The 1,153,433-nt window shown below is 48.0% G+C and overlaps 1 protein-coding gene across 1 annotated transcript; it reads right to left on the bottom strand.

Moving 5' to 3' along the window:
* Positions 1-198,175: 198,175 nt before the first annotated feature.
* On the bottom strand, positions 198,176-891,933 carry LOC138467423 (ras-related protein Rab-4A). Its single transcript, XM_069607381.1, has 8 exons — positions 891,708-891,933; positions 849,247-849,327; positions 715,036-715,150; positions 536,736-536,798; positions 356,261-356,415; positions 280,079-280,174; positions 220,174-220,309; positions 198,176-198,828 (listed from the first exon to the last, which is right to left on the bottom strand). The coding sequence occupies exons 1-7, from the start codon at positions 891,736-891,738 to the stop codon at positions 220,194-220,196; spliced, it is 657 nt and encodes a 218-aa protein (XP_069463482.1). The 5' UTR covers positions 891,739-891,933; the 3' UTR covers positions 198,176-198,828; positions 220,174-220,193.
* Between the last annotated feature and the right edge of the window lie 261,500 nt (positions 891,934-1,153,433).

Here is a 1,153,433-nt window from a genome sequence, read left to right as displayed (position 1 = left end):
ATAAAAGAAACTACGGAAAACAGCGTTTCCCGGTACTGACTGTCTTAAGGGCATGTCAGTTTCCCCGTAAGAATGGAGCGAAAGCCCAGAGGAGTGCGGCAGAAGGCTGCACTTCTCTGGCAAAGTCGAGAACAAGGTGAAAAACAACAGCAAAAAGTTTAGGGGTTGCCACATGGAAGGAAAATTACCCACAATTGCGAAATCTTTCCTAACACTCGCCCCTCCCAGACTATGGACAGGGGGAACTAATCCACCCCTGGATGAGTCTCTTCTTCAGGTCGGTTAAACATTCTGGACAACCCATCAGCATTGCTATGTTGGACACCTGGCCTATGCTCAATAGTGAAGTCGAAGCCTTGTAGACTTATGGACCACCTAAGCAACTTTGGATTCTCCCCCTTCATGTTCATCAGCCACTTTAAGGGCTTATGGTCAGTTTGCACATTGAAGTGGGTCCCATAGAGGTAGGGCCTCAGCTTCCGTAGGGCCCGCTCAACAGAGAAACATTCTTTCTCCACTGTGGACCATCTGAGCTCTCTGTCCTTAAGCTGGCGACTAATAAAACCAATAGGGTGTTCCTTACCCTTCTCATCCACTTGCGATAGTACAGCTCCTATCCCAGTGTCAGAGGCGTCCGTCTGCACGATAAAAGGTCTCTGATAAACAGGGGCCTGGCACAAGGAGTCTTTTAAGCCATTGAAGGCCTTCTCACACTCGTCGGTCCAAGTTACCTTCTTGGGTTTCTTTGGAGTGGTGAGGGCAGTCAGAGGGGCAGCTATGGTGCCATAGTCTGCCACGAAGTTTCGGTAATACCCCGTGAGTCCTAAGAAGGCTCTCACTTGGGTCTGTGTAGTGGGGGTAGGCCAGTCTTGTACTGCTTGTACTTTACTGGGAAGAGGCTGTATCCTCCCTCCACCTACTTCATGTCCAAGGTAAACCACTGAGCCTTGTCCAATCTGGCATTTACTAGCCTTTATGGTCAAGTGTGCTTTCTGAAGAGCCTGGAGCACAATCCCGAGGTGTTTCACATGGCCTTCCCAGGTGGCACTGAAAACTTCTATATCCTCCAGATATGCAAGACAGAATTCGTCCAACCCATTCAAAACATGATTCACAAGCCTCTGGAAAGTGGCAGGTGCATTTTTCAACCCGAACGGCATTGCCCTGAATTGGTAAAGGCCGTCTGGAGTAGAAAACGCTGTCTTCTCCTTGGCATATTCTGCTAAAGCTATTTGCTAATAGCCAGCAGTGAGGTCAAACGTGCTGAGGTACTTGGAGGCACCCAAAGTATCCACCAGCTCATCTGTTCGAGGCAAGGGGGGTGCATCTGTCTTGGTGACAGCATTCAGAGCCCTGTAATCCACGCAGAACCTCAATTCAGAAGTGCCTGCCTTTGGAACCAAAACCACAGGGCTGGACCAAGGACTACTAGAGGGTTCAATCACCCCAAGGTCTAACATCTTGTTGACCTCGGTCTTAATATAAGACCGTACTTTGTCTGACATCCTGTATCCCCTACTTTTGGTAGGTACACTGTCTCCTGTGTCTATGTTATGTTTGCACCAAGGTGTCAAACCAGGCGACTGTGAAAACAGGGGGGAAAACTGCCTAAGCAAACTTTTCACCTCAGCCTGCTGATCAGAAGTCAGGTGAGGGGCCACTCGGACACCCTCAAAGGAGCTATCTGAAGGACCGCTTTGGAACAGGTCGGGGAGAGGTTCAGACTCCTCTTCCTCAACATCTGAAGCCAGTAGCAGTGCTGCGATTTCGACTCTTGGGACGAAAGCCTTCAGCCTATTTACGTGAAACACTTTTGGAGCCTGTCCAGGCCTTCCAAGGTCCACTAAATAGTTAACCTCACCCAGGGGCTCCACCACTGTGTAAGGGCCTGACCATTTGTCCTGTAAAGCTCGAGGCCTTATGGGATTCATGATCAGGACTTGCTGACCAGGTGTAAAGTTGATGAGGGAAGCTTTCTGGTCGTACCAATGTTTCACCAGCGCTTGTCCTGCCTTCAATTTATCACTAGCCAAGCCCATCAGAAGTACCATCCGTTTTCTGAGCCCCAGCACATAATCTACTATGTTGGTAGTAACAGGGGGAGTGGGCATCTCCCATCCCTCTTTGAATATGGCTAAGGGTCCCCGTACAGGATGACCGAACAGAAGTTCGAAGGGGCTGAAGCCAACACCCTCCTGTGGTACCTCTCGGTAGGCAAACAGTAAGCATGGTAAAAGAAGATCCCATTTTCTTCTCTGAGGTTCTTTCAGAGCCCCAATCATGCTCTTTAACGTTCTGTTGAAACGTTCCACCAGACCATTGGTCTGGGGGTGGTATGCAGAAGAGAACTTGTAGGTGACCCCACATTCTTTCCACATAGCCTGCATATACTTCGACATAAAGTTGCTGCCACGATCCGACACAACTTCTTTAGGGAAGCCAACCCTAGTAAATATGCCAAGTAACGCTTTTGCAACTGACTTGGCAGTTACAGTTTTCAATGGGATGGCCTCAGGATATCTGGTTGCATGGTCGACCAGCACCAGGATAAACCTATTCCCTGAGGATGTTTGCAGGTCAAGGGGACCAACGATGTCGAACCCTACCCTTTCAAATGGTATTCCCACAACTGGGAGTGGTACCAATGGAGCTTGGATTGTCGAGCCAACCTTACCAGATAACTGGCAGGAGGCACAACTCCTGCAGTGACTTTCTACTTGCACCCCCATCTTGGGCCAGTAGAAGTGCATGGATAACCTTTGCTTGGTCCTCCTAATACCAAGGTGACCAGCAAGGGGCACTTCATGCGCCAACTGCAGGAGGAAGGGTCTTACAGCAAGGGGAACCACCAACCTCCTATGGTCTCCTTCTGTAGACTCTGTGGGCTCACTATACAGGAGTCCACCTTCCCAATAAATCCGATGCGTCCCAGGAGGTTCACCCTCAAGCTGGGAGCAGGCCTGTCTCCTTAGGCCTTCCAGAGATGGGCACTCACGTTGGCCTTTACTGAATTCGTCCATATCAGGACCACCTTCTACTAACAAGTCTTTTAGTTCAGGATGGTCGTTGGGGTCAAATACTTCAGGCATCGCCACCTCCTCGTCAGGCCCGGGCGATTGACCAACTTCCTCCACCGCAGTGGTAGGCGAGCTCGGGGGAATAGTCTCTTTCCCTCGTCTTGACTTGTTTACTCCTTTCGCCTTGGGTTTCCCCTTTGGCTGGGGCGGCGTATTGGTCTTGGCCAATGCTGCCCGTGCTTGAGACCGTGTGTAGGGTCTTTTGGCAGTGTCTCCTACGAGCCCTAAAGCTCTGAGATCATTACCTAACAAGACCTTTCCTGGGACGTTTCTCTGAATGCTCACTGGAATCCTGACTGCTGTACCATTTAAAGTAAGATTTACAGGTATTACTGGGAACATACGGAGTGGGCCGTCAGCCAACTTAGTGGGCATCAGAGTAGCTCTGGCAACTTCCTCTGAGTCTACCAAGGTAGAAGCCACTACAGTTCGACTGCACCCACTATCCCTAAGAGCTGGAGTACCTACTCCATTGATCAGCACACTGTCTTTAAAGTAGTGCTTGGTATTATCTGGAATCCTAGCATAAGCCTCTGCGACTTTAGGCTCCCAGGAACCCAGGGACACTAAAACTACCTCAGCTTCTATCCTGCTGGGAAATGAGTCTGAGGAGAAGGATGCTCCTGTAATCTCTTCTTCCTCATAGGAGGAGAAGGCCAGATTAGCGGACTGGACCCCCAAAGGTCTAACCTTACACCGGGGATCCCCCTTCACGTGGTCAGTTGCTCCACAAGCAAAACAAGATCCATTGGGTCTGTTTACATAGGGAGGCTTATTGTAACCAGAGTTCTGTTTCGGAGGCTGACCTCCACTACCCTGTGAGTTCTCTTGTGTCTTACCCTTATTTTTCTTTTTGTGGCCCTTTTGAGAAGAAGATTTATCAGATTCTCCACCCTCCTTATCTTTGGACGTTTTCCCTTCCTCCTGCTTACCAGGATGAGTTTTGTCCTTATGGGACATTCAATGTGACACCCATAAGTCTGCTGCAATGGCCAGCTTCTTAGGATCTATCTCCTTCGAATCGGCCAAATGCTGCTTAAGCTCCGGGGAAGAAGATGCAAAAATGTGTTCCAGCATGACAAGATTTATCATGCCTTCGAAGGTAGAAACCTTATAACCTTCGACCCAGCCAGTTAGGTTTTTTAAGAATTCAGTTACATAAGATACCCAAGTACCACCTTCTTTTTTCTTATACTCTCGGAATCGTTTTAAATATTGGGCCGGAGTCTTTCCAAACTTTAAAATGAGAGTTTGCTTTAACATTGCGAAATCAGCTCGCTCAGCCTTCGACATTTCCATAATGGCACTACAGCCAGAATGGGGCAGTCTGCTGAGTAACCAGGCAATCTTATCAGCATTGTCAACTTGTTGAACTTCACATGCATACTCAAACGTATTCAGCCAGTCCATAATGTCATTCCTTTCCTCATACACACTGAGCAGATCTTTCGGAAACCGTGGATGAGAGGAGGCCCCAGACCCATGTCCAGGACCCTTGGTCCCATTTGCAACCTAAAGCTTGGCCAGTTCCTACTGGTGATGCCTGTCTTTCTGTTTTTCTGCCTGTTCGATTTTTAGTTTGGCTATGCTGAATTCAAGCTCCTTCTGCCTAAACCGCAGCTCTTGCTTCTTGAATTCAAGCATAGCCTCCCCATCAGCACTGACAGAGGAAACATTGGACATCTCATCCTCCCTGTCCTCGTGGTCGCGGTGGATCAGTGCAGCGGCAGAACCATCGGTTCTACCAGTGAGAGCAGCCCCACCTCCTTCCGCACTGTCCTCAGAAGTTATAGCGTCAAGCTGCGCTTCTTGCCACGCCACGATTCTTTGGATCATATCCAATTTCGTGCCTTGAGAGGAAACACCTCTCTCTGCACACATCTTTTTCAATGTTTCTGATTTGGAAGCATTTAAAGTTAACAAGGTTTTTGTTTCCATACTGTTAGATAGGACTATGGCCTTTTTAAAGCTATACTACAACAATTCACTACGTGTCCTGGTAGGAATAACTTGAAATGCCTTAGTTCGTGCGCAACACTGGATACCTTCGACCGTATCCCACCGCTGTACACCAATTTGTTAAGACGGATTTCTGAACTCTGTCCTGGTGGCGCAGAAGTTCAGAAGGCCAACCTAATTACTTGGAACAGGGTAACCTCTGGACAAGCCAGACCAATCAGGGTAGCTATCGCGGCGGTCAAGACTAGGTCTCAAGAGGGGTGAGGGTGACTGAAAGCCTGCAATGAGCACACAAAGCAAGGACACTTACAAACTACTCCAAACAGGTGTTATATTAAAAATATATACACATTTATTCCAAGGCCTTTAAAACAATGACCGTAGCGAGAAATCACAATACAACTCTAGTAAACCAACACATACCATACCAATACAATATATATACAAATACAAACAAGTCTCAAGCGTTAGATGCACGAAATGTGTAGTCCACCTAAAAGGGAAGGAAAACAGGCAGTGCGAAATAATGCTTAGACCCAGTCCGCCTTCAGAGGCACCTAACTAAAAGGAAGTCTGAGCCCTACGAAGAGTGGAGCCTTGTGCTCAAAAGTAAAAGCACACGCTGGTGCCAACAGGCAAAAAGGGGAGTCTCTTCGAGGGAATCAGGCAGTTCAGTTTAGTGCACAAATGAAGAAGAACAGAGTTCCGCGACTCAAGCGCAGCCTCCACTGTGGGCAGAAGCAGAGCACGAGTACGGAAAGGCGTGCTGTTTTGACACAGCGGGGAAAAGCTATGGGCTCCTGCAGGAGGGCGACCAGTTCCTAGCTAGGCTACTCACCGGTCCCTGATGCAAGCAGACCCAGGCTTCTACGCGTCAGTTTCAGTCGCTGGCAGGTTCAGGAGAGCAGGGGACGTCTCGTCGTCGTGTTGAGTCTGCAGCAGCAGAGTTGAGTTGAAGATGTCCCAAACAAAGTGAACCCGCACAGTTTGTTACCACAGCCGGGCAACAGAGCGGCCGTGTGTATCTCAGTCAAATGTACACTACTCACTCCAGACCTGGGAATGCCAAGTGTACGAATCGTGTGAGAGTGACAAGGACTAGAAATACAACACAACCTGGCGGCGGTTACAGAGCAAGATTCCTGTGTAGGCTGGTCAGTCTGCTGGATGGCCCAGAGACGCTTCCGAAGGCTTACGAGCAGGAGATGGTGAAGATGCCGAGAATAGCTGTCCCCGCTATTCCAAGGGTCGAAGTACCAGTACAGGCCTTCTGGTTCGATCAGAGGTAAAAAGGGTTTCACAAGGCGACAGCAGTGCAGAGGAGCAGTCCTTCAGCGGGTCACCAGCGATTCCTCAGTTCAGCCTCTTGGTTGCAGGATACTTGGCTCCTGTATTCCTTCATTCGTGAGAACTCAGGAGATCGACATGGTAGTGGTGTTTCCAGCCCCCTCTTATCCACGGTTCCCTTCGCGCCAAAACGGAGGGGACCCAATGGGAGATCCGCTCACCAACACTCACACCATACGTGGACCTATCACGGACCACGGTGGTCCAAGGCATTCACACCACCCTAGACTCTCTGGCACCCAGGATGTGTATTGGGACCAGACATCCCAGCCCACATCCTGGAGGCACACGCAAGGCCTGTAGAAGCCCGCGAAAGCATCCGTGTTTCGCGGGAAAGTACATGCCCAAATAATGAAGGCCCCGGGTCGGCTCGACCTGGGGAAGGTGAAGGGAGCAAGACGGTCAGCGGACAAGACAAAGGAGCCTCGTGGTCTGGCCATTTTGGGAGCCAGGCCACCATTTTGGGCTAAGCGCGAGAAACGCGCTTAAAACGCCAAAAGGAGCTCAAAACACAAGAAACAATCGCTGCCACCATTCCCGTCCGTGAATCACTTGCACCGATCAGTTACAATTCAAAAAGAGTATCTAGGGCCTGTAGAAGGCTAGAGACCCAAGAGAGCAGTAACTTAGCTTACAGTGCCCTCTTGTGTCATGTTGCACGAAAGCTGCAACATGATAAAAGAAACTACGGAAAACAGCGTTTCCCGGTACTGACTGTCTTAAGGGCATGTCAGTTTCCCCGTAAGAATGGAGCGAAAGCCCAGAGGAGTGCGGCAGAAGGCTGCACTTCTCTGGCAAAGTCGAGAACAAGGTGAAAAACAACAGCAAAAAGTTTAGGGGTTGCCACATGGAAGGAAAATTACCCACAATTACGAAATCTTTCCTAACAGCCACCAAGCCGAGTCCGGCGGAATGATGGGACACAAAGCAAGCCAGCTGACTTGGATCTCAAAGAGCGTCTGGGAAGGTAGCGGGAGATTTTAGTACACAAATATTCTGCCCCCTGTCCATGCAGAGTGTGGTTCACAATACAGAGTGCCTTAAATTCGATGTGTTGGGCCACTGGTAACCAATGCAGACGATGCAGAACCGGAGAGATATGGGCACAATAAGGTTATCCAGTTGCGACCCGGGCTGCGAAGTTCTGAAGGCGCTGCAAGCGGAGGACCAGCCCCTTGGGCTGTGCAAGATAAAGAGAATTACAATAGTCCAGCCAACTGGATATCATTGCAGCCACAACCAGTGGCCACAAGGAAGATGGTATGAGATGGAGGACTTGTCTCAGAATTTTCAAGTGAAAGAACCCAGACTGACAGACAGATGATACCTGGACGTCCATTGATAAGGTGGCGGTCATGATAACTCCCAGATTCTTTACCTTCGCCGTGGGAACAGGAAGGGGACCCATGGAAGAGGGCCAGAAGGTCAAGATCCATAGTGAAGTGTCGGGAGGGGAGCCCAGCACAAGCACCTCCGTTTGGTCACCATTCAACTTTAGCCAATTAAGGCCCATCCATTCCCCCACGGCTGTCAGGCACTGATGGACCATACAATGGACCATACATTGTTGCAGAAGCCAATCTGCTGCTGTTATTCTGCTATTAATCTGTATTATATGTCGTCAGAGGTAGTTCAAGGCATGCCTACCAGATAAGGGGCAGCCAATTGTGTTTCTGACACCTAAACGTAGTGCAGGTATATATGTTCCTCTAACCAATTCCTCTTTCGATAGGTTTTTAATGTTTGCCATGTAGGATTACATCATAGCCGACGTACATCGAGGTATAAAGCTTTAGTGTAATTGAAATGTATTTGGCAGTGAGTGAGCTATTATCTGTTTGTTCACCAGGTTTCCATACTTTATTGAGCTGATAATAAGTAGTATCCTGCCATATTCTTTGAGTCTGTCTGGTTATTTGGGTCTGTGATTGTTTATTGGTAATTCCATCTGGCACTTGGAACGCTCCAGGTGCTACTGCCCATATGTGTTCAATGTAGTTAGAAGAATTGAAATGAGTGTTACTTTGTATTTAAGTTGCATGTATTTTTAGAGTCAAGTAGGCAGCAACATAAGTAGCAATGGCATGGATACAATGGCCCTCATTACGACCCTGGCGGAAATCGAAAAACGATGGCGGAAATGCAATACCGCCATCGAATAGCGCTCGGTGCGACTATGACCCGTCACCGCAAAGTACGATGCCATTAGCGACACCGTAGTGAACGCCAACGCTAACTGCACCAAGCACGCGCGCGCGCGCCATGCCAAACCGTAAACACCACCATGGCGCAAGGGTACGCCAATTCCGACCCTAGCGGACATGTACCTAACGCCATCAAGCATGGCGGAATGCACCATTCCGCCATGGTGAGAAGTACGGCATCGCGAATCAACCGTAAACGGCCCCACTGAGTGCCCGAACACCGCTCCCTGCCCACAAAGTACAACTCCCCGTAGGTGCAATGAAGTCACAATGCAACCATTGAAATGTACAAGTCACCCATGCATGCCAACGAACAAAAGAAACACAACAGGGGCCAATGGGAGCTGCAGGGCACAGATGGCATGAATACAGAAGCCATCCCAATGGACATGACCACAGTCCCCCACCAAGAAACGCACGCAAACACAGGCACCTGTGACCAGCAATATTCCGAAAATCACATCATTCCACCAGTCCACCTGGCTGACCGGCATCTGGCACACAAAACCCAATCCCCCGCCCCTGAGCATGACAACATTCAAACTGTCATATTGGCAGCCCCCATCCCTGACCTCACGGGCTTCGTAGGCAAACGCGCCCAGTACAGTACCACGCAACTAAACTCCGAAGCTGGAACCCAGTGCAGATCTCCTCACAATACATCGCCCCCCAAATAGGCATATGCCACATCACTTGCAAAGAAGAACGCTACACGGGCCAAATCAGAATAGAAATTTAATGCACATCAAAATCACCAAGCCCATACAGCCATCAGGCCATGAACTCCAAAACACATTTCACCATTGTGGGCTGCATCCGCAAGAAATGACCAGCCACTACTTGTGTGACGCCCTGTTCCCTCATGGTACACAGAGCCACATTCACGTACGAAAAGGCAACATGGAAGCGCACAGAACCGCAGGGCCGTCCCAATGGGGAGGCACTAGTCCAGCTGAAAGGCCGAAATGTTGCTCCGAGCCACCAGTACTGCGTAAGGGCATGTGGCCCATTGGCGATCGTCCCATAAGATCGTAATGCTGCTCCACTGATTAACACGAAGCAGCAGGTGTCGGGAGTAAAACCCATCTGCAGGAGTGGCATACAGATGGCAGTGGCAAAAGGGGAGGAGATACCTGTCAACCAAAAGAAAAGAAAAAGAACAGAATGGCCATCAGTACTACATTCCAACAACTCACTGCAATGATCACACTAAATCCACAGCCACATGCATGCTAGCCCACTCCAAAGGTCCATCACCACCCAAAAACCACTTGCGACTCATAACTATCTATATCGAGGTGTAAACACCATCACAAACGAGTGTACCTGTGCATGCGCCTGTGAAAACAGAATCCATCTGATGGGATTGGTAACGTGCATGGACACAAGTGTCTGAGGGCGCGTCGAGACAGGGAGGGCTCAACAAGGCCAGATAGACGATGGTCCCACTATGGCAGCCCTGCATCACATAGCGTAGGGGAGGCGGATAGATCCCAAGAAGCCCTGTACATGGCAAACTCTGTATCAAATCACCTGCCCATGCATCCATTCATCATTCCCTCATCCCGGGATTAAAACGCCTGAATATTTACTCACATAACATTAGAAATATCCATTGAGTCTGTGCGTTATGCAGCCTGCAAAATCCACAGTGCCCCAGCCCGTAATTCCAGTGTAGTGAAGTAACATGTATATGGGAACGTCCGGCCTCATCGCCCACGTCGCTATTGCGCATCCCAAACCATTCATATCAATCATTGCATTCTCGCCATGGCCCCTGTCCCAAGGACATTGAACAATAGAACGTTATATTTGCAGTCAGACCTGTGGGCATCTCCTCGCCGCTAGCTGAAAACCGAAAGCGCCGCCCTACAAATTCCTCATTTGCAACATCACGTCGAAGAGGCATCTGTGGCCGTTTGAATACACTAATTAATCCATCGAGTGCGGCTGTGTGTGAAAATGGCAACTGCCTTCACCCACGAATGGGACGCCCCGCCCGTCGTTGCAACTCGGTACAGTGATGAATGAGGGCCCACCGTTACTCGAGTACTACGTTCCACTGACCCTTCACAACTCTGTTCGCGACTGCACAGATAGTATGTGAACCAATGGGACCACAGCAGAATGAACATATCAACCAATGTTACACGGCCATCGGGTACAAATACATGATTGCAATAGCAAGATGCCATTCCACGAATTGCAGCGTTGTGCGCGGGACGTGCTCGGCCAAAGGGGAGAGCAGTTTGCACAGGTGGAATGAATCACCACAGGTGGAGGCCATTCAGCCTGAAAACACATAAATTGCACAGCCAGTCTCCTCCCACAACCACACCGAAATGCTACCGGCAGGACTCGCGATGTTGGCCCTGGGGGACCTGATAGCACTGCAAGTACTCCAACTCCAAGAAGAAGATGAACACCAACTACAACCGGCCGCACGGAGGAGACGCAGGAGGAGGAGGAGGCCAAGGCAGGGCCAGCAAGGGCCGCCAGCACAGCCACTACCACCACGCAGGCAGCCCGCAATCCCACGCCTCCGAGCACATCTGTTCAACCTCACTGATGAGCAGATCCACACCCTCTACCGTCTGGACCGGGACACCATAGCCGCCATTGTGGACATGACACAGGCTGACCTTGTCAGCATGATAGATAGCCCAACCGCCATCCCATCCCTACTGAAGGTGGTGTCTGTACTCCACTTCCTGGCCACAGGCACCTACCAGCACACAGTCGGACAGTTGCATGGCATTTCTCAGCCACTGTTCTCACGGACACTATTGCAAGTGCTCGATGCCCTCCTGCAGCACGCAGACGACTACATCTCCCTACCACGCTCGGAGCAGGAAATTACCAACACAAAAGTGGGATTCCATGCACTTGGCGGCATACCGGGTTGCATTGGTGCCATCGACTGCACCCATGTGGAATTGGTCGTCCCACATGCCATGGAGGCCCAGTACCGCAACCGAAAACAATTTCATTCTCTGAATGTACAAATGGTGTGTGACTCCAACAGGATCATTACACATTGTTGTGCCCGATTCCCTGGATCAACCCATGATTCTATGGTCTTGAGGAACTCTACAATACCACGCTACATGGAGCGACACGCAGGGAACAGATCCTGGCTACTCGGTGAGTCTCATTTCATGCATGATAATGTGGGGTATGTGATTCGGCAATGACCTGGCAGGAAGGGGGGGGGTGTGCGTACGTAGCAATGGCATTCCACATCATACGTTTCTCGTCCACATACAGGTGATGCTGGATATCCACTGAAGAGATGGCTCCTCACACCAGTCCGGAACCCACGGGACCAGCATGAGGAGGACTACAACCATGCCCACTCACGTACCCGTGTAGTCATTGAACAGGCATTCGGCCTACTGAAGGGTCGTTTCCGCTGCCTCAGCAGGTCTGGCGGGGCACTCCTGTACCGCCATGAGAAGGTTGCAAAGATGGTGATGGCATGTGTCATGCTCCACAACATGTGCGTACGTATAAATGTGCCCATGCCCCCTGACGCAGAACTGCAAGCACCTGATGATGGTCATGATGAGGGTGGGGATGTGGCAGCACCTCAAGGAGTCTGCGAGGCACCGGAGGGCCGTGACATTCGTCAGCATCTCATTGATGTATGCTTCTAGCACTCACGCCTGGTGGCTGATACATGGACACGGGACTCGTGGCACTGTGTGTGTCTGGGACATGCACAATATGGACTGTACGCCTATGATGGCCTAGTACACAAAGATCAATGTCCACACATCTCATTGGTTGATCGTGCACTTTTTATGGCATATGTGATATCATGTTGTACACCCTATCGACCCGCCACCCAAGTGAGCCCAACACACCCCCTCCACCCTCCTACCTCCCCCCCGAACACCAGTGTCCAAAGATGCTCATTGTCAGTGGGCAGTCGCTATTGCAAGCCCCCTCTGCGGGTATCAGGGGCACCCCTGCCTGTGGAGCGCAGGTTCCTCCCAGATCTACGTTGGGGGCTGCCCTGGACGGAACTTGCAACGGATGATGTCTCTGCCTGCTCACGTCCATGCATGTCCCTAAGGGTTTGCGAGAGCTCAGTGAGCACACGGCGCACTGCGGCAAGTTCGGCACATACGTCCTTGGACGTCGCATGCAGTTCCCCCCTCAGGCTCTCGGTGCTTCTCTCCATTTGTGCCCTTAGTGTCTCTGTACCTCTCTCCATTTCTGCCCTAAGTGTCTCAGTTGATGTTTCTATGTCTGCCTTAGTGCCCCCACATTCATCGGCATGGTCCTTGAGGAGCGTGGCCAGTTGCTGCTGTTGCACGATTAACTGGTCGAGGGACTGTTGCCTCTGCTGGGCCATGGCCATTTGCGGGGGTGTCACAGAGGGGCTGTTGTCCTCATGTTGCCTTGCCACAGGGCTTGTGGGGGATGGCCAGTCGTCGTCTTGTGGGTGCCCCTGCGTGGTATCCTCATGTTGTACGGGATGGGACAGACAGGGGGATTGGGACAGGTCATGGATGGATCTGACTTCGACATCCCCGTCTTCTGTGTCGGAGCATGCTGCCATCAATGGGGTGTCACCTATGGTGCTGCTGCCACCAGAGGCAGTGCCTTCTGTGGCATCCGTTGGGGGGACCTGTGGTGGTGGTGTTGTGGGCATGCTGGCTGCTGGGGTGCCTGTTGATGTTCCCTCCTCTGTGCTGCCACCTGATTTGTGCTGCTGCCGTGTCTTGATGCGTGCAGCTGAGGTGGAGGGTCTTTGGCCGTTGGTCTTGGCCCTCTTTGCAGGTGTGCTGGTAGGGGTGTCCTGAAGCTCGTCGTTTGGATCGGACCCTGTGGTGGAGTAAAGGAGGGCGAGGGTTATTGATGGGTCTGTGGGAATTGGAATGGCATTGTATCACATGCATTGGGGTGGTACCTGAGGGTGATTTGGGTCGGGGCCTTGGAGGTGCTTTCATTTGTGTGTGGAGTGAGGGTGCAGTTGTTTGGCAGCCTGCAGTTAGGGTGTGCCTGCTGCACGTGTAGTGCGTGTTTTAGGGGTTTTTAATTATTTATGTATTTATTGTGGGTTTTAACGTGCGCTATCAGGCCGATGTGTGTGGACGTTCTCCTGGACATGTGTTTCTGTTGCACTATGTGGACGCATGGTACTTCACATGGATGGACTTTGTGGATTTGGCATTGTTTTATTTGGGCCACCTACCTGAATCTTCGGATGTCTGCACTCCTTTCTCCATCCCTCCGACTCCCTCTATGCTCTCCATTCCGATGGTGGAGGCACAGATTTCTTCCCAGGGGGTCAACTTGATGGGTGATTCAGGACCTCCCCCGGTGGCTGTGGCAATGTTGCGGTTGGCAGAGAGTATGCTGCGGACGCGTATCCGCAGGTCGTCCCATCGCTTACGGCATTGCTGTGGGGTGCGGGGTGCGGTCCCCACCGCACTTACCCGCTGTGCCACCAGAGCCCATATGGCCTTCTTGTTTGCAAGTGCCGTCCTGGTCATTTGCGTGCAGAAGACGACGGCAGCATTCTCCTGGAGGGTCTCTGTTAGCACGGTGAGTTCCTCACGGGAGAAGTGGACCTGCCGCTTGCGGTCGCACGCTTTCTTCGCTACTTTTCCCATTTTTCTTGGTTTCGCTAGGGTGGATGACGGGTTGGGGTGTGTCTCAGGGTAGTGATTTTAGTGGTTGTGTGGTTTTAGTGGTTTTATAGGTGTACGGCGGGATGTTTCCCGTTCCGGGCCCATGTTTTAACTTCCGTTTCCGTATATTTCCGGTCACCGTACTTTCCGGTAGGCGCACACTGCGGTGTCCGCTGTGATGGGTGGCGGTATTGCACCTAGGGCGCCGTACGGCGGCGGTGTGGGCCGTTTTGGGGTCATTTCCGCCATCGCGGACTTTGCACTTCCGCCATGCCGTGGTGCTCGTGCCCGATGGGTCGGAATGGGCCGCACTTTGCTCCTTCGTGCAATGGCGGAAACGCTATTTACGCTGTGGCGGTCCGGTCAGTCACTTTCCGCCAGGGTCGTAATGAGGGCCAATGTATTGTGCAATGAACTATTTGTAGCGCTTAGAAGTATGTAGCAGGGAGCTTTTTGGATGCGAGAAAGGAATTCGTTGAAGGGGAAACTAACATGTAGGAATTCAATAATGGTTTATCTTGCAGACACATTTAGGGCATTGGTAAATATAGGGTTTATTGTGGATACATGGAGACATCACAGAATGCAGGTTTCACCTATTTGGAGTTTTAATAGGCTGCAGAGTTCCTAGATGTGCAGCAATGAGCTGTTTTTCCTGGTTTGCAGAGCTGGATGACCTAGGTCACGGAAGGGGGTAGAAAGTGAACCGCATATGGGCAGTTGTGATAACATCACAAAGGGCTGAAGGCAATTTCTGAATGGAAAGTCATTTGTTCGTTTTTTATGGCCGGATTGGGTTTTTAGATGCAAAGTGTCATTTCCCTGGGAGCACAAAGGCTTGTATTGGTCAACAGAAAGGTCTGGTTACATGGAGGGTTAAATTGAGAGCTGATAGTTTATGTGTTTGCAGGGAAATAAGTAGAATGTATGCAAAGGCTATAACTTGAAATGGTAATAGCAAATGGGATTACGTGCAACAATGCAGGAAAAATGGTATTGGACGCCTGGAGCGTCTGGGAGCATGAGGATTTTAACTGCTGCTTCAAATGAATGCTTGTTTATTTTATCTCCCTCCCCATGCCTTAACGTGCTTATGGAAAGCCTGCACAATTGGGTAAATGGGTTTCTGTCACATGGTCTGAATAATAAACAGAGTTAGTCGTAAATGATAAATGTGTTATGTGGAGTATGTAATGACTGACGAGGGAAGAAGATCACGTGTTAAAAGGGCTGTACTTTGTGAATGTATCCAATGGGATTTTAGAGGTAGGGGGGATTACATTACTTTGTATTAGAGTTAGCCAATGGAGGGCTGGGGGATGACGTTTTAACAAAATATGTGTGATTATGAAAATTGTCTAACTGTGTATATAAACTGTAACCTTGTTGTCATTCGGAGAGAATCTGGTTAGTTTTCAGTTCAAAGGAACTGACTAGCCCCTCCCGATCGTTAGCATGCAATAAACCTGCTTTTCTTACAAAAATGCACTAGATTCTTCGCAGAAGCCGTTCTTTCACATAGGAATGCTTGAGTTAGTTTCTTTCACTCCCCCGCAATAGGGGGGAATCAAAATCAAGGAACAGTCCCTCCCTCACCCAGGAAATCCTAATCTGAGTTTCACATGGGAAATAATTACAACAACCTCTCCAAATCAACATTTCAAAAATACTCCCCCTAGAGCCAAGTATCAATGGGAGTGGAGACTTAAAAATGATGGTTACAGCTGTCATTTTCAAAAATACCTGAGTTAACTTCCTAGGAGGGATATTACACTTCCGCGGAGCAACAAAGTTATGAACACAGACCTCCCTACAGTTCTGAGGAAAGCGAAAAGATCTCTCAACTTGAACGACAGGTCACGCAATTGGCAAAGGACATTGGACAGTTGTTGAGGGCCCAACAGAACCCGCAGACTGCCAGCATTCCCCAAAGTACCCCAACATCTGGGTTGGGTGACCAGGGGGACAACGACAAGAGGCAAACAATCTCAATAAGTGTCCTAGTGGTAGAGGAAAAAGGGGATATGGAGGAAAGGTCATGCCAAACCTTTGAGCAAGCTTACCCATAAAAAGACATGTCAATTAAATAAAGAAATGATAGAAACTAGTAGTGAGAACTCTTCCCACTGGGAACTGGAACCAAAAGAACACAGAAAATTGTGAAATTTAAAGAAAATAAAAGTAAGTCACAATTGAGAGAGGGGAGAACCCAGAAAACTCAGAAAAGAAAAAAGAAAGGCTTCTCTTGACGAGATGGTATGACACTGACTATTGAAAAGCAGAAAGAAATGGAAGACCCCCGAATCCAAAAGATCAGAAAAAGAAACTGCGAAGTGCAAAGAAACCCTTGGACATGAAAGGTCTAGACTCAGTAGAGGTACCTTCCCTTTTAAAGGATTCTAAAGCTAGTCCTCTGCAAAGAGTCTGTGGAAAGGGGGTGCACTGCACACCTACTTCATATTTGATTTCCAAGTACATGTTGAACTTTATCTCAAAGAGGGACATGCATACATGGTGACGACGCAAGGACAAGTTCAAGATTAAATGACAAAGAAAATTCATTCCAAGCTGTCCAATAACTCACACTTCATTTGTAAATTAGAGTCTAAACAAGGTAGATGTTATTCTCCTGTATAGATACAAGGTCAGTGTGGTTGATCAGCTGTGGTGGACATAGGGTTACCGAAGACCTTGATTTCAAAACAAACTTTTGACCAACTCAATCTCGGAAGGGGATGGGGGAGTAATAACATTCTTCTCAAACCTCTTATAGGAGAACGCCAAAATGCTGATGCAAAGGATATTTCTGTCAATGGGATTGCGGATATGGAGTTCAAAATTGGGCAACACTGTTTGAAACATCAGGTGATCATCGTGGCTCCCGAAGGGAACACCCTGTTACTGGGGAACTATTTTCTTCAGGGGCTGTCCCCTTTAATCGATTGTGTGAACAAGATTCTCTGCACCCAAACAAACTGTCCCATCAAGTTGAAGAGGAGAGCCAACTGTGTCAGCCTGAATGGCACTTGACGATCGATTCAACGATGGGCCAACCAGATTGAATTCCATTTTCAGAACAATCAGGTTCTTGAGATCACCAGTATCTCAATTGAACAGTGATGAGGGCACCTCATATCAACCACTAAAAATGTATCTCGCTCCCAGCAAGTAGACTTCCATGTTGAAAGGGGATACCTTGAAGTTGTACACTCAGGAGGACCCAAAAGAAATCCTACGTTCAAATACATATTCACTATTTGACTGACATTCAGAAGAAGGACGAACACACATTCTTCCTGTGGTGTCTTGTCTCTCCTGTATGTCTGACTGAGTGATGTCACTGTGAGAATGTTGAGAGAGTGCCGAGAATGTTTGGAAGTGAAAGGGGTTGCATACCCAGGCAGTTGGAGATGTAAGCCTGGGTGGTAGGAGCCAATGGGCTCCTGTCCTATACCCTCTTAGCCTGATGTGTACCTGTACTGTTCCTGACCTTGTGTAACCAGTATCCTAATAAAGGAAATGTTTAAGAATATATTTGCTGCCTCCAGGACTCCCTTCATTACAGACGGCAACGAGTTGGTCTTCTGATCTTGACCCAGACGAGAAGGAACTGGAAAAAAGGAACAAAGGTACAAAGGTTACAGTGCTGCGGGGCGGGGGGGCAGGTAGGGTTGGACAGCAGTCCCTGCCCCCCATAGATCATTTACCCACCACCCAGGGCTAAGGATTGGCGCTCATGGGTGCTCTTCCCACCCAGAGATCCTGTCTGACTGGCTGACTGGCTCTTCCCACCCAAAGATCCTGTCTGGCTGGCTGACTGGCTGCTGATCACCCAGGGCTTAAGCTATGCCTAGAATGTATGGGGGCATAACCCCCCTGAGCTGAGAGGAGAACCATTCATCTGGTGCTCCTGGCTCCTGGATTTGTTTAAGACTCAGGATTGGCAGAGAGAGGATTCTTTCCATGCCCTAGTCTGCATAACTTGCTTAGGTTGCAGGGTAGAGGTGCTGATTTGCCAAAAGGGAAGGTTTGCCACCATCCAGAGCCATGGTTAAACTTAGGGACCTAACGATCTCTGTAAAGCCTGTTGAGCGAAGTTTAGTTGTTGAAACAGACTGATGCCTGTGTCTTGCATGCTGATGTGCCAGGGCAGGAGAGGATCCAGGACTAATGTGAACCATTCCCATGAGAAAGAGCAATGAGGAAATCCACTTATCAGCGGTGAGTGACCAGCTGGAGTCATAGTTTACATGGAGCTGCTACAGGCTCCACGGCCAACAATGTTGTGATGACGTCAGCAGGCATGCTGAGAGGGATGGCGAACACTGAAGTACGCCGCTCATAGAAGAATTATGATAACGTCATAGCTGGTACAAGGGAGACGGTGAGTGCTGAAACCAGCTCGGCACTCTACTGGAATTGAGAGACTTGAGGAAAGCACCTTTGGACATACCGGGCGTGATGATACCATTGCCTGGAGAGACCTTATTACGGAGGGTCGCATGGTGTTGCTCCGCTGCCGTTGCGACATTTATATTAAAATTGCAGCGTAGGAGTGATGGGCTGCTCCGGTGAACGGAACTGGGTGTGGAATGTCGGCAAGTCAGCATACTGTGCTTTGGGGCGCTTAGCTTGTGCCCACAGTTTTCAGGTACTTTTAAGTATTGCGATGAGGTCACGCTGCGGAAAAGAAGATGGTCAAGTGAATGGTGAAGTGCTGCATTTCTTTGGTTATTTTTTGTTGGCAACTGTTCTTCTTAGCTTTCATCCTTTGGGCCACAGGGACAATGGACCCAGCTGCACTGGGCGGGAGAAAGGTAGGTCCCTTTTACTGTGAGATTACTCACCACAGGACCCATTCATCTGGCAGCACTCACCGGCATCTCAGTGTGGTGGTTATCTGTCATTACTGGCTCTTCAGCCTGGCTTTTCTGCCTGTCTTCAGGCTCAACCTGGGTCCACATGAGGCAGCAAGTAAACCATTGGTGATTGGAGTAGTTGGCAACAATGCACCTTATTGTGTAGAATTTAGAGAAATGAGATGTGGCTTAAGTCACTTAGTACTCAACCAATGGAGTGAATTGTATTTTGTCTTTTAATGGTCCAAAGCGGCTTGAAAGTAGGAGACTTACAAGAAGACATATAGGTATTTCAAGCATGGATTATGGAGAATTTTGAGAAGTGTTGAAGTTTTCCATGTGCAAGTGCAGATAGTTTTGTGTCGTTGGAGAGAGATAAAGATTAGAAATTGCACAACAAATACAACCAGCAAGCATTTCATGTTTTACATTTTATTGTGAATCACGCAAACATGGAAGTAATGATCCCATATTTGTGTACTGGTCTGACGTTTGTAGTTGTGCTGGGTATATTGCATCATGTGGGCAACTGGAGTAGCAAACCTTTGCTTGTTTGCACAATTGCGCACAACTCCCTGGTTGCACGGTTTTCATGTGTTCTTTCTATAGTTTGTCCTTTTCTTTCGTTCCTGCCTTTTGAATGCTTTCTTTCAGGAGAAGTAGTGGTTGGTAGGTTTTGGTGTTTGGCTTCCAGCTAGGCGGTTTTGGTTTGATGTGAGTTGGTTGTTTGGCTAGTGTGTGTATAGTGTGGCTTGGCAGGAATTAAAATGCCAGTGTGGTTGCTCTCTAAGACAGAGTGGACGCTCTGTGAGGAGGAGTGAGGGTTTGCACAGGAGTGGAAGTCCTATGGCTTGGGGGTGACCCAGGCGGACGGAGCTATGTTTTGCTTCTAGGTGGTTGTGGACATTAGTAATTGGTTTAGCCTCTTGTGGACAGATTGTGCTCAGGTGTGGCAGGCCCGAGGTCTTGACGTGGCAGGTTAGGGTCTAAGGAGTTATGTTTCTTGATATGTCTATTGTGGTATGGTGTTTAGTTCAGAGTGACCCTCTTTGAGCATAAAGCTTTCTGTTTGTTTCCTTTTAGAAAGGGAGGTGTTTAGTGACTTGGGCTGTATCTATAATTGTATGTGTACCTGAGCTGTGATGTAGTGTATGGAATGTGGAACCTGGAGGTACCTGAGGGTTCCAGGGATGTGAATTTGAGAATGCAGAATGGGAGCCCTGGATAGAAAGATGTGCTTACCTGTTGCTCCTGCTCTTACTTTCTAGCTGTTACCTGCAACAATAAAGAAGCCTATTTCTACTTACCTGGGTGCAGGCTCCTTCCTGGGTGATTACTGCCATACCTGGGCCTGCAGACTAATACTGCATGAACACCCTAATGGCCTGGACAGTCTACAATACATGACTCCAAATCACCCAAACTGGCAAAATAAACCCAAAACAGGCAAGCTCCCAACCACCATGGGAAAGAATAATCAACAACACAAGATGTTCACCTTCCACCAAAAGTCAAAAGCTTCCACCAGCTAGATATAAACCAAACAAACTAAACCACAACGAGAACTAAATTCTCCACTCACCAAAGACATCCGTCCTAGCACACCGACAACACCAAATGTAACACACCCTCAACCCACAGCACTAAATCAACAATGGACACTCCCATGCAACAGGACACTGCTGCCCAATAAAAACCAATCTTTGCTGGCGGAAATGTTGGTGTCTGGGTCTAAAAAACATCTTTGAGTCTTAAAAATAACAAGAGTGGTTGGAAGTTGAAGATTTCTTGCCTATTATATGAGAACAGATCAATGGTAATTAATCGAGCAGGCATTCTTTCTCTTTTGGGGGAAGTTCCATCATTAAGAGCTCTTTCCAAAGATGACTTGAAACAATGGATGTTGCCATTGTTACTTGCCTTTTCGAAAATTGTGTTTGACTTTATCTTGAAAGAATGTTCCCCCTTATGTCAGTATGGATATGATATCTCTCCAGTGGAGCAAAATGCTGTATTTGGCGCTGGTGGTGAGCATGACAATAATGGGGATATGAGAAACAATTAACGGAAAATACTTTTGAGTAGGGATTCTAAGGAGTATCATAATGCACTGTCCTAGAGAGTCGAGGCAAGACAATCGAATGAGGTAGAGGATTGGTCCTGGGTAGCACTTTCTCTTAATGGGTAGCCCATTAGGCCCTATTCCCGATGACCAGGCCTTTTTGCACGTGCTCTCATGGAAGAGTTGCAGTAACTGGCATCTTTTCATGAATGAAGCATTGGGAAAAAACACTACAAGAGCAATCGATTATATTTATCCAGAAACTTGGCTCACAGAAGTTCTGGTTTTTGATGGGTGTGTTACTATATCTCAGGTGGGTTTGGGACAGCCCGCAGGTGGGTTGGTTACTCTGATTGATACTACATCGGGAATCAAGATAGTTAAACAAACACAGGTGGGGAAAGGAATGTTAGTCGTTCTGGCTCGGATATGGCTGAATGGAGTAAGAATGAAAATGTTGCAATTGAACATTTATTGGCCGAGATTACTCTGTGGCCTAGACTATACCCTGAAACGACAGGGCCTCTGGAATTGAAGAATGTTTAATCATTGTGAGTGGGGATTTAAACTCTAATTGCATGGTCCAAGTAAGCACGGGTGAAACAGTGACGGGTAGGAATAATGTGGCTAAAGGTAAGCAGGGATCCAAGTGCGGAAAAATGTTTTGAGGATTTGTGTCTATATAGGCTAAACGGGACTATAAGTGGAGACATGCCCAGTCAGCCAATGTGGTCAAGAGGACAGAGTTATTCCACCCTGGACTATATGTATGTGAATGATCTAATGTATCAAGGGTGTAGATCGTTCAGGGTGGTTTTGTGCGAATGGAGTGATCGTTATATGATTGCTGCTGAATTTAATTTCCCATTGATAAAGAAGAGGGATAAGGTACTAACAGGGATAAGGGTTGGCCAGGGTGCCAACTGGGTCATCTGAAATAAACATAAAGTTACCATCCTGAACGAAAAAGTCGCTGGAGTGATGTCCTCTACTTCATTAGAATAGAAGATGAATACTTTTAACTTAAAGACCTATAAGCATTTTTTGGAGGACCTCCTCAAGGGAGTAGAAACAAAGACGCAACCCTTTCCTATTAAACATCGTCATCAATATGATGAAAGGGCGAAAGTAGAAAGGTTTTTGTTAAGGGCTACGTTCCGAGACACAAATATCAGATTTAGGGACGAGCAAAGCTTGAGAAGATCAGCAATTAAAACGCGTAGGCAAGCATATCATGTTTTTCGTTTCCAAGAACCTTTACACGTAAAAAAGTAAGTTGTTTACATCATCCCCAATTATTGCAAAAGGACACCACAATTATGTTGGGCACATTATATAAAACTAATACCACTTCTTTTTGGTGTATAATTAACGATCTTGGTAGGCACCAAGCTGATATGCAACTGAATCTGATAGGGGAAGAGCAATGGGCTGATTATTTTGAATCTATCTTTGGCAATTTGCATGTGCGGAAGAAGATGATTGGTACCCTGATATTAGTGAGGTGACTATTCTTGCTGTTATAATCAATATAAGTCGCTCTAGGGCAGTCGGGCCAAACAGGCTGGCAACGTAGTATTTAAGGATGACCCTGCTACATGGGCTCGATTTTCACAATATATTTCAAGCAAATAGTGGATTTTCAGAGGCTGCCTGCTTCGTGGCACACTGCATTTCTTATCCCCATATTTAACAAGGTGAATGGTAACAGCACAAAGAATTACCATCCTAGATGCGGGCAGCAAGGTCTTTGCGGCATTGCGGCTTCAGCATCGAGAGGCCTGGGTGCTGGGTTCGGGATGTAAACAAAAGTGGCAGACCGCGTTTCGAAAAAAAACCATAGCATTAACTTGAATGGTCTGCAACTGGGGATGCTTCAAAAACCTGCTTGGAGTGGTAGGGCTATTGTGACTTAAGTAGCAACTATCAATTTAACATGATCATTCGATATAGTTAACAAGAACCGGCTATGGCGAAAATGGGCCAGGTAGAACATCCCTGTAGGTTTACTGAGGTTAATAATAGCCCTTCACTCCGAATCTAACATCCAGGTTAGAATGAACCAGAAAGGGGAATTGTCAGGTAAAATTCCAACATTTACGGGAATCAGACAGGGATACAATTTAGCTTCCTGTCGTTTTAATTTATATGCGGGAGAGTAATTATTTAAATCAGCCTTTGCTTCACCTAATCTGAACCATCAGAAGCTTACTTGGCTCTCCTATGCGGATGACTTCCTGTAATTTGACTTGACTCCCCTGGGGCTACAAAGATGAATTAAAGCATTTGAGACTTACACACAAGAAACTTCCCTATCCATCAACACTGAAAAAACGAAGGTTATCCAGTTCACTATTAAGAGGAAACTTAAATCACTGATATTGGAGCTCAAAAACTGGAGACAGTAAATTACTTCATTTAATTGGGCTTCCCAATATTTGGCAGGCTTAATAAGGTTGACATGAGGGAGTATCTCTTAAATAAAACCTCTGAATTGACATATTAGATTAGTAGGGTGAACGGAAAGTCTGAACATTTTTCGATCCTACATGCCCTGAAATTTTATATAGGCAAGATTATTCAGAAATTCATTACGGTACAGAATTATATGATATGTGTATATTAAATGTCTTGCCTGTATTAGAGGAAAAAGAGGGGGCACACAGACTACCTCCTACTCCTGCGTTATGTGTGGAAACATAAATCACTTGTTTCCCAACCAAACTTATACCCGCAAGTTTGCAAGCAAAATCCACTTCTTACAAAAAACAGACCTTATTCAAACTGAAATTTTGAGAACAACCAGGATACAATATTTTATTACCTGTTTATTTTTTAGTTCCTATTCATGATGTTATAAAAGTAATTCACTATCTAAAACATATCTTCACACAAGGAAAAGTGTAACATACAACATAATTTTGTCAAACACATACCTATGTATGTACATTCTAAAACGTATCACAGCAATAAGTGGTATAAAGAACACAGTACCACATTATTCACAATGCATCATTTTTGCATCAAATTGTTTTTGACACCTCTAAAGTTTGATGTTTTGGGTTGTTCACAACCTATCACCTCTCAGGTATAATAATGAGCAGTGGATGAAACTGCAGAGTTAGTGTGTCCTTCTGGCCCATGTGATACTTTTATTCTTTCTCAATGTGGTGAGCAAGGCAGGGACAGGAAAAAGTCGCTTAAATGCTAAAGTGACTGTTGGCCTGATTGGCGCTTTCGTGTTTATCAGCATGCAGGTATGATTGATCCAATTTTTGTTAAGGAAGGGGGTTAATCCACTCTGGCCTTATTAAAGGCCCAACCTCCTTGGGGGGGCTCCTGTTCTGGCTGTTAGCCGGCTGATCAATGTAGCGCTCCGTTCTCAAATGGTCCGGGCGCTTCCTTGTGAGTCCTACGTGCCTCTACTAGTTGTGTCGTACTCGTAAAAAGGGAAAGTTGCCTGTATTAGAGGCGTACATCTGGAGAAGAGTTTTTAGATTACCAAAATTGTTCCCCATAGCCACTATTATATTTGAATTGGGGATTAGATCTTTAACAAGCATCTGGAATTGTTTGAATTTACTGCAAAAAATTATGAATGCAGAGTTAAATCCTCTCTATTGGGATTTAAATGAAGTGATGTTCCGCGGGCAGAATGAGAGCTCCACTTGTCTGGTGAAAATGGGTCTTGCCGGGAATAGCTTCACTTAGACCCAACTGGGAAAAATGCGTAGCTATTCTTCCTTGTTTCATCTTGCAGGATCAGATAAGAAAATGAGAACCTTAGCTCCTTTTTGATCTATTTATCCCAGTCGGGCTGTAAGGAGATATTTCTTGAGATTCCTTTGGAATTTAACATTAACTAAATAAATCCTGCTAAGGTATAAAACAATAATAGGAACTGGTGAGTCTAATTGTAGATTCTGAAGAGTGTAGAAAATGCTAGAAACAATCAAACATTTGGAACTTGAATGTTCCACGCTTCAATTGAGTCGACTAAAATATTTTAAGCAATTTTTTCATAGGTTGAACTGGGTTGTTTTGGAATATTTGTGGGACAGATGTTTTGGAGGGGTTGTGACTTCTGATTACGGTGGTAGGATTTAGGAGGTCAACGAATCTATCCGATGGAGTTTGTGAATAGTAATAGAATGTTTTACTGGCTAAGGGATAGGTTTTAGCTAGTTTGTAATAACTGGAACGTTTTATGAATGATTTTTTTTGTAATTTATTTTTTTAATGAACTGTTGAATTGCTGTTTAATATGAATTTTAGGTGAGATACTTCATATTTATATGAGTGAACAGAGGATAGCACAGGGGCAACGCACTGGTCTTAGAAGCAAGACCATGCAGAGCAACAGAGGTTTGAATCCCGGATACACACTTAGAAACAGAACTCAGGTACAGTATTAGGCGCGCTATAAAAGAACAATGAAATAACAATCTCAATGTCACTAATCATGCATAGTTATTACACCAATCCCAATGTTCCAGCTTTCTTCTAAACAATGCTTTTATGGTGCCAAAATTAGTTCCCCGTTTGAAATCAGGTAGCCAAACAAGACTCTCATATAACTTGTAATTCAGACGCGCACATTCTCCCTCCTCCACGTTTCCATTTAGGACCTATGTTCAGATCCCACTTATGACAATAGTTCACATTTCGGATTTGAATTAGCCTTCAGGTGGAATCCTCCTTGTCTGGCCAAAAAGTGGCCCCTCAAAGATACCAACCCTAACTCCATTCTTAGATATTCCACAGTTGTGTTACTTGGTAATTTCAAGACCTGTTTCCAAATGTAGGCCTACAGTCTGTCCAACCAACTCAAATGGGAGATCTGTAATGCCTCAAGGCCGTACAAAATCGTTGTGCAGAAACGTTGCACATATAGGGTAAGTATACCCTCCAGTGAATAACCAACCATTTGCCGGGCACATTTATCTATCGAACAAGTCAGCCCTCGACCTTTGGACATTTTGGCTTCTATGATGTATCTATGGGACAGACTCAAACTCTTTTTAAGGCTTGAGTATGAGCACATACCATCAAAAGGTTAGTTTCCCAGGCTGTTGATGACAGTAGGACGGTAAACTTTGGTAACTGAAACTAGCCTAACCTTTGTTTTAGACATGTTAACCACTAGTTTTTTCTCAGCAGCGTATGACACCAAGGTTTCAAACATATCCTTTATACCACTAAAGGTGTGATTAAAAATGACTAGGTCATCAGCATACAAAAGCCCTGGGATGGGCACACCTCCTATTCTAGGACAGCATCCTGCCACATTATGAAACCGTGCTGGCCATATTAATAACTGGTGCTCCATGGATAATACTGATTGCATTGTTATTGGGTGCGGTCGCAGTAATTTACCCCTGTTTCTGAGTAAATGCAAACATTTGAGAACAATGTAAGTTTTCACCAAATTAAGAGTTATTTTGCACTGATCCTAGGATCCTTTGAGGAATGTGGCTATTTCAAGGACTGCATTTGAGCTCTCTTATTGATTTTTAAAGCTTTGTCATTTCGTTTTTTAATGTTTTGTGTAAGTATGTTGCGTATCCACGTTTCTAGGCCTAAGGGCTTTTGTTCCAGCGCGTTATAAAAAATGTTTTTTTAAAAATTCATATCTGACAGGAGGGACATTTCTTGATTTATTCTTCATGCCATTGCGGGGTAGAATATGTCAGCTGCATCTTTTGGAAAATGAGGTAGTATTTAGAGTTAAAAATATAAAAGAAATCTCAAATCCAGATAAACCCCAGTCCAGGTAAACACCATTAAAAGAGATCTCTCGATTTCAAGATTGCCGCCGACACAAGATAGACATGTCAGCAGCCGCTCTCAGAGTCCTGCAGATTGAAATGGAGAGATCCAGCACCCCGACACGATAGAAAATGGGCCAAGGACGCATAGCAGAAAGCAGAGGAAATCGTTAAATCGCCGGACAAGAATAACCGGCATGGGGTGGGTGTACTGTGCCAAGTCTCCCACCCACAGAAGAGCACACCCCCGGACACAGCTCGATAAGCCGAGGGAGTGGATTGCTTGGTGAAAAGGTCCCCGGCCCCCTACTGACACAGACAACAGCGGACCAGGCCCGGAAAGCGGGTATGAACAGTAACTCCGGATTGGTGGGGGAGCAATGGTTGCAGCATCCAGTGGGAAACGGAGGATGGGGAGCCTTCCGTCTCACAGCGACAGCAGGAGTAGGGCCCCCCACAGGCAACGATCACACAGCGAGGGGGAAGGGAGGCAGCCTCTTCATAAAAGACTCCAGAGCGGGCCATAATTCGGAACCCGATCAGAACAGCAGGTTGGGATTGGACACCGGGGGTTTGGGGGGCATCCTCAACCCTCTCCCTAGAGAGAGAGAGAGAGAGCAGCAATTAGAGGGAAGGGCCCACAGCAGACCCCTCATGAGCAGGAACAGCAGAGTTGATGGAGGGGAAGACCTAAGGGGACATGGCACCGAGGGGCTCAGGAGGACGAAGTGGCCAATGTGGGCAGAGCTGGGGATGAGAGGAGGCCCCAGGAGATCTGGCCAGGGAGGGTCCCCCCATGGCAGAATAGGAGGAAAGTGGGGGGAGGGATCGCAGTTGGTACTCCAACTACCGTGACAGGGGAAGACCCCAAAACTCCCAGGAGAGTAGGCATCTCCCCGGACCAGGGATGCCGATGTCAACAACAAAGGCCAGGCCAGCGAGGCAGGCCCAGGCAGAGATGGTAAGCACCATCCCTGACCTATGGGCGGCTCCGGGTGGGGATAAGGGACCAACAAAGGAGACCCATAGCATGGCTGAACAAGGGGGACTAGGCAGAGCCGGAGGAGTAGAGCCTATCTCCTGGAAGGATCTCCATGCTGACATGCTGACCCTCCAGAGCTATCTCACAAAGGCTTTCCAGGATCTGTTCCAATACATGAGGTCAGACCTTAACAGTGCCCTAGCAGAAATGAAGCAGGAGGTGGGGCAGCTAGGGGAAAGGACGGACCACTTGGAGCACGGGCTATAAGAAGTCAGCAAGGAAACCACAGCTAATAGTGAAGCAATCGAGCAGCTGAACGTGGCCACACTGAATTTTTGAAAGGCAAATGGAGGTCTACAAAGAGGAAGTCAAGAAGGTCTTTGCGGGCATATTGGGGGAAGCGATCCCGGAGGCAATTGAACTGGGTATAATACACAGAACAGAGCGTAACCCGCAGGGGCCAGGGAGCAGGCCAAGAGATGTCCTGGCGGCCTTCACACTCTATGCCCAGAAGGAGGTGGTCCTACGAGCAGCGAGGACAAAAGAGCTGGTGCAGTACTAGGGAATTGAGATCTCCTTCTTTCATAATATTGCAAGTAGCACTCTGCTCAGGAGACGACAGATGTCCTGGTGATGAGGGAATTGTCATGCAGGGGGATCCGATACAAATGAACATTTCCCTTTAGTCAGGCCTTCCACTGGGGCAGGAACAAATAACGACGGTTCATGAAAGGGTCGACCTTCTGCAGCTGCATCGATTCCTGGTTCTCAGGAGGAGCATTATCGCCACCAGGGGGGCCTACCGAGGCCTCGACCCTGGGAGTGAATGATGGCAGCAGAACAACGCAGGAGGAGGGCCAATCTGAGGGGGCCGGTGCCAAGGGGGAGAGGGGAGTGGGGGGAGCTTGCAAGGAGAGCAGTAATGGCATGAGTCACATGGCAAGTAGGAATTTATTCACCAGGGGTGGTGGATCAAGTAGGAAATTCATTGGGCTTGCAATGAGCGGTTGATCGCTCCATTTTGATTTCAGTAAGAGCGAGCGGGCTCGGGGGAGGGGCCGGGGGAGAGGGTCTGGAGGGGGGAGGAAGAGGGAGTGGAGGAAAGGGAAGTGGAACTGGGGGAGGGGGGATGTCCCAGATTTGGGTGCAGGATGGGGGGACTGAGAGGTGGAAGACTTGGGGTCAGGGGGGTTCGGGGACCAGGTAGACCCAGAAGGGGGAGGGATAGAAGAGTGGGGGCTGGGAAGGGAGGTGGCAAGCTATGGGATGAGGAGCACCAGAGAGGGAGGGGATGGTGGACAGAACACACTAAAGGCAAGTCTTTACAGCGAGAGGGGAAGAGGCAGGAAGGGAGGATATAACCCTTCAAGTGGGCCACACATAATGTAAGGACGCTTAATACCCCTTAAAAGGAAAAAGTTGGAACAGTTTGTTAAGAGGATGACACTGGATCTTCTAGCGTTGCAGGAGATGCATCTCCTGAAGAGGAATCAGGCTAGGCTCAAATTAAGGGGATATTCCAGTATCTGTCATGCCTCAGGCCGCACCAAGACATGAGGGGTGGTGCTGGCACTCAGAAACGGTATGGGCTTCAAAATTAGGGACACTAAAGCAGATAAGGAAGGAAGGTACATTCTGGTAATAGGGGAATGCGGGGTGATATACACTCTGGCTTCGGAATGCACTTAATACAGGACAGGAGGCATTCTTGTGGGTTTTTTTAGGCAATAGCAGAGTGTTTTTCAAAGGGTCACATGATCATCATGGGAGATTTTAACCTGGCTTGGACTCTGAAGGGGACAGATCGACGACAGAGCGGGGACAAGGGCAGACAGTGGCTACGCCTGCGCTTAGGGAGAGGTTTGGTGAGCTGGGCTTATGAGATGTCTGGAGGGGAGTAAAGGGGGATGCAGAAGGATACGCATTCCTGTCCAGTGTTCACAGTACACAATCCAGAATTGATTACATTTGGGTATCGGCCCGCCTACTGGGAGCGGTGGAGGATATTGAGGTGGGATCCCTGGGCATAGCGGACCATGAAGTGGCAACAATGACGCTGCGCCTACAGGACCGCAAGGAAAGGATCTGGGAGTGGAAATTCCCTGGGGAACTGACTAGAAACCCAGTTATTAAAGAGGAACTGGAGGGGAAGATGAGGGAATGTATTATATTGAACAAGGCGGAGGACACAGCGGTAGGGCTCAGGTGGGATGCCTTTAAGGCGACTGTAAGGGTAGAGTGTATAGCTGCGAAGGCACTTGGGAGAGGCAACTGACTCTACTTGAGTCCCAGCTAGAAGGGGAAGTAGAGGATGTGAGGTGCAGAGTAGGGGAGACCCCCTCTAGGAGAACGGTTAAGGTATATAGTGTCAGGCATTGGGCCAATTGAACATACTTCGGACCCAAGGAGCAGAGAGAGCACTATTATTAGTTCGGCAAAAGTTATATGCAAAAGCCAACAAAGCGGATGCGCTCATCGCTAGACTCCTTAGGGGCACAGTAGGGGATAATACCATTGCAGCCATAAGGGACGATCAGGGGGCTTGCCATTCTAATACTAGAACAATCCAAGAGTGCTTTGCTGACTTCTACGCAGATCTTTATAGAACCCAGGCCCATTGTGCCGGTGTCAAACTAAATTTTTGGAAGGGATTCACCTTCCCTCATTGAGTGGGGAGGCAAGAGGAATACTTGGTAGATAGGTCTCACAGGAAGAGGTCCGTAAGTTTATAGAGGGCCTTGCTCCTAATAAGACACCGGGTCAGATGGCTTTACGGCAACATTCTACAAAACATATGCAGATACTGTGACCCCACACCAAACCCAGCTATTTGATTAATTCTGTGTGAAAAGAGAGAATCTTGGCATCCATGGCAAGGAGCCAAAATAACTCTCATCCCCAAGACCAAAAAAGACAACACCTTATGTACCCCTTACAGGCCAATGGCATTGATACATGTTGATGTTAAAATCTATACTAAAATACTGGCAAATAGATTGGAGGCCTATCTCCCGAGCCTGATTCATCCTGACCAAGTTGGCTTTGTCCTTGGGCCGCAGACATTCGATAACATCAGGAGGGTGGCTCACTTACTGGAGAAGGCACAAAAGTCAAACCTTCCCTTAATTCTCCTCTCCCTGGACACTGAGAAGGACGTTTGACAGGGTGGAGTGGACCTTCCTGTTCAGGGTATTGGAAAAGATGGGGTTGGGGGAAGATTTTCTCTGCATGGTTCAGGTCAACTACAGGGTACCAAAGCCCCACCTTGTTACTAAAGGGACTGCATCCCGAGTAGTACAATTGAGCAGGGGAACCAAACAAGGGTGTCCCCTCTCCCCCGCTTTATGCGATCTACTTAGAGCCACTTTTGCAAGCACTGAGAGACTCAAGGGGGGTACACGGGATAACCTTTGGAGGGAGACAGCATAAAGTCGCTGCATTTGCAGAAGACATGCTTCTGATATTAACAAAGCCAAGGGAATTGTTAGCTGAGAGCCGGGAGCTTCTAGAGAGCTTTGGGGAGGCATCAGGGCTGAAAGTCAATTTTGAAAATTCAGAGCTACTCAAAGTCACGGTGAGGGGGGGGAGGAGGCGGAATTGAAAGCTAAGTTGCTGTTTAAGTGGAAATCCGAAGGGATAAAATATTTGGCAGTCCGGATGAAGCCCACACTGACAGGCTGGTATGCGTCTAACTATCAGCCAATGCTCTCAGCGATAGAATCAGGCCTGCACAGATGGAAGAAGCCCAGAGTCTCCTGTGTGGGTAGAATGGAGGCAATTAGGATGGTGACACTGACAAGACTACTATATCTGTTTCAAGCAATATCGGTGGCAGTGCCGAGCAGCTTCTTCTTGGAGTTGGGAAAATTAACAAACACATTTATTTGGGTAGGGAAGTGGCCGAGGTTGTGTTGGGCCCTGCTGACTGCATTGAGGAGGGAGGGACGGCATGTCTGGATTTTGAAGGTATTACAAGGCGGCCCCTGTTACCTGTTATTCTGGGAATGGTTTTCGGGGCAGCAGGGGAAGTTATGGGTAGCCATGGATCGTGCGCTGGCAAGGCACGAGTTGAGGGAGGTGCTCTGGTTGCCACAACAACACAGACCAAAGCATCTGTACTTAAGTGCAATTAGAAGATTGATGGCGAATACTTGGGACAGGGTGGTAGAGAGGTATGGGATGACCACCTTCCCGTTCCCGCTTGCATCGATATTCGGGAACCCGGATTTCACACCAGGGGTCAAACGGGGAGCATTTAGCAAATGGCAGGAGGGAGGGTGCCCGGTGCTGCGAGATATGTTTCAGGGGGAAGGTATAAGGTCATTCATAGAATGCAAGGAGTGCTTTGGTGTGGGGGAGAAGAGGCGTTACCTTCAGCTAGACCACTAGCTACAAAACAAAGGGGAAAAAGCAGCAGCCACATGGCACGTCACTCCATTCGAGAAGTTCCTCACAAACATGATGGGGCATGGTGTACAATCTCTATAGGATTTTAAGCAAAGCCATGCTATCATGGTCATACATGACACAATGGGGAAGGGTAATCGGAAGGGAAATCCCCAGGGAGGAGTGGGAGAGGTTATGGCAATGGATACAATGGGCAGCCAGTTCCTCCCAGCTTTGATAAAGTTGATACAGAATCTTACTGGGTTGGCATATGCCAACACTGCTTCATAAGATCGTCCCAAGCATGGTGCCAGACTGTTGAAGAGGCTGGGGGGAAGTGGGAACAGGATCCCACATATGGTGGAGATGCCCCATGATAGTCCCATTCTTGAAGTAGGAGTAGGATTCACAAGCTCAACCATTTGGGGAAGAGACAGGGGTCCACCCAGAGGAGGTTCTGCTAAAATTAGGAAGGGGGCGGAGGGGTAGGGAGGCCAGGGTCGGTCAAAAGCTAGAGTGATCCTTAGCTTGGCTGCAATGTTGCTTATAGCCCAACGATGGAAGGGGGAAGCAATCCCTACTAAAGACTGGATACAGAAAATGTGGGCGTTTGTGGCATTAGAATGGGCAACATATGCTATGAATAATAATTTTCCAAGATTCGTCAGAGACTGGGGGGAGGTGTTGGCATTTCTGAAAGAGAATTGAAATTTTGGACTTGGATTGGGGGGAGGGGGACTGTGGAAAGGTCTTGATTGAGTTAACAGCCCCCAGGGATCCAAAGCGGAGGAGGAGTCAGGAATTGAGGGGAGAGTGTGGGGGGGGGACAAGATGGGAAAGGTTATGTTAGTTTAAAAAAAAAAGATCTCTACACCTAACTGGAGGATACTTCTGAAATACATATTTCTGGATTTCCAGAGTATCTTCTCAGTTGACTCCTATGGTTGTGGGCATACTATTACTCGTTTAACAACAATACCTATGGACCCTGGCGTACATGGAATCACTCACAGAGATTATCAGAAATCTGGAATCCCATCGAATAATTCATCCTATACACAGGACTTTCAGGGTTTCGAAAATGCTGGGAGATAGTTAGCTCCTGCTTGTACCCTAGGAGAGTCTGGTTAGCTTGAAACCAATATATATAGCTACCAGAAGCTACTTTTGGCTCCTCAGGTCAACGGCTGTCTTACAAGCATGTATATGTGAGATTAACTTTGAGCATTTGTGAATGTTAATAAAGAACAATTAGAACACATCTAATCCACATTTAAACGCAATGGGGGTCATTATAACTTTCCTGGTGCGGAAATAACATGCCAGTAATTCAGTTCACCAGCACTTTACTGCACCAGCAACTTACAAGTTTGCCGCTCAGGTGGCAGAATGACCTCCTGCTAAATTCCGCCAGCTTGCCAGCCAAAAATAGCCAGTATTACCTCAACAGTCCCCCCCCCCCGCGCATGGAGTCCTATAGAACTCCATGGAATGGGGATTTACCATTGTTACATGGTAGACATTCTACTGGACTGGGTGCAGGTAACATTAGTACCATTTGCTGGTATCCTGATAGTGGCAAGCAAATAATGACCCCCAATGCGTAATAAGCAATAGGCAAAAAGTTGCATCTCCTGGTAGCTCTTGGTTCCACTGGGGTAGCTCCTGTCTACATGGTAATGCCTGACAACCAGGAGCTGGTTTTAGCTCCCCTTTAATCGAATCTTAATTTCAAACCCTGACCTTTAACAATCCAGTACTGTGGATCCTAAAAACAAATGAACAATGGAGACTCTGGCCCTCATTACACGTTAGGGGTGATTCCGCTCGATAGAATTACCGGGACCGCCGTGGTGTCCGGGGAATTACTGCCATATTATAGATTGACAGGAGCACACATTTTAAGGAATTGTTAGTTCACTCGTCGCTACATCTTTAAAATTGCTTTTGCTCTTGCTTTTAATTGTTTGTATGCATTGTGTAGCCTCTGCTACGTCTGAGTATAATCTTCTTGTGAAATTCTGCCTTTGTTAACTCAGTGGCGATTTAAAACAGAGCTAGGCTCTGCACGCGCGCCAGAGTCCGGCAGAACTACAACTCCCAGCAGTTCTGTAGTTCTTATATTCGCAATCTAGGCACAAATGCGCCAGCGCGAATAGTAAAGCCGGTCTGTGGGGCATATATAAGAGCTAATCTTCTTCCACCATCCATAGTTTGTTTGTGGCTCATTGCTACATTATTGTTGTGCCATTACTGTTTTTTAAGGATTTTTTTGTACACTCCTCGCAGCATCTTTTAAAGTGCTTTTCATCTTGCGTTTAATTGTTTGTGTGCATTGTGTAGCCACTGCTACGTCGGACTATAATCTTTTTGTGGAATTCTGCTTTTGTTGACTAGGTGGCGATTTAAAACAGAGCTAGGCTCTGCATGCGCACCCGAGTCCGTGTTGGGGGTCGGTCGGGGCCCCCATGCGGTCCCGTTAGCCCCCGCACTCGACAGACACACACACACGTCTTGCCGGTTCAGGCTTCCCAGTCGCTCTGTCGCGGCCGGGAACGCCCCGTTTATTTATACAGCATGCAGAGGCGTGCAACGTCACTCTGCCGCGTGCAAGTCACATCACGGGGCAGCGCCACACTCCTCCTTTTTCCGGGCGAACACAAAACTATGTTAAACACACTACAATCCACACAAACACAAACTGCTTCACTCAATAACACAACTTGCCCAAAACCCCTTTATTGTCAACCACCCGGATCCCCTTACTCAGGTTGGTTAACCAACAGTCCCAAAATATAATCGCTGAGGTAAGCGGGTTTCCCTCGCCCAGCCCTCTAGGGGTACCTCCCGCTCACCTCCGGCACGTGAAGTCTTTCAGCAGGCACCTCCCTTACAGGGGATGAAGGGGTGCCGGAGGGACCTCCTCCATCCTCCGGTATCTCCCCCACGTCCGGTTCCAGCGGTGGTTCAGTTCTTGAGTCACCCAGTTTCTTGAAGAAGCTGACGTTACGGGTGACAGCAGACCTTCCGTCGGATGCCGTTACCATGGATCCCTTTACGGCCACCACATCCAACGGCTCTGGCTCATAGGGGAGCGACAGCTTTCCATGGGGGTGTCGATTACGGATGAGGACTTCGTCCCCCGGTTCCAGCCGCTGGGGGAAGAGCCCTCTTCGCAGGTTTTCCTGCTCAGTCCTCACCCACCAGTCTGCCTCGACCTGTTGATTGTCAATCACCCGCGGTCCCTTCTCTCCGACCTCGGGTAGTAGTCCCCGGGGGCACCGCCTGAACAGGGCCTCTGCTGGAGCGACCCCTGTGGATGCATGGGGGGTGTTGCGGTACACCCTAAGAAACTAATACAGGGCCCGCTGTAGTGACTGTCCTTGTCCCTGTGCAATCCTGAAAGTTTTGTTGAGCGTCCGCATCAGTCTCGCAGCATCTCCGTTTGCCCTGGGCCACAATGGGGATACCTTCCGGAGCTGGACCCCGCAGCTCTCCATGAGTTCCGCAAAACGCTCACTTTGGAATGGCGATCCATTGTCCGAGCACAAGGTGTGGGGAAACCCATGAGCTGCGAACACCTTCTCCACCGCCACGACCACATGCTCGAAGGCCACTGACTCGACAAACTCCACCTCCGGATATCGGGAATACTCGTCCACGATTGACAGAAAGTGGGTGCCCACAGACGTCGACCCAAAGTCCGCATGGACGACCTCCCACGGCTGCGTGCCCCAGGGCATTGCTTCAATTGCTGGCTCTCGCTGTAAAGGAGACGCCGCCTGACACCATGTGCAGGCCGCCACAAAGTCGTTGACCTTGCGCTCCAGTTCAGGAAACCAGACCTTCAGACGCAGCCTGGCCTTAGTCTTGGCGGCGCCCTGGTGCCCATGGTGAGCCAGAGCGATCACGTCTTGCATCTTTGCCTGGGGGACCAGGATCCGGTCGCCTCGCAGCAGGAGGCCAGACGCCGAGAACGAGAGTTCCTCCTTAACCTTCCACAGCTGCTCGAGGGCTGTCTTGGCCTCCTGGGTCCGCCCCGCCAGGGATTCTAGGACAGACTTCCAGGAGCCGTGCTGCATGAAGTGCTGGAGGATCTTGAAACACTCGTCTTCGGCAGCTGCCGCTTCCAGCTCTGAGAGAGGCATGTGCAGGCCGCCACAAAGTCGTTGACCTTGCGCTCCAGTTCAGGAAACCAGACCTTCAGACGCAGCCTGGCCTTAGTCTTGGCGGCGCCCTGGTGCCCATGGTGAGCCAGAGCGATCACGTCTTGCATCTTTGCCTGGGGACCAGGATCCGGTCGCCTCGCAGCAGCAGGCCAGACGCCGAGAACGAGAGTTCCTCCTTAACCTTCCACAGCTGCTCGAGGGCTGTCTTGGCCTCCTGGGTCCGCCCCGCCAGGGATTCTAGGACAGACTTCCAGGAGCCGTGCTGCATGGAGTGCTGGAGGATCTTGAAACACTCGTCTTCGGCAGCTGCTGCTTCCAGCTCTGAGAGAGGCATTGCGTTAGGCGTGGCTGCCTCCACCACCATCCGGACGTGATCGTCGGCTTCCTCCTCGCAGGTGTCGTACTCCTCTCCCCCACGCACTCCCGGATGTCGTGAGAGATAATCCGCTACGTTGTTGGCCCCTGGCCGGTACACCAGTGTCACTCCGTATTCGAGAAGGGCGAGCATCCACCTCTCGATTCGGGCTGGTGGCTTGGAGGATGACCCTGCCAGAATGGGCAGCAGTGGCTTGTGGTCCGTCACCACCGTCACTGGACGCCCCAAGACGTAAAGGCGAAAATGTCTGCAGCCCCAGAGGACCGCCAGAGCCTCACACTTGATCTGCAAGTATCTTTGTTCAGTTCCGGAGAGCCCTTTGCTGCCGTAGGCCACTGGCCGGATGCTCCCGTCCCGGTCCACCTGAGTTAAGACGGCCCCTAGACCAAATGGACTGGCGTCCACAATGATTTCCGATGTTAGCGCCGGATCGAAAAACGCCATGGTGTCCTCCGCTGTCAGGGCACTTTTGATGTCTTCAAAGGCAGCTTGCTCAAGCGGGCCCCAGAGACAGGCTGACTCTTTTTTCATCAGGGCCCTGAGTGGTTCTGATCTCGAGGCAAGGTTCTGGATGAAGCGCCCACAGTATGTCACCATGCCAAGGAAACTCCTAATGTCCGACGCCGACTCTGGAGGCTGCACCTTCTTAATGTCCTGGACCTTCCTCGAGTCTGGTGACACACCCCCTTCTTTAAAGACAAATCCGAAGAATTCGATGGAAGGGCACAGGAACTCACATTTGTCCCTGTGAAGGGTGAGACCTAGCGATCGCAGTCTTTCAAAAGTCTTCCCCAGCTTTCTCAGGTGGTCCACTTCGGTCTTTGCGAACACCAGAATGTCATCGCTGATGTTTAAGACGCCCTCCAGATCTGCGAGGGCACCTCGAATAATATTCTGAAAGACCTCCGCAGCTGATGATACTCCGAAGCTGAGTCTCTTGTATCGGTAGAGTCCCCGGTGAGTGGTGAAGGTGGTGATATACCGAGACTCCGGATGGAGAACGACCTGGTGATATCCCGCTCGGAGATCTAATTTGGAGAAGAACCGAGCCCCTTGCACTTCTGCAATAATGTCATCGATGGTAGGTGTGAGATGCCGCTCCCTCTTGATGGCCTTGTTGGGGAGCCTCATATCTACACAAATGCGTACAGAGTCAGGTTGCTTGGGCTTCCTAGCCACAACAATCTGGGATACCCAAGGGGTGGGGCCCTCCACCTTTTCAATAATGTCCAAATTCACCAGGTTGTCCAGCTCCTTATCCACCTGCTCCCTAAGATGGAACGGTACCCTCTGGTGTTTCAGGGCAACGGGCTGCACAGACTCGTTGATGTGCAACCGCACCGGGTCACCAGTCATCATTCCAATGCCCTTGAAGAGGGCGGCATATTTATCAAGTAAGTCATTGATGTCTTTGAGATACACCGAGTACGCAAAGCTGACAATTCCAAGGGCCTCCGCAGCCGCACAACTTAGCAGAGTGTTGTTGCTCACGGGCGTCACGTAGAACCGGGCTTTGATCTGCGAGCCCTCATGCTCCACCTTCGCTACAGAGGCAACGTCCAGTGGTATCGGTTCCAGTCCTCCAAATGTAAATATGCAGGCCCTCGGTGTGAGCAGCTTCGGGGGGGATTCAAGGGTATCATAGTGCCCCCTGGCCATCACATTGACCGAGGCTCCCGTGTCCACCAGCACCGGGACAGGCGAATGATTGATCTCAACCACACACCTCGGCTGCCTTCTGTTCTTTCCTTTTAGGACCTCCACACTGGAGACAAAGAAAATGTTCTCTTCATCCTCCTCTGCCTCCTCCTCCTGGGCATCCTCCCTGCCCTGGTCCACCTGGGCCACATTCGGTGGGCGGTTCTGGCGCGGGACCCAAACTCGAGCCTGTCCTCTCGGTACCAACACGGGCAGGGCAGCCCTGCATACCCTCGAAAAGTGGTCAGGCAGGCCACACCTACCACATGTCTTTCCAACTGCCGGACACTCTGTCGGGTGAGGGAGGTCGTATCCATACTTCTGGCACGATTCCCCCGCTCTCCCTGCTCTGTCCCGGGGTCCCACCCCAGGTCTTCTCACTCCTCTTCCACCAGGCCACATGGCACACACCTCCTCAGACTTTACTGAGCGGGATCCCGCCTCCATCTTAGTTGCTCGAGCTTCTGCCACCTCATGGCAGCGGCCCAGTTCCAGTATGCGGGGCAGAGTAATACCCGGCTCTCTCTGGACCTGCCTCCTGAGTTTGCCTGAGGAGCACGCCTGAATTAGCATTGTGCGAATCATGTCCTCCGCGTCTCCCCACGCACAGCCCTGGGAGAGGCGACGCAGGCGTCCATAAAAAGTGTCCAATGTTTCATCGTCCTTTTGCCTGGCCGAGAGCATGACAAACCTCTCATAGTCCATGTTGGCGAGGGGCAGGAAGTGGGCCAGGAGTGCCGCCTTGGCTGCGACATAGCTGCCATCCCCCGCAGGAAGCGACTCGAAAATGTCCTGTACCGACGGCCCAGCGGAGTACAGCATCGTGGCCACCCTGCTGTCGTCATCTGTCACCTGGGCGGCCCGGAAGTACATGTCGAGACGACAGACCCACCTCCTCCACCTAGGCCCCATGCTGGACGGCGGGCCCGACGCATCAAATTCTGGGATGGGCTGCAGGGCTGCATGGGCTCGCACTTTGGCCATGATGGGAGGTCCTGGCTGGGCAACTGGCTGCACGATCAGTGGCCCTTGAGGCGCAGGAGCTTCACCGCCTACTTGAGGTTGAGGGGGTAGCTGTGGAGCATCCACAGGCCGTATAGCTGGAATCACTGGAGCCTGAGGAGCTTGTTGTTGACCTCCCGCTTGGCCCACCGTCCTGGGGAGGTGGTGCGGCTGCAAGGTGCCCACCGTCTTGCCCACCAGCACCACTCATGCACCTGAGCGCACAGGCACCCCCACACTGGGACCTGGGGGCCGCAACTCAGTCACCCACCACCACCACGCACCTGGATGCCCCTTCCACAGGCACAGCGACAGTCCAACCTGGGAAAGGTATGGTGGAAACTTGCCTTCGGCTTTGATGAATAGAAAAGATGACTGCCCACTTGAGGATCCGCCACTGCAGTACTCCGCCCTGATGATGAAGAGGACGAAGAAGAGGCCACAGCAGCCTGATGATGAGGAGGATGAAGAAGCACAGTGCCCCTCCACTGCAGCAACACCAGTGGTGTAAATGTTCCAAAAATTGGCTGAAGGACAGAAGAAGAAAAACTGGGCTAGGCAGGCCATGGGCATGTATGTGCAGGTTAGACTGCCTGCACACAGTTTGTCCAAAAATTAGACCTGGATCACCTTCCCCATCCAAACCAGAGCTTGGAGAAGTTCCACGATCATGTTGACAAAATGGCCGCCAGCCGCGTGTGCGATCCGCAGCCACAGCGTGAAAACGAAATGTCATCCGTTCCGTTTCGTTTAGAAAAATTGTGACATCGATCACCGCCGGGCCAGGGCATCCGCATTCACTCGTCACCACTGTTGGGGGTCGGTTGGGGCCCCCATGCTGTCCCGTGAGCCCCCGCACTCGACAGACACACACACACGTCTTGCCGGTTCGGGCTTCCCGGTCGCTTTGTCGCGGCCAGGAACGCCCTGTTTATTTATACAGCACGCGGCGGCGTGCAACATCACGCCGCCGCGTGCAAGTCACATCACGGGGCAGCGCCACAGTCCGGCAGAACTACAACTCCCAGCAGCTCTGTAGTTCTTATATTCGCAATCCAGGCGCAAATGCACCGGCGCGAATAGTCAAGCCGGTCCATTGCTCTCCGGTATCTACAGTGCCACGAAACTCTAGGTAAATCAGCAGTCATGAGCACTGCCCGTATTATGGCATTGATTGGGAAGGCTAAAATACAATCCCAGCATAGAACAACATTACTAGAGGAGAGGATAACTAAGGCATGCACGCGCCTCAGCACTATCCTGGACGGTCTCTTAGAGATCAGGACCAACACACAGAGGCCAACCTTAGAGAGTGATAATAGGATGCAAGAGGAAATTGGAACTTCCACGCAGAAACTGACAGGAAAGTGTCCCCTCGTCTGCAACTAAAAACATAAATGAGAATGCTCACTCCTTATTGCCTCTTTCAAGTGAGCAGGAGGGTAAAGGGGGAATACTTGGCATACACACAGCACTTAGTAGACTTGCAGTACCGAAAGGAGAGAAATGCCCTCAGGTCAGAACCCCTCAGAACGACGCTTCTCTACCTCCTAGCAGCAGTTTAGATGGGCTCAAATGCATATTATTGAATACTAGATAGCTCCTCAAACATGCCTTAGATGTGGCGACATATATAACACACCACGACCTGGACATATACACACTGTCCGAGACATGGAATCATGCTGCGGCAGGCCCATCTCTGGCACTGGCCATACCCGTGAATTATAACATTTTCGTACATGATGGATCCGAAGGGAAAGGAGCAGTTGCATTTTTTTTTAAATCATTGGATATCTGGAGAGCTGACACTGTAGATGTGGCCGGCTGTGATATTATCCATTTAAAAGTTAGAACAGACCCTGAAAGCACTACAAACATGATTCTCGTGTATAGACCCCTCCCTGCCCCCCACAGGTATGCCTGACTTTTCTAACCAACTATGCAATCTACTCCTCGCCATAATGAAACTCAAGTCAAGAGTTCTCCATTTAGGAGATTTTAACTATTGGTTGAAAGATACTCGTGCACAATCGCTGGTGGAGGCGCTTACAGATTTAGGCGCAAACTGTTTGTGAAGACCGCTCCACAAGGCAATACGCTCGACTGGCTCGTGCGCCACAATGTAGCACTGACTAATCAGAATGTATGCCCATGTCCGTGGTCGGATCACTGCTTAATACACTTATATGCGAGGTGCAGGTTAGGAATAAGAAACTGCCCAGCTCCATGGTACAATGCAGAAATATTTAAAAAACGTACACCGGAGGCACTTCATCCATGGCTTGTACCATTGCAGCAGGACCGGAATGACTCTCCTTCTGTGGATAAAATTGTGGAGGTATTCCAAATTACGATACAGAAGGCTGCCAATGCCCTCGCTCCATGGAAAACCAAGAAAGTTATCCATAGCGTAAATAATAGATTGTTTTCACCGAAGTTACAAGCACTTAAGAGTGAAAAGGTTAAAAAGCTCTATAAGTGGAAAAGCTCTATGATGGAATCTGATAACGAGACTTATAAATCTGCTGCAAAGAATTTCAAGACATCTGTTATTGTGGCTAAAAAAGTATGCCTTGACGACTAAATCAAGAATGCACACACAACCTAGGGAACTATTTAAAATGCTGGAGCGCCCGGACCAGGATAATACCAAAATAATCGTGAAGGACACTGAATGGTGCAAGGGAATCCAAGACGCAATTTTTGATAAGATAATTACCATCAAAGATAAGATTGAGACTACGAAGAAAACAATCAGCCCTAAAGTGATAGAATCTATAATTGATTCGAAAAAAACATGGAAGAAGGAAGAACAGTTCTCCTTCAAGCCTGTGAGTGAATCTGAACTCTCATTAATAATAGAAAAACGAAAGCCCACTAATTGTAAAGGAGACATTTGTCCGGAAAAGGCCATCAAAGCCTGTTCCCCGGTATTAATTCCACTCTCTGTAAATTTGTAAATGCCTCATTCAGGGAGGGCTGTGTTCCTAGTAGTATCAAAAATACTTGGATCACACCAATATTGAAGAAAATAGGCCTCTACCCCATGAACCGACTAAACTACTGTCCAATATAGAACTCACCTTTCCTGCTTAGAATTTTGGACTGAGTTGCTTATATCCAAATTCTAATGCATTTCAGATCTAATCACGTCCTAAATAAATGGCAGTCTGGGTTCAGAGAACACCATGGCATGGAGACAGCATTACTGGATCTTAAGTCCAGGTTGCTGAAACATATGGATAACGGACAAACAATAATACTCATGTTGCTTGATCTCTCCGCCGCCTTCGACCTGGTGGATCATGCTTTGATGGTCAACAGGCTGGAGGAGGTTGCAGGATTTTCTAAACCAGCAGCTCGATGGGCCGAATCGTTCCTGAGTAACCGCCAGTGTAGGGTAAGCAGCACAAGGCCATAGGCAAAACCAATTGAACTTCACCAGGGCGTTCCTCAGGGGGTGTGCCTCTCCTCAGTCTTTAATAACATGTTTATTGTTCCTTTCTTTGATTTTAAGGAAAAACACAACATTGAATTTAAAAACTGTGCTGACGATACGCAATGTGTTGCCCCCCTCACAGTCAATTTTGCCACGGATGAGAGCACAATTAACGAGATCTATGGATTGATGGATGTGCTGTAACAGGCTGGCACTTAACACAAGTAAAACAGAACATATGTTGGTGGGCACAGAAAACAAAACCTGTAGAATGGAGAAGGAATACGCACTCCTTGTGATAGATGGCTGTGAGATCAAAACAAAAAGGCATGTAAAAACCTTAGGAGTATATTTAGATCAAAATCTCAGCATGAAGGCCAAGTTGGGAGCCTAGTATCCTCAGCTTCTTATTACATCAAGCTCCTGGCCCAGTGTTAGGAAAGATTTCATAATTGTATGTAATTTTCCCTCCATGTGGCAACCCCCAAACCTTTTGCTGCTGTTTCACACCCTGATCTAGACTTTGCCAGAGAAGCGCAGCCTTCCGCCGCACTCCTCTGGGCTTTCGCTCAATTCTTATGGGGAAACTGACATGCCCTTAAGGCAGTCAGTACTGGGAGACTTTGTTTCCCTTAGTCCTTTCCTCATGTTGCAGCTTTTGTGCAACATGAAACAAGAGTGCACCGTAACTTACATTACCGCGCTCTTGGGTCTCTCTAGTCATTCCAAAGGCCCTAGAAACTCTCGCTGGACTTATTATGAACTGTGCAAGTGTGTCACAGACAGGACTGGTGGCCGCTATCATTTATTTTGTGTTTTGAACCCTTTTTTGCCATGTTATCCGCGCTTACCGCATTTGGCACGAGTAAGTGGCCTGGCTCCAAAATGGCCATGCCACGAGGTTCTTTGCCCTGTCCGCTGACCTTCTTGCCCCTTCACCTTCCCCCAGGTCGAGCCGACCCGGGGCAGTCCTTATTTGGTCATGCACTTTCCCGTGAAACCCCAAAGCTTTCGCAGCCTTCTGCATGCCTTGTGTGTGCCTCCAGGATGTGGGCTGAGATGTCTGTTCCCAATACACATCCTGGGTGCCAGAGAGTCTGGAGTGCCCTGAATGCCTGGGACCACCATGGTCTGTGATAGGTCCACGCATGGTGTGAGTGTTTGTGAGCAGATCTCCCATTGGGTCCTCTCCGTTTTGGCGCGAAGGGAACTTTGGATAAGAGGAGGCTGAAAACACCACTACCAGGTCGATCTCCTGAGTTCACACCGAACAAGGGATAAGGAGCCAAGTATCCTGCAACAAGAAGCTGAGTCGAGGAACCGCTGGTGACCCGCTGAAGGTTTGGCACCCTGAACTGCTGTCGTCCTGCGAGACCCCTCTGCATCTGATCGTCCTAGAAGGTCTGCAAAGGCGCTTCCACCCATTGGAATAGTGGGATCAACTATTCCCGACACCTTCATCAAACCCTGCAAGTAAGCCTCTTCGGAAGTGTTCCTGGGGCAACCAGTGGGCTGACCAGCTTACGCAGGACGCTTTGCTCTGTCACCGCCGCCGTTTCGGGGAAGCCCTCGAAACTTGGTTTACTGCTTGCTATGCGTCCATGGCACCCTCACACCGAATTTAGTACACTTGGCATTCCCAGGTCTGAAGTGAGACGAGTGCGCCCGGACCAGAGTAAACGCGGTTGCCGTGTTGCCCTGCTGTGGTAACAACCTGTGCACGTCCGCTGCATTTGGGACACCCTCGACCCTGCATCCTGCTTCACAGAATCTACACGGTGTCGAGACGTCCTGATCATCGCAGCTGAACCTGCCAGCAACGTGAACTGAACTGGAGAAGTCTGGGTCTGCCTGCGTCGGGGACCGGTGAGTAGTCCATACCCCAACCGGTGGCCCCTCGCGCAGGAGCCCGTTCCTTTTCTACCACTGTTACAAAATAGCGACTCTATCCCACACTCTCACCCTGCCTCTGCCCACAAGTGGAGGCCTTGCTTGAGTAGTGGGGACTTGTTCCGCATCGCTTCATTCACCTTCCTGAACTGCCTGATATCCTTGAAGAGGCCCTCTTTTTTCCATTTGCACCAGCGCATGCAGGTACTTTTGAGCATAAGGCTCCTCCTTTCGTAGGGCTCGGACTTCCTCCTAGTTAGGTGTATTTCGGATGTCGAACTGGGCCTAATGATTACTTGCACTGCCTGTTTTCCTCCCCATCTAGGTGGTCTACATATTACATGCTCCTAACTCCTTAGGCCCCTCGGTCTTGTATATATACTGTATTGATTGTGATGTGTTGGTTTACTTTGGTTTTATTGTGATTCTTTGCTATGGTAGATGTTACAAAGGCCTTGTAATACATGTGTCTATATTTTTAATATAACACCTGTCTGGAGTAATTTGTAAGTGTCCTTGCTTCGTGTGCTCATTGAGGTCTTTCCATCACCCTCACCCCTCTTGAGACTTAGTCTTGACTGCCGCCATCGCTACCTTGATTGGTCTGGCTTGTCCAGAGGTTACCCTGTTCCAGGAAACTAGGCTGGCCTTCTGAACCTCTGCCACTCCAGGTCAGAGTTCAGAAATCCATCTTAACAAATTGGTGGCAGCGGTGGGATACGACTGAAGGTATCCAGTGTTGCGCACGAGCGAAGGCATTTCAGGTTATTTCTAACGGGACACATAGTGAATTGTCGTAGTATAACTTTTTAAAGGCCATAGTCCTATCTAACAGTATGGAAACAAGTACTTTGTTAACTTTAAATGCTTCTAAATCCGAAACATTGAAAAAGATGTGTGCTGAGAGAGGTGTCTCCTCTCAAGGCACCAAAATGGAAATGATCCAAAGAATCATGGCGTGGCAAGAAGCTCAGTTTAGCACTATAGCTTCAGAGGACAGTGCAGAAGGAGGTGGGGTTGCTCTCACTGGTAGAACTGACAGTTTTGCCGCTGCACTGGTCCACAGCGACCATGAGGACAGGGAGGATGAAATGTCCAATGTTTCCTCTGCCAGTGCTGATGGGGAGGCCATACTTGAATTCAAGAAGCAAGAGCTGCTGTTTAGGCAGAAGGAGCTTGATTTCAATATGGCCAAACTAAAAATTGAACAGGCAGAAAAACAGAAAGACAGGGATCACCAGTTGGAACTGGCCAAGCTTCAAGTTGCCAATGGATCCAAGGGTCCTGGACATGGGTCTGGGGCCTCCTCTCATCCAAGGTTTCCAAAAGATCTGCTCAGTGTGTATGAGGAAACGAATGACATTATCGACTGGCTGAATACATTTGAGTATGCATGTGAAGTTCAACAAGTTGACAATGCTGATAAAAATTGCCTGGATACTTAGCAGACTGCCCCATTCTGGCTACAGTGCCATTATGGAAATGTCGAAAGCTGAGAGAGCAGATTTTGCAATATTGAAGCAGACTCTCATTTTAAAGTTTGGAAATACTCCTGCCCAATACTTAAAAAGATTCAGAGAGTATACGAAAAAAGAAGGTGGTACTTGGGTATCTTATGTAACTGAATCCTTAAAAAACTAGACTGGCTGGGTCGAAGGTTATAAAGTTTCTACCTTTGAAGGTATGATAAGTCTTGTCATGCTGGAACATATTTTTGCATCTTCTTCCCCTGAGTTTAAGCAGCATTTGGCAGATTCAAAGGAGATAGATCCTAAGAAGCTTGCCATTGCAGCAGATTTATGGGTGTCACATTGAGTGTCCCATAAGGACAAGACTCATCCTGGTAAGCAGGAGGAAGGGAAAAAGTCCAAAGATAAGGAGGGTGGGGAAACTGATAAATCTTCTTCCCAAAAGGGCCAAAAAAGAAATATAAGGGTAAGACAGAAGATAACTCACAGGGTAGTGGAGGTCAGCCTCCAAAACAGAACTCCGGTTATAATAAGCCTCCCTATGTAAACAGACCCAATAGATCTTGTTTTGCTTGTGGAGCAACTGACCACGTGAAGGGGGATCCCAGATGTAAGGTCAAAACATTGGGGGTCCACTCTGCTAATCTGGCCTTCTCTTCCTACGAGGAAGAAGAGATTACCAGAGCATCCTTCTCCTCCGACTCCTTCCCCAGTGGGATAGAAGATGAGGTAGTTTTAGTTTCCCTGGGTTCCTGGGAGCCTAAAGTCGCAGAGGCGTATGCTAGGATTCCAGATAACACCAAGCACTACTTTAAAGACAGTGTGCTGATCAATGGAGTCGATACTCCAGCTCTTAGGGATAGTGGGTGCAGTCGAACTGTAGTGGATTCTACCTTGGTAGACTCAGAGAAAGTTGCCAGAGCTACTCTGATGCCCACTAAGTTGGCTGACGGCCCACCTCTCATGTTCCCAGTAATACCTGTAAATCTTACTATCAATGGTACAGCAGTCAGGATTCCAGTGAGCATTCAGAGGAGTGTCCGAGGAAAGGTCTTGTTAGGCAATGATCTCAGAGCTTTAGGGCTTGTGGGAGATACTGCTGAAAGACCCTGCACAAGGTCTCAAACGAGGGCAGCATTGGCCGAGACCAATGCCCTGCCCAAGCCAAAGGGGAAACCCAAGGCTAAAGGAGTCAAGAAACCAAAAAGAGGGAAAGAAAATATTCCCCCTAACTCGCCTACCACTGCGGTGGAGGTAGTTGGTCAATCACCCGGACTTGACGAGGAGGTGGTGATGCCTGAAGTATTTGACCCCAATGACCGTCCTGAACTAAATGATCTGTTAGTAGAAGGTGGTCCTGACAGGGAAGAATTCAGTAAAGGCCAACATGAGTGCCCATCACTGGAAGGCCTAAGGAGACAAGCCTGCTCCCAGCTTGAAGGTGAACCTCCCGGGAAGCATCGGATTTATTGGGAAGGTGGACTCCTGTATAGTGAGCCCACAGAGTCTACAGAAGGAGCCCATAGGAGGTTGGTGGTTCCCCTTGATGTAAGACCCTTCCTTCTGCAGCTGGCGCATGAAGTGCCCCTTGCTGGTCACCTTGGTGTTAAGAGGACCAAGCAAAGGTTATCCATGCACTTCTACTGGCCCAAGATGGGGGTGCAAGTAGAAAGTCACTGCAGGAGTTGTGCCTCCTGCCAGTTATCTGGTAAGAGTAGTTCAACAATCCAAGCTCCATTGGTACCACTCCCAGTTGTGGGAGTACCATTCGAGAGGGTAGGGATCGACATTGTTGGTCTCCTTGACCCCCAAACATCCTCAGGCAATAGGCTTATCCTGGTATTGGTCGACCATGCCACCCGATATCCTAAGGCCATCCCATTGAAAACTATGACTGCCAAGTCAGTCGCAAAAGCTTTACTCAGCATCTTTACGAGGGTTGGCTTCCCTAAAGAAGTTGTGTCTGACAGAGGCAGTAACTTTATGTCGAAGTATATGCAGGCTATGTGGAAGGAATGTGGGGTCACCTACAAGTTTTCTTCCGCATACCACCCCCAGACCAATGGTCTGGTGGAACGGTTTAACAGGACCTTAAAAAGTATGGGATCTTCTTTTACCATGCTTACTGTTTGCCTACAGAGAGGTACCACAAGAGGGTATTGGCTTCAGCCCCTTCAAACTTCTGTTTGGTCACCCTGTACGGGGACCCTTAGCCATAGTCAAGGAGGGATGGGAGATGCCCACTCCCCCTATTACTACCAACGTAGTAGACTATGTGTTAGGGCTCAGAAAAAGGATGGTACTCCTGATGGGTCTGGCTAGTGACAAGTTGAAGGCAGGACAAGCCCTGGTGAAACATTGGTATGACCAGACAGCTTCCCTCATCAATTTCACACCTGGTCAGCAAGTCCTGATCATGAATCCCATAAGGCCTAGAGTTTTACAGGATAAGTGGTCAGGCCCTTACACAGTGGTGGAGCCCCTGGGTGAGGTCAACTATTTAGTGGACCTTGTAAGGCCTGGACAGGCTCCAAAAGTGTTCCACGTAAATAGGCTGAAGGCTTTCATCCCAAGTGTTGAAATTGCAGCACTGCTATTGGCTTCAGATGTTGAGGAAGAGGAGTCTGAACCTCTCCCTGACCTGTTTCAAAGCAGTCCTTCAGATAGCTCCTTTGAGGGTGTCCGAGTGGCCCCTCACCTGACTTCTGATCAGCAGGCTGAGGTAAAAAGTTTGCTTAGGCAATTTTCCCCCCTGTTTTCACAGTCCCCTGGTTAGACACCTTGGTGCAAACATTACATAGACACAGGAGACAGTGTACCTACCAAAAGTAGGGGATACAGGATGTCAGACAAAGTACGGTCTTACATTAAGACGGAGGTCAACAAAATGTTAGATCTTGGGGTGATTGAACCCTCTAGTAGTCCTTGGTCCAGCCCTGTGGTTTTGGTTCTAAAAGCAGGTACTTCCGAATTGAGGTTCTGCGTGGATTAAAGGGCTCTGAATGCTGTCACCAAGACAGACGCCCACCCCTTGCCTCAAACAGATGAGCTGGTGGATACCTTGGGTGCCTCCAAGTACCTCAGCAGGTTTGACCTCACTGCAGGCTATATGCCAAGGAGAAGACAGCGTTCCCAACTCCAGAAGGTCTTTACAAGTTCAGGGTAATGCCTTTTGGGTTGAAGAATGAACCTGCCACTTTCCAGAGGCGTGTGAATCATGTGTTGAATGGGTTGGATGAATTCTGTCTTGCAAATCTGGATGATATAGCAGTTTTCAGTGCCAGCTGGGAAGACCATGTGAAACACCTTGGGATTGTGTTACAGGCTCTTCAGAACGCCCACTTGACCATAGAGGCCAGTAAATGCCAGATTGGACAAGGCTCAGTGGTATACCTCAGACATGAAGTAGGTGGAGGGAGGATACAGCCTCTACCCAGTAAAGTACAACCAGTACAAGACTGGCCTACTGTTACAGACTTGATGGTCGTGCAGAGTAAGAATACCTCCGTCCCCAAGTACCGCACAGACAACACCAGAAATACTGCCTGTGTGGTCTTTGAGGCCACAGGTGAAGTGGTATGTAGGCCTGGATTCGGGAACAGCCGGAAAAGGACCCCTCGAACGCTGTAAGGCAATGGGTTATAGGATAAGCACAGAGCAGTTGGCAAGAGCAGAACCCCAGGGAAATGATCCGAAATGGCTTACCTAATGTGTTGGCAAAGATGCTCAATAACAGCAGAGAGGCGTTGGGAATTCCCCAAATGGTGGAGGGCAGATGGTGGGTATGTAGACAGGCAAGTGCCCAGCGTGAGGCCAGAGACCAAGAATCCAGGACAAGAAACAAAATCCGTAGGGCAAACCAGGGACAGTCCAATGGTCAGGCAGCGAGAAAACCAACAGTTCCAAAACGAGGTAACAAGAAGCAAAGGCAATAGGAATCCGATTGGGTAAAGGTAGTCCGGTAACTGGTGATCCAAAGTCAATACTTGGGCAAGGCAAAGGCAATCCGTGATACAAAAAAAACGTGGTCGAGCAAAATCCGTAGAGTCAAAAGCGAAACGAGCGTCACGGAATCCAGGTGGAAACAGCTGTGAAGCGACGCTCATTGTTTTCCGGAAGCTTTTAACCAATGAAGGCGTATCACGTGATGGGGATGGCAGAAGTCACGTGATACAGAGTTGTTGTGAGGACGTATCACGTGATGGGGATGACAGTAATCACGTGATCCGAAAGTATTGCTGCAATGGAGAGTCACGTGACGCGTGACGCGCGGATCCTCCGAGGTCCATTCAGGGCACCATGGTGATGTGGAAGCCTCCAGTGTAACTGCCAGGAGCGGGAGGGAAGGTAAATGCCAGGTCTATGAGTAAACCCCCGGGTATGATGACTGAACGGGCGCATGAACGTGCGTGCAATCGGGTGTGTATGTGAGCGAGTGGGACGGCAAGAGGCTGAGGGTGGGGGTGTGGCACTTGCAGAGGGGGTGTTAGGTGTAGGAGACGTGACAGAGTCCCCTCTCAACGGCCCACGACCTCGTGGGCAGGCAGGGCAATCCCTATGAAACCGGGCAACAAGGAGAGGGGCATGAACATCAGAGGAGGGAACCCAGGAGCGATCCTCAGGGCCATAACCGACCCAGTTAACGAGATACTGAAGGCGACCCCTGTGAAGACGAGAACCCATGATGGCATTGACCTCGAACTCATCAGGGGTGGACAGCGAAACGGGAGCAGGAGGTGTAGTGATACGGGTAGGAGCAAGACAGGGTTTGAGGAGGGAAGTATGAAAAACCGGGTGGAGCCGCCAGGCAGAAGGGACCCCAAGGCGAAAAGCAACAGGGTTCAGGACGCGAGTGATTCTGTAGGGACCAATAAAGCGAGGCAACAGTTTGCGACAACCGGGGATGCGTAAATGCCGGGTCGACAACCATACCCGATCACCCACGTGATAATAAGGGGCCGCTGTCCGCTTCCTATCAGCCTTTGATTTCATAACTGCCTGTGCCTCATGAAGATGGACAAGGGTTTGAGCATGGACATCGGCCAGATCGCAAACACAGGCGTTAGCAGCAGGAGTGGCAGAAGTGAGGTCAGGTAATGGGAGAGTGCGGGGATGTTGACTGTACATAGAATAAAAAGGAGAGAAACCCGTAGCAGAATGTCGGGCATTATTGTATGCAAATTCAGCGAGATGGAGTAGGTTAAACCAGGAATCCTGATACTGGAGGGTCAAACAACGCAGGTACTGTTCCAGGGCCTGGTTTACTCTCTCCGTCTGCCCGTCGCTTTCTGGGTGATAGGCAGAAGAAAAGTGAGCATCAATGCCTAAGAGCTTGGTAAGGGCACGCCAGAAGCAGGAAGTAAACTGTGACCCACGATCCGATACAATAACCTGCGGAAGACCGAAAAGACAAAAAACAGCCTTAAAGAACAGACGGGCAAGGGTCGGGGCTGAGGGAGTGCCGGTACAGGGGATGAAGCGGGCCATTTTGGTGTAGGCATCTACTATAACCCAGATGGTGTCATAGCCCTGTCTGCGTGGTAGGTCTGTAATAAGATCCATGGAGATGGTATGCCAAGGCCTGGGGGGAACAGGTAGCGGTTGGAGTAAACCCAAGGGACGTCCTCTACGAGCCTTACATTGAGCACATACTGAGCAGGTGTTAACATAGTTTTCTATGTCCTGTCTCATGGATGGCCACCAACACCAACGGTGTAACAACTCAAGAGTACGTTGCTGCCCTGGATGGCCGTTGATAGCAGCATCGTGGGACCAAGCAAGCGCCTGATTGCGGACGTCGCTCGTGGGAAGGTACAATCTACCCTGGACGAATGGCAACCCCTCCTGAAGTACGGTATCCCATTCATTGAGTGTATGTGGATGTTGGGAAACCCATTGCTTGATGGCCGTAAGCATGGGTGGGGATGGTGTGCATAGACATATGACATGGCCCTTTCCTAACACCGTGTCTGGGAACAGAGGCAACGTTTCCCCCCCAGGGGAGCGAGAAAGAGCGTCAGCTTTGCCATGGACTGAACCCGGCCTGTGCTTAACCACAAAGTCAAAAGCAGCAAAGAACAAGTGCCAACGCACCTGTCTGCTATTTGCGCATTTAAGCGAGGCCAAGTCCTGGAGGTTCTTATGGTCTGTGTACACTATCGTCTGGTGCCTTGCCCCCATGAGGTGGTGCCGCCATACCTGGAGGGCATCCTTTATGGCCAATAGTTCCTTCTCAGTTACCGTGTAATGGGATTCGGCTGCGGAGAACTTCCGTGAATGGTAAGCAACCGGATGTAAACAGCCCGTGGCAGGGCATGGTTGGGACAGCACGGCACCTAGGGCGAACGAAGAAGCATCTGCTTCTAGTACATACGGTAAGTCTGGGTCAGGGTGCTGCAACACAGGGGCTGAGACAAACCTAGATTTAAGAGTATCAAATGCCTTCTGGTGTATGGAGGTCCAGATAAAAGGGACAAGAGGGCTAGTCAATGCTGTCAAGGGAGATACAATGGAAGAAAACCCAACTATGAATCGTTGGTAAAAGTTAGCAAAGCCGATAAAAGATTGTAACTGTTTGGTGTTGCCAGGGATTGGCCATTCTGTGACAGCACGGACCTTGGATTGATTCATCGATAGCCCCCCAGGAGAAATATGGAAACCCAGGAAGTCCACCTCTCTGACATGGAACGAGCATTTTTCGGGTTTGGCGAACAATGCGTTCTTTTTGAGGCGTGATAGGACCTCCCTGACATGAGAGACATGGTCCTCCAAAGAGGAAGAAAAAATCAGGATGTCGTCTAGATAGACCACCACATACGTATCCAAGATATCAGAGAAAATGTCATCGATGAAACGTTGGAACGTTGCAGGTGCATTACAAAGCCCGAAGGGCATTACGGTATACTCAAACATCCCCTGTCGGGAACAAAACGCGGTTTTCCATTCGTCACCGCGCCGTATTCGGATCAGGTTATATGCCCCTCTTAGGTCTAGTTTGGTATAGATCGATGCCTTAGTCAGCCTATCCAGGAGCGTGGAAATAAGTGGGATGGGATATCTGTTCTTTATTGTGATGGAATTCAACCGCCTGTAGTCCACGCATGGGCGCAAATCGCCCTCTTTCTTTGGTACAAAGAATATAGGACTGGCAGCCGGAGAGCAGGACGGCCGAATATGGCCCAAACGTAAGGCCTGTTGTATATAGTCCTTTAGGGTTTGTTCCTCGGATGGTGATAGCGAGTAAACCCTTCCCTTGGGTATGGGAGCTTCTGGAAGGAGGTTGATAGGGCAATCGTAGGGCCTATGCGGTGGTAGGCCTTCCGCTACGGTTTTATCAAAGACCATGTGGTAATCATGGTATTCCTTGGGAATGCCTGCCATAACGGCTCCCACGGTGTGTGCTGACGTGCCGTCAGGTGTCGTGTCACTGATATGGGAGGAAGCCATAGCGCCGAGAATAGAGGCAGGAGATGAGGGTGACTCAGGTTCTATGAGACAAAAATGTTGGCATTCTTCTGACTCAAACAGCACTTGTCCCGTACCCCAGTTGATTAAAGGGTTATGGTGTTTCAACCAGGGTATTCCCAATATGACCCCGAACTGGGGTGTGGTAATGAGGTCGAACGACAAGTGTTCCTTGTGGGTACCTTGTATGACCACCTCCAAAGGTGCGGTTTGGTGTTTTATCGGGCCGGAGGCTAAAGAAGTGCCATCAACAGCCTGTACCGGTTCGGGGTGGTCCTTTTGGATCAGAGGTAGATTAAGACGATGTGCTAGCGCAATGTCCATAAAACAACCCGTGGCTCCGAAGTCGATCACTATCTGAACAGCGTGAATGATGTCTCTGGTGGGTTTCAGTAGGGCTTGTACTGTAACAGGTCTGATAGGACCAAATGCAGGGTCAGCGGGGGTCGTGAACGGGCTCACCGGTGCCCCCGGTATCATGGGCGAGCCTTCTGAAAACTCGGCACTTTGTTTCTCGGTCGGCGGGGGCATTCTTTTACATAATGTCCGTTTAGACCACAATAGAAACAAGCGTTGTTGGTTCTTCGACGTTCACGTTCTGACTGTGTTATGGGACTGCGGATTCCGCCTATTTGCATGGGCTCAGAACCGACGGAAGATGGTGCAGGAGATGGCTGCCCAAACGTGGATTCCATCCTTCGTTCGGATTTGCGGGCGTCCACCTGTAGGGCAAGGTCTACAAGGTCTGTAAAAACAGAAGGAAGGGCAGGGACCACCGAAAGGGCGTCCTTCATAGCACCACTGAGTCCTCGGTAAAACACGATCGCCTTCTTTTCCTCAGGCCAAGAGGTTTCAGCGGCGAGTTGGTTATACCGGGTGATGTACTCGATCAATGTTTGTTTGCCCTGTGTAAGGTCCAATAGTTCCAAGTCCCTTGCCTGGGCCTTGTAGCGGGTATCAAACACTTTAGCCATCTCTGTGACCAGAAGCTCAAAATCGTACAAGACAGGATGGTTGCCCTCTAAGAACGGATTTGCCCAAGTGGCCGCTATGCCTGATAGATGAGACAAGAGAAAAGCGGCTTTCGTAACCGAATCGGGGAAGGCCTGAGGTCTGCACAAGAAATGGAGTCTGCATTGATTTATGAAGGTGCGGTAGGTCCGTGGGTCTCCCTGAAAGCGTTCTGGGGCAGCAAGAGGAGAGGAGGTTGGGATCAATACAGGGGCAGGAGCGGGAGCAGGTGTGGCCTGGACTGGAGGGGTGGTATCCCTAAGCTCGATGTCCCCAGACGGGGAATGATGTGCGCTTTGTAGGAGGTCTAGGCGGTGGTGAATGGCGGCTGTGGCTGTGGCCACGTCAGTCCTGAGAGCCGCTACGGCCTGCATTAAAGCGGTCACGGGGTCCCCGGCGGAGGGATCCATACTCCGACGGCCAGAGGCTTCACAGTCTGTTACAGACTTGATGGTCGTGCAGAGTAAGAATACCTCCGTCCCCAAGTACCGCACAGACAACACCAGAAATACTGCCTGTGTGGTCTTTGAGGCCACAGGTGAAGTGGTTCGTAGGCCTGGATTCGGGAACAGCCGGAAAAGGACCCCTCGAACGCTGTAAGGCAATGGGTTATAGGATAAGCACAGAGCAGTTGGCAAGAGCAGAACACCAGGGAAATGATCCAAAATGGCTTACCTAATGTGTTGGCAAAGATGCTCAAAATCCAGCAGAGAGGCGTTGGGAATTCCCCAAATGGTGGAGGGCAGATGGTGGGTATGTAGACAGGCAAGCGCCCAGCGTGAGGCCAGAGACCAAGAATCCAGGACAAGAAACAAAATCCGTAGGGCAAACCAGGGACAGTCCAATGGTCAGGCAGCGAGAAAACCAACAGTTCCAAAACGAGGTAACAAGAAGCAAAGGCAATAGGAATCCGATTGGGTAAAGGTAGTCCGGTAACTGGTGATCCAAAGTCAATACTTGGGCAAGGCAAAGGCAATCCGTGATACAAAAAAAACGTGGTCGAGCAAAATCCGTAGAGTCAAAAGCGAAACGAGCGTCACGGAATCCAGGTGGAAACAGCTGTGAAGCGACGCTCATTGTTTTCCGGAAGCTTTTAACCAATGAAGGCGTATCACTTGATGGGGATGGCAGAAGTCACGTGATACGGAGTTGTTGTGAGGATGTATCACGTGATGGGGATGACAGTAATCACGTGATCCGAAAGTATTGCTGCAATGGAGAGTCACGTGACGCGTGACGCGCGGATCCTCCGAGGTCCATTCAGGGCACCATGGTGATGTGGAAGCCTCCAGTGTAACTGCCAGGAGCGGGAGGGAAGGTAAATGCCAGGTCTATGAGTAAACCCCCGGGTATGATGACTGAACGGGCGCATGAACGTGCGTGCAATCGGGTGTGTATGTGAGCGAGTGGGACGGCAAGAGGCCGAGGGTGGGGGTGTGGCACTTGCAGAGGGGGTGTTAGGTGTAGGAGACGTGACACCTACCCCCACTACACAGACCCAAGTGAGAGCCTTCTTAGGACTCATGGGTTATTACAGAGATTTCATGGCAGACTATTGCACCATAGCTGCCCCTCTGACTGCTCTCACCACTCCGAAGAAACCCAGGAAGGTAACTTGGACTGAAGAGTGTGAGAAGGCCTTCAATGGCTTAAAAGACTCCGTGTGCCAGGCCCCTGTCCTCAGGGCACCTGATTACCAAAGACCTTTTATTGTGCAGACAGATGCCTCTGACACTGGGATAGGCGCTGTACTATCACAAGTAGATGAGAAGGGTAAGGAACACCCGATTGGCTTCATTAGTCGCCAGCTTAAGGACAGAAAGCTCAGATGGTCCACAGTAGAGAAATAATGTTTCTCTGTTGTGTGGGCCCTACGGAAGCTGGGGCCCTACCTCTATGGGACCCACTTCACTGTGCAAACTGACCATAAGCCCTTAAAGTGGCTGATGAACATGAAGGGAGAGAATCCAAAGTTGCTTAGGTGGTCCATATGTCTGCAAGGCTTCGACTTCACTATTGAGCATAGGCCAGGTGTCCAACATAGCAATGATGATGGGTTGTCCAGAATGTTTAACCGACCTGAACAAGAAACTCATCCATGGGTGGATTAGTTCCCCCTGTCCTTAGTCTGGGAGGGGCGAGTGTTACGAAAGATTTCATAATTGTATGTAATTTTCCCTCCATGTGGCGACCCCCAAAATTTTTGCTGCTGTTTACACCCTGATCTAGACTTTGCCAGAGAAGCGCAGCCTTCCGCTGCACTCCTCTGGGCTTTCGCCCAATTCTTATGGTGAAACTGGCATGCCCTTAAGACAGTCAGTACTGGGAGACTTTGTTTTCCTTAGTCCTTTCCTCATGTTGCAGCTTTTGTGCAACATGAAACAAGAGTGCACCGTAACTTACATTACCGCGCTCTTGTGTCTCTAGTCATTCCAAAGGCCCTAGAAACTCTCGCTGGACTTATTATGAACTATACAAGTGTGTCACGGACGGGACTGGTGGCAGCTATAATTTCTTTTGTGTTTTGAACCCTTTTTTGCCATGTTATTCGCACTTACAGCGTTTGGCACGAGTAAGTGGCCTGGCTCCAAAATGGCCATGCCACGAGGTTATTTGTCCTGTCCGCTGACCATCTTGCCCCTTCACCTTCCCCCAGGTCGAGCCGACCCGGGGCAGTCCTTATTTGGTCATGCACTTTCCCGCGAAACCCCAAAGCTTTCGCGGTCTTCTGCATGCCTTGTGTGTGCCTCCAGGATGTGGGCTGGGATGTTTGCTCCCAATACACATCCTGGGTGCCAGAGAGTCTGGAGTACCCTGAATGCCTGGGACCACCATGGTCCGTGATAGGTCCACGTATGGTGTGAGTGTTTGTGAGCAGATCTCCCATTGGGTCCTCTCCGTTTTGGCGCGAAGGGAACTTTGGATAAGAGGAGGCTGAAAACACCACTACCAGGTCGATCTCCTGAGTTCACACCGAACAAGGGATAAGGAGCCAATTATCCTGCAACAAGAAGCTGAGTCAAGGAACCGCTGGTGACCCGCTGAAGGTTTGGCACCCTGAACTGCTGTCGTCCTGCGAGACCCCTCTGCATCTGATCGTCCTAGAAGGTCTGCGAAGGCGCTTCGACCCATTGGAATAATGGGATCAACTATTCCCGGCACCTTCATCAAACCCTGCAAGCTCTTCAGAAGTGTCCCTGGGCCAAACAGTGGGCTGACCAGTTTACGCAGGACGCTTTGCTCTGTCACCACCGCCGTTTCGGGGAAGCCCTCAAAACTTGGTTTACTGCTTGCTCTGCGTCCACGGCACGCTCACACCGAATTTCGTGCACTTGGCATTCCCAGGTCTGAAGTGAGACGAGTGCACCCGGACCAAAGTAAACACGGTTGCCGTGTTGCCCTGCTGTGGTAACAACCTGTGCACGTCCGCTGCATTTGGGACACCCTCGATCCTGCATCCTGCTTCGCAGAATCTACACGGTGTCGAGAAGTCCTGATCGTCGCAGCTGAACCTGCCAGCAACTGAACTGACTGAACTGGAGAAGTCTGAGTCTGCCTGCGTCGGGGACCAGTGAGTAGTCCATACACCAACCGGTGGCCCCTCACACAGGGGCCCCTTCCTTTTCTACCGCTGTTATGAAATAGCGACTCTATCCCGCACTCTCACCCTGCCTCTGCCCACAAGTGGAGGCCCTGCTTGAGTAGTGGGGACTTGTTCCGCATCGCTTCATTCACCTTCCTGAACTGCCTGATATCCTCGAAGAGGCCCTCTTTTGTCCATTGGCACCTGCGCGTGCAGGTACTTTTGAGCATAAGGGTCCTCTCTTCGTAGGGCTCGGACTTCCTCCTAGTTAGGTGTATTTCAGATGTCGAACTGGGCCTAATGATTACTTGCACTGCCTGTTTTCCTCCACCAGGCCCCCATTCATGTCTCCCATCACCCCCACCACACAGCCACCAGTGGCAGCCTCCACCAGGCCCCCACTCATGTCCCCTATCACCCCCACCCCCCAGCCACCAGGGGCAGCCTCCACCAGGCCCCCACCCATGTCTACCACCTCCGCCACCCCCCAGCAGTGCAGGGGCAGCCTCCACCAGGCCCCCACTCATGTCTCCCATCACCCCCACCCCCCAGCCACCAGGGGCAGCCTCCACCAGGCCCCCACTCATGTCCCCTATCACCCCCACCCCCCAGGGACAGCCTCCACCAGGCCCCCACCCATGTCTACCACCACCGCCACCCCCCAGCAGTGCAGGGGCAGCCTCCATCAGGCCCCCACTCATGTCCAACTCATGTCTCCCATCACCCCCACCCCCCAGCAGTGCAGGGTGTTAGGGAGAATTCTCTGTTTAGGCTGAATTTCCTAACCTAGTGAGTCCCCCAGCAGCTTTGCTGGATTTCTGGAGTTTGTTTTTTTCCATCCTGCCAAGAGTGAGACTCTTTTCCTCCCACTCTTGGACATGTATGTGTGGAATTCCTTTGAAATGTCAATGTGTTCGATGGGCTATGGGGTCTTTTACTCCATAGGGTCTCATATGTTTTTCTATGTGTGTTACACCGCACCCTACGTGCCGTAACACTGGGGCGTCCTAGCGGACCCCCACCATAGACTCCATACCCGGGGACTGACTACTGTCTCCCCGGGCATGTAAAGTCACCATTGGCTTTACTAGACCTAAATTTACTAACAGAACTAGTACAAACCATCTCATTGTGGACGTACTAGTAGGGGTAATTCGATTACTCCTAGATCTGTTACTCGAGGGGGGCACTGTCCCGACCCCCCTCGTTGAGTTTTGGCTGGTGGCAGTGGAAACTACTTGTTATGTTCGACCCCGAACATAACCCTATGGGATTCGTCCCATTGTTGGAGATTGACTCTTTTTCTCGTTAATCTCTAACGTACCACCGGTCTCCTTATCTTAAATAAGTTTATCGGATGGTATTTTCTGCCAGAACTCGGTTTTTAAAATGGCGTCTGTGTTCGTCTCTGTGACTCCTAAACCAAAGGTTGAGCCCTTTGTTCCACTTTTGGCGGACTCTGTACAGAGACCCTCCAAAGTGGTGCCATTCTGTCTGGGTTACCACAGGGGTGTGGGAGGGGGTTTAGGCACCCTGGACCGAGTTGCCTTGCCAACTCCGGTCGCACTCTGGAGTGATTGGCCCAAGTGGTGAGCGTTCCCGCTCACCACCTAGTTTGTGTCGATTGACAGCTAGGCTGAATGAATGGGGGTTTTCTGCATAAAAGCGGGGCTTTTGGGACTGGATCTTTAGAAGTCGCCACAGGACCTAAGAATCCGACGAGGGTAACGCTGAGCCGACCTGCAACGACGACACCTCCGGTGGAGCCCTGCTGAGCCGACTCACCACTTCCCGACGACAGAGGAGATCTCCCTGCCGGAGAGTCTCTTCCCCTGACTGGTGGGAACAACCAGTCCCCTTTGCTTTTTATTTGCCTCAGGACGCAGTGGTCGAATTGCCCGTGCAGAGCACCTCGGCAACCGGATAGCCACTACCCATGTACCGTGACCAAAAGGTGGTGCCTTGTGACGGAGCACTCCGCGGCTGGTCTCTTCCCTGGTGGTGCACCGGACTTCACTTTCCTTCGACGACGAGATCATCTCTACTCTTGGCAAAGACCCGACGTGCATCCACCACCAGGAACAACTGCCCCCGCCGGAGCTGCCCTCCACAACAAGGTACCGTGTCCGCCTGGCTTCCCTTTTGTTCGGTTCGAGTGAGGTGTGTTAATCCTCTCCGTTCCGCTGGGTCGCCTCCAAGCTTTGCTCATTCTTTGTTCTGAACTGGTTCAATCTGCCGATAACAATTTGCTCTAAAGACTTAAATGCATCTCCACTAGAGACTTTTTGGGACATCGCGCCTTGCCTCTCTCCGAGTGGGTCTGGCCTCTGAACTTTATGATCTATTGCGATTCTTGCCTTCTTGCCTTGCATTTTTTTCCGCGTAGGATTGAACTGTGTTGATTTCATAACCTGCCTATCTTTTTCTCTCCCGTCCTAACTAATATTCGAGTGTCATCTAGGTTGAGGTATACACCTCTGTCTGAAAATAAGTGGTACCAGTAGAACCTAGAGTTGTCGATAATTTGCTAGGGGGATTGATCGTTTTCTACCTCGTAGAGTAATTGTGTTTGATTTGTTTGCCGTGATTTGCTTTAGTGTTTTTCATAGATGTTCTGTTATAAAATAAATACCTTGATATCTTTACACTAAGCCTCATTGCGTGTTTGCTTGTCTTACTGTGAAGAAATGCCCTATTTTGTATACTCCACATACTGCTCAACTTTTCTTGAGAGAAGTCTGACTGCTCAGCCACAGCTACCACGTGAATCTGTGTGGTGCAGACTGCTACCAAGTGGGTTCACCGCCAACGCCTGTAGTCCTAAATCTTTTGCAGTGGTCCCAGAGGGAACTGCACAGGTTTCCGCCTAGCACAGGGGCAGCCTCCACCAGGCCCCCACTCATGTCTCCCATCACCCCCACCCCCCAGCAGTGCAGGGGCAGCCTCCACCAGGCCCCCACCCATGTCTACCACCACCGCCACCCCAGCAGTGCAGGGGCAGCCTCCACCAGGCCCCCACTCATGTCTCCCATCACCCCCACCCCCCAGCAGTGCAGGGGCAGCCTCCACGAGGCCCCCACCCATGTCTCCCATCACCCCCATACCCCAGCAGTGCAGGGGCAACCTCCACCAGGCCCCCACTCATGTCTCCCATCACCCCCACCCCCCAGCAGTGCAGGGGCAGCCTCCACCAGGCCCCCACTCATGTCTCCCATCACCCCCACCCCCCAGCCACCAGGGGCAGCCTCCACCAGGCCCCCACTCATGTCCCCTATCACCCCACCCCCCAGCCACCAGGGGCAGCCTCCACCAGGCCCCCACCCATGTCTACCACCACCGCCACCCCCCAGTAGTGCAGGGGCAGCCTCCACCAGGCCCCCACTCATGTCCCCTATCACCCCCACCCCCCAGCCACCAGGGGCACCCTCCACCAGGCCCCCACCCATGTCTACCACCACCGCCACCCCCCAGCAGTGCAGGGGCAGCCTCCACCAGGCCCCCACCCATGTCTACCACCACCCCCACCCCCCAGCAGTGCAGGGGCAGCCTCCACCAGGCCCCCACTCATGTCTCCCATCACCCCCACCCCCCAGCAGTGCAGGGGCAGCCTCCACCAGGCCCCCACTCATGTCTCCCATCACCCCCACCCCCCAGCCACCAGGGGCAGCCTCCACCAGGCCCCCACTCATGTCCCCTATCACCCCACCCCCCAGCCACCAGGGGCAGCCTCCACCAGGCCCCCACCCATGTCTACCACCACCGCCACCCCCCAGCAGTGCAGGGGCAGCCTCCACCAGGCCCCCACTCATGTCCCCTATCACACCCACCCCCCAGCCACCAGGGGCAGCCTCCACCAGGCCCCCACCCATGTCTACCACCACCGCCACCCCCCAGCAGTGCAGGGGCAGCCTCCACCAGGCCCCCACCCATGTCTACCACCACCCCCACCCCCCAGCAGTGCAGGGGCAGCCTCCACCAGGCCCCCACTCATGTCTCCCATCACCCCCACCCCCCAGCAGTGCAGGGGCAGCCTCCACCAGGCCCCCACCCATGTCTACCACCACCGCCACCCCCCAGCAGTGCAGGGGCAGCCTCCACCAGGCCCCCACTCATGTCTCCCATCACCCCACCCCCCAGCCACCAGGGGCAGCCTCCACCAGGCCCCCACTCATGTCCCCTATCACCCCCACCCCCCAGCAGTGCAGGGGCAGCCTCCACCAGGCCCCCACTCATGTCTCCCATCACCCCCACCCCCAGCAGTGCAGGGGCAGCCTCCACCAGGCCCCCACCCATGTGTCCCATCACCCCCACCCCCCAGCAGTGCAGGGGCAGCCTCCACCAGGCCCCCACTCATGTCTCCCATCACCCCCACCCCCCAGCAGTGCAGGGGCAGCCTCCACCAGGCCCCCACCCATGTCTACCACCACCGCCACCCCCAAGCAGGGCAGGGGCAGCCTCCACCAGGCCCCCACTCATGTCCAACTCATGTCTCCCATCACCCCCACCCCCCAGTAGTGCAGCGGCAGCCTCCACCAGGCCCCACTCATGTCCCCTATGACCCCCCAGCCCCCAGCAGTGCAGGGTGTTAGGCGGAAACCTGTGCAGTTCCCTCTGGGACCACTGCAATAGATTTAGGACTACAGGTGTTTGGCAGTAAACCCACTTGGTAGCAGTCTGTACCACACAGATTCACTTGGTAGCTGTGGCTGAGCAGTCAGACTTCCCTCAAGAAGAGTTAAGCAGTATGTGGAGTATACAATATAGGGCAATTCTTCATAGTAAGACAAGCAAACATGCAACGCGGCTCAGTGTAAAGATACTAAGGTATTTATTTATAACAGAACATCTATGGAAAACACTATGGCACTATCACGGCAAACACTTCAATCACAATTACTCTACGAAGAAGAAACGATCAATCCCCCTAACAATATTTCGACAAGTCTAGGTTCTACCAGCATCACTTATTTACAGACAGAGGTGTATGCCTCAACCTAGATGGCACTCTAATATTAGTTAGGACTGGAGAGAAAAATAAGCAGGTTACGAAATCAACACAGTTCAATACTTCACAGGAAAAATGCAAGGCAAGAAGGCAAGAACCACAATAGATCATAGAGTTCAGAGGCCAGGCCCACTCGGAGAGAGGCAAGGCGATATGTCCCAAAAAGTCTCTTAGTGGAAATGCGTTCGAGTCTTATTAGCAAATTGTTATCGGCAGATTGAACCAGTTCAGAACAATACGTGAGAAAGCTTGGAGGCGACCCAACGGAAAGGAGAGGATTAAGACACCTCACTCGAACGGGTCGAAAGGGAAGCCAGGCGGACACGGTACCTTGTTTGTGGAGAGACAGCTCCGGCGGGGGCAGTTGTTCCTGGTGGTGGATGCACGTCGGGTCTTTACTAAGAGTAGAGATGATCTCGTCGTCGAAGAAAAGTGAAGTCCGGTGCACCACCAGGGAAGAGACCAGCCGTGGAGTGCTCCGTCACAAGGCGCCACCTATTGGTCGCGGTACAGGGGTAGTGGCTATCGGGTTGCCTAGGTGCTCTGCACGGGCAATTCGACCACTGCGTCCTGAGGCGAAGAAAAAGGCAAAGGGGACTGGTTGTTCCCACCAGTCAGGGGAAGAGACTCTCCAGCAGGGAGATCTCCTCTGTCGTCGGGAAGTGGTGAGTCGGTTCCGCAGGGCTCCACCGGGAGTGTCGTCGTGCAGGTCGGCTCAGCGTTACCCTCGTTGGATTCTTAGGTCCTGTGGCGACTTCTGAAGATCCAGTCCCAAAAGCCCTGCTTTTATGCAGAAAACCCCCATTCATTCAGCCTAGCTGTCAATCAAAACACGCTAAGTGGTGAGCGGGGAGGCTCACCACTTGGGCCAATCACACCAGAGTGCGACCGGAGTTGGCAAGGCAACTCGGTCCAGGGTGCCTAAACCCCCTCCCACACCCCTGTGGTAACCCAGACAGAATGGCACCACTTTGGAGGGTCTCTGTCCAGAGGCCCGCCAAAAGTGGATCAAAGGGCTCAACCTTTGGTTTAGGAGTCACAGAGACGAACACAGACGCCATTTTAAAAACCGAGTTCTGGCAGAAAATACCATCCGATAAACTTATTGAAGATAAGTAGACCGGTGGTACGTTAGAGATTAACGAGGAAAAGTATCAACCTCCAACAATGGGACGAATCCCATAGGGTTATGTTCGGGGTCGAGCATAACAAGTAGTCTCCACTGCCACCAGCCAAAACTCGACGAGGGGGGACGGGACAGTACCCCCTCGAGTAACAGATCTAGGAGTAATCGAATTACCCCTACTAGCACGTCCGCAATAAGATGGTTTGTACTAGTTCTGTTAGTAAATTTAGGTCTAGTAAAGCCAATGGTGACTTTACATGCCCGGGGAGACAGTAGTCAGTCCCCGGGTATGGAGTCTATGGTGGAGGTCCGCTAGGACGCCCCAGTGTTACGGCACGTAGGGTGCGGTGTAACACACATAGAAAAACATATGAGACCCTATGGAGTAAAAGACCCCATAGCCCATAGAACACATTGATATTCAAAGGAATTACACACATTCATGTCCAAGAGTGGGAGGAAAAGAGTCTCACTCTTGGCAGGATGGAAAAAAACAAACTCCAGAAATCCAGCAAAGCTGCTGGGGGACTCACTAGGTTAGGAAATTCAGCCTAAACAGAGAATTTTCCCTAACACTCGCCCCCCCCCCAGACTAAGGGACAGGAGGATTTAATCCACTGCTGGATGAATCTCATACCTCTAGTCGATGACATACATCCTAGAGAGACCATCAGCATTTTGGTGGTGACATCCTGACCTGTGCTCAATGGTGAAATCAAACCCTTGCAGGCAGATCGACCATCTCAATAGTTTTGGGTTTTCACCTTTCATTTGCATTAACCATCTCAAGGGTTGGTGGTCAGTCTGAATGACAAAAGTAGAACCATACAAGTACGGCCTAAACTTCTTCAGAGCCCACACGATAGCAAAACACTCTCTTTCTATTGTTGCCCACCTTGTTTCAGGATCCTTCAGCTTGCGGCTGATGAAGCAAACGGGGTGCTCCCTACCTTTCCCATCCAGTTGACTGAGTACGGCACCTATCCCTACATTTGAAGCATCTGTCTGCACAATGAAGTGTTGGCGGTAATCAGGAGCTCTGATTACTGGGGCTTGGCAAAGAGCCTTTTTCAGGTTTTCAAAAGCCTGATTGCACTCCTCGTTCCATTTAACCTTTTTAGGAAATTTGGGCGAGGAGATGACATTCAGTGGAGAAGCTATGGTCCCATAGTTCTCTATGAAATTCCTGTAATACCCAGTGAGGCCTAGGAAGGCTCTCACTTGGGTTTGAGTAGTAGGTGTTGTCCAATTTTGCACATCTTCAATCTTACTGAGCAAAGGCCTTATTTCGCCACCTCCTACCTCATGTCCAAGATAGACTACCTTACTCTGTCCAATTTGGCATTTACTCGCCTTTATGGTCAGATTGGCTCGTCCAAGAGCCTGCAAAACATCTCTCAGGTGTGTTACATATTCTTCCCAGGAATTGCTGAACACTGCGATGTCATCCAAGTAGGCCATGCAGAAGTCCTCCATCCCATTCAGAACCTGGTTTACCATCCGTTGAAACGTAGCAGGTGCATTCTTCAATCCGAAAGGCATTACCTTAAACTGGTATAAGCCAACGGGGGTAGAAAATGCAGTTTTTTCCTTGGCATGGTCTGTCAGGGCTATTTGCCAATAGCCTGACGTCAAGTCAAATGTGCTGAGGAACTTGGCGTGCCAAGTTTATCCACCAACTCATCTGTTCTTGGCAAAGGGTGGGCATCAGTCTTGGTGACTGCATTAAGAGCTCTATAATCCACACAGAATCTAAGCTCTTTAGATCCGGCCTTTGGTACTAACACAACTGAGCTAGACCATGGACTAGTAGAGGGCTCTATTACCCCGAGATCAAGCATCTTGCTGACCTCACTTTTGATGTGGGTTCGTACGTTTTCTGACATTCTGTATCCTCTGCTTTTGACTGGCAGACAGTCACCAGTGAGTATGTCGTACTGGCCCCAAGGGTTCAAGCCTGGCGAAAGCGAGAACAGAGAGGCAAACTGATTCAACATGGATTTGCACTCTTCTTGTTGCTCGGGTGTCAGATTGGGGGAGAGATTTACTCCTTCAATTTTTTCATCTAAAGGTAAGCCTCTGAGGAGATCCGGAAGAGCTTCACTCTCTTCTTCTTCCTCGGATGATGCTAGAAGCAACGCTCCTACATCGGGTCTTGAGACATACGCTTTGAGTCGGTTGGTGTGAAAGACTGTCGGAGCCTCCTTGGGATTGCCCAAGTCCACCAGATAGTTGACCTCTCCGAGTTTACCCACAACTCTGAAGGGTCCCATCCACTTATCTTGCAAGGCCCTCTGCCTTGTTGGGATCATAACGAGAACGAGCTGGTCTTGAGCGAACTCAACCATGTTAGCCTTTTGATCGTGCCAGTGCTTGACCAATGCTTATCCAGCTTTCAAGTTATCGCTTGCTTCCGTCATCATGTGCGACATTCTCCTCCGGAGACCTATCACGTAGTAAGTCACTCTGACTGGCTTGGGGGAAGGAGCACTCTCCAACCCCTCCTTAATCAGGGCCAATGGACCTCTGACGGGATGACCATAGAGAAGTTCGAAGGGAGAATAACCTACTCCCTCCTGAGGGACTTCTCTATAAGCAAAGAGAAGGCATGGCAGTAGAAGGTCCCACTTATGCTAAAGGGGTTCTTCTAAAGCACCTATCATGCTCTTCATGGTTCGGTTGAACCGTTCTACCAACCCATTGGTTTGTGGGTGGTAAGCTGTTGAGAACTTGTAAGTAACTCCACAGGTTTTCCACATGGCTTTCATGTAGTGGGATATAAACTTTGACCCCCTGTCAGAGATTACTTCCTTAGGAAACCCGACCCTAGTAAAAATACCAAGGAGGGCCTTAGCCACAGCCGGAGCTGTAACAGTCCTCATAGGAATTGCCTCAGGATACCTAGTAGCATGGTCTACTACAACAAGTATAAACCTGTTGCCTGAGGAGGTTGGAGGATCAAGGGGACCAACAATGTCAATCCCTACTCTCTCAAACGGGACTCCCACAACTGGGAGAGGCACTAAAGGTGCCACATTCTTGGAACCAACCTTACCAGAGGTCTGGCAGGTTTGACAGCTCCTGCAGTGTTTTTCTACTTCGGCCCCCATCTTCGGCCAATAGAAGTAGAGAGAGAGAATTTCCTTAGTCTTCTTGAAACTCAAGTGACCAGCCAAAGGAATCTCGTGGGCTAACTGCAAGAACTGTGGTCTGTTCTCTTGGGGTACTACAAGTCGTTTGTAGTCTCCAGGTGCAGACTCGGTCGGTTCACTGTAGAAGAGGCCATCTTCCCAGTGCAACCTGTATTTCCCAGGCTCTTGCCCTTCAGCCTGAGCTTCTGTCTGGTGGCAAAGACCTTCCAGAGTTGGACATTCTCTCTGTCCCTTACTGAAGTCTGCCCTGCTGGGTCCACCTTCTGCCAGTAAAGACTGCAGCTCAGGATGGTCAACAGGATCCAGATCTCCAATGAGTTCCTGGCGCCTTCCATTAGCTCTTCCTCAGAGTCTAATTCTACCACACAGGGTTGTACCTCCCTCTCAGCCTCAGCTGGAGGTGGAGTTACGGGTGTAACTTTGGACAACCGCGGAGAAGTCCGTGTTGGCTGCATTGAAATGCTGGCTGCTGGTTTCGGGATAGAAGTCTTAGGTTTCCCTTTCGCTTCTGATTTCTTGGAGACAGCTGCCGACAATTCCAGTGGAGCAGGAGTGATCTCTTTCTGCATCATCTCCTGGAGAGTACCGCGCATGGTCCTCTCTCTTGCGGGTCTGGTTAGCTCCTGTAACCGTTTACTAGGAGGTCTGGGAGCATGCTATACAACTCCGAGAGTTTTCAAATCGTTACCCAACAGTACGCGTCCTGGTACCTCACTCTGTATGCTGACAGGTATCTTCACAGTCATGTTGTTACATTGGATGAGAACTGGTAATTGGGGAAGCATCTGCACAGGCCCTCCAGCTAACTTGGTGAGGCGTTTGGGTACCTTAGCAACATCCTCAGCCTGAAAAAACGATTTATCCACCACAGTTATGCTGGCCCCAGTGTCCCTAATGGCAGGAGTCTCCACACCATTCACCTGGACACTGTCCTTATAATACTCTTTAGTATTATCGGGGATAGAATTATAGACATCTAAATTCTGTTGTTCCCACAACCCCAGAGATACTAAAGAAACGCTGGCTAAGACTCCAATGGGTTCGTCAGCTAGCAGTAGAAAGTTTCCACTTGCCATTTGGACTTCCTCCTCTGGAGCGAAGGCTAAGGAGACAAGCTGGACCCCTGAAGGTTTACCCTTACATCTGGGATCTCCTTTCACGTGGTCAGTCGAGCCACAAACAAAGCATTTACCAAATGCTTTTTGGAATGGTGGCTTGTCCTGACCTCCTTCCGGTTTGGCACCAGAGGACACACTATGCTGCTGTGGTTTTCCCAGTGGCTTACCCTTCTGGTTTTGTTTGGGGCTCTCTTTGGAATTTGAGTTATTCAAATTCTCTTTTGAGCCTTTTTTAGGCTGTTTTCCCTCATCCTTCTTCTGAGTTACCCCAGAATCCTTGTGAGTAGCCCTGTTGGCAACCCACAAGTCAGCAGCCCTAGCTAGCCTCCGGGAATCCAATTCCTTCGAATCAGCCAAGTGCTGTCTGAGCTCAGGAGAACAGGCATCATAAATAGACTCCAACATAAAAAGATTCTTCATACCCTCGTAAGTGTTCACTTTGTAACCCTTAATCCATCCCTATATCTAAGTTTTTCAACCCTTCACTCACCCAGGTAGCCAAGGGGTACCATCATGCTTTTTGAGGGTTCTAAGCCTCTTAAGATACTGGGAAGGGGTCTTCCCGAATCTAGCTATCAAAGCTAGTTTCACACTTTCGTAATCCGTCTTATCCGCCTCCCCCAACTCCATTACCACATCAGTCGCAACAGGAGGGAGCCTAGAGAACAACCAGGGAAGTAAATCATTCCCGGTGATGTCCTGGAGCCCATGATTGTACTCAAACAGTTTTAACCAATCCAACACATCCAATCTCGGTTCATACATACCCACTAATTCCTTCGGCATCCGGGGTCTTTTGGGACTGGAGCTCCTAGAGGAACCAGAGGAGAGAGAAGCATTTTCTATAGACAACTTTTTCATCTCTAACTCGTGATTAAGTTCTATTTCTCTGAATCTTAACTCAGCTTGCTTCTGCTCAGCCTGGGCATTCATCCGTCTGAACTCGAGCTCTTGGTTTCGTTCAGATTGAGCCAAGAACCGTTTGTATTCTAATTCGAGCTTCATTTTTTCAAGTTCAAAATAAGCAGGGTTACATGTGGGACCTGGTATGGGCCCCGTAGGCACAGCTGGTAAGGCAGGTAGAGGAGCAGGGGAGACAGTTTCGTTAGCCTCTCCGTCCTTGTCAGCCTCTTCATCGCTATCATCAGAATTACGATTTAGATCAACACCATTACTGTTATCTACAGTTGCTGGAGAACTTGGTTCCTCTGAACCAGTACCCAGACTTTGGTTCGCCAGCAATCTCTCTATTAGTTCTAACTTCTTGCCTCTTACAGAAAGATTCTCTTGCCTACAGAGAGCTCGCAAACTCTCAGTATTTTCACCTGACAAGGATTCTTGACTGTAAGTTTCCATCATAGACATGTTTTTGAAAGTTGCTTTTTAGTGCTAAGCTTCGTGGTTAGTTATCCTAAAGTGTCGAAAAGCACTCTAAACTGTATACTCGATACAAATCCCACCGCTGTACACCAGTGTTAGGCGGAAACCTGTGCAGTTCCCTCTGGGACCACTGCAAAAGATTTAGGACTACAGGTGTTTGGCAGTAAACCCACTTGGTAGCAGTCTGTACCACACAGATTCACTTGGTAGCTGTGGCTGAGCAGTCAGACTTCCCTCAAGAAGAGTTAAGCAGTATGTGGAGTATACAATATAGGGCAATTCTTCATAGTAAGACAAGCAAACACGCAACGAGGCTCAGTGTAAAGATATTAAGGTATTTATTTATAACGGAACATCTATGGAAAACACTATGGCACTATCACGGCAAACACTTCAATCACAATTACTCTACGAAGAAGAAACGATCAATCCCCCTAACAATATTTCGACAAGTCTAGGTTCTACCAGCATCACTTATTTACAGACAGAGGTGTATGCCTCAACCTAGATGGCACTCTAATATTAGTTAGGACGGGAGAGAAAAATAAGCAGGTTACGAAATCAACACAGTTCAATACTTCACGGGAAAAATGCAAGGCAAGAAGGCAAGAACCACAATAGATCATAGAGTTCAGAGGCCAGGCCCACTCGGAGAGAGGCAAGGCGATATGTCCCAAAAAGTCTCTTAGTGGAAATGCGTTCGAGTCTTATTAGCAAATTGTTATCGGCAGATTGAACCAGTTCAGAACAATACGTGAGAAAGCTTGGAGGCGACCCAACGGAAAGGAGAGGATTAAGACACCTCACTCGAACCGATCGAAAGGGAAGCCAGGCGGACACAGTACCTTGTTTGTGGAGAGACAGCTCCGGCGGGGGCAGTTGTTCCTGGTGGTGGATGCACGTCGGGTCTTTGCTAAGAGTAGAGATGATCTTGTCGTCGAAGAAAAGTGAAGTCCGGTGCACCACCAGGGAAGAGACCAGCCGCGGAGTGCTCTGTCACAAGGCGCCACCTTTTGGTCGCGGTACAGGGGTAGTGGCTATCCGGTTGCCTAGGTGCTCTGCACGGGCAATTCGACCACTGCGTCCTGAGGCGAAGAAAAAGGCAAAGGGGACTGGTTGTTCCCACCAGTCAGGGGAAGAGACTCTCCGGCAGGGAGATCTCCTCTGTCGTCGGGAAGTGGTGAGTCGGTTCCACAGGGCTCCACCGGGAGTGTCGTCGTGCAGGTCGGCTCAGCGTTACCCTCGTCGGATTCTTAGGTCCTGTGGCGACTTCTGAAGATCCAGTCCCAAAAGCCCTGCTTTTATGCAGAAAACCCCCATTCATTCAGCCTAGCTGTCAATCAAAACACACTAAGTGGTGAGCGGGGAGGCTCACCACTTGGGCCAATCACACCAGAGTGCGACCGGAGTTGGCAAGGCAACACGGTCCAGGGTGCCTAAACCCCCTCCCACACCCCTGTGGTAACCCAGACAGAATGGCACCACTTTGGAGGGTCTCTGTCCAGAGGCCCGCCAAAAGTGGACCAAAGGGCTCAACCTTTGGTTTAGGAGTCACAGAGACGAACACAGACGCCATTTTAAAAAACGAGTTCTGGCAGAAAATACCATCCGATAAACTTATTGAAGGTAAGTAGACCGGTGGTACGTTAGAGATTAACGAGGAAAAGTATCAACCTCCAACAATGGGACGAATCCCATAGGGTTATGTTCGGGGTCGAGCATAACAAGTAGTTTCCACTGCCACCAGCCAAAACTCGATGAGGGGGGACGGGACAGTGCCCCCTCGAGTAACAGATCTAGGAGTAATCGAATTACCCCTACTAGCACGTCCACAATAAAATGGTTTGTACTAGTTCTGTTAGTAAATTTAGGTCTAGTAAAGCCAATTGTGACTTTACATGCCCGGGGAGACAGTAGTCAGTCCCCGGGTATGGAGTCTATGGTGGAGGTCCGCTAGGACGCCCCAGTGTTACGGCACGTAGGGTGCGGTGTAACACACATAGAAAAACATATGAGACCCTATGGAGTAAAAGACCCCATAGCCCATAGAACACATTGATATTCAAAGGAATTACACACATTCATGTCCAAGAGTGGGAGGAAAAGAGTCTCACTCTTGGCAGGATGGAAAAAAAAAACTCCAGAAATCCAGCAAAACTGCTGGGGGACTCACTAGGTTAGGAAATTCAGCCTAAACAGAGAATTCTCCCTAACACAGGGGCAGCCTCCACCAGGCCCCCACTCACGTCTCCCAGCCAACATGTCACCACAATGTAGATGCCTGGCCCTTATGGTCAGCCTCCAAATGGCAAACACCCACCCGAGTATTGCATCCACCCACTTAGAAATTGCAAAAACATGACAGAAGCCCAATTGCAAGTTTTGAAATGAACACATGTCCCTCAAATACACCCAATGGGTGTCAGTGAATGTCAAAACCCATATCATGATATGCATGAAACCTCTGAGATGATACTACACATTGAACTTTGAAGCAAAAATATGTATTAAAAGCAACATAAATTGAATCAAAAATAAACAAACAATAATAGAAATTTAACAACAAAAAAAAACAGCAGGTCCGTGAAAAAATGCTAAACCACAAATCATAATGCAAAGGAAAGGTGTCCAAAGTCACAAATTAAAATCGAAAACCATTGCTCCATGGCGAAATCATAATAAAAATTGAAAATCCAAAAGTCAACTATGTACAGATAACTATCCAGGGTCCATGATCCCAACCGAAGAAATTAAACCATTCTAATAACACTACCTATAAAAAATAACTATATACAAAAATGTGGCCCATTGTCCAAAAGGTCTAAAAATAAAGCCAAACCTAAGGAAACCTAACACTAACTATATAACTATTTACAAGGGCAGCAGGCTAGTCCGACGGCTCACTTCGGGATGTTCCGGGCCAGGGCATCATCGAACTCCTGCTCAATGTCCCGGAGGCGCTCCTCCTCCATGGCCCCAAGGGTCCGCAGGGCCGTCCACATGTTCCCCCCAAACTCCCTGCGGATTGCCTCGAGGCACTCGGCACGCCTCAGGGCCCTCTGCATGGAGTTCTGCGCCCTGACCATCGTGAGCCGTGCCTCTTCCGCCCGCTGCCGCTCCGCATCTATGGCGTGGCCCAACCGCTGCCACACGGAAGACACTTCCCATCCTGGGTCCTCCTGCCCTCCGGCCGATGCCTGCCCCTCCGATGTGGAAGGCCCCGAGCCATCATGGCTCCCACCACGTTGCTGCTGCTGCGCCTCTGCCCGTGCACTGCCTCCTGCTGCCTGCACATCCTCCGCTGGCTGGGGTGCAGTCGTTGATGTAGCCACCCCTGCTGGACGTCCGACTCCCGACTGTGGCAGGGATGCCTCCTCCACCAGCCTGGCCGCACCGTCAGAGGCAGCTCCACAGGGCACCCAGGTGACTGATGGGTGGGAAGATGGCACGGAGGACGACTGGCGCATAGGGGGTTCAGTTGAGGAGGGGGTCTGAGCAAGCCCTATCAAACGGAGGAATCCGGCCTGGGTGACCTGTCCCAGTAGGCCGACGCGGTCAACGAGCCATTCGAGATGACGTGCTGTCTCCTCATGAAAAGACTGCAGGACACCTCGCATGGCCCGTTGACGCAACGCCACACCAGTCAGGACAGGCTCAACCCGGACACGGATAGCCACGTCCGCAGGCAGAGGAAGGCCAGTTGTCGTGAGCTCATCCCCTGCCTGAAAACGGGTCTGGACGTAGGCATCCCTGCTGGTGCAAGATGATGCAGTGACAGGATCAGGGACAGGATTGCACACAGGCACCTCCGCGGCGACCTGTGCTGCCTCCTGTCCCTGGTCCTGCACTGCACCACTAGCACCAGTGGAATCCCCACCTCCAGACCCCGTCTCTGTTGCTTGCACGGCCTCCTCCTCCACCAAACCCCCCACCAACCTGGATGACTCTGTGCCATCTTCCCCCGTTGGGCCCTTTGGGGTCCCAGCTGCCCCTTCTGCTGCCGAGGAGTCCAACTCCGACCTCCGCCTCTTGGACCGCCCCCCGGCAGCTGCGGCCAGGGACGCGGCACCGGACTCCTCACTCCCCGATGAGATGGCAACATGGGAGGGGAGCCGGGCCTTGCGTCTCCGGCTGGCGGCGCGATCCCCGCCGCTGTGCTCCACAGCACCTTCTCCGCCCTCTTCATCAGTTGACGCTGCAGACAGGGAGAAATTAAACACAGGCATCAGGGCATTGTACAATGGACACATACACACATGACAGTTGCACATGAGTGGCATTGGCAAACCTCAGACATGGCATCACAATCGGCAACACACATGTAATTTCAACTTGCACACATGAGCCATACCACAGCCACATCCCAACTGCCAGCACCATCCATACACATACAACAGCATGAGCAGACAAAGGTGAGCCAGACATCACATGCAACACAGGGAGTGCACTACACATGCACGCACACCACCACACTTGCATGCATGTGTACACCTCAGCCAACTGTCGCAGTGTTCCGATGGGCATCCATGTCACATCTGCCAATCAGGCTTCCACATCCCGCTGTCACATGCATCCATGTTGCATCACTGTTGCACCCTTGTCAAATACACACACATGCACATGTACACAGTGCTGATACATGCAGCTGAAAACAACATACATGCGTGACATCACGAACATGCCCACTTACATACACATTCATCCAAACATGTGTGCCCACACAACTGCATTTGGCATGCAAGCCTACACACACAAGCACCATCCATGTCTCACACATGACAGCCCTTGCATGTGTTAGCCTCACAGCCCTGTACACCCCCACCCATACTCGGCCCCATACAAACAGATGTGCAACCGGCACACTACTGGCACATCACCACACGCACAGCTTACAATCATGATGCATGTACACTTACCGCTCGACTCCAGACGGGTCTGCCTCTCAAGGACCTGGACGTGGAGCGCTGGGGATATGCGTTCCAGGACCCTCATCTGATCTTCCGACAAGTGGCCTCGGCACCCCTTAGCATCCGCTGCCTTCAAGAGGCGCCGGGCCTTGTTCAGGGTCCTGGACCTGAAGTCCTCCCAGCGCTTCTTGACATGTTGGGAGTCGCGGACTGCCACCCCCTCCGCGTTGATGGCAGTCACGATGTCCGTCCAGATCCAAGTCCGTCCTTCCTTGTCGGCGCACACAATTCCGTAGAGGGCATCATACTACCCCAGGACTTGCTCCACCAGGACACCAACTTCCCTGGCACTGAAGCTGGTGCCCCTCTGCCTCTCTGGCCGGGGGTTGTCAGTGGTGCCAGATGTTGCAGTGCCCGACATGACAACCCCAGAGGCAGGAGTGGGTGGGCAACTGGGTCCTGGGGCTGGGCTGTGGAGCGATGGAATCCCAGTCGGGAGTCTTCGGTTCCAGCAGGGGTGGTCACAGCAACAGCACCCCTGGCTGATGTGCAGGCAGCAAATGGCAGGGTACGTGGGCAGCAGGCAGTCAGGCAGCAGCAGATGGCAGATGGGAGCATGCTCGGGGCTCTGGGGGGCAGTAATTCGGCCTTCTGGGCAGGAGCGTGGTCTTCCGTGTGCTTACGCGTGGCCAGCTTGATACGGAGTGATTTGGCACGTGAAAATCCTGCAGGTCTGCGTGTGAATCGAGGAAAGGCCCTTAGCGCGTATGCACGTCAGCACGCATATGCGATTTCATTGGACCAAAGGCCCTTAGCGAGTAAGCGCGTCTGTGACGTGATGCGCGCGGGTATTTCCCTCATTACACGTGATGACAGAGCACACGTGGATTTCCACCAATCGTGTGTGGCACTTCCTGCGCACCCCAGAAATACACGTACCCAGGCCAATCGCGTGTACGCTCACTTCCCTCCGATTACACGCGATGACACTCGGACGTGCAGTTTTACCATGTGTGCTCGCATATGCGATTTCATTGGCCCAAAGGCCACCATGCGCAGCTGTGACGTCACGCGCATGGCCGTAGAGAATGGCGCATGTAAAAATGAAGAGATACACGTCCGAGTGTCAAAGCGCGTAATTGGTGGAAATGGCCTCATCGCGTATGCGCATCTGTGACGTGTGTATAAAAGGTACATGTAGAACGCCATTTCCTTGTACGTGCTTTTCGTGGAGAGCGAGTGGGTGAATTCTGTACTTCTTGTCGGTTTACACGCGATTTACTTCACAGCGTTTCCAGTTCGGACTCCCTGTTACCTCTGACAGCTTTTTCTCTTTTCCTCTTTTTCCTGGGCCTGTTTCCTCAAACAGAGTTCCCTTCTACTGTTGTCCTGTCTACTCAGACAGCGTACAATTCTTCTTTTGGCGGGGGTGTTGCCAATGCGCACACGTGCATATTTTTCACGCTTTTGTTCCTGGCAGACGGTGAGTCGCGCACGTATTTAACATCTGTGCTTGCCCCGTGTGTCGCGTACCCCTTCAGAGGTCATTCTAGGCTGTGTGTGACACGCATACGTTCATTTTTGTGTTTCTGGGTGCCACAGCGTAGTGCAGGTTTATTTTTCCACGCACGTGGTCTAGGAGGGGTTGCGTGCACCTTACTTCGCTTTTTTGGGGTGCCTGTGCGTTGCGTGACCCGTCATCTTTCCCCAGGGGTGACATACAGCCTTGCTAGAGCACTAGGGTACGATTACCATCTGGTACCCAACCCCTTTTACCCCCAATTGCCCAGGACAATAGTTCACATCGACTGCTATACGCACAAAAACATCAGTGCCATGGCTGGGAGGCGACCAAGCCGTAAGGGTGGCAAAGGTGGCCGAGCCCCAAGTAGTGGCTGTGGTGGATCCAGTAGGGGACGTGGCCGTGACTTGCAGGGTGCCCCTAGCCCCCCATGTGTGGAGGAGCAGTCAGGGACACCCATGCCCCCCCCCCTGGTTGAGGTTACCGTGGCTGACACCATCCATGCTCAGCCCTTGTTGGACCAGCCCACTGTGGAACCAGACCTGGCACAGGGTGACTCCATGGCTGACTTCCAGGTCAGCAGGTCTAGGCCACGTGCGCCGGTGAATGTTGGTGTCATCAGGCCACGTGGATCAGGGGCAGCTAGGTCATCTGCTGCCCCGCGTAGTCAGGCTGGGGAGGCTGCAGGGGCAGCTGCGGCTCCATCCACCCGACCTCTCACACACCCATCCAGGACAGTGTCGGTCCAAGTCCATCATGCTGACATTCCCCCTGACACCATCACACTTGAGCTAATGCCTGCACCAACTCCCATGCTGAGTGTGCAATCCCACGCTCCTGCCCCTAGTGTCCAGAGCGGCGTAGGACACTCAGGATCCCCACCACCTTCCAAGCGGAAGAGGAAGAGTGCTCGTCCAGTAGAGGCTGATGCCCCAGACACGGCTACACAGTCCGGCCCGTCAAGGAAGCCCAGCTTCAATGAGGCCGAACTGAATGCACTTGTAGAGTATGTGTCCGCACATGACCGCGAAATGGTGATTGTTGCAGGATCCAAGACCACACCTGCACAACGTCAGGCACACTGGCAGACCATTGCGGACATCATAAGTGCCCTTGGAATCGTGAGGCGCACAGCTAATGAATGCTACAAGCGCTGGAATGACCTGAAGCGCAGGGCAAAGAATAAGCTGGCCTCAAGTCATGCCGCAACTCTAGTGACTGGAGGTGGGTCTCCAGCAGACGACATAGAACTCACTCCACATGAGCATGTTGCTGGGACCTACGTCACGGAGGAACAGATCCAAGGCGTGGGAGAACTGGCAGATTACGAGGCATTGTCCGGTGAGTGCACATGCATGTGTGTGTCATCCATGTGCATGGTGTGTGTGGGAGGGCTTCTGTTTGGGTGCCAGGGGAGGGTGTGTGTGCCTGAGTGGTTCGGCTCACCCATGTGCCTCTTCCTATACATTCTTGGCACCAGCATTTGGGTATAGCAGCATCCCTTCGGCCAACATTAGACATCCAGCCCAACACCACGCCAGTTGCCCTTGGAGTGTCATCTTGCCACAACACTGTTGCTTATTTACCTCTGTTTATTCAGGCAGATTGTTTGCATATCACCACTTTTACTCGGAATTTCTCAGTCCTATTGTCACATGTCTGACATGGCTATGGTACAGTGGACTGGCTCAGTTTCCTGGACATGATTAGTTTAGACATGTCCCTGTGCTATAGGACCATTTTTGACTGGCAGCTGCAGGTTAAACATTTGAACCATTACAATGAAAATAATCAATTATATGAGCAAACTGGACGGAATGAACAATTGGTGACCTCTCTCCCTCTTCACTTCATGGCTAGGGTACATGCCATCTGTGTGATGGCATGTGCATTTGACCTGCCAATCACTGGCCAATGTGTGATGCCACTGCTAGGCAGCATGCAGCCAATGTGTTCATCTTCCATCTTGGTGTCATCAATGTGTGCCATCTGCCTCCCCATCACACGCAGTGACGGTGCATGCATGGGAGTGTTTTAGTCATGTGGGATATGTGTCAATCAAGTAATGTTTCTGTAGCCTCTCAGCCCTAATTGTGTGCCATAGTGCTAATGCCTGTTTCCATTTGTTTTCTTTTATGTCTCTGCAGGGGAAGACGCACTTGATACTGCTGGGGTTGTGGAGATGGTGCAGACCCAGGAGGGGTCTGAGGGCCGACCGACCACCAGTGAGGGACGTGGTGTGGTGGTGGGTGAGAACCCACAACTGCTGCAGGTCGTGCTCTCAAGGGGTGTCTCTGGCTGCACCTCCCCCGAGCTGTATTCAGGTGTCGATTCGGATGATGAGACCTACGTGCAGTCGCAGGTGAGTGTTCCTGGGAGGGATTCTGTTCTGTCTGACCCACCTGCACCAAGGTTAGAACCCTCAATGGGGATGTCAGTGTTGGCAGGTACGCCTTTGGTGGTTACGGATGCAGGGTCACACTCCGCGACATCTGATCCTGTTCCTGGGCCAGCAGATCAGAGGGGGAATGCAGTCCTGCGGCCTCAGGCAGTGCCGGCACAGCAAGGCGCAGTTCGCCTTGCCCCAGACAGGTGTGGTGCCTGCTGACGTGGTGGCCGTACGCCACCTGGCAATACCGCATGGGAGCAATCCATTTACGGTATGGCAACCCAACAGGCAGCATAATCAGAGATGATGGCTCAGGCCATGGATAGGGTGGCCACTTCCATTGTCCCCCCCGAAAGGCTGAGCGACTACAGCAGGCAACCGACTCCATCTGCCAGTCACACAGGGAGGACATGTTGGCGTCCGACAGGGACAGGCGGGCAGCACTGGCGACTCTGCAGGAAGCCATCTCCATAGAGTCCCAGGGCCACAGGGAAGCCCTGAGGCTGGAACTCCTTCACCTCAGGACGACTCTTGTTGAGCTTGAGGCTTCAACAAACCGAAGGACCGAACAGCAGCTGGCGCGTCTCACCCGTACACTCTCAGCTGAGATGCGGGCAACTAGGGCAGAGGTCCGGGCATCCCCTGAGTTGTTGCATGGGGACCTCCGCACACTTATCCTCCAGAACGAGACCTACCACACCCGCATGCTTGCAGCCATGGAGGAACAGACTAGGGCTTTGCGTGGGCTGCCTCCCATAGTGCCACCACCTCCTGATGCAGCTGCAGAGGGTGAGGATAGCAACAGCAGTGATACTCCCACAATAGGGTAGCCGTGTAGGCCATGAGCCCATGGAGGTGTTTTTTTTTCGCAAGATCCACACAGGTGGGTTTTGGTGTGCACCCTGTCCTCGGACCTCCTGGGTGGCCTAACCCACCCCTCCGGGCCCATTAATGGCCATTTTTTATTTATTTATTTATTTTGGGACAGTGTGTTGCCTTGTGTGGCTCCCGTGGGCATACGCTGCATTGTGGCTGGGCACATGCAGGCTTGTCATGGATTTGGTTCAGATGCTTGGGTTTTTCTCACACACACCCCTCCTGCTTCCCGTTTCCATGGGCTTGCAAAGGGTGTGCCCAAGTGACATTGACGTACATGGTGACATTGGACTCCCATGAGCTGTGTGGGCAGTCTGTAGTCAATACTGTGTATACATTCATAGTGCATATTGTTGTTGTATTGTACACTGCATGGTGTATTGATATGTGCCTCTGCATCCATCTCATCCTCCATATTTGCAGGTCCATTCCTCATGTCTTCACAATGCGGTCCACCTTGGAACTGGAGTCCATGTTGTAAGTAGTGCACCTACACTCTTGCGTAGCGCTAACACTGTATACTTGGAAGTGTTCGGAGGGCTGTCATCATCAGGTGGGGAGGCTAGCTAATTTTTAAGTCTGTAATGTCATGTTTAAGGTAGGTTGGAGGTTGTGTAGGTGATTGGTATTCTTGGTAAGTATTTGGTAATGTGGGTTGTAGGTCCTGCATTACTGTGAGCATTTCATGTGTGGACATGTTTCCATTAGGGACACTGTAGCTGGTGACACTTGGGGCATGTTGTGGGGATTCATTTCTTTCCTCTCACATTGCATGACATGCCATGGTGTGTTGTGTGGCCGTGCCGGGGAGGGGGTGGGTGACATGGCACTGTTTTCATGTAGTATTTTGCGAGTGGGTATTCATTTCTGCAGCATGGAAGTGGCTTTTCATGACACTGCATTGGTGGTGTTTGTGTAGGTAGGGATGCACACATTGTGACACTTCCACATGAACAATCTCAGGCAGCTATGGTTCTGACAGTTGACAGTCCCTTTGTTCGTCTTAATTGTCAGGTCAAGTCATCATTGCTTATCAGATGGTATGTGCCAGGCCTGTGTGCACTCCACTGGGGTGTGATTTCTATGCGAAGTAATTAGCCACCAGCTGCGTACGGGCTGCCTCACCCCGTGCCCTCTCCCGTCCCATGCGCAGCAGCCGTGCATGTGGTTGGGGATGTGGGGGCACCACCATGTCCACAGCCAGGCCACGGCGTGTTGCAACATTGTGCAGGACACATGCTGCCACTATGATCCTGCACACTACTGGGGGTGCATATAACAGCTGCCCGCCAGAACGGTCAAGGGAGCGAAAGCGTGACTTGAGCACTCCGAATGTGCGCTCCACTATGCCCCGGGTTGCAATATGGGCTGTGTTGTATCTTACCTCTGGAGGCGTGATGGGGTTCCGAATTGGAGTCATCATGTGGGTGCTCAGAGGGTAGGCACTGTCCCCTGGTGAGGAGGTGATGGGTATCATTAGTGGGGTAGTGACATAACTCTGCATCTGACATGCATGCATGTGCAGTGGCATTCATACTCACCAAGCAGCCATGTATCGCCATGCCGCCCAGCTTCTAGGTCCCGGCTTAGGGTAGACATTCGGTAAATGAAGCTGTCGTGGGTGGACCCTGGATAGTTGGCATATACTGAGGTGATGATTCCCTTAGCATTACATACTACCTGCACGTTGATGGAATGCCAGTGCTTGCGGTTCCTATAGATGTGCTCAGATCCCCTGGGGGGACGTAGTGACACATGGGTGCAGTCAATGACACCTAGCACTTTTGGGAATTGTGCCACACTGTAGAAATCGAGGGTGGCAGCCTGCCTTTCTGCAGGTGTCCTGGGCAGGTATATGTGCCTACGGACTGATGGGCGTGCAGTGATGATGTTCAAGACCTGGTGTAGGCAGCGTGACTGCGTGGCCTGTGACACCCCACCCACTATGGCACTTGTCCGCTGAAATGATCCTGTGGTCAAGAAGTGCAGTACATTGAGGACCTTCTCCAGGGGGCTGAGTGCTTGGGGGCACAGGGTGGGTGATGTGAGGTCATCCTCCCACTCACTGACCAGGTCCAGTATTATGTGTGGGGGAAACCTGTACCTCCCATACACCTGGTCATCAGGCATCCCAAAAAGGCTGGTTCTGGGAGTGAAAATTCGGGCCCTCACTATCCTCCTCCTCCTCATTTGGTAACCCACGGCCACTGCTGCTAGGAATGGTATATTCATCCTGGCGTATGAGCTTGTTTGTTGTTTGCACGTACTTTTATGCTGCGCGGGTCGACGTACGCCTGCTTCATGCTGGCGTACGTGTCTCAGGATTGGACCATTTATTTTTCGGCACGTCGTAGGCGAACGTGTGAATCTTCCCGTCCACCCCAGGAATACACGTAGCACGCTCTCCCAGGCCCAGTCGCGGGTAAATATTCCCGCCCACCCCTGGAATACATGTACCCCACTCTCACAGGCCCAGTCGCGTGTGGAAGTTCACGCGCACCCCGTAGTACACGTACCCAGGCCAATCGCTTGTGGAAGTTCACGCACACCCCGAGGTACACGTACCCAGGTCAATCGCGTGTTGGACTTCCCGCGCACCCCGAAGTACACGTACCCAGGCCAATCACGTGTGGGACCTCCCGCGCTCCGCGTAGTACACGTACCCAGGCCAATCGCGTGTGGAACTTCCCGCGCACCCCGAAGTACACGTACCCAGGCCAATCGCGTGTGGAACTTCCCGGGCACCCCGAAGTACACGTACCCAGGCAAATCGCACGGCTGGGGGTGCAGGGGGACATGTTTGGGAGCCTGGTGGAGGCTGCCCCTGGTGGCTGGGGGGTGGGGGTGGTGGTAGACATGGGTGGGGGCCTGGTGGAGGCTGCCCCTGGTGGCTGGGGGTGGTGGTAGACATGAGTGGGGGCCTGGTGGAGGCTGCCCCTGGTGGCTGGGGGGTGGGGGTGCAGGGGGACATGTGTGGGAGCCTGGTGGAGGCTGCCCCTGGTGGCTGGGGGGTGGGGGTGCAGGGAGACATGAGTGGGGGCCTGGTGGAGGCTGCCCCTGGTGGCTGGGGGGTGGGGGTGCAGGGGGACATGTGTGGGAGCCTGGTGGAGGCTGCCCCTGGTGGCTGGGGGGTGGGGGTGGTGGTAGACATGGGTGGGGGCCTGGTGGAGGCTGCCCCTGCACTACTGGGGGGTGGGGGTGATGGGAGACATGAGTAGGGGCCTGGTGGAGGCTGCCCCTGCACTGCTGGGGGGTGGGGGTGGTGGTAGACATGAGTGGGGGCCTGGTGGAGGCTGCCCCTGCACTGCTGGGGGGTGGGGGTGATAGGGGACATGAGTGGGGGCCTGGTGGAGGCTGCCCCTGGTGGCTGGGGGGTGGCAGTGCAGGGGGACATGTGTGGGAGCCTGGTGGAGGCTGCCCCTGGTGGCTGGGGGTGGGGGTGGTGGTATCAGACATGGGTGGGGGCCTGGTGGAGGCGGCCCCTGCACTGCTAGGCGGTGGGGGTGATGGGAGACATGAGTGGGGGCCTGGTGGAGGCTGCCCCTGCACTGCTGGGGGGTGGGGGTGGTAGTAGACATGAGTGGGGGCCTGGTGGAGGCTGCCCATGCACTGCTGGGGGGTGGGGATGATAGGGGACATGAGTGGGGGCCTGGTGGAGGCTGCCCCTGGTGGCTGGGGGTGGTGGTGCAGGCGGACATGTGTGGGAGCCTGGTGGAGGCTGCCCCTGGTGGCTGGGGGGTGGGGGTGGTGGTAGACATGAGTGGGGGCCTGGTGGAGGCTGTCCCTGCACTGCTGGGGGGTGGGGGTGATAGGGGACATGAGTGGGGGCCTGGTGGAGGCTGCCCCTGGTGGCTGGGGGGTGGGGGTGGTGGTAGACATGGGTGGGGGCCTGGTGGAGGCTGCCCCTGCACTGCTGGGGGGTGGGGTGGTGGTAGACATGAGTGGGGGCCTGGTGGAGGCTGCCCCTGGTGGCTGGGGGGTGGGGGTGGTGGTAGACATGGGTGGGGGCCTGGTGGAGGCTGCCCCTGGTGGCTGGGGGGTGGGGGTGCAGGGGGACATGTGTGGGAGCCTGGTGGAGGCTGCCACTGGTGGCTGGGGGGTGGGGGTGCAGGGGGACATGAGTGGGGGCCTGGTGACGGCTGCCCCTGCACTGCTGGGGGGTGGGGGTGATAGGGGACATGAGTGGGGGCCTGGTGGAGGCTGCCCCTGGATGGCTGGGGGTGGGGGTGCAGGGGTACATTTGTGGGAGCCTGGTGGAGGCTGCCCCTGGTGGCTGGGGGGTGGGGGTGGTGGTAGACATGGGTGGGGGCCTGGTGGAGGCTGCCCCTGCACTGCTAGGGGGTGGGGGTGATGGGAGACATGAGTGGGGGCCTGGTGGAGGCTGCCCCTGCACTGCTGGGGGGTGGGGGTGGTGGTAGACATGAGTGGGGGCCTGGTGGAGGCTGCCGCTGCACTGCTGGGGGGTGGGGGTGATAGGGGACATGAGTGGGGGCCTGGTGGAGGCTGCCCCTGGTGGCTGGGGGGTGGCGGTGCAGGGGGACATGTGTGGGAGCCTGGTGGAGGCTGCCCCTGGTGGCTGGGGGGTGGGGTGGTGGTAGACATGGGTGGGGGCCTGGTGGAGGCTGCCCCTGCACTGCTAGGGGGTGGGGGTGATGGGAGACATGAGTGGGGGCCTGGTGGAGGCTTCCCCTGCACTGCTGGGGGGTGGGGGTGGTGGTAGACATGAGTGGGGGCCTGGTGGAGGCTGCCCCTGCACTGCTGGGGGGTGGGGATGATAGGGGACATGAGTGGGGGCCTGGTGGAGGCTGCCCCTGGTGGCTGGGGGTGGGGGTGCAGGGGGACATGTGTGGGAGCCTGGTGGAGGCTGCCCCTGGTGGCTGGGGGGTGGGGGCGGTAGTAGACATGAGTGGGGGCCTGGTGGAGGCTGTCCCTGCACTGCTGGGGGGTGGGGGTGATAGGGGACATGAGTGGGGGCCTGGTGGAGGCTGCCCCTGGTGGCTGGGGGGTGGGGGTGGTGGTAGACATGGGTGGGGGCCTGGTGGAGGCTGCCCCTGCACTGCTGGGGGGTGGGGGTGTTGGTAGACATGAGTGGGGGCCTGGTGGAGGCTGCCCCTGCACTGCTGGGGGGTGGGGGTGATAGGGGACATGAGTGGGGGCCTGGTGGAGGCTGCTCCTGGTGGCTGGGGGGTGGGGGTGCAGGGGGACATGTGTGGGAGCCTGGTGGAGGCTGCCCCTGGTGGCTGGGGGGTGGGGGTGGTGGTAGACATGGGTGGGGCCTGGTGGAGGCTGCCCCTGCACTGCTGGGGGGTGGGGGTGATAGGGGACATGAGTGGGGGCCTGGTGGAGGCTGCCCCTGTTGGCTGGGGGGTGGGGGTGGTGGTACACATGGGTGGTGGCCTGGTGGAGGCTGCCCCTGCACTGCTGGGGGGTGGGGGTGCAGGGGGACATGTGTGGGAGCCTGGTGGGGGCTGCCCCTGCACTGCTGGGGGATGGGGGTGGTGGTAGATATGAGTGGGGGCCTGGTGGAGGCTGCCCCTGCACTGCTGGGGGGTGGGGGTGGTGGTAGACATGAGTGGGGGCCTGGTGGAGGCTGCCCCTGCACTGCTGGGGGGTGGGGGTGGTGGTAGACATGAGTGGGGGCCTGGTGGAGACTGCCCCTGGTGGCTGGGGGGTGGGGGTACAGGGGGACAAGTGTGGGAGCCTGGTGGAGGCTGCCCCTGGTGGCTGGGGGGTGGGGGTGATGGGAGACATGAGTGGGGGCCTGGTGGAGGCTGCCCCTGCACTGCTGGGGGGTGGGGGTGATGGGAGACACGAGTGGGGGCCTGGTGGAGGCTGCCCCTGCACTGCTGGGGGGTGGTGGTAGACATGAGTGGGGGCCTGGTGGAGGCTGCCCCTGCACTGCTGGGGGGTGGGGGTGATAGGGGACATGAGTGGGGGCCTGGTGGAGGCTGCCCCTGGTGGCTGGGGCGTGGGGGTGCAGGGGGACATGTGTGGGAGCCTGGTGGAGGCTACCCCTGTTGGCTGGGGGGTGGGGGTGGTGGTAGACATGAGTGGGGGCCTGGTGGAGGCTGCCCCTGCACTGATGGGGGGTAGGGGTGATAGGGGACATGAGTGGGGGCCTGGTGGAGGCTGCCCCTGGTGGCTGGGGGGTGGGGGTGGTGGTAGAAATGGGTGGGGGCCTGGTGGAGGCTGCCCCTGCACTGCTGGGGGGTGGGGGTGGTGGTAGACATGAGTGGGGGCCTGGTGGAGGCTGCCCCTGGTGGCTGGGGGGTGTGGGTGGTGGTAGACATGAGTGGGGGCCTGGTGGAGGCTGCCCCTGCACTGCTGGGGGGTGGGGGTGATAGGGGACATGAGTGGGGGCCTGGTGGAGGCTGCCCCTGTTGGCTGGGCGGTGGGGGTGGTGGTAGACATGGGTGGGGGCCTGGTGGAGGCTGCCCCTGGTGGCTGGGGGGTGGGGGTGCAGGGGGACATGTGTGGGAGCCTGGTGGAGGCTGCCCCTGGTGGCTGGGGGGTGGGGGTGCAGGGGGACATGTGTGGGAGCCTGGTGGAGGCTGCCCCTGCACTGCTGGGGGGTGGGGGTGGTGGTAGACATGAGTGGGGGCCTGGTGGAGGCTGCCCCTGCACTGCTGGGGGGGGGGGGTGGGGGTGCAGGGGGACATGTGTGGGAGCCTGGTGGAGGCTGCCCCTGGTGGCTGGGGGGTGGGGGTGGTGGTAGACATGGGTGGGGGCCTGGTGGAGGCTGCCCCTGCACTGCTGGGGGGTGGGGGTGATGGAAGACATGAGTGGGGGCCTGGTGGAGGCAGCCCCTGCACTGCTGGGGGTTGGGGGTGGTGGTAGACATGAGTGGGGGCCTGGTGGAGGCTGCCCCTGCACTGCTGGGGGGTGGGGGTGATAGGGGACATGAGTGGGGGCCTGGTGGAGGCTGCCCCTGGTGGCTGGGGGGTGGGGTTGCAGGGGGACATGTGTGGGAGCCTGGTGGAGGCTGCCCCTGGTGGCTGGGGGGTGGGGGTGGTGGTAGACATGGGTTGGGGCCTGGTGGAGGCTGCCCCTGCACTGCTGGGGGGTGGGGGTGATGGGAGACATGAGTGGGGGCCTAGTGGAGGCTGCCCCTGCACTGCTGGGGGGTCGGGGTGATAGGGGACATGAGTGGGGGCCTGGTGGAGGCTGCCCCTGGTGGCTGGGGGGTGGGGGTGATGGGAGACATGTGTTGGTGATCAGTAGTGCAAGGTGACATGTGGGTTGGCTGGTGGGCATGGCCATGGTGGATGGGTTGCCTGTGGGACATGAGCAGGGGTGCAGGGTAGTACCCTGTGGTGTGGGCTGCCTGCAGGGGCCGTGGAGGGTGTAGAGGGAACACCTGGGAGGCCCCACATGGCCAAATCACGTGTAGCATTCCCCGGCACCACCGAAATACACGTACCCTGCTGAAATCGCGTGTGAATCTTCCCGCGCACCTCAGAATACACGTACCCAGGCCAATCGCATGTGGAACTTCCCGCGCACCCCCACTTACCCAGGCAAATCGCGTGTGGAACTTCCCGCGCACCCCGAAGTACACGTACCCAGGCCAATCGCGTGTGGGACTTCCCGCGCACCCCCACCTACCCAGGCCAATCGCGTGTGGAACTTCATGTGCACTCCGTAGTACACGTACCCAGGCTAATCGCGTGTGGAACTTCCCGCGCACCCCGAAGTACACGTACCCAGGTCAATCGCGTGTGGAACTTCCCGCGCACCCCCACCTACCCAGGCCAATCGCGTGTGGAACTTCCCGCGCACCCCGTAGTACACGTACCCAGGCTAATCGCATGTAGAACTTCCCGCGCACCCCGAAGTACTCGTACCCAGGCCAATCGCGTGTGGAACTTCCCGCGCACCCAGGAACACGCGCACACGCTATTTTTCACACAGCGGGTGTCCGTGTTTGTCGGTGCCCCTTTGCACCTCATTTGTCCTAGAGGGCCACTGTATGGATCATTCATCATAGCTGTATATGGGTGCTTTTTGTTAGCGCACATTTTGGCGCACATTTTTTTAAGTCGCAGGGGCGCTACCGCCTGCTTTCTTGTGGCGTACTTGTTTGGCCCTGTGCGCGTCTTTGACCGTGCGCTGGTTTGCCCTATTCGATTCCATGAATACTGGTTGTAGGCGAGCGTGTGGGCGTTCCGCGCACTTACCTCCTGTACTTCCCCCGTGACGCCCATATTTTCACGCGTTGTTCCCCATTCCGAGTGTTATGCCCCGTGTTCCGCCTACTTTTGTGATGTGCGCCGCGCTATGTGCGATTTCGCAGTGCCGTGGCGCACGCTGTTGGATGACCTGTACGCCGGCGTGTGCGGCGCAGATTTTTAGCGCACATCCAATGTTTTTCACGCGCACGCACTTCCATGAATCGCTGTGCGCTGGTTTCCCTGCGATTTTTGCACTTGCACTGCGATTTTCGCACTTTTCCTGGGATTCGCACGTTTTGGCACGTCTGCGCGGGAATTTTCGGCGCACATTATTTCCATGAATCGACCCCTTAATACGGGGCTAGCCATAGCTTATGTGGATGGATGTTCCTACCATATCACAAAAAATGGGGGGGCGGGGAAATCAGGTGCTGGCAATGGGAAAGCATGTGTGAATGATCTTCCCAAACCCTCTGTTGTTTATAAAATAGGTACCCAAAGTAGTCAAGTGGCAGAGTTGATGGCAATTCATCATGCTGTCCTCACTGCCATAAAGCATCAAACCCACAGAACTGGTGATTACCACATATTCTGATTATGTGTCAAATGGGTTTGTGGAACACCTGACTAATTGGCAAAACAGACACAGGCTTTGAGCAAATAAACCGATAAAACATGGTAGATTGAGCCATACTACTGATGATCTGGTGACATCTAATCAAATGACCATCTATTAGAAAAAGATTAAAGGTAATTCCAAGATAGAGGGTTCTGATGAAACTGGAAATTATTTGGCTGAGCACTTGGCCAAAACCGCAGCTCTACAGAGGCACTTCATAGATATGAAAAAACACCTAGGAGAAATCCAGGTCATGACAGTGACCAGATGACAAACTTGCGTTGACCTTGAACTATCAGCTGCAAAGTGGAGTACAGATGCTCCTGATGTAGACTTGATCACTGCTCAAAAGGAAGAGCGTATTACTGTGAAATTCCTTCATTATTTCGAAGATCCAATCAGTTTTTCTCTGATAGAACAAGACTATCAAGGAAAAGAAGACCTCTGAGGTTTGTTGAAATTCCATAAAAGGTTTTAGATTCAAGATGGACTGTTGGTGAGGAAACCTCAATCTGGTAATGACCGGTGGGTGGTGCCTACATCATTCCAAAGTCTGACGCTAAACCATGCCCATGATGTTGCTACCACCGGTCATAGGGGATTTCAAAATACTCTAGAGATATTGCAATAAGCTGTTTACAGGTCACACATGGGGCAGGAACTCCAATATTTAAAGAGATGTCTCATGTGTGCTGAATTCCAACTGAGTTCTCTCATGCAAAGATCTCTTCTGCCGATAAGAGGAAAGAAGTTACCTTGGTCTGATTTATTTATTTAATTATTTTTTGTACATTTGTAAGGTGCTTATACATGAAGGAAATTGTGTTGAAAGCAATTTAAATTGTGTTGCAAGATGACTTCATTGGACTAGTATCTTGTTCTTCCAGAGGAAATAAATACATTGAGGCCGAAAGAGGTAATCATTTCACCAGTGATGTGATGACTAAGATATGGGAAATCTTAGGAGTGAAAAGAAAACTCCACATTGCCTACTGCCCAGCATTGACCGGGATGTAGAAAGATGCAATAAAACAATTTTGAGCACCCTGAGGTTTATGGTTTTTGCTGTGCCAAGTTGGGATATGAAATTGCTGCTTGTTCTGATGGTCCTCAGATCTAAACCTTCTTCTGCCTCCAAGATGGCTCCATTTGAATTAATGACAGGACGAAACATAGTATTACCTGAATACCAGCTTTACTGGAGCAGACATTGATAAATGCCTAAACTACTCATGAATACATAGAGAATCTAAGACACCTAAAGTGTGCTTATATATACAATGCAATCTGGAGAGGTCTGGTAAATATATTATTGATTGATTGATTGATTTGTTTATTTATAGAGCACCTTACACCAAGGCACTGTAGAATGGAACAACTCAACAGTGAACAACAATAAACATTGGGAGCAAAAATGACATAATGAATCATTCGACAACAAAACAGTGCAAAAAGCAATTAACTGAGGGGAAGTGGAGAGGGAGTAGGATTAGTGAGGGGGAATAGAGGAGGATAGAACGAGTGAAGAATAGAAGGGAGGGAGAATGAAATGGGAGTGGGGAATAGAAGGGAGGGAGAATGAAATGGGAGTGGGGAGAGAGGGGTTAGAAGAGGGAAAGAGGGGGGAGGAAGAGAGAACAGGGGAGGCCTTCAAGGAGGAGAGTGGAGGAGAAGGGATTTAAGGGAAGTGCGAAATGAGGGAAGGGTCGTGGAAGAGCGGATTGAGAGGGGGAGTGAGTTCCAGTGAAGAGGAGCAAGGAGTTGGAAGGAGCGGAACCGGGAGGAAGCACAGGGGGAAGGAGGTACAGTGAGGAAGAAATGGTCAGCAGAACGAAGTGAGCGAGAGGGGGAGTAAAAGGTGAGAAGGGAGGAGAGATAAGGGGGAGCAAGACCATGTAGGGATTTGAAAACAAGGCAGAGAAAGCAGAATTTTAACTGTAAGTGGAAAGGTAGCCAGCGAAGGTGAGAGAGCGAGGAAAAGATGGAGTCACAGGAGGTAAGGAGACAAAGAGTACAAACAGCGGAGTGGTAAATGGATTTAAGGGGGGCAAGCTGAGATGCAGGAAGTCCAAAGAATAAGGGGGGGCAGTAGAATAGTCGGGAAAAGATGAGAGAGGAGATAAGGAGTTTGGTCGCATGGAATGTGAGGGAGGGACGGATTTTGCGAATGTTGTAGAGGTGGTAACGGCAGGAGCGAGAGGTAAGTGAAATGTGTTGTGAAAAGGTGAGAGAGGAGTCAAATAGAATGCCTAGGTTACGAGCATGGGAGGAGATAGGGAGGTTGGAGGTAGGAAAGTGGATGAAAGGGGGAGGAGAGGAAGGAGGAAGTGTGTTAGAAGGGAGGAAAAGGACTTCGGTTTTATCAGTATTAAGAGAGAGGAAGCGGGAGGACATCCAGTTCTTGATGGCTGTGAGACAGGAGGAGAGTTTAAGATGGAGGTCAGGTGGGAAGGGTTAGAAAGAGAGAAAGAGTTGAGTATCATCAGCATAGAAGTGATGGGAGATATCAAAGCAGGAGATAACAGGGGCGATGAGTGAGGTGTAAAGAGAGAAGAGGAAAGGACCAAGTACAGAGCCTTGCGGAACACCGTATATGAGAGGGAAGGAAGAAGAGGTCTGGCTCCCCCATGAGACGGCAAAGGAACTAGAAGAGAGGCAGGAAGATAGCCATTTCAGAACAGAGCCTTTGAATCCGAAGGAGGAGAGCGTGTGTAGGAGGAGTGGGTGATCGACAGTGTCAAAAGCTGCAGAGAGATCAAGGAGAATAAGGATGGAAGATTGCTTGGCATGCCGAGCAGAGAGGAGAGAATTGAGAATAGAAGTGAGAGTGGTTTCAGTGGAGTGTTTGGGTCGGAAGCCAGATTGGAAGGGAGGAAGGAGAGAGGAGGAAGAGACGAAAGAAGAGAGTTGAGAGTAAGCGAGACGCTCAAGGAGTTTAGAAAGGAAAGGTAGAAGGGAGATAGGTCTGTAGTTAGAGGTGAGGAGTGGATCAGCAGAGGGTTTATTTAGGATAGGAATAATCGTTGCATGTTTGAAGGCTGAGGGAAAGGTAGATGAGGAGAGGCAGGAGTTGAAGAAAGTGGTAAGGTATGGGATAAGAGGAGGGTAGATTTTGGAGATGAGTCAGAGAGATAAACAGGGAGAGAAGAGACAGGGGAGGAGTAAAAGATGAGGTCAAGAGTGGAACCAGAGGAATGAGTAGAGGGTGAAGGAAGGACGGAGAGGAGATAGGAATCAAGAATGGAGAAGAGAGGAGAAGATTGTGGGGGAGAAGGCAGATGGATATTAAAGTCGCCAAGTACCACTAAAGGAGAGGGTGGTGGAGAAATAAGTGAGAGAAGGTGATCCAGATCATCAAGGAAGGAGGAGAGAGGACCAGGGGGTCGATAGACAACCAGGAAGGAAATAGAGTAGGAAGAAGAGAAGGACTTGTAGAGGAATTCGAAAGTAGAGAAAGAGGGGAGAGTTGGAGATGAAGAGGAGGAAATGAATTTAGGGTGGAATAGGAGACCAACGCCGCTACCTCGACCAGAGGTACGAGGGGTATGGATGAAAGAGGAAGACGAGGTCGTTGAGGAAGCAGGGACAGAGGTGTTGTGAGGTGGAATCCATGCCTCAGTAAGGTAGAGGAAATGAAGATCGAGGCGAAAGAAAAGATCAAGGGTAGCTGCAGTTTTGTTACAGATGGTCTTGGCGTTCCAGAGAGCAGTGGGTGGGAGAGTGGGGGGAAAATAGTGGAGAGGACTAGGCATCAGGAGGAGCGAGTAGAATAGGAGGGAGAGGAGGAGATGGTAGGGGGGGAGAGTGGGGGGGAGAGTGAGGTGAGAAGGAGATAAGGAGGATCGCATACCAAGGACTTAGGTACAGACAGGTAGGTAGGAGCAGATTAGTAGGAACGGGAATGTAGAGGGTAGAGACCAGTGTGTTCTTTAAATAAACGGGGAAAGTAGAGGGCAATGTGGAATCAGGAGTGAGGAAAATTGGGAGGAAAAACAATAGGAGGAGACCAGGTGAGGGTGGGGTTGACGGTAGAATTCAAGTTGGAGGTGGGAGGGAGCCAGAGGGAGTCAAAAGAGTCAGAGGGCTCTGGAACTCGAGACTGTGGATGAAGGAGACCAGAGGTGCTTGAAACAGGACAATGTAGTTACACCAAGTTATCACCACAGAGGGAGCCAGTAGGATCCAAAAAAGTCAGATGGTGCAGGATCTCGATAGTGTAGATGGAGGGGTCAAGTGGTGCTTGATGCAGGACAAAGTAGGTGCCCAAAGTTATCTCCACACCGCCGAAGGTGGTGACAGGGTAGAGCTGAGAAAGCGTAGGAACAATCAATGAAGAGGGGGGGAGAAGAAGCATACAAATCAAAGTCAGAGGCGGGTAGGCCAGGAACTGTGGGAGTGGAGTTAGAGCAGAGCCAGTGGAGCGATAAGTGAACAAGTGGAACAAGTGTAGCGCAGAGGCCCCAGAAGGCAGATATATAGATCAGCCGGGAACCAGCGTAGTGCAGACGGTGTTCCGGGGTTGATTGAAGTACAGAGGTCCCAGGAAGCAGTGAAGCAAATCCGTCGGGATAGTGCTCAGGAGGAGGGGACTCAAGCCCTGTGGGAAGAAGAAGGGGCTCGGAGAGCTGAGTGGAGGCAGCTGTGTGGAGGGAGCCGCAGGAATCAACGAAGCGGGTCCTCCGGGAATGCACGCAGGAAGAAGAGGCTCCAAGCCGTGTGGAATGACGAGAGGGCTCGGAGAGTAGTGCAGAGGCAGCCGTGTGGAGGAGGCCCCAGGCCGCAGCCTGATACAACAAAAAGGGAGTATGATGTAGGTGACAGAGTTTTTCTCTATAGTTTCAAAGGGACCAGGCCAAGATAAAAGTTGTTACCATATTGGTGAGGTGATTTGGAGATCATTGATAAGCTCTCTCCTGTTGCCTATAAGACCTATAAGACCTGTACCCCAAAAGGAGATCTGATTGAGGAAAACTGGTTTTCATATAAATCAATTGAAAACTGTTGATTGAGGTGCCATCTGTAGTCAGGGTTGAAGAAAATTCAGGAGAATTAAACCTGGAGGACAGAAAAGTCAAAAAGGGAAATTAAATAGTAACAAAATTAGAGTAGAAGAGAATGACTGTATGAATAGAACAAATGACTTAGCCCTGGTAATGTTGTTTCTACTGGATCTTCCTCCCATGGACTCCTCATCTTTGAGATACCAATATCCTGCTTGCAGTTTTCGGGATACTTTTTCAACAGCAGAAGGCGCTGTGCCGCATCGAGTCGATGTCCCTCGGCGGCTTCCATTAGCGCTCAGACGTGACATTGACAGAGGTATAAACAGCATGCAGATGCCTCAGTTCTAGGTATTCCCTCTTTCCGCACAGTCGCCTGGAGGATTCTAAGAACCTGCATGGGCATTGAAAGAGAAAGGAAAAAGAGTATTAAAAAAATTCACCCACTTTCAGAGGGGTAGGCTGGGAGGGTGATGAGGAATCCGTGAGAGGAACATCCAGTAGAAAGAACATTACGAGGGGCAAGTAATGTGTTCCTCTAATGTATTGTGTCCTCCCACGGATTACTCATCTTTGATAGACTCCCATAGCAGTTTTGTAAATAGAGGTGGGCCCAGTGGATATTGTTCTACTGATTTAAACAGTGTAAAACAGCTTTCCCAAAACTAGCGTCCAAACCCGACAGGGTGTCAAAACAGCAATGCTTTGAAAAAGTGTCTATCGAAGACCAAGTTGCACCATTACAATTGTCCTACAACGGTACAGAGCTGAAGTAGTTGCCACTCCTCTTTTGGAATGTGCCCCTAAAGAATAACATTTTGAAATGGACAGAATGATCCAACGTGCTAAGATTTGTTTAGTCACAGCCTGACCTAGTCTGCGTCCAGTGTAACCAACAAACAGTTGATTGTCTTGCCGGACATTTGCCAGTCTGCATTATAAAAACTTACAGCCCTTCATGGGTCAGGTCTGTGAAACCTCTCTTCCTCCTTAAGTGAATGAGGAGGTGGATAAAAAAGCTGACTAGGTAATCAGATGAAATTCGGAATACCACCTTGGGAAGGAAGGAGAGGCAATCGTTAAAGACTACTGTCTCTTTGGAAAATGTAGTGAAAGGAGGTTTACAGGATAGAGCTGGTAGCTCGCTCACTCTGCGAGCAGAAGTGATGAGCACTAGAAATATTGTCTTGAAGGTTATAACAGGAATGGAGAGGTTAAAATCGAACTCCCATCAAAAATGTTATCACCAAGTTTAGATCCCAAGCCGGGACTATGAAAGGGACCGGTGGGAAAATATTTGTCAGTCCCTTGAGGAACTGTATGACAATGGAAATTTTAAAATAAGAGCCTTGCTCTGGTGTGCGCTTAAAGATGATTAATGCCACCAGGTAATCCTTGGCCGAAGCCACCTGCATCTCCTGGTGGGCTAGGTGCAGCAAAAACGAGAGCGCCGCAGGTGTATCGCAAGTGAAAGGATAACTCTTTAGCTACACCAGTTGGAAAACATGTTGCAATGGCAGCAGTATAGTGCTTTTGTTTCTGGTCTTCCAGCCGAAAGCAACACCTCCATAACATCTTCTGGGAGGTCCCAATCTTTGAATCTTAACCTCTCAGAAACCAGGCATGAAGGTTCAGAGTTCTGATTTCTAGGTGAAGAAGATGGCCTCCTTCCCGTGAGAGTAGGCCTACTCTCTGAGGAAGATGGAATGGAGGGCAGGTGGACATGTCCAGAAGTTCCGAGTACCATGTCCTCCTGGCCCAAACCACAGCAATTAGGATCATGTACTTCCCGAACTTCCTCAAACTCCTGATGACATGAGGAATGATGAAGACTGGTGGAAACGTGTACAGTAGTGAACATTCCCAGTCCCCTACGAACGTATCCACCCAGAGCTCCTCTCTGAATAAATTCCCCTGGAGCAGAACAGGTTGCATTTCCTGTTGATACTTGATGCAAACAGATCCACTTGAGGGGCTCTCCAAAGGGCAAAGATCTCTAGAAGGACTTCCTGAGCTAACTCCCACTCGTGGGAGAGTGTGCTCTGCCTGCTCAGAGCATCCGCCATCATGTTCTCTTTTCTGGCTAGGTGAACGGCTGAGAGAGATCCCGTTTTGCAGTGCCCCAAACCAGAGCGGCATTGCCTCCCTGCACAGTGCTGTGACCCTACACCTCCTCTCTTGTTGACGTAATACAACGCCACTCTGTTGTCGGTCATTATCAGGACATTCTTCCCCTGTATGGAAGGCAAAAAGGCACTCAGCACTAGTCTGATTTCCCTCAATCTAAAATGGTTATGTCTAGTTTTGATTCTGATGGGGACCAGAGTCCGCAGATCATGAGATTGCTAATGTGAGCTCTCCATCCAATGAAGGAAGAATCTGTGACTACTATGGCCAGTGTTGCTAAAAAGGTTCCACTATCATCATGTTCTCCTCACAGGCCCACCACAGGAGATCCTATGCAACCTTGCTCAGGAGCCGAAGAAGATCTGTCATCCTGAATGAGAACTGTGACCATTGGGATCTGAGGGCCCACTGGAGGGACCTCATCTCAGGCGGGCTCCTGGTACAAGTAAAATGCAGGATGCCATGAGGCTCAGCAAGCTCAGAAAATCAAAAGACTTTAGATGTTGGGCGTTTTGAAATTTCATGACCATCTGCAAGATATTTTGAGCCTGCAACTGGGGAAGCAAAGCCTTCCCCGAGGAAGAGTGCAGGACTGCTCCAATAAATTGCAGCTTTTGGGAAGGTGCCACCTGTGACTACTTGAAGTTGAGGGAGAAGCCCAGCTTGTGGACAGAGTGGCAGGTGCTGTTGAGATGTTGCAGAGTCTGTTCAGGAAAACAAGCTTTGATCAGCCAATCGTCTAGGTAGGGTAAGATGTGAATCCCTCCCCTCCTTAGATTTGCTGCCACCTCCACCATCAACTTGGTGAAGACCCTCGGGTGGTTGTCAGCCCAAAAGGCAGTACTCAAAACTGATGGTGGGAACTGCCAATGGTGATCCTCATGTACTTCCTGTACTTGGGATATATAGGCACATGAAAGGAAGCATCTTGAAGATCGAGTGACACCATCCAATCCTGGAGATGAAGGGCCTGAAAAATCTGTGAAAGAGTGACCATCTTGTATCTGTCCTTCCTGAGGAAACTGTTCAAGCATCTTAGGTCCAAGATGGGTCGCAGTCCTCCCTATTTCTTGGGAACCAGAAAAAAAGTGGATTACCAACCTTGATACTACTCCACTACAGGTACTCTTTCCACAGCACCTTTCACCAGCAGAGAGACCACCACCTGCAGAAGAAGCGGGACTGGTTCCTGAAGAGATTGTTCGCTCGGGGGACAATCTGGGTTTTTTGTAGAAATGGGAGACAGTACACTTCAGCGACTGTCTGCAGTGCCCAGGCATCCAAAGTAACATAATGCCATTCTTCTAGATGCTAAGTCAACCTGCCTTCCACCTGAGTCATGTGCATAAAGTGCTCAGGGTGGCTTTGGGGCTGTGGCAGAGGGTAGTGAGGAGGTGACTGCCTGTGCTCTTCTTCCTCCATGGCCATTAGAGCCAAGCAGGAATCTCCTCTGCACTCTTTGGGCAGGCTGACCTCTACTTCTTAGTCTAAAAGAAGAGTAGAAGCGAAAAGGGCCACCTCTCGAACCCTGGGAAGGAGGGTGCTGCTGTTGAGGCTGACCGATGGCTGCACCCAAGGATTTTGCAATGGCCTTAAAAGCTTGAAGCTTCTCTAAACTGTCGTCAGCCTTTGCCCTAAAAAAGTTTAACCATCAAAGGTTATGTCCAGAAGTCTTGACTGGACATCCGGAGCAAATCCAGATATGTGCAGCCATGCAAACCACCCTATGACTGCACTTGATCCCATAGAGCGGTCATCCAACCCTGATTGGAGAGATTGGCATACTGCTTTCTTACCATCATTAAATGATGTTGTTGAAGCCATCCCTCATTTCTCCCTCAGGTATGTTATCAGCTGCTTGGGAGATTCCATTCCACAAAGTGAATGTATATTTTGCTAATGCGCAAGATGCATTATTGGCCTTGAGTGCCATACTCCCAGCAGAGAACACAATTTTTGTCAGCATGTCATATTTTTTGGCATCCCCATCTTGTTCGATGGATGGATATGCAGCTGTTTCAGCTGTTGAAGTAGCCGCCTGGACAGACAAACTCTCAAGAGTAGGATGCCTAGAGTGAAAATCAGGATCAATAGCTGATGGTCTACATTTTTAACCAACTCCTTATTGACAGCAGGAGTGGTATCAGGCTTCTGCCAGTTTTCCAAGATGGTGTTCTTCACTGCTGAATGGAAAGGTATCACAGGTTCCTTGAGAGGACCTTTGTCAAGGATATCTGTGAGGTAATCCTGAACAATATCCTTTGCAGGATGTCCCCAATCCAAATACTCAGGGACTCTGTTTGTCACTGTCCTATATGCAGCACTTGGGTGAGCAGCTGTGTCAGGTGAAGCAAATTCCACTTCTGGAGAAGTGTCTAAGCGGTTTTGTACAAAAAGACTGTATCTAAAAGTTGCATGTACAAAATGTTCTACAAATGATAGCACCAAAAGTTCGAACTTTTGGTGCTAACATTGCAGGTAAATAAAAAAAATAAAAAAAATGCAGGGGCTGCGGGGGTGTCCCCCGCAACACCCAGCTCATTATACTGTTTGGTATAGTGAGCGGGGGTTGTGGGGGAAACCCCTGCAGCCCCCGTAAAAGAAAAAAAAAGAAAAGGAACCTGCAGTGGCAGTTCCCGATCACGGAAGTGAAAGGCAACTGGCGCTGCAGGGACCCAGCGTGAAGAGAAGGTAAGGAGGGTTTTGTTTATGTTGGGGGGGTGGGTGTGGGTGGGGTGTGTGGAGGGTGTGGGTGGGGGGGTGTCATGGGTGTGTTGTGGGTGTGGGTGGGATTGTGGGTATGTACGTATGTTCGCATGAGAAAGATGCAAACTTTTGGTCGTTCGCACCTTTCTCATGCGAACATTCTAGCTGCGATAAATTCAACTGCGGTCGGATCACGTGGATTTGTCTAAGCCACTGGCTTCCTTAAGGCAAGTAGCTAAGTCCTCTAAGCAAGATTCCTCAGAAATGAGTTCCCCAGGGACTTTGGGCATGCCAACAATTTTGTACCCGAAGGGTACAACGTCTGCATTCTCTTTTTCTGCCTCAAAAATCAATCCAAAAGACCTAAAAAAAAGTATTTCTTCGATGGCGGCATAAAGCTCGAAGATGGATCCATGGATGATGTTTATGGTTTTGATGTCGATGACTGATGTCGAGCCATTCAATAGTGAAGATGCTGAAGCCTTTGGTTTTGATGCTCCTCCTGAGGATGACGCTGTTATTGCTACTCAAGTAAGCATCTCAAAAGCCTTCAGACCCAGGATTTTGGGAGCGCTGGTGGAAGCCTTTGACAATTCCCTGCCGGCTTTTGAAGGTGCAGTGGGATCGTTAGCATCTTTTGGCTCTTTCGAGGGACCAAGAGGGGCTGCCTTCGAAAAGATGTCCATCATTTTATGACAGAACACTTCCCAAACTCCTGCCGAGGCAGACTTGTCTGGGAAACGTATCTGTCTTTTGTTGGGTGAGGAGTCGGATGATGAAGAATGATGGTGTCTCTTTATAGATTTCTTTCAATTAGACGAAGATGAAGAATGACGCAAACTGCTCCTAGACTTCGACCACTTAGAGTGGTTGGAGCATTTTTTAGGCCTTTGTGGTGACTTCTCCCTTAAACTCATATCGTCGAGGATTTTCTCTTTGAGGGAGTAGAGAACAGGGATTTAGAGACCGACCGAGGGAGAGTTAAGACTTCCTTCCTTTCAAGGCTTTGTCATTCATCGTCTGGCAGAAGCCACACTAGACGACTTCATACCTCCTACTGAGGCACCAGAGGCATATCCTGCGCAGATCTGTGATCGACATCTTCGAGTTACACTCTGCACACTTCTTAAATCCTGTTTTCGGAGTAGACAAACTCGAAGAAATTGTAACTACGCAGTAGAAATTCGAAGTAAGAATCCCTGAGGCGAGTCAAACCATTCCAAAGCGTGCTGTGCTTGTGGAAAAACCTAACCGAGGTAACAGGCGCAATATGTTCTAGTTATACCATGTCAACCTCACATCAGAGCACAGTAATGGCAGCCGCCAAACAACATCAACTCATTGCCACAAAGTGCCCTGTGCTGTCGAAAAAGTTTTCGAAAGCGGCAAGCAGAACATCGGTACATCAAAGATGAGGAATCTGTCAGAGGACACAATCCATTAGAATACAAGAATTATGAAAATTGAAGAATACAATGTAAAAGAAAAATGTCAAGAAAGGATGTACATTTTTCTTTAAATATGTGTCTGTGTATTACTAAACCAGCCTTTCTACCTATCTGACTACTGAAATAACCAGAGAATTCTTTCAAGGGTCTGAAGGATGGGGAAGGATCCTCCAAAAGAAAGTCCTGAGAGAGGAGATCCACAAAAGAAATGTCCCTCATTCCCGAAAAGGAAGAGGAGACAGTAGAAGACTCCTCTATAGCCATCCAGAAAGATTATCTTGTCCTCACCCTTTTGTTGCCGCAAGGAGCAAGAGCGAGGGGGGCATATAGGGAAATCTATACAAAAGGAAAGAATGCAAAGTAAAAGTTTACATTTAAAAATAAATATGTGGACTGCATCCTTCGCAAAGAATTTGAAAGACAAATACATGCAAGCTAATATTGTGATGTCAGCAGCTCATCTACAAGAAAAGTATATAAGTCCACCGTGAACGACAAGAGTTATTTTCAGTTACATGGAAGAATAGAGCAATCTATATTAAATGGAGCACAGTCAATCAGGGATAAAAAGCGCTGCATTTTATAAACAAAGTGAAAAATCAAATTTAGTACTACATTTGTGCTTTCTTCTTGGCAGGACTCAGAATCAGAAGTACTAAATGAAACTTATAGAAACTAAGTGTGCATTTGTGAAAGGAGCTGTATTGCAAAATATTACGTATCCCCTGTTTAAACAATCAATTATAATACAGAAATGTGAAGAAAAAATTCATTATAAATGTTACATTTGTGAATGAAACATCAATATGAGCAAAAAAGCTAAGTTGGATTTTCCCTAACCCCAGCCACAGTGCTGGGGGATGTTTTCTAAAGCTTATGAAATCCAGGCTTTGAAGCTGGGCTATAAACCTTAAGACACTACCTAGATTCACGAAAAGGGCCAAATATTCTCTTTGTTTTGGAAACAAGCCTTCAAAGAAAACAAATGCTACTCATTAACCACCTCCATTTGTCACTAGGGCTAACAGTTCCTTAAAAATAGAAGGAATGTATTCTGATAAGCAGGCTTGCAGTGCAATTGCCCCAATTAGTACCCGGCAGGGTGTGTGTGGCAGCCTCTCAGCCAATGAGGAGGTTCGGAATGGGGGGAATTACAAGCAGTAATCCGCCTGCTCTGAGCCACCTCACGGCTGGAGGCCATCATTACCCCCACCAGGGAATGAGGTAAGGGCTCCCGTGTTCCCCCCTCCACAAATTGAACCACCCCCCTTCCCTCAACTTACCTTCTTTTTTGCGCCTCATCGGGAGAAGACATGCTGGAAACACTTCTGTATCCAGCGCGTGCGCTCCCGATCTGCAATAGGCCGCCATGGAAAGGAAGAAGGGACTACATGTAGTCCCTTCTCCCTTTCCATGTTGGCCATTTTGTTTTACTTTTTTATTGTTTTTGTATTGTATTATATTGTTTATTTATATAGCGCCTATACACAAGACAGTATTTCAAAGCGCTCAAGGAGGGTGGGAACAAGGGAAAAAACAACAGTCGCTCAGAGTACTTGAAATTCTGAGACGATAATAGTCTGCACAGGCAGAGTAAGTGAACATAATACATTTGACAATTTAGACACAGCAAATAGGCCTGACGCTATTCTGCAGTTTTACGAAGTGCACATTAAAGGGTGAAGACAAGGGAGAGCAGACAGGCGATCTTCAGGCAAAGGTGCATTTGTAACATGCAAGTGCCCAGACTGTCATATGAGGGAGGAGGTTCAAGTGCACCCAGTCGGTGGACACTGGGGGAAGTGCAGAGAGAGCCACTCTCTTGGGTTAATTCTCAAGTGCATGAGGGAGGGTGGAGTGCAGGGCTCTGAGGCAAGTGCAGAGAGGACTGACGTGGGTTCCCGGGACCCGTTAGACTCTGAGGTACAACAGGCAGCCAGTTGGCAATTTGGAAGGAAGAGATGAAAAGGTCAATGAGGTAGGTGAGCAAGGTAGAGGGAGAGAGAAGGAGGAGGAGGAGAAGAGGAAGGTCTTGAGGAGTTTCTGGAACTTAAGAAGGTCAGGCTCAAGACATAGGGTCGCAGGGAGGCTATTCCAGAGGGAGGCACTTTCTGAGGATTAGGATCTCCCACCAAATCTCTGCTTGGAGAACCGGCTCACTCGCAGAGGTTGGAAGTAGATGAGCGCAGGGCTTGTGAGGGACAGTATTTCGGAAGGCAGCGTTGCAAGTAGGTAGGTCCCAGGCCCCAGAATAGCCTTGTGGACAATGCAGGGTCTTGAACTTGACCCTTGCAGCCACGGGGAGCCAATGAAGGGATTTCAGTGCCCCGGAGAGATGCGGTCCCTGGGTTTGAGGCCAAGCATAAGTCTTGCGGTTCTGTTCTGGATGAGTTGCAGTGGGCGAAGGGTCAAAGAGGGGAGGTTGAGGAAGAGGCTGTTGAAGTAGTCCAGCTTAGAGAGAACCAAGGCTGTAGAGACAGTGAGCCGTTGGGGAAAGTGAGGAAAGGTAGAGTACCTCTGAGGAGGTTTTCAATGGCCGCCTTGGAAAGGGAAAACAGACTTAATTTTCCCTTCCTCGGCATCCATTTTTTAAACTTTTGTTTTTGTGTTCCCAAACGCCAGAGAGTTTCGGAACAGAAAAAAATATTTTTAGTACCCTGGTCTTACGGGTTGGGGTACTAATAGCAATAAGCCCCTCACAGAGGGGCATTACCACTTCAGGTAATGCCCCAGGGCCTTCATTAAGGTCCTAGCTTTGCTCTGAAGTCGTAATGCCCCTGCTCGGGGCGTATTGCTTAAGTACTCTGCAACTTTCATCAAACAGGTCTTAGAGTGGGGGGGAGACCATTAAGGCATACAGAGACCTTATGTCTGGCATCACTGACTGCCGGTTTATAGTCATATAATCGAATGTCAAAATGTCGAAAGTCATAATCTCTCGAGAAAAAAAATGTCGAAAAAAAAAAGTCTAATTTTTTTTATTATGTTTATTATTCAAAATGGGGGGGTTCCCTCCCCAAACCCCCCTTTTTTTTTTTTTTTTTGTTTTCCCCTTTTTTTTATTCCCGGACACCCAAAAAAATATATAAATAAAAAAATAAAAAATGTGACTTTTTTTTCGACATTATTGTTTTCTATATTATGACTTTCAACATTATTCATTCGATATTTTGACTGCACACCCTGACTGCCAGATTGTGGAATCACTCTAAGCAACTGAACTTCAAAGAACTTTCTGACAAGGAGTCCTATGACAACCACTCTCTTACAGGTTATAAATGGCCCAGCTCTGAGCTTCAAATGGACCAACGGTATAGGGCCTGCTGCCAGGCCATGAAAGTGAACTACTATTTAATATTTTGTTAAATAAGAAAAAATTGATCTTTATATTTTACATATGGGATCACATTTTCTTGAAAATCTTTTGATAGAAAGGTTGTAGCAATTTTTTTTAATGGTCCAGAATGAAAAACTTCCAGTTGAATGGAAAACTATATTTTATTATATTTAATTATGCAAATTAGAGAAAGGTAGATATTTTTGCACAGAAACTTTGCACATTGGTGATATATATACACTGGCATCTGAGCCAGATAGTCTATTATTCGGAGACAGGAATAGGATTGTTGAGTGAAAGTATCAGTGAATGAAAAGCAGAAATCTGTATCACACACATCATATGTGGTGAGGAGATAGCAATCACATTATTTGATTAGTCCGAGTGATAGCAATCTAGCAAACTAATTAATAACTTGTTCACAAGTGTGGAGTATACCGTTTTATAAATTGTTTAATGTAAACAATCTCTAAGATGCCAACACATCAATTTAGGAAATAGGGGTTAGAGGTTACTCACATTAGACTGCCCTCCTCATTAATATGCTCAATGAATATGAAGGGGATGGTTTAGTGTGATGTCACTTTTGGAATGCTGTCCAATCACATACTGACCAATTGAAATAGAAAAAGGATACACACCTCAGAAGGGAGTGGGTTCAAATCTATAAAAGTCCAAAACCATAGATTGATTGTCACTCATTGACTGGGATAGACAGACTGACTGACAAGTAGATAGGAAGAATTGAAAGCAACAGGAAGGAGAAGAGAATATATATTCTTCCCTTAGACTCATTTTGGATTACTGTTATACCACTTTAAGAGAGGCTCACATGGAATTTAACCCCAATCCTTTCTCAGTGGAAAAAGCACACAAGAGAGGCTCACTGCAGAAGGAGAGAAACCAGCAAGTTGAGGGAAGCGGACCCATTTTGCTGACTGATGCCCACTTGTTACTAGACGGGGAAAACTGAACAAGTGCTTGAGAGGGAACCCACCTGTCTGTGAGACAGCCAAATAAATTCCCCTGCAAGTATAATGCCAGGTATGCTAAGCGGAACAGATTAAATACCCAACCTCTCTTATTTGTGAAAGTAATGAGGGGGCGGAGGGGATATCTCAAATGACTATACATCTTGGGAAATAAGTAAATGTTTTTGAAGTGTGAGTGTTTCTGAAAACCTTGGATTTGTAAATATGGACCCATATAATGTTTATATTGGAGGATCTCTTTCTCCTTTTCTGTGTAATGGCCAAATACAGAATGGGAGCCATATGATATCACACTTTGCACATGCCTAGAAAAATGTTATTGAAGTCATTCCCTGTTACTAACTTTTTTTTACTAACTAGAGTTTTTAATCGCCACCTGTTTTTTTACTTTAAATTGCCCATTATAAAATGAGAAATGTACACTTTTTACACAGTAATGCAGTGGTAACACCATTGAAGGGAACCTAGCCAACATACACGTTAGATATACATTTTTCTTTATGCATGCAATTTACATGTAGGCATGTCAAGTAGTCAGTCTTTAAGTTGAGTTTACTCGAATGATGTTTGAAAAACTGACATGTCTATTGAGTAAATTAAATTTACTCACTCTAGTGACTAGAGTACTCATAGTCCATAGTCCCCTACTCCTTCCTTGTGGGCTTCGTCCAACATGTGGATGGTACCAGAACCTTTGGCAGCAAAACATTGAGCTTCCCCTTTCAATTTAGTATAGAGTGATGGGGCGCAGCCTCAGGCGTGGGAATGCCCCGCTGGGGACGCTTAGATACCACGCTACAATTATACATATTAGTCCTTGGCATACAGGCGGGGGAAGGTGGGTGGGACATATGGAGGAAAGGGGACTATGGACTAGGAGTACTCTAGTCACTACAGTGAGTAACTTTAATTATTCATACGTCCCGTCCCCTTTCCTCCATCCTTGTGGGTGGTTCCATCGAAGAAGAAACATAGGGTGGAGCTGTGACAACCTGCCTCATTACTAGGACAAAGCACAAAGGTTCTTCAGAACCGCCTGACCAATCTCTGGACCGTGCCTGCAGCTGGTGTGTAGAGAGTAGTGCTTACAGAAGGACGACAGAGGGGCCGAAGTAGCCGCCTTGCAAATGACATCCCAAGAAGTGTGTCTCTGAAACGCGACATCCTCGGCCTTGGCTCTGACTGCATGAGCATCCCCAGGAACAGGTTTGCCCATAGCAGTATACACCTCCAAAACAGCCCGCATCATCCAAAGGCTCGAAGCCTTAAAAGTCCGAGAGCTGGGGGAGGAACCCCCAAAAGTCATGAACAATGCCTCAGACTTGGTGAAGGATTTTGTCAGAGAGAGATCAAACGTGTGGACCCTCTTTGGGTCCAAGGAATGCAGGGCCCTCTGTGCCTCTGACTGTGAGTTTGGGAAGAACATCGACAGGTAGATCTCCTGATTCAGATGAAATGGAGAAACCACCTTGGGCAAGAAATTTGGGTGAGTGCGCAAGATGACCTTGTCGTTGTGAAACTTGGTGAATGGCTCGCACGAAGGCAACGCCTGCAACTCACTATAACAGTCTTAAGCATCACCAAGTGGATGTCCACGGAAGCCATTGGCTAGAAAGACTTGCATTGCAAAGCCGCAAGAACCACATTGAGGTCCCATACCGGATGAGGTCTATGCACCAGAGGAAAAGGTCTAGACAAGCCCTTAAGGTTGGCCTTAAACACCGAGTTGACTGCCGAAAACACATGCTATGATGAATTCTTGTAAGCCCCCATGGCCGCCAAATACGTGCAGCACGTATCCACCTGGACTCCAGAACACGCCAGGTGCTCCGAAAAGGCCAGTACATCATCCAGAGGACAGGTGACAGGGTCCAGCCCCTTATTTCAAGCCCAATGGCAGAACCTAGTCCATTTGCTCTTATACTGGGACCGAGTCGAGGGCCTCCTGGCCTGCTCAATGACGTCCCAGTTGTCATCTGAGAATTGAGCATGCTGAAGCCTCAGCTGATCAGGAACCAGGCCACCAAGGCCCGTTTGGCCGGGTCCAGATGTACCACTGCCCTGCCCTGCTGCGTCAGGAAGCCCCTGCTGGGGATCAGAAGATGGTCAGGAGCCTGGAAGCAGGACAACTGCAGCAGATCTGAAAACCAGGGTCTTGAAGACCAGTGGGGGGCAACCAAGATGAGGCTGCAACCCACGGAGGCCCAGAACTTGCAGAGAGTGCATTGGAGCAGAAGGGTAGGTGGGAACGCATAAAACCTGCGGCCATGCCAACAAATCTGCAAGGCGTCTCTCAGTGACCCCCGTCCCTGACCTTCCCATGAAGCAAACTGGGGGCACTTGGCATTCCAAGAGGATGTGAACAAATCCAGGTCTGCGAACCCCCAACACTGGAACAGGGGCAACAAGAAGTCGTTGTGCAACTCCCACTCGTAGGTGTTGAACCCCAAGCGACTCAACTGATCTGCTTCTATATTGCTGTCCCCCAGGAGGTGGACTGCAGAGATCCAAATCCCCTCTGACAGGGCCCATTCCCAGATCGAAACCTCCTCCATGCAGAGGGGAGAATGGGTGCCACCTTGCTTGTTCAGCTAAAACATTGTAATAGTGCTGTCTGTTCTGACCAGAACCGACTTGTCCATGATGAGGGGCTGAAATGCCTTGAGGGCCAGGCCCACTGCCCTGAGCTCAAACAGATTGATATGCAGGAGGGCCTCCGCCCTGGACCACACTCCATGAACATGAATCGCATAGCCCTCCAGAGCAGGCCCCCAACCCGAAAAAGAGGCGCCTGTCGTCACCACCATGGTAGGTTTCAGTCAGGTGAAGGGGGCTCCCACTGAGACATTGTCCTCCATCAGCCACCAGCGAAGATCGGGCAGCAGGAGCAGTGTTATTGGTATCCTGTCCGACTGAGACCCCATCTCCTGATCCCAATTGACCACCATGTGGAGCTGGATGCGCCTCATCTTGAGGCGGGCATGCTGTACAGTGAGCACGCAGGATTCCATCAGGCCCAGAATGTGCTGGAACCACCATGCTGACTTGGTCGAGCTGGCCAGAAAGTGTCCCACCACCTTGCCGATGGACATAAGCCTCTCGAGCATGGGGAACACCCGCTGAGACAGGCATAACTGCAATTTCCTCTAGTTGAGGGAAAACCCCAGCTGATGAAGAGGAACTGCAATCTCTGACATAAGTGCACAACCCCTTTAGGAGACCCCACCATCAACAGCCACTCGTCCAGATAAGGGTATAGTTGATGGCCCTCCAAGCAGAGAAGGCCCACCACTGTGTTCATTAACTTTGTGAAGACACAAGGAGTTGAGTTCAGGCCAAAGGGCAGTACCTTGTACTGGAAGTGGAACGACATAATCATGAAACGCAGAAACCTCCAATGCGGTTGATATATGGGTACATGCAGGTACGTATACTTGAGGTCCAGGGAACACATCCAGTCCCCTGCACACAAAGGCTCGGCTATGTGCGCAGGAATAATCATCTTGAAGCTTCCAACTTTAAAGATAGATTTAGAAATGACAGGTCTAGGACTACCCTGAGGTCAGCCTGGTTGTTCTTGGGTACCACAAATCTCCTGGAATAGTAATTGAAGCTCATGTCTATAAGAGGAACCAGTTCTATCGCCTACATCTCCAAGAGAGAAAGGACCGCCCATAAAAGACCCGATCTGACGAAGAGGCGTAGAGGATGGTAAAGGCAAAGGAAGAGGAAGACTGAAGCCTGTGTAGACTATGGATAGGATCCCTGGGTATACTGAAAAGACACTTCCAGGTGTCCTAGAAGAGGGCCAAACGGCCCCCACAGGTGAGCTGTGTTCCCTGACCTTGACATCACTGCTTTTTGGCATCAGAGGTGGGCAGCAGAAAAAAAAAACCTGTGCAACATCCACTGCTGCTTCCTCCTGTTGTCGCTGAGAGACCTGTCAGGCCTCTGTGTACCATGGTCTCGGAACCCCTTCAAGCTGAAGAAAACATGTGGTTTGTACTCACATCTACCATGGGATGGATTTCTGACCTGGTTTTGTCAGGATGGCCAAGGACTTGGCGGTTTGAGCGGAGGCTTTCGTCTTCGTTAATTCCTCATCGGTGGATGAATTAAAAAGTTCCACGCCCTCAAAGGGCAGATCTAGTATTCGCTCCAGCACATCAGATGAAAACGGTGTGGCGTCCATCCACGCCGTCCCTCTCAGCTCGACCCCAAGGCATAGTCCTCTGCTGGCTGTGTCGATGTGGCCGATCGAGGAACTCATGAGGTCCTGGCCTGGCCCGGGATGGCCTGGCCATCCCGCAGACTGACCTTGACGTAGGCTTACATGTTGGAAGGAAGGTTGGGCAGAAATTCTGCAAGCTCCCACCAGAACTTCTGCTCAGCCGCTGCCAAGAGGGAATCCACGTTGGCCTGTTGCAGATGCATTCCTGAGATGGAATAACAGCGCGTTCCCAACGACTCACAAACCTTGTCCTCCTTGGAGAGGCAACTGGTGGTTGGCTCCCCGTCCGTCAGCCTAAACCTGCTGTCCAACTTCTTGTTCATCTGGGCATTGGGCCTGGGCTTCTCCCAGACCTTCCGCACCACCTGCAGGACATCCTTCTGGAGGGGAATGCCAGACCGGAATGTGGTGCATTTGGTGAGCTCCGGTAGGCTGGGAGCCCTTGGGAATTGTGCCGGTAGCCCAGCTGGATCCAGCCGAGGACAGACTCTTGGAGGTGGCCCTCGACGATCCCTTACCCCCTGCGGTAGAAGAAGAGGACAAGACTGATCGTCCCTCAGAGGACAGCTTGGTACGGCCCCTGAGACCCTCAGATTAGGAGCTGGTTGCCTGGAAGGCCTCAGGTCTGTCACTAGACTGCCCAGAAGAGCACCTGGGCCCCTCTATAGCTTTTGTTCCCTCCAAGGCCAGAGTCCCCTTCCAGGGTGTTAATGTGTATTTTTCTCTGTGCTGTCAAGAAATCTTCTCAAACATTACATTTTGTAGACTATTTACTTGTGTATACCCATCCTATGATGCTACAACAAAGTGCTAAGATAGATTTAAACAAGTTATGTACAGTTATATAATATAGCCAGACTCAGTTCAAATTACCTGGCTTTCATATTCCATTCTTTGATTGTCCAGATAACCAGAACCACGCATCAACACCTACATTCTTATGGGCTACCACAATATAGAGCTATCAAATAACTAGGACATACAGACTGAGGCCTGCCCCTAGTGCATAGTTACCAAAAGCTTCTCAACTAAGTCGCCAATGCAAGCTCCTCAGATGCTAATGAATAAGTCTGCTGATAAATAACATTACGCTTATATTTGGCACCTATGTATACACTTCCAACTTCTTAAAAACCATGAAAAGAATGGTTAACAATATATCTATACCTCCAACATCTCAGATCCATCCGCTTTAGTATGATCTTGAACGATCTTTCAATGATACAACGCTAAATCACCACCAGCTGATTATTTATCTCAGGAACAGGCCCCTCTATTCCTTACCTTCTACGTTTCAAAAAGCATTAAACTTTCTAGATTTTGGCCAAGGAAATAATTGTCTCTCAAACCCAGGCAATTTAGCCTCCAAGTTTCCAGGATTGCTGAGCACACACGCTAGTACCTCATGCAGTCAACACAACTTTATTTACAACACAAACAATAAAATAATTAAAGCTCCCTTGGAAAAACACTACCCATCTACAATAACCACACTTTCCCACTCATTTAATGCGGTCTACGCATTTAGACCAACATGCAACCTGATTTTCATGAAACAATCTTCTCCTGACTGCATCACTCTTATGTAACTTATTCACACTTTTCCCATCCTTTCAGCTTCTCCTTGACTACTCCCCTTTCCTTCCACAATATGCCACCTCAACGACAAGGATAGTCACTTTGAAACTGCTACGGTGGTGGATTGGCAAAATATAAAAGCAGAGTAACATAACATATGACCTTGTACTTTGCATCTTGTTTGTCTGCACAATTGCTCCACCTAGCATTGTTGTATACACATTTACACTGTACTGGCTGTAATGTTTCATTAGTGTGGTTTTCTTTCATTTTGTGCACATCTTATAACTTTCATATATATGCCAGCATTCACATATCCTCCTACTCACTGTGATTTTGGCACTGTGATTTTGGCACTGTGATTTTGGCACTACTGTACAAAAAAGCTGCTAGAGCTGTATAGATTATATACTGTTGAATACAAAAGTATCAATTTGATTAGTGTGACATAATTGGTAATGACAACTGTCAACTATGTTTAAGGTCATGAGCATTGCATGAGGGATTACAGTGTTTTAGCTATCTGAATTTATTTTTTATTTTGAGCCGGAACATGAATATCCCATTATATCAAGGAATTTGTGATGTATTTTTTAACAAGTGTAATTCTTATTAGAATTGTACGGTTTCTTTTTTTTATTAGTAATGATTTGGTTTGTAAGTATGTAATCCCTTTCACCATACAACACATACCATAACATAGCAAATGCAAAGTTACAAACCTTCTTTTAAAATCAGATAATCGAAAATATCTTAAAAATAGATTTGTATTTTTAACATTTCAAATAAATTCAATAAAAATCTATAGAAATCTCAAAGACAATTTATACTATCTCCTAACATTAGATCAGTCCATAATAAATCATCGGCCATCAGCATAAAAGGTCGATCCATAAATCTAAGGTGCTTGTGCTTTAAATGTGCAGTAGTTTCACAACTCAAAATCAAATGCGTTAACGTTTCATCACAACCCTGTTTTTGCAGAGTGTACCCCCCTTTCTTGTTGGGGAATTTTTAGCCAAAGACCAATGATTTTGAGTGTTAGGAGTTGGTTTAGCCTAAACTCAAGGTAAATATCTCTGCCTCTATTACACGGAAAAAGAGTAATATGCCTAGAGAGTGTCATTTTTTCCCTTGGGAATGTACAATAATCCCTATAGAGTTTGTGTACGCTTAGCTGATCCACTGTATAGAGTTTGTGTATGCTTAGCTGATCCACTGTCTCACACCAATCTCAAAAAGTGTCTTCTTCACAAATGAAAGATTATTAATTAGTGCAGTCTGGTCTAAGCCAATTTTCTCCAGCAACGAAAGCATAGTCAGACTAAAATTGTTCAATGAAATGGAAGAACTGAAATGGAAGAATTAATCGCAAGAGTTGTATGAAGATTCTCAAACAATGAGTTGACTGGGGGATTTAAAGGTTTGGGATACAGACTTAATTTAGACCATTTTACCACCGTGGCCAGTGATGTCAAACCAAACTTGTGCCTGATGATGCATCCTGGAACTTAAAGAGATAAATGAAGTCCTTTCTTCTAGATGGTAGACTATAAGGAGTTAAGATGTAGACACATATCTGGAAGAATGGTTGCTAGACGATATATTAAGGTTAGTACTACCTTCGGCAGGCAATACTTTCGGAAAGGAAGGAGAGAGAATTTGCACAAAGTTAATCGTAACCTTTTTAGCTGGGCAATGAGCAAAAGAGATTTAAATCTCAGAAGTTCCCTTGGCAATCAGCAAAGGAGATATGAATCGCAGACACTTCCTAATAGATGATTGAGAATCATTATAAGCACTTGTAAAGCTCAAGTATGGTATTGATTGGGCAAGGTCCAGACGTGCATTGCCGATTGACTATATCAAAATCTTTGATTCTGTTATTTTGTAAATAAGATTATTTTTTATTTATCGCCATTGACCTTAAGGTTATTGGAAGCTGCAAAGTCATAAAAGGCCGATAACTGTCTGTGCAACTCCAATGGGGTCAATTCGAACATTACATTGTTGGCAAATGCAAACCAATGTAATTTCAAGGAGCCTAACTTAAGGGGAAAAGAGTTCAAAGAATCCCAGAGGGAATTTACATCTAATATGTAAATATTGAAAAGTAAGGGTGCCAAGACGCACCCTTGTGTGAGTCCCACACATGTTTTGATTGCTGTAGAAAGTCAACCAACTCTAGTCAGTCTAATCTTACTGAGTATCTCAGTAAATTAGAGCAATCAGATTGACCAATGAACCGGAATACCACAGAGTAATTGTTTAGACCATGAACACTGTCTGTTAACTGTCAAATGCACACAACAAGTGCATTGACAGTCCCATTTGAACCATTTTGAACAGAGGCAGGCAAGTGATTCAAGATCATACCTATCAAAGACTTGCCCACCTGCTTGTGAAATCCTTTTTGGAAAATACTAAAAATGTTTAGTCTGTCCACCCAAAGTTGGAGTTCCTGGAGTATCACTGATGCAAAGATGTTACTTGATGCATCCAATAATTATGCTACCAGTCTATATTTGGCTGGGTTAGATCGGTCACCTTTTGTGAAGATCGGGATGATGTCAGATAGATGCCAGGTTGGTGGTAAGACTGATGTTCCAAGGATTTACGTCAAACAGGTTGTACAAGATTTTAGACCAAAGAATGGAATTTCTTTACGGCAACCAGAGCTAAATTGTCCCGGTCCGCTACTGTGGAAGGTTCACATTTCAAAATGTGTTCACGTATATTCCCTGCATTTAGACGATTAAGTGTCAATGCCTCATAGAGGTTGTTTGTAAACTTAAATGTGTCGGTATCATTCAAGCTAGGTAATAGTATAATAATCAACCAATACATGTTCTATGGGATGTATATCTTCAGTGATTTCCGAGTTATTCCCTATTGTAGTCAATTTCCAAAATTGAGAGATATTGCCATCAATAAGGCATCTAACCCTTTGCTGACTATCATTCAAAACTAGTGCCTTTAGTCTTTTGATGTCATTTCTATAATGTTGATTAATCCTTTTTTTAGAAGTAACGTAACCTCTTGCATCTAGTGATTGATGACAGTGATTTCTAATTAATGCTTTTTTGTTCTTTTAGCGTTAGCTATCCTCTCATCATAAATGTATGTAAATGCTTTGGAAATGGCATGAGTACCCTTTCTTGTTAGTTCCTGCAAACTGATTGACAATGTAGAATTGACCTTTCCTACTGAAAATAGATCATCTCCCAAATTGGAAAATAATAGTCTCTCCACTTCACAAGTTAACTTGTTTTTTAATAAATAATTCCACTTTACCGTGGTGCCTCTTCTGTCCGATTCTAAAAAAGATGGCCAAGGGAGAGCTTCTACATGTTGAGCACTCAAACACACTTCAATAGAGAGGGGAAAGTGATCACTAGCGCTCAATGGTAGTATTGTTAACTCTGAAAATGTTTCACTTAGGGAATCTGAGACATAAATATGGCTAATCCATGAGTGCGAGTCACCGCTGTGTCATTTATATAAAGGAATAGTTGGATCGGCAATACGAGGAAGCATTCAGGAAAAAGTGCAATGTTAAAAAAAACTCTCTCCAAGCCCTTCCCCATGTTTCACCTATTGATATCTTGTTAATTAGCTTTCTAGAATTATTAGATCTGCCACAAATATCAACAGCACAGGAAGAATTAAAGCCTCCACATATCATAAAGGTGTTAGCATGAACTTCTCCCAAGCAATCCTCCGTTATGGACCCCAAATCCATCTGAACATCACAGAGTTGGTTAGTCGATGGATTCCAATGAAGACTAATTAATAGGAGTTCCATACTGCTACCATAAAACTAAACTCCAACAGCCAAAAGCCCTTTAAAAGTAGAATTAAAGATAAAAGCATTTACCATTAAAGATAAATCAATGGCAATAGCTAGACCTCCCAAGTGGTCTCCTGGTTTAATTTTTAGTGGCCACTTGGATAAGTAGCTGGTAACCACCAATAAGCAAAGACGAGGTTAACAGATTCTTGGCTAATATAGATATCATAGCACCAAAGTGGGGAATTGAAATTCGCCAAGTCTGTGATGTTCTTATAAATATGAACAAAAATGGTACCAGGAGAACAAGAGAGACTGAAGAAGGTGGGCAGACAAATATGAAGCTCAAATTGGTATATTCATTTTATTAAGATTTGTCTAAAAAACACATAGACGCATATTAATTTAATTAATTCTAAAAAGCATTTTTACTAATCATACATCCATACATTCACTCTCTAATGCAATATTTAAATAATATATTGACATGCTAAGAAATTACAGAAGCTGATCATTTCATTAAACCACTTCTTTTCCATTGTGCTGTAAATCATTCACAATGTTATTAATCACAGTTCATTCCCAATATAATATTGACTATTGGTGCCTAAGACTATTGGTGCCTAACACTATCAATCTTCTTTACAATAAAAGGCTTCCCAGTTGGTTAATAGTTTCGACTCGACAAGTTAGGTGTGTCTTCATCAGGATTGGATGAACAATAGCAACGTTCTGCGAACCCCATTAGGTTCGCCTAATAGCTTGTATCCCAGTAGCTTCTGGTATAAGTCCAGTAAGGCTGGGTTTTCACAAAAAGCAAAATCTAAACTGATCTGTTCCAAACACAGGTCAGAAACACTGGAGACTAGGTCACTTCTTGCTCCAGCAGAACTGGAAGAAAAATAACTCTTCTCAAGTTTTCAAAAAACCGTCTTCGTTATAGTAACGCTATCCAAATGGAGTAGCACTTGTCTCCCTTCTATCCCGCAGCACAGTTTGTACGCTCGCGGTCATGAAAAGAACAGAAAACACCTCGTCGCTAACGGGCGTGTACGCTGATGCGTGAATCTTGTTTGCAGCAGTCGAAGCCCGCAGTCTGCTTTCAGAGGCACACGGCGTTAGACTGCGGGCTTCGACTGCTGCAAACAAGATTCACGCATCAGCGTACACGCCCGTTAGCGACGAGGTGTTTTCTGTTCTTTTCATGACCGCGAGCGTACAAACTGTGCTGCGGGATAGAAGGGAGACAAGTGCTACTCCATTTGGATAGCGTTACTATAACGAAGACGGTTTTTTGAAAACTTGAGAAGAGTTATTTTTCTTCCCGTTCTGCTGGAGCAAGAAGTGACCTAGTCTCCAGTGTTTCTGACCTGTGTTTGGAACGGATCAGTTTAGATTTTGCTTTTTGTGAAAACCCAGCCTTACTGGACTTATACCAGAAGCTACTGGGATACAAGCTATTAGGCGAACCTAATGGGGTTCGCAGAACGTTGCTATTGTTCATCCAATCCTGATGAAGACACACATAACTTGTCGAGTCGAAACTATTAACCAACTGGGAAGCCTTTTATTGTAAAGAAGATTGATAGTGTTAGGCACCAATAGTCTTAGGCACCAATAGTCGATATTATATTGGGAATGAACTGTGATTAATAACATTGTGAATGATTTACAGCACAATGGAAAAGAAGTGGTTTAATGAAATGATCAGCTTCTGTAATTTCTTAGCATGTCAATATATTATTTAAATATTGCATTAGAGAGTGAATGTATGGATGTATGATTAGTAAAATGCTTTTTAGAATTAATTAAATTAATATGCGTCTATGTGTTTTTTAGACAAATCTTAATAAAATGAATATACCAATTTGAGCTTCATATTTGTCTGCCCACCTTCTTCAGTCTCTCTTGTTCTCCTGGTACCATTTTTGTTCATATTACTTGGTGTTACCTCTAGGCATCAGTGAAAGTTGAGGTTCCCACTTTGGGTTTGTTGTGATGTTCTTATAACCACAACTATTCCATGATGTAAACTTCAATTGTCTGCTATTAAAGTCCAGGCTGAAGCGCCTTGGGGTGGATGTTCTTGCAAATAGCCTCCAGGAGCCATGACCAGCCAGATTCACATTTCCTTTGTGTATTACTAGACACTCTTTTCAATGTTTCGGTTAAGATGTTTGAGGCTCCAGGTAAAAATGCTGTGCTTTCAGAAGAGTCTTTTACTTTGTTGTCGCACTCCTCGTCATTTTTCAAAAACATTAGATATGTCTTAAATCTTTTGAATGCAGGGCAAGCCCCATAGTTCCAAAAAATGTCAGCTTGTTCCCTCACCAATTTCGCAAACAGACGAGAACAAAAATGTTCCTTCAGTTTGTTACATCCTGATTCAGAAATGTTAACCCAACCAATATCAGCTGACAAGAGCAGCCTTAAAGATGGAATTTTCCTGAAAATCTGTAAATGTTTGGACCAGTTCATACAAACTAAACCGTTGATTTGAGTAAGATTTTCAAAACAGATGGACCACTCATCGAAGTCCAAAGGGTCAGTTGTTAAAGGTATGTCTAAATTGTTTTGCAACATCAAAGGTACATTTTTGCCTTCTAACAAATCAAAATGCTTACTTGGTTCATTAGTACATGTCATTGGTTCAGGTGTGGGAACATCTGTAATAGCATCTGTGGTTTCTTTTACAACTGTTGGCAAAGATGGTAAATCTGTTTCTTTGTGTCGATGCAGGAATGTAGTTATTTTACCTTGGGAAGACTTGTTTTTCTTTTTTTCGTCCTCTTTCTGTGGTTTGGACGGGTCCTAATTAGATGGAGAAATGCAACTTCTTCTTCTGACACTACAGGCTCAGCCTTTGTGTTCAGGTCTATGATTTCTTACTATTCCCACACATTTTCTGAAGATGTTTAGATTTCTTAGGGCAAGATTTAGCACCCTTCATTTTGTTGGAGGTTGCAAATGTGTGTTGATCTAACTCTGTCTGTTCCAGAGGTACTTCTTGTAAATCAGGCATAGTCTCTTGCCCCCTCAGAGTCAGGAGTTTGGAACAAAACTGGTAAAGCACTAATTCTAGGAGAATAGTCAGAGGGAGGAGAAGGAACATGCATAGAAACTACCTCAGATATCTACGACGTAGGGGATTCCATAACTAATTATCTAGTAGGTGATGCTGTGTGATGTCTAGAGACTTACGTAACTCTAGCCCAGTCAAGTTTCTCTGTGATTGCCCTCAAAAGTCAGTATTGTGCGACACTGATTCTTTTATGTTATCATGAAGGCGAATAATGGATTCCAAGAGGCAGTTACAGATGAAGGGCGCAAAGTAGTAACATTAGGAATAAAATGTGTTGCCGAATTCCAATGTAAATTCACAGGGGTGGCAAAACCAACGTGGGCTTGTCCTTCTCTTGCAGTGATTAATATTGCATTCTGCCGTAACTCCACGCACATCCTCTGAGTTTGCATTGTTATAGGTTAGTGACTTAGGAGCATCACACATTTTGTTGCACAACCCGAGGAACAACTCCTCCAACACAATTCAGTTAGATGGATCAACTGGATCCTGTTGTTGTATACTAGCAACCACAGATGTAATGACTGTGGAGATTTCTCTCTAGCTTCAATTAGCAGTTTAGGTTGACAATAGTAATCTTGCTTTGATTTTGGAGTAGGGCCCAATGTTACAGGCATTGGGACCCGGTCATTAGACTGCTGTACTTCTACACAAATCTCCAGTGAAGGCCGTAAAGGTGGGGCCAATAACTCAGCATTCTCAGTTGAGGATCGTGCCCCCGTGGTGTTAAGTTGCTCTACCTCTTCATGCATCTCCAATGGAGATATTGAGGGCACGACCGATGGCTCACCTTCCGTATTGACAGAGCCAGACATCCCAGCAACCTGAGCAAAGCTCCTTAGATTATACTTAGGAGCTGAAACAGATGTCATTCAGAAGTATAATAGTGTGATTTACCATCTAGTTAAGTAGTATACACTCAGGCGCTTAATCCACAATAAGGAAACAAGCGTGTTAAGCCGCTCCTCACAAACATAAAACAACTGAGGCTGCTTCTGTAACTTCTAGAACTAATATAAGCAAAAAAGTGTCAAGCGTGTCAAGCCACTCCACATGAACAAAGCTACTGAACCCGCTTCTGATACATCTTCGAAAAATGAAGTGTTACTCACCAGAGTGCCTAACATACACCTATTCTATAGTCCCCTTTCCTCCATCCTGTATGTGAGTCCCTCGCAAGGGACGGAAACAGAACCTTTTTTCACCAGAAAAAGAACACTTGCCCTTTAAATGTATATGTGCTGTTGGGTGCGGCCCTGGCAGCATGCGCTGCCCCAACCCCGCCCACCAGTGCCACACCTCAGTCTCCTTTGACGCGTCGGCTGTATTGAACTGTTCATCCTTGCTGCTCTTTTTTTAGGGGGAATGATGGCGGGACGTATGGAGGAAAGGGGACTGTGGACTAGGAGTATGTTAGTCACTCCGGTGAGTAACACTTGAATAAACCTATGTCTTGTCCCCTTTACTCCATCCTGTATGGGCGACTACATCTGATACAAGCATCCTGGGGAGGAGAGCTTGATACTCTATGAAAACAGATTGCGTAGGACAGCCTGGCCGAATTCTGTTCCAGCCCTGGTACTGGTGTCGAGACAGTAGTGCTTGTAGAAGGCCGATGGAGTGACCCATGTCGCTGCTCTGCTAATTACTTGCCATGGTACGTGACGTTGGAAGACAACAGCTGCTGCCTTGGCCCTGATGGCGTGAGCGTACATGCCGCTTAGTGCCTCTTTGCGCTGAGCCTTGTATGCCTCCTGGGTGGCAGCCGTCATCCATCTGGCTATTGAGGCTTTGGACGCTTGCTGCCCAGGACTTTAGTCTACAAATGTGACAAATAAGGTGTCTGTCTTGCAAAAGGCCTTGGTTCTGTCAAGATAGAATTTTAAAGTTCTTCTGACGTCTAAACAGTGGATAGCCTTTTCTGCATCTTCTTTGTGGTCTGGGAAGAAAGTGGGGAGCACAATCGCTTTGTTAATGTGGAAAGAGGAGACCACCTCTGGTAGGAAACTGGGCTGAGGGCGGAGCATGACCATGTCCCGATGAAAAGTAGTGTAGGGCTTGGAAGCCACCAGAGCCTGAATCTTGCTAACTCTACGAGCTGACGTAAGCTCCATCAGTAGTGTTGTTTTGAGCGTGAACAATGTGATGTCCACTGTGGCCATGGGCTTGAATGGGTTGTGTGCGAGGGCGCTCAGAACAATGTTAAGGTCCCAGACTGGGTGCGGGCATCTGAGCGGAGGGTCAAGCCTGGTTAACCCCACTAGATGCTGTTGGTGAGGTCTGGTATGCCAGAGGTCTGTGGGTTACTACAAGCTTACCCGTTGAGCTCCCAGGGCCCAACAACCCTTCCGCAAGAACAAACAGAGGACTCAGCCAAGGGCAAGTTAGACTGTAGATAGCCCCTTGTCGTTTTAAGTTTGGAATGGGCTGCTGGTCTCTGACCTTGGCTGCGAGCCCTGGCCTTCGTGTTCTATGCAGCCTGGTTCTGCTTTTCCTTGTCTCCCGTCCTGCGGCTTGTGGTATACTTATACTATGATTTCTACACATCTATATAGTGCTAGGTTTCCTATAGTTTAGTCGTATTTGGTCCTGCCCGGCTCCATATGTGATTCTGTAGTTCCATAGGGTTAGTTGCCATACGCATCTGCAAGCTTGTTCTGCATCTCTTCGTTGTCTTGCGTTCAGTGTCTCTGCACTTGGCTAATGAGAAAGATAATAAAAGCTTTTGGACAGTATGTATATACATCTCACCTCTATCTACAGAACATTTTAAGCATGTTGTTCGTGTATACGAGTGTGTGTTGGTGTAACATTGTGCATGGTTGCGAGTCTACTTCATAACTAACGTGGCTATGTCGTGGTGTCACTAATGATGTCAGCACAGTGGTTTCTCAGTATTAGTTGACGTCATCCATCGAGGAATTTGGTTCCATGACCACTGCTGAAACACCTGTATCCATAAAGACATTGGGCCTCATTACGAGTTTGGAGGTAGCATGGTGCTATTAGCACCATGGCTGTCTCCAAACCGGGCTCCATTACCGGGATCCTGCAATGGGGACTTACCGGGTCATTCCGACATAGGAGGACCTGGTAATTCCTCCTTGCAGGAACCATTCCCCATTCCCATTTGAGCCCCCATAGGGCTCAATGGGAATGGGGAGGGAGGTAACAACGGGCACATTACGAATGGCCTGTTATTACCTCCCTCTTCCGCTCGCGGGACCCGGAAAAGATGTCTGGTTTAACCAGACGTCTGATCCAGGTCCAGCAAATGGAACCTCGTAATCGGCGCTCCCGTAATGAAGTGGGCCGGTCCCATACCAGCCCCCTTCATTACGGGAGCGCCAAGGTTATAATGAGGCCCATTGACTGGGTAAGGTTTGAATGGCTGTCTGAGAGAATATATTTCCACATACGCGTCAGTCACTGGTCCTCCAGGGGTCTGTGCAAATAGTGAGTGACTTTGTGCGTTTCTGACTCTTTGGGCCGTCATGTTCATGGGGGTGAGGAGGGGCATTCTAGGGACGCTCTCTTCAGTCCCCCCTCTGGTCGACATGTCGACCAAACCTCCATACTTCATCACTCTTGCTTTTGGTAGCCATATCTTTGTTACTCCTCCAAGATATCCATAGTAATTTGCATAGTTATCGAAACTCCAGGTCATATAGCTACAGTCTCTCTTCGGGTTGCACCATACCATTTCCCCCAGTACCTGCTTTCGTCCAATGCATTATCAAATGTTATCATCTTAGTCGGGAACAGTGGGCATTCCTTTATCCTTGCTCGCAGGTTATTTCTTTCTTCTACTATCTTGTCTTTTTCTTCTTCCATGTTCATATCTACTAACACCTTCATCCCTATGTCTTTTCAGGGGTTTTGCGACATTGTGTAATGCAGATCTTTACCACACACAGTTCCACTAGTATTAGTGCTCCTAGTAATACTTTCAGTCCGTCTGCTAACCATGTTGGCATCCATGACTATATATATGACAACCAGCTCTGGTTCTTTCCTGTCCCTTTGGCTTCCTCCTCCATCTTGGCATGCATCGCTGAAATTCTTGTCACTGCTTCTGTCAGTGTGCCATTCTTTCCGTCATTTGCAGGCACAAACGTGCAACAGAAACACCCGATCTTGGCACAAACTCCTCCTATCTGTTTTGGAGTGCCATTAACCTTACTGCTCGAAGCTCTTTTTGTATTGCTTTGAAGCCATTTACTGTAGAATTTATTCTTTGCATCAGCTCCTATCTTGTTATCTGCAACCATTACATGTTTGTATATGTCTGGACAGCTGGAACTACTGGTGTGAAAAACGTCTCTGTCCTGCTGAACAACCGATGCTCTGGTGGTACATCGTCTAATGATGCTTCTGATTCTGATGAGAAATAGTTGTCTCTTTTCACTCTACTCACTTCTACTGACCGTTTCTTTCTTCCCTTTTCTCCCACTTCTATTGATCTCTTCTTTCTCTTGTTAGTATCCATTTTAGGGAAGTCATCTATCTTCACGTCCTTCTGTGGCACTACCAGTGCTGGTATATTGATGTGCACCAACAAGCAAACTCCTCTGCAGTTCGGTGGCAGCTTCTCGTATGCCTTGGATATACATGCCCTATAGTGGCCCATTAATACTGCTTTGCCAAACTTTATTGCTGGATGCTTTTCTGTGTACCTACATCCAGAGTTATCTCCAACCTTTACTGCACCATCATTCTGGTAACATAATACTGGTTTCTTCAGTGGTATTATGGGCATTGGTCCAGCTTCAGTATCTACCCAGGTGAGCAACTTGGTGCTAGCATCCCATTCTTTCAGGCACTTTGTTTTCTCCTTCCACTGTGTGTCGCGGTTCTTGTGCTAGGGTGTGTGCTTTGCTACTTACTACTCCCTCTTTCCATCCTTCTGATGTGTATACTTGGCCGTACACAATCATCTGTGGTCTTTCCCAGCATCCTGTTTCTCCTATTTCCTTGACCCCCCCTCTTCTGGCATGGTAATTCTTTCAGTGTTATTGTTTTTGTTTCTCCTTTCTGTGGGCCAACAGTTATGATTGTATAGCTTGGTCTAATCGCTAGTAATTGTTCATCATGTCAAGAGTCTTTATATAACTGTCTTCATATGGGAACATTACCTTGGACATCCATCTCAAAGTCACTGTTTTCGCTTGGATTCTTCCTCGGGTTGTAACCATGCATCCGTACATAAGGCATTGTGCTCTTGCTGCTGGTATTTCAGATTCTATAAATGTTCTGGAGGCACTCATGGCATAGGGCATTCGTGAGCAGACAAAACAGATCTCCCCAGTGGTTTCTTTAACTACTTTGGTCATGTGCTTGTACCACATATTGTTAGACACTCAAGCAGTGTCAGTGAGATATAGGTCCACCCCTCCCATGTCAGGGTCAGCACTGCGATTACCTCTCCTTACTATGCTTACAGTGCTCCCCTGTCCACCTGACACAATCGTTCCACCTGCTGGAGTTGGGTAATGTTAGTAGAGGATACAGCAGTAGCGCTAGATACAAGGGATATTTGCCAAAAAACAAAACACCACTTGGAAATAAGAGACAAGACAAGATGAGAACCTTTTTAATAACCGTTTCCATTACCTGCGCTACTTGGATCCTGGTGCATACTTGAAGATATCAGTTGCCCTCCTGAAATGCACAAAAATTAGCATTAATGTATTAGTATTATATTAGTTCAAGCCCCATAGACCATGTAGTATGTCATGGCAAAAATTAATAGCTGTTCCCACACAGCTTTAATTCAGGGTCTCCGAGGACTGCAAGGACGGATGGGTTGGCTCTTTCCAATTGTGGGTAAACTTGGGCGAGGTATGCTATGAAGACATGGAAATACACATTAGGATGGCGTGTCCGAGCTCTATTGGACCTTTTAATAAATTGGACAAATTGGCCTTGGAAGGAGTCAGGTTGAGGATCAGTGGGAAGCATGGAAGAAATGCAATAAAAACAGTTGCACTTTCACGATGAATGTTTGTGGAAAGAAAAATAGCAAACAGCCAGTGTACCCTCACTCTGGATGTGTAGGAAGTACTTGCCCTACCTCTGCTACCCGTGAGCTAGTAACCATTGGGTGTCCTCTGCTCAGTAGTGCTGCTTCCGAATTATTCCTTTGCTCTGCTTGCCAAGGATTGTTGGCCCTGTCGACGTCAGTGCCAGGTGAGGACACTGCTTTGTAGGCTCGATGTCACTGAGGTGATTTTAAATGTTCTTCTCAACCAGTTTGATGGATCTCTCAGTTATTAGTTCTACTGTGTGGGGCCCATGAACCTTGGTGCATCCCACCTGCAGGAAAAATTCCTCAGGAGAACCTTGTCTCCCGGGTATACATGTGGCTGCTTAAGTAAGTCCTTGTGGCTTTCAATGCTGTTGCTTTCTTCTCTGGCTTCAGACCTCTCCTGGTGTCTTTGCAGCTGGTGAGAAATAAGAGGCACTAGCAATCCAGGAAGTCGTATACTCATACATTTCCTGACCCAATACATTAGCCACATTCTCAGCATCCTTTATTGCTCTAGTGGGAGAAGCCAGGAGAAGTCGCATGCACCATCCCATCACCACCTCATGTGGGGTTAAATGGTGGTCAAATACGGGCTTATTGCACAGTGCGAACAAGGCTAGGGGGAGGCAATGCAGCCAGCTTTTGTTCAAACTCTTTTTAGATTTGTCTATAGCATCTTTAAACAAGCCGTTGAGGGGTTCACACATCCCATTCGCTTGTGAGTGATAGGCACAGGAGAATTTGTGTTGGATTACCAGCAAGGTTGCAATATGCTGGAACATCTCATTGGCAAAGTGAGGGCCATTTTCAGACCGCCGACCTCACACACGCCCCATCGTGGCAATATCTCCTGGACCAGGAATTTTGCCGCTCTAAGGGCATCAGGCTGGCAACAAGGACCGGCCTCGATCCAATGGGAAAATGAACACACGACCACTATCATGTAGCAGTACCCTTGGCAGACTTGGATCATGTCAACATAGTCGATGTGTAGGTTTTTGAACAGACCCACTGGGCAAAATATGGCTCCTCTCACTACACTACCCTTAATGTATGACCTGCAGTATATTGTTTACACACCAAACAAGTAATCATGAATTCGACTATGTGTTCCGCCAAGTTAGGACAGAACCATGTTTCTCCAATTTGGGCAGCAAGCACCTCCTTCCCTGTATGGGTTGGATAGTGTAGTTCTGTCAGTGCTGTGTCCAATAATGCAAGTGGCATGACCACCTTCCCTGTGTTGTTTTGCCACCATATGACGTCTGTTGGAGACACTGTACACCCCCTCCTCAGCCACAGTTCCTTTTCCTACCTGGGTGCAGCTCCATAATTTGTGTCACTGGTAATATGTTGTACCCCTTCTCATCATAAGTCTTTCATAATGGTGCACGTATGATGCAGCCTCCATTTCTAAAATGTCCCCAAAGTAGGCGGGGCATTTTGCCTCTGTTGCTTTGTTACCCCTGGAGATAGGATCCTCCCCTTTTGAGTGTGCTTGGCATTTCACGATTGCTATTCGCAATAGGAGTGCATGCTGCACCGGTGACCCATCAGCACATCTGCAGCCCCTCCCCATCCAACGTGACAGCCCAGAATGCACTGTGGATGTCATGTAGGCTGAATATGAATAAATCATCGCTTCCTTTTCCCTGCTGCACTCCAATGCCAATATTAAGGCCACTAATTCTGCTGCTTGTGCTGAGTAATGTGATGGCAGGCGTGCGCTCGTCACTACCTCGGTTGTCCCGTCCTCTCTCAGTCTCATGACTGCTGTCCCAGTATGTCTTTCCCCAGTCATCTAGTCAGTTGTTGAAGACCTGTCAATATAGAGCACGTCTCCCCCTCAAGTGCGTCCTCCTATACTTTGCAAGTGTCACTGAATTCTTCTAGTTTCGATGTACAGTTGTGTGCATAGTCACCCTTCTGTAAAGCATCTGTGAGAAAGGTCGCTGGGTTGACAAGTCTGCATCTCAATATCTTGAGAGCTTAGTTAGATAGTAACACCTCATACCCCGAGGCCCTCTGTATTGTCAGTGTGCTCTTCGGTCTTTCCAGTATTGCAAAGAGAGCATGCTCCACGTAGAGAGTGGTGCTGCATCCCATGGTAATACTCACTGATTTGTGCACTGCGAATGCGGCTGAATCACATGCTGGTCAGAAAACACTGCCAACCTTTCTCGAGGAGTATTTGGCAAAGGTCCCCAGCATCTAATGGACCACAAGTCCCTATGAAGTGGGGCTTCTGAAGGAGATAGGAGCAGTGAAGATAAAACTAAAGGCAGCAGCCATTCTGCCACAAGTTAAACAATACCCACTTTCAAGAGAGGCAGACAAAGGTATCTATGAGGCCGTTGCAGCACTAGTGAAGCAAGGCATCCTAGTGCCACCCGATTCACCATGCAACACCGCTGTGTACCCTGTCAAAAAGTTGACAGAATGGTCATGGTGTTTTATACAGGACTTACGCCCTCTTAACCATATTGCAGAAGCCGAAAATCCATTAGTTCCGAACCCGGCGACAATTTTGTGCAGCATCCCCACGGAAGCGGCCTACTTCATGGTCAGAGATTTGAAGAATGCATTCTTCTCTATACCATTACACCCAGACTCACAAGATTTTACTTAATTTCTATATAGAAATAAGAAGTGGAAACCTAAGAGACTGCCTCAAGGGTACTGTGAATCACCTTCCATATTGAATAGGGTCCTCCAAATGGAGCTAGGCAACGTACAGATGGAAAGCACGATTATACAGTATGTAGATAACATATTGATTTGCAGCAAGACAGAAGAACAGTGTAGAAATAACTTGGTACATATGCTGACAGTACTAGCAGAAAAGGGATACAAGGTGGACAAGGCCAAACTACAATATTGCCAGACAGAAATGTTATACATTGGACAGATGATCTCCCAAAATGGCCGACGAGTGACACCAGAGAGGGCAGAGGCAATACGCAGGACAGCAGGCGGACTTTTCCATCCTGGCCTCCTACCACTCAACTCCGCCTACTTGGAGATTTCAACATCAACCTGTATGCTGTAGGCCCAGTGAAGCAACTAGGTCCACGGAACGCCCGCATCAACCACGCGCCCCTGCACAGAGATGCAGGATTTGGCAACCCCTCTGTCTACAAGAAAGGAAAAAGTCTTATCACCTATCATCACCTATCATCACCCCTTGGGTCTAATCGATGGGATGGAACACAAGTCCGTCTGTGGACTGTCCTATTGAGAATATAATGACATTCCGTTCCCCAGGAATGGGTTGCTCCCCACTAGAGTGACCCCCCCCACTTTCCTAATGGGATTTGTTGCCATGGAGTCTGTGCGTGCCACTGTCCCATCTTTTGGTTGTGTGCTGTTCTGCATCTGCAGTATTTGCTGTGCCGTGTATGTGTGTTGGGTGTTACGCTGCACCTGCGGCATCTGTGGTGTCTGCGAATACTTTTGCATAAGCGCTTACTTTGTGGTGCCTGTGTCATGGGCTGGTGTGTCTGTGGGTATGCGTTCAGTGTCTGCCCTTGTTGTGGTGACTGGTCCTGCGTGTAATAATTGTTCTGTTGCCCCTTGTATGCTGGCTGGTATTGCATTCCCCCATTCTTTTGTGCCCCTCCCCTGCCTCTGCACACCCTTGAGATACACCCCATCTGTCCACACACACAGCATTTGGGTGGTTCTCTCACCTGCCTCTGGAACTCCCAGAAAACCCCTCTGGACCCTGTTGAATTTGTTGGCCATATCCTCATAACCCAAGCCCAGGGAATCCCCTGTGATGCTGCTGCATCTGATGCCTGTACCCGTGTCCTCTAGGTGCCCCCCTTCCTCGAAACCCATGCTGCGCATCCCCAGACCTCATGAATCTGCCTCCCATGGTCGGTGGTGCGTACTGTGTCTGTGGTGCCCCTTGTCGTCCTGTGCTCATTAATACTGACCCTTCCAAGGCATATACAGATAGCTTCTTCTGTACTAACTTCGCCTGCTCCTGCTTTCTTTCCTCACTCCTTTTTCTTGCGTTCCCTTGCATTAACCTACAGTAGTGTACTATTCTGAGCTGAATTTCTGAACAAGACTTTGCCTCCATCCTCACCGATTTCTTTAGTTGCCTTTGCACCTGCTCCGGCAACCCATGGCTTAATATGTGGTAGAATAATGCCACTGTTTTGTCCCACAGTTTTCGCGTTTCAATTCGCCAAAGCTCTTGAATGGTCTGAATGTAGTGTAAGGGGTCTTCGTCTTCCCCCATTTTGCGTGCCATAATCGCACTAATGTCTGACATGTCTGGGTAGTGTGTCTGTAGCACTGGCCATATGGCCGCTCTGCAGTTAGCAAATGGTGTGCCATCGCACAATGTGTCTTGGGTGGTTACTACTGGGTACCCCACCCTTCTCCAAACGTCATCAGCAGCTTCCCAGAGGATTGCCACAAGCAGACCCTTTACATCCCCCTAATTTCTGTCCCGCTATCATCCTTTCCGTTTCATATATCTATTTCCCTGCACCCGTGGTTAATGACGGTAGCCTACACCTCAAGTTTTCCTTTTCTATGTGCTTCCATGGTATGTATTGAGGTCGTCCCCTCCCTTTTCCAGTAGGGGCAACTGTGTGAACTCGATCTCCCCATTCGCCCCTCGTGTCAGCCTAATCTGCCTATAAGGTCTCTCGTCATATTTAATGTCAGTACATGCCTTTGCCGGCTCCCCCTTGCTTCGCCCTGGAAGATCTCTAAGTCTCTGCATGTATGGGATCAGGTCGTCCATACGGTGTGATGTGTCTCTGGACTGTTGTGATCGAAAGTCCTTGTCACCCCTAAATCCCACTGTCTTTTCCTACTTCCCATGTCATGCTTCTATCTGTGCTTTTCCACGTCGACCAATGCTTGGGTCACCTTCTTCCCTTGTCCTCACTTCCCTTTGCATCCCTGTCTGAGTCAGTGTCCATGTCATTGGCAAAATTGTCCATGAAGCTCAGCCTCCTAGAGGTTGTGTCTTCGCTGAGCTTCCCTTGAAAGTCAGTCAAGTCCCTGCTACCCCTTCTCCCAGAGGACTCTATGTCTGACCAGTGTGGTACTGTTGTCTGGCTCTGTTCACCTACCTCCTCCCGCTTTGTCGTCTATTGTGCCCACTCCCCACTTTATCTCTTATTGCGCGCTCCTCCTCTCTGCTTTTGCGCTGTCTTACGAATCGCTCTATTTCCCAATTTCTCTGTTCCATTCTCCCTAAATCTTGCTTTTCTTTCTTGTCTTCCCTTCATCTCACTAACTCTTCAAGCTCCCTCATCTCTCACTGTTCCCACTCCCTCTCCTCTTCCCTTTGCTTGTCTCTTTGTGCTCTCTCGCGTCCCTCCTCTTCTTCCTTCTCCTTTCTTTCTACTTCTTCCATTATCTCCACCCAGTCTTGCGCTTCGCTGCTCCGCATATGACCGTCTATTTCTTTTGTCGCCCCCGCTGATTCTCCCGTTGCCTTCCCATCCCAACCAATTTCAGAAGTATCTGCCCTCCTACCCATTCATTCGCTGCTATGCGATCTACCCCCTCCTTAGTGTTCATCTGGGCCTTGCCAGGTTCTCCCTTCCCACTGTCTGTCTGTCCGAACCCTTTCTGCCCCTCCTCCTTGGAGGTTGAAATATTGGATATGTGTACCCCTCTGCTGTCTTTAGCTCCGATTTAGTGTATAATCCCTGTGCCTCTGCTGCAGCCCGTTCTCAGGAGAAGGTGGAGGAGCGGGGGCCGAGGGGGCTGCCCCCAGTGTCTCCTGCTGGTTCACCATCCATTGACGCCCCGCTATTTCCCCCTTGTCCTCCTGTAACACTTTCCAGAAATATTGCCGTACGATTAGCCAACTTCTTCCACTTATAGGTATCTTGTATGTGTGCCTGTAATGGTTGCTGCACATTTTTGGAGAAACGTCTGCATTATGGCCATGGCTTAGTCAATTTATCCTCTGTTTTGGGTCCATTCTGTGCTATATTTACAAATCTTGTCCTTATATCGCAGAAGGGCCTTACATAGGTGATGTAGGGGCGCATCTTCCACCGCACTTACCTTGATACATTGCATTTATAATTACTTGACCTCAAGTCAAGGATTTTATTACACAAGCACAATGAATATTTTGAACTCACATTTTTGAATGTCACAAATACCAGTTCTCAACAATTCTTCTGAAGCCTCTCTGACTCAAAAACAACCTGGCCCTTTTGAAACTCTCCACCTCCTCGGGCACACCCACCAATCTCGTGTATGCGCCTTTGCAGCCTCCTCTGTCAATTACAAGCTTCTCAACACCAACTTCTATAACTCCTCGTGCTCTCCGAGTCCTATGCACAGACCTGATGGGTGACGTCACCACTTAGGGAGTGCTAGAGATCACTTACAACTCTCACAATGCTAATGCCCCATTACACAAACATGTATACAACCCCAACATGAACCCAGAGCTGTCTTCCCACCTCCTAACAGGAGATACCAATATTTTTTGTGTTCAATCAACCTACAGCGTCGCCTTGCAGATAAAACGCCTCCTCGAGACTTAACCAGATGAACACCTTCCGCAAACTAGGCCAGCTCCCTGTGCTAAGCCTTTACACAGGGATAAAATCATCCATGGCCCGAGCTAAAACGTCCAATTCACAGGTGAGCCAATATTCACAGATCTTCTGTCACCCATGCCCTTAAGTCAATAGTCTAGGTTATTCACCAGAACCTTTTCCCTCAAGACCGAACGTGCCCTAACCACAGAAATTACCTCTGGCTCCGCTCCTTTCCATACTATGCTTCACAATACTCGACACTACTAGACAATATTCAACAATAATCCAAAGATACCCAACAATACTCATTATCACCCCGCACCCACCATTACTTTCCCACTCCCTGTGTGGCAGAGTCAATACTTGCACTACGTGATCCACTGATGCTGTTCGTCTACTGCCTCCCCCAAAGCTGCCAAGCCACTCTTCTGGTCTGCTGGACTGCTCACGGGCCGCAGGCAGGATATTTCCAAGCTGGCTCTTGACGGCCTTTGTACAGGGGGTGCACACCTCGTCAGATCTATTTCCGCGAGGCACCTCGCAGCCCTCCAAGCTCTGGGGCAAAAGAGGCAGCTTTTGGTGAATGGGCATAGTAAACCATCCCTCTGCTAACAACTTGTTTGTGAGGTTTGGAATGCCAGAGGTCTGGGGGTTACAACGAGTTTACCCATTCAGCTCCCAGGGCCCAACATCCCATCCCCCAGAACAAACAGAGGACTCAGCCAAGGGCTGTGAGACTGTTGTTTATTACAAAAACCGACAGGGATCTTACAGGGCATTCAAGAATCTCCAGAGTCACCGCTCTGTAAGTGACTTCCATCCAGCACTCCAACTAAGTCAATGCCTAGTCTGGGATACCCAATGGAAGCCCTTATTTATATATTTTATGTCAAAGTTCTTTAAGTCTGGATGATGAACCCTTATATAACGCCCCTCTCTTTGAATCTCCCTGACCTCACTGAGCCAAGAAGTAAGTTTGTTTTGCAAATTAAAAGGTTTATTTGAAGAATTTAACAATATATATCACACTTTTATGAATAGAATAATATCTGAATAGCACACTTATGAATGGGTAATATTACAATCTCAATAATCTCTTTAATCAGTAAGGAGTAGGAATAGGAAGGATAAGGTAGCAAAAATACTTTATATGGTTCAAGGAAAGGCAATAATAGGAAAGAATGCAACACAGATATAAACTTGATATGATTTCAATCAAAACATAATATTATCACTTTTTCCCTTGTGACTACTCACTCCCCCCAGTATGCAATATGAGGAGATAGAAATGAGGGCACGCAGGTTTCAAGAATACAATCAATAATGCAGTTCAATCCCGGTTCCCACAGCAAGTTTAGAGAAACAGGTATGATTTTAAACAGGCAAAAATACTTTTGAATGTGATTGCAATGAATGTGAAAATAGGCTAAAATGATTTTAATTCACTAAATGGGATTCAGGATAAATGATAGTTACTTGGGATTGGTTCAGGTCAACACTAGCAATGGTTCATGAAGGATTATCAGATCAAAAGCAAATCTCAGCAGTTGCAAACAAGAAACAGCTATTTTGGCATGTGTTGAAATGGAGCTAAATGACAATTCGCGGCAATTTTTCCGTGTGCGTGAAACGCGATTATAGAAAAACTATGACGTTTTAGGTTCTTTTGAAAGCTTAGGATCTTAGCTTCAAAATGGCAGTTACATTTTGGTTCTAGGACGTGTGGTTCAAAAGTTACGGATATTTTTGTGAAGGTAGATTTTTCAGAAATAAAGTCAAGATTTCAAATATGACAGATGTGCTTTAAAGATTCGGAACAAATATGGACTTAAACTAAGGGGCTATGAAGAAGCAAGACACTCACTGGGCAGCCACCAGAACAGCGGCGCCACCGCTCTGATCTCTGTCCGTCAAAACACTTGTCCCTCTTCAGAAAATATCAGCACAACGATGATTATTGCTACAATCATCAAGAATTATGTGGAGGAGAGAAGAATTTAGGATAGACAAAAGAGGTTGTATAATGCAGTTCTGGACAGGTTGAGATGGTTGGAATAAGATTACTTTAAACTAAGAGATGACTATGCACAGTTCTAGGCTAGATACTTACTCCTAGGCTTTAGAATGGAATGGGCCTCGTCAAAGGTCTGGTCAAGGGTTTGGCTTCACTTGCCACCGAACAGGTCTCAGGCACTCTGGGTTCTGCTCTCAGCACTGCACGGCGGTCTGGGTGGCCTCTTGGACTGGATCTGACGGATTCTGGATACAGCTCTGCTTTTTGGGTCTGGACCTTGGTTCTAGCACAGGGTTCTTGGCTAGAACAGCAAAACAGCACAGCCCGGCTGTTGGATGTGAGAGCCCGTGGAAGTTTAGGGGTTAGAATCAGGTTGTTAGATTCTACAGGCCTGCTGAGAAGGGTTCAGCTTGTGAATTAGGCCTCTCTGCTTCAAAGTTCTAGAGTTTGGTTCTAGAGTCTGGTCTCTGGATCTATCTGGAGTCTGGAGTCTTCCTGCAGGGTGCTTTGCCAAGAAATCGGTGAGTAGTGGAAAGGTGTGTGTCTTATCTGTCCTAGAAGTCCTTATTTATGTATTTCCAAAGTGGGTGGGGAGGCTGATTCTCTATGCCCAACCCTCTAAGGATCGGATTGGTCAAAGGATTTCCTGTCCCCTGACTGGAGAAAGGATCAGCGTGTCACCCGGTGTCATGTTTATGGCTTAGGTGAAAACACTCCGCTTTGTGTCTGTACAGCATATCTGATTTTTCATAAAACACATATTCACAATATACACAACTTGTTAATGCTACCTAAATTGCACGACAGATTGCCTAAGGTACATTTCTGTCCAACTCTTATCTTCCTAGGAGCTTTGGTTCAGAAATGACCACTTTTTGCGCTTTTGGAGGGTTCCCCAAGATTATTTCTGCACCCATTTTTAGACATGCATTCATATCCTCTCTGGGCATATTACTGTAATTTCTTATGTTCATAGCAACAACACAGCAGCTGCAACATGAATAAATTCTGGGGTTTGGTATCAGAACATCACACAGCGTCCAGCTTAGTCTTAAAACATGAGGGAATTTTTCATTTTAAGAACCTCAAAGTTTCCCATTTTTGTCAGCTTGGTACAATTTGTTATAAGCATTTTTATAAAACATACATTTGCTTTCACTCAATTCACATCTCAGTCTGGTCCGCCTCCTAGAGCTGGGCTGACTCAGGCGGTCACATGTCTTGTTTCCTGCCAACACTTTGTTGACAGTTACACCCAATTTAGCATATTCCTATTCATCCCAAAGAATCCATTGTCTTGACTGAGAGCAACAGGCCAGGGTGCCTCTGCTAGTTCCTGTTCACACCAGCTTGTCAATCTCTTGGCCAAGGGCAGGGGAAGCTTCCTTTGTCCAGGGAAAAGGTGTGAAGGATTCTCAGGGGAAGCAAGCCTTTTGGAGTTTTAACTGCATCAGGTTACTTTCTGATCAATTGTAACATAGTTCCTTGTGAAAAAAATAACATTTATAAACTTAAAATAAGCAACATATCTTTAAATCAAGTCTTTTTCAACATGAGATCACTGTGTGGCACTCTATATGGCATTTTGATGGAATTCTATTCTTTTGGCATAGTTTGGGTTCAATTGTTCAACTTTACACAAATGGTTTAAAACGCCGGCTTTCTGGTAGAGGTGAGCAACAGTATTACACCCATTTTTGACAGCTGTCTTTCCATCAAGAAAATTAAAATAGGATTTTGTTCGGAGAACATATGATTTTTGCTGACATTGTATTGATGTGGATTCTTGCAGTAATAATGCGGAACACCCAACAAAGAGGTTGGATCTTTGAGGTGCTTTGTGAGCCATTATTTCTACAAATTTGACACCAAATAAAAACTGATTTTTGAAACTAACTCTGTTTCTTTTGCAATGATTTTGCTCTGTGAGCAGCCAAATGGTGGGTTTTGGCAGTGGTCTCCTGTGTTACCACTGACATAGGCAAAAGTAGATGGTGGCCTATTTTTCATGTTTTCACTGCACAATTTCTGGTGATTTCTAGCGAGCAGCATGCTTTCCAGTGGCCATTTTGATGTTTCTGCTGCCAGCAATGCACAGTGATGCTGCAGGGCTTGGATGAGTGGGTTGATACATCCCTCAAGCCCCACTCTTGCGATGGCCGTTGAACTTCCATCAATGGAACGTCGCAAGACTGGGATGTAAGCCTCATCTCTCCGGATTCCACAAATGGCAAAGTTCAGCATCTTTTCCTCCATCAGGGGTGGATCGATCGGTTCTCCTCGCCAGTCCTGATGGGAGTGTTGAGTGATACCCCGGGCCCCTCGGATCTTTGCTCCCGGTCCCCGGGTCATCCTCTTTGGTCAGTCTCCATGGTTTATCTCTCTCTCTTTCTCTCCTAGAATGACAAAGCAAAAACATATTTGTAGACATGTCCCCACCACTATTAATGTAGTGGGGCAGACATATACATTTTATAAATCAGGAGACATTTGCATTATTGTATTTTATAGTCTATATGTGGAACATTTTGAAGTTGGATTTTTATGGATCTGGAGTAGCCCCCTCTGGGGTTCCCGAAGACCAGTCTAGTTGTTGCAAAGTGTGCCTAGGATGGCAACACTTTAGCTGGTTAATATGGACCCACTTGTCTTCCCCTTCTGCCAAACTGCCTTTGGGGATGCAGATCTTGTAGGCGACTGGTGAGATCTTGTCTACAATTTCAAAAGGTCCCTTCCAGGTAGGCAGAATATTCCGCTGTTTGGCCTGGTTCCTTTGGAAATTGTATAGATAGACCCGGTCTCCTACATTGTATTGCTTTCTGGTAGTCTTTAAGTCGTAGTGGGTCTTCATGCTGTCAGCTGATCTTTCTAGATTTCGCTGAGCATAAGCAAAAGCATGTTGAAGGTGTTTTCTTAAATTTTCAACATACTCATGAGTTGTGGAGGCATTGATCAATGTCTGCTCTTGGGTCCTGTAAAGCAGATGCTGGGGAAGCACCATCCTGCGTCCAGTCATCAGCTCAAACGGTGACATTTTAGTTGCAGATGAAGGGGTAGAACTGATGGCCATTAGGACAAGAGGTAATCGGATATCCCAACTTGGCCCGGAATCTGCCACAAACTTTTTTAATATGCTCACAATGGTTTTGTTGTAATGTTCTACTGCACCACTAGAGGCTAGCCGGCAAGCAATATGTAGCTTCCTTTTAACCCCAAGTATCTCCCACATCTTTGTCACGACTTTGCTGGTGAAATGGCTACCTCTGTCTGACTCAATCCTTTGGGGTAGTCCAAAACGTGAAAAGTTGTGATTGATCATCAGGGCAGCTGCTGTTTCTGCCTTGCAGTTTGGGGCCGGGAGACATTCCAGCCATTTAGTGAATAAGCATGTCACAGTCAACATGTACTTATTCCCCCTAGAGGAGCGAATCACGGGCCCGATAAAGTCGACTTGCAAATCTGACCATGGCAGTGTCATCCCCCTCTTTTGGAGAGGCGCACGGTGTGTGAGGGAGGTTGGCTGAAATTGTGCACACACAAGACACCCCTTCAAGTATTGGTCGAGGTCCTGCCCCATGTGTGGCCAGTATGCAACCTCTCTTAAGATTTCAAGTGTTGTATGAAACCCCCTATGACCGACATGGGTGTGACTTAACATCAGGCTTCGGAATGAGGTAGGAACCACCCACTGATCATGGCCAACTAGGGATTTCCTTACCAACAAACCGTCTTGGATTCAGAACATTTTTGGACATTTCATCAACACTCTGAGGTCCTCTTTCCCAATGTAATCAGTATCCGTCAGGGGAAAGTTCTCAGGGTCCTCAATGTGTTGATAAAACTTACCAATTATTGGATCCCTTTTTGAGTCGTAATCAAATCAGCATCTGGGGTCTCCTTACTCCATTGTGCAGTTGAGAGATCATTGCGAGCATTTGTCTGGGACCTAGTGATAGCAGTGACCTGGATTTCCCCCAACAGGGACTTGATCTTTATTATATCCCCTTGATGGCCCCGGATTTGGCCAGCTGATCAGCTAAGTCATTTCCAGTTTTGTCTGGTCCCTCTACTTTGGAATGACCCTTGATCTTTTTCCAGTAGATGGTCACCCCATTCGAGGTGACCAGATCATCAATATTTTGGATTAACTTCCCATGTTTCAAGGGTTTGTTATTAGCATATAGCATGCCTCTGGTTTTCCAGTTCACCAGGTGCTCCACAAACCCGTTCCATACATAATCTGAATCTGTGATTATGACCAGTTTGTGGAGTTGATGTTGGACGGCAGTGAGGATGGCTTGATGCACAGCCATCAACTCTGCCAGTTGACTACTTCGGGGACCAATCTTGTACCCAGCGGAGGGTTCTGGGGACTCATTCACCCATGCATTCCCTACGCCGGCCACAAGTTCTTTTCCCCCGTTGTTGTCAACATGGTAAGAGCATCCATCCACATAGACAGTGGGCATTCCCTCACATTTGTCTTCTTCAAAGACTTTGTGTGGGGAATTGAGGTATGCCTCCATGTTGTCCTTGATTTTTAGACTTTTGTCCTTGTGACAGTTTTCTCTGGCACAATCATGCAAGTCAGCCAGACCTGGTGCGAGGGGACTCTTCTTGTTTTGGCCATATCTGAACTCCACAGGAAAGCCTTGCATTGACAGAATCCAGGCAGTAATTCGGGAATTACTCACATTTCTGGCCCGGATTCTGTCACTTTGGAGATATTGCAGGGGCTGGTGTGGAGTCTCCACTATGATGTGTTCCCCCTGGATAAACGGACAGTAATTCTTCAATGCCCACACCGTCGCCAGGAGTGCCTTCTCACAATCGTGGACTTTTTCCTCCACAGACGATAAAGTTTTACTCGCATAGGAGATTACTTTATTGACCTTGTCATGCTTTTGGTATAATACTGCAGTCAAGCATATATTAGAGAACCCTGTCTCCAAGAAGAACTCCTTGTTTCTGACAGGGTAAACTAGGCAAGGTGCTTGTGAGAGGCTTCTTTTGAGTTGTCTTACTGCCTCGGCTTGTTCTGGACCCCATTCCCACTTTACCCCCCCCCCCCTTCAAAAGATGAATCAGGGGTCTGGTGATCTCTGCGTAGCCCTCAATGAACTTTCTACTGTAATTAGTCAGTCCAAGGAGGCTCCTTAGTTCCCGCAGAGTTGTGGGGTCTTTAAATTTCTGGAGTGCTTACACTTTCTTTTCCTGGGGACAGAGACCCTGAGGCGTAATCTCATGCCCCAAGAAATTAACACAGGTTCTACACCACTGTGCTTTCTGAAAGGAAAGTTTTGCTCCGGCGGCCCTTAACTGTGTCAGAACATAACGGATCTCCGCTATGTGTTCCTGCACAGTTGAGCTTTTTATGAGGACATCATCTACATAAGCCAGGTTACCCCTTTCACCCAGGTCGGGCATGGCCTTATGTAGGAAAATGTTGAATTCATTGCCGGAGTTGAGGTATCCGAAAGGAGTCCGGGTCCATGTGTACTGCTGGCCCCCAAAGGTAAAAGCCAGCTTGTATTGGTCCTCCCTACTGACAGGTACAGTCCAGTATCCATTGGTCAGGTCTATTGCTGTGAATACCTGTGACCCCCTGGATCTGGGCTAGCCCTTGGTCAATGTAGGGAAGAGGCCATCGGGAAGTATGGACCTGTTTGTTGAGCTCCCTAAGGTCGGCGCAGAGTCTCCACTGGCTGTTTGGCTTCAATATCCCCAGCACCAGATTATTGAAGGTGCTATGGACTGACTGATTATCCCACGGGACTCAAGGTTCTTAATTATTTCAGTAAGGGACTCCATTGATGCGAGAGGCAAGCGATATTGCTTCACAAACACAGGAGTCATGCCAGGGTCCGTGGGAATTGGTGTTGTGTGGATGTCAGTGCGACCAAAGTCATATGACTCCACCGCAAATAGATCTTGAAAATCCAAGAAAACTTGTTTCAACTTCTGCTTCTGCTCCAGAGTCACACAGGCATCAGCTAGGTTGACTCTCTCTTAAACCATCTGCCTGAAGCCTGGAAAGACTTCTGGTTTTGCTATCTCAGCGGCCTCCTCCAGCTGGGTGGAGAAGTCCCTGGTCAAAGTGCTGATTTGGATTGGTGGCTTCAGGTAGGAAAGGCAGCCCTCATGGACCTGGAAAATCACCTCATCCCTCCTGAAGTTACAGGTCACATCTTCCTTACCGTAAGGGCAGGAAGTGTGCACCAGGAAGTTCCCCCTCATGCCGGGTAAAGATCCTGTCTGGTGTTGTGTTGTCATCACTGTCACTGTCAAAACAGTCCTTGGGGATTGGTCCTAATAGTTAATTCCCTAAATCAATGGAAAAATGTTGGTCATCAACCGCCATTCCAATAATGGTGCCTGCGGCTAGTGATACTCTTTAAGTCGCTGTTATCCACCTCTATTGGAATGGTGTCATGTTCTACATTGACTAGTGGTGTTGGGTTTACCCCCAACCCTTGCTGTTGGAGAGAAGCATTTAAATGAATATAGGCATCAGGGTTTTTCAATTTCTGTCCTCTTTTAACTTTTACTCCCAGGGAGAATTGTCGGGTCCTTTCTGGGATGGTGACTTCCTCTCCAATCTGAATTTCAACTTCATAAGGTAGCAATTGAGCTGACCTAAGTGCTTTCTCTGGATCATCAAAGCCCATGGGTTTATTAGGTCAAAACTAATGGCAAAGCGATTGAGAATGGCACTGCCTAAGTAAAAGGCGGCAGTGACGTCTCGCACGACCCAACAATTATGGACTATACTCTTGTTGCCTATGGACATTTTTAGCATACACCTGCTTGGCAGGAGATGTTTGGAATTGGGGGTTTCCAGATCCATTTCCCATTTGTCTATGAGTCTAAATGTGTGAATGGCTGGATCTTTTGGGAGATTTGGCGGAACATGGCTCTGCTAATGAAGCTCTTACCGTTGTTCACACACACTCGGGCGAGTCCTTCCCTTCATTTAACTGAACAGGGATGAACAACTGCTCTCCAATTTGCTGAATATCAGCCAGGCTCTGAGGTGATTTCACATCTTTCTGGACTAGTGGAGTGGGAATGTCTGATTGTGGATTGGTAAAGAATTTCAGAGTATTTCCTTCCAGTGTGGAATACCCTCTTAAACGGGAAGGAAGGTTGATTTTCAGAAAGAGAGAGGACCTCCCCATCACCAGTCTGGTGTCCTACTGCTATTACTGTCACATCTGGAATTTGGTTGTTCTGGAAGTGAAATTCTACTTGGTCAGATTTTTGTTCAACCATGTGGCATGTGCCGTTTAAACTAAAATGGTTGACACTCTGTTTTAACTTTATTAGTCGGCTAGTCTGGGTCCAGAGGACCTTGTTTACGCAATCTATTAGGGGTGACAACCTTCTCAGGAGGTAATTCCCTAGTAAACAAGGGGTGCCCTCTGGAGTCACTACTATGACTGGGTGTTTCACCTTGTGTCGCCCAATTTTAATGTCCAAATCCGCAGTCCCCTCAACGGGAATTTCCTTCCCGTCAAGTTCTGAAGTTGTCCAGGAAGAGAGGTGAGAGGAATTTGGTAATTCTCCCCCCTTCCTGAATTTGGTTAATCAAAGGCCTTTTTGGACAGAAGGGTAGCTTGGGATCCAGTGTCCACAAGTGCCAAAATTGTACCCTGCCTCTGTACTTGAACCGGGGCATAGTATCTTCCCTCCTTCTATGCAAGGGGGCACAGATAATGCACATTTATGGACAACTGGTGGGCTAATTTTCTGGTTTTGGACATGGAAAGAGAAGAGATTTGGGCAGAAATCTGTGGAGAGTCTTGGGAATCTGAAAGAAAAAGTTGGCAACTGGAGATAGGAGCGGTTTGAGTTCCCCTGGTTACGGTTCTGGGCCACCCCCCCTTTTTGGAGGCAGTCACCAGGATGGGTTTGAACCAGGGGATTTTGATGTTGTTGGTTCTGGGATGGGATGATGGGCGACAGCAGCTCAGTCCCCACATCTACCCAGTCTGGATTTGAATCCCTAGGGACCCATTTTTCTGTGGGAGGAGTTCCCCCATCTCTGAAGGAGAAGATCCTTTTCCCAGGATCCTATGAGGATCCCTCTCCTTCAAATTGGGAGATCTTTACCTCCTCCTCAAAATGGGTCTGTTTGGGTCCTTTGTTTCTCCTACCCCCCCATCTGCTCCTTGGGTGGCAGACTTTCAGGGGTAGGAGATTTTGTTTCTGGTTCCTGGGTTTCCAGGGGCTGTTTACAAGTGGGGAAGGAAGCTTCCTCCAAAGCTTTACACCCCCCTTCCCCTTGTGCCTCCTCCCTGGGAACCGGTGAGTTATCGGGGTGCTGCCCCAGTCATTGTTCTGGAGCACCAGGTCCAGAGTTTGGGGCATTCTGTGCCGGCATGCTCATCTGAGGGTTCTGGTGGGCCCTCAGCATGCGACCCAGATCGTGTCCCATATTTTGGACCTGGTGCTCAAGTTGTGAAACCCGCTCAGGCTGATACGGGGTTCTGTTTTCTCCCCTGCGCTGATCCCGGGAAGAGTAGCTATCCCTTCTCTGGTAGTACCCCGGGTTGGGAAGATTTGGGTACCCCTCCACCCTTGGCCTCCATCTCCCGGATTAGGTGGTCTGGGCTCAGGGAAGTGGGGAAAGAAGGATGGATGATTTTGAGGTTGGAAATTTTATGGATACCTGGGGAAAAAGTTCTGCCCAGGATTTGGTGAATTTCTGCCCTCCTGGGGGAAGTTAGGAGGGAAGTTCCCTGGGTTAGGTGCTTGGCTGGGTCCCCCCCTTGGGCTGGAGAAATCCACACATAACCCAGGATGGGTCGGTTTCCCTTGTAGCAGGGACTTACATAGTCAGGGGAGTGAGGGACCCCATTTGTGGGACTACCTCCTTGACTCCCTGTCTGTGACTGGCCGAGGGCCTTCTGGGCTTGGAATTATTTTGTGCAGGCAAGTTTTTAGGCCCCCCCATCTCCAAATCTAAAATGGGGGCAACCTTTACCTCTGCCACCTTAGCAGCGGCAGGGGTGCTGGTAGGTTTGGGGCTTTTCTGAGCATTATTTTTATTTTCCATGGGCTTCTGCACCTCATAGATTCGGGTGGCCTGTTCAATGACCCATTCTAGTGACCTTTTCTCATGAAAATCTCTCACTAGCTGGGTCATGATGTATTTTGGCAGCGCATGGAAAAACGTATTCACAAATTCTTTACTGTCCGTGCGCACCCTTTTGGTAGTCTGCGCAAAGGCACGCTTCAACTCCTGCACAAATTCTTGTGGGGCCTGATCCTCCCCACATTGTAAATTGTAGGCAGCCTTGCGAGCCTCTTGGGGATTTCTATGAACAGAAAAGTGCTTTAAGATGGCCGCCCTATATGCGGACCATCTTGAATGATTTTGGCCCTCCCGCCCCGCAAAGAGACTGGAGTATTCTGGGGAGAATGTCCATTTGACGTACTGAATGCAGCTAGTGCTGTCTTTCAAAGGGAAAGTCTCCATCATTTGCTCAAAGAGCTCTAAGTGTTCCCACACAGAATACTTGGCGTTTTTGTGATAAGGCGTGATGACACTCCTTATTGCCTTAATCTGTTTTAAGGGGTCCTTAAGCAAGGCCCTTTTTTGCCTTATTGGCCTTCTTGGTTCGGGTAACCCTGGTCCATTCATCCTCAGACTCAGAGGCACTGCTCCCAGAGGTGCCCGTCTGATCTTCCAGGTTTTCCCGGATTCTGCGAGCCTGGGAATGGCTGGCAGAATGTGGGGGCCTAGTCTCCTGTGTCCTGGTACGCTCAGAGGAGTCTTCTGATTCCTCCTTGCTCCCAGGATTTGATGGGTAGCCCCCCCACTGTCCTAACTGGGCAGAGGTTTTCAGGATGCCCTTAGTGGGCCTACTCTCCTGGGGTTCCCCACTAAACTTCACAGTACTTGGGTGCCCACACCCAGATGCCCGCCCATCCATTCCTGGGAGGTACTGGCTTATGAGCCCCATACTTCTGACTGGATAGTAATCTGCCATCCCCGTGGCCCTGGGCTCATGTGCGCCAGGGGACATGGGGGTGGCAGAGTCCAGGGACTGGAAGAGATGAGGGTCTCTGGCACTAGGGCTCCTGAGGTTATGCTCAGGAGTTTCCCTTTCCCAGCAAACCTCATCTCTATCAGCCCCTGCTCCCTGTTGCCATGCAAGAGCCTGAGCTTTCTGTTCCTCAATCAAAGCCTTACTAGACTCTATCAGTCTCTCTTGCATGGCTACTTGCCTCTGGAGCCTGTCATTGTGCTGACAGAGTGCCTCATTTTCTCTCTGCGCTTCCTGGTTAGTCCCGGAGTACTGGGCCAGTCCTTGCTGCAGGAGGGTTACCTCCTGAGTCCCGTCCCTACTGGCCTGCTCCTTTCTTGCCAGAGCATCTTCCACCCTCCTGGTGTGCTCTGACAAGTTTTGATGCTCTTTTTGGAGGTCACCCAGTCCCTGGAGGGCCAGGTGATTTTCTTCCAGCTTCCCTTTTAAGTGAGAGACTTCCTGGCTTAAGGTATCCCTTTCCTTAGCAAGAGCCTGCCTCTGTGCCACCAGGTCATCCCTCTGCCTTTGAAGTGCACCAGCTTTCTGGCGCTCTTCCTCAAATTCTGCCTGGGTGTCCAGGTCTTTCAGATATAATTTGTTGCACTCTGCCTTTTCTCTATCTAGGTGGCTTTGCACGGAGACTACCTGCTCTGCGCATACCCTATTGAAATCCAGTTGTTGCTCCAGCTTTTTCTGGCTCTGCAGTAGGGAGTCCAAACCTTCTTGGTACTCCTTCTGTAAGGCCAGAATTCTGGTATCCTGGTCTGCCCTTTCCTGTTGCAGGATACACATATCCTCTGTAATTTTAACCAAATACTGCCTACTTTCGTTTTCTGGCTCCTCTGCACCTCTGCTCAGAAGAGTCCAGATCAGATTGGGCCTTCTCTAATGCCATCAGTTGCCTACTTGCCAGATCTTGGCCTTCAGCACATTTGTCCTGTATGGCTCCCATAGATAAATATAAATATGCCGCTACGCTGGCAATCTTGTTGTGCTCATCCTTGGCCTTAGGGGCCATATATAGTTCACTCAGGGCCACATGTAAGGGACCCTGATCTCTCCAGATATCTAGCCCAGTTGCAGTCACCTGTTGTGTGATCGCTTGCAACCATGCATTCTGGTCCTGCTAGGTCCACTCACCTCTCACAAATAGCTTATGTAAAAGGTGCTCTCTAGCCATCTTGATGTCTACCAATGTTGCCATTCTGGAAATTTCCTTCCTGATTTACAGAAGTTTATTATTTTATTTTGCAAAACAGACCGTTTCCTGAGAGCGTTCCCTTTTGAGGGGTGCTTTTACAGTGTAACACAGCGTAGTAGCCCAACAGGATTTATGTATCCTGTCAGTTAGCACACTGTATTAAGCTGCACAAGTGGTAGACCTAATCCAGAAATCCCGGACGAGCCCCCAATCTGTAAGTGACTTCAATCCAGCACTCCAACTAAATCAATGCCTAGTCTGGGATGCCCAATGGAAGCCCTTATTTATATATTTTATGTCAAAGTTCTTTAACTCTGGATGATGAACCCTTATATCACGCCCCTCTCTTTGAATCTCTCCGACCTCACTGAGCCAAGAAGTAGGTTTGTTTTGCAAATTAAAAGGTTTATTTGAAGAATTGAACAATATATATCACACTTTTATGAATACAATAATATCTGAAAAGCACACTTATGAATATGACAATGATCAGCAATGGGTAATATTACAATCTCAACAATCTCTTTAATCAGTAAGGAGTAGGAATAGGAAGGATAAGGTAGCAGAGAATACTTTATATGGTTCAAGGAAAGGCAATAATAGGAAAGAATGCAACACAGAAATAAACTTGATATGATTTCAATCAAAAGATAATATGATCACTTTTTCCCTTGTGACTACTCACTCCCCCCAGTATGCAATATGAAGAGATACAAATGAGGGCACACAGGTTTCAAGAAAACAATCAATAATGCAGTTCAATCCCAGTTCTCCCAGCAAGCTTAGAGAAAACAGGTATGATTTTAAACAGGGAAAAATACTTTTGAATGTGATTGCAATGAATGTGAAAATAGGCTAAAATGATTTTAATTCACTAAATGGGATTCAGGATAAATGATAGTTACTTGGGATTGGTTCAGGTCAACACTAGCAATGGTTCATGAAGGATTATCAGATCGAAAACGAATCTCAGCAGTTGCAAACAAGAAACAGCTATTTTGGCATGTGTTGAAATGGAGCTAAATGGCAATTTGCGCCAATTTTCCCGCGTGCGTGAAACGCGAATATGGAAAAACTATAACGTTTTAGGTTTGTTGGAAAGCTTAGGATCTTAGCTTCAAAATGGCAGTTAAATTTCTAGGACGTGCGGTTCAAAAGTTACAGATATTTTTGTGAAGGTAGATTTTTCAGAAATAAAGTCAAGATTTCAAATATGACAGATGCGCTTTAAAGATTCTGAACAAATATGGACTTAAACTAAGGGGCTATGAAGAAGCAAGACACTCACCAGGCAGCCACCAGAACAGCGGTGCCACCGCTCTGAACTCTGTCCTTCAAAACACTTGTCCCTCTTCAGAAAATATCAGCGCAAAGATGATTATTGCTACAATTATCAAGAATTATGTGGAGGAGAGAAGAATTTAGGATAGACAAAGGAGGTTTTATAATGCAGTTCTGGACAGGTTGAGATGGTTAGAATAAGATTACTTTAAACTAAGAGATGACTATGCACAGTTCTAGACTAGATACTTACTCCTAGGCTTTAGAATGGAATGGGCCTCGTCAAATATCTGGTCAAGGGTTTGGCTTCCCTTGCCACCGGACAGGTCTCAGGCACTCTGGGTTCTGCTCTTAGCACTGCACGGCGGTCTGGGTGGCCTCTTGGACTGGATCTGACGGGTTCTGGATACAGCTCTGCTTTCTGGGTCTGGACTTTGGTTTTAGCACAGGGTTCTTGGCTAGAACAGCAAAATAGCACAGCCCGGCTGTTGGATGTGAGAGCCCCAGGAAGTTTAGGGGTTAGAATCAGGTTGCTAGATTCTGCAGGCCTGGTGAGAAGGGTGCAGCTTGTGATTTAGGCCTCTCTGCTTCAAAGTTCTAGAGTTTGGTTCTAGAGTCTGGTCTCTGGATCTATCTGTGGAGTCTGGAGTCTTTCTGCAGGGCGCTTCGCCAAGAAATCGGTGAGTAGTGGAAAGGTGTGTGTCTTATCTGTCCTAGCAGTCCTTATTTATGTATTTCCAAAGTGGGTGGGGAGGCTGATTCTCTATGCCCAACCCTCTAAGGATCGGATTGGGCAAAGGATTTCCTGTCCCCTGACTGGAGAAAGGATCAGCGTGTCACCCGGTGTCATGTTTATGGCTTAGGTGAAAACACTCCCCTTTGTGTCTGTACAGCATATCTGATTTTTCATAAAACACATATTGACAATATACACAACTTGTTAATGCTACTTAAATTGCATGACAGATTGCCTAAGGTACATTTCTGTCCAACTCTTATCCTCCTAGGAGCTTTAGCTCAGAAATGACCACTTTTTGCACTTTTGAAGGGTTTCCCAAGATTATTTATGCACCCATTTTTAGACATGCATTCATATCCTCTCTGGGCATATTACTGTAATTTCTTATGTTCATAGCAACAACACAGCAGCTGCAATATGAATAAATTCTGGGGTTTGGTATCAGAACATCACACAGTGTCCAGCTTAGTCTTAAATCGTGAGGGATTTTTTCATTTTAAGAACCTCAAAGTTTCCCATTTTTGTCAGCTTGGTACAATTTGTTATAAGCATTTTTATAAAACATACATTTGCTTTCAATTCAATTCACATCTCAGTCTGGTCCGCCCCCTGGAGCTGGGCTGACTCAGAGGGTCACATGTCTTGTTTCCTGCCAACACTTTGTTGACAGTTACACCCAATTTAGCATATTCCTATTCATCCCAAAGAATCCATTGTCTTGACTGAGAGCAACAGGCCAGGGTGCCTCTGCTAGTTCCTGTTCACATCAGCCTGTCAATCTCTTGGCTAAGGGCAGGGGAAGCTTCCTTTGTCTAGAGAAAAGGAGTGAAGGGTTCTCAGGGGAAGCAAGCCTTTTGGAGTTTTAACTGCATCAGGTTACTTTCTGATCAATTGTAACATAGTTCCTTGTGAAAAAAATAACATTTATAAACTTAAAATAAGCAACATATCTTTAAATCAAGTCTTTTTCAACATGAGATCACTGTGTGGCACTCTATATGGCATTTTGATGGAATTCTCTTCTTTTGGCATAGTTTGGGTTCAATTGTTCAACTTTACACAAATGGTTTTAAAACGCCCGCTTTCTGGTAGAGGTGAGCAACGGTATTACACCCATTTTTGACAGCTGTCTTTCCATCAAGTATCTTTAAAATAGGATTTTGTTTTGAGAACATATGATTTTTGCTGACATTGTATTGATGTGGATTCTTGCAATAATAATGTGGAACACCCAAGAAAGAGGTTGGATCTTTTAGGTGCTTTGTGAGCCATGATTTCTACAAATTTGACACCAAATAAAAATGGATTTTTGAAACTAGCTCTGTTTCTTTTGCAATGATTTTGCTCTGTGAGCAGCCAAATGGTGGGTTTTGGCAGTGGTCTCCTCTGTTACCACTGACATAGGCAAAAGTAGATGGTGGCCTATTTTTCAGGTTGTCACTGCGCAATTTCTGGTGATTTCTAGCGAGCAGCATGCTTTCCAGTGGCCATTATGATGTTTCTGCTGCTAGCAATGCACAGTGATGTTGCAGGTCTTGGATGAGTGGGTTGATACATCCCACAGCTCCCAAATCCGTGACAAGCCTTATTATTGCAGAGTATTGTCACAACATGGGCCCTTCCGCGAAAAACCTATCCCCCTTTATGGTTGGATGATCGGACTGGTGTACAGTATAGATTGCCTCTATGGATCTGAGTTGATTGGCCCTCTCATGTCAGGTGGCTGGCCTGCCCCTTCCCCAAGAAACTATTACATTGTTGCATGGTCACAGGATTACCATTGGCCCTCGCCCCCTACCATTCACCCCTGGATTTGTGTCCCCCAATTGGCTGGAACAGGTCTCCCCAGGCCTGGGACCCAGCTCTGTTCTCAGCACTCTGTGCACCTCTTCAAGGTGATGAGAATGACTCTGTGTTGCCAATGTATCTGTTAGCAGTATCACTTTGTCTGTGAGAGTGCCCTCCATGTTGCAACGTTGTTGACAAGCTCATGTGTCTCTTCATGTTTGTGTTGCTAGGAACTGTTCATCTTCCCACTGCGGGTGAATAACCATTGTCTAGCTCGGCCGCATCGCATGGTTGAGGACCACGGAATCGAGCTCTTCTGGTCTGCAAATTATGAGGATTTATTCTGTTTTTCTGCAGAGGGCCCCTTGTCATTTTAAGTTTGGAATGTGCTGCTTGTCTCTGACCTTGGATCTGGAGAACATCCCTGAGGGAGCCGTGCCCCATTCTCCCCAGGATGTGAACTGCTGATAACAAGGTTTCTTTCCGTTGCAAACCGGTCTGTGACCGGGTGACCCCACCTGCTGAAAATCTCTTGAAGGACTCCCTCGTTCAGTTGCCATACGTAATTGTCGGAGCCCATCCGACAGTATCAGCCTCGAGGTTCATCCCGGCAGATGCACCGCTAAGATCCAGATGTCTTGTGTGGTCACCCACTGACAGATGCTGAGGGCCAACCTGCATATGGGCAGGAATCCGGTGCCCCCTAATTGTTTAGGTAATACATGCAGGTAGAGTTGTCCGTCCGAATGCAAACAGCACTGCTCCTGATTAATTGGGAGGAATGCCTCGAGTGCCAACCAAATGGCCATAATTTCCAGCCAGTTGATGTGGTTTTGTTGGTCGGTGTTGGACCACAGACTGCGTACTGAATGTGTCCACAGGTAGCAACCCACCTTTGGAGAGAGGAATCCGTAGTCATAGTATGATCAGTAGGAGGCGGTCTGAATGGTCTGCCCACCATGAGGTTCGCATCCTGCCAGCACCATGTGAGGTCCTGCTGAAGATGCCTGGGTATAGTGACATGGGCTCCTTGATGACTCGACTCCTGGTCCCAGAATGCTGAAAAATGCAGCTGCAGACTCCTCATTCGCAGCCTTGTGTAAGAGATAGCCAGGAGGCATGCCACCAGTACTTTCAGCAAGTGCTGGTACCACCAAGCCATAGTTACTGTTCTGCTGAGGAAGTGAGCAACTGAAGATTTGATCACTGCTACCCTTTCCCCCGTAGGGAACACCCTCTGCTTCTGCGTGTCCCACAGCAGCCCCAAAAACACCAGTGTTTGTGTAGGGTAGAGCCGAGCCTTCTGGAAGTTGATTGAGAATCCCAGTTTGTAGAGTGCAGTCATGAGTCTGGCCGCTGAGTACCTGACCTGCTCTGGGGATCCCCCTCTGACTAACCAGTTGTCAAGGTAGGGATATACATGTGGCCCTCTGATCTGAGCATGGCCGCCACCAAGTTAATCATTCTTGTGAATGCCCTTGGTGTTGAATTCAGGCCAAATGGCAGCACCTTATATTGAAAGTGCAACCCCATGACCCAGAGCTTGAGAAAGGACCAATGAGACTGCACTATGGGGACGTGTACATATGTGTCTTTCAGATCCAGGGAGTACGTCCAGCCCCCCCCCCCCCACACAGCGTCTCCGCTATATGGGCTGGCATCACCATTTTGAACTTCTGCAGAGGTAGGTACAGATTCAGGAAGGAAAGATCTAGGACCACTTGCAGGCCCATCTGGTTCTTCATTTGAACAGCAAAGATGCTAGAGTAAAAGCCCTGCCCCTGCTGAGGGAAAGGAACCTCCTCCATCACCTTGCTCTCCACAAGGGAAAGTATCTCTGCCAAGAGTGCCAGAGTTCCGATCTGTGTAAGGGGAGGAGGAACAGTGGGGAGGGGGTGGCAGGGGAAGCCGGAGGAGACTACCAAAATCACCCATGCATCCATAAAACGTGAGCACCAAGCTTGACTGTGCAGGGCGAGTCTGCCCACGACTGGGGTGCTGTGGACCTGAGAAGAGCCGTCATTGCTTTTTTGGGTCGGTAGTAGATGACTGGGTGAGGACTGAAAAAAAAACCTTGTGCAAAGATTTCTGGTGTTTTCGCATATGTTGGCTCGGTGACCTGGTGGTCCTGGAAACCCCAGAAACAGCCAAAGGATCACCCTCTGTCTGACTGTGATTGGCCCTGTGTTAAGGTTTTGGCTTCTGGCTTGGTGGGAATGGCCAGGGAATTGGCCGTCTGCGAGCTGCTCTTCTTTTTATCAAGTTTCTCATCCATGGAGGAGTGGAACAAGTCGCCGCCCTCGCAAGGCAGGTCTAGGATTCTGTCCTGAACTTTTTTTAAACAATTTTTATTATTCTATAACAAACACGTCAACCAGGGTAACTTTTTAGGACATACATAATCAATATCAGAACATCACATTATACAGTGTCGTTTTCTGCCCCCCCCCCCCCCCCCACAAACTCGAGCCATCTCAGCCTCATCATCTACATGAGCATTTTTGGGTATCTTCGTGTTCGTTGACTCATCTGAGTCTTCTGTATCATGATTGACCTGGTGGGGGCTTACCATTGAGGTCACCAGCTGCCTCCAGGCTATCAGGGGGACCGCTTCCTCCTCTCCCCCCTTGCTGGCAGCTTCAAACCATACCACCGTTTCTGCTTCCGCCCATCTCAAGAGGTCCGCCCACCATATCTCCACTCTGGGTCTGGGGGCAGCTTTCCAACACATTGCGATTCTGCGTTTAGCTAAAATATAGGCCAGGTCCTTCATTTTACTGACATGCTTCGAATGACGTGGCCTGGGAAAATTCCCAAGCATGCAAGACCAAGCCGATCCTATGTCCAGTACCACTCCCCCACCAGCCATTTTCACCTTTATTTCCTCCCAGAATCTGTGCACCTCAGGGCAGGCCCAGAACATGTGCAGCAGTCCTGCCTCCTCCTCCCCACACCTGGGGCATTTTTGTACAGCCGAGCCTCCAAACCTAGCTATTCTACTGGGAGTCAGGTAAGCTCTATAAGTGACATACAGCTAGATTTGCTGGAGTCTCGCATTCCGGGACACCTTTTTATGGTACCTTTGGGCTCTATCCCACTGTCCCTCCGTCATAGGTTCCCCCACCTCCTCCTCCTCCCAGTCATGCCTCAATTGGAGTAGCTCCTTCCCCGCCGTCGCCCTCAGGAGCTCATATATCCTAGATATTTCGTGCCCACCCTCCGAGACATCATACATTGTTTCTAGGGAGGCATCGGGCTCTTCCTCTAGCACAGTCTCCGGCCACCTCTCTCTCACCTTTTTCATGAGCCGGGTATAAGTAATAAATTGGCCTCTATGCACCCCTGTCTCATCCTGCAGCCTCTGGAATCCCAACGCCTCCCCTTCCTGCCATATGTCTCCAAGGGTGGCCAAATCCACTGGTTCCCAGTATCTACGGACCGCTTCAAACAATTGGTAGTCGTCCCCGCATAGCACCGCCAGCGGGACCTGCTGGGAAAGCGGATCTGGGTCATCCACCGTTCTCCAAGTCCTGCGCCATACTTCCCAGCCCAGCTTCAATAATCTCCCCATCCTCGCTATTTTAGTTTTGTGCAGCCATACTGTCTCCCTCAAGAAGTAAGGAGCTGATTCACCTTGCAAAAGCCTAGCTTCTGTCGAGTCTTCTGCAGACAACCATCTAGCCACATACAACAACTGTCCTGCCAGGTAATACTGCTAAAAATTTGGTAGGTTTATGCCCCCCTTATCACATGTGTTCTGTAGTTTCCACAGGGCCACCCTATTCCTGGAGTTGTCCCATATGAAGCCCCTGCACATGCCAAAAGCGTTTGGGGATTAAGTACGGGACATTCACAAAAAAGTGCAAGAGTCTGGGCAAGACCACCATTTTGAGTAAAGCTGCTCTCCCCATCATGGCTAGGGGTAATTTAGACCAGAACACCATGCTATTTTGAACTCCCTCCATCGCCCTCTCTGTGTTATGTTTGTGCTCTGTCTCTATTTTGTGGTAAACATTTATGCCCAGATACCTAAATGTCACGGTCTGCCAGGGTATCTGCAAGACGGGCAGCCTCTCCAATGGGGTGCTCTTACACCTTCCCAGGGGGAACAAACTGGACTTCCTGGGGTTCACCGATATGCCCGATAGGGTGGCGTAACGACCCATCACCTCCAACACATATTGCAGGTTCTCCTCCGGGTAGCGCAAGTAGAGAAGCACATCGTCTGCATACAATGATATCAGGTGTGTGCCCCCTGTCGTGCGGATCCCCACCTCCCCATATTGTTGCTGCAGGCATATTGCCAGCGGCTCTAATGCCAGGATGTATAACATGGGTGACCAGGGGCATCCCTGTCTGGTCCCCCTGCTAAGTTGCCATTTATCTGAGATTGTGGTTCCGGTTTTGACTCTCGCCATCGGGGTACTATGTAGCATCTGGACCCATCGAATATACCTGGTCCCATCCCGTATCCCTTCAGAGTCGCCTTCAACCATGGCCACTGCACCGAGTCAAAAGCTTTCACCGCGTCCAACGACACGATAGCCAGCTCGCTCGAGTCTCCCTCAGTTTGGTCAATGATATGGTGTAGCCTCCTGTGGTTGTCTGTAATATTTCTACCGGGGACATAACCCGTTTGGTCTGGGTGTATCAATTTGCCTATTACCCTCTTCAACCTATTGGCGAGCACTGCCGTGAGTATCTTGCTATCCTGATTGAGCATAGACAAGGGCCTGTAGGATCCGCATTCCGTGTCTGGTTTGCCCGGTTTCAGGAGCGGAATGATCACCGCCTCGCGGAGTGACGCCGGCACTTCCCCCCGCTCATATGCTTCATTAAACATTGCCAACAGCGGCTGGAGTAGCTCCTGCTTATACGTTTTATAAAACTTGCTGGGTAACCCATCCGCCCCGGGCGCTTTAATGTGGGCAGGTGTTGGATCACCGACTCCAGTTCGTCCACGGTGATGGGGGCGTCTAGGTCCGCTCGTTCTAGGTCATCCAAGGTGGGCAGCCCTATGTCCTCTATCGTGTCTAGTATATCCTGACTCATGTCCTCTCCCGTGTCCTCGTATAATTGTCTGTAATACTTGAGGAACTCCTCATTTACCCTTTCCTGGGTGTTATGGATTTGACCCTCCGCGTCCCTGACCTCTCTGATCACCGAGCGGGGGGGTCTCATTCTTGTATAACCAAGCCAATAACCTACCCGGCTTATCCCCCCCAGCATGCAGCCTCTCCGTGTATTTCTTATAGTTCAGTTTGCATAATCTGTCCCAAAGTTCACTACAAGCTAGCTGTAAGTCCTTTATCTTAACCCTGTTTGCACGGGTGGTCCCCTCATTTCGTATCAGGTCCTCTAGCTCTCTTTCTGTCTCTTGCAGTTCCCGCTCAATACCCCCTTGGAGCCCTTTGGATTTAGATATTGCTACTCCCCGCACCACCACCTTGAATGCCTCCCATACTGTCCCCACAGAACTTACACTGCCCGTATTAATTTCAAAGTATTTCTCGATGGCCTCCCTCAGATCCTCTCGAAAGCCCGCATCCTGTAGAGCCTCAGTCCTGAGCCTCCACGTCGGGATCCGTGCTCTGGGAGGTTGATGTCGCCACTCTATGACCAAAGGCGAATGGTCGGAGAGTACCCGGGCGTTGTATTACGCCCCCACCATTTCTCCCACTATCTCAGCAGATACAAACACGTAATCTAGCCTTGTGTGCAGGTCGTGTGGTGCTGCATAGTGCGGATATTGCCTATCCATTGGGTGTAGCCTTCTCCACACGTCCTCTAGGCCGAGGTCCATCAACAGTGTCCTCAGCGCTTTGGCCGGCGCCGGCTTTTCTGATTTGTCATCTGACCTATCTATCCTGGGGTACAGAGTGCAATTAAAGTCCCCTCCCCACACCATCGCGCCACCCGCCAGGGTGCTAATTGTACTATATAAAGACCTAATATATACCGCTGTATCATGGTTTGGGGCATACAATTTATGATATTCACTTCTCTGTTCTCCAGGAGTCCCGCCACCACCACCGTTCTGCCTTCTGGGTCTATTGTCGAGCTAAGCAGTTGAAATGGCACATGCGGTGCTACCCATGTAATCACCTCTCTTGCATATGCTGAATATGTGGCCCCTATGACAGTCCCCCTCCATTTCCTCCTAATCACCTCCAACTTCTCCTTGGTGAGGTGGGTTTCTTGTAGCAGAGCTATGTCAATCCGCATCCTCTTTAGGTACATCATCACCTTGTTATGTTTTAGATAGCTATTAAGGCCCCGCACATTCCAGGTCGCAATTCTGAGATTACCCAATGCCATTGATTTGTTCGTCATTTCCCTGTAGGCTCATACACTAACTAAAACTCCCCCAAACTATATACACCACAAACTTCCCCTCCTCCCCCCACCCACCTCCCCACCCACCCACCCACACCCAACAACACCCTCCCCAACCGTTGCCCAGCTCCATCCCTGGATCTCAGGTACCCCCACATCTAGCCCTGCCTAGCAAGTCTATACTCAGGGCTCAGCAGGGTAAAGTCACCCTAATAGCTACTTAACTACCAATTCTCGGGGGTAGGTTGCTATCATCCCATTGTTCCTTCTACCCATACTATCACGCATGATGTTAATGCTATTCAGCTCCAGCATGCAGTTGATACTCTATATTCCAGTCCAGTCAGAGCACAAGGTCCAAGGGCTACACAAATTCACTCTACTCTCCTGTGTACCCGAAACAAGTCCACCTTCCCACTTATCCCCTTAATATCCATGGCACCGACTCCTGACTTGTCACGCTCGAGGCGATCTCAGACAGCCTCCTGTTCCGGGCAGCCCTGCAGGTCCAGCCACGATGCCGCCTCCTCCGGAGTGTCGAAAAAAAGCACCTTGCTCTTATGCAGCACCTTTAGCCTTGCTGGGTACAGAAGCATATATTTGATGCCCGCTGCACGTAGCCTCCTCCTGACGGCCACTGCATCAGCATCGTATAATCCGGGTACGCCGTGATATTGGTGGATGCTCTCTCAATTGTCCCACCCTTACGGAAATATTCCAGGATCTTCTCCCTGTCTTTATAATTCAGGATCCTTGCGATTATTGGCCTCGGCGGAGCTCCAGGTTTTGGCCTCTTCATCAAGGCCCGATGTACACGCTCGACAGTAAACCCCTGTGAGAGTTTTTCTGCTCCTATCCCCAGGAGGATCATGTTCTCTACATAGTCTGTGGGGTCATGGCCTTCTTCACCCTCGGGCAGGCCGACCACACATATGTTGTTCCTCCTCGTCCTTCACTCCGCCTCCTCCGCTTGATTTTCAAGGTTGGCGACCTGTTGTTTCAGCACATGGACCTCCTTTGCATTGCTCGTGCTGACCTCCGTGTTGACTTTCACTGCGCTTTCTAGGCCACTTGTTCTCTCTGCCAACGCACGGTCATCTTGACGCAGCAGGGTAACTTCGATTCCCGCAGCGTCAATTTTATTCTCCAGGGCCGTCCGCAAGTCCGCCATCGCTGTCCCCCATTTGGTACTCAAATCAGTTATGGCCGCCAGGACCTGACGGTTATCTCCTTCTGCGGCACCATCTGTAGAGGCCGCGCCCGTGCTTTGCGCCGCCGTCGTGGGGGTCAGCTGCGTTTTCGCAAAGACCTCCATTGTGGATTGTTTGGATTTGGCTCTCAGTCCTTTCACAGACATCTCGCGGTTCCCTATCGTATCTAGTCCCCACACTGCAATGCTGTTGAGTCGTGCTCAGGTCCTTCAAACTATAGGGCACTAGTTGCGGTGGGTTGCGTTGTGCTATGGAGCGCGGCAATGTATTCAAATGGGCTGTCTTCTTCCATGTATTCCTGCTGCAAACAATCATCCAGGCGCCATCAATGTACTTCGAGGTGCCACACAGAACACAACAGCTGCTCACCTCCTTCGCAATGGCCTAGTCACATGTAGGTTTTGCCAGACTGGGGTATGTCCTGGTAATAGTGTGTTACACACTCGCATGTCTCAGCAATGTCAGCAGCTGGGCGCGGCTGCAAATGTCTTCCCTTCAATCTGTGGCCTTCGCCCGATGCAGTAACTGCATCAGGGGGGCGGCAGTTTCGTTTCGCCGCCACGTCCTGCTAGATCCCTTTGTTCTCTGGAGGCGCCGCCATTTTGGTGTTTTCGTCCGCGGCCGCTCCCCAGGATACAACGTGTCCCTTCGGCAGTTCTCCAGTCTCCCGCGAGCCGCTCACACTCTTCCCGGGACCTTCCCACACGCTTGTGTGTGTTTTGCTTCCAGATTCAAGTACAATACGTGCGTTTGTTGAACGGATCAGGATGTTGGATCACGGAGCACACGGGCTCACAGCCTATTCCATGGCTGTCCAAGCCACACCCCCTGTCCTGAACTTTAGGGTTGAATCTGGTGGCCTTGAGCCATGCTGTCCTTCTCATGTCAGTTGACACAGAGTGCCTTCCTAGCGGTATCTATGTGCACCACAGTGGCTTCCATGAAGTCCTGTGCCACGAGTTTTGCTTCTGCGAGTCCTGCCTTAAACAAGGCTTATTTGTCAGCTGGAGTATCCAGGAGGAAGTCTGCAATCTCCCTCCAGAGTCGTTGGTTAGTCGCTGCCAGGATGCGATCAGCGTTGGACTGCCTGAGATGAAGACCAGCATTCGAGTAGACCTCCTTTCCATAGGCCTCAAGCATTTTCTCCTTTCCCAGCAGTGCTGAAGTTGCAGTGCTTGTGGTGGAGGTCTGGGGCTTGGCATTCATAGATGCCGGCACAACGACTGAAGACAGTGAATGTGGGTGCACTGACAAAAGCAGAGTGTTGCCCTCCACCTGCCTGAATTTTGCATCCATCATCTTATTTGTTGGATTCGTGGAGTGGGCTTCAGCCATCCCTTTTTCGCCAGAGCCTCCACATCCTTCTGTAACGGGATGCCAGATCTGGCTTCGGCTTTGATAGTGGGCACTCCAGCCATTACCCCTGACTCCAGCAGCTCCTCCTGGGGATGAGGTATACCCAGGTAATCAGCTAACCTGGCACTATCATGGAATGCCCTAGCCGAAGAAAACATGTCCTGCTCCTCCTCATCAGTGTCTTATTGGTCACCTGAGATAGAAGGGGCCCCAGGGTCCACAGGCGTTGGTTCTGCTGCTGAAGAAGGCGCAGGCACTGGAATTGGAGGTGTAGGTTCTGCAACCGGAATTACCGGAGGCATGGGCAACAGTGGTGGTGGAGTTACAGGCTGCGCTGGCACCTGCTGAGGTGGTGTTGTTGTGGAAGGCAGCATCTCCTGGATTATGCCCTTAAGGATGCTCACCATCTGTGGAGACGGCATGCGGGTCAGAAATGTGTTGAAAAACCATTCCTCAGTAGCGATCTGGGTGCGATCCTGCACCGGTGCCGGCTTTGGTGGAGTAAAGGCCTGCTTTCTACTCGCACCTTGCGAGTACATACCCTCATGGTACTGTGACTGACCCGTGAATGTCTGGTATGACGTGGTCCACATGACGGGACTCAGGACCCCAATCCACCCTGGCTGTAGGGTCACACCTTTGCGGTTTACCATGTTGGTGGGTTTCTGTCCTGGGCACCATCTTGTCTGCACACGCCACCATTTTGTACGTGCCTTCCGCACGTGCAACTGTGGATGACGTGATCCTGGGCTCGGCCTGCATGCCTGGACGCATCAGTTCTGCCCCACCCTGCACCTCAGGCGTAGGCCTGGTCTGCAATTGGCCCTCAGCCATGTGGTTGGTAGTGCTGTCTGCGCTGCGTGTATGCGCCCCCTTGGGTGTGTGCCCGGTAGCAGAGCTGAGTCCTTCAGGATGTGTCCCAGTACCAGAGCCCATAGGCTCCTCGGCAGCGGAACCGGTAGTGTCCTTAGACCCCTCAGCCATTAAGCCGGTAGCTACAAGAGCCTCAGTGTCCTTGCTGCTGGTGCAAGGGTCCGACTGACCCCTCTCGACAGTAGGCTTCCCGGGAAGAAGTCAACTGTGCAGGGTGCTTTTGAGAAGAGTACGCTTACCTTCTTAGTCTTCCGGTGTACGTATTCCTTAATACACTCTGGCAGAGTTCTGGAGAACAACTCTCTACACCGCGCAAACCGGTTACTGAGGGACCAGGGTGTGAGAGCGTTGCCCGTTGAGCAGCGTTCCCATCCGCAGTCTTCCCCAAGGCACCGGAGGCAGAGCGCGTGCAGATCCGAGGTGGGAAAGGAACCGTCGCATGATAGACACCTGCTGAAGCCAGCTGCGGTCGACATGCACCGTGGACCGACTAGGGCACCGGTGGACTGTGCTCCCAAATACCAGTAAATAAAAAAAAAAAACAAAGATTAGGGAAAGCACATGGAATTACGAGGCTTGAGGCCTCATCCATAAGCGCAAGCCGTCGTCACGGAAAAGAGGACTGGGGTGTGGCGCCGGGGTTAGAGGAGCACACGCTCGCCACGCATGTATTTAAGTGTTATTTTTCTGGTGGAAAAAGGTTCTGCTCCCCTCCCTAATGAGGGACACCCAAACAGGACAGAGGAAAGGGGACGGGACGTAGGTGTACTGCATACACAATAAAAATGATATCAATAATCTCTGAAGCCAACCTGTTTGCAGAGGCAGCTACAATACCTCTTACCACCGCTGCAAGCTCCCGGCTCTAACACCCGGCTCTGGCTCCTTCACACTCAAGACGCGGCTCCATCAAGTACCACATCCACACCGCAGGTGCCAGGGGGATCCGGCACTCCACCCAGGCTTGAAAGTGACACAGGCTGAGCCCACCTGGTTGAGGAAGGCTCAAAACCCCAGACCCGGAACAAGGTTGAGACTGATGGAACTACAGAGCCACTACAGAGACTTCAGCAATGGTAACATTGGGTTCAAGGAAAGTATTACGAGCATCAAGCTGCACCGCTCAGAACAACGCCCAGTAGGCGGCCGCTTCCGACGCGAATAGCGAATTGGCACTACCACATATAATACATGGAAAGGGAAAATATGATTTTTCACAATAACTCACCCTGAGCAGAAGGTTATTCAGAAATCTGCATATACTTAAATGTGGCAACTACAGGATGGTTCAGTAGTAAAGAACATATATCACTCTTCATAGTCAGGAAGCTGTGGGCATAAGGGTGCGGTTGCAGAGGTTATAGATAGGTCAGTGTGTTATAGGCACGGTCTTTAGAAATAGTACACCAAGTTAGGTTATATAGGATTTTGAGGACTAGTACATGATGAACAGAATGAAGGCCCTGATGTGGAGCTGTGGTTCTGTTTGGCTCAGACCCAAGATAAATCCTTTTCCATTCCCCAAGAGAGAAGCCAATGTCAGAGGCACCCACACTGCACAGATAAACGCTAAATGTATCCAGCTGCAGAGCCTGCAGGTGCTGGGAATAGAATTTGAGTTGTGGGGAGGGTAGTTAGGGATGCACCCTTTGAAGGACAAATTCATGAGAAAAGGGCACAAGGTTTTGTGATGCCAATAGGCCAGGTAAAGATTTAGAGCACGACTGCCCTCACCCAAGGAGTGGTCATCACATTTGAATTACAAGTAGACCTATAACTAAGGCAAATAAATCCCTGAAATTCAAGCTCATGAGTTGTGCCATGGTCACGTCATTACTGGGCACATAGGGTCTGAAGCAGATAAGGGGGAGCTGTGTCTGGAACGTTCTATAATGTGGGATACGAGGAGCAGAGGTGATGCCGGTAAATTCGGTACAAGGTTGAGGGTGCAGCTTGTGCCATAGACTGTGGTTGCACCCCTAGATGGACTGTCAGCCCACATACATGACTGCTTGAAAACCATAAAATGGTTGCATCCAGATACCTGTTGCCATCTAACGGTTTATTGCAGCCATAGAGAATTGCTGTATTCATATGCTGTTGCACCCATGCATTGACAGGTGCAGCCCACATACCATTTCTAGATTGCTGCACCCCATGTAATACTAATGCACCCATAAGTTGTTTTACATCCAGTGTTATTTCAATCGTAGATTGATTTTGCAACTATAGACTGCTTTTGCACCCATTGTTCGAATGCTGCAGCCCTGAAGTGTTTATTACATTCTCAATGGTTGTGGACTTCGTGTTGCTATAATCCTTTTTAAAACATTTTGTTCCCCATGATTTCCTTTTTTTTTTTAAATAAAAAAATACGCCCACCTGCGAAAGAAAATAGATTAGGTTTTTCTTAAGGCGCTCAAGTGAATAGCTTCTGCATGAATGCAAGACAAGTCTACTAAACAGACGCACATTCTTAAGATGCTGCATAACTGAATCACTAACATCCTTGCATAGTCTCCTATGTGCGCTTGTACTGTGCACAGTCTATCGGCATACTGCCAACTGTTAATAAACAGTCTCCCGTCAGCAAAGTTTGATACAGAAGAACAAAAATGTGAAAGCATCATCAATGTTACCCTTCAAAAGCTTACTGGTTCTTGGAAACGTGACATAATACACATTTATAAAGTAGTACCTTCGGCACGATCCTTACCAAATGATAGAGTAGGGGAGAATAGATTAATATTAACATAAGGCATACATTTGTCTGGCACCAATAGGGGTTTAGTTCAATGAATAAAACCCCCTATGTTAACTTCTATTGGCATTGGCAACGCTATTTCACATCTGGCCGCAGCGTCTTATTATACAAAGTAAGTGGCAGACACACATAAAGATAAGCCTATATTATACCAATGCAGAATATAACGGTTTGCATAGAAATTAATGTATGACTGATTCCAGCCGCAGTGCCATCATTGGCTGATTAGATGAAAAGTACATCTGCTGAAAGCATTCCTTCCTTCTAGGCTGATTGCATCTTGTTTCACTTCCACCCAGTAATCTTTGTCAGTGAGGTGAGAACGATTTCTTACGGCTATAGTCATAGCAAAACAGAAATGTGATGGCTGGAAGGTTTTGAATGAAAAATAACCTCATATTTACTCATAGCTTTTCAGTCATCACCCTTCAGTTGGGATGAGTCATAGCCATTGCATTAAGAGCCTGATAGCAGGGTGGGAGAACAAAAGAAAGGTAATAACTGACAGAGACTCTATTCTCCAGGAGGCAGGACGTGGGTAGAGCAAAGGCAGCCAGGAAGCCATGATTAAAGAAAGCTTGTTTCCACCATTTTGAGTAACTCCCATGTTCTTTGCACTGCACCAAACAAACAACCGGAGGACGGAGGCCATTGTAATGGCAGTAAAATATGGTGGCACTTCTTTAGGAATTTGTCCTAATTGGATTTTAGCAGATATCTTGACAATGAACGAAGTCCCTGCTAGGATGTTCATGTGTATTAAGTGGTCACTCACCACTCTGTTGATTCTTGTTGGTATGGATATGGCAGTATCCAGTAATGATAAAGAATAAAAAACAGCGAATTAATTTACAACGAAAACATTTACATAGAAAAAAATATCACATTAAAAATATATATATGTCGTGGGTGGGGCGAAGGGTTAACACGGATGGGGTGGTTTTAAAAGCATGGGGAAATGGGTGGTTTGAATGGTCCACCCAAATAAAAATATTTAAAAAAAGATCTTTTCGTTATTAAAGTTTTGCTGTAAATTCATTCTCTGCAAATTTCATTTGTTAAGATCACATAGAACCATGGAAGGCATCTCAAAGTCCTGTCCTATTTGCGGGATTACTATCAGAGAAGAGAAAGTCTTTCGTCAAGGTCCCGAAGGACTTCACCTGGAATAATTTTTAAGCTTGCCTGCAACGACCTGTTTGCAGGGACACCAAAATACTAAAAATGGAGACAAGCTTGCCTGTATTAAGGACCAATTTTTCGGGACAACAAAGTACTAAGCGTGGAGACAGTGTTCCTGTAGTACAACTGGGACGAAAGTGGCACTGCTTTTGCTCAGTGTTAGATCAAGCAGTATTCATTTTGAGACAAGCTGCATTCAAATCCTCGAAGCGGAGACAATGCTTCACATACCTGGCCAGCTTCTTCATCCTTCGCTTTGCTACACCTGTTGTGCATGTCGGGAGAGCCAGTCAACACCCTGATTCAAGGTCTATTCTGCGTTCATGCCACACTGAGACACTTGGACCAATGTTTCTGGGTGGTGCTGCACATTAAACAGCCAAGAGGGTTCGTAAGACACTGTGAGCCTTCTATAATGACCAAGGGTAATGAGCTATGTGGGCTCTTCAGGCACCGTATGTACCCTGTACTCCCTAACTTGCATTGTACCCTACAAGTTGGTTAGGTCACTGTTCCCTACCTTGAATAAAAACAGTTTTCAAACACCTTTGAGGGATTATTTTCACAGAAAAATGCCCAGTCTGTCTGGAAAGCAGGTCGAAACATTCAGATTTTATGCTGTCTCTGATGATTGAGCCTTTCTGAGCCACTCGTCACGTTGCGACACACTGACCAATTTGTCCATGTAGGTGATCCTACATACAGAAGAACCAAGAGGGCTTTCGAAAAGACCAAGGATAGGGATAGTGAACTTGTGTACTAGGTGCCCTCTCCTAGGCACTCTAGATACCCTGGCTGAATGCACCTTAAACTGGGCCTTAGAGGGGGCGTGCCCAGCAGCATGAGGACGTAGCTCTTTAGAGCTTCGGGGCTGCCCGTACAAAATCCTGTCAGAGTCCTGCTTTTTTGGATGAATATTACTGCCCAGAATTGAGCTCCGACCTGGGAGACACTGGGGGCGCGGATCGTTCGGCTAGAGACGTGCGCATTGGGAACCCCGGCAACGAGCACTGGGCTCTACTGGTGACAGATGCTGCTAGACTGCCAATGCTGAGAGGACCTAAGGAGGCCGCCGATGTTCGACCCGGGCTGCACCGGCACATGGACAAGTAGTCTGCATCATTGGTGCAGCGGCAATGTCGCTGACGACGGAAAACCCAACACAAAATGGAGGAGGCAGCAGGTTAACCCCTGCGGGGTCATGCCGCCGGCAACCTGGGACCCTCCCCCTGGGGATAGGAGGTCAAGGGGCGGAACAGCACCAAAAGGCCAAATAGCCTAAAAGCCTGCGAAGGACTAAACAAAAGAAAAGGGGCAGGGCCAGCACGTTATAAGCCGGCAGGGCCGGGGTGCAAGGCGTCTCGCCCCTGCACTGGGACCCGGCCGCCGCCTCGCCAGTAGGAGCTAGACAATCCATAGCAAAACCAGATGAGAGGCGGCCAATTGATATGGTGAAATTGCATGGGTTAATTAAATGTCTAAATTCAGTATGTAGCGAAGAGGCCGAAAGGGTGCTGTTCACGGCCGCCTTCACGGTGGCATTTTTTGGGGCTCTCAGAGTCAGCGAGCTGGTGCCGGAGAACAAGGACGGCAAGGGGAAGGGGTTTTTGCGCGTCAGGGACGTCCAGGTAGGAAGCACCCAAGTCGTCATTTATGTAAGGAGATCAAAAACGGATCAAAAGGGAAAGGGGGCGGCATTGACCCTGCAGGCCATTCAGACAAGCAGGGTGTGTCCAGTGGCGGCAGCGGCCAACTTTATACGGCAACGGCGGCCATCGGGGGCAGAGGCGCCGTGGCTCATGCACAGGGACGGGTCCACATTAAGCCGTTTTCAGTTCAGGAAAGTGATGGCACAAGGTTTGGAAAAGATGGGGCTGACAGGGGGCCGGTTTGGGACTCATTCATTCGGGATAGGGACCGCCACCTCCGCGGCGGTCGGGGGTTAGGGGCGGAGGACATCAAAAGACTGGGGAGATGGTCGTCGGGATGTTACAAACGTTATGTCAGACCAGATAAAACGTAAGCTAACCATGCCGTTCCCTCCATTTTCAATTCCCAGCGACGCACCGAAAGAGGCTACGCACGGTGTGGGTAGTGGGGCACTCATTCATCTCAAGGGCCAGGACGAGCTGGACTCAACAGCAAGAGACTTTGACGGCTGGAGAGTTCAGGATTGAGTGGCATGGGGTGCCAGGGATGAAATGGGCTCAGCTAAAGGGGCAATTGCAAAAACTGCTGAGTAGGCGGCAGAAGCCAGAGGGTTGGTGGTACACTTGGGAGGGAACGACCTGACCAGCCCGGGGAGGGGTGTCCTGCTGAAAGACATTACAAGCTCACTGCAGGAAATATCGGCACAGTTGGGTGAAACGGTTATTATATGGTCTGAGGTGATTCCCCGGGCGCAATGGAGAGGGGCAGAGAGCCATTCAGCAATAGAGAAATCAAGGAGGAAGCTGAACGGGGCCGTTGCCAAGTTCTGCAGGGGCAGAGATTTCCATCAGGTCAGACATGGCCTGATTGACGGGAAGACACGCAAGTACTTCTTAACGGATGCGGTGCACCTGTCCGTAAAAGGAATGGAGCTCTTTTTCTGGAACATTTGTACCAAATTGCTGGAGTTGTGAGAAGGAGTGAGGAAGGGGGGAGCCACGGTGGGCGGGAACCCACCAGTTGGCGTGGCGGTGTTTGGGCAACCAAGCACAAATGATAGACTCCGGACGAGCCAGAAGGAAACGGAATGGGTCTTCGCTCTTCCGGACCAGCGCTTCTTGGGGGCCTAAACCGCGGGGGCGTCTGGTGGTGACAAATAAGGCTCAGCTTCCCCCAAAACAAACGGCACTCTCCCCACCCATGGACACCTGCATGGGCAGGATAGGAACAGGTACAATGGGTCGGGGGAGTTGGGAGCCTACTATACCAAGTATAGGGGGAAGCAAAGGAAATCCGGCAAGCAAGCGCCACACGTACAGACTGAAGTTCACAAATGTGTACAAATAATTCTGTTGTCATGGAAATAAAACTGCGGCCAAGTTTGCCATTTGAAATACTGTGTCATGCCAATTCATTGTGTGATAAGGAGAAATGCAGTGGGGCGCATGCGCAAAGAATAATTGGCAGAAAAGGCAAATGGACGGTTGCAGGGGTTATGTCGCTGACGACGGAAAACCCAACACAAAATGGAAGAGGCAGCAGGTTAACCCCTGCGGGGTCATGCCGCCGGCAACCTGGGACCCTCCAGCTGGGGATAGGAGGTCAAGGGGTGGAACGGCGCCAAAAGGCCAAATAGCCCAAAAGCCCGCGAAGGACTAAACAAAAGAAAAGGGGCGGGGCCAGCACGTTATAAGCCGGCAGGGCCGGGGTGCAGGGCATCTCGCCCCTGCACTGGGACCCGGCTGCCGCCTCGCCAGTAGGAAGGATTTCGTTTTCCACCCACCAAACCACCCACGAAAGACAAGGAAGAAGGAGGACACCTGGGCGTCGCTGTCGCAGGACGACCAGGGCAAGATATGACAGGTTGGCGGTGTTTGGGCCACCAAGCACAAATGATAGACTCCGGACGAGCCAGAAGGAAACGGAATGGGTCTTCGCTCTTCCGGACCAGCGCCTCTTGGGGGCCTAAACGGCGGGGGCATCTGGTGGTGACAAATAAGGTTCAGCTTCCCCCAAAACAAACGGTACTCTCCCCACCCCCGGACACCTGCATGGGCAGGATAGGAACAGGTACAATGGGTCGGGGGAGTTGGGAGCCTACTATACCAAGTATAGGGGGAAGCAAAGGAAATCCGGCAAGCAAGCGCCACACGTACAGACTGAAGTTCACAAATGTGTACAAATAATTCTGTTGTCATGGAAATAAAACTGCGGCCAAGTTTGCCATTTGAAATACTGTGTCATGCCAATTCATTGTGTGATAAGGAGAAATGCAGTGGGGCGCATGCGCAAAGAATAATTGGCAGAAAAGGCAAATGGACGGTTGCAGGGCTTATGGAGCGAGAACCCGCCGGGTGACCGTGCGGGGAGTGTGGCAGTGCCCTAGGCTGCAAAAGCAGAGGTGATGACCCAACCACTGAGAGGAGGAGGGGCCGTTGGCTGCCGCCAGGGTGGCAAAGAACTGGCCGCCCAGCCCGAACTGTGGGGTGGTGACGATGGCAGCTAGCCTGTAGCCATGATCGCGGTGCTTGGACGGGTGAGCCAGCCCTGGCGGCAGCTGACTGGGCAATCAACCCGAAGGTACAGGGAAGTGTGGCGCAGCTTCCGGAGAAGGGGGCAAGGTGGCAGTGACTATAGCCAGTGCAGCAAAGTGGTGCCACATCAGTGGGGGCACAGAGGGTGGGCTGCGGATGACCCCCTTCTCATCTGAGGCATCAATAACAGGGGGGATTGCGGCCAATGAAGGGGTGGGCCGTCGATCGCAGTGAAGAGGTCCTCTCAAAGTGGGCCGTTGAAGCTGGTGCACAGGGGAAGAGGCGAGTCTGGAGCAAAGGCGCACAGTGCCTTTGGATAAACCAAGAGAATACCACTGTAGAGAGTGGGGGCTGGAGACTGGCTGGAGAGTGCACCCTGTCTGAAATTCCCTGGCTATTCGATCCAGGGATCGCAGCGAGTCATGTGGAGCAGTAGCTCCTGCAGAGCAGCTGGGAAGGTTGCCAAGGCAGACAGCCCAGATCAGGTGGGGCGAAGCTGCGAGGTGGAGTGGGGCTCCTTCGAGGGGTAACCCTGAAGTGCATTGGGCAATAGGTCCAGAGGGGTATAGATGGGCTGTGCAGCCAGGAGAGTGGAAGCCTAGCGAGGAGGGGGGCCGGCTGCTTGTCCAGACATTGTGGACAGAGGACGGGATCCCTGGGACTATCAGAATACAGGCCTAGGGGCCAGGGAGACGGAGACCGGCCACGATGGTGAATGGCCAACAGAAAATAGACAAATACAGACCCCAAAAATAGACAGCAGAAACATGAGGACATGGGCCAAGCGTCCGAGCGAACGGCTGCTGGAGGATCTGGGGGAGTGACACTGGAGATCCTTATGGAGGCCATTGAAGCCACAAAGGCTTCTCAGGAGGGAAGCATTAAAAAAGTGGGCGTGGATGTGTCCCTTCTAAGGGCGGACTTGCGGAAAGTGTGCGAAAGGGTCACGGAAGTAGAGCAGAGAGTAAGCAATGTTGACCTGCAACGTTTAAAGAATCAGGTAGCTGGCCTAGTGGGGGCAACAAGGACGTTGGAAGCAAGAGCGAAGGATGCAGAAGGTTGATTTTGGTGCTGTAATATCTGAGTGGTGGGGGTCCCAGAGAGAGAGGAAGGGCCAAGTGTGGAGCTCTTTGTGGAAGACCTGATTCTGAAAACTCTTGGTGTGAAGGGGCTCTCAAAGCTTTTTACAGTTCAGCGGGCACACAGGGTGCCACGCAGGGCCCCGCCGAGAGTGATAGTGGCCAAGGTACTGAACTTTTGGGACAGGGACACTATCCTTCAGGAGTCCCCATGGGTTGGATACCATGAGGTGGGTAATACAAAGCTGCGCATCTTCCTGGACTTAACGATGGAGGTGCAGCCACAGACGGCATCTTCGAGAACTACATGATGTTTTTCCCAGCTAAATTAAAGGTCATAGCAGATGGCAAATCCTGGTTCTTCGTGTCACCGCTGGGGGTATGGCATTGGTAGGACTCTGCCTCGCAGCGCCTGGACTAGTGAGGTGGCAGGGACACTGCTACTGGGGGGACTGAGACAGCCTAGGGGTGTGCTGGAGATGAAGGTGAGGGGCGGTGGCATGGAATTGGGGTAACAGTTGAAGGTTTTGGGTGGGTGAAGTGAGAGGTGATATTGTGACAGGCGGAACGGGTTGGCATCCTCATATTATTGGTTGTCCACCTACAGGTGTGAGGAGGGGAGTGGGAGAATGACTGGGGGGTTAGAGAGTAGGGGGGAAGAGGGGACCTCTTAGGTGCAGGGAAGGGGAGTGGTGGGGGTGTTCAAGTTTGGGGGGGAGAGGTAGGGTGGACAGGGGAGGGGGAGGTTATTTGGGACACATGAACGGGACTGAGTTTGGAAGATCTTGGAGCAGTTCTTTGGGGATGTTGGGGCAGGGGCAGCCATAAAGGAGACCGGAAACATGGTGGTCGACAGCTGGGTAGTGTGGGGAACCTTAGCAACATGGGCGGGGCAAAGGGTTATAGGGAGGGGATACTGAATGGGGAGTGACGACCTGAAGATTGGGATGTGGAACGTCTGGGGGCTGGGAAAACAGATCAAACGTCAGTGAGTGGGTGCATTGCTTTAGAGGCACAGGATCCAAGTGGCATTGCTTCAAGAGACACATATGTTTCCGACATATTTGGATGGGTTTAGGAGACAGTGGGGGGAGGGGGGACGGTAGTGGAAACATCTTACTCCTCAGATACCAGGGGGTGCTGATTTGCGTGTCATATGGAGTCTCATTTAAGGTGGAGGACGGTGGTGCTCGGGGGACACTGGAAAAGAGGGCTATGTGTATAGTGAATTTGTATGCACCGAATGTTGATAAGGATTATTTCCCGGCAGATTTGGAATTAGTGGGCATATACAGGGTTTGTTTATAGGGGGGCTTTAATTGCCTGTTGGACTCAAACTTAGACAGCACAGGGACGTCAGGGTTGCTGAAACAACAAGTGGCAACATCGCTGAAACAGGTGGTGGGGGGATTGGACCTGGTGGAGTTGTGGAGAGACATGGGCAAGAACTGGGATACTCTTTTTTTTCTAGGGGTGCATGTCTTTCATTCCTGCCTCAACTATATGTATGTGGCAGTGGAGGACTTCCACTGGCATGGAGTACCTGGGTCGCACCCTGTCGGTCCATTCCCCTTTCGTGACACAGTTATGGAGGTTGCGACAGAGGCCCCCCATGGAGGTTGAGGCATTTGCAGGCGGCGGCCTTAGTGGACATAGGGTTTAAGGAGGTGCTACGGGAGAAATATGGCGTTTAAAAAAACTTAATGAAGAATCAGTGGAGTCGGTGGTGTCTGTATTGGAGGTGTTTAAGCCAACCCTCTGGAGGAGTCTGTATTTCCAAGGCGACAGGGATTAGGAGGGAATTGTTGGACTGAAAAGCAGGTGGCTCATTTGGAGAGGGACTTAGCAGGAGGGAAGAAGGTGAGAGAGAAGCTAGCCCGGGTGCGAGACACACATCGTAAAGCTATGACTTTGTTGTCCAGTTCTGAGAGCAGTAAGCGGGATGTATGGATCCATGGGGAAGGGGATAAGGCGGGAAGTTATTGGCATGGTTGATATGCAGGGAGCAGCCGTGGTACACCATCACTCAAATTCGTAGGGAAATGGGGAGCTGACCTGTACCCAGGAAGTGATTAAAAACACTTTTTTGGGAATTCTATCAGAAGCTATACACGAGTGAGCGTATGTTCTCTCCTGAGGATGCAGATGCACTGGTGGAATTGGTTCAGCAGCCAGTCCTGGCAGTGGATATTAGAGAGGGGATGGAGAGGCTGATTGAGGAGGCGGACATACAGGGGGTGTTGCAATCTATGGGGAAGGGCAGATCTTTAGGAAGCAACGGCTTTCCGGTCGAATTCTACAGTGATTATGCAGATTTAGTGGTCCCTAGACTGTATGATGAGGCATTTGCGCCCGGGGTCCTGCCAGCTTCAAAGAGGGAAGCAGTCGTAACAGTGCTTTTGAAGGAAGGGAACGATTCATATGACTGCGCATCCTAGCTCAGTGCTAAATGTGGCCGTAAAACCTTTGGTGAAGATCTTAGCTTCTAGGCCTGCCGGTGCCGCTCCAAGATTAGCACATCCTGATCAGTGGGCTTTGTTGGAGGTCGTAACAGTGCAATGAATATTTGTTGCTTAAATCATGTGATGGATCAGGTTCAGCACCTAAAGGGGGAAAAGCCTCTGGACTCTTGACGCAATGAAAGCGTTTGATTCTTTAGAATGGGAATGGTTGTTTAGAGTACTGAGGGCCTATGGATTTGGGGCTAACATTTTCCGCTGGTTGAGTCTGTTATATACTGAGCAGGTGGTGGCGGTGAAGACGAATTCCTGGGTGTCACGCCAGTGGATTCTGAGTAGGAGTACACGTCAGAGGTGCCCGGTCTCGTTGATTCTGTTCTCCATGGTATTGGAGCCACTGGCACAGTTCCTCAGACAGGAAATGGGCGAAGCAGGGATTTTAGCGGGAGGGATGCAACATATAGTTTTGCTATACGCAGATGATCTGCTGTTGTATGTGGGTAGACCACAGGATATTAGGCCTATGCTGCTTGAGGTGAGGAGGAACTTCCGGAGGTTGTCTGGGTTCCGGATTAACAAAGAGAAGTTGCTTCTATTTCCACTGGGAGGGATCAGAAATTAGAATGTAGGCGGTATCCCTGATTGGGGGATACGTTGGGAGGGAGGAGTCATTCAGGGACTTGGGGATTCAAATCTTTCATGCAATGGAGGACACGCTTGTATATAATATGGCACAGGCGCTCTCTGGGATAGGGGACTCCATCCAGTTTTGGAAAAAGCTGTTTCTAATTGGGTTGGTGGCACTTGCAAAATGGTGATACTACTGAAGCTAACATTCCATGTTTGATCTAAGGGGTGTTCACTAAGATTTTGGATGGGAAGATCGGGGAATTGCTGTGGAATGCGGAGAGAAGGATGGTGTCATCCACGGTTGGATGAGGGTCTTAATTTACCAGACTATCAGGCGTACTTTATGGTGGCACAATTTCAGGTGGTGCTGGAGTGGGGGGGACTCCAGAGGGGAATTATTGAGGGGATTGGTAGGGGACCTCCCAGTCGCTAGGTGAGGGGTGGAACTGTTGTGGGGTACGATAGGGGGTAAGGGAGGGACAAAGGTGTTTCAAACGGTACAGAAGTTATGTCAGAAGTATCTCAGGAAGATTAACGTTGCAGAGTTATATAGTACAGATTTGCCATGGAGTACAGACCCGAAGCTACGACAGATTATTGGAAGGGTAGGCATTGGACGGTTGGGGGAGAAGGGGTGCCGGATGGCAAGGGACCTGTTTGAGGGTGGAAGATTGATGACCTTTGCTGAATGGAGTGCACGATACAGGATCTCGAAGGGACATTTTTTCACATACGGTGCAGTGACTAAACGGATGGCTGCCATCTGCAAGGAGATACCCGATGAACCTGGCATAAGTCAACTGATGCAGACATTGACTGATCAGGGTAGACGTGGGGCCAAAATGTCCCACATTTACTAGGCGGTGAGGAATGAGGTGCCTCTGGAAGAGCTAGCGGTGGAAAACAAATGGGAAAAGGAGGGGGGGCTGTCAGATCTCTCAGAAGGAGTTGACATAAATGTGGGAACAGGTTTGTATGGTCTCGAGAAACACCTGTTTTCAGCTTATTCAGTTTAATATATTGCATAGAGTCTATATGACTCCATCCAAACTCCACGCCATGAATAATGTCCTTAGTTGGGAATGCCTACGTTGTGGGATGGGACTGGCGGGACAATTGCATATGATGTGGGGCTGTGCGGTTATTGCACGGTACTGGCGAGCAGTAATATCAACCTCATTGCATTGTGTCTTTGCTACTGCTAGGCCACAGGTGAGATTAGTTCAGAACTGTGCAGTGTAGTCACCCCTCTCCTTTCAACTTCCCTCCGTCACCCTAATGTTGCCCACCATCTCTCCTATCTTTTCTAATTGCTCGTCTATCTCCTATCCCCCCTCTCTCACGAAGTCTGGAATTAAAAAGCACATAAAAAGACATCTTGCGTGCAAACCCTGGCTTTCCCATCGCAGACACCTACGTCAGCGCAACCTCCAGAGTCTTCACGGATATCCTCTTCTATAGACCCTCTCCAGATCTTTGGACTCCACATCTCATCTCTACTCTCTTTCCTTTGACTTCCTCTCCCATGAACGGTGGGACCAAGTGGGAAGTCCTCTTGGCTGGCTTCTCATCGTCACGCTGCAATGTTAATGTCTACCACATTGGCACTATCCCGTTACAGGGTCCTCAACCCAACCTTTTACTCTTTGACTGGATCCTGCCTTCCCTCATCAACTTCCTACCTTCTGTTGCCTCTCCCCTCACCACTCTCATTGTCCCACCTCTGACCGGAGTAGCAAACCTCTGTACTCCTTCTCAGAAAACCTTCAAAAGGCACAGCCTGCCTCCACCTGGCAAACCTTAACACCCGCTCTGCCAACAGTCTGCTGACATCTGTCTCCTTCTTGAAGACACTGACCTCGACTTTCTCGCTCTCACCGTGACCCACCCAACTCTATATACTTCCTTCGAGAGCCTGGTCTGCTAGTTGGTCATCTCTCCCTCCTCCACTCTGACCATTGCCACAATCTACCAGCCTCCAGGTGCAACCACCCTGTTCCTCTCTGAATGGTGTGACTTCTGCTCCTCCTTACTTTCATCCACTTCCAAACCTCCTTCTCTTGGGTGACTTCAACATCCAACTGGACGCCTCTGCCTCAGCATCCACTCTTCATTGACCGCTGCACCTCTCCCTCCCCTCTCCCCTCCGATCCAAACCACTCGGCCGGACAGACCCTGGATGCCATCATCCACTCTGACCTCTCGCTCACTCCCCCTCTGGTATCCCCTCTCTCCTGGTCAGACCATGATCTCCTCTTCTCCCACCTGGGTCCCTTCAGCCCTCCTACCGCACCCACAAAAACACTGCCAACCTCGTTCTCAAACATTTGCCCGATGAAACGAGTGTCAGCCGCTGCCTTTGCCTCCACCTTCATCCCCCTTTGCCCCCCAACCTCAGACTCTGGACTCAGCAATCACCAATACCCTTGTCATCCTTGCCCCAGTCATGAGGATCCACCTGAAACCTGCCTCTTAGCATAACACCTGGTGTGACTCCGAACCTGCAGCCCTGAAACTAAAGTGTAGAGCAGCAGAATGGAAGTGGCAAACCTCAGGTTCACCCTTTGAAAAACTGGCCTGCCGCCTGCTCCAATACAGACTTGTCATCCATGCCAAAAAAAGGCCCACATTCAGGCACAGGTTTCAGGTGCATCCAATAACATGGCGGAACTTCTCAAAAGCTGCAGGGAGCAAACCAACCCTTCTGCAGTCTCGTCTTCCCCTCTTCCTTCCCAGGCTCTCGGCAATGCACTGGCCACACACTGCCACCAAAACTCAGGGCATCCTGAACACCCTTGTTACTCACCCACCTAACATATCCGAGACCTCCTTGCCTCCCTTGGCCACCCCGCCTCCTCCTTCCGCCTTCATCCCGTTAACCCCAGTAGAAGTTACCAGAGTTGTCCGTTCTATGAAGGCTTCTTACAAACAGGTTCCTCCCTGCTCTTCCAGAACTTTCAAGGACAACATTGGCTCAATTGCCCCTGCACTTGTTGATTTCTGCAACCACTCTTTCACCACTGGCTCCTTCCCTACCTCCCTCAAGCACTCCATTGTCCGCCCACTATTGAAAAAGCATTCAGAAGGCCCTACCTGTCCATCCGAATACCACCCTATTTCAATCATCCCCTTACTGGGGAAACTGCTGGAGAAGCTGGCCTTGCCCCAATTTAACTCGCACACTGAACTTGTCAGTGGTCTCTGTAAAGACTGGTAGGGGGTGTCTGTACTTCCGCTCTCTATATGGTAGAGGAGAGGCACAGAGGACCCCAGCCAAGATTCTCTATTATTGGTATGTGGTCGAGCAATCAAGGCCTAGCTTCTCAGGAGGTGATGGGGGCTGGTTCTTAAGTACAGTGTAGTCCCCGAACCCCCACAAAGGAATGTCAACACACTGTATTACTGAAAACACAGTCTTTATATAATTAATATTCAAAGGTATGTACACGATCACAATAACGCACTTTGTACTCGGAAGTCAATAATGATAAATATATACAATTCTAAAGTGGTACCACTAATGTTATCAAACCTCATTAAAGTGCATCAACTGTACGGTTAAAATTTAATAACGAGGAAGCCAGCAATAGAGATAGGCAGGAACATAAGATGGTTGAAAAAATAGGCAGAATGCTGACCCCTACCCCTAGGCACAGTTCTGTGTGGAGATCCCCCCCACCTGGGCAACCTGTAAATAAAAGATATATAGCACAAGCCCAGTTCGTATGTTCAATAGTCTCACTTCCTCCTATTAAGGTTTTTACCCCCCCAATGTACCTGGTGGAGTAAAGTTCTCCGACGATGCCTCGACCGATCCTTCTTGAGTGCCTCCCTTTCAGGCGGGAGCTACGGATCGTCGAGAGGTGTCGCGGAAGTTGGCGTTCGGTGTCGGGGAATCGACGGCCCTTCTTGAGTGCCCTCCCTGTAAGGCAGGAGTCACGGGTCGTCGAACGTCCGATGGTGAACAGGGTGAACTACGGCAGGGAAGGGACCGCTTCGTTCCTAGCGGTGCTCGTCGACGACAGAGCGTTGGCGTCCTGCAAGGAAGAGGCGTGCGGGGCACCTCGGTGACGATAGTTCTGGACCGCAAAGAGATGATGAAAAACTGTGGCCCAGCAAGGGCGTCGAGTCGTCGGCGTCTCTGTGGTCTTTAGGTGGCGGGAAACCCACCGGTGGATGCTCCTTGGCGCGTCGACGGTCGGGCCTTCTCCAGCAGGAGACAAGCGGGTGACGATGCAGACAAGAGCGTCCGATGATCAATTGAAGTTCTTAGGCAAACGGGAGCACGGCGGCTCCGGTCGGCGACAGTGGTCGTCGACAGTGGCGGACACAGTCCGAGGGCTTCTCTGAGATTCCGCAGCAGTCCCTGTATCGGGTAGGCACCCTGTCGAAGGTCTGTCTACCAGGGAGCGTTGGCAAAGATCAGCTGTGCACGATGGTCCCTCGTAGCTCGGGAAGAGGGCGCCTTACCAGGTCCTCCCTGGGTCAGTCGTTGGAAACACGTAGCCTTCAGATTGTGAGGGAGAGCCACAGCACGCCTTCTCGTCCAGCGGGGGTTTCAAGGTCAAGCGTCAGTTACTCGTCGTAGTGGACTTCAGCTTCTGAACACGATTCCTAGCGGTGAGAGGTCCCCAGATATACTGTTGATCTCCCATTCATTCCGCTGGGTCACACTCAAGCATCCAATCACGACTACGGGCATTCATGCAGGCAGCCAGCCAATCAGGCACACAAGGTATTCAGGCCATTCACTTCTCTCCAGACACTCACAACAAGTTGTGTATTGGGACAAGTACCGAGCCATTCAACACTCCAAGCCGCATTCATACCAGTTTCGGGCAGGGGTGTCTCAGTCATCGTGTCCACCACCAGACACTAGACACCCACAACACAGAATGCATATTCGTCACACACTCTATTCACCCAGGTCCCACCACAGGAGGTACCCACAACATACATCACTGGGAAGGCTCCAGCTAGTCTGGCCAGGCCTTCACAACAACACCATATATGGCACTTCCACCCAACAGCCAGTCAGGGGGAAGGGACAGAGTCAGGGCTTCCCAGGACTTTGGGAAAACAAGGTAATGGGGAATAGAAAGCAAGAGGCCACAGGGGCCATCTTGTTTTCCATCAGGAATCAACGGATCCCAATGGCAGGGCCGGGGTATCCCAAAATGGAGGATACTCCGCGCACCTGTCAATTTCAGCATGGAGCTGTCACCAGCCCATACCCTGCTCTGCGGGCCACCCACAGGTGCCCAAAAACATACAGTAGGGGCACAGGGTTGTACCCTCACCCATGGGTGCCATAAGGGTATCCCACGGGTCCGTTCACCAAACCAAAAGAGAGAGAGCTGCACCGCCAGAAGTCCCACATGAACTCCTGTGCAGAAAACACGACAGAACACACGATAAAAAGCAGCAAAGGACAGGGATACGGAGGCCCTGTCCCTCCGATGCATTTCCAGCATTACAGTCTCCACGATCATCAATCTGGATTCTGAGCTTCCAGAGGCACAGAAACTGTTCTTCTCTACACCCGTGAAGAACTGCTCGCATCCCTGGACTCCACCTCCAGGGATGTCCTCATTCTACTTGATCTCTCTTCTGCCTTTGACACTGTCAACCATACCATCCTCATACAAAGGCTCCAAGATACTCTTGGTATCTCAGAACGGGCACTGGAAAGGCTGACTTCTTTCCTAACTGACAACTCTTCCCATGTAATCCTGAGCACTTTATCCTATCATACTTCCTTCTCCACCTGTGATGTCCCCCAGGGATCTATCCTCCGCCCCTGGCTCTTTAACCTCTACTTTGCTCAGCTGGCACACCTCATCTCCTTCTTCTCACCCAACTTCCAGTGATATGCAGCCAACACACAACTCTTTTTCAGACTTCCTGCTGATTCACTTGCACCTTCCTTCATCCCTGACTGCCTGTCTGCCATTCAGACCTGGTGCTCTTCCAATGATCTCTGCCTTAATGCCAGCAAAACTGAGATCCTTCCGATTGAGACCCCTGCTCCATCCTTCTTCCCTTCTCTCTGGCCTCCCACCTTGGGCTCTCCCCCGGTTCCGCGTTCTGAATCCAGAAACCTTGGAGTCATCTTTGACTCTTCTTTATCCTTCCTCCCCCACACGCAGGACATTGCCAAGTAGTCACACTTCCAACTCCTCCTTCTCAAAGGAATTCTCCCATTTCTCACTTTCGCCCAGAAGCTCAATGTTTCCTGAGCCCTGGTTCTCTCTAGGCTTGACTATTGCAAATGCCTCCTCCTCAATCTACCCTCTTCCGCTCTGCGACCCTTTCAGCTAATCCAGATAGAGCAGCAAGACTTATCCTTGGCCTTAAGCACAGGGACCGCAATTCTCCTGCCCGAAAAAGCCTCCACTGGCTCCTGGTTGCTGCACGGATCAAATTCAAATCCCTCTGTATCATTGTAACGCTCACCTGACTCCCACGGAGGCGCTGGCCTGGTTCACGCTGTTGTGACCTCGTCTAAGGTGATGCGCAGGGGTCGGGAGACGGACTGGACCGGGCCCCAAATCTGGCTTGTCTGACTCGCAGAAGTATCCTTCTGTAGGTGAAAATAGGGGGTTAACTGTCTGCAGGGTAATGCAATCGGCCTCCCACTTTCCCCTCTCACCCTCCTCAAAACCCTTCTGTGCTTCCCCGTAGCGTCTCACCTTAGGGTCTGGAAGGACGAGCTCTCCATCCTGCTTCTGATGCAGTTGGTATCCAGTTACTTCACTGGATTTTCGGATTGGTGGTTTCAGATGCGGGGGCGCGTTGGTATCCAGTTACTTCACTGGATTTTCGGATTGGTGAGAACCAAACTTGCTTGGCTTCCAGGTAAGTTTTTGATAAGTGGTTCCCCTTGTGTCCATGCATTAATGATCTAATGCTAGTGTCTTTTTCCCCATAGGGGCCGGGGTACGGAATGCCGGGGAACAGGCACCGACCCGAGATGAGAGGTGAAATCCTTGTGGAAATCAGGTAAGCCTTTTAATGAGCGTCTTGGTAATGTCTTTTCATTCGCTCATTAACGCTGATGTCTTTTTCCCCTTAGGGGCCGGGGTCCGAAAATGCCTGGATGCGGCGCGGACCTGAAACGGAAAGGGAATGACCCAGCAGGTAAGTCTTAACATGGAGATTTAGCTTCCCTTTTCCCTTCTTTCTCTCACCTTCGTTATTGTCTTTTTCTCCCTAGGCGCTGGGGCGCGACTGTGAATCCGGATGGTCGCTGCAGAACATGGAAGCGCCCTGTAAGATGAGTAGAATGAGGCGCTGCAGCGATCGATGTGATGTGCTTTTAGAAATTAATGTCTTCCTTTTCAGGATCGTCGGCGAAATGTCTCCGGGATGCAGATTTAGCAGGTAAAGCCTTTTCCTTCTTCTGTTCTCTTGTTCCCTTCCTTTGCAGGTGATTCAGGCTGCTGGCAGGCGTGGCAGAAGTCAGGATGCAGGAGCAGACACGGTGAGCGTCCAGCTGCTAGATGCAGAACAACGCGAAGCACGTGTGGCTGATCGGGTGTGGTTTAAATAGCCTTGGAAGAAGTTCCTAGAATGTGTCCTTCCTCCAATCAGGTATGTATCCTTCCCCGACCACGCCCGGGTGGTAAATGAGTCCCACAGGTAAAGTAGTTCCTTTCAGGCCTCAAGGAGGCCGGGGTTCTTCAGCATGGTCTGCATCAGGTAAGTGCACCCAAACACTTTCATAATGAGCCTGGCGCCTATGGCGCCAGGACTGACGTTTTCTATGAGCCTGGCGCCATAGGCGCCAGGACGCTGTCCAAATGGCCCCTATAAGGGGTTGCTGGGACCTTCCCCGGGGACTTGATGTCCGCTTTCGGGGACGCAGGGCCTGAGCCGGCTCCCCAGGAGCGGGCATCGTGACAGCACTCCCCCCCCAAGGCCCCTCCCAAGGTTGTTCCCTCCGGGGGTTTTGGTTTGTCTGGGAAGAGTCGGTGGAATTTCCTGACTAATCGAGGTGCATGCACATGGTCACTGGGTTCCCACGACCTCTCCTGAGGTCCGTACCTCTTCCAATCAATTAGGTAGAAAAGCTTTGACCTAAACATTTTTGAATCTAAAATGTTCCTCACTTCGAATTCGGATTCCCCATCTATTTAAATACGTTCTGGAGGTTTGAGTAGTCGGGTTCCGGGTACCACTGGTTTCAGAAGTGACACATGAAAAACAGGGTGAATTCGCATATTAGCTGGTAAATCAAGTTTAACCGCTACTGGGTTAATTATTGCCGTAATAGAATAAGGTCCCAGATATTTTGGGTTAAAAATTTGGGGCCCTTTGAGCGGTAAATGTCTGGTAGCTAACCACACTTGATCCCCAATCTGATACGGAGGTGCTTCACTCCGATGTAGGTCAGCATTCTCCTTGTATTTTCTCTTGGCTTGTTGTAAATGCGTGGTTGCCTCTTTGAAGGCTCGGGTAATGGTAGAATGCAGATGTTCTACTGCGGGCACTCCGAGGTTCTGAGGTGAGTCGAGGTTTGAGGTTCGAGGGTGATGTCCAAACAAGGTATAAAAAGGACTATGGCCAGTTCCAGAGTGTACCAAATTATTATATGCGTATTCGGCTATCCAAAGAATGTCTTTCCAGTTGCTTTCAGATTGCTGTAACATACACCGTAAGTACTGCTCAAGGGTCTGATTTGTCCTCTCAGTCTGATCATCGGTCTCAGGGTGGTGACTGGTCGATAATCTTAAGTCGATTTGTGCCATTTGACAACATTTGCGCCAGAAGTGGGAAATGAATTGGCTTCCCTGGTCAGAGATTAGTATAGATGGGAATCCATGTAGCCGAAAAATATTTTCGAGGAATTCTTTGGCTAGGACAGCAGCTGAAGGTAAACCTTTCAAAGGAATGAAGTGGGCCATTTTGGAAAACAAATCCACAATTACCAGAATGGTATTGTATCCCGAACAAGGAGGCAGGTCCGTAATAAAATCCATTGATAGGGTGTGCCAGGGTGCTGGCGGTACGTCTAGAGGTTGGAGGAGACCGGCTGGTCTTTTCTTTTGACCTTTATTTTGGGCGCAAACACCACAGGACATCACAAAAGATTTAACATGCTGGTCAAGTGGCACAGCGAGTAGAGCGCTCGCTTTGACATCCGTGCAGAGCCTGCTAACCCAGGTTCGAATCCCGGCAGGGCCAAACTCAGCCTTTCATCCTTCCGAGGTCGATAAATGAGCACCACACACTGTGGGTAATAATAAGCAGCGCTCAGATACCTGAGGGTTCGTAGCGCTATATAAATGCCAAATTATTTTTATTATCTTTTCGCCAAGAGGGCCACCAGAATGGTCGTTTCACCTTTTCCATTGTCTTGGCAATACCGGGGTGTCCCTCTATTAATGTATTATGATAACCGGAAATAACTAGTTCGTGTAAATCCTTGTGTGGCAGGAATAAGCGTCCTTGGTAATAAGGTAAACCATTATCTATGGTAAAGTCTGATCCCTTTTGTATCCAATCCTGTAGGACTGTAGGGTCCAGGAGTTGTTTCACTCTGACTTGAATGTCTTCAAGCGTCTGTAATAAAGTCATGCCTAGAATTCTCTGTTCGGGAATTATTGGTACTGGTTCTGAGTTTGTATCAGGTTCTCCCATTCCAATTCGGGATAAGGCGTCTGCTTTGCCGTTCTTGCAGCCAGGTCGATAGGTAATCACGAAATCAAATTCAGCGAAAAACAAAGCCCATCGGAGCTGCCGTGATGACTGAGCCTTGGCGGTTTTCAAATACTGTAAATTTCAGTGATCACTGTGATGGTATGTCGAGCACCAAGCAGGTAATGCCGCCAGGCTTTAAAAGCGGACTTTATGGCTAACAGTTCTTTGTCAGTGATTGCATAATTAATCTCTGGTGCCGAGAATTTTCTGGACCAAAATGCTACGGGATGCAGTTGGTTGGTTTCGGGATCTCTTTGAGACAGAACTGCTCCCATGGCTAGGCTGGATGCGTCAGTTTTGCCGACATACGGGAGATCTGGACGTGGGTGTTTCAATATAGGTGCGGAGGTAAACTTAGCTTTTAGATTCTGGAAGGCCTGCTCGGCTTCTTCAGACCATTCAAAACGTTTATTTTTCCTCAAGAGTGCAGTAATGGGTTGTACTATGCGTGAAAATTCCGGGATAAACCTGCGATAGAAATTGGCAAAGCCGAGCATGCTTTGAACCCCTTTTACAGAGCTAGGTGATGGCCATTTGAGGATGGCATCCACTTTTCTTGAGTCCATTCGGACTCCTTTGGGTGTCAGGATGAAACTGAGAAACTCAACTTCTGTGGTATGTAAAACACATTTCTCCAGTTTAGCAAATAGTTTGTGTTGGCGCAGTTTTTCCAGAACTGCCCTAACGTGTTTTCTGTGATCAGATTCCGAAGAAGAGTACACTAGAATGTCATCGATATAGATGACAACACAAACATCGATGAGTTCCCGAAGGACATCATTCATGAAGAATTGGAAGGCAGCAGGCGCATTGCACAACCCGAAGGGCATTACCTGGTATTCGAATAATCCATACTTAGTACGGAAGGCCGTTTTCCATTCGTCGCCTTCTTTTACTCGCACCAGATGATATGCCCGCCGGAGGTCTAACTTGGTGTATATGCAAGCGTCCTTTACCTGGTCAAGGAGTTCAGGGATCAGAGGGAGAGGATAACGGTTTTTAACCGTTATCTGATTCAATGCGCGGTAATCGATACAAGTTCTGAGGTCACCTTCCTTTCACGTTTCTTTTGAGATAAAGGTCCTTTAACCCCACCAATTTGCATAGGCTCTGAGACATCAACTCCCTTGGGATTAGCGTGGGTCTTGACCAACACCCGGGTCTCAAACCTGGACCGATCTGCTTTTCTGTTCTGGAGTCTGTGATCCAATGGGACCACTAAGTCTATATATTCTGTGCATTCTCAGGGCGGATTTACAACTTGGGCCAGGACATCTTTAAGTTCTCCACGTAAACCTCGATAAAATAACGTGATTCTATTATCCTCTGGCCACCCAGTTTCTACAATTAGTGTATTAAAGGTTGCAATGTAGAATAGGAGATCCTGATTGCCCTGTCGCAGGGATAGAAGTTCATCATCCAGAGCCTGCCCCTGAGAGTGTCGAGCAAATAACCTTTCCATGCTTGCTGGAAATCCTTGAAAATCACGGAGAATCGGGTCATCCTGAGTAACCAGTGGAACTGACCAATCGGCAGCGCAGCCGCAGAGATATGACAATACAAAGGCTACTTTGGTCTGATCATTAGGGAAGGCCCCAGGCCTGCATAGGAAGTGCAAACGACACTGATTCATGAATACGGCGAATCGTTTGGGGTCCCCAGCAAAGCGTTCGAGTGGGGCCAGCGGCATGTTTCCAGGTAGATTAATATGCACAGGGTTACTGGGAACCACAGGAGCGGGGTTCCCTCCGGAACCGGGTAGAGGAGTTTGCCCAGCTTGACTTTGCAAAAGCGGTCTGGCCAGGTCATCAGTTCTTTCCTTTGATATTATTAATTCCCTCTTGAGGGCATTAGTCTCTTGACGAGCGGCATGTACTTCGGCCCGTAATTCCCCCAGTAATTGGGCCAACTGATCAGTCTCAGAAGTTTCCATAGCGCTTGGGTGGGAATTTGTAGGAAGGCTTCGCGTTCTGTAACGCTCACCTGACTCCCACGGAGGCGCTGGCCTGGTTCGCGCTGTTGTGACCTCGTCTAAGGTGATGCGCAGGGGTCGGGAGACGGACTGGACCGGGCCCCAAATCTGGCTTGTCTGACTCGCAGAAGTATCCTTCTGTAGGTGAAAATAGGGGGTTAACTGTCTGCGGGGTAATGCAATCGGCCTCCCACTTACCCCTCTCACCCTCCTCAAAACCCTTCTGTGCTTCCCCGTAGCGTCTCACCTTAGGGTCTGGAAGGACAAGCTCTCCATCCTGCTTCTGATGCAGGGGCGCGTTGGTATCCAGTTACTTCACTGGATTTTCGGATTGGTGGTTTCAGATGTGGGGGCGCGTTGGTGTCGTTACTTCACTGGATTTTCGGATTGGTGAGAACCAAACTTGCTTGGCTTCCAGGTAAGTTTTTGATAAGTGGTTCCCCTTGTGTCCATGCATTAATGTTCTAATGCTAGTGTCTTTTTCCCCCATAGGGGCCGGGGTACTTAATGCCGGGGAACAGGCACCGACCCGAGATGAGAGGTGAAATCCTTGTGGAAATCAGGTAAGTCTTTAATGAGCGTCTTGGTAATGTCTTTTCATTCGCTCATTAACGCTGATGTCTTTTTCCCCTTAGGGGCCGGGGTTCGAAAATGCCTGGATGCAGCGCGGACCCGAAACGAAAAGGGAATGACCCAGCAGGTAAGTCTTAACATGGAGATTTAGCTTCCCTTTTCCCTTCTTTCTCTCACCTTCGTTATTGTCTTTTTCTCCCTAGGCGCTGGGGCGCGACTGTGAATCCGGATGGTCGCTGCAGAACATGGAAGCGCCCTGTAAGATGAGTAGAATGAGGCGCTGCAGCGATCGATGTGATGTGCTTTTAAAAATAAATGTCTTCCTTTTCAGGATCGTCGGCGAAATGTCTCCGGGATGCAGATTTAGCAGGTAAGGCCTTTTCCTTCTTCTGTTCTCTTGTTTCCTTCCTTTGCAGGTGATTCAGGCTGCTGGCAGGCGTGGCAGAAGTCAGGATGCAGGAGCAGACACGGTGAGCGTCCAGCTGCTAGATGCAGAACAACGTGAAGCACGTGTGGCTGATCGGGTGTGGTTTAAATAGCCTTGGAAGAAGTTCCTAGAATGTGTCCTTCCTCCAATCAGGTATGTATCCTTCCCTGACCACGCCCGGGTGGTAAATGAGTCCCACAGGTAAAGTAGTTCCTTTCAGGCCTCAAGGAGGCCGGGGTTCTTCAGCAGTCTGCATCAGGTAAGTGCACCCAAACACTTTCATAATGAGCCTGGCGCCATAGGCGCCAGGATGCTGTCCAAAGGGCCCCTATTAGGGGTTGCTGGGACCTTCCCCGGGGACTTGATGTCCGCTTTCGGGGACGCAGGGCCTGAGTCAGCTCCCCAGGAGCGGGCATCGTGACAATCATCCACAGGCTGTCTGGGGTTGGGGACCACACTATCTGCAACTCTCTTAACAAATACTCTCCTTCTAGACCTCTACGCTACTCTGGCAGCAACTCTGTGTGTAAAGCGTTTCTCTAAACAGAGAGCAGGAGGTTGCTCGCTTTCCTCAGCTGGATCCCTCCTCTGGATCAGCCTCCCTGTGTCTTGAGCAGGACCATATGAAGTTCTGAAAACTCCTCAAGACTCACCTCTTTTCCTTCCGTTCCCTTTTTCCTTCCTCTGCCGATTCCCCAGTTGATGCGATTGGTGTTTTGGACCCTTATGAGTCCTCTGGGGCCTTTGACCATTCACACCCAATCTCCCCAGCATCTGTCTTCATTCAGCGCTTGCCTTGGCACACCCTCTGCACTGGAGATTCGCACTTTCCACCCAACGCGGTCCTTGGCCGCATAGCACTTACCATACCTTGCACTTCATCTGCTGCTCACCCTCGAGCACAGACACCAAAGCATCTACCCCCACTGCCCTCTTCCTTCCTGCGCTTGCACGTTCTGTATACTCACAAGGCATAGCAGGTTCGGACGTTCCTTCCCCTCTGTATTTATTGTATTGATATCCCATGTTCTGTCCTGCTGCCCTGTGGGTGCTTTGAAACAGAATGTATTTCCTGAATAAGCGCCTAACAAGCAAACAAAGTAATGGGTTATTGGGCTCCAATTTTAAATATGGTCCGAAGATTTGTTTGTAGGGCATGTCGGGGGGGAAAGCGTTGCAGACCAGGAAACCAATTAGCCCAATTTTTGTTGATATTGGCCAAGCGACGGATTGCCATCGCTTGGAAGAGGCTCCAGGGGCCTGTGGTGGAACAATGCATGGCGAATGTTGGTAGGTGGGGAATGGAGGAATTGGAGATATTGCAGAAAAATAGTGACCCTGAACAGGAGGAAGGGGTGGCAGTGGACTGGAGTCAAATGCTAAATGAGATGTGTTCATCCAAGGATCTAAAGCCCCCATGAGGAAGGAAAATAGAAGGGAAAAAGCACCTTTAAGTGATTATTGTCCAGAGTAAAATTCCCAGTTCATCCTTTTGGCTCATACTATATACACAGCCTGTATTACTAGACTATTCAGACACCTGGTTTTCAGTTTTTACTGATTTGTACAATTAAATATAGCCAGAAATCACTCTGGTTCCAGTCAGCGTTTTTTACAGAAATTGAAAAAACCCCAGAAAAGTATGCCTCTTGTGCGTCTCCATTTGCTGAAAGCCAAATGATGTGCATACAGGGTAAACATACATGAGGTCTCTTTCCTTTATGTAGTTTAAATGGCTAAAGAGAGGCTTCTCAGGTTTGATTAATAACTGGATCATCAGTTTTGAAGAGCCTCACAGTGATTTCTCTTTGGTTAAAAGCGGAAAATGCACTTTGGTTTGATATCCAAGTTCAGTATGTGTATGTATATTTTTAGCAAATATGTTTGCATGTGTGTGGAAACACTGAATAAGCATTAATCTTGCATTCCAACTGCATACGTTTGCAAGAAAAAATAAAATCGGTCTGTTTCCCAGTATTGTTATTTCTAATAACGGAAAGTTACTCAGCGTAGTGACTACTGTACTCCTAGTCCAAAGTCCCCTTTTCATCCACACTTTCTCTGTGGGCGTCTGTCCCATGGAGACGAGACCAAAAGATTTGCACAGCAATCAAGACATTTCCTCCAAATTCCACTTTTGGTGCCAGAGTCTGAGCACACACAGGGCATACCCCAATGTACGTCGACTCCACAGCAGCTACACCCACCAGTCCCTATTTTCCCTTGTCATATGGGATGATGTACAACAGCAACTTTACATGGGGGCTGGAGGATGGGGGCCTATTGAGGAAACAGGACTATGGACGAGGAGTATAGTGAGAGTGAGTAACTTATCCTTACTCCTACGTCCAATCCTCTTTTCTCCATACTTTATAGGAAACTACCATGCATCCTTTCCCAGGAATAGAGGTCCAGTTACTAGGCAAATAGGTTTTGCAGCATGGCGGACCAACAACCCAGCATCAGACCTGCATGGAATCCATGCAGTAACATTTGAACAAAGTATGAGGCGTTGACCAGGAAACTGCCAAGGCAATCAGCTCCCACGCCTCTGAAACACCACTACTGTGTTTTCGCGTGCACTGCCTGAGTGACCATGCCCTTAGAAGCACCTTTATGGTGCCTGGATTATGCCTCATTTATGCAGTTTAGTATCCAGCAAGAATTTCTGAATGAGGTGGTCCTACACAAATACTATTTCAATGCTCTTCTCACATCTAGGAAGTGCAATACTCGCTCTACTTGGGACTGGGAGTTTAAGAACACTACTGGTGTAACCTGGTTAACATAAAAATAGGTCTGTCATTAAGAATTTTGGATGAGTGCACAGCACTACCTTCTTATAGAGAAGAACACATTACTTACCTCTCTGTAATGTTCTTTCTGTTGGACATTCCTGCCACGGATTCCTCAGCTTTGGTATCTATATCCTGCACAGCTGGTCTTTGGAAACTTTCCCAGCGACAGGGGGCAGAGCATGGTTACCTGTCTGCTCATCACACCGGACTGGATGTCGGGGGTCACCCTATATAGAGGTGCTGCATCTCTTGACCTCAGTTCTGCCCTTCTTCCCCTAACACTGACGCTGAGGGACTGCAGAACCAAGGTGTACTGGCTAACCGTCAAGAGGGGCACGTAGGGAGGGTGATCAGGAATCGGTGGTAAATACTTCCATCAGAAAGAACCTCACAGAGAGGTAAGTAATTTGTTCTCCCATGGATGCCTCATCTTTGATAGACTTCCAAAGCAGTAGAAAGACCTTGAGGAGGTAAGGTAGTAAGTACACCACCTAAACCAGAAACTCTGAAAAACAGCTCTGGCAAAAACGAGCATCCTGACCAGACATAAAATCCGAACAGTAATGTTTAGCAAACGTGTTCAAAGAAAACATCTAGCCTCTTAGCAAATATCCAGTACAGGGATTCCACATTGCAGAGCGTAGGTGAATGCCAACCCTCTGGTGGAGTGAGGCCCAAGACCCTCGGGGATCTACTTGCCAGCCCCATCATAGCATTCTAAGATGCAGAGAACGATCTATCGATACAGGGTCTGTTTCATCACATCCTTGCCAGCTCTGGCACCAGCGTAACTAAAAAGAAGGTCAACTGCTCTGGCCTCCCATGTTAAAAAAAAAAAAAGACAGAACCTGAGGGCCTGCACTGGATTCAGGTGATGGAAACACTCCTCTGCCTTGGAACCATGAGGATGAGAATACAAAGACAGGCAGATGGACATATTTAGAGGGACGGAAGTCCGAGATCACATTTGAAAGGAAGGAAGGTCTCGATCTCAAAGGCACCTTTTCCTTGGAGAAAACCAAGTATTGGAGGTTCAACTGACAATGCCTGGAGCTCACTCACCAGTCTAGATGAAGTGATAGCAACTAAGAAAATCATCTTAATGAATAAGACTAAAGGGTCTCTAAAAGAGCATCCATTAAAAATGTTAACACTAGATATAAATCCCACACCGGGACAACAAACTGGCATTGGCATTAGAAAGATCCCTCAGGAATTGCATGACCGAGGGAATCATGAAAAAGGAGCCGTGCTCCAGGGTGCTCTTCAGAAATGAAATGGCCACAAGATATGCCTTTACTGTAGCAATCTGCAGGCCAAAGACAGAAGAAAATCCAACAGAGGATGTGTAATAAGTGAAAGTGACCAGATCGCTCTCCCGGCACCAAGATGAAAACATACGCCATCTGCAGGCACAAATGCATTTGGTGGTGGGTCTTCAAGTAGAGAGCAGTACGCCCAGAACTTCCTCTGACAAACCCCACTCCTTATACTTTAGCCTTTTAGCAGCCATGCATGAAGTTCCAGGCTGTGGAGGTTCAGGTGCAGGACCCTCACCCCCACGTGGGAGAGCAGGTCCGTTGTCTGCTGTAGACGCCAAAGGAAGGCAGATGGACATGTCCAGCAACTTTGTGTACCACGTTCCCCCGGGGTCCAAGAAACAGGGAATAGATGTAGTAAGATTGTCAGAGTTGGGAAGCGGTAACTAATATCAAGGAGAGAGAAAGGAGAAGGTGGGCATGAAAAGAGACTGAGTCGGGCAGAAAGTCTATACAGCACATCCCAGTAACATCTTTGAAAGAGTAACCCCTGAAAAGTGCATGGAAAGTTAGAAAGTTCCTCAGAGTGTCCAGCTAGAGAAGGAAAACTGCCTTTAGGTCTCTGCGACTACCATACAAGCCTAGACAGTAGAGCGAAAACTGCTGTATATATTTACCTGCGGCGCAGGGACTCCTGGGTTACAGAGAATAGTTTTTGGACGAGAGGGGCAGCAACAGGCTCTTTTTAAGAATTTACTAAAAACCCTTCAACCGTCTCAGAGAGTTGAACTATTCTTTAAGCCATCTGTAGCACGTGGTGTTAGAAGGGTATCTGTTATTTTGCAGCGATCTATTAATCGTGGATAAAAAAGACTGAATACCCAAGCCCACAAGCCATGTGTGTGTCTGGGAGCTGGTTGGGACCTGGCGCAATGTTCGTGGCAGGGAAGCGAGCGAATGAGAGTTAAGGGATGAAATCACCTGATTGAAAAAGGTGGGGTAGTGGCTCCCAAGTGGGTTTGGGAGGTGAAAAGTCCCTAAATAGCCATAATCCAGGCCGCACAAAATCAGCCTAAAAAAGCCGCCTTTTTTCAGTGCAGACATCAACAGTCGAATTATGACAAATTAAATAAGACAGGGCGCTGTTGAGCAGCCAAAGAAATGGCCGCCTGACGGAAAGACTCCGGCCCGGCTAATATCCTCAAGCTAATAAATCTGTATCTGTGCCAACTAAAGTAACTCCCCACATCGGTAAGGAGAGAATAGGGAACTGGGCATCGAGTGGCCGAGGGTAGGGGCTCGAGGCCGCCTCTGGGCTGCACTGCAGAAGATCGGAGCACCGGCAACAGCTGCAGGAGACGCCCATAAGAAGGGAGTCACTGATTCTGTGACTGGCTGGCGAGAACTTGGCACTGAGGGGCCTAGGGATTCCGACATCCCAGGCCATGGGGAGCTTGCTCGTGCCGATTGCAGGAGCGAAGGTGCAGCAGTCCTGACTGGCGGCCTGTGCCCCGAAACGGAGCCAAAATAACCCAGCGGAAGGTTAAGCGATCATGACAGGTACAGACTCCTGACCGCAGCCGAGAAGCCGTTGGATGAATCTGCCTGCTGCTGGAGTAGACGGTGATCCCCAGAAGCGTTCCGAAATGAGGGAGGAACGTCCGGGACCGACAGAGAGGCCATGAGTGAGGTCCCCACGCTCTGATCCTCTGGGAGTGATATTACGCCGCCTGCTACCCTATACCAGCACGAAGAGCGTGGCGACCTCCGCGGGCCCACACACCATAACGAGTCCATCTCCTCTTCTCTCTCCACCTTAGGTTTGTCCTTGCTCCACCCTACCTTTCCTCCCTCCTTTCTTTCTATACCCCTTCTCGTCCTCTCTGCTCTGCCGAACATTTCCTACTCACTTCTTCTCCTTCACCCGATGCCCCATCCCGCTTTCGTTCTTTGCAACTACTTGCCCCTTTCCACTGGAACCGTCTCCCTCTCGCTATGTTTTATCTCCTCCTATCCTTCTTTCCGCACCTCTCTAAAATCATATCTCCTCCATTCCCCACCCTGACATCTTCTGCTACCTCTCTCATCTGAGCCCTACCACCCATCCTTACTCCTCGTTTAATGTTACACGAGAGTGTTGAAGTAATCTGTTGTAAATTGTTGCACGTATTGCTTTCTGTTACTTGATTCACGTTTTCAATGCTTATTGTATTTACTATTGTCCTCTTGTAAAGCGCTTGTTACGCTCACCTGGCTCCCACAGGGGCGACGGTCGGAACTGAATAGCTGCAGCCTCCACCAACGTGAATTGTAGTGCAGAGATGACTGACTGGACTGGCCTTCTCAATTTCGTCTGCTTGACCCGTAAGAGTATTCTCCTGAAAGCGGAGAAAAGGAATTAGCCACCCGTGGATTGAGCGAGCACACCCCCACCGTTTTCCACTAATCACCTCCGATATTCCCTTTCACCAGTCTCACCTTATGGTTTTGAATGATGAGCTCTCCATCCTGCGTGGAGTGCAGGGGCGCGTAGATAACCAGTTACTTCACTGGTCCGAAGGATTGGGTGAGTTCCAGACGAATGTTGACTCCGAGGTAAGTGACGAGGAGCCGTAAGTATTTGGTTCTTAAGAATTCAAAATGTCTGTTATTCACTCTTGTCCGATTCCTTCCTTTGTCTTGCAGCTTGATTCGAGAGGAGGTTGTCCCGTAGCAGCTGATTGCGTTTAGGTAAGAGTCTGTGTTACCCAACACTGTCCGGTAGAAAATGCCAGTGCTTAACCTGTTGCTTTCTCTCTCCTTACAGGTGCAGTGTACGACGATGTGGCGTGTAGAATAATAATATGTCCGGCGGTAACTCGGTAAGTCTATAGTGATAGAAGAAATTGTCTTTGTTGGTTTTCTCGGCTCACCTTATTGTCTTTCTTCGTCCCCTTAGGTGCCGGGAGTTCGGCGATGTATGATGGAGCAGCGCCAGGTCGAGGAGGTGCTGTGAAGACTGTTAAGTATAGCGCGGCGCTGTAGCTGGCGGTGCGACGCGCACAAAATAAAGTCTTTTTCCTTATTCGGATGCGCGATGGATCCAGGATCAGATGAAGAATGAAGGTAATATTCTTGCTCTAACCTTTTCTTCTTATTTCCCTTCTTTCTAGGATCTCCAGATTCGAGGCGGGCGTGGCACAAGACTGGATGCTGGACTGACAGGCACGGTGAGCGTTACGCTGCATGATGCAGAATAACGCGAAGCGTGTGCTGCTCATCGGGTGTGGTTTAAATAGCCTCCAAAGTAGTCCCAGGTAAGAAGTTCTCCAAGACCACACCCGAGTAAAAAATAGTCCCTGAAACAAAGTAGTTCCTTCCAGGCCTCACGTTGGCTTGGATTCTTTGCAGCATGGTCTGCATGAGGTAAATTTCTTCATATGAGCCTACGGCGCCAGGACTGAACCCAGATAGCCCCTAGCCGGGGTGGCTGGGTTTTCAATAGGTGTCTGGATGCCTGCTCCCTGGACTGATGGACTTGGTCTGGATGTCCAGGGGTAGGCATCCTGACAGCGCTTTGGCGTAAAGCGCTATATAAAAATGTAATAAATACAAAATACAAATACATAACGGGTACAACACTTAGGGGCTGAGAGCCCGGCTTGGGCTCTCCGTGGTGCACAGCGCATTGTGTAGGGGCTGGGAGGGTGGACCCGGTCCAACACAACGGCAACTGGTGGAGCAGCTCATAGAATACCCAGTCAGATGCAAAGCATTGGCCCCACATACCATGGTGGAGGGCGGCAGGAGAAAGTAACCAGGCTATATAAACACAAAATCAGTGCCTTCATCAGGAAGCTGCGGTCAACCCCGCTGGAGGCCATCAGCCCCTTTGGGTGCTAACAATACTTGGGCTCCACTGCACCAGATGACGTCTGAGACACGCTCCAGTGTTTTTGGCCTGATGGGCCCCATACAGACCACTCCAAAGGAGGCATAGTGCCAGCACGACTGGCCGGCTAACGGCCCTGCCCCCCTGGACCAGGCTCAATGCGCCCGAGGTTACGGGAAGAGACACATCAGGACTAGCTCTATATGTAATGGGCCCAAGACTCATTACGCCAGGAGATAATCTGGAGGCGAAGATGGTCACCTGTCACACGTGTAATCCGAGACCCCAACTATTAAACTAAAGACAAGTCACTTTACCCTTACAACCGCACATCAGAGGGCCTGACACAGTTTAACCAGCGGTATACCTCTAACAGTGATCAGCAACTATAGGGGCAACACTAAACTTGATCGGATAAGGATACCCTGGCACTAGAGTGACCTCATGCAGACACTGGGCAAAAACCAGTGATTGCCGTCACTACAACACAGACAGGTGCAGATCCTAAGTCAGCTAAACTTACAACACTCTATGGCAGAACCGATCTAGCAAACTGGCCGTAGGATAGCCGTGTGACGATCACCACAACACAGGCTACTTGCCCACAATATAAGACACCAGAAGCCCTGTGAACTTGGAGGCCAGAAACCCCTGGAATCTGGAGGAAGAAACAGAGGTGTCACACGGGCAAACCAGTGCATAATATCATCTGACAACATGACAAAGGGGCCCAACAAGAAAAAAGGCCCCATGGATTCATTCATAGGCCCGGGACCTCAGCCCCTTAGGCGGCCACTCATTCCAAAACGGCACAGGGGGAAGTCTTGGAAGAAAATGCACGGGACGACCATCTCTTTAATGCTATGCAAAGTGGATTCATGGCAATTAAGTCATACTCAATGACATTGTTTGAACGATGGGATCCCTGAAAGCAAAACTTGAGAAAGAAAGCGGACGCATTGACGAAGTGGAAACAAGAGTCAGCACGGTGACCAACATGCTCGTGATATAGCGACACTCAAAACACAATTTACCAAAATAAGAAATAAATGTGAAGACCTGGAATCGCATTCTAGACACAACATCCATATAATAGGAGTGCCAGAAGCAGCATGCAAAGGTCCAGTGGAACCCTTCGTCGAAACGATCCTGAAATCGTTGTTTGATACTGCTTCTCTCTCCACACAGTTCCTAGTCAAAAGGGCACATTGAACCCTTGCTCCACTGCTGTGTCTTGGAGCACTGCCACATACTATCATTGTCAGACTGCTTAATTACAGGGACCGAGACGCTATCCTGACACTTTCCAGAAAACTAGGGACATTACGATATGAATCGAATAACATCCATATTTATCCAGACTTTACTGCCAGAATACAGGCCCAGAGGAAAACATACGACTCTGTGAAACAGCTTCTGAGAGCACGTTGAGTGCCCTATGCCATAATTTTCACAACAAAATTAAGAATTCAACATGGTGGCAGGGCACACATTTTCAAAACCCCTGCAGACGCACTCAACTACGTCAAAGCCTCCATACCCGTCCCAATGCTGTATCAAAACAGAGATCTGAACTGAGCTCCAAGAGGGGGAATTGATGTGGGAAATGTAGAAGGCTGAACTGGAATTATTGTGTGGAAAATTGTTTTATTGCATGTTAAAATAACAGGCGCACTTGACAATTGCAATTGACTCAAGCCGGGGCATCACTGGAGCTGGGTCAGGAGGACATGGACACCAACTTAGTGCCTCAGGGAGTATCTACGTTTATTATGGGAGAATATCATCGAGTTGGGGCTGATGGCGCGGGTGTATTTGTATAATATTTGTATCGCGCACTAAACCCTAGGGTGGCTGGGCGCTTGAGAGACTTAGAGTTACATACATGATCAGGCAAAAAGACAGTCAGATGGGAATATAATAAGTACGAAGGACCCTCGTTACTGATGGGTCGGCGGGTGTTCAAGGATAACAGGAAAAACAGGTTTCATACATTACGTCTATATCAAGCATATTCTCTGATCAGAAATGGCATAGCAGCAATTTAAAGGTGAGTGGAAAGCCAGTTTTTCATGCTGGCTTTGAAGGAGAGGAAGGAAGTTTCATGTTTGAGATGGATGGGGATAGAATTCCTGCGTTTGGCTGCTTGGACCGGGAAGCTGGCTCCTCCAGCAGTTTTGAGATTGAACCTTGGTACCACCAGACTAAGGTGGAGAGAGAATCTGGTGGTACGTGTAGGTTTGTACAAACACATTTTGTCTGCCAAATATCTCAGGGCTGAGCTTGTTAGGCATTTATGCGTGATGGCCAGAGTGCGTAGAGCGATTCTATCCCGGATGGGCAGCCAGTTGGCAGTTCTGTGAGTGGATATGTGACAGGATCTGGGGAGACTGAGTGCCGCTCTTAGAGAGTCGTTTTGGAGTACCTGGAGCCTGTTTAGATTTTGTTCAGACCTACCAGGAATAGTGTATTACAGTAATCAAGTTTAGATAGAGCGAGAGCTCTAGCTAGCGTGAGACAAATGGGTGGAGGGTGGCGGGAGGGAGTTAAACAAGTTGCGGAAGCGGGGAGGAATGGGGAAGTTGGAGATCGTCTGGGGTCACACCCAAAAGAAGTACAAGGAAATAAAACTTGCAGACGGGCAAAAGGGAAGACACAGCACTCTGAGGAAAACACTGGGTACTTTAATACAGCAAAAAACCCAATATGTCTAAATTGGATGCAAATGGATGATATGTTGAAATGAATATCATGGAACGTGCGTGGGCTAAATAATCCCATAAAAGCTAGAAAGGTGTAGTCATATCTAGAGCGACACTCACCTAGCGTAGTAATGTTACAGGAAACGCACGCCCTGGTGGTCCATAGGCTGTAGATACTCAAATCAACCCTGAGGGGAGATATGTGATCGTCACAGGAACAATAAATGATGAGGCCATAACACTAGTAAACACCTATGGCCTAAACAAGACCCTGCCTTCTATGCCCATGTCTCCACACTTATTGGAAAGACACCAAACACCCCGTCCTCTGGGGTAGAGATTTCAACAAGATTCTAGATGCATCCAAAGACCGGTCTAGTACCAGAAACCGAGGAAACACAGAGGCAGCCCAAACAATACATCAAGTCATGATACAACACAGACTTATAGATGCATGGAGAGAAGAACACCCAAACACCATTGAATTCACATACTATTCCACAGTACTTTTGGTTGATATTGGCTACATGGTAGGACAGGCTACATGAATGCACGATCTTACCGCGCAACCTGTCGGACCATTCCCCGGTAGTGATAAGCATAGCACTAACAATCAAAGCCAAACCTCGACTATTAGCACTCTCAGATGCCACATTAGTGGAAATCTTAAATGAAGAAATAGAAAGCTTCTTCACAGTCCACGAGGGATCAGTTACGAGTTATGCCACATTATGGGAAACATTTAAAGCATGGTTCTCTGGCACGATGATAGCCTATACAATTAGCATACTTAAGAATACTAGAAAGGAACTGGGGGAATTGGAAAAGACTCTAAAGCAACTTGAAAATGAATACGGAAGTACAGGAGATAAGAGCACTCCTGGGGTTAATTAAGGGCAATATATTAAAGTTTCTGAGAATTAGCAGACCGAGAGGTCTGCTTCACGGTAAGACTAACTCAGGCCTGTAGGTATGGTGAGGGGGACAGGCCTGGTCGCCTCCCTGCAGGAATAGTCAGAGGGGAGGGGGGGATGCAGTACATTACAGGCATCATAGGCCCATGTGGACGGTATATAACAAACAGATGATATAAATGCAGTGTTTCTGAACTATTATCAAACCTTACATGCAAACTCAGACTCTAGCATTAAGGAGGAGATGGATTACTATCTGAAAGCGATCGACCTACCCTGCATAGACGAAAAGGCTAGGGAGAAGCTAGGCAGCCCAATTACACATGGAGAAGTGAAGGAAGCCATCTCTTCATTCACCTCTGGTAAGGGCCCGGGCACAGATGGATTGGGGATAGAACAAAGACATGCAAAGCCCTTCTCACCCCCTGCCTACTGAAAGTATGGGAGGAATCATGTACCAACGGCTTGCTCCTACCATCCTTATCTGAGGATGTGATAACAGTCCTTCGGAAACCAGGCAGACCCCCTGCAGAGATGTCCTCTTATCGCCCACAGTCACTAATAAATGGAGACGCAAAAGTATTTGCGAAAATCTTAGCAAACAGGCTGCTCTCAAACATGCCTAGCTTAGTACATCCTGACCAGTCAGGCTTCATCCCAGGTAGATCGACTGCCCTGAATCTGCAACAAATCAAATAAAACATAAGGTTCATGCCAGACTCCTGACTCTAAGCGTGGGACCAGGTATTGAACCCGTGCTGCTCGGCAATGTTTTGTTTCGAAGATGAGCCATTGCCCCTGAGCTATCCTCCTGGCCTACCTCAACAGAACAGTCAGAATTGGGATTAATCAGGCCCCGACACGGAGGATGCCTACGTCGAGAAGATGGCAATGAAATCTGGGTCCAGACACTCCTGCGTGGCCTTCAGAAACGAGCCCCTCAATTAAGAGATTTGGGAGTGGAATTAGTATTCCTAACTCTTGATCCAGTACCAAAAGACACTGAAGACTCCTGGGAGTCTGCAGTCAGAACCTTACCAAGCTGAGATAAACAGGAAGAATCCACCAACTTGGCAGACAATGCCAAGAGAAGTCTGCTATATCAAATACGGGAGGGCCAAGAGAGGACGAGCCAGTGGGGGAAGGTCCAAGTTAGTGGAAGCAGACTACAAGACCTCCCACCTAGTGCTGCTTTCCAGCAGTAAAGGGGCCTTATGAACTCAGAAGAGGTAGAGGTACCATCCAGGCCTGAAAAGATCCTGGTTCTCTAAGAGCCCAAAAGTAGATAGATGGAGGACCTGTTAAACCTGGTGGATGGCCAACTGGCCATCAGTTGTCAACACCAAGAAGCAATCACTGTGATAAGAGCGCAATTTCTGAGGAAAGCAACCAGCAGTTCCCCCAGCTATCCTACAAGAACTTGGTACGGGACGACCTCTCCACTTGATCAATCTTGAAAGGGTTGCCGAAACAGCATGATAGCACCAGGATTGTTGGGCCATAAATGTCATCCCATTGCTAACTGCGGAAGCACAATCAGCTTTTCAAGCCCTCAATCCTGATTGGAGAACTCCCTATCTGGACTTAATGATGGATCTGAGAAAGACTGGGATAAGACGTGAGCACTGCCAAATTTTTCTTTGGCAACTCTGGTTACAGCAAGGAGAAACACTTGGAAACTCTCCTAAAGAGTAGGGGATTTCGGTTTGCAGAAAAAACTATCAAGTAAGAGATGCTAGTCCTGGAACAATATATAGACTCCTTACCATCAGAAGCCATTTGGCAAATATATTTAATCAATCGGAAAGTGGGCATACAAATCACTAATGCTCACCAAAGAGCCCTGCATGCTAGAAAGGCCCATGGGGGCCCAGGAATACAAGTGACACAAAACCAGTGGTACATGGAAGTGAACAGAGTCCAACATGAGACCGGGCCCTAACATTCCATTACCCAAGACCCAGCCAAAGACCCCTATTACCACATATTGGTAGGAGCACAGCGTTTATAAGATGTTATGCCTGCAGGAAACTGGACATTCTGGCCAGATTCTACCCAGAAAATTCCAAGGTCATTGCCTGGCGGTCGTCTACACAATTAACTGCATCTGCCCTGCCTAAAATGAGAGCAACACCCTCCCGTGCCACCAATGCAAAGTCTACTAAACCACCCCTCCCCTACCCATCTGCAAATCACCACGTGGCTAGGAATCGGCCCTTATCTGCTCATGGCAGCAATGGATGGCGCAAAGAAAAAGCGAGCTAGCATAGCATTGGCAAATACTGAACAAACTAAAATGATGGGATATTTCCCAGTGTCCTCTTGCGTAGCGGTCATGCAGTCTGAAAGTGGCGTGGCTATTGCTATTAATACTCCCATGGCAAGCTCACCAGTGAAATCACCAGGGCTTGAAAACAACAATTCTTTACTAAATCTGTGTCTGAATCTCCAACGCAACTTGCTAGTGGGGGCCACTATCTGCCCCACTGGGAGAGATGGTGGTCAACTCTGACATCATAACGGGGACGAACTTATCGGCCACCCACAACCTCGAGCGCATTGCATCTGAGGCGGCTTCAGCTTTTTCATCAGAAAATCCTTACAGTGACTCCGATTCGACTGTTAACTCGATTCATTCTGACCTAGAAGAGGCATTTACCCCAGTTTCAATGGAATTGCGGTTACAGTCGATGCAATTTTTGGACTTTGCTGAACCTTAGTGCAAGAGCAGCTAGCTTTGAACCAAATGTTGGCACGTGTAGTAGATGTTATATTGACCAACAGTAACAAGACGTGCCTTAACAATGAGGTGAACACCAGCAGAGAGAGTACTTTTACTTCTATCGGGAGAGAGTAGGGTGATTATGCCTCCTTCACAATCCCCACATCTGCTTGGAATATTGATTTCTGGTAAAAAAATGAAGGGCATGTCTTGCCAAGACAAAAGTACGCTTCTCCCTACCATTGTTCCTGTCACTGAGGCCCTTCCTTCTTCCAATATTGACGTGCGCAAAAGCAAACACGCAACAAAAAGTGGTAACCCGCAAAAATGCTATCTTCCCCACAAAGGACTAAATCAAAGTTAAATTCTGCGGCTTTAGCAGAGTCTAACAATTCAAAAATGATCTGCGTTAGCAGAGAGAATTGCTATGACTTGAGTATTAGTGAGAAATAATCTCGGAAGTCATTCAATGATCTAGCGCCTTCTCTTCGCTTCCAGGAATTTTGGATACGTGGTTGAAAGTTTCAGAGAAGTACCCCAAGGCCACTGAGGTACCTGAGCTGCAAAGTGCACCCCCCCTTTAAGGGGAACAGGTCATGTGCTAAACAGCTACGGAAGAATCTACAAAGGACTTCAAACGCAGTAATGGGACACAATGTGACATTTCAGCATCCACGACTGACGAACAGAGCACCAAAGTCACTGCCCCTCTAAGCAGACTATCATCTGCTTTGGTGCCTTATCACAGCCCCAGGTTTACTGGAGCATCAGCTTTAGTACACAAGTCAGGAGCCCAGGAAAGACCCCTGGGAAAGAGGATCAAAATAGTTGAGCGAGCCCCTTCTTAAACTGATCCCAGATGCTGCAATTATTACAACAAATCCAAGCATTAACAAGGATTTCCTCTGAGGATATTGCAGCCACTGAGCTTGAATTATACAGTAGCTCTAATTGGGTGATTGCCACACTGGTGTCCCCAGTTATAGTGGAAAGGATTAGCTTTCACTCATCTCTTCTATTCAATCTTGGATTTCAGCTACATGTCTTTCATATGGCTCAGCGGCCTCCCTATTTTCCACCCATCTACACTCGAAAGGAAAAACAGTTAATAAGGAGCGGCAATAGTACAAATGGCATGCCTATCGAGAACCTGAGCCTTGTCCCCTTCAACTCTATTTATGTCAACAAACAATCCCTGGCCCAGGCACGGGCCTCTTTATAACTGGTGACGAGCAGCAACTTTGACATGTTGTCTCTATATACCCTGCTTCCTCTCCTGGAATAATCGCGGCTTTTGCTACATCTTACAAAATACGAAAGGCCTGGTGGTGATTTCTTCAGCAGGCATGCCTTCAAGGGACATGGTTACAAGATGGTCTGCAGTGCAGCTGTCACGTGTTCTGTGCTACCCCTTCTGATGCCACCTTCAATCTCATATAATACACAGAAATTAACATCATCATGATTTTAATTCATGTGCAACTCTACAATGTTTGCTTGTTGTTCATCCTTAATACTCATAGATCTTCAATACTCATGAATTCTGTTCTCTTATGGCCTTATCGTACTACACTTTTACAGATACATACAATTGCATATACCCTGTATTTATTAATACATTTTTTATTTATGAAACTCCTAATCATAATGACCCTATGCCAGTGACCTCTAAACACATGCATATCTTTTGCAGCATACTTCCACATACTGAAGCAACCACATTTGTGAACAATCCTGCAAATCAGCCAACCTTGAAGTTTGGAAATATAAATGTTCTTAGGCCTCTGCGGTAATCACTATCTCCCAGTATGTCACTATTTCTCTTTTATATATTTTTTCTTTTTTGAGTTTTGAACATGTTTCTCTCGACGTTTCTCATGCACTTGTTCTATTGAGAAATAGGTGTTGCATACTCCCTCTTGGAGCAAATAAAGCTTTTTATCCATTTCTCAGTTCTCACTATAGGAGATCAATTTCCCTTTTATATATTTATTCTTTTTATTTTTAGTTTTGAACATGTTTCCCTCAACGTTTCTCGTGCACTTGATCTATTAAGAAATATGTGTTGCATACTACCTCTTGGAGCAAATAAAGCTTTTTATCCATTTCTCAGTTCTCACTATAGGAGATCAATTTGTCTAATTCTTTCTCCCTACCCTAATGGGAGGGTGCCGCAAAATTAAAATCCCACTTTCATCACTGTGAAGAAATACCTATTTAATTCTGGACTGCAAAATTTGTGGTGGAAGTTTTAACTAAAATTAGCAGAGAGACAATGTGTTCATTGATATTTTAAATAGATGAGGAAAAAAATTTGAGTTCAAATACATGAGTATAAGGGACTATATACATTTGTTTAGAATTGTTGCCAAGGAAACATTCGTTTTTTCTTGGAGAGGTTTTTGGTTCAACTTTGGTTTTGTAACAATTTGCGAATGAGGACCGAGTTAAAATAACATGCAGTAAAAGGTGGATTGTTATTTAATAACTTTGAGAGCAAATATTAGTTGCAACTGGGGCCAGATTATCAAAGGTGGAATTCAGTTTGTTATAATAATCCAACAGTAAAATTATATTTTGCATAATTGAGACTTAAAAGCTGTTAAAAAGTATTTACTTGTGACAAAAAAAGCAATTAGACACTTGATAAAAAAAATCCTTTTCAAATGTATTTTGATGGATAAGTACATGTAAACAATAGTTTAGTCACATTTAAAGTATGGCTGAGGCATACCCTTTAAAAAGGGTAGAAGCAAACAGAAATAAGTCGGAATCTCGCTGACAATCAACACCAGCAGAGTTCCATGTCCTATTATAAATATAAATAAGTGTGCAATAAAACACAAACTGGATGAAAATTTCCATTCCATAATGTACACGTATAGAATTTATAATAAAAAAATCAAATAAAATGGCATTGCTTTTTGGTGCAACATTCTATCATACATATTTATATATCATGCTAGGGAAAATTACTGGTTATATACAGTATACATGATTTCAACAAGGAGTTGAAGGGACAAACATTACAAAATGTGTACAAACAAGTACGTCTTTCAATGTCCAATGAAATACAGGCATTTAACAGTGTACTCGTTTCTGGTAGAGTTCTTTGCATTAGTCTTTCTCGCTTTAGTCTTGCTCTCCCAATGTGTCGACGTCCATCCTTATACACCATGAATGCGATAAAAAAAAGACTTGCACAGCCATCCAGTCCTTCTTTCTGCAACTCAAACAGGTTCACGCACAGCTGAAAAATAAACATGCAACGTTAACGGGCAGTGATTCCCATATGATGCCTTTGTTAAAGTAAACAGGAACTGCTCGGCTGTGATGGGGTCACTTGGTAGGACAAAGTCAATTTTATGTCAAAAAAAGTAAGTAATATTTATTTGTAGGTAATAGGATCACAACCTCGTCCCATTTGAGTTAGGAAAGAAAAACATTCAAACCAGAGAGGTTTGAGAAACCCTGCACTTTTTCGGTCTTCTGCACTGTACTTGTACCCTCGTGGATGGATAACCAGTATAGAATGCAAAAGCATTACGTTATACTAAGTTAGCCAGTACAATACATCGTTTTTCATTACACTTTAATGTAATTTACAATTCTAAAGGAGTATTCTTAGTGTGACAGGGACAGTAGCCTGACACTGTCAGGAGGGTATGAGGACCACTTTCAACCTGGAGTGGAAGGCCTGCAAGGGAGGAAACCAGAACTAGTCCTACCACAAATGGAAAAGGTCGCAGTTGGCTGGGCCACGGTTTCTGTCCCCTCTTTCAGTGCATATATGTGTTGGGTAGTAACACTGTTGATCACCCCATCCGTATTGGGAAAGATGTTCACCAGTGTCTCTGATTACTTCAGAGAAAAACATCTCAAAGCCAGATTGGCGGATCAACCACAAGGCAGCCAGCCTTCAGCGAGAAGCATCCTGCCAGCATATCCCCCTGCACCGCAGAGAGAGAGAGAACCTAAGTGTGAAATGGCAGCAACGCAAATAGAGCCATGGATCACTATGCGCCGCCTGCTGACACAGACTCATATTTGCAGCATGGCTGCGTAGCAGATACCGGACATGAACCTGTGCCTGTTTCAAAGCGCACTGCTTACCTGTGATTTAGCCACAAAGCAGCACCACATTCTTTCATGCGAGACGCCATTGCCCAGAGTCAGCGAGGCAGAAAGGGGTGGGACTTAGCTACTTTGTATGCATTTTTCAATCTACACCACCTCCAGGGGAAGGAAATAACAGGCACAATTGTCCCGGGAATCCAGCAGGGGAGGACAACAGGGAGCAAGAAGGGGACAATAAAACCGGGAACAGGAAATACGAAGGTGTTGGTTGTTTCGGGGAGATCAGAGGACGAGGCAGTGGACGACTAAGAGACCAGAAAGAGGGAAGATGGCAGAAGAAGTGTAGAGGTTAATTTGTAGAAAAGGTGAGGTATCGGTTGGTGAGAGAAAGTGATGCTGTGTTGTGATTGTCCATGGAAGGTGTGTGTGTTGGTGTGAGAAAGAAGTAGTGAGAGACTAGGGCATGACGAGTGACCTAGGGATTGAAAGGTATGAGAAGAAGGTGGGGAGTAATAGTGCACAGACAGGGTAAGTAGTAGTGGTGTGGAGGAGGAGGCAATAGTTGTTTGGAGCAAGGTGTATTAGTGGTGTGGAGAAGAGCGTAGTGGTGGTGTGGGGAAGGATGGAGTAGAGGCGAAGAGTAACAGCATGAAGAGGAGTTGTAGGAGTAAGAATAGCAAGAGGTATGATCAGAGGGTGGAGGTAGGGGAGTGAGAGAGAACAGAAGGTGGATCGAGTCGGAAGGAGGACAACGAAAGAGGCACAGAAGTAGAAATAAAAGGACTATCAGGGCGTGAGAGAGAAAAGACCAAGTTGGGATTGTGTGTCTGGAAGGCCCTCCTCTCACCGCTAGAACTAACCAGGGAAGTAGAGTACGTCAAACCTAAGCAGTCCCAGAATGAGATCAGAAATATAAGACTTTTGTGTTTAGCCCATCACTGCAAGCCAGACAGAGCTTAGGCAGTAGGCATCAATCAGTAGATACTAACTTGGGGAGTAAAGGCGCCTGGGTTATGAAGGGACTGGCTATCTTTAGACTAGAGAGGGGGACGACCCTTCAAGTGTTTGTATTATATCAATTGAAAAAAACAGTCTTTGGGAGATGGTATGTTATTAATGCAATCTGTGACATTAGTGTAGCATTTTATTGTAGCAACAAATATACACATATGAATTCAGGAACAGGGCTAACACATTCGTGACTTTGTAAAAATACTTCAGGCAGTAAACGCATAAAGTCTTCATTAATAACCTTGAAGATGGAGGGCCTTGCTGGCCATTGATGGATGGGGACCAATTTAAAAGCCTTGTTGAGAGTGTTCAAGCTATTAGTTATTCTGGGACATTAGACATGGAGCGGAGAAAGTACAAATGGGGTGAAGCAGGGACAAGGCTGATCTGAGGTCATGCACGGCAAAGCGGGGTACAAATACAGAACGGATGAGGTAGAATGCAGATCAAAAGGAGGTTAAGTGCTGTGCTGCAGGATGGTGATGGGTGGAGCAAGGAGGCAAAGCAAGCTACAGGGATGAGGTTGGAAATTGGCAACGTCAGCAGAATGTAGGTAATTAGTTACCATCAGGTTAGGCTAGCAATATGGCCAATCAGATAGGAAAAACACACTGATGTGGGCTTATGGTATGATGGAACCAGATCTTTGTGAAAGTACAAGTTACTTACCTGTAACTCTTGTTCTCCAACATGGGTCTTGAATGGATTCACATGCTCATGAAAATTCCCTGTCATCAAGCTGGAAATCCTCAGTAAAAAAGAAAGCAGTTTAGCTTTAAACTAAAACTGCTTGTCTCCTCTATAGCCTACCAGTGTCCTTTGGGTCATAAAGCCCTGAGCCAATGACATTTGTCTACTTAAGCCCCATCCCATGTGACCATCCTCAGATTTGGTAGTGCAAGTAAAGTGGCAGTATGAACCAAAAGAGCAAGAGGGGAAGGAGGGAGAGTTTGCATGCACATTTATTTATTTACTTATTTGTAGGGCACAGCAAGAGAGAAAAAAAGGGCCAGCCTACATTGATTTATTTAAACAAACAAAACCGTCTTTAGTGGCTTCCTAAAAGTAGTCAGATTGCTATCCATGCGCAGATCCTTTGGGAAATTATTCCATGTCAGGGCTGCTTGCACTGCAAAGGACCGGCCCATACCTCTAACCCGTTTGCTATTAGGGACAATCAGCTGTATAGCATTGGCAGACTTGGTGGTTCTCTCGGGTTGGGATACCTTAATAAGATCTTTCAAGTATCCAGGAGCATGGCCATACAAACATTTATGTACGATAGTGCTAATTTTGTAGCGAATTCTAGCCCACAACAGGGAGCCAGTGTAGATTTCTTCTATGGATCAATGCAGGCTCGTGTCTGGGTAAATATTTCACAATGCGTACAGCGTCATTTTGTACAATCGGAGTTTCCCCAGACTAGCCTTACTTGCACCAGCCAACATCGCACTACAATAATTGATCGTAGGCATGATTAAAGCACAAACTAGTGTAGTACAGTTGGCTTCAGAAACATAAGGTTTCACCAATCGGAGCAATCTCAAATAATATATGGTTTTGCTGGTGACATTTTGCACGTGAGCCTCTGAGCTCAGAGATGCCCCAAGGACTACCCCCAAGGTTTTCATTTTAGCAACTGTGCTAATATGCTAATACAATGATTGTTAATAAGAAATCCAGAGTATTTGCTATCTAATTTTGAACGTGCTTGTGACGATCCACAAATCAAAAACTCTTGTCTTTGCAGCATTCAAGCACATGTCATTTCTTGTCATCCAATTCTGCATGGATATGTAGATCAGAGAGGTCCTCTCGGCATCATTTTCATAATCGCCACTTAAATCAATGACCAGCTGAGTGCCGTCAGCGTAATTAGAAAAACGCACTCCCAGTTTAGTTAAAAGGTAGCATAATGAGCAATAGTGAAAATTGAAAAAAGCCGGTCATAGGCATGCTACCTTCGACCTTGTAGTCTATCAAGGACTACAAGGTCGAAGGCTGCTGAAAGATCTAATAGTTTAAGCAGCCCCGCCTTGCTATTTTCCATGATTTTTAGAATTTCTGTTTGAAGGTCTAAAAGCAATTTCTGTGCCATGAGAAGGCCTAAACCCATGAAAGACCCATGCTTGAGAAGAAGAGTTACAGGTAAGTAACTTGTACCTTCTCCAGCATGGGGTCTTGCATGGATTTACATGCTCATGAATACGATTACACAACATTACATATACACAACCAAATGAGGTGGCAAGGCTCACAGAAGCAATACACTTACCCCTGGAACAGACTCACCTCAAACAAACGGGTTGCGTAGCACTGCTTGGCCGACCCGGGATTCATCCCTGGAATCCCTGTTGACACAGTAGACTCTTGTGAAAGTGTGGGCAGACCTCAACGTAGCAGCCCAGCAGATATCGTGCAGGGGAACACCAAAGAGAAACGCAACCATTGTTGCGATGGCTCTGGTGGAGTGGGCTCTTGGCCAGTCAGGAAGGGGTCTGTTGACCAGACGATGGCAATGCATGATACAACCAGAGATCCACCTGGAGATGGAAGTCTTAGACTCAGCAGTCCCTATCACCCACCTGTCGAGCAGGAGCTCCAGGTCATGTCCCAGCAGGAGCAGTGGACCTAGGGAGCATACCAGCTGCCCAGCCTTGCTGACCATGTTTTATGGTAAGCGTTGACCCCCCGCTCAACCTTGCAAAATCGCATGCAAAATCTTCATTTTTCACCTAATGAGCACGCATTGATCCCGGACCCTGCAAAACGAAATGTGTGCGTTTATTTATCCTAAAAGGCCATTCTGAGCCTACTGCCGCCAACAAGGTACACGAGGTACCCAGCGTTCTAAGATGGCCGATAGTTTATTGCCTACAACACCTTTCACTGAATCCAGGCCCCTGATGTGAGCTGATTGGTCTCCAGGCCCATATTCGTTCCCATTGGTCACCGGCAGGCAAAGCCGGCCCACTCCCTCCAAGGCCCACGGGAGGCAAGGCTAGCTCCTGCTTTGAGCCTGTTTTGCCGTGGTTGCCGTCTGCCAGCCCCCCTGGCTCCTGCACAGCCCATTATCAAGGTAACATTACCTTCTTTTATGCATGACATTCTATGCTGACTCAATATCTAACTCTGCCACCATTCGCATTTAGGCGCCAGCATCCTCGTTAACACTGGCGATTACTACAGTGAAGTTAACTGTCGCTGCTCCATTAACTGCACGTGAGCCCTCTGCTACAGTGCACCCTGTGTTCCTGCCTTATCTTGTCGGCACCCGACTTAAAGTACATCACGACGAAGTCAGCCGCAGGCACGCTGTCTTTCGTCTTATAAACCTGACATTAGCTGCCATGACACTCACCATGTATGATTAATATGTATGGTATTACATGGTACCACTCTGGGTATCACTACCGCCACATGTGGGTAGACAACTTCCCGACTGGTCACAAAGCAACATTTGTTTATATTGCACTTCTTTCTATTTCAATATGGTCATCATGCCATGCTATTTCAACTGAATTGCTATTTTCACATTCAAAGTTTGCCATTGAATTGCCATTACTCAAACTCTAGATTTTAGGCTGCTGTTGCCATGCCAGTATTTGTTGGTGAGCCTGTAACCCATGTTCAACTTCACAGAACACTTTAGGGCTGAACACAGATTTAACACTTTGTAGACAACTGTTTTATCTCAAATCTAGATGCTACCAATGTATTCCAGTCATTCTGTCTGATGTTAAATTTAGATGTCACCTATTGCCTTTAGTCATACTGCTATATCTTAATTCTAGGCGCTACTAGTGCATCATTGCCACGCTGTCTGATGTTAAATCCAGGGGTCACCCTTTGCCTTTAGTCATACTGCTGTACTTCAAATTTAGGTGTTACTAGTGCATTCTTGCCTTGCTGCCTGATGTTAAATCTAGATGTCACCCATTGCCTTTAGCCATACTGCTGCATCTTAATTCTAGGCGCTACTAGAGGATCCTTGCCACGTTGCCTGATGTTAATTATAGATGTCACCCTTTGCCCTTAGCCATACTGTTGTATTTCAAATCTAGGCGCTACTCATTGCCGCTAGCCATACTGCTTCATCTCAAACCTAGGTGCTATTGGCGTACCCTAGCTACACTGTCCCATCCTAAACTGAGGTGCTTCTCATTGCCTCGTAGCTAATTCGCTTAGCCCTACCCAGGTGTTACCTTAATGGAACTCAGCCTAATTGTGTTAGCCTAACTAGGTGTCACACTAACATACATCGATCTAACCGGTGTCAACTAAGTCAATTCCCGATCACCCATCACTCTTGCTATTACCACTGAGCATGTGTACTTTATCCACCAACCTGCTCATTTGCATCTGGATCCTCATCAATACTGCATTACAGCCCACTATGGTTCCTCAGCTATCTAACATGCGATACGCAACCATGCCTTACACCAAGTCCTCATACCCAATTATAAATGACCCCCAACCACTACAACTCACCAGTCTCCCCCGTTCTACTATCGATAGGAACCTAGGACTTAGAGCCAGATTAGCCAAAATTTATGAGCCACTAGCCCGCTCACTGCCTACCCAGAACTACAAAATTATACATAGGTCCACCACTAAAAAATCCATTGTGTCCCAATACTCCAACCCCAAACCCTCACTCAGCTCCCCCATTCAGGCTTCCCGAGTCAACACAGGACAAGCGCCACAGTACTACCACTAAAAACTTAACCAGCCCCAAATTAAAGGGAGCCTTGATCAACGACAGATCGCTAGTAGCTCACGCTACAGAAATTGCTGATTTGATCCCCAAAGAAGACCTCGACCACCTTGCCATTACTGAGACCTGGCTACAACCAGCAGCAGGCCCCATGCTCATGTTGGCAGTCCCAGATAATTACTCTATCCTGAGACAAGATCGTCCTAATTCCAGAGGAGGAGGTGTTGCCATTATCCACAAATGCAGCCTCACCATGAGACTAGCAACACCTACCAACGTCCCATCTTGCGAAACACTCGCAGTCAAAATCCCACTTACCAACACCCAAACCCTCAACATCCACTTGATCAACCGCCCGCCAGGCCCCATTGGCACCTTTGATGAAGATATCAATACTATCCTCTCCAGCAACCTTACCAGTTCTACCCAAGTCCTCACCTTAGGTGACTTCAACATGGGATACAATGATCCTGAAGACCATTCCGCCAGCACCATAGTCAACACTCTCTTTGAACTAGGTTTTGCACAAAGAAGCATGGCACCCACACATTCCAAAGGCAGAACACTCAACTGGGTAGCCGATTACAACTGCCTAGCGAACATTACAAACATCTCACCTCTAGCCTGGAAGGACCACTACCTGGTTTCATTCCTAGTCTCTACTGACAGACCACCACCCCCACCCATTATCAGGGCCCCACCCACTCTCACAAGAAATAAGAAGAATATGACAGTCGAAAGACTCATCCCGAACCTACTCCCTACACTCAACTCACTCCCAGACAACCTGGACCCAGAGACCCTGGTTGATGAATATAATAAGATCATGGCCACTTCGTTGGACCTAATTGCCCCCCTTAAACTGAGACCAAGCAAACCGAACACACACCTAAACAAATGGTACACTCCATTCCTTAAAAATTTAAGGTAGCAAAAAAGGAACTGTGAAGCCGCTTGGAAAAAATCCCCCTCAGCCGCAAATAAACTCAAACTCTCCAAACTAGCCACACTCTACAAAAAAGAAATTTACCTGGCTAAACGAACCTCTTTTGACTTTCGCATATCCCTAGCAAAATCAAACATGAAGGAACTATTCTCCATTCTTAAAGAAGTTGAAACCCCCATAGTACCTCCTGACACCTGTACTAAAGACAAACTGGTGTTCAGAAATCCAAAGCGCCCTAGCTAACAAAATTGCGACCCTCCAAAGTAAAATCTCCTGTAAAAAAGTGTCCCCAATGACACTCTTCCCTCAAAAACACAAGATACACCCACGCTCACAGATCTCCCTCGCTTTAACTTCTCTAAAGTCACGATTCTCGAAGTAGAAAAAATCATCCTGTCTCTAAAACCCTCCAACTGTCAAGGAGATCTGTGCCTGGCACAACTCATCAAAGATGCCGCCCGCGACCTCTCCCCATTCATCACAAAGCTGATTAATGCCTCCTTCGCATCTGGCTCCATCCCCACCAATCTGAAACAATCCTGGGTACTTCCACTATTAAAAAAACCCACACTCGACCCAGCCACGCCCACAAATTACAGACCCATAACAACCGTTCTCTTCCTACTAAAAATCCTGGACAAAGTTGCTTATGTACAAATACAGAGGTACTTGGAAGAACACCACTTATTAGGCTCAAGACAATCAGGGTTCCGCCCTCAACATGGAACTGAAACCGCTCTTATCGACTTGAAAGCTCAGATCGATACGCTCAGAGACAATGACCAAGTTGCCCTACTCCTCCTCCTCGATCTGTCTGCAGATTTCGACCTGGTCGATCACTCTGTCCTATGCACACACCTCCACACATCAGCCCACTTCTCGGCCGAGGCCATCACCTGGATTACCTCTTTTCTCAACGGCAGAACCATGAGGGTCATCTCACCTACTGCGGTGGCAGACCCCATACCTATCACTTGTGGCGTTCCACAAGGCTCCTGTGTGTCCCCCACATTATACAACATATTTACCAAGCCCCTTTCGATGATTTGGATCATCTCGGTATCACCTACACTAACTATGCAGATGATACCCAGATCGTCCTCCCGCTTTCTAGAGATTATGGAAAGGATTTGGCCTTGTTAAATAGGGTGTACATCATCATCGAGGCATGGATGGCCACACATGGACTATGCCTGAATGATGATAAAACAGAACTCATCATCCTAGGCACCACATCCAGCTTAAAGAAACTTGGCCCTGCCTACAATTCCTTTATGATCGATGGTAACAACATCAAGGTTGGACAAGAGGTCAAAACTTTAGGCTTTTTCCTTGACTCTAATTTCTCCTTTAGAAGATAGGTGAGCTCCTTGGCTTCCTCCACAGCATATACGTGTAAATTAATCCACACAGCTAAACCATTTCTGTCTGACACCAGCTGCCTTACCCTCGCCAGAGCCCTTATACTGCCCCGCCTAGACTATTGTAACGCCCTCTCTATCTGGGATCAATCAAGGCTACCACCAGCAAATTACAAATTCTCCAGAATAATGCCCTCAGAGCGGCTTTAGGCATCTCCAGAAGAGAGCACATCTCAGGATTTAGTGAACAGAACAATTGGCTCTCCATCAACGACAAAATTCTGTTAAAAACCGAAGCGCTCACTCACAAATCCCTCAATAACGCTGTCCCTACCTACCTGATAAACAGATTCCACAGACAACCTTCCCTGAGACCTACCAGAACTGCCTACAAAGACTGCCTCTCTGTCCCTCACTTTAAACGTGCCACCATAGGGGGCAACAGTTTCCCAGTGAAAGCAGCCAAACTGTGGAACTCCTTACCGCCAAATCTCAGAGAGGACCTGCCTTACTAGAACTTCCGTTCCAAGGTAGTTTCTTGGCTGAAAACGTAAGCCGTCAAAGTCCCTTCAAGCGCCACGCTGTCCCCCTGTTGTGCCACTCGCACACTTTGTAACCTCGTGCACTCACTTGTCTATATGTCTATTATATCTATATAACTCATTGTTGATATGTATATATTATTGGTGTACCATCTTGTCTCTCTGTATATTCTATGACTACTGTAACCAAGCTTTGCATATTCTTGTAAAGGCTGCGCCCTGAGACCCTTGGGTATGCTTGCGCATTACAAATAATAAAAACAAACAAACAAACAAACATTTCCCACAGGTCCAAAATTGATTAAAAGCTGAGAAGTATTTCGAAAGTCCTTCGTTCGTGCCACGTAACACTTCAAGGCACGCACAATGCCTGGCGAATGCAACGCCCTTTAAGCAGGCAAAGGAGGATTTGCAAAGAAAACTGGCAGAAACAAAGGCTTGTTGAGATGAAAGTCTGATGGAACCTTCGGCATGAAGGAAGGATAATTTCGCAGAACCACCTTTGTGGCGTGGAAGGACGAATACGGAGCCATACAGGAAAGGGCCTGTTTCTCTCCCACCCATCTGGCCGAGGTGAAGGACACCAAGAAGGTGGTTTTCCATGACAGAAAGAGGCACAATGTTTTTGGTTCAAATGGAAGCCCCATCAGTTTAGTTACATTCAGTTCCCACGCCGGTGCAGGAGCTTTCATTGGCGGGAATGTTGCGCTAGCCAGGATAGTCTTGGATTCTAGAGGCTAGTCGACGGGGCGGCTGTCTGGATGATGTCGTCGTCGATGGTTTAACTGGAGACGGGTCCTTAAAATGACTTGTTCGTCTTTGATGACTACATGTACTTGGCAAACAAGGCCAGCAATGTCCTCGCGGACAGAGGTAACCCACCATCTGGTAGGCTAACCTTTGACTGAGTTGGCAATGGTGACCACCCCTTCTTAGAACTGGGTACCGCAGCCGTGCAGACTGCTGACGAAGTTGTTGGAGTGAGGCATTTTGACTTCTTTTTCGATCTTTAGCAGAGAAGCATCCTCAAAGGACCTCAACCTCTTCCTACCAGAGGGAGTACGCTCAGTGAACCTGTAGGCCCTGGAATAGGCCTGACTACACACGGAGGCTGTGTCAGAGGCCTTACCTTCCTCGATTCATGCCAGCAATCTCTGGTGGCGGTGCTTCAGAGTCTTCGACAAAAAGGATTGACAGATTGAGCACTCTTTTCAATCGTGGTCGGGATGAAGACACTAAATGCACTTTAGGTGCCGATCCTCGAAGACACTTTCAGGCGACAGCTTTCAAAAGGATCCGAAGAGGCTTTTGTTTGTGGCAACCACCATGGTCGAGGTGTTGGCCCAAGTCTGGGCCGGTGGCGCCACGGACAGAAGATCTGACACTGGATTGAAGATCTTTGCCGACAATGGGTCCCCGCTGCAAGTAGTCGCTGCTGCCTGATGGTTGACGATGAAGGAGGTGGAAGATTTGTTTAAAAAAAATAGCAAAAAACTAATGATTTTCGAGTAGCGAAGCACAAGAACACTAGAAACATGCAGTAAAATCTGAAGATGGCCATCAGGGGTGGTGTTTAAGAGGATGAGTGTCATTGGACATTAACAGGCTATAAAGAGGACAAACAGTTTTAATCTGCTTTCTTTTTTACCAAGGATTCCCAGCCAACTATGAGGAAAATTCCAGAGTATGTGAATCCATGCAAGACCCCATGCTGGAGAATATGCATTTCTTAATGCAGCATTTATTTGTACAGGCCTACCCCTCTTGTACACAATAACTCCTCCCTTCGGTGTCCCTGCCCCTATTTCCCTGCACAGCCACAGCAGGCATTCTTGACACAGGTGTTAAAAAACCAGCATACGTGTCAGGAACATACTTAAGCACTAACCAAGACGTGTATTGCATGCAGACGAAGTCAACAGGTAATCAGACCATAAACCCTAAAATGTGGAGATTTAGATTTTGGGGGAGAACTGTACAGGGAAAGGTAAACAAAAGCAAAGCAGGCTACTGTGATGCTGGAAATGCATTGGAGGGACAGGGCCTCCATATGCTTGTCCTTTATTGCTTTATCATGTAAGTTCTGTCTTGTTTTCTGTGCAGGAGTTCATGTGGGACTCGTGGAGGTGCAGCTCTTCCGCTTTTTGGTCATGGTGAACAGACCCTTGGGATACCCTTATGGCACCCATGGGTAGGGGTACAACCCTGTACTCCTCGTGTATGTGTTTTGGGCACCTGTGTGTGGCCCACAGACCAGGGTATGGGCTGGTGGCAGCTCCATGCTGAATTTGACAGGTGCTCTGAGTATCCTCCATTTTGGGGATACCCAGGCCCTGCCATTGGAATCAGTTGATTCCTGATATGAAACAAGATGGCCCCTGTGGCCTCTTGCTTTCTATCGCCTGTTAAATTATTTTTCCCAAAGTCCCAGGAAGCCCTGACTCTGTCACTTCCCCCTAACTGGCTGTTTAGTGGAAGTTCCATATAGGGTATTGCGGGGAATTCCAGGCCAGACTGGCTGGAGCCTTCTTTAGGACTGTATGTCGTGGGACCGCCCGTGGGGTGGGACCTGGGTGAATGGCGTGTGTGACAAATACTCATTTCATGTTGTGGGTGTCTAGTATCTGGTGGATGACAAAATGACTGAGATGGACCTGTCTGAAACTGGTATGAATGCAGTGTGGAGTGCTGAATGGCAGAGTGCCTGTCCAAATCCATATTCTGTGTTGTGAGTGTCTGGATGGAGAAGAATAGCCTGAATGCACAGTGAGGCTAATTTGCTGCCTGACTGCCCTTCTGAATGATTGGTTGCCTGAGTGTGATGCAGCAGAGTGCATGGGAGATAAACAGTACATCTGGGGGTCTCTCACTGATAGAAATCATTCAGAAGCTGAAGTTGATACTTGATGCTTAACCTTGAAGCCAGCTGGAAGAAGACTTGCTGCTGCTGTCCTTCGCTAATCTGAAAGCTGCGTGACTGTCAAGGAACTGATCCAAGAGAGGACCTGGCTAGGAGACCTCTTCCCGTGCTACGAGGGACCATCGTGCACAAGCTGAGCTTTGCTAAAGCTCACTGGACGTCAGACCCTTGAAAGGCTGCCAACCGTAGACAGAGACCGCTGCGGAATCACAAAGTGAAGTGCCCGGACATTGAGGTCCATCACCTTCGACGAGCGCCGTCGCCGACCGGATCCACAGTGCTCCTTTGCCTAATAACATTGCAACAAGGACTCCCTTGCTCATCATCGTCGACCGCTTTCGTCCCGCCTGAGAAATTCAAGGCCGCCGACGACCGAGGAGAATCCGCTGGTGGGTTTCCCGCCACCCGAAGACGCAGAGACGCTGACGACCCGACGTCCTTTCTGAGCCAAAGTTCTTCATTATCTCTTTGCCGCAACAAACTCACGCCATCGAGGTGCACCGCACGCTTCAGCTTGCAAGGTGTTTTTGACCGATTGTCAACGAGCACCGCAAGAACCGAAGCTGCTGCCGCAACGACAGTGTTCACCCTTTTCCTAACTGACTCTCGACGACCCGTGGCTCCTGCCCTAAAGGGAGTACACTCAAGAAGGGCATGTCGACGACTCATCGAAGGACTCTATGAAACCAGGTACTTTGGGGTTGTGGAACCTTTTAGAAGGACTCAAGACTATACGGAGCATAACTGGACTGGGCTTGTCAAATACGCTTTATTTACAGGTTGCCCACATGGGGGGATCCTCGCACGGTCTCATGGTAGTGGGATAGACTGTTCTGCCATTGCTTGATTTAACTTGCTTTCTTTCTGTGGTCTATCATTGATTCATCTTATAATCTGATTCGTATGCCATTTGAACTGTTAGTAGTTGATGCATTTCAAAGGAATCGATAGTTAAGAGTGGTACCACGTAGACCTGTATACATCTTCCATTATAGTATTGCCATAGTACAAAGTGTGATATTGTGATTGTGTATATAACCTTGAACCTTTTTTATATAATGACTGTTTTCACTAACAGTGTGTGGACATTCCTTTGTGGGTACTTGGGGACTACACTGTACTTAAGAACCAGCCCGCATCACCTCCTGAGAGCTAAGCCTTGATTGCTTTCCATGTTTTTCCAATTAGAGACACTTGGCTGGGGTGCTCTGTGCTTCGACTCTGCCATATAGAGAGCGGGAGTGCAGACACCCCCCACCGGTGCTTTACAGTTACTACTGCAAAGTAATCCACACACACTTAGGTGCAGCCGTGCCTCTGTTTTGATCATGTACATAACAGAATGTCAGACAGTTTTGCATTTAGAAACCAAACGTGAAGAAAAGAACAATCGCGACAGGCTCCAGTTAAATATGTTACATTTAATTCAAGCAACAGATTGCTTGGCCGGGTGGGTTAAATTGGTTCACAAAGTTCAAAATGTTTCCTGCCTTGTAGGGTAACTAAGCTAAAATGCCTCTACGACATGTAGTGCAGCCAATCAATGAAGAATTAAATCACTGGAGAGAGAGAAAACTTCGGATTCCTTGAGGTTGAAGTAAATGGTTGAGAGGAGTCCAGAAGCTGGGATGCTGGTTTTGACTTTTTTGAGTGTTACCCAATGAAGCTTTACCAAATGCTTGCACTTCTTTAAGCACATTCACTTCATGTAGGTAGGTGATTTATACAAAACAAACCTTACTATAAAGCAGTAGAGTCGTGTACAATGTAGGGAATGGTACGTAGTGGGAGGAGGGCTGCACGGGGAAACTTGCTTATGCCAGCCTTTTTGCTCAAAATAGTTGGCTAGGAACTTGGTCTAAGAAAGAGAGGGACCTTAAGTTCTAAGAATTTCATGACAGGTAACCATTTCATAAAAGGCTTTAGTCCACAAGATCAGACCGTATCAACATTATCCATGATAGAGTGATCCAATGGAGCAGGAACTGGATTAAAGGAAAACCTCTCTACAGGTGGCTGATGCAAAGGAGGTGGTAAGACGCGGCCCAACAATGGCTTGTGTAGCAGACCAAGTGCTAGCCATGGTCCCGGATGCACATGTTTCAGTCGCTTTGAGAGAAGCTGTGTGTGCAACTGGTAGGACAGCAGTCAGTCAGAGTAGAACTCCAAGTTCCTGTGGGTTGGACAACTGATGAGAAGGGGTTGCGTCTGCAAGACATGGAAAACAAAACAGTGTTCTACTTTTGGTTTCATGCACTTCACTTCTGTGAAAGATCTGGGGGGAACCTAGCAGAAGATATGTCTGAATTGGTAGAAAGAGAAGGGCACGTGATCTGTAAAAAATGTATTTACAGCTGCCAGAAGTGTTCTCAGTCGAGACAGTCCAAGTAGACAGCGTAAGGATCACAACAAGAGAATAAGCGACACCAGCACCTACAAAAATCCACTCTATGTGGCAAAGGTAGTTGAAGGAACTAAGTGGAGCGGGACATTAGGAAAAACAATGTTAGGGGGGCTAAAAAGAGTGTACACATGTTGCTCTGAAAACATCTAGAACCATCAAACACAGAAAAGGCATGATGGCTGAAGCAGGAATGGGCACAATCGGGTGCAAGAGGTAATGGAACCATGGGCCACTGTGCATGAACTTTATTTGATGAACGTGTTTGCTGTGCAACATGCACTATTTCATTCACTGGTTGATGAAATGATCCCTGAGTATGGGGAAAAGTTATTAAGGAAGACATGTGTAAACTGTTTGCTTTGATATTAAGCATTTAAAATGGTGCAACATATTTCAAAAGCTAGAGCCAATTAAATAGTAAACACAATGAAAGGAACAAGTTACTTACCTGTAACTTGTTCTCCAGCATGGGTCTGGCATGGCTTCACATGCTCATGAATATTCCCCGTCAGGCTGGGAATCCTCGGTAAAGAAAAAATCAGTTTCAGTTTTGTTTCCGAACTGTCTTTCTACTAATAACCAATCATTGGTCTCTGGGTCATACTGCCTCCAGCCAATGACTGCCCTCTACCTAAGCCCCTCCTCTGGCAGCCATCTTCAGATTTGGTAGCACGTAAAGTGGCAGTAGGACCAAGAGAAGAGCCGCAGAGGGGGAGGAAGGAGGGTTCGCATGTGAATCCATGCCAGACCCATGCTGGATAACAGTTACAGGTAAGTAACTTGTTCCTTCTCCAGCATGAGGTCTGGCATGGATTCACATGCTCATGAATAAGAATACATAGCAGTACACACATGCACAACCACGGGAGGTGGCAAAAGGCTCAACATTAAGCATTACATAAACTCAACATTAAGCAACTCTTACCTCCTCACCAGGCCCACCTTCAGGCGAACAGGTTGCGCAGCACTGCTTGGCCGACTCTGGACTCCTCCCTGGAATCCCGGTCGATCTCGTGAAGGTGTGCGTCGACCTCCACGTGCAGCCCTGCAGATGTCCAGCAGGGGCACAACAGACAAGAACGCCGTAGTAGCAGCGATCGCTCTGGTCGAATGGGCTCTCGGAGGGCCGGGCAACGGTCGGTTGGCCAACGATGACAGTGCATGATGCAGCCGGAGAGCCATCTGGAAATGGAAGCCTTCAAGAGAGCCTTCCCTTGGTTCACAGGTCCAAAGTTCACAAACAGCTTTGATGTCTTTCGAAAACTCTTTGTTCGGTCCACTTAGAACTTAAGCGCTCTAGCTACATCCAGCGAGTGCAAAGTCCTCTCGGCCGGCGACAAAGGCGACGGAAAGAAAACTGGCAACACCAAGGGCTCGTTAAGATGGAAGTCCGACAGCACCTCGGGCATGAAAGAGCACCACCATCGTATCGTGAAAAGTCAAGTATGGAGGCTTGCAGGATAGGGCGTGAATCTCTCCCACGCGTCGTGCGGAGGTAATGGCCACAAGGAACGCTGTCTTTCACGACAGGAACTTCAACGGAGCCGAATGTAAGGGCTCGAATGGCGGCCCCATGAGCTTGGTCAGCACCACGTTGAGCTTGCACGCCGGGGCTGGAGTCTTCACCGGCGGGAACGATCGGAACAGTCCCTTCATAAATTCCTAAACCAGTTGATGAGACCACAAGGACGGCCGTCCTGTAGTTCTGGTTTATCGGGAGATCGCTGCCAGATGTATCTTGATGGAAGCGTGAGCTAGTCTAGCATTGGCCAGCAACAGTAGGTGTGGTAGCACATGAGGTGCCGTAAGCCGTAGAGGGTTGATCTTCTGTGCACGGCACCAGACAGAGAACCTCTTCCACTTATGTCCGTAGCATTTGAGAGCTGAGGACGCCCTGGCATTTGCAAGAACCTCTCTGCAGTCAGCTGGGATATCGTACCCTCCAAACTCTAGTGCTGCAGGAGCAAGGCCTGCAAGTTCAGCGACTCCGGGTCGTGATGAAGAATGGCGCCTCCCTCTCTGGAGAGAAGATCTGCGTCCGTCGACAGCTTGACTGGTGGGGACGCTGAGAGGTCCAGAAGGTCCGGGAACCAGATCTGTCTCGGCCACGCCGGTGCGATGAGGATCATCCTGCACTGGGACCTCTTGAGCTGGCTGATGAGTCGAAGCCGCAGCAGCAGCAACGGAGGAAACGCATACAGGAACAGGCCGTTCCAGAGGAACGAAAAAGCGCCGCCCATGCTCCTCGGCTGGGGAAACCTGCTGGCGACCCTCTGGCACTTGGAGTTCGTCGCCGTCGTGAACAGGTCGATCTGGGGTTTGCCCCATCGTTGGAAGAGCCGATCCACTTGATCCTGGCGTAGTTCCCACTCGTGGCACGAGCCCAGCTCCCAGCTGAGTGAGTCGGCGATGGTGTTTTTTATTCCTGCCAGATGCAAGGGACCCAGAAACATCCCCTGGGAGACGGCCAAGTGCCACAGATCCTGGGCCTCCTTGGAGGCTGGGGATCTGGTGCCACCCTGCTTCCGGATGTAGAACATCGTGGTGGTGTTGTCGGTGAAGATCCTCACGAACTTGCCCTTGAGGGACGGGAGGAACGACTTGAGCGCCCAGAACATGGCGCGGAGCTCCAATATGTTGATGTGGAGAGACATCTCTTGCGAGAGTCAAAGACCTCTTGCGTGGAGATCTCCGGTGTGCGGACCGCATCCATCCAGGGATGCGTCCGTCGTCACCGTCTCCTGATGTGCCGGGGTCTGGAAGTCCGTGCCCACCATGAGGTGTGCGCGGGTGCCCCAACACTGACTCGCCTGACGGAAAACCTCTTTGAGCATGATCTTGTCCTCGAAGCTGCCCGCCGCTTGCATCCAGCGGGCGTCGAGGAACTCCTGTAGAGGACGCATCCGTAGCCTACACACGCGCACTAGGTAGATGCATGAGGACATCATTCCGAGGAGGGACTTGATGGATCTCACCCTGGCCACCTCCGTGGCTAGCAGGCGCTGCACTTTGCCTAAGATGGCCTTCGTCCTTTCCTCTGACGGAGACGCCAATCGCTCCCAGAAACAGTGCCGCCTGCGACCGGAACCAGATGGGATTTCGGGTAGTTGATGAAGAAACCCAGCTCCGTGAGTAAGCGGACTGTCTTCGCCGTGTGCTCGACGGCGAGTTCTCTTGTCCTTGCACGGATGAGCCAGTCATCCAGGTCGGGGTAGACGTGGATCCCCTGCAGGAGCCGCCTGCGTCCCCACTGGTGCTAGGCACTTGGTGAACACCCTGTGTGCCGACTTCAATCCGAATGGCAGACTCTGAATTGGTAGGGGCATCCTTGAACTACGAATCTGAGGAACCTTCGGTGCCCCTTTAGGATGGGGATGTGGAAGTAAGCATCCTCCAAGTCCAAAGACGATAGGAAGTCGCCCTCCTCCAGCTGTCCCAGCACATGCTGGAGAGTGACCATCCTGAACTTCTGTGCCTTGATGTATTTGTTCAACCGACGTAGGTCCAGGATGGGGCGCCAACCACCTGTCTTCTTTCTGACGAGGAAGTATCGAGTATACTCCGGAGCCCCGGAGCCTCTTGGGGACGAGCTCGATGGCACCTTTCTTGAGCATCGCCTTTACCTCCAACAGCAGTTGAGGGACGTGATTTTCTTTCCTGGCCACGGGAGGAATGCGGGGAGACTTATTTTGGAATTCGAGAGTGTGCCCGTGGGCCAGGGCATCCAGCACCCAATGGTCTGTGGAGATGGACTTCCACACGCTGACGAACTTCGCCAGCCGGCCTCCCACTGGGGTGCTTCGGTGGGGGCCCGATGTTACGGCCGGTTCAATCTTGCTTGGAGGCGGTCTTGGCGCCTTGGCGATGACGGCGAGATCCTCCTTGTTTGCCACGACCTCTGTAGGCCTCCTGGGATGAGGAGCGGGCCGCCTGTCGGTACGTAGAGGAACCACCGCCTGATCCCTTGGAGGCCCCCTGTCTGCCTCCGGCGCTCCGAAAGGGTCGTCGTTGCTGAAGGGCTCCCAGGGCTCGGGCCGTCTCTGTAGCGGCCTTGATGGCCTGCAGCGACTCATCCACCGTTTTCCCAAACAGGTTGTTGCCGTCGAACGGCATGTCCAACACCCTGGTCTGCACGTCCTGACGGAAGTCTGTCACCTTGAGCCAGCCTTGTTGTCGAAGGCAAAGACCGTTGCCTAACTGGCGAAACCTGGTGTCGGCAATATCCGTTTGCCACCGTTATGGCGTGGTCCGCAGAATCTCTAGGGCCTCCGCCCTCTTGTCGTCTGGTAGAAAGTCCAGTAGGGGGGCTATCTTGTACCATAGCTCCCTGTCATAACGGGCCACAATCGCTAAGGCGTTAGCCGCTTTAATTGTCGTCGCGCCGACGAGATGACCCGTCGCCCCATGGCGTCCAATTTCTTTCCCTCGCCGTCAGGTGGGGAAGTGGAGGTTGAAGCTGTTGCCCCTGCTGCCTTTTTCTTGGCCACCGCTGACACGACCGAATCCGGCGTCAGCTGAGCCCTGAGGCACAAGGGGGCGGCGTCGGGTACCCGGTACTTCTTCTCACACCGGTCCCTCTTGGCAGGCGTCGTGGACGGGTTCTTCAGGACCGCAAGTCCTTCGTCCCAGATATCGTCGAGTAACGGTACCGCGAGGACCGTCTTTCTCTTGGCCTCTCGCCGTTGATAGAGGAAACCTTCCTTCTTCTGTTCCTTGGGGCAGAGCTGGAAGAGCTCGGATGCCCTGGTGGTCATTGCGTGAAAGGAGCCAATTTCATCGGGAGGGGAAGCCCGAGGGGATGGTGATGGAAGGTCCATCCCGTCGTCACCACCGTCGTCATCCGTCCCCGTCGTCGTGTCCGTCGCCGTGTCATCCCTGGGATCCAGAGAGGGGGATGAAGGCTCCACGGGCTGCGAGGACATGAAGGGCAGGGGGGATGAACTCTCCTCCGTTTGTTCGGAGGGCTTCCTGACGGGTCCGGTTCTGGATCGTCCGCCGGGGTTTGTGGTAATCTTGTCCTTATCTCTGTGCATAAGGTTTGGATCGCCATCAAAATGGCCGCCGAGTTGTCCTGAGGCTCGGGCAATGGCTGTGACGGGAGGGCTGGCCGCTCCTCCACAGGGGCCTCGTCGGTGCCACCGTCGCTATCTTCGACCACCTTTTCGGGATCTCTCCCGTGGGATCGTACCTTCTCGAACCTCTCGTTGAGGCTCTTCACGGACTCCACCAGCTCCTCCTCAGAGGCTGACTCTGTGTCCGTAATGGCCACCGGCTCCCCCCTCTTTTTCCACTGGGGTCTTCACGGGGGTCTTGTTGATGGGCTGGAAAGAGGATTCCCTCCGCGGTGGCAGGGAAACTCTGGGCCCGAGGTCCCCTCCACTGGTGTAGCCTCTACAGGCTTCGCCAGGGTCGCCGTGACTCCCTCGATAGAGGCCTTAGCCGGGTGAATCAAGGCCTTCATCACCTTGGGTGCGCTTGAAGCCTTCTCCTTGTGGGGGAGGGCACCGCCTCGCTCCCCCTCAGCTGAATCCTTCGAGATCGACCGGGGCCTCTCCAGAAGCTTACCCGGGTTCTCAGATTTCCTCTTCCCCGAACTAGAGCGTTGGCTCGTGGTTGATGGTGCCAGGGAAGGTGCGCCCTGCCTGGCAGCCGAAGAGCCTGACCGTTCGGCGCTCCCGGTGCCCACGGACTTGCGGTGCTTAGCCTTCTGTTGGGCCCCCGTCGCCGGTGCGCCCTCACAGGATTTAGAAGACCGCTCAGACCTTTTCTTCTTCTCTGACCTTTTCTTCTTCTCATCTGCTGGGCCCTTCGCCAGCCAGCTGGCGAGGAGGGAACGACGATCCCTGATGGTCCGTTCCGATAGGTTCTTGCAGAACGCACAGTCCTTCTCCACATGCGTCTTGTCCTCATGAAGGCAGTAGAGACATCTCGAATGCTCATCCTCCTTGAAAACATTCTGTAAACCGCATCCAGGGCAGTTCCTGAACAGCTTGGATCCGGGCGTCGAGCTACCCTTGTCCTGGGCCGCGTCCATGGTAGGCCTCAGATCTTCCAGAATCCCCCAAGAAGCGGCACTCGCCGAAAACTTCACCCTTGAGGGGCGTAGGAAATTCCGGTCCGGGTCCCCGTTGATCGGAAGAAGAAACGGTGGAGCTTTAGGCTCAATTTAACCGAAAAATGAGAAAATCTCCTAGAAAAAGCACGAAAACGCAGCAAAAGCTCGAGAGCTATAGCACGAGGACTCCCAACACTTGAACGTGCGGTAAAAATCTGAAGATGGCTGCCAGAGGAGGGGCTTAGGTAGAGGGCAGTCATTGGCTGGGGGCAGTATGACCCAGAGACCAGTGATTGGTTATTAGTAGAAAGACAGTTCAGAAACGAAACTGAAACTGATTTTTTCTTTACCGAGGATTCCCAGCCTGACAACGGGGAATATTCATGAGCATGTGAATCCATGCCAGACCCCATGCTGGAGAATTAACATTTACTTACTTAATTGAGCTTTAACAATCTGCACCCACACATTATTTACTCTTCAAACATTCTTCACTCATGTGACGTACGCAACTTGGATATATGAAGCAAAGGAACTGAGCAGTAAAATCTTTATGCCGTACCTTAGGCTCATTCTGATGGTTCAACAGCCACACTCCTGAGCGCTTTGTGCTTGAGCTCTACGTGGTGATCGTAGTTGTCTCAATGCAGCATCACCATACTGAATGCCTGAGCCCATCCTTTCAGGATCAAGTTCACCTGGCGAAAATAAAAAAAATGCATTTTAAAGAATGCAAATAATGGCAATGTTGACAATCTTTTGAAAATGTTACAAGTGCATAGGCAAGAAATGTGCAATGGAACTGCTAAATAGAAACCCACAGTAAGTCAAACTACTTCTTAATTTGTCACTCAGGTATGAGTGAGTAGTTTAATAATTAAGTCAAAGTGGCTACGTTTCAGTTTCTTATTTAACCCTAGTGGAGAACAAGATAAACTAAACACCCTGATTTTTTCGCACACTAAATTCCTTCTTCAAAGATGACAAAAAGAAACCTTGCCAGAGGATACGAGTCGTGGGGAAACCTTCATAAAGGAGGTGCTTCAAAATCCTACACTATCCTTGCAGAGAGGTGGGAGAAGCACCAGGGTGCCAGGATCTCCTCTATACAGACCTTTACACCAGCTATACAAAAGCCCTGCCTATTCTTTTGGTTTAGTAGAACTTAAGCTGAGAAAGGCCTGAAATTCTCTATGCTATACTCTTCCTCACTGATCCTAGCGAGGCCCAATTGTTCCTGGACTTGCTCTAACCGAAATGGCCACCGTGTACACTTAGATTAACACTTTCCTACACAAGACTTCCCTGATCTTGCTGTAAAATACGGGATTGAACGCCTAGCTGTGTGGACGGTGTTCAAGTTGGGGGAAGGGTCATTCGCCCTACACTGTGTGCAGTGCTCCCCACCCCACTGGATTAAGCTGGTAATTTATCACTTGCTCTGAGGTGCACCTATAGGATTTAAAGATGTGCAGCCCATCCGAATCTCCAAATATGTAGTTTGCAGGGCTTGTTTTGGCCTCCCTCTTTCCATTGTTTGTTTGGAGCGTGGCTCAGGGGCGGCTGCCCCTGGTCTGTGGTTTTGTTGTGTTGGGTTTCAGTGAGAGGGGAATATTTCACTGCAGGTTGGGGTAAGGCAGTGTGTGTGGGTAGGTAGAGGACATTGGGTGGTTGACTATACAACCTTTAAAACGAAACCTTATGACCGCTATTTGCTCTACAGAATTTACAGCTCTTAGTGTCAATAAAGTGATCAATGTTTTCTCCAAGACTCTCAAAAATTGTAAATCCATGTGGCACCCTTTAGAAATCGTGCACTTTGATGAGTTGGATTGTATGGGGATTGAATAACCCCATAATGGCACGTAAAGTACTAGCCTACTGTGAAGGGCAGGGAGCAAAAAAAATAAATCACCGATTCAGGAAACACATCTGATTGGTCAGGCCAATAATTCTTTGCCAAGGCATGGGGCACCTTAAGAATGTATACATCCTTCTTCTCCAAATCCCGTGGGGTACTCACCCTGATCCACAAATCCCTAAGAGTTAAAGTACATCAATAGGAATGTGGCCCTGCGGGATGGTATGTGATTGTGTTGGGCTGATGTTCCGCACCAATTTCACTACAATCAAATGTTGATGATCCACAATTTCACAATCTACTGATTGCCAAAAGACTAAATTACATCAACATGCATGTCATATGGGCCGCAGACTTTAATACCACCATCCTAGATGTATTCCTGGACAGATCAAGCCAATGCTCCCGGATACTCTCACTACCAGCGCAGGCAAGTCATAGAGGCATCTGTGACCTGGACCTCCTACAATTATGAAGCACAATACAGCCAGACTCATAAGAGTACTTGTTTTACTCCTCAGTACACCATATGCAATTAAGGACTGACTGTGTTACCTCGGCTCGACACTATAAAGGCATTTGATTCCGTTAATTGGAACTGGCTCCTAAGAGTGCTCGCTCATTTTGGGATAGGGGAGGGTTACCTCCGCAAGATAAGACTCCTCTACGGGTATCCAAGGGCAAGGGTGAAAACGGGTAGACCTATTTTGGAGGGTTGGACAATTGGCCGGGGTACGAAGCATGGATGTCCACTCTCCCCGATGCTATATATATTGGCCCAGGAACCATTTGCAGCCTTTCTAAGAGCGGTGTAAAGAGACGCTGGATAGACAGGGTGGTCCACCAACTCTCGATATACACTGACGACATACACCTCTATGTCGAGAACCAGAGGCAACACTTGCCAGACTTGCTGGAAGCCCGCGTGTCAGGTATATATATCTTTTTAGTTGTTTTTTACAATCAAAACCTTTTACCAGCTCATTACACTTCATTTCCAAATATCCAATCCTAAAAAGAAGTTTTGTTCTTTTAAAATATATGTCGAATTTGTTTAAATGGCACAGTGTTCTTCATTTCACAGATTTTTCTTATCTTCTTTTGTTGAAGATATCTTTTAGTAGTTTCCTTAGAGCGATAGTCAAACTGATTAGAGGGCCTTGTAAAAGCTTTGATAAACCAAGTGGCTGAAATCGCATTTTTTGAAAGAAATAAATCAAATAATTACACAGATTTTTCAAAAACCAATTAACTAATTTAACAAAGAATGGAATTGAGCTTCAAGTACTGAATTTAGCCTCATGATACGAGGCAAACAGTGAGCGCTGGGTGCTACAGGGTGGTTTCCACTCTGTTTTTCAAATCATTACAGGTATTAAGGCCCAAGTGTCATTGGACCTTTTTTCGACCCAGTGAGCTCCATTTAAGCACAAATTGTTTTTGAACAGTATCGAATTTGAGAACTACATGAAAATATAATACTCTTCGTAGTGCCCACCTATTCCGCATTCTGTACTTGCAACAGCTCCAACCACCACACTTCATACGTTCTTCCAATATTTTTTTTAATGACATCTGACAAATAGATGTTTCTTTTATCATCCAACGCCGGACAGAACATTACAAGATGTTTTAAATATTCCTCCTCTTTGGCGTCGTTACACCATCTGCATCTGATTTGCGTTGTTTGAGTTGACCATCTATTTACTATTTCTCCCGTAGGAAACAGATTTAATCTGAACCGTGAAAATGTATCTCTAAAATCTCAATTTGGAAATTGTTCCAAGTAACGCAGGAGAGTGAATTTCCAGCTGTCTGCAAATGGCTTTCCGTAGACTTTCAGTTTTTGTCTCGCCTGTTGTGTTTCTATTCAATCAAGTCTGTATAATTTCATCTTGATTTTGTCAGGGTTTTGTAATAGCGTTTCTTCATTTTCGCCCAAGTCAGTGATTATGCTTAAACATATCTTCTTCCATTCATTCAGAGTGTCTTCACGTTTTTCTCTCATAGCTTCCTGGATTATCTTAAGTGCTCTTATCCCTGGGCTACCTATGGATTTCCTATATAAAGCTAACGTCTTCCATGTTACTATAGTTTTTAATGCAGTCAAGCATCAGCTCCATTCTCGGAGCCTGCATTGGTGTACTTGGGGGCACTCATCACGCTCTTTCAGAAACCCCCTTCAAGGATCGTCAAATTTTCCTGTTTTAATGTAAATACTGTATCCACTCCGTGTGTTAAAATCGGTACCACTTTTAGTCGATAAAATTCAATCAATGGGTTTATTGTGTACCCACAATATATTTTCGGAAGAATTTCCCGCCGATTTGCCAGATTGTTAGCTTTGACTTTGTGTTACAAATCAATGTACGTCCGTTTTAGAAGTATTTATTACCAGACCCAAATGGGTAAATGCTGTTACTTGTGGAATCATGTTCCTTAATAAATGCCAATTATTGTTCTTTTTTTTCTGTTTTTGTTGGCATCCCCGAAAACCATTATTCTTGATTTCTGCAGGTTGATCTTCAGTCCATTTGTTTGTGTATAATTATTGAATGCTTCCAATTGTCTTTGTAGTCCTACTGGAGTTTGTTCCAGTAGGACTACATCGTCCGTGTAAAGTAGTCTAGTTATCTTCATTCTTCCAATTTTCGTCGGGAAGCATCTTATCTCTTCAAATACTTGATTGATGTCCGAGATGAAGGCATTGAAGAGATTTGCTGCTAAAGGGCAGCCTTGCTTTAACTCCTTATTTGTCCTGATGTTTTCTGTCAATGTGCCTGCTTGATCTAATTTAATTTGGATTGATGTTTCCAATTATAGGTCTTGTATTGCCTCCAAGATTGGTGTTGGGCAGTTCCATTGTGATAATTTGGACCACAATTTCGGACGCTCTATAGAATCGAATGCTTTACTTAGATCTATGAAGGCCATATAACTTTTTTCCTTTAGTTCGCTGAATTTGAGCTTTAAATAGATTTAAGAAGAATGTATTAACAGAGGTCCCAAACCCCCTGATAAATTCCCTTTGCCACATATCCAATTGGTTGATTTCTTCACTCCATTGGTTCAACTATTTGCAATCATTGCCGCAAATACCTTGGCCACCACCTCTAACAATGCTATAGGCCGGTAGTTGTTAGGGTCTGATCTTGCCGCTTTTTTATATATGGGAATAATGATCGCTAATTTCCAACTTCGTGGCACTTCCTGTTTATGGATAACGTGGCTGAACAGTATTGCTAGAATTTTCACCCATTGTTCGGGATTTTCTTTCAGTTGTGCGCTCGTGAGCCCCTCTGGGCCAGGGGCTCTGGATTTGTTTCATTTTTTAATGGCTTCTCGCAGTGTTTCCGGGTTGGTTTTCAATATATTCCAAGTCTGTTTTGTGCAGTTCCGTTTTTGATTCTGGACAGCCATAGGATCACAGAATTTAGTACAGCAGCTAGACCACTTTTCAGGTGGAATTTGATTCAACATCAATGCTTCCTGTGGTGCTTACAAATTATTAATTTGGGTCCAAATTTTAGCAGTATTTCTTTTTCTAATGTTGTGTAACATTGTTTCACCATCAGCTTGTTGTATCATTCTTTTGTGATTTTTCAGCCAACTTCTGTATTTGTGTTTCATTTGTTTGGCTTTTACTTGTTTAATTTGTTTGGCTTAGTTCCTGTCTGTTTTTTATGTTTGTCACATCGTTTATCTTTTGTTTCTTTGCCAATATTTCACTATCAAACCTGTTTATGTCTGATGATTGCTTTGTTTATCATGCCTTTTTTAACTCAAATTCCCTTAATAATGTTGTGTAATCCGCTGTATTTGCAGATTCAATGGCTTGATTTTCAGTTATTAAGGATTCTAAGTTTGATTTGAGTTTCTTAATCTGCAAGATCTATGTGTTTCAGTTGTTCATTATTCACATTTTTATACCACCAAGTTATTTCTAGTAGATTGTGATCACTGTGTTTTTTCCACAACTTCAATTGATATTTGTTTTCGCAGTATGTTTTCGGACACATATACCTAGTCTAGGATTTGATCTTTTTTCCTACCTCTCCATGTTGTCTTTCCGGGTTTTTTCTCGTCAATGTTGTCAGTCAGCCGATAGAAATTTCTTGATGTCATCAGTCTCTTCCAGGCTAATCCTCTTTGATTCGAAGCAGTTAAGATTACGGGATCATCCTCAGTATTATATCCTCTGTGCCCAACAATTGCCATTTAGGTCGGCACAGATGACAAAGTATGGCCTGTTCCACTTCCGTCTTTGTTTATCTATCAGTTCTATCACCTGATCCGGGAAATCCTCAAGTTCTTTTTTCACTGGATTCCAATAGACATTTAATATTACTAATATTTTTTTTCCTCTCTTCTTCTCGGTGTGGTTAATTTTCCTGTGAGCATTTGAATGTACGGATTAGGATTGTGTATTTCAAGCGTCTCAAACTGCACTGTATTTCTAACTGCTGTCAACAGGCCAAACATGGGTCTGCCTTTTGGTCCCTTAATCGCTGGATTGAGAGGTGTTACATATCCTTCCATTATTGGGGGTTCTCTTACCCACATTTCTTGCATACATATGAAATCATATGACATTTCTTTATCCACTTGTGATTGATATAAGTGTACGAACCCCCTCGTGTTCCAGCTACAGCATATTATCCTATCTTTTTCAGCTATCCGACAGGTCTATGGTTTATTCATCTTTGTCGCAAGCAGACCTGCCAGGCATTTCCACTGTTCTTCTGTCCCTTCGTCTACAGACTTTTCTGCTTTTTTATATTTGTTGGTATCCTTTGCTGTTCTTCATATTTTGACTCCTGATTCACACGTTTTCGACTCTTATCGTTCTCTTTCCACTCATCATAGTTTTTAGTTCTTTTCTCTCAATTTGATGGCTTATTTTGATCCTTTGTCATCATTTCAAGTGGTTTGTCTTTTTTCATTTGGATCAGATCAAATCCTAGCAGTCTTAATTTGCTAGCTTCCCTTAATAACAGATGTTTTATCAGTGAACTTGTTAGATGCACAGTCACAGTCACTTTGTCTGTCTGATCCTCTTTTGGAAATTCAGTCATGGCTAAGTCATTAGTTGTCATCAATCTTAGTTCTGGAATATGAGAATCTTAGGATGTTTGCCCTATTCATTATTAGGCCATCATTCTTTGGGATAAGTCTTTCTAACATGAGTCGCAAATCCCAGGAGGATAGCTCATGGCAACATGCTTGCCTTGGAAGCAAGACAACACAAAGCAACACAGATTCGATCACCGGGTCCGTGCCTAGAAACCTCTGGGTATTTAAGCGCGTTATAAATACACAACTAAGACAAAAAACAATGATGCAAAAAAAAAAAATCCTCAACAGCGCCTCGATGCCCGCGGGCTGTGTCAGCGCTTTAAAAATGCAAATAAATAAAAATAAAATAAATGTGTCTATTTCTTCTATTTTTTCTTCTCTTTGAGAATCTCGCTGTGTAGTTACGCTTTTTCTTTTTGTTATTCTTAATGGCGATATAATGTACTTCACTTTCTCCTCAGTTTTTTCCTTCTTCCTCTTCTGATCTAATTCTGTCACTTTCATTTGTTATCTGATCTTCTTTGCGTTTTTCTGATGACCCTGATGTGGTTCTTTTTTTTCTACTTCAATGATTTCAATCTGTAGTTTTTGTTCATTATTATGGAGATCAATGTTCCCTCTAATTATTTTTCCCTAAGTGTGTGAATGGTTAGCTTTTGTGCGAACTTTATTTTCCCTGTGTGCAACTTAATAACGAGGTAAGCCACTTTGTGAGCATGCGTTGCAGTGAGCTACCATTGCCAAAGAGTTTGTAAGGGTATTTCTCCTTCCTAATCACTGTAATTCTTTACAAATCAAGTTAAAAGGTGCATCTTACAAAAGGTCTCCAAACATATACAGGCTAAAAATTGTGATTTTTGTGATAATTAAAAATGTGATTATAAGGAAAGTTCATCAACGAATCCAAGACTTTAAGATATGCCATAGCACCTACCTAAAGTACTCGAGTGCAGAGAAAGAAATGTGCATGCACAGAAAAAGCTTTGTATCCTCAGGATGAATAATAGGTTTAGTTGTGCCTATTCATTTGTCGACAGCACCCAGAGACAATGCAGAAAGTGTTGAATGCCATTGAAATAAAACACTTGTTTATTTCAAAAAACAAATATCGCTTATCACGGATGTGGTTATCAAAACATTCAGATAGGATCCAATGTATGCAAAAGGAATGTGTAAGAATAAATGCCAATATGAGTTCATGTGCCACTTTAATGAAGTAATTCAAGGGCCAGGGGAACATGCCTCTATTTGCGCAAGGACGATAATTGCATCAGAATAACTGCACCACAGAATAGGATCAGAATTCCTCGGTCTCTGCTTACTATCTACATTGCGTTGTCCTGTGACATTTACTTAAAACAAGCCTTACGGTTAAAAGGCATATAACCATCACTTTTTACCCCCTAAAAACAGGAATATGTGCCCAACAAAAACAGGAAACCAAGAACATATAGAAGCCTTCCCCCTGCTTCTATCCACAGGGTTGCACCGATATATTTTCAAATCAGTGACCAGCAGAGCAGTGACATAGGGAGGAGCTCTAATAATATAATATCACTGTCGATGTCAAGAGGAATTTTAAGGGGAAAGAACATATTTCAATAAGCATGAAATATCCCTACTGTCAAAGCTAATTATTTTCTTAATCCCTGAAAAATCATTTGTTTCGAAGTAGGGAGTAAAATCGTTTCGGAGCCCTGCTTTTAACCCGACATAAGAGGTGAAATGACAGGGAATATACATAATGGAGCTTATAATTTTGCCCACCTTCCTCGCCACAGCCTAGATAAAATTCAAAAAGAGCCTTACTGTGGTTTCCACAGGAGCCCTATTGAAGAATATCACATATATTGCCTTTTAAGTCAATAGCAGCAATCCTCACAGGTGCAACAGATTGAGTGCCTTTTTCTTTGACTAGGGATCCCTCTTCTGAAATGCATAGATATAATTTAAACAAGAGGCAGGAGGATGCTAGAGGCAATAAAAGCAAACACATGATTATACTGAAAAGCCCCCAGCAGCTGAGAATAGAAAGAAACAGAAGATGCAGTTTCCTAGACCGTTACTAGAGTTTCTTATCCTTTAGCAAACAAACAACACATTTCCTTCTCTGTACTGTACTGACAAAACATCTGATTTGATTTATTTTTGAAAGTTGCTGAATTGTTCTTCATCCTGAAGGAGTATTCTCTGTGCCCTTCCACCCGTACCCCTCCCCGGCTCCTGTGCTACCCTCCAATACTAGTTGATGGGGCTCTGTAAAAAGGGAAGGGATTGTAGTAGCAAAACACTGAGATATTTGCATACCCACAATACTTTGCAAGCAAAACATATTTAAAGCCTCACCATGACATTATGTGCAGTTTAAGAACATGTCATGAATATGCATGTGCACAATTACTATGCAGTGAATACAAGATTGTATTCAACATACCCCACCTTTAAATTGTTGGGTAGAATAAGTGCTCAGGGAAACTTTTTGTAAAGCAGTGAATAACTACATAATATGTTAAGGTCTATGGAACTCTGAAAACATGGAAAGGATGCATATTGTATAAAAAGAATGCTAGTTATTTGAATATCTGTTGCCCTGATACTATATCAGGCATAGCCCATACCTATTATTCGTTGCAGGCCAAATAAATGATGTTGCAATGTTGTTCTCCACTTATAGGGTAATGTTAGCAATGCTAAAGTAGGAGCCGATTAACATAACTTTTGCCTACTCAGTCTTTAGAGGGCAAATTGATTTATGAATTTTATAATGCATTAATATACAAGGGGGAACGACAAAGTGCTTGTGAGACATATGTACTAAGAATAGGAAGCATGGGATGAGGTTACACATCCAAGTAGCCTGCTTACTTACAGTCAGTATCCGATATTTGAGCTGACAGTTGGGTTACATAGTCTGGGTGACGCGTTTGCTAAGGCACCACGAGTAACAGAAATTCTTGTGCTTGAACGTTGTTCTATTATAACAAACAGGAAACAAGTGGATGCAGGTACAAGTCTGGTAAATGTTTGCAGAGCAAAAGGTATAGTCACCATTTTCTCAAAATATCTGAATGTGTCCTGGGCCGTAAGTTAAAGTGTAAGTGTGGTAGAGTCAAGTATACAAGTCATGGGTGGGGAGGGTAGCTTATTTGGTTAATGTGTGCAGGCATAGCTTAGCAATATCTTCTGTTATTGGAGCCACTTTTTCATATTAGTTTTGAACCTCTTGTGGGTGTATTCTGTTTTTAGTATTTTTAGGTTTTTAAGGTCAAGCTTGCATAGTAGGGCAATGAAAATAGGCTACACCAGAATATCAAGACTAGTCAGTACAATTTTGCTTTACTTTGTGAGAAAGCAAATATTAGGTACCTGCTATGGCTTGTGCCTTATTAATTCTTTTTGAATTGGTGGGAATGGTCTGTGTGCGCTGCTAAAATTCTTCTGAGCGGTACCCAGAAGGAAGCTAGGCAAGCGCACGTGCGCACAGCATAGAGGGAACATTAATGGAAATCCTTTGATATGTCTGGCACCAATGTTGGTCTTAATGGTGGCTTATTATCATCACTTTCTCAATTTCTGGGCTTCATAGCTTTAATTTTCTTACACTTTTGTTTCTGCCTACTATGCTCCAGACCATTTAGTCGGCCAGCCCACTCCGGTTTCATGTTCAGTTGTATTTCATCTTCACTATCCGTGGAGTTTGGTTCCTGTGAGGATTCGTCATCTAAAGTCGAGGATTCCCAAGATTGTTCCAACATCGTGACTGTATGTCGATAAATCCATCAAGTCTATTTGTTGCACATCATCCACCAATTGAGCGTCTTCCGTTAATACGCTTTCTTCTGTCTTCTTCAGTGGCGTACCCATTTTTATGACCTTTAGATCCATTTGCTTATTTAGTGGGTCCGTAATATTTTTAATAAAGCTCTTACTTCCATTTGATTTAGCTTGACGTTCCTCTACCATGTTTTTTGTTTTCTTTGTTTGGTTTACTTTTTCTTTATTTCTTTCTTTGATCAAAGTTTGGCTAACAACTCGTTTTTGGGCACTCCTCACTCCCGATTTTACTTCTTCTTCAACCATCTTCATGTGCTTAGAGAAAATGGGGCATAATCGCCTTTCAGTAGGTGGCTGTTGCAGCTCTTTCATTTCTATCACTGTTGGTCTTTCCATCTCTTCCTTGATCTTGTCTTGGTCTGCTAGGACTATCCTCATCAACCAAATGCTGATTCTGTTCTCTTCTGCTTGTCGGTTGGTTGATCCCGTTTAGTTTGGCTGATTTTACAAGTTTTATCTTCTTTATTTGATTGGATTCTCTGTCCTTCTGAGGGCTGTACATTTTCTTATGTGGATATTCATTAGGTTCTACAGGTAAACACCCTTTATTATGTAGGATCCCATCTTCCATGCTTACATTAATCTCTAATATTTCTGTTTGTGACCGTTTAGATTCTAGGACCTTTTTCGAAGTGCTATTAGTGTGTAAATTTGAATCAGCCACTTCGAACTTTCTTGATTGTCTTCATAATTCTTTTTCCTTTATTATTGGCTCTAAGATGTCCAGAAATAGTGTGGTGGCTTTGGCGGCGCTGTTATCCATCTCCCTTTGTATTCCAGTCACAAATCCTTCTACATGTACAATTTTTGAGTTAGTAGTGCCAATACAGCAGTATCGTCTCTCATGCGTTCTCCAATTTCCTCATAAAACTTCATGAAGGGTGCAAGGTCCGTGGTCAGCGTTGCAATCACAACAAAATCACTTTCTCTCATCTTGTTTTCTATCTCCTCTGTTTTTGATGCGTTTTCTTTTGTATGCTCAGTTCGTGTTTCTGTTGTCACACGGTTTGTTGATTTTTCCACCACTTTAGTCTCGTCAATTATTTCCCTTGCGTCTCCTTAGTTGTATCGAACTGCCCTGGATTAATTGGGTAAGCACCATTTTTAATTTGTCTGTAGTTAGACTTTCCTTTAAATCAATGTCCGGTTGGGGATTAATGGTCTAATGGTGTTGCTCTCTTCTGACACCCCATCTAATATTGTGAGTTTTTCTGTTTGAAGCATGTCTATGTATGACTCTATACACACTGCTATTTTCACGGCCGCATTGATTGGGAATGGTGGAGGACAGTTCTGGTTTCTTACACTATACCGTACTAATGCCTGCTTAATACTGTGAAGGCTACTACTTCGCTCTTCATAGTCATTAAATTGTAAACTGTCAATTGCCTCCCCTTCTGTGATAGGTACATGATTGTGTGAAGGCAAGTCGTCATTTTCAATTTCAGGCAATCTTACCTCCTCGTGATCAGATGACAGCTCTGTTACATTGCCTCCACTGGATCGATATGGTTAACACACAGCGTTCTGAGTTTATCAGGTGATCCATCTCTGTTGTCTTCTTCCATTATCACAATGTTTTCAAAGCTATTGTTATCCTTTTTGTTGGTTTCTATTTATCAACCACCAAGTCTCTGTGCACTCAATCTGCGCAATTCCACAGCGTAGCAAACAAACAAAGCAGTTCAAAGGGCTTGCATTCCGCAGTCAACGCCTTTAAGTGCGACCCTTAGTGACTGCAGGTTGACCCCCTTGCCACCCGAGGTCACCGTAGATCACCTTCTGCTCCACCTTTCGCTCTGTGTTCCGCGGCAGAATGGAGGTTTTTAAATGTTTGTGAATTCAGTGGATCAGATGGCCACACCTCCAAGTAACAAACGTGTAAACAGACTACTGCACAATTCCACAGCCCCCGTAGATCACCTTCTGCTCCACTTTCCGCTAATGCTAATATAAGGAGCTCGTGCCAACCACAGTGGGATGGGTCAAACTCATTCCGCTTCTGCGGTTCGGGAGTGGGTGTCGGTACCCTTCCTTGATGCTGCCTGGAAACTGAAAGAAAACTGTCAGGTATCAATATTAACAAGGAGAAATGATGGTTGTTCCCCCTAGCGGACTTAAGGAAAGATGCCCCCGACCATCTGCCTAAGCTAGGACTCTCATGGACGCCAGTAACCTTCCGCTACTTAGGAGTTGTAACGCTTACCTGGTCTCCGCAGGAGTGTAATGACCCAAGAGCCCTGTTGATCTGCTAATCTGGTTCTTAAAGGGTTTTTCCTGTCATGAAAGAAAAATAACAAGGAGGCAGGTACTGTAATTGATAAGAATGATAACATTCTTCTAGGACTCTCTTCTGCCTTCCACCTGAAATAAACTTCCCTTTTAATGCTAAAACACACACTCTCCTCACCTGTGTTTTGTGTTTTTGGAGCTCTCCATCCTGCAATCACACAGGGGCGCGTAGATGTTGAGGTTCTGAAGACTAAGATGCTTTTGAACTCTGGTAAGCCTCTGAAGGTGTCTTAAAACATAATAATAGTCTCTGACTGAACCAAGTGGAAAGGCTGATGTCTCTGAGGTAAAAAGTTCTAAAGTTGGAGAGATCTCTCTTGATGACTTAATTCTTCTTTCCTTTTGCAGGTTCTCTAAAGAAATAAACTTAAACTGAGGAATTTGGAGTTATAAAGGAAAACAAATATGAAAACCTTTTCTTGAGGTGAGTTGGCGCGCTTGGTATGGTTGAGCGTGCAAAAACGGAGTGTCTTCATAAACCTGACAGGGTTTTTTGATTGTGGTAAGTATGTGCGTGTATCAGGGAAAAGAACGTTGCACAGTGAAAGTTAGTTTTCTAAACTGTAGCCTTCTTCTGTGAAACATGGCTTTATCGGTGAGGAAAACTCATGGGAGCTTCAGGTACGGATGCGTGTAGGAATTATCTTTCACTTTTCATTCTGTAATGTTCGTTCTATAACTATGGCACCTTGTATTGCAGGTCTTTGGAAGCTGGAAAAAACCTCAGAATGTTGCTGCGGCTGCGAACGGAGGCTGGTGACTGAACTGAACTATGACAAAAGAAATTCTTCTGTTTGAAAACTGCGGCGGCAGAAACTTTAGTCAAGTAATTCAAATCTGTGGTCTGTGAAATACTATGTGAGCTTTTCAAGTTATTAAGATTACTTTTCTTTCACTCTGCAGGTTCTGTGAGCCGAGCGCCGGTAGCGTTACAGTGCTGTCAGCGGACCTAACGCGAAGCGGGCGTTACTGCGGAGGCGAGGCTTAAGCAGCCTTCAATGGCCAATGTCCAGTTCTCTATAACTTATCAGTGACACACAGGGCGGCCATTTTAGGGGTACTGGTACACTATTGAGTCCCTATGGAAGTCTATGGTTAACTTAATACCGCAAACTGTGAGAATGCAATGCTTGCCAAGTTAACACCAACCTAAAGCCTACTGATCAATTCAAAGAATCTCGCCTGGCCTGAACTCCGGAATCTAAACCAGAAACCCTGGATGTAATCATGACAGCTGTGGACATATATCATGACACCACAGCAACACACACAGCTAACACACAGGCGGCTCTAGACAAAATAGGGAAGGCGATGAAATTCTGGAAGACGCTCCCATTGGGGATGATAGCTAGAGCGTCCTTATTGAAGATGACGGTGCTGCCCCACTTACTATATTACTTTATGAATATCCCATACAACATACCTGGGTCCTTCTTTAAACAACTCCACACAATGGCAAGAGAATTCCTGTGGGAGGGGTAAGAAACAGAATAGCACTGAACATTCTACAAAAGGATTATGACTAGGGGGGGAATCAGGCTGCCGGACTTTGTACGTTACTACCTGGCGGGCCAACTCCAATTTGTGGTACGGTGGCAGGGGGATGATACGTCCATAGACACACTGCTCTTTCAACCAGCAATACGTCAATATTACTTGAGGGAGGCTGAAGCCAAACGAACAAAGGGCTCAAACCTGGCTCAACACACAGAGTAAAACCTAAGAAAGACCTCACACACAGAAAATGCCAAAAAAAGAAGACTGGGGTCATTTTTACAAAATGGTCACCCATGGGTGCTATACTGCAGCTGAGGACTGAACCCGCGGTAGAAAAGCACAATGGTAGGAAAATGAAAACCACTGCCACCAGCCATTGTAAAGTTGTGAGGGTAACATAAAAAATATTACATGAGAATGTAGGTCAAGGGGCTACTAGGTAATCCCCCAGCACTCCACATAAAATTATAAGATGGTGTGTGCTGTACCTACAAAGAGAAAAGGTAAGTAAAGTCAATTTCACTTTACTCCTCTTTGGGAACAGTAGTTCACACAAGAAAAGGTATTTAAACCTTATGAGAAATCTAAAGGATTTTTCTGTGACACTGCACCGAGGGTGCTGTGTGTCACCATACAAAAAGTAGAGGCCCATGGAGTTTGTCGGACTCCCAAAACAGTGGAAACTCATAATCCAAATTAGGTCAAAAAACGAGTGAGAAAAAGGTTGCACTCAGTCCAGGGTTAAAATGTAAAAGTCCTAAAGTCCAGCAAAAGGGCGGGGGGTCTCCAAGGTTGAAGGGAATTAGCACATAAATGAGAATTCTCCCTAACACCCTAAGGTCCATCACAGTAGCCATCTATGACTTAATCTGCCATAAAATATGAAAACAGACATCTGGAAAGCTTTCCACCCCAGCTAGTGTGGGAAAAGCATGTACACAAAGGATGGAACAAGGTTAAACAGTGCTCCTGCTTGTTTGGCTGACAGCGAGTGGGAGGGTTCCACTCTCTCCGCAGAACCAACTGTTAGTTACCTTAAGCAGGCCCAACCGATAATCTTCGACACAATCTACAGATGTGTCTAGCCGCATCTAAAAATGTGTGCATTTATTAAGAGGCTTGAGACTTAACATCAAAATGCCTTTGGCTGGCTTATGAGTACCCAGTGTCAACTGTCACTGTGAATGGAACCCAAAACTGTTTCCCTAAAGTAAATGGATGCAGAAAAACTGCAAACTGCGCCGCTCCCTTTAAGGGTGAGGCAAATGGTTCAGTCTAGGGAGAATCAAAGACCAGGGGAATCGTTTCAAGTTGTGATAGGTGCCAGAAAAATACATAATTTTAGTTATAATTTCCGCTGCTTACCCGCTACCATGTTAAGGGTGCCCCTGTGGGATGCAGATGATCACCTACACACCCGAAATATTTGACACACTCAGCCTTTGAGTACATTCCACCCAAAGACTGGGGTTTTAAGTGAAAACAGGCGATCTGTAACTTAAAATGTAAAAGTGGAAAGAAGCCCAAGTGTGTCAAAATATATAATCATGTTAACTGGTGAATACCTGTTTTGTAGACATTTTAAAATAAAAGTGCAGTACTAGGATGCTGTCAAGTGTTTTAAATGATGCAGTTTTCCTACTGTACATCAAGTGAAGGAAATTATCATTCAGTGAGTCTCTCATGTAATGGTATATTTATCCAACAACTGTCAGTTTATTGTACAAAGCTCACAATAATATACTGGACTTTAAAATCCTACAATGTAAATATGTTAAAACTCAGTTATTATTTTGTGTTGGTTTAAATAACACTGGCGTTTTATTCAACTTGGTATTGTGTTGACCTGGGTTTCAACTGTGTGCCAGCAAGCCCTCCGACCTTTGGGAGTCTTCTAGGGGAGAATGGCAGATACATACTTTAAAATTCCAAGAATATGAAATCTGTGGATTGCACAAAATATTATGATCTAGTGTGGCCAGACGGCCTATTTTATGTGCCAGCCTCAAAGCATATTGTATCCATTAGCTTGAACCTTTTGACCGTGCTCTCGCACAAGGGGCCCATCAAAAATGCCTGATCAGTCATTAATCAAGACCACAGAAAGAGTTGATTACCTAACTCTGGTGCTGAGCACAGGACCCAGTTGAATTACTGGCCATGACCATCCATGTATGTTTCCCTTTGTTTAAACAGCACTTATTATTTACCACTGAGTCTATATGCAAAAGCGAATAGTATTTATAATTCGGCAACTACAAGACTCAAGAAGATGAAACTTTGTGTGTTTCGAAGATTAGAGCACCTTTGTAATGTGTCGCCACATTCAAATGTTATGCCTTAAATAGAAATGATGAAAATGGGGAAATGCATAACTTTATAAAGCAATATGCCAAATCTTAATTTTGCATACCGATGTGTGAGTCTGTAAGCACATAATCAAATGATCTTGATTACACTGAATTAGCATATTGTCATGAATTCTGAAAAGAAAATCTAAATTGCTGTCAAAAGTATTAGTAGTTTTGGCAGCCACCTTTTCCTGCTCACAAATCTAGAATTATAACCATCAAGGGTAGATTGGGTATGTGTATTCAATTGGAGTGTCTAATTGTTGGGTAAGTCAATAGAAGGATCAGGCAAATGACAGTGTGACATAATTATGGCATAAGTGTGGGAATTTTGGACACTTTAAAAAACTTCTCACACAGAGGGGATTGGAATTGGACTCTGGAAAAGCTGCCAGGTAGAAGAACGCCTATCTTCATTAGATGAGTGCTGAATAGGTTTACTAAAGAATGAGACCTTTTTAATGAGGGATTCTGAACCATCTTAACCTGGAGGCAGACTACCTTTTCTGAAAAAGAGAGGAAGGGACCAGAAGGGGCCTGCTGATTGGGAAGTTTCCAATCACAGAGGGTTTCCTGACTGATGAATCAAAAGAAACAATTCAAATTAGAGTAAAAAATGCCTCAAAAGTAATTAAATAAGTCACTGGAATTATTGTCCTGATTAGTACCTGGGGTGCAATGCAACTTGGGTGGTGGCTGCCGCTAGGGGGTGTTCCTTCCAAATAAAAAAAACCTTAGATAATAGTGGTAAAGTGCACTGTGACTTTCACTATATGAAGGCCACTTAAGACTTGTGTATAGAAAATAAAGAATTTCTGCACATATAGTGGAGGGGTTAGCCAATTATTATTAATAAAAAGTTAATAGAATGGAGAACATTTCAGGCCGTGAATCCGCAGTTACCTTCAGATTCCCCTTGCTAAAAGCAAGAAAAATAACCTCTAATCAACCAATGGGACCTGAAGTAGCTACAGCCTAGTCCCTCCTCCTACTCTTCCCTACAGATTCTGACCCAGTGGTGAATGCCGCCCAGAGGGCAAGTATAGTTATTACTTAGCGGGGTGGAAGGAGGCCACATGTGAATATATGGAAAATAGAAATACAAGACACACAGCGGCCGTTGCCAGCCGGTAGCCCTATGCCGCACTCTTAGCGGGAGCTAGTCCCAACCGCTGTTTCAACCCCATAGGGCCAAACACCTCCCAGCAGGAAGTATTTAACCTACAACGGTTGGTTTTGTAAAATGGTGTTTCAGAGTAGTTAATTTACCATTGCTTGACTGGTATTCAATTAATGAACAATGTACATAAAGTTCTGTCAGTCTGAAAATAATCCGAAACGTGTCGGCACACATGACTCTACAGGAGTGTCTTTAGGAAGTTTTGAGTGGAGTGAATGTTACTGCCCAGAAGTAGAAACACACAAATGTGGTTATTCTGCTACACATGAATCCCTTTACCATGTTTACATTTATGAGTTGTATTATATATATATGCTTCTGTATATTTTACGGTTTGTTTGAGCACCTTCTCAGATCAACTGTATTACTGTTTCTGTTTTTTGAATTGTACGAATATATATTTTTGTTGAATCGGTATCCCACACTGTAATGTAACAGTGTGGTGTAAATTGAGTTTTTTCACTACATAAAAATACTTGATCTGTCTTACACCTGCCTTCTCTCAGCCTTGTGGTTCTTGACTGTAGACAAGCAGACTGACAGAACTTTATGTACATTGTTCACTAATTGAATACCAAGCAATGATAAATTAACTACTCTGAAACACCATTTTACAAAACCAACCATTGTAGGTTAAATACTTCCTGCTGGGAGGTGATTGGCCCTATGAGGTTGAAACAGCGGTTGGGACTAGGTCCCGCTAGGAGTGCAGCAGAGGGCTACCGTCTGGCAACGGCCAGTGTGTGTCTTGTGTTTCAGTTTTTTGAATCTCGAGTCGCCTCGACATTCTCCCTGCTGCACCTGAAGCTTTACGTATTTTAATCATACATACTTCCAAAGATTTTTTGGCCCAATTGCCTCTAGTGAATTTTATGATTTTTCTGTTGTGCCTCCCACCCCATATTTTACTCAATATATGAAAAATAACCATGATGGAGAACAGCCTCAGTGTGCTGCCTTTTCAGGCAGTAGTGCCTCGTGAATGTATGCGGAACCAACCAGGTAGCCACTTGGCAGATGTCTGCAATCGGGACCCCGGACCATTATGCTGCCAAGGCCGCTGTGGCTCTTCTGGAGTGTGCATGTGGGGGAGCATGCAGAAGCTTCTCAGCTGATTTATGACAGAATGCAACTGCAGTGGAGATCCATCTTGCTATGCTTTGCTTTGAAATCGCTGTGCATCTGTTAGTAGGTCTATATGCTAGAAAGAGCTGTGTTGAGCTCCGGAAGGATTGAGTTTGATCAATATAGTATTTTATTGCTCGTTTTGACGGCCAGCAAAAGCAGGGCTCCTACAGCCAGGGACTTCGGATTGTTGAAGAAAAGTGGTAAGGCGATTACTGTGTTCTTGTGGAAATCTGTGGGGACTTTGGGGACAAATTGCATGTTTGTCATTAAAAGCACTTTTAGAAAACATAGATATGGTTGGTTAACTGCGAGCACTTGTAGTTCAGATACTCATCTGGCCGACGCCACCAGAAAAGCGAATGATGGGTATCTGAGCGATGGAGCGGCCATAGGTTCAAATGGCTTCTTCATAAGCCCTGATAGGACGGTGTTAAGTCTCCAATCCAGTGAATTACGTTTCACTTGGGGAAAGGTCTGAAAAAAACCATTCAAGAAGCTCTTGACCACTCTGTCTGTAAAGGGTAGGCCCTTTACTCAGTGTTATATATCTAGAGATGGCTGCTAGGTGCACCCTTATGGAATTGTGGGTGAGGCCCTGTTTAGCCAATGCGAGCAGATATGGTATTATGTCCTCTGGCGACACCCGGAACGGGTTATGCCTCTCAGTCGACCCGCGTTGGTTTTCACATCATTTACAAAACCCTTTCCACTTCAGATTAAACAATTTGTTGGTGGAGGGTGCCCTGGCTGCCAACAAAATGTCTCTGCATTCTTGAGATATTGTTAACCCTCCAAACTCTGCAAAGTCAGGAGCTACGCCATTAAGCAGAATGACTGCAGATCGTGATGTAGTATCTTCCTCTGGCCCTGGGCGATGAGGTCTGGGCGACCGCTGAGCCGGATGGGCTCTTGCCTGGGGAGCTGAATGAGGTCCGAGTATCAGGTCTGGCGTGGCCAGTTTGGTACAATGAGGATTATATTGCACTGGTGCCTCTTGATCATCTGTATTGTCCTTCGCAGGATTGGGAATGGTAGAAAAGCATACACGAAAAGGTCGTCCCATGGCAAGGCGAACAAGTCTCCCAATGAGCCCTGGTGGGATGTCTTGCTGGCATAGTTGGCACATTTCTTGTTGTGGATTGTGGCGATTAAGTCCACCAACGGGTGGCCCCAGCGCTGGAATAGTGATTGCACTTTTGCATGGTTGAGCTCCCATTCGTGGCTCTGTGACAGCCACCTGCTGAGGCGGTCTGCAATCTGGTTCTGTACTCCTGGAATATGGAATGCTTGTATGGTGATGTGTGCGATGGCATAATGCCAGGTGAGTTGGGCTTCTCGGCATAGAGTCTTGGATCATGTCCCTCCCTCCTTTCACATCGTGGTTGTATTGTCCTTTAGGCCCTTGACTGTCCGACCTTTGAGAATTGGAAGAAAAGACCTGAGTGCCCACTGAACCGTCTTGAAATCGAGCCATTGATATGGAGGGACGTCTTGTGGGGATCCCATAGCCCTCTGATGTGCAGCTGATCCACGTGTGCGCCTCATCCCTGCAGGGAGGCGAATGTGATAATTGTTTTTCTGGGAGCTGCTCTTGTAACGTTTTTCCCTTGCTGATGTTGGCCTTGTTGGCCCACTATTGGAGTTGCGAGGAGAGTTGGAAGGGTATTTGTACTTTGTCTCCCCATGACCCAGATACCTGGGACCAGTTTGCCACCAGGAACTCCTGTAGCGGCCTCTTGCGAAGCCTGCAGTGTGCGATGAGGGGTATGCACAATGTCCGTCTCTTGCTCAGTGTGAATGTCTTGATCATCCCCCCAAGGGTGTTTCAGCTTTCCTGTGAGGGGCATACACTTTGGGCTCCTGGGTTGAGAGCTCCGCTCAAAGAAACACTAGCCTCTTTGATGGCTGCAACAAGGATTTCCTGTAATTGATGGCGAAGCCGAGGGTTTGAAGGCAACCCACCATTACTGCAATGGACTGATTTTCTCTTTTTATGGATGGGGCGTGTACTAACCAGTCTAAATAAGGATAGATAGCCATGCTTGCAGATAGACTGGCTGTCATTGGCACGAGGCACTATGTAAAGGTGCAGGGAGCTGACTTCAGGCCAAATGGAAGCACCCGGAATTGATAGTGGGAATTGTTGACCACGGCACAGAGATATTTCCGTTGCCCCGGGTGGATGGGAATGTGTAATAAGCGTCCTGGAGATCCAGGGACGCTAGGTAGTCATGGTGCTGCACTGCCTCTATTACCTGCTGCAACGTGAGCATGATGAACATTTTGGCGTTTGATGTACTAGTTTAGCCTTTGCAAATCTAGCATGGGCCTCCACTTTCCGCACGGTTTGTGAACGACGAAGTACGGGGAGTACACCCCTCTTCCCCTGAGGTTTCTGGGGACTTTTTCTATGGCCGTTTTTTTCAGCATGAGCTGCACTTCTCTGAGGAGCGCGCTCTTTTGTATTGAGGTTGGTGGTCTGGAGGCATGGGAGGAGGCGTTTTTGTAAACTCTAATAGATGCTCGTAAGACACTGCATCCAGCACCCAATTGTCTTTTATTTGTCTCCAGTTCTGGGCAAACATGGAGATTCTCCCCCCATGGTGCTGTGCTGGGATGCGGCTGTGCTGGGATGCGTAGTCACTGCTGGGCATTGCCCTGCCGTCCTCTTTGGGTAGAGGGCTGCTTTCGACGATGCGTCTGTCTGTAATGTATGGATTTTTAGTATCCCTGTATGACCTCTGCTAACCCTGGCAATAAAATGAGGTAACTGGAGTATTGCCTTCCTCTGTTAGATGACGATGTGGATGCACTGCCTGCAGCTCTCCTGAATAGGAAAAAAGGGCCGGTGGTTCTGCAGGGATGTCAGGGACCAGACTCTGTGTGTCCGTCTTGATGGCGTTGAGGGCTTCATAGATCCTTTGGGTGAAAGAGCTAGTCTCCCCTGAATGGCATGTCCACCACCTTATGGTGGACATCAGTGTGGAAACCCCTGCATTTTGGCCGTGCTTGCAGTCTCAGGATAGCTCCATTTCCCACAAGTTTGAACCCCGTCTCTGCGAGGTCCACTGCCATATTGATACCCGGGGTGGGCGCCTCCACCCCCTCTGAGGATTGCCTTTGCTGCCTTCCTTTTTTTCCCACTGGAAGATGCTTTAGGATCAGGGCTAGTTTGTGCCACATTTCTCCTTCATACCTGGCGATGATGGCCAAGGAGTTGGCCGCCTTTACCATCGTAGCTTCTATCACCAGCACCTCCTTCCCAAATCTGTCTTGCTTGCGCACTTTGTTGTTGGAGGGACTGCGCATTTCTTGTCGCCAGACTTATCCTTGCGGCTGGCCACTACTGATACCACCGACTCAGGTGATGGTTGAGAAATTAGGCACTTTGGTGAATTTACATATTTTTTGTCCAGCTACCCTTTTACTGCTGGAGCCCTTATGTGGGGATTTTTCCTTTCCTGAAGTCGTCCCCGTAGACAGTGATGGGATGGGGCGTCCGTCTGTGTTTGGCCCTGCTACGTGGGCCTTTCCGTCGACGAGCTGATCTTATGGTGCTTCGGAGGCGGGCTTGTTTTAAGATGTTTTGTTGGCAAGCAGGATTTGTGCTCTGCCATAGTCAGGCCTACCTTAAGTGTTACCCGTTCTGGTCACGTCTACAGGGTCGAAGCCCCCCTTTTGCGGTGCCCGATTTGTGCAGCCAAGGCTGTCGGTGAGGGCCTGGAGCTACGGTGTCAGCAGGGCTTTGTGGCTGGGTTTCTCCTGTCCCAGGGATTTAGGATGTTCCTTGTATCCCCCCAACAAGGTAGACATTGTCTTTGATGAGGACCCTTTAGACCCATCCACTGACATGGATATAAGTGTTTTGGCTTCGCCGAAGACCTGCCAGAGGGTACCTCTGTTGTCGACATGCTTTGTGCTGGTTTACCTGTTCATACGCCCAGTGACGACTGTCCTCCTCTGGGTGACAATGGCGTATCAGGGGCCCTCGAAGGCCTTTCACTCGCTCACCATTGATTGCTCATAGCCATGGACAACCCAGGGTTTGATCTTCTTTGGCTGCCGTTCCTCCGACCTGGCCCTCACCTTAGACTCTGGTCGCTTCTCAACGGGGGTGGCCATGCTCGTCAATTTGACTCAGGGTAGTTCCCCTCATTTAGCCAAAATACCAGCCGCTGGTTCCTATCTTTGAGTAACTTGGAGCCAAGACATCTACAGATGGTGTAACTGTCAACCATGTGGTGGGGGTATAAACAGTATATGCAGTCGGTATGTTTATCCCCTTCATATACACTTATTAGGTCACAAGTGCAACAGGCTTTAAAAAGGGGTCTCTGTTTCCCCTCCATTGTCACTTATCTGCCACACGTTGCATCAGCCCTGTAGATTTGTTGATCCAACAATGTAGATCCCAATGAAGAAGAGAAAAATGCTATTTCCTTAGATATATCTCGTCGTCTCTGGAGAAAAACCAGAGGACTCCATCAGCTTCAACACGTGGTTAGAATCTGAACGGAAGAGGAGGGACTAGGCTCTAGCTACTCGAGATGCCATTGGTTGGGACAAAACCATCTAGCGAGCCCTCGCCTGGCGACCGGTAGCTGGATGAGCCTCGGTACCAGCACTGGTATGAGGACCAGAACGGTCCCTCCCGCTCGGACGTTTCCTAGGGAAGGAATCGCCCTGGCGGGGTGCGATGGAAAAAAAGAGGCCCTGCCTTGGGCCGTGATCTGTACTTGACAAAGTTCTTCAAGTCTTCTGGTGGTGACTTCTCGAAGAGCTCTCTCCACCTTGCTAACCTGTTCTTCAGAGCTCGAGGGTTGAGCTCGTTGCACGCAGTACAGCCCTCCCAGCCATGGTCAGGGCCAAGGCAGCAGAGGCACAGAGCATGCGGGTCAGATGTAGGGAAGAGCCCTTCGCAGTCTTGACATCTGTGTGAAGTCGAAGGACGTCGACATGCGCCGGGTAGGAGCATAGCGCCAGAGGATCGAGTACCTGTTAAAGACTGGAGGAAAAGACAAAAAAAAGACAGTATTCAGAGCCAAACCCAGGAGCGCTGTCCAGTCCAGTCAATGCGGAAAAGAGGACTGAGGAGTGGCGCCAGTGGGCAGAGTGAGGGGAGCACATGCTGCCAGGGCCACACCCCTGTGCACCTCTAAATTTAAAGGGGAAGAAGATTTTTGTCTGGTTAAAAAGGTTCTGTCCCCCATCCCTAGGAGGGACACCCATACAGTATGGAGGAAAGGGGACGGGACGTAAAGAGTAACATAGATACTGTAATTGAATGAACCTGATAAGTGTACCGCCCTTACTTGAAAATGCATCCTAAATTCTATGGCATAGTTGCCCTTACAAAAGTTACTTCATGGAAAAATGAATTTAGGCTTTGAACTCTCGAAACATTACAAAAGTGAACACCCATTCAATCCATAACGGTTTAGTCCACAGAGAAACATTGTTTTTTATTTGAAAGTGAAAGACACGTAAGCGATGAACACTTGGATTTCCAAAAAGCGAGAGAAATATAATCAATTTGCAGACTAAATTAATTCGTCAGTGATTGTTCAAATTTACGACATTGTAGGAGACAAACATGACATTTTAGTTGCGTCAGTGGTGAAAATGATATCACATCTAGAATACACTTACTCGTTACTTGGATTGCGAGGGCAAACTGTTGCGCGAAGTTCACGCATAAGCACCATCATAATCCTCAAGACAGACCTTGTGAGGCAGGCTGCCCTGAATTCATGCAGCTCGGTAATGCATAGCAGTGGTGTGTCTTCTTCTGATATGTAGGCCAAGCATCCAGAGTTTTCTTGGCAGAATCAGTTCTCCACCTTGGTTGGCATGACCTTGCAACGATTGCAGGTACACTAGGTGGAAACGTCTATCATGCGACTAGGCTCAGGATCATGCTCCGATGATTCATCTTCCCAACTATTGTTCGTTTCCCATAGTTTCCACATCTTTCTCTTTCAATTACTTTCTCCTCGGAATACTGCGGCTCGTACTGGTAGGGCTCTATTGCTGCCATTTTACGACACATTTTTAAATAAATGCAAGTAACGATTGAAATCAGTTCTGCTAGTGTATCTGTTCACAGGTGCTTCTTACTACGAAGATAGCTGAACAGAGCAGAAACTAGTCACAGGCGATCCAAAAAAAATACAGTGAAACGATTTAGATGTTGTTCGATGAGAAGGGGTCTGTTTATACTTGTTGAGGAAAAAGGCGTCCTGCCATTTCCATGGAGACACGTCAATAGCTTGCGCACAGAGAACGCCGACATGAGACGTCCATTGATGTTGTGAAAAGGGCTGTACGCGTCTATTGACATCAGCTTCAGGGGTGGGAGCTCTGTATTGTTGCCACAAGCGCCCTTGAAGTTAGTGCAATTCCTTAACGGATATGATTAGCACAGGATGCATAGGAAACAATGTTACGATTGATTAAAGTATGGCTAAAAATATATGCCCGAATGATCGGGACAATAACTTTTTTTAGCGCACTTCCCCTTAATAATTTATCATTTTTAATCTATCAAAATTGTTGACAAAATATAATACAAGTAAAAAACAAAGAAAGTGTCACATAAGTAATCCAATGAGATATCTTGCAAACGCAGAACATAGCAAACAAATCAAAACATCTCACATTGTTGTAATAATACAGAATGTCCCAACCCCACTTTACACACTTGTCCCCGAACCCAACAATAAACAACACAAGAAAAGACAGGACAAACAACATGAGCCAACACTAGGTGAAAAAATTATAAATTACTCAGCGTAGTGACTAACGTACTCCTAGTCCATAGTCCCCTTTCCTCCATTCTGTATGGGCGTCCCTCGCTAGGGACGGGAAACAACCTTTTTCACCAGAAAAATTGTCTTCCTTTAAATCTAGGTGCACGTGGGGGCCCGGCCCTGGGAGCATGCGCTCACCTGACTCCGCCCCCCCCCCCAGCGCCAGTACTCAGTCCCCTTTGTCGCGTTCACAATATTGTGATTGCCTAATGAAACTGAGATGTTATGGGGGATGATGGTGGGACATATGGAGAAAGGGGACTATGGACTTGCAGTATGTTAGTCACTACCGTGAGTAACTTATAATTACTCCTTCGTCCCGTCCTCTTTCCTCCATACTGTATGGGCGATTACAAATGAATGCAGCCCTGCTCAGGAGAGTTGCCTCTTTAAGAAAACAAGTTCTTCAAAACTGCCTGGCCAAATGCTGCATCCGATCTGGCACTTGCATCCAAGCAGTAGTGTTTGCAAAAGGCTGATGGGGAGGCCCAAGTAGGCGCCTTGATGACTGCCTGCCATGGGACATGTCTTTGAAAATCTGCCGTACCCTTGGTTCTGATGGTGTGGGCATGCATGTTTGCTGGCAAAGGTCTATGCTGCCCCTCACATGCCTCCTCGATGGCCATAACCATCCACTTTGCTATGGAAGCCTTGGAGGCTTGACAGCCCGGATTTGATCCGCCAAAAGTATGAACAAGGCATCCAATTTACAGAAGCTCTTTGTTCTGTCCAGATAAAATCTTAGAGCACGCCTGACATCCAGACAGTGCAATACCTTCTGAGCCTCATCCTTTGGGTCAGCAAACAACATTGGGAGTACTATATACATGTAAATGTGAAAGGAAGAAACAATCTTAGGGAGAAAGGCAGGGTGCGTCCTGAGCACCACCTTTTCCCAGTGAAATGTGGTATAAGGCTCTGAAGCCACCAAAGCCTGAATCTTGCTGACCTGGCGTGCTGAAGTAAGGCCAACCAGCAGGGCAGTCTTAATATTCGCCAGCCTGATGTCTGCTGATGCCATGGGTTAGAAGGGTTTGTGAGCCAGGGCGCCCAACACCACGTTAAGGTCCCAGACCGGATGTGGATGCTTGACCGGAGGATATAATCTAGTCAGTCCTGCCAGATGCCTTTTTACCAACAGATTGGAAGAGGAGAAGGTGATGTGTCTGCAATTCTTGTAGGCCCCTATGGCCACCAGATACATACAACAGGTGTCTACCTACACACCCGAGTGAGCAGATGCGCAAGAAGGATAAGGCATCGTCCAGTGAGCATGTCAGTGGACCAACCTTGTTTGTCTCGGCCTAGTGGCAGAACCTGGCCCATTTGCTCTTGTAGTGACTGCTGGTGGAGTCGCTTCTTGCCCCTTGTATGATGGCCAGGTTGTTCTGTCAGTGTAGATGCTTCAGGGTGACCTGTTCAGGAACCACACTGCCAGGGCTAACTTCTGCGGAACAGGGTGAACCACTGTGCCGCCCCTGCTGGGTAAGTAAGTGGGCTGGACTCAGCGGAAGGTGTACTGGAGGTTGGTCTCACAGTCGGAGGAGCTCCAAGAACCAAGGCTGTGCCGGCCACCATGGCGCTATCAAGATGAGTCAAAGGCTCCGTTACTCCTTGACCCTGCGAATCAGCACAGTGGGGGGGAGGGGGACACGCATGCATTCATGCCGTTCCACGTGATCTGCAACGCATTCCACAGTGATACCCTGCCTTGCCCCTGCCAGGAGAAGCTAACCAAGGGCACCTCATGGTGTTCATGGTGGCGAATAGGTCTACTTGAGGGTGGCCCCACCTGTCGAAAATCCCCCTCAGGACTTCTTCGTTCAGCTGCCACTCATAGCTGTCGATCCCCAGCCTGCTGAGCCTGTCCGCCTCCAAGTTGGATTACCCCGGCAGGTGGACTGCTGATAAGTAAATGCTGTTGGACAGTGTCCCCTCCCAAATGTCGATGCAGTCGGCAGAGGGGAGAGGATCTGGTATCTCCCTACTTGTTGATGGAATACATGCAAGTGAAGCTGTCTGGATGCAGACCGACCTGATACTGACAATGGGGAGGAACGCTTTGAGGGCAAGCCAGATGGCAATCATCTCGAGCCAGTTGATGTTTTCCAGTTGTTCCTGTTGTGACCATACTCCATGGACACTGTGGTTGTCCAGTGTAGCCCCCATCCCTCTAGGGACGAGTCTGTGGTAATGGTTATCTCCGGAGCGGGCTGCCGGAACGGTCTGCCCACTGACAGGTTGTCTCACCACTCCAAATCTGGGTGCAGGTGCTGTTGTATGCTGAGAGCTGCCTGGGTGCCCGTCACTTGATTCCAAGAGGCTGAGAAATGCAGCTGCCGCCTCCTCATTTTGAGTCTTGTGTGTGGCACAGCCAGGAGACAAGCCACTGTTATTTATTTATTGTTTGCTTGTTAGGCGCTTATACAATAAAAATATACAGACCCTCCAGGATTTTGCGGCATGAAATGACAAATTTTGTGGCATGAAATGGCACATTTTGCGGCATGAAATGGCACATTTTGCGGCACAAACCTTTATTTATGGCGGCATTTTTGCAGCACAATTTGTATTGACTGGACGTTGCAAGATTGGTACCTTGCAGGAAAGAGGCTGTGTGCAAGGCTACAAAAGATCCAGGATGTCAATATATGAATCTTTTGTATCAAATAGGAAGAGTCCCAGATGTCTCTGGCTTGGCAGAACAGTGTTTGTTTTGGCTATGGTTTTTGGTTTAATGTGCATGCCTATTTAATATTATTAACGTTATTAATCATTATCAGTTGTAATTCTGAACCTTTTCCCCTTCTATGTTCCCCAATCCCGCAAACACCCACACACCTCTCTCACCCAACACACGTCTCACAAACTCCCCATCACAACATGTATTTATGAACCTCACGCTCAGACATACACATACTCGCATGCTCTGTCACACTGGCAAGTCACAATTTGCGCTCTCCAGACCCTACCAAACTCCAAATCATACTCCCAACTCACACCGTACGCTCCCCAATTCCTCCCGCAGTATACAGTCCTTCATACTTGCATGCATATTTCATCCTTTCTCCCATTCCATAACACTCTTCCCTCATCCTTTCTCCCAATTGGCAGCTTACTGCCCCTTTCCGGCCAACTGCTCTCTGCTTTGGCCCACTACTACCCCTGAGCCCATGTTCCTTCCACTTTCTGTACCTCCACACTCTGATTTCTGGCCCACCGCCCCACTGCATCCATTTTAGGCAGAATCCTGTGCAGTTCCCTTAGGGAGCACTACAGAAGATTAAGACTACAGGTATGGAATAAATCCCCTTTGGTATCAGTCTGTACCACAAAGATTTAGTTGGTAGCTGTGGCTAAGCAGTCAGATTTATCTCAAGGGGGATATGAGCAGTATTCAGGGTTTACACAATAGGACTACAAAAAAGGTAGCAGGCGCCCCTCTCTCGAAAGAACACTGCATGATAACCTGTTCAGTGGTTATTAACCACTTTGAGAGTTCGCAGCCATCTGCTTTTTGTTCACTGTACCTTTCACAGATGGAAAGTATCCATTTGCATATCAGTCTTTGTCCCGCCCACATGGGCAGTCCAGCACCGAAATGCTATGGCAATTCCTCTCTGAACAAGAGTACCAACAGCAACCCCATACAGGTGTTTCAGCCTTGTTGGGCCTCATCAGTGGGGTGAAGCTGTGCCTCTCTGAGCACAGTGAGCAGGGAGTCCAAGCCTGGTTGCCCCCAGGTAACTTAGGGTGACCAACCTCAAGTTCCTTCCAAAAATACAAAAAAGGTAGCAGGCTCTCTCTAAAGAACACGGCATGATAACCTGTTCAGTGGCAGAAGCCCGCCAAAAGGACGGACAAAGGATCCCCCACCTGGGTTAGGATCTTAGAGAAAGACACGAGAAAGAATTTATATAAAAGTTATGGCAAATAAAACCCACCGCGGTAAAGTTAATATAAAAATAAACCGGCGGTATGTTAGAGGCTATCAGTAAATGTGGTAGCCTAGACCAATGGGAAAATCCCATAGGAAAATATTTGCGGTCGAATATTTTTGGTAGTAACCACGGCCACCAGCCAGAAGCTTTTGAGAGAGGGACTGTACGGTACCCTCTCGAAAATGAACATAAGGGGAAAACTATTAACCCTTTCCAGTACCTCCATAGTAAAATGGGTTGTACTGGTTGTGTTCATAAAGATTGAGTAGTAAAGTCAATGGGGACTTTACATGCCCTGGGAGACAGTAGTCAGTCCCAGGGTATGGAGTCTATGTTTGGGGGTCGCTACAACACCCCTGTGTTACTGCATGGAGGGTTCTGTGTAACACTTGTGTATAAAGATGGTTCCTATGAGGGTGAGATAAACCACATAGACATTAAACACAAAAAATAGCCTAGAACACACATAGCAAATATGCCTAAGAGTGGGAAAGAGAGTCTCACTCTAAGCAGGAGAAAAAAACAAACCCTTCAAATCCAGAAAAGCTGCTGGGGGACTCTGTAGGTAAGGGAAATTAGCCATAGAATGAGAATTCTCCCTAACACTCGCCCCCGCCCCTCCCAGACTAAGGGACAGGAGGATCTAATCCACTCCTGGATGAGTCTCTTACCTCTAGTCGGTTATAAACATCCTAGAGAGACCATCAGCATTTTGGTGGAGACATCCTAACCTGTGCTCAATGGTAAAATCAAACCCTTGGAGGATGATTGACCATTTTAGCAGTTTTGGGTTTTCCCCTTTTTTGCATCAACCATCTCAAGGGCTGGTGGTCTGTTTGAATAATGAAAGTAGATCCATACAAGTATGGTCTAAACTTCTTCAAAGACCACACAATGGCAAAACATTCTCTCTCAATAGTTGCCCACCTTGTTTCAGGTTCCTTCAGTTTCCCACTGATGAAGCAAATGGGGTGCTTGTTACCTTTCTCATCCAGTTGACTAAGGACTGCACCAATACCTATATTGGAAGTATCTGTTTGCACAATGAAGGGTTGGTGGTAGTCGGGAGCTCTGAGAACTGGAGCTTGAAAAAGGGCTTTCTTCAGGCTTTCAAAGGCCTGATTGCACTCTTCATTCCATTTGACCTTTCTAGGGAATTTTGCAGAGGAGATTATATTCAGTGGAGAAGCTATGGACCCATAGTTCTCAATGAAATTCCTGTAATACCCAGTGCGGCCCAAGAAGGCTCTCACCTGTGTTTGAGTAGAAGGGGTTGTCCAATTTTGCACAGCTTCAATCTTGCTGAGCAAAGGCCTTATTTCACCACCTCATACCTCATGCCCAAGGTAGACCACTTAGCTCTGACCAATTTGACATTTGCTTGCCTTTATGGTCAGATGGGCCTGTTCTAGAGCCTGCAAAACATATCCTAGGTGGTGAACATTTTCTTTCCAAGCAGGGCTGAACACTGCAATGTCATCCAAGTATGCCATGCAGAAGTCCTCCATCCCATTCAGAACCTGATTAACCATCCTTTGGAATGTAGCAGGTGAATTCTTTAGTCCAAAAGGCATAACCCCAAACTGGTATAAGACAACTGGGGTGGAGAATGCTGTTTTCTCCTTGGCATGGTCAGTCAGGGCTATTTGCCAATAGCCTGACGTGAGATCAAATGTGCTGAGGAACTTGGCTGAACCAAGTCTATCCACCAGTTCATCTGTCCTTGGCAAAGGATGGGCATCGGCCTTAGTGACTGAATTTAGGGCTCTATAGTTCACATAGAATCTCAACTCCTTGGACCCTGCCTTTGGTACTAACACAACTGGGCTAGACCATGGACTAGTAGAGGGATCTATTACCCCGAGATCAAGCATCTTGTTGACCTCTCCTTTGATGTGGGTTCTTACATTTTCTGACATTCTGTAACCCCTGCTTTTGACAGGTAAACAGTCACCAGTATTGACATCATGCTGGCCCCAAGGGGTCAAGCCTGGTGCTAGAGAAAACAGAGGGGCACATTTATTTAACAAAACTTTGCACCCCTCCTGTTGTTCAGATGTCAGGTTAGAAGAGAGATTAACTACTACTTTCTCATCTAAAGGTTTGCCTCTGAGGAGGTCAGGTAGAGGTTCACTCTCCTCCTCCTCTTGAGCTGATGCTAGAAGCAAAGCTCCCAGTTCTGGTCTCGAGACATAAGCTTTTAGACGGTTGGTGTGAAAGACTCTAGGAGCCTCCTTAGGATTGCCCAAGTCCACTAGATAGTTCACCTCTCCAAGTTTGCCCACAACCTTGAAGGGTCCCATCCACTTGTCCTGCAAGGCCCTCTGCCTTATTGGCACCATAACAAGAACTAGCTGGTCTTGAGCGAACAACCATGTTGGCCTTCTGGTCATGCCAATGCTTAACCAGAGCCTGACCTGCTTTCAAGTTATCACTTGCTTCAGCCATCATGTGTGACATTCTCCTCTGGAGTCCTATCACATAGTCAGTGACTCTGACTGGCGTGGGGAAGGAGCACTCTCCAACCCCTTCTTGATCAGGGCCAATGGACCTCTGACCGGATGGCCATAGAGAAGTTCAAAGGGACTGTAACCCACTCCCTCCTGAGGGACTTCTCTGTATGCAAAGAGAAGGCATGGCAGAAGAAGATCCCACTTTTTCTTAAGGGGGTCCTCTAAAGCTCCTATCATGCTCTTCATGGTTCTGTTAAACCTTTCTACCAACCCATTTGTCTGAGGGTGGTATGCTGTTGAGAACTTGTAGGTAACGTCACAGTTTTTCTACATGGCCTTCCTGTAGTGGGGCATAAAATTTGACCCCCTGTCGGATATTACCTCCTTAGGAAACCCAACCCTGGTGAAAATACCAAGGAGGGCCTTAGCCACAGCCTGAGCTGTAACAGTCCTCAGAGGAATTGCTTCAGGGTACCTAGTAGCATGGTCTAGTACAACAAGTATAAACCTGTTGCCTGAAGAGGTTGGCAGGTCAAGAGGACCAACAATGTCGATCCCTACCCTTTCAAATGGTACTCCCACCACAGGGAGAGGCACTAAATGTGCCACGTTCTTGGAGCCACTCTTAACAGAGGTTTGGCAGGTGTGGCAACTCTTGCAATACTCATCTACCTCAGCCCCCATTTTAGGCCAATAAAAGTAGAGAGACCGCCTTTCCTTGGTCTTCTTGAAACTCAAGTGACCAGCCAAAGGTATCTCATGGGCTAGTTGCAAGAATTGGAGTCTGTTCTCTTGGGGCACTACAAGTCTCTTGTAGTCTCCAGGGATTGACTCAGTTGGTTCACTATAGAAGAGGCCATCTTCACTTTGTAACATATACTTCCCAGGCTCTTGCCCTTCAAGCGGAGAAGTTGCCTGGTGGCGAAGACCTTCCAGAGTTGGACATTCTCTTTGCCCCCTACTGAAGTCTGCCCTGTTGGGGCCACCTTCTGCCAGTAAAGACTGCAGCTCAGGATCGCCCACAGGGTCCCGATCTCCAATAAGTTCTTGGCCTTCCACTAGATCCGAGTCCTCAGGCTCTAGTTCAACCACACAGTGTTGTACCTCACTCTAAGCCTCTGCTGGAGGAGTCACAGGTGTGATTTTGGACAACCTAGGAGATTTCCTGGTTGGAAGCACTGGAGTGCTTTCTGTGGGTTTCTTCTTAGAAGTCTTGGGTTTCCCCTTTGCTTCTGGTAGCTTTGAAATAGCAGTTAGTAACTCCAGTGGAGTAGGAGGGATTTCTTTTTCTATCATCTCCTCAGGAGAGCCCCTCAAGGTCCTCTCCCTTGCAGGTCTGGTGAGCTCCTGCAATCTTTTGCTGGGAGGTCTATGAGTACTTGACACTACTCCCAGCTATTTAAGGTCATTCCCTAAAAGAACCCTTCCAGGCACTTCAGATTGCACACTAACAGGAATCCTCACAGTCATTCCATTGCACTGGATGAGAGCTGGTAATTGGGGAAGCATCTGCACAGGCCCTCCAGCCTTGGTGAGGCGTTTGGGTGCCCTAGCAACATCCTCCACCTTGAAAAAAGATTCATCCACCACAGTTATGCTGGCCTCAGTGTCTCTAATGGCAGGGGTCTCCTGACCATTTACTAGGACACTGTCTTTATAATACTCTTTAGTATTATTATATTATTATTAGGAGGGATAGAATTATACACATCTAAATTCTGTAGTTCCCGCAATCCTAGGGATACTAAAGATACACTAGCTGAGACTCTGATGGGGTCTTCAGCTAGCAGTTGAAAGTTTCCACTGGCCATATGTACTTCCTCCTCTGGAGCGAAGGCTAAGGAGACAGTGTGGACCCCTGAAGGTTTACCCTTACAGCTGGGATCCCCTTTCACATGATCAGTAGAGCCACAAACATAACATTTCCCAAATGTCTTTATGAATGGTGGCTTGTTCTGACCCCCTTCTGGTCTGGGACCAGAAGGTACACTAGCCTGATTAGGTTTCCCTTGTGGCTTACCCTTAGGATTTTGTTTGGGGCCCTCTTTGGAATTGGAATTATTTGAATTATCTTTGTCTTTCTTAGGCTGCTTTCCCTCATCCTTTTTCTGAGTGACCCCTGAATCCTTGTGAGTAGCCCTGTTGGCAACCCACAAGTCAGCAGCCTTGGCTAGTTTCTTAGAATCTAGTTCTTTTGAATCAGCCAAGTGCTGTCTGAGCTCAGGAGAGCAGGCATCATAGATAGACTCCAACATTACAAGATTTCTCATTCCTTCATAAGTGTTCACTCTGTAACCCTTAATCCATCCCTCCAAGTTCTTCAACCACTCATTCACCCAAGTAGCCGAAGGGGTACTATCATGCTTTTTGAGGATCCTAAACCTCTTAAGGTACTGGGAAGGAGTCTTCCCAAATCTAGCTATTAAAGCTAGCTTCACACATTCATAATCCATCCTATCCACCTCCCCCAACTCCATTACCACATCAGATGCAACAGGGGGGAGCCTAGAGATCAACCAGGGGATCAACTGATTCCCTGTGATATCCTGGAGCCCATGATTGTATTCAAACATAGCTAACCAATCTAATACATCCAATTTTGGGTCATACATACCCACAATGTCTTTAGGCATCCGGGGCCTTTTTGGACTGGAAGATCTAGAGGATTCGGGGAGAGAAGCATTTTCCAAAGACAATTTCTTCATCTCGAGCTCATAATTGAGCTCCAATTCTTTGAGCCTTAGTTCTTGATATCTCTGTTCAGTTTGGGCACTAATTATTTTGAATTCTAGCTCAAGTCTCATTTTTTCTAGAGTGATACATTCAGGACTTAATGTGGGACCTGACAAAGGTCCAGTAGCCACAGGTTGAGGCCTTTGAGCAGGCAGAGGGCCAGAGGGGGCGACATTGTTATCCTCCTCTTCGTCATCTGCTTCAACAATAACATCATCAACATTATCATCCTCAATGTTTGCTACATTTGCTGGAGTAGTAGGCACTACAGCTCCACTATCCGGACTTTGTTTTTCTAACAGTCTATCAATCATTTCTGATTTCTTACCTTTGACAGGAAGACCTTTCTGTCTACACAGATCTCTTAGATAATCAGCAGTATTAGTAAGGAGGGTCTCATGGCTGTAACTTTCCATACTTTGACTTTGTTTAAAATAAACTTTTTGTGATTGTTAGCCTTGTGGTTAATTGAACCAAGGTACTAGCAGCACTCTAAAATGTAAATCCAATACTTTTATCCTCACCGCTGTACACCATTGTTGTTAGGCAGAATCCTGTGCAGTTCCCTTAGGGAGCACTACAGAAGAATAAGACTACAGGTATATGCAATAAATCCCCTTTGGTATCAGTATGTTCCACAAAGATTTAATTGGTAGCTGTGGCTAAGCAGTCAGACTTATCTCAAGAGGGAGAGGAGCAGTATTCAGGGTTTACACAATAGGACTACAATACTATGGCACAAGGAAACACTTACCAAAGCTTTGTATTAAAAAGAATATATATATTTATTTTACACACTTCTAGTTCAACACATCAATCACAGTTATTAAAGCAAGTTAAAATCAGTCAAGAAAAGTATACACAACTCCCTGATTAAATTGTAGACAAGTTTGAGCAAGAGTGAAAACTGAGCAAAACAGCACAGTGAAAACCAAACACAAATGGCACTCTAACAATTTCTCACAAGGGAGGGAAAGGACAAGTTATACAGGAATATGCTCTTAAACACCTTAACAACACTTCCCAATAAGATTGTGAACAGGTTTAGGCAAGGAAGTACTTTAGCATGTATAATACTGAGGTGAAAACCGAGCAAAATGGCACTTCACAAGTTTAAAAAGAGGGAAGGAAGAGGTGGTTGTAAGAGTTAGGTGCACCAACACGTTTCTAGGTGAGAAGCAATCTAGAGAAGGCAGTTCTAACAGATTTAGCCAGAGTCAGTAGGCCTGTGCCAGAGTCAGTGGTACAGGGCAAAGAGCCCAGGAGCAAAATGTTCTTGCAGCTGCAGTCAAGTCTTTGTTAAACGATTCGAAAAGGTGGTTGCAGAAGGTAAACGACAAGGTTAGATGATCGGGGCGGCCAACCCAGCAGGTAGGTAAAGGATTTTAAACACCTTTAGCGGTACCAAATGAAAAGGGAGGCCTGGCAGAACAATGTACTTTAAAATGTAGAAGAGGCTCCTGCGGTGGCAGTTGTTCCTGGCAGTTGCTGCAGTTCGGGAGATCCAGCAGAGGAAGAGAGGCTCTCGTGCAGGAAGGTTCGAGTTACTGCACTGCCCAGGGATGAAACCAGCCGCGGTGCTGCCAAACGAAATAAAAGGTACGCTCCTTTAAATCACTGACGTGGTGGACGGGTGCCTGGCTATCCGGTCTCCAAGTGCAGGTCACTGGCGATTCGACCAAGGTAGGTCCTGGAAGGCGATTGGCAAACTGCTTGGCCCCACCAGCTCAAGGGAAGAAGGCTCTTGCAGATGAAGATCTTCTCTCGCTGTGTGGAGAAAAGTGGTGAGACGCTGCAGAAGGGCTTCATCGGTGCTTCAGTCGTTGCAGATGTCTGTGGCTTCTCTCCACTTCTGCTTCTTAGTTCCAGTGGCGACGTCTTGCTCTTCCAGTCCTCAGGACCCTGCTTTTATGCAAAAAGATCCCCATTCATACAGCCTAGCTGTCACTCACACAGTGGAGTGGTCTTCCTGGCGGGAGACCCTCCAGCCTATCAGGGCAGAGTGTGACTTGGGTTGCTGCGGCAACCCTTGTCCAGGGGGTCTACTACCCCTCCCACACAATGGGTCCAAACCCAGACTCAGTGGTGCCAAAAGGAGGGCTTCTTGGCAGAAGCCTGCAAAAAAGACAAACAAAGGATCCCCGACCTGGGTTAGGATCTTGGAGAAAGACAAGAGAAAGAATTTATATAAAAGTTATGGCAACTAAAACCTACCGGAGCAAAGTTAATATAAAAATAAACCGGCAGTATGTTAGAGGCTGTCAGTAAATGTGGTAGCCTTGAACAATGGGAAAATCCCATAGGAAAATATTTGCGGTCGAATATTTTTGGTAGTAACCACTGCCACCAGCCAGAAACCTTTGAGAGAGGGACTGTACGGTACCCTCTCGAAAATGAACATAAGGGGAAAACTATGAACCCTTTCCCGTACCTCCATAGTAAGATGGGTTGTACTGGTTTTGTTCATAAAGATTGACTAGTAAAGTCAATTGGGACTTTAGATGCCCTGGGAGAGAGAAGCCAGTCCCAGGGTATGGAGTCTATGTTTGGGGGTCACTACAACACCCCTGCGTTACTGCACGGAGGGTGCTGTGTAACACGTGTATAAAGATGGTTCCTATGAGGGTGAGATAAACCCCATAGACAATAAACACAAAAAATTGTCTAGAACACACATAGCAAATATGCCTAAGAGTGGGAAAGAGAGTCTCACTCTTAGCAGGAGAAAAAAACAAACCCTTCAAATCCAGAAAATCTGCTGGGGGACTGCTGTAGGTAAAGGAAATTAGCCATATCCGCTCTGCTCTCTTGTCCAGTGCTTCCCCCTCTGACCCACTGCTCTCCCTCTGATCTCCCTTTGCTTTCTTTCCTACCACGCCACAGCTCACCCATCACTCACCCTCTCACTCCTTTCTCTCACATATTGTAACCATTTTTCAATTTTTGAAGAAAACTGTAGATTTGGCCCAAAAAAGAAAATGGGCATCTAAAAATAGAACAGAGGATGTGCTGTTTTTGGATAACCCATTTTTGGAAATGAGCAGGCCACCTTAATCTCAAAGGTGCCCTTTGCATTTCTACTGGGCTGAGCTGTTGCGCAAATGATGCGCTGGCCAGCCACCTTGAATACGTTTGTTTTGGAAGCGCTCTCCCGACAATGGTATACAGGCACCCCCGACAATGGTCTACATGCATTTCACTATGACTGGCCCTCAAGGGTCTTGCCACTGTAAAAAGCAACCCAAAAAAACACCTTTTGCAACCCAAAAAACCCAACACAAACACCCAGGTCCACTATCCCGCAAGTTGCACTCCTGCACTGCCTCCCTGGCAACCCCCGCACTTGGGGACTGTTTTCTGTATCCCTACAGTCCCCCACCAGCACTTGACCTCTGATATCTGCACTTTCATTGCACTTGCCACCAGCTGGCTGTACTTTTCTCATGGCTATTTATCCCATGTACTGCACTGTCCCCACCCCCTCCGACCCCAAATGTTTACCCTTCCAACTTCCGCTGCACTTGCGCGATCTGACTGACTCTCGGCCTAGTAGGATTGCTGTCTGTCTTCCCTCTGTTCCCCCTCCCTTGCCACCTCGCGCCTTGAAACACTTGTGTATAGGCGCCTTATAAATGCCATATCATATCCCATTTGGGGGACAGAAATGCAAGCAAGACAGCAGCTGTCACACTTAGAATTGTTTTATTTTTTTTAAAGTATTGCATGAGTCAGTAGGGTCATTAAAGACCCTGTAAAGCAGTGGCACCAATCGTGCACGTATTTAAAGGCGGCGCATAGGGTGGCCTACAATTTCTCCACATTTAAAAGCGCATCTTGTTTGTCAATTTGGGATGCACTTTTAAATGCGCAGAAACACCCCCCGATTTGCGCAAAGGGGTGAAAAAGGACATCTGAATGGGCGCATATAAGAAGCGTCCATTCAGATGTCCTTTGTGGATCGGATTGCTCTCTTTTTTTGCTCAAGTGATGAGATGTGATTGCGCATTTCATTTCTGGAGTCCAAAAAAAAAAAAAAAAAAAAGAAGAGTTGAGGAACTGGCCGCTCCGCTTGAGTATTTAAATTTTTTGCAAAAACGAAAATGTTTTTGGGTGTTTTGCAAAAACTGCTGTTTTTGCCCTTTTTTGCTGCATTTTGCGGGATCGCAAAATCGATATAAGCTGGAGGGTCTGAATATACTGTTTCAAAGTGCTCACAGGGCAGGGAGGGAGGGTGTTAAATTAAGCACAATATTAAGAGCAGAGGGGGAGGGACGAACCTACAATGCCTTGTGTGTATTCAGAACAAGCAAGTGCAGAAAGGAAGAAGGAAGAGGGGTGTAAGTGCTCGGGAGTCCAAGCTCGAGGGTGAGCCGTGGACAAAGTGCTAGGAATTTTGAGTGCTACACGGCCTGGGCCATGGGACGAGTGAGTGTGAGTCTCCAGGGCAGAGGGTGTGCAGATGCAAAGTGCCGTAGATAGATAGGAAATTGATGTGGGAGGTCAAGGCCCCGAACACGCGTAAGGGCCAAGGACACCAATACAGCACCTGTGAGATTAGCAGAGGAGAGAAGGAGGAGGAAAAGAGGAAACTCTTAAGGAGCTTTCGGAATTTGATAGGATCCTGCTCAAGGCGCAGAGAGAGGCTATTCCAAAGGAGGGAGCCTGCAGAGGAAAGAGTGACCCTATGCCCTCCGTTTAACACAACGCTTTACACACAAGGCACTGGTGCCAGAGGAGCAAAGTGGTCTGGGGGGAAAGTATGTAGTGAGATAAAGTTGAAGATAGTGTCGTCCCCTGGACCAGACAGCACTGTGGATGATGCAGAGGGATTTGAATTTAATCTGCAGCAACCGGGAGCCAGTGAAGACGTTTTAGTGCAGGAGAGATGCGGTCCCAGGGTTTAAGGCCAAGGATAAGTCTTGCTGCCCTATTCTGGATAAGCTGAAGGGGTCGCAGAGTGGAAGAAGGCAGATTCAGGAGGAGGGTGTTACAGTAGTCAAGTCAATAGAGAACCAGGGATTGAGTCACATTGAACCTCTGAGGGAAAGTGAGAAAGGGTAGAATTCCTTTGAGAAGGAAGAGCCAATAGTTGAACTGCTTGGCAACATCCTGGGTGTGAGGGAGGCAGGATAGAGAGGAGTCAAAGAGGACTCCAAGGTTTCTAGCTTCAGTTGAAGGTGTAGGGGGAGAGCCCAAAGAGGAAGGCCAGAGTGAGGGGAAGAAGGAGGGAGCAGGGCTTCCAATAGGAAGGATCTCAATTTTACAGGTGTTGAGGCAGAGCTCATTGGAGGTGCACCAGGACTGGATGGCAGATAGGAAGTCAAGGATGGTGGAGGGTGAAAGAGGGTCAAGCAGGGAGTCTGAAGAAGAGCTGTTTGTCATCTGAGTAACACTGGCAGTTGGAGGAGAAGGTGGAGATGAGCACACAAGCAGAGCAATGTAGATGTTAAAGAGCCAGGGGGAGAGTATAGAGCTCTGGGGGACACCACAGGAGGAGATGGAAGTAGGAGAGAAAAAAGGGCCCAGGATGACTTGAGAAGAGCAGTTAGAGAGGAATGAGGATAGCCAATCCAGTGCCCGTTTCCAAGATACCAAGTGTATCATGGAGCCTTTGTATGAGGATGGAATTGTCAACTATGTCAAATGCAGAGGAGAAATCGAGAAGGATAAGTACAGTTGGGGAATCAGAGTCCAAAGATGCGAGCAGTTCTTCATGGGTGTTCAGAAGAGCAGTTTCCGTGCCTCTGGATGCTCAGAATCCAGATTGATGGTTGTGGAGGCCACCAGCAAGTTCAGTGTGAGAGTCAAGTTGGGGCAAGTAGCTTCCCCAGGACGGCGGTGATGGAAATAGGGTGATAGCTGGCAGGGCAGGTAGGGTCAGAGGAATGTTTTTGCAGGAGTGGGCGCACAAGGAGTGCTTGGGGGGGGGGGGAATCATCCAGTGATAAAAGAGGGGTTGCAGAAATCAGCGAGAGCAAGGGCAAGAGAGCCAATGTTGTCATTGATGGTCCTGGATGAGCAAGGGGAGACCTGTTTAGAAGAAACCTTAATGGAGGGGACAACTCTGGTAACTTCCTCGGGTGTGACAGGAGAGAAGGAGGAAAAGAAGGAAGGAGAGGAAGAGGGGGGCGAGGGATGGTTGTGACAGAGAGTAGAGTGGGTGGTCAGAATGTCCTATGTTTTGGAGGCCAGAGCCTCACTCATTATGCCAAGCAAGTGCTAGTACCACCATGCTGAGGTCACTGGTCTTCTGAGAAAATGCCTGGTGGCCTTCCTGCCATGATCTTGTCTGCCGAGGGGAAGATCCTGTCCATCCTCGTATCCCAAATTAGCCACAGGAATGTTAAGGACTAAGTGGGGAGTAACTGCGACTTCTTGAGGTTGACAGAGAACCCCAGTTAGTATAACATGTGCTCAATTGCTGATGCTGTGCACTGTACAGCCTCGGGAGACTCTGCACGGACTAGCCAGTAACCAAGATATGGATAAAGGTGGTGGCCCTCCACCCTGAGCAGAGGTGCTACCGAGTTCATTAACCTTGTAAAGACCTTTGGGGCCGAGTTGAGGCCAAAAGTGAGGACCTTGTATTGAAAATGAAAGCCCATGATCCTGAACCTCAGGAAGGAATTATGGGGCTCCCAAATGGGGACGTGCATCCTTCAGACCCAGGGAGCATATCTAGTCTCCCCCACACAGTGTCTCCGCAATAATTGCTGGAGTAACCATGTTGAACTTTTGAAGGGAAAGGGTAAAAGAAGAGAGGTCTAGCAAGAACTCCTCTCAGGCCAGCTTGGTTCTTTTTCTGAATGGCAAATATCTGGGAATAGAAGCCCAAGCCTCGCTGTGAAGCTGGAACCTACTCCACCGCCTGACTCGCGATGAGCGAGCGGATTAACGCCGAGAGAGTTGGCCGTCCCAATCTGTAGGAGTGGAGGGGAGGAAAGAGGAAATGGAGGAATTGGCGGACGGAAGCCTGTGGAAATTACAGAGAGGACGCATGGGTCCGTGAACTTTGCCCGTCAGGAATGGATGTGAAGGGCCACCCTGTCCCCACCGGAGACTTGTGAATCTGGATGACATCGTCACAGCTTTTAACCCTCTGGGGGACTGGAAAAAAAACCCTATGAGAGGATTTGTGCTGCTTGTGCCTTTGCTGGCTAGGAGACCGGTCAGGCTGTCTAGTGAGTCTCTCCTGAAAGCCCCTGAAGCCACCAAAGGTAAGGGTTCTGTATGAGCATTGGCGACTTTTGCTATAGGCCTTGGGTGTCGATTTTGTCACGATTGACAAGGACTTAGACGTTTGCAAGCTATTTTTCTTCTTGTCAAGTTCCTCGTCTGTGGTAAAGTGAAACAAGTCCCCACCTTCAAATGGCAGGACGGAATGCGCTACTGCACGTCAGGGTTAAACTTGTTCCTCTTAAGCCAAGCAGTCCTTGTTAGGGAGAATTCTCAGAAATGTGCTAATTCCTCTCTACCTTAGAGACCCCCAGCTCTTTTGCTGGACTCTAGGACTTTAATGTTTTACCTGGAGGGAGTGAGACACTTTACCACGCTCTCATGTATTTTGAATGTGATTTGAACTGTTTCTTTTGGCTCTGGAGTCTGACAAACTCCATAGGCATCATCTTTTACATTGTGTGTCACAGCATCTTTAGTGCAGTCACACAGGGAAGTCTTTTTTAGATTTACCAAGGTTTAAATACCTTCTCTTGGATAAACTACTGTTTCCAAGAGCAGCAAAGTGAAATGGACTTCACTTACATTGTAAACTTTCTAGACCCAGCACACACTATCTTACAATAGGCTGCTGGGGGGGTTACTTAGTATCCCGTGTCTAGCTTCTCATGTAACATTTTTATGTTACCCTTTCCTCGATGAATGGCTGGTGGCAGTGGTTTACTTTTAACTACTGTGGTGTGCATTTACAGCGGGCTGCGTTCACAGCTGCAGTACAGCACCCAAGGGTACCATTTTTTGTCAAAATGGCCTGGTCGTCTTCTTTTTTTGCCATTTCTTTGTGGAAAGGTCCTTCTTGAGATTTACTCTGCGCATCAAACCAGGTTTGGTTCATTTTGCCTTTGGCAGGATTCACGAGTGAAGCCCGCCTCTGGATCCAGGCTGTCTGGCAGGGGCAGGAAGCGAGGCAGGTGCCCGAAACTCCCTGTGCTTAGTCTCCTAGGAGACAGGAATGCACTCTTAGGTGATTGCCCGGCTGGCTGTCCGGCATGGACAGCCTGGGTGACTGACAGCTAGGCTGGAATGAATGGGAGAAACCTCCATAAAAGGCAAGGCTTTTTGGCTTGGAAGGCAGAGTCGATCACTGGACGAAGGAATCCAAAGAACTTGAAGACGACGTCTGCTGCAACTCCTGGACCGTTTGTCCGGTGAAGCCCTGCTGCTATGCTGAAACTCCAATTTCGTTTGGACTAGAGAAGCCCTGCAAGGACGACTTCTCCCCTTGAGTTGGTGGGGCCAATCAACTCCAAGTAAGCCACCTGGACATCTTCTTGGAGTTGGTTGAAATTCCACTGCAGTTGTTGCTGGAACCGAATAGCCAGGGAGAGGAACACCAGATTGTGTGCGTTGCTTTTAAGTTGGCGAAGTGCTCCAGGAAGATCCTCCGGACTCCCAGGAAGCAGGACTGACCGAGCCTGAGCCACCTTAACAGAGTGCTGGACCCCAGATGAAAGGAAAGCCCATCTCGCCAAGAGTCTGCACTGTTGCTATTTGCTTAGATGCGAGGAGCTGAAACTGAAAAGTGCCACTGAATAGAAGTTGGTCCTTTTCTGTCGCCGATTGTCCTGTTGTAGTGCAGGAGTCCTCCAGACGTCCTCCCTCTTGTCCCCACGGCTGAGGCCCAGGAACACTGGATCTGCAGAGGAACAGGAGCTAGCCCAAGGTACTGTACAGTCTAAGAGAACTTACCTCTTGTTGTAACATTACTTGTTCTCTGCTGAGACTCGTCTTGGTTGCTCTGTAGAGTTGCTAGCAGCTTCTTTACTCCACAAGCCTAATCAGCTTGTGGCCCTGCTTTGATTTCTTCATTTCTACAAAGACTTCTAAAACATTGTGCAAGACTTTTACTTACCTGAAAGGTGCTTCAGCTCACCTAGACTTTTGCCCAATTGACTTTGGCCTAGCCTGGCTCCCTGAATGACTCTTCTTCCCTCTAACATTGTGTTTTGTCTTCCTTCTAGGACGGGGTTAACTAACTTTGCATTGGGGGTTACCAAAAGTACTTACCTGCTTCAGAATATTTGTGTGATCTCTTGTTCTGTTCTAATAACATTTTTCTTTGACATGCTTCTAAGTCTGATTCTAAATGCAAACAGTGATATATTAATGTCCACAGTGTCCTAATTATTAAAGTCACCTGAGGGTGTAGGAAGTGTCTGTCTGCCATCCCAAAAGGGTACTTACTGATTTAGAAATATTAAGAGTGTATATTTTGGAGTGTATTTGTGCGTTACTATTTATTGGTAGGCTGTATGGATTGCAGCTTCACCCATCCTTTCTTGGCTAGGGATTCTACATCCTTTTGCAGAGGGATGCCAGTTTGTGTGGCAGGGCGGATAGTCAGCACCTCGGTCAGAAGCCCCACCTCAGGTTGTTCAACTTGTGGCTGCCGAATCCCCAGGTATTCTGCCACACCCGCCAGCCTCTCATGGAAAGCCTTAGCTGACGAGTGAGTATCCTGATCCTCGTCCATGTGTCCTGCAGATCGGGAGCTAACAGAGGCATGCTGGGTGTGGGCAGCTGTGGCGTGCTGACTGGCAGTGCCAGGGGCAGCTGAGGAGGTTGCGCTGGGGGCACAGCCACTGTGACTGGTGCATGCGTGACAATCAAGGGCTGAACTGGGACTGGGGCCGGGAGCCTCAGGTGGTACCGGAGGGAACATGTCTTTGATGACCCCCCTGAGGAAAGTGCCCATCCACTGTGATTTCATGAGGGTAAGGAACTTTTCGAAGAACCTATCCTAGCATGAAGGGGAAGGACCTGGGGGCGTAGGAGTCGGGCCTGGTGGCCGCTGAGGTCTTGGTGGTTCTTGTCGCACCAAGCGGGGGGCTGCGTACCACCCCTGTGATGATGTGGTCCGGTATGACGTGGACCAGGTAACTGGCATTGTCCAGTCCCATCCAGACGTATGCTCCCATACCTGCTCTCCAGGAGGTGGTGGCTCCTGGTGAGCCGCCATCTTATCTGGCCTTGCGAGCAATTTGTCATGCCCCGCGCCACATATCTGAAGAGTAGGGCCCAGTATCCGCCTGCATGCTTAAAAGCACCTCAGGTAGAGACTATGGGAGGCAGAGTGCCTTCGGGCCATGACGCCGGAAGTGCAACTGCTGCTTATGGGCGCCCCCTTGGGCAAAGCCCCTCGGGGTGGTCTCTGGTACCAGAGCCTTGCGGCCTCTCAGCGGTGGGACTGGGACGATCTTGCAACCCCTCGGCCTGTTGGTCGGTAGCTCTGGGAGCCTCAGTCTCTTTGCTGGTCTTAGGACCTGGAAGGCCCCTCCCACTTGGACTCTTCACTGGGAAGGAGTTGCCCTTGCGGGGTGCAGAGGAGAACAGGACACCTAACTTGGGCCTGGTCTTCCTCCTCACGTATGTCTTGATATCCTCTGGAGATGATCTTTCGAACAGCTCCCTCCACCTGGCCAAACGATTCTTCAGAGCTTGCGGGGTCAAAGCATCACACGCAAAACAACCTTCCCAGCCATGGTCGCGCCCAAGGCACCGGAGGCAGAGCACGTGGAGATCTGATGTGGGGAAGGAATCCTCGCAGGCCGGATACCTGCTAAAACCGCCGTCATCGACGTGCGCCGGCCAGGAGCGTGGTACCAGAGGACAGACTATTATCTCTGACAACTGCCATGAGAGAAAACAAAAAAGAAGGAGACAAGAAAGTCTTCCCGGGAAGAGCGCGTGGAAATACAAGGCCGGAGGCCTAACCCAGGAGCGCTGGTGAAAGCAGTCCGTCCCCGTCGACCTGGAAAAGGACTGAGGAGTGGCGCTTGGGGGGCAGAGTCAGGGGAGCGCATGCTCCCAGGGCTGTGCCCCCACGTGCACCCAATCTTAAAAGGGGAAGACAATTTTACTGGAGAAAAGGGTTCCATTTCCCTTCCCTAGGAAAACCAAAGCCCCCTTCCTACACTGAGTGCAAAAGAATGGACATTAGAATTTTTGGGTGAACTTAAATTCCCCATAAATTGTCTCTAAATAACTTCTTAATTTCTCCCAACAGACTGCGAAAGAGGAAGAGGCAACATACTGAACATATATAAAATCTTAGGAAGCATGGTCATCTTAATCGTGCCAATTTTCCCCCATATTGCAAGGTTGATTGTAGACCATCTTTTACAGTTTGAAATCATGTCCCTGAGTGTAAGACGTATGTTATTTTCCAGCATATGAGTGATATCCCTAGATACATGAATGCCTAAGTGTACAAATCCTTCTCTAGCCCATCGGAACTCATTTCCAGGATCACAACTTTTATTACACATTACGGTGATTGGAAAAATGTCAGTGTTAGATATATTAATGTTAAAGTTCGATATGTTACCAAAACGATGAAATAGTTCCAATGCATTCCGAAATGAGTACTCTGGCTTTGGAAGAAACAAGAGGAGATCATCTGCATTTAATAGCACTTTAGACACATAAGTGCCACATACCTTGGATGTTGTTATTTAATCTAAGTGCTGCCGTTAAAGATTCTATAAGTATATTAAACAAAAAGAGGAGATAAAGGGAACCCCTGACTGGTACAACGCTGTATATTAAAGACAGTAGATTTAGCCCCATTCACTAAAATCAGAGCGTTTGCCCTACTATAGAGAGCATGAAACAACCACATAAAGACAGCGCCAAAGAGAAGATGTTCCAATATAAACCTTAAATAAGCTCAGTTTACACGATTGAACACCTTTTCTGCACCCACACTCACTGCCATTAACGTTTCATGCTTATCCTTATTAAAATGAATGACATCCATAACCTTCTGCATGTTATCATAGCTATAACCGCCCTGAATAAAACCAGTCTGTTTTCCATGAATAATTTGAGGTAATATTAAACCCAGTCTACTCGCATACATTTTTGCCAAAAGCTTAACACCCACATTAAGCAGAGAGATAGGCCTGTAATCTGAGCACTTAGTGCCATCCCTTCCTAGTTCAGGGATTAAAGCAAATTGTATGGACTCCGGTAGAAGACCCCTCTCCACAATTGACATATAGACATCTGACAAAATAGGGCATAGTAGGTCCCTAAATTCATTGTAAAACTCAACCAGGAATCCGTCATGCTGAGGACTTTTATTCTTAGGGGTATTCTTAATTGCCATTAACAGTTCTTCTTCGGTAGGCTTCGCATCTAATGATTCAATTTCATTGTCCTGCAATACTGGCAAATTGAATGCTTGTATAAACTCACATTTTTCAGCTTCTGTGCCCGATTCCTCAGCCCTATACAATTCCTCATAAAAGGTACTGAATACTTCCATAATATCCTAATTTTTTGTCAACACTGCATTATCATTGTGACAATGGACAAAATATTCTTACCCTCCTCTAATTCTTTAAGCCTGTCAGCCAATAACGATCCCGCTTTCTCCCCATGCTCCCAGTAGAATTGCCTTACATAAAAAAAATCCTCTTCCAGCTTTTTCGGTCAACCAACAATCTAATTGCTGCCTTGCTTTAGTACTCTCTCCCTTCGATCATCTAATGGGTTTTCACAGTAGTCTTTTTCTGCTTCCCTTAGGGCACTCACTAAATCCTTTCCTCACAGGCTCTAATCCTTTTAATATGAGAAGAAAGGCTTAGTATCTTCCCTCTATGTGTCCTTTAGCGTCTACCCAGAAATATCCTCCATTGAGTTTTTATTTTCATTTATGTACTTAGTAAGTTCCTGTCTAATGGATTCTCTAAGGACTATGTCAGAAAGCAACCTAGTATTGAATCTCCAACCAATATTTTTCTTCTTATTCACTAAGGAACAAGGCATAGACATTCTAACATCTGCATGATCAGAAATGGCTATACTACCAATAGAAGAATCCAGTATATTAGGGAATATTCTCTTAGAAACCAAAATAAAGTCAATACGAGAGGAGGTGTCATGCAGACTGGAATAAAAACTAAACTGCCTTGTGCTAGGATTCAATAGCTGCCATGGATCAACCAAGTCCCATGTCTGCCGCAAATCTTTAAGTTCCTGAAGCGACCACCCTACACTTTACATAGAGCTGTTGGACGACCTATCCAACACTACATCAAGTACCTGATTAAAGTCTCCACCTAATATAATACCCTCTACCAGGAGTGACCCTAATACATTATCTACTTCTAAATAAAAACTTCCTTGATCCACATTTGGAGCATAAATATTCATTAGGACGAGATGAGTCCCCTCCAAGTTGGCCTCTAATGCAACATATCTGCCTAGAGGATCCACAACTTTTCTACCCAAGGCTACGGGTGCGTTACGCCTAAAAAGCACAGAAACCTATCTGGATTTTTGATGGTTACAGCTGGACACTTCCAACGTATAATTTTTATTTAATATGTACTCCTTATCAACTTATAACAAATGGGTTTCTTGTATAAAAAAAACATCAGTTTTCATCTTATTCAAGTGTGTCCGAATTGTTCTTCTTTTGACAGGGCTATTCACACCCTTAACATTCCAGAACAAAAAGAACAGTGTTTACCCATAAATTGGTTACATTTTGCCACACACCCGAGAAACAAACCCCAAACCCAACATACCTCAGATGGCTCAAAAAGGAACCACAATAGGGTAAACACATATAATAACTACTCAGGGCGCTAATACTCACCCTGAAAATACACCTAAATACACCTAAAAAATAGTAAAACAGCAAATCCAAAATCGCACCTCACACTAGAACTAATTCAAGAGAGCTCTCGCCACCTCCAAAGAGAACCATGTAAATTCAAAATCCATGTACGAATACATCAACATCACTATGCGCAGTAGTCTCAAGGATCAGCCTATGTATCACCAATCAATCTACTACACAGCTAATGCATTACATATTAACTGCCCAACACATGCACTAGGACTTGTCAGTGTAATAAGAACTTCCAAAGCTAGTGGGAAAAAAACCAAAAAATACACTATTCCTTTATTCCTGTAACGCTCACCTGATTCCCGTAGAGGCGCCGGTCTTGACTGGGCGTATACCGTATCTTCAAATGTGATGTGTAACACACGGCTGGCTCTTTGGGCTGGACCTCTGTGCACTGTATGTCTGACTTGAAGGGTAAGATGTCTGCAGATAGAAAATATGGGATTAATGAACTGGGTTATTGAATGTCTCTCTCTTCTTCCCTTTCTCTTCTCCTGTAGAACCCCAAAGGTTAACGCTCTCACCTTAGGTAAGTGAACGCCGTGCTCTCCATCTGCCTCGGGGCAGGGTGCTGTAACCAGTTTCTTCACTGGATAAGGGGAGCAGGCCTCTTGACTTCAGAGGACTGCTGTCCGTCGTTTACTGCACGAACGGTAAGTTTCGAGTAATTCTAATGTCTTTAAAAGTCTTTAGTAATGATGTCCCTTGTTTTGCAGGGTTCCGGCGATGGCGGATGACGGGCTGAAGTGAGTTGAAGATGGAGCCCGTGTGATGAATAGAAGCGCCTGGAAGCGCGTAAGTAAGCGCTTGTTGCCTGCTTCACGATGCGCTCTAACTGTCTTTTTATTTTGCAGGTACAAGTTCGGAGCGGCTGCAGGGTGCCGGAATACCCACTGGGTTAGATGTGGAAAGGAGTAATGGCACGTGAGTATTAAAGTTCCCCAATGTCTTTAAACGCACCTTGTTTTGTCTTTCAGATGCGGGATGCAGCGCCGAAGGCCTCCGGAGCGTGCGAAGAGTTGGTAAGCTTTTGTCTTTCAGATGCCGGAATGAAGTGCGAAGACCTCCGGAGCGCACGAAGAGTAGGTAAGCCTTTGTCTTTCAGATGCCGGAATGCAGCGCGAGGCGTTGGTGACAGCCGATGGACCAGGTAAGTGAAGCGCTGTCACTGAAGACCGTAATGCTAACCTGTTCTTTCTTGTCTTTATAGGTGTTGCTGAAGACTGGATTCAGGATGGTAAGCCTTTTTCCTTAGGCCCAGGATCAGATGCAGAAGACACGATGAGCGTTCTGCTGCTGAGGATGCAGAATAACGCAAAGCAAGATTCATCCATCGGGTGTGGTTTAAATAGCCTCCTGTAGTGCTTAGGTGTCTCCTTCCACAGCCACGCCTAGGTAAGAAAAGAGTTCCTGCTTTCCAGAAGAGTTCCAGTGTTCTGAACCTAGGGAGTGGCTCCTGCCCCACCCAACAGGAAAAGTAGTTCCAAACAGAAGAGGATCAGAGGCTCAACTGGCAGGCAAGTAAGCAGCATGGTCTGCTGCAGGTAAGTCCACCCAAGCATTATGAGCCCTGCGCTTCCAGCGCTGGGACTGGGCATATTTATGAGCCTGGTGCCACTGGCGCCAGGACTGGGTCCAAAAGGTCCCAATTGGGACTGGTTGGCACTCGGAACCTGGGTTATGGATCTGCTTCCAAGGGAGTTGGGAAAACCCTGACCTTTTGGAAGCAGAGATCATGACAATTCCTTTCCTACACAGTTCCTAAACTCTGAGCACACCTGGCAATAGTATGTCCGGTCCCTGTACCATTGTTAACTAACCTGAAGAGGTAACAAGTATCAAGTACTGTAGCCTACTACAAACAGAAGGAATACAAATCAACCATCCTGCATATCTAGCACAGATATAACATTCCAGACAGGAAAGTATACAGGAGTAAGGAAGCCCAAAAGAAAGAAAAAGAGTAGCTAGGTTTGCAGCTACAGAATTCTAACTGCACCAGGCATCAAGCATGTTACACGCAGTGTGGCACATGACCCTAACCATAGTAGCATGTACAACCATATAGAGCTACCCAGCAACAAGCATTTAAAGCAGTATTTTCAGACAAACCTTCGTACATTACATGTCACACAACAGTGAGAGGATGCTAGGAATCTCTGTTATCACTATACTTATCAGCATATGCTAACCATAAACATGCACCAATACTGCACTTCTCTTCCCATTTAAAGAATACCCACCATTTTAATCCTCTTGAAGTCAACGTTTTGTGAGCACTACCATTCTGCCTGAGTCAAGCCAACTTAACACCATTACATCTCAATTTAAAAATATCCATTCACAGCAATCCCGGACTATATTACTATAAGGAGTGTGGAGAAGCAACCAAACATATGGTCAAATAACATGAGTTGGGAGGCAGCAGACACAAACAAGGTTTTATACCTTTTGTTCACGTCTGCCTTGGACTTGCCCAAGTTAACTAAACTACACAAACATTTAAATTCTTCCACCACTTCCAATGGCTGACCATCAAAAAAACATTTGAAGGACTTCCATCTGTCCTTTGGCGCACTTAGAATCAATACCTCTGATTTGGATACGTTTAACTCAAGGTCCAAGTCTACCAGGAATGAGGTTACTCTGTCTCAAATAAAATAATATTGTCTGCAAAATTAAATATTGAATTTTGGCTGGACCTAAAAGTGGGGGGTTAGATCGTATGCCTTCCCAGCAGATGCCCATGTCCTATATATGAAAGTTCAACAAAAAAGGTGCCAAGACACACCCTTGGCATAAGCCTTGGGTTGTATCTATCCAGCTCGTGCTCGACCCCCTTGTGTCCAATCTGACCATCATTTTCGTGTCTCTGTGCAGGGCTGAGAGGATATCTATTAAGCACATTCAAATAGTTTTGCTCGGAGTAGCTGCTGATTCACCCATCGAAGGCCTTGCTAATGTCCAAAAAAGCTAAGTATAAAGATTGCTTTTGCTCACGCAGCTGGGAGTTCAATAAGGACACCACACAGTTATTAATACCAGTGCCTCTCCTTTTTAAAGCCTGCTTGAGGAGCGTCCCAAGTGATCTGATTTGCACACCCAAGTTGTCATTTCCTGTAGTAATAATTTTCGAAAAGATCTTATTTGATGAATCCAGCAAAGAAATAGGCCTGTAGTTCAAGGGAGAGAAATCCATCACCTCCTTTAAAAATCACAACCACAGTTTCCAATTTCCATGTTGGAGGGATCCATTTCAGCAACAAAACATTATTAAACAGAGCAGAGATAATCCCTGCCCACAGTGTCAGGCCTGATTTAAACGTCATAGACGATAACCCGTCAGGAACAGGGGCATTTGAGTTTTTGCTAGCCTTAATCAAAGTAGTTATATTGTCCATATCCCAGGATATAGCCCCAACCCAAGTGGTCGTGTACAAAACAGGGGCCGTTGCCACCTCTGCCCTGTATAAGTTCCTGAAATGCTCTACCCAGGTTTGCTCTGACATGGGTTGCACCTGCAAATACGGATCCATCCCATCCGACCTTATTAATCACCAGAAACGATCTGGCCCACCACCCATTTTCTCTGCGTCCTTTATGGACATCATAAACCTATGACCCCAGAGCCAGTGTTTATGCTTCGACTTCAGAGATTTTATTTGTTGTGTAGGAGCCAGAATATTTTTTTTCAACGTTCTAATATTATTTCTTAACTCTTTATTTTGTGACATTACCTGTCTGTCAAACGCATGTGTATGTGGATTTGCAAGGATCTTCATCTCCATCTGCCTAGGGGTAGTGAGCTTTCCCTCAACGTTGATCGAACTATAGGCTCAAACTCCATCAGACTACATAGTCGGTCAGGTTTCTCTTGGAGACTCAGTTCTATAAGGCCATTAAATCTTCTGCAATTTTATATTGCCAACAAACCCTTTGGTCCATTGGGTTAACTGACACTTTCAGACTTCTACCCTCTTCTTTAACTGGGACCGGGGTCTGGTATATCAATGCGAGGTCGCTCAAAGGCGACCGCCACACATCCAGAGAGCCATCCCCAGTGAGCAAATCATATGACACAAAGATATAGTCTATTGTGGAGTGCCAGGGCGCACTGTGCCATGAGAATTTTGGGGGGTTATCAGGGTCTAGGACCCCATTTGGGGGCAACAGATCCCACAAAGCTAATTCTTGACGAATCAGGCTTCCATTAAATCATTTTTATTTGGATACCAACACCCCCTCAGTTCGGATCCTGGTACCACCCCCCCATCAAGACATTCTGAGTTAAAGTCCCCAACCACAGTGACATAGGCACCCTCTTCAGGGGTATCACCCAGCATAAGATATGAACAATCATTCAAGAAATCATCGAAGGATACACAGTCGGGATTAAAATACATGTTGACTAGGAGACACTTAGAGAACCTGTCCGCCTTTTGCGACCTCCAGGAAAGTGTGATCAGCATATCTTTTCTTGCTGGTTTAATTATTATCCCCACAATGCCCTGATTGTGCTTTATTGCTGTCAGCAGCCCACCATATGGCCGCCCTCTTATTCCTTGTTCGGCCTTGATTGCAAATACCTCTTAACCAGCCAGGATGGGGGATATGTGGGGGTTACAAACCGTAAAATGTTGAGCTAGTGCCGTGTGCCGATAAGGTGCGGTAAGCAGCAGCGACAGCACTCTGAGGTAAACCCCTTACCTCCAACCAAAATATCTGTTAACAAGCAGTGGGCTACGACTTGGGATATACCCCTAATGTAATGGCATTTGAAGAATTTCATTGATGAATTATGAAAGATATTTCTTTCCAATATATAGTGGTTTCATGTATAAGTTTTGGTGCTAGATTACAGCCGACACGTGTTTCGACTTTTGGTCGTCCTTAAAGCAATTGTTTCACTTGTGATATAGACCCCAAAGAAAGATGCTATATTGCTCCCAATTGTCTCTCCTGTTCATACGTATCCAGTCCTGTGAAGATCTATCTACCCTATTCCATGGCGCGAAGCGGCCTCCATTTGTGGTATCCTTCCTCAAATTCCTCCAAAATTAGTCATAGCATGATCGGCAGGATAGTAGTCCATAAGGATGTTTCCAAAGCGGCATTGGACTGGACGTGCCGCTTTGGAAACATCCTTATGGACTACTTTTTATTTTTTTTTTCATTTATTGTGCATTTAGTTTCATAAATGAAAAAAACTTTAAGCACATTTACACAAATGGTCATCATCAAAAATAAGTATATTACAGAAGGAACCAACGTTCGTTAACAATCTGAGTCTGGTCCATCAGGATAAGGTCATCCGCATATAATAGACGATTGAGGGGGACTCCTGCAAGGGATGGTGGAAAACATCTTGTGTTCGTAAAGGCTGTGTCGATGTCAGAGATTAACAAATTGAAGATAGCAGGAGCTAATCTGCATCCTTGCTTGAGCCCATTCTCTGTTTGAAATTGCCATTGCTGTCCAGTCTAACTGCGATGGATGTATTGGAGTGAAGCGCCTTAATGGGTTCAAGTATACTCTTCGGGCATTCACAGCAGACCAACGTTGGCCATAGAATACGTCTGTCCACTCGGTCAAATGCTTGGGCAAGGTCTATCGATGCCAAGTATATTTGACTTTTTTCCTTCCTTTTGGCCCTTATTTTCATCAGATTTATTATGAACAGGTTAAGGGTCGTACCTATGCCTTTAATGAAGCCGGCCTGCCAGATGTCTCAGTGGTTAGTAGAAACACTCCATTCTGTAAGATCTTTTAAAATTACCGCAGCAAATAGTTTGCCAATCACGTCCAAAAGGGCGATAGGCCTGTAGCTAACAGGATCAGACCTATCGCCCCTCTTGAAAATTGGGATGATAATAGAGTGGGACCATGATGTGGGTATCTTCTTTGTTGCCTTGCCTTATCGAAAATAATTCCACGATAAATGAGGCCCATTCCTCAGGGTCAGTCTTTAACATTTTGTTAGTTATGCGTCAGGTCTGGCAGCTCTAGATGTACTAGCAGAGCTCATCAAGGTCATAATCTCGTCTTTATCAATGGTGAATGTCCAGTGACGCGTAGAAAATTAAATTTTAGACTGTTCTCCTGAAACAGGTAGAGCAAATAGTGCTTTTTAATGTGCAGCCCAAGTTTCAGCTGATATCGCATTGCTTAATGCGGATGATTGGAGATTGTTCATGTTGTTAACATTTTTCCATATTTCGCCAGTATTTTTTTAGGCTACCAGTTTAAGATATTAAAGCCACTCATGCTGAAGGCTCTCCACCAAACAAGCCATTATCCAACGAGGCCGACAATCCTAGTCCAGTCATACTTTGAATCTCTGTTCCCCTCAGGTTTTTTGTTCCAATCATTCTGTGGCTTCACCCCCAGTTTATTGCACAGATTTATCTTCGAATTCCACATTGTTTCTTTAATTTGGGACTTTTCATACATGCAGCCCCTATCAAATTTGGGGGCTGACCCCTCAAGGATTTCCATAACTGAATAACCCAGTTATAAAAACATTTCATACTCTGCTAAAATTGCGTTTTTTTACCACTCTAGAGCTTAGACAGATTTTCACTATATGCAAACTGTCTTCGTCCACAAACACCACATGTTTAATATCACTGGAGTTAATCAAGATCTCTGAGAACAAATTAAAAATATGCTGACGGTTTAGGGGGCTATTGTCATATTCTTCAAATATGCGGGCTAGGTATCCATAGTATAAATCCTGCTCCGCCTTTCCTTGAATTATTTCTCTTTTCGGCCACCAAATGTATGTGGCTGATCTTTGCTCCGGGCCCCTTTATAGCACTGCTGGGTCCTTCGCTCAGCTACACCAGATACTTGGACCTTTTCCATTGTCCTCTGCATAATAGCCCTTCAATTGGTAGCATAAAGCGTGTCAGTTTCCTGGTGTTCAGGAATAGAATCCACATTAAAAAAAACCACCCTTTTTTCTCGACCTCCTGCCCCATTAATTATTTTCTTTTTCCTGCTTTAACCCTTTAGGTGGTCCACTGGAGCTACCAACCAACTTGTCTACCTTTAGCCCGAGCTTCTGCAAATTTTAAATGACACGCATATATTAGCCAACCTCAGCACCATATTTATATGGGAAAAGGGGGGCATGCAAAAGTTATTTGATAACATCATGAAATTGTGTTACTGGGGGAAGACAATTTTGCCTTGATTTCACCTTTAACTCCTTTATTTTAATCAATTTGAGTTTTGATCAAACTACTCGTTTCTGTCCAGAATTGAAGTGGGGGGAAGGAGGGAGGTCAATGTTGCCCGCCTACTGAAGTATCCATAAATTAATCAAACTATAGATCTTACAGAACTAAGTAAGTAACCCGTGAGATCTTGTCCTGGATTCTTTCACAGTCAACCCACTGGTCCTTATAGGCTCTGTGCTTTACCAACAGAATGTCCCAATCCACCTGATGGAGGGTGAAGTTAGGTTTTGGTTCAAAACACTCTTTTATTGCATTTTTTGCTGGCTATAAGGTTCATCTGCGCTTCCTGAACCAAGCAAGTCACCTACTTCTTGTAGTTCAAAACACGGCACAATACATTGTGAGATATAGACCTGCAGCTCCTACACAACTATTCCTCACAAAGTAGTAGAGCCACAGACCAGCGCCTAGAGGACAATTGTTTTTGCAAAGGTGCTATATAGATTTGTTCACTCACTCTGTGTACAAAGAGAAGCTTAAAGAGGCATAACACCAGTCCTCTCTGAGGACATTTCCTGTAAACAAACAACAAGCATGAGAGGATGATATCCCAAGCCCCCACCTCAAGTGTAGGGATAGAGCCATATTTATGGAATGCCATGTTCTGTTCAACATATCAACATGCCTTTTGGGGCTAGAGGATTGTGGACAACATGTACATCACAACAAACTAATTCTTCGTTTTCATGTAAGCTGGCAGGAACTCCAGCCTTATGTGACCATGTTGCGAAATCTAATATGAGAGAACATCCTGATTAGATCACAGACATATACTAGGAAAGTCATGCACCAGAATCAAACTGCTTCTTGGTGCTTTTGACGGACAACCACAACAAAACTATATTTTCCAATAATCTTGTTGCAGGGTCTGAACTGTTAATCTCTACCCAATAGAACTGCACCCTTAACAGTGGAATCAGGGGCCTTGGCTTTGAGAAACGGGATAACTACTTTGTAAATGGCAGAGACTGTCCCTTCCAACCACGGTTTTTGGCAAGGACCTCCTGTAGTAAGAGTTTCCGCACTAGTTTTCCAAATCACTTTGCATTCCAAATGTTATTATCAATTAAAGAAACAGACTTCTAAGGTGGTTCCTAAAGAGGGGTGAATAGTCCAGCAAAGTTTGATTTCTACAAAGTTTGACAAATTTATTTTTAACACAAATGTTTCCATTTGTAGAATCTACCATATGCATGAATAAAATAATATAACATCGAAAGACAGGGGAGCGATAAGATGGATCCTATTTCAATTTGTTTTTTAAGCATGTTTAATTACGTTTTCAAGAAACTGAGTTTAAGTGTGGGAATATTCATAATAGTATTCTTCAGACATCCCCATCTCTAACCCGCTCAATACTTCCCTCTCCTGGACTGACCACTCTCTACTCTCCTCCCGCCTGGGGGCCCTCGGCCCTCTATCCAAGCCGCCTCCTACACTGCCAACCTTCTTCTCTGCCATTCGACTGATGAAGCTTGTGTCAGTCACTACTTTTGCCTCCACTTTCATCCCCCCTCCTGCCCCACTCCTGACTCTTCCTCTGATTCTGTCCTTGCTAACCTTCACAACCCCATCTCCAACACCCTTGACATCCTTGCCCCCGTCATGGGGATCACCTGAAGCCTGCCTCCAAGCGTAATGGCTGGAATCTAGCTTCGCTGAAACAAAAGTGCGGAGTTGCTGAATGGAAATGGCAGACCTTGGGTTCATCCCGACAAACTGGCCTGTCGCCTACTGCAAATGCATTATCGCTTCTCTGTCCCCTCCAAGAAGAGGGTCTTCATTCAAGCCTGCATCTCTGGAGCCACTAACAATACAGCAGAACTTTTCAAGATCTGCAACCCTAATGCAGTCTCTAACTCTCTCCCTACCTGCCAGGCCCTCTGCACCACCCTATACTCCCATTTCACATCCAAAACTCTGGACATCCTGTCTGCACTCTCCAACATTTCTACCCCTAGCCCCCTTTCCTGCCTCCTTTGGCCCCGCACTCTCCTTCTTGCGCATAGCACCTGATGAGGTCTCTAGGTTGACAGGTCTATGAAAGTCTCATCCAAACAGGTGCTCCCTGCTCTTCCAGAATGATAAAGGACAACATCTCCTCTCCCGTCCCGGCTCTTGCACTTGCACTCCTTTGCTTCTGGCTCTTTCCCTCTATCCCTCAAGCACTCCCTTGTGCACCCTGTCCTAAAAAAGCAGTCTGCTGAACCTTCCTCTACTGCTAACTCCCGCCCCAGCTCTACAACCCCCTTCTTGGGCAAACTCTTGGAAAATCTGGTTCCCCCCCCCAACCAATCCATCATACTGAACTTGCTGATTGCCTCCACGACCATCAACCTTGATTCCGGGCATCCAGGGGCACGGAAACAGCTATCCTGAACACCCGTGAAGATCTGCTTGCTAATCTTGACTCCAACTCCCCTTCTGCTCTCATTCTCCTCAATCAGGCCTCTCCCTTTGACACGGACAATCATTCCAACCTCATAAGAAGGATTTGTGACACCCTCAGCATCACAGACTTGGCACTGGACTGGCTGACCTATGGCCTAACTAACCATACTTCTCAGGTGCATCCGCCAGGGCTCTATCCTGGCACCTTGGCATTTCAATATCTACCTGTTTCCCTCCTGCCCTCTGGCTGCCTACCTTTGACTTCTACCACCATCCAGTGAAGCCAAAAATCTCAGAGTCATCTTCGGCTCCTCTCTCTCTTTCACACCTCGCATCCTGGACCATGTGAAGAAGGCCCACTTTCAGCTTCATCTCTTTAGAGACATTCTTCCTTTACTCACCTTTCGTCAGAGGCTCAATGCCTCCAAAGCTCTGGTCCTCCCTCGGCTGGACTACTGCAACAACCTCTTTCCTCCCTCCGCCACCTTCAACTAATCCAGAATAGGGCTGCAAGACTTATCCTTGGCCTTAAGGGCAGGGACCGCATCTCTCTAGAACTAACATCTCTCCACTGGTTCCCAGTGGCCGCGAGGATCAAATTCAAGACCCTCTGCATAATCCACAAGACTTTCTGGGGCTTGGGTCCCCGCTATTTCCAACTCTCTCTTCCCAAATACCTCCCTGCTCGAGCTCTCTGCTCTTCTCGCTCAAACTCTCTGCTGATCAAACGCTTCTCCCAGCAGAGAATGGGGGGAAGGTCTTTCTCCTCGGCTGGCGTGTCTCTCAGGAACAGCCTCCCTGGCCCCCTCAGACTTGAGCCAGGCCTCCTTAAGTTCCGGAAACATCTAAAAACTCTTCTTTTCTCACCCTTCCATGCTAATCACCACAGCTAATTTTCGCTGAGACTGGCCGCTGGTCCTCTTGAGTCTCACAGGTTACCAGGCCCTCTGCCCGGTCGACACCAGCACCCTAAGCATTTCCCTCTGGACCCCTCCTGGACGGAGGTGCATGCTCCTGGGGCACCACCGTCCCTGCATTTGCTTGTCCAAATGCCACAAGGTCTAGTAGGACCGTTATTGTTTGATTATTTATTGTTTTTACTATTGTTTATTACTCCACTGTTCTCTCCCCCTTTTGCCTTGTGGCCCTTGGAAACGCCATTGGGTGGTATAGGCGCCTAGCAAATACACAATAAATAAATAAACAATAGCAGAGCAAATAAAGTCTCTCACTTTGATGGCCCATATTACTAAATCCTGTTCTCAGTATTACTGGACATACAAGTCAAGCACAATGCCTTCTTAGGCAGCATTATAGTACATTTTAAAATGTGGAAGGGTAAATCCTTCTTGGTTTTCAGGAACTAAGTTTAGTAAACCATTCTATTTAAAGCTACTGCTATGGAAAGTTCAGAGAAAAGGGACTCTGGGACCTGGAAATATATGAACTTGATCGTAGTCATAGGATCAACCAGGAAATGGAACGCTTGTTGTTTTGAACAAGGTCACTTTGCTCGTTCGCACATTACTCATGCATTTTTTACTGTGGAAATGCAGGAGTAATGTGCAAATGAGAAATGTGAACTTGTTAAAAACACATACAACCTTTCCATCTACTTACATGTTCTCTGGTGATGCACAAGAAGGGTAGGAACTAAGATATTTTCGTAATCACAAAGGATGAATACTCAAGATATTTCAGTGCAGTATACGTCCATTAGAAATTAGAGAAAGGAAGTTCTATCCCACAAAAGCCATCTCTATCAGCATTAGGTTATTGCAAACCAGCAGAGGTTAACTCTTACCTGACTCAATTTTGTTTAGTATTTTTCTTGCGCACTGCACAAACGCTTCTTCAACATTTTCGCCTGTTAATGCACTAGTTTCCAAAAACATCAGCTCTATCAAGCACAAAGACAAAAATCATCACATCAACAGCTTCCCTGTCATACATTGATAAGAATGAAATTACAGTGTTTTGCACTTTTAATTTGATAATTTAGTAACAGGAACAACTCCCATTAGTGACAATTTAACTATCATTCAGTTTTTTCTCTTAGTGCGCACATCACAGCATGCAAATTAAAATGATTCGAACAAAGATTTAAGTGAGCAAAACACAAATGTGTAGGACTCAAAAATCGAGCACAAAACAAATCTGAAATTGTAATTTCAATGAGGAGCAATATCATGGAGTGCTATCGAAATTTCATTTCACTACCAAAACTATTATCACAGCAATGAACGACTATGAATAGATTCTTAGATACCTTAACGTTTAAAAATAGAAAAAAAGAAAAGAAAAAAAGGATAGTTAGTCACACGCCAAGATGATCATTCATTCATAAATTAGAAGATCCGGAACAAGATTTTTATTTTTCTAAGCTAATGGATTTGCACGTTTAGGCTTGTTTTGTTGTTCTAAAGTTCCCAGGAATGGGAAATGCGACTGAGGGTGTTGGACAAGATGGGTTTCACAGGGAATTCACATGGTATGTCTAACTGTATGGTGTTTTGAGGCCTCCCTTCTCGTGTGAATCCATTATAGAATTATTGATTTTCTCATAATATCAATTCATGGCCCTCAGTTGGATTTAAATATATATTCGTATAAAAAGAAAAAATAAACCCAATGAAGAAAATGGAATAAGGTTTAATTCATAAGCAGTGAGCTGCTTGACAATTCGAAATATGAGCAATAAAAATATAAGGTGGGTCCAGATAAGATAATTAGAAGGTGCATTAAAATACAGGATTGGGAAGCAAGCACTGAAAACGATTGATAGGGTTCCCCCTAATGATGCAAACCGTTATCTTAAGAGGCAAGCAACATAAAGTCAACTTCCTGCGTCAATCAATTTCAAGAAAACAAACACAAACAATCCAGATGGTGCCAATTAACAATGCCAGGTCAGTGGGTGCAACTGGCAGCTGATTCAGATGAAACATGCAGGCAGTGCTTAAGACCTCGTTTCTGGAAAGAGTGGGTCAACCAGTCCTACAGATAAGGAGTGTATCAGCCACTTTTACTCCCAAAAAATAGGCAAATACTCCCACAAAATTAAAATCGCAATACAAATATTCACAACAAACAATAGGAAACAGACATGTAGAACCCTGTGCCCCTGCTTGTGCTACACAACTCCATGGTAGTACCAGGGGAAGAAACTACTATCACTACTGCCCCATCACAAGAAGTAAACCTGTATCTTAATTTTTTAAAATTTTATTTGTGATTGGTTTGTCAAAACCTTAACAAAAAAGATCAAAACAAAAAGAAGAAAACTTCATCACACATCGAGCAAATATAAGCAATCTCTGGAATTACATATTACAATATTAAAGTTCCTGTACTGCTGACATCATAAAACCATTCCACAGCGGGGGAGGAAGGAGAAAATAGGCAACAAAAGTTTTCGACAGGAAAGCCAAACGTTTATTTCTCTGAATTTCCCACACTGAAAGTTAAAATTCTTCTTTAAAATTTGGTATTGCCCTTGACTTAACTAATGCGGCAACCGCTACCCTTCAGCTGTCGATTTTGGGTTCAGCATTCTTTTCCACAATTCAATTAAGTCCACTTTGTCAGTTACACCCATGATTTTATAAAAATAAGAGGTCTGTTCATGTTGGAGAGCAGGACAATCCATAAACAGACGTTTAATGTTCTCTACAACCTCAGTATCGTCACAATGTCTGCAGGCTGATTCTGAAGGGTCAATGGCACCCCTGCTTATTAGGAGCTCCTTAGTGTGACATAAGTTCCACTGAAGGTGTACTGTCATAGATCGATAATATCTATTAGGGAAGATCAAAAGAGAAGGGGCCACCAAACCTCTATGCTTGTGTTCATGGGACAAGTGTTGCAGAGAAGCAAAGCCATGCAATGTGTCAGTCGTCTTTATCCAATCTTGATCATATAGGGTAATGTTAGCCCTACCCAGCATACATTTGAGAGCTCCTACATCCAAACCCAGATCTGAGATTATTGATTCACAATTGGATTTCAACTTGGGTAAAAATCCAACAGAAGATAGCCCAAATTGACCATGACAAACCACTTGCGCTTCAGAATAAAAGGGTGCCCTGATAAGCCGCGAGAATTTTGTGATACAAAAGTAAGATCTGCAATTGGACATGTACTTTAAGCGAAACAAGCCCTAATTCGAATCGCATGGATACTACAGAGACCGCATTTGGAACTCGCAACACATGCCTCCAAATTTTCACTTCTATAGTATCTAACTAAAGTTGGGATTTATTTGCCCATAAATCCAACCCATATATCAGTTTTGGAATGACCTTCCCTTTGTAAAATTGAAGGGTTGCTTTAATGGAATAACTTCCATATCTTTTATCAATGAGACTTAGTTGATTGGTTAGATTTTTAGCTTCCCAAATTACTGTGGTCCGTGTAACTCCAAAACTGGGTCTTAAGGAGAAGTGAAAGCCTAAATATATCAAGCTGGAGGCAACTTCCAGTTCTTTTGAATGAAGTAACCATTTACCAGAGTCATGCGTTTCCCCTCTAGAGACCACCAACATTTTTGTCTGTTGTGGGTTTATCACTAACGCATTCTCCTTTGCATAGTTGGTGATAGTCTGCACATCCCGATCTTTGCTTGGTCAAATAGCAAAAAATCGTCAGTGTTGGCAATCCATGAGGTTTTTTATTGTACCAAACTTAGGGGGTATTAAAGAGGCCGAGTTAAGAGAATCACCAATGCCAGAAACATATCAATTAAAAACACAGGCATCTAACACACCGCCCTGTCTTAGTCCTTTATGTGTAGCAACTGTATGTGACAGGTTTCAAGTTTGATTTAATTGGATACAAATACCTGTATTAGAGTATAGGCAAATAATTAAGCGCAAGAGGCCTTCAGGCACCCCCCATTTAGCTAATTTGGACCACAACCATGTGCGATCGACCTTGTTGAATGCCGCAGAGAGGTCTATTGACGTGACACAAGTTCTTTTATGTGGGGAGCTCAATGTGATTCTTGTAATTCACGCAGGACTACACTACTAATGTTGATGGAATGGTTGCGCCAACAACCTGTTTTGAAACAATCAAGTCGACCCGTCTCCTTTGCCCATTTTTTCAAATGACCTAACAGAACACTAGCAAACATCTTACTTTCCCAGATGTGAACTACATGCGACAAATTCCAAGTTTCAGGGATCACTACTTTATCAATAATACTTGCAAAAAGAATTGATAGAATGGTTGACCACACATATGGATCCTTTTTTAAAAGATTTATGGATAGGGTGTTTGTGCCGGGAGCCCCAGAAGATTTGGTTTTCTTAATTAATTAATGCCATCATTTCTTCTGGATTTGGCTTTGTAACAGAAAGGTCAACTGGTAAGTCGAAAAGTAAGATCCCCAGCAGGACTTGGATACAGCATTAACTTGAGAGGGAAATTTGTAATTGGTCCCTGCATTCACAGTTTCCCAGAAGAGGCAAGAGTCTTTCCCTGCTAATATTATTAGCATCGATTTGGCATCTTTTTGTAATAGAGCTGCTTTGTTTCTTTTGCAGAAATGTCTATATTCCTGCTTTATAGTTTTTAACTTGTGGTTCTTAGTTGCCTGTTCACTCAAGGACTTCTTTTCTAACCTGATCACTCTTCTAAATGCTCGTAATTTTATGACAAGTTGTTCATTATATTGATACAAGGGCCCACCTATCTTGCCATTGACCTTTGTGGGACCATCTAGCACTACGTTAGACAAAAATAGCAATAAGGGATCTACATAATTATCAACTCCAAAACAAAACAATTTACTTTTGTATGATGATTTTTGTAGAAAGCTCAAAAGTTCTTTGTTTAATTTCATTGAGGTTTTGTGAGACCATCTTCCCTATTGCCTCGATTGTTAGCTATCAGGTTAGTGGGTCCATTTATGTCAACCCTGGCATAAGTCACATTGAAGTTTGTCATTACCATATTATGGTCGCTCCATGTATTTTCCAAAACCAAAAAGTCCACAAAAACATTAATTAACAGTCGGTCAACAAGTATATAATCCAGGATCAAATGACTTGTCTCTATGCCCTGTAGGTGCTCTTTTGCCTGTCTGTCTTGACCATAAACAAACCAAGCCTTGCATAGTAAGTTCCCAGTTCAATCTCGCTCTTGCCTTGGCACCTTTAGGGAGATAATCAGCAGTTACTCTGCAAAAATCATCATCAGGAAGAATGTGAAGACAATCAGCGTTTAGATCACCAGCAACTAAAATGGAACCCCCTTTATTTAACATTTTCCATCGTACTATGCAAGTTTCTAGATTTTTTCAGAAATCGTCTAGGTCAGTTATACCTGCGTGCCAATAGATGTTAACAAGAAGTAACAGGTCACACAATTCGCCAAGATGCATCTCGGACAGCTAAAATCCCAAACAGTGTATTTGCGATCTTCGTAAACTTCAAACCATGCCCAGTTCAAATTGCAATAATTAGCCCACCCGAAAATCTGCCTGTTTCAGCTGATGTAGCGGCTTGGTGTGAGAGCTCCAAGCCATCTATTAAAGGGCAGCTAATTAGCCTAGTTTCGTGGAAAAAACATTACAGTATTTCAGACCAAGCCTCAGCATTCTCATTCAAATGTGAAAACCCTTGGGTGTTCCAACCGACAAATTTGAGGGAAAGGGTCTCAGTGTTGTCTGCTTGTAGCCATTCGTCATCTACGTTTTCCATCCCACTGAGCTGAGGTTATGTCACAGAAGACACGTTTTTGGACTGCTCTATCGTTGCTTGTCAACGCTCTCTGACCCTTGCACTGCGCTCCTGAATCCAAAGCTTGTTATGCAGAGTCATCAATTTAATTTTGTGCACATTTTGGCTCATTGCAACTTTCAACACTGAATCCCAGACTCTCAAATCAATCTGACTTTTTCAGCCAAGACCAAACCCATCACTAGACGTGAAGAAAAATAGAGGACACATTTGTTTGATTGTAATCGACTGAGGAAGTGAAATCTTTCAATATCAAAAGAGGAAATTGATTGCAATGTAGGAATTTCTGCAAAGATTGTTAATACATTTGATCTAGTCAGACAAACTTGTGAACTGGATATCCCAGCCCCTTTGATGAGTAGCAATTACCCTTGGGATGGATGGGGATGAGATTTTATCCATATGTCAATAATCGAAACGACTCAGGTAGTTTGGCAAAAGGAAGTCTGTTTTAATGTCAATTATCTAAAACAAGGAGTACAACGAACATCAGTACTCGCTCGATCCTCTTACGCATCAAATCTTACAAATAACGGAGGTTATATTAAACAAAATCGTCATCAGTGGCGTGTTAACCTGCATCATTACCAGCGTCATCCTAAGTGGCAAACTACAAAAACCTATTGAAGGAAGTGATAGGCTCTAAGTGAATATCTAAGTATAAGTTCTATATCAGTATAGAACAGTGAAGGAAAGTGATAGGGTACTTAACATCAGGCTGGGCAACTAAACCCTCCTGTCATGTCCCAGTCAGAAAACAGTCTTCACTCAGACATTCAGGCTAGGCAGAACACATTAAATCAATCAACAGGTCAAAGGTGGGTGCTAGCCTGGCACATATGGTATTTACAACATTCACAGAATCCAATTCCATAGACTTCCATGGGTTTCAATAGTAATTCCATACTCTTAAAATGGCTGCCCAGAGGATCCATTTACAAGCAGCAGCACAGGACTATTCATTTGTCATAGGGAGCTACTTAAGCCCCGCCTCTGCTGGAACGCACGCTTTGCATCGGCTCCGCTGACAGTGGTGTAACACTACCAGCGTTTCTCCTCACAGAATCTAAAGAACTCAAAGATAAGAGAAATATTAGTCCTTGCAACAAATTACAGAGCATCACAGACCACCGATAAGACTTATCTGACAGAAGTTTTCCTCCGACGCTGTCATTTTCGTTGAAGAATATTTGTTGGTTTGCAGCATCTCCTCAGTCAGATGTTTTCACTCGCAGCCGCATCATCTTCTGGAAGTCTTCCCTCAGCGTTCCGAAACCCTGCAGAAAACACAAAAGGTATTTAATTACAAAAACGAACTTTACAGATTAAAAGGGAAGACGTTTTTTAATGCGCTTACGTACCTTAAGTTTCATCAAGTTATCACCTCACAGTTGTGAGGCTCCACTTTTGAAGGTTGCATTTACTCTGAATTGGCAAACTTACGTTTTAACGTTTCCTCATCCTGAGTAACGCTGCAGACACCCCGCATCCATAGTTCCTTCTACATTAAGAAAACAACTTTTAAAGTGCGCATCATTTGTAGTCAGAGCTCCGGAGGTATCTGGGTGCATTGGAACCGTTACAAGTATGCAAATGTCATGGAATACAGGATTACAGTGTATACAATCCAATGGTAATAATAACAAATTAAATTACAAGCAATATGCAGTCCACAGCAAGAATAATATACAGAAAGGAACTGGAAGGTGGTAAAATACTGTGATTTGTCTTTTACAGTTAGTGCTTCTCAGTTAACCATTTCATAGAGTTACTTCTGAAGTTTGAGAATTATTTGGTCATTTTCAGTGCTGGTGAGCTCGTCTTAACACCAGCTTCCCACCAATTAGCTAAACAATCCATCATCACTTCAATGGTCAGTGTCAATTAGGGCTTTGAAGCCTGGCCTTGAGTTGTACTGTGCTCTGAGAAGGAGTGTAGGCACACTCTGCCCTTGTGCGTAGGTGTGACAACCTCGTTCTTCCAACTTAATTCTTCCACGTGAATGGAGGTTATTATTTTCTAATAGTCCTCTGACGTCTTTTGTTTTGATCAAGCCTTCTGAACAGGAGTTTCCGTTCTTTCACACGAATTGTATCCAATGTCACTTCACTCCAGTTTGATAAGACCTTGGCTCGTCCAACTCCTTCTGCTGAGATTCATTTTGTAATTCAATTTGCTTTTTAACTGCGACACACTGAAATGAGGTATATATATATATATATATATATAGGCGCTTGCCGCAATCTATTCACTATAAAGCTAGCCTCAAGATTACTTCGTCTTCTTGCGTTTCGGTTGCATCGGTACACGTATAAACTAGCTTAATATCTTCACCTGGTTCTATGACATAAGCTTTTTCACCTTGATACCAAGATGTCACATATCCTTGATACTTTCTTGATGCCTTATAGAATATCTGCATTCTCTGCATCTCTTCTACAGATGTCAGCTCAATTCTGTGTGACGTCACCATTCATCTTTGTCCTTTATCGGCTCTGCTTCTTCAGGAATCTCATTCAAATGCCCATCATATTTTCTTGTATGCAGGTATGGTACTCTCAATGGGTACCTTGCCTCCCAGATCTTCTTAGGTATTGGTACTTTCACTGGTACTACACAGAGACCATACTCTTCTCTTTGTCTGTTCAACTAGTCCCTGTATGCTCATACTCTGGTTTTCAACAGACAGGTAATCTGGGCGGTTGGAGTAGGGGTACTTGGCAAGTCATGTACAGCTTTGTAGTGTCTTTTTTTTTAGCTTGTGGGGAAAAAAAGTGAGCCGGTCGCGAGGGAGGAAAGTTATCAGACATTGATGCCATTAGTCCATCGTGTTGCTAGGAGAGAGTATCGATGCGGGGAGGAGGGCAATTTTTAGTTGTAACATCTTTAGAATGGTGATTGAGAGGCTAGTCCGCTCCTTTAGCACCACGCAGAACACTTCATGTCAATAATACTTGCCTTTTAGGAGCAATAGAAGCCAGTGATTCACCACCTGAATCCTTATATCCACAGGGGTTCTGTTGTCAAGGGCAGCTGCCTAACATCATTCCTCCATCGGCGATGGTAATGGAATCTTGACTATGTCTGAACAAGGTCAATAACGTTTGCCGAAAAGAGTCTGCATGTCTACATTAGTGTTAGCTAGGGAAGGACAGATACCTCTCCCAGAGTTAGTAGGTAGACAAAGGCCACTGGAGTCGCCATTTCGCAAAATTTCACCATCTGTCTCGGTAGTTTGACAAGCCGACTCATGGAGGTTGTAGAAATTGACCTCAAAGGTAGCTGGGATATAGGAACCGCCTTATTGTTAGATGTCATAGAAATCAGTGATTTCTCTTCTTGTTTCTGAGCATAGTTGCCTGATTGCAGACAAGGTTGCTTGATCACAGATTTGGAACTTAACTCTGCTTTCACGTCTGTCTGTACACTGACAGACAGAAGTGACTGGGTCACAGAGACTTGTAGCCTTAGATTCAGGTGTTTGTGGGGAAACCGCATGTCTTGCTGGCGGCAAAGTAGAAAAGCTTTCATTGAGCGGCTTACTTGAAGGGGCAATCGAAGGAAGAATTCTTTCAGACGCAGCTACAATGTTACTGGGAATAGCATTGTTGTTAGAGTGAGAAGTGTTTTTTCCTTTTTTCAGAAAACAATTTTTCTGCCGTTGGCTATTTGGAAGCTATTTGTTTCCTGATTAGGAGTTTTGACCTCATGCGCCTCAGATTCATTCATTTTGATCCCATCCCATTCCGTAATGATTTTTGTTTGCTGCAAGGTTGTTTGCTGATACCCAAAGAGGAGTTTCCTTCAGCAGCACTTTTTATCAGTTTTGGCAAAGTTGGTATCACCAAACACTGGTTTTGGCTCGTTGATTCAACCAAAACCAGTCATGCAGAATTTTTAAATCAGGACCTTCACCCTGCTTTTCTGGGAACCGAACGGGTGAGAGCAACAGAAGACGACGTAGCATATCGCCCCCCTCAGGCACAACTTCCGAGCAATCGCATTCAAGTAGTTTGAATAGTCTTTCACTTCCTCGTATATTTTGTCATATAATGCAACAAAGAAGCTGGGCACCATGTTCAGCGCAGAGACGGTTGGTGAGGGCAAGCGAATTCTGTCATCAAGTTCCAGTAACGTATGATGTAAGCCAACTCTATCATTGCGAAAACTGCAAGGCTCAGCTTCTACTGCAACTTGGTTCCCACTGTTTACCTCTAACAGGTTAGTTAAGACAGTTGGAGAATCATGAGGAGAGTCATCCGATGAGAGTGGCAGTGAAAGGATCCCCATTACTGGAACACAAGGTAATTCGAAGACCATTGATTCATGCTGAGATCATTCACATGGGAATGATCATCTCTTCAGCAATCCTTGGTCTTTCAAAAGATTTTATTTCAGTACTGGAAACAGATTTCTTAAAGAAATTAGTGATTGGATTCTGTCTGTGTTTTTGGGGTCTTTTGTAATATGAATTATTGGGAGCAAAGGGCTCAGTGGTTTTCTTTGTAAGCTCCTTTGGAACTGTGGTGGCGGAGCGTCATTGCCTAAGTTGGTTAAAAGTTCTGCAAAAATGGCATCTTCGTGCAAGAATACACAGTTCACTTTGAGGTGATCTTTGAGAGAAGTCTGCCCTGTGTTAGCAGGCACTTTCACTGAAACAGGTTATGACTTTCGCGTGGTATGCTTAGGGCCCCCCTGACTTCTCAAGCCGGTCCGAACCATAAATACTACTGTGTTTATCACCACAAAGTTAAAATGGAAGCTTTACATGGGTAAACAAGGCTCGTTGGTCTAAGCGCTCAGCCTGCAATCCTCTTCACTTGTCGACCACTTCACGGATTCCCACGGGATTTGAAGCAGAGCCCGGCGAGAAGGGGCAGAGTCAGGTAAAATCAGGTAGGGAAGGAGCCAGCAGGAACAACAAAATAACACAGCGACCTGACCGTGACCACAGACTGCATCACTTGTCGACCACTTCAAGTATCTTTTGATGCGCATGAATAACTAGGTGCAAAGAAATGATTACAAAAACATTTGCCTTTTACAGTCAAAATATTTTTATTCCTTATAAAATGCTCCATTAAGAATTAGACTTACATTTGTACTCCCTAAAAAAATCATTTTACTAGGAGCACTGGGGTCAACTGTATGGTGTAAGGCAACGCAGGTAAACTACTCATGACATTTAACCGTGTGAATCCCCTGTAAAATGTATGACATATTACTCAGCCAGTAACTGTCTTTCTGGTGCTTATACCTCTTTGGAATCCCAAGCTATACCTTTTTTGTCAACTAGTGGTTGGTCCATGGTCCAGTTGTTTTCTTTCTTCCAAAGAAAGAATGGATGTCAACAGTTGCAGTACTGTTACACTATCCCTCTCCTACGGGTTAAGGGTAGCCACAACACCCGTGTATGCCTACACCCTCCAATATTTGGTTTACCAGCTGTAGTTTTGTGAGAGCAGAGTTCTTGTTTTTGAGCAGATGGTATGTATTTCCTATTAAGGAATTTGTTTTCTGTTCCACACTACGGGGAAGATAGGTGGGCACATGTGTTTCAAAATGGACAAGTACCGCAAATACTTATTTGGCGAGTAACGTTCGTCTTCTGGGGCTTGAGAATCTGTTTTGATTCACATGATATGCATAGATTAGCAAACACTATGCGTTTGTGGTGGGAGTGTGATGTTCCTACAGAAAAAAAGATTATGGAGTAATGCTTGGCTCAGCTAAAGTCTGCCCTTGTTTGTGTGTCTATGCATTAAAGTGATTTGAACAAGTGTATTGAACTCCCGTGACTCCCCTGTAAATAGTGTTGAGTGTGACATTTGCTAAAGTGGCTAGTTTTGTCCCGTTTCCCTGTGTAGTGTGCACTTGGTTTAAAGGGTAACGGTTTTGATCGTAGTGCCTAACATTCTTGTATGCTCTTGACAACCTTCAAACAGTTTTAGTTAGAGGCAATCCTTTTGCCCAGTTGCAAAAGAAACATACAAGCCGTTTTTTCTGTGAATTCCGTTCCATCGACTGCCCTTCTTATGTAAAGACGTGTTCTGCTTTTGATAGTGGGCCTTATAAAAAACAAAAGTTGGCAGCTTGACATACATTTTTTGTGAGAGTTCGGAGTGTGTTCTAAACTCTACATTGCCTTTATGTATGGTAACCAAAGGTTCATCTACTGGCAAAGTGTGTAGTTGTATTTTGCTGTCCTTCTTGGGAACCAAAACATAGACTGACTAAATACCTTGTTTTCTCTCTCTCCCTCCCTTCCTCCCTCACTCCCTCTCTCTGGCACTTCATCTACCGCTCCCTTCTCTAGTAGTGCCTTTATCTCATCTTCTAGCAGTAAGGGGTGTTCCTTCACAAGCAGCTATTAATTTATGGAGCACACCATTAAAATCCTCTGGGAGATGCTCTAGAGCTTCTTCAATAAAGTCCATCCCCTCAGGTTCTTCTTGGGCAGCAGTATAGATTACCCCATCTTCAGTCGGGGATTAGGAAATGGTGGTTCTCTGTCACCTGGGGAATTTATAGGATAATTGTGTGTTGTCTCCCCTAGCCCCCATGTCTGAGGGATAGGATTCTTGTACATGCCTACTATGGCGTCTGTACTGTGTATGAATTCTACCCTCTGGTATTTTTCATGGTACTCTTTGTGGGCTCTCTGCCTTTCTTTTTCTTCTCTCACTTAGCTGGCAGAAACTCTGGCCTCTGAAACGGCATCCGCCAAGTCTGAAAAAAAAATAATACTTCATATAGAGATTCTTTAAACCGTGCCGACCTCAAGGCACTTGGCTTGTGGCGTTGGGTATGGTTGGTTTGCTTTTGTCATTTTTTCAAAGCCCCCTGTGAGAGTTGATATCTTTTCGATACCTTCCGTAAAGGTCATACTTATTTGGATGCCATACATACAAATCTTAGAGGGGGCAAACAGGAATCTGTGTACTTTATCCTCTGAGGATGTAGTTGTAGTTACTGTTGTGTACCTACTTTCCGCAGTGTGTGTGGTTCAGCGCCATGTTTGTGTTTTTGTGAACCAGAGATGGACGCTTCGGCCTGTTGTCCAATAGTGGCCATCTTTTGAATATGTACCTTTGTGCCCTTTTGTTCAACGACGACTCTGGTTGTCACCTTCTCTTTACGAGGCTGACTTTCCATTTCCTTCGATCCAAAAGCAATGTTGTGGCAGTCTCCGTTCCAGAAGTCTTTAGGATACTTTCTCCTCAGTCTTTTTACCTGTAATTTGGAGGCTCCATGGCTACCAACGTATTGGAGTGTTTTTTTGAATTGGGGCGCTTGTTTTGCGGTTTCTCTCCTCTTTGGTGCCGTAAGGATGTCCTTGATTCTTTGTGTTAAAAGTCAAGAGTTCCGCAGAGAGTGTAGCCATTCTCCACCTACATATTGTAGTCAGCTCACCTCTGTTGTCTTCTATTCTTTAATGTTTTAGGTTTAAACCTTCTGCAGGCTGCATGCTTATGTATGTGGTCATTAGGGAAGGAAATGATTGAACACAGATGGTGTGTCCGCCCAAGCAAATTTAGTATTGCATTTGCATCAGATTTAGTGGAGACCCTAGGCAATGTAAACGCTTTTCCCCCTAGTTTGGGTACTCACAGGTTAAAATGGCTGGCCTATGCAAACTATTTGGATTTAATGGGCCAAACTCCTAGTGGTCTACAGAGGTCGCTGTCAGCACTCGAGAAGTACATGAAGATGAATGGCTTGGCGATTTATCTAGATAAAAATAAAACTGTAATCTTAGTAGAAACTAGGAATAAATTATACATTTCTTGGAAATTGGGTAATATCAGTGTGTGGATGAGTTTACCTACCTGGGGATTCGATTATGGGTGGAATACGAACAGAGTTGGCATGTGGATATCCATGCAATAAGGTTTTGGTCTCTGCTGAGCATATGTGAAAAATCGACATATAATATGGAAGATTTTCCATTCACCTGCTTCTGTACTTCCATAAAACCAAGGTGGTTCCTAGTCTAGTTTAAGGAGCTGAATTTCTATAGATGAAGCAGGAGCTGATAGCAGGAGCTGATGTTGCAGAGGTTGGGAGGAGCACTTTGGAAAAAGGTCCTGGATACGAATTGGGTGTGTCATCAATTGAAGCCTTAATCAATTGGAGAAGGCTAGCCCTGTTTTGCAAAATCTTGGTTCCTCCCTCCCTCATGCTCTTTATTTGAACAACTTAGTTTACTCATTAAGGATAATACTCCCACTACTCTTATGGAATGGGTATCCTTTTGTGATGATCTGTTGGAAGGACTGAAATTTGAACAGGAAATCGCTATGTAATAATCATGCTCCGGTCACAGAAGTATTTACTTAAGACTGGATGAGGGACTCACTAGGGAAATATAAGTTGTTTCATTTGGCTGGAACGTTCCAATTGAAATCTCCCTCAAGACTTTTGGGGAATTCCTTTATGAGGATTAGGCTTACCCATTGTTAATAAAGCAATAGGGTTAAGAGATAAAGTCCATAGGAAAAAAATATGCTGCATTTTAAGGGGGTGGAAACTCTGGAGCAATTACTTATTGAATGTCGTGCACTAAAATTGACACAACGAAATGTTTGTACTCTAAAGGTTTTTGGATACAGATTTTAGAAGGAAACCAAATTTAACTAATCGCTGTAAAAGATACATTTATTATGTTTTTGTATATTTTCAAAATGGGCCTTCATTATTATAAGAAGTGAAGTAATAGTTTTTACTGTCTAAAGTTATTGGTTTCTAATTGATTCTACGTTTATGTGAAAACTTTGGATTGAAACTGATGCACACAAAACAAATTACATTGAGTGTTCTCCATTAAGAGTACTGACACTGTATGTAAAGTAAAACTTTTGCTGAGGTTTCAATGAACTATGCATTCGGTCTTTACGTCACAACCTAGAAGCCTCAGTAGACAGTTCAATGCGTAATCAGTGTTGTCTTGCATCTGCGCCAAGTTGTCTATATAGGTGGAATGTCTTGATGATGCCAAAGTTTGTTTCTAATGTATGTTTATGTCTGGCACAGTACTCTTGCGACCATGCAATTATGGAGAAAGAAATTGAGAACATAGGAACACAGGGAATAGGAGATGTATAGTGTGTGAGGAACACCAATGTTGAAGTTCATTCTTACTTTGGATGATTACAGCTGCAATACTAAGATCCAACCAACTAGATGGCAAGCTATGTATAGATTCACAAGCCGGAGTAATATAGGTTCTAATAAAGTGATCCCATTTTGACCTTACCATCAGCACATCGGTGGTGGGCTGCAAGTTAAGTGCCATCCTCCACCATGCGTCCTTAAAGTTTTAAGGCCCTGCACTCTTCCCCCTTGGTGGGCAAATACACAAAATATGTCGAAGGATGCAGCCTATGAGCGAGACGGATATTATATGCAGGGTAGCTGTAGTACACTGAAAAATGCACAAGAAATTGGTCATCAAGAATCAAAAGAAAAAAATGTGTGGGGTAAGGCAACTGCTAAGACAAAAAAGACAGCAATATGATTGCAAAGCAGTTTCCACTGCCAATTGTCTGGAGTAAAACAATGAACTGAGAAGACTGTGCATGGAAGGGGATTCCGCTGTGTTATGAGCCAACAACTCTGAGAAGCAGATTTAAGTACGGCCATCAAGTAGTATGCCTTCAAATGACTCAGAACAATGGAGTGTGTCTAACAGATATGAGCAGTGGGGAACTTGATGGAACATCTTTGTTAATTTTAAGTAAAGGCTTGCTGAAAGAGTATCATCACCCCCACCCAACCCCAATGGTAACAAAATGGCATTTATAACAGGAAAAGTTGAAATCCACTTTATTTTCTCAAGTAGAGCTAACAATCATCATTTAAAACAGTACCCCACAGATATTCTCCATGATCAACAGCATCAGAAGCCATTTACCAACCCAATCTGCTAAGGGTGTAAATCCAGCATGGTCAATGGCAATAAGTAAATCATCTCCACAAATAACAGGAAAAGAGATCGAATATCTGGCCCTAAAACAAGGTGTCTAATTTACACAAAACAGACCTCCGTCAATCCCCTCTTAATCTAGAGCAGTATTCTTTAAAGCTTTCATACAAAGCCTCCAAGCCCCCTCCTCGCCCCAGGAAAAGAAAATGCTCATGTGCCAGTGTTTTTGTTTTGTATTTACATGTAGATTTTGGCTGCGGAATGCCTTCTGCCATAATATTTAAGGGCTTATTTTGGGATATATTCCACGACAGTAGGATAATCACATCAAATATTTTAAAAGGCAACTTCGAGGTGTGCATTTTCCTCCTGCCCACCAACCAAAAACCGAGCAAATTCTCACATTTACAACCATGGGTGAGGAGCTTACGGTGGCTCTGCATAAGAGAGCGAGCAATCATTTAATAAATGCTTGCCACAAAGACACATTTAATTGGAATGGGGAACGCAGACTCCATTGGTAGATTGCTGGCATAAGTTGTGCTGGCATAATTTGTTCAGGCATCCACCAAACCCACACAAAATGCTTACCTCTAAAAGTACATTTTTGAAAACATTGGGGGCAGGGACTTCCGCGGGACCACCTTATCCCCACAAAGTAAATCTTAGTAAAAAGTTGAGAGCAGGGGTCATCAGCTGAGGTTGCCTGTCCCCAAAGGTACATTTGTTGCAAAGGGTGCTGCTGTTACCGGGTTGAAGGCGGCTCCCAGGGCCACATGCTTGCTGTTGGTGTTGTGCCTGCAGCCCCACACCCCCTTGCAGGAGAGGTCAAGAAGGGAGAATTAAAATCCCAAACAGCAGCACTTGCAGCAAAGGGCGCTGATGTTAGTAGGCTGTTAGGCAGGCTGCGAGGTGGTGAGCAGCCTGCTGATTAACTGTGGATTGTGGATTACAGGGGGGGGGGGGGGGAGACTGCTAGGACTCCAAGCAGGAGTATGTAGGAATCGACTTTGTTGAGCAGGACCTGTAAGCGGTGAGTGAGCACCCACTGAAATTGTAGTGGGATAACAGTGATAACACTGATAATATTGCTGCCAGCACAGACAATTATCATTAGGGGGTGGGAGGAGCCTGAGGTCATCCTCACTTCTTCTCCCCTATGGTCCTCTCTGGTGGCCAGGGAAAGGCCACTGCTCTTGGATCCCGAACCTGGGGGTGGATATACGAGGGAAGATCACCTGGGTAGAGGGAACTTGGAGAGTGGGGAGAGGATGTCTTTGGGTGAGACATGGTATGCCCCTTTCCCTTCTCAAAAGGAACCTTATAGTCCCCTTGCATTTGTAGGCTATTATCAGTCTTTACCCCTTCTTCCACCCAAAATGTCCCACAGTAATCTCACTTTAAGACTAGGACGAGGAGCAAACAACTGGGAGTAATGCACACTTCTATTCATAAACACCACTTTGGTACTGAGACAAGGAAGAGGGCTGTGGAGGAGTACCACTGTAAAAGCCAGTCATGTCCAGCTAATAGGCTGAACTATAGTTAGGCAACTGAAGTGAAGGACTTGCACCTGAAATCCTTTAACAAGTCCCAGGTGTATAAAATGGGTGACCGCCAGCAGAGGGAGAGAAAAGGCCTCGAGAGAAGGACACAGCATGCAGAAGAAGAGCGGGCTGGAGAGGAACCGGCTGGAGGGAAGCCGTGCTGAGCAGGAGTGCAAAAAAGATGCCGGGGCAAAAGCAGGCCGTGAGAGGGTCCCAAAACCGGCTGTCCCCTTTACCCGGAGTCTACAGCAGGAGCTGTGGGACACCGAAGTCTCCTGATCGCCTCAGGCCGCTTCCACTAAAGAAGAGCAAAGCTCTGTGCAGCAGGATTCAGGGATAGTGAGTGCAGGAGCTAGCAGAATCGAGACACTCCAAGAAGCATCAGCAGACCGGTGGGTGTAAAGAAGGGAACACTCATGCCGGGGCTGGAAACAGGGATATCTGAATGCAAAACAAGCTTCAAAGTGTTATAAGTTATTTTGAGAGTGCCACAAGCATTGTTAAATATCGGAAAGGTGTGATGAGCATATTTGAACACAGCCCAAATCAAAGCAAGTGATGAGTATTTATGAATAAAGTGGTGGAAAAAGGTGAATGAAAACCACGGAATGCGTTAAGTGAGATACACGTTGTGGCAAAGCAAGAGAATGCCAAGGAGAATCTGAAATAATTGTTGATCAATGTCACAGGTTCAGCGAGAAAACCTGTGCTGGCAAATATCTGAAGAATACAGAAGCATAACTAAGTGCCAATGGTTATCGGTTGCGAGAGCTGTCATGGAGAGACAGTGTGACCCCTACTTGAAACGAGCCAAGGAAAACAAATGTAAAGAAGCTTGCATTTTGCCACAGTTGCTTGTGAATGAGAAATGCAGAGAGAGAGCAACCTTTGTCAACTAATGAAAAGTCTGGGTGGGTAAGGAGTTGAACTGGGGCCGTTTTGAAAGCCAAGATATTTGAACTGATTGTTTTGAACCTGGAAGAGCTGACTTCTTGGGGAAGGGAACCCCTGGATTTTGTGAACAGTGATGAACTCTTGGGGAAGGGAACCCTGTGGCCTTTGAGAACTGTTCTGAACCTGGGGAAGGGGAACCTGAAAATAAGCCAAGAGCTAGAAGAAGCTTGGACCTTTATTTTGAACACTATTTCTTTTGCTGCTGACACCCCTACACATTGTGTATATTTAGTTGTGAGGATATGTATAGGTTTTGGACACAGACTGACCTTTGAGTTGAACTTACTGACACAGACTATACTTTGTTTTCTTTAGGTAGGGAAATCCCACCTTAGCGTAGGTTAGGCCTTACTCCAACCTGGCATTTAAGTAAAATAAAAAACATTTACGTAGAAAGTTGAATCTGTTGTCTGTGTCTTACTTCATGATGCCTACACAAAGGCCAGTCGAGTAATTGTACTAACTTGCTAACTGTGCTATTCAGCAACCTACCTTAAATGACTGGGTTCTCCTTTGCTATTATTTCTACTGTGCCAAATACTGTCAAAGGCTGGCTGTGGATTCGAAAACTCCATACCGGACTCCAACAACTTGTTCTAAGAGTGGCTGGCAGTCAGGTTTGCTTCAACTTTTCAGTTTCTTTTTATTTGAAGCGTTCTGAGGAGCAGGAGGGGGGGCGGACTACGGATGCCCCTTGAGTTGTCGGGCATTCCCCGCTCTCTGCCCTTCTTATTCTATATAACTTTTTTAAAATTTTAGAAATGTTATTATATGAACAGTGTTTTAGCATACCTTTTTCTTCCTGTCTCGGGCATCCAGGCCAGTTAAGTTTTAGATGGTTCTTATATTGTGTTCTAGTGAGCTATCCTCCTTTTCAATATATTTTGCTAAATTATTTTGATTTAAAAAAATTATATCATGCCAATGTTCTGTCTAAGTGGGTTGAACGTTCAGAGGCTGATTTCTTTTTTTGGATGGAGTGGGAAATTACTTCAATGTTTTGTATTGCCATACCTAAAGTCACACAGAGCGATGGTTACATTGGCTCATTGGCAAATAGTATTTGTATAACATCACGAAGTGCTGTAAGGTGTTGTACGGTGAAAGAATTTTATTAATTGGTGGATCATTCAATTTATCACGCACCTATCAATTTTAAACTCGGCTAGTCACATTTTTTAAATTCTTATTTTAAGGGCGGGACTACATTTAGACATATTTCTACTTGATGCGTCAGATTCTCATATTTTACCTTGCTTCTTTTGTTTTCATTTGTTTTAATCCGTTTACATTTTTGCACTTTACATTGTATTGTGCACTTTAAATATTAGCAAACTGGTCAAGCACTTTGTGCATCAAAAGTACTAAAAGCACCTTTATAATTAAATATATTGGATGACTACCCAAGTTGCATACAGGTAGGAGTGGGTAGGGCCGCAACCAGACTATAGTTTTCATTATAGCACCTACCCCAGAGCTTTCGTGGAAGAAGCACCATCCACCTCTTCTTGATGAGGGGGTAGGGTGGACGCAATATAAAAGTCTTCATATAGTAGTAAACCAGTACCATAGATTGGAGGACCTTGTACGCAATCACTAATGGATGATTTTGGACACCGATACAGAAGAATAACTAACTGGCATTAAGGATGGTGAAACGAAAACCTAATTCCACAATCTCACCAGGGGCAGGACGAAAAAGAGTATATAAACTCTTTGAGCCTATTAATGAAGTCAATGTCCTCATTTCGGAAATCAAAGGCTTTGTGTCCGACATTGATTGAGGGGGGGCCACGAGTCTTCAAATCAAATGTTGCAGTTTTGGATACAAGCACAAATGCACTAGGTATAACAGAAGTAGCAGACGAGGGTAGTACTACTACTAGTACAAAAAGAACCCTGGATCCAATATGTGCAAGGAGGCCGGGCAGTGAGAAGCCGCTAGATGCATTTCTAGTGGAGAACATAATGGGCCAGGAGGGAGGAAAAAACTATCTTATCCCTGTAAACAGTTCTAAATCATCAAGATCCCTTACTACCAACATGGTGGATGCGTATAATCAAACCGCCCAAGTATCAGAAAGAGTGTCTGCTAAAATTAACTTGACACATGTAACCTCTAATCCCTTAGAGGGGGACGATATGGTGGGGCCAGATGTATTTATGGCTAAACCAACAAATTGTGTAAGTACCATACTCCTCTCAGGCTCTGCTATAATTGCAGCCCAAAACAGCTGGTAACTAGATTTTTTACTTTAGGGGTGGAGGACCTTGGGGGAGTGATACAGCAAAGTCTAACCCCAAATGTATCGACAAATAAGGTAACTGTAAACAGTGATCTTGGCAAAATCTGTGAGGCCACAAAGGGGAAAAGTAACTTTAGAAAAGCACCATCAGAACTTAGACTAGGAATACAAAAATGGTTAAAAAAAAAGTCGACATTGGATTTTAAACCAGAACAAGGAGTGTGGAACTGTGGGTGTAAATGCGATTTAAACACTAATCTAAAAGGAGATAATGGGTGAGCTTGGGAAACGCAAAGAAATGTGTCAACATTAACTCGTAAGGGAAGCAGTTATTTAAGATCTGCAATGAACATACTAATGAATCTGATAGACCTCCCAATGTTTTGACAAGGCCAGGCTCTGAACCAAGTTATAACCAAAGGGCTTTGCCTCGCCATAGCAACAAAACAAGGCCAGTAGTCTTACTGAGAAGAGACTGCTTAAAAAGCAGAGGTTGTGAAGACGGGGAAAGATCCTGAATGGGCAAAATCCACATCAAATATTATTGACAAGCATGTGTTTAGCCACCTGCCAAGATGTAGTGGCATGGACAGGTATACCATATCGTCTAATATAAGCCAACCCAGCACAACGTTTAATGCTATTAACCAGGGTGGGGCGGGGGGAATGGTGCATTGGTCTGTATGTGCAATGTCCCCAAATTAAGACTAGGATCTTATGAAAACAGGGTGATGCTAATGAACAAGAGCATCCATTGGGTACACCACGTCAGGGGATGTATCTCTGTAATAAGAGAACACATCATTACGCCTGACAGAGGGACTATGCCTAAGGGACAAAGTGATTTCATTGAATTGACATTGAAGGATAAAGTACTGGTCGAGGGGTAATTGTCAATAGAAGCAAGATCCTATGCCTCGTTGGGAACGCCAATTTCTCTGTAGCCTTTCCCAATTAGTGGGTAGCAACAAAGAATCCCTGGGCAACCACTGACCGAAGAAAGGTGCTATTCAGCAATGGGTGGAGAAATGGAAGAGGTAGATTGACGAAGCCCTGTTTAAGCCTAATGGAGCAAGGGTATTGTCATGGAATGTCGCTGGAATTGAAAGGCATTTGATGGACCCAGACTGGATGGCTTTAATTTCCAGTAGCGAGATCATCTGTATCCAGGAAACCTGGGCTTTATTACCTACTGATGTGCAAGATTTTAAGGCATTTAATATTCCAGCGACGAAGGGTGCTAGAGGTAAACCCTGGGCAGGGGGTGGGGGGAGGCTATTGATCCTAATAGCACAATACTATGGATGGGAAACAGATGAGCCCCCAGAGAACACTGGATATTGGCAGAAACAGAGACAGGCATACACGACTTATATCTAACTTGTATAACAGACCCTATGGGACTAATCCTCTGGGAAATTTAACTCTCCTACAGGACCTAATCACTAGCAGGGAGCACGTGAAAAATGTGAAACTTCATAATGTAGTTGGGGTGATCTTAATTTACAGTTTGAACCCCTAAGATAATTAGAAGGGTTATGGGATGAGATTGACCTGGAGTGGCAGATTCCTGCCCTAGAGGCTAGTTATCTGCCATGGGCAAACAAACATGCACAGGATTCAGCCAGAACATTGCAAGGGCTCAATCTAAGAGCATGTAATGGTAGATGAAATGGCAATCGCCCGGGTAGGAAAAGGTTCTGGTATGACTGTTCTTCACGGATTGATTTCATTCTTGTGCTGATGAGTGACTGGGAACATGTGGAGGAGTTTACTGTTAGAGAGCAGAGAAAGTGATCATAAACCCCTTTTGTTGCTTGTGAGATTAAATGGTGAGATACGTGAACTGTCTCGGCCATCTATACTGATTATGATCACTGGGAATGTCAGACGCGTTGTCAAGTGGGACAAGATCGAAAAGGCTGGGGCCAAACGCACCATCTACCAAAGGGCCCTGACAAGTATTGAGAGCATTTGTGTTGGGGAACTAAGCGACAGAGAGGTCTTGGTTGAGTTTGATTCCTTGGTTTCTGTCCTTTCTTTACTAAACCTGCAAATGACAAGGCAGAAAGGGGTAGTCAAGCATGTCTGATTTGACAAGTGTAAGTTGCCATTATGCCTTGCTACTGAAAGTACAGTGCTTAAAGAAAAACTACGTTCAAGTACAATAATACAATTTGGGAAGAAAGGAGGAACATGGTAAAATTAAAATGGGACGACTTCCTAGAGTCAGCTACGAGGAGGGATGTTAAGAGCTTTTGGGCTCTGGTATCTGAAAGGAAGGGATCAATAACAATGGGTTCTGCTGTCGCATCCCCCCCGGAGGACAGGTTTAAGCACTTTGGTGGGTTATATGAAGACAGTGAGGTTAAAGATTCAACAATGAAGGGCTTCTATGAAAAGGCACAATGTCGACTGAATGTAATAAAGTAACAATGAGGGTTACACTGGCAGAGGTCAAGAGATATTTCAAATACAAAGAGCCAGAAAGCCCCAGACAGGATACCAGCCGATTTATTGAAAGATGAGCCAGATGTTTGGGCACCAGTTTTATTGAGACTGTTTCAATCAGTTGTTAAACTTAATAAAGCATCAAGACTGTCCTTGCCCCGCTCCTGTTCTGCCTTTATATAAATGAGGTAATCTTTGTATTGACGAATCAATGTGCGGATGGCACGTTTGATTCCCCCTAAATTAGGTACTGACATATTTCCGGCACTATTTTTTGCCGACGATGCAGTACTTTTGGCAACATCACCTATGGAGATCAGGAGCCGCCTGAAATGCTTTGTCGTTATATGCCCTCAACTAGGCTTGACCCCAAATAAGAACAAGACTAAGGTAATGGTTTTTAGACCCAAGAGGACAAAGCCGGTGCATCTTGTGAAGGTAGATGGGACCATGCTGGAGCAAATAACCTATCAAGACTAACTAGGAGTCAGATTTACTGATACTGGGGCATGGTCTGCGCAGTTAGACAAACCACAGGTTATTGTGGAAAAAAATAGCAATCAGTGGATCTTAGAAAGTTTTTTGTAGACCATGATGAAGTGTCCCCGCCCATCGATAGCTACAAAATACAGGCTGTCTCAGCAGCTCTTTATGGAGCAGAATTATGGGGTCATACTAACAGCCAGAAATTGAGGACATTGGAGACCAAGTTTTTAAAACTATTTCTGAAGCTCCCAAGATGTTTCACAAATGTCTCTTTGTTGATGGAACGTGGCCTGGAGTTGGTAGTTTCACAGAAGGCCTGGAAACGAGTTTTCTATTGGATACAGCTATGCGGCATGCCGGAGCTCGAGAAATATCGAGAAGCTGTTATTAATTTACTTAACTATCCAGGAGGACCCTCATTATCAGTTGAGTGTTATGGGCTTAACTGAAATATGGCAGAAGCCACAGAATTTACCAAGCTGTACCAAAGACCATGTGAAATCTGCAGTCGGGCAGATCACGTATGGGTATTTGCTAAGCTCCAGTTTACGGTTAAAAACAGGAATGGAATATTAATCTTTAAAAACTGACCAAGAAGCTGAAAAATATTTAGATCTGATTATGTCGGCACAAGCACGCACACAATTTCTGGAAGTCAGAAATGGTACACTGAGGACCAGAAAATGTACCAGTGGATCGAAAGCTGATAACCTGGAATTGTGCCCGTTGTGTGATGCATGCTCCGAGACAATCATGCACATTTGTTTTATGTGAACGATATGACTTGAGAAGACTGTACCTTCTGCCTTTGTTCCAGAAAGCCTGTGTTAAGCATGCGATGGAAGCTTTAGCACCATGTCAATCAACAAAATCAATCAATGATATATACTTTGTGGAAAATTTCATATATCAAGCTTGGTCACGTAGGAATTCTTTGATTGTATGACAGAATGCCTGATTCTGCTTGGAGTTTTAAAGGATTGAATTGTAGTTTTATTATCTTTTTAACCCACTTTTAGATATATGTTTACATATATTGCACAGTCCCTTTTTGTTGTTTTCATGTATGGAATACGTATCCTGGATTAATAAAGAATTGATGCTGTGTTGAATTTTTGTTTTAAAAGAATTGGGGGGAAAGGCCCTTCAGTGTGGGCCTCCTGCCTCCAAATTGCATTAAATACATTGACCTTCAGCGTGGCCCACTTGCACCGCACAAATGCATTTTTAAAAAAAATAAATCAGGGGCAGGTACTCTGTTAAATTGTCCATGTGATATGTTGAACATCCTTATGGATGTACACCAAGACTAGAAAGCATGTGTTCGGAGCGGCGACCGGGGCAGAAGTACATCTTAGTTTCCTGTTAACACAGGAGTCTGGCAGGGTTGCGTGTTGGCCTACCCTTTTGTTATCCTTATATATTAATTTACTGTATGATTCTCTGGTTAAAATAAGAGCTCAAAAATATGTTTTTACCTGTATTGGCAAACACGGACAATAATATTCTGCTGGCTTGAATCCCACACGTGTTGCAACTGTTGGTAACAGAATATACTGCATTTATGAATCAACAGGATTTACAAATTAATACTACGAAATCAAATTCTTGTTTGCTCCATTACAAATAAAAGAAGTCATATACCTAAAATGTTTAACAATAACAATGCAATACCTAGGGTTATTTAGAAAAACGCTTCTATGAAGGAAGCAACCAAATAAATATGCAAGCTTCTAGGATGAAACAAGCTTTGGGTGGTGTCACTCGTTTCACTGAAATGTGTAAAACCCAGCCAATTGATATGACTTTAAAGGTCTACAGTGCTAAAACCAAAACAATTGTGAGATATGGAGCTACACTTTGAGGTTTTTCACATCTGACTGTACTTCAAACTATAAAGTGTTAGCCAAGGTAAGCTGCAATTACAGAGCCCATATAGAATTAGGTTTGGGAGTTTTAGAAGATGAATTATCACTTGAACCAGCCCATCATGGACTGGGTATATGGTCCAACCCGAAAGCAGATCTTACTAAACTGTTAATCAGTAATATCTTGAGTAAGACAGGCAGCAATACTTTTCCTTGGTTGACACACGTAAGACAGTTCTCATCTCTCTCTATATAATTATATTCAATGAAAAAACTTTGTTAAGGGGACGTTATCGTTAAGTTGGAGTAATAAAAACCTATGAAATCAGTAAAAAAACGTTGTTAAAGGGACGTTATGGTTCCAAGTAAAACCGAAACCCCCCTGAAATTCGCCAGTTATGGTCAGCTAAGCAACCATAACTCGCGCCACCACCGTGCACTGCCAAGACTAACACCCAGGACATCAAAGATGACATCACAAATGTCATTGAGCCCCCTACCTTAGAAATAACACAGGCGCAACATTTTCCCCTGTCCACCTGCTCCTCCATATTAGTGTTTGGTGCCTCTTCCCTCATTTCCCTCCCTACCTTTCATTCTAAGCTCTCCTGCCCAAAAAAATCCATCCACAAACAAAATAAATGTTCCTTTAGGAACCACCTTTCACAGTTAAAAATAGACCTAAAAAAAAAACACATAGACTCCATCTACTTTATATTTCTCAGTAAAGTACATAGACTCAATAAGATTTTCCAACATTTACATTTACATTTTGTGTTATGCTAATAGGAATATTGGGGCGTTCATCCTCCGTTCCACGGACTGGAACGGTGGATACCGGCCCAGCAGCCCAAGATATCAGCCCAAGCGAAGCAAGGGTGGATAACAAGGTCTCTGGACCATTACCCCCCATTCCAGCCCCTGAAATGGGGGATGAAGGCCATTAGCAGCCTAGGTTCCCAAAGCGGTAACCCGTGGTACTAAAAAAGAGGATTTTTCATCCTACACCGGGACGCCTTTGGCTTCCCGGTTTAGGAAGGAAAATCCTTTTCCAAGATGGCCACCATGGAAAGGGAAGGCGGGGGTTCCATACAGGGCCCCTCTTCGCTTTCCATGGCAGCCTGCAAAAGGCAAAAAGAAAACCCTATGACCATATTACCACAAGCACATTTTTCTTCCCTTTCAAATCTATCCTAATTTCGAATAACTTTACCACAAAGCCAGTCCCAGGTGGACATGGCCACTTAAATCCTATGTTATGTCCCTTCTGGTCCTGGCCAGTAGCCACATTGTCCGATCATGACCTTATTCCATGACCCGGACATTCTGGCCACTGCCCACGGCTACAGCCTACCCCTCACAGTCACTAAAGCTATACCGCTATTTTTTTTAACTACATTACGACACTTGTCAAATAAGAAAAAACTGCCACATTTGCGAAACCATGCTTTTCGACCCTTGCCAATGCGCCTTACGCAAGTTTGCTGGAAATCTACCCATGTTTTATTTTTTCAAAACTGTCAAATGAATGCACATACAATCATCATATAAGCTCTGCACAAAATCCCACCAAACTTTGTAAACTCATTCGAAATCACGTCAGAAATATCTCACCCATCATCACCATCCCTCACCTCCCCAAACATTATTTCATAAGTTTCACAAGTGCAATGCTCAGAAAATATTATTGTGCTGAGGGTTCGGCCATGTATTTTTATACATACGTTGGATCTATCGCAAACATTTCCAATTCATCTTACCTCACTTTTCCCCTTTTGAAAACATACGAAATCTGGCAGCAGGCCGCGTCCATCTTGTGTTATTCTTATCCATTGCTACATCTGCCTAAGGTAAACTGCCCTGACGTCACTAAATCATATGCCCCGCCCCTGACCCTCACAACCCTAGTGATATTCTACACCTTTCTCTGTGATGTTCCTCTTCAGCGTAGCCAAACGCGCCCATAATCACCTACGTGACGTGACGCAGAACCCGAAAATCAACACACATCGACTAACAACGCAGTACGTCACAATTCGGAATATTAAACCGTTCTTTAAAAGAAAACAATAAGACTGTACAATGTGTAAAGTACTTTTATTTCACAAGAAACGCTCCGAGAACATCCGACTATTCCCATATTCAATCAAATTGTAAATTTGTTTCTTCGCTCGTGATCCAAAATGTTAATCGTGAGGCACATGTTGTTCTTTTTCCGTACACAAAGTTTTCGTTTTCGATAAAAGAACCGCTTGGGTCGCACAGTGAATTCCAGGGCTTCGTCATCAACTTGGGCCTAGACCACCATAAAGGATGTTATGTTACTCCTAATCGCTAGTACAGCGTACGGGCACATTGGCCCTGGGCGATCGTCCCAAAAAACAGTCACTGTGATCCAGCCGTTGACAACTACGTGCAGCTGCTGATTGAAGAAGCCGTCAGTTGGCATCTGGAATCTATGACAATCGCAGAAAGGCAGGATGTAGCTATTTAGAAAACATAACAGAAAATGTGTATCAATACCTGAACTTTATTACAATATATCTATTGACTTTTTAATTTGGCATAGAGTTTAAACTAACGATTAGCACACACATCAAACAATCTCAACAAAGAGAAAACAACGTGGAAACTGAAAAAATTCAATATGGTCATACATGACATTTTAATTAAATATTAGCGTTGAACCTGGGTGAACCTACTGATAGTCTACATGCACCTAGATCATGCACTCCCCATAAGCACGTAAAAAAGACAACCACACAGAAAGATAGTAGTTGTGTTACATTGCAATAAGAAACACAGAACAAACGAACAGAATATAACCCAAAATTAATCTTCAGATAATAATAAGTTAATGCTCGCTCCGGTATACAGTCGTCAAAATCAAACTTACATTATATTCACCATTTCCATTCTCTTGGCGCAAGTCAGACCGTAATGCTCACTGCGCTTGCACCAAAGATTCTTCATGAACTGAATTTACATGTTCCTTACACACTTTTGGAATGCATAACCTTATCAAATGTTCATTATTACAAACCTCCTCTCACTGCATTCCTTACGGAATATTCTCTTTCTCTCAAGGTCAAAAAACAATTGAACCTTATACTTTGTGTCCCATGCATGGGCTTCCTTAGCTCGCAACCAAAAAATCAAAGCTGGTGACCTTCACTCAGAATCTAAATACATTCTCACTTTGCAACAACATGGCTCAACGCATCCATGAGAACTCGTATACTCATACACGTGCATGGCCTCTCTTTCCATCAGACACTGCAGGTGGCTGCCTCCGATGCCAGACTCTAGGGGGCGGCAGTCTGACTCCATTATTATTTTAAATACATTTTAACACAGACACATTAGTCCTTCGCCTGTACTTTACGCACATTATATTGTGGAACACCTCCAAATGTACCGTATGACTTTTGTGACAAAAAAACACCACTTTTTTGCTTCTTGCTGCCATATCCCATCCCATCCTCATCAACCCTCACCTCCCCAGACAGTATTTGATAAGTTTAACAAGTGGAATGTTGTGTTTTTTAATATGTTTTTGCAGCGATGTCCGGGGACACCAAAACACGGATCCAAGATGGCGGGCGCATTGGAACAATCTGACGCACTTCACGCTCTTCACCATCCAATCAGCGAACGCGTTACATGTCCGAGTACATGACGCGACCGATTAGCCAATCGATATCTTGCCCGCGGAGCAAACTGGGAAGTGTGTCCGCGGAGCGGACAGATATCACTAATTTCTTTAGACCTACTTTTTGATCGTTTAAAAAAAAACTACTGGACGGATTTTCACCACATTTACAAAAGCACGCTTTTGGGACCAAGTCGCTGCTCCTGCCGCAAATTTGGTGAAAATCCGTCCATCGGTTTGAGCTGTAGGCATGCGCAAAGTTTTTCCCCCATTCAGTCTATGGGTAAAAAATTAATTTTGGGACCCCCCCTTTAACTTTTCATCCCCGGACCAAACCTCACCAAACTTTGCAAAAAAATTCTGAGTGCACCATATACTTTTTTTTGCAAAGTTTGGTGTGCATTCGTCCAAGGGGAGCGAAGTTATAAGCCACCCAAAAAGTGCTCTTCCTATGGGATTAGCAATTTAACCATAACTACACAGCCACAACCGTGTTGGTTCCAGCCCCAAAACAGTTGGTGGGCTGACATTTTGGCCCATGGTTGGCATACCAGTCTGGGGTGTACTGGCAATAGGGAAATTTGACCAACCATACCCATTGGCCCAGAACACAGGGCGGGGTCTGACCCAGTGCCATCAGTATGGGCGATTTCGGCAGATTGCCGATTTTGCGATTGTTGCCTCCAGCCCCACAACAGTTGGTGGGCTTAAATGTTGGCCCGAGGTCGGCATACCAGTCTGGGATGTACTGGTGATACTGAAATCTGACCAGCCCCACCTGTTCACCCTGCACAGGGGTGGAGTAAAAAGCGGCCCTTTGCTATCAGTATAGGCGATTCCAGGAGATTGACCATTTTTTTTTTTTAAAAAAAGGAAATTGGGACACAATATAATATACACAAGGCTACAGCAGACCCCCACGTGCATGTCAGCTACAGAGGAGGGCAACCGTGGTCTTAGGGCTAGTGGAAAATAAGCTGCATCTTTAGTCCTAAAAGGCATCTGGGTCTATTTGATGATGCTCTGCATAATGAGAAACCGTTCTTGTGCTCATCTGTCAGATTATGAGATCTAAAACGTTTACCTCAACTGAGAAGCATAAGCCTTGTTATGCACTCATTACAGGAACTGGGTCCCTGGACAGAAGTATAATTTAAACAATGTGAATTGGAAGATGGTATATAGTTTGCTTAGAACTAATGACACTAAGAAATGTTGGTACTTGTATCGTACCTTCTTAGCGGACTAGAATCCGAAGGAGGTTAACTGCATATCTCAAGATGCCTCGGCCAATCACACCCGAATTTGTATTGGAGGTATCTTTAGTGCCCTACTGTTAATTGTGTGAGCGTTTGGTGCCACCGCAGGTATGTAGGACTTTCGATTTGGATGACATATCGGCTGTTATTGTTAAGTTAAAGTCTTTTGCGCCCCCCTGGCCGGATGGCATAGCCAATATTGTTATCAAAAAACAACCCCAATATTGGGTACCGCTCTTGCTTGATGTAATATTCTCATCTATTGTAAAGAGTGACGTGGTCCCAAGCAGTTGGCGAGTCTCTATTCTCATTCCGGTTTTCAAAAAGGGTGGGCACTCTGAGACTAATAACTATCGCCTTCTGCCAATGTCAGACTCCAGTGGGAAAATATTTTAAACATTATTATTAAATTGCCTAAATAAATGAATTGAAGGCACTTATTTGTTCAAATTCCAACAAACGGGCTTCAGAAAGGGTAGTAACCCCACACTTAGTTTGTGGATGATAGAGTATTTGATTGCCGACTCATATCACCACGGGTATCAACAGCTGTACTTATGTTTTGTGGAATACTCGGCCGCTTTCGACTGTGTTTCGTGCTCCAGACTATGGGAGAAACTGGATTGATGGGGCATAGACACCTGCTTACTGCATTTCATGTGAGCATTTTTACACCGGCACCACCGTGACGATTAGATTATCACAGGAAGGCCATATATCTAAACCCTTTGCTACTAATATCGGGCAAAAGCAAGGATTAGTGCATGCTCCCACAGTCTTTAAATGTATATGTTGATAACATGGAAAAGACACTCCTATCATAATTTTCTACCTTAACAGTGAGAGCATTGGTTGGCTCTCATATGCTGATGACATCTATAGGCTTGCAGCGCTCAATTGATGCACTTTACTTGTGTGCAACCATTAATAAACTAAAGATAAATCAGAATTTTCGGCAAAAGAGTGAGTTGCAAAAAGCACTTTCCCTTGCGAATGGGTGATGTAAAGTTGGAGGTTAATATCGATACCTATCTAGGGTTGCTTATTAAGAATCATCCTCCAATTTCCTTCCACACTGAGGTTTTACCATCTACAACTGTTAGGAAGTGGCAATTTATCAAAAACGTTATTCTCAGGAATGGGGGGCTACTCCATGGAAGAACTATTAGAGGTTTATAACAAATGCGTGAATCCTAGAATAGTGTATGGTCTAGGAGGTGTTGCCCTATTGCCACATACAGTGGTTGGAACTTGTGGAAGGGAAGCTACTGCATTCTCTGGTGGGTTTACCTAATCCCATTAGAGGCGCTGAGGTTAGAGCTAGGGCTTCCCTCCCTTATTTCACATTATAAAATCGCTAGATGCAAGCTATTTGTAAAAATATTATGGGCTGAAAGGAAAGAACGCTCTTTGTTAGGCCTATCCAATACAAATGCATGCTCCAAACCTGGATATTGGGCCTTTAAAAAGCTGACGGAATATGTAAGTTCTCATCTAGAGGCCATATGAATGATTTTGCCAGAAGTGGAAGAAAACTATGCATTTCGCCCTAAACTGAAGGATAAAACCCTCATATGGGATCTCTCACAATCCATATCGAATCTGGCTGCAAAATGGAGGTACCCGCAATATGCAACGCAGGTTTTTTTCTCCAGGCCTCCCATGCAGCTATCTTACTAAGATGTGCTGCTCTCCATTAAGGCGATTTATCCTATATTTGCGATTTAATATTTTGACAGTATTAGAGTATTATGGTGCATGGATTTGTTTGCCCCTGGAAAGGAGGCTTTGTCGTATTTGAGGCCAAGACAGAGACCATAGGACATATTTTGACTAATTGTCTGTGCCCAATGGATCAATACCTGAAGATTTATGGTAATTTTGTTACCAAGCGGTGTAGCATTTGCTCAGATCAGTTCTGGGATGCTATCTTCTCAGCTGAATCATTGGTGATTACTTCTGCTTGCTTTTATGTTTGGGAATGGGTTTTGGAACACAATACTTTGATACATTACTAATTATGGAATTGTATTTCTGATTAGTTTTGAATGATTATGATGTGTCTTGGTGGGTGGACCCATTTAACGTGTCTGTTTTTAAAGTGCTTAATTCAGTTTGATTTTTAGAAATGTTTGATATGACCTATTCCTTTAGCTGTGATGATTTGTTTTACTTTGAAGTGATACATAATGTCATACATTTAATGTGATGTTCTTTTTTGGCTATTTAATATGTGTGAGTGCAAAATACTTTGTTAGTCACAAGCACTTAAATAAAAAAATGTAAAAAAACAACCTCCTACCCCGAGCTTAGATGGGTTTTAGGAAATCTATCCCAACAACAGAGCAGATCATTAGACTGTTAATGTTGATATCTAAATGTTAATCGGAGGACAGTTTACTGTTACGCCACTTATATAGATCTGCAAACAGCCATTGACTCTGTCCCTAGGAACCATCTTTGAACAGTATTGGCTGATCTGAATGTCCCAGACGAGTTAATACAGGTAATTTGTCAACTATATTCTGAGAACTTTGGTATGGTGCGATGCGGATGTGACAGAACCTTTACCAAACCATTTAATATCGCTAGAAGTGTCAGGCAGGACTGTGTGATGGCCCCTCCGCTGTGTTCCGATATTCGTAAATGATCTTGCTGTACTCCTAAATGGCATTGAAATTGACGCCTCGATATTAGGAAAAAAGTAGTGGGGAGTCCTCTTCTTTGCCAACGAGACAGTATTAGTAGCAAAGAATCCAAATGCCTTTGCTAGGAGATGCAAGGAAAAAGAAATAAAAGATAAATATATCGAACAACCAAAATCATGATCTTTGGTCCAAATAAAATGGCTAAGTGTTGCAAATATTGTTTCTATATAGGCAACGCAGTGATAAAGTTAGTAGTGGCCATTGCATATCTAGGAATGAAAATAAATAATACACTGTATTGGCAGAACATAATTGAAAAATGCATAATTACACTTGCCAGGTGAGGCATGGCAGTCACATTTTTCCAACCACTTATGGAGGTTGGACTATTTCCCATGTAATGAAGGTCTATAAGAAGCAGGCTATCTAGACAGCCACATTTGGTGCAGAATTTTGGGGCCATGTAGACACTAGCTCATTAGTAAAAGAAGAACATGGAATTTTGAAACAGCTCCAGAGTCTGCCAAATAGTGCTTTGAATACACCAATGAAATTGGAATTGGGTGAGAATGGCATTGATTGCATGCTAAAACTAAAGCCCCTTCCTAACTGGCTGACATTATGGAACATACCTGAGCTTCATATATGCAAAGCGGGAGTGCAGTGGTTCTCTTATGTTAAAGAAATGTCCAGGAAGCTGCATATATAATTGCTCTGGGGTGACCAGATGAGCTTGGTTATCAATATAAAACTGAGCTGTGGAGAGTATTTAAAAATGGAAGTCTTCTAGAAGACTTCTGGAAATCCAATGCAGTGAAGACATTAGCCACACACCATCTTGATGGAAAATCTAACACTGGTTTTGAGAACTATTTAGATGCACCATGTTCTATAACTGTAAAATCAGTAATGTTTATATTAGGAATGTTACTGTTACTAAACTTAAGGGAGGGCCTTCACACAACAAAGCATATGAAAATTATGGGAGGAAAACATTTATCATTATAAACGTTTATATGTATTTGTCCGGTTTATAGTGAATAAGACGAATTCAAAAAAGTCGAATGCAAAATGTTGAAAAATAAAAAATTCGAATGTGTTTTTAAAAAAAAAAAAATGTAATGGGGGGGTTCCACCTCCAGCCCCCCCGTTTATTTTTACTAGCTAAAGCCAAAAAAACATACAAATAAAAAAAATACACATTTGAGGGTTTTTTTCGACTTTTTTTTCCTGCCATTTTTGGATTCGACTTATTGCATTCGACATTTTGGGCCTCATTACACGGTAGGCGGTGAGCCATGGCGCTATTAGCGCCATGGCTCATGCCGGTAAAATACCGGCACCGCCTTGGCGGAAAGGGGATTTACCGCCCCATTCCAAGGTTGGAGGGGCGGTAAATCCCCTTTCCGCCATTGCCCTTCCCCATTCCCATTTCTGCCCCATAGGGCTCTATGGAAATGGGGAAGGCGCTAATTACGCCACCGCAATTTTGCGGTGCCGTAATTAGCTCTGAGGTCCCTTAGTGGGTTGGATTTTAACGCCTGCAAGAAGCAGGCGTTAAATCCTCCAACCCGCAAAGGGACCTAGTAGTACGGCGGTAAGGGTTAACGGTCACCGTTGCCATTAACGGTGACCGTTAACCCTTACCGCCGTCCGTGTAATGAGGCCCTATGACTGGCTACCTATTTGCCCTCTGTGCAGTGATCCAATAAAACAGTTTTTGAGACCTCGGTTTGTCTACAATAATGTAAGGCGAGTCTAGGAGGAGGCAGTGAGCTTGGTTGAAACAACATCAGATGAAAGTGACAATTGCAATACTGAATTTCCTCAAGCATGCATGGCATGTACGAAATATATAAATTACAAACCAGGGACTGTATATACCTGCAATGCCAATTGGAGCTTTATATTGATGATACAGTGAATTTGATACTTCATACATTTTTGCAAGGCTTATCAAAATAATGTTCTAAAGTAAGGCAAATACTGCCTTCACACAAACATTTCATACAGAAATCAAGGTTGAACTGTGACAAACAGTCGAATAAATACATATCAAGGCTATCTGTATTGAAGAGTAGGCCACATATGCTTTCAATGAAGCTGGGACTGTCCTCATTCAGGATTTTGAACTAACAAAGAGGAATCTGGATTAAGAGTACAGAACTCACTTCAGTGAATAACTTTCACATACTCTTGAATTCCGTCCCCTTTGCTCCATACTTATTGGCGATTCCACAGTAATATTGATCAAGGATGGGCTGACAAGTCCTTACAGGAATCCTAAATGTTCCCCTAAAGCTACAAAGCCAAACTGACTTCACTCTCCAACTAGAGTCCATCAAATAGTGAGAACAGCTTGCCAAAGAAAGCACTCAAATTACTGATTTGCTGATGACTTGAATAGAGCCATGCTTCTAGAAAGCTACAGAGGTGGGCTTCTACCAGACTACATGAACATGCTTCCCTTTCGTTAGAGTATACGGTTGATCCTTTAGGCCTTCAAGATACCTGGGACTATCTATTGAGCAATGGAAGCATTAGAAGTTTTTTTTCGTGATGGAAGGACCGTTAAGTCTGGAGTGTCAGAGGACTGACTGACTTTCTTTGATTCTGTCCAAGTAATTAAAAATAAAAGCGCCATGCTGACATCCAAGTTGTACAGGGTGCCTTAATAGTCGGATGTAGGATTCGGGTAGACAGCGGCTAGGCAAATTTCAGGATTGATATGAAAGGTCCTGTGAACGATAGAAAAGAGGTGTATGCAAAGCACCACATTATCTTTGTAAAAAAACTGCAGAGCTCAAGGGAAGAACGGCAGTGAAGCTGATCGGACAGACATAGTTGACTAAAACCATACAGTCAATTTTCTAGGTTGCAGGGGACTTACAGCGATGGCTCAAAGGGTTTTTGAGCGAAAGCTGCAAGCCTTGCATTACTGTCCCAGACAAGGTGAGGGTCATTAATTGACAACGCTTAGAGAGGCTTTTTAGATGGTGTTTGACGATGGTGGTCTCAGCAAAGAAAGACCTGCTGCCTCTAGTGGGCTACACTCCAAGGGCTGTCAAGTACATATGACATGTAGTAACTTGAAGACCAGATATTGCCAAGAGATTAATGAATGGCCAGTACACAAGAGTTGAAACCAGTCGGCTAACATCCTTCTACAGACCAGTGGCAAAAACACAACCATTTGCTGCAATTCTGTTGACTGGATGAGAACGTTCGTGAAGCTTGAATGATAAACAAATTATCCTCTGCAATGCCCATGGCAACCAATATCAGTTGTTCCGGCATTAAGGTACCAAGTTCAGGGGAGGGATGAAGGTGCTGGCACCTCTGTTGTAAAATATAGTCTGGGTGTATCAAGAGGTAGGTGAGGTTGCATCGAGATGTTGACTTGGTCATAAAACCAGAATCTGCTGCTTGGCCACCAGGGGGATATTAGGATCAAAGTGCAGCCCCTGCTCCTCCTGAACTTGCGCAGCAGTCTGGAAATCATTAGAATTAGAGGTGAAGCTCTTCCAAGACATAAAGATAGCCCTTTACATTCAAGAATGTGATAAACAGGTTGATTCACATAGTGTTCCAGGGCTACTGAGCGAATATGCTTGAGTACCGTTTCCTCCAGCCAGATTAGATGCTGCTAGAAGGATGCCCTGTGAGTAGGTTCATTCCATGTCAGAACTGCTAGCATACACAAACGTGGAAACTTGGTCCCTTCCTGTTTGCTCACCTTATACATAGCAGTTCTGTTGTCCCTAAAGATAAGCAAAACTTGCCTAAATGACAGCAACAGGATTTGATCTCTAGTAAAATCACTCAAGTCTGGGAAGTTGACATGCTTTGTAGACCGACGGGTGGACCCTCGGCTGAACATCAAGTAATCTTTTGTCATTGCCACTTGAGGGGTCAGATTTTGAAAGACATGCACTGCTACATATGGCTTCCCTGTACCCACCACATGGTCTTGTTGTGAATACTCAGGGAGACCTACAGCAGCAGTTGCTGAGACTGTGACCCAATGATGCCAAGAAGGCCTTGAAACCATCAGTCTAAGATAAGTGCCTATGTCAGAAAAAGATATGATCGCCTGTATGTCCCAGAAGCCCACAAAACAGAACATGCCTTCTCCAGCTGAGTGTCCGTGACAAAACCAATTTACGTTGGCCTCCGTGAAGGAGGAAAAGAAGACTTCTTGTTAATGCACAACTGAACAGAAGAGTGGTCCAGTAGAAGTCCCTGTGAGAAAACTGAGGGTATTCTCAATCCTACTCCCTAGATTCTCTTCTCAGCTGGCCAGGGAAAGGCCATGGCTCTTGGATCCCGCACCTGGGGGCGGAGAAGGGAGGGAGGATCAACAGGGTCGAGAGTCCTTGGGTATTGGGAGCAGGGTGCAACCAGGCGAGACATGGTATGACACGCATTACTCACCGTAATAGCATTTCTGATGATTGTATCTGCTTAGATTCACATTCTGTGCATATGGCCCGACATCCAGTGGTAACCGCAGAGTATTGCATCTTGTCTTTCGGGGACCGAAAAGGGGACGTCGGCATAGGCGTGTCTGAAACACTATCCCTATTGTGAGGTCTAGTGTACCCAAAATCCCTCGCCCTCCGATTGTATTTTTTCTGCTATGAGGGAGCCCCAGGCTATTGTGAGTGAGTACATGAAGAGAGAAAGTAGTGAGTGAGTACATGAAGAGAGAAAGTAGTAAGACGTCTATGTTCCTTCCACCTTGAGCAGGGAGGTAGGGAGGGCGCATGTGAATCTAAGCAGATACAGATACAGAAAAGATGTCTTAATACTGCTTGTCCCACCTGAGAGTCAGATCTAGAATGACTGTCGCAGGCAATAGTGTTTTGTAAAGGTGTGTACAGAACTCCAGGTTGCCGCTTGCAAATGGACTCTAGGGGAAAAATTGCAATGAATGCTATGGAAGCCCCAGTGCCCAGAGTAGAGTGCGCTCTAGGGTTGAAGGGCAGTTCTCTCTTAGCAAGAGTTTAACACAGTGCAATGCATTTGACAATCCACCTTCAGATAGCTGATTTATAAGACAGGATCCCCTTCTCTGACAGCTGCCACTGAAACGAAAAACTGGTTTGTTTTCCTCAGTGGTTTCGTTCTTTCCTTGTAGAACATGACTGCCCTGCGCACATCTAGTGTGTGCAGGCTTCTTACGGCCATGCTAGTGGGATTCTGGATGAAAGTGGGTAGTTCGATCGATTGGTTCACATGGAACTTCGAGGTGAATTTAGGCGCAAATTTGGGATGAGCGCGCAGAACCACCTTATCCCTGTGGACTGTAACAAAAGGGAAAGAACAGAAAGGGCCTGTAGTTCGCTAACCCTTCTAATAGAAGTGATAGCCACTAGGAAGGCTGTCTTGTAAGTAAGGTCTTTTAGACTTGCTTTATGCATTGGCTCAAAAGGAGATCCCATGAGTCTGGTTAAAACCACATTTAGATCCCCATCCAGGAGCTGGGTGAGAAATGGGGGGATGGATTCTCTTAACCCCTCCCATAAAAGACTTAATAACCGGTATTTTCCACCATGACACTTTCTGTTGTGACGTGGTGTAGGCTGGGAGAGCAGCCCTTGGTATTCACCAGATGACAAAGCAGTTCCATTTACTGGAATAGCAATAGCGCGTGTTAGGTTTCCTAGCTTCCCCGAGTATGTCCATGCATCTCTGAGGAAGCTGAAGGTGTCCAAACTCTAGGACCTCAGAAGCCAGGCTGCTAAGTTCAGAGTTTGTGGACATGGGTGTAGGTTCTCCCCCCTGTCCCGAGACAACATGTTGTACGGGCAAGGTAGTTTTACTGGGGGGAGAGGGACATTTCCATCAGATGAGCGAACCAGGGTTGGCTGGCCCACATGGGAGCCACCAGTATCATAGTAACTGGTTTCTGGTGCATCTTGTGCACTATCTTGTTGAGAAGGTGAGTTGGGGGGAAAAGCGTAGACACATTTCCCTGACCAGGCTATCCAGAGTCTGTTCCACTTGGAGTGGTTCTGGGGATACCTGGAGGCGTAGTCTTGGCATTGGGCGTTCTCCTGAGTAGCGAACAGATCTATCTCTGGGAAGCCCCATTCTGCGAAGACGTTGAAGACGGTGTCTTCGTGTAGACGCCATTCGTATTCTAAGGGCAGTGGGAAATATCTGCTGAGCGCATCTGCCAGAAGATTGAGTTCCCCTGGAACGTGTTGGGACAACAGAAACATCTTGTGTTTGAGAGCCCACATCCAAATGTTTTGGGACAGCTTGACCCCTAGGTGGATAGTTGGCGGGGGTGCTGGATGCTTGGTTTGAGTTCCAGATGTTTCCCCGTGTTGTAGATGTTTTGGGTGGATCAGGATTGGCCTTGAAAGGACCGGCGGGAACCGCTTCCCCTATGGGTGGAGAGTTTTTGTGTGATCTGTTGCGGGGACTTAAGAGTCTCATGCTCTTTTTTTGGCAGCTTCCAAGGCATCGTTGACTGATTTACCAAAGAGATTCGATTCTTCTATAGGCTTGTTTATAAGAGCAGCTTGGGTTTCCGGCTTAAAGCCCGAGTTTCAGAGCCAAGCGTGGCGTTTAAGCAGAGTGCCCTGCGCCATAGATCTTCCTGCCGTCTCCGCAGTATCCAGAGTGTTGACTTGCCTGCCCTCAGCCACGATGGCGAGTAATTTGGTTCTTGCGGTTTCATGCACCTCCTGGAGATCTTCTTGTATAAGGTTCCATTGCGCATCAGCATAACTGGGAAGCAAAGTGGTATTTGCTACGCGGGTGGTAAAGGCAACTGCCGTTGGTAATGCGTTTACCCAAAGCATATAACCTTTTAGACTCCTTATCGAGAGGTGCTTCTCCGGTAGCAAGGGGTACTACCGACCGTTTCCGGGTGGTGGTGACCACTAGGGAATCGGGGGTGGCGTGGCCTTTAATATATTGAGGGTTGTTAGGGAGAATTCTCACTTATGGCTAATTTCCCTTACCTAAAGAGTCCCCCAGCAGCTTTGCTGGATTTGAAGGGTTTGTTTCTTTTTACCTGCTAAGAGTGAGACTCTTTTTCCCACTCTTAGGCATCTTTGCTATGTGTGTTCTAGGCTATTTTTGTGTTTAATGCCTATGGGGTCTTTTCTCTCACCCATAGGAACCATCTTTATGCACAGGTGTTACACCGCACCCTCCGTGCAGTGACACAGGGGTGTCGTAGCGACCCCCAAACAGACTCCATACCCTGGGACTGACTACTGTCCCCCAGGGCATGTACAGCCCCATTGACTTTACTAGTCGATCTCTATGAACTAAACCAGTACACCCCATCTTAATATGGAAGTACTGGAAGGGGTTAATAGTTTTTCCCCTAGGTTCATTTTCGAGAGGGTACCTTAAAGTCCCCCTCTACAAAGTTTCTGGCTGGTGGCAGTGGTTACTACCTTTTATATTCGACCGCAAATATTTTCCTATGGGATTTTCCCATTGTTCGAGGCTAACACTTTTACTGACAGTCTCTAACATACAGCCGGTTTATTTTCTTATTAACTTTACTCCGGTAGGTTTTATTTGCCAGAACTTTGATATCATTTCTTTCTCTTGTCTTACTCTAAACTCCTAACCCAGGTCAGGTTCCTTTGTTCGTTCTTTTGGCGGGCTTCTGCCAAGAAGCCCTTCTTTCGGTGCATCTGAATCTGGGGTGGGTCTGTTTGGGAGGGGGAGTAGAACCCCTGGACAGAGTTGCCGCAGCCACTCAGGTCGCACTCTAACCTGATAGGCTGGAGGGTCTCCCGCCAAGAAGACCACTCCACTGTGTGAGTGACAGCTAGGCTGTATGAATGGGTCTCTTTCTGCATAAAAGCAGGGTCCTGAGGACTGGAAAAGCAAGACGTCGCCACTGGAACTACGGAACCGAAGGGGAGAGAAGCCACAGACATCTTCAGCATCTACACCACCGGCGAAGCCTTGCCGGATCGCCTCACCACTTTTCTTCCACACGACAAGAGGAGATCCTCAGCGAAAGAGCCTCCTTCGCTTGAGCTGGTGGGGTCAATCAGTTCACCTATCGCTTCCTCGGACCTGCCTTGGTCGAATCGACAGTGCCCCGCACTTGGAGACCAGATAGCCAGGCAGCTATTGACCCGGACCGCGATTAAAAGGAGTGTACCTTTTAAACTTTGTTTGGCAGCACCGCGGCTGGTTTCATCCCTGGGTAGTGCAGCAACTCGAACCTTCCTCCACGACAAGAGCCTCTCTTCCTCTGCTGGACCCCTTGACCTGCAGGAACTACCAGGAACAACCGCCACCACAGGAGCCACTTCTTCACGTTTATGGTACATTGTTCCGCCAGGCCTCCCTTTCTCTGTGGTAGCCCTAAAGGTGTTTTAAATCCTTTACCTACTTGTGGGATCTGCCGCCCTCTCTCTTAACCTTGTCTTTCGCTTGCATCTACCTCTTCAATATTTTTCTACTAAAGACTTGACTGCAGCTACAAGAACATTTTTGATCCTAAGCTCTTGGTCCTGTACCACTGACTCTGGCTCAGGCCTATTGACTCTGGCTGATTTGTTCGATCTGCTCTCACTAGATTGGTTTTCAATGAGAAATGTGTTGATGCACCTAAATCTTCTAAACCCCTCTTCCTTCCTACTGTTTTAACTTGTGGAGTGCCATTTTGCTTAGTTTTCATTCACTTATCTTTCTGCTAAAGTGTTACTGTGCATTACTTGTTCACAAAACTTCAGGGAAGTGTTGCTAGGGGGTGTCTGAAGAGATTTCGGTTTAACTTGTGCTTTCCCTCCCGTTCGTTAAATTGTTAGAGTGCCATTTGTAGTTGGTTTTCACTGTGCCGTTTTGCTCAGTTTTCACTCTACCGCAAACTTGTCTACAATTGAATAGGGAGTTGTATTTACTTTTCCTTGACTGAAATTTTACTTACTTTACCAAATGTGATTATGTGTTGACTTAGAAATGTATAAAATAAATATATTCTCTTTTTGATACAAAGCTTTGGTCAGTATTTCCTTGCTCCATAGTGCTGTACTACCTATTGTGTAAACCCTGAATACTGCTCATCTCCCTCTTGAGATAAGTCTGACTGCTCAGCCACAGCTACCAACTAAATCTTTGTGGTACAGACGGATACCAAAGGGGATTTATTGCTATCACCTGTAGTCCTAATCTGGTGTAGTGCTCCCTAAGGGAACTGCACTGGATTCTGCCTAACAAGGGTCCGTAGGCGATGGCTGAAATAATTTCTCCACCCTTGGATTGACTGCCTTGGTCTGGGCTGGTGTGACAGCAAGTCTCCTTTTAATGGCATTAAGGAGAGGGATGGCTTAGCTGGAGGGGGGGGGTTTTCTTTAAGAATGTCCTCCATGAAATCTTGTTCAGGTACTGCTTCTTGGGTGGCAATCTAAAAGTGATCGGCTGGCTTCCTTAAGATTGCATTAAAGGCCATCTGATCGTCTATTGGTGATGCTTGGCGGGCCGGGTGGAAGGAGAGGAGTCCACACATAGGATATCTGTGTCCTGATTGTGACTAGAGAGTGCCCATGGCTCCGTATCAACTTGATGAGTGTCCTGCGTGGCATCCGCCTGGTCATCTGCAGTATAGTCTTGGAGGAAGGTATTCTCTTCTTCCTCATCATAGATATCTTGGTATGTGTCCATTTGAATTTTGTCCTCAGGTTGGTTAGAAATTAAATGGTCCTGAGAAGATTCTAAATTTCCAGGAAATCTTAAGGTTGACATAGAAAGAGCATCCTCACAAGGTCTCTTGGGTGTAGGGTGCTCTGAGAGCGACACAATCCATCCCAGGCGGTCCATGCACTCTTCACAGCTTTCCCTGGTCTGTTTAGATGAACCAGAAGGTGTAAAAGGTGGAAAATGTTCATTTTCTTGCCTTTGGCACCGAAGTTTATTAGCAATAGCGCTAGATAAAGGCTCCTGACCATCCTCATAGTCTTCGCGAGCATCGGGGTGCTGTGGCGCGTCTTCAGACATGACCGCGGCACGCTCCTTGAGTTTTGACGTCTCCTTATGCATCAACCCGACTGCCGAAGTGAGCTTTGCGATACTTTCGGCGATGTTCGGTGAATCGGGGCGTGCCGTAGGTCTTGCGGTAGAAGGAGGCCCAGAGGTAGAAGGAAGCCTAGCGGTAGGTTTTTCACCTATCGATTGACTAGAAGGCCCAACGGTAGATTTTTGTCCTGCCGGAGCCTTATGGGGCGTCGGATGAGCGCGCTGCGTCGACCACATGTGATTTTGAAGTAGCGCACTTAATTTTCGAGGGCCCAGTCGCAATACGCTGCTGCGGATGTGGGGAAGGCTGTTGATCTGCAAGATCAGAGGAAACCGTCAACATTTTCGGCAGTCCTGTTGGCGCTCTCACCCGTTTCAACGAACCCGTCGAAATTGGGGGAGTGGTTGTGTGTTTAGTGAAGGTCTTATATACGCCCCTGTCGCTGGGTGTTGTCCCTGTAGCGTGACTTGCATCAGGCCTGGAAGGGACGGGCGTGGTGGACGTAGGAGGGTCCGTCATAAGGACAATTATTGCACTTATTGTGCTCGTCCTTCCACGGGTATCTGACCCTGCAAGAGGGGCAAAACCTAAATGGTGTCCTTTCCATATCGAAAGGTAATAAAAGAGATGACTAGACCTAGAGGGTAAAGAGGGGGAAAGAGGAGAGACATAGCGAAAGATATGACCACCCCTACCCCACTCTCCCTACTGTGTAGGCCGGCCAGAAGGCCCGGCCACGTGGATGACTCTTCCACCGGATCTTGGGAGTCGAGGTCCACCGCCGTCGAAAGTTCCAGCAGTCTTCGTCATAGAATCTAGAAGCACTGTCAAAGTGACTTTAGGGAAATTAACGGACAAAGACGGTAAACAAGGATAAACAAAGTCTCTTATGAAGAGCTCCGCAATGGGGCGACCAGTTATCTGGGCGGAAAAAAACAATTTGAGGGACCTCGGAACGTGAGGGATTTTTGGTACACTACACGTCACGATAGGGATAGCCTATGCCGACGTCCCCTTTCGGTCACCGAAAGACAAGATGCAATACTCTGGTTACCACTGGATGTCGGACCATATGCACAGCATATGATTCTAAGTAGATTAACAATCATCAGAACCCCTTTTCCCATTGATGATCAACTGGATCTTTCCCTGATCTTTATGGGTTGTTGTAAGTCAGCTCCCTTTATTTTCCCACATGTGACACTACAGTACTGGGACGAAGAAGAGGCAACAGAGCAATGTAGACTTCACTCTTTCACCACTCTGGTACTGGGACGAGGAAGGCGCCTTCTAAGTGCTGTGAGGGTCAGGCATGTCAGACAGGGCTAATTGAATTTCACACCTGCAGCCTGTCAAGGGGCTGCAGGTGTATAAAAGGAGACCAGCCCAGCAAGGACAAGAGCGTCAGGAGAAGCAGCAGGGAGGCCGGTGGAAGCAGCAGGGAACCTTAGCTGAGCTGGACACCGAGATGCTGGGACTGCAGGGAGAGGCGGTCTATGGAAGCGAGGCGTAGGAGCTGGGGCTCCATGGAGCGGGATGAATGGGGTGAAGGGAGCAGTATGGGAAGGCTGTCCCTCTCCCTTATGTTCAAGGTGCTCATTCCCCTGTGTTGAAAGGCCGACAAAGGAGTGTCTGAGGGGCAGGACCTGGGACTCAGACATCCCAAGCAGAAGACAGTGTGACCCACGCTGCTGGAATAACTTTTAAAGCGACCAGTGCGTTTCTGACATATGTGAAACCCGGTGCACCAATGTTTGAACTTTATGGCCAGGAATACTTTGTATCGAAGTGGTTGCGTGTCTAAGAAGAGAACGTTTTCTAAAGTCTCTGTGTTGACCATTGTCAATCGCTGAACTGCCCTGGATACTTTGTACTCCGAGTGGTCATGTGTGCAAGGAAAAGTTTTCGAACGTCTCAGAATGCTGGGCAATCCATATAAAGGAACACAAACGAATATTGAACAACAGTTTAAATTGAAGTAGAGTTACAAGCCAGAACCCAAAGCTATTGAATGCTGAACTGAATACACATTTTGCAAACAAACAGAACTATTAAATGTTGAAGCCAGAAGGGGACGGCACCTAAAATGCAAGTAAAGCCACTGTATGCCGAGTTCTGAAGTGAAGGCAACTTCAAAGAATAAGTAAAATAAAGAGTCACTGAAGCTGGATTTAAATGGAACTTTAAAATTAAATGAAAGAGAAGAGTATTGGATACTAAATGGTGCGAAAGATGCAAACCAGGAATGTACATATGAAAGCAGAAGTAACAGAACATTGAAAATTAAAACTAGGAGGACAAGGCTATTTTTGGGGAAATTAAACTGAATCTTGGGGAATGGACCCCTTGAGATTTGAGACATTTGCTGAGTTGAAGACAGAGTTTTAAGGTTCTCTTGTGTTTGAACTGTGCTGCTTGGAAGTTGGGGAAGGGAACCCAGAGAAATGTTTAAAACGGTATCAGCTTGAACTCAAGAAAGGTCATTTTGAAACTTTTCTTTTGTAACTGTTTTTACACTTGGGGAAGGGAGCGGAAAGGAAGCTGCGAGCTGGAAGTAGCTCAGAAATGTATGTTGAACAGTTTCTTTTGGTTGCCGATATCCCTACACATTTTACAGATTTAGTTGTGAAGGCAGGTGTAGGTTTTAGACACAGACAGATTCTTAAATTGAACTCTTTGACTCAGACTTGCATAAGTTTTATTTAGGTAAGGAATCCCCACGTTAGCATAGGGCAAGTTAGGCCTTTTTCCATCCTGACATTTAAATTAATAAAGTATTTTATTTTGAATTCTGAATCTGTTGTCTGTGACTATGGGTGCCTTCACAACACCCATGGTCATTTCACTGGTCAATAAATAAGTGGAAAAACAAACGGCTTATACCTCAGCATGCCAGACTGCCTCCTTAAGAAACCTCAAAGCAAATAGAATGCAACAGCAAGACTACTGCTCAGAGCGAGCAGCAGAGAACACAACTCAGCACTGAACTCTCCACTGGCTACTGGGTTAAAAAAAAAGAATACACCTCGAAGCACAATATATTTTCCACAGAGCTCTTTATTTTATTTTTATTTTATTGGACATTTGTATGGCGACTATGTTTTGCCTTCTTTGGGGGCACACATTTGACCCCAAGAAAGGCAAACAAAAATAAAAATAATATTTGGACAGACTCTGGGGAAATCAGGCAGTTGGACCCATGCGTGTGTGCCAGCTCCCCTCCCCATCCAAGGATGGGAAGATCCATTCTGCTTCCATTGGGGGGCAAAGTGTGGGTATGGCCCCATTTTGACAGCCGTGTGAAGCAGAAAGGACCACTAGACCACCAGGGAATAGATTTTGGGGGTGCCCACCCCTCCCTCCAAGACAAGCAGGCCCCCACCCCAGCAAACAAACAGAAAAAAGGGGGCACAATGTTTTGCCTTTTTTGGGGGCAAATGGGTGCTGTTTTGCACCCTTTTGCCCCAAGGATATATATTTGGGGCAGACTTTGGGGCATTAATGGGCTGTACCCATTCATGTGGGCCAGCCCCCCCTCAACAACTCCCACCAGCCCCAAGGAGGGGCAGATCCTTTCTGCTTCCCTGGGTGCGGGGAGGGTCTGGCCCCATTTTGCCACCCTTGGGAAGCAGAAATGAACACTAGACCACCGGGAAATTGATTTTAATGGTTCAAAAAAGCCACAAAGGTGGTACAATGCTGTTTTGCCTTCTTTGGGGGCAGATGGGCGCTGTTTTGCACCCATTTGCCCCCAAGGAAGGCAAAACAACATTCCACTACATTGTTAGTGGCACACTTGGGGGCATCAGGGGGCTGGCCCTCTCAGGAATCCGCCCACAGAGGGGCACATCCTTTCTGCTTCCCTGGGGTTGGGGGGCACAAAATTGAGGGACTGGCCCAATTTGTCCACCCTGTCTGAGACCGTTCACATTGGGACCCCTAATCCCGCTTTACCCACTTTCACTCTGGCCGCACTCCCTTGGCCCTGCGCCTGCACTCACCTTCGAGGCAAGAAACCTTGGGGTCATCTTTGACTCCACTCTCTCCTTCTCTCACATCTCAAACATCTCTAAAAAGTCTAACTATCAGCTACACCTCCCCACAGGTACTCTACCTTTTCTGACTTTCCCCCAGAGGCTCACTGGCAGAAGAGCACTGGTTCTCTCCAGGCTGGACTATTGCAACAGCTGTTTCCTCAATCTCCCTTCTTCTGCCATGCGCCCTCTGCAAATCATCCAGAACACAACTGCAAGACTTCTCCTTGGTTTCAAGCCCAAGGACGACATCTATCCAGCGCTGAAATCCCTTCACTGGCTCCCTGTGGCTGCAAATTTAAGAACCTTTGCATTCTTCACAAGGCTTTCTGGGGTCTGGGACCTACCTACCTGCAACGCTGCCTACCTAAATACTGTCCCGCACGAGCCCTCCGCTCATCTGTGTCCAACATTCTGCGAGTGAGCCGGTTCTCCAAGCAGAGATTTGGACGGAGATCCTTATCCTCAGCAGGTGCCTCCCTCTGGAATAGCCTCCCTGCAGCCCTCTGTCTTGAGCCGGATCTACTTAAATTCCGGAAACTCCTCAAGACCTTCCTCTTCTCCTCTTCCTTCTCCCCTTCCTTCTCTCTCCCTCTACCCTGCTAATTTAGTTCCCTGTTCTTTCCCTCTCTCCCTTCTCTTCCTTACAGCATGTTGACTGGCCACCTGGCGTACCTCAGTCTCTCACTGGTCCCCGGCATCCCCACCATTCCACTTTTGCAATTGCGTCAGGGCCCCACACCCCACCCTCATTCAATGCACTTGAGAAAATAACCCAAGAGTGGCTTTCTATGCACTTGCCCCAGTCTCAACCGACCGGGTGTACTTGATCCTCCCCCTCCGTGTGACTCTCTGTGCACTTGTCAATCCGTACGCACCGCGCCTGAAGATCGCCTGTCTGTTCTCCCTTTTCTTCACCCCTTAATTGCACTGTTTAAACTGCAGAATCGCCATCAGGCCTATTTGCTGTATCTTAAACTGTCAAATTGATTTTTTTTCCTTTTTTATTTATTTTTTTTTTTTTTACACACTCTGCCTGTGCAGACTATTATCGTCACAGAATTTCAAGGGCTCTGAGCGACTGTTTTTTCCATGTTCCCACATTCCTATAGTGATTTGAAAAACTTCCCTGTGTAGAGGTACTACATAAATAAACCATACCATACCCCTTGGAAGCAGAAAGGGGCACTTGGCCACCAGGGCAAGGATTTTGGGGGTGGGGGCAACTTGGCCCGTAGCCTGTCGCAGCACCGCCGGCCGTCCTGGATCTCTGGCAAAGCCACGTTCGATCTTTTCCCTCAGGGGAGGGGACCCAGCCGGGGGGGAGCCACCACCGCGTGCACCACCCAGACAAGTGATCGCAAAACTATTGAACTATCGCGACAAAGATGCCATTCTTCAAGGGGCACGAAAGTAAGGACTGCTGAGCTACAACGGAGCAGTGGTGGCGGTTTATCCAGATTTCACCAAAGCTGTTCAGAAAGCAAGACAATCCTTTGATGTGGTGAAGAGAAAGCTCTGAGAGAGGGATCAGAGAGAGGGGGAGTCAAATATGCTATGATCTACACGGCCACCTTGCGCATCTACGGCCCACAGGGGCTGCGCTTCTTCACCGCCGTCCGAGGATTGTGACTGGGAGGAAACGATTCCCATTCAACTGGACGACCAATGACAAAAAGAGGCACCAGCCAAAACACACGCAGGGCAACCTGGTGTCGGACCCCAGGAAGTGCAGGCCGCATGGATGATCCTTGACCGGGCAATAAGTGCCCGGCGGGAAGACCAGCATGAAATGCCCACAAGTATTGTATGGTTGGGTAGATCAACGGGTCCAAAGTGGTAAGATAATGGAACAAACTGCAGCGTTAGTGTGGGAGTAGAGGCACTCTGCATTAAATACCATCTCGTACGGTTGAGGAGCAGGTCAGTTATTAGTTAGAGAGGAGACAGATGTTTCCGATTGGCAAGAAGTATGGGGTGGAGGGTTTCACAAGGAAGTGGGGGGGAGGGCTGGGGACGGTTGGGGGGTTTCAAGTTTGGAGCACAATGTGGAATGACCGTGGTCGGAAAGAAGCGCACTGGTGTAACCTGGTAATCCTGGGGGTTCGTATGATGCATGGCATGGAATGGGGGCGGAGTATAGAAGGCTAAAATGCCGGACGTGGAACGTCAAGGACATGCTCGATAATATTAAAAGAAGTCTAGTAATGCGCCACATTAGGGAACAGAAAGCGAACATAATCCTGCTTCAGGAGACCCACCTGATGGGGACGGTATGCAAGTGCCTTGGTAGAGGACAGTACAATGTGGTGGAACATGCAGGTTAACATAGGTGGTCCAGAGGGGCTGCAATCCTGGTACGCAAATCTATGACCCTGCAGGTTAACAAGGTAGTTAGAGACAGAGGGGGACAGTATTTGAGAATCATGTGGGTCCTTTCGGGTTACAGTTCTCATTATCAGCACTTGCGCACTGTCACCACTGCAGGCAGACCTCCTAACGAACTGCAATCGCTGTTAGCGACCCACGGGGCTAAATTCACACTAGTGGGGGACCATTTCAACAATGCCTGGACAAGGGCATGGACCGATGGTCCAAGGGAGCAATGTGTCCCATGGATGAGGGGCGCAAAAATCTAGCATCCTTTCTGGAGATGACCGGGTTACGAGATGCTTGGAGGGACCTCCACACGGACCAGATACACTTCTCCTACCACTCCGGGGGCCCACGATTCCCAGTCACAGCTAGACTACGTGGTGGAGGCACCATATCTACCTAGGGGACTGTCTGCCCATGCCCTACATTTGATTGGTTGGGAAGGAAAAGAGCTGGGGGAGGGAATGGAGGTTGAACGCTTACCACCTGGGGAATGAGGCAACCAGGGAAGCCACTTGGGAGGGTAAGGGAGGCGGGGGGAGACAGAGGAATACTTCACTCTGAACACAGGGACGGTGGAAAGGGGGGTACACACTATGGGAAGCGTACAAGGTGGTGATGAGGGGAGCATTCGGAGGCGTAATAGGAGCACACGAGCGGGAGGGACGCACCAAACTACGGGAAAAAGAGAGGTTGGTGGTAGAGGTGGAGGCACGGGATGCCCAGGCACCCTTGGCTGAAACCAAGCGTGAGCTGGCCAAGGCAGAGAGGAAATACAGGGTGGTGGCGACTGATGACGCCTGTCAGGCTCAATTTGATCAAACATGCCCACGTGTATGACCAGGGTGACAAAGGGGGGCGTATGCTTGTATGGCTGGAAAGGAGGGCGGGAAAGGACGAGATGGGTTCGGGCCATTGCGGATGAGGAGGGGGAGGAACACAGAGGGGAGGGCCATTGCCCAAGCTTTTGCAGACTACTACCAGAATCTGTACGTGGAAATCCCTGGACCCCTCGACCCTGGAGATAGATGGATACTTGGCCAACATAGCTCTGCCATGCCTGGGAGACCAGGAGCGGTTGGGGCTGGAGGCAGATATAACAAGTAGGATCTGCTGGAAGCTCTACAGTGGCTTCAAGCAGGGAAATCACTACAACACCGGGACAAAGTGGGAGACCACATCCTGGGAACAGGGTCAACTACCGGAGTATCTTAGATTGCCCAATATTGTAGTTCTTCATAAATGAGGGAAACCCCAGAATTCCCTCATATCGACCAATCTCGCTATTGTATGCAGAGGCAAAAATCCTAGCCTAAGTCTTAGCTAATAGATTTCTCCCGTTTGTGAGAAGGTTAATACATCCGGACCAAAGTGGTTTCGGGCTGGGCCACACAAATTAATTTAAGAAGGCTCCATAATGCCATGGTGTTCTCGGATTCTTTGAAGGGACCCAACGTGATCATGTTACTAGACTCAGAGAAAGCCTTCAACTCGGCCGGATGGGCTTTTCTCTGGGCGATAATGGGCAAAATGGAGATAGGACAACACTACATGAGCTGGGTGAAACTGCTCTACACGCATCCAATGGCCGGGTTCGGGTTAATGGTCACGGTTCCCACCTGTTTCCTCTGCAGAGAGGTACCCGACAGGGGTGCCCATTGTCACCCCTGTTGTTCCTCAAGGCAATATAGCCTCTGGCGCAGGTTATTAGGGCGGAGCAATCAATCCGAGGGTTCGTATGGCCGGGTCGGGGGCCTACTGCATAAAATCTCCTTATATGTTGGCGACCTGCTAGTGTATTTGGGGAATCCCGGGAGATCGTGCCCGCGAACTATGGCGGTACTGGGTGACTTCCAATGGTATTGTGGACTAAAGATTAACTGGGAGAAATCTGTCCTCATGCTGGGTAAAGGGGGGCCAGTGGCCATACCGAGGGGCTGCCTCCTGACAATGGCAGCGGAAGGCTTTAAATACCAAGGAATATATGTGACGCCGGAATCGAGGACTTTCTTGGAATGCATTCTCGACCCAGTAATCCATAGACTACGAGAAGATGCCAGACACTGGGCTATCCTTCCTGTGACTCTACTGGGGAAAGTGAATTTATTAAAGATGTTGGCACTCCACAGTCTAGTATACATGCTGCAGAATACCCCGGTGCGGCTCACAAACAATGTGATGTTATTAATGCGCTGATCAGGAGGGTGATAGGCGGGAATGGGAGCCCCTGCATCGCGTTGCGCACTCTGACCAGGTCGGTATGGGAGGGAGGGGTCGGGCTACCCAACATTGGGCAATACTATTGGGTATCCCAACTGATAGTAGCGAAAAAGTGGGAATATGGGGGTTAGCAACTCCTGCATACAATGCTGGAGCTGAATTCAATGCACGGGGTAGACCCACTAAAGGTGCTATATGGGAGCTCGGGATGGAGGCGACTATCTGTGGCAGGGCAGAGCTAGTGTAATGCTAATGAAGCATTTACAAAGGCACTGGGATGGGAAGGGAGAATTGCAAGTCTTTAGCCCTTATGGGGCAATCCGGCGCTGTAAGAGATTAAAAAGCTGGGAGGTGAAACAAAGTGGGTCAGGGAGGGGATAGCAAGAGCAGGGGACATGACTGAAGGGAACGTCATGGTACCCTTCCAGAGGCTGAGGGATAGGCACGGCCTGGACCAGGGAGAGGCCTACATGTACACACACCTAACACACGCGGTAACGCCACAGTTTGGGGGGGGGCGGACTTGAGGTCAACTTTTTCACAGAGGCATTACCCAGAAAGGGGATAACTGTACTATATCGGGCCATTAACAATTTTTCAGCACGCACCTTGACGAACCGGAAAGAAAAATGGGAAGGGGACTTGGGCACCCTTGAGAATGAAGAATGGGTGGAGGCCATTGTGGCGGCAAGGGAAGCAAACGTGTCATCTCTGATGCATTGATACAGTATAAATCTTGCACAGAGTACTACTCGAGAATTAGCTACATAGGATTGGCAGAGCCGAGACGACCACATGTCTTAAGTGTGGAAAGCTTGAAGGAACATTTTACCATTTGTTATTGCACTGTCGGCTGGTCTCGGTTCTGTGGGAGGCGGTTTTTGGCGAAATGGCAAGAGTGCTGGGGAGAGCAGTCCCTAAAGACCCCAAAACATTACTCTTACACATCAGCAGAGACTTTGAAGGGAGTAGGTGAAGTGCATTAATGGTGATTGCGGCAATGGTGGTTAAAAGGGATCTGGCGGCCAGATATGGCTCGGGAGACGCGTCAACATGGGAGGTGTGATTGGAGAACTGCCGTTGCATGGAAAAGATAGCATATTGTAGGAGAGGGATGCAGGGTAAATACACTCAAATATGGAGGAAGTGGGAGGACTATGTGGAGTGAAGAATGGGCGCTATTATCATGAAGGCATCAAGAACCAGTGGGGACTAAACAGAGACCGGGGGAGGGGTGTAGTGGGACGGAGGTGGGAGCGAGCATACGGGGCAACCACATTGGTAGTTATAGGAGCTAAATGGAGGGACCCATTCAGGTTCCACATCAATTTATAGGGCCATAAACTGTGGAACCTGCTTGCTTGGAAAAAATGGACTCGGGACCTTACAGACGAGTGAGCAGCTTTATCAGTGAAATGGGGACCCCCGCACATTATCCTCCCAGGCTGATGAATTCAGAATACCCACATGCGCACAACTCCAGAGAAACCTCAACCTAGTTGAACTTCAAACTAGGAATGAGTATGATGAACAGCAGTGTTAACTAAGCAATGGAGGGTTGGACCAACTTGCAAAAGGCCAAAACGTATATATACTGAACCTTAAACGTAAAGACAAATTAACACGGTTTTCAATATCAATTTTTGTGAACCGATAGGAATGCATGTGCTGTCTTCTGTTACAATTCCCTGTTAGATGCTAACAAGAATGTATACGTGATCTTTGCCATATTTACAACAAAATGCTGTAAGTTTTTTGATAAAAGAAGAAGAGCTCTTACATGTTATTTCAATAGGACAAAGGGTTTTGCGAATTGGAAGCTCTGGTTGTCACCTTTGATGGTTCCTCTTCACGCAACAGGCGTCAAAAACACCTATTGCTAGTTGGATTGTGGTAGCATTTCTGAACGCATATGTATGACCGAAGAAATTGCCTCCTCATAGTTTGCACACACAGGGTGAGTCCAAAAGCAATGATTTAATCCTATCAGTGACAGGGCCTTTGAGAAATGATCACTGGGGAAGCTACTTGGTCTACTCCCTCGATTATTCTACAGGCAAGACTGCATGGAAGCTACCTCTGCATCCGATGCAACTTTTAGTCAAGTAGTTTTAGAAAATATGTTCGATTACAACAGTCAGGAGTCCTACTCACATTGGATTTATAACCTGGGAAATCGCCCATACAGTATGGACAAAAGGGGAAGGGATGTAGGAGAAAGTAGTACGACAGTTACCCATCATAGTAACTACTGTACTCCCAGTCCATAGTCCCATTTTATCCACAAAACCCTCCTTCCAACCTGCCTAAATTAGCTAGTTTAGGCCATCTGAGCCAATGCATGTAAAAAGAGGGACTGACGGGTGGCGCCGAAGAGTGGAGATTATGGGATTGGCTCATGTCCCAGAGCTGCACCTGCGTACCTTCAAAATTTAAAGGATCAAGGTCTCGACAAGCACTCTTGTAGGGAAAAAGGCTCTGATCTAGTCCCCAATACGGGGACACCTGTACAGTATGGAAGAAAGGGTACGGCACACTAGGAGTACAGTAGTCACTATGGTGAGTAACCAATTCCTATCTTCACTGTTGGAGAAATTAACATTACCCATATCAAGCACTGTCTTTGTGAGGACTACATCACACTGCTTCTTACACCATATCTGTGAAGACCTTACCACCCCCCTCTCAGCACCTGTTTGAAGACCTCAATATCACAGTAATCGATCCAACTATATAGCTACTTCGATATTATAGATACCACACACCATCTCGGATGGGACTTCATTGGCACAATCATTGCACACCCCTGCTGTATGACAATGCATTACTTACCGTAAAAGCATTTCTGATGGTTGTATCTGCTTAGATTCACATGCTGTGCATAGGTCCGACATCCTGTGGTCACTGCGGAGTATTGCATTTTGTTTTTCGTAGTTGAAAAGGGGACGTCGACAAGGCGTGTCTGTAACACTATCCCTATAGTGACGTGCGTTGTACCCATAATCCCTCACGCGTCGAGGTCCCTCTGTTTGTATTTTTCTGCCCTGAGGGAGCCTTCTAGACGTGAGTGAGTACAGAAAAGAGAGATATAGAAAAGGATGTCTATGTTCCTTCCATCCGAGCGGGGAGGAAGGGTGGGCGCATGTGAATCTAAGGAGATACAACCATCAGAAATGCTTTTACGGTAAGTAATGCATTGTCTTCTGATGTTTGTTAATCTGCTTAGAATCACATGCTGTGCATAGACTAGCGAGCAGTACCCGGAGTTGGAGGTGGGTTGTGAGAAGGAACAGTAGAGAAAAGATGTCTTAATACTGCTTGTCCCACCTGGGAATCAGATCTAGAGTGGGCATCTAGACAGTAGTGTTTTGTAAAGGTGTGTACAGAACTCCAGGTTGCCGCTTTGCAGATGGACTCAAGGGGACCATTTGCAATGAATGCTATGGATGCCCCAGTGCCTCGAGTAGAGTGTGCTCTTGGCTTGAAGGGTAGTTCTCTCTTAGCAAGAGTGTAACAGACAGTGATGCATTGTACAATCCATCTAGATATAGTGGATTTTGAAACTGCATCTCCTTCTCTTCCTGCTGCCACCGAGACAAAGAACTGATTAGTCTTTCTCAGTGGACTAGTTCTCTCCATGTAAAACATGACAGCTCTGCGCACATCAAGTGTATGCAGGCTTTTTTCTCCTAGATTTGAAGGATTTTGAAAGAACGTTGGTAGTTCTATAGACTGGTTGACATGAAATTTGGAGATGAATTTCGGTGCGAACCTTGGGTGTGTGCGTAGAACCACTTTATCCTTGTGAACTGTTACAAAGGGGTCTAAAACCGAAAGGGCCTGTAGTTCACTTACTCTCCTAATGGAGGTAATAGCTATTAGGAAAGCAGTCTTAAGAGTGAGATCTTTAAGAGTTGCCTTGTGCATGGGTTCAAAGGGTGACCCCATGAGCCTGGTGAGTACCACATTTAGATCCCAGCCGGGAGCTGGGTTTGCTATTGGAGGGTGTATTCTCTTTACCCCTTCCATGAAGGCTTTGATTACTGGGATCTTCCACCACGATACTTTGAGTTGTGAAGTGGTGTAAGCAGAAAGCGCTGCCAGGTGTACTTTAATAGAATTGAATACTAGACCCGAGTCCAGTAAATGGGTCAGGTACAGAATAATTTGTGTGGGAGAGCAGTCAACGGGGTTGATACTCTTCCCTCTACGAGTGTTAGGCTTTCTGGCCTCTCTGAGGCCTCTCTGAGGATGTCCATGCACCTCTGTGGAAGTTGTAAATGTCCAAATTCTATGACTTCAGGAGCCAGGCTGCTAAGTTCATGGTCTGAGGGCATGGGTGCAGTGTCCTGCCCCTGTCTTGTGACAGCATGTTGTACGGGCAGGGCAGTTTCACTGGAGGAGATAGAGACATCTTCAACAAGTGAGCGAACCATGGCTGTCGGGCCCACATAGGGGCCACCAGTATCATGGTAACTTGTTCCTGGTGCATCTTGTGCACTATCTTGTTGAGAAGGGTAGTCGGGGGGGGGGGGGGGGGGGGGGGGAAGCGTAAACAAATTTCCCTGACCATGGAATCGATAGACCGTTCCCCTTGGACTGCTTCTGGGGGTACCTGGAGGCGTAATCCTGGCATTGAGAGTTTTCCAGAGTTGCGAACAGGTCTATTTCTGGGAAGCCCCACTGTGTGAAGACGTCGAAGACGATGTCTTCTTGTAACCGCCATTCGTACTCTACGGGCAGGGGGAAGTCTCTGCTGAGTTTGTCTGCTAGCAGATTGAGTTCCCCTGGTACATGTTGTGATAGTAGGAACATGTTGTGTTGGAGAGCCCACTTCCAGATGTTCTGGGACATCTTGGACAGTCCTGGAGAGTGAGTGCCCCCTTGCTTGTTGAGGTAGTACATGGCTGTGGTGCTGTCTGTGAGGACCATCACTGTCTTTCCTTGTAGGTGTTCCTGAAAGGCTTTCAGTGCTTTGAACACCGCTAGTAGTTCCAGCGGTGTTCAAAGCTCGGAGTCCACGCTCCGTGAGCAGTCTGATGGGATAGGTGAGCCCCCCATCCTGTAAGGGATGCGTCTGTGATTAGAGTGGCTTCCACTGCGGGTGTGGCAAAATTTTTCCCTAATAACAGGTTTTCTTTTGTCCATCACTGTAGCGAGAGAACCAAGGCCTGCGATACCACCACTAGATCGTCCCAATGTCCGCTGGCCTGACACCACTGGCTGTTGAGCCACGCTTGCATTGGGCGCATGCGCAGGCGCGCTTGAGGTACCAAATAAATACATGACGCCATCATTCCTAGCAAGCGCATTGCTTTGCGTACCGTCACCTCTCGACCTGCCACATAATGGGGGATCTGAAACAGCATGTTTTGGACCCTCTCGTTGGAGGGGAAGACGAGGCCGTCCTTTGTTCGAATTAGAGCCCCTAGGAATTGTTTGATTTGGCTGGGGTCTAAGCTGGACTTCTTTTCGTTGATGGAGAAGCCCAGTTGGAACAAAAGGTCTACGGTCTTTTGGGTATTGGAGAAGCATGTTTCGTAAGAATCCCCTGTTATGAGCCAGTCGTCGAGGTAAGGGTATATCGGGATGGATAACCTGCGTAGGTGGGCCGCTGCCACTGCCAGTACCTTCGTGAATACTCTTGGTGCAGATGCTATCCCGAAGGGTAGTACTCTGAACTGGTAGTGTTTGTTCTCTATCTTGAACCTGAGGTATTTTCTGTGCGCTGGCAACATTAAAATATGAAAGTATGCATCTTTCATGTCCAGTGTTGTCATGTAATCCCCCTGTGATAACAGTGGGATTACTTCCTGCAAGGTCACCATACGAAACTTTTGGGGTTTGACAAACTTGTTCGCTGGGCGCAGATCTAATACAGGGCGCATGGTTAAGTCCTTTTTGGGTACAAGGAAGTACACTGAATAAATACCTTCTGTTACCTGAGATAGGGGGACAGCCTCTATAGCTTCTTTTTTCAGTAGCTCTTCTACTTCTTGTAGAAGAATGGTGAGGTGTTCCGGTGTCATGCGTCGGTTCCGTGGGGGTCTGTACTTCGGGGAACCGTTGAATTCGATGTAGTATCCGTGGGCTATGGTGGATAATACCCAGCCGTCTGACGATATTCCCTCCCATGCTGAAAGGAACAATGTTAGCCGGCCCCCGACCGGTGATGCATGGGAGGGGACCCGAATCTTCGGGTCATTTGTTGGTATTGGGCGTGGAACCTTTGGGGCTGGAGCCGCGACCTCTTCCCCTGCCACGGCGTTGGCCTCTTTGACTGAACTGGGTGTTGTTACCCTGGTTAGAGGGCCAGTTGGTAGCAGAGTAAAATTGCTGTTGGTTTTGCTGCTGGTTTTGGCCACGAAAGGAGCGTCTATTGCCATAGCTGCGTCTGTTAGGGGGCCTAGAAATTTGGTTAAGAGTTTTGATGGTATCAAACTCTTTCTTCGCATGTTCTAGGGCCTCATCAACTGCTTTCCCAAACAGATGTGTTTCTTCTATGGGCTTATTTATCAGGGAAGCCTGGGTTTCCGGCTTAAATCCCGAATTGCGCAGCCAGACATGGCGTTTGAGAAGTGTTCCCTGAACCAGGGAACGGCCAGCCGTCTCTGCGGCATCTAAGGAGATCTTTACGATGCCCTGGTTTACAAGAGTTCCCTCTGATATTGTAGCTAACAGGCGTGAACGCAGGGGTTCTGGTGCGTCCTCTGCTTCGCTGCGCAGCTTGCTCCACTGTGCATCTGCATAGCTAGCTAGTAGGGAATTGTTATTTGCAATCCTAGTTGAAAAGGCGGCGGACGTCGTGATTCTCTTCCCAAGTGCGTAGAGATTTTTGCCCTCTTTGTCAGGTGGTGCCTCACTAGTGGATAGTGGTACCCCTGCTCTTTTCCTTGTATATGTAACTACGAGGGAGTCCGGAATAGAATGGCCTCTGATGTACAACGGGTCAGAGGGCGAAGGGCTGAAGAGCTTTTCTATCCGAGAGTTGACCCCTCTGACTAAAGCAGGATTGGAAAGGGAAGGAGTTATTCTTCTCTTTATAGAAGCCAGGAGCGGAATAGACTGACTAACAGGGGCTTTTTCTTTAATAACTTTCTCTACAAAGTCTATGTCAGGAAGAGTCTCCCCTGTGTCTATTTCAAAATGCGCTGCTGCCTTGCGCAATAGTGCATTAAGTGAAGGTTGGTCATCGATGGGAGAGGTGTTTCCAATAGGTGAATCCTTGGGAGGAGAAGGGTGAAAGACATCAGGGTCTGAGTGCAGTGATGGGGATTGCCAAGGCTGCGAGGTAGCTGTATCTTCTTCGAAAGCTCCTGCACTAGTGTAAGGATCTTCTTCAAACCCCTCTTCCTCATGTTCTTCCTCTCCACCCAAACACTCATCATCCTCCTGGAGGTATTGCTCCTCTTCCGTGAGGTCATATACGTCTGTAGAAGGGGGAAACAGCCTAGGAATTTTGACCCTAGGGTCATCCTGGGGCCATTCTCTTAGTCCTTTGGGTGTGGGTGGGTTTTGGTTTCCCAAAAACCTTTCCATTTTCTCCATACAAGAATGGAGTCTTTCAAGGGTCTCATGGGGGACCCCTGAATAGTCTAGAGGGGGCAAATCAGTTTTTTCACCTTCAAAACGCTTGTAACGCTCCCACAACGTCGAAGAAAGGTTTCCGTCGCCATCTGAAAAGCCCTCCGGTAGTTCCGAAGTGCCCTTAGATGAAAGGGGCACTTCCTGGCTACTCTTATGCTTTTTCGGCATTTCTATAGCTTTTTGTGCGGTATTCGACGTTTGTTTCGTCGTCTGCTTACGTGTGTCTTCGGAAACAATTCTCACCAGGCTCTCGACAACGAGTTTGTCAGTAGAGGACTCTGGTGTCGACGTTGCCTGCGTTACGCGTTGTTCCTGGACGGCCGCTCTATGGAGCGTTACGTCGGATGATTTTGGGGTAGCCCCCGTGTTTGATGAAAGCCCAATCGCTGGTCGTGGCTGCGTTTGCGGGTGGGGCTTGAGACCCTTACGGTCTGAGGTAGACGCCGGAGTGCCCTGCGTCCCCTTCGGCGCTGATCGATCCTTCGTCTTTGACGAAGAAGAGCCGTGGGTTGTGTGCTTAGGCCTATGGGGTCTGTGTGCGTCCTTGTCGCCGGGGTGTCCATCCCCATGAGCAGGCCGTGAGCCGAGCCCGTCGGGGCCGGGGACGGACGTCGAGGAGCGCGAGCGCTCCTTCTGGGGGTTAATGACTTCCGTAACGGACGTCGAGTTATCACCCTCCTCGTCACTTTCTGTAACAGCGGCGGCGGGTGAGGAAACGGACTTCGACATAGCGTAGTCCGCCCACCTCTTAACTTTGCGTTCTTTAAGAGTTCTTGGTTTCAAGAGCTTACAGGCCGCGCAGCTGTCCTCCTTATGATCGAGGGGCAAGCAACGATTACAGAGCTTGTGTTTGTCCTTCCAAGTGTATTTGCCCCTACAGCGTGGGCAAAACTTAAAAGGTGTCCTCTCCATAGCTGAGGCAATAATAACTGGTGATAACAACCCCAAGGGAAAGATAGGGGAGAAAGAAAGACATTCTCAAAGAGAAGATAAAAGTTCGAACCCCCACTCTCCCTACTGTATGTTGGCCGGCGAGGTCAGGCCACGTGTTCGGCAGCGCCGAAGGATCTCCTCCGTTTCTTCCCCTCTGTCGAAAACTTGCTCGGCGGAGAAACAGCTTCACAGCTAACGTCGAGGGGAGGGATCTTTAACAATATAATAAGTATAATTAAGGACCGAGGTCCGTAGTAAGTATTTTGCAATGTCTCTCTAGGAGCTCCGCGTAAGGCGACCAGAAGCTGGGCGGAAAAAAACAATCTGAGGGACCTCGACGCGTGAGGGATTATGGGTACAACGCACGTCACTATAGGGATAGTGTTACAGACACGCCTTGTCGACGTCCCCTTTTCGACTACGAAAAACAAAATGCAATACTCCGCAGTGACCACTGGATGTCGGACCTATGCACAGCATGTGATTCTAAGCAGATAAACAAACATCAGAATTTATTATATTTCTGATAGCGCAAACCTAGTTCAAGAGCAGCGTGTGCCAGAATTCGGCTTAGCATATTATATAGTAGCGCAGTTCTGTTGGTGGAGGGAGAGAGGGATTTATATTCATCCGGCAGGTATTGTTGAAAGAGCCACATTTTTTATATTTTGCAAAACTGCAGAGCTGTAAGGACTATACCACCACCCTCATCACACAAAATATCACTAGGGGCTTAAATAGCACAATCATCACATACACTGTCTTTAAATACTTTACTGTCTCCCTCCTCACTAAACACCCCTGTTGGGATTTAAAAAATGTTTACCTCACACAATGCCTACGGTCGCTTAAACATCTCTTTTGGACATTAATTTACTCTTCAGACTCATAACGCACCATACATATGGAGACTTCAACATTGCTATATTCTCACACCATCTAAAGCTATGCTTATCACACACCATTTCTGTGGGGGCTTTAGTGGAATGATCATCACACACTACCTGTGTAAGGACGACACATATCGATCACACTCAATCATTGTTGTAACTTAAAAATCTCTGAACAACTTCACCACCTTGGCAGGAACTCCAATGTCATAGTTAACATACCATCTTTGAGTGGACTTCAATAGTACCATCAACACAGACTATCTTAATGAGGACGTACCAACTTCCTCCCCCACTAACTACTAAACACCTCTTCTGGGACTCAAACATTTCTAATACCACACACAATATCTACAGTTACTTAAACATCTCTTCTGGATATTCATTTTACTCTTCACTTATCACACACAATCCACGTGCAAACTTCATCACCTCTATTTTTGTGCACCATCTCTTTGGGGACTTTAAAGCCATTATGATCACACACTAAGTCTGTGGGGACTTAAGCTGCACAAGCATCACACGCCACTTCTGTAAGGACTATACCATACCCACCATCAACTCGCTCAAATGTTCTGACTCAAACATCTCCAGCAACTACACCATCTCGGTCAGGACTGCAATGTCACAGTCATCACACCTTCTCTGTGGGGACTTAAATATCACAATCCTCACACTTCATCTCTAAAAGGACTTTAAAATCTCCTGCCTCACTCATCCCCTCTGTTGAGACTTAACATTTCTAATATCCCACAAAATATCTGTCACCATTTAAACATCTGTCTGAGCTTAACATCACTCTACATCATACACCATCCATATGGGGACTTTAAAACCACTATATTCACATGGGCTCTCTGTAGGGACTTTAATGTCACTATCACGCACCATCTCTACCGGGACAATAATCCCGCAATCATCACAGACCAGCCCTATGAGGACTTTAAAACCAACTTCATCATGCAACACAACATCCCTGTGGAGACATACATCTCACGGTCACAATAAATTATCCCAAGGTAGGCAGTAACATCTTTATAACCTACTGCTCTTGTGGAGAAGGTCTATTCTAGTGGTCGAAATGGTGTCTATGGAGTCACAAAACCTAAATCTAAATCACACAATTTCCTCTCTGTGCCACATATTGTGATCCTAGGCAAATCCCAGTCAAATTGTCTGTCTCACTTATTTTAATTTCTGAAACCCAGAAGCACATGGACGACACACATGCAAGCCAAATTAAGTGTCTTTAAGTAAACATGCATATGTGAATTATCTGTCAGAAAATTCAAAATCATTAAAATGCATTCATTGAGACCCCACTAAGATTCCTAAAATTGCATCTATATGGAGAGATAATTGTGTGTTGTTGTAAAACATGTATGTTTACATTTGAAAATGAATGCACTGGATTCCAAAACAGAGTAATGATGCAAGTCGAAACAAGGATAGTAACACATGTTCAAGTCCCCACGAAGATGGCGCCATACACATGAAGGAACAATTGTTTGCAAATTTGAATTAAGATCCTTCATTTTTCTAAACAGGTTTCTGTTATTAACATATTTTAAAAACATTGGGAAAGGTTAGTCCCCACAAGGCTTGTTCTCACATTCCCAACAAGATGGGGGGGAAAAGAGACAGGAACGAGAGCGAGCGAGAGATTTTTTAGAAAATGTACATGCTACACAGTCTCCACACAGGGCATGACCCCTAATTGATCGGTTGTTCCACATAGAAAAATTATCAACAATAAGTGAGGCTCTGACCAATTGTTGTTTAGAACTCTTGCTTTTTTTTTTTTAAATATCTTTTTATTAAAGGTCGTTGCAGGTACAATGGCTCGCTCCAAACATCACATCCAAAATATCATACATTGGCACATCTTACAATCTCAGAGACGGTACATATTTACATAGCGTTTTAATTGTCTGAAAGCAGTTTGCATAAATATGCTCTGAATGGGCCCCAAATGTCTTTTGGCCGGCTCATTGTCGGCTGAGTCAGTACATACTGTTCCTCATATTCGTTGACGTATGTCAGTTCTCGTAGACAATTGTTCATGCTCAGAGGTGTGGGACTTTTCCAAGCCTGCAGGATACATTTTTTAGCAACTGCACATGAAACATTAAAGAGTCTTCTAGTCTTTTCAGAACACTTCCCAATATCGCCAAAAAAATATTTTTGCGGGGTCAAGTATGGAGATATTTGTGTGATGTCCGCCAGCAATTCAGCCACCATCCCCCAGAACCGTAACAGCTCAGGGCAGTCCCAATACATATGGAAGGGCCCTGTTATGAATGAATACAATACTTCAATGTTTAACAATCAAAGGTGTTCCGTGTAAGGAAAACATAGAAACGAAGTTCTCTCACCTGGGGGTTGGAGCAGAAATAGCAGCTGAATATGTAGGAAAAAGGATACCCAGATGGAGATTGATCTCTGTTTCTATCTTCAGATGACAATTAGAATTCCCCCCGAGAAACACCCAATGACCTGGCACAAAGGCCAGGGCAAAGGGAGGTTCCCAGGGAAACCCTCTTGGGGAATAAAACCCTGTGGAGCTGCTATAGAGCGTAGACTCCTGGAAACGTCCCGTAGAATTAGATTACGCTATCCCGGGAGTGTGGTGATGAATAGGCGTGTTTTTAAAGGATTGGATCCAGAGCGGAAGTGTCAGATTGGCTGAAGGGAAACAGCGAAACAAAGTGATTAGAATTGGTTCTGCCTAGTACTGGAAAAGACACTTCTAGAAGCGGGTCTCTTACCAAGGGATCTGATGGTAACAAGATTTAGAAATGAAAGTAACCGAAGATCCGGTATGATCTGAAAGACTGGGCACACTGGATAGTGCAAAACAAAGGAAAATGATGAACAAACACCGAGGAGTAATTGGAAGCAATCTACACACCGAGAGGAGAGAACAATAGTTATCCAGAAAAATCGGAGACCCTCTCTATCTTGATGGATGACTGAGGTTCAGAAGGGATGAGAGCACAGGGCGTTGGATCTGGATGACGAAAACCGAAGAGCAAACTATGAGCCCGCAAGATAAGAAACCAAAATTCCCATAAATGCTTCCAGAGAAACGGATGCCTACCAAAGGAAACCCTAGTAAACCACACCGGTCGAAGGTGGATGCAGGAACCAAATTCTCCCAAAGCGAGTTGCTTGGGCAGCTCTGATAGAACACCGGAAAGGGAAGGCAACAAGGCGTCCTAAAGTAAACACACACAAACAACAACAATGACCAATACAGTTTCAATGGTAAAGTGGCAATAGGAAAATAAACCCAAAGGCAAGCCTGAGTAGAAAGAGGAAAGGATTCCCTGACACAGACTCACGTAGCGTTCGCCAGCTCCTTGGAGAGTAGCAACGCGTCCTTGTCTGGGATAAGCAGGCTGATAAACTGTCGGCACGTCGACCCGGAAACGTTGCAAGGCATTTTGGGGCGCGGCGACTAGACTGCTGCACATACTGCAGTGGTCTGCAAGAGCCGCCATGTTGGAGTCAGGCGTGTCTGCGAGAGCCGCCAAGTTAGAGTCAGGCATCACGTTATCAATAACGCAGATAGTCGTGACAGGCCCTGCTTGTGGGGTACCGCATTTAGGACATTCGCTCGGGGAGTCCGGTGAAAATTTAGCTATTTTAGACGGCGTGAAATGTAATCTATTTAAAAGTTTGAATTGTATATGATGTAGTCCTGCATTAAGCGATACTTTTTTGGTGAGTGCACAGTATTTTACCCATTTCTCATCTCGTATAGTCATCTGTAAGCATGGGTGTGAAAGTGGCTCATCAGGGAAGAGCGGCCATCTCGCCTGGAACGCTGATCTCATTCGGTAGTACTGGAGTGTCCGAAGTGGTCCCCTCCCCATGGCCCTCGTGATATCTTTTAAGCTTACGAATGTCCCTTCTATGAACATGTCCCCCACCACCATTTCCCCATTAGGGTCCCACGCTTCCTGTATGTCTGTATTGAACGTGGGAGGGATGCCGGGAAAATTCCACAAGGGAATTTGAGGGTTGTAGGGTTTTTCCAGTTTGAGTCTCCGGCATATTGCCCCCCACGCTCGGACAGTGCAGCTTGCTGGGTCATATTCGCACATGTCTCTATGTCGTGGATCAAAGATAATTGATCGAATGTCAGAGGGTGCACCTGTGCGTGTTTCTATCCATGCATGAGGTGCGTTGTCTATATCATCATACCAATAGCTCGCAAATTGTGCCTGCGCGACCAGATAATAAACTTCCAAGTCTGGGGCTGCTATGTCTCCGGAGCTGTATGGCTCCACCATCTTCTCCCACCCCATTCTGGCAATCTTTCCGTTCCAAAGGAATGTGGTTACCATTGATCGCAGCCTGGCCATATCGGGATATTCACAAACAGATAAAGTAGCTTAGGAAGGATGATCATTTTAAGTACTGCTATTCTGCCATGAAGTGAGATGGGGAGGCGTCTCCATATTTGTAGTTTCACATTTATTGATTGTAGTGCCCTATCGTGATTGTCAGCAAACAGGGACTGTCTGCTTCTGGAGACCAGTACACCCAGGTATCTAATATATCCCTCCGACCATTTAAGTCCACACATTATCTCCGGGTATTTAGTGGAGGGGATAAGTGGAAACATTTCTGATTTGGTATTGTTCACCGTATAGCCGGAGTAATCAGCAAATTCGTGTATGTCTGCCATTATGGGTACAAGATTTTTGTCAGGTTCACGGATATATAGTAGCGTTTCGTCCGCATAAAGTGAAATCAGCTGGTAGAGCCTTTCATAACTATACCTTTATCTTTGTGTCGTAATCTAACAGCAGCAGCCATGGGCTCTATCGTTAGGGCAAATAGAATTGGTGAAAATGGACACCCCTGTCTGGTGCCTCTCCCCAGTTCAAACATGTCAGACATGGTTCTGTTGGTACATACTCTAGCCCCGGGTCTTGTATGCAGTAAACGGACATATCCAATAAAATTGGGTCCCACCCCGAACTCCTCCAACACCAAGAAGAGGTACTCCCACGAGACGGAGTCAAACGCCATCTCGGCATCAAGGGACAGCGCAATCGCCTGCCTGCCCAGATCAATTTGTGGCATGATCCCAAACAACCTGCAGAGGTTTAATGCGGTAGACCTCTGGGGAATAAATCTGTTTTGGTCCGGGTGGACCAGCGTGGGCACTATAGGTAGCATAAGGTTCGCCATGACCTTTGCAAAAAATGTTGCGTCGGTGTTTATGAGCGAAAGGGGTCTGTAAGAAGACATATCCTGGTGCGGGCGTCTGGGCTTGGGCAGCACTGTAATTATGGCTTCCCTCATTGTCGGGGGCAATATGTACTGTTCTAGGGCTTCCTCCCACGTCCTGAGCATAATAGGGGCTAGTTCCTCATGGAACTCTTTATAGAATTCGGCCCCCAGCCCATCCGAGCCCGGGGCCCTACCCGATGTGAGATCTTTGATTGCCTCAGCGATTTCCTCTATCGTAACAGGCTGTTCCAGAGCCATTCTATCTTCGTCTGGGAGCGTCGGGAGACTCAGTGAGGCCAAATATTCTTTTATCTCAGTAGGGGTTTTCCGGTCTCTGTTCACGTATAGCGTTTTATAGAATTGGACAAATTCATCATTGATACCCTTTTCGCTTGTGATCATTACATTCGGTGTTGTTTGGATGGCGGCTATCGGGGTTATATGTCTTTCATTTCTAATCAAGTTGGCTAGCATCTTTCCTGCCTTATTTCCATCTCCATAGCGGCGTGCCCGTGTGGGGGCTGCGATATACCGTATTTCCCTTGTAGCCAAGTTGTTGAAGTTCCTAAGGAGTTTGTGGATTTCAGCAAGGGTGTCCCTTTCATGAGTGCGACTATAGATCTCTTCCAGTTCTTTTAGTTCCCGTTCCACCCCCTCAAGCTCCCGTCTCACACCTCTCAGGAGGCCCGTTGATTTGGACATGAGGATCCCTTTAACACAGACCTTAAATGTTTCCCACACCGTGGAGACCTGATCCACCGTCCCCAGATTATCTACAAAAAAGTTGGTTATTTCTTCATGTAGGGTCTCGACCACGTTCACATCTCCCAGCAAGCCCCCCGGCATTCTCCATCTCTTCGCTGGTCTGGGGACATCTTTGAATACGAGGCCTAGTAGGACCGGAGAATGATCAGATAGTGTGCGGGGTAGGATCGTGCAGAGTTGTAGTACGCTCGAAATATCCGAGGATATAAACCAGTAGTCTATGCGCAATTCGCTGTCATGCACGGATGAGTAATATGTATATCGTCTATAATCCGGGTGCAACACCCGCCATGCATCTATCAACGACAACTGTGGAAGGAGTTGACTCAGAGTTACCGCCGCTTTCGGGGGCTCTCACCACATTGGTTGACCTATCCAGCACAGGGTCGAGTGCAACATTGAAGTCGCCGCCCCATACAATGGTTGCTGTGTCGTGTTTATTAAGAATTCCAAATATTTTCAAATAAAAGTCGGGGTCATCTATGTTAGGGACATAGGTGTTAACCAGGGTTATTTGTTTGCCAGCCATCTCCCCCCACACCAACACATATCTATCCATTGGATCTGCTTCGTGTCCTTTGGCCCGGATTCCCAGCGCCGGATGTATTAGTGTTATAACCCCCCTGGATTGTGAGGAATACTCTATATAATACCGTAGTTTGCCCCATTTAGCCATTATGCTTGTGTTTACGGCTCCTTGAGCATGTGTTTCCTGAAGTATTAGGATCTGAGGTCCGTGCCTGGCGACATAATTCCCCACTTTTCTTGCTTTCATCAGGTTATTTAGCCCCCGGACATTCCAGGATAGGAACAAGTTACTTACCTGTAACTGTTGTTCTCCAGCATGGGTCTGGCATGGATTCACATGCTCATGAATATTCCCCGTCGTCAGGCTGGGAATCCTCGGTAAAGAAAAAATCAGTATCAGTTTCGTTTCTGATCTGTCTTTCCTAGTAGTAACCAATCACTGATCTCTGCGTCATACTGACCACAGCCAATGACTGCCCTCTACCTAAGCCCCGCCTCTGGCAGCCATCTTCAGATTTGGTAGCACGTGAAGTGGCAGTATGAACAAGTGAAGAGCCGCAGAGGGGTAGGCGGGAGGGTTCGCATGTGAATCCATGCCAGACCCATGCTGGAGAACAACAGTTACAGGTAAGTAACTTGTTCCTTCTCCAGCATGCGGTCTGGCATGGATTCACATGCTCATGAATATAAGATTAAATAGCAGTACACACATGCACAACCACGGGGGGTGGTAAAAGGCTCACCATTAAGCAATACAAAAAACTCAACATTAAGCATCTCTTACCTCCTCACCAGGCTCACCTTAAGCGAACAGGTTGCGCAGCACTGCTTGGCCGACCCTGGACTCCTCCCTGGAATCTCGATTGACGCAGTAGAATCTCATGAAGGTGTGCGTCGACCTCCACGTAGCAGCCCTGCAGATGCCCAGCAGGGGCACACCAGATAAGAACGCCGTAGTAGCAGCGATCGCTCTGGTCGAATGGGCTCTCGGACGGCCTGGCAGCGGTCGGTTAGCCAACCGGTGACAGTGCATGATGCAGCCGGAGAGCCATCTGGAAATAGAAGACTTCGAGAGAGCCTTCCCTTGATTCACAGGTCCAAAGTTCACGAACAGCTGTGATGTCCCCCGGAAACTCTTCGTGCGGTCCACATAGAACTTCAGCGCTCTAGCCACATCCAGCGAGTGCAAAGTCCTCTCGGCCGGCGACGAAGGAGACGGGAAGAAAACGGGTAACACCAAGGGCTCGTTAAGATGGAAGTGCGACGGCACCTTGGGCATAAAGGAGGGGTGCGTCCTAAGCACCACCCTCGAGGCATGGAAAGTCAAGTACGGTGCTTTGCAGGATAGGGCCTTGATCTCTCCCACTCGTCGTCGGTAATGGCCACCAGGAACGCAGTCTTCCATGACACAAACTTCATAGGTGCGGAGTGCATCGGCTCGAATGGGGGCCCCATGAGCCTGGTCAGCACCACGTTAAGTTCCCACGCCGGGGCCGGGGCCTTCACCGGCGGGAACGACCGGAACAGTCCTTTCATAAACTCTCACCAGTCGATGGGACCACAGGGACGTCCGTCCTGTGGTTCTGGTATATCTGGAGATCGCCGCCAGATGAATCTTAATGGAGGCATGGGCTAGCCCAGCCTTTGCCAGCGACAGCAGGTACGGCAGCACTTGAGGGGCCGTAATCCGTAGCGGGTTGATCTTCTGTGCTCGGCACCAGATAGAGAACCTCTTCCACTTATGACCGTAGCATTTGAGAGTCGAGGACACCCTGGCCTTTGCAAGAACCTCTCTGTAATCGGCCGGAATATCGTAGCCTCCAAACTCTAGCGCTGCAGGAGCCAAGCCTGCAGGTTCAGCGATGCCGGGTCGTGGTGGAAGATGGCGCTTCCTTCTCTGGAGAGAAGGTCCGCGTCCGCCGACAGCTTGATGGGAGGGGACGTTGACAAGTCCAGAAGGTCCGGGAACCAGATCTGCCTCGGCCACGCCGGTGCGACGAGGATCATCCTGCACTGGGACCTCTTGAGCTGGCTGATGAGTCGAAGCAGCAACGGCAACGGAGGGAACGCATACAGGTATAGGCCGTCCCAGGGGAACGAGACCGCATCGCCCATGCTTCTCGGCTGGGGAAACGTGCTGGTGAACCTCTTGCACTTCGAGTTCGTCGCTGTTGCGAACAGGTCGATTTGGGGTTTGCCCCATCGTCGGAAGAGTTGATCCACCTGATCCTGGCGCAGTTCCCACTCGTGACACGCGCGCAGCTCCCTGCTGAGCGAGTCGGCGATGGTGTTGCTTTCTCCTGCGAGGTGGAAGGGAACCAGGAACATCCCCTGGGCGACCGCCCAGTGCCACAGATCCTGTGCCTCCTTGGATAGGGCTGGGGATCTGGTGCCTCCCTGCTTCCGTATGTAAAACATTGTCGTGGTGTTGTCCGTGAAGATCCGCACCACCTTGCCCTTGAGCGACGGGAGGAACGATTTGAGAGCCCAGAAAACGGCTTGGAGTTCCAGGACGTTGATGTGCAGGAGCCTCTCCTCCGGGAGCCAGAGGCCTCTTGCGTGGAGATCTCCGGTGTGGGCGCCCCAACCTTCCAGGGAGGCGTCCGTCGTCACCGTCTCCTGGTACACCAGCGTCTGAAAGTCCTTGCCCGCCGTGAGGTGTGCTCGAATGCCCCACCACGGAATCGCCCGCCGGAACACCTCGTTGAGGGGGACCCTGTCTTCGAAGGTGCCCGTCGAGAAATTCTTGAAGAGGCCGCATTCGTAGTCTGCAGAGGCGCACCAGGTAGATGCAAGAGGACATCATCCCCAGGAGGGACTTGATGGACCTCACCCTGGCCACGTCCGTGGCTAGCAGGCGCTGCACTTTGCCTAGAATGGTCTTCGTCCGTTCTTCCGACGGGGCCGCCAGGCGCCTCACTGTATCGAGCTTCGCTCCCAGAAACAGGGCCATCTGCAACGGCACCAGGTGGGACTTCGGGTAGTTTATGGCGAATCCCAGGTTTGTGAGTAGCTGGACGGTCCTCGCAGTGTGTTCGACGGCGAGTTCCCTCGTCCTTGAGCGGATGAGCCAGTCGTCCAGGTAGGGGTAGACGTGAATCCCCTGTAGGCGCAGCCGCGCCGCCACTGGTGCTAGGCACTTGGTAAAGACCCTGGGGGCCGACTTCAATCCGAACGGCAGTGCTCTGAATTGGTAGTGGCGTCCCTGGACGACAAACCTGAGGACTTTTGAGGATGGGAACGTGGAAGTATGCATCTTCCAGGTCCAACGACGATAGAAAGTCGCCTTCCTCCAGCTGTCCCAGTACGTGCTGGAGGGTGACCATCCTGAACTTTTGTGATCTGATGTATTTGTTCAAACGACGAAGGTCCAGGATGGGGCGCAAGCCGCCCGTCTTCTTCCTGACGAGGAAGTACCTTGAGTACACCCCGGAGCCCCGGAGCCTCTTTAGGACAAGCTCGATGGTGCCTTTCCTGAGCATCGCCCGTACTTCCAACAGCAGTTGCGGGACGTGACTTTCCTTCCTGGCCACAGGTGGAATGTGAGGGCACTTCTTCAGGAATTCGATAGAGTGTCCTCTTGCCAGGGTATCCAGCACCCAACGGTCGGTGGAGATGGACTTCCACACGTCGACGAAATTCGTCAGCCGGCCTCCCACCGGGGTGCTTCGGTGGGGGCCCGAGATCATGGCCGGTTCAGTCCTGCTTGGAGGTGGTGGCCTTGCCGCCCTGGCCACCTTGCTGACGGCGGCGAGGCGCTCCCTACTTGCCGAGACCCCTGTAGGCCTCCTGAGACGAGGAGCGTGCCGCCTGGCGGTAGGACGACGAGCCACCGCTGGATCCCTTGGAAGCACCCTGTCTGCCTCCGGAGCTCCGAAAGGGCCGTCGTTGCTGAAGGGCTCCTAGGGCGCGGGCCGTCTCCGTGTCCGTTTTTATGGCTTGGAGGGACTCGTCCACCGCCTTGCCGAACAAGTTGCTGCCGTCGAACGGCATGTCCAACACCCTGGTCTGGACGTCCTGACGGAAGTCGGTCGTGGTAGGCAAACACCGTTGCCCAGCTGGCGGAACCCGGTATCGGCAATATCGGTTTCCACCGTTATGGCGTGGTCCGAGGCCACCTCGCCCTCTTGCAGTATTTCCAGGGCCTCGGACCTCTTGTCGTCCGGCAGGAAGTCCAATATGGGGGCCAGCTTAAGCCAGAGCTCCCTGTCGTAACGGGCCACGATCGCCAGGGCGTTGGCCGCTTTGATCATCGTCGCCACCGACGAAATGACCCGCCGCCCCATGGCGTCCAACTTCTTTCCCTCGCCGTCCGGCGGGGAATTCGACGTCGAGGCTCCTGACCCCGTCGCTTTCTTCTTCGCCGCCGCCGAGACGACCGAGTCTGGCATTGGCTGGGCCCTAAGGCACAGGAGAGTGGTTTCGGGGACCCGGTACTTCTTCTCGTACCGGTCCCGTTTAGCTGGTGCCGTGGAGGGGTTTTTGAGAACCGACAGGCCCTCCTCCCAGATGTCATTGATTAGGGGCACCGCGATGACCGTCTTCCTCTTGGCCTCCCGGTGCTGATAGAGGAAACCTTCCTTTTTCTGCTCCTCCGGGCAGAGCTGGAACAATTCGGATGCCCTGGCGATCATGGCGTGGAATGAGCCAATCTTGTCGGGCGGCGAGCCCCGTGCGACGGGAGACCAGTTCCGTCGTCGCCCTCAGAACCTGTCGTCGAGCCCAATGCACCGTCATCTCCCGACTCGTGGGAGGATGAGGAGGGAACTGTAGGCCTTACGGGAGCGAGCGGAGGAGAGGGTTGGGTCCTCCGTCGTTTGTTCTGAGGACTTCCCGACGGGCCAGGTTGCGGGTCCTCCGGCCTGGGCCGTGGGAATCTCGTCCTTATCTCAGAGCATAAGGACTGGATGGCAGACAAAATGGCCGCCGAGCCATCCTGAGGCCTAGGATCCGGCTGCGCCGGAAGGGAAGGCCGCTCTTCCTCACCATTGTCATCTTCCTCGGTTATCTCCCGAGGATCTTCCTGACGGGATCGAACCTTCTCGAATTGGACTTCGAGGTTCCTCACGGCCTTGGTCAGTTCCTCCTCCGAGGCTGACTCCGAGCTCGAGGAGGGCACCGTGCCCCCCCTCGCTTCTTCCATCATGGCGGCCACGACGATGGGCTGAAAAGAGGATTCCCTCCTTGGCGGCAGGGAAACTCTAGTCCCGGAGGCAGTCTCCGCTGGCGGTGTCTCTGCCGGCTTGGCAAGAATCGCCGCGATAGCCTCGATAGAGGCCTTCGCCTGCTGGGTAGGGGCCTTCACCACCTTAGGTGCGTCCCGGGCCTTCTCCTTCGGGGGAGGGGCGACGCCTCGCTCCCCCTCTTCCGAGATCGGACGGGGCTTCTCCCGAAGCTTACCCGGGGTTTCAGACTTTCTCTTCCCCGAACCGGAGCGTTGGCTCGTGGTTGACGGTGCCGGGGAAGGTGCGCCCTGCCTGGCGACCGAAGAGCCCGACCTTTCGGCGCTCCCGGAGCCAGCGGACTCGCGGCGCTTGGCATGGTGTTGGGCCCCCGTCGCCGGGGCGCCCGCACAGGACTTAGAAGCCCGCTCGGACCCTTTCTTCTTCTTCTTCTCACCCGACGAGCCCTTCTCCAACCAGCTTGCGAGACGGGATCGGCGGTCCCTCATGGTCCGCTCCGACAAGTTCTTGCAGAACTGGCAGTCCTTCTCTACATGAGTCTTGTCCCCATGAAGACAGTAGAGGCATCGCAAATGTTCGTCTTCCTTAAACACATTCTGCAGCCCGCATCCAGGGCAGCTGCGAAACAGCTTGGGTCCGGGCGACAAACTCGCATCCTGGGCCATCTAGAAGTAGGCCGCGAATCTTCTGGAATCCTCCAAGAAGTTGATTCGACAAAATAATCACCCTTGAGGGGCGTAGGAAAATCCCGCAACGGGTAGCCGTTAACGGGAGTAGAAATGGTGGAGCTTGAGGCTCGATTAACCAAAAAAATGTGAAAATTCACCTGAAAAAGCACGAAACACGCAGTAAAAGCTCGAGAGCTAAGCTCGAGGACTCCCAACACTTGAACGTGCGGTAAAAATCTGAAGATGGCTGCCAGAGGCGGGGCTTAGGTAGAGGGCATTCTCAACCAACCTGGAACTTCAACCCGCCCCCCCAGGTCCCGAACATGTCCTGGTAGCAGCAACATTTTACAACTTTCCAATTTCCCCGACCCCATCCCCCACCCACATCATCCGCCCCAACTTGGCGATGATCCCTTAAAACTTGCAGGAATTTTCCTATGGGTGCCACGTTGTCGTCACGAGGCCACCAGAGCGGGCTCGCGGCCCGCTTCAAACGTTACTCAGAGCCCCCCAGCGGGAGCAGAATTCTGTTACATATCAATAAAGCAACAACAAAGGATATGTGAGTGTCTTTGTTCAGTCAGCAGGGCCTTGGTCTCCCGCCGTCGGAGGTGATCTTCCGTTTTGGTCCGGCCCACAGCCTTTAGGTGGTAGGGGTATGGTTGCTTCCACATAGGCCAAAGCAGCAGCAGGAGTTTCAAAAAAGTGGGCCCTTCCTCCATACTGAATTCGCATCTTGGCCGGGAATATTAGCGCGTATGGGACCTGTCGTGCTCTCAACAGCCGCTTGACCGGTTCATATGACCTTCTGCTAGCCTGCACCCCTGCGGCAAAGTCCGGGTAGACATGTATGCGGTTCTCCTCATATTGTAGTGTCCCAATTTCTCTTGCCTTTCTAAGTATTGTGTCTCTGTCTCTGTAATTTAACAGTCTTGCAATGATAGTGCACGGCGGGGTCCCAGGTCTCGGTGCGGAGGCTAGTGTGCGATGAGGTCGCTCGACCAGGAATTTGCTCGAAAAGGATTCTGTTCTAAAAAGGGTCTTGAGAAGACTTTCCACTTGTTGTTCAATTGCGCCTTTCCCGAACTTTTCCGAGACCCCCACAATCCATATGTTGTTTCTTCGGGATCTGGATTCTAAGTCGTTGCATTTACTTTGCAACTTATTCATGCCTTTCTTAAGTTGAGCTATGTCTTGATCGTGTCGCGCGATGGTGTCTTCATTTGTGCCGATTCTATCTTCAGCCTCAGTGAGTCTGAGGCTTTCCTTGTCAACTCTAGTTTTCAGTGCTCCAATAGTATTGATAATGTCATCTAGCTTCACATTGATGGATAGGAAGCCATTTTGTACTATAGTGGTTAAGCGATCAACCCTGTCGCCGTTTTCCGCATCAGGGTCAGATGTCGATGTTGTTGGTGGATCTTGTTCATGGCCCACTGTCTGGCTGCTGGTGAACGAGTCCATCGGGCCCTTTTTTTTCCCCGCTCGCCCCCTCTGTTGCCTTCTCTTGTTTCTGCGTGTTCCCCATGGCAGCCGCACCGGTCGGCGCACCACCACAGCCCGACAGGGGTTATAGATCTCGTGGGTCTGTAACGAAGTTCTGTAGGGACAGGACGCCCAAACCGTATCAGGGTGATGTCTATCGAAGGGGCTTGTCCAGACTGGGGTGCCATGCAACCGACGCCTAAGGGGGCGCCAATGCCCAGCCCCCCAGTGTCAGCAGAGGTCGCAGGCGCCTGTGGTCACAGTTGAACTGGTGCAGTTATTAATTCGGCCACTTGCGATGAACTGTGTCCTCCCACGTAAAAAAAAGCTGATGAATGCTTCCAATCGATGTTTAGATAGGCACAATGTCCAACATGGGTAGTTATATGTGGTCACTCATGTGAACATTCAATCTTGGAACCTGGTTAGTGTGCAAGGGTGATCAGCTTGTCCAGCAGTGCAGTAATTAGGGTCGGCGGATATCTCGGCCCTGTGGAGGCCACAGAACACGTCTCCTCCGCTGTGTATTCACTAATTTAAGCCGATCCCCGCTCAGGGCGAGGGCCCCCAGTTCACCGCTGCCCTATTTATGCTTCTCCGACCCAGCGCGTGTGTGCTCCAGCACCGCGCCGCCTAGTTAACAATGGCGCCGAGGGAGATCAAAGCAGGGCCCAGGCGCGGCGCCACCAGATCCAGTCTGCGCTTGTAGCTTACAGTGGGCGCGGGTGAAGATTCCGGGAATGTATAATGTCGCCCTCACACCGTTTAATGCCGGATAACTCACTGTTACGGCAATCCCGAGCCCAGCGCCGCCTCCACTGCCAACCTTCAGGAGATTCTGCTGCGCGCGGCGGGACCCGGCTCCAGGAAAGGAAATTGATTCTTCCCGCTCCCTTATCCACGCCGTTCCTCTCGCTCAGTCCGGGTCGGGGGGAGGATATCACTCTGTCCGACGAAGGCCCGCTTCCCAGCACCCGTCAAGCCCCGAGCGGGGAGCACCAGCTCTAGCCCAGCGGGATCGCCTCTTCGGCTGTCCATGCCGGGCCCCGCCGGGTTCCTGTAGTAGTGTCACCGCAGCAATCGGTCCGCCCCGGGGCCGTCGAGTCAGCAGCACTCGCCCGTCACAGCCCGATTGCTCTGCATCCAAGGGGGGGCCGCTTCTGCCGATCCGCAGCGTCTCCGGGTCCGGCACCGCGCCTTCCACATGGCAGCCACACCTCTCTATGCCCCGCTGGCCCAGAGCGTCAGCGGCGTGGGGCGCAGAGCATCCGGATGTCCTCCGCGGCGCACTCCCTGGCCCAGACCCGCTCCCTCTGTTCAAGCAAATATCTCTGCGTATACTGCACCGCCGCTTCCAGGATTTCTGCCGAGTGTGGACTAGTCCTTAGTACACCTTCTGCGCAGATCTGCTATCCGCGGGATGGCTCCACTGCAGGATTGTTATTCGGATGTCGGTCGGGCCGGAGCTCTCACTTCAGGTGGCCATCTTAGACGTGCGCAACAGCGCCCCAGGCAAATAAAGGTTTTGGGAGCAAAGAGTCAAATGAGTATAAAAGAGGCTTTTTTCAAAATCATGCCGTTCACACAGTACATGACAACTTTTTGCAGATAGATTGATTTGTGTTATAAGGTGAGGTTGGAGAGAGTTCAACCAACTTTTAGGAGTAGAGCTCCTTTCAAATGAGCGTATATATAGTCTTCTGCACTTTGCCAGGGATAGAATCATTCAGAATCAATTGTGCATTGTCTTCAATAGAGGAATCAATTGTGCATTGTCTTCAATAGAGGAATCAAAATATTCCTGCAACAGTGGCTCTACCTGACCTTTAGGATAACCGCTAAAATTACAAAGAAAGAATGATTAGTGGCCAAATAACACAATGTTCGCACTCCATAATGTCTAGTAGAAGCATCTGAAGTTGTGCTGATAGGTGAAGAGGCATTCTATTTGGAATTTACAAATTCTGAACATTCTGCTTGACACCAAGAGGTTCTGTTGGCATTCACATTGATGAAGAATGATGAAATCGGTAAAGTCAGTGTACACCGAAATCATCAAGAGAAATGGGCACTTAAACGTAACAGGATTTTATTGGTTGTGTTGCTTTGATCAGGTTTCAACCATGCAAAACTATGTTTTTTTAATTCACATTTTCTACTCTACTTGTGTAGCAAAGGAATGTTCTGGGACTTGAGCTTCAGGACAAAGCATTAGGTAGCCAGGATTTTAAACAATTTAAACAGTATTCAACAGGATTAAAGAATACAGAATAGTTTATCAAACTTACCATTTTCTTGTGCAAACCTCGAAGCCTCCAAGAAAGTTACTTCCCTATCTGCATCCAGATCCTTTTTGTTCCCACACAATATGATGACAATATTTTGACTGGCCAACATTCTTGCATCTGTCAACCAATTTGTAAGAGCATTGTAGGTTTCTCGGCTGTGGAACACAAAAGGATCATATTTCTGTTCCTTCTGCAAATACCCCAATATTGCCAATTGGATCAACTATAGAGTAATAAGTAAGACTTTACTTTATATTGTTCATCTATATATTTGCTTTCATGCTTTTAAAATAAAATGAATATTCATGTTCGCCACATCACCCCTGTTAAAGCTCTCTGGAAAATTCCAATATAAAAACCAATATCAACTTTACGTTTTAAGGATATATAAAAGGTTACTTATCTGCACCTATAGTAATGCAGCACTGTTATCCCTCCAGAGGTCTTTTACCTTCCCTGTGGCAAAAGCCAATGCATGCCGATATCCATCTGGTGCCATGCCTTAAAAATTCCATTGCCAATGCCCATTGGTCCATAAGCCACAAAGAGTTGAGGACACAGACATATCCCCTGGTGCGATTGATGCAATACTTTAAACAAGAGTAAACCTTTCAAGTTGCAAGCTTCTTGTCAGTCATAAAAAGTCACTCACCCGTTCAATAGTCCACCTGCACACAATACACAATTTCTTACTGACTAAGAGTCAATTATCACCATTCGTTGGCAGTGTTAAGTGCACATTTTGAGGCCCGCTTCATAGCTAGCTCAACATTAACATTAATGTTAATTAATACAGCGTTCCTTCTAAAAACTTGATCGCGTGGCCCACATACAAATTGCAGATCACCTTAAAAAATATCCAGTTCTAAATGACCATCAGTCAGGGTTCCGGGCTGGCTTTGGAACTGAGACTGCGCTCCTAGAACTCAAGTCCAAGTTAATGTCCCGCATGGATCGTAATGAAGCCTCATTACACTTATGCTTCTTGATCTCTCTGCGACTTTCGACCTGGTGGACCTTGAGATCATGGCCACCAGGTTGTACGAAGTCACACATTTTTCCCCCCTTGCATGTAAATGGGTCTCATCATTTCTTAACAACCGTGATAGCAGGGTCATCTGTGGCACGGCAGAATCTGAACCCATTACGATCATCTGCGGTGTACCTCAGGGTGCCTGCACCTCCCCCTGTTTCTACAACATTTTCACAGCCCCCCTATTCGCAATGCTTGACCATGAGAACATAATATTTACCAACTACGCGGATGACACTCAATGTGTAATCCCGCTCTCTGGCTCACACAGCGTACATGAACCTGCCATTAAAACAATCTTTGCCTTAGTTGAAACTTGGATGGTTCACAATAAGCTGGCCCTGAATAAATCAAAAACTGAGCTGCTTGTTATAGGATCCTCACACACACTAAACAAACTTGGACCACAGCATGATAGTTTTCAGCTGGGAGATGAAACTATCATGCCGCTGAAAAAGGTGAAAATGTTGGGGGTGACCTTTGACCAACGTCTGACTATGAAACATGTCAGTAGCTTGGTATCATCATGTGCCTATTACATCAAACTTTTAGTGTATTTAAGTCCCCTTATATCTCAAGAGAACACGTAGACCATCGCCAGAGCGATAATAGGGTCTCCTTGTGGGACTTAAGTCTGATTGCAACAGACTACAAGTATGCCAAAACAGGCATATCAGAACTGTGATATAACTTAAACAGAGATCACGTCACGACTGCAAGACGAGATCTCCACTGGCTGCCCGTAGAGTCCAGAATTTTGTTCAGGACTCTGACCTTAGTACAAAAAATGTAGACTTGGCAATGTGCCTGAATAACTACAACAGCTCCTTATTAAGAGAAACAATACCAGAACATTAAGATCATCAGCACCTACTATTTGTACCGAAATGTCGAACTATCAAAGTGGCCAACTCAGCTTTCTTTTCTATTGGACCGAAAGTTTGGAATGCTCTCCCCCTGGACATGAGATGTATCGAGTCACTTGAGATCTATAAGAAGAGGTTGAAGACTCACCTTTTTAATTAACTTACGTATAGTTTTTATCTGATGAGTATAACTCTTTTTAGCGTTTTTTATGATCTTTGTCTCTGTCTTGTAGCGCCCTCGCACCTTAGGGTCTATGGCTGCGCTATACAAATGTAAGAAAGTAAAGTAAATGTGTGTAGAAACTTTTTGGATGTTGAAGTGGGCTCATCAAACAAAATGGTAAAGTATGTTTGGTTGAAATAAAAGTTGGAGGCCCCTTAGGCAAACATTTCAGAATGGTGTGCAACAATTAATTCCCATGGAATATGTTATTTTATGTTATTGTGATTAATACTGCTGCCATTTTCATTATGCTGAGTCGCTCTGGCGGATCTGAAAAGGAAGGAGGGCTTAGTTAGTGGGATAGAGATGGAAAGCACTAGAAAGCTTTGATTTGCTGTTTGTAGCTTCAGTTCAGATTAAACGGCCACGTTTGTGTTTGTTTTTAGTTGTTATGGGTTAGGTGGAGTTTGTTCTATGAGTGTGTGGGATGATCTGTGTGTAATTGGTTTTGTTTTCTGTAGTGGGTTGGGTGTTGCTGAGTGTGTGCATTTTGTGGTGGTTTTGGGTTTCTGCTGCACAGAGGTATGTGTGTTTGACAGTGAGTATTTGAGAAACCTGAAGGAGCGCTCATATCTACTCCCCATGAATATTCTGTTCAGGTGGCCAGGGAAGGGTCATCGCTTTTGGATCCCGGTCCTGGGGCCGGACAAGCGAGAGAGGATCACCTGTGTAGAGGGTCTTTGGGGACTGGAGAGAGGGTGTCTGAAGGTGAGACATGGCATCACCCCTTTTCCTAATACTAACCTAACCTACCATCCCCTCCCCACCCTCCCCTCCCATAGCCTTTATGGGAGTGCCCGATACTCTTCAGACAACATCTATTTTACCTTTATGGGCTATAGTCAGTCCCAGTCCATTATCCCCAATGGAGGAAGAAGAAGAGAAGAAGGAGGAGAAGGAGAAGCAACTAGGAGCAATACAGATTTCCTATTGCAAGTACGTACCACTCTGGTACTGTGACGAAGAAGAGAGCTCAGGCATGGCACACTAATAGGCCTTAACAAGGCCAGGCAATTTGAAATACTGTGTTTCACCGGCAACCTATTGTGAATGGACAAGAGTATAAAAGCTGGAAGTCAGAAGTGTCAAGAGGGAGTTACGAGAAGTACGAACAGGACATGTGGAGCTGAGCGATGAGAAAACCAGAAGTGGCCGTGCCGAGAGGGGAGAAGCCGAGACACCGAGATGCTGCCGAGAATCCCGGGAGTCCTGCTGAGTGGAACAAACGGGACCAGGAGCCCTGTGTGAGGGAAAGTAGAGAGCAGGCATCCCTGTAAGCAAGTAGTCGCAAACTGGAGAGTTGCGTTTTCCAGGCAGAAGGGAAGCCGCTGAGTGGAGCACAATAACCTGGTAAGGCTCTGGAAGGGCTTTGGGACTCTGGGCGCTCTGAAGGGCAGTTAAGCCTGTACTAAGTGAGACTTATTATTGAATAGCGACTCTGTGAAAGGGGTTGGTGAGCCCTGTACAAAGATGAATTTACCATTATTGAATACCTAACGTTGTGAAAAGGGTTGGTAAGCCTGTATAAAGTGAAACGTATTATTATTGAATGCCGAACCCTGTGAAAGGGGCTAGTGAGCCCGTACTAAGTAAAACTAAGCTCACACCAAGTTGCATGTATATGGAGTGTTGAACAAAACTATTGAACAATGACATTTGGAGAAACCTATGGTTGCGTGACCTGTAATGGGTGGATCATGTAATCTGTCAACTGGGCCTAGACCAGAAAGTTGCCTAGTGCAGATATTTTCAACATCCAAGCTTAAAGCACGAGGAAGACATGTGTTTGCTGGTTACATGGCCTGCGATGGGTGGACTATGTGGTCTGATAACTGTGCCTAGACCATAAACCACAAAAAATTGGAAAGCAGCAAAGAGGAGTGAATTCTTGGTGAATATAACAAAAGGAAAGGTCAACTGGATCATATATTCTTTTGTGAAGCAGAGAAAAATATGCCAATAGCTGAATATTTATCTTGGGGAAGGGAACCTAAAGACTACATGGTTGTGCGAACTTGCCCTTGGCATCTTGGGGAATGGAGACCTGAGATCAACAAATGGTGTGAACTATGATATTGATGAATCTAAAGAAGACTTTGATCAATCTGTAGCGCAACAAGGTTATGTTGGCGCTATATTGAACTTGCATCAGAGAACTCTATTTTACCAAATGTGGAACATTACACTAGTACCAAAAGCCAGCACATACATCAAAGATACATCCCATGTTCTACAGCACCTCAACAATACCACATATGCTGAGGATCCCATCATGTTTACCATAGATATAGAGAGTCTCTACACTTCAGTTCCACATAATTTGGGTATGGAAGCCATCGATTGGATGTTTCTTAACGAAGGAGAAATTAGAGCTACCAAAGAATTAATTCCGATACTGTTGCAATTTATTTCAGAAAATTCGTATTTCCAGTACAAGAATAATTTCTATCTACAAGTATCAGGTACATCTATGGGGCAATGTTGGCCCCAATCTAGACTAATTACTTCATGCATACATTTGAAAAAGAACATATTCTTGAACACTGGGTGTGGCGTAATTTCACATCCCTATGGGTATGCCTCATTGATGACATTTTTTGGAATTTGGAAGGGGACACAAGACAATCTAGAAGGTTTCTTTGCTTACATGAATACAATTGACACCAGGAAACAGTTCACCAGTGAATCATCTATGGAGCAGATACATTTCCTTGATATGGCAATCAAGACACAGGAGGGAAAATATGTCACTAACATCTATCGAAAATAAACCGATCGCAACAATGTATTGCACAGACTCAGTATCCATCAACCTAGTCTTATCAAGAACTTACCCTTTAGCCAGATGCTACAAGCCAGGAGGATCTTCAGTTATCCCAATGGGCATGTGAAGGAAATCAGCAAGATGGAGAGAAGTTTTTAGCCCGTGGAGGAGGAGGAGATTAAAAACAGCCACTGATCGACTAATCAATGTACAACAAAAAGAAGTTCTTACAGAGGGAAGGAAAGAGAAAGCTACTCCTTTTCTGATACTTGTTTCGAAATACTCTATACAAAGTAACCAGATCAAATCGGTGATAAAAAGGAATTGGAGGACTCTGACCTGCGATTCTGGAGTATAGCATTTGTTCCAAGGATTGCCTACAAGGATTTGCGTATAAAAGGAGCACTCATTTCAGAGACCACCTTGTTATAACGACACCAGCGAGAAAACAACCACGGACAAAAAGAAAAGGGACTTTTCCGTGCTTGCATTGTAGCAACTGTGGCTTTGCAACCAAGGGGAATGCCATCAACCATCCTAGAACAGGAGAGAAAATTAGAATCAATGGTTTTGCAACATGTGACACTGCAAAGATTATTTACACAATCAAGTGCCCATGTGGGCTCTATTATTTTGGACAGTCGAAATGACAAGGCAAATTGAGATGAAACTAACACAGATTTTGTACCAGAAACAGTAATATGAACTCAGCAGTAGCCCGTCATTGGGTGGAGAAGAAGCACAACATGTCACAGACCTGCTTGCAGATAGTAGAGATAGTCTGATGAGGAATGTACATCAGAAACTAGACATAAGATTGGATCAAAGAGAGACCTATTGGATAGAGCGACGCGATGCCATGGCCCCCGGGGGCATTACCGAAGAGATTAATTTATCTTTAGCCTTGCGTGACTCCTAGGAATTGCTTGATTTGTATTCCTTTGTTTCAATTTGTGTAATTTATGCTATCTACAGCCTTTAGATTTATCCTTATGTATTGACGGATCTGTATTTCTTGTAATTCATTTTGCACCTTTGTTATTAGTTGATTCTACTTGATTCTGTGTTGTACTAAACAGATAAATTCCAAGCCCTATAACCATGCCCATGATGTTATGAATACATGAATGTAATGTATAGTTTGCTGTGTAAAGACGTCCATGTTACACAGCATATTTCCACAGTGTGCTGCAACCATATAGAGCCTACATCACTACACTAATGTACATAGCCCATCATAGAATGTGAAAGGATGAAGGGGCCCCCAATGTGCTTCACTGTTCTATTTCATCTGGACATCAGTTTCCGATAACCCGTTATGTTTTGGAAATATTCCATCCACATTGTGGCTGCCTTCCCGTGCGCCCTGTCTCCTGAATGCGCAGGATGCGAGGTGCACGGATCATCATCGCGTACACATCCCCTAGCAACGGTCATCGTGTACACGTCACGTCCCCTAGCAACAACGGCAAGAGAACCATAAACATTGGAGATACGCTCGAGGCCAGAGCTCTCTCATACCTGCCATGTTACTATGGCCCAGACAGTGGCAGGTAAGACCACATATCTTGCCATTCGCGCTACAGATCGACTTTTAAATTAGTGTTTTTTCAATGGAGTGAGTTACTCCGTCAGCGATTTCTTTCTTTGCTCCTTCGATGCAGCCACGGGTAGAGGTGTATCATACCAGATAGGCAATTATCACCTTACACAATATAGATGTATTCTATTTTACTCTTTGAATATATCCACACCACATTGTACAGATGTTACATGCAACTGTTGTGTTGTGCTTTTGTTTCCCTATAGAAGCTTAAAAGCTCTTTCACAGCCAGGAAAATGATTTTTATCATTAACTACAGAGAGTGCTTTAGAGCTCTAATAGATGAACTCCCTCAGGATGATGAATTTTCATATGTTTTGACACTGGTTTTTCAAATTCTCTCTTTTCCTCATAATTTTTATATCAACTGTATGGTGTGATCGACAACTGTGGGGTATTTTGTTGCTCCTGATTTATCTTAACGTATCATATGTTGGTGTAATGTCATGCTTATAGTGTCCAGCCTTGAAGACTGACTTAGTTCCGAAATGCATTGGCAATCACTTTTTGGACACACATTTTTGGATGCATACTGCCTTCCATGAAATTAAAGTGCTTGGGATACCTTTACATTAAGATGTAGGGACTATAATTTCTGAAGCCTTATGAATACTATTTCAACATTCAGCAAACAGTTGCAACTTGTTTAAGGGCACAGTGTGAGCGTATTATGAGCTAGGAATTTGTCTTAGCTCCTCTTTTTTGGATTCCTTACAACCTTGTGCCAAGGCTTCATTGGTACGCTCAGATTCATTCGGTTTTGGTTGTTTGATGTGTTTCTCATGTCTTGTGTTCCCTTCAACAGTGTTTCCTGTATAGCTTGGTGAGTTAAAAAGCCATGTTTGTAGCAGGTCTCTGAATTTTGGGTGGTCATCTTTTGCTCGTATTTCCTTCGGTAGTGAGTGTGATGCTGGAATTGCATCGGAGGGACAGGGCCTCCGCATCCTTGTCCTTTATTACCTTATCATGTATGTTCTGTCTTGTTTTCCGCACAGGAGTTGTGGACTCCTGGCGGTGTGGGTCTTCCTCTTTTTGTTTAGTGAACAGACCCGTGGGATACCCTTATGGCACCCATGGGTGGGAGTACGACGCTGTACTCCTAATGTATGTTTTTTGGGCACCTGTGTGTGGCCCTCAGAGCAGGATACGGGCTGGTTGCAGCTCCGTGCTGAATTTGACAGGTCCCCTGCGCATCCTCCATTTTGGGATGCCCAAGCCCCGTCATTGGAATCAGTGGATTCCTGATAGGAAACAGGATGGCCCCTGTGGCCTCTTGCTTTCTATCGCCTGTTACCTTACTTTTCCTGAAGTCCCGGGAAGCCCTGACTCTGTCTCTTCCCCGTGACTGGTTTTTGGGTGGAAGTTCCATATATGGTGTTGTGGGGAAGTCCAGGCCAGACTGGCTGGAGCCTTCCCAATGACTGTATGTTGTGGGTACACCGGTGGGGTGGGACCTGGGTGAATGGAGTGTGTGACGAAAACGCATTGCCTGTTATGGGTGACTAGTATCTGGTGGTTGACACAATGACTGAGACAGCCCTACCCAAAACTTGTATGAATGCAGTGTGTAGAGCTGTATGGCTGGGTACTTGTCCGAATCCACATCCCGTGTTGTGAGTGTCTGGATGGAGAAGAATGACCTGAATGCACGGTGCGCCTGATTGGTCTGACTGCCTGAATGCCCTTCTGAATGATTGGTTGCCTGAGTGTGACCCAGCAGAATGTATGGGAGATAAACAGTATATTTGGGGGCATCTCGCTGCTGTGGTCCGTCGCTAATCTGAAAGATGCTGTGCTTTCAAAGAACTGATCCAAGAGGACCTAGCTAGGAGACCCCTTCCCAAGCTACGAGGGACCATCGTGCACCAGCTCATCTTTGTCAAAGCTCCCTGGTAGACAGACCTACGTAAGGCTGCCAACCGGAGAAGGGGACTGCCGAGGAGAACGGAGAGAAGCACCGGACAGCCCTCCATCGTTGACGACCGCCTACGCGGAACAGAGCCGCAGTGCTCCTTTTGTCTAAGAACATTTTTGATCTAAGGACTCCCTTGTTCAATCTCGTCGACTGCTTTTGTCCTGCCGGAGAAAGTCAAGGCCACCGACGATGAGGAGAATCCGCCGGTGGGTTTCCCGCCACCCGAAGACCTCAGACGCTGACGAAGCTACCAAAGCCAGCTGTGGTCACGTCCCGTTGGCCGACACCAGATACAGATGACCCGACGCCCTTGCTTGCCCAAAGTTCTTCATTGACTCTTTGCGGCAATGAACACTTGTCAAGGTGCACTGCACGCCTCAGTTTGCAGGACGTTTTCGACCGATCGTCGTCAACGAGCACCGCAAGAACCAAAGCTGCTGCCGCAACGACAGTGTTCACCCTATTTCCTCGTGGGATCTCGACGATCTGTGACTCCTGCCTTAAAGGGAGCTGCTCAAGAAGCATCTGTCGACGACCCAACGTCAAACTCTGCTATTCCAGGTACATTGGGGTTGTAGAACTATTTAGAAGGTAATAAGACTCTTGTGAACAATATATGGACTGGGCTTGTACAATATATCTTTATTTACAGGTTGCCCAGGTGGGGGGATCCACATACAGTACTGTGCCTTTCGGTAGGGGATCAGTATTCTGCCAATTGTTCTAACCAACTGTCTATTGTTGGCTCTTTTTATTACTTGATTTGTGTGACATTTAAACCAAGTCCGGTAGATGCACTTTAATGAAATCTGATAGTAATGATACCACCTAGAACTGTGTATATATTTGCCATTTGTGATTAACTGAGCACAAAGTGAGTTATTGTGATTGTGTATATAACCTTAAACCTTAATTATATAAAGACTGTTTTCACTAATACAGTGTGTGGACATTTCTTTGTGAGTGCTTGGGGACTACATTGTACTCAAGAACCAGCCTGCATCACCTCCTGAGAAGCTAGGCCTTGATTGCTCACCACGTTTTACCAATACAGAGAATCTTGGCTGTGATCTTCTGTGCCTCTCCTCTACCATACAGAGAGCAGGAGTACAGCCACCCCCTCCAGTCTTTACAGTGAGTTCCAAAGTTTTGCTGAAATGCAGGAGAATGCTGATCCACCACATTTCCAATTTGAGTATTGTTTTGGTTGGAGGCAAATGTCGTTGGTTTGTAGACAATTTTTCCCTGTATGACTTCCACTCATTGACGGTGGATTGCTCTGTGGGTTATGCAGATTGTTTTGAAATAAAAAATGTTTTTGGAGTGGCAGCCAATATAGGGTTCTCAGTGCTTGTGTGATTTGTGCTCTTTTAGTGAGCATAACAGTCTCTCTTACTGGGATATGTTAAGAGACTCGATTGAAGTCGGAGAAAAGTTGCAAAAAGAAACACTTTATTTTACATCGATAAACACCACTCTGTAGCGGATAGGGATGATAATGGCCTGCAAGCCCAAGCTAGTTTCAACTAAATTTAAAGTACAGCAGAATAACTTTTTGAAAAGGATTCTGGGCCTGCATATTTCAGTGGCAAATGTTGCTGTTCACCAAGTGCTAGGTGTTATATTTTTGGAAGATGAATTAATGGTGGAATTATTGTTTTTTCTTTTTTTACAACTTGATTCAAGAAGATACTGCATGGTTTGCACATCAGGTAGCATAACTTTTGACAAACAGCTCAGCCATGGAGAGCATACAGAAACATAGGAAAACAGATAACATGCAACATTAACAGTATTTTAATCCGCTTTGGACTTTGATTGCAAGTACTGGCGGAAATCATGCTAGTTGTCTCTGATCTATTCCTGGTCGAAAGCACTGAAACATACAACTCTTCCATATCATTAGCCCAGACCACATCTTGTAGCCAATCTGACAGTTTAGGGGGATCCTTTCATATCCAACGTAACATAGCAGCGCTAGGTTCTGAAATTATGAGTTTGTCCCCGTAGTGACAAACGGTCCCCGTTCCTCCATACTTCATGGGCATCCCTTCCAAGGGACGGGAGACTGAACCTTTTTCACCAGAAAAAACATTTGTCCCCATCAAATTTAGAGGCGCATGGTGGTGCGGCCCTGGGAGCATGTGCTGCCCTGACTCCGACCACCGCGGTGCCACTCCTCAGTCCCCATTGACGAGTCGGCAATATTTAACATTGCCTAATGACACCAGTATTATTAGTGGGGGGAGGATGGTGGGACGTATGGAGGAAAGGGGACTAAGTTAGTCACTACAGTGAGTAACTCATAATTACTCTTACGTCCCGTTCCCTTTCCTCCATACTGCATGGGCGATTACAACTGAATGTAGCCCCAGGGTGGAGAGGAGACCCTCTTTAAGCAAATAAGTTCCTTAGAAACGCCTGTCCGAAGGCTGTGCCTGATCTAGAGCCGGCGTCCAAACGATAATGCTTACAGAAAGCCAAAGGGGTGGCCCAGGTAGCCACCCTGCTTATGACCTGCCACAGAACCTGCTGCTGGAAGGCGATGGGCATGGACTTGGCTCTGACCATGTGAGCGTGCATGTAGGCTGGCAGTGGCTTGTGCTGCCCTTCATAGGGCTCTTTGATGGCCGCAACCATCCACCGTGCAATAGAAGCCTTGGATTCCTGATAACCGGGCCTGGAGCCCCCAAAAGGTGACAAAACGTTTGTCCGATTTACGGAAGCACTTGGTCCTATCCAGATAGAATTTCAGAGCGCGTCTGACATCCAGACAGTGCAAGACTCTCTGAGCCTCATCCTTGGGGTCAGTGAAGAATGTAGCTCAGACTATTTCCTCGTTTAGATGAAAGGCGCACAGTTCCTTAGGTAGGAACGCCAGGTGAGTCTGCAGGACCACCTTGTGCTGTGGAAAGTGGTGTAAGGTTCTGAGGCCACCAAAGCCTGGATCTCGCCGATTCTGTGAGCGGAGGTAAGTCCCACCAACAAAGCAGTCTTAATGGTGACCAGCCTGATGTCTGCGGGTGCCATTTGCTCGAATGGTGCGTGCGCCAATGCGCCGAACACCACATTGAGGTCCCACACGGGGTGTGGCCTCTTGATGGGTGGGTAAATCCTGGACAATCACACCAGATTTTTCTTGACAATCGGGTTGGAGGAGAAGACCTCCTCCTCTGAATTTCTCTAGGCCCCAATGGCTGACAGGTAAGTGCGACATTTGCCCACCTGAACGCCTGAGTGCACAAGGTGAGCCGAGAAGGAGAGCACGTCATCCAGCATGCACGTAAGGGGAACGATCTTAGAGTCAGCCCAGTGACAGAACCTGCTCCATTTGCTTTTATATTAGCTCCTGGTAGCCTTGCTCCTGGCGCCCTGAATGATCTCCAGATTAGCCCGTGAGAGGCTCAGGTGCTTGAGGGTGATCTGCTCAGGAACTACACTGCGAGGGCTAACATTTGAGGCCTGGGGTAGAGGACCCTGCACCCCTGCTGGGACAGGAGAGGACCCGGACCCAGCGGAAGGTGAATGGGTGGCCTGTCCATGAGGCTGAGCAGTTCGGAGAACCACGGTCTCGCTGGCCAGCAAGGAGCTGAGCTATCACAATGATGTTGAGGTGATAAGCGTCCTTCATCTTGCAGAGTACCCTGGGGATCAGGGGTGTGGGAGGAAAGGCATATGCTGTCATGCTCTCCCATTGAATCTGCAATGCATCTCCCAGTGAGCCGGGCCCCAGCCCCTGCCAGGACACATACTGATGGCACTTCCTGTTCTTCCAGGAGGCAAATAGATCGACCCAGGGGGTGGCCCCAAGTGTTGAAAACCACCTGCAGCACCTGGTCGTTCAATTGCCATTCGCAATTGTCGGCTCCCAGCCTGCTGATCCTTTCCGCTTCCAAGTTGGCCTCCCCCGGGAGGTGGACTGCCGTGAGGTAGATGTTTTCCAGGGCCCATTCCCACATGCTGACCGCTAGGCTGCACAGCGGACGGGACCTGGTACCCCCCTGCTTGTTGACATGCTGGTGGAGTTGTTGGTCTGGATAAGGACGGTCTTGACCCCAATGAGCGGGAGGAAGGCTCTGAGGGCTAGCCAAATGGCCCTCATCTCCAGCAAGTTGATGAGTGACTCCTGCCGGTGTGGGGTACATACCCACCCAGCAGAATTCGCCTCCATCACCAATCTGAACTTCAGCAGTTACCAGCAAAATGAATGCACTGGCACTATTCCCTTGCCTTAAAACTGCGTTTTGCAGTTTCCAAAATAAGGGCTGTGCAGTCTTTGCAAAGCATATATGGGGCAAGATGGAATTGGGAAAACACCAAAAAAGGCTGCCAGTGTGTTTCCTGATGTGCACCAAAGAAGAGAGTTGAAAAGCAGCACTGCTTGGCTGCTAGCTCCAAAATTTCCCATAAAAAAGAAAATATTTTGCATTAAAATGATGGAGCCTGATGCCCTTTATCATCTGTTCAACAATACACAGTCGTGATCCATTGAGACCCAGCCATATTCAGGTTGTGCTCCAGCAAATGATAGCATTTCCCACTAAATGACAGGCTGTGTCAGGCAAAATCTGTGAAACCACAAACAACTTTACTCCCAGCTGTATGGGAAAAAGACCTCACTTGGCAACAAAATATCACAGCTGAATCCTCAAAAGAAGCCCAATTCCTCTGTGCTATGTTAGTGTCAGTGGACCTGTGCCTTGAACATATTGCTGTGTATGAGAAAATGACTAGGGCTGCAATTTGACAGCAAAAGGAAAATTAACCATGAGTAAAAATTGTTGCTTTTTGCAAACAAGGAAAATGTCTGTTTAAAGTGTAATGTTGAATAAGGCCCTGTCCTTGCCTACAAATGTAAGGGGGGTTTTGCTTGAAAACATATATGGGATGTTTTATTTCAACAGACTTGCTTCTGATTCAGAAAAAAAAAATGAGTACATAAATAAGTGCATTTACTGGGAAAGCCACAGAACAGGTTTTCCTGCTTGGCTTCAAAGGACATTTGTTTGCTGGGGACAGGATATGCCTTCCCCCAAAAGGGGCCACCCCCTTGGAAACTCTGAATGGAACAAGGGGAAGCATATCACATGCTCGTCAGACTTTGTGACTGGGCTTGAACATGATGCAATAGATTCCAGGACACTTAGGTGTGAAATTGCAAATAACACCTCCTCTCTGTCAGAAAGCACCAAAGTATTAACTGAAAAGGATACGGTACTTAAAAGGATACAGGTGGTAGGGTCTTCCGGATCCCTGTTCACGCGTTTTGCTAGTTGTGAAGTCAAATTAAGACCTTCCAAATGATACAACTCTCTGACTGGTAAAACAGGCAGAGTGATGGATTACTGGAAAGGGCGTGGGTAAGGTATAGGAAGTCAACCTAGAACAAAATAAAGTATCATGAATAACTGCCCCAACCTGGGTATGATGGAATAGAGAATGTCATGAATGCACACACTGACCTTGAGTCTAGGGCAGATGAATCAAGTAGAATCTCTTGAGGAATCCAAGGTAGAACAAACGACAAGGAAGGGAAGATTAGTAAGGGAGACTTATCCCGAACGGAACGAGGCTCACGCTAGATACCGGGTTGATGCACCACAGGATAGCGTCCAAAGTACTGTTCACTGTCACCTTCCCGTTATCCTTGAAAAGTTTCCTTCCCACGTAGAGTAAAGTATAGAAATGAATCAATCCCCCCTGTTAATATCACAGGTGCAGGAGTTGGAAATAGCGCTCCTTTTAAGGTATAAACAAGTACACGCGGTTCTGTACAGCCGCGAAGAAAAGAGCGTGTGCGTGTGGATTTACACGCGAGCAGGATTCACGTAGTCCAGGCAAGCAGCGCTTGAAGATAGCGCGCGCGTGTGGATTTACACGCGAACAGGATTCACGCAGCCCAGACCAGCAGCGCTTGAAGATAGCGTGCGCGTGTGGATTTACACGCAAGCAGGATTCACGCAGTCCAGGCCAGCAGCGTTTGAAGATATGGTGCGCGTGTGGATTTACACGCGAGCAGGATTCACACAGTCCAGGCCAGCAGCGTTTGAAGATATTGTGCGTGTGTGGATTTACACGCGAGCAGGATTCACGCAGTCCAGGCCAGCAGCGCTTGAAGATAGCATGCGCGCGTGGATTTACACGCGAGCAGGATTCACGCAGTCCAGGCCAGCAGCGCTTGAAGATAGCATGCGCGTGTGGATTTACACGCGAGCAGGATTCACGCTGTCCAGGCCAGCAGCGTTTGAAGATAGCGTGCGCGTGTGGATTTACACGCGAACAGGATTCACGCAGCCCAGACCAGCAGCGTTTGAAGAAAGCGTGCGCGTGTGGATTTACACGCGACCAAACAGCTCCAGGAATCAGCGTGTGGCGGAAAACACGCTATAGAAGGCCCAAAAAGTAGCTGTAGTAACCTGCAAGGATGCAGACCGGAGGTTCAGCTACACAACGCCAAATGATTCGATCAGAAGCAGCGAGTGAAGTTTTCACGCTGCTTAAATACGTAATGCCGTAGTTCACGTGACGAAGCAGAATACACGTGAAGTTAGCGACGTGAAAAGTGCAAACGTCGTTTTCCCGGCAACGTATCGAACAACCGCCATTTGGAATAGAACGGTCTAGCTGTTCTACGAGCGTAGGAGGTAGGACCACGTCCAGCATGCATGACACTCAACTTCAACTGGGGGGTTTCACAGCCAACTCCAGAGCAGCCTCGGAGATCATGCCCTTATTTGGGAGGCAATGCTGGCCATCTGGCTCAAAAGACTATTTTATTTAATAAACTGTAAGACTGTTATTTCTGCTATTGGACAACGCAGTAATGCGAAAGTTTTACAGTTTAAATGCAATTTATGTGGACATGGTAGCCTTCACTAGCATGTTGGGGACAGAAAAGACAGAAAATTGTATATTCTGAGGAAAGTGTATATGGTGCCACTTTGAAATGCAATACTAGCATGCCTTATGATAATATGTACACATGTATAAAGTTATAGAATTTTAGGTAAAATATTTCTCACTGAAAATGATGACAAATTATTAGAAGGATGAAACAAAGTCCTACAAACTTGGGAGTGGGAGTATTATGCTCTGTGTAGAATATTCAATTTTCTTGTATGATTTGTGATAGCGCCTCAACTGTAAAAAGGTGCAATTTATGTCCCAACTGATTTTTGGCAAAAATGACTGGAGGTGGCTTTGTACCTCATAAAAAAAACACACCCCATAAAACTCAGTCCCCTCCTTCAGTTCAATCTGCCGCTAAGGAGGAGGCGACATAACATAGGCTGACCTATCTTATTCTTAGGGGTAGGTCTAGCTTAGTTCTGTCCAACAATAAATCCTGTGATGTCACTCGCCTTATAAAAGGTAGAGGCTCACAGAGACAAGGGACACTCTCTTCTGAATTTTCCAGCGCCTGCGCTTCCAGACATTCCATATTCACTCTGCAAGATTCCAGATCCACTGCCAGGCCAGAGCATAGCATAGCTGACCCTATGAAGGCAGAACCACCCTTCAGAACTAAACCCTATAACAAAATCCCACTAACTCAGGGAGAAAGCGGGAAAAGCTGTGGTACCCTATTTGAGAGTATCCTGTGACCACAACGGCTTTTTGCCCCTCTACCTGCATGCCATGACCAGACCTTTGTCCAGCGGTTTTCTGTTAAGAGAGCCCGCCGCTGTGACCAGTGACCAGATATTGCCTTGCTGTCCAGAAACTCGGTTGGCTGTCCCAAAATCCCAAACTCAAGCACTGATTGTGAGTATTACCCCATCCTATAGGAACACATAGTATAACCCAACTTGATACCTTGTCTTTGTGCAACCTTCTAAGAAATCCCATCCATACCCTGATAACTTGTTGAAGATAGTCTGAATCCTCTGTGTATTCTGTTCCTTGATTTTCTAGTGTTAGTGCAATTCTTCCATTTATTTCTGTCTTGCATATGTCCTCAGTCATATTTTGAATAATTTAATTAATTCCCACATAGAGCTGAACGTGGAGTGAAAAGGTTAACCTTGCAAATTAACCTTGGATCGTACTGTGTCTTTCTTTAACAATCTAGCCACTAAATCTAGTAGAAGTGAACCTTGCCCTTTTCTTTTTAAACCGATTTTCTCTTTTAACTGCTTTTATTTTTAAAACCGAATTTCCTTTCACCTTGAAAATCTCATCCAGTTATCCAGCTAGAGTCACTCTTTCACTTTTATATTATCCCTGTGATGTGCATCTGTCACTCAGCCTAAAAACCGCATTGCGATTCTGTCCATTTCACCCGTTTTTCAAACCGTTTTTGACATTTAAACCTGTGTAATTTAGCAAATGCAAATTCTGTGCGTGTGATTCTGGCTGTAGTGTGTTGTCACTTCAAAGTTGATTTTTGAATTGTATGCCCTTTGTTTGTACCTTGCTCTATAGTTGCTAGTGTTATTACATCCCTGATACTGTGAATACTCATATTTACCTCATTTATTCAACCGCACATTTAAATTAATTATTTACCAATTCCGAGTGGCATTTATGCAATTGCAAAGGTTTTGCCTCCCATTTCATGAAGGAAGATCAGATTTTAATTCTGTTTGCGGCCTAATATCCCTGACTCCTTGCTGCTCCTTTCTAGCCACTCAAAATTCGATTAGTTGGGATTTGAGGGGGCATTGCAGGGGGAAATCTTAACTCGGGTGCAATGTACCCAAACAGTAAAATTGCTCCTATTCATCTGTGCTTTGGATATGTTCGAGTAGAAGGTCAACCAAGTGTTTTTCAACAGTTTACATTGTATTTATCTCCCCATTGGTGATTGCTGCCCAATATTAAAATGGAGTGATTTTCTTTGAATTTAAAATAAATAAATAAATATAGTATTCCCACCAACTGGCCTGTTTTATGCTCCATTGTGACCCAGGGTATTTGTAAAAGGGGGTGTGAGTCGGGTTGGGTGCTAGCTCAATCTGAATTCTAGGAAATAAAGAAAAAGTATTCTAATTGAGCGCTACATCCTAGGCTAATGGCAAGAGTTCTTGTCTGGAGTTTGACGCCCGATTAGAATCCTTAACACCGGGTTCAGACTCCATGGACGGTGTGGCTGTGCAGAGTGGCTCCCCAGCCCTCTAGGGAGGAGTCCGTAGTGAAGGTGGCCTGCGGGGAAGGCTGCCGGAAGGGCCTGCCCATCCGCAGGTTGCAGTCCCTGGACTACCACGTGAGGTCTGAGTGGAGAGAAGGAGGTATGCTGACAAGCTCCGCTTGGGAGCCCCACTCCTGATTCCATGAGGCTGCAAAGTGCAGCTGTAGTCTCCTCATCTGGAGCCTCATGTGTGGCACGGCCAGGAGGACCGCTGCCATGATGCCCAGGAGGTGTTGGTACCACCAGGCAGAGGTCACTGCTCTGGTAAGGAAGTGCGTCGTGGCCCTCTTGAGGGCCGTAATCTTGTCCTCCGAGGGAAAAACCGTCTCAGAACTCGTATCCCAGTTGAGGTCCAGGAAGGTGAGGCTCTGTGTGGGCTGCAGTTGAGACTTCTTGAGGTTGATAGTGAACCCCAAGTCGTGGAGAGTGTTCATAAGCGCGGTGGAAGTGTGTGTAACCCCCTCCGGGGATCTCGCCCTGATGAGCCAGTCATCCAGGTACGGGTAGACATGGTGTCCCTGGGCCCCAAGGAGGGCTGCCACTGCATTCATGAATCTGGTAAATACCCTGGGGATTCAGTTGAGGGTAAAGGGTAGCACCAGGTACTGGAAATGACATCACATGATCCTGAAGCATAGGAAGAAGCGATGAGGTTGCCAAATTGGGACGTGTAAGTAGGCGTCCTTCAGATCATGGGAGCACATCTAGTCTCCCCTATCTAGTGCCTCCGCAATGAGTGCTGGTGTAACCATCGTGAACTTCTGAAGAGGGAGGGAGAGGTTGAGGGTGGATAGGTCCAATACAACTCTCAGGCTAGCCTGGTTCCTTTTTTGTATGGCGAAACTCCTAGGAAATCCTAGAATAGAAGCTGAAGCCCAAGCCTCTCTGGGAGGCTGGCACTTCTTCTACTGCTTGGCTCTCGATGAGCGATTGAATCTCTGCCAACAGAGTTGCCGTCCCAATCTGTGGGAGTGGAGTGGAGAGGGAGGTATCGCTAGGAGGTACTCCTTGGATACTACAGAGAGGATCCAGGGGAGGATCCAGGGGTCAGTAAAGTTCTGGACCCGAAGGGACACGTCATGCCTTTTTACTGGCTGAGGCGGCTGCTGAGGAGGGGGACTGGAAGCAGCCCTTGGCCCCCCCACCCCATTTTGTTGCTTGCGCCAGTGCTGACTCGACCACCGTTCCTGGAACCCCCAGGAACCCACCAAACGCCCGCCCCTTGTTGGAGCATTTATGCGACTGGGTGTACGCCTTGGCCGTGGCCTTCGTCAGGCTAAAGACTTTGCAGTCTGCAAGCTGTTCTTTTTATCCAATTCCTCGTCAGTGGTAGAGTGGAAGAGGTCACTACCATCAAACAGAAGGTCCAATATGCGATGCTGGACGTCAGGGTTAAACTTAGTAGCCCGAAGCCAGGCCGTCCTTCTCATGTCCGTGGCAATGCAGATGGCCTGGCAAGAGGTTTCGATGTGGGCCACTGTGGACTCCATGATGTCCTGCGCTACCAGCCTGGATTCTCCTAGACCCGCCTTGAAGCGTGCCTGACTCTGCACCAGAAGTTCCGGAAGGAAGTCTGCTATTTCCCTCCACAAACTCTGGTTAGCGGCTGTCAGCATGGCATCCGCATTGGCCTGACGTAGGTGCAGGGAGGCGTTTGAGTACAGCTTCTTCCCGTACACCTCCAAGATCTTTTCCTCCTTGCCTAGCAGCGCTGAGGATGAGGTGGCCGAGGATGACCGAGGCTTAGAGTAGAGTGACGCTCTAGCGATCCCCCAAGAATGCGGCTGGGGGTGCGTTGATAACAAAGAGTGTATTCCCCTCCATCTGTCTATACTTTGCCTTGAGGCACCGTTTGACAGGTTAGGCCGAGGGAAACTTGAGCCACCCCTTCTTGGCAAGAGCCACAACGTCCTTCTGCATCGGGATACCAGTCTTGGTAGGGGGGGGGGGGGGACTTCTGCCAGGACCCCCCCCTCCTCGGGCTGCTCGATCTCAGGTTGATGAAGGCCCTAATATTCTGCCAAGCCTGTCGTGGAAGGCTTTCGCTGAGGACGGCGTTTCGGGGTCCTCCTTCTCGTCTGCATCCACCAGATTGCCCGGCTGGTTTCGGAGCGGGTGGCGAACTGCTGGGTTCCGCGGGCTGCGGTGTGGAGACCGGAGCCGCGGGCTGCTGCGGAGGCTGGTGTGGAACTGCCTGTACTGTGGGAGGCAGAGGAGCTGGAATCGGAGGAGCCAGCATGGGCAGCGCTGGGGCCTGTGGTGCCGGAGCCATGGGAGGAATGATTATGGGTCCCGGTTGATTGACCGCAGGGAGCAAGTCCCTGACAGCATCCCATAGGATGGGCACCATCTGGGGGTTCGCATCAGCGCCAGGAACCTTTTGAAGAACCTGTCTTCGGAGGCAGAATCGAAAGCAGGGGATGTTGACGGAGTGGCTGGGGCTGCTGGGGCTTGAACACACTCTGACTAGGTAGCAGGGGAAACCTGCCCTGCGCTGCTGATGGATAAACTGTAGGCCACGTACCTGGTTGACACCAGTCCCACCCTGAAACTCGTTCACCCGCCTGCTCTGTTCCTAGGAGTGGAATCAGACGAGTGGCCATATTTTCTGTCGCGGCGGCCATTTTATTGAGCTGTGTGCCATGTGCCAAAGTCGTGGTGCCCGGCTCCCTGGGACCAGCCTCCTCCAGGACTCTTGGTTGTGGAGCATGAGGCCTACCCTGAACCTCAGGTCTGTGCCTGGAAGGTGTGTTGCCATCAGCATTGGTCGCCAGTAGTGCTGCGTGCAGGCACCCCCCTTGTACATTGAGCCGGTACTAGGGCGTTGCCCCTCAGGTGTACACTGGTAAAAGAAACTTGGGGTCCCTTAGCACTGATTCCGTAAGTATCTGACGCCCCCTCGGCCGTGAGGCCGGTAGATGGACTAGTCTCCGTGCGTGTGCTGGTGGTAGAACCCGAGAGGTTCCTCCCATTTGGGCATTTCCACAGGAAGGAGTCGCCCTTACTGGATGCGATGGAAAATAGCAGCCCACCTTTGGGCCTCGATCTCTGCTTGACAAATTTTTTCAAGTCCCCTGGAAGCGATCTTTCAAAGAGCTCTCTCCACCTATTTAGCCTGTTGTTCAGTGTGCATGGAGTCAGTGCGTCGCACACAGTACAACTTTGCCAGCCATGGTCAGGGCCAAGACAGCGAAGGCAAAGAGCGTGGGGGCCCGACGTAGAGAAGAGCCCCTTGCCTGCTGAAGTCGGCATGCGCCGGGGAGGAGCTTGACGCCAGAGGACCGATTACCTGAAAAAGAGAAGACAAAAAAGAAGAATTTGGGGAAGAGCGCGTGCTATTACACGGCCAAAGACAAACCCAGGAGTGCGGGTGAAATCGGCCTGTTCCCATCGACGCAGAAAAGGGGAGTGGTGCTGGTGGACAGAATAAGGGTAGCACATGCTCCCAGGTGCCACACCCCCGCGCGGCTCTAAATTTAAGAAGGTTTTTTCTGGTGAAAAAGGTTCAGTCTCCCGTCCCTTGGAAAAGAGCCCATGCAGTATGGAGGAAAGGGGATGGGAGGTAAGGGTAATCTACGCTCCAGCGGGTTCATTTTGCCCATAATCCCAATATACAGTCAGCTGCTGTCAATGTTAGTGGTTGTACATAAATCTCCTCCAGTGTACCACACAGCTCCCTCCAAAACCTATAAAGGGAAGGGCAGTCCCACAACATATGTACTAAATGCGCACTCTCACTACCACATATAGGGCAATTACGTTTAGCAGCAGGGTAATGTGTCGAAAAAAAATGCCGGCATGTAGTGGGTTTTAAGTATTTTAAAATGAATCAGACGATATCTGGTATTCAGTGACACGTTTTTTGTCAGCGCGCAGATGTGTGTCCAATGTGTGTCATAGAAGCTTGCACCCAGGTCCTCTTCCCTCTTCTGGCAGTCACTGACTGCGCGGTTGATGCTTTTTGCGCTCATTTATACAGCGGTGACATGGATTCCTTACCAATTGAATGGGAAATGTATTGCAGGCATGGGAAGGATTCCGTCTCCGTCAGCATCTCGGGCCAGCATGAGGACAGAGCAGTTTTAATGCAATAATTCTGAAATCTGTGTAATGTTGTAACCCCTACAATTAATGTAATCATGTCCCATGTAATAAAAACGCCAGCTATAAATAAATCACCTAGACATCGTACAGCGGCGGCACTCCAGTAGATGGCCAGCGTTGCATCTAGTGTAGGATGTATCGCCCCTATCCTCCATAATAGTATGTTTTTATCAACTGGCGTTCTGCACTTAAGTGCCTAAGCAACTTGACTCCGGCATCTCTCGTGGCCCCCACCGGGTCCAGACCATGCGCACGCTGGTACCCATTACCTGCCAGAAGCAACACGAGGGGTTTGCTGCCTCCTGCAGTCTTTCAAGTCGCACATGGGGGGCGTCCTGCTCCTGCTGCAACCAGAATATGGTGTAGTGTATCAGCGCCACTAAATAGTATAGTTGGAAGTCCGGTGCCGCCATCCTGCCCAGTTCATATGATAGTGTTAGTCGCTGCCATTTCACTCTGATCCGACCATTCCAGACAAACGAGGAGCACACCCCCGCCAACTCATTAAAGAAAAGTTTACCCGGCCACATTGGAATGTTGTGGAAATAATAAAGAAGATTGGGCAGGATTATCATCTTTACCAATGTTAGGCGCCCTGCTAATGACACCAGGAGACATTCCCATCTCTTTAGCTTATCTTCAGCGTCTCTGCAAAGCGCTTGCAATGCAAGTACATTGTTGACTTACAGGATAGCGCAATCTCTATCCCCAAGTATTTGACATTGTTAGGAGGCCACCACAGCCTGCATGTAATTCCAGGTTTCTGTGTGGTGTCCGTCAGGGGGAATATCTCTGATTTATTATTGTTAAGACGTAGGCCTGAGTGTCTACCAGATTCAACCACTGCGGACAGTACACGCTGAGTGTGTGTATGGGTCGCTTATGTATAATAAAATATGATCTGCAAATAAGGAAATTATCTCAGGTTTGCCATCGATCCAGAGTCCTGCTCTGCTAAACTTGGTGCGGATCATGTCAGCCAATTGTTCTATGATCTGGGCAAACAAAGGCGAGAGGGGCAACCCCCTGCCTGTGCACCCCCTCAGCTGTAGCACCAGGGATAACACACTATTAGTAGGCACACGTGCGTATGTCTTTGTGTACAATAACTCAATCCACTTTAAAGTTGTGGCCAAACCAATAGTTGTTCATGACTGAGAATAAAAATGGCCAGGAGACTCTATCAAATGCCTTCTGCATATCTAAGGCCAGCAACACTACAGCCTGCTCTTGTGTGGAAGGAACAAGTTACTTACCTGTAACTGTTGTTCTCCAGCATGGGTCTGGCATGGATTCACATGCTCATGAATATTCCCCGTCGTCAGGCTGGGAATCCTCGGTAAAGAAAAAACCAGTATCAGTTTCGTTTCTGATCTGTCTTTCGTAGTAATAACCAATCACTGGTCTCTGCGTCATACTGACCACAGCCAATGACTGCCCTCTACCTAAGCACCGCCTCTGGCAGCCATCTTCAGATTTGGAAGCACGTGAAGTGGCAGTATGACCAAGTGAAGAGCCGCAGAGGGGTAGGCGGGAGGGTTCGCATGTGAATCCATGCCAGACCCATGCTGGAGAACAACAGTTACAGGTAAGTAACTTGTTCCTTCTCCAGCATGGGGTCTGGCATGGATTCACATGCTCATGAATAAAGAATACATAGCAGTACACACATGCACAACCACGGGAGGTGGCAAAGGCTCAACATTAAGCATCACATCAACTCAACATTAAGCATCTTACCTCCTCACCAGGCTCACCTCAGGCGAACAGGTTGCGCAGCACTGCTTGGCCGACCCTGGACTCCTCCCTGGAATCCCGGTCGACGCAGTAGAATTTCGTGAAGGTGTGCGTCGACCTCCACGTAGCAGCCCTGCATATGTCCAGCAGGGGCACACCAGATAGGAACGCCGTGGTAGCTGCGATCGCTCTGGTGGAATGGGCTCTCGGACGGCCAGACAGCGGTCGGTTTGCCAACCGGTGACAGTACATGATACAGCCGGAGAGCCATCTGGAGATGGAAGCCTTCGAGAGAGCCTTCCCCTGATTGACAGGTCCAAAGTTCACAAAGAGTTGTGACGTCTTCCGAAAACCTTTCGTGCGGTCCACGTAGAACTTCAGCGCTCTAGCTACATCCAGCGAGTGCAAAGTCCTCTCAGCCGGCGACGAAGGCGACGGGAAGAACACAGGTAACACCAAGGGTTCGTTGAGATGAAAGTCCGACGGTACCTTGGGCATGAAGGAGGGGTGCGTCCTGAGCACTACCCTCGTGTCGTGGAAAGTCAAGTACGGGGCCTTGCAGGAAAGGGCCTGGATCTCTCCCACTCGTCGTGCGGAGGTGATGGCCACGAGAAAAGCTGTTTTCCACGATAGAAACTTCAACGGGGCCGAGTGCAGAGGCTCGAACGGAGGTCCCATGAGTTTGGTCAGCACCACGTTGAGCTCCCACGCCGGGGCCGGAGCCTTCACCGGCGGGAACGATCTGAACAGTCCCTTCATGAACTCTTTCACCAGACGATGAGACCACAAGGACGTCCGGCCCGTGGTTCTGGTGTATCGGGAGATCGCAGCAAGATGAATCTTGATGGACGCGTGTGCCAGACCAGCTTTGGCCAGCGTCAGCAGGTACGGCAGCACTTGGGGAACCGTAATCCGTAGAGGGTTAATCTTCTGTGCGTGGCACCAGACAGAGAACCTCTTCCATTTGTGTCCGTAGCATTTAAGAGTCGAGGACGCCCTGGCCTTTGCAAGAACCTCTCTGCAATCGGCCGGTATGTCGTATCCTCCAAACTCTAGCGCTGCAGGAGCCAGGCCTGCAAGTTCAGCGACTTCGGGTCGTGGTGGAGGATGGCGCCTCCTTCCCTGGAGAGTAGATCCGCGTCCGCCGGCAGCTTGATTGGCGGGGACGCCGACAAGTCCAGAAGGTCCGGGAACCATATCTGCCTCGGCCACGCAGGTGCGACGAGGATCATCCTGCACCGTGACCTCTTGAGCTGGTTGACGAGCCGGATTAGCAGAGGCAAGGGAGGGAACGCGTAGAGGAACAGGCCCTCCCAGGGGAACGAGAAAGCATCGCCCATGCTCCTCGTCTGGGGAAACCTGCTGGCGAACCTCCGGCACTTGGTGTTCGTCGCCGTCGCGAACAGGTCGATCTGGGGTGTGCCCCACCGTCGGAAGAGGCGATCCACCAGATCCTGCCGTAGTTCCCACTCGTGGCACGAGCGCAGCTCCCTGCTGAGTGAGTCGGCGATGGTGTTTTTTATCCCTGCCAGATGAAACGGCACCAGAAGAATCCCTTGGGCGACGGCCCAATGCCACAGGTCCTGCGCCTCCTTGGACAGCGCTAGGGACCTGGTTCCGCCCTGTTTCCTGATGTAAAACATGGTGGTGGTGTTGTCGGTGAAGATCCTCACCACCTTGCCCTTGAGGGACGGAAGGAAGGACCTGAGGCCCAAAACACTGCACGGAGCTCCAGGACGTTGATATGCAGGGACTTCTCCGTCGGGAGCCAGAGTCCCCTTGCGTGCAGATTTTCGGTGTGCGCTCCCCACCCTTCTAGGGAGGCATCCGTGGTCACAGTCACCTGGTGGGCTGGGGTCTGGAAGTCCATGCCCGCCGTCAGATGCGCGCGGGTGCCCCACCACCGTATCGCTCGTCGGAAACTCTCGTCGAGCTTGATCCTTTCCTCGAAGCTGCCCGTCGTCTGGATCCAGCGCGCATCCAGGAACTCTTGCAACGGGCGCATCCGGAGCCTGCACATGGGAATGAGGTAGATGCAGGAAGACATCATCCCGAGGAGGGACTTGATGGACCTCACCTTGGCCGCGTCGGCCACCAACATCCGTTGCACCTTGCCCAAGATGGTCCTGGTCCTCTCCTCCGACGGGGAGGCCAGAAGGGACACTGTGTCGAGCCTCGCTCCCAGAAACAGTGCGACTTGCGCGGGCACCAGGTGGGATTTGGCGTAGTTCACGGAGAATCCCAGGTCCGTGAGGAGTTGGACGGTCCTTGCCGTGTGGACCACGGCGAGCTCCCTCGTCTTGGCGCGGATGAGCCAGTCGTCCAGGTAGGGGTAGACGTGAATCCCCTCGCGGCGCAGCTGCGCCGCCACCGGTGCGAGGCACTTGGTGAAAACCCTGGGTGCCGACCGCAGTCCGAAGGGAATGTGGAAGTAGGCATCCTCCAAATCCAACGACGATAGGAAGTCTCCTTCCTCCAGCTGACCCAGGACGTGCTGGAGGGTGACCATCCGGAACTTCTGCGCCTTGATGAACTTGTTCAGGCGTCGCAGGTCCAGGATGGGGCGCCATCCTCCCGTCTTCTTCTTCACGAGGAAGTAACGCGAGTAGACTCCGGAGCCCCGAAGCCTCTTTGGGACGAGTTCGATGGCGCCCTTTCTGAGCATCGCCTTTACCTCCAGGAGAAGTTGAGGGACGTGAAGTTCTTTCCTGGCCACGGGGGGGACGCGCGGGCACCTTCTTTGAAACTCGAGCGCGTGGCCCCGGGCCAGGGCGTCCAGCACCCAACGGTCGGTGGAGATGGACTCCCACACGCTGACGAAGCCCGCCAGCCGGCCTCCCACCGGGGTGCTTCGGTGGGGGCCCGACCCCACGGCCGGTTCAATCCTGCTTGGACGCGGCCTTGCCGCCTTGGCCTCCTTGGCGACGACGGCGGGGGCCGCCAGACTTGCCTCGTCCTCTGTAGGCCTCTTGCGACGACGAGCGGGCCGCTTGACGGTAGGAAGCGAAACCGCCGCCGGAACCTTTGGAGGCGCCCTTGCCTCCGCCGCTCCGAAAGGGCGTCCGCCGTTGCTGCAGTACTCCAAGGGCCCGGGCCGTCTCAGTATCCGCCTTGATGGCCTGAAGGGAATCGTCCACTGTCTTCCCAAACAGGTTGTTCCCGTCGAAGGGCATGTCCAGGACCCTGGTCTGGACGTCCTGCCGAAAGTCCGTAGCCTTGAGCCATCCGCGACGTCGAAGGCAAACGCCGTTGCCCATCTGGCGGAACCCAGTGTCGGCGATGTCCGTCGCCACGGTGATGGCGTGGTCCGAGGACACCTCACCTTCCTGCAGGATCTCAAGGGCCTCCGCCCTCTTGTCGTCCGGCAGAAAATCCAGCAGGGGAGCTATCTTGTACCAGAGTTCCCTGTCGTAGCGGGCCACGATAGCCAAGGCGTTGGCCGCTTTAATCGTCGTCGCCGCCGACGAGATGACTCTGCGTCCCATGGCATCCAATTTCTTTCCCTCGCCGTCCGGCGGGGAAGTCGACGTGGAGGCCGCACCCCCCCCCGCTTTCTTCCTGGCTGCCGCGGAGACGACGGAGTCCGGGGTAGGCTGCGCCCGGAGGCATAGGGGGGCCGAGTCCGGGACCCGGTACTTTTTCTCGTACCGGTCTCTTTTCGCTGGCGTCGTGGAAGGGTTCTTGAGGAGGGAAAGGCCCTCATCCCAAATGTCGTCCAACAGAGGCACTGCGAGGACCGTCTTCCTCTTGGTCTCGCGCCGTTGGTAAAGGAAGCCTTCCTTTTTCTTCTCCTCAGGGCAGAGTTGAAAAAGCTCGGATGCCCTGGCGATCATTGAGTGGAACGATCCAATCTCGTCGGGCGGAGAAGCCCTGGTGGGAGGCGACGACGGAAAATCCTCGTCGTATGCCTCGTCGTCCGTACCCGTCGCTGCCGTGTCAGTCCCCGTATCATCCCCTCGGGTGGACGGGGAGGAGGGCTGGACGGGGCGCGACGGTTGAAAAGGAGGCGGTGGATGGATCCTTCTTTTCTTGGTAGGGGGAACACCAGAAGGTCCCGGTTCTGGATCCCCCGACGGGAGAGGTTCCTCCGTCGGTAACGGTAGTCTCGTCCTTATCTCGGAGCATAAGGACTGTATAGCCAACAAAATGGCCGCTGAGTTGTCTTGCGGCGCTGGCAGAGGGGAATCCGACGGGCGAGCAGGGGCCCCGTCGGTATCCTCGACGATGTCGTCGTCGTCACCTGCGTCGGGGCCCATTCCGACGGGCTGGTCTTGTTCCACGCCTAGGCCGTGGCTTAAGACCTCGATCAGTTCCTCTTCTGAGGTTGAGGCCGAATCTACGACGACGCCCTGCCCCCCCTTCTTCCCCACGGAGGGTTTCACGGGGGTCCTATCGATGGGCACGAAAGAAGACTCCCTCCGAGGAGGCAGGGAGATTCTGGGCCCCGAGGCCGCCACCACTGGTGCAGCCTCCACAGGCTGGGCCAGGGCCGCCGCGACCGTTTCGATAGAGGGCTTGGTCGAATGGATCAAGGCCTTCACCACCTTAGGTGCGCTCACCGCCTTATCCTTGAGGGAGGGGGCACTGCCACGCTCCTCCTCTGCCTTAGAGCTCGACCGGGGTCTCTCCAGGAGCTTCGCCGGGTGCTCGGCCTTCCTCTTACCCGACCCAGAGCGTTGGCTCGTGGTTGATGGTGCCGGGGAGGGTGCGCCCTGCCTGGCGCCCGTAGAGCCCGACCGTTCGGCGCTCCCGGTGCCAGCGGACTCGCGGTGCTTGGCCTTATGTTGGGCCCCCGTCGCCGGGGCGCCCTCAAAGGTCTTAGAAGACCGCTCAGATTTCTTCTTCTTCTCGCCAGACGGGCTCTTACCCTCCAGCCAGCTGGCGAGACGTTGATGGCGGTCCTTCATGGTCCGTTCCGACATGTTGCCGCAAAACGCACAGTCCTTCTCCACGTGCGTCTTGTCCCCATGAAGGCAGTAAAGGCAGAAAGAGTGTTCGTCCTCCTTGAAGACGTTCTGCAGCTGGCATCCAGGGCAGGCCCTGAACAGCTTTCCGGGCGTCGAGCTTCCCTTCTCCTGGGCCATCTCCGAGACCGGGCCTGAGAAGCTTCTGGAGTCCTCCGAAGTGTAGCTCGACGAAATCTTCACCCTTGAGGGGCACAGATGAATCCGACACGGGTCCCCGTTGATCGGATGTAGGATCGGTGGAGCTTGAGGCTCTTTTGACCGAAAGAATCGAAGTTTTTGAGAAAAAGCGCGAAAAAATAGCACTAACGCTCGAGAGCAATAGCACGAGGATCCCAACACATGAACGTGCGGTAAAAATCTGAAGATGGCTGCCAGAGGCGGTGCTTAGGTAGAGGGCAGTCATTGGCTGTGGTCAGTATGACGCAGAGACCAGTGATTGGTTATTACTACGAAAGACAGATCAGAAACGAAACTGATACTGGTTTTTTCTTTACCGAGGATTCCCAGCCTGACGACGGGGAATATTCATGAGCATGTGAATCCATGCCAGACCCCATGCTGGAGAACGCGCTAGTATGTTATAAGATCTACGCAGGTTCAGCGCAGTCCACAGGCCAGGTATAAAGCCTGCCTGGTCCTCATGGACCATCTATCGCATCAGTGTGGTTAAGCGTGTTGCTACAACCTTGGCAAATATTTTAGCGTCTATGTTGATCAGCAACAGTGGTCTGTTGACCCACACTCATTGGCCGCCTTGTCCGGGTTAACCAATAGTATAATTATTGTTTCACGTAGCGTGTCCGGTAGATATTTTAATAACAGGGCTTGCAACCAGATCTGAAGCAGTCGTGGAGCAACTCATTGTAAAATTTGACGGCAAGTCTGTCAGAGCCCGGGACCTTCCCATTAGGTAGTTCCTTGATGGTGGTGTTAATCTCTTCAATATCTATCGGTTTCTCTTGAAAAATCAGCTCCTCGTCCGACAATGTCATTGGCATCCCTCCCAGGTATTCATCAATTTCTTTTATTGTAGTTAGCCCTTTCGGGGCATAAATAGAGTAAAACATGTAGAATACCTTATTAATATCTTCATCTGTATATGCCATGGAACCATTGCTGCGCAACACACCTGGGATATGTAAGGCACCCTTCTCCGTTGTAATCACTTGGGCCAGTAGCCTACCCGGCCTATCCGCTTCCCTGTACTGACATGCTGCAGCCGGCCTTTCAAAGAAGGTAATTCCCCATCAGCCGCCTCACGGTACGCGTCTAGGGTCTTCTTTATATCTTGCCGTACTACGGGTGAGGGGGCAGTGGCATGTTGTAGTAGCGCTAGTTCGGACTCCCACCTCTTCAATTCACCCCTCTGTGGCCTTCAGAACCCAGAATTCAGTCGAGATGGCAACTCCACTGATATAAGCCTTAAAGGCCTGCCCTAGTGCCACGCTGCTCGGGACTGAGCCCTCGTTAAGGTCAAAATACTGCTTAATGGGGTCCCTTATGTTTGTCTTAAATACGGAGTCCTCCAGTGCGGTAGATTTATACCGGCCGTGTTTTCTCCCTGTGGTCTGTCCAGCCATGTGTATGGTAATAGGATCAGTGAGTGGTCCGAGAGGGTGCGAGGGAGTATCAAACAGTTAGTAACACTGTTCAGTATAATCCCTGTGACCAACCACATATCATTCGGGAGTGCATGTCGTGTACCGACGAGTGGAATGTGTTGCCCCTTTGGGTGGTGTTCAGAGCCCGCCACACATCATGTAGCCCTAAGTTGTCTTTAGGTAGCAGAATGGTGTGTGCCGTGCTTGTTAGTGTCTGTGTCGTCGTCTATGTACGGTCCAGCAGTGTATCAAGTGTAGTGTTAAAGGCATGCCTGCATATTATGGAAGCAGTGGGGAATTGTGCGCATTTGCGAAATAAGTCAACATAATAGGCAGGGTCGTCCATGTTGGGACAATAAATGTTCACCAGCAGCGCCTCCAGACCACCCAGTCGACCGTGAACTATCACATATCGGCCCAACTAGTCTACCATGGAAGCCAGCTGCACAAAGGGGAGAGAGCGATGTATCAATATCATAACCCCACGTGCTCTAGATGAGAATGACGTGCAACTCCTGCAAACACCCCACCCTGGAGCAAATCAAGCTGCTTGATAACCCAACTTGAGTTTCTTGTAAAAACAATATATTTGCCCCAAGTCTGTTCGCATATGCAGTAATTTTACATGCCTTAATTACACATCCGAGACCTCTGACATTCCAGCTTAACAACCTAACGGTCTGACCAGTGTTGTCTGCCTGGGCCATCATCTACCAATTGATGTTCTGAAATAGTTCCCATGCTTAGCCGAGTGTCCCCAAGTCTCTGTCGCCACCAAATACCCTTTATGAACATTTTCAACCAAACCCACACTTTGCATACCCACCCGCTCCCTCATAGCTCCCCGAACTTTGGCTACGTGGACCCTCCCAGACCTATTCCAACAACAATAACCTCAACATATGCACTCACATGGAGGGGAACAGTTACCGCTTCAAGTAGAGCTTAGTTTGTGTGGCCATTACGGGCCATGTCAGTGGTTACCATATGCTAGATGTTGCCTGATCCATTTTCTGGGGCTGGCAGCTTCATATAGGTTTCAAGAGGCATTTCCCTCCCATCCTGACGGAACTTGGATCTGAGTCTCAACAAAGGAGACTGCTTCTTCTGGCAATGTAAAAAAGTAGTATTTGCCGTTCTGTTGAATACGGAGGCATGCGGGAAACAGCATGACATATGCAATGTTGCAGTCCCAAAGTAACTTTTTTACCCCAGCAAGGTCCTCCTCTCTTGTTGTATTGCTACCGTGAAGTCAGAAAAGATGAGTATAATACTGGAGCTGAGTTTGATCTCCTTTTTTGAATGAGCCGCTCGTAGTATTAAGTGTGTTGCAGTAATTCATTATGCGAGCTAAGATTATCCGCGGGTAGTCTCCTAGTTTGGGCTTGGACATTAAATTAAGTTACTCGCCGGAGTGACTAATGTACTCCTAGTCCATAGTCCCGTATCCTCCATACTTTATGAGCGTCCGTCGCGAGGGAAGGGAACGGAACCTCTTTTCCACCAAAAAAAGACATTTCCCATTTAAATTTACTGGCATGCGGGGCACAGGCTCCCTTAACCCTGCCCACCAGCACCACACCTCAGTCCTCTTTTGACGTGTCGGCTGTATTAAAGTTTAACAACCACGCTTGTCTTATTATAGGGCGATGGATGGTGGGACGTATGGAGGAAAGGGCACTATGGTCTAGGAGTACGTTAGTCAATCCGGTGAGTTACACAATTACACCTACGTCCCGCCCCCTTTCCTCCATCCTGTAAGGCTGATTACAACTGACAACGCCCTGGGAGAAGAACCTGACCTCTTAGGCAAATAGATTGCGCAGCACTGCTGGGCTGAATGCTGCATCAGTCTTGGCACTGGTATCCAAGCAGTAGTGCTTGCAAAAAGCCAAAAGGCGTGGCACATGTTGCAGCCCTGCTGATTACCGTGCCTGGGAACGTGGCGCTGGAAGGCGGCTGCTGTCACTTTAGTTCTTACAGCATACATGCCCTGCGGCGGATCCTTAACACTGCACTTTATATGCCTCCTGGATCGCTGCTGTCATCCATCGAGCTATAGATGCCTTGGAGGCTTGCTGACCAGGCCTAGAGCCTCCAAATGTTACAAACAGTGCGTCCATCTTGCGGATGCCTTTCGTTCCGTCTAGATAGAATTTCAACACCCTCCTGACATACAGGCAGTGGAGTGTTTTTTCTACATCTTCGTTGGGGTCCGGGAAGAATGTGGGGAGCACAATCTCCTCGTTGATATGGAAGGATGAAACCACCTTCGGAAGGAATTTGGGGTGTGCGCGGAGCACAACCTTGCCCTTGTGAAATCTAATGTATGGCTCTGAGGCGACTAACGCATGGATCTCACTTTGCGAGCTGATGTAAGCCAACCAGAAGGGCGATCTATAGAGTGACTAACTTAATGTCCACCATGGCCATGGGTTCAAATGGTTTATGCGCTAAAGCGCTTAAGACTGCATTCAGGTCCCAAACGGGATGCAGGCGCTTGACTGTGGGCCTGGGGGGTAAAGCCTGGTCAATCCCGTCAGATGCTTCTTTACTACGCGATTGGCCGAAGACAGGACAAGAGTCTCGGAGTTCCTATACACACGAATAGCGGCCAGGTACGTTCTCCAGGTATCAACCTGGTCGCCGGATCTGGCAAGATAGGCCGAAAATGACAAAACTTGATCGGGGGTGCATGTCAGTGGGTCAGCACTGTGTTCCTTTGCCCAAAAGCAGAATCTTGTCCATTTGCTTTTGTACTGCTTGCGTGTAGCCTGGCTCCTGGCATTTTGGATGATCTCCAGATTGTCGGAGGACATCTGAAGGTGCTGTAGCGTCAGCTGCTCAGGAACCAGGCTGCTAGGGCTAGCCTCTCTGGACAGTGGTGAAGCACTGTGCATCCATGCTGTGCTAGTAGAGGGTCTTTCCCCTAGGGGGAGCAGGATCTCAGGCTGAAGTGACATCTGCCGTAGGTGCGAGCACCAGGGCTTTGCCGGCAAGCAAGGCGCCACAAGGCTGATTCTGAGGTTCTTGGAGCTCTTGATCCTGCTCACTACCTTGTGCACTAGTGGTGGGGGTGGGAATGTATACACCCCTGGAGAACGTCTACTAGAGAGTTCCATCCGCTTCTTTCCCAGGACGCAAACTGCTGGCAGTTACGATTGTGAGCTATCGCAAACAGGTCTGTTGCTGGGTGACCCCATCTGCTGAACACTTCCTGCAGGACTCTCCTGTTCAGCTGCCATTCGTATTTGTCGGCGGCAAGATGTCTGAGCCTGTCCGCTTCAATATTGGACTCCCCCAGGAAGGTGGGCCGCTAAGAGCCACACTCCCTGGCCGAATGCCCATTCCCAGATGTCCAGGGTCAACGCGCACAGCTGCGGGGATCTGGTGCCCCCTTGCTTGTTGTTATAGAACATACAGGTCGTGTTGTCTGTCTAGATGCACACCGACCTGCCCTTGATGGTTGGTTGGAAACACCCGAGTGGCAGCCAGTTGATGCGATTCTGTCGGTCTGTCTGGGTCCAGAGACGGTGCACAGGGTGCGCTCCAGGGTGGCTCCTCAGCCGTGGAGTGAGGAATCTGTGGTAATGGTGTATTCTATGGGAGGCAGACGGAAGGGTCTGCCCACCAGAATATTTTCTTCCTGTTGCCACCATCTGAGGTCATGGCCCAGGTGCTTTGGAATGGCAATACGGGACCCCTGAATTCCAAGAATACACGAAATGCAGCTGGAGCCTCCCCATGTGGAGCCTTGTGTAAGGGATTGCCAGGAGACATGCTGCCAGTACTCCCAGAAGGAGTTGATACCACCAGACTGTGGTGACTGACCTGCTGAGGAAAAAGGAGACTGCTGATCTGATTGCTGTCCCCTTGTCCCCCGTGGGGAACAACCTCTGTTGCTGGGAGTCCCATAACAGGCACAGAAATGCCAGCTTCTGAGTATCGGTGAGCTGATATTTTTGGTAGCTGATCGAAAACCCCAGCTCGAATAGAGTAGAGATGAGCCTGTTCGCTGAGTACCGGACCTGTTCCGGAATGGAACCCTGGGCTAGCCAGTTGAGGTATCGGTAGACATGCAATCCCTCCGAGCTGAGGAGAGCAGTCACCGCATTCATGAACCTTGTGAAGGCAATGGAGCTGAATTTAGTCCAAAGGGCAGAACTCTGTACTGAAATGCAAGCCAATGACCCGGAACCTGAGGAAGGCCCGGTGAGGCAGCACAATGGGTTTGTGGAGATACACGTCCTTCAGGGAACACGTACAGTCTCCCCCACACAGTGTCTCGGCAATAAGCGCTGGCGTTACTATCTTGAATTTCTGCAATGGTGCCTAAAGATTCAGGAAAGATAGACCTAACACAACTCGCAGGCACGCCTGGTTCTTCTTCTGGATAGCAAAGATGCAGGCGCAAAAGCCCTGCCCCTGCTGGAAGGGGGCGGGCCTGCTCGAACGCTTCGCTCTCGACAAGCCGGTGAATCTCTGCTAACAGTGATGGTGTGCTGATCAGTGGAGGGGGAACTCTGACAGGGAGAAGGAAGAGGTAGCCGGAAGCCCCAGGACATAACAGAGGACCCAGGCATCCGCGAACTTCACCTGCCATGCCTGACTGGGCAGGGCCAGTCTGCCCCCAACTGGGGTGCTGTGGACCTGAAGCAGAACGTCATTATTTCTTCTGGTTGGAGGCTGAGGAAGAGGAGGGGACTGGAAGAACTCCTTATGAGCTTTCTCCTGTGCTGACTGGGCGACATGTCCGGCTGTCTGGCTTGTGGTCCTGGGAACCACAGAAGCCTGCCAAATGAGCGCCCTTGCCCGAGTGTGACTGGGGCTGAACTAACGGTTTAGTCACCATTTTGGTAAGTATGACCAGAGACTTTGCTGTCTGGGAGCTGGTCTTTTTTAATCAAGCTCCTCATCAGTTGATGCATAGAAGAGACTCCCACCCCACCCCCCAAAATGGAAGATCAAGGATTCTGTCCTGGACGTCTTGGTTGAACCTAGTGACCTCCAACCAGGCAGTGCGCATGTCTGTTGCCAGAGAGATAGCTATATTCGCCGTGTCGATGTGGCCAACAGAGGCCTCCATCATGTCCTGGGCTACGATTTTCACCTCCGCCAGACCTGCCTTATTTGAGGCTTGCTTGTCCTTAGGGATATAGGGCAGAAAGTCTGTGATCTCCCTCCACAGGTGTTGGTTAGCCGCCACGAGGATAGCGTCTGCGTTGGCCTAAGGTGTAAACCGGCGTTTCAATATACCTTCTTGCCATAAGAATCAAGGGTCTTTTTTTCCTTGTTGAGGAGTGGCAGTACTGGACGAGGAAGCTTGGGCTTTGGCATACATAGATGCCGCCGCAATTACGGGGTCTGCGGGTGTGTATAGAGCAGTATGCTGCCCCCTCAGTTAGCCTGAACCTAGCGTTGAGCTTCTTGTTGACAGGTTGTGTGGAGTGGGTCTTGAGCCAGCCCTTTTTGGCCAATGCTTCCACATCCTTGTGTAGGGGGATGCCCGGCCGAGCCTCGGCCTTGATGCTCAGGACCTCTGCCAGAACTCCAGCTTCAGGGAGCTCCTGTTGAGGGCTAGGGTATACCCAGGTATTCCGACAGACCAGCAATCCAGTCATGAAAGGCTTTCGCTGACAAGGGTGTAGTTCCCTCCTCGTCTGTGTCCTGCTGGTCCACTGTCCCCGGAGGCAGCCGGAGGCAACATGTCTTTAATAATGCCCCTGAGGATTGTGCCCATCTGAGTGGAGCGCAGGAGTGACATAAATTTGTCGAAGAACCTGCCCTCACAGGCAGGCTGTGAGTGATCCTGCGTAGGAGGAGGGGCGAATATGCTAGCTGTCTGCCTAACCCCTATCCGTACATGGGGATATTGTACCCGGACCCCGGGATGTTAGGATAAGACAAAGACGAGGTAACAGGCGTCAGTGGTGTCCAGTCTGTCCTAGAAGCAGCACTTCTCCTTTGCTGTTCAGTGGGCTGGCTGGCCTCAGCGCTCGTCTGCGAGGCTATCCGCCTTTGAGGTTCGGGAGTGGTAGCCATTTTGTCTCGAACCGCCATTTTGTCCGTGCCTTGAGCACGTTGACCTGCAGCTGGCGTATTCTCAGGCTCGGCCTGCATGCTTCACCGCACCGGCTCTGCCCCGTCCTGCACCTCGGGTGTACACCCGGTAAGCGGTACGCCCTCGACCTCCTGGCCGGTAGTGCTGGCCTTGCGTGAAGGCGCCCCCTCGGGTAGGGACTCTGTAACGGGGTGATGCCCCTCGGGACGTGTCCCGGTGATCGTAGAGCTCACAGGCCCCTTGGCTGTGGTACCGGCAGGGCCCTCAGACCCCTCGGCTGTGAGGCCGGTAGTTCCTTTGTGAGCCTCGGTGCTACTTGCGCCAGTGTGAGGGCCAGACTGACCCCTCCTGCCAGAGGGCTTACCCGGGAAGGAGTTGCCTCTTCAGGGTGCTTTAGAGAATAACGCACCTGTCTTATGTGTCTTCCTCTGTTCGTAGTCCTTGATGTCCAACAGAGTAGTCCTGTTGAGTTCCCTCCAATGCTCGAGTCAGTGCTTGAGCGACCTGGGCATGAGGGAGTCGCACTCGGAGCATCCGTCCCAAAGTTGGTCCTCATCAAGGCAACGAAGACAGAGCATGTGGGTATCTGCTGTCGGAAGGAACTACTAAAGCCTGTCGGGCCGACATGCGCTGGGGACAGAGCTAGGGCACCAGTGGACGGTTTTCCCAAGTCTGCAAGAAAAAATAAAAAGGTTAGATAAACTACTGGGGAAACGCGTGGAATTACAAGGGGAGGTCTCACCCAGGAGCGCTGTTGGAACGGTATGTTCCTGTCTACGCGGAAAAGGAGACTGGGGTGCGGTGGGCAGGGTTGAGGGAGCCTGTGCTATCGAGGCCACGCCAGTAAAGGGAGGAAATGTATTTTCTGATGGAAAAGAGGTTCCGTTCCGTCCCTCGCGGGGGACACCCATAAATGGAGGAAAGGGGACAGACGTATAAATAGGCTCTGTGTGCTCTCTCCACTGTGAACAACCGGGACCAGCCGGGGTCCCCCAAAAGGTCTCGCAACATATCGTCAACTGCCTTCTCCATGTTGCATGTTTCACGCCGATAATATAAACATTACTTCTTGATCTTAACTCTAAGTCTTGGCACTTTGCTTTGACTTGTTTCATATTCTTGGTTAGTGTGGATACCATTTAGTGGAGGGCCGACACTGTGTCCTCTGTACTGTTTATATGATTCTCTACCTCAGTAACGCATTGGGTTTCTTTCTCCAACTGAGTGCAGATCGAGGTGACACTGCCGTGATGTTGTCCAATTTATTGTTGACAGATGCAATCCCTTGTTGCATAGTGTCCATCATGTTTTTAAGATCAATAGGGTTCGGGTCTGGTGCTCATTTGCAGTTGCAGAATTATCAGGTGCATTGCCAGCCTCCATGTTGGATCTTGGGGCATGCTTGGTAAAGCAGTCAACTGTGCAGCCCTTGTTACCGCCCAAGCCCTTTGTCATATTGTCACACAGGCTGTTGGACCGAGGGCTAGGCAGGTTGCCTCCCGCTGTGTTGGGGTCTGTCAAAAATCTGCTTCTGTGGGATAATCCAGTGCTCTGCGCTCCCGGTGAGGCAGCTGGGTCCCTTTCTCACCTTCTGCAATCACTTTGGGAGTACCCTGCCGGGAGCACACCAGTTGGGGCAATAGAGGGCCCCTTGGGGGTAACAGTAGGGCACAGATCGCAGTAGGGTCAGCAGCTTCCCAGATCACATCACTGTGAGCGCATCCACACAGCACTCGGTGCTTTCACCAAAATGTCCGACCGGTTATTCAGTCCTTGCAGTGTCGGTAGATGCGTAGCCTCAGGCCAGCTTGCGCCGTGGCTCTGTTCCCCTGACAATTAATGTAAACTATGGAGCTTCCCGCCAAGCAGTATACTGGTGTCAACAAGCATTTACTGCTGCTACCTCTGACATTTATTACATACCTCAGCCAGGTCTTGCAACTCCGCAATGCACAGGGAATCCGGGCACAGTTTGCTTGTTCTTCGGTTCAAGTTGTTCTGATCCGGCGCCCCGAAGAGCCACTTTATCTACGCGCCATTGCCTCCCTGTCGCAGTCTCGCTGCCCGATGCCAGTGCGTGCATTGGTCTTTGTCCCTGGGCCCACGGTTTAGCTCACCCGGGCCCTGCGCTTGCCGTTGTCTTCCGTGGGGGCGCCACGCCGCTCAGCATACACTCCTCCCTGTGTCTACACAACCTCTTGTGACAGCATCTTGGGTCTATGCTGCCCGACTCACATTTTGGACGGGACTCAGTGAGTTACCAGGCTGCCAGCCTTCCAATCCTGCAGGTTAAAGTAGCATTTGATCTGCTATCGCCGGGTTATTTCTACTCGATATCCCCACTCCTTGCAGAGCTCATACACAATCCGCCATCTTGGCACACCCACCGCGCAACAGCGCACCCATGGTGGTACCATTGTTAATCTAGCTAAGAGTGTGGTCCAATGCCTGTGCAAGTTTGACCCCTCGATCCTCCGGCACATACTATCTTCCAAAGACAAAACCATTGTGCCACATCCGAAAAGTCTTTCCAGCATGATAAATGGTAGTTCAGTGTTTACTCAGCCAAGCCCTATTGAAAAAATGATTACTCAAAACAAAGATAAGCTTACAGAGATCTTTGTGAGGGAGCTAGCGACCACAGAATTGATGAAACCCTTTCATTGCAGGTACATAATCTTTGTAAGATTATCTAAAGTGACCCAAACATATCAGTACCACTGCAGAATTACTAAATCCTGTTTTGATGTTATCCCATTAAGGGGAGTCAAGCTAAATGGACAGGAGTTGTAGCTGATGACGATATTTGTGTATTGTTTAGTGAAGGACCGAAGATTTTAATTTTACTAAATGTAGGCCTGCCGTATCATTTCTGTAAAATGGGGCATTCATTTGTAGTTATAATTTAAACTGTGGATCTGAAAAATGATGTATTGCTTTTATGGTTGATGTCGACTAAAGCTACTGAAACAAATGGCTAAAAAACAAAAAGAAAGTATAAAAACGAAAGAAATAAAATATGCCAATGTCGGCAGTATTTTGTTCTGATGTGCCATGGACAGCAACCAAAACTGCAGCCAAAGTTTGGGTGATTGCGTGATCTGATTGAATATGCACACACACTCAGGTTAGGTCTTCTTACGCGTAATAGAAAGATCTGCTAGAAGTGATGATTATATCATGTGGGCAGGCCGAGCAGAATGGTGATATAAAGCTATGCCCTCAAAGGTCAGAGGGTGTTCTGTGAGGAATGTCGTTCTTATTGCAACCAACTAAAAGAATCTTTCATAATCCTCAATCTTTCTGACTCCTCTGTATCAACCCCATTCTGTAAAACCCAGGTTTCAGTTCCCAGGAGCCACAACCTTGGAACAGGGATTGTGTGCCTGTTTTCATGTCCATTTCTGCTTGGCTCTATGGAATTAAATCCTATTGCTACCTTTCCTGTCTGCAGCTGGTATTTTGATTGTTTTGTGACACATTACGTTTTCTACACATCCAGTAAGCTCTGGTCCCTCACTAGCAACCATAAGGTGGTAAATGGAGGCTTACGAGACAGAGCCTGTAATTCACCGACTCTACAAGCCGAGGTAGTGGCAGGTAAGACTGTCTTGAGGAAAAGGATTCTTAAAGGACATGAATGAAGGAGCTCAAACTGAGTGCCCACAAGGAATTTCAACACCAGGTTCATATTTCAGACTGGTACAATGAACGGAAGAAGAGAGAGAAATATTAATTAGTCCCTTCAAAAAATGGATCACAATAGGGATCTGAAAGAATGATCTCTGCTCTGGTCAACGCTTAAAATAGAAAGCGCTGCCAGATAGCCTTTTACAGTGGCAACCTGAAGCCATTGATGGGCCAAATGAAGTAAAAAAAACATCATTACAGGTTTGTCGCAGGTGAAAGGGTCTACATTCTTAGCTTTACACCAGCTTCAAAATGTAGTGCAACTGCACTGACTGGTACAGAGACTTTGTTGCTGGTCTTCTGGCCGAAAGCAAAAACCTCCATTACAGAAGGTTGATGTGTAGTTTGGACTCAGATGGAGACCAACGACCGCAGATTGTCAGATCTTCATTGTGGGCTCTCCAACCTGTGAGGGAGGTGTCCGTAACTACTGTAATCTCTGGCCATGGTTGCCAAAAGGTTTACCCCTTCATCACATTCTCCTCGCAGTCCCACAGAGGAGATCCTGCGCAACCTTGCTCAATTTGTGGAGCGAGTGGCATGCGATGCAGAGATATTGCAAAACCTGCTCCGGAGAACAAGCCCTGATCAGCCAATCATCCACATAGGGGTAGATGCAAATCCCACCCCATCTCAGATGTGATGCCACAATTGCCAACAACTTGGTGAAAACCCTTGGGCGGAGGTGAGCCGAATGGCAGAACTCAAAACTAAAAATGAGAACTGCAAATGGTGAACCTCTGGTACTGCCTGTGCTTTTGATGGATAGGCACATGGAAGTAAGCATCCTGAAGGTCTAATGATGCTATCCAATCCTGGAGCTGGAGGGCCTATAGGATCTGCGAAAGAGTGACCATTTTGAACTTGTTCAAGGTTCATAGTGACTGTTTCGACAGTCAAAGTTTCGACTGACAAAAGTTCAGGCACAAAAGTGTCGAAAAAAAAAAAGTTTTTTTTTTTAATTTTTATGGGGGGTCCCCCCCAAACCCCTGTTTTGTTTTTTTAAACGCTTATTTAACTAGACTAAATTAAAATAAACCCATTTTATCAAAAAAATTAATTCAAAACTTTTTATCTGTACTTTTGTTATTCGAAACTATTGATTCGAAACTTTGCCTGGACACCCTTGTTCAAGCATCTCAAGTCTAAGATGGGTCTCAATACTCTGTCTTTCTTGGGGATCAAAAAGTATGGAGATTACCACTCCAGGCTTCTCTCTGCCACATGCACCAGCTCTATGGCACCTTTCTGCAGCAGGATGGCAATCTCCTGCAGAAGGAGCAGATTCGGAACCCTGAGGGAGTGGCTCCCCGGTGGACAATCGGGAGCCCTTCTCACGAAAGGGAGGCAGTAACCTTGGGCTACAGTTTGCAAGGCCCAAGTATTGAAAGTAATGCCCTGCCATTCTCCCAAATGTTGAGACAGCCTGCCCCCTACTGCGGTCCTGTGGACCAAAGCCTCAGAGGTTTTGGGGTAGCACGGTGGTAGCTAATGGTAAGGAGGCTGTTGCTGCTTAGGTGATTTTTCCACCTTGACTTGACCACCATGAGGAAATCTTCTCTAGCCCCTTTGATTGGCCTGACCCCTTTGTCCTTCAGAAAGATGAATAATATCGAAAGGACCGGCCCCGCCACGATTGAGGAGCTGAGTGGGTTTGCAGCAGCTGCTAAATTGCTGCACCAAGCGACGCTGCAGCTACCTTTGATGATTGAAATTTTTCTAAACTCTCATCAGCTTTGCTGCCAAACAAGTGGGAGCCATTAAAGGGCATGTTTACCACCCTAGCCTGAATGTCAGGTGCAAATCCAGATTTACGCAGCCAAGCGAACCTGCATGAAACACTACTGGCTGCCATCACCCGGCTGACACCGTCAGCTAAATCAAGCTCAGACTGCACATTGCTTCCTTTCCATCCTTAATGTTTAAGGAACCCTCCCTTTCCTCTCCTTCTGGGATATGTTCTGCAGCCATAGCTATGACATCCCATAGAGTGTAAGCATTAATGGATTTTAAAGCCATGCTACTGGCAGAGAAAACTATCTTAGCCAATGTGTCATCCCCGTCAGGTGGTATAGTTGAGTAGGCAGCAGCCCTAGCGGATGAGGTGGCACCCTGCACCACCAAACTTTCAGGGGATGGATGCTAGGACAGGAAGTCTGGATCCACACTAGAAGGCTTATACTTCCTCGTGAGATCTTTACTAACTGGAGGGTTAGTATCTGGGGCTTCCCAATTAGTCATCACACTTTTCTTTAGAGCAGTATTAAAGGGCAGGATGGGATCCTTCTGGGTAACATTATCCAAAATATCAGTTGGATCATCCTGCTCATAAACTGCAGCAGGCTCCCCAAACCTAGATATTCTGTTACCCTGCTCATAAGTGCCCTGTAAGAGGAATCTGCATGAGCAGAGGGTTCAAGATTGGCAAACTCCACCTCAGGAGAGGTGTCAAGGCCACTTGTATCCCTCAATGAGTCTACTAAATGCTGCATCTTTGACTCTTCTGAAATGAAAGCCTCAGTAACATTAGAGGTCCCAAATTCCAGGCCAAAAGGTGAGGCGTCTTGTTCAGAAGACTCATCTTCCTCAAACATCAAGGACATTCACTTACAAAAAAAAAAGAATCTTGGCTGAGCTTTGTAAACCTTTGAAGGTTCTGTCAATGATATTGAAGGCAAAGATCTCGATGCTGAAGTACCCGACCCAAGACATGCAAGGAATTCGAAGGATGAAGACTAGGACTCTCCTTTTCTTGATGTTTGTAGTCTTTTGTAGGGGTCGACTGTTTTATGTCCATGCTCTACATCACGCAAGCAGAAACCTTTTCTTTTTAGACACATTCTCAGTCTTATGAGGCTCGATAGGGTCAGAGCTCTTCTTCGACTCTCTCAAAGGGGCGGGAGAAGCTGGACAAACAAACTTGCAATCGGGCGAGGAGTCAGGGGAAGAAGAGCTCTATCTATGCATTTTCTTGGCCTTCTTCCAGGAGGACGATGACAGAGTGACGCGATATACCCCTAAACCGCAAGCGCTTCTTAGCGCGCTTTTGGGGAGGTGACTCACCCCTCAAGCTGTTCTCATCAGAAGACCTTCTCTTTGAAGTAGTTGTCCATGGGGACTTAGAACGGGGCCTACCCAAAGCGAGTTTCCCCTTCCTCTCCTTCAATGCCTTTCCAGTCATGGACTGACAGGATCCAAAATCTTCCGTCTTGTGCTCGATTCCCAGGAACCAGAGACAAATGCTTTGTGGGTCTGTAATGGACATATTCGACCCACACTCAGCACCTCTTGTAAAGCCTGTTTTTGGAGTCGACATTTTGAAATACAATCGTCGACACGAAGGCAAGAACTGATCCAAAGCGTAATGCGCAGTAGAAAATCTGAAATGAAGTAACTGCCGCAGGGCGAAATATATATGGGATATATTACTCACCGTAATCGTATTTCTGACGCTTGTATCTGGTTAGATTCACATGTTTTGCATAGGCTGACATCTAGTGGAGTATTATAGTTTTTGTTTTCGAAACTCGAAAAGGGACGTTGACAGGGTGTGCCCGTAATACTATTCCTAGTGGGACGTCCACTGTACCCACGGTCATCGCGTGTCGATGTCCCTCAGATTGTTTTCTTTCTAACATGAGGTAGCAAGAAGTGTAGCGTGAGTACAGGTGAATCAAAGCAGAACTGTATCAGAGAAGCTCATATAAACATCCATGTACCTTCTCTCCCAGGGGAGGAAGGGTGGGCGCATGTGAATCTAAGCAGATACAAGTATCAGAAATACAATTAAAGTGAGTAATGTAACCCTTCTGAGGCTTGTGGAATCTGCTTAGATCACATGCTATGCATAGATTAGCAAGCAGTGTTAGGAGAAGGTGGTGGGTTGTGAGAAGGCCCAGCGGCAAATAGATGTTTTAGAACAGTTTGTCCCACTGGTCTATCTGCTTTGGATGGAATGCCAATGCAATAGTGCTGAGTGAAAGTATGTACTGAGCTCCATGTAGCTGCTTTGCAAAAGGTGTCTAGCGGGACATTTGCAATAAAGGCCAAAGTAGCTCCTGTTCCCCTTGTGGAGTGAGCTCTTGGTGTGAAAGGCAGAGTTTTGCTTGATAATGATAACAGAGCTGTATACACCTGACTATCCACCTGGAGATGGCATTCTTGGAAATGCGGTCTCCTTCTCTGCCTGGTGCTACGGAGACAGTGGTCTGTTTTCCTAAGCGGTTTGGTCTTGTTTACATAGTAAAGGACCGCCCTCCTTACATCTGGTGTATGGAGTTTTTTCTCAGCTGAGCTAGTTGGATTCTGGAAGGCCGGTAGCTTAATAGATTGGTTCACGTGAAATTGGGTCCTGCACTGACAATGCTTGCAGTTCACTAACTCTTCTTATGGAAGTAATAGCCACTAAGAAGGCAGCTTTGTACGTCAAGTGTTTAAGACTTGACTTATGCATAGGCTCAAAGGAAGGTCACATGAGCTTTGTGTTAGGCAGAAACCTGTGCAGTTCCCTTAGGGACCACTGCAAAAGGCTTAAGACTACAGGTGTTGGCAGTAAACCCAATTGGTAGCAGTCTGTACCACCCGGATTTACCTGGTAGCTGTGGCTGAGCAGCCAGACTTCTCTCAAGAAGAGTTAGACAGTATATAGAGTATACAAGATAGGTACCAAAATACAGTGGCACAAGCAAACCCTGACCAGAGCTTGGGTATAAAAGTATATAATTATTTATTTAAAAACACCCCTTGTAATATACTCTAACACTAATATGTCAAGCAAGTTCAAAACACAGTCACTATTAATATATGACAATGCATTACTTACCGTAAAAGCATTTCTGATGGTTGTATCTGCTTAGATTCACATGCTGTGCTGTGCATAGGTCTGACATCCAGTGGTCACTGCGGAGTATTACATTTTGTTTTTCGTAGTTGAAAAGGGGACGTCGACAAGGCGTGTCTGTAACACTATCCCTATAGTGACGTGCGTTGTACCCACAATCCCTCACGCGTCGAGGTCCCTCTGTTTGTATTTTTTCTGCCCTGAGGGAGCCTTCTATACGTGGATGAGTACAGAAAAGAGAGAGAGATGTAGAAAGGTGTCTATGTTCCTTCCATCCGAGCGGGGAGGAAGGGTGGGCGCATGCGAATCTAAGCAGATACAACCATTAGAAATGCTTTTACGGTAAGTAATGCATTGTCTTCTGATGTTTGTTAATCTGCTTAGAATCACATGCTGTGCATAGACTAGCGAGCAGTACCCGGAGTTGGCGGTGGGTTATGAGAAGGAACAGTAGAGAAAAGATGTCTTAATACTGCCTGTCCCACCTGGGAGTCAGATCTAGAGTGTGCATCTAGACAGTAGTGTTTTGTAAAGGTGTGCACAGAACTCCAGGTAGCCGCTTTGCAGATGGACTCAAGGGGAACATTTGCAATGAACGCTATGAAAGCCCCAGTGCCTCGAGTAGAATGTGCTCTTGGCTTCAAGGGTAGTTCTCTCTTAGCAAGAGTGTAACAGAGAGTGATGCATTGAACAATCCATCTAGATATAGTGGACTTTGAGACTGCATCTCCTTCTCTTCCTGCTGCCACCGAGACAAAGAACTGATTAGTCTTTCTCAGTGGCCTGGTTCTTTCCATGTAGAACATGACAGCTCTGCGTACATCTAGTGTATGCAGACTTTTTTCTCCCAAGCTGGAAGGGTTTTGAAAGAACGTTGGTAGTTCCATTGACTGGTTTACATGGAATTTCGAGATGAATTTTGGTGCAAACCTTGGGTGTGTGCGTAGAACCACCTTATCCTTGTGAACTGTTACGAAGGGATTTAGAACAGAAAGAGCCTGTAGTTCACTTACTCTCCTAATGGAGGTGATAGCTATTAGGAAAGCAGTCTTAAAAGTGAGGTCTTTAAGAGTTGCCTTGTGCATGGGTTCAAAAGGCGAGCCCATGAGTCTAGAAAGTACCACATTTAAGTCCCATCCGGGAGCTGGGTTAGCTATCGGAGGGTGTATTCTCTTTACCCCCTCCATGAAGGCCTTGATAACTGGTATCTTCCACCACAACACTAAGTTGGGAAGTGGTGTATGCAGAAAGTGCCGCCAGGTGGACTTTAATGGAATTGAACACTAGACCTGAATCCAGTAAATGGGTCAAGTACAGAACAATGTTTGTGGGAGAGCAGTCAACCAGGTTGATGCTCTTACCTCTACACAAGATGACAAATCTTTTCCACTTGCTAGAATAGCAGTGGCGAGTATTAGGTTTTCTGGCTTCCCTGAGGATGTCCATACATCTCTGCGGGAGTTGTAGATGTCCAAGTTCTATGATCTCAGGAGCCAGGCTGCTAAATTCATGGTCTGAGGGCATGGATGCAGTGTCCTGCCCTTGTCCTGTGAAGGCATGTTGAACGTGCAGGGAAGTTTCACTGGGGGAGATAGGGACATCTCCATCAAGTGAGCGAACCATGGCTGCCGGGCCCACATTGGGGCCACTAGTATCATGGTAACTTGCTCCTGATGCATCTTGTGCACCACTTTGTTGAGAAGGGGAGTCGGGGGAAAGGCGTAAACAAATTTCCCTGACCATTGAATCGACAGACCGTTCCCCTTGGACTGGTTCTGGGGGTACCTGGAGGCGTAACATTGGCATTGTGAGTTCTCCAGAGTTGCGAACAGGTCTATTTCCGGGAATCCCCATTGCGTGAAGACGTCTAAAACGATGTCTTCGTGAAATCTCCATTCATACTCTTCAGGCAGGGGGAAGTCTCTGCTGAGTTTGTCTGCTAGCAGATTGAGTTCCCCTGGTACGTGTTGTGACAGTAGGAACATGTTGTGTTTGAGAGCCCACTTCCATATATTCTGGGACAGCTTGGACAGTCCTGGAGAGTGGGTGCCCCCCTGCTTGTTGATGTAGTACATGGCTGTGGTGCTGTCTGTAAGGACCATCACTGTCTTCCCTTGTAGGTGTTCCTGGAAGGCATTTAGTGCTTTGAACACCGCCAGTAGCTCCAGTAGGTTTATGTGCTTGGATGCTACGTTCGGAGTCCACACTGCGTGAGCAGTCTGATGGGATAGGTGAGCCTCCCATCCTGTGAGGGATGCGTCTGTGGTTAGAGTGGCCTCCACCGCGGGTGTGGCAAAGGGTTTCCCTATTATCAGGTTTTCCATTGTCCACCACCGTAGTGAGAGAACCAAGGCTTGCGAGACCACCACTAGATCGTCCCATTGTCCGCTGGCCTGACACCAGTGGCTGTTGAGCCACTCTTGCATTGGGCGCATGCGCAGGCGCGCGTGAGGTACCAAATAAATACACAACGCCATCATTCCTAGCAATTGCATCGCTTTGCGCACCGTCACCTCTCGACCCGCCACATATTGGGGGATCTGAAACAGCATGTTTTGGACCCTCTCGTTGGAGGGGAAGACGAGGCCGTCCTTTGTTCGAATTAGAGCCCCTAGGAATTGTTTGACATGGCTGGGGTCTAAGCTGGACTTCTTCTCGTTGATGGAGAAGCCTAGGTGGAACAAAGGTCTACAGTCTTTTGGGTGTTTGAGAAGCATGTCTCGTAAGAATCCCCTGTTATGAGCCAGTCGTCGAGGTAAGGGTATACTGGGATGGATAACCTGCGCAGGTGGGCCACTGCCAGTACTTTCGTGAATACCCTTGGTGCAGATTCTATGCCGAAGGGTAGCACTCTGAACTGGTAGTGTTTACCCTCTATTATGAACCTGAGGTATTTTCTGTTCGCTGGCAACATTAAAATATGAAAGTATGCATCTTTCATGTCCAGTGTTGTCATGTAATCTCCCTGTGATAGCAGTGGGATCACTTCCTGTAAGGTGACCATAGGAAACTTTTGGGGTTTGACAAACTTGTTCGCTGGGCGCAGATCTAATATAGGGCGCATGGTTAGATCCTTTTTGGGTACAAGGATACAAGGAAGTACACTGAATAAATACCTTCCATTACCTGAGATAGAGGCACGACCTCTATGGCTCCTTTTTCCAGCAGTTGGTCCACTTCTTGGAGAAGGATGGCAAGGTGTTCTGGTGTCATGCGGCGTCCCCTCGGGGGTCTGTATGTTGGGGAACTGTTGAACTCTATACAGTAGCCGCGGGCTACGGTGGAAAGTACCCAGCAGTCTGATTTTATTCCCTCCCATGCTGGAAGAAAGGATGTTAACCGGCCCCCGACCGGCGTTGCATGGGAGGGGACGCGAATCTTCGCGTCACTTGGTGGTGTTGTTGGCTTGGGAGCCTCTGGGGGTGGAACCCCGGCCTCTTCCCTTGCCACGGCGTTGACCCCTCTGATTGTACTGGCCGCCATTACCATGGTAGTTGCTGGCAGAATACTGTTGTTGTTGGTTTTGTTGCTGGCGTTGTCCACGAAAAAAGCGCTCATTACCAAATCCCCGCCTGTTAGGGGGTTTTGAAATTTGGTCTAAGGTCTTTATTGTATCAAATTCTTTCTTCGCGTTCTCCAGCGCGTCATCCACTGCTCTCCCAAAGAGGTTGGACTCCTCTATGGGTTTATTAATAAGGGACGCTTGTGTTTCCGCCTTAAATCCAGAATTGCGAAGCCAGACGTGACGCTTCAGTAAAATTCCTTGTACCAAAGTGCGGCCAGCCGTCTCTGCTGCATCGAGGGTATTCTTGATGATGCTTTGATTGACCAGAGAGCCCTCTAAAACTGTAGCCAGTAAACAAGTCCTTAGGGGTTCGGGAACTTCTTCGATGTCCTGTTTGAGCTTAGCCCATTGAGCATCGGCGTAGCTTGCCAATAGGGTATTATTATTGGCGATTCTGGTAGAGAATGCTGCAGAGGTGGTGATTCTCTTGGCTAGGGCATACAGCTTCTTCCCCTCTTTATCTGGGGGTGCCTCGCTAGTAGATAGTGGGACTCCTGCCCTTTTCCTGGTGTTGGTCACGACCAGGGAGTCCGGGATTGAGTGACCCTTAATATATAATGGGACTGATTGAGAGGGAGAGAACAGTTTCTCAATTCTCCGATTGACCCCTCTCACCAATGCAGGAGTGGAAAGAGAAGGTGTAATACCTCTCTTAACTGAGGCGAGGATGGGTATAATCTGGCTAGTGGGGGGGTTTTCTTTGATAATCCTCTCCACAAAATCGGTGTCTGGGGTGACCTCCCCAGTTTCGATTTCGAAATGTGCTGCTGCCTTCTTCAGCAGTGCATTGAAGGTGGGTTGATCATCGACAGGCGAAGGGTTCCTGACTGGTGTAGTTTCAGTAGACCTGATGACTATACTGCTACTGCCTGTGTCAGTCGACCTAGCCGGTGACTGCCAGGGATTTGGGTCGCCCTCGCCTGTGTCTTCCTGGAATCCCTCCTCATATAGGTTAGTTTCCTCGTGAAAACCTTCCTCTTCTTGTTGGTCCTCAACATAGGTGAACTCATCTTCCTCCTGGAAGAAGGTGTCTTCCTCAGTGGGATTGTAAGAGTATATGTCCTCCTGTATGGGGTTATAAAACTTCTGGTATTTAGCCCTTGGACTCTCCAGGGGTGCCTCCCTTGGTCTCTTGGGTGCCCTGTCTTCTGGGATGGACATGAACCTGTCTAGTTTGTCCATACAGGTCTGGAACCTTTCAAAGGTCCACTGAGGTCAGCCAGGACGGTCTGGGAAAGAAAAAGGAGTTTCTTCCTCCTGTAATTGTCTGGTTCTGTCCCAGAACGTCGAAGAAAGAGAGCCTTCACCTTCTGAGTAGCCTTCTTGCTGGCTAGGGCCTTCTGTCGGCGTCGGGAACTGGCCTGATCTGTTTTCCGGCGCTTTCGGCGTACTTTGGCCTTGTGCGCGGTTTTCGGCGTTTCACTCGCCGTACTTCTCTGGCCGTCCTTAGATCCTATGCGCGCGAGGCTTTCGGCGATCATTCTCTCCTCTGAGGGATCGGTCGCCGTCGCGCTATGTAACGTCGAGCCTTTGCTCGTCGAGTCCTTGTTGGCAACGTGAGCGCTCTTGCGATGCGCGTCGCTGGAGGTTTTGGTGTTAGCGCCCTTATTTTTAGAGTGCCCAGTCGCCTGTCGCGGAAGTGGGGAGGGCTGACGACCCTTACGGTCGGCAGAAGACGCTGGTGGGCCCGGCGTCCCCGTTGGCGCTATGGCTGGCTTCGTCTTTGACGAATGTGTGCCGGGGGGTATGTGCTTTGGTGTTTTTCCGTGTGCGTCCTTGTCGCCGGGGTGTTCATCCCCATAAACTGGGCGTGAGCCGGACTTGTCGGGGCCGGGGACGGACGACGAGGAGCGTGAACGCTCCTTTGAGAGGTCTACAGCCTCCGTTACGGGGGCCGTGTAGTCACTGTCCTCGTCACACTCGGCGGCGGCAGCGGGCGAGGAGTCAGGCCTAGACATGGCGTAGGCCGCCCACCTTTTGACCCTGCGGTCTTTTAGAGTTTTGGGCTTTAGTAATTTACAGGCCGCACAGCCGTCCTCCTGGTGATCGTGGGGTAAGCAACGGTTGCACCGTTTGTGCTTATCCTTCCAGGTATATTTACCCTTGCAAAGCGGGCAAAACCTAAATGGCGTCCTCTCCATAGCTGAGGGTAATAAGTTTGACTACGACCTCGAAAGAGAGGGAGGGGAAAGAGAAAGGCATTCTTAAAGAGAAGAAAGAAAGACCACAAAACCCCACTCTCCCTACTGTGTATGGCCGGCGAGGCCAGGCACGTGTTCGGCAGCGCCGAAGGATCCCCTCCGCTCGTCCTTCCGTCGAAGATCTTGCTAGGCGGAGAAACATCTCTGCATCGAGGGAGGGATCTACGTTATTGATATTAATAACAAACGACCAAAGGTCGAAGAAACTATGTGGCAATGTCTCTCGAGGAGCTCTGCATAAAGGCGACCAGTAGCTGGGCGGAAAAAAACAATCTGAGGGAACTCGACGCGTGAGGGATTGTGGGTACAACGCACGTCACTATAGGGATAGTGTTACAGACACGCCTTGTCGACGTCCCCTTTTCGACTACGAAAAACAAAATGCAATACTCCGCAGTGACCACTGGATGTCGGACCTATGCACAGAACAGCATGTGATTCTAAGCAGATTAACAAACATCAGAAATATACATCCCTGATCACTTATTGAACAAGTCTTAGTTAAAACACCACTTATTTTCAGACAGAGGTGAGCGATTAGCCTAAGATGGCACTCCAATAGGTTAATCAAAAATGGAGGGAAAAAGGCAGAATTAGGAACATTCACAATACCAACACTTTAGGAGAACCCGAGCAAGTCAAAAAAAGGCAGAGTCTACTGAGGAGCAAGAAAGTCATAGGCCAGGCCCACTCTTGAAGAGAGCAAGGCGGAATATGTCCAAGATCACACAGTTGAATAGTACTTTTAAAGAGTTGTTGCAAAGAGTTCAAAAAGGGTTGGCTCAAGTTAGGAAAAGTTAGTTAGTAGGTCCCAGGTCACCCCAGGATAGAAAGTCAAGGATTTACGGGACACTTTGAACAGTCTGTTGCAAGGGAGACCAGGCGAGACTCAGTACCTGAAATGGGGAGAAAGCTCCAGCGGGGGCAGTTGTTCCTGGCAGCCGGTGCAAGTTGGTGCTTCGTCCAGGGGAAGAGGAGATCTCGACGTGGAGGAAAGCTGGAGGTCGCTGCACTGCCAGGGAAGAAACCAGCCGCGGAGTTTCCTGGTTAAAGGGTACTACCCTTTTATTCGCGGTAGTGGTGAAGCATGGCTATCCGGCCGCCGGGGTGCTTGGCACGGGCGATTCGACCACGGGACGATCCCGGAAGGCGAAAAAGAGAGCGAACTGATTATCCCCACCAGCTCAGAGGAAGAAGACTCTCCAGGATGAAGATCTTCTCTGTCGTTTGTAAGTGGTGAGACGGTTCAGCAGGGCTCCACCGGTGGTGTTGTCGTTGCAGGTCGGCTCAGCTTCTCCCTCTTCGGATTCTTTGGTCCTGTGGCGACTTCTGAAGTTCCAGTCCCCAAAGCCCTGCTTTTATGCAGAAAACCCCCATTCATCAGTCCTAGCTGTCACTCAAACATACTAAGTGGTGAGCCGGGCGGCTCACCACTGGGCCAGTCACACAAGAGTGCGACTTGAGTTGCCGAGGCAACTCAGTCCAGGGTGCCTAAATCCCCCTCCCACACCTCCTGTAGACCCAGACAGAGTGGCACCACTTTTGGAGGCTTCTGTGGAGAAGCCCGCCAAAAAGTGGAACAAAGGGCTCGACTTGGGTTGGAGTTACAGAGGCGAACACAAACGCCATTTTAAAACGTAGTCCTGGCAAAAAGACACAACCGGGTAATAAATATTAAATAAATAACTCGGCGGTCTCTTTAACATTGCACCAAAAAGTGGTGCGTTTAAAATGAATGGGAAAATCCCATAGGAAATATTCCGGTGGAATATTTCGCGTGGTAACCACTGCCACCAGCCAGAAACTCGATGAGGGGGGACTGCACAGTGCCCCCTCAAAAAACAGACCCAGGGGCAATCTAATTACCCCTACCAGTACTTCCACAATATGATGGTTTGTACTGGTTCTGTTCCCAATTTAAGACTAGTAAAGTCAATGGTGACTTTACATGCCCTGGGAGACAGTAGTCAGTCCCAGGGTATGGAGTCTATGTTTGGGGGTCACTATGACACTCCTGTGTTACGGCACTGAGGGTGCTGTGTAACACACTTACCAAAAATACATGAAACCCTGTGGAGTAAAAGGCCCCATAGCCCAATCCAGCAAAGCTGCTGGGGGACTCACTAGGTTTGGGAAATTAGCCTCAACAGAGAATTCTCCCTAACACTTTGCGAGTACTACATTGCGATCCCAGCTTGTCGGTGGGTTTGAAATTGGAGGGTGGAGTCTCTTTACTCTCTGCATGAATGCCTTAATGACTGGAACTTTCCACCACAATACCTTACTCTTAGAGGTGGTTTACGGTGATAAAGCCACCAGGTGGACCTTTATGGAGTTGAATACTAACCCTGAGTCTAACAAGTGGAGCATATAGTTAAGAATGTTGGGTGGAGTACAATCTATGGGGTTTATTTGTTTAGACTGGCATCAAATTACAAATCTCCCCCACTTGTCGAAATAACAATGTCTGGTGTTTGGTTTACATGCCTCTTTGAGGATATCCATACACTGTTGTGGTAGATTTAGATGTCCAAACTCCCCCGTATTGGGTCAGTAAGTTGGTCTGGCACAGGAGTTTGATGGGATCGCACATCGCCAGTTTGCACAGATGTGGATACAATGGTTGTGGGAAACGCTGCCAAGCATCAAAGCAAGGCCGGCGAAGTGTGAAACAACACCTCGCCCTTCCTTCTAAAATAGGTGCAGAGCGCCCAGGATGCGTGGGAAGCAGGACCACTACAAAGAGAAGCACCCCCGGGTGCTGAGACAGTCGGCACCTGCCGGCCAAGGAGCTGGCACCACAGCCCCCATACATGACACAACAAGGACCCAGGGCCAGCCCCTGGGTCCAATATAAGGAGCTGCATTTCTGCAGTAAGACACAAATCAGTTTGGGACCCTGCATGGGGACCCAGACAAACGAGTGCACTGCGAACGCAGAGTCTCGTCCTTTCCAGTCAAATTTTCCCAGACTGGAGTTCACTTACTCCGTTTCTACTCCGTTAGCAGCGATCCTGCAGAACGAAGCATTGCTGGCATCGCTACCCCGAAACTACTTGAGCAAAGCAAGGGTTAGAGGCTGAAAGACGGAAAGAGCCGGGCCGCCTCGCAGACCATGGCTAGGCCATAGCGCGGTCACTCACCTTGAAGACCGCATCCCCAAGCGACAGAAAAATCCAACAAGCTCTGAAGATAAGGGGAAATCCACTCTGGAGTTTTGTTTTCCTCGGAGGCGGTCCAGGAATCTTCACATAAACTGATCCACAGCAGCGCGAGCTGCCGAGAGGTTTCCAGCGGCAGAAGGTGGAAGATTTCTAGCTACATTGTAGTTATTACGAAGCCCCGTCCGGGATTACCTAGGTAACGTGCGCACGCCTCTCGGAAGAGCATGTTTGGAAGCAGGACACAGAGCGTCCCCGTGGGAGAACTTTACTTAAGAACGCTACGATTGTTTAAGTATTAATAAGGAAACTGTTTTTCAGTTTCACAGGTATATCAACTTCGGGTGAGGAATATCGAGGTGCGTCCGGAAACGTACCCTTAACCAGAGCCCGTTTTTTAGAAGCGCGTTTGAAGTAAAACATTACAAACACGGGCAGCATTTTCATTTCACCCATACAAAATCGTGCGCAGCACGATACAACAAGCCCAAATAACAAAGCAGAAGACCAAATATTTGATTGTGACCAGCACAAGGAAAATCGTGCAGCACCACAGCTGTTTTATTAAACCAATACAAAGTTTTACGGTAAAACTTTACAAAACAAGGAAACCAGTACCCTGCACTCAGGGAAAAAAAAAAGGCATAATTACACTGAAAACAGTGCCTTGATTACAGGGCACAACACAGCAGTACCCTTATCACAGGGTGCAAGTCACCAGTACCCTGCACATGGGGCACAGCGCAGGAGAATTATGGCACCCAAAAGAAAGCCACAGAAACCAAAATCTCAACTACTACGGACTGCAGAGGAGGCAGCAGATCATTATGGCTGGCAATGGTTCAGGGAAAACGTGCATGGAGAAAAAACATCACTGAAGAACCGTGGGAACAAGCCCAGCAGGGCGAGCACCGTAGAGACAGGACAGTCCAAGGTTTGAAGCTGGGCTTTGAACCAGAAAACTCCACAAACTGAAACCAACCAACGCAGAAGAACCGGGGGAAGTTATTAAGCAGGGCAAACCCTGCAAAATCTGGTAAGCACAGCAAAGGGGCAGAGGCTGATTTCGAACGGCAGCTCTTAGATAACAATTCCGAATATTGTAGCAACGCTTCGAAATCCCGGCTGGGTTCCTAGGCAACGTGCTGACAGACACAGTAAAAGCACGTTTGGAAGCAGGGCGACGCAAGCGTTCCAAGGAACACACCCAAAAGCGCATTTAAAACATGGTCCAAGCCTAAAAACAACATATAAACACTGCAAATGTACAATTCTGAGGCGGAAACGGTAGAACATTTTTGCACGATTAAGTCGTACTAAAGATATGGCGCAAAGACCCCGCAGAGCAAGGAGGGGATAAAGGAAGAGCACGCAGCTCACACTTCGGAGCTGGCGTACTAAAGCAGGGTGGGAAGCTTCGACAAGGTATCAGACAACGGGTTTACGGAAAAGAATAGCATGAAAAATACGTTGGAAGCAAGACGACGCAGGGCTGTTTGATAATCGGCGAAAACGCACATAACACATTTTAAAACACGTGTAAAATGCCATGGTGCTTTTATTGACATAAAAACATCCCAAAATCGTGAAGTTTCACAAACCAACAAAACAAGGTGCCCAAAATCAGAACCCATATAGAAACCAGTACCCCGCACACGGGGGACAAGGAAAAACTGAGTTTTATCAACCAAGACGAATCACAAGCATGAGTCCATTTTTCTCACGCACAATTAGTACCCTGGACACTTTCTCATTTGCTATCTTATGTGTACAGAACAATCCGCTATCAAATATTCAGTATAAACATCACAAGCTGCAAACCAATGGCAAAACACTTGGGTGACATTTTCTTAAACCTACAAATCAGTACCCTGCACGGGGCACAATGAGAGATGGATTAGGCCAGCAAGATGCCGGAGGTTGCAGTAGCACTTTGTGGTTAAAATTATTATTGCAGAAGCAACAAAAAGAAGAGGCTGGTCGACCATTAAGGGCAGCATACGCACAACCCAAGGCGCACCAGTCACCTGCTAAAGCAGCACGTTGTTATGCAGTCAAGAAGATAGCCTGCAGCAATAATGATCACAAAGCAGCTACAACAACCGCAGCAAGAAGCTAAGCATGTTGAAATGCTTCTCCAGTTATTTAAGTGAAGCAGAAGCACAAATTTATATCAGCCAGTCAACTGAGACAGCTAATAAAGGGAGAAACCCACCACACAGCTATCCGAACGGATCATGGCAAACTATTTCTGTATACGCAGAATAAACAACAGAACCCTGAAAACGGGTTTTGAAACACGGCATACTATTTCTGTGTACACAGAAAAAACAACAGAGCCCTGAAAACTGGGTCTGAATCCCACAACATAAGGAGAATACGTACACGGGGGTCCCATGTTGCGGCATCGCTCCATAAGGTGTGCAACAGAATTAGGTCGCAAGCAGAGAATGGGACGACACCAATCCGGCAAAGTTGCACAGAAACAGAACATGGCAGCTAACGGTAAGGGGCCATGAGAAGAAGGGGAGACTGCGCCCAAACACCAAGGATAAGGTAAGCAAGAGGACACTCAGGGGGGAAATAGAAAGCACATGATGTACAAAATGCCGTCGTCGCCATAACCTTTAGGGGCCCAAACAAAAACAACAAAAAAAATAATCACACACTAAGGCAGACAATAACCAGATCAGAAACAAATAACTAGATTAGATTTGACAACTGATCTGTCAGGTAGCACATCGAGTAGAGCGTTCGTTTTTTGACATCCACTCAGACTGCGGACCCAGGTCCAGTCCGGCCAGTACCAAACGCAGGCCACCTGCCTTACAAGATCAAGGTATTGTCCATCACATACTTAAACCTCCATAGAAATACAGGGGCTAAACGAAGAGCGGACATCAAACACAAGGGGCAGGCCAGCAATGTACAGAGCTGAGCCAGATAGGACCAAACACCAACCCACAGCCCAATCCTAGAATAAAAAAACACCCTTTCCCTTACCGAGCTCTTCGCTCATCCGCCTCCAACTCCCCCAGGGTCAGTCGCTTCTCCAAGCAACGAGTTGGTGCTAGATCTCTCTCTTCGGCTGGGGCATCCCTCTGGAACAGCCTTCCTGCCTCCCTGAAACCTGAGGAGAACCATCTCCGGTTCCGGAAGCAGCTCAAAACCTTCCTCTTTGATTCTGCTTTCTCTCCCCCTCTCCCCCTGCTAAACTTCTGGCTGAAACTGGATACCCGACCACCCTTTCTGATCTCGGGCCCAGGCCTCGCCAGTTGCACACCTGCACTGCCTCCCTGGCAACCCCTGCACCTGGGGACTGTTTTCTGTATCCCTACAGTCCCCCCTACCAGCACCTATGTCTGCACTTAACTTGCACTGGCCACCAGCTAGCCGCTTTTTATTTCTTATTTATTCTACTATCTCATGTACTGCACTTCCCCTCTCCCTTCCTCCACGCACTTTTCCCTTTCCCCCTTCTCTTGCACTTGCGCGATCTGAATGTCACCTGGCCTAGTAAGATCGCTGTCTGTCTTCCCTTTGTTCCCCCTCCCTTGCCTCATCATGCCTTGAAACACTTGTGTATAGGCGTGTTATAAATGCCATATCATATAGCCACGGATGGGTGGATCACCCATGGACATAAGGTAATAAAAGTTTTAGCAGGTCCAGGACCCAGTATTTTCCCAAGGTGCTCGCACCAGCAGCACACATACCAAAGATTAGGATAACCCCGAAATAAGGATGTCACAAAATTGAGAAATGTTCCTGACAGTGGGAGTTCCCGCAGCATGAAGCAGGTAGTAGATGGGATGGTATCCAGTTTTTCCAGCTTTCAGAGCGTGACAGACCACAGGCAAGGGCACAGCAGGGTTGAGCCACTCAAGGAAGACAAAGCAGCACAGGTTCCTGTCAGCTGATTAAAAGAGAGCCCCAGATACGACCGTATACAGTTGACGGGGTAAGAAGCAGCATCAACACAAGAAAGCAGGACAAACGAGCAAGACTGGGGCCAGAATAAAAGCCCAGGCTTGCCACAACGGGCAGCCAAAGTAACAGAAGGGGCGAGGTATCTCTAAATGTAGACACCATCCTGCCAAACTGTACAGAACAGAAAAGAGGGGGGGGGGTAACAAAAGGGGCCAAGGAACACTAAGAAGAATAAGGTGTACGTTTAAGCACAAAGATGGGCCATAGCATATGAGCACCACATCAACCTACACACTGACCGCGCCATGCAGATTTAAAACACACACTCGTGAAGCAGAAAAATCACAAGTCATGCAGGTAGTACATAGGATGCTAGAGAATAGGGCAACAAAGCCCACAAGGCAGCAAAAATACTCAGAGGAAATACAAGTAAGAAATAAAGCAAACAAGAGGCCAACGCATAAGGGCAGGGGCCAGAGAGCTGCAAGTAGCAGTGAACCTGAAAATGGGTTCAACAAAATAATAAGCAGTGGGAAGAAATACCACTCAGCACAATATAACAGGCCAACGCCCGAAGGGGCGGGACCAGGGAAATAGCATGATACCTGAAAACGGGTTCTAAAAAATAATAAGCAGTGGAAAACAGGGGTGGACTGTCTCATAGGAAAACCGGGAGATTTCCCAATAGGCCTCTGCACCCTGGGTCTCTTTGGTGAGGTAACCCATTTTATTTTCCATAGGAAAAGGGTTGGGCTTGCTAAAAATATGTACCATGTGCCACTTTGAACAATTATTTCCAGGGCCCAATTGTGCATCCCAGTCCACCCCCGGTGGTAAAACACCAGGCAGCACTAAATAAAGCAACAAAATAGCTTGATAACCGAAAATGGGTTGAAATATGAGTAATACTGGAAACTAGGGGTAGCACGTGGGGATCCCAAAAGAACAGGTGCAAATACTAGCATAATGCGGGTAGAGAAGTATTAAAGCTAAGCCAGCCCTGCAGCGAATACAGGGTTAAAAAAACATACAGGCACAGCCGATGGGCCAGAAGGCCCCTGTGGGTGGGACTATATGTAAGTACTGCAGCAAGCAGATGAAACAGAAGGGGGCTCAGAACCAGTAAGACCAGAAGCGGTCAGAGCAGGAAGCACCCTACACAAGAGGTAGAAAAGGTTTAATTTTTTTTAAACAAGCTGGAGTTATTGGTTTTACTAAAAAGAAACAAGCTAGGCAGCCGTGCAAGGGGAAATGAAAGGTCATGAAGTAGGGCCACGCATAACTACAAGCTAGCAAAGAGCTGGCAAATAGCGGGGGTATGTTTACAGCATTAAAATGCACCCAGTTAGGAATAAGACCAGGTAATGACAAAACCCTCACAGGGTCCAGTAGCAGGCACGGTCAAGGGGCAAGCCCCAACTAGAATGGACAAGTCAGCTAGGGGGAAAAGATGAGGAGCAACTTTTGGGGGAACCTGGACAGCCGGTAACCCATCCAGGTTGTGGCGACACGAGCCAGAGGGGGTAACCTCGAGACCCGATGCCCAAAAGTACAGCATATTATGGTTACTGTAATTACGATTATGTTTTGTTATGACCATAAAGGCAATCTCACTGCCTTTAATTGCCAACACTCACCCGATGCTCTTGTGTAATAACTGGGGGGAAAGGGTATTGGTTTCTCACTCCCAGGTTATGTTATTAGACTGCCTGCATATGGGTCCACTGGTTACGGGCAACGCTGCCAGGCACCAAAGTGAGGTCGGGTAACCTGTGCCCCATGGCAGCCAGGCTGTGGAAAGGTGCGAGCAGCAGCCCAGAAAAAGGGCTGCACTGCCCCTCTCCCCCACCACTGCCACAAGGTGACACGCAGTCGCCGGCAGAGATGACAAGAAGGAAGGGAGAGGTGTGAAACAATACTTCGCCCTTACTTCCAAAATAGATTCTAAGCGCCCAGGATGTGCGGGGAGCAGGGAGGCAGGGCCACTACAAAAAGAAGCACCCCCGGGTGCTGAGACAGTCGGTGCCTGCCGGTCTGGGGGCTGGCACCAAGGCCCCACACATGACACAACAAAGACCTAGGGCCAGCTGCTGGGTCCAATAAAAAGAGATGCATTTCTGCAGTAAGACACAAATCAGCTTGGGACCCTGCACAGAGACCCAGACAAACGAGTGCACTGCGAACTCAGAGTCTCGTCCTTTTTCTTTTCCGCAAGAACCCTCCCACCCTAGAAAAAGGGAGAGAACAAGGAGAAGAGAAGACAGGACACCTCACGGTGACCACACAAGTCGTGGGACAAGGAAGGCGGCACAGGCCAGATGGCGTAAGCTCAGGATCCGATGCCCAAAAGTACAGCATATTATGGTTACTGTAATTACAATTATGTTTTGTTATGACCATAATTGTGCAATACAATCTCACTGCCTTTTATTGGCAACACTCACTGTTAGGAAATATTTCATAAATGTATGTAATTTTCCCTTGATGTGTCAACCCCCAAACTTTTTGCTTCTGTTTTAACACCATTGACTGACTTTGCCAGAGAAGCACAGCCCTCAGCTGCACTCCTCTGGGCTTTCGCTCACTTTTTATGGGGAAACTGACATGCCCTTAAGACAGTCAGTACTGGGAGACTTTGTTTCCCTTAGTCCTTTTCGCATGTTGCAGCTTTTGTGCAACATGGAACAAGTGTGAAATGTAACTCACCTTACCGTACACTTGGGTCTAGTCATTTCCATAGGCTCTAGAAACTCTCGCTGGACGTTTTATGAACTGTGCAGATGTGTCAGGGACAGGACTGTTGGCAGCTATCGTTTTCATATATTTTTAACCCTTTCTTGCCATGTTAACCGCGTTTACCACAAATAGGTGGCATAGCTCCAAAATGGCCATGCCACGAGGTTCTTTGTCCTGTCCTTTGGCCATCTTGCCGCTTCACCTTCCCCAGGTCGAGTCGACCGGGGTCAGTCCTTATTTGGTCATGCACTTTCCCGCGAAACTCAATGCTTTCGTAGGCTTCTACATGCCTGGTGTGTGTGCCTCCAGGATGTGGGCTGGGATGTCTGTTCCCAATACACATCATGGGTTCCAGAGAGTCTGGAGTGTCCTGAATGCCTGCGACCACCGTGGTCCATGATTGGTCAACGTATGGAGTGAGTGTTTGTGTGCAGATCTCCCATTGGGTCCTCTCTGTTTTGGCGCGAAGGGAACTTTGGATAAGAGGAGGCTGAAAACATCACTACCATGTCGATCTCCTGAGTTCACACCGAACAAGGGATAAGGAGCCAAGTATCCTGTAACAAGAAGCCCAGTCAAGGAACCGCTGGTGAACCGCTGGAAGGTTTGGCACCCTGAGCCCGCTGTCGTCCCGTGGGACCCCTCTGCATCTGATCGTCCTAGAAGGTCTGCGAAGGTGCTTCGACCCACTGGAATAGTGGGATCAACTATTTTCGGCACCTTCAACAAGCCATGCAAGTAAGCCTCTTCGGAAGTGTCCCTGGGCCAACCAGTGGGCTGACCAGCTTGCACAGGACGTTTGCTCTGTTACCGCCGATGTTTCGAGGAGGCCCTCAAAACTTGGTATACTGCTCGCTCTGTGTCCACGGCACCCTCACACCGAATTTCATACACTTTACGTTCCCAGGTCTGAAGTGAGATGAGTGCGCCCGGACTGGAGTAAAGGCGGTTACCGTGTTGCCCTGCTGTGGCAACGACCTGTGCAAGTTCGCTGCATTTGTGATCCCCTTGCCCCTGAAGTGTGCTGCAGTGGAATTGGGCTGATTCCTCCACCCGGAGCAGAGAAATCACCACTGTCCCGTTTGGGAATCCTCGCTGCATCTCGGGAACTACACGGTGTCCAGACGTACTGATTGTCGCATTCGAACCTGCCAGCGAAGTGGACTGTACTGGCGAAGTTTGGGTCTGCCTGCGTCGGGGACCGGTGAGTAATCCTTACCCCAACCGGTGGCCCCTAGCGCAGGAGCCAATTTTTACGCACAAAGTGGCCCCTGAAGGCCTCTTTCCTTTCCACCGCTATTGCGAAATAGTGACTCCATCCTGCACCCTCAAACTGCCTCTGCCCCCAAGTGGAGGTCCTGCTTGAATAGTGGGAACTTGTTCATCGCCTTATCCACCTTCCTGAGCTGCTAGAGACCCTTGAAGAGAACCCATTTCGTCCATTGGCACCAGCGTGTGCAGGTACTATTGAGCAAAAGGCTCCTCTCTTCGTAGGGCTTGGACTGCCTCTTAGTTAGGTGTATTCTGAATGTGGAACTGGGTCTAAAAAAATACTTGCACTGCCTGTTTTCCTCCCCATCTAGGTGGTCTACACATTTCGTGCTCTTAACCCCTTAGGCCCCATTGGTCTTGTATATATGTTGTGTTGATAATGATGTATTGGTTTACTTTAATGTTACTGTGATTCTTTGCTATAGTCTATGTTACAAAGGCCTTGAATAAATGTGTCTATATTTTTAATATGACACCTGTCTGGAGTAATTTGTAAGTGTCCTTGCTTTGTGTGCTCATTAAGGTCTTTCAGTTACCCTCACCCCTCTTGAGACTTAGTCTTCACCGCCTGCCATAGCTATCCTGATTCGTTTGGCTTGTCCAGAGGTTATCCTGTTCCAAGAAACTAGGTCGGCCTTCTGAACCTCTGCCCCTCCAGGTCAAAGTTCAGAAATCCTTCTCAACACTCACCCAATGCTCTTGTGTACTACCTGGGGGGGGGGGGGGGGGGGAGAGGGATATTGGTTTCTCACTCCCAGGTTATGTTATCAGTCTGCCTGCATTTGGGTCCACTGGTTATCTTGCCCACATGGGAGCAACTAGGATGAGCATCATCTGCTCTCTGTGAATCTTGTTCACCACCCTGCTCATTAGAGGTGGTGGGGGAATAGCATAAGCACATTTCCCTGACCAGCTCATCCATAGGGCGTTCCCCTTGGAGTGTGGTTGGGGAAACGTGGATGCGAAGTCTGGGCATTGCTTGTTTTCTCTTGTAGCGAACAAGTCTAGCGTGGGGGTAATCCCACTGTGAAAAGATGTGGTCTACGACATTTGAGTCTAGTTGCCACTCGTGTTCTTCTGGTAGAGGATCTCTGCTCAGCAATTCCGCTACAGTGTTGAGTTCCCTGTCCGTCAAAAGAAAACAACAAAACACAAAAAAAGACTCTATAGAACCGTTATCTGTAACTGGAAAAAATGTCTGGTAGCTTCTGACTTGACCAAACTTGGCCCTTTCTAGTAAAGGCCTTTGCCCACAGTTAATGTTCAACACAGAACGTTAATGTTAGCAGGGAGTTCAAGTTGAAGTCTCTCTCAGTCTCTCCCCACTCTGGGGTTCTTTCCGTCTTCCCCCACTCTGGGTTTCTTTCAGTCTTTCTCCACTCTGGGGTTCCTTCAGTCTCTCACCCCTTGTGGTATGGTGCTCATGCGCTTCTTCCTCCTCTCTCTGGGGTTCTGCTTCCTCCTACTCACTCCTTCCACCCTCTGAGGTGCGCTTTGTCTTTCCCCCCTCGGGGCTCTTTTCCATGTCACTCCCCACTCTGGGATTTTCTCAGTCCCCAACCACTCTGGGTTGTTTCTCTTTCTTGCTTTCTTTAGCAAGCGTCCCTCTGTACTTGATCTATTGAGTACCTGTCTACCTCAAGTGGAGCTCCTCATGAGAGGCATTGACTCTTGCCGACTCTCCTGCCATCACAGAGCCACTTGTATGACTCTTCTGCCGGGCTCCCCATCAGACTCCTGGGGGCTCTACTCTAGTTCTAGCAGCACAGCCAGTGGCAAGTCGCTTATGCAACTTTTCAGCTGGGCTCCGCATCGGCCTTTCCAGGACTATTCTCTCTTGTTCTCGCAGCCCCACAAGGCTGCTCAAGCTGGACGTCAGATGCACCTTCCTGGTGCGGTACTGCATGCCAACAATGGTGTTCGCTCTCTCGCCCTGAACACCTCCTCTGTGCTCTTTGGCCAGGCTAATTCTCTGTGGAGCATGCAGACGATCTTCTGTGATTGGTTGTCCGAGGGATGCTCCTCAAGTGTTCACTCCTTCTCGGATACATAGGATTTTCGTTAAACCGAATCCTTCCATACCCTACAAAGGAGTTGGTAACTGGGGGGGAGGGATTTATTTTATTTGTTACATGCCCAAACCCGATGGTATCACGTCGTTGGAGGCTTAAGAACTTGACTTGTTACAATCTTAGGAATATTGTTACAAAAAACATTCAGTAACAACATATTCAGAGGCATTTAAGAACTCAGTCAAATGTATCAAAGAGCCAGGTTTTGATACATTTCTAGAAGTGCTGGTGTGATAACTAATTTCTAATGCGAGTCGGTAGCGTATTCCAAAGGGTAGCTGCAGCTACTGGGTAGCTAGATCCTCCCGCCCTTATACTTTTGTAGCGTGGAACATTCAGGAATGTTCTAGAACCATATCTTCGCGCATGCGTGGAAACCTTTTGGGATACACTGTTGTTCAGATAGATGGAGACGTCATTAATGATACATTTATGCGCAGTGATCAGGGCCTTGAAATGGATTCTCACTTTGACGGGGAGCCAGTGAACTTTTTTTCGGATATGGGAGATGTGAACCTTTCTTTTCAAGCCCAAGGCAGCAAGTAGGGCTTTATTCTGGAGAAGGTGCAGTTTGGTAAGATTAGCGGTCGTGGTGCCCAGTAGCAGGATGTTGGGATAATCTAGTTTGGAAAAGGAGGAGTGATCGTGCTAGAGTAAGGCACTTCTGGGGAGTGAGGAATTGTTGGCCGAGTGAAATATGTTTCATAATATAGGCAATGGAGGAGGATAGGGCATTAATGTGTTTGGTCATGGAGAGGTTGGCATCTAGGTAGACACCTAGTGTTTTTACTGGTTTCAAAACAGGGCTAGAGGTGCCATCAATATTTATGGCAGAGTAGTGATCATCTAGGGATTTTAGGCGGGCGGGAGAGCCTACTACGAGAATCTGCGTTTTCTCATCGTTCAGACATAGGCTATGACAAGCCATCCACTTCTGGATGATTGTGTAGATCTTATTAATAGTGGCAGTGTCTTGTTTGTGGTCCCCCGTTATAGGGATCAATATCAATAAAAGTGTCATCTGCGAAATTGGTGTAAATAACGGCCATGGAATCAAGAGCTGCAAATAGTAGTTTAGTGTATGTATCGTAGAGTGTAAGTGAGAGGCAGGAACCTTGGGGGACACCTAGCGGTACTGTGATGGGATCGGCAGCCTGTTAGGGAGAATTCTCATTCTACGGCTAATTTCCATTACCTATAGATTCCCCCAGCTGCTTTGCTGGATTTGAAGGGTTTGTTTCTTTCTCCTGCTAAGAGTGAGACTCTTTTTCCCACTCTCAAGCATTTTTGCTATGTGTGTTCTAGGCTATTTTTGTGTTTAATGTCTATGGGGTTTTTCTCACCATAGGAACCATCTTTATTCACATGTTACACAGCACCCTCAGTGCAGTGACACAGGGGTGTCGTAGTAACCTCCAAACATAGACTCCATACCCTGGGACTGACTACTGTCTCCCAGGGCATGTAAAGTCCCCATTGACTTTACTAGTCAATTTTTATGAACTAAACCAGTACAACCCTTTTTACTATGGAGGTACTGGGAATGGTTAATAGATTTCCCTTAGGTTCATTTTCGAGAGGGTACCGTACAGTCCCTCTCTCAAAAGTTTCTGGCTGGTGGCAGTGGTTACTACCGTAAATATTCTACCGCAAATATTTCCCTATGGGACTTTCCCATTATTCGAGGCTACCACATTTTATGGGTATCAGGTAATATTATCCCCATATATATGGTCGCCGTAAATAATATCGCCGGGAAAAGGTTGCAGAGATATATGGGTGACAATATATATGGGGAAAGGGGCAAAAAAAAAATTAAAAAAATTACAAACAAAAATAAAAAAAGTTTGGGGGTTGCGGATGTTTCCCCCGCATGTTCCATGCAATAATGTCGCCACAAAAAACGGCCATTTTTCGGCGATATTTTTTCCTGCCGATATTATATTAACTTTACTCCGGTAGGTTTTATTTGCCAGAACTTTAATATAAATTCTTTCTCGTGTCTTTCTCTAAACTCCTAACCCAGGTTGGGGATCCTTTGTTTGTCCTTTTGGCGGGATTCTGACAAGAAGCCCTCCTTTAGGCGCCACTGAGTCTGGGGTAGGTCCATTGTGTGGCAGGGGGAGTAGGACCCCTGGACAGGGTTGCCTCAGCCCAACCCATGTCGCACTATCATGAAAGGCTGGAGGGTCTCCCGCCAAAATGACCACTCCACTGTGTGAGTGACTGCTAGGCTGTATGAATGGGTATCTTTTTGCATAAAAGCAGGGTCCTGAGGACTGGAAGAGCAAGACATTGCCACTGGAACTAAGAAGCCGAAGAGGAGAGAAGCCAAAGACATCTGCAACGACTGAACCACCGGTGAAGCCCTGCTGCGGCGTCATACCACTTTTCTCCACAAAACGAGAGAAGATCTTCATCTGAAAGAGCCTTCTTCCCTTGAGCTGGTGGGGCCAACCAGTTTGCCAATCGCCTTCCTGGACCTGCTCTGGTCGAAACGCCAGTACCCTGTACTCGGAGACCGGATAGCCAGGCACCAGTCCACCCGGAACGCGATTTAAAGAGCGTACCTTTTATTCGTTGGGTAGCACCGCGGCTGGTTTCATCCCTGGGTAGTGCAGTAACTCGAACCTTCCTCCACGACGAGAGCCTCTCTTCCTCTGCTGGATCCCCCGAACTGCAGGAACTACCAGGAACAACCGCCACCGCAGGAGCCACTTCTTCATTTCAAGGTACATTGTTCCGCCAGGCCGCCCTTTCCGCATGGTAGTGCTAAAGTTGTTTTAAATCCTTTACCTACCTGTTGGGTTGGCCGCCCCTCTCTTTTAACATTGTCTTTCACCTTCTGCATCCACCTTTTCGAATCGTTAAGCAAAGACTTGACTGCAGCTACAAGAACATTTTTGCTCCTGGGCCCTTGCCCTGTACCACTGACTTTGGCACAGGCCTATTGACTCTGGCTAGATTTGTTAGAACTGCCTTCTCTAGATTGCTTCTCAACTAGAACTGTCCTGGTGCATCTACTTCTTATAACCACCTTTTCCTTCCCACTTTTAAAACTTGTGAAGTGCCATTTTGTTCAGTTTTCATTTAAGTATTCCCTATGCTTAAGGACTGCCTTGCCTAAACTTGTTCACAAACTTATGGGAAGTGTTGCTAGGGTGTGTAAGAAGATATTTCTGTATAACCTGTGCTTTCCCACCCTTGTGAGACATTGCTAGAGTACCATTTGTGTTTGGTTTTCACTGTGCCGTTTTGCTCAGTTTTCATTCTGGTTCACTTGGTCTACAATTTAACTAGGGGGTTGTGTATACTTTCCTTGACTGAATTTAACTTGCTTAATAACTGTGATAAATTGTGTTTAACTAGAAGTGTATAAAATAAATATATATATATTCTTTTTAATACAAAGCTTTGGTCAGTGTTTCCTTGTGCCATATTGCTGTAGCCCTATTGTGCAAACCCTGAATACTGCTCATCTCCCGCTTGAGAAAGGTCTGACTGCTCAGCCATAGCTACCAACTAAATTTTTGTGGTACAGACTGATACCAAAGGGGATTTACTGCTCTCACCTGTAGTCCTAATCTTCTGTAGTGCTCCCTAAGGGAATTGAACAGGATTCTGCCTAACACAGCCTCATCATCGGTAATGATTCTGGAGGTGCGTTCCGACAAGAATGATTTGATCCAACGGGTGGCTTCTGATGAAAAATTGAAATTTTCGACGAGAGTGAGGCACAACTTGTCGTGGTCTACCAGGTCGAAGGCAGCTGAGAGGTCAAGTAGGAGTAAGATGCCTATATTACCAGAGTCTTGGATGCTGTCCATCTGGATTTTATGTCTAGTAACGCTGATTCTGTACTATGTTTAGGGCAGAATCCTGATTGCCTGACTCCTAACAGGTGGTTGCTTTCCAGATAGTGTTGGATTCGAGTATAGGCTATTTGGTCAATTATCTTCGGTAGGAATGAAACTGTGGTGATGTGGCGGATAGTTGTTGTGTGTGTTAGGATCAAGGGAGGGTTTCTTAACTAAAGGGGTAACCCAGGGTGATTTGGAGGTGAAGGAGGCATTGATAACATTGGTGAAAATGGGCACGAAGGGTGGTGCACAGAGTTTGACCAGTTGGACAGGGAAGCGGTCTCCTTTGCAGTGGGAGGGTTTGAGGGTGGTGCTGGTGCCTAGAACCTGCTCTTGGGAAACTTTGCTAAATTTAAATTGGGAAGCAGTGGCAGCAGCGTTTGTGCTATGTAAGCATGAGGACACACTTTCGACCGCTAATCATTTTCTCTTGATCTTTATTTTCTCTTGCAATGTGAGGATTTTGTGTGAAAGTGCATTTTGGATAGTGGTGCACCAGGCTTTGTCTGTGTGGGCGATTGCTACTGTGGGGATAGGTGATTCTAATTCCCTAAGAATGGAAAATAATTCTTTAGTACTAGGTGACACATTAGTAATCAGAGTATTGAGTGAGATTGCTTTGCAAGCTATCACTGTCAATTTGTATGTTTTATTAGATGTGGCAAGAACGTTGGTTGTATTGGAGGAAGGGTTCTTTTTGTGAAGGTGCTTCAGTGCTCTTTTATTTCAGAATATACGTTCGTCAAACCAGAGGTTTCTTCGCTTCGGTTTGTGTGGGATTTTGGAGATGAGTGGGGCTATTATGCCATGAGTGGATTTCAAACACGTGTGATAAAGAGTGGAGATACAGTCCGGGTTGGTATCTGAGGAGGAGTGAGTCTTGAGCGTGTCTGAAGGTATGGGGATGAGATTTTCTGCTCTAAGTTTTTCAGGTATTTCTGAAGGAGATAGGTCTCTGACTGACGGATAAAGTGGCCTGTGCCTTAGAGTTGAGGAGGTTGAAACATATTAAGAAGTGGTCAGTCCATAACTTCAGCGATGGATTCTAAGTTGATAGTTACGTTAGATGTCAGAATCCAATCAAGGATTCTTCCTTTAATATGTGTAAGGGAGTAACATATTTGTGTGAAGTGCATGTCATGTAGGGCAGCAGTGAGTGCTGCAGCTTTGCAATCTAATTTATCATCAAATACAAGGTTGACATCTCCTAGGATAATGAATTTGGTGCGTGTCAAAAGAGGAGTGATGAGTAGAGGGATATCAAGTTTGGGATTGGAAGTGTTATTTGGTTGTCTGTAGATGAGAAGGCGGTTAAATGCAGTTTTAGGATCTGTAGTGAGCTTCAAGAGCAGGAGTTTGTATCCTGGAACAGGGTCTAAGGGGCATAGTCTAAACTGCATAGTGGTTTTGGAGATTACTGCTACTCCACCCTCTATGGTATCCTGGTGGTCTGTCCTGAGGATGGTATAGTCAGGCGGGACAGCTAGTGCAAGGGATGGGCCCGACGCTGGGTGTAGCCATGATTCAGTGATAGCTAGAAAGTCAAAATGATGGTCAAGTAATACATTGTGTATGCCGACTGCATGAGCTCCTATGGAGCGAACATTGATCAGAGCACCTGTGAGACTAATATTAGTGGTTACTATGTTGGGCAGGGTGTCCAAGTCAAAGGCTGTGGGAATGGCGGGGATGTGGTCATTCTGCGTTGTCATCCCCTGCTAATCAGTGGGAGGTTCACCTTATGTTATGCTAGCGGGTGTGTACATACATGTGGTACTAGTGGTGTGTTGAAGGGGGCCAAATTAATAGGTGTGGTGATAGTTCTGGCATGTATCTAGAGTGAGTCTAGCTTGCCTAATTAATCCTAGTGCGGGTAGAGTAATATACTGAGGGACAGCTAGTGTTCTGGAGCTGAGTTGTACAAGGGGAGTTGAGCCTTTGCACGGGGCGGTGGGCCCTAGCTGTAATGTTGAGGGGGTGTTGTATGAGTGCAGTAAGGGTGGTTTAGCTAGTTGAGCAACTGTGAGGGAGATGAACAAGTTACTTACCAACTGGTAACGTTCTTTCGACTGGATGTTCCTCCAACGTATTCCTCATCTTTGACATGTAATGTCCAGCTTCAGCTGCTTTGTAAAACTTTTTCGGCAGAGGGCGCCCTGCTTCGATGGCGTCAAGTTCATGTCTGTCGAGGGTGATGCCATCGAGGTTATATGTACCATGCACGGCGCCTGTTGGCCTCAGTTCTGTTTTTCCCCTTCTCGTCTAGCACCAGTGCCCATAAATACGGGCACAACAGTACAAAGCCTTGTTGGAACAAAAGCTATAATAGCATGGGAAATTCTACTGATGGTAGGCTGGGAGGGCGATGAGGAATACATTGGAGGAACATCCAGTCGAAAGAACGTTACCAGTTGGTAAGTAACTCTTCAAATGGATTGTGTCCTTCAATGTATTCCTCATCTTTGACAGACTCCCTAAGTAGTATCTTTTTTTTAATTATTTATTTGTTTTGGTTTTTAAAAAGAAAAACCTTTACAAAAAGAGAAAAAAGTTTTTCACAGTTGAGCTCAATGAAATAAAAAAAAAAGCTTAAAACTATACCAAGCAGACAGAAGGAAGAAGAGAGCAAAAATGTTTTAAATAAATAAATAAATAAATGAAAATACAAGAAGAGCCCAGGGGCAACGAAGGAGACCAATCACAACATGGCAACGTTCTTTCCGGGGGCGGATGATTTCCTTTATGAAAGAAAAGAGCATTTTTCCATGACTAAGCAGTATCCATGATTGGAGGAGGGTGTCGGATTTACATATATGGGATACATTACTCACCATAATTGTATTTCTGATGCTTGTATCTGCTTAGATTCACATGCTGTGCATAGGCTGACATCTAGTGGAAGCTGCGGAGTATTACAGTTTGTTTTTTGAAACTCGAAAATGGGCGTCGACATAGGGCGTGCCAGTAATACTATCCCTAGTGTGACATCCACTGTACCCATGATCCCTCACGCGTGTAGGACCCTCGGGTTGTATTTTTTCTGACATGAGGTAGCATGAGGAGTAGCGCGAGTACAGATTACCCAAGCAGATAGATAGATAAGACTACAAGCATCCATGCGCCTTCTCTCAGAAGGGAGGAAGGGCAGGCGCATGTGAATCTAAGCAAATACAAGCATCAGAAATACGATTACAGTGAGTAATGTATCCCTTCTGAGGCTTGTGGAATCTGCTTAGATCACATGCTGTGCATAGATTAGCGAGCAGTGTTAAAAGAAGGAGGTCGGCTGTGAGAAGGGTCCTGAGCGAACAGATGTCTTAGAACCACTTGTCCCACTTGAGTATCTGTCTTGGAATGAGTGTCAATGCAGTAGTGCTGAGTAAAAGTGTGAATAGAGCTCCATGTAGCTGCTTTGCAAATGGTGTCAAGGGGTACATTTGCAATGAAAGCCAGAGTGGCCCCAGTGCCTCTTGTATAGTGGGCTCTTGGCGTAAAAGGCAGAGTTATTTCAGAAAGGGAGTAACACAGCTGGATACATTTAACTATCTATTTCGAGATGGCACCTTTAGAGACGCGATCTCCCTCTCTGCCTGTAGCTACAGAGACAAACAGTTGGTCTGTCTTTCTTAGCGGTCTGTTCTTGTCTACATAGTAGAGGACAGCTCTTCGCACATCTAGAGTGTGTAGTTTCACCTCAGCAGAGCTCTTGGGTTCTTGGAAGAAGGCCGGTAGCTCAATGGACTGGTTAACATGGAATTTAGAAATGAACTTAGGTGAGAACCTAGGATGAGTTTGTAGAACCAGTTTATCCTTATGAACAGTAAAGAAAGGATCCTGCATTGAGAGCCTGAATTTCACTGACCCTTCTAATGGATGTAATGGCTACTAAGAGGGCAGTCTTATAGGTCAGGTGTTTGAGACTAGCTTTATGCATGGGTTCAAAGGGGGCCCCCATGAGTTTATCAAGCACCACATAAAGGTCCCATCCTGGTGGTGGGTTAGAAATTGGAGGGTGGAGTCTCTTAATTCCTTCCATGAATGCTTAAAACACTGGTACTTTCCACCACGACACCTTGTTATGGGAGGTGGTGTAGGCTGATAGCGCCGCCAGGTGTACCTCGAGTGAATTAAATAACAACCCTGCGTCCAGCAGGTGCAGCATGTAGGTGACGATATTGGAAGGAGTACAATCAACTGGGTTGATCTGTTTATTCTGGCACCAAATAACAAATCTTTTCCATTTATCAAAGTAACAGTGTCTTGTGTTTGGTTTCCTAGATTCTCTTAGGATATCCATGCATCTCTCAGGTAGATTGAGATGGCCAAACTCTATGACTTCAGGAGCCATGCTACCAAGTTCATCGAGATGGGTTGAGGATGCACTGTTTGTCCTCCGTGCTGGGATAGTAGGTTGTGCCAGCACAGGAGTTTGATGGGTTCGCACACTGCCAGTCTGCGCAGGTGTGGGAACCACAGTCGTCTCGCCCACACGGGAGCAACTAGGATGAGCGTCATCGATTCTCTGTGCATTTTGTTGACAAACTTCCTCATGAGAAGAGTGGGTGGAAAAGCGTAGGCAAACATCCCTGACCAGTTCATCCACAGGGCGTTCCCCTTGGAGCCTGGCTTGGGGAACCTGGATGCGAATCCTGGGCATGGTCTATTTTCGCTTGTGGCGAATAGGTCTATAGTGGGGAAACCCCACTTCGAGAAGAGGTCTCCTACGACTTCTTCGTGTAGACACCATTCGTGTTCTTCTGGGAGGGGATCTCTGCTCAAGGCGTCCGCTAGTGAATTGAGATCCCCTGGAACATGTTGAGATGACAGGTAAATGTTCCGTCTGAGTGCCCATTTCCAAATTTTCTGGGCAAGCTTGGACAGATTTGGCGAACAAGTCCCTCCCTGTTTGTTTATGTAAAACATAGCTGTCGTGCTGCCTGTTAAGATCTGCACTGACAGGTTCAAAAGGTGGGGTTCGAACGCTTGAAGCGCGCTGAAGACTGCCAGAAACTCTAACAGATTTATGTGATTCTTGGCCACTGTGTGAGACCAGAGACCCTGAGCTGTGTGGTGAAGGTGTGCTCCCCACCCCGACAGGGACGAGTCTGTAGTGACTACGGCCTGTATCTCCGGGTCGTAAAAGGGTTTCCCCCCTTTGACAGGTTCTCTCTTGTCCACCAGTGAAGACTCTGTACTAGTGTTGGCAAAACGACCACTAGATCGTCACACTGACCACTTGCCTGAGACCACTGTTTCGCCAACCATTCCTGCATGGGTCGCATGCGCAGGCGCGCGTGGGGAACCAGGTAAATACATGACGCCATCATGCCTAGCAAACACATCGCTTTGCGCACCCTTATCTGGCGACCGGGTTGATATTGAGGAATTTGCAGTAGTAGATTCCGAATTCTTTCCTCTGATGGAAAGGCCAACCCCTCTTGCGTGTTTAGGACAGCTCCTAGGAACTGTTTGGATGTGCTTGGCACCAGGCTTGATTTTTTCTTGTTGATTGAGAAACCCAATTCGAAGAGGTCGTCGATCGTTCTTTGGATGTTGGAACTGCAAATTACTCGGGTCTCCCCCGTGATGAGCCTGTCGTCCAGGTAAGGGTACACTGGGATTGCCTCCCTGCATCGGTGTGCCGCCACCACCCCCAGTACCTTGATGAATACCCTTGGAGCCAAGGCTATACCGAAGGGCAGCACCTTGAACTGGTAGTGCCGACTGTCCACCTTGAAGCGCAAGAATCTTCTGTGCGCTGGGAACATGGAAATATGAAAATAGGCATCTTTCATGTCCAATGTTGCCATGTAATCTCCTCTTTTTAGGAGGGGTATTACCTCTTGGAGCGTAGTCATGCAAAATGTTTGGGGCTTGACATACTTGTTCGCATTGTTAAATCCTTTTTGGCACAAGGAAGTAAGTTGAATAAATACCTTTGTTTACCTGGTTGCCCGGGAAGAGTTCTATCGGGTCCTTTGCGAGAAGATTGACGATTTCCTCGAGGAGGATCTTTTGGTGGTCCAGGGAGTGTATCTTTTGTCTTGGAGGGTGGTTGCGGGGGCGCTCCAGCAGTTCGATGCATTATCCTGCGGACACTGTGGACAGTACCCATATGTCAGAGGTGATCCCTTCCCATGCTTGGGTGAAGTTGGAAATGCGCCCCCCTACTGGGGATGCGTGGGAAGGGACCCGGAGCCGAGCATCACTGTTTGCTGGGAGGTGTACCGCCTCTGCCTGGGCTGCCTCCCCCTCTACCGCAGCCCCTTTTGTTACCTCTACTGTCACTTTGGGTACTTTGTTGGTTGCCCCCCCACGATGTACCCTGCCCCTGTGAGTAATTGGAACCCCTGTGGGAATTTTGTCCGCGTGAGCGACGAGACATGCATTACTTACCGTAAAAGCATTTCTGATGATTGTATATGCTTAGATTCACATGCTGTGCATATGGTCCGACATCCAGTGGTAACCGCGGAGTATTGCATCTGGTCTTTCGGGGAACCGAAAGGGGACGTCGGCATAGGCGTGTCTGAAACACTATCCCTATCGTGACGTGTGTAGTACCCAAAATCCCTCACGCGCCGAGGTCCCTCCGATTGTATTTTTTCTGCCATGAGGGGGCCCAAGGCTATAGTGAGTGAGTACATGAAGAGAGAGAGTAGTAAGAAGTCTATGTTCCTTCCACACCGAGCGGGGAGGCAGGGAGGGCACATGTGAATCTAAGCAGATACAATCATCAGAAATGCTTTTACGGTAAGTAATGCATGTCTTCTGATGCTTGTTAATCTGCTTAGAATCACAAACTGTGCATAGACTAGCGAGCAGTACCCGGAGTTGGAGGTGGGTTGTGAGAAGGAACAGTAGAAAAAAGATGTCTTAGTACTGCTTGTCCCACCTGAGAATCAGACCTAGAATGAGTGTCTAGGCAATAGTGTTTTGTAAAGGTGTGTACAGAACTCCAGGTTGCCGCTTTGCAAATGGATTCTAGGGGAACATTTGCAATGAATGCTATGGATGCCCCAGTGCCTTGAGTAGAATGTGCTCTAGGCTTGAAGGGCAGTTCTCTCTTGGCAAGAGTGTAACACAGAGTGATGCATTTGACAATCCACCTTTATATTGATGATTTAGAGACAGGGTCCCCTTCTCTACCAGCTGCCACTGAAACAAATAATTGTTTAGTTTTCCTCAGTGGTTTAGTTTTATCCATGTAGAACATGACTGCCCTGCGCACATCTAGTGTGTGAAGGCTTCTTTCGGCCATGTTAGAAGTTCTCTGAAAGAACGTGGGTAGCTCGATTGACGTGCGCAGAACTACTTTATCTTTGTGGACTGTAACAAAGGGGTCCAAGACCGAGAGGGCCTGTAGTTCGCTAACTCTTCTGATAGAAGTGTTAGCTACTAGAAAGGCTGTCTTGTAAGTCAGGTCTTTCAGACTAGCTTTATGCATAGGCTCAAAAGGGGGTCCCATGAGCCTAGTTAAAACCACGTTTAGATCCCACCCAGGGGCTGGGTGAGTGATGGGGGATACATTCTTTTAACCGCTTCCATAAAGGCTTTAATCACAGGTATTTTCCACGACACCTTTTGCTGTGACGTGGTGTAGGCTGACAACGCCGGTAGGTGAACCTTTAAGGAATTGAAGACTAACCCAGAGTCCAACAGATGGGTTAGCTATAACACAATTTGTGAAGGTGAGCAATCGGTGGGATTGACGCCCTTGGAACTGCACCAAATGACAAAACGTTTCCATTTGCTGGCATAGCAATAACGTGCATTAGGCTTTCTTGCCTCCCTCAGTATGTTCATGCATCTTTGAGGGAGTAGCAGATGTCCAAACTCTGACTTCAGGAGCCAGGTTGCTAAATTCAGAGTTTGTGGGCATGGGTGAAGAGTCTCCCCCTTGTCCTGAGACAACCTGTTGTACGGGCAGGGCAGCTTGACTGGTGGGGAGAGGGACAATTCCATCAGGTGCGCGAACCAGGGTTGGCGGGCCCATATGGGAGCCACCAGAATCATGGTGACTGGTTCCTGGTGCATCTTGTGCACTATCTTATTCAGAAGGGGAGTCGGGGGGAAAAGCGTAAACAAATTTCCCCGACCAAGTTATCCAGAGACCGTTCCCCTTGGATCGGTTCTGGGGGTATCTGGAGGTGTAATCTGGGCATTGGGCGTTCTCCTGAGTAGCGAATAGGTCGATCTCTGGAAACCCCCATTCTGCGAAGACGTTGGATACAATGTCTTCGTGCAGACGCCATTCGTATTCTTCTGGCAGAGGAAAATCTCTGCTGAGTACGTTTGCCAGAAGATTGAGTTCCCCTGGAACATGTTGGGATATCAGGAACATCTTGTGTTTGGGAGCCCATATCCAGATGCTTTGGGACAGCTTGGATATAGCCCTGGAGAGTGAGTGCCCCCCTGCTTGTTCATATAATACATTGCTGTTGTGCTGTCGGTTAGGACCAGCACTGTCTTCCCTTGCAGTTGCTTCTGAAAGGCTTTGAACACTGCTAGTAGCTCCAGTAGGTTTATATGGTTGGACGCTACCTGAGGGGACCACACTCCGTGCGCTGTCTGTCTCCATGGTAACACATAAAAAGAAAGCGAACCTGCCGTGAGCGCGTTATGCAGCGGCTCATTCGGCTTACACGTCCAGAGAGCACAAGCTGCTCGGTAAGTACTATACGTGTCCATTTGACTATAGGTTTTCTTTCTAAACATCAGCAATAGGGTTACAAGTCTTTATTTTTATTATAGATGTATCTGTGTACAGAAGTACATTTGAGAAACTGGCATGACTCAGGTAGGACATGCTTATTCAGATTTTGTGGATACACATAGTAAACATTACACTATCAATTAACTAATTGACACTTCAATTTTGTTTGATTTCATCTACCTATGTAAACGGATGTGGCTCGCTCACGGAATGGTATGTGTTTTTGTATTGATGTCACTAAAATGCATTGGTTTAAAGTGTTAAATACGTTGAACATCTACTAGAGATGAATGAAATATCAGTCATGTGACATCAATTTTGCCTAAATACCGCCCTGATGAAGGTTTTATCCGAAACGCATTGGCACTAGATTATTATGGGCAAACTGAGATGCGAACCCAGTGTGCGATTTGTAAAGACAAATTATGTTAACGGACATTTCAGGAATGTGCATTAAACCTTTCCTGTAATAAATCAATCTGTTTTGAATTTATCATTCACCTATGGCCAATACTTTTTATGTAAAATTCACAGCAGATAAATTAGCAGCAACTAAATGGGGCCAACTGTGAAGCGCCTTTCCTAACAAAGTAGAGTTACTTTGTTTTCTGGATATCGGAAGCAGGTGAGCCCCCCACCCTGTGAGAGATGCGTCTGTCGTAAGAGTGGCTTCCACTGCAGGGGTGGTGAAGGTTTTCCCCTTCAAGAGGTTCTCCCTCGACCACCACTGCAGAGAGAGAATGAGGGCTGGTGAGACAACTAACAGATCTTCCCATTGTCCGCTGGCCTGACACCACTGGCTGTTGAGCCACTCTTGCATGGGACGCATGCGCAGCTGCGCGTGGGGGACTAAGTATATGCATGACGCCATCATCCCTAGCAAACGCATAGCTTTGCGTACCGTCACCTCTCGACTGGCTACATACTGAGGCACTTGAGAGACCATGTTCTGAACCCTCTCGCTGGAAGGGAAGACTAGACTGTCTTCCGTGCGAATTAGAGCCCCCAGGAACTGTTTTACCTGGCTGGGGACTAAGCTGGATTTCTTTTCGTTGATCGTAAATCCCAGGCTGAACAGTAGGTCTACTGTCTTTTGGGTGTTCAAAAAACAAACGTCGAACGAGTCCCCCATGATGAGCCAATCGTCGAGGTAAGGGTAAACTGGAACTGAAAGTCTGCACAGGTGTGCTGCTGCCACTGCCAGGACCTTGGTAAACACCCGTGGCGCCGAAGCTATGCCGAAGGGGAGTACCTTGAACTGGTACTGTTTGTCCTGAATCACGAACCTTAGGAATTTTCTGTGCGCTGGCAGCATTGAAATATGAAAGTATGCATCTTTCATATCCAATGTTGTCATGAAGTCCCCTTGGTTTAGCAATGGGATCACCTCTTGAAGTGTTAGCATGCGCCGGGCGTAGGTCTAGAAACAGGACACATGGTGAGATCCTTTTTGGGTACAAGGAAGTATATTGAATAAATACCCTCGTTTACCTGAAGAATCGGGACGGCTTCTATGGCGTCCTTTCCCAGCAGCGCCTCCACCTCTTGGACCAGGATCTGCATATGTTCCGGTGAAAGGCGTCGATGTTTCGGCGGTCTGAACTGTGGGGGTCGGGCGAATTCCACGCAATAACCGTGGGCGACCGTCTTTAATACCCACTGGTCTGAAGTTATCCCCTCCCATGCCTTGAGGAAAGATGTTAATCGCCCCCCCGACCGGGGAAGACATGGGAGGTGACCTGAATTTGGTGGATGCCTGGGTCTCAGGCCTGAAACCCGACGTGCGCAGCCACGCGTGTCTTTAGGAGAGTACCCTCAGCGAGAGACTTGCCTGCTGTCTCTGCAGAGTCCACGGTATTCTTTACAACATTTTGATTGGCAAGTTTGCCCTCGGAGACAATGGCAAGAAGCTTGGCTCTGGTTGGTTCCAGAACCTCCTGGAGGCCTTCCTGGAGTAGGTTCAATTGGGCGTCGACGTAGCTTTCCAGTAACGTCGTGTTATTGGCAATCCGGACGGTATAAGCAGCTGCCGACGTGACCCGTTTGCCTAGGGCATACAACCTTTTGGACTCCTTGTCCGGGGGTGACTCTCCCGTGGCAAGGGGAACCCCTGCTCTCTTGCGAGTGTTGGTCACCACCAGCGAGTCCGGGATTGCGTGTCCTTTGATATAAAGTGGGTCGTTGGGGGAGGGCCGAAAGAGTTTTTCGACCCTTGGATTCACAGCCCTAGTCTGAGCGGGTGTGAGTAAAGAAGGGGCCAGCCGTCTCTTTACAGAGCTCAAGAGAGGAATAGACTGGCTTGCCGGAGGCATGTCATTAATAATGTTTTCCGCGAAATCCTGTTCAGGCATTGACTCAAGAGTGGCAATTTTAAAGAATTCCGCTGCTTTTTTCAACGTGTTGTTGAAAGCCATTTGATCATCCACCGGGGTAGCTTGCCGAACCGGTGTGGATGGGGAAGAGTCGAGGCAAACGATATCAGAATTGTGATCGTCCTGCTGGGAGTCCTCCCAGTTGTCCATTGCGCCTTGATCTTCCCCATAATTGTCCAGAAAAGAAGTCTCCTCTTCTTCTGTATAGATGTCTCTATACGTGTCCTTCTGTACATCTTCTTGATAATCAACATAGTGTTGAGCATCTAGGTGTTGGGCAACTCGTGTGTGAGGGTTAGGGTCTACCCAAGCTTTTTTCGGCAGAGGTTGATCAGAAGCCCCAAAAACCTGCTGCAGCTGATCCATATACCCCTCAAATTGTTCCGTATTCCACTTGGATGACCCAAATGGACCCAGCTGAGCAGGAATAGGGTCCTCCGCCCTAAGGCGTTCAGAGGATCTCCTCAGGGTGCTTGAGAGGGGTACCTGGCTCTCTTTGTAAGAGTCCTCAGGATCGTCTTCCAAAACCATGGAAAACCTTTCGGCGGATTGGCCCATAACTGTGGGTGAAACAGGTACGAGGCCCACCTCCGTGGCAATCCTATTGATACTCTTACTGATGGTTACTGAATCTTCGGGGGACAAAGCCTCCGATGATGGTTTCTCGGGTAGAGGCCTACTGGTAGTTAGAGGCCTACTTGTAGTTAGAGGTCTACACTCGTAGTTTTTCGGGCCTGCACGGGCCTTCGAAACCTTGAAACTTGTCGAAGTTTCTTGTTAAGAAACTTCGGCATGTATAGTTTGGGGAGTAGCGCATTTATTATGTTCATTAAGCCCAGTCGTCATGCGCTGCTGCGGATGCAGGGGAAGGCTTCGGATCAAATCGATCCGATGGCGCTTGCGCCTTCTTCGACGAGGTCGTCGAGGAGGGCGCTTGGGTTGTGTGTTTTGTGCGGTGCGATTGTACGTCCCTAGAGCAAGACCGGAGTCGAGCCTGGAAGGGGACGGGCGTGACAGCTCTAGAATTGTCTGCCTCAAGGTCTACAACGTCCGCGTTGGACGTTTGGTCATCCGAAGTACCCCGCGTCACTCTTGGCTGGTGTCGCAGCAGGGGAGGGAGGCTCCACGCGTGACATACCGTACGCGGCCCACCGCTTCAACCGGCGCTCCTTAAGGGATTAGGTTTAGGAGTTTAACGCTGAACACCGCTTTAGTGCTCTAGGGGGAAGACAAGCGTACACGAAGTGTGCTCGTCTTTCCACGGATATCTGACCCTTCACAGACGGCAGAATCTAAATGGAGTCCTTTCCATAGCAGAAGGGAAGGGTGACCAGACCAAAAAGGAAAGAAGTGGAAAAGAGGAAAGACATCATAGCGGTACGGCAAACCCCGAGCCCACTCTCCCTACTGTGTATGCCGGCCAGAAGGCCCGACCACGTGGAGGTCCGAACGCCGGATCTTAGGTGCCGGAAATCACAGCCGTAGATGGTACACCCGTAGTCTTCGTCGAAGATGTTCTTGATAGGCGAAGTGACTTAACGGGGATTAAACCGACAATTCGGTAAGATAAACAATGTCTCATGAAGAGCTCCGCTATAGGGCGACCAACCAATAAATCCAACCAATAAATCCGCTTGCTCTCCTTGTCTGGGGAAGCTTCAGATGATTATAGAGGTGTCCCCGCTCTTTTTCTGGTGGTAGTGACTACCAACGGGTCAGGCTTAAGCTGGCCCCTTATATAAAGTGGGTCTGACTGGGCGGCCCTGAATAATTTTTCAATTCTGGGGTTGACAGCCCTAGTGAGATTAGGGGTGAGGAGGGAAGGGTCAATTCTGTGTTGTATGGATTTGAGAATAGGTATGGCTTGGGCAATGGGTTTCTTATCCCCCATCATTTCCTCTGCAAAGTCCCTTTCTTCTTGAGCCCCTTGAGTGTCTAAGTGAAAGTGCTCTGCAGCTCCAAGTAAGACCTCATTTAGTAGAGGCTGATTATCCACAGGTGAGTCAGTGACCGGTGGTTCTTTGTTAACAGGTGAGTCTAGATTATAGACCTCTGCCTCGTCTTCCTCCTCCTCATCCTGGTCCTCCTCGTCTCCGTAATAATCGACTCCTGCTTGGTCATCCAACATTTGTATGTCTGGGTCTTCAGCATACTGGTGGTAAGGTTGAATAGAGAATGGGTCTGAAATCAGGCCTTGAGCTGGAGTTTTATTACGAGGTCTCTTACTAAGAGGCTGAGGGTCCTTGGATCCTAAAGGAGTGGAGTCGTCAGGGGTGCTCTGATATCTCAGAAAATGATCAGGGTTTTTGGCTTAGAAATTAGCCAAAGAAGACATTCTTGACATCACCCTGTCGATGTCCTCAGAGCTCCATTCCCTGGAACTGGGGATGAACACCTCTTGTTGTGGTTCCTCTACTATTCCCATATTCTGTGGAGTGGGAGGGATAACTTTAGGTCTAGTGGCCTAGACAAGAGTTGAAGACTTATCCTTATCTGAAGATATATGCTTGTCTTTCTGGGCCTGGGGTACAAATGTTATGTCTGAGGACCTCTTCTGCTGTGTGTCTCCTTTACCCTGTGTAGAGGAGTGTTTCCCTGATGGTTTGGCCATCTCAGAATCTTTTGATGCCTGGCGCCAAGATTCGGGGGTGTGCAGGCTAGTCTCTGTCTCTTTAGAGTGAGAACGTCGAGACTCTGAGGCAGACGTGGAACGTGCTGCCGAAGCCGACACTAGGCGTGCAGCTTGGGGGTGGAGGTCAGATTTGTCTTCTGACTTTGGGGAGTGAGGCACTCTTGGCAACTTTAGACGGTTGCTGTGTGTCGTGAGGCGATCTCTGCCTGGAACTCTCAGAGGACACGGATTCTGTGGACCGCTCTCTATGTGCCTCCTTTTTCCAAGCACTCGACACGTGTGTCGAATCTCGGCTGGGGTTAGTGTGTTTAGGTGTAGTAGTATGGGTAGCGCTCGTGTCGCCGGGTGTGTTCCCCATAACTGCCCTGCCGGACAATCCTCTGAGGTCAGGGACTAGCGCTTGGGTGTCTTTCGACGCCCCTGGGCCCTCGCCGTCCGAAACGGCAGCGTTGCTGCCATCACTGAAGGATCCCACCGCTTCCATGTCCTCGAGCTGCCTGGCGTAATGGGCCCAACGTTTAGTGGAGCGGTCCTTTCGTGTTTTAGCCTTAAAGAGCTTACACGCTCTGCAGTTAGCTTCAGGGTGGTCCCTCAGCAGACAGAGATTACAGGTGGTATGTTTGTCAACCCAAGGAAACTTTAAATGGAGTACTCTCAATGTGTCACCTAATGGCAGCAGGCGAGTGTATGTAGGAAATAAAGCGAGTGTGATTCCGTCAACCCCCCCACTTTCCCTACTTGCAGGGCCGAGGCCAGAGGCCTGCCGAGGCCAGAGGCCTTCCGAGGCCCAAAGTCTGTCGTGCAGTCTCGACGGTTGTTCATTCTCCGGACCGGCGTTGATGTTCGATCTCTGGACGTGGGATTGGAAGAACAGGGATTTTCAGATGAATTATGACAAAATGGCTAAAAGCCAGGGAAATCCGCAACAATGCTTCCGACAAGTATGGCGGAAAAAAACAATCTGAGGGTCCTACACGCGTGAGGGATCATGGGTACAGTGGACGTCACACTAGGGATAGTATTATTGGCACGCCCTAGGTCGATGCCCATTTTCGAGTTTCGAAAAACAAGGAACAAGTTACTTACCTGTAACTGTTGTTCTCCAGCATGGGTCTGGCATGGATTCACATGCTCATGAATATTCCCTGTCAGGCTGGGAATCCTCGGTAAAGAAAAAATGAGTATCAGTTTAGTTTCTGATCTGTCTTTCTTAGTAGTAACCAATCACTGCTCTCTGGGTCATACTACCCCCAGCCAATGAATGCCCTCACCCTAAGCCCCTCCCCTGGCAGCCATCCTCAGATTTGGTAGCACGTAAAGTGGCAGTATGACCAAGTGAAGAGCCGCAGAGGGGAAGGAGGGAGGGTTCACATGTGAATCCATGCCAGACCCATGCTGGAGAACAACAGTTACAGGTAAGTAACTTGTTCCTTCTCCAGCATGGGGTCTGGCATGGATTCACATGCTCATGAATATAAGAATACATAGCAGTACACACATGCACAACCACGGGAGGTGGCAAAAGGCTCAACATTAAGCATTACATAAACTCAACATTAAGCAACTCTTACCTCCTCACCAGGCCCACCTTCAGGTTGGGCAGCACTGCTTGGCCGACTCTGGACTCCTCCCTGGAATCCCGGTCGACGCAGTAGAATCTCATAAAGGTGTGCGTCGACCTCCATGTAGCAGCCCTGCAGATGTCCAGCAGGGGCACACCAGACAAGAACGCCGTAGTAGCAGCTATCGCTCTGGTCGAATGGGCTCTCGGACGGCCGGGCAACGGTCAGTTGGCCAACCGATGACAGTGCATGGTGCAGCCGGAGAGCCATCAGAAAATTGGAGCCTTCGAGAGAGCCTTCCCTTGGTTCACAGGTCCAAAGTTCACAAACAGCTGTGATGTCTTCCGAAAACTCTTCGTTCGGTCCACGTAAAACTTTGGCGCTCTAGCTACATCCAGCGAGTGCAAAGTCCTCTAGGCCGGCGACGAATGCGACGGAATGAAAACTGGCAACACCAAGGGCTCGTTAAGATGGAAGTCCGACGGCACCTTGGGCATGAAAGAGGGATGCATCCTCAGCACCACCCTCGTATCGTGAAAAGTCAAGTATGGAGGCTTGCAGGATAGGGCCTGAATCTCTCCCACGCGTCGTGCGGAGGTGATGGCCACAAGGAACTTCAACGGAGCCGAGTGCAAAGGCTCGAATGGTGGCCCCATGAGCCTGGTCAGCACCACGTTGAGCTCCCACGCCGGGGCTGGAGCCTCCACCGACGGGAACGATCGGAACAGTCCCTTCATAAATTCCTTCACCAGTCGATGAGACCACAAGGACGGCCGTCCTGCAGTTCTGGTGTATCGGGAGATCGCTGCCAGATGTATCTTGATGGAAGCGTGATCTAGTCCAGCTTTGGCCAGGGACAGTAGGTATGGTAGCACTTGAGGTGTCGTAATCCGTGGAGGGTTGATCTTCTGTGCACGGCACCAGACAGAGAACCTCTTCCACTTATGTCCGTAGCACTTAAGATTTGAGGACGCCATGGCCTTTGCAAGAACCTCTCTGCAGTCAGCCAGGATATCGTACCCTCCAAACGCTAGTGCTGCAGGAGCCAGGCTTGCAAGTTCAGCGACTCCGGGTCGTGATGAAGAATGGCGCCTCCCTCTCTGGAGAGAAGATCTGCGTCCGTCGCCAGCTTGACTGGTGGGGACGCTGAGAGGTCCAGGAAAAAGATCTGTCTCGACCACGCCGGTGCGACGAGGATCCTCCTGCGCTGGGACCTCTTGAGCTGGCTGATGAGTCGAAGCAGCAGTGGCAACGGAGGAAACGCATACAGGAACAGGCCGTCCCAGGGGAACGAGAATGCATCGGCCATGCTCCTCGGCTGGGGGAACGTACTGGGGAACCTCTGGCACTTAGTTCATCGCCGTCGCAAACAGGTCAATCTGGGGTTAGCCCCATCGTTGGAAGAGCCGATCCACTTGATCCTGGCGTAGTTCCCACTCGTGGCACGAGCGCAGCTCCCTGCTGAGTGAGTCGGCGATGGTGTTTTTTATTCCTGCCAGATGGAAGGGAACCAGAAACATTCCCTGGGCGACGGCCCAGTGCCACAGATCCTGGGCCTCCTTGGATAGGGCTGGGGATCTGGTGCCTCCCAGCTTCCGGATGTAGAACATTGTGGTGGTGTTGTCGGTGAAGATCCTCACAACATTGCCCTTGAGGGATGGGAGGAACGACTTGAGCGCCCAGAACACGGCGCGGAGCTCCAAGATTTTGATGTAGAGAGCTCCTCCGGGAGCCAAAGGCCGCTTGCGTGGAGATCTCCGGTGTGCGCACCCCATACCTCCAGGGAGGCGTCCGTCGTCACCGTCTCCTGAAGTGCCGGGGTCTGGAAGTCTGTGCCCGCCGTGAGGTGTGAACGGGTGCCCCACCACTGAATAGCCCGATGGAAAACCTCGTTGAGCGGGATCTTGTCTTCGAAGCTGCCCGCCGCTTGCATCCAGTGGGCGTTGAGGAACTCCTGTAGAGGACGCATCCGTAGCCTTCACAGGCGCGCTAGATAGATGCATGAGGACATCATACCGAGACGGGACTTGATGGATTTCACTCTGGCCACATCCGTGGCTAGCAGTCGCTGCACCTTGCCTAAGATGGCATTCGTCCTTTCCTCCGACGGAGACGCCAAACGTTCCACTGTATCAAGCTTCGCTCCCATAAACAGTGCCACCTTTGACTGAACCAAATGGGATTTCGGGTAGTTGATGGAGAAACCCAGCTCCGTGAGTAAGCGGACGGTCTTCGCCGTGTGCTCGACTGCGAGTTCTCTTGTCCTTGCACGGATGAGACTGTCATCCAGGTAGGGGTAGACGTGGATCCCCTGCAGGCGCAGCCGCGCCGCCACTGGTGCTAGGCACTTGGCGAGCACCCTGGGTGTCGACTTCAATCCGAATAGCAGAGCTCTGAATTTGAAGTGGCATCCTTGGACTACGAATCTGAGGAACTTTCGGTGTCCTTTTAGGATGGGGATGTGGAAGTAAGCATCCTCCAAGTCCAACGAGGATAGGAAGTCGCCCTCCTCCAGCTGTCCCAGCACGTGCTGGAGAGTGACCATCCTGAACTTCTGTGCCTTGATGTATTTGTTCAACCGACGTAGGTCCAGGATGGGGCGCCAGCCGCCTGTCTTCTTTCTGACGAGGAAGTATCTTGAGTATACTCCGGAGCCCCGGAGCCTCTTGGGGACGAGCTCGATGGCACCTTCCTTGAGCATCGCCTTTACCTCCAACAGCAGTTGAGGGATGTGATATTCCTTCCTGACCACGGGAGGAATGCGGGGACACTTCATTTGGCATTCGAGAGTGTGCCCGTGGGCCAGGGCATCGAGCACCCAACGGTCGGTGGAGATGGACTCCCACACGCTGATGAACTTTTCCAGCCGGCCTCCCCCTGGGGTGCTTCGGTGGGGCCCGACGCTACGGCCGGTTCAATCTTGCTTGGAGGCGGCCTTGCCGCCTTGGCCTCCTTGGCGATGACGCCGAGATCCTCCTTGCTTGCCGCGACCTCTGTAAGCCTCCTGGGACAAGGAGCGGGCCACTTGGCGGTACGTAGAGGAGCCACCGCCTGATCCCTTGGAGGCCCCCTGTCTGCCTCCGGTGCACCGAAAAGGCCGTCGTTGCTGAAGGGCTCCCAGGGCTCGGGCCGTCTCTGTGTCGGCCTTGATGGCCTGCAGCGACTCATCCACAGTTTTCCCAAACAGGTTGTTGCCGTCGAACGGCATGGTCAAAACCCTGGTCTGCTCGTCCTGACGGAAATCGGTCGCCTTGAGCCAGCCTCGTTGTCGAAGGCAAACACTGTTGCCTAACTGGCGAAACCCGGTGTCGGCAATGTCCGTTGCCACCGTTATGGTGTGGTCCGACGCCACCTCACCTTCCTGCAGAATCTCCAGGGCCTCCACCCTCTTGTCCTCTGGTAGGAAGTCCAGTAGGGGAGCTATCTTGTACCATAGATCCCTCCTGTGGGATCGTACCTTCTCGAACCTCTCGTTGATGTTCTTCACGGTTTCCACCAGCTCCTCCTCAGAGGCTGAATTCGTGTCCGTAATGGCCAACGCCCCCCCCTCTCTTTTTCCGCCGGGGACTTCACGGGGGTCTTGTCGATGGGCTGGAAAGAGGATTCCCTCTGCGGTGGCAGGGAAACTCTGGGCCCCGAGATCGCCTCCACTGGTGTGGCCTCCCCAGGCTTCGCCAGGGCCGCCGCGACTCCCTCGATAGAGGCCTTTGCCGGGTGAATCAAGGCCTTCGCCACCTTTGGCACGCTTGAGGCCTTCACCTTGGGGGGAGGGTCGCCACCTCGCTCCCCTTCGGCCGAATCCTTCGAGATCGACCGGGGCCTCTCCAGAAGCCTACCCGGGTTCCCAGATTTCCTCTTCCCCGAACCAGAGCGTTGGCTCGTGGTTGATGGTGCCGGGGAAGGCGCGCCCTCCCTGGCAGCCGAAGAGCCCGACCGTTCGGCGCTCCCGGTGCCCGCGGACTCGCGGTGCTTAGCCTTCTGTTGGGCCCCCGTCGCCAGGGCGCCCTCACAGGACTTAGAAGACCGCTCAAACCTTTTCTTATTATCACCTTATGGGCATTTCTCCATCCAGCTGGCGAGGCAGGTACGACGATCCCTCATGGTCCGTTCCGATAGGTTCTTGCAGAACGCACAGTCCTTCTCCACGCGCGTCTTATCCTCATGAAGGCAGTAGAGACATCTCGAATGCTCGTCTTCCTTGAAAGCATTCTGTAACCCGCATCCAGGGCAGTTCCTGAACAGCTTGGATCCGGGCGTCGAGCTTCCCTTGTCATGGGCCATCTCCATGGTAGGCCTCAGATCTTCTGGAATCTTCCAAGAAGCGTAACTCAACGAAAATTTCACCCTTGAGGGGCCCCATTGATCGGAAGTAGAACGATGGAGCTTGAGGCTCGACTTTACCAAAAAATTAGAAAATCTCTTGGAAAAAGCGTGAAGACGCAGTAAAAGCTCGAGAGCTATAGCACGAGGACTCCCAACACTTGAATGTGCGGTAAAATTCTGAGGATGGCTGCCAGGGTAGGGGCTTAGGGAGAGGGCAGTCATTGGCTGTGGGCAGTATGACCCAGAGACCAGTAATTGGTTACTACTAAGAAACACAGATCAGAAACGAAACTGATACTGATTTTTTCTTTACCGAGGATTCCCAGCCTGACGACGGGGAATATTCATGAACATGTGAATCCATGCCAGACCCCATGCTGGAGAAACTAATACTCTGCAGCTTCCACTAGAGTCGGCCTATACACAGCATGTGATCTAAGCAGATTCCACAAGCCTCAGAAATATATATATATATATATGTATATATATGGATACATTACTCACCGTAATCGTATTTCTGATGCTTGTATCTGCTTAGATCACATGCTGTGTATAGGCTGACATCTAGTGGTAGCTGCGGAGTATTACAGTTTGTTTTTCGAAACTCGAAAATGGGCGTCGACACAGGGCGTGCCAGTAATACTATCCCCAGTGTGACATCCACTGTACCCAAGATCCCTCACGCGTCTAGGATCCTCAGATTGTATTTTTTCTGACATGATGTAGCATGAGGAGTAGCGAGAGTACAGATAATCCAAGCAGAAAGACAGAAAGGTAAGACTACAAGCAATCATGCGCCTTCTCTCGGAGGGGAGGAAGGGTGGGTCGCATGTGAATCTAAGCAGATACAAGCATCAGAAATACGATTACGGTGAGTCTTGTGGAATCTGCTTAGATCACATGCTGTGCATAGATTAGCGAGTAGTACCAGAAGAAGGAGGTGGGATGTGAGAAGGGTCATGAGCAAATAAATGTCTTAGAACCGCTTGTCCCACTTGTGTATCTGTCTTGGAATGGGTGTCAATGCAGTAATGCTGAGTAAAAGTGTGAATAGAGCTCCAAGTAGCTGCTTTGCAAATGGTGTCGAGGGGAACATTTGCAATGAAAGCCAGAGTGGCCCCAATGCCTCTAGTAGAGTGGGCCCTTGGCGTAAAAGGCAGAGTCTTTTCAGAGAGTGAGTAACACAGCTGGATACAGTTAATAATCCACTTCGAGATGGCACCTTTAGAGACGCGATCCCCCTCTCTGCCTGTAGCTACGGAGACAAACAGCTGATCTGTTTTCCTTAGCCGTCTAGTTTTATTTACATAGTAGAGGACCGCCCTACGCACATCTAGCGTGTGTAGTTTCACCTCAGCCGAGCTTTGCGGGTTCTGGAAGAAAGCCGGAAGCTCGATGGACTGGTTTACATGGAATTTTGATATAAATTTAGGTGAGAACCTAGGGTGTGTGCGTAAAACCAGTTTGTCTTTATGGATGGAAAAGAAGGGATCCTGCACTGACAGAGCCTGAATTTCACTGACCCTTCTTATAGAAGTAATAGCTACTAAGAAGGCCGTTTTATAAGTCAGGTGTTTGAGACTGCTTTTATGCATGGGTTCGAAAGGGGGGCCCATGAGCTTGGCTAGCACCACATTAAGGTCCCACCCTGGCGGTGGGTTTGAAATAGGAGGGTGAAGTCTCTTTACTCCTTCCATGAAGGCTTTAACTACTGGTACTTTCCACCACGACACCTTGCTATGGGAAGTGGTGTAAGCCGAGAGAGCTGCCAGGTGTACTTTCAGTGAGTTAAAAACCAATCCTGCATCTAGCAGGTGGAGCATGTATGTAACAATAGTGGAAGGAGTGCAATCAACTGGGTTGATTTGTCTACTCTGGCACCAGATAACAAACCTCTTCCACTTGTCAAAGTAACAGTGCCTTGTGTTTGGCTTCCTAGATTCCTTTAGGATGTTCATACACCTCTGTGGCAATTTGAGGTGTGCAAACTCTATGACCTCAGGAGCCATGCTGCCAGGTTCATTTAGTTGGGTTGCTGGTGCACTGTTTGACCTTGGTGCTGGGACAGTAGGTTGTACCAGGCTGGAAGTTTGATGGGCTCGCACACCGCCATCCTGCGTAGGTGTGGGAACCACGGTTGTCTTGCCCACATGGGAGCAACTAGGACGAGCGTCATCGATTCCCTGTTCATCTTGTTCACCACTTTCCTGATGAGAGGAGTTGGTGGAAAAGCGTACGCAAACATCCCTGACCAGTTCATCCACAGGGCGTTCCCCTGGGAGTCTGGTTGGGGGAACCTGGATGCAAATCCTGGGCATTGTTTGTTTTCGCTTGTGGCGAATAAGTCTATAGTGGGGAAACCCCACTGAGAGAAGAGATCTTCTACGACCTCTCTGTGAAGAACCCATTCGTGTTCCTCTGGGAGGGAGTCTCTGCTCAGAGCATCCGCTAGGGAATTGAGCTCCCCTGGAACATGTTGTGATGACAGGAAGATGTTCCGTCTGAGTGCCCATATCCAGATTTTCTGGGCAAGCTTGGACAGATTTGGCGAGCGAGTCCCTCCTTGCTTGTTCAGGTAGAACATGGCTGTAGTGCTGTCCGTCCGGATTTAGTTTATGGGTTTAGTAGATGGGGCTCGAACGCCTGAAGCGCTCTGAATACTGCCATAAGTTCTAGCAGGTTGATGTGGTTCTTGGCCACTGAGTGAGACCAGAGACCCTGAGCTGTGTGGTGGAGATGGTGAGCTCCCCACCCCGTCAGACATGCATCTGTAGTGACTACTGCCTGTACTTCGGGATCGTAAAAGGGTTTCCCCTTTGCGAGATTCTCTCTTGTCCACCAGTGAAGGCTTTGTACCAGTGTTGGCGAAACAACCACTAGATCGTCCCACTGACCACTTGCCTGAGACCACTGTTTTGCCAACCATTCCTGCATGGGACGCATGCGCGCGTCGGGGACCAGGTAAATGCATGACGCCATCATACCCAGTAAACGCATTGCTTTGCGTACCGTTATTTGTTGACCGGACTGATAATGCGGAATTTGCAGAAGAATATTCCAGATTCTTTCTTCTGAAGGAAAGGTCAACCCCTTCTGGGTATCCAGGATTGCTCCTAGGAATTGTTTTAAGGTGCTTGGCACCAGGCTTGACTTTTCTCGTTGATTGAGAAGCCTAATTCGTGGAGGAGGTTGATAGTCCTTTGAATGTTTGTCCTGCAAATTCCTGGGGTTTCCCCCGTTATGAGCCAGTCGTCCAGATAAGGGTACACTGGGATTGCCTCCCTGCGTAGGTGTGCAGCCGCCACCGCCAGTACCTTGGTGAATACCCTTGGTGCTGAAGCTATCCCGAAGGGCAGTACCTTGAATTGGTAGTGGCGACCGTCCACCTTGAAGCGCAAGTACTTTCTGTGCGCTGGGAACATGGAAATATGAAAATAAGCATCTTTCATATCCAAGGTTGCCATGTAATCCCCCTTTTTTAGGAGGGGGATTACCTCTTGTAGCGTGGTCATACGGAATTTTTGGGGCTTGACATACTTGTTGGCAGGCCGTAAGTCCAATACTGGGCGCATTGTCAAGTCTTTCTTTGGCACAAGGAAGTACGTTGAATAAATACCCTTGTTTACCTGGTGTCCCGGGACGAGTTCTAACGCGTCCTTTTGTAGAAGAATGGCGATCTCCTCGAGGAGAATCTTCTGATGTTCTAAGGAGTGTACTCTTTGTCGTGGAGGATGGTTCCGGGGACGCTGCAGTAGCTCTATACAATATCCTGTGGATACTGTTGACAGCACCCATCTGTCTGATGTGATCCCTTCCCAAGCCTGGGTGAAGTTTGAAATGCGTCCCCCTACTGGGGTTGTGTGAGAAGGGACCCTGAACTGAGCGTCACTGCTTTGGTGGAGGTGTGCCGCCTCCCTTGCTGGGGCTGCCTCTGCCTTTACCACAACCTCTCCTATTACCTCTGCCGTAACCCTGGGTAGACTGTTGGTTGTTGTTCCACTGTGTACCCTGGCCCTGGGAATAGTTAAACCCTCTCTGGGAATTTTGGCCGCGTGGGCGACGAAAATTACTATTCCCTCTCTGATTAGGGGGTTTATTGGTTAACTGGCCAAGGGATGTGAGTGTCTCGTATTCGTCCTTGGCATTTTTCAGTGCGTCCTCGACCGCCTTACCAAACAACAGATCGGCTTCCACCGGTTTGTCTAACAATGATGCCTGAGTTTCTGCCTTAAAACCAGACTGCCGTAACCACGCATGTCTCTTGATAACAGTATCTTCTGCTATCAATCTGCCTGCGTTATTCGCGGCGTCGAAGGTTGCTTTCAAAATGCAACCAGACACGGCTCTACCCTCTGCGGAAATCCGAGCTAATTGGCCCTTTAACGGTTCAGGAGCAGAGGCTATGAGAGCCGCGACTTCTTCCCACTGATGGCAGTTGTAGCTGGCCAACAGGGTGGTGGAGTTAGCAATCCTTGCTTGATAGGCAGACGTTGAGGCTACCTTCCTGCCGAAACCGTATAGTTTTTTGCTCTCCTTGTCGGGAGGAGCTTCTGACGAAGACAAGGGTGTTCCAGCCCTCTTACGAGTGTTGGTAACAACTAGGGAGTGTCATGATCTCTGCTTCCAAAAGGTCAGGGTTTTCCCAACTCCCTTGGAAGCAGATCCATAACCCAGGTTCCGAGTGCCAACCAGTCCCAATTGGGACCTTTTGGACCCAGTCCTGGCGCCAGTGGCACCAGGCTCATAAATATGCCCAGTCCCAGCGCTGGAAGCGCCGGGCTCATAATGCTTGGGTGGACTTACCTGAAGCAGACCATGCTGCTTACTTGCCTGCCAGTTGAGTCTCTGATCCTCTTCTGTTTGGAACTACTTTTCCTGTTGGGTGGGGCAGGAGCCACTCCCTAGATTCAGAACACTGGAACTCTTCTGGAAAGCAGGAACTCTTTTCTTACCTAGGCGTGGCTGTGGAAGGAGACACCTAAGCACTACAGGAGGCTATTTAAACCACACCCGATGGATGAATCTTGCTTTGCGTTATTCTGCATCCTCAGCAGCAGAACGCTCATCGTGTCTTCTGCATCTGATCCTGGGCCTAAGGAAAAAGGCTTACCATTCTGAATCCAGTCTTCAGCAACACCTATAAAGACAAGAAAGAACAGGTTAGCATTACGGTCTTCAGTGACAGCTCTTCACTTACCTGGTCCATCGGCTGTCACCAACGCCTCGCGCTGCATTCCGGCATCTGAAAGACAAAGGCTTACCTACTCTTCGTGCGCTCCGGAGGTCTTCACAATGCATCCCGCATCTGAAAGACAAAACAAGGTGCGTTTAAAGACATTGGGGAACTTTAATACTCACGTGCCATTACTCCTTTCCACATCTAACCCAGTGGGTATTCCGGCACCCTGCAGCCGCCCCGAACTTGTACCTGCAAAATAAAAAGACAGTTAGAGCGCATCGTGAAGCAGGCAACAAGCCTTACTTACGTGCTTCCAGGCGCTTCTATTCATCACACGGGCTCCATCTTCAACTCACTTCAGCCCGCCATCCGCCATCGCCGGAACCCTGCAAAACAAGAGACATCATTACTAAAGACTTTAAAGACATTAGAATTACTCGAAACTTACCGTTCGTGCAGTAAACGACGGACAGCAGTTCTCTGAAGTCAAGAGGCCTGCTCCCCTTATCCAGTGAAGAAACTGGTTACAGCACCCTGCCTCGAGGCAGATGGAGAGCACGGCGTTCACTTACCTAAGGTGAGAGCGTTAACCTTTGGGGTTCTATAGGAGTAGAGAAAGGGAAGAAGAGAGAGACATTCAATAACCCAGTTCATTAATCCCACATTTTCTATCTGCAGACATCTTACCCTTTGAGCCAGACATACAGTGCACAGAGGTCCAGCCCAAAGAGCCAGCCGTGTGTTACACATCACCTTTGAAGATACGGTATACGCCCAGTCAAGACCGGCGCCTCTACAGGAATCAGGTGAGCGTTACAGGGAGTCTGGCTTCAGATGCCCTCTTATATATAGAGGGTCAGACTGAGCTGCCCTGAAAAGTTTCTCCACCCTGGGATTGACTGCTCTGGTGAGGTTTGGGTTCACCAGGGACGGATCTATTCTCCGCTGAATGGATTTAAGGATAGGGATGGTCTGGGCAACCGGCCTCCTTTCTCCAACTAGCTCTTCTGCGAAGTCCCTTTCCTCCTGTACACCTGTCAATGTGGAAATGTTCTGCTGCGCGAGCGAGAACCTCATTTAGGAGGGGCTGATTATCGACCGGGGAGTCGGTAACCGGGGCTTCGTCCTCTACCGGGGAATCTACTCTGTATGTTTCCGAGTTATCCTCTTCTTCTTCCTGTTCCTAATCATCCCCATAGTAGCCCGTCCCGGTTTGCTCTTCTATCATACCAAATTCTTGGTCTCCACAAAGGGAAGCCTCTTGTTGATACCGTGAGTATGGTGTTGCGTAAGGTTGTACCTCTAAGGGTTCAGACCTCATCAGGGTTTCAAACCGGGCCTTCTTACTCGGGGGGATAGGATCAGTAGAGCCTGAGGGAGTGGCCCCTTGTGGATCATACGAGAGGAAATGTTCTGGATTTTTATCATAAAAATCAGCCAAAGAAGAAATTCTTGACATGACCCTATCTATGTCTTCACTGGACCATTTTTTGGAACTGGGAATGACTCTCTCAGCAAGTCTATGGGATTTATCTTGAGTAGCTTTGCTGGTTGTGGACCTATCAGCAGACCTGGGCTTGTCTGTCTGTTTAGTGGGGGTGGAGTGTTTCACAGGTGTGGAAGAATGTACAGGTACAGGGAATGTTTTCCCCCCTCCCCGTGCGTAGAAAAATGTTTTCCCTGTCCCTTGGTGGCTCCGTAGTTTTTCGACGCCTGGCGTCGAGGATCGGGAGAGGTGTCCCTGTCCTTCGAGCGTGGGGCCTCGCTGGCTTTAATTGCGGGCTCCGCCTCCTGGAGCGCGGCCTGGGGGTGGAAGTCGTCTTCGTCTTCCGACGATCAAACTTCTGTTAGCCTAGGGAGCGAGGCACTCTTGGCAAGAGTGGATGATTGCCTGGAGTCATGCAGCGATCTTGATCGAGACCGCCCAGAGGACACCGAATCGGACCGTTCTGTCTGTGCCTCTTTCCGAGAACTTGACGTCGTCGAGTCTCGGTTGGACTTAGTGTGTTTAGTGTGTGTAGTAAGTGCAGCGCTTGTGTTGCCGGGGGTCTTCCCCATAGCCGCCCTGCCGGACGACCTTCCGAGGTCGGGGACCTGCGCTCGGCTGTCTTTTGACGCCGTAATGCCCTCGCCGTCCGAAAGTACGGCGTCGCTGCCATCGCTGAAGGCGCCCTCCACTGCCATGGCCGCCTGCCTGGCGTGGTGGGCCCAACGCTTCGTCGAACGGTCCTTAAGTGTCTTAGGTTTAAACCTACTACACGCTCTGCAGTTCGCTTCGAGGTGGTCCCTCGGCAAGCAGAGATTGCACGTGGCGTGCCTGTCGACCCAAGGGTATTTGCGGTTGCACTTGGGGCAGAATTGAAAAGGGGTACCCTCCATACGCACCTTGAGGCAGCGGGCTGTTAAGTGTATGAAATGTATAAGGTGTACCTATATACCAAGAGTGTAGAGCATGTACTACCCCCCACTCTCCCTACTTGCAGGGCCGAGGCCAGCGGCCTACCAGGCCCGGGCCGAGGCCAGCGGCCTTCCGAGGCCCAAATCCGTCGTGCAGCAGCCGACGGTCGATTTCTTCTCCAGCCGGCGTCGAGTGTCGAAGTTTGACGTTGGGGTGGGGAAGGATGTCAATAGATTAATAATCTTAAATTTTAGCAAAAGTATGGCTTAGGCCAGGGGACTTCGCAAGATGCTTCCGACCAGTATGGCGGAAAAAAACAATCTGAGGATCCTAGACGCGTGAGGGATCTTGGGTACAGTGGACGTCACACTAGGGATAGTATTACTGGCACGCTCTGTGTCGACGCCCATTTTTGAGTTTCGAAAAACAAACTGTAATACTCCACAGCTTCCACTAGATGTCGGCCTATGCACAGCATGTGATCTAAGCAGATTCCACAAGCGTCAGAAATATGCATACACACATAATTTCAAAGGGCAGAATAAATTACTGCCTTACCAAAAACGACATCCTGAGCATGGGAAGCATCCAGAGAGTAATGCTTTGTGAACGTGTGTACAGAGGACCACGTTGCCGCATCACATAAGTTCTTAATAGGGACACCCCTTTGAAGGGCTGTTGATGTAGCCATGCCCCTGGTGGAACAAGCACATAAACCCTCAGGAGGGTCTTTTCCTGCCAGTCTGTAGCACTCAGATATGGCTAGAATGATCCATCTAGACAAGGTCTGCTTGGTAACAGCCTGTCCTAGTTTGTGTCCTGTGTACCCTACAAAGAGCTGGTCGTCCACTCTAAATTTGGACATTCTTGAGATGTAAAAGCTTAAAGCTCTCCTAGGGTCCAGCCTATGGAGCCTTTCCTCTTCCTTACCAGGATGAGGTGGAGGATTGAAAGCTGGTAGCACAATCTTCTGACCTACATGGAAGTCCGAGGCTACCTTAGGCAAGAAGGAGGGTTTTACCTTTAACACAACACTGTCATTGCGGAATATGGTAAAGGGTGGCTTGGATTAAAGTGCCTGCAATTCGCTCACTCTACGTGCCGATGTTATAGCAACAATAGTATTGTCTTAAAGGTTAAAAACCTTAATGGACATGTAAGCAAAGGTTCAAATGGGGAACACATCAGACATTTTTAAACCAGATTGAGGTCCCACAGCGGAACCTGAAAAGGAGATGGAGGGAACACATTAGTGAGTCCTTTTAGAATTGCGTCAACAGTGGGATCTTGAAATAGGAGCACCCTTCTGATGAGCATTTAAAGATTGATAGTGCTGCCAAGTAGCCCTTTCTTTGTGGAAGACGCATCGGAGGACAGATGGACATGTCCAGAAGGTCCCGATACCACGTCCTCCTGGCCCAATCCGGGGCAGTTAGGATCATGTGTTTGCCAAACCTTTGCAACCTCCTGATTACATGAGGAATGACGGTGACTGGAGGAAACACGTACAGTAGTGGGAACTCCAGTCCACCACGAACGCATCGCTTAGAGCTCCTCTTGGAGGAAATTCCGTTTAGCAGTACTGCTCGCACTTCCGGTTGACACCAGTCGCGAACAGATCCACTTGAGGGGTTCCCCAAAAGGTGAAGATCTCCTGAAGGACTTCCTGAGCTAGTTCCCACTCGTTGAAGACTGTGCCCTGCCTGCTCAGAGCGTCCGCCGCCCTGTTCTGCTCTCCGGCTAGGTGAACTGCAGACAGAGATTCCTTCCTGTATTACCCAGGACCAGAGCTGCATTGCCTCTCTGCACACTAGTAGTGACCCTACACCACCTCTATTGTTGAGGTGGTGCATAGCCACTGTTACACCATCCACTGGTCACCTTACGCACACGAATACCCGTGCAGTCACTAAGCCCTCCATCTCAGGTCCTGTTCTGCCTTCCTCTTCTGATCTCATGTCCTCACTCCCTCAGGCAGCACGGCAGTGGCACACACGAGGGCATTTAACGCGCTATGGTCATATTCACCCATTGCAACGTTGGCAGCTGCCCTGGCGTCTTGGAGACAGTCAACGGGGACGTCGGCTTTTTCCTTTGCTTCGTCACGCCCTCAGCAAGACCCGGCAGCGGCGTTTTGGAAACTTGGGTCATGTGACAAAAACGTGCTACATCATCGGTCACGTGATGGGTCATGTGACACTCCTAGGCCCCTTTAAAACCGGAGAGGGAACGCTCATTCAGTGCTTCACAGCTGATCCAATCAGGCACTGTTCGGCCACCCAGGACAACAGCGTACTCTGGATCTACTTAAACGCTGGTGCTGGTGGCCTTCGATGCGGCGTGACGTTGAGAATTATGTCAATACCTGCTCAGTGTAAGTCCCGTAGAGGCCGCCCTTTGGGTCTTATACAGCCCTTGCCGATTCCCCCCAGACCCTGGCATACCCTTACAATTGATTTTGTGACTGATCTCCCTCGTTCACAGGGTTATGATACAGTATGGGTAGTAGTAGACGCCTACACAAAGATGGCTCGCTTTATTCCTTGTTCTGGTATACCCTCTGCACCTACATTGGCAAATCTGTTTTTCAAGTCCATTTTTTGTTTGTTTGGGCTCCCTACAGTCTTGGTTTCTGACAGAGGTTCACAATTCACGTCCCGTTTCTGGCGTGCGCTCACTAAATTATTGGGTATTGATGCACGATTTTCCTCTGCTTACCATCCGGAAACCGACGGCCAGACAGAAAGGGTAAACCAGGCCATGGAACAATATTTATGCTGTCTTACACTACAACATCAGAAATCATGGGTACACCTGCTACATCTTACTAAATTAGCCCATAACAACTCCTTGCACTCTTCTACTGGCTTTTCTCCGTTCTACTCCCTTTATTGCCAACACCCCCGTACATTGCCCATTCCCGATTATACATCCTCTTGTGCTCCTGCTGCCTCATCTTGTGTTCGCGACGTGGCCATGGTTCATGCCCAGACTCTTGCCCATCTGCAGGAAGCTCAGTTGGCCATGAAAGCTTCAGCCGATAAGAAACGGGTTGCTGCTCCTGTTTACCGTGTGGGGGACCGAGTTTGGTTGTCGTCCCGTTATCTACACTTGCCTGCCTGGCTGTCGCAAATTGCTTCCCAAGTTTGTTGGTCCTTTTCGGGTGTCTGGTGTCCTGAGTCCTGTGGCTTATCGCCTATCCCTTCCTTTGACCTGGAAGGTCCATCCAGTTTTTCATACTTCCCTCCTGAAACCATGCCCTGGTCCTACGCGCCTGGTCTCTCGCCCTGCTCCTGTGTCACCGGATGACCCTGATGTTTATGAGGTTGGGGGTATTCTGGGCTCTCGTCTCTTCAGGGGGCAGCGCCAGCATCTCGTGGATTGGTTGGGTTACGGTCCTGAGGAGCGCTCTTGGGTTCCTGCCCGGGATGTGCATGCCCCTCGTTTAGTGGCCCAGTTTCATCGGGATTTCACTGCTTGCCCACGGGGTCGTGGGCCTTTGGGGGGGCTCTGTTACACCATCCACTGGTCACCTTACGCACACAAATACCGGTGCAGTCACTAAGCCCTCCATCTCAGGTCCTGTTCTGCCTTCCTCTTCTGATCTCATGTCCTCACTCCCTCAAGTAGCACGGCAGCGGCGCACACAAGGCATTTAACGTGCTATGGTCATATTCACCCATTGCAACGTTGGCAGCTGCCCTGGTGTCTTGGAGACAGTCCACGGAGACGCTGGCTTTTTCCTTTGCTTCGTCACGCCCTCAGGAAGACCCGGCAGCGGCGTTTTGGAAACTTGGGTCATGTGACAATGAAACGTGCTACATCATCGGTCACGTGATGGGTCATGTGACACTCCTAGGCCCCTTTAAAACCGGAGAGGGAACGCTCATTCAGTGCTTCACAGCTGACCCAATCAGGCACTGTTCGGCGTCTTCCTGTCTCCGCATCTTGAACCTGGACTACGGACTGTTCTTCTTGGATTCCTCTGTCAAGCCCTTGGATATTGTTTTGCTCTGCTGTTTCAGGACCTTTGAACTGTATTCTTGGATTCCTTTGGATTACCCCCTGGTTACGACGAACTTGGCTGGCTTTTGACCTTGGAACTCTCAACGGACTGTTTTCGGATTTTCCTCTTCTGTTACCTTTTGGAGTACCCTCCCCATGCAGGTTTTGCAGTGCCTATTTCTACAACAATTTACGCCTCACCGCTGCCGCTTGCTACACTCTGCAGCCACACGAAACACCTCCATTTTCATCTTTGTTCTTCCTGTCCCCAGACCCTTGGTAAGCCCCTTGATATTTGTTACCTCGCTATTCAGTATATTGTTTGCCATTGTACTGACGCATTGCTTGCTTTACAGCGGTCGAGGGGTCACCGGTGTTCCTGGTGTTCTTCGGCACTCAAAAAACCTGTGGCCTCAAGGATTGCTCAGGAAGTTATTTGTATCTTTCTGAGCGGAACTTGTGGACAGAAGCCCCATAATCTTCACGACCATCAAGTCATAACAGCCACAGTGTTGTCTGTCATTATCAAGACACCTTTTCCCAGTACCGAGGGCAGGAAAGCCTTCAGCACTAGTCTGATTGCTCTCAGCTCCAACAGGTTGATGTGCAGTTTGGACTCCGATAGAGACCAACCGCTGATGGTGAGATCGTTGGCGTGAGCTCCCACCCCATGAGTGAGGAGTCCGTCACTACCGTTATTTCCGGCCATGGTTGCCAAAAGGCTTCTCCCTTCAGAATTTTCTCCTTGCAGGACAAACATAGAAAATCCTGTGAGACTCTGGTTGGAATCTGAAGGTGGTCCGACATCCTTCCTGATAATTGGGACCATTGTGTTCTTAAAGCCCATTGAAGGGATCTCATTCTCAGGCGGGCCTGCGGCACCAGGAAAATGCAGGCTGCCATGAGGCCGAGCAATCTCAAAAAGTCAAAGGCCGGAAGACTCTGGGCACTCTGAAATTTCGTTACCATCTGAAGAATGTCTCAAGCCCTCACCTCATGTGGTGAGCTCTTTCCCAAGGATGTATCCCAAGGATGTATCTAGCATGGCTCCGATGTATTGGAGCTTTTGGGAAGGTGTCATATGGGACTTCTTGTAATTGAGGGAGTAGCCAAGTCTGTGAAGAAAGTGATGTTGAGATGATCCCAGAATGTCTGGGAGAACGTGCCCGGATCAGCCAATCGTCTAGATAGGGGTAGACGTGAATCAACCACCCCCGCCCCCTCCGGAGACTCGCTGCCACCACCGCCATCACTTTGGGGAAAACCCTCAGAGCGGAGGTCAACCCGAATGCCAGGACTCAAAACTGAAAGTAAGAGCCGCCAACTGCGAAACTCAGGTATTTCCTGTGCTGCAGATGGATTGGCACATGAAAAAAAGCATCGTGAAGATCCAATGACACCAACCAATCCTGGAATTGGAAGGCCTGAAGGATCTGAGAAAGAGTGAACATCTTGAATTTGTCTTTCCTGAGGAACTTGTTCAAGTACCTCAAGTCCAAGATGGGTCTCAGTCATCCATGCTTTTTGGGAATCAAAAAATATGGGGAATACCAACCCTTGTACCTCTATGCTACAGGCACCAGTTCTATATTGCCTTTCTCTATCAGGGTTAAAATTTCCTGCACAAGGAGCGGATCGGGAACCTTCAAAGAGTGTTTTCCCAGTGGATTGTTCTGGGGCTTTTTTTTTAGAAAGGGAAGGCAGTAACCACGGGCTATTGTTTCCAGAGCCCAAGCATCAGAAGTAATGTCTCGCCATTCTTCCAAAAGCTGAGACAGCCTGCCCCCGACTGGCGAGTTGTGACTCAAGCCTCCAAAGTGGTTTTTAAAGAGGCTGCTGTTTGAGCTGGCTTGGCACCTCTACCTTGTCCACGATAAGGAAGCTTTTGTTGGTCTCTTTGACTGGCCATTCCTCTCGCCCTTCCAAATGAGGAGTAGTAGCGAAAAGATCTACCCCTCCAAGGTTGTCTGCTAGCACGAAAAGGCCGAGGTTGCCTAACAGCGTCGCCTAAAGACTTAGCTGCCGCCTTTGAGGTCTGCAACTTCTCAAGGCACTCCTCAGCCTTGTTGCAAAAAGATGAGACCCGTCAAAAGGCATGTTGAGAAGTCGAGCCTGCACATCAGGTGCAAAACCAGACTTCCTCAACCACGCAAATCTGTGCATCACAGTGCTAGTAGCCATGGACCTGCTAATGCTATCCGCAGAATCCAATCCAGATTGAAGGGACTCACACATGGCTTCCTTGCCGTCCTTAATAGCCAGGAAGCCGTCCCCTTCCTCCCCTACGGGAATATGCTTTGCTGCCATGGAAATGCACTCCCACAGAGTGTACGAAAATGTTACAAGGTCACAAGTGGAGTTAGCAGATTTTAATGCCATGCGCCCTGCAGAAAATACAATCTACGCGCTTATGGTCCCTATCAGGAGGGATGGTAGGGTACGCTGCCTGTTTGAGGTAGCCGTAGCTGCCTGGACCACCAGAATCTCGGGAGTGGGGTGTTTGGACAGGTAGGCGGGTCGCTACTGGAGCGGCAGTATTTCTTTGTGAGATGTGTGTCAACCGCCGGATTAGTTTACGGAGTTTCCCAATTCCTTGCCACCCTTTTCTGAGTGCCACATGGAAAGGCAAGACTGGATCAGTAGGCGGACCCTTGTCCAGAATTTCAGTCTGGTCATCCTGATCATAAGGTACTGGAGGTCTAGACCAACCTAAGTATTCCACAACCTTAGACATAAGTTGGCGATATGAGGAGTCTGCATGCTGCCCTGATTCTGGCCTTCCGAATTCCAACTCAAGAGAGGTGTCAATGCCAATAGCATTGTGCAAACTGTCACAAAGATCTTGCATTTTACTCTCCACTGAAATAAGGCAGTCGGGCACATTTGGTGTACCGTACTGAAGCCCAAAAACAGCATCCTCCTCATCGAAACACTCTTCATCCTCAAAGATGGAAGTCAGAGACTTGAAAAAATCCTTTTCGGGAGAGGAGTATACATCTTGTTGAGTGTAGAACCCAGAGGTTTCGACTTTGTCTTAGCCAGTGCCTTTTTTGGAGGAACAGTAGGCAGAAATGGCTGAGCTGGCAAGAGGGGCACAGCTGGCATCGACAATTTTGGCCTCGAAGTCGACACCTGCGTCGATGGCATTGAGGGCCGAATAGGGGTCAAGGACCCGATGGGCGTTATCGCCCCCAACGGTGTCAAGGGCTTCAAAGGCGTCGACGACCTCTACCTCTGCTCTCGTCTCCAGTGATCCCTCGATTTCTTATCTGATCGCGAGCTCTCATTCCCGGCTTCCCTAGAAGGCTCGGTCGGAGTAGAACAAGTTACTTTCTTACCTGGTAACGTATTTTCGATAGGATGTTCCGACGATGTATTCCACATCTATGACAGGTAATCACCAGAGCTTTGCTGCTTCGGAAAATTTTCTGCGTCGATGACGTCGATACACTGTCCTCGAGGGCCTCCGTCGAGCCGACGTCACCAGATGTTATAAGTAGGATGCACGACGCCCGTAACCTCAGTTCTCGTTTTTTCCAAGAACGTGTGGCACCAATCTTCTGCCAGAATGACTACAGAAAGCCTGGCGGGAGCGTAAGCTGCAATCGCATAAGAAATTCTGTAGAGGGACAGGCTCGGAGGGTACGATGTGAATACGTCGTAGGAACATCCCATCGAAAGAACGTTAACAGGTAAGAAAGTAACTTGTTCTTCGAGGGGATTGTGTCCTCCGACGTATTCCACATCTATGACAGACTCCCAAAGCAGTACTAATGTATGGAGGTGGGAAAAGAATTTAGAATTTTAGAATGCCCAATCAAATTGCAAAATAGAGGACTGCCTTACCAAAGTCCAAATCTTGCCCATAGACAGTATCCAGGGAGTAGTGTTTGACAAAAGTATGGACAGAGGCCCATGTGGCTGCTTCACAAATGTTACGAATGGGAACACCCCTCTGCAGAGCAGTGGAGGCAGCCACACCCCTAGTAGAATGGGCCCTCAAGCCTACCGGAGGGTCCTTACCCGCCAGACGGTAGCATTCCGAGATGGTCAAGATAATCCATCTTGACAAGGTCTGCTTAGTAACAGCTTGACCTAAACGCCTTTCAGCGTATCCTACAAAGAGCTGATCATCCACTCTAACCCGGGACATGCGTGAGATGTAGAAGCTTAATGCTCTCCTAGTATCCAACCTATGGAGCCTCTCCTCTTCCTTACCAGTATGCGGAGGAGGCTAGAACGCTGGAAGAATTACCTTCTGGCTTAATTGAAATTACGACAACTTTCGGAACAAAGGAAGGACGAACCCTAAGGACAACCCCGTCCTTATGGAACACTGAAGGGTGGCTTGGCGGATAGTGCCTGCAACTCACTCACGCTGCGAGCGGAAGTAACCGCAACTAAAAATACAGTTTTAAAGGTCAACAGTCTCAAAGGGCAAGAATGTAAAGGCTGAAATCGGAGCTCCCATGAGGAATTTTAGAACCAGGTTCAAATCCCAACCGGGCACCTGGAAAGGTGACGGTGGGAACACATTAGTGAGCCCTTTCTTAAAAATAAGAACACTCCTCAGACGAGCGCTTAAATATGGACAGCGCCGCCAGGTAACCTTTAATGGTACCCTCTTGCAGGCCCTTGTGGGCTAATGAAAGCAAAAAAGACAGAACCACAGGAATGGCACATTAAAAAGGATCCACATTCTTAACCCTGCACCAGTCGCAGAACTTTCTCCAACGGCAACGGTACAGGGACTTTGTTGCAGGCCTTCTGGCCGAAAGCAACACCTCCATCATGTCTTCAGGGAGGTCCCAATCCTTATACCTCAACCTTTCAGAAGCCAAGCATGAAGGATGGAGAACCTGACCCCCATCCCGTGAGAGCAGATCGTCTCGGTAGGGAAGTCGGCGTGGAGGGCAGATTGACATGTCGAGAAGGTCCGGGTACCACGTTCTCCTGGCCCATACCGGAGCAATGAGGATTATTCGGGAACTGAACCTCCGTAACCTCCGCAGCACTTGCGGAAAGACGGGGACTGGAGGAAACGCGTACAGCAGAAGGAAGGACCAATCCACTACGAACGCGTCCCCTAAGGCTCCTCTTGGAGGAAATTCCCGCAAGCAGAATCTTTCGCACTTCCGGTTGACAATGGTGGGGAAAGATACACTTGTGGTGTCCCCCAAAGGGACGAAGATCTCCAGGAGAATCTCTTGAGCCAGCTCCCACTCGTGAGAGACCGTGCCCTGCCTGCTCAAGAGCGTCTGCCGCTACGTTTTCGCCTTCGGCCAGATGAACTGCCGAGATCGAAATTTCCTGCTCGATGGCCCAGAACCAGAGATGCATCGCCTCTCTCGACAGAGGGAGAGACCCTGCCCCCCCTTTTTGGTTGAGGTAATGCATTGCCACTGTATTGTCCGTCAGAATCAGGACATTCTTCCCCCGCACAGACGGCAGAAAAGCCTTCAGGGCTAGCCTGATGGCCCTCAGCTCCAACAGATTGATATGGAGTCTGAACGCCAACGGAGACCAACGACCGCTGACTGTCAACTCGTTGGCATGAACTCCCCATCCTGTGAGGGACGCATCCATCACAATCGTCACCTCCGGCCAGGGTAGCCAAAATGGAGGCCCCCTGCATCAGATTGCCTTCGACGGTCCACCACAGAACATCCTGGGTGACCGAGAGCGGCACCTGAACGGGGTCCGACATCCTGCCAGAGGACTGCAACCACTGCAGCTTCAGCGTCCATTGCAGAGATCTCATCCGCAACCTGGCCTCTGGCACCAGAAGAATGCAGGATGCTATGAGGCCGAGCAACCTCAAGGACCTGAACACCGGGAGACTCTGGGCATGTTGAAACTTGTGCACCTTCTGCAGAATGTGATGAGCCCTCACCTGGGGAGGCGAACACTGCCCCGGGGATGTGTCGAGCACTGCTCTGATGTACTGGAACTGCTCGGTAGGTGTCAAGTGGGACTTCTTTAAATTGAGGGAGAAGCCCAGCTTGTGAAGAGAGTGGCAGGTGACTGACAGATGATCCAGTGCTTGCCCGGGAGAGCGTGCCCTGATCAACCAATCATCCAGGTAGGGGTAGAAATGAATCCCCCCCCCCTTTCCTGAGATACGCTGCCACCACCACCATGAGCTTGGTGAAGACCCTCAGGGCGGAGGTCAATCCAAACGGCAGGACCCGAAACTGAAAATGCGAGTCGCCAACCGCGACCCTCACTTCTTGTGCTTGGGATGAATCAGCACCTGAAAGTAAGCGTCCTGAGGTCAAGAGACACCAACCAGTCCTGAAGTTGAAGGGCCTGGAGGTCTTGAGAAAGAGTAACCATCTTGAACTTGCCCTTCTTAAGGAGCTTGTTGAAACCACGCAAATCCATGATGGGTCTCAGTCCCCTGTCTTTTTTCGGAATCATGGGGAATATGGGGAATACCATCCCTTGTTCCTCGCCGCTACAGGCACCAGTTCTATGGCGCCTTTCTCCTGCATGAATTTGATTTCCTACGCAAGGAGCGGATCCGGACTCTTCAAAGAGAGATTCCAAGGTGGATTGTCGTGAGGCCTCTGCCGGAAAGGAAGACAGTAGCTGTGGGCTAGGATCTCCAGAACCCACACATCTGAAGTAATGGCACGCCATTCTACAAGATGCTGCGCCAGCCTTCCCCCAACCGGCGAACCATGGGACATGCGGAAGCGGCTGCAGCAGTGCCTGAGGGCAAACAGGCAACTGCCCGAGAGGCCTTGGCACCTCGAGTACCTTGTTTTCCACCTCTGGTACTCCTACTGTGGCCCCTTTGACTTGCAGCTCTCCTCGATCTACCAAAGGAAGAGTAGTACGAAAGGAACCTCCCTTCCATTGCTGTCCCCTAGGACGAAAAGGCAGAGGTTGGCGAACTGCAGCGCTTAACGACTTCGCTGCAGCTTTGGAGGTCTGCAACCTCTCAAGGCTCTCGTCAGCCTTGCTGCCAAAAAGATGGACACTATCAAAGGGCATGTTGAGAAGCCGTGCTTGTACGTCAGGAGCAAACCCCGACTTCCGCAACCACGCAAATCTGCGCATCACGGTGCTCGCCGCCATGGACCAGCTGACACAGTCTGCCATGTCCAGACCCGAATGAACGGATTCACACATGGCATCCTTGCCATCCTGAACAGGGGAAAGAAAATCATCCCGTTCCTCCCCTTCGGGAATGTGTTCAGCCACGAAAGACACACAAATCCACAGAGTGTGAGTGAAACATGCTAAGGCACACACGGAGTTGGCTGCCTGTAAAGCCATACCCCCTGAAGAAAACACTTTCTTCTCCCAGCCATCAAAATGTTTGTCATCCCTATCAGGAGGGATGGTAGGGTACGACGCCTGCTTTGCTGGGGCCGTAGCTGCCTGCACCACCAAACTCTCCGGAGTGGGGTGCGTAGTCAAGTAGAAGGGGTCACTACTGGCCGGACAGTATTTTTTCAGCAATGACTTTCAGGAGACTCTCTGGCACAGTCCAAGCCGCCGCCAGCCTTCTCTATAACACCATATAAAATGGCAGCACCGGGTCAGTGGGTGGATCTTGGTCAAGGATATCTGTAAGGTCATCCTGCAAAAAATCCACTCGTGGCACAGACCACTCCAAGTACTCCGTCACCCTCGACATGAGACGCTGGTATGAAGACTCGGCGTGCGTGCCAGGCTCAGGCCTACCAAACTCAACCTCCGGAGAGGTGTCCAGACCACTGGCGTCGTGCAAAGACTGACGCAGGTCTTCCAACTGGCTATGACCAGACAAGAGGTCATCAGGAAGCAAATCTTCATCAGACCCTTCATCCATCTCAGAGATGTAATCCAGAGGCTGGAATAAATCCCTGGATGAGGGCACAGAAAAAGGTTCAAATACAGGCCTCACTGACTTCTTCAGGGCCTTCCTCGGAGTTTCCACCGATGCGCCGGGTACCTCCGGTAAAGTCTTCACAAAAGGCGTTGACGGAATCGGCGTCGAGCGAGGCGGTGATGGCTTCGACACAGGCCTTGAGGGCGGCGCCCCGAGCGTGTCCTTCGACGGCCTCGGTGCCGATGACTTCCTCGGAGGCAGGGCCTCGAGAGAGTCCCTCGACGGACATGGCGCCGATGGCGTCGACGTCTTCTTAGAAGACCTCACAGGCTCCGACGGTCTCCAGGGTGTAGAGGACCGGGACCTGGAGCGGGCATGGCTAGAGCGATCTACCTTGTCCGATCGGGACCTCGAACGCTCCCGATGATCACGCCGACCGCCCGAGCCCGAAGGCGTACGAGCGGTGGCCCTAGTGCGTTCCTTGCCGGCTTCCCTCGAAGGCGCGGATGGAACGGAGCCCTGCGGTTCGAAAATCGCCATAATTTCTTTATGAAATGCATCCCAGTCCGCAGGAGAGGAATGCTTGGTAGGACAAGCTACCCGTCGTCTGGCGGAGTCCTCGGATGAGGACGGGGAAGGCGACCGGGGACGGCGCTTCCGCGAGTGCCTAGTAGAGGCAGAGGAATGGCAGGAACCACTCTGGGACCGAGACCCCCTGGACTTACGCCGACGCGAAGAGTCGCCCCTCGAATCGTCAGTCGAAAGCCCAGCAGATTTCGACTTTCGGGGTTTGGAAACCCTACCTACAGATAGCTTCTTCTTCCATCCCACAAGGCCTTCGACGTCAAAGACTGGCATTCGTCACAGTCATCGGTAGCATGGTCCTCGCCGAGGCACCAGAGGCAGACGTCGTGCTGGTCCGTAAGCGACATCTTGGAACCGCAGTCCCGACACTTCTTGAATCCCGACCGCGGGGTAGAAGACGACGAAGACATGATATCTTCACAAATGACCAAGTTCGAAGAACCGATAGAATTATCAGAAGAACCGAGGCGTGCCGAGACCTCCGAAGCGAACACGTTCGTGGAAAAAACGGAACTGAGGCTACGGGCGTCGTGCGTCCTCCTTACAACTTCCAGTGACGTCGGCTCGACGGAGGCCCTCGAGGACAGCGTATCGACGTCATTGACGCAGGATGCAGACGCTGAAAATGTTCCGAAGCAGCACAGCTGTGGTGATTACCTGTCATAGATGTGGAAAACGTCGGAGGAACAAATCCCCTCGAACTACCCTGTTTTGCAAAGATTTTGAGCATTTCCACACAGAAAGCTTCCCATTCTGCAGGAGTAGACTTTTTGGACGGGCATGCCATCCGTGCGGGGGAACCGTCCGACGAAGACTTTGGTGAAGGCGACCGGCGGTGCCTTCTCCGTGATCTCTTCCAAGAAGACAATAAGTGGCGGGAACCACTCTGAGACCTACAAAGCTTGGCCTTCTTCCTCCGAGGAGAGTCATCTCTCGACTTGTTGGTCGAAGGCATAGCAGGTTGAGACTTAGGGGGTTTGGAAACCTTTCCTACCTGGAGCTTCCTCTTTCGTCCTTCAAGGCCTTTCACGTCATGGATTGACACTTGGAACATGCTGCCGTATCGTGGCCCTCTCCGAGGCACCACAGGCAGATCCGACGCGGGTCGGTAATGGACATCTTCGATCCGCAGCCTTTACATTTTTTTTTAAAGGACCGAGGAGTCGCCGCTGTAGATGACGATGACATATCGCGAAAACCACACAGAAATATACTTTTACAAGTACGAGGCACGCCGAGTTTCTCACGAAGCAAACACGTTAGGTGGGAAAACTGAACTGAGGCCAACGGGCGCCGTGCGTGCTATATATAACCTATGATGACGTCACCCTCGACGGAGGCCTTCGAGGGACATGAACTAGGCGCCATCGACACAAGGCAGCAGAAGCTGGACATTACATGTCAAAGATGAGGAATACGTTGGAGGACACAATCCATTCGAAGGGGAGGTTTTGCGGGCATTTTAGTAGGCATGGATGAGGGTTGCTGGAGTAGTTACATATCCTTACCGGCATCCTGTCCTCTAATGAGGAGTCAATTCGCACTTACCCGGTCTCCTGGGGGGTGTAACTATAGAGGGCTCGCTTCACCAGTCCCAAAGGGTGTGGCTACCTCTTGGTGAGAGGTGATCATTCTGGATTTGTCAGATAGCCCCACCACTGTTGAATTTAGGCTCTCCTTCAGCCGGTGTATAGAGTTGCAGCTGAGGTAGTCCATGCTCTGTTGGTATTTGCCCTTCCAATGCTTGACCATAAAACAAAAAGGCTTGAGGTCTAGAAACAACCTCCTTTCCAGGGCATTGGTGTCTTTACACAGGGACATCAGGTAAGTGGAGAGTGGTCCATCATCAGCCTGAACTTCCTAACCGGAAAACTGGCAATGACCCATTTGATCACCAGGGCCTCCAACGCCACAGTTGCATAATTTTGTTCCAAGTGAAATCATTTCTGTCTGGTGTACAATACAGGATCTTCTTTTTTCTCATGTATCTGGGTATGGAAAGCACCTGACCCTACCTTATGGCTGGCTCTCTGGAGTAAAAACATTATAGAAGTCCGGAATTTTGGGTCAGGCTCATCACAAAGGGCCTTCTTTTGAGCATCCAGGCTATTCCGATTCTCCTGAATACAGAAAAAAAGTTTGGCTGCAAGTAGTTAAGCTGGTCTGGAAGACTGGCAGCAAGGATGGAAAAGTTCGGTATAAATCGCTGGTAATAGCCGGCTATCCCTTGGAAGGCTCTACGCGCCTTGAAACACATTGTGTATAGGCGCATTATAAATACCCAATAATCTTTTTATTTTATTTTTTAAATATGCTCCCTCTTAGTCCTTGGGGTGGGTGTCAGGGCTACTGGTCTTACTTCCTCACTTTGGGGTTGAACTAACCCATTGCCTACAAGGCTCTCTATCAACTCATTGGCTCTTGGCACCGGACAATTATCGAAAAACAAAAAAACAAAAAAAAACAAAAGGCGTCTGGTTTTGCCAATAGAATTATAGGGTTAGAGCAGGGACATTTGAAGGTTCTATCACCTAGAGTTTTAGCATATTTTCTCTCTCTTCCGCTATGATTTGTCTCCTAATCTCTGGGCTCCAATAGGGCTTCAACTTGACCACTTCCCCAGGAGGTGTTCGAATCGAATAGAAGAAATTCTTAACTATTCCAGGTTCCTCTGAAAAGACCTCAGGGAATTGTACCAGTAAGTCCTGGAGGTCGTCCTGTTCCCTACTGAGGTTTCCGGGAATTAAGGTGTGATTTTTTCCCTTTGTGGGGTGGAGACATGCTTACAATGCTCTGCGCTATTGGGTCGGTTTTCCAGTGTTTCAGCGGGATGACGTGGTAAGACATACATTACTCACCGTAATTGTATTTCTGATGATTGTATCTGCTTAGATTCACATGCCGTGCACCGAGTCCAACATCTAGTGGTAATCGCGGAGCATTGTATCTTTTTTCGAAGATCGAAAGGGACGTCGACATGGGCGTGACTAACACCATCCCTAACATGACATGTAGTGTGCCCAAAATCCCTCAGGTGTCGAGGTCCCAACGGTTGATTTATTCTGCCATGAGGGACCCTTATAGTCTGCGTGAGTGAGTACAGAAGAGAGAAGGTGTAAGAAGTCGATGTTCCTTCGACTCCAAAAGGGGCGGAAGGGTGGGCGCATGTGAATCTAAGCAGATACAATCATCCAAAATAGGATTACTGTGAGTAATGTATGTCTTCTGATGCTTGTGGATCTGCTTAGAGTCACATGCTGGGCATAGAGCAGCAAGCAGTACCCAGAGATGGTGGTGGGATGTGTGAAAGAACAGTAGCAAAGAAATGTCTTAGTATTGCTTGGCCCACCTGAAAATCAGACCTACAGTATGTATCTAGGCAGTAGTGTTGCGTAAAGGTGTGAACAGAACTCCAGGTTGCTGCTTTGCAAATGTAATCTAGAGGAATATTTGCAATGAATGCTATCATAGCCCCTGTGCCCCGAGTTGAGTGAGCTCTAGGCGTGAAGGGTAGATCTCTCTTGGCAAGAGTTTAACACCGTGTGATGCAGTTTACGATCCACTTGGCAATATCCGATTTAGAGACAGGGTCCCCTTCTCTACCAGCTGCCACAGAAATGAAAAACTGGTTTGTCTTTCTTAGTGGCCTCATCTTTTCCAGATAGTAAATCACTGCTCTCCGCACATCTAGTGTGTGGAGGCTCCTTTCTGCCATGTTAGTGGGGTTTTGGAAGAAGGTAGGCAGTTCGATGGACTGGTTCACATGAAACTTTGAAATAAATGTGGGCGCAAAGCGTGGGTGTGTGCGCAAAACCATCTTGTCCTTGTGAATCGTAACAAAGGGGTGTTATGCTCACCTGGTCTCTTCAGAGGTGTTGTGGCACGGTTGCAGCCCTCCCAGGGATTAGTTTGCCCTTATCTGGCTTCTCCCTCTGCGCTTATACAGTTACTGCAGCAATTGGTAGTGCTGCTCAGGACTGTTCCTGTGAGAACATAAGGGGACGTGAGTATGCCAGTCTGTGATACAGGTCCGCATCCAGACCCTTCCACCCAGGATGTGATTCCTGTAGGTTGCGCTGCCCTTAGAAGGCTCACCTAATTATCTTGATTGATGAGCTCTCCGTCCTGCTACTTCTGGCAGGGGCGCTTGTCTGACTCGGACTGAGTTCCTTCACTGGTCCCTGCGCATGGTAGTCCAGTCCAGCTGCGACTAATCCACTTCTCTCCAGGTGAGTGTTTGTTTGTCTTTGTCTTTCCTCGCCTAGTGGCTTTCATTTTGTTCATATAGTTCGTTTTGCTTTCAGCCTGCTTTTGCTGTGTTTGTTTCGTTCGTTCCGGTATTGTTGTCCGCTCCTTCTTTAATGTCTTTCTTTTGCTCTCTCCTCGTGTAGGTGGCATTGCGGGCCGAGCAGCAGTTGCAGAGCTGGTGATGGCAGCCGGAGTGAACTAGGAATGAAGCCACAATGGTCCGGTAGCAGGTGAGTGGTCTCTAGGGATGCGCGCGTGGTTCCAATGTAGCAAGACCCTAGGCTGCTGAGTGATAGCTGTCTAACCTGGTCTTTCGTCTTCTTCGCAGGACCAGACTCTGTGGATGAGGAGCGCGCCGTCAGGATCCAGATCGCTGGGTTTCTGTAGGTGAGCGCGCAGATGAGATGATGAACGCCAGATTCCAGGAGGTGAGTATGCAGGATAAACGCTGGGTTCCAAAAGGGTAAGTAAGCTGGTCCAAGCGGCGGTGAGCGTCACGTTGCATGAGAATGCAAAGTAACACGAAGCGCTGGCATTGGGGATGGAACAACTTATATAGCTGTGCTATATAGATAGCCCACTAGTCCTGTCCTGCTTGCCACACCCTGCCACCCCTAGAGTCTGCGCGTGCAGCCTGGACCTGGAGAGCCACACCCCAACAGTATGCTCATGGAAAGTGTTTCCTGAATAAAAGCACATGGAAAAGTTCTTATGAATGAAGCTCTCTTGCACAAAAATAAAGTGTCTTGCTACATCATTACATGAGTGAGTCCAGCCGAGCCCCCTGTCTATATGTGCCCTGTGACCCATTACCCCATCATTTGATGGTGTGGTGTCAGTGTTCTTGGGCCAGTGCTCATGACAAGGGGTCCTGAACTGAAAGGGCCTGCAGTTCACTAACTCTTCTTATAAAGGTGATGGCTACTAAGAAGGCAGTATGTAAGCGAGTGCCTTAAGTCTACCTTTGTGTAAAGGTTCAAAGGGAGGTCCCATTAGTCTGGTAAGGACAACATTCAGTTCCCATCCGGGAGCTGGGTTGAAGAAAGGGGGATGAAGTCTCTTTACACCCTCCATTAAGGCTTTAATCAAAGGAATGTTCCACCACGAAATGCTCTGTGATGTGGTGTAAGCAGCTAAGTGGACCTTTAGAGAATTGAAAACCAGTCCTGAATTTAACAGGTGAGTTAGGTAATGGAAGTTTTCTTTAGGAGAGCAATCAATAGGATAGACGCCGTTGGCATTACACCAGGTAACAAAGTGCTTCCATTTACTGGAGTAGCAATGTCTGGTGGTAGGTTTCTGTGCCTTTCTGAGTTTGTCCATGCATCTCTGAGGAAGTTAAAGGTTCCCAAACTCTGACTTCAGAAGCCCAGCTGCTAAATTGAGTGTTTGGGGGCATGGATGTAGTGTCACTCCCTGATCTTGGGACAGCATGTTGTAAGGGCATGGCTGTTTCCTGGGGGTGAGACTGACATTGTTATGAGATAGGAAAACCAAGGCTGGCGGGCCCACATAGAGGCCACCAGGATCATCGTGACTGGTTCTTGGTGCATCTCGTGCACTATTCTGTTGAGAAGGGGAATCAGGCGAAAAGCATAGGCAAATCTCCCGGACCATGTTATCCATAGAACGTTCCCCTCAGAGCGGTTCTGTGGGTATCTGGAGGCATAGCCCGGGCATTGGGCATTTTCCAGAGTGGCAAACAAGTCGATCTCTGGGAAGCCCCATTCTGCAAAGACATGGAGTAAAATGTCCTCTTGTAGTCGCCACTCATGCTCTACGGGTAGGGGGGGAATTCTCTGCTGAGTACGTCTACCAGAAGATTGCGTTTCCTTGCAACATGTTGTGAGAGGAGGAACATATTGTGTCAGTGGCCACTTCCAGTGGTTCTGGGACAGTGTGGATAGCCTTAGAGAGTGAGTGCCCCTTTGATGGTTCAAGTAGTACATGGCTGTGGTACGGTCCGTGAGGACTAGAACTGTCTTCCCCTGGAGGTGTGTCTGGCAAGCCTTCAGGGCCTTCAACACTGCTAGCAGTTCCAACAGGTTGATGTGATTGGATGCTACTGCTGGAGACCACACACTGTGAGCTGTCTGTTGAAGGAGGCGAGCCCCCCACCCTGACAGATGCGTCTGTAGTGAGAGTGGCTTCTACTGCGGGGGTGGTGAAGATTTTTCCCTGCAGAAGGTTCTCCCTTGACCACCACTGCAGAGACTGAACGAGGACTGTCGAGACAACCACTAGATCGTCCCACTGGCCGCTGGCCTGACACCATTGGCTCGAGAGACACTCTTGTATAGGGCGCATGCGCAGATGATCTTGCGGAACTAGGAAGACGCAGGAAGCCATCATCCCCAGCAGCCGCATGGCATTACGTACAGTCACACAGTGACTGGCTACATAGTGAGGGATCTGGAAAAGCATGTTTTGGACCTTTTCGTTGGAGGGGAATACGAGCCTGTCTTCTGTCTGAATTAGAGCCCCCAGAAACTGTTTGACTTGTCTGGGGGTCAAGCTGGATTTCTTTTTGTTGATTATGCATCTTTCTTTTTTTTATTGGTTTTTATTGGCATTTCTTAAGAGAAGGAACATCAGAAACCAGCAATTTGGGATTGCACCCTCCCAGAACAACTTAATAGTAACGTTTCCCAAACTATCTGTAACGCTAATTTCCCCCTTCCCGGGTTGGGCGGGTCGGAGAAGATCTATCAGTCTTTTGTTCTAGACCCCGCCAGGGTTTCCAGATGTCTTGTGCATGACCCCCTCTGAGACTGGCTTAATTCTCGGACATGTGATTTCTATGGGGCTGTGTCTACGTTCCTCTGGACGTCTATACTCGGTCTCCATCATTACAGAACAGGTTGTGAAATTGTAGCCATTCTGTCTCAACCCGTGCACTATTCCCCAAAATTGCAGCTGAAATCTTTTCCATGAGATAAATATCTTTGGCTGTCCCGACCCATTCTCGGACCGTGGGGAGATGATCTCTTTTCCAATGTCTGGTACGGCATGCTCTTGCTGCCAATAACAAGAAATGTGCTAACGTGGGGTGCTTACTCCACTGATCATCTCTCCTCTCCAGGCCGAACAGCACCAGGACTGGGTCCGGCTCTTTAGTCCCCGCTCCTGCATCCTTAATCCAACCCAGCACCTCCGACCAGTACATCTGTACCTTGTTACATGTTCACCACATGTGCCAGTAGTTGGCCTTTTCCCCGCATCCGTGCCAGCAGTGGGGGTCCACCGTGGGCAACATCCTAGATAGGGAATCCAGGTTGTATTGCCATCTATGTAACAGTTTTATGGAGTGCATTTTGTATTGGCATGAAATTGAGGTCTTAAAGGCTCTCCCGCAGAGGCGCGCCCATAATACATCTCCCACTCCCAGGCCCAGATCCCTCTCCCATTTTGTCCTAAGACCCCTCATCGCCCCCACTCTGGATTCCAAAAGGGCTCTGTAAAGGAGGGAGATGAGCCCTTTCATTTCTGCCCGCGAATCCAGGACGTTCTCCAGTGGGGTCAGGTCCCTGCAAATAAGTGGCTTCCATTTCTATTGAGTGCATATCCCTTTCAGTGTCAGAAATAGGAGCGGGGTCAGAGTAGCAATTCCCAGTGAGTCTTCAAGTTTTTGGATATTTATGAACTTGTTTTCTTGGATTAACTGACCCACCCTGCAGAGCCCCGCCTCAAACCAAGTCTGGTAATGTTTGACCCCAGGAATGGCGTCCCTGACTGGTGGTGCCCAGATGTGGCTCGATTATGCATCTTTCATGTCCAATGTGGCCATGTGTGAGGATGACCTTTAAGAGATGAATAATACTCAGAGCCAATACGTAGGTTGTTTGAATTATAACGATAATCCAATTCTTTTATTAACTTAATATAAACTTTCTTTCTCTTTCTCAATAAGTATTGAAAAGGATACAATTTCTCTTGAGGTCTTCAAGCTTCGTGTAGATGGAGGTTTAATCAACAGTTCAGGTACGGGTCTATAGGTTTTCTTCACCAAGTTTCAAACAACAGGCAACAGCATATAATTCTTCTTCTTAAGGGTTCCTTTTCTTATTTATTTCTTATTTCTCTTTATTTTTTTTTTTCTCTTTTCTTTTCTTCTTTTCTTACTCTTACTCAGCTCTTTCGTTTGAGTGTGTGGCTTCTTGTTAAAGAGTGCTGATGCAGCCTTTGAGGGTAGTGGTATTCAGCTTCCCCTTTGTATACAGCTGTCTCATATGGGAATGCTCTCTCCCCTTTTCACAACGAATCACTTCTCCTTCAGTTCATCGCTTTTCTTAAACATAGGCTATTCTAGTACACATTGGTGTGCCTGGATGTTATTTCCCCATACTTGTATAAAATTTAACCTTTTCTTTTTTTCTTTTCTTTTCTTCTTTTAACAGCTCCCAAACGTTGATTGCGCAACGGCACGTATTTACTTTTCTAAACCTTTCAACTTGTTTGATAAAAAAAAAACAGACGCAACGGCGTCAACTTCATTACTATCGATCGAGCGACCACGGTCATATCCTCTGTACTCTGCTGCGTGCGAGTAAATCAGTATAGTTTTCCTCTCTCGCCCTCTCTCTCTCCCTCTCTCGCTCGCTCACTCACCTCCGATTACGGGTTTTCAGTCAGACTTGTTTCTAACAGCTGACGGGTGAAACTCCCTTCGTATCGGGTTCGGCGGAATGTGCTCCGTGTCAGTTTCGCTTTTCTCTCGTAATTATACTGCCTCGGTTGTCGTGGAACAGTGCTCCGAAATCCCGTGACGATCTCTCGCATCAACCAGCTTCACACTCCTGGGCGGTTTCAGACAGACCTCGGCCCGTTTCCCACTCAGCTGTTCATGGGTCTTTTCTCTTTCATCAATACGCCCACAGTAAACCGTCTTTTCCGTTTTCCTCCTCACGCTCGCTCGTCTCCTAGGCGACCAAAAGAAACAGATTGGCAGGCATTAGAGGAAAGGCCATACAGTGGGGACTTCCTGGTCTTCGCTAACTTCATTATTCGTTATGATTTACTTTGACAAACTTACATCAGAACGTCACACCCCCTCTACTAAGCCCTTACGTTCGGAAAGGGTTTGGGCCCTGGATAAATAATCGGCTTGTGACAGCAGCTTCCCAGGTTTGTGAACGGTTTTAAAAGAGAAGGGCTGGAGGGAAAGGAACCACCTTAGTACTCTTTGATTTGAGTCCTTGTTGCGTGCTAACCATACCAACGGTGCATGATCCGTCATTAGTGTAAATTCACGTCCCAACAGATAGTATCTGAGGGCATCAATGGCCCACTTAACAGCTAAACACTCCTTTTCTATTGTCGGGTAGTTGAGTTCGTGAGGTAATAATTTACGACTGATGAACAGCACTGGTCTTTCACCGTTCCCTTGATTCTGGAGGAGGACTGCCCCAAGCCCCGTTCCTGAAGCATCCGTCTGAAGAACAAATGGGGATTCAAAATCAGGGCATTGTAACATCGCCTTACCGGTGAGAGCTTCTTTTAAAGGATTAAAGGCTTCAATAGCTTCAGGACTCTGCCAGTCCTTCTTAGGTAAGGAGGGTTTCCTCAACAGATTTGTTAGTGGAGAAGCCAAAGTAGAAAAGTGTGGAATAAATCTTCTGTAATATCCCACAAAACCAAGGAAGGCCCGTATTTGTTTTGGATTTTCCGGGAACTTCAGCTCTTTGATGGCCTTTACTTTCTCCTCTTGGGGTCTAATTATCCCTTGTCCAACATAATACCCTAAATACTTCGTGTGGAACTCAGCTATATGTGTTTTCTTAGGGTTTACATGTAAACCAGCCTCTTTCAGTTTTACGAGTAGTTTTCGTAGATGAATCATATGTTCTTGCCAAGTTTACTATATACAATGATATCGTCTAGATACGCACCAACACATCCTTCATGCCCTTTTATCAAATGATTCATCAACCTCTGAAAGGTTGCTGGTGCGCCATGGAGGCCAAAGGGTAATACTGTAAACTGGTAGAGTCCGGTCGGAGTAGCGAAGGCTGTTTTCTCTTTGTCGGCTGCTGATAATGGTACCTGCCAATAGCCCTTGGTCAGATCGATGGTAGTCAAGAACTTGGCCTTCCCTAGATTATTCAAGAGATCCTCGATGCGTGGCATCGGATAAGCGTCAAATTTAGAGATTTCATTCAATTTCCGAAAGTCCATGCAGAATCTGACACTACCATCTGGCTTCGGGACCAGGACTACTGGGGAACTCCAGTCGCTAAATGATGGTTCGATGATTCCTAAATCTAGCATTTCTTGAACTTCTTGGTTGATAGCTTTTACTTTTGACTCAGGTATCCGATAGGGTCTGAGTCTTACTATAGACCCTGGTTTAGTTTCTATACGATGGTAGGTTAGACTAGTTCTTCCTGGAAGAGAAGAGAATACGTCATCAAAATCTTGTAAAAGATGAGACAGCTCCGATTTCTGTAGTACTGTTAATTCCATGTTGATATTCAACCCTTCGACACCTATTTTTTTTTTATCTGTGGAAAGTTTCCTTCTAATGGTACATCATTAGTGATCATAGCGATGTTCTGTATTGGTGGAATCCACTTCTTAATCAAATTCACATGATACGTCTGACACATAAGTCTACTACCGGGTTGTTTCACTTTATATGTTAAGGGTCCCAAAACTTCTTGGATCTCGAAAGGCCCCTTCCAGCTGGCTAACATCTTATTGTCTGATGTTGGCATTAAGATTAGAACCTGATCTCCTTTCTTAAAGGTACGAAGTTGGGCTTTCTGGTTGTAATACTTCTCTTGGTTCAACTGAGCTTGGAGAAGATTATCTCTTGCTACAACCCGTAGTCGTTCTATTCATTCCTGCAGTTGGGAGGCATATTCAGTTAGGGACAACTCTTGTTCTGGTTGTTCCTCCCAATTCTCTTTCAACACGTCTAACAAACTCCTCACGGGTCTTCCAAATAACAATTCGAAGGGTGAGAAGCCTGTGGAAGATTGTGGAGTATTTCTGAGTGTCATTAGTATCCACGGTAGTATTCGGTCCCAGTCTTTGTCTTCTGGTGAGGTGGTTTTTCGTATCATCTGCTTGATAGTCTGGTTATATCGTTCTACTAACCCATCCGTTTGTGGATGGTATACTGCTGTCTTCAGATGCTCTATCTTTAACGTATCACAGACTTGTTTCATCACATTGGACATAAAGTTTGTTCCTCGGTCCATAACAATTTCTCGGGGAATCCCCACTCGACCTATAAAAGGGATTAATACGTCACATATCTGTTGTATATTAGTGGCCTTTAAGGGGAAAGCTTCTGGGTAGCGAGTGGCATAGTCTACCACAACGAGGATGTATTTATGACCTCTTCTCGTGGGGTCGATAGGTCCGACAATATCGATACCAATTCTGCTGAATGGTTCTTGTACCAGTGGCATTGGTTGTAGTGGAGCTTTCTTTACGTTGGCCCTATTCTTCTTCTGGCATTCCTCACAGGCTTGACAAAATCTAAATACTTGTTGATAAACCCCTGGCCAGTAAAATCTGTCCAAAATTTTCTTAGTCGTCTTCTCCGTTCCAAGGTGTCCTTCCCCAACTTGTACATGCGCGACTTCTAATACTGTTGGATAATATTTCTGAGGAACTACAAGTTGCTTCAACACATCTCCCGTCCGGGATTTGCTCACTCGGTATAACAACCCTTTCTCTTTGATGAAATGTGGACCTTGACCCTTAGGATCTTCCAAAGCTCGTTCCCTGGCATACTGAAGTAAGGGGTCTAGATCCTGAGCTGTCCTGAAACTATCACCATCTTCCTCTATCTTCCAGTCCACTGCTATGGGAAGTACATTCTTACTCTTCCATTCTTCTTTCTGAAGTTTCTTTAACTTTTTACTCTTAACCGCTTTATTGGATGGAGGGTCGATTTCTTCTTCAAAGAAAGGGGCAGTTTCCCACCAGCTCTTCTCAATTTTATGTATTAATTTAGGCAACTCAGGTATATCGGACCCAACTAATAATGGCTTTGGTAGCTTGGGGAGAACAGCTGCTTTCACTCCCATGGTCTCCCCTCCTAGCTTAATCTGGATATTCTTTGATGGGTAAGATTTTACATCTCCATGTACACAACGTATTGGAATTTCCCAAGAAGAACGATAAGGTTCACCTACCAACTCTTGTGTTACAGCAGTCTGTAGGCTCCCTGAGTCGATCAATGCAGTTGTGGTTTTTCCATCGACTTCTGCATCACAAGTATACAGGTATTGAGGTTGTTTTCCAGGTAGGTATTCCAGATATTCATTTTCTTTCAAGGAGTCGAAGACCCCTACATCCATTGGTTCTGTTTTTGCTTTCTTTGGACAGAACCTAGCAAGATGTCCCCATTCACCGCAATCAAAACATTGAGGGCCTCGAACTGTGGATGGAAAAGGACGATAATTGCTAGGGCCCTCACTGTTTGGTCGAGACCGTAAAACTTCTCCTTCAGGTTTCTTTAACATAGAATGTGGCCATCTCGATTGGGGCGTAGCTTTGTTCACAGCGTGATGTAACTTGTTAGCTATCGGATATGTCATTATCCTACCGTGTCCAGCTTTTTGATATGCTGAAGCCACATCTACTGCTTCCCCTAAAGATAGTCTATGGTGTTGTTTAACCCATCTCTGAACAGGTCCGGGAAGAGCCTCAATAAATTGTTCTAATATCACTTTCTCCGTTATTTCATTTGTAGAGGACACAGTGGGCTGTAACCATTTCTCGGCCAGTTCTTTAACTCGGTAGTACAACTGTCTAGGAGTTTCCTCTCCACCCAACTTGATGTCTCTGAATTTGATGCGATATGTTTCTTCATCGTGCCCCATCCTCTCTAACACTACTTTCTTCATATCTCCATACGTGGTGTCTCCTGTTGGGTTGGCGGTTTGATAAGCTGACTGCATTTCTCCGGTCATCAATGGTGCGATGTAATGGCACCATCTCTCGGCTGGCCACTGTGCATTTCGAGCAACTCTTTCAAAATTCACAAAAAAATGTGCAGGGTCTTCTCCTGTTGAATATTTTTGTAACACAGAGGTAGGTACTGGAGTGTTGTTCCTGGTATTAGTAACTTCAAGCAGTTGTGCTTGCTGCATTTGTAAAGCTTGTTGAAATGCTAGTCTGTCCGCTTGGGCCTGCTGAGTCTGTAATTGTAAGGCCTGTTGTAATAATTGCTGTCCCTCACTTAGAGTTTTAATAAGGTCCTCCATAGCGTTCTCTGATCCCACTTCTGACACCAATTGTGAGGATGACCTTTAAGAGATGAATAATACTCAGAGCCAATACGTAGGTTGTTTGAATTATAACGATAATCCAATTCTTTTATTAACTTAATATAAACTTTCTTTCTCTTTCTCAATAAGTATTGAAAAGGATACAATTTCTCTTGAGGTCTTCAAGCTTCGTGTAGATGGAGGTTTAATCAACAGTTCAGGTACGGGTCTATAGGTTTTCTTCACCAAGTTTCAAACAACAGGCAACAGCATATAATTCTTCTTCTTAAGGGTTCCTTTTCTTATTTATTTCTTATTTCTCTTTATTTATTTATTTTTTTTTCTCTTTTCTTTTCTTCTTTTCTTACTCTTACTCAGCTCTTTCGTTTGAGTGTGTGGCTTCTTGTTAAAGAGTGCTGATGCAGCCTTTGAGGGTAGTGGTATTCAGCTTCCCCTTTGTATACAGCTGTCTCATATGGGAATGCTCTCTCCCCTTTTCACAACGAATCACTTCTCCTTCAGTTCATCGCTTTTCTTAAACAGGCTATTCTAGTACACATTGGTGTGCCTGGATGTTATTTCCCCATACTTGTATAAAGTTTAACATTTTCTTTTTTTCTTTTCTTTTCTTCTTTTAACAGCTCCCAAACGTTGATTGCGCAACGGCACGTATTTACTTTTCTAAACCTTTCAACTTGTTTGATAAAAAAAAAACAGACGCAACGGCGTCAACTTCATTACTATCTATCGAGCGACCACGGTCATATCCTCTGTACTCTGCTGCGTGCGAGTAAATCAGTATAGTTTTCCTCTCTCGCCCTCTCTCTCTCCCTCTCTCGCTCGCTCACTCACCTCCGATTACGGGTTTTCAGTCAGACTTGTTTATAACAGCTGACGGGTGAAACTCCCTTCGTATCGGGTTCGGCGGAATGTGCTCCGTGTCAGTTTCGCTTTTCTCTCGTAATTATACTGCCTCGGTTGTCGTGGAACAGTGCTCCGAAATCCCGTGACGATCTCTCGCATCAACCAGCTTCACACTCCTGGGCGGTTTCAGACAGACCTCGGTCCGTTTCCCACTCAGCTGTTCATGGGTCTTTTCTCTTTCATCAATACGCCCACAATAAACCGTCTTTTCCGTTTTCCTCCTCACGCTCGCTCGTCTCCTAGGCGACCAAAAGAAACAGATTGGCAGGCATTAGAGGAAAGGCCATACAGTGGGGACTTCCTGGTCTTCGCTAACTTCATTATTCGTTATGATTTACTTTGACAAACTTACATCAGAACGTCACACCATGTTAAGAGTTGTCATCCTGAACTTTTGAGGTTTGACATACTTGTTCACAAGGCGCAGTTCTAAAATAGGGTGCATGGTGAGATCCTTTTTGGTAACAAGGAAATACACTGAATAAATACCCTTGTTTACCTGGAGAAGGGGGACGACTTTGATGGTGCTCTTTTCCAGCAGTGCCTGAACTTCTTCCAGCTTGATGCGCAGGTGTTCTGGCGACAGGCACCTGCTTCTTGGTGGGTGGTAGTGAGGTGGTCGCATGAACTCTACACAGTACCCGTGTGTGACAGTCTTTAGTACCCACTGATTTTATGTGATCCCGTCCCAAGCGTGGATAAATGGTGGTTGTATACGAATTGTTCGTTTTACAACTGTTCGAATTACAATTGAACTTTTCACAATTGACCGAATTGTGAAGGTCAATTGTAACATATATGTGGGGGGAAACCACCGAAAACCCCCACCCAACGCTGAACCCCCCAAAACCCCTAATATATATATATATTATATATATATATATATATATATATACTGTCAATTGTGACCCTTTAAATTCGGGCAATTGTTAATTCGAACAATTGTAAACGAACAATTTGGGTAATACCTAAATGGTGACAGGCGACCCCAGACCGGGGAAGCATGGGAGAGGACCCGTACCGGCGAGTCACTTGGAGGAGGAGGTCAGGGAGCCTCTGGAAGCAGAGTTTCTACCTCTGACCTTACCCTGACGAGAGCCTCTTTGCTGATACTGGAAATTGCCAGAGGAGCCCTGTCCGGAGGACCATGTGGCACCCCCGAGCCATACTGCCCACTGGGTGAGCGGGAGACGGTTGGCAACAAAAAGGACCAGCGTGCGTTTGTGCTCCCGCGCTGGTTAAAAGTTTAACCGAGATCTGGCTGAGTGACTTTAATGTCTCATGCTCCTTTTTTGCCGTCCCCAGGTCGTTGTCGACTGCCTTAACGAATAGATTAGATTTCTCCAAAGGCTTATTAAGGAGGCTTGCGTTTCAGGTTTGAACCCAGAATTCTTCAATCAGGCATGCCGCTTGAGCAGGGTTCCCTGGGCAAGGGTGCGCCTTGCGGTTTTCAGCCGAGTCCAGAGTGTTCTTAAGGATATTTTGTCTGCCTTCAGCCACAACCACCAGCAGGCGTGATCGGGTAGACTCTGGAACATTCCAAAGGCCATCCTGTACTAGGCAGCACTGATCATCACTATAGCTCGCAAGGAGCGTGGTGTTTGCCATCCTCGTGGAGTAAGCTGCAGAAGCAGTGACACGCTTACCAAGGGTGTAAAGTTTTGTACAATCCTTGTCTGGAGGGGATTCTGCAGAGGACAGGGTACCCGTGCCCGCTTGCGAGTGGTGGTTACGACCAAGGAGTCTAGTGTGGCGTGGCCCCTAATTTAGAAGGGCCGGTCGTTTTCCACACAGGGTTTAACTTCCTGTGTAAGGGAAGGGGGGAGAAGGAAGGAGCCAGGAGTCGTTTAATGGAATTTAAAAAGGGAATGGCTTAGCTAACCAGTGTTTTCTCCTTGAGGATGTCCTCCATGAAGTCCAAGTTAGGGGCGGCTTTGTGCGTAGCAATCTTAAAATGATCGGCTTCTCTTTTTAAGAGGGAGTTAAACAGCATCTGGTTTTCAACTGGCGATGAATCTCTTTACAGAGGAGTAGTAGGGGGATCCAGACAGATGATGTCTGAGTCAGTGTTATGTGGCAGTGTGTGCCACGTGCCCTGGTCATCCGCCTGATCCCCGTCTGGGTCTTGATAGACAGAGTCTTAGTCATAAAGGTCAAAACCCCATAAAAAAAACATCCTGTCCTGGGTCCTCGGGGTCATCCCCAAATATATTAACGTGGTGTTGCTGTGGTTCCTGCAAAGAGGGAAACTGGGCACTGGGAGGGAAGTTTCTGAGATTTAGAGGGGATGGGGCATGCGTCCACTTCCCTATGTCTCTTTCAATGCATTGTCATACTGGTCTGAAAAGTTGATGAATTCAGCCATTTTAGCCATACACTCCTCAAACCTCTACCTGGTCCATTCTGAGGAAGCTGAAGGGTCGGGGGAGAGCTGCACAGAAGGGGGTGAATCCCTATGTAAGGCCTTAGAAAGAGGCCGAGGCCTCGGAATAGTGCCCTCGTGAAGAAGGGTCTTCCCTGGCAGTCAAAATGGTAGCTAAAAGATTCTTACAGAGCTTTGGAAGCATTATCGATAGCCTAGATGATTTTGGTGCACTTGTAAGAGCTGCCACAATCGACGACGCTACCGCCAGTTTTGGCGTTCCAGCACCTTTGGACAGTAACGCATTGGTGGTGGAAGTTTTGAAGGAACCGCCCGTAGCAGAAGAGGGTCTATGCCCATTTGCATGCCGCGGTGGCGGTTGCATGGAGGGTGCCGAACTACGAAGTTCGGAAGGCTCTGCTGAAGTCTTCAACGGGCCTACAGACATTGAAGCCTTCTTCGACGCCGAAGAGGCCTGTGGGTTGTGTGTTTATGGACACGTGATGTGTGGGTGCCCTTATCGCCGGGCTGTAACCTCCCCATAGCAGTGCCGGTGACTGCCTGTCGGGGACTGACACATGGGAGCGCGTAGGCTCCTCGGAAAGGTCAATGGCTTCCGAACCGTAGCCATGGCCGCCGACGGATTCCTCATGTTCGCGAGGAAGACACATGTTACATTTACCATGGGTGTCTTTTTGGGGAAATTTGCCGTTACAGGACGGGCAGAATTTAAAGGGAGTCCTCTCCATAGCATAGATGAGTGGCAGCCAGACCAAGAGGAAAGGAAGACGGGTGAAAGAAAAACATTCTCAGGACAGAAGAAGAAAACAGGGCCTCACTCTTCCTACTGTAAAGGCCAGGCCTGAAGGCCGAGGTCATGCGCAGTCGCCGAGCAGGAGGCCCACGAAACAGCTGTCGAGATGATGGTCAAAGTTGACAAAACGACTGTATGCCGTGAGAATAGATAGGCAACATAAACTCTTACGAGCTCTGCATAAGCGACCAACTAGGTTGACGGAAAAAAATATCTGCCGAGACCTCTATGCGGGAGGGATTTTGGGTACACTACACGTCAGCGACAAGGGCGCAGTGTTTTAAGGAAGGGAAAGGATCTCTGAAGTCCTGCCAAGTGTTGCAGCAAGCCACAGTGTTCGCCGTGCAGGCGGTCCTTGAACTGCTGGACTGAGTAGGATACCATATGAGACCGATTGGGGGTAAGCACCAGCTTACAAAGAGACAGTAAAGATTTCATTCTGCCATCCTGCTGTCCCGCCAAGTACTTCGTACTTTATCATTAACTGATACTGTTACGGCTACGGCCCAGGGCTGCGAGCAAGTGAGTGATTCACCAGCTTGTTAGCTGTGATTTGCTATATGTTATTACTGGTTTATGGACTCACTCTGCTCTTCCTGCATCACTGTGCATTGCATCGCTGGTACACTTGGTATTCCTGGTACTCTTGGATAGATCGTTCGACAAGAGCAGGGGCTCCTCCTATAAAACTATCAATGTAAGGATCTAAAGTCAACGAAACAAAAACATCTCCTCTCCCATTTCACGGTTTTACCTTTTGCTTTCTACTGATGTGAAGTCCCGACCTAGTGATCCAGGGTAATATTGCATACTGCACAACGGGAAGAGTCTAATCTTCCAAGGATATAATTTACTTCAACCAATTACAAGTTTACAGCGGCAGTTTATACCAGAGGGACGAAGACAGCATTGTCAGTGACCTTATTAGGCCGCAGTGAGCAAAGGGGGGGCGGCGTCGGACTCTAGGGGCCCCTCGGCCCAGTCGGGCGTTCTTTGCTCCCAAGGATGGGCATTTTACTTTTCTTTTTTGTTCCATCCTGTCTTTATTTTTAACTTTTATTGGCAAAGTCTTATTTCTGCACATTGAACATACCAGACTGTTTTCCACAGATTCTTTTCATTGGTGATATAAAGGCAAGCTACAAGCATATCGTCAGACATCGTTAAAAATGTGCAATGATTAGATGAGAAATCAAGAAACCACAAAAACAATTAACCATAACAATAAAAGTCCTTGGGTTGGAGGATGGGGAGTTCAGGGGGGCGGGGGAACAAGGAGACAGCTGAAAGCACATTGTGCTATGTGAGGGAGAGCCATTACATTTTAGAGTCCAGTTGCAGTACTCATGTGGTATGGGTTGGTAAGACGCTTGAGTCCAGGGTCTGGTTTCTTCTTAGGGCCCTAGCTCTTCGCGAGGCCCCTTAGTGTGGGCTTGCTGCCCTCATCTGGCTCTTTAGTCCAGCTTTGCCATCCATCAAAGGGTTGGAGGTTTTCTCGTCACTAAAGCGTGCCCAGGTATTGTAAAACTTGCTCCTGTTTCCAAGACGGAATGCTGTAATTCTTTCTGCCGCAACTATGTCCCAACACTTGGACCACATGGGAATCGCTGGGCCTTCAGGATGTTTCCATAGCCTTGCGATTGAGATTTCCGCTGCTGTGAGTAGATGCGAGCACAGGTCTGCTACACGTTCGGTTAGTGGAAATTGCCGTCTCCCGTGGCTCCCAGCAGGACTATCCCTGGGTCCCATGGGATAGTGAGACCAGCGATCGCTTTGATTTGTTCCAAAACTTCTTTCCAGAACTGTGTGGCTTTGGGACATGGCCATAGGAGGTGGAACAGTGTGCCTGTGTCAGAGCATCCTCTCCAGCATCGTGGTGGGATTGTTGGGTTGCATTTATTGAGGATCTCCAGCATTAAGTACCACCTGTAGCAGACTTTAATTGCGCCTTCCTTATTGGTGACACATTTTGAACTTCTGTGTACTTGGGCCCAGATGCGGCCCCATTCCTCAGGCTTGATGACTCTGCCGATGTCCTTTTCCCATTTCAGCATGTAGGCCTCTTTTTTGCTGGAGTCTTATCTGTCTAGCAGCCTGTACAGGGTGGATATTTTGCCTAAGGGGCCGGGGGGTCCGCTGTGAGTGTTCGCTCTAGGGATGTTAGGTCTCTGCTTAGGTTTTTTCTTATCGCGTCCTGGGATAGCCAGTGTCTGAGCTGCGTATACTGGAATCTTTCAGTTTCTGGGATTTGGAATTTGGTCTTGCAGGCTTCAAAAGTTAGCGGGGGGGCATTCTCGAGCAAGTCTGCTATGTTGATCAGCCCACTTTCCTTCCATTTATCGAAATGGTTTGGTGTGATTCCCAGTGTGAAGTCTTGGTTGTCCCAGATCGGGGAGAGGGGGCCCCCAAGACGCTTCTGCAGTTCCAATGACGGGCTGCCCTTTTTCAGCACTCAACTGTGTTGCTTGTCGCTGCTAGGGGGCTCAAGTTGGGAGGGCTCTGGGGTCTCGTCATGTGTGGAAGCGATTCCAGTGGTTTCCGACACCAGTCTTCCCCCAGTTTTATCCAGCGGGATAGGTTGGTGTTTAACTTCCATGTGAAGGACTGCAATAGTTGAGCAGCGAGGCAGTACCTGTCCACGTACAGGACCCCTAGGCCGCCCCCTGCCGCGCCTCAAAGCATGATTTGTTCGGGTATCCGCAGCTTCTTTCCTACCCAGACGTATTTCAGGACGCTCATCTGTAGCTTCTGGATGGCCTTCTTCGGGATGGCAACTGGGAGGGCCAAGCAGGGGTAGATCAGTCTCGGAACCAGGTTCATCTTGAGTGCAGCGATCCTTCCGAGCCACAACACTTCTTGCTTCTGCCAACGCGCTAGGTAGTTGTGTAACTCTTTAAACAGTGGGGGAAGTTTACTTTGTATGTTCTTTCGGTTTTGCTTGGTATCTGGACTCCCAGGTAGCTAATTTGTGACTTCGCCAATGGGATTGGGTAGGTGCTTGCTAGAGATTCGTTGAGCTTTCTCGGCATGTTGATGCCCAGTGTTATAGATTTCGCAAAATTTACCCTGAATCCAGAAGCTTCCTAGAATGCTTCTAGTTCTTGCCACAGCGCCTTCAAGGATGTTTCGGTTCGGGTTACAGTCAGCAGGATATTGTCAGCATAAAGGGCTGCTTTATAGGATTCCTCTTTGAATTCCAGCCTATGTATGGACAGGCTCTGGCGGATACTGCTGGCAGAGGGCTCCATGGAGAGCGTGAAGATGAGCAATGATAGGGGGCAGGCCAGCCGTGTGCCTCTAGTTATGGCGATTTTGGCCGATCTGGCAGCGTTTACTCTGAGCACCATGGAGGGGTGTTGATAATTGGCTAGAGTCCATTTAACGAATTTCAGGGCAAATCCGTAGTGGTGAAGGGTCTCCCTGATGTAGTTGCAGTCCAGCATGTCAAATTCCTTGTGTGCATCGAGTGATACGACTGCTAGTTCCAACCCAGCCCTGTTAGCTGATTCTATTATGTTCATGGTGCGCCTGGTGTTGTCCTGTGCGTTACGGCCCGTGATGACCTCTGTCGGATCCGGATGTATTATGTCTGGGAGCATTTGGGCCAGTCTGTCCGCTAGAATTTTTGAGAACACTTTGGCGTCATGGTTCATTAATGTGATGTGGCTGTATGATGAACATTGGTCTGGGTTTTTCCTAGGCTTCGGTATTAGCACAGTCAGAGACTCCTCCATAGATGGCATAGTGGATCCAGTTGAGAGAAATGAATTGTATAAGTTTGCCAGTTGAGGGGCCAAAATGTGGGCAAATTTCTTATAAAACAGGGTTGTCAACCCGTCCAGCCCCAGAGCCGTGTTTTTCGGGGAGCGAATAGAATCCCCTACCTCTTCGGCCGTAATTGAGAGTTTTAGGAATTCCAGTTGGGAATGAGACGTTCTTTTTTTGGGCAGTAGATATATATCGAAGCTGTGCTGCCTTGTTCGTTGGGGCGCCTGCCATGATGTTCTTGTGGTACTCCGTCATTATCCCCAGTTTCTCTGAGTTGGCATAACAGAGTTTCCCGTTTGGGTCTAGCAGGCTCTGGATGAAGTTTCATGAGTGCAGTTTTTTGGGCTTGTGAGCCAGCAAGCGGTTTGCTTTATTGCTATTTAAGTAGCAATACTGTTTGGTATACGCCAGGGCTCTGTCTGATCGGTCCGCGAACTGCATTTCCAGTGCCGCCTTTGCTTTTTTGAGCTCCGTGCCTAGTTTTGAGGTTTTTCTTCTCTTGAAGTTGACTTCCAAGTCTGCGACCTTTTCCTCCAGCTTAGCTGTGGGTGCAGTCGTCTGTGACCTGTTGTGCAGTTGATCGCCACTCCTCGGATTACTGGCTTCATTACGTCCCAGACGATAGCTTCTGAGGTTTTGCTTGTATTTTCCTTGAAATAGTTTGTGAGGGCTTCTGCTCGTTCTGTTGCAGTGTCTGCCAGGATGTGATCCTGAAGCTTCTAGAATCTCTGTGGGGGGTCCTTTAACCCCTGCACTCGCAGGCCCATAGTCACAGGAGCATGGTCTGATATTAGCCTGTGCCCAATTTGAATGTCCACGTCGGAGACTGATATTGGGATTCCTCTGAAGCGGATGTTGTTGCGCCTAGATCGGTTTTCCGCATCTTCCTGTTTGAATTTGAGTGCTTCGCATCTGGCTTTGAGCGCTGCAATCCTATCCCCAATTTCGTAATTTTGTACATAAATTGTGGTTTCAATTTCCACTGTTCTGCATTCTCTTTCCCCCACTCGCTTGTCCAGGGTTGAGATCTTGTTCATCACCTCTTCCGTGCCCTTCTGATATTCATTGGTGATGGCTGATAATAGCTATTGAAGGTCAGATTTTGTGACCGCATGTGTTGCTTGGTCAGGCGTGATTTCTGGATGGTTACTTGAGGCAATGATTTCGGTGCAATCCCCTCGTCTCGTCTTCTTCACCATGGGGGTCGTCAGCAGTGCAGCGATGTCTGTCTGCTTCGTTGTCTTGGGATTCTTGGCCATTGTGCTTTGGTCGCCCTGTGCTAGTAGGCGGGTTCTGCACTGCTTGTGTCCCTGTTTTGAGTTTTATGTGTTCGGTGGTAATTAGTGCTGTGCTCAAGTTCTATTCGCCTGCGGTCATTACTCCCGTGGTGCAGGGTGCCACTCCTGATGATCCTGCGGACGAGAGTTAGGGAGAATTCTCTGTAAAGGCTAATTTCCCAAACCTAGTGAGTCCCCCAGCAGCTTTGCTGGATTTTTGGGGTTTATTTTTTATCCTGCTAAGAGTGAGACTCTTTTCCTCCCACTCTTAGACATGATTTGAGGTGTTCCTTTGACTTTGTATGTGTTCTATTGGCTATGGGGTCCTTTTTCCGATAGGGTTTCATGTGTTTTTTATATGTGGGTTACACAGCACCCTCCGTGCAGTAACTCGGGGGCGTCGTAGCGACCCCCAAACATAGACTCCATACCCTGGGACTGACTACTGTCTCCCAGGGCATGTAAAGTCACCCTTGGCTTTACTAGTCTCAAATTGTGAACAGAACCTGTACAAAACATGGATGCACTGGTCGGGGCAATTCGATTGCCCCGGGGTCTGTTCGAGGGGGGACTGTCCAGTCCCCCTCAACCGAGTTTTGGCTGGTGGCAGTGGATACTACTTTTTATATTCGACCGCAAATATATTCCTATGGGATTTTCCCATTGTTCGAGGCTACCACTTTTTAAAATAGCCTCGAACATACCGCCGGTTTAATAAATTAATATAAATTCACCGGTTGGTATTTTTTGCCGAAACTTGGTTCCAAAATGGCGTTTGTGTTCGCTTCTGTGACTCCAACCCAAGTCGAGCCCTTTGTTCCACTTTTTGGCAGGCTTCTCCACAGAAGCCTCCAAAAGTGGTGCCACTCTGTCTGGGTACCACAGGGGGTGCGGGAGGGGGTTTAGGCACCCTGGACTGAGTTGCCTTGGCAACTCAAGTCACACTCTTGTGTGATTGGCCCAAGTGGTGAGCCGCCCGGCTCACCGCTTAGCATGTTTGAGTGACAGCTAGGCTGAATGAATGGGGGTTTTCTGCATAAAAGCAGGGCTTTGGGGACTGGAACTTCGGAAGTCGCCACAGGACCTAAAGAATCCGAGGAGGGAGAAGCCGAGCCGACCTGCAACGACACCACCGGTGGAGCCCTGCTGAGCCGTCTCACCACTTTTACCGACGACAGAGGAGATCTCCAGCCCGGAGAGTCTTCTTCCTTTGACTGGTGGGGATAATCAGTTTGCCCGTCCTTTCGCCTTCCTGGACCATCTCGTGGCCGTCTTGCCCGTGCCAAGCACCCCGGCAACCGGAATACCACAGTTTACCACTACCGCGAAGAAAAGGGTGGTACCTTGTAAACGGGAAACTCCGCGGCTGGTTTCTTACCTGGCAGTGCAACGACCTTCAGCTTTCCTCCACGTCGAGACCTCCTCTTCCTCTGGACGAAAAAACATTTTCAGGTACTGTGTACCACCTGGCTTCCCTTGCGACAGATCGTTCGGGATGACAGAAAATCCTCGACTTTCTAACCTGGGTTAGCCTGGGGCCTGTTAACTAACTTTTCCTGACTTAATCTCAATCTTTTGTGAACTATTTACAAAGACTCTTTGGGCATAACCCCACTGTGTGATCCTGGACACATTTCGCTTGCTCTCTCTAAGAGTGGGCCTGGCATTTGAACTTCCTTGCTCTCCAGTAGACTTTCCCTAACCTTCCTCACTGTGGTTCTGTGAAAAGTATTAAAATGTGTGTGCTTTCATAACTTTGCCTTTTTCCCTCCCTTTTTAAATAACTTATTAGAGTGCCATCTTATGTTAAGCGCTCACCTCTGTCTGAAAATAAGTGGTGTTTCTCATTAAAACTTGTCTAAAAAGTAATCAGGGTTGTATATATATGATAGTGACTGTGTGTTGAATTTACTTACCTCTTTTTGTGCTAGTGTAATTTACAAGTGTGTCTTTAAATAAATAATTATATACTTTTACACCAAAGCTCTGGTCATTGTTTGCTTGTGCTACTGTATCTCTGTACCTATTGTGTATACTCTATATACTGCCTAACTCATCTTGAGAGAAGTCTGACTGCTCAGCCACAGCAACCAGGTAAATCTGGGTGGTACAGACTACCACCAATTGGGTTTACTGCCAACCACCTGTAGTCCTAAATCTTTTGAAGTGGGACCTAAGGGAACTGCACAGGTTTCTGCCTAACAACGAGTATGGCGTGGCAGCAGGCGTGTGAACCCGCAGAGGTGCTGCAGTCCCCTATGAGAGATCAGACTTTATGTGTGAGTTCAGGCAGGGGAAGACCGGGCCAGGCGGCCATTTCCGCCCGTTGGGTTTGTCACCACTCGGGTGCTAAGGGTGAACGTGTGGCTTAAAACAAAATTAGTCCACTGATTTCTGGGTCGCTGGGTTGCAGGCTGTGGTCCAGTGCTGGTGCTTAAAGGTGGATGAGGGCAGTGGTTATAGTTGTCGTTGCTCCCCTGGTTGCAGAGTGTTCTTGGAAGATTAGAGTTTCCAATGGCTGTGGCTCTCGAGCCCCCAGTCATGTATGTTTTTCCTATTACAAATACCTCTACTCTCTAGGGGTGAGAGGGGTGGACATTATTTAATAATAATAATAATAATGATAATTATTATTATTATTATTATTATTATTATTATTATTATTATTATTATTATTATTTGCAGTATATAATGAAGTACCTAGGCTCAGTAAACCCGGACATGTATCCAAATTGACACCTAAAAATAGTTGCAAGGATCCTGCAGTAAACATTTGGGGCTCTAGTTGTCTTTCTATTGGAAAGGGAAAGGTAACCCCAGATGGTGGGATACAAAGCCGAATTGCAATTCCAACAGCAAATCGCTTTGACCCACTCCTATGATTAACATCTTCCCATGGTACGGCCACCCTTTTAGCAGAACTTCTGGGACTAGTGACGGTACTACAGAACTCAAGTCTGCCAAAATAACACTGTGTAAAGGAAGGATGCAGTTAAAAGGGAAATGAAAAGAAATCGCAGTCCTGGCAAGATAGAAACATCCTGGGCCAATGCAGTGTTCAGTAGGTACACAAACTGAGTTTTTACTCTCCGACCATATCAGTAATACTTCCTGTACAACTACCCACATAGAACCTATGGCTGAATCACTAAGAGATACTTTGGCTACTAAAGTGGACAGTATGATTATTCTACTAAATACCTTGAACATGGAAATCAGGGAAATGAAATGCAATCTCGTGGAACGGAGCACCCCTATGGTTGCAGAACCCTCACAAAATACAGTAAATGTGGCTCCGTTAGTGAAACTAATGTATGTTAACAACCAATGCAAAGTTAGTTCTGTGGGTAATTTGGCTGGAACAGCAAGGGTCTCTGATTCCTCCCAGAGGATGGCCTCCGGTATACAAACAAGGGGCTACATGAGCCATGTCCACGGATTTTAATTCCCTATACATAGGCATGGCTATACGAGCCATGCTCATGTTCATAGATTCTATCCACACCAGTCACATGACATAGGAAGGGTATTCCACTGACAGGTTCTAACTTGACGTCAGTAAGGAACCCTAGTAACAATGTCCCAAATGTAGTGGAAGTTCACACTGAGGTAAAAGACTACCATCCTAGCGTGATAATGACTAATGCACCAAAATTAACAGCTGGGCCGTTTGAAGATCAAGAAAGCTTGAAAAATAAATGTTCCCATTGGATTAGGCATGTTAAGGGGTGCTTCTCGGTTGTGCATGACGATATTCAGTCCTGTCAGAGGGGTAACACACCAAACTCACAATTGGATCACATTAGAATACATATGCAGTCTTGGGATATGGTTGAGGGGCTATTGAGTATTGATCGTAGATTTCATTCTTTCAACGATGCAAGAATCATACTGCGATCACCGGAATTTGTTTGAGAGGCCCAATTACAACTAAAAACCATGGGGAACCAAATGATCATGTGCAAGTACTACATTCTGTAGCAATAGCTGAGAGTAACACTCATACTCCTGAGATTGGCGACTTTCAAGATGTTGAGCGACTGGGCGTAGAAAGGTACAGCTGCAACACAGTTAGTGGAACTATTAAGCTCCTGTCCTGGAATATAGCTGGATTAAATAGAGTTTTGAAAGATCCGCTATGGGAATTCGTTTATAAGAGGTTTTGATGTTCTAGTATTCCAGGAGAACTGGGCAACAGCTTCTGTTTCGTCAGTCCTATTGTGTCCCAACCACAAAAAACCTGAAGGGCAGATAGTGGAGGTTTGATAGTTTGGGTGGATGCTCTCCTGGGATGGAAAGTAGTGCAAATTGACATAAGCACTCAAGACCTCCAATATTTAAGCAAAACTACTGGAGAGGGTGAGGAAATTCTCCTTATGACTATCTCTAATAAGCCCTCTAATCTTGAGGGAATAAAGATCCTAATCCTTCTCAAGAACATTTTGGATCAAGTTCATGAGCCTGGGCTTTTATACAAACTGATTCTGGTGGCAGGGGATCTGAACCTTCAAATAGAACCCATCAGCGCTTTGCTGACATCTGTGGCAGGGAGGCGAACGACGATTTAATTTTAGAAGCCCATGAGAACCTAAACAAGAAAATACTTCCCTTTATTTCAACCACTGCAGCGAAATAAGAGCTAAAGTACTCCACAAAGAGGGATGGTTCGACAAGGACTGTCGTCAGGCCAAAAGAAAGATTATTGATTGTGCCGCAGTAAAATAGGGGGTGGATAAAGTGGCTTTGCGGCAGGCTCGGCAAGAGTATACAAAATGAATACAAATGAAGGAAAAGAAATATGTATCAGACAAATGGATGCTCTACAATCTAAGAATATACTATTTTGGAAATTGGTTATATGATATGATATTTTATTTGTATCACGCTCGTACACTGGGAAAAAACAACAGCGATCTTACTAGGCCCAGTGACAATGAGAACGCACAAGTGCAAGGGAAAGGGGAAAAGTGAATGGAAGGGGGAGAGTGTAAAGTGCGGAGCAGAGGAGAACAGATAAATAATAATAAATACAAATATATAGATAATGGAGGCAATAAACAGTGGTAGTGCAGCAAACATGTGGCAAGTGCTGTGTTTACGGCAGCAGAACTGGGCAAGTCTGATAAGTGCAGAAAAAGAAGAAAACGGGGGGTGTGGGGGATTGTATGGGTACAGGTAACAGTCCCCAGTGCAGGAGGGTGGCAGGGTGAGCAGGTACCTGGGCCCAGGGGACAGAGGGTGGCCAGGTGCACAGTGCCAAGAGAGAGGGGGAGCAAAGGCAGAAGCAAAGAGGAAGGTCTTGAGGTGCTTCCGGAACCGGAGATGGTTCTCCTCAAGTTTTAGAGTGGCAGGGAGGCTGTTCCAGAGGGAGGCCCCAGCCGAAGACAGAGTCCTACCCCCAGCTCGTTTCTTTGAAACTGACCATAAGAGAGTTAGAGGTAGAGGAGTGAAGAGCTCGAGAGGGGAGGTATTTGCGGAGGGATAGCTGAAGGTATTTTGGACTCAGGCCCCAGAAAGCTTTGTGGACAATGCAGAGGGTTTTGAATTTAATCCTTGCATCCACTGGGTGCCAATCGAGAGATTTCAGAGCTGGAGAGATACGATCACAGGGCTTGAAGCCAAGGACAAGTCTAGCAGTCCTGTTCTGGATTAGATGCAGATAGTAGAGGCAGGTAGATTTAGAAAGAGGCTGTTACAATACTCCAAACTAGAAAGAACCAGAGCTTGGGGGACAGTGAGCTTCTGGGGGAAGGAGAGGAAAGGCAGAGTACCTTTGAGGAGGTGCAGTAGGAAGTTTGACTTGCGTACAAATGACTACAGGGCGACCCAATATTTGATTGCAGTATCACAGCCGAGGACCGGTGGCAGTATTTTTCGACTCAATGGCCACCAGACCTGTGCAGTCCTAAAGCCTCTGCCCTATGTACCAGTGTCCGCTCATTTGTCTGACCATTTGAGTATTACACATTGCAGGAAGTTAAACATGCTCTTTCTGCCCAGAAACGCGGTAAAGCAGCAGGCCCAGATCTCATTCCTGGTGATCTCTTTAGAGATGATGCTGAAATATGGGCACCTATACTCTGTAGAGATTTTAATTCTAGCACCAGATCCAGAATCATGGAGGAAGCTTGAAATAATCCTGCTGTACATGAGGGCGCGGGGGGAGGGGGGGATTCACTGGTAAACTACCGTTCAATTTCCCTCTTGGACAGTGCGGGCAAATTATTCGGCAAGGTTCTGTTGTCTCGTCTCTGGGACTGGGCCGACAATATTGCTATTACAGACCTTCAGGCTGGATTTAGGAGGAAAAGGGGTACATTAAACCAATCTTTTGTGCTGTGCTTGTAGATCCAGAAATACATCATACTAAACAAGATGAAATTATATGCAGTATTTCAGGATCTCAAAACCGCTTTCGATTCAGTATCCCAGGAAAAAGTGTGGAGCATTCTCACTCGAAGGAATGCTCCACCCGATTTGATAGAAATCATTGCTTTATTGTACTCAGAAAATAGTGCCTCTTTCTGTTACAGGCTGGGAGGGGAATCCACAAAGTCATTCTTGGTTACCAAGGGGGTAAGGCAAGGGTGTACCCTACCACCTCTACTGTTTAACTTTTGTATTCAGGAGGTTATAGATGCTTTGGTAATGGGGAGCCAGGACTGCCCGAAATTGTCCCCCAATAAATACCCTACATTATTTTATGCAGATGATGCAGTTCTTTTGTCCATTGCACCTCAAGGCTTGAAGGAAGTCTTGTAAATATTCACCCAGAAAGTTAGGGAGTTAAAATTGGAGCTTAACATTGAAAAATCCAAAGTTTGTGCTTTAAGGCCCCGATTTGCAAAATATAATCCCTTGGCGTTAGAAGTGGAGGGAACACAATTGGACCAAGTTAAATGTATTGATTATCTTGGTGTAAGGTTCCAAGATACGGAATGGTGGGCAGAACAGGTGAGGCGCTCCCTTATCACCTTGGAGAAACTTAGTGGGTCTACTAAATCCTTCCATGTTAAACATGAAGGTGGAGCCATTTCACCCGCCCTGAACCTTTATGGAAAACAAGTGTTACCTGCAGCGCTGTATGGGGCTGAATTGTGGGACCACGCCAATGTGAAATAAATAAATCACAAGCTAATTATTTTATTTGGCCATGCAACAAAAAAGGGCCTGGATTATCTTGAGCTTTCTCCTTCTGGCCTGAAGCCTACCTGGATTATATCCGACCGGCGTTTGAAAGGTCGCTATATTTTCAACTTAGACTTGGCACCTTACTGGTGGCAGTTGTGACCCAATCATGGCATGTCTCTAACACGGCACGGCACTAACTTTGAAACACATTAAGCGCTTTGAAACACATTGTGTATAGGCGCTATATAAATAAACTATCATATCATATCATATCATATATACTCTGCGATTACCACTAGATGTCGGACTATATGCACAGCATGTGACTAAGCAGATCCACAAGCAACAGAATTCTATATTTTCTGTCTTCGGCCAAACTGTGAGATCAAGTAATTAAGTGGATCCTCTCGCTTTCTTTCCCTCGCTTTCGCCTGCCATCCGTTGCACGTATGCCACTGCGTACACGTCTGCCTCAAGCAGTGCTCGCCAGTAACGGTGTTGACTCTCCCCAGCTCTCCTGCCATTGCACATCCGCTTTAGCTGCTCTTCAGCCAGGTCCCGCGTCCGATGCCCGGGGCTCTACTCTTTTGTTCTGGCAACTCAGTCGATGCATCACTCAGCTGGGCTCTGCATCAACCTTCCAGGATTCCTCGCTCTCGTTCTCGCAGTCTCTCAGGACTGCTCCAGGTAACAAAAAAGGCAGCCCTGGAGCGGGAAGGATAACGGGCTGAGAAAACACTAAAACAGGGGGGTGTCCAACCCCCTAGAATTCAAATCTATGCAATAATTAAGGGCAGATATATTCAAACCCTTGTGAAAAAACAACAATGGGGCTCTAAAACATTTGTCCCGTTGGTAAGCAACCTGAAAATACACGTAATCATTCTGTTATATTAACACACCTTTTTATTATTTAGCTGTTATTTAACTTATTTAAAGCAAAATGTCAATCAAACAATTGTGCCCATATTATGATACTGAAACAAAGTTTCTTGAGCATTGAAAATGAACATAAATCTGTAGAACACAACTCATCAATAAGTTCACATTAGTTGAATGACAAGTGGTGAAAGAACCATGTAAACTGATGTAATAATCCCAAAGTCTGAGTTAATACTCTGATAAGGAGACTTTGGTCGAGGTACCCCTATGCCCGGCAGAAGTATGACCTCATGATAGGTCTACGTCTAGGTCTTATGTTAAAGATGTAAGTGCAGACTTGATCGTCACCCAGAGTGGTGGGCACGGTGGCTGCGGACGTTTCGGCTCAAAGATGGTGGAGCCTTATTCTAGGGCCATAAAAGTCAGGTCTCTTTCGACCAGCACAAGCCCAGGAAGAAGTCAGTCAGGTAGATGCCAGCCTCACCTGTGGCGCAGTCGCTGCTGAGCACTTGCCCTGGCAGCGGCCCCTGATGATCAGTCTTAATTTTTGCTGTCAACTGCGCCCTCAGGACTGCTTTGGCAGAACGTCAGCTCCACCTCGCTGCACTCTCGTGGTGCGCATCACCATCCTGGTGTTCTCTCTCCCCCAGTCACATTTCTTCGGTCCTTTTTGGCCTAGATAAAACTCTGCAGGACCGGCTGAGGAACATCCGTGATTGATTGTCTCAAGGATGCTCCTGCCAGTGGGTTGGTTAAATTGTCTCTCCTTGTTCTAAGATTATTCTACAACCCTACAAACATGTTATTGATGGGGTGGGAGATTACCTCTCTACAGGGATCCTTGCCCCCTAAAGGGGAGTCACCTCCAAAGGCAATCTACTTAACCTGTGCCCCAAGGGGTGTTCAGCATAGCAGGCTCAGCACCCTAGCCCAAAAGGGAGTGGCTCCCCCTTGGGGAGAGGTGAAGATCTCCTTGGATTTGTCACAATGTTTGTATCATATATCTGGACGGAGATAGTCGACTTAGGGTTTTCCAACTAATTTATTTCCAGCCATTCAGCATTCACTCCACAACTAGATCTATGCCATTCTGACATATATTTATTGGGGGTTGTGCACATAGCAGAGAAACCTTCTGTATAGTTAAGATATCCCCTCAGCTCATGAGTCTGCAACCTGCAGTTCTCCAGATCTTTTGGTCTTTGACTCCCATGATCCCCAACTACTAACTTTGATGGATAAGGCTGGTGTGAACTGTAGTCCCAAATATCTGTCAAGTCAAACCTTGCAAACCCTTGCCTTATCTGAATTCGCCTTCTGAAGCGATTTCTCAAACAAGGTTGGTTCTTATGAAGCTGGTGGGTCTGGTGGAGTGCCCAATGTTGGGAGTTGCAGATTGTATAGCTCACCTCGACTGTGGGTTCTGCTTCTCACCCTCTAGCAATGGAGTTGCCTCTGAGGATAAACCCCCTTCCCTCCCAAGGCCTGGAGCTTACAATTCTACTGTAAGGCCCTCGGGACACCCCATACCTATCCCAATATGCTCTTGGGGTGCAGATCCTTTAGTACACCCAAGGGAAGCAGCTGAGATCCTACAGTTTTGTACTTCCCGTGATCCTAATGGCTCGGTCTTGGGTGACATTGATTGACGGGGTGCACACTCCATCCCTGTGTCATCTGCCTCGCCCCTGGCTCTCCCTGAAGTTCATGGGGGGGATTTTCAGCCGCCAAAAAGAGGGGTGGTGGAGACCATATTAGCACACATTCTCTCATGGAACGTTGCAGGGTAAAACCAGCACATGGAGGATGATGAATAGCTATCCTTTGTCCGGGCCCACGATATTATTGGGTTTCAGGAGACATAGACCTTGCCTGCACCCAGCATCCAGGGATTTGCAACATTGCAACTGCCAGCACTCAAGGGCAGGGGTGGAAGACCAAGTGGGGGGCTCCTCTTTTGGATTCACACTGAAATACACAGTAGGATAAGGGTTATTGAGAGCGTTCCTATGGATCTGTTGGAGTTACATTTAACCAGACTAGACGGGTCCAGTATTATATTAATACATCTTTCCACCTCAAAGCAGCCAGTGGGGGGCTGGGTCTATTTCTTTATCGACATGCTGCTACAGAGTGCTGGAGAGCGATCCATGGAAAAGTATCTAAAATTCTCATAATTGGTGATTTTAATATTCAATATGAGCCATTGGAGGTTATGGCAGGTCTTGCAGAGGATGAGGATTTTTTGTGGGGGATTGGCGAGTTGGAGGCTCAGTGCCCCAAGAGGAAGTATAACAATTCAGAAACAGTGGCATTGAGACTTCTCGCATGCAATCTGAGTGCTTGTAATGGGCGTATCATAGGTGATCTGCCGGCACACAAAATATTCCTGGCTGGAAATCGTTCAAGTTTGATTGATTATATTTTGGTGAACCTTGAAGCCTGGCAATATATTGTCGACTTCAGAGTCCCCAATAAGCAAGAGAGTGACCAAAATCCACTTTCTCTCCGAGTGTTACCAACTTTTCTGGGAGCCCTTGGAAATGTGGAAGCGATAACAGCTGTCAGGTGGTTATTACTGGGCATGCTAGGCAGTTGCTGAAAAGGGTACATGCGGATATAGAGGCAACTGTTCCGGAAATACAGGACTCCATTCTCCCTCTACTGACCACATTTGTGGGGGATCAGGAGGAGGGAGTCATCAATATAATTAATACCCACACTGAATTAATGAGTAGGGTGTGAATGTTCTTTTCCAAGCCTGCTAACACTGTGGCGTAGCAGGACCTTAGCAAAAAACCCTGGTATGATGGGGACTCCTGCAGGGCAAAGGCCATCATTCTTTTTTTTTTTTTTTATTTGACTTATATTCAGGTATTCAGGTAAAAACCTGTAATTTTATCAAAAAGTGCATTAGGTTTTCTGTTGGAAAAATTCAAGACTTTCATCTCAGGTTTCTCCGGAAAAAGGCTTCCCACAGATCAAACTGGTTGTCCACGGTGTAACAGAGGGCCAGAAGACGCCTGTCTGTTTGGGCTGCATAACTCACTGCATTGAGGTAGCATCGGTGAGTGAGGCCTCGTTGATCTGTTTGAAAGCCAATTCGATTAGGTTAGCCATAGCCACTGTCCACCGGGTGGTTTCTCCAGAAATCAGTCTGTTCCACACGTCGTCTTCTTGGGTCGTCCATGGGTTCGTGATCAGCGGCAAAAGGTAAGTAGTTCTATTTTTTTCGGTGATGGGGCAATTAAGAACCAAATGTCTGAGGGTTTCCACCCTCTCCGTATTTTTACATAATCGACAGGTCTGATTTTCCACCACACCTCGAATTGCGAGGATTTCTTTAGTCAGAAGTACATTTAATCTCGCTTTCATGAACAAGTATCTTTTTTTTTCCTCTGGAAATTTGCTGACATAATTCATTGGGACTTTTGGTTTGTTAAACGTGGGAGGAAGGTGGAGTAAAAGTTTGTTATCTGCAGTCATCTGTATTGTTTTGATCCAGTCCATTTCCTCGAGTTTACGTTTGATTTTCTCAGGGTTTTCTTTTAAATCTGTTTCTGTGCACAGTATATCGGACAACCTTTCTTTTCTGATTTTGGCCCACTTTTTAATTGCGATGCAGTTTCCGTTTTCCATTTCTTCTTTGATTAATGAGTAGATGGGAAGGGAATCTGCCAGAATAATTTTTCTGAATAGTCTCATTGCGCTGAAGGCGACAGTCGAGGCTAACGAGACTAGTCCAAGTTCTCTTCGGATAGCCGCCATTGAGGTTGATTTTGGAAGCCCCAGGATGGCTTTCCAGACCAGACCTTCTATTTTGTTCCATATCGTCTGTTGAATACAGAGTGAGGCTTCCATTCCAAAAGCCAGCATCGGCACAAGTTTCATTTTGTAAAAGTTAATAGCCGGACTTAGCGAAAATTTGACAAACTTCCTATCGAGGGTTCTCATTTGCGCTGTCAATCTTCTTGCTTTATCCCAGAGTACTGCTTGCATTTCCTGGTCCGTTGATGAGTTGTCTAATTCAAACCCCAAGTATCTGATGTTTTAGACTTTTTCAATGTTGATGTCGTCTAAGTGCCACGACTCCATGTTTGCAGTTTTTTTTGGGGTTTTCTCAAATGTCATAATTTTTTATTTTTTTTTGTTTATCTCCAGATGTTTTTCTTCAATGTATTTTGCCAAATTTGTTAATTTAGGCTGGAGCCCCACTTTGGTTTGGTCGATCAGAATTACATCGTCCGCATATAAGACGAGGAATTATGGTTTTTCCTATATTTGGTGGAAACGTCCTGATATTTTCTTCAGAGTACTGAAAGTCTCCCAGGAATGCAATGAAGAGAGCAGGCGCGAGAGGGCAACCCTGTTTAACTCCCCTTTTCACCTGGATCTCGTCTGATAGATTTCCATGTTGATTTAGCTTCACTCTTACGGTTGTGTGTGAGTGAAGCGCTATGAGAGGGTCAAGCACGGGTTGGGGACACTCCCAGGATTCAAGTTTTTTCCATAGCAAATTCCTGTCTATTTTGTCAAACGCTTTCGACAAATCTACAAAAGCCAGATAAATCTTCGGTACCCCTTCTTTTACTTTTGCTTTAAAGGCATGGTCTAGTAAAACATTTTATTTAAAAAATAGATAGGCAACATAAAAAAAAAATACTAGCATTCTCTTTTTTAAAACTTCCTGTGTAAAATTTTGAGCTATTCAAGCTCAAAATTCGCAAAAGCAAGCACATGGGCGCATCCATTTTGTGAAATGGATGCCCTCCTGTGCTGGCTTTTGCGGCACTAATGAAGGAAAAGCCAGCCAGCTGTAGTAAACAAAAGCTACCGATGGGTGGCTTTCCCTTCATTAGTGCTGTACGCAGAGGACGGGGACCGGAGACCAGAGCAGGAAAGCTGCAGCTGAATCTCGGTAAGTGCTATTTATTTTTTTTTAAAAAATAAGCACTAGCTGCTTTTTTTTTCTACGTTTTCCGTGCTGGAGGAGCCCGGAAAACTTAGAAATAAAACCGCAGCTTTAAAAATGTTGTATTTATGTTTGCGGTCGCTTTTGAAGCGACCGCAAACATAAATACAACGTTATTGTGTTGGAAAACGCTGCGGTTTTTCTTTCCAAGTTTCTCAGGCTCCTCCGGCTCGTAGGAGCCCGAGAAACTCGGAAAGAAAAACCGCAGCGTTATCCAACACAACCGCGTTGTGTTTCTGCCTGAATCTACTTTCCCAAGCCCGAAAAAATCTTTCCTATAATGTCCAACAATGCGATTGGCCTGTAATTAACAGGGTCTTCCCGACTGCCCTTCTTATAAATCGGGACAATGACAGCTTTCTGCCAAGTCTCTGGAATTAGATGGGATCTTTCGCATTCCTCAAAGGTCATTCCAATCAATTCTGACCATTCTTTTGGGAATTGCTTAAGGATGATGTTCGATAAGCCGTCCGGTCCCGGGGCTCTAGATTTCAGATTTCTGATTTTTGCTTCAATCTCTTCAGAGTTCGATATTGTCACCCAAACCGGGTTGATGTTTCTTTCAGACGCACCTACAGATTTCTTGGGTTCTTCAAACTCCCTCGAAAAGTACTCAATCCATTTTGCTTCTGAGACTGCGTTTGTTGGAGCTAAGTTTGTTGCAAGTTTTCTGTTTTTAATTAGTGACCAAAAGTCACTAGATTTGTTGGTTACCAATGTTCTCATCATTTCTTCTGCATCCAGTTGGTATTGCCATGCTCTTCTTTGCTTTCGCCAACCTGCATATCTTTTCGCTTCACATTTCCATGCCGACCAGTCTTGTTTATTGTTAGATTTCCTTGTCCTTCTTTTTAGTTGTCGCCCTAATTTCCTTTGTTCTACAAGCTCTTTGTTATATGCATGGATGGGGTGCGGTTGTACAGTCCGTCTGCCTCCTATTGGTTTCTGGTAGGGCAAAAGGAGCGGGAGGCAGTTTGGTCTCTCGTTAGCCTTACTTAGGTAATTAGCAGTTTTCTTCTCCCAAGATGATTTAATTTTCAGGAGGTTCGCTTCAGTTAGGCATAACCGAGTTTGTTGTGCGTTTGTTTCAATGGTGGCCATGTAGACTGCTTTTCTTGGTCTCCATCCTTGCCACGTACATGTGAGTAAGTTGTGATCGTTGTTATCCGTTTTTAGCACTTTAAAACTCACTATGTTTGCTGCAAGGGCGGATGAGATAAAAATATAGTCTAAGGTCGCTTTCGAGGCACCCTGTTCCCAGGTTGGAATATTCGGTTGATTAGGGAAAAGGGAAGCTATATTTTGTAGGTTTCTTGAATTGGTTACTTTCATCCATGCTCTTCCACGTTCCAGAGTGGAGTCCGTCCACGAACCCTGGTTTTCTTTGTTACAGTTTGCATTGAAGTCACCGCATAACATGATCTCAATTTCATCAAACACTTCATATAGCTGATCAATGGTTGAACTCATTGTTAAACAAAAAGCTTTGGAAATCGTTCGTTGAGGGTTCCAATAGCAATTTAAAATTGCCAAAAGGTTCCGTCGAGCACCCTTGTTCTTCTGGATTGGTGGGGACCATGTAGTCAAGATCACCAACATTTCGTATGATTCCTTCCATTTCCTCGGAGCTTCGAGTCCCAGACCATTTTTAACGGCTATTAACAGTCCCGACGATGGTCTTCCTAAGGTTCACCTGGTTGCTGCTGTGATTTCCAAACAGAATCCATCCAACGTGGGTTTCTCCAACAGCCACGTCTCTTGAAGACATAGTATGTCAAATGCACCCAGGTTCACGTCTCCCAGCGTTGTTAAATGGTTATAACCTCTGGTGTTCCAGGATCTTAGGATATAATGATCCTTGTCGGGCCGTTCCTCGGTGGTTGATGTAGTTCCAACGTTTTCGAGGCCCAACCCTGTTCGCTGCTATTTAGTAGTTTTCTTCGACCAGGTAGAGGTAAACCAGTCCCACGGGCCTCTCGAAAGTCTGGCGTCCGGTGTCTTTGCTGAAATCTTCAAGTCGGAAGCTTTTGAGATGGAAATGCTCCCTGATTGTAGTTTGTCATCATCTTTTCCTCTTGTTCTTTTCAATCTAATTTCATGGGGACTATAGTTGTAAGCCGAGTCACGCCTTACACGTGATTTTTTGCCTGTGTGGTCCCTGACCCCAACCCGGTCGCGTATTCTGTTTCTTCGGAAGTGCTGGCTCACATCTCAAGCAACTTCTTCATCCCTCGGCCTGTTCCATCTGTTATGAGAATACAGTTTTTCTGGTTTTGAGTGATAATGTGATACGTGGTTTCTAGGTTTTGTTGTTTTTGAATCTTGCTCCTCTCGTTGTGGCTTTTTTATTTCGGTCAGGTAGAATCCCATCGATGCCAATTCCTCAAAAGCTGATTTGTCCATGTGGGTAATACCCGCTGCTTTTACGTGTAGATACGCTTTGGCTATTTTGTCCTTGTGGTATGGTTCAACCAACTCGAGGTCCTCCGTCTTTACACACCCAAGCGCTTTGGATCTTTTCATAATCTGAAGGATGGTCGGCCGATTAAAAATTAAGTATTCTTTTTTGAAGTCCTGTTGCTCGAGCTTTAAGAGGCGGGTCTGGCCATTTCCATTCCTTTCCATTTTCCTCTTAACTCTTGAGGGGAACTGGTCTCCCGGGCTACTTCTGCCTCTTGGGCTCGCTCTTGGGAGTGATGGTTTGTTTTCTTTCTGGGGTCCCCTGTTTATCACGTTGAAGTCCCCTTATTTTGAGGGGTTAGCCCTTTGTTTCACGGTTTCCCATTTGTCCCTATCATCGCTTGAGGGTCTTGTTTCTCCTGTATTGTTTTTTACTACCATGATTGATTTGGTGGTGGTAGCGGACTTTGGGTCATATTCACTGCTGTTCGGTTGGTTTGTTTCCAAATGTTGCGATAAATTCATAAGTGGTGATCTTGGAGATCTTTGGGCGATGATCTTTGGGGGAATGTGGTTGTCAATAATTTGGATCTCGTCTATCTTCACGCCTGATTTTTTTTTACAGTTAACACCGGTTGCACTGTTGTTGTTTTGGTGTCCAGCGAAAGTTTGCGAGATGCAGTCGCAGCTAAATCTTTTTTTTTATTTTGGGATGGGTTAGCCTGACTCTTCACCGCAGTGCCCTCCGGGGCTTTGGTCACACTCATCCGCTCCTGTGATTGCACTTCAAAGGGCTTAACCACTTTCGCGGCATGTGGTGATAAAGTGTTTCTAGTTTGTCGCTCCATACATTCGATTTTTCTTTCAAGGGCCTCGATTTTGCTTTCCCAGTTTTTTTGCTGTATGCTTTTCTGATCTTCTACAGCCGTTATATCACTTTCTACGTGGGACATTTTTGCGATCATATTAGTGAGGATTGCTGTATTGTCCTGGATCTCTTCTTTTATTGCTTCGTACAATTTACAGAAGGGCGCTAAAACGATGGACATTGCTGACATGATTGCTATCATGTCTGGCTTCTTGTTGGAGGAGTCTTTATGAATGGCCGTGGCTATGTCACTTAGTCAGCAACTTTTTGGGGAGGATTGAGTTCTCTCATCTCTTTTAGGGGTACCCGAAATTAATGAGGCCGGGCAATCCACTGAGGAACTAAGGTCTTGTTCCATTGCCGGGTGACCGACCGAAACTCTTCGGGGTGTGCGTTGGGACTGCCCTTTCCTTACGGATGGTAGAGGCATAGTTTGCGTCCCCGTAATCAAGTGTGGCTTCGTCCATGCAAGTCGCTGTTCTTTGTCCTCTCTTGTTTCGAACGACCTTTGAGTTTCCTCCAAAGGCTGGCTTGGAGTCAGCTGGTCTCTACTAGCTTCTGTCACACCGTCCTTTTTGGTTTCTGGAATAGTTTGCACCTTGTTGTTAGGCACCGAGCAGGCGTCTTCTGGTGCTGAAAGGATCAGGGTACAGGAGTGTTCCATTTGTCTGATCGCGGGCTGATCATCACCCCTGTCCTTGGTCTGGGTTCTAATTTTACTCCCATCAGTTTTTTTTGCAAATCCTGGATCGTCGGACTCTTTCTCTGCTGGTGTGACCTTTGGGTTTGGAGTTTCATCCGTTTTCCTTAATTTCGACCCTGGCAGAATTTCTTGTGCAACTTCGAGCATCTCTGCGTCTGACACCTCAGAGTCCACTGTTCGTTTCCGTTTGTATTGTTGGGTAAAAAAAGCTTTTAAGGGACATGATAGTAAAGGCGAAGGTAACTGGCTGGCTGTAGGTCTTTTTCTTTTAATCACCTTTACTTCCTCTCTGCTCCTTTGCATCGACTCTTTTATGCACCTTTTGTTTGGTTGAATTGAATTCGCCTTCCGGGGATTTTGTCCCTTCTTAGTTTTGACTTTTTTCTTTCTTTGTTGATTTGGTACCATCTTTAATAGCTCACCCTCTTTTTCCTTGTTTGAGTCCTCCTGGTCACTCACTATGTTCACTTCCCCTACTATTTGGCTCGCTGTGAAAACATCATCAGTCTCTCTTTCTGAGAGCGAGTCACAAGAGCTAATCTCAACGGACACCTTGTTGTCCTTCACCAGGTTTTTATCCACGAATGTAGTTTATAACCTGTTGGTCTTATTTTTCAAATCTGGGACCTGGCTTTTATATGAAGAATGTATCATCGCCTTAATGTTCAGGGTTTTCTGGACGAAATCCGTGTTATTTACGGTTCCCAAAGGCAAGGATGGAGCGTTTTCTTTCATTTCTTCCGGTTTGTTTTGACTATTGTGATTTATCAACTGTGTGGACATTTCGTCTTGACTGATGCACTTTTGGTGCCCTTGTCCAGGAGGGATCTGCAGTCTTTCGCAGACTTCCCCTTGTCTGCTAAACTAAGGCTATTTACGCCTTGAAGGGCCTCAGATCCAGCCCTCGGGGGAACAGTGCCCTCTAAAGAAAGATCTGGCTGAGGCGTCGGGTTGAGGGGAATATCCTCAACCCTCTGATCTTTCCGAACAACAACCTCCGTGCTCCGACTCCCCCCAGTTTACCCCACCACCAAGGCCCCGTGAAGGTCCCGACGCCGGCGGTCCTCCGACAGCCCCAGCGTCGCTACCACTTGTCTCCAGGACGGTACGCGGACCCCCCGCTGCAGCGCTGCAGAACGGGACGGGAATGCGGTCGTCCATGTTGATGGCCTCCTTAAGAACGGTCGCGTCCGTAGAATCCTCGCGCCGGCCAGACCCCGCCTCCTCCTCCGCCACTCGGTGTAATCGCACTCCACCAACCGAAGGGGATGCGGAGTCCGAGTTGGGAAAAGACGTTACAGGAACTCTCGCCGGCACCGAAGCCCTTAATGCCGGTAAGCCAGTTGATATCGATCTTGGTTGGGTCTTTTCTATCATTTTCCCTCTGGGGGCTCTCGGTTTTTCAAATCGGGTGTCCACAACTTCCCGGGGTTCTTCAGCCGCCAACATGAGGTCGGCACCCTCTTTATTTAGTGGTGCCTTCAATTTTGGTAATGGCTTTGGTGGGACCACGCCATGTTCTTCTGTCAGTTCAGGCTTCAGGCTAGAGCTTCTGGTGTTTCCTGTTAGCGCTACTGGGGGTCGTACTTCTGGCTCCATCGCGCTCCTGCTTCGCGTCTGCAGCGGACTGCTGCAGACTGGCTCTCACCTCGGCTCTCAGCTCCGCTCACCGCTCTGCGGTGTTCTTGGGTCAGATAAAGAAGTTCCTGATACAATGATGAAGATAGGCTGCAGGACTGCTGCAGACTGGCTCTCACCTCGGCTCTCAGCTCCGCTCACCGCTCCGCGGTGTTCTTGGGTCAGATAAAGAAGTTCCTGATACAATGATGAGGATAGGCTGCAGGACTGCTGCAGACTGGCTCTCACCTCGGTTCTCAGCTCCGCTCACCGCTCCGCGGTGTTCTTGGGTCAGATAAAGAACTTCCTGATACAATGATGAAAGGCCATCATTCTAACTCAAGCAAGGAAGGTAATTACAAGCTTGTAAGAACTATGCCCGGGTGTTGAAATTTAAGAAATCTGAGTTCCAGGAAGATCTCAGGGCCTATCAGCTTAGTGATATAAGAAAATTGAGATACTATGGTGTTTTGGGAATTGGCGAGTAAGGGACGCCCAGCAGAGCAGAATCTAATCCAGGGGGCCATTCCAGAGGAGGTCTGGGTTACTAATTTAAAGATTGGTCACCTCGACTTCTTAGTGAGGTAGAAGTCAATCTGGTGCTGAGTTGCCAAAAGAAGGTTAAAGCCCCAGGATTCGATATGACCCCGGTTCATTACTTTGTTACTGAACCGCTAGTTTGGGTACACTACCAGACTAAAGCAGTCTTATGCCTTGGACAAGTTCCAACATCCTGGACCGAGGCAATTATCATAACAGTTTTCAAGAAGGGGGAGAGACACCACCTGGCCAATTATAGACCGATCACCCTTCTTGCTGCTAGCGATATTGGTCCATTTGGAAACATGGGTCGCTGAGGCAGGTGTTTTGAGTCATTTCCAGGCAGGGTTCCAAAGGGGTATTAGTACTGTGGACTGGTCCTTAAGGCTTTTCTTACTTTGGAACAAGTACGTTGCTCTGAGTAAAATGCTTATTTATTCGGTTTTGAAAGACCTTAGGATGGCTTTCGATACCATTCCTAGGGCTAGATTGTGGACAATCTTGTCAAATTTGGGTATTCCTACAGCCTTACTCAGAGGTATTCTGTTATATTAGGACAATGGGGCCAGGGTACGCTGTGGTATGAGTGGGGCATTAGCTAGGAAAGTTATTGAGCTAGGAGCTTGCCAGGGTTGCGTTTTGGCCCCCATTTTATTTCGTTTATTTATAAACGGTGTAATCGCGAACATCTGTCATCACCCACTGACGCCCCTGTATTGGCACACAATAGGATTCCAATTCTGATGTTCACAGACAGTACCATCCTCCGGTCCTTGACTCTGGGGGGATTGCGCCGTCAACTGGACATCTTCCCGGGCTTCTGTAGTAAAAATGGCCTGATAATAAATACTGATAAGACCAAGCATATGGTTTTTAGAGGACCCAGACGGAAAAGGTGCTGTAGACTGGATGTGGTACTTGAGGGTTCACGAATCGAGCAGGTCAAGATGTATGACTATCTGGGTATAAGAGTCCATGAAGATAGTTCTTGGGGTGAACAATCGAAAAAGGCGAGGTTGACATTATCGAGATACAGTGGCTCAATAGCTAACTTTGCCAAAACATATGGGGGTGGTAGTACTGTGCACGTGGTTTTCGAGGCCTACAAGGCCCAAGCCAGTCAAGTCGCTGATAAGAGCTCTGGGGGTGGTGTAATGCCACACATCTGTCTGTGGATGAGAATGCCTTTCTCAAAAATGTATTGGTCTCCCTACTACTGCTCCAACCTATCAAATTCTTTTAAAGCTGGACCTACAATCCATTAAACAACTATGTAGGACCAAACCACTCCTATACTGGATTAGGTTGAGGAGTAGTGAGAATCTGGTTAGATAACGGAGAGCTCTGGAAGATATAATGGACCAGGAAGGTGGCTTAACCCTTCCCTGGTTGGAGCACGTAAAGAGTGAACTCCTGGCCCAGAACCTTGTGGATGTTTGGGCTCACCCCACGACTATCGATGCAAACCCAAAAACCATACTTCAGCATGCCCTTAGGTTTTAAAGGGCAGCAGAAATAGATAGGAGATTGGCTATGTCAACCCAATACAAAAATAATTGGGCCTTCAAACAGGCACAGGGTCACGAAGACTATCTTGATTGTATGAGCCCCAAGGCAATGCGCTCTTTGTTTCTTAAACTACATTTCAGCATTTTACCCTTGGCATCTGTAAAGTCAAAATGGAACACCAGCAGCAGTCCATACTATCCATTTTGTCCAAGGGTTAGGGAGTTCATTTTCAGTTTTTTTGCCTCTTGTACATGGACCTGAGAAAAATGTCTCTAAAGCTCCTTTTTCTGCAGAACCAGGTCTCAAATGTTGCTGAGGCCATTAGGCTCTGCTTGGGAGCTAAGGTAGCCCTTGCCACATTTACCACAGGCTCGTTTTGATACGGGCCTAGCATAGGAGAACGAAATTGAGCAATCTTGTTCCTTATCTATAATTACATCTTGCTTGATTGCCCATGTTAATTTATATGTTGAAGAATGACCGTTTGGCTGGGGGTGCTAATAGAGGAATGGACATTTACGACTGATGCATGTCACAACTGAAATTATTGTGCACTGTATGCACATGATATGATAGTTTATTTATATAGCGCCTATACACAATGTGTTTCAAAGCACTTCAAAGCAAGGGAGGGAACACGGGAAAATACAATTACATTCTTCAGGCCATGAACAGTAAGGATGTGAAATTAACTATCGTACTCGGCCTGACAGCATTTCAGATAGTGCAAGAGCTAAGACACAGATAAGGAAGATAGGGGGGGAGTGGGAAGGAAATGGAAACAGACAGGCGACTACTGTACTAGGCCTGACGACATTTCCGGTTGAGCCGGAGAAAACAAAAGGTGAGGGAGAGGGGTGCAGAAAGGGAGTGGAGGAAAAAAAACAAGCGACTATCACACTAGGCCTGACGACATTTCAGATAGTGCTGAAGGGGATAGGGGGGACAAGCAAGGGGAGGGGACAGACAAGGTTGTTATCATACTAGTTCCAGGGACAATTCCGATAGAGTAAGTGCATGGAGGGGTGGAGGGGAGGAGATAGGAAAAGGGAGAGGAGAAGAGAACAGTGGGTAAGCAGTCAAAAAGAGTGGAGAAGCAAGAGATGAGAGCAAATACAATTGCAGAAGTCAGTAGTAACACATAATGTTGCAGGCCTGGATACAAGATGAAGATGGGACCAGCATGAGTCAGGGCCACCATGAGAAGAACAAGTTACTTTCTTACCGGGTAACGTTCTTTCGATGGATGTTCCTCTGACGTATTCCACATCTATGACAGTAATCACCACAGCTGTGCTGCCTCAGAAAATTATTCGGCGTAGGCGTCCTGCATCAATGACGTCGATACGCTGTCCTCGAGGGCCTCCGTCGAGGGTCGACATCACCAGATGTTATATCTAGGGCGCACGGCGCCCGTAGCCTCAGTTGTAGTTTTTTCCCCAGAACGTGTGGCACAAATCTCCTGCCACTATGACTGCAGAAAGCCTGGCGGAAACGTAAGGTGCAATCGCATAAGAAAGTCTGTAGAGGGGCAGGCTGGGAGGGTGCGATGTGGAATACGTCAGAGGAACATCCCATCTAAAGAACGTTACCAGGTAAGAAAGTAACTTGTTCTTCGAGGGGATTGTGTCCTCCGACGTATTCCACATCTATGACAGACTCCCAAAGCAGTACCAGCATCTGGAGGTGGGAAAAAGAATTTAGAATTTTAGAATGCCCAATCAAATTGCAGAATAGAGAACCGCCTTACCAAAGGCCAAATCTTGCCAATGGATAGAGTCCAGGGAATAGTGTTTTACAAAAGTATGGACAGAGGCCCATGTGGCTGCTTCACAAATATTACGAATGGGAACACCCCTCTGCAGAGCAGTAGAGGCAGCCACACCCCTAGTAGAATGAGCCCGTAAACCCACTGGAGGGTCCTTACCCGCCAAACGGTAACATTCAGAGATCGCCAAAATGATCCATCTGGACAAGGTCTGCTTGGAAACAGCTTGACCTAAATGCCTTCCAGCGTATCCTACAAATAGCTGATCGTCCACTCTGACCCGGGACATCCGTGAGAGATAGAAGCTCAAAGCTCTTCTCGGATCCAACCTATGGAGCCTCTCCTCTTCCTTACCAGGATGCGGAGGAGGATAGAACGGCGGAAGAATTACCTTCTGGCTTAAATGAAATTCCGACACAACCTTCGGAAGAAAAGAAGGACGAACCCTAAGGACAACTACGTCCTTATGGAACACCGTGAAAGGTGGCTTGGCGGAAAGTGCCTGCAACTCACTCACTCTGTGAGCGGAAGTAACCGCAACTAAAAATACAGTCTTAAAGGTCAACAATCTCAATGGACAAGAATGTAAGGGCTCAAACGGAGCTCCCATTAGGAATTTTAGAACTAAGTTCAAACCCATCCCGGCACCTGGAAAGGTGATGGTGGAAAAACATTAGTTAGCCCTTTTAGAAACTGGGAAATCAAAGGAATCTTAAAATAAGAACACTCCTCAGACGAGCGCTTAAATATGGACAGCGCCGCCAGGTAACCATTAATGGTACCCACTTGCAGGACCTTGCGAGCTAATGAAAGCAAAAAAGACAGAACCACAGGAATTTAACACTGAAAAGTATCCACATTCTGAACCCTGCACCAGTCGCAGAACTTTCTCCAACTGCAACAGTACAGGGATTTTGTTGCTGGCCTTCTGGCCGAAAGCAACACCACCATCACGTCTTCAGGGAGGTCGCAATCCTTATACCTCAACCTTTCAGATACCAAGCATGAAGGCTGAGAGAGTTGACCTCTGGATGGAGAACCCAAACCCCCTCCTGTGAGAGCAGATCATCTCGATAGGGAAGACGGCGTGGAGGGCAGATGGACATGTCTAGAAGGTCCGGGTACCACGCTCTCATGGCCCATGCCGGAGCAATGAGGATCATTCGGGAACCGAACCTCCGCAACACTTGCGGAATGACAGGGACTGGAGGAAACGCGTACAGCAGTGGGAAGGACCACTCCACTACGAACGCGTCCCCTAAGGCTCCTCCTAGAGGAAATTCCCGCAAGCAGAATCTTCGCACTTCCGGTTGACACTGGTGGCAAAGAGATCCACTTGTGGGGTACCCCAAAGGGCGAAGATCTCCAAAAGAACTTCCTGAGACAGCTCCCACTCGTGAGACACCGTGCTCTGCCTGCTCAGAGCATCCGCCGCCGCGTTTTCGTCGCCTGCCAGATGACCTGCTGCGATTGAAATTTCCTGCTGGATGGCCCAGAACCAGAGCTGCATCGCCTCTCTGCACAGTGGGAGTGACCCTGCCCCCCTTTTTTGTTTAGGTAGTGCATGGCCACAGTATTGTCCATCATAAATAGGCCATTCTTCCCCCGCACGGATGGCAGAAAAGCCTTCAGGGCTAGCCTGACAGCCTGCAGCTCTAACAGATTGATGTGTAGTCTGGACTCCGACGGAGACCAACGACCACTGACTGTCAACTCGTTGGCATGAGCTCCCCATCCCGTGAGGGATGCGTCCGTCACGATCGTCACCTCCGGCCAGGGTAGCCAAAATGGGGCTCCCTTCATCATATTGCCTTCGTCGGCCCACTACAGAAGATCCTGGGCAACCGATGGCGGCATCTGAACGGGATCCGACATCCTGCCGGAGGACTGCGACCACTGCATCTTGAGAGCCCACTGGAGAGATCTCATCCGCAGCCGGGCCTCTGGCACCAGTAATATGCAGGATGCCATGAGGCCGAGCAACCTCGAACTTGAACTCCGGGAGACTCTGGGCACGTTGAAACTTGTCCACCATCTGCAGAATGTGATGAGCCCTCACCTGGGGAGGCGAACACTGCCCCAGGGATGTGTCGAGCACTGCTCCAATGTACTGGAGCCGCTGGGTAGGTGTCAAATGAGACTTCTTTAAGTTGAGGGAGAAGCCCAGCTTGTGAAGGGAGTGGCAGGTGACTGACAGATGATCCAGGGCTTGCTCGGGAGAGCGCACCCTGATCAACCAATCGTCCACGTAGGGGTAGACGTGAATCCCCCCTTTCCTGAGATAGGCTGCCACGACCACCATTAGCTTGGTGAAGACCCTCGGGGCGGAGGTCAATCCAAACGGCAGGACCCGAAACTGAAAATGCGAGTCGCATACCGCGAACCTCAGGTACTTCCTGTGCTTGGGATGAATCGGCATATGAAAGTAACCATCTTTGAGGTCGAGAGACACCAACCAATCCTGAAGTTGAAGGGCCTGGAGGACTTGGGAAAGAGTAACCATCTTGAACTTGTCCTTCCTGAGAAGCTTGTTCAAACCACACAAGTCCATGATGGGTCTCAATCCCCGTCTTTTTTCGGGATCAAAAAATATGGGGAATACCATCCCTTGTTCCTCTCTGCTACTGGCACCAGTTCTATGGTGCCTTTCTCCAGCAGGGATAGGATTTCCCGCGCACTGAGTGGATCCGGACTCTTCAAAGAGAACTTCCCCGGTGGATTGTCGTGAGGCCTCTGCCGGAAAGGTAGACAGTAGCCATGGGCTATGATCTCCAGAACCCACACATCTGAAGTAATGGCACGCTATTCTACCAGATGCTGCGCGAGCCTTCCTCCAACCAGCGAACCATGGGGCATGGCCTCATGACTGAGCGGAAGCGGCTGTGGCAGTGCCTGAGGGCAAAGAGGCAACTGCCCAAGCGGCTTTGGTACCTCGAGTACCTTGTTTTCCACCTCTGGTACTCCTACGTTGGCCCCTTTGATGGGCAGCTCCCCTCGATCTACCAAAAGAAGAGTAGTATCGAAAGGAATCTCCCCTCCATTGCTGTCCCCTAGGATGAAAAGGCAGAGGTTGACGTACTGCAGCGCTCAATGACTTCGCTGCAGCTTTGGAGGTCTGCAATCTCTCAAGGCTCTCGTCAGCCTTGCTGCCAAAAAGATGGACACCATCAAAGGGCATGTTGAGAAGCCGGGACTGTACATTAGGAGCAAACCCAGACTTCCGCAACCACGCAAACCTGCGCATCACGGTGCTCGCCGCCATGGACCGGCTGACCCAGTCTGCCACGTCCAGACCCGACTGAACGGATTCACACATGGCATCCTTGCCACCCTGAGCGAGGGCAAGAAAACCATCCCGTTCCTCCCCTTAGGGAATATGTTTAGCCGCCAAAGACACACAATTCCACAGAGTGTGAGTGAATCTTTCCAAGGCACAAACGGAGTTGGCTGCCTTTAAAGCCATAGCCCCAGATGAAAATACTTTCTTCGCCCAACCATCAAAGCGCTTGTCGTCCCTATCCGGAGGGATGTAGGGTACGCAGCCTGCTTCGCTGGGGCTGCAGCCGCCTGCACCACCAAACTCTCCAGAGTGGGGTGCGTAGACAAGTAGCAGGAGTCGCCACTGGCTGGATGGTATTTTTTCGGTAGCGACTTATTCACTGCTGGGAGACTCTCCAGGGTAGTCCAAGCTGCCGCCACCCTTTTTTGTAAAGCCATATGAAATGGCAGCACCGGGTCAGTGGATGGACCTTGGTCCAATATATCTCAGGTCATCCTGCAGAAAATCCATAGGTGGAGCAGACCACCCCAAGCACTCAGTCACCCTTGACATGAGACGCCTGTACGAGGACTCAGCATGTGTACCAGGCTCAGGCCTGCCAAACTCAACCTCCGGAGAGGTATCCAGACCACTGGCGTCATCTAAGGACTGGCGTAGGTCTTCCATCTGGCTGTGACCAGACAACCAGTCATCAGGAACCTCAGGAGGTACAAACCCCTCCTCATCTGACCCTTCTTCTACCTCTGAAATGTAATCCAAAGGCTGGAATAAATCTCTGGATGAGGGTACAGAAAAAGGCTCAAATACAGGCCTCACTGACTTACAGAGAGCCTTCCTCAGAGTTTCCATCATCCTCCGGGGCACCTCTGTCGAATTCTCCTCAAAAGGCATCGAGGGCGCCGATGGAATAGGCGTTGACGTCGAGTGAGGCGCCAATGACTTCGACAACAGCTTCGAGGCCGGAGCCCCAAACGTGTCCTTCGACGAAAACAGCGCCAATGGCGTCGACGACTTCCTCAGAGCCTCAAGAGTGTCCCTCGAAGGACATGGCGCTGACGGCGTCAATGCCTTCTTAGAAGGCCTCACAGGCTCCGTCGGTCTTGAGGGCGTCGAGGACCGGGACCTGGCACGGCTATGGCGATCAACCTTGTCCGATCGGGACCTCGATGGCTCCCGATAATCGCGCCGACCGTCCGAGCCCGAAAGCGTGCGATCGGTGGCCCTAGCTCGTTCCTTGCCGGCTTCTATCGAAGGCGCGGACGGAACGGTTCCCTGCTATTCGAAAATCGCCATCATCTCCTTGCGGAATGCGTCCCATTCTGCTGACGATGAATGCTTGTTGGGACAAGCCACCCGTCATCTGGTGGAGTCCTCTGATGAGGACGGGGAAGGCGACCAGTGACGGCGCTTCCGAGAGTGCCTAGAAGAGGCAGAGGAATGGCGGACCCACTCAGAGAACGAGACCCCCCTGGAATTACGCCAACGCGGAGAGTCGCCCCTCAAATCGTCGGTCGAAAGCCCCGCGGATTTCGACTTACGGGGTTTGGAAACCCTACCTACAGACAACTTCTTCTGCTCCCGCAAGGCCTTCGACGTCAAGGACTGGGATTCATCTCAGTCGTCGGTGGCGTGGCTCTCGCCGAGGCACCAGAGGCAGACGTCTTGCGGGTCTGTAAGGGACATTTTGCAACCGCAGGCCTGACACTTCTTGAAGCCCGACTTCGGAGTATAAGACGACAAAGACATATTCTCAATACAAAGTTCGAAGAACCGATTCAAAGGAGAAGAACCGAGGTGCACCGAGATTCCGAAGCGAACACGTTCGTGGAACAAACGGAACTGAGGCTACAGGCGCTGTGCGTCCTAGATATAACATCTGGTGACCTCGACCGTCGACGCAGGCCCTCAAGGACAGCGTATCGACAGCATCGACGCAGGACGCCCACACCGAAAAATGTTCTGAGGCAGCACAGCTGTGCCGATTACTGTCATAGATGTGGAATACGGCGGAGAACACAATCCCCTCGAAAGGGTGACGCACCGTGAATCGGAGAAGTCCATAAAAGTCAAATCCAGCATTGGCCACAAGACAGTGATGGTGAAACCAGAATGTATCAGGACAGACTCCTGCAGAAGTGGGGGGGAATTGGAGCAGGGTAGAAGAATCAAGCAAAACAGGCAACACCTGGGTGCGAGAAGGGGAGGGGGGGCACAAGAGAACATCACTGTGAGGACAGAGGGAGCACTTTTGTCCTTTTGCCTGATGCTGAAAAACTGTTTTTAATTACCACTGTGAATATGTATTTCATTGTATTTAGTAGATCAAATGCTTAATTTCTTAGGTTAGTTCTGATTTATTTTATTTATATGTTGGCTTTTATGGTAAATTCCTTTTATTGCAATAAATCGGAAATGAAATAGCCTGTCACGATCTGCAATTCCAATGTGCTGTCTTCAAACTATGAAGCTGTTAAGTGCACCATCGTGGAAAAGCAACCCTAGCTTCTGGTAGCCAGCAGTTTTCTAGCTCTGAAACCTATGGGAGTCCAAGCCTGGAGTAAATTGGAGGTTAACAAGAAGGGGCAAAAGGACCAAAACACACTCGTCAATCCTCATCCCTTAGCGTACAGCCATGCTTTGTAATTGGGTTAAAAAAAACTGCTAGTCCTGTCACCTTTATGTAGCCACGGTTGCTGCCATACCTATGAGCTTGCCACAGCCTGCTCCATAAACAGCTAAGACTTTTCTGGAACAGGCTGCATTTACTCTCTGTTATGCATCCAGGCAGTGTTCCACCTCTCCCTTCCTATGGGAATACAGAGGTGAGCCTGCTACGCGTAACCACCCCTGAAGGGTAATCAGGATACCTCTGCGGCGGCTCGCACTTTGGGGACAGGAAATACATTAGTCACCTCACCATCACACCCCCCCAGACACTACCTTTATGGGCTATGCAGGAGCTAAGGTGTATGAAAAGTCTCCAACCCCTTTTCCAATGATTGACGAGAAAGATTCTGCAAAGCCTGCAGAGTTCAATTGTACCGCAGAGCCAAGAGCAGGTGTGGCCCGTAGCAGAGAGAGAGTGATTATGCCAAACGCAGGATCCTGGCCGGTGGCGTGCAACATGTGAGTGAGTGCAGCCACATCCCATGGACGAGTAACAGGGACCCTATGGTGTGGCCATGAGTACCTCGGAAGATAGAAGCCATGCTCAGAGGAGAAGCAGCATAGAGAGCCCCAGGAACAAGCAGGAAAGAAGAGGCATCGCCAGCAAACACAAAGAGCAGTTAACAAGTCACGTAAGCAGCTACTGGCAAGAGGAGAGCTGGATGGACTACTTACCACTCCCAACACTGACCACCATTAACAGGCACAGTGTTGCTTCAGGGAAACCAGAGGAGGGTGGCAAGGCGATGGAGAAAGAGAAAGAACAGAGAAGTCCAAGAGTGGGGAGTAAGAGATAAAAGAATCCCACAGTGGAGAAAAAGAACCCCAGAGGGACTTAAACGGGGAGGTAGTGAATAAGAGAACCCAGAATGGGGGGGGGGAGACAAACACGCAAAGAAGAAAGTCTCCCCAAAATAGAGAAGAATTGTGAAAGAGCTACTTGGAGTCCTGACACAGCACTACACAATCTATATTTAAACTGAAACTGTGAACACAGCCAAAGGCCTATGATAAAGAGACAAAAGGGGTGGGGGTCCAGAATCCATCAGCCATGCCTTTTATTGGACAATTTTCAAAAGTATCTTTTGGGTTGTATTTGTATTTTACGTTTTAGAGGTAAGGAAAGAAGCTAGGTCAGAATAGGAATATGGACCAACAACTTCATTTATGTGAAGACATCCTGACGAGCACCCTTTTACTAGTTTCTTTTAAGAGAAGAGTTTACACTCCGATGCATAGGAAAAAGGTTAGACCAATTTTACATTTAAAAAAAAATAAAAAAGTTATTCGATGATCATACCTCCTTGTCCGAATGCGAATTTGGAACAACCTCATTGCCCAAAACTTGAAGCTTCGTTATTTTGAAATGTGTCTGGGCATCCCTGGTCACCCTTATCCCCTTCCTCCATGCTGTATGGGCGTTCCTCGCTAGACGGGGGAGACGGAAACTTTTTCACCAGAAAAAAAAATCTTCACCTTTAAATTTAGAGGTGTGTGGGGGCGCGGCCCTGGGAGCATGCGCTCCCCTGTCTCCGCCCACCGGCACGACTCCTCAGTCCCCATTGACACGTCAACAATATTACCTTTGCCTAATGACACCAGTTTTATTAGGTGGGATGCATGGAGGAAAGGGGACTATGGACTAGGAGTACGTTAGTCACTACGGTGAGTAACTTATAATTACTACTACGTCTCGTCCCCTTCCTCCATACTGTATGGGAAATTACAACTGAATTTAGCTCCAGGGTGGAAAGGTGACCCTTAAGAAAACACATTCCTTGATACTGCTTGCCCAAGTGCTTGCAGAAGGCCGAAGGAGTGGCCCACATGGCCGCCCTGCTGATGACCTGCCATGAAGCGTGCCTGTGGAAAGCTACAGATGTGGCCTTGGCTCCGATAGGGTGGGCGTGCATATGTGCCGGAAATGGTTTTTGCTGCCCCTCGTAGGCCTCCTTGATGGCCGAAACCAGCCACCTTGCTATAGAGGCCTTAGAAGCCCGATATCCTGGCCTTGACCCTCCCCGAAGGTGACAAAGAGCCTCAGATTTGCAGAAGTTCTTGGTTCGGTCCAGGTAGAATTTTAGAGCACACCTGACATCTAGACAGTGCAGGACCCTCTGGGCATCGTCCATAGGATCCGCGAAGAATGCAGGTAGTACTATCTCCTTATTTAGGTGAAACAAAGAGACTACCTTGGGCAAGAAGATGGGATGCGTTCCAAGCACCACCTTGTCCCTATGAAAAGTAGTGTAAGGCTCTGAAGCCACCAGAGCTTGGATACGGAAGACCCACCAAGAGGGTTGTCTAAATGGTGACTAGCCTGATGTCCGCAGACGCCATCGGTTCAAAAGGTTTGTGAGCCATGGCGCTCAACACAACGTTGAGGTCCCACATAGGGTGTGGCTTCTTGATAGGCGGGTAGAGCCTGATAAGGCCCGCCAGATGTCTTTTAACCACCGTGTTGGAGGAAGAGAAAACGTCCTCCTCCGAGTTCCGGTAGGCTCTGATGGCCGCCAGATAGGTGCGGCAAGTGTCTATTTGCACCACCGAGTGTGCGAGGTGTGCTGAGAAGGATAGCACATCATCCAACGTGCTTTTATACTGGCTCCTAGTAGCATCGCCCCTAGCGTGATGTCTAGGTTAGCCTGTGACAGATGCCTTAGTGTGACCTGTTCAGGAAACATGCTGCACTGGCTAACTTCTGCAGGGTGGGTTGGATGACCAGCCCCCCCCCCCCCACCTGCTGCGATAGAAGATGAGCTGGGCCCAGTGGAAGGTGCATCAGTGGCTGGTCCGAAAGGCTGAGCAGCTCCGAGAACCATGGCCTCACCGGCCACCAAGAGGCTATCAGAATGATACGCAGGTGCCGGGACTCCATTATCTTGCAGATAATGAGTGGGAGGGAAGACATATGCGTTCATGTTTTTCCACTGTATCTGTAACGCATCGCCCAGAGAGCCTCGGCCCTGTTCCTGCCAGTATGCGTACTGAGGGCACCTTCTGTTGTACCAGGAGGCGAAGATATCTACCTGTGGGTGACCCCATCTGTTGAAGATCCCCTGAAGGACCTGATTGTTCAATTGCCATTCGGAATTGTCCGCATCCAACCTGCTGAGCCTGTCCGCCTCCAGGTTTGACTCCCCCGGGAGGTGGATCGCGGTCAAGTGTATGTTGTTCGATGGAGCCCATTCCCAAATGCTGACTGCCAGAGTGTATGGGGGAGGAGACCTGGTACCACCCTGCTTGTTGATGCAATAAATGCAGGTGGAGTTGCCCGTTTGAATGAGGATAACCTTGCCACTGATGAGCGGCAGGAAGGCTTTGAGAGCAAGCCAGTTGGCCTTCAGCTCAAGTCAATTGATACGAGTCATGTTCCATAAAGAGGCCACACTCTATGGACACTGTGGTCATCCAGGGTAGCTCCCCAGCCCTCCAAGGAAGAGTCTGTGGTGATGGTAACCTGCGGTGCTGGTTGTCGGAAGGGTCTGCCTATCCTCAAATTGCAGTCTGTGCTCCACCAGCCAAGGTCCTTTTGAGCCTTGTGTAAGGCACTGTCAGAAGACATGCTGCCATGATACCCAAGAGGTGTTGGTACCACTGTGCTGAGGTCACAGCTCTGTTGAGAAAATTACTTGTGGCCCTCTTAATGGCTGTGATTTTGTCCTCTGAGGGAAAAAACGTCTGGGAGCTTGTATCCCAGATGAGGCCCAGGAACGCTAGATTCTGCGTCGGCTCCAGCTGTGACTTCTTGAGATTGATGGAGAACCCCAATTCGTGTCGAGTATTCATGAGGGCAGAGGAGGTGTGATGGACCGTTTCCGGGGATCTCGCCCTGACGAGCCAGTCGTCTAGGTATGTATAGACATGGTGGCCTTGAGCCCTAGTAAGGGCTGCCTCTGCATTCATCAACCTGGTAAAGACCCTGGGGGCTGATTTAAGGCCAAAAGGTAGAACCTTGTATTGGAAATGAAAGTCCATGATCCTGAACCTCATCGGTGTCCGCCAGGGTGTCCTGCTGGTCTGGAGCGGGCGGAGGAGTGCTAGGCGCCGAAGGCTGAGGTGTGCTGACCGGAGCCGGAGGCTGCTGTGGAGGCTGATATGGAACTGCCTGGGCTGCAGGAGGCAGAGGTACCAGAAGGGTGGGGCCTAGCATGGGCAACTGGGGAAGCGTGGGGGCTTGGGGCGCTGGAGCCATAGGAGGAATAACTGAGGGCGCTGGTGTCGAGACAGGAGGCAGCATGTCCCTGATGACATCCTCAACGATGGCTCCCATCTGAGGGGATCTTGTAAGCGTGAGGAATTTCTCAATAAACCTGTCCTCACAGGCCGGTGGGGTGCTAGGCGGCGTGGGAGTAGGAGCAGGGCCATGAGGTAGCTGAGGCCTGCACGTACTCTGCCTTGCTGCTTGCAGGGTGCATCTGCCCTGCAACACTGAAGGATATGCTGTAGGCCACGTACCTGGTGAAGACCAGTCCCACCTTGAAACTCGTTCTACAACCTGCTCCCCGAAAGGGGATGGGGCTGGACGAGCGGCCATCTTGTCTGGTGCAGCGGCCATTTTGTAGAGCTGCATACCATGCGTCTGCACTGTGGTGCTTGCCACGCTGGGCCCGGCCTCCTCCTGAACTCTTGGCGGTGGAGCTTGAGGCCTACCTGGCACCACAGGATGGGGCCTGGTAGGCGTAGTGCCCTTAGCGGTGTCGCCGGAAGTGCTGTGTATAGGTGCCCCCCTCAGACTTTTGTCCGGCTGTAGGGTGTAGCCCCTCGGGTGGACACCTGCTAAAAGAACTTTGCGGTCCCTCCGCGACATCACCGGCAGGATCTAGCGACCCGTCTGCCTTTAGGCCGGTAGCTGCAACAACCTTGGTAATTGTGCTGGTGTTAGAATCCCTCTTGCTTGGACGTTTCCTGGGGAAGGGGCCTTGACTTGAGTCTGACAAAGATTTTCCAATTCCTCTGGAGGCGATTGTTCGAAGAGCTCTCTCCACTGAGCTAACCTGTTCTTCAGAGCACGCAGTGTAAGCGCGTCACATGCGGTACAACCTTCCCAGCCGTGATCAGGGCCAAGACAGCAGAGGCAAAGAGCGTGGAGGTCGGACGTAGGGACACCTACTGAAGCACAATGATGTCAACATGCGCCGGGGAGGAGCGTGGCGCCAGAGGACCGCGTACCTTATTAAAGACCAAAAGACAAAAGACAGTATCCGGGGAAGAGCGTGTGGAATTACAAGGCCGAAGCCAAACACAGGAGTGATGGTGAAAGCGGTCCGCTCCCGTTGATGTGGAAAAGAGGACTGAGGAGCGGCACTTGTGGGCAAAGTGAGGGGAGTGCGTGCCTCTAAATTTAAAAAGGGAAGAAGATTTTTTCTGGTGAAAAAGGTTCTGTCTCCCCTACCTAGCGAGGGATGCCCATACAGTATATGGAGGAAAGGGGACATGACATAATTCATATTTATTTTTGATTTCTTGCCCTGATTTATAAAATACAGGAGGTATTTTTGAAGATGCAAAGAATGCTCTCTGGGAATCATGAATGGGTTGTCAAACGAATAACATAATATTGGGAGGATATACATTTTGAGGATTGCTATTGAAGTCATCCATGCAGAGTATGCCTATCCATCTGTAGATATCTTGGCGTATCTGCTCAAACAAAGTGGGGTCATTAGCTTGGTAGAATGAAGAAAATGTAGCTGCAAGAAATACCCTTAAGTATTGAGAGAATTGGTAGTCCATCTAAATGGTACTGGTTTTCACAAAATATGCCTTTCTTTCGCAGAAGGTTTCACATTTAAACAGATAAGACTTGGTCATGTTTTCTTAAATCCTGAGGTGTCACCATGAATCTGGATTTCATCAATGGCTGCATGCGCAATATTTTAGAATCTGTTGGAAACAGAAAGACATGGGGCCTCATTACGAATCACCCCGTATGGAAATAACGGTAGCGATAAACCCGCCGCCACTATTGTTTCCATACCGGGTGATCTCGAGTCCTGCAGGCAGAGGTGTCATTCCTGCCAGGTCTGACCTGGCGGGTTTAACACCACCCGCCTGCAGGCAGACATGGAAACAACGGCACCATCACAAGATGGTGCCGGTGTTTCCACTTCTCCATTCCCGTTGAGTCCTTTTGGACTCAATGGGAATCGGGATTTACCGAATTCTGCCTCCGGAATTCCCGGGTCACTGGGGTCGTAATGCCCCGGTAATTCCGGGAATCACAGAGGCGGAATGGTAATACGAGTCCGGCGGTAAACTGCCGGAATTTTAGGCATGGTTATCGCCGGACTCGTAATGAGGCCCATGGTCTGTGAACAGGCAAATGTAGGCTCCTCCATTCCCCACTTGACCCCTTGTACAGTATGTTGTTGCCTTATGTGTATAGAGAAAAGCCCCATGTTCAGTGTAAAACGAAGCAGAAACGGTGAGCATCACTGTTTTCCCCCTTCAATGGCTAACCGGCTCATAAAATAGGATATTCACTCCCACCTACTCCTTTGGTATCTTAGATCATGCCAATATTTCTGCCTAATCTGAATTCACTCAGGACATTTTCAAGGAACTACCAAGTCACCTGGTCAAATACCTTCTTGACATCAAGCACGATAAGTACTGACCTATACTTGTATGTGAAGCATGGTCTTCGTGATGCCTGCTGCATTTCTGTTGGAGATGAAACTCTCCTTATCTAGTTCGATAATAATTTGGAGGAGAGGTTGTGATGCTGGAAATGCATCAGAGGGACAGGGCCTCCGTATCCTTGTCCTTTACTGCTTTTTATCGTGTGTTCTGTCGTATTTTCCGTGCAGGAGTTCATGTGGGACTCCTGGCGGTGCAGCTCTCTCTCTTTTGGTTTGGTGAACAGACCCATGGGATACCCTTATGGCACCCATAGGTAGGGGTACACCCCTGTACCCCTAGTGTATGTTGTTAGGCACCTGTGTGTGACCCACAGAGCAGGGTACGGGCTGGTGGCAGCTGCGTGCTGAAATGACTGGTGCCCTGAGCATCCTCCATTTTGGGATGCCCAGGCCCTGTCATTGGAATCGGTAGATTCCTGGTGGAGGCAAAATGGCCCCCCTGGCCTCTTGCCTTCCATCACCGGTTACCCTGATCTTCCCGAAGTCCCGGGAAGCCCTGCCTCTGTCCCTTCCCCCTGACTGGCTGTTGGGTGGAAGTTCCGTATACGGTAGTGTGGGGAAGTGCCGACCAGACTGGCTGGAGCCTTCTCAACGACCGTATGTTGTGGGTACGCCTGTGGGTGGGACTTGGGTGAATGGAGTGTGTGACGAATATACATTCTATGCTGTGAGTGTCTGGAGAGAAGTGAACAGCCTGAATACCTTGTGTGTCTGATTGGCTGCCTGCCTGCATGAATGCCCGTAGTCGTGATTGGATGCTTGAGTATGACCCAGCAGAATGAACGGGAGTTCAACAATATATCTGGGGACCTCTCACTGCTAGGAATCGTGTTCAGAAGCTGAAGTCCACTACGACGAATAACTGGAGTGAAGCTTAACCTTGAGCCCTGTTGGATGAAAAGAATTGCTGTTGCTCTCCTTCGCAATCTGAAAGCTGCTGTGCTTCAAGAACTGACCCAGAGAGGACCTGGTAAGGCGCCCTCTTCCCGATCTACGAGGGACCATCGTTCACAGCTGATCTTTGCCTAAGCTCCCTGGTAGACAGACCTTGGACAGGCTGCCGACCCGATACGGGGACTGCCGCGGAACTCCAAGGAGAAGCGCCCGGACTGTTGTCCGTCACGGTCGTCGACCGCTGTCGCCGACTGGAGCCGCCGTACTCCCGTTGCCTAAGAAACTTCATTGATCCAAGGACGCTCTCGTCCGCATTGTCGCCGCTGTATCCTGTTGGAGAAGGCCTGACCGTCGACACGCCAAGGAGCATCCACCGGTGGGTTTCCCACCACCCAAAGAACACAGAGATGACGCGACGCCCTTGCTGGGCCACAGTTCTTCAACTCTTTGCGGTCCAGAGCTATCAACACTGAGGTGCCCCGCAAGCCTCTTCCTTGCAGGACGTTTACGCTTCCCCGTCAACAAGCACCGCTAGGTACGACGCGGCCACTTCACCTTCGTAGCTCGACCTGTTCCCCGTCGGACGTTCGACGACCCGTAACTCCTGCCTGAAAGGGAGGACACTCAAGAAGGGTTGTCGATTTCCCCGACGCGGAACGCTACAACACCAAGGTACTTTGGGGTTGCAGAACTATTGAGAAGTCTAAGGGTGAACAATATATGGACTGGGCTTGTATCTTTCTTCTACAGGTTGCCCAGGTGGAGGGATCTCCACACAGAACTGTGTCTAGGTAACGGGGCTAGTACTCTGCCTATTGTTCAACCATCTTGCTTTCCTTCCTCTCTCTACTGCTGGTTTCCTCTTTATTTTGATCTGTGTGTCATTCTGACCGTGTGCACTTTAATAAGATCTAATAACGTTAGTGGTACCACTTTAGAATTGTACATATTTACCATTGTTGATTTTCGGAGTACAAAGTCAGTTATCGTGATCGTGTATATGACTTTGAATATTAATTATATAAAGACTGTGTTTTAACCGATACAGTGTGTGGACATTCCTTCGTGGGGTCTTGGGGACTACACTGTACTTAAGAACCAGCTCGCATCACCTCCCGAGAAGCTATGCCTGGATTGCTCGTCCATTGCTACCTTAATAGAGAATCTTGGCAGGGGTCGCTGTGCCTCCCCTCTACTATATAGAGAGCGGAAGTGCAGACCCCCCCCCTCCGGTCTTTTGCAGCGGTTCAATGGGATTAGCAAATATTCTAGGAATGAACTTGCAGGGCAAAATTAATTAGGCCAATCTTTCAATAGTCGGTTCTCTGCCTGGCTGTTGTATTGTAATTTGATGGGATGCTACCATTGTTGATATTATTCAGTCTGCTTGCCTGAAGTAGTTGAAGGGTTGGATTAGGTGTGGCAGTAGAGATCAAATTAATCTTTTAAAGACTGACATTAAAGCCAGCAGGCTAGAACATTTGAGTTATTAATGAAAATTGATCATCTTAAGAGCTTCTTCCCATATTGTAGAACAAACACGTACATCTCTCAATTCTTCATATAGTGCATATTTCTTCAAAATACCTTTCCTGTCCAGGCCTCTCAGAGTGTCAGCTTTCTACACAAAGGCATAGAACTGTCAAACAGCTTGAAATGCGTTCTCTTTCGGTGCCTACCACCCATCATCACATAACCTTTTTTTTTTTAAACTCCCGTTTCTCTTTGCTTGTAGTTGTCTAGCCAAGAGAGTCACGAAAGTTGCTCCTTGTTCAAAGAAATATTATCTAGAGATCAGTAATGTCCCTATTTTGTGACCAGATTGTTCAGCTGGACCCTAACCTTGTTGGAAGGTCTATGGCTGGTTTTCCTTGTGCCGCACTTTAAGGTCAGCAATCTGTCCCCTTTTCTATATTCAGGTGGGGACGCTTAAAGTTGCTCAACATCTTTATAAGCTTTCCTACCAGCACAGCCTTCGAAACATCCCAATTCTTAAGAGGAGGTGTGTCCCTATGGTTTTTCTTATAACTATGAGATATGGCCTCTAATATAGCCTGGATGTGTACTTTATCCCTTACAAGCAATTTTCCATAAGCCAAGTAGCTCTGCTTCCCACCTTGCTTTCGCAGTGAGACATCCAAATTAAATGAATTAAAATACAAATCCATTCACGAGAGCTCTAAAGTCCTGATGAAGATCCCTTTAATCGTTTTTTAAGGTGCTTGAAATATACAAGTTAATGTGAATGGATGTAGCTTTTTTGTATTGTTTGATGACGAGATTAGTTGTACCGTCATGATTTTGTATCCGTTTTATTTAACCTGTCATTTATGTGCTGATCTGAACTCAATTAATGCGCACAGCACTTCACTCTTTGGAACATCCCTTTTGCCCACAAATGTGATAGTAATTGTTTGATCAACTTTTATGAATGAAGAAAACACAAATTTGTATACAAGTATGTAAGTGTGAATAAAGAAAAACACTGCAAATGTTGGTGCATGATATTTTCGGTAAGTATGCATGGCCCAATTGCCTTAGTGCAATTTTAATCCTGGCTAACATCACTCCCATTGAGCCATGGACCCTGGAGTTTATCTGTTACACTGTTTGAGACTCCCACCATTATGTTTTCCCCTTCTCCCTACGATTCCAAAACTCTTAGGCATTCCCTCAAATACTTCTTGGTCCTGGCTTGGTGAACAATGGATACTAAAGCACAATCGTTCACCCACCAATTGGCCCTTCAGAAATTAATAACACCAGTCGTTACTGAGCTACATCAATGATTTCTCTTTTGTCAACATCTTTCCTTTGGATTTGGCACATGAAAAAAAAAGTTGTGTGCGAAAGCAAGTTTGCCTCCGTCTGCACAAAGGAGGTGTCTCCAAAAGGAAAAATCTCAGGGTGCAGTAATTAGTTTGTATAACTGGGCACTCTTGCGGAGTGTTTTAAGACCCATATAAATTAATAAAGGGATCATATTTGTACTATCTATGAATATTGTTAATTTTAGCTGACAATACTATGTGGCGCAAGCGGATTCCCTCGCATTTCACAGCACATGCATAGTCAGCGCTCTCATAAGACTTTTTTAAAAGGACAAACTACTGTAATAAACATTTCCTCCAAACCATCATATCCCCTGAACCTGCTTCCCTCCCCCCACTTTCCTTTTCAACAAACTACCACCAGGCTCTCCCAACTCAGACCATGCCAGTGTCCCAGCTCCTAGGGTACTGCTAATGCTGAAGACACCATCCAAGTTAACTATGCTCATTACAACACATAAGTGCTGGGTAAGAATGAATCATTGTAACTCTCTAGTCATCTGATAACAGTGCATCCTTCTGCAGGCTACAAGGCAAGGATATTAGCAGTAATTAATTTCGAGGTCAAAGATCTCAAATCGAGGTTCATAGAGTAAGACTTATGCAATGGTCTTCTTTTACGTGCTAGATTTCTAGCAGTTAGGACCAGTCATCGTGGATTGGAACTTCACAGCACAGCTCTGTCTGGTAATCATCTTCCCTGGATCCAAGGATAGCCAGATCTATTTCTGCTATAGTTAATGTGATGTGAAAGCACAACACCTCTGCTATCAAAATGCAGCGACGACCTATGACAAAATTTGGCCTAGCTGGACACAAAGTCTCTGACCACATCAGCACCCAGCCACATGCCTGTCCTAGCTAGGCCAGCCCACCTAACGCCCCATCTTGGCCAAATGCAAACACACATTCTGACAGTTTTCCCATACCTTGGACTTCGGCCCCCCGAGGGCGTTGCCACCACAATCACATTTCGGCCATACTGCTGAGATAAAGGTGCTATATAAATATCAAACTACTACTTTTTCAGTTCCCTCCTACCAACCAGTGAGCTTGGTCGACATTGTGGAACAGCTGCATTGAATTGTTACCTCAATCCTTAACTAATATATATATATATATATATATATATATATATATATATATATATATATATATATATATATATATATATATATATATATATATATATATATATGGGATACATTACTCACCGTAATCATATTTCTGATGCTTGTATCTGCTTAGATTCACATGCTGTGCATAGGCCGACATCTAGTGGAAGCTGCGGAGTATTACAGTTTGTTTTTCGAAAATCGAAAATGGGCGTCGACACAGGGCGTGCCAGTAATACTATCCCTAGTGTGACGTCCACTGTACCCATGATCCCTCACGCGTCTAGGATCCCCAGATTGTGTTTTTCCTGACATGAGGTAGCATGAGTAGTAGCGTGAGTACAGATAGTCCAAGCAGATAGACAGAAAGGTAAGACTACAAGCAACCATGCGCCTTCTCTCGGAGGGGAGGAAGGGTGGGTCGCAGGTGAATCTAAGCAGATACAAGCATCAGAAATACGATTACGGTGAGTAATGTATCCCTTCTGAGGCTTGTGGAATCTGCTTAGATCACATGCTGTGCATAGATTAGCGAGCAGTACCAGAAGAAGGAGGTGGGATGTGAGAAGGGTCATGAGCAAACAGGTGTCCCTTCCCATGCCTGGGTGAAGCTGGATATTCGTCCCCCTACTGGGGTTGCATGGGAAGGGACCCTGAAATGAGCGTCACTGCTTTGGTGGAGGCGTGCCGCCTCCTTTACTGGGGCTGCCTCTGCCTCTACCACGTCCTCTTCTACTAGCCCTACCATACCCCTGGGTAGACTGTTGTGAGTTGGTGTTCCACTGTGTACCCTGGGTGTGGGAATAGCTATTTCCTCTATTGGAATTTTGGCCGCGGGGGCGACGAAAATTGCCGTTCCCTCTTTGGTTAGGTGGTTTTGTAGTTAATTGGCCAAGGGATTTGAGGGTGTCGAATTCCTCCTTAGCGTTTTTTAGAGCGTCCTCGACTGCCTTTCCAAACAGGAGATCACTTTCCACTGGTTTGTCTAAGAGTGCAGCTTGTGTTTCTGCTCTGAATCCCGACTGCCTCAACCAAGCATGTCTTTTGATGACAGTCCTCTCTGCTATAATTCTACCCGCATTGTCTGCGGCGTCCAAAGTTGCTTTTAAAATGCAGCCTGAGACGTTTCTTCCCTCTGCACAAATGCGAGCTAGCTGGCTCTTAAGGGGTTCGGGAGCGGAATCTATTAGTGCTGCAACTTCTTCCCACTGATGGCAGTTGTAGCTGGCCAACAGTGTGGTGGAATTCGCGATTCTGGTTTGGTAGGCTGCCGTGGAAGCTACTTTTCTACCAAAACCATAGAGTTTCTTACTTTCCTTGTCGGGGGGAGCCTCCGAGGAAGATAATGGGGTTCCAGCTCTCTTGCGGGTGTTAGTTACGACTAGAGAGTCTGGCTTAAGTTGGCCTCTAATATATAGAGGGTCCGACTGGGCAGCTTTAAACAGCTTCTCTACTCTCGGGTTTACAGGTCTTGTCAGGTTTGGGTTGACAAGGGATGGTGCTATTCTGCGTTGAATAGATTTCAGGATGGGAATGGTCTGGGCTACTGTCTTCCTTTCCCCTATTAGTTCCTCCGCGAAGTCCCTCTCTTCTTGGACACCTTGTGTGTCTATGTGGAAGTGGTTAGCTGCCCGAGAGAGCAGTTCATTTAGGAGGGGCTGATTATCTATTGGGGAATCAGACACTGGGGCTTCCCTTTCGACTGGTGAGTCCATTCTGAAAATATCTGGGCTATTTTCTGGCTCATCCTCGTCTTCGTCCTCCTCGTAATAATCTGACACTGCGAGATCTTCTGGTGTCTCAAAATCCTGGCCCTCTATAAGGGAAGAGTCTCCTTGGCCTGTAGGGAAAAGGCAAGAATAGGGTTGGACCTCGAAGGGGTCTGAAGCCTTTAATGGTGTCTCGACCCGGGGCCTTTTATTTGAAGGGATAGGGTCCCTTGAACCTGAGGGAGAAGATTCCTGAGGGTTTAAAGCTAGGAGTTGGTCAGGGTGTCTTTCGAAGGAATTTGCTAAGGAGGACATCCTTGACATTACTCTGTCAATGTCCTCGCATGACCAGAGTTTTGAGCTTGGGGTGACCTTGCTGGAACTCTCTATGGACTGTCCCTGAGAAGACTTGGACGGGGAAGACAGTTCTATTGTTGTGGGGGATTGCAAGGGTTGTTTCCTTTGTTGCTTACCCCCTTCCCCGTGGGTGGAAGTGTGTTTACCATTTCCCTTATCTTTCGACGCCTGGCGTCGAGGATCGGAGGTGGAATCCCTGTGTTTCGAACTAGGCTTCGACACTGGGCCCTCCTTACTCCCAAGTGATGTACCCTTTCCCTGGGGTGCAGGCTGGGGATGGAAGTCGTGTTCGTCTCCGGACGAGTGATCTTCCGTGATGTTAATGGGCGAGGCACTATGTGCAAGTGTGGAGGCTTGCCTGACGTCGTGCGGCGACCTCGACCGGGACCGCCCAGAGGACGTCCTTTCGGACCGCTCCTTCTGTGCCTCTTTCCGAGGTTTCGACGACGTCGAATCTCGGGTGGCTTTTTTGTGTTTAGCGTGTGTATGTGTAACGCTCTTGTCGCCGGGGGACTTCCCCATAGTTGCCGGGACGGACGACCTTCTGAGGCCGGGGACGTGCGTTAGGCTGTCTTTCGACGCCTTGGTGCCCTCGCCGTCCGAAAGTCCGGCGTCGCTGCCGTCGCTGAAGGTACCCTCCGCCTCCATAGCTGCTAGCTTGGCGTGGTGGGCCCAACGCTTGGTGGAGCGGTCCTTAAGGGTTTTGGTCTTAAACCTGCTACAGGCCCTGCAACCCGCCTCAGGGTGGTCTCTGGGCAGGCAAAGGTTGCACGTAGCGTGCTTATCTACCCAAGGGTATTTCTTATTACACTTGGGGCAAAACTGAAAGGGCGTACCCTCCATAGGCGCCTGTGGGCAGCGGGCAAGTGTGTGTAGGTAAGAAGAACAAGTTACTTTCTTACCTGGTAACGTTCTTTCGATGGGATGGTCCGACGACGTATTCCATATCTATGACAGTAATCACCACAGCTGTGCTGCTTCGGAAACTTTTTCGGCGTCTGCGTCCTGCGTCGATGACGTCGATGCGCCGCCGTCGAGGACCTCCTCCGACGTCCGACGTCCTCCGATGTGATAAGTAGGACGCACGACGCCAGTAGCCTCAGTTGTAGTTTTTTCCCCCCAGAACGTGTGACAATAGTCAACTGCCAGTCCGACACAAAGCCTTGCGGAACGTAAGCTGCAAACGCAACAGAAATTCTGCAGCGGGGAAGGCAGGGCGGGAGCGATATGGAATACGTCGTCGGACCATCCCATCGAAAGAACGTTACCAGGTAAGAAAGTAACTTGTTCTTCGAGGGGATTGGGTCCTCCGACGTATTCCATATCTATGACAGACTCCCAAAGCAGTACCAAATCAAGGAGGAGGGAAAGAATTTAGAAACAAAATTTAGAATAGCCAATCAAATAGCAGAGCAAAGGACCGCCTTGCCAAAGGCCAGATCCTGCCCTCTGATGGAATCGAGGGAATAATGCCGCACAAATGTATGCACTGAAGCCCAGGTGGCAGCATCACAGATGTTGCGAATAGGAACACCCCTCTGCAGGGCAGTAGATGCAGCCAAGCCCCTGGTAGAATGGGCCCGCAAGCCAGCCGGAGGGTCCTTGCCCGCCAAGCGGTAACACTCCGAGATGGCCAAAATAATCCAGCGGGACAAAGTCTGTTTCGTCACAGCTTGCCCCAAGCGCTTACCAGCGTAACCAATAAAGAGTTGATCGTCCACTCTGACCCGGGACATGCGAGAAACATAAAAGCTCAAAGCTCTCCTAGGATCAAGCCTATGGAGCCTCTCCTCTTCCTTACCAGGATGCGGAGGAGGATAGAATGCCGGAAGAACAATCTTCTGGGCCAAATGAAATTCCGTCACTACCTTCGGAAGAAAAGAAGGACGAACTCGAAGGACAACCCTGTCCTTGTGAAATACAGTGAAGGGTGGCTTAACAGAAAGTGCCTGTAACTCACTCACTCTGCGAGCGGAAGTAACCGCAACTAAAAACACAGTTTTCAAAGTCAACAGCCTCAAAGGGCAAGAATGTAACGGCTCAAACGGAGCACCCATAAGAAACCTAAGAACAAGGTTCAAATCCCAACCGGGCACCAGGAAAGGCGACGGAGGGAACACATTAGTGAGCCCTTTCAGAAACTGTGAAATTAAAGGGATTTTAAAGTAAGAACATTCTTCAGATGAGCGCTTAAAGATGGACAGCGCCGCCAGGTAACCCTTAACGGTACCCACTTGCAAGCCCCTGTGGGCCAAAGAAAGCAAAAAGGACAGAACCATGGGGATGTCACATGCAAAAGGATCCACATTCTGAACTCTGCACCAGTCGCAGAACTTACGCCAACGGCAACGGTACAGAGACTTAGTTGCGGGCCTTCGGGCCGAAAGCAACACCTCCATCACGTCTTCAGGGAGGTCCCAATCCTTATACCTCAACCTTTCAGAAGCCAAGCGTGAAGGTTGAGGGATCCGACCTCTGGATGGAGAACCTGACCCCCCTCCCGTGAGAGCAGATCGTCTCGGTAGGGAAGACGACGTGGAGGGCAGATGGACAAGTCGAGAAGGTCCGGGTACCACGTCCTCCGAGCCCACGCCGGAGCAATGAGGATCATCCGGGAACCGAACTTCCGTAACCTCCGCAGCACTTGCGGGATGACGGGGACCGGAGGAAACGCGTACAGCAGCGGGAACGACCACTCCACCACGAACGCGTCTCCTAAGGCTCCTTTTGGAGGAAATTCCCGCGAGCAAAACCTTTCGCACTTCCGGTTGACACTGGAGGCAAAGAGATCCACTTGAGGGGTCCCCCAAAGGGCGAAGATCTCCAGGAGAATCTCCTGAGCCAACTCCCACTCGTGAGAGATCGTGCTCTGCCTGCTCAGAGCGTCCGCCGTCACGTTCTCGACTCCGGCCAGATGAACTGCCGAGATCGAAACTTCCTGCTGGATGGCCCAGAACTCGAGCTGCATCGCCTCCCTGCACAGAGGAAGTGACCCTGCCCCCCCCTTTTTGTTGAGGTAGTGCATGGCCACTGTGTTGTCCGTCAGGATCAGGACATTCTTCCCTCGCACAGTCGGCAGAAAAGCCCTCAGGGCTAGCCTGACGGCCCTCAGCTCCAACAGATTGATATGGAGTCTGGACTCCGACGGAGACCAACGACCGCTGACTGTCAGCCCGTTGGCATGAGCTCCCCATCCCGTGAGGGATGCATCCGACACGATCGTCACCTCCGGCCAGGGAAGCCAAAACGGAGCCCCCTTCATCAAGTTGCCTTCGACGGCCCACCACAGAAGGTCCCGGGCGACCGAGGGCGGCACCTGAATCGGGTCCGACATCCTGCCGGAGGACTGCGACCATTGCATCTTGAGTGCCCACTGCAAAGATCTCATTCGCAGGCGAGCCTCTGGCACCAGAAGAATGCAGGATGCCATGAGGCCGAGCAACCTCAAGAACTCGAACGCTGGGAGCGTCTGGGCATGCTGAAACTTGCGCACCATCTGCTGAATGTGAAGAGCCCTCACCTGGGGAGGAAAACACTGCCCCAGGGAAGTGTCGAGCACTGCTCCGATGTACTGGAGCCTCTGCGTTGGCGTCAAATGGGACTTCTTTAAATTGAGGGAGAAGCCCAGCCTGTGAAGGGAGTGGCAGGCGACGGACAGATGATCCAGGACCTGCTCGGGAGAGCTCCCCCTGATCAACCAATCGTCCAGGTAGGGGTAGACGTGAATCCCCCCTTGCCTGAGATGCGCTGCCACCACCACCATGAGCTTGGTGAAAACCCTCGGGGCGGAGGTCAAACCGAACGGCAGGACCCGAAACTGAAAGTGCGAGTCGCCAACCGCGAACCTCAGGTACTTCTTGTGCTTGGGATGGATCGGCACATGGAAGTAAGCATCCTTGAGGTCGAGTGACACCAACCAGTCCTGAAGCTGAAGGGCCTGGAGGACTTGAGAGAGAGTAACCATCTTGAACTTGTCCTTCCTGAGGAGTTTGTTCAAACCGCGCAAGTCCATGATGGGTCTCAATCCCCCGTCTTTCTTGGAAATCAAAAAATAAGGGGAATACCATCCCTTGTTCCTCTCCGCTACAGGCACCAGTTCTATGGCGCCTTTCTCCAGCAGGGCTTGAATTTCCTGCGCAAGGAGCGGATCCGGACACTTCAAAGAGAGGTTCCCCGGTGGATTGTCGCGAGGCCTGTGCCGAAAGGGAAGACAGTAGCCGTGGGTTATGATCTCCAGAACCCACACATCCGAAGTAATGGCACGCCACTCTACAAGATGCTGCGCCAGCCTTCCCCCAACCGGCGAACCATGGGACAAGGCCTCATGACTGAGTAGGAGCGGCTGCGGCGTTACCTGAGGGCAAAGAGGCAACTGCCCGAGCGGCCTTGGCACCACGGGTACCCTGTCGTCCACCTCTGGTACCCCTGCGTTGGCCCCTTTGACTGCCAGCTCCTCTCGCTCTACCAAAGGACGAGTAATAGCGAAAGGAGCCACCCCTCCACTGCTGTCCCCTAGGACGAAAAGGCGGAGGTTGGCGAACTGCAGCGCCCAACGACTTCGCTGCAGCTTTTGAGGTCTGCAACCTCTCAAGGCTCTCGTCAGCCTTGCTGCCAAAAAGACGTTCACCATCAAAGGGCATGTTGAGGAGCCGGGACTGCACATCAGGAGCAAACCCCGACTTCCGCAACCACGCAAACCTGCGTATCACGGTGCTCGCCGCCATGGACCTACTGACGCATTCAGCTAAGTCCAAACCCGACTGAACGGACTCACACATGGCATCCTTACCATCCTGGACCAAAGCAAGGAAACCAACCCGTTCGTCCCCTTCGGGAATATGTTCAGCCGCTAACGCAACACAGTTCCACAGAGTGTGCGTGAAACGTGACAAGGCACAAATGGAGTTGGCCGCCTGAAGCGCCATACCACCAGAAGAAAACACCTTCTTCGCCCAGCCATCAAAACGTTTGTCGTCCCTATCAGGAGGGATGGTAGGGTACGACGCCTGCTTTGCCGGGGCCGTGGCCGCCTGCACCACCAAACTTTCCGGAGTGGGGTGCCTGGTCAAGTAGCAGGGGTCGCCACTGGCTGGACGGTATTTCCGCGACAAGGATCTGCCCACTGCCGGGAGACTCTCCGGAGCAGTCCAAGCCGCCGCCACCCTACGCTGTAAAGCCATATGGAATGGCAGAACCGGGTCAGATGGGGGACCAACATCAAGGATGTCCGTCAGATCATCCTGCACAAACTCCCCTGGGGGAGCAGACCATCCCAGATACTCAGACACCCTAGCCATAAGGCGCCGGTATGAGGAATCGGCATGGGAGCCAGGCTCAGGCCGACCAAATTCCACCTCCGGAGAGGTGTCCAGACCACTAGCATCATGCAGCGACTGCCTCAAATCGTCAAATTGACTATGGCCCGAGACAATGTCATCCGGCACCTGATCAGGAACCAGGCCAACCGAATCCTCATCCGCCTCCGAAATATAATCCAAGTGGTGGAAAGGCACCTGAGAGTGCCTGCTCTTAGCCAGAGCCTTCCTAGGGGGTACACCCGAGACACGGGGCACCTCCGACACGAAAGGCGTCGATGGCGTCGAGCGAATCGGCGCCGCCGTCGAGAAAACCGGCAACGGCGCCGAGAGGATCGGCGTCGACGTCGAGGAAATCGGCGTCGACGTCGAGGAAATCGGCCTCGACGTCAGATGCAGCGCCTCCAATATCGGCGGCGTCGACACAGCCCTCGAAGCCGGAGCCCCGAGCGTGTCCCTCGACGACCTGAACGTCGACGGCTTCGACGACTTCCTCGGAGCCGGAGCTTCGAGAAAGCCTGTCGACGCCCTCGACGCCTCAGACGTCGATGTCTTCCTCGAAGACATCACAGGTGCACACGGTCTCGATCGCGTCGAGGACCGGGACCTGGAACGGGTACGGCGAGAACGAGCCTCCTTGTCCGAACGGGACCTCTCCCGTGACTCGTGCCGACCACTCTTGCGAGCGGCGTCTCTCGACCTCACACGGCCGACCCCACTCGGGGGCGCGGACGGTTGAGTACCCTGCGACTCAAGAATCGCCAACATTTTCTTCCCGAAGGAAGCCCATTCCTCCGGCGTCGCACGGCTGGTGGGATAACCGACGTGCCGGGCAGAGTCCTCGGAAGAGGACCTGGAAGGCGACCGGTGACGGCGCTTCCGAGAACGCCTCGAAGAGGCAGAGGAGTGGCGAGACCGACTCCTAGAAGAAGACCGACGAGACCTCCGACGATGACGCGGAGAGTCACCCCTCGAATCATCCGTCGAAAGCCCCGCCGACTTCGACTTCCGGGGCTTGGACACCCGACCTACCGACAATTTCTTCTTACGTTCGCGTAAGGCCTTGGAAGTGAGCGACAGGCAGTCGTGGGCCTCCCCGAGGCACCAGAGGCAGGCGTCGTGCGAGTCAGTCACCGACATCTTGGACCCACACACCCCGCACTTCTTGAAGCCCGGACGCGGGGTTGAAGACGAAGTGGAAGACATCGCTGCGAAGGAATATTCACAAACGAACAGGCTCGAAGAACCAGAAAGAACAGAACTCCAAAGAGTCGAGGCTAGAACCGAGAAACACGAAGCAACACGTTCGCGGAAAAAACGGAACTGAGGCTACTGGCGTCGTGCGTCCTACTTATCACATCGGATGACGTCGGACGTCGGAGGAGGTCCTCGACGGCGGCGCATCGACGTCATCGACGCAGACGCCGAAAAAGTTTCCGAAGCAGCACAGCTGTGGTGATTACTGTCATAGATATGGAATACGTCGGAGGACCCAATCCCCTCGAAGGTGTCTATAACCGAGTGTGGAAGTGTACCACCCCCCACTCTCCCTACTTGTAGGGCCGAGGCCAGCGGCCCAGGCCCGAGCCGAGGCGGAAGCCTCATGGCCCAATCCGTCGGGTTTCGACGATGATCTCCTCCCCGGTTCGGCGTCGAGATGCTGATCGACGTAAGGGTGACAAAACGGGGCAAATTAGAATTAGTTTTAAGTGCAAATATGGCAAAGCCAGGGAACTCCGATGAAGTGCTTCCGACCAGAATGGCGGAAAAAAACAATCTGGGGATCCTAGACGCGTGAGGGATCATGGGTACAGTGGACGTCACACTAGGGATAGTATTACTGGCACGCCCTGTGTCGACGCCCATTTTCGATTTTCGAAAAACAAACTGTAATACTCCGCAGCTTCCACTAGATGTCGGCCTATGCACAGCATGTGATCTAAGCAGATTCCACAAGCCTCAGAAATATATATATATATATATATATATATATATATATATATATATAGTCTGTGTTGCCCAAGCTAAAATATAATCAAATATTCAACATGGTTTTCCACCGGTGAACAAAGAGATACAAATGTGCTAAATAGTACTGTATTCTTTGTCAATGCATGGTCGAATATGTACATACTTAGGAATGATTAGCATGGTCACTGAACACCTCAGTATACACAATGTTGCGCATCTTTCCAGTAGGGGCAAAAACAAATATATCGCCTTAGCTTGCCTGGCCCTTTCACTCTAAAGTTTTGTTTGATGTTATCTGGTCTCTCTTGCTGTCATTTTGAAGCATGCCTCGCTGCATGGAGCGGTTGTCTGGCTTGTTTTTTATTGTGGGGTCTCCTGCTGTATTTGAGAAGTCTGGCTGCATCAGCCTGCTGTTTGGTTTGCCTTTGTGTTCTCGGTTTCTCCTGCTGTCTTTGTGTTACCGGTCTTGCTGTATCAGTCTGTTGTCTGGCATGCCTCTGTTCTGCTGTCTCCAAAAGAGGATTGTCTCTTGGGTGGCATGATGATTAAATTGCAGTTTTTTTGGCACTGGGGATGTGCACGTCTTGAGTGTCAAGAATATACCTGGATTTCTTGTACTAATCTTCGGTCCATTTAGCAGCTTTTATTCAGGTCGTTTGTTGAGCAAATTGAAAGCTTTTGTTATGGTAGTTTGGTAAGCAAAATAAGCATTCGTTCCAAGTTCATCAACCGGGGGCATCATGTTAGAACCTTTTGGAGACGTCTACATAGTCTCTCCTACTCCCAAAATTTCTATAGTGGATAGACACACTTTCAAAAATATATATTAGATAAACCTATAAATAACACTTAATAGGATGGAGTAGTGGACCTCCTTAATTGAATTAGTAAAGTAGTTTTTAATGAAAAAGTATCTCCTTCAGCCAGACTCAGATTTGACACTCGGCCCACTGAGAAGCAATCACCCATTCAACAGAGCAATCACAAGATTCCTCACATTGAGGCACTGCAACCATTTAACCAGTTACTCTCCCATTCATGCCAACAAGATAAGTATATATTGAGTCACAAAACTAGCTCTTCAGAGGGAAATGATCCTGCCCAACTAATGGCCTAGCATTTCTTCTGTCACTGGCACCAATGTGGGATTTCCACCAAGTTTAGACCTCCCTGCGAGGTCGACAGTCGGAGGAACGACAGGCTTCTCGCCCCTCCCCACGCCACAACCATTAGTAGATAGTCCAAATCTGGAGCACTTATCTTGTCAATGGTTGCTGATTCACAGAATTCTCTTTAGTAATTTTAGAAATCTTCCACACATTTTCGAAATTTGTCTTTGCCTATGGAATTTCCCCACTGTGTCTGCAGTGAAAAATCCTGCAGAATCAAAGAAAAGCAGAGTAATTTGAGACTGCCAAGCACAGTGGCAGCCAGCGCATAGCAGCGACTGATTTCTTACACTCAAGAATGTTTAGCACTCTTGAACGATGTCTGATGTGTCGCAACACTTGAAACCATAAACTGTAGTAATGAATCTTGTCACATTCATTTCCACAGATTATCATGTTTTCCTTGTAGATTTTACCTTTTTGTGACCCACAGAATTGTGACAATAAGGTCTGCAAATGTTGACATATTAAGGATTAATTTTAGAATACAAGGGAGCCGTTTAGAAAGCAAATTCTGGTAAAATCTTAAAGCCAATCTGTGTTCAATGACATATCAAGCCAACTATTTGCATAGAAAAGTACAATACTAACCTGGTAATGTCGTAAACAAGCAGTGCACCAGCAGCACCTCTATAATAGCTTCGTGTCACCGATCTAGAACACAATAAAGGACCATAGCAAGTTAGTACATTTAAATGAATGGTGTATTCATCTCAAAGTATTGCATTTCTTGATTATATTGCAGGGCCCCAAAATTGACAATAAAATGTAACCATTACATCCTTTCCCATTACATCGCTCCAAGAATGATTAACCACATAGGCTATTCTTTGGTGATGGAATTTAAACAAGTAAGGACCCATCACATTAAAATGGATCTGAATGCTTGCAAGATAACGGTGACATTATCTTCCCAACTGGAAGCTTAGCAAACTCAATTAATTCAGCCTTGCTTTGAGAGTCCGAATGGTATTTTTACAACAGTTAAAAAATAACTGTCATGCACAATACTATGTGAAAAAAGACATAGGTTTGATTATGCAGATCTGGAAGAAGTCGGAGCTTTGGCGCCTATATCATGGGGACGCCTATGGGGTATTTGCAGAAATAATCGAATACAACATTACCTAATGAGTGCCTACATTACAACTAAAGCCTAACTGCGTAATGAAAATGACATCTTTACTTTTGATTCAAGTCCAATTCAATATCACTTTTGTAATTACTTTAGTCCAGCAATTCAGCAACAAAATTGGTCTGCAAATGTTACTGACGGAATATTTTGCAGATTGCCTGTATACGGATTGTTGCATCTTTCCCCTGTGAGTCAGATTTAATACTATAGCTAATCCAGTGGTTGAAAGCCAACCAGGTTAATCTCCTGATGGGGCTCGTGGTATCTCATCTATGGACACAGAAGTCTTCCTTAGATCAGTTGGCACAACCGATCTTATTAAAAACAGCTAAAACAGTACCATATTTTAGGGCTGATTAACCCAACGAGATACCATGGGCCTTTTGCAGTCTTCAGAATGGATTCTATATCAAGACTTGATGCAAGCATTATGCTCCTTTCTTTATTCAGGAGGTTAATGCAGAAGAAGCTGGAGAAAAAGGCCAGGAGGTGATCACGCTTCCGGGTGCTAGTGAAGCACCCATTGAATGTCCTGAACTGAAGAATCGGTACGGAATAAGTTGCGCCTACATCCATGCATCCAAACCTTTAAGAACAGAGGATCGGACCCTCTGCTGCAAAGCCCTTGCAGGACAAGGCCGCTGTGTTGATAGACACAGGTGTTTGGCGCGCAGAGTACAAGCGTGCGGCAGTCGACCAGCAGCAACCAAAAGTTCAGAAGAGTGTGGGAAGTGGGAGTAGTCACTACTGCTCTATTAAACTTCCCAACCTTTGCTTGTACTTCCACCTAACCGTCTTGGTCCCCTTTCAATTGCGGCTACTGTTGGACTGTAAACAGTGTCCCATTAGGCTCTCTCCCACTCTCTAGCTCCCCATGCATCTGTGGCACCCTCTTGGTCCAGGGCCCTGAGCCTAATCTCCATTTTGATAGGCGTCTCCCACGTCAACTTCCTTCCTTCTCCTGCTACTCCCATCACCACTCGGGCTCCTCTGCCACCTCCTACCGCCGTCTCTGTAACACCTTCCTCCTCCTCTCTGACTACTAAGCCACCGCCTGCTACTACCTCTGCCCTCTCTAGGATGCCTCTACCACCTCCGCTGGGAGTACCTCAAGCCTGTACCCCAACCCGGAAGTCTTTCAAATGTGGCAACCTACTCCACGTCGCTTCTCATGCACTCCTCAGACATCTGCTGCCTCCTTGAATAACTTGGCCTGGATGTTCTCACCCTCACCGAGACATGGTTCACGGATAGCTCAGTCACAAGTTTTGACACTCTTCTCCCTGATGGCTACAAGAACCTCTCTGAACCCAGTACCAACCGACCCAGAAATCGAGTAGTTCTCATCTTTCCGGAGTGGGTCCCTGCTTCTGTCATTGCGACGCATGCCTACTCCTCCTTTGAATGCCTCGTCTGCAGGCTTGCTATCTTCTCCTGGCCTCTCTCTGACTAAGGCCACCATCTCCAGGCCACGTGGCCAGGTTGCCCTCTTCCTCTCAGAGTGGGCCAATCTCTCCTCTTCTCTCCTTGCCTCTACCTCTCAACTACCCCTCCTCAGAGACCTCAACATCCACCTGGATGTTTCTAATCCCTGCTCTGGGCTCTTGCGCAATGTCTACGACACTCTCTTTCTAATCTACCCTCTGGTCCGACACACTCTGCTGGACACACCTTGGATGTTCTCATCTCCTCAGGCACCACCCTCTCTAACCCTCTCACCACTCCTCTCTCTTGGACTGACCACTTTCTGCTCTCCTCTCACCTGAAACTCTCGTCCCTCAGGCTAAGCCTACCCCAGCACATCCACCTACCTTCTCAGTCACTCTGCCCATGAAGTGTGTCTCTGTGGATGACTCAAATTCTGTCACAGCCCTCTCTAACTTGCATCATTATCTCCAACACTCTGGACGTCCTTGCCCCTGTCATGAGAATCTGTCTGAAGCCTACCTCCAAGTGTAACTCTTGGTATGACTCAAACCTCGCTGACCTGAAATTCAAGTGCAGGGTGGCTGAGAGAGCTTTGGGTGCATCCTCTGACAAACTGTCCGGCCGCCTGCTCCAAAGGCAATACAGACTCTCTGCCCTGTCCAAGAAGAGAGCCCAGATCCAAGCCCACGTCTCTGCAGCCTCCAACAACACGGCCAAACTCTGTAATATCTGCAAGGAGCTGTCCAATCCTGCTGCAGTCTCCACCTCTCCAGTTCCTCCCAGCCCCTCTGCACAGCTCTGGCTTCTCACTTGACCACTAAAAACTCAGGACATCATGTCCTCTCTTTCCTTGTCCTCTCCCTCTGCCTCTCACGGCCCCCCCTCTGATTGCCTCTCCCTCTCCCCTTCTTTTTCTCTCCGACAACACCGGACTATGTTTCTAGACAAGTCTGATCTATGAAAGTGTCATCCAAACGCGTGCTTCCCTGCTACTCGGGAACCATCAAGGACCACACTGACACAGTCGCTCCAGCCTTGTCCGATTTCTAGAATCACTCTTTCGCCACTGGATCTCCCCCTCCCTGTCCTCAAGCACTCCCTTGTGCATCCACTCCTTAAAAAGCCTTCTGCCCATCCTACGTGTCTGGCAAACTATCGTCACAATCGCCATCACTCCATTCCTGGGCAAACTTCTGGAAAAGCTGGCCATCTCCCAGCTTACCCTTCACACTCAATCTGTTGGTTGTCTCCATGACCATCAGTCTTGCTTCAGAGCAGCCAGAGGCACACAAACTGCTCTCCTGAACACCCGTGAAGACCTGCTCGTTCAGCCTTCCTTCTGTCCTCATCATCCTTGATCTTTCCTCTGCTTTTGACACGGTCAATCATGCCATCTTGATAAATCAACTCTGTGAGAACCTGGGCATCACGGGTCAGTCCCTGGAGTGGTTGACCTCCTTCCTCCTGGACCGTCCCTCCCAGGTCCTACTTGGGTCCTTTCTCTCCACCACCTCTCTCTCTACATGGCCCCACCACAGTCACACATTGTGAAGTGCTCGCCATACCGCCACACAGACATTGTCACTTGCGGTTTAGACCGCAGTCTCGTTGGCGGTTGCCTTGGTGACTGCAGGACACGCGGTAAGCGTCTGCAGCCGCTCACGTGAGGCGGAAGGGGCTCACGTGACCTGCTACAATGACAACCGGCTTAAATACAGCCGAAACGCTACGCACACTGCTTCTCAACTGTGTCCGTGGGCCGGCTTGCGTGGCGTTTGTTTTGCTTCTTCGTTTCTCTGGATTTTTGGCTTTCGAACTCTTAGCTCTGGATTTATTGGATTGCTCGCATGGATGCTCCCTGGCTTCTATTCAACACGGCTTTCGTTCTACGCTTGAATTGACTGTGTGCTCAACCTCGGACTGCTTCAAGGATCGCTTTTGGATTGCCCTAATCTGCATCACGTACTTGGACTGCCTATGGTGCTTTCCTCTTTGGAGCCATTGCACAATGCCACGCAAGGAAACTGACCCTTGTGTTATTTTGGGAACCGTCCCTCCATTTTTTGCTGGCAACCTATTTCTACATCCAGTCACCTTTAGGGTTCCCTCTGGCTGCTGGAACCTGCCGTTACCCTCTCAGCACCTCGGGTGGTAAACGCCTCTTCTCCTACAGGAGTCTGTACACCTTCCCCACTTCCACGCCTGCTACAGTCTTCACAAAGGTAGGTTAAGGCATTGGTTGTCTTTTTTCCTGTTGACATCAGTCCCTGTGCACTTACTTACCTACTTCATTTTTCCTTTCAGCCAACTGGAGACCCAGTGCTGCTGTTCCAGACACCTGTGGCCTCAATGACCGGTCAGTGAGTGAGCTTGCTCTCTCTGACTGGTACTTGGGGGCAGTTATTTTGTAATCCACGCGACAATCACGTCTTGACAGATGCTCTGTGAGGCCCGCAGTTCTTTCATCATCCAGCTTTTGTGGAGAGTCGAGGAGGAAGTGGACACAGGTGTAAGAACTGAAGCCACAGGTGCTCCCAATGCACTCCCGAGGGCTACATAAAGCACACCCCTACCCCAAACACTGTTCCCAACACCATGCTGCCATTATCCACTGTGAGCTGGGACAGACAGCTGTGCATGCTGTGCCTGGAAGTTGGGATGCAGGACAACCAGGCCAGGGCACAGGGAGCACATAAGTGGGGTGGGGGTTTGGGGGAGAGGCGGAGAAGAGGCCAAGCAAGGCGGGAACCCATCCCCAGGACCCTCACATTGGACTCTCACTGACACCCAGTTGGTGACCCTGTACCGCGAGATGTGCAACACCACATTGCACTGCCCACCACCCCAGCCCAGGTCAATGCCATGAAGGAACAGTTATATGCCATTGCCCAATTGCCTAATGAGATTGCAGCCCTGGACTGCACCAATGTTGCATTGGTGGCCCCCCCACCCCAGGCTCACGAAACAGTGTTCCCGAAATCACAAGCACTACCACTCCCTCAATATGCAGGTGACCTGCAACCCCAACCTCATCATCCCCCACTGCTGTGCCCACTACCCAGGTTCCACCCACGACTCCATGGTCCTACGGAACAGTACACTGCCAGTATACATGGAGAGGCACAGAGGACAATGGACGTGGATAGTGAGGGAGTAAATCTGCCTTCATGTATGCACTGTGAAGCACCTCGCCAAATGAGGGGTGAGGGGGTGAATAATGACAGAAAGCATGGCATGAGAAGTAAATGCAAAAGCGGTACCCGGTCAGCTCCCGCACCAACAACAGAGTACAACCCAGGGAGCATGCACATGTTGGACACACCTGGATGGACATGCTGACAAACACATACAGAAGCAATTCTAGCCACACTCATGACTACATTTACCACAATGCATCATGCATGATCCAAAGCCATTACAAAGTGCCACATTGCAGCACACAACAGCAGCCCTGCAATTGCCACAGCCATGTATACATGTACACACAACCGGCAATGGTGACCCACTTCCCCCAGTGGTGTAGGGAAGGCCGAAACGCAACCCAGCATGACACTTGTACGAGAGCAATACACATCACCAGGAAACATGTCACTGACAGACACATCACAAAACATCTGCTGCAACGTAACAGGTTCATGTGCCAAAACAATTTATGATACCATGGACACAGCATGCACAGACATTGTACAGGCACTTACCGTGGGATGAAGCCCTATATGCATGCACATGATGTCTATTGCCCCGATACTGTGTAAGTCCACCCCCACACATTTCACAGTGACTGTTTGTGCCTCTCCCCATGCAGGTGACTCCGGATACCCGCAGCTGGCTTGGCTAATGACCGCTGTGTGTGATCCACAAATGCCGGACGACATAGCCTACAACCATGCACACAGCAGGACCTATGTGTGCTTTGAGCCTTTATGTACGCACCAGAGAAAGTAGGAAGAATAGTGCTTGTGTGAGCCATGCTACAAAACATCTGCATAAGGAGCAATGTACGCCTACCACCCCCAACCTCCCCAACGGGGACATGCCAGACCCAGATGATGAAGTGCCTGAGGCAGGAGCCAGAGCAGGCAATGTCAAAGATGATGTGAGGGTTGGGAGACTGGTTCTGCAGCACTGATTGACAATTTTGTATAAGTAATTTCCCTGGCACAAGCCATGCACCACTGTGTGACAGTCACTTCTACAAATAAACTCCACAATAACACAATCAAGAATATCCACGCATTGAAGTTAAACAGTGTTAATGATATGATGAGCCCAAACTATCCCCCCTCCCTCCTCCCACCACCTACTCCCCATAGAACACTATCCCCCCTCCCACCACCAACTCCTCAGCACACTATCCCCCTCCATCCTCCCATCACCAACTCCCCAGCACACAATCCACTCTGCCACAGGGTGCATCAGCAGGGGTGCGGTGTGCATGGCACTTGGATAGGTCACTTGCCCCCTTTCCCACTGCTGTAACACACAGGGCCCTGCCCTGCCACCCCCTCACTCCACCCTGTTGGCAGGCCCAGCTACCGCATCTGGGATGCTGGCACCTGCCTCTGCACCTTCAACTCCCTCTATTCCCTCCATAGTCAACACTGTGCTGCACTTTTCCTCCCTTGCAGGGAGGACCAGTGGCTACACAGTCCCTCCTCCAGTCACCAGTGACTCCTGGCAGTGTTGGGACAGCAGTCCAGGCACCCCGACCCTGAGGTCACTCCAGCGTTTACGACAGTCCTCCTCATCACGGGGTATACTGGCCACAGCTGTTACTTTCTGGCTGATGAGTGCCAGATGGCTGACCTGCGCTATGCATATGTTTCGCGTTGCCTGGAGCCTTTTAGCTCATCACTGAGCAACAACCTGATTGGTCAGTACCACAAGCTCCCCTCACTAAACTTAGGTTTCCTAAGTCGATTTTCCGCCACCTTGCCTCTGATCCTCTCCTGAGATATTCTGGATTGTTTCCAGGACCGCATGGCTGCAGGAATTGGAGATATTTCATGGATTGTGTTTTTCAAAATAACTGCCGCAATGCTTCCCGTTCCGGCGATGATGCAATTAGCACTGGTATCTAATAGCGCTGGAGTCGGCGACAGTAGCGCTATTGGCACCGATATTTTGGCGGTAACCCTTATTTCGATGCAATTACCGCCAGGCGCTAACATTGTTACCGCTGGAGTCGTATGCACATTCATGCCACGTTTTGATGAGGCACTAATACTGCTGCACGACCCGGCGGCAACGCCATTTCCGCTCAACAGTAATTGCACTGGATTACTGCGAGACTTGTGATGAGGTCCACAGTAAGCAGCATATTCAGACAGAGTGGTTTGAGGACGAACAGCATTCGGAGCAGGATTTATCCCTACCTGGAAACTTCAAGAGTGCTGGATTCATCTATTGAAGCAACTATCAAGAAAGCAGTTGCTGACAAGTTGGAGCCCATTCCATTGAGGTTGTACAACATGGATTCCCACATGAAAGACACCCCTATTACAGAAGCAAGTAAGGCCCTCAAGCGGAAAGGAGACTATTTAGGATTTCGGGCCTTGCCCGCAAGAGTCCTCTCCCAACAACCGGCAAGGAAAATATGCAAAAAGGCCTGGAGGCTATCTCGGATGTGTTTGTTCAGCTTCGGAAGGCTTTTCTAGATAAGATAAATCCTCCCCAGAGCATACCCTCCTACCGGAGGCAAAGGTAAAGGGCACTGATGAAGATAGCTCGCTAATCGTGAGTGAAGGGACATCTGAATGATCCCAAGAACAACCGAACCTGGAGTCCGGATCACCACAAGAAAGGAGGAGACAAGAGGAGCCCCAGGAGGACACGTCACTACAGGTGACAGGCTTGGCGATGTTCAAACTGATACATGACCATGAAGACTAGGGGCACTCCGACGAGGTGCACTCCAAGTAGTCTGAATGGTCCCCCTCAACAGGGGTGGCAGAATACTTCAGAGCAGGGCTCTGTAAGTCTCTAGACAAGGAAGGGGCACCCCAGACCTCAATCGTAAATTGGCAGCAACACCGTAGCTGGATACCAAGGTGGATACCAAGGTGATAAACTTCCTCAGGTAGAGTCTGCTTCCAAAGATTCTGGGTCTGGTCGAACAGGTGGTGGACACAACTCCAAAATGTCCTCATGTTCTTGCTGGTTTGGAGTAATGAGCTGTATGCGTCGTAGGAAACTCTTGTTTTGCCATTTCAACAAAGGGGCTCCGGCAGTCCTTTTTTTATTTTTTTTTATTTTGGTTGGCTGATAAATCAACCCTTCAAAATGTACAGAAAATTTACTTCATAAAATACAGTTACACAGAATACAAAATCTCATTTTACACCATATTCAAAATATTAATACTATATTCACCATGAAAGTGACAAATTTACAAATTTCATAATATAAAACATTGTCCACTGGAGCTCCCCCACATCCATAATACACCTCTTCTGTTTACTTCAAAATAACCTCTGGTTATCTAATGTGGAATAACAGCATTAATGAACTGAACTAATGCAATCTGTATAGAGGACTTTGTGTTAGTTAAAAGATGGGTCCATATTTCATCACAAGAGCGTATTGATAAAAATCAATCGATACTGAATTTTACTGAAGGCGGGGCATTCAACTACCAGATGGCATATGGCATAAGAACTCTATTTGAAGTGGATAATTACAAAATCAGCAGTATGTGTCACCTTTAGGGATTCATTTTCTCCTACCTAGAATCCGCCTCGTCAAACATAAATTAAGCTGAATCCGCAACATCTGAGATGAGACAAAATTAGATGGACACTTGACAAGGTATGCTTCCATAAACCGAAATCTTCTATGAGAAGACATTAATTTTCGCCCATCCACATATTTCAAACATTGTGTGCGGGTATGGATCCAGTCAAACCGGTGTAATTTCAATTTTGCTTTTGTGGGGGTTCATCAATAATAGTTCAAGTGAAATATCAGCATTGGTTAGTGCTTCTACCACACAGTTGGTCCATTTTTTAGGTAGATTAAGGCGAGAAGTGAACAGATGTTTTGCCAAAATGCCCAAAATATTCGGTGATATGGCACCTATTAGACATTTTATATATTGCATACAAAATTTCCACAGAACTTGACTATAGACAGAAATACTACCTAACGCATGACGTAATAAGGATAAAGGAGTGCATTTGGGAAGGCCTAAAACAGTCTTCCAAAAATATGCTTCAAAGTGGTCCCAAAAAGATCTTGGCTTAGGTGACCCTGTCTCCGCTCCATAGCTAATTATTGGCACCACTTTTGTTTGAAAAAATGTCATTATGTGTGTTAGTGTAAATTTACCATATCTATAAAGCAAAATCTTAGCTTGTGATGTCAATGAACGGATTTTAGCGTCCAGCGTTGCTTTATAGATATAGTCGTCTAGTGACTCTGTGAAAGGAAGACCCAAATATTTGTATTGCATGACTGTGACTACTTCTTGCTTTTGCAGGGTCCACTTATGACTGGATGTTCTTTTCATTGCAAAAGGATGACAAATTACTATTTGCGTCTTGTCTAAATTAATGATAAGATTATTTTCATTAACATACTCTTGGAGTTTGTTCAATAGGTTTTGAAGACCACACGGAGAACACGAAAGTAACACCAGGTCATCGGCGTATAAGAGCCAGGTGATCTTCTGATAACCTCGTTTGGGGGCATCTGAAGTTGTCTCCTTAAACTTCATACCTATATCCAGTAGAAATAAGTTAAAACAGTCCTTATTAAGATGGACTCCAAGCCAGGTCTAGGAGAGCCACCCTTGAAAGCAGGTCCGCTGTACAAGGACTATTGTTTGGCGATCCATTCTCTAAAGAAATGGCTAAGTTTGTGAATACTTTCACTGCACTAGAGAAGGTGTAATCGTCCATAAAGAGAGTCTTTACCGCAAATGTGTTTGCAAGGGCCAGAAGAGACAGGGGCTGCTCCTGTAGACGTTTCTCACTTGGCAGAAGAGCACAGTCAAACCGAGCAACAGCCCAATACTGGCAAATTCAGAAGGTCGACAATGTATTCCCATCTTGAGGCAGGAGCAGAGGCCAATGCTGGAGGAGACTAGCAAGGTAGTCCGAAAGTCCACAGGTGGATGCCATTTATGCAGTGCCAGCACCTTGAATCTCAATAGGCAGTGAAATGTGCATGTGCCTGGGACGCTTTGCCATGCAATGCCTGGCTCAGAGAAACAGAGGTTCTAACCTCGTGTTTTTCGCAGAGCTGGTACGGTTCCATAACCCCAGACCAAAAGCTCATCTAGATCAAAAGGCTTTCAGTGACACAGTAGCCAAGCTAGAGCAGAAGAAAGCTAATTGACCAATCTCTCGACATCCTCAAGAATTCGTCAGCAGCTTCTTTTTGGTAAGAAGGAATGCCAAGGTAAGGTCTGTTCTCAACCTCAGAGAACCCAAGGGCTTCGTTCTGGATCGGCATTTCAAGATGGAGGGCATTCACATGCTCAGAGACATCTTGCTGACCAAGAACTGGTTACTTCACCTGGACCTCAAGGATGCCTACCAGCCTGTTCCAGACTTTTCCCCTCACAGGCGTTTCCGGTGATTCCAACAGTGAGGAAAGTGTTGGGAATTTAGGAGCCTGACATTCAAGCTTTCGTCAGTGCTCTGGTGCTTTGCAAGCTGATGAAGACAGTGGTAACAACACTCATGGAGCATGGATTCAGGCTTATGACCTATCTGGACGACATGATTATAATGTCACCAAAAAACAAAACAAAAAGGCTCAATTAAGAGAGCAAGTTCAAGCAACGATTGAACTGCTGCACAGATTGGGATCCTTAATAAACTAGATGTCGTGGCTCACACATTCTCGCAACATGGAATTTTTAGGTTTCTCAATAAGATACTTCAGGAGCAACACTCAACTCTCAGCGGTGATAATCCATACAATGAAAAGGGAGACTCCAGGGTGATAGAACTAAAGAAATCATTTACATTGTAATCTTTCTTACACTCAATGAATGACACTCATTGGTGGCGGAGGTCGTGTCGACGTGGTGATGGTGCTGAATGGTCCCACGCTCAAACTATAACTTCCCCTAAATTGCAGGGAATGGCTTGTTCACCAAGAGCACAGTTAACTGTTGCGCTTTGCGGTTGAACCTTGCTCAAGACGGACAATGTGTCAGCGGGAAAATACATACCTTGGGAAAACAAAGTCTAAATTGTTAGAGGAGTGGGCCGCCAAGGACTTTTGGCACTACTGCCTACGTAAGCAGATATTGGTGACAGCGAAGTTCCTTCCAGGGCTAGTCAACACAGTAGCAAACTTTAACAACAGATATTTAGTAGAGTAATGGTGACTGGAACTTGCACAGGGTCGTTTTTCTGAGTCTCCCGGACTGCTGAGATCCATATCATATGGATTGATTTGTATCCTGGTTGAATGCTCAGCTTCCACGTTACTTCAGCTGGAAGCCTTACCCAGAGGCATTCGCTTTGGATGCCTTTGTATATCCCTTGGTTCTGGAAGTGAATTATGCATTTCCTCTGTTCATTGTCATAGAATGTGCCCTGGTGTAGATAAAATAGGAGCAAACAAAGGTGGTCCCGATAGTCCACTCCCTAGAAACTGCCAGTGTTTGATATTAATTCTCCCGTTTCTATAAGATGCAGCTTTTACTTGAGCGCTCCAAGGTTTGTGCAAATAAGGGGTATATGGCACATAGAAGCAGAATGATTTGCACAGGATCGCACATGTGTTGAGGTGAGAAAGTCAGAGCTGAATGTAAGCATGTGATGCATTTGTTGTATGGTCCCAGCATCTAGTCTGTTCCATATAATCGCACACTGTAGCACATGGGTTATGCTTGGATGTCATGCGCACACCTCACTGAAACACTTGAAGCAAATCAGGTTCTAATAATTTGAAGTGTACGCGGACACGGAAGAGCATTAAAAGGAACTTTATTATATTAAGGTAAGTTAATACTACGATAAGGGGATATGAATGCTGCCTCTGCCGATCCTTTGTTTCCTTCGTCTGTCCAACCACTGTCTCGAATGAAATCTCTCTCTCCTTCCAGAATCCATCTACTCCTGCATCTCGAATTTTTTTTTCAGTCAAATCACTTTCCTCTAAGGCTTTGACAACAAGCATCATTTTAACATCTTTAGTCATTTCTTCACACCACTGTTGCTTTGATATTGAGGATTCATGTATTTCACAGATCATCTCCTGTTCCTCCTCCTCATCCTTACATTCCTCATTGTTTGTCATTCTCGAAAGGCAGTCTGATGCGTAGAATGTTATTATACAGTCAAATTCTTGTAACCTGGAAACCCATCGTCTTATCCTGCCCGATACTTTGTCAAGAGCCTTAGTTGAGAAAGCAGTTTGCGATCCGCATGTAGGTCATATTTGATTCCCCACACAAAGCTTCTAAACTTTTAATTTTTTTATTGTTGCATATGCTTTTTCTGCTCCTTTAAAACAGCTTCTAATCCTACCTTGCTTGCATCTGTCTTGATCACTGTTCTTCTCCCAAGCTTATAATTTCTTAATGCTAGCGCTATCTTCGAAGCATTTTTTATGTATTGGAAATCATCCTCACATCCTTCATTCCACGTGAATAACTTATTCATTTTCAACATACTCCTCAGAGTAACTGTGTGGTCCGCAAATCCTTGTATAAACTTAGTAATATTCGGCCATACCTAAAAATGTCCTGACCTATTCCTTGCAGGTCGGTGTGACCATGTGTTCTATTGTGTTTGCTAGATGCTTCTTAGGTGTGATTCCATCCTTTGTTATTACAGGTCTCAAGTATTCAATCTCCTTCCTGTTGATCTTAGATTTTTCTCTACTAAGTGTCATTCCTACTTCGTGCAATTTCTTAAACACCCTCTCAAATCTTCGGTTATGTTTTTCCTCTTTGTCGGCATATATCAAGATAAAAAAAAAATGACACCTTCCTCTCCATCAAAGATACAATACATTATTTTTTTAATTACTGAGGCCGCAGATATTTAACAGAACGGCTTTCTGCGGTATTGGAACAGGCCCTCTGGTGTGATGAATGCAGTTAGATGCCTCTACTCCTCATGCAGTTCCCCTGGTGATAGGCAGCGGTAAGATCAAGTGTTGAAAATATTTTTGCAGAACCCATTGTCGAAATCAACTTCTGGATATTAGGTAAAGGATGTATTTCAGGAATTGCACACTTATTTCTCTTAAGCCAATACACACCCTTACCTTTCCAGAGCTCTTTCTCACCACTACTAGCAGGGACACCCATTCTGACGCATCAATCCTTTCTATTATTCCTTGCTCTTTCAATTTACTGAGTTCCAACTTAACCTCATCTCTCAGATATCGGAAAACCCTGTAGTTTCTGTGCCACTGGTTTGCAACCTTGTTTCAGTACCACGCGATGTGTGAATCCTTTCACACAACCAATCTCATCTCTAAATATTTCAGGTTGTATTTTTCCTTTGTTAATTTCTGGTGATTCAATCAAGGAAACTGATTCCGCTGCATTCGAATCTAGACACACTTTCAGTAACATCTTATGTGTCCATTTAAGTAGCAGAGATGATCCTTGAGACATATATGTGTCCATCCGTCTTTGAACCATAACTTTGCCTTGAACCATCCAATTAGGTCATTTTTTGAGCCACCATAAGATCTTGGCTTAATGTGAACTTCATGTAAATACTCTAGTCCGAATTTTCTCTACACTACCTTCTGGAATGGATGTGTATTTGGCTCCTGAATCTACCAACATAACTATTGGGTTCCCATTTGCTATAATGGTGGTCTTTGGGCTTTCAAACTCTTCATCTTGACCTCCTACTGCCGACACACATTCTTCCCCTTCATCACTATGCTAATTTCCGATCCAATTCATGTTGGCGCCTTTTTTTTTTGCAGCATCTTGCTAGGTGACCTTTCCCATTACAGTTTCTGTATATTATTCTTAGAGCAGGGCATTCTGGGCTATTGGCCGAGTGGGATGGACTATCGCATCTGTAGCATGTTCGTAGTCCGTCCTCTTCCTCGTTAACCATTTCGACCACGTAAAAATTCAGAGCTGTGATCTTGACCCCTCATTGTTTTTCTAGCATCCCTGTTCTCCCAGTTGTATCTGGTGAATCTGGGTTCTCCATTGTCACTGATACTTCTTCTCATGTTCTGATTACTTACACTAGCAATCACTTCTTCACTGGTTGACTGCAATGTATTAATCGATGACAGTTTTTAACTGTAACCTCCTTTACTCTTGTGTTCGGAAGTCTTCACACATTTCCCAGTGTGTTCAAACTCTTTGGCCATTCGTAGAACCATCTCTAAAGGTGGGTTATCTTCGGTCCACAATTTCTCTCGTACTTTGCTACTATTGCATTCTAGCATACATTGATCCCTCAGTCTTTCTTCCAGTTGTCCTGGCCAACTTCTAAGTGCCGTGATGTATTGTTGAACACTATCTCCTTCCTCCTGTATCCTCTTTCCAAACTTGTATTGCTCTAAAATAGTACTTTGTTTTTTTAGTGTTTGTTCATCTTTAGTATTGATTTCTCAAATTCATTCATATCCCCCACACTAAGCAACCATCATCAGGAACATCTTCAAATTTCTCTTGACCAGCTGCCCCTAAACAATGTAAAAATAACTACTTTTTTTCCACACTGTAATTTGTGCCACAAACCACATTGGCATAGTGTTCAAATGTTTTTAGCCACCTTTTGCATGGCAATGCAGGCAATACATGGCAATGCAGGTTCTCGGACTTCAGGTAGGAACCTAGCCGGTGTAGGGACACTGTGGATAGACGTGTCCTGCTCCACTAGATTGGCCGTTATAGTGTAATCAGGGTGGCAGAGGTGCACCCAAGTGCTAGACTGTATGTATTATTTTTCTATTGTTTTTTAACTCCATTTCTTCTATGCACGCTTAAGTACTCCCTTCTCTTTGCATAAGAGTTATTGGTATTGCTACTATCCTTGATAGATTCTGTTTTTAATATTCAGAAACTGGGACGAGGAAGACGGTGCTGTCCTTCTGTAGATGCTGTTGCAGTGCCTGGCCTGTCGAAATGGCTGCACTTTGCGTGAGAAATCTCACGTTGTATGGTTCTTTTTTCTAATATAGCCCAGCGGCCAAAACTGGACAATGGGTTTCCCGGCCGTCTTAGCCCTTTGTATACTGTGCAGTGTGCAGAGCCTCACTTAATATCTTGCAGAGGTATGGGTTGGCGCCTCCCAGCCTCTCGCCTGTGTGGTTTGGAATCTGCTGCTCTTCGCCGCAACGCCGGCTCGACGGGTTGCTGTAGGAGATCCTCGTCACCACTTTAAGGGAAGAGCGTCAAAAGGAAATTATATTAAGGTAAGTTAATACTGCAAAAAGGAGATATGAATGCTTCGTCTGTCCAACCGTCGTCTTCTCCCTCTCTGCGTTCTCAAATGAAATCTCTCTCTCCTTCGATACACGATACTACATAATTCCAGTATTTAATGACATGCTGATTCTAAGTGCTCCTGAATTGGTGAGATAATGTAACCAAGGTGTAGGGAGGGAAATGTCCCATTTACAACCCAGGTCACATGAGACCACAATAAAAGAAAATTACAAACAGACATCATCTCGAAAGATTTGAGGCTTTTTGGGTACAAGCGACATTTCCAACATGCTCCTACTTCTGAAAAGTCTGTAGGACTATATCAGAGCCAGTCAAGTGTGCCTTATTGTCATATTGCCTGAAGGTACCACAGCCCTGCCAGTCTTCCTATAAAGGTCATCAGTGAGTTTCTGCCTAAAAATATCAACTGAAGCCGGAAAGTGCAGTGGATCAATTGTAAGCGCTAGGTAACAAATACCTAAAGTACTTGTGTTTTGGGGGTTTAGTTCCATCAAAAACAAGCATCCCGACACTGAAAATGTAGCCTCAATTAAATATAATCAGAACCACCCCTAGTTGCATATTTTCATTCAGCAACCATCCATAGCAATTATATACAGCTGACATTACTGTCAGGATTAATTCTATTCTCATTTGTTTCAGTTTCTGGACATTTCATATGGAGGAGGACCTTGTCCAATGTATTAATTTCTATGTACATTAGGTGGGGACACAGATTCCACTTTAGGAGCATAATGTATGCACTATTTCTTACATATGTATTATTCTGCAATGGACACGTGACTCTAAAGATTGCAATCTGAATAGTAGAGAGTTGTTCATAAATCAGTTCAGTCCGAGCTGTGACAACACTGGTAGAAGATCTTGTACTTAAGGGACATCTAGACACTGAATTCTAGTGGACACTGACACAATGCAAGCATCTAGGGCAAAAGTGAAAAGCAAACACAGAACAAGTTTAAAAAATGTATCAACCATATTGGATCACATTCTATGATCTATACGAAATTGGCTCAATTAAAGTGACATATTATTTGTTACTGAATCTATATTATCCTTGATAATTTAACCCAAAATAGTAGGCCAAAATGGCCTCAGGCCACCTATGAAGGCTTTCAGATTGTCAACATTTCTACAGACCTACAACAGATATCCTAAATGCACCTGGCAAAATCTCCAACTGAGGTGGCACATACTATATAGACCAGAAGGATCCGAGCATCATGATGTGAGAATGCTTGTCAAAGTGAGTACATACACAAGCTTCTTACTGATATATCAAAATAATATCTGTATACCAGAATTGTGTATGCTGTGTTGACTGGAAATGTACTATGGTAATCTAACAGGAAATGTACTAGACTCCTGTGAATTGTAAAACTGAACATACTAACAAACAGCAAACATGTGCAAAACAGGGACTGTAAAAACTAGGAAAACACTGTGGCCCGAAAACCTGGGAATACACTAGGAAACCAGCAATCTACTATGGTTGTCAATTGTGTGCGTACACTAGGAGTATGCAAAAAGGGAGTGTACTGGAATACTTTAACAGCAAACTGAGATTTTGAAAACGTGTTCATAAAAACCGGAATATAATGGGATTGCACAAACTAGAATTATTGAGGGATTGGCATAATGGGAGTGGGAGAAAGGACTTACCAGTAATAATGTCTATGGATTCTTCCCCTGCAGACTCCTCATCAGATCGATATCCAATCCAGCGTCAGCTGCCAGGAAACATTCGACCGGGCGAGTAGTGAGACTTGAACGTCGGCTCCTCTAGACTCAACCGTGCCTCTCCGGATGCAACGTCAGCTGCCATATACACTATGTTACTATGCCCAAGAACCTCTGTGCCTCACCTTCTTTTCTCTAGCTTAGCCCCGCAGCCACGAAGGAAGAATCCATAGAATTCGGAATGAAACAGCCAAAAGATTTCTTTTTAGTTTTTAGCAAAATGAGGAACAGGACTGTACTGAAAGGCACTGACTGACAGAATTTCAACAGCAAGGCATCAAACTGTGCCAAACACACAAATAATCATAACCTCGACCCAGATGAAAAGGACAACCAAATATAGACTGCAGACCACTTTCATAGCAGGCCGGATGGGAGGGTGATGAGGAATCTGCAGGAGAAGAATCCATAGAAAGAACATTACTGTGAGCTTAGGGCCCTTTAGGAACGTGCATATGCAATGGATGGGATCATAGAGAATAATTCTGAGTCCAAATAACCAAACCAACTCAGGAAGATGGCAAAGTACTGTTTTATTAACAATTATCTAAAACAGGGAGTTTACAACGAACATCAACAGACATACACTCAGTCTCTAAGCGATCTTTACACGAAGCATAGACTTTATACCAGAAATACGTCAGAGGTGACGTCATACCACGTGGCAATAATGAAAAAACGATCAAGGGTCGGGGTTGGCTATGGGCCACATCTAAGTATAGTTTCCTATAGGGACTAGGATTGTGAATGGCTGTCCACTATCAGGTGGACAACATATGCCTACCTCTAAAACATGTCATCTTCAGAAATATTAGATACACAGTTTCTCATTGGTCTTCAAACTATAAGGTCCTTTGTTATATGGGCTAATATAATTGGTTGGCATGCTTGTGCCAGGTCTGGAACATTCGGTTCACTTAGCAGCATGTAAGCCCAGACCCAGGTGCAAGGAGATGGGGCATGACACAACCCCACCACCCAATTAGCCCAGTATCGCTCATCGTCCATGCCTTCTGCCATGAAGATTGTCTTTGAGCTTGGCCTTGCAAAGTATCCTTGTCCTTTAGAATACATGGGAGTGAGAGCACTCACTATCGTGTTCTGGGGCTCAAGTTCGAATTCTAGTTTCATCCTTGGCGCACGTAACAGGAGAACGCGATTTGGCCAATTTTGGCAGGTTTTAAATGCTCTAAATGAATTAAACTTGGCACTCGGTGTTCTTTCTTTGCACCTTAACAGGGGATGATTCATCCAGCGCACGTTTGCTCATTTCCAGAATAGATAGCTGACCTTGGCTGCTTCAGTCTTGACTCCAGGCCAGACAGCCTCATTTTGCAGCTCCACAATTCTGCTTATTCTTGCTGCGACACAGTTTTCCCTTCCCGCTTAATGGGTCCTGGCTTACTAAATTCATGATACCGATGTCCAGCTTATATATAATGGTGGCTTCGCCTGCGTTCTATTCACTATGTATAGCCAGGTTCTATGACTTGGTCTACCTTGCATTTTAGCATCTGTACATTTATTTAATGGTTGTTTTTCTACAGCACTTTGGCATGTGTAATCTTTTTCGTATTTAAAAGTTCACATGATTCTTTACTTCGTCATTAGTTTCTTTAGGATCTATGCATCCGCTTCAGTCAATATCTCGGGACGTCGGTCATACTTGTTGTGACGCCACTAGCTTATTTTCCTTGCTCTTTCTCATATTCCTTCAGGGAGTTCCTCTCTTAGGTTGTCATCACTTTAGGGATACATCCGGTAGGGTTATCTCAAAAGGTATCTTCTTAAGAACAAACGCTGTGGCATTGGCACAACATCTGGTGTCAAACACGGCACAGTCTCATGTCTCCACCATATGGGAACAAGGGTTTCCTGCATAGGTATGCAGCTGCTCCTCTACAACTGGTAAGTAATTTCTCCTTAAATGGAGTGCATGCCCCCATAGATTTAAAATCAGATAGACTCCCAAAGCAGTACAGAGTGCAGAGGTGGGATGAATGCCCTTAAACAAGGAAGCTCTGCAAAACAGCTCTAACTAATGGCGCATCCAAACCACATGCTACAGCCAAGCAGTAATGCTTAGGAAACATGAGGAGCAATGACCAAGTCGCTGCTGGACATATTTCCCTTACTGGTACACCCCTCTGCAATGCAGATGATGCTGCCATACCCCTAGTGGAATGTGCTCTGGTGCCTGGTGGCAGATCTTTACCTGCTCTCTGATGAAATTCTGCAATGCAGAGAGTTATCCACCAAAAGAGTCTCTGTTATGACACAGCCAGACCCTTCCTGCATAAAGAGAAAGCCACAAAGAGATGGTCATACGCCTGAATTCCGCTGTCCTAGCCAGATGAAAACTGAGAACCCTTTTAGGGTTCAGTATATGCAGCCTCTCCTCATCTTTAGAAGGTTACAGGGGGGTAGATACAATGCTGGCAAATCAATGCTCTGGGATACATGGAATTCTGAGACACCTTTAGGTAGGAATTTAGGATACACCTTGAGGGAAGCTTTATACTTCAAGAATCGCAGAAAAGGTGGCTTGCAGGATAATGCCTGCAGCTCACTCACATGTCTTGCTGATGTGATTGCCACTAGGAAAGTGGTTTTCAGGTTAAGTAGCCTGATGGGACATGAATGCATAGGCTCAAAGGGAGCTGTCATCAAGTACGTCAAGACTAAGTTTAGGTCGCAGTCTGGAACCAAAACCGGGGTAGGCGGAAAGCAATTTACAAGGCCCGACAGGAATTGGGTTGTAACCAATATAAAGGCCTGCAGAGGCCAGTGACAAAAGGAACTCATCACTGTAGGGTCTATCCTGCGCTCGCTGCACCAGGCCTCAAATCTTGTCCATCTGCAAGCATACAGAGATCTCGTAGATGGGCTGTGTGCAGCCAGTAGCACCTCAAGTACCTCTTCTGAGAGGTCCCAGTCTTCATCTCTCATCCTTTCAAAATCCATGAATGTAGGTTGAGGGATTCTGGGTTTGGGTGACGTACCCGACCTTCCGACTGGTATAGTAGGTCTGGCCGTCAAGGCAACTGGAAAGGTGGGCAGATGGTCAAGTGTAGGAGTTGAGTAGCATGTTCTCCTCACCCAATTAGGGGCGCTCAAGATCATGGCGTTTCAAAACCTCCTCAACCTCCTCAGAACCCACAGGATTAAAGCTATCTGAGGGAAGGAATAGTGGAGGTTGAAGACCCACTCCACCAGGACTGCGTCCCCCATTGCAACTTTAATTCCCTCAAGCAAAAACTGTCTTCACTTCACGTTCGGTTTCGTGACAAACAGATCTACTGTCAGGGTACCACACTGAGTGAAGATCTCCTTGAGAGCTTCCTGGCACACTTCCTACTTGTGTGAGACCATGCGCTGCCTGATCAGAGTCTCCATCAGTCCTTTCTATGTTCCTGCCATATGGACAGCTGAGGTGGAGAGCAGGATCTCCAGCAAACAGAACCATAGTTGCAGCGTCTGCTTGCATAGGGGTAGAGATCGACCACCACCTTGTTTGTTTAAGGAGCGCATGGCTACTGCGACTGAAGTCCATCAGAACAAGGACATGTTTCCCCTTGAGGGAGGGCGCAAAGGCCATCAGAGCCAACCTGATTGCCCGCAACTCCTGCCTGTAGATATGCCACTGGCCTTCCATTTGTGACCAAAGGCCGCTCACCTAAATATCCCTGCAGTGAGTGCCCAAACCCTTCAAAGATGCATCTGTGACCGCCTGGGGCCACAAAGGCTAAAAGGGTACCCCTGTACTCATGTTCTCTCTGCTGAACCAACAAGACAGGTCCTTGGCCACTGACCTAGACAGCTTAAGAATGCCCTTAATGGCATCAAAGTACTGGGACCACTGATCCCTCAGCAGCCACTGCAGAGACTGCATGCGCAGTCTGGCCTCTGGCTCCAGAAAAACACAGGAAGCCAGGGGGCCTAAGAGGCAGAGGAAGGAAGTCGCTGGTAGACTGTTGTGGCACAGGCAAAGCCGGACCATTTGTCGGACATTGGTGACTCTTCCTTCAAGGGGAAAAGCCTTCCCCACCTGTGTGTCCAGGACTGCTCCGATGAACTGGAGCTTCTGCGTTGGTATGGCATGGGCCTTCAGGAAATTTAGGGAGAAGCTCAACATGTGAAGTAGCGAGCAGGTTTCCTAGAGCTGCGTCGATACTTGCACCAGGGATTTTCCTCGGATCAGCCAGTCGTCCAGGTATGAGAATCCCAAATCTCCTGGGTGCGCCACCACCACTGCCATCAGCCTGATGAATACCCTGTGCGTGCAGGTTAAGCCAAAGGGAAGCACCTTGAATTGATGAGTGTCCCCGATGACGAATCTCAGGAAAAGCCTGTGCTTCAAATGGATTGGCACAGGAAAATAAGAGTCCTGAAGATCCAGCGACACCAACCATTCCTGAAGCTGCAGAGCTTTGAGAATATCCTTCAACATCACCATCCTGAATTTGTCTTTACTTAGGAACTTGTTCAAGGCCTTAAGGTTGAAAGTGAGCTTCCCCAAAAATAAAACAAAACACTCCCCAATGAGAGTCAATAATGGACACACTCCAGGAGGGAATGAGACCAAGACCAAGTGCGGGTGAAGGTAAAAAGTAAGTAAGTTCATCCAAAAACCAAAATAGGGCAGGCAGAGAACTCTGCAAACTCTGAGAGCGCTCTGCCAAACATCAGAAAGCATCTACATTTAGTTACAAAACCACGTCACCTATGACGTGGGAGTTAGGGATTACATGAATTGACGAGATTGGCCAAAGGGGAAAAGTAGTATGGACTCTACAGGGTTGAAGCTCCAGGATTGGTGAGGCTCCTCGTGGTGTCATGGTGATGCTTGTAGGTCAGCTGGGCTCATCGGGGTGGAGTGCCGGATCAGGAGATGTCGGAATTGATACATCTTGGCTGCACTAACATTTGCCCTTGTGGCCACACACACTCATTCTGTGTTAACTATAATTCATAATGCCCTGTAAATCCTACAAGTTGTTAATTTAACATCACAAGAGAAATAACACATAACTCTAGGTACCCTTATCTCATCATCATAAAACACACCATACAATAAAGGGACTACTTAATGAGTTCAGGTGCCTTGTCAGGGGCACATGTCAGGGATACCTCTATCATTCTGCTTTGTTAGATCTAGTGGGGGACATCTTTATAGTATGTTAGTACAAGAGTAAATATACTGCCACCATGGTCAGTCGGGGTTGGGGTGAGCTTGGATACTATCTGGTCAGAGGGCACATAGCTGGTACATCAAAAAGGCAGTGGGATGAGAGGCTTGTTGCCTATATTTCTTTTAACCAAGGTCGCGGGGTGTGGAACAAGTTTTATGGTGCTATTGTGGGTCTGGGGGCTTAGGGGATGGCGGATACTTGGTGCAGGCTTAGCGGAAGGGTGAAAGGTTACACTTACAGCATCACATCGTCAATGAAATAAGGGCCTCTAGATGTCAGCCGGACCTGAGGCGCCTGGATGAAGGTGGGGGCTGAGTACGCGGCGTTGTAGGAGAAGGGAGAGAGGGCCCTGTGGCTTCTAGCTTGTCTACGGGGTTACATGCACATCATTTGGAATGCGAGGTAGGATTAGGCCAGTGTGATTGCAGGTACATCAAACAATATGCGAGCTTATGAACATTGTATAGGTTACACGTTTACGTTTATCATGAGTACCATGATACAAAGTAAATTCTATCTACGAAAATCTCATAACATTACCGTCTTGCATTATATACATTTGGACCAGCATATTTTGTAAACTCATGTATATTTGAAAAGCCAGTGAACATCTGGATTGTGTACCTTGTATTATATCGAATGAGTAAATCAACATGTCATACAGTAGTTTTGAGTGTTTTTCAAAAGACAAGCTTCGTTTAACAGTATGGGGCTCAAACATATGACCAATAGCTTCATGTGCATTAAAAATCGCTGATGATCTTCTTGTTTCGTTTTCTGAATTTAATCCCTTAATACACACCTACATGAGAGGATTTATAACTTTAACAGAGGGATTAGCAGTATGGGTGAACCAGGGTGGCACACTGTCATAGAATCTATATCTGTTACTTCAAAAGAAGAACAAGGTTGGGGGGTTATCCTCAGTGTATGTCATAAATGTGGGGTCTGCAAGTGGACAGGGCATGTTTGTGGAGATGGATTGTTTTCCTTAAACTCAAGCCTTTGCCCGGTCATCCGCAGGTCAGTGATGGACTGCGGAAGGTGAAGGATACATTGTTCGTCATGTAGCTTGTTCGCGCCTAGTCTCCCGTGGGAACAAGCCTTCTACAGGGACGGAGAGGAGGGTGAGGGAGATGACAGGCTCGCTGTGCGTGATCTCGAGGGGAAAGCTGCAGCTCTGCAGGCAACCTTTGTCTACGAGGCCTGTGGTACCATGTACAAAATGGAGCCTGGTTGTGGTACAAAAATGGAGTCTGGGATTAGCTTTCTGGTCAATGTGTGCATACATATGGGTCGTCCCGCAGCCATCCCACATCCCTGGCCACAGGCGCGTAGGTGGCTGGTGGACAAATCATACTCTGCACGTGGGGTTAAAATGGAGGGGAGGAGGTCTCAAGGACCTTGCCTCCCATACAAGGATCAATAATAGGATGGGGTCCTGTGCCTTTCTTGGGTACCAGAATATAACGTGAATACCAGCCTGACCCTCTCTGCTAGGGTGACATCTCTTCAATGGGTGTCTTCAATAACGGGGCTCTCAGTTCTACCTGGAGCTCCTATTCCGGTTGTTGCTCAGGTTAGCAGTTAGTCTGACTGGCAATTAGCTTAAAAATGGTAGACGGTACCCCCATTGGACGAGTTTGAAAGCCCAGGCGTCTGAGGTTATCTCCTTCCACTAAAGCAAGTGCCTGTAAATTCTCCCTCCAACGGGGGGAATATGTGGGAAGTAGTAAAAGTGGCTTAGTGGGCGTTGGCGCCCCTGCCACAGCTACTGCTGTCTGCTGGCTCTGCTGCCCCGCCAGGGACATGAGAAACCACTCTGCCCTTGCCTGGTTTGCAGGAGCTTTGCCCGCTTTCCAAATGGAATGTACCGCCTGTAGCCTGTTCCCCTAGAGGAGAAGCCGATAGAAGTCTTAGCAGGTTGCTGCACAGTTAAGCTGAGTGATTTTGCAGCTAGCTTTTAATTGGTGATTTTCTAAACCGATTAATTGGCTTTGGGCCAAACAGGTGCTCCCCGTCGAAAGCGTTGTCCAACAGCTTAGCCTGGACATTCAGCGAGAACCACGAGCTGTGACGGTAGGCCGACCTACTCAGCACAGTGGATGACCCTATTGCACGTCCAAAGCATTCTGCAGCATCCAGGCCCGACTGAACTGCTTGACATGCCACCTCTTTGCCGTGGTCAACGATCCGCAGAAACCCATTCCTCATCTCACCAGCTGGGGTGTGCTCTGGCACCTCCACTATGAATCTCCACAGTCCGTGGAAGTACTCATATCCCCAAAAACTGGAATTCACTGCCCCAGGAGCTGAGGGCTGACCAACCATATCCACTCTTCAGGAAAAACTTAATAAAACACATCACTGCCTCCAATCCTTAGCCTCCCATCACCCTCTCCCTGAGAACACTTTCCTGCATTCAAGACAACAGTATATCTTGCTATATGCTTTCCTTATGTAAATATTGTAGCCTATATAAGCTCAACTGTAACCATATAAGCTTTATATCCTTAGTGCATGTACCTCTGCTTCAGTACTATTGTTCACATTGTATATATCCTGTATTCATGCAAAAATTGTTCATCTTGCTATATGTAAATTCTGTAACCTGTGTATACGTAACTATGTAAGCCTTGCATTTCCTTGTCGTTGCGCCCTTTTACTTACGAGTCTGGTGCGCTTAACAAATGAATAAACAAACAAACAAACTCAGCGAATGAACATTATTCATGGACTGCCTTCAAGGCTATGCAGCCCGAGGCAAAGATCATTTTAGCTTGGGCATCAGTCTTCTTAAATTCCCCATCTGTAGACAGGTTAGAGGTGGACATGGCTGGCTCGGAGCTTACTCTAGTGGTTTGCACTAGAAGGCCTTCTGGGATGGGGTGGGAATAAAGGAAGGGTAAATCCACCCTTAGCCAGCTTGTACTTTTTTGCAAGCTCCGTATCCACAGCTAGAACGGAACAAGGTCTCAACCATAATGTTGAAATGGATTCTGAGATGGCTACATAAAAAGGTAATGCCCTCTCTGTTTGTGGACCCTATTCAAGGATGTCTGAGGTCATAGGCCAACAGGGGTTTTGCTGGAGCTCCCAGACTCAAGGCCTCGACCACCCTCTCCAAAGTCCTTTGGTACAGAGCATTCGGGTCACCATAAGGAGCAGCTTACTGGGTGTCAAGATTAGGAGACAGAGTCAACCCACTGCCATTGTGAAGCCCATCGGTCAGGGCAATCAAATCTTGTCACTTAAGTAGTCATCCTCAACCACCTCCAACAGCCCCCCTCCTACTCCCCCAAAGGCTCAAGGTCAAAAGGCACCTGGATTTGAAAATCGACCACATGGGTCGTGGATAAAGGAATTAATGTATTTCGGCAACAACGTTGATGGCATCACTCCCATCAGCCCAAACGGCACCAGCAACTCTGGGTCCTTTGGCACTATGGTCGGTTTCCAGGTAGTCGTGATCGAGCACGAGGGAGTAGGACCAGGCTTTGCTACCTTGGTGCCGGAATCTCTGGGCGCAAGTGGTGCCGTCGAAGCCTGCAGCATCAAGAGGAGAGTCATAGCTGCAGAGGCTGTCTTAAACATTTGGAGCATTTGCTCCTCGAATCCCTCCCATTCTTCCTTCGACACACCCGGATTCGGACAGATCTTCCCCGTTCCTCTGACAAATCAGTCATGCCTGCATCAATGGCACCTCTTTCTTATGAGAGGACGGGTAGTATGAATGGCGTTGGAACTGTTAACGTGTCTTTGCTTTTTACGACGTCTGTCCTTTTCGTGCGCGAGTCCCTCAGTCTCTTCCCCCGATGACCTGGAGGGCGAATCAGCTAGGGATTTTAAGACAGGCCGCCCGAGCGCTAACATAGCTGATCGCTCCATCAGTGAATTGGGATTAATATATTGTCACAAGCCGCACTCCTCGACATTGTGATATTTACCAAGATACTACACGCAGATGCCATGTGGGTCAGTAATCGTCATCTTGGAGTTGCATGCCTGACAGCACTTGAACCCAGACGCCTTAGGAGCAGACATATAGACGAAAGTCGATGGAAAGTAGACGAATTGTCGAATTTCAATTTTTTCTCACGAGAAATGTTCCGCATAGCAGCGTACGGAGCATGTGGAAAAAGGGAATTGAGGTACGGGGGCAAAGTGACATAGTATATATCAATCAATAACCTTATCAATCAATAATAACCTTTATTTGGCACAAAGCCATAAAAGGCGATCATTGCATTACATTACAAAACACTAGACAGAATACATGGTTAACAGAGGGATTAAAAGCAGAAATTGATCCCACAAAAAAAAAGAAAAATCACATAAGAATTCAAAAAATAAAGAGGACCTTTATGGATCAATAAAAAGCAAACATGATAAAAGATTTAACTAAAAATATTTAGTTTTAATCAGGTGGAGAGGAATGAAAGCACCGATTACACGCAGCCCCCTTCAACAAATGAGATAAATAAAAAAATAAAAAAATGTTTATCTCAGTTTTCTTTTTTTTATCCTAAGAACACATACATGATAAATATACTTTTCCACTTTATATACTCTTCCTGGAACATCAGTTTTTGTACACAACTACATGGCCTCTCTGGTTGTTCGAACACCTGATGATCTTAGTAGGGACTTCAAATAGAAGTTTCCAAGGTCACAACTTGCTGAACAGAAAAACATAAAATGGATCACAGATTCCTCGAAATTGTTACATAACGGACATTGTCCCGAGTTCCCTTCGGGTCATGCAAGGGTGAACCTTGCCGCCTTCAATGTACCAACCCTAAAATTCATGTACAAAGATCGAGCAAGCAGATATTTCTCAAATCCATAATTAGGTTTAATTCTCACATATTCTGGGGCCAACTTTAATGAGAAGATGAATCTGCGGGAGAATGCAATCCATTTAACATCAAATAAGAAAAATACTGTATTGCATAACTGGGAGGATGACCTACATTAATCACTGTAATCGTATTTCTGGTCCTTGTATCGGCTTAGATTGACATGCTGTGCATACAGTCCCGACATCTAGTGGTATTGCATCTTTTTTCGAAGACCGAAAAGGGACGTCGACCTGGGCGTGCCTGTAAGACTATTCCTATTGTGGCGTGTAGTGCACCCATGATCCCTCACGCATCGAGACCCCCTCCCCCTGGTTGTTTTGGTTCTGCCACGAGGGAGCCATAAGAGAATGCGTGAGTGAGTACAGAAGAAAAGAAGGTGTAAGATGTCCATCCTCCTTCAACTCCAACAGGGGAGTAAGAGTGGGCGCATCTGAATCTAAGCAGATACAAGCACCACAAATACGATTACAGTGAGTAATGTATGTCTTCTGATGCTTGTGAATCTTCTTAGAATCACATTCTGTGCATAGACTGGCGAGCAGTACCAGGAGATGGTAGTGGGATGTGTGAAGGAACAGCGGCAAAGAGATGTCTTAGCACCGCCCGACCGACCTGCGAATCAGTCTTAGAATGTGTATCTGAGCAGTAATGTTGAGTGAAGGTGTGAACAGAACTCCTGGTAGCTGCTTTACAAATAGAGTCCAGAGGAACATTTGCAATGAAAGCTATTGTAGCCCTTGTTCCTCGAGTAGAATGTGTTCTAAACATAAAGGGTAAATCTCTCTTAGCCAGAAAGTAAGACATTTGGATGCATTTAACAATCCAACTAGATATTGCTGACTTCGAGACAGGGTATGCTCCTCTACCAGCGGCAAGAGAGACAAAGAATTGACCTGTCTTTCGAAGTGTTTTGTGTCTTAAGAATATAATACACCACTACTCTCCTAAAATTGAGTATATGGAGGTTTCTTTCAGCTGAGTTAGTGGGATGTTGAAAGAAAGTTGGAAGTTCAATGGAGTAGTTTAGATGGAACCTGGAAATGAATTTAGACGCAAAGCATGAATGTGTGCGCAAAACCGATTTGTCCTTATGAATAGTAGCAAACGGGCCTTGAACTGAGAGAGCATGCAGTTCACCAACTCTCCTAATAAAAGTAACAGCCACCAGAAAAGCAGTCTTATAGGTGAGAGCCTTAAGTCTAACTTTGAGTATTGGCTCAAAAGAAGGGCCCATAAGTTTCGTAAGGACAACATTCAAGTCCAATCCGGGAGTTGGATTAGAAATAGGAGGGTGAAGTCTTTTTACCCCTTCTATGAAAGACTTGATTACAGGGACTTTCAACCAGGAAACCTTGCTTTGAGAGCTGGTGTAAGCAGAAAGCGGAGCAAGGTGGACCTTTAAGTTTGTTAAAAACTAGTGCTGAGTCCAAAAGGTGAGTTAGATAAAGGACCATATGGGTGTGTGAACAGTCTTTTGGGTTGATGCTACGAGTACTGCACCAAATGACAAAGTGCTTCCACTTACTGGAATTTCAGTGTATGGCATTAGCGTTCTGTGCCTCCCTAAGGATGTCCATACACCTTTGAGGCAGCTGGAGATGCCCAAACTATATGACTTCAGGAGCCATGCTGCTAAATTGAGAGTTAAAGCAAGGGTGCAGTGTTGCTGATCTTGGGCTAGCTTGTTGTAGGGTCAAAGCAGTTTTAACGGAGGGAAAAGTGACATTCTCATGAGATGTGAGAACCACGGCGGATGAGCCCACATTGGTACTATCATGATTAGTGTAACTTGTTCCTGGTGCATCTTGTGAATTATCCAGTTGAAGAGAGGAGTTGGGGAAAAGCATAGGCAAATCTCGCCGACCATTTGATCCAGAGACCGTTCCCCTTGGACATCTTTTGGGAATACCTGGAGGCATAGTCCAGGCATTGTGCATTCTCCAGTGTTGCAACGAGGTTGATGTCTGGATGTCCCTATTCTGTGAAGACATTGGGCCTCATTACACAGTAGGCAGTGAGCCATGGCGCTATTGGCGCCATGGCTCATGTCGGTAAAATACCGGCACCGCCTTGGTGGAAAGGGGATTTACCGCCCCATTCCAAGGTTGGAGGGGCGGTAAATCCCCCTTCCACCATTGCCCTTTCCCATTCCCATTTCTGCCCCATAGGGCTCTATGGGAATGGGGAAGGCGCTAATTACGGCACCGCAATTTTGCGGTGCCGTAATTAGCTCCGAGGTCCCTTTGCGGGTTGGATTTTGACGCCTGCAAAAAGCAGGCGTTAAATCCCCCAACCCGCAAAGGGACCTCGTGGTAAGGCGGTAAGGATTTACTGGTACCGGTATTTTACCGGTACCGGTAAATCCCTACCGCCATCCGTGTAATGAGGCCCATTGTGCAAATGTGGTTGTGCAAGCATCGCTCGTGTACTACTGCTAGGTGCATGTCTCTGCTGAGCACGTCTGCCAGAAGATTGTGTTCCCCTGGAACGTGTTGCGACAGGAGGAACATATTGGGCCTGATTCACAGAACATTTTCCCATGGCATTGCACCATTATAAAGCACTTCCATGAATCAGGCCCATTGTGTTTGAGTGCCCATTTCCAAATGCTCTGAGACAGTTTGGTCAGCCATGGAGCGTGAATGCCCCTCTGTTTGTTCAAGTAATACATGGCCATGGTGCTATCTGTAAGCACTAGAATGGTTTTCCCTTGCAGTTGTGTCTGAAAGGCTTTCAGGGCTTTGAATACAGCAAGTAGTTCTAACAGGTTGATATGTTTGTTCGCTACTGATTGAGACCAAATGCCATGCGGTGTCTGGCGTAGAATGTGAGCTCCCCACCCTAACAGTGATGCATCCGTGCTGAGAGTGGCTTCCACTGCGAGGGTGGTGAAGGATTTGCCCTTCAGAAGGTTGACCTTCAACCACCACTGCAGGGAAAGAAGGAGAGCTTTTGAGACAATCACTAGATCGTCCCACTGACCCACTTGCTTGGCACCACTGGCTCGAGAGCCACTCTTGCATATGATGTATGCGCAAACGGGCGTGTGGGACCAGTAAAATGCAGGATGCCATCATTCCTAAAAGCTGCATGTCTCGCCATACGGTTATCTGACAACCAGATACATAATGAGGGATCTGGAACAACGTGTTTTGGACCCGCTTGTTCGAGGGGAAGACAAGCCCATCTTCTGTCTGAATTAGTACCCCCAGAAATTGTTTCACTTGGCTGGGGACAAGCCTGGATTTCTTTTCAAGGTGTACAGTCTTTTGGGTGTTCTCCAGACACACCTAATGCGTGTCCCCTGTTATGAGCCAATCGTCTAGATAAGGTTACACAAAGCGAAGTGTCTGTGGAAGTGAGCGGCCGCCATTGCCAAAACCTTGGTTCTGAGGCAATGCCGAAGGGGAGTACTTTGAATTGAAAGTGAGTGTCCTCTATCTTAAACATTATGCACTTCCTCTGTGCTGGCAACATTGAAATACGAAAGTATGCATCTTTCATATATAAGGTGGCCATGGAATTCCTGTGCTTCTGCAACAGAATTACCTCCTGCAGAGTTGTCATCCTGAACTTTTGCGGCTTGACTTACTGGTTTGCAGGCTGCAGGTCTAAGACAGGGCGCATGGTTAGATCCTTTTTGGCTACAAGGAAGTATATTGAATAAATACCCTTGTTTACCTGATGATCTGGGACGAGTTTTATTGCTTCTTTTTGCAGCAGGGCCTCCACTTCTGTCTGAAGGATGAGTAGATGGTCTGGAGCCATTCTTCTGCACTTTGGTGGGTGGTACCGAGGTGTCTAAAGGAGCTTGATGCAATTACCCTCACCCACTGTTTTGAACACCCACTTGTCTCAAGCAATCCTCTCCCATGCGTGGGTGAAACATTGTATCCGACCTACTGGAGATGCATGGGAGTGGACTGAGACCAGAGAGTCATGTGTGGGTAGGGGAGCCTCTGGCTGCTGCATTCCTACCCGTTCCTTTGCCATGCCAAAACCCTCATTGCTGAGGGACTTGAAATGTATTGGATGCTCCTTGGCCAGAGTACCAGAGTGAACCTCCTGTACCATAAGAACCTTGTGCGGGCCTAGTGAAGGATTGCCCCTGAAAGGAGTAGCAGGTATTCAATATCCTGCGCTGCACGTACGGCTTGCTGGAAATCTGGTTGAGAGATTTTAGGGTCTCATGTTCCTTCTTTGCCATCTCAAGTGCGTTGTCCACCGCCTTTCCAAAAAAAGCAGACCTATGTGCTTATCGATAAGTGAAGCTTGTGTCTCCGGTTTGAACCCTGAGTTTTTCAACAAAGTGTGCTGCTTTAAAAGAGTCCCTTCCGCTAACACTCTGCCAGCCGTCTCAGCTGCATCTAATGTGTTTTAAAAGAAATATTCGGAGTGGCCCGACGCCCTTCATGCACAATAGCGAGTAATTGTGATTTAGCTGGTTCGGCAACACTTTGAAATTCGTCCTGTCCCAGGCCACAATGTGGTGTTATTGGCAATGTGGGTAATATAAGCCGCAGAAGTTGTTATCCTTTTGCCGAAGGCAGAGATTTTTTTTTTACAGTCCTTGTCGGGAGGAGCCTCAGCCGAAGACAAGGGAACGTCTGCGCACTTTCTGGTCGTGGTGCCCACCAGGGAATCCGGAATATAGCGTCACCAAATATAAAGGGGATCTGATGGAGCAGGGTGAAACTATATATATATAGCGTGAGCAAAGAAGGGGCAATAGCTTCGTTATGGAGTTGAAAGGGGGGGGGGGGGGAAATCGACTGGCTGACAGGGGAGGATGTCCTCCATAAAGTCAGAGTCAGAGTCAGGCACCACCTCTAGGGTGGTAATTCGGAAATGGTCTGCTGCTTTCTTAAGGATATTACTGAAGAACAGCAGGTCGTAAATACGGGAAGCCTCCCTGGGCTGTGTAACAGGGGTGGTGTCTAAAAATATATTGTCAGGCCCTGCTTCATGAGCAGGGGTAGTGGGCCAAGCCTGCTGGTCATCAGTATCCATCCATGCGTCTGGGTCCTGGGACACAATATCCTGGTCTGGGACATAGAATACTTCTTCATACTGATCATCTTGGAAAACATCCCCCGAGGGGTCAGTCACCTTTAGCACAGAAGCGGTAGAGCAGAAAACAGGAGGCCGAAGTGTAGGCGACTTGTAGGGCCTAGGGTCATACTCAAAGGAGGTAGTCCTCTTAGGAGTACTTCTATCAAACCGGTCAGAGAAATTAATTAACTCAGACTCTCTTCATACATTCTTCAAACCTTGCCCTAGTCCAGGAACCTGTAGTTGGAGCTTCAGAGAGGCAAATTCTTCCCGAATAGGACCCTTTTGACCCTGTTAGGCCTGGACATGGCCTTGAGGTAATACTGGGGGTAGCTGTGATCCAGAACCACAAAAACCTGGTTGAAGGAGTGCCTTGGGCAACTTTTCCCTTAATTTAGGGTGCGTTTTACCTAAGGACGCGCTTATTGACGTGTCTTTCAACGTGTCTGAATCAGGCGCTGAGACTGCATAGTTGAAGACTTAGAACCACATGTCAAACGTGGAGGTGAAGGCGCAGAGGGTCGAGAACCCGAAGATTCAACAGGTTCCGCCGAAGATTTCGAGGGTCCTGCTGGTGCTGTAGTCTACTTCGACAGTGACGTCGAGGGATGCCAAGGAGTTGTATGCTTAGCCTTAGGGGTGTGAACGCAATTGTACCCCATCGCCAGTGGGTGGTTTTCACGTAGCAATGCATTCAATATGCCTATTGGGCTGGGGACGGGCCCACAGGATTTAGCAGACTCTGCCACAATGTTCGGCCTAGAACCGTGGCTGCTGGAGGGGTCTTCATACGATGAGACAGCGCCAGTGGGGGAATGGGATTCGGCATCCACTTTGTGCGCCTTTCTTTATGTCTCTTACCCCATCCTGACCATGGAAAGAATCCACGCAGTAATGTTTTGTAAACGTGTGGATGGAAGACCACGTTGCCGCTTCACAGATGTTTGTAATAGGAACACCCTTTTGGAGGGCTGTAGATGTAGCCATGCCCCTGGTGGAATGAGCTTGCAAACCTTCAGAAGGGTCTTTCCCTGCCAGCCTGTAGCACTCAAAAATAGCCAAAATGATCCACCTACTTGGTAACAGCCTGACCTAGTTTGTGTCCTATATACCCTATGAAAAGCGGATCATCAAAACGTATTTTGGATGTTCTCGAAATTTAAAAGCTTAGCGCTCTTCTAGGATCTAACCCATGTAGTCTTTCCTCCTCTTTACCAGAATGAGGTGGAGGATAGAAGGAAGGCAGAACAATTTTCTGGCTCAAATGAAAATACGAAACGATTGTGGACAAAAACAAAGGTTTGACCCTCAAGACAACTTTGTCCTTGTGGAAGACTGTAAAGGGTGGCTTGACGGTCAGTGCCTGCAACTCGCTCACCATGCAGGCTGATGTGAGAGCAACCAATAAAATGGTTTTAAAGTGTAATAACATTAGAGGACATGTGTGCAAGGGTTCAAAGGGTGCACACACTAGGAACTTTAAAACAAGATTTAGGTCCCAAACCAGAACCCGGAAAGTAGAGGGAGGGTACACTTTAGTGAGCCCTTTCAGGAATTGAGCCACCAGTGGTATTTTGAAATCGGAACATTCCTCTGACGAGCGCTTAAAAATGGACAGCGCCGCTAGATGGCCTTTAATGGTACCAATCTGGAGCCCTAGATTGGCTAAGGATAGAAGGAAGGATAAAACATCTTGTGTGATCTACATTCTTTTCCTTGCACCAATTACAGAACTTGTTCCATCGGCAACGGGACAAAGATTTTGTTGCTGGTTTTCTAGCCGAAAGCAACACCTCCATAACGTCATCCGGTAGGTCCCCATCCTTATGTCACAGCCTTTCAGAAACCAAGCATGAAGGTTAACAGTGTCCAGAAGGTCCGGGTACCACGTTCTCCTGGCCCAATCCGGGGCAAATAGGATCATGTGTTTCCTGTACTTTTTCAACCTCATGATTACATGAGGAATGACGGGGACTGGAGGAAACGCGTACAGGAGTGGAAACTCCCAGTCCACCACGAACACGTCTGCGATAGCTCCTCTTGGAGGAAATTACCTGGAGCAATATGTTTTGCACTTCCAGTTGACCTTGGTCGCAAACGGATCCACTTGAGGGGTTCCGCAAAGGGTGAAGATCTCTTGAAGGACTTCCTGAGCTAGTTCCCACTCGTGGGACTCTGTGCTCTGCCTGCTCAGAGCATCCGCCGCTGTGTTCTCCTCTCTGGGTGGGTGAACTGCGTATAGGGAGATTCCTTCTTGAATTGGCCAGTACCAGAGCTGCACTGCCTCTCTGCACAGTAGTAGTGACCCTACAGCACCTCTCTTGTTGAGGTAGTACATGGCCACTGTGTTGCCCGTCATTATCAGGACATTCTTTTCCCGGGCAGAAAGGCCTTCAGTGCTAGTTTGATTGCCTTCAGCTCCAAAAGGTTGATGTGTAGTTTGGACTTCGATGGAGACCAGCGACCGCTGACTGTCAGATCGTTGCCATGGGCTCCCCACCCCATCAGTGCGGTGTCAGTTACTACTGTAATCTCCGGCCATGGTTGCCAAAAGGGTTCTCCCTTCAGAATATTTTCCTTGCAGGCCCACCACAGAAGTCCCTATGAGACCCTGTTTGGAATCTGAAGTCAGTCCGAAATCTTTCCTGATAATTGGGACCATTGTACTCTTAAAGCCCACTGAAGAGATCTCATTCGCAGGCGGGCTTCTGGCACCAGAGAAATGCAGGATGCCATGAGGCCGAGCAACCTCAAAAAATCCAAGGCCGGAAGATTCTGGGCACTCTGAAATTTGGTAACCATCTGGAGAATGTCTTGAGCCCTCATCTTGGGTGGCAAGCTCTTTCCCAAGGATGTGTCTAGCACAGCTCTGATGTACTGGAGCTGTTGAGACAGTGTCATGTGGGACTTCTTGTAATTGAGGGAGGAGCCCAGTCTGTGAATGAGTGGCAGGTGACTGAGATGATCCAGAGCTTGTTCGGGAGAATGTGCCCTCATCGCCCAATCGCCTCGCTAGGGATAGACATGAATTCCCCTTCTCCTGAGATTTGCTGCCACAACCGCCATGAGTTTGGTGAAACCCTCGGGACAGAGGTCAGTCCGAATGGCAGAACTCAAAACTCATAGTGGGTTCCGCCAACTGCAAACCTCATGTATTTTCTGTGCTTGAGATGGATTGGCACATGAAAATAAGCATCCTGAAGGTCCAATAATCAACCAATCCTGGAGATGCGGGGGCCTGAAGGCTCTGAGAAAGGGTGACCATCTTGAACTTGTCCTTCCTGAGTAACTTGTTCAAGTATCTCAAGTCTAAAATGGGTCTCAGTCCTCCGTCCCTTTTGGGGATAAAAAAAAAATATGGGGAATATGGGGAGTACCATCCCCTGTTCCTCTCCGCTACAGGTACTGGTTCTATAGCACCTTTATCAAGCAGGGTTAAATCTTCCTGCACAAGGAGCGGATCCGGAATCCTCAAAGAGCGGTTCCCTGGTGGATTGTTAGAGGTCTTCTTATAAAAGAAAGCCATTAACCGTGGGCTACGCTTTCCAAAGCTCAAGCATCCGAAGTAATGTCTCCCCATTCTTCTAGATGCAGAGACAGTCTGCCCCCCACTGGTGAATTGTGACTCAAGACCTCAGAGTGGTATTGTGGCGACTGCTGCAGAGGCTGATGGTAAGAAGGTTGCTGCTTGAACTGGCTTAGCACCTCTACCTCGCCCACCACAAGGAAATGTTCTCTGGCCTCTTTGACTGGCCATTCCTCTCGCCCTTCCAACTGAGGAGTTGTAGCGAAAAAGATCTACCCCTCGAAGGTTGTCCACTAGAACGAAAAGGATGAAGTTGCCTAATAGCGGCGCCTAAAGATTTGACTGCCGCCTTCGAGGTCTGCAACTTCTCAAGGCTCTCGTCAGCCTTGCTGCCAAAAAGATGAGACCCGTCAAAAGGCATATTGAGAAGCCTAGACTGCACATCAGAGCAAAACCAAACTTCGTCAACCACGCAAATCTGCGCATAACAATGCTGGTAGCCATGGATCTGCTGATGCTTTCCGCAGTGTCCAATCCTGATTGAAGGGATTCACAATTAGCTTCCTGGTCATCCTTAACAATAGCTAAGAAGCCATCCCTTTCTTCCCCTTCGGAAATGTGCTCTGCCGCCATAGAAATGCAATCCCACAGAGTATACAAACATTTTGCCAGGGAACATGTGGAGTTGGAAGATTTCAGTGCCATGCTCCCTGCAGAAAATACCTTTCTCGCCCATCCATCTACACGCTGGTCGTCCCTATCAGGAGGGATGGTAGGGTACGATGCTTGTTTTGAAGTAGCTGTAGCCGCCTGCACCGTCATACTCTCCGGAGTGGGGTGTTTCGACAGGTAGTCAGGGTCACTACTGGAGGGGCAGTATTTTTTTGTCTGATTCTTATTAACTGCCAGATTGGCCTATAGAGTTTCCCAGTTTCTAGCCACCCCTTTTTGTAATGCCATGTGAAAGGACAAAACAGGGTCAGTTTGAAGACTCTTATCCAAAATATCGGTGAGATCATCTTGTTCATAAGGGAGTGGTGGCCTACTCCATCCCATGTACTCCACTACCTTCGACAAGAGTTGCCTGTATGAAGTGTCAGCATGTTCGCCAGGCTCAGGTCTTCCAAACTCCAGTTCGGCTCTACTTGCAGAATGTAAATTAGCATACAAGTCCTTAATTCTGGACTCCTACGATATGAAACACTCTGGTACATTGGGTGTACCATATTGTAACCCAAAAGGAGCATCTTCCTCATCAGAGTGTTCCTCTTCTTAAAAAATTGAAATGAGTGTTTTGAAAAACTCCTTCTTTGGAAGAGGAGCATAAACTTTTCAGGTTTGGAAGTCATAGGCTTCGATGACGTCGAAGGCTTTATTGGCGCCGACATAGGAGGGGCACTCAATTTCGATGGAACAGCCGGCGTATGTGGCACAGCTGGCGTCGTAGGTTTCGGCGTCGAGGACCTGGCGGCTGTCGAAGGCACCGTCGGTGTCGAGGACCACAACTTTTCTTTCTCCCGATGCCTGTTAGGCGGTTTTCCCGGATTCCCTATCCTTACCAGCTACCTTCGAAGGTTCGTTGGGAGCATGACCTTGCTTTTCGAAAATGTTTAACATTTCCGACCGAAAAGCTTCCGAATCAGCTGGGGTACATTTTTTTTGTAGGGCAAGCTACCCTTTCGGGGGAGATGTCGGATGAAGTATTAGACGTAGGCGACCTACGGTGCCTTCTCTTAGAAGACGAAGAAGAGTGGTGGGAGCCACTCCTCGACCTAGAACACTTGGCCTTCTTCCCCCGAGAAGAGTAGCCTCTCGACTAGTCGGTCGAAGGCCCAGCGGGTTGGGGCTTAAGGGATATGGGTATTTTTCCTACCTTGAGTTTCCCCTTCCATTCCCTCAATGCCTTTCCTTTCATGGAATGACTCCTGGAACAACTGAACGTATTGCGGTCCTCACCGAGGCACCACAAGCAGACCTGGTGCGTGTCAGTAAGAGACATCTTGGACACGCAGTCCCAGAATTTTTTTAAGCCGTACTTTGGTGTCGACGGAGTCGATGATGAAGACATTATTTCAAAGAATCTTCTAAAAAAATCGTCGTAAAATGTGGCGCGCCGAATTTCATATCGAAGCAAATGCTGTCGCAGAAAAACCGAACCGAGACCAATGGGCGCTGCGCGTGCTACATATCCCCTTCAATGACAGACCCTCGACAGAGGCCCCCGAGGGACATCGACTCGACGCCATCGACGCACAGCGCTGTCTGCCGAAAAAGTTTTTCCGAAGCAGTTGAAGCTGGACATTACATGTCAAAGATGAGGAATAGGTTGGAGGACAATCCATTCAAAGTGATATTACAGGTCGCAAGAGACTGTTAATAAATGGGACGAGGATTGCAATTTACCCCGACTTCACCAAGGCGGTTCAAAAGGCCTGCCAGTCTTTCAACATGGTGCGGAAAAAGCAGATATCAAAGTATGACACAATCTACCCAGCGACACAGAGTTATATGTCCCCAACGAGTCAGATTCTTACAAATCCGATCAAGGCTTGGAACTGGGCGGGACTGTTGGCCCAAACAACAAGGGGACTTAGAAGGGCATGAAAGGACCCTGAAGTGACCGTCAAATGAAGGAGACTGGAGGATCTTCACTCTAAGAATGCTGACACGTCATATTGGAAGATATGAACAGCCAAGAAGTTGGCAGTGAACGAGAGATTGACGTATAGTGGACACTACCCAAGAAACAGACAAATGAATGGTTGTGCCGAGTCAGAGAGAACCGGGTGATTGCATGGCCCCCTCACCTAAAAACCTCACCAGTGGGTGAGGGTGAATGATTTTCAGTTCACTGGGGTTCAGCAGATGCTTCATGTTGGGGAGGTGGTAGAGAAGTAGGGAACAGGCGAGTTCAGCAAGTTTACTGGTGGTTATTCTTGTTAGTAGGCACAGTATTTCACCCTTCACACGGCTCAGAAAAGTGACAATAGACGTTTTACATCAGATGGGTTTACTAAACACAGGCTGCACTTGAAGACGATACCAGGAGAGAATTAAAATGTCTCACTTGGAATGTCAATGGAATGAACTATCAAATAAAGCGAGGGTTAATCATCAAATACCTTAACCTACACAAAGCATTTGTGGTGATACTGCAAGACCCACATTTGATGGGTACTTCACGCGGGGGACATTACAAGGTGGCGGAACACGCAGGATACTACCGGGGTTCAAGAGAAGTAGCTATTTTAATAAGACCTACCATTCCCACTAAAAATTGATACGGTGGAGAGGGTAACCCACGGGAGATGCATCCTATTAACAGGTGAACAGTGAGGGGGGTGAGGGGGAGATGTAACCATACTGAACGAATATGGATCACTCCCCCTTGAATAAAATGTATTTTAACAGTGACAGTCACTCCTTGCAACCCATCGAGCAGACTTAACGATAATGGGCGAACATCTTAACAATGTTATGCGTAACAATCGAGCAAAACAAAAGAAGTGATGGCTGGAAGGTTTAGAGTTCATCCTAACTTCTGGATTTCTCTGGGCAACCATCCAGCCCATCATTCTTCACCTGCCAAGCCATTACAAAAGGGAAAAGACCATATGAAAATCAGGCTTGGTCCCACCCCAAAAGGGGCAGTCCAGCCGGAACTGCTTGGTCACATCCCTCCAGCACGAGAACACAAGCATCCCAAAACATGTTTCAGCCTTGTTGGGCCTCATCAGTGAGGAGTAGCTTGGGTCTCCAGGCCCAGCAGGCACGGGACCCCCGTCCGGGCATACCTCCTGCTTGGGGTGACAAAAGCAAAATAAAAGAGGTGCTGGCTGGAAAGTTTAGAATTAATCTTAATCTCTGGCTTTGCTACGGACAAACCTCCACACCATCGTTCTTCGCCTGCCAAGCCATTACAAAAGGGGAAAGACCATATGCAAATCAGGCTTATCAATCTAGACAGAACCACAGAAAGGGGTGCAATATCGCAAACTACCACACGCACAAAGCTTACAACTTTTAAAGAAGCAACAGGAATAAGGGATGTCAGGAGAGGACTACATCCTAGAAATAGAGGTTTCTCTTATTCGAGGGCACAACCTTCACTCTCCCGCTTATACTAAATCTTCATTCCCTGCACAGGGGCAGGTGGGGTGAAAGAAGCATGATATTAACTAGGAAGCAGCTGAAGGGGCAAGGCAAATGGAGACTGAATGCCTATTACCTGGGTAATGAGAATCATGGGGGTGCTATAAGAAACTTTTGAGGCAGACTTCGAATTGAATCAAGGAAGGAACAGTAGGCAGCAGTAGGACTGTCTGGGAGGCATATAAAGCTGTCCTCGGGGCAGGGGCTATCTCCACAAGAAGCCAGCACAAAAAAGAAAGGTAAACCAAGATGGTGAATCTAGAAAAAGAAATAGTAGGAAAAGAAAAGAAATATATAATGGAAAACACGATCAAGGCGATAGGGGAACTTTTGAAGCTCTCTGCCCAGTATAAAACAGTGGTGACAGATAATGCTAGGCAGGCATATGGGGTGACGAAAGCCAGAGCATATGAAATGGGAGACAAGGCAGGGGAAATGCTGGGCTGGTTAGAGAAAAAAGACGAAGAATCCAGATGGATTAGGGGAATGAGAAAAAAACAGGGTAGAACAACTTACACAGGACAGTAAATAACTAACAAATGTGCCAATTTTTTACCAGGGAATTATACAAAGAGGTGGAAGGTCCCGATGAGGAGACAATGAGGGAGTATCTGGAAGGGGTGAGCATGCCTGTGATTGGAGAGCAAGCAAGGAAGGAGATGGACAAAGAATCACATAAGAGGAAGATACACATTACTTACATGTAACTCTTGTTCTCCAGCATGGGTCTTGCATGGATTCACATGCTCATGAATATTTCCTGTCTTCGGGCTGGGAATCATCAATAAAAAAGAAAGCAGTTTACCTTTAAGCGAAAACTGCTTGTCTCTTCTACAGCCTATCAGTGTCCTTTGAGTCAAACAGTCCCCAGAGGGAGCCCTGGCCCTAGCCAGGATCTTCTTGTATTCCAAAGGCAGCGAATAGTGTCCAAATTCTAAGGCTGCTGAGCCAGGCAGCGATGTTCAGCGACGCTAGGTCGTGGTGCAGGATTGAACCTCCTTCTCTGGGCAGGAGGTTGGGAAGTGGAGGCAGTGGATGGCCGGAACCACCAACAGATGGAGACGGTCAGAATACCAGATTTGCCTTGGCTACGCCATTGCAATGAGGATCCTCATGCAGTGGCAACGTCCGAGTGTGTTGATCACACGTAGCAGCAGTGGAATTGGAGGGAAAGCGTACAGGAAGAGACCCTCCCAGGTGAACGAGAATGCATCCCCCAGGCTCCTCGGCTGAAGATATCTGCTGGCAAACCTCTGACATTTGGACTTGGCAGTTGTCGCAAAGAGGTTGATCTCAGGAAGACCCCATTCGCTGATGAGGCGCAACACTTCGGCTTGATGAAGGCTCCCTTTCGTGGCAGGGGTGCAGCTCCCTGCTGAGTCCACAATGGTATTCTTGACAGCTGCCGGGTGAAAAGGAACAAGAAACATGGGCTGAACCATGGCCCAGTGCCATAGGGACTGGGCTTCCAGGGAGAGCGCGGTGGAGCACGCCCGTCACGTTTACTGATGTAAAACATGGTGGTGTTGTTTTCTCTGACGACTCGCACCATCTTTCCCTGGAGCTGAGGATGTAAAGACGGAAGCCAGAGGCCTCTGACGAGAGAATGTCCTGTGTGGGCTCCCAACCTTCCAGAGAGGAATCGTCGTGAATGTAGCCTGGTACAGAGGGATCCAAAAGGGAGCTCCCTGAGTAAGGTGTGGAAGAACTGACCACCATTGCAGGGTTTGAGGGCATGCCTGACTGTTGGCGATCTTGTCTTTCCATGTGCCGGTGACTTGCTGCCACATAGACTCTAGAAATTATTGAAGGGGGTCTCATCCGGAGCCTGTATTGACCGGACTGTTGCAACGGATGCCGCCGACAGCCATTGGACCTTTCCCAGGATGGCCTTCACCCTCTCTTCTGAGGGAGTCACCAGAAACAACTCTGTGTTAAGTCATGTGCCCAGGAACAGAGCGTTCTAAGATGGCAGTACGCAGGACTTTCGGATAGTTGATCGAGAAGCCCAGTAACGTCAGAAGTGGATGGTCTCCGCTCTGTGCTCGTTTGCCGAGCGCGAGAGCGTGACTGAATGTGCCAATCGTCTAGGTAAGGGTAGGCGCAGATTCCCTTGCTGGGTAGATGTCCTGCCACTGGGGCCAAGCATTTGGTAAACAACTTTGCAGCCAATTTCAAGCCGAAGGGAAGGGCCTTGAAATGGTAATGTCTTCCCTGGATGATAAAACACAGGAACTTGAAGTGCTTGCGATGAATGGGGATGTGGAAGTACACGTCCTCCAAGTCCAGAGTTGCTAGAAAATCCCCTTCCTCCACCTGGTCGAGCATGTGCTGCAACATGGCCAGCCTGAAAAGTTCGGGATTTGAGGAACTTACTGAGGCGCTGCAAGTTCAGGATTGGCTGCCACCCTCCAGACTTCTTTACCAGACAGTATCTGGAGTGCACTCCGGAGCCCCAGGGGTGCTGAGGGACTGGTTTTATTGCCCTTTGCAAAGCATGGCTTAGACCTCCTGCAGCAGCTGTGCCATGTGCAGCTCATGATGCGCAATGGGAGGAATGCGAGGCACCTGTCTTGAAAGTCCAAAGTGTGCCCCTGCAGCAGAACGTCCAGAATCCATTCGTCGGTGGAGGTCTTTCATTACTGATTGACAAAGTTTGATAGTTGGCCTCCCACAGGAGGTGCAGAAGTGGGGGCGCGGGTCCTGCGCCGGTTCAGGCATGCTTCGGTGTCTGCCTGGGAGCAACCCCTATAAGCCTCCTGGGTGGAGCGGGAGGGCTGGCAATAGGGGGTGTTGTAACCCTTGGAAGATCTGTAGACTCTCCCATTCGAGGTACGAAAGGACGGATTCCTCTGCTGCAGGGTCCCTAGAGAGCGCACCCTCTCTGTGCTGGTCTTGGTGACATGGAGAGTGTCATCGACTGCTTTTCCAAGTAGGTTGTCCCCATCGAACAGCATGTTGATGACTTTTGTTTGCACATCTGTGCAGAAATGTGTAATTTTTAGCTAACCTTGGCATCGGAGAGCCACACCATTCCCCATCTGCCAAAGCCAGATTCGGCAATGTCAAGATCGACAGTGATGGCGTGGTCGGAAGCCACTTCCCCTTCCTGTAACAGGACCACAGTTTCAGCCTTTTATCGTCAGGAAGTCAAGGATGGGCCCCAGCGTGTACCACAGCTTACTGTCACATCTTGACAGGATGGCCAGGGCGTTGGCGGCCTTCATAGAGGAAGCTGCAGTGGTGTTGATGCGCTTCTCTTCAGCATCGAGCATCTTGCCCTTCTGGTCTGGAGCCATCATAGATGAAGAGGGGTTGGAGGACCTCCTTCTGGGCAGCGGCCGATACCACTGAATTCGGAGAAGGATGAGACCTGAGGCACCTAGAGGTCGAGTCTGGAACCTGGTATTTCTTCTCGAAACCGGTCAGGCTTAGCAGGCGCGGTATTAGGAGCATTCATGACCGCCAAGCCATCCTTCGATATATGTCATCCAGCAAACGGACCGATACAATGGTCTTCTTAAAGGACACCCAACTTTCTCTTCTCTTCTGGCACCAAGTTGAAGCGTTTGGAAGTTGTCAAAATGATGGAGTGGAAAGAGACAATTTCATCTGAGGAAGAGGCCCTGGTGGGCTCATCAACATCCAGAGCTTCCCCATCCATGGGATCAGTGCTCCAGATAAGATTTGGAATTGGGAGTATTTTACTCCCGTTTTTCTAAAATTGAGTAAAATTATTTTTTAGGGAGTACAAAATCTAAGTCCAATTCCCAAGGAGAGTATTTTATAATACGATTAAAAATATGTTTTAAACTGAAAAACAGAAATGTTTTTGTAATTTGCATTTGGTTTATTTATAAAGCGCAACCAGGCCCAGGGGCATACGTGCGCGTACGTTTTTTGATCATGTTACATAAGAGTACAGTTACATTAGCAAGCAGTAGGCAACAGTTACAATAGTTGCGGTTACAAATAAATACATACATTGGTATTACAGGTACAAGCATACATGTTGCAATTAAGGCAGTGGGCCGAAGATGACAGATAGTAATATTATTTACAATATGTACAGTGGGTAGGCAGTAAATCTAAGCTCCAAGATGCTAAGCTGTCAATGTGTCCAGGACATGAAGCCAAAGTTTGGTGTTGCGTTTAAAAGGAAATAATATTTATTTCTTTGCGCCTAGTTATTCATGCACATTAAAAGATATATGTTTACTACTAATTAGGCAGTTAAAATAGTAGTTCCTTCCTGTGTTCCTATCTGCACTACTTGTCCAAACATATCCATGGAGCTGTGAGTGAAAGCAGGGGTGCAAGATTCTACATGTCTTTTTCCTATTTTTTGTACGGAGTATTTTTACTTCCTATTTTAATTTTTTGGGAGTATTTGCCAATTTTTGTGAGTGGGAACGTAGTCGTCAAACTCATCTGTAGGAGGACCAGTGGTGTCGGTGTCTGTGCCAGTATCTGTTTGAAATGGCTCCTCCACCAAAGAGCCACTGGAGCAGGCCAAGGAGTAACAGGGTCCTTGTGAGGCGGTGTCAGCTGATGCCGCTGGGGCTTTGGAGGACTCATGGCCAGAGCAGGGACAAGAGCAGTGGGCAGTCTTTGTTGAATTTTTGCAACCACAGTGTGTAGGTTGGTTAGGATATTTAGGATACAAAAGGACATGTCTCTTGGCGCAGGAGCAGGTGCAGCAAATGGGCCTGAGCTCCGTGGAGGACTTTAACGGCTGGAAAGGCCCACGGCTCCGTGATCCCTGAAGAGGTATGGGTAGAATAACAGGTAGAACACAGAAGCGCTCCAGGCAATGCAGGGTGCAGGTAAGTGAAACAGAACAGGGCAAATGGCTGAAGAACACACAGGGGGATAAGGGTAAGATGGAACATAAACACAGCAAAGGACGTGAGCCGAAGGGAGGAGGTGGATGAAAAGAAGAAGCAGCTCAGACTGCATGGGAGAGGGTTAGAGTGAAAAACACCAAGGTAGGGAGGTGGGGGGGCAGCAGGGTAGAAGCAGTGAAAAAAAGAGGAAGAAGGCGACAAGTGAAGTAGAGGCGATAGGCATGATTGCAGACAGGAGACGGTAATGGGAAACTAATGGAGCGGTAGAGAGGAGTGTGGAGGAGGGGGTACAGGCGAGTGGCACACAACGGCAGGTGAGTGAAAGAGGGGGCAGGACAGGCCAAGGGTGAGTCAGGAGGGAGGCGAGGGGCGAACAGGACAAGGCCCAGGAATCAAATATGACTGGCAGAAAAAGAGGGTGGGGGTGAAAGGACAAAAACATGAGGGGAAAGGTGGGAGAGGAAAGAGAGAGAGAGAATGAAGTGGCAGGGGCAAGGACAGGGTGGAGGAGGCAGCAATAACAGGGGTGTAGAAAGGGCACAGAGGATGTCATAAGAAGGGGAAGGAGGGAGAGGAAAAGGAGGAGAAACAGGGAATAAGGAGAGTGGTGCCTCATTACCTTGTAAAAGTGAAGATTACAGACACAGAAAAGCCGGACCAACAAGCAGGTAAAGAAGGATTGTGGTACAGAAACTGCTGGATCCAGGGAGGCATACAGCACCTCGGCACTGGCAGCACCCAGACAGGCCCAGAGAGGCGCCTTAGAGGGAGGGCCTTAGAGGAGGGGGACACCAGCCCAGCCTGCCGGCTAGGGATCCAATGGGCATTTTAATGTGTTCCTCCAATCTGAGGGTCAGGCAAGCCACCATAGACATGGCCTCGATGGTAGAGCAACGCTGCCTGCTTCAATCAGTAGGCACTATGGAGAAAGTCTAAACAGGCCACGCGGAGGTGGCCATCTTACAATGGAGCTCATGCACCAATGTTAACCAAGCCTTTCGGTGGCATTTCGGCAGCAGCCTCATCCTGTCGTGTAGAGAGCTGCAGGAGGAGGCCGTTGCATCGCTCCTGATATTCTGTTGTGGACATGCTCCTGATATTCTGTTGTGGTCATACAACGGCCATGGCCTCAATGCAGTCAAACTGCAGAGAAACGTAATAAGTTACTCACCGTAGTGACTAACTTACTCCTAGTGCATAGTCCCCTTGGAAGAGGGAAGCCCAAGCAGATCTGACCAACATATAGTACTCCTTGGTGACTTCAATCTCCAAATTGAACCACTAAAGGACATGGAGGGCTTTTGGGATGACCAAGATGAGGCTTGGGACATCCCCACGCTGATTGCTGCCCCACCAAATAGGGTCCCCAACCTGTCATGGCCACTGGACAGGAACCCCAGGTCACATCCCCTAAAGGGTAAAGTTGGACCCATCCTTTGGCGCCAGGCTCATAAAAAAGTGTGCTCTGCACGTGTCCCTTGGGCACGTGTCATTCCATCTCATATCAGTCAACCACGTGTATCTGGGCCGGGCGTGGCCATAGGATCAATGAAGCTGCACGTGCAGCATCATTTGGGAGTGGCAGGGTGGAACCATCTAGCAGAGCAAGGGGGCGTGGCCGGGACCAGGCTATTTATGCCTGCCCCGCTCGCAAGCCTAAGCTTCGCGTTATTCTGCCTAAGCAGCGTAACGCTCACCGCCGCCTGAGAAGCATCTTACCTGTTTTCCAGTGCAACCATCTCGGAGAAGCCTCTTACCTGTCTCCCAGCAAACCATCTCAGAGAAACATCTTACCGGTCGTCCAGCGAAACCATCTCGGAGAAGATTCTTACCTGTTGTCCAGTGAAACCATTGCGGAGAAGCAACTAACCTGCATAGCCAGCCAAACCATCGCAGAGGCGCAACTTACCCGTTTTCTCCATCAGAACCAGCTGAATCATCGCTGAAGCGTCTCCTACCTGCTCGCAGTGACTCCATCCAAGATCGACCAGAGCGCACTTACCTGGTATTAGGCAGAATCCTGTGCAGTGCCCTTAGGGACCACTACACACAATTAAGACTACAAGTGGTAATAGAAGTTCACCTTTGGTACAAGCCTGTACTACACAGTTAAAGTGGTAGCAGTAGCGGAGCAGCCAGACTTATCGCAAGAGCAAATGAGCAGTAGTAGAAATTACAAAAAGGACCACAATTACTGTGACTCAAGCAAACACTGACTCAAGGTTTTTGGTTGAAAAGTATAAGTACATTTATTTCTAGACGATCTGTTTGCAAAACACTTCACTTCTATTAAATGAAAACCACACGTAAAATACACTACACACAACCAATTCTCTTTGTGCAGAACAACTCAAGGTAAGTACCTTATGATTTGACAGATCGGTGTTATGAAACAAAAGGTGTTACTGGGAATACATATGCGATCACTTTTTGACAGTAATGACAGTTCGGTCGTACTAAAGATAAATAAATGTTACCGGAGTTAAAAACACACTTAGCACCTGAGTTAACAAAAGAGAGTTGGGGACGAAAATCATAGGCAATACTTTTGTCAAGGCAGACAGAATCAGAGAACACTTTCTGACAAGAAGATAAAAATCAATAGGCCTGCGCCAGTGTCAAGTGGAACCGGGTTCCTGTTGTTGAGGATCACACAGTCAGATAGTTCACTATTTGAAGATTGCCAGCTGTACTTGGATATTGTCAACAGAGGAAGCAAAAGTTATAAGAGGGAAGGAAGACAAGGGCAAGCCTTGGATGAGGAGAAAAGGGGTTCACCCTAGTTCCTCGAAGCTGGACACAGTACCTTATTCTTTGAAGAAGCTGGTGCTATGGCAGTTGTTCCTGGTAGTTTCCTGCAGACTCACGGTTACTGGAGCTTCAGTCGTGGGGACAAGAAGGAGGACGTCTGGAGTGATCTGCACTACCCAGGGATGAGGCCAGCAGCGACGGTGAATACAAGGTGCGCTCCTTAAAAACAGGAGAGGCTCTACAGGTGGCTTTCCGGACCACTACAGCAGTGTGCAGCGATTTCGACCACGAAGAGGATCCTCTGGCTGTGAAAGATGAGCTGGAAGATCCCAGCAGGCTCATGGGAAGAAGACTCCGGACTGGATCTTCTCTTGTCGTTGAAGGGTAGATAGCTCAGGACTGCAGCAGGGCTCCACCGGGACTCGGTAGTTGCAGCAGCCGTCTTCTTCTCCGCTTCTCTTCGGTTACTTGCAGTTCCAGCGGCGACTCTGACTTCCAGCCCAAGAGTCCTGCCTTTTATGCGAAAATCCCCCATTCACACAGCCTGGCTGTCAATGACACAGCAGGGGGGTTGTCCAGCCCGGACAACCACCTTAGCCAATCATGCCAAAGTGCGACTTGGGTTTCCAAGAATACCCTGTGCAGGGGGTGACTACACCCCTCCCTCACATTCAGCCCACCTAGACACCCAGGCGCCAAAAGGAGGGTTTCTCGAGAGAAGCCCGCCAAAAGACGGTGAACAAAGAAGGCAATTTGCAGCGCAAAGTAAAACACAAGAAGGACTTTAACAAAAAGAAATGGCGAACAAACCTGACCGGAGCCAAAAGAAAGAGCATTTGTTTAAGCGGGTTTATGTTCGAGGCTACTATGATAGCCTGGAACAGTACCACGTTTATATAATATAATCGCGGTAGAAAAGTTACCAGTGCCCCCAGCCAAGTCTGAATGTTAAAAGAGCAAAACAAAGCTCAGAGAGGCACAGACAAAACGGGATAGGAGTTGAGCCTTTCCAGTACTCCATGTTACATGGGGTGTACTGGGTCTGTAGTTTTAAATGACTATGTAAAATAAATGGCAACTTTACCTGTTTTCTGGGGGACAGTAGTCAGGAGGGAAGTCTCAAAGACAACCCTGTGTTACTGCACGGGATGTGCTGTGTAACACACACGAAAGAACAAGTTACTTTCTTACCTGGTAACGTTCTTTCGATGGGATGTTCCTCCGACGTATTCCACATCTTTGACATTGATTACCACAGCTGTGCTGCTTTGGAAAACTTTTTCGGCCCAGGCGTCCTGCATCGATGACGTCGATACGCTCCCTCGAGTACCTCCTCTGACGGTCGACGTCACCGGATGTTATATGTAGGACGCATGACGACCGTAGACTCAGTTGTAGTTTTGTCCCCCAGAACGTGTGGCACCCATCTTCTGCCAGTATGACTACAGAAAGCTTTGCGGAAACGGAAGCTGCAATCGCATAAGAATTCTGTAGAGGGGCATGTAGGGAGGGTAGGATGTGGAATACGTCGGAGGAACATCCCAACGAAAGAACGTTACCAGGTAAGAAAGTAACTTGTTCTTCGAGGGGATTGTGTCCTCCGACGTATTCCACATCTTTGACAGACTCCCAAAGCAGTACCACCGTAAGGAGGTGGGAAAAGAATTTAGAATTTTAGAATGCACAATCAAATTGCAGAATAGAGGACCACCTTATCAAAGGCCAAATCTCGCCCATGGATAGAGTCCAGGGGGCAGTGCTTTACAAAAGTATGGACAGAGGCCCATGTGGCTGCTTGACAAATGTTACGAATGGGAATACCCCTCTGCAGAGCAGTAGAGGCAGCCACACCCCTAGTAGAATCGGCCCGTAAACCTACTGGAGGGTCCTTACCCGCCAAACGGTAACATTCAGAGATTGTCAAAATGATCCATCTGGACAAGGTCTGCTTAGAAACAGCTTGACCTAAACGCCTTCCAGCGTATCCAACAAAGAGCTGATCGTCCACTCTGACCCAGGACATCCGTGAGAGATAGAAACTCAAAGCTCTCCTAGGATCCAACCTATGGAGCCTCTCCTCTTCCTTACCAAGATGCGGAGGAGGATAAAAAGCTGGAAGAATTACCTTCTGGCTTAAATGAAATTCCGACACAACCTTCGGAAGAAAAGAAGGACGAACCCTAAGGACAACCATGTCCTTATGGAACACCGTGAAAGGTGGCTTGGCGGAAAGTGCCTGCAACTCACTCACTCTGTGAGCGGAAGTAACCGCAACTAAAAATACAGTCTTAAAGGTCAACAGTCTCAATGGACAAGAATGCAAGGGCTCAAATGGAGCTCCCATTAAGAATTTTAGAACCAAGTTCAAATCCCAACCCTGCACCGGGAAAGGTGACAGTGGAAACACATGACTTAGCCCTTTGAGAAACTGAGATATCAAAGGAATTTTAAAATAAGAACACTCCTCAGATGAGCACGTAAATATGGACAGCGCCGCCAGGCAACCCTTAATAGTACCTACTTGCAGGCCCTTGTGGGCCAAAGAAAGCAAAAAAGACAAAACCACAGGAATTGAATACTGAAAAGGATCCACATTCTGTACCCTGCACCAGTTGCAGACCTTTCTCCAATGGCAACGGTACAGGGATTTTGTTGCTGGCCTTCTGGCCGAAAGCAACACCTCCATCACGTCTTCAGGGAGGTCTGAAACCTTGTACCTCAAACTTTCAGATACCAAGCGTGAAGGTTGAGTGACTTCACCTCTGGATGGAGAACCCAACCCCCCTCCCGTGAGAGCGGATCGTCTCGGTAGGGAAGACAGCGTGGAGGGCAGATGGACATGTCTAGAAGGTCCAGGTACCACGCTCTCCTGGCCCATGCCGGAGCAATGAGGATCATTCGGGAACGTAACCTCCGTAACACTTGCTGTATGATGGGGACTGGAGAAAACGCGTACAGCAGTGGGAAGGACCACTCCACTATGAACGCGTCCCCCAAGTCTCCTCTTAAGAGGAAATTCCCACGATCAGAACCTTTCGCACTTCCGGTTGACACTGGTGGCGAAGAGATCCACTTGTGGGGTCCCCCAAAGGGTGAAGATCTCCAAAAGAACTTCCTGAGCCAGCTCCCACTCGTGAGAGACCGTGCTCTGCCTGCTCAGAGCGTCCGCCGCTGCGTTTTCATCTCCGGCCAGATGAACTGCTGAGATTGAAATTTCCTGCTGGATGGCCCAGAACCAGAGCTGCATCACCTCTCAGCACAGTGGGAGTGACTCTGCCCCCCTTTTTGTTGAGGTAGTGCATTGTCACTGTATTGTCCGTCATAATCAGGACATTTTTCCCCTGCACAGACGGCAGAAAATCCTTTAGGGCTAGCCTGACAGCCCGCAGCTCTAACAGATTGATGTAGAGTCTGGACTCCGACGGAGACCAGCGATTGCTGACTGTCAACTCGTTGGCATGAGCTCCCCAGCCCGTGAGGGATGCTTCTGCCACGATAGTCACCTCTGGCCAAGGTAGCCAAAATGGAGCACCCCTCAACAGATTGCCTTCGACGGCCCACCACAGAAAATCCTGGGTGACCAAGGGCGGCACCTGAACGGGATCCGACATCCTGCCGGAGGACTGCGACCACTGCATCTTGAGAGCCCCCTGCAGAGATCTCATTCGCAGCCTGGCCTCTGGCACCAGTAGAATGCAGGACATGAGGCCGAGCAACCTCAAGAACTCGAACGCCGGGAGACTCTGGGCACGTTGAAACTTGTCCACCATCTGCAGAATGTGATGAGCCCTCACCTGGGGAGGCGAACACTGCCCCAGGGATGTGTCAAGCACTGCTCCGATGTACTGCAGCCGCTGGGTAGGTGTCAAATGAGACTTCTTTAAGTTGAGGGAGAAGCCCAGCTTGTGAAGGGAGTGGAAGGTGACGGACAGATGATCCAGGGCTTGCTCGGGAGCTTCCACAGCTCTCCGGGACACCTCCGGCAAGTTCTCATCAAAAAGGCGTTGAGGGTGCCGATGGGAGTGGCGGTGACGTCAACCGAGGCGCCAACGACTTCGACAACATCGTCAAGGCCGGAGCCCCAAGCGTGTCCTTCGACGGTCTCGGCGCCAATGAGTTTCTCAGAGCCTAGAGCAAGTCCCTCGACGGACATGGCGCTGAAGGCATCAATGCCTTCTTCGAAGGCCTCACAGACGCCAACGGTCTCGACGGCATCGAGGACCGAGACCTGGAACGGGCACGGTGGCGATCATCCTTGTCCGATGGGGACCGCAATGGTTCCCGATGATCATGCCGACCACCCGAGCCCGAAGGCATGCGAGCAGTGGCTCTAGCGCGTTCCTTGCCGGCTCCAGTCAGAGGCACGGACGGAACGGTGCCCTGCGATTCAAAAATCGCCGACATCTGTCGGTGGAAGTCTTCCCATTCGGCCGGCAACAAGTGTTTCGTGGGGCAAGCCACCCGCCGTCTGGCGGAGTCCTCCGACGAGGAAGGCGGCCGTTGATAGCACTTCCATGCATGCCTCGAAGAGACAGAGGAATGGCGGGACCCACTCCTGGAACAAGACCCCCCCCCCGGACTTACGCTGACGCGGAGAATCGCCCCTTGAATCATCGTTCGAAAGTCCAACAGACTTCGATTTACGGGGTTTGGAAACCCTACCTGCCGACAACTTCTTCCGCTCCTGCAAGGCCTTTGACATCAAAGACTGGCATTCATCGGTGGCGTGGCTCTCGCCAAGGCACCAGAGGCAGACGTCATGCGGGTCCGTAAGAGACATCTTGGAACCGCAGTCCCGACACTTCTTGAAGCCCGACTTCGGGGTAGCAGAAAACCAAGACATATTCATAATATTCGGTAGAAGAACCGATTCACAAGAGAGAACCGAGGCGCACCATGATTTCAAAGCGAACACGTTCACGGTAAAAACAGAACTGAGGCTACGGGCGTCGTGCGTCCTACATATAACATCCGGTGACGTCAACCGTCGGAGGAGGTCCTCGAGGGAGCGTATCGACGTCATCGACGCAGGACGCCTACGTCGAAAAAGTTATCTGAAGCAGCACAGCTGTGGTAATCAATGTCAAAGATGTGGAATACATCCGAGGACACAATCCCTTCGAAAGTGGGGTTCATGGACTGGAGTCCTCCAGAGCCCACTATTACACAAACAGTAAAAATACACATGGGAAAACACATGTAAGAGTGGGAAAAAGGTTCACACTCTTACCAAGTGGAAAAATAAACTGCAGAAATCCAGCAAAGCTGCTGGGGGACTCACTAGGTGAGGGAAATTAGCCATAGAATGAGAATTCTCCCTAACACCTGGCTCGCGGAATACAACCACCGACTGCACGCCTTACCTGACCTTCAGCTCAGACACCAACTCATAAGTTCAACACGGCCAGCTTCGTCGCGGTCGCAGGCATCTTTCACCCGCCGCCTGGTCAGCTCACCGCAACTCTTCTCCAAGCGCCGCCATACTATACCTGCAGGAGGAAAGAACAAATAAGGTTAGAAACCTAATTGAGACATTTGCTAAGGTCGCGCGCCATCGCATCTAGTGCTTACCTTTGGATTCCAACTAGTTATCTTCTTGGGAACACTTTGAAATCCTCCACCGGCGCAACGGGTCAGCTGGGCTTCCATCACCTATAAGGGAGAAAGAGCCATTAAGAGTATGAACTTAAATCATGTGACAAGACATTAATACTTATATGAACAATAATCATCACAAAAACTCCTACCTTCAAAGTGGTTTGGTTACAGCCGGCCTGGGCCACCACATCTATGGACCAGTGAAGCAACTGTGTCATCTTGTAGCGCCCCTGCTGATGAGAAGCAGGACAGAGAGCTCGCCCTAACTATATATCAGGTGAGCCTATATGGGTAAACGCTTACTTACTTCAAATTGGCACGAAAGGTCAGAGGGGAGTCACGATACCTCCACACCCTTCTCATTGCCTCTCGTGTTCCCGCAGGGGCAGTACCAGCATCCAGAACAGTATACTTGGCAGCAGCTGGGGGTGAGAATCGATCCCAGGGAGGGCTCCAACCGTGTCCCAACGTCCCTGCAGAGACCAGGTGAGCGTAACACAACCCCATGCTTTGGATCTGGACAGAATTTTATTTGGACTGGAACTGAGGGCTTGCAATGGCCGTTTCATGAAAGACCAGCCCACTAAAACAACGTAATGGGAGCAAATGTACGTCCCATATAAATGACATTTTTGTCTCAGTTAGGATCTGGGGGTATATATCAGACTTTGAGGTCCTGGGAATAAATGGAAGCGATCACAGCACGCTTATTGTCACAGTTGACCTTCGCTTAGAGCGGGAGTCGCCATCCACGTCTGGTAACCCTAGCATGGAAATCCAAAATGTAGGGCAATAACGGAAGGGAATTTAATGGGCCAATCAGAACTTACCCACAGATAAAACAAATATTTATCATTCACCGTTGCCAGAGCTCGAATATCTCCTAAACATGGATTCTTCGAACGAGGACATACATGGCACAATTAACAACTTGGTCACTAACATCCAACCATTTATCACCAAACCTTGTGACCCAATAAAGAGGCGTGCCATCAGAACAGATGAGTGGTACGATGAGTGTAACTACACGTTTGAGGAAGATGAAACATTACACTGTGTTCATCAACCTCAGAACCACTTTTTTCGATGGGGTTCCATGTAACCAGTTATGGTCAGTATTGGCCCAACCGGAGGGTTGGAGGGGTCGTGTGTTTCACCCAACTTATTAAAAATCATGGTACAACTTTACTTAGACAACAAAGCCTCTGTGCACTGGGGACAAGGGGGAGAACTTACCGATTCCTTTGCCGTGACCAGAGGGGTGAGGCAAGGTTGTGTCCTCGCCCCAGTGTTCTTCCTTATCTATATAGATGAAGTGATCAGAGGTTTGAGGGTGAATTGCTTGGATCAGCCAAAACTGGGACCCAAATCAATCCCTGCCTTGCTTTTTGCCTAGTGCTTTTAGCGACGTCTGAAAAGGTTTGAAGACTACCATGCGTGCATTTATGAATAAATGTGCAGAACTCCAATTCGAGATCAATGCAGGGAAAACAAAAACTCAAGTCCTCCGCCCAAAATGTACAAAACAAAAAAAGTTCACACTGAGGTTCAATGGCTTAGTTTTAGATCAAATCCCCTATTACGAATATTTGGGTGTCAGATTTAATGACACTGGCCAGTGGATAACCCAGATGCTCAAGTCACGCTCAGCACTTGAAAAATATGGTGGGGCTAGAGAAGGGTTTTTTAATACCCATGGAAGAGGTGTCATAACCCCTGCTGTTAATATATAACTCACACAGGCAAAGTTAGCTGCCCTTTATGGGGCAGAAATATGGGATCATGAAAACGCCAATAACCTAGGCCTGGCAGAAAGAGCTTTTCTTAAGCGTTTGTTGGGAATTCCCCCTGCATGTCCCGGTTCTTCGCTTTATTTGGAGTTAGGCTTAAGGCTTATAGATGGAGATGTGGGCTTCCACCCAGTATTATACTGGCTGAGAGTATGGACAGTCCCGGGGCTTGTAAATTATTGTAATGCAGTTGAGCATGTGTTATGCCTAGACAGTGGAAAATCTCTACCATGATTCGCACAATTTAAACACCCATAAAGGATTACAAAAAGAAGTGGAGAAGCAGCTGCAAATTCGCAGAAATTAAACTAATTGATACCCGTTCCATCTTACACGGGCAAGTTTTATATGAATATTAGGATTTCAAAAATATCTAGACGTAGTCCATCCGCTGTTGGCACGTTGCTTGCATTTGAATATGATGCTAAACATGTGCATACAGTGAGCCATACTAGTGCTTGGTCAGTGGACAGAAGAGACTTGTGTCCAGTGTGTGGCTTCACAAAAGAAATGGCACTTCTTGTTTTTTTGTAAGGGGTATCGGACTACTCCTTCGAGGTTTCTGAAAACGATCTGAAACGCTCACAATGTACATCATGTAAATCAAGTCCTAGTATTGGCAAGGCAGACACATGATTACATTATATACTGTGTAGCCAGTTATATCCACCAAGCTTGGCTTAGAAGATCCCAGCTAATAAGGCTTGCGGCTAGGGCTATAAATATAGACCCATGATTTTATATTACCAGTAAAACATGTATTGCATTGCATTCTGCCATATTGTAGCGTTATGCACAGAGCAGAATGTTTACATCTTTGCATATTTTGTACCATTAGTCCGATTCACTTTTTGGCTTGGGGCTTGGCTTTTCAAATGAACATGTAGATGCGGATGAGCCTTTGTTTTATACTTGGATTACTTCTATGTTTTACATTGGACTTTTAATGTTATAAACCGCACGCTGGAACTTTTGCAACACATTGCACTTATCAGGACCACCCCAAAATATTCAGGCCAATAAAGCTCGGGCATAGGGGTGCTACTACATCATCTGCAAAACATGTATTGTGAAGCTTTGAATTTGTCGTCATAGCGCAGAATTTGCACATATTTAATGTTTGCATGTTTGCACCATTTGCACTGTTGGCAGTTTAGGCCATGGGGCGCTGTATGTCATATAGGAAGATATTTTATGACTGATAATTCTTGATTGTAATATATGTATTTTTTGCTAGTTCTTTTATTATATGTATTTTGGCAAATGACAAACAGTCGAGGAAAAGCCTAATGATGATGAGGATGATTGCATATAACTGAAAAGGACATCTTTACAATTAATCTTGAATCGTCACTTAAATCTGTATGGATTATCAAAGAACACACACAAATCAATGAGTGTGTCCGTTATAAAAGTGTATTCAATAATAGATTTAGTATGCCCCCATTTCCAAGTATACAGTTCCTCATTATCAATGTCCATGTACACGTGCACAGTGGTAGAAATCCCATAACGTGATAAACTCCATCAACAAAGCCCCAGGTCTTACTTTAGAACTCTGATACTACACATGTGGAGGAAACCTCTTTGCCATCTTGCCATCAGGAGGAGGGTTATTGGAGATCAAGACAATTAAAAATCCCAGCAAATACCCCTTTGGACGATATCATTCTGCAGGTAATCAATCAATATTTTAGAGATCTCCATCAGGAGAGGCTTCAACTTGGTTAGCATGATTATTATTCAAATTAATATTAATGTATCCCCGCTCTTATTAGAACAGTGGCAGTGTACCCCATAACATTACTCGAAGTTTCTCTAACAATGGTGACTTGAAACGCTAAAGAATTAAATGCATAGATGAGGCAGTGTGGAGGCCGACTAAAGGGACCTTTAATTGCCTTCTGAAGCATTGTCGTAATACCCCCAATCAATGGACATTAATTAAGCCAAACCTATTGTAGTATGATAATATTGTATGTCCTTAAATTAACAAAATTCCTCAAACTGTTGTAACCCTTGGAATTCCATAACATTATTGTTACTTCATGTTTATCAAACTCTGAGGGGGAAAAGTATGGCTTAGAAGTCCCCCAACCCCCACAACCATGGCTAATCCTTCCCAGGGTCTTTATGAGAAGTAATGACATTATGGTGAAACCTAACCTTTCCAACTCCCCCTATAGAATCAGGACATGAGACTATTAAATCTTTACAAAATGCTGGGTTATTCAGAAAAGTTAGCGTGTGTGTGCGCCCAATTTCACATCCAGATCCAGATCCTACTCAGATTTAGCCAAATCGCCAGGAAAAGTCTCAGAAAGGATTCCATTTCTGCTAATAAAATATCAAATATCTCCCGAGATCAAATGTATCAAGATGGCGCTAAAATTACTGTCGGAAGAAAACTTGATTAATTGAATTGGCTTTAAAAAGAGCCCCTAGCCCTGAAATACTTTTTAATGATCCATTGCATCCATATGTTCGTAATTGTTTGCCACTCTCCTTCTGAATGTTAGTAGTTTCTATTAGGAAGTCCTCTTTGCCAGATAACTGGAATGGTTGTTGATAAAATTGTTTCTGTGTTGTGGGTGTCTATGCATTCCACCCACTTAGGGCAATAATATGGTCTCTATTGTCGAATAGTGGTCTAGAACTCAGATGGTCATTTATTTCTAGAGTTGTTTCCATTGCCTTAAACATTCGAGCTATTTTATTATTTTTCTGGTCTGTTTTTAATTCATTCTTATGCACTTTTATTTTAGTTGTGTTGTTTTTATTACTATATGGGTTCATCTGAGAAGCAACCTTCATTTCTTTTTGCTGAGATAGTCTTTGTAAAGTCCAGAGGAATTTTCCTCCACCATTGCTGCTTTATATTACCCTTTTGCTTATTATTTATTTTTCCTTGCGCATTCCTTGAGTAATCAGGATTCAAAACCCTGCTGAACATTGGTAGCTCACGTCTGTTTCTGTACATTCAGTTTGAGAATTACAACATACACATACACCCCCCAACAAAAGGAGACCTGGGGTCAATTGGACTAAAGGGGTCAATTTGCCTAAAATGTAACCTGGCCAAACCCTGATCAAGTGCCTTAAAGCATTATACTAGTTTTATCGGAGTTAGGAGCATATTCAATTAGCTCCCCTAGGCCCCCATGTCCAGGCAGATGTTAGTCTTGCAAAAGATTGCAACACAACAGCCAGTACAGTGATTGATGAGAGCCCTTAGTCATTCAGGGTTTGATGGCAAAAATAAAAACTTTGGGGGACCCCCTGCTCCCCCCAAGTCACAAAGCCTACAATTAGATCTTCCTTTTGATGTTAATTAACATAACAAGTGAAAAGAGCCTGATGAGTTTATAAGGTGCATGGATTCACATGCTATGAATATTTCCAGTCAGGCTGGGAACCCTCGGTAAAATAAAGCTGTTTAGCTTTAAGCTAAAAACTGCGTTGTCGCTTGTATAGCCTATTGCTGTCAGTTTGGATCATACCCAACCGATGACAATCGTCCTCCTTAGCTCCACCCCTAGTGGCCATCTTCAGATCTGGTTGCGCACGTAAAGTGGAAGTAAGGACCCAAGAAGACCCATAGAGGGGAAAGTATGGAAGGTTTGCATGTGAATACATGCAAGATTTATGCTGGATAACGCAAGTTTCAGGTAAGTAACTTGTTCTTTCTCTAGTATGGGGTCTTACATGGATTCACATGCTATGAATACGATTGCACAGCAGTACACATACACAACCACGGGATGTGGCAAGGCCAAAAAAAAATAATAAAACGTACCCCTGGAACAAACTCATCTGAAGAAAACAGTTTGCGAAGCACCGCTTATCCTACACAAGACTCCTCCCTGGAATTCCTGTCGACACAGAAGAATTTCGTGAAGGTGCGAGTAAACCTCCACGTAGAAGCACTGCAGATATCCAGCAGGGGAGCACAAGAGAGGAACGCTGTCGTAGATGTGATTGCTCTGGTGAAATTGGCCCTCGGTCTGCCTGGCAACGGCCTCTTGACCAGCTGATGGCAATGTATGATGCAGCCGGAGAGACATCTGCATATGGACGTTTTAGAAAGGACCTTCCAATGATCCTCAGGTCTAAAGTTCACAAACAGTTGAGAAGTCTTTTGAAAGTCCTTTGTGCGTTCAACATAGAATTTCAAGGCAGGTGCAAAGACCTTTCAACAGGCGAAGAAGGGTTCACAAAGAAAACTGGCAGTACCAAAGGCTTGTTTAAAAGCAAGTCTGACGGAACCTTTGGCATAAAGGAAGAATGAGTACTTAGAACCCCTTTCGTTGGGTGGAATGACAAATACAGAGACTTGCAAGAGAGCCTGCATCTCACCAACCCTCCTGGCCGAGGTGATAGCCACAAGGAAAGCAGTTTCCAAGAAAAACTTCAGGGGGGCCCAATGAATAGGTTCAAATGACTACTCCCTGAGCTTGGAGAGTACCACATTAAGCTCCCACGCCAGAGCAATCGCTGATGGAAACGCCCTGAAGAGGCCTTTGAGGAGCTCTTAGACAAGTGTATGCAACCACATTGAGAGCTTGCTTGGCGCTTGGGTGTACCTGGAGATGGCGGCCAGGTGTACTTTGATCGATGCATGTGGAAGGCCAGACTTGGCAACCGAGAGCAAGTAAGGAAGAAGCTGTGGCGCTGTAACGTGCCATGGAGAGATCTTCTCTGTCCAGCACCATACTGTGAAACACATCCACTTGTGCCTGTAATAGCCAAGTGTAGATGGAGCCCTGGCCTTAACCAAATGTTCTTGCATTCCAACGACAGCGAGTAGTGTCCAAACTCTATGACTGCAGGAGTCAGGCCACAAGGTTCAGGGACTCTGGATCGTGGTGCGGGATGTTTCAATCTGGTTTTCGCCCTTGCATGGGCACTGAATCTGTGATGATTTCAATCCTTGATGACATTGCCTTGTTTTAGGACTGCGGAGAGGTCTGAGTTTTGATTCTCCTTGACCTCTCTGCAGCCTTTTATACTACTGATCATGAAATCCTACTACAAAGCCTGCAAAGAATTGTGATCGTAGGTCGTCCGTTCCAATGGTTCTCATTTTTCTAGTCTGATCGGTTTCAGACAGTGCCACTGTCTCCTTTTAAATCTCCCCCACTGACATGCTGGGTCCGTCAGGGCTCTGCCCTGTCTCGCTTTCATTGACTTGTATTTGCGTCCGTTACTGATCTTACTGCTGAGCATGGGGTGCATTTCTACAGCTACGCACACGATACACAGGTCCTTTTTCCGCTTTAATGCTCCATAGTTGGATCCTCCCTCCAATCTAGAGAATTGTTATCTTCCGTTTGGGATTGGATGGCCATGAATTGGCTAAAACTCAATGGTGAAAAAACAGAGGTTTTGGTGGTGAATTCTCCTGCTTCTGGGTCCCCATGGAGTGCCAATATTGGCCTGCCTCTTTGGAAGCTGTAAAAAGTATTGGGATTAAACTACTATCCAGTGGCTCAGAGAAGCGCAAATCTCCTCTGTGCGCCAAATGGGCTTTGCTAGGTCTGAGAGAGGAGGCAGTCTGTATGCTGGAGCCACCAACAGATACAGGAGATCCGGGTACCAGATCTGCCTGGGACACGCCGGTGCAATGAGAATCATCTTGCAGCGGGACAGTTTGAGTGTGTTTATCACACGAAGCAGCGATGGTATTGGCATGAATGTGTACAGGAATCGGCTTTCAGAAAAAAAATGGAGACTGTGTCTCTCAGACTCCTTGTCTGAGCGAACCTGCTGGCAAACCGCTGGCACTTAGAGTTGGTTGATCTGAGGCTTACACCATTTTCTGGAAATCCGAGAGACTTGAGCTTGCTGGAGCTCCCACTCGTGGCAGGTCCGCAGCTGCCTGCTGAGAGAGTCTGTGATGGAGTTCTAAACGCCTGCCAGGTGGAACGGGACCAAGAACAACTGGTGAGCAATGGCCCAGCGCCACAGATTCCTCGTCCTGCCCTGCTTCTTGATGTGATACATGGTGGTCGTGTTGTCCGTGAAAACCCTGAACACCTTTCCCAAGAGCTGAGGCTTGAATGACTGGAGCCCAGAAAATTGCCCGCAGTTCCAGGACGTTTATATGCAACACCTTCTCTTCCTGTAGCCATAGGCCTCTGGCATGCAAGCTGCCCTGTTTATTTCAGCGAGGCGTCTGTCGTGACCGTCTTCTGGTGTTCAGGGGTACTGAATGGAGCTCCCTGCGCGATGTGAGGGCAAATGGACCACCAGTGCAGGGCTTGGCAGAAAACCTGATTGAAGGTTATCCCAGGTATCAAAATTAATAGTAGATAAGCAGGAGCTAAAAGCAGCTCCTGGGTATATAGCATTAACAAGTGAGCTGGAGCTACCTCTAGGGTACCAGGAGCTAGTACATAGCATTCCGAAATCCAACTTCAACAGAAGATGCAAACTTACATTTTGCTTATTTTTTAAGATCCCTTATGCTTTTAATATCATATGGATGTTTCCTAATGCTTATTTGCAGATTGTCCCAAATGCACACAGTTAAACCGTTTGTTTGGCCTTGAGAGCCAAACGCAGCTCCTGGTAGCAGTTGTTGCCATGCTAACCAGGCTCTTTCTCCTATGCTACATGCAGGAGTAAAATAGCTATATGATATATGGCACTTATAACGTGACTGTACAAAAGTGTTTCTAGGTGCCACAAGACAAGGGAGGGGAGACAAAGGGAAGACAAAACAAATAATCTCACAACGCCTTGTGTCATTCAGATTGTGCAAGTGCGACACGAGAAGTGCAGGGGGAATGGAGAGGGGGAAGTGCAAGAGAGAGGGTAGGGGGAAGTGCAATCATGGCAGCAGGCTAAGATTAAGTGAAGCCAATTCAGCGCGGCTCTGGCTAAGTGCAAGGAAGCAAGGAGAGAGGGGGGTTGTGGGGGTTACATTTACAGCACCCTAACGGCACAGTAGGCCAGGAGGCAGTGCAAGGAGGACTGGTCATGGAGGAGCCTGGTACCCAGTGAGACTCTGAGGGTACCAAGCAATCAGTCGGTGCAGCAGACAGGTAAGTTAGCAAGGAAGCGAGAGAGAGAAGGCAGAGGAGAAAAGGAAGGTCTTGAGCTGCTTCCGGAACTTCAGGTGGTCCGGCTTAAGTCAGAGAGGCAGGAAAGCCGTCCCAGAGGAAGGCGCCTGCAGAGGAGAGAGAGATCTACCATCCACTCTCTGCTTGGAGAAGCGTCTGACCCTCAGAGAGTTGGAGGTAGCTGAGCGAAGGGCTCTAGATGGAAGGTATTTTGGCAGAGGGAGTTGGATGTAGTGTGGGCCCTGACCCCAAATAGCCTTGTGGGCCATGCAGGAGCTCTTTAACTCGATTCTTGCAGCAACCGTGAGCCAGTGGAGAGATTTCAGGGCTGGAGAGATAAGGTCCCTGGGCTTGAGGCCAAGGATAAGTCTTGCAATCCTGTTTTGGATTAGTTGTAGGGGGCAAAGAGTAGAGTTAGGCACATTGAGAAAGAGGCAGTTGCAGTAGTCCAGCCTGAGACAGCCTCAGGACACAGAAGGGACTCACAAAACACAAAGTACAGCTAAGCACAGTAGGAGGAAGGCCTAAGTTTGCGCAGGGACAGAGCATGTTGAGCTCCCAGTTCCCCTCAATTTTGAATCCTGTTATCCTGTCGTTCCATGAGCCGAAGATCTGCCTCCACCTGGTGCCCAGGAACTACGTAAGCGACCTCATTTGCAGCTTGCAATGAGGGACCAGATGGATGCACGAGGCAATCATCCCCAACAGGGATTTGATGGACAGGACAGTAACGATGGTCGATGACAGACGTTGGACCATCCCTAGGATGGTCTTTATTCTTCCCTCTGATGGGGTCGCCAGAAACAATACTGTGTTGAGTCAGGCCCCCAGGAACAGGGTGTCTTGGGATGCCACAATGCAGGATTTGGAATAGTTTATGGAAAATCCCAGAGAGGTTTGTGTCTGGACCAACTCCACTGTCTGTTGCACCACCTGGGCGTGAGAACGAGAATGGGCCAGCCAATCGTCCATGTAGGGGTAGACATACACTCCGTTCCGACGAAGTAATGCCGCCACCGGTGCTAGGCATTTGGTGAACACACTCGGGCTGATTTGAGGCCGATGGGTAACGCTTCCTTGGTTGATGAACCTTCGGAACGTCTAATATTTTGGGTGAATGGGGATGTGGAAGCATGAATCCTCCAGGTCTAGCGTCGCCAGGAAATCTCCCTCCTCCAGTTGGCTGAGCACATGCTGCAGCTTGACCATCCTGAATTTCTCAGACTTCAGGAATTTGTCGAGAGACAGAGATCCATGATGGGCCACCACCCGCCAATATTTCTTGCGAACCAGAAATGATCTTGAATATACTCCGGAGCCCTAAAGGCACAGAGTGACAGGTTCTATTGCCCCTTTCAGCCGCAGGGCCTGAACTTCTTTAATGAGTTGCGCTCTGTGCGGTTTCTGCCTGAGCACGGGAGGAATGCGCGGGAACTTCTCTTGAAACTCTACAGTGTCCCTGCTCAATTACGTCAAGCACCCATCTGTCCCGGAAGATGTTGCGCCACATGTCAGCAAATTGAGACAGCCAGTCTCCCTCTCGGGTGCTGATTTGGGGGGCTCGTGCTGGGCCGGGTCAGGCTCCCTTCCGCATCCGCATCCTTGTGGTTTGCGGATGACGATGGGTACCTCAACTATAGCCCTGGAAGCAGCCTCCATACACCTCCTGAGCAGTGGAGCGGGAGGACTGACTGAAGGAAGGGCTGAATGCCTTAGAGGTTCAGGAGGCCTTCCATTTTTGGGAGCGAACGGTCTGCCTCCTCTATTGCAGTGTACCCAGAGAGCATGCCGTCTCTGTGTCAATCTTGATGGCAAGAAGAGACTGGTCAACTGCCTTTCTAAAAAGGTTATCCCTGTCGAATAGCTTGTCGACCACCTTGGCTTGGACGTCCTGCCTGAAATTTGTGGCACTCAGCCAACCTTGACAACTTAGGGCGAACCTGTTGCCCATCTGCCAGAATCCAGAGTCGGCAATATCCAGGGCGACCGTGACTGTATAATCAGATGCTACTCCTCCCTCCTGAAAGATGCACATGGCCTCTGCTTTCTTATCCTCTAGTAGGAAATCGAGGATGGACCTCAATTTGTACCTTTGCTCTCTGTCGTATCGTGCAAGGATGGCTGTGGCGTTGGCGGTCTTAACAGTACACGCTGCAATGGTGGTTATGTGCTTGCCAACTGATTCCAGCTTCCTTCCCTCCAGGTCAGGCAGGACTAGGCAAGAGGATGAAGGATTATACAGCCTCCTCCTAACAACAGCCCAGACCACTGAGCTGTTGGATGACCTGAGGCATTTAGAAGCCTTATCGGGCACACTATATTTTTTCCCCAGCCTGTCCTTAATTAGCAGGCGCAGAAAAGGGATCGTGCATCACCAGCACACCGTCCTCCCAGACGTCATCCAGAAGCAGGACTGAGACCACTGTCTTACTGGAGGATTCACGGTGCTGGAAAAGGAATCCCCCCCTCCTCCTCTTCCTCCTCTGGAACCAGGTTAAAGAGCTTGGCTGCTCGGGATATCATCGCCGGGAAAGATCCCATTTCATCCAGGGGGGGGAGGTGTAGGGGCTTAGTCCCTAAATGGCATGTCTATATCTGGCAGCACACCGTCTACAGGGACGTAGTATCCGGGTCAGTATCTGTACCAGTGTCCGTTCATGTCAGGACTAACTCCTCCACAATAGAGGGATGTGAAACAGGAGGTGGCTGCGGGGGTCGCAGGCACTGGAGGAGGTGTTACCAGGTGAGGCCAAGATGGTCTTGGAGGACTGGCCACAGGAGCCAGGCCCAGAACCACAAGATGACCAGGAGCCACAGGTGAGTTAACCAAATGTCCAAAGAAACCTCTCTTGTCTTGGCAATGGCTCTCTTGGAGCCTGAGGCGTTGTTTGAAAAAATGTCATCAATGTGTAATTTTCCCTCCATTTGTGGACCCCCCCCCCCAAACAATTTGCTTTTATTTTGCCATCCTGACCTTTGTCAGTGGAGCATATCCTTCAGCTGTGCTCCCCTGGGCTTTTGTTAACTTGTTATGAGGAAACTGACACGTCCTTTAGACGGTCAGTACAGGGAAACTATGTTTCCCTTAGTCTTCGACCATGTTGCCATTTCTTGGTTAACTTTTTAAACAGTGCACAATGTACCTTCCAGTACCGTACGCTGGGGCCCTTTTTGTTTTATGGCCCTAAACACCTTCAAAGGATTTTTTGGTGATTGTACGAGTGTGCCTTGGACGAACTGGTGGCAGCAGTTACTTTTTATAAGTGTTTTACTTCTTTTTACTGAATCACACTGCGTTCACCGTGTTTGGTTCAAGACTGTGACCGGGTCACAAAATGACCGAGCCACAAAGTCTTTTTTTCTGTCGCATGGCCATATTGTCCCTTATTTGGGCATGCAGCCTCCCGCGAAAAACTATCTATTTTGCAGGCTTGTGCATTTCACATGTGGGTGTCCAGGAAGCGGGTTGGGACTGTCTGGTCCCAATACACACTACTGGTGCCAGGAGGTCTGGAGTGCCTGAATGACTGGGACCACCGTGACTGGTCCAAGAATGAAATGCCTGCATGAGAGCAGATCTTCGATTGGAAGTCGTCGATTTTGGCGCAAAGCTAATCTTGGATACGAGAAGGGGCTCTGCATCCATTCCAGGTCAATCACCTGAGTTCTCCCCGTACAAAAGGAGCCAAGTATCCGGCATGAAGAAACAGACTTGTGGAACCGCCGGAGACAAACTAGAAGGTTTTGGCACCCTTCACCCTCTGCTGTCCCGTCAGACCCCTGTTTTCTTCATCAATCAATAAGGCCTGCCAGGGCACCTCGCCCCTTTGGAGTAGTGGGAACAACAACTCTCAGCGCCCCCTGCTTACCCACCGAACGAGCCCCTTCGGAAGTGTTCCTGGGCCATCGAGTGAATTGTCCAGCTCTACCTGAGGGCATCCCGCAGAATCGACGCTGTCTCGAGTTGTAACCCGAGACTTGGGACATTGCTTGCTTGTGGTCCTGTCTCTTCTCCCACCACATTTCGCAAGGCCTAGCTCCTCTAGGTCTCGAATTAGGAGAGTGCATAATGCTGCAGCCACCTGTGATTCCCACATCACTACCTGTTGGCGATGGGTGCTGTAGGTGTCTTGCTGACCTGCTTTCCTGTGCCCTGAAGCCTGCTGCACCAGAATTCTCTTTGTATCTCCTTCAGAAGCTGAGAAAAGGCAACTGTCCCGTCGCAGACGATGGTTCTACCCCCACAGCAGCTGAGATACGGAGCACCACGAAACTGCAGTACTTGAACCTGCTAGCGACTTCGACTAAACTGGCAAAACTTGGTCCAGACTGTGCCGAGGGGCAGTGAGTACTTGCATCACTTACCGCCACTGGCACCTTACGCACAAACATCCCTGAAAAGGTATGGGTTAGCCTGCGCTCCCTAGCTATTCTCACCTTTTGAAAACTGCTCTGTTGCCAAGGGCAGACCCTACTCGTATAGTGGGAACCAATTCTTCATCACCTCAAGCCCCTTCCTGACTTGCTACAGCACTCCGAAGACCCGCTTTTTGTTCTGCCTGTGCGATTGTGCGTTTTTATGCACAACTGTAAGGTTGAGCACAATGCTCCCCAATTCTTAGGGCTGGACTCGAAAGTTAGGGAACGACTAAGAATTGTCTAATGCTCCTAGTTTGTTAACCCACCCTTCCTCTTCACAGGTTGGGGCTGTGTTTTACTCCTCCTTTGTCCCATTAGGAAAAGTAATATATATATATATATATATTGTTAAAAGGACGTTATGGTTACAAGTAAAATTGAAAAACCCCTGAAATTCGCCAGTTATGGTAAGCTAAGCTACCATAACTCACGCCACCACTGTGCACTGCTAAGACTAACACCCAGGACATCAAAGATGACATCACAAATATCATTGATGACATCACATGTCTAGCCCCTTCTTTTTTGTTCAATGCCATATCTAGGCCAGGTGGTTTTATTAACTGACAGTCAGAAACGTAACTTTCAAAAGGTATTACATTTATAGATATTGCTATTCTCACATGTTCTTACACTACTTTCCTTGGAATGTAATCACATCTTATAATGTACATATATAGGGGAAGAAGCAGGCCTGAAACACAGCAATCATTTTTGTGTGTGAATACAATCATGTAGATTATACATATTTGCTAATGATACTGCCTCTTGTTTGCTTACTTTACTCTCCTAAGCCCCATATTTTATGCATTGTAGTCTATTTATGTTTTGTGTGTATTAGTAGAAATATGTAGTAAGTGATGCATTATTAGCTACTTAGTACATGTTTCACAGTACGGAAAAGTCTGATACAGAAGCAATCAACGTTTTTTTATTTAACTTTGGAAAATTACAAATATAGCACCTCTGTGGTGTATGCTGCAGCCAATACCTACATTTCTGTAGGAGTAGGTTCCTGTACTAGAAAGAACACTGCAATGGAATGTTCTTTAGAACACTACATTGCGTAATGAAGTATGTAGTTTATTACACATCTCCCGATAATCCCTGATACTTTTTTGCCAACATTACATTCACAACCCCTTGTATGAAAGTAAATGCACATGTGATATCATCAGTGATGTCATCAATGATATTTGTGATGTCATCTTTGATGTCCTGGGTCTTAGTGTTATTGGTGCACGGTGGTGGCGCGAGTTATGGTAGCTTAGCTTACCATAACTGGAGAATTTCAGGGTTTTTTCGATTTTACTTGTAGCCATAACGTCCCTTTAACAAAGTTTTTTCATTGAATTTCATAGGTTTTTATTAGTCCAACTTAACCATAACGTCCCTTTCACAACGTTTTTTCAGTGAATTTCATGGGTTTTTACCAGTGCATGCCATTTTCCTACAACTTACTAATATCATACTTACCAAATATAACAATATTTGTGTCCAATTTACAAAGTGTCACCTTAAAACTCTGCCATTTCCCACCTTCTAGAATCATGTTTAACACTTCTATACACTTTTTGCAACTATTTCAACTAGTTTTGCATCCGTAGACGTCTCCAAACATCTGACTTCATTGCGGACCTTCCGGACAGTGCCACATGACCATACAATGGCGCACGTCATGATGACGTGTCCGAGAAACCGTCCCAACTTCACAATAGGATCCGTCCTTCGCGGACAGTTCGGAACTGCACTTTCTACTGATCTAGGAACTTGCAACTTCAAAATTTCCCTTGCACACCTCCTACACCTTTTCGTACTCATTATGCATTACCAATCTAGTACACAGTACATACTTGGAAACCTTTTATCAAAACTGCTATTTATCTTAAAAATGGTATCAGTTATTGCCATCCCTCCTCCCCAAGAGCCACCATCACCACCAGCTGGAGGACCTTCACAACAAAAAAAAAGCACAGTACTTTCAAAGACAATGAAGACGACCAAGAAGATGAGGTAGAGGAAGTGCCTACTTCTAGCACCAAGATCGAATCATGGGTGTGCCAGTTCTTTGCTACTGTTGGGAGTGTACCAAAGGCTAAAGCTACCGAAGTGAAATGCACCGAGTGATTTTGTACTCAGTCGCAGACTACCTGGACAGTACTCCTACAGGACCACCTCCATGCGCTGCCACACCAAATCCAATGACCGCAATGCTCTCAGAAAGGTTGTTCCTTTCTCAGCAAATAGTAAGCGGTCTTCCTCCACCTCATCTTCTTTAACAAATACTGTAACCACACAGCCTGATGTCTGCGGGCATTGGCACTTTATAAATACATAAATAAATAAGGAGGGCTACGTACCATTATCGTCCATTGCAGCCCCTGAAATGGGGGATAAAGGCCATTAGCACCCCTGGTTCCCAAAGCGGGAACGCAGGGTGCTAGAACATACATTTTTCTTCCTAAAGCGGGACGCCTGCGGGGTCCCGCTGTAGGAAGGAAAATCCTTTTCCAAGACAGCCAACATAAAAGAAGGTGGGGCTCCGTACACAGCCCCTCTTCCCTTGCCATGGCAGCCTGCAAAACCCTATGAACATATTACCACAAGCACTTTTTTCCCCTTTCAAACCTTCGAATAACTTTACCACATAGCCGGTCCCAGGTAGACATAGCCACTTTAACACAATTTTTTTCGTCCCTAGTACTCATGGCCAGTAGCCAGATTGTCCGTGTCATGACCTTATGCCATGACCCACACAATCTGGCTACTGCCCACGGCCACAGGCTATACCTCAGTCACCAAAAGGTATATGACTATTTTTTGTACCTACATTATCACACTTGTCAAAAAATAAAACACGGTCACATTTGCAAAACCATGCTTTAATGTCCTTTCCAATGCCCCTCACGAGTTTGCTCGAAATCCGCCCATGTTTTATTTTTTTAAAACTGTCAAAATGTATGTACATACAGTAGTCATATAACTTAGCCCCCACTTGACAAAATCCATTCAGTCTTTACACAAACATTGAAGGCTGGGTCTATAATCTTTCTCAAAAGGTTTGTCCACATTCATCAAATAGCAACAAAGTTATAAGCCATCTAAAAATGTTGAGACCCCGCCCTCTAATTTCACCCCCTCTGGAGAAAATCCCACCAAACTTTAGAAAACCATTTATATCTAGATCCAAAATCGTTTTGCCAAATGTTGTGCAGATTCGTCAAATGACACCACATTTATATGCCTTTACAATATTTTGGAACCCCCCTCTAATTTTGCCCCCTCTTGACAGAATCCCACAAAACTTTGCAAAACCATTCACGATTAGTCCTAGAATAAAATTGCAAAATTACATGCAGTTTCACTGAGTGGCGCAAAAGGTACAAGCCATCCAAAAACTGCTTTTCTCCAACCCTGTAATGCAGAAATAGGTACAGATGTCCTAGGACATCTGAAGTGTCTGCGAACAACACAGGACTGCCCCAGAACATCTGGAGTGTTTGCAGACGTTCGGGGGTGAAACAACCCATTTTCTGGCTTCTTACGGCCATTTCCAATCCAATCCTTATCCCCCCCACATCCCCAGAGATTGTTTGTTGAGTTTGACAAGTGAAACGCTGCTTTTTTAAAAATGTTTTCCCCGCACCGTCCGCAGACTCCAAAAAGTCTGCAAATCCAGGATGGCGGGCGTTTCAGGAAAACTGACGCATTTCACGTTTTCCCACCAGCCAATAAGTGAGCGCGTCCCGAAGTCTAGTAGAGGACCGCCCTCCTTACATCTAGTGTGTGGAGTTTCACCTCAGCAGAGCTCTTAGGTACGTGGAAGAAGGCTGGTAGCTCAATAGACTGGTTAACATAGAATTTGGAAATGAACTTAGGTGAGAACCTAGGGTGAGTGCGTAAAACCAGTTTATCCTTATGAATAGTAAAGAAAGGATCCTGCACTGACAGAGCTTGAATATCCCTGACCCTTCTTATGGAAGTAATGGCTAATAAGAAGGCAGTTTTATAAGTCAAGTGTTTGAGACTAGATTTGTGCATGGGCTCAAAGGGAGGTCCCATGAGCTTAGCAAGTACCACATTAAGGTCACAACATGGTGGTGGGTTAGAAATTAGAGGGTGGAGTCTCTTTACCCCTTCAATAAATGCTTTGACAACTAGCACTTTCCACCATGACACCTTGCTATGGGAAGTGATGTAGGTTGATAAAGCTGCCCGGTGCACTTTTAGTGAGTTAAACACTAACCCTGCATCCAGTAGGTGGAGCATATAGGTGACAACATTAGAAGGAGTACAATCAATTGGGTTGATTTGTTTATTCTGGCACCAAATGACAAATCTTTTCCATTTGTCATAGTAACAGTGCCTCGTGTTAGGTTTTCTTGACTCTTAAGATATCCATATATCTCTCGGGTAAATTGAGATGTCCGAACTCTATGACTTCAGGAGCCATGCTGCAAAGTTCAATGAGTTGGGCTGAGGATGCACTGTTAACCCCTCGTGCTGGGAGAGTAGTTTGTACGGGCACAGGAATTTGATGGGGTCACACACAGCCAGTTTGCGTAGGTCTGGGTACCATGGTTGTCTTGCCCACATAGGAGAAACCAGGATGAGCGTCATCGATTCTCTGTGGATCTTGTTCACCACCTTCCTCAACAGAGGGGTTGGTGGGAATGCATAGGCAAACATCCCTGACCAACTCATCCATAGGGTGTTCCCCTTGGAGCCTGGATGGGGGAACCTGGATGCGAAGTTTGGGCACTGCCCGTTTTCGCTTGTGGCGAATAGGTCTATAGTGGGGAAACCCCACTAAGAAAAGAGGTCTCCTACGACTTTTGTGTAGTGTCCACTCGTGTTCTTCTGGGAGGGGATCCCTGCGCAGAGCATCTGCTAGTGAGTTGAAATCCCCCGGAACATTTTGGGATGATAGGTAAATCCTCCGTTTGAGTGCTGTTAGGGAGAATTTTCATTCAATGGCTAATTTCCCTTACCTAGTGAGTTCCCCAGCAGCTCTGCTGGAGTTCATTTTCTCCACTTGGTGAGAGTGTGAGCTTTTTCCCCACTCTTACCTGTGTTTTGCCATGTGTATTTCATCTGTTTTTGTGATTGTGGGCTCTGGAGTACACCACTTCAGTAGCCCCACTCTTTTGTGTGTTACACAGCACCTTCAGTGCAGTGACACAGGGTTGTCTTTTAGACTTCCCACCGACTCCATTTCTGGGGCTGACTACTGTCTCCCAGAAAAGGGTAAAGTTGCCATTAAGGTCAGACATAGTCATTTAACCACAGATCCAGTACACCCAGACATAGGGGTCAGACATATTCATTTAACCACAGATCCAGTACACCCCATCTTACATGGAGTATTGGAAGGTGTTAATTCTTAGCCCTTTTTATCTTTACCTCCTAGAGCCTTGTTTTGCTCTTTTAACATTTAGACTTGGCTTGTGGTAGTGATATCTACCCTAACTTTTCTACCGCAATTATACTATATAAACATGGTACTGTTTTAGGCTATTATAGTATCCTTGAACATAAACCCGCTTGACCAAATACTCTTTCTTTTGGCTCTGGTCGGGTTTATGCGCCATTTCTTTTTTTTAAAGTCCTTCTTGTGTTTTATTTTGCGCGGCAAACCAGGTTTGCCTTCTTTGTTCACCGTCTTTTGGCAGGCTTCTGCCAAGAAGCCCTCCTTTTGGCGCCTGGGTGTCTAGGTGGGCTGAATGTGAGGGAGCAGGGTATTTTAGGAAACCCATGTCGCACTTTGCCATGATTGGCTGAGGTGGTTGTCCAGGCTGGACAACCCCCCTGCTGCGTGATTGACAGCCAGGCTGTGTGAATGGGGGATTTTTGCATAAAAGGCAGGACTCTTGGACTGGAAGTCAGTCGCCACTGGAACTGCAAGGAACCGAAGAGAAGCACAGAAGACGACGACTGCTGCAACTACCCCGTCCCGGTGAAGCCCTGCTGCAGTCCTGAGCCATCTACTCTTCGACGACTAGAGAATATCCAGTCCGGAGTCTTCTTCCCTTGAGCTTGGTGGGGTCAACCAGCTCATCTTCCACAGCCAGAGGATCCTCTTCATGGTCGAAATCGCTGCATACTGCTGTAGTGGTCCGGATAGCCATCTGAAGAGCCTCTCCTGTTTTTAAGGAGCGCACCTTTTTATTCACTGTCGCTGCTGGCTTCATCCCTGAGCAGTGCAGACCCCTCCAGACTTCCTTCTCGTCACCACGACCGAAGCACCAGGAACCGTGGGTCTGCAGGAAACTACCAGGAACAACTGCCGCGGCACCAGCTTCTTCATTGAATAAGGTACTGTGTTCTGCTTCGAGGAACTAGGGTGAATCCCTTTTCTCCTCATCGAAGGCTTGCCCTAGTCTTCCCTCCTTCTTATAACTTTTGCTTCCTCTGTTGACAATATCCAAGTACTCCTGGCAACGTTGAATCTTGAACTATCTGACTGTGTGATCCTCGACAACAGGAACCCAATTCTACTTGAAACTGGCTCCGGCCTATTAACTTTTGCATTTCTGTCAATGAGCGTTCTCTGATTCTGTCTGCCCTGACAAAAGTATTGCCTATGATTTTTTTGCCTTTTGCCCCCAACTCTCTCTGGTTAACTCAGGTGCTAAGTGTGTTTTTGCCCCGGTAGCATTTCTTTCCGCGGATATGCGTATCTTTTATAAGACCGAACTGTCATTACTGTCAAAAAGTGATCGCATGTGTATTCCCGGTAACGTCTTTTGTTTCAAAATACCGGTCCCTTAAAACACAGGGTACTTACCTTGAGTTATACTGTACCAAGTGAATTGGTTGGTTGTAGTGTATTTTACGTGTTGCTTTGAATTTATAGAAGTGTTGTTTTATAACAGATGGTTTAAAAATAAATGTACTTATATTTTTGACCTGAAACCTTGAGTCAGTGTTTGCTTGAGTCACAGTTATTGTGGTCCCTTTGTGTAATCTCTGCTACTGCTCATATACTCATGAGATAAGCCTGGCTGCTCCGCTACGGCTACCACTTTAACATAGTAGTACAGGCTTGTACCAAAGGTGAACTTGCATTACCACTTGTAGTCTTAATTGTGTGTAGTGGTCCCTAAGGGCACTGCACATGATTCTGCCTAACAAGTGCCCATTTCCACATGTTCTGGGCAAGTTTGGACAGATTTGGCAAACAAGTGCCCCCTTGTTTGTTTAGGAAAAACATTGCAGTCGTGCTGTCTGTTAGGATCAGCACTGACTGGTTGGATAGAAGGGGTTTGAATGCCCGAAGCGCTCTGAAGACTGCCAGACGTTCGAGCATATTGATGTGGTTCTGGAGCCACTGTGTGAGACCAGAGACCCTGCGCTGTATAGTGAAGGTAGTGGGCTCCCCACCCTGTTAGGGAGGCATCTGTTGTAACAACGGCCTGTATCTCTGGATTGTAGAAGGGTTTTCCCTTCGAAAGATTCTCTCTCTTGTCCACCAGCGAAGGCTTTGTACTAGTGTTGGCGAAACAACCACTAGATCGTCCCACTGACCACTTGCTTGCGACTACTGTTTCGCCAACCATTCCTGCATGGGTCACATGCGCAGGCACGCGTGGGGAACCAGGTAAATGCAAGATGCTATCATGCCTAGCAAACGCATCGCTTTGCACACCCTTATTTGGCGACCAACCTGATATTGAGGAATTTGCAGCAACAGATTTCGAATTCTTTCCTCTGATGGGAAGGTCAATCCCTCTTGGGTGTTTAGGACATCTCCTAGGAACTGTTTAGAGGTGCTTGGCACTAGGCTTGATTTTTTCTCATTGACTGAGAAGCCCAATTGGAAGAGGAGGTCGATTGTTCTTTGGATGTTTAGTCTGCAAATCAAAGGGGATTCCCGTATAATGAGACAGACGTCCAGGTAAGCGTACACTGGGATTGCCTCCCTGCGTAGGTGCACCGCCACCACCGCCAGTACCTTGGTGAATACCCTTGGAGCCGAGGCTATTCCGAAGGGCAGCACCTTAAACTGGTAGTGCTGGCTGTCTATTTTGAAACACAAGAATCTTCTGTGCGCCAGGAACATTGGAATGTGAAAATAAGCATCTTTCATATCCAATGTTGCCATGTAATCCCCCTTTTTAGTAGGGGGATAACCTCTTGTAGTGCAGTCATGTGGAATTTTTGTGGCTTGACATACTTGTTTGCAGGGTGCAAATCTAATACTGGGCGCATAGTTAAATCTTTTTTTGGCACGAGGAAGTAGGTTGAATAAATACCCCTGTTTACTGGGTTGGCCCGGGACGAGTTCTATGGCGTCCTTTGCAAGCAGAATGGCGATCTCCTCGAGGAGGATGTTCTGGTGATCCAACGAGTGTACCTTCTGTCTCTGAGGATGGTCGTGGGGCACCCTAGTAGCTCTATACAGTATCCCGTGGACAGCACCCATCTGTCCGAAGTGATCCCCTCCCATGCGTGGGTGAAGGTGGAAATGCGCCCCCCTACTGGAGATGCATGGGAGGGGACCCGAAGCAGAATGACACTGTTTACTGGGTGGCGTACCACCTCTGGCGGGGCTGCCTTTACCCCTGATGCGGCCTCTGCACTGCCCCCTGGGGAAGCCTTAAGATGACTGGTTGTTGCCCCATGAGGTTCCTTGATTTTGATAGTAGTTTGAACCCCTCTGGGAGCTTTGGCCCCGAAAGCGACGAAAATTATTGTTTCCCTGAGGGTTTGTTCGTGAGTTGTCCGAGAGATTTTAGGGTCTCGTACTCGTCCTTAGCTGTCTTCAGGGCTTCCTCCACTGCCTTCCCAAATAGTACGTTCGGTTCTACCGGCATGTCTATAAGGGTGGCTTGGGTTTCGGGTTTGAACCATGCGTGACGCTTCATTACAGTGCCTTCGTGCCTTCGTGCCTTCTGCGATTAATCTTCCAGCATTATTTGCTGCATCAAACTTTGTTTTCAATATGCATCCTGCTACCGATCTTACATCTGCTGCCAGATGAGCCAACTGGCTCGTCAGTGGTTCAGGAGCGGATGATACTAAAGCAGCTACTTCTTCCCACTGGTGGCAATTGTAGCTTGCCAAAAGAGTGGCACTGTTAGCAATTCGTGCTTGATAGGCAGAAGTGGAGGCAACTTTCCTACCCAGAGCATATAGTCTTTTGCTCTCTTTATCGGGAGGTGCTTCAGAAGAAGCAAGTGGTGTAGCTGCCCTCTTTCTGGTGTTTGTTACAAACAGGGAGTCAGGTTTTAACTGACGCCTAATGTACAGGGGATCGGAGGGTGCGGCACGGAAAAGTTTTTCAACTCGTGGATTAACCGCACAAGTAAGATTTGGAGTTACCAGCGAGGGGTCAATCCTACGCTGGATAGATTTCAACATAGGGATAGCCTGAGTAATGGCTCTTCGGTCACCTAGGATCTCTTCCGCAAAATCCCTGTCCTCTTGGACACCTTGTGTGTCAATATGAAAATGGGCTGCTGCTTTAGCCAGTATCTCATTGAGGAGTGGTTGATTATCTACCGGCGAGTCATTCACCAGGGCGTCTTTAGGAATTGGGGAGTCAAGATTGTAGGCTTCGGCCTCATCCTCCTCCTGATCCTCGTCATCCCCACAATAAGAGACCTCTGTCTGGTCTTCCATCATTTGTGGTTCTGTTTCCTCACAATATGACTCTGGATGGTAAGATTCAATGACCAAAAGGTCTGTGACCAAGCTATGCGCCGGGGCATCAGAGCGGAGTCTTTTAGCAGGGGTACCCCAAAGGGGCAGAGGTAGGTGGTGTGTTGGCATAACTATGAAAATAATTAGGGTCTTTTTCATAAAACTCTGCAAAAATTCTTCTCATAACCCTATCGATGTCAGCTGAATTCCATTCTCTTCAGCTAGGGATAACCACAACCTCTTCTGTTTCTTCTTCCATGCCCATATCTTGAGCAGTAGGAGGGACGATTTTACCTTTAGTGGGAGGGTCAGTGACCTTGGACTTTGCTACTGATTTAGGGGCCTTTTGTTTTTCCTTAGTAACATGGTTTTCTGATGGTTTTTTGTGTTGGTTGTCCCCCTTCATATGACTAGAGGAATGTTTCCCAGTGGTTTTAGGGGCTTCCGAGGGATCCGACGCCTTGCGTCAAGATTCGGAAGTGGTATCTGACACCTCGCGTCAAGATTCTGGGGTGGTCTTGGAGGAAGGACGTCGAATTTCGGGAGGAGACGCTGCGCGCCTTGCCTGAGGATAGAAGTCGGAATCGTTTTCTGATGATTGGGCCTCTGGGAGTATTGGGAGTGCGACATCTTTTCCAACCGCGGACGGTTGGTCTTTGTCATGAGGTGAAAAGGAACGCCCAGAGGATACAGAATCGTTGGACCGCACTCTGTGCCTTCCGTTGACGATCGTTCGACAAGTGTGTCGAGTCACGGCCGGGGCTCGTGTGTTAGTGGAAGTGGTGTGTGTTACACTTATGCCGCTGGGTGTTGTCCCCATAACTGTGCCGCCGGCCAGTCCGCCGGGGTCGGGGGCTTGCGCATGGGTGTGTAAAGACACCCCTTTGCCCTCGCCGTCCGATAAGGCGGCGTTGCTGCCATCGCGAAATGACCCCTCGCCGTCCATGGCCTCTAGTTGCCTGGCGTAGTGGGCCCAGCGTTTAGTGGAGCGGTCCTTGAGTGTTTTTGGCTTGAAGAGCTTGCAAGCTCGATAGGAAGCCTCGGGATGGTCTTGTGGGAGACAAAGATTGCACATATTGTGCTTGTCTACCCAGGGAAACGTCCTGTTACACTTAGGGCAGAATTTGATAGGAGTACTCTCCATATGTCTGAAATTGGCAGCGGGCTGGTATATGTAGGAAATAAATGTGGGGAAGATATGACCACCCCCCACTCTCCCTTACTTGTTCAGGGCCGAGGCCAGGGGCCTTCCAAGGCCCGGGCCGAGGCCAGGGGCCTTCCAAGGCCCGGTCCGAGGCCAGGGGCCTTCCAAGGCATGGGCCGAGGCCAGAGGCCTTCAAAGGCACGGGCCGAGGCCAGAGGCCTTCCAAAGCCCAAAGTCCGTTGTGTAGTTTTCGACGGCTGGTTTCCTCGATCTTCACCGACATCGATTTTCGGCATAGGGTTTAAGAGAACGGGGAAGATTTTAAGAATATTTTGATATAATTGGCTAATAACAAGGGAGCTCCGCAACATGTGTCCGACTAGTATGGCGGAAAAAACAATCTGAGGGTCCTACACGCATGAGGGATCATGGGTACAGGGGACGTCACACTAGGGATAGTATTATTGGCACGCCCTGGTTCGACGCCCCTTTTCGAGTTTCGAAAAACAAACTAATGCTCTGCAGCTTCCACTAGATGTCGGCCTATGCACAGCATGTGATCTAAGCAGATTCCTCAAGCCTCAGAAATATATATATATTACATTACCGTAATCGTATTTCTGATGCTTGCATCTGCCTAGATTCACATGCTGTGCATAGGCCGATATCTAGTAGAAGCTGCGGATTATTACAGTTGTGGTTTTCGAAACTCGAAAAGGGACGTCGACAGGGCGTCCCAGTAATACTATCCCTAGTGTGATGTCCACAGTACCCGTGATCCTTCACGTGTCGAAGTTCTTCAGATTGTTATTTTTCTGACATGAGGTAGCATGAGGTGTAGCGTAAGTACAGTTGTATCCAAGCAGATACGTATTAGACAAGCTCATAAGGATCGATGCGCCTTCTCTCAGATTAGAGGAAGGGTGGGTCGCATGTTAATCTAAGCAGATACAAGCATCAGAAATACGATTACGGTGAGTAATGTATCCCTTCTGAGGCTTGTGAATCTGCTTAGATCACATGCTGTGCATAGATTAGCGAGCAGTGGAAGAAGGAGGTGGGATGTGAGAAGGTTCATGAGCAAATAGATGTCTTAGAACCGCTTGTCCCACTTGTGTATCTGTCTTGGAATGAGTGTCAAAGCAGTAGTGCGGAGTGAAAGTATGTATAGAGCTTCATGTAGCTGCTTTGCAAATACTGTCTAAGGGGGCATTTGGAATGAAAGCCAGAGTGGCTCCAGTACCTCTTGTGGAGTGGGCCCTTGGCGTAAAAGTCAGTGTTTTATTTGAAAGGGAATAGCACAGTTGGATACATCTGATTATCCACCTAGAGATGGCATTTTTAGAGATGCGATCTCCTTCTCTGCCTGGCGCTATGGAGACAAACAGTTGATCTGTTTTTCTTAGCGGTCTGGTCTTGTCTACGTAGTAGAGGACCGCCCTCCTCACATCTAGTGTGTGGAGTTTTACCTCAGCAGATCTTTTGGGTTCCTGGAAGAAAGCCGGTAGCTCAATAGACTGGTTTACATGGAATTTAGAAATGAATTTAGGTGAGACCCTAGGGTGAGTGCGTAAAACCAGTTTGTCTTTATGTATAGTAGAGAAAGGATCCTGCACTGACAGAGCTTGGATTTCACTGACCCTTCTTATGGAAGTGATGGCTACTAAGAAGGCAGTCTTTTACAGCAGGTGTTTGAGACTAGACATCTGCATAGGCTCAAAGGGAGGACCCATTAGCTTCCCAACCTGACGGTGGGTTGGAAATTGGAGGGTGGAGTCGCTTTACCCCTTCCATAAATGCTTTGACTACTGGTACCTTCCACTATGAGACCTTGCTATGTGAGTTAAACACTAACCCTGCATCCAGTAAGTGGAGCATATAGGTTAGAACATTAGACGGAGTACAATCAACGGGGTTGATTTGCTTATTCTGGCGCCAAATTACGAATTGTTTCCATTTATCATAGTAACAGTGCCTCGTGTTTTGTTTTCTTGTCTCTTTCAAGATATCCATACATCTCTGTGGTAGATTGAGATGTCCGAACTCTATGACTTCAGGAGCCATGCTGCCAAGTTCATAGAGTGTGGTTGTGGGTGCACTGTTAATCCTTCGTGCTGGGTGAGTAGGTTGTACTGGCACGGGAGTTTGATGGGTTTGCACATCGCCAATTTGCACAGATGTGGATACCACAGCTGTCTTGCCCACATAGAAGCAACAAGGATCAGCGTCATCGGTTCCTTGTGTAACTTGTGCACCACCTTCCTCATGAGAGGAGTCGGGGGGGGGGAAGCGTAAGCAAACCTCCCTGACCAGTTCATCCATATGGCGTTCCCCTTGGAGGCTGGGGGAACCTGGACACAATGTCTGGGCATTGACTGTTTTCGCTTGTGGCAATCAAGTCTATAGTTGGGAAACCCCATTGAGAGAAGAGGTGTTCTACGACTCCTTCGTGTAGACGCCACTCGTGTTCCTCTGGTAGGGGATCTCTGCTCAATGAGTCTGCTAGAGCGTTGAGTTCCCCTGGAACATGCTGTGATGACAGGAACATCTTCCGTCTGAGTGCCCATTTCCAGATTTTCTGTGCAAGTCTGGATGATAGTTTTGGAGAGCGCGTACCCCCCGGTTTGTTGATATAAAACATCGCTGTTGTGCTGTCCGTCAGGATCGGCACCGACAGGTTTGTTAAATGGGGTTTGAACGCCTGGAGAGCGTTCAATACTGCCAGAAGTTCCAGCACATTGATGTGGTTCTGAGCTATAGAGTGAGACCACAAACCCTGAGCTGTGTGATGAAGGTAGTGAGCCCCCCACCCTGCCAGTGAGGCATTTGTTGTGACCACTGCTTGTATCTGTGGGTCGTAGAAGGGTTTCCCCTTCATCAGGTTTTCTCTCGTCCACCAGCGAAGGTTTTGTACCAGTGTTGACGAAACGACCACTAGATCGTCCCACTGATCGTTGCCTGAGACCACTGTTTTGCCAACCACTCCTGTATGGGACGCATGCGCAGGCACGCTGAGGAACCAGGTATATGCAAGATGCCATCATGCCAATCAAACGTATTGCTTTGCGTACCCTTATCTGGCGCCCAGCCTGATAATGTGGTATGTGCAGTAACAAATTCTTTATTCTCTCCTCTGAGGGAAAGATCAATCCTTCCTCTGTGTTTAGGATAGCTCCTAGGAACTGTTTGGAAGTGCTTGGCACTAGCCTTGATTTTTTCTCGTTGATTGAGAAGCCCAATTGGAAGAGGAGGTTGATCGTTGTTTGGATGTTTTGTCTGCAAATCAGAGGCGATTCCCCTGTTATGAGCCAGTCGTCCAAGTAAGGGTACATTGGCATAGCCTCCCTGCGCAGGTGCACTGCCACCACCGCCAGTACCTTGATGAATACCCTTGGAGCCGAGGCTATTCCGAAGGGCAGCACCTTCAATTGGTAGTGCTGGTTCGCTATCTTGAAACGCAAGAATCTTCTGTGCGCTGGGAACATTGGAATATGAAAATAGGCATCTTTCATATCCAGTGTTGCCATGTAATCCCCTTTTTTAGAAGCGGCATTACCTCTTGTAGCGTAGTCATGCAGAACTTTTGTGGCTTGGCATACTTGTTTGCAGGCCTCAAATCGAATACTGGGCGCATAGTTAGATCTTTTTTTGGCACAAGGAAATTAGTTGAATAAATACCCCTGTTTACCTGGTTGGCTGGGACCACTTCTATGGCGTCCTTTAATAGAAGCGCTGTTATTTCTTCTAGAAGGATCCGCTGATGTTCCTCTGAGTGGACCTTTCGTCTTGGGGGGTGATCGCAAGGACATTGAAGAAGTTCTATGCAGTAGCCCCCTGCTACCGTGGACAGCACCCATCTGTCCAAGGTGATACCCTCCCATGCGTGGGTGAAGTTGGAAATACGTCCTACTACTGGAGATGCATGGGAGGGTACTTGGAGCAGAATGTCACTTGCTCTGAGGTGGTGTGCAACCTCGGGCTGGGCACCTGTCCCGATTAACACAACCTCTACGTTGTCCTTGTGGATAGCTTTGAAAGGTTTGTCCTTGGTTGTTGCCATATGAACCTTTCCCTTGGTTGTATCCTGATCCGTTTTGGCCCTGAAAGCGGCGAAAATTGCTGTTACCTCTTTGCCCCATCGGCTTGTTTGTGAGCTGACCTAAGGATTTTAGAGTGTCATACTCATCCATCTTAAGTGCGTCTTCGACAGCCTTGCCGAAGAGCACATCAAGTTCCAATGGCATATTTATTAATGAGGCCTGGGTTTCTGGCCTGAAGCCTGATTGGCAAAGCCATGCGTGCCTTTTTATAATAGTGCCTTCCGCGATAACTCTCTCTGCATTGTCAGCCGCGTCAAAATTTGACTTGAGGAGACAAGTAGACACAGCTCTTCCATCTGCTGCCACCTCAGCTAATTGAGATTTAAGTGGCTCAGGAGCGGATGAGAGTAGCGCAGAAACCTCCTCCCACTTATGGCAGTTGTAACTTACCAAAAGTGTAGCATTAGTCGCAATTCTTGTCTGGTAGGCTGCAGAAGAGGCTACTTTGCTGCATATTGCATATATTTTCTTGCTCTCCTTGTCCGGAGGAGCTTCGGAGGAAGCAAGTGGTGTGCCTGCTCCCTTTCGTGTGGTGGTAACCACCAAAGAGTCTGGTTTTAAATGGCCTCATATATGGAGGGTCTGAGGGTGCAGGCCTGAACAGTTTTTCAACACGCGGGTTAACCGCCTGTGTGAGATTCGGTGCCTCCAAAGAAAGTTGGATTCTACGTTGCATAGGTTTAAGCAGTGGGATAAACTGCCCTACTGTCTTCTTGTCTCCCAACAATTGTTCAGAGAAGTCTCTGTCTTCCTGTACCTCCTGTGTGTCAATGCGGAAATGTTCTGCCGCTTTAGTTAAGACTTCGTTGAGGAGGGATTGCTCGTCTACTGGCGAATCTACCACTGGATGGTCCTGATTAATAGGAGAATCTATGGAATACATGTTCGCCTCCTGGTCTGGGTCCTCATCGTCCCCATAATAAAGTTTGTCTTTGTCCTCATCAATAAGTTGAGGGTCAAATGTTTCCACAAATGAAACATCATCCTAGTCTTCTGGATCTATTTCAGGGTCATATAGATCTATAATTCTGCCCTGTGTGGGGACATCAGAACGAGCTCTCTTGGTAGGGGGGTGAGAGACAGAGGGTTAAGAGCCAGAATGGGCTGAGGTGGGAGGGGTGGTCTGAAAGCTTGGAAGGCAATCTGGATTTTTCAAAGAAATTAGCCATGAAGGTCATTTTTCGCATGACCCTGTCGATATCCTGTGAAGACCATTCCTTTGAACTAGGGATTACAGTGTTGGGAATACCCATGTCCTCATTAGCAGGAGGTATACATTTTGGCCTAGAGTCTTTAGTTTTCTCTATGGGATTGGATAAAATACCCTTTAGTGAAGACCTGTCCTTAGAAGGCTTTTTGTCCCTGTGAGGGGTCTTAGAGGATTTCTTATGGTGTTTTCCCCACCCTGGGGCCCAGAGGAGTGTTTAACAGACTTTTGGGGGCCTGACGTTTTACTAGATGAAGAACGTCGAACTTCGAGTGTAGGGGCCGAGGTTTCATCCGCGGACGAGCGACCTTCGAAAGGTGCGATAGTTTTGCGTACAACACCCTTGCCGTCTTTCGACGTCTTAGCCCTGTCGTGTGGCGATCTTGAACGAGATTGCCCAGAGGACCGGGACTCGGTGGACTGTTCACGGGGTGTCGAATGTTGTTGAGTATTCAACTCATCTGTCGAATGTCAACTGGGGCTTGTGTGTTTTGTGGTGTGTGTTTTTGAAGTGCTCCTGCCGCCGGGTGTAGTCCCCACAACATGGTCGCCAGCCTGTCCTACAGGGTCGGGGGACCTGAAGCTACTCCGGTGCCCTTGCCGTCCGAAAGTGCGGCGTCGCTGCCATCGTTGAAGGCTCCTTCGTCGTCCATGGCCTCGAGTTGCCTGGCGTAGTGTGCCCAGCGCTAAGTGGAACAGTCCTTCAACGTCTTAGGCTTGAAACATCTTAGGCTTGAAGAGCTTGCACGCTCGACAAGACGTTTCGACATGGTCTCTCGGGAGACAAGTTGCAAACTAAATGTTTGTCCACCCAGGGGAATTTACGGTTGCACTTCGGGCAAAACTTAAATGGAGTGTTTTCCATTATTCTGGGTAAAGGAGACAGCAGCTGGGCGAACAAAGTGTACTAAGGGGAGAATATACATTCTAAAATGGCCTCCTAACAATGGCCTCCCCCCTCTCTCCCTACTGTCTGGGCCGAGTCCCGGGGCGGCCTTCCAAGGCCGTACGGTCCATCGCGATGGTCTCCAACGGCAGTATTCTTTCTCTTTCCTCTGCGTGGTGTTACGGCAGTCGAAGAAAGGATAGAAAGAAACTATCGTAATTTTTACAAAGTCAATGGCTTATCGCCGAAAAGGAACTCCGCTATACGCGTCCGTCTAGTATGGTGGATAAAAACAATCCGAGGGACCTCGACGCGTGAGGGATCATGGGTACAGTGGACGGCACACTAGGGATAGTATTACTGGCACGCCCTGTCGACCTCCCTTTTCGAGTTTTGAAAACAACTGTAAAAAAACAACTGTAATAATCCGCACAGCTTCCACTAGATGTTGGCCTATGCACAGCATGTGATCTAAGCAGATTTCACAAGCCTCAGAAATAAAAATATATATATATACAGTACAAAGAGCGGACAGCACTCCAGGAACAGCAGTATGGACGAATTCCCACCACTGCCAGACAAACGACCAAAGTATCCGCATCAACAAATATCCTTTATTGTGCTGTGGAAAAAGCGAAAAACTGCAGGCAACGACGCGTTTCGCAGTAACAAACCGCTTGTTCACATTGAAGGGTTCAAACACAAACAATGGACTAATAAAGGTGTCTTAAGTCTCTACGGTCTGGCTACCAGAATGTCTTCAAAAATGGCTTTAACATTGGGGCAGTACTGGTGTGCAAAAGGCGTGGACATGTTGCAGTAGTGCATTATTACAAAAAACAGCCACCATTTGTTTGAAAAGTTAAAGCACGTCCACAAGGTATTTGCATCAGATGTCAGCACATGGACAAACACTGAATCAAATGAATCCGAATTAAGTAATTGCACAGAATAAACACGTGTATGTGTTTCACATATATTGAGTGCGAACGTGTGAAAATGAAATGGTTCTCCAATAAACCACCGCTCGTAAATAGAGTATTAATCATTTGCACAAAACCCATTCTTACTTCTAAGCGACCAATAAATGCTGTCAGTGTGGCCTGGTTACTGGTATTATGCCACTAGTCATTTTGTCTGATCCTGGCCGTACACCCATAGTGGGCTGCACGTGGCCACTCAAGGAGCATATGTGATGCTTGTCCATTGTGCTGTCTGACCACCGTGCGTGTAAATGCAAATTTAACCAGCGAGCCACAGGAGATGGCTGATGCTTTAGCAATCCCATTCTAAATGTAAAATGGAGTTTTGTTTGTATGAAGTTGAAATTTCAAACAGCATTTCAAAATGTCACTTGGAGCAGAAATATCATTACTATGTGCAAAACTGCAAATTTGTGCAATAAATGCAATATTTAGCGAAGTAGTAAGTGTGTATCATATGTGCAAATAGGCAACCGTAAAGTGCTAAGTGCATATTAATAAAGTGCTAATGCAAGTGCAAAAATGAACCTCAATTTCTGGACTCCGCATATCTGAATTACATGCCTATAATATAAACAAGTTAAAAATACAGTATACAAACAGGATAAATAGCACATCCAAAACATGACATTAGCATATTATAAAAAGAAGGAAGGACAGATAATACAATGCTGAATAATCAAAAGAAAATTCAAATATATGGCCCATTGTATGTGGTGACTAAGTGGCCACCGGCCATTGCAAACCTTCATATTGTTTGAAAAACCAGGCCCCAAGCCAGACAATGCAAAGTTCTACGGAGACTTATGTGTAAAATAAGCTAAAAGTTGAAAAAACACTCCAAGGGAACAGACCTGCAAAACCTGTGTCAAATTTATGATCAATCGGTCTGTGTACCGTGAAACGCGTCGTTTTCTGGTTTCTTTCCTTGCCATGCTGACATAAGAAATAAAGCACTGTCAGGCTGGTAAAACTTTGGATTGTGTTTTTCCTCTGTGCAGAGAGTCACTATTGGCTTTCTCTGCTGTTCTTGGGAGTGCATTCCGCTGGCCTGCTTTTCCCGGTTCCATTGTGGATCTGGGGATTTGGTTTTCGTTTTTGAATATATATATACATTTTGTTTTTCGTAGTCGAAAAGGGGACGTCGACAAGGCGTGTCTGTAACACTATCCCTATAGTGACGTGCGGTGTACCCACAATCCCTCACGCGTCGAGGTCCCTCTGTTTGTATTTTTTCTGCCCTGAGGGAGCCTTCTAGACGTGAGCGAGTACAGAAAAGAGAGAGATATAAAAGGATGTCTATGTTCCTTCCATCCGAGCGGGGACGAAGGGTGGGCGCATGTGAATCTAAGCCGATACAACCATCAGAAATGCTTTTACGGTAAGTAATGCATTGTCTTCTGATGTTTGTTAATCTGCTTAGAATCACATGCTGTGCATAGACTAGCGAGCAGTACCCGGAGTTGGAGGTGGGTTGTGAGAAGGAACAGTAGAGAAAAGGTGTCTTAATACTGCTTGTCCCACCTGGGAATCAGCTCTAGACTGGGCATCTAGACAGTAATGTTTTGTAAAGGTGTGTACAGAACTCCAGGTTGCCGCTTTGCAGATGGACTCAAGGGAAACATTTGCAATGAATGCTATGGATGCCCCAAGTGCCGACGAGTAAAGTGTGCTCTTGGCTTGAAGGGTAGTTCTCTCTTAGCAAGAGTATAACAGAGTGATGCATTGAACAATCCATCTAGATATAGTGGACTTTGATACTGCATCTCCTTCTCTTCCTGCTGCCACCGAGACAAAGAACTGATTAGTCTTTGTCAGTGGTCTAGTTCTTTCCATATAAAACATGACAGCTCTGCGCACATCAAGTGTATGCAGGCTTTTTTCTCCTAGATTTGAAGGATTTTGAAAGAACGTTGGTAGTTCTATTGACTGGTTGACATGGAATTTCGAGATGAATTTCAGTGCAAACCTTGGGTGTGTGCATAGAACCATCTTATCTCTGTGAACCGTTACAAAGGGGTCTAGAACAGAAAGAGCCTGTAATTCACTTACTCTCCTAATGGAGGTGATAGCTATTAGAAAAGCAGTCTTAAGAGTGAGGTATTTAAGAGTTGCCTTGTGCATGGGTTCAAAGGGTGAACCCATGCACAAGGGTTAACTGCCAGGGTTGTGAGGTAACTACCTCTAGTTCTTCTCCGAAGCCCCCTGCACCTGTATCTGGATCTTCTTGAAAACCCTCCTCCTCTAGGTTTCGTTCTTCCTCTACACCCAAAAATTCATCCTCTTCCTGAAAATGTTGTTCCTCTTCAGTGAGGTCATACACATCTAATTCCTCATGTGAAGGATTAAACAGCCTAGGAAATTTGACCCTGGGGTCCTTCTCTTGGTCTTTTGGGTGTTGGTAGGTTTTGGTTTTCCATAAACCTTTCCATTTTCTCCATACAGAAATGGAGTCTCTCCAGAGTTTCATGGGGTACCCCCTGAGTATTCCAAGGGGGGGGTGGGGGGGGGGGGATTAGTGTTTTCTGCCTGGAAACGCTTTGACCTCTCCCACAACATCGAAGAAAGGTTTCCGTCGCCGTCTGAAAAGCCTTCCGGTAGGCCAGGAGTCCCTCTAGATGAAGGGGGCAGTTCCTGGCTCCCCTTCGGCTTTTTCAGCGTGTCTTTAGCCGTTTGCACGGTATTCGACCTGTCTTTCGTCTTCCGCTTATGGGCATCGGCGGAAACAATCCTCGCTAGGCTCTCGACAAGTAAATTTTCTGTGTAGGTTTCTGGTCTCGTCGTTACGGCGTTGCGTTTTGTACTGCGACGGGCGCTCTTACATGGAGCGTTACGTCGGATGGTTTTGGGGTAGCGCCTTTATCTGTGGAAAGCCCAGTCGCTGGTCGCGGCTGCGTTTGCGAGTGGGGCTTTAGACTCTTACGGTCTGAGGTAGACGCCGGGCTGCCCTGCGTCTCCTTTGGCGCTGATGGATTCTTCGTCTTCGAGGAAGAAGAGCCGTGGGTTGTGTGCTTATGGGAGTGAGTCTTTTGTGCGTCCTTGTCGCCGGGGTGTTCATCCCCATAAGCAGGGCGTGAGCCGAGCCTGTCGGGGCCGGGGACGGACGTCGAGGAGCGTGAGCGCTCCCTCGAGAGGTTTAAGACTTCCACAACAGAGGTCGTGTTATCACCTTCCTCGTCACTTTCCGCGACGGCGGGTGAGGAATCGGACTTCGACATGGCGTAGGCCGCCCACCTCTTGACTCTACGTTCTTTTAGAGTTTTGGGTTTTAAAAGTTGACAAGCCGCGCACCTGTCTTCTTTATGATCGAGGGGCAAGCAACGATTACAGCGTTTATGCTTGTCCTTCCAGGTGTACTTGCCCTTGCAGCGTGGGTAAAACCTAAAGGGTGTCCTCTCCATAACTGAGGCAATAATTTGTGGTGATAACAACCCCGAGGGAAAGGGAAGGGAAAAAGAAAGGCATTCTCGAAGAGAAACAAGATAGTTCCACCCCCCACTCTCCCTACTGTATGTTGGCCGGCGAGGCCAGGCCACATGTTCGGCAGCGCCGAAGGATCTCCTCTGTCTCGTCTCCTCCGTCGAAGATCTTGTTGGGCGGAGAAACAGCTACGCAGCTACGTCGAGGGGAGGGATCTATGTGTTAATGTAATAAGTCAGGACCAAGGTCCAGGAAATATGTTTTGCAATGTCTCTCGAGGAGCTCCGCGTAAAGGCAACCAAAAGCTGGGCGGAAAAAAACAATCTGAGGGACCTCGACGCGTGAGGGATTGTGGGTACACCGCACGTCACTATAGGGATAGTGTTACAGACACGCCTTGTCGACGTCCCCTTTTCGACTACGAAAAACAAAATGCAATACTCCGCTGTGACCACTGGATGTCGGACCTATGCCCAGCATGTGATTCTAAGCAGATTAACAAACATCAGAAATATATATATACATATATAATACATTACTCACCGTAATCGTATTTCTGATGCTTGTATCTGCTTAGATTCACATGCTGTGCATAGGCTCACATCTAGTGGAAGCTGCAGAGTATTACAGTGTCATGATGCCTACCCCCGGGGACCCAGACCACGTCTAGCAACACCGGAAGCGGGCATCAAGTTATCCTAAGCAAGCCCAACAACCCCTGCTAGGGGCTATTTGGGTCCAGTCCTGGCTCAGAGTAAAACTTACCTGATGCAGACCATGCTGCAAACTTACCTGATGCAGACCATGCTGCAAGAGCTCCAAGCCAAAAGAGGCTTGGAAGGGACTACTTTACTTAGAGACTATTTTTTACTCGGGCGGGGCTGGGGAGGAATACTTACCTGGGACTACTTTGGAGGCTATTTAAACCACGCCCGAAGAGAAGCACACGCTTCGCGTTATTCTGCATCCAGCAGCGTAATGCTCACCGTGCCTGCAAGTCTGCATACAGCCTTCTGCCACGCCCGCCTCGAGTTTAAAGATCCTAGAAAAAGGGACAAAGAAGGAGAAAAGGTTAGAACAAGAGCAATACCTTTAATCCTTACCTGAATTCCCAATCCATCGCGCCTTCGAGCTGGAAGAAAAGTTATTTTATGTGCGTCGCCTCGCGTGCTGCAGCGCCGCGCTAAACTCACCGGCCTTCGCAGCATCTTCACATTCCACCGCATCCTCCTGCATGTTCCCGCCGCACTCCGGCACCTAAGGAGAAGACAAGAACAGCAAGGTGAGCTAAGGGAATACACAGAGGAATATTAGTTACCCCTCCCCATAGACTTACCTGATTTTACCACCGGGGGTACTATTCCTCTTCACGGGGCGGCGCAGCTTCCACTGCATCTTTGCCGAACTCCGGCCCCTAAGGGGAAACAAAAGGACAGCAAGGTGAAACAAAGGGACTAACCAGGGGAACCCTCCTCACCACAATAGACTTACCTGATTTTACCGCCGGAGATATTATTCCCCAAGACTTCATACTTTCCCTCAGCGCCTGAATAAGGGAGAAAGCAACAGGTTACATATTGACCTTATTTTATCGAACTGTGTTGGAAAATACAAATCCTTACCAGAATACTACCGGTTGCCACGAGGAACTCTTCATTAGGGTCAAGCTGCAACCTGCAAGGAATCGGACAAGAGTGAAAGTCAGGCATTTGAACTGTTACGAACTTTATACTTACGGCGTCTTGCCGGGAATCTCGGAGTCAATATTGTTCTGGAACTCACCAACTCCTTTGAGCCAGTGAAGCAACTGGTTATCAACGGGCCCCTGCGCTCAATGCAGGATGGAGAGCTCATCTTTTCAAACCATCAGGTGAGACTATAAGAGGGGACATCAAAGGCGATCTGTGGGGAGAACAGCGGGGGTGAGGGGATTTACGCTCAACTCCACGGGTGGTTAATTCCCTTTCTCCATTTGCAGAAGAATATTCCTACGGGCCAAGCAAACGAAGCTAGGTGGGCCAGTCCAGTCCGTCATCTCGGCCCTACGCGTCACATTGGTGGAGACCGCAGCTGTCCAGTTCCGATCAACGCCTCTGTGGGAGCCAGGTGAGCGTAACATACAGTTTGTTTTTCGAAACTCAAAAATGGGCGTCTACACAGGCGTGCCAGTAATACTATCCCTAGTGTGACGTCCACTGTACCCATGATCCCTCACGTGTCTAGGACCTTCAGATTGTATTTTTTCTGACATGAGGTAGCATGAGGAGTAGCGCGAGTACAGATTATCCAAGCAGATAGATAAAAGGATAAGACTACAAGCATCCATGCGCCTTCTCTCAGAGGGGAGGAAGGGCGGCTTGCATGTGAATCTAAGCAGATACAAGCATCAGAAATACGATTACGGTGAGTAATGTATCCCTTCTGAGGCTTGTGTAATCTGCTTAGATCACATGCTGTGCATAGATTAGCGAGCAGTGTTAGAAGAAGGAGGTGGGATGTGAGAAGGGTCATGAGCAAATAAATGTCTTAGAACCGCTTGTCCCACTTGAGTATCCAGGTAGCTACTTTGCAAATGGTGTCAAGGGGTACATTTGCAAAAAAAGCCAGAGTGGCCCCAATGCCTCTTGTAGAGTGGGCTCTTGGCGTGAAAGGCAGAGTTTTTTCAGAAAGGGAGTAACACAGATGGATACAGTTTATAATCCATTTAGAGATGGCACCTTTAGAGACGCCATCTTCCTCTACGGAGACAAACAGTTGGTCTGTTTTCCTCAGCGGTCTGGTTTTGTTTACATAGTATAGGACCGCCCTACGCACATCTAGGGTGTGTAGTTTCACCTCAGCCGAGCTTTGTGGGTCTTGGAAGAAAGCCGGAAGCTCGATGGACTGGTTCACGTGGAATTTGGAAATAAACTTCGGTAAGAACCTAGGGTGTGTTTGTAAAACCAGTTTATCCTTATGGACAGTAAAGAAAGGGTCCTGCACTGACAGAGCCTGAATTTCCCTGACCCTTCCTATAGACTTAATGGCTACCAAGAAGGCAGTTTTATATGTCAGGTGTTTGAGACTGCTCTTATGCATGGGCTCGAAAGGAGGGCCAATGAGTTTAGCAAGCACTACATTAAGGTCCCACCCTGGTGGTGGGTTAGAAATTGGAGGGTGAAGTCTTTAATCACTGGTACTTTCCACCACGATACTTTGTTATGCGAGGTGGTGTACGCTGACAGAGCTGCCAGGTGTACCTTCAGTGAATTAAATACCAACCCTGCGTCTAGCAGGTGGAGCATGTAGGTGACTATAGTGGAAGGAGTGCCATCAACTGGGTTGATTTGCTTATTCTGGCACCAGATAACAAATCTCTTCCATTTGTCAAAGTAGCAATACCTTGTGTTTGGATTCCTAGATTCTTCTAGGATTTCCATGCATCTCTGAGGTAAATTGAGATGCCCAAACTCTATGACCTCAGGAGCCATGCTGCCAGGTTCATTGAGTTGGGTTGAGGATGTACTGTCTGACCTTGGTGCAGGGACAGTAGGTTGTACCAGCACGGGAGCTTGATGGGTTCGCACACCGCTAGTCTGCGTAAGTGTGGGAACCACGGTTGCCTCGCCCACATGGGAGCAACTAGGACGAACGTCATCGATTCCCTGTGCATCTTGTTGACCACCTTCCTGATGAGGGGGGTTGGTGGAAAAGCGTACGCAAACATCCCTGACCAGTTCATCCACAGGGCGTTCCCCTGGGAGTCTGGTTGGGGGAACCTGGATGCTAATCCTGGGCACTGTCTGTTTTCGCTTGTGGCGAATAGGTCTATAGTGGGGAAACCCCACTGAGAGAAGAGACCTTCGACGATTTCTCTTTGTAGACACCATTCATGTTCTTGTGGGAGGGGATCCCTGATCAAAGCGTCAGCCAGAGAATTGAGATCCCCGGGAACATGTTGAGATGACAGGTAGATGTTCCGTCTGAGTGCCCATATCCAAATTTTCTGGGCAAGCTTGGACAGATTTGGCGAACAAGTCCCTCCTTGCTTGTTCAGGTAAAACATTGCTGTTGTGCTGTCTGTCAGGATCTGCACTGACAGGTTTAACAGGTAGGGCTCGAACGCTTGAAGAGCTCTGAATACTGCCGGAAGTTCTAGCAGATTGATATGATTCTTGGCCAATGAGTGAGAGCAGAGACCCTGAGCTGTGTGGTGGAGAAGGTGTGCTCCCCACCCTGACGGGGATGCGTCTGTTGTGACTACAGCCTGTATCTCGGGATCGTAAAAGTCCCACTGACCACTTGCCTGAGACCAGTGTTTCGCCAACCATTCTTGCATGGGACGCATGCGCAAGCGCTTGGGGGACCAGGTAAATACATGACGCCATCATGCCCAGCAAACGCATCGCTTTGCGCACCGTTATCTGGCGACCGGCCTGATATAGCGGAATTTGCAGCATCAGATTCCAAATTCTTTCCTCTGATGGAAAGGCCAACCCGTCTTGTGTGTTTAGGACAGCTCTTAGGAACTGTTTGGAGGTGCTTGGCACCAGACTTGACATTTTCTTGTTTATGGAGAAACCCAATTCGAAGAGGAGGTTGATAGTTCTTTGAATATTTGATCTGCAAATTACTGGGGTCTCCCCCGTGATGAGCCAGTCGTCCAGGTAAGGGTACACTGGGATTGCCTCCCAGCGTAGGTGTGCTGCCGCCACCGCCAGTACCTTGGTGAATACCTTTGGAGCCGGGGCTATACCGAAGGGCAGTACCTTGAACTGGTAGTGCTGACTGTCCACCTTGAAGCCAAGAATAATCTGTGCGCTGGGAACATTTAAATCTGAAAATAGGCATCTTTTATGTCCAATGTTGCCATGTAATCAGAGTAGTCATGCAAAACCTTTGTGGCTTGACATACTTGTTTGCAGGCAGTAAATCCAATACTGGGCGCATTGTTAAATCATTTTTTGGCACAAGGAAGTAAGTTGAATAAATACCCTTGTTTACCTGGTGTCCAGGGACGAGTTCTATTGTGTCCTTTGCTAGAAGATTGGCGATCTCTTTGAGGAGGATCTTCTGGTGGTCTAATGAATGTACTTTTTGACGTGGAGGGTGGTTTCGGGGACGCTCTAACAGTTCTATGCAGCATCCTGCGGACACCGTGGACAGCACCCATCTGTCTGATGTGATCCCTTCCCAAGAAGTTGGTAATGCGTCCCCCTACTGTGGATGCGTGAGAAGGGACCCTGAACGGAACGTCACTCTTTTGCTGGAGGTGTGCCGCCGCCTCTATTGGGGCTGCCTCTACCCTTACCATGTCCCCTCTTGTTACCCCTGCCATAACCTTGGATAGACTGCTGGTTGTTGTTATTCCATGGTGTACCCTGCCCCTGAGAATAGTTGGAGCCTCTTTGTGAGTTTTGGCCACGTGGGCGACGAAAATTGCCATTCCCTCTTTGATTGGGGGGTTTGTTAGTTAACTGGCCCAGGGATTTGAGAGTCTCGTATTCATCTTTCGCATTTTTTAGGGCGTCCTCTACCGTCTTACCATACAGTAGATCGTGCTCCACCGGTTTGTCTATTAGAGATGCTTGTGTCTCGGGTTTAAACCCGGATTGTCGTAACCGAGCATGTCTTTTGATAACAGTACTCTCTGCTATCAGTCTGCCGGCGTTATCTGCGGCATCAAAGGTTGCCTTAAGGATGCAACCGGACACGGCTCTTCCCTCCGACGCAACCTGCGCCAACTAGCTTTTTAAAGGTTCCTGGGCGGAGTCAGTGAGTGCCGCAACTTCTTCTCACTGATGGCAGTTGTAACTCGCCAGTAGGGTGGTGGAGTTGGCAATCCTTGCCTGGTAGGCGAAGTGGAGGCTACCTTCATTCCCAAACCATAGATCTTCTTGCTCTCCTTGTCGGGGGGAGCTTCAGAAGATAAGGGTGTTCCCCGCCCTCTTCCGGGTATTAGTCACTACCAGGGAGTCTGACTTCAGATGTACCCTTATGTAGAGTGTGTCTGATTGGGCTGCCCTGAACAGTTTTTCCATCCTGGGGTTTACTGCCCTGGTGAGATTGGGATTGAGAAGGGAAGGGTCTATTCTCCTTTGTATTGACTTGAGAATAGGGATGGCCTGGGCACCAGGTCTCTTCTCTCCCACAAGTTCCTCGACAAAGTCCCTCTCCTCCTGTGCTCCCTGCGTATCTATGCGGAAGTGTTCAGCCGCTCTAGATAAAACCTCATTTAAGAGAGGTTGGTTGTCGACAGGAGAGTCGGTAACCAGAGGTTCCTTGTCTACTGGGGAGTCTACTCTGTAGACTTCTGCGTCATCTTCGTCCTCCTCTTGGGCCTCGTCATCCCCATAGTAATCCATTCCAGCATGGACGTCCAACGTGGCCAATTATGGATCCTCGTTAAATGATGGATCCTCATCATATAGAGAGTATGGCTGAATGTGATAAGTGTCAGAAGACCTACTTTGCGTTGGCGCCTCAACTCGAGGTTTTTTACCAGGGGGTTGCGGTTCCTTAGACCCTGCGGGGGTTGCCCCGTCAGGGGTATAGGCGAGGAAGTGTTGTGGATTCTTGGCATAGAAGTCTGCTAGGGATGACATTCTAGACATGACTGTCTATATCCTCACTTGACCATTCCTTAGAACTGGGGATTACCGTCTCCTGGGAGCGTTTCCCCTTCCTGACTGGACCTATGCCCTTGTGCAGGGGTCTTGGCTATCTTTTCAGAAGGTTGTGACTTGTCCTTATGTGTCTGTGGTGCAGATGAAGGCTGAGAATGCTTTTTCTGCTGTTTTCCCCCCTCCCTGTGACTGGAAGAGTGCTTCCCCAGTGTCTTCACCTTTTCGGAGCTCTTCGACATCTGCCGTCGAGATTCGGGGGTGGTGTCCCTTTCCTTAGCGAGTGGAGGTCAGGGCACGGGAGCAGCCGTCCCGCGGTCTGCTGACGCCGACTCCTGAGTGCGGCCTGGGAATGGAGGTCGTATTTGTCTCCCGACAATCGAACCTCCGTTACTTTAGGGAGCGAGGCACTATTGGCAACAGTGGATGGGTGCCTGGTGTCATGCGGCGATCTTGATCGAGAATGTCCAGAGGACACTGATTCGGTGGACAGTTCTCTGAGTGCCTTTTTCTGAGAACTCGACACGCGCGCTGGTCGAATCTCGGTTGGACCTCAAATGCTTAGTGGATGTGTCGTGGGTAGCGCTTGTGTCGCCGGGCGTGCTCCCCATAGCTGCCCTGCCAGACAACCTTCCGAGGTGGGGGACTTGAGCTTGGCTGTCTCTTGACGCCAGGTTGCCCTCGCCGTCTGATAGGATGCCATCGCTGCCATCACTGAAGGCGCCCTCCGCTTCCATGGCCTCCCGTTGCCTGGCGTGGTGGGCCCAACGTTTAATCGAACGGTCCTTTAGAGTCTTCAGTTTAAACCGACTACACGCTCTGCAATTTGCCTCGGGGTGGTCCCTTGGCAAGCAGAGGTTACAGGTAGCGTGTCTGTCAACCCAAGGGTACTTGCGGTTGCACTTAGGGCAAAATTGGAAAGGGGTACCCTCCATACGCACCCTGTGGCAGCGGGCTAGTGTGTGTAGGAATATATAAGAACATATATATATATATATATATATATATATATATGACAATGCATTACTTACCGTAAAAGCATTTCTGATGGTTGTATCTGCTTAGATTCACATGCTATGCTGTGCATAGGTCCGACATCCAGTGGTCACTGCGGAGTATTGCATTTTGTTTTTCGTAGTCGAAAAGGGGACGTCGACAAGGCGTGTCTGTAACACTATCCCTATAGTGACGTGCGTTGTACCCACAATCCCTCAGGCGTCGAGGTCCCTCTGTTTGTATTTTTCTGCCCTGAGGGAGCCTTCTAGACGTGAGTGAGTACAGAAAAGAGAGAAATATAGAAAAGGATGTCTATGTTCCTTCCATCCGAGCGGGGAGGAAGGGTGGGCGCATGTGAATCTAAGCAGATACAACCATCAGAAATGCTTTTACGGTAAGTAATGCATTGTCTTCTGATGTTTGTTAATCTGCTTAGAATCACATGCTGTGCATAGACTAGCGAGCAGTACCCGGAGTTGGCGGTGGGTTATGAGAAGGAACAGTAGAGAAAAGATGTCTTAATACTGCCTGTCCCACCTGGGAGTCAGATCTAGAGTGTGCATCCAGACAGTAGTGTTTTGTAAAGGTGTGCACAGAACTCCAGGTAGCCGCTTTGCAGATGGACTCAAGGGGAACATTTGCAATGAACGCTATGGAAGCCCCAGTGCCTCGAGTGGAATGTGCTCTTGGCTTGAAGGGTAGTTCTCTCTTAGCAAGAGTGTAACAGAGAGTGATGCATTGAACAATCCATCAAGATATAGTGGACTTTGAAACTGCATCTCCTTCTCTTCCTGCTGCCACAGAGACAAAGAACTGATTAGTCTTTCTCAGTGGTCTGGTTCTTTCCATGTAGAACATGACAGCTCTGCGTACATCTAGTGTATGCAGACTTTTTTCTCCCAAGCTGGAAGGGTTTTGAAAGAACGTTGGTAGTTCTATTGACTGGTTTACATGAAATTTCGAGATGAATTTTGTTGCAAACCTTGGGTGTGTGCGTAGAACCACCTTATCCTTGTGAACTGTTACGAAGGGGTCTAGTACAGAAAGAGCCTGTAGTTCACTTACTCTCCTAATGGAGGTGAGAGCTAGGAAAGCAGTCTTAAGAGTGAGGTCTTTAAGAGTTGCCTCGTGCATGGGTTCGAAAGGAGGGCCCATGAGTCTAGAAAGTACCACATTTAAGTCCCATCCGGGAGCTGGGTTAGCTATCGGAGGGTGTATTCTCTTTACCCCCTCCATGAAGGCCTTGATAACTGGTATCTTCCACCACGATACTTTAAGTTGGGAAGTGGTGTATGCCGAAAGTGCCGCTAGGTGGACTTTAATGGAATTGAACACTAGACCTGAATCCAGTAAATGGGTCAAGTACAGAACAATGTTAGTGGGAGAGCAGTCAACCGGGTTGATGCTCTTACCTTTACACCAGATGACAAATCTTTTCCACTTGCTAGAATAGCAGTGGCGAGTATTAGGTTTTCTGGCTTCCCTGAGGATGTCCATACATCTCTGCGGGAGTTGTAAATGTCCAAATTCTATGATGTCAGGAGCCAGGCTGCTAAGTTCATGGTCTGAGGGCATGGATGCAGTGTCCTGTCCTTGTCCTGTGACAGCATGTTGTACGGGCAGGGAAGTTTCACTGGGGGAGATAGGGACATCTCCATCAAGTGAGCGAACCATGGCTGCCGGGCCCACATTGGGGCCACTAGTATCATGGTAACCTGCTCCTGGTGCATCTTGTGCACCACTTTGTTGAGAAGGGGAGTCGGGGGAAAGGCGTAAACAAATTTCCCTGACCATTGAATCGACAGACCGTTCCACCTTGGACTGGTTCTGGGGGTACCTGGAGGCGTAACTTTGGCATTGTGAGTTCTCCATAGTTGCGAACAGGTCTATTTCCGGGAATCCCCATTGCGTGAAGACGTCTAAGACGATGTCTTCGTGCAATTGCCATTCGTACTCTTCGGGCAGGGGGAATTCTCTGCTGAGTTTGTCTGCTAGCAGATTGAGTTCCCCTGGTACATGTTGTGATAGTAGGAACATGTTGTGTTTGAGAGCCCACTTCCATATATTTTGGGACAGCTTGGACAGTCCTGGAGAGTGAGTGCCCCCTTGCTTGTTGAGGTAGTACATGGCTGTGGTGCTGTCTGGGAGGACCATCACTGTCTTTCCTTGTAGGTGTTCCTGAAAGGCCTTCAGTGCTTTGAACACCGCTAGTAGTTCCAGCAGGTTTATATGCTTGGATGCTAAGCTCGGAGTCCACGCTCCGTGAGCAGTCTGATGGGATAGGTGAGCCCCCCATCCTGTGAGGGATGCGTCTGTGGTTAGAGTGGCTTCCACTGCGGGTGTGGCAAAAGTTTTCCCTAATAACAGGTTTTCTTTTGTCCACCACCGTAGCGAGAGAACCAAGGCCTGCGAGACCACCACTAGATCGTCCCATTGTCCGCTGGCCTGACACCACTGGCTGTAGAGCCACTCTTGCATTGGGCGCATGCGCAGGCGCGCGTGAGGTACCAAATAAATACATGACGCCATCATCCCTAGCAAGCGCATTGCTTTGCGTACCGTCACCTCTCGGTCTGCCACATAATGGGGGATCTGAAACAGCATGTTTTGGACCCTCTCGTTGGAGGGGAAGACGAGGCCGTCCTTTGTTTGAATTAGAGCCCCCAGGAATTGTTTGATTTGGCTGGGGTCTAAGCTGGACTTATTTTCGTTGATGGAGAAGCCCAGTTGGGACAAAAGGTCTACAGTCTTTTGGGTATTGGAGAAGCATGTTTCGTAAGAATCCCCTGTTATGAGCCAGTCGTCGAGGTAAGGGTATACCGGGATGGATAACCTGCGCAGGTGGGCCGCTGCCACTGCCAGTACTTTCGTGAATACCCTTGGTGCAGATGCTATCCCGAAGGGTAGTACTCTGAACTGGTAGTGTTTGTTCTCTATCTTGAACCTGAGGTAATTTCTTTGCGCTGGCAACATTAAAATATGAAAGTATGCATCTTTCATGTCTAGTGTTGTCATGTAATCCCCTTGTGATAACAGTGGGATTACTTCCTGCAAGGTCACCATACAAAACTTTTGGGGTTTGACAAACTTGTTCGCTGGGCGCAGATCTAATACAGGGCGCATGGTTAAGTCCTTTTTGGGTACAAGGAAGTACACTGAATAAATACCTTCTGTTACCTGAGATAGGGGGACAGCCTCTATAGCTTCTTTTTTCAGTAGCTCTTCTACTTCTTGAAGAAGGATGGTGAGGTGTTCCGGTGTCATGCGTCGGTTCCGTGGGAGTCTGTACTTCGGGGAACCGTTGAATTCGATGCTGTATCCGTGGGCTATGGTGGATAAAACCCAGCGGTCTGACGATATTCCCTCCCATGCTGATAGGAACGATGTTAGCCGGCCCCCGACCGGTGATGCATGGGAGGGGACCCGAATCTTCGGGTCATTTGTTGGTATTGGGCGTGGAACCTTTGGGGCTGGAGCCGCGACCTCTTCCTTTGCCACAGCGTTGGCCTCTTTGACTGAACTGGGTGTTGTTACCCTGGTTAGAGGGCCAGTTGGTAGCAGAGTAAAATTGCTGTTGGTTTTGCTGCTGGCGTTGGCCACGAAAGGAGCGTCTATTGCCATAGCCGCATCTGTTAGGGGGCCTAGAAATTTGGTCAAGAGTCTTGATGGTATCAAACTCTTTCTTCGCATGTTCTAGGGCCTCATCAACTGCTTTCCCAAACAGATGTGTTTGTTCTATGGGCTTATTTATCAGGGAAGCCTGGGTTTCCGGCTTAAATCCCGAATTGCGCAGCCAGACATGGCGTTTGAGAAGTATTCCCTGAACCAGGGAACGGCCAGCCGTCTCTGCGGCATCTAAGGAGTTCTTTACGATGCCCTGGTTTACAAGAGTTCCCTCTGAGATTATAGCTAACAGGCGTGAACGCAGGGGTTCTGGTGCGTCCTCTGCTTCGCTGCGCAGCTTGCTCCACTGTGCATCTGCGTAGCTAGCTAGTAGGGAATTGTTATTTGCAATCCTAGTTGAGAAGGCGGCGGAGGTCGTGATTCTCTTCCCAAGTGCATAGAGTTTCTTGCCCTCTTTGTCAGGTGGTGCCTCACTAGTGGATAGTGGTACCCCCGCTCTTTTTATTGTATTAGTAACTACGAGGGAGTCCGGAATAGAATGTCCTCTGATGTACAAAGGGTCAGAGGACGAAGGGCTAAAGAGCTTTTCTATCCGAGGGTTGACCCCTCTGACTAAGGCAGGATTGGAAAGGGAAGGAGTTATTCTTCTCTTTATAGAAGCCAGGAGCGGAATAGACTGACTAACAGGGGCTTTTTCTTTAATAACTTTCTCTACAAAGTCTATGTCAGGAAGAGTTTCCCCTGTGTCTATTTCAAAATGCGCTGCTGCCTTGCGCAATAGTGCATTAAGTGAAGGTTGGTCATCTATGGGAGAGGTGTTTCCAATAGGTGAATCCTTGGGAGGAGAAGGGTGAAAGGCATCAGGGTCTGAGTGCACTGATGGGGATTGCCAAGGCTGCACTGATGGGGATTGCCAGGGCTGCGAGGTAGCTGTATCTTCTTCAAAAACTCCTGCACTAGTGTAAGGATCTTCTTCAAACCCCTCTTCCTCATGTTCTTCCTCTCCACCCAAACACTCCTCATCTTCCTGGAGGTATTGCTCCTCTTCAGTGAGGTCATATACGTCTGTAGAAGGGGGAAACAGCCTAGGGATCTTGACCCTAGGGTCATCCTGGGGCCATTCTCTTGGTCTTTTGTGTGTGGGTGGGTTTTGGCTTCCCAAAAACCTTTCCATTTTCTCCATACAAGAATGGAGTCTTTCAAGGGTCTCATGGGGGACCCCTGAATAGTCTAGAGGGGGGAAATCAGTGTTTTTACCTTCAAAACGCTTAGAACGCACCCACAACGTCGAAGAAAGGTTTCCGTCGTCCTCAGAAAAGACCTTCGGTAGTTCAGAAGTGCCCTTAGATGAAGGGGGCAGTTCCTGGCTACTCTTGTGCTTTTTCGGCGTTTCTATAGCTTTTTGTGCGGTATTCGACGTCTGTTTCGTCGTCCGCTTACGTTGGTCTTCGGAAACAATTCTCACCAGGCTCTCGACAACGAGTTCGTCAGTAGAGGGCTCTGGTGTCGACGTTGCCTGCGTTACGCGTTGTTCCTCGACGGCCGCTCTAAGGAGCGTTACATCGGATGATTTTGAGGTAGCGCCCGTGTTTGATGAAAGCCCAATCGCTGGTCGCGGCTGAGTTTGCGGGTGGGGCTTGAGACCCTTACGGTCTGAGGTAGACGCCGGAGTGCCCTGCGTCCCCTTCGGCGCTGATGGATCCTTCGTCTTCGACGAAGAAGAGCCGTGGGTTGTGTGCTTAGGCCTATGGGGTCTATGTGCGTCCTTGTCGCCGGGGTGTTCATCCCCATAAGCAGGGCGTGAGCCGAACCCGTCGGGGCCGGGGACGGACGTTGAGGAGCGTGAGCACTCCTTCTGGGGGTTAATGACTTCCGTAACGGACGTCGAGTTATCACCCTCCTCGTCACTTTCTGTAACAGCGGGGGCGGGTGAGGAAACTGACTTCGACATAGCGTAGTCCGCCCACCTCTTAACTTTTCGTTCTTTAAGAGTTCTTGGTTTCAAGAGCTTACAGGCCGCGCAGCTGTCCTCCTTATGATCGAGGGGCAAGCAACGATTACAGAGCTTGTGTTTATCCTTCCAAGTGTATTTGCCCGTTCAGCGTGGGCAAAACTTAAAAGGTGTCCTCTCCATAGCAGAGGCAATAATAACTGGTGATAACAACCCCAAGGGAAAGATAGGGGAGAAAGAAAGACATTCTCAAAGAGAAGATAAAAGTTCGAACCCCCACTCTCCCTACTGTATGGTGGCCGGCGAGGCCAGGCCACGTGTTCGGCAGCGCCGAAGGATCCCCTCCGTCTCTTCCCCTCCGTCGAAAACTTGCTCGGCGGAGAAACAGCTTCACAGCTAACGTCGAGTGGGGGGATCTTTAACAATATAATAAGTATAATTAAGGACCGAGGTCCGTAGTAAGTATTTTGCAATGTCTCTCTAGGAGCTCCGCGTAAGGCGACCAGAAGCTGGGCGGAAAAAAACAATCTGAGGGACCTCGACGCGTGAGGGATTGTGGGTACAACGCACGTCACGATAGGGATAGTGTTACAGACACACCTTGTCGACGTCCCCTTTTTCGACTACGAAAAACAAAATGCAATACTCCGCAGTGACCACTGGATGTCGGACCTATGCACAGCATAGCATGTGATCTAAGCAGATTAACAAACATCAGAAATATATATATATATATATATTGAGTATGTACCACCCCCCCCACTCTCCCTACTTGTAGGGGCCTAGGCCGAAGTCCGTCGTGCAGCTCTCGACAGTTGTTTTCTTCTCCGGTCGGCGTCGAGTGTCAAACTTCGGTGACTCGACGTTGAGATCTAGAAAACGGGGAAATATTATGTATTTTTGCAAAACTATGGCTAAGGCCAGGGAACTGCACGGGATGCTTCCGACCAGTATGGCGGAAAAAAACAATCTGAGGGTCCTAGACACGTGAGGGATCATGGGTACAGTGGACGTCACTAGGGATAGTATTACTGGCACGCCCTGTGTCGACGCCCATTTTCGAGTTTCGAAAAACAAACTAATACTCCGCAGCTTCCACTAGATGTCGGCCTATGCACAGCATGTGATCTAAGCAGATTCCACAAGCCTCAGAAATTATATATATGACAATGCATTACTTACCGTAAAAGCATTTCTGATGGTTGTATCTGCTTAGATTCACATGCTGTGCATAGGTCCGACATCCAGTGGTCACTGCGGAGTATTGCATTTTGTTTTTCATAATCGAAAAGGGGACGTCGACAAGGCGTGTCTGTAACACTATCCCTATAGTGACGTGCGTTGTACCCACAATCCCTCACGCGTCGAGGTCCCTCTGTTTGTATTTTTCTGCCCTGAGGGAGCCTTCTAGACGTGAGTGAGTACAGAAAAGAGAGAAATATAGTAGAGGATGTCTATGTTCCTTCCATCCGAGCGGGGAGGAAGGGCGGGCGCATGTGAATCTAAGCAGATACAACCATCAGAAATGCTTTTACGGTAAGTAATGCATTGTCTTCTGATGTTTGTTAATCTGCTTAGAATCACATGCTGTGCATAGACTAGCGAGCAGTACCCGGAGTTGGCGGTGGGTTATGAGAAGGAACAGTAGAGAAAAGATGTCTTAATACTGCCTGTCCCACCTGGGAGTCAGATCTAGAGTGTGCATCTAGACAGTAGTGTTTTGTAAAGGTGTGCACAGAACTCCAGGTAGCCGCTTTGCAGATGGACTCAAGGGGAACATTTGCAATGAATGCTATGGAAGCCCCAGTGCCTCGAGAGGAATGTGCTCTTGGCTTGAAGGGTAGTTCTCTCTTAGCAAGAGTGTAACAGAGAGTGATGCATTGTACAATCCATCTAGATAATGGACTTAGAGACTGCATCTCCTTCTCTTCCTGCTGCCACTGAGACAAAGAACTGATTAGTCTTTCTCAGTGATCTGGTTCTTTCCATGTAGAACATGACAGCTCTGCGTACATCTAGTGTATGCAGACTTTTTTCTCCCAAGCTGGAAGGGTTTTGAAAGAACGTTGGTAGTTCTATAGATTGGTTTACATGAAATTTCGAGATGAATTTTGGTGCAAACCTTGGGTGTGTGCGAAGAACCACCTTATCCTTGTGAACTGATACGAAGGGGTCTAGTACAGAAAGAGCCTGTAGTTCACTTACTCTCCTAATGGAGGTGATAGCTATTAGGAAAGCAGTCTTAAGAGTGAGGTATTTAAGAGTTGCCTTGTGCATGGGTTCGAAAGGAGTGCCCATGAGTCTAAAAAGTGCCACGTTTAAGTCCCATCCGGGAGCTGGTTTAGCTATCGGGGGGTGTATTCTCTTTACCCCTTGCATAAAGGCCTTGATAACTGGTATCTTCCACCACGACACTAAGTTGGGAAGTGGTGTATGCAGAAAGTGCCGCTAGGTGGACTTTAATGGAATTAAACACTAGACCTGAATCCAGTAAATAGGTCAAGTACAGAATAAAGTTAGTGGCAGAGCAGTCAACCGGGTTGATGTTCTTACTTCTACACCAGATGACAAATCTTTTCAACTTGCTAGAATAGCAGTGGCGAGTATTAGGTTTTCTGGCTTCCCTGAGGATGTCCATACATCTCTGAGGGAGATGTAAATGTCCAAATTCTATGATCTCAGGAGCCAGGCTGCTAAGTTCATGGTCTGAGGGCATGGATGCAGTGTCCTGCCCTTGTCTTGTGACAGCATGTTGTACGGGCAGGGAAGTTTCATTGGGGGAGATAGGGACATCTCCATCAAGTGAGCGAACCATGGCTGCCGGGCCCACATTGGGGCTACTAGTATCATGGTAACCTGCTCTTGGTGCATCTTGTGCACCACTTTGTTGAGGAGGGGAGTCGGGGGAAAGGCGTAAACAAATTTCCCTGACCATTGAATCAACAGACCGTTCCCCTTGGACTGGTTCTGGGGGTACCTGGAGGCGTAACTTTGGCATTGTGAGTTCTCCAGGGTTGCGAACAGGTCTATTTCCGGGAAACCCCATTGCGTGAAGACGTCTAAGACGATGTTTTCGTGTAATTGCCATTCGTACTCTTTGGGTAGGGGGAAGTCTCTGCTGAGTTTGTCTGCTAGCAGATTGAGTTCCCCTGGTACATGTTGTGATAGTAGGAACATGTTGTGTTTGAGAGCCCACTTCCATATATTCTGGGACAGCTTGGACAGTCCTGGAGAGTGAGTGCCCCCTTGCTTGTTGAGATAGTGCATGGCTGTGGTGCTGTCTGTGAGGACCATCACTGTCTTTCCTTGTAAGTGTTCCTGAAAGGCTTTCAGTGCTTTGAACACTGCTAATAGTTCCAGCAGGTTTATATGCTTGGATGCTAAGCTCGGAGTCCACACTCCGTGAGCAGTCTGATGGGATAGGTGAGCCCCCCATCCTGTAAGGGATGCGTCTGTGGTTAGAGTGGCTTCCACTGCGGGTGTGGCAAAAGTTTTCTCTAATAACAGGTTTTCCTTTTTCCACCACCGTAGCGAGAGAACCAAGGCCTGCGAGACCACCACCAGATCGTCCCATTGTCCGCTGGCCTGACACCACTGGCTGTAGAGCCACTCTTGCATTGGGCGCATGCGCAGGCGCGCGTGAGGTACCAAATAAATACATGACGCCATCATCCCTAGCAAGCGCATTGCTTTGCGTACCGTCACCTCTCGACCTGCCACATATTGGGGGATCTGAAACAGCATGTTTTGGACCCTCTCGTTGGAGGGGAAGACGAGGCCGTCCTTTGTTCGAATTAGAGCCCCTAGGAATTGTTTGATTTGGCTGGGGTCTAAGCTGGACTTATTTTCGTTGATGGAGAAGCCCAGTTGGGACAAAAGGTCTACGGTCCTTTGGGTATTGAAGAAGCATGTTTCGTAAGAATCCCCTGTTATGAGCCAGTCGTCGAGGTACGGGTAAACCGGGATGGATAATCTGCGGAGGTGGGCCGCTGCCACTGCCAGTACTTTCGTAAATACCCTTGGTGCAGATGCTATCCCGAAGGGTAGTACTCTGAACTGATAGTGTTTGTTCTCTATCTTGAACCTGAGGTATTTTCTGTGCGCTGGCAACATTAAAATATGAAAGTATGCATCTTTCATGTCTAGTGTTGTCATGTAATCCCCCTGTGATAACAGTGGGATTACTTCCTGCAAGGTCACCATACGAAACTTTTGGGGTTTGACAAAGTTGTTCGCTGGGCGCAGATCTAATACAGGGCGCATGGTTAAGTCCTTTTTGGGTACAAGGAAGTACACTGAATAAATACCTTCTGTTACCTGAGATAGGGGGACAGCCTCTATAGCTTCTTTTTTCAGTAGCTCTTCTACTTCTTGAAGAAGAATAGTGAGGTGTTCCGGTGTCATGCGTCGGTTCCGTGGGGGTCTGTATTTCGGGGAACCGTTGAATTCGATGCAGTATCCGTGGGCTATGGTGGATAATACCCAGCGGTCTGACGTTATTCCCTCCCATGCTGAAAGGAACGATGTTAGCCGGCCCCGACCGGTGATGCATGGGAGGGGACCCGAATCTTTGGGTCATTTGTTGGTATTGGGCATGGGGCCTTTTGGACTGGAGCCGCGCCCTCTTCCTTTGCCACGACGTTGGCCTCTTTGACTGAACTGGGTGCTTTGGTTAGAGGGCCAGTTGGTAGCAGAGTAAAATTGTTGTTGGCTTTGCTGCTGGCGTTGGCCACGAAAGGAGCGTCTATTGCCATAGCTGTGTCTGTTAGGTGGCCTAGAAATTTGGTCAAGAGTCTTGATGGTATCAAACTCCTTCTTCGCATGTTCTAGGGCCTCATCAACTGCTTTCCCAAACAGATGTGTTTGCTCTATGGGCTTATTTATTAGGGAAGCCTGAGTTTCTGGCTTAAATCCCGAATTGCGCAGCCAGACATGGCGTTTGAGAACTATTCCCTGAACCAGGGAGCGGCCAGCTGTCTCTGCGGCATCTAAGGAGTTCTTTACGATGCCCTGGTTTACAAGAGTTCCCTCTGATATGGTAGACAACAGGCGTGAACGCAGGGGTTCTGGTGCGTCCTCTGCTTCGCTGCGCAGCTTGCTCCACTGTGCATCTGCGTAGCTAGCTAGTAGGGAATTGTTATTCGCGATCCTGGTTGAGAAGGCGGCGGAGGTCGTGATTCTCTTCCCAAGTGCATAGAGCTTCTTGCCCTCTTTGTCAGGTGGTGCCTCACTAGTAGATAGTGGTACCCCCGCTCTCTTTCTTGTGTTAGTCACTACCAGAGAGTCCGGAATAGAATGTCCCCTGATGTACAAAGGGTCAGAAGACGAAGGGCTGAAGAGCTTTTCTATCCGAGGGTTGACCCCTCTGACTAAGGCCGGATTGGAAAGGGAAGGAGTTATTCTTCTCTTTATAGAAGCCAGGAGCGGAATGGACTGGCTGACCGGGGCTTTTTCTTTAATAACTTTTTCTACAAAGTCTATGTCCGGAAGAGTCTCCCCTGTGTCTATTTCAAAATGCGCTGCTGCCTTGCGCAATAGTGCATTAAGTGAAGGCTGGTCATCTATGGGGGAGGTGTTCCCAATAGGTGAGTCCTTGGGAGGAGAAGGATGAAAGACATCAGGGTCTGAGTGCACTGATGGGGAGTGCCAGGGCTGTGAGGTAGCTGTATCTTCTTCAAAAGCTCCTGCGCTAGTGTAAGGGTCTTCCTCAAACCTCTCCTCCTCAAGTTCTTCCTCTCCACCTAAACACTCCTCATCTTCCTGGAGGTATTGCTCCTCTTCAGTGAGGTCATATGCATCTGTAGAAGGGGGAAACAGCCTAGGAATCTTGACCCTAGGGTCATCCTGGGTCCATTCTCTTGGTCTTTTGGGTGTGGGTGGGTTTTGGCTACCCAAAAACCTCTCCATCTTTTCCATACAAGAATGGAGTCTTTCCAGGGTCTCATGGGGAACCCCTGAATAGTCTAGAGGGGGGAAATCAGTGTTTTCACCTTCAAAACGCTTAGAACGCTCCCACAACGTCGACGAAAGGTTTCCGTCGCCCTCAGAAAAGCCCTCCGGTAGTTCAGAAGTGCCTTTAGATGGATGTGGCGGTTCCTGGCTACTCTTGTGCTTTTTCGGCGTTTCTATTTCCTTGGGTGCGGTATTCGACGTCTGTTTCGTCGTCCGCTTACGTTTGTCCTCGGAAACAATTCTCGCCAGACTCTCGACGACGAGTTCGTCAGTCGAGGGTTCTGGAGTCGGCATTGCCTGCGTTGCGCGTTGTTTTTCGACGGCCGCTCTATGGAGCGTACGTCGGATGTTTTTGAGGTAGCGCCCGTATTAGATGAAAGCCCAATCGCTGGTCGCGGCTGCATTTGCGGGTGGGGCTTGAGACCCTTGCGGTCTGAGGTCGACGCCGGAGTGCCCTGCGTCCCCTTCGGCGCTGGTGGATCCTTCGTCCTGGACGAAGAAGAGCCGTGGGTTGTGTGCTTAGGCCTATGGGGTCTGTGTGCGTCCTTGTCGCCGGGGTGTTCATCCCCATAAGCAGGGCGTGAGCCGAGCCCGTCGGGGCCGGGGACGGACGTCGAGGAGAGCGAGCGCTCCTTCTGGGGGTTAATGACTTCCGTAACGGACGTCGAGTTATCACCCTCCTCGTCACTTTCTGTAACAGCGGCGGCGGGTGAGGAAACTGACTTTGACATAGCGTAGTCCGCCCACCTCTTAACTTTCCGTTCTTTAAAAGTTCTTGGTTTCAAGAGCTTACAGGCCGCGCAGCTGTCCTCTTTATGATCGAGGGGCAAGCAACGATTACAGAGCTTGTGTTTGTCCTTCCAAGTGTATTTGCCCCTACAGCGTGGGCAAAACTTAAAAGGTGTCCTCTCCATAGCTGAGGCAATAAAAACTGGTGATAACAACCCCAAGGGAAAGATAGAGGAGAAAGAAAGACATTCTCGACGAGAAGGTAAAAGTTCGAAACCCCCACTCTCCCTACTGTATGTTGGCCGGCGAGGCCTGGCCACGTGTTCGGCAGCGCCGAAGGATCTCCTCCGTCTCTTCTCCTCCATCGAAAACTTGCTCGGCGGAGAAACAGCTTCACAGCTAACGTCGAGGGGAGGGATCTTTTAACAATAAGTATATATTAAGGACCGAGGTCCGTAGTAATTGTTTAGCAATGTCTCTCTAGGAGCTCTGCGTAAGGCGACCATAAGCTGGGCGGAAAAAAATAATCTGAGGGACCTCGACGCGTGAGGGATTGTGGGTACAACGCACGTCACTATAGGGATAGTGTTACAGACATGCCTTGTCGACGTCCCCTTTTCGACTACGAAAAACAAAATGCAATACTCCGCAATGACCACTGGATGTCGGACCTATGCACAGCATGTGATTCTAAGCAGATTAACAAACATCAGAAATATATATATATTATTTAGTATAGTATTTGTGTGGTAACTGTTTTTTACTTGTGTCAATTGGTCCTGCCGACAAATGTATAGATATTTTTCAGATACACTTGTCTAAGAATAATTTGTGGTTCGTTACTGTGTGTGCTCATTGTGGGCTTCCGATCACTCTCACGTCTCCTGAGACTTAGTCTTGACCGCCTGCCAAGCTACCAAGATTGGTCTGGCTCGTCCAGAATGTTCCCCTGTATCACTAAACGGAGGGTGGCCCCGTAAATTTCTGCCACCAGGTCAGAGTTTAGAAATCCATCTTAAAAGACGTCAAGATTGGTGCATGAGGCCAGGGACTTGTCGGGCGAGCAGGCTGAAGCAGTTGTGCAGGCTGCAAGTCGGCCTGTGGAAGCAGGCCAACACTACCCTCCATAGAGTGGCAGGAGCGGAGACAGAGGCTGGAGAGGCAACCCTGGGAGGCACCACACGAATGGCAGGTAGTTGAGGGGCCATGTGGGCTTATGTAGAAAAGAGATCTGGAGAAGCCTCCCTCTCTCTGCTGGCACATCTCAGAAAGGTCACTAGCACAGGCGCACCTGGAGAAGGGAGTGCAGGCGGACCAGGCCCAGCCAGGACTGACTGAGGCGTTGGAGGCAATTCTATCCTTGAGATAGCCATTGTGACAGTTGAAATGGTGCCTTAAGTTGTCCACAAGCCTGTCAACGTGACAAAAACTTGTGCCGTTGGCCTGGCGGACTGTGTCGATGTCGTCGGCGGAGTCTTCTACAATGATGACGATCTCGGCAATGGTCTTGGTATAGTCGATGATGATGCTGCTTATGACGAACAATGTTTCATCGACGGGGTTGACAGAGATCCAGACGACTGAGACTCCGCTGACGTGGCGTTCGTCAACGCGGAAGTCGGAGCATGCAATGACTTCACCTTTTTAGGTACCTTCCCCTCGGAAGTGTCCTCAAAGGATCTCAATATCTTACCAGAGGGAATGTCTGTCAGAGGCATGATTGCGCACAGACGTTGAGTCAAAGGCCTTACCTTCCCCCAGCCATGACACCAGTATCCGACGTTGATCCTTCCTTGTCGTTGTGGAGAAACACTGGCAGGGGCTTCCCGCCACATCTTGGTCTGGTTGCAGACAGTAAATGCACTTCAGGTGGCGGTCCTCGATGAAGACGTTCTTCTGACCGCATCTGGAACAGGCCTTGAAGAGGCTCTTCTTCTCGGTCTCCGACATGGAGCGTGAACTAGGCATAAAACCCGGTCTGCGGCCTTACACGACATAACAATCCGCGGAACAGTGGGAGTGAGACCGGCAATGGATCCCCGATGCTGACAAGTCACAACGGTGACAGATCGAAGAAATCTGGAAGAAAAAACTATCAAAAATAGGCAAAATACTTGAGAAAGTCGAGGACTCCCAAAACAAAAACGTGTTGTAAACATCTGAAGATGGCCACCAGGGGTGGGACTAAGGAGGAGGAGTGTCACTAGTTGGGGCAGTATGACCAAAGGTGACAGCAATTGGCTATATAAGCAACAGTGCAGTTTTTAGCTGAAAGCTAAACCGCTTTCTTTTACCAAGGATTCCCAACCGGATGAGGGGGAATACTCATAGCATGTGAATCCATGCAAGACCTCATGCAAGAAAAGCATGGATGATGCTAGATTAGGTTCTGGAGTGGAGTGCATTGGTCTATTAGCATTAATATATGGAGAGGGGGTTTGCGTTGTCTATGTGGTTGTTTTGTGTGATCTTACTTGTTTGTTGTCATTTGTTTGATACATCTGGCTTTGTTTTAGGTTAGTCCTAAGTTTCATATGGTGGAATACAGAGTTATAGTTTGGAATTGTGTTTTATTTTGTTTTCCACTGTTATGTATTTTTCAATTCAATGACCTAGGATGTTAATTCTGCTGTTTATTGTAACTTGTTGAAAATGAGAAATAAAGAGTTTTAGAGAAAAAAAAAAAGAAAAGCAAAGGTAAAGGCAAAAACTGAGCCAACCGCCGTACTGGGCTGTAGAGGCAGACATTCATAAATTGCTTATCTGTTGGATTAGGGGAGGAAGAGGACGCCACTCCTCTCACTGCCTCAAACTGCGCAAAGTCGCACTTCACCACGGTCGGAGTATGTGTGCTTCCTATTTCCCCATTAGGCTCTGTTTCACATTAAAGGGAACAGTTCACTGCAATTAGGGTTCCAGTGTCTTCAGACTTTCCAACTGTCAATGATTGTTTGCCAAATTAATTCAGCCCCACCTTAAGGCTTGCAGTCGCCACACACAAGCAGTCTCCTGCCTGAAACTGTACTTTGCGTTAATATATTATATATGATGATGTTTTATGGAATCAAATCTATGTTTATACTTTGACCATGATGGAATTTCATCCACATAAACACATACTTTTATGTTGTGATACACATTCAGTAGACTAGATGACTAGTTTTGTAAAAACAGCCGATACAGCAGTCCCCATTTTATCTTGAATCTGAGTAGCCTCATTACTAGTGCCGAGTTCTCTTTGTGCAGAGTAAATCACTTGATGGAGAGAGGCCTCTGGGTAAAGGATTTGTTCACATACTCGCACATAGAGGGTTTTTGAAAGCAATGAGGCCAAGTATAACTGTATTCCCAGCAGGGAACTTACAAATCAAAAGCCACCCTAACCTGGAAGCTTCTTCATGGTCACCGAGACTTATCCCTACTATATAAATGGCTATTGGAGCCAAGAGGCCCTTCAATGCCGATCATTGGGCACGCTGATGCTTACATTCTTAGTTGAAGAAAGAATCACTCCTCTCAGTGATGTGAGGTGGCCTTATTGTAAAATAAAGCACTAGACAAACAAAGATCATGGCCCTCATTACGACCCAGGTGTTGGACCATGGTGCTAATAGCACCATGGTCCATGCCGGTAACTTACCGACTCCGCCATGGCGGAATGGGGAATTACCGCCCCATTCCGAGGTTGGCGGGGCGGTAATTCCCCATGCAGCCATGGCCCTTCCCCACTCCCATTTTTGCCCCATAGAGCTCAATGGGAATGGGGAAGGCGCTAAGTACAGTGCCGCAAATTGCGGCACCGTACTTAACACCAAGGTCCCTTTGCGGGTTGGTTTTTTAACGCCTGCTAAAAGCAGGCGTTAAAGTTCCACCCGTAAAGGGACCTCGTAATCAGGCGTTAAGGGTTTAACGGCGCTGCCACCTGTTACGGCGCCGTTAACCCCTTAACGCCTGAATTGTAATGAGGGCCCATGTCACAGCCTGTGGTAACAGTCACATAACATATGCAGCCTGCTGCACAGGAACCCCGAGCTAGGCAGCCACTGCAGTCTCAGACAATATATTATCAGAGTATCACATTAACACCTCATCTTTCTAATTCCAAGCTTGCAACATATCCTAGGATGTGTCCACGGGTTAACTGAGGCCCATGCTACCCTTTTGTTCCCAGAGTACATTCACCTTTCACACAGTCTATTCTAAACTGGACAACATCTTGCCTCCCGGCTTGGCAGCTCAGAATTATTGTTCCAGAGTTTGAACCATGGAACATTTAAAAGGTAATTAAGGGTAAAAAACCACCATGATTTAACTAGACGGCTAGAGCACCTCTCAAGTCTATGACGCAGCCAAACACCATGTATTATTAACTACCTTTTGCATGTCCAAACTGCTCCATAAACCATCCATTTGTGAGAAACATGCTTAGAACAGACCTTCCTTTTGTTTCTGCAAACCTGATGCAAGATCCATCTTCATGTATCCAGATGAGCCCACGCATCATAAAACATCCCCCCCTTCCAGATCACTGATCCCTAAATCTTTAGCTTTTTCCCTGCTTTCCCATCACCTTATCTTCCAACTACTCCTTTTCTTCCACAGACGACGGCCTGGATATCCCAGGTAGGGGTACAATACAGCAACATCCAGACAAGCTTGGCTCTCTGAGACAACTACAGTGGTAATTTGGCACAGTATAAAGCCTTGTAACATAACGCAATTTCAGCTTGCACTTGTATTTCATCAAGGAAAGGAAAGGTTTGAGCAAGCAACCGACATTAGCAGCTCATTTACTTGACCCTTTCTTCTTTGTGCTTCAACTCTCTCTGAGCAAGCAAGTATGACAGGAGCTGCTAATGTATTGTCAACTATGTTTCCTGCTCATTAGAACGAGAGGTGAGGGGCAGAGGGTGGAGAGGCGTATAGGAAGGACTGCAGCAACACAGTTTAGGAACATGTGAGCACATCCAGAAATGGGGAAGATTGGTCCAGGGGCTCCAGGGAAATCAAAAGGAAACTGGCTATAGAGATCTTAAGTTTATAAGCATAGTGTATGCATTCTGTCATAATTCCTAAAAACTTAAATATGGTCCTCATAACCATATGAAATGCAGTCACCCTCAACATGCTTTTGCCTTCTCTGAGTTTTTTTCGGCTCCTGAGAATTATTTGCTTTTTTAACTCAGTATTCAACAGGGCTTCTTTAATGTCATCCGTTTCAAGGGCACTTTTTACTATCTTGGTTCACGGATGGCTCAAGAATCTCTTCGAGGTGGCTCAAGAATTTGTATAGATATTGTGGTGACTATTGCCGTCCCTCTCAATCTCATCTGGTGTTGAACCTCTGCCCTAACCCAGGAGTACCGAACCCCAGGTTAGTAGATACAGTAGATTGACACCTCACTGTCTAATTCCACCTTCGGCTAGTGGGGAGGGCATGAAGGGCACTCGCCTAATCTCCCTAAACTGCCGCTGTATCTTCCCAACTCTCACTACACTATCCAGTGGTTAGTGTTCTAAAGGGAATCGGGATTGTGCCTTGCAAATACCCTGTTTGATTCAGGCCCCATCTAAGATACTCGCTCTCACCTCTCATTTTCTAATCTTCACTCCAACTTACTCTTCCAACCAATCTTCAGTCAGTTCTCTGTTATCACTCCTCCGGTCTTGCCTCCACCCTTTGATGTTACTCCCTACTCTACACTACTCCTTCTCCCTTCACACTCCTCAAACAACCTTTCATCCAGAACAATCGCTCCTTACAGAGACCCGGCACACAAACCTGCACACTCGCACTGCAGAACCACTAGTCAATGCCTCAACTGCTCCACAAATCGCTTCTGAAGACTGCCGCTCGGTCCTCCACCTCCCTCACTCAAATAACACCCATTTCCTGCTTCCGACTTATATTTGCCTTCCTTGGCCAGTATCAGGTCCCTTTCCATAGCCAATCCAACCCCAACTTCCAATGCTCTGGGGTATGTGTGTGAGGTGAAAGTCATAAAAAGTAGGCTAAGCCCTGCCCATACACGCAGCATAATAGAGATAGTGGACCAGGGGTATAAGCATTCATGTTCATGTTCCAATACTATTTCTGCATGGTCCCAAGGTAAGTTGTTCGTGAAAGGGTGGTCGAGACTTTACGTTTCAGGGGCCCATATGTTGTTGCGGAGGCTCGCTAGTGTAGCATGCCGATCCCGCAAGGTCCTTGGGTCTCCACGTACAGGGGCAATATCTTTATGCAGCTTGATTTCTCCCCACCGTGGAGCACCACAGTCTCTGGTGTTGGCTCTGCTGTGAATCTCTCTCTCCGTCAGCGACGGGATGCTACAGTCTCTGGTGTCAATTTCGCTCTTGGGCTCTCTCTTTGTGGATGATCACTGCAACCGTCTGCTAATAGTTTGGACCTACTTTCTCTTTCTACCGCTCACTGTTTTTTTATTGACTTCTTTATCTAACGGAGCGCTGTAAGCAACAGAAAAATATTGGGCAATTTCTGAAACTGGAGGTGAGGCTGGAGATCACGTATGCATAAAGACAAGCTAGCACAAGGGTGGGGGTGCAGAAATTGGTGCAGTCTCCACTGCCACCGTTCTCACACTTGGGACTGGCTCTGGACTTATCCTCAACTTTCCATCCCCTTCGGAAACAGGTTTTTACCCCCCATTTGACAGGGCAGGGGTATTGGCCTTGTCACACTTGTTTATTGCTCACTGGTATTACCAGCAAAAAGTCTAGCTATAGATAGAATAACTGCCAATGTAAGACATACATTACTCACCATAATCGTGTATCTGCTTAGATTCACAAGCTGTTCATATAGTCCAACATCTAATGTTAATCGCAGCATTTCGCATCTTTTTTTCGAAGACCGAAAGGGACGTCAACATGGCCGTGACTGTAACACTATGCATAACGTGATGTGTTGTGTACCCAAAATCCCTCACGCGTCGAGGTCCCACCGGTTGTTTTTTTCTGCCTTGAGGGAGACTTATAGTCTGCATGAGCGAGTACAGAAGATACAGAAGACAGAAGGTGTAAGAAGTCTGTTCCTTCTACTCCAAGAGGGGAGGAAGGGTGGGAGCATGTGAATCTAAGCAGATACAGTCATCAGAAATACAATTACAGTGTGGATCTGCTTAGAATCACATGCTGTGCATGGACTAGCGAGCAGTACCCAGAGATGGTGGTGGGATGTGTGAAGTAACAGTAGCAAAGAGATGTCTTAGCACTGCTTGCCCCACCTGAGAATCCGACCTAGAGTGTGTATCTAGGCAGTAGTGTTGTGTAAAGGGGTGTACAGAACTCCAGGTTGCTACTTTGCAAATAGAATCTAGAGTAACATTTCCAATGAATGCTATGGTAGCCCCTGTGCGCCCTGAGTCGAGTGAGCTCTAGGCGTGAAGGGTAGATCTCTCTTGTCAAGAGTACAACACATTGTGATGCAGTTTCCGATCCACTTGGAAATAGCTGACTTAGAGACAGGGTCCCCTTCTCTACCACCTGCCGCTGATACGAAGAACTGGTTTGTTTATTTAGTGGCTTTGTCTTTTCCGGATAGTAAATTACCGCTCTCCTCACATCTAGTGTGTGGAGGCTCCTTTTGGCCACGTTTGTGGGGTTCTGGAAAAAGGTGGATAGATCTATGGACTGCTTTACATGGAACTTTGAGATAAATGTGGGCGCAAAGCGTGGGTGTGGGCGCAAAACCACCTTGTCTTTGTGAATCGCGACAAAGGGGACATACAGGTGATCACCACTAGGAAGGTGGTCTTGTAGGTGAGTGCCTTAAGGCTAGCCTTGTGCAAAGGTTCAAAGGGATGTCCCATTTGTCTGGTAAGAACAACATTCAAGTCCCATCCGGGAGATGGGTTGGAGATAGGGGGATGAAGTCTCTTTACCCCTCCATAAAGGCTTTAATCACAGGAATCTTCCACCACAAAACTCTGCTCTGGGAAATGGTGTATGCCGAAGGAGCGGCTAAGTGGACCTTTAGGGAATAAAAAACCAGTCGTGAATCTAACAAGTAGGTTAGGTACAGGATGTCAGGAGCCCACTAGTAGCAAGCGTGAGCAGGAGGGTTTTAACTGACAATTACCAGGGTAAAGATATTTGGTTGGGGAGTGGGGGCCATGGGACATAGTGTTTGCATGAGGGGTGGGTGTCTTGGGGCCTAGTGTTTGCATGAGGGGTGGGGGCCATGGGGCATAGTATTTGGTTGGGGAGTGGGGGCCATGGGGCATAGTGTTTGCATGAGGGGTGGGTGTCATTGGGCATAGTGTTTGCTTGAGGGGGGTGTCATGGGGCATAGTGTTTGCTTGAGGGGGGGTGTCTTGGGGCATAGTGTTTGCATGAGGGGTGGGGGCCATAGGGGATAGTGTTTGGTTGGGGAGTGGGGGACATGGGGCATAGTGTTTGCTTGTGGGGTGGGGGCCTTGGGGCATAGTGTTTGCATGAGGGGGGGTGTCATGGGGCATAGTATTTGCTTGAGGGGGGGGGTGTCTTGGGGCATAGTGTTTGCATGAGGGGTGGGGGCCTTGGGGCATAGTGTTTGCATGAGGGGTGGGAGCCATGGGGCATAGTGTTTGCTTGAGGGGTGGGGGCTATGGGGCATAGTGTTTAATAAAAATTAGGGGTTGAAAAAGCCTCCTGCCACGCCACGCCAACCGCCCCACCCATATTTACTTTTTGGCCCACTATAGCCATCATGTAGGGTACTTTTCGGCCCTCTGTCAAAATCAGTTGTGCACCCCTGATCTAGAATGTGATCCACAGCATCATGAAGACCTCCAATTTGATGTCATAGCAGCACCCGAGTTCGGATTTATTTTGGGGCTACCTTGGTTGAGCATGCATAACCCTGAGGTGGATTGGATCCAAGGTTCTTTACGTTTCTCTTCTAATCACTGTTCTGAACACTGTCACCTTGCTTCCAACAGTCGTCCTAGTCCTGAGGTTCGGGCAACGTTGAGGCCTGGACACGTAATAGGGAACACAGAGAAGACCTTGCCAGCGGAATATCAGGAATATGTAGATGTCGTCAGTAAGGCCGCCGCTGAAACTTTGCCACCCCACAGGACGTTCCATTGTAGAATCGATTTGGAACCCGGAGCAGCGTTACCATGCAGTCGGATTTATGCGTTAACAGAATCCGAGAATGGACACTTGCGGGGATATATAAAGACAAATTTAGCCAATGGGTTCATACGCCATTCCACCTCACCGTATCCTCGCCATTGTTCTTCGTCCCAAAGACGACCGGGGACTTAAAGACCTGTATCGACTACCGGGCAATCAACCGAATAACGGTAAAGAATCGATACCCCCTACCCTTAATCCCTACCTTGTTAGATCAAGTACGGGATGCTAAGGTCTACACGAAACTCGACTTGCGAGGTGCTTACCATCTGGTGCAGGTGCGTGAAGGAGATGAGTGGAAGACAGCCTTTAGAACAACATTTGGACTTTTCGATTATCAGGTAATGCCATGTCAGGAGCTCACTAGGAGCAAGCATGAGCAGGAGGGTTTTAACTAACAATTACCAGGGTAAAGATATGTGTGGCCAGAAAAAGGGGGCTAAAATCCATAGACATCCTTATTACAGGAAGCTCCTTTGTGTCATGTGCAGGACAGGCTGAAAATGCTCAGGAGCCTCAAAGGAGACCAAGAAACTACAGTACCAAGAAGCCTTGTGTGGCCACAAGCTTCTGGGTCCTTCAGGACAACACCCAACGCACTGCACATGCACGTGACGCGCATGGACAGCACCGCTTCTGCTCATGGATGCGAGAGGATCAAGACGTGTGTGCAGAGGGCTCATGCAGGCCGCCATCCGCAAGGCCATTCCCCGCCTGTGACTACTGCAGGCCCCGCGCTCTGCAACAGGTAAGTGTCTTTCGATTATGGGGGATAAATATTAAATGCTCGCGCACGTAGCATTTTGGGCATATTCTACTGGGAGTTACTCGAGTGAACGCAAGTCGCATTAGGCGAAACGAAGCAGCGTTCAAACAAGCACTGCTCTTCAGCTGATTGTCGGGCAACGTGTGTGAAGAGTGCAGTGTGCTCACAGCGGATAGGAGCCACCAGACATTGTTGTCGGAGCACCGGCACCAAAAACTAATTGTAATCACGGTCTGTAAATCCGTTGGAAAGCGGAGGCAGGCATAGCAACATGTGTGTGTATATACAGAGCATTTTTAAGTAATCTCACATGAACCTTTGTTTTCTTTATAGCGGCACATGCCATGGGAACTCTAATTCGAACTTGGAACAGCAGCTCCTCAACTGCACAACGCAATGCTAAGTGCTTTATTTTCTGTTTTCAGTTCCAACGTGTTGGTTGTGAATTGATACAACCAGCACATTATATGTGTTGCATCTAAACCAGTCTGTTGCATGCAAGTAATGCAAATAGTTAGACATCTTTCCACTGCCTAAGGTACAAGTGCACATGCAAATACTGCAAACTGTTTAGCATAAACCTCAAGGTCTAAAAAACAATATTATTAGCACCTGAAAGCTAAAACAGGCAGCGTTTGGAACGCATTGTATGCAAGTGTGTGGGAGTGAGTGGGCGGAGCACCTACGATCTCAGGAACCCCAGGAAGGGGAAACAGCATCTATCCCTGAAAACCTCTCAATTACCTCTTCCTCACCCTCAATCCGGTTTCCCTAAATTCCCCCTACCTATCCAATCCAGCGGACCCTAACCCCCTTTCCCTGGCAGGTCACGGAGGCCTGTGTTTATGTACCTTCCAGGTGCCAAGAACCTACGGGGAGGCAGGTGTACGTGCTACCTCTGCGCAAGACCTGAGTAATCCTGACGGTAGCACAAGCCCAAGTATCGTCAGGCGCCTTGGTAGCACTACACAATGGAGGACATTTTAGCAGGTTTACAGGAACTTAAAACAGAGTTGCAGGCTACAAGATAAGATTACGCTAGCTTGACGGGTCAGGTACATACTTTAACAGTCAAGGCTACTGCCCAGGCTACCCCTTGCCCAGGGACCATTCATCACCCACACCTGTACAGGTGCAAGTTACCACCGAGCCCCCACTCCCATTAGCGTCACCTGAGAGGTACAATGGGGACCCACAAAAATGTAACCAATTTGTGATGCATTGCCAACTACATTGCATAACCAAACCCCAAGTGTTTCACATACCTCAGGCACGCACAGCCTTTGTGATTTCTTACTTGGGTGGTGACGCAGCGTCTAGGGCCAACCTTTTTAGTGGCTAAAAGACGACACTATTATGTATGATTGGGATACATTCCTCTAGGAATTCGGAAAATTTTTTAACCGAAGAGCAGCAGCATTGATAAAAGACAGGGAACTGATCACCTTACGCCAAGGAGGAAAAGATGTGGTCACTTACATCACTACCTTCAATCGGCTAGCAATTGAAACAGACTGGCTGCAGGAGAAGGGTTTGGCACTATTCTATCAGGGTTTACGAGATGAGATGAAGGATCTAATAGCACAAGTGGACCCACAACCCAATTCCTGTTCCTCCATGATAGACCTGACATTACGCTTAGAGCAGAGGCAGAACAAGAGGAAACAGGAATGTCGAAAATGGGAGCCAATGCCGGTGGTTCAGCTAGATCAACAGCAACAGAAATCCAGCAAGAGTGAGAAACCGACAGAGGAACCTATGCCGATAGGAACCGTTCGCGGGCCCCTGACAAAAGATGAGAAAGACAAAAGGCGGCAAGAGAAGTTGTGCCTCTATTGCGGTAAGGCAGGACATTTTGTTCAAGAGTGCCCAGTAAAGCCGAAAGGAGAACAGTTGGGAAACGCAAATGCTCACCAGTAAGGGTGGCCTGGGCGAGCCGACTAGAAGACACCCCTAGGTATATTGGCGAACACTCTACAGGAACGGGTAACACATGTGACAGTACCGTGTTTTATCAGCTCGAAAGACCGGCGGGTGCCTGTGTCTTTGATGGTAGATTCAGGCGCCACAGGGAATTTCGTAGATGAGGGTTAGCGGCCCAACTGGGGTTGCCCCTTGAAAATAAAGAATACCAGGAAGCGATCAAGTCTGTGGACGGGGGGTGTGTGGCTTGGATGGCCACGTAGGAGGCTGTGCCTTCGGGGAGCTCCGTAGATCCTGTATTGATCCTGAGGAGATGGAGCGCGTGCAGTGACCAGCCGGCGCTGCAAAATTACACACACGTGTATGAACATTGAGGCGACATTCGCTGAAAGTTTGGCGCGTGGGGAATGCTCGGAGCTCGAGTTACCCTCACCGTGTTGCAGTGGGTCCCGGACCGAAGACACAGACAAAATGGCCAGCACAAAGAAGAAGACGGGAGCCGCGAGGGAGCCGCTGCGGTCTTGGGCTTAGGACCTGTGAGACCCCCGTAACGAACTTTACGTTCGCCGCCCGAGGACAGATCGAGGAGCGGAGCAGGAGTGCTGGGAGTGAGCACTGTGGGGGCCGCGGACAAGACTGACTCGCGGGCTGTGGGCAGCTGAGATCCCGCTGGGCGACCTGCTATAAGCCCAAGCAGATACATTGTTGCCGCGTGAGGGAGAAAGCCAACGCGGTCCTCGCTGGCAACAAAGTCGCTATGGATCCTGCGCACTCGCGAGGGCGGCTGTTGCTGCAAGTCGCCTGACACAGTGTGTCCGTTCGAGGAGAAACAAAACTCTGTGAGAACTGCCGACGGAGGGCTGCGGATCTTCCGTGTGCCTCTGTGGGCCTTTGAACTAGATCGCCTGATAGGAGGGCGCATATGAGCACCGGGGGATGCGCTGGGCCCCCCCCTGAAGACATTGGGAGCAGTGGAGGCTGTGCTGAGAAAGGGCCCAAGTTAAGTGTGCACTGGATTGCTGGCACTGTGCCCGCACGTGGAGGGGGTGGCAAGAGCTTCTTGAACGGGCTGATTTGGACCTTTGCAAGCCCCTTGCACCCACGGGGGCCCCCCCGGAATATTGAAATAGGAGCCCCACAGTGGAGACTACCCCACAAAACGCATGACTTTGGGATTGTGAACTTGAGGCACCAAGGCACCGTGGAGTGCTGTTCATAGATCATGCACGGCAGAGCTCAGTAACTTAACGCCAGGGGTGCGCGAGCACGTGGGAGGACACAGCCCACTCGGGACGTATGCTGCAGGCGAGCGCAGGCTTGAACAGCAGAGGGTGGTCAGCGACCACACGAACAGTGGAGTGAGGAGCAGCACGGTGAGACCGTGTCCAACTGACACGACAGGATGTCCACCAAAGTGGCGAGACCCCGGATCAAGCAGCCCATGATGGAGGCCTACACCAAGTCGCCCCCGAGCGCGGAGGGGGGCAAGAGTAAAGAAACCCCTGCGGCGGCGGGGGACCCACCGGGCACAATCCAGGAGGTGCTGGCAGCAATTGCTGATTTGAAGGTGGCCTGGGAAACGAAGCTGGGCCTAGCCATGAAAGAGCTGCAGGAGGGCTTGGACCTCAAGATCGGAGCGGTCCAGGAAGAGGTGAACCTGCTGCGACAGGACGTGCGAACGATCGCAGAGCGCACTGGGGCACTGGAAAAGGAGTTGACCCCGAACACGGAGGGGTGTGCTGCACATGCTAAGGAGCTGCATGCTCTAGTGCAGCGAGTTGGCAACCTGGAGGATAGAGCGGAGCAAGCGGAAGGGCGAGCCAGACGCAACAACATTCGTATAGTGGGTGTACCGGAAGGGATTGAAGGACCGAACCCCACGGAATACGTCGAAACCATGCTCTTGCAGGAGATAACTGGCGGGGAGCTGACCCAGGTGTTCGCGGTAGAAAGGGCACATAGGGCCCTGACCAGGAGACCGGCCCCGGGAGCCCCCCCCGCGGCCGCTGATCGCGAAGATCTTGAATTATCGTGACCGCGAGAAGATTCTTGAATTTTTCCGGAAAGGAGGAACGATAGAAAGGGGGTCAGCGAAAATAACGGCGTACCCGGACTACAAGCTCCTAGTGCAGCGGAATTGAATGAACTTCGGAGCGGTAAAGAGGAGGCTCATAGAAGCAGGCCACCGCTACATGTTGCTCTATCCCGCCAGGTTGAAGGTGTTTTACAAGAACAAATCCCTTTTCTTCGAGACTCCTACTGAGGCGATGGATTGGCTGGATTTGCAGGGCCAACCTCAAGAACCGGATGCCCAGACGGAAGCGGCCGGAGATAAGTAGCACGTCACAAGAGCACCCTAAGTGTCATAGTTATGACACTGGGACTGGAATATAGAATGATATTGTGCTTGTGGGAGGGAAGCCATGGCATCTGCCGGCGGGTCCCGTTGGACGCGCCTCTCCTAACATAGATGACAGAGCTCCTGGGAAGCGCCCTCTGACCCCAATAGTAGTTCATTTAGTTAGGTCATCGTTAGATTGGTGACGCCCTACGGGGTCCTTGTTCTCGGATACGGGACAGGTCCAGAAGTGGGTAGGCCTGAGATCCAGGGATGGAGCTGGGCAACTGTTGGGGGTTGGTAGGGAGAGGGGAGGGAGGGAGTTGTGTGCTGTGGGGTGGATTTGGGGGATGGGGAAGGGGGATTCTGTTTGTAACTTGTCGGGAAAGAGCCGGAAAACAAATTAGTAATGGGAGCATCGGGAGAAAGGTTGGGATGGGGACAGCCCGAACAGATGGCGTCGGGTAATCTCAAAGTTGTGACCTGGAATGTACGGGGCCTCAACAGCTACCTGAAATGAAATAAAGTGATGCTGTATTTAAAGAGAATGCGCATAGAGATAGCCCTGCTGCAGGAGACACACCTTACTAGGGAGAAGCAGGAGGTGGTTAAGAAGAAATGGAAGGGCACTGTGGTAGGGGCTGCGTATTCGGCGTATGCTAGAGGGGTCATCACGTGGGTGGCGCCGCATGTGCCGTTCCAGGTGCTTGGCTCCACGGAAGACCCGGAGGGTAGGATGGTGGTGGTAACGGGCCTCTTGGAAAACAGGGAAGTGCACATTGTAAACGTGTATGCCCCTAATAACGATACGGCAGCTTACTTTAGGACTCTTTACAGTAAACTAGGGCCCCTGGCAGGGAGTACGGTAGTGTGGGGGGGGGGGGGGGGACTTTAATTGCACTCTGAATCCCAGGATGGACAGGGCAGGAAAAACGGCGTCGGCGGCCAGAGCGCTGGGAACATTATTGAAAGACCTAAGCCTAGAGGATGTATGGAGGAGGTTGCCCCCAGAGGATAGGCAATATTCACACTACGCAGCGCCACATAATTTGCACACCAGGCTAGATTATATATTTGTAACGGCCGAGATAGTGGGAGACATAGTGGGAGCGGAATATAGGGCCCGAGTATTATCTGACCACTCGCCCTTGGTAGTGGAGTGGAGACACCAACCCCCAAGACAGCAGATCCCAACATGGAGGCTCAGGACCGAGGCGCTGCAGGACGAGGGGTTCCGGGAGGGCCTACGGGATGCCATTGAAGAATATTTTGATATAAACACGGGTAGTGTACGTTCTGTGGGCACTCTGTGGGAAGCGTTCAAAGTGGTGGTGCGCGGGGTGGCCATTTCTAAGGCTAAAGGGCTCCAGGGGGGTATAGAAAGGGAACTCCAAGTAGCGGAAAGGGAGCTGGAGGAGCTCACGCGTTGTGAAAACACCGCCCACGACAACAGAACTAGGATAAAAGAATTACAGGCTACCTGCAGTGAACTCTGGGACAGGCTGTGCAGACTTAATCACAGGAAATATACGGGGAGGATACATGCAGGAGGCGACAAGCCGGGCAGATTGCTAGCCTGGCTGTATAAGAGTGAGACCCCCCGCTCGGTGATCAGTGAGGTCAAGGATGAGGGAGGTTGCATGTGCAACACCCAAGAGGAGGTAAACAAGCAGTTCCATAAGTTTTATAGACACCTGTACAAGGACACAGGGGAGGATATGTGTCAAGTCATACTTGACACACTGGAGGACATAAGAGTTGCCCACCCTGGATGACCTACAACGTGCAGAATTAGACGCACCTGTCACCTCAGATGAGCTGGAGGTGGGGATCCGGAATCTGCCCACATGCAAGGCACCTGGTTCAGACGGATTGCCTAGTGAGTTCTACAAAACATATAAGCAGGAGCTAATCCAACCACTGCTTGCCACTTTCAACGAGGCCTACGAGCAGGGGGAACTCCCGTTGTCCCTCAGCGAGGCCGTGATCATCCCACTCTTGAAACCAGGTAAGCCGGCCGAGGAGTGCGGGTCTTATAGACCATTGTCCATGCTCAACCAGGACAGCAAAATACTCACTGCGGTGCTGGCCAACAGGTTGAAGAGGGTGATTGGGAAGCTGATACAACCAGACCAGACAGGTTACATCCCGGGCAGAAACATTACAGATAACCGCAGGAGGCTACACCATATTATAGACCAAACTGAAGGGGATTCGGGCGAGCTAGCCAAAGTGTCACTAGACGCGGTTAAGGCTTTTGATTCGGTAAAATGGGCCTGGTTGAAAGCGGTTCTGAAGGGATATGGAATGGGACCTGGATACCTCAGGTGGGTCCAGCTGCTCTACAGCGCCCCGCTGGCGAGAGTCAAAACAGGGTCCACAATCTCAGACACCTGGCAACTTAGTAGAGGGACCAGACAGGGGTGCCCCTGGTCGCCCATGCTATATATACTAGCATTAGAGCCGTTGGCAATATGCCTGCGTCATCAATACGGGGAGGTGGGCATAAGTATGAGTAGCGGTAGGCACCTGATATCACTATATGCGGATGACATGCTTCTTTACTTGCGTTATCCGGAAGAAAATCTGCAGTTCGTGTTAGAGGTAATGGAACGATATGCCGCCCTTTCTGGTATATCGGTGAATCTCAGAAAGTCCAGTCTCTTTCCTCTGGGCAGATACAGGAGTGTCCCATCGCAGAGGTTGCCTATCCTACCGATTCCATGGCAGACGGAGACATTCAGGTATCTGGGATTAAATATCTACCACAAAATAGAGGCCGAACACAAACATAATACGGAAAGAGCGTTAGAAGGGATTAAGAATAGCATGGTGTTTTGGGCCAGATTGCCCCTGACCATGATGGGGAGAGCGGCCTTGCTTAAGATGGTGGTCTTGCCTAGACTTTTGCACTTTTTTGTGAACGTCCCGTTTTTGATACCAAGAAGCCTATTCGTAAAACTACATAGCATGTGCAGGGCTTTTCTATGGGGAAACTCCAGGAACAGGGTGGCCCTGTGGAAGCTCCAGAACCGTATGACAAGGGGGGCATAGGCCTGCCAAATTTTGGTGGCGAGGTGGCTTTCAGCGGAAGACTCGGCGGAGGTGCGGCTTCTGCATGGAGATTCAGCCCCATACTTCCTGCAGGAGGTGGTGTGGTTGCGTAGGGATAAAATGGTGGGCAGGGGGCGGCTGTTGAGGCTGGGCTGGGAGATCTGGCAAAGGACTTGGAGGATGATGGGAGATCAGGAGCCGTACTCCCGGCAGGCCCCGCTGGTGGCTCTGTGCGGGAACGACTCTCAGCTATTCGAATCAGTCCGAAGATACTGGGAGCAGGTAGGCCTGGCCACCCTCGGAGACATATGGCAGGATGGCGAGGCACTGGACTACCAGAGGTTGCAGGAAGAGACAGGGGTGCATGAAGGCCAATATATAACTTACGCTAGGCTTGTTAAAAAGACTAGAGAAAGATGGCCCGAGACAGTGTTAGCGGAGGACCCTGAGGCCTCCCTGGAAACCATGTATGATGTGTCAGAGGGCGGGCACGAAATCTCGAGGATATATGAACTCCTACGGGTGAGGGCGGGGAAGGAGTTGCTCCAACTAAAACAGGATTGGGAAGAGGAGGTGGGAGGACCTATGACGGATGGGCAATGGGAGTGGGCACAGAGATACCATAAAAAGGTGTCTCGAAATGCTAGATTCCAACAACTTCAGCTGTACGTTACTCACGGGGCCCACCTGACCCCTGGGAAGATTGCAAGGTTTGGGGGACTAGCCACGCAGCAATGCCCCAGGTGTGGGGAGGTGGATGCAGGGCTGCTACATATGTTCTGGGCTTGCCCGGAAGTGCTCAAGTTTTGGTATGAGGTCAAAACGAAGCTGGCTGGCGGGGGAGTGGTGCTGGATGTGGAATCGGCTTGGTCATGCACGCTAGGGCTTTTTCCTAGACCCAGGCACTCCAAACACATAAGCAAGATGAAGGACCTGGCTTATGTTCTGGCCAAGCGCAGGATTGCAATGGCCTGGAAGGCGGCCCATCGACCCAGGGTAGAGCTATGGTGGGCAGACCTCCTGAAATGGGCGGAAGCTGAATCTGTTGTCTGGTTTGAAGCGGGTAACAGGGGGGGCGAGGAGGAAGTGGGGCCCCTGCTGGCCTGGCGGCAACTGGTGACCTCTATGGCTAATTCCTGCCAGGGTAACAACGAAACAGAAGATTCGGGCAATGACCGTTTAAGTACTGTACTATCCGATAACGCTCCAGTAGAAGACATGGGAGATTTGGCTCTAGTTTAAGGGGGGGGGGTGATTTGGGGAGTTCTAATGGAAACTAAATGGTACAATGATGTTTTTTGTATATTGAAACAGTTGAAATGTGTGTTTTGTTTGGTTTTGAAAATTGAATAAAAATAAATTGAAGAAAAAAAAAAGTCTGTGGACGGGTCGCCATTGATCTCAGGACCGATCACGAAGCAAACCGGTGCATGCATCTAGAATGTGATCCACAGCATCATGAAGACCTCCAATTTGATGTCATAGCAGCACCCCAGTTCTGATTTATTTTGGGGTAACCTTGGTTGAGCATGCATAACCCTGAGGTGGATTGGATCTAAGGCTCTTTACGTTTCTCTTCTGATCACTGTTCTGAACACTGTCACCTTGCTTCCAACAGTCGTCCTAGTCCTGAGGTACGGGCAACGTTGAGGCCTGGACATGTAATAGGGTACACAGAGAAGACCTTGCCAGCGGAATATCAGGAATATGTAGATGTCTTCAGTAAGGCCGCCGCTGAAACTTTGCCACCCCACAGGACGTTCCATTGTAGAATCGATTTGGAACCTGGAGCAGCGTTACCATGCAGTCGGATTTATGCGTTAACAGAATCCGAGAATGGACACTTGCGGGGATATAGCGAGACAAATTTAGCCAATGGGTTCATACGCCATTCCACCTCACCGTATCCTCGCCATTGTTCTTCGTCCCAAAGACGACCGGGGACTTAAGGACCTGTATCGACTACCGGGCAATCAACTGAATAACGATAAAGAATCGATACCCCCTACCCTTAATCCCTACCTTGTTAGATCAAGTACGGGATGCTAAGGTCTACACGAAACTCGACTTGCGAGGTGCTTACCATCTGGTGCAGGTGCGTGAAGGAGATGAGTGGAAGACAGCCTTTAGAACGAAATTTGGACTTTACGATTATCATGTAATGCCATTTGGTCTCTGTAACGCACCCGCCGCCTTTCAGCACTTCCTTGACAAGGTTCATTGAGGTCTTTCAGTCACCCTCGCCTCTCCTGAGACTTAGTCTTGACAGCCTGCCATAGCTACCCTGATTGGTCTGGCTTGTCCAGAGGTTACCCTGTTCCAAGAAATTATGTTTGCCTTCTGAACCTCTGCCCCTCCAGGTCAGAGTTCAGAAATCCTTCTTAACAAATTGGTGTACAGCGGTGGGATAGGACTGAAGGTATCCAGTGTTGCACACTAGTGAAGGCATTTCAAGTTATTTCTACCAGGATACAGTGAATTGTTGTGGTATAACTTTTAAAAGGCCATAGTCCTATCTAACAGTATGGAAACAAGTACCTTGTTAACTTTAAATACTTCTAAATCCGAAACATTGAGAAAGATGTGTGCTGAGCGAGGTGTCTCCTCAAGACACAAAGATAGAAATGATCCAAAGAATCATGGACTGGCAAGAAGCTCAGCTTAGAGCTATAGCTTCTGAGGACAGTGCAGAAGGAGGTGGGGCTGCTCTCACTGGTAGAACTGATAGTTCTGCCGCTGCACTGATCCACAGCAACCATGAGGACATGGAGGATGTAATGTCTAATGTTTCCTCTGCCAGTGCTGATGGGGAGGCCATGCTTGAATTCAAGAAACAAGAACTGCTGTTTAGACAGAAGGAGCTTGAGTTCAATATGGCCAAACTAAAGATAGAGAAGGCAGAAAAACAGAAAGACAGGGATCACCAGTTGGAACTGGCCAGGCTTCAAGTTGTCAATAGATCCAAGGGTCCTGGACATGGGTCTGGGGCCTCCTCTCATCCAAGTTTTCAAAAAGGTCTGCTCAGTGTGAATGAGGAAAAGAATGACATTATGGACTGGCTGAATACATTTGAGTATGCATGTGAAGTTCAACAAGTTGAAAATGCTATAAAATTGCCTGGTTACTTAGCAGACTGCCCCATTCTGGCTGCAGTGCCATTGCGGAAATGTCAAAAGCTGAGAGAGCAGATTTTGCAATGTTGAAGCAGACTCATCTTAAAGTTTGGAAAGACTCCTGCCCAATACTTAAAAAGATTCAGGGAGTACAAGAAGAAAGGTGGTGGTACTTGGGTATCTTATGTAACAGAATCCTTAAAGAACTTGACTGGCTTGGTTGAAGGTTATAAAGTCTATACCTTTGAAGGCATGATAAGTCTTGTCATGCTGGAACATATTTGTGCATCTTCTTCCCCTGAGCTTAAGCAGCATTTGGCAGATTCAAAGGAGATAGATCCTAAGAAGCTAGCCATTGCAGCAGATTTGTGGGTGTCACACAGAGTGTCCCATAAGGACAAGACTCATCCTGGTAAGCAGGAGGAAGGGTAAAAGTCAAAGATAAGGAGGGTGGGGAAACTGATAAATATTCCTCTCATAAGGGCCACAAAAAGAAAAATAAGGGTAAGACACAAGAGAACGCACAGGGTAGTGGAGGTCAGCCTCCAAAACAGAACTCTGGTTATAGTAAGCCTCCCTATGTAAACAGACCCAGTGGATCTTGTTTTGCTTGTGGAGCAACTGAACATGTGAAGAGGGATCCCAGATGTAAGGTCAAAACCTTGGGGGTCCACTATGCTAATCTGGCCTTCTCCTCCTACAAGGAAGAAGAGATTACAGGAGCATCCTTATCCTCAGACTCCTTCCCCAGTGGGATAGAAGCTGAGATAGTTTTGGTTTGCCTGGGTTCCTGGGAGCCTATAGTCGCAGAGGCTTATGCTAGGATTCCAGATAACACCAAGCACTACTTTAAAGACAGTGTGCTGATCAATGGTGTCGATACTCCAGCTCTTACGGATAGTGGGTACAGTCGAACTGTAGCGGATTCTACCTTGGTAGACCCAGAGGAAGTTGCCAGAACTACTCCGATGCCCACTAAGTTGGCTGATGGCCCACCTCCCATGTTCCCAGTAATACCTGTAAATCTTACTATCAATGGTACAGCAGTCAGGATTCCAGTGAGCATACAGAGGGGTGTCCCATGAAAAGTCTTGTTGGGCAATGATCTCAGAGCTTTAGGGCTTGTGGGAGACACTGCTGATAGACCCTGCACAAGGTCTCAAACAAGGGCAGCACTGGCCAAGACCAATGCCCTGAACCAGCAAAAGGGGAAACCCCAGGCTAAAGGAGTTAGAAAATCAAAAAGAGGGAAAGAAAAGATTCCCCATAACTCACCTACCACTGAGGTGGAGGTAGTTGGTCAATCACCAGGACCTGACGAGGAGGTGGTAATGCCTTAAGTATTTGACCCCAATGGCCATCCTGAACTAAACAATTTGTTAGTAGAAGGTGGTCCTGACAAGGAAGAATTTGGTAAGGGCCAACCTGAGTGCCCATCTCTGGAAGGCCTAAGGAGACAGGCCTGCTCCCAGCTTGAGGGTGAACCTCCTGGGAAGCACCGGCTTTATTGGAAAGGTGGGCTCCTGTATGGTGAGTCTACAGAAGGAGACCATAGGAGGTTGGTGGATCCCCTTGCTGTAAGGCCCTTCCTCCTGCAGCTGGCCCTTGCTGGTCACCTTGGAATTAAGAGGACCAAGCAAAGGTTATCCATGCACTACTAAAGGCCCAAGATGGGGGTGCAAGTAGAAAGTCACTGCAGGAGTTTTGCCTCCTGCCAGTTATCTGGTAAGAGTGGCTCAACAATGCAAGCTCCATTGGTACCACTCCCAGTTGTGGGGGTACCATTTGAGAGGGTAGGGATCAACAAGGTTGGTCTCCTTGGCCCTCAAACATCCTCAGGCAATAGGTTTATTCTGGTGCTGGTCGACCATGCCAAGGCAACCCCCAAACATTTTTGCTGCTGTTTTAACACCATTGACTGACTTTGCCAGAGAAGCACAGCCCCCAGCTGCACTCCTCTGGGCTTTCGCTCACTTTTTATGGGGAAACTAACATGCCCTTAAAACAGTCAGTACTGGGAGACTTTGTTTCCCTTAGTCCTTTCATCATGTTGCAGCTTTTGTGCAACATGTAACAAGTGTGCAAAGTATCTTAACATACAGCACACTTGGGTATCTAGTCATTTCCAAAGGCCCTAGAAACTCTCGCTGGACTTTTTATGAACTGTGCAGATGTGTCATGGACAGGACTGGTGGCAGCTATCGTTTTCTTATATTTTTAACCCTTTGTTGCCATGTTAACTGCGTTAATCGCGTTTGGCACTAATAGGTGGCCTGGCTCCAAAATGGCCATGACACGAGGTTCTTTGTCCTGTCCTTTGGTCATCTTGCCCCTTCACCTTCCCCAGGTTGAGTGTACCCAGTTCAGTCCTTATTTGGTCATGCACTTTCCTGCGAAACCAAATGCTTTTGCGGGCTTCTGCATGCCTTGTGTGTGTCCCTCCAAGATGTGGGCTAGGATGTCTGTTCCCAATACACATCCTGGGTACCAGAGAGTCTGGAGTGTCCTGAATGCCTGGGACCACCGTGGTCCATGATTGGTCCACGTATGGAGTGAGTGTTTGTGAGCAGATCTCCCATTGGGTCCTCTCCGTTTTGGCACGAAGAGAACTTTGGATAAGAGGAGGCTGAAAACACCACTACCATGTCGATCTCCTGAGTTCACACCGAACAAGGGATAAGGAGCCAAGTATCCTGCAACAAGAAGCCGAGTCAAGGAATCGCTGGTGACCCGCTGTAAGGTTTGGCACTGAGCCCGCTGTCGTCCCGTGGGACCCCTCTGCCTCTGATCGTCCTAGAAGATCTGCGAAGACGCCTCGACCCAGTGGAATAGTGGGATCAACTATTCTCGGCACCTTCATCAAACCCTGCAAGTAAGCCTCTTCGGAAGTGTCCCTGGGCCAACCAGTGGGCTGACCAGCTTACATGGGACCTTTGCTCTGTCACCGCTGCCATTTCGAGGAGGCCCTCGATACTTGGTATACTGCTAGCTCTGTGTCCATGGCACCCTCACACCGACCGAATTCCATAAACTTGGCGTTCCCAGGTCTGAAGTGAGACGAGAGCGCCCGGACCGGAGTAAACGCGGTTACCGTGTTGCCCTGATAAGGCAACGACCTGTGCAAGTTCACTGCATTGGTGACCCTCTTGCCCCTGAAGCCTGCTGCAGTGGAACTGGGCCGATTCTCCCCCCCCCCCCGAGCAGAGAAATCGCCACTCTCCCGTTTGGGAATCCTTGCTGCAACTCGGGAACTACACGGTGTCAAGACGTCCTGATTGTCGCATTCAAACCTGCCAGCGAAGTGGACTGTACTGGCGAAGTTTGGGTCTGCCTGCGTCGGGGACCGGTGAGTAGTTCTTACCCCAAGCGGTAGCCCCTAGCGCAGGAGCCCATTTATACGCACGAGTGGCCCCCCCAAGGGCCCCTTTCCTTTCCACAGCTATTGCGAAATAGCGACCCCATCCTGCACTCTCAAACTGCCTCTGCCCTCAAATGGAGGCCCTGCTTGAACAGTGGGAACTTGTTCTTCATCTCCTTATACACCTTCCTGAGCTGCCAGAGACCCTTGAAGAGACCCTATTTTGTCCATTTGCACAAGCGCGTGCATGTACTATTGAGCACAAGGCTCCTCTCTTCGTAGGGCTTGGACTGCCTCTTAGGTGTATTCTTGATGTGGAACTGGGTCTAAAGATTACTTGCACTGCCTGTTTTCCTCCCCATCTAGGTGGTCTACATATTTTATGCTTTTAACCCCTTAGACCCCATTGGTCGTGTATATATATTGTGTTGATTATGATGTGTTGGTTTAATCTAGTGTCACTGTGATTCTTTGCTGTGGTCTATGTTACAAAGGCCTTGTAATAAATGGGTCTATATTTTTAATATAACACCTGTTTGGAGTAATTTGTAAGTGTCCTTGCTTTGTGTGCTCATTGAGGTCTTTCAGTCACCCTCACCCCTCCTGAGACTTGGTCTTGACCGCCTGCCATAGCTACCCTGATTGGTCTGGCTTGTCCAGAGGTTACCCTGTTCCAAGAAACTAGGTTGGCCTTCTGAACCTCTGCCCCTCCAGGTCAGAGTTCAGAAATCCTTCTTAACAGCCATGGATACCAAGAAGGTGCAAGCCATCACGGAATGGCCGTCACCCGCATCAGTGAAGGAGGTTCAGAAGGTGTTGGGCTTTGCCAATTTCTATCAGCGTTTTGATGGATTTGCAAGGAAGGTGCAGCCAATTACTCGACTTCTGAAGACAGGAATTACATTCCAAAGGGAGGCAGCGGCGGAAGCAAGTTTCCAGGCTCTGAAAAAGGCTTTTGTAACAGCACCCGTGGTACTACATCCAGACCCAACCCGCCCCTACATTGTAGAAACAGACGCCTCTAGCTACGCCCTAGGGGCAATTCTATCTCAACAAGATGATTCCGGGCGTTTACACCCAGTTGTACATTACTCACGCTCATTACTACCTGCGGAGCAAAATTATGTGATAGCTGATAGGGAGCTCCTGGCAATCAAGGCAGCGTTCTGCGAGTGGCGACACTACCTGATGGGTGCTCAACATACTATAACCATATTGACAATCATCGCAATTTGCAATTTTTGAAGTCTGCTAAAGCCTTAAGTCCTAGACAGCTGCGATGGGCCATATATTTCGCCAAATTCGATTTTGTAGTGACTTACCGCCCAGGGGCAGAAAACAGGAAGGCAGACACACTGTCTCGCTACCCAGAGCCTGAGTTCAAGGTCAACAGAGAGGAAGAATCGAAGCCCATAGTAATGCCTACGGGTATCATTGGTGGCATCATAGTGGATGACATGTTTGACAATATCAGGAAGGCGATGACTGCCCAAGAATTGGCCCGATGGAATGAACCAAGTAAGAAGCAAACAGTAAAGGACGGACTCCCTTTTTATGATACTGCATTGTACCTTCCGACTCCAGCTCTCCGTGAACAGGCCAAAAGTGGTGCCACGACTCACCGTTTGTAGGCCATCCATGGAGCGCCAAGACTTGCGAGCTGGTGATGCGCCACTTCTGGTGGCCTCATATGAAACAAGACATTCTTCAATACATTCATACATGCAAGTGTTGTTTGAGAAACAAATCAGAACACCAGAAAACGGCCGGAATGCTGGAGCCTTTACCCTCACCACCACTGCCCTGGCATACCATATCCCTGGACCTGATGACAATGCATTACTTACCGTAAAAGCATTTCTGATTGTTGTATCTGCTTAGATTCACATGCTGTGCATAGTCCGACATCCAGTGGTCACTGTAGAGTATTGCATTTTGTTTTTCGTAGTCGAAAAGGGGACGTCGACAAGGCGTGTCTGTAACACTATCCCTATAGTGACGTGCATTGTACCCACAATCCCTCACGCGTCGAGGTCCCTCTGTTTGTATTTTTTCTGCCCTGAGGGAGCCTATTAGACGTGAGTGAGTACAGAAAAGAGAGAAAGGTAAGGATGTCTATGTTCCTTCCATCCGAGTGGGGAGGAAGGGTGGGCGCATGTGAATCTAAGCAGATACAACCATCAGAAATGCTTTTACGGTAAGTAATGCATTGTCTTCTGATGTTTGTTAATCTGCGTAGAATCACATGCTGTGCATAGACTAGCGAGCAGTACCCGGAGTTGGAGGTGGGTTGTGAGAAGGAACAGTAGAAAATAGATGTCTTAACACTGCTTGCCCCACCTGGGAATCAGATCTAGAGTGGGCATCTAGACAGTAGTGTTTTGTAAAGGTGTGTACAGAACTCCGGGTTGCCGCTTTGCAAATGGTCTCCAGAGGCACATTTGCAATGAATGCTATGGAAGCCCCAGTGCCTCGAGTAGAATGTGCTCTTGGCTTGAAGGGTAGTTCTCTCTTAGCAAGAGTGTAACAGAGAGTGATGCATTGGACAATCCATCTAGATATAGTGGATTTTGAAACTAGATCTCCTTCTCTTCCTGCTGCCACCGAGACAAAGAACTGATTAGTTCTTCTCAGAGGTCTAGTTCTTCCCATGTAAAACATGACAGTCCTGTATAAATCTAGTGTATGCAGGCTCTTTTCTCCCAAGCTTAAAGGGTTCTGAAAGAACGTTGGTAGTTCTATAGATTGGTTGACATGGAATTTAGAAATTAATTTTGGTGCAAACCTAGGGTGTGCACGTAGAACCACCTTATCTTTGTGAACTGTTACAAAGGGGTCTAGTATAGAGAGCGCTTGTAGTTCACTCACTCTCCTAATGGAGGTGATAGCTATTAGGAAAGCAGATTTAAGAGTGAGGTTCTTAAGGGATGCTTTGTGCATGGGTTCAAAGGGTGAGCCCATAAACCTGGTAAGTACCACACTTAGGTCCCATCCTGGAGCTGGGTTAGCTATAGGAGGGTGTATTCTCTTTATTCCCTCCATGAATGCCTTAATAACTGGGACTTTCCACCATGACACTTTGTGTTGAGAAGTGGTGTATGCGGAAAGTGCAGCTAGATGAACTTTAATGGAATTAAAGACCAGACCGGAGTCTAATAATTGAGCCAGGTAAAGAACAATCTGTGCGGGAGAGCAGTCAACTGGGTTGATGTTCTTATCTCTACACCAGATGACAAATCTTTTCCATTTGCTTGAATAGCAGTAACGAGTGTTAGGATTTCTAGCCTCCTTGATATATGATATGATATGATATGGCATTTGTAAAGCGCCTATACACAAGTGTTTCAAGGCGCGACGAGGCAGGGAGGGGGAACAAGGGGAAGACAGACAACGATCCTACTAGGCCAGGTGTCATTTAGATCGCGCAAGTGCAGGGGTGGGGGGGAGGGAAAAGTGCAAGGGGAAGGGGCCGCGGGGGGGGGGGAGTGCAGTACAGGGTAAGTAGAATAAAAATAAATAATAGGGCCAGCTGGTGGAAAGTGCAAGGTAAGTGCAGACAAGTGCTGGGGAGGGGGGGCTGTAGAGATACAGAGACAGTCCCGCAGTGCAGGGGTTGCCAGGGAGGCAGTGCAAGTGGAGAGTGGCGGCCAAGGACCGAGGTTGGAGAGAGTGGCCCAGTTGCAGATTCAGTGAAGAATTTAGCAGGGGAGAGGGAGAGAGAAAGCAGAAGCAAAGAGGAAGGTTTTGAGGTGCTTCCGGAACCGGAGATGGTTCTCCTCAAGTTTCAGGGAGGCAGGAAGGCTGTTCCTGAGGGAGGCCCCTGCCGCGGAGAGAGATCTACCCCCAACACGTTGCTTCAAGAAGCGGCTGACCTGAGGGAGTTGGAGACGGATGAGCGAAGGGCTCGGGAAGGAAGATATTTAGGAAGAGAGAGTTGAAGGTATTTAGGCCCCAGGCCCCAGAAGGCCTTGTGGACAATGCAGAGGGTTTTGAACTTAATCCTCGCAGCCACTGGGAGCCAGTGTAGAGATTTCAGTCCTGGAGAGATAAAGTCCCTGGGCTTGAGGCCAAGGACAAGTCTCGCAGTCCTGTTCTGGACGAGTTGCAGAGGGCGGAGAGTGGAGGCAGGCAGATTAAGATAGAGGCTGTTACAGTAGTCCAGCTTCGAGAGAACCAGGGCTCGGGAGACAGTGAGCTTCTGGGGGAAGGAGAGGAAGGGAAGAATACCTCTGAGGAGGTGCAGCTGGTAGTGTGATTTCTTAGAGACGTCAGATATATGAGGAGAGAAGGAGAGTGTGGAGTCGAAGATGACCTCGAGGTTGTTTGCCTTGCAGGTAGGAGCAGGAAGAGGGCCAAGAGAGGCTGGCCAGAGAGCTGCAGGGAAGGAGGGAGTGGGTGTGCCGATGAGTAGAATCTCAGTCTTACTGGCATTAAGGCAGAGGTCATTGGCGGCACACCATTCCTGGATAGCAGACAGACAGTCAGAGATGAGGGAAGGAGAGGAGGAGGCCGAGGATAGCCTGAAAATGAGCTGGGTATCGTCCGCATAGCACTGAAAGTTGGGGCAGAGAGCAGCGATGCGGTGGGCAAGAAGTGCCAGATACTGGTTGAAAAGCCTGGGAGAGAGATTAGATCCCGGGGGACACCACAGGTAGAGAAAAAGATGTCAGAGAGGAAGGACCGCAGTTGGACCTGGGAGGGTCGATTGGAAAGGAAAGAGGTCAGCCACGCCAGAGCCTGACCAGTGATACCCAGGTTATCACAGAGACGGTTGAGCAGGATGGCATGGTTGACAGTGTCAAAGGCAGAAGAGAGATCGAGCAGAATGAGAACACACAGAGTGTTGGAGTCGAGGTTCGAGAGCAGGTCCTCACGGATGTTCAGGAGAGCAGTTTCCGTGCTTCTGGCAGCTCTGAAGCCAGACTGATGGTCATGAAGACTACCAACAGATTCAGCATGGAGGTTAAGCTGGGAGATGACCAGTTTCTCCAGGAGCTTACCCAGGAAGGGAGTGATGGAGATTGGGCGATAGTTAGTTGGGCAGGAGGGGTCGGAAGAGGGTTTCTTAAGAAGAGGGTGCACAAGGGAGTGCTTAAGGGGGGATGGGAAGACTCCAGAGGCGAAGGAGTGGTTGCAAAAGTCAGCCAGGGCAGGAGCCAGGGAGTCAATGAGGTCCTTGATAGTTTTGGAGGAACAGGGGTGAACCTGTTTAGACGAGACTTTCATAGATCGGACTTGTCTGGAAACCTCGCCAGCAGAGAAAAGGGGAAAGGCAGAGAAGGAGGGAGGAGGGCTGGATGCAGAAGGGCCTGAGGAAGAGCCGGGAAGAGAAGGAGGGAGGTGATAGGAGGAGAGTGAGGACAGGATGTCCTGAGTTTTAGAGATGAAGTGAGAGGCCAGTGCAGAGGGCCTGGGAGGGGACAGAAGAGGTAGAGACTGCAGCAGGGTTGGCAAGCTCCTTGCAGATAAAGAGTTTGGCCGAATTGTTAGATGCCGCAGAGATGCGGGCTTGGATAAGGGCTCTCTTCTTGGTGAGAACGGAGAGACGGTATTGCCTTTGGCGGCAGGCCAGTTTGTCAGAGGATGAACATGAAGCACGCCATTTCCTCTCTGCCACCCTACACTTGCGTTTTAAGGTGACGAGATCCGAGTCATACCAGGAGTTACATTTGGCTTTGGGCTTCAGGCAGATTCTCATGACAGGGGCAAGGATATCAAGAGTATCAGATATAGCAGAGTGGTGCGTGGAGAGGGCTGTGTCAGGGTGGGAGTCAGCCGAAGGGGAAGGAGGGGGCGAGAAGGTGGCATCGAAAGCCTCAACTGACACGCGCTTCATGGGTCGGATGACCGAGAAGGTGGGTGGCAGTGATGAGGGTGGCTTTGCCTGTGGGGTAGGGAGGGTGAGGTGGGAGGATGGGAGAAAGTGATCACTCCAGGAGAGAGGAGTGGAGAGAGGGACGGAGAGGGGAAGGTCAGAAGAGATCAGAGCATCAAGAGTGTGCCCTGCAGAATGAGTAGGCCCAGACGGGAGAATAGAGAGTGCGAGAGAGTCGCAGAGGTCACGAAAGAGTCCAGAGGGGGGACAGGAGGCATCCAGGTGGATGTTGAAGTCACAAAGAAAGAGGATTTGAGTGGTTGAGGACAGGAGTGAGGAGGAGAGGTCAGCCCACTCAGAGAGGAAGGAGGAAATTTGACCAGGTGGCCGATAGATAGCCACCGTAAGGGAATGGCTAGGAGAGAGAGAGAGTCGGCAGACAAGACATTCAAAAGAGGAGTATGTCTGCGTAGGAGTGACAGTGGTAGGAATCTACTCAGGGAAGATAAGGGCCACACCCCCCCTGAACGGTTGGGCCTGGGCACAGAGAGGATCTTGTAACCGTCAGGTAGGAGTGTGTCAAAGCTGGTGACAGAGCTGGCCGTGAACCATGTCTCAGTGAGACCGAGGACATCAAGGTCCAGTTCCTCAAGAAGGCGACAGATATCAGAGGAATGTTTGGTGGCAGAGCGAGAGTTAAGAGTGGCAATATGGAGAAAGTTGCCATCCTTGAAGGACTTCCGGGGGATGGGTACAGATCAGAGGTACGTCCTGCGGAGGTGAAGAAGTTGGAGGTGAAGAAGGAGCAAGAGAGGGGGCAGGGAGGGAGGGTAGAGGCAAGGTAGCCGAGGACAGGGGATGGGGGACAGCAGGAGAGGAAGGGAAGTTGATGAGGCGTGGGAAGCGTCTATCAAAGAGGTGAAGGTTGGCCTGAGGGCCTTGGACCAAGACGGTCCCATTAGCGTAGACATTAATGATGGCCTTAGAGGAGTGGAAGGGGGCCAAGAGGACATCCCAACGGGTGCCACCATTAATGGGAGAAGAGGAGTAAGGAGAGAGCACAGAGACCATATGAAGGGTCCATAGGTCAGGCGAAGGCACGAACAAGAGGATGTCAGTGAGAGTTTCCTTGGAGCAGGCACTAGTGTAGGTTTCAGCAATAGGGAGACCTTAAGAATGTCCATGCATCTTTGAGGGAGTTGTACATTTCCAAATTCTATGACCTCAGGATCCAGGCTGCTAAGTTCAGGGTCTGTGTGCATGGGTGTAGTGTTCTGCCCTTGTCCTGGGACAGCATGTTGTACGGGCAGGGAAGTTTCACTGGAGGAGATAGAGACATTTCCATCAAGTGAGCGAACCATGGCTGCCGGGCCCACATAGGGGCCACTAGTGTCATGGTAACTGTTTCCTGGAGCATCTTGTGCACTATCTTGTTGAGAAGGGGAGTCGGGGGGAAAAGCGTAAACCAATTTCCCTGACCATGGTATCGATAGACCGTTCCCCTTGGTTTGGTTCTGGGGTTACCTGGAGTCCTAGTCTTGGCATTGGGAGTTCTCCAGAGTTGCGAACAGATCTATTTCTGGGAATCCCCATTGTGTGAAGACGTCGAAGACAATGTCTTCTTGTAACCGCCATTCGTAATCTGCGGGCAGAGGGAAGTCTCTGCTGAGTTCGTCTGCCAGCAGATTGAGTTCCCCTGGTACATGTTGTGACAACAGGAACATGTTGTGTTTGAGAGCCCACTTCCAGATGTTCTGGGACAGCTTGGACAGTCCTGGAGAGTGAGTGCCACCTTGCTTGTTCAGATAGTACATGGCTGTGGTGCTGTCTGTGGGGACCATCACTGTCTTCCCTTGCAGGTGTGCCTGGAAAGCCTTCAGTGTTTTGAAGACCGCTAGCAGTTCCAACATGTTTATGTGTTTGGACGCTACGCTCGGAGTCCAAACTCTGTGTGCAGTCTGATGGGATAGGTGAGCCCCCCATCCTGTGAGGGGAGTGGTTAGAGTGGCCTCCACTGCGGGGGTGGCGAATGGTTTCCCTATTACAAGATTTTCCTTCGACCACCACCGCAGCGAGAGAACCAAGGCCTGCGAGACCACCACTAGATCGTCCCATTGTCCGCTGGCCTGACACCACTGGCTATTGAGCCACACTTGCATTGTGCGCATGCGCAGTCGCGCCTGAGGTACCAGATATATACATGACGCCATCATTCCTAGCAAACGCATTGCTTTGCGCACTGTCACCTCTCGACCGGCCACATATTGAGGGATCTGAAACAGCATATTTTGGACCCTCTCATTGGAGGGGAAGACAAGGCCATCCTTTGTTCGAATTAGAGCCCCTAGGAATTGTTTGATCTGGCTGGGGTCTAGGCTGGACTTCTTCTCGCTGATGGAGAAGCCCAGTTGGAACAAAAGGTCTACAGTCTTTTGGGTACTTGAGAAGCATGTTTCGTAAGAATCCCCTGTTATGAGCCAATCGTCGAGGTAAGGGTATACTGGGATGGACAACCTGTGCAGGTGGACCGCTGCCACTGCCAGTACTTTCGTAAATACCCTCGGCGCTGACGCTATGCCGAAGGGTAGCACTCTGAACTGGTAGTGTTTTCCCTCTATCATGAACCTGAGGTATTTTCTGTGCGCTGGCAACATTAAAATATGAAAGTATGCATCTTTCATGTCCAGTGTTGTCATGTAATCTCCCTGTGAAAGTAGGGGGATTACTTCCTGTAAGGTCACCATGCGAAATTTTTGAGGTTTGACAAAATTGTTTGTTGGGCGCAGATCTAGTACAGGGGGCATGGTTAAGTCCTTTTTGGGTACAAGGAAGTGCACTGAATAAATACCTTCCGTTACCTGTGATAGAGGCACAACCTCTATTGCTCCATTTAGTAGCAGTAGTTCCACTTCTTGAAGAAGAATGGCGAGGTGTTCCGATGACAGGCGTCGTCCCCATGGGGGTCTGTACTTGGGGGACCGACTGAATTCTATACAGAACCCGTGGGCTATAGTTGACAATACCCATCGGTATGATGTTATTCCCTCCCATGCTGGTAGGAAAGATGTTAACCGGCCCCCAACCGGTGATGCATGGGAGGGGACCCGGATCTTTGCGTCATTTGTTGTTGGTAGACGGGGAACCTCTGGGAGTGGGGTCCTGACCTCTGCCCTTGCCACGGTGCTATCCTCTTTGCGTGTACTGGCCACTGGTTCCCCGAGTAGAGGACCAGTTGCCGCTAGTGTACTGCTGTTGTTGCTGCTGTTGTTGTTGGCGTTGCCCTCGAAAAAAGCATTTGTTGCCAAATCCTCACTTATTGGGAGGCCTGGAGATTTGGTCTATGGTCTTGAGGGTGTCAAACTCTTTCTTTGCAGTTTCCAGTGCGTCGTCCACTGCCTTCTCGAAGAGGTTAGACTCCTCTATTGTTTTGTTAATGAGTGACGCCTGTGTTTCTGGCTTAAAACCGGAATTGCAGAGCCAGACATGACGCTTCAGAAGAATTCCCTACACTAAGGAACGGCCAGCCGTTTCTGCAGCATCAAGAGTGTTTTTAATGATGCTCTGGTTAACCAGAGTTCCTTCTGTTACTGTGGTAAATAAGCAAGTTCTTAAGGGCTCAGGAACTTCCTCGAGGTCCTGCCGTAATTTTCCCCATTGGGCATCAGCATAACTTGCCAGTAGTGTATTTTTATTGGCATTTCTGGTTGAAAAAGCTGCCGAGGCTGTAATTCTTTTACCCAGGGCATAGAGCTTTGTTCCTTCCTTGTCTGGGGGTGCTTCGCTGGTTGACAGCGGAACCCCCGCTCTTCTCCTTGTGGTAGTTACCACCAAGGAGTCCGGAATTGAGTGACCCCTAATGTATAATGGGTCTGACTGAGAGGGAGTAAACAATTTTTCAATTCTGGGATTGACCCCTCTTACCAGTGCAGGTGTGGACAGCGATGGAGTAATTCGTCTCTTAACTGAGGCGAGGAGGGGAATATTTTGACTAGTGGGAGGTTTTTCTTTAATGATCTTTTCCACAAAATCAGTATCAGGGGTATTTTTGCCAGTTTCAATCTCAAAATGCGCTGCTGCCTTTCGAAGTAGCACACTGAAGGTGGGTTGATCATCTATTGGTGATGGATTCCTGACCGGTGTGGTCTGAGGAGAGGGAAGGGTTAAGATGTCAGGGTCTATAGACTCTGTTGGTGACTGCCAGGGCTGTGAGCCACCTTCATCTGGGTCTTTCTCGAAGCCCCCCCTCACCCATGTCAGTGTTTTCCTCAAAACCTTCTCCTGTTCCTAGGTTTTGTTGGTATTCACTATTTAAAAACTCCTCATCTTCCTGGAAGTGGGAGTCTTCTTCAGTGAGGTCATAGTATGCATGTCTTCATGGAGGGGGTTAAATAATCTAGGATATTTAGCCCTAGGGTCCTCCTAAAGCGCCTCCCTTGGTCTCTTAGGTGTTTTATTTTCAGGAGTGGACATAAATCTGTCCAGCTTGTCCATACATGACTGGAATCTCTCAACAGTCCAGTATGGTAAACCAGAACGGTCTGGAGGCGAAAAAGGAGGTCCCTGTACCTCTATCCATCTAGGTCTGTCCATTAACGTTGAGGATAAGGTCCCTTTGCCTTCTGAGAAACCTTCTCGCGGGCTAGGGCCTTCTTTTGACGGCGGGAGCGGTCCCTGCCTTCCTTCCGGCATCCTCGGCGCTTCCCTGGCCTTGTGAGCGGTTTTCGGCGTGTCACTCGCCGTCCGTCCTTAGAAACTATACGCACCAAGCTCTAGACGATTAGCTTCTCCGTCGAGGGTTCGTCTGGCGTCGTGCTGGGCGGTGCCGAGTCTTTTTCGGTGATGATAGCGCTTTTACGCGGCGCGTCGCCTGATGTTTTGGTGGTAGCGCCCTTGTCTGCGGGTAGCCCAGTCGCTAGTAGCGGTTGCGGTGCCGGGGAGGGCTTGCGACCCTTACAGTCAGTTGAGGTCACCGGTAGGCCCGGCTTCTCCGTTGGCGCTAGAGCGGTCTCCGTCTTCGACGAAGACGTGCCGTGGGTTGTGTGCTTAAGTTTGTGTTTTCTGTGTTTGTCCGTGTCGCCGGGGTGTTCATCCCCATAAGCAGGGCGTGAGCCAAGCTTGTCGGGGCCGGGGACACACGACGAGGAGCAGGAACGCGCCCTAGAGAGGTCTACAACCTCCGACGCGGAGGTCAGGTTATCACTATCCTCGTCACACTCGGCGGCGGCAGGTGAGGAATCAGACCTAGACATAGCGTAGGCTGCCCACCTTTTGACCCTGCGGTCCTTTAAAGTCTTAGGCTTAAGAAACTTGCAGGCCTCACAGCCGTCCTCTTTGTGGTCGAGGGGCAAGCAACGGTTACACCGTTTGTGCTCATCTTTCCAAGTGAATTTGCCCTTGCAGCGCAATTTGCGGTACCGTACTTAGCACCAAGGTCCCTTTGCGGGTCCCTACTTTAACGGCTGGTGTAGACCAGCCGTTAAGGTCGGGTCCCGCAAAGGGACCTTGTAGTAAGGCACTAAGTGTTTAACGGTGCCGCAGTCTTTTACGGCACCGTTAAACACTTAGCACCAGGGTCGTAATGAGGCCCATAGACATCCTTATTACAGGAAGCTCCTTTGTGTCATGTGAAGGACAGGGGCTTGGCAGGCTCTGAAAACGCTCAGGAGCCTGAAAGAGACCAAGAAACTACACTACCCAGAAGCCTTGTGTGGACACGAGCCTTCTGGGTCCTTCAGGACAACGCCCAACGCACTGCGCATGCGTGCGACGCGCATGGACAGCACCGCTTGTGCTCATGGATGCGAGAGGATAAAGATGTGTGTGCAGAGGGCTCCTGCAGGCCACCATCCCCAGGGCCTTTCCCGAGTGTGACTACTGCAGGCCTGCGCTCTACAAAAGTAAGTGCGTTTCCATTACTGGGGATAAATATTAAACGCTTGTGCATGTAGCGTTATGGGCATATTCTACTGTGTACCTTCCAGGTGCCAAGACCCTACAGGGAGGCAGATGTACGCGTTACCTCCGTGCAAGACCTGAGTAATCCTGACACAGGACAATATCTTTAGGGGAGCAATCAACAGGATTGATGCTCTTGGTATTACACCAGGTAACAAAGCGCTTTCACTTACTGAGTAGCGATGTCCGGTGGTAGTTTTCCAAGACTCTCGGGCCTGATTCTCATGTGGTTGTTAAGTACCGAAAAGGTCGGAAAAAGCGTTAAGAACCTTTTCGGTACTTAAGACCTATTCTGAAGGTGGCTCATACTTCCGAGGTCGGTATGAATGCGCTACTTTCGGAATATATGTGGTGGTTGCTAGGATGGGTTGAAAACCAACCTAGCAACCACCACAACATTCATTACCTGCCATTTTAGACGGGTATTCTTGTGGCACTCCATCACTTTTTAATGTGTGTTAAAGTGGTGCACATATACGGTATGCAAGCACTGTGGTAAATCTATCATCACACCATTTAACAAATAAGTCCTAGATAAGGGACTGGGTTTTGTAACAACTAATCAGCATAATACATGTCTATTCAGACTAGAGTTCATGGAATTTATGAGAAAAATACATCTCAAACAGTACTTCTCCAATGAGGAAATACTGAGTACAAATGTAGATAGTGGTTTGAGAAACAAATCCACATTTATGCCACCAGTACAGAAAAGGAGCACAGAAAGTCTTTGAAAGCCGCGTCCTTAACTAGATTGAAGCCCTGGAAATAAGAGTTAGAGTAGATAAGTGTAATCAGAATTTGAGTAACATTGAAAAAAAAAAAATCACTCTACACTTTATCAAAATGAGAAAATTATTGTACGGAGAGCAGACAAAGAAGGGGCAACAGTGATACAAGACAGAGAAGCATATGTTGGGGAGAATTCGAAAGACAATTGAACGTAACTAGTAGTTACTTACGATTAGAAGAAAATCCAACTGAAATGCTGGGACAACTAATAAGTGGTAAAGTTGAAAAAGCCTTAGGGAGACAATGGATCTCCAGCAATGAGGCAGCGTTTATTTGCATTGAAAGACCAAGAATACCGCAATTTTACACACTCCCCAAAATACATAAGGCACGGAAGAACCCACCAGGGCGACCAATAGTCTCAGGTTTAGATTATCTACTTGAGCCTCTCTCTAAATTTGTGGATTTCTTCTTACAACATTTGGTCAAGAAAATTAAATCATATGTGAAAGACACCACACAGATTATCAAAGAGACTGAAGGCCTAAACTTTGATTCCAACAATGAAATGTTGATAAGTCTTGAAGTGGTAGCTCTATATCCTAGCATCCCACAGGACCTTTCTTTAGAAGTAATTGAAGAACGATTAAGAAAAGAAGAACGCATCACGAATACACCAGTGTCAATTATCCTGCGGTGCGCTGCGATGGTACTTAAAGAGAGCTACTTTCACTTTAATGGAAGTTTTTTTCAAACAAACACAAGGTACAGCTATGGGGGCCACATTGGCCCCAAGCGTAGCAAATTTGTATATGGAGTTCTTTGAAGAAAGACACATCTATAATGAGAATAATCCATTTAATATATACGCCAGTGGTGGAGATATATAGACAACATTTTTGTCATCTGGACAGGGAAAGAAAGAGAGGCAGAAATGTTTGAGTGGATCAATAGGCAAGATAGACATCTGCAGTTCACACACATCATCAATCGCCATGAACTCAATTACCTAGACTTGACCATAAAAATGGATGACGCAAGAAAGACACTGTATGTCAAGCCATTTCATAAATTGACCAATAAAAATGCTTTGCTACTTTACACTAGTTTCCACCCAAGAGATACAAGAGACAATCCCTGATTGGGTCAGTTAAAATTAAAAAGGAATAGTACTAAACAAGTAGACTATAAACAAGAATCTAAGGCCCTCAAAGAAAAATTAGAACAAAGGGTACCCTAAAAAACTACGAGGAAGGAACAATGACCGTGGCGCCCTATTGGAAGGAAGCAATAAAAAGACAAAGCAAATAGTGAAAAATTGGTATTTGGCAATACATATAGCCAACTGTCTAACCAAATCCAAAAGATCATCCACAAAAACTGGAAACTGTTAGAAAAAGGAGAAAGCCCCCTGGAAAGGCCCCTAATAGCTTTTAAGAGAAGTAAGAACATTCAAGACCAAATAATGCGCAATAATGTAGCATTAAAGCCTATGAGAAAGCAGATGTTGACTGAAAGCTGGGGAATGACGAGACGAACAGGACACGTGCTCTGCATACACTGTTCCTGCTTTGCATAAACTAAACGAGGCACAGAATTAGACACAAGACTTAAGAGACCGTGGGAACCTAACTAACTGTAATTCCACAATGGTAGTTTACGCTATATATGGTGCCCGTGTGGAAAGATATATAGAGGCAAGCCAGAAAGGAGAATCAAGTTTCGAATTACTGAACATAAAAGTTGCATCAAGAACCGAGTGAATACAGCACCCATGGTTAGTCACTTTATAGAATGGATCCACAAAGCAGAAAAGTTAAAGTGGACAGTTCTATATCAAGTGGCAGTAGGTGGAGAATTAAACTTGAACAAAATGAAAATAATGCATAAAGAAAGCAAAATAATATTCTTAACAAAAAGCGCTATAACTGGGCTAAATGAACGTGCAGAAGAATAAGTCTAACCTGCATAATATGGAGTATATACCTTATAAGTGGAGAATGAGGTAGCAAAGTGCTTACAGGGTTAAAAGTGCCATTACTGGATAAAATGGACATTTAGAAGAACAAGCCTAACCAGAAAAATTTGGAGCAAATAAGTTTCCAAGTAGAAGATTTAACAGGGTCAGAAATAACGACGTAGAAATAAATGAAACACTGCTACATATGTCCATGTGAGAAGAATATCCCAGGTATTTATGAGCAGATGAAGAATAACGGATGGGTATAAACCTGCATTTAGACACATCTAGTTACATAGCGCAACAATAACAAAGTAGGCACAGAGGGAATGAAAGGAACAAGTTACTTACCTGTAACTGTTGTTCTCCAGCATGGGTCTGGCATGGATTCACATGCTCATGAATATTCCCCGTCGTCAGGCTGGGAATCTTCGGTAAAGAAAAAAATCAGTTTCAGTTTCGTTTCTGAACTGTCTTTCTACTAATAACCAATCAGTGGTCTCTGGGTCGTACTGCCCCAACCCAATGACTGCCCTCTAAGTCCCTCCTCTGGCAGCCATCTTCAGATTTGGTAGCACGTGAAGTGGCACTAGGACCAAGAGAAGAGCTGCAGAGAGGGTCGGCGGGAGGATTCGCATGTGAATCCATGCCAGACCCATGCTGGAGAATAACAGTTACAGGTAAGTAACTTGTTCCTTCTCCAGCACAGGGTCTGGCATGGATTCTCATGCTCATGAATACAGGAATACATAGCAGTACACACATGCACAACCACAGGAGGTGGCAAGGCTCAACATTAAGCATTTCAACAACTCAACATTAAGCATATCTTACCCCCTCACCAGGCTCACCTTCAAGCGAACAGGGTGCACAGCACTGCCTGGCTGACTCTGGACTCCTCCCTGGAATCCCGGTCATCGCAGTAGAATCTCATGAAGGTGTGTGTCGACCTCCACTCGCAGCCCTGCAGATATCCAGCAGGGCCACACCAGACAGGAACGCCGTAGTAGCAGCGATCGCTGAATGGGCTCTTGGACGGTGCGCCAACTGGTGACAGTGCATGATGCAAGCGGAGAGCCATCTGGAAATGGAAGCCTTCGAGAGGGCCTTCCCTTGGTTATCAGGGCCAAAGTTCAAACAGCTGTGATGTCTTCCAAAAACTCTGCGTGCGGTCCACGTAAAGAACTTCAGCGCTTTAGCCACGTCCAGCGAGTGGGAAGTCCTCTCAGCCGGCAACGGGAAGAAAACGGGTAACACCAAGGGCTCGTTGAAATGGAAGTCCGACGGCACCTTGGGCATGAAGGAGGGGTGAGTCCTCCCTTGTCTCGTGGAATGTCAGATATGGAGGTTTACAAGAGAGGGCCTGGATCTCTCCCACTCGTCGTGCAGAGGTGATGGCCACAAGAAACGCCGTCTTCCACGACAAGAACTTCAACGGTGCTGAATGCAGCAGCTCGAATGGCAGACCCATGTGCCTGTCCAGCACCACTTTGAGATCCCACGCCGGGGCCGGAGCCTTCACAAGCGGGAACAAGCTGAACAGTCCTTTCATGTACTCCTTCACCAGGCGATGAGACCACAGCGAAAACCGCCCCGGAGTTCTGGTGTAGCGGGAGATCGCCGCCAGATGGATTTTGATGGAGGCATGAGTCAGCCCCACCTTGTCCAGCAACAGCAAGTACGGCAGCACTTGAGGGGCTGTGATCCGCAGAGGTTTGATCTCCTGTGCACGGCACCAGACAGAGAACCTCTTCCATTTATGTCCATAGCACTTAAGTGTCGAGGATGCCCTGGCCTTTGCAAGCACCTTCTTACAGTCCGCCGGGATATTGTACCCTCCGAACTCTAGTGCTGCAGGAGCCAGGCCTGCTGGTTCCACGATCCTGGGTCGTGATGTAGGATGGAGCCTCCTTCCTTGGCGAGAAGATCCGCGTCCATCGGCAGTTTGACTGGGGGGGACGCTGACATGTCCAGAAGGTCCGGGAACCAAATCTGCCTCGGCCACGCTGGTGCGACGAGGATCATCCTGCATCGGGACCGTCTGAGTTGACTGATGAGTCGCAGCTGCAACGGTGGGAACGCATACAGGAACAGGCCGTCCCAGGGGAATGAAAATGCATCGCCCATGCTCCCCGGCTGGGGAAACCTGCTGGCGAACCTCCGGCACTTGGTGTTCGTCGCAGTCACAAATAGATTGATCTGAGGATTGCCCCATAGTTGGAATAGGAGATCCACCTGATCCTGCCGAAGCTCCCACTCGTGGCAAGAGCACAGCTCCCTGCTGAGTGAGTCGGCGATGGTGTTCTTTATTCCTGCCAGATGGAAGGGTACCAGGAACATCCCTTGGGCAATGGCCCAGTGCCAAAGATCCCGCGCTTCCTTGGATAGGGCTGGGGATGTGGTGCCCCCTACTTACAGATGTAGAACATCGTGGTGGTTTTGTTGGTGAAGACCCTTATCACTTTGCCCTTGAGGGACGTAAGGAAAGACCTGAGGGCCCAGAACACGGCCCGGAGCTCCAGGACGTTGATGTGCAGGGACCTCTTCTCCGGGAGCCTAAGGCCTCTTGCGTGGAGATCTCTGGTGTGCGCTCCCCATCCCTCCAGGGAGGCGTCCGTTGTCACAGTTTCCTGATGCGCTGGGGTCTGGAAGTCCATGCCCGCCGCGAGATGTGCGCGGTGCCCCACCACCGAAAGGCTTGACAAAGTCTCGCTGTGGGAGATCTGTTCTTCAAAGCTGCCCGCCGCTTGCATCCAACGGGCATCTAGGAACTCCTGCAGTTGCCGCATCCGCAACCTGCACAGACGCACGAGGTAGATTCACAATGACATCATGCTGAGCAAGGACTTGCTGGACCTCACCCTGGCCACTTCCAGGGTCAATAGCGGTTGTACCTTGCCCAGGATGGCCTTCATGCTCTCCTCCGACGGTGAAGCCAACCGTGCCACTGTGTCGAGTCTGGCTTCCAGGAACAGGGTGTCCTGCGACAGTACCAAGTGGTACTTCGCAAAGTTGATCGAGAATCCCAGATCCGTGAGCAGGCGGACGGTCTTCGCTGTGTGATTGACGGCGAGTTCTCTTGACTTTGCTAGGATGAGCCAATCGTCCAGGTAGGGGTATACGTGGATCCCCTGCCTGCAGGCGCAGCCTTGCCACCACCGGTGCCAGGCACTTGGTGAAGACCCTTGGCGTCGACTTCAACCCAAAGGGCAGGGCCTTGAACTGGTAGTGCCGCCCTTGGAACACGAATCGTAGGAACTTTCGATGCCCTTTGTGTATGGGGGATGTGGAAGAAGGCATCCTTCAAGTCCAGAGACGACAACAAGTCGCCCTCCTCTAGTTGTCCCAGCACGTGCTGAAGATTGGCCATCCAGAACTTCTGGGACTTGATGTATTTGTTGAGGCGGCAAAGGTCTAGGATGGGGCGCCAGCCGCCGGTCTTTTTTCGGACGAGGAAGTACCGCGAGTATACTCCGCAGCCTCTTCGGGACGAGTTCTATCACGCCCTTTTTTAGCATTGCTCGTACCTCCAGAAGCAGCTGTGGCACGTGGTTTTCCTTCCTGGCCACAGATGGTAAATGGGGACACTTTCTTTGGAACTCCAGAGTGTGCCCGTTGGCCAGGGCATCTAGCACCCAATGGTCGGTGGAGATGGACTCCCACACGCTGACGAAATTCACCAGCCAGCCTCCCACCAGGGTGCTCGGGTGGGGGCCCGACGTCACGGCCGGTTCAATCTTGTTTCGCAGAGGCCTTGCCACCATGGCCTCCTTGGCAACGACGACGATGTCCCCCGGTCTTGTTGCAACCTCTCTAGGCTTTCTGCGACAAGGAGCGGGCTGCCTGGCGGTACGACGAGAAACTGCCGCTGAATCCTTTGGAGGCACCTTGAGACTTGTCTCAGGAGGTCCGAAAGGATGGCCATCATTGATGGAGAGAACCCAAGGCCCGGGCCGTCTCTGTGTTCGCCTTGATGGCCTGCAGTGATTGGTCCACTACCTTGCCGAACAGGTTGTTCCCATCGAGGGGCATGTCCACTACCCTGGTCTGCACATCCTGACGGAAATCGGTGGCGCTGAGCCAACTGCGCCGGCGAAGGCAAACGCTGTTGCCCATCTGGCGAAAGCCGGTGTCAGCGATGTCCGTGGCCACTGTGATGGCGTGGTCCGAAGTCACCTCGCCTTCCTTCAGGATTTCAAGGGCTTCCTCCTCCTTGTCGTCTGGGAGGAAGTCCAGGAGGGGAGCGATCTTGAACCACAGCTCCCTGCCGTAGCGTGCCACGATTGCGAGGGTATTTGGCCGCCTTCATAGTCCTCCCATGGCGTCCAGCTTCTTCCCCTCGCCGTCAGGTAGGGAAGTGGAAGTTGATGCTGTCGCCCCTGGCGATTTCTTCTTCGCCGCCGCAGAGACCACCAAATCCGGGGACGGCTGTGCCCTGAGGCACATAGAAGCAGAGTCTGGGACCCGGTACTTCTCAGACCGGTCCCTCTTCGCTGGGGCCGTGGACGGGTTCTTCAGCAGGGACAGTCCTTCGTCCCAGATGTCGTCCAGTAACGCGACTGAGAGGACGGTCTTCCTCTTAGCCTCCCGTCATTGGTAGAGGAAACCTTCCTCCTTCTGCTCTTTGGGGGATAGCTGGAAAAGCTCTAATGCCCTGGCGATCATGGCGTGAAAGGAGCCAATTTCGTCGGGAGGGGGTGATGGGAGATCCGTCGTGTGGTCGCCGTCTCCGTTCCCGTCTCATCCCTCGGTGGAGTGGATGGAGGTGAAGGATGGAAGGGAGAGGGAGGATGGATTTGCCTCCGCTTGTTCAGTGGGCTCACCGACGGTCCAGGCGCTGCTGGATCGTCCGCTGGGGTTAAGGGCAACCTTGTCCTTATCTCCATACAAAGGGTCTGCAAAGCCATCAAGATTGCGCCTGAATTGTCCTGTGGCGTAGGCATCGGTCACGACGGGATCAACAGCTAGGGTGCGGGGTCCTCTGTTTTCTCCACGGCCCGCGGCTCCTCATCGGCTCCACCGTTGCTCTCTACGTCCGCCTCCTCGGGATCCCTCCCATAGCCCTCGAACTTCTTGTCCAGGATAGCTTGGACGCCAGCCAGCTCATCTTCGGAGGTGGTATCTGTGTCCGTTAGGGCTACAGTGGCCAGCGCCCCCTCTTTCTCATCCTGGGGTTTCACTGGGGTCTTCTCGATAGGCTGGAAAGATGATTCCCTCTGGGGTGGCAGGGAAACTCTAGGCCCGAAGTCGTCTCCACTAGGGTAGCCTCCACAGGCTTTGCCAGGGCTGCCACGACTCCTTCAATCGAGGCCTTCGCAGGGTGAATCAGGGCCTTTACGACCTTGGGCGCGTCTGAGGCCTTCACCTTAGGGGGAGGGTCACTGCCTCGCCCCCCCACTTGGCTTCCTCCATCAGGATCGACCGGGGCTTCTCCGAAGCTTACCCGGGTTCTCCGACTTCCTTTTCCACGAGCCAGAGCGTTGGCTCGTGGATGATGGTGTCGGTGATATCGCGCCCTGCCTGGCAGCTGAGGAGCAAGAACCAACGGCACTCCCGGTGCCCGCGGACTCGCAGTGCTTTGCCTTTTGTTGGGCCCCCGTCACCGGAGCGCCGTCAAAGTACTTAGAAGACCGCTCTGACCTCTTCTTCTAACCTGCTGCTGGGTGTCAAAACCGGCAACTTCAGTTCCCCTCCTTTCCAACTCCTCCTCACCTGAATCTCCAACGGAGTCTTCTTGAGTTTCCGTCTTCTTCCTTCTGGTCTTTCTGAACTCCTTACTCTTCTTTTGATGTAAATACGGACATGACTCCCCAGAGGCCACCGTGACCGGATGAGGACCAAATCCCAGGCGCCTCCCAGGAGTCAACCCCCAAATCCAGGGAAAAAGCCGTAAGGCTGAAAAAACCCTGTATGATGATCTCACTTCCTTGTAGAGGTGAAGGGTTCAAACGAATCAGACCAAATTTTCAGAGTAGTATTACTTCTGGTTTCAAAATGCCCATTCTGTAAATCCTTCCACGAATGCTGCAGCAATAAGGTACAGACTGCAAGGGTTGTTAACGAAAACAATGAGAAAAAAGTCCAATGTTCGATTGCACCAGTCCGAGTCACCGAAGGATGGGAGGCGCTCAAACAGCAGGTAATAAGCTGGAAAGGGTACGATCTGCAGGGATGACTTAGGAAGCAAGAACCGGATGGGGGAGGAACGCCAAGAACGGCGAACCTAAAACCCAGTCGGTCCAGAGGCTCGTCAGATATGTAATAGCAAGGAAACGGAAGATAATAGACCAGTACAAAAATGAAAGTAAAGAAAAAAAGAAATGAAGACAAGGTAAAAGGTAAGCAAACAAATAAAACGATAAGAGAATAGAAACAGAGAGTGAGGAGTACAAGAGTTACCTCAAGGTACGATTAACAGGGAAAAACAAACCTCAATGAAGAAAGTTACCCATAAGTAGTCAAACCGCGGTGATAACTAAGTCGAAGAAGAAAAATAGAACAATAGGCTGGAGAAGTATTTAGAACGAAGCAAAAGGGCTCAGTAACAGCGCTGGGAAGAAAACGAAAGTACTTCGATACAACGCATCATACGTAAATACGTGCTGGCGGCCATCTTGAATGAGGCATGGACCGCCAAAATGGGTTCCTAGCCACCATGTTCAGTGTGCTTCCACCGGTACCAGACCTTCCAGGGCTGGTGCATTACACTGGGCTCTTCGCCTCCAGCCAGTCAGCGAGTCGTTTACGACGGTCCTTCATGGCCCGGACGGACATGTTCTTGCAGAACGCACAGTCCTCCTCCACGTGCGACTTGTCGGCGTATAGGCAGAAGAGGCACCGGGAGAGCTCGTCCTCAAAGACGTTCTGCAGTCCACATCTTGGGCAGTTCCTGAACAGTTTGTAATCAGTAAGCGACGAATCTCCTTTGTCCTGGGCCATGTCCGAATCAGAGTAGGCCTTAAAGGTCTTCCGGAATCCTCCAAGATGTGTAATTCGACGAAATTCCACACTTGAGAAAATTCCAAAACGGGTCCCCGTTGATCGGAAGAAGAATCGGTGGAGCTTGATGCTCGAATTGACCAAAAAAATAAGAGTAAACTCTTCAAAAAAACACAATACGCAGTAAAAGCACCAGAGCTACAGCACGAGGACTCCCAACACTTGAAAATGCGGTAAAAATCTGGAGATGGCTGCCATAGGAGGGGCTTAGGTAGATGGCAGTCATTGGCTGGGGGAAGTATGACCCAGAGACCAGTGATTGGTTATTAGTAGATAGACAGTTCAGAAACAAAACTGAAACAGATTTTTTCTTTACCGAGGATTCCCAGCCTGACGATGGGGAATATTCACAAGTATGTGAATCCATGCCAGACCCCATGCTAGAGAAACGTTAATAGCATCCCAGTGCAGAATGAGTTAATGTAGATAAGCAACAATGCGGTCATCAAGTGCATTGAAAACTCCTAGTAAGATTAGAGGAAAGAACCTGGAGATAGAGAAAGTTTTAAAAAAACTGTGGCCTTGCATATCACTTAAACGCAGTGAAACACTGAGACGGGTGTAAGTGTACAACGGAAAGAAGGCGCCAGAAAGGTTAAGCAACATAATGAGGGAAGAGTGAAATGGCGTGCAGCCGTACTTCGGTAGAATGACGTAATAAGGATTTAACAAGTAAAAATCGCCTTTCATCTTTAAGGTGATAACTACATCCACGGAAAACACAGGGATAGAAAAAGATGTAAGCCTCGAACCATGAGTTATTGAAAACTAAAAAGAACTACAGCAGCGACGGAACGTCGAATCCAACACTACACAAATAAGCGTGTTAGTTTTATACTGATTTCATGCGCCATGCCATGCGCCTGTTAGGTGGGAAGGGCTGCCTAGAAGGGGATGAACCCATCTGTAAGGCCAGAGAAAGAGGCTCAAGGGTCTCAGAATAGTCCTCTCAGGGATAGGGGATGCCCTCCAAGTCCCTGCCCACTGAAAGGGTCCGAAAGCTTCTTGCAAAGCTTTGGCAGCTGTATGGACGGCGTAAAGGGTTTCAGTGCGCCTAAAGATGCTGCCACGGTCGGCGACACGAGTGCCTATGAACGGCAGGTCGCCAGTGGACTTTTTAAGAGGACCGCCCGTTCCTGAAGGAGTCTTATGCCCATTCACATGCCGCAGTTGCGGGGAGGGTGCCGAACCGCGAGGTTCAGAAGGTACAGTCTAAATTTTCGGTGGCCTTACGGACTTCTTCAGCGACCCAGTCGAAGAAGCCTTAGGGGTTGTGTGCTTAAGTACACGTGGTGCATGGGCACCCTTGGTCGCTGGGGTGTGACTTCCCAGAGCCGGCAGGCTGCCTATCAGGTCCGGACACAGGCACTTGGGAGCACGTAGGCACTTCAGAAAGGTCGATGGCTTCCGACCCAGAGCATTGGCTGCCGACAAATTCCTCGTCTGAAGCGACAGAGCCGGTGGTGGAAAGGTTTTTCGGCCTGCATAGCGTAGGCCGGCAACCGCTTAGTCCACCTGTCTTTTAGCGTCTTAGGCTGAAAGAGTTTACAGACCTTAGACGAGCACTCGTCATGGTCACGAGGAAGACACTTTTTGCATCAGCGATGGATGTCTTTCCAGGGAAATTTGCCGGTACAAGACGAGCAGAATTTAAAAGGAGTCCTCTCCATGGCAGAGGTTAGTGGCAGTCAGACCAAAAAGAGAACGAGAGGGGTGTAGGAAATGCATTCTCAGAGAGAAGAAAGAAGACAGGGCCCCACTGTCCCTGCTGTAAAGGACAGGCCTGAGGGCCGAGGACACGCGGTCAACAGTCACCAAGCAGTTGAAGATGTAGTCGGCGGCGGCAGGAAACCCACGATGCAGCTGTCGAGAAGGTTGTCTAAGTTCACTAAACGACTGCAGGCCGTGGGAATAGATATAGCAATATAAACTCTTAGGAGCTCTGCATAAGCGACCAACTAGGTTGGTGGAAAAAAACTATCTGATGGGACCTCGACACGTGAGGGCTTTTGGGTACACTACACCACACATTAGGGATAGTGTTACAGTCACACCCATGCTGACATCCCTTTCGATCTTCGGAAAAAAAGATGCACTACTCTGTGATTACCATTAGATGTCTGACTATATGCACAGCATGTGATTCCAAGCAGATCTACAAGCATCAGAAATGTTCAACTCCCACTGATAGACATTTTCTGCACACACTTGGTACAGAATTGATTCCAAAAGTGAACTCGAAACTGATCATACTTTTCCACTTACTATGCAAATAATACATTTCTTGTGCATAGATTTGTGCAGGTAGGCGACCCACAACATAATTGCAGTCACGATTGCTTCTCCCCCAACTTCCAGTGCTACGCTGATGATACACAACATTTCTTCAAACTTCCCACCGACACCCTGGCACCCTACTTCATCCCTGACTGCCTCTCTGCCACCCAGGGCTGGTGCACTGCAAAACAGAGATTCTCCCTATTGGGTCCCCTGCACCCTGGCCTTCCTCCATGGGTCCTCCTCCCCTACCCACTCATCTGAAGCCAGGATTCTCAGAGTCATCTTCGACTCCTCCCTTTCCTTTATCCCTCATATTCAGGATTTTGTCAAGAAGTCACACTTTCGGCTCTTCCTTCTCAAAGGAACTCTACCCTTCCTCACCTTTCCCCAGAGACGCAATGTTATCCATGCTCTGGTTCTCTACAGGTTAGACTACTGCAATATCCTTCTCCTTAATCTCCCTTTGTCCACCCGCCGGCCACTCCAGCTAACACAGAATAGTACAGCAAGACTTATCCTTGGCCTCAAGCCCAAGGACTGCATCTCTCCTGCCCTACAAAGCCTTCGCTGGCTCCCGGTCTCAGCACGGATTAAGTTCAAATCCCTCTGTATCATCCACAAGGCTATCTGGGGCCGGGGACCACTCTATCTTCAACGCTTCCTGACCAAATACTCCCCTTTTAGACTCCTCTGTTCCTTTGGCACCAACTCCCTGCGGGTTAAACGGTCTGCTAAACAGAGAGCTGGTGGACGATCACTTTTACTCGGCTGGCTCCCTCCTATGAAATAACCTCCCTCGCCCTCTGCGTCTTGAGCATGACCAATTTAAGTTCTGCAAAAGCTTCAAGACCTTTCTCTGTACCTCTTCCTCCTCCTCCTCCTCCTCCTATCTACCCTGCAAATCATCCAGTAGCGTGATTGATGTGCAGGGTCCTTATGTGTCCTCGGGGCCCTGACCCCCCAGCCCCCCATGTCTCTCATCCCAGCCGCTATCTTTCTACTGCGCTTAGGCTCACCGTACTCAGGGGTGGTTGCACTTACTTTCTTCTCCTCTTAGCACTTACCCTGAGCACTTCTCCATGAGCACCACAACACCTATCCCTCGGCCCCCTCCCCTCTGCACTTGCACGTTTTGTACACTCACGGGACATAGTAGGTTTGTCCCCCCTCCCTTTTTATTCTCATTATTTGTACTATTAATTACATTATTTATCTTTGCTGTAATTCATTGTCTACCTTCCCCTTTGACCACCATGTTGCCCTGTGGGCGCTTTGAAACAGTTTAGCTAATTGTATAAGCGCCCAACAATAAATAAATAAATTATATACTTTAGTAAATCCAAAAGTGATGAGTGGAAGGTTTTGAATTAATCTGAACCACTGCCATTGCTGTGGGCAACCTTCCAGGCCACTGTTTTTTAGCCCGTCTGCGCCATCGCAAAAGGGATCCAGCCATATGCAAATCAGTGAGGTAATTCCACCAACAGAAGCAGCCCTGCTGGAACTGCTAGGCCAGGTACCCTCGGCACGGAAACACAAGCAATCCCAGACATGCTTCTGCCTTTTTGGGCTTCCTCTCCGAGATGCAGCTTGGTTCCCTATGGCGCAGCGAACAAGCAACCCATGTCTGTGCATACCCTGTCCCACATAGGGAGAGGAACTAAAACCAGAAAAGTGATGGGTGGATCGTTTTGAATGAATCTGAACCACTGCCATTGCTCTGGGCAACCTTCCACACCACTGTTTTTAGCCCGTCTGTACCACTGCAAACCTTCTCGCCATCACCTCTTTTATTTTGGGTAAGTCACCCTGAGTGGGACGGGTATGCCCAGACATGGGCCCTGAGCCTGCTGGGCCTAGAGACCCAAGCTACTCCTCACTGATGAGGACCAACAAGGGCAAAACAAGTTTGGGGATGATTGAGGTCTCATGAAGAAGGGCTGTGATCAAGCAGTTCGGGCTGGACTGCCCATTTTGGGGTGGGACCAAGCCCGCTTTGCATATGGTCTTTTCCCCTTTTGTAATGGCTTGGCAGGCGAAGAACGATGGCCTGCAGGGTTGCCCAGAGCAATTCCAGAGGTTAGGGTTAATTCCAAACCTTCCAGCCATCACCTCTTATTTTGCGTGTGATATACTATAGTGCCATCATCTAGATATCTGTCCAGTGGTTGAAAGTCTAAAATTGGAAGCAATGAGTCATCCTGTTGTGAAAGGTGGAAGTATGCTGAATATATCACTTAGGGTTGCTATTGTCAAGTTATTCTTGTTACAGATGGCTCAAATACCACTCCAACAACCAGCAATGGTTTGAGGGCATTTATTTACATTTCAGGCAGGGGTCTACGGCCGTCCCGCTCTCTCTTGTATATTCGCACCAATTTCGCCCTAACCAGGGATACCCCTACTCCGCATAGTAGTATATGACATGCATTACTGATGATTGTATCCGCTTAGATTCACATGCTGCGCATATAGTTCGACATTCAGTGGTCACCGCAGAGTATTGCATCTAGTCTTTCGAGAATCGTAAGGGGACGTCGACATGGGCGTGCCTGTAACACTATCCCCAACGTGACGTGTAGTGTACCCAAAATCCCTCACGCGTCGAGGTCCCTCCGATTGTATTTTTTCTGCCATGAGGGAGCCTTAGGATCAGCGTGAGTGAATACAGAAAGAGAGAAGTAGTAAGAGGTCTATGTTCCTTCCATCTGAGCGGGGAGGAAGGGTGGGCACATGTGAATCTAAGCAGATACAATCATCAGAAATGCTTTTACTGTAAGTAATGCATGTCTTCTGATGCTTGTTAATCTGCTTAGAATCACATGCTGTGCATAGACTAGGGAGCAGTACCCGAAGTTGGAGGTGGGTTGTGAGAAGGAACAGTAGTGAAAAGATGTCTTAATACTGCTTGTCCCATTTGAGAATTGGACCCAGAATGAGTGTCTAGGCAATAGTGTTTTGTAAAGGTGTGTACAGAACTCCAGGTTGCCGCTTTGCAAATGGACTCAATGGGAACATTTGCGATGAATGCTATGTAAGCCCCAGTTCCTCGAGTAGAATATGCTCTAGGCTTGAAGGGCAATTCTCTCTTAGCAAGAGTGTAACAGAGTGTGATGCATTTGACAATCCACCTAGAGATGGTGGATTTGGAGACCGGGTCTCCTTCTCGACCTGCTGCCACTGAAACAAAAAACTCTTTCCATGTGAAACATGACTGCTCCGTGTACATGAAGTGTGTGCAGGCTTCCTTCACCCATGTTTGAAGGGTTTTGGAACAACGTTGGTAGTTCTAAGGATTGGTTCACATGGAACTTTGAAATGAATTTAGGCGGAAACCTAGGGTGAGTGCGCATAACCACCTTATCACTGAACTGTTACAAGAGCGCTTTTAGTTCACTTACTCTCCTAATGGAAGTAATAGCTATTAAAAAGGCAGTCTTGTAGGCGAGATCTTCAAGACTCGCTTTATGCATGGGTTCGAAAGGAGAACCCATAAGTCTAGTCAACACCACATTTAGGTCCCATCCGGGTTCCGGGTTAGAAATGGGAGGGTGAATTCTCTTTACTCCCTCCATGAAAGCCTTAATAACTAGTATCTTTCACCACAACACCTTTTGTTGTGATGTAGTATAGGCTGAAAGAGTAGCTAAGTGAACCTTTATAGAGTTAAAGACCAGGTCTGAATCAAGTAAATGAGTCAGGTACAAAACAATATGTGTGGGAGAGCAGTCAATAGGGTTGATGCTCTTAGAGTTGCACCAGATGGCAAACCGCTTCCACTTACTGGAATAGCAATATCTAGTGTTAGGTTTTCTTGCCTACGTGAGTATGTCCATACATCTTTGAGGGAGTTGCAGGTGCCGAAACGTATGACCTCAGGAGCCAAGCCGCTAAGTTCAATGTTTGCGGGCATGGGTGAAGAGTCTCCCCTTTGTCTTGCGACAACATGTTGTACGGGCAAGGCAGTTTCATTGGAGGAGATAGAGGCATCTCCATCAAATGAGCGAACCAGGGTTGGCGGGCCTACATGGGGGCCACCAATATCATCGTGACTGGTTCCTGATGCATCTTGTGCACTATCCTGTTGAGTAGGGGAGTCGGGGGGGGGGGGGTAGGAGCGTAAACACATTTCTCTGACCAGGGGTACCTGCCTGGAGGCGTAATCTTGGCATTGAGCATTCTCCAGAGTTGTGAATAAGTCTATCTCTGGGAAGCCCCATTCTGCAAAAATGTTGGAGGCGATGTCTTTGTGTAATCGCCATTCGTGCTCCACTGGTAGTGGGAAGTCTCTGCGGAGTATGTCCGCCAGAAGATTGAGTTCCCCTGGAACATGTTGTGACAACAGGAACATGAAATGCTTGAGAGCCCACTTCCAAATGTTCTGGGACAGTTTGGCTAGCCCTAGAGAGTGAGTGCCCCTTGTTTGTTCAGATAGTACATGGCCATGGTGCTGTCTGTGAGGATCAGGACTGTCTTTCTGTAAAGTTGTGTCTGGAAAGCTTTTAGTGCTTTGAACACTGCTAATAGTTGCAACAGGTTTATGTGGTTGGATACCATGTCTGACGACCAAACTCTGTGCGCGTGAGGAAGTAAGAAAATACATGACGACATTATTCCTTATCCAACAATCGCATAGCCTTGCGTACCGTCACCTCTCGACGGGCTACATATTGAGGGATTTGAAAAAAAGCATGTTTTGGACCCTCTCGTTAAGGGGAAGACGAGGCTGTCCTTTGTTCGAATTAGAGCCCCTGGGAACTGCTTGACCTGACTGGGGTCTAGGCTGGATTTCTTTTCGTTGTTGGAGAATCCCAGACTGAATAAAAGATCTATTTTTCTTTGGGTATTTCATAGACAGGTTGTTAGGGAGAATTCTCTTCTAAGGCTAATTTCCCTTACCTATAGAGTCGCCCAGCAGCTTTGCTGGATTTGAAGGGTTTATTTTTTTCTCCTGCTAAGAGTGAGACTCTTTTTCCCACTCTTAGGCACATTGCTAGTGTGTGTTTTAGGCTATCTTGTGTGCTTATAGTATATGGGGTTTTCTCACCCTCATAGGTATCATCTCTTTACATGTGTGTTACACAGCACCCTCAGTGCAGTAACACAGGGGTGTTATATCGACCCCCAAACATAGCCTCCATACTCTGGGACTGACATCTGTCTCCCAGGGCATGTAAAGTCCCCATTGACTTTACTAGTCAATAGTAATGAAAAAAACCAGTACAACCCATCTTACTATGGAAGTACTGGAAAGGGTTAATAGTTTTTCCCTGGTGTTCATTTTTTTGAGAGGGTACCGTCCAGTCCCTCTCTCCAAAGTTTCTGGCTGGTGGCAGTGGCTACTACCGTAAATATTCTACCGCAAATATTTTCCTAGGGGATTTTCCCATTGTTCGAGGCTACCACTTTTACTGACAGCCTCTAACATACCGCTGGTTTATTTTGTTTATTTTAATATTAACTTTACTGCGGTAGGTTTTTATTGCCAGATATTTGATAATATTTCTTTCTTGTGTCTTTCTCTGAAATCCTAACCTAGGTCGGGGATCCTTTGTTCGTCCTTTTGGCGGGCTTCTGTACAGAAGCCCTCATTTCGGCGCCACTGAGTCTGGGGTAGACAGGATGTGTGGGAGGGGGGGAATAGGCACCCTGGACAGGGTTACCTAGGCAACCCAAGTCGCACTCTGCCCTGATAGGCTGGAGGTTTATCCCACCAGGAAAGCCACCCCACTGTGTGGGTGACAGCTAGGCTGTATGAGTGGGGGGTTTTCTGCATAAAAGCAGGGCTCTGAGGACTGGAGGAAAAGACGTTGCCACTGGAACTAAGAAACCCAAAGAGTAGAGAAGCTGAAGACATCTGCAAAGACTGAAGCACTGGTGAAGCCATTCTGCAAATCCTCACCACTTTTCTCCAACGACTTGAGAAGATCTTCACCTGCAAGAGTCTTCTTCCCTTGAGCTGGTGGGGCCAACCAATTCGCCAATCGCCTTCCAGGACCTGCATTGGTCGAATCGCCAGTGCCAAGCACTAGGAGACCGGATAGCCAGGCACCAGTCCACCACGACCCCGATTTAAAGGAGTGTACCTTTTATTCGTCTTGGCATCATCGCGGCTGGTTTCATCCCTGGGCAGTGCAGTAACTCGAACCTTCCTCCACGACGAGAGCCTCTCTTCTTCTGCTGGATCTCCCAAACTGCAAGAACTGCCAGGAACTAACGCCACCGCGGGAACCGGTTCCACTTTTAAAGGTACATTTTTCCGCCAGGCCTCCCGTTTCGTTGGGTACTGCTAAAGGTGTTTTAAATCCTTTACTTACCTTCTAGGTTGGCCGCCCCTTTCGTCTAACATTACCTTTTTACATCTGCAACCACCTTTTCAACTCGTTAAACCAAGACTTGACTGCAGCTACCAGAACAGTTTGATCTTGGGCATTTGCCTTGTACCACTGACTCTGGCACAGGCCTCTTGACTCTGGCTAAATCTGTTACAACTGCCTTCTCTAGAATGCTTCTCACTAAGAAATGTGTTGTTGCACCTAAACTCTTATAAGCACCCTTCCTTCCCCGTTCTATATTGCTGAAGTGCCATTTTGCTAGGTTTTCATCAAAGAATTGCTCATACTAAAGTATTGCCTTGCCTAACTTATTCACAATCTAATTAGGAAGTGTTGCTGGTGTGTTTAGGAGTCTAACCATGTATGACTTGTCCTTTTCCTCCCTCTGAAGAAATTGTTAAGAGTGCCATTTCTGCTTGGTTTACACTGTGCCGTTTTGCTCAGTTTTCACTCTTGCTCAAACTTGTCTACAATTTAAATAGGGAGTGTGTATACTTTTCCTGACTGTTTTAACTTACTTTAATGATAGTGATTTGTGTGTGAACTTAAGAGTGTGAAAAATATATATATTCTTTTTGAAACAAAGCTTTGGTCAGTGTTTCCTTGTTCCATAGCATTGTAGTCCTATTGTGTAAACCCTGAATACTGCTCATCCCCCTCTTGAGAGAAGTCTGACTGCTCGGCCACAGCTACCAACTAAATCTTTGTGATACAGACTGATGCCAAAGGGGATTTATTGCATAAACATGTAGTCTTAATCTTCTCTAGTGCTCCCTAAGGGAACTGTATAGGGTTCTGCCTAACACAGGTCTTGTAAGAGTCCCCTGTTATGAGCTAGTCATCGAGGTAAGGATAAACCAGTATGGATTGCCTGCGCAGGTGTGCTGCTGCCACTGCTAGTACCTTTGTAAATACCCTTGGTGCGGAGGCTATGCCGAAGGGTAGTACTTTGAATTGATAGTGTTTGTCTTATATCATGAACATGAGGTATTTATGTGCACCGGCAACATTGAAATATGAAAGTATGCATCTTTCATGTCCAATGCTGCCATGTAATCCCCCTGCATGAACAGGGGGATGACCTAAACTTTTGTGGCTTTACAAATTTGTTCACCAGGGGCAGATCTAATAAAATGGCGCATGGTGAGATCCTCTTTGGGTACAAGGAAGTACACTGAATAAATATCTTTGTTTACCTGTGAAAGATGTACGACCTCTATAGCTCCCTTTCTTGTAGTGTCTCGACTTCCAGAAGAAGGATATGCAGATGGTCTGGCATCAGTCGTCTTGCGTGTGGATGTCTGAACATTGGGGACCGGCTGAACTCTATACAGTACCTGTGGGCCACAGTCTTCAGCACCCACTGCTCTGTAGTTATGCCCTCCCATGCCTGAAGGAATGATGTTAACCGCCCCCACCCCCTCCCGACCGGGGAGGCATGGGAGGGGACCTGAATCTTCGGGTAATTTTGAACCTGAGGCCGAGGAGCCTCTGGGAGTAGAGTTCTAGCCCCTTCCTTTCCCACGACGCTGACCCTTTTGGGGATACGGGGTGGTGTATCCGCTGGTTCCCTGTGGCGAGGACAGATTGTTTCCCGAGGTGTAATGGTGCTGAGGGAAGCATTGGTCACGAAAAACGCGTCTGGACCCAGATCCTCGTCTTGTGGAGGGTCTTTGTGTGATTTGGTCTAGCGTCTTCAGAGTGTCGTGCTCCTCCTTTGCGGTCTCGAGAGCCTCATCGACCGCTCTTCCAAATAGGTTGGATTCTTCGAAGGGTTTATTAATAAGTGACGCTCGCGTTTCTGGCTTAAACCCAGAGTTCCTTAGCCATGCATGTCTTTTTAGGAGGGTGCCCTGAGCCAAAGATCGCCCCGCTGACTCAGCGGAATACAGTGTTCTTAAGTATGCTTTGGTTTACTTGTCTGCCCTTGGTTACCGTGGCCAGAAGGCAAATCCGTAGCAGTTCAGGAACCTGCTGCAGGCCTTCTTGTAACAGGGCCCAGTGAGCATCCGCTTAGCTGGCTAACACGGTGGTAGTGTTGGCGAAGCGTGTAGAAAAAGCTGCTGCGGCTGTGACCCTCTTTCCTAGGGCGTAGAGCCTTTTAGACTCTTTGTCAGGGGGTGCCTCGCTGGTTGACAGGGGAACCCCTGCCCTTTTCCTTGTAGTGGTCACCACCAGAGAGTCTGGGGTGGAGTGACCTCTGATATAAAGGGGATCAGAGGGGGAAGGCCGAAAAAGCTTTTCTATCCTCGGATTAGCTGCTCTTGTGAGTGCAGGTGTTGCTAACGAGGGAGCCAGACGCTTTCTAATCGAGTTGAGGAGAGGAATAGCTTGTCTGGCCGGCAGCTTCTCTGTAAGAATATCCTCCACAAAGTCAGCCACAGGACCAGCTTAATCGGTGGCAATTTTGAAATGTGCTGCAGCTTTGCGCAACATGGCGTTAAACAACATATGATTGTCCACTGGAGAGGGTTGTTAGGAAAGATTTCTTAATTGTGGGTCATTTTCCTTCCGTTTGGCAACCCCTAAACTTGTTGCTGTTGTTTTCACCATGATCTAGACTTTGCCAGAGAAGTGCAGCCTTCTGCCGCACTCCTCTGGGCTTTCGCTCCATTCTTACGGGGAAACTGACATGCCCTTAAGACAGTCAGTACCGGGAAACGCTGTTTTCCGTAGTTTCTTTATCATGTTGCGGCTTTCGTGCAACATGACACAAGAGGGCACTGTAAGCTAAGTTACTGCTCTCTTGGGTCTCTAGTCTTCTACAGGCCCTAGATACTCTTTTTGGATTGTAACTGATCGGTGCAAGTGAATCACGGACGGGAATGGTGGCAGCGATCGTTTCTTGTGTTTTGAGCTCCTTTTGGCGTTTTAAGCACGTTTCTCGCGCTTAGCCCAAAATGGTGGCCTGGCTCCCAAAATGGCCAGACCACGAGGCTCCTTTGTCCTGTCCGCTGACCGTCTTGCCCCCTTCACTTTCCACAAGTCGAGCCGACCCGGGGCCTTCCTTATTTGGACATGTACTTTCCCGCGAAACACGGATGCTTTCGCAGGCTTCTACAGGCCTTGTGTGTGCCTCCAGGATGTGGGCTGGGATGTCTGGTCCCAATACACATCCTGGGTGCCAGAGAGTCTAGGGTGGTGTGAATGCCTGGGACCATCGTGGTCCGTGATAGGTCCACGTATGGTGTGAGTGTTTGATGAGCGGATCTCCCATTGTGTCCCCTCCGTTTTGGCGCAAAGGGAACCGTGGATAAGAGGGGGCTGGAAACGCCACTACCATATCGATATCCTGAGCTCTCACGAACGCAGGAATACAGGAGCCAAGTATCCTCCAACCAGGAGGCAGAACTGAGGAATCGCTGGTGACCCGCTGAAGGACTGCTCCTCTGCACTGCTGTCGCCTTGTGAAACCCTTTCTACCTCTGATCGAACCAGAAGGCCTGTACTGGTACTTCGACCCTTGGAATAGCAGGGACAGCTATTCTCGGCATCTTCACCATCTTCTGCACGTAAGCCTTCGGAAGTGTCTCTGGGTCATCCAGCAGACTGACCAGCCTACCCAGGAGTCTTGCTCTGTAACCGCTGTCAGGTTGTGTTGTATTTCAAGTCCTTGTCACTCTCACACGATTCGTACACTTGGCATTCCCAGGTCTGAAGTGAGTAGTGTACATTTGGCTCAGATACACACGGCCGCTCCGTTGCCCTGCTGTGGTAACAAACGGTGCGGGTTCACTTCGTTTGGGACATCTTTAACTCAACTCTGCTGCTGCAGAATCTACACGACGACGAGACGTCCCCTGCTCCCCTGAACCTGCCAGCACTGAAACTGACGCGGAGAAGCCTGGGTCTGCTTGCATCGGGGACCGGTGAGTAGCATAGCTAGGAACTGGTCGCCCTCCTGCAGGAGCCCATAGCTTTTCCCCGCTGTGTCGAACAGCACGCCTTTCCGTACTTGCGCTCTGCTTCTGCCCACAGTGGAGGCTGCGCTTGAGTCGCGGAACTCTGTTCTTCATTTGTGCACCAAACTGAACTGCCTGATTCCCTCGAAGAGGCTCCCCTTTTTGCCCGTTGGCACCAGCGTGTGCAGGTACTTTTTAGCACAAGGCTCCACTCTTCGTAGGGCTTGTACTTCCTTTTAGTTAGGTACCTCTGAAGGCGGACTGGGTCTAATCATTATTTCGCACTGCCTGTTTTCCTCCCCTTCTAGGTGGACTACACATTCCGTGCATCTAACGCTTTAGACTCGTTTGTATTTGTATATACATTGTATTGGTTTGGTATGTGTTGCTTTACTAGAGTTTTATTGTGATTTCTCGCTGAGGTCATTGTTGCAAAGGCCTTGGAATAAATGTGTATATATTTTTAATATAACACCTGTTTGGAGTAATTTGTAAGTGTCCTTGCTTTGTGTGCTCATTGCGGGCTTTCAGTCACCCTCACCCCTCTCGAGACCTAGTCTTGACCGCCGCGATCACTACCCTGATTGGTCTGGCTTGTCCAGAGGTTCCCATGTTCCAAGTAATTAGGTTGACCTTCTGAACTTCTGCGCCGCCAGGACAGAGTTCAGAAATCCGTCTCAACAGGAATCCAAACACAGGGCATCAGGATCTGGTGAAGGGTTTGGAGGCTGCCAAGGCTGAGGGTCACCCATATGGAACAAGTAACTTACCTGTAACTGTTGTTCTCCAGCATGGGTCTGGCATGGATTCACATGCTCATGAATATTCCCCGCCGTCAGGCTGGGAATTGTCGGTAAAGAAAAAATCAGATTCAGTTTTGTTTCTGAACTGTCTTTCTACTAATAACCAATCACTGGTCTCTGGGTCATACTGCCCCCAGGCAATGACTGCCCTCTACCTAAGCTCCTCCTCTGGCAGCCATCTTCAGATTTGGTAGCACGTAAAGTGGCAGTAGGACCAAGAGAAGAGCCGCATAGGGGTAGGAGGGAGGGTTCGCATGTGAATCCATGCCAGACCCATGCTGGAGAACAACAGTTACAGGTAAGTAACTTGTTCCTTCTCCAGCATGGGGTCTGGCATGGATTCATATGCTCATGAATATAAGAATACATAGCAGTACACACATGCACAACCTCGGGAGGTGGCAAATCTCAACATTAAGCATTTAATCAACTCACCATTAAGCAACTCTTGCCTCCTCACCAGGCCCACCTTCAGGCGAACAGGTTGCGCAGCACTGCCTGGCCGACCCTGGACTCCTCCCTGGAATCCCGGTCGACGCAGTAGAATCTCGTAAAGGTCTGCGTCGACCTCCACATAGCAGCCCTGCAGATGTCCAGCAGGGGCAAACCAGACAAGAACACCGTGGTAGCAGCGATCGCTATGGTCGAATGGGCTCTCGGACGGCCGGGCAACGGTCGGTTTGCCAACCAATGACAGTGCATGATGGAGCCGGAGAGCCATCTGGAAATGGAAGCCTTTCGAGAGGGCCTTCCCTTGGTTCACAGGTCCAAAGTTCACAAACAGTTGTGATGTCTTCCGAAGGCTCTTCGTGCGGTCCACGTAGAACTTCAGCGCTCTAGCTACATCCAGCGAGTGCAAAGTCCTCTCAGCCGGTGACGAAGGCGACGGGAAGAAAACAGGTAACATCAGGGGTTCGTTGAGGTGGAATTCCGACAGCACCTTGGGCATGAAGGAGGGGGCGTCCTCAGCACCACCCTCGTCTCGTGGAAAGTCAGGTACGGAGGGCCTGGATCTCTCCCACTCGTCGTGCAGAGGTGATGGCCACAAGGAACGCTGTCTTCCACGACAGGAACTTCAACGGTGCCGAATGTAGCGACTCGAATGGTGGCCCCATGAGCCTGGTCAGCACCATGCTGAGCTCCCACGCCGGGGCCAGAGCCTTCACCAGCGGGAACGATCGGAACAGTCCTTTCATGAACTCCTTCACCAGAGGATGGGACCCCAGCGACGAGCGCCCCAGAGTTCTGGTGTAGCGGGAGATAGCCGCCAAATGGATCTTGATGGAGGCATGCGCCAGCCCCGCCTTGGCCAGCGATAGCAAGTACGGCAGCACTTGAGGGGCCGTAATCCGCTAATGGTTAATCTTCTGTGCACAGCACCAGACAGAGAACCTATTCCATTTTTGTCCATAGCACTTGAGGACGCCCTGGCCTTTGCAAGCACCTCCTTGCAGTCCCCTGGGATGTCGTACCCTCTGAACTCTAGTGATGCAGGAGCCAGGCCTGCAGGTTCAGCGACCCCGGGTCGTGGTGGAGGATGGAGCCTCCTTCTCTGGCTAGAAGATCTGCGTCCGTTGGCAGTTTGACTGGGGGGGGACGCCGACATGTCCAGAAGGTCTGGGAACCAAATCTGCCTCGGCCACGCTGGTGCAACGAGGGTCATCCTGCACCAGGACCGTCCGAGTTGACTGATGAGTCGCAGCAGCAATGGCAACGGTGGGAACGCATACAGGAATAGGCTGTCGCACGGGAATGAGAAGGCATCGCCCATGCTCCCCGGCTGGGTAAACATGCTGGCGAACCTCCGGCACTTGGCGTTTGTCGCCGTCGTGAATAGGTTGATCTGGGGATTGCCCCATCGTCGGAATAGGAGATCCACTTGATCCTGCCGTAGCTCCCACTCGTGGCACTAGCGCAGCTCCCTACTGAGTGAGTCGGCGATGGTGTTCTTTTTTCCTGCCAGATGGAAGGGACCAGAAACATCCCTTGGGCAACGGCACAGTGCCACAGATCCTGCGCTTCCTTGGACAGGGCTGGGGATCTGGTGCCCCCCTGCTTCCGGATGTAAAACATTGTGGTGGTGGTGTTAGTGAAGATCCTTATCACCTTGCCCTTGAGGGACGGAAGGAACGACGTGAGGGCCCAGAACACGGCTCGGAGCTCCAGGACATTGATGTGCAGAGACCTCTCCTCCGGGAGCCAAAGGCCTCTTGCGTGGAGATCACCGGTGTGCGCTCCCCATCCCTCCACGGAGGCGTCCGTCGTCAGTTTCCTGATGTACAGGGGTCTGGAAGGCCATGCCCGCCGATAGATGCGTGCGGGTGCCCCACCACCGGATCGCGTGGCGGAAAGTCTCGTTGAGTGAGATCCTGTCCTCGAAACTGCCCGCCGCTTGCATCCAACGGGCGTCGAGGTACTCCTGCAGTGGTCTCATCCGCAGCCTGCATAGGCGCACGGGGTAGATAAACGATGACATCATGCCGAGTAGGGACTTGATGGACCTCACCCTGGCCACCTCCATGGTCGACAGCCATTGCACCTTTCCCAGGATGATCTTCGTCCTTTCCTCCGACGGGGAGGCCAATCGCGCCACTGTGTCGAGTCTGGCTCCCAGGAACAGGGTGACTTGCGACAGTACCAAGTGGGATTTCGCGATGTTGATCGAGAATCCCAGATCTGTGAGAAGTTGGACGGTCTTCGCTCTGTGATCGGCAGCGAGTTCTCTTGACTTTGCTCGAATGAACCAGTCATCCAGGTAGGGGTATATGTGAATCCCCTGCAGGCGCAGCCGCGCTGCCACTGGTGCTAGGCACTTGGTGAATACCCTGGGCGCCGACTTCAATTCAAAGGGAAGGGCTTTGAACTGGTAGTGCCGCCCCTGGACCACGAATCGTAGGAATTTGCGATGTCCCTTTAGAATGGGGATGTGGAAGTAGGCATCCTCCAAGTACAGCGACAAAAGGAAATCGCCTCCCTCCAGCTGTCCCAGCACGTGCTGGAGGGTGACCATCAGGAATTTCTGAGACTTGATGTACTTTAGATCAGGAATGGGTCGCCAACCGCCGGTCTTCTTCCGGATTCCATTGCTTTCTTCGTCCGCCTCGTCGGGATCCCTCCCGTAGGACCGGACCTCCTCAAACTTCTTGTTCAGGATCTTTGCGATGCCAGCCAGCTCCTCTTCAGAGGTGGTATCTGTGTCCGTAATGACCACCGCCCCCCCCCCCTTTCTCCGCTCGGAGTTTCACAGGGATCTTATCGACAGGCTGAAAAGAGGATTCCCTCCGCGGTGGCAGGGAAACTCTAGGCACAGAGGTTGTCTCCACTGGGGTAGCCGGGAGAATCAGGGCCTTCGTGACTTTGGCTGCGCCTGAGGACTTCACCTTGGGGGGGGAGGGTCACTGCCTCGCTCCCCCTTGGCTGTCTCCGTCGGGATCGACCGGGACTTCTCCCGAAGCTTACCCGGGTTCTCCGATTTCCTCTTCCCCGAGCCAGAGCGTTGGCTCGTGGTTGATGGCATCGGTGGTAATGCGCCCTGCCTGGCAGCCGAGGAGCCCGACCGATCGGCGCTCCCGGTGCCCCCAGACTCGCGGTGCTTTGTCTTTTGTTGGGCCCCCGTCGCCAGAGCGCCCTCAAAGGTCTTAGAAGAGCGCTCGGACTGCTTCCTCTTCTCACCTGCTGCTGGGCTCTTCCCCCCCAGCCAGTTGGAGAGTCGAGTACGACAATCCCTCATTGTCCGTTCGGAAATGTTCTTACAAAACGCACAGTCCTTCTCCACGTGCGATTTGTCGTCATGAAGGCAGTAGAGGCACCGAAAGTGCTCATTCTCCTTAAAGACGTTCTGTAGCCTGCATCCAGGGCAGCTCCTGAACAGTTTGGGTCCAACAGGCATCATGCTTCCTTTGCCCTGGGCCATGACCACGCGGGGTAGGCCTTAAAGATCTTCTGGAATACTCAAAGAAGTGGAAACTCAACGAAAAGATGCCCTTGAGGGGCGTAGAAAGTTCTGAAAACGGGTCCCCGTTGATCGGAAGTAGAATCGGTGGAGCTCGAGGCTCGATTGACCGAAAATATATGAGTAAACTCTTCGGAAAATGCAAAACGCAGTAAAAGCTCGAGAGCTAAAGCACGAGGACTCCCAACACTTGAACGTGCGGTAAAAATCTGAAGATAGCTGCCAGAGGAGGGGCTTAGGTAGAGGGCATTCATTGGCTGGGGGCAGTATGACCCAGAGACCAGTGATTGGTTACTAGTAGAAAGACAGTTCAGAAACGAAACAAACTGATTTTTTCTTTACCGAGGTTTCACAGCCTGACGACAGGGAATATTCATGAGCATGTGAATCCATGCCAGACCCCATGCTGGAGAACTGCGTTCCCCCCCCACCCCTTTATGGGTTCATGCATATCCTCAGGATCGATGAAATGATCTTCACCCTGAATGTCTGCATATCCTCAGGATCGATGAAATGATCTTCACCCTGAATGTCTGCATATCCTCAGGATCGATGAAATGATCTTCATCCTGAATGGCTGCAGGAAGTTCCTCCTCAGTGAGGCCGTAAGTGTACACATCCTCTTTGTGAGAGGGGTCAAAGATTCTTGAAAATTTAGCCACAGGGTCCAAAATGCTTTCTTCCCGTGGTCTTTTGGGTGTGGATTGCTCTGATAAGGTAACAAACCCATCAAGCCTCTCCATACAATTCTCACATTTTTCCCTAGTCCAAACAGAAGACCCTGAGGGGTCTAGAGGTGGAAAGGCCTCCTGTAAACGATCCTCTGCCGCCAAACGTCGAGATTTTTGTCTCAATGCTGAAGAAATACCTTCTTTGCCTTCCGAAAACTCCTCAGAGGAGACCGACAGAGGCGGCCTGTCCCTGTGTTTCTCCTTGGGCTTGGCGGAGGGTTCTGGTATCCCCCTTAGGCTATCTCTGGATTTTCGACGGATCCTTAGCCTTTTCCGTAGCCCATGTCAACGTCCCCTTTCGATTCTCGAAAGACAAGATACAATACTCTGCGGGGACCACTGGATGTCGGACTATATGCATAGTATGTGATTCTAAGCAGATTAACAAGCATCAGAAACTAAATGTTTCTCTCTACTGTTAAGGTTCTGACTTGTGCTGAGGGAGAAGGATCGAAAGGTCAGTATCTTATCCATCTATCCGTCCTCTGGGAAATCCTAGCTGAGCATACAGCATCAAGTGGTTAGTGATATAAAAGGGGATAGTGGATTGTGCCATTCAGAAACTCTGCCTAATAGTTCCTGCTCACTGTGACGTGACTTCCACCTCCCCCCTCACTCTTCTGCTTCCTTCAATGTTCTTCTCTCACTACTCTTTTGCTCCCAGCTCCACCCACCTTCACTCCTACTCCCTGTGTCGCCTGCCTCTGTCGCTCTGCTATTTCTCACTCCTTCTGGGCCATAACTCTACCCTTTGACGTTACTACTATCCCCCTCTGACCTCCTACTCCATTCTGAAATGTAGAAACTTAAGTTCAACTTCAGTCCCTTAGTAAACCTTTGAAGTACGCATATTACAAGAGATACCCTACTGGTCACGGCATCCATTTCGACTCAGACTGCTTACACGCAGAAGAACAAGTTACTTACGAACTGGTAATGTTCTTTTGACTGGATGTTCCTCCAATGTTTTCCTCATCTTTGATAATAATGTCCAGCATCGGCTGCTTCGAAAAAAAAAAATTCTCTGCAGAGGGCACGTGGGTCGATGGCGTCAAGTCGATGTCCATCAACGGCCTTCGTCGAGGGGGACGTCATCGGGTGTATAAATAGCACGCGTGGCACCCGCTGGCCTCAGTTCTGTTTTTCCCTCCTGCTCGTGTTCGATGTTAGCCTAGGCAAGCAGTAGCCAGCCTTGCGAGAACGAAAGCTATAAACAGCATAGGAAATTCTACAGAGGGGTAGGATGGGAGGGCATGAGGAATACGTTGGAGGAACATCCAGTCGAAAGAAAGTTACCAGTTGGTAAGTAACTTGTTTGAATGGATTGTGTCCTCCACTGATTCCTCATCTTTAATAGACTCCCAAAGCAGTATGTAGAATAGGAGGAGGGAGGAGAATTTAGAATTGTCTGCTTTTTATAAGGCTGCATACAGTACCGCCTTACCAAAGGCAACATCCTGAGAGTCGGAAGCATCCAGACAATAATGCTTTGTGAAAGTATGCAACAATGACCAGGTTGCAGCATCACAAATGGATCGAATAGGTACTCCCCTTTGAAGGGCTGTAGAAGAGCCTATACCTCTGGTAGAATCAGCTCTCAAACCCTCTGGCGGGTCCTTGCATACCAATTTATAACATTCTGAGATACCAAGTATAACACACCTTGACAAAGTCTGTTTAGAAACAGCTTATCCTCATTTTCTTCAGGTGCAGCCAGTAAAGAGTTGGTCATCCACTCTTAGTTTGGAGAATCTAGAAATATAGAAGCTTAAAGCTCTTCTAGGGTCCAATATATGAAGCCTCTCTTACTCTTTACGGGGATGCGTTGGGGAGTAAAACACCTGCAACTCGCTTACTCTACGCGCAGTTGTCAATGCAACCAATATGATTTTGAAGGTCAAGAACCCCAATGGGCATGTGTGCAAGGGTTCAAATGGGGCAAATATTAGAATTTTTAGAACCCAATTAAGATCCCAAACTGGAACCTGAAAAGTAGAAGGTGGGAACAGGTTTGTAAGCCCTTTCAGAAATTGAATCAAAGGAATTTTGAAGTAAGAGCATTCTTCCAAAGAGCGCTTGAATATGGAACGTGCTACCAGATAAGCTTTAATGGTTCCAATATTAAGACCTTTCTGTGCTAATGAAAGGAGAAAAGAAAGCACATCCGGAGTGGAACATAGAAAAGGATCAACATTCTTTTCCCTGCACCAGTCGCAAAATTTGTTCCAGCGGCAACGGTACAGAGATTTTGTTGCTGGCCTTCTTGCCGAAAGCAACACCTCCATCACGTCATCCGGGAGGTACCAATCCTTGTATCTCAACCGTTCAGAAACCATGCATGAAAGTTGAACGTGTTGACCTCTGGATGGAGAACCTGTTCCTCCCCTTGCAAGAGAAGATTCTCTCTTTGTGGAAGACGTATCAGAGGACAGATGGGCACATCCAGAAGGTCCGGGTACCACGTTCTCCTGGCCCAATCCGGGACAATTAGGATCATGCGGCTTCCGAACCTTCTCAACCTCCTTATTACTTGCGGAATGACCGGGATCGGTGGGAATGCATATAGAAGTGGAAAATCCCAATCCACCATGAACACGTCTTCTAAAGCTCCTCTCAGAGGAAATTGCCTTGAGCAGTACCTTTTGCATTTTCTGTTGCTTCCGGTTGCAAAGAGGTCCACTTGAGGGGTTCCCCAAAGGGCGAAGATCTCTTGAAGTATTTCCTGAGCTAGCTCCCACTTGTGGGAGGCTATGCTCTGCCTGCTCAGAGCGTCCGCCATTGTGTTCTTCTCCCCGGCTAGGTGAACTGCTGATAGGGAGATTCCTTCTCGAATTGCCCAGTACCAGAGCTGCATTGCCTCTCTGCACAGTGGTAGTGGCCCTAGACCTCTCTTGTTGAGGTAATGCATGGCCACTGTGTTGCCCGTTATTATCAGGACATTCTTTCCCCTGACAGAGGGCAGAAAGCCCTTCATCGCTAGTCTGATTGCTCTCAGCTCCAAAAGGTTGATGTGTAGTGGGCTCCGATGGAGACCAACGACCGCTGATTGTCAGACCGTTGGCATGGGCTCCCCACCCCGTAAGTGCGGCGTCCGTCACTACTGTAATCTCCGGCCATGGCTGCCAAAAATGTTCTCCCTTCAGAATATTATCCTCGCAGGCCCACCACAGAAGATCCTGCGAGACCCTGTTTGGAACATGAAGTCGGTCCGACATCTTTCCTGAGAATTGGGACCATTGTGTTCTTAGAGCCGATTGAAGGGATCTCATGCTCAGGCGGGCTTCTTGCACCAGAAAAATGCAGGATGCCATGAGGCCGAGCAACCTCAAAAAAAAAAAAAAAAAATCGAAGGCCGGAAGATTCTGGCCAGTATGAAATTTGGTAATCATCTGAAGAATGTCTTGAGCCCTCGTCTTGGGTGGCGAGCTCTTTCCCAAGGTTGTGTCTAGTACAGCTCTGATGTACTGGAGCTGCTGGGAAGGTGTCATCTGTGACTTCTTGAAATTGAGGGAGAAGCCCAGTCTGTGACGGGAGTGGAAGGTGACAGATGATCCAGAGCTTGTTCAGGACAACATGCCCTGATCAGCCAGTCGTCCAGGTAGGGGTAGACATGAATCCCCCTTTCCTGAGGTGCGCTGCCACCATCAGCATCAGTTTGGTGAAGACCCTCGGGCAGAGGTCAACCCGAATGACAGGACTCGAAACTGATGGTGCAAACCGCCAATAGCGAACCTCAGGTATTTTCTGTTCTTGAGATGGATTGGCACATGAAAATAAGCATCCTGAAGGTCCAATGACACCAACCAATCCTGTAACTGGAGGGCTTGAATGATCTGAGAAAGTGTGACCATCTTGACTTTGTCCTTCCTGAGGAACTTGTTCAAGTATCTCAAGTCCAAGATGGGTCTCAGTCTTACGTCCTTTTTGGGAATAAAAAAATATGGGGAATACCAACCCTTGTTCCTCTCCGCTACAGGTACTGGTTCAAAAGCACCTTTCGCTATCAGGGTCATTATTAACTGCACAAGGAGCGGATCTGGAATCCTCAAAGAGTGTTTCCTCTCTGGATTGTTGTGAGGCTGCGTTATAAATGGAAGGCAGTAACCTTGGGCTACTGTCTCCAGAGCCCAAGCATCTGAAGTAATGGCTCGCCATTCTTCGAGATGCTGAGACAGTCTGCCCTCCACCAGTGATTCATGACGCAAGCTCTCAAAGTGGTTTTGGAGCGGCTGCTGCAGCTGCTGATGGCAAGGAAGCTGTAGCTGGAGCTGGCTTTGCACTTTTTCCTCGTCCACCATGAGGGATTTTTATTTGACCTCTTTGACTGGCCATTCCTCTCGCCTTGCCAAATGAGGAGTAGTAACGATCGGACCGCCCCCTCCATGGTTGTCCTGACTAACGAAAAGGCTGAGGTTGCCTAACAGCGGCCTCTAAGGATTTGGCAGCCGTCTTTGAAGTCTGCAACCTCTCAAGGCTCTCGTCAGCCTTGCTACCAAAAAGGTGAGACCCATAAAATTGCATAAAAGAAAAAGGAGCTTCACATGAGAGATGCGCTGCTAGTGTAGAAATTTCAATAAGAGCAATATAATGATATATACACAGTGTGACAAATACAGAAACTGGAGGACAAGGTAATTGGTGTTGAAAACAGTATATTATATCCTTGTACAATGTGTTAAGTCTAGTCTGCCGACACGTGTTTCGACCCACACCGGGTCTTTCTCAAGGCAAGACATGAAGTATTATGTCACTGGCAAACAGTATACACGAATGCGTGATTATTCCGGGTATATGGTTCAAATGAAAAACCGGTGATGGCTGGGGTTAACTGGCTGAATAACTATATTATTTGTATCCGAGTCACACCCACATTGGGAAGCCTATGTCCTGGATTCAATTCCCAAAATCCATTAGCGCTTCAATTCATGTACGCGATGTGGCATGTTTAGAAGACGAGCCGGCACGTCCGTGCAAAACCCGACTTCCACAACCACGCAAATCTGCGCATTACTGTGCTCGCAGCCATGGACCTGCTGATGCTGTCCCCAATGTCCAATCCAGATTGAAGGGATTAACGGATAGCTTCTTTGCCATCTTTAACAATAGCTAGGAATCCTTCCCTTTCCTCACCTTTCTGGAATGTGCTCCGCCGCCATGGATATGCACTACCACAGAGTGTACGAAAACTTGGCAAAGGCACATGTGGAGTTGGCCGAAACATGTGGAGTTGGCCGATTTAAGGGCCATACTACCAGCTGAAAATACCTTCCGCGCCCATCCATCCACACGCTTGTCATCCCTATCTGGAGGGATGGTAGGGTACGCTGTCTTATTTGATGTAGCCGTGGCTGCCTGGACCACCAGACTCTCGGGAGTGTGGTGCTTGGACAAACAGCTGGTGTCGCTACCGTAAGGGCAGTATTTTCTTGCAAGGGATTTATCCACTGCAGGGATGGTGTCCGGGGACTCCCAATTTTTGCCCACCCCATTTTGTAAAGCCACATGAAGAGGTAAGACCTTGGTCCAGAATATCTGTAAGGTCATCTTGGACAATTTGAACCGGAGTTCTAGCCCAGCCTAGATATTCCACCACCCTCAACATCAGGTGACGATACGAAGAGTCAGCATACTCTCCTGGCTCTGGCCTTCCAAACTCCATTTTAGGCGATGTATCAACGCCACTGGCATTATGCAGAGTGTCAACAAGGTCTCTCATCCTGCTCTCTTCAGAAATAAGACATTCCGGAACATTTGGAGTTCCAAACTTAAGGCCAAAAGGGGCCTCCTCTTCACCAGATCATTCTTCTACAAAAATTGAAGAAAGGGATTTAAAAAACTCCTTCCTTGGCAAAGGGGTAAAAGTGTTTTCAGGAACACTCAAAGGCTTTGGTTTGGTGCCTTTATGAGGTTTCACATGATCTGTAGGCTGTGCTTAAACCACCAGAATGTTTGCCGTCAATGGTTTTGGTGTCGATGTCGACAGTGGCGTTGATGGCTTTGATAGTAATGGCGTCGCGGATTTGACGGTTCCCTTCGAAGATTTTGACTTCTACGGTTGTGTAGGCTTTGACGGCAGAGGACCTCGAACCCTCGTCACGTCTCACTGGAGACCTTGAGGGTTCTCGATGAACATTCCTTCGACCACCCGGGAGCGAGGGCGTACGAGTGTCGGTACGGGACCGCTCTCTACCAGCTTCCGTAAAAGGCTTACCCTTTTCAAATATTTCCAGCATTTTCAAGCGGAATACCTTGCAATCTTCAGCGGACGAATGTTTGATGGGGCACTTTAATTTCTTGGGGGCTTCGTCCGACGAGGATGGCAAGCGATGGTGCCGTCTCCTCGATCGTTTCGTCGTGGACGAGTGGCGCGAACCACTGCGGGACCTCAATCGCTTTTTGTCACTCTTTTGTGAGGAGAACGATCTCTGGAATCGACGGTCAAGGAACAATAAGTTTTAGTTTTACGGGGCAATTTCCCTACCTGCAACATATCCTTTCGTTCTCGCTGGGCTTTTCCCGTCATAACCTGACACTTTGCGCAGGAATCAGTGTCATTGCCTTCCCCCAAGCACCACAGACAAGAATGATGCGGATCCGTGACCGACATTTTCGAATCATACTCCTTACACTTCTTAAAGCCTGTGCAAGGAGTCGTCGGGGTGGAGGGCAAAGACGGTCGTCGTCTCTTTTCAGGAATTGCGTAGCAATTAATTCTAGTGAGGCTCGCCGAGTCTCTGAAGCAAACACGTTTGTGGAAAAATGGAACTGAGGCCAACAGTCTATACACACACTTGAAACACTTGTGTATAGGCGCGTTACAAATGCCATATCATATCATATACACCAGATGATGTCACCCTCAATGGAGGCCTTTGAGGGACATCGACTCAACGCCATCGACGCAAGGCGCCCTCTGCTGAGAATTTTTTTTTCCGAAGCAGCCAAAGCTGGACATGATTATCAACGTTCTGAGCCTTTCATGCACACATCATTTACCACATTTCTACCTTCTTTCAGGATGGCCGCTGGACCGGCAGACCAAGACACAACAAAGAGCAGGTATGATTTAGTCAGCCACCCTTTAGGCTGTGCTAGTGATTAGCAAAAAATGGATTTGGGGTTATTCTTTAGCATACTGTACTTGAGATTCTGTAAGAATTGTTCCATTAGCAGTATGCTGAGAAGTTGGAATTTTGAACACAACAACCTGATTTTAAATTCAGTAAAGCATAGGCATTCAACAATGGATGCTGAACCTACAGGTCAAATTTTGATTGCTTTACTGTATGGCATCTACAGGTTCTTCAACTGGAAACCCCAATCTGCACCAACACTAATTCATCCTACCTATACAACCCAAATTCACTACTTTTAAAGTTGACGGTACAATCTTTTTCAGAAAAAATAACTTTCTCTCTGTAAAAATACAGGTACATAGGACCAACACGGTCAATAAAAAGACAATCATTGCAAGGATACATTTTCATTAATCAATTCCTAATTTAATTATGGTATAAAATGGAAACATAAATCGAACCAAATATACCTGAAACGTTCTTGTCCAGCTGTGTCCCATATCTGTAACTTTACATATTTGCCACCTACATTTATGACTTTCGAACCAAACTCAACTCCGATGGTGTGATTGGAGTCTTCTTTAACTAATAAAATGAAGGAAAAAAAAACAGTTTTGTGTTTCATAAATACAGAAATCAAGATATGCATTAACTTCTAGGAAGATTTAAAGCAATAATATTGCAACAAGGGAACCACAATTTTCCACAAAGAGGAGAAATGGCTGAGGATGTAAAACGTAGCATGACAACAAATAACTTCAGACAGTATTTATCCTCTGTGAAATGGTAGTAGCTTTGGTGTTTCTAGAAAGAAAATCTTAAGAAAACGTTACCAAATCAAATATTTTACATATTGACGAAGACACATGAGTGTGCAATGGATAAACTCTGACATGGTTCAGGGACTGAAACATGTATAAAGTTGCAAAGAAATGAAACTGCAAGTATGTCTCCATGTTCAAAACATAACAGCAAATGCAGCAAAGGCCTTTTAAGAATGAAGTGCTTGGAGGGAGGGGAGCTGCTGAGCCACAGCGGAGATGGCTGCCTAGTGCTTGATCTCCGTACTCACTAAGATCATGTCTTGTTGCCATTCTGCTTCTACGACACTTCGGACCGCGATTTATGAGGGCGCCATTGTCCTAGTGCTGCCCCAACTGTAGGCACGACTGTGGGGGAGTTTAATAGCCGGGAACTGTATTCAATTGCTCCGGCGTTCTACACAGCCCTTCATCTAGTGGCTGTTCCCGGGACGAGGCCAGTGTTTATTACGCAGTGCCAACGGAGGTGGGCGGGCCTGTGGAGCATCGCGACACCAGAGCTTGTTAGGTGCTGTGGGCCGGGCCGCGTGGTGCATGAAGCCTCACACACCAGCGCTGCGCTGCTCGCTCATCCTCGCATTTAATTCTGGCTGGACCAGTGAAGTCTTGCCACAGCGCCAGGAACATCGGAGTGAACGTGTATCCAGTTGTATTGTTTTCCTCTAGTTGGGAACGGCTCCATAGCCCTTGGGCGGGTGAAAACCCCAGATTTTGCATTTGGCAGGTGAAAGCCAATTGATTCCTATGGGCGTGTAGGGAGCTTGGCTTTACAAAATGGGGTGGGCTGCCTAAGTGGCGGGTGACACCCGCCAAAAGCGTGTGAGTTGAGAGGTATAATAGCTCCCAACCGTATTTACACACGGCAAGGTGCAGAGACAACTCGACACACAGCGGGTGGATTCCTGATCCCCTCCCGATAAGGAGCTCATACAAGCGGTGGATGGTGGCCTGGACGTGCCTGGTTGAGAATTCAGTTTGACAGTGTGCGGTTTGTGATTAAGGCTACAACTTCCTGCTGTTCCCCACTGTGGGTGCCTTTTCTGCCTCCTCTTGGACCTCTCTCATTATACTACAAGACATCCTTGCCCACTAAGGAACCCATTTTTATCCATGAGTGCCACCAGGCCTGATCCTCTACGCCTCCAACACGCCGAATACACTCATCTTGATCCGTGGGAGTGGAAAAAGCAAAAAGGGACCCATGGATACCTTCACCAGCGCACCGAGGTAAGAGGCGGCCGCCGCACAATCCCCTTCTGCTGCACATACTGAAAGCTCCTCCACGCGGAACCCTATGGATCCATATATTTCCATAATGTAGGCAGGCTTTGCATTAGTTCATTCCAAACTTGATGATATTGGTGTCATTATCAACTCTCTCAGTGGCAGACTGCACCTGCAGGTGGGTTAGCTCAAGGACTCTGCAAACACACAGTGGCAGGACATGAAGGTCATTCAGAAAGAACTCATTGCGGTCCGTGCAAAGTGGGAATACATCGAAGTGCGTTCTCGCCGCAACAACATAAGGCTAGTGGGCATCCCAGAAAAGCCTTGAATGGACCCCTGGAACTATTTGTTCAGGAGTTGCTCCAATCCTTGTTCGCAGAAGTACAGTTCTCATCTCAATTTCTGGTTGAAAGGGTGCACAGCTCCTTGGCACCACCTCCGAAACCTGGTGTACCATCAGCGGCCGACTGCTCAATTATCGGGATGGAGGATCCTACGTCTTGCCCGCGAGCATGGAACACTGCAACATGGATCTGCTAAAATAAATATTTATCCAGACTTCTCATCAGGCGTTCGAGCTGCAAGACGGAATTTTGATCAGGTAAACCGCTCCCTACGGGACAGGCAGATTCAATATGCAATGATCAATCCGGCCAAACTGGGTATTCAACACGCTGACAGATCACACTTTTTTGAGTCCCCTGCTGAAGATATGTCCTATATTAACCGATCCATTCCACTCCCACCCAGCGCCAGTCCGGAGACTGGTCAAAACACTGTGCCACCGTGATACTGGCGGCTGATACTTTTTGCCTGCTGCAAATAGTCAGTATTGAAAGTAAGATTAGTACTTATAAATGTGTTGTGGGATTCTATTCTGATGAGTGTGATGCACTCCGCTGATGGGTATAGCTCCTTCATTGGGGCTAGCAAGACACCTTCTGTGGCTTTTTGTTTTTCGGGGCTACACAGTCATGTTGGGAAGATGGTGAGGGTGGGGTGTTACGAGGTTTAAAATTTCAAAGGTTGACGGACACACACAGAGCTCTATTGGTCAGAGTAAGCATGGTTGATGGCTTTTTGGGTTCACATCTTATTGTACTAATGGGTGGTCTGGATGGCGGGGGCTAACCAAAAGATCAGGTTGTTAACCTGGAATGTTTGCAGATTGAACAATGCAGTGAAAGCTTGGAAGATCATGGCTTGTGTGGAGAGGCACAAGGTTCAGAAATTGATGTTGCAAGAGACTCATGTGATAGGGAGGATAGCGGAACCCTACGCCGTGGGTGGGGCCCACAAAAATTCAGATTATTCAACACAATCAAGGGGCGTCCTCACTCTGATACACCAATCAGTAAGATTCCTGGTATTGAGGAACAAGATTGACCCACTTGGTCGTTACGATATAGTGTGGGGGAGTCTGGCTGGTAATTTACTGTATGCGTCAACACCTACGACCCCAATAAAGATGATCCCGACTTCGATCATCAGATTGTTGAGCTGATGCATCCACGTGATGGGCTCAGGGTACTCTGGGGTAGGGATTTTAATACAATCCTAGATACGGCACTTGTTAAGACCTCTACTACACCCAGACTGCTAACTAGGGCTGCACAAACTCTGATTCAATCACTGACTACCCCTCGTTAACATCTGGAGGGAATTGCATCCATCAGAGGGGAAATACACTTAATTTGTCGTGCATAAAACCGGGTCACACATCGACTTCTGGCTCATCACTCCTCCCTCCCCTATTGGGTGCCATGGTCGACGAGTGTCCCATTTTCCCTCATACGATATCCGACCACTATCTGGTTCTCTTAGCCCTCGATCATACAATGCCCCTAAGGTCCTTTTATTTGAGAATGCCACCCTCTTTTCTCCATGACGACGAAATAACAGAATCCCTACGGGCTGAAATTGTTGCATTTTTTTAAACTACAATGGCTCGGTTCGATCGAGTATGGGTAATATGGGAAATCTTTAAGGTCTTATACAGGGGCTGATACTGTGCAACTCCCAAGGATCACTCAGGGTTATTCGGCAGGAACTCCAAGCGGTGGAGGATCAGATACGGGAGCTGGAAAATCAGTATGCCCAGTCCCTGGATGACTCCCTATTAGTGCTGACTCAGGAGCGGCTGGACCAATTTCATTCCTTGGCGGATCGCAAGATCTTTCATGCAGCTGTCCCTGCAAGGGCAAGGAAATATGGGGAGGGTGACAAGGCCAGCAGGTCACTTTCCAAATTAATCCAAGCTGAAAATTACCTATTGTCAGCATTTGCAGACAGGGTGGCGAGGTGATTGTGGATGAGACCAAAATTAATTATAGGTCTGCTGAATTCTATGCTGCGTTTTATGCTAACAGAGATGTGGTCAATGAAGACTATATATCACGCTATTTGGTGGATATTACACTTCCCTCGCTCCAGGTCGACGCTGTGCAGACACTGGAGTCACAAGTTACGAATGACGAGGTCGAACTTGTGATCAAAGCTCTATCCTTGGGAAAGGCTCCCGGCCCCAACAGCCTAGGGAAAGACCTTTATAAGGTATATCGACAGGAACTTGCACCAAAGCGGTTGGGAGTGTGGGAGGAATCATTTGTTGGTGGTACTTTCCCCCAGTCTTTAAGATAATCAGTGATCACAGTACTGCTCAAACTCAACAGGACCCCCCCAGGACGTATCCTCTTACAGACCACTTTTGAGTCTGCGTCATGGCTATATCTATTTGTGGTGCTCTACCGCTGCGCATTCAGTCCCTACTTCATGAGGTGTGTTTCATTATTATATGCCAGTCTGGTCACTAGGGTACGCACCAATCATATAGTGTTAGAGGTGTTCCCGTTGTGCAGAGGTACCAGGCAGGGTTGCTTGTTATCCCCTCTCCTGTTCGGCCTTAAAATAGAACCCCTTGCAGTCCTAGTCAGACGTAAGCATGGCAATAAGGGGATTAGGATACTGGGTCCACCTCATATTATTTCTTTATATGCCGACGATACATTATTTCATGTGCAGGACCCTGAAAATAATCAGGCGCCCATTATGAAAGACATACATGAATTCTCAAGATACTCGGAATATAAGATCAACAATTCCAAATTAGAACTACTCCCACTCACTCTTGCATCTACACAACCGTCGTAGGTCCCTTCTTCATATGAAATATCTTGGCGTCATGGTTTCTACAGACAGACAATCCCTATATGCTGACAATTATGAATCTTATCCACAGCAATTCGAGGCCAAATTAAGGTTGCGAACTAAACTGCCAGTCTCTCTGTATGGACAGATATCTCTACTAAAGAAGGTTGTTCTTCCTAAGTTGCTCTATTTTTTTGCTAACTTTCCCATGTGGCCTGGGCGAACCTTTTTTACACGCCTACAGGGACTGCCAGACTGAGTTGGCAGAAACTGTGCAAACCATATTGGTGTGGCGGCCTATCGGCTCCAGATTTTGGGCTTTACCATCTGGCATCTCAGGCCCATTTTATATTGGTACCTGGAGGCGAATGAGCCTGTTAATCTCCACATTGAGCGGTACTCAGCGGCACCCACTGATCTCCGATCATTGTTATTCGCCAAACGTTTTGTCGATTCTTGTACCTTTGACCCGGTCAGAACAATTGTGAATGCATGGTCGAGGATCGTTAAGAAACTCGGACTGGTTCTTTCTTACAATGGCAAAACTCCAATATGGTGCCACCCTGGTATCCCTCCCACCTATGACCTACAGGTTAAGAAAACATGGTATGATTCTGGACTGTTGACGTTAGAGGATATGTTCCTGGGGGGTACCTTTATCTCTTTCCCCAGCTTTTCGGCCAGATTGGGTAGTGCCTCACTAAGGCTCTCCAGTACTACAGGATACGTGCAGCATTCCGCCAGCAGTAGCCCTCTTTTCCGGTTGAACCCGCGACGCATGATTGTATAAATACTGTTGTGTCCAATGACAGCACTGGATGTGGGGTATCGAAACTGTACAATTTACTGCAAACAAATATACCGTCCCAGAATATTATGAAAACTATCTGGGAACAAGATCTGGGTTCCACTTTTGACGATGCACAATGGTACAGATGTTGTCAGCTTAGTAAAATGGTGACCATCACTGCAAGTTTGAGATTGATATAGTTCAAGTTGTTGAAAAATCTACATTATACTGCGGTGAGGATTGCTAAGTTTTCATCTGACACATTGCCCACCTGCTCCAAATGTCCCAAACTCAGGGCAGAGTCTTACCATACGTACTGGGCATGCCCTCCATTCACGAGTTCTGGTGCTCAGTAGCAGAAATCAAAGCTAGCATGCTAGACATCCCTCCTACTATTACACCCCTTAAATATATTTTAGGAGACATAGGCAAGGTCTCAAAATCCGTAGACTTTTCAATGTTATGTGTGCAGTAGCAAAGAGATGTATTATGAAACGTTCAAAGTCTGCATATGCTCAGAGCATCAAGAGTTGGCTACTTGATTTGGTATATGTTAATGAATGTGAAAAGGACTTTGTCTTAACCATGTCACCTACTTGTCGGCTCAAATATATATGGGCTCCTTTCCACCTTTAGTTAGCGAAGCAAAACCATGGAATGATGAACCCTGCTGATGACCCAATGGTCAGCGTTTGATGAATGTTATACTTTTGTTATTGTCATGCAATGCTCTACATTGCTTTTGTAGTATCGTACTTTTATGGGGTCCTGTGGCTTGATCGTCTTATAAATAGCGAGTAAAAAAAAAAAAATGATTTAAGTGCTTAATTAAGGATTAGCTCAAACACAAAGGCACAGCATCACCACTGCGTTTCCAATTTTAAGCACTATTCTTTCCTCGACTATTTTACAAATATAGGACTGGAAGTCTAAGTAAATTAGAAATGCAAGAATTCATTGTTTGGAGTTCATTATATAGAATATGTAAATATCTGACCTAGGTGACAAAGTCACATTTGATGATGCTATTTTGGGGCATGGGCAGGCTCTGGGGACCAGCGATTCCCAGAAGGCTGATAAGCAGCTAGATGGAAGTTGAATAATGATAGGCCCCAGGCATAACCCACAGCTACAAGTGTGAGAAGACAAAGGAGAGTGGTTCCTGTGTAGACCCTTTTACAGAGAAGGCAGCCCCTATCCATGTGCCAAAGCATTTCACGCTCTGTTTCCAGGGGTGGACGTTACACACCCTATATATTCGGCAATGGGTAGTAAGACACGATTTCCATCTCTTGCCTCAACTTGACCAACCTCCAGTCAATTTGCCTAGACAGGAGTGTACACTGTATCATTAACCCACGTTAGTGAATCGACAAAAGAACTGCCTCCCCAATCATTGGAATAGACACCGAGACAAAACACCATAGAGCTGCACGGCTAACCCAGCACTTCCGCCCTACATCGAAATGGCGAATATGATTTTAAACACTCAGTAACTGTGTCATGCAGGGACTGATGGAAGCCCAAGTTCAAAAGAGGAAAAAATAAACTTGGACAACGGAGGCACTCAAGAGAGTGAACTAAGAACCTGTACAAGAAAATCAAGAACCAATCAGCAGCTTCATCGGTCAAAGGAAGCAAAGGAGCCAGATGAGAAACCCAGAGCCGGAGGGGCCAGAAAGCCTGCTCAGGGCTGAATAACGGACAACGGCAGAGAGCAGACCAAGGACCGAGAAACCAGAAAACCAGAAAAAGGTTACATCTCTGGCCCTGGCCAAGAATAAACTGGGAAGGGTGAAAGGTCCCACTGAAAGGCTGCTAAACCTGCTAGAAGGTGAGGATAAGGAAAGGGCGGAGGGGGCCTAACAGAGTTATTTCTGGTAGGTGAAGTCAAGATGCACACACAATACTATATCACAGAGTTTGTGTTAGACTAGGGAAACCTGATAGGATCAGTGAGACACATAGAAAGGTCCTCAGACACTTTTCAGCAAACCCATTCTGACATCTATACTGTAGTTCTTCTGGTGTTTTAGTGGGAAACCTAGGAACTACAAGCATTTATGGCCACTCATAGTTTTTCTTGTAAATGAAGGTGTTGAATGATACATTTGTGACGTGTGTGTTCAGTCGATCCTTAAATCACATCTGAATCACCTATCACAGGGTTCGAAATTGAGGGGCGTTGGGAGCTATTTAGGTCCTGCTTGTAGCCTAGAAGAGTCTGGTTAGCTTGAGACCAACAGCTACGAGGAGCTACTTTTGGCTTCTCATGCCAACTGATGCCGAATAAACACAAACATGTGAATTTCAATCTGTGCATTTGGGACAATCTATAAATAAACATTTAGACGCATCTAAAATACATTTAACGCATAAGAGGTATTAAATAATGGACAGAGTGAAAGATTTACATTTTATGTGGAATTTAGATTGGCAGAACGCTATGTACTAGCTCCTGGTTCCGCGGTGGTAGCTCCTGGTCACTGGCTAATGCTGGATATCCAGGAGCTGCTTTTAGCTCCTGCTTCTCCAATATTATTTTCGATCCCTGTATCAGAGTGCAAGTGAAAGAAAAAAGGGGGCCCCGTCACACAAATTACTACCACTCTGAAAACACAAATGTGGGACTGTGTAAGAGCTTACTCTAACAGAACCAAATGAGGACGATTGGAAAAAATTTTGGAGTGAAAATAAGACACTTTGAAATCTACTGACTCCTAGTTATACATGCAGGACTGATCAAATCACTACAAAAGCTTGGTGCAGGATAGATTTCCTCTGACCTTGAAGTGTGCGCCAACACAGGGTGTCGCTACAGAAAGGCAATTTGGTACAGATAAGAATGGCCCCTTGCTTGTAGTCCCACTTCCCCCGTGTATGCACTACTCCTCAAACCCACATAACCTCAAATTGTGACTTGCACGATGGTAGCTCCCACCTTACCCTAGTAGCCTGAAATGTGTACCCTGCTTCCGCTAAATCCAGTCCTACACTAGTATTATAAATGCTGCCTGAACTGTACACATCCACTGCTTGAATGCTACATGTCTTCGATGTATGGCTGTGCAGGGATCGAAATAGGCATTTGTGGAGTCGGAGCTAAAAGTAGCTGCGTGTAAAATGCGAGCACTGCAATTGTGGGGGCAGTTACTTTTAGTAGGTTGAGTGAATCTCTCAGGAGAAAAGATTACACAGAGACCTAAATGATTCTTGGGCAAAACAGAAGAATGGCCTTATCAACAGTGTCTCAAATATAAGGAAAGCTATATACAAAAAATCCACACATTTATACATGAACATTAGGGCAGATATGAATGAAAATGCACACTTAAAATTCTGCCGATTGTATTTGAAGGCAACAATTGTCCTTTGAAATAAAATATTAAACACTGCAGATTCGTTGCTGCCCCCATATTTACAAAAGTTAAGTGCTTTCAGTAATAAAGAGTTCCCAAAATGTAATTATAAATGCTAACTTACAAAAGGTCTCCTCACATCAAAAAGCATGTGAAAGGAACAAGTTACTTACCTGTAACCGTTGTTCTCCAGCACGGGTCTGGCATGGATTCACATGCTCATGAATGTTCCCTGTCGTCAGGCTGGGAAATCTCGGTAAAAGAAAGAACCGTTTCACTTTGGTTTATAGGAGAAAGACAGTTTATAAACGAATCACTGAGCTCTGGGTCATAGTGCCCCCAGCCAATGACTGCCCTCTCCCCAAGCCCTATGGTAGTCATCTTCAGATTTGATAGCACAAAAAGTGGCAGTATGACCAAGAAGAGCCGCAGAGGGGCAGGAGGGAGGGTTCGCATGTGAATTCATACCAGACCCATGCTGGAGAGCAACAGTTCCAGGTAAGTAACTTGTTCCTTCTCCAGCATGCGGTCTGGCATCGATTCACATGCTCATGAAAAAAGAATACATAGCAGTACATACATCCACAACCACGGGAGGTGGCAAGGCTCAACAGAAGCAATTACTCTTACTTCCTCACCAGGCTTACCTTCAAACAAACATGTTGCCTAGTACTGCTTGGCCAACTCTGGACTCCTTCCTGGAATCCCTGTGGACGCAGAAGAATTTCGTGAAGGTGTGTGTGGACCTCCATGTAGCAGCCCTACAGATGTCCAGCAGGGGCACACCAGACAGGAATGCTGTTGTCGCAGCGATCGCTCTGGTAGAATGGGCTCTCGGACGGCCAGGCAGCGGTCGGTTTGCCAACCGTTGACAATGAGTGATGCAGCCGGAGAACCACCTGGAAATGGAAGCCTTGGACAAGGCCTTCCCATGATTCACAGGACAAGGCCTTCCCATGGTTCACAGGACCAAAGTTCACAAAAAGCAGAGAAGTCTTCCGGAAACTCTTTGTGAGGGCCACATAAAACTTAAGAGCTAGAGCCACATCCAGCGAGTGCAAAGTTCTTTCAGCCGGCGACAAAAGCGTTGGAAAAAACACAGGTAACACAAAGGGCTCATTGAGATGAAATTCCGACGGAACCTTGGGCATGAACGAGGGGTGCGTCCGCAGGACCACCATCGTCTTGTGGAAAGTCCAGTAAGGCTGCTTGCAGGACAGGGCCTGGATCTCACGTACTCTCCTGGCAGAGGTGATGGCCACGAGGAAAGCAGTCTTCCAAGACAGGAACTTGAGCGGAGCTTGATGCATCGGCTCGAATGGGGCCCCCAATAGCCTAGTCAACACCACGTTGAGTTCCCACGCCGGGGCAGGCGCCGTCACTGGCAGGAATTAACGGAACAGTCCTTTGATGAACTCCTTCACTAGACGATGCAACCAAAGAGAAGACCGTCCCAGAGACCTGGTGTAGCAGGAGTTAGCCATCAGATGCACCTTGATGGAGGAAGGTGCCAGCCCAGACTTAGCCAACGACAAGTACGGAAGGACTTGGGGGGCCGTGACCCTCAGAGGGTTCATCATATGCGACCGCCACCAAGTGGCGAAATGCTTCCATTTGTGTCCGTAACACTTCAGAGTCGACAACGCCCTTTCCTTGGCGAGGACCTCCCTGCAGTCCGCCGGCAGTTTGTAACCAGCGAACTCTAATGCTGCAGGAGCCACGCCTGGCGAGAAGATCCACGACCACTGTTACAATGGATTTCTGAACTCTGTCCTGGAGGGGCAGAGGTTCAAAAGGCCAGACTAGTTTCTTGGAACAGGGTAACCTCTGGACAAGCCAGACCAATCAGGGTAGCGATGGCGGCGGTCTAGACTAGGTCTCAAGACGGGTGGGGGTGACTGAAAGCCCGCAATGAGCACACAAAGCAAGGACACTTACAAATTACTCACCAGTCCCCGATGCAGGCAGACCCAGGCTCTCCGGTTCCGTTTCGGTACTGGCAGGTTCAGATGCGATCAGCAGGATGTCTTGACGCCGTGTAGATTCCGCGACAGCAGGAGTCAGGGTCGAGGGTGACCCAAATGCAGCGTGTATTCCGGTCCCAAAGCACATGTCTCACTTCAGACCTGGGAACGCCAAGTGTACGAATCGTGTGAGAGTGCCGAGGACACGGGATTTAGCAGTAAGCCAGACGGCGGTGACAGAGCAAGATTCCTGTGTAGGCTGGTCAGTCCACTGGATGGCCCAGGGACGCTTCCGAAGGCTTACGTACAGGATTTGGTGAAGATGCCGAGAATAGTTGTTCCCACTATTCTAAAGGGTCGAAGCGCCAATACAGGCCTTCTCGTACGATCAGAGGCAGAGGGCTCTCACAGGACGACAGCAGTGCAGGGTGCCAAACCTTCAGCAGGTCACCAGCGATTCCTCGACTCAGCTTCTTAGTTGCAGGATACTTGGCTCCTTATCCTTAGTTCGTGAGAACTCAGGAGATCGACATGGTAGTGGGGTTTTCAGCGCCTCTTATCCAGAGTTCCCTTCACGCCAAAGCGGAGAGGGCCCAATGGGAGATCCGCTCACAAACACTCACACCATACGTGGACCTATCACGGACCACGGTGGTCCCAGGCATTCAGGACACACTCTCCGGCACCCAGGATGAGGCACACACAAGGCATGCAGAAGCCTGCGAAAGCGTTGTGTTTCGCGGGAAAGTGCATGACCAAATAAGGACTGCCCCGGGCCGCCTCGACCTGGGGGAAAGTGAAGGGGCAAGACGGTCAGCAGACAGGACAAAGAACCTCGTGGCATGGCCATTTTGGAGGCCAGGCCACCCATCTGGGCCAAACGCGGGAAGCACGGTTAACATGGAAAAAAGGGGTTCAAAACACGATAGCTGCCACCAGTCCCGTCCGTGACATACTTGCACAGTTCGTTATAAATCCATCGAGAGTTTCTAGGGCCTGTAGAATGACTAGAGACCCAAGAGTGCAGTAACTTAGTTTACAGTGCCTTCTTGTGTCATGTTGCACGAAAGCTGCAACATGAGAAAAGAACTACAGAAAACAACGTTTCCCGGTACTGACTGTCTTAAGGGCATGTCAGTTTCCCCGTGCAAAGTGAGCGAAAAGCCCAGAGGAGTGCGGCGTAAGGCTGCGCTTCTTTGGCAAAGTCTAGATCAGGGTGTAAAACAACAGTAAAAAGTTTGGGGGTCGCCACATGGAAGGAACATTACCTACAATATGAAATCTTTCCTAACAATCGGCCCTCCCAGACTAAGGACAGGGGGAACTAATCCACCCTTGGATGAGTCTCTTGTTCAGGTCGGTTAAACATTCTGGACAACCCATCAGCATTGCTATGTTGGACACCTGGCCTATGCTCAATAGTGAAGTCAAAACCTTGTAGATTTATGTACCACCTAAGCAACTTTGGATTCTCTCCCTTCATGTTCATCAGCCACTTTAAGGGTTTATGGTTAGTTTGCACAGTGAAGTGGGTCCCATAGAGGTAGGGCCTCAGCTTCCGTAGGCCCCACACTACAGAGAAACATTCTTTCTCTACTGTGGACCATCTGAGCTCTCTGTCCTTAAGCTGGCGACTAATGAAACCAATAGGGTGTTCCTTACCCTTCTCATCTACTTGCGATAGTACAGCACCTATCCCAGTGTCAGAGGCATCTGTCTGCACAATAAAAGGTCTTTGGTAATCATGGGCCCTGAGAACAGGGGCCTGGCACAATGAGTCTTTTAAGCCATTGAAGGCCTCCTCACACTCGTCGGTCCAAGTTACCTTCTTGGGTTTCTTCGGAGTGATGAGAGCAGTCAGAGGGGCAGGTATTGTACCATAGTCTGCCATGAAGTTGCGGTAATACGCCATGGGTCCTAAGAAGGCTCTCACTTGGGTCTGTGTAGTGTGGGTAGGCCAGTCATGTACTGCTTGTACTTTACTGGGTAGAGGCTGTATCCTCCCTCCACCTACTTCATGTCCAAGATAAACCACAGAGCCTTGTCCAATCTGGCATTTACTAGCCTTTAAGGTCAAGTGTGCTTTCTGAAGAGCCTGTAGCACAATCCTAAGGTGTTTCACATGGTCTTCCCAGGTGGCGCTGAAAACTGCTATATCGTCCAGATATGCAAGGCAGAATTCATCCAACCCGTTTAACACATGATTCACAAGCCTCTGAAAAGTGTCAGGTACATTCTTCAACCCAAACGGCATTACTCTGAACTGGTAAAGAGCGTCTGGAGTTGAGGACGCAGTCTTCTCCTTGGCATGTTCTGCTAGGGCTATTTGCCAATAGCCTGCAGTGAGGTCAAACATGCTGAGATACTTGGAGGCACCCAAGGTATCCACCAGCTCATCTGTTCGAGGCAAGGGGTGTGCATCTGTCTTGGTGACAGCATTCAGAGCCCTGTAATCCATGCAGAACCTCAATTCAGAAGTACCTGCCTTTGGAACCAAAACCACAGGGCTGGACCAAGGACTACTAGAGGGTTCAATCACCCCAAGATCTAACATTTTGTTGACCTCTGTCTTAAAGTAAGACCGTACTTTGTCTGACATTCTGTATCCTCTACTTTTGGTAGGTACACTGTCTCCTGTGTCTATGTTATGTTGGTCTTGGCCAATGCTGCCCGTGTTTGACACCTTATGCAGTGTCTGTCAGCAGTGTCTCCCACGAGCCCTAAAGCTCTGAGATCGTTGCCCAACAAGACCTTTCCTGGGACGTTCCTCTAAATGCTCACTGAAATCCTGACTGCTGTACCATTATGAGTAAGATTTACAGGTATTACGGGAAACATGCGAGGTGGGCCGTCAGCCAACTTAGTGGGCATCAGAGTAGCTCTGGCAACTTCCTCAGTCTACCAAGGTAGAATCCACTACGGTTCGACTGCACCCACTATCCCTAAGAGCTGGAGTATCGACTTCATTGATCAGCACACTGTCTTTAAAGTAGTGCTTGGTGTTATCTGGAATCCTAGCATAAGCCTCTGCGACTTTAGGCTCCCAGGAACCCAGGGAAACTAAAACTACCTCAGCTTCTATCCCACTGGGGAAGGAGTCTGAGGAGAAGGATGCTCCTGTAATCTCTTCTTCCTTGTAGGAGGAGAAAGCCAGATTAGCGGGGTGGACCCCCAAAGGTTTAACCTTACACCGCGGATCCCCCTTCACGTGGTCCGTTGCACCCAAGCAAAACAAGATCCATTGGGTGTGTTTACATAGGGAGGCTTACTATGACCAGAGTTCTGTTTCGGAGGCTGACCTCCACTACCCTGTGAGTTCTCTTGTGTCTTACCCTTATTTTTCTTTTTGTGGCCCTTTTGAGAAAAAGTTTTATCAGATTCTCCACCCTCCTTATCTTTGGACTTTTTCCCTTCCTCCTGCTTACCAGGATGAGTTTTGTGCTCATGGGACACTCGATGTGACACCCTTAAATCTGCTGCAATGGCAAGCTTCTTTGGATCTATCTCTTTAGAATCCGCCAAATGCTGCTTAAGCTCAGGGGAAGAAGATGCAAAAATATGTTCCAGCATGACAAGACTTATCATACCTTCAAAGGTAGAAACCTTATAACCTTCGACCCAGCCAGTCAAGTTTTTTAAGGATTCGGTTACATAAGATACCAAAGTACCACCACCATTTTTCTTGTACTCTCGGAATCTTTTTAAATATTGGGCAGGAGTCTTTCCAAACTTTAAAAGGAGAGTTTGCTTCAACATTGCAAAATCTGCACGCTCAGCCTTCGACATTTCCATAATGGCACTGCAGCCAGAATGGGGCAGTCTGCTAAGTAACCAGGCAATTTTATCAGCATTGTCAACTTGTTGAACTTCGCATGCATACTCAAATGTATTCAGCCAGTCCATAATGTCATTCTTTTCCTCATACACACTGAGCAGATCTTTTGGAAACTTTGGATGAGAGGAGGCCCCAGACCCATGTCCAGGACCCTTGGATCCATTGGCAACTTGGAGCTTGGCCAGTTCCAACTGGTGATCCCTGTCTTTCTGTTTTTCTGCCTGTTCGATCTTTAGCTTGGCCCTATTGAACTCAAGCTCTTCCTGGAGTTTGGCCATATTGAACTCAAGCTCCTTCTGCCTAAACAGCAGCTCTTGCTTCTTGAATTCAAGCATGGCTTCCTCATCAGCACTGGCAGAGGAAACATTGGACATTTCATCCTCCCTGTCCTCATGGTTGCGGTGGACCAGTGCAGCGGCAGAACTGTCAGTTCTACCAGTGAGAGCAGCCCCACCTCCTTCTGCACTGTCCTCGGAAGGTAAAGCGCTAAGCTGAGCTTCTTGCCACGCCATGATTCTTTGGATCATTTCCAATATTGTGCCTTGCGAGGAGACACCTCTTTCAGCACACATATTTTTCAATGTTTTGGATTTAGAAGCATTTAAAGTTAACAAGGTATTTGTTTCCATGCTGTTTGATAGGACTATGGCCTTTAAAAAGTTATACTATGACAATTCACTACGTTTTCTGTTAGGAATAACTTGAAATGCCTTTGCTCGTGCGCAACACTGGGTACCCTTAGTCCTATCCCACCGCTGCCCCCAATTTGTTAAGATGGGTTTCTGAACTCTGTCCTGGAGGGGCAGAGGTTCAGAAGGCCAGCCTAGTTTCTTGGAACAGGGTAACCTCTGGACAAGCCAGACCAATCAGGGTAGCGATGGCGCTGGTCAAGACTAGGTCTCAAGAGGCGTGAGGGTGACTGAAAGCCCGCAATGAGCACACAAAGCAAGGACACTTACAAATTACTCCAGTCAGGTGTTATATTAAAAATATAGACACATGTATTACAAGGCCTTTGTAACATCGACCATAGTAAAGAATCACGGTAAAACTCAAGTAAACCAACACATCACAAGCAATACAATATATATACAAGACCAAGGGGTCTAAGGAATTAGAAGCCCGAAATATGCAGACCACCTAGATGGGGAGGAAAACAGGCAGTGCAAGTAATCATAAGACCCAGTTTGACATCAAAGGCCACCTAACTAGAAGGAAGTCCGAGCCCTACGAAGCGTGGAGCCTTGTGCTCAAAAGTAGCAGCACACGCGGGTGCCAACGGGCAAAGGGGAGTCTCTTCAGGGAAATCAGGCAGTTCAGAGAGGTGAACAAAACGATGATGAACAGATCCCCGCTACTCAAGCGCGGCCTCCACTTGTGGGCAGAAGCAGGGCGCGAGTGCGGAAAAGGGTTGCTGTTTACGACAGCGATGGAAAGCCACAGGCTCCTGCGGGAGGGCGACCGGTTAGGGTATTGACTACTCACCGGTCCCCAATGCAGGCAGACCCAGGCTTCTCCGGTTCCGTTTCGGTACTGGCAGGTTCAGATGCGATCAGCAGGATGTCTCGACGCCGTGTAGATTCCGGGACAGCAGGAGTCAGGGTCGAGGGTGTCCCAAATGCAGCGAACAGGCAGGGTTGTTACCACAGCAGGGCAACTCGGCAACCGCGTGTATTCCGGTCCCAAAGCACACGTCTCACTTCAGACCTGGGTACGCCAAGTGTACGAATCGTGTGAGAGTGCCGAGGACACAGGATTTAGCAGTAAGCCAGACGGCAGTGACAGAGCAAGATTCCTGTGTAGGCTGGTCAGTCCACTGGATAGCCCAGGGACGCTTCCGAAGGCTTATGTACAGGATTTGGTGAAGATTCCGAGAATAGTTGTTCCCACTATTCTAAAAGGTCAAAGTGCCAGTACAGGCCTTCTCGTACGATCAGAGGCAGAGGGGTCTCACAGGACGACAGCAGTGCAGGGTGCCATACCTTCAGCGGGTCACCAGCGATTCCTCGACTCAGCTTGTTAGTTGCAGGATACTTCGCTCCTTATCCTTCGTTCATCAGAACTCAGGAGATCGACATGGTAGTGGGGTTTTCAGCCTCCTCTTATCCAGAGTTCCCTTTGCGCCAAAACGGAGAGGGCCCAATGGGAGATCCGCTCACAAACACTCACACCATACGTGGACCTATCACGGACCACGGTGGTCCCAGGCATTCAGGACACTCTAGACTCTCTGGCACCCAGGATGTGTATTGGGAACAGACATCCCAGCCCACATCCTGGAGGCACACACAAGGCATGCAGAAGCCTGCGAAAGCGTTGTGTTCCGTGGGAAAGTGCATGACCAAATAAGGACTGCCTCGGCTCGACATGGGGGAAGGTGAAGGGGCAAGACGGTCAGCGGACAGGACAAAGAACCTCATGGCATGGCCATTTTGGAGGCCAGGCCACCCATTTGGGCCAAACGCAGGAAGCGCGGTTAACATGGCAAAAAGGGGTTCAAAACACAAAGAAACGATAGCTGCCACCAGTCCCGTCCGTGACATACCTGCACAGTTCGTTATCAATCCATTGAGAGTTTAAAGGGCCTGTAGAATGACTAGAGACCCAAGAGTGCAGTAACTTAGCTTACAGTGCCCTCTTGTGTCATGTTGCGCGAAAGCTGCAACATGAGAAAAGAACTATGGAAAACAACGTTTCCCGGTACTGACTGTCTTAAGGGCATGTCAGTTTCCCCGTGCGAAGTGAGCGAAAAGCCCAGAGGAGTGCGGCGTCGGGCTGCGCTTCTCTGGCAAAGTCTAGATCAGGGTGTAAAACAACAGCAAAAAGTTTGGGGGTTGCCACATGGAAGGAAAATTACCTACAATATGAAATCTTTCCTAACAACCACTGGCAGCTTGACTGGAGGGGACGCTGACATGCTGAAAAGGTCTGGGTACCAGATTTGCCTCGCCCACGCTGGCGCGACGAGGATCATCCTGCACCGGCACCGTCTGAGTTGACCGATGACTTGTAGTAGCAGCGGCAACGGAGGGAACACGTATAGGAACAGGCCTTCCCAAGGGAAGGAGAATGCATCCCCCCATGCTCCCCAGCTGGGGAAACCTGCTGGCAAACCTCTGCCACTTGGTGTTCGTCGCCATCACAAACAAATCAATCTGGGGACTGCCCCACCTGAGGAAGAGGTGGTCCACTTGATCCTCCCGAAGCTCCCACTCATGGCAAGAGCACAGCTCCCTGCTGAGGCAGTTGGCAACAGTGTTTTTTACTCCTGCCAGGTGAAAAGGAAAGAGGAACATCCCCTGGGCGACGGCCCAGTGCCACAACTCCTGCGTCTCTCTGGAGAGAGCCGGGGATCTGGTGCCCCCCTGCTTCTGGATGTAAAACATTGTGGTCGTATTGTCTGAAGACCCTCGCCACTTGAGGGATGGAAGAAATGACTTGAGGGCCCAAAACACGTCTGTAGTTCCAGGATGTTGATGTGGAACGCCTTCTCCTACAGCAGCCACAGGCCTCTGGCATGGAGATGTCCGATGTGTGCTCCCCACCCCTGCAGGGAAGCAGCCATCGTGACTGTCTCCTGGTATGGGGGGGTCCCTGGATGTCTGTGTCCCTGGCGATGTTGGAGCGCACGGCCCATCACCCTATCGCTCGACGGAACTCCTCGTCGAGCACGTCCTTGAAGATTCCAGACATTTGAATCCAACGGGAAACCAGGAATTCCTGGAGCGGTCGCATGAGCAAACTGGAGAGCCAGATCAGGTAGATGCATGAAAACATCATGCCAAGCAGCGACTTGATGGTCCTCATCGTGGCGGTCTTCAGTGTTAACAGCCATTGCACCTTGCCCAAAATGGCCACTTTCCTCTCCTCCGATGGAGCCGCCAGGCAGGATACCATGGTGAGCCTGGATGCCAGGAACAGCGCTTCCTGTGATGGAGTCAAGCAGGATTTTGCATAGTTTACCGAGAACCCCGGATCCGTCAGCAGCTGGACGGTCCTCTCTGTGTGTTCGACAACAATGTCCCTTCACTTGGCCCGGATGAGCCAGTCGTCGAGGTATGGGTACACATGAATTCCCTGTAGTCGCAGATGGGCCGCCACTGGAGTCAGGCACTTCGTAATGACTCTGGGTGCCGACTTCAGTCCGAAGGGGAGAGCCATGAACTGGTAGTGCTTGCCTTGTACGACAAAGCGCAGGAACTTGCAATGTTTTTCGTGAATGTGGACGTGGAAGTATGCATTCTATAGATCCGACGCGATAGAAAGTCTCCCTACTCCAGTTGGCTGAGCACGTGCTGCAACGTGAACATCCTGAATTTCTGTGACTTCATGCACTTGTTGAATCGTCTTAGATCGAGAATGGGCCTCCAGCCCCCAGTCCCCTTTCTTACCAGAAAGTATTTTGAGCCCCGGAGTCGCTTCGGAACCAGCTCTTTCTCCCCTTTTCTTAACATGGCTCGAACCTCCAGCAGCAGCCGAGGGAGTGGTACAGACCGACTTTTCGCTTCCCGGCACTGAGACAGGAAGCCCTCTTTCTTCTTCTCCTCCGGTGTGAGCTGGAAGAGCTCTGACACACGGGCGATCATGGAGTAGAAGGAGCCCACTTCGTCCGGTAGAGAAGCCCTTGGTGGCGGAGAGAGTCCACCGTCGTCGGTGTCCATTGTGGCTGTGTCCGTCCCCGTATCTCTGAGGGTGTGCGGGGGTAGTGATGGTTGGAGCGGAAGCATAGATTTTCTCATCCGATTGTTGCCGGCGGTGCCGTCGGCATCCTCTTCTGAATCTCTGACACCAATGTGTGGAGGGTCGAGAGAATATAATGCAACAGATCTTTGGGAGGTGCCTGGGGAACAGGGTTGCTAGACCCACCGCCTATGTCTTTGCCTCTGGCGGGCATCTCCTCGGCATTCTCGTCATCGTCGTCCCCACCTTCTTCCGGGATGGTGTGGACGGAAACAATGTCCTGCTCGTCGGAAGAAGAAATATCGTGCCCTGGAGTTCTTCCATGCCCCACCCTTTTTTGGGTCCTGACGGGTCCGTTTCGGGCTAAGGTTCGGTATCCTCTTTTCCGGAGTCTTCTCCAGTGGTCTGGCGGAAGCCTCCCATCTGGGAGGAAGAGCCTCCCTGACCACCACCAGGGTACCCTCGACCGGGTCAGCCCCTTTCGCCTTTGAGAGAGCGGTAGCAACCATCTCAATGGAAGATGATGATTTGGCCTGGACCACCTGGGCCTTAACGGGCAGCCTGGACACCTTGTCCTTGGCCTTCTCCGGCTTCTCTCGCCGGGGTAGCTGACTTTCTCTTTGACGAAGAACTGGAGCCATGGCTGGAGATTGAGGCTGATGGAGACTATGAACGCGCCCTGACCGTCGCGGGACCCGCTTGCGCGGCGTCCCTGACGGAAGAGGACTAGAAGTGCTTGGCCTTGTCTTGGACTTAGAAGGCTGCTCTGGAGAGCTGGATCTGTATGAGGCAGGCCCCTGTGGACCACAAAGGTTAGAGGCCCTGGCTTTGAGCCACGCTGCCAGTCTGACGTGCCAATCCTTATTTGTGCGCTTGGTAAAGCCACGGCAGATCTCGCATCAGGTGAAGACAATAAAGGCACTGGGGATGCTTGTCCGTGAAAACATTCTGCAAACTGCAGTTGGTGTAGAGCTTGAAGAGGAAGCCCCGTCATTCTCCTCGGAAATGATCCGGCACAGTGCAGGCATGATGGCCTTCTGGAAATTCTGGAAACTTGCAAGAAGGAAACACATGGTTTTGCCATTGAGCGGCGTTGAAAGATGCCAAAAAATGGGTCCCCGTTAATTGGATGGATAAACGATGGAGCACACAGGCTCAATTGAACAAAAATAGGGTTTTCCTAGCCAAAAAAGTGCGAAAATGCAGAAAGCTCCAAGAGCGAAACATGAGAAAAATCTGAAGATGGCTGCCAGAGGAGGGGTTTAGGGAGAGGGCAGTAATTGGCTGGGGGCAGTATGACACAGAGACCAGTGATTGGTTTAGAGGAGAAGAACAAGTTACTTACCATATCTGGAAACGTTCTTTCGATGGGATGTTCCTCCGACGTATTCCACATCTATGACAGGTAATGTCCACAGCTTTGTTGCTTCGGAAAGTTTTCGGCAGAGGGCATCCTGTGTCGATCCGCTGTCCGTCGAGGGCCTCCGTCGAGGGTTGACGTCACCGGATGTCATTATAGGACGCACGACGCCTGTAGCCTCAGTTGTAGTTTTTTCCCAGAACGTGTGGCACCAATCTCCTGCAAGTATGACTGCAGATAGCCTTGCGGAAACGTAACCTGCAATCGCATAGGAAATTCTCCAGAGGGGCAGGTTGGGAGGGCGATGTGGAATACGTCAGAGGAACATCCCATTGAAAGAATGTTAGCAGATATGGTAAGTAACTTGTTCTTCAAGGGGATTGTGTCCTCCGACGTGTTACATATCTATGACAGACTCCCAAAGCAGTACCAAACTATGGAGGTGGGAAAAGAATTTAGAAATTTAGAATACCCAATCAGATGGCGGAATAAAGAACCGCCTTACCGAAGGCCAAATCCTACCCGTGGATTGAATCCAGGGCGTAATGTTTGACAAAAGTATGTAAAGAAGCCCATGTGGCTGCTTCACAAATATTCCGAAGAGGAACACCCCGCTGAAGGGCAGTGGAGGTAGCCACGCCTCTAGTAGAGTGAGCACGTAATCCTACCGGAAGGTCCTTACCCGCAAAATGAAGGTAACACTCAATAATAGTGAAGATAATCCACCTGGACAAGGTCTGTTTGGTAACAGCCTGGCCCAAACGGTGTCCAGCATAACCGATAAAGAGCTGATCGTCCACTCTGACCCAGGACATACGTGAAATGTAAAAGCTCAGAGCTCTCCTAGGATCCAACCTATGGAGCCTCTCCCCATCATTGCCAGGACGTGGAGGAGGATAAAACTCCGGAAGAACTACCTTCTGGCTTAAATGAAAATCAGACACGACCTTCGGGAGAAAAGAAGGCCACACCCAAGGACAACCCTGTCCTTATGGAAAACGGTAAAGGGTGGCTAGGCTGAAAGTGTAACTAAAAACACTGTCTTGAAAGACAACAGTCTCAAAGGACAAGAGTGCAAGGGCTCAAAAGGAGCACCCATCAGAAACTTCAAAACCAAATTCAAATCCCAAACCAGCACCTGGAAAGGGGACGGCGGAACACATTAGTCAGCCCTTTTAGAAACTGTGAAATCAAAAGGTTTTTTCAAGTAAGAACACTCTTCAGACGAGCACTTAAATATGGACAGCGCCGCCAGGTAACCCTTAATGGTACCCACTTGAAGGCCCTTGTGGGCTAAAGAAAGCAGAAAAGACAAAACCATAGGAATGGAACATTGAAAAGGATCAACATTCTGCCGCCTGCACCAGTTGCAGAACTTACGCCAAGGGCAACGGTACAGGGACTTTGTTGCTGGCCGCAAGCAACACCACCATCACATCATCTGGGAGGTCCCAATCCTTGTATCTCAACCTTTCAGATACCAAGCGTGAAGGTTGAGAGTCGCGACCGCTGGATGGAGAACCTGACCCCCCCTCCCTCCAAAGCTATATCCTCTCTGTAAGGAAGACGTTGTGGAGGGCAGATGGACAATTCTAGAAGGTCCAGGTACCACGCTCTCCTGGCCCAATCCGGAGCCACAATGATCATGCGGCTCCCGAACCTCCACAACACTTGAGGAATGACGGGGACTGGAGGAAACGTGTACAGCAGCGGGAATGACCAATCCACCACGAACGCGTCTCCTAAGGCTCCTCTCGGAGGAAATTCCCTTGAGCAGAATCTCTCGCACTTCCGGTTGACACTGGTGACAAAGAGATCCACTTGCGAGGTTCCCCAAAGGGCGAAGATCTCCAGAAGGACTTCCTGAGCCAACTCCCACTCGAGAGAGATTGTGCTCTGCCCGCTCAGAGCGTCCGCCGCCGCGTTTTCAACTCCGGCCAGATGAACTGCTGAGATCGAAAGACCTTGTTCAATGGCCCAGAACCAGAGCTGCATCGCCTCCCTGCACAACGGGAGTGACCCTGCCCCCCCTTTTTTGTTGAGGTAATGCAAGGCCACTGTGTTGTCCGTCATGATCAGAACACTTTTCCCCCGTACAGTCGGCAGAAAAGCCTTCAGGGCAATCCGGATGGCTCTCAGCTCTAACAGGTTGATGTGGAGTCTGGACTCTGACAGAGACCAACGACCGCTGACGGTCAGCTCGTTGGCATGAGCACCCCATCCTGTGAGGGAAGCATCCTTCATAATCGTCACCTCCAGCCATGGTTGCCAAAACGGTTTCCCCTTCAGCAGGTTCCCGTCGTCGGCCCACCACAGAAGATACTGTGCGACCGAGATCGAAATCTGAACGGGATCCGACATCCTGCCCGAGAAATGGGACCACTGCAGTTTGAGAGCCCATTGCAGAGAACTCATCTGCAGTCTGACCTCCGGCACCAGAAAGATGCAGGATGCCATGAGGCCCAGCAACCTTAGGAAGTCGAAAACCGGGAGACACTGGGCACTTTGGAACTTGTCTACCATCTGCACAATGTGATGAGCCCTGACCCGGGGAGGCGAACACTTCCCCAGGGACGTGTCTAGCACAGCACCGAAGTACTGGAGCTGTTGGGAAGGTGTCAAATGCGACTTCTTGAAATTCAGGGAGAAGCCCAGCCTGTGGAGGGGGCGGCAGGTGAGACCGAGATGATCCGACACTTGCTCGGGAGAGCGCGCTCGGATCAGCCAGTCGTCCAGGTAGGGGTAGACGTGAATCCCCCCTCGCCTCAAGTACGCTGCCACCACCACCATGAGCTTGGTGAAGACCCTCGCGTGGCGGTCAAACCGAATGGCAGGACCCGAAACAAAGTGCAAGTGCAAATGCAAATGCAAGTCGCCAGCCGCAAACCTCAGATACTTCCTGTGCTTGGGATGAATCGGCACATTAAAGTAAGCATCCTTGAGGTCGAGAGACTCCAACCAATCCTGAAGTTGAAGGGCCTGAGAAAGAGTAACCATCTTGAACTTGTCCTTCCTGAGAATTTTGTTCAACCAACGCAAGTCCATGATGGGTCTCAACCCTCCGTCTTTCTTGGAAATACCATCCCTTGTTCCTCTCGGCCACAGGCACCAGTTCTATGGCGCCTTTCTCCAGCAGGGATAGGATTTCCTATGCAAGGAGCGGATCCAGACGCTTCAAAGAGAGCTTCCCCGGTGGATTGTCGTGAGGCCGCTGAAGGAAGGGAAGGCAGTAGCCGTGGGCTATGGTATCCAGAACCCACACATCTAAAGTAATGGCACACCATTCCCAGAGATGCTGTGCTAGTCTGCCCCCAACCGGCGAACCATGGGACATGGCCTCATGACTGAGATGTAGCGGCTGCGGCAGTGCCTGAAGGCAAAGAGGCAACTGCCCGAGCAGCTTTGGCACCACGATTTCCTCGACCACCATGGGTACTTTTTCGCTGCCCCCTTTGCCTGGCAGCCTCTTTCGATCTACCAAAAGAGGAATAGTACCGAAAGGAATTCCCCTCCATTTCTGTCCCCTAGGACAAAAAGGCAGAGGCTGCCGTACTGCAGCGCCCAAAGACTTTGCTGCAGCTTTGGAGGCCTGCAACCTCTCAAGGCTCTCGTCAGCCTTGCTGCCAAACAAATGAACGTCGTCAAAGGGCATGTTCAGAAGACGGGATTGCACATCCGGGGCAAAACCCGACTTCCGCAATCACGCAAACCTGCGTATCACGGTGCTCGCAGCCATGGACCGGCTGACACTATCTGCCGTGTCCAAACCCAACTGAAGGGATTTGCACATAGCATCCTTGCCGTCTTGCACGAGGGCCAGAAAGCCATCCCTTTCTTCTGCCTCGGGAATATGCTCAGCCGTCAAAGACGCACAGTTCCACAGAGTGTGTGTAAACTTCGCCAAGGCCAAGTGGAGTTGGCCGACTTCAACACCATACTCCCAGCAGAAAATACCTTTCTTGCCCAACCATCGAAGCACTTGTCATCCCTATCAGGAGGGATGGTAGGGTACGCAGCCTGCTTCAGGGTGGCTGTAGCCGCCTGCACCACCAAACTCTCCAGAGTAGGGTGCGCCGACAAGTAGCAGGGGTCACTACTGGATGGGCAGTATTTCTTCGGAAATGACTTGTTAACTGCCGGCAGACTCTCCGGAGCAGTCCAAGCCGCCGCCACCCTCCTTTGCAAAGCCATCTGAAACATCAATACCGGGTCAGTGGACGGACCCTGATCCAGGATATCCGTCAAATCATGATCAAACGCCACAGTGGGGGCAGACCACCCCAAGTACTCCGTCACCCTCGACATGAGACGCCGATAGGAAGATTCAGCATGCGCCCGAGGCTCAGGCCGGCCAAACTCCACCTCCGGAGAGGTGTCGAGGCCACTGGCATCATGCGATGACTGACGGAGTTTCTCCATCCGACTGTGCCCAGACAAAAGGTCATCAGGGACTTCAGGATGCACAGGCAAGTCCATCTCCTGATCAGACAGTTCATTAACCGCCAATATTTCTTGTAAAGTTTGAAAAAAAATCCAGTCTAGGAGGAGGAACAGAATAGGGCTCAAAAACAGGCCTCACAGACTTACGGTCAACCGTCTGGCGGAGTCCTCCTCCGAGGACGGGAAGTCGACCAGTGACAGCGCTTCCTAGAATGCCTCGAGGCAGAAGAATGGCAGGAACCACTCCTAGACCGATACCCCGTGGATTTTCACCGACGCGGGGAGTCGCCCCTCGAGTCATCTGTCGAAAGCCCAGCGGACTTCAATTTACGGGGTTTAGACACCCTATCTACCTTTAATTTCCCCTTACACTCCCGGAAGGACTTACAAGTCAGGGACTGGCAGTCCTCGCAGTCGTCGGTGGAGTGGCTTTTGCCGAGGCACCAGAGGCAGATGTTGTGCGGGTCCGTGATGGGCATTTTCGAACCGCAGTCCCGACATTTTTTAAAGCCCAACCTCGGGGTGGTAGAGTAAGATGAAGACATCGTTCGAAGTGAAGAATCGAGCGCACCGAGATTCTGAAGCAAACACGTTTGCGGAAAAAATGGAACTGAGGCTACGGGTGTCGTGCGTCCTATATATAACATCCGGTAACGTCGACCCTCGACGGAGGTCCTCGAGAGACAGCGGATCAACGCCATTGTTAGGGAGAATTCTCATTCTATGGCTAATTTCCCTTACCTATAGAGTCCCCCAGCAGCTTTGCTGGATTTGAAGGGTTTGTTTTTTTCTCCTGCTAAGAGTGGGACTCTTTTTCCCACTCTTAGGCATATTTGATATGTGTGTTCTAGGCTATTTTTTTGTGTTTATTGTCTATGGGGTTTATCTCACCCCCATAGGAACCATCTTTATCCACATGTGTTACACAGCACCCTCCGTGCAGTGACACAGGGGTGTCGTAGCGACCCCCAAACATAGACTCCATACCCTGGGACTGACTACTGTCTCCCAGGGCATGTAAAGTCCCCATTCACTTTACTAGTCAATCTTTATGAACAAAACCAGTACAACCTATCTTACTATGGAGGTACTGGCAAGGGTTAATAGTTTTTCCCTTATGTTCATCTTCAAGAGGGTACCGTACAGTCCCTCTCTCAAAAGTTTCTGGCTGGTGGCAGTGGTTACTACCAAAAATATTCGACCACAAATATTTCCCTATGGGATTTTCCCATTGTTCGAGGCTACCACATTTACTGACAGCCTCTAACATACCGCCGGTTTATTTTTATATTAACTTTACTCCGGTAGGTTTTATTTGCCAGAACTTTGATATCAATTCTTTCTCGTGTCTTTCTCTAAACTCCTAACCCAGGTCGGGGATCCTTTGTTCGTCCTTTTGGCAGGCTTCTGCCAAGAAGCCCTCCTTTCTGCGCCACTGAGTGTGTGGTGGATCCATTGTGTGGGGGGAGTAGGAGCCCTGGACAGGGTTGCCTAAGCAACCCATGTCGCACTCTGCCCCGATAGGCTGGAGGGTCTCCCGCCAGGATGACCACTCCACTGTGTGAGTGAGAGCTAGGCTGTATGAATGGGGATCTTTTTGCATAAAAGCAGGGTTCTAAGGACTGGAAGAGCAAGACGTTGCCACTGGAACTAAGAAACCGAAGAGGACAGAAGCCAAAGACACCTGCAACGACTGTACCACCGGTGAAGCCCTGCTGCAGCGTCTCACCACTTTTCTCCACACGACGAGAGAAGATATTCATCTACAAGAGCCTTTTTCCCTTGAGCTGGTGGGGCCAACCAGTTTACCAATCGCCTTCCTGGACCTGCCTTGGTCGAATCGCCAGTACCCTCTACTCGAATACAGGGTACCCGTCCACCCAGACCGCGATTTAAAGGAGCATACCTTTTATTCGTTGGCCAGCACTGCGGCTGGTTTCACCCCTCCGAAGTGCAGTAACTCGAACCTTCCTCCACGACGAGAGTCTCTCTTCCTTTGCTGGATCTCCCAACTGCAGGAACTGCCAGGAACAACCGCCTCCGCAGGAGCCTCTTCTACATTTCAAGGTACTTTGTTCCGCCAGGCCTCCCTTTTCGCGTGGTAGTGCTAAAGGTGTTTTAAATCCTTTACCTACCTGTTGGGTTGGCCTCCCTTATCCTCTAACATTGTCTTTCACCTTCTGCATCCACCCTTTCGAATCGCTAACCAAAGACTTGACTCCAGCTACAAGAACATTTTGCTCCTGGGCCATTTGCTCTGTACCACTGACTCTGGCACAGGCCTATTGACTCTGGCTAAATTTGTTAGAACTGCCTTCTCTAGATTGCTTCTCAACTAGAACTGTCTTGGTGCACCTACTTCTTTTTTTTTTTAATGTGTTTATTTTAAATAGGCAGGTTATAACAATACGAAGCTTAATCAGTCGCGACATGATGCATAGTACAGTACAATCCGATTCCTTTCCCGCTCCCTCCCCCAGTCTTAAGTTCCTTCCCCCCGCTCCCGCTGGGGATCCCCAACTTGTACAGTTCTCTTGGGCAATTGAGGCTTAAATGTCAAAGCTGGGAAATTTTGGTCAAAGTCGAGGACCGGACCCCAGATATTATGAAAGCGATGTAGAAGGCCTGCCCCGGCGGCTGTCACCCTCTCAGCTATCAAGGTGTCCCAGACCTTCACCCACCAGAACGGCATGAGGGGACCTTCCGCCGTCTTCCAGGTGCGGGCTATCACGTTCCTACCCGCCAGTAAGCATTGTGATAATAGTTTGGCCTTCGGTCCTGACCTTGGGAAGATTCCAGGAATCGGAGCTCCAAGGAGAATAGGTTCAGGGTCTAGGGGCAGTCGCACCCGAGTGATGTCCGCAATCGTCGCCAGGCATTGTTTCCAGAAGGCTTGTGCCTTGGGGCAGGACCACCACATATGGAAGAAGGAGCCTACTTGGCCACATTGTCTCCAGCAGTGTGGGTCGAGAGTGGGATGCATGTGATGGAGTCTTAAGGGTGGGAAATACCACCGGAGGAGGATCTTGTAGGCGCATTCCCCATTTGTGATGCAGGATGAAGAGGTGTGGGCCGGGACCAGATATCAACCCAGAGTTGGTCCTCAATAGGATGGCCCAGGTCCACTTCCCATTGGGCCATATACCGGGGCTTGGAAATCAAGAAGTCCGGTTGGAGGCATTTGTATAGAGTAGAGATTCTCCCTCGCCGTGGAAGTTCATTAAGGGTCAGTTCAATAGCCGTCGGGGGGCGGGTGGCTGCCTGGCAAGTCTGTGGATGAGTGCACCAGTGGCGCAGCTGGAATCTTAAAGAGTTCTTTACATCGCTCGAAGGTGCAGGGTTGGCCCCCTTCGAAGAGTTGTCCCAGGGTCTGCAGGCCTCCTGCGATCCAGGGCCCAAAGTTTCGAGTTGACAGTACAGGTGAAAAAGTCAGGTTCATAAATACCGGGGCGAGGGGGCTGAGTCCACTGCAATCCTCTTTAGTTTCAATGCTTTGTCCGAGACCAAGATGGCATGTTTAGTGGTGGCCAGCAGTTCCCGCCATCGCCGCCGTTCCGGTGGAGGAATATGTGGGGGAGGCGTAGTGGTAGAGGTAGCTGCGCCTGTTCGAGGTCCACCCATCTAGGGCGGTTAGTAAGTATTTGCCACGATTGAATACGGGCCAGCTGAGCCGCCATCTGGTATTTCTATAGGTCTGGGACCCCGAGACCACTGAGCCTTGCGTTGCCCAGCATCGTGGATTTAGGGATCCTAGCTTTTTTCCCCCTCCAGATAAACTGCAGCATTTTCTTCTGTAGGTTTTGGAGGGCTGGTGCCGGAATCGGAACTGGGAGTGAGGAGCAAGCGTAAAGGAACCTCGGTAGCAAGTTCATTTTACACGCCGTAATACGGCCCATCAACGAGATCTCCTGTGATGCCCAACGCTTGAGGTCCGCCTCCAAGACCGTGAGTAGTGGAGGGAAATTAGCCTGATAGACCTCGCTTGGGTTAGCTGGAATCTGGACTCCCAGGTAACTGATTTCGCTGGTCATCCATTGTACTGGGCATAACGGGATTAGGGCTTCTCGGTCCTTCGAGGACAGGCCCACCGCCAGGGCAGCTGACTTCCAGAAATTGATGGCAAAGCCTGTAACCCTTCCATAGCTTGCTATCTCTGCCAGGGCCTGAGGGAGGGAGGAACGGGGGTCCGCGATGTTCAGAAGGACATCATCAGCGTAGAGGGCCAGTTTATGGTGTGCTATGCCCGATTGGAAGCCTTTGATTGCAGGGTTCAGCCTGATCCGCTGGGCGAATGGCTCCATGATTAGTGCGAAAAGGAGCAGCAACAATGGACATCCCTGTCTGGTTCCACAGGTTAAGCTGATAGGGGAAGAAAGGGTGCCATTGACACTGAGAAGGGTTTTGGGCGCTTTATAGTTTGCCAGCTTCATAGTGCAGAATTCCGGGTCGAATCCAAAAGCTTTGAGGGTGAGCCTCATAAAGGTCCAGTCTACTTTATCAAATGCCTTAATTGTGTCCAGGGCCAGAAGCACCAACTCCCGGGAGTCTCGGGAGGCAAGTTCCACCAGATCCAAGGCCCTGCGGATATTGTCGGCGGTGGAGCGATGTTTGAGGAAGCCAGTTTGATCGGCGCTGACTATCTCCGGCGAAACCTGGGAGAGACGTGTTGCTAGAATCTTAGAATATATATTAGCATCAATATTGAGTAGGGCGATAGGTCTATATGACGCAGGATTCCTCGGATCGCCTCCAGGTTTTGGCAGTAAGGCAGTAATTAACTCTTGCATGGACGGGGTTATCGTGCCTGTGGTTCTGAATGAATTAAACAGCTACACCAGAGGCGCTTACAATTGGGGTTTGAAAATCTTGTAGAACCTAGTCGTAAATCCATCCGGGCCGGGGGCCTGAGATTTAAGGGCTTTTATCGCCACATCCACTTCCTCGTCGGTAATCGACGCCTCCAGAGAGTCATAGGCTGCTTTCTTTAGTCGGGGCAGCGCTGCTTCCCGTAGATATTCCTTTTGTTCTCTCACGTCTCGCACCGGATCGGTCATCACCTGGGTCAGGTGGGCTGTTGCAAGCCAAAGTTTGTCCTGGTCAACGTATTGGATTTTGCCATGTTGATCCCGCAGACCCATAATCGTGTTATTCCTCCTGGTCTTGGCAAGCTTGGTCACCAGTAATCTATTTGCCTTGTTGTTCTTAGCATAGTAAAACTGCTTAGCCTTCGCCATTTGGTGGGCAGTATGTTCAGCATAGTGGGCCTCAATCTTTTGCGCTACCCGGATAGCCCGCTGTGTTTTAGGGCTCCAGCCCTTTTCCTTATGGAACCTTTCTGCTTTTTCAAGTTCCTCCTCGAGGCTCTGACGAGTTTGTTGTCTATGCCTGTGATAGGCCACTCCTTGCGCAATCAGTGCCCCCCTCACCACTGCCTTCATTGTGTCCCAGTTGTTGTCGGGGGGAGGTGTCTTCGCTAGGGTTCTCCTTGAAGAAATTAGTGATCGTGGTTGCAATTGTATCTCTGAGTGGCATTTCGTTAAGAATCGGGTCATATAACGTCCATCTGCGCTGTTGGGGATTAGGTGGTTCCTGCACTCGGATCTCCAGGGCTACCCGGGCGTGATCAGACTGTATTCTGGAGCCAATTGTCACATTGTCGGTGAATGTAAAGATTTGTGGAGATACTAAGAGAAGGTCTATCCTGGAGAACGTTCTGTGAACATACGAGTAGAAGGAAAAGTCTGTTTCAGACAGGTGGAGTACCCTCCACAAGTCCACCACCCCCAAAGTTCTGAATAATTGCAGGAGAGCCAAAGCTGTAGCAGAGTCCCCGGAAGAGGGCAGGTGCGACTTATCTTTCATGGGGTCCGGGACCCCATTGAAATCACCACCAATCACTATCTGACCCGCCAGGAAGGGAGAGAGAGCGGTACTTAGCGATTCATAGAGAAGCGCCTGGCCTGAGTTGGGCGCATACACTGAAACTATGGAGTACAATTGTCCCAGCATCAGACATTTTACTGCCATGTATCGCCCCTCCGGGCAGCTCATGGAATCTAAAATTTGAGGGTACAGCCCCTTCCCAAACAGGATTGCTGTGCCACCTCTCTTGGAATTCCCAGATGAGAAGAGTTGATTTGGAAAGTTTCGGGAGCGTAAGTGACCGTGGTCCACCGGCAGTAGGCGAGTCTCCTGTAGCATAGCCACTGCCGCGTTGTCATTCTGGAGTTTCTGTAGGATGGACTTGGGTTTGCGAGGCGAGTTCAGTCCCCTAACGTTCAGGGAGACAAACCGCAGAGTCTGATGTCCCGGGACCAACTCTGGGGACTCCAACAAGTTTTGAGGAGGGGGGAGATATAGGAGGATTAGCCATCATGTCGCGGAATGTGCAGCCATACATTTACCTGCCTTCGGGGTTTTTGCTCGGACTGCCAACGGGAGGACTGAGATTTAACTAGGGGAGGCAGACCGTTTGTGGGTCGCAGGCCCCCCCCTGGCCGACAGGGCCATAGAATAATGAAAGGCCAACATGGCCAAAATGATCAATAGTCTTGGTGGATCGATCCAAGGACTCATAGGTGGAAAATATCTTGGAGCTGGGTATGAGCCGTGGAATGGTGCCCGCAGCATTAGGGATGGCGCTCATCTGTGTTCCTGTGGGTGCTGCTTGGCTCCAGAGTGCAGGGCCGGCGAGCCGGGAGTGTAAGAGCCGGAGATCTCGTCATGGGACCACGCTAGGCTATTTCCTCCTTGGGAATCTCGGAACCTTCGACCAGGAATTTTGTATAGGATTAGGAGCAGCCGCAGGGTCCGAGCCGGCCGTCGCCCCCGTGGACGGTGAGGGTGAAGGGCTGGAAGCGTCCGGGTTCAAGATGTTTTCAGCATCTTCCAAGTGGCTAATTCTCCTTAATGAGCCTTTGTAGAAGAATTGCAAGGCTGTGGGATAAAGCCATCTGTAGCAGACTTTTTGGGCTTGAAGAAAGGTGGTTAACGGGCGGAGGGCTCGCCACCTCTGGAGAGTAAGAGGAGACAGATCTTGAAAAATCTGGAGGGAGGCACCCTGGAATGTGATGTCATCCTTGGAGCGGCTGATCACCGAGATGGCTTCTTTCGTGGTGAAAAAGTGCACCCTAGTGATGACGTCAGGAGGGCCATCCGATTCCACTCTGCGACGAGGGTTCAGCCTGTGGGTGCGGTCTAGGAGAAGCTGCGAGTCATCAAGGTCAGGGAGAAGGGTTTGAAAAAAGAGGCCTACGTATTCAGCTAACCCCTTGTCTGGGATCGAGGTAGGAACCCCTCGAATTCGGAGGTTGTTGCGCCGGGCCCTATTTTCCTGGTCTTCCTGTTTGTATTCTAGAATGTCGCATTTGTCCTGCAGAAGTTTAATTGAACGCTGGACCTCGGCTAAGGCGGAGGTATGATCCTGGGAGCGATCATCAACCTCCCCCAATCTCTGTTCCACCTCCGAGACCCTTTTGTCTGTACTCTCCAGCTTGGTAGAGAGTTCCGTCATACAGGACCGGAATTCTGCTTTGATGTCGGCCATAAATTCATGGATATCTTCTTTGGTCGCCAGAGGTGCCTTGTTGTCTAGAGATTCCCGCGAGGCAGAGGGGCAGGGGTCCCGTTTCTTCGTTTTTTCAGATGACATTAACATAGTTGCTATGTCCGAGGACTTGGTGGATTTCTGTAGTCTAGACATTGTGTTGCTTGTCGGCGGCGGGTCAATGGCTGCCAAGAGCTTATAGCCTTGTCTGCGGGGAACAGGGCCGTGGGTCAGTGCGCCCCAGGAAGAGTTCAGGAGGCTGAAGGGGAGAAGAAGAGTCAAAGAACTTGCACGCGGGCCAAGCTTACCACCAGCATGGGTCCAGGATCTTTTAGGAAGGCGCAGAGTGTCCAAGTGGGTCCTGATTGCTCACTCACAAAGGCGGCGAGGCACGATGAGATATACGCCAGGGGCTCCTGGATACGGCTCCCACTGCCAGCCGCTGCATGAGAGGGGTGGGACTCTCACCCCCACCCCAGCCAAATCCCTCTGGCGTTTCACCGGACTTCTTACCGGGAGCTGTGGCACCGTATGGGGCCGATCGTGAGTGTCTACAGGTAGGCGAGTTGGCCCCACCAGGAGCTGGGGGAGCCACCCACGCGACTCCTGGAGGCTTGTCCCTGTTGGAGGGGGGAACTCCTTAGTCCAGAGGAGTGCCGCCGCAGGATGATGTGGGCCGGGGCGCCCCAGGAGAGAGAAGGAAGAAAAAGGAGGCTGCGAGGTGGGGGCCCAATGGAGCCGAGAAGATGCCCCCTGGTCAGGGCACCGGCCGCGCAAGTCTCCTATCTCAAGCAGGGCACGGGAGGAAAGAGCCGTAGCTGGCTGGGGAGCGATGAGGCCCCGCGGGATCACTGCGGCCAGAAGAGGGAGAGGGGGTGGGGGAAGGCCGGGGAACAACTCCGGGAGGCGTTGTGGCGCACAGGCGAGTGCAGCCCAGCCCGCAGGCGCCACCGACAGCCCCCACCGACAGCCCCCACGGCAGGCAGGCCCCACTCCCCTCTAGCTGTAGGGGGGCCACCAGGTGCAATTCCAGTGCAAATTCCTCCTGAAGGCAGCAGCAGGACTTCTCTACACACCGACTGCCTCAGTCGCGGCCCCCGCTGCCAGGGATCCTCCACTCGGATTCCGGCACGGCCATCCGTGCCATCAGCTGGGCTCCGCGCGTCGGAGCGGATCTTCACCCCGGGGGACCAGCACCAGTCGGCGCCTGCGGGAGGTCCGCGAACGGAGCCCGCAGCGGCCCCCACCGCTCAGCGTCTCACCCAGGGATCCAGGCCAGCTCCTCTATCCAGAGCCACGTCAACACCTCCTCTGCTCCAGAGCTTCAGGGGGCGGGGGGGCTGGGCCGCCCTCTGCAGACAGATGGAGCCAGTCCGCTCGCCACACTCGGGTGCTCACCTCCCCGAGCCTGTGCGTTGCGAAAGGGCTCGCCTCCATGTCTCCGCGGCGTACGCGCACAGCCGTGCGCCCGCCATCTTGGTTTTCTCGGGCGGGGGAGGGAGCCGGGATCTGGACGGCGATTTCAGGTGCAATGGTCCGACATCAGCCCCTCATCTCCGGACCGATTGTGCTCCATCGGTTCCAACAGACGCGGCCGGTGTCGGTGGGTAAATTAGGGCCCAGGAAGGGCATATATTTAAGCACGGCAGCGGGCGATCCACGGGCCGCTTCAGAGGAGCATCCTCATCGAGTCGGCTCCAAGCCACGCCCGGTGCACCTATTTCTTATAACCACCTTTTACTTCCCATTTTTAAAACTTGTGCCATTTTGCTTGGTTTTCATTTAAGTATTATACATGCTGAAGTACTGCCTTGCCTAAACTTGTTCACAAACTTATGGGAAGTGTTGCTAGGGTATGTAAGAAGATAAACCTGTACAACTTGTGCTTTCCCTCACTTGTGAGAAATTGCTAGAGTGCCGTTTGTGTTTGGTTTTCACTGTGCCATGTTTCTCAGTTTTCACTCTTGCTCAAACTTGTCTACAATTTAACTAGGGAGTTGTGTATACTTTTCTTGACTGATTTTAACTTGCTTTAAGAACTGTGATTAATGTGTTAAATTAGAAGTGTGTAAAATAAATATGTATATTCTTTTTAATACAAAGCTTTGGTCAGTGTTTCCTTGTGCCATAGTATTATAACCCTATTGTGTAAACCCTGAATACTGCTCATCTCCCTCTTGAGATAAGTCTGACTGCTTAGCCACAGCTACCAACTAAATCTTTGTGGTACAGACTGATACCAAAGGGGATTTATTGCTCATACCTGTAGTCTTAAATCTTCTGTAGTGCTCCCTAAGGGAACTGCACAGGATTCTGCCTAACAGCCATCGACGCAGGACGCCTTCTGTCGAAAATTTTCAGAAACAGCACAGCTGTGGACCCCTTACCTGTCATAGATGTGGAATACGTCAGAGGACACAATCCTCTCGAAAGACAATTTATAAACGAAAGTGAAACAGCTTTTTCTTTTATCTATGATTCCCAGCCTGATGACGGGGTATATTCATGAGCATGTGAATCCATGATGATGAATATTTCCAGGCGTCCGCCTGGGAATCCTCGGTAAAAGAAAAAACAGTTTCACTTTCACTTTAAAACAGTATTTCTCCTCTAAACCAATCACTGCCCTCTGGGTCATACTGCCCCCATCCAATGACAGTCCATTCCCTAAGATCCTCCTCTGGCAGCCATCTTCAGATTTGGTAAGCATGTAAAGTGGCAGTATGACCAAGAAGAGCCACAGAGGGGCCAGAGGGAGGGTTCTGTGAATCCATGCCAGGCCCATGCTGGAGAACAATAGTTACAGGTAAGTAACTTAAACCTTCTCCAGCATGGGGTCTGGCATGGATTTACATGCTCATGAATAACGAGTACACAGCAGTACAACATCACACAACCAAGGTAGGTGGCAAGACTTAACCGAAACAATTAACTCTTACCTGTGGAACAGACTCACCTCAAGCTGACAGGTTGCGTAGGAATGCTTGGCCGACTCTCTAATCCTCCCTGGAATCCCCGTTGACGCAGTAGAACTTCATGAAGGTGTGCGTAGAACTCCACATAGCAGCCCTGCAGATGTCCAGCAGGGGCAAACCAGAAAGGAAAGCCGTCATCGCAGTGATCGCTCTGGTGGAGTGGGATCTCAGACGGCCCGGCATCGGTCGGTTCGCCAACCGATGACAGTGCATGATGCAGCCGGAGAGCCACCTCGAAATGCCTTTCCATGGTTCACAGGACCAACGTTCACAAACAACTAAGAAGTCTTCCGAAAACTCTTTGTGCGCATCACGTAGTACTTCAAGGCACGAGCAACGTCCAGCGAGTGCAAGGCCCGTTCCACCGGCAACAAAGGTTTCGAAAAAAAACAGGCAACACCAAAGGCTTGTTGAGGTGGAATTTCCGACAGGACCATCGGCATGAAAGAGGGGTGCGTACGCAGTACCACCCTTGATTCGTGGAAAGTCAGATACGGTTGCTTGAAGGATAGTGCCTGGATCTCACCCACACGTCTGGCAGAGGTGATGGCCACAAGGAAAGCCATCTTCCATGAGAGAAACTTGAGTGGTGCCTGATTCATTGGCTTGAAGGCGGCCCCCAGAACCTCGTCAGAACCATATTGAGCTCCCACGCCGGGGATGGTTCACCAGTGGGAAGGATCAGAAAAGTCCTTTGAGAAACTCCTTGATGAGACTGTGGGACCACAAAGAGGATCTCCCTGGGGATCTGGTATAGCGTGAGATGGCCGCCAGATGTACCTTGATGGATGCATAAGCCAGCCCAGCTTTTGCCAAGGACAGCAATTACAGAAGGATCTGTGGAGCCCTGACCCTCAGAGGGGTAATCTTGTGCAACTGGCACTATGTAGCAAAACGCTTCCACTTATGGCTGTAGCAGTTCAAAGTCGACGATGCCCTGGCCTTGGCGAGGACGTCCCTGCAGTCCACTGGCAACTTATAACCTGCAAACTCTAAGGCTGCCGGAGACAAGCCTTCAGGTTCAGCGATCCTGGGTCCCTGAACCTGAAGTGATGAAGGATTGCACCTCCTTCTCTGGTGAGCAGATACGGAACCACCGGCAACTTGACTGGAGGGGACGCTGATCGGCTGAGAAGATCTGCATACCTAATCTGCCTCGGCCACGCCAGGGCGAGGAGTATCATCCTGCATCAACACTTTGAGTGTGCCGATGACACGTAGCAGGAGAGGGAACGGGGAAACGCATACAGTAACAGCCCTTCCCAAGGGAAGGAGAATGCATTGCCTAGGTTCCTCGGCTGATGGAATCTGCTGGCAAATGTCTGGCATTTTTGCAGGTGTGGCAAACATATCAATCTGGGGTCTGCCCCATTGAACGAACAGGAGGTCCACCTAATTCTGACGCAGTTCCCACTCGTGTCAGGAGAGCAGTTCCCTGCTGAGGGAGTCTGTGATGGTGTTCTTGACTTCCCCCAGTGCCATAAGTACTGTGCTTCCTTGGAGAGCGCTGGGGACCAAGTTCCCCCTTGCTTCCCGATGTAGAACATGGTGGTGATTTTGTCCGTGAAGATTCTCACCACCTTGCCTTTCAGAGACAGACGGAACGACTTGAGGGCCCAGAACACTGCCTGTAGCTCCAGGATGTTGATGTGCATATCCTCGACCTCGGGCAACCACAGGCCTCTAAAGTAGAGACATCAGGTGTGCGCCACCAAACCTTCCAGAGAGGCGCTTGTGGTGACTGTCTCCTGGTATGGAGGGTTGTGAAATCCTGTGCCTTGGCCGATGTGGGCGTATACACTGCACCACTCTATCGCCCGCCGGAACTCCTCGTTGAGAGGGAGCTTGTCTGTGAAACTTCCGGACACCAGTAGCCAACGGGCAACCAAGAATTCCGGGAGGGGTCGCATCTGCAACCTGCAGTGACGGACGAGGTAGATGCAGAAAGACATCATGCCTTGTAACGACTTCATGGCCGGCACCATAGCCGTCTTCGCCGACAGTCACTGCACCTTTCCTTGAATGCCTGCTATCCTCTCCTCCGAGGGCGACGCCAGACAAGCCACTGTGTTGAGTCTTGCGCCGAGGAACAGCGAGTTCTGCGATGGCATTAAGCAGGTCTGCAGATAGTTGATGGAGAATCCCAGATCCGTCAGCATTCGAACGGTCGCCGTCGTGTGTTCGTCGTTAGCTCCCGCGACTGGGTGCGTAACAGCCAATCGCCCAGGTACGTATATACCTGTGTGCCCTGTAGGCGTAGATGGGCCGCAACCTGTGCCAGGCATTTTGTGAACACTCTTGGGGCGGACCACAAGCCATATGGTAGGGCCTTGAACTGGTAGTGCTGGCCCTGCACCACGAAACGTAGACATTTTTCGGTGTTTCTTGTGAATGGGGACATGGAAATAGGCGTTGTCCAGATCCAACGACGCTAAGAAATCCCCCTTTTCGAGCTGGCCGAGCAGATGCTGCAACATGACCATCCTGAATTATTTGTATTTTAAGCATTTGTTCAAACGGCGCAGGTCCAGGATAGGACTCCAACCCCAGGTCTTCTTTCTGACTAAAAAAGTATCTGGAAAAGACTCCGGAGCCCTAGAGCCGTTGGGGAACAAGTTCTATCGCCCCTTTCCGTAGCATGGCTCATACCTCTTCGAGGAGCTGAGGGATGTGTTGCTCCCAAGGGGGAACCAGTGGAATACAAGGACACCTGCGCTGGAACGCCAAGGTGTGCCCCTGGGCAAGAGCCTCCAGCACCCATCTGTCGGTGGTGATCATTCTCCACTCGCTGACTAACCTCGTCAGCTGGCCTCCAACCAGGGTGCATGAGTGGGGGCCCCGACATTAGGCTTGCTGACCTCCACTACCGTAGGCCTGAGAGCCGCCCCTGCAGGCTTCTTGCATTGAGTAGCGGACATGGAGAAATCCTTTGATGACCTGTTCTATTTTTCCCTAGAGGAGCAAAAAGAGGACAAGCAGTGATGTTAAGCGTGCCAAGGGAACATGACGTGCCGTCTCAGTGTCCGTTTTGATGTCCTGGAGTGACTTGTCGACCGCCTTCCCAAACAGATTCTCGCCATCGAAGGGCATGTCAAGTAGTGGTGTTACGGTATTAGTTTTATGACGGTACGATAACCTTCTTGCCAAATGACGGTATATCATGGTTATCCCGGTATAGCAGGTGGAGTTAACTAATCTTAACAAATATTTTCTAAAAGGTCATAAATTGGCAGATTTATCATCACAAACAAAACCAGGCACCCAGGGCCAGAATTGGGCTTTTCAACATACTTTCCACTGAAATGCCTTGCTTCCACCGAACACACACACACGTGTGGAGTGGGGGAGGGGGTCCTGCTGCAACTGGCAAAGCAAACTGAATAGCTTTTCTTAAGTGGTCATTTAGGCTTTTTGCTCCCCCACTGGCTACTGGTGAAGATTAACATGTTGCCATCTTGATAACCTGCATGCCACAGATCAATGGAGGATGATGGTAGTATACGCTTGTACACTCACTCACTCACTCTCTCTTTACGTTACAGCCTTTAGTTTACTTGCAGGCCAAAAGGTGTTCAGTAATCATGGACATGTTACCCTTTGGTATGGCAGCAGGGAATACCAACAGATGAGTGAATTTCGCAGTGCGACTTATTATATGTAAATTTAATGATAGAACCAGGGAAATCCCCCATTGCAATATGTTTAGAGAACATTATCCATTATAAATATATAAACCCCAAAGCCGCCACCCCAAGGAAACAGTTTTCCTTCTTGGCACTGTATCTATTCTTCCTATTGGTAACATATTGATTTTGTGTCAGGCACGTGTGGTTTATGGAATGGCATTAAAAACTGCTCCAACTTAAACTACTTGGCAGACGGCACATCCAACAGTGCAAGACCAAGACTGCGCAGCACTTGCTTACTGCAGCCTTTCCAAATCAGATTGAAAAGCACACTTAACGGTATGAAAGGTATAACGGTATAAACAATGTGACGGTTATTATTGTTCAATTAAGTGGTTCACGGTATCTTTAACGGTATACCATTATACCGTTACATCCCTAATGTCAAGCACCTTCGCTTGGACCTCCTGACAGAAGTTAGTGGCCTACATCCATCCCTGTCGTTGAAGGCAGACACTTACCCATTTGCCGGAACCCTGCATCAGAGCCATTCACTGCCACCGTGATGGCATGGTCCGATGCCACTTCCCCTTCTTGACAGAGGGCAAGGGCTTCCATCTTCTTATCGTCAGGGAGGAATTCCAGAATCGATCCTAGCTTGTACCACAAATCCCTGTCGTACCTGGCTAGGATCGCCATGGCGTTGGCCGCCTTTATCACCGCCATGTAGATCACTTTCTTCCCCATGGCGTCCACTTTTTCCCTCCCTGTCTCTAGACACCGATGACGATGAGGCCGGACTAGCCGACTGTTTCCTCGCGGCTGCAGTCACCACTGACTCCGGTGAAGGTTGCAACCTCAGGCACTTGGGTGCAGAGTCCGGCACCCTATCCCGCTTGGCTGGAGCCATGCACGAGTTCTTCATGATGGCCAAGCCCACTTTCCAAATATCGTCCAGAAAAAGGCATTGCCATGATAGTCTTCCTTTTGGCCTCTCGTCTTTGGTACAAGAAGCCCTCCTTCTTGGTTTCCTCTGGCACCAGCTGGAATAGCTCGGAGACCATGGCGATCATGGAGTGGAACGATCCCACGTCGTCCGGTGGGGAAACTCTGGGGAGCATCAAAATGTGGCCATTCATTGTCCGCTGGGACGAAGTCTTCATCTTCGTCCATACTCGTGGCCGTATCGTCGAAGTACCCGTCTCCGGGTCTGCTGGGGGAGTTGGGGCCAGACATGGTGGAGGAGGTTGATACAGGGGCGTCAGATGACGCTTTCTCTTTTTAGGCAGAGGCTGATCAGGAGCCTGAGGTACTCCGGGTGCCGGGGCAAACTCATCTGGATCTCTGACACCAACGTTTGGGGTGTCGATAGAATGTCAAGGAAATGTCGTTCAGCTGATAAGCTAAGGAGAGAAAACTAGGTCCTGCGCCTCTGTAGACAAGACATCCATAGGTTGAACTGTTTCGAGGCCTCCTGGCCCTCTCGCCTTTTTTTCCTACCTGAGGGGTCTGAGCCGGGACCTGGGCTGGTACCTTTACCTCTATTGGAGGGCCTGCAGCCTTTGTCAGAGCCTCTGCCATGTTGTTGCATCATGGGGGCAGGGACACTTTTTGCGCTGCAAGAGCCACCCTTGTACGATCAGCACCCTTAGCTGCCGTAGTAGTAGAAGTTGTCGACTAAGTCGCCGACGAGGACTTGGTCTGTGCCAGTTGAGCCTGCTTTGGCTGAACGCCCTTGTTCTCCTCTCTTATGTCAATGGCTTATCTGATTTCTCCCACAGTTTAGCCGGGGTGGATGACTTCCTCTTTAAAGAGGAGCTCGATAGTAGGTTAGCTATGGAGGTGGAAGGCAATGCTGAGTATCCAACTTGGGACCTGCGTCAGCGGTGAACCCAGTGGAATCGGACTTGCGGATCTTGCCCTTTTCTTGGACCCCATGGATGGGTCGACCTAAAAGGACTTAGAGGACCGCTCTTCGGACCGGCCGGTCCTGGACGAGGCATGACCATGCTCGGAGCAAGGGGCAGAGGCCTTGTTCAAGTTAAGCCATGCCGCCAGCCTACTATGCCTGTCTTTCGTCATCTTCTTAGAGAAACCTAGGCATATTTCACACTATACCTCCTTATGGTAAAATAATATTATGACATGCATTACTTACAATCCTCAGAAATGCTATTACGGTATCTGCTTAGATTCACATGCTTAATAACAAAGGACAAATCGCTGCAGGAAACGCGGTACTGTAAACCTTAGAAATGTGCTAAATGAGTAAAGGACCTCTCACCAGGGTTACATTGAATCTAATCCCGGAAATCTCATCCAGTGCATGATTTATATGAAGAAACAACACATATGCCATAACATTTTCAATATACAGTGGTTATAATTGTTGTACACATCAAATTACATAAAAGACAATAATAGACAATGAATAAATAAATGACCCTCCAATCTCATTTTGAAAAAAGGGAGGGGAGACAAAAGAAGTGATAGTTAAGAGTTGACAGAAACCCAGTGCTAAGGAAGAAAAATTGAGTGTCTCTAGGTACAGAAAAAAAAGGAAAAGAATTAATGATCTTTTTGAGTTGAACTGAAGAGAAATTCTAAACCACATAAGAATTATTTGACAATTGCAAAAAACAGTTTGAATCTCGATCCCATACACTGGAGAGTTCTTATGTATACTCAGAATTCAATATATATACATCCAGCCTCTTAATTCAGGGCTAGACCTCCGTGTGCCAGTGTGATATGAGTTCAAGACTTTCTTTCAATTAGTCAGACATTAGTTTCTGTAGCTTCTGCTAACGTGTTTTATTAAGGAATCCATAGTTATTATGTTGAGGGATTCTAAACAATATGACAGAGACTATTATCCCATCTGCTAGTCTGATAGTAAGCTAAATCTTGGTTCTTCGGAGTCCAATTAATGGATTGCATGAAAAGCTCTCATTGGGTCTGCCTCCATCCGCCTTTCGGTGGTCTTATGCTGCCACCTTCATCAGGGTGGAGTCAGAGTACCCTAGAGGGGTTAGGCAATCTCTAGAAACGCGAGATTGAGGCTGCATGCCAATCCCTGCTGCTCCGAGGTATCCTCGCGGCGGAATGGCCGGGACACTTGGCATGAGTGGATCACTAGTTCAGATGTGGTGCCTATGTATTAAATCAATTAAGTTTCTTGTCCATGATTTCCTGATTATAAGTGCCCTGAAGTTGCTGCTTAGTTCTGTCCGTGAGGTGGTCTTCCCATTCAAAAAATGGGCGGCTTGTAAAGTCCTGCTGAATATCTAAATATGTGCATTTGGATACGCGCCAGCGTCTTCATGTGCTTTCGGACAGCATGCCTGAAAATGCATCAGTAGCGGCGATCGTCTATAATGGGCAGATTCACATGCTGTGCATATAGTCCGACATCTAGTCGTAACCGCAGAGTATTGCATCTTGTCTTTTGAGGATCGAAAGGGGACGTCGGCATAGGCGTGTCTGTAACACTATCCCTAACGTGACGTATAGTGTACCCAGAAATTCTCACGCATCGAGGTCCCTCTGATTGTATTTGTTCTGCTGTCAGGGAGCCTTATGACCATTGTGAGCGAGTACAGAAAGAGAGAAGTAGTAAAACGGCTATGTTCTTTCCATCCGAGCGGGAAGGAAGAATTGGGTGCATGTGAATCGTAATGCACGTCTTCTGATGCTGGTGAATCTGCTTAGAATCACATGCTGTGCATAGACTAGCAACGCCAGGTTGCCGCTTTGCAAATGGACTCGAGAGAAACATTTGCAATGAATGCTATGGAAGCCCCTGTGCCCGGAGTAGAGTGTGCTCTAGGCTTGAAGGGCAGTTCTATCTTCGCAAGAGTGTAGCAGAGTGTGATGCAGTTGACAATCCATTTAGAGATGGCTGATTTAGAGACAGGGTCCCCCACTCTACCAGCTGCCACTGAAACAAAACACTGGTTAGTTTTTCTTAGTGGTTTAGTTCTTTCCAGATAGTACATGACTGCCCTGCGCACATCTAGTGTGTGTAGGCTTCTTTCTGACATGCTGGTAGGGTTCTGGAAAAATGTAGGCAGTTCTATAGACTGGTTCACATGGAACTTTGAAATGAATTTAGGTGCAAATCTTGGGTGAGCGTGCAGAACTACATTATCTCTGTGAATTGTGACAAAAGGGTCTACAATAGAAAGGGCCTGTAGTTCACTAACTCGTCATATGGAAGTGACTGCTACTAGAAAGGCTGTTTTTTAAGTGAGTGCTTTTAGGCTTGCTTTGTGCATAGGTTCAAAGGGAGACCCCATAAGTCTGGTTAACACCACATTTAGGTCCCATCCGAGAGCCGGGTTGGAAATGGGAGGATACATTTTCTTAACCCCTTCCATAAAAGCTTTAATTACTGGGATCTTCCACCATGACACTTTCTGCTGGGACGTAGTGTAGGCTGAAAGTGCAGCTAAGTGAACCTTCAGGGAATTGAATACAAGACCAGAAGGTGAGTCCGGTATAACACAATATGTGTAGGGGAACATTCAATCGGATTGATGCCCTTGGTATTACACCATATGACAAAGCGTTTCCATTTATTGGAGTAGCAATGCTGGTGTTGGGTTTCCTTGCTAATTTGAGTATATCCATGCATCTCTGAGGAAGCTGGAGATGCCCAAACTCAGATTTCAGGAGCCAGGCCGCTAAATGTCCTCCCTGTCTTGAATCAACATGTTGTATGGGCAAGGTAGTTTAATCGGAGGAAAGAGAGACATTTCCATCAGATGGGAGAACATGGGTTGGCATGCCCATAATGGGGCCACCAGAAACATGGTAACTGGTTCCTGGTGCATCTTGTGCACAATCTTGTTGAGAAGGAGAGTTTGGGGGAAAAGAGCGTAAACAAATCTCCCTGACCATGTTATCCAGAGACCGTTCCCATTGGATTGGTCCTGAGGGTACATGGAGGCGTAATCTCGGCATTATGAGTTCTCCAGAGTTGCGAACAAGTCGATCTCTGGGAAACCCCATTCTGCGAAAACGTTGGGAGACAATGAGCCTCATTACGAGTCCGGCGGTAGCCGCGCCGGAGAAACCGGCAGGCTGCTGCCAGACCGGTAATACCATTCCGCCTCCGTGATTGCCGGAATCACCGGGGCATTACAACCCTGGTGACCCGGTAATTCTGGAGGCGTAATACTGTAAATTCCCTTTCCCATGGAGTCCCATAGGACTCCATGGGGATGAGGACCATGGACACACTGGTTCCGTCTAGGGAGAGCTGGTGTTTCCATGTCTGCCTGCAGGCGGGTGGTGTTACTCCAGCCAGGTCAGACCTGGCGGGAGTGACGCCTCCCGCCTGCAGGATTCGGAATCAGCCGGTCCGGAAACAACAGTGGCGGCGGATTTACCGCCACTGTTTCCGGACCAGCTGACTTATAATGAGGCCCAATGTCTTTGTGTAGTCGCTCTTTGTACTCTATGGGCAGTGGGAAGTCTCAGCTGAGCACATCTGCCGGAAGATTGAGTTCCCCTGGAACGAGTTGAGACAATAGAAACATCTTGTGTTTGAGAGCCCACTTCCAAATGTTCTGTGATAGTTTGGACAGCCCTGGAGAATGAGTGGCCCCCTGCTTGTTCAGGTAGTACATGGCTGTGGTGCTGTCTGTGAGGACCAGTACTGTCTTTCCCTGTAGCTGCGTCTGAAAGGCTTTCAGTGCTTTGAACACCGCTAGTAGCTCCAACAGGTTTATGTGGTTGGAAGCTACCACTGGTGGCCAAACCCTGTGCGCCGTCTGTTGAAGAAGGTGAGGCCCCCACCCTGTTAGGGATGCATCCATCGTGAGAGTGGCTTCTACTGGGGGGGTAGTGAAGGTCTTCCCCCTTCAAGAGGTTTTCCCCTCGACCACCACCTCAGAGAGAGAACGAGGGCTACGGAGACCACCACTAGATCGTCCCATAGTCCGCTGGACTGACACCATTCGCTGTTTAGCCACTTTTGGATGGGGCGCAAACGCGCGTGAGGAACTAAGTAAATGCAGGACGCCATCATACCAAACAGTCGCATGGCCTCGCGTACTGTCACCTCGCGACCGGCTACATACTGAGGGATCTGAAACAGCATATTTTGAATCCTCTCATTGGAGGGGAAGACAAGACTGTCTTCTGTACGAATAAGAGCCCCTACAAACTGCTTGACTTGGCTAGGGTCGAGGCTGGATTTCTTCGTTTATGGAGAAGCCCAGACTGAATAAAAGGTTGACCGTCCTTTGAGTATTTGCAAGGCATGTTTCGTAGGAGTCCCCTATTATGAGCCAGTCGTAGAGGTAAGAATAAACTGGGATGGATTGCCTGCGGAGGTGAGTCGCTGTCACTGCCAGTACCTTTGTAAATACCCTTGGGGCTGAGGCAATGCCGAAGGGAAGGACCTTGAACTGATAGTGCTTGCCCACTATCATGAACCTTAGGTTCTTTCTGTGTGCCGGCAACATTGAAATATGAAAGTATGCATCTTTCATGTCCAATGTTGCCATGTAATCCCCCCTCATGAGAAGAGGAATTACTTCTTGCAGAGTCACCATGCAAAACTTTTCGGTTTGATAAACTTGTTCGCTGGGCGCAAGTCTAGAACAGGGCGCATGGTTAGATCCTTTTTGGGTGCAAGGAAGTACACTGAATAAATAGCCTTTTTTACCTCTAGAACAGGGATAACTTCGATATCGCCCTTTTCCTGCAGGATCTTGACCTCTCATAGCAGGATCTTGAGGTATTCCGGTGTCAGGCGCCTGGATCTTGGAGGTCTGTACCGAGGTGGCTGGCTGAACTCGATACAGTACCAGTGGGTGACGCTCTTGAGAACCCACTGGTCCGATGTGATCTCCTCCCATACTTGCAGGAATGATGTTAAGCTTCCCCCGACCTGGGAGGCATGGGAGGGGACCCAGAATTTTTTTACCAGAGGCCGGGGTGCCTCTAGGGGTGGCATTACGACCCCTTTCCTTTCCCCGACATTGTCCTCTGGGAGGGTAAGTACTGGGGGTGTTAGAACCTTGCCCCGAACACCAATTGTTCCCTGAGCCATACTGATTATGTGGGGAACGTTGATAGGATTGCCCACGAAAGGAGCAGCGAGAACTTCCCTCTTTTTGTTGAAAAGTCTGAGTAATCTTGTGCAAAGATTTGAGGGTCTCATGTTCCTTCTTGGCAGTCTCTAGCACCTCGTCCACTGCCTTTCCAAACAGATTGGAATCTTCCACAGGTTTGTTAATCAATGACGCTTGAGTCTCGGGTTTAAACCCGGAGTTCCTCAACCAGGCATGGCGCTTTAAAAGGGTACCTTGTTCCAGAGTACGACCAGCTGTTTCAGCAGCATCCAAGGTATTCTTGAGGATGTTGTGACTGACTTGTTTGCTCTCCGACACGATTGCTAGTAGGTGGGAGCGCACTGGTTCTGCGACATCCTGCAGTAGGTTCCATTGGACATCTGAATAACTAGCCAAGAGCGTGGTATTATTGGCTACGCGCGTGGAGCAAGCCGCAGCAGTGATGAATCTTTTTCCCAAAGCATATAATTTTTACACTCTTTGTCTGGCGGCGACTCGCCTCTAGACAAGGGGACCCCCCGGCCCCTTTCTCGTCATTGTGACCACCAGAGAATCTGGTGTGGCATGACCCCTAATATATAGGGGACTGGTTGGGGAGGGTCGAAAAAGTTTCTCCACCCTGGGATTAACAGCTCTAGTTTGAGAGGGTGTCAATAAAGAGGGGGCGAAACTCCCCTTAATTGAATTGAGAAGGGGAATAGCTTTGCTAGCCGGAGGCTTATCTTTTAAAATGTCCTCCACAAAATCTGAGTCTACCACTGCCTCCTGTGTGGCTATTTGGAAGTGCTCAGCCACCTACCTAAGGATGGTGTTAAACGCCATTTGGTTGTCCACAGGAGAGGCCTGACGCAGAGGCGGAGACGATCGAGAGTCAAGACAAATGGCATAGCCAAGGGGATAGCCAAGGTGGGTTCTGACCAACGGGATGGTCATCTCCCCAATCTGGGATGAGATCATGAGGGTCATCGAAAAGATCATCCCCCTGTGCACAAGGGTCCAGAGGAACCTCTTCAGGGTCTGAAATGTCGAAGACCTCATGGAGAGGGTCCAAGGTCCTCTGGTATTTAGTTATTAAGGGTACATCATAAGGGATCTCCTCACGAGGCCTCTTTAGAGTGAACCTCTCTGAAAAATCTACACATTTTTCTAGCCTGTTCATACAACCCTCAAATTTTCAGGTGTTCTGGCGTCTCCTTCGACATATTCTTGGGCCTAGCCCGCCCTTTCGGGCATCCTGATATGTCTTTCGACGCATCTTTGCGTTTACCAGCCGCCGAGACAATCTTTGCAAGGCTTTTGCTGATGCTTGGCGTTACAGGAAGGGGTTTAGGCTGGGAGAGCGGCTGCGTTGAAACTTTCGGCGCGACCAGAGTTTTCTCAAGCGTCAGCGCGCTCTTGGAAGGCGCATCGATGGCCTTGAGGGATTTGGTGCTGGCGCCCTTAGTTACAGAGTGCCCGGACACATGCCGCTGATGTGGTTGCAGGGAGGGCTGGCGATCCTGCAAATCGGTGGGTGTCATTACGGAACTCAACGCACCCGTTGGTGCCATGGACTGCTTCGACTGAGAGGTCGCGGCGGTACCGGTGGGTTGTGCATTTAGTCCCATGTGATGTGGGTGCATCCTCGTAGACGGGGTGTAACCTCCCCATAGCAGGACTTGCGTCGTGCCCATTGGGGCCGGGTATGGACGTCTTGGAGCAAGTCTGATCTGTCGTAAGGTCAATGGCGTCTGTGTCGGAGCCATGGTTGTCGCTATGGGCCTCCTCACTTTCAGCGGCTGTGGTGGCGGGAGACCTACCCTCAGCCTGTGACATTGCATTGGCCGCCCACCCTTTTACACAACGCTCCTTTATGGTCTTAGGACGTAGGAGCTTACAGTGCCGGAAGGATGCCACAGCGTGATTGAGGGGGAGACACTTATTGCACAAAGGGTGCTCGTCTTTCCATGGAAATTTTCCCTTACAGGAAGGGCAAAATTTAAAGGGAGTCCTGTTCATAGCGCAGGTAAATAAAAGCGATGACAATACCAGAGGGGCAAAGTGAGGGCAGAGGAAAGACATTCTTAAAAGAAAGGAAACCCTGAGACCCCACTCTCCCTACTGTGTAGGCCGGCCAGAAGGCCTGGCCACGCAATCGACAGCATCGACCAGAACGCCAGCCGTCGAAGTCTGTTGTTCTGTCTTCGGCGGCGGTTCAGTAATCGAAGAGGGGACGAATGTTGTATAAATTACCAAAAGTTGGGATTTTAACAAATTTGCAATTTAAGTAGAGCTCCGCATAAGGCGACCAGCTAGCTGGGTGGAAAAAAACAATCTGAGGGACATCGACGCGCAAGGATTTCGAGGTACACTACACGTCACGTTAGGGATAGTGTTACAGACACGCCTATGCAGACGTCCCCTTTCGATCCTCGAAAGACAAGATGCAATACTCTGCGGTTTCCACTAGATGTCAGACTATATGCGCAGCATGTGATTCTAAGCAGATTAACAAGCATCAGAAAAATAAATATGGTCCGGGTGTAGGCAGTAGAGGTATTGTAGGTGCTCGTCTCCCACAAACAAATTCCGTAGAGCACATTTGGTGCAAGGCCTGAAGAGGTACCATCCCTCCTTCTCCTGCGTCATGGTCGGAGTTTCAATGTAGGCCCAAAATGGCCTTCTAGAAGCTTTGATGCATCTTTGCCCTTGAGGGGCGCGGAGCTTCACCGACAACGGATCCCTGTTGCCGGCAGATGAGAAAAAGAGCACACAGGTTCTTTGGAACAAAAATTGAACTTTTCTTGTCGGGAAACTCAAAAAAATTGCTGAGAGAGCAAACTCAAGGATGCCCAACACTGAAGCGTGCAGTAAAAATATTAAGATTGCTGCCAGAGGCAGGGCTTACTGAGAGGACCGTCATTGGGTGGGGGCTACATGACCCAGAGGACAGCGATTGGTTTAGAGGACAAATACAGTTTTACATGGTGTGTCAGTTTTACATGGAATGTCCCCGCAAAAATGTCCCCCGACAAAAAAAGTCACTGTTTTTTACAGACACATTATAACATTGGGAGCAGTGGACATCCCAGCAACCCATCCCCATACATAATGTCATCATACATAATGTCGCCAATGGCTTTTCCAGGTGACATTATGCCTGGGGATATTATGTATGGGGACATTATTATCCGACACCGAATGTTTTGAGCTCTCACCTCAGGTGGCGAGGCTTTCCCTGAGGAAGCATCCAGGACTGCTCAAATACATTGGAGTCTTTGAGATGATATCAAGTGGGACTTCTTGTAATTCAGGAGAAGCCCAGCTTGTGAAGAGAGTGGCAGGCTACGCTGGAATGTTCCTGGGCAGTCAATCATCTATATGATATAATATGGCATTTATAACGCGCCTATACACAAGTGTTTAAAGGTAGGGGTAGACGTGAATCCCCCTCTACTGAGACTCGCTGCCACCACCGCCATCAATTTGGTGAAAATCCTTGTGGCGGAGGTCAGCCCGAATGGCAGAACTCGAAACTGATAATGAGAACTGCCAACCGTGACCCTGCAATACTTTCTGTGCTTGAGATGGATAGGCACATGAAAGTAAACATTGTGAAGGCCAACAATACAATCCAGTCTTGGAATTGGAAAGCATGAAGGATTTGGGAAAGGGTAACAATCTTGAACTTGTCCTTCCTGAGGAACTTGTTCATGTTCCTAAGTCCAAGATGGGCCTCTTTTTTGAGAATCAGAAAGTATGGGGAATACCAACCCTTGTTCCTTTCCGCTACAGGTACCTATTGCACCTTTCTCTAGCAGGGTCAAAATTTCTTGCACAAGAAACAGATCCGGAATTTTGAAAGAGTTCTTCCCTGGTGGATGATACGGGGGCCTTTTTTGGAAAGGGAAGCAGTAACCTTGAGCTACAATTTCCAGTGCCCAAGCTTTTGAAGTAATGCCCCGCCATTCTTTCAGATGCTGAGTAAGTCTGCATCCCAACTCGGTCTTGCGAGTCAAGGCCTCAGAGTGGTTTTGAGGCAGCTGAAGCAGCAGCTGAGGGTAAAACCGCTGCTGCTTGGGTTGGCTTAGCAAGTCTCCCTTGTCCACCATGAGGGAAACTTCCCTGACCGGTTTGTCCTCTTCCTCTTCCAATTGAGGAGTAGAATTGAAAGGACTTACCCCTCCAGGAAGATGAACCAGAGTAGGGGTGTTGAGGCTGTATAATAGTGGCGCTAAGGGATTTAGCGGCTGCCTTTGAGGTCTGCAGTTTTTCCAAACTCTCATCCGCCTTGCTGCCAAACAGCCTCGAGCCGTCAAAGGGCATGTTGAATAGTCTAGAATACACATCTGGTGCAAACCCAGACTTCCTCAACCACACAAACCTGCATAACACTGCTAGTTGCCATGGATCTGCTCATGCTGTCTGCAGTACCCAGACCTGACTGGAGAATTTTACCCATTGCCTCCTCACCATCCTTGATTGCCAGGAAGCCGTCCCTTTCCTCTCCTTCTGGGATGCAGTCAGCCGCCATAGCTACACAGTCCCACAGGGTAAACGTAAACCCTGACAAGGTACAAGTTTCATTAGTTGACTTTAATGCCATACTGCCAGCAGTAAATATCTTTCTTGCCCCGGCATCCACTCTCTTATCCCTATCAGGAGGGATGGATGGGTATGCTGACTGCTTGGTATATGTAGCAGCCTGAACCACCAAACATTCTGGTGTAGGATGTTTAGTCGAATACTCTGGGTCGCTGCTGGATGGTCTCTATTTTCTAGCAAAATGTGTATTCAGTGCAGCTGTAGTTACTGGTGTCTCCCAATTTTCAAAGATCCTTTTTTGTAGTGCAGAGTGAAATGGCAAAATGGTTCTTTCTGGGGACTCAGATCTGTCAGGTCATCATGCTCAAAAGAAGGTGTAGGCCTGCTCCAACCTACAAACTATTACCTTACTCATTAGTTTCCTACATGAGGAGACAGTATGTTCAGTAGGATCTGGTTTGCCAAATTCTAACTCAGGAGAGGTATCTAACCCACTGAAGTTTGTCATATATGTCTTTTATTCTAGACTCATCAGAGATAGATTTAGCTTGCACATTAGGGGTGCCATATTGCAACCCAAATGGTGGTGTGTTATCATCCGAAGGTTCATTATCTTCATAGATGGCTGTTAGACTGTAAAAATATTTTTGGTGCAAAGGTCAGCTATGGCTTCGAAGTCGGAGTCGACTTCTATACTGGTGTTGATGGCTCTGACGCCGACTGTGTTAGCGAAGGCATTGACGTTGTCGACCTTATGCTTCTTCAAAGCACCCCTCGATGGACTGGATTTCTGACTTGTTGAAGCCCTCAACAATTTCTCATCGGAACGAGATAGTTATCGATGCAGAACCGGCTAATGGCGTTGTTTCGAAGATTTCGTCTTTTTGCAGATCGACAGGGGCATGGGCTTTCTGCTTGTCCTTCATGGGAGTCGGTGCCGCATTCTCGAAGATTTACAGCATTTCATTATGAAACGCATCCCATTTTGCCGGGGAGTCTATTTAGTTGGACACTCGAGTCCCTGAGCCGAGTAATCACTAGAGGTCGAGGGTAACCTCTGATGCTGTTTCTTGGGCTTCTTCAAAAAAGACTTAGTGCGTGATCGACTTCTCGAGAAAGACAAACAAGTTACTCCTTACCTGGTAACGTTCTTTCGATGGGATGTTCCTCCGACGTATTCCTTATCTATGATATTTGTATCTCCAGCTTGCTGGCCTCGGAAAAAAAAATTTCCCAGTAGAGGGCGCTGTGCGTCGACGTCCGTCGAGTAGGTGTTCCTCGACAGCCACCGTATCGACGCTGACGTCATCATGCCTATAAATGGCCACACGCAGCGTCCGTTGCTCAGTTCCGTTTTGTAGAGTAAGGTAGTTATTACATGAATGGTTACTACCCTTGAAGGAGCGTAAGCTGCAACCACAAGGGAAATGTTACTGCGGGGATGGATGGGAGGGGCGATAAGGAATACGTCGGAGGGACATCCCATCGAAAGAATGTTACCAGGTAAGGAGTAACTTGTTCTTCGAAGGGATTGTGTCCTCCGACGTATTCCTTATCTATGATAGACTCCCATAGCAGTGGTATGTGATTGGAGGCGGGTGTAAGAGATGCCATATTACTCTTTTCGAATGAACAGAGTGTAACACAGCTTTGCCAAATCTAGTCTCTTGACTAGAGGAGGAATCCAGGCTATAAAATTTGTTAAAGGTATGTGCGGACGACCATGTGGCAGCTGCACATATGTCTCGAATTGGTACCCCTCTTTGAAGAGCTGAGGAGGCTGCAATACCCCTGGTCAAATGAGCCCTTAGATTTTGAGGGGGCTCTTTCCATGCCAGTTTGTAGCATTCCAGATTGGCTAAAATAATCCATCTGGAGATGGTTTGTTTGGTTATTGGTAATCCCATTTTATGTCCTGCGTATCCTACAAAGAGTTGGTCTGCTTGTCTAATTTTAGCAAGTGTACTGATCTAAAAACTCAAGGCTCGCTTAGGGTCCAGACTGTGTAGTCTCTCTTCCTCTTTCCCCGGATGGGGAGGAGGATAGAATGAAGGTAAATAATCTTCCGAGTAATGTGAAATTCAGAAACTACCTTTGGGAGGAAGTTAGGTTTCACCTGTAGAACGACTTTGTCCTTGTGAAAAATTGTATGAGGAGGTTTACAAGATAGGGCTTCTATCTCGCTAACCCTTCTAGCAGAAGTTAATGCTACCAATAAAACAGTTTTGAGGGTGAGAAACTTCAATGAACAAGAGTGGAGTGGTTCAAATGGAGCACCCTTTAGGAAGTTTAAAACTAGATTTAAGTCCCATAAGGGAACTTGGAATGGTCTTGGAGGGTAAACATTAGTTAGACCTTTCAGGTATTGTATTACCAATGGAATTTTGAAATATGAAGGCTTCTCTGCAGTGCGCTTAAAGATCGATAGAGCTGCGAGATAGCCCTTAATAGTGCCAACTTGAAGGCCTGAATTTGCCAAATAAAGTAAGAAGGATAACACCGCAGGTGCACCACATGAAAAGGGTTCGATATTATTTTCTCTGCACCAGCTGCAAAATTTATTCCAAAGGCAGCGGTATAGAGTTTTAGTTGCTGGCCTTCTGGCCGAAAGCAACACCTCCCTGACGTCATCTGGAAGGTCCCAATCCTTGTACCTCAACCTTTCAGATACCAAGCGTGAAGGTTGAGGGTCTTGATGGCTGGATGGAGAACCTGACCTCCCTGAAGGTCCGGGTACCACGTTCTCCTGGCCCAATCCGGGGCAATTAGGATCATGGTCTTCTGAAACTTTCTCAACCTCCTGATCATTTGAGGAATGACAGGGACCGGAGGAAACGCGTACAGAAGTGGGAACTCCCAGTCCACTACGAACGCGTCTCCTAGAGCTCCTCTCGGGGGAAATTCCCTTGAGCAAAATCTGTCGCACTTCCTGTTGATACTGGTGGCAAACAGATCCACTTGAGGGGTTCCCCAAAGGGCGAAGATCTCTTGAAGGACTTCCTGAGCTATCTCCCACTCGTGGGAGACTGTTCTGCCTGCTCAGAGCATCCGCTGTCAAGTTCTTCTCTCCGGCTAGGTGAATTGCCGATAGAGAGATTCCTTCCTGAATTGCCCAAAACCAGAGCTGCATCGCCTCTCTGCACAGTGACAGTGACCCTACGCCTCCTCTTTTGTTGAGGTAGTGTATGGCCACAGTATTGTCTGTCATTATCAGGACGTTTCTCCCCCGTACAGACGGCAGAAAAGCCTTCAGTGCCAGTCTGATGGCTCTCAGCTCCAACAAGTTGATATGTAGTCTGGACTCCGATGGAGACCAACGACCGCTGATGGTCAAGTCGTTGGCATGGGCTCCCCACCCCGCGAGTGAGGCATCCGTGACTACTGTCATCTCCGGCCATGGTTGCCAAAACAGTTCTCCTTTCAGAATGTTCTCCCGACAGGCCCACCACTGAAGGTCTCGAGCCAGTCTGATCGGAATCTGAAGGAGATCTGTCATCCTCCCTGAGAATTGTGACCACCGAGTCCTCAGTGCCCACTGAAGGGATCTCATTCTCAGGCGAGCCTCTGGCACAAGGGATATGCAGGATGCCATCAGGCCTAGCAACCTCAAAAAGTCGTAGGCTGGGAGACGTTGGGCATTTTGAAACCTGGTGACCATCTGCAGAATATCTTGAGCCCTCACCTCTGGTGGCGAGGCTTTTCCCAGGGACGTGTCCAGGACTGCTCCAATGAACTGGAGTCTCTGTGATGGTATCATCTGTGACTTCTTTAAATTGAGGGAGAAGCCCAGCTTGTGAAGGAAGTGGCAGACATAATCTAGTTGGATCCGAGCTTGTTCCGAAGAAACTGCTCTGATCAACCAATCGTCCAGGTAGGGGTAGACGTGAATCCCTTCCCTCCTTAGACTTGCAGCCACAACCGACATTAGCTTGGTGAAGACCCACGGGGCAGAGGTCAGCCCAAATGGCAGAACTCGAAATTGATAATGAGAGTTGCCAATTGCGAACCTCAGGTACTTCCTGTGCTTGGGATGGATTGGCACATGGAAATAAGCATCCTGAAGGTCCAGAGATACCAACCAGTCCTGAAGCTGGAGGGCCTGAAGGATCTGAGAGAGAGTTACGATCTTGAACTTGTCCTTCCTGAGGAACTTGTTCAATTCTCGTAAGTCCAGGATGGGTCTCAGTCCTCCGTCTTTCTTTGGTATGAGAAAGTAGGGGGAGTACCAGCCCTTGTTCCTGTCCGCTACAGGTACTGGTTCTATGGCACCTTTCTCTAGCAGGTCTACAATTTCCTGCAAGAGGAGCGGATCTGGCACTTTCAGAGAGCTGTTCCCCGGTGGATGACTCTGAGGGATGCGTAGAAAAGGCAGGCAGTAACCTTGGGCAACTGTCTCCAATGCCCAAGCATCTGACGTAATAGCCTGCCATTCCGTCAGATGGTGAGTTAACCTGCCCCCTACAGGTGTCTTGTGATGGGAGACCTCAGAGTGGTTTGGGAGCGGCTGATGCAGTTGCCGAAGGTAAAGCGGCTCCTGTTCCTGCTGATGCGGCTTTCTTTCCTCTACCCCATCCACCACGGGTACATTTTCCTTGGCCTCTTTGAGCCGGCCGTCCTCTGCCTCTTCCATATGAGAAATAATAGCGAAAGGACCTTCATCTCCAAGAGGATCCTGAGGGACGAAAATTAGTTTGGCGGATTGCAGCTCCTAGTGACTTGGCTGCTGCTTTAGATGTTTGCAGTTTTTCCAAACTGTCATCCGCCTTTTTACCAAACAGGGAAGAGCCGTCAAAGGGCATATTTAAAAGTCTGGCCTGTACATCAGAAGCAAAGCCGGACTTTCTCAACCACGCATGCCTGCGGATTGTGGTACTTGCCGCCATGGCCCTGCTGATACTGTCAGCAGAATCAATGCCAGTTTAAGGGTCTCACACATTGCATCTTTACCATCTCTGATGATATTTAAAAATGCGTCCCTTTCTTCTCCTTCCTGGAGGCAGTCAGCCGCTGATGAAGCACACTCCCAAAGAGTGTGGCTGAACCTAGCGAGCGTACAAGTCGCACTAATAGATTTTAAAGCATTGCTACAGGCCGAGAAGACTTTCTTAGCCATGGCATCATATTTTTTATCATCCCTATCCTGTGGAGCAGTGGGGTATGCAGATGTACTGCCTGATGAAATTGCAGCCTGGACCACCAGACTCTCTGGAGTAGGGTGTTTAGATAGGTATTCAGGGTCAGAAGCAGATACCCTATATTTCGCTGACAACTTCTTGTTAACCGCAGGGATAACTTCAGGAGTTTCCCAGTTAGTTAAAATCTTTCTCTGTAAGGCAGAGTGAAATGGAACCACAGGATCCTCCTGTGGACCTTTATCCAAAATGTCAGTGAGGTCATCCTGCTGAAAAACAGGTGAAGGTGCAGACCAACCCATGAATTCTATGATTCTTGACATTAGGGTTCTATAACGGGTTTCAGCATGTTCCCCTGGGTCTAATTTGACAAATTCCACTTCAGGGGAAGTATCTAAACCACTTGCTTCCTTTAATACATCCTGAAGGTCTTTCAACCTTCTTTCCTCAGGGTCAAAAGTCTCTGGTTCGGGTGATGTGGTACTCTGCAGGTCAAAAGGCCTTTCTTGATCTGAGTCTTCCCTTTCCTCATAAATTGAGGATAAAGGGGGGTGTTCTGAGTGAAAAGGGACAAAACTCATTTCTAAAGCAGAAGGAGCCATCATCACTGGCCTTGAAAAGGTCGATGTCGTCGATACCGATGTAAAAATCCTCGAAGGTGCCGTCAAAGGCGTCGAGAAAACTGGAAGAGTCCCTGTAGAACTCGAAAGGATTGGAACCCTGCTCGAGGATGTCAACGACGCTCTCGGCGTCGTGTCGGAGGCTCTTGGCCTAACCGTTGGCTGTGGAGTAGCCGTGGTTTTTTCTTTTATCGGCGTCGACGCCGGTGTCGACTCAATTGACTGATGCGTTGAAGAACCCCTCGATAACGGCGTCGATGGCGCCCATCTATGCTTCGAAGGGGCTTTCGACGATGGCGTCGAAGATGCTTTACTTCCCGATGGCTCATGGCGCTTTCGGGTCCACTCTTTCGCCGGGTGCTTCGACTCGCGGCGTTTAGATTTTTTGGGCTTTTCACCCGGGGCATCACCCTCAGCTGACTTCGAGGGGGTCGAGGCCGCTTTCTCGAAGACGCTTAGCACCTTTTTTCTGAATTCCTCCCACTCAGCCTGAGAGCTGTGTTTTGTGGGGCAATGTACTCTTTCAGGAGAACTAGAAGACGACGACGGAGATCTTCTACGTCTCTTTTTCGAGTGTCTAGACCTCGACGAGTGGTGGGAGCCACTTCGAGACCTAGACCGAGAATGCATTCGATGGTGAGGAGACGAATGTCTCGACTCTACTGCGGAAACTTTCGAGGAAGTTAAAACTGACTTACCTCTCTCGAGCTTCCCCTTACGCTCCTTCAAGGCTTTCGCCGTCATGGATAGGCATTCCTCACACTCCGAACACTGGTGTTCGATTCCCAGACACCACAAACAGATCCTGTGAGGATCCGTCAACGACATTTTCTTCCCACAGTCTCGGCATTTTTTGAAACCGGACCGAGGAGTCGTCGGGTCGGAGGAGGAAGCCATCGAGTACGAGTCCGTTTTCTCGAGGAAATATGAATATATTTCGACTGACGAACAGAGCAACGGTATTCCGAGGCACAAGAAGCGCGGAAAAACGGAACTGAGCAACGGACACTGCACGTGGCCATTTATAGGCATGATGACGTCGGCGTCGATACGGTGGCTGTCGAGGAACACCTACTCGACGGATGTCGACGCACAGCGCCCTCTACTGGGGAAAAAAAAAATTCCGAGGCCAGCAAGCTGGAGATACAAATATCATAGATAAGGAATACGTCGGAGGACACAATCCCTTTCGAAGTTTAGATTTTTTACGTTGAGAAGAATCCCTCGACTCGGTCTTTCTCTTTGTACTCTATGAAGGGGACTTCGAAGGCACCTCCCCGCCGCCAATTTACCTTTACGCTCCCTGAAAGCCTTTTCGGTCATCGCCTGACAGGAGCCTAAGGTCGGAGGTACGGTGACCGGTACCAAGACACCACAGACATATGTGGCGGGGGTCGGTGTACGACATCTTTGATCCACAGTCTTAGGACTTCTTGAAGCCCATCCAAGGCATTGACGCAGCCAACGGGAAATTGAAGATAACTATCAAAGTTCATAGAAGAACCGAAGCGCTGCATAATTCTTCAAAGCGTTGGCTCAGAAAAACCGAACTGAAGCCAACGGGCGCTGCGTGCGCTACTTATTCTGGTGATGAGGTCGGCAGTCGAACTGAGGCCCTCGAAGGACATCAACTCGACGAGACAGCACACTCCCTGAAGATCCCTCACCCAGGTGATCCTCCTGCACTGGTGCACCCCAAGGAACTGGATCCAAAAGCAATGGCCGTGTCACCAGTTTGAAGAGGCTTGTGTCTCTGCTACCAAAACAACCCTAGGATAACTGGGAAATTAGACGTTCTGGTAAGATAAAAAGAAAATTCATCCAAATGTTTAGCAATGACCATTTTGAGATTCATGTTCTGGGTTACAAGTCCAAATATTAAGGGGTGTTCCGCCCACACCATCTATAGGAAGAGGCCCTTCTTCCTGGGTTCAGGTAATTTGATGTTGGTAAGCCCTAATATCATCACCAAAGGTTCCGGCTTCCCCCGAATGAAACAGTCATAGTAAGCAAAAGTTACTCTTTTCCACTGCAGTTTTATACAACCCATTAACAAGTGACTTAATTCTGTTTAACATTCAGCAAAGGTTTTTTTTTCGGTCTTCTTGGGTGCCTATTTATTTCTCTCAAACCTATGTTCCTTCTCTGGTGGAGACTGGGTTTAACTTGTTTATTTGTTATAGCAACAGGACAGATTTCCCAAGATGACTTTTGTTCCGCAAGACATTCAAAGCCCTGGACTCGGCAGGAGGGGCCTTTCTTTAGGACTCAATGGCCCCTAGCCAGACCTACTTGCATCAGTTCAGAGGTATCATCGACTTGGTCCCAACCTAATTCTAGTGAGGGCCAATGACTGGGGGTGCTGTTCGCATTCTCTTCTTTCAGCATTCAGTTCCTGATGTCCCGCTGGAGGACCATTGTCAAGACAAAACTAGTAGGATAAGGAACCCTGGCTAGCTCATCCTTTTCACAGAGACCTCTTCTAAAGAGTGAAAATCGTGCCTCTTCTGGCCAATTGGTTTCTTTTGCTAGTTTAAACTGGGTGATGTATTGTAATATGGATGGTGTTCCTTGTTGACAATCCAAAATGTTCTCTTGTACCAAATAAATGAGTTCTGGGTACCCAGACATTCGCCTCAGCTTGCCGGAAAATGCTTCCTACTGATCCAGCAAGGGGCTAGAGGAGCAACCCCACACATGTTTCGGCCTTGCTTGCGTTTCCGTGCAGCGGGGACCTGGCCTCGCAGTTCGGCAGCACTGCTCCCATTGGTGGCAGTACCTGACTGATTTGCATATGGTTGGTCCACTTTTGCAATGGTGCAGACGGGCTAAAACGGTGGTGTGGCAGGTTGCCCAGAGCAGTGCCAGTGGTTCAGATGTATTCAAAACCTTCCTCCCATCACTTACATGGTTACTGTAAACTGGATTACATAGGCATTGAGGAATTCAGTTAAACGCTTTGGACCTCCCTCATATTTTCCAGAGATAACTCCACCCAATGGTGTGTCCAAATTATTGAATCCTGGCTTACCATCAATTGTCTTGGGAAAGCATTTTCTTGGCCTAATGCTTGGACCTCCAAGATCCAGGTCTTGAGGGCTAGCAGTGAGCTTTAGGCACCTTGATCTTTCAGAGTGCAGGTCTCAGTTCCATGGGATAAACCAGCAAAGGTGGGTGACCCCAGAGAGGGTGCGTCTGGCCTTGAGGGGGAAAACCCACAATAGAGGAAAGAACACTCTTTGGAGTTTCTGTAGGGTCGGAGGAATGCATTGATTTGGAGTCGGTAGGTGGTATGCATGCAGGGTGCAGTTAAGGTCTCTAAGACGCAGCAAGAACATTGGTAGAATTACAGGCAGGGAGAGCATGGTGGGATTTCAGGAGGAGGAGGGGGGGGCACAAGGACTCAGAATGAATAAGAGAGAAACAAAGACGCACGCAGTGAACCTGCTGCCGTGAGAGCACAAATTATATCCACATTCAAACGCGGAAACATCTGGAAAAAAGTTCTCCATCTTGGATGGACCTGGTGAGGAGTTGCACTACATCATGCCAAGCCTTTGCTAAATCATGCCAAGCTTACATACATGGATGCCTTGCAATGGCCAGACCCTCGGGGACCCCAACCTGCCACTAAGTATTTGGGCCATTCCTTCCAAAAACTGTCTGAATTTCCAACAGATGTTTTCAGGCTTTTGAACATGAATTGGTAGATTACAGTGCCTTCTTAATCATTAAAAAACAATATGTCAGAGAGCCTGTCAACATGCTTTGGTGGGGCACCTTTCAGATAGGACATGTCAATTTTGCTCTTCGCAGTGGCAACATCTACACAGAAGAAGCAAAATGACACTTCATTTTGTAAAAAAACAGCCACCAATTTCCCAAACATACCTAGGCCTGGAGGGTGACTCCCTTTCCCTTACCTACCTAGAAGAGGTTTGGAGACTGATCCTTAATGGTCCTTATCAAAGCCATCAGGAGAATGGCTCCCTTCTGGCTACCTTCCACTGGTCTATCTGGAAAATGTTGAAGCTATCCCTGGATAGTCTTGTGCACAAGTCTCCCGAAGTCTCTTTACGTCCTCCCAAGGATTTGTGAACGGGATTAAGGCTGTATCCACTCTTCTTCTTATTGTTGTTACTATGGCTGAACTTCGTCGACCTTGACTATTGTGTTGCTGGAAATGCATTGGAGGGACAGGGCCTCCCTGTTCTTGTCCTATAGTCATTTCTCATGTGTGTTCTGTATTGTTTTCTGCCCAGGAGTCCATGTGGGACTCCTGGCACTGCAGCACTTCCTCTTTTTGGTTTGGTGTACAGACCCTTGGATACCCTTATGGTACACATGGGTGGGTGGGTACAGCCCTGTGCCCCTAGTGTATGTTTTTGGGCACCTCTGTGTGGCCCACAGAGCAGGGTATGGGGTGGTGGCAGCTCTAGGCTGAATTTGACAGGTGCTCCGAGTATCCTCCATGTTGGGGATACCCAGGCTCTGCCATTGGAATCAGTGGATTCCGGGTAGGAAACAAGATGGCCCCTGTGACCTCTTGCTTTTGTTTTTCCCAAAGTCCTGGGAAGCCCTGCCTCTGTCCCTTCCCCCTAACTGGCTGTTGGGTGGAAGTTCCATATATGGTATTGTGGGGAATTCCAAGCCAGACTGGCTGGAGCCTTTCCAGTGACTATGTTGTGGGTACACCTTGTGGGTGGGACCTGGGTGAATTGAGTGGATGACCAATATGCACTTCTTGTTATGGGTGTCTAATTTCTTGTATGTGACACAAACACTGAGACAGCACTGCCCGAAACTGGTATGAATGCAGTGTGTAGTGAATGGCTGGGTACTTGTCCCAATACACATTCCTTGGTGTGAATGTCTGAGAGGGAGTAGAATGGCCTAAATGCACTGTACGCGTGATTGGCTGCCTGAGTGTGACCCAGCAGAATGCATGCGAGACAGAACAGTATATCTGGGGGCCTCTGACTGCTAGAAATCATTCAGAAACTGAAGTCGAAACTGATGCTTGATCTCGACCGCCGAGCCCGAACAAGGTTGACTGCGGTTACCTTCACCGCAATCTAAAAACCGATATGACGTCGAGACTGATCCGAGAGAGGACCTGGCTAGGAGACCGCTTCCCGAGCTACGAGGGAACATCGTGCACCGCTAACCTTTGCAGAAGCTCCCTGGAAGTCAGACCCTCGACATGCTGCCGACCGGAGAGAGGGATCGCCGAGAAGAACGAAGAGAAGCACCAGACATGCCGTCCACTGTCGTCGACCAGGGTTCGCAGGTTTGCTATAACCGCTGGAGGCCCGTCAAAGCCGTGTTGCCCAGAAGCGGGGACTGCTTGACGCTGTGCTGCCGACGACCGGAGCCGCAACGCTCCACCTGATTAAGACACTTTGAATCCAAGGACGCTCTCGCCAGCACCCCCGACCGCTTTGTCTAGCCGGAGAAAGTCGAGGCCGCCAACGCACCGAGGAGCATCCGCCGGCGGGTTTCCTGCCACCCGAAGACTGCAGAGACGCCGGACTCCTCAACGCCTTTGGTGGGCCAAAGTTCTTCATAGATTATTTGCAGCAACAAACTCTCTTCGTCGAGGTGCACCGCACGCCTCATCCTCGCAGGACGTCGACGACTGATCGTAGACGAGCACCGCCAGGACCGAAGCGGCTGCTTCGATGCCTTTGTTCACCATTTCTTCTAGGGATCTCGACGATCTGTGGCTCCTGCCTTAAAGGGAGCTGCTCAAGAAGGATCCGTTGACGACCCGATGTTGAAATCTACTATTCCAGGTACATTGGGGTGGTAGAACTATTTAGAAGGAAATAAGACTCATATTAAACTATTTGGACTGGGCTTGTATTATATCTTTATTTACAGGTTGCCCAGGTGGGGGGATCCTCATCCAGAATTGTCCCTGGTGGTAGGGGCCCAGTAGTCTGCCTATTGTTTTAAACAACCTGCTTTCCTTCTGTCTATTGTTGGTTCACTTTATGAAGTGATTTGTATGACATTCGAACTAAGTACAGATAATGCATTACAAAGGAATCAAAGTATAATTGTGGTACCACTGAGAAACTGTATATATGTGCCATTTTAGATCAACCTGGGCACAAAGTGTGTTATTGTGATTGTGTATATAACCTTGAACCTTATTTATATAAAGATTGTGTTATCACTAACAGTGCGTGGACATTCCTTTGTGGGTGGTTGGGGACTAAACTGTACTTAAGAACCAGCCTGCATCATCTCCTGAGAGCTTAGGCCTGGATTGCTCGTCCACGTTTACCAAATAGAGAATCTTGGCTGGGGTGCTCTGTGCCTCTCCTCTGCCATATAGAGAGCAGGAGTACAGATAACCCCCTCCAGTCTTTACACCATGTCCCCCTTCCCATCTTGTCTTGTCTTGTGGCACCTGGATCCACGGGTGTATAGGCGCCATACAAATTTCCAATAAATATATAAAAACTGCTTAATGTATATACATCACCACATACATATCCAACCTATCAATTCAATCCTCTAACACCGCACACACATATGCATTGCGCATCGTGTGTTCAAATACTCATACTCCCTACCTGAACCCCACTTGTTTTTCTCTGAAGAAGGTTCGCTTGTGTCCGCCTGCTCACCCGAAGCCCTCCGTTACGGGGTCCTGTTAACGGCCTGCACAATCCGAGGACAGCGCCCCGCTCCAAAGAACAGATAGGAATTCTGATAACGCGGCTCCTGTAAACCTCTCAAAGTTGTGCACAAAGGGGACTGGTCGCTGCAGGTTGGTGCAGACCCTCTGGATGTGCGGCCAGGAATCCTCTGTCGTTGCGAGGGATTCTGGGATCACGTCAGGGACACCAAAAATGTACAGCAAACCCACCGATAGCCAACCAAGAAAATACAACCCACTAGGGGAAAAGGCTAGGTGTACCCATTTTTCGATATAGAAAGGAATGGGTGACGGGGTATTACAAATTCACTGCCACAGAGCTCTGACCTCCTCCAAGATGGTGGCTATCTTATAAGCGTACAACTTGTCACTCATGACGCACCCGATACACAGTGTTCATCCCCCACCCTCATTGGCTGCCGCCTAGATGCATGCTAATTGTTTCGTATGGCCCATCTTCTAGGTCGCATTGTCTTCACCTCCATCTTCATCACACATGGGTAACAACCTTTTCCGTCTTGATGCGCTACAAGACAATTGGTTAAACTCGAATGGCACCACCCTATCGTTACTCCTAAGCATGTGATGTGCACCTGGTTGTCAATATGAACTTGGCAAATAACTTCTAGGTCAGCCTGATCCTTGAGAAACAAAGCAGCACTTTTCTCATCCCAGGCACGCCGGCACCCACATCATGCTCCCCACTGTATGGGCATCACTCTTGGCTCTCCCTGGTACAAATCACAGATCATGTTCTCTGTTCCCCCCTGTATCAGTTCTCCTCCCAAGAGATAGACCTAGTGTTGCACTAATCAATCCAGTTTGCAAAGGATTTAGGATCCTTTTTCCTGTACATCTGGTAGTTCAAATAGAATGACCATCATTCTGAGAGGCGCTATTGTCTTAAATTTTAGTTCATGTTTTGGCAACCCAAGACCTCTGCCTGGACTTCCACGACTATGACCTTTATCCTGTGCCACACCCCTTCTTCACCTATTCAGCTACACACATTCCTGCCTTATTGTTCAAAGACCAAACTAAATACATTTATACGTGTGTGTGCATGCGTGTTCCTTGCCACGCCTGGGAATCGAAATGTAATAATCGTGCGAAAGATGGGACCTCGTTGTTCTGTGTCTCTAACATGGCCCGCGTGGATTCAGGCCTACTCTTAAATACAATACCAATTCATGTTAGAGCTACCATACATGTGTAATATATTTCTATATTACTCTATTGCAGAGCAGATGGTTATTTCCCCCCTATGTAACTTACTAATCCCTGCCAGTTGCTTCCATCCGTAAAGCACCCCCTACACCACCCTTTACCCAGCCTCCATGTTTTAATATATATTTTCCGCAATCTAAATCGTCTAGGAGGGGCGATATTCTTAACATGCAACCCAACACCATCAAACGTTGTGCGCGAACTGCCTGCCAGTGTTTTATCAAAGTAGTCTTCTGAAAGATAATGACTTAATTGTTGCTATAAACGCACTACTGGTGTAATAAATGTCTTAACCATGTCTGCCTTCAGCCACTCGATTTTATAAGCACTGCGTGCCCTTCACTGAGGTTCTGCTAAAAACCACCATTGGCAAATCCATCAGTTTTGGCTTGTGTATATTAGGCATTTGCCAGGCACTGCTATTATGTGCCCACGTACTCGCACCATTTTGCAGCTGCTTACATTGATGGCCAGTTGATACCACTACATCAGTGCTTGGCAAATATATTCTCCTGTCTACAGAAAATCCAACACTGTTGGCCTTGCCAATTCTTGTTTCATTGAACCGGAGCCAATTTTAATCTCCAGTCCGACCCTGCCTGCAAGGATACTCCATGACGCAGTGTATCTGTTATGTTACTATGTATGCGCTGAGTCTCGGCATGTTAAAATGCTGCATACAGAGGGAGGCTTCTCGGACTGCAACATTGTTTTGCGTTATTGAATTTTCATTCCTGTGAAATATTCTTGTGTTGGTTGTCGCCAGATATATTGGCAGTGTATTACTTAGAAATGGGACATCTAGAGAACAATACTCAGCTGCTACACTAATCCAACCTTTCAATTATAGACCAGTCTGTAGATGATGGAAATTTGGCAATATCGGGATCCCTGCACATTGAGAAACTCTTCCCCGTCCTCGCCCCAATGTCAATTGGCATATATCGCTGATGAAAGTATAGCGCTAAAGGGGAGTAAAACTGAATCTGAAAAAATGGGTGGGGGTTGGAGGGAGTGAGAATCCTCGCGTCAATGTAAAAAAATAGTCTCAACTGAAGCTGAAAAGAAAAAGCTAAACTGTGTCAATGTTTTTGCGTACTCTGGTGGGCCCCATTACAGACGCTCTGTAGTACAAATATGTACTATCCAAAGGCCTCTGCTTTGTCCCCACAAATTGGTTTAAAATAGAAACAGAAATGCGACGGTTCTTCTGCATTGTTAAGCTCAAAACCATGTCGAACCCAACGAAGAGGAAGATACAGGCTCAGGCTCAGGCTCACGCTCACCAACCACATTTGCCCCTTTAGAAAGTCAAGTCCCCGGGGAGATTATATCATTTGAAAAATGCGACAATGCATCAGTGCACCTCTATTTGAGAATGTTGTTCACTGTATTACAAGCACATGTCAATGTGTCTTTCTAGTAGGAATGTTCTCCATCTCACAACAAGAAAATGCCAGAGACTTTGTTAGTTAGCCACTCGTCTTAACCCGAGAGAAACCAGAAACTGATCTCTGTTTTGGCCTACCTGCAGCCATTTAATTTCTTCTTTTCTTGATATTGATTTCTCTGCATCCCGCTACGATAAGAAATTATATATCTGTGGATGTCACGTTGCTTCATTGCTACTCCATGTAATTAACGTGCATACCAATTAAGTAAATGAGTGATTAATGTCAAAAAGCCTCAGGAATTCATTTAATTTGTGTTTGTGGAAAAAAGTAACCAATGTTCAGTTTTCACATTTTGACTGCCTACAAGCTCATTAATAAGATAATTCAGATGTTTTGAATGTTTATTAGCGTTCACTAGGAACACCTCCGTGTTACTTGATGTTCTCGCCTTTTCCCGTAGGGGTTTTGCCCTTCAGTAAACAAAGCTTATCAATATTATCAGCCAGTAAATTGCTTACACCCGTAATTTCTCAAACAATTCAGTGTGTTAATAACTTTAAATAACTGTTTTGAATAAGAGAGATTGATGGAATGAAGAGTAAGTTTCTAGAGAGGCGTAGCAATGTAAAATGCATTACCAAGGACGTCATTTAGGGGTCGCCCTTGCTACCCCAAACAAAAAGACAGAAAAAAAACATTTTTTAAAAAGAAAATTGAAGGTCCTGGGCTGGGGCCAGTACCATGTGGCTCTTTGTTTGTGGATTGGCTGGCTTTCTTGTTCAGGCCTCTTAAAAGAAAAATAAATAAATGGGGGGTTCCACAAGTGTACCACTTTGTGCCATGACCCTAAATAAGAAGAAAGACTAGGAATAACAAATAATTTGTCTTTCTGGAATTCTATACAATATTTGCTAGATTCATTAAGGAACAAGTTACTTACCTGTAACTGTTGTTCTTCAGCATGGGTCTGGCATGGATTCACATGCTCACGAATATTCCCCGTCGTCAGGCTGGGAATCCTCGGTAAAGAAAAAATCAGTATCAGCATCGTTTCTGATCTGTCTTTCTTAGTAGTAACCAATCACTGATCTCTGGTCATACTGCCCCCAGCCAATGACTGCCCTCTCCCTAAACCCCTCCCCTGGCAGCCATCCTAAGATTTGGTATCACGTAAAGTGGCAGTATGACCAAGTGAAGAGCCGCAGAGGGGAAGGAGGGAGGGTTCGCATGTGAATCCATGCCAGACCCATGCTGGAGAACAACAGTTACAGGTAAGTAACTTGTTCCTTCTCCAGCATGGGGTCTGGCATGGATTCACATGCTCATGAATATAAGAATACATAGCAGTATAAACATGCACAACCACGGGAGGTGGCAACAGGCTCAACATTAAGCAATACAACAACTCAACATTAAGCATCTCTTACCTCCTCACCAGGCTCACCTTAAGGTAACAGGTTGCGCAGCACTGCTTGGCCAACCCTGGACTCCTCTCTGGAGTCCCGATCGATGCAGTAAAATCTTGTGAAGGTGTGCGTCGACCTCCACGTAGCAGCCCTGCAGATGTCCAGCAGGGGCACACCAGACAGGAACGCCGTGGTAGCAGCGATCGCTCGGTCGGTTTGCCAACCGGTGACAGTGCATGATGCAGCCGGAGAGCCATCTGGAAATGGAAGCCTTCGAGAGAGCCTTCCCTTGATTCACAGGTCCAAAGTTCACAAACAGCTGTGATGTCTTCCGAAAACTCTTTGTGCGGTCCGTGTAGAACTTCAGGGCTCTAGCTACGCCCACGAGTGCAGAGTCCGCTCGGCCTGCGACGAAGGCGACGGGAAGAAAACTGGCAACACCAAGGGCTCGTTGAGGTGAAAGTCCGTTGGCACCTTGGGCATAAAGGAGGGGTGCGTCCTCAGCACCACCCTCGTGTCGTGAAAAGTCAAGTATGGAGGCTTGCAAGATAGGGCCTGGATCTCTCCCACTCGTCGTGCGGAGGTGATGGCCACAAGAAATGCTGTCATCCACGACAGGAACTTCAACGGCGCCGAATGCATAGGCTCGAATGGGGCCCCCCCAATGAGCCTGGTCAGCACCATGTTGAGCTCCTACGCAGGGGCCTTCACCGGCGGGAACGATCGGAATAGTCCCTTCATAAATTCCTTCACCAGGCGATGAGACCAAAAGGACGCCCGTCCTGTAGTTCTGGTGTATCAGGAGATGGCAGCCAGATGCATCTTGATGGAGGCGTGAGCTAGTCCAGCTTTGGCCAGAGACGGTAGGTACGGCAATACTTGAGGGGCTGTAATCCGCAGAGGGTTAATCTTGTGTGCACGGCACCAGACAGAGAACCTCTTCAATTTATGTCCATAGCACTTGAGAGTTGAGGACGCCCTGGCTTTTGCAAGAACCTCTCTGCAGTCAGCCGGGATATCGTATCCTCCAAACTCTAGTGCTGCAGGAGCCAAGCCTGCAAGTTCAGCGACTCCGGGTCGTGATGAAGAATGGCACCTCCTTCTCTGCAGAGAAGATCCGCGTCCGTCGCCAACTTGATAGGTGGGGACGTTGACAAGTCCAGAAGGTCCGGGAACCAGATCTGTCTCGGCCACGCCGGTGCGACGAGGATCATCCTGCACCTGGACCTCTTGAGCTGGTTGATGAGACGGAGCAGCAACGGCAACAGAGGGAACACGTACAGGAACAGGCCGTTCCAAGGGAACGAGAAAGCATCGCCCATGCTCCTCGGCTGTGTGAACCTGCTGGCAAACCTATGGCACTTGGAGTTCATCTCCGTCGCGAACAGGTCGATCTGGGGTTTGCCCCATCGTTGAAAGAGCCGATCCACCTGGTCCTGGCGTAGTTCCCACTCGTAGCACGAGCGCAGCTCCCTGCTGAGTGAGTCAGCGATGGTGTTTTTTATTCCTGCCAAGTGGAAGAGAACCAGAAACATCCCCTGGGCGACGGCCCAGTGCCACAGATCCTGGGCCTCCTTGGATAGGGCTGGGGATCTGGTGCCTCCCTGCTTCCGGATGTAGAACATCGTGGTGGTGTTGTCGGTGAAGATCCTCACCACTTTGTCCTTGAGGGACGGAAGGAACGATTTGAGCGCCCAGAACACGGCTCGTAGCTCCAGGATGTTGATGTGGAGAGACCTCTCCTCCGGGAGCCAGAGGTCTCTTGCGTGGAGATCTCCGGTGTGGGCCCCCCATCCCTCCAGGGAGGCGTCCGTGGTCACTGTCTCCTGATACGCCGGGGTCTGAAGGTCTGTGCCTGCCGTGAGGTGCGCACGGGCACCCCACCATAGAATCGCCCGACGGAACTCCTCGTCGAGCGGGATCCTGTCTTCGAAGCTGCCCACCGCTTGAATCCAGCGGGCGTTGAGGAACTCTTGTAGCGGACGCGTCTGAAGTCTGCATAGGGGCAGGGACTTGCTGGACCTCACCCTGGCCACATTCGTGGCTAACAGGCGCTGCACCTTGCCCAAAACAGCCTTCGTCCTTTCTTCCGACAGAGATGCCAATCGCTCCATTGTATCGAGCTTCGCTCCCAGAAACAGTGCTACCTGCGACGGAACCAGGTGAGATTTGGGGTAGTTGATGGCGAATCCCAGTTCCGTGAGCAGGCGGATGGTCCTCTCCGTGTGCTCGACGGCGAGTTCTCTTGACCTTGCACGGATTAGCCAGTCGTCCAGGTAGGGGTAGACGTGGATCCCCTGCAGGCGCAGCCGTGCCGCCACTGGAGCGAGGCACTTGGTGAACACCCTGGGTGCCGACTTTAATCCGAATGGCAGGGCTCTGAATTGGTAGTGACACCACTGGACTACGAATCTGAGGAACTTTCTGGGTCCTTTTAGAATGGGGATGTGGAAATAAGCATCCTCCAGGTCCAACGACGATAGGAAGTCGCCCTCCTCCAGCTGTCCCAGCACATGCTGGAGGTTGACCGTCCTAAATTTCTGTGCCTTGATGTACTTGTTTAACCGACGCAGGTCCAGGATGGGGCGCCAACCGCCTGTCTTCTTTCTGACGTGGAAGTACGTTCAGTATACTCCGGAGCTCCGCAGCCTCCTGGTGACGAGCTTGATGGCATCTTTCTTGAGCATCGCCCTTACCTCCAACAGCAGTTGAGGGACGCGATTCTCCTTCCTGGCCACGGGAGGAATGCGAGGACACTTCTTTTGAAATTCTAGCGAGTGTCCGCGGGCCAGGGTGTCCAGCACCCAACTGTCGGTGGAGATGGACTCCCGCACGCTGACAAACTTAGTCAGCCGGCCTCCCACCGGGGTGCTTCGGTGGGGGCACCGAGGCTACGGCCAATTCAGTCCTGCTTGAAAGAGGCCTTGCCGCCTTGGCCTCCTTGACGATGGCGGCGAGACCTTCCTTGCTTGCCGCGGCCTCTGTAGGCCTCCTGGGACGAGGAGCGGGCCGCCTGGCGGTACGTAGAAGAGCCACCGCTGGATCCCTTAGAGGCTCCCTGTCTGCCTCCGGCACTCCGAAAGGGCCGCCGTTACTGAAGGACTCCTAGGGCTCGGGCTGTCTCTGTGTCGGTCTTGATGACCTGGAGGGACTCATCCACCGTCTTCCCAAACAGGTTGTTGCCGTCGAACGGCATGTCCAACACTCTGGTCTGGACGTCCTGGCGAAGGTCCGTAGCCCTGAGCCATCCTCATCGTCGAAGGCAAACCCCATTGCCCAGCTGGCGAAATCCGGTATCGGCAATGTCCGTTGCCACCGTAATGGCGTGATCCGACGCCACCTCACCTTCCTGCAGAATGTGTAGGGCCTCCGCCCTCTTGTCGTCTGGTAGGATGTCTAGCAGCGGAGCTATCTTGAACCAGAGCTCCCGGTCGTAACGGGCCACAATCGCTAAGGCATTGGCCGCCCTAATCGTCGTCGCCGCCGACGAGATGACTCGTCGTCCCATGGAGTCCAACTCCTTGCCCTCGCTGTCCGGCGGGGAAGTGGAAGTTGAAGCCGCCGCACCCGCCGCTTTCTTCTTGGCCGCTGCCGAGACGACCGAATCCGGCATAGGCTGGGCCCTGAGGCACAAGGGGGCGGCATCGGGGACCCGGTACTTCTTCTCGTACCTGTCCCTCTTGGCGGGTGTCGTGGAAGGGTTCTTCAGGATAGCCAGCCCTTCGTCCCAGATGTCGTCGAGCAACGGTACTGCGAGGACCGTCTTTCTCTTGGCCTCCCGTTGTTAGTAAAGAAAGCCTTCCTTTTTCTGTTCCTCAGGGCAGAGCTGGAAGAGCTCGGATGCCCTGGATATCATGGCGTTGAAAGAGCCAATTTCGTCGGGCGGAGAGGCCCGGGGGGGGGGGGGTGATGAAGGAATGTCCGTTGTATCATCGCCACCGTCGTCGTCCGTCCCCGTATGATCCCGAGGGTCCGGCGAGGGGGATGAGGGGTGCACAGGCCTTGTGGGCACGAAGGGCGGTGCGGGGTGGACTCTCCTCCGCTTGTTCGGAGGGCTTCCCGACGGTCCAGGTTCTGGATCCTCCGTCGGGGTCCGTGGTAAACTCGTCCTTATCTTAGTACATAAGGATTGGAGCCTGGGGCTCAGGCAATGGCTGTGACGGGCGGGATGGCTGCTCCACTGGGCCCTCATCGTCGCCATCTTCGATCACATCAGCAGGATCCTTCCCCTGGGATCGAACCTTCCTCGAACCTCTCGTTGAGGCCTTCGAACCGCTCGTTGAGGCCTTTCACAGTTTCCACCAGATCCTCCTCGGAGGCTGAATCTGAGTCCGTAATGGCCAATGCCGCCCTCCCCCCTCTTTTTCCACCGGGGTCTTCACGGGGGTCTTAACGATGGGCTGGAAAGAGGATTCCCTCTGCAGTGGCAGGGAAACTCTGGGCCCTGAGGCTGCCTCCACTGGCGTAGTCTCTGCCGGCTTCGCCAGGGCCGCTGCGACAGCCTCGACAGAGGCCTTTGCCGGGTGGATCTAGGCCCTCACCACCTTGGGTGCGTCCTGGGCCTTCGCATTGGGGGGGAGGGTCAGCGCCTCGCTCCCCCTCGGCTCCCTTCGAGATCGACCGGGGCCTCTTCAAAATCTTAGCCGGGTTCTCGGACTTCCTCTTCCCCGAACCAGAGCGCTGGCTCTCAGTTGATCGTGCCGGGGAAGTTGCGCCCTGCTTGCCAGCCGAAGAGCCCGACCTTTCGGCGCTCCCGGTGCCCGCGGACTCGCGGTGCTTGGCCTTCTGTTGGGCCCCCGTCGCCGGGGCACCCTCACAGGACTTAGAAGACCGCTCAGACTTTTTCTTCGCCTTCTCACCTGCTGTGCCCTTCTCCAGCCAGGCGGCGAGGTGGGAACGACGATCTTGTATGGTCCGTTCCGACAGGTTCTTGCAGTCCTTTTCCACGTGCATCTCGTTCTCATGAAGGCAGTAGAGACATCTCGAATGCTCGTCCTGCTTGAAAACATTTTGCAATCCGCATCCCGGGCAGCTCCTGAACAGCTTGGATCCGGGGGTCGAGATTCCCTTGTCCTGGGCCATGTCCGTTGAGGTAGGCCTCAGATCTTCTGGAACCTCCATGAAAACTTCACCCTTGAGGGGCGTAGAAGAATTCGGAAACGGGTCCCCGTTATCAGAAGTGGAAACAGTGGCGCTTGAGGCTCGATTAAACCGAAAAAAACGAGAAAATCTCCTGAAAAAGCGTGAAAATGCAGTAAAAGCTCAAGAGCTAAAGCACGAGGACTCCCAACACTTGAACGAGCGGTAAAAATCTGAGGATGGCTGCCAGGGGAGGGGCTTAGGGAGAGGGCAGTCATTGGCTGGGGGCAGTATGACCCAGAGATCAGTGATTGGTTACTACTAAGAAAGACAGATCAGAAACGAAACGGATACTGATTTTTTCTTTACCGAGGATTCCCAGCCTGAAGACGGGGAATATTCATGAGCATGTGAATCCATGCCAGACCCCATGCTGGAGAAAGGTTTTTATTTCAGGCACACTTCAAGGGGCGAGTCACTCATTTAATCTGTTCTTCAACACCTCAAATTCACAATGCAGACAAAAACTTCCAAAAAGCCTTAAAAGTAGAAAAAGCCTTCATTTCGGACTATGTATTTTGCATTTTGCAATTTGCAGTTATAGAATGTTTTGCCATTATAGCATGTTTTTTTTTGCTGTTGTCGCCGTTATGATCATCACAAAACATTCCATCTCTGTGTCCTCGGTCACTTGACAAAATCCTTGTGCCTAAAAGCTTGTGTACAGTGTAGAAATGTTTGACCATAGCAGATAAAGTGGCCCCTGATTTAATTGTGCCACAACAAATGCCTTGTTGTAATTGGTCTATCTTTCCTATCTCCATGGCATGCTGTTTGCATGTATGAGGTAACGAGTGCTCAGAGTACGGGATGCCATATGAGGCCAACCTCTGACTGAAAAGTAGATCCACACAGGCTTGACATGTGGCCAATTTTGCACCAGACTTGCAGATTAACTGGATTGCTGTTAAATCTGTTACCAGTTTAATGGTATCCACTACAGGGTGTAATTTGCCTTCTAACTTTAAGACCATTCCGACATGTAATTGAGCGGTAAGATCGTTAGAGCTAATAAGATAGCTCAGTGGGTTGATCGTTCGCTACAGCGATGTGTGTGATCGGCAGGCTGCAGGTTCAAATCCTGACAAGGCGAACTCAGCCTTTCATCCTTCTGAGGTTGATAAATTAGCACCAACACAGGTTGGGTGATATTGTATGTATATTTGTTCTACATAAAGTGCGTAAGGTTAAGTGCCATATAATGACACATCTATCATTTGTCCTTGGGCGTCTGCTTGCATTCATAGTAATTTGGCAATATGGGCCTATACACACTGAGATTAACGAAACATATGGTGATCCATTCTTGTATGAAATGTATGACAATGCATTACTTACCGTAAAAGCATTTCTGATGGTTGTATCTGCTTAGATTCACATGCTGTGCATAGGTCCGACATCCAGTGGTCACTGCAGAGTATTGCATTTTGTTTTTCGTAGTCGAAAAGGGGACGTCGACAAGGCGTGTCTGTAACACTATCCCTATAGTGACGTGCGGTGTACCCACAATTCCTCACGCGTCGAGGTCCCTCTGTTTGTATTTTTTCTGCCCTGAGGGAGCCTTCTAGACGTGAGCGAGTACAGAAAAGAGAGAGAGATATAAAAGGATGTCTATGTTCCTTCCATCCGAGCGGGGAGGAAGGGTGGGCGCATGTGAATCTAAGCAGATACAACCATCAGAAATGCTTTTACGGTAAGTAATGCATTGTCTTCTGATATTTGTTAATCTGCTTAGAATCACATGCTGTGCATAGACTAGCGAGCAGTACCCGGAGTTGGAGGTGGGTTGTGAGAAGGAACAGTAGAGAAAAGGTGTCTTAATACTGCTTGTCCCACCTGGGAATCAGCTCTAGAGTGGGCATCTAGACAGTAGTGTTTTGTAAAGGTGTGTACAGAACTCCAGGTTGCCGCTTTGCAGATGGACTCAAGGGGAACATTTGCAATGAATGCTATGGATGCCCCAGTGCCACGAGTAGAGTGTGATCTTGGCTTGAAGGGTAGTTCTCTCTTAGCAAGAGTATAACAGACAGTGATGCATTGAACAATCCATCTAGATATAGTGGACTTTGATACTGCATCTCCTTCTCTTCCTGCTGCCACCGAGACAAAGAACTGATTAGTCTTTCTCAGTGGTCTAGTTCTTTCCATATAAAACATGACAGCTCTGCGCACATCAAGTGTATGCAGGCTTTTATCTCCAAGATTTGAGGGATTTTGAAAGAACGTTGGTAGTTCTATTGACTGGTTGACATGGAATTTCGAGATGAATTTCGGTGCAAACCTTGGGTGTGTGCATAGAACCACCTTATCTCTGTGAACTGTTACAAAGGGGTCTAGAACAGAAAGAGCCTGTAGTCCACTTACTCTCCTAATGGAGGTGATAGCTATTAGAAAAGCAGTCTTAAGAGTGAGGTCTTTAAGAGATGCCTTATGCATGGGTTCAAAGGGTGAACCCATGAGCCTGGTGAGTACCACATTTAGGTCCCAGCCGGCAGCTGAGTTTGCTATTAGAGGGTGTATCCTTTTTACCCCTTCCATGAAGGCTTTGATCACTGGGACTTTCCACCATGAAACTGAGTTGGGAAGTGGTGTATGCAGAAAGTGCCGCTAGGTGGACTTTAATAGAATTGAATACCAGACCCGAGTCCAGCAAATGGGTCAGGTAAAGAACAATTTGTGTGGGAGAGCAGTCAACGGGGTTAATGCTTCTTCCTCTACACCAGATGACAAATCTCTTCCATTTGCTAGAATAACAGTGACGAGTGTTAGGTTTTCTAGCTTCCCTGAGGATGTCCATGCACCTTTGTGGAAGTTGTAAATTTCCAAATTCTATGATCTCAGGAGCCAGGCTGCTAAGTTCAAGGTTTGAGGGCATGGATGCAGTGTCCTGCCCTTGTCCTGTGACAGCATGTTGTACGAGCATGGCAGTTTCACTGGTGGAGACAGAGACATCTCCATCAGATGAGCGAACCATGGTTGCCGGGCCCACATAGGGGCCACTAGTATCATGGTGGCTTGTTCCCAGTGCATCTTGTGCACAATCTTGTTGAGAAGGGGAGTCGGGGGGGAAAAGCGTAAACAAATTTCCCTGACCATGGAATCGATAGACCGTTCCCCTTGGACTGGTTCTGAGGGTACCTGGAGGCGTAATCTTGGCATTGTGAGTTCTCCAGAGTTGCGAACAGGTCTATTTCCGGGAAACCCCACTGTGTGAAGACGTCGAAGACGATGTCTTCGTGTAACCGCCATTCGTATTCTGCGGGCAGGGGGAGATCTCTGCTGAGTTTGTCTGCTAGCAGATTGAGTTCCCCTGGTACATGTTGTGACAGTAGGAACATGTTGTGTCTGAGAGCCCACTTCCAGATGTTCTGGGACAGCTTGGACAGTCCTGGAGAGTGGGTTCCCCCTTGCTTGTTGAGGTAGTACATGGCTGTGGTGCTGTCCGTGAGGAACACCACCGTCTTTCCTTGTAGGTGTTCCTGGAGAAGGCTTTCAGTGCCTTGAACACCGCCAGTAACTCCAGTAGATTTATGTGCTTGGATGCTACGCTCGGAGTCCACACTCCGTGAGCAGTCTGATGGGATAGGTGAGCCCCCCATCCTGTGAGGGATGCGTCTGTGGTTAGAGTGGCTTCCACTGCGGGTGTAGTAAAAGGTTTGCCTATTAGCAGGTTTTCCTTTGTCCACCACCGCAGAGAGAGAACCAAGGCTTGCGAGACAACCACTAGATCGTCCCATTGTCCACTGGCTGTTGAGCCACTCTTGCATTGGGCGCATGAGCAGGCGCGCGTGAGGTACCAAATAAATACATGACGTCATCATTCCTAGCAAGCGCGTTGCTTTGCGTACCGTCACCTCTCGACCTGCCACATATTGGGGGATCTGAAACAGCATGTTTTGGACCCTCTCATTGGAGGGGAAGACGAGGCCGTCCTTTGTTCGAATTAGAGCCCCTAGGAATTGTTTGATCTGGCTGGGGTCTAAGCTGGACTTCTTCTCGTTGATGGAGAAGCCCAGTTAGAACAAAAGGTCTACAGTCTTTTGGGTATTGGAGAGGCATGTTTCTTAAGAATCCCCTGTTATGAGCCAATCGTCGAGGTAAGGGTATACTGGGATGGACAACCTGCGTAGATGGGCCGCTGCCACTGCCAGTACTTTCGTGAATACCCTTGGTGCTGATGCTATCCCGAAGGGTAGCACTCTGAACTGGTAGTGTTTGTTCTCTATCATGAACCTGAGGTATTTTCTGTGCGCTGGCAACATTAAAATATGAAAGTATGCATCTTTCATGTCCAGTGTTGTCATGTAATCCCCTTGTGATAGCAAGGGGATTACTTCCTGTAAGGTTACCATGCAAAACTTTTGGGGCTTGACAAATTTGTTCGCTGGGCGCAGATCTAATACAGGGCGCATGGTTAGGTCCTTTTTGGGTACAAGGAAGTACACTGAATAAATACCTTCCGTTACCTGAGATAGAGGCACAACCTCTATAGCTCTTTTTTCCAGTAGCTGTTCCACTTCCTGTAGAAGGATGGCGAGGTGTTCTGGTGTCATGAGTCGTCCCCGTGGGGGTCTGTATGTTGGGGAACTGTTGAATTCTATACAGTAGCTGCGGGCTATGGTTGATAGTACCCAACGGTCTGATGTTATTCCCTCCCATGCATGGAAGAAACAAAGTTAACCGGCGATGCATGGGAGGGGACCCGAATCTTCGGGTCATTTGCTGTTATTGGCCTGGGAGCCTCTAGGGGTAGAGGCCCGGCCTCTCCCCTTGCCATGGCGTTGGCCTCTCTGATTGTACTGGCCACTATTACCCTAGTTAGAGGACCAGTTGTTGTTGTTGATTCTGCTGCTGGCGTTGGCCACGAAAAAGGCGCTTATTGCCATACCCACGTCTGTTAGGGGGCCTAGAAATCTGGTCAAGGGTCTTGATTGTGTCAAACTCCTTTTTAACATTTTCTAGAGCCTCATCAACTGCCTTACCAAAGAGATTGGTATCCTCTATAGGTTTGTTGATCAGGGAAGCCTGTGTTTCAGGTTTAAACCCCGAATTGTGCAGCCAGACATGGCGTTTGAGGAGTATCCCTTGGACTAGGGAACGCCCAGCAGTCTCTGCAGCATCTAAAGTGTTAACGATGCTTTGGTTCACTAGTGTCCTTTCCGTGATTGTGGCCAGAAGGCGTGTACGCAGGGGTTCTGGTGCCTTTTCAGCGTCGCTACGTAGCTTGCTCCACTGTGCGTCTGCGTAGCTTGTTAGTAAAGAGTTGTTATTAGCGATCCTTGCTGAGAAAGCGGCAGAAGCTGTGATTCTTTTCCCCAGTGCTTTTTCCCCTCCTTGTCTGGAGGTGCCTCGCTGGTGGACAGTGGCACCCCTGCCCTCTTCCTTGTATTTGTTACTACAAGGGAGTCTGGTACGGAGTGGCCCCTGACATATAAAGGGTCAGCAGGAGATGGACTGAAGAGTTTCTCTATTCGAGGATTGACCCCTCTGACCAACGCAGGAGTGGATAGAAAAGGGGTGATTCTTCTTTTTACTGAGGCCAGGAGTGGAATGGTTTGACTGACAGGGGGTTTCTCCTTAATTACTTTTTCCACAAAGTCAATGTCAGGAGAGGTCTCCCCTGTGTCTAATTCGAAATGCGCTGCTGCTTTGCGCAACAGTGCATTAAACATAGGCTGGTCATCTATAGGAGATGTGTTCCTAATAGGCGAGTCTTTGGGAGGGGATAGGGTTATGGCATCAGGGTCAGAGTACGCTGATGGGGACTGCCAGGGGTGTGAGGTAACTACCTCTAGTTCCTCTCTGAAGCCCCCTGCACCTGTATCGGGATCTTCTTGAAAACCCTCCTCCTCTATGTTTCGTTGTTCCTCTACACCCAAAAACTCATCCTCTTCCTGAAAATGTTGTTCTTCTTCAGTGAGGTCATACACATTTAATTCGTCATGCGAAGGATTAAACAGCCTAGGAAATTTGACCCTGGGGTCCTTCTCTTGGTCTTTTGGGTGTTGGTAGGTTTTGGGTTTCCATAAACCTTTCCATCTTCTCCATACAGAAATGGAGTCTCTCCAGAGTTTCATGGGGTACCCCTGAGTAGTCTAGGGGGGGGGGATTAGTGTTTTCTGCCTGGAAACGCTTTGACCTCTCCCACAACGTCGAAGAAAGGTTTCCGTCGCTGTCTGAAAAACCTTCCGGTAGGCCAGGAGTCCCTCTAGATGAAGGGGGAAGTTCCTGGTTCCCCTTCGGCTTTTTTCGGTGCGTCTTTAGCCGTTTGCGCGGTATTCGACGTGCCTTTCGTCGTCCGCTTATGGGTATCGGCGGAAACAATCCTCGCTAGGCTCGCGACAAGTAAATTGTCTGTGGAGGTTACTGGTCTCAACGTTACTGGCCTTGCGTGTAGTACTGCGACGGGCGCTCTTACATGGAGCGTTACGTCGGATGGTTTTGGGGTAGCGCCTTTATTTGTGGAAAGCCCAGTCACTGGTCGCGGCTGTGTTTGCGAGTGGGGCTTTAGACTCTTACGGTCTGAGGTAGACGCCGGGGTGCCCTGCGTTTCCTTCGGCGCTGATGGATTCTTCGTCTTCGACGAAGAAGAGCCTTGGGTTGTGTGCTTATGGGAGTGAGTCTTTTGTGCGTCCTTGTCGCCGGGGTGTTCATCCCCATAAGCAGGGCGTGAGCCGAGCCCGTCGGGGCCGGGGACGGACGTCGAGGAGCGTGAACGCTCCCTCGAGAGGTTTAAGACTTCCACAACGGAGGTCGTGTTATCACCTTCCTCGTCACTTTCGGCGACGGCGGGTGAGGAATCGGACTTCGACATGGCGTAGGCCGCCCACCTCTTGACTCTACGTTCTTTTAGAGTTTTGGGTTTTAAAAGATGACAAGCCGCGCAGCCGTCTTCTTTATGATCGAGGGGCAAGCAACGATTACAGCGTTTATGCTTGTCCTTCCAGGTGTACTTGCCGTTGCAGCGCGGGCAAAACCTAAAGGGTGTCCTCTCCATAGCTGAGGCAATAATTAGTGGCGATAACAACCCCGAGGGAAAGGGAAGGGAAAAGGAAAGGCATTCTCGAAGAGAAACAAGATAGTTTCATCCCCACTCTCCCTACTGTATGTTGGCCGGCGAGGCCAGGCCAAGTGTTCGGCAGCGCCGAAGGATCTCCTCCGTCTCGTCTCCTCCGTCGAAGATCTTGTTCGGCGGAGAAACAGCTTTGCAGCTACGTCAAGGGGAGGGATCTATGTGTTAATGTAATAAGTCAGGAGCAAGGTCCAGGAAATATGTTTTGCAATGTCTCTCGAGGAGCTCCGCGTAAAGGCGACCAGAAACTGGGCGTAAAAAAACAATCTGAGGGACCTCGACGCGTGAGGGGTTGTGGGTACACCGCACTTCACTATAGGGATAGTGTTACAGACACGCCTTGTCGACGTCCCCTTTTCGACTACGAAAAACAAAATGCAATACTCCGCAGTGACCACTGGATGTCGGACCTATGCACAGCATGTCATTCTAAGCAGATTAACAAACATCAGAAATCACATTACAGTGATTTCATAACCATATTTTTCGTAGTGTACTTAGGAACAATGCTACATGATAACACTACCTGTTTTGTCAAGGGGTGAAAGGTTGTGTTCCATTGCTTCCGCGATAGGGTGGGGTTCAAATGACATCACTTCCTGTGATGTAATCAGATGTCAAGGGTTGTGTGATGTCACTTCCGCTACCCCAGGCATTTCGGTTAAATTACGTCCCTGTGCACTACACCAATTACCCACATTTAGGCTGTCTGCACTGTGTATATAGGGGGCACTGTACTTTAGATAAATATGTATTTACTTAGGTTAAGGAGGGAGGTATATCATTTCCCTTTTTTGGACTAGCTTAGCTTTGCTCTTTTTCTTTTGTGGCTTGAGACTTCGCAAATGGTGTAGTTTGTGTAACAGCCAAATTTACTATTTTGAGTGTTGATGTTAACCGAATGCTACTGTCTACTCCTCTCAAAATGTCACAATGTAATCTTTATATTTCAACGTTTGCGTTTATAAAAACATTCTACTATAGCTTTGTCCCTAAACCTGCCTCAAATCATGATTTTCTTTTTGTATTATTGTTTTTCCCCCCTCAAAACATTGCACATAAAACAGTGATGACAGATGGCTTGTGATCTACATATAAATTAACGCCACTCATAATCATTCCTGGAACCTTCTAGTAACTTGGCCAACATGGCCCCCCATTCCTCCACTCCGCCCCCCCGGATGCATGCTCAGTATTTGTAACGATATACTTTTTAAATTGCGCAAGCATAGAATATAACATGATGGCCTTACATAATAGTTTGGAGGGGTTTCGTTGGATGTGTCCAGTGTTTTATATCCATGGATTATTTTATTATGTGTACATAGTGATGCAAATTGAACGAATGTCAATAAACCCACCTCCCTTCTCCGATATGTAAAAACATCATCAGATTACCATATCAACCTTGCCCTTACCCTCCCATTGAATTACTGGAAAATCTCTCAAGTTCCTCTTGAATCCCTGGTATATTCACCCCCTGCCCCCCTTCGGTTCCCAATGCCCTTTTCCAGCCCCCTATATCACCCGGCCTCTGTGACAGTGCAGCAACACTGTATTAGTGTGTCCACAGTGGTAATTTTAACCACCCTTTTAGATTATATGGGTCTAGTAGTTCCCAAAATCTTTCCACTTGCAACGTCGTTTTAAAGCAGTGCTTCCAGTGTGCAGTTTGACAGCAGTCTGGCCAAGGGTGCTTTAGTCTGTGGTGAACTCATTTTCCATTGTAAAACTGAGTTTGCGTGCCATAAAGCGCCTAATATACATCCGCCTGCGAGTGAGTGCATCCTCGTGCCAGTCAGTGCTACTGGACCCAGATAGCATGGTTTCGGGGGTCGGTGCAAGGTGGGCCCCCTATGCGTGATATTTGGTGATGAATCATGTGCCAGTAGGTTGTTAAATGTGGACAGGACCATAGGACATGGTCCATAGTGCCCATCTCCGTAAGTCAGGGTTTAAGTCAGCCCAATCCTAAACAGTCTAGCCGGGGTATAGTAGATATATTACACCCTTTGGGATCGCAGCATGTGCAGTTGTTGGTCCTATTGCAGGATGTGATTTGATTTGCTGCAGTAACTTAGTCGGAGGAATAGCCATGACTTCTATCGAGGTCAATGGGCCATTATAAACAGTTCTACGTCCCTCCAGCTAGCTGCATCGCTGGAATCCAGCCACCATTTCACCCGACAGATCTGTGCTGTTTGGTAATAGCTCTTCCAGATTTCGCCGCCTGAAGAATTAATTGTTGGCGTAGTTTTTTCCCCCGCCAAATGAACCTGGATATGGCAACATTCAATTCTTGGAACATTTTAGGGGTGGGACTGCATGGTAACATCATAGCAAGGTACAATAGTTTCGGTATCAAGTCCATTTTAATGCAATTTATTCTGCACGTCACAGAAAGTCTCATATTACCCCCATCTTGATAAGTCTAGTCGGATGCGATCCAGAATATGTGGATAGTTTAGATCCAGAAGCTCCTGAATAGAGGCACTGATATTAATACCTAGGTATTTTACATGGTGCATTTGCCGCAGAGTGAGTGAGTTGCAGGCACTCTATTGTAAGCCTCCTCACACCACCTCCTCACACCATTTTCCATAGGGACAAAGTTATTCTAAAAGTCAAACCATCCTTCCTGCCTAAGATAGTCTCTGATTTCCATCTGTCCCAGAAAATCATTTTACCTTCTTTTTACCCTCCTCCACACGCTAGTAAGGAAGAGGAAAGATTGCACAGACTGGACCAAAAAGGGCTCTGTTTCTATATTTTTAGACCGGCAAATTTTCGACAATGTGACCAACTATTTGTTGGGTATACTGGACACAAATTGGGCCTTGGAGTGTCTAAGCAAACTCTATCCAGAAGGATAATTCTAGCAATCTCGAAGGGCTATAAATTGTCTGGGAAAGAGCCTCAAGATGGGTTAAGGGCTCATTCAACTAGGGGCATGGCAACTTCCACTGCTCTTCAGATGGGTGTAGGATATTTGTGCTGCGACCACCTGGTCGTCAATGCACACTTTTGTGAAGCATTATTGCTTGGACTCTACATCATATCAAGGAGGACTCTTTGCAAAGGATGGCCTTCATTCAGTCCATGATTGAAATTTTTGGTACTACCCCCTCCAAATTCTTACTGCTTTGGGAGCCTATCTAAGATGAGGAATACATGGAAGGACACAATCCATTCAAAGAACAAGTTACTTACCAACTGTAACGTTCTTTCGATTGGATGTTCCTCCCACATATTCCTCATCGACCCTCCCAACCTACCCCTCCGTACAGTTTACGCCAGTTGCCCTTGAACTTCATTAAGAGCCTGAGGAGTTAAAAGCCTGATCAACTGATGCGACCGTGAACACTGTAAAAACAGAACTGAGGTAACGGGCGCGGCTCGAGCCCTTTATACAGCGGATGACGTCGACACTCAACGGTGGTCCTCGAGGGAATACGACTCAGCGGCCTCAAACACAGCGCCCTCTGATGAAAAAAAATGCCCGAAGCAGCAAAGCTGGGAGACAAGATATCTAAGATGAGGAATACATGGGAGGAACATCCATTCGAAAGAACGTTACAGTTGGTGAGTACTTGTTCTTCCGATTCAGTGGACAATATTACCTTCAGCTAGCCGGTAACTCAATGGGTTCCTCTGTCGCCCCTACATATGCAAACATATTCATGTATTTTTTTGAATTCACACATGTCCTGGAGCAACAACCATGGAAGAACAATATTAAAATGTTGGAAAAGATATATCGACAACATTTTCGGTATCTGGGCAGGAACGGAAGAAGAGCTACTCCAATTTTGAAACTCTCAATGGATGTAATGAGAGGATAACATTCACAATCAAAATCGGGAAACCATCAATAAACTTCTTGGATTGTAATATTTAACTCACAAAACTGGGTTCAGCACCAAGATCTATAGAAAACATACAGATGTGAACAGCACTCTACATTTCAGTAGTTTCCACCCTAAACACCTCAAAGAAAATGTTCCAAACAGCCAATTGCTTAAGCTTCAAATAATTACTTCAGACTCTGAAAAACTACAACAAGAATATGATGGCATGAAGTTAAGATTCATGGAAAGAGGCAAACCAGATGACAAAGCGGCGATAAGGACAGAAGCATTGAAACATGAAGAACTACTTAAAGGCAATACAAAAGGAGAACAGAAGCATAATTCACATGCTTAATTACTCCAGTCAGAGTTACCAGATTAACCAGGTTACTCACCGTAGTGACCACCTTACTCTAGTCCATAGTCCCCTTTCCTCCATACTTACGAGACATCTCTCCGTCCTGTGGGACGGGACCGGAGCACTTTGTAAAAAGCATCCCAAATTGTTTTTTTCAAAAATGTGTCCTTCCTCTCTTTCTGCGCAGAGCCCGGCACGCGGCTGTAACTCCGCCCACCTTGGCTCCGCCCCGTGCATCGCCCTTCAGTCCTTTTCTATCGCCAGGTCAGAGACCTATTAGCAATAACAGAGGAACCTTATTAGAGGGGACGGCGGGCGTATGGAAGAAAGGGTACTATGGACTAGGAGTAACCAGGTTATACTCCTACGTCACATCCCCTTTCCTCCATACTTATGGGAGATTCCAAAGCACTCCTAACTGGAACTACGGGTGGATGGAAATACCCCTTATTGAAAAAGGTTCTTCAACACAGCCTGACCAAACCGAGCATCAGCTCTCAAGCTCATGTCAAGACAATAATGCTTACAAAATGCAGATGGGGAGGCCCAAGTAGCTGCCCTAGCGATGGACTCCCAGGGGACATACTTCTGAAAAGCAACCGCAGCTGCCTTGCCCCGCACAGGTGTGCATGAATACCCTTAGGAGGTTTCAGCCCTTGGATGGTGAAAGACTCCGTAATGCAGGTGGCGATCCACCGAGAAATAGTCGCCTTAGACGCCTGCTTACCCTGAGGGTTACCGAAAGTCACAAAAAGCTGAGAAGAACTCCTAAGCTCGGAAGTCCTGCCAAGGTAGAACTTAAGAGCCCTTCTGACATCAAGACAGTGCAGAACCCTTTCCGCCTCAGAGGTAGGGTTCGGAAAAAAGACCGGCAGGGAGATCGATTGATTCAGATGGAATTTAGTTACCACCTTCGGTAGAAAGGCAGGGTTTGTCCGTAGGACCACCTTGTCCTTGTGAAAAACCAAGAAGGGATGCTCCACTGACAAGGCCTGGAGCTCACTCACTCGCCTTGCTGAGGTAACGGCGACCAGAAAGGACACTTTCCATGATAGGTACTTGAGGTCCATCGTGGCCATGGGTTCAAAAGGCTTATGGCACAGCGGACTACGAACTTGAGGGTAGAGGCGTGTCAAGCCTGCAAAATGCCTCTTGACGACGGAGTTACTCAGAGAGTAGGAACATTGGTCTGTAGAAAGATAAGCGGAGACTGCTGAAAGGTAGGTTCTGCAGGACAGAACGTGAACACCCGACTCTGCTAGGGAGGACACGAAGGACAGCACAGTGTCAATCGTAGCCACCCTTGGGTCCAACTGCTTTCCCATACACCAATGACAGAACCTGAGCCATTTACTCCTGTATTGGGATCTGGTCGAGGGTTACCTGGCTGCCTGGATAATACGCATGTTATCCGTAGGCAAGTTAAGATGCTCTAAAGACCTGAACTCAGGCACCATGCCGCCAAGCTGAGCGATTGTGGGGAGGGGTGCCATATCTGCTGCTCCCCCTGATGAAGATGATCGGGGGTCATTGGTAGCCTGATCGGCAGATACACCGACAGGTGTTGAAGTTCTGAGAACCAAAACCTGGCCGGCCACCAGGGGGGTATAAGTAGAAGGGAGCAGTTCACGGAGTTCTTCAGCTTCCAAATTGCTCGTTGGACTAGAGGCGGGAAGGCATAAGCTCTCATGTTTGCCATGGAATCTCGAGAGCATCCCCCAGAGAGGAGGCTCCCAGCCCCCCTCTGGAAGCATACAGAGGAAGCTTCCAGTTCACCGCCGTAGCGAAGAAATCCACCTTCGGTGTGCCCGCATGCAAGAAGATCCATGAAAGGACCTCTGCCTTCAACTTCCACTTGTAGATGACCACTGTCCGCCGGCTGAGGTCATCCGCTGTGACATTCGGCTGGCCCGGAATGTGTACTGCAAGCAGCCAGACACCATGAAGCACTGCCCACTCCCAAATCTGGATGCACAGTTCCACGAGGAGGGCGGGGGGGAGAAACTTTGTTCCCCCTTGCTTGTTGATGTAAATACATTGACACCACATTGTCTGTGCGTATGTGGACCACCTTGTTGGCAATGACCGGTCTGTACGCCTTGAGCGCTAGAAAGATCGCCAGAGGCTCCAAATGATTTATGTGCAGTAGCTTGTCCTGAGGCGACCAGAGGTCCGATACTTGTAGAAGATCTAACATCGCACCCCACCCCAGGAGGGAGGAGTCCGTTGTGATTGTCACCATAGGAGCTGGGTCATGAAAACCTGCACCCACCAACAGGTTGCTGAGAGATGACCACCATTCCAGGTCCACTCTCATGGAATCCGGAATCATTATCAGCTTGGAATCCGGGTCCACCGCCTGATGCCAGGAACTCCGAAGAGCCATCTGGGTCTGTTTCATCTTGAGACGAGCAACAGGAAGAGCCAGCACACACGAGGCCATGAGGCCCAGAAGCCTCTGGAACCACCAGGCCGACATGCTCTCCGACTGCGCAAACATCTGACCCGTGGCTAACAGATCCGCCATTCTGTCCCCGGTCAGGTACACTCTGCAGTCGATCGTGTTCCAGCGAAAACCCAGGAAAATCAGGTCCTGAGAGACCGTCATGGAAGATTTCCGCCAGTTCACCGACAGCCCAAGATGGAACAGGAGCTGAAGGAGAGACTGGAGATTGCCCGCTGCTGCCAGCGGACAAGGGCTGCGTAAGAGCCAGTCGTCCAAATATGGATACACATGAATACCCTGGAGACGACGATGGGGCGCAATCACCGACATCATCTTTGTGAAGACACGCAGCGCCGAGCTGAGGCCAAAAGGAAGCACTCGAAACTGGAAGTGCTCCTCTCCCAAAGAGAAGCAGAGATATCTCCTGTTTGGGTTCCAAATCAGGATATGCATGTACGCATCCTGAAGATCCACCACGCTGACCCAATCGCCCATCTGCAACAAGGAAGAGCGTATCTGGCTGGGCGTGATCATCTTGAATTTTTCTTGGGGTAGGAAAAGATTGAACTGGAAAAGGTCTAGGATGGTGCGCAGGCCAGCCTGGGTTTGGGCACCGTAGATAGCCAGGAGTAAAAGCCCTCCCCTCGCTCCCCAAGGGGAACGGGTTCCACAGCTCTGAGGTCCCGAAGTTTCTGAACCTCGGCTTTGAGGGAGGGCGAGCCCGACAGCTGAAAAGGAGGGTTGAGGGGTGGGGTAGGAGGTAGAGGTAAGCGGAAGCCCGCCCGAGCGACTGACAAGACCCATCTGTCATGGTCTGCCACGCCTCCCAATGAGACGCAATGCGTCCTCCCACCGGGGTCTCGTGCGAGCGCAGAAAACCCACATTTAGTAGGTTTATCGGTGGTGGTGCCACCTGAACTTGAGGAGGAGGCTGAAGAAAAACCGTGTCTGTTGTTGCCTACGGCGGTTGTTCCCCGCAGGGGTATCCACTCTGCGAGATTTTCGGTCGAGGGAGCCCCTAAAGCCAGAGGAAGGTCAACTTTGCGATAACGGTCTCTGGGTTTTGAAAGGAGCCTTAACCAGGACAGACAAGGACTTAGCTGTCTGGGTGCTATCCTTCATCTTGGTGAGCTCTACATCTGTTGTAGAATGAAAGAGCTCCTTCCCATCGAACGGAAGGTCCAACACCTTGTCCTGCACTTCTTTTGAGAATTTAGTTGCATGCAGCCACGCCTGCCGTGAGGCATCAACCCCCAGCATAAGGCGCCGAGCCGAGGTGTCTACATGATGAGCCGCAGCCTCCAGGAGATCCTGGGCCAAGACCCTGGCGTCGAATAGGCTGCCTTTAAAGTCTTCCAGCTTCTCGACCGGTATAAACTCCACAAACTCCGACAGACCTTTCCACATCCGCATGTTAGCTCTCGCTAATATCAATTCAGCATTGGCCTGCCTGAGCTGCAAGGCCGAGTTGGCAAACATTTTCCTACCGAGGGAGTCGAGGAGCTTGTCCTCCTTTCCCAGCACCTGAGTAGCTGTCGTGGAAGAGGATGCTGCAGGCCTAGACTGCAAAGTGGCCGCAGCCACTACTGTGGAGGAGGGGGCGGACAAGACAACAGGGCCACCTCTTCCGAAGAATGCAGCCTGTATCTCGCGTCAATTTTCTTATTGACAAAAAGTCCAGAGTGTGGCTTTTCCCAGACTCTGCGGACCTCGGCCAGAACGTCCTTCTGCAAGAACAGGCCAGGACGCTCCAAAGGAAACAGGGTGAACGCCCCAGAAAGCACGCCCTCCTGCGGAGCGGGTGCCTCGGGCACTGGAACATCTAAGAAGTTAATCATGTCCAGTACCCGGTCATGAAAAGCTCTGATAGAGCGGGGAAGGTCCTCGCTGTCCTGATCGCCTTACGCGTCATCCGACAGGTCAGGATCCTGCTGAGCCGTGTCAGGCGCTGCCTGTCCACAGGGGACAATGGAGGCCAAGGCGGAAGAGTCAGGGAAGGCACCATCGGCAAGGGAGGCACCGGCAGAACTGTAACGCTCACCTGATTCCCACGGAGGCGCTGGTCTTGGCAGGGTGGTAACTGTATCTTGAAAAGTGAAGTGCAGGACTCGATTGGCTTCCGGGGTTGGGCCTCTTCGCACGGTGTGTCTAACTCGAAGAGTAAGATGTCTTAGATAGGTGAATGCTGGACTCTCCATCTGCGTCTGGTGCAGGGTGCCATTACCAGTTCCTTCACTGGGTTGAAACGTAGGCCTCTTGACTTCAGAGGATTGCTAACCGTCGTTAACTGCACGAACGGTGAGTTTCCGGGCACCTTGAATGTCCTTAGTCTTTAGGTGCGTGGGCACGTTAGTATGGAATAGGGCTCTGTATAATGTTCTTTTCAAATGGTGCCTTTTGTCTTGCAGGGCTCTTGAGGCGGAAGATGGTGGTTTGAAGAGAGCCGGAGTTCGAGCCAGCGCATAGGAATGAAGCGCTTGGGAGTGCGTAAGTAAGTGCCTGTTGCCTGCTTTCGAAATGCATTCCAACTGTCTCTTTTCTTTTGCAGGTATGAGTTCGGATGCTGAAGAGACTCTGGAAAACGCCAGGGTATTTGCAGGCGCCTAATTGTGGAGGGCGCGATGGCGCGTGAGTAAATAGCCTGCCTAATGTCTCTCCTTTTCTCTTTCAGGTGCAGGAATGCAGCGTTGAAGAAAACGGGAATTCGAGGGGTGCCGGTAAGTAAATTCCCCACAGGAATAATTATGCTTTTGTCTTCAGAGGCTTTTATAATGGCGGAGGAGCAGCGCGAAGAGTTGGTAACTGCCGATGGATCAGGCGAGGAAAGCGCTGCGAGTGAGGGTTGCTGTGCTAACCTGTTGTTTCTTTGGCTTTGCAGGTGCTTCTGAAGGCTGGATACAAGAAGGGTAAGCTTTTGTTCTCACAGGTTCAGGATCGGAAGAATGAAGACTGGAACCGACACGGTGAGCGTTCTGCTGCAGATGCAGAATAACGCGAAGCACGTTGCATCAATCGGGTGTGGTTTAAATAGCCTTGGAGTGATGAGGCGTCTTCCTCCACTGCCTCGCCCAGGAAAGAAAAGAGTTCCTGTTCTAAAAGAGTTCCAGTGTTGTATCCAGGGAGTGGAGCCTGCCCCACCCAGGTAAGAAACTAGTCCCGGCTCGTAGAGGATTCCCATATGGCTGGTAAGTAAGCAGCATGGTCTGCTGCAGGTAAGTCCAGCCAAGCATCTTTATACATGTTATGAGCCCGGCGCTTCCAGTGCCGGGACCAGTGATTTTGATGAGCCTGGTGCCACCGGCGCCAGGACAGGGTCCAAAAGGTCCCAATGGGGACCGGCTGGTGCCTAGGATGAAGGTTAGAGGCCTGCTTCCAAGGACGTTGGGCTGGTCCTAGCCCCTTGGAAGCAGTGATCATGACAGCACCCCCCCTCAAGGCCCCTCCCAAGCGCGTCTTCTCCAGGGGTTTTGGCTTGTTGGGGTGATTTAGATGGAATTTCTTGACCAGACGAGGTGCATGGACATATTCTGAGGGTTCCCAAGACCTTTCCCGGGGGCCGTATCCTTTCCAATCAACCAGGTAGTATAACTTAGATTTGGAGATTTTGGAGTCTAGGATGTTCTTTACTTCGAACTCAAGTTCTCCATCCACTAGTACAGGTTCTGGGAGTTTGGTCAATCGGGTTTCTGGTTGTACTGGTTTTTGTAGGGAGACATGGAATACTGGATGTATTTTCATATGAGAAGGCAATTCCAATTTGACAGCCACCGGATTAATTATGGCAGAGATGAGATAGGGCCCTAGGTATCTCGGGATGAAAGTGCGGGGTCCTTTTAGAGGCAGGTGCTTAGTGGATAACCAGGCCTGATCTCCCACAGAGTAGTGAGGGGCCTCTTTACGGTGTAGATCCGCTCCTTTCTTGTATAGTGCTTTAGCTCTTTGCAGATGGGCAGTGGCTTCTTTAAAAGCATGAGTGATCACCGAGTGCAAGTGATCCACAGCAGGTGTTTCGAGTTTTTGGGGAGGATCCAGGTTAGAGGTCCTAGGATGGGTTCCGTATAACAGGAAGAAGGGAGTCTTCCCGGTTCCAGAATGGATCGAATTGTTATAAGCATATTCAGCGATCCAAAGGATGTCCTTCCAAGGGTTTTCAGTTTGTTGGAGCATGCAACGTAAATATTGCCCCAGAGTTTGATTTGTCCTCTCGGTTTGTCCGTCAGTTTGGGGATGGTGACTAGTTGAAAGTCTCACATCAATCTGGGCTAAGAGAGAGCAACTTCGCCAAAAGTGGGAGATGAATGGACTTCCTCTATCAGAGACCAAAACCGAGGGAAAACCGTGTAACCGAACAATGTTTTCTAGGAATTCTCGGGCTAACACTGAAGCTGAAGGTAGGCCCTTTAGGGGAATGAAGTGAGCCATCTTGGAGAATAGATCCACGACTACTAAAATGGTATTATACCCTGAGCACAGAGGTAAGTCAGTGATGAAATCCATGGACAGGGTATGCCATGGACAGGGAGGGATGTCAAGCGGGTGTAAGAGGCCGGCTGGTTTCTCCTTCTGGCTTTTATTCTGAGCACACACACCGCAGGAGATTACAAAGTCTCTAATGTCCTTCTTCCATGATGGCCACCAGAAATGTCTTTTGACCTTTTCCATGGTTTTGGTAATGCCAGGGTGGCCCTCCATTAATGAGTCATGATAACAGGAGATTACCTGTTTTTGTATTTTCTCACAGGGCAAGTACAATCGTCCTCGGAAATATGGTAGGTCTTGATCCACTGAGAAGTCCTTCCCCTTGAGTTGCCTGTCCTGTAATTCTGCCAGAGTTAGGAGTGATTTGACCGTTGTCTCGATGTCTTCAAGGGATTGAGCGCTGACCAAACCCAAAACTCTTTGTTCAGGGATTATGGGTATTGGTTCAGGATTGGTCAAGTGTTCATCTATTCCCATCCGGGAGAGGGCATCTGCTTTTCCGTTTTTACTGCCTGGTCGATAAGTAATTATAAAGTAAAACTCAGCCAAAAACAGAGCCCAGCGGAGCTGCCTGGAAGACTGAGCTTTGGCCGTCTTCAGATATTGTAAGTTGCGGTGATCTGTCATTACTGTGACTGTGTGTCTGGCTCCCAAAAGGTAATGCCGCCAGGCCTTAAAGGCCGATCTGATAGCTAGAAGTTCCTTGTCTGTAATAGTATAGTTGATCTCGGGAGCCGAGAATTTGCGGGACCAAAAGGCTACAGGATGTAATTGGTGTGTAACTGGATCCCTTTGTGATAAAACTGCCCCCATAGCAAGACTAGAAGCATCTGTTTCAACGATGTAGCGGAGTTCTGGGCGGGGATGTTTCAGAACAGGTGCAGAGATGAATTTAGCTTTTAAGTCTTGGAAAGCTTGTTCCACCTCTGTAGACCACTCAAAATGTTTGTTTTTCTTTAACAGAGCGGTGATGGGCTGGACTATTCGAGAGAATTCGGGAATGAACCTGCGGTAAAAGTTAGCGAAGCCTAACATGCTTTGAACTCCTTTTACAGAGGTTGGTGAAGGCCACTTGATGATTGCATCGACCTTTTTTGAATCCATATGGACTCCGTTAGGCGACAGTATGAATCCCAGGAATTCAACTTCAGTTACGTTGAAAACGCATTTTTCAAGCTTAGCAAAAAGGTTATGTTGACGCAATCTCTCGAGGACCTCTTTAACGTGTTTCCGATGTTCCTCTTCAGATGGTGAATAGACGAGGATGTCGTCAATATAGACAACTACACACACATCTATGAGTTCTCTGAGGACGTCATTCATAAAATACTGGCAGGCGGCCGGAGCGTTGCATAGTCCAAAGGGCATAACTTGATATTCAAACAGCCCATACTTGGTGCGGAAGGCCGTCTTCCATTCATCGCCCTCTTTTACTCGTACCAAATGGTAGGCTCCTCTGAGATCCAACTTTGTATATATACATGCGTTTTTGACTTGGTCCAGGAGTTCAGGGATCAAAGGCAACGGGTATCTGTTTTTAACGGTGATTTGGTTCAGGGCGCGATAATCTATACAAGTTCTAAGGTCTCCTTCCTTTTTCAGAACGAAGAACAAAGCCGAAGAAGCTGGGGATCTTGAAGGACGGATAAACCCGTTAGCTAGGTATTGGTCCACATATTGTCTGAGGTGGAGATTCTCTGGCTCGGTGAGGGCATAAATCCTACTGCAAGGAGGAGTAGATCCGGGTATCAGGTCTATTTGACAGTCATAAGACCTATGAGGAGGCAGGGAGTTAGCTTGGTCCTTCTGAAAGACGTCTTGGAATTCCTGGTATTCAGGAGGTAGTTGGGGAACCTCAGAAGAGATTGCTGCCAGTGAAACGTCGGGCCGAGGATAACAAGTGGGGATACATTCAGGAAATTGAACCGTCTTTGCTCGCCAATCGATCTGAGGATTGTGCTTCACTAACCAAGGAATTCCTAGAATGATCTGGAACTGAGGGGCCTTGATCACATCGAACACGATTTTCTCCCGGTGTCCATCTTGGCTCACTAACGTCACTTCCTGGGTGGTGTGAGTTACTGGTCCGGAGGCTATCTCCGTGCCATCCACTGTAGTAATGACGTCTTTTACTGCCTTAGGACAAAGAGGTAGATTCATCCTTGATACCATTCACGGTCCACATAATTGCCGATTGCTCCGCTGTCGATGTAAGCTTCAATTGCATGCAAACGATCCGGACGTTCAGGGCTAATGAGGACCATAGGCACCACGAAATGCGAGGTCATGGAACAGATTTTAACGCTCGGCAAGAGGACCTCTACACTTGTCGGGCTAGGTTGTTTCCCTGCTCAGAATTTGTGGTACAGGTAACTGCAGCTCCTACAGCCTTCTTAGCTGGTTTCACTGGACAGTCTCGAAGAAAGTGCCCCGAGTTTCCGCAATAGAGGCATAATTGCAGCTGTCTTCTCCTTTCCCGCTCTTTTTGGGTTAATGGTCCTTTCATGCCCCCTATTTGCATGGGTTCCACGGTGTCAACTCCCCTAGCTAAGGTCTGCGGTTTGGAAAACACTCGGGTATCAAATTTGGAACGATCAGCCTTCCTGTTCTGTAATCTGTGGTCCAATTGAACAACTAGGTCAATATAGTCTGAGCAGTCTTGTGGAGGATTCACAACTTGAGCTAACACATCCTTGAGCTCTCCACGCAGGCCTCTGTAGAAAAGCGTAATTCTCTTATCCTCAGGCCATTGAGTTTCCACTATAAGTCTGTTGAATGATGCGATGTAAGTCAAAAGGTCTTGATTACCCTGTCGTAACGAAAGGAGTTAATTGTCCAAGGCCTGCCCCTGTGAATGTCTTGCGAACAGTTTCTCCATGCTGGACTGGAAAGCCTGGAAATTATGAAGAACCGGATCATCCTGAGTGACTAAAGGGATCGACCAATCTGCGGCACTGCCACTGAGATAAGAAAGCACGAAGGCCACCTTGGCCTGATCTGTTGGGAATTCTGCTGGCCTACATAAGAAGTGTAAGCGGCACTGGTTAATGAACACTGCAAATCTCTTTGGGTCACCAGAAAAGCGTTCGGGCAGAGCCAAGGGCACATTACCGGGTAGATTGATTTGCACTGGGTTTGTGGAGGATGCTGAGGGATAGTTTCCTCCTGAAGCGGGCAGAGGTGTTTGTCCTGCCTGCGTTTGTAGCAAATTGCCTAGCAAGGTCATCTGTTCGCTCCTTGGATATAACCAGCTCTCTTCTTAGAGCGTTCGTTTCCTGACGAGCTGCATGTAATTCCGCTTTTAGTTCCCCAAGTAACTGGGCCAATTGATAGGTATCTGAGGTTTCCATTGCGCCTGGGTAGGAGTTTTGCGGTGGGCTTCGCGTTCTGTAACGCTCACCTGATTCCCACAGAGACGCTGGTCTTGGCAGGGTGGTAACTGTATCTTGAAAAGTGAAGTGCAGGACTCAATTGGCTTCCGGGGCTGGGCCTCTTCGCACGGTGTGTCTAACTCGAAGAGTAAGATGTCTTAGATAGGTGAATGCTGGACTCTCCATCTGCATCTGGTGCAGGGTGCCGTTACCAGTTCCTTCACTGGGTTGAAACGTAGGCCTCTTGACTTCAGAGGATTGCTAACCGTCGTTAACTGCACGAACGGTGAGTTTCCGGGCACCTTGAATGTCCTTACAGTCTTTAGGTGCGTGGGCACGTTAGTATGGAATAGGGCTCTGTATAATGTTCTTTTCAAATGGTGCCTTTTGTCTTGCAGGGCTCTTGAGGCGGAAGATGGTGGTTTGAAGAGAGCCGGAGTTCGAGCCAGCGCATAGGAATGAAGCGCTTGGGAGTGCGTAAGTAAGTGCCTGTTGCCTGCTTTCGAAATGCACTCCAACTGTCTCTTTTCTTTTGCAGGTATGAGTTTGGATGCTGAAGAGACTCTGGAAAACGCCAGGGTATTTGCAGGCGCCTAATTGTGGAGGGCGCGATGGCGCGTGAGTAAATAGCCTGCCTAATGTCTCTCCTTTTCTCTTTCAGGTGCAGGAATGCAGCGTTGAAGAAAACCGGAATTCGAGGGGTGCCAGTAAGTAAATTCCCCACAGGAATAATTATGCTTTTGTCTTCACAGGCTTTTATAATGGCGGAGGAGCAGCGCGAAGAGTTGGTAACTGCCGATGGATCAGGTGAGGAAAGCGCTGCGAGTGAGAGTTGCTGTGCTAACCTGTTGTTTCTTTGGCTTTGCAGGTGCTTCTGAAGGCTGGATACAAGAAGGGTACGCTTTTGTACTCACAGGTTCAGGATCGGAAAAATGAAGACTGGAACCGACACGGTGAGCGTTCTGCTGCAGATGCAGAATAACGCGAAGCACGTTGCATCAATCGGGTGTGGTTTAAATAGCCTTGGAGTGATGAGGCGTCTTCCTCCACTGCCTCGCCCAGGAAAGAAAAGAGTTCCTGTTCTAGAAGAGTTCCAGTGTTGTATCCAGGGAGTGGAGCCTGCCCCACCCAGGTAAGAAACTAGTCCCGGCTCGTAGAGGATTCCCATATGGCTGGTAAGTAAGCAGCATGGTCTGCTGCAGGTAAGTCCACCCAAGAATCTTTATACATGTTATGAGCCCGGCGCTTCCAGTGCCGGGACCAGTGATTTTGATGAGCCTGGTGCCACCGGCGCCAGGACAGGGTCCAAAAGGTCCCAATGGGGACCGGCTGGTGCCTAGGAACAGGTGGAGCCGGAAGCGCGGGAGGTCATATCTCCCTAAAGAGCCCTTTGAAATACTCCCTCATGGGGTTGGTACGCATAAGCGTTTGAAATTTACCGAAAAAAGCGTCCTCCGGGGACTGTTCCGGAACCTGAGGAGGCCTCTCATGAAGTGGACAAATCCAGGGACTTAACGGGGAAGGGTGCCACACTGACCCCTCCACCGACGTATCCACATAAATCAACGGTGCCGACCCTGCAGGCAACGAAACATTGTGCGGAAGAGGCATCCGAGCGTTCAAGTTGTAAACTGGCTGATAACGATGCGCACAAGGGACTATGTTCACCCAAGGGACCAAGCCCTACACCGGAGGCCGATGGTGTACTTGTAAGGGTAGCACCCAAAATGGCCACCGCGGTCGTGGTGGGAACAGGCGCCATTTTGTCCCATCTGAGGGGAACTGCGGCACGTGAGGAAGTGAGGCAGGGGTCCCCGTCGATGGATCAGGGGTCTTAACTTTAGCCTTAACATAAGGGACCTTGGCAGAGCCGGTACTGTGAGGCCTGGAATGTTTTTGTGACATACCAACCGCCAAATTAGCCTCCGAAGGAAGGACCTCGGCATTGCCGGTAAAAGAAGAACTTTGCTTCTTTGCCCCCTCAACAGGTTTGGTGTCGCCGCAAGAGCGGAAACGGTGAGAAACAGCTTTCACCGACAAGGCCTTGCCAGGCCTCTCAGAACTGTTGGTAGCCTTAGCCTCTGGACGAGGGACCTCGGACCCAGTTCCGGTAACAGCCTTATCTGTGCGGGCCTCGAACATCCGTTCAGTGACAGCAAGCCCACCCAGGGACTCGGGGCGCACCCCGGTCTTATTTTTGAGGGAAGCCGACAGAGGCCTCAGAGCGGGCTCCGGTACCCCACGACTTAGTAGAACTGGGTCCACAAACAGCCCCCACAGGAGGGGCCTCGGGGCGTGCTCCGATATCCACAGGCCCCTTACGGAGACCCTCAGAGAAAACTCTGGTATAATTATTAGGCCCAACTGGCACCTCAGGGCGAACCCCGGTGACAGAGCGATCAACGCCCCTCCCGGCCCGAGAGAAACCTGGAAAGGTATCCCCTGGCCAGGGTGCTCTGAAAAGTAAAGAACTTACCGGGCGTTTTTTCTTCTCGTTGATGAACGCCTGAAAATGTGAAGGAGGAGTTTGTCGGAACACCTCCTCCCACCGCTCCAACCGACGTTGAAGTGCCCGGACCGAAAGGGAGTCGCATTAAAAACAGGAATCCCAACGGTGATCCGGACCCAAGCACTCTAAGCAAAGAGGATAGGGATCTGCCGTTGCAAAACGACGGTGACACGATGAACAGTCTGGAAAGTCAAGTTTGAACGACATAGACGAGTACATGATCGCTAGCGAGAGCCAGAGAGGAAAAAGGGAAGAAAACCTTCAGAGGATACAAGTACGTCCAGTCCTGAACGAGCAGAGAAAAGGACTGATGGGTGATGCAGAGCCAAGGTGGGCGGGGTTACGGCCGTGTGCCGGGCCCCGCGCAGAAAGAGAGGAAGGACAAATATTTGAAAAAAAAAAATGTGATGCTTTTTACAAAGTGCTCCGGTCCCGTCGCACAGGACGGAGAGATGTCCCATAAGTATGGAGGGAAGGGGACGGGACGTAGGAGTATAAGCGAATCGTTCATAAAAACTGGGACTTATAAAATCGGGCACCAACCTCAACCGACTATTCCCAGAACCACAAATGCTGGCCTACAAAAGAGGCCAAAACTTTAGGGCCAAACTTATCAGAGCCGAAAAACAAACCTCAAAGAAAATGTTCCATACAGCCAACTGCTCAAGCTTAAGAGAATTACGTCAGACTCTGAAAAACTACAACAAGAATATGATGGCATGAAGTTAAGATTCATGGAAAGAGGCTTCCAGATGACATGCTGAACAAAGCGGCGGTAAGGACGGAAGCACTGAAACATGAAGAACTACTTAAAGGCAATACAAAAAAGGACAACAGAAGCCTAATTCACACGCTTAAATACTTGAGTCAGAGTTACCAGATTAAGCGAATCATTCATAAAAACTGGGACTTATAAAATCAGGCACCAACCTCAACCGACTATTCCCAGAACCACAAATGCTGGCCTACAAAAGAGGCCAAAACTCTAGGGACAAACTTATCAGAGCCGAAAAACAAACCACCAGCACAAAGTACTCTGAGTAAACAAACATTTGGCACTGTTGCCTGCCTAAATTGCCAGCATTGTTCAAGTATAATCAAGAGGGACCATATCCGTCATCCCAACACCGACAAAAAAAAAAATCACTCTCAAACATTATGCGACTTGTGAAACTATAAATGTCATCTATGCACTTCGCTGTCCATGCGGCAAGTATTATGTGGGCAAAACATCACGAAGGGCCAAAGACAGATAGACAGAACATAAGTCAAGCATTAGGACGGGGAACACCAAATCACCTGTCTACAGACTTTTAAAAAGAAACCAGTACAACACATCACAAATGAGAGTAGTTATCCTTGAAGTAATTCATCCACTTCCTAGAGGTGGAGACTTACCCAAAAGGTTGTCACAACGTGAATTATTTGGATAAATAGACTTGATGTCATGACATCGCTAGGGATCAATGAAGATTACTACCTGGGGCCCTTTCTCTGATTTAGACAAATCTGAATACCTAAAACCTGACTGGTACTGTCCAGACAGACTGTGCACTCCTTAGGAGACAGAGACACATTTTAAGACTGTCAGTTTTGAACATAATATCTGAATGATAAATAAGACCAATCTGAATACCTAAAATCTTACTGAACAGTCCAGATAGACTGTGCACTCCTTAGGAGACAGAGACACATTTTAAGACTGTCAGTTTTGAACATAATATCTGAATGATAAATAAGACCAATCTGAATACCTAAAATCTTACTGAACAGTCCAGATAGACTGTGCACTCCTTTGGAGACAGAGATACTTCTAGACTGACATCACTGAGCAATGGATAACAGTTAATATCGAAATTATGTGTTAAAGTGATTAGAACAATTGATTGTCTTCATTTTGAATTTTATGTGAACCATTTTTAATGGTTGTAATGTTTTTAAGGTTAGTAGAGGCAGTCTTTATCCACCCAACTAACCAAGACCATAAATCAGTGTGTTCCCAATAGGGACACATTCCTCAGGACGCTGCCTAGCCTGATTAGACATTGTAGTCTGTCTTATATAGCTTACTAACTATCTCAATAGGCTCTCAACATTTTGATACGAAGCAGCCAACAGCCCGGGCACATTGTCTTCTAGAGAGTTATGAGAGATCCTACTAGTGTCCGTACTGGTAGTACGATTTTATCCACACTTGTATACGCTTACTCAAATCTTTGCGTTTAAGCAATCTTGAGTTATTTTAATAACTCTTGCTTCTAAACTAAACTCTACGTGTATTAACAAGCACTCTATTCCCTTGAAAGGAACACGCTCTTTACATACACCCGACGTCAGTAGTAATGAAGACACAGTTTATTACATCGTGGGTCGCCTACCCCAAATAAGTTTAGACTATAAATAAGTGACAACTTATTTCCTCTTATTTAGACAATTCTGTTTCTCTAATGATAACATCAGGTTCCACTAAAACCTAACATTATCGAAGTATATTGTTAATGAGAATCGTACATATCACAATTATAAACCTACAATCAAGCGTGTTTACAAGTCTCTGTTATCTTTAGAATTCATGTAACTTCTATCGAGATCTTTTTTCGAACCCAGTAGATCATGTTAATTTATTCAGCAAACAATGGTCTGTTTACCCGTGACGTCACACGCGCATGCGCATGATGACGTCACAGGAGGACACGAACCTGTGATGACTACTCATCTCGATTATACCTTTGGCATTTCTTTGATATGACGCTCACAGAGCGTTTATTATTTATAATTAACAATCAGGGCTGATGCAGACAAACTATTGTTCATTGCATACAAATAGCCCTTAAGTATTTTCCAATATTCCACGACATACCGGTGACATCACATGCACATGTGCGTGATGACCTCATAAGAAGCCGTGGATACAAAAAGTGGCAATTTTTACAAACCATACACAAGCGGCTTGGCGACTTTGGACCTCCTAGCTACAACCCTTTCCTCCGGTTACACAGACACTCCAAGTAAGTTGTAAGGGACCTTTTGGGTTCCCCCTGCTTTACTTTCCCCCCCCCAAAATCTCACCACTCAAACTGAGTTCTAAAGAATGCCCTTTTTATTGATTTTTTTATTTTTATTTTTAGAACCACTCTTACTTGCCCAAGAGGCATCTCCACGTCTTATGGACGGTTTTCCATCCCAAACTGAACTGACCCACCGTTTAGACTTAACTGAACCTTCTGGATATACTCCCAATATAATAAGACTTTGTCTCGGTAAAATTTCATCTTTATATGATCACCTCCAAAACCGTGGGGACCCACATACATAAAGTCTGAGTCTAAGTATATTATAATGTTTTTCAGATTAAAGAGAATCATTGGTAATGACAGACTAACCGGTTCGGAACTTTAACTGGAAATTAGAACTACTGATCCATTAGGACATTTTAAGAAAATATTGAAGGTCAGCACTTTTTCTTCCATTAAATTAATATGGATCGGTTTCTAATCTGAGGGTAGCAAGCCACATACATTTTTTATGGAGCCTTTGGGTACACACATTTGATAAACATGTGACTATTGTGAGTAAGAATTCAACAACATGTTTTATCTTTAATGTTACGTTTTCTTCAGAGTACAAGCATGGTTTCACATTGAGAAATGTCATACTAAACTGTTAATGTATCCATAATGTATTGTTCTATGCATAATTATAAACATGAGACTTATCAAGTTTATTCGGACTTCCTTTCTAGATTAAATTGAAATCAATCGCCCCTGATGAAGAGTTACACTCAAAACGCATTGGGCCATTGGCACAATGAATATTTGTACAATCCAAACCACTGAATGGTCATCTGAATTATTACTCTTGAAATTAGTTTGTTTGAAATATTTTAAAGTGAATTATATTTCCATTTAAAGTTCAATGAGCAAAGTGGTTGACCTGCACAAGGACAGCCAGCTAGCCCATTGTTAACACAAAGAATTTGGCTCTTTTACTAAGGCCATAGATAGTGTGCAGGGGACGCGAGTTCCCTAATAGGGAACCTTTTGCTTGATCCATTGTATCAAAACCTAGATGCCAGGTTGCAGTTTTCTCCCCGCAACTTGAATTACCCATTCACTTTTACTTTAACTAATTAAAAACAGTTCAATGAAATACAGAATTCATTTAACTAGGTGTGCGTACTGTGTCAACATTGGCTAGGTAACCTTCTAGACAAGCCACACCAATCAAGGTAGCATTGGTCTAGGTCTCAGGAGGGGTGTGGGGTGAGGGTGATCGAAAGTGCACAATGAGCACACACAGTAAACGACACCACAAATGACTCTCAGTCAGGTACATATACATTTATTAAAGGCCTTTTAAATCAAACACAAGATGAAACCACAGTAATTATTAAACTTACACAACCAAATACTAGGGAACAAATATACACCAACTATCATCCTAAAGTAATATTAAACAAGAAGATATCCGCAACCTGTAACAGAAGAGGGTCCGACAGTTCAAATATACTTTAGGCAGTTCTTCAGCAACACAGCCCCTAACTAACAGGAAGTCCAATCCCTACGAAGTGTGGAGCCTTGTTCTCAAAAGTACGTTCAGCGCAGCAGCACTCGATCGTGCGTTAAAGTACAAAGTGGACCTTCTTCAAGGGGCTGTAGTGTCTCAGGAAGGGGGGTAAGGCGATGAAGAATAAAGTTCCACTATTCAAGGAGGACCTCCACAAGAGGGCAGAGCGATTTCCTGGAATCTGGAATAGGATGGGAGCACAGGCTACGCTAACAAAGGAGAGTGGTCTTTGGGGGACACTTGTGCATAAAAGTCTATGGATTTGCCTAGAGGCCACCAATGTGTTGCAACTACACACCGAACCTTGGCGCAGCCCGGTCCATACTTCGCCAGTCTAGTCCTGTTCGTTTGCAGGTTCAAGTCGCGCAGTGGTGCGCCTCGCTGGCTTTCAGGGGTTGCGTTCTGGCACTTCAGTCCGTGGCGGGACAGTGGCCTTTTCTCCGCTTCTGGGGAAGGAATCGGGCCAGTTCCACTGCAGGCCATCTTATGGCACAGCAGGGCACAGCAGTAAGGTACCCATGAAGCTTGTCACCACAGCAGGGCAACATGGGTATCACGTAGGCTCAGGTTCAGGCGGAGTCTCCTAATTCCAGAACTAGGAATGCTAGGTGTACGAAATTCAGCGGGAGAGTGCCTTCTACCAACAGTTTGTGACGTCATCATTGTGACATCATCGCATGTTTTCATGCGATGACATCACAGAACATCACTATAATAAGCTGCCATTTTGTCCTTTCTAAATCTACACACACAAGGCGATACGCAGTGCGTAGTGTGCCATGTCTAGGATTGCATCTCTTTGACCAGACCAGGTAAGACTCAGACCTGGGGTCTGCAACCACTATAGATTCTTCTACAGATTCTTAAGCTATTTTTACTCAGACACTAAAACGGATCGCCTTTCCGTTTTTGTAGTGATTTATCCTTTCCCTTGGACGAGCCATCTGATGGAACAAGCGCCTTGATGGAATAAGCGCCTTTGACCAATCACAATAATCAGATCCCCTGAACACCTACGTCATAGGTAAGCTTTTTTTTAAAAAAGATGGCCCCATATTCCATAGCTTGTACATTCAGACTACTAAAACACAACTAATTATCTACTCGCAGGCAAATTTAGCACCATCCCTTTGAACACGGATGTTAATCGCTCTAAGAAGTTACTGTCAGTTTTACAGATTTATCCACACTAACCATATTCTTCCATCCATTTTTGGGTAAGATCATTATTTCTTTGAGTTGGTATGTTCAGACAGAAGCTACTTTATAGTTTTTTTTACAAAAATTGTACACACTCTCTTCCCTAGATAGGGTGATCGATATCCCCCAGGAATTGAACAATGAAACCGAGTGATCCTAGACATCACCAGAAACAGGAGTTTATGTACTCAATTTACTTATGAATTATCAAGGTTAGTACCGAACCCACTAGTTTTCTTTAGTATTGCCTCCTAGGAGTGACTTCAACTAGCTGTGAAATCCATTTTAATAGATGCATCCGTACTAAGTTGATCAACCACAGATAATTGTTCAGATTTAGCCTTTATACTATGTAAATATTGTATAACAGACAGAACCTAGGTACTTTGGGAAAGTGACATGTTCCGAATAAAGGTCAAATATGACTTTGTAGTTATGAATTAATAATCTAATAATGATGCATCTTTAATTTTCTCCTAGAAATGTTTGTGAATGTACACAATTGCCCCTGAAGAAGAGAAATCCTCTCGAAACACGTTGGGCCACATGAAAAAGAATAATAAATTGTTGTTGAAAATTAAAACCATTGTATAACTTGTATAATTAATACTTATGATCAAGACTAACCAAATATGATTCAAAGATTGTTATAGAAATTGAATAACTAACATAAATTGCTGGCCTTATTTATCTAAGCCATTGAAAGTGTGCAGGGGGCGTGGCCAACGACCAGACGATGAGGACGTGATCCTGCGTCGCTCCCGGGCCGCCAGCTAGATCCTGCTTCAAATCCTGAGATTCTCTGGTGCTCACACCCCAAAAACAGCATGCACAGGCGGCAGAACCTACCTACAGCGGGTCGCTGCAATATCGACTAAAATCGGAGCCTGGTTGCCGAGGTGCGCGCCATCAAAAGTGGAGGTGGTCGGATGCGTAGACCAGCTAAGATGGCCGCGGGACCAACGAGCTGAGAGGGGCGACCAACAAGTCTGTAACACCACTGACCTGAGTGCCTTGCGAAGCAAGAACGCACACGGCGCCGGAGAGAAGGCCGCTGTGAATGGACAACGGCCTTGGAAGGCAATAGCCTGGAGCAGAGGGAAACACTCCCCCGAACACGAGCGTCGAACGCCTTCTGAGGCCCCGGAACGTGTAGGCGCGACCCTGCGTGAAAGTGCCGGAGGGAGCCTGCGGAGAGGAGATTCTGGAAACCATACCGACAAGGTCTCAGCAGGCAAGGTGGCGAAAAGCGAAGCAACACTGCGTGCCCTGAGGCACTCTGAGAACCAAGTGCCCGGAGGTAGTGCGCGGACAGAGAAACATTGCCCGCAGCCAGAAGTGCGTGTACTGGCAGGAGTAACCGCTCTTTCAACGAGAGCAAAGTGAAGACCAAACTGAACCGATTGATGGTCTAAACACTGCGACAGCAGTTCCTCTGGGCTCCAGGCGCCTGCTGTGGGTCCCTGCAACAAGAGCCTGTTGCTGGACGTACGACGACTGATCCGAGCGATGACTACAACTGACGGTAAGCAGCAGACAAAGTGTGGGCGAATGCCGTGGGATGAATGAGGGCAGCACACCGGCCCGCGGCGCAACAAGTTAAACAAGGGAAGGGAAACTGCCAGACGCCCGGGCGAAATCCATTGGCTCTAGCAGCCAACAAACACAGCGGATGCCCATCAGAACACATAAGGACAGGATAGGTCTTCCCCTCTAGGATTGCTTGGGGACCTGATCGAACACCAGACAAGGGCAACTCAGAGAGGCGAGGAAATTGGCAGTGGAGACCCTGAGCCGAGCGGAATAGAATAAAGTCTACACACATATACTGTGCCACACTGTGTCCCACTGACAGGGAACATTGCAGTGCCATCATACACAAGCCGCAACCGTCGAACCAGAACTGGGCTCCCAATAAAGCAGCACCAATGGAAGTAAGCGGACACTGGGTGACATTGAGGAGGCCCTCCAGCCTGGAGTTAAGCGAAAGAGACACGAGAATCCCGACAGAGCCACAAGACCAGAACATTTGGCTAGATCATCACTCAGTTCGCCAAAGTGACAACGCTGACATTGCAGTGCTGGGAGCATAAACGGGACTACACAAAATCTTGGGCATTACCAGCATCGAACATAGACCCCTACTGCAGCGTGAGAGAGGGGTGCTGTCTCCCACTACTACAGCAGCCGGCTTCCACTTGGGCTTGGCGCATGGTGGATACAACGCCCCGGCACTACTACGGCATCCCACAGCATTCGGATACACACGGCTCCATAACAAGAAGGACGGCTACTAAGTGAGACATAGAATCTGGTACTGTACCAACCACTACTAAAAAGGGAGAGGGGACATACACTGGGCCGAAGTGTCAACTACACAATGTACCAAACTGTCATTGGAGAGGCAATATAGCAGCACAAACGGCAGCAAATAAAGCCAAGAGAACATCTCGCGCAAACACTGCCTGCCGAAACGACACACAGCGCTGTGGGTTGCCCACTCGATGGGAACCCACCCCCCAGTGGGCTTTGCGCAACGCCAAGAGTACTAAATTGAGGCAATATCAGCCACACCACCATGGGGAAAGACGGGGCAAAGAATGAGAGTACGCAGAGCAAAATGGAGCAGTACAAAACCCCTGACCAGACTCCCACACAGGAGCAAAGCAACCCTGGCGAGTTAATAGGAAATGCTGAAAACCAACTGTCCCTGAAGGATGTTTTGAATGCCATAACCAATTCAAGAACCTCTAAGGAAACGCACAGTGATTGTGTCAGGTTTCCTTCCCCTATTCAGGCTATTTTCCCTTATTCAAGTTTCTTTCCCTTTATTTCTCTTTTATTATCCTTTTTTAGATTAGCCTTCTGTGGGTGGGAAGTTTTCTATTGTAGTTGGTTTGGCCTTAACTTCCTGATTCAGAATCCTGGTTCTGACCCAAGGCAAAATGGAGTTTCACAGTGACAGCTCTGATTGGTTAGAAAACACTGCAGAACAACAATGAACATTCTAAACTGTCACTCTTTGCCTTTCATCATCTAAGCCCCAGCTGAGAGGACGTGTGTAGTGGGCTGCTCCTGCTTAAGACTTGGGCCTGGTGGAATTTATCCTTCAGGCGCTAGCAGTTGAACGGCTACTTTCTTGGGGGTTTCAGGAGAAGTTCTCAGCTGTCAGGAATGCGATTTGAAGACCGGAAACTCTGAAGATCTTTAGGAAATCGTTCTGGAGATAAGTGACTTTGTTTAGAGATTGTTAGACTGCCGCTCTGTTTATCTTAAAGACATTTAAGTGAGAACTCGTAAAATGTTTTCTTTGAATTTATATTTTGAACTGTTTGAGTGCGCTTGAAATTAAGCGCGAGGTTAACGGGTGAACGCTATTTGGTAAACACGTACTACCTGTAATCTGAAACTAACCGTTGAACCTTTGCGCGTGCGAAAATTATTTAACGTCTTAGATCCCTCGCGAATTCAATTGCGCGTGTGAGTTTCAGCGCGTGTGCTTCCTGGCGAGAGAATTCAACTGCGCGTGTGATTTCCAGCGCGTGTGCTTCCAAGCGCGAGTATCTGTTTGCCGCGTGAGAACCTTATTGCGCGTGTGTTTACAAGCACGTGTGCTTCTTCGCGAGAACTTAATAGCGCGTGTGATTTCCAGTGCGTGTGCTTTCTTACGCGAAATTCAGTCCGCGTGTGAACTCTTTGGCACAAGGGTTATGAGGTGCGTGTGAATAGGCGCGGGAGTTCAACTGGCGTGTAAATACTAGCGCGTGTGTTTTCTGCACGAGAATCCGTTTGCGCGTGAATTCTTCTTTGCGTGTGTTTACAAGCGCGTGCGTTTTCTGCGCGTGGACTTTTCTTACAGTGCGCGTGTTCTTCAGCGCAGGAAGTTTTCAACGTGCAAATCTTCAGCATTGAGATCATCTGCGCGTGTGCTTTGCACGTATTTCTTCAAGAATTCGTAAAACTCTATTGAACTGTAAAAAGGTTTTGGAAACTAAAGAAAAGTTTGAAAGAAAAAGAAAGAAAATATTAAAGACAATTTAACTGGACAATTAGTTAACTTTGGAAAAAGGCAAAGAGCAAAACTTTCCAGGTTTGCCCAAAATAAGAAGTTGCTGTGAATTTCTAGAGGCTCAAGTAAGAGAGATTTTCAGCTTCTTTACAAGCTTCTCAAAGAAATTTAAAGAGAAGAACCAGGTATGATTCTTACTTATTAGTTAAGGATTTAAAGTCTTTCCAACTCTAACGGTTAAGTAAGTAATAAAAGGATTTGTATCTGCTTTTCTCGTATCCTCTGCAGGTTCAGCTTTAGTTATCCTTGAAGCAGTCAGCCTGGTGTTATGTTATCCACTTCCCCCTTTCCCTTTGGGGTGTAGTTTGCAGAGCTGAATTAATATCTAGTTCTGGGAATTACATTTCAGGGGGATTGTCGGGGGTTCAGCAGCTTCCGCAGACACAGGACCTCTCAGCCTGACAGATTGCAAAACTCCTCAATTATAGGGATCGAGATGCCATACTCCAAATGGCCAGAACCAAAGGCTCCATGACATACAATGGATCCAGAATTGCCTTCTTCCCTGACTTCACCAGGAAGGTTCAAAAGGCGAGAATCCTTTGATCCACTTAAGTGGAAGCTGCAGTCCCTTAATGTAAAATACGGGCTCTTGTTCCTAGCACATTTGAAAATATATCACAATGGAACAACTGTACACTTTACGGACCCCAGGGAAGCATGGAACTGGGCAGAGAACCATCTAGAGGGTGACTGGAGGCTGAACCGAAGGCAAGAAAATGGCAGGAACAGACCACAGCCGGAGAGAGCATCTCCTGAGCACCCACAACGAGAACCTGAAGCAATCGTGAACGAAGATAATGACTGACACAAGCACAACTAAGGTGAAGCAATGAGGGGTGCATTAAGACACCAAGACACGACCACGCAACGACTCTGTTAATGCTGCTGCAGAACCTATCGCCAACAGCCAGCAGCTCAGACCGCAAGGACCACTGCTTCTAATGTTATGCAAAGAGATAAGCAATGAGGCGGCTTGATCGCTGCTTCACAAAATCCAAAAGTTGGAGTGATCGAAAGGCATCGGACTTCAGAATAGCTGGCGGCCCCAGACCGCATGAAACCCTGTTAAAGTTACCTTGAGATTGGGATAGGTAACACTCTTTAGCTAACTGTTGTATACCTGATTTTGCAGGTTTGGTGATGTTGAACGTAAGGAGTTGATTGATTAATTTTATGTGTATGTGTTAGGGCGACAGATGCTTCAGTTTGGGATGGAGTATGGAGAGGGAGGAATTGGGGATGTAAAGTATGCACGGGCCGATTGTTCACACCAAACACAGAATGTATCAGGGTACCCCAGATCAAAAGAACAAAGAACCTATAGAGGCTGTGACAGCCTAAATGCAGATATTTATAAATCGCACAATGACTAACTGGTACTAACAACAAAAAGCTTTGTCTCCTAACATGGAACATGAACAACCTAGGTAATAGTATAAAAAGAAGGTTGGTGACACAGTTTCTAAATCGACATAATCCAGACATAGTACTCCTCACAGAAACCCACCTGGCAACCGCAACATATTCTTGAAGAAAACTAAGTATCGTACAGCAGTACATGCAGGATTCTCCATGGGTTCGAGAGGAGTATTTATACCAATTCCTAAAAAAACTCCCATTGAGATCTCCAACATAATCCAAGACACAGGGGGGAGGTTTGTATACATACATGGTACACAGTGGAATCAGACTTTTGCCATACTAGAGGTCTACTCACCGCCAACGCTCATGTCTGCCTTATTGGAAGATATCACACCCATAATAGTTAACAATGTAGCAGACACCCGGATAATAAGCGGGGACTTCAACGAGGTAATGAATGTCGAGGAAGATCGCACACATATAAGGGGTAGAAACCCAGCAATACCAACCAAACTGGCTACCCTTGCATCAGCACTGGGGCTGAGGGACGTATGGTGGGACTTACACCCTACAGAGCGTCAATACTCGTTCCACTCCGGTGCACATGCGTCACTATCCAGGTTGGACGATTTCTTCATTCCTGCTGAAAGCGTACTTAAGGTAACAGAGGCAACCCTCCTTCCCCGAGGTATATCAGACCATTCTCCGCTAATGATACTACTTGAAACAGAAAAACCCCAGCCCCCACCAACCTGGCGGCTAAACAGCTATTACCTGGGCTTCCCAGATCTGGTGGAGAAAATCCAAAAGGTCACATCCTCATACTTCGAGCTGAATCAGGGCTTGATAGATGACAATGTGATACTGTGGGAGGCGTATAAAGCAGTTCTGAGGGGTGAAATCCTTGGGTGGACAGCAGCACACAAAAAAGCGACAGGAAAGATGTGGAGGATGCTGAAACCAAGGTGCAGAGAGCTGAGACACTTTATACAAACACAAGAGCAGTTGAGGATAACAGAACCCTAGTTCTGGCACAAAAGAAGCTACAAAATGTAACACTGAACTGCGCAAAGCAAGTGCACAGAACAATGCGTGCTAGGCTATATGAGTCCAGGGACAAAGCCAGTAAGATGTTAGCATGGTTGGAAAAGAGGGAGGAAGGACACCAGCAAGTTAGAAACATAATCATCGAAAATGTGGGGCGGGCCTCAACTGACCAGGACATTGCATAGTGCTTTGCGGCCTATTATGAGACACTGTACACTGCCCCCACAGATCCTGCCATATTAGACAAAGTTAACCTTTCGTCCCTAGATGATGCACAAAGAATGAACCTAGAAAGAGAGATCACAGAAGAACTGGTAACTGCTCTATCCCAAATCCAAACCGGGAAAACGCTGGGCTCTAATGGGTTCCCAGTGGAAACATGGAAGAAGATAGGGAGTAGTGAAGTGGCACCACACATGCTTAACATGTTTCTGCACTCCAAAGAAAAAAGGGAATCCTACCCCCAGAACTGCGGAAGGCCAGCATAGTGGTGATCCCCAAGGAAGGCAAACCACCAGATATATGCAGCTCCTACAGGCCGATCTCGCTTATAAATGCAGAGGCCAAAGTCCTAGCGAAGATCCTTGCTAATAGATTACAAAAAGGTAATAACTTCTCTCATCCACCCAGACCAGTGCGGCTTTATGCCCCAAAGGTCCACACGGATGAACACCCACAGGCTTCACGTGGCCATTGAGAGGGCACTAGCGCTACAGGAGTCACTTGCACTCCTCACAATCGATTTTGAGAAGGCATCTGACTCGGTCTATTGGGAGGCCCTGTGGATAATAATGAGTAGAATGGGATTTGGTGACCAATTTATGGGCCTCGTTAGGCTCCTATATAGTGCCCAGACAGCTGAGGTTAGAGTAAATGGATGGTCCTCGCCAGCATTAGATTGGGCAAGGGAACAAGCAAGGATGCCCCCTGTCTGCAATGCTGTTCTCACTGATGATTGAACCCCTGGCAGTAATATTGAGGGACACACAATCGTGGAGGGGTTTTCACTGGGCTCATGACTGGGAAGATAGAGTTTCCCTGTATGCCGACGACTTGCTGATTTACCCAAGTAACCCGTCGAATCCTGTCCCATTGTCACACAAATATTGTAGAGGTATGGGTTGTTTAGTGGGTTGAGGGTAAATTGGAACAAATCGATACTATTCCCGATTAAAAGGATAACCAACATGACCCCAGATATCTGCCTGTACGAGTAGAAACCGAACAATTCCGCTACCTCGGCGTACAGGTCACGACCGACCTCACGGACTATGTGCCCCGAAACCTATATCCAATCATTGATAGATTTGTAAATGACGTGAGACATTGGATGGTTCTTCCCCTTATTCTACTGAGAAGAGCGGCGTTGTTTAAGATGCTGGCCCTCCCGCAGTTCCTATACATTCTAAGAACACATATACCCAAGACAGAGTTCCGTAAAATAGACAGGATACTGAAGAAACTGCTATGGGGAGGCGGACAACCGCGGATTGCCCTAAGCACCTTGCAACGTTCCATCTGGGAATGAGGCATTGGACTCCCCACCTGCAAACGTATTAATGGGCCTCCCAAATGGCAGTCGTAAACTATATCTTACACAACAATGCCGAACTCCCACACATCCGAGCGTACGCGCGTGTAGGACAGGGGTTCTCCCCACTGGAGAGTCTTTATCAGACCATAGCACGCCCAACTCCTAGCACAACAACTGCTCACAGAGCATAGGTATGGATGGACGCACAAACACCTAGGCTGGGAGGGGAAGATACACCGGCGCAGCCCCTGTGGAGAAATGGACATCTACCAGAGCTCAACAAGCTTCCAAAGTGGGCAAGTTGGGAAGCAGCTGGGGTAACCAGGATCAGGGACGTGACACAAGATGGTAAAATAGTGTCCTTTGAGACCCTAATAAATAGATTTGGCCTACCTTTGACAGAACACGTCCACTAAAGGCAAATGTTGCACACACTTACAACACACTTGACAGACCTATCCGATATGCCTGAATGCACACCAATTGAAAGGAATATTGTCCTAGACCGAATTGATGTCAAAATAACCTCCACAATGTATAACGCAATTTCCTCATTCGCAACACCAGAGCTCTGTAGCCTAAAAACCAAATGAGAAAAAGACGTGGGACCATTGCAACCAGAGGACTGGACCACAGCCCTAATGTACCCCAGGGAAACCGCCGTCTCTGCTAGAATCAGACTGGTTCAACTTAAAATACTGCACAGGATATACTACCCAAGGGAGCCGCTATATCAATGGGGGAAAGCAACAGACCCCAACTGTCTGAGATGTCGCCAAGAGAGGGGAACCTTTTTCCATATCCTGTGGGAATGTCCACAAATTCAACTCTTTTGTTGCGACAGACTCAACGGTCACTGGGCGAGTAGTACCCATGGATCCCAAATTGTTGATACTGGGAGTGGATGTGGACACTAGGAGTGGATGTGGACACAGATGTCCCGCTTCAAAAGACTTTTATTCTCAACGGTCACAGGACTTGCTAAAAGGAACTTGGCACAACTGTGGGGCTCAAATCTCGCTCCACAATATGAGCAATGGGTGGCAGATGTGGATGCGTGTATTGCAATGGAGATCATGGTATACACCGCCAGAGGTTGCCCCAGAAAGGCGCATAAAATTTGGCAAAGATGGGAGGAAAATTAGTGACACTAATATGTAATACACGAAGCCTGATAAACATGTGAGACCAACCTGATATGTATATACAACATAAGGCTACCGGCCAGGATATGGAGAAGTACCCATACAATGCTTAAACGTATGAGCTGTGCATTAAGTATGTCTGTATGTTTGGAATGTAATGACTAAGGGCCTCATTACACGGAAGGCGGTATTGATTTAACGTTACTGGTAATGATTTACCGGTAATGTTAAATCCCTATGTGGATCACGACCCCGCACACCGCTATTAGCGGCACCGCTAATTACGGTGCCACTAATAGCGGACACGCCGCGTGCGCGCGACCCTCCATTCCGTTAATTACGCCATGCCGCTATTAGCACAGCATCACAAGGCCAGTGCACATGCAAATAGCGGCATGGTAAATCCCCCCCCAAACCCCATACCGCCATGGTGCAAATACCGGCATCGCGGACCACCCGTTAAGGGAAATGGGCAGTGTACCCACCTGCCACAGGTGGACCAAATCAGCACAGGTGAAGGCAATGGAGACTGTGGCAGCTCAAAAGGAGCACACCACACCCCTTCCCACACCCCTCCCCACACCAAGATGGTACCGATACTGGCAGCATTACATGGCCAGGAGGACCTCATTGCAGCGCAGCTGCCACAACAACAGGCAGCACAAAGGAGACGCAGGAGGAGGAGGAGGGCAAGACAGGCACAGCAGGCACCACAACGGCACCTAATCATACCACAGAGGCACCCACCAGTACCCAGGACCAGAGCCAGTCCATTCAACCTGACCCCTGAGCAGATACACACCCTGTACCATCTGGACAGGGCTCCCATCACCAGCATCGTGGACATGATCCACGACGACATTGCGAGCCTCAGACATCAGAACTGCCATCCCCCCGCTACTGAAGGTGGTGAGTGTGCTCCACTTCCTGCCCACAGGCACCCATCAGCATACAGTGGGACAGATGCATGGCATCTCGCAACCAGTATCCTCACGCACGCTGAACCAGGTACTCGATGCACTACTGAAGCATGCACCTGAACACATATCCATGCCACAGACTGGCCAGGAGATTGCAAACACAAAAGTTGGCTTCTATTCACTGGCAGGCATTCAAAGTTGCATCGGGGCCATCGACTGTACCCATGCGGAATTGGTGGTCCCACATCACAATGAAGCAGTGTACCGAAACAGGAAGCAATTCCACTCTATCAATGCCCAAATGGTATGTGACGCCAGCAAGATAATCACACATTGCTGTGCCAGATTCCCAGGATCAACACATGATTCCATGGTTCTGCGGGACTCAAGTATGCCACGCTACATGGAGCCACACACCGGACAACGTGCGTGGCTACTTTGTGAGTAGCAGGGCAAGCACATGGCAGCGTGATTTTGGGGGGGGAGAGATACATACTCCAACTGGGTGTGAATGGGGGGGGGGGGAGACACATACTCCTACTGGGTGTGAATGGGGGGGGGGGAGATACATACTCCAACTCTGTGTGAATGGGGGGGGGGAAGATACATACTCCAACTGGGTGTTGACTGGCGTCCGTAGGGAAAATGGACATACAGATGTACGCCAATGTCCTTCAGGGAAGGCCACGATGTACCTGAGAAGCATCCACATGCAATTTGATGGTGCACGACTATGAGAACAGTGCAGGCTGCAAAATATTACACATCCATCCCCACTGCACATCATGCCACGCCACACATTACACACATCATCAACATGGCGTCAAGATGGTAATACAGAATCAGCGCATCACAGCATCAACCCAGCAATGTAGCCTTGAATGCACACCCCTAGACATGGCACTGAACCATACACCTATAGCACCACGGAAGTGATGCTTCACAGCATGGCAACATTGGTGTCAGAATGTCAGTACACAAGCAGTGTGCTACAAAATTTGCCTGGCCCAGGGACACCTAAAACCGGGCCATACCCAGGACATGTGAAAACTACTGTTGTAGGCATTATTGCGCTATTTCTACTTGCAGGGTCGGCCACACACTTGCACGTTGCTGTCACACAGACCATCTGCATGTATGCGCACATATCAGCACTATCACAATGCTATGTCAATTTGTGTGATGTGAACAGGCCGCGCTTGAGGTGAACAGTAACAGGACCCCATTCATCCCCCTATACAGGTGATGTGGCCTATCCCCTGAAAACCTGGCTCCTCACACCTGTACGGAGACCACAGAACAGGCACAAGGAGGTAATCAATAATGCACATACCCGTACCCGCATCGTGACTGAGCAGACCTTTGGACTCTTGAAGTCACGTCCAATGTGCATTACCAGGTCTGGTGCTGCTCTCCTGTATGGACATGAGAAGGTGGGCAAGATCACCATGGCATGTGTCATGCTGCACAATATGTGTGACAGACGGAATAGCCCACTGCCCCCTGACGTTGGGAGAGAAGCACATGATGAGGATGATGGTGTTGATGTGGACGGAGGTGAAGGGGATGCAGGCGTTGCAAGAGGGAATGGCCAGGAGGCACGTGCTGTGAGACAGCATCTGATCAGGCAATCAATCTGCGTAAAATGTTTTCGTACTGTCACATGGATATGGGGAGGAATGCACTGGTGTATGTCTCAGAGCACGCAATGGACCCTGTCGCCAATGAAGTACACACACACACAATGAAGATGTCCAAGGCTGTGTTTTCATCAGAAACCAGTGTATTGACTAACATAAAGGTGAAGTGCAAGCCCCACAACATCCCACCACCCTTCCCCCCCCCAACAGACCCATAACACCCTTCCCACCCCCCCACAACAGACCCATAACACCCTTCCCACCCCCCCACAACAGACCCATAACACCCTTCCCACCCCCCCACAACATCCCACCACCCTCCCCCCAACAGACCCATAACACCCTTCCCACCCCCCCCACAACAGACCCATAACACCCTTCCCACCCCCCCCCGCAGACCCATAACACCCTTCCCACCACTCCCCACAACAGTCCCTCATGTCTCTGCCATTTCTGCCATGGCCAATGCACACCGGGGTATCCCCATTAACCCCCTAATTTCAATTGTCCTTGGAAGGGTCTTGAGGGTTGCCAGACGTGCGCCTGGTGGTTCGCATCGAGCGCCTGAGGGGGCTTGTTTGAGTCGACCCGGAAGTCGAGGATGGGGCAGACTGGCCTTATGGGTGAAAGTGGCGGTCCATTGTGTCTGCCATGCGGACAAGCACCTCCCTCAGACTTGCAATTTCATTGCATATCCTGTCCGTGTTGGCGTCCATGCGCTCAGTGGAGTGCCTCGCCGTCTGGACTATCTTCTCGGTGAGATTTGCAGCCTCAGCGACATGCTGCCCAACCAGCACGGTCAGCTCCTGTTGGCGCTGCAGGATGGCGGTGAATTGGTGATCAGTGCCGGGTGACCGTGCATTGGATGCCGTGCCCTCAGATGGCTCCAATGCAACAGGTGATGGTAGCATGGGTGACATTATTGCAGGGTTGGTGTCCTCGTAAGTCCCACCAGGGGTCTGGGATGCCACGGGCTCTGGGCTTGGGGTGTGCATCTCCATGTGCTGGAGTAGGGTGTCCTCTGGATCGGACTGGGGGCCAGTGGCGGCTGCCTCACCAGCAGAGCTTGCCGCAGCTGATGGTGGGCCCTGGGTGTCTGGCATTGTTGGCAGTGTGTTTGCCTCCGGTGGTGGGGCCACAGTTGGTGGTGCAGCTACTGCTGCCCTGGCAGTGGCACTGTGACATAGGCTGCCACTCTTCAGGTGTGGCCTTCCACCCTTGCCCCTGGATGTTGCAGGGGTTTCCTCCGGCTCCTGTGCCCTTGGCCTCTTTGATGTAGGTGGTGCCTTTGATGCATCAGCAGCATCCTCCCCATCTGTATGTGAGCCTGTCAGGGACGAGAAAGGGGATGGCATTGGTTGCGTTTCAATATACTCAATGTAAATTACAGGAATGATGCAGTTGTGGACATTGGGACTTAGCAGTTGTGGATGCAGGTGATGTGCCTGTTCAGTGCCTCATCCATGCATGGTTGAGTTTGGGACTTGTCTCTGGTGATGTGTGCATGTGTGTGTGTTTGGGTCTGACACTGACATGGTGATGGATGGGTGCATGTGTGGATGTGTGTCCATGCATGAGTGGGGTCTGGGCTCACATATGGGGGTGACTGTGTATTCACACCGCATCCTGTCATGTGTACACTCACCTGCATCGGAAGTGGTAGCCACGCCGACCTCCATGCTGCCCACTCCCTCGATGCTCTCGGTGGCAATCATGTTGGCGCATGTCTCCTCCCATTCCTTCAGGCGTATTGGGGAGCCATCTCCGCCAGCAGTGGCAATGCGGTGGTTCTCCGCCAGGATGCCCCTCACCCGCAGCCTGAGGTCGTCCCACCTCTTCCTGCATTCGCGCACAGTGCGCGTGCTGGTGCCCACGGCACTGACTTTGACTGCCACCTCCTCCCAGATGGCTTTCTTCTTGAGCAAGGTGGCGCGGCGCATAGACTACCTCTGCATGCTCTGCAAGGGTCTGTGTCAACATGACCAGTTCCTCGTTGGTGTACTTTTCCTTCCGCTACCTGTCACAGGTTTTCTTCAGGGCCTTGGGCATGATGCAGGTGTCACGGTTGATTTCACACAGCTCACTACTCCAATATGGTCCAGGGGGCAGAGGATGGCAATGGATTGTGTTTTTAAAGATGGCCGCCGTGCTCTTTCCTGTTCCGGTGCGATGACGCTATTTCCGCTTCCGCTATTTGACCGCTAATAGCATGTACAGTGAGGGCGGAGGTGCTATCAGCACTTTGGGCGGGCCCGGTAAGGTGCTTTTGCGGCATGGCGGTAGGGTCATTTACCGGCATGGCCCTATGCGCGTGTCCGCTTACTCGTAATGGTGCGCTATTGGCGGTCTCCTGTGAGGGCGGACACGCTAATAGCGCCATGCCGGTAAATCCCATTTTTTAGCACCTACCGTGTAATGAGGCCCTAAGTGTTGTTCTCATAAATCAATAAAATGTGTTATTAAAAAAGAAAGTGTGCAGTGGACGGGAGTTCCTTCATAAGGAACTTCTCTTGTTCCACAGCAGCAAGGTACCCATGAAGCTTGTCACCACAGCAGGGTAACATGGGTATCACGTACGCTCAGGTTTGGGCGGAGTCTCCTAATTCCAGAACTAGGAATGCTAGGTGTGCAAAAGTTGGCAGGAGAGTGCCTTCTACCAAGAACTTACAGTTCGCAAAGTCTCAAGTAAAAAACTCTAGGCGGCGGCGGTTCCAAGGCAAAGGTCCCGTACGAGCTGGTCAATTCACTGGGCGGTTCAGGAACACTTGCGAAGAGGCTCGTTTGCAGGTTAAGCAGGAGGTCCCAAGAGTAGTTGGTCCTACTACTCCAACGGGTCTAAGCGACCTTGCAGGCCTTCGATGATCGATCAGCAACCGGGGCTCCGACAGGAAAACAGTGAGGTCAGGGTGCTAAACCTTCCAGCGGGTCAACAGCTGTTCCATGGATCTGCTTCTTCGGTTCAGGATACTTGGCTCCTTTACTAAATTCGGTGAGAACTATATGGAATGGGTGTAGAGTGTCTTATCTTAGCCAAAGTTTGCTTTGCGCCAAAACGAAGGGCATCCAATGGAAGATCTGCTCATATTCAACCATCCCAGACGTCAACCAATGACAGACCACAGTGGTCCCAGTCCCCCCAGCACACCAGCCATCCTGCTACCCAGGATGATTTTTGGAACTAGACAGTCCAGCCAATATCCTGGGCGCACACACACAAGGCATGCAAAAGCCAGCGAAAGCTTCAGTTAGCGCGGGGCCCTGCATGACCAAATAAGTAATTTCCCGGTCAGCTCGACCTGGGGAAGGCAAAGGGACAAAATGGCCAAAAGGACAGAACAAAGGACTTCGTGGCAGGGCCATTTTAGGCACTGCCCACTGTCCTGTGCCAAGTGCGGTAAATGCAGTTTGCACCACTGACAAGAGTAAAAAATGCTTTAAAGTAACAGCTGCCACTAGCTCTGTCCTAGGCACACTTGTACATTTACCAAAAATCATTAGAGGGGATCTAGGGCATTAAAATGAAAAAGACCTGGAAGGTACATTGTGCACTGATAAAAAGTTACCAAGAAATGGTAAAGTGAAAGTAAAGGGAAACAAATTCTCCCAGTACTGACAGTCTGAAGGGCATGTCAGTTTCGCCTTAACAAGATGAGCTAAAGTCCAGTGGAGTACAAGGCTGGCCTCCACTGGAAAAAGTCAGGCTAGGATGGTTAGACAAAGGCAAAAAGTTGGGCGGTTCACAACTAGGGGGGAGTCGGGGGGGGGGGGGGGGGGAATTACACATAAATGGAAATCTTTCCTAACACTCGCACCTCGCACCTCCCAGGACAAGGGGGGGGGGCTAGTCCACCCCTGGATGGGCCTCTTGTTCAGGTCGACTAAACATTGTCGACAACCCATCAGCATTGCTATGTTGGGCACCTGGCATATGCTCAATGGTGAAGTCAAACCCTTGAAGGCTTATGGAGCACCTGAGCAACTTTGGTGGATTCTCTCCCTTCATGATCATGAGACACTTTAAGGGCTTATGTTCAGTTTGCACAGTGAAGTGGGTCCCAGAGAGGTAGGGCCTCAGATTCCTTAGGGCCCACACAACCCACACAACAGAGAAACATTATTTCTCTACTGTGGACCACCTGAGCTCTCTGTCCTTAAACTGGCGACTTATGAATCCAATCTGTGTTCCTTGCCTTTCTCATCTATCTGTGATAGTACAGCACCTATCCCAGTGTCAGAGGTATCTGTCTGAACAATAAAAGCGATTTTGTAGTCAGGGGCCCTGAGGACAGGGGCCTGGCACAAGGAGTCTTAAGCCATTGAAGGCCTTCCCACAATCCTCAGACCAAGATACCTTCTTGGGTTTCTTTGGAGTTGTGAGAGCAGTCAGAGGGGCAGCTATGGTGCCATAGTCTGCCATAAAATGTCTGCAATACCCAGCGAGACCTAAAAAGGCTCTCACTTGAGTTTGAGTAGTGAGTAGTGAGGGTAGGCCAGTCTTGTGCTGCTTGAACTTTGCTGGGTAGAGGCTGAATCCTCCCTCCATCTAATTCATGCCCAAGATAGACCACTGTTCATTGACCAATCTGGCACTTGCTGGCCTTTATGGTCAGTCAAGTGGGCCTTCTGAAGAGCCTGCAACACAATTCAGAGGCGTTTCAAATGATCCTCCCAGATAGCACTGAAAACTACTATATCATCCAGATAAGCAAGGCAGAATTCATCCAACCCATTAAGGACATGGTTCACAAGCCTCTGAAAAGTGGCAGGTGCATTATAAAAACCCAAATGGCATTACCCTGAATTGGTAAAGGCCTCCTGGGGTTGGGAATGCCGTCTTCTCCCTGGCATGTTCTGCTAGTGCTATTTGCCAATACCCTGCAGTGAGTGAGGCCAAATGTGCTGAGGTACTTGGAGCCACCCAAGGTATCCACCAGCTCATCAGTTCTACGTAAGGGGTGGGCATCTGTCTTGGTGACAGCATTCCAAGCCTTGTAGTCCACAAAGAACATTAGCTCAGAGGTACCTGCCTTTCGTACCAGACCCATAAGACTAGACCAAGGTCTACTGGTGGGCTCAATCACTCCAAGAGCTAACGTCTTGTTGACCTCTGTCTTGATGTAGACTCTCACCTTATCCGACATTCTGTACCCGCTATTTTTGGTAGCTACTCAATCTCCTGCGTCAATATCAGGTTTGCGCCAAGGTGTCAAAAAAGGAGCTATGGAAAACAAGGGGGAGAACTGCCTCAGCAAAGTACTCCCCTCATCTTGTTGAACAGAAGTCAGGCGAGGGGCCACTGATACCCTTAAGGACTGCCTTGGAACAGGTTAGGAAGAGGTTCCGATTCCTCCTCTTATATACCTGATGCCAAGAGCAGTGCAGCAATTTCAACCCTAGGCATAAAAGTCTTCAGCCTATTCACATAGAACACCTTTGGAGCCTTTCCAGCCCTTCCAAGGTCCACTAAATAGTTTACTTCACCCAGTGGCTCCACTATTCAGTAAGGGCCTGCCCATTTATTCTGTCAAGCTGTAGGCCTTATAGGGTTCATGATCAGGACCTGTTGGCCTGGGGTAAGGTTGATAAGTGAGACTTTCTGGTCATACCAATGTTTCACCAGAGTTTGTCCAGCCTTCGACTTATCACTGGCCTCAGCCATCAGGACCATTCTGTTGCTTAGTCCTAGCACATAGTCCACTACATTGGTAGTAATAGGGGGGTAGGCATCTCCCACCCCTCCTTGACTATAGCCAAGGGTCCTCTAAAAGGGTGACCAAACAGAAGTTCTAAGGGGCTAAAGCAAACCCTTCTTGAGGAACCCCTCTGTAGGCAAAAAGTAAGCATGGCAGAATGAGAACCTAATATTTCCTTTGGGGTTCTTCCAGAGCCCCAATCATGCCTTTCAGGGTTCTATTGAACCTATCAACTAAGCCATTGGTTTGTGGATGGTATGCTGAGGAAAACTTATAAGTGACCCCACACTCCTTCCACATGGCTTGCATGTTCTTGGACATAAAGTTGCTGCCCCTATCAGGCATAACTTATTTGTGGAAGCCAACTCTAGTGACTATTGCCAGCAATGTTTTAGCCACCGACTTCGCAGTTACCGTCTTTAATGGGATCGCCTTAGGATATCTGGTAGCATGGTCGACCAGTAACAAGATAAACCTACTGCCTGAGGATGTCTGAGGGTCAAGGGGACCAATGTCAATCCCTACCCTCTCAAATGGTACCCCCACAACTGGGGGTGGAACAAATGGAGCCTGGATTGTTGAGCCACTCTTCCCAGATAACTGGCATGTGGCACAACTCCTGCAGTGGCTTTCTATCTGGACCCCCATCTTGGCACAGTAGAAGTGCATAGCTAACCTTTGCTTGGGTCTCTTAATGCCAAGGTGACCAGCAAGGGGGGAGTCATGCACCAGCTGCAAGATGGAAGGGTCGTAAATGAAGGGGAACCACCAACCTCCTATGGTCTCCTTCTGTGTACTGTGGGCTCACTGTACAGAAGCCCACCTTCCCAATTGATCCTATGCTTCCCAGGAGGTTCCCCCTCAAGTTGGGAGCAGGCCTGTCTTCTTAGACCTTCCAAAGATGGGCACTCACGTTTGCCTTTACTAAACTCAGCCCTATCAGGACCACCTTCAACCAACAAACCTTGGAGCTCAGGATGGTCATGTGGGTTGTAAATTTCAGGGAACACCTCTTCCTCGTCAGGTTCAAGTGTTGGCCAACTACCTCCACCTAAGTGGTAGGTGAGTTAGGGGTAATGTTTTCTTTTCCTCTCTCGTCTTTCTCGACTCCCTTAGCCTTCAGTTTCGCCTTTGGCTTGGGCAGTGCCTTGCTCTTGGCTAAGACAGCCCTTGTTTGTGACCTTGTGCATGGTCTCTCTGCTGTGCCACCCACAAGACCTAAGTCTCTGAGATCATTCCCAAGCAGTACCTTACCTGGGACTTCCCTCTGTATGCTCACTGAAATCTGGACCATTGATAGATTTACAGGCATTACTGAGAACTTGGGAGGGGGCGATCAACGAACTTGGTGGGCATCAGCGGAGCTCTGGCAAGCTCCTCTGGGTTTATCAAAGTGGAGTCCAACGCAGTTCTGCTGGCCCTGCGGTCCCTAAGGGCAGGAGTATCTACTCCATTGATTAGCACACTGTCAAAGTAGTGCTTAGTGGTATCTGGAATGCTAGCATAAGCCTCTGAGACTTTAGGCTCCCAGGAACTCAGTGAAACTAGGACTACCTCAGATTCTATCGCACAGGGAAAAGAGTCTGAGAAGGATGCCCCTATGATCTCTTCCTCCACATGGGAGGGAAAGGCCAGACTCACAGACTGGACCCCCAAGGGTTTGACCTTACAACTGGGGTCCCCCTTCACATGGTCACTTGCTCCACAAGCCACACAAGATCCACTGGGTCTTGGGACATAGGGAGACTTACTGTAACCAGAGTTCTGTCTGGGAGGATGACTCCCACTACCCTGAACATTCTCTTAGAACTTACCCTTGTTATTCTTTTTGTGGCTCTTTTGGGAGGTAGTTTTATCAGACCCGCCCACCCTCTTTATCATTGTGCTTTTCCCCTCCTCCTGCTTCCCAAAAGTAGTCTTGTCCTTATGGGACACTGTGCGACACCCACAAATCTGCTGCAATTGCTAGCTGCTTAGTATCTATCGCCTTAGAATCAGCCGAATGCTGCTTAAGCTCAGGGGAACAAGATGAGCTCAGGGGAACAAGATACAAAAATATATTCAAGCATGACCAAACATATCATACCCTCAAAGGTGGTGACCTTATAGACTTCAACCCAGCCAGTCAAGTTTTTCAAGGAATCAGTAACATAGGATACCCAAGCGTTACCTTCTTTCTTTTTGTACTCTCTAAATCTCTAAGTATTGAGCAGCAGTCTTCCCAAACGTTAAGATGAGAGTTTGCTTCAATCTTAATCTTTTCTGTCAGCCTTTGACATTTCCATAATAGCACTGCAGTCAGAATGGGGTAGTCGACTAAGCAACCATGCAATCTTGTCAGCATCCACAACTTCCTGTACTTCACAAGCATACACAAATGCAGTTAACCAGGCCATGATGTCATTCTTTTCATCATACATACTGAGCAGATCCTCAAGAAACCATGGATGAGAGGAGGACCCAGATCCCGTTCCAGGTCCCTTGGAGGAGCCAGTTGTAGCCTGAATCTTGGCCAGCTCCAACTGGTGATCCCTGTCCTTTTGTTTTTCTGCTTGCTCACCTCTCAGGTTTGCCATGTTCAACTCAAACTCCTTCTGCTTAAACAGCAGCTCTTGTTTCTTGAATTCAAGCATGGCTTCAGCATCAGAGCCAACTGACAAAACTTTGCAATCTTCCTCTTCCCTGTCTACATGGATGATGGCAGCGACAGTTCTGCTCGAGCGGTCAGTGAGAGCAGCCCCACCACCATATACACTATCATCTGAAGTAATGGCATCAGGTTGATCCTCCTGCCAATCCTTTGGATCATTTCAACACTGGTACCTTGAGCGGATAAGCCTCTCTCGGTACACAACATTCTCAGTGTCTCTAATTTAGAAGCATTCAAAGTAACGTTAATTATTGCTTCCATGTTCTAAGATAGGTTGTTAGCTTTGCAGTTAAGTTTTCACTAAGGTCACTACATGTCCTGGGTAAGTAACTCGGGTACCTTTTCCAGTACACAACACTGGGTACCTTCAATCCTATCCCACTGCTGTACACCAATTTGTTAAAATGGATTTCTGAACTCTGACCTGGTGGGGCAAAGGTTCAGAAGGCCAGCCTAGTTTCTTGGAACAGGGTAACCTTCTGGACAAGCCAGACCAATCAAGGTGGCATTGGCGGCGGTCAAGACTAGGCCTCAGGAGGGGTGAGGGTGATCAAAAGTTCACAATGAGCACACACAGTAAACACCACAAATTACTCTCAGTCAGGTGTATAAATCAAAAATACATATACATTTATTAAAGGCCTTTTAAGTCAAACACAAGATTAAACCACAGTAATTATTAACAATCCAACACAACCAAAAACTAAGGAACATATATACAGTAACTATTATCCTAAAGTAATATTAAACAAGTAGAGATCCACAACCTGTAACGTAAGAGGGTCAGACAGTGCAAATATACTTTAGGCAGTTCTTCAGCAATCCAAACCCTAACTAATAGGGAGTCCAATCCCGACAAAATGTGGAGCCTTGTGCTCAAAAGCAAGTTCAGCGCGGCAGCAGTCACTCGTGCATTAAACTACAAAGAGGACATTCTTCAAGGGGCTGTAGTGTCTCAGAAAGGGCGGTAAGGCGATGAAGAATAAAGTTCCACAATTCAAGATGGACCTCCACAAGAGGGCAGAGCGAGTTCCAGGAATCAGGAATAGGATTATTTATTTATTGCATTTGGTTATACGCCCAAACCCTTAGGTGTCACTGCGTAGGTTACATAAATCTTGGTGAGTGTGTACAGTTACATATATCTTAGTTGTCTTGGGTGGTAAAAAATTCTTGGTCGGTTGCATTTTGCATATATACATACATTGTTGAGAAAGTCCAAATATCATTTACATAGAGTGCAGTTACATGGTCCACAACAAATCCAAATATCATTTACATTTAGTGCAGTTTCATGAGTTGAGGAGGGGGGAGTGGCCAGGTAGGCTAGGACTAGGGTGTTAGTATTTGTTAAATAGCCAAGTTTTTAATAGTTTCTTGAATTTCGGGAAGGAGGTTTCGTTACTAAGGTGGGTAGGAAGAGAGTTCCAGATGAGGGGAGTTGCTATGGGGAAGCTGCTGTTACCTGCTCTGGAGGTAGTGAAACGTGGGATGTGGAGGTGCGTGTTGGCGCTGGACCTAAGTGTTCTGTTAGAGGTTTTGCAGGAGATGCTTTGGCTGAGATAGTTTGGGCGCTATCCGCAATGCATTTTATGGGTGATGGTGAGAGTTTTGTGGAGAATTCTGGCTTGCACTGAGAGCCAATGGGCATCCCTTCTGTGTTGGGAGATGTGTTCTCTTCTGTTGATGCCTCGAGCTGCTCTGAGGGCTTTGTTTTGAAGGAGTTGTAATTTGTTTAGGTCTTTTTTTTGAGGTATCTAATAGTATTTCGTTGCAGTAGTCTATTTTTGTTAAGATGAGGGCTCTGGCTAGTGTGAGGTAGTTGTCGGGGAGCGTAGGGGTCCGTTTAGTGCGATGGGTTTGGCAGTGTATGCTGTGGAGGAGGCGAGTGCGCTGATGTGGTTGTTCATTGTGAGGCTGGAATCAATGTGTACTCCTAGAGTTTTGACTTTGCGGGAGATGGGGATAGGGTAGCCATCTATCACGATGGAGGAGTAGTCGGGATCGAGTTTGTAGAGTCTGGCTGGGGAGCCAACTATGAGGATCTCTGTTTTTTCTCCATTGAGGCAGAGACTATTATTTGCCATCCAGTTTTGGATGAGGGAGTAGATTTTGTTGATGGTATCAGTGTCCTGATCAAGGTTACCTGTGATGGGTATGAGTATTTGTGTGTCGTCTGGAAAGTTTGTGTAGATGACTCCCATGGCGTCAATTGCTGCGAAGAGTAGTTTTGTGTAGGAGTTGTAGAGGGTGGGGAGAGGCATGGCAGCACAGGGTACCCTAACAAAGGAGTGGCCCTTGGGGACACTCGTCGTAAAAGTCTACGGATGCGCCTAGAGGCCACTGATAAGTGGTGCAACTACTCACTACCCTTGGCGCAGCCCGGAACAAACTTTGCCAGTCTAGTCCAGTTTGTTTGCAGGTTGAGTCCCACAGCGGTGCATCTCTCTGGCTTTCATGCGCTGCGTTCTGGGACTTCAGTCCGTGGCGGGACAGTGGGCCTTTCTCCGCTTCTGGCGAAGGAATCGGGCCAGTATCACTGCAGGCCATCTTAGGGCACAGCAGCAAGGCAACCATGAAGCTCATCAATACAGCGTGGCGACACAGGTATCACGTAGGCTCAGGTTCGGGCGGAGTCTCCTAATTCCAGAACTAGGAATGCTAGGTGTACGAAATTCAGCGGGAAAGTGCCTTCTACCAAGAGTTTACAGTTCCCAAAGTCTCAAGTCGAAAACCCGAGACGGTGGCGGTTCCAAGGCAAAGGTCCTGTACGAGCTGGTTAGTTCACTGGACGTACCAGGACACTTCCAAAGAGGCTCATTTGCAGGTTAAGCAGAAGGTGCCGAGAGTAGTTGGTCCCACTACTCCAACGGGTCAAAGTGCCCTTGCAGGCCTTCTATGATCGATCAGAAACAGGGGCTCCGACGTGACAACAGCAGGGTCACGGTGCCAAACCTTCCAGCGGGTCACCAGCGGTTTCACGGATCTGATTCTTCGGTTCAGGATACTTGGCTCCTTTACTAGTTTGGTGAGAACTCAGAAGGTCAACCTGGAATGGGTGTAGAGTGCCTTCTCTTATCCAAAGTTTGCTTCGCGCCAAAACAAAGGGCATCCAATTGGAGATCTGCTCACATTCAACCATCCCAGACGTGGACCATTCACAGACCACGGTGGTCCCAGTCATCCTAGCACACCAGACATCCTGGCACCCAGGATGTGTTTTGGAAATAGACGGTCCAGCACACATCCTGGGTGCACATAGACAAGGCATGCAGAAGCCCGCAAAAGATTTGGTTTGCGCGGGACCCTGCATGGCCAAATAAGGAATTTCCCAGGTCTGCTCGACCTGGGGAAGGGAAAAGGGACAAAATGGCCAAAGAACAGAAAAAAAGACTTTGTGGCACGGCCATTTTAGGCACTGCTCACTGTCCTGGGGCAAACAAGCTAAACGTGGTTTGGACCATTGAAAAAGAGTAGAAAATGCTCTAAATGTAAATTTCGCCAGCTCTGTCCTGGGCACACTTGTACATTCACCAAAAATCCTTCAAAGATGTGTATGACCTTAAAAATAAAAGAGAGACCCCCTATGCACTGTACTGGAAGGTACATTGTGCACTGAAAAAAAGTTACCAAGAAATGGTAAATTGAAAGACTGCGGTAAACAAAGTCTTCCAGTACTGAGAGTCTGAAGGGCATGTCAGTTTCCCCTTAACAAGATGCGCAAAAGCCCAGTGGAGTACAGCAGAAGGCTGAGCTCCAGTGGAATAAGTCAGACTAGGATGGTCAGACAAAAGCAAAATGTTGGGGAGTTCATAACTGGAGGGAAAATTACACACAACTGGAGGGAAAATTACACACAACTGGAGGGAAAATTACACATAAATGGAAATCTTTCCTAACAAATATCTCTTCTTGGGCTTTGCAACGGGAACGTGTCGAGTTAAGGCAATCCCAAGTTCCCCAATGCGTTGTATTTCCAGGGTTTTGTTGCCATAATTTTGATCTGAACTGATCCTTAAATAAAGTTTTTTCATTGAATTTCAAGGGTTTTGTTATTCCATAGATTTCTTTCCTCGCCATTGGCCATGGGCGGGTTCGAGCCATTGCGCACTACCAGACCACCAACCATGGCCTTCGACTATGTCCAATGGCCAGGGCCTGCGGCCGCGCCCACAGTATTTTTTAAATCACTACCTGGTCAGCCACGACCTTCGGCTATGCCAAATTTCTATTTTAGAACACTACCAGACCACTAGACATAACCTTTGGCCATGGCCAATGGCAAGCTCTCCTGCCATACCCACTATATTTTATAAAGGGGATGCCCAGTGATGTTTCCCCCCCAATGTCACTGTAGGTATAAAAATCTCTATTTTGTTTAATTTGTTGTTACTTTTTTTCTATAGCCGTGGGTACCATTTTAATGAACTAAGATACCCCTGGTTATTTGTAGTTACTATAGCCGCGAATATAGGAAAAAGCAACAGAAAAATAAATGCTCCCCTACCTTCACCAAGTGCCCCCCACATGTGTGCCTGCTCCCCCAGTCCCCTGATAGCCTTCTCACCTCCACCCTTTCCCCCACAGCATTTGCTCTTTGTAACGCAGTTTGCTCTGAAATGTCGGCTATTCTGTCCCATAGCCGACATTACAGAAAAGCTTTGTGTTGCAAACTCGATTCCCTAGCCCCTCTCCAAATCCCAAACTTCACATGGTGTCCTATTGCCTCCCCCGTCTCCCACAATCTCTAGCCTGAAGGCATTGCCTCTTTTTTCCCCTCCAAATGGGATTTTTTTACTTTAGCGTTTTTGACTATTCGTGGGTATAGCGCAGCTATCTCTCACATTGAAAGGGGGTGGGGGAGATGGCAAAAAAGATGGCAGCTCATTTATAAACACCTGGTTTCTTGCCAATTTACCCGAGATATAGCTATCTATGTAGGAGAAGGAGGCACCACCTCCGTCATATATTTTAAAAAGTACTGGACGTAGTAACCCCAAACTACAAAAGGATCGTGAGTCAAACACTTCGTGCCCAAGTTATTTCAAACCTGGTTCAATTCCGTCCCGCAGTTTTAAACGTTGACCCATTGGAAAATGTATGGGGACTAGGCTGAAAATGGGTTTCTTTGTTTTCTTAATAACATTTTTTTAAACGATCTTTCCCAAACTTTCCAATCCGGGTGGGCGCGTGAGTTCCTTTCTGTTTGCAAAGTTTAAACCGAATCCATCGCCTGAGTCAAAAGTTTTTAGCAATTAATTTTTTAGATTTCATATAGGAAATCCCGAAAATGAATTGCTAATAACTTTTTGACTCGGGTGACAGATTTGGTCTAAACTTTGCAAACAACAGGGTATGACCGCCCTACCACATATTATAGTGCGGTGGTCGCTGCACTATAGTCGAGTATCAATTCGAACATTGAATTGCTAATAACCTCTGACTTGCATGACGGATTTGGTTGCAATATGGAACGTGGGCATGGCCGAAAGCCGTTGCCACCCAGTGGTTCTAAAAGAAACATATTGGGGGAACATGTACAGTGGACACGGACCAAGGCCATGGCCCCCTTGGCCATGGCTACTGGGTCTGGTGTGCTTTAACTGGTTTATCCAAAGGGATACGCATTGACATACAAAATGTCATTATCATGGACATAGGATTATGGGGGATATAAACAGGAGTGCGCAGAGTAAAGCTGTTCATGGCTTCCCACATCCCTTAAATTTCAAGGGTGTTGTTGCGTTAAATCTGTGCAACTTAACTGCACCTTAACTAAGGTGTTTTCAGTGATTTTTATATTGCACTGTGATAATTTCAGGGGTGTTCATTAACCTGAACTTCTTAGTTCCAGTTATGTTGGGGTAGGGTCCAACACTCACTATGGTTATTTGCAGATGCTGATGTATGGGTTCAAGGGTCATTAATTTGTTTCTTTCAGGGACTCCAGGTTGTAACCATCTCTTTCTTGCAGGTGACCAACCTTCACATACCGTCCCATTTCAGCAGGCCTGGGTTGTTATGAGGAGTGCTGTGACCCAAAGTCTACTAAAATGGCAGCGGAAAACACACTAGGACTACACTTTCATCCCTACCGAGTTTCAGAACAGATGTCCAAGACCTGGTCATCTCTCACCATGACAGTGGCAATGCGCTAGCCCATGTGAAAGCCATCCAGCAATCTGCAGATGCCTTAATACAGGACAAATAAAATCTGATCAAATGCTCCTTAGGAGCCCTACATGGTCATACTATTGAAGCTAAAATTGGAATTTGGGGAGGATTACCATCTTAATGGTCAGGATCTCCATGGACAAGATGTTAAATCTTTTCAAATTGCAATGCATCATTAAGAGGAGCTGTATAGAGTGTGCGCCCTCCTGAATAATTGTCCATCCGATTTATGGGAGGCCTTTAGGTGCCATCTACAGTCTGCTACCGAAAACTCATTGGAGGAAGACCCTTGACATATTTGGGTGACAACCAAAGCCTGGTGGGTTTAGCCTGAAATGTACTATGAACCTTATAGCAGAGTATGCATGCTGTAATCGGTTGGTGCAGTAATAAATGTCCTATATTGCAGTTGTTCTGTTTCTTGAAGCTTTGATTATGAAAAATGACAAATAAAGCTTTTAAAATAAAGAAATATAAGAGTTACCAGGACATACTTCGCTAGGCTGAGAACGCTGCTTCTGAAATTAATATGGGCTGGGGGACCTCCTATGCTGGCATGGGAGATGCAGATTTTTGCCATGGATAGAGGTGGGTTGGGTATCCCAAGCTGCAACATATGATTATGTTGCTTGTGTCAGTGACATCATTCCATGGTATGGCAAGGGGCGGTACGCACAAAAGGTAGCTTTAGAGAGAGCAGCGTTATCCCCTTGTGCGCCATACTAGGGCTATATTTGGTATTCCTCAGTTAACACGTTCATCCATTAAAACATTGTTGTGATTGCCAATGATTTGGAGGGGAGCACGAGTCCCTTATGTCCACCACTTGCGAGGCTGTGACAACTGACCCCTGATCATCAGTCATTCAAGTCTGAAACACCCTGGCCTTCTCCCAGCGCCATAGACATTCAGGCCTAGGCTACGGTGCCATCAGCATGACTGTAAACACATAGTCAGGAAATTAAGGTTCTTGACTCACTCAGAGATGACACTGGCTCATTGTACTAAATGTACACTGACAGAGTTATCAGTTTAAGGTGTTTAATATGATCCCTTATTTTCAGAGGGTTCTTATCTTTTTTAAACAATCTAGTGCAAAAGCAGATATAGAAGGTCATCAAACCTATGAAGAAGGTTATAAAATAAAATCAAACAAGTGATATTTAGTTTAAAAACACAGGTAACACCTTCCTCCTGCTACGCTACACTACACACCCATATTCTCTATGCAAGTGGGAATCCACTTGTACTCACATCTAGAGAGGAACTTGCATCAAAGTGAATGGCTCTGTCTGACGTGGACAGGCATCTGCTTCCTTGGGTCTGGCTGTGTCTCCCCTCTCTCCTCTACCCAGCCCCTCTAGCTTCAAAGCGCAGACAAGTCTGCTGGCCTCTTGTCCCTGTGCTGTACTGGGCCATACATTTACGTATGGATGTAACAGTAAAATGGCTGCCCTGCACTTGTGGACATTGTAATGTCTGCTTCTTTAACAGTCAATGGGTGACATGTTACTTTCTCTATCAGAGGTAGAATAGTGTTAACTTTTACCAGCCGCGTCTCACTGCATGCTATGTGACACTGGCATGTAAAAGTAGCAAGTGACCATTGTGAATCTTCCGCTCATGGTGATTTTCTGTGCTATGTGTATCAGCTAAAAATCAGCAGTGTAAATCTAAACGCTGCCAACTGAACCCTTGTGGTCTGAGAGCCAGCTGGCTGTGACAGGAAATGCACCATTTCCATGTTCTTAGCTAAACTGGAGTACGTACAAACGGTTGCTAGCTGAGGCCCTGTCCCTCACGTGTTCGGTTACAGAGCTGTGGTAAGGGAACATAACGGTGCACACACGATATGCGCTATTAAAATTTGTCTTAAAGTGTTTACCGCATTTTAACAGTATGGTTGTATGGGCTATTAAAGCCATCTTAAATTGTTCTGAGTTTCTGAAGCATGTCAACATTACTAATAGAAATCACCTTACTACTCAAGTTATTAAAGAGAACGGGTCATGTCCCTGCCAAGCATCGCTTAATAAATATATTGCTAGAATTGGGTACATGGAATCATCATTTGACAGAGGCATTAACAGACAGTAAGCAAAATGTGGGCTCAAACTCCGGGATCTATTTCGAGAGGAAAGATGTATCACATTTGTATTTATCTGTATTTATTTTATTTAATGACCGATTTCGCCGAAGCGTTTTACAAAGTTAAACAGAACAGTACAATAAAAAAATCTAACGATTTTCAAATCAATATCAGAACTAATTAGAGGTAAGCGAAAGAAGAAGATGGGTTTTTAATTGAGAATGGAAAATGTGATAAGTAGAAAACGCACAGATTGAAAGTGGAAGAGCGTTCCAATGTTTGGGTGCAAAATGTGAAAAAGAACGAAATCGAGAAGCAGCACAAAGTGGCTTAGGAACAGCGAGAAGAAATAGAGATTGAGAACAAAGAGAAAGGGAAGGAGACTAGAAAGAACAAAGATAGGAGGGAGTAAGACCATAAAAAGCTTTGTAGACTACGCAAAGAAAATGATAGATAAGAGATCGAAAAAAGTAAGGAAGCAGAATGAAGAGATGGAATAATGGAAGAACAAAAAAGGCAACAGGATAAGACGAATAGCAGAAATAAAAACCGAATGCAGAAGTGTAAGACGAGACTTGGGAAGACGTAGTAGAGGAACAGTGCAGTAGTTCAAGTGAGAAAAGAAAAGTGAATCGATCAGGAGTTTAGCCGCCTGAAATGAAAGAAAAGGACAAGCACGCTGAAGATTATAAAGATGGAAACGAACAGCGTAAGCATTACTAGTAATATGTGGAGAAAAGGAAAGAGGGGCCAAAGATGACACCAGCAGAAGTAGAAAAAGGAAGAAGTGATAAAGGAAGAGGAGAACAGAAGGAGGGGAACAGGAGAAAAAGAAGGAAAGAAAAGAAAGAACCCCCGTTTCAGAGGAATTAAGATGACAGGACCGCAAGGCTATGCAAGACTTACCAGCGTGCAGAGAAGAAGAAACTGTCATGAAGTGAGGAGGAAAACGCAGAAAAAGAAAATGTGTGAATCATCAGCATAGAATTGACAAGAGAAACAGAACCTTGAGGTATACCATAAAAAGTGAATAAGATGAGAAACTGAACAGCACGGGAAACAGAATAAGTGAGGACAGAGAGATAAAAATTCAACCATCTGAGCACAGGCCCAGATAAACCAAGAGTTGAAGAGAAGAAAGTAAAAGAGTGATCTACAGTGTTGAAAGCAGCAGAAATATCAAGGAGAATTAGAATAAAATGTTTGTTATGCCTAGCAGAAAGTAAAGAATTTGAAACATGCAATAAAGAAAATTGAGTGGAATGAGCAGTTTGTAAACCAAATTGCAACACAGGTAGAAGAGAGTGAAGGTGAAGAAAAGAAGAGACTTGAGTATTTAAAACACGCTTAAGAAGTTTAGATAAGAAAGGAAGCAAGGAAATAGGGCAGACATTTGATGGAAGAGCAGTATCTAAGGAAGGTTTTTTTAAGAATATGAATAATGACAGCATGTTTAAAAAAAGATGGAAAAAAGCGGATTCAAGTGAGCAATTCATTAAAGAAGATAAGGAATCAAAGGATAAACAGAATGAATCAGAGCTTATAGAATAGAATCCAACAGAGACGCAGTAGGGTGCACCCTAGTCAAGAAGAAAAGTTTCTGAATCAGAAAGGAGAGAGAAAGAAGAAAGTGATGGAGATGTAACAGAGGGAAGAAGGAATAAAAGAAGTGGTAGAAGGAAAGGATGATCGAAGAGAAGTCAGTTTAGAAGTGAAGTCCGCGAAATATCTAGCTAAAGAAAAGGGGAAAGAGAAAGGTGCAGGGGGCGAGGCAAAAAAGTAAAGTGAGCATGGGTTTAGAGGCAGGGGGCACAACGATTAATCATTCACTTCTATATCAAAGAATCCGAGGTGATCTATGCCGGCTTCTCCCACCTTTCTAGAGGCCACCAATGAACACCACCATTTTGATTTATCTTATGACATCCCCATATCACAGACATTCCATATCCACATAATACACAATAGTAGCTTCAGAATGGGCATAGCACCCACAGCAAAGGCTATGTGAGAGAAGTGTTTAGGTGATTCACTTACTGATACAACATAGGCACATTCTTGCAAACACACCAAAAAGCGGTCAATGAATTACAAAAACAGAAAAGCTCTCAATGAATTACAAATGCAGAACGACGCATTTCTAGTTCTTACATCAAGCGTATTACACTCTACTTAAGCTTGGAAAGCTGGACACATTTCCTTTAATTATAGGCAACAGACTGCTTATCAGAAAATAACTAACTGTAGAGGGGCTTTTCACTTAATACATTTAACAATCCAGTCTGGAATATGTGCCAAGTGTATAATATACGCCCTAGGTGCACAAATATGGCTACTATAGTCTATTACTGCTGCTTATTAATTAACCTGCTGATCTTGGTATGGCAATAACACCACTAAAACATTTTTTGTTTTTTAAAGAACATTCAACCACATCACCGAGGAGCTGCAATAGTAACCCCTTCAAGCAAACATGTTCAAGACAACCTGCTCACATACAAAGCAGTCACAACCAAAACACTGATCTATTTAGCAAAGAACCCCGCCATCTGTGGAGGCCAGGGCAGCACCAGAAGTCATGACATTGACAGACTGGAAACAAAGGACTGCAAGAGGGGAAAAACTAGGGAACAGGCATTTTCCTAAAAACACATTGTCTTGTGTAAAAGCTACCAATGAAGACACAATTGGTCCCCAGCATCCTACACTTCAGGAAGGACAAAGTCAACCCCTACTACTCCCCCTCCAGAGCTCCCACCACTTCATTGCAGTTACTGGTACTACCCCGGCACCTTACCTTTAACCCAAACCGCCTGAGAGCGTTCTCTTATACACAGTGCAGCATTGCTTTCCAGCTACAGTCTCACTTTATAAATCTTATACATATAACTCCACCTTTTCCAAGGATAGTGGTAGAGCTTTTAAAAAAGGCCCAATTCAGCTGGTTTAATTTAAAAAAAGTGCATTACTGTTCTTCAAAACTTGCCCACAATTGCCAATGTTCTCCTTTTAATCAATTATAAGTACATCACTGGCTGAATAAAGAACAGCAAAACTAAAAAGAACAATGAGATGAATAAAGCATGGAAGCATTCTGGCATTGTTGCAGAATTCATGCCACTCAAAAGGCAGGAAAAAAACAAACATCACGAAGTTGAGCTTCCTGTTAGGTTGAAGAAACCGAGCTTGCGGAGTGTCTCCGTCTCTACAGATACATACATGATTGTACAGTGGAAGTCTTGCTTGCATAATTTGCTCCATTCAGATCATCAGAGTATGTACAGCAAAGTGAACGAACTTCTGATTAGGAGAAAGCATATTATTTTAAGAGATAGCGTGGGACTAAAAAGAAAATGTACAAATGAGCATGCCACTATTACTAGTTAATTACAACCGCAGTTTATATATTGTTTTACAATCACTACCTATATTGGAATGAACACGTTATCAAAGAAAACTCCTTTAACATTATTTCTGGCAGCTGAAGACGGTTTCTGAAATGACAAACATGTGCTGGATGCCTCCTTTCAGATACTTACATCTCTTTTCAATGAATTGATGGAGCAAGCACGACTTGCCAGTTCCAGCATTTCCAATGACCAAAAATTTGAAAAGAAAATCTGAAATGCAAGAATCAAGGAATTACCAAAATATAGCTTTGTTTCCATTCAAAACTACTTCTCGAGAAACAAAACGTGATAAAGATCAGTCAAAGCAGTTCTCATATATGTAAATGACTGAATGTTCATGCTGATACCACACTGCTTGCAAATAAATAACACCTTCAAGGTTCATATCCTTTCTGCCCACGTTCCTTTTTACTGAACAAATTATACTTCCATTACTCATTCCTAACTTGCCCATCATCTAAAGCTAGTTTGCTTAATAAAAAGGGAGGAAGGGTCCATCACCAGCAGCACTAACAAGGAAGGGGAGGAACACTGCTTCTAGCCATTGTGCGGAATTGCCTCTTCCCACGAAGTATCCCACCCTAACATGTTTAAGTATGTACGCACTAGGCTAATGGAATAATTCTACATTACAAACTGATGGTTTGACTAACACTATTTTATGAGTAAATACTTTGTTTATTCTAAAAGCAGAGGAACAGATGTGGTTCTTTGTTCACCTGAAGATAGTTGGAAACCATAAATGCATTGGATTTTGATTTGGTTTCTTTTGCAGTGCGCTAAAGACCCGAACAGTCAGCTCTTCAATATACTGGGGAGACCGTTTGTGAAGGAACTGCCAAACACCTTTGAATATTTAAAATTGTAAATTGGAGGTCCTGTTACCGGATCCGAGATGGGTGAAAAAACTCCCGATTGCGAATGACTGGTGTTGCACTGTTTATGATTTTCACCGTTTTAAGTCCTCAGGTCATCTTATAAAAGGAGAATAAAAGTTGAGTCCAAGTATTAATGTAACAAGTTTTTGTGATTCAGATGGAATCTGTATCCAACTAGAGATCCAAATTCGTAGAAAGATGATACCGCCTGAATTGAGAAACTGTAGATTGTGTAGAGACCCCTTATCGTATGAAAGATTGAAACATTTGATCATTTATTGTCCGGAATTACAGGGCACTTGCACAACACACTTTAAAAAGGTCTGGAATAGGCTCTACTATCAGTGAGCCGTAACCCATTTGGTTAACCGGTCTCCCAGGTCCAACTTGGGTCCTTCCTTTCATCTATCTCCCTTTCTACATACGGTGTTCCCCAGGGGTCTATCATCTCACCCTGGCTCTGTAACCAATACCTGGAAACTCTCGCCCACCGCATCGTCTTTTTCTGCTCCAATTGTCAGTGCTATTCTGACGACACTCATTTCCAGGCTTCCCTCGGCCACCTCCTTCTCTCATCTCGGATTGCCTATCCGCCATTCAGGATTGGTGTGCCGCCAACGATCTTGGCCTGAATGTCAGCAAGACATAGATCCTCCTCATCGACACACCTTCACCCTCCTTTCCTGTCACTCTTCGGCTGGCCTCCTTCGGCCCTCCTAGCCCCACCTGCGAGGCCAAGAACCTCAGGGTCATCTTTTAACTCCACGCTTTCCTTCTCTGCCCACATCTCTGATGTCTCTAAAAAGTCAAACTTCCTACTGCACCTCCTCAGAGGTATTCTGCCTTTCCTCTCCTTCCCGCAGAAGCTCACTGTCTCTCGAGCCCTGATTCTCTGTAGGTTGGATTATTTTAACAGCCTCTTTCTAAATTTACCTGCTTCTACTCTCCACCCTTTGCAACTTATCCAGAACAGGACAGCAAGACTTATCCTTGGCCTCAAGCCCTGGCATCGCATCTCTCGTATCTCTCCAGCCCTGAAATCTCTCCATACTCTCCCAGTGGCTGCAAGCATGAAATTCAAAACCCTCTGCATTGTCCACAAGGCTTTCTAGGGCCTGGGTTCAAAATACCTTCAGCTGTCCCTCCGTAAATACCTTCCCTCCCAAGCTCTTCGCTCCTCCACCTCTAACTCCCTAAGGGTCAGTCGTTTTTCAAAGAAACAAGCTGGGGGTTGATCTCCGTCTTCGGCTGGGGCCTCCCTCTGAAACAGCCTTCCTACCACTCTGAAAATTGAGGAGAACCATCTCCGGTTCTGGAAGCACCTGAAGACCTTCCTCTTTGATTCTGCCTTCGCTCCTACTCTCCTTTTCGGATCTGCTCTGTCTCGGCACCGTGCCCCTGGTTACCCTCTGACTTTCGGGCCCAGGTACCTGCTCACCCTGCCACCCACCCGCACTGCATCCTGGCAATACCTTGCACTGGGCATCTGTATCTGTAACAATACAGTCCCCCACTTTTTTCCTGCACTTATCAGACACACCCTGTCTGTTGCCTTAAACCTAGCACTTGCCACTTGCTGGCTGCACTACAACTGTGTGTTGCTTTTTACTATTTATTTATTATTATCTGTATTCCTTTGCTCAATACTTTCCATTCCCCCCTCCCATGCACTTTCCCCTTTCCCTCTCCCATGCACTTGCGCGTTTTCAATGTCACTGGGCCTAGTAAGATTGTTGTTTTGTTCTCTTTTGTTCCCCTCCCTTGCCTCGTAGCGCTCTGAAACACTTGTGTACGAGCATGATACAAATAAAATATCAATATCAATTGCTGGAGGATCTCCTTAAACTTGGGGGTATCTTAATCTCCAGTGTTGTTTGTAGGTATGAAAACTGTAATCTATGGAATCGCGTTTAATTAACATTTCATCGTTAAATAATTGGAGCCTTAAATTCTTCTTGGTATGTTTTTAGTATTTTAGACTGAACTGTATATATTATGTTGTTTTATTCCTCTCCTTTTTTTGTACTGTCAAGGTTAAATCCATGCTTAACCAATATGCAATAACACTACAATGCACTTTCTCGGATCACAGTGATCTTGTCAGGCACATACTGAGAAGGGAATTTGCACATACAGTGTCTTCTGAAGCAAGCTCAATGATTTGAACACAAAATGCAGCCTCACAGGTAAATTGCAAAGCCTTCTCAAGATATATGGTACATTTTTAGGTTCATTCTTACCAACCAGGCTGCTGCATTTTGCGACACCTCTAAACTCTAGAGGGCCCGTTGTGCGGATCCCAAGAGGAGCAAATTGAAATTGAAATAAACAGGTTGTGAGCCAATACCGGTGCAGGTATTTGCAGCATAATGTGGCTCGGGGAACACAGGTCTGACCTTAGTTTAGGTTGTTTATTTATATAGTGCGGCCAAACCCTCAGTTAACTGGGCGCACTGGGCTTGAGGAGTAACATAGGTTACAGAAAGGTTGCACATGAGAGAGGCAAAAAGGAAAATACAATAGGTAGCATAAGGACCGCGTTACAATGTGGTCCGTCGTGTCACGGTTACAGGCTGGCTAGATTACAGATTGCAGTACAAACATGCATGCGGGTATCATATTCTTACTGAGTAGTAAGCCAAGCTTTCACCTTAGCTCTGAATGACCAGAATGACTCTTCGGACTGGATTATCATGGGAAGTGTGTTCCAACATTTTGCTGCTAGCACAGGGAAAGTAGATCCCCTGCTGTTTTCAGATTGAATTTGGGAATGTTCAGTTGGTGCTTGTAAGGTGTTCTGGTGGGTCTAGAAGTGCTATGTCTGGAGAATTTGTCTGATAAGTACTGTGGGGCAGTCAGTGAAAGGGATTTGTGTGTAATGACGAGCAATCTTAGTTTAAATCTGTCCCGGATGGGGAGCCAGTGGACTTCCTTACTGATGGTAGAGATGTGGGCCTTGCAAGGTAGGTTAAGAGCGCATCTAAGGGCATTGTTCTGTAAGACCTGGAATCTGCTCATATTATGATTGGTGGAGCCTAGTAAGAGTGTATAACAGTAGTCTAGTCTAGATAAAATCAAGTTCTAGACAATGTGAGGCAGCTGGAGGTTGAGAGAAATAGCCTACAGGCATTAATGACTTTATTCGTATAGGCCGTAGATGAGATAGTGGCATTTATTTGTTTTTTGAGCGATAGTGTGGAGTCGAGATACACGCCCAACGTTTGGACTTCTTTTGAGACTTTTATGATATTGCCATCAATGGTAAGTGATTGGTACCAAGTGTCCAATTTGTTAAGGCGGGCCTGGGGTCCTACAATGAGCAGTTCCGTCTCGTCATCGTTCAAGCAGAGGCTGTGGGTGGCCATCCATGCTTGAATTTAAAGGTAGATTTCATTAAGTTTTGCAGCATCCTTCTCGTAGCTCCCAGTGAGTGTGACGAGGACCTGGGTGTCGTCCACGTAATTGGTATTTGTGACACCCAGTTCGTCAAGTCGGTCAAAGAGGAGCTTTGTAAAGATGCTGTAAAGCGTAGGTGAAATACAAGAACCTTGGGGTACTCCACATTGGATTGGGACAGGGTCAGCTGCAGCCGAAGGTGCGAAGACCCTGGTCGACCTATCGGACAGGAAGGACCAAATCCAATTGGTGGCATTCTGTGAGAATGCAGCAGCTGAGGAAAGGTGTTGAGTGAGAATTTGGTGGTCAACTAGGTCGAAAGCTGCGGATAGATCCAACAGGAGCAAGATGGCCAAATTGCTCTTGTCTTTGGCTTCATCCATTTGGATTTTTAGATCCAGGAGGGTAGTTTTGGTCCCGTGCCTGGGTCTTAAGCCGGATTGTCGCAAGCCTAGGAGATTATGGTCTTCCAAATGTCGTTGTATTTGGAGGTATGCCACTCTGTCTAGTATTTTAAGGAGAAAGGGGACAGTTGTGATGGGCCTATTATTAGTGGGTATGTTGGGGTCTAAGTTGGGCTTTTTGAGGAGAGGAAAGACCCATGCTTCTTTAAGGTCGTTAGGTACAGATGAGTTTTTAAAAGAGGAGTTGATCAGCGAGGTGATGAAGGGGGCTAGGTCTTTAGCCCCATCCTTAATGACTGAGGCAGGGCACAAGTCACCTGGGCAGTTTGAGGTTTAAGGCTGGCAATTAGGTTTACTACTTCGTCTTCGGTGACTGGGGAGAAATGGAAAGGAGGGCAGTCGGGAATGGTCAAGCTCTTTTTACTACTAGAGTGGTCTTTGGAGGCAAGGCTGGCTTTTTTTGACTCCATCTTAGCTTGCAGTAGGGCTATTTTGTACGAGAGTGCTAGATGGATGTTATTGCACTAGGCTTTATCCTTGGTGCTATCATCTGTGGGAGGCACTGGTGATTCCAGTTCTCTTAGAATGGAGAATAACTCTTTCGTACCAGATTTGGCGTTGTGTATTCTCAAGTTGAAGATCTCTTTTTTAGCGTTTGTGATAGCAGTTTTATAGTTGGTGGCTGCAGATGAGAATGTATCTTTAGATGTGAGAGAAGGGGCTTTTCTCCATTTAGTTTCCGCTGCTCTTTTAATATTGCGAAGAGCTTTTAATTCTGCTGAGAACCATTTATTCATGTGGGCAGTTGATTTGGCCTTTCTTAATTTGAGCGGGGCTATTTGATTAAGGGCTTGTTCCAGAGTATTGTTATAGAGTTCTACGAGGGCAGTTGGATTTGCGTTCGGTACGCGATAATTAGCATTGGTAATTGGAATTAGGAGAGGTCTGAGGTTCTCTAAGTGCATTTGTTCCTAGTTGCAGTTTGTGGTGCCCTGATAGTAGGTGCAATTTTAGGCGCATCTTTGGGTATGGAGAAGTTGATGAGATGGTGGTCTGTCCAGTTGGCGTCGGCCAGCCAATCCAAGGATCTCCCTTTTGTATGTGTAGGCTTGTTGATATATTGTGTAAGGCCTAAGTGAATGATAGTGTCATTGAGTGAGGTGGCGTTAAGTGTCATTTGGGTCATTGAGGCCAAGGTTAAAATCTCCCGTAAGAATAATTTGCAAGCCTGGTTTAGTGTTAGATGTCAATAAGTGGGAGATGTCCTCCTCGAAGGTGGAGATGCCGCTGGGTGGTCTATATATATAGTGTAGAAGTATGGTTGCAGACATGATTAATCCAAGTATCAAAGAAAGCGATCAGTTAAAAAAAGATATCCAATGTTTGGGTCTTCGCCTGAACAAGAATGGTGAACAAGAAAGAAATAAGATTTTCAGTAATTCTACAGGCCGGATGTGTTTATGAGACAGTCAACTCTGTATTTGCCTGGTTAAAACTGGGCTAGTTGTCTTTCATCCATTTTTCTAAGCAGCTGAACATTTTCTGTAGATGCGAACTAGTCACTCACCAGTTGCCCTCACAAGAAAGACAATCTGGGTGTCATCTGCAGAGTTTTGGAGGATTGATATTTAAATTAAGCCCCTTCATGATTTCCTCATAGATTTAGAAGTAAAGTTCTGGGGTGAAATACACAAGCCCCGAGGAACACCACACTCGAGGAGCACGATTCACACATGTATACGGAGCTCTAAAGGAAGTACTCAATCCATTCTTACTGCTGCCTCCGATATCCTGACCACCTCTTAAGTGATCAAGTAGAAGAGGGTGATCAAGGGTGTCAAAGATGGCCAAAAGATCCAGAAGCATCTGAAGAAGACCCAAACTACGCTCATCTAGCTACTAGAGTTATCCTTAAACAAAATAGCTAACTCACTACTTGTATTGGGTTGGGAACCTGTCTGCCAACTGGCCAACACGTGAAGCTCTTGTCAAGGATTTTCAAAAGAAAGGGTACATTTGTGATACATTTATACTAACCACAAACGGACAGATAAAATAAAATGCCTGTATTTTAAGCGTTATCGACTCCCTAAATTGGGGAGAGTGAAGTTGGTGGAATGCTGTGTGTGTGGAAGAGTGATCTGACTTATCTGGAAGCTGAACAGAAGCTCCAATGTAATAAACAATATGAATAATGATCCAATCCAGTTTGCCACAATTAAGATGAGTGGCCTCAGTGTTTCTACACTAGTGAACGCCATCTAGAAGAGTACTGCAAGCCACCAGAAGGCCTTGCAAGGCAGAGAACCCAAGCGACAGGAGAACTATGCCAAAGCACTATTAAAACTTTGAGACCATTACGCCCTACTGACTTCCCCCCTCTCACGCCCCCCTGTGATCAACAGACCGATCACTGAAAGGGAGTGGGGGGGGGGGTTTAAAGAACGTACGTTGAGGTCTGGGGTATATTAGAGCCCAACGGCAAGTCCCAAGAAAAGGAAGGCCTGGAAGTGCATAGAGCCACAGCAGAGGAGGAGAGTGACCGGGGGCGGGGTGGACCACCCAGCAATGTGTTGGCAATGGAGAGATATGGTGCTCAGAGGAAATGACGGAGTAATGGAATAAGCAAGAACAGGAGAAATATAAGAACACTGAAGAGCAGTCCTACAGGTGGGAAAAAGTAAAAATAACTGGCTCTAGGAACCAGTCCATAGTACTCTTTCCTCCAAACATACTTATGGAAGGTTGCACACGAGGGCCTGGACGGGAGCCATTCTTTTTCAGCAAAATGTATTCCCTCGATTTGATTGGTTGGTACAGCCATGCATAAAAGCTCACAAGGCCCTACCCCCATCCAGGCACTGAGCCCATCCTCATCCTATCGTCCATCTAGGCAATACCTAACCGATGGCCAGATTTAACAGGGAAAGAGGGCGGGTATATGCATTAAGTGAGATTATGGACTAGGAGAATAGTAATCATTACGATGATTAACCTTTACTTACTCCTGAGTCCCGTCCCCCTTCCTCCACTTTACAGAAGATCTTAACAAAATGTACCAAAGAGGGGCAGGGTACCTAGGCTGATCTAGCCAAATAGGTTCTGCAGTACTGCTTGTCCACACTGGGTATCTGCTCTTGAGCTCATGTACAAACAGTGCGGCTTACAGAAAGCAGAAGATGAGGCCTATGTAGTTGCCCTGGCGATGATCCCACAGGGAACATGCCTCTGAAGCACCTTTCACCTGGACCATGTTTGCGCGAGGCCCGTTGCAGCAGCCATATTCTGGCGCCCAGAGCTCTGTGAAACAAATGCAAGCTATGGTTGCTTTAGAAGCGAGCTGGCCCACAGACCACCCTCAATAAAGAATGAAGAGTGTCAAATGTGCAAAAGGACTGGGTCCTCTCAAGGCAGACCCCAAGAGCCCTGCATATGTCCAAACTGCGAAGAGTACCCTTGCTTCTGTAGAGGGATTTGGAAAGAAGGTAGGTCAAACAAAAGAGAGGTGAATCTGGAGGACCACTTAATTTCCGTGGGAAATGACAAAGGCTTCAGTAGCACACTGTACTGAAAGTTCACCCACCGGAGCAGAGTTGAGCCAACAAAAAGGCTGTGTTCCAGGAAAACAGACTGATATCTTATCATAGACAACTTTATTCGGTCATAGACAATCAAAACACATCCCATCAATACATTTCTAAACATTTCAACCTGGGGAAAAAAGAAAAACATCAACCATCATTCAAATCTACAGATGCTTGGGGCCAGATTGGTTCCCAAGTAGCCACGTTCCCAAGGGGTGACAGATGATGGTGCCCCACCCTTCGTCGGACTGTCATTACTATCCTATTCGGTTTCAGGACCATATCATCTTGTAATTTGCAAAGAAAAAAGGGGTGGGGAGGCGATAAAAGGTCCTCCATTGCAGTAACCTCAACTAAACCTCACCGAGAGCACAGGACTCAGGGCAGCGTTCTCACCATGGGTCCAATTGTTGGGAGCCTTCCCCTCCACTGCCCAGCTTTCATGGAACACCCAGTGGGAGCACAACACCCTCGCAACCTTTCTCCCTCACGGCCTTTCAGCCCTAGCATGCCTCACTGAGGCAGTTATGTGAGGGGGGCCGTGGCCAAGAGGTATGTTGGCTCTCCAGGGACCGGCAGGACCAGTGGAAGCGCAACACCAGACTAACATCTGGTCATGGGCGACATGGCGTATGGGCTAGAGCCAAGAATAATCCAGTTAGGTCCCAAAGGAGGGGGTTGAACCGGTGGATAAAGGTATTTAATTCCCACGAAGTGGCATTTAATCAGAGGGCTGGAGAGGAAAAACGACAGCTCCGCAGATCTCCTGTAAGCCGCTTTGTAGCTGAAAGGTATGCTCTAAAACAAGTCAATGTCCAGAGCAGGCTTAGTTAGATGCGATGCAAAGAATAAGCTGGAGTATACAGAAAAGAGGATTCATCTGGTGGTCTAGAGACCAGTAGCAGAAACGGGAACACCAACGCATGCACTGACTTCTGGTAGAGGGCAACTGGAATGCCATGATAATGAAAATGTTGTCCTTATTAAGGCCCAGATGCCCCAAGGTCAATCCCCCAGGAACCTGGCCAGCAACTATAGAGAATTAGACAAGGGATGGAGACACTTCTTACCCCAACGATGAAAGGAGGGTCCTCCTGCAAGGTTTGGAAGTTGAAAACCAGACCTTGTTGGGCCAAGGGACCGCCATAATTATCCCGCAGTACCTGGCTCGGAGCATCTGCATTGTTCTGTGAATGAGAGGGACTCAAGGCAATGCATACAGGAAGAGGCTCTCACATGAAAATACCCAACTGATGCTCAGTGAACCCGTAATGAAGCCCAGATGGGAAGTAAACTGAGGGAATTTTGCATTGTGCGCTGCTGTGGAGTAGCAAGCATCCACCAAGGGGGTAGGGTGCACGCTGACGAGAGGTCCTGAAACACGACAGGAAGGAATTAAAAATTGTGGTTGGGGAAAATAGCCCACTCTGCATGTCTGCATCCCGGTTGGAGGCTCCTGGAAGACGGAGGGCTTGGCTATGGATGTTGTCCATTCCCAAATCCTGACTGCCAGAAGGATCAAAGGATTTCACGCTGCCCTGTATGTACAAGTAATACCAGGCTGTGGCGTTGTCAGTCAGGACATGCATGAAGTGACCCCTGACAGAAAATGCGTTCCCTCATCTTGGAACCAGAACACAGGTGGCCAAGAGTCCAAAGAAGCACTGCAATCACTAAGCCTTAGTGTATCAGTGCGAGAAAAAGGAAACGTTACTCACTATAGGGACTATGTTGTGATTAACTTTGCATGCATCTGGTGCAAGTGACTAGAATCTTGAGATGGCATGCAGGGCTTAGAATGTTTATCTATGAGTGTGTTCCAGGTTTCTGAGTTGCAAGGATGTAAGCCCTGAGAGAGGATGCCGGTGGGTGTCCTATGTCCCCTTTTACTTACCTGACTCTAAGAACTGTATTTGATGTACCTGAACTTAAGTAAATAAGTTAACAGTTCACTGTAGTGTCAGAGTCATTTATGGCCGGACCCTGAATTCAGCAGACTACTGTACACCTTGTCCAATGTCCCATTTCCTCCATACTTAGGGGAGTTCCCATGGAGTGGGGACGGGATCAGAGCCATAGCAAGCCCGGCCTGCTTCCCTTTTAAGAATTTAAAAATCGTATGGAGTGTACCACGTGTGCACAGCGCGACCATGTCCATAACCTCGCCACTCAAACTCCTTCCTCTCAGTTCCTTCATCTTTCGAGAACCGGGAGCACATATCTAACTAGGTTAGAGGGACGGAAGACGGGCGTGTGGAGGAAAGGGGACATTGGATTAGGAGCAACTTTTCTTTACTCCTACGTTCCGTCTACCTTAGTTCCATACTTATGGGAGAGTATAAAGCACTAATCTAACCTAAGGGGGATGAAACAAAATCCTTCAAAAATTTTCCTGAGAACTGGTTGTCCACATTATGCATCAGCCCCGGAGCTGGAATCCAGCAGGTAATGTTTACAAAAAGCTGATGGAGAGACCCAAGTGGCTTCCTTGCATATGGCCTCCCAGGGTACCGGACGCTAAGAGGATACTGCTTTTACTTTTATCTCTAGTGAAACGGGCATGTAGACCCTGGGGGGAAATGTGCCCTGAACTTCATAAGCATGGGAAACACAATCCATCTTGCAATAGTCGTTTTAGCAGCTTGTCTGTCAGGATGCACTGCTCCAAAAAGTAACGAATAACCGGTCAGAGGATCACAGAGGCCTAGTCGTCTCGAGGCTTCTTTTCTGGTTCTTTCCTTTTTGCAGTAGCGGTTTTCAAGTCTGCACCTGTCCTGGCTTCTGGTGGTGCGCTGTCCGCCGGAGATTCTGAGTTTCTCTGCAAGGTAGCTGGGTGCATTATAGATGATGCAGCAAGATTTGAAGGCGATTTGTGCATGCAGTGGGAGCCAGTGAAGGTCGATTTGAGTCGGTGTGATGTGGTCCTATCTGCGTAGATCCTTGATGAGGCATGCGGCCGCGTGTAGGACACTTTTCTGGGGCACAAGGGAGGACAACGCGAGGCCTTCAAGGAGGGCACTGCGACCATCCAGGTGGGATAGGACCAGTGCTTGAACGGTGCATCTAAAACTGTGCGGAGGGAGGAAGGGCTTGACTTTCCGCAGGAAGGAGAGCCGATACAAAGCTATCCGAGTTTTCTTAGCTATGTGCGTCTTGAAAGAGAGGTGTATGTTGATGTGGAACCCGAGGGACTTGGCGCAGGAGGTGGGCTTGCGTGTGAAGCCCTCAGGGTTCATGGTTGATATCCAGGTCTTTATGTCTGGGTGTTCGGGGTGGTTGGTGAGGAGTAGGAATTCAGACTCAAAGGGTTTGAGCTTCAAATATGCACTGGACATCCAAACACGTGCCTGCTGTAGGCTCTGTCGTGCGGGAATCAGTTACCCCATAATGCTGCCTTCTTTATAAATTGTACCCCCTTCAGATGGCACAGCATCAACTCTGGACTGTCCAGGTTTTTTTTCGTTGACTCCCAAGGCTATAATTGTGAGGAATTCTACAGCCGCATGGTGGGTGTGCACTTGCCTGGGCTTTTTTGAAATTTTAAATGAAATTGAATGATGGTAAATCAACCTCTGGAAAATGTGTGGGGCTAATTCGCACACATTTTCCTATGCTCACCGCACCACATACACAGAGACCCGTTTAGGTAACTTGGACTGCCACCGGTCAAACCTCTTTTCAGGATTTAAAGGATGGATTGTGCAGAGCCCCAATTCTGAAAGGGCCAGACTATGGTCAGGAGTTCATTATCCAGACAGACGCTGAACTCTCAACGGGTAGAGCAACCTGTTGCCTACATTAGCAGGCAATTGATAAAAAGGGAAAGGAACTGGGCTGTTTGAAAAGAGGCTTACGTGGTCGTGTGGGCCATAAAGAAGCTAAAACCATTTGGGTCGCACTTTAGGATCCAGACAGACCACCGGCCTCTTCAATGGTTAATGGCCATGCAAGGGGAAAACCCTAAGCTTTTCGGTTGGGCCATATCTCTAAAGGGATTAGATATGGACATCCAGCACAAGCCAGACTTCGAGCATGGAAATGCAGATGGCCTCACCTTGTACTTTTGCCTTGATGACGAACCAGACCCTCAGTAGCACGGTGGTTCACAAGTTGAGGCTGGGGGGCATGTGAGGAATTTGACCATCCGCATGGTGGGTGCACGCTCGCTTGGACTTTTTTGAAATTTTAAATAAAATTGAATGATGGTAGATCAACCTTCGGAAAATGTGTGTGGCTTATCCGCACGCATTTTCCTATGCTCACCGCATGACATACACATAGACCTGTGTACTCTGGGTGGACACAACCTACAGGTGCCGTCCCCCGCTGTCACATGTACTTGGAATATGGCAGCTAAGAGTACATCAAGCTATCTCAGAAGGGGGGGGGGGCAAATCTTTCCTCCTGCCACGGCCAGCATAATTAACTAACAAAGGCTCCATGAATTCACTAATCAGAGTACATTCAATCAGGCACACAGGAGGCCTGGTAGCAGAAATAACAAAGGACAGGAAAACCCCAACAATCTTTGATATGCACTGTGTCAACCTGAAGCAAGCTTAACCTGTAGCAAGCTCCCGCCTCTCAGTATCAAGGGCAATGACCGGTCATGTCCGGAACTATGTATTTACAGTAGTCATTCCCGAAAGAGGGAACCCCCTAGAAAGGAGACCTGCTGCTTTAATCAGGAACCACAGAGAGCTCAATCAACTAGAGAGACACTTTGATCCACAAAAGACAAGAAGATTGGTGGGACTTAGTAATAGATATTTTTAACCCTTTACCTTTTCTGTTGCAAAGCACTCTGGTTATGACCTCATGCATACCAGAGATTGTTGGTGGGAACATAAGATGGGTTGATTAAGGTAGGCTTAGCCTACACCAATCGCAGGGCCCATTTGGCTTTAAAAGAGAGTCAAGCCCCTCTTTTGGGCAGATCATCTGAAGACTTCACAAGGAGTAACAAGAAGAACTAATTTGGACCCTGGCTGAAGGTACAGTCTGCCTTACAGCTTCAGCCATGAAGGAAGGCCAGGATTTCCAAAGAGGGAAGCAAGATCCCTCCCCTAAACATCTCCCAGGGAACAGAGATATACAGAATCCAATAGGCCTTCCAGCAGCTCCAGTACTGATACCCATCCAGCAAGCGCGTGCCCTGCTAGGCTCTGCAGCAAGCTTCCTAGGTGAGTAGCGTCAGAGTCTCTGAACCAAACCATGGACAAGGCAGTTGCCTGCGACACTGCATCAGCTTTGGGTCGTCCGCCTTAAAGGACGTCACAAACCCAGTGAAGAAGCTAGGAGCAGTGCATCGACAATCATCAACTAGCTTCCGCCTTAAATGACATTTTTGAGCCAGGCGAGCCCCTCGAGCTGCAACCAACTGCACCGCTGACTGCTGTCACGCTGCAGTCGCTAACGTTGTCCGAGGCGCATTGACCAGTGCTTCAGACCTGCCAACCAGCACTGAGACTATTCCTGACATCGAGCCACCATGCTGTCACACCCAGAGCCTGCTCCGTGGCACGTCTCTTGCGCACCTCTTGTATGAAAGAACAAGTATTCTATAGCAGGCATCGGACATCTCCTTTCTGGCACCATTGGAGGTTGCCTAGGAGACGTTTGCGGGTGTCCGCGCTCCAAGCACGTCATACTTTTCCTTTGCAGATGGGGAGCAGGTGCAAGTGGATCTAGGTCACCTGGACTAAGACCCGCCCACCTAGTGCCTTCCTGCCTGCCGCTCTTTTTCAACAATTAGCAAGCCCCGCCCAACTGGTGCCTTCCTGCTTGCTGCTCTTTTTCACCGCTTAGCAAGCCACGCCCACCTGGTGCCTTCCTGCTTGCCGCTCCGTTTCCCTACTTAAGGACCCCTCCAGCTTCTTTTCCTTTGCAGATGGGGAGCATGTGCAGTGGATCTAGGTCACCTAGACTAAGCCCCGCCCACCTGGTGCCTTCCTGCCTGCTGCTCTTTTTCACCACTTAGCAAGCCCCGCCCACCTGGTGCCTTCCTTCACCATCACCATCTTGTGGCCAATGCTGGATTTGACTTTTATGGACTTCATTCATTCATGGTGCGTCACTCTTTCTCAACTCTCACGCTGGACTTCCTTTGCATCTTGTACTCATGGTGGCCCTGAATCATGTTGTTTCCATCTTCATCTTGTATCCTGGCTTGCAACATTATTTGTTACTACTGACTTCTGCAATTGTATTCGCTCTCCACTCTTGCTTCTCCACTCTTTTTGACTGCTTACTCTCTGTTCTCTCCTCCTTTCCCTTCTCCCTTTTCCTATCTCCTCCCCTTACTTTCTTCTATACACTTACTCTATCAGAATTGTCCCTGGACCTAATATGATAGCAACCTCGTCTGTTTCCTCCACCCTCCCATTACTGTTTTTTTCGTCCTCACCACCCCTCCAGCACTATCTGAAATGTCGTCAGGCCTAGTATGATAGTCGCTTGTTTTGTTCCTCCCCTCCCTTTCTGCACCCCTCTCCCTCACCTTTTGTTTTTCTCTGACTCTACCAGAAATGTTGTCAGGCCTAGTGCGGTAGTCGCCTGTCTGTTTCCATTTCCTTCCCATTCTCCCCCTCCCTTCCTTATCTAGGTTTTAGCTCTTGCACTATCTGAAATGTCGTCAGGCCGAATACAATAGTTAATTTCACATCCTTACTGTTCATGGCCTGTAAGAATGTGGTTGTATTTTCCCTTGTTCCCTCCCTTGCCTTGAAGTGCTTTGAAACACATTGTGTATAGGCACTATATAAATAAACAATCATATCATATCATGTGACTCCTCAGCTGACCACATTGCGGGCCTCCAGACTCCGCCCCCTGCTGTAGACACTCTGAGCCTCTGCAGCAACACTTCTAATTAGCATTACTCCATTCCATTTCAACCACTTTGTTGTTCTTTCCCACATTACTGAATCCAGACTTCATTACTGACCCGTTTCCACTTATGCCCTTTGGATTATTCTTGACACCGATGTTGCCGACCTGGAACCCTGAATCGACTCCCTGACTCTTAACGTTGGTACCATTGCACCAGTAATGTTTTCAATACAGAGTGCGTGTATCCCGCTACATATTTGCTCCCTTTGTTGCTCCAGTGGACCGCCTGCTGCCGGTCGAACGTGTAACTTTCTTCGCCTTTGAAGCAGGGCTTGGCGGGATTCCGCGCGTCACATCTGCAACCTCATCTTCCTGGAACTGCTTGCTGTGCTGCACTCCCTGTCACCCGGTAAGCCAATCAAGTGACTATTTCTCTGTAACTGATCTACAAGACCCAGTCAACCTTTGAACCTACCTTCTTGTGAACAATTTGTCGAACTTTGGAAATTGGGAACTAGTGCATTCCGAACGCTTTGCTGATACATGCACCAACCCGTCTCTAGTTTGGACCCTCGTTCTGCCCGGGGAGAAATCCTGTATTAACTTCCCTGTTTGTTGTTTTCTCCTGCCGTTTTCAACTGACTGGACCTTCTCTCAATACTTCTCTTCCATTGGGGGGGTGTAAGACACCTTGCAGTTATTTCTAGTACTTAGAGCCATCAGTGTACTAAGCATAGAGTTAATACTAATATCATATTCATTTTTTCATAGGCTACCATAGTGAATCAGCCGAACGCCTTCAGGTGTCTATATTAATACTTGTGTATTTCCTGTGCTAACCGTTTTCATTTTCTTTGCAGCTTTGGCGTGGCGGTGTGGGTGTCCCCGCTCTTTTGTGTAATCAATCACTCTGCCTGTTGTTACCCAAACAGCAGAAGGTTCTACTGCATAGAAGAGTATCCTCAGGTTGAGGAGGCCTGGTTCTAGGTAATCCCTGACGGGAGGTTTCCCCAGCAGTGGCTGAAGTATAGGCTCTTGGGAGGCTTCTTGCATTCCGAATTCTGAGCAACGCCACGGCCTGTCTGCTTGGTGGCGAGTAACACTTGTAGGCCAGCCTGTAGCTATCCGTCCAGCTTCGCTCGCCAAACTGCCTGCCGCCAGATACCCGCAGCGGTCTCCCGTCTTGAACTCTGTCGCAGAAGCTGCAAAGCACCCTGAATTCAACTCAACTCTGTCGAGCACCAAGAATTTCTACAAGCACAAGGTATATTGTGGATCTGTCCCCCTGGTCCTTCTCTGAAGGCCCTTAAGTGACATTTTATGACCCATTGCTCCCTATATGCTGAAACCAAGTATCCTAGAACTAGTGCGATTAATTACTTTACCGACTACCCTCAAGTATCCAGAGTGCATCCCCTTTCCTTCTTGAAACAGTCTGTCCTATGCATTCCTTCAAAGGGTGGGTTGGATTTTGTAGTGTGCTAGAACTGTCTTTTGTGATAATAAAGACAACCTTCACTGTATAGTCCCTTTGATCATTGTGTAATAATTGTATTTACGCTGTGTTGCAACTAACCAACGATCCACAACCATGTGGAGAGAAGCCTGCCATTCCGTCCACGTTACCAAAATTGGACAAGGAGGTTTATATTTGCTTGTGTTTCCAATCTGTTTGGATCCCTTCTGGTGTACTAGAGGTGGGGGCTGATTGATTGTTTAGAAACTGATATTCAGCCCTGGACCACTGGTGCCCCGGAAGTTAATTTATCACACTGGTGGCTACACCTGTGGAGTGCTCACCCTCAAGTTACCGGCTGCTGGCATCTGTGTCTCTGGAGGCGGGTTGTAGCTGGCACGAGTAGGGGCCTTGGAGGACATTGCGGCAACCCCACCCTGGCCTGCACTGACGTATACCCAACAGCAGTCATGTGCTAGGACTGGGACCCACAGCAACGGCAAGTCAGGAGGCAAGGCGGGTTGGCCTCGGAGGACGAGATGCCATTGGGCGGCGGAGCGCCACCTGCAGCCAGCGGAGGCAGTGAGACTGGCGCAGCAGGCCTGTCCATGTCAACCGGAGGCTGTGGAGAAGGACGCGCTGGGAGTATTCTGCACCCCTGGTCTGCTGCCTCACTGCAGCGCAGTACTTCCTACACAGCCGACCCCTACTGCTGAACAGAGAACACACTGGCAATGAGTGGTGGCCCTGGAGTCTGGCGGTGAATTGGAGCGTGGCGTGTGTGCTCCCTGCACACCGGAAGACCTGGGCCGGCGTTGGGGTCCCTCATTAGCTCTGCCCATCCCCTGTGGCTTGCCGTACCATACCTGTGGAGCTACTCCTAGACCCACCCCCACCCCACCCTGCCTCTTTTCTGGGCCACTTTGCTTCTGACTGGGTCCTTCTATAGGGGGGGGGGGCCTGCTGCTGCTTCAAACTGAGGCCAAAGTACATATTATCCTACATGAATTGGTCTAAGCGAGAGACCACAGAGCTGGTCTGTGGCGCTTCCGCCTCCTCAGTGGCACTGAGGAAAAGAGAGAGCCCTCACGAGAGCCCCTACAGGTGCTCAGTGGACTATGTGCTGGGGTAAGGACAGAGGTGGATTTGACGCATTTTGTCCACTTGGGCTTCTGAGATTCTCCCCCATCCTGGGTCTGTGCTCAGGGCACTTCATCTTTGCAGAGTTTCATCTAACCCTGGAGGCCTGCACTGGTGGCCATACCCTCCTGGTCAGAATTCAGAAGTGGGTCCCGAGACAGAGTTCTGCAAGCACAGCCCCACCACATTCAACCCCTCTTAGTGATGGCCAAAGCGGGGGATATCAAAACACTACTGGCCATGCAAGACGGCAAAAGCAGGCAAGCGAAGGGATTTTGGCAGAGGTCCACTCCCCTCCTCCATTAGCTGCCCAGATGGATTCTTCTTTACGAAACAGGACCCCTTGGAAATGTTGGCCACTCTAAGGCAGGACAGCACTTTTTAAATAAAATCCACTAAAGAAGCACTGACCAAATCTATCGCTGACCTAAACTCTCACCTATCTGGGCTGGAGTCTCGCTTACGCGACATAGAAGCTAAGGTATGCAATCACACCCATGCCGAATGGGCAAACAGGGTGGTGGGCAATGAGGAGCAGCTGGAGCTGGTCTGGGCCAAGGAGGAGGACCTAAAAACAAATCATGTGAAATAATATCCGCCTACATGGTGTCAGCCGGCACATACTGGATCAAGAGCTGGCCAACTATGTCTGAGATCTGTTCCGGTCACTGTTAGACCTCCCCGATACCGCAGACCTAACACATTGCGTCTTTTCCTCTGCACAGCAACGTGCAACTGGTGCCAGACATGCTCTCAAGGGTGTCAAGGGTGCATTACTTTCAGCAGGAGGAGGAGGCTATTCATGGCAGTGGCTTGAAGGAGGGAGCCAGTGAAATTCCGGGGGCTAGGCTCTCTCTATTTCAGGAACTCTCGCCACATACTCTTGCCAACCAACAGAAACTGAATGTCATTTCGGCTTGGCTGCAGTCACGCAGAATCTGATACCGCTGGGGATTCCCTTATAAGCTGTTATTTGACTATCAAAATCGGCATTATGCAATCAGCTCGGAAGAGAAGGCGGCGGAACTGATGGAAGCTCCACAGAAGCCACAGGCGGGGGTGACGGAACCAGCGTGACTGATGGTGTGGCAGGCAACCCAGAGGGAGACAGCACATGGTGAAAAAACCTCTGGGGCCGACAGTGAGGCATTGCCTGCTGATCCAGACTGACGCTCCTGGGTTTGCTCTCCGACTGACAGCCGTGTAAAATTCCTATAGGTTGCCTCGGCTTCTGAGCTTCTTAGCCTCATGGTAGTCAGGTGTTAGGTTCCCCTTGTTGAGGGTTGTTACATTACAGTTGTTGCATCATTGCAGTGTGGGGGAGATGGGGTGGGAGGAGAGGTGTCTACGTTGGGTGCCCAGAGGGTTTGGCGCCTGATCATTCCTTATATGGATGTGTTTCAGAATGTGCTTGATGGATTTTCATTCTTTAGGTTTTTGTGGGTTATTACTTCAGTTTAACCACACAACTGAGTTGCTCTACTACTCCTATCAGTGATTTTGCCAGGGCCTCTTCAGCAGGCGACTTGGTCGCCTTCCACTGTCTAGCTGTGCCCGAAGGGATACATGATGGCGACTCACTCAATAAATACGTTTTCAAAAATTGATTAGCAGAGTTTGCTCATTAAATTATTCTTGATTAGCAAACAAACCCATTTGATTAGCAATGTCATACTAATATTTTCAATGTCACCAGATGTTATCTGCACCCAAGGTATAAAATGAGCATAAATACAGCATTTGTATGTACCGCTGAAGTAAGACATTAGTGAGAAGAGTCAGGCCTTGCAAATTCTTAAGAATTCCACTAGACCTGGCGGTTCAAGTAACTTAGTTTACTTACTCTACCTAAAAGAAAAACATTCGACCCATAGCGGATGACAAAAATGTAAATGTGCTTTCTGTAACATGGTGCATGACGCCATAAACCCACTTTTCTCTTTAGCACGCCACTGCCACCCAGAGGCAGGGCTTACAGAGTAAAACTTTTATTTGATGTTACATAAAAGATTCAAACATCCCCTGCAAATGGCACTCGACTGTCATAAAATCCACTTGACTATGCGAATGGCGAGTAGATTTTGCAAGCCCTAGATGAGCGTCTGTAAAATGTAAAAGGTTAGATGCATGAATGGACACAAATAAATAGATATGATTAAAAGGTTCTGAAAACCGTTTGGCCCGCTCTCGCCCACACCTGCTAATATATAATGCAAACCTAATCACAGAACAAAGCGAGCTCTGGAAGCTAACTGCAGGGTATCGTGTGGCAGCAGATCTGTAGATGTACAGACTGGATGGAACTATTGATTACTAATTTGCGTAAAGATCTAGTTAGCTTTGTGTATACATTATGGAAGGTGAAAGAAACTTAAGAGACTAATCAGAGCGTATGGTGTAGCAGGCAGAGATTTGGGCAAACAAGGTAGAATATTGTAGTTTACCGCCATCTTACTTTCAGGGTAGCTGGTATAAAGCAACAGGGTGATGAGATATTATATCAAGGAGTGTGGTATCAGCTTATGGGTTGAGCACAAGTCGCACATATATATGCAACCAGCAAGGTCACAGAACTAGGTCTTCCATGAAAAGCATTTTGCCGTGTGATCACGTACATTTTCAAAGGTGCTCACTCGTCAATGTGATGTATCGGCCCCAACAAAATGAAATATAGTTTACAGTGCATATGAGTGTGAGAAATTATCCTATTGTTGGATGTGCGCACAGCATTCAATATGTGAAAGAAATATATATGTCTATGAAAGGTTAATAATTATTAAGGTATGCATCAGCAGTGAAGTACAACAGGGGTAATTTCTCAAAAAACCCTTGAATTAGGTAATAACAACACACTGGGGTGTCTTCACTGTCTGCGCTTCCAACCAAATTGTCAAAGAACTATGTCATAGCCACTTGTGGTTGCTATATTATTATATAGACAAAGTATGTCATAGGTTGTATACGTGTAAGCATAAGCTTCACAAAGAGTAGTTCCACAAATGATTGAAACATAAGGAACATAGGTTGCATAAATTATAGTTGTACAAATAATTAGGGAACACCAGGTTCCAAAAAGAAAAAAAAAAAGACGCCAACATGTGTTTCAACCCTAAACAGGCCGTCCTCAGGGCGTAAAACTCTATGAGTGACTGGTCGGTCGAGGACACAGTACTAGTTGTGCGTGGATGTCTGCACAATGTTTAAGTGCATGTTCTCCTAGTTCTATAGCGTCCAGTTTACAGTGCAGCCTATCCTGTGGTGGAGCGGGCAGGAGCCCCCACCAGATGCCCTGCGCAACACCTGTATCCTGAATTCCCCATCCGGATCTCCGGCCGTGACACTGATCTCCATCCACGCGACAACGCCTGAAATCAGCAGCATACAACATATTGGGTGAGGTGACCCCTACCAGCCCTGCCTGGGCCCCCTCTTGCTGCCCATTCACCATCAGACTCAAATTCAGCTGCCCAATCCTCACAGGCACTGCACCGCGGCAACTTGCATTTTGTGACAAAATGTCGGGCACGATGCGGCACCAGAGCGAGGCTCGGCTTCCCCTGGTTGCTAGGCGACGCTAGTTTCTTGAAGAGAAATATCCACCGGCAGGCAGAAGACCCGGCGGCCACTGCAAGGCCAATATAAGGCCCCGTTTGCCCCTGTTCGCTGCTGCTGGAGCCAAAGCCACACCTTTCCTCTACGCTCATCTCTTCCTAATCATCTCGTCTGGAGCACAACTGACACCTAAACGGACCCTTATGGACCTGCAGCTCCGTGATACACAGTATCATTTGAGGTTGATACCATTCGCAAGGACTACCCCGCAACCGCCACTTACGGTTTATTGGTGCTTCTTGTCATGTCTGCATGTTGACCTCCATACTCTTGTGCTCCCGCCCTGCCGCTATAGCCCATTACCCGCTCTATAATCATATTGTACCACATTACGTACTAACCCTGCGCAACTGCACGCATGCTTAGTCCCATTTGTCCAAACCCATTCCAGGTGCCAAACGCGCCCTACCGCTGGATTTAAAATAACAGCCACTACCCCTACCCTGTACGTGCATCTTCCACAGAGTGTTTTACAAAATTTCTATGTAACCTATACTGTTTTATCACATCTGGCATGCTTTACCTTCTGTCCCCTGTTCCACTGTTCCACTGTTTTCACAATGAATGCTCAAATGCATTACTTCTGCATCTCAAACAATGTATGTGTATTCCATTCAAATCAGCCCAGAGTGACTTGCACAGCCATTAACAGGTCCAATCTCACAGTGTACTATCCTCACGAAGTAGTACCCTCGGCCCACCTAGATTTCTTGGAACAAGTCAACCTCTGCACGTACTTGCCTGCCGCAACACCCAACTGCTTCAAGTCAATTGGCAACTCCTCCACCTGTTGACAGTGACCACTAGCATACCCACTGCTAACAGTGACTGCTAGCACAACCATACCACGATGCATCTGCCAACCTTTTACACCATCCTACTGAGGACTATCCTCAACTTAATCTGCACATCTAGTCCCACTATTGTACTCACCCCACTAGTCCCAGCAACTGCACCCAACAACATGACCCTCGATAACAGCCTTCCACCTAACCACATCAGCCAGCACCAGCCGGACTCCAGACCATGTAGCTTCAGTTAGAGGAACATCAAACTTCACGCTAGGCTTCCGAAATTATTTGAACCTCTCGCCAGAGCCTCCCCTCCTACCACAAGAAGTACCAGAAACCTCTCCCCACACTCTAAGCCCACCAACTCACCCTGCAGCCCTACCACTTCTCCCCACTCTCTATCACCCAAGAACACCCAATTCATTCAGACCGATAATGCCTCTCCTAAGCATAATCGTAACTATCAGGTACCTCTTATGACACCCACTGAGACTAATATGCCTAACATCAGAGGCGCCCTAATAAATGCCCGATCTGTAGTAGCACACGCCACAGAAATAGCAGACCTTCTACAGCTAGAGAAATTGGACTTCCTAGCCATCACAGAATCATGGCTCCACTCCGCAGCAGGTCCCGCACGCATGTTAGCTATTCCAGAGGACTACTCGCTCCTTAGTGCAGACAGAGCCATAATTGCTAAAACTAGCCTAGCCCTGAGACTCACCCCGCCCCACAACTTCGATTCCTGCGAATCCCTCACAGCCAAATGACCTCTCACTGACACCCAAACCCCGACTATCCACCTCATATACAGACCCCCAGGTCCTCTAGGGTTTTTCAAAGAGGACTTAACAATCCTCTCAGACAACCTAAAAAACACATCCCAATGCCTTCTTCTAGGTGACCTTAACTTAGGGCTCAACGACCCTTCAGACCACCACGCAGCCCAAATCACTGACTCCCTTGCAGAACTAGGGTTCACTCAAAAAGTGACCCTACCCACTCACAATAAAGGAAGGGCCCTCGATTGGGTTGCAGACTACAACTGCCAGACTTCCATCACATCCATCTCACCCCGACCTTGGTCTGACCACTACCGGATAACATTCTCTCTAGAGGCCACTCTCCCTGCACCTCCAAACAACTCTCTAGCTCCCGCCATTCTCACCAGGAAGAAATATTACAGCTGAAAAACTTACCCCCCTCATCCTACCTACCCTGAACTCACTCCCCGACTCCACTGATCCCTTCACCTTTGTAGATGAGTACAACAAAATAATGACCTCAGCCCTAGACTCTATAGCACCACTAAAACTCATAAAGAGCAAACCCAAAAGCACCTAAACTCATGGTTCACTCCGCACTTGAAGTCTCTTAGACTTGAAAAAAGGAAAAATGAACAAAGATGGAGACAATACCCCTCTGAAATCAACATAAATAACCTCATTAAACTTACTTTCATTTACAAGAACCAAATTGTACTTGCTAAACAAATTTCCTTCGATCAAAGAATCTCCCAAGCCAACTCCAGTATAAAAGAACTGTTTACCATTCTCAAAGAGCTGGAAACACCCATCCAGGACCCTGAAAGGACAAAACATGGTGCTCCAGCATCCAAAACGCCTTATCCAACAAAGTAGCATCCCTTCAAGCTAGGATCGCTAACGCTCCACCTTTCCACCCCCAATGCTACCAAACCCACTCCTTCACCATCCAAACAGTCTCCCCCTGCTTTCGCCAAAGTAGACATTTTATAGGTCGAAAAAGTCATACTCTCCCTTAAACTGACAAGCAGCCCAAATCATAAAGGATGCAGCCAGAGACTTCTCACCATTTATCTCCAAGCTCATAAACGCCTCCTTCTCGTCTGGTATTATCCCCAGCAACCTCAAAGAGTCATGGGTTCTCCCACTACTCAAAAATCAAACTCTGGACCCTACTATACCCACCAACTACAGACCCATCACCACGGTCCCCTTCCTTCTCAAAATACTAGACAAGGTAGCATACTTCCAAATACAGCAATACTTAGAACTTAACCATCTCCTAGGAGTCCGTCAATCCGGTTTCAGGCCCCAACATGGGACCGAAACAGCGCCGATTGACTAAAGGCACAAATTGACTCGCACAAATTGACTCGCTCAGAGACAGTGGTAAAGCAGCCCTACTGCTTCTACTCAACCTCTCTGCGGCGTTTGATTTAGTAGATCACAGAATCCTCTGTAACCACCTGGACTCTGCTGCCCACTTCTCGCAAGAAGCAATAGGTTGGATTCAATCATTCCTAGACAACAGGACAATGCGTGTTTTCTCATCCTCAGCATCCGCCGACCCCATACCTATCACCTGCGGAGTGCCGCAGGGATCCTGCGTGTCCCAGACCCTGTACAACATATTCACAAAGCCCCTTTTTGATGATCTCGATGATCTTGGTATCACCTACACAAATTATGCCGATGATACCCAGATCCTCATTCCGTTGACGGGAGATTACATCAAGGATTTAGCATTGGTGTATAGGTTGTACCTCATCATTCAGGCATGGATGGCCTCTCATGGTCTATGCTTGAATGATGACAAGACGGAACTTCTTATCCTCTGCACCCCCGCCAACATCAATAAACTTGGCCACAACTACACCAACTTTATAACAGATGCCAACAATATTAAAGTAGCCAAGGAAGTCAAAACCCTTGGCTTCTACCTAGACGCCACTCTCACATTCAACAAGCAGGTCAACTCCATGGCCTCTGTCACTGCCTACACCTGTGAGCTAATCAGAGCAGCTAAACCCTTCCTCTCCACCAACAGTTGCATCACCCTAGCAAGAGCCCTTATTTTGTCAAAACTGGACTATTGTAACGCTGTATATTTAGGGAGCAGCAAATACATCACCAACAAAATCCAGATTTTACAAAATAATGCTCAGAGCAGATCTGAATATCCCCCCAAAAAAAACACATCTCTGACATCAGAAGAGCTAATAACTGGCTTACCACAAAAGACAAAATCTTACTAAAAGCAGCTTCTCTGACTCACAAATGCCTCCACAACGCAGCCCCACAATACCTCACAGCCAGATTCACGAGACAGTCTTCCAACTGCCCCACTAGAACTGCTAATGCCAATCTTCTAACAGTGCCCAGATTCAAACGTACCAAAACTGGATGAAGCAGCTTCCCGGTTATAGCGCCCCAACATTGGAATTCCCTCCCCCCCAGCCCTGAGGGAAGATCAATCATACTTGTGCTTTAGGTCCAACCTCATCCACTGGATCAAGGAAAACGACTGCTAACATGCTACCACACACCATTGCTCCTCACCTTACTCACCTCCCTTGCCCTACTTCCCCAACAGTCAGCATTTTTGTACATGACTTAACTATATTTTGTATATATGACCTATTGTCTGTACATATCCTCTATATACTGCATGTTCTTGTGACTGCACAGCAATGTAACCAAAGCTGAAAATCCTGCTTGATGCCTATTGCGCCCTGATACCCTTGGGTCTGGTGCGCATTAAAATATTAAAAACATACATTAAGGCTTTAAATACATAAACCTAAACTTTACTGTAAAGCATGGAGACAATGCAGTGTTTTGAAGTAGCAATACTGTAATTATATAACAGCTTACATTTTTAGGACTGGAACTGCACGACTGTCTTTTAAAAAATAAAATAAAGTGAACACATACTGGTCTTTGCAAGACAGGATACTGTTTGCTTATTAAAAGCATCATCCCGATTACTTATGGTTTTCATGTATTTAATGTTTGCCTAGCAGTCCTGCACAGGCTGTGCATTCATTGAATAGGTAACTTAAATAGCTATCGTTGCTACACAAGTGTCAATTTAATTAGCAAACCTACAGACTTGCATAGCAAATTGCTATGCAACACTGCTTATTTTATGCCTTTCGACTAGTGATATATCCTGTGTGACCCTAAATGTGCACAGTATTAACTCTCTGATCAATTGCAAAGCCCTGCGCCATAGAATAGCTGCCCATGACGCTGCCCTAGCTTTTCTTCAGGAGTCTGACCTCCTGGCTGCAGATGAAGCGCATTGTTGTAGTAAAACCTAACCCAAAGCTTATTTTGCTTCGAGTGGCTTCCAAAAGAATGGAGTCGCCATCATGGTCCGCAAAGACACGCCCCTGAGGGTCTTAAAGGTGCTGCGGGACAGGGAGAGGAGGCATTTGCTAATCGCAGCACTCCTGTAGAAAATCAAGATTACGCCAGCTTCGATCTATACCCCCAATGACAAACAGGATGGGTTTATTGGGTCATTCTCGGGAGTGTTGGCTAAATTTGCTGAGGGGACATGCAAGATATCTCATGGTTGGGTCGGTTTAGTGCGGTCAAGATGTCCTTACTCCCAAAACTACCCTACATCTTCCAGGCACTCCCAATCCTTATCCCAGAAAGACTTACTTGACTTGCAGAAGGCAGTGGGGCAGTTTATCTGGAATCACAGGATTCTCATTCGGTCCTGGGGTTTAGGCGGGTCCCATCCATTCAGAGGTATTTCCGGGCTGCTCAGATTGCCTTGATTCTGGATTGGGCATCAAAGCAGAGGGCTCCGAAGTGAGAGGCGATAGAGCAAGCCTTTTCACCCTTTTGGCAAGCCCACCTCCCCTTTCTTCCTAAAGAGGCTAGACTCCTGTAACAGGGCATCCTAATGACCACTTGCACTACACTACAACATTGGGACAAAGCATGCACTCAGCAGGGTTTTAAGTCAGGGTTGGGCCCCCTTTCTCCAGCGATCCATAACCAAGTGTTTTCGCCGGGCATGGACAGCAGGACATTCGCACAGTGGGAATCCCAATGTACCTCAAGATTGAGGTACTTATAAAGACAGCGTGCAGCTCACATTCATGGAATGCAAGGAGAGATTTCATTTGACAGGGGCAGAGCGTTGTCCCTATGCGCGAATACAGCACTGGGTATCCCAGAGTATAATTAAACAGGCAAGTTTGTTGCCCCCCTACGGGGCTTGAGCTCAAAGTCTTAGAGTGGCATGAGTCGTGTAAGGTTTCCACCCGCCATCGCTTGCTGGGAAATGCTGACCCGGTGCAAAAACTTCCATATATGACACACTAAGAAAGGAAGCTAGGAATGGATATTGCAGAGGAATTATGGTTGAAGATTTGGGCCCAGGCGCATAAGTGCTCCTGTTGCACCTTAATCAATGAAGGAGCCATTATGATATGTTTTCGGTGGTATATGACCCCTTACAGACTGCATGCGATCCACCTGATTACTCAGACCACGGTTGGAATGGTTGTGGTAAACATGGGGCCTTGGCGCACATGTGGTGGCACTGCCCGATTATGAAGACCTATTGGCAGGAGATTTGCTCCAAAATCAAAGACATCACGGGCTGCCTGCTCCCCATGTGCCCGCCAACACTGCTCCGAGGGGATGTCCCGGAGGATGGCACGTCCCCGATGTCGGGTCCTGGAGCAGACTCCATTTAACACCCGTTGATGGCCGAGGGGATTAACCGTACTTGCTTCTAGAAGACCCTGGAATGCCAAAATTCTCCTGGACCCGGTCCCACTTTCTGGACTTTATCCGTGATAAATAGCACATGTTCTTCCGGCTGCAGCTCATGAAACACTTCTCCCTGAATTGGCCAGAGGGGTTGAGGGGAATGATGGTGCTGGACGTATTATGACCTCTGTATACAGGAGCGGGCTGGGCTTGCACAGTCAGAGATGAATGGTTGCCAAAGGCACATGGTATTTATTCACTGCAACAAAATTTGTGTGGTTCCTTTTTTTTTCTCTAACTCCCTTGTTCTTTTCTTTCTTCTTTCGGGGGACGGATTCAGAAAATTAAATTTCGATGTTCCAGCTGTGTTGCTCGACTTGTATGAATGCTGATCTGTGAATTGTTAATAGAGATTTTAATAAAAAAGACAACTTGGGGGGGAAAAAAGACTGGATCAGCGAGAGGCAGATTTAGAGCCTGTGGATATTCTTGATGGAGTCGATATTGAGGTATAGCTGTGCATCGTCGGCGTACTGGTGGATGTGGATGTTGCGTGTGGCTAGGAGGGCTCCAGCGGCTCCATGTATAAACTGAAGATCACTGGGGAGAGGATGGAATGAAATGAGAGGTAGGGTTCCACAACAGACAGGACTTGAAGCGGCATGCTGAATTAATTGCCACCAGAAATAATATCTTCCAAGTGACCAGACATAATTTAATAGTGTGTGAAGGGCTGTCAAAACCACATTAACATTCCAATTCGCAATCAGACGTCGAATAGGCGGAAACAGATCTACCAGACCCCCAAAGGGGCACGTAACTATTGGGTTAGCGAAAGAGACCCGCCTATCTTTATTTGCAAGGTAAGCCCCAACCCTGCAGGATACATACAGAATGAGGGTCCCTGTTTGAACCAGTTTTGACAAAAAAGAAAGGATGTCGTAAATGGATGCCTGAAGGGGATCTTTTTCTTTATCCAGCACCCAATGGCAGAAAAAAAGCCATTTTCCATATATTGAGAGCAGGTGGGGAAGCTCCTATCAGCCTGAGGTTCTCCTCTGTGAAACACAAGTGTACCTAATTTAATGTTTAAGTTGACACAGTGCCAAGGAAAGCGATTGTTGCCCTCCTGCTGGTGAAGGAGGATCAGAAGGAGGGGTGGGGGTGGAAGAGGTGATCCATCGGCCATAAGCAGTAGGTCTGACAGAAAAAAATGCTGCTGGGGAAAATGTGGAGCTATCAGAAAGAAGCTCCATCTGGCTGGAGGCTTTGGATTTCTGCAAGACCTTTGAATCAGTGGAAGAGGGGGGGAAACGAATATTCCAACAGATTGTTCCACGATATCGACAATCAATCCCCCAAAGAACCTTTCGCTCTTCCCTTCCATAAGGTACAATGCCAGCAATTGCTGTTCCACTCCATCGTGAATAGATCCACTGGCACCTTTGGTCGCAAAAATAGCTCAGAGAATTGGTTGGCAGCTGATCTCCTGCTGAGTTTGTCCGCCTGAACATGTTCTGTCCCCGCCAGGTTGGATCAGTGCTCAGTCCCACAAATGAACTACTAGAGCACACAACTTCACCACTTTGATGCCGCCCCATTTGTTGATGTAAATAATTGCTACCACATGGTCTTTCATAACCAATACACTGGAGCCAGCTATCACTGGCGGGAAAGCCTGCAGACCTACAAATGCTGCTTTTAACTCCAAAAAGTTTGAGTTCCTGAGCATCCTCCTTGTTCCACATGTCGTGGATCGGAAGGCCCTCCAGAGTCTCTACCCACACTGAAAAGGAGGAGACTGTTGATATGGTGAAATGATGAGGAGGGTCCTCAAACTCTGTTCCTATCCGCAAGTTGCTAATGTCCAACTACCACAGTAGACCCCACTCCAGCAATGATCAAATGGAAATCACCTTGGTAAGAGGGTCTGTCAATTGAGTCCAGGATGCTGCTAGGTGCAGCCGAGTCCGCCTCATCCGCAGCCTGGCCGTAGGAACCAGCAAGAGACATGCCGCCATCAGTCCCAACAGACATAGGAACCACCAGGCTGAGCACCGAATTCCAGATAAAGCCAATGAATTCTAGCTTCAGCATCGGGAAGAGAGGGTATTTCTTTACATTTACCGATAGGCCAAAAGCATCAGGTCTAGTAGGTATTGCAGATGTTCTGATGCTTGGATTGGGGACTGGGCCCTGATCACTCAGTCATCCAGGTAAGGATACAAGTGAATGCCTTTCAGACTTAGACATGCAGCCACCACTGCCATCAGCTTGGTAAACACCCATGGGGCTGGGCTGAGGCCCAAGGTTAAGACTTGTGCTGATAATGATCTTGGCTTATGGATTACGGCAGGTGGCAGGGAGGGAGCCAAATGGGTACATGTAAATGGGCATCCAGCAGGTCCACTGCTACTAGCCAGTCGCCTGGCTGACGCGATGATTTTATGAGAGCGTGTGTAATCATTGTGAACTTTCCTTGGAGCAAAAAAAGGTTTAGGGGGGGGTATGGTTTCACACTGTAAGCAGGTCAGTCTTGTTTTTCTTCGGAACAGTGAAGAACCTGGAGTAAAAACCTTGACCCTTCTGAGGTAGTTAGACTCTCTATTGCTTCTAAGAGCAGCAGTTTGGAGATCTCCTGTGAGATCAGAGTCTGGGCATCTTTGAAGGGAGGAAGAGGGTGGTGAAAGCCCATGTGAACCGCTGACAGGGACCAGTTATCATAGGTTATTGACTTCCACTGGGTAAGACACACTGACAGTGTCCATACCAGTGTGCTGTGAACCTGCACTTTTAAGTCACGTACACTGTTTTGCCCCATTGGCGGCAGAGGGCTGGGAGAAGAATCCCCAGGGGAATGGACGTGCTTACTTGTTTCGATGCGTGCTTAAAGATCTGTACCGTCTACTCCGACGGTCGTGGAAACCGTTGAAACCTCCTGAACTCTTGGAAGTGAATGACCATCTATGTTGGCCCTAAGACACAGATTGTAGGGGTGGGGTTTGGTCAGAGGTGCCAAAGACTTTGCCGTCTGCGTACTATTCTTTTTATTTAGCTCTTCATCTGTATCCTGCCTAAAAATGTTTCTTTTAAAGTTTTTTTTTTTTAAAACTCTACCCCAAACAACGGTATTTCCATTACTTGTTCCTAGACAACCGATTGGAACTTGGTGGCTTTGAGAAGCGCTTGATGCCTAATAGACACACCTACGGACATACTCCTACCCGCTATGGCAAGGTGGTGATAGGTGGCTCCCATAAGGTTACATTAAGTTATATGCTACTTGGCAGGCTTCTGGTCAAGCATTTGGGGTGTGGGGGAGTAGTGAATCATAAACACCCAGCTCTTTCCAGAACTTAAAGTTGACCGCTGCCATAACTGCTTCAGCAATGACCTGCTTAAAACTCAGGGTGGGGTTTTGGTAGACCTTTTTTCTCCCTGCAATATCCAGGAGACGGTTCTCCCACCCTAGTACATTCTGCAAAGAGTAGAAGAAAGTAGCCGATGCTTGGCTTTTGCCAAAGAATGTATCCTTCGTCACCATGGTCGAGTGAGCTGCAGGATGGCCCATGATGCACAGCTTCTCTGCTGGAAGAGACATGTGCCTCATATCCACTCTCTTTTCTACTTGCTGGACCAATGCTGGTTTTTGCCGAATCTTTGAGGCCTCTCCCATCACTTCCAGCTGAAGCTGTATACTGGACCTCTCTGTGACCTCCCTCAACAAAAATGAAGAGAAGCCCTACTTGCTCAGTCTGTGGCGTTTCTGATGCTGGGATCTCCAGGTACACTGTTGTGGAAAGCTTTGATTGACATGGCACTTCCTCGTCTGATGTGTCGACCAGGTCACACACTGTATCATTGTCTGAAGAACCAGGAGAGAGGAGGTAGTAGTGGAGGTGGCAGATGCTTTGGAAGAGGTAGTGGTGCTGGAAAAGTGGGTTGTTTACGAGTGTCACTCGATGTAGAAGGAGGAGGTGGCTACACCTAGGTTGTCACTATATGAGGAGCTGTGGGCTGGTTATGTGGTTTCACTGGCTGAGGAACGGAAAAAGCACTTCTTTCATGGAGGGACTTAACATATTGCCTCATTGCACCCGAGTGCATGGGCTCCTGTAACTTATTGAGAAACCTTAAGAGTCATCTGTATTTTTTGCTGCCTTTCAAATAACTGTCACCGTTTTAAAATATATTTTCAGTACAATAGCAAAGGCAACATAATAGTTTGAGGGGCAATCTACATGTTAAGAGAATAAGTTGGGCTTGCAGTTTGTGCGTGAAAACGGGGTGAGATACGAAAAAGGACAATACCGGTGTGCAATGGTGGTAGCTAGGCCCTACTTTTACATGCGAGATACCTTCTACAAGGGATGTGGTTTAAGCTCCAATCCTTGAGTCTTGGATTCAGCTGATTTCCTCACTGCTTCTGGCTATTTTCTAGTGTACGCTTGGAGAGGGTGTGCTCAGAGAGTCAATTGAAGACTACATGACCTCTCTGTACCCCTGCATGGTTGCACTCAGTTGTTGCTCTGTGTAACACCTCTGCATTTGTTGGTGCAAACTGTACTTAACGAGTTACTAGAACTCCTCCCTTCCCCCTCATCCCTTAGGCACCAGGGGGCCAATGAGCTCCAGGTGTAGGCAACAGCATCCAACCAAACTGGATTCTCTGGGTGACAACACCCAGAGAAGAGGCACTTATCTAACATCAGGGTGGCTTAAAAAACCAGTGACTATAACTATGGGTCTGCCTTTGCTGCCTCCACCGCCATACACAGACCTCCTCGGCTGTTCCACCACTTGCAGTAATGTGGCATACACTAATACACTAAAATACTCCAGCTACTTGCTGTCCGTGCTACCACCAAACAAACCAAACTATCAGGCCGATTCATGGAATGAATGTGTGCTGAAAAAACGGCGCACGCGTGCGAAAACGTGCGATTCGCAGTGAAATAGTGAAAATCGCAGTGCAAGCGCTATTATCGCACAGAAAACAGCGCACATCTATTCATGGAAGTCCGTGCACGCGCAAAATGTGGGATGTGTGCTGAAAAAGTGCGTGGCGCACAGGTCATCGAACGCCGTGCGATAAGGCCACAGCGAATTTGCACATAGCGCGGCGCACAAAACAAAAGTAGGCGTAACACGGGGCGTTACACGCAGAATGGGGAACAACTTGTGAAAATGTGGGCGTCACAGGGGAAGTACAGGAGGCAAGTGCGCGGAACGCCCACACGCTCGCCTACAACACGCATTCATGGAATCGAATACATGTCCGCCACACGAAAGCAGGCGGTAGCGTCCCTGCGCAGGAAAAAAATGTGCGCCAAAGTTCTACACGCGCGAGAAGTTCCACACGCGATCAGGCCTGGGGGAGCATGTGCGTGTATTTCAGGGGTGCGCGAGAAGTTCCACACGCGATTGGCCTGGGCGCGTGTATTTCAGAGGTGCGCGAGAAGTTCCACACGCGATCCGGCCTGGGGGAGAGTGAGCGTGTATTTCATAGGTGCGCGAGAAGTTTCACACGCGATTGGCCTGGGCGTGTGTATTTCAGGGGTGCGCGAGAGGTTCCACACACGATTGGCCTGGGCGCGTGTATTTCAGAGGTGCGCGAGAAGTTCCACACGCGATTGGCCTGGGCGCGTGTATTTCAGGGGTGCGCGAGAAGTTCCACACGCGATCGGGCCTGGGGGAGCGTGTGCGTGTATTTCAGAGGTGCGCGAGAAGTTTCACATGCAATCGGGCCTGGGGAAGCGTGTGCGTGTATTTCAGAGGTGCGTGAGAAGTGCCACATGCGATTGGCCTGGGCGCGTGTATTTCAGGGCTGCGCGAGAAATTCCACACGCGATTGGCCTGGGCGCGTGTATTTCAGAGGTGCGCGAGAAGTGCCACACGCGATTGGCCTGGGCGCGTGTATTTCAGAGGTGCGCGAGAAGTTTCACACGCGATATCAGCAGGGTACGTGTATTCCAGGGGTGCGCTGGAAGTTCCACACGCAAATGTCCTGGCTACGTGTATCTTGGGGTGCGCGGGAAGTTTCACACGCGACATCAGCAGGGTACGTGTATTTCAGGGGTTCCGTGGAGTACTACACGTGAATTGGCCGTGTGGGTCCTCCCAGGTGTTCGCTCCACAACCTCCACGGCCCCTGCAGGCAGCCCACACAACGGGGGACTAGCCTGCACCCCCACTCGTCCCCCTGCACCCCCACCCCCCAGCACTGTGGGGCACCCTCCACCAGGCCCCAACTCATGTTCCCGTGCACCCCCACCCCCCAGCACTGTGGGGCACCCTCCACTAGGCCCCAACTCATGTTCCCCTGCACCCACACCCCCCAGCACTGTGGGGCACCCTCCACCAGGCACCCAACTCATGTTCCCCTGCACCCCCACCCCCCAGCACTGTGGTGCACACTCCACCAGGCCCCAACTCATGGTCCCCTGCACCCCCACCCTCCAGCACTGTGGGGCACCCTCCACAAGGCCCCAACTCATATTCCCCTGCACCCCCAGCACTGTGGGGCACCTGCCAGCAGGCCCCCACTCATGTTCCCCAGCCAACATGTCATCACAATCTAAATCCCTGGTCCCTATGGTCAGCCTCCAAATGCAAAACACCCACCCGAGTATTGCATCCACCCACTTAGAAATGGCAATAACATGATAGAACACCAATTGCAAGTTCGGAAACTAACACATGTCCCTCACATACACCAATGGGTGTCAGTGAATCTCAAAACCCATATCATGATATGCATGAAACCAATGAGATGATACTACACATTGAAGTTTGATCAAGAAATATTTATTAAAGGAAACATAAATTGAATCAAAAATAAAAAAAACAGAAATGGGAATGTAAAAAAATAAAAAGAAGCATGTCCGTGAAAAAATGCAAAACCAAAAATCATAATCCAAAAAGGAATGGTGTCCAAAGTCGCAGTCCACAAAAGAAAATCCTATGGAAAATAATAATTGAAAGGCATTGCTCCATAGGTAAATTGTAATATAAAAAGAAAATCCAACAGTGAACTATGTACAGATGAACAAGCCAGGGTCCATGATCCCAACAAAAGAAATGAAACCCATCTAACAACACTACCTAATAAAAAAAAACTATATACAAAAATGTGGCCCATTGTCCAAAAGGTCCAAAATAAATAAAAAAGCAAAGGAAACCTAACACTAACTACATAACTATTTAAAAGGGCAGCGGGCTAGTCCGACGGCTCACTGGTTGTTGTCATGGGCCAGGGCATCATCGAACTCCTGTTCAATGGCTTGGTGGCGGGCATGTTCCCTGGCCCCGAGGTCCCGCAGGGATAATGCAGTGTCCAGCTACAACTCCCTGCGAAGACCCTCGAGGCACTCAGCCCGCCTCAGCGCCCTCCGCATGGAGTTCTCCGCCCTGACCATTGTGAGCCGTTCCTCCTCTGCCCGCTGCCGCTCCGCACCTATCTGCTGGCCCAACCGCTCTCACACGGAAGCCACTCGCATTCCAGGTTCTCCTGCCCTCCGGCCGATGCCTGCACCCCTGATGTTGATGGCCCCGAGCCATGATCCCTCCCACGTCGAGCCTGCCGCTGCCTCCGACGCAACTGCCTGTGCCAGCACAACGGCATCCAGGCTGATGGAATCCACCGACGCCGTCGTGCCCGTGCCCTGCCCGATGATGCCGTCACATCCTCCATCTGCTGGGTTCCAGTTGCTGGTGTGTCCACCCCTGCTGGACCTCCGACTCCCGACTGTGCAGGGATGGGATCCCCACCGAGGTGGCTGCATTGGTCGGGGCAGGTCCACAGGGGGCCCTGGTGGCATCTGGGCCGGAAGACGGCATGGAGTACGACTGGCGCATAGCCTCCACAGAGGAGGAGAGGGTCGCCAGAGTGCCCGACACATGTACGAGACCCCCGACCATGACCGCTCCCAACTGGGCCACGTTGGCACGGTGCTCTTCGTGATGACGTGCGTGCTCCCCCCAGGAAGCACGCACCTCATCACGAATGACAGCCGTGCGCAACACGACACCAATCAGGACCTTCTCCATACGGCCAGGGGCCCCCTCGTCCACAGGTGGAGGGGAGTCAGATGACATGGACATCCCCCTACCTGCGGACGGGCCTGGGATGGGGCATCCCTGCTGGTGCATGGTGGTGCAGTCACAGTGTCAGGGACAGTGACATGCACAGGCACCTCCACGGCGACCTGTGCTGCCTCCTGCCCCTGCCCCTGGACTGCACCACTTGCACCAGCAGGGATGCCCCCACAAGGCCCCATGTGCGGCTCAGTAGCGGCCTCCTCCTCCTCTGTGGAAACCACCAACCTGGATGGCTCCACACCGTCTTCCGCCGTTGCAAGCCCCTGTGGGGGCTCACCCACCCCTTCCGCTGCAGCCGTGGGGGCATCCCCGCCGCTTAGCTCCACAGCGCCGTCTCCGCCCTCTTCTTCACTTTGCGCTGTGTAGAGGGAGACATAGAACACAAGCATCAGGGTACTGTACAATGGTCCCCTAGACTGGAAGCAATAGCAGATGAGTGGCACTGTCAAAGATCACTTCCATCATGTCCCTCCACAACACATGGGTCAGTGCAGGCAAAACACATGCAGTAACAGGCATGGCGCATGCTATGGACATAAGCAAACATGTCCAAGGGACTCTTGAAGCATACAATGTTGTTTTTGGACTCACATGCATCATGGGTCATGCCTATCACATGCACACACTTCAACGTACTTTCATCCATCTGGACTCGTACACCCCAGACACAGTGGATGCAAGGATAACTAGGCTGCATCAGTGATTCTGAACATTGTCACAGGCATGTGTCATGCATCCATGGCATTCACAAGTCACAGACACGCAGGTCAGAAACACAGACATGGACACCATACATGTACATGGCCTCAGCACCCGTCCCTCACCCCCACCCATGTCCAGGAACAGACACTGGCATGCTCTCATGTGTCCATTCCGCATAGGGCTCCCCATGTTGCATTTAAACACATACACCAACCGTGTGCTTCACACATTACTGGTCTCACATGCATGACCATGATGTCCCTGCACACACAAACGTGTACATGGCCTATGTCACACATACAGGCAAGTATCAGACAACCAGCACACTGCAACATGCCCTGTCTCACACAGCAATGCTTGGCCACTTACCGCTCGACTCCAGACGGGTCTGCCTCTCAAGGATCTGGGCATGGAGAGCTGGGCGTACGCGTTCCAGTACCCTCGGCTGGATGGTACTCATGCTGCCCAGGCCCCCCTCCACGAGGCGCCGGGCCTATTTGAGGGTCCTGGACCTGAAGTCCTCCCAGCGCTTCTTCACTTGCTTGATGTTGCGGGTTGCCACCCCCTCCGCGTTGATGGCAACCACAAAGTCGTCCCAGATCCTGTCCCATCCTTCCTTGTCGGCGAGTGGTGATCCGAAGAGGGCATCATAATGCCCCAGGACAAGCTCCACCAGGACACCAACTTCCTTCTGACTGAAGCTGGTGGCCCTCTGCCCCTCTGGCTGGGGGTCGCCAGTGGTCTCGGATGGTGTTTGCCCCGACATGGCGACCCCCGAGGCAGGCGTGGGTGGGCAACTGGGTCCTGGGGCTGGGCTGTGGAGTGATGATATCCCAGTCGGGAGTGTTCTGTTCCAGCAGGGGAGGACACAGCAACTGGACCCCTGCAGATGGCTGATGTGCAGGCACCAAATGGCAGGGCACGGTGGCAGCAGGCAGGCAAGCAGCAGCAAATGGCTTGTGGGAGGCTGCTCGGGGCTCTGGGGGGCAGTAATTCGGCCTTTTGGGCAGGAGCGTGGTCTTCCGTGTGCTTGAAACGGAGTGATTTGGCACGTGAAAATTCTGCACGTCAGCGTGTAATTCGAGGAAAGGCCCTTAGCGCGTAAGCGCGCCAGCACGCATACGCGATTCCATTGGACCAAAGGCCCTTAGCGCGTATGCGCGTCTGTGACGTATCGCGCACGGGCTTTGCTTTTCGTGGGGTGCGGTGCGTGTGTTTTGCAGGTGTTGGGGTTCACACGCTATTACTTCACATCGGGTGGGTGTTGGCTACGCGTTCTTCTACACGCAAGGCAGACGGTGAGTGGTACCCTGCTCCCCCAGGCCCGATTGCGTGTAAAACCACCCGCGAGCCCCTGAAATACACGTACCCCGCTCCCGCAGGCCCGATTGCGTGTAAAACCACCCGCGAGCCCCTGAAATACACGTACCCCGCTCCCCCAGGCCCGATCGTGTGTGGAACTTCTCGCGCACCCCTGAAATACACGCACACGCTCCCCCAGGCCAGATCGCGTGTGGAACTTCACGCGCACCCCCGAAATACACGCGCCCAGCACGATCGCGTGTAGAACTTCTCGCGCACCCCTGAAATACACACGCCCAGGCCATTCGCGTGTGGAACTCATCGCGCACCCCTGAAATACACACGCCCAGGCCAATCGTGTGTGGAACTTCTCGCGCACCCCTGAAATACACGCACACGCTCCCCCAGGCCAGATCGCGTGTGAAACTTCTCGCGCACGCGTGTTCCCGAAACCCGTAATACGCGTTCCCCGCTTTGCGTTTGCCAGTCCGGTAAACTGGTACAGGGTTGGCGCAGCCCTTTGCAATGGTTTTGCAATCTTGATGGCTTTTCCCTGCGCGAAGGCGTTCTTGGGGGCATAACTGGCGCTGCTGCAGGGTCGCTGCGCCACTCTGCGCCACGTCTGCTTTTGGAGGCGAGAATCCATGAATACGCTGTGCGCGGAAATTGATTTTATCGCACGCAGCTGGCGCTGACATTCGCACGGGCACGCTGTGCGCCAGCCGCGTACGACACTTTTGTGCGAATTTCCATGAATTACCCTGTATATATCATAATGCCCACTGTTCTCAACCGTGAAGTTATAATGAATCACCAGAATGATCTGCTGTTCCGCTATTTCGCTCTAAGTAGTCAGGTTTATGTAACGGAAGGCGCATAAGGTACGTAATATCAACACATTTGTTTACTGTTTTGTTGTGATCAGTAGATTTTGACAAATATATGTGTTGTGAATTGTTTAATATTCATTAGTCAGGGTCACAGTGAGAAATAAAATGGCAATGACTTTAGTGTTAACCAATGTTCTCATGTTGTGCATCCTTCACGCTTCATGAATGGAGGAATGACACAGATAGCTGTCTAGTGCATGTTTGTGCACTGAAACACTAGTCATTCATAGCAAAAGAAATCGGCATCAGTGGAGAGTACTTTCTCCATTGTTGTTGTTATTATTTGTGATGACACGGCATTTTATGTTATTCTCAATGAGGTACTAACACCTGGGAGCTAAAAGCATGAAGTATATTCCTATCCTAGACGTCTTATTTTTCAACTATGGTAACATCTGGGCGGCATTGTATTTGCTTACCGAGCCAGAGTGCTGTAAATCCCTCGATATGTGTTTGTACAAATTATACCTAACAGTGTTACCTGCAGCCCATTTATTCTGAGAGCTGCAGGTCACATCCAGGGACGCTCTTCCATCACAGTCATCATGTGCTAATGTTAACCATTATAGAGAACACACATTATTCGTAATAATAAAGTACATACAAATAGGTTTTCAGAAACAATTATTTAGAATTATTCTTACTCACTTGGCATAATGCTCAATGCGAATTGTATGCTTAGTCTAGCTGATGGCCCTTTGTGGAGTCCCATACATGTGTTTCCATTAATAATTACATTTACAAGGATAACGTGTATGCATACATATATTTAATGACAAATTCAAAAGGATTGAAAAGAACGGCGCAGACTGACAACACGTATGAAATACATACATTTAAACTGTTTAAAAATACATTGCAATATCACAAAAACATTTCATCTTGACATCACTACATTTAGCAAAACTAGTAGAACATTTCTCAAATAATATCTATATTACCCCATTACACAGTAATATATTAAAATATATTCTAAAAAAAGGAATTAGTTCAGTGTTGGGGTACTAGTTTCTACAAATAGCGTGAGAAGGCTCACCTTCATCAGGGCCAATAATACCACCCAAAATCTGAAAACTCAATAAATTAATGTATTGCGGTATTCAGTCTTCTGCTAGATTATCTGATCGTTTTTACAATGAGGGATAGTTGCTTATTTACTCAGCAGTCACGCTGCACTTGTAGGCGTTAGTCCAATTATCAAGATTAAATACCATTCTCAAAAATGGATATGTGCCTCTGCTGGGCTTCACTTAATTTTAACTATGCGCAGCAGTGCCAAGTCGGTAATAACCGTGCAGGCAACTGTGAACACCATACTCCATTGGCGTATTGGCACGTCTAAACGCGTTCTGTAATGTGATGATACTGCAGTGTCAACCTTCAAATTTTTCACATACCATGGCATTCATCCAAACCTTTATCGTGTGCTCCCGCAGTCTCCTTCACTGTTAACCATCCAAGATGAAAATACTTATTCCTTATTTCCTGAGCCCTTCCATTCTCTCCTCAATTACCTCCTTGTCACTCCTAAATCAGGCCTCTTCTGACAGTCTCAAAATGCCAGCAATCATCTGACAAAGAACCTTTCTCATATGCAGTTGTAAGAAGCCAGCCCACCTAAGACTCCTTGTCGCCAACGAACTACTCCTTAACTTACTTCACAATGAATAATTCAAACCAAAGTCATCACCATGCTGAGGACACATCCCTATTTACATTTAACAGATATCAAGTTATAAAATAGGCTTCAACACAGAGCTTTAAAGAAGGATCAAACAAACATCTACATAGTCTTTAAAAAACAATCCGGGCTTTACAGGCAAAATAGGCAAGTAGACAAGCTCTGGATCGTCCAAAATATCCCAGCACACATTTATATCTGTGACAGCACTGATATTTCTTTCAGGGGGACTACAAGGTTCCTGAGGGTTACACTTGGATTTTTAAAAAAACAGGAATACTGCAAAAGGCTACGATATTGCACTCTGGAATGTATGACAGTCTTTTGTAATCATTTGCCAATTAACCCATGCACCATTCGCACGAGATGTGCTGAACAATTTTTTTTAAAACCTCATGCACACCCCAGTCTCAGAAATACTGGTCTTAATTGAACCTTAAAAGACCAGGCTAACTTTGCGGTTTTCGCCACATGGACCCACACTGTTAAGGTCAAGAAAAATGGTTACAACACAAATGTGTAAGAGGAAACCCTGCATATATGGACTAACCTGAAGAACTCAGACCCTCTAAGAAACTTTGCGGACAGCTTCAAGTCCTCTTTGCCCATTGCGTGGCCATTCTTTCTCCTCCCCTTTGCAGTAACGGTTCCTCCTTCAAATGTTGCACAATGCTCCCATGTACTGCTGCTAGCCTCGCAGCCATCTATAGAAGTTTCTTTTAATTCTTCTAATTCTGTCTTTCATTCTCCCCTCCAGCACAGTAATTCTCATTGTCTACGCCAAGCTAAATGTAAAATGCAATAAATAACTACAAACAGTGCTCCAGATAAGATTTGGAAGTGGGAGTATCTTACTCCCTATTTTCTAAAGTTAGGAGTAAAAATGTAAGTCCAATTCCCAATAAGAGTATTTTATAAGCAAGTAAAAATGTTTTGACTGAAAAACATGTTTTTCTAATATTTTTTTTTTAAAACGTAGTTATTTGGTTGAAAACAACATTTAAAATGTAAGCATTACAAAAAAGGGAAAAATGTATTACTTAAATTCTAATCATTCTGTTAAATAAATAGTAGTTTCTTCCTGTGGTATTACGTGCACTACTGGTCCAAACATATCCATGAGGCTCTGGGGGTGAAAGCAGGGGCACAAGATGCTACATGTCATGTTCCTATTTTTTGTTGGGAGTATTTGTACTCCCTATTTTTATTTTTGGGGACTATGTGCCAATTTATAGGGAGTAAAAGTGGCCAATAAACACCTTATCTGTAGGGCTGACTACAAACGGCAAAATTATTAGCTTTGGCAATGCTCATTTTCTTTGGAGGCAGCTGGCATCTGTTGCGAGTGTTTCACGTGTACACTGCAGAATAGAGTGTAAATTGTACATTATTATCCAATTTCTCAGACATTTTTGCTGTAAAATGCACAATTTGAACTTATTTATTTAGAAAATGTCTAAGAGAAAGAAGCACAGGCCAAATGTATACACGGTTAGTTTAGGCACCTTGTACAGGTCGATTCAGGGAAGACATTCAATCACTCCATTTTGCAAATTTAACAGCCATAACTGCTCTACACTGTAGTGGTGTTGCTGGAAGATGGCATGGAAGCCCATATAGATGGCTAGTTGGGTGTTGCTCCCCTATTTGACCACACATTTGGAAAACTCGAGTTTACCCATCAAAAAACAGCTTTTTTGCACAAGTCGTTACTGCCCATACCTAAATTTCCCGGCCCAAAGCATACATCCCACCAACAGCTAAAGAGCAAATAAAACACCACGATGACGCGGCTAGGCCTGGGGGGCGGGTGTAATAATTTGCTATGAGCAGAAATGACATTCGAAAAAATATACAGCCTCCTTTCTTGCGGTCAACCTGGTGAAACGAATGCAAGGTCCGAGAAACAGCACACAAGATTGTTATCCCCCAAAGAGGCCTGAACACAGAGGTAGAGCGCTTGCCTTTATTCGTGGATTTTGTAGAACGAAACCCCTCTTTCAGGGCAAGATCGCCCGACGAGGAATCCCCCTCCCCCTTTTTACACTCACGACCAAGGATGCGGGGGTGATTGCCTAGACTCATCAGAACAGAGAAGATTGAAGGGAGAGGCAGGCACTTTTCACTTGCCTGCCACTAGAACAACAACATGGAATGCATTTGATGGGGTTGAAAGATTCTCAACTGCTCTCCACAACGACAGTAAAAGACGCTGCCTCCTGTGCGATTTGGGTGCTAAAACAATGGCAACCTAATTTTAAGAAACAATTCTTCAACCCCTCAGCCTCGCCTCCCCAGCTGCAAACCCGGCGCCGCCCGTACCGTAGTTCTCTGACATCGCTGTCTGCGACATTTTGGGAGCGACGGCACTTGCTCGGTATTTTTTTTTTACCCGGTGAGCACTTGCGGGATCCGGCTCCTGATTTTCAAGAAAACAATACCCGTATACTATAAAAAACACATTATACGCATTTAGAGCCCTCGCAGCCACCAAAAATCAATGTTTCTTCCTCCTTAATTTTCTCGCGCTTGCGCAAAAGAACACTCCTGAACTGGTACAGAAGAGCGAATACAATCAATGCGCTTGCGCATCGCTGTATAGTTATCTGTGAGTGTGTAAGTTACTCAAAACAAAGGCACGTGTCTTTTATCCGTCTATGGTAGGGTGTCCAGATTTAAAAAGTAAAAAACCGGGACAGGGCAATTTACATAAAAGTAGGATTAACTCTTGAAAGTGGCTGTCAACGGAGCGTTTGGAGAAAACGGCGGCAGAGTCAGTACATATTTTGACCTGCTTTCCGAAACTACTCGGGTTTACAGAAAGTAAGTGTGATCAATCTGACATAAAAAAGGCGCGTGTCCTTTATTCGCCTAAGGTCAGGCACAGTCTATCCATATTTTAACCAGCTCCTCAAAACTCACATGGCGTTTACAGCAAGCATTGACAAAGCCAATAGCTTGGCCGTTTGTAGTTGTTTAGTGCCTTTTACATGGGTTGTCCGCAGACTAAGAGATGGGGTAGCCTTGTGTTAGATGGGGGGCCCCGTGGATTCAGGCGCCAGAGCGGGCGTGCACCAAATGATACGCGGGAGCCGGGTTACAACGCAAACCTGCTTTATTAACTTCAAGCGGCAACTGCCGCAACCTCGGACCCGCCGCTCCCTTCCCCCACGTCATGTCCGGCGCGTCTCGCGCCTTGGCCACAACAGAGGCCAACCCACATAACGATGTGGGCATGCTAACATCGCCCCCCTTTTTAACATGCAAGTTCATTCTCACGAGTTCTTACCCCATTTCCTCTATGAGGCAAAGTGGTTTCATGCGGCTCCTCTGGGGGCGCCTTGACCTGCCCGGGGTAGCCCTCTCAGACAGTATCGGGATAGCGTTTTCCTCTCTTTCAGATTCTTCCCCATCTCCGTGGTATGACTCTTCGCAAGCTCTGTCATCTTCGCGGTCTCGGTCTACTTCCTTTGCGATCACCTTGGTGGGGTACCACTCGTTTGAAGTATGAGCTGTTTCTGGTCACCGACGAACAGTCGTCCCTCTGAGCGGTGACCATTGTGCCTTTGGTGTGTGTTACGATGAGGGGGATGGGTGCGAAGGTGGCTTCCTCTTTCCTACTCTTGGGCTGCTTAAACCAGACTTCGTCGCCCGGTTGCATGATGTTTTCACAGGCACACCTCTCTCTGTCCGTGGTTTCCTTCGTCTTGGCCTTGCTCACTTCATCGTTGACTCGGGCCTCATGCTCTAGTGCTGTGGGTTCCTTGGGCCGGGGATCTTCCAGTAGTCTTGTGGCGATTGGTCTTCTGAACAACAAGTCCGTGGGGCATATCCCTGTCGTGGCGTGTGCCGGTATTCCCTGAGCCGTGGGTTAGGGGCTTGCTCAACCGGCTTGTTTTGGATGTGAGCAATTTGTAGAGTCCTCTTGATGCTAGCCATGAACCTCTCGACCATTCCGTTTGCCTGGGGCCAGCGAGGGGTTATCTTGCGATGTTGCAAGCCCATGTATCTGGCAAAACGTTGAAAGTTATGGCTGACGAATGTGGGACCGTTGTCTGGTTTTATGATTTTGGGGATACCATATGCTGATAGCATCCTGTCGAGTGCTGGGATGACGCTGGAGGTTGTGCTGCTTTCAACGATCTGTGTATCTGGGAATCTTGAGTGTTCGTCCATGAGTACAACTACGTGGGAGCCATCGCTCAGCGGTCCAAATAAATCCACTGCAAGTTCTTCCCACACTTGTTTTCGGAGCGGTGAAGTCTGTAGTGTGTTTGGGTGTGGTGGTGGAGCCACCTGTGCAGATGTACGGCAGCTTCCCACGATGGTTTCTACTATGTGGTCCAATTGTGGGAACCACGCCTTCTGTCGCAGGAGATGCTTTGTTGCCACCACCCCCGATGAGCCTCATGAGCCAGGTCTACTATCCGTTCCCGGAGGGTTCGTGGGATGACCACCTTGCATCCCTTCAACAGTATGTGGTCTTCCACCACTGTTAGCTCATCTCGGACCTGGTCCAGCCATCTGACGTCTTCACGCGTCACGTCCGTTTCCGTTCTGGCCTGCTGCCTCATGAGGTGTTTCCTGTCCGTCTGTAGGCAGCGTCTCACTATTCGGAAGGCTGGGTCCACTTCCGACTGTGCCGTCAGTTCCGTCCATTCTACCGGCAGAGGTTGGAGGTGATGGATCACATAGTTAATGTATGCATCTGCGATGGACGGTCTGGATTTGGTCGAGGCTGTGGGGTGACGGGACAAATAATCTGCCGGGTTCTCTTCCTTCCCGGGGCGGTGTTTTATCGTGAACTTGTAGTCTTGGAGCCTCAGACCCCATCTGGCTATTCTTGGCGGCATTCTGGCTTTGGGGTCACCGTACATGGTGAGCAGTGCCTGGTGGTCAGTGATTACGGTGAACTCCTTCCCAAACAAGAATAAATGAAAATACTCGCAAGCCCAGACCACCACCAGACTTTCTTTTTCCGCCTGCGAGTACGCCTGTTCCGTGGCGGTCAGGCTTCTGCTGGCGTAGGCCACTATGTAGATGTTATGTGGCTCCATCGGGTCAATTTGTGTTAATATTGCGCCAAGGCCTACTGGACTAGCATCCATGATTATCTCGGTGTCCCTTCGGGCATCGAAGTATGCCATGTTGTCCACCTGGGATATGGCGTTGCGGATCGCCACAAATGCCTTTTGGCAGTCTTGGGACCATGTAAACGGGGTGTCTTTACGTCTGAGTAGGCGTAGGGGATTGCTCACCGTAGCATAGTCCTTCAGGTATCTCGAGCAGTAACTGGCCAAGCCCAGGAACGAGCGCAGGTCTGTCGTGTTCCCAGGCGGGGTGGCTGCGTTGAGAAATGCTACTTTTTCGGATCCGGTCTCATCCCTTTGTCGGAAAAGATGTGTCCAAAGAACCTCAGGGATCTTTTTGAGAATTCACACTTGGATTTGTTTAGCGTCAATCCCACTTCCTCTAGTGCCTGACACACCCGGTGGAGTGCCATGTCATGCTCCTCTTGCGTGTTGCCATACACTAGTACGTCATCAGAATAATTCAAGCAGTTTGGGACATGCCTGATTACCCTCCGAATTCCCTCTTGAAAAATTTCCACGCCTGATGAAATGCCAAAGCTCAAGCGGTTATATTGGAACAGGCCAAGGTGGGTCACAAACATGGTGATGTACCGGGATTCTGGTGTTATTTCGATCTGATGATAAACTTTTTTTACAGCTTCGAGAAGATCCTCGCCCAGTGCAACAGGTGAATCATGCCCGTGATCCTGGGTGCTTGATGCCGCTCTCTCTCGATGGCCATGTTGGCTCTGCGCATGTCGACACACAGCCGTATCGACCTGTCTGGTGACTTCTTGGGCACGGGGACAATGGGCGATACCCAGTGTGTGGGGCCCGATACTGGTTCGATGACGTTCATCTTAATGAGTTTGTCGAGCTCCTCCTCCACCTGTCTTTGGATATTGATGGGAATGCCTCGATAGTGTTGGGCTACAGGCTGAACAGCTGGGTTTATATGTAGGTTCACCTTGCGATTTTTGAGTTTGCCGAGGCAAGCGAATAGTTTCGGGAAGGTTGATTCAATTGCCTCCGGTTTGGCAAAGTATTTATGGGCCATCAGCTTGTATAAAATGTGTACGAGACCCATGTCCACGGCGGTTCTGAAACTTAGAATGCACCCGCTGTTGGCCTCTGTTTTTAGAATGTGCAGGGGTATTTTCGCTGCGTGCTCCTTGTGGGTGCACCATGCCGTGATTGTGCCTTTACACGGTAGAGGTGTAGTGGCGCCATAGGGATATATGTCCACAACAGCTTTTTTGACTTTAGGTGGGGATGGGAGCGATTTGCAGGCTTGCTCGCTGATGATGTTAACTGTCGCTCCGGAATCAATCAAAAATTTTAGCGGGGTGTTGTTCACGTGTAAAGTGAGTATGGGGCTGTGTTGAGTCACCGTGGTGTTGCTGTTTAGAGCCCATACGTAACCCTTTTCCCTTTGGTCTTCCCCTGACGATGGTGTGTCACTGCTGGTGGGGGAGCGCATTTCAATGTATCTCACGAATCGCCTTCTTTGTGACCGTCTGGCCTCGTCCGATGGCCGCCTGTCTTCTCGGGTGTAGAGGTTTTTCCGGTCTCTATACTCCCTTCTCGTGCTTTGTCGGTCGCTCTCCCCTCTGGATCTCTGTGGGCTTTGACGGCTGTATCGGCGCCTCTCCTGCATGCAAGGTTTCCCTGGTGTGTGTTTGGGGGCATTTTTGCACATGGCCCTATAGTGGTCCATGCCACCACAGGCGGCGCATTGCTGCACTATGGCTGGGCATTCCCCTGCATGAGGGTATTCGTACCCACACTTGTAGCACATGGCCTCTGGGCGTTTGCCTCCTTGGATGGGGGTGGCCTGCAACTTGTTGACGGTGTCTGGGTTTTCAGTGTGCTGTTGTATGAAGACCTTACCCAGGTTGTCGAGTTGGGAGTCGACTGCGGCCTCCATGCGGGCTAGCGCCAAAATTTCCTCCAGGGACCTCTGCTTCTGCAACAGCTGCTTCACGAACGGTTGTGAGAGGCAGCCGGTGATCACTTGGGGTCTCAGAGCTTCTTCATTGGAATATCTGTGAAATTCACAGTGTTTTAGATTGATGCGGAGACGCATGACAAAATTGTCTATCGATTCCACCTTCTCCTGTCTGGTAGTGTGAAAGACATGCCTTTCATAATCCACGTTCGTGTGCGGTGCGAAATATTCAGATAGTTTGGCATGGAGTTCTTCATATGTCACCATTTCTACGTTAAGCAACTCACCCGCAATGTCTCTCACTGCTGGTCCCACCGCCATGATCAGCGTGTCTTGCGTCGTCCGTTAGACCTATGGCACCTGCATAGAACTTGAAGTCTCAGAGCCATATAGCCCAGCGAGGTCCTAGGTTCGAGGTATCCCTTATTTCAAATGGATTAGGCATGTGCATGACTTGTGACGCCCCACCTTCTTTTTTGATGGGCTGGGTGTGTCCTTGAGAAGCATCTGCCCCTCTCGATGATGGTGCAGCGGTTCCTGCCCCTCCAGATGATGACGCTGTGGCGGCATCTTGGTCCGACCTTTCGTTGTGTCCGTGATGGGTTGTGGTGTGGTCCTGGGGGTGGACTTGGGTGGGTCTTTATGTTAGACTGGTATGTCCTCCTGCTCTTGGACGTACGCCTTACCCCTCTTATGTGGCTGGCTCTGCAGTCCCTTGGTCCTCTCAGGCGCGTGATGTGGGGTTTCTCGCAGCCTTCCTGTTAGCCAGCACTTATGGACACTACCGGCCGAATTCGAGTCACTTTGACCACAGTAGCTGCCGCGTGTGTACACGTGTTCGGCGTTTAAGAATTTTTTTTTTTATGGCGCAGCCTGCCACTGCTCTGTGGGCGGCTGCGCGTGTGGCTCCTGACGAGCGCGAAAGCTCCTGCGTGCGCCCGTGCTCGGGTTCCTCCTCTGCTTTGCGGGCGAGTGTGCTGCTCGTTCGAGGCGCGCCGATGCGCTAAACTGCCCGGCGGCAGACCTCGCCACGGCTCGGGTGGGCGTCGCAGGCCCTCGTCGCCATTGTTAGATGGGGGCCCCGTGGATTCAGGCACCAGAGCGGGCGTGCACCAAATGATACGCGGGAGCCGGGTTACAACGCAAACCTGCTTTATTAACTTCAAGCGGCAACTGCCGCAACCCCGGACCCGCCCCTCCCTTCCCCCACATCATGTCCGGCGCGTCTCGCGCCTTGGCCGCAACGGCGGCCAACCCACATAACCATGTGGGCATGCTAACACCTTGTACTAACATTTATCCCAAACATTGCCCCCAAAGAACACTTCCCAGTGGTGCTGTGCAGCGTGTTGCTATGATCTCTTAGCAACTGCTAGAGCATCAATTCAAGAGGACGTCTGATGGGATGGATAAGAAGAAGGGAATGTAGGCACTACTAAATGTTAAGACATTCAAAATAATTATGTGGCATATTATGGTGGCGGGGGAGGGCCTCGTCCAGGTGGGGCCGCTACGGGACACAAACAACACAGAGACCAGTTATGCTTGCTGGGTCCCGTACCACGACTACTCGTGCGCAGTGTTACTGTTTTGTGTCTTTAAGGCACAGGCCCCACCGGGTTAGGGGCGTGTTGTGTGACGTAAGGCTGCAGGGAGGAGGTTTGACTCTGGCACGTCAGTTCCTGTTAGTTACGAATAAAGAACGTTGCATGATATTCCTCTCCGACTCTGCGTCCTTATTGAATGTGTGCCTGCCCAGTCCAGGCTACAACTGGCGAGGAGGATCTCTCCCCATGTGCCGGAGTCCTCCAAATGCGGGTGATCCCACCCTGCGTCCTCCTTGCTCGGGACCGGTGGTCCCACCGGGTCGCCTCCTCCACTCCTTGGAGGGCCGCCCTCCGCATCCTTGTGACAGGCGGTCCCACTGTGTCACTCCTCCTTGGCGATGGGCACTGGGTCCGTCCCCCATTCATGTAGCCCAGCACAAGGCGCTCGGAGCGCAGGTGCGCATGCCCACCAACCAACACAACAGCATCTGCAGTGCAGGAGCACACACGACGACCCGGCAGGGAGAAGGCCTGCACCCGTGGTGCAAGAGTGCGCACGCGGCGCTGGGGGGGCAGAGCTTGCTCGCCGGCTCCATCATCAGAGAATTCCCCTCTGGTACGCTGAAGCCAGCGCAGGCAGCAGCATCTCGAGGCAGCCTCACACAAGGCAGGTCCTCCTACATTGGCCTGCTCCACGCCATCTGAGCCAAGTGAGGCTCTCACAACAGGACACTCGCCTGCAATGCCTTCAGGTCATAAAGGAGGGAGATCTTCAACCATAAGCTCCTCCTCATACTATGCCCCACGTGCCCACAGTGACTCCAGGCCTGCAAGGCACGCCTGCCCTTCGCCGGTTGAGACCAGTGAGACTTGCACAACTGGACAACCGCCTGCAAGACCTTTGGATCACAAAGGAAGGGGGCTCGCCAATCACAGCTCCTCCCCAAGCCTCCTATACTGCGCCCCACATACCCCCAGAGACTCCAGGTTTAGGAGGCACGTCCAAGCTGCGCTGTGGGCGAGGAGACTGGTATTTTGGTTTCCCACTCCTCTCCTGCGGAATAAGGTACAACTGCCACCATGAGCCAACAAGCCTCACCACCCCCTGTCCGCAGCATGAAATCTGTGCAGCTTTGCATGTCCCTTCCATTTTCCATGACTCCACAAGCCAATAAGGGTCCACGATGGACCGAATGGATGGAGGACTTCTACCACTTTGTCAGGGGTATTGGAGAAGGTGACTCCTCTCACCCACGAGACATTTTCCTCAATTTAGTGGGGGATGAGGTGAAAACAATTGTCAAAACTATCCTGACGTCCGATCAACCAGACTTTGCTTCCCTGATCACAGCACTAGATAGGCTACTCATTATTGGAAACAACAGAGACTATGAACGGTACCTATTCAACCAATGCACGCAGAAACCGCAGGAGATGGTAGAAGAGTATATAACACGCCTGAGAGTCAAAGGTGCCCACTCTCAGTTTGATACTTTCTCGCTGGATGAGGCTATTCGCCTACGCATCATAGAAGGCTGCCTGTCGCTCTCACTTAAGAAACAACTACTGAAGAAGCCCATCACGATCCTAGAAGTAAGTGAACTCGCAAGAATTTTCGAGAGGGTGGATGCCCAGGCCGCTTCAATGGCAGGCACACCAATGCGAAAGCATGATAATACCGAGCTTATTGCCGCAGTTCAGCAGACAGCGCCCCGGCAAGGAGAGAGAGTTGTCAACATATACAGGCCACCTAGCCAACCAGGGCCCAGACAACAGAGGCAGTGCTACCAATGTGGCAAGGTGTTTCTGCATTCAGGCTCCTGCCGGCGCTTTCGCAGAGAAGTGCCAGCTGTGGGAGAGAGTGCCACTTCCAATCCGTATGCCGAGAAGGAAGGCCGTTTCCAACCTCGAGGCCATTGATGCCTACAAGGATGCCGTACCGACCGCAGCAGCCCCAATACCTGCAGCAGAGATTCTACCAGCCCAATCAACGGCGATATGTCCAAGCAGTGGATGAATATCAATATCCGGACTACCCGCAAGTAAGCGGATGCCACAACAACTAGTGGACGAATATGATGATCCCTCAGAAGGGTACTTGGAGGAGGATGGCCAATACACTCACATGCACAACCCAAATGCCCCATACTACGACCAATCAACACAGGCTGAATACATCAATCTCTTTCAAGACAGTGAGGAGGCCAGGGAGGCCCCACGAATTCCAGTCAAGATGGGCAACTGCCTCTTTCATTTCCTGATAGACTTTGGCACCCCGGTGAACATCATGGGAGAGCAAGAGTACCTATGAATCTCAGACAAACCCACAATGGAGTTGACTCAGTCCAGAATCTTCCAGTGGGGCGCGACTAAACCACTACTTGCCATCAGCCATTTCAAACGCTGTCTCCTCCTGAGAGGACGACAAACTGACACAACCATTCACGTCATCTGATGCCTCACCAAAGGTCGATGCCTCCTCAGTTACTACACTGCCTCATGCCTCGGGCTCATCGACACGGGGCTGATAATGTGATCACTTCAGCGGCAGTCAACCAGAAGGTGGAAGACACTGTGAGGGCTGTTGCCACCGACGGCTCTCGAGGACTCATCACCAAATCTGACACCATGGAGGAATTCCCACTGCTGTGCACAGGCCTAGGGAGGCTAAAAGGTCAGCCGATCAAGTTACACATTGACCCATCCGTGAGACCTGTCCCACAGCACCTTAGGCGAGTTGGGTTCCACCTCCAAGAGGCGGTTTCTAGGGAGCTCGACCAGCTGCTCTCGGACGGCATCATCGAACCTGCCACCGGACCCACCCCGTGGGTGTCACCAATAGTCATCGTACCGAAAGAGGGTGGGAGGCTGTGCCTCTGCGTCGACATGAGGGTGGCCAACACTGCCTTCCAAAGGGAGAGGCACCCGGGTCCCTGCATAGAAGACATGATCGTGCAACTCAACAACGCCTGCAAGTTCTCTAAGCTTGACCTGATACAGGGATATCATCAACTCAATCTGCACCCCGACTCAAGGGTCATAACAACGTTTGCCACTCACGAGGGACTATTCCAAAATCGGCGGCTGAACTTTGGGATCTCCTCGGCAGCTAAGGTTTTTCAGGAGGCTGTACGACAGATCATAAGGCCCATCCCTGGTGCACTGAACTACAGCGATGACATTCTCATTTTTGGTGCATCCAAGGAGGAATGCTGCACTCCTTCCCACCTGTACAGCAGTCTAGGCTGGTGGACTTACACTCAACGTTGACAAATGTCGATTTAGCAAATCAAAGTTAAAATCTTTTGGAAACATATTCTCCACCGGTGGCATGACACCCGACCCAGAAAAGGTTGACACCATAACAAAACTGAAAAAACCACAGCAAGTGGCCGATGACTGATCCTTCCTGGGAATGGCGGGGTACTGCACAAGATACATCCCACATTACGCCTCGATTACCGAACCTCTTAGAAAGCTGCTACAAAAAGAGTCTGTGTTTGTGTGGACACCCGAATGCCAGCAGGCGTTTGATACCGTCAAGAAGGCCCTGACGGAAACACATTGCCTAGCATATTTCAACCCAGCCTGGCACACAGAGTTAACCGTCGATGCCAGCCCAGTTGGCCTGGGAGCCATCCTTGCCCAGACAAGTGGGGCTGACAGTAACCCTAGAAACATTGTGGCCTATGCCATCAGGGCCCTGTCTACACCAGAGTCAGCCTACTCTCAGGCCGAGAAGGAGAGCCTGGCCGCTGTCTGGGCCTGCAACCATTTCCACAATTTTGTCATCTGCAAGAAGTTCATGTTGATCACTGATCATCAGGCGCTCCTGTCCCTGTTTGGCAACCCACGTACCAAGATGCCTCCGAGGATCCAGCAGTCACTGAGTGTCACTGCTGTGAAAGGACAATGGTGACAGCCCAGAACGAGGATAAAGAGATCACAAGAAACGGCTCGCTATTCAAGCACTTTGTCAAGAGAGAAGACTGTGAGCATCCCCCACCGGAGCCTGATCCTGTGGTGAGGGAGCCACGAGATGACCCATGAGACCCGCCACAGAGCGCGCTGGGCCAAGAAAGACCCATGCTTGACCCTTCAGGCATGGAGGGTGGAGGAGAGTGAGAATCCATACTCCAGCGAGTAACGCGGAGGCCGTTACGCTGGGTCAAAGAATGTTGACATGAACATTTGTCTGGGGGTGGTGTTACTGTTTTGTGTCTTTAAGGCACAGGCCCCACTGGGTTAAGGGCGTGTTGTGTGACGTAAGGCTGGAGGGAGGAGGTTTGACTCTGTCACATCAGTTCCTGTTAGTTACGAATATAGAATGTTGCATGATATTGCTCTCCGGCTGCACGTCCTTATTGAATGTGTGCCAGCCCAGTCCGGGCTACACGCACTGGGGCACCCTTTTTTACTGAATTACATATGTGACCTCTATGTCACGTCAACCCTTAAAGGGGCACAGACCACATTCCTCCTTTTTCATATTTGAAACACAAGTACTGGGAGCGGGCCACAGTGGGGAGGATAACATAACGTACTGTCAAACCTGTTCAACATAGCAGTTGCATTGACAGGATATCATTTGCAGTCAGGGCAGATCTACTTCAAAGTCTCGCTTGTCTGCCTGTGGCACTCTCGCACGGGATAACGCCTCTCACCACTCGGGTGCTCATCACCTGTGTCCAGCCCTCCACCTTGGTCCTTCTGGCCATCTTCGTCACTGCTGGGCGGCAGCCCTGTCTGCTTAACCGGTCCCTGTCCTCCCAGGCCTTTGTGGCAGGGACTCAGCGCCCCTCTCCCTTTCAGGGCTTGATTCCGGGGACTGCCCCAACTTTCGAAAGAAGCACAAATTCCGGCTCACCGTTGTGTGGCCATCAGACGCTGTGACCATTGATCTTCTCTTGTCCATCATTCTAAGGGGAGTGGGCTCATGGGGAAGGGACAGCTTTCCTCTTGTGTGTCTCGCTCGCACCAACACTCTATCCCCTGTCTCCAGGCGCTGTTCTCGCAGGCCCATCCATTCTCCCTCTCGTTAGCTTTCCTTCTTTTCTCCAGCATGGCTTCATCATCTATGATACCCGGAGTTCGGGGTGAGTTATCCGGTAGCAGCCCTCTCGTGCACTGCTAGAATAGTGCCTCTGTGGGGGTTCCCCGGTCGAACAGTGAGGGGTTGTCCGGTGCTCCGACAAAAATGAACAAAGAGCTTGCTGCTCACACTCCCCCTGTCTGTTTGCAATCTTGAACACCTTATTCAGTGTCCACATCAGCCTCTTTGCCTCCCCTCTCACCCTGGGCCACAATAGCATGATCTTCCGATGAACTATTCCAGGGGCGCGCAGGTATTCTGCAAACCCTCTGCTTTGGAATGGGGCTCCATTGTCTGGACACTGCTCCGCCGGTAGGCTATGAGTGGCAAATATTTTCTCGAGTGCCAGCACCACATCTTTCAGAGAGGTGGACTCGACAAACTCAATCTCTGGGTACCTCGACCTCTGGTCTACCAGGACCAGAACATGGTCTCAGCCGGTGGACCCAATGTCCATGTGCACGGTTTCCCACGGCACACTGCTACAGTCCATTGACTCAATACATGGCTCTCGTTGGTGGGCAATGGTGCTTGGCACCCCACACACCTGCGGATAAAGTTCTCCACTCTCTCCTCCAGGCCCAGAAACCATACCTTCAACCAGAGTCGTGCCTTGGTTTTGGCAACCCGTTGATGACACTTGTGCGCCAGTTCCAACACCTTTGGCACAAGACTGGCTGGGATCACCATCTTCGAGCCCATCAAAACGAGTTTGTCTTCCATAAACGTGAGCTCTGACTGTACTTGCCATATCTGCTTCAGCGCCTTCATCGCTTCTTGTGTGCGTTTGTCCATTTTCTCGAGGACTCTCCTCCACTCGCCACGGGTTCCCGCTAAGTGGGCTACCCAGAAGCACTCATCCTCGGCCGATGCCCTGCTGATGTTGTCAGTTGACATGGAGACAGGGGTCGCGAACTCCACCAACGTGTGCAGATATTATTCTGTTTATCTTTCCCTCTGATCCACTTCACTCTTTATGGGGTGTCGAGACAGGTAGTCTACTGCATTGGCATTTCCTGGGTGGATTATTAGCTCAATGTCATACTCTTGCAGGGCTTGCCATAGATTTACAGGTTGAAGGGTTTGCAGTGCCGGAGAACTGCCAGGGCCTCTCCCTCAATTTACGAATAACGCTGCTCAGTCGCCAAGAGGGCCCTACCTGGAAATGCCACTGGACGATCGGATCCACTATCATCCGGCTGCATCAACACCACCCCCAGGCCGAACGGGTTGGCATATCTTCAAATGCGCTCTGGTCCAGTGCGATCCATTTCCATGTGCAGTCTATTTTTGTATGGTTCCGGAGTGGTTTGGATAGGTTGGCTAGGTTTCGTATAAACCTGCAGTAGTACATAACCATCCTTAGAAAGCTGCGTACCTCAGACACATTCGGGGGGCCAGCCGCCCCCCATATGTCATTCACCTTTGCCGGATCGGGAGAGATCCCCCTTCCTGGAACACAAATCCAAAGAACTCAGTTTTCTTTTGCAGGAAAGCACACTTGTCCTTGTGCAAAGTGAGTCCCAGCTGCTGGATGGGCTTCTGAACATTTTCTAGCCTCTCCAAGTGCTCTTGCTCCGACTTGGCATAAACCACGATATCGTCCCTTATGTTTATGGCACCTTTCAGAGCAGCCAGGGTCCCACGGATGGTATTTTGAAAGACCTCTGCGGCCGAAGATATCCCAAAGTTTAGGCATTTGTACCTGTACAGCCCTCTGTGCGTCGTAAACGTGGTGATATAACAGGACTCCGGGTCCAGTACCAGTACCAGTTGATGATATCCAGATCTGAGATCCAACTTGGAAAAGTATCGAGTCTTGCAGGTCTGCCAGGAAATCGTCTAGGGTCGCTGTTATGTGTCTCTCCTATCATATGGCACTGTTTGGAAGGTACATGTCTGTGCAGATGCGTATGGACTCAGGTTGTTTGAGCCTCCTCACGATAACTATCGGGGAGACCCACAGGGTCATTCCATTTACCTCCTCAATGATGTCCAGCTTGGCTAGGTTATCCAGTTACTTCTCCACTTTTTCTCTCAGGTGGAACGGCACCTGACAGTGTTTCAACTCGACGGGTTGAACTGTTGTAGATATGAAGGAATACAGGATCACTTGTGAGCTTCTCTATGCCTGTCAATACATCAGCATACCGGGCGAGCATGGATTGAATATCCTCCAGGCACACACTAGAAGCAAAGTTCACAGAGCATGACATCGCTCACCTTAGTGACAAAGACTCTGGCCCTGATGGACGTGTCATCATAATGAACACGGGCCATGAACATGCCTTCCAGGGGTAGTGGGTGTTTCGCCCCCAAATGTGAAAATGTGTACATTCATTTCCTTCAGCAGCCGGTAAGGGTCTTCAGCAATAACGCTCACAGAGGCCCCAGTGTCAATCAGTACAGGGACTGGTGAGTCGCAGATGCGGACTACCCATTTTGACTGCCGCTGCTTGGTCTTTTCCAGTTCGGACATACTCGATATTAAGAATACACATTCCTCGTCCTCTTCCTGTTGCTCTGGGTTGTGTGCCACTCTCCGAGCGGTTTGCCTCAGGGATGCCTGCCCCCTCGAGTGAGTGGATGGCGCTGGCGCACAGCATACACGTGCAAAGTGATTGACCACGCTGCATCGGCCGCACACATGATCCCTTGCCGGGCACTCCTTGGTGTGTGGGAGGTTGTAACCACAATTGGGACACATGATTGGATCTTTACCCCGTTCTTCCCTCTTGTTCCACGGTAGACGCTTGTCGGGCTTCCAAAACTATTGTCTTCCAACTGCACATGCATCTTCTAGTTTGACTGATTTCATTGTGGAACACATTTTGTTCGCCTTGGCATCTGCCAGCTCGTGAGAGCGGCCCAGTTCTAAGATGCACGCAAGTGTGATTCCTGGTTTTCGCAGTATCTGGCGCCTCATTTTGACTGACAAACAGCCTTGTATGAGTTGGTGTCGCATTTTGTGCTCCACATCAGGCCAGGCACATGCAACCGACATGCGTCGCAGTCTGATATGGAAAGCATCAAGGGACTCACCCTCCTTCTGTGTGACAGTTCTCATGAGGAATCTCTCGTAATCCATTGGAGCAAAGTATTCTTGGAGCGCCACTTTGGAAGCTGCAAAGGAGTTATCAGCAGGCTGTAGGGTTTCAAAAACATTGATAATGCTAGCGCTGCCTGAATAAAGCATCACTGACTTCATAGTCTCGTCATCATCCTCACCGGTAGCCTTCAGGAATATCTCCAGCCTCTTTACCCAAGCAGCCCACCTGGGCCCTAGGGATGGTGGGGCACCTCCTATGTCAAAATTCTGCAACGGGGCAAGGTATGCAGATCAGCATGGCACTCTCACACCTGTGGGGGCACCCTAAGCGTTGTTTGCCATTGTTACACCACTGCTGGTCGCTGTAGGCGCTACAGTGCTGCAGTGGGGGGTCTATCAGTAGCTGAATGATTCTCTGGTATTCCCTTGGAGGTAGGGAGGGGGAATATGGCGCACAAGCACTCCTGTGGGGAGCTGCAATCCTGCTGGCCCCCCCTCTCTTCACCTCACGGGAGTGGCACCTGCAAACTGAGGGCGCACAAGCACTCTTTACTGGAGCTGCAACACTTGATGTGCCAACAATGTTGCTCCAAACAGCACATGGTGCTGTGTCTGGGAGGAATGCTATCGCCTGTCGTTATTCACGGAGAGTACCGTGAGCGTCCTGTTTTAAAAAGAAATTATCTTCATGGAATAGAACGGGCCAGGCTCTGCCCTCAGGGAGCTCTCAGGGAGTGAGTCACCACCAGCGGCCCGGGCCACAGCCACAAGGGGTAGCGGGAAACCTACCGTTCCCCCGGCGCATGCCTTGCGCAGCCCGACACGGCTTCGTGTAGGCCACGTGAGCCGGTGGGCAAATGCTCCCGCTGCAAGCAGGAGCAGCAGGTGTCACGCGGGATTCCGCCACGTGGAGTGGATCCACGGTGGCAACCGCCTCATCGCCAGTATTATGGTGGCTGGGCAGGGACTTGTCCAGGTGGGGCCGCTCCGGCACAAAAACAACAAAGAGACCAGTTTTGCGTGCTGTGTCCCGTGCCTCAACTACTCATGCGCACTGGAGCACACTTATTTATTGAATTACACATGTGGCCTCTACATCACGTCAACCCTTTAAGGGGCACACACCACATAGCATACATTTAACATCTTCAAAAATGTATCGGGGTGCAGGAGAATATAATACACCTGGTACTTGGTGTGCATGAACACAATGTACTAATAGTGGTGGAAAACCTTCCAAGGTCATTACTACATCACTCACCTTCAAAAAGTGTGTCAAAATATGACTACACGGAATTTCAAACCCTTGATTTAAATGGGTTTATCTTCAGGTCATTTGCCTCTGATTTATAGCTTTTATAGTTGTTTAATCTGTTATAAGCTTTAAGGAACTTTCATCATCATTCCCTTTGGATATAGTAATGATATATCTAATCACTATGCACTTAAACTTTATCATTTGGTATAAAAAAGTCAATAGAATGTCAATTACAAACGCCTTTTCAATGTATACTTACCTGTGCAGGTCTCTATCTCTTTCCCCTCAAACATACGTGGCAGTCTAAACCGATCTCCATGGTGAGTGTTTTTACATTTACTGAAAAGCACAAGACTATGGTGCAAAATGGCAGATTCCCATAATGGCGCATTTTGTAGTTTCTATATCTCTTCCAGACTACGCAATCTCACACGTCTGAAATGTATTAGGTTTGAATGAATACTAGGTACTTAGGAATAGACTATGTTACCTAAATGATGCTACTTGTTTAGTTACGTTAAGAGAGGAATGTACTAATTCATTCAAGTTGGTAAACTTTACTAGACTTATTGTTTCACATAGCAACTTATCGTACATTTTGTCAAACACTAACCACAATTGGTCATTTGGAGTACTGATTATCCTCTCCTGAGTCCCAACCTAGGTAAAACTTTAGATAATATCCATCTAGATTTCTATGCTCTTTAAACAATAAGCATTCAAATTTACATTACAGGCCATCCGAGAAACAGTCCACACAAATGTGTTAAAAAACAACCTAAAAGCCTACCTCGATGCCTCTGAGGTACCCCTTTAACCTATCTCTCATCTCCCTGCTAGCTTACATTTTTCCCTCACCTCTACCTGTATCTGTCCCTCACTTCCTCTGTCTCCAATCTTGCACTTCACCCATCATGGTCACACCTTAAGCACAGCTGGCCATACCACCTACCTGCACTTAAAAAGGTCCAATGTTGGTTTTCCTTAATCTAAGTATGTCCATTTATGTATTGTCCCCAGTGACTGTTCCATTTACTCCCCTTCACAATCTGGTCAGAATGTCCTTCAAACTCACTGACTTGTAAGAAGCTCACTGCTTCCCGTCAAATATGATTTTGTATCTATTGTACGTTCTTTTGTGATCAAAAGAGCATTGTTCCTCCTGTATAAAAATAAATAAATAAAAATTAAAAACCCCATGATCTCATATTGTCCAGGAATGATCTAATTCACCCACATTTTCACTGTACTGGTAAAATAAAAGAAGGACATTTTTTTTAAGTTACTTAGTAAGCTCATTTATTGTAAATATAGCTAAAACTAGGCCTAAACCATTAGCCCCCAAATTTTAATAAATGTAATTTTGCTACGCAGGAAGATATTTTCTAATTTTCACTTGTCATCCATAATGCAAGGGTTAGCAAAAATAATTTGCTACCTCATTTAATTTTAAATTATCCATCACTACTCTCGAAATACATTTTTAAACTGATTATCAAACATGCATATACAGTTGCCACACATACGCAAATTCATACAATTAATTTACACTGACCACAAGAAATTATAAAAAACAATTTAACTCAAGTTCCTCATTAAAAGCTTTCAGATTTACTTTATTGAGCAGCTGGAGACTGCCCTTGGGTGGTAGCAGTGCGTGGTATAAATTAACTTAACAAAACATTCATTTTATCCAAAAACCCTCACATTGTAGTAAAAGTCTATCTAAATTGCCACCTATGCGGAGCCCCTTTACCAATTCAAGTATTACAAATTTCATCTGAGAAATTGAATGTTTAAATTCTAAAAATGTCTTGTGATAAGTGATTTCCAATTGGCAGTTCTAATATTTGATTTATGTACCATCCAAAGTACTTTTGCTTTTTGTTTAGTTTTCCAATGTATAGTACAAACCACAGGGACGTTTTATCCTATGTATCATATTGTCAGAGTCACACGTAGTTAGATGTTTCAGCCAAATCTTCCCAATATGTGGGTGTGATATGAAGTCTTCTTTTAGACTATTACTGCAATGTTGGCAGTTAAGGCACATGAGTGTGCCTTTTTTCTGAGTTATATTCTCTAGAGGTACTTTATTCACTTCAGCCCCTAATAGCAAATGCCTAAATAATTTCCTTTTACTATAAGTTGTTACAGCAGTCTTAGGAAACAAATTATGTAAAATCAGGTCAAATTTAAATAATTCCCAATTTTTTGTAACAATTGTTTAACAATTTTACACTTTGTACAAAATTCCTGAGTCTCCAAGTGTTGTAAAAAACCTGAATGCACAAGAAGGGTCATTGCTCATACAAGCCTTAAAGGAATGGTTCGGTCAAAAATGTTTATTGTCCCTACGGGTCGGCCATGTGTTTTAGCCTAAGTCGCACGATTTTAGAAAAATTTCCTATGGACCTTACCCGAGTTTTCGTCCATTAAACGCACGCGAAAACAGGCACCAGGGCGCTGCCATTTTGTGATAATCCTATCACTTGCCCCATCGCCCTGGCTGACCTGCTTTTGCGGCACTAAATCATATCCCCCGCCCCTGAGCCTGTCATCAGCAGGCGCGTACCGCCCATTTCACAATGCCAAAGCACGTCTCGCGTCAACAATCGCTGCGCTTCAGCTAATGACTTGTCGCCATGTGTTAGGCAGAAACCTGTGCAGTTCCCTCTGGGAACACTGCAAAATATTTAAGACTACAGGTGTTTGGCAGTAAACCCACTTGGTAGCAGTCCGTACCACACAGATTCACTTGGTAGCTGTGACTGAGCAGTCAGACTTCCCTCAATAAGAGTTAGGCAGTATACAGAGTATTCACAATAGGTCAAAAGAACACAGTAGAACAAGTAAACACTGACCAGAGCTTGGTGTAAAAGAGATATAATTATGTATTTAAAACCACATCTAGAAAAACACACAGGCACTAATAGTAAGCAATTCAAAATCACGGTCACTAAAAGATATACACTCCCTTAGAAGAATATTAGACAAGTCTTAAGTAAAGCCCCACTTATTTCCAGACAGCGGTGAGAGCTTAACGCAGATGGCACTCTAATAATTCGTTAAAAAGGGAGAGAAAAGCAGAGTATAATATGAAACCGATCCCAACACTTTCATAAGATCAAAACAAGAGAGGAAGGCAAGTAAAACCGTGAAGTTAGAGTTCAGTAGGCCGGATCCAATTTAAGAGGATCAGAACGAAATGTGTCCAAGGTCACACGGTTGAAGTGCACAAGAGTCTTGCAAAGGTTCAAAAAGAGTTGGACCAAAAGAAAGGGACCAGTTAGAAGGTCAAGGCGGCCAGCCCAGTCCAGAACGTTAAGGGGTTATTATTACCTTGTAGCAATCTTTAGAAAGTGAGGCCTGGCGGACACGGTACCTTAAAGTGGTGAGAATACTCCAGCGGGGGCAGTTGTTCCTGGCAGCGGATGCAAGTCGGTGCTTCGTCTGGGGGAAGAGAGGATCTCGTCGGGGAGGAAGACAGGAGTCCGTTGCACTGCCAGGGAAGAAACCAGCTGCGGAGTTCTCAGGTAAAAGGAGCAGTCCTTTTATTCGCGGTCCAGTGGTAAGTGGCTATCCGGTTGCCGGGGTGCTTGGCACGGGCAATTCGACCACAAGACAGCCTGGGATGCGAAGAGAAGAAGGTAAACTGGTTGTGCCCACCCGTCAGGGGAAGAAGCCTCTCCAGCCGGGAGTTCTTCTCTGTCGTCGGGAAGTGGTGAGTCGGTTCCGCAGGGCTCCACCAGTGGTGTCGTCATAGTAGGTCAGCTCAGCTTCTCCCTCGTCGGATTCTCAGGTCCTGTGGCAACTTCTGAAGTTCCAGTCCCCAAAGCCCTGCTTTTATGCTGCACACCCCCATTCACTCAGCCTAGCTGTCAATCAAACATGCTAAGTGGTGAGCCGGCCGGCTCACCACTTGGGCCAATCACACAAGAGTGCGACTTGAGTTACCAAGGTAACTCAGTCCAGGGTTCCTAAACCCCCTCCCACACCCCTGTGGTACCCAGACAGAGTGGCACCACTTTTGGAGGCTTCTGTGGAAAAGCCCGCCAAAAAGTGGAACAAAGGGCTCGACTTGGGTTGAAGTCACAGAAGAGAACACAAACACCATTTTAGAATCGAGTCCTGGCAAAAAATACCAACCGGCGAATTAATATTAAATAAATAAACCGGCGGTATGTTCGAGGCTATGAGAATGAAATAATTAAAGTTGGTAGCCTCGAACAATGGGAAAATCGCATAGGGATATATTCGCGGTCGAATATAAAAAGTAGTCTCCACTGCCACCAGCCAAAACTCGTTCAGGGGGACGGAGACGTGCCCCCTCGACTAACAGACCCCGGGGCAATCGAATTGCCCCGACCAGTATGTCCACAATATGATGGTTTGTACTGGTTTCTGTTCATAATTTGGGACTAGTAAAGCCAATGGTGACTTTACATGCCCTGGGAGACAGTAGTCAGTCCCAGGGTATGGAGTCTATGGTGGGGTGTCACTATGACACCCCTGTGTTACTGCACGGAGGGTGCTGTGTAACACACATAGTAAAAACACATGAGACCCTATGGAGTAAAGGACCCCATAGCCCATATAAAACATTAACAGTCAAAGGAACACCATAAATCATGTCCAAGAGAGGGAGAAAAAGAGTCTCACTCTTGGCAGGAGAAAAAAAACAAACTCCAGAAATCTAGCAAAGCTGCTGGAGGACTCACTAGGTTAGGAAATTCAGCCTAAAGAGAGAATTCTCCCTAACACTCGCCCCCCCCCCCCCAGACTAAGGGACAGGAGGATTTAATCCAATCCTGGATGAATCTCATACCTCTAGTCGATGGCATACATCCAGAGAGACCACCAGTATTTTGGTGGTGACACCCTGACCTGTGCTCAATGGTGAAATCAAACCCTTGCAGGCAGATTGACCATCTCAATAGTTTTGGGTTTTCCCCTTTCATTTGCATTAACCATCTCAAGGGTTGGTGGTCAGTCTGAATGACAAAAGTAGAACCATACAAGTATGGCCTAAACTTCTTCAGAGCCCACACAATAGCAAAACACTTTTGTTCAATGGTTGCCCACCTTGTTTCATGATCCTTCAGCTTTCTACTGATGAAGCAAATGGGGTGCTCCCTACCTTTCCCATCCAGTTGACTGAGGACTGCACCTATTCCCACATTTGAAGCATCTGTTTGCACAATGAAAGTTTGGTGATAGTCAGGAGCTCTGAGTATTGGGGCTTGGCAAAGAGCCTTTTTCAGGGTTTCAAAGGCCTGATTGCATTCCTCATTCCACCTAACCTTTTTAGGGAATTTTGGAGAGGAGATGACATTCAGTGGAGAAGCTATGGACCCATAGTTCTCAATGAAATTCCTGTAATACCCAGTGAGACCTAAGAAGGCTCTCACCTGGGTCTGAGTAGTAGGTGTTGTCCAATTTTGCACAGCTTCAATCATACTGGGCAAAGGCCTTATTTCTCCACATCCTACCTCATGTCCAAGGTAGACCACTTTATTCTGTCCAATCTGGCATTTACTTGCCTTTATGGTCAGATTGGCCTTTCCAAGAGCCTTCAAAACATATCTCAGGTGGTCCACATGTTCTTCCAAGGAATTGCTGAACACTGCTATGTCATCCAAGTATGCCATGCAGAAGTCCTCCATCCCATTCAGAACCTGGTTTACCATCCTTTGAAATGTAGCAGGTGCATTTTTCAATCCAAAAGGCATAACCTTAAACTGGTATAAGCCAACCGGGGTAGAAAATGCAGTTTTCTCCTTGGCATGGTCTGTCAGGGCTATTTGCCAATAGCCTGACGTCAAGTCAAATGTGCTGAGGAACTTGGCGGCACCAAGTCTATCCACCAACTCATCTGTCCTTGTCAAAGGGTGGGCATCAGTCTTAGTGACTGCATTAAGAGCTCTGTAATCCACACCGAATCTAAGTTCTTTAGATCCTGCCTTTGGTACTAACACAACTGGGCTAGACCATGGACTAGTAGAGGGCTCTATTACCCCGAGATCAAGCATCTTGTTGACCTCACCTTTGATGTGGGTTCTTACATTCTCTGACATTCGATAACATCTGCTTTTGACTGGCAGATAGTCACCAGTGAGTATGTCATGCTGTCCCCAAGGGGTCAGGCCTGGTGAAAGTGAGAACAGAGAGGCAAACTGATTTAACATAGATTTGCACTCTTCCTGTTGCTCAGGTGTCAGATTTGAAGAGAGATTTACTCCTTCAATCTTTTCGTCTAAAGGTAAGCCTCTGAGGAGATCAGGAAGAGCTTCACTCTCTTCTTCTTCCTCTGTTGATGCTAGAAGCAAAGCTCCTACATCAGGTCTGGAGACATACGCTTTTAGTCTGTTGGTGTGGAAGACTGTTGGAGCCTCCTTGGGATTGCCCAAGTCCACCAGATAGTTGACCTCTCCAAGTTTACCCACAACTTTGAAGGGTCCCATCCATTTGTCTTGCAAGGCCCTCTGCCTTGTTGGAATCATAATGAAAACTAGCTGGTCCTGAGTAAACTCGACCATGTTAGCCTTTTGGTCATGCCAATGCTTGACCAATGCTTGTCCAGCTTTCAAGTTATCACTTGCTTCTGCCATCATTTGTGACATTCTCCTTCGGAGACCTATCACATAGTCAGTCACTCTGACTGGCTTGGAGGAAGGAGCACTCTCCAACCCCTCCTTGATCAGGGCCAATAGACCTCTGACCGGATGACCATAAAGAGGTTCAAAGGGAGAATAACCTACTCCCTCATGAGGGACTTCTCTATAAGCAAAGAGAAGGCATGGCAGTAGAAGGTCCCACTTTCTTTTAAGGGGGTCCTCTAAAGCACCTATCATGCTCTTCATGGTTCTGTTGAACCTTTCAACCAGCCCATTTGTCGGAGGGTGGTATGCGGTTGAGAACTTGTAAGTAACTCTGCAGGTTTTCCACATGGCTTTCATGTAGTGGGACATAAAATTCGACCCCCTGTCAGAGATTACTTCCTTAGGAAACCCAACCCTGGTAAAAATACCAAGGAGGGCCTTAGCCACAGCCGGAGCTGTAACAGTCCTCATAGGAATTGCCTCAGGGTATCTAGTAGCATGGTCTACTACAACAAGTATAAACCTGTTGCCTAAGGAAGTTGGAGGATCAAGGGGACCAACAATGTCAATCCCTACTCTCTCAAATGGGACTCCCACTACAGGGAGAGGCACTAAAGGTGCCACATTATTGGAGCCAACCTTACCAGAAGTCTGGCAGGTGTGGTAGCTCCTGCAGTATTTATCTACTTCAGCCCCCATCTCTGGCCAATAAAAGTAGAGTGAGAGCCTTTCCTTCGTCTTCTTGAAACTCAAGTGACCAGCCAAAGGAATCTCATGGGCTAACTGCAAGAACTGTGGTCTGTTCTCTTGGGGTACTACAAGTCGTTTGTTGTCCCCAGGTGCAGACTCCGTTGGTTCACTGTAGAAGAGGCCATCTTCCCAGTGTAACCTATATTGCCCGGGCTCTTGCCCTTCAGCCTGAGCATCTGCCTGGTGGCGAAGACCTTCCAGAGTTGAACATTCTCTCTGTCCCTTACTGAAGTCTGCCCTGTTGGGTCCACCTTCTGCCAGTAAAGACTGCATCTCAGGATGGTCAACAGAATCCAGATCTCCAATGAGTTCCTGGCCTTCCACTAGCTCTTCTTCAGAGTCTAGTTCAACCACACAGGGTGTACCTCCCTCTCAGCCTCAGCGGGAGGGTGAGTTACTGGTGTAACTTTGGACAACCTCGGGGAAGTCCTTGTTGGCTGCACTGGAGTGCTGGCTGTGAGGTTCTTTTTAGAAGTTTTAGGTTTCCCTTTTTCTTCTAGTTTCTTAGAGACAGCAGCTGACATCTCCAGTGGAGCAGGAGTGATCTCTTTCTTCATCATCTCCTTGGGAGTACCTCTCATGGTTCTCTCCCTTGCAGATCTGGTGAGCTCCTGTAACCTTTTACTAGGAGGTCTGGGGGTATGTGACACTACTCCAAGAGTTTTCAAGTCATTACCCAGCAGAACACTTCCTGGCACCTCACTTTGTATGCTGACAGGTATCTTCACAGTCATGTCATTACACTGGATGTGAACTGGTAATTGGGGAAGCATCTGCACAGGCCCTCCAGCTAACTTGGTGAGGTGTTTGGGTGCCTTAGCAACATCCTCAGCCTGAAAAAATGATTTGTCCACCACAGTTATGCTGGCCCCAGTGTCCCTAATGGCAGGAGTCTCCTGACCATTCACCTGGACACTGTCCTTATAATACTCTTTAGTATTATCTGGGATAGAATTATAGACATCTAAGTTCTGTTGTTCCCACAAACCCAGAGACACTAAAGAAACACTGGCTGAGACTCCAATGGGTTCATCAGCCAGTAATAGAAAGTTTCCACTTGCCATGTGTACTTCCTCCTCTGGAGCAAAGGCTAAGGAGACAAGCTGGACCCCTGAAGGTTTACCCTTACACCTGGGATCTCCTTTCACATGGTCAGTAGAGCCACAAACAAAGCATTTACCAAATGCTTTCTGGAATGGTGGCTTGTTCTGACCTCCTTCTGGTTTGGCACCAGGAGGTACACTAGCCTGATTTGGTTTCCCTTGTGGCTTACCCTTTTGGTTTTTTTGGCGCCCTCTTTGGAATTGGAATTATTAGAATTCTCTTTGGAGTCCTTTTTTGGCTGTTTTCCCTCATCCTTTTTCTGAGTAGCCCCAGAATCCTTGTGAGTGGCCCTGTTGGCAACCCACAAGTCAGCAGCCTTAGCTAACCTCCTGGAATCTAATTCCTTTGAATCAGCCAAGGGCTGTCTGAGCTCAGGAGAGCAGGCATCATAAATTGACTCCCACATTACAAGATTCTTCATTCCTTCATAAGTGTTAACTCTGTAACCCTTAATCCATCCTCTAAGTTTTTCAAACTTTCACTCACCCAGGTAGCCCAAGGGGTACCATCATGCTTTTTGAGGGTCCTAAACCTCTTAAGGTACTGGGAAGGGGTCTTCCCAAATCTAGCTATCAGAGCTAGTTTCACAGATTCATAATCCTTCTTATCCACCTCCCCCAACTCCATTACCACATCAGTTGCAACAGGGGGAAGCCTAGAGAACAACCAGGGAAGTAACTCATTCCCTGTGATGTCCTGGAGCCCATGATTATACTCAAACATTTTTAACCAATCCAACACATCCAACTTAGGTTCATACATACCCACTAATTCCTTAGGCATCCGGGGTCTTTTGGGACTGGAACTCCTAGAGGAACCAGAGGAGAGAGAAGCATTTTCCACAGACAACTTCTTCATTTCTAGTTCATGATTATGCTCTATATCTCTGAGCCTTAACTCAGCTTGCTTCTGCTCAGCCTGGGCATTCGTTCTTCTGAACTCTAGCTCTTGGTTTATTTCAGATTGAGCTAAAAAACGTTTGTACTCTAATTCAAGCTTCATTTTTTCAAGTTCAAAATAAGCAGGGTTACATGTAGGACCTGGTATAGGCCCAGTAGGTACAGTAGGTAAGGCAGACAGAGGCTCAGAGTGGCTAACTTCATTAAGTTCACTTTCCTCTTCTGACTCAATATCAAGACTTTGATTCAGATCAATACCATTACTGTTTTCTACATTTGCTGGGGGGGGGGGGTAGATTCCTCTGTACCACCCAGACTTTGGTTTTCTAACAATCTTTCTATAAGTTCCATTTTCTTGCCCTTCTCAGAGAGATTCTAATGTCTACACAATACCTTTAAGCAATCAGCAGTTTTGGCAGACAATGATTCTAGGGTATAACACTCCATAGCAGACATAAGGCCTCATTACACGGATGGCGGTAAGGATTTACCGGTACCGGTAAAATACTGGTACCGGTAAATCCTTACCGCTTTACTACGAGGTCCCTTTGCGGGTAGGGGGATTTAACACCTGCTTTTTGCAGGCGTTAAAAACCAACCCGCAAAGGGACCCAGGGAGCTAATTACGGTACTGCAATTTGCGGTACCGTAATTAGCGCCTTCCCCATTCCCATTGAGCCCTATAGGGCAAAAATGGGAATAGGGAAGGGCAATGGTGGAAGGGGGAATTACCTCCCCGCCAACCTTGGGATGGGGCGGTAATTCCCCTTTCCGCCAAGGCAGTGCCGGTATTTTACCGGCATGAACCATGGCGCTAATAGCGCCATGGTTCTCGGCCATCCGTGTAATGAGGCCCATAGTTAGGAAATCAGCTTTTTAGTGCTAAACTCTGTGGTTAGTTGTCCTAAAGTGTTCAAAAAGCACTCTAAAGTGTATACTGAATACAAATCCCACCGCTGTACACCAGTGTTAGGCAGAAACCTGTGCAGTTCCCTCTGGGACCACTGCAAAAGATTTAAGACTACAGGTGTTTGGCAGTAACCCCACTTGGTAGCAGTCCGTACCACACAGATTCACTTGGTAGCTGTGACTGAGCAGTCAGACTTCCCTCAAGAAGAGTTAGGCAGTATACAGAGTATTCACAATAGGTCAAAAGAACACAGTAGAAAAAGTAAACACTGACCAGAGCTTGATGTAAAAGAGATATAATTATTTATTTAAAACCACATCTAGAAAAACACACAGGCACTAATAGTAAGCAATTCAAAAACACGGTCACTAAAAGATATACACTCCCTTAGAAGAATATTAGAGAAGTCTTAAGTAAAGCCCCACTTATTTTCAGACAGCGGTGAGCGCTTAACGTAGATGGCACTCTAATAATTCGTTAAAAAGGGAGAGAAAAGCAGAGTATAATATGAAACAGATCCCAACACTTTCATAAAATCAAAACAAGAGAGGAAGGCAAGTAAAACCGTGCAGTTAGAGTTCAGTAGGCCGGATCCACTTTAAGAGGATCAGAACGAAATGTGTCCAAGGTCACACGGTTGAAGTGCACAAGAGTCTTGCAAAGGTTCAAAAAGAGTTGGACCAAAAGAAAGGGACCAGTTAGAAGGTCAAGGCGGCCAGCCCAGTCCAGAAGGTTAAGGGGTTATTATTACCTTGTAGCAATCTTTAGAAAGGGAGGCCTGGCGGACACGGTACCTTAAAGTGGTGAGAATACTCCAGCGGGGGCAGTTGTTCCTGGCAGCGGATGCAAGTCGGTGCTTCGTCCGGGGGAAGAGAGGATCTCGTCGGGGAGGAAGACAGGAGTCCGTTGCACTGCCAGGGAAGAAACCAGCCGCGGAGTTCTCAGGTAAAAGGAGCAGTCCTTTTATTCGCGGTCCAGTGGTAAGTGGCTATCCGGTTGCCGGGGTGCTTGGCACGGGCAATTCGACCACAAGATGGCCTGGGATGCGAAGAGAAGAAGGTAAACTGGTTGTGCCCACCAGTCAGGGGAAGAAGCCTCTCCAGCGGGGAGATCTTCTCTGTCGTCCAGAAGTGGTGAGTCGGTTCCGCAGGGCTCCACCGGTGGTGTCGTCGTGGTAGGTCGGCTCAGCTTCTCCCTCGTCGGATTCTCTGGTCCTGTGGCGACTTCTGAAGTTCCAGTCCCCAAAGCCCTGCTTTTATGCAGCACACCCCCATTCACTCAGCCTAGCTGTCAATCAAACATGCTAAGTGGTGAGCCGGCCGGCTCACCACTTGGGCCAATCACACAAGAGTGCGACTTGTGTTACCAAGGTAACTCAGTCCAGGATGCCTAAACCCCCTCCTACACTCCCTGTGGTACCCAGAGTGGAACCACTTTTGGAGGCTTCTGTGGAGAAGCCCGCCAAAAAGTAGAACAAAGGGCTCGACTTGGGTTGGAGTCACAGAAGAGAACACAAACGCCATTTTAGAATCGAGTCCTGGCAAAAAATACCAACCGGCGAATTAATATTAAATAAATAAACCGGCGGTATGTTCGAGGCTATGAGAATTAAATAATTAAAGTTGGTAGCCTCGAACAATGGGAAAATCCCATAGGGATATATTCGCGGTCGAATATAAAAAGTAGTATCCACTGCCACCAGCCAAAACTCGATCAGGGGGGACGGAGACGTGCCCCCTCGACTAACAGACCCCGGGGCAATCAAATTGCCCCGACCAGTACATCCACAATATGATGGTTTGTACTGGTTTCTGTTCATAATTTGGGACTAGTAAAGCTAATGGTGACTTTACATGCCCTGGGAGACAGTAGTCAGTCCCAGGGCATGGAGTCTATGGTGGGGTGTCACTATGACACCCCTGTTTTACTGCACAGAGGGTGCTGTGTAACACACATAGTAAAAACACATGAGACCCTATGCAGTAAAGGACCCCATAGCCCATAAAACACATTAACAGTCAAAGGAACACCATAAATCATGTCCAAGAGTGGGAGAAAAAGAGTCTCACTCTTGGCAGGAGAAAAAAACAAACTCCAGAAATCCAGCAAAGCTGCTGGGGGACTCACTAGGTTAGGAAATTTAGCCTAAAGAGGGAATTCTCCCTAACACCATGAAACGGCAGGAAGCCTCTTTACTCAATAAGTATAAATAGACCGTTTCACAACACACAACAGCAGATTTTCGATTCCATTCTTCTCTCTGTGTTACTTTGAGTATTCTGTGACTCGTTTCTGTGCTCTGGTCAGCTACCTTCATTGCTTGTAGCCTGTGTGAACAGATACCAGTACCACCGCTATAAATTATTTTCGTCTGTTTACCACACAATGGCTACAATAATGCCCTACATGTACGAGCCCGAGTATACCGAGGAGGAACTACTGGAAAGGGAAACATGCGAAAACGATGGGGCTTCGGACGGCAGTTGGCAGGACGAATGAACGGATGAAGACACTGGACCTAGTCGCATGAACGGTGTTTCCACCTGGTGCACATTCAATCGGTGCGAGCTAATGTCAACCGAGGACGAGAATTGCTGCTGCTGTGAAAACACGGGATGCGTGGCCTACATTTCGGAAGTCGAGCCACGGCCGCAATGCATCACCGAGCTGCCAGACTTCAGAGCAGCCTGCCTCACACGGTCCGTGTTGAGGATAATGATGGTGCTTATGCACGAACTTCGCGCAACTGTTCGTCCTCGTAATCCGAGTAACGAGTAAGTATACTCTGCTTGTGATGCCACTCCAATTTCATGGTCTTCTATTATATCCAAAATTACATATACATATCATGTTAACGCATGAAAGTCGTTCAATAGTGTGCAGTCTCTAGATAGCATTTGTCCAAGCAGAATGCCATTAGTTACAAGAATTGTCATTGACAACAAACGTTTAATAAACTTATCTTGTTCATTTAAAAACAGTTTGTATCATTCTTTTTCACAGGTGTACCGGCTGGTGGCCTATCGTTCCTTTACATGGTGGCTGAACGGGAGACTTGGACACCGCGTTCGAACAGTAATATCCGCCTGTGCCGTTCGTGCCATAAGAGAAACTTTCCCCAGTGACAGCGGTCAGTACAGGGGATTTTCCCTCGCTGTGCTGCAACTTGACCTGTACAATGTGTAAAGTATTTTTGTGCCATCAAAATAAGATTACAAAATAAAACACCACATATATTTCAACAACGGTTGTTTCGATTTTTTAAATGAATGAAGTGTGTCTCCATTCAAGGATGGACATCAGACATCTGTGCTCCCAATGGGCGAAGGTCAGGTCGCTGTGAAGCCGGGTGGTCACTATCTAAGCTAACATAATATATTCTCAATAATGCATGCACTAAATAACACTTGTTCAAAGTCTTTCAGTAGGTTATGTCTCTATAAAAGTCACACATATAGCTATACTATCAATTAACATTGGATTATACAGGCCTTAGGTTAAGGGTCTTGACCACTATAATACACTGGTTGAAGTGTGGGTCTGTGCTCACAAGAATCTCCGGTATGTGTCATTTGTTATTGATAGGCAACGATATACTGTGGTCGGGGTCTAATGTTAGTTGGGGATCTGCTAGGTGGGCATCATGGCGTGGTCAGTGGTCTGGCACATGAAGAGAATACCTTGCAGGGACACAGGGTCAGAATGGCAGTAAGTTTCCCCTGGCGAGGGTGCATGGGCAAGGACACGTTTGTGGAGATGAACGAGCTATGTGCTTAGTTCAGGCTGGTTCACATGCAGGACAGTGAACTCAGAGGAAGAGTGAAGTGTTACATTTATTAGCTGTTGTAAATACCTCTGGAGTTTTCCAGTCAGAGTGGGAACGAGGTGGGGGCCATGTGCTCTGCACACCGTTCTATCGCAGTGAGGCCTGGTGACCAAGATGGAGTCGAAAGGGGGTAGAAAAATGGATGCCCCGTGTCCTGCTCAGTGGTCCCATCTACGCGAATGTGAACCAAAGTTAACATCACATAAGGGCCAGGGGCGAACCCACTACTGGAGGCACTTGGTCTGAGTTTCTACTGAGAAGTAAAGGATGAGAGGGGCCTGATGGCCCCTCGGTCCCACACCCTTGCCTGCACACCCACCGGCCCATCCCCCCCCCATCAAAGGCATTTCGCACCCGTGGATGAGCGCTGCCATGGTGTGCTGTCAGGGGCGATAACGGCCAAGGTGCCAAACACCATGTACACTTCAAAAGGTATCCCACGCCAGGGGCAATCGCTCACATGGCCTCCTCAGACCCCGTGTCTCCAGGCAGGCCTCCCCTGAGGCAGGCCGCCCCCCTGCAATCCACATAAGTGTGTCTCCATTCAGCAGTCTTCCTGTGCCTTGTCTGCACGCCCACTGGCCCATCCATCCATCCCCCCCTATCAAAGGCATTTCGCACCCGTGGATGAGCGCTGCCATGGTGTGCTGTCAGGGGCGATAACGGCCAAGGTGCCAAACACCATGTACACTTCAAAAGGTATCCCACGCCCAGGGGCAATCGCTCACATGGCCTCCTCAGACCCCGTGTCTCCAGGCAGGCCGCCCCCCTGCAATCCACATAAGTGTGTCTCCATTCAGCAGTCTTCCTGTGCCTTGTCTGCATGCCCACCGGCCCATCCATCCACCAGCCCCCCTAACAAAGGCATTTCGCAACCTTGGATGAGCGCTGCCATGGTGTGCTGTCAGGGGCGATAACGGCCAAGGTGCCAAACACCATGTACACTTCAAAAGGTATCCCACGCCCAGGGGCAATCGCTCACATGGCCTCCTCAGACCCCGTGTCTCCAGGAGGGCCTCCCCTGAGGCAGGCCGCCCCCCTGCAATCCACATAAGTGTGTCTCCATTCAGCAGTCTTCCTGTGCCTTGTCTGCATGCCCACCGGCCCATCCATCCACCCCCCTATCAAAGGCATTTCGCACACGTGGATGAGCGCTGCCATGGTGTGCTGTCAGGGGCGATAACGGCCAAGGTGCCAAACACCATGTACACTTCAAAAGGTATCCCACGCCCAGGGGCAATTGCTCACATGGCCTCCTCAGACCCCGTGTCTCCAGGCAGGCCAAGCCTGACGCTGGCCGCCCCCCTGCAAACCACATAATACCACGACATACAGACGTCATTCATTCACAAACACACCCCTGTTTCTAATACTTTATAAACCACTTGATATGTCTCATGAGAACATCTTTGTGCTTTGCAAGTGAAATCCTGAACGTTCTACCTGAGAAGCACTGGGATCTATGCTAATCTGCTCGTCGTCGTGCCATCTGTGACCGCTTCGAGCAAACTCGTCAGTGTGCTACCTGTGGCCATCTACCTGTTCTCCTGCAACATACTGCTCGGCCTGCTGAATCCAACTGTTTGTTGGTCAAGGTAAGGCCATGTATCGTTACTCGGCTAATGGTGACTTTACATGCCCTGGGAGACAGTAGTCAGTCCCAGGGCATGGAGTCTATGGTGGGGTGTCACTATGACACCCCTGTTTTACTGCACAGAGGGTGCTGTGTAACACACATAGTAAAAACACATGAGACCCTATGCAGTAAAGGACCCCATAGCCCATAAAACACATTAACAGTCAAAGGAACACCATAAATCATGTCCAAGAGTGGGAGAAAAAGAGTCTCACTCTTGGCAGGAGAAAAAAACAAACTCCAGAAATCCAGCAAAGCTGCTGGGGGACTCACTAGGTTAGGAAATTTAGCCTAAAGAGGGAATTCTCCCTAACACCATGAAACGGCAGGAAGCCTCTTTACTCAATAAGTATAAATAGACCGTTTCACAACACACAACAGCAGATTTTCGATTCCATTCTTCTCTCTGTGTTACTTTGAGTATTCTGTGACTCGTTTCTGTGCTCTGGTCAGCTACCTTCATTGCTTGTAGCCTGTGTGAACAGATACCAGTACCACCGCTATAAATTATTTTCGTCTGTTTACCACACAATGGCTACAATAATGCCCTACATGTACGAGCCCGAGTATACCGAGGAGGAACTACTGGAAAGGGAAACATGCGAAAACGATGGGGCTTCGGACGGCAGTTGGCAGGACGAATGAACGGATGAAGACACTGGACCTAGTCGCATGAACGGTGTTTCCACCTGGTGCACATTCAATCGGTGCGAGCTAATGTCAACCGAGGACGAGAATTGCTGCTGCTGTGAAAACACGGGATGCGTGGCCTACATTTCGGAAGTCGAGCCACGGCCGCAATGCATCACCGAGCTGCCAGACTTCAGAGCAGCCTGCCTCACACGGTCCGTGTTGAGGATAATGATGGTGCTTATGCACGAACTTCGCGCAACTGTTCGTCCTCGTAATCCGAGTAACGAGTAAGTATACTCTGCTTGTGATGCCACTCCAATTTCATGGTCTTCTATTATATCCAAAATTACATATACATATCATGTTAACGCATGAAAGTCGTTCAATAGTGTGCAGTCTCTAGATAGCATTTGTCCAAGCAGAATGCCATTAGTTACAAGAATTGTCATTGACAACAAACGTTTAATAAACTTATCTTGTTCATTTAAAAACAGTTTGTATCATTCTTTTTCACAGGTGTACCGGCTGGTGGCCTATCGTTCCTTTACATGGTGGCTGAACGGGAGACTTGGACACCGCGTTCGAACAGTAATATCCGCCTGTGCCGTTCGTGCCATAAGAGAAACTTTCCCCAGTGACAGCGGTCAGTACAGGGGATTTTCCCTCGCTGTGCTGCAACTTGACCTGTACAATGTGTAAAGTATTTTTGTGCCATCAAAATAAGATTACAAAATAAAACACCACATATATTTCAACAACGGTTGTTTCGATTTTTTAAATGAATGAAGTGTGTCTCCATTCAAGGATGGACATCAGACATCTGTGCTCCCAATGGGCGAAGGTCAGGTCGCTGTGAAGCCGGGTGGTCACTATCTAAGCTAACATAATATATTCTCAATAATGCATGCACTAAATAACACTTGTTCAAAGTCTTTCAGTAGGTTATGTCTCTATAAAAGTCACACATATAGCTATACTATCAATTAACATTGGATTATACAGGCCTTAGGTTAAGGGTCTTGACCACTATAATACACTGGTTGAAGTGTGGGTCTGTGCTCACAAGAATCTCCGGTATGTGTCATTTGTTATTGATAGGCAACGATATACTGTGGTCGGGGTCTAATGTTAGTTGGGGATCTGCTAGGTGGGCATCATGGCGTGGTCAGTGGTCTGGCACATGAAGAGAATACCTTGCAGGGACACAGGGTCAGAATGGCAGTAAGTTTCCCCTGGCGAGGGTGCATGGGCAAGGACACGTTTGTGGAGATGAACGAGCTATGTGCTTAGTTCAGGCTGGTTCACATGCAGGACAGTGAACTCAGAGGAAGAGTGAAGTGTTACATTTATTAGCTGTTGTAAATACCTCTGGAGTTTTCCAGTCAGAGTGGGAACGAGGTGGGGGCCATGTGCTCTGCACACCGTACTATCGCAGTGAGGCCTGGTGACCAAGATGGAGTCGAAAGGGGGTAGAAAAATGGATGCCCCGTGTCCTGCTCAGTGGTCCCATCTACGCGAATGTGAACCAAAGTTAACATCACATAAGGGCCAGGGGCGAACCCACTACTGGAGGCACTTGGTCTGAGTTTCTACTGAGAAGTAAAGGATGAGAGGGGCCTGATGGCCCCTCGGTCCCACACCCTTGCCTGCACACCCACCGGCCCATCCCCCCCCCATCAAAGGCATTTCGCACCCGTGGATGAGCGCTGCCATGGTGTGCTGTCAGGGGCGATAACGGCCAAGGTGCCAAACACCATGTACACTTCAAAAGGTATCCCACGCCAGGGGCAATCGCTCACATGGCCTCCTCAGACCCCGTGTCTCCAGGCAGGCCTCCCCTGAGGCAGGCCGCCCCCCTGCAATCCACATAAGTGTGTCTCCATTCAGCAGTCTTCCTGTGCCTTGTCTGCACGCCCACTGGCCCATCCATCCACCCCCCCCTATCAAAGGCATTTCGCACCCGTGGATGAGCGCTGCCATGGTGTGCTGTCAGGGGCGATAACGGCCAAGGTGCCAAACACCATGTACACTTCAAAAGGTATCCCACGCCCAGGGGCAATCGCTCACATGGCCTCCTCAGACCCCGTGTCTCCAGGCAGGCCGCCCCCCTGCAATCCACATAAGTGTGTCTCCATTCAGCAGTCTTCCTGTGCCTTGTCTGCATGCCCACCGGCCCATCCATCCACCCCCCCCCTAACAAAGGCATTTCGCAACCTTGGATGAGCGCTGCCATGGTGTGCTGTCAGGGGCGATAACGGCCAAGGTGCCAAACACCATGTACACTTCAAAAGGTATCCCACGCCCAGGGGCAATCGCTCACATGGCCTCCTCAGACCCCGTGTCTCCAGGAGGGCCTCCCCTGAGGCAGGCCGCCCCCCTGCAATCCACATAAGTGTGTCTCCATTCAGCAGTCTTCCTGTGCCTTGTCTGCATGCCCACCGGCCCATCCATCCACCCCCCTATCAAAGGCATTTCGCACACGTGGATGAGCGCTGCCATGGTGTGCTGTCAGGGGCGATAACGGCCAAGGTGCCAAACACCATGTACACTTCAAAAGGTATCCCACGCCCAGGGGCAATTGCTCACATGGCCTCCTCAGACCCCGTGTCTCCAGGCAGGCCAAGCCTGACGCTGGCCGCCCCCCTGCAAACCACATAATACCACGACATACAGACGTCATTCATTCACAAACACACCCCTGTTTCTAATACTTTATAAACCACTTGATATGTCTCATGAGAACATCTTTGTGCTTTGCAAGTGAAATCCTGAACATTCTACCTGAGAAGCACTGGGATCTATGCTAATCTGCTCGTCGTCGTGCCATCTGTGACCGCTTCGAGCAAACTCGTCAGTGTGCTACCTGTGGCCATCTACCTGTTCTCCTGCAACATACTGCTCGGCCTGCTGAATCCAACTGTTTGTTGGTCAAGGTAAGGCCATGTATCCTAGTCATATTTCGGTCATTTTTATATTTCTATCTATTTGCGATTAGAGTACCCAATAGTGCTATGTTAATTTGGCTCATTGCTATTGACTTGAGTTTCAATTGTTATGCTATCGATAGATCTATTTATTTTCATCTGTGTCAATTGTCATCGAATTGCATCCTTCGGGGGTCCAGCCTATAATGTAAGCATGTTTCCTTCGCGTGCAAGAGAGAACATCCAAGGGACGAGTCACATGTTCAGAGTTTAGTCACATCATTTACAAATTTCTGCAATTTATGCAAACACTAATCCGCACATGATGAACTGGTATAGTTCCGGCGAGTAAAACAAACTTTGCATTGAACATTGTATGGTTCATTTACTTTTGTATCACATTTTTATTCATCAAGATTGTTTAATAATGTCGATATTTACTTTTCAGAATTTTCAACAATGCCTGCCTGTTCGATTAGCGGTTGCCCTTTCGAAGACCCATTCTAAAATCTGAAGGCACTACAATGCATGTATTCCCGAAAACTGTTGATCGAATAAGAGAATGGGTCAGACATTGCGGATATCCACTGGATGAGCTAGAAAGTAGAGTCCAAGAAGTCTTACAGGACAAGAGGGGTGATCGATACCGAATCGGCAGCCGGCACTTTTCCTCGAACATGTACGCCACATCTTGGGTAACAAAGAAGAATAAACGGCGAACAACACGAAAATTGCTCGCAGACGTTATTCCCACTCTATTCGTCCACATTCCGCCACTGGTGAGTCAAGTGTCCGTTTTTAGCTTTAGGCCTTGCGGTAGTGTGTAGGTAGCCGAATGGATTCATTGATATTTTAGGTGTTGTTTCCAATTTGTAATACTTTCGACATTGATATGAGTATATAGCTTTTTGAATAATGACATTTATCAATATATCATTTTTAGATTTCATAACCCACAAACGAAATCTATATATGGGCACAGGGAACTGTGCTATATTGCGCATTTTCAATAGCATTACTCAAGTATTCTGTCTCCTTACATGGCAATTTTAAATATTGGCATTTCATTATCAAACAATAATTTACCTTTACAACTGATTGACTATCCCTTGAATCTGAAGCAAGAACATTCTACTTCCATGACGTGCTCGCAGTTATCAACCACTTCTAGCGCTTATCAGGTAATCTTGCTTGGCTATTCCGCTACAGACTTGTTTTATGCATGTCAAGTAATAGTTTTTATGTATTGTGTGATTATTTTACCAATTGTTTGGTTAGTGCTTTCCAATTGATATACACCTTAGTTGTCATCCCCTGGTGTTTGTTTTCAGTTATAATTAGTGTTATCCATACTAATGCAAGTACTGTCTTTCAGGGAGATGCTGAAGCGTCCACCACATTGACAACAGCCCTAGATGTTCTTCAGCAGCACGAGGTATGGATACTGACAGCTCCATTGACCGTGATCATCAGGACTGGAACACTTGTCGTTTGTTCTACACCATGTTTCATTCGTGGTTAGCCATTGATATGTACCTGTGCGGTCGACCCCAAGTGTGTGTTATGTTTTCAATATTGTAATCCTTACTAATGCAAATACTATGTTTCAGGCAGTTGTTGAAGCGTCAACCCCGCACTTGATGCAGAGCCTAACATTCAAGTAATTCCAGGGGAAGTGGAAGCGGGACCATGCGGATACGAATCGGCGCAACAGCTTTCAGAAGTGCGCACTACATTTACAACATCCCTAGATATTCTTCAGCAGTACGAGGTATGGATACTGACCGCTCCAACGAGCGTGATCATATAACGTGATTCCATTTGCTATACTTCCCTATTAACGCAAGTACTGTGTTTCAGGGAGACGATGGAGCTTCCACTACAATCACAACATCCCATTTAGATGATGCAGATGTAAAGAAATCGGAGAAATAAGTTGATTAAATCTGTTCATATTTAAATATTCCTTGATTCTTTTAGACAAAGCATCATTTGTGGTTATCTCTTTATATGTACCTGTGCCGTCAACCCCAAGTGTGTGTATGTTTACAATATTGAAAACCATACTAACGCAAGTACTGTGTTTCAGGGAGTTGCTGATGCATCCTCTCCAATACAATCATTCATAGCAGTCCATGCAGAGCCAGAGGTATGGATACTGACAGTTCCATCGAACTAGGTCATCAGAGCTCGAATACTTGTCGTTTGATTGTTCTACACAATGTTTAAATTGTGTTTAGCTATTGATATGTACCTGTGTGTTCGTCCTCACGTGTGTTTTATGCTAACAATATTGTGATGCATAGTAATGAAAGTACTGTGTTTCAGGGAGTCGATGGAGCCTCATTCCGTGCTGTCTATGCGGATACAGAAAATATAGTCGTTGCAGCGCAACAGGAAGGGAAGAGATGCAGAAACGAATCGGAGCAACAGCGTGCAGATGTTGAAGGTCGAGTCAAAAAAGAAACAAAAATAAGGTTAGTTACAAACAGATCATAACTTTAGAATTTATTTTGTGCTGGGGACTATTTCATGTTTTTTTCCAGTCAATTGTACTATACTTGTGTTTAAACTGAACATCCCTTTTCCAATCTGTCCTCTAGTTACCCGTGGGTGTACAAACTATACATACACAGACAGTGAAGCAAATGAGAGATGTTGCTTGCCAGACCATTTACACTATGGAGGAACTATTAATTCAGACGCCGCGTGTTGAGACTAGAGATGCTCAGGTCCAATGGCCAGAACATGAAATGAATGTGTCCGGAGAATCCAGTAAAGTTGTAAAGGACCATTGCTACAGTGTGACTGCAACACCACAAGAAGATGATACTGAATGTATTGAAGATAGCTCTGAAGTAGTCGCAGATCAATTCACACAATCTACCACCAAAAAAGCTGTCGACATTGTTGTGTTCTCCCATCAATGGTGAAGTAACATATGTTGAAATGACAGAGAATGAACCAGCAGCAGCATTCACCGACGCATCAGAACCTGATATCAGCGATATTTCTTTCAATTCTGCTGATATGTCCGCAACAATGCAGTCTGAAACAAGTATGATGCCGAATGACAGTCTAATGAAAGAGGGCAAATACATAGTATTTGACAGTTGTTTGATGGATATTATAAGTATGCTGAAATGTGGGCATTCCATCAGAGGAAAGTATGTGGGAAGCCATTGATTCATGTGACTCGTCAAAAACAAGGCAGTAACGTCACAATACATGCCGCCTGTAGATTAAATCATACGTTCTCATGGTCTGCACAACCGATGCTGGGGAAACTGCCAGCAGGCAATCTACTGTGTGCAGCTGCATCACTTTTTAGTGGCCCCAGTTTTAGAAAGTTAGAGTCTTTCTTTCAGTTTGTGGGACTCCATTTCATTTCTAAAATGCAGTACTACAAATTCCAACATGATTATCTATTTCCGGCCATCAGTGATGCTTGGAAAATTGAACAATTGTCTCTAGCAAGTACATTCGAAGGCAAACAATTCAGGCTAGCCGGCGATGGACAGTGCGACAGCCCTGGATTTTCTGCCAAGTACTGCACCTACCACTTTCAGGACATGGATAGTAAGAAAATTGTGAGTTCGGTGGTCGTGCAGGTGTCCCAATGTAAATCCTCAGTGGCCATGGAGAAACTAGGATTTATAAAATCAGTGGAATATCTACAATCGAGGGGAATGCACATCGACCTCATAGCCACGGACAGACACGTTTCAATTGCCAAGACAATGAGAGAGCAGTTCCCACATATTAAACATCAATTTGATGTATCTTGCTAAATCAATCAATAAGAAAATCTCGGCTGCAGGGAAAAAAAGAGGTTTGGAAAGTATTTCACAGTGGTCCCAGTCTACCAGCAACCATCTTTGGTGGAGCTCCAAAACTTGTGAAGGGTCAGTGGAAATCCTCCTTGAAAAATGGCAGTCACTGATCCACCACTGTACCAACGTTCACCGCTGGACAGAAAACCTACATTTCCACCAATGTGAACATGGCCCTTTGTCCCCAGAGGAGGCACGGAAGAAGAAGTGGTTGGTTCCATCTTCACCCACACACAAAGCCATTGAGAAGATTGTTTTCGATAAAACTCTATCAAGAGATTTGAGGGGGCTGACAGAATTCTGTCACACAGGAGGTTTGGAAGTGTTCCACAATATGTGCCTAAAGTACAGGCCAAAGCGCTTGCATTTCAGCATGCAGGGCATGAAACATAGGATTCTACTTGCGGTCTTGGCCCATAACGAGAACGTGTGCCGTGAACAATCTAGAACTACAGGTAATGTAGGGATGCTTCGCTACACTACGGCCTTTGCAAAAAGAAGTAAGCAATGGGTGATCAAATCGGTCTATGAGGAAATGGAGTTCGACTTTGTTAAAGGCCTTATTGTTGCTGTACTCGAGAAGCACAGATATGGAATTTTGAGCGTTTCTGTGCAGAGCACTGATGCATTGCCACCAAACATTGCCACTGTGCCATGTCCACCCAAAGAAGAACTTGTTGAGAAGTACAAATCCCGGTTTAAATCATTATAATCTGATTGTCTTTTTGTAAAAAAAATGTTATTGTACAGTGTACATACAAAGTATGCAAACCCTAACACTTACCTTCACCATCCTGGGTGGCGAACAACCTGGGTGTCATCTTTGACTTCTCTCTCTATTCACCTCATATCGCTGACCTTGTCAATATGTGTATGTATATATTTTTGGTGATGTAACTAAGTTTCGCAATCTCATGTAAATGCTGCGCACTGTTAACCGAGGGGAGGCTTGCGTATTGCAAATAATAAAACAAACAAACAATAAATCTCAATTTCAACTCAACTCCTCGGGTACTTTATACTTTCCCTGACCTTCCCCCAAAAAGTCAATATCCCCATAGTTATGGTTCTCTAGGGCTGCAAAGCTCGCGGACAACGAGGACAAAATTAGGGCCTTAGAACACGCCAAGGGAGCCGTTGCAGATGGGAAGAGAAGCCAGTTCGCATTTGCAAATTGAGGCCCAGTACATAGATGGTTTCGAAAATTCAAGTTCTCACAGATGGCTTTACTACGGGATGTTGCAAAGTAAGAATGTATGCTCATTTCGAGTGAAGGTCAGCGGGTTTGATTTTCAGCTCGCGGCCTGAAGAGGCCCACAACTTGCACTGGCAGTATAAGGTTCTATTGTTTTTTGACCTTGAGAGACAGGGACCATGCCGAAAGGACTTCATTTGAAGGAGGGGTGCAATAACGTAAGAGACGATAAGGCAGAAAATTCGGAAACTAGACCGAGTTTCATGTTAGTTCAGTATACGAAAAATCGTTGTCACGAGCACAGTGGGATTTACGGACTGCATTATGCAGAGACACAATGGAAATTGCAAATATAATGTAAATAACTCTTTAGACGTTATTATACCGGAATGAAGAATTAATGAATGGATGAATGAAGAGCAAGTAAAACATTTGTGGGATCGTCTTTGTACCGGGCACATGGGCATGCAGGTCCACATTCCACACGCATGTAGACAAACAGTCGTTTCTCATTGTGTGTTAACCTCGATTTATTTCGTTAGTTTTCGCATTGATTTTAGAGCCGAACATTCTCCATTGCACTATCCTTGCAAGCAAATAGTTTCTGATCGGCCGTAATAAATAAAATGAATAATAGTAATAAAGATCGTCTGGCGAGACTATTTATAATTTTTATGTTTTCAAAACAGGTATATCCTACCCTACTGCTACTGCCACCAGTTTCAGACCCTGGCAGATGGTTTTTTCAACTGCCAGCTGCAGCTTCTCGTAAACAACTGTGCCACTTTGACAATCTTATGGGACAATCGCCAAAGGCCCATATGCCCTTACGCGGTACTAGCGGCTAGAAGCTACATATCAACCTTTACGCTGGCCTAGTGCCTAGTTGATGGAACAGCCTTGCAGTTCACCGTCAACTGTGATGCTGGAAATGCATCGGGGGGACAGGGCCTCCGTATCCTTGTCCTTTACTGCTTTTTATAGTGTGTTCTGTCGTGTTTCCCGCGCAGGAGTTCATGTGGGACTCCTGGCGGTGCAGCTCTCTTTCTTTTGGTTTGGTGAACGGACCCGTGGGATACCCTCATGGCACCCATGGGTGGGGGTACAACCCTGTGCCCCTAGTGTATGTTTTGGGCACCTGTGGGTGGCCCACAGAGCAGGGTATGGGCTGGTGGCAGCTCCATGCTGAATTTGACAGGTGCGCAGAGTATCCTCCATTTTGGGATACCCCGGCCCTGCCATTGGGATCAGTTGATCCCTGATGGAAAACAAGATGGCCCCGGTGGCCTCTTGCTTTCTATTACGCATTACCTTGTTTTCCCAAAGTCCTGGGAAGCCCTGACTCTGTCCCTTTCCCCTGACTGGCTGTTGGATGGAAGTGCCATAAATGGTGTTGTTGTGAAGGACCAGTCAGACTAGCTGGAGCCTTCCCGGTGATGTATGTTGTGGGTACCTCCTGTGGGTGGGACCTGGGTGAATAGAGTGTGTGACGAATATGCATTCTGTGTTGTGGTTGTCTAGTATCTGGTGGCTGACACAATGACTGAGACAACCCTGCCCGAAACCGGTATGAATGCAGCTTGGAGTGTTGAATGGCTTGGTACTTGTCCCAATACACATAACTTGTTGTGAGTGTATGGAGAGAAGTGAATGGCCTGAATACCTTGTGTGCCTGATTGGCTGCCTGCCTGCATGAATGCCCGTAGTCGTGATTGGATGCTTGAGTGTGACCAAGCGGAATGAATGGGAGATCAACAGTATATCTGGGGACCTCTCACTGCTAGGAATCGTGTTCAGAAGCTGAAGTCCACTACGACGAGTAACTGGATTAACTGACGCTTGACCTTGAAGCCCTGCTGGACGAGAAGAATTGCTGTTGCTCTCCTTCACAATCTGAAAGCTGCTGTGCCTCCAAGGACTGACCCAGAGAGGACCTGGTAAGGCGCCGTCTTCCCGAGCTACGAGGGACCATCGTGCACAGCTGATCTTTGCCAACGCTCCCTGGTAGACAGACCTACGACAGGCTGCCAACCCGATACGGGGACTGCTGCAGAACTCCAAGGAGAAGCACTCGGACTGTTGTCCGCCACTGTCGACGACCGCCGTCGCCGACCGGAGCCGCTGTGCTCCCGTTTGCCTAAGAACTTCATTGATCATCGGACGCTCTCGTCTGCATCGTCATCCGCTTGTCTCCTGCTGGAGAAGGCCAGACCGTCGACGCGCCGAGGAGCATCCAGCGGTGGGTTTCCCGCCACCTACAGACCGCAGAGACGCCAACGACTCGACGCCCTTGCTGGGCCACAGTTCTTCATCATCTCTTTGCAGTCCAGAACTATTGTCACTGAGGTGCCCCGCACGCCTCTTCCATGCAGGACGCCAACGCTCGGTCGTCGACGAGCACCGCTAGGAACGAAGCTGCCACTTCCCTGCCATAGTTCACCCTGTTCACTGTCGGACGTTCGACGACCCGTGACTCCCACCTTAAAAGGAGGGCACTCAAGAAGGGCCGTCGATTCCCCGACACCGAACGCCAAGTTCCCCGACACCTCTTGACGATCCGTGGCTCCCACCTGAAAGGGAGGCACTCAAGAAGGATCAGTCGGTGCATCGTCGGAGAACTCTACTCCACCAGGTACATTGGGGGGGTAAAACCTTAACAGGAAGAAGTAAGACTATTGAACATTTGGACTGGGCTTGTGCTACATATCTTTATTTTCAGGTTTTCCAGGTGGGGGGATCTCCACACAGAACTGTGCCTAGCGGTAGGGTCAGCATTCTGCCTATTGTTTCAACCATCTTACGTTCCTGCCTATCTCAATTGCTGGTTTACTCGTTATTGATCTGTGTGACATTTTAACAGTACAGTTGATGCACTTTAATGAGATTTGATAACATTAGTGGTACCACTCTAGACGTGTATATATTTATCATTATTGACTTCCAAGTACAAAGTGCGTTATTGTGATCGTGTACATACCTTTGAATATTAATTTAGTGTGGACATTCCTTTGTGGGGGTTCGGGGACTACACTGTACTTAAGAACCAGCCTGCATCACCTCCTGAGAAGCTAGGCCTTGATTGCTCGTCCATTGCTACCCTATAGAGAATCTTGGCTGGGGTCTTCTGGGCCTCTCCTCTACCCACTACCGGTCTTTACAGCGACCAAAGTGCTTCTTTTAACGAAAACCAACACCCTGTGTACCATAAAGGAACAGTGCGTGACTCATGATAAAACGGAACAGCATGTGCGGATAGAGAGAAAAGAAAAAAAATCACATTCCGATTTAATATAAACATTTAATGTCAAATAAATGTACTTTACCAAATGTACCGTGTTACTGTTTGATTTTAAAGTACAGTTTCATATTCCGAATTGTGGCGTGCTGTGTTGTGAGTTGATCTGTGTTGGTTTCCGGGTTCTGTGTGAAGTCACGTAGAAGACGAGTGGGCGCGTTTGCCTACGCAGCACAGTAACGTCATGGAGAGAGGCGGGGAATATTAATGTTTTGATAATGTCAGGCTCAGGGGCGGGGGATATGATTTAGTGCTGCAAAAGTAGGTCAGCCAGGGCGATGCGGCAAGTGATAGGATTATCACAAAATGGCAGCGCCCTGGTGCCTGTTTTCGCGTGCGTTTAATGGACGAAAACTCGGGTAAGGTCCATAGTAAATTTTTCTAAAATCGTGCGACTTAGGCTTAAAAACCCATGGCCGACCCGTAGGGACAATAAACATTTTTGCCCGAACCATTCCTTTAAATGTTATAGTGAGCATGGAACAGGTAGCTGATGCCATTGCAGCTTTGGCAGGGGAAGGGGGGGTGGAAAGGTGCCTGGGTCTGACTGTGTACTTGTAGATCTGTTTAAAAATGCAGTTGATAGATGGGGCCTGGTGATCACAAGCATTTGTGACACCGTTATTTCAACAGGTTGAAGCCTGGTGGGAGGCCGTAATAGTACCCATTTTTTTTAAAAAAGGGGTGCAAATGTCAACCAGAAAACTACCGCCCAATTTCATTGTTAGATGAGGCAGGCAAATTATATGCGAAGGTAATCTTAGGACACCTCCAAGAATGGGTCGATTTGTCTGGAATAATTGACCCATTGCAAGCAGGTTTACAAAAAGGGATGGGCATAATAGAACAGTGTCTGAGACTCGACCTACTCATAAAAAAATATACACGCGTAACTAATTCTAATCTTTATGCAGTCTTTGCCGATTTAAAAACTGCCTTTGACTCTATCCCCCGCGTCAAACTATGGTTGCTTCTACAAGATTATAATATTCCACCTGGTTTATTGTCACTTATTCAATCTTTGTACAGCAGTAACAGTGCTTCTGTTGGATGGGGAAGAGTGGTGAGAACACCGCGAAATGTGATGTTCAGCGCAAGGTTAGGCATGGCTGTGTGCTCGCTCCCCTCCTCTTTTGAATTTATATAGACAGGTTAATAGAGGTGCTGGTATGTATTCACCAAGGGTGGGTACTCTTAGTTTTCCAGGCCGTTTCTTCGCGGATGATGCATCACATATGGGCATAAGGCGAACTCTGTCATTATTTGCAAAGACTTGTGACAATCTTGGCCTGGAAATAAATAAAAGCAAGACAAAGGTATTGCTCTTTAGAGGCAGAATGGCTAAACAAACGAAAGCACGTGTAGAAATGGAAGGGGTTGTGCTAGAGCAGTTTGCAATGTATAATTACCCAGGCCTGTGTTTTGCAGAGAATGCTACTTAGTCTCTAAAGCCACTACAACTTTGATCAAATATAATGGTGGCATTAAGAGGTTTTATTGTATGCATGGCAAAGGTGCCCTGACACCAGTACTGGAATTGTACCGGTGTAAGGCCTCATCTGCAGCATCATATGGTACAGAGATTTGGGGATGTGAAAAGTCTGCAAGTTTGAGGGTTGTAGAAAACAAATTCATGAAGTCAATAATGTTGCAACCAAGAAGTGCCCCGAATGGTACATTGCACCTAGTACCGTGATGTATGCCCCACAGAGCTTGTAATAGCTTTCAAACCCTTATTTTTATGGTCTCGCATATAATCAGCCCCCGTGCTGTACATGTTTAAGGAGTTATTAGCTAACTTTTTGGCTTTAGAAGGTAGTCGTACAACTTCCTGGCTTAGGCACGTTAAAAGCATGTGCATAATTTTGGGCCTTACACAATATTGGGAAAAAACTTTCAGCATTAGCCCTAAGAGTAAGGAAGTCATTAAAGCTGCCTGCAGAGAACATATAGACAGGTTCTGGTGTCATCTTGTGCAAGGCATTCCAGTGGTGAGCTTTATCTGAAGGTAAAGAACACATTTGGTTTGGAACGATATTTGGATGCCATCACTTCATGTTTGGCGCGTTTGTTATTGTTTGACCTGAGAGCAGGTACTCTGCGTGTGGTCTCCTTCACGATAAATTGGAAAAATGTAAGCTGCTCTGTCTGTCAGTGTTGTGGCACCCAAAGCGAATCTGTCCTTCACTTTATGTTGTTTTGTCCTAGGTATAAAGACCTTAGGGCAATGTATTAATTGCCATTATGTATATTTCAAAGCTTTAGTAGGGTGTCAGAGGTTCTGAAATTCTGTAGAGGGTGTGAAGATCCTAATATGCTACATTACATTGCCAAGTATATCCACAGAGCGTGGCTTAGAAGGGGGACCGTCTTGCGTAGTAGTGGGCAATCCAGATAACAAGTTAAAAAAAAACTATAAAAAAACAACAACATATTTATACTTGTTGTTATCACAAGATCTAGGACATCAGTGATTATATTTTAGGAGTGTCCCGATGGGAAATTGTAATTTTTTAAATGATGATTTAAATTGTTATTTAAATTGTTATTCGCTGTTCCTGCTGGTATTAGTAAGAATAATGGCTATCAAACACAGAAGGGTGCTTGACATTTTACATGTAAGGTTCATTAGATTTTAAGAATTGTTTTTCCTTGCTCAACTTCTGTATGTAATGTGTTGTAACCATGTATGTATTATTGCTTATTTGCACTGATGGATATTTTATGTATCACTGCTTTTATGTTTTTTTACACTGAAATAAAGCTGCGAATGATGATGAATTTGGCACTTTGGTTTGAGTATGTGTTATATAAAAAGATCTGGGTTTCCTTCCTTTTCTCTGCCTTTTAGTAAATCATTTCAAGATGTGTTCATCAGTTTATCTTTCTCACTTTCAATATCCAATTGATCATAGCCTCTTTCTTCAAATGTTCTAGATATTTCCTAACCTCATTCTTTCATAATGTTCTCATCAGATACAATCCGTTCAACTCATACCATTTGCCTATACGGAAGACTCAATATAGTTTTTCTGGGATAAAACCTTAATGCACGGAATACATTATTTTGATCTGTCAGTTTACGATAAATATCTGTAAGAAGGTTATCATTCTCCCACTTTAGAGAAACATCTAGAAAATGTGCACCCTCAGAAATTTCAATTGGAACTTTGATCCTCTCATGTATGTCATTCCTAAATTCAAAGAAATTATTCAATGATTCTGTGGTAGCTTTCCAAACGCCAGAAACGTCATTTAGATACAGATCCATTTTTTTCCAAAAATGGAGACCAATCCAGGTTGTTAGTGATATATGTATATATTTTAATGAATCAGGAGTAAGACTTGAATACAGAGACACTGTAGTGGTGAATATAAACTTGTTTTAAAGCAGAATTAGGGTTGGAGAGAGACCTTTCTCGCCCTAACACTATAAGGGGTTTCCCTGTCTCAACAAAACTAAAGGATGTCAGAGTCAGAATGTCCAGAAATATAAAGAGTTCTCCGTCCTGTGTCCAAAATCCTATCTTGACCCTTACAAGTTAAACCTACGAAAAAAGCGCAAAGGGAAAAAGTCTTTCAAATGGCCACCTGAAGTCTTCTTTAAGGTTCCAACACAAAGTTCCAAAAGAGTGCACAAATGAACAAATGACTGAAGTTCCACACATTCCCACAATTCTCCAAAGGAGGACTTTGCGTTCTCCTATGGAGGTCCTCAGCCACTTCCTTGGTTGCAAACAAAATAGCTAGCTAATTATTTTTCTTTCCCTTTACTTCACTGGTTATGCATTACTTCCCCCTTATGGTATTCATGTACCAGAGTGCAATTTCCCCCAGTTTTTGTTTAATCACCAATCTCCACTTCATCTCTCTTTGTTAAATCTTTTATAGCGCTCCCTTGCCCTAGTCCTTTTATAGTTAAGGGTTCTCCTCTTTCCTTTGCATTGTTTAACAAACTTTTTATTTCTCCACAACTCTTATGCTGAGTAATATACACTTTTTTACACAATATACACCTATTGCTTGTTCCTCTTGTAAAGCACTTTGGCCTAAAGAAGTAATAAATACTAAATACTAAATTTAAAGCAGGAGGTATATCTCCCTTCCCATGTATCTCTGACAATCAAGGGTTCTCCTCTTTTTGCAAAAAGGCCCCCCAAGGTTTCCCAGCTCTCCACACAATGAGAGAAGTCATTTCGTTTAGCTTCTCTTCAGCTCTCTAGCACAGTTCATTTTCTTGGCAAAAGGCAACTTTCCAATGAAGGGGTATGATCCCCTTTCCCTAGCATCAGACATTTAAGGGTTCTCTCCCACCCTTTGACGTACTCCACAGTTTGCCGTTCTTTTACAATTCACAATTCTTCACAGTTCTTTTACAGCTTTTCAACTCAGGGAGTATGTTCTATTCCCCTAGATTTTACACTCTTAAAATGTGGGTCTCCTGACCCACATTCACTTTGGCCTGGCTTGCTCTCATGCAAGCACTTCACGATATTTACACATTCAGGTTGTCCTGGTTCCCTCTCCTGCCAGGATTTTCCAATATTCAACTTCACATTCAGTTTGACCTGGTTTACTCTCCTATCAGGACTTTTCCGATATTCAACCTCTCATTCAGTTTGGCCCGGTTTACTCTCCTGCCAAGATGTTCAAATATTCGCTTCGCATTCAGACTTGCCTTGTTTACTCACCTGCCAGGACTGTGAAAGCATCATCAACCAGGACACAGACAGATTCAGAATTCATAATAAAATAAAACTTTATTAACTTAAATGTCAGGATGGAAAAAGGCCTAACTTGCCCTATGCTAAGGTGGGATTTCTCTACCTAATTAAAACTAAGGAACGTCTCAGTCAAAGAGTTTAATGTAAGAACCTGTCTGTGTCCAAAACATATACTTGCCCTCACAACTAAATCTTTACAATGTGTGGGGATGCCAGCAACCAAAAGAAACAGTGTTCACCATAAAGTTCTGAGCTTCCTCCAGCTCACAGCTTCCTTTCAGCTCCCTGCCCCAAGTGTTTCAAAAGAAAAGTCTAGAAATTACCTTTCTTAAGTTCAAGGTGAGACAGTTTCAAACATTCCTCTGGGTTCCCTTCCCCAAGTTCCAAGCAGCAGAGTTCAAACACAAGAGAACCTTGAGACTCCGTCCTCAAGTCAGCAAATGTCTCATATCTCAAGGATTCCCTTCACCCGAGATACAGTTTTGTTTCCCCAAAAAATATCCTTTTACTCTTAATTTTAATTTCCAAAGTTCAGTTAATTCTGCTTTCAAATGTAAAGTCCTGGTTTGCAGCTTTCACACCACTTGATATCGAATGCTCCTCTCTTTCATTTAATGTTAAAGATCCATTGAAATCAAGCTTAAGTTTCTTTTCATTTTGCTTATTCTTTAAAATTACTTTCACTTGCATTTGAGGTTCCATTCCCTTCTGGTTTCAACATGTTATAGTTCTGTTTGTTTGCAAAGTGTTTATTCAGTTCAGTATTCAATTGCTATGGGTTTTGGCTTGTAACTCATTTTCTATTAATCCGTTGTTCAATATTAGTTTGTATCATTTTAAATGGATTGCCCAGCATTCAGAGACCTTCAAAAACGTGCTCTTCTGAGACACGAGACCACTCTGATACAAAGTATTCCTGGCAATAAAGTTCAAGCACTTGCGCACCGTGTTTATCACTTGTCAGAAACTCACTGGCCGCATTAATGGCGTAATTCATAGAATTCAGCGCACAAGTGGCGCACGCGGCTGGCGCACAGTGTGCGCGTGCGGCAGTCTGCGCCAGCCGCATGCACCAAAATCCATTTCCGCGCACAGCGTATTCATGGATTAAAACATCCATAACCAGCCGTGGCGCAGAGTGGCGCAGCGTCCCTGCAACAGCGCCAGTTATGCCCCCAACCCCTCCCTGTGCGCCATGAATAGCGCACAAATCCTGTACATGGCGCACAGGCCAGTGGGCCAGCATACAGCCCCCCAACCACGAGTGCGAGCGGGGTACGTGTATTTTGGGGGTGCGCGGGAAATTTTACCCACGATTGGCCTTGTGCGAGCGGGGTACGTGTATTACGGGGGTGCACAGTGAGAATCACACGCGATTGGCCCTGTGCGAGCGGGGTACGTGTATTTCGGGGGTGCGCAGGAAGTTTTACCCACGATTGGCCTTGTGCGAGCGGGGTACGTGTATTACGGGGTGTGCGGGGAGAATCACATGCGATTGGCCCTGTGCGAGCAGGGTATGTGTATTAAGGAGTTGCGCGGGAAGTTTTACCCGCGATTGGCCTTGTGCAAGCCGGGTACGTGTATTACAGGGGTGCGCGGGAAGAATCACAGGCGATTGGCCCTGTGTGAGCGGGGTACTTATATTTTGGGGGTGTGCGGGAAGTTTTACCCGCGATTGGCCTTGTGCGAGCGGGGTACGTGTATTACGGGGTGCGCGGGGAGAATCACACGCGATTGGCCTGGTGCGAGCGGGATACATGTATTTCGGGGGTGCGCGGGAGGTTTTACCCATGATTGGCCTGTGCGAGCGGGTTACATGTATTACGGGGTGCACAGGGAGAATCACACGCAATTGGCCCTGTGCGAGTGGGGTACGTGTATTTTGGGGGTACGCGTGAAGTTTTACACGCGATTGGCCTTGTGTGAGCGGGGTACGTGTATTATGGGGGTGCGCAGGGAGAATCACACGCGATTGGCCTTGTGCGAGTGGGTTATGTGTATTTTGGGGGTGCACAGGAAGTTTTACCCGCGATTGGCCTTGTGCGAGCGGGGTACGTGTATCACGGGGGTGCACGGGGAGAATCACATGTGATTGGTCCTGTGCGAGTGGGGTACATGTATTTCGGGGGTGCGCAGGAAGTTTTACATGCGATTGGCCTTGTGCGAGCGGGGTACGTGTATTACGGGGTGCTCGGGGAGAATCACACGCGATTGGCCCTGTGCGAGCGGGGTACGTGTATATCGGGGGCACGCGGGACGTTTTACACACGATTGGCCTTGTGCGAGCGGGGTACGTGTATTACGGGGGTGCGCAGGGAGAATCACACGCGGTTGGCCCTGTGCGAGCGGGGTACGTGTATCACGGGGGTGCACGGGGAGAATCACATGTGATTGGTCCTGTGCGAGTGGGGTACATGTATTTCGGGGGTGCGCAGGAAGTTTTACACGCGATTGGCCTTGTGCGAGCGGGGATCGTGTATTACGGGGTGCGCGGGAAGAATCACAGGCGATTGGCCCTGTGTGAGCGGGGTACTTATATTTTGGGGGTGTGCGGGAAGTTTTACCCGCGATTGGCCTTGTGCGAGCGGAGTACGTGTATTACGGGGTGCGCGGGGAGAATCACACGCGATTGGCCTGGTGCGAGCGGGATACATGTATTTCGGGGGTGCGCGGGAAGTTTTACCCATGATTGGCCTGTGCGAGCGGGTTACATGTATTACGGGGTGCACAGGGAGAATCACACGCAATTGGCCCTGTGCGAGTGGGGTACGTGTATTTTGGGGGTACGCGTGAAGTTTTACACGCGATTGGCCTTGTGTGAGCGGGGTACGTGTATTATGGGGGTGCGCAGGGAGAATCACACGCGATTGGCCTTGTGCGAGTGGGTTATGTGTATTTTGGGGGTGCACAGGAAGTTTTACCCGCGATTGGCCTTGTGCGAGCGGGGTACGTGTATCACGGGGGTGCACGGGGAGAATCACATGTGATTGGTCCTGTGCGAGTGGGGTAATGTATTTCGGGGGTGCGCAGGAAGTTTTACACGCGATTGGCCTTGTGCGAGCGGGGTACGTGTATTACGGGGTGCTCGGGGAGAATCACACGCGATTGGCCCTGTGCGAGCGGGGTACGTGTATATCGGGGGCACGCGGGACGTTTTACACACGATTGGCCTTGTGCGAGCGGGGTACGTGTATTACGGGGGTGCGCAGGGAGAATCACACGCGATTGGCCCTGTGCGAGCGGGGTACGTGTATCACGGGGGTGCACGGGGAGAATCACATGTGATTGGTCCTGTGCGAGTGGGGTACATGTATTTCAGGGGTGCGCAGGAAGTTTTACACGCGATTGGCCTTGTGCGAGCGGGGTACGTGTATTACGGGGTGCTCGGGGAGAATCACACGCGATTGGCCCTGTGCGAGCGGGGTACGTGTATATCGGGGGCGCACGGGACGTTTTACACACGATTGGCCTTGTGCGAGCGGGGTACGTGTATTACGGGGGTGCGCAGGGAGAATCACACGCGATTGGCCCTGTGCGAGCGGGGTACATGTATTTCGGGGGTGCGCAGGAAGTTTTACACGCGATTGACCTTGTGCGAGCGTGGTACGTGTATTACGGGTGTGCGCGGGGAGAATCACACGCGATTGGCCCTGTGCGAGCGGGGTACGTGTATTTCCGGGGTGCGCGGGAAGTTTTACACGCGATTGGCCCTGTGCGAGTGAGGTACGTGTATTTTGGGGGTGCGCAGGAAGTTTTACCCGCGATTGGCCTTGTGCAAGCGTATTACGGGGGTGCGCGGGGAGAATCACACTCCCAGGTGTGCCCTCTCCCCCCTCCCCAGGGCATGCAGGCAGACCACAACACAGGGGAACACACTGCACCCCTGGCCATGCCCCACAGGCAGGCCATCCACCCTGGTGAAGCCCCCAGCCAGCCCACATGTCACCACGCACAAGTGAGCACCGACACATGTCCCCCAGCACCCCCATCCACCCAGCATTGAGGGTCAGGCCCCGAATCATGTCCCCCAGCACCCCCATCCACCCAGCATTGACGGGCACCTGCCAGCAGGCCCCGACTCATGTTCCCCAGCACCCCCATCCACCCAGCATTGAGGGTCAGGCCCCGACTCATGTTCCCCAGCACCCCCATCCACCCAGCATTGATGGTCAGGCCCCGACTCATGTTCCCCAGCACCCCCATCCACCCAGCATTGAGGGTCAGGCCCAGACTCATGTTCCCCAGCACCCCCATCCACCCAGCATTGAGGGTCAGGCCCCAAATCATGTGCCCCAGAACCCCCATCCACCCAGCATTGACGGGCACCTGCCAGAAGGCCCTGACTCATGTTCCTCAGCACCCCCATCCACCCAGCATTGAGGGTCAGGCCCCGACTCATGTTCCCCAGCACCCCCATCCACCCAGCATTGAGGTTCAGGCCCAGACTCATGTCCCCCAGCACCGCCATCCACCCAGCATTGAGGGTCATGCCCCGACTCATGTCCCCCAGCACCCCCATCCACCCAGCATTGACGGGCATCTGCCAGCAGGCCCCGACTCATGTTCCCCAGCACCCCCATACACCCAGCATTGATGGTCAGGCCCCGACTCATGTCCCCCAGCACCCCCATCCACCCAGCATTGAGGGTCAGGCCCGACTCATGTCCCCCAGCATCCCCATCCATCCAGCATTGACGGGCACCTGCCAGCAGGCCCAATCTCATGTTCCCCAGCACCCCCATTCACCCAGCATTGAGGGTCAGGCCCCGACTCAGGTCCCCACCCAACATGTCATGAAGATGCACATTCATGGGCCTCTTGTCCACCAAAATCCCATGCACGCCGCCCCAGTCTTTAAACACAATCAAGTTTCCCATCCACCCCACACTGAAAGGCCTATTACTTGCCACCAACCAAAAGTCAAATATGCACATCAACACATGTCCGTCACACACACACTCTGGTTGCGAGTGATTGTGTAAACCCACATTGTGACATGCAGTAAACCAAAGAGCAAATACCACACATGGAATTAAGTAATCAAAATGTATTGTGCACAAAAATAATAAAAATGATTCAAAGCATGTAAATAATCATAAACAAAGCCACGTCCAAATTAAAAAAAAATAATAATGATGACACAATCCTAATGAATCCTAAATAAAGTTTGTCAAAAATCCTTGTCCACCAAAGTAAATCCAAAGGAAACCAAAATCCAAAAAATCCATTGATCCATGGTGAGGGTAAAAGATGTTCGACAAAAAATCCACTGTCCAACTATGTACAAATATTGCAACAAGGGTCCATGAGCCCAACAAATTAAATGAAACTTATATACAAAACCCTACCTAATTTACAACTATATACAAAATCGCGTGGCATTGTCCAAGAGTCCCAAAATAATAAAAAAAAAGAAAGGAAACCTATCACTAACTAACTATATGCAATGGCGGCGGGCAAGTCCTGCGGCTCACTCTGTGATGTTGCGGGCCAGGGCATCATCGAACTCCATGTCTATCTCCTGGAGGCGGGACTCTGTCCTGGCCCCGAGGTCTCGCAGGGATGCACTCATGGCCTGTTCCAACTCCCTGCGGGTTGCCTCGAGGCACTCAGCCCGCCTCAACGCCCGACGCATGGAGAACTCCGCTCTGACCATGGTGAGCCACGCCTCTTCCGCCTGCCGCCGCTCCGCATCTATACGCTGGCTTAACCGCAGCCATACGGAAGACACTCCCATTCCAGGGTTCTCCTGCCCTCTGGCCGATGCCTGCCCCTCTGATGTTGATGGCCTCGAGCCATCATCGCTCCCACCTAGAGCCTGCTGCTGCTGCTGCTGTCCATGTGCCCTGTCCGATGATGCCTGCACATCCTCCATCAGCTGGTCTCCAGTTGTTGGGTTGTCCACCCCTGCTGGACTGCCGACTCCCGACTGTGGCAGGGATGGGATCTCCACCAAGCCGGCTGTGTTGGTCGGTCCAGGTCCACAGGGGGCCCTGGTGGAATCTGGGCTGGAAGAAATGCAGGGAGAACGACTGGCGCATAGTCTGCACAGAGAAGGAGAGGTCCGCCAGAGTGCGCAACACATGTAGGAACCCACCGACCAGGGCCCCTCACAACAGTGCCACGTTACCACGCAGCTCTTTGTGATGGCGTGAGTGCTCCCCCCAGGAAGCACGCATGTCATCACGAATGTCACGCGTGCGCAACGTGACAATCAGGACGTAGCCCATATGGTCCTGGGACTCCTCGTCCATAGGTAGTGGAGAGCCAGATGACGTGGGCCTCCCCCCTACCTGCGGACGGGCCTGGGACGGGGCATCCCTGCTGGTGCATGGTGGTGCAGTCACAGGGTCAGGGACAGCGACATGCACAGGCCCCTCTGCGGTGACCTGTGCTGCCTCCTGACCCTGGCCCTGGACTGCACCTCTTGCACCAGTGGTACTACCTCCACCAGGCCATATGTGCGGCTCAGTAGCGGGCTCCTCCTCCTCTGTGGAGACCACCAACCTGGATGTCCCTGCACCGTCTTCCGCCATTGCAAGCCCCTGTGGGGGCTCACCCGGCCCTTCCGCTACAGCCGTAGAGGCAGACGCGGCACCAGTCCCCTCGCTCCCGGATGATGGCAATTCCTGGGAGGGTGGCTGGGCCTTGCGTCGCTGCCGGGGGGAAGGCATCCCCGCTGCTTGGCTCTACAGCGCCGTCTCTGCCCTCTTCTTCACTCGATGCTGCGTAGAGGGAGACATAGAACACAAGCATCAGGGCACAGTACAATAGCCCCCTAGAAAGGAAGCAATAACACATGAGTGGCACTGTCAAATGTCACTTCCATCCTGTCCCTCCAGAACACATGGGTCAATGCATGCAACACACATGCAGAAACAGGCACGGCGCATGCAATCAACATCAGCATCCATGTACAAGGACCTCCATGGACATAAATGTTGCCTTCAAACTCACACATCACCGGAGGGTCATGCATCATGGCTCGTACACCACAGACACAGTGGATACAAGGGTGACCAGACTGCATGAGTGAATCTACACATCGTCACGGACATGTGTCATGCATCCATGGCATTTCAAAGTCACACACATGCTTCTCAGATACACAGACATGCACACCATACATGTACATGAGAGCAGCACCCATCTCTCACCCCCCACCCATGTCCAAGAACAGGGACTGGCATGCATACATGTGTGCATTCCGCATGCAGCTCCCCATGTCTCATTGGAACACATGCACCATCCATGTGGTTCACGCATTACTGGTCTCACATGCATTTCCATGATGTCCCTGCGCACACACATCCATACATGGCCTATGTTACACATACAGGCAAGTAGCACACTACCAGCACACTGCAACATGCCCTGTTTCACACAGCAATGCATGGCCACTTAACGCTCAACTCCAGACGGGTCTACCTCCGAAGGATCTGGGCGTGGAACGCTGGGTTTAGGCATTCCAGGACCTTCATCTGGATGTTGCTCAGGTGGACCCGGCACCCCTCTGCATCCTCTGCCTTCACGAGGCGCCGGGCCTTGTTGAGGGTCCTGGACCTCAGGTCCTCCCAGAGCTTCTGGACGTGCTTGCTGTCGCGGGTTGCCACCCCCTCCGCGCTGATGGCAACCATGACGTCCTCCCAGATCCTCTCCCGTCCTTCCTCGTCGGCGCGCAATGGTGTGAAGAGGGCATCATAATGCCCCAGGACATGCTCCACCAGGACACCAACTTCCTTCTCACTGAAGCTGGTGGCCCTCTGCCTCTCTGGCTGGAGGTCGCCAGTGGTCTCGGATGGTGTTTTCTCCGACATGGCGACCCCTGAGGCAGGCGCGGGTGGGCAACTGGGTCCTGGGGCTGGGCTGTGGAGCGATGGTATCCCAGTCTGGTGTCTTCTGTTTCAGCAGGGGTGGACACAGCAAATGGACCCCTGCAGATGACTGACGTGCAGGCACCAAATAGCAGGGCACGTGGCCAGAAGGCAGGCAGGCAGCAGCACATGGGAGGTGGCAGCGTGCTCGGGGGTCTTGGGGGCAGGAAAATGGCCTTTTGGGCAGGAGCGGGGTCTTCCGTGTTTTTTCGCGTGGCCAGCTTGATACGGAGTGATTTGGCATGTGAAAAAATTGCACGTCAGCGTGTAATTCGAGGAAAGGCCCTTAGCATGTAAGCGCGTCTGTGAGGTAGCACGCACGGCGTTTCCCTCAACACGGGTGCATAGTGGATCAGCACGTGAAAAACCTCACATCCGTGTGTGAATGCGTGTAATTCGAGGAAAGGGCCTAAGCGCTTAAGTGACGCAACGCGCGCAGTCGTTTCCCTCAGCACGGGTTAAAGGTGAGCGGGGCCAGCAGTTCACTGTACGTGCCTTTCGTGGAGACCGACGTGTGTGTTGCTACTTCGTATTGTTTCGCGCACCATCACAACTTCACAGCGGATCAAGGACGTATCTCTTCTTTTGGCGAGGGTATTGGCTACGCGTGTTTTTCATCAAGGCGCTAGTCTGACGGTGAGTCGCGCACGCTATTTTTCCCACTGCGTGTGCCCCTGTGTATCGCGTGCCCGTTTTTGAGGTCATAGTAGCCTGTGTGTCCCACGCGTACACGTTTTTCATGTTCCTGGGTGCCACCGCATACTGCGGGAGGTTAATTCCACGCATGTAGGCTGCAGGGGTTTTCGTGCACGGTTTTACTGCCGTTTTGGGCTGCCTGAGCATTGCGTGACCCGTCACTTCATCACTGGGGTCACATACAGCCTTGCAGGTGCAGGGGAGCTGTTAACATCTTGCATCTCACCTCCTTCACCCCAATTGCCCAGGACAATTGTGGTGTACACCTCCCATTGGCACTCCTCCATCTGTGCCGGCACTACTCCATCTGTGCCGTGGTTGGGAGGCCACCAAAGGTGAGGGGCGCCTCAGCTGGGCATACTCCTCGTGGCGGGCGTGGTCAGGGACGTGGCCGGGGTGACAAGGGAGTAGGGGGACTCCAGGGTGTCCAGGGTGGCCGCAGAGGGGGAAGAGGCAGGGGTGCGCCACTTGGGCATGATGTTGTGCCATGTGTCGGTGCAGTCATGCCACCACCCCCTGTGGTTCCGGTAGATGCAGTTCTTGCATCTGGCACTGGCACCCGTGTGACCCGGCAGTCTGTTTCATCGACTGCCACGAGCCCAAGGGTAGTGGTAGCTGCAGGTGCAGCTGTGGACACCACCACCCAGACTCAGGGTCTGCCGGCGCAGGCTGCGTTGGCATTTGAAGAGTCATTGGAAGATTTCCAGCAGGTCAGGAGGAACACCGTAGGTGCATGCAGGGCTGCCCTGACCGATACACGTGTCCCTGAGGCAGCAATGTCATCTGCTGCCCCGACCAGCCGGGTGTTGGCAAGTGCAGGGGCAGATGCAGCCAACAACACCCCGGTTGTGAGTCTACCAACCAGGACAACGGATGTTGCTGCGCAGGGTCCATTCCAGGGCACCCAGCAGCCACTGACGCAAGTCAGGCCTTCGGTCGTCCTTCAACCTGCCACTCCCTTGGTTCAATCCGGTCCCACTGGCCATACTGATCAGGGCGGCATTCGCCAGCCAGGGTCCATGCCGCCATACAAGAGGAGGAAGGTTGCATCTGCAGCACAGCCAGGGACCCCAGACACAACCATGGCCTCCTGCACGTCAAGGAAGAAGCCTTTCTGCAAACAGGAACTGGACTCCCTTGTGGACTGCGTGCAGGCCCACAGACGTGACATGCTAGTGGGGTCGAATTGTCAAACTACGGCTGCCCATCGGAATACCCACTGGAAGTATGTTGCGGATAATGTGAGTGCATTCGGCCATGAGGTGCGCACAGCTGCCTAGTGCAAGAAGCGTTGGAATGACCTCAAACGCAGCGCTAAGGCCAAGCGTGCCTCTAATTACAGCATGACTCTGGTGACTGGCGGTGGGCCACCACCTGAGGAGGATCACCTCACTCCGCACAAGGCACTCGTTGCGGAGTTCATACCACAAGAATTGGTCGAAGGAGTGGGAGAGATGCAGGACTTTGATGTCCAGTCCAGTGAGTGTTGTTGCGTGTATGTCCAGCCCATGTGTGTTTTGCCTGTGTGATTTGTTGTGCTTGACTGCCACTACATGCTATGTGTACATGGTTTTCATGTGCTAGTCATGCAATGCTTCACCGATGCGTGCTTGCTGTGCAGGATGGTGGACATCTAGAGCAGACAGGGACTGTCCTCATCACCACACTTACACCCTACTCACATGTTAGTCACCCAGATGCCCCTCCGGTCCATGTACCTGCTCTCTGGCCCTTCTGCATGTAGCCAGGGGTGGTTTTCCTCTCAGTACTGGGACTATGTCATAGCATGACTGATGTGCATGTGTCCTCTGCCTGCATGCGAGTACTTGACGTAGGCATGCCCCCTTGCCCCTCCACCCCCCTGCACCTCAATTACACCATTGCACTTTTGTGCATCATTTTGGCGTACTGCAATGACCTATTCAAGCCTCCTGTGTACATGCTAACTTCCACCAGCCAACCTGCCAGACACATGCAGTGGGGTACATCCTCTGCCCTTCATGCAGGGTGTATCACTTGGACTGTGCAGATGGCAGATGCTCCGCAGGGACATGAGTGCCCATTCATGCTCCATGTGCATTCCATGCATGCCCCTATGTGTCCTTGCCTGGATGATCATTGTAGTACGTGTCTTGTATGAGCAACATTTCATGGGATTTCTACAGCCATCCCATGCCCACTCTGGCCCTGTCCTGTATCACACACATGTTTAGGGTGTCACAGTCTGTGTGGGGCACAGTCCTCCCCCAGTTTCAGGCCCACTGACTCTGTCCAACTGGTATAGTGGCTTTTGCACACTTGGGTGTACTACTGAGGGTTCCTCATGTGTCCTGCTTACTGTCCCATCATCATCTGCTGTGTTGTCAGTTGACTCAGATGATGCCATTGATGCTAGTCAACACTGTCTGCCAATACACAGGTCTCTGTTCAGCCTTTTGCTACCAAGCAAGGCATCCCTGCATTTTCACTGAGAGGGCGGGGGGGGCTTTGCTTGTAGCCATGCAACCCATTGCATGTACATTGCACATGATGCCTGAACTAGCCCTTCCACTGGCTTCACGATTTGTGATACACATCATGAAGTACTTGTTCATTCATGTAGATAGTGAGTAACGTACACATGTTCTGCACTGCATCAATCCGCTTCTGAGCCGTGTAACACCGTTCTACATGCCTACTCACTGATGCAATGTCAAATTGACCAGGCATGCATGGCAGGTTCTGTTTTTTGTGTGACATGTCTGCTTCATGTGTTGGCTGTCTGTGTGATGTCTATGTGTATGTGTGTCATGTGCTTCTGACATGTGTACTAATATTTTTTTCTCTCCACTTTTCAGGTGATGACGCAATGGAGCCAGTGGATGGTGTTGTCATGCCAGGCACAGGGTTATCATCACAACCACAACCCGGCACAAGTGGGGGTCGTGGGGTGGTAGACCACAAGAACCCATGTGTGCTCCAGTCCATCTTTTCTTTGGCTGGCTATGAATCCAGCCCAAATGACCACTCCGACTGCCATGTTGAGTTGGATGTGCATCAGGTTCATACGTCAGGGGTGAGTGATTCTGATGTGGACACTTCTCTGTCCGCAACACCTGCACTGAGGGGCCGGACAGTGGTGGGACCTCCGCCTGTGGTGGATCGGGACGCAGGGTCACCCTCCACACCAGTCACTGATGTGCCTGAGGCATCACGTAGACGGGGGCATGTAGTCATGCAGCCGAGGGCAGTGCCAACCCAACGAGGACGCATGGTACTTGGGTCCCGCAGGTGTCAAGCCCAGCAACACAGTGGCCGCTTGCCACCGAGGTATACTGAGTGGGAGCAAGACATGACTGCCAATTCAGAACGTCAGGGGGCAGCACTTGATAACATCGCTGCGAGCATGGAACGTGTGGCCCAATCCGTGCTCCCCCCTGCTAGGCAGCTGCTTCTCCAGCAGCAGGTGGCGCAGTCCACGGCCCGCTCTCTCAGGCTGGGCATGGCGGCCTCTGACAGGGCACGCCAGGCTGAAATGTTGTCTTTGCGTCAACCAATTACTGCTCACGCAGAGGCACACATGGTGGCCCTGAGGGCTGAGTCTCAGTCCCTCAGATCCACTCTGGATGCCCTCTTGACATCCCAGAGGGTGCGGTCAGAGGAGGGGTTTGAGCAGCTTGAGCATACCATCTCGGATGAGCTACATGCTTGCCGGGAGGTGCATCGGTTGTCCAGCCAGACCACGCAGGAAGAACTCTGTGCTACACGTGTTACCTTGCAAGAGGAAGCACGTGTATCACGGGAGGTTCTGCATGCAGACCTTTGTGTCATTGCTGCACAGAACCAAGCTCACCCGTCTGGCAGACTTGCTGCCGACGAGGGGCAAGCTGCGCCTAGGCGTGGTCAGGCTCCTGTGCCACGTCGTCCTTTACAGGATGAGGCAGACTCGGATGACGGATTATCTTCCACACAGGTCGTGGTGTGAAGGCGCTGAGCCCATGGAGGTTATTTTTTTGTCGCCACATCATCGCATGTGGTGTTGAGGTGCACCCTGTACCTCCCCCCTCCTGGGTACACCCCCCACACCCCCGAGTCGTATGTGGCATTTTTGATTTTTCCTTTTAGTTTAGTTAGCTAATATTAACTATTTGATAGTTATTTTAATTAGGTTATGTAGGTTGTTCATTGTTAGTGGAATTAGTTAATATAGTTTAATATTGTTTGTCTATTGTGCATTCATGTGACGGTGTGGTGCTTTGTGGCTTTTGAAAGCATCCACTGTCTGTTCCAGCTGGGCCCTTCAAGCTTGTCTTGTGTATGTGTTTGCAGCTTGGGGTCCTGACTCACATAGGCCACTCCTGCTTCCCTTATCCATGGGCTTGCTAGGATGGTTCGGTGTTACAAAATATTTCACAAGGGCTTTGGACTTCCTTACTTACTGTGGTCTGTCTGCTGCTGTTCTACTTGTGTTAACACCCCTAGTGGAGATTGGTTGCGTTTCATCCAACCCATGTCTGTAATGAATTTGGGTGAGTATGTGATTGATTTCTCCATTAATTGATGTGGATTGTGATGTATATTATTTTCTTGCCTGTATATGTGCTTGATGCACTTCATGCCGTAGACAGTAGCCTGCAACCTTGACCTGTCAAAGTGACAATGATGGTGGGGGAGTTTGGATGTAGCTCTGTAACCTGGCCCAGTGATAACCAGCATGTAGACACACACAGGGAACTGTCATGCCTTATTAATTTGTTTCATGCCCTTTCTGCAGGAAGATGAGCCTCCAGACTGCTTTTGCCAGCAGACACAGGGACGACTAATACAGAAAACTGGGCACGTTCGGTGGTGCAGACATGTGGATGTGTGCGCAAGCAGATGCACAGGGCTTGTGCTCAGACGTCCGACAGAAGCAGGCGTGTTTCCAGGAGATCCTGGCAAGGTGAGACACACAAGGGCCCACACCACAGACTACCTTCCACCAGGCCACTTGCACATGGATGCTAAGTGGCACCAGTGCTGTGGAGCTTTGCCAGGCATTGTTGGAGAAGCACACAGTAAAGCTGACATGCGTTGAGGGCCAAGTGCCTTTACTAGTTGTCAGGGGCACACGCAGGGGCCATCAAACATATCCTCGAGTACCCCCTGCTCCATTGAAGCAGAGTAATTATGGTAGTAGCGTTCCTGGCCAGAAACTGATACAGCGCACAGGGACAACCAGCGAGGCTCAGACTTGTGGTGAGTGCATGTCATTTGCATGTGCAAATTGCCACGTGTACTACCTACTTAAATCTGTGGCGGCCAGAACGCAACTTGTACTGAAGTTGCACCTTGCTATACGTGTCTAGCAGCCCACCCAGGGACCATTGTATCATGTCTGATTCTTGGCCCATTGGTCTTCCATTTCCCGCGCGGCCACATGCGCTGGCATTACTGCATTGACAGTGTATGTACCATCAGTGGCCCAAGCTAACATATGGGTACATAGCAGCAGACAGGGGAGTTTGTTTGTGGAGATGTCACTTACTTTGGGGCATGGATGGGGTGTGTGTGTGTGTTGTAAACACACATTCAGATAGGTAACTCACGGTCTCTTTGCAGCACTGAAGTGCTCCTGTTACCGGACCTGAGAGTGCGCAGGCAGGAGACCAGCACTCACCCCAGAGATAAGTGTCTCTTTGGCTTTCATTTGACTGATTTGGTATAATGTGCATGATGAACATATTTTCTCTGATTGAGTATGTGTTTTTGTGATTAGTTGTATTTTGCCTACTTTACCTTGCAAATCCACATCCACTCTCCTGCCCCTCTTTCCAGTTATCCTGAATACCAATGCCTGTCCATGCAACATATCCCTGACCCTCCTTCCCCCCTGGGGTCTCAGAGGCCTGTGTTAGTATGTCCTTGCAGGCACCCAGACCACGGAGGGGGAGGTTGGTTCGTGCCACTCCTGCGCCTGGACACCGGAGTTGTGACAGTACCCATCAGTTGTTGCATCATCATTGTATGTTATGTACCGTGAATGGTACCCATCCTGTTGGACCATTGTTCAACTGTGCTACCTTGGTTGTTCTATCATTGTGCTTGTACATGTGCTTTGATATTTCCTGCTACCTCAAGTCATCTACTGGAGACTCTTCCAGGGTTTTTTTGTGCCTACAGCCTTTTTCACTCGTTTGTGGGTTTGCCTACTTGGAGTTCTCTGCGATGTGGCATTTTTACCAGTCAAGGTGGCCTCTGAGGGGGCTGGACCCTATTTACACGCAAGCTGGAACATGGAGCCCAAGGGGTAGGTTGATCCTGTAGCCAGGTAGACTTGAAGGAAGAAGGCTACATACCCCAGAGACAGTTGTTCAGAAGGTCACAGGTATGTGTAAATGAGGGCCTTTTGTTGTTGGACAGTTGGCTTGGCCTACAGTGTTTTGGGCACTCTGACATTGTAATTGTGGGGTACTATGTACATGATGTGTTGTGCTGCTCAATGCCTGTTCCTGTGTTATCTTTACTTTTCAGGTGTCAGGAGATTGGTGTGGTTTGACATGCTGGGGTGTTCACACGGCCCATGTTCACATGTGATGCGTACAGGACACTGAGTGTTACTTGATTTCACATGCATATATTGAGTGCATGTCCCTAATGACACACACACTTGCACAATGATCCACCACACGTACATCCACCCTTCCATGGCCACAGGGGCACACAGTTTGCATTTTCAGGCCCGCAGTCTCCATGCAGCACATGATCTATTGCCATTTGGGTACCCTGTACATGCGTCATTTGGTTGTAGATTTCATTAGTTGTTTTCATGTGATACTCAAGGTGTATCTGCAAAACAATGGCTGCTCAAAGTGCTGTGTGCTGTGCAGTGTGTTGCAGGAGACACACACAGCACACGGGTTCGGGAGTTTGGATTTTTCCATGCCCAATGTGCATGTGAACGGGCATTCAGTGTTGTGTTCATGCTACGACTGTTGGAAAGCATTTGTGTCTGACTTTGTATGTGTGGGAGGTTGTTGGTCAGTTATTTCATCTGATTCCATGTCAGGCATCATTGTCTCATGCCAGTTTTCATTTATGACATGTCTCTTTGTATATTATTGGTCATGTGTTTGTCTTTTGCTATTGCATACCATGTCATGGTGTAGCAGACAAGGCTGATGTGGTTTGGCAGGGTTTGGGTGACATACCAGGGATTGTGATGGACTGTTTTGCAGGGGTGTGTGATAGAAACCTTGCATGTGTTCCTTTTGGTCACACAGGATTGGTTATTTTTAAGTAGCTAAGGATACACACAATGTGGCACTTCTGTGGGAACATTCTCAGGGTGGTAAGGTTGTGACCGTTGACTGTCTCTTTGTCATCATCGATTGTCACCTGGTATGTGCCAGGATTGTGTGCACTCCGCAGGGGTGGGAGTTTAGGTGAAAAATGTGGCCACAAGCTGGGTCCGGGCTGCCTCGCCACGTACCCTGTCCCCTCCCATGGGCAGCGCCTGTGCCTGTGGTTGGGGATGTGGGGGCACCACCATGTCCACCGGTACCTCCCGCCGTGTTGCAACATTGTGCAGGACACGCTGCCACAATGATCCTGCACACTACTGGGGGTGCATATAGTAGCTGCCCACCAGAGTGGTCAATGGAGCGGAAGTGTGACTTGAGCACTCCGAATGTGCACTCCACTATGCCCCTGGTTGCAATATGGGCATCGTTGTATCTTACCTGGGGTGGTGTGGTGGGGTTCTGGATTGGCGTCATCATGTGGTTGCTCAGAGGGTAGGCACTTTCCCCTGAGGAGGTGATAATAGTTGAGATTATAAGGGTTTGGGTATTTGTCTGTGTGTGACTTACATGCATGTGCACAGGCATTTGTACTCACCTAGGAGCCATGTGTCGCCATGCTGGCCAGCTTCCAGGGCCCGGCTCAGGGCGGACATTCTGTATATGAAACTGTTATGGGTGGAGCCAGGGTAGTTTGCATAGACAGAGGTGATGATTCCTTTAGCATTGCATACAACCTGCACGTTGATGGAATGCCAGTGCTTGCGGTTTTGATAGATGTGCTCAGTGGCCCTAGGTGGACGTAGGGCCAAATGGGTGCAATCTATGGCACCAAGCACTTTGGGGAAGTGTGCCACCATGTAAAAGCCCTGGACCACGGCCTGCCTTTCTGCGGGTGTTCTGGGCATGTATATGTGCCTGCGGACTGAGGGGCGTGCAGTGATGATTGCCAACACCTGGTGTAGGCAGCATGACTGCATGGCCTGTGAGACCCCCTCCCCTATGGCAGTAGTCCGCTGAAATGGCCCAGTGGCCAAAAAATGCAGGACATTGAGCACCTTCTCCAAGGGGCTCAATGCTTGGGAACACAGGGTGGGGGAAGTAAGGTCATCTTCCCACTCCCTGACGAGGTCTAGGACGATATGAGGTGGAAACCTATACCTGCCATAGACGTGGTCCTCAGGCATCCCAAAAAGGCTGGTCCGGGGTAAATAAATGCGGGCCCTGGCTATTCTCCTCCTCCTGCGGTGTCCCACGATCAGTGCTGCGACAAATGGGGCATTCATCGTAGCTGTATATACGTGTTTGTTGTTTGCACACAGTTTTATACAGTGCGCGGGGACGCTTCCGCCTGCCTTCGTGTGGCGGACGCGTTGACGCCTATGTGCGTCTTTTGCCGTGCGCGGGTTTCCCGTATTCGAATCCATGAATACGGGTTGTTCGCGTGCGTGTAGGCTTTCCGTGCATTTCCCTGCAGTACTTCCCCAGTTACGCCTTCTTTTTCACACGTTGTTCCCCATTCCGCCTGTTACGCCCCATGTTCCGCCCACTTTTGTTGTGTGCGCTGCACTATGTGCGCTTTTGGTGTGTGCTTAGCACACACCGTTTAATGACGTGTGCGCCCACGTGCGCCACCCACGATTTTAGCGCACATCCCAAGATTTACACGCGCACTGACTTCCATGAATCGATGTGCGCGGCTTTGGCACGCTTGCGCTGCGATTTTCACGCTTGCGCTGCGATTTTCACGCTTGCACTGCCATTTTCGGCGCACATTAATTCCATGAATCGCCCTGTAAAAGTTCACACATCCTTCTGCTTGGGATGGAACTCCTGTGGCGGCCTTTCAACACAGGGGAACATGCACCTCGAACATAAGGGAAAGGATCAGTCTTCTCACATGGCACCCTTCACCCTTTTAAGTCCACTCCATGGAGACCCAGCTCCTGTGCCACACTTCCATAGACCGCATCTCCCTGCAGTCCCCAGCGTCCTGGCATTCTGCTCAGATAAGGTTCCCTACTGCTTCCAATGGCCTAACTGCTGCTTCTCATGTCGCTCTCTTCCCTGCTGGGCTAGTCTCCTTTTATACACCTGCAGCCCCATAACAGGCTGCAGGTGTGAATATCCAATTAGCCCTGCCTGACCACAATCAAAAGGACATGTCTGACCCTCACAGCTCTTAGCACGCATCTTCCTCGTCCAGTACCAGAGTGGTAAAAGAGTGTAGTCTTCATTGCTCTCAGTTGCCTCTTCTTCGTCCCAGTACTGTCAAGTGTCACATGTGGGAAAATAAGGGAAGCTGACTTACAATAACCCACTAAGCTCAGGGAAAGGATAGGTTGATCGTCAATGGGAAAAGGGGGACCATGTCTCACCTGACTGCACCCTGCTCCCAATCACCAAGGACTCTTCACCTAGGTGATCCTCCCTCAATTCTCCACCCCCAGGGCGGGATCCAAGAGTGATGGCCTGGCTAGCTGAGAAGAGAATCCAGGGGGTTTAGGAGTGAGGATACACTCAGGTTTCTCACATACCCTTTCCCAATGCTGGTTGGACCAGGGTGCTTCACATGGAAACCAGGAGAGAAAGTCCATGGACCTTGTTCTCGTCCCTTCTAGTGTTCCACTGTGAAGCAATATGGTTGAAGGTCAAAAAACCACAACATTACCCAAGGATTGGATTCCTTTCTCTAGCTAATCCAAACTAGAGGAGAGTGGTCTGTTATTAGTCAAAACCTACGACCCAGAAGGTAATATTTCATATAAATTATGGCCCACTTGATTGCCCATGCTTTCAACTCAATGACTGAATACTTTTCTCCCTAGGAAAGAACTTTCTGCTGATGTATGATATGATATGATAGTTTATTTATATAGCGCCTATACACAATGTGTTTCAAAGCGGTTCAAGGCAAGGGAGAGAACAAGGGAAAATACAATGACATTCTTACAGACCATGAACAGTAAGGATGTGAAATTAACTATCGTACTCGGCCTGATGACATTTCAGATAGTGCAAGAGCTAAGACATAGATAAGGAAGGGAAGGGAGAGTGGGAAGGAAATGAAAACAAACAAGCGACTAGCGTACTAGGCCTGACGACATTTCAGATAGTGCTGGAGGGGTTTGTGGGGGGAAATAAGTAAGGGTAGGGGGCGGAGACAGACGAGGTTGCTATCATACTAGATCCAGGGACAATTCTGAGTAAGTGCATAGGAGAAAGTACGGGGAGGAGATAGGAAAAGGGAGAAAGGAAGAGGAGGAGAGAACAGAGAATAAGCAGTCAAAAAGAGTGGAGAAGCAAGATGGGAGAGCGAATACAATTGCAGAAAACAGTAGTAACACATAATGTTGCAAGCCTGGATACAAGATGAAGATGGGAACAGCATGATTCAGGGCTACCATGAGAAAGGGTAACGCACTGTGAATCAATGACGTCCATAAAAGTCAAATCTAGCATTGGCCACAAGACGTTGATGGTAAAACCAGAATATATCAGGACAGACTACTGCAGAAGTAGGCTAGAGGGCGAGCAGGGTAGAAGAATCAAGCAAAACAGGCAATACATATGTGGGAGAAGGGGGGGCACAAGGGAACATCACAGGGGTCCAGAGGGGAAGGGATGGCCTGTGGGGACAGAGCAGGGGTTTGGGCTCTGGATCCTCCTGGCCCGAACAGGTCCAAACAGGAATTGTCCTTTTCTTTGTCTGCCTTTCGCTTTGGACGCCTGGGCGGGAGACGCCCTTGATCTAAGATTTAAGAGCAGGAAGGAAGAGGCAGGGCTAAGTAGGTGGGTGGTGCTTAGGCCAGGTGACCAAGATCCACTTGCACCTGCTCTGAAACTGCAAATGAAAAGAGGCTGGAGGGCTCCTTAAGTAGGGAAAAAAAGTGGCAACCAGGAAGGCACCAGGTGGGTGGGGCTAGCTAAGTGGGGAAAAAGAGTAGCAACCAGGAAGGCACCATGTGGGTGGGGCTTAGGCCAGGTGACCAAGATCCACTTGCACCTGCTCCGCATCTGCAAAGGAAAAGAGGCTGGAGGGCTCCTTAAGTAGGGAAAAAGAGTGGCAACCAGGAAGGCACCAGGTGGGCGGGCTTGCTAAGTGGGGAAAAAGAGCAGCAACCAGGAAGGCACCTGGTGGGCAGGGCTTAGGCCAGGTGACCAAGATCCACTTGCACCTGCTCTCCATGTGCAAAAGAAAAGAGGATGGAGGGCTCCTTAAGTAGGGAAAAAGAGCGGCAACCAGGAAGGCACCAGGTGGGCAGGGCTTGCTAAGTGGGGGAAAAAGAGCGGCAACCACGAAGGCCCCAGGTGGGTGGGGTTTAGGCCAGGTGACCAAGATCCACTTGCACCTGCTCCCCATGTGCAAAGAAAAAGAGGCTGGAGGGCTCCTTAAGTAGGGAAAAAGAGCGTCAACCAGGAAGGCACCAGGTGGGCAGGGCTTAGGCCAGTTGACCAAGATCCACTTGCACCTCCTCTCCATGTGCAAAAGAAAAGAGGCTGGAGGGCTCCTTAAGTAGGGAAAAAGAGCGGCAACCAGGAAGGCACCAGGTGGGCAGGGCTTGCTAACTGGGTAAAAAGAGCGGCAACCAGGAAGGCACGAGATGGGCGGGGTTTAGGCCAGTTGACCAAGATCCACTTGCACCTGCTCCCCATCTGCAAAGGAAAAGAGGCTGGAGGGCTCCTTAAGTAGGTAAAAAGAGCTGCAACCAGAAAGGCACCAGGTGGGTGGGGCTTGCTAAGTGGGGGAAAAAAGAGCAGCAACCAGGAAGGTACCAGGTGGGCGGGGCTTAGGCCAGGTGACCAAGATCCACTTGCACCTGCTCCCCATCTGCAAAGGAAAAGAGGCTGGAGGGCTCCTTAAGTAGGTAAAAAGAGCTGCAACCAGAAAGGCACCAGGTGGGTGGGGCTAGCTATGTGGGGAAAAAGAGTGGCAACCAGGAAGGCACGAGGTGGGCCGGGCTTGCTAAGTGGGGAAAAAAGTGGCAACCAGGAAGGCACCCGGTGGGCGGGGCTTAGGCCAGATAGCCAAGATCCACTTGCATCTGCTCCCCATCTGCAAAGGAAAAGAGTCTGGAGGGCTCCTTAAGTAGGTAAAAAGAGCAGCAACCAGGAAGGCATTAGGTGGGCGGGTCTTAGGTCAGGTGACCAAGATCCACTTGCACTTGCTCCCCATCTGCAAAGGAAAAGAGGCTGGAGGACTCCTTAAGTAGAGAAAAAGTACGGCAACCAGGAAGGCACCAGGTGGGCGGGGCTTGCTAAGTGGGGATGGGATGTTCAAAACCATCATATTTTTGCGACAGAAAAGCTTCCAATCCCAGGAAGATGCGGTAAGCAGTGCACACCTAATATCTGAAGGAAGAACTAATAAGAGATATTTTTCAAATTCAGGCAAGACTGTTTATAAATGCTTCGAGGTGCGGGGGAGGAAAAAAGGCCTTTTCACAAACCCTACTTAATGAAGAGAGAAGAAGAGAACCCAAATTTGGGATCCTCCCGTCCCCTGCACACTTTCTACATGCGCCCCAAGGGCGGTCAAACGTATAAGTATTCAAAAATCATTCAAGTTTAATTCACAATTTGATACAATAGAGAGTTACGCAATACACTATTTCTTTAAGAACAATGATTTATTGCTTCAAGCATAATTAATGCAAGGAGAAACACATTATACAAATAATAGTGTCCAACATATATCGGCCGACGTGTTTCGCGGATTCCCTCTTCTTCAGAAAGGGCCTAATTGGACTGTTAATTGAAAGCAGAGAAGAAAAGGGGGTAAGTTGATGTAAGTAACAGCCCATTTCAAATATAGTTATAGATATACAGTTCAGATATAGCGAGGTTGAGCCATGATCCAAAAACATTAACCTTTCAAAGGGCTGTGGGGTGGGTATTCTAATCAACCCAGTTCACAACATGAGGTTAATTAGTTATACTGGCCCAATTGGGATGGTCTCCAGCAACAGTGTGAGCTCCACAGTAGAAGGAGAGTTTCTAGAAAAGTGAATAAAGTTCAACAATGGGGACTATTAATTCAGCCGTCTGGGATTTGTAGAGAATGGTGACTCGCCAATAGAATGGACGATTTATGAATTATCCAGAACAAGATGTCCAAACAGTGTAGCAGTGCTTCTCGACCTATAGTTGGAGAGAGAATAATATCAAGTCTGGCAGATGGTGACATTATGTTCTAATCTCGAGTGGGGGACCACCATTCCTTTTAATATGCCTAAATGGCGGTAATAGTCATAGTAAGTTAGCACTAAAGTATAGTGATGGCAGAGCCAAGATGTGTTGTCACAATCTCGGTAATAATGTAAAATATAGAAAGAACGATCACTCATCAATGTAGCCCTTGCTAAAGTCTATTGTTCTATTTATGCGACCCCAATTCAATGGCTGTTATAGAGTTCCATATGTTCCAAAAGAAAGAGCTTTCTAAATGTCTGGCTACATACGAGTGCCAGTTCTAGAACGTGCTGATAAACTGAAATGTTCCAAGAGCGTATGACTAGAGAGCCACTCTAGATAAATACAAGTTATGGCAAAATACATGGAGTTACCTCATCAATCATCATACTGTCCTGAAAAGAAGGTATCGAGTTCCCCCACAAGTAGGACGAGAACGTCCCATCATGGCTGGAACCGCTAGCTCACTATGTAGGTCGGTATCTAATAAGGACGTAAAAAGCCAAAGTAAACTCAATGTATAGTGGTGCCACCTAGTACAATTGGAGAGATGCAGGTGTACATCGTCTGGAAAGGTTATAGAGATTATGATTACATGAGGAGTTACCTCTTTGATGTGGTAAAGTTAGAGGTGGAAGTTCAGCCGATGCTTGATGTTGTGATGAGGTCACAGACTATGAAATCCTGTCAGAGTGCATGTACCCGGTCTACAGGTAACGATCTAGTCATGAAAAATAGAGAAGGTGTGAACAACTTAGTGTGGTAAATCGATATATGCAGATGGTCATCTCGTGAGTAGTCATTCCGCAAGTGATCATTTCGGTGATATAGAGAAAAGTACAAACAAATGCAAGAACACGAGGCTAAAAAATACCTCATGGTGGCGTGTCCCAGAATCTCGGGGGCAATTCCTGCAGCGGTTGTCTGAGAGACGTTAAAAAAGCATGTCCATCGTTAGTAGCGGGCGGCTGACGGGCCGTATGTGATCTGTTATTCAAACTGAACAGAGAGATTGATATATGTTGCATTAGAAAGAAAGAGTAAATGTTGGCTCATATAGAAAAACAGCAGAGCCTGTATGTATCATACCTCATCAGTCGATCAAGAACGTTCACAGCAAAGCCGCGGCGTTCCGAGTCTCTAACAGAAGGGGGGTCCCGGAGGGAACGCAAAGCGTTTCCCCCCGGGGAGTTTTTGGCGCTGCACACGGCCAGCGAGTGGCCGTGGGAGGCAGAGTGCCTCCCGGAGTATTTAAGGGGCTCAGGGAAGGTTCGGGAGCCAGGCGATGGTTAGGACTTGAAGATTGTCGATCAGTCCTGTTGCCCGCTCCTGAGCCTTCCCTGAGTTAGCTGGGCCTTCGTTTTGCAGGATAGGGTTAGGTGAGAGGGATAGAGTTAGGTTTTGGGGGAGGTTATTAGTAGTTAGTTAGTACATTTTTGAAGTGTGACTTGTTTGTTGCATAGCCGGGGGTACCGTAGATAAGGTACCCCCCCTTACTGTTTTCAGGTGTCACTCCCTGCGTATCCGGGGTCGGGTGAAGAGTTTCTCCGTTGGGCACAGCATTGTGACGAGACATCTGGGAGTGATTTAGGGCGGGGGAGAAGGCGGATTTACGTTTAGCTGGTTTCTTTTCTGCGCGTCCGTTAGTTTTGGAGGGTGGGTATTGATACGTGGAGCTACAGTTCTGGGTGGTGCGCGGTGGGGTGAAGGGATTTTCTGTACGCGGTAGCCGTCGCGTGTCAGTGGGGGCGGTGTGGGTTTCTTAAAGGGGCCGCGATATAATTTTGCTATTTAGGTGCGGTGGGGCATATACGCCACCAGGGGGCAGTGTAAACAGTCGCATCTCGGCCCCAGTTTAGCTGGGTTGCTGGTTTTTGGGGCTTTCTTTTTCTCTGGGCACGTTAGTTGCCTGGGCTGGGGGGTTTTAAGGGTTAGGGCATTATTTAGGGGGTAATTTAAAAAAATAAATAAATAAATAATTTTTATAGGAATTTTTGAGGAGAGCTGCTGGGTATTTTATTACGTTTGTGGGGTTTTTAAGTGCTTAGTTAACTAGGTTTCAGTTATTAGTTTTCAATTTGGTACAGGTCCACGGGTAGAATATGGCTCGGGAGTTAGGATAGCTAGTGAACTTTCAAGAGGTATTATATATATTTTAGTGCACAACCAGATTATTGGTGCATGATGGTGGGCCAGGGAGCCAGCAATACGGGTAAGGTTGATGCTAGGGCTCTTAGGGAGGCTTTGGAAATAATTAGTAGGGCATCTAGGGCCTAATTGGAAGGGGCAGTTGGGGAGGTCACTGGTGGAGAGGTCACGGGGGAGGGGGAGATAAGTGGTGGGAGGCCGCAGCGTAGAGCAGCGGCAGATGGGGCTCTCGCGGCAGTGGTGGCTTGCACCCCCGCGGCGGGGAGAGGGGAGGTATGGGAATCCAGGGGAAGGAGGTTGAGAAGGGAGATAGACAGGAGAGCGTCTGAGGGAGAGATGATTTCGGGTGGGGAGCCACTGAGGGAGGGAGTGAGTAATAGCCCTAGGGAAGATAGGAGTGCGCAGATGGAGAGGGCTCTTGGGAACCCGAGCGAGCAGAGTGAGGGAGGGGGTAAATACTTGCAGAAGAGTGCAGGAGGGAGAAGGCGGGAGAGGTCCCCATCAATTGAGGAGGTTAGAGTGGGGCGCGGAACGGCCCCCATGGGTAGGAGATTGGAGGGTGGAGGGTGCTGCGCAGCCCCCGCTGGTCAGAGTGAGGATGAGGGTTTTAGTACGGCCCCGCCTCGATCAGCACAAGGAGAGCCCAGAGGGAGCAGCACGGCCTCTAGCAATGAGGATTACAGGGTGGAGGACGGAACGCCTCGCCCGAGAGAAGAGGACCAGGCAGGGGTCACCCCGGCACCGCCGAGAAGACGTCAAAGGAGTGACGGGGCATACGCCCCGGGCTCGCAAGAAGAAGATCGTCTCAACTCGAGCATGAGCTCGCATCAGCAGTGGTATATAAGGGATGATGAAGTTGGATTGGAGGAATATGTGGGGCAATGGGAGGTAGAAGGTTATAGATCGGCAAGGGAAAGGGGGGAGGAGAAAAGAAGTTTGAGGTGGGATATGGAAAGGCAGGTGCAGGGGAATAGGGGGGTAGGGGGTCGGGGAAATTATTGGCTGGGTGAGTCTGTTGACATGTTTTGTCCCTGCAGTAGGAGCCCTCTAAGAAAGGATATGAGGAGCATCGAGGTGGACGCCAGACCACAGACGGCAGGCGTGGAAAGAGGTGAGCAGGAACGGGAATGGTCATCTGCATGGCAGAGAGGGGTCACGAGAAGGGTGATGGGGAATGAAGGGACGAATTTGCATGGGGTAAGGAAAGAAGCTGGTGTGCAGGCCATTGGAGCCTTGGGGGTTGAAAAGAGCATGTGCTCAGTGGAGGTCCAAATGGACAAGGCGATGAAGCCATTGGTGCTTGAAGTGCAAGCTGGAAATAAAAAAGAGAATGAAGTGAAAGGAAAGGAGAAAAAATTGCCGTACATGGGGATAACAAAACCATTGGGGGCACACTTGATGGCAACGACAAGGGAGAAGATTCAGGCGGGGGAATTTGTAGATGTGTTCAAATTGCTGCATAGGGAAGTGAGAGCAAAAGAGGGGTCTAAAGAAGAAGAAAGGGAACTGGCGTCGCGCCCAAGGGTCCCGGTGACTATTGAGAATTGGACGTCGGCATTTATCATTTATGCCAGTGTTTATTGTGAAAAATTTCCAGAGCGTTGCGTGACTCTGCTCAAATATATGGATGTTATCAGGAAGGCTTTCACAAGTTTTGGAGGTTTTGCATGGGTAAGGTATGATGAGGAATTCAGAGCGAGATTGGCGGCGGACAGTAGGTGGTCTGGGGGGAGATAGACATGGATCTCTGGTTGCAGTGGATGGCTCCAACGAGGCCTGCCCCGACGCTGCACACGGCGAGCGGGCTGCCCGTACCTTTCCGGCCCTTTCTTGGTCGCCCCGCCCATGATGGGGCGGGGGGAGGAGGTAGAGGGCAGTCATCAGCAGCGTGCTGGGGGTATAATAAGGACGGCTGCGCAAGGACCCTGTGTAGGTTCAGGTACGAGTGTAGCAAGTGTGGTGGAAAACACCCTCTCACACAGTGCTTCCAACAGGGGGACAAGGGGAGGGGGAGGGGGGCAGGTAGAGGGGTTGTGGGAAAAAGCTTTTACTCCAATTAAAGTAGGGGTGCTCGAAAAATGGTTGCAATTTTATCCGGACAGAGAAGGGGCGAAGATCTTGAGTGAGGGTTTCTGTCAGGGGTTCAGATTAGGGTACCAGGGCCCAAGAGTGCGCAGGTGGGCTGAAAATTTGAAGTCAGCAAGAGAAAATGTTGACGTGGTGAGACATAAATTGACCAAAGAAATAGCGGCAGGAAGGATAGTGGGCCCATTTGATGACCTGCCGGGTGATTTAGTCATATCCCCATTGGGGGTGGTGTCGAAGAAAGCTCCGGGGGAGTTCAGACTGATACATCATTTGTCATGGCCGGAGGGTATGTCAGTTAATGATTTTATTGCCCCGGAAGAGTGTGGAGTTGTGTATGCCAGTGTTGACCAGGCGGTGGAACTGATAAGAAAGGAAGGGCGAGGGGCCTTCATGGCCAAGTGTGATATCAGGGCGGCTTTCAGGTTATTGCCGGTGCACCCAGAGGATTTTTGGTTGTTGGGTTTGCAGTTTGAGGAAGGCATATACATAGACAAAGCCTTACCAATGGGGTGCGCGATTTCCTGTGCTTTGTTTGAGCGGTTCAGCTCTTTCTTACAGTGGGTCTTCTCATTCAGTTCGGGTTGGGAGAGTGTGCTGCACTATTTGGATGATTTTCTTTTCATTAGCGGGGCAGAAAGAGTGGAGGATTGTAAAAAGATGCTACAGTCGTTTCAGGAGCTGATGGAGGAGCTGGGGGTGCCCTTAGCGGAAGACAAAACAGAGGGGCCGGCAGTGGTATTGACATTTCTAGGAATTGAGCTGGATTGAGTGGCCATGACCTCACGCTTGCCGCACGACAAGGTGAGCAAATTGGTGGTTTTGTTGGAAAAAGCGGTGGCGGCCAAGAAAATGATGCTGGTTGAAATGCAGAGTTTGGTGGGGCATCTGAATTTTGCATGCAAGATGGTGGCCCCAGGGCGAACATTTTGCAGGAACATGACGAGGGCTATGGCGGGAGCCAAGTGCCCACATCATCGGATAAGAGTGTCAGGGACAGTGAGGGAGTGCCAACCCAACGAGGACGCATGGTACTTGGGTCCCGCAGGTGTCAAGCCCAGCAACACAGTGGCCGCTTGCCACCGAGGTATACTGAGTGGGAGCAAGACATGACTGCCAATTCAGAACGTCAGGGGGCAGCACTTGATAACATCGCTGCGAGCATGGAACGTGTGGCCCAATCCGTGCTCCCCCTGCTAGGCAGCTGCTTCTCCAGCAGCAGGTGGCGCAGTCCACGGCCCGCTCTCTCAGGCTGGGCATGGCGGCCTCTGACAGGGCACGCCAGGCTGAAATGTTGTCTTTGCGTCAACCAATTACTGCTCACGCAGAGGCACACATGGTGGCCCTGAGGGCTGAGTCTCAGTCCCTCAGATCCACTCTGGATGCCCTCTTGACATCCCAGAGGGTGCGGTCAGAGGAGGGGTTTGAGCAGCTTGAGCATACCATCTCGGATGAGCTACATGCTTGCCGGGAGGTGCATCGGTTGTCCAGCCAGACCACGCAGGAAGAACTCTGTGCTACACGTGTTACCTTGCAAGAGGAAGCACGTGTATCACGGGAGGTTCTGCATGCAGACCTTTGTGTCATTGCTGCACAGAACCAAGCTCACCCGTCTGGCAGACTTGCTGCCGACGAGGGGCAAGCTGCGCCTAGGCGTGGTCAGGCTCCTGTGCCACGTCGTCCTTTACAGGATGAGGCAGACTCGGATGACGGATTATCTTCCACACAGGTCGTGGTGTGAAGGCGCTGAGCCCATGGAGGTTATTTTTTTGTCGCCACATCATCGCATGTGGTGTTGAGGTGCACCCTGTACCTCCCCCCTCCTGGGTACACCCCCCACACCCCCGAGTCGTATGTGGCATTTTTGATTTTTCCTTTTAGTTTAGTTAGCTAATATTAACTATTTGATAGTTATTTTAATTAGGTTATGTAGGTTGTTCATTGTTAGTGGAATTAGTTAATATAGTTTAATATTGTTTGTCTATTGTGCATTCATGTGACGGTGTGGTGCTTTGTGGCTTTTGAAAGCATCCACTGTCTGTTCCAGCTGGGCCCTTCAAGCTTGTCTTGTGTATGTGTTTGCAGCTTGGGGTCCTGACTCACATAGGCCACTCCTGCTTCCCTTATCCATGGGCTTGCTAGGATGGTTCGGTGTTACAAAATATTTCACAAGGGCTTTGGACTTCCTTACTTACTGTGGTCTGTCTGCTGCTGTTCTACTTGTGTTAACACCCCTAGTGGAGATTGGTTGCGTTTCATCCAACCCATGTCTGTAATGAATTTGGGTGAGTATGTGATTGATTTCTCCATTAATTGATGTGGATTGTGATGTATATTATTTTCTTGCCTGTATATGTGCTTGATGCACTTCATGCCGTAGACAGTAGCCTGCAACCTTGACCTGTCAAAGTGACAATGATGGTGGGGGAGTTTGGATGTAGCTCTGTAACCTGGCCCAGTGATAACCAGCATGTAGACACACACAGGGAACTGTCATGCCTTATTAATTTGTTTCATGCCCTTTCTGCAGGAAGATGAGCCTCCAGACTGCTTTTGCCAGCAGACACAGGGACGACTAATACAGAAAACTGGGCACGTTCGGTGGTGCAGACATGTGGATGTGTGCACAAGCAGATGCACAGGGCTTGTGCTCAGACGTCCGACAGAAGCAGGCGTGTTTCCAGGAGATCCTGGCAAGGTGAGACACACAAGGGCCCACACCACAGACTACCTTCCACCAGGCCACTTGCACATGGATGCTAAGTGGCACCAGTGCTGTGGAGCTTTGCCAGGCATTGTTGGAGAAGCACACAGTAAAGCTGACATGCGTTGAGGGCCAAGTGCCTTTACTAGTTGTCAGGGGCACACGCAGGGGCCATCAAACATATCCTCGAGTACCCCCTGCTCCATTGAAGCAGAGTAATTATGGTAGTAGCGTTCCTGGCCAGAAACTGATACAGCGCACAGGGACAACCAGCGAGGCTCAGACTTGTGGTGAGTGCATGTCATTTGCATGTGCAAATTGCCACGTGTACTACCTACTTAAATCTGTGGCGGCCAGAACGCAACTTGTACTGAAGTTGCACCTTGCTATACGTGTCTAGCAGCCCACCCAGGGACCATTGTATCATGTCTGATTCTTGGCCCATTGGTCTTCCATTTCCCGCGCGGCCACATGCGCTGGCATTACTGCATTGACAGTGTATGTACCATCAGTGGCCCAAGCTAACATATGGGTACATAGCAGCAGACAGGGGAGTTTGTTTGTGGAGATGTCACTTACTTTGGGGCATGGATGGGGTGTGTGTGTGTGTTGTAAACACACATTCAGATAGGTAACTCACGGTCTCTTTGCAGCACTGAAGTGCTCCTGTTACCGGACCTGAGAGTGCGCAGGCAGGAGACCAGCACTCACCCCAGAGATAAGTGTCTCTTTGGCTTTCATTTGACTGATTTGGTATAATGTGCATGATGAACATATTTTCTCTGATTGAGTATGTGTTTTTGTGATTAGTTGTATTTTGCCTACTTTACCTTGCAAATCCACATCCACTCTCCTGCCCCTCTTTCCAGTTATCCTGAATACCAATGCCTGTCCATGCAACATATCCCTGACCCTCCTTCCCCCCTGGGGTCTCAGAGGCCTGTGTTAGTATGTCCTTGCAGGCACCCAGACCACGGAGGGGGAGGTTGGTTCGTGCCACTCCTGCGCCTGGACACCGGAGTTGTGACAGTACCCATCAGTTGTTGCATCATCATTGTATGTTATGTACCGTGAATGGTACCCATCCTGTTGGACCATTGTTCAACTGTGCTACCTTGGTTGTTCTATCATTGTGCTTGTACATGTGCTTTGATATTTCCTGCTACCTCAAGTCATCTACTGGAGACTCTTCCAGGGTTTTTTTGTGCCTACAGCCTTTTTCACTCGTTTGTGGGTTTGCCTACTTGGAGTTCTCTGCGATGTGGCATTTTTACCAGTCAAGGTGGCCTCTGAGGGGGCTGGACCCTATTTACACGCAAGCTGGAACATGGAGCCCAAGGGGTAGGTTGATCCTGTAGCCAGGTAGACTTGAAGGAAGAAGGCTACATACCCCAGAGACAGTTGTTCAGAAGGTCACAGGTATGTGTAAATGAGGGCCTTTTGTTGTTGGACAGTTGGCTTGGCCTACAGTGTTTTGGGCACTCTGACATTGTAATTGTGGGGTACTATGTACATGATGTGTTGTGCTGCTCAATGCCTGTTCCTGTGTTGTCTTTACTTTTCAGGTGTCAGGAGATTGGTGTGGTTTGACATGCTGGGGTGTTCACACGGCCCATGTTCACATGTGATGTGTACAGGACACTGAGTGTTACTTGATTTCACATGCATATATTGAGTGCATGTCCCTAATGACACACACACTTGCACAATGATCCACCACACGTACATCCACCCTTCCATGGCCACAGGGGCACACAGTTTGCATTTTCAGGCCCGCAGTCTCCATGCAGCACATGATCTATTGCCATTTGGGTACCCTGTACATGCGTCATTTGGTTGTAGATTTCATTAGTTGTTTTCATGTGATACTCAAGGTGTATCTGCAAAACAATGGCTGCTCAAAGTGCTGTGTGCTGTGCAGTGTGTTGCAGGAGACACACACAGCACACGGGTTCGGGAGTTTGGATTTTTCCATGCCCAATGTGCATGTGAACGGGCATTCAGTGTTGTGTTCATGCTACGACTGTTGGAAAGCATTTGTGTCTGACTTTGTATGTGTGGGAGGTTGTTGGTCAGTTATTTCATCTGATTCCATGTCAGGCATCATTGTCTCATGCCAGTTTTCATTTATGACATGTCTCTTTGTATATTATTGGTCATGTGTTTGTCTTTTGCTATTGCATACCATGTCATGGTGTAGCAGACAAGGCTGATGTGGTTTGGCAGGGTTTGGGTGACATACCAGGGATTGTGATGGACTGTTTTGCAGGGGTGTGTGATAGAAACCTTGCATGTGTTCCTTTTGGTCACACAGGATTGGTTATTTTTAAGTAGCTAAGGATACACACAATGTGGCACTTCTGTGGGAACATTCTCAGGGTGGTAAGGTTGTGACAGTTGACTGTCTCTTTGTCATCATCGATTGTCACCTGGTATGTGCCAGGATTGTGTGCACTCCGCAGGGGTGGGAGTTTAGGTGAAAAATGTGGCCACAAGCTGGGTCCGGGCTGCCTCGCCACGTACCCTGTCCCCTCCCATGGGCAGCGCCTGTGCCTGTGGTTGGGGATGTGGGGGCACCACCATGTCCACCGGTACCTCCCGCCGTGTTGCAACATTGTGCAGGACACGCTGCCACAATGATCCTGCACACTACTGGGGGTGCATATAGTAGCTGCCCACCAGAGTGGTCAATGGAGCGGAAGTGTGACTTGAGCACTCCGAATGTGCACTCCACTATGCCCCTGGTTGCAATATGGGCATCGTTGTATCTTACCTGGGGTGGTGTGGTGGGGTTCTGGATTGGCGTCATCATGTGGTTGCTCAGAGGGTAGGCACTTTCCCCTGAGGAGGTGATAATAGTTGAGATTATAAGGGTTTGGGTATTTGTCTGTGTGTGACTTACATGCATGTGCACAGGCATTTGTACTCACCTAGGAGCCATGTGTCGCCATGCTGGCCAGCTTCCAGGGCCCGGCTCAGGGCGGACATTCTGTATATGAAACTGTTATGGGTGGAGCCAGGGTAGTTTGCATAGACAGAGGTGATGATTCCTTTAGCATTGCATACAACCTGCACGTTGATGGAATGCCAGTGCTTGCGGTTTTGATAGATGTGCTCAGTGGCCCTAGGTGGACGTAGGGCCAAATGGGTGCAATCTATGGCACCAAGCACTTTGGGGAAGTGTGCCACCATGTAAAAGCCCTGGACCACGGCCTGCCTTTCTGCGGGTGTTCTGGGCATGTATATGTGCCTGCGGACTGAGGGGCGTGCAGTGATGATTGCCAACACCTGGTGTAGGCAGCATGACTGCATGGCCTGTGAGACCCCCTCCCCTATGGCAGTAGTCCGCTGAAATGGCCCAGTGGCCAAAAAATGCAGGACATTGAGCACCTTCTCCAAGGGGCTCAATGCTTGGGAACACAGGGTGGGGGAAGTAAGGTCATCTTCCCACTCCCTGACGAGGTCTAGGACGATATGAGGTGGAAACCTATACCTGCCATAGACGTGGTCCTCAGGCATCCCAAAAAGGCTGGTCCGGGGTAAATAAATGCGGGCCCTGGCTATTCTCCTCCTCCTGCGGTGTCCCACGATCAGTGCTGCGACAAATGGGGCATTCATCGTAGCTGTATATACGTGTTTGTTGTTTGCACACAGTTTTATACAGTGCGCGGGGACGCTTCCGCCTGCCTTCGTGTGGCGGACGCGTTGACGCCTATGTGCGTCTTTTGCCGTGCGCGGGTTTCCCGTATTCGAATCCATGAATACGGGTTGTTCGCGTGCGTGTAGGCTTTCCGTGCATTTCCCTGCAGTACTTCCCCAGTTACGCCTTCTTTTTCACACGTTGTTCCCCATTCCGCCTGTTACGCCCCATGTTCCGCCCACTTTTGTTGTGTGCGCTGCACTATGTGCGCTTTTGGTGTGTGCTTAGCACACACCGTTTAATGACGTGTGCGCCCACGTGCGCCACCCACGATTTTAGCGCACATCCCAAGATTTACACGCGCACTGACTTCCATGAATCGATGTGCGCGGCTTTGGCACGCTTGCGCTGCGATTTTCACGCTTGCGCTGCGATTTTCACGCTTGCACTGCCATTTTCGGCGCACATTAATTCCATGAATCGCCCTGTAAAAGTTCACACATCCTTCTGCTTGGGATGGAACTCCTGTGGCGGCCTTTCAACACAGGGGAACATGCACCTCGAACATAAGGGAAAGGATCAGTCTTCTCACATGGCACCCTTCACCCTTTTAAGTCCACTCCATGGAGACCCAGCTCCTGTGCCACACTTCCATAGACCGCATCTCCCTGCAGTCCCCAGCGTCCTGGCATTCTGCTCAGATAAGGTTCCCTACTGCTTCCAATGGCCTAACTGCTGCTTCTCATGTCGCTCTCTTCCCTGCTGGGCTAGTCTCCTTTTATACACCTGCAGCCCCATAACAGGCTGCAGGTGTGAATATCCAATTAGCCCTGCCTGACCACAATCAAAAGGACATGTCTGACCCTCACAGCTCTTAGCACGCATCTTCCTCGTCCAGTACCAGAGTGGTAAAAGAGTGTAGTCTTCATTGCTCTCAGTTGCCTCTTCTTCGTCCCAGTACTGTCAAGTGTCACATGTGGGAAAATAAGGGAAGCTGACTTACAATAACCCACTAAGCTCAGGGAAAGGATAGGTTGATCGTCAATGGGAAAAGGGGGACCATGTCTCACCTGACTGCACCCTGCTCCCAATCACCAAGGACTCTTCACCTAGGTGATCCTCCCTCAATTCTCCACCCCCAGGGCGGGATCCAAGAGTGATGGCCTGGCTAGCTGAGAAGAGAATCCAGGGGGTTTAGGAGTGAGGATACACTCAGGTTTCTCACATACCCTTTCCCAATGCTGGTTGGACCAGGGTGCTTCACATGGAAACCAGGAGAGAAAGTCCATGGACCTTGTTCTCGTCCCTTCTAGTGTTCCACTGTGAAGCAATATGGTTGAAGGTCAAAAAACCACAACATTACCCAAGGATTGGATTCCTTTCTCTAGCTAATCCAAACTAGAGGAGAGTGGTCTGTTATTAGTCAAAACCTACGACCCAGAAGGTAATATTTCATATAAATTATGGCCCACTTGATTGCCCATGCTTTCAACTCAATGACTGAATACTTTTCTCCCTAGGAAAGAACTTTCTGCTGATGTATGATATGATATGATAGTTTATTTATATAGCGCCTATACACAATGTGTTTCAAAGCGGTTCAAGGCAAGGGAGAGAACAAGGGAAAATACAATGACATTCTTACAGACCATGAACAGTAAGGATGTGAAATTAACTATCGTACTCGGCCTGATGACATTTCAGATAGTGCAAGAGCTAAGACATAGATAAGGAAGGGAAGGGAGAGTGGGAAGGAAATGAAAACAAACAAGCGACTAGCGTACTAGGCCTGACGACATTTCAGATAGTGCTGGAGGGGTTTGTGGGGGGAAATAAGTAAGGGTAGGGGGCGGAGACAGACGAGGTTGCTATCATACTAGATCCAGGGACAATTCTGAGTAAGTGCATAGGAGAAAGTACGGGGAGGAGATAGGAAAAGGGAGAAAGGAAGAGGAGGAGAGAACAGAGAATAAGCAGTCAAAAAGAGTGGAGAAGCAAGATGGGAGAGCGAATACAATTGCAGAAAACAGTAGTAACACATAATGTTGCAAGCCTGGATACAAGATGAAGATGGGAACAGCATGATTCAGGGCTACCATGAGAAAGGGTAACGCACTGTGAATCAATGACGTCCATAAAAGTCAAATCTAGCATTGGCCACAAGACGTTGATGGTAAAACCAGAATATATCAGGACAGACTACTGCAGAAGTAGGCTAGAGGGCGAGCAGGGTAGAAGAATCAAGCAAAACAGGCAATACATATGTGGGAGAAGGGGGGGGCACAAGGGAACATCACAGGGGTCCAGAGGGGAAGGGATGGCCTGTGGGGACAGAGCAGGGGTTTGGGCTCTGGATCCTCCTGGCCCGAACAGGTCCAAACAGGAATTGTCCTTTTCTTTGTCTGCCTTTCGCTTTGGACGCCTGGGCGGGAGACGCCCTTGATCTAAGATTTAAGAGCAGGAAGGAAGAGGCAGGGCTAAGTAGGTGGGTGGTGCTTAGGCCAGGTGACCAAGATCCACTTGCACCTGCTCTGAAACTGCAAATGAAAAGAGGCTGGAGGGCTCCTTAAGTAGGGAAAAAAAGTGGCAACCAGGAAGGCACCAGGTGGGTGGGGCTAGCTAAGTGGGGAAAAAGAGTAGCAACCAGGAAGGCACCATGTGGGTGGGGCTTAGGCCAGGTGACCAAGATCCACTTGCACCTGCTCCGCATCTGCAAAGGAAAAGAGGCTGGAGGGCTCCTTAAGTAGGGAAAAAGAGTGGCAACCAGGAAGGCACCAGGTGGGCGGGCTTGCTAAGTGGGGAAAAAGAGCAGCAACCAGGAAGGCACCTGGTGGGCAGGGCTTAGGCCAGGTGACCAAGATCCACTTGCACCTGCTCTCCATGTGCAAAAGAAAAGAGGATGGAGGGCTCCTTAAGTAGGGAAAAAGAGCGGCAACCAGGAAGGCACCAGGTGGGCAGGGCTTGCTAAGTGGGGGAAAAAGAGCGGCAACCACAAAGGCCCCAGGTGGGTGGGGTTTAGGCCAGGTGACCAAGATCCACTTGCACCTGCTCCCCATGTGCAAAGAAAAAGAGGCTGGAGGGCTCCTTAAGTAGGGAAAAAGAGCGTCAACCAGGAAGGCACCAGGTGGGCAGGGCTTAGGCCAGTTGACCAAGATCCACTTGCACCTCCTCTCCATGTGCAAAAGAAAAGAGGCTGGAGGGCTCCTTAAGTAGGGAAAAAGAGCGGCAACCAGGAAGGCACCAGGTGGGCAGGGCTTGCTAACTGGGTAAAAAGAGCGGCAACCAGGAAGGCACGAGATGGGCGGGGTTTAGGCCAGTTGACCAAGATCCACTTGCACCTGCTCCCCATCTGCAAAGGAAAAGAGGCTGGAGGGCTCCTTAAGTAGGTCAAAAGAGCTGCAACCAGAAAGGCACCAGGTGGGTGGGGCTTGCTAAGTGGGGGAAAAAAGAGCAGCAACCAGGAAGGTACCAGGTGGGCGGGGCTTAGGCCAGGTGACCAAGATCCACTTGCACCTGCTCCCCATCTGCAAAGGAAAAGAGGCTGGAGGGCTCCTTAAGTAGGTAAAAAGAGCTGCAACCAGAAAGGCACCAGGTGGGTGGGGCTAGCTATGTGGGGAAAAAGAGTGGCAACCAGGAAGGCACGAGGTGGGCCGGGCTTGCTAAGTGGGGAAAAAAGTGGCAACCAGGAAGGCACCCGGTGGGCGGGGCTTAGGCCAGATAGCCAAGATCCACTTGCATCTGCTCCCCATCTGCAAAGGAAAAGAGTCTGGAGGGCTCCTTAAGTAGGTAAAAAGAGCAGCAACCAGGAAGGCATTAGGTGGGCGGGTCTTAGGTCAGGTGACCAAGATCCACTTGCACTTGCTCCCCATCTGCAAAGGAAAAGAGGCTGGAGGACTCCTTAAGTAGAGAAAAAGTACGGCAACCAGGAAGGCACCAGGTGGGCGGGGCTTGCTAAGTGGGGATGGGATGTTCAAAACCATCATATTTTTGCGACAGAAAAGCTTCCAATCCCAGGAAGATGCGGTAAGCAGTGCACACCTAATATCTGAAGGAAGAACTAATAAGAGATATTTTTCAAATTCAGGCAAGACTGTTTATAAATGCTTCGAGGTGCGGGGGAGGAAAAAAGGCCTTTTCACAAACCCTACTTAATGAAGAGAGAAGAAGAGAACCCAAATTTGGGATCCTCCCGTCCCCTGCACACTTTCTACATGCGCCCCAAGGGCGGTCAAACGTATAAGTATTCAAAAATCATTCAAGTTTAATTCACAATTTGATACAATAGAGAGTTACGCAATACACTATTTCTTTAAGAACAATGATTTATTGCTTCAAGCATAATTAATGCAAGGAGAAACACATTATACAAATAATAGTGTCCAACATATATCGGCCGACGTGTTTCGCGGATTCCCTCTTCTTCAGAAAGGGCCTAATTGGACTGTTAATTGAAAGCAGAGAAGAAAAGGGGGTAAGTTGATGTAAGTAACAGCCCATTTCAAATATAGTTATAGATATACAGTTCAGATATAGCGAGGTTGAGCCATGATCCAAAAACATTAACCTTTCAAAGGGCTGTGGGGTGGGTATTCTAATCAACCCAGTTCACAACATGAGGTTAATTAGTTATACTGGCCCAATTGGGATGGTCTCCAGCAACAGTGTGAGCTCCACAGTAGAAGGAGAGTTTCTAGAAAAGTGAATAAAGTTCAACAATGGGGACTATTAATTCAGCCGTCTGGGATTTGTAGAGAATGGTGACTCGCCAATAGAATGGACGATTTATGAATTATCCAGAACAAGATGTCCAAACAGTGTAGCAGTGCTTCTCGACCTATAGTTGGAGAGAGAATAATATCAAGTCTGGCAGATGGTGACATTATGTTCTAATCTCGAGTGGGGGACCACCATTCCTTTTAATATGCCTAAATGGCGGTAATAGTCATAGTAAGTTAGCACTAAAGTATAGTGATGGCAGAGCCAAGATGTGTTGTCACAATCTCGGTAATAATGTAAAATATAGAAAGAACGATCACTCATCAATGTAGCCCTTGCTAAAGTCTATTGTTCTATTTATGCGACCCCAATTCAATGGCTGTTATAGAGTTCCATATGTTCCAAAAGAAAGAGCTTTCTAAATGTCTGGCTACATACGAGTGCCAGTTCTAGAACGTGCTGATAAACTGAAATGTTCCAAGAGCGTATGACTAGAGAGCCACTCTAGATAAATACAAGTTATGGCAAAATACATGGAGTTACCTCATCAATCATCATACTGTCCTGAAAAGAAGGTATCGAGTTCCCCCACAAGTAGGACGAGAACGTCCCATCATGGCTGGAACCGCTAGCTCACTATGTAGGTCGGTATCTAATAAGGACGTAAAAAGCCAAAGTAAACTCAATGTATAGTGGTGCCACCTAGTACAATTGGAGAGATGCAGGTGTACATCGTCTGGAAAGGTTATAGAGATTATGATTACATGAGGAGTTACCTCTTTGATGTGGTAAAGTTAGAGGTGGAAGTTCAGCCGATGCTTGATGTTGTGATGAGGTCACAGACTATGAAATCCTGTCAGAGTGCATGTACCCGGTCTACAGGTAACGATCTAGTCATGAAAAATAGAGAAGGTGTGAACAACTTAGTGTGGTAAATCGATATATGCAGATGGTCATCTCGTGAGTAGTCATTCCGCAAGTGGTCATTTCGGTGATATAGAGAAAAGTACAAACAAATGCAAGAACACGAGGCTAAAAAATACCTCATGGTGGCGTGTCCCAGAATCTCGGGGGCAATTCCTGCAGCGGTTGTCTGAGAGACGTTAAAAAAGCATGTCCATCGTTAGTAGCGGGCGGCTGACGGGCCGTATGTGATCTGTTATTCAAACTGAACAGAGAGATTGATATATGTTGCATTAGAAAGAAAGAGTAAATGTTGGCTCATATAGAAAAACAGCAGAGCCTGTATGTATCATACCTCATCAGTCGATCAAGAACGTTCACAGCAAAGCCGCGGCGTTCCGAGTCTCTAACAGAAGGGGGGTCCCGGAGGGAACGCAAAGCGTTTCCCCCCGGGGAGTTTTTGGCGCTGCACACGGCCAGCGAGTGGCCGTGGGAGGCAGAGTGCCTCCCGGAGTATTTAAGGGGCTCAGGGAAGGTTCGGGAGCCAGGCGATGGTTAGGACTTGAAGATTGTCGATCAGTCCTGTTGCCCGCTCCTGAGCCTTCCCTGAGTTAGCTGGGCCTTCGTTTTGCAGGATAGGGTTAGGTGAGAGGGATAGAGTTAGGTTTTGGGGGAGGTTATTAGTAGTTAGTTAGTACATTTTTGAAGTGTGACTTGTTTGTTGCATAGCCGGGGGTACCGTAGATAAGGTACCCCCCCTTACTGTTTTCAGGTGTCACTCCCTGCGTATCCGGGGTCGGGTGAAGAGTTTCTCCGTTGGGCACAGCATTGTGACGAGACATCTGGGAGTGATTTAGGGCGGGGGAGAAGGCGGATTTACGTTTAGCTGGTTTCTTTTCTGCGCGTCCGTTAGTTTTGGACGGTGGGTATTGATACGTGGAGCTACAGTTCTGGGTGGTGCGCGGTGGGGTGAAGGGATTTTCTGTACGCGGTAGCCGTCGCGTGTCAGTGGGGGCGGTGTGGGTTTCTTAAAGGGGCCGCGATATAATTTTGCTATTTAGGTGCGGTGGGGCATATACGCCACCAGGGGGCAGTGTAAACAGTCGCATCTCGGCCCCAGTTTAGCTGGGTTGCTGGTTTTTGGGGCTTTCTTTTTCTCTGGGCACGTTAGTTGCCTGGGCTGGGGGGTTTTAAGGGTTAGGGCATTATTTAGGGGGTAATTTAAAAAAATAAATAAATAAATAATTTTTATAGGAATTTTTGAGGAGAGCTGCTGGGTATTTTATTACGTTTGTGGGGTTTTTAAGTGCTTAGTTAACTAGGTTTCAGTTATTAGTTTTCAATTTGGTACAGGTCCACGGGTAGAATATGGCTCGGGAGTTAGGATAGCTAGTGAACTTTCAAGAGGTATTATATATATTTTAGTGCACAACCAGATTATTGGTGCATGATGGTGGGCCAGGGAGCCAGCAATACGGGTAAGGTTGATGCTAGGGCTCTTAGGGAGGCTTTGGAAATAATTAGTAGGGCATCTAGGGCCTAATTGGAAGGGGCAGTTGGGGAGGTCACTGGTGGAGAGGTCACGGGGGAGGGGGAGATAAGTGGTGGGAGGCCGCAGCGTAGAGCAGCGGCAGATGGGGCTCTCGCGGCAGTGGTGGCTTGCACCCCCGCGGCGGGGAGAGGGGAGGTATGGGAATCCAGGGGAAGGAGGTTGAGAAGGGAGATAGACAGGAGAGCGTCTGAGGGAGAGATGATTTCGGGTGGGGAGCCACTGAGGGAGGGAGTGAGTAATAGCCCTAGGGAAGATAGGAGTGCGCAGATGGAGAGGGCTCTTGGGAACCCGAGCGAGCAGAGTGAGGGAGGGGGTAAATACTTGCAGAAGAGTGCAGGAGGGAGAAGGCGGGAGAGGTCCCCATCAATTGAGGAGGTTAGAGTGGGGCGCGGAACGGCCCCCATGGGTAGGAGATTGGAGGGTGGAGGGTGCTGCGCAGCCCCTTCTGGTCAGAGTGAGGATGAGGGTTTTAGTACGGCCCCGCCTCGATCAGCACAAGGAGAGCCCAGAGGGAGCAGCACGGCCTCTAGCAATGAGGATTACAGGGTGGAGGACGGAACGCCTCGCCCGAGAGAAGAGGACCAGGCAGGGGTCACCCCGGCACCGCCGAGAAGACGTCAAAGGAGTGACGGGGCATACGCCCCGGGCTCGCAAGAAGAAGATCGTCTCAACTCGAGCATGAGCTCGCATCAGCAGTGGTATATAAGGGATGATGAAGTTGGATTGGAGGAATATGTGGGGCAATGGGAGGTAGAAGGTTATAGATCGGCAAGGGAAAGGGGGGAGGAGAAAAGAAGTTTGAGGTGGGATATGGAAAGGCAGGTGCAGGGGAATAGGGGGGTAGGGGGTCGGGGAAATTATTGGCTGGGTGAGTCTGTTGACATGTTTTGTCCCTGCAGTAGGAGCCCTCTAAGAAAGGATATGAGGAGCATCGAGGTGGACGCCAGACCACAGACGGCAGGCGTGGAAAGAGGTGAGCAGGAACGGGAATGGTCATCTGCATGGCAGAGAGGGGTCACGAGAAGGGTGATGGGGAATGAAGGGACGAATTTGCATGGGGTAAGGAAAGAAGCTGGTGTGCAGGCCATTGGAGCCTTGGGGGTTGAAAAGAGCATGTGCTCAGTGGAGGTCCAAATGGACAAGGCGATGAAGCCATTGGTGCTTGAAGTGCAAGCTGGAAATAAAAAAGAGAATGAAGTGAAAGGAAAGGAGAAAAAATTGCCGTACATGGGGATAACAAAACCATTGGGGGCACACTTGATGGCAACGACAAGGGAGAAGATTCAGGCGGGGGAATTTGTAGATGTGTTCAAATTGCTGCATAGGGAAGTGAGAGCAAAAGAGGGGTCTAAAGAAGAAGAAAGGGAACTGGCGTCGCGCCCAAGGGTCCCGGTGACTATTGAGAATTGGACGTCGGCATTTATCATTTATGCCAGTGTTTATTGTGAAAAATTTCCAGAGCGTTGCGTGACTCTGCTCAAATATATGGATGTTATCAGGAAGGCTTTCACAAGTTTTGGAGGTTTTGCATGGGTAAGGTATGATGAGGAATTCAGAGCGAGATTGGCGGAGGACAGTAGGTGGTCTGGGGGGAGATAGACATGGATCTCTGGTTGCAGTGGATGGCTCCAACGAGGCCTGCCCCGACGCTGCACACGGCGAGCGGGCTGCCCGTACCTTTCCGGCCCTTTCTTGGTCGCCCCGCCCATGATGGGGCGGGGGGAGGAGGTAGAGGGCAGTCATCAGCAGCGTGCTGGGGGTATAATAAGGACGGCTGCGCAAGGACCCTGTGTAGGTTCAGGTACGAGTGTAGCAAGTGTGGTGGAAAACACCCTCTCACACAGTGCTTCCAACAGGGGGACAAGGGGAGGGGGAGGGGGGCAGGTAGAGGGGTTGTGGGAAAAAGCTTTTACTCCAATTAAAGTAGGGGTGCTCGAAAAATGGTTGCAATTTTATCCGGACAGAGAAGGGGCGAAGATCTTGAGTGAGGGTTTCTGTCAGGGGTTCAGATTAGGGTACCAGGGCCCAAGAGTGCGCAGGTGGGCTGAAAATTTGAAGTCAGCAAGAGAAAATGTTGACGTGGTGAGACATAAATTGACCAAAGAAATAGCGGCAGGAAGGATAGTGGGCCCATTTGATGACCTGCCGGGTGATTTAGTCATATCCCCATTGGGGGTGGTGTCGAAGAAAGCTCCGGGGGAGTTCAGACTGATACATCATTTGTCATGGCCGGAGGGTATGTCAGTTAATGATTTTATTGCCCCGGAAGAGTGTGGAGTTGTGTATGCCAGTGTTGACCAGGCGGTGGAACTGATAAGAAAGGAAGGGCGAGGGGCCTTCATGGCCAAGTGTGATATCAGGGCGGCTTTCAGGTTATTGCCGGTGCACCCAGAGGATTTTTGGTTGTTGGGTTTGCAGTTTGAGGAAGGCATATACATAGACAAAGCCTTACCAATGGGGTGCGCGATTTCCTGTGCTTTGTTTGAGCGGTTCAGCTCTTTCTTACAGTGGGTCTTCTCATTCAGTTCGGGTTGGGAGAGTGTGCTGCACTATTTGGATGATTTTCTTTTCATTAGCGGGGCAGAAAGAGTGGAGGATTGTAAAAAGATGCTACAGTCGTTTCAGGAGCTGATGGAGGAGCTGGGGGTGCCCTTAGCGGAAGACAAAACAGAGGGGCCGGCAGTGGTATTGACATTTCTAGGAATTGAGCTGGATTGAGTGGCCATGACCTCACGCTTGCCGCACGACAAGGTGAGCAAATTGGTGGTTTTGTTGGAAAAAGCGGTGGCGGCCAAGAAAATGATGCTGGTTGAAATGCAGAGTTTGGTGGGGCATCTGAATTTTGCATGCAAGATGGTGGCCCCAGGGCGAACATTTTGCAGGAACATGACGAGGGCTATGGCGGGAGCCAAGTGCCCACATCATCGGATAAGAGTGTCAGGGACAGTGAGGGAGGATTGCAGAATTTGGCTGCGCTTTTTGGAGAGTTTCAACGGAGTGTCAATGTGGTTGCAGGGAGACCCGGTGACTTGGGAAGTACAGATATTTTCTGATACAGCAGGAGCGGGAGGTTTCGGAGTTTTCTGGGGAGGAAAGTGGTGTGCGGAGAAATGGCCATTGCAGTGGTTGAAGGAAGGAAGGAGTATAGCATTTCTTGAATTTTTTCCACTACTAGTTGCATTGCAGTTGTGGGGGAAAGATTTTCAAAACAAGAAGGTGAATTTTAATGTTGACAATGAATGCGTAGTTCATGTGGTGAACAGGCAGTCAGCTAAGGATCAGAGGGTGTTGAGACTGATGAGAGAATTTGTTCTGCGCTGCATGGAATGGAATGTGGTGTTTAAGGCAACACATGTGCCGGGGAAGGATAATGGCATCGCTGATGCATTATCTCGTTTTCAATGGCAGAAATTCCGTGGATTGGCTCCAGATGCAGAGCAGGAGGGGCAACAGATTCCGGAGGAGCTGTGGAAGATAGGAAGCTGAGAGCGCTTTCACTGGTGGAGGGTTCATTGGCCTCGGCATCTAAGGAGGCATATAGGAGGGACTGGGAGGATTTTATTAGAGGGGGAGCTTGTAGTTGGAAGGGTAGATGGGACGCGGAAGAGAGGGGGCGAGATGATGTTATGAATTTTCTACTGAGGTGTATGGACAAGGGGTGGTCAAAGGCAACGATTGCTGGGAAGTTAGCAGGGATTGCTTTTTATTGGAAATGGTTTTGGGGTTTTCAACCAAGTGGGGGGGAAATGGCAAATAGGATGTTGGAAGGATGGGCAAGGGAGAGTAAGAGGGACAAGGATAAGAGGAGGCCGATATCGGCAGAATTGTTGCAGAGGCTGATCGAGGTGGTGGGGGGAGTTTGCTGGTCGGTATGGGAAGGGGAATTGTTTGTGACTTGTTTTACTTGGTTATTTTTTGGGGCTTTCAGGGTTTCTGAGTTGGTAGGGGGAAAAGGGGGGGTAGGAGGACTGCAATGGGAAGATGTTCGAATTACAGAAGAAGGTCTGGACATCAAGATCAGAAGATCCAAGACTGACCAGAAGGGGAGGGGTTCTTGGGTTCTACTGGGTAGGGGGAGTAAGGATTTATGTCCAGTACAGGTAGGAATGGTGTGGAAGGAGCGTTGTGGGGGTAGGACAAGCTTGGTGTTTCAGCATGAGGATGGATCACTGGTGGCAGCAGCACATGTGCTGGGGGTATTGAGGAAGGCATTGGAGGCAGTGGGTGAAAAGGCAGAGGATTTTGGGACTCATTCTTTTAGGATGGGCGCAGCATCTGAAGGCAGTAGGTTGGGATTTTCCGAAGACAAAGTGAAAAGCTTGGGGCGTTGGAGGTCTGGGAAATACAAGGGGTACGTCAGGGATTTTGATAAGGGGAATGTTTGAAGAAAGGAGGGAAAGGATTTTGGGACGACTGCTTTTATTGTAATGTTTTTTGACTTGTCAGTGATTTTTAATTTCTTTTTCAGATGCTGCGCGAAAGGAAGGGGAGTTGGCGCAAGTGTGGATTGTTGGCCATTCAATTGTTAAGTGGGCTGGGAAAGAGGCAGAGAAAAGGGTGTTTGGGAGGCAGCTGGGATGCAGCTATAAGGAGGTGGTGGTGAGATGGCACGGTTTGGGGGGTCTGCGCTGGGATCAGCTGCTTCCTATATTAGCAGGGATGAGGGAACGCTATGGGGTTCCAGAGGTGGTGATTATTCACGCGGGAGAGAATGACCTGGTGAAGGATACGCGGGTCTCTCTGCGAAGGAAAATGAAGAGGGATTTAGTTTGGATGAGGGAAATGTGGCCTCAAGCAAAGGTGGTTTGGACCAGGTTGTTGCCGCGGAGAGTGTGGAGGGGGGCGAGAAATGAGGGAGCAATAGAGAGGACTAGGAAAGGGATAAACAGGGAAATGGTTAAGTTTTGTGCCTCGGTGGCGGTACAAGTGATGGACCTCAAAGAAATAACGTATGAAGGGCTCCTTATTTTTAGAGAGGGCGGAGTACACTTGTCCATGTATGGGAATAATCATTACCTGGCAGACTTGAGTTCCTGGCTGGGAGACTGGGTAAGAAGTTGGAGGTAGGAAAGAGGAGGGGGGGAGTGGGGCAGAAAGAACTCCTCAGGGGAGGGTTTTTCTGGTGCCGGGGGCATGGCCCCTTTTGATGTGAGGGGAGGGAAGCACAATGGGGAATGACACGGGAAAGGATGGGGTGGCGCTGTTTGCACAAGCAGGTCATCCCGGGGGAACAGGTATTGAGCCTGGAGGGGCATGGCCCCTGGGAGAAAGCGGGACGCCTGGGAAAAGGGCAAGGTGACGGTAGGCTCCAAGGGGTAAGTAGGGAGGAGATAGCTGAGTTATTTATTTAATTGTTGGGAAAATGAAAATGAAAAAGGAGAATGTTTAATTATTTAATTGTTTGTTGAAATATTTATTTAGTTTGTTAAGCCATTGGAGCCAGTTAAGCATTTTGAATTGTAAGCTTTGGCCTGTCACATTAAAGCGACCTTTTCCACTTTTAAATGAGTCTGGGTTTTTGTGCTGTAAGCCAAAAGGGGGGCCCTGGGGGGAATGCGAAGCGTTTCCCCCCGGGGAGTTTTTGGTGCTGCACACGGCCAGCGAGTGGCTGTGGGAGGCAGAGCGCCTCCCGGAGTATTTAAGGGGCTCAGGGAAGGTTCGGGAGCCAGGCGACGGTTAGGACTTGAAGATTGTCCCGCCCTCCCACCCCTTCATTTTGGGTTTAGGCCATAGGTCTGTTTGAAGCCTGGGAGAGGGTCCAGGGGACATTTTGTGGGGGGTTTTTTGCTAGAGGTAGGGGTGGTAGTTTTTGTGACAGGTCGGGGCATTGTGAAAATGTGATGTAAATTTCAGTTGCTGATGTGGCAGGTCAGGCTGGCTGCAGGTCAGAGGAAGGGGGGAGATTGGTGTAGAGGGGAGTATAATGGGGTTGAAGTGGTTCTGGGCACCGGGGGCATCGCCCCTTTTGATGTGAGGGAAGGGAAGCACAATGGGGAATGACATGGGAAAGGATGGGGTGGCGCTGTTTGCACAAGCAGGTCACCCCGGGGGAACAGGTATTGAGCCTAGAGGGGCATGGCCCCTGGGAGAAAGCGGGACGCCTGGGAAAAGGGCAAGGTGACGGTAGGCTCCAAGGGGTAAGTAGGGAGGAGATAGCTGAGTTATTTATTTAATTGTTGGGAAAATGAAAATGAAAAAGGAGAATGTTTAATTATTTAATTATTTGTTGAAATATTTATTTAGTTTGTTAGGCCATTGGAGCCAGTTAAGCATTTTGAATTGTAAGCTTTGGCCTGTCACATTAAAGCGACCTTTTCCACTTTTAAATGAGTCTGGGTTTTTGTGCAGTAAGCCAAAAGCTTTGCCTAGGAGAAGGTAGTTGCACCGAATGCGCAGTGCCATATTAGTAAAGTGTTTTACTAACAGAAACCAAAGGAGGACCTCGCTGTAGTGAAGACAGCGTTCAACCATCTTGAAAGAGTATGTAGCAAAGATACAGCATTCAGAATCTCGAACAAGAGCGTCGTCTAGGAGACGGTGAATGCGCCGAGTGAGCGGCACCATATTAGTGAAGCGTTTCATACTGATGGGAACTAAAGGAGGACCTTGCTGTAGTGAAAGCAGCTTTCATCCATCTTGGAAAAGTATAGGGTGCAATGACAGAGATGTGTAGTCAACTGCAATTGTAATAAACGTTATGGGTACAGCCCTTAAAGGACAATCATCAGTAATTGAAACTGTAAAAACATTGATATTGATATTTTATTTCTATCGCGCTAATACACAAGTGTTTCAGAGCGCAACATGAGGTGCTGACCCTTGTGCGTTGAAAAACGTGGTGAAATGTTGGATAGTGGAAATAGGCTCAACGACTCACATCCTAATTCAACATTGTGCTGCATAAGATCAAAGCTTCATGTATGTTAACTGGTATGTAGATTCCTTACAAACAGGACACAGTTTTATCCTAATAGTGTTAATGACCTTTGAACATTCAACATCTATATAAACAAAACCTCCAGCTTCCATCAGGTTTTGCCACCAACGCAATCAAGGAGGGCCACTGACTGTTAGAAGGTTTAATGAAGTTGGCCTCTAGCATGCTGTTATGATGTAAGTGTAAGTTAAAACAAGTTCATAAAAATGTATTACCAGATCCTAGTTAAACATTGAGCTGCACTATGAGCTCATTAAGTTCTAAGAATGTTATTCTAAGAATGTGGATGAGAGACAGTAGAGACTGCAGGGAGAGAGCCATGTTGGCACTCGGCTCTCATAGGCAGCTGTTGCTGTAATGAAATAAATTACTGTTTCTTCATCACTGCTGCCTGGAGCCCTTATTTCCTCATTGGCGACGAGGATGGGATCTCAGCAGTGCCTCCCTACTCCTTTGAAGTCTCGTGATAGCGCGGCCTGCATTATTCCACACTCCCGTGCGACAGCGGACGCTGCAGGAAGGTCAGGAGGAGCGGAACAACATGTCAGCAGGCGCGTCCCCTGGGGGGTAATCTTGCCTTCCCCATTACTGTATTGACTCTGTCTCAAAGCAGCAGTGTTTACTTTCAAGGATCCCTAGCATTGACATTATCGTTGCTGAGCAACCTGCCCATGCAGTTCTGGCAAGTTTCAGGAGCCAGCCATTATGACATGTATCCATTCTGTGGATGAGCAGCCATCATGTTCCAATTCAGACTGATGTAAGGAGGATTGTGACATCATACACAAGGGATTGTACTCATACAAGACTGATCCCTTTGTCTGCATAGCACAGCACTGTCACTGCTCAGTATGTGCATCCACTGGACATACTTGAACTGATCCAGAGTCTATTGGTTGCATCCAGCAAGCCCACTCTTTACCACCTTTTTACCGCTTAAGACATGGCAGCTTCAATACCTCCGCCAATGTCATTTTTGAATGAACCTGGACGCCCCCAAGTTAGGTGGGACAGGTGGAAAGACATGTTTGAAAACTACCTGGTGGCAATGGGAGGAGAGAGATTCAGCTCAACTCGCAAAAAGGCATTATTACTTCACAATCTTGGTGTGGAAGGCCGTGCAGTGTTTGATGGGTTAGGCAGTGCACAAGCTGGTGAAGCGGAGGACACAGATGAATATGCCCTTGCGATTAAACAACCCAAGGATCATTTTGAGCCTAAGAAAAATGTTACATTCGAGAGGCACAAGTTCTTTCAGCGTACGCAGGAGTCCTCAGAATCCGTGGAATCGTACATAGCCTCATTAAGAACATTAAGCCACTCCTGTGAATTCAAACATCTATCTGACTCGTTAATTAGAGATCAGTTAGTGAGGTGCACAAATAATATTAGGATACAGGAGAAATTGTTGGCAAAAGACATGAAGTTGGATGAAGCAGTGGACCTAGCCAGAAGCATAGAACAAATCTCACAATATGTCAAAGAACTGAAGTCTGACAAACAGAGTACCCAAGATGTGTGCGCAGTTGATCACAGGAAGAGACTTAATGTCAATACAAGCAGGAAAGGAACATGGGGTGCGAAGTGTACCGGATGTGGCAGTGTCAAGCATGGTCCGAATTACCCTTCATGCCCAGCAAGGAATGTTGAATGTTTCAAGTGTAGGACCAGAGGACATTTCGCTAATGTATGCAAGAGGTCATCAATAAATCTCTTAGAAACCAGAGACAACCAAGAAGAAGGTGCTCACTCAGCTTACAGCATACAGGAGGTGTACACCTCGCAAGACAACCCCAGACATGTCTTTGAGATTTCGGCCATTGGAGGAGGAGACAGCAAAGGTCCAACAGATGTTTTTGTAATTGATGGTCAAGAAATACTCATGAAAGTTGACACATGTTCCCCATGGACCATCATTTCTAAAGAGACATTTAAAGATGTTCTAAAAAAAGATGAATCAATGCTGGATCCACCAAGAATTCGGCCCTGCGGCTATGCGGAATCCCCTATTGAGATGCTGGGACAGTTTACTGCAAGTGTGCAATACAGAGGTGGAGAATGCATAGCTGACATTTTGGTTGCAAGAAAGGGAGCCTCCCTTTTAGGTTGGGAGGAACAAAGGAAGTTGAGAGTCAGGGTGCAAGCTAGCGCCACTGAGCCTGTCACCATTGCCGAGATTGATGATATGTGGTCAAGAGAGTTCCCAGAGGTCTTCACCGAAGGTCTGGGCAGACTCAAGAACTTCGAACACCATATTAGACTAAAGAAAGAATCTCAGCCTATTGTTCATAAAGTGAGACATGTGCCGTTAAACATGAGAGCGCAACTACGCAGTGAACTCAATAACTTAGTAGATAAGGGTGTCATTGAACCTGTTGAGGCCACAGAGTGGTTGTCCCCCATTGTTTTAGTGGCCAAAAATAATGGTAAATTAAGAGTGTGTGTAGATTTGCGCAGTCTTAATCACAATATTCTGGTGGAGAGACATCCCCTACCCAACATTTCCGAGACACTCTCCACTCTTGGCGAACCCAAATTGTTCTCTGTCATTGATCTCTCTGCTGCCTATCACCAAGGTCCCCTTTCCCGAGAATCGCAACATCTCACTGCCTTTATCACACCTGAAGGCACTTATAAATACAATCGCATGCCATTTGGGTTGGCCTCGGCCGCATCTGTGTTCCAAAAGGTGATGGAGGAAGTGTTAAAAGGGTTGGAAAATGTTAAGGTGTTTCAAGATGACATTCTGATTTTTGCAAGTAATGAGCATGAGCATGACAGAGTACTTAGGGCAATACTATGCAGACTGAAAGAGGCTGGGTTAACGGTCCAAAGAAGCAAATGTAAAATAAGTGTTGAGGAAGTGGAGTATCTGGGACACAAAGTTTCGAAAGAAGGTATTTCTCCCAAAAAGTCACTCATAGAAAGCATTAGTAATACTCCTCAGCCCCAAGACAAGGACCAACTACGTTCTTTCATGGGACTAGCGGAATATTACCATAAATTTGTGAATGGCTTTGCATCCATCTCATCTCCATTGAGGGAGTTACTAAAAAAGAACGTGAAGTACACATGGTCCAAAGAGTGTCAGGAAGCATTCTTGCAAATCAAAGATTGTATAGTCAAGGCCCCATCCTTAAGTGGATTCATGTTTGGCAGGAAAACGTTGCTTTCAGTTGATGCTAGTACCCTTGGCTTAGGAGCAATTTTGACTCAGTTTGACTCAGGTAAAACTGAATACACAATTGCATTTGCATCCAGGCCACTTAGAGGAGCAGAAAAAAATTACTCGGTCATTGAAAGAGAGGCACTAGCAGTATTTTGGGCAGTCACGCACTTCAAGTTTTTTCTATGGGGTCGACCTTTTATTGTCAGATCAGATCACAAGCCTTTGGTTCAATTGATGAACGGTTCTGAGTGGGCCAAAGGGTCTCCAAGAGTTTCGAGGTGGATGGTAGAACTCTTGGGTTATAATTTCAAGGTGTGTTACATTCCCGGGAGGGAGAATGTGGTACCAGATTGTTTATCCAGATTACCTGTGTGTGATGGTGAATTGGAGGGAGCACCTGAATTTCAAGATGTGAGCATTGCAGAAATTGAGCATGATGCCATTGATAAAGAGATGTGGATAAGAGCTGGTGAGGAGGATATAATATTGAATCAAGTTATGATTTGGACCAGAGAAGGATGGCCTCACAAGAATATTGTGGGAAAAGAGTTTGACAGATATTTTGGTGTGAAGGACGAGTTAAGTATGTCTGAGGACGGATGTAAACTTAGAAAAGGAAATAGGATAATACCCCCCAGTGGAGTCAGATCTCATTTAGTGAATATAGCACATCAAGGTCACCTGGGCATGGGAGGAACAAAGAGATATTTGCGGCAATATTTCTGGTGGCCTGGGATTGACAGCGATGCAGAGAAGTGTGTTAGGGGTTGTAGAGAGTGTGGTAAGAGTGACGAGACCAAGATGGTTAGAGAAGTACCAATAAATCCTGTCAAAGTACCGAGTGAACCATGGCAAAAAGTTGCAGTTGATTTGATGGGACCATTACAAAACCTTGACAATGGGTATAAATACATTGTTGTGTTAGTAGACTACCATTCCAAATGGATTGAATGGAAGGCTTTGCGTGAGGCAACCACTGCAGAGATGGTGTTATTCTTCGAGGAAGTGTTTTACAGGGAGGGTTTCCCGACAGAATTAATCACTGATAACGGAGTACAATTCTGTTCTGAAAGGATGTTAACTTTCTTGAAGAAATTTTGCATCAAACACACTAGAACTGCTTTATATCATCCAAGGGCCAACGGCCTCGTTGAGAGAGCCAATAGGTTCATAAAGGGTGGCTTGCAATTGGCCATGGCTTCTAATCTAAGATGGTTTGGTGTAGTAAGAGAAATGATATGGAACTACTGTACCACACCACACTCAGTTACAAATGTATCTCCATTCATGTCATTGAAGGGGAGACAACCTGGAACAAAACTATGCCCAGGGTGGATGGACTTAGCCAAGAGTTCCAACATTGATCGCGAGAGAATTATGACTCTCATCAAAGAAGCACAGGATGTGTACAAAGAAAGATTTGATGAGGACAAGAGTGTCAAAAGTAATACCTGGAAAGTGGGAGATTGTATTCTCATAAAGAACCCTAGATTCACTCCCAAATGTGTAGAAAGTAAATACATTGGTCCCAAGAAAATATCTGCGGTAAGAAACAATGTAGTAATTGTAGAAGGGGGGGAGTGTTGGTCAATGTCCAGAATTGTGAAATGTCCAGAATGCATGAAGGACAATGCACATGATAAACATGACAATGGTGAACATGACAATGGTGAATTTGCTAATAACAGTATCAGAGACTCTAGTGTCATAGATAAGTGCTCCAAGGATGACAACAATTCAAGGTCTGCAGCAGAGACACATTCAAATAGAGTCAAGACCAAACCCGGCTGGTTTAAGGATTATTATGTGGAGTAAACAGCTGTATGCACATAAGGGATGAGATGTGTTATGATGTAAGAGTAAGTTAAAACAAGTTCATAAAAATGTATTACCAGATCCTAGTTAAACATTGAGCTGCACTATGAGCTCATTAAGTTCTAAGAATGTTATTCTAAGAATGTGGATGAGGGACAGTAGAGACTGCAGGGAGAGAGCCATGTTGGCACTCGGCTCTCATAGGCCGCTGTCGCTGTAATTGAATAAATTACTGTTTCTTCATCACTGCTGCCTGGAGCCCTTATTTCCTCACATGCTCTTAACCTCTTGAATGATGATCTCTTTTCTAGCCCTAGGTAACAAATATGCTTTTAGGTGTCCCACTTTACCGGCAGGAGTCCGGATATGATGAAAAATACCCTTTACTGTCCTGGGCTCTTCTTGAAACACATCAGTGAACTGTCTTATAAGCTCATATAAGTCTTGTTTCTGATTGTTACTGAGGTCAGGAGAAATTAATGCTTTGCTTTCCGTGTCTTCTGATAAAAGACAGTATAATATTATGGCCGTGCATTCTGAAGGGTTTCCTTCCATTCCTTCAATAGATTTAAGTGGTAAATGTGAGTTTTTAGGCGATGATTTGGTTGTGAGACCTTATAGTTTCAGAGACCTGTTTACTCCAATATTTTATATGGTCCATACCACCTGGCATAGCTCTCAACTCACACACTTTTGGCGGGTGTCACCCACCTTGTAAAGGGCTGACTCACCCGCCAAGCCTCCTGCACGCCCATTCATTCCAATGGGCGTCTCACCCGCCAAAAAATATCGAGTGATTTCCCCCGCCTTTGCAACACATATGGTTGAGAGCTATGCCACCTGGACACTAGTTTATTTTCTGAAGTAGGCAGCAAGAGGAGCACCTTTTTACCTATTGTTAGGGAGAATTCTCATTTCATGGCTAATTTCCCTTACCTAGTGAGTCCATCAGCAGCTTTGCTGGATCTCTGGAGTTGTTTCTTTTCCACTTGGTAAGAGTGTGAGGTTTTCACCACTCTTACTTATATTTTGCTATGTGTTTTACCTGTTTTTGGGATTGTGGGCTCTGGAGTACACCCCTTCAGTAGCCCCCTTCTTTGTGTGTGCCACACAGCACCTTCTGTGCGGTGGCACAGGGTTGTCGTTCAGACTTCCCACCGACTCCATTTCTGAGGTGATTACTGTCCCCCAGAAAAGGGTAAAGTTACCATTAACTTTATTAGTCAAAACTAACCACAGATCCAGTACACCCCATTTTACATGGAGTACTGGAAGGGTTAACTCTTAACTCTTTTTATCTGTGCCTCCTAGAGCATTGTTTCGCTCTGTTAACATTTAGACATGGCTGGTGGCAGTGGTATCTACCCTAAATTTCTATGGCGGTTATCTTATATAACCGTGGTAATATTGAAATCCTTTTTCGTTTGGCTCCGGTGCGGTTAATTCGCCATTTCGTTTTGTTAAACTCCTTCTTGTGTTTTAATTTGCGCTAGGTTTGCCTTCTTTGTTCACGGTCTTTTGGCGGGCTTCTACCTAGAAGCCCTCCTCAAGGCACCTGGGTGTCTAGTTGGGCCGAATGTGAGGGAGGGGTGTAGTCACCCCCTGCACAGGGTATCCTAGGAAACCCAAGTCGCACCTTGTCATGATTGGCCAGGGTGGTTGTCCGGGCTAGACAACCCCCCTGCTGGGGGATTGACAGCCAGGCTGTGTGAAAGGGTTTTTTTCTCATAAAAGGCAGGTCTCTTGGGCTAGAAGTCAGAGAGTCGCCACTGGAACTACAAGGAATCGAAGAGAAGCGGAGAGAACGACGGCTGCTGCAACTACCCCATCCCGGTGAAGCCCTGCTGGAGTCCTGAGCTATCTACCCTTCAACGACTAAGAGGCGATCCAGTCCGGAGTCTTCTTTTCTTGAGCCTGGTGGGGATAACCAGCTCATCTTCCACAGCCAGAGGATCCTCTTCCTTGGTCGAAATCGCTGCACACAGCTGTAGTGGTCCGGATAGCCATTTGAAGAGCCTCTACTGTTTTTAAGGAGCGCACCTTTTATTCATTGTCGCTGCTGCCGGCTTCATCCCTGTGTGGTGCAGACCCCTTTCAGATGTCCTCCTTCACAACAAAGCTTCAGGAATCGTGGGTCTGCGGGAAACCAACAGGAACAACTGCCAGGGCTCCAGCTGCCCCATTGGAATAAGGTACTGTGTTCTGCTTGAGGAAACTGGGTGAACCCCTTTTCTTCATTTCCAAGGCTTGCCCTTGTCTTCCCTCCTTCTTATAACTTTTGCTTCCGAACATTGACAATATCGAAGTACTCTTGGCTACGTTGAATCGTGAACTATCTGACTGTGTGATCTTCGGCAACAGGCCCCGGTGTCACTTGACCCTGGCTCCGACCCTTTGACTTTTGAACTCTTGCCTATGGGCGTTTCTCGATTCTGTCTGCCTAACCAAAATATTGCCTGTGATTTTTTGCCTCCAACTCCCTCTGGGTATCTCAGGTGCTAAGTGTGTTTTTGCCCCGGTAACATTTCATGTCACGGATAAGCGTTTATTTAGTAGACCGAACTGTCAAAAAGTGATAGCAATCGTATTCATGGTAACGTGTTTTGTTCATAACACTGGTTCATTCAAACACAGGGTACTTACCTTGAGACATACTGTACAAAGTGAATTGGTTAGTTGTAGTATATTTGACGTGTGGTTTGTGTTTAACGTTAATAGAAGTGTTGTGTTTATAACGAATGGTTTAAAAATATATGTACTTGTATTTTTCTACCTGAAACCTTGAGTCAGCGTTTGCTTGAGTCACAGTACTTGTGGTCCCTTTGTGTAATCTCTGCTACTGCTCATATACTCTTGAGATAAGCCTGGCTGCTCCGCCACTGCTACCACTCTGACATAGTAGTACAGGCTTGTACTAAAGGTAAAACTTGTATTGCCACCTGTAGTCTTAATTGTGTGTAGTGGTCCGTAAGGGCACTGCACAGGATTCTGCCTAACACTGGTGTACAGCGGTGAGGATTTGGAAGTAGAGTGATTACACTTAGAGTGCTGCTGTTGCTTGGGTTCAACTAACCACAAGGCTAACACCACGAATCCTATTTAACTAAAAAGAATCATGTCAAATATGGAAAGCTACACTGAAGAGAGTCTTTTACTCTATACTGCTGAGGTTCTGAGAACCATGTGTAGGGATAAGAATCTCTCTGGTAAAGGAAAGAAATCTGAACTGGTTGCAAAGTTAATGGGGAAAAGTCTGGAGAGTGGGTCAGAAGGACCTGCCACTCCAGCAAATGTGGATTTTGATGTTTCTGATTCTGAGAGTGTTACTTTAGAAGAAGTAGATGAGTCCTTGCTAGGAAACCCTACGACTCCTTTGCCTGCTCAGAAAGCACAACCTCTGTCCACTGGGACCCCCACTGTCCTACACTTACTCTTGAATTTATTTCGCTTGAAATAATGAGACTTGAATTGGAAGTGAAACGTATTGCTGCACAAACTGCCATGAAACATCAAGAGTTAAGGCTCAGAGAAATGGAGCTAAACCATGAACTGAACTAGAAATGAAGAAACTGTATCTAGAAAATGCTTCTCTCCCAGAGTCCTCTAGGTCTTTCAGCCCTGAGAGACCCTGTATGCCAAAGGAGATGATTGGTATGTGTGAGACTAAACTTCATGTTTTGGATTGGTTAGCAATGTTTGAGTACAATCATGGGATTAAAGGTATCTCAGGGAATCAGTTGATTCCATGGCTTTTTTCTAGGCTCCCCCCGGTTGCAAGTGATGCTGTAATGGAGTTGGGGGAGGTGGATAAACAGGATTATGAGTGTGTGAAACTAGCATTAATAGCTAGATTTGGGAAGACCCCTTCCCAGTATCTTAAGAAGTTTAGAACCCTCAAAAAGCATGCTGGTACCCCTTGGGCTACCTGGGTGTGTGAATGTTTGAAAAACCTAGATGGTTGGGTTAAGGGTTACAAAGTGAACACTTATGAAGGTTTGAGGAATCTTGTAATGTTGGAGTCTATTGTTGATGTCTGTTCCCCTGAGCTTAGACAGCACTTGGCTGATTCAAAGGAGATATATCGTAAGAAACTAGCTAAGGCTGCTGACTTGTGGGTTGCCAACAGGGCCACTCACAAGGATTCTGGGGCAACTCAGAAAAAGGATGAGGGAAAGCAGCCAAAGAAAGACAACAAAGAGAATTCCAATAACTCCAATCCAAAAGAGGGCCCCAAACATAACCAGGGTAAGCCACAAGGTAAACCGAATCAGGCTAGTGTATCACCTGGTTCCACACCAGATGGAGGTCAGAGCAAACCCCCGTTCCAGAGAGCATTTGCGAAATGCTTTGTTTGTGGGTTGCCTGGCCATTAGAAAGGAGATCCCAAGTGTAAGGGTAAACCTTCAGGGATCAGCACTGTCTCCTTAGCCTTCTCCCAGGTGGATGAAGTACCTATGACGAGTGGAAACTTTCAGCTACTAGCTGATGAGCCCATGAGAGTCTCAGCTAGTGTTTCTTTAGTGTCCTTGGGTCTTTGGGAACAACAAAACTTAGATGTCTATAACTCAATCCCAGATAATACTAAAGAGTATGACAAAGATAGTGTTCTTATGAATGGTCAGGAGACCCCTGCCATCAGAGACACTGGAGCCAGCATAACTGTGGTTGATGCATGTTTTTTCATAGTGGAGGATGTTGCTAAGGCACCCAAACACTTAACCAAGTGAAAGCAAGCGTCCCTCAACAGCACGATCCTCCCCGCAATGAGAGACAATGAAGGACTCTCCCAAAATGGGAATAAGGCCAAGACAGAGTGCGGGTGAGCGTAAATGGGAGTTTATCAATCAGAATTGGGCATGCAAAGAACTCTGCAAACTCCGAGAGCGCTCTGTCTGACAATAGCAAAGACAGGTGTATATATTTACAAAAAACGTCATCAAAACCTACATACTATAGGGGGCACAAGTTCATTGGGATTGGGTGGCGACGACTAACTATAGGTGCTGCTGCGGTGTGGTTGGTCTTGGCTGGAGGACGTCACTGGTCACCCTCGTGGGTTGGGCTGGGCCTGGCAGGTCGGCTTGAGTTCATCCGGGCGGTGTTGGTGTGCCGAGGCGGCCTGTGGCAGAGATGAATGCCTTTTCTGACTTACTTGCCCTCTGCCATGCACACTGCAGTCATTCAGTCATTTACAGTTTTATTCTCTTTAGTAAATCTTTTAATAGGTTAAATGCAACACAGGAGGAATGCACCTTGTGAGGGATCTGGAGATAATATATCGTGGCCTGGTTACTTGTGATCTGTTGACCGGGACCATAGGTCGAGGGGCTAAGCTTCGGGGACTGGGGCGGGTGGTACAGGTCTCTCTGTCTTGTTAGAAGTGATTATGGATGTTTCGCTGTGTGTTGTCAAAGTGTTGGGTGTCCTGATTGCACAGGGCCATAAGTCTGAGACAGTCCGGTGGGTTGTGGGGTTTATGAGGGGGCGCTTGAGTTTAAACTAAGGTTTACTGCTGTGCTGTAAATAATGCAGGTGGCTGGCCGCGGCCTTGGGTACTGGAGTGGGGCTACAAGTCTTTGAAGCGACTCCAGTCGGGTCGGGGGAGGCGTGATAGCGCAGAGCGGGGGCTCTGTTCTCCTGTCTTGGCAGCCTTCTGAGGGAGGGAGGGGGATACATCGAGACCTTGTACGCTTTCACAAAGGTATCTCCCTCGTGCGTTGCTGAATATAAGTAAAGACATCGCAAACATTTGAATACTTTCTATAATACTTATTTAAAATCACTTCGAAACATGCATTTAACCTTTGCTGGGTGCGTTTCGATTATACCCAGTTCAAGCATCATATTTGTACATTAGACTCTAGCAGCTACAGTGTTTCAGTTACATGCATATGCATTCGTAGTAAATGAGGTAGTGGTTAGATAAGTGGAGTACATAGAAAACGACCCGCCACTGTACGTGACGGCGGTGGCATATGAGGGGCTCAGACATTCACACAAGATACGTGCACTCTCGCGCATTCTTTACATGGGTTCATAGTATAGTTGCATCCGCTTTCTCGTGTACTCTAGCAGCACTAGCTTTGGTTATGGCGCGAAACCACGTGAGGTAGGCTGCCCAGTGATACATGCAACGAACAGATCCCTGGAGCGTTCCTTTATCATTGGCATCCACCTGCAATGGTGCGAGCTTGCCATAGCTTATATCATGGGAGCATACTTTCTCATTTTAATACCTTCTACGGCATTTGTATCTTGTGGAAGAAAGAAATAATGCAAGAGGTCTTAACATTAATGCATAAAGACTGTCTGCCATCTGATGACCATATTACTGCTCTCTTTCATTTCCCAGGCCTGCTGGCCGGGTCATGCTAGGAGCGATGATACACTGTGGGAGGTGAACTGATACAATGTTAGGGCATTACGCTAGCTCATGTCCGTTTTGTTCGTGGGAACGTGCTCGCAGCGGATCTGCCAAGGTGCTGCGGCAACAGGGATGTTCTCCAAGGGTGGGGGCCGCGCTACAGTACGCTGAGCTCACACCATCTTTACCGAGCAAAGAATGGTTTTTGGGCCTAGCTAAATTTGTGTTGTAATCAATACATATGGGCATTCGATACGTGTGGGCAATGTCTCCAGTGGGTGAGCCCTCCACCACCTGAGCCCGGGTGGCATGAGGGAACGCCCAATGGCCCATAGCCCTCACCTGGGAAAGAAACGCAGGCGAGAGGGGTCTCCTGGACCAGCCCTCCCCTACATTTCCCCCCTTTCGTTACTAAAGTAACGAATTCTTTAACTCCTCTATCCTCCTACACTCTGCTTCGTCCATCACCGCCTCATCCCATGCAGGAGTTCCTTTGATAGGCATCCATGCTCTGCACACCCCCCTTAAACTCTCACCTCTCCTGGCGTATTCATCTGGAGTACACGTAAGATATATGCACCCACCATCTCCTTCCAAATCTACCCACACTTCCTCGTACCATTCTAGTATGCGGGGCTCTTTGATGGTGGTGTGCCAAAGCTTATCTACAATATCCTTGTCATGGTACATGGGCACCAGTTGGTACCTTGTTGTGTTGTCTACCCCTGTTTGTACTTGTGCTTCTTGCACCGTTTTTATTGTACCATGTGAGTTGCCCATTGTCACCATCATCATTGCACCATTTGGTACTGCGCTAGCACAGACTCGAAGACCCACCTGGCATAGGCAGAAAATCAAAAGCAGGAACACCACAGCTGGCATCAGAAATTTCATCGTTGTTCCAAGCCATGAGGGAACCCAGGAGAAGAGGTTATCGAACCATGTACTATCTTCTGCTCCGCCTTCCATCTTCATTTTTTCTCCTAGGTTATGGACTGCTTCGATCACATGGGACAGGGAGCCGTTCTCTGCGTCTTCAGAAGGTACGAAAGTGCAGCAGGCACTTCCTATTTTTCGGCAAACACCGCCGTCCATCGCCGTCAACAGGTCCAGGACATACCTGTTCTGCATGGTCATCAGTCGCAAGGCTCTTAGTTCGACCTTTATTATGTTAAAACCTTCTTCGGTGTCGTTCGCCAGCTGAATTAATTCCCAGCGGGTTATCTGGAGCCATTTTGCGTTAGCCCTTGCTTGGACACTTGATACGAGCGAGGCAAAAAATGTTTCTGCTGAGCTGAATAATCGATATTTGTCTGGGATCTGGGCCAATAGTTCTGATGATGCCTTTGATATATAGTTTGATGCTCGTCTGTTGCGGGTCAGCACCTCTTCCTTGCTTCCAGAAGATAGAACATACATTTGTGGTTCTGCAGTCGGTTGGGCCACACTCTGTGGTGTGTGTTCCTGTGTCCTTTTGTTTCCATCGATGTGGCTTTCTGGTATCACCATCAGAGCTGAGTGCAGAGTGGCCATTGAGCAGCTGCCACTCCACGACGGGGGGAGGTGTAGGTATGCCTGTTTTCCACATACCCAATACGTGTCCATAAGGGCCGCAGTCCCTTTTCATAGGTCTGGGATAGTGAGGGTTTTGTTGCACTTCTTGTTCGTCCCCATGGACGTTCTCCCCTCTCCTTTGAAACATAGTTCATAGTCTATTTCATTCTGCAATTTGAAAGGCTTTTCGATGGGCGTAACCCAGGTTAGTTTTGAAATGTGTTCTCTCCATACGGGTGTGCATGTTTCTTCTATCCATTGCAATTTCTCCGGTGCCACACCCCTCAGTGCTTCAGCTTTACACATTACTTCTTCATTCTTCCACTTGTTATCAGAAAAAAGTGTCCCTTCGATTGCAAAAAATGGTTCTCTCAGACATACAACCCCTGACGGTTTTGGGTAGCACGTTTTCTCGTTCTGCAGCATTTGAAAAGTCACTTCATGTGCCTGGAAGGTGTTCTTAATTCTGCATAACGTGAGATGAAGGAGACATTGGGCATCTATAATCGGCAACTCTTTGGGTAACAGTACTTTGGGTGTACCTGATGCGTGAGGGATGAGGGAGCAAACATAACAGCTCTCGTTTGTTGTTTGTCTAGCTGTGGCACTCATGTCTGCATACCACTTATTTGTTTGGTGGGGGTGTCGCGGGTCTTCCATCTTATCTAGACCTAACCCATAGTACTCATCATACTTCTTCCTTCCTGCTTCCCTCTTCCGTCTATTGTTCTTATTCCTCATATTCTTCCCGATTCCCTGGGCAAGAGACAAACTAGACCCTCCTTTCTCATTCCCGCCCCCCTTCACCCAGTCATCATATAATATTTCATGTGTTTCTCTCATTCTTTGATTCTCTATGGCCGTGGGGGCAGGTTGGCTGGTGGGGGTATTATACAACCAGGATATGGCAGAGGGATTTCGGTCGTTTAAGCTGTGAGCATTGTAATTAGACATCTCAGGTGGGGACAGTGTGTTGTTTTGTCTTTCACCCTTTGGCCCTCCATCGTGTGAAATGACAACATTGGGTGACGTAGTATAGTAGCCCCACACAAGTTTAGTTCCATCCCATATTAAAAAATCACCTTCCCTTGTAGTTGCATTGACACTTGCAGTTGTATTGGTCCCAGTAGTTGTGTTACTCCCTCCCCCCTCGTTCATCTCGATAGAGATGAACGCTATGAACCAGTATGTAACCAGACCAAATAATAATGTAAAGAACAATATAATACACGCAGATAGTCCACATTCATACGAATATATACATTTCACAGTTAACCATTCTCTAATTCTAGTACATCTATCCGTTGCAGGCCGCCCGTTAGATGCCATGGAAGCTCCTGTTTAAGATATAAAAGTGCATTGAGTGTATACATGTAAACATTTTGTTGGCATCAACAGTGCCAATATACATGTGACGGGGAATGGAAGCGGGTAGGGATACGGGGAGGGGTATTCACAGACAAGGGTGTATACAAGTTTATAATTTAGCATTCCATTTTATATATGTATATATATATATTCACACTCAACAAGATGAAGGTTAAAACAAAATTTTCCCTTTTTTTTTTTCTTTATCAGTTGTGCATTTCTTCAAATTCAGTACCAGCACATACACGCAAGTTCATATTCAGTCATTCTGCTCAGTTGCAGCGTTTGCTGTTGTCTGTGCCTCCCCATCTACCTCCTCTTGTACGTTGCTATATGCCTTCCGTACATCGGTCAAGTGCACCCAGTACCTCAACCCTTTGACCTTTACCGCCGTAGGTGTGCAAAATATTACTTCATATGGGCCATGGAATCGTGGTGCATTCCACCGACGCACAAAACTTCTGACATATATCCAGTCGCCTGGCATTAGCTGTAGTTGTTGCTCCGGCTCCGTGACAGCGCCTGTTACATTTCCCTCTTCTCTAGTGAAGGGTGGGGACAATTGCTTTGCTATCACGCGCGCTGCTCTTGTCAGTTTTTTTTAAATAGTCTGTGAACTCATCTCCCAATATCGCGGCGCTTCTGTGAGCGTCTGAGTGTTCGCGCAGTGGTGAGTGTGCAGTGTTCATCCGTCTCCCAGTCACGATCTCGTGCGGGGACAAATGGTGGTCTTTGCTTGGCTGGTTTCGTAACTCAAATAGCGCAAGCGGTAGGCAGTAAATCCAATTCTTTTTCAATGAGAAGCATAGTTTTGATAACCTGCCCTTCAACAATCCGTTCATCTTTTCCACTACGCCATTACTTTGAGGATGATAAATTGAACATAATTTATGTTTTATTCCCAACAATGCAGTCACTTCCTTAAAAAGCTCATTCACAAAATGAGTGCCATTGTCTGAGCGGATGACGTCACAAATTCCCCAGCGCGGCAATACCTCCCTTACTAGGAACTTGGCGGCGCTCTTGGCATCAGGCCGCGCGCAGGGTCCTGCTTCCACCCACCTTGAAAATGGGCACACGACCACAATCATGTACCGTGCACCATTACACCTTTCCCCCATATCTGCATAATCTATGTGTAGTTCCTTGAATGGGCCAATGGGCTTAGGGATTGTTCCCCGGAGAGTACGTAATGTCATCCCTGAATTGTATATTTGGCATGTTGTACATTCCATTGCCAAACGAGACACGTGCTCCTGGAGACAGGGCACGAACCATTCTTCCTGTATTTCTGCTGCGATGTGTTGTTTGGTGTTATGTGCAGGGAAGTGTAGCTGTTGAAATGCAATCTCTAGTAGCTGAATTGGCATTACCACCTTCCCCGAGTTATTTTGCCTCCACAGCAGGTCTGTTCCTGACTTGCTGCACCCTCGCTTTGTCCACAATAGTTTTTCCTCTGCACTGGCTCCTTCCTGCAATTCTATTATTTGTGGTATGGGCATGACATTATATCCCTCTGGGGGCTCTTCGTTTGTTTTGTCCTTAAGCATGTATTCACCTGTGTCATTTTTCTGAAAATAGGAAGCCTCCTTGGCGGCAGCGTCCGCTGCCGCGTTCCCTAAAGACACAACATCTGTGTTGGACGTATGTGCTTGGCATTTTACTATTGCTACTGCAGTGGGGTTTTGCAGGGCCTCAATTAACTCTTTTAACAATTCTGCATGCTGTACAGGTGTTCCATCTGCCCTCCTAAAGCCCCTCTGCCCCCATCTTGCTAGGCCTCCATGTACTGTTGTTGTCATGTAAGCTGAGTCTGTGTATATCGTCACTGCACAACCCTTTGCTGCATGTAGTGCTTCTATGAGTGCAATCAGTTCTGCTGCCTGCGCGGAGTAATGTGATGGGAGACGATATTGTACCAGTGTTTCATACTCACCGTCTTCTAACCTCACCACTGCCATGCCGACGTGTTTTTCTCCCGTGTCCGTGTCAATAGATGCGGACCCATCCACAAAGTACACTTCCCCTTCGCTTAGAGCGTTCTCACACACCACTGTCTCCTCCCCACTTCCTCCTGTGTAGGTTGCGCAATCGTGGTTCTGCATGTCTTCGAGTGTGCACGCTTCTGTAATGAATGTGGCGGGGTTCACTGTCTTGCATCTCACTATATGGATGTTGGCACTGGACAATATAATCTCGTAGGCAGTTGCCCGCTGTGTGGTCAGTGTGCTTTTTGATCTCTCGAGTATGGCAAATAATGAATGTTCCACAAACAATGTTACAGGGCAGCCCATTACTATTGTGGCACTTTTCTCAATCGCGAACGCGGCTGCAGCGAGTGATTGCTCGCACGCGAAATGGTCCTGCATCACGGCATCTAAAGTGCCACTATAGTAAGCCAATGGCTTGTGTCCTAGGGATGTTTTTTGTGTCAGGACTGCTGTCATCAGTGTTTCCTTGCAGTGGGAGAATAGATAAAACTCGCGTCCATAATCAGGGTTTGCGAGTACTGGGGCGCTTGAAATCAACTCTTTTAGTGTTTGGAAGGAGGAACTCATCTCTTCCGTCCATTCCACTTTCCTGTTCTCCTGTTGGGCCACCTTTAATGCTTGTAATAAGGGCCTAGTGTATGCCGCATAATCTAATATCCATGCTCGGCAGTAATTGCACATTCCCAAAAATTTCTGCATGTCTTTTACTGCTGTGGGTTCTTGTACTGATCTTATGGCTTCTACCCTGTCTGGTATTATTCTTTTTCCATCTCTCGAAATCAGCTGTCCTAGGTACAGGACCTCTGTCAGACAGTATTGTAGCTTTCCCTTGTCCACTTTGTACCCCTTGTTGGCCAGCAAAGTCAATAATGTTATGGAATATGTTCTGCATGTTTCTTCGTTTCGTGCGCAAACTAGTAAATCGTCTACGTACTGAATAATGGTGCTCTCAACTGATAGGTTTCCTAGGTCTTCATGTAATACGCGATTGAAAATGCTCGGGCTCTCGCAGTAACCCTGTGGTAATCTGCAATGCTCATACCTTTTACCCCCCAGTGTGAAGGCGGTAAGGTATCTACTCTCTTCAGCCAGGGGAATAGAGAAAAATGCGTTTTTCAAATCCACTACTGTGAAATGTGATGCCTCCTTCGGGATGCTGCACAGTATTGATGCGGGGTTCGGGACTAGAGGGAACTCCTTCTGAATTACATCGTTGAGGGGGCGTAAGTCCTGTATCATCCTCCAAGACCCCCCTTTTGCTTTTTTGATCGGATAAATACAAGTGTTACATGGGGAGTTTGAAGGCACTATTATCCCTTGTGCTAGTAGGGCGTTTATTGTCTCTTTTATCCCTTCTTCAGCTTCACGAGACAGAGGATACTGTTTAACTCGTGGTAAAATTGCTCCTTGTTTTAGCTTTATTACCACAGGCTGTACTCCATGCAACAGTCCCACATCATGGGGGCCTGTTGTCCATAAGTTGTTTGGTACGAGCCTCATGTCGTCATCAAAAAACGACGGTGGTGCTCCTACCACTGTCATCAATTGGACGGGAGTCTCCCTTGCTTGTATTAAAATATCACAGGGCATCGCTATTTCCATCACTATTTCACCATCCCCTTCTGAGTCTGAGAAGAGATCCTCATCTGTTACCTCTCGCAGGGCGATGTTGGCGTTTGTGCATAGCACTGTGCGCCACTCACACCCTTCCTCGTCCACTCCGATCACAGCTATTCTTTTTGCTGACACTTGCACAGCGTGCAAATCTAACGATACCACTGACCCTGGTGCTGCGTTGGGGCATACTATGGGGCGGAAGAGGAACTCCGCCGGGATCCTCCAGTCCATGCTTCTCAGCTCGGGAATTATGAGGGCCAGAGTCTTCAGCCCTTTGATAAACATTTCCTCATTGTGTGGCAGTCCTCGTGTTTCCTGCGTGGTTGTGTAGGCTTGCACTACCAACATTGCACGCAAGGGGCATATCCCGGGTGTGGAACACACTATCCCTCTCTCGGTAAATGATATGGTCATGTTGAGTTTGCTCAGGAGATCCCTCCCTAGCAAGTTAATTGGGGAATGTTCGTAATATAATAAGGGTGCCTTCACAGTCTTACCCCCCACTGTCACATCCAAAGCTTCTGTGTAAGGAACTTCAACTACAGCCCCAGAGAACCCCTGCGTCTCTAACTTCCTGTTAGATAACGGGAATCGGCCCTCTCTGATACATGATTTCTCCGCTCCCGAATCAACCATGAATATAAACTGCTTGTCTCCTATCTGTGCCCCTATCAATGGTTCCTCTGCTGCATTGTAGGTGGTGGATAGAACTGGACACGCAAGTGTTCTCTGTGGGCTGTCCTATGCGGGGTATCTCGTCGCCCCTCCCTCATTAAAGACATTTCCGGAAACTACCGACATGCCGCTGTAAGGCGCTGGCGCGGGGGCCCCGTTTGCTGTTGTCGCGAAAGGGTTGCCTGGCGTGTATTGCATGCTGTCATTGTTTTGGGGGTGGTTCTGTGTCCTATACTGGTGTCCTTGTTGCTGGCCCGTGGTACACTGGCCGGGGTTTCTTAGTTGCTGCTGTCCCATTGGGAGACCGTATGGGCTTCCCGGGTGTGGATGACCATAAGTCTCCCCCTCCTGGAACCCATTGTTTTGTCTACTTCTGCACTCCCTGGAGTAATGTCCCCATCGTCCACAATTCCAGCAACTCCCTTGGGGGCCCCTGGGACCCTGCCATCCATTTCCTCCCATTCCTCCATACCCCTGTCCGCCTCCTCTCCGGCCCCTGTACCCACCTCGTCCCCCTCGAGGGGTCCACTCTTGCCACTGCGGGCTTCCACCTTGCTCTTGCTCAGTCCACTGCCGCTGTGCTGGTCCTGCCCAATTAGTTGCTACCCTTCCTTGGAGTGCTATCAGCCCCTCCTCCTCCTCATCTCCCTCCCTACTGTGTGGGAGCGCGGCTACTGCTGCTGCAACCTTCACTAACTTTGTCTGTACTAACTTCGCCTCGTCTGCCAATCTTTTCTGCGCCACCTCCTTCTCCCTCTCCTTGATTCTTTTACAATGGTGTACTATTATGCTTTGAATTTCTGGCCATCCCTTTGCTTCAATACCTGCTATCTTGTCAAGCGCCTTCTGCACTTCCTTTGGGAGCCCTCTCTTTATAATAAAATAAAATAAAGATGTCGATTGATACCAGGGCGTGCCCGTTTCTGCTCTCCACATCTCTTGGACCCGAAAAATGTAATCCATAGCCTCTTCCCCGTCATTCATTGTACACTGCATCACTGACTGCAAGTCCGGTGTGTCTGGGAATGTTTCGCGTAAGGCATCCCACACCCTGGCACGCACCGTGTTAAAGGATGCCCCATCATGGCGGTTGCAGTCTAACGTTACTCCCGGGAAACCGGCTTTAACCCATACCCTTTCAGCCTGGTCACCTACCGCTGATACGAGTAGACTTTTCACATCTCCTATGGCTAGGGGTACCCCGGCAGTATGTTTCTCAAAGGCATATATCCACTTACTTGCCCCTCCTGACAACGGGGGCAATAGCTTCAATAAATTGGCCTTATCCATCTGTGCCCATGGGATATAGTTAGGCCTCCCTCCTCCCCTGTGTATCAATGGGAGCTGTAGCCTTCCTTTTGTCGTTCCGTCCGGACCCGTTTGATCTGTTGATGTCCCTAGTGATGCCATTTTGCCCACTCTGTTCCTTAGTCGCCCTGTCCACTCATCGTCCAGGGTTCTCAGTGAACACGTACCTTCCCCCCCTTCGCTTCCCCCTCCTATCGCCATACTCAACCTGTCGCTTTCTTCTACCTCGTCCCTTATGTCACACAGCAACTCCTCTCTAATTCCCCCCCGCCTTTCTTCGCTTGCAATATCTCCCTCTCCGGGCCCTATTTCTATTATTCGCGTTGGTTCTTCCTCAATTCTGAACAAAATCTCGCCCTTTTTCCACCCCTCTTCGGGCTTTCTATTTTCACCTTGCCTCTGGACGTACGCCCTGATCTAGTTGCATCTAGTGCTGTTCGTTCACATATGTCTTTTATCCTCGAGAGCTCATCCTTTGCTATCGTCAGTCTCGATTCTAAATCATCTGTGAGCTTCTCTATATCCACCCTTTGTGCGCCTGCCTGGGCTCGCTCTCTCGTGCTTTCGTATGGCGGAGGTGCCGTGGGCCGGAGGGGTGTAGTATCTCTCGGGGGAGGTATGTAAGTGGGATCACTGTACCCCTCTGCGGGCACAGGCTTCTTTATTATCGGGTACAAACTTATTACCTCTACTGGTGGCGCTACACTTGAGCCTTCTTTGACATCTCTTTGTATTAGCAGTGGATTGTCTGTGGTGGACGGGAGATCAGGATTTAATGCTGGTGTCTTAGGCGGTGGTATCTCTTCAAATAACCTCCACAGATCCAATATTTCCCTCCTATTTTGCAGCTGCTTTCCTTTGTATTTTAGATAAATGCATGTGGCCACTGTATCCAGGACACTTTTATCAAACGACCCTCCCTCGGGCCAAATCTGAGGTAACCCCTCCCCTTTTAGCTCGGTCACCCATTGGTCATGATATTTTTTAATCCGCTCCACGTATCCCGGGAGATTCTTACAAATATGTGATAAGGGGGTTTCAGCCCCCATCTCTGTGCCCTCCTAGTGCTGATGTGCCTCGTGTGTTTGCAACTACAATGTAAGTGTCGTATCAATATTATTCTTTATATTTTACTTCACATGCAATGTTGGGTCCCTTTGGGCTCTCCCCCTCCCTGTCTACACAATACAAAACTGGCCGTACACAATATCTATTATGTTCTTTTTGAGGGGCACATACAAGAGCAACCCATCCTTTGGTTTGACAATGTCAGACTGGAAATCAAAAAGGTACTCACTCACTCCACTATATTGGCGTTGTCTGAAGAGAGAAAAAACTTTTATCCGACCACACTTATTATGACCATTTAACTATTATGCACTTATAATCGTTCACACATTCACAACGTCAAAATCTCCTCTAGCACATACGAGGTGCACACACCTCTTGGCACCATTCACCATTCAAGCTGCCCTCCCTTTCCTCCCTAGCCGGCTGTCCCTAATCGCCTCATTTGAGTATCTAGATGCGCATATATATATATATAGATATTACCCTGTTTTCCCCTCCTTCTAATAGGACTTTGTTTCTCTTACTGTCTCCCCAGGTCTGTGCTAATCACAGTTCTTTTATTCTCCCCCCTACCCTTAAGAAAAGGAAAAAAGTAATAGCGGTCACTAATGTACTCTCAGTGTCCCCTTTTGCTGAACACTTTTATTTTATACTCCACTTCTTCATATATTCCCAGTACTAGTCAAGATAGCACTATGCGGCGCCGCCTTCCACCCCCTTTCGGAGCTAGGTTCCCGTCACTTTTTATCTCTTATTCACCTCTTAATCCTAATGGCCATATGCAAAGAAAAAGTAAGGAAATTTTAAGATGATCTTTAGTAGATCTGCGTACCCCCCTCTTCGTTTCCTGTCCTACACTTCACTCCCCGCTCCCCTTAAGATCGCTCTCACTCAGTACTCACGTGCCCGTCTTGAACCGATAGTCTCCGAAACTGGGTCCGTCCAGGCAGTGTCGCCGTCAGCTCTACAGTCAGCCCCGGCTCCGGCGAGCGGTACTCAAAGGGGATTTTTCAACCGGGATCCCGTACCCCCTCTCTATTGAGTGCGCACTTCTTAGTGTACCGGTCGCCGTTGGCGGGCAGCCTCCCGGAACCGGCTCACCGTGCGTATCCCTTTTCGACCGGAGATTCTCGTGCCAAACGGGGACGGTTATAAGGAGTTTAGGAAGAAATAAAAATCACGCTATCGGGGTCACCACTGAAAGCAAGCGTCCCTCAACAGCACGATCCTCCCCGCAATGAGAGACAATGAAGGACTCTCCCAAAATGGGAATAAGGCCAAGACAGAGTGCGGGTGAGCGTAAATGGGAGTTTATCAATCAGAATTGGGCATGCAAAGAACTCTGCAAACTCCGAGAGCGCTCTGTCTGACAATAGCAAAGACAGGCGTATATATTTACAAAAAACGTCATCAAAACCTACATACTATAGGGGGCACAAGTTCATTGGGATTGGGTGGCGACGACTAACTATAGGTGCTGCTGCGGTGTGGTTGGTCTTGGCTGGAGGACGTCACTGGCCACCCTCGTGGGTTGGGCTGGGCCTGGCAGGTCGGCTTGAGTTCATCCGGGCGGTGTTGGTGTGCCGAGGCGGCCTGTGGCAGAGATGAATGCCTTTTCTGACTTACTTGCCCTCTGCCATGCACACTGCAGTCATTCAGTCATTTACAGTTTTATTCTCTTTAGTAAATCTTTTAATAGGTTAAATGCAACACAGGAGGAATGCACCTTGTGAGGGATCTGGAGATAATATATTGTGGCCTGGTTACTTGTGATCTGTTGACCGGGACCATAGGTCGAGGGGCTAAGCTTCGGGGACTGGGGCGGGTGGTACAGGTCTCTCTGTCTTGTTAGAAGTGATTATGGATGTTTCGCTGTGTGTTGTCAAAGTGTTGGGTGTCCTGATTGCACAGGGCCATAAGTCTGAGACAGTCCGGTGGGTTGTGGGGTTTATGAGGGGGCGCTTGAGTTTAAACTAAGGTTTACTGCTGTGCTGTAAATAATGCAGGTGGCTGGCCGCGGCCTTGGGTACTGGAGTGGGGCTACAAGTCTTTGAAGCGACTCCAGTCGGGTCGGGGGAGGCGTGATAGCGTAGAGCGGGGGCTCTGTTCTCCTGTCTTGGCAGCCTTCTGAGGGAGGGAGGGGGATACATCGAGACCTTGTACGCTTTCACAAAGGTATCTCCCTCGTGCGTTGCTGAATATAAGTAAAGACATCGCAAACATTTGAATACTTTCTATAATACTTATTTAAAATCACTTCGAAACATGCATTTAACCTTTGCTGGGTGCGTTTCGTTTATACCCAGTTCAAGCATCATATTTGTACATTAGACTCTAGCAGCTACAGTGTTTCAGTTACATGCATATGCATTCGTAGTAAATGAGGTAGTGGTTAGATAAGTGGAGTACATAGAAAACGACCCGCCACTGTACGTGACGGCGGTGGCATATGAGGGGCTCAGACATTCACACAAGATACGTGCACTCTCGCGCATTCTTTACATGGGTTCATAGTATAGTTGCATCCGCTTTCTCGTGTACTCTAGCAGCACTAGCTTTGGTTATGGCGCGAAACCACGTGAGGTAGGCTGCCCAGTGATACATGCAACGAACAGATCCCTGGAGCGTTCCTTTATCATTGGCATCCACCTGCAATGGTGCGAGCTTGCCATAGCTTATATCATGGGAGCATACTTTCTCATTTTAATACCTTCTACGGCGTTTGTATCTTGTGGAAGAAAGAAATAATGCAAGAGGTCTTAACATTAATGCATAAAGACTGTCTGCCATCTGATGACCATATTACTGCTCTCTTTCATTTCCCAGGCCTGCTGGCCGGGTCATGCTAGGAGCGATGATACACTGTGGGAGGTGAACTGATACAATGTTAGGGCATTACGCTAGCTCATGTCCGTTTTGTTCGTGGGAACGTGCTCGCAGCGGATCTGCCAAGGTGCTGCGGCAACAGGGATGTTCTCCAAGGGTGGGGGCCGCGCTACAGTACGCTGAGCTCACACCATCTTTACCGAGCAAAGAATGGTTTTTGGGCCTAGCTAAATTTGTGTTGTAATCAATACATATGGGCATTCGATACGTGTGGGCAATGTCTCCAGTGGGTGAGCCCTCCACCACCTGGGCCCGGGTGGCATGAGGGAACGCCCAATGGCCCATAGCCCTCACCTGGGAAAGAAACGCAGGCGAGAGGGGTCTCCTGGACCAGCCCTCCCCTACACAAGTTAGCTGGAGGCCCTGTGCAAATGGTTCTCCAGTTACCAGCTCTCATCCAGTGTAATGACATGACTGTCAGGATACCTGTAAGTGTCCAAAATAACATACCTGGGAGGGTCCTGCTGGGTAATGACCTTAAAACTCTTGGAGTTGTGTCCAGTACCCCCAGGTCCCCCAGCAGAAGGAAGCAGGAGCTTACAAGGTCTGCAAGGGAGAGAACCTTGAGAGGCTCTCCTGGGGACATGATAGAGGAAACTATCACCCCAAGTCCACAGGACTTACTTACTGCCATTGCAGGACAAGACAAGACAAAGGGGAAACCTAAGTCTGCCAGCAAGAAACCAGCAAGCACTCCTATGACCAGAAGGACATCTCCAAGACATTCCAAAGTCACATCTGTGACTCCCACAACAGCTGAGGCTGAGTGTGAGGTTCAACCCTGTATGGTCAAACTAGATACTGAGGAATCAGATCTAGAAGAGGATCTTTCCTTGGTAGGTGATCTTGACCCTGTTGACCATCCTGAACTGCAGTCTTTACTGGCAGAAGGTGGACCCAACAGGGAAGATTTCAGTAAAGGACTAAGAGAGTGTCCTACCTTGGAAGGTCTTTGCCAACAGGCCACTTCTCAGCTCAATGGGACTGAGCCTGGGAAGTATAGGTTACACTGGGAGGATGGCCTCTTCTACAGTGAACAAATGGAGTCAACCCCTGGAGACTACAAAAGACTTGTAGTGCCTCTAGTGAACCGACCCCAGTTACTGCAGTTAGCCCATGAGGTACCTCTGGCTGGTCACTTAAGTTTTAAGAAGACCAAAGAGAGGTTAGCTCTGCACTTCTACTGGCCTAAGATGGGTACCAAAGTAGATACATTGTGCAGAAGCTGCCACACTTGCCAAACCTCTGGCAAGAGTGGGTCCACGAATGTGGCACCTTTAGTGCCTCTCCCAGTGGTGGGAATTCCTTTTGAGAGGGTTGGGATTGAAATTGTTGGTCCTCTTGATCCTCCCACGTCTTCAGGCAACAGGTTCATCTTGGTTCTAGTGGACCATACCACTAGATTTCCTGCAGCCATACCTATGAGGACTGTTACGGCTCCGGCTGTGGCTAAGCCCCTACTTGGTATTTTTACCAGAGTAGGTTTTCCTAAGGAGGTGATATCTGACAGGGGATCAAATTTTATGTCCCACTACATGCAAACCACGTGGAAAACCTGTGGAGTCACCTACAAGTTCTCAACTACCTACCGCCTTCAAATCAATGGACTGGTAGAGAGGTTTAACAGAACTATGAAGAGCATGATAGGTGCTTTAGAAGAACCCCTTAGAAGAAAGTGGGACCTTCTACTGCCATGTCTTCTCTTTGGAGAGTAGGATTCAGTCCCTTCAAACTTCTCTATGGCCATCCAGTCAGAGGTCCATTGGCCCTGATTAAGGAGGGGTTGGAGAGTGCTCCTTCCCCCAAGCCAGTCAGAGTGACTGACTATGTGATAGGTCTCTAGAGGAGAATGTCACACATGATGGCAGAGGCAAGTGATAACTTGAGGGCTGGTCAAGCTCTGGTCAAACATTGGCATGACCAGAAGGCTAACATGGTTGAGTTTACTGAAGACCAGCTTGTTCTTGTTATGGTCCCCACAAGGCAGAGGGCCTTGCAGGACAAATGGATATGACCCTTCAAGGTTGTGGGTAGACTTGGAGAAGTGAACTATCTGGTGGACTTAGGCAATCCTAAGGAGGCTCCCAGAGTCTTTCACACCAACCGTTTAAAGGTAAATGTCTCTAGACCTGACATAGGAGCTCTGCTTCTAGCTTCAGCTCAGGAGGAGGAGGAGAGTGAACCTCTGCCTGACCTCCTCACAGGCTTACCTTTAGATGAGAAAGTGGAAGGAGTTAATCTCTCTTCCAGTCTCACATCTGACCAGCAGGATGAGTGCAAGTTACTGTTAAATCAGTTTGCCACCCTGTTCTCACTTTCACCAGGCTTGACCCCTTGGGGCCAGCATGACATACACACTGGTGACTGTTTGCCTGTCAAAAGCAGGGAGTACAGAATGTCAGGCAATATCAGATCCCACATAAGGAATGAGGTCAACAAGAAGCTTGATCTCGGGGTTATAGAGCCCTCTACTAGCCCATGGTCTAGCCCAGTTGTGCTTGTACCAAAGGCAGGATCCAAAGAGTTGAGATTCTGCGTGGACTATAGAGCTCTGAATGCAGTCACCACGACTGATGCCCATCTGACTTAGGCAATCTGGGTTCCAGCCACATCACGGCACTGAAACTGCCCTCATAGATTTAAAAACACAGATTGAAGATCTAAAAGACAAAGGCAAACTTGCTCGCTTACTCCTCTTGGACCTTTCGTGGCCTTTGATCTCGTCAATCATGAAATCCTCTGCCACCACCTTAAATCAGCTGCACACTTCTCTGATAAAGCTACAACCTGGATTAGCTCCTTTTTAGACAATAGATCTATGCGCGTGTTCTCTCCACTAGTAGCCGCCCCACCTGCACCTGTCTCCTGTGGCGTGCCACAAGGATCTTGTGTTTCACCCACGTTGTATAACGTGTTCACCAAACCTATCTTCGATATCTTGGACTATCTGGGTCTCACTTACACCAACTACGCCGACGACACCCAGATACTATTCCCTATCTCAGGTGACTACACGGCTGACTCCCTCGCTAGCAATGTCATCTACCAGGTCATCCAGGCGTGGATGGCTCAACACGGACTCCGTCTTAATGATGAAAAGACTGAGCTCCTTATTCTTGGTGCGCCACAAAAACTTACCAAACTCGACCCTGCGTAAGTCCTTCATCATTGATGGGAATATTATCCTAAGCGCCAAGGACACAAAAACCCTAGGGATCTACATTGACTCGACCCTATCCCTGACCAGACAAACTAACTCAGTCTCTTCCGCAGCGGCATATACCTGCAAGCTTATTACAGCCTGTCGCCCTTTCCTCTCTGCAACCAATTGTGTCACCCTGGCTAGAACTCTTGCATTATCCAAGATTGATTACTGCAATGCACTGTACCTAGGCACCAATCGCTGCAACCTAAACAAGTTGCAAATTGTCCAAAACAATGCGATTAGAGCTGCCCTCAACATTCCCAGGCGCCAACACATATCCGACACCAGACGCAATATTTGCTGGCTCTGTCCCACACCGTATCACCCTGAAAACCCTGGCTCTTACCCACAAATGCCTTCATAACCAAGCTCCCTGCTACCTGGCCAACCGATTTGCCCTCCACAACTCCATTAGACCCCGCAGAATGGCTCATTTAAACTGCCTTGAGGTTCCACGTTTCAATCTCCAAAGATCAACTGGAATTAGCTTCCCTATCTTGGCAGCTAAACTCTGGAACACGCTCCCTAATGAGCTTAGAGCAGAACCCTAATTCCCGAGATTCAAACACCTTACGAAAACCTGGCTGGCCGCCCAGGACATTTAGCTCTGGGTCTCATTGCTATTATTATACCTGTAAATTCTGTATTATACTTGTATACTTTGTAATTATGGTTCTGTCTGTTTTTCTTATGTTGTAACTAAGTGATGCGCCCGGTTGCCCCTGGTGCGCTATACAAATAAATAAAATACAAATAAATGAAAATACAAATAGGACAGATGCCGTGTTCAGCCCTACATGGAAAGAACATATTGAACACCTAGGCTATGTATTGCAGGCTCAGGAACAGGCCCATCTGACCATAAAGGCAAGCAAATGTCAAATTGGTCAGAGTTCACTAGTCAACCTTGGACATGAGGTAAGAGGAGATGAAATAAGGCCATTGCCTAGCAAAGTACAAGCTGTACAAAACTGGGCCACCCCTAGTACTCAAACCCAAGCGAGAGCCTTCTTAGGTCTCACTGGGTATTACGGGAACTTCATAGAGAACAATGGGACCATAGCTTCTCCCTTGAATGTCATCTCCTCTCCCAAATTTTCTAAAAAGGTCAGGTGGAATGAGGAGTGCAATCAAGTCTTTGAAGGTCTAAAGAAAGCCCTTTGTCAAGCTTCAGTCCTAAGAGCTCCTGACTATCACCAGCCCTTCATTGTACAAACTGATGCTTCAAATGTAGGTATAGGTGCAGTCCTTATTTAACTGGATGAGCAAGGTAGGGAACACTCCATTTCTTTCATCAGCAGTCAGTTAAAGGATCCTGAAACAAGGTGGGCAACAATAGAAAGAGAATGCTTTGAAAGAGACCATACTTATATGGATCTACCTTCATCATTCAGACTGACCACCAACCCTTGAGATGGTTGATGCAAATGAAAGGGGAAAACCCAAAGTTACTCAGATGGTCAATCTGCCGCCAAGGATTTTATTTTTTCATTGAGCACAGAGCAGGAAGCCACCACCAAAATGCTGATGGTCTCTCTAGGATGTTTGTAACCGACTAGAGGTATGAGAACCATCCAGGAGTGTATTAAATCCTCCTGTCCCTTAGTCTGGGGGGGCGAGTGTTGGGAGAATTCTCATTTCATGGCTAATTTCCCTTACCTAGTGAGTCCCTCAGCAGCTTTGCTGGATCTCTGGAGTTGTTTCTTTTCCACTTGGTGTGAGCTTTTCACCACTCTTACTTATATTTTCCTATGTGTTTTTACCTGTTTTTGGGATTGTGGGCTCTGGAGTACACCACTTCAGTAGCCCCCTTCTTTGTGTGTGTGTCACACAGCACCTTCTGTGCGGTGGCAAAGGGTTGTCATTCAGGGTTGTCATTCAGACTTCCCACCGACTCCATTTCTGAGGTGACTACTGTCCCCCAGAAAAGGGTAAAGTTACCATTAACTTTACTTAGTCAAAACTAACCACAGATCCAGTACACCCCATCTTACATGGAGTACTGGAAGGGTTAACTCTTAATTCTGTACCTCCTAGAGCATTGTTTTACTCTGTTAACATTTAGATATGGCTGGTGGCAGTGGTATCTACCCTAAATTTCTACTGCGGTTATCTTATATAACCGTGGTAATATTGAAGGCTATTGTGCTAGCCTCAAACTTAAACCCGCTTTACCAAATCCTTTTTCGTTTGGCTCCGGTGCGGTTTATTCGCCATTTCTTTTTGTTAAACTCCTTCTTGTGTTTTACTTTGCACGGCAAACTAGGATTGCCTTCTTTGTTCACTGCCTTTTGGTGGGCTTCTACCTAGAAGCCCTCCTCAAGGCGCCTGAGTGTCTAGGTGGGCTGAATGTGAGGGAGTGGTGTAGTCACGCCCTGCACAGGGTATCCTAGGAAACCCAAGTCGCACTTTGTCATGATTACCAGGGTGGTTGTCCTGGCTGGACAACCCCCCTGCTGGATGATTGACAGCCAGGCTGTGTGAATGGGGGTTTTTCGCATAAAAGGCAGGTCTCTTGGGCTAGAAGTCAGAGAGTGTTACGCTCACCTGGCTCCCACAGAGGTGTCGATCTGAGCTGGACAGCTGCGGTCTCATCCAATGTGACGCGTAGGGCCGAGATGACGGACTGGACTGTCCCACCTAGCTTTGTTTGCTTGGCCCGTAGGAATATTCTTCTGCAAATGGAGAAAGGGAATTAACCACCCGTGGAGTTGAGCGTAAATCCCCCCACCCCCGCTGTTCTCCCCACAGATCACCTTTGATGTCCCTTCTTATAGTCTCACCTGATGGTTTGAAAAGATGAGCTCTCCATCCTTCATTGAGCGCAGGGGCGCGTTGATAACCAGTTGCTTCACTGGCTGAAGGAATTGGTGAGTTCCAGAACAATATTGACTCTGAGATTCCCGGCAAGACGCCGTAAGTATGAAGTTCGTAAGACTTCAAATGTCTGACTTTCACTCTTGACCGATTCCTTGCAGGTTGCAGCTTGACCCTAGTGAAGAGTTCCTCGTGGCAACCGGTATTATTCTGGTAAGGATTTGTATTTTCCAACACAGTTTGATAAAATAATGTCAATATGTAACCTCTTGCTTTCTCCCTTATTCAGGCGCCGAGAAAGTATGACGTATCAGGGAATAATATCTCCGGTGGTAAAATCAGGTAAGTCTATTGTGGTGAGGAGGGTTCCCCTTGTTAGTCCCTTTGTTTCACCTTGCTGTCCTTTTGTTTCCCCTTAGGGGCCGGGGTTCGGCGAAGATGCAGTGGAAGCTGCGCCGACCTGTAAAGAGGAATAGTACCCCAGGTGGTAAAATCAGGTAAGTCTATGGGGGGGTAACTAATATTCCTCTGTGTATTCCCTTGGCTCACCTTGCTGTTCTTGTCTTCTCCTTCGGAGCCGGAGTGCGGCGGGAACATGCAGGAGGATGCAGTGGAATGTGAAGATGCTGCGAAGGCCGGTGAGTTCAGTGCGGCACTGCAGCAGGCGAGGCGACGCGCATAAAATAACTTCTTTCTTCCAGCTCGAAGGCGTGATGGATCGGGAATTCAGGTAAGGATCAAAGGTATTGCTCTTGTTCTAACCTTTTCTCCTTCTTTCTCCCTTCTTCTAGGAGCTCCAAACTCGAGGCGGGCGTGGCAGAAGACTGGATGCAGACTTGCAGGCACAGTGAGCGTTACGCTGCTGGATGCAGAATAACGTGAAGCGTGTGCTGCTCTTCGGGCGTGGTTTAAATAGCCTCCAAAGTAGTCTCAGGTAAGTATTCCTCCCCAGCCCCACCCGAGTAAAAAATAGTCCCTAGGTAAAGTAGTCCCTTCCAAGCCTCTTTTGGCTTGGAGCTCTTGCAGCATGGTCTGCATCAGGTAAGTTTGCAGCATGGTCTGCATCAGGTAAGTTTTAATCTATGAGCCTGGCGCCTATGGCGCCAGGACTGACTCCATATGAGCCTGGCGCCATAGACGCCAGGACTGCACCCAAATAGCCCCTAGCAGGGGTTGTTGGGCTTGCTTGGGATAACTTGATGCCTGCTTCCGGGGTTGCTGGACTTGGTCTGGGTCCCCGGGGGTAGGCATTATGACAGCACTCCCCCCCAAGGCCCCTCCTAAAGTCGTTCTTCCCTGTGGTTTCGGTTTGTCTGGGAAATTTTGGTGGAATTTTTTCACCAATCGGGGTGCATGAACATGGTCACTAGGCTACTATGACCTTTCCTGTGGTCCGTAACATTTCCAGTTGATTAAATAAAAAAGTTTTGACTTTATCAGCTTGGAGTCCAGGATGTTCTTAACTTTAAATTTGTGTTCTCCGTCTACAAGGATAGGGTCTGGTGGCTTGGTTAGTCTTGTCCCTGGTTGCACTGGCTTCAAAAGTGACACATGAAAGATGGGGTGAATTCGCATATTAGCAGGTAAGTCCAACTTGACAGCCACCAGGTTGATGATGGCCTTAATAGAGTAAGGTCCCAAATATCTGGGGTTCAAGGTCCGTGTTCCCTTTAGAGGTATATGTTTTGTGGCTAACCATACTTGGTCCCCTATTTGGTATTGTGGAGTATCACTTCTATGCCGATCAGCATCTTTCTTGTATTTTTCTTTCGCCTGTTTTAAATGTGTAGTTGCTTCCTTAAAGGCTTGTGTAATCGTAGCGTGCAGATGGTCCACTGCGGACATTTCTAAGTGTTGGGGTGAGTCAAGGTCTGAGGTTCGAGGATGGTGCCCATATAAGGTATAAAAGGGGCTTTGTCCAGTTCCAGAGTGTACTGAATTATTGTATGCATATTCGGCGATCCAAAGAATGTCTTTGCAATTACTCTCAGTCTGATGTAACATACAACGCAAGTATTGTTCGAGATTCTGGTTGGTCCTCTCCGTTTGACCATCGGTCTGGGGGTGGTGACTGGTCGATAACCTCACATCGATTTGCACCAATTGACAGCATTTTTTCCAAAAATGTGAAATGAATTGACTGTCCGGTCAGAGACGAATATGGACGGAAATCCTTGTATGTGAACAATGTTTTCGAGGAACTCCTTGGCCAGGATTGAAGCTGAAGGTAATCCCTTTAAAGGAATAAAGTGGGCCATCTTGGAAAAAAGATCCACAATAACTAGAATGGTGTTAAATCCATTGCATGGGGGTAGATCAGTAATAAAGTCTAACGATAAGATGTGCCATGGTGTAGGCGGAATGTCTAAAGGTTGTAAGAGTCCAGCTGGTTTTTTCTTTTGACTTTGGTTTGGTCGCAAATGCCACAAGACATCACAAATGATTTAATATCCTTTCGCCAAGTGGGCCACCAGAATTGTCTTTTAATTTTAGCTTCAGTTTTTGCAATACCTGGGTGCCCCTCCATTAGGGTATCATGATAACGGGAAATGACTAGCTCTTGTAGTTCCTTGTGTGGCAGAAATAGCCGCCCTTGGTAATAAGGCAGATCATTGGTGACAGAGTAGTCCGGGCCTTTTTTTACCCAGTCCTGCAGGGCTGTAGGATCAAAGAGTTGCTGGATCTTTACCTGAATGTCCTCTAGGGTCTGTGGAGTAGTCATGCAAAGAATCCTTTGTTCGGAAATTATAGGTACTGGTTCTGGGTTCACTTCTGCCTCTCCCATCCCTATTCGGGATAAGGCATCTGCTTTACCATTCTTACAACCTGGTCGATAGGTTATTACGAAATCTAACTCGGCAAAGAACAATGCCCATCGGAGTTGACGTGACGATTGGGCCTTGGCTGTCTTTAAATACTGTAAGTTCCGGTGATCGGTGATCACAGTAATGGTATGCCTGGCACCGAGAAGATAGTGCCGCCAAGCCTTGAAGGCAGATTTAATGGCTAATAACTCCTTGTCGGTAACCGCATAGTTCAACTCGGGTGCCGAGAACTTTATGGACCAAAATGCTACTGGATGAAGCCGGCCAGTTTCAGGGTCCTTTTGAGACAGGACAGCTCCCATGGCTAGACTGGATGCATCAGTTTCCACTATGTATGGAAGTTCAGGGCGCGGGTGCTTTAATACAGGTGCAGACGTGAATTTCGCTTTCAGCTCTTGGAAGGCATTTTCAGCTTCTTCAGTCCACATAAAGCGTTTATTTTTTCGCAAGAGTGCTGTGATGGGATGTACAACATGTGAAAAATCCGGGATGAATCTGCGGTAGAAGTTGGCAAAGACGAGCATGCTTTGTACTCCTTTAACTGAACTTGGTGATGGCCACTTAAGGATTGCGTCCACCTTTCGTGAGTCAATTCGGACTCCCTTTGGGTTCAGGATAAACCCAAGGAATTCAACTTCTGTGGCATGAAAAACGCATTTTTCCAGTTTTGCATATAGTTTGTGCTGGCGCAATTTCTCAAGGACTGCTTGGACGTGCTTCACATGGTCAGATTGTGAAGAGGATTGTACTAGAATATCATCGATATATACGACAACACAAACGTCAATGAGTTCACAAAGGACATCGTTCATGAAGCATTGGAAGGCTGCTGGTGCATTGCACAACCCGAAAGGCATCACCTGGCATTCGAATAACCCATACTTAGTGCGGAAAGCAGTCTTCCATTCGTCGCCTTCTTTTACACGTACCAGATGGTCTGCCCCCCGGAGATCTAATTTAGTGTATATACAAGCGTCCTTCACTTGGTCTAGTAGTTCAGGGATCAGAGGCAATGGGTATCGGTTCTTAACAGTTATCTGGTTCAATGCGCGGTAGTCTATGCACGTTCTGAGGTCACCTTCCTTTTTGGGCACGAAGAACAAAGCTGAAGATGCAGGGGACTTGGATGGGCGAATAAAGCTATTGGCAAGGTACTGGTCTAAGTATTGTCGTAGGTGAAGGTTCTCAGGTTCCGTAAGGGCATAGATCCTGCTACAAGGGGGTTGTGCACCGGGTATGAGATCGATTTGACAATCGTACGATCTGTGAGGAGGTAAGGTGTTTGCCTGTTCTTTTTGGAAGACATCCTGGAATTCTTGGTATTCTGGAGGTAGTTGCATGACTGCTGTGGTTACTGTGGCCAGGCCTGCGTTCTGATTTTTCTTTGGGTAACAGGTTGGTGCACAATCCGGGAAGGTTGTTCTCTTCTCTCTCCAATCAATACAAGGATTATGTGTTTCCAACCAAGGTATCCCCAGTATTATTTGGAACTGTGGGGCTTTGATTAGATCAAACACAATAGTCTCTCGATGCCCATTCTGACCTAATAGTGTCATCTCTGCGGTGGAATGAGTTACAGGACCAGAGGCAATTTCAGTTCCATCGACTGTGGTGATGACATCTGAGGTGGTTTTTCGGCAGAGAGGTAGATTCATCCTGAAAGCCAATTCATAGTCCACATAGTTTCCTATGGCCCCACTATCAATGTATGCCCTTACTGCGTGCATACGCGATGGCTGCCCTGGATCTACGAGGACCATTGGTATGATGAAATGCGAGGTCTGAGTATCCTTCTTCAAGCTCGGCAAGCGGACCTCTACGCTTGTCGGGCGTGGTCGTTTCCCGAGTTTGACTCCATATGGCTTTTATCAGCAGCTCCTACCACCTTCTTGGGTGGTTTTACAGGGCAATCCCGTAGAAAATGCCCAGAACTTCCACAATATAGACACAATTGCATTTGCCGTCTCCTTTCTCTTTCCTTCTGGGTTAAGGGTCCTTTAACCCCTCCAATTTGCATGGGTTCTGAAGCATCTGCTCCTTTGGGGTTAGCGTGGGTTTTGACCAACACCCGATTCTCAAACTTGGCTCGATCAGCCTTTCTGTTCTGAAGTCTGTGATCTAACTGGACCACTAAATCTGTATATTCAGTGCAGTCTTGAGGTGGGTTCACAACTTGAGCCAAGACATCCTTGAGTTCTCCTCGAAGCCCTCGATGAAATAACGTGATTCGTTTTACATCAGGCCATCCAGTTTCCACTATCAACCTATTAAAGGTAGCGATGTAGGATAGAAGGTCCTGGTTACCCTGTCTTAGGGACAAAAGTTTGTTATCCAGGGCCTGTCCTTGGGAGTGCCGGGCAAATAGTCTTTCCATGCTCGTTTGAAAGCCCTGAAAATCCCGAAGAATTGGGTCATCCTGAGTAACTAGTGGAATTGACCAATCAGCTGCACTGCCGCTGAGATATGACAATACAAAGGCTACCTTGGGTTGATCGTTTGGGAAGGCTCCAGGTCTGCATAAAAAGTGCAAGCGGCATTGGTTCATAAACACAGCAAACTTTTTGGGATCTCCAGCAAAGCGTTCGGGTGGAGCTAATGGAATATTTCCTGGTAGGTTTATTTGCACAGGGTTACTCGATAACACAGGAGCTGGATTTCCCCCGGAACCAGGTAGGGGTGCTTGTCCAGCTTGGCTTTGCAATAGTTGCCTAGCAAGGTCATCAGTTTGCTCCTTTGACATTGGTTTATTGACGGGCAGAATGCACTTCAGCCCTCAGTTCCCCTAGTAATTGGGCCAATTGGTCAGTCTCTGTGGTATCCATAACGCCCGGGTGGGAATTTGTGGGTAGGCTTTGCATTCTGTTACGCTCACCTGGATCCCACAGAGGCGTCGATCTGAACTGGACAGCTGCGGTCTCCACCAATGTGACACGTAGGGCCGAGATGACGGACTGGACTGGCCCACCTAGCTTCGTTTGCTTGGCCCGTAGGAATATTCTTCTGCAAATGGAGAAAGGGAATTAACCACCCGTGGAGTTGAGCGTAAATCCCCCCACCCCCGCTGTTCTCCCCTTTGATGTCCCCTCTTATAGTCTCACCTGATGGTTTGAAAAGATGAGCTCTCCATCCTGCATTGAGCACAGGGGCGGGTTGATAACCAGTTGCTTCACTGGCTCGAAGGAATTGGTGAGTTCCAGAACAATATTGACTCTGAGATTCCCGGCAAGACGCCATAAGTATGAAGTTCGTAAGAGTTCAAATGCCTGACTTTCACTCTTGTCCAATTCCTTGCAGGTTGCAGCTTGACCCTAGTGAAGAGTTCCTCGTGGCAACCGGTAGTATCCTGGTAAGGATTTGTATTTTGCAACACAGTTCGATAAAATAATGTCAATATGTAACCTGTTGCTTTCTCCCTTATTCAGGCGCTGAGAGAAAGTATGAAGTCTCAGGGAATAATACCTCCGGCGGTAAAATCAGGTAAGTCTATTGTGGTGAGGAGGGTTACCCTTGTTAGTCTCTTTGTTTCACCTTGCTGCCCTTTTGTTTCCCCTTAGGGGCAGGGGTTCGGCGAAGATGCAGTGGAAGCTGCGCCGACCCGTGAAGAGGAATAGTACCCCTGGTGGTAAAATCAGGTAAGTCTATGGGGGGGTAACTAATATTCCTCTGTGTATTCCCTTGGCTCACCTTGCTGTTCTTGTCTTCTCCTTAGGTGCCGGAGTGCGGCGGGAACATGCAGGAGGATGCAGTGGAATGTGAAGATGCTGCGAAGGCCGGTGAGTTCAGTGCGGCGCTGCAGCAGGCGAGGCGACGCGCATAAAATAACTTCTTTCTTCCAGCTCGAAGGCGCGATGGATCGGGAATTCAGGTAAGGATCAAAGGTATTGCTCTTGTTCTAACCTTTTCTCCTTCTTTCTCCCTTCTTCTAGGAGCTCCAAACTCGAGCCGGGCATGGCAGAAGACTGGATGCAGACTTGCAGGCACGGTGAGCGTTACGCTGCTGGATGCAGAATAACGCGAAGCGTGTGCTGCCCTTCGGGCGTGGTTTAAATAGCCTCCAAAGTAGTCCCAGGTAAGTATTCCTCCCGAGCCCCACCCGAGTAAAAAATAGTCCCTAGGTAAAGTAGTCCCTTCCAAGCCTCTTTTGGCTTGGAGCTCTTGCAACATGGTCTGCATCAGGTAAGTTTGCAGCATGGTCTGCATCAGGTAATTTTTAATCTATGAGCCTGGCGCCTTTGGCGCCAGGACTGACTCTCCATATGAGCCTAGCACCATAGACGCCAGGACTGCACCCAAATAGCCCCTAGCAGGGGTTGTTGGGCTTCCTTGGGATAACTTGATGCCTGCTTCCAGGGTTGCTGGACTTGGTCTGGGTCCCCGGGGGTAGGCATCATGACAGAGAGTCACCACTGGAACTACAAGGAACCGAAGAGAAGCAGAGAGAACGACGGCTGCTGCAACTACCCCGTCCCGGTGAAGCCCTGCTGCAGTCCTGAGCTATCTGCCCTTCAACGACTAAGAGGAGATCCAGTCCGGAGTCTTCTTCCCTTGAGCCTGGTGGGGATAACCAGCTCATCTTCCACAGCCAGAGGATCCTCTTCCTTGGTCGAAATCGCTGCACACAGTTGTAGTGGTCCGTATAGCCATTTGAAGAGCCTCTCCTGTTTTTAAGGAGTGCACCTTTTATTCGTTGTCGCTGCTGCCGGCTTCATCCCTGTGGGGTGTAGACCCCCTTCAGACGTCCTCCTTCACAACGAAGCTCCAGTAATCGTGGTTCGGCAAGAAACCAACAGGAACAACTGCCAGGGCACCAGCTGCACCATTGGAATAAGGTACTGTGTTCTGCTTGAGGAAACTGGGTGAACCCCTTTTCTTCATTTCCAAGGCTTGCCCTTGTCTTCCCTCCTTCTTATAACTTTTGCTTCCAAACATTGACAATATCGAAGTACTCTTGGCTACATTGAATCGTGAACTATCTGACTGTGTGATCTTCGGCAACAGGCCCCGGTGTCACTTGACCCTGGCTCTGAACCTTTGACTTTTGAACTCTTATCTATGAGCGTTTCTTGATTCTGTCTGCCTAACCAAATTATTGCCTGTGATTTTTGCCTCCAACTCCCTCTGGGTATCTCAGGTGCTAAGTGTGTTTTTGCCCCGGTAACATTTCATGTCACGGATAAGCGTTTATTTAGTAGACCGAACTGTCAAAAAGTGATCGCAATCGTATTCACGGTAACGTGTTTTGTTCATAACACCGGTTCATTCAAACACAGGGTACTTACCTTGAGACATACTGTACAAAGTGAATTGGTTAGTTGTAGTATATTTGATGTGTGGTTTGTGTTTAACGTTAATAGAAGTGTTGTGTTTATAACGAATGGTTTAAAAATAAATGTACTTATATTTTTACACCTGAAACCTTGAGTCAGTGTTTGCTTGAATCACAGTAATTGTGGTCCCTTTGTGTAATCTCTGCTACTGCTCATATACTCTTGACATATTGGTACAGGCTTGTACCAAAGGTAAAACTTGTATTGCCACCTGTAGTCTTAATTGTGTGTAGTGGTCCCTAAGGGCACTTCACAGGATTCTGCCCAACACCTATCATAAAGGATGTGAGAGAAACCGTTTTATTGTAGGAGGTCTTTTATTGTTCTTGGCCTTTAACCAAGTAAGTTTGTACCAAAGATCTCACAGCTATCATGTGTTCTTTCAATCTATTGACCTTCATATTTTGTATTTTGTTGCTAGATATTTGCACACAGCCTGGTTAAGGAGGATGATCATGCAACGAAATTGAGGGGTTGAATCCGTTTGATGGTTTTATACTGTTTTTACATGGAATGTTATTTTCATTTTTATATGGTTTTATTATATGTAATTCTGATTTTATACGCAATTTTATATGGTATGTACTTCGCTTTGATGACACAAATGCCAAATAAAGCTATATATATTCACATTACAATAGCATGAGGCAAATCCTGCAGACTGCGGGCAGAGAGGATGGAGAAACTGATGTCAGCAAAAAGCCTCATGTTATCTAATGTAAACCAGGAGCTGCTGAGAATATGCTATAGCAGGAATGCCTTCGCATCGCAGTAGAGAAGAAAAAAAAAGAAAGCTGCGCCAAGCCTTCTTAGGGTGTGCAGTAGTGTGAACAGTTGTCGAGAGGTGACTAAATCGAAGAAAAGAAATCTGTGCCTGGTTTGTCTCTTAGCGCGCAGCAATTTGAAGCAATAGCCAACCGGGCACACAGGAAGGAGCTGCCTCACTGCTCAGTGGAAAGGATCATCTGGAAATGGGCCCACAAGCTGGCACTGTTCCCTGAAAAAGACATGTAGCTTGGAGGAGGCTCAGGACATGAAAAGGTAAGACCCTTCAGTTACTAGTATTACTCCCTGGAAAGTCAATACGGCAGCTCGACAATCACAAGTAAGACATGTACATGGAAGGTGTGTATATTAACTCTACTTTTGACTGGCTTTAACTAGCTTCCACCCTAAAAGCCACTCGACTCCTCCCTTTCCCAACGTCACTTTATATTGACCCAAACTGGATCTCACCTTCACATAAGGACAGCACATAGGAACATTTCACAACACAATGTCATGATCACTATACCCACAATATACACATGCCCAGCATTGCTACTGCAAAACATTTTCAGGATACTGTGACCACAGCGGCAATACCAATATTGCCACTGCTGGCATTGATCTGTAAGAAATGTCATGCTGGTGTGCCTTCTATATGCAGGCATTGCCACCGTAACCCATTTGCATGCTGGCTGAGCCCAACATATGTCAGCTGTGACAAATCTGAGCATGTCGTCCCTTCTCCCCTACGGGGAGACCTTTCCCATGGGGCCAGGGCCACAATACAATAATCCACCTGGGGGTGGTGGACCGGGGGAAGATCACATGGGAGAGGAAGACCCTTGTGGGATTAGGGACGAGGGACGACCATCCCCTGAGAATGCGGTATACCTCCGCTTCAGTACACCCTCCCTCTGTGCCAAAGCTAAACCCTTCTTCCATAATTCCTCCTAGTGCTAATATGTTTAGTTGGGTTATAGGTCAAAGTTTCGAATGCATAGGATAGAATGACCAAAGTGTTGAATCAAAAGGACCGAAAACCAAAGGGTCCAATTTTTTTTTTGTGGTAAAAACCACGTTTTTTTTCCAAAATGGAAACCCAAAAAAAATATATTTAAAAAAAAAGAATTCAACCCTTTTGTTTTAGGTCAAATTGAGTCGACCCTTTGGGATTCAATCCTTTTGTATTCGGTACTTTAACTCAACACCCTTTTGTTGTAAAGTCAGCCAACCTAATATGTTAAACCTGACTAAAAACACACTTTGCTTTCCTTATACTTCCAATTAAAGTACTGTGAAGAAGAAGATGACCAGGAGCACGAAAATCACTCCAGTGAACTTCAGTGAATAGTTTAGTCTCTCACAGCACTCGATTGGTCAAAGGAAATCCAAAATAGCAGAGGGAAACCAACATGCAGAGAGCCATCCTCTGAGCGGGCAACCCAGGAGAAGCTGTCCCGACAAGAAGGGAGACTAACTGCAAGACTCATTGCATGGAGGCAAATGGGAGCACAAAGGTAGTCCAGGATGAAGGGACTACGCTGACCACTGCCCAAGTAACACTCCAGGTATCCTGATGTCTGCGGAGCTGCCGGAGACCAAAATTGCAGCTTGAGAAGGAAGCAGTAACCGGCAGAGCCGCCGCCATCTCGAAAAGGCACCCAAAAGCTGCCACAGCCTCACAGCGGAACACCGCCGCTCGGAAGACGCAAACCACATAAACAGGTACACGGGCAGACAGAGAGGTGATAGAGGTCCGGGAGGAATCAGATATCAACTACAGAGCACAAAGTAAGAGGTTCTGGGACCCCAAGAATAACAGAGAGAGAAAGAAACAGGTGTAGTCTTGGCAGGAGAGTAAACGAAAGCTATTGTGAAACTACAATGCGAATCTGGGACCCGTATCCATACGAAAGCCAGAGAACAGGAGGGTCTGGGACCCAGATAGAAACAAAGACAGACAAGGAAAACACCTATTCTTGGCAGGAGAGTTCCCCAAACTGGTATAATACCTCAGGGACAGTCTGGGATCCACTGTGACTGTTTGTGCTTTTGAACCCCCTTGTCCTCCCGTACCTCCACACTCTCCTCACCTGAACTTCCTGAGTTGTCTGTGTCTAGTAGATTCCGCCGGCTTAGGTAGTCTCTTCCCTTTTTTGGTGGCACTTGCCTGTCTCAGAGCGAAGCCACAGTGACCGCTGACTGGACAGCCGTCCCGGGACTCCTCTTCCGGGAGCAAGCCGGAAAACAGGGAAAAACCCACACGGGGGAAAACACCCTTAGTGAGGAGATCGTAGGCAGGTAAGCCGGCGAAAGTCCAAGGCAGAACTTGCAGACAGGAAGATGTGCAGAAATCCACCGGAAGGATAACCACCAAGGAATATCCGAGGAGGAAAAAACTCCAGTAGCTGAGGAGATTACTGCGGGTGAGTTGAGGAATCCCTACGAGGTAGGCAACAGGCAGCCGAGGAGGGAATGGTTCCGCAGAACCACTGGGCTTCGGAGAACACGGCCCAGAGAGAAAGAGAAAGTACGAAGGGAAAAACTGGAGGACCGCTAGCGGAGAGGGAAGCGGTAAACGGGAAAGACAAAGCCTGCCGCCGAAGCAGTGACGGCGAGGGGGAAGGAGAGAACACAGAGATCACCGCAGGATCAGCGAGAGAAAAAGGAAGAGGGGAGATCCACTGCCGGAGGTTATGGCAGAGAGAAAGAAGAAAAGTAGAAAACAGTTCCGCTAGGAGAGCGAAAACAAGCCGGCACCAAGATCCGCTGCAGGAGCCGAAGCGGGCAGAGGATAACAGGAGGAGCCACAAAACAGAGCAAAGGAACCAGGGTAGCTGGAGCGAGAACCAGCGAGGTTGAAATGCAGCGACTGCCGGGAGGAAGGAGAATATAACTCCCGGCAGACCTGCGCCCGGCCAATAGGCCTATACCAGAAACAAAGAAGGGACTGCAATCCCTATCTGCCGGTTCGCAGTCTCCAACGTGGAAGGAGCCGCCAACCGCGGTAGCGATTGCGGATGACACCCGCACCCATTTGAAAGGCTAAGGATAAGATGAATTTCAGTCACAAAACCACAGAAAAGCTGAAAACATTTGTACACCTTTGGGAAAAGATCGGAAAGCTCAGGGGAGGGAGACAATTCCCCAGGCTGAATGAACATTGTGTTTACTTTTGGAGTTATTTCTCACGTTCAAGAAACTACATAAGGAGGAGACGAGATCCTACCTTGTGAACTGAAACTCGAAGGTGGGGAAAGGAGCTAATCCCTGGTTATTCAAATGCTGCTTTGTGGAAAAGGAAAACGTACTTTATTTGACAACCCGATATTGGGAACTTTCTGTTGACAATGTCATTATCACTTTAGTTGTGAATATGGTATCCTTGCACATTAGGTTTAAGTTATAAGTATTAGAGTCAGAGCAGGGTTTTTGGATGTGACCATGACTGACTGTTTTTAATCCTGATGTTTACATTCGATTCCTTTGAGGCAGGGAAACCCCTCTTAGCTTTAAGGACAGAGAGGTCATTTTTCCAACCCTTTTTAATAAAGGTTTATAACCAAAATCTTCTTTCCCCTAGAAGTTGCTAAAAGTTTAATGCTGACAAGTAACAAACATTGTGAATTTGTTATAAAGCTGTTATAAGTTGAAGGTTACCACTGAAGCACATTCTGTTTTGTGAAACGCTGTTCGGGTAGGCGATTATACCCGGATGGCAAACCTTTGAAGAAGTAGGTCTGGCATGGGAGCAGAGCAGTTGGCAGTTAATGAAGTGCTGTAAATGATCCTAACAAATACAATTATTGTTGCTAATGTGAAGAAGAGAATTCTGAGGCTCTGTGTTGGAACATTTTTACAAACTAGGATTTCCTTATTTCTTTTTGAACTGTGGAGCGGAACCATGTTACGAGCTGGGGAAGCGGAGTTCACTCAGATCATAAGAAAGGACTGTGGTTATATTAAGACTTCAATTTGTTATATTATATTTTGTCAAATTGAACTGCCATGCATTTCCTTATTGCTTTATTAAATGTATAAGTGTGAGGGACAGATTTCCTTTGTTAGAGTGTTTCCTTTAGTTTATTTTAGGCAGGGAAATCCTCGTCAGGGTGGGGATAGTGAGGCATCTAGCCAATCTTTTTTATTTAATAAAATGTTGAATGTTGAAAACCTTTTACAAAGTTGTCCGCCTCACATTTCTGACCCCTCACAATAATCTGTATACCTCCTGTTAAGGTTGTTAATTTAAATTTAAAACCATACAGAATTCCAGAGGCTCGCAGAGAAATAGTCCGTCAGGAAGTGGAAAAGATGCTGGCTTCTCACATAATAGAACCATCACCTATTCCCTGGTCCTCGCCAATAGTCCTATAGCTAAACTGGATCAATCATGGAGGTTTTGTATCGACTTTCGGAAGTTGAACGCGCTATCCCAGTTTAACAATGATCACATGCCTAGGATAGAGGACCTTGTTGATTGACTGGGATCTGCCATTTTTCACCCCACGAATGATCTAACCAAGGGCTATTGCAGGTAGCACTAAACCCAAAAGACAGGGAGAGGACAGCCTTTGCCTTTTACTATGAATTGTCATTCATAGTGAAACTTGGGAAGAACATTTATTTCACCTTTATGAAGTTACCAGGACCCTAAGAAAAGCAGGTCTGACCGCTAATCCAAAAATATGCCATCTTGCTCAGTCTGCAGTTAAGTATTTGTTTTTGACAGAACCAGGCTTGTACAACTCCAAACCAAAAAAAGTCAGAGCGGTACAAGAAACCCTAGTACTTGGCCTGGTAGGTTATTATAGACTGTTTATACCGAATTACTCTTCCACCACCACCTGTCTTACCAACAAGTTAATAAATGCAGAGCCCCAAAAACTTAAATGGGATAAGGATGATCAGGCCTGTTTTAACACTCTAAAACATATTCTTTATAGCAAGCCTGTTTTGAAAGTACCCAACTTTGCTAAAGATTTTATCCTTCATACAGATGCTGCAAAGGTTGGCCTAGGAGCAGTTTTGTCCCAAGAGTATAATGGAATAGAGCATCCTGTATTGAACATTAGTAGGAAGCTCTTCCCTGGAGAAAGAAATGATGCTGCAATCGAACTGGAGGGTCTAGCTCTGGGGTACTTAAAGTACTATTTTACTGGTCAGAAGTTATGGTTAGTTACTCACCACTCACCCCTTACATGGATGCGTCTCCAAAAAGATACCAACTCCAGAATTGTGCGCAGTTTTCTTGCTCTCCAACCTGATTGCTTTCTTGTGGAACTCCAGAAAGGCAGAGAGCAAGGCTGTCAAGCAAGACTTGATAGTCGCGAGCAACAAGAATACCTCTGTCCCTAAGCAACCAACAGCAAGAAAATAGTCACTTGCTGTTCGAGGATTAGGGCCACAGATGTAGAAACAGGATACCCACGTGGTCCAGATGACTGCTGTAGGGAAAAAAGGGGTAGGTAAGGTCAAGATTACACAGGGCAATTCAATGCAGAATCTCAAGAAACAAAGTGTCACCTACCAGGAACCACTAGGTGGAAAAGCCAGAATGGTGGTGTAATACATGTTCCCTCAGTGGGCTGAGAACAGGGAAGCCAGGGGAGGAGAGAGGAGTTGCCACACTGGAAACACCTGAATAGAATGCTCCTGGAGAATAGAAATAGGAGCACAAGGATGTCAAGAGCAGGTCCTGGTATGACTTGGCCAAAGGAGGTAACTGAAGCTTATCCAAGAGGCAGTCCGTGGTCCGTATTCCAAGAAACCAGAGAGTCCAAGCAAAGTACAAAAAGGGAATAAATAGCCAAAAGGAGTCCTTAATACGTAATCCGAGGTCAGACAGTAGATCAAGGCAACAAGAGCGAAGAAGCGAGCTCCCAAACGGCGTAAGCGAACAGCTGAGAAGCGCTGTGTAGCAACCTGGAGCTCGTTATATACTGGGAGACATCTCACGTGGTTTCTAGGGACGCGTTACGCATCACGTGATCATTACGTTGGTTGGTGGAGGCTTGAGTGTTACTGGATTCAATGTCCAATGGAGATGTTGTTGTCAAAAGGGGTGTGGCCGTTGTCACGGCGACCTGCGATGCTGTGCTGTGATAAACAGGTGAGCCCGTCTTGGAGTACGGGTGGCAGGAGCCATATCCTGAGGCCTGGTGACGTTCCGGGTATCGTGCAGGTTTGGCGCCCGTAGAAGTTGTCTGCCAGAGACGGCCCGGCTCTGCAGCGTATACATACGCCAGGGGAGCCGCCATTTGTGATAGAGGTGATGGCCCCTCACCTGACGTATTCTCTGATGGCTTCCCCAACTCCTCCCACCAGCGGGAGTTCTAATCTTGTAAGTGGGAATAGGGCATGGTTGTACGCGAGGACTAGTACCTGGTCTGGGATACGGTCGGGAAGGGGCACGTGGAGGGGCCAACAAACGTGTGGGCATGACAAAGGTAATGTCGACTTTCTATCACGTTTTCCACTGGGAGATGGAGAAACCAGCGGCATAAGGGGAAAGGTATGTGACGAATATGAGGATGTTGTCCCTTCTCCCTTAAAGGGAGGCCATTCCTAGAGGTCTGGGAGGAATCGGGGGATCAACTACAGAGCATACGATAAGAGGGTCTGGGGCCGCAAGAATAATAGAGAAAGAAAGAAACTGGTGTATGAATGGCAGGAGAGTAAACCAAGCAGGCAAGAGACATTATTGCGAGTCTGGGACCGGCAACCATACGAAAGCCAGAGAGCAAGAGGGTCTGGGACTCAGAGAGAAACAGAGACAGACAAGGAAAACACCTATGCTTGGCAGGAGAGTACACCAAGCTGGTATAAGAATACCACAGTACGAGTCTGGTCCCGCACCCATTTGAAAGGCTAAGGATAAAGTGAAGTTCAGTTGAGAAAGTACGGAAAAGCTGAGAACATTTGTACACCTTTGGGAAAAGCTCGGAAAGCCCAGGGGAGGGAAACCAGTCCCATGGCTGAATGAACACTGTGTTTACTTTTGGAGTTATTTTTTCACGTTCAAGAAACCACATAAGGTGGAGACTAGATACTTCCTTGTGAGCTGAAACAAGAAGGAATACATGGGAAAGGAGCTAATCCCTGGTAATTCAAATACTTCTTTGTGGAAAAGGAACACTTGCTTTATTTATTTGACACCCTGAGATATTGGGAACTTTCGGTTGACACAAACTGTCATTTTCACTTTATTGGTGAATACGGCATCCTTGCACATTAGGTTTAAGTTATTAGTGTTAGGTTTTTGGACGCGAAAATGATGACTATTTATTTAACATCCTGACATTAACATTATATTCCTTTGAGGCAGGGAAACCCCTCTTAGCTTTAGGGACAGAGAGGTTGTTTCCCAACCCTTTTATTGGTTAAGAAAAGTTTATAACCAAACTATAGCACCTTTATGTCTGAGCCTTACATCTACACCCTTACACAGCATACCAATGCACAAACATTTTCACACTGGCTGTTAAAATATTCAGTTTTATACTGTGCTCTGCTGCCATTTGCATGGTCTCTTGGCACTCTGGCAGAATGGACATGGAGGGGTGCTTTGTTTGCTTAGTGGGAAAGAGGTAAAATGCAAGATAGGTTTGCTTTTGTGCCGTTTAGAAGTACCGAGATAGCTGTGCCCACAGGAAGGTCTCATGCCCATATTGCGAAAATGCAATGGATGGGGCTATGATAAACAAGTTGTTTGGAGTGGTGTAATATTTTGATAGTTCATGGTTGCTGGCAGGGGTGCTCAATTCCCATGTGTAGGTGGCTTAGTTGATATGACTATCGTTGTTTGGAGAATTGAATTTGAGTGTGTTAGTGTAGGGAGCAATCAGGTGTGGCCATGCTGACTTCCTCATTGTGGTGCACCTTGGGTGGGGTGCAAGTGGGACGAAGTCCTCAGGCGCTTAGGAACAGGCTGGTGTTCTAAGCAGAGGAAAGCATAAGGCACCTACTCGAAATTCGCAATGGAGAAAGGCGCATTGGATCAGGTAGAGTGGGTACAAGTCAACAGTGCTGCCATAAATTGTAGATATTAACACAACTTCGTTGTCTGGGGTCTATTGTGTGATGCTGACACAGGAGTCCTCAAAGACTTCATGCAGGGTAATCCCAACAAATGGGTATGTTTACAGATTGGCTTAAATTAAGCTCCTTTGAATTACTAACTCAAGAAGTAGTAGAACATTAACCAAATGGGTTTTGCTAAGGTGCAAGTAGAATTTGAAGCAGAACCTAAAAGGTGTAGACACATGACAAGTTTCAGGTCATAGCGCCAAAATGAAATGGATGCAAAGCTTTGCATGAATCATAAACACTTGTTCTAAGTTTCCATTGTATGGTGTTTTAGGTTAGTCATCAAAACATACTATTCCTTTGAGAATAGCATAATCTTTGCAATTATTACTAAACTTGTAAGAGGACACTCTTTTAAAGCACATCTTCATAGTCTTGGGTAGAACAAGCTTGACACCAATATAAAGCAGACTTCTTGTATTTTGCTCACATTCATGTTTTTTGAAAATCTGAAAACATGTATTAAAAATATTCATTTCAAAATTTGAGGGCACTGCTGATATCAGAAGAGTACATTTATTACATCCTACGATAATTTGTTAATGCAGAGGACTGATACATTTTGCTCTTTTGGGACATGCTATGGGTCTGTTGTTTTGTAATTCCCCTAGTTACACATGCATTGTATAATGTAGCGCTCCCTGTAGAAGGCATCTACTTCCTGAACCAGGTGCCCCTGCCTTATCTGTAGCACCTGTCGACCAGGTGCCAATAAGTGACCAAGAATGCCAGAAGATTAACCATTTCAGAGTATTTTCCCTTGCATGAATGTGAGCCTCAAACCTTTGTCAAGAGCAACAGCTTAAACTCTCACACCTGGTTAGATGACTTACACATTTACCCCTTACCTTCACTATCCATGAGCACCCATCCCATTTCAAAAAGTGACCAAGCATCACCAATGTATTTTTGTAAAGAAAGGTGGGATGTTGCTGTCTTGAAGAACATTTCATGCAGGCAGAATGTTCATGCTATTTGACTTAATTTCCTACTTCCACGAAATCTCTGTTTCTGTATAAAATTCCCAAATACTGTTATTCTACGCATTGATGTTTGTCTTGGTATATGTGTATGCCACCCTGAAAAGGAGAGAGATAGCGCACTGCTCCCAAAGATTAGGTTTTGTTAAGGTCAGATTTTGATGGCATGGTAAAGAACAGTGGCCTCAACTTACCTCTAGTATGGTATTGAGGCCAGAGACACGTAAAATAAGCCGAATCCTGTGTGTTCAGTAAGTGGAATATTCCAGGTTTCACTTGAGAAAATGCCCTACTAGTCCTAAAATGCTACTCAGGATTCTGCAAGCAAAGGAATACAGGCTAAGGGTCACTTGGTTAGTCCTTTAAAAGCAATCGAGCACAACATTGTCTTATCTTTTCCAATTAGTATAAAAAAGCGAGTCAAGAGTATGTGTAAATCATCTCCCCAAATAGCGTGTGCAATTTTGGGCTGACAGTTAGCAAAACTCATGCGCCGTAGGCACTGGGAGTTTTGTGTACGTCCTAGATCCCTTTGTAAAGGCGCGAGGTGAACCCATAATAAGTCTTTGAGCATATTGTGCATTACATAAGGATGCCACAGTGCCTGGTACATCCCCAGTGAAAGTAGAGCAGCTTTCTAGGCTAATAAGAAACACACTGAGGGCCAATGTGTGTATGAAAATATCTGTAAAGCTTATTTGAATCCTGCAGGAAAAAACTATGTTTAAATGAAAAATCATGAATGAGTCTGACTTAAGGTGGAAAGCTATATAGAGCTTTCGCCAGAGCGCTGTACATAGAACATTATTATACAATTATTATCACCCAACTGAAGTTGCTACTCATTTATCAACCTCAAAAGGATGAAAGGATGAGTTGGCCTTGCAAGGATTCGAAACTACACACCTCGCATAGATGTCAACAGAAGTTGCTCAACCCACTAAACTATCTTACTTGCATGTACACTGCAGTATTTCATTAATTATGTGTCATGAGCCATAAGGATCCACTTGGGGCAACTTGACACAGCAACAGCTTAATAAAAAGTGTCTATACTGACCTCTTGTTTTTTGGGAAAAAATGCATTAACCAAACCCAGACAAAAACACAAAATGTGATAGTGAAATAGTGGCTTTCAAAAATATCCCGATATTGTGTAGACTTAAGTGGCTGTAGGCAGAAAATGCGTTAGTGCACATTCATTTATTCTATTTATTTTGCATTTGTTAAGCGCTCTAAACCGAGGGGCATCAAGGTACTGGTTACATACAATGGTATCACATGTGATTAGACAACATACATGGTAAGGTAATTGGTTCAGACGAAGGGCATGTTCTCAGAAAATGGTAGAGTCTTGAGGTGTTTCACGAAAGCCCAGTAGGATTGTTCAGATCTCAGTGATAGTGGTAAGGAGTTTCAGTTTTTGGAGGCTATGACCGGGAAGCTTGACCCCCCTGATCTCTTTCGCCTGAAAGCGTGATGATACGTTGGTGAGAGTAAGAGGCGCAGGTAGGTCTTGATGATTGAGCTTTGGAGAATTTTTGCGCGAGGTATTTCGGAGCCGTGCTGGAGAGGCATTTGTGCTTGATAGCTAATGTTTTAAAGATGATGCGCTCATGGATAGGTAACCAGTGTGTGCTTTTTCTTTCAGCTGAGATATGATCATGCTTCGGGATGTTTAGTGCAGCCCTGAGGGCATTGTTTTGAATGCATGCTTTAAATCAAACAGACAGTTCAAATGCATCCAAGCTTTGTGTCATGGTTTCAACTCTTGCAATTGAAACAAGCCCTGTACCTTGGGGGTGCCCCTGTGACTCAAAAAGAATGGTTAAAAGCTTTTAAGGGGTAATTTAGGGTTTCAGGCTACCTGGATTCCCATCTGCTTGTTTCTTTGTTCTGACGTGCAAAGGCACATACGCCTGCCGTGTGATAATCCTGCAACAACTGCCGCCCGACCCCCATTGCTTTATCTAGGATTTTGCCATTGACTGAAGCCCCAAGGTGGGAAATGGTACGTGCACATTTCCTAAGAAGGCATCAGTGTCACTAAGCGGGTAATTCATAGAATTCAGCGCACAAGTGGCGCACGCGGCTGGCGCACAGTGTGCGCATGCGACAGTCTGCGGCAGCCGCGTGCGCCAAAATCCATTTCCGCACACAGCGTATTCATGGATTTCAACATCCATTACCAGCCATGGCACAGAGTGGCGCAGCGACCCTGCAGCAGCTCCAGTTACACCCCCAACCCCTCCCCGTGAGCCATGTACAGCGCACAAATCCCATACATGGCGCACAGGCCAGTGGACCAGCATACAGGCCCCCAACCATGAAAACGCCTGTAAAACTCCCCACGCACCCCTCCGAATACACGTACTCCGCTGCGCGGGGAGATTCACACGCGATTGGCCCTGTGAGAGCGGGGTACGTGTATTTCGGGGGTTCGCGTGAAGTTTCACACGCGATTGGCCATGTGCAAGCGGGGCATGTGTATTACTGGGGTTTACGGGGAGTTTCACACGCGATTGGCCCTGTGCGAGAGGGGTACGTGTATTTCGGGGGTTCGTGGGAAGTTTCACACGCGATTGGCCCTGTGCGATCGGGGTACGTGTATTACTGGGGTTCGCGGGGAGTTTCACACGCAATTGGCCATGTGTGAGCGGGGTACGTGTATTACTGGGGTTCGCGGGAAGTTTCACATACGATTGGCCCTGTGCGAGAGGGGTACGTGTATTTCGGGGGTTCGTGGGAAGTTTCACACGCGATTGGCCCTGTGCGATCGGGGTACGTGTATTACTGGGGTTCGCGGGAAGTTTCACACGCGATTGTCCCTGTGCGAGTGGGGTACATGTATTTCGGGGGTTCGCAGGAAGTTTCACACGCGATTGGCTGTGTCCGAGCGGGGTACGTGTATTTTGGGGGTTCACGGGAAGTTTCACATGCGATTGGCCCTGTGCGAGCAGGGTACGTGTATTACTGGGGTTCGCGGGGAGTTTCACACGCGATTGGCCCTGTGCAACCGGGGTACGTGTGTTACTGGGGTTCGCAGGGAGTTTCACATGTGATTGGCCCTGTGCGAGCGGGGTACGTGTATTACTGGGGTTCTCGGGAAGTTTCACACGCGATTGGCCCTGTGTGAGCAGGGTACGTGTATTACGGGGGTTCGCAGGAAGTTTCACACGCGAATGGCCCTGTGCGAGCGGGGTACGTGTATTACGGGGGTCCGCGGGAAGTTTCACATGCGAATGGCCCTGTGCGAGCGGGGTACATGTATTTCGGGGGTGCGAGGGAAGTTTCACATGCGAATGGCCCTGTGCGAGCGGGGTACGTGTATTTCGGGGGTGCGCAGGAAGTTTCACACGCGATTGGCCCTGTGCGAGTGGGGTACATGTATTTTGGGGGTTCGCGGGAGGTTTCACACGCGATTGGCCCTGTGCGAGTGGGGTATGTGTATTACTGGGGTTCGCGGGAAGTTTCACACGCGATTCGCTGTCAGAGCGGGGTATGTGTATCCAGTGGGGTGCGCAGGGAGTCCCACACGTGAATTGGCAGTGTGGGTCCTCCCAGGTGTGCCCTCTACCCCCTCCACGCCCCCTGCAGGCAGCCCACACCACAGGGGACAACCCAGCACCCCTGGTCATGTCCTGCACGCAGCCCATCCACCATGGGCATGCCCCCCAGCCAGCCCACATGTCACCTTGCACTAGTAATCACCAACTCATGTCCCAAAATACCCCCACCCCCCAGCAGTGAGGGGCAGCTGCCAGCAGGCCCCGACTCATGTCCCCCAGCACCCCCACCCCCCAGCATTGACGGGCACCTGCCAGCAGGCCCGACTCATGTCCCCCAGCACCCCCACCCCCCAGCAGTGAGGCTCAGGCACCGACTCATGTCCCCCAGCACCCCCACTCACCCAGCATTGACGGGCACCTGCCAGCAGGCCCCGACTCATGTCCCCCAGCACCCCACCCACCCAGCATTGACGGGCACCTGCCAGCAGGCCCTGACTCATGTACCCCAGCAGCCCCACCCACCCAGCAGTGAGCCTCAGGCCCTGACTCATGTCCCCCAGCACCCCCACCCCCCAGCATTGACTGGCACCTGCCAGCAGGCCCCCACTCATGTCCCCCAGCACCCCCACCCACCCAGCATTGACGGGCACCTGCCAGCAGGCCCCAACTCATGTCCCCCAGCACCCCCACCCACCCAGCATTGACGGGCACCTGCCAGAAGGCCCTGACTCATGTACCCCAGCACCCTCAACCACCCAGCATTGACGGGCACCTGCCAGCAGGCCCCGACTCATGTCCCCCCAACACGTCATCATGATCCACAATCATGGGCCTCATGGCCTCCCAAATCCCACCGCGCGCCTCCCCTTTGCAAAGACCCAACCAAGTATCCCATCCACCCCACATTGAAATGCCCATTACATGATACAACCCAAATGACAAGAATGTACATTGACACATGTCTGTCACACACACAATGGGTGCTGGTGATTGTGAAATCCTACACCGTGACACGCATGAGACCAATGAGAGAATACCACACATCAAAGTAATAAACCAAAATGTATTGAACACTAAAAGAATGTAATCAAATGAAGTGGTAAATCAAAAAGGGCAACTACAATATACCCCTACTGTTCACTATCTCTACCTTTGGGGTATCACAATATGCTTAAACAAAGAGATAGGACACACAAACTGCTATAGTACCAAATGTAATCCTGAGTCCCTACACATGTCCCTAAATGGAACAATAGTACTTATATCTTTGAACAAATGGATCCAGTACCACTACATACAAAAAATATATAAATGTATTACTCTCTACAATACAAACAGTTATAATCTTTAGTAAAACTGACCCGTATTGAAGCACAACAATTGATTCTAAAAATTACAATTCATATTATACATTCAAACCATTCTTTATCACACATTCATACCAGATATACAAACCCAATCTTAGCAGCAAATCACAATGTCATAAAACAAATGTGTTTCCAATGATGTACCTAATCCCAACATGTAGCATGTTTCAGTTCTTTGTGCCAAACATGGCTGAACTCTCTTCAGGGGACCAAAACACTTCTTCCTTGTAGTAAAACATTCTTTCAATGTTGTGCAGTAGGGGTCCTAAGCACATCCACCAACGAATGTAGAACACACCAGCTGAAAGATATAAGGGACCAAAAGACCCTAAAACCTCAGGATTCACACAACGTTAACTCAAACATACATTAACTCTATCCAAAATCGAGGGACGCAGCCCCGAAAGTGAAAAAAGAAGTGAGAAAATAGTAGCCAAGACTATATAGCCCAAGAGTCTACATAATCACCCTGGGAGTGAAACCAAATTCACATACTACCAAAAGTAACTGTATATAGTCACTTCACAAGCTCCAACACAAATTCATTGTGAGCCGGACCATTATAAATATGGTCCATTAGATAAGTAAGGTGAACATCACCAACGGTAAGTAGAACACACCCATACTAAAAGTGCAAGGCTACAGGCAACCAAGCACCGTGACCTGATCAACCCCATGCAACACACCACATGGCCCAACCATCAAATTACCTGGCCATGTGGGCAAAATGCTCGCAAAATGTCTTACTCCTTCTGCTCACTAAAAGGTGGGGTCTTCAACTGTCCGACATGCCAATCAAACCGAGGTCCATCCACTGGACGGGCGGCACTGGAGACTCTGTGCAAAGCCATATCTGTAGAGTCCCAGGGCCACAGGGAAGTCCTGAGGTTAGAACTCAATTTCCTCTGGGAGAATCTGGTTGAACTTGAGGCTTCCCGAAATTTTAGGGCAGAACAGCAGCTGGAGCAGCTCACACGTTCGCTCTCACTTGAGTTGCAGCAACTCGTGAGGAGATCCGGGCATCACGCAAGGCCATGCGTGCAGAAATGCAGGCAACCCGTGATGTGCTGCATGGGGATCTCCGTACTATTGTGGAATTGGATAAGATGAGAAGCCTGGGATTGTTATCTTTAGAGAAATCATAACACCCATAACACCCATTTGAAGAATTGGTACTATCTGTAGAGAACCATTATCCATTATTAGACTCACTGTTAGAGAATCATTAGAATTACCATTGCCTATATTGTTACACTTTGCTATAGAATCATTCCATTATTGCATTCTGTTTAGCTAACCATAGTACATTGCTGAAGTAGACACTATCCAATATTAGACTGCCACCTTTGTATGCATTTGCAATATGCTTTTAGAATGATACTGTTTGCATATTTTGCATGCCATTTAGAATGATAGAGAAGCATGCTGCCACTTTGCACTTTGCCATTTGAAATAGAATGACACTTGCACTTGCACATATTTGAAGTGCCATGTAGTGTTTTAGAGACACAATTTCTACTCACCATGATTTGCTGTTCATCTATGTTTGCATTAGATATAGCGCATTCACACATTGTTATGCTTTGTAGAGACACATTTAGAGACTGTCATGTATGTATGTATGTTCAGTCACTTAGAATGTGTTGCTTTATAGTGCCTGGATTTGCGGTAAACGCTAGAAAGCATTAGGCTGTCATTTGGATCCATTCTGATAGAGCAGAAGTTGCCTGCACGCACTGGGCTCAGTGCGGAGAATTGTTTTGTAAACATTGGCAGAGAGTACAGATACCATGGACCCTTGTCCTAGTAGAGACGGCCAGGGAAGCTTATCAGCTTGGCTGGTGTGCTTCGCGGAGACAACCCAAGGGTGTGGGCTGCGCCAAGGGAGTGACGATGGAGAGATGGAGAGGTGCCTTTTGTATGAGAGGGACAGAGCCTAAAAGAGTGCATTTTGTAATACAGAGTGAAGCCTCCAGTGGAGAGAATGGAGAAACAGGGAATAGATTATGTATTTCGCAACATACTCGGAAGGCCACGAGGGAGAGATATGAGGTCACGCTGACAGCACACGAAGTAACAGGACATGCCGAGACAAGTAACACGCAAGGAGACAGACAGGCATTTTGCTAAACGCTGAGGGAGAAACATTCTTAGACATTCTGTGCGTCATTGGAGACTATAACTAGGAGGGCTGGAGAGGAAGACTAGAGAGTTGTGGGAGACTGAAGAGTTGTTAGTCTGCACGAGAGGAGTCTGCACGAGAGATCGAGAGTTGGCCAGAGAGATCGGGAGAGCCACAGAGAGAGAGAGAGTTGGCTGGAGATGGTGCTTGGTGCAGCAGACTGATGGGCCTTGATGAGATCGATGAGGCAGAGAGAGAGCTTGGCAGTTGGCAGTCTTGCGGCCTGCCACTGACTGATTGAGGCCTGGCTGAAAAGACAGAAGAATGGGAAGTATGGGTTTGGCCTAGGCTTAAATTGATTGATAAGAACAGAGAGACACACACACACACACACACACACAGGTTTGGGTGAAGGGGAAACTAGACAGGGAATGTCTAGAGCGTGGATGGTGTGGATTGATGGTGTGGATTTGCCCATGAAGGTGATGGACGCTAGCGCTTGCATTAGATTGCATTAGAACCACACACTTGCAGCACAGGCTTACATAGTTACTGCATGGTAGCTTTGCACCAGAAGTATAAAAGGTGCAAATTAGACATAGCATTAGAACTGCCTGCATTGTTATGCATTACGCTTAGCTGTGTGTATATAAATAAATGTACCCCATTGTATTATAATTGAATCGATTCTTTGTGTTTTCTTTGTGTCTTAGTGTTATTTGTTATTGCCCACGGTAGTAAGATAGGTGTATGTTATTTGGCGTAATCTAGGAGTACACAGTGCACATGGGGCCTGATACAAATGCAGCCAAAAGGGCTGTATAGTGATCCACACCCCCAATAGGAGATTGTTAAAGATTGTCTGAAGACCGCAGCTTGGTTGCCCAAGGGGGGGCAACACGACGGTTAGGGGTTTGGGTTTTTCAGACTGACACTATCATCCTCCAGAACCAGACCTTCCACACCTGCATGCTTGCTGCCATGGAGGACCATACCAGGGCTTTGCGTGGGCTGCCTCCCATAGCACCGCCACCTCCTGATGTAGCAGCAGAGGTTGAAGAGAGCGACAGCAGTTCTCCCAAATTGGCGTAGCCGCGCAGGCCATGAGCCCATTGAGGTATTGATTTTTTCGCAACATCGACGCAGGTGGGTGTTGATGTGCACCCTGTCCTCGAACCTCCTGGGTGCCCCCCCGGCCCACACATGGCTATTTTTTTTTTTACAGTGTGTTGCCTTGCGTGGCTCCCGTGGTCATCCACTGTGTATTCCAGCTGGGCACATGCAGGCTTGTCCTGTGTTTGGGTTAGATGCTTGGGCTCTTGATACACACACCCCTCCTGCTTCCCCTTTCCATGGGCTTGCAAATGATGTGACCAAGTGACAGTGACTTACACAGTGACATTGGGCTTCCATGAGCTGTGTGGGCAGTCTGTGGTCAAATCTGTGTGGACATCCCTAGTGGGGGTTGTTGTTGTATTGAACACTGCATGGTGTATTGATATGTGCTTGTGCATCCATGTCTTCCTCCTTATTCACAGGTACCTTCTTCATGTCTTCACAAGGCCGTCTCCTTTGCAGATGCAGTTCATGTTGTATGCAGTACACTGACACATTTGCCTGACAGCAACCCTCTGCAGTTGGAAGGGGTCGATGTGCTGGCTTATTCAGGTTGTAAGACTTGCACTACTTTGATTTTGTACTGTCATATTTTGCCACTGTTTCATCCTGTGTTGCTGTATTGTTTTGCTGGTAAGTATTTGTTCATGTGTGCTGTTTGTTATTGATTACTGGGAGCATATTGTCTGTGGCCTGTTTCCATTTGGGACAGTGCACTTTGTGACACTTGTGTCATGTGCTGTGCATTCATTTGTTTGCTTTCACATTGCATGACATGCCATGGTCTGTTGGGTAGCCGAGATGGGGACGGGTTGGGTGACATGGCACTATTTTCATGTTGTATTTGGCAATGGGGTAGTCATTCATGCAGCATAAATGTGTGACTTTTTGTGACACAGCATTGGTTGTCTTTCAGTAGGTAGGGATGCACACAATGTAACACTTCCAGGTGACCAATCTCAGGCTGGTATGGTTGTGACAGTTGACTGTCCCTTATGTCATCATCATTGATTGTCAGCTGGTATGTGCCAGGGCTGTGTGCACTCCACAAGCGTGTGATTTTAAGTGAAGTAATTAGCCACCAGCTGCGTACGGGCTGCCTCACCACGTGCCCTTTCCCCTCCCATGCGCAGCGGGCGTGCATGTGGTTGGGGACATGGGGGCACCATCATGTCCACTCGCAGGCCCCGGCGGGTTGCAACGTTGTGCAGGACACATGCTGCCACTATGATCCTGCACACTACTGGGGGCGCATATAGCAACTGCCCACCAGAGTGGTCAAGGGAGCGAAAGCGTGTCTTGAGCACTCTGAATGTGCGCTCCACTATGCCCCGGGTTGCAATATGGGCTGTGTTGTATCTTACCTCGGGTGGTGTGGTGGGGTTCCGAATTGGCGTCATCATGTGGGTGCTCAGAGGGTAGGCACTGTCCCCTGGGAGGTGATGATGGGTATCATTAGTGGGGTTGTGACATTACTCAGTATCTGACATGCATGCATGTGCAGAGGCATTTATACTCGCCAAGCAGCCATGTATCGCCATGCTGCCTAGCTTCTAGGTCCCGGTTTAGGGGTGACATTCTGAAAATGAAACTGTCATGGGTGGACCCTGGATAGTTGGCATATACTGAGGTGATGATTCCCTTTGCATCTCATACTACCTGCACGTTGATGGAATGCCAGTGCTTGCGGTTTCTATAGATATGCTCAGTTGCCCTGGGAGGACGTAGAGCCACATGGGTGCAATCAATGGCACCTAGCACTTTGGGGAAGTGTGCCACCCCGTAAAATTCCTGGACGGCAGCCTGCCTTTCTGCAGGTGTTCTGGGCATGTACATGTGCCTGCGGACTGAAGAGCGTGCAGTCATGATGGCCAACACCTGGTGTAGGCAGCGTGACAGCGTGGCCTGTGACACCCCCTCCACTATGGCACTTGTCCGCTGAAATGAACCAGTGGCCAAGAAGTGCAGTACATTGAGCACCTTTTCCAAGTTACTCTGCCCCAGCGAGATCTGCTTCTAGTGGCTGTCAGCAGGAGGAGGATCCATATTTGTTAAAAGAAGCCAGGGGAGCTGAGTCCACTGAGTCCTTGTGGTCCGTGTTACTCTGCCCCAGCAAGGTCTGCTTCTAGTGGCTATCAGCAGGAGGAGGAGCAATCATTATTAAAAGCACCCTAGGGAGCGGAGCGAGCAGAGTCTGCTGAGCGCAGCATGAGCGGAGGAGCGTGGGTGCTTCCCTCCTCCAGCCCGTGGACCCGTGTTCATTATTCTGCTACAAGAGCCCTAGATATGATATGATATGGTATTTATAACGCTCGGATACACAAGTGTTTCAAGGTGCGAAAAGGAGTCAAGGATAATGCCTGTAAATCCTTCACAACTCGCTGTGTGTGTACCCGGCCATTTGCTCCTTTGCCTCCCCCACTTTTCTTGTTTACGGACCCATATGGATCTACACGGGTGCACAGAAATCATTAACTTAAAATAGTATTATCAACATTGCCATTGCCAGGCTACGAACGAAAGACTCAAGGAGCGGGAGGGGGTGTGCGTCTGACTCTGGCAGCTCCTTAAGCTGATGGGTGTGCCCCGCTTCTCTGCCTGATATTACATGGCTTCACGGCTTCACAGGCTGTGGAAAAAGCCATTCCTTGGAGCGAGCAACGTCACAGGATTGGGACTGCGTATGTGCTTGCGCTTGTGGTGTCTTGGTGTCCTTGCTTGGCATCCTAGCTATTGGTTTGGACACAGCATTAGCTCTAATCTTTGGGACCCTTGGACCTTTTTGGACTTGGGCGTGGACTTCCGGCTTCCAATTTGCTAATTTGTCAATTTTCTGTGGACTTATTTGTCTAGGGGACTGCAAGGGTTTCCTCTCCCCCGCTTTTGGAATAACTTTTTCTATTGAGGTTTAGGCAGTGTTCAAGACCAGTAGAAGTGGTTGCTTTCTAGCATCTTCTACGATATGTTCGCCCTGCCATTCTCTCTACCTTGCACTTGCCACTTTTTGCACCTTTGTTGACTCTTTATTTTACCAATATGTATTCTGCATAATATTGCACATTTGTATACCTTAATCTTGGTGCTAATATTTCTCCTGTTTGGGGAGCTTAATGAATTTTAATGTTGCAATGTTGTAATGTTTTTTAGAGGGGTTTTATATTCTTGTGTTTCTATGTATTGTATTTAAATCATGCAGCTTTTTATATGTTATGTTATGTTATGTTATTTTGCATTTGCATAGCGCCTTATGTACCATTGGTATGATCTCAAGGCGCTGGTAGGTTGAACGCCCTCGGGAACCGCAGTTCAAGTCAGTTGAGAGAGAGAGAGTTGTAAAGTGCGTGTGCAGTCAGTGTGGTTGTTGCATGATAGCTGCTTCTTAGCGGTAGGTGTGGTGCTGAGGAGATCAGTTGAATGTGTTCAGTCTGGAAGGTTGACAACCAGACTGAGTTATGGCTGTGTTAGACCTGAGGAGATGCCTAAGCTAGCCGGTGTGTGCTAGCTAGATGTGTTTTATTAGGATGATGGGTGGTTTGATGGGTCATGTTAGAATGAGAACAGCTTTACCGAATATGTCATCCTATGATCTTTTTCATAGGGATTGTTTTATCATATTAATAACCCTGGAGAGAGGCCTTTTGGCATCCAATGCCCAGTGTAATATGAGTATTCAGAAGACTGTCACGGGGGGGAGGTGCAGGGTTCTGGGGATCCAGGGGGCAGGGCTCTCTGGGGATCCCCTACCCAGCCAGGGCACTGGACTAGTAGGTAACATAGGGGAGAATGTAACCACACTGGCCCCTTCAAGGGGAACGGGGGAGGACTTGGATGACCAGGGGGCTACATCATTACTGGGTGACGATTTGATAGCCTCTAATACAAAGAATGATGATAAGACATGGTTGGAGGCCTCACTAGACAAAAAACTGAAACCACTATTCCAACTCCTGGCCCCAAAATCAGGGATCCCGATTGGGGGTCCCTTACAGGATGAACAATGGTTGGCAAAAATAGAGGCCACGTTCGCCCTGCTTCAAACATTCAAAAACGTGGTTATAACTCAATCAGAGATCTGAAAACGAAAGTGGATGCCATCAACCAGAATTGTAAAGGCGGAAGGTCTAACACGGTGCAACTCCAATTGCGGAAATGAGCCAGATGGGGCTGGTACTAATGGAGGGGGTAGTCATGGGTGGCCCCCCTTCCCATATTGGCTGGTCCGCCGATGAGCAGTACCGGACCTAGGACACTGCCACGGGATGGGATAAACCCCCCTCTGTGTGCCTTGCCCAAGATAACGAAAATTGGTCAGGTTAGCGGGGCGAGCGTAGTATTAAGTCTCCCTCCGGTGGCGGCCCCCCTAATAGGGTGATGATGGGTGTCCAGGGCTTACCTCAGAGAGCCTTTGAAACAACTTCATCCCTGATGAATAAGGCCACACATTGGATAAACTCCAACTTGATGGGCCCAAGTATAGATCCTAAATCAGTCTTAATGGCCAGAAGAGTGGGATGGGTGGGCCCCACTAGGAAGTCTCTTGAGGGTGATTGCATAGTGGTATCATTCTACAACCCAATTTTAGCAAGACATATGGTGACCCCGAATCTAACCAGGGGCTTGAGGGCCAATGGCTCGAAACTTGATAGCAGGTTGGTAGACCAAGACAGGATGGCGGTAGCCCCATAAGAGGGTCACATGGAAAGATACACATGTGGGGACCTGAGTTGGGAAGGTCGAGCTACCTCTGCCGTCCCTAATGTGGCATGTATGTCTGCATCGGCAATTGTGAGGGGGAATGGTCATGAACGATTGGGGTGGGCTGAACCCATAAGGAGCTTATTGGCTCCGAATAGATTTGAGCCACTATCGTCATCGGACAAGCAGGATTGACAGGAGGAAGCACAGTGTTTGCCTCCAGGTGGAGCCTCAGTGAGCCCATCTGGCAGGGGGACTGAACTAACTGTGCTGGCCCCAGAAGTCAAATTGTCTCTTGGAATATCGCTGGCTCCAAGGGTAAACTGCAGTTGGATGAGAACTTGGAATTTTTGCAGCACCATGGGATCCTCCTACTGTAGGAAACCTGGGACCTTGAGTTACCTCCTTTGGGTGGTTACGTCTCTTAAGGGATACCCGCTAAAAAGAACAGGAGAGGGTGGAGCTATGGTGGACTGGTTGTGATGGTCAAGGCCTCCCTACCTTGTAGGGTGGAGGTGGTTGATACAAGTTAGACCTTTTACAACTCTTAAGGTTTAAAACTTGCGGTATCAATGGGTTCAATTTTCTAAATTTCTACAATAGCCCTAACAAGGCTGAGGGTTGAGAATTGGCCGAAATGAAAGGAATTTTTAGACAATTGTTTGGCAGATTCAGGGAGCCCCATGAACAGACTAATCTGGGGGTTTGGGGGTTAATGTTCAAATGGGCTGTGGCCTGCCAAAAGATCTCTACAAACCCATGGAGGACCAAAAAGGTTTTGGAATCTCAAATTGAGGACAACAGGGTTTGTACCAGGGGTCTCCAACTGAGTGCCTGGCTCTTTGAATGGGGTCTGCGAGCAGTGAACAGGCGCATCAATCCGGATATCCCTGGGAAATGTACATTTAACAACCACTTGGGTTCCCCTATCATTGATTATTTTTGTTTATCTCTCTACTTATGGAAACTTATTGTGAGCTTCGAAGTACCAGGAATGGGGAATAGTGATCACTACCCGGTGGTTCTAACCATTAAAGGCCTGGTCAAGGGGGCGGAGCCAGCGTCTAGCTCATTGTGCCAAGTGGATAGTGACGCTGTGTCTCTCAGAAGGATCAAATGAGGGAAAATCCTAGCCTCTGGCTTACATTTGGAAATATTGGCCACCCAACAAAGTGCTTTAATGGGAATATTGGATAACTCAACTAGGCCCAGGGAAGTGGTGTGCCTTTTTATGGCTATCCTGGAGGCCGTCTCTGGCGGTTTTACGATGGTCCCCAAACAATCAGGGAGTGGTGGGAAGCGGGGCTGGTTCAACCAGACCTGCAGGTCGGCAAAATCTGCTCTTTTAGATGCTCTAAAACGTCCTGTGACGGACCGACGGAGCATTGCTCAAGCCTGTACTGACTATCGCAGGATGATTGAGCAAAGGAAACTGGTGCTGGAAGTTATGGCTTGGAAAGAATTTCTGGAGGCAATCAGGTTGAACGCTACAAAGGGCTTTTGGGAATTTGTAATGAGTGGGTCACCCAACTACACCCAAAGTCACGCACCTTCAACCACACGCCTAAACCTATTCAGCAACCTGACCACTTATCACCCCTCCGCAAAAATCAAACCAAGAACAGGAGTAAGGAATCCCATCAAATTAGCAGAGCACTCATAAACGCCAGATCCCTTGTAGCCCATGCCACTGAAATGGCTCACATTATTACAACCAATCAGCTTGATTTCATAACCATCACAGAGACATGGCTCCACAAAGCAGCTGGCCCTGCCCTCTCCCTAGCTGTCCCGGAAAAATGTCACCATTATCAGAAGAGACAGAGAAACGTCAAAATGAGGAGGCATAGCATTCATTTGCAAATCCAACCTTGACATGAGAGAAACTGGATCCACCCCTCTACTGTCCACTGAATTACTTTCATTCAAACTACGTCTTTCAGCCTATCGCACCGTCTCCATGCACCTTGTATACCGACCCCCAGGCCCACTAGGGACCTTTGAAGAAGACATAACTATCCCCCTTAACACCAACACCAAACCTGGCACCCAAACTATCATACTTGGAGATTTCAATTTAGGCTTGAACGATCCCAGTGACACCAATGCCACCATCCTAGCTAATACTATCACAGAAGCAGGCCGCACTCGGGAACAATGGACCTACACACATAAAAGGTTGCACTCTGGATTGGAACACAGACATCAATTGCATATCCAGCATAACGAACACCGAATCGTGTGTGTGTGGACAGATCATCATTTGATCTCATTCACCATCCAAGATATTCCTCAAACTAACTCGGCTAGATCCATGGCCCCACACGCCTTAACAAGAAATAAAAAACAATTACAGTCTCCAACCTCTTAGCCCTGATCCAACCTATCACCAACTCTGTGAACCTACCCTCTAACCCAATGGACTTGGTTGGTTGACTTGTACAATAATACCATTAACTCTACTATTGACACCATTGCACCACTCACACTCAGCAAAGAGAAACCTACAGCTCACCTGAACTCATGGTTTACTCCCAGTTTGAAAGCTCTGCGCAATGAGAAAAGACATGCTGAGGCTAGATGGGAAAAATAACCCGACTGATCAGAACAAGTATTGTCTCACATCCTTGGCCGACAAGTACAAAAAAGAAATCATTCAAACTGAAAAAGATGAAAAAAAATGAAAGAATTAGAAAAAGTCAGTTCAAGCACTAGAGAAATCTTCTCTGTCCTAAGGGAATTGGAATCCCCAATCACTCCCAGAGACTTGTGCATCAAAAACAAATGCTGGTGTACCGATATCCAAGATGCCCTCTCCAATAAAATAACCATGCTTCAAGAGAAAATTAGTGTTAAGAAAACCACATTACATAAGATTGCCTTAGAAACACAAGAAGTCATCTTGCAAGAAACCACCATTAAACAAATCAAACCTAGTAACCAATTCAAATTCAACTCCATCTCAACTACTGAGGTTGAAAAGATAACCTCCCTCAAACCTTCCAAGTGTCTAGGGGACACTTGTCCAGCACCTATCATTAAAGAAGCCATCCAGGACTTAGCTCCTTTCATCACCAGATTCATCAACTCCTCCTTCAAATCATGCTCAGTTCCCACCAATCTTAAAGATGCCTGGGTACTGTAACCTTAGATGTCACAGCATTATATACCAGTATCATTCACACAAGAGGAATCTCTACAGCCAGCCACTTTCTTAAAATTCTCATTACAAGATCAAAACCGGATGATTCTAGAAATTATCCATTTTACCTTCAGCAACAATATTTTTTGCTTTGGAGAATTTTTTTTCAGACAAATCCAGGAAACTGCAATGGGCACAAAATTCGCCCCAATTTACGTAAATCTCTATATGGGCCATTTTGAAACTTAATTTGCTTGGCAAAATCCAGATTTCACAACTAACAATAGAATTGCTTTTGGGACATCGACGATATCATCTTACTATGGAATGGATCGGAACAACAATTGCAACAACACTACTCATTTCTGAACAATAATGTCTACAATTTGAAATTCACCATTACTTATAGTCAACCTGCAATAGACTTTCTGGATCTCCACCTAAGAGCACCGCAGTTAACAGTATACTACATGCCACAAGTAATCATCCTCATCATATTATTCAAAATATCCCGTTTGGTGAATTACTTCGAATTAAAAGGAATTGCACAACTGAAATGGAATTTAAAAAGCATCAAGAAGTGACTATTAGAAAAATCAAAAATCGTGGATATAGCCCTAAACATCTAAAAAAAATGATACTAAAACCCAGGACAGATCCAGACCAGCACTATAACAAGACAAACCCAAGAAAACATCTGAACCAGAGAAATTGACATTTATCACAACATACAGCTCAAATAATTATTTCATCAAAAAAATCTTACAGAAGAATTGGAATATTTTGTCAACAGATTCTGAGTTACATACTTTTTTGGACAACAAGCCAAACATGGTCTTTAGGAATTGTATTAATTTGAAGAAAATGATAAATCCATCTTATTTTGATAATCTCAGGTATGAAAAATACAAACATACTCAGTCCAAAATCACAGAATCCTGGCTTAAACCACCAATTCAAGGGAATTTCAAATGCAACAACTGCCAGATTTGTCCCCACATGTATAATGCCAAAAAAGATTTTTTGCAACCGAATGGCAAAACTATAAAAATCAATCAAGCAATATATCAACTGCAATAGTAAATTTGTCACGTATGCCATGATATGCCTATGCAACAAAACCTACATTGGCAGCACAATAGGAAAAGTAAAAACCAGGATAGGAGAACATCTGAGAGCAATAAAAAAATAAGGATATGAAATCTCCTTTGGCATTCCATTTTCATGAACAACACCCAGACTCAGACCTATCCAAAATGAAATGCTATGGAATCGAGAAACTCTCTCCCCTAAGAAGAGGGGGTAACCTTGAAAGACTATTACGCAAAAGAGAGGCTTTTTAGATTTGGAACATGGATGCAATCTATACTAGTCTAAATATGGACCAGGAGCTACATCATTTTCTTTGATGAAATGACTAATAATGTTTTCTGATTTTTTTGTTTGATTCTATTCTTCTTTTGTATCTGCTCTTGCAACACTTTGCTGAGTCAGAAATTGGCGCTTTATGTTTTTTGTATCCTTATACACCATTTAATTTATTTGTCGTTCATAACTTCTATGGGTGTACTGTTTTTGGCAGTTTTTACAGTTTCGTATGACAATCTATTTTTCAGTACTACATTGCAATCGAACTAGAGAATTTATGGTGAATTACGTGTTTTTGTATAACCGCCTATGATTGCCACCCTATCAACATCATTCGCTTGTTAATTTGCATCTTAGCCTATAATATGTGAGACGTACACGCATGCGGATCTCCACGACATATATTGGGTTTAATTGATTAATTTAATAATTCTCACCTACCCCAACATTTTGAATTTTTTTTGTGCTTTTAAACACTCAAGTTTGATACCAGTTTGCATTTTTCCAAACATTCTTTTTTTAATTCTTCTTGTATTTCAAATTGGATGTCCTTAAAGTTAGAGATCAAAGTATCCCAATTCAATATGGCGTTCTTCACACGTGACCATTTTATGCGATCACGTCTAACATGCTTTTGAAACAACTTTATTGTATATCGGTGACTTAGTAACAGCGTTGCTTAGAATATCAATGGCAATCGCACCATCCGAACGAACGTGTTATAACAAGACACATTGAAATACAACTAGAGGTAAGCGCCCTGTGCCTTCACAGATTATCTTATTTGGAATTATTGTAGGAGTGCAACTTTACTCTTTTGTAGCAACGGTCAAAAGGGGTGCTCACACACGTTTATCTTTTTCATTCAGCATTACTACCACACCCACTTGGAATGAAAAACCGCTACAGTTACCACCGAAACATTTCAAAATTTCTAATATCACGTGCACGCTGGACATGTAAGTTGAACTCTCTAATTTTAAACAAGTAAATGACCCAAACCAGACCTTGGTGATCCCAATGCACAATCATTTCGATTTCTTTTCTTTTTTTAATAGGATAATAATGTTTGATGCATACACCTTAAAACTGATCGATCTGATCTACTTTTGATTGAATTACAAATTAGCCACCAAACCCCTGAGGAACCGCTGAATTTAAGGCGGGGAAACACGTGTCGGGAAGGGAATAGCCTGGACACAAGTAATTGTAATAAACAAAATTAAGTTGATCCATTTTTTATTAGCAATGCTACGAATTGAATGACTTGAATTCAATGAAGCTATCATTCTAATATGTGAAATAAACCACGGCTAAGAAGACTGCACACATTTTCACTAGAGTGAACTCTTTATTTATCTAATAATACTTTGTTTTGGCAACTTTAATTTACAAGCGCGAGTTACAATAAGGTCTTTATTGATTTTTTCTCCATGCCTGGGTACTATCCCTACTAAAAAAAAAAACAAAGTAGACCCCAGCATTCTCACCAACTATAGGCCGATCACAACCGTACCTTTCCTTCTTAAAATCCTTGATAAAGCTGCATCCAGATTCAAGCCTATCTTGAGATTAACAGCCTATTGGGCAAGCGCGATTCAGGTTTCAGGCCTAGACATAGGAAAGAGACTGCCCTTATTGACCTGAAGAACCAACTAGATGACAGGAGAAGCCTCCATACTTCTCCTTCTGGACTTATCCACCGCGTTTGACCTGGTCGACCATAATATCCTGTGCAACCGCCTCAAAAAGCCACCCATTTCTCCAAATAAGCTACCACATGGATAAGCTCCTTCCTGGATAACAGATCCATGAGAGTCTTTTTAACCTCTTCCGCAGTAGACCCAGTGCCCATTACATGAGGACTACCACAGGGCTCCTGTGTATCCCCAACTCTGTATAATATATTTACTAAGCCCCTTTTTGACATACTTGACAATCTGGGTGTCTCATACACCAACCATGCTGACGACACCCAGATTCTCATCCCCATCCAAGGAGACTACGACAAAGATGTAACTATGATTAACAAAATCTACTTAATTATACAAACATTGATGGCCACCCATGGTTTATGCCTCAATGACGAAACAACAGAGCTCTTAATAGTTGGGTCCCCTAGCAGGCTGACTAAACTCTCTCCCCAATACAACTCCATCATAATTGATGGAATTAAAATTAAAGTATCTAATGAAATTAAGACCCTAGGCTTCTACCTGGGTTCGTCACTCAATCTCAATAAACAAATCAATGCCAAAGCCTCTGCTACTAGTTATACGTGTAAATTGATTCATACATGCAAACCGTTACTGTCTATGGAAAGCTGTATAACGATTGCAAGGGCCCTAATCCTCTCCAAGGGGGACTATTGCAATGCCCTCTACTTCGGCACCAGCAAACGCAACACCAATAAACTCCAGACTCTCCAAAACAGCGCCTTAAGATCGGCGCTAGGCATCCCCAAAACACAGCATATCTCTCACGTGAGACGCTCCACCAACTGGCTATCCATAAACAACAGAATCAAGTTCAAATCACTTAACCTTATTCACAAATGTCTCTCCAACAAGGCTCCACCATACCTCTCTGACAGATTCACCAAACACACCTCAGAACGACCTGTCAGAAAAGCACAATCCATTAGCCTCAGAATACCACATTTTAAACTAAAAAAAACAGGAGGCTCGAGCTTTCCAGTCTTGGCTGTGCAGTTATGGAACTCTATCCCTGATTCATTAAGAACCATTTCTCCCTTCCACTCTTTCAAGATTAATGTCAAGAGTTGGCTGCACTCCCAAGACCTGTGACCTCACGTACATGTATCCCTGTAACTAACCCTGCACGCCATTATCTAAGTAAGGAACTGTAACTGTAATTTCATGTAAACTTCCTACTGTAAATATGTACATATCTGTCACAAAAAATCATATCTAAGCAAGAAACTGCAATTAATGTGAACTGTCACAACAATTCCTGTATGTATATGATATTTCTTGTCTTTATCATATGTAACGATGAATTCTGTAACGCGCCCAGATGCCTAAGGGCCCGGTGCGCACTATAAATGAATAAACAATAAAATACAATAAGGGAAGACGGGGCACACAGGGAACTCATGTGGGGGTGGCGGACTGGTTCTCCTATTTTGGGACTTTGTTTGATGAGGGTCGTGCTAGAAAGGAAAAGCTGCCCAGGGTTGTATCTTTATGCTTTTCCCTGGAGGAGGTGGTGAAAGCAATAGGGGCCCAGTCACGAAATTGAGCGCCTGGCCCGGATGCCATACCAGCAGATCTTTTTATGAGCCACATTGATTTATGGGCCCCGGTGTTGACCTTGGCTTTTAATGCCTGTATGAGTTTGGGGCACTACCCACCATCCTGGAAGACGGTGACCATCTTCAAAAAGGGAGACATAACCAAGCCGTCTTCATACCGTCCCATCTCTCTTTTGGATACCGCATTCAATATTTTCTGGTGGTACTGTTGGGCCATATAGAGAGTTGGCTCACAGAGGCTGAGATTTTGATGGACATCCAATTTGGTTTCCGCCCTGGTTTGGGCACAATGGAGCAGGAATTGAATGTGCACCTTTTGGTATCGAATTTTGTATTTTGTAAGGCCGAGGTACTTTACCTCGCGTTTATGGATTTAAGCACGGCCTTAAACAAAGCTGACCGGTCAAAGCTGTCGACCGTGCTTGAGTCCATGGGTTGCCCCAGGGATATTCTGGGAGAGTTGCAGGAAATCGACTCAGACAACAGAGCCAATGTCCGTTTTGGACCTGGGAGCAGGTGCACAGAGTGGTTCGACATTGAGTTGGGCGTTTGCCAGGGGTGTGTTTTGGCCCCTATACTTTTTACTTTGTATATCAACGGGTTGTTGCAGGCTTTGCTGAAGACTGGTGTAGACTTCTTGAGATTGGGGGGTAGGTCATTCCCGCTCCTAGCATATGCCGATGACACAGTGCTTATGGCCAGAACCCCCAGGGCCTTACAGCCTTTGGTTGATGCTTACGCCTCCCTCATGATCGCCTGGGCCTTTAGATTAACTCTGCCAAATCAGCAGTGATGTGCTGTAGTGGAGATAGGAAGCTCAGTAAGATGCACCCTATAGTTTGTAAAGGGGAAGTCATCCTTAGGGCGACCGAGTACGATTATTTAGGGGTCAGATATTACAAGACTTTAACGGGCATAGCACAATGTAAAAAAACTCTCTCTCTGAAAATGTGCCAGTACTTGGTGGGCCTATCCCGTTTTTCTGTAAAATGTAGGGGCCAGCATATGCAATCAGCCCTCCAGGTTTATGTCATGCAAATAAAGGCAGCCACGCCATATGGAACGGCCTTATGGGGGTATTGAAAGCCTGGGGATATGCAGGTCAGGGAAAATCTGGGGATGGCCTTCTGGGAGGATTATTGGGCAGCTGTCCCAAGTATTTTATGGCTAAGAATATGGGGAAATAAAAATGCCACGTTATGTCATTTTATTATAAAAGCTATGTTGAATAGGGACCTGTGGATTAAAATACCTTTGCTGAGGTCTGTAAAGGAGCTTATGTCAATCCGAAAATAGGAGGCTGCAGTAACACAATGAAGACTCGCCAGTCACGAGGAACAAAGGTATAAACAATAGTTTATTCGTACTCGAGCATGGACTGACTTTTACAAATGCATGGCATACAAGCATAGGAAAATTGAGCACCAACTTGTGGGCATACGGATATTATATACAGTTCAACAATATCATGACGAATTTGGGCTAGCTCATCACGTGATAATTACTTGTGACCTAAAGACCCATGTACATGGGCAATTCTCCATGGTAACATGTGGTTCAACACTCCATGTCACCCTGCAGACAATTTACTGTCTGTGAAGCAAAGCAGAAAGGATGTAGGAAGATATTGTGTTCTTCAGTACAAGGTAACATTCTTTGCGCTACTTTATCTATGTTTTACTAAGCTAAAAGGTTAGTCTGCATGTCTACTCAATAGTTTGTTCATTTTAGCAACAGAATATGCTGTAAATCGTGCTTCGCTTTAATAGTCTGGATGGCACGTTCACAATTAAGTGCGGAAAACAAGACAGTCAGGAAAGACAGAATGGCACCTAATTTACAGATTAGCTACATTCATGCCAGTGCTTCAAGGTTCTCTGTTGCAGAGTTCAGCGCGCTCAGTGATTCTTAGCATTCCTGTGTGGGGGAAGGTTTTTAGGGACGCTTCGGAAGTGACGACTTTGGCAGCTTTCACCGCATTCAGAATGAAAACGCGCGGTTCAATGTGTATGTGTATGTTCTTAGGCCAACATTACTATGCAAAATACTATGCAAAATATATCTACTTTTACAAACCCTCCTTTTGGCCTAAGCCAACACATTGCTAGAAACAAGTGACCATGTATCGTCGTCATCATCAGAACAACCAGAGTCATCATTGTCCTCGATATTGATAGACATAAATTGTTTGATAGGGGCTTCCAGCATTATCAAGGAATTAGTTACATCTACAGGAGGATGGGGACCAGGCTTAAGCTTCATCAAAGATTTAACATAACTACCTAGTGCAGAACCTAATATGGGCAGGCATTGAGTACAACAGCAAAGAAATAGTATTACCCCAATGAAAATAGCAAGCGCTAAGAAGATTTTCTAACACCAGATTTCAACAGATTCCAAGCAGATTCCAAGCTTGGAACACCATGGGGGAGGAGTTAGGTACGTAAATACAATACACAGACCCAACCATTTTGCATACACCACCACGTTCAGTTAACATGACATCTAAGACCATTCGATTCTGAAGAGCCACTAATCGAATTGCCTTTTGCTCCAGTGTCATGTTGAACAATATAGCAGTAGTCTCATTAAGAGTATTCTCTAATACTCTCACCAATCTCCTAATATCTCGTGAATTAAGAACTTGGCCCCAAAAAGGAATCATGGCTTTTGCTACGTCACTGGAGGCCATCATCTATTCCCCTCCTATGCCTATGTTTCAGTATGTCTGCAGTGGATGTGACATAAACCCCAGGCAACAATATTCCCAGATAACTAGTCCCCTTCCAATCTTTAGGTAACCAGGGATATGCTTCTCTCCGCCAAACAAAATATATGGGTCCCCCAATGTATAAGGGCCTATTTTAATTTACTAAAACAGCATTGCTCACACATTTATCATATGTGCCTATATACCGGGATCCTTCTTTTTTCAAGCAGAATGGTACTATATCTGGATCATGATTAATGGTGTAAGAGGGAGGGACTGCATCCCGGTTCCCTAAATTAGATCATAGATTGATAGGGTCTAGAATGTTTATCAGAGTTCCTAGTAGATGCAATATTCGTTGTACTCTTATTTGCAAAGACAGAACATCCTAGGGGTAGCAATACCAAACGATCAAATTAATTGATGTTTGTCCCATCAAAGTTACCAGTGGCACTATTGTTCCACTTCCCAAAGAACAGGGCTCTAAAGGATGCATAGTACAAAGTTGACAGTGGAAGTGGATAGATGTACCATCGAAAACCTTTCTCACTGTGTTGTGGTATGAGAGAACATACACAGCATTTGGTTTTATTCAAAATTGAATGTGTGGCATTCATAATCTATATGAGTGTCTTATTGTGGTAACCCTCTCGATGTTTCAAATCATGTGCTCGAAGAGTATGAGAATGTACATAAAGGAGAGACAAAGTGGGGTTGGCAGTAGGCAACAGTATACTATTCAACAGTATTCAAATAAAATGAATAGAACCATGCAGAACCCTAGTGGGAATCACATTGTTTGTTAAATGTGCAACTACACTGTTCCTAGAGTCATCTGCCCTACTGTTATTCCAATTGTTGTATTGTAACACTGTATAAGATATGTGATAAGCTTTCTGTAACCCTCGCTGTGATACCTAAGAGTCCGGGGATGTAACAAATGAAATAAATAAGCAGATGCGAATTCTCCAAGTACCATAATACAGGTATTAAAATCATCATTACACATGCTATACGCGTTATCACAATAAATGTTTCTTTCGTTGACCATAGCCCTCTAGATAGGAGTTTTCCAGTAGCAAGTTCATTTTTGTCCTCATTTACACGTGCCCCAAAGATAGGCATAGTTTTCTTTTTAGTTTCCGTTAAGAAGCCTCATTAAACAGGCTTCATAAATTCATCCATTGATGGCACTTGACCACGTGGGCTATCTTGCTTTTAGTCTTCTCCTGGATCGATGAAATGCTTCAATCTTCTTTTCCCTGCCCCGCTGTTACTCCGAAACAAAACAATGTTGCTGCATCTTGGAGGGTATTGGAGGGAGAGCAATCGGCTCGTTGGTTTCTTGTGGGTGCAGTATTCAAACTACACTTTCCTAATCTAGCACAAATGTCATTCCCTATCTAGTTCCTTGGTCGAAGATTGTACCTTGTGACACCCGGTACAGTGTGATCAGTGAATAAAGAAACAGGTTCTGAAGAGAGCGAAGAATCCTCGAGTCGTTTAGGCTAAAAATGTAGCCTCTGATCAGAGTAGCCCTTGTCCACGGGCACATCTTTGTGGTCAGGATTGTCAACAACCCCCACCTTAACCCCCTTTTCGCAGGGTAAAGGCAAAGGTACTCGTTTCAGGTGCACTGCAATTAGAAGCATTGAGATATCACATCTCATGCTATAGGAAGGGTCTCAGGTTTGGAATGGGAAGGAGTTGGATATCACATTTAATGTTATAGGAAGGATCTTCGGTTGAGAATGGGAGGAGTTGGATATCACATCTCATGCTATAGGAACGGTCTCAGGTTTGGCATGGGAAGGAGTTGGATATCACATCTCATGTTATAGGAAGGGTCTGAGGTCTGGTATTAGAAGCATTGAGATATCACATCTCATGCTATAGAAAGGGTCTCAGGATTGGAATGGGAAGGATTGGATATCTCATCTCATGCTATAGGAAGGATCTCAGGTTTGGAATGGGAAGGAGTTGGATATCACATCTCATGCTAAACGAAGGGTCTCGGGATTGGAATGGGAAGGAGTTGGATATCAGATCTCATGCTATAGGAAGGATCTCAGGTTTGGTATTAGACACATTAGGATATCACATCTCATGCTATAGGAAGGGTCTCAGGTTTGGAATGGGAAGGAGTTGGATATCACATCTCATGTTATAGGAATGATCTGAGATTTGGTATTAGAAGCTTTGAGATATCACATCCCATGCTATAGGAAGGGTCTCAGGATTGGAATGGGAATGATTGGATATCTCATCTCATGCAATAGGAAGAATCACAGGATTGGAATGGGAAGGAGTTGGATATCACACTTTCCATCGATTCGAACAGCCGTCTGAGTAGCAAGTAGCACCTGATATGGTCCTTTCTAACAAGCTGCAATGCAGGACTTCCTGTCGAAGTCCTTCACCAAAACAAAGTCCCCAGGTCAAATGCGATGACCAGGTCCTTCATATTTCTCAGGCAAAGCAGCTCAAACCTGTTGGTGAATCAAATGCAGGTTTTGAGTCAATTGGTCACAATAATCTGTCAATAGTGGATACTCAATTTCGTTTGACTTCTTTGGTCTAAGTGCATTCCATATATTACCAAGTCTCCCCATGACGATCTCATAAGGAGAAAGTCCTGTTCAAGATTGTGCTGTGGTTCTCATTGACAATAAGGCTAAGGGTAACGCATCAGGCCATTTTAATTTACTGTGTTCACATATTTTTGCCAGTTTATTCTTAGGGATACTGTTGTGGCATTCTACCAAACAGGTACTCTGTAGATGCCGTGCTGAATGAAATCTCTTATCTATCTGTAGCGCCTCGCATACCTTTAGCATGATAGCCGCTATGAAGTGCGGTCCATTGTCGGACCAAATCACTCTGGGCAGCTCAAACCTTGGAAAGTATTCTTTCAGCATTACTTTGGCAGTTGACATGGCAATGTTATCCTTCAGACACATATTTGTAGTTTTGGCATCTTTCCATCTCAATGAAGTCAAAATGTATTACTTCAAATGGCATCTTGGGAGGTCCAAAACTACCTGTAGGTGCTGGTGTACCTTTACCAATATTATGTTGTAATCAAATCATACAGTTCTGAACTGGTTGTTCAGCAGCTTTGGGAATGTTGGTGTTATACCAAACTGCATCTAAGTGTTTACAAATGTTCTTCGCATTAACCTGGGCAACCTGTAAATACAGCATATTTCACAAGCCCAGTCCAATTATGCTCAATATAGTCTTGATTCCTTCTAAAAGGTTCCACGAACCCGAAGTACCTGATTTTGTAGAGTTCTTCGGTGAGTCGTCGATGGACCCTTCTTGAGTGCAATCCCTTTAAGGAAGGAGCCACGGGTCTTCAAGAGTCGGTGACGAAAAGGGTGAACACTGTTGTTGCAGCAGCAGCTTTGGTTCTTGCGGTGCTCATTGATGATCGGTTGAAAACATCCTGCAAGCTGAGGCATGCGGTGCACCTCGACAACAAGAGTTTGTTGCCGCAAAGAGTTAATGAAGAACTTTGGCTCAGCAAGGGTGTCAGGTCGTCATTGTCTCTGTGGTCTTCGGGTGGCAGGAAACCCACCGGCGGATTCTCCTCGGTCGTCGGCGGCCTGGACTTTCTCTGGCGGGACAAATCAGTCATTGGGGAAGAGCGAGGGAGTCCTTGCTTCAAATGTCTTAGGGAATGGATTGTTGCGCTCCGGCCGACGAGGTTCGTCGTCGCCGGTGATGGACTTCAATGTCCGGGTGCTTCGCTTCGTGATTCCGCGGCGGTCCCCATCTCCGGTCAGCAGCCTTTTGAGGACTGACTTCCAGGTAGCCTTGGCGAAGGTCAACTGGTGCACGATTGATCCCTCGTAGCTTGGAAAGAGGTCTCCTAGCCAGGTCCTTTCTTGGATCAGTTCCTTGACCGTCACGCAGCTTTCAGATTAGTGAAGGACAGTAGCAGCAATTCTTCTTCTTCCAGCGGGCTTCAAGGTTAAGCATCAAGTATCAACTTCAGCTTCTGAACGATTTCCATCAGTGAGAGGTCCCCAGATATACTGTTCGGTCTCTCATTCATTCTGCGGGGTCACACTCAGGCAACCAATCATTCAGAAGGGCATTGATGCAGTCAGGCAGCCAATCAGGCTCACAGTGCATTCAGGCCATTCTCCATCCAGACACTCACAACACGGAATGTGGATTTGGAAAAAGTACCCAGCCATTCATCACTCCACACTGCATTCATACCAGTTTCTGGCAGGACTGTCTGTCAAGTGTGTCATCCACTCCTTGGGTATCACTTATTTCGAACACCCCCTCCTCCTCACCTGCGTCTTCAGAAGAGCTGTCTTGTTGGCGCCCCTTCTTTCTCCGGTCTCTCTGTTTTTTCCTGAAGAGATACGGCCTTCCATGGAGTGAAGCCACTCTGACGCCTTAATAGCTAAGGTCAACAGAGGACCTCGTTCCGAGGAAGCCTTAGAGAGGAAAAAGCCTGAATGGCGGAACAAACCTCTCGTAGTTCGTGGAGCATGGTATCCTAACGCTGGTGTGTTCCAGAGATAAGACTGCACAGGAACTGTAGCTCCGTTAGACAGTTGAGAAGCGATGAGTCCAGGTATCCTGAAGAAATGTTTTAGAGTCTTTCACCAGGATGGATGCAATAGAGGAACTCAGGACACAACTTGTGTCAATCCAGGGCGATGAATCCTGAGAGCCGTGGATCCCAGAACACAGGTAAGCCAGCAAATGGAAAAACAAAGAAAGCAAACGAGGAAAGAAAGACGGAACCGCTGCAAGGGAAGTACCAGTAGGAAAAGAAGAGTAGAGGTGGAACCAGAGAAAGGAAAGGGGGCAGCGCAAGAACCGCAAGACAGGGCAGCAGCGAGAGAGTACAGAAGGCAGCCCGTACGAAATCAGACGGAAGAAAGATAAAGATTACACGGAGCAAGACCCAGCAAAGAAAGGGAACCACAGAGGAAAGCAAAATTAGAAGATAAATCGAACTGGAGCACGAAAGAAAAGCAAAAGTACAAGCGCGAAAACCCGGAAGCGAAAGCAGTAGGGTTGCAACGTGCAGCGCCAAAGAAAGGGTGTGGTTAAAAAGGAAAGAACACAGAGGCAGACAGAAAGACTAGAGCGTGGAACCTGGAAATGGAAAGAAAAATGAGTGGCACCCTTTAATGGCAGAACCAGCCTTGGAGTTTGGAGATGGGAGACAGGTTCCCAGGAGTCTTCAGAGGGAGAGCACCCCTTCCAACGAACCAGGTACTCGAGACATCCCTTACGATTGCCTGAGTCCATGATCCTGTCCACTTCATATTCAGCAGGGGTGTCAACCACGGCTGCAGGGGTTCTTGGTTTTAGGCAAAAGAAAGGGTCCTCCAGGAATGGTTTGAGAAGAGATATATGGTATGTTACAGGATTGATCTGGTCCAGGATAGAGAAAGGGCCTAGGTACCTGGGAGACAGTTTAGAGGGACACAGCCAGCGGGGGAGGTATTCTGTGGAAATCCATACCTTGTCACCTCTTGTCCAAGTAGGATAAGTCTGGCGATGTGGATTCCGTAGTGAACAATGACGCAGTAGGCTGTCCTGGAGGCCCTCCTTGGCCACCCGATGGGCTTCTGAGATACTAGAAAGAACAGCGTCAATTGAAGGTACCGAGGAAGGTTGAGCATTCAGAGGGAGCATAAAGCAGGGATGATACCCGTAAGTACAAAAAAACTGACTGAGTCTGGTAGCGCTGTGCCTGACGTTATTATAATTATAGGAAAACTCAGCCATAGGAAGCAAGGTTACCCAGTTGTCTTGTAGGTGATTAACGTAACAACGGATGTACTGCTCCAAGGAAGCATTCAGTCACTCGGTTTGTCCGTTAGTTTGAGGATGATAACCAGATGACTTAACCCTTTCGATCCCCAGCCCCTTGCAAAGTGCTTTCCAGAAATGTGAGGTGTATTGACTGCCTCAGTCCGAGATGATCTAATCGGGTAACCCATGGATGCGAAACACGTCCTTGATGAAAACGACTGCCATCTCTGCAGCGGTTGGCAGCGGTTGGCAGACCTGGTAATGGAGAGAAGTGTGCCATCTTGGAAAAAGAGTCTATAGTGACCATTATACACGTACAACCTTCGGACAGAGAGAGGTCAACAATGAACAACGAGTAGAAATGGTGCTCAAATTTGAGAAAGGCCAAAGTGGCCGAAACACGTGTTATCTATAAGGGCTTACTTAAGATTGAATTAAATATATACTTTCCAAACCTTATAAGGCGCACTGTCCTGGATTTTTTTTATTTTATTTTTTTTGGGTGTTTATGCATCCTTTTTGTATTTTCTTATATTTGACGGGTTTCCTGTGGTTTACCGTCAATCCAGTGACCTGCAACCATTCCTGAATAACTGGTATGACCAAGGGGTTTTCCTGTCCCCGTTAACATTCCTATTTTTGCTTTGAGCCTTATTTTTCTACCACTACAATCAAGATAAGAGGAGTCGCCCCACAGACCGACTGCAACACTAAGCCTTATACTTTGTTCCATGAAAGAATAACTAGTCCAGACTGTCTATTGTGGGTACATATTACTTTTACTATCCCATAGACACCACAGAACTTCCCAGGGTGACTTTACATTTAAAATCAAGAACAAAACAAAAACATTTTTTTGGAAGAGAAAGGCTTGAACCAATGCTGTTGTGCTGCTGTAATATAGATTTTTTGATACAGCAGATTCTCCCAAATAGGGATAGGCCAACTTTCTAAAGAAGACACATGAACACTAACATGTAACCAACATAGCCCTGTCGAGTAGAGTGTTAGATAATAGGGCGGGGCATGAGGCTACAAAGCAAAATATATAAAAGACATATATGGGGTTGTTCATGATGAGGTAGAAAATATTTTAGTTCTCCATCATGTGACAACCGCTGTCTACCGGTTTCAGTGGTGTATTTTGGGTGTAACCACTTTCATCAGGACAGTCTTCTAAAACAGGGGGGGGGGAGAGGGAAGGAGGAATGTGCGGTGATACTTGTTTATAATCACTGTGTTTCTGCCACAGGGTTAATACTTTACCTCGTTTTCTAGCGCCAATGCAGGAGGGTTCAGAAGAGGAACCTATGGGGAAACAAATTCGTAAACCAAGGTCAATCCCACATCACTGCCATGCGCTCTAGTGCTAGGAGACAGCCAGCTTAAATCACTGCGTCTCCTAAAATAGCTCAAGGGCAACAGAGGTAATCCATTGTGCATAATGTAGATACATCAAGTTGCAGATTTAGTTAACATCGAAACAAACACGGAGATATAGTATGATTGTAATTTTATTCTTAGATGGCAAAGCATTCTTAGTTGTTAGTTACTAATACCAAACTCATCTACGTCTAGGACGCCCCCAAGCCAGGTCAGAAGAAGTATGGCAAAACTAGCCACTCATATGGTTTGTCAAGATACATACAGGGCTACACGCCATGTGCTGTTTGGTATGGCAAAGTAGCCACTCATATGGTTTATGAAAATACAAAAAAGGGCTACAAGCCATGTACTGACCTTATTCACTGCAATGGGTGTTTCTCGTTGCAGATTGTACTGAGGGCAGAAAAACCATAGTTATCCAGAACGGAGCCACTGTAAGGAGTGATGTGCTGTAAAGGTTGAAAAAACGGCCATCACTAACAAGTGTGAGGTAGGTAAGTAAAAGTGCATGCTGCCCTCCTTTTTATCAGTTGAAACGAGATCTGGAAGGGCTGTGTACAGCATACAGCCGATGGAGAAGGGCCCATTAAGACACTAAGGGCCTCATTACGACCCAGGCGGTAAGTTACCGCCTGGGCCGTGACTTTACCACCATGGCGTAAACTACGTTTACGCCATGGTGGTTGGCGGACTTACCGCCCCATTCCGAGGTCGGCGGGGCGGTAAGTCCCCAATCCCCATTTACCCTTCCCCATTCCCATTTTTGCCCCATAGGGCATAATGGGAGTGGGGAAGGCGTTAATTACGCCACCGTAAATTACGGTGGCGTAATTAACTCCATGGTACCTTAGCGCCATGGATTTTAACACCTGCTAAAAGCAGGTGTTAAAAGCGCCATGGCGCTAAGGGACCTCGTAGTTGGCGGTAAGGGGTCGGCGCAGCTAACGCTGGCGTTAACCCCTTACCGCCAGGGTCGTAATGAGGCCCTATGTATATTATAATACATGGGGCAGGCAGAAAACCAACAGGCTACAGGGACTCTGACACGGTACACAAAACCGGCAAAAAGAATGGCAAAAAGAACGGCAAAAAGAACACGCGCGCAACCATCATGTAAAGGCAAGAAATGCAAAAAGATGCACACGCGCCCTCGTGGCACTAACGGCCATTGTTTCCCCCAAACCGTGGTGGGCATGGTCCCCTTAACTTACTTGCACTTACAGGCTCCAAACATCAGGTGTCACCCCCGACGATCCGAATCGCTGGAGTCGAGTCGGAAGCTCAATGCTATTGCTTCACAGAGTCACGTGCAGCAAATCACGTGTACGTTTTTTCTTGCCGTCGAGTGTGCCGGGGACGGAAGTACAAGTCCCACAGCTCCACAGCCTGATGCATGGACTGCAAGGTCAGGCAGAAGGCAGGCAACACATAACCACAAGGCATATGGAGTGCTTAAGGCCTATCATGTTTAAAGTGCACATTTCTAACGGTACAGGTAACGTTGCCACTACTCACAACTTAATAAATCCCCAGATTAATTTATTTGTAATTCTAAAAAGATAATGGTATTTAAGTTGGAAAAACTGGGGTAGGAACCGGGAAGGGCAAACAGCAAGGACAAACTCAGTTGCCCATAATGTGAATGCTCACAGCTCAGGTGGAGCTGTGGTTGCCAGTATTAACAACGGCAAATGTTATAATCACGTGAGTGGGAGGTGTTTTCCTTTACAATATTCAGAACTCCTTTTGGGCTCTGTCAACCTGGGTAAAACTCCTGAGTGTGTAGGACTGCAACCAAATGTGGTGTCCAAAGTGGCCAGTCTAGTATGCTTATTTTGTACCAGCATGGGTCCATTGAGAGCTAGAAAATATAGGAAATATATATGCCAGGGTGACTGACCAGGACTACATGGTGTCAGGACCAAGACATGACTCAAACTCTGCTAAATAATCATATTATAACCGAAAGGGCTTGCCAGGGAATAGATTAATTGAGGCCCCTTGTGTCGGTTTTAAGGCGAAAAATCCAGTTTTGCTCTCGTTTGAGAAGCATACTAGTAATATCGCCTCCTCTTCTGGGGCACCAATGGGGTTGCCCAAGCCAGTGTGTTCCCTGTCAAATTGGATATTAGAAATCCAATCCGGGAATGATCAGAGGCATACGTTTGTGGCCGAAATGTGAAGTGCATGATACATGCTTCCATAAAGACCTTGCATCTGCGGGGAGACCCATTGAATTTCCCAAAGGTGAGGGGCATTGGAGGTAATTCAGTACGTTGTTGGTCTCTATAAGCTATAATTTGACGGAGAGTAGTGTTCTCGGTCTTGAGTGCTTGGACCTCCTAAGATAAGCCTTGAATAGCGTTGGCCATTTCCTGGAATTGTTTAGCAGTGGCCATATTGGTAATTTTTGGGCGTTGCAAACTGTGAAGTGTGTCATCCACTCCTTGGGTATACCTTATTTTGAACACCCCCTCCTTCTCACCTGTGTCTTCAGAAGAGCTGTATTGTTGGCGTCTTTTCTTTCTCCGGTCTCTCCTTTTTTTTCCTGAAGAGATACGGCCTTCCATGGAGTGAAGCCACTCTGACGCCTTAATAGATAAGGTCAACAGAGGACATTGTTCCAAGGAAGCCTTAGAGAGGAAAAAGCCTGAACGGCGGAAAAAATCTCTCGTAGTTCGTGGAGCATTGTATCCTAACGCTGGTGTGTTCCTGAGGTAAGACTGCACCGGAACTGTAGCTCTGTTAGACAGTTGAGAAGCGACCAGTGCAGGTATCCTGAAGAAATGTTTTAGAGTCTTTCACCAGGATGGATGCAATGGAGGAACTCTGGACACAACTTGTGTCAATCCAAGGCAATGAAACCTGAGAGCCGTGGATCCCAGAATGCAGGTAAGCCAGCAAATGGAAAAACAAAGAAAGCAAATGAGGAAAGAAAGACGGAACCACCGCAAGGGAAGTAACAGGTAGGAAAAGAAGAGTAGAGGCAGAACCGGAGAAAGGAAAGGGGGCAGCGCAAGAACCACAAGAACCACAAGACAGCGCAGCAGCGAGAGAGTACGGAAGGCAGCCCGTACAAAATCAGACAGAAGAAGGATAACAAAGATTACACGGGGCGAGACCCGGCAAATAAAGGGAACCACAGAGGAAAGCAAAATTAGAAGAAAAATCGAACTGAAGCACAAAAGGAAAGCAAGAGTAAAAGTGCGAATACCCAGAAGCGAAAGCAGTGGGGTTGCAATGTGCAGCACCAAAGAAGGGGCGTAGTTAAAAAGGAAAGAACACAGAGGCAGACAGAAAGACTAGAGCGCGGAAACCGGAAATGGAAAGAAAAATGAGTGGCACCATTTAATGGCGATGAAGCCGTCATGCATTCCATAGCCTCCAGGGTGGCAGGTGCCTGAAGCGCGTGACACTGTCTCAGTCATTGTATCATACACCAGATACTAGACACCCATAACATAAAATGCATATTCGTTACACAGTCCATGCACCCAGGCACACCCCACGGGTGTACTCACAACATACAGTTATTGGGAAGGCAGCAGCCAGTCTGGTCTGCACATCCCCACAATACCATATATGAAACTTCCACCCAACATCCAGTCCGGGGGAAGGGACAGAGTCAGGGCTTCCCGGGACTTCGGGGAAATAAGGTAACAGGCGATAGAAAGCAAGAGGCCACAGGGGCCATCTTGTTTCCTATCAGGAATAAACTGATTCCAATGGCAGGGCCTGGGTATCCCACAATGGAGGATACTAAGAGCACCTGTCAAATTCAGCATGGAGCTGTAACCAACCCATACCATGCTCTGTGGGCCACACACAGGTGCCCAAAAAGATACACTAGGAGTACAGGGTTGTACCCCCACCCATGGGTGCCATACGGGTATCCCAAGGTTCTGTACACCAAACCCAAAAGAGAAAGAGCTGCACTGCCAGGAGTCCTAAATGGACTCCTGGGCAGAAAACAATACAGAACACGCATGGAAAAGGACTGCAGAACAAGGAGAGGGAGGCCCTGTCCCTCCAATGCATTTCCAGCATCACAGCCCCCCCCCCCCCCCAGACTGAGGTTAGGGCATCTAATCTACCACGAGATTGACACCCTCATCCAGATGGTCAACATACCTTCTGGAAAGGCCATCTGCATTATCGTGACTCTTCCCTGGTCTATGCTCTATGGTGAAGTCTAGCTCTTGCAGGCTAATGGACCACCTGAGCAGTTTGGGGTTTTCACCCTTCATCTGTATAAGACACTTTAAGGGCTTATGGTCTGTTTGGACCTTGAAGGTAGACCCTGTAAGGAAGGGCCTAAACTGCCTAAGGCTCCAAACTATACTGAAACATTCCTTTTCAACAGTAGCCCACCTAAGTTCTCTAACCTTGAGTTGTCTACTGATGAATATGATCGGATGTTCCCTCCCTTTGTCATCTAACTGGGACAAGACAGCTCCAATTCCGGCGCCGCAGGCATCCGTCTGGACGATAAAGAGTTTGCTGTAATCAGACGCACACAACACAGGTGCCCTAAACAGACTTTCCTTCAAGCCAACAAAGGCCTTCTGACAGTCTTCGGTCCAATTAACCTTCCTCGGTTGTTTGGGCGAAGTCAGAGCTGTCAGATGGGCAGCTATGGTTCCATAGTCCGCCATGAAGTTGCAATAATACCCTGTGAGGCCAAAAAAGGCTCTCATCTGGGTTTGAGTAGTTGGAGTCTCCCAGTCATGTACATCCTGTACCTTACTGAGTAGAGGTAGGTTGGATTTGACCCCCTCCTACCTCATGACCAAGATAAGTGACTTTCCCCTGAGCTATCTGGCACTTGGTGGCCTTGATAGTGATGTTAGCCCTTTTCAAGGCCTGCAATACCTTATCCAGGTAAGTCAAATGCTCTTCCCAGGTGGTACTGTAGACAGCAATGTCATCTAGGTTGGCCACACAAAAGGCCTCCAGCCCACTGATTGCATGATTGACCAATCTCTGGAAGGTGGCAGGTGCATTTTTCAACCAAAAAGGCATGACCCTAAACTGGTAGAGTCCCTCAGGTGTTGAGAATTCAGTCTTTTCCTTGGCATGGTCTGTCCGAGCTATTTGCCAATAGCCTGAGGTAAGGTCAAAGGTGCTCACAAATTTGGCAGCACCTATGGTGTCCACGAGCTCATCAGCCCTGGGCAATGGGTTCGCGTTAGTTTTGGTGACGGCATTGACTCCTCTGTAGTCCACACAGAACCTCCAAACCCTGGTACCGGCCTGGGAACTTGCCTTGGGGACAATGACCACTGGACTGGACATGGGACTGGTTGAGGGTTCAATCACACCCAGATCCAACATTTTAGCGACCTCAGCCTGGATGTGGTTCTTCACAATGTCTGACGCCCTGTAGCATCTGCTTTTGACAGGTACGCTGTCACCAGTGTCAATTTCGTGCCTGCACCATGGACTGAGGCCTGGTGTCAGCGAGAACAGAGGCGTATACTGGTGGAGCAAAGCCCTGCAGGCCCTCTGCTGCTCTGAAGTCGGATCTGGAGAGAGATGCTCTCCCTCCACTGAGCCATGCTGAGGGTTGCTGTGCAGCAAATCAGGAAGGGGCTCACTCTCATCCTCTTCTTGCTCTGATGCTAGCAAGAGACATGAGACTTCTGCTCGCCTATGGAAAGGCTTGAGCCTGTTGATGTGGAATACCTGAGGGACTACCCCAGGGACTCCCATGTCAACCAGATAATTGAGTTTGCCCATCTTGGAGATGATCCTGAAGGGTCCAGACCACTTATCTGCCAAAGCTCAAGGCTTTGTAGGCTCCATCACAGGATCTCCTGACCTGGAGTCCAATCCACTTGTGATGCTTTAAGGTCATGCTAGTATTTTTTCAATTCCTGGCTGGCCTTAAGATTCGCTGTCGCCTGACCCATCATCTGTGTCATCCTCCATCTGAGGCCTAACACATAGTCCCCCACTTGCTTGGCAGGACCTGGAGGGGTGGATTCCAAACCTTCTCTGATCAAGGCAAGGGGCCCCCTCTCGGGATGTCCAAAGAGTAACTCAAAGGGGCTGAAACCAACACCCTCTTGAGGTACCTCTCTGTAAGCGAACAGCAGGCATGGCAGAAGGAGATCCCATTTCCTCCTTAGGGGCTCCTCCAAAGCACCTAACATGCCCTTGAGAGTTTTGTTAAATCCCTCAACCAGACCATTGGTCTGGGGGTGATAGGAGGTGGAAAACTTGTAGGTTACCCCACAATAATTCCACATCATTTTCAAGTAACTTGACATGAAGTTGCACCCTCTGTCAGAGACAACCTCCTTATGGAATCCAACCCTGGTATAAATGCCCAGGAGAGCCCTGGCAACCACCTTGGCATTAACAGGCCAAAGGGGTATAGCCTCAGGGTACCTAGTGGCATGATCTACCAAGACCAGGATGAACCGATGTCCACCTGAAGTGGGAGGGTCAAGGGGACCGACAATGTCAATGTCCACCCTCTCAAATGGTGTGTCAACCACTGGCAACGGCTTCAGTGGGGCAATGACACTGCAACCAGTCTTGCCAGACAACTGACAAGTTGGGCAGGTCCTGCAGTGGGACTCCACTTCTACTCCCATCCGGGGCCAGTAGAAATGGGCAGAGAGCCTTTGCTTGGTCTTCTTGGTACCAAGATGACCAGCTAACGGGCACCTCATGCGCCAACTGCAGTAGGAAGGGCCTTTAAACCTGGGGTACCACAAACCTCTTGAGGGAACCAGGTTCAGGCTTAGTGGGTTCACTAGCAAGGAGCTCACCCTCCCAACATATCCAGAATGTCCTAGGCACTTCTCCCTGTGCCTGGGACAGGGCCTGTTCCCTCAGACCCTCGAGAGAGTGGCACTCTCTCTGACCCTTACAGAAATCTGCTCGGGAGGGTCCCCCTTCAGCCAACAGGCATTGAAAGTCAGGGTGGTCCTCCGGGTTGAGCACCTCGCCCGCAGGAAGGTCTTCTGCCTCGTCTCCCTCAGGAGTTGAGTTTGGGTTAACCACTGGACCCAGTCCGTCCGGAGCATGAATCCAAGTGGGTGCTGCTGAAGCAGCAGGAAGAGAAGGAGCCCTTTGCACAGAGGTGGCCATCTTGCTCTTCCTTCTTCGTGTCTTGGGTCGCCCCTTTGGCTCTGGTACCTGACTGACAGTCAGACCCAGTGGTACCTGTGACCTAGTGACTGCAGCAGCAGTCAGGGGAAGACCATCAGAGATCAACCCCAACTCCCCCAGATCATTGCCTAACTAAATGTTAGCAGGTACATTGTCCTGAACCAGGACAGGAAGCTTTGCTGTCTTGTTTCCAATCATAAGGTTGACTAAGGCTACAGACGATAATTTTGGAGGCCCACCAGCTAACCTGGTAGTTCTCAGAGGTGCACCTACATAGTCCTCTGTCTTGAGCAGGGTCCTGTCCAACACGGCCATGCTTGCCCCAGTATCTCTCAAACCAGTAGAAGGCTGGCCATTCAAGAGGACACTTCTCAAAAACCTACGGGTGTTCTGTGGGATTGTCGCCAGTACTTCTGCGTGCTGGGCCCTGGCCCCAAGGGACACTAGGGAAATCTCTACAGGAGCACCAAATGTAATTCCTGTAGAGGAGGGGAGGACAGTGGCCTCCACCTCAGACATGGGGTAAGGATAGGTCAGGCTGACTGTTAGGCAGTATCCAGTGCAGTTCCCTTAGGGAGCACTACACCAGATTAAGACTACAGGTATGAGCAAGAAAATCCCCTTTGGTATCAGTCTGTACCACAAAGATTTAGTTGGTAGCTGTGGCTAAGCAGTCAGACTTATCTCAAGAGGGAGATGAGCAGTATTCAGGTTTTGCACAATAGGTACTACAGCACTATGGCACAAGGAAACACTGACCAAAGCTTTGTATCAAAAAGAGAATATATAGATTTATTTTATACACATCTAAGTCAACACATCAATCACAGTTGATAAAGCAAGTTAAATTTAGTCAAGGAAAGTATATACAACTCCCTATTCAATTGTAGACAAGTTTGCGGTAGAGTGAAAACTGAGCAAAACGGCAGAGTGAAAACCAACTACAAATGCCACTCTAACAATGTAACGAAAGAGAGGGAAAGCACAAGGTAAACCAAAATATCTTCAAACACCCCCTAGCAACACTTCCCTGAAGTTTCGTGAACAAGTAATGCACAGTAATACTTTAGCAGAAAGATAAGTAATTGAAAACTGAGCAAAATGGCACTTCACAAGTTAAAACAGTAGGAAGGAAGAGGGGTTTAGAAGATTTAGGAGCATCAACACATTTCTTATTGAGAATCAATCTGGTGAGAGCAGATCTAACAAATCAGCCAGAGTCAATAGGCCTGAGCCAGAGTCAGTGGTACAGGACCAAGAGCTTAGGAGCAAAAAATGTTCTTGTAGCTGCAGTCAAGTCTTTGGTTAACGAATGGTGAAAAGGTGGATGCCAGGCGACAGACAATGTTAGTCGAAAGGGCGGCCAACCTAACAAGTAGATAAAGGATTTAAAACACCTTTAGGGCTACCACGCAGAAAGGGAGGTCTGGCGGAACAAAGTACCTTTGTATGAAGAAGTGGCTCCTGTGGTGGCTGTTGTTCCTGGTGGATCCAGTAGAGGAAGAGAGGCTCTCGTCGTGGAGGAAGGTTCGAGTTACTGCACTACCCAGGGATGAAACCAGCCACGGTGCTGGCAAACGAAAAAAAGGTATGCTCCTTTAAATCACGGTTCGGGTGGATGGCTGCCTGGCTATCCGGCCTCCAAGTGCTGGGCACTGGCAATTCGACCAAGGCCGGTCCGAGGAAGTGATTGACGAACTGGTTGGTCCAACCAGCTCAAGGGAAGAAGGCTCTTGCGAAGAAGATCTCCTCTCGTTGTGTGGGAGAAAAGTGGTGAGACGCTGCAGCAGGTCTTCACCGGTGGTGCATGTGCTGAAGATGTCCGTGGCTTCTCTCCCCTTGGGTTCCGTAGTTCCAGTGGTGACGTCTTTCGCTTCCAGTCCTCAGGACCCTGCTTTTATTCAAAAAGAACCCAATTCATACAGCCTAGCTGTCACTCACACAGTGGAGTGGTCATCTTGGCGGGAGACCCTCCAGCCTATCAGGATAGAGTGCGACATGGGTTGTGGAGGCAACCCTGTCCAGGGGGCCTACTCCCTCTCCCACACAATGGACCCACCCCAGACTCAGTGGCGCCGAAAGGAGGGCTTCTTGGCAGAAGCCCGCCAAAAGGACGAACAAAGGATCCCCGACCTGGGTTAGGAGTGTAGAGTAAGACACGAGAAAGAAGTTATATTAAAGTTCTGGCAATTAAAACCTACCGGAGTAAAGTTAATAATAAAATAGACCAGTGGTATGTTAGAGGCTGTCAGAAAAAGTGGTAGCCTCGAACAATGGAAAAATCCCATAGGAAAATATTCGCAGTTGAATATTTACGGTAGTAACCACTGCCACCAGCCAGAAACTTTAGAGAAAGGGACTTTACGGTACCCCCTCAAAACTGAACCTAAGGGAAAAACTATTACCCCTTTCCAGTACCTACATAGTAAGATGGGTTGTACTGTTTAAGTTCATAAGAATTGACTAGTAAAGTCAATGGGGACTTTACATGCCCTGGGAGTCAGTAGTCAGTCCCAGGGTATGGAGTCTATGATTGGGGGTAGCTACGACACCCTTGCGTCACTGCACTGCGGGTGCTGTGTAACACATGTGAATAAAGATGGTTCCTGTGGGGGAGAGAAAATCCCATAGGCATTAAACACAAAAATAGCCTAGAACACACATAGCAAAAAGGCCTAAGAGTGGGGAAAAGAGTCTCACTCTTAGCAGGTAAAAAGAAACAAACCCTTCAAATCCAGCAAAGCTGCTGGGGGACTCTATAGGTAAGGGAAATTAGCCATAGAATAACACTGACAGCCTGAAATCCAAGTGCTTTCCCTTTACACTTGGGGTCACCCTTCTTCTGGTCCAGAGCCCAACAGTCCCAACAAGTGCTAGGAATGTGGGGTACGGTACTGGAACCACAGGGAGCCTGTTTTGCAGCAGGTGTACCACTACTCTTACTCCCACCCAAATAAGACATATGCCCACTAGATTTTTGGGTCTTGGGAGAGGAAGGTTTTGGTTTACTCGACTGTGATTGCTTCTGGGACTCCTCATCTTTCTGAGAGGTCCCCTTTTCTTTGTCCTTTCCTTCCCACTGAAGTACTTAGGGGACACCCATTGGGAGACCCACTTGTCAACCAGCCTGGCCAGTTTAAAGGGATCGAAAATGTTCTGGTCAGCAACATACTGACGCAGCTCTGGTGAAAAGGCTTCAGAAAAATGCTCAAAAAACAAAAGGTGGGACAATTACACAAATGTTTTCACCTTGTATCCATCAGTCCACCACATCCTGTTCATGTGTGCAGCCCTCACCCAGTCAATCCAAGACACATTCTCTCTTTTCTTAAATTCCCTGAACCTTTTAAGGTATTGGGTAGGTGTCTTGCCAAACTTGGCAATCAAAGCAGACTTCATGCACTCATACTGACCCCTTTCTTCCACACTCAGTTTCAGAAGACAGTCATAACCAGTCTCAGGCACACTGCTTAACAAACACTTAGCACAATCAATTTTATAAACTTCATGGATTCCACAAGCCATTTCAAAAACTTCATTCCATTGGAGGATATCAGAACCCTCCACATTCACACCAACCAAATCTTTCATAAACTTGGTGGCTGGGGACCTGCCACTCTCAACTGGTTTTGCTGAAGTCTCCACTCTAGCTTTATTCAGCTGAATTTGCTGGTGCTCAGTGTCCCTATCTTTGAGTATCCCTGTTGTGCCAACTCCTCTTTCTTCAATTCAGCTTCTGTTGCCAACTTTTTTATATTGAAAGGCAAACTGTTCCTTTTGTAGCTCCAATTTTGAAAAGTTCAATCTTCAGGGTTTCCCCCTAAAGAGCAGTGCTGGGATTCGGAACAGAGGCAGCAGGAATGGTGGTGTTCCCAGAATCAGATTCAACAACAGCCGGAGGCGCAGGGTCCTCATTGGTTGCATCTCCCCTTCATCAAGTGCTTCACAATCTGTATGATAGTCCACCAGGGCAGCTATCAGCTCAGCCCTATAATTATCTTCAAAGTCCAACTCCCTGGCTTCAGAAGCACTCTGGAGAGCCTGTAAGCTCATTCTAGTCAATTTACCGTTTGCAATAGATTCCATTGCTTGTAATGTAGTTATCTAGTACACAACTAAACCTCAAATTCACAAAGTGTAGATATTTTGTAAGTGGCAATGTTACACACTGATTCTTAAAACCATAAGCATCCCACTTCTGCCACCAGGGTAAAGACTGGAGGGGGGTTATCTGTACTCCTGCTCTCTATATGGCAGAGTAGGGGCACAGAGCACCCCAGACAAGATTCTCTATTGTTAGTAGCAATGGACGAGCAATCAAGGCCTAGCTCTCAGGAGGTGATGCAGGCTGGTTCTTAAGTACAGTGTAGTCCGCAAGCACCCACAAAGGAATGTCCAAACACTATGTTAGTGAAAACACAGTCTTTACATAAATAAGGTTCAAGTTATTTACACAATCACAATAACACACTTTGTATTCTGGCAATACTAAAATGGCAAATATATACAGGTCTACGTGGTACCACTCTTTAAATATCGATTCCTTTGAAATGCGTCCATGGCTAACAGCCCCAAAATAGCATATGAATCAGATTATAAGATGAATCAACGATAGACACAGAAAGGAAGCAAGTTAAATCAAGCCATGGCAGAATAGTCCCCCTGTCTGCCTAGAGACAGTTCTGTGCGAGGATCCCCCCACCTGGGCAACCTGTAAATAATGCGTATATGACAAGCCCAGTCCAATTATGCTCAATATAGTCTCGACTCCTTTTAAAAGGTTCCACGACCCCAAAATACCTGGTTTCGAAGAGTTCTTTGGTGAGTCGTCGACAGACCCTTCTTGAGTGCACTCCCTTTAAGGCAGGAGCCACGGGTCGTCGAGAGTCGGTGAAGAAAAGGGTGAACACTGTCATTGCAGCAGCAGCTTTGGCGCTTGTAGTGCTCATTGACGATCGGTTGAAAACGTCCTGCAAGCTGAGGCGTGCGGTGCACCTCGACGACGAGAGTTTATTGCCGCAAAGAGTTAATGAAGAACTTTGGCCAAGCAAGGGCGTTGCGTTGTCAGCGTCTTTGTGGTCTTCAGGTGGTGGGAAACCCACCAGCGGATTCTCCTCGGTCGTCGGCGGCCTTGAATTTCTCAGGCGGGACAAAGCAGTCATCGGGGATGAGCGAGAGAGTCCTTGTTTCAAATGTTTTAGGCAATGGAGCGTTGCCGCTCTGGTCGACTAGGTTCATCATCGACGGTGATGGACTTCAATGTCCGGGCACTTGGCTTCGTGACACACAGGTGCCCAAAAACATTCACTAGGAGTACAGGGTTGTACCCCCACCCATGGGTGCCATAAGGGCATCCCAAGGGTCTGTACACCAAATCCAAAAGAGGAAGAGCTGCACTGCCAGGAGTCCCACATGGACTCCTGGGCCGAAAACAATACAGAACACACATGGAAAAGGACTCCAGAACAAGGAAAGTGAGGCCCTGTTCCTCCAATGCATTTCCAGCATCACAATGCTCCAAGAGGAAATATAGATACGCTGAGGTGGCAGCCAGTGTGTTCCCTTTCGCTAGGTCTCAGGGTGTGAGTAATTGGCCAGCAAAAACAACCTTCAGATCAGGCCTTAAATGTAGCTTAATTGATTAGATCTTGGTGAACATTGAATTATGGAAACATCTATTCAACCTTAGGGTGATGAGAAGACCAGAAAGTGACCACAACCCTGTAGTGGTATCTGTCTCAGGGACTTTATTTGGTCTAGGTGGGGATGCTAGCAATCTGCGTGTGATCACAATTGAAATAAAGGGGGAAGCCAGACGTTCGATAAAGTGGTGCTCAATTGATATGCTCAATTGATTTAGAAGCAAAATGACCAGATATCTATGCAAATATTCTCCTGTTAATTGAAGCTTTTTGTCTTAGCGAGGGCCAAGCTGTCGATGATATGCTAACCACGTACGGGTCTTTGATTAGTGTGCTGGGGGATTCCCCGAGCAAGCACCTGACCATTGTAGGACTAAAGGCAGTGCACAAAAAGCCATGGTATGATGGTGAGTGTCATACTGCAAAAAAGATATTGATTGAGCACCCCAAAGGGGTGTGTGGAGGGGAGAAAAAGGGCACTGGCCAACTCTAGGGCAGCCTTCAGTAAACTGTTGAAGTTGAAGAAAGCAGAGTATTCTGATAGTCAATGGCATAACCTCCTGTAGGCTGCTAAAATTGGTAACTCTAGGGGATTTTGGAAAAGTGTGGGGGCAGGGAAGCCTAGTGAACAATATCTAATCCAGAATGGTATCCCAGAGGCTGCCGGGAGCGCCGACTTTGGTAATCTGTATAGGGACAATGAAATATTGTTTAGTCCCATGGGAGGTGCTGTTTTGGATAGGGCCCGGGAGGATCATGTCCCACTAGTGCTGTCCTTAAGTGACATAACAGCAGTTCCTTTTAACCGAAACTGGTTAAGGCGCCCGGACCAGATATGATCCCAATTGACTGGTAGAGGCAGGAAGTGTCAATATGGGCTCCCTATCTGCACACGTTATTCAATGTTTTTCTAGTAGCAAATAGAGTCCCATATTCATGGACCCAAGTGGTCCTTGTACCCATATTCAAGAAGGGAGATGGGGTCTCCTGCCAACTACAGACCCATCTCCCTTCTTGATGCGGGAGGCAAGGTGTTTGCTAAGGCAATACTGAGCCATTTGTATGCCTGGAGTCTGGAGGCAGGGGTGCTGAACCACCTACAGGTCGGGATCCAGCGTAATGTCAGCACCATAGATCAGGTCATGAGGCTTCACCTTATTCTGGAAAAGCATGTAACACTGTCGAACATGAACATCTATGCAGTTTCTATCGATCTCAAAACTGCTTTTGACAGTGTCCCCAGAGCAAGACTGTGGCAGGCATTGACACATTTGGGCATACCTTTGGGAATTCTGAGAGCGATCCAGTCCCCCTATACCAACAATGGATGGCCAGACAATAGCTAAAGTAAAAATTGAAACTTGTGCTAGGCAAAGCTGCGTCCTTGCACCCAGTCTATTCTGCTTGTTCACAAACTGGGTCATTGATTTGCTCCTGGCTGAACCCACTGGCGCACCATGAATGGTGAGTGAGAGAATTCCAATTCTCTTGTTCGCTGAAGATGCTGTCCTTCTTTCCCTCACCCCAAAGGGCCTTCGTACACAATTGGCTGTCTTTGAACATTTCTCTGATGAAAATGCAGAAAAACACAGTTAATGGTGTTCAGCAGAAGCAGGGCAAAGAGAAATCCCAGCCTTAAAACCAGATTGAGGAATGGCTCCACCAAGCAGGTCACCCAGTACGATTACCCGGGGGTCAGAACGAAGGCTAATTGCCTATGGAGTGACCAGATTAACTGGGCAGCTCTTAAACTGACCAGGCATTGTGGGGCATTGCTAGATTCACCCAGGACCATGGGGCGGGCCTGGTGAGCGTTATATTACAGATTTGCAAGAGTCAAGCCAGACAAGCAGCCCTGTATGGGGCCGAGCTGTGGGGTATATGCAATACTAGTATGCTCCAGGTAGCGGAAAAAAAATTATTAAAATCCATTATGGGTCTGCCTGTAAATGCTTCTAATATCCCGGTATTCTGGGATCTTGATCTGCCGAGCATTAGTTTAGTTTGTGGTGCGAGGCCAGTGTTTCTCTGGCCTGCCTTTTGTCCAATTGTAATCTGGGCAACTATAGAAAGGTGGTTAAAGATATGTTATCCGACCCCGGAGGCTGAGATTTACCCTGGTTGGTAGCCATAAGAAATTAGCTGATTAAGTTGGAGTTGGAAGCTATTGGCATGATCTTGAATCAATCCCAAGAAACCTTACCTTATTCTTTTTTGTCTGGAGTATTCATATATCAGAAGGAAATATCTGATATTGCTTTTTAAACAATTATGCATAAGAAGTGTAAATGAGGCTCTACATCTATGTCAGGCGGGGGCAAATGAACTAGCAGCACACTGCACGGGGAAATATGTGTACCAGGCTTGAAGAAAGAGATCTAACCATGTAATTAAAAGAAGGCCATGTCAGCGTAAGATGTTTAATTGACTGAATGTTACTCTTTTATGAATGTTATTAGTATATTTTATGTAGCACCTTTTTTTTAACCTACAAATATTATTCATGTTACTTAATATACAACCTTTTTAACTGTTGAATTTTGTATGTGACTTTTATGATCTGTCGGATCAAAATAAAGTTATATGAAACATGAAACAAGCAATCAGGTGTTATGTCTTTAGGGCCATGAGGCATATCTTCTACCATTGTCCCAAAAGACATCTGTGTCAAGCTCCCCAGGCCAGCCAGAATCAGAGAAGTCTGATAGGAAAGAAGGTCCTGAAAATCATCGGGGAGAAGTTAGTTGGTGGAAAAAGAGGAGCGGGGCTATGATGAAATTACTTCTACCTGCAGGAGTACACGGGTGAGAAAAGACTAAATAGACTATTCAGCCCTCAAACTGCTACAAAACAAGAGTGATTTCAATCATAAAGGTAAAACAGGCACAGTTAAAAGATATACCTCCTTTGCCTCTTGTGGTAATTTGGGCTGAGAGAGGGCTATACTCGCAAGAGGGGTGTGAATGTTATCCAGTGATGACCCGGTTAGCAAAGCAGAACAGCCCAAAATAATAGGAATGCCCAATAAAGGTTCTATACAAACGGTTACCAGACATTTGGTTGAAAAAAATAGGTCGACAGGACAAATGGTCGACACCATTTGGTCGAAAACCAAATGGTCGAATTTTTTTTTAGTTGTATTTTCACTTTTTTTTTTTTTTTTGGGGATTCCCCCAACCCATTTTTTTTCTAAAAAACCCTTTTTTCCCTAAACGAAAACCTAAAATATATATATATAAATAAAAAAAAGAATTCAACCATTTGGTTTTCGACCAAATGGTGTCGACCATTTGTCCTGTCGACCTTTTTTTTTCGAAGAAATGTCCGGACACCTATACAAACATATTCGCTTTAACGATCAAAACCATTTGTAAAAATGCCCTAATAGAAAAATCACTACACAAAACCCACCCCTGAGGAAAGAACACAGAATATGTAAAGATGGACAGATGCAGCACTGTGGGTAATGAATCAAGAGTGAAAGGAAAGTAAACACCACCATTTTCTTAAACAGGGTATGTTCTTGCAGTGAAAATGGGGTGCAAGTGAGCTAACCAGTCTCTGTTGTACCGGAATGCTCCGCGCACTGGTCACCTGGATACTCTTTGAACTCGGGCCTAGGCTCCTGCATGTCCAGTTGTCCTTGTACTGCCTCTGGGCTCCCTCAGCACTTAAGGGTCTGTACCTGCAACCCTACACTGCACTTATCGAGTTACCTGAACTTCTCCCTACCCCTCCCCCCTGGCACTTGTCTTCTTCCCTCTTCCCCGCACTTGCACGATCTGAATGACACAAGGCCTAGTAAGATCGTTGTTTTGTCCTCCCTTTGTTTCCCCCTCCTTGTATTGTCACGCCTAGAAGCACTTTTGTATAGGCGCGTTATAAATGCCATATCATATCATAGGGTCCAAAGATAGACCAAGGAAGCAGTAGTGGGCAATGGAACATTTTCGCTGTTATTACCCAGTTCAACAGCGTCCAATCAGGCATCAAGTTGGTGTGCAAATGGATCAAACAAAGTTCAGGTGCAGCGTGCCTTGATGGCCCAAGCAGCTGATGGCATTGAGTCATTTTGTACGCGTTAGCTCAGAGCGGTTTGAATGTAGTGGCTCAGAGCGGTTTGAAGGTGGTGCTCGAGTGATGCAGGTTGGAGTGCTCACCAGGATCCATTTAGAGTGGAGCCCATTTGAGATGTATGGTAACCGCTGTGTAAAGTTGGCGAGTGATGCTCCAGTGGTACGAATCAAGGTCAGGTGATGGTTTGAAGATATGAACCTGATTCTCCGGTGTTTGGTTTGACAAAGTGGTGGTTCAATGTTGAGCCAATTAGAGTAATTCAGTAACTGCTAGTTTGAGTTTGTGAGTGACACTCAAGTGAATTGAGTCAAGGCATGGCAATGAACAGTTGATTGGAGCCGAGCAGGTGACAGGGTCTGCAAGGACCTTGTGTGGTGTTAAGATGGTTCAAAGTTGCAAGCACTTTGAACCATCAAAGTGGTACTACATTTGGTACTACCAAATGTAGTACCAGTGGGCCCTTTGGTTTAAATGCAGCAAACCTGTCTCAAATGTAGTTTGATTGGTTTGCAGAGTTAGAAAATAGGGTTCCTTGCCATCTTGAGCCTCAGTTTGATGTGCGATCCAATCCAGGGGGTCAAAGGATAAGATTAGTCCTTGTTCCTGAGCTCCCAACACGGGTCAGGCTGGCACACACCTGCAGGAGTCCTTCAGCACAGTGAGGTCCTGGGTACCGGTGTGGCTGGCAGTAAGGGAGGTCTTGCCCCAGCAGCAGGTCGCCCTCAATGGGTCCCCAAGATGGTTAGGGAGCAGAGAGGTGGAGGGCTTCCGAGAGTCAACTTTCCCAACAGCGGTCCAATTAATTCTTCCTTAGGTGTTTGTTCCAAAATGAATTCAAGTAGGAGTGGGACACCCCTTCTTTTCAAAGCAAAGGTCCACGTAAGACTGGACAGAAGCAAGGCGGCTTTAAGGGGTCCAATCCCTGGCATTGATACAATTGGTATTGGCTTTCTGACATCACACCCAAAATGGTTTGCGCTGAAGCAAGTGGAGGTGACCGGATAAAAGAGAGAGGCAGAGAAAAGCAATATGGTGAAATCTTTCCCTGCTCCCTGCTCCCTTACCTTGTCCAAAGCAGCAAAGGCCTGTTTGTTATGCAATACCCTGTTGTAAGTCTACTTCGTTTGCCAAGGGTATGCCCTTTGATTCCTATTCCCAGGACCATCGAGGCTACAGTTTTGCTGGAAGCAGCAGAGCCAGCCTGGCTGGGGGGAATATATACAATTCTTCCCCAGCTGAGCTGGACTCATAGGGCTGACAAATATGTGATATCAATTTGATTTGGTTTGGATTATTTTGAGAGACAGATTTTCAGGATACTGATTCAGCAGAACACAGGTATACACTATGCTCTTGGCATGGAGTTTATGAAAGGGAAATCTGGTTAGTAGATTAGCCTTCCTAACATGGAATTACGCATATCATTTTATTAATTTAATAACAATTTTAAAAAGCCAGGGGTTCTACACCCTCAACAGATGGCAATCCTTCACAGAGGCTTTGAAGAAGGCATGGAAGTATTTGACAGGGTTTGTCACAGGTGTATAGGACCCAGCCAGATGGGTGAAGGCAACCTACCAGTGGGTTTACCAAGCCAGTTCTACCCTAGAGGTGGGGGCAGGGATTTGGGGGGGGGCAAAGATTGGCCAAGGGGAGCATATGACCTGGGAGTACAATGGGAACAGGGAGGTGTGTTGGAAGGGGTTGGACTGGGCTATAAAAGCCCCACCAGCATAGAGGAGATTGAAAAGTGTTCTGCTGAGGTCAGTTATTTTGGTAGTGAACCAACAGGCCAGGCAAAGGGCAAATGGTTGAGTGGAGTGTTGAGAAGCCTGTGGCAGTGTTCTGAGAGGGTGCAGATAAGGTGTTGTGTAGAGGAGACAGTGGTATCAGTTGAGTTTAGTGGGTTCAGAGGGGGTAAACTGTGAGTGAAAGAGGGAAAGAGAGATAGGAAGAGGGGGATACATGTAGGGGAATTTAGAAGGAGTGCAAGTGTAAGTGACCTACAGTGTATAGCAGGAGAGGTGGGAGAAAGTGAAAGGTTGGAAGCTGGAGTGATATTGGGAATAGGGAGAGTTGAAGGAGGAAAGTAGTGGGGAGAGACTGCTATAGAGAGGTGTAAGATCAGGAGACAGGAGTAGACAGGGGTTAATGAGGGAGAGAGGTAAGATGGGAGGAGTGCAGTTAGAGAAAAAGAGAGAGAGGAAGGAAATAGGGGAATGGAGAAAGGTGCAAGTAGTGCAAGGGTGGCAGAAAAGAGAGGAGAGGAGAGCAGAAAGAGGGAGAGCTGTGAAGGGATGAAAGTGAGAGGAGAATTAAACAAGTACAGGAAGAGAGAGAGGAAGATGAGGAAGAGGACAGAGGGAGAAAAGAGGAGATATAGACAGAGAAATAGAGGCAAAAGAGAGAGAGAGAGTGTGGGGGAAGAGACTAATTGAGAAACCCGTTTGAAATCAGTCTATCAACCCTGTGGGAAGAGGCATTGCCTGTGGGACTAGGCACCACCAGGGGTCTGGGAGTTCCAGATGGAAGAAGAGGAGAGAGTCGGCCGACCAGGAGAGGAGGAGTAGTTATAGGGTTGGATAGAGGGATGTCAGTGGAGATGAGCACATCCAAGATGTGTCCGGCATAGTCGGTCTCGACGGAGGGAAGACGGAGGAAAGAAATGAGAGGGAGAGAAAGTCACAGTGGTCACAGAAGAGTACAGTGATCGTATCCAGAGAGTCAAGATGAATGTTAAAGTCCCCAAAGAATCTTGGTAACCTTCTGTCCTATCTTCCAGTGCTATGCTGGTAAGACACAGCTCTGCTTTAAGCTTCCCTCTTCTACCTCCTCTTCCTCCTCTCTCATACCTGACTGCCTGACTGCTATTCAGGCATGGCACTCTGCTAATGATCTCTGCCTTAATGCCAGTAAGACTGACATCCTTCTCATTGGGACGCCTCCCGCCACTTCCCTCCCACTCACTGGCTGCCCTCCTTGGGCCCCCCTCAACCATCTTGTGAGGCATAAAATCTCAGGGTCATCTTCGACTCCACTCTCTCCTGTTCCCCTCACATCATGGACCTTGCCAAGAAGTGCAACTTTCAGATCCACCTCCTCAGAGGCATTCTACCATTTCACACCTTTCCCCAGAAGCTCAATGTCTCCAGAGCTCTGGTTCTCTCTGGGCTGGATTACTGCAACCGCCTCTTCCTCAATCTACCTCATTCCTCACTTTGCCCTCTTCAACTTATCAAGAATAGGGCTGCGAGACTTATCCTTGGCCTCAAGCCCAAGGATGCATCCCTCCAGCCCTAAAATCTCTCTGCTGACTCCCGGTGCCTGCAAGGATCAAATTCAAGACCCTCTGCATCATCCACAAGGCTTTCTGGGGTCTGGGAGCCCGCTACATCCAACTTTCTCTCCCTAAATACTTCCCTGCTAGAGTCCTTCGGTCATCTAGATACAACTCTCTGCTGATCAGAGGTTTCACCAAGCAGAGAGTGGGCAGTAGATCTCTCTTTTCAGCAGAAGCCTCCCTTTGGAAAAGCCTCCCTGCCACTCTCAGACTAGCCAGATTGCCTTAAATTCTGGAAGATTAAGACATTCCTTTTCTCCTCCTCCTTCCCTCTACGCATCCCATGCTAATTGCCCCCCTGTCACTGCGACTGGTCCCTTATGAGTCTCACTGGGGCCAGGCCCTCCTCGACCAGTCTACCCCAGCACACCAATTCAGCGCTTGCCCTCGGGCACCCTTCTGAGACCATCCTGATCCGGGCCCACCCCGTTCCCGCACTAGCTGTCCCCTACCCCTGATTTCTACTTGCACTTGCCCTCCTTGGGTTCCCCTCAGCACTTGCCCAGCACTTGTGGCTGCTTCTTCCTGAACGTCCCCCTCCCCGTACCACAACCCTTCCACCCTGTCTTTCCCCACCCCCCTACAACTCCCCTGCACTTATTGTCACTGCACTTGCACAGACCGAATGTCACAAGGCCTAGTAGGACCGTTTACTGTTGTTTTATTCCCACTGCCCCTCACACCCCCGCCATTCTTTTGGCTTGTGGCGCCTGGAAACACTTATGTATAGGAGCCATAAAAAGGCCCAATAAATAGATAAATAAATAAATAAATACATAAATAAATAAATGAAGAGAGAGGATCACTTAAAATTCCCCAAGGGAGTTAGAGAGAGAGATGGCTACAGCCTGTGGGTTACCCACCCTGAATGGAGAAGGCAACAACAGTAGGGCTTACCTAGCTTTAGGATGCATCAGAGATGTAATGCAGGTGAACAACACCTGGGCTAGGGAGGAAGGGGCCCACTTGGAGGTCGAGAGATGTGTACAGACTCCCCTGGTTTCAAGTGGCCCTGCCTTCCCAATCCATTTTGTGACAAATTTAATAGAGCAGGATACACCTGCATCTTTGTGTGTGGGTTATTTGGGCCAACTGGGACATACCTTAGCTTCAGAGATAAGAAAGGTTTGTGAAGAGTTTTAACATAGATATTAAAGAGTAATAGGGGAAAATAGGCGCCCTGTTGGACTCCGTAGGTCACCGGAATAATGTATGTAACCACTATGTTGAGGGAAATGCATGATTTACGAATATTGAGAATTCATTTAAATCATGCCAGTGCCGTATTCAATACACTAACCACTGAAATAACTTGCTGCAGATTGATGTGGTGCTATAGGGAAGTTGACCAAAACAATCATCACCAACAACATGTCTTGATGATTGTCCATCCTCTACAACATATTGGCCCTCATTACGACCCTGGCGGAAATTGACTGACCGGACCGCAACAGCGTAAATAGCGTTTCCGCCATAGCACGAAGGAGCAAAGTGCGGCCAATCACGACCCATCGGGCACGAGCATTACGCCATGGCGGAATCCGAAAGGCTGCGATGGCGGAAATGACCCCAAAACGGCCCTTACCGCCGCCGTACGCTGCACCAGGTGCAATACCGCCACCCATCTTAGCGGTCACCGTAATGAGCGGTCACCGTAACGAGCGTGCACCGCAAATTACGGCCACCGTAAATATACGGAAACGGAAGTAAAAGCATGTGGCCGGAACGGGAAACAGCACGCCGCACAACTATAAAATCCGAATCCCAACACAACCATAAAAAATCCGACCCTGACACACATCCCAACCCGTTAGCAACCCCAGTTAAAAAAATAAATATGGGAAAGGTAGCCAAGAAAGCGTGTGACCGCAAGCGGCAGGTACACTTCTCCCGAGAGGAACTGACCATGCTCACCGAGACCCTACAGGAAAATTCCGCCGTCGTCTTCTCCAGTCAAATGACCAGGACGGCCCTTGCCAACAAGAAGGCCATATGGGTCCTGGTGGCACAGCGCGTAAGTGCGGTGGGGACAACACCCCGCACGCCACAGCAATGTCGCAAGCGGTGGGACGACCTGCGGATCCGCGTACGCAGCATACTTTCTGCGAACAGGAACATCGCCACAGCTACCGGGGGGGGTTCAGAGTCGCCCATCAAGTTGACCCCCTGGGAGGAAATCTGCGCCTCCACCATAGGAATGGAGAGCATAGAGGGAGTCGGAGGGATGGAGAAAGGAGTGCCGACATCCGGAGAATCAGGTAGGTTGGCCAAGAGAAACAATGCGAAATCCACAAACCACGAACATGTGCAGTACCATGTGACCCCATAGTGCAATACATACTTAGCCCTGACAGCGCCCTCTAAAAGTCAGAATGAACAAACAAATCAATCAAGAAGCCATAAACAACCCCTACATGTGCAGCATGCACCCCCTAACTGCAGGCAGCCAAATGAATGCATCCTCAATCCACACGAAAATGAGACCACCTCCAAGGCCCAGTCCCAAATCAGCCTCATGTACCACCCCAATGCATTTGATACGTTGCCATTCCAAATCCGACAGACCCATAACTAACGCTCGCCCCTCTTTACTCCACCACAGGGTCCGATACCAACGACGAGCTGCAGGACACCCCTACCAGCACGCCTGCAAAGAGGGCCAGGACCAACGTCCCAAGAGCCTCCACCTCAGGTGCAAGGATCAAGACACGGCAGCAGCAGGAATCAAGTGGCAGCACACTGGAGGGGACTGCAACAGGCACCCCAGCAGCCAGCAAGTCCACAACCCCAGCACCACAGGTCCCCCCAAAGAACGTATCTGATGGCACTGCCTCTGGTGGTAGCAGCACCATAGGTGACACAGCTGTCATGCCAGCATGCTCCGACACGGAAAACAGTGCTGGCGACGTAGGTACCATCCATGACCTTTCCCAATCCCCCTGCATGTTCCATCCCCTACACCATGACGAAACCACGCAGGGGCACCCTGAAGACGACGACTGGCCAACCCCCACAAGTCCTGTGCCAAGGCAACATGTGTTGAGCAGCCCCCCTGTCACACCACCGCAAATGTCCATGGCCCAGCAGAGGCAACAGTCCCTCGACCTGCTGATCGAGCAACAGCAGGAAGCGTCCACGCTACTCAAGGACCATGCAAATGAATGCGGGGGTTCCAGGGCAGCCATGGAAACATCCACCGAGACACTCAGGGCACAAATAGAGAAAAGTAGTGAGAGCCTCAGGGGAGAAATGGAGAGAAGCACCGAGAGCCTGAGAGCACAAATGGAGAAAAGCACCGAGAGCCTGAGGGGGGAACTGCATGCGACGTCCAAAGACGTCTGTGCTGAACTTGCTGCTGTGCGCCGTGTGCTCTCGGAGCTCTCACAAACCCTCAGAGACATGCATGGACGCGAGCAGGCAGAGACCTCATCCGTGGCAAGTTCCGTCCAGGGCAGCCCCCAACGCAGATCTGGCAGGAACCTGCGCTCCACGGGCAGGGGTGCCCCTGATACCCGTAGAGGGGGCTTGCAATAGCGTCTACCCACGGACAGCATGCATATTTGGACACTGGTGTTGGGGGGGGAGGTAGTAGGGTGGAGGGGGTGTGTTGGGCTTCACTGGGTGGCGGGTCCATAGGGTGTATAAATCAAATCACATCAACAATACAGCACCTCATTATCATCCAATGACATGTGTGGACATTGATATTTGCGTACGAGGCCTTCATAGGCGTACAGTCCACAATGTGCCTGTACTACACACACACAGTGCCACAGGTCCCCTTTCCGTGTAATAGGCACCATGCGTGGTTGCTAGAAGCATGCATCTATGATGCTCTGTCGGATTGCACGTGCATCCTGTGCCTCATGGACTCCTTGAGGTGCCTCCACATCCCCACCCTCATCATCATCATCATCTTCAGGTGCATGCAGTACAGCGTCAGGGGGCATGGGCACATTCCTACGTATGCACATGTTGTGCAGCATGACACATGCCATGACCATCTTAGAAACCTTCTCATGGCTGTATATGAGTGCCCCGCCAGACCTGCTGAGGCTGCGGAAACGAGCCTTCAGTAGGCCGAATGCCTGTTCAATGACCACACGGGTACGTGAGTGGGCATGGTTGTAGTCCTCCTCATGCTCGTTCTGTGGGTTCCGGATTGGTGTAAGGAGCCATCTCTTCAGTGGATACCCGGCATCACCTGTATGAGACGAATAAAGGGTGTCAGTGGAATGATAGTGCTAAGTAGCCCCCCCCCCCCTGCAAGCTCATTGACGCATCAAATGGGCCACGATGTCATGCATGGAATGAGACTCACCGAGTAGCCAGGATCTGTGCCCTGCGTGTCGCTCCATGTAGCGTGGTATTCTTGTGTTCCTCAGGACCATAGAATCATGGGTAGATCCTGGAAATCTGGCACAACAATGCGTAAATATCTTGTTGGAGTCACACACCATTTGCACATTGATTGAATGAAATTGTTTCCGGTTGCGGTACTGGACCTCCATGGCATGTGGGACAACCAATTCAACATGGGTGCAGTCGATGGCACCAATGCAACCCGGGATGCCGCCAAGTGCATGGAATCCCACTTTAGCGTTGGTAATCTCCTGGTACGTGCGTGGTAGTGTGATGTGGTCGTCGGCGTGCTTCAGGAGGGCATCGTGCACTTGGAAGAGTGTCCGTGAGAACAGTGGCTGTGAAATGCCATGCAACTGTCCCACTGTGTGCTGGTAGGTGCCTGTGGCCAGGAAGTGGAGTGCAGACACCACCTTCAGTAGGGGTGGGATGGCGGTTGGGCTATCTATCATGCTCACGAGGTCAGCATGTGTCATGTCCACAATGGCGATTATGGTGTCCCGGTCCAAACGGTAGAGGGTGTGGATCTGCTCAGCAGTGAGGTTGAACGGATCGGCTCGGAGGCGTGGGATTGCGGGCCGCCTGCGTGGTGGTAGTGGCAGTGCTTGTGGGCCTTGCTGACCCTGCCTTGCCCTCCTCCTCCTCCTCCTCCTCCTCCGTCTCCCCTGTGCGCCCGGTTGTTGTACCTGTTGTTGTTCGTCGTCTTCTTGTAGTTGTAGCACTTGCAGTGCTATCTGGTACCCCAGGCCCAACATCGCTAGTCCTGCCGGTAGCATTTTGGAGTGGGAGTGGTTGTGGGAGGGGTTTGGGTCTGCAATATATGTGCTGTCGGCCTGTATGGCCTCCACCTGTGCTGATTGAATGAATCTGTGGCAGATGCAATCCCTTCTGGTCGAGCACGGCCCGCACGTAAGGCTGCATTTGGCCGCATGGCATCTTGGGATTGGAATCATGTATCAAATCCCGATGGCAGTGTGATGTACTTTGACTGATTTTCATGCTATGCTCCCATTGTTACACATGCTATGATTGCAGCCGCTTACATACCTGTGAAGAGTCAGTGGTATGTAGGGCTCGATCGATGGCCGACCCTCATGCAGCACAGTAACGTACTTCACCGACGGGCGTGGCGTCCCATTTGTGATTGCAGCCAGTTAGCATCATGACACACAGCCGCACTACATTGATGTAATTGTGAATGCAAGCGTTCACAGAAGCCTTTTCGACGTAATGTTGCAAGTGAGGAATTCGAAGGCCAGCATTTTGGGTTTTGAAGTAGCGGCGAGGATACGCCCACAGGTCTGGCTGGAAATGTAACGTTCTATTGTAGAATGTCCTTGGGACATGGCCCATAACGAGCAGGCAATGAATGATATGAATTGAAGGGGATGCGCAATAGCGTAGTGGACGATGAGGCAGGACGTTCCCAAATCCATCTTGCTTCACAACACTACAGATCCGGCCAGGGGCACAGTGGTTTTTGCGGACTGCATTACGCACAGACGCGATGGAAGTTTCACATATTATGTGAGTGAATATTCATGCGTTTTCATTGCGGGATGAGGGAATGATGTGTGGATGCATGGACTGATGAATCCGTTTAGGGTCTGCCATGTACATGGGTTTTTTGGTTCACTCCCCTTCCCCTGCGTTATGTGATGCAAGGCTGCCATAGTGGGACATACGTCTCTCTGCCCTTGTCGGATCCTCCCTGTCTCGACGCGCCTTCATACACTTGTGTCTAGGCACGTTACTAATCCCATGTCATGGGTTCTATCTTGACGGACGCATGCACAGTAACCGACGTTGCCAATGGTGTATTTAGCTCGATTGGTTTCGTTGTGATTCGATACTGGATTAGGGGTGTGTATATTCCTTTGGAGTGGGCTAGCATGCATATGGGTGTGGATTTGGTGTGTTGAATGAAGATTGTAATGCATCATGAGACCCGTAATGCAATCGGTTGATTTGTGTTTCTTTTGGGTGACAGGTATCTCCTGCCCTATTGCAGATGCCATCTCTACGCCACTCCTCCAGATGGTTTTTACTCTCGACTCCTGCAGCTTCGGGTGAATCAGTGGAGCACCATTTCGATCATATGGGACGATCGCCAATGGGCCACATGCCCTTACGCTGTACTGGTGGCTAGGTGCAACATTTCGGCCTTTCAGCTCGACTAGTGCCTGCCTCATGGGACGGACCTGCGGTTCTTGCCGCTTCCATGTTGCCTTTTGGAACGTTGATGTAGGCCCTGTGTGCCATGATGGTACAGGGCGTCACACAAGTGGAAGCCGGTCAATTATTGCAGATGCAGCCCTCGGTGATGATGGTTGTTTTGGTGGGATTTTGCAAATTGATGTGGGGCCTTTGTCATTTGGATGTGCATTTAAATTGTATTCCGATATTTGTCGTGTTGCGTTGTTCTTTGCAGGTGATGTGGCGATTTTCGCTTTGTGGCGGTATGTATTGCGTGATGATCTGCTTTGTGTTCCGCCTTCTGAGTTGAGTTGTGTGGTACAGTACTGGCCGCGTTTGCCTACGTAGCACAGTATGGTCACGGATAGAGGCTGCCATTGTGTCTGTTTACATGATGTGCTGTTCAGGGGCGGGGGATTGGCTTTTGGCCGACTGGTGCCTGTCAGCCAGGTCGATTGGTGGAATGATGGGTTGTTCAGAATGTGGCTGGTCACAGGTGACTGTGTTTGCGTGCGTTTGTTGGAGGGGGACTGGGGTCATGTCCATTGGAATAGCTTCTGTATTGATGCCATCTGTGCCCTGCAGCTCCCATCGGCCCCTCTTGGGATGAGCCTGGCTGCTCAGTCACTCTGCCGACTTGTGTGGTACATGCTTCTGCTGATGGTTGGTTTGTTTACTGGCATGAGTACAGGGCTGGTGCAATCCCCCTCAGGATGCTGTTGTGGATGTTGCCTTGCGCTGGTGGCAAGCGATGGGGGACTACTGTTGTTTTGTGTCATGTGTTCTTGATTTTCATTTTGATGTGTTGTACCTTCACATGCCTGTGCTGCGTCAGTACGGCTATGGTGACATGCCGTACATGGATGCCCACTCACGGGGCGCTTTGAGCCCCTGCATGCTTTTCTACGTTGGCATGCATGGGTGAATAGTGGATTTCACTGGTTGCATAGTGTGAGTACATTGCGCCTGCCAGGAGTTGTGCAATGAGGCCAGGGAGTGGAGTACAGGCACTCAGTGGGCCATTTACGGTTGGTTCGCGTTGCCGTATTTCTCGCCATGGCGGAATGGTACTTTACGACGTGCTTGATGGCGTTCAGTACATGTCCGCTAGGGTCAGAATTCGCGTACCGTTGCGCCATGGCGGTGATTCCGGTTTTGCAAGGCGCGCGTGCGCGTACTTGGTGCAGTTAGCGTTGCCGTTCACTGCGGTGTCGCTAATGGCATCGTACTTTACGGTGACGGGTCATGATCGCAACGAGCGGTGTTCGATGGCGGTATTGCATTTCCGCCATCATTTTTCCATTTCCGCAAGGGTCGTAATGAGGCCCATTGTCACTAACATTCACAGCAGAGCCAGCGCATTTCCACAATATCGTCCAAAACATGCTTGTGTCGTAGGCAGTCATGCAAGTCAACATGCTCGCATAATTGAATTGTAGCAATATGTTCTGGGCTCTTAGCCAAAAATGGCGCATTACCTATTGGGAGATAGTTTGACAGTATTCCCTGTTCTAATGTATTTTTGGTAGAGGGACTATCCAAGTAGTCGGCCTGGGATAACACCCTGGGAAAAGGAATTGTTAACCAGGTTCACAAAAAGGTAGTCATTTAAACTTTCCTTCACAGTGGTAGTGTGATAAGAGTCTCCTGGGCATGAGGTACTATGTAATAATTCTAAATATGCACTCAATTCCTCTGTGAAAATTTCCTTAAAAAGGAATCTGTCATCATCAGAGTTTGGTGCATGGGAATAAGTTGCAGATGGCTCAGATTGTTCCATTCACGTAATAGTCTTTTGTGATGTTCTCTCTGATATTATTTTTTTCTATTGGAAAGTCTATTGTATCATATAATGTGATGAACATAAAAGGAATTATGTTATCCTTATTTTTTAGTTGCTTCAGCTTGTTCAATTAATGAGTTGAAACATTTAGCCATAATTATTGCTTCTCTCTATTGTTTTCTAATTGAAGGGAGGGGTGCTTTGGACTGCACCGTCTGAGTTTTATATAACAATATTTGTGCTGTTCTCAGCTTGTACAGATAGGTTTTAGCTGTGATTTCTCCGCTGAAAATAAACATAGTTGGGTGAACGATTTTTTCCCCCCACTAAACACCCTTCCCAGCATATTGTAGGACGGTTGCAATTATACAAACTACAGGCCTTGACCATGTGGGAAAGTGTTAGATAGTGGCTGAAAAAACATTGAATACCTACCGATGTTTGTTTTTAGCGCTGAAATCCCTGGATACCGTTTTAGCTCAGGTCCTTACTACATTTGATTAGACGTTTTACATGTTTGAGTGAGCCTTTTTAGAGGGACTACTATATTTGTAATGCTTGTAATGGCGGCAATGTAGCTATCTACCTGTTGAGTTACATTGGAAAAAGTAGTGGTATTTCATGAAAATATTCTTGTAGGTATGGTTTGAAATGCTGCGCTTTAAGCAATTTTGAAGGCCATTAAAGTTGGGGTGATAATTGAGATGTACTGGGGGTTTTGAGATTGGGAATGATGAGGTCAAAATTGCATTCAATATGGTCTGACCAGTCCACCTGACCTATAGCTATTATTCATCAGACTAGGGTTACCCAGAATCCAGTATAATACATGTCCTTTTGCATGAATAGGGGCACAATGTAAATGGGAGAGGACTAATTCCTTTGCATACCCTACAATAACATTATCGACACTTACATTAAAGTTTATGATGACAAGGTTAAATTAGGCTGTGCTGGTAAGCACTAAAAGAATTTAAAATACGTTTGAATTCAACTTTTATTTATGTATTTATGTGTGCATCTGTAAGGTGCTTATAAATCAAGAACCTGTGTTTTAAAGCGCCCACAGGGCAAAGGGAGGGAACATGGGAACAAAGGCAAAAAATAAGCAGATGATCAGGCAAACAGGGTGGTCCTACTAGGCCTTGTGAGCATTCACAATGTGCAAGTGCAAGCAGAGGGAGGGGGATGGGGAAGGGGGTAAGTGCCAGTAATTCCACAGAGGGAAGTGCCGAGGAGTCCGTTGTGTGCAACCGTAAGTGCATGGCAGAGATTGCTAGATCACCTGCCATTAGTCAGTGCAGGCCTGTGAAACACAAGCCGGTGGGTGCCTGAAGGCAAGTGTTGGGATGGTGCGGAAGGCTGAAAGCGATTGGGTGGAAGGCTGGGACCCAGAGGATTCATAAGGTCCTAGGCCACCAATCTCAGCGACTGAGGGGAATTAGCACAGGATTTAGAGGGGGAAGGAGGAGGTGAAGTGGAGAGTCTTGAGGAGCTTCTGGAATTTGAGGAGATCAAAACTGAGAGGAAGGGGGAGGTTGTTCCAGAGGAGGGAACAAGCCAAGGAGAGAGATCTGTCACCAGCTCATTGCTTAGAAAAGCGCAGAGAGTTGGAGCCAGAGGAGCATAAAGATCTGGAAGGAAGGTATTTGGTGAGAGCAAGTTGTAGATAGTTTAGTCCTCGGCCCCAGACAGCCTTATGGATGATGCAGAGGGATTTGAATTTGATTTTTGCAACTACCGGGAGCCAGTGGAGGGATTTTAGGGCTGGAGAGATACCATCCCTCGGCATAAGGCCAAAGATAAGTCTCACAGCCCTATTCTGCACAAACTCGAGGGGGTGGAGAGAGGAGGAGGGTAGATTAAGGAAGAGGCTGTTGTAGTAGTCAAGCCTAGAGAGTACCACAGCTGACGTTTTTTTTTAGAAGGGGCGCACAAGAGAGTGCTTGAGGGAAGAGGAGAAAGACCCAGTAGCAAGATACTGATTGCAGAAAGTGCAGGGGGCAACGGAGCCGATGCTGTCCTTAAATGTTCTGGAAGAACAAGGAGAGACCTGTTTAGAGGAGTCTTTCATAGAGCGGACAAACCTAGTGACCTTGTCCGGTGTGATAGGAGAGGAGGAGGAGAGGAAGGCTGAGGGGGGTCTGGAGGCCAGGGCTGGCAGGGGGGTGGGCAGAGGGGAGTACTAGAGGACAAAAGAGTTCCCAGGATGTCCTGAGTTTTATCAGTGAAGTGGGTGGCCAGTGAAGTACAAAGGGCCTTAGCGGGAAGAGGTGAGGGGGAGACTGCAGAAGGATTGGCTAGTTCCCTGCAGATTTTAAAGAGTTCAGCCGTGTTGTTGGATGCTCCAGAGATACGGGCTGGGATGTGGGCCCTGTTTTTAAAACGAATGGTGAGACGGTATTGCCTTTGGAGAAGGTGACATGCCAGTTTGTCAGAGGATGAGCCAGTGGTCTGCCACTTCCATTTTGCAGCTCTGCATTTGCGCTTCAGGTATGCTAGATCAGAGTTGTACCAAGTGTTACACTTGGTGGCATGTTTCAGGTGGATCCTGATGACTGGGGCAAGAATGTCGAGAGTGTTGGAGATGGCGAGATGGAGGTTGCTGAGAGCAAAGTTGGAGGTAGAGTCTGAAGAGGGAGGAGAGGGTGGGACTAAGGTGGATGCAAAGGCAGACACTCGTTTCATCGGGCGGATGTCAGTGAGGTAGGTTGGGAAGGCTGGGGGAGATGTGGTCGGAGGGTTGATAGGGCCCAGGTGGGAGGAGAGGAGGGAGTAGTCTGATCAGGAAAGAGGAGTGGTAAGTGGGGGGGAGAACGAAAGATCTGTGTGGATAAAGGTATCTAGAGTGTGTCCAGCCGAGTGGGTAGGACAAGAGGGGAGAATGGAGAGGGAGAGAGAGGTGCAGAGGTCCCGGAAGAGAGTGTATTGCGGTGCACGAAGAGTCAAGGTGGATGTTGAAGTCACCAAGTAGAAGGAGTTTAGAGGAGGATGTCAGTAGAGAGGAGGAGAAATCCACCCATTCAGAGAGGAACATGGTGATAGAGCCAGGTGATCTATAGATAGTGGCAATGATCAGGGAGGCTCTAGGAAAGATGACCAGCTTGCAGACCAGGCTCTCGAACGAGGAGTATGGCTGTTAGATTCAGTCGTCTAAAGAGAAGAGAAAATAAGATTGAGTGTGAGAGATTGATATGTTAACATACAGAGCTTCCAAAGACTTTGGTTGCCTAACTTTAATGCATAGATTTTAAGCATGTTTTAAATATTAGGACCAGTCTTCCGCCAGGTCTAGTTGTGAGATTATGAGCTAGAACAGAGTAGCAAGGTGGACCTACAATTCATTTGGCCGGACCTGAAACTTCACTAAACCAGGCCTCAGCTATATAGCTAAAGTCTGCTTTATAATCATTAAAGCAAGTTAAGTGGCACACGCGACTGGTGATCTAGCATTAATCAGGATAGATGTCTTTGTTGCAGCTGTAGTGGTACATTAGTCATGTGCAACTGGGTCAGGGGTATATTAACATTGTCAAAGTCATTTAAAGGTTCTGCTTGGGGAAGTATGGCAGCTTTGATATTGCGGAAAGAGGTGGTAACTAGTATGTCATGAAGCTGACGCTTACATAACATTCTTTCACTAAGAAAGATCATGGGAGTTTGTCATTTTCTAAGTTTAGCAAAAGTATTTAAAGGCATTATTGTACATATGAAAGAGAAAGTATGAGAGCTATAAATAGAATAACTGAGCGTGCTGTTTATCCCATCACTGAGAAATAATTGGGGTTTCAAATACCTGAAGTAAACTAGCCAGCCTAGCTTGTGGCCAAACCGGCATAACCAGGCATGATTCCTTGATTATAGTCCATAGTTTCTGTCAATAGTTTCCTAGATTCCAGTCTGTAGTGTGGCCTTAATTATAATCCATAGTTTTGAGCATGCAATTCAATCCACAGTACCCTTGCTCTTAGACTGTTGGTAATGCTCTGGCTCTTAATTTACTGGCTTGATCCTTTACTTAATCAGCCTATGTGTTTGTTCCCTAGACATGTCTGCGAGGGCATGTGTTTATTCCTGTACTCATTCTTTCCTATATAAGTCATTTGCCCAGAGTTTGGCTGCTAAGATCCTGACAGACAATCTCTGTGCCTAGCCTTTATCGCACCCCTGCCTTGTCCGCCATGCCTTATTTGTTAACAGTGTGCTGGTTGTTTTTTTTTTAAACAACTTTATTTATTTCGGCAGCAGCATCATGCAGCAGTAGATACAGAAGATGATCTGACCCTTACCAAACATGCTATAGTATACCCCAACCCCAATCCCACCCCGTCCCTTCTCCAGTCATTCCTCGAGGTTCGGAAATAGTTTGTGGGTCCCCACCAACGGCTGTCAGGGTGAGGGGCTCTAAGATTTTAGGAAGGATTTTGCCTGCTGCGGCCTAAAAGTCAACGCCGGAAACTGGCTGTGGTAATCCAGTACAGGGGACCAGCAGTTGGTGAAACGGTGTAAGGCTCCTTCCCTTGCTGCAGTGACTTTTTCGGCCACCAGGATCTCCCACACTTTAATCCACCACAGGGGAATCAAAGGGCCTTCTTGTGATTTCCATTTGCGGGCCACTGTTATTTTAGCAGCCAGCAGCAGTTGTGTCAGTAGTCTGGCAGTGCGTCCTGTTTTGGTTTAGCTGTCTGGGCTCGCTACTCCAAGCAGAATCACCTCTGGGTCCATGGGTAGCTTGCGATAGGTGATATCTTCAATGACGCACATGAATTTTCCCCAAAAGGTCTGTACCGTAGGACATGTCCGCCACATATGCTAGAAGGTTCCCCTTGCTCCACAACGCCTCCAGCAGGCCGGGTCTATAGATGTCCGAAAGTGATGTAGATGCTCCGGGGTATAATACCATTGGTGCAGGAGTTTCAATGCACATTCTTTGTTGGTGATACACCTGGAAGCTGAGCTAATTCTAGTCAAAATATCTACCCAAGTATGGTCTTCAATGGGGTTCCCCAGATCCTCCTCCCACCTGGCCATATACAGCGGTTTAGTAGCCAGCATATCCCCCTGTAGGAGTCTGTACAACTTCGAGATCTGTCCCCTACTGGGGCCCTCCTGTAGAGTGTGTTCCAGCGGATGAAGGTCCCTTGTGGGGCCTTATCAAACCGTCGGCTGTGAGTTCCAGTGTCGGATCTGAGCGTACTTGAACCTCTCTGTTTCTGAGAGCCGAAAGTGAGTCTTGCAATCTTCAAAGCGGAGAGGAGTGGCGTTGTCGTAGAGCTGTGCGAGTGTCCGGAGGCCTCCTCCGGACCAGTTGCTAAAGTGTGCTGGAACCATTCTGGGTGAGAAGTCTGGGTTCCATAGCATCAGGGAGAGTGAGCTTAGGCCTTTTGGTAGCTTCTTCATATGCCGGGCCTATGACCATGCACTCAGGGTAGCTTTAGTGGAGGACAGGATCATTGGCCAGCGACTGAGAGTTATACCTGGCGTATGTAGCAGAGAGTTCAGCTGGAAGGGACACCTTGCTTGTTCTATGCGAGCCCACTTTGGGCCATTCATTTGTTCTGCCCAGGGTGCAGCGTTCGAGAGTTGGGCTGCGATGTAATAGTGTATAAGGTTAGGAAGGCCCATACCGCCCCATTTGGCCACTCCGGTCATGACTCTAAGAGGAATTCTAGCTTTGCCCCCTTTCCAAATGAATTTTGAGAGTTTCTTCTGCAGCTGGTCTAGGGTTTATTTGGGAGAGGGACCGGTAGGGTCGAGCTCGGGTATAGCAGTCTGGAAAGCAGGTTCATCCTGCATGCTGTAATTCTGCCTAGGAGGGAGATTTCTTTCCCCTCCCAGCGTTCCAAGTCGGCTTCCAGTTCTTTGAATAGTGGGTAGAAGTTTGCCGCGTAGAGTTGCTTCGGATCTGCCGTAATGCGTATTCCGAGGTAGGATGAGGACGTGAGGTTCCACTTCAGCGGGCATTGCGAATGGAGTTCTCCTGTGTTGTCAGCGATTAGGTTTATGCTCAGGGCCTCCGATTTGGAGTAGTTTACCTTGAACCCTGGTGCTGGTTGTTGTTTCAAGAGGCAGCCCCTGCTATATTCCTGCTGGACCCATACACGTTATTGTCTTGAAAGTATTGTTTCCTTGTTTGGGCCCCGACACAGAATCCACTCAGGCAGCTACTTTCCATGAGCATTTATTGTGATACACAGTACTAATAACTTGGTCAGAAGGCTAGAGGTTACCCGGACAGTCTAGGAAACTGTGCAATCATTCTGTATACAACTCAAGTGGGAACTAAAATTATTTATCTGGGTTGCAATTCAAGCCCTTTTCTGTTCACTGCCTTGTTTGCAAGTCTGTACTTACAATCTATGGTCATGTGTGTACAGGACATTTCCTTATTGTCTTTTCTATACTGTCCTCTCTTCAGCTTGGGGATACTGGTCCCTCCTCAAGTGTCTGATACTATGGCACATATTAGTGACATCCATGCCACTATACGTTGTCTGCTGACAGGATTCAAAAGATGTGAAATTGTATTGGAAAATGTAAGACTGAGCAGGTTGGACAGAGGACTCCTTTCCAGAGGCCCGAACATAATAGAATGAATGTCTAAAATCGCATGCACCAAAAGGAACCTATACAGTTGAGAAAGAAACGTAAGCCATTTGTTTGCCGAAGCTTGTCTGTTCACACCTAACCTTTGAGCACCTCCTTCAGGTCAACTGCAGTCATTGATTGGCTGGGTAAGTCCAACCTGTGTATGTGAATGACGCTTGATGTCAGTTATGTTGATGCAGCTCTTAGCTAAGGTTTAATTTACTCAAAAAGTATATTTCCAGGAATGTTACACGAATGGGTATCGTCTCCTTCATCCTCCCTGCCCATCACCCATCCATTCCCTCCTTCTGCCCTCTATGTTCGGAACTGGCATTGTATGCATTGTATAATAAAACACCAGTAAATAAATACAATAATGTTATTGTTGTTTACTAAACTAACAGTGTTCTTGTCACTTAATTTGCTAAAGCTTGAACCTGAATACACATGCAACTCACTGTTACAAGATAACATGTGCTGTATCTTGACATGTCATTTGAAGTTTCAGGAATGTGTGTACGCGAGCTCTGCATATCGTGCTTAGTCCAAGGTTAACACATACATCTGTAGATTTGCAGATGAGCAGGGTTTCCTGCTGCATTACTCCCTGGAAAGGTGTTTTGGAAAAAAAGGCAACAATTCTTGCATGTTTCAAGGTGGGGCCATGGAAAAGATCATGTCAGAGGAGGTGGTGTCACCAGGATATTTGTGGCAAAGCCTGGGAATGGTTCTTTCGGAATACGTAAATGCTATCATGACAGTAAAGTGGTTTCAAGCACACCCCCGGTAGGTATTCTCAGCATGTTGGATAAGTTGTGTGAGCTTGAAACCTGTCACAGCAGCCTCTGCTTTATCTTTTGTTCTTCTTTTGATTACTAAGTAACAACCCTTGGTTATCATTTCCAATGTGAAACTAGACCATGCTGACATGGATAAGGGCTATGTGATCTGGGTGATTTCCAATCCAGTCAAATGGAATCAAGCTGACCGTTAAGGAGCAGGTTTATGTGACTCACTCCAGAAACAAAATAGAGAGTGTTGACTGTATCCTTAAACATAAACTTTAACAGTAATTTAAAACTCTCCTAAGGAGCGTATTCACTATTAGGGGTGTGGACCTCTGCACACACTACTTCTTCAGTCTGCAGTAACTTTCACAAGGCATTTGTGAATCAAGTTTTGGCACCTCGCAAAGTTGAAGCAGAACTATCGTACACACTTCTGAACCTTGTGGGATTATACACGTTTTTTGGGGGGTGGTTCAGAGATAGATTCGTCTATTTTTACTTGAAATTAATGGTTTTGTAGAAATGATGCAGGCCAAGAACCTTTTTTCCGTTGCATTTCTATATGTTGAATGACTTGTTAAACATATGCAGATGAACCACAGATACTGGTCCGCTTTGGAAAACAAATTTACCAACACCTAAAAAAGACACCTATTTACCAACTGCAATAAAAAAACAGAGTTGGAACAACACAAGGTCAGAGCACATTCACCTGTTGCGTGTAGACAACATTCAAGCACAGAGGACATCCACGCTCCCACAGGGCAGGACGTTCTGTCAAAATTGTTTATGGGTTTGGGTGCTAGTAGGTTTATACTTCTGTCACTTCAGTACTTGTTATGGGCATTTGAAATGTCGGCTGACACACAATGTAACATTTTCATGATACAAAAACCTGGATCTCTGTGAGCAGGCTCCAACATATTTATTTATTTTTCCCTATTACTGATCAGCCTTAAGTCAAACTAACTGGACCTCTCCACTCTCTTAACAGAGTGCCATTTGACTTAATCCATGCTGAATATGCTGAATGTTTTTTCCCTACCCAACATGTTGCATTATCTACTGTCCTGCAGAGTAGCCTTTAGAGGCCATCCCCAAGAGGGAGCTGAGTGCACAGCGACTCAATGTGCTGAACTTCAAGTTTGTACACCCTTTTAACCGCTTCATAACCATGGTTCTGTTAGTATAAAGGTTTTACCACACAATTGGAAAAAGGAAGCAGCCTGTATGCTGGGTCTCAACCTTCCCTAAAGCGTCTTTATTTAATATGAATTGTTATGGCCCCAAATGACCTACAATGGCCTACAGTTAAAACAAACTATTGATAATATGATCAGTTCTATGAAGCTTGACTATTTACTTTTTAATCACTGTACTGTTGCTATACACAATCCAAAAGCTAAAACATACTGCTTGATTGGAATATGCTGTTATAAAGCAAATGCATAGAGCATGATATTTATTTCAGACAACAATTCTCATAATGCATTTGGCAGAGCAATGAAAACCCAGTCCCGAGAACACTCACATAGGGCCTCATTACAAGTGTACCGGTCCAGTAACAACGGTGCCGATAAGCCTACCGGCACCGTTGTTACCGGACCGGCACACTACAGGTCTGCTTGCTGGAGTTTCTGTGCCCGGCAGGTCGGACCTGGCCAGGCACAGCGGCCACGTTAAGTAGACCTACATGAAAGCACTGGCACCGTGATTAACTGTAGGACTCTATGGGAATGGGGAATACCATTTGTCCAGCGCCTGACATTCCGGACCGGCGGGGTTAGAATTCCCCGCTGTTACCGGCAAGCCAGGCGCTGGAAAGATCTGCAAGTCCGGCAGCAGCCTGCCGGTTTTACCGGCACGGCTACCGCCGGGCTTGTAATGAGGCCCATAGTGTCATTACCACATAAAAATTAAAATTGAAATGTGCTTTACTCTACTTTAAATCGGGCATGTACAATACTATAAACTCCTGCTCGGCTGTGGCAGTTAGAAACTAAAGATGTGTCAGTGTCTTTATTTGCGCTGCCCATCTCTCCGCCGCACACTGAGGGGCACAGCCATCCTGATTGGGGCAGAGACCCCAGCTCCCCGTAACAACTGGCGACGAGGATGGGATCGGCAGTAGTGTTCTCCCCTTACCCCTATCTGCATGGGGGAAAGAGGGACCTGAGTGGTTCCAGACTACGGTCTGCCACAAGGGACAAAGACCACCTAGGCCTGCTGGAGGACCACCCTACAGCAGATGGGCCAGATACCTGCTGGCAAGGTGACAGCCGATGTGGCCCCCGGTATACCCGGGCGCTGCTTTGCTGGCTAGTGGGGTGCTTTCGATCACGGGCAAGCTGACACTTAGGGACTGCCCTGTGTCCACCTGCCGATGTGGCCCCGGTACCCCGGTGCAGCTTTTCCCGCCCGTAGGGCCATCCCCACTTCCATATTGGACTAATAAAGTTTGCAGTAACAAAGCCCCATAGGTGTGTTACACCCCAATGTATATATGTGCCTAAGTGTATACCAGACCAATGAGGTATGTTGGTAATGCAGTGACACCGCAAAAGTAATATGTGTGTAAGGTAGGCCCTGTAGAACAGCTTGACATCAATGTTGGCCAGAACTGCAAGCGGAAAAGGGAGTTAGCATCACCCCTCACGAGACAATGAACTTAACCGCCCAACCCCTGGTAATGCACCCTTGTAGGTATTGTATACAGTAGCATGCCTAAGAATGTATATTTCTGTGTTTCAATATGACACCTGAGGTCAGTTTGAGCGTTAGCCGTTGTTGTAACACATGCCATCTTAAATGTTAATCATTTGTTTGTCTTTACCCTTGGCATGGGATGTTGTGACGTCAGACCTGGCTCGCGCAAAAGTCAATTGTCAGGGCCACGTGTCTACACACGTGGCCCACACTAATAAATGTGCAGAGCGGTCTCCCGCTCAGCAGTGGCAGTTAGACACTAAAGACGTGTCAGAAGTGTCTTTATTTGTGCACTGCAGCAGCGCACACCATGGGCCCATCAGGCTGCCCCACACTGAGGGGCACAACCATCCTGACGAGGGTGGAGACCCCGACTCTCTGTAACAGAGAATATCGCACAGCAAGAAGTTGTTGCTCTTTCATTAAATAATAGTTCTAAATTAACATGTGTTGATAGCAACTCCTTGCTCAACCTCTGTTATTCGTTACAGGGCGAGGTTCACAGGGTAACAGAACCTGAGACGTCATTAAGAGCACTGGTTGAAACTGACAGTGTAGAACCTTAAATAAAACAAGGGACGGTCTCAAATCTGAATGCAAGTCTCACGTTATTATTTGATTGTGGCAATTCAGAACAATCAGCACAAATACGTATACTACTTCATATCAAGTATTCATCAAATGAAATTCTCTAAAAATATTGCTTCAATGGATGCTATTACTACACGCATACCCCTTAAGGATTATGCTTTAGTGCGTATCCATAACACTTCCAATATCAATAATGATGAAAACGGCCTGTTTGCAAGTACACCTACTCCAAATGGGGCGGATGTAGAAAATACTCTTGAATCCACTGAAGTGGAGGAGATGTCTATTATGGATTTGGCAACTCAAAACAATCAACTAACCTATGTCACTCATAAAGAATGCTGACTAATAAAATGTGTGAATATAGCAAAGGCCAAGGTAGGCAAGAAGAAACCCAAACTATTGGATCCTGCCCTAATTTTAGTAGCTGAATCTGTTGACAAGACAGAAGGTGCTTCATACACAAAAAAGCAAAATGCAAATGGCCAAAAGGCAAATAAAAGATTGCGACAATGTGATGATATCACAAAATAGCTGATAAAACCAACTGGCAACCAACTTGATAAGGCAACTGACAACAATGAAACAAATAATACACATCATAACGTTTCTTGTGAAGGTGCACTAAGTAGCTGGTCCATTGAAGAGATTATTGAAAATACCTCTGAGGTGCTTCAAGATACTGTTTTACCAGCAGACACTGGAAAGGCCTGTAGTGCGACAACATTAACCCTGCCTAGAACACTTCTCTCTGATCCTTTATTATTTACCATTTGTAATTTATTTCCACAGAAAAGAAATGAGGTACTTAATAGTGGACGCATCTTGCAAATGTTAAACTGCATACCACCAATGAGGGTCTTATGCTTCAAGGATATCAATGGCATTCAATTCCTAGAAGGGTCTGCTAGTCCTGCCACGCCTGTGCATTGTTATAGTCCAATTTATCGAAACCACACGCAATCGTTTCTCAAAATGGGCTATTACCTAGATAACTATAAAAGAAAGTTTAATAACTCAGTCAGAAAGTAATAAAACACGTAACTTAGATCATAAAATAACTAATAAGGTTGAACTGTGAAAGATAATAGCAGTAATATCATGGCGGGTTCTGCGTCCCAAGAAGCAGTGGGAAGTTGGAATTGGTTATCATCATTCCTGCCTACCCGAACTACTACAAGACCATGACTGTGTAATTTGTTGACCTGGATTACAAGGGGCCACGGGCATTACACAAGCAGTAAGGGGGTGCACCCTATCCTGCATGATCTAGATATATACCTCATGCAGGAATGATGGCTTAGAGATCACTTCTACATGGATGGATACAAGGGGCCTCATTACGACCCAGGCGTTAACCAGTTAATGCCGGATTCCGCCATGGTGAATGGCGGAATTACCGCCCCATTCCAAGGTTGGCGGGGCGGTAATTCCCCATTCACCATTGGCCCTTCCCCATTCCCATTCTTGCCCCATAGGGCTCAATGGGAATGGGGAAGGCGGTAATTACGGCACCGCAAATTGCGGTACTGTAATTACCTCCAAGGTCCCTTTGTGGGTCCCTTCCTTAACGGCTGGTAAAACCAGTCGTTATGGTAGGGACCCACAAAGGGACCTCGTAATTGGGCGGTAAGGGATTACCAGCACCAGTGCCCTTACCGGTACCGGTAATACCTTACCGCCCGGGTCGTAATGAGGCCCAAGATTTATTAGAAATATGCCTCTCAAGGGTTAATAGAATGCCCTTCTGGTGGCCTAATTACTGTTGTATGTATGCACTTTAACTATGTTGAAATAGATAGAGCTAATAAAAATGTACCAGTGATAAAGATTCAACTGCGATTTCAATTTAAATTGAACAAATTACTGCTTGTGAATGTCTACAACCCCCCGGTGGGTATTGAAACAGAAGAAATTATGGTTGAACTATACAATGTACTTTTAATAGAGGTGGAATTTATGGAGGAAGATGGCCTGATTATAGGAGAGGACTCGAATGTCCATTGCATAGACATCAAAACTGAAAAGTGAGAAAAAGATTACCCCTCTCTATACAAGGACGGAATGGATTGACGATCTAATGAGACTTTCATGTATCATAAGTCTATATAATTTCATCTCTATTGAACCCTGTATTAATTATAAAGATTGTTTTCAACAAAATCAGTATTTGATTATTGATGACTGTACCCTATTTTTACTTGTCGATTATCATTCCTCTCAAATATAAACATCTGTGGTTTGTAGAAACCACGCAAGAGTTGTGAATTATCGGTTGATGTACTATTGACCTTTTTTTTAAAAAATATTTTTTAAATAAAAACATATAATGTTGGAAAAATGTACAGTTTATGTCTGGTTCTAAAAGTATGTGTAGTCTGGTTATGTAATTACATTGTTGTGACACATCCCCAAAAAAAGTAAATGGGATGCTGATGTTTGGTGCATAAGCACAACCAATCCATTCTGTCCTTGTATAGCGAGGGGTCATCTTTTTCTCACTTTTCAGTTTTGTTGTTACCCACTCCCGCTTTTGAGAAACTGATCTCCCATGCAAAAAATTGGGAGTTTACCTTTATATCAGACATTGTATAGACATGACAACTAATATACATACTAAAACTGTCTACTATTATAATGAGACAGACATGTATTAATAAACAAGGGGAACGGTGGCTGGCATTTATGTGAAAATGTAACATTGTTATGCTAAATGGCAAGATAAACAGTGATATCCCGGGTCATTTCACCTGGAAATCTGGACACTTTGTTGCCATTTTGGATTATATATTCACAAATGCAGTGATTATAGAGACAGTGAAGTCGTTGACTGTTGCTAATAATGATTTTAGCGACCACACTACTGTTCTTTTAACATTCAATTTGGATACCCCTACATTAATTGCATCAAAAGTGGGGGATGTATATTAGCGGACTGTCTGGAAAAGATTGGGCAATATACATTGCTCAATGCCCCGAAGATATAGTAGAGTGGATTATTGATCCTACAGCTGAATTCTTGCAGATTGGAGGTAGATATCATCTTAGTACCTAGAAAACACTCTGAACCGAAAATGGGGTCGTGGATTAGGTGGTTCAGTAGAACTGAAATACCGGATTATGAAAAAGCTAGGTTGATCTGGAAAGAGAAGAACTCCTATAGCATTAGGGTGAAGCGCTATCGCTGGCTATAAATAATGCAGAATGACTAAGCATATATAAAGTACTTAGAGAAGGGTGCTACCAGGAAGTGTTGGCTACAGTTTACTAAACTGAAAGGTATTAAGCCAGCTACTGTTACGATCTCTATAGATTCTAATAGCTAGTGAAATTATATTTTGGTTATATTTGGAGACCCGGGAAACACTGAAACGGGAACTGAGATTGCCTGTATCACTGATGTCTGTTTTGATCGGGATTCTATTGAAATTAAAATAGTTAAACTTAACCCTTCATGAGCACCCAGTCCAGATGGCCAGATTAACATCATAGTTAAAAGGGACCCGGAATTTTAGGGAGCATTATTGCTGCAGCTTTTTAATTCTATTATGGAAACAAGCATAATTCCGACGTCGAGGAAAAAGGCCACACTTATCCAGTGACCCAGATAATTATCGCCTCCTGATGTTATTAGATGTTCCCAGCAAAATATTCTCCTCGCTAGTTTTGGCGGAGCTTACAAATTGGGCCAGGAGTAATGGAATATTAAGTGATTTTCTAACCAGTTCCAGGGCAGGTTCATCCACAACACATAACATCCTCGTTCTAAATTCCCTAGTACATAAGGCCCGAATGAAGAATGGCCACCCTTGTATGTGCTGTTTATTGACTTTACTGTGGCATTTCGATTCTGTATACTGGCAGATGTTATGGAATGAGCTAAGGAAGATAGGCATACCAGAGGGGTTACTCTCCATGCTGATACAACTACATACTAACACTAGTGTACAGATCAGACTGAACAGCATGGGGATTGAGACGGAAGAATTTCAAACGTACAAGGCTTGAAGCAAGGTTGTGTACTAGCCCCCAGGCTGTTTAATCTGTATCCTTCAGTTACACATGAGGCTCTGATGGAAGTTAGAAATTTCCCTCCCAAGGTAGGTGCGACATGTGCTGTTTTTGGCTTACGCCGACGATGTGGTCTTGTTTGATCATACGTACATCGGTCTAAAATGAAGGCGCTTGCATTGATGTAAATATGCAGAAGTTAATGGATTGCAAATTCATTTTAGAAAAATAGAGGTGTTTGTTATATATGGAACCTGGCCCAGTGACAGGAAGGATGACACGAAAACAGTGTGTGTTCTTAATCTCTTTTATTCTCCAACTGGCCCTGGCTCTCTGAGCTCCTCCCTTTCCTTTGCCTCGTGCCCTAACATGGTCACTTCCCTTAAAAGGCACGGATCCCCACACCAAATCCCCTGCAGGTATGTCCTTGTGTCAACCTCACATTTCTTCAATCAGTCTCTTTGGCCTATTGATGTCTCTTTTCGGTCATCCTCCATCTTCCATCTCCCTGTCTGTTACCTCACATTCTGTTTTGCCCCCCTCGGTTGTCCTCCTCTTCACATTCATGGGGGGTCATTACGACCCTGGGGGTAGCCATGCAGCTATTTGTGGCATGACTACCCCCATTCTGGGTACTGGGTCCGGGTTCCTGGAATGGGGAAATACCGGGCCATTCCGACCTGGAAGGGCCCAGTATTTCCTCATTCCAGAACCCATCCCCATTCCCTTTCGAGCCCTCATTGGGCTCAATGGGGAGCATCCTAACAACGGGCACGTTGATGACGGGCCCGTTGTTAGCCTGCTGGACCTCTCGCGGGACCCGCTAAGGACGCCTGGTTTTACCACCTGGTGGTCCATCATGAGTGTGAATTATTTTCCTATGACGAAATGCTGGAAATACTTGTATGTCCACATAGCTGCTAAGCTCTCCTTCTAAGCTTGAGAGTATGTGCTCTCTGTATTCGGTACTGTTCTGTTGGCATACCGTATGATGTGACTTAGTGAGAACCCGTCAGGGTCCCTCTGTGCCTGGATAGCCACTAGTTCTACTGGGCTGGCTTCGACAACTATCTCTGTGTCCCACAGTAGATTGAAATACGCCAATTGTTTTGCACTCGCCAGTTCACCCTTTATGTAACCGAATGCCGGGTTACACTCTTCCGACCAGCTGAATGTCTCCTCTTTCTTCAGTAACCTCCTCAGTGTTTCTGTCCTTGTCGCATATCGTGGTATGTACCTGGCATAGTAGCCTGCAATGCCGAGAAATTGACTTACCTCGGATGCTTCTATAGGTGCTACTAGGTCAATGATGGTGCGCACTTTCTTTGGGTCCATCTTCATCCCCTCGTCTGAGAAGACATGCCCATAGAACCAAAGCTTCTTTTGGTAATGTTGCATTTCACAACATTTAGTATAAATCCTGCTATATGTAGTGCTTCGCAGACTTCAATCAACGCTTGATCATGCTTCTCGATGCCCCACACACTAAAATGACATCACTGTAGTTAAACACAGTCTTTATGAGGAGCAGCACTTGTCTAATCACTTCTTGGAATATCTCTGCAGCCGTAGATATCCCAGTGAAGGCATTTATATCTAAATAATCCATCATGAGTAGCAAAGGGGGTAATTGCTCAGGACGAAGGATGTAGCTTGAGGTGATGATAGCCTTGATTCAAATAAAGTTTAGAGAATCTCGTGCCCCTGTTAAGTTGTGCTATCATGTCCTCTATTTTTGGTCCAGGGTGGCGTTCCTTCTGGATTGCGGTGTTGGCCACCCTCATGCCGATGCATAACCTGATGTGTCCACCTTCCTTGGTAACGACTTCCAACAGTGAGATCCAAGGATTGGGTCCTACTGCCTTCTGTATGATCCCATCATGAAGCAGTTGTAGAAGTTCATGGGATACAGCCTGTTGTAGGTCAAACCCACCCCTCCTGGGGTGTTGCGGCACCAGGCGCAGCTTCTCGTGAATGTGAAGTTTAATGACAGTCCCCTTTAGTTTGCACAATCCCTTGAAGAGGGCTGGAAATGTCTCCCTCACTGCTCCTTAAACATGTTGGGGTGTGTCACTCTCACAACAACAGTGGATCCCTGTGGGGCTTTTGCACTGCATCCTACTACTTATGTGTCTCACCAATGCATTGCGATCAGTCTTTTAGCTAAGCAGGCATCTCCCATCCGTGGCCCTTCTGATCACATTTATAGTGGCACTAGTCAACCAGTGTCTGCTGGAACTGTCCAAGCAAAGTTAGAGGTGTATGAGCACCCCACTGTAATATTCTGGCTGTTGACCTTGATAATATCGTCTTGTTACTCACGGCATCCTCAGCTTCCTGACCTTCATGCATCAAATTAACATATTCATCTGTATAGTCATAGTAAAATCTTGGTTGCCCTTCTGTATACTCCGGGTAGTACTCTTGTTCATTTTCGTATGGGTCAACATATTCGGCGTGTGGGGCTTCCACCTCTTCATATGTCTCTGCCCACATCTGTATACATTGATCCATTGCCTTTATCATTCTCTGCGGCATCTGTGTATACGGCTGTGTCATTCTCCATGACGCCTGTGGCCAGACCCAGAGTGCTGGTCTCCAAGTGTACATTTGCGTCAGTCTCGCTGTTGGGAATGGTGTGCCTTCACGACAAACTGTGTGGAATGTGCTTCGCTTCTGCATTTGGAGCATGCCTGATTGATCGCTGGGCATGTCCCGGGTTGCGGGAATGTGAAACTCCATCTGAAATATGACAGCTGTGGTCTAGCTAGCTGCCTATTCTGTAAGTATAGTGATCTGATGGGCCCCTTTGAGTGGCGGATCCTCCACCAACCTTGTAATCTTGTTCTCTCAGTGGGGTGAGAGCCACTACAGTCTCCTCTTTCTCAGCCCTCTTCTTTGGTGCTTCAATGGCTGCAGCCTGATGTTAACCCTCTTGTGCACTCTAGTTAGCTCAATTACTTTATTGATGGATACTGGCTTTTTCAGCAGTTGCTTCCGAAGCACAGAGGACGTGCATCCTTCTATCACGCGTAGCCCGATCACTTCATAGTCAGAAAACATTACAAACTGACAGTGCTCCAGCTTCTGCTGTAGCCTTGTGATTAATTCCTCAACACTTTCATGGGGTAGTTGTGAGCACTGGTTAAAAACATACCTTTCATAGTACCTATTGGGCTGGATAATCAGTTTTTTGTTCAGAGCGTCAAGTAGTTTTCTCGTATGACATCCTTTCCTCTGCCAGAATCATTTTGATGATGCTCTTGATCTCTTTCCCTGCCAGGTTGGTGAAAATGCCAGCGATGACTGGTGATTTCTCTGCTCCCACTGCACAAATGAAATCTGTGAATTCCTCTACCCACTATGCCCAACTGGGTCCTTTGTCATGCTGGGGTTGCAGTTGGAACGGCATGGACTTGCGGAGAATAACATCTTTTGCGCTCAAGTTCTACCCTGCTTGCTAGTACACTGTCTGGTCCTCCACCATGGCACAATCATGGGTAGTCAGCTACCTTGGGCACTTTTCAGGGCACAATGCTTGTGTTCACGCTCCGTTCCACCCTCACGGCCAGGCGTGGTTACAGGGCAGGTAACCTCTGTGTTGCCTTTTGGGACTTGCACACTCTGTTGTGCAAGTGCTGCTGCATGGTTTGTTGACCCCCATACTTACTTCGATGGCTGGCTTGTGCTTTCCCACTTAGCAGACCATAATTTTAAAAACAAAATCTGAATTAGGCCCACACAGGCTTGTAAGCGCGGGCGCAGCAGAGGGTGCTGTTCACTCTGTGCACAGACAGGAAACGTCTCGCTGACCCCCATAGAGCTGGCAGATCCTCTGTGGTCCCTGAACAGATGTTTGATTATGATCCCCTGTGGCGCTGTGCGATCACAGCAACATCTTGGGACATGGTCCCTTCAGCAAGATGCAGGATGCCGCTCTCTGTTGGCAGCTCTAAACAGTGGACGACAGCAACGAACAATGTTGTAGGATGCCACACCATATTTGTGGCGCGAACAGCAGGACGCCCACATTAACAGTGGCGCCAGAGCTGTGGACTGCAGCGGTATAACTGGGTGCGGCGTGGGTAGTCAGACCCGTCACCAGTTGTTATTTATGGAACCGGGCCCAGTGCCAGGAAACAGTGTGTGTTCTTAATCTCCTTTATGCTCCAACTGCCCGTGGCTTCCCGTACTCCGATTCCTTTCCCCGCACCTCGTTTACCTGACATGGTCACTTCCCTTAAAGGGCCAGCAGTCTCCCACAACAGTGTTGACCATAGGCACTGGCATAAATAATGTTGTGGCAATAGACACACCATTTGGATGAGCTGAGTGGGTGGTAACCTATATGTGTCTCGGTCTCCCTATAACCTCGAAAAAGGGGACACAAGAAATAATTTAAGCCAAAATGAGGAAATCCAACAACTTGATGAGCTTTGCTACCAAGACTACAGGATACAGCCTTAAATGTATAGTCTTGGGCTATGAACAAAGCTTTATGACTACTGCTATCTATGGGTTGAAAACTTGCTATAGCTCTCACCATCAGTGGCTCAATACATTGGAGGGAAAAATATGGAAGCGCATATTGGGTTTGCAGGAAAGCATACCGATAGAGACCATTAGGTTAGAACTTAGTCTGGTCGCCATATACTCGAATGTACAAATTAGAAGAGGTCTCCTATACGTTAAAGTTATGACATATTCCGGTATGCCCTCTTTTAAAAGTATTTACACTGGCCATGGAAGGAAAGATTTGGGAAGCCCCCTACTTGTTCATCTCAGAAATTAACACTATTTGAGAGATATAGGACTGAAACTATACTGCGGAAAGAGCTTTTTGAGCTGAAGAGAGAACTGGTTATCAAGGGCAATGAACTCTGGATCCCGTTTTACAAGCATCTAGATGGATTGAAAACCTATAAAAGATTTATTGCTCTTCAACAGCGGTTTCTATCTGCACAAAGGTATATATTTTTTTTCAAACTTTATTTATTAAGCTTCACATTGCAACAAGGAGAACAAACAGCATACAAATGGTCTATAAATTTACATTTCATGAACACAGTCTGGTGGGAGTTTATACAGAACAATAAACACCAGTTGAGGCACAGTATTCAGTGGTACAGGCAAGACAGCAACCCTCGGGTTTGGAAGATTAAACAAGGTTGGAAGCTGGAGAAATCCGATCGCTGTTGTCATCATCGGTGTCAGCGGATAGGGAGGAAATATAAGAGCGGAAGGAGGTCCAGATGTTACTGGGTCTGGTGGCTATTTGTTTTAGGCTTGCCCAGCACTCCTCAGTGTCAGAGGCCCAGGTAACAGCCAGCAGCCACAGGGCATGTTTGGGGGCTCCAGGGCAGAGCCATAGCAGTAGAATACAACGGGTCGCTAGCAGCATACACAAGCCGGCCAGTTTACACGCCGAAGCCGGGGAAATTCATGAGAGATAAGTAGATAGGGATGGGGTAATAGTGCACTCTAGCATATCAGATACAGTAGTGCATATCTCCTCCCAGAACAGGAAGAGACATGGGCAGGACCACAACATGCGTATGTATTTCGCCTCGTCGGATCCACACCTAGGGCAAATGGGCGGATGATCCTTCAACATGTGATGCAATCTGATCGGAGTGTAGTGAAATCTATGGAGTATATCAAATTGGATTATCTTAAATCGGGAGTTGAATGAGATATCATGGATGCGGACACACATGCAATCCCAACGTTGGTCTGTCACTCCAATACCTAGGTCTAGGACTCTCTGAGTTTGGTGAATTGAGGGGTGGCCCTACTCTAAAGGAGGGCATATAATCTGGAGACTTTCCCCCTGAAGGCCGTGGTATTCAGTATTTCCGACAGTATCAAGTCATCAGAGGGGATTGAGGGGAAGTCCGGGCACCTGTGTTTCAGAGAGCGGCACAGACCTACATAGTGCAGCCAGCGGGAAGGCCCAGCCATTCGAGAAAGATACCCTGGTCGAAGACATCACGTACCGTACCGAGACCTGCATCCGCCCAGAGACGTGCTGTTGTGGGGTCTACACGGGGAGACTCCGGGAGGAAGTTCCAGAGTGGAAGGTCACCATGGAAGGGACTAGAGACATTAGCCTGTTTCCACAACTTGTTCAGGGCCAGTGTTGTAGAACCAGCAGGGTCCAGGGATTCAAATTTGTTGCAGTGGGAGGGGAGAACTAAGGAGCAAATATCACGGCCCACTATGGCCAAATGCTCCAGTTTAACATGGAGAGGGGGGTCGCTGAATACAAACCAGTGTGACGCATATTGGGCCTGAGCAGCCATCCAATATTTCTCAAAGTTGGGGGCACCAAAGCCACCTCTAGCCATAGGGATAGCCAATGTTTCAAGTTTCAGGCGGACTGCACTGGAATGCCATAAAAAGGAGTTAATGGTCCGGGTCAGAGATTTAAAGAATTCACGTCCCGGCCATAGGGGAACAATTAGGAATCTGTATAAGAGTTGGGGCAGCACTATCATTTTAAGGATGCTGATCTTACCTGCCAGGGAGATTGGCAGTTTGGCCCAACCTGTGCATTTTCGGGTGAGAGTTGTCAGGTAGTTCCCGAAGTTGGCCTCATACAGGGAGGTCTGCTGACGCGTGACTGCCGCTCCAAGGTAAGTTATCTCGGATTGTGACCATGCAAATCCTAGAGGCTCTAGAGGGGGGGGGGTGGTGGCTTCGGTCAATGGAAATAAAACAGATTTAGAGCAATTAACCTTGATACCCGAGAGCTCAGCGAAGAGAATAACGTCCTCAAGTACTGGGGCTAGGTTCTGGTCATGGGAACAAATGAATAGGACAGCGTTGTCTGCATAGAGAGAAATGATCTCGGGGGGTAGGGGATCACACAGTCTTATGCCCCTATGTGCGTGTTGTTGGTGAATCCTGTCAGCCAAAGGCTCGATGGCTATGGCAAATATAAGCGTGAGAAGGGGCAGTCCTGTCTCGTCCCTCTGGATATCTGTAATTGTGCCGAGTACCGGTCCTCGGTGCGGAACCTGGCAATGGGAGCGGAGAACAATAGCTTAACCCAAGACCGGAAACAGGGACAAACATTGCATTTTTCAAGGACCTGCCATAGATAACTCCAGGAAACAGAGTCAAAGTATTTCTGCATATCAAGCATTGCTGTGACTGCCTGTGAGCCTGGGTCGATACGAGAAAGTATATTAAATAGACGGCGTAGATTAAGAGAAGTGGAGCGCTCCGGGATGGACCCCGACTGATCCGGGTGGATAATGAATGACATATCCGGATCCAATCTCAGGGCCAACACTTTAGCGTAGATTTTGATGTTGCAGTTGATAAGGGAGAGGTAGGTATAAGCCACATTGTTGGAGGTTTGCCTGGTTTAAGTAGTTCCAAGATTATTGCCTTCTGTAGAGGGGAGGGGGTGCCGGTCTTCCAGACCTCCTCCCATAAGGATGCTAATTGGGGAACCAATCAGGACTTCTAGTGCTTGTAGAACTCGACGGGGAGTCCGTTGGATCCCAGGGCCTTTCCTGAGGCCAAAGCGTCAATAGCCTTGGATATTTCCTCTGGTGTTATCAGGGTTTCTAGGGCGTCTCTGGCCTCAGAGGAGAGGATGGAAAGCGGGAGGCTGTCCAAGAACTCGCCGATGTTGGCTGAAGGGACATTGTCCATTTTGGAGTAGAGCTTTTCGTAGAAAGAACGAAATTCGATGTTTATATCGTGCAATGACAGTGCCAGCGTGCCGTCGGCCCTCTCGATAGCTGGAATATGGAGCGCTCCATTTTCTTGACGGAGCAATCTAGCTAGGACATGCCCAGAACGCTCACCCTCTCCATATCTGCGAGCGGAGCGAGGATCATCGAGTAACTTCTGTGCACGCTCCGCAAGAATGACGGGCAGCTGAGAGGCCGGTCTCACTCGCTGCGATTTCACTCTGAATCATCCTGAGAATCCCGGCCTGTTTGGAAATTGCAATACCCCAATCCCAGAGGGTGGCCTGTGAATCAACAGACCCAGTGTTTAGTGCGAAAAAGTCATCAATGGAGGTCCCCAGTCAGTTTCAAAAGCAATATCAAGCAACGAGTGTGGTTTCAACATCCATGAGCGAGTGGCCCGAGAATGTTCTGGATAGGATAGACATATGTGTAATGGTTCTGACAAGAATATCCGAAATAAGCCATCTGTCAATGCACGAATGCGAATCGTGCACTGAGGAGTAAAAGGAGTTATCTCGGGAGTTGGGATGAATCAGACTCTGTGCATCAGTAACCTCTAGCTGGGTCTGTACATCCAAGATGGTTCTGGCTGCCCTGGAGAGTTGACGAGGTCTAGAGCCCGATCTATCAAGGTCTATGTCTAAAATAGTGTTAAAATCGCCGCCCCAGAGGATAGGGACCATGGGGAATCCAGCCAGCAGGGGGGACAGGTATGAATAGAAGTCAGGGTCATCAATGTTGGGACCATATATGTTAAGTAGTACGACCTCTCTGCCCAGTTGGGCCCCAAATAGTAGTACATTGCGCAAAAGTGCTTAATACAAGTACCCTTCCTACGTTAGCAGTGTGTGCGGGATCGAAAGTAGCTAAAGCGATTGATGGGACCTGTACAATATGCAAGGTGTGGGAAGCAATGGAAACTAATCGCCATGTGCTGGCATCATTTGAGGAATGGGAACATGGTATGTGCTGAGCCTGAATAAATATGTCCATTTTGGCGATTGTGCTTGGCTGGTACTTGTATGTCATTAATCTTGGCAATTATAAAATGTGGGATAAGATCGAGGAAAAAGAGCCAAATACAGGTAAAATCCAGAAAGCTAAGTAATGGCTCACACAGTGAGAACTTATATAGCTGTCTTGCATGATTGTGCAGACTTCTAGCAGCTGTGGTTGTGGCCTCCAAACCCACCAGTGCTTCACTAACTTGTGCGATGACCCCCAACTAGAGCCCAAGGGAGGCTTAGAGTGATGGGAATTAGGTTTGGCACCGGGGTACGAAGCCATGATGGTGACACAGGTGTTGGGCAGCTGATTACAGGGGGAAATTGTGGGGTTGGCCAGTAGAAATTACACTCTGGGTTAGTCTGTCAGGGAGCAGTACCCGTAGGGCAGGTCAGGGGTCAGCTCTGCACCCTCAAGGGCGTATTGACTTTTCTCCCAACTGCACCGTAGAGTGAAATTAAAGTGCACCCTACAGATGGGATTAGGCAAAAAAGACGGGAGGTATGCCCCAGGCTCTCTCTGAGCCAGAAGGAAAAAAGAACATCCATTTATCAAGAGTGTACCTCTATCTCTCCCGTTTCCTGCCTTTATGACGGAGGGTTACCATACCTGATGGTAGGTGGAATGATCAGGAAAATCTATTGGCTCCCAGTGGTGGGCCCAGGGTGCCACAGGCAACAAGGCAGGCTGAGGGGAGTCTACAGGCCAAGAAACAGATTCTAGTACCACAGGTGCACCAGGCTGCAGATAACACAATAAGGAAAAACAAAACAGGATCCAATTGTCCAAGAACACAAAGTCACCAGTTTACAGTTCTAAAGGGAATGGCCAAATGGCAGGCCAAAAATAGAAGTCCGAAGTCGTCAAAGAAAAAAAAGGTCACCAGTTCACGAATCCAAAAGGTAATCCAAAAGGTAGGCTAAGAAACAGCAATGCAAGCTTCAGCGGTATCAGGTAATAATGTCCCCATACATAATGTCTCCAGGAAAAGACATTGCCAACATTATATATGGTGACATTGTGTATGGGGACGGGTTGCAGAGATGTCCCCTGCTCCCATTTAAAAAAACAACAAAAAAACAGGGGTTGCAGGGTTGTCCCTCGCATGTTCAATGTAATAATGTCTCAGCAAAAAACAGCAATTCTTTTGTCAGAGGACTTTTTTGCGTGTAATTATTACATGGAACCGCTTGAACGGGAATCTACAAGGGGCAAAGACACGGAAAAGGGCAAGACTTCCTCCAATGCGGCAGAGCAGAGTGGGATGTCAGCTGAGAAGCAAGGACCCACAGCAGTCTTCAGCTTTTCTTCCATTTTGTGGGTCAGGCGCCATATAATTAGTCGTCTCAATGCCATACGCACTGATGTAGATGTCTCTTGGGAGTCTGGGCAATGCAGTCCTTCGGGAATCGGAAAGCCTCTAGACTCCAACAGAGCGCCATTTCTGTACCTGCAAACGGTATCGCGGCGGTGCCCCTTAACAAAGCCAGCAAACCCTGGCATCAGGTGTAAGCAGTCCTTCTAATTTATTTTCCAGATAAAATTCCTGAAGTCAACAGTCTTTGTCCTGCCATCCTCCTGATATCAATCACCCTCTGCTTCTAAATAGCAAAAAGTCTCCTCGCCAAATACTGGGTTCTGGGACTCTCCCAGAAGTGTCTCTTGAACGAGGTTTCTGGTGTGTCAGTGGCCTTCCTGATGTGGAAATGAATGCACTTTCCCTTGTCCTTGCCAACCTTTATTCTCCACATCCTTCCACTCCTCTGGAACCACCAGCTCTTTTTGTACCACCTCATGCACCTCTAATCCTCATGCAGCTCCTTCTGCATCACCAGCTCCTTCTGCATCAGCACATCCTTCTGCAGCACCAGCTATTTCCGAAGCACCTCCACCTCCCCCTGTCTCATAAATTCGTCCACAGACCCCTGGAACTGTCACCCGACTGACTAGGTGAACAGGCAATTAGACAGTAGCAAAATGGGTAGGTAAACTATGTGACCACTAAAAGTGGTAATCCATGCCCTAGGCTATACAGAAAACAATACAATTAGATTACCACCAGCAGATAATACTGCCCAGCCCTGCTCCACTATCGAACCACCAAGCATACCTGATAGGACTGAGGAGAGAGCTGCAAGTCCTATCTACGCTATGTCACATGACCGATGGAACAAAGGAGGGAGGAGGTGCACTACTGTCCAAGAAGTGCATGTTTACATAACTCACCAGTAAGAGTTCATCTGGGGATCCCATCAAAATGAAGAAGAAATTAGCACAGTTCCAGAACAAAATTCTCCATGTTCCATCAGGTAGACTTCCAGAAAGGGAATTACAAAAGTCGCTAGTCAAGGTGACAGACCCAGTGAAAGAAAAAGGGGATGGAGGCAGTTCTAGTCACCAATGTCGATAGGCAAGCCAAGGTAGTCAGTGACAGGTAGGATTTTGGCCCGGAATGAATGGGCAACCAAGGGTCAAAATAAAGGATATCCTTGAATAATCCAAACATAATACTATAATAGTACCGCAGGCTGAGGGAAGTCCGATGAGAGGTCCAAGAGAACAACAAGGGCGATAAGTGGATAACACAAGAAAAGACAGGTAATAAGTAAAGCATGATCCAAATACTGTGAGAAACCCGATTGTATTCTCCCACCTCCTCCCCAGGATCTTCCATTCAGGTGGCCAGCGAAAGGCCATCGCTTTTGATTCCCCACCCCTAAGGATGGATAAGCAAAGGGGCTCACCTGAGTGGAGGGTCAGAGGGAATTGGGAGGAGAATGCCCAAGGACGAGACATGGTATTCCCCCTTTGCCAATTATACACCAACCCACTCTCCCTCAGCCTTAATGGGGTATTTCCAATCACACCCCATCTCCTCTTCCCCATTTCTAACAAGTACCGGGACAAAGAAGAGGCAATCGGGAGCAATGAGGATTACGAGCACCTTTGAATTGTCACACTAATAGAGTCAGGCAAGGTCAGGCATGTTTCCCCAACTGTGCACACCTGACTCCAATTGACTCTCACCTGCAGTATAAAACGGGTGGTTCTGCCAGAATCATTGAGCGAGCTGGGGTTGCTGGATGGAACCAGGAGGCCAATGAGCTGAATGCTGCAAGAAAAGGAGCACAGAAGGACGGTTGGATGACGCGATGCCGAGATGCTGGCCCGGTGTGTGTGAGGGGCTGCAGCGTGGCATGTGAGCTATGTCTCCAGGAAGTCAGAGCCGAACGGGAGGCAGTCTATCGGTCTTGATTAGGCCAGTGTTTGTTTGCCTGGGACGTGTGTGGGTCCCAGGGGAGCCTGAGAGGCAAGTGGTGAGACCCTGACATCGACTCAAACCCATTTGACCTGCTCACCAGTGCTGCGTTACTGTTGGTGAGTTTCCTGAGACCGAGAAAAACTTGTAGCATGAGGGTGGCAGGAGTGGGAGCAGGAGCGTTGTGGAAAGAAGAGCCCGGTGAGTGAAAGTGGTGAAAGTAAACAAGGCAAAGCAAGAGAAAGGTAAAACCAAAGCGAAGTAAGTGAAAACTGGCTAGCGGAAAAGAAAACAAAGTGGAATGACAAAAAAGGTGCGCTAGAGGCACAGAAGTAATGAAAGACAGCAAAGTGTGCTGGCAGCGCGGAAACAGCCAAGAGTTGCTGCAAGAGACCTGAAAATAAGGAGAGGGGTTCCAGCGACCCGAAACTGAGAGAGACAGCAAAGAGACAGTGAGAAGGATAATTGACAGTCAAGAGAGGATGAAGCAACCCGCAAGTGAGAAAGAGGGTGCCATCGACCCAAAAGAAATACAGAGCATGCAAGAGGCACGGTAAAGGGAGAATGAAGTTGCAAGAGAGCACAGTGAGAAAATAAAGGTGCAAGAGAGCATAGTGAGAAACTGAAGAAGCAAGAGAGCACAGTGAAAAGCAAATGGAAGTCTGCAAGATCCACAGAAAGGTGGTAAGAAGGTGCAAGTATGCACAACAAGAAAAGAGGGTGTGCAGGAAGCACAGTAAAGTGAAAAGGGACAGAGTGAAAGAGGCAGCATCCCGGAAGTGCATTCGCAAGTGCACTGACTGTTGGACTGTCTGCCCTCCTTGTTTGTTCCTCCTTGGTTTGCTGCCGGAATCCTCTTTGCTGGATTGCTTTGAGGTGCTCGTCGACAAGTGGAATTACAACGTTCCACGAAACGCGGCTTGCTGGTCTGCTGCTGTGACGTGGTGCCTTGCACGCCCACAAGTGTTCCCATTGGTTGCTCCCAGCCCACGCCCACCAACGAGTTCCCGCAGGCCATATCTTCCGAGTGCACGCGCATCCGCGCGCGCGCATCCCGGAAGTGCATTCGCAAGTGCACTGACTGTTGGACTGTTAGACGGGACACGGGCTGTGATGGTTAGAGGTGATTTATTGGGATTCGATATATAGTATTGCTTCGACGTGTGAGTTAGAAGGTTAGAAGGTCTCTTCTACCTTGGCTACACGAGAGTATAGGAAACTTAAAAATATGGTTAATGGCCTACGCAGTGGGCGGAAACTTCGTGACACCTTACCTGAATTTAGCAATGACTCAGGTAACACTATTAATGAGTCTATTAAGGTGGTTTCTCTATCTGCCACTGCCAATATGGGGCTATCTATGACTGATGTCTCTTTGTGTGTCGGTCCCATGCGCAATTCATGTTCCAGAGTCATGTCTAAGATGCGTTTGTTGGAGAATGCCCCCATTATCCAACATTCGATTGGGGTTGGTGATATGGGACCGACCGACTCGGTAGAGAGTGTGGCTACCTTCAAAATTAATGACCTTAATGATTGCGAGGAGATATTGTATAATCAATCTCCCTCGACGACTTCAAAGTCCCGCATTAATATGTGTGTACCGGCTATTGCTGGTGGAACTTCAAGCAATATTAAATTAGCGGATGTCTCTATCATACCACCTGGCATTGAGGCTGCATTGGGGAATCGTATGAGGTTCTCCAAGGCTCCCTCCACCCCTGTCACTCACTCAAGATTTGGTATAGAAAATGTCCATCTATTTAACAACGTAGATGGCTTATCCCAAAGTATAAGTGGGACAGCTATTATGTGCCCTAACAAACTGATGGGAAGGGACTATGATAAAGTTAAATCTGGTTCCCCCACTGACACAAAAATTAACATTGACCCTATAGATGTACTCTCTTTGTCGGAACATGAAATTGCAATGTTCTCTGCATCACAGAATCCAGATGTTAGACACCTTAGCACTCACAATGCAATTGAGCAACAGAAATCATGTAACGAGTCTATGGCCACTGATTTTCCGGTAATGACAAGAATATTAAACTTGTTAGATAAGGGACATGAACAAACTCATGGTGAAATAGGTATTCTAAAAGGTGTTTTAGTCGATGTTTTGTCAAAGATTAGCGGGATAGAAGGTTTTCTATTTGCTTGCGATGCGGGTGTAATGGGTAAGGACATAAAGAAGGTGGTTCACTCGACTGCTAATCAAATGACCCTGACAGACTTGAAATTAGAGGTAATCCAACCTCGTATTGCGGGCATACACCAGGCCTCGCAAACCTTGGCTGATCCAAGGATGGCAGGGGAGAGTAAACTGTCCTTCGCCGCCATAACAGCTGTCCCCAAAATTGATCCTAAAGTTGTGATCGAACCAATGATCCAGAAGCTGTCTCTGGCCATTTCAGCCAATGAGCTGGCTATACAGCAGCTGACGAATCGTTTCAGTGACATCCCGTGTGATTTGCCTCCTGCAGATTGCATTCTTCGAGAAATGGGGGGAACGGAGCAGGGGCAACACATTGAGGGGAGTGAATTTATTAGTAACCTGTCTGACCTTACCAATCTTATAGACCTTGAGGATGAACTATATCCCAAAGGGCCCTCTATGACCATCTTACCCTCTCCCATTGATTCCCAAGTTCCGATTGGCGGTGTCATGACTAGGAAGCAGAGAAAAATGGCTGCAAGAGCCCAAAAAAGGAAATTCCATCAAGAAAAAAATATTAAAGCGGCCAATAAAAAAATAAAAAACGACTTCTTGAAAGCTAATGCCCTTAATGAGGCGAATAAGAAGCCGTGCTTTCCCATGATACCTGAAGATCAGGTCATTGACTTGGAGCAACTTAATCCAGAATCCAAGGAATTATTGAATTTACCTGAGTCTTGTGACTCTACTGGTTTGAAGCCTAAGGGATTGCATGCTCATAACAGCGAAATGGATGCCAATCTGAAACCAGGTACCCTAGGTGATATAATAGAAGCTGTACAACAAGATACAAATTTGGAACTTGTTAATCTTAAGCAATCGAATCTGTTGAATTTCTTCCCTAACATGAGAATCAAGAAAGCCTCGCATATTATGAAGGGAGGAAGTGGTCCTAGACCGTTGAAAGAGCATAGAAAACTACCTCAAAAACAAGTAACTAAGATTGACACTAAAGAACCTCAAGGAGGTTCCCGGGCTCCTTCGCATGTGAGTGGCTTAATTGACTTCCCGACTCTTGAGAACCATGGTGGAGAAACCATTGGGGCAGAAGTCCCCTTTGATATTCTCCCAGACGAGGCAGACCTACAGCTTTCTCCAGAGATGCCATCTATCATGGGTTGGGAATCTAATGAAACATCTAATGGGAAAATGCGCCTAAATCGATCTGCCATCCTGAAAGCATTCCAGGATATACCAGCATTGAGAACTATCAGATCTGACGATATTGATTGGGTAAGACTTTCTTCCAATAACAATAATAGGATGATCTGTGGTTATCACTCGCATATCATTATGAGGATGATTTGGGCTCAAAGAACCGATTTTGAACTGATAGGTTTAACCCCATTTATATTTCAAAATGAAGATCTAGCGAAATCCTTTGTTGAAAAAACAGTCGCTAAGCAGACAACGCAAATGGGGTTCAATGTGGGAGCTTTCCCAGCCCCATTGAACGAGGAACTCTTTAAGCAATTTATGACCTTAGCGATGACTTGCACTGGTATTAAGTCAACTGAGCCTCCACCCCACATTTCGTCTCTTCAGAGCATGGCTAATAAATAGAATAAGGGGAGGGGACTGACATTAATGTCCTGGAATGCCTGCGGCCTGAAAAATTTCAGGCTCTGGGCATCTCGAGTAGAACCCGAAGCTCGCCCCGAGGTCATTTTGATTCAAGAATCCATGAATTTGTCCCATTTTGATATTCCAGGGTATTGTACCCACGTCCAACCCGCCATTAAAGGTTCACTAGGACGTCTATCTGGTGGCCTTGCGGTCCTCATTGATAAGGCCTGTAGAATTTCTTCTGAATTGGTCTTTGCTGATTATTCCATAATAGCAGTAAAACTAAGAGGTATAGGACGTGGTAGTGGTACACTGGTGGTTATTTGTTTGTATTGGAATCATGTTCATATCGCACAGTGTGATTTACATGAGTTATTAGATAGAATCCTTGTTGATGTCATATCAAATGATCCAGGCATTCCTATAATTGTTGGGGGGGATTTCAATGCTTTGTGTTTCACACCACCTAATTGTATTCATTCCCGTTCGTTTACTCCCTCTATGAATTTGGGGAAGAAGTGGGTTGATTATTTTCTTGCATGGGACATCCAACTGGTGATCCCCAACCTCGACCACTATAGATATACTTGGGTTCGAGGCAAGGCATTTTCCATGATTGATTATTTTTTTGTCTCTACTAATCTTTTGGCAGATGTTGCTTCACTAGACATATGTGACCCAGCTTTGGGTGATCACATGGCCATATTCCTTAATTTGAAACTTTTGCCTCGTTAATATGCTAAAGATTTGGCTCTAACTACAATTGTTTTAGATCGGCCAAAATTCAGCTTACGTTGGAATGGCAGATTATGCTCGAGAATGATGGAGCGATTGAGACATGATACTAGCATATATCTTCCAGAGGTCGGAGCTGGTAGGGATTGTCCCATTGTCGAATGGAATAATAGTCGTAGAATCCAGACTCATGTTCAGTATCTAATATCCATAAACCAAAATAGAGAACCACTGTCTCATCACCACACATTTAATTCAGTAATAGCAAATCCTCGCAAAGAGAAACGTAAGGACATACGTAGTCTTGGTCCCGCTTATTTAATGGGGGACAGATATGCGATGTTAAAAGCGAAAATTAATCAGATATACCGTAACAGGCTTAAAACTATGAAATATGAGTTGTTGATAGCTGATAACCAGAATATGCTATCCTATCTCCTAAAACATGATTCTCGACAAGTTTGGTCTGCCTTACGATTGCTGACAGAAGTTTCATCGTCAGTGAAAGAAGCAGCTGTATATGCTACTACCTGGGTCACATATGTACAAGCTAAATTTGCCCTTCCCCCACGATTTGCCGATATCGGTACTATGAACTACCACACCATGATTTTAAAAAAATCCCCCTGGGTTTTGGATGACATTATTCGAGCGATTGGTAAGATTAAGCCCTCTCGGGCCCCTGGCCCTGATGGTATTCCACCATGCTTGGTAAAGAAGGATCCCCTATTCTGGGCAAGAATTCTTGAGAACAAATTCGATAGTGTCTACTTGACAGGCTGCATCCCACCTTCCTGGTGCTCGGCGAATATCATCCCCATTTACAAAAAGGGGAGTTGGGATGATCCGAATAATTTTAGACCTATCACACTCATGGATGCATCAGCGAAGATCTTTACCTATTTACTGTTGGAATCCATCTTACAGATTATAGATCCGTTAGATGTTTTGCCTAAATATCAGGTGGGCTTTCGCAAACAAGTGGGGTGCTCGCTTAATGCCTTTATACTAGCACATCTACATGCCCAAACTAAGGGGAAACATACCGGTCCGATTTATATGGCGGCCTTGGACCTAACGGCTGCTTTTGATTCAATCATCCGTGCAGTCCTTTGGGAAAAAATGCCCGCTTATGGTTTTCCAATGTATTTGGTGGCCATCTTAGCACTTCAAACCAAAGAAGGAGTTCTAACCGACAAAATACCCACAGAAATTGGCCTTAAACAGGGGTGTAATTTGGCGGCAGTGTTGTTTAACCTACATCTCGCTGACCTTGATATAGCTTGGGCCGATGTTGTGTCATTTCCAGTGAAATTGGGCAGTCTGGTAATTAACTGGCTTGCTTTCGCTGACAAACTTTTGTTTATGGATCGCACCCCGTTTGGCTTACAGGCCAAATTGACAGCTTTTCAATCCTATGCCTATCAAAACAACCTTCAAGTAAACACCCTGAAATCGTTTATTATCGTGATTACAGATGGGAAAAATAAAACTACCAAATTTACCTGGTTTCTTAATGAGTGTATTATCCCTAAAGTTAGGATGATGCGCTACTTAGGCATTCAGCTCTCCGATTCCTATTCTATAGGAATGTGGAAAGAGACGATTAAGAATAAAGTTAAACCACTTACTTCCCAAATGAAAATTATCTATCATAGATATTGCACATTTTCTTTGGACCCTTTAATACAGTTCTACTTATTAAAGGTAGAACCAATACTTTTGTATATCTTAGACATTTGTATATTTGAGATAGAGGACTTTTTGGATTGCACACAGGGAAAATTATGGAAGCAAGTTCTGGGGATGGCTGTGTCAATACCGAATACGATGATTTGCCATGAAGTTGGGATCTTACCCTTATCTGTCAAATGGTACTGGCGACGACTTAACAACTATGTCAAACTATTGGCTCCACCGAAAAAATCTTTATATGAGGACTTGGCACAATTATTGAATGAGGAGGATGTACCCTCCATTGTAAAATATAAAGATAAAATGGATAAAGTGAAACCATGATTGATAAGGATGATCTAATAATAGGAATCCCAGCTTGTAAAAAGAAATTCCAAAAATACTTTTGGTGTGCTATGGTGGATCAAATTGGTAAAAGCAAAATGTATTATGAATATTCCAAATTCACCAGAAAACTTGGAGACTGTGCGCATTATTTAGATATTTTCCCGTGTAATAATGCAAGAAAGCTGTATATGAGGTTCAAACTGAATCAATTTATCACAAATGAAAGGTTGCTTCTGTGGGATCAATTCAGTTGTAACAAATCTACGGGTACTTGTCGCTTTTGTGAACAAGGGAGAGTGCTTGAAACCTTGAAACACCTTACTATGTTTTGTCCATCTTTCAACTCCCAAAGAAATGTATCCTTTGGGTTGTATATGTATAATGACTCTAATACTTGGAAAGAATCCTTGTGGAGAAGGTGTATTGAAGGTTCTAGCCAACGGCTGACACTATGTTTGACAAGATTTTTAGGACCTCTTGATTCAATTTTAATTTCGCAGTATAAATTGCTTACAGAAACTAGGGTTTAGTCTATTTCTAGACAATTAGGTCTTAATTCGATAAGGATATTGTATTGTATTGTATTGTATTTTGTTTTTTGTGATATTGTTATGTTTTGTTATTGAGGAATGGCTGATGAGAAATTTTAGACGTATCTGAATCTGTAATTTCGAATTTGATTTGAAAACTGACTTGTAATTTCTTGAAACTTTTTATGTTCTTATTTTAATCTGTAATTTTAATTTTGTAAAGGTTTGTTTTAAACCATAAACAATAAAAAAAAAAAAAAGAGACAGATAAGAGGGAAAGGTGTCAGAGAATAAGAAGAGGGGTTGGACCTCAGAGTGGTCACGCCTGGGTGGAGCAAAGAGCCTGGCGTTCTCGAAAGTCTCTGATACTACCCCCATGAAACAAACTGTCCAGATAAAGGTACATCCTGACAACAGGAACTTTTTGTTTGCTTGAGACCAGAGGGGGCTAGGCTTGGGAAAGGGAACCCTAAGAGGTCCACAAGAGACATTGGTGAACATCATGAGGAGAGGCCTAGGCCTGGGGAAGGGAACCCTGAGAGGCCCAATAGGAAATGTGTCTTTTTGTTCGGAATTAGAAGGATTGAAGTTTGGGGAAGGGATCCCCAAAAGACCCGGAGACATTTTGAACTCTATTGACTTACTGCAAGAGCCCTACATGGAAGACTCCAAGGGAAACCCTTTTTTAGTCAAACTTTTTTGAACTGGCAAAACTACACCTATTGGCAGGACTACCTGAAACCAGCTGGGGTTTGCATTTCTTTTTGATTCACCATTTCCCCTTTAAGAAGATCCCCTATCACATCTGGTTTAAGAGTGAGGGCAAGTATAGGTTTAGGCACAGACGCACTTTGGTTTGGACTTACGGACATCGACGGCCCTTAGAAACATCCGTTGAGGGAACAATCCCCTTAGCGTTAGGGCCAGGTAGGCATTACACCAACCCCACAAAGGTTTTCAAATGGTTTGTTTTGAGTCGGTGTCTCTCTTGAGACCATGCAGATAACAAGGGGGTCCTGGGAGACTCTCTGCCAGACATGAGTCCTGGTTACAAGAGCCTTATCCAGAGTCTTTAGTTCACTATCTTTCACAGAGAAGAAATATCCCAAACATATCAGTCTTTGTCCTGCCCTGGGGCAGTCCAGCACCAAAATGCTAGGCAATTCTCCTCTGAACAAGAGTACCAACAGCAACCCCAGACACGTGTTTCGGTCTGGTTGAACCTCATCAGTAGGGTGTAACTGTGCCTCTCTAAGAATAGTGAGCAAGGGGTCCACGTCTGGATTCCCCTAGTAATTTAGGGTGAGACCCAAAGTTACTTGAAATATGCAGATAATAAGGGGGGTCCTGGGAGACTCTCTGCCAGACATTAGTCCTGGTTACAAGAACCTTAACCAGAGTCTTTAGCTCACTATCTTTCACAGAGAAGAAATATCCCAAACATATCAGTCTTTGTCCTGCCCTGGGGCAGGCCAGCACCGAAATGCTAGGCAATTCTCCTCTGACACAAGAGTACCAACAGCAACCCCAGACACGTGTTTCGGTCTGGTTGAACCTCATCAGGAGGGTGTAGCTATGCCTCTCTAAGAATAGTGAGCAAGGGGTCCACGTCTGGATTCCCCTAGTAACTTAGGGTGAGACCGAAGGTTACTTGAAATATGCAGATAACAAGGGGGGTTCTGGGAGACTCTCTGCCAGACATGAGTCCTGGTTACAAGAGCCTTACCCAGAGTCTTTAGCTCACTATCTTTCACAGAGAAGAAATATCCCAAACATATCAGTCTTTGTCCTGCCCTGGGGCAGTCCAGCACCGAAATGCTAGGCAATTCTCCTCTGAACAAGAGTACCAACAGCAACCCCAGATACGTGTTTCAGTCTGGTTGAACCTCATCAGTAGAGTGTAGCTGTGCCTCTCTAAGAATAGTGAGCAAGGGGTCCATGTCGGGATTCCCCTAGTAACTTAGGGTGAGACCCATAGTTACTTGAAATATGCAGATAACAAGGGGGGTCCTGGGAGACTCTCTGCCAGACATGAGTCCTGGTTACAAGAGCCTTACCCAGAGTCTTTAGCTCACTATATTTAAAAGAGAAGAAATATCCCAAACATATCAGTCTTTGTCCTGCCCTGGGGCAGTCCAGCACCAAAATGCTAGGCAATTCTCCTCTGAACAAGAGTACCAACAGCAAGCCCAGACACGTGTTTCGGTCTGGTTGAACCTCATCAGGAGGGTGTAGCTGTGCCTCTCTAAGAATAGTGAGCAAGGGGTCCACGTCTGGATTCCCCTAGTAACTTAGGCTGAGACCCAAAGTTACTTGAAATATGCAGATAACAAGGGGGGCCCGGGAGACTCTCTGCCAGACATGAGTCCTGGTTACAAGAGCCTCTCTCTTCAGACCATGCCTGTCTCACAATACACACATGGAAGTGGCATCGAAGAGTGAAGCAATCCAGTGGAAAGGAACATGAATACCTCTATTCCATAATGTCACAGTTGCATGCTAGGAAATGTAGTGCTGTGTGAACAAACGCAAGTTAAGTCTACACTTGCCTCTTTCAAAAAGTGCATGGTGAAGGTCATGGGAGCTAAGCCACGTGTTATATATGAACACACTGACAAAAGCTCCACCAGGCAAGGCGTCTTCAGGAAACGATGATGAAATGGTGCCTGTGAGCATTCTGCATGAACAAGAGTTGTCAGATGCCAGGATCATTCCTCAGGGCCATATCCCTTACAATTGACAAAATACTGTAAATGGCCATGACAGAAAAAGAGAATACAAAATGTGTTCATAGTGGCTGTGGCTAATGATAAGTGGTAGACCAGGTTGTTGAGGATCTCAATGGTTCAGCTTAAAGCAATCAAGTGTAGTAAAACGTTATGAATATGATGGAAGCTAGTGAGCATAAGAGAGTTTGCTACCCACAAAACTACCGGAGTGTGAACTTGTGCTAACCTGGCAGGTATAGGTACTTGTTAGAAGACCATGCATAAGAAGAGGTGGGAAGTAGCCAACTGGCATTCATATGCTGCATGCATGTGCAACAGAGTTTGCATACAATAACTGTCTGAATGTCATAACAGGCACCTCACCATGTTGGGCAGTCTACAAGCTCACACTGATCCTTGGACTTAATATGTTAGTTTAGAATTGATGATTACTTTGTGAAAAAATGAACCTATTATCATTCTGGCAGCATGTGTGGTTCATCTCAAAGAGGGTTAACAGACACCTGCAAACCCCTTTATAAACATAAAGAGAAAATTGAGATAACTGAGTACTAACCTTTCTGTTTATAAAAGTGAAACAATCACAAATCATATGCTGAATTGTTTTTTTAAATATATTTATTGTGCAATTAGTTTCATCCATTTAAAACTTTAAGCACACGTTTTAACATTTTAACATACAAATAATTAAAGTTCACAATTTCATTACAATTCATTTAATCACCTAAAAACTTTAACTTATTAAAATTCACAACAATTTATACAGTCTGTATCATCAATACATCTCAATGTTTCCTTTCCTTACCTAATACTCATGAAAAACAGCAGTAACGCAACTTTCTGGCCTTTATCATATTTCCCTTCCACCAACCATTAGATCCCCTTCTTCTGAATCTCTTTCCAAATATCAAATGGCGCTGTACATACCACTACAGATGTTGCCCGATGGATGTGGAACCAAAATTGTTCTCCTGACTAATCATTAGAACATTTTTCATATCCCCTAATACATAGGTGTTTCAAGGAATTACCGCCTGTTAAAACATGCCGACATGTTTCAATCTCCTTATTGCAAAACCTACATAATCTCTCTAAATAGGGTATGTTTGACCATGCTCCTACACATTCCGTTGTGGTTAACACATTAATTCGCAGGTACAGGATAAACCTCTTAACTCCATACTACTTAATTTCGACAAGTATGGAGAAGGGGTATGGATTGACCTGGCTTGATGTGGCAGTTCTTGATATCTCGACTTCTTATGTAATTTGTCTACGTTATTTTCCATGTCCCAAAACCTAGCTTTCTTTTTTATTTTCCCCTCATAATTGGGATCTTGTTCTAATATGTCAGGTTCAAGGTTCAATTGTTCTATAAATAGGGTCGCAGATTTTCTGAGTGCTAACAAAAAAAACATTTTTACCTTGGTTATCCTGGATTTTCCTCATCAGCAATAACAGATAGTTTGAATCACAACAACTGCTGATACATTTTGCATATAATAATGTTCTTTGAACTTGCCAATGGGTTTTTAATGAGGTAACACCATATTCCAAATGCAACACTTCCACAGGTACAGCTCTATGCACATTTATAATTGAGCGTAGCATTTTCCCTTCAGGCCTCTCTAACCATATAATCCACTCCAAATTTAAGGCTACCAAACCATACATTGTGGTAGGAGTTATGCTCATTCTGTATATTCCCAGCAAACCCTCAATGTTGTTTCCTCCACATGGTGCCACATAATGTTTAATTGCTTGCCACTTCCCCCAGAATGTTGTTTCCTCCACATGGTGCCACATAATGTTTAATTGCTTGCCACTTCCCCCAGATTTTTCCCTTAATCTTCTCATGGTAGAATTCCCCACCCAGGGAAGAGTATTATGATGCATTGATCAATGATGAACCATATATTTGCCAGGAGAATCTTTTCTTATTTCCAATGTTTTTTTTTGCTTAACTGCACATTTTCTGTTTTTGCTATATTCATTCTTATGGCATTCTCATTCGCATATTCTTCAAACGCTCTTAATGATCTTTGCAATCATATCTGGGTACAGTCAAATATAATAACATTGTCGGCCTACGCCAGCCATAGAATCATAATGCCATTAATCCTACGTGGGAAGTTATTCATCTGGGAAAATGTTAATTTCATATCTGCCGTAAACAGATTATATAGGATTGAACCCAAAACACAACCTTGTTTCAAACCAACGTTCATGCCTTGAAATTCCGTACATTGTCCAGCAACATTGAAACGGATTGCAATTGATGTGTTTGTATATAATATTTGCATATAATACAAGTTTTTATCAATGCCCCAATTTATTAATTTTCCCACAGCTTATCTCGTGGAACTTAGTCAAATGCCTTAGAAAAGTCTACGTAACAGCTGTAGAGATGCTTGATATTTTTATTCTCTGACTCAGACCTCAGATACTGCACCATGCAGATGTTTGTTAATGTGTTGCGGTATTTCCTAAAGCCTGTTTGATATGGGCTTAGTATGTCTGTATTTTCCACCCATTTCGTTAGTTGTTTAAGTAGGACACTTGCAAAAACCTTTTGGCTGGTATTCATTATTGATATTAATCTATAGTTTTGGGGATCTTTTCTATTTTCTTTTTAAAAATTGGTACCAAAATGTCTTTATGCCACTTTTCAGGAATATTCCCACTTTTTCTGTGTAGTTATACAATGATACCAAAATACGTGCCCATAATTGAGGATTAGATTTCATTACAATATTAGGGATCCCATCGGGTCCAGGCGCCCGAGAATTCTTTAGCCTATTCATTATATTGCACAGATTTTCTTCATCTATATCAAAAGATTCCATATTGAATGAATCTTTATACTCAATAGTTTGATTGTAATTTACACCAACGTCATAATACATTTTTTCATTGTCCTCTAGCCATTTTACTTTTGTGATTGGATTCAATTCTATCAGAGATATGTCTTTCTTGTAGGCGTTAAACTTTGAACCAAAAGATTTACTGTCGTGGGACCTTAACCAGCGAAAACAGTAGTAGCCAATTCAAATGTGTTTGCCCAATTTATGTTGTTTATTCCAATTTTTATAACATGTTGCCAATTTTTTTTTAAACTGGATTTGTTTTTCACTTAAATTCATTAATACATTTTTTTTTATTTAAGTTCCTTCCAATCCGATATTCTTTCTTTCTATCAGCTATGATTGCATCATATGATTGCCTAATTCTATTTCTGTTTTTTCTATTATAGGCCCTTACTCTACTCGTTTGTGTTCCATGAGTGTTTACATAATTCTCTAACAGCAATGCTATATCACCATACACACCACTGAAATCCTGTTCGATAGCTCTTTTTTTGCGTTAGCAATATATCATTAATGTTTTTAATTATTTCAGCAGACCAATTTAATCTCTATCCCCTTGAGTCTACACATGTACCTACAATATTCTGGTTATTACATTTAATTTGTTTTGACAATCCTGCGATTTTCCAATTCAGGACAGCATGATCACTCAATGAATTGGGGAGATCTCTACTACACTACAATCCATCTGTGAATTGTTTTTTTACAACCTTGTACTGATTTCAAAAATGTATTTTTTGACAAAATTAAATGTGCATATTCACACATCCTAACAAGTAAGTAAGCAAATTAAGGGTTTTAACATATATTGGCCCTCGTTACGACCCTGGCGGAGAGGGTTTACGCCAGCGTAAATCATGGCGTACCCTTCCGCCTTACTACGAGATTCCGTAGCGCCATGGAGCCTTTTACGCCTGATTTTTCCGGGCGGAAAAATCCATGGCGCTACGGGACCTTGTTGTTAATTACGCCACCGTAATTTACGGTGGCGTAATTAACTCCTTCCCCACTCCCATTATACCCTATGGGGCAAAAATGGGAATGGGGAAGGGCAAAATGGGGAATGGGGATTAACCGCCCCGCCAACCTCGGAATGGGGCGGTAAATCCGCCAACCCCCATGGCGGTGCTGGCAGCTTTCCGCCATGCTCCATGGTGCAAATTGCACCATGATCTCCGCCAGGGTCGTAATGAGGGCCATTGTGTCAAACATTTACAATTGCATTAAAATATTTAGAAACACAATGGTAGCCAATACATTGTGTTTCACGCATCAGTGTGTGCTCAAGGCAGTATGGTAGATTTGTCTAATAATTATTAACATAAATCCATTCAGAAATGTATTTAAATTTATAATAGAAACAGTACAAAGCGTGGGACACAACACACAACAGAAGACTATATGATTACATGGAGTTTTCTTATCAAATTTAAATATTGAAAGAGTGGGAGATACTAGTCTGTTTCATATTAACAGCTTGGCAAGCATTAAAAAGGACTGCCACATGTTATATTGTATTGCTACCTACTTACATATATAACATAATTAGGATGATAGATAATACATCCAAAATCATAAGATCATGAAAGTGAAGTAAATAATTACAGAAGTAATAGGAGAGCATTGCATTAATGTAACTATTATAAAATTGGTTTCTAAATTGGTAAGTCAGTTTCTAAAAAATCAACTTTCTTCATGTTCAAATAACATGAAGAATAGAATTGTATCCTCTCATTATATTCTGGATTTATTGAAACATTTATATAGGTGAGTTCACCTTGACAATTTAAAAAAAATTAAATACATTATTTCAATATTTTCCTTGAAAGAAGGTTAAAACAATCAATATTAATCTATATATATATAAAAGTCCACATGTCGTTGTGGCAGAATTTGTGGCGAGGCATTGTTCCTTGTTATGTTATGTTACTTTACATTTATATAGCGCCTTATATACCATTGGTATGGTATGAAGGCGCTGGTAGGTTGAATGCCCTTGGGAACCAAGGTTCAAGTCAGTAGAGAGAATAGAGAGAGTCAAAGGTGCGTGTGAGCACCGGATATGTGTGCAGCTGGTGTGGCATCCGTGTAATAGCTGCTTCTTAGCGGTAGGTGTGGTGGTTGAGAGATCACGAGTATGTGTTCGTTCTGGCAGGATTTAGCCAGACCGATTGTGGCTGCGTTAGGCCTGAGGAGAACGCCTGGCTGGGTGTGTGTACCCAGCAGTGTTTAGTTAGAGTGATGTGGAGTATGCGGCAGATGTTGGTATGAGAGCAGCTGCACCGAATGGTGTCATAGTACTCTGTGTTCTAGTTGAATGGTGGTGTAAAGAAGAGAGTAAGCATGGTGATGTGATATGATGGGTTACATGCTCTTTCAAACGTTCCATGCACTCCAAACTATTCCATGTAAGTCGCGAAGTTCTATGCGCTCCAATCCATTCCATGCACTCCAGACCGCTCCATGCACTCATGACCCCTCCACGCACTCCAGTCCGTTCCACGCACTCCAGTACGCTCCACGCACTCCAGTCCGCTCTACGCATTCCAGACCGCTCCACGCACTCCAATCCGTTCCATGCACTCCAATCCGTTCCATGCACTCCAATCCGTTCCACGTACTCCGATCCGTTCCACGCACTTGGATCCGTTCCATGCATTCGAATCTGTTCCATGTACTCCGATCCGTTCCGTTTATTTCTAAGTTATTTTATGCACTCCATTCACGCATTTCACTTGTACCAATTCCTTATACAATTCCACACTGTTTCACCAATCTGCACCACATTTTGGATAGTTGCCTGTTAGGACCCTCTGGACATTACTGGTTACATGACATTTGGACATCCCACCCTTTCCCGGATTTCAGCAAAAGTCAAAATGTGTTTGTGAGTTTGTGGCAAAGCATTGTTCCTTATACAATTCCACACCGTCTAACCACTCTGCATCAACCTTTGCACAGGTACCAGTTAGGACTCTCCAGACATTACTAGTTACATGACATTTGGAAACCCCACTCTGTTCCCCCTGATTTCAGCACAAGTCAAAATTTGTTTGTGGGTTTGTGTCTTGCCAAAGTGTTGTTCGGTATACAAATCCACACCGTTTCACCAATCTGCACCAAATGTTGCATAGTTTCCTGTGAGGACCCTCTGGACATTACTAGCTGCATGACATTTGGGCACCCTACCCCTTTCCCCACATTTCAGCACCTTCACACATGAGACGGTTGTCTGAAATCTGGGAAACATCAATGTGGTCGTAGAAGGACCAGTTCCTGACACGCGGAACAACACTTGAGGTCGGGGCCCTAGGATGCACGGTTTCCAAGATATTTGCACCACAATGCACCACAACAAACTGCACCACGCCAGGGTGAGGTGACAGGTGGGGAGAGAGCCCAGAAGGTCCTAGTATTCAGCAGCACACCAGCTCTCGCCTACCCCAACATCTGTTCCGGGGTTATGTCAGCCAACCACAGGCGCCCATTCTCAGTGCAGTTTACTTCAGGGTGCAAAGCACATCAACTGATAAGAGAATCAGAACAGCAACCTACAGAATCAGTGTTCACAGAATCAGTTTTATCATGTCTGTCTACAGAACCCGTTCAGATAACAGGTACCTTTGCTAGTAATGCATAAGAATAATATGAATCAGAATAACCTGCGTAATAACATTATTAACATGAATTCTTATAATTAAGATTTGTGAAATAACATCAGGGACAACCCATATAAGGATAGGTTAATCTATTAATTAAACTTATTGTATCCATGTATAAATATATATTTTTCTCTTGTGTACTTTTCACCTCTGAGTTTACTGTTTCTTTCATGAACTTAAATTTGTTTTGAATGGGTTCATGTCAATAATTATTGGACAAATCTAACATACAGACTTGTGAAAGGACTGGTTCCTTCTAAATATTTTAATGAAAACATATCATATCTGTTTGACTCATGATGTGTTTTCACAATTCATTTCCTTACTTTTTAATTTTATTTTAAAAATATTTCTATTATAAACAACAAACCATACCAAAACACACAATGGCATACATTATCATATTACAGTATCTAATGCAATATCCAGCCCTAAACCTACTCCCCTCCCCCAACTCGGCCTTACATAGTGTCATTAAGTTGTATTTTCAATTTATACCTCATCCACATCATCCAATGTAGCCTGCATTGTTACTTCCCCTTCATCTCGTGTAAATAAAGTCACAGTTAGAGCAATCCACTGTTGGATGTCCATTCCCATTTCTAACCTTTGCTCTCCCAGTGCTTTATCCCACGCTCCAGTTTCTGCTGTTACCCATTTTTCCAAGTCTCCCCACCATCTGACAACTCTCAGTCCCTTTGTGTCTTTCCACTTCATAGCTATGCTAAGTTTGGCCAATATGTACATCATGTCCTTAATCTTGTTCAGGGGTTTATCCTTCGAACTTCTCTTCTATCGGCCCAGTATGCAAAACTTTAGGGTTTGAATATCGAGATCGATACCTCCCTGTGTCGCTTTATGTGCTATCTCCCTCCAGAACATCTGTATAATTGGGCATCCTTAGAACATGTGTATAAGGCCCGCCTCCGCTTATCTGCATCGAGGACATTCTTGTTTCTTTGCTCTCTTGAATTTTGCAATAGCAGCTGACGTGAGATATGCTCTCTGTGTAATGTCAAGTTGTATTAATTGCAATCTGGCATTCCTGGAGACTTTCTTGTGATATGACATTATATCCTTCCACTCCCCATCTCCACACGTTCTACCCAGTTCCCTTTCCCATCTCTCCCTGCACTTCAATTCTGTTCTCGAGCTACGTTCTATCAATATCTCATAGATCCATGAGATGGCATGACCACCCTCTGCTACAGTAAGCAATGTCTTTATTTCTTCATTCCCTATGGTCTCATCAGCACTGCTCGGCCACCTTCCTTTCAACACCCATATCACTGTATTGTGTAGTAAAAACTGACCACTATGTATACCCGTGACCTCCTGTAGTTCAGCAAACTTCATCAACCCTTTTTTATTTCTCAATTCTCCAACCATGGCTATGTCACACATTTCCCATTGTAATTGTACTGTTGCCCTACTGCCTGGTATACCTTCCATTATTGCCGCTATATGGGTCTGTGCAGAGAGTGGATCTTCTAATCCCATGACTTTACAAGTTCTTTTCCAAATCTGTATACCCATTTCCACCAAGTAAGGATACCTATGTTGTTCTCTGGTGGGAATCCAAATTAGGTCTCTGAGGTATCTCTTATTTACGGCTAGTTGCAAAAGTGCAGTTTCTGCCGTGGGATCATCTGCCATCCATTGCACTACTTATCGTAGCTGGCATGCCAGAAAGTACAACTCAAAGTTTGGTATCTTCAGCCCCCCATGTCTGTACGGCCTTTGCAGTACACTCAACGCAACCCTGTTTCTCCCCTCTTGCCAGAGGAAGCCTCCACATAACTTATCTAAATCTCGGAAAAATTTCTGTGGGATACTGTACGGGACATTCACAAAGCAATGCATGAGTCGCGGCAGCGCCACCATTTTTAGCAGTGCTGCTCTTCCCATCACCGACAGAGGTAACTTACTCCAAAACTTCACTGAGTTCGCCAACCCAGTTATAGCCTGTAACGTGTTAAATTCGTGTTCTCTTTTAGGATCGTGGTCCACCCCTGCCACCTTCGCTGTCTTAGCCAGTGGGAACAGACATGACTTGCCCTTGTTTATTCTGATCCCCGTCAATGCACCAAAGTTGTCCAACACCTCCAGCACATATGGCAGATTGATCTGTGGATTACACATATATAGCGACATATCATCAGCGTACATGGACAATATATGCCTCACTCCATCTACCTCAATGCCAGCATCACTATATTCCTGCCCCAAATAGGTGGCGATGGGTCCCGTCGCTATAATATATATCAGGAGGGATAGGGGGCATCCTTGTTGCGTGCCTCTATACAATTGCCATTTATCCGAGTATGTGCTCCCCGTCCTAACCCTACCCATAGGTTTATTATAGATAAACTGTACCCACTTCATATACTGCGGTCCTATTCCCATCTTTAGCATTGTGGCATACAACCAATTCCAGTACACGGAATCAAATGCTTTTGCATCCAATGAAGCAACGGCACAATGTTCTGCGCTATCTTTGGTGCTATAGATCACATGGTGCAGCCTTCTTAAGTTCTCTGCAATGTTCCTACCTGGCACATACCCAGTTTGAACCAGATTAATTAACGTTGGTATTACTCTATGGAGTGTATTAGCCAAGATTGCTGTGAGGATCTTGCTATCTTGGTTCAATAGCAACAGTGGTCTATAGGATCCGCAGTCAGTGTCTACCTTATCTGGTTTAAGTAGCGGGATTAGGAAAGCTTCTCTCATGCTTTCATGGAGGATTCCTGCTTTGTGAGCTTCATTGTACACCTTGGCGAGGAGTGGCGTCAACGTGGCCACGTAGGCCTTATAAAATGCACTCGTTAGTCCGTCCGTGCCTGGGGCTTTCCTGGAGGGTAACGTCCTGATGGTAGCTATTACCTCCTCTGGGGTTATAGGCACCTCCAAAGTATCAGACTGCTGTGCATCTAGACATGGCAGGGTGATGAGGTCTAAGGCATCCTGTAAGTCTCTCTCTGCGTCTATCTGGGGGTCTGCATACAACACCTTATAATAACTGGAAAAACATCTTTTATGCCAGCCTGCGTATTTATGTCCTCCTGGTCCGAGCCTTTGATGGCGCATATAGGGGATCTTGTGTCTTTTCGCTTATACAGCCAGGGTAGCATTCTGCCGGGTTCGTCACCTTGTGAGTGGTTTTTTTCTAGATAGCTCACATAATTCAATTTCCCCAACCTGTCCCCTACACTAGGCATGCTTGGTTCATTTCTATTACTTCTTCTACATGTTCTTTGTCTATGTTTGCTTCCTTCTCCGCTATTAGCAATTTATTCTCTATAATTTCCAAGTCCTTGACAATCGTTTTTTGTACTCCCCCTGACTCTGTTATCATTTCACCTCTAATGACTACCTTTCCTAGACAGTATCCACTTTTTGCATGCTCCCCTCGTTAACTGCAATGAACTCCACATTCCTTTTCCTAATGTGCTCAGCGAATGCTCTATCTAATAGTGATTTGCTTCTCAACCTCCATGTGGGTATGGGTGGTCTAGAGGCAAATACCGCCATTTTACCGTGAGTGATCTTGGCCAAATATTCCGCCTCTGAATATTCAGTACCATGTTCCTACCCTGAAAACAGGTAATCTATTCTTGTGTAGATGTTATGTGGGGCAGAATAATGTGAATAACCTCTGACATCATCATGTTGTGCTCTCCACAGATCTCTCAACTGGAAATGTTTCAAAAGCGTGTTTAATACTTTATTTGGAGGGGACGGCCGCTTGTGTTTGGCATCAGATCTGTCCATAGTGGGGTCAAGTGTACAATTAAAGTCCCCCCTCCCCATATCACAATTCCATCCCTGTAAGGTCCCAGCCTTGTATACAATGATCTAAAAAAAACGGGGGCTTCATGATTTGGTACATAGGTATTAACAATGCATATTTCTCTATTTTCTATCATTCCGTGTACCATAGCCATTCTACCTTTGTTGTCTGTCCTTGAGGCCAGCACTTTAAGCGGTATTGCCGGGTCAACCCAAATAAGGAACACCCTTGCATATGAAGAATAAGTGGAGCCTACCATCACTCCTCCCCATGCACCTGCCAGGTTCTTTTGTTTCTGTGCATCCAAATGTGTCTCCTGCAGTAACACTATACCCACTTTATTACGCAATATATACATGTGTACTCTTTTAAGTTTAACGTAGTTGTTAAGCCCCCTGACATTCTATGCCATGAATTTAATTGTCTCAGCCATTAGGTTTCCATACCCGGAATATTAATGGGTTGTCAGTATAATATCAGACTTAGCGAAGATTGCAGTATTTTCCTGCGTATGCCAGGCCTCCCTTCCCTCCAATTCCCCCCTCCCCCTTTAACCAACCCAAACCAAACCTCAAACCTAACCTGTCCAGCTTTGCTAAACATGCTAAGTCTTCCCTGTATCCGCTCCATTCGATCCAGGCAATAGCCCAGTCTCCTGGTGCCCAACGGGCGGGCACTGTTTAATAACTCTGAAAAAAAAACTATTTTTGTGGGAGTAGTGGGACTGCACGTAGAGTTCCCTCTGCCAGGCTTTGGTGGATACTTTGAAGTGCTCCTGTAGTTTACATATTTTACCGCTTCCATACTTCTTATAAGCAATTTTCGCAATGTAGGCTAGACATGTCTACCCCTTGCCAAGAATGTCTGGACATCTTCGATTAATGAATGAGAAAAGAAAAAAAAGAATACGCCAACTCTGTAGTTCATGTTCACTTTTGTTGACCTTGCTCCGTAGCCTCTGGGATCTGGACACCGTCCATCCAGTCTTGTGCCTCCATCGATGTCTCGAAGAATAGTACCTTACCATTGTAGAGTACTTCCAACTTCGCCGGGTATATCAACATATACTTTAGGCCCGCCTTCCTAAGCTTTGCTTTCGTTGTAATATACTGGGCTCTTCTCTTTTGAACCTGGAAGGTGTAGTCTGGATATACTGAGATCTTCGAAGAGGCTATTTGTATTGTCCCGCCGGCTCTGGGGAAGGCAAGGATTTTCTCCCGGTCTTTATGGTCTTCTGACGAGGGAGCATTGCGCTTTTTCAATTGTAAATCCTTGCGTGAGTTCACCTACCCCTATCTCCTGTAGCAACATGTTTTCGATCTATGAAGTGGGGTCCTATCCCTCCTTCCCCTCAGGCAATCCTACAATTCGTAGGTTGTTTCGTCGTGCTCGGCCTTCTGCGTCCTCTGCTCTATCCTCCAGTAGTTTCACTTTCTGCAGGAGGATGTTGACGTCCCTAGCTGTCTGCACTCTGATTGTCGTATTTTCCTTAACTTGCTCTTCCAGTTTTCCTGTGCATTCAGCTATGACCCGTACATCTTTTCGTAAGAGTCCCACATCGATGTCCACAGCATCAATCTTGGCTTCCAGTGTCACTTGTAATGCTGCAATGACCTCCAGAATCTGCTGGTTCCCCAAATTCACTGTGTCCGTCGAGGGGAATGCCTGTTCTTTATCTTTATCTCCACTGTCTCCCTTTTGCTGGAGTGCTTGCCCTTTCGTAAAAGTCTCCATTGTAGTCTGCTTGTTCTTCGATTTGTTACCATTGGTTGCCATTGTTCGCTGTCCGCTTCAGCTTTAGTAGGACCCCTGATGTCTAGCTCTACAACCGGGATCCCTACCACTGTAGTCTTTCGTAGTCTGTAGTGTCGTGACAGCTCTCTCTGTCTTCTGTGCCTTTGTTAACACCTGATTTACCTTCGCGGAGTATAGATCAACCTTGGTCTATGACTGCGATTACAGATGTGGTGGCACACACTTTTTCGCTCTTGGGTTAGCTTGTATGTGATTTCGCTTTAGCGCCACCTGTCTTCACCATTGCGTTCCTGCTGGGAACTCTTGCTGGTGTGCTTCTGTACGGCAATCTTGCTCTATGCCGGTTGCGCCTCTGCCAGTCTTTGCTGATGGTGCGCCGTATCATAGCAGGATCTTTGCTGTGCCCTAATTTGGTCTCCTTTATTCAGGGGCTTTAACTTATATTCTGCCTGAGCACTGTCTCTTATACAGCACCTGATGGCTGAGGCTTGGGCATTTGAACGCAGGCGCACTGTCCATTCTCGAAATGAAGTTAAGCAGGCAGAGGAGGATAGTTCGCCCTCTTTGACTGTGTAACGCTCACCTGGTATCCACGGGGACGTCACTCAGCCTGTTCTGACCTCTTACGACCTCAAACCCTTCCCTGGAGTCTACTCGACTGTAGGCTGGGCCTGAAACACAGGATTGGTAGAGTTTAACTCCCTATTGTCTCTGTGTGCTTGAACCCCTTCTTCCCCGGGGTCCAACCCTTCCCTTTGATCCACCGCTCACCTTGTTTTCTTGGAAAGTGTGCTCTCCATCCTGCTTTCAGCACAGTGGCGCGTTGATTGATCCGGGCTCGTTGCTGCCTAGTTACTTCACTGGCAAGAGTCCGACAGGTAAGTATAATGAGTCTTTTGAACAGTTCTCTAACTTTGTTCCTTTCCTTCCTTAGATGATGGCCGGCGTCCGGGGTTGGCGACGTGCTGCTGAGTTGAGTAGCGCTGAAGGTGAGTGAGTCTGGTGCCACAAGCACCAAGTCTGACTCCAAGTGGGTCTTTGGAGGGATGGAGAGGCCCTTGAGGGCCATGAAGGTGATCGTGGCCTTGCTCCAGCCTGACATATTGGAGGGCTGGGGACATGAGGGGCAGGAATCATGACAGAATGTGTTGCCCTTTCTGGTTTCCTCCGGTTAGCACTTCCGTACCAAAGACCCCCTTAGAAATGTGGTGCCCCCCCTGGATCCTTTAATTAGCACTTTTGCATCCTAGCAGTCCGGTGTCGTGTCTGCTTCTGGCGTTGCCTTGCCCACAAGTAAGCCTTTTGTTACCCCTTTTGTTATCCCTCGCGCAGGGCTCACATGTTCCAGGACAGTCGTTTGTGCTCTGCTCTTAGTGTGGGCCTGTGAAATTGGAGCCTTTGCCCATGTGTCTAAACTGTTTGCATGTATCTCGACTCAAAGTTCGTTTGGTTATAAGAGCTAATCGATCCTCTGGAAGGTATTGTCCCTTCTGGAGTTCTTCATGCAGTATTTGCGCGGCGCTGCAGTGCAATGCCCTGTCTGTTATCGCCGTTGTATCTGCTGTTATTAGGCCCTTTGATGTTTCCCACTTACGGCTTCGGTGCACAAAGGCCTTTGTTGCTGCCCAGCATGTGTGCTGTTCTCATGGGCTCCTCTTGATAGTTACTAGATCCTACTAGCCTGGGCTCGTTGTCTTTATCCTGCCGTGGGGACCCACCAGGATTGAGCAGAGTCTTCCCCCTCGGGATGTACAATCCCCTTTAGCGCGCCTTATCAGTCACTGGGGTAGTTCTGCACCAGAGTTCTAGGGGCGGCGGGAGGGGGCCCTCTTGACTTCAGTGTATACTAGCAATATTCGCGCAGGCCCCCTTCCCACCCCCAACTCCTTACCGCCTCAACCAGTGTCTCCGGTCTCTCCACCCAGCAGCTCCTCTCGCACACGCGTTGGTTCCTTTGTGTTTGTGTGACTCCACAATCGGTCACATCACTCTGCCGCCATTTCCCCTCCATCCCTCGCGGCTCCTCTCCGACACGGTCATACTCCTTCTGCAAAGCCCTTCAGGGTTCCACTCAATGCCACAAGCTTCTCCAATGTTTCTAGCAGCCTTTTCCTTGTTTTGATTTGATTTATTCAGCCAGCGTATGGAGCTTCTCAATTCTTGGATCAACAGGAGCCTTCTGAGAGCACGTCTGCCTTACATGGCAGCTAGCCACCCCTCACCCCCCAATTAATGTCCTTACTTATGTATTACCTTAGGTGAATATGTAAAGTCTACATTGTTAGAAAATAATAAAAGTTTCTTTATAAAAATAATTCAGCATATGATGCGTAACTTGTTAATTGATAGAACTTTCTTAAAACAAAATATTGGTACACAGTGTAATATATAGGCACTATTATTCACTTTTTCGTCCATCTGAAGACTAGATAGGATACATGGTGTTATAGCAGCCTTGGACCTGAGCATGCTAGATGGATCTTTTGCTCCGAAGTTATGTAGTTTGTTTTGAATTCATGATGTAACAAATATATAACTGGGAACTAAGTATAATGCATGTTGCCTTAACACCAGAGTCATAAGAATTTGGAATGTCATGGGCACCTTTTAAAGGTTTTCGTCACTGCTTGTCCATATAATTTAATTTTCCATACACAACAAGAGACGCCAAGCAAGTCAGCAATTTACTAATGACATGGATGTGGCAAACGGGAATTGTACCTTTTGACCGACTATAAATGGTCGCAAGGACCGAAAGTTCTATAAATGCTACCACCAAAGGTTCTAACACCAAAAGTTTGAACCTTTGTTGGTAGCATTGCAGGTAATTAAAAACATTTTTAAATTCCGGGCGCTACTGTGTTGTATAGTGAGCAGGGTGTTGCGGGGCACACCACCGCAGCACACCTGCAAAAAAAAAAAAGGGGGCTGCTGGGGTGTACCCCGCTCACCATACTTCACAGTATAGTGAGGGGGATTGCGGGGGAAACTCCTGCAGCCCCCGTAGTAAGTACGTATGAACTTTTGGTGGTTCGCACCTTTCTCATGCGAACATTCCGGCCGCGGCAAAATCAGCTGCGGTCGAATCACTTAGAACCGGCAAACTATGTATATATAGTATATAGTGCAATAGCTTTCATGAGTGCAATAATAGCATTTCATTGTGTGCATGAGCAGGAAAGTATTGTTCATTTTCTATTTCTTTTTTTATCTGCCTGGGAAATTCTCATTCAAATGTAGAGATTATTTGATCAATTGAGACAAGCATTTTTATATTGTCTTATATTACATGATATGACATTAACTTGGTTGTTACATAATTAGTTGAAGGATTAGTTGAATGTGTAACAAGATTGAGATCACTGTGTTATATGATTTTTTTTTTATAAATGTGTTAGGAAATGTTTTCTTTCTATGTTATTTTCTTAAAGTCAAGTATTTATTGTGGACATCCAAAGGTTTGAGATTCAAGCCAAACAATAAATAAAAAATAAAATTAACAAAATAATTATATAAGCCAGGCACTCTCCATTAGAAGAAGACATCTTTCATCATTTAGCTTCAAGGATTAAGCCCTATGTAATTCCTAACTTCAAGCTATCTTGCAACTTTCGTTCAACACAGTTCGGTTTAACCCCTCGACTCACCGGCTGTGATGAACTGCTTAGCTGTTCTTGTATCTGGAGGCAGGGACAGTACCACGGTAGCAGTCATCTCTCTATGTCCTGCTTATCACTGTAGGGATGCTCTATGTACCGTTGACATCTGCTGAAACACACATTGGCCATTGTTCGCGGTCTTACGATTCCTTCTACAGAGGCTTCGCAGGTCTGGGTCGCAAAGGGCAAAGTCGCTTCTCTCCTTGTCACACTCTCGATTCTTGACGCCTTTCTCCTCTTCTTGAACTGCTGTGTTTGGATAGTTGTCTCGTTGTGCGGTCTTCCTTGCTCATCATGTGCTCCACCTTTTATCCCTGTAGGGAAGGGAAAGGGCTGTCAGATGTGTGTGATTCTGGTCAATTGCCTGACTTTGCCTGACCCTTGTGTTGGGACATGTCAGGTAAACCGCTCTGGTGTTAGTCTGTTGACTTTCGTGGTGTGCAAACGTGTTTGTGTCGGAAAAGGCGGGGGGTAGAGTGTTTGAGTATCCTATGTGGTAGGATGGGGAAAAGGTGTTATAAGAAGGGATATACTGCGTCTCACCCGTCGGTGTCCCACTTCCACTCCCCAAAGACCCCCCCATCCTGGTGATCCTCCCTCACTGGTCCACCCCCAGGAACTGGATTCAATAGTGATGGCCGTGTCCTGGCCACCTGGATGAGAGATCCCTGGAGACTTGTCAGGGAGACACCTTCAGGTTTCACACAATCCCCAGTAAAAAAAAACGTACCACTGCAGACACGTAAGAAGATTCTGCTTAGTGACAGGTCTTGGTTACATAATACTCTTGTAGTAATTTCTTCACGATATGCAGTTTGTACTCAGTTTCAAGTCCTGCAAACTTATCTATCAACTACCACATTTTCATTCTGCCCAGGTTGCTGCACTGATTGCTTGTGCATGCATGTTTGTTAGGTATAAATCTGCCACGATTTATATTGATTCCGCTACGCCCATGGCATTGTTCACGACTTTGGCATACTCTGACATCACCAGCTCCCCCGTATGTAACAGTTTATGGTTAGACCCATTGTTTCCCTTAACACTGGCAATAGAAAAATGCAATGGCATGATATGTCCAGAACAGTGGTTGCAGTAGGCAATTGTTTACATGATAGTTCAGCATGGACTATGGCCCTAGAAGGTCCTCAGACTCCTAACAAACAAAATGGACATTACCGGCACTTGGTCTGCCGGAATTACCGATAGATTATAAGTGCCGGTAAGGGCGGTAAATCCCTATTCCATGGAGTACCATAGGACTCCATTGGGGGATTGTGTAGCAATTACTGGCCTTGCCGGTATAAAGGAATTGTTTTGCCGTTAGGGGCCAGATTTACCTACAGCTATTAGGTGGAGGTAAATCCTTAACCCCCACTGGCAAAGTTGTAGTTGGCCAGTCTGGTAAAAGTGCTGGTCAACGTTATTACCAGCACTTTTACCATGTACTGGCCAACTTGGAATGAGGCCCAATGTCTTTATCTGCGTTTTAGTACAAGCACCAATTGCAACTCTTTTTAGTCTGACTTTTCTGAAGGACCTAGCACCAGAACACAAAAAGGAATAGTGGCCCAGAAAGAACTGATATATCCCAATATTTTTTGGCACTGACCCGTTGACCTCCTGGTTGCGCCTAGACCACGTCTTCCTTATCTTGGCAGACTGGCCCCTTCAGCAACCCATTCTGGAAACGGTGCAATGACTGCAACCACGACTGATTTCCACCTTATATTCCAACACTTTCTCAGAACTAATATAGTATTTGTCTGGTATTTGTGACCCATCACATGGGAAAAGTTGTAAAGCCTTTGCCCCATCCAGTATCAGGAAGCCTGTTTCTAAACCTGCAGATAGACTTCTTGCATTTACCTAAATATAATAACCTTGAATTCGACTAAATTATGGTTGAGAGAGTTTATGTCTCATTGTGTTCTTACTGCAGATATAGAGAGTGACAGAGACACACTTTCACTGGCTAGTTATTTAGAGATATGCATAAGTGTTTAAGTATCTCACAGTATTTTCATTGTGTTAATCATCCCCAATCTAGCCATACAGTAGATCGCTGTAATGGTGATATCATAAACAGGCTTTCCAAGGTGTGTAAAGAGACTGGCTTCCGATGCCCGAACCACTACCACTGATCATGCTACATATTTGAAATATTGCATACAGAAAGCATGGATTGTCACCCCATGAAATCTTGACTGGTTGTCATGTGCGCATGACTACAGACCCACTCTTGTCAGCAGGCCCTTTGGATTTGCTTTTGGAAGATGTTACGATGATGAACTATCGTAAGTTCCTTGTGAAGGCTATTAGATCTCGCTATTCTCAGATCACAGAAAGACTACCAGAACCTGCTGAGGGGCTCTGCCATTCCTTTATATATGGGAACTGGTCTACCAGAAAGTGCATCAGAGAAAGCCTGAGATCCAACCTTGTTAGTGGGGGACATTCCAGATCCTTTTTACCACTCAGGCTGCCATCAAATGTGAAGCACATCAGATGTGGGCCTGCCCATGCCTCCACTTGTAGAAAGGTGTAGCCTCCACCAGAAGCATCAAAGTAGAATATGGCATCTTTGGAGACTCCTGCTTCGTTCTTTTCTGGAGAGATTGCGTCTTCAGGATCATCTGCATCCGAATCTATTTCTGTGCACAACTCTACGGTGACAAATGCCAAAACCTAAGTGCCTTTTCAGAGTAGTGATGCTATTTCAGTGCTGGTTCCACTGACAGCTTCAGTCACTAGTACAGTATCAACATAGCTGAGCGCTGATGCAGAAGCAGAAGAGAAGCACAAATCTGCTTCTGCTCTCCAAGGTCACGATTCTGCTTTTCAGAGCAAATACCATTTCCGTCCATGCAGAGGAAGTGATTTAGTGATTTTTGAGAAAACATTTTTTGGGCCAGGTGACATGATTGAATAACCTACAGTTATGGTATTATGTTAGATTTTGCAACAAGGTGATCGCCAGAAGAGTGACCAACAAAGCTGCATTTGTTCAAAGCTCTTTTTTTGTCGCTTCCTTTCTAAATTGTGCCATTTGATTATTCTTGTTCAACGTTGGCGCCCTGATATTAGTTCAGGTGTACAGCCACTTCTAACAATGCATGATACTGCTGACTTTCCTGCTCATCCACTGGCACATCACGATGACATGCATTGCTGTTCTCTTTGCTTCTTGGCTTGAATGATGCATAAAAAACATTTAAAAGTCTGTGAAGATAAAAGAGACTTTTGAGCTGCACCTGGTGTCCTGTATCATGAGGGGTATGCCTGATTGAAATGAATTATCAACTGGTTTCTTGAGATGAATCTTTCATGTTTTCTGATGCTGATATTTGACTTAACTGCTATAACATTTAACACTTGTCATGAATCACGTGACCCCAATGCTCATCCTTGGATTGAAAGCAAGAATACTTTTCTAAATGCCACTTGGCTATATGCCTGTATCCATAAAGTGCCCAGCGGCTGGCTTTCCAATTGCATCGGTTGCTTTTAATTGGGGTGGCATCTGCAGTGATTTGAGATTAGTTGGCATTGTTCTTCTGCAACAGGCCTTCTCAGATACACTAAGCATGGGTCCATGTTTATGGGCATTAGTAAGTCAAGATATTTTATATCCATCAGTACTAATGTTACTACAAGCAATGTTTTTTTTCCTCTCGCGATAAAGGATTTTGTTTTACTGAAGCAGGTATGCCATCTAGCATGGGATCTACTTTATATATGGAGTGTCAGCATAAAGCGGTTACATATGGATTGAGATGGAAGTTCTTGTTAATCAATATGTGTTACCTGTATTTAGAAATGGTCTCTATATGCTATCACCTCCAAGAGATGAGGAAAACTCTGATTGGGAAAACCTTGCTGAAGGCATGGGTCATGCATTGCCTGGAATAGGGTTCACACCGTTTTGTGATAAAAATCCTTAAATGGTCCCTGCTACTGCAGAAAGTGGAATAAGGCAGGACAGTGTCTCTTTTGATAATGACTCATGAGAAAGTAACTCTTCATACACAGGTGCTGCAGAATCAAACAGCATGAGATACTATTCTGGTTTCGAAAGGAGACGTTTGTGCTCCAGTGGCGCCATACGGCGGTACATGTATCACAAATTATTAAGATAACCTTACTGAAATGTTTACTCACATTAGAAAATCTGCGTCTATATTACAATAGAGAATACATATACAAGATGGTTCCTTTGGTCCTGGCGTGCTAATTCTGTTGGCTTGCTAGAAACTTGCATAATTCATGGGGCCAGATGGTATTTGCTATCCTTTTGAGAATGTATTACATATACTTACTAATGAGATGTGTTTCCAATTGTTTGAAGAAGAAAATTGTTAATACTTTGAAAGTTCAAGAAAGAATTCTGTCAATAAAGCAGCCAAAGAGATATTTGAGAATGCGGCTGTTTTTCTGGAATCGATTACTCAAAGTGTTTAAAGATGCCAGGCTAGTGGTATTTAGACTCAAAGAGGGTCATCTGTGGAAGGTAAATGCAGATATATGCATATATATGTCTCAAAGAATGTTGATGTGCAACATTATGGTAAGTGAATTTAAATATAAGTGAAGTAGTACACTGAACCGAGACAGACTTAGTAGCTCATTTTGCTTCAGTATGTAAATTGCCCAGGGGGGACCGCTTATGTTTGCACTTACATGCAAACAGGCCCCCTTCTGGCAGTTTTCATCATTTGCACTGCGAAGTGCAAATGAGAAGAGGAAAGAGATGGAGACAACAGAAGTCGAGACCTCTCTATTGCACTGCGCAGAGTAAATAGGGCAAACGCTGAATTACAAGCAAAGTGACCTTGGGAGGCTAGGTTTTCCTTTCACTACATATAATAGAAATTCTGCTAATTGGGAGGTCGGACATCCTTATCAGTGAAGTCATAGAATCCTCAGCTCGTGTTGAAGTTAATGTACCAAAAACCTCAAAAATGTGCTGATAAAGGGGTGGGGTAACAGTGTTAGGATTGCTTGTGAATGTTGTGCTTTCCGTTCATGTGTTCACCCTTAATTGCTGCTGTTAAAGCTTTAACAGACTAACCTCACCCATTATTTCAGTCCTACATCTGATTTCTGCAACAATGGTAACCAATCAGAAAGCCCAGACTATCCGTTCAGTAGGGCATTCACCCTACCACATAATCAGAGTAATTAAACTTGTTCTAGAATATGAAAAGGAACTTGGCGCCAGCAGTGATGTGGGAGGGTAGAGACAGAAAGAAGAAGTGGGAGGAGAAAACATGGTGTAAGTTGTAGGAAAGACGTAGAGAGAGGTGAAAGACTAACACGAGATGAGAGAACAACTGTGCATGCAGGAGGGAGAAAGGCGGGTAGAGGAAGGAAGAAAAGAACAAAGTAAGATGAATGTAAGCGGTAGAGAGGAAGTTGGAGGAAAGAAGTGGAGAGAAGAGAAATAAGTACACTAGCCGCAGGGTGTGGTTGCAAATGCAGTACGACAAAAGACATTGTAGGAGAGGAGATGGGAGGAGAGAAAACATTAGGAACAAAGCAAGGGGGGGAAGGAAGGAAGGAAGAAAGGAAGGAAAGAAAAAAGGAAGAAGTTAGTAAGAGTAGAAGACAATAGGCCTATGGAACACTGAGGACTGCCATACCAATGGGGACAAGGAATAAAGGGGGAAGCAGCAGGTGGTAGGTGTAGCTCTTGGGGGTACAGTGGGTAGAACCACCAATGTAGCTGGGCAGAGACTACTGAACACATGGCTAGTCTGCAGAACGAGCTAGTGGGCCTAAACCAATTCACTGTTAAAAATAGAATATTTGAATGCGCTGTCCCTTCGCTATAGAAACAACAGATCTCATGGACTGAGCAAGTTCTAACAAGGACATCGAACAATACCTGTTAGAATAGTGAACAGGGGAAAAGGAGAGATTGCACAAACCACATTAATCTATCCAGTGGCTATCAGCCAGAATTTGGTGAAATTGGTTAGTTTGCAAACATCACTAAAAATGTGCCCAACAGTCTAGATCCAGTAACTGTTGACCCAGAATCTCCCAGGGATACACGTAGTTAAATCCACATACAGAAGATCAGAAGGAATTCCGAGCCTGTTACCTGTTACTGGCTCCTACATTAATTCATGAGCGATTATATTTGGTGATAGTCTATAATGACATTGGCCAAAAAATCGATCCATGGCAGCCAGGAAAGAAATAGTCTGTAAATGGCAGAGAGTCATACATGGTTGTTGGGAAGATTGGGAAATGCTAGGGATACATGTCCTGAGAGTCAAAAAGAACTGATGATATCGGTTCATGAGAAGGGAGAACTCGAGAGTTAAAGGAGACTCTTTGTGTTTGTGACCGGGTATCAGGAAGAAGACCCAACGTTCTGGGAGAGAACCATTTATTGCCACGGTTAAGTCATCCTGTCACAGACTGGGAGCATCTTTAATTTGGGGAACACTTTGCCTTATAATAATCGGGTGAACTTACTACCCAGAGTGAAGATCCCAGAGACTGGACTTGTGTGAAGAACCTAACAGAAACTACCCATGTGAATGTTCCATGCACTTAACTTTTTTCCTCTCCAAACTATATTTTCAGAGGCGTAGCTTACCTGGATTGTACCTACGTTCTGTTCCTATCTTAGTGTACATCACAATACACTTGATTTCTGTTGCTCTCCTTGTGTAATAGCAGCCACAACAGGCATGCGATGTTAGTACCTGGGTATGTGGGGCTGCACTTGTCATAAGAGAGCATTAACTGGCTCTGCGAGGCTGTGCTTGCATATCATGACAGTACTATCTGACACACATGTCTCTACTCCTGGCGGTTACCCTGATATGATTTGGAGCATGATATCACTTTCTGTATCTCATGCATTTTGGTGAATTGACATCACTGGGCCTTTGTTGGCTCCAATCCCTCTTTCCCCTGAATTATACATTTGAAGTGGGAGAATGGAAGACCAGGCTCCCGTCCTTCACCTCTCGCGCTTGGCCTAGAGGGTCACGACCCAGACACCCACCACGAGAAGAGTTTGTCCATTTACCAGACGACCAGATACCCTGGTACAGGAACATACGGATGTGTCCATCTGCCTGCCCAGCAGCCCGCACTGGCCATGCCGACACCTGCGGCACGGACCAACTAGACTAAAATCTACACGTCGTTAGAGATGCCATGACGACCTAGACAACGGGAAGCACATCTGTACAAATATACACACTGGACATTCCCACACCGATCTACACGAAGAATATACTCAGTGTTATGACGTAGGCGACAGGCATATTCACGGACGTGCATCTTTATTATTGTTACATAGGCTTTCAGAATGCAGAAACGCAAGACGCGTCATGAACTCATCTACAAAGCTTGCTCACGCTTCTCTTGAAACCAGTTACCACCATGAGAGGTATAATGAAGACACGATACTGGTCATGGAACTATATGCTACTATAACCTAAAGCACCTATGCACCAAACGGACCACTTATGCACCAGGCCCAAGTAGGCCTCAAACAAGAGCTCCCGTGGACATTAACAAAGCAAGAGTCAGGTTGCTGATCCTGCAGAATGAGCCCGGTGAAACAACCAGCCAAGGTCGCAATGTTGCAAACCCACATTCCAAGAACAAATCATCAAAGGCACGATGTTGCAACCTCGCACTCCGCGCACCAATGTTAAAGTCACACCTGCAAATTAAACCAGACACACAGTGGAAAAGCAATATTAATTGTGCAGAATTCTGCCTCAAACACGGTCCCTCCCCACGTGACCAAGCCGAACCTGACGAGATGCCAAACCCAGGAGAGAAGAGGCGTCTGGATCCCTCGCTACGAGACACAGGCAGATACACTTGAAAGGCTCAATGGACATCTGCGACAGTGGGAGCGGTCAGCCTTCCAGCTATGAATAAATCCTCACATTGTCTGCACGTACCCATAGTGAAACATTGTTGCAAATTGCAGGTACACCGAGAGCTGGGAACAGCGGTGGTCCCAGACTGGGAAGCTCACGGG

This window comes from Ambystoma mexicanum, chromosome 4q, assembly GCF_040938575.1.
Source record: "Ambystoma mexicanum isolate Mex_15411 chromosome 4q, UKY_AmexF1_1, whole genome shotgun sequence".
NCBI lineage: Eukaryota > Metazoa > Chordata > Amphibia > Caudata > Ambystomatidae > Ambystoma > Ambystoma mexicanum.
This window is presented reverse-complemented; position numbering and strand designations above follow the sequence as displayed.

Coding starts and splice junctions, on each gene's coding strand:
- LOC138467423 (XM_069607381.1), bottom strand. CDS start 891,738: ATGTCGCAGACAGCGATGTCAGAGAACTACG. Junction 849,328..891,707: donor AGCGATGTCAGAGAACTACG/GTACGGGCGGCG, acceptor CTTGCATTTCAG/ATTTTCTTTTCAAATTTTTG. Junction 220,310..280,078: donor ACTAAACAAAATTGAGTCAG/GTAAGAGTTAAC, acceptor TATTTTCGCCAG/GTGAACTTGATCCTGAAAGG.